Consider the following 1124500-nt stretch of genomic DNA (forward strand, 5'->3'; position numbering starts at 1 on the left):
ACATTGTGAGAGTAGATCGAATCTATCTTATGGCTCACTGGACTCCCTCCAATAGGCCCTAGAATTACACTCTTAAGATACCCTCATAATATTTAGTTTGTAATATTTGGCACCAATAGAGAATGTCTTCCCAATGCAAATAGGAAATTCAGAGGGGCTGTTTCCCCGTCCCCTCCAGCCGATACACATCTAGTTGGGACCTTAGCAGAAGAAAATAGATAATTTGAGTCAAATGGCTAATGTGCATAGCAACAAGCCAGTGGACACAATCACCACATCTCATGGAGAACATAGGAGCCAACTCCTAGGGGCCAAGGCCCCTTGCCCCCTCCCATTAAAATATTTGAGGTGGCTGCCCACCACCAAAGTTACTAGGCGTTGCCATTCAAATGGTGTCTGTGCCTTACTCTCCCCCCCCCACCCTGTATTTCATACAAGTTGGTAGTCCTGATGGATAATGTGTGCATCATCAGTCCAGGGAACTGAACACCTTTCCTAGTCAAAATACAGTGGTTGCACCGGGTACCATGCTGCAAGCAGGGGGTGGCAAAACAATGCTGTAGAACGGAGCACGAGAGGTCGGGCACTGAATTTTAGCATTGCACAGGGTGCTGCTGAAATTTTCAGAAGCCATTGTGCTATGCATCCTCTCCAACAAGCGTTTGAGAATGTGCGTATCTCCATAAGATTTTGCACCGTTGCTGGCATTTTGCATCGTCTCCAATAAATGCACAAAGGCCTGCCTACATATGCACATTCCCCAAGGCACGTTGGAAAACTCGCACTACCCCTAACATAAACAAAATAGTGATATGATAAATCAGCAAAATGATCAACAGCTTATTCCGCTTAACATATTGCTTATACAAACTGGCAAACAGATGTGTGATGACGAGCGAGCCTTTTAAATCTATAATCGACTCCAGTTGAGTTAAAGGGCTGATAAACCACCGTGTCTTCAGTATTTCACAGGCCTTTTGCCTTTTTATATATGCAGTTTAATGAACTTTGAGTATAAAATCTTCTGGGCAGAGCAGTCCTATGGAGGAGGCGGTGAGGAAGACTCTATGGGGTTGACCTGCACTGTTAGGCTTGTTCTGACCAGAGCAGACACTGTGCATTTGTCTGGGAGGAGCAGCTTATTCTCCACCCCGTTCCCCTTTTGTGAGCTTCCTTCCCATTGAGTGTGCCCTCTCAAGGATTGGCAGTTTCGTAGCTGGTTTGGGAGCATGTGCAAGGAACTGGATGGCCTGGGACCCTGCAGACCCAAAGCTTCCCTAAATCTGCAGGGATGTGCTCTTTTTCATCCAGTGCTGCCATTGAAGGCAGAGAGATGGTACCCTACAGACTCCTTGGGCTCAGCCAGCGACATTTCTAAAGCTCTCTCAGAGGTCTGCTACCTTGCTGTATTTAGGTCATTAATGCTTTATATTTCCACCCGTTTCAGTTTTAAAATGATTCTACTTGTTACTTTTAAAAATGTGCCTTTTATCCCCCTGGTACCATCTGCTTTTCGCTGCCCACTTTACTACCAACATCTTTTACGTAAGGGAGTTGGTAGCAATTTGTCCCCTAGCTTTCTCTCTCGGTGCAGTACTCCTACATTAGGTGGATGCGGGAGAATTTAGGTTATTTCAACCAATGCTATTAAAAAGTAAATATAAAGAGACTGTCTTGAATCCATCCCTTCCACAGATTATGTTCATTTTTATAGTAACCCATACAGGCTTCTCAGTCAGAATTGCGATCTGAAAACCAAAAGCGGACTGGAAGCTCATTAGCCATGCAAAGTCTTTGCGGATAGCCCTTAGCCATAAATCAGCAGGTTAGAATAAAAACAAACACAAAATAAAATGTTGGACCTCCCTTTTCAGTCAATTTCATCTAGATGTGTAGCTTGCACTATACAGTGGTATCTCGGGTTACAGACACTTCAGGTTACAGACTCTGCTAACCCAGAAATAGTACCTCGGGTTAAGAACTTTGCTTCAGGATGAGAACAGAAATCGCAGCGCGGCAGCAGCGGGAGGCCCCATTAGCTAAAGTGGTGCTTCAGGTGAAGAACAGTTTCAGGTTAAGAATGGACCTCCGGAACGAATTACGTTCTTAACCTGAGGTACCACTGTATAGCACAAATAATTTGCCTCTCTCATTCAAGTGTTGGAACAGTAAATACATTTAGCGGTAGTATTCCACTAAGTTTTACTCTGGGTAGACCCACTGACATTAATGGGTGACATTCAATGAACTGCTAAGTGAGGTTAACTGTTAACCCAACAAGACTAGCTCCTAACCCTCCAGAGCAGTTTTATGTGGCACAGCAAGGCAGGGAGAAGCTGGGAAAGTCCTTTCACATGAGCAGACCTCAAGCACATAAGAACTTAGCTGAATTCCACCCAATGACCCTAGCCTGGTCATATTCATGAATTTAAATGGGTCTACTCAGAGCAAAACACAGCACATTTTCAAATTCAGCAGTCTTTGAAAACAGGTCAGATTTTGAATGGTTACCCCCTCCGCCTGCCACACCCCATATGGCCTTGGATCCCATCTGCACCCTTCAATTCCAGAACTGCCATAATCAATGAGAGGACATTAGATCTGGAAAAGAGACATGTTAAATCTTCTTCAGGGTTAACTGTGTGATCCTTTGATAGATTGATTAGATTGTTAATAATTTTTGGAGGCAGGAATATATTGCCCCCTGAATAGCTTGAACTATGTGAAATTAGGTTTCCATTTCATAGAACGTTATCATTAGACTCACCTGTGCAAGTCACCAGTTTATTCTGCAAGCACCTTCTTGAGGCCTGCTGTCTGCTTGCTCTACACTTGCAGCCTTGTGAAGATCAGGAATTCCTATATTCTGTCGTAGACCATTATTCTGGTTAACTTGCAGTTCTACCACAACATGGCCACCACATGGGAAGGGTATTATTAAAGGCGATTCAGTTAACAAATTTTCAAGGGAGACAAGATGCACAAACCTTTCATGCTACCTGCTCCTGAGTTGCACTTTCCCCTAGTCGTCCTGCAAAGGTGTACAAAAGTTGAATTCCAATTATTAATATAGCAACTGATTACCTGCAGATGCTGTCCTTTATAGCTTTGTTGGCAATGGCTACCGCAGAGCTTTCCAAATTTTTCGTGTTGGTGACGCACTCTTTAGACATGTGCGATTTCGCGACGTGGTAATTCAGTTTTACTAGCAAACCAAAGGTTAAACAAACCCCTCTCCAACCCCAGGAGGAGCTCGGGGAGCATTTGTGTGACACACCTACACATTGCAGCCAACAGTTGGAAAAGTTCTGGGCTACTGGGTAAACCTCACAATGATACAACCCACTGCAAGAGTCTGACATTTAACAATTGCATCAGGGTTCAACTACAATGGGTTAGAAAGATCCACAGGTACCCTTATGGTTTTAGAAGGGTGTTTTGATCTGACAAGAGACCCCCCAGAAACCTAAGGCAGGCAATTCATTTTCAATATACTCAAATGTCAGAAAATAGTATTTCCCCTTTCCCCTCCCTTCCCTGAAAAATCTGCTTGGGAGGGATGAGGGGCTCCTCAGAATAGTTCAAGAATAGTACAAGTGGCCTGGTGGAAAAATTACCGGCAAAAGTAATCTCACATCCTTCCACTTGTAGAAGCATTCACCAGAGTGAATGCTTTTTTAAATGGACTCCCTAAGTGAATGATAGGACATTTTTGGATCCAACCCAATGTGATTACAAGAAATTGTTGATGGTTGAGTAAAGCTATACAGCTTTAATGTTTATAGCCACTTTCTTTTGTGTGGACAGTCAAGAATGACAATTTGTCATTCTGTCTGGATGCCAGAGTATTGGTTTGCGTGAAGTATATGAACCAAAACGTTGTTAGCCACTCCTTTCAGTAAAAGGCATAGCATTTTAGTATAATATTGAGGTCAAAGCTTTTGTTCTACCTATCACCAAATTCATTCTGGTGTTGCTATCTTTTCTAAGTGCTTCAACTTGATGCAATGCCTGGGGAAATGGCTAAGCTAAAGAACTTTCCATGTTCCAGGCTGCTGTTAAGCTCAGATCCTCATTACTGGAAGACAGCCACCGTTCAAAGGAAAGTCTAAGCAGCTCTTCATAGATCCGAGGTGGTGTCTGTATGGAACATAGGTGTTCTAAATGATATATGAATCACCAGCATCTTCACACTCAACCACCTTTGGTAATTTATGCAGCAATCAAAGCTTATCAGGTGGAAAATCAGGGACACTTGAAATGCAGAATATGGCCTCCAGCAGAATACAATCTGCAAATTTTGCAGCATTAAAAGCAGGCTGTAAGTTTTATGATGATTATCTGACAGCTGTACAAGGCTTTTGCAGCCTATCAGACTTGCTTTTGTAAGACTGACATTTCCCGATAGCTCTGTTAAGGTACAAACAGTGCTTTTTCTAACTACGGCCACATCTTCTATTGCAAGCTGCAAACGACAAAACTCATCTGATTTCCATTTTAATTATGAAGCAACTAATTCATGAGTAAACAAGAGGCCACAAATCTGTTTTTCTTTGTAGCACCACATTTTAACTCTGATTTGTCGATAAATGCATTTTTAAAGTCGCTTAGGTTTGCTGCGACAAACCATTGCCACTAGCTTTGCCACATCAAAAACAGAACATTACAGCTCTCCTAACCCTAGAGAATGGTTACCATAATGCCTGAAGATAAAAAAAGGCACAGAGCACCACAGAACCTTAATCAGCAGCAAGTGGCAGGGAGTTGCAGGCAGGGTACACCTGGCTTTCCAATCTCAATGCCACTGAGAGGGGGAAGGAAAAAGGATGGGTGTGTGAAAGATGGCAAGAGCCAATCCAATGCTTCTGCAGCAGGTTTATAAGCAAAAAGACCAGCAGTTGTCTACTGGCATATGGTATTCCCGTTGGGTTGACCCAGTTGATGGAATGCCGAAGATTTAAGTCAAAGCTGTCTTAACACAGGCAAACTATTGGAACTTGTGCGCTTTTTGTTCCCAAGTAATTCACAATACCAGTTCTGGTGTAAAGAGCTGAAAATTATGTTTTCAGGAGCATCTTTCCCCCAAGAAGCCCAATAGCTCTTTCCTGGTTTGTTAGGCATGCCCTATTGAACAGTGTATCAACATGGAAGCTTGACCAATTAAGGCATGGACTGAAACTTTTTTTGTAATACTTCTTTCAATTGAGTTTTCCTTGTGGGAGACTCTAGGTAGAGTCTTCATACTTCATGTAGTTTCATGGTTTACAAGACTTTCTTTAGCAGGTTTTAGGAGCTAGAGTTATCTCTAAACTGTATTGTGTGTCTTATGTATTATGCATGCAGTACAATGATACCTCGGGTTACCTACGCTTCAGGTTACCTATGCTTCAGGTTACATACTCCACCAACCCAGAAAGAGTACCTCGGGTTAAGAACTTTGCTTCAGGATGAGAACAGAAATCGTGCAGCGGGAGGCCCCATTAGCTAAAGTGGTGCTTCAGGTTAAGAACAGTTTCAGGTTAAGAACAGACCTCCAGAACGAATCAAGTTCTTAACCCAAGGTACCACTGTACTTTCAAGATACTGACACCATTTACCTACAACGTTTATACTAGGTCTGAACTTTGCTGTTGTAATTTACTTCTCCTGTGTTAGATAGCTTACAAACAAGTCTATAAGACTAAGTGTAAACAAGCTAAGATCTCTTTTAAGAAATGCATGTTGCTTTCCTAATGACACCCTCTTGTCTTTAGTGTATCTTAAAGTGGATCTGAGCTATGGTTTATACATATATACATGATATAATAATAATAATATTTTTTTATTTATACCCCGCCCTCCCCAGCCAAGGCCGGGCTCAGAGCGGCTTACAAGCAATAATAAAAACAAGATGAATGATTACAACTTAAAAACAAAAATAAAATACATTAAAATAATGGAACATTAAAATATTAAAATGTAGCCTCATCGCAGGAGGAGAAGGAAAAGAAAAAAGGGAGGGAGGGAATCAAATTGGCTCCAAGCCAAAGGCCAGGCGGAACAACTCTGTCTTACAGGCCCTGCGGAAAGAAATCAGATCCTGCAGGGCCCTGGTCTCGTGAGGCAGAGCGTTCCACCAGGCCGGAGCCAGAGTTGAAAAGGCCCTGGCTCTGGTTGAAGCCAATCTAACTTCCTTAGGGCCTGGGACCACTAGGGTGTTGTTATTTATGGACCTTGAGGCTCTCCGTGGGGCATACCAGGAGAAGCGGTCCCGTAGGTACGAGGATCCTAGGCCATGAAGGGCTTTAAAGGTCAAAAGCAGCACCTTAAATCTGACCCTGTACTCCACCAGGAGCCGGTGCAGCTTGAAAAGCACTGGGTGAATATGCTCCCATGGCAGAGACCCCGTGAGGAGCCTTGCTGCAGCATTCTGTACCCGCTGGAGTTTCTGGGACAGCTTCAAGGGCAGCCCCGCGTAGAGCGAATTACAGTAGTCAAGCCTGGAGATGACCGTCACATGGATCACTGTGGCCAGGTTGGGGCGGGAAAGGTAAGGGACCAACTGCTTGATGCGGTGAAGGTGGAAAAATGTCGCCTTGGCTGTTGCTGTAACTTGCTCCTCCATGGAAAGGGAGGCGTCAAGGATTACACCCAAACTATTAACGGAAGGCAATGGCACTAATTAGGCCCCTGCAAGAGAAGGGAGTTGGTCCCTCATTCCCATGCCATCCCGACCTAGCCATAGGACCTCTGTCTTCGAAGGATTTTGTTTCAATCGGCTCCCACGAAACCATCCAGCCACAGCTTCCAAGCATCTGGTCAGTGTGTTCGGTTAGATGTTGTAGTCGTAATGTAACTTACAGCAGCCTCTGCCATCCTGGTGCCCTCCAGATATCAAAGGCTTCAAATCCCATCTGCCCCAGTCCAAAACATCTGGAAGGCACCAAGTTAGAAAAGACGGCCTTGAAGGGGTGTCAGTACAGTTCACCAATGAGAATTCTGGTATTAATAAGCTTTTACAAGGTAGAACAGATGAGCCGGAATGCAAAGAGGGGAAAAAATGTCCACAGTAGATTTGTAACAATAATTTTATGAGAAACATGTGCCTTATTCATACAAGTTTCAGAACTTCAATCAAATATAAGCCCACATCATCTGGGTGCTGTATCCTTTGCAAATGCCTCAGGCTTCCTTCAATCTTGTTGAGTTCTGAGTAAAAACGTACCTAAAAGAGGAGGGAAACAAATAAGATTTGTTCGTATTTCCTGCCAGCCCTTTATAAACATAGCTTTTATTCCCACAAGTGACACTACTGTTGCCTTCATGCAAAAGGGCAGCGCGTGATATCAAACAAAGGATAACATTTGTGGTTTTCAAAAGGAAGCCTGGTTTGGTATCACCACCTACAACGTTCAACCTGTGCTTCTGGTGCTGCAATTTCAAAAGAAAGAGAAACTTACTTGGGCTCTAACAAACTTGTGCAGCTTAGAAAGTAATTCTCTTGCTTCTGGCAACATCACAATAACTGTAAAGTGAGCATCTAGGAGGAGGCATATCCAGTCCATGATCTGAAAATTAAACCAGTGATAGATAGGCGTAAGCTAGTGATACCTCAACCTTCAGCACATGCATGAGAAAGTCAGCACCATTAGACAGAATTCCACTGCCTTATAATTTTATTGAGTGGCATGTGCCCATCCGTGAGCAGAACCAATTTCCTTTTGTGCAATGGGGCTTCTGATTTTAATCTAGCCCTCCATTCTTTGCCCTCCCACTCAAGTTTTCTAAGCAGATTTGGGGGACCTTTTAAAGCTCTTGCACATTTAGGGAGTACGGAAGTTGGTGGGAGGGAGGAGAAGCAGGGAAATTCTGTTCATGCAGCCTTCAGATGCAACTCTCTGCACTGAAATGGAAAATAACAATATTCCACAGAAGACAGTCATTTCTGTACAATCATGCATATGATGAAGTGGGTTGTAGTCTACGAAAGCTTAGGCCATTATAGATTTCTTGAAATTGGATTCAATGATGGTCCTACCCAAAATTATTTTCAATAGAGCTAATGGGTAGGACTTAGCTGAGCACAACCCAATGTTTTAAAGGTACCACAAGACTTGCTTAGCTTTTATGCAAAAGACTCAGGAAATAATTTCTTTATAATATAAAAGCTTCCCTGCCACACTTTTGGCAAGAAATGTACATGCAGCACATTTAAATTTAAAACAATCTTGGCTGCCTAGTGGGAGGGAGTTGAAACTGTCATATTTCAACAATGATTCTGCAAATATAACAGTGCATAATGCAGGCATAGCTAAGCAACTGCTTATAGGAGCAGAATCTCCAAGGCAATCATGAAAGTCACAGACCAGCAAGTACTTCCCTGTCTCACTGTATGATTCTATCCCATTGTAAGGGATCCTATCAATGCTATCTTGTCAACTTTCAGATCTGTTTCCCAAACCAAGTTAGCCAGGGCAATAACATCATTCAAAATTGGGAAACAGATCAATACCGCATCATGTGTGTTAACAATCCTTCTGTCACTGCACCATAAGCAACTGGAGGAGGGAAGCATATTTTTCTTTAACCATGAAAAAGGGAACCAAGGATCCTATAAAACAATTTCTGCCATAAGAGCCCAAGTCTCACTTTTAGAATAAACATTAATTGAAGACAGTTATGTTTACCATTGGGCTGAAACGGACTCTGAATACACAGAGGAGTGCACATGCAGATCTAGTCCTTTCAATGAAGCAGACATCTAGAGTTGAAACATAGAAGCTGATAACTCACAAGAACAATGATGAATTTAATTCCCACCTGCCCCTTACCTGGTTTATCGACAGACAAAATATTACAGGAAGGTCTACAGCAGCCTCTTCATTGCACTTCATGTACAGATACTGCAGATACCGGAGAAATAACTAGGAAGAAAAAAATATTTAAAAGTAGTATTTCAATTTTAAGTATATACAGTACAGAATTTTTAATATACTTGCAATAGAGTATTCAGTCATTAAAAAAAATTAATGTCTCAATTTTCTTTCTACAACTCAATTCAGGGACCTCACTATATCACCAATCTATGCTGACTTTTTCCATGCAGAAACAAATATAAAATGCAAAGCAAGCCTGCCTTCCTATATTGATTTCAAATTCAGACATAACAAATATACATCAGGCCTGTAACAGCTTGCATAGAAGTAAAACTTCTGAAGGTCCTCAGTCTAATCTGACCAATGTCATGCAGTAATTCCACCCTCCCTTTCTAATTTATATAATATATAATAATCTGTGTAAGTGCAGCAAATTTAATCATGAACACATCCTGAAGCTTACACTAACATTATACCTGAAGTTTACAACTATCACTACCAGAGGCTGAGGAGGTTCTACAGAACCAGTGTGGGATGAAATATCTTTCAGTGGATACTTATCTATTCATCACAGAAATAATCAACATGGATTTAGATATGCGATATTTAGATATGGATTTCATAACTGAAAAAGTTCATTGATAACTTAATTTCTCTAAAAGCCACAAGATGCTCAAAGAACAAATATGTAATCAACAATGATATCTAGAAACAGTCAAGAGAGGAGTCGCTACTTACAATGACTTGCTCAGCTGAGAGATCTTTCAGATGAGGCAAAAGAAATGTCTCACTGTATGCTGAACGAAGAATGGTGTTTCTGCATAAGATTCAGGTAATAGGGTCAAGGACCAATGTTACATTAAGATTTTTATTGTATCCCAGCCTACCCCCCAAATTTTTTAAGAGCAACATCTTTGAAAAAGAAAGCATTTTTTAAAAGGCTAACAAAATAGGTTAGAACTGCAGTCTTCTTTCTGCAAGTTGAAGGGATCCTTCTGCCAAGGAAGGGACCAAGGTTCAACAGAAGCTCTCAGTGAAGGAAGGAGTGGAGGAGGCAGCAAACTGCTGATTCCCCATACAGCCCCCCACCTCACCTTGTTCTCTGGAGCAGTTCTTCAGGGTGCACTGGGGATGGTGCAGCAAAATACCACCTTCACCATTCCTTCACAATTCTTAAATCTCCAAGAAATAAGGTTCCAACATAGCGGAACAATACGCCACAGGTGCCACATAACCGTTCAGCATCTGTTAAGAACAACTATATTTATTGTGCAAAGGATACAGCAACGTTGCCTTCTGTGGTCCAACAGGGCATATTTCTCCTGTGTATGTCATGTAAGATTTCTGAGTTAACGGTGTGTCGCAGATGTCTTCTTCCGGGAGCTCAGAATTGAAGCCGTTCTGTAGAACTTTAGACTGCTTTCCCATTCTGTTGTTGTGCGCAGTATCAACACAACCTGCTACAGAATCTATATTCACATTCATTTCTTCAAGGCGGTCATCACCAATGCTAGGAAGAAAAAGAAAAGTCCCCAGATGCTGATATTAGTTTAAAACGGCATTTTATAAGAAATTTCTGAAATTGACATTTCATAACAACATCAATAACTACTATCTGGGATTAAGATGGACAGAAGAACATGCCTTTCCATGCATGTCTAGAGAAGTCTCTACATTCAATTTGTGTTGGTTGATTAATAATAATAATATTATTATTATTTATAGCCTGCCCATCTGGCTGGGCTTCCCCAGCCACTCTGGGTGGCTTCCAACAAAGTATTAAAATACAGTGGTCTGTTAAACATTAAAAGCTTCCCTAAACAGGGCTGCCTTCAGCCTCCCGTAACACAACATCCCATAACACACAAAATTGCATTTTAGAGATGACTGCACATTTGGAGAATGCCTAAAGTCATCAGGTAGTTAATTTACTCTCCCTGATTTCATATACTAACCTTTTCTGACTGCAGTCAATTAAAAAAGAAGATGATTCAGCATTTTCTAAATGAAAATGTCTCTAAAACAATAGAAATCTCATCTGATAACTGCAATGGAGTTCATTATGAACAGCTCTCATACACAAGGGAATTAAAGAGGGTAAAATACATGTCATTTCTACTTCTTGCCAAAGTGGTAGGCTAGTGTCCATACACCATGGTGTCTCTGAAGTTCCTTTATTACCCACAAAGTAATTTGATGAGAAAAAATAGTACTTCAAAGCAAACAATTGAAAGCATTATCAATAAAAATGTAGGATAAATTGCTTGATACTGACCTTAGGAAAGTCCTCAGGCAAGCACAGGTAATTGCTTCAGGGATGTCAGGAAACTGCTGGAGACATAGTTGTAACAAGTGTACATCTGTTTTCTCCAAGGCAACTGCCATTAGATCTGGGCACATACTTGAACAAAAGGGTAAATAGTTACATCTCCGGATATAATTGCAATTAGTTAAATATTAACTTTTATCCACAAAAATATTTCAGGTTTCTGGGAGCACCACAGGTTCACAATAAATCAGTTTCTGATAAGCCACTATTCTCAAAGTTCCTGAAGGATTCCAGTTCCTTAAATTTCATTATAAAATAAGAGAGATGCGGGTGGAACTGTGGTCCAAACCACCAAGCCTCTTGGGCTTGCCGATCGGAAGGTTGGTGGTTCAAATCCCCATGACGGGGTGAGCCTCCATTGCTCTGTCCCAGCTTCTGCCAACCTAGCAGTTTGAAAGCACGCCAGTGCAAGTAGATAAATAGGTACCACTGTGGCAGAAAGGTAAATGGCGTTTCTGTGCGCTCTAGCTTCCGTCATGGTGTTTCTGTTGCACCAGAAGCAGTTTAGTCATGTTGGCCACATGACCCAGAAAGCTGTCTGTGGACAACCGCCAGCTCCCTTGGCCTGAAGCAAGATGAGTGCGGCACCCCATAGTCGCCTTTGACTGGACTTAACCGTTCAGGGTTCCTTTACCTTTTTACCTTATTATAAAATAAATACTAGCTCACCTGTAAGAGAGGCCTTGTGTCTGGATAATTTGCACCAGGCAATTCTGAGGGTAAAATGAGGACTCTCTTTTACACCTGTTCACAAGAGCAGATAGTACGCATCCAACTGTTGCTTGAAAGTCTGGTATCTGAGTACTGGAGAAAAATGTCTTCAGCTTTTCTTCAATTACATTCTGAGAAGAATCCTGAAAGACGAGTATTTTGTTCAACAGTCCCAGAAAATCAGCTTTAACTAGCCAAAGTAATTAAAAGTAATCTTGGTTGCCCTATGAGTTTTAATCCATTAACTGTGCAATCTTACACATAACTACTCAGAAGTCAATCCCGTTAAGTTCAATGAGTCTTACTCTCATGTGAATGCATAAGATTGCAGCTGAAACCTGCATGAGAATGTTTTGTAAGAAACAAAAACACTGTCTTTAGATGCCTGGATGTGTCACAGCTGCCACCATATTAGAAAAGGCATTTCAGAGAGTTCTTTCTGGTGATGGTGGCAAGGAATGCCGTGGTATATGGGTGGAGGAGGGGATGAGAAAACCTCCCTACATGAGCCTTCCCCTGCCCTTACAGTACTCAGGCTCTAAATCATAAGATTTTTCAGCAATACTGTCTTAACATGAATGAAAACACTACTAGAACATTGGATTCAATAGCAAACATTTGCATCTGCTTTAATTTTTAAATGGAAACTTTTTGATAAGCATTGCCCCCTAGGTAGAAAGGTGATTTAGAACAGTTGCTTATTACTTGCAAAAAAATCTGTCACCCAGCACAACTGTGCTGGTTGGGAGAACTACCAGGAACATAGGAGCCAACTCCTAGGGGCCGTGGGGGCTTCGGTCCCCACAATATTAGTGGGGGCTGGGCCTCAACAAAGTTGATGAGCATTTCCTTTCAAATGGTATGTGTGCTCTGCATCATGTGATCAATTATGCAGGACGGGGCTTACCTGGGCCCCACAATATTTATTCAAGTTGGCACCCCTGACCAGGAACTTCTGGAGGGTACCATGTTGGGTCAAGGTTTCAGTTGTTATTTCAGTTTAGCAGAGAGGAATGAAAAATTGCTGATCTAGTTCAGTCACATATTTACATTGCTAAAAAGCACAGCAAACCAGGTTTAGTTTTGCTAAAGTTGAAAGATGGGAGTATAAACCATGGTTTATTAAATCACTGTCTGGTTATTGAAACCCTGCCCAACAGCTTAACTATAGTTTGTTTACTGCCAACAAACCATGCTCTGAAGGTATGGTTTGCTGCTGGTTTATGAACTGTGGTTTGTTTCAACTGCGGCATGGAGTTATATGATTTGTTTGGCACCCCAACCCTGACGCTCAACAAGCTACAAAAGGCATGAGGGAAGAGGAGCTGGAGAACAAACGATTGTTTGTTTGATCAGCGGTGAGACGATTCATTGGTTTGGTCTGCACGTGTTATACCGACATGTGGCTTCATGTGAATGAGCAGCCATGTGGGTACTTGGAGCAAACAAAAGTAGCTGCCTCCCTCTTCTCCCATTCCTGTCCTACATAAATGAAGTTATAAGCAAGCTAATGGAAGCAGCGGCGGAGCAGGCCAATCAGGCACCTGGGACGGCGTGCATGTCCTGCACCTGCGGAGCAGGACCAGCTGCCCATGGGGCAAGACCAGCCGGGGCAGGACACTCCTTGGGGCCTCCGAGGAGTCTGCCTGCCCCCTGCCACTCAGCCACCCTACAGCTAAGGGGGGAAGCAGTGGGCGGACTGTTTGGGGCAGCCCGGAGTCTGCAGGCGCAGAAGCCACCACGTCACCCCCAGGAGAGATGTGTGGCTCAGGCGTTCTGCAGGCCCAAGGTGAGTGTCGCCCAGCATTTTGTCACCCCCCCTCAGTGTTGACACCTGGGGCACCACCCCCCCGCCCCTGAATGCAAGCTCTGTTAGAATAAATTTTATGTAAAATCTCCCAATTCTACTTTGTAAATACAGCTCTATATTTCAATGGGATTCTAGCTTTGCCATATAATTACTTGGCTGATAAAACCCCACAAAGGTGTCCAATTGCTCTCACAATATCAACCAACAGTTACCGTAACACTTGAAGGACCAATATTTTAAATTTGGTTTAATCACAGTGCTTAATCACAGTGATCTGAGCTGTGTACAAGAGACCCAATTTGGTAAGACTTAAAACAAATTCAAACTGAAAGTCAGAGTTCAATTTAAGAGTCTGATGGGAAAAAAGAAATTTGCCAATTTCTTTTTTAAGAAGTTAGTATACATATTTTTTAATATTGTGCATCTGTATACCATATTTCCTGATACCATTTTTTCTAGTTAAAGCATAAGTGATATCTTGTTCTCTACCCAAACACTCCACCTTTCCTAAGTGTTTTTCTTATGGGTGTGGTATAAATAATAAATTATTATATTTACCTTGATAATTAAAAGCAGCTGTTCCATTGTCAGAGTCTCCAGTTGAGTTTTTGCATCCATGCTCTTTCTTGACCTCAACTGCAAGTATTTAAACATGCATAGTAAGATTCTTTGAGAATTAAAGTTCCATGACAGTTAAAGAAAAAGAACAGCCAAAGGTAACATGTATCCTGGACCAATTACAACTAGTTTTAGAAATTCTGCCAGCAGATTCAATTCACTGGTAGTTATATTCTCTTGTGATCATCAAAACAAAAATGTTTTAAGGACAAAACAGGTTAATAATTTAATAAAGGAAAGAGATATGCAAGCATCAGTTTTGATCTTTTTAGAAGAGGTAGAGAGAGAAATCCAAGATTATGAAAAATATTTCAATATGCAGATTTTAGCACATGATCTTTGTTCCTGCCGAGAGCCACAATTTCTAAAGGACAATTTGTCTAAGGTCACCTTCTAGCAGTGGGTGGTGGCAGTTAAAAAAATGTTCTGGATTAACTAATCCAGAATAAAGAGCACCCTATTTCAGTAGTGAATTAGATTTCCCAATCCTATGCAAGTCTGCCTTGAAGTTCACCCAAACTTAAGAAAGATATATATTTTTTTAGTACAATGGTCCAATACAACTAATTTACTGGAAAGCATTGTAATTCCTTTTTTTCTTTAATATGACATACATGCTTACCAATTTGTTTGCTGGCAGCTAGGGATATCTTTTCTGAAGTCATAAATCCATAGATATATTTTTTTAAAAATATTTTTTATCAAAATAAATAGGGATGGGTATGCAACTTGATGACCCACTGTCAAACCACCATGTTTGTAAAATGGGGGGGGGGGGGAGGAAGCAAATGGAATAGAAATTTTTTACTGATTATTCCTGTGGAGCCCCATGGAGCTGCCTGAAAAGCTGTTCCACAGGGTTGGAGGAGCCTCTGGACTAGTGTAATGAGTTTAGAGGAACGTTGGGCAAAATATTCCTGCACTGAAGGGGGTTGGACTAGATGACCTCCGTGATCTCTTGCAACTCTACATTCTATGATTCTATGGCACCGAAGAAAGGGGGAAATAGGTGATTAGTGCACCCTGCTAGAGCTTGATCCCCCCTAGTACAATTCAGCAAATGCTTTCAGGACTAATACAGTGGTGCCCCGCAAGACGAATGCCTCGCAAGACGAAAAACCCGCAAGACGAAAGGGTTTTTCGGTTTTTGCGTCGCTTCGCTAGACGAATTTCCCTATGGGCTTCCTTCGCAAGAAGAAAGCCCATAGGGAAATCTCCGGGGACCTCTTTTAAATGCTGGCGGTGGGGAGCAAAGCCTTCCCCCCCCCTCCGGCCTTCAGAAGAGGTCCAGGAAGGCCGGCGGGGGCCGAAAGGCTTTGCTCCCCACCGGCAGCATTTTAAAAGCGGTCCGGGATAGCAGGGAAGCGCTTCCCGCTATCCCGGATGGCTTTTGAAGGCAGACGGGGGGGAGCAAAACCTTTAGCCCCCTGCCAGCCTTCAGAAGAGGTCCTGGACTCCCCCCACCTGCCTTCCCGGGGGTTTTAAAATCGCCCCGAGACAGTCCTCCGCTGTCCCGGGGCGATTTTAAAATGCTGGCGGGCGCAGCATTTTAAGATCGCCCGGGACAGCGGAGAAGTCTCCGCTGTTCCGGGAAGGCAGGCAGGGTGGAAGCAAAGACTTTCGCCCCCCGCCGGCCTTCAGAAGAGGTCGGAGGACAGACTGTCCCCGGACCTGGTCTGAAGGCGGTTTCCATAGGAACGCATTGATTGATTTTCAATGCATTCCTATGGGAAACCGTGCTTCGCAAGACGAAAAACTCGCAAGACGAAAAGACTTGCGGAACGAATTAATTTCGTCTTGCGAGGCACCACTGTATTTTGTGCTCCCCGCCCCCCCCGAAACAAGGTAACTATTTAAGATCAATTTGTAATCAAGTGATGTGAAAAGTTATTCATGACTATAAGATCAAACTGCAAAAGCTTAATCTGGATTAAACCCCAAGTATTCAAGTGAAAATCTTCCAAAAACCAAAGAGTGGACTGACATTTCCCAATTTCAACTGTAACCATTATGCAGATCAGAGAGGTTAAACTTCATCGTTAAATGCTGGACTACAATTCCCTTAAATTCAATAGCTGAGTTTCTTTTCATAATGATTGGAACTCCCTGCTTTGCATTGCCTATTAACATTCTGGCTGTATTGCACAGAAACCAAGGATACTTAAGGAATTTTGGTGTCTTGTACGGATTGCTTAAAGTGGTATGCCTTTTTGTTGAAAATCCTATTTTATCCATCTATCTAAAGGGTTTAATAAATAGTGAAATGGATATAGCAAAAGGAAGATTGAATAGTGACTATGAAACCAACATACCAGCCTATTAGATTCACACTTAGCAGGCTGATCTGGCTTTGCACCTATCAGATCATCTTCTTGAAGCATGTTCCAATCTGCAGGTATAATCTTCATTTCTGGAAAAAGTAATATAGATTATCACATTAAAGAGTGAAACCTATTATTGTTATGCACAAATGACCAAAGAAAGATTTCTATAAAAATTATACCGGACAAGAACTTCGCTTTTGTAATGCATGGGTTTGGATGTCAAAATAAGCTATTGTTATGAGTTTACCATATTGAATGTATAACTGAATTTAATCATAATAAATTAAGGTAAAGCAAAAACACTAAATATACTTTTCAACATACCATCTAAAATCCACAGAGAATTGGACAATACAAATGAGAGAATTTGTGAATATTAAAATCCAATTTGTAAACTGAAAAATCTTAGTACAATGCCTTCTAATAGGATAAGCAGCTTAAGATGGGCATTTTTACATGTAGTTTTCTAAAAGCATTTCCAAAAGAGGATTATGTGAATGTAAATATAAGCTTTATAATTAAGCCCTACCTGATGTTTGTGTATCCTTAACTTTCCCAACAGCAGCAGCCAAGGAAGATGTTTCACACTTATACAATATTACTCTTAATTCGTTACCATGTGTTATGAAGAGTTTGTCTCCGTAACACCAACACTAGGAAACATTAAATACAAATAATTAGCAAGTAGAAAGTGAAATAATGCAGTGTACTCACAACACAAACACTCCCTTAAATGCTACAGATCTTTTGAGCTTTCTAATTTCTTCTGAAAGGTAACAGTTTTGTCATCTATATATACCTGCAGCCCTGCAATAACTGAGCAATGGGGCACACTTAGAAAGATTTACTCTTATTGCTAGATCTGTAGAAGATTAATTGCAAACTACTGATCAATTTAGGGACGTGGGTGGCACCGTGGTCTAAACCACAGAGCCTCTTGGGCTTGCCGATCAGAAGGTCGGCAGTTCGAATCCCCATAACCGTTGCTCAGTCTCAGCTCCTGCCAACCTAGCAGTTCAAAAACATGCCCAAAAGTGCTAGTAGATAAATAGGTACCGCTCTGGCGGGAAGGTAAACGGCATCTCCATGCGCTGCCCCGGTTTTGGTGTTCCGTTGTGCCAGAAGCAGCTTAGTCATGCTGGCCACATGACCCAGAAAAAATTGTCTGTGGACAAATGCTGCCTCCCTCGGCCAGTAAAGCGAGATGAGCACCGCAACCCCAGAGTTTTCTGCGACTAGACTTAACTGTCAGTGGTGCTTTACCTTTACTGATCAATTTACACAACCAACACCCTTCAAAGAGATCTGTGATGAGCTTAGAAATATCCAGTGATCTGGATCAGTCAGTCTCTAATTCAAAAAGTGACAATGGCTCTTGAAGGAGTTTTGCACATGCACTGAAGCAGCTGGGCTTGCACTGCATTCACATATATGCTCTTCAAAGATTGCTGCATCCCTTATGCACCCAATGGATCAGTGCACTCTACAGGACATCTAATATGTGCACTGAAAAACAGGGAATGTTTTAAAATCTGACTAATACCCTTTTCCAGCATTCTTTTTTTCATATTTCATACGTTCTGTTCAAGGTTTTCCATTGTAAACTAGCTAGGTAAAGGTAAAGGGACCCCTGACCATTAGGTCCAGTCGTGGCCGACTCTGGGGTTGTGGTGCTCATCTCGCTTTATTGGACGAGGGAGCCGGCGTACAGCTTCCAGGTCATGTGGCCAGCATGACTAAGCCGCTTCTGGCGAACCAGAGCAGCACACGGAAACACTGTTTACCTTCCCGCCAGAGTGGTACCTATTTATCTACTTGCACTTTGACGTGCTTTTGAACTGCTAGGTTGGCAGGAGCAGGGACCGAGCAACGGGAGCTCACCCCGTTGCGGGGATTCAAATTGCTAGCCTTCTGATCGGCAAGTCCTAGGCTCTGTGGTTTAACCCACAGTGCCACCCGCGTCTGTAAACTAGCTACAAGTGTATTAAAATGAAAATGGATTGATCACATTGATCACAACTTACTTGTCCAGTGGTTCCCCGTGGTAATTCCTTTAAAGCCTGTAATGTTTGAAATTTTATATTCCATATGGAAAAGCAATCTACAAATAGGAAAAACAAGAGTACCATTTGCAAAGCTTTCAGTTATGAATGCTGCCTGCAAATTGGGTAAGATAACTTTGGCAACGTGCCCTACAAAGTAATTAACATACCCAAAACCATCCTGTCAAACATTGCCGAATTAAGTCTCGATTCATAATCAGAGTCATTACTAATCTCTTACAAAAACAGTTCAACAAATCTATTTCTGAGAAAGTGAAGCTTCAGTTGTATAATTAATCACTCTACCATGTATGCTTTAACAGATCAATAACAATCAACTGTACAGGCAACTCCCATTTTGCTAGTGTTCCATGAACATTGGCACCATTTTCAGACCCAGAAGAGGGCCTAACCAGGTGGGCTTATGCACATGATGACCCGGAACGCAACCCCCATGCAAACTGGGAGTTGCCTGTGTATCTTTCTCTGCTGTCTTTCCTTGCTCTTATTTCTTACGCGTCTGCATTTTTAAATTAGCTGCCTGCAGACCAGACACTTGTTGCTTTTTATTCTACATTTTATGTTGCATGATAGCCCTCCAGATGTTATTGGATTCCAACTTCTATTAATCCCAGGCAGCACAACCAGTGGGAGTTGCAGTCAACAGGCACCAGGCTGTTGTACAGAATCTTGACTTTAGGTGCTCAATATTTGTTTAATGTTTATTTAAGAGTGCTTCTTGGATGTTTCCTTCCTGTTTACAGTCAACAAATTAAGCAGAATAGATTTAGTCCAGCTGCTGCATTTTGAAGCGATTTACGTTACCTTTAACGCGGCCATCTGGGGAATCCAAACATCCTGTTATGGCAATATGATCTTTATCGAGAATAGCAATTGAAGTGCTTTTTAAAATACTGCCGGATACTAGAAGCCTGATCAGAAGAGACTTTTGTAAAAATTGCTCTTCTTCAGAGCCACTCTGTTGCAGGGGCACCAGAACCTTATACACACATCCGTTGGAATCTGTAAGAATAGAATTCAGTTACGTGATAGTTAAGAATTAATAAATACTAGTTGACATACACAAATCATCACCGTAAAAGACAGGGCATCACTTAAGAGGAGGCATGGTTCGGAATGGTTCCATTTCTGTCAGCTGCTTCCATGGAGGTCCTGTGTAGCCCATGAATACCAGCCGCAATTGCCAAAAATCCCCCAAGGAGTTAATGCATGCACATTGCCTGTCAGATAATTTTAATGCGTTGGGGAAGCCTCCTTCCCTGCGACTTCTGTTCACAGCTACATACTCTGTTATCAATGGACTACTGTCTGTCCAGTTTCTACATACCATCCTCAACTAAAGGCTTTATGATTGCATAGGTACCCCAAACTAAGAAACAGTCTTAGGTTTTTGACCTTTAATACAGCAATACCATTCGGATACAACAGCATGATATGGTTTGACAATTACAAGTGTGCAAAGGCTTAGCAATTCTGGCAAGTGGTTAAAACAGCAAACAATGTTATCATAAATATAGTGGTACCTCAGGTTACATACGCTTCAGGTTACAGACTCCGCTAACCCAGAAATAGTGCTTCAGGTTAAGAACTTTGCTTCAGGATGAGAACAGAAATCATGCTCCGGCGGCGCGGCAGCAGCAGGAGGCCCCATTAGCTAAAGTGGTGCTTCAGGTTAAGAACAGTTTCAGGTTAAGAACGGACCTCTGGAACGAATTAAGTACTTAACCTGAGGTACCACTGTACAGAAAAACTGTAGCCTTATAACCCACTCCCATTTAGTGGGAAGAGGCAGCATTTGGCCCAGAGTTCATGTTTGTACATTATATTTGAATGCAGTCTCAGTGTACTGAATTTGTAAATATGCATAAATGTCTATGCTCCTCACAGAAGTATACAATTATACTGTTAAGAACTATTAACTACTATGCCTGTTTATGCAACATTTAATTGCAAAAGACTGATTGGAAATAACATTATGTTTGCTCTTCGGCGCTTTATCAAGGCAGGGTTCCCCTCCTGTACAATTAGAATATACCTTAATACTTACACAAGCAAAGCAACGTGACAACTTTGTTTTTCAAGTATGCTGCAAAACCCAGCGGTGTGGCTGACTCGCCACCTTGTTCCAGTTTAAACTTCTGAAGGATGCATGGATTACACTGCTGAACATATATGAAGCAATTCCCATCCTGAAGAAAAAGAGTGGCCTTCTTTCATTTCCCAGATAACCAGGTTCATTAAAAAGACATTGCAGCCAGACAGAAGAAATTAACTATATCATATATCTAAGAAACATTTGCCCCCCCCCCAAAAATTGCAATGGTAATTCCCCACAAATCATTGTGTAGCTGTGATTTAAGCGAAAAAGCAAAGACTGTGTAATACCAGCAAGTTACAGTGAACAAATGCTTGTGCAATAGTATGCTTGCACCATTAAGTTTGAGGATTCCTCTTATAAGAAAGTATTCCCCATTCCCTACAAAGCAGGACTTTCTAAAGCACAATGAAATAGGAGTTTCTTGTTGTTCATTCTGGACAACCTATTGTACTGCAATATTGAAATAAATAAGTTTTTTTCTGAGTTTGAGAATGATTCATTGCTCATCCTGTCCAGACCATCCCAAGAACTGCAAATAAAAACTGCACCACAGAAGCATTGCATCTGTATTAATCTTCTACTGCATAGTAACATTTCCATAGTGGATCATGTGAAGAGACTTAATTCTTAGTAGGCCTGAGCAATCCTTCCATCAGTCACTGTATGTTCTTATTATTATTATTTCTGTGGAGTACATATGCACAATGCACATATGTCAGGATTCAGTTATGTGTGACCATTGCTACTACAAGCTCGTTCAACTTAAATAACCTTAAAATGCTTATTATGGAAAATAAATCTAAATATTTATATTTCAGTTTCCAAGGTTGGAAATATCTGTTAGAGCACCTTTGTTGGGGAGACAGAGGTACCCAAATTTAAGCATGTAAATAGCCCCCTGCAGTAGAAGATTCTTACTCAAGTGTTAAGACTGATTCTGCATCAACAAATAAGATAGTAAACAATATGCCACACCTGTGACTTAAACACGGAAATGTACTTTTAAGTTGTTGCATCACTACTTTACAATATTTATCACTTACCTGCTCAGTAATAAATGTAACAACAGGATGTCCAACGTCCAAGAAAGCATCACTCCATCTAAAAATAAGTTATATTATTAATGCAGGGCAATTAAAATTAAAAACATGGCCACAAAGAATATTTAATACAATAGCCTACTTTGCACACTACGGTAAGCCAAACTATTGCTTACTAAAGGTAAGGTAAAGGTACCCCTGCCCGTACGGGCCAGTCTTGCCAGACTCTAGGGTTGTGCGCTCATCTCACTCTATAGGCCAGGTGCCAGCGCTGTCCGCAGACACTTCCAGGTCACGTGGCCAGCGTGACAAGCTGCATCTGGCGAGCCAGCGCAGCACACGGAACGCCGTTTACCTTCCTGCTGGTAAGCGGTCCCTATTTATCTACTTGCACCCGAGGGTGCTTTCGAACTGCTAGGTTGGCAGACGCTGGGACCGAACGACGGGAGCGCACCCTGCCGCGGGGATTCTAACCGCTGACCATGCAATCGGCAAGTCCTAGGCGCTGAGGTTTTACCCACAGTGCCACCCGCGTCCCTTGCTTACTAGGACCATGCAAATATGCTTCTGCTTCTCTAGGTCTCATGTGGCATCTAAGCGAAACCAAGGATAGTGGTTGAGCTCACTTCTCCTTAAATCACCATCTGTAGCCAAGATCAAAAATTGGCTACAGCTTGTTATCAAAGAGAAAGCTTAACCACAATCCTGGGTTCAGACAACACACTAACCCAAGCATAGCTTCTGCACCAGAGAGAGCCTATAAGAACCAGGGAGTAGCAAAGCCTACTTAAGAAACTTTAATTGTTCACCTGCAGGAAGAATGAACTGAATAAGGCATTACAAAGAAACAAGGTGATGGGTAGCTCTGGTACCAGAGTGAGGTTAAGGGATTCAGAGAGACCCAGCACCAAATCTATAGCTTTAATTTTTGAATTGGAAAGCTTGCATTAACTGTGGCACTCACCTAATAACTTCGTCTGAAACAACGCTTTCAATTTCTTGCTGAGGGGCTGTGAGTAAAGCATCTAAACTCTTGACAGCACCACCTTTGAACAGGACCAGGGGTTCGGTATCAGGCAGAGAATGTATCCGATACACATCTGCTGACAACTGCAAAATAAACTCTTAACTTTAGTCTGGAATATAAATGTGCAATATAAATTGTAACAAAAGTGCAGGTATCTTTGTAATACCATACTTTTCCGTCTATAAGACGCCCCCTATTTTTGGGGACTGAAATTACAGAAAATGGGGGGAGATTGCAAAAAGTTGTTGAGCTTTTTTTGCGGAGGATTGCCCAGGGTTGTTTTAGGGGAAATGCCGAAAAAACTATCACCCACACGCATAGAATAATCCGTCTCCCGTCTGTCCCCTCACCAGCTGAAGTTGCCAATCGCCTGCCCAATTGCAGCAGCAGCCACTCAACACCACCCATTTACACAGCAACCAATAACACACACAATAGTTGCTGACAGCCGCGGCAGCAACCAATCAAACGTCCGCCCTATGGGCTACCCATGTATAAGATGACACCCACTTTTTAGCATGATTTTTAAGGGGGGAAAGCTAGTCTTATGCATGGTAAAGTATGGTAAATGTTAATAAATATTGCAATGTTCAGCAAAAAATTATATTCACTCTAGCTGGCCTCAAAAAGTTGATTGCTCCAGGTACTGGTATGAGCAATGGAATGAGTTGCAACTGAATTACAGACCTAAATATTACTAGGTATGCTTGTCTGGGGCTTTTCCTGACAATTCACAGCAGATATGGGAGAAGAATTGGAGCAGGGTAGGTCCACTGTGCTAGCAGAAACTCTTGTGCTAGCTTCCACAAGGGTGCTGAGTTAGTTGAATCTGGGCTCTTGTCGTTTGCTATTTACACCTTTGAAGAAGGGTACGGTACAGTAAAAACAACTGTAACAGCTGGGAAATTCTGCAGCAACTCAGTGACAGCATCTGCATTACTATTCTGACTGACACTGAAATATAACTCTTTCAGTAAAGCAACATTGGTTATGCCCAAAGAGAAAAGAAAACCCCAAAAGGTCATTACTCAGTTGAATATTTTGATGATTCACAAAAATCCAAGTCTAGATATTGAAAGCACAGATACTAACTAAAGTGACTGCATAGCTTCTACTGTGCAATAGTAGTTATTAGCCCTAGGTGGAAGGACTGTTTCAACAATTTGCAAAAGGTCCTCTATCTTACTAAGGCGGGAAGGAGAAAGGACAGGTGAAATATAGTGTTCTAGAAAGACACAATTATTTTATTTTTCAGTGCAATCCAGACTTCAGATGGGCAGAGTTCTGCTCACATGGCATTTCCCTACAATAAGAGGTGACAATATTCACCTGCAGCCCCAACATCATCTGCCATGCCGTTCCAAGTTCTCTCCTGAACCTGCGGAACAGCTTGTCCAGAGGTGCTTATCAGTGAAAATCTCCTTCCTTGCTCCACTTGATACCCCTGCCAGATCACAGATAGGGAAGGACCACTTTGGTTTGCAGAAGAACCTTTCTGGAGCCAACCCATAATTTGCAAGGCTGGTGTTAACATATAGAGAACTCATGCCATCAACTGATTGCACAAGGTAATTACCATGATCTAAAACAATTTTATTACAAGTTATCGGCACTTACCGTTGCTTTAAAGGCTTTATCCAAGTTACTGTCATCTTCCTTCCATATCTGTAAAACCTTTTGAAAAAAACCATCATTTTAAAAAGGCATAATATCTATTTGCAAAGTATTACCTCAAAGCTCGACTAGACAAGCAATTCAGGTTAGGATATTTAAGATACACTAGTTTTTATGGTCTGTGATATACACACAGCCAGGATTTCCAAAATAGATGAGTGTGCACTCAGGTATGTGTGTGAATGCTGCAGAGAGGACAACTACGACAGACCCATGCCAGTCTCTTGATATGTGCAGAATTTGTAAATGTAAACCTACAAAATCCCATTGGCTTCTGCAATGTACATTTAATGCATTTTTGTTTCTATGGAAATAAATCCTACTGATTTTGACTGAAATATTGTTAGGATAGCAGTCTTTGTGAGGCTCAGTTCCCTATCAGAAATCAGTTATTGTACAATCTAAAAATACGAACAAGTTTTCATCCACACTAGCATGCAGTTTCAAAACAGACTGATTAAACATGAATTGTTTTGCCTACTACAACTTCCATAAAGGAAGTTTTTTAAAAGACTACCATGGCTTCAATAAAACTATACCAAATGCAACAATTTCCCACATAACTACAGTCAAATGCTTGCCTTAATAAGAAATCATACCTTATCATCGTGGACAATAATGAACTCCCCTGTTTCAGCATTGCACACAGCAGGGCATGTAATTGTTTGACCTTGTTTGACTGACCAGCAACCCAGTGGTTTTTGATCTGAAACCTAAAAAAAATCCAACTTATCAACTGTTAAGACACTAAATACTTAGCATGTTATTAAGATGCACACAAGAAAATTTCAATTTGCTATTGCTCTGTGTATTTTAAAGAGCTGAAACCCCATAAGCACCTGGCCTATAGTTTTATAAACAATTCTAGAAAAAGATAAATCCTTCTACAGAACTATACAGCAGGGTGCTTTTTCCAACTATGATTTATGGCAGTTCTTCCAAGCTGGTATGCACACTCCTTCATATGCTTGTATGCACTTTCTCAAATTGCAAGAAAATGCATACAAACATAAGGAGAAGTGCACACACCAGCTTGGGTGTAAATCATAGTTGCAAGAAGGATCCTACTGTATAAGGATTGATCTTTTCCTATACTTTAATTGTTTATAAAACTGTAGGGCAGACATAGGCAAACTTGGCCCTCCAGATGTTTTGGGACTACAACTCCCATCACCCCTAAGTAACAGGACCAGTGGTCAGGGATTATGGGAGTTGTAGTCCCCAAAACATCTGGAGGGCCAAGTTTGCCTATGCCTGCTTTAGGGCATGTGCTTGTGGGGATTCAGCTCTTTTAAATACACAGAGCCATAGCAAATTGAGATTTTCTTGAGAGAGAATTCTAGGGATTGCAGAAAGAGACCCAAGTCTTTTCCTATGTCATCTTGTTGTTAATATCCGTCTGTCCTGGGGAACAAGGGAAGAGGGAGCCTTTGGAGGTGAAGGCGAAACTGCAGGAAGGTTGTCCTCGCTTTTGCCATCGTTCCTGCCATCCAATACTGCGGGGGATGCCGGGGACTCGAACCCGGGGGAACCTTCTGCGCGCAAACGAAACGACCGGGTGCGCAGGGGGTCCTCGCCACTAGGCCCCCCTCTTTTGCGACTATTCCTAGGGATCGTGCCTGAGGGACTTGAAACAAGACATGGGGAAAGCGGCAAAGGACTCGCATCCCCTCCCGACCGCCCCCCGTTTCTCCTCTCCTCAAGGAGTCTTTACCTTATACAGCGTCACCGTCCGGCCTCGGTCCGTGAGCAGCACCCGGTCCGCATCCTGCTCCAGGCCCAGCGGCCCCTGAGAGGGGACCCCGGCTCCCGCCAAAGGGCACAGCGCGAACTCCTCACAGAAGGCCGCCATCTTGAGGGCCACGCGAGACGAGAAGGGCGGAAGTGCGCCTGCGCCCACAGGACGGCGGCGGCCTCCACCTCCCGGTTTTAAAAGGAAGGGGCGGGAATGAAATCGACCGGGGCCAACCAACCGGGCTCGGCGCAAAACCAAAGTCGCGCAGTCGCAGTGAGCTTCCGCAGCGGGAACAGTGCAAAGCGCCACCTGTTGGCGAAAGAGAAGACGGCGAGGAACTGGGGCGAGCGCCGGCCAGATGGGGTGTTGCCATACGTCCGGGATTCCCCGGCACTGCGTGGTGCTGCGAAAACCCGGACGCACGACAGCTTTCCCATGAAAAACGCAACAACTTTGCCAAAAAACCCCTCAATAACTTTTCTGTCTGGGATTCTCACTGTTTGAATTATGGTCATTTTAACAGCACCCTAACCAGGCCCTGCCATGAAGCGCTTACCTTCTAAAAATGTGGCTTCTTGGGGGGGGTGTTATTGGGTTGTTGTTTTTATTTTGATTATATATTTTGTGGTTTTTATATTTTTGATTTTGTTCCGTGAACCGCCCTGAGACCTTCGGGTATAGGGTGGTATATAAAGTATAATAATAATAATAATAATAATAATAATAATAATAATAATAATAATAATAATAATAATAGAGAAAAGAGCGAGTTGGCGCCCTCACCAAACTCCCGTTATTTGTAAAAAAATCCAAATGGACTGGCGGCCGTGTTCACGATGCTGAGACCCCAGAGGAGATTTTTTTCTGGGTCATTCTGCAAAAATTAACTTTCACCAAATGACATGCTCTGATGGTATACAGTGGTACCTCGGGTTAAGAACTTAATTCGTTCCGGAGACCCGTTCTTAACCTGAAACTCTTCTTAACCTGAGGTACCACTTTAGCTAATGGGGCCTCTCGCTGCACCACGATTTCTATTCTTATCCTGAAGCAAAGTTCTTAACCCAAGTTACTACTTCTGGGTTAGCGGAGTCTGTAACTGGAAGCGTCTGTAACCTGAAGCATCTGTAACCCTGTACCACTGTATAAGTGAAAGTTTATCCCATGATAAATTTTTAAAAGACTTTTTAAATAAATAAATAAATAAATAAATGTTGCCATATTTTGAAGAGCAAAAAAAGACTCACTCCTGGTTTCTTTTGATCTCCTCCCTTTTGTCGGCACTCTGAGGCTTCCTAGCAGGCAGGGCGCATTGTCTTAACATCCTTTTAATTCACAAACTTAAGGACTTCTGCAAACCTAGGGCATCCCCTGGGTATGTGTAAGCAGCTACCTTTTGGGTTGGCGCCATTTCTCTTGGAACTTGATAGGTACTCAGCCACCTGTGATTCCTGTTCATTGTATCCTCCTTCCTAAGGGTTGCAGCAAACCCTTCCCTGCTCTGATTAGGGGAATCTTATAATGATAATTATACCACTCTTCCAATTTTCTTTTCCCGATGTCTTTTGTATTCTCTGTGGGGAGGGGAGGAATTTTACCCTCCTTTACGTTTTTCTCCTACAAACCTGAGGCCTCCATCAAACATCCCGATACCTGCTGCTGCTCAGTTCTCCTTTCTGCAATATTCCTGTTGGAAGACGTTTGAAGGAGCGGTGACACTTGGGATTTGTATAGCAGAGCTGTGAGCGTTCACAAGTTTCACGTACGTCATCTTGTAATCCTTACGGCAGCTTTGCAAATTAGGTCAGGATTGCTACCATATTGCAGATAGGGGGACTGAGAGACCTGGTGCCATCTAGCGAGTGGGGCAAAGGTAGGATTCAAACTGTGAATCTCTTGATTTGTAGGTAGCTGTTCAGTGACTATGGCTCACCAGGACTTGCATGTCAACAGAAATCCCCAATCTCTTTGGAGGGTTTGGACAGATTACACACAGTGCAAAGTATATTGCTTTGCAACCCAGTCCCTAAAGAGCATTATTGAGGTTTAGTTGAATAGATGGGAGTGGTTGTAACAGAACAGTTTTGAGAACTGCAGCGTTACAACTTCTACTTGGGCAAGTTTGCTTAGGAATTTCACTGTAAAGGATCGCATTCAAGTAAGCGTACATAGAATGTCAGCCTTAATGGAATTGCTTTCAGTGTGCCATGTGTGAAACGACAAATTTATGGACTTCCAGCTTTCCAGGAAGTCACGCCCTATCTCATGTGTGCTCTTCTTAAGCCAAGCTACAGCACTATGGTTATGGTTCCTTAGCAGCAAGATGACACAACACTGGTACATGCCCAAAGGCATGTTTTCCTTTACTGCATCGTATCTTGCGCACTGAACTCTGGCTTTAGCAACAGGTGTAGGGATAAGCCCTGGCTCAGATCAAGCTTTGAATAGGTTTGCGGCTAACCTTTCTAAATTACAAGTTATAACTCTTTTTTTTAAACTGCTATTGTTATTTTTAATAATGTTGTTTTAGAATTATTATTTACAGCAATGAGCACAGATTTTGTTGGTCTGCAGTGCCTTGAGAACCGGTAATAAGCTGCATAGAGAAAACAGAAAACAAATACAACACTGAGCCAGTCTGTAAAAATGTTTTCAAAAGCTTATTAGTCTGAAGTGATGGGGCAAAGATTTGCATTCTATCTACATATAGATTTTGAACTGAAAATACTATTTTCATATACAAAATAATACAAAAAGGGAAAGTAACACCTTTTCACCCTCCAGTTTAGATCAAAACCTGCTACCCTGGGTGGCTGCTTCATTTTTCCACATGGTGGAGCTAGTTCTGCATGCTTCCTAAGGTAGGTATGTTGAGACTTCAAATGTTCTTTCCTGACGGTATCCATTATGTATATCCCTATGTGTATTAATGAGGCCTTCCCCACAGCCCTTCAAGCAGTCATATGGATGGTTGATCATGCCAGCGAGGTTTCATTTAAATGTAGATGAGTTCTACCGCATCTGATAAAAGAAAATGATTCAGAAATGAACAGCCCACAAAAAAGCACGCATTTTTGTTATTTCATAAATGTTTTACACATTGCTTCTTTGCCAGATAAAACTGGCTGTAGGGGGAGTTGCGTTAAAAATGTATTGTCACTTGTTATTTGCAAGAACACAACAGCTTTAGTTACTAATGTTTCGAAGGAGAACACCAAAGATTCAGGCAGACAAGTCCTAAAATGGTGGTACAGATTCTGTGGTGGGCAAGGGTCCTTTCCAACTGCAATTCTGTAACAGCCCATTTGCAGGTCCACCACCCACGAAGCACCACTGATGGTATAGCCATGGTGGCAGGGCCGTCTTTACCTGGGGGTGCAAAAAAGCTCAACAACTTTGTGTTTGCCCCCCCCCCAAGGTCAACAACTTTGAGTTTAGCCCCCTAAAAAAAGGGGTGCTGGGCAGATCTTTGCAACCCACCGGCGCATATGCTAAAGATGGCCCTGCTTTCCGCAACCACATCAGAGACATCTGCCTGCATACCTCACAGTATGGCGCTTAGAATAGCTGCCTTAATAATTCTGTAAAATGTAAAAGTTCTTAGGACTGTACTTTTAAATATGGAATAGGCATTTCCCTTTCAAACTACTGTAGCAGGCACCCACCTTGGAAGAATGGCAGATGAAGGTGATAGACTATATGGGACTGGCAGAAATGACTGGCAGAATCCGAGACCAGGGAAAAGAGTCGGCGGAAGAAGATTGGAGGAAATTTAAAGACTATTTACAGAAATATTGTAAAATTAATGAATGTTAGAATGATGTTGGATAGAAATTAAATGGTTACCAGCTGTAATGTAAAGGTGGAATAATAATTCAAAATAAGCTATACTAAGTCGTAACAAGGATTTGCTGAATTAAGAATTTGAATTGGAATACAAAAGGGGGAGGTGAGAGGAGGTCCGGGACATAAGGTAATGGAAATAAGAAATGGGAATTATATTTGTTTTGTTTTGTTTTAAATGTGTATTTTTGCTCTTTTGTCTGTTGTTTTTCTTTTTGTATTAAATTGGAAAATTTCAATAAATATCTATTAAAAAAAATTAATGTAGCAGTTTGGCTGGCTATTGTTTCATAACTTTTGTTATAATGTAGCTATTGTTTGCTGCAAAATGTTTTAATAGTACCTGTAGTATACAAGTGAGAATTGGAATGGGTACTTAGTGTGCTGAGTACAGCCGAGTGATTTTTTGTTGTCGTAAGATTATACTCCAGTTGGAAAATTAGTGGTGTCCTTGCAGTTATAATTGTTTTATATTTTTTGCGGGGAGGTTGACGCTGAAGTTCGTTCCCTGTTTCTTATGCAATGAAGAACTGTGTGAATGGCTCAAATAGTTTATTTGATCCTACACCACAAAATACGAATCAATACTCCATATCATGCATCTCTATTGCTAGGAAGCTCCGCTTTTCTGCTGCGACTTCTCCTGGAGAAGGTAGATCAAGCCGCTGTCATACGTTTATTCACACTGAAGTTAGACCGTTGCAACATGTTCTACACGGGTTTGTCTTTGCCGAGTGTTTGGAATCTACAACTTGAATGGAATGTTTTTCAGGGACTGGATAGACGCTTAAGGAGTGGGCATCGAGAGAAGTGCGGTTGGAGAATGATTTAGAAGGAATCAGTGACCTGGGGGAAAGATTGGAAAGTGAAGAACAGGAGGGACAGGTCAGGCTAGTGGAGAGAGTCAAGGACTTCCACACCTCCTCCTCCTGTCCCTACCTCTCCTGCTCCACTGTCTCCCAGGACCAGAAGAGGACTGAAATGGGAGGAGCAGAAACAGTTGCACGCAGGTGTAGTCTGGAATTACCTGTTAATGCTGGCTCCCGCTATTTTTCTAGAGTCTGCTGTATTGAATTGAGAGTATGTTGAGTTTAATGATTGTGAGTCCATTTTTTGTGCCTTCTGCCCCCCAAGCAGCATATAAATGTGAGCCCCAGTAGTGGTAGTGAACCTGATGATTTACAATCTGAGCGCCTCCACCCCCATCGTTCTACCTGGACACTGAGGTCCAGCGCCGAGGGCCTTCTGGTGGTTCCCTCACTGCGAGAAGCCAAGTTACAGGGAACCAGGCAGAAGGCCTTCTTGGTAGTGGCGCTCGCCCTGTGGAATGTCCTCCCAACAGATGTCAAAGAGAACAACAACTACCAAACTTTTAGGAGACATCTGAAGGCAGCCCTGTTTAGGGAAGATTTTAATGTTTGATGTATTACTGTATTTTAATATTTGGTTGGAAGCCGCCCAGAGTGGCTGGGGAAGCCCAGCCAGATGGGCGGGTATAAATATTATTATTATTATTATTATTATTATTATTATTATTATTATTATTATTATTAAAATGTGTCTCGATTTACCATCATTTTTCTGTTGCAGGTTGGCACAAAGTACTCCGGTTCTTGATGTAAAAATAATATATTTTGCACACACAAGCAAGCAACCGTAGGGGAGAAGCTCTAAATAAAATGGTTTTCCCAGGAGAAACAATAGTGGTGAGCGATAAAGTTGGTGATTTACATACAGAAAATCCCAGCTTCAGTCCCTAGCATCTCCAGTTTTTATAAAGCCAGCTAGCAGATGACGGGAAAGACCTAGAGAGTCTGGTCAGATTAGATAATGGGCGAGTTAAACCAACTGTATAAGAAAGCTTCACCATACACTCCAGCATTCTAATCTAAGTTGAAAAATTCTTACCCTTTACAAGGGACAAAGACCAAATGGAATATAGTCAACAGAACAACCCCATATGAAGTATTTCATTGTGTAAAAAAAATTGTGACTTATATTTTGATGACAGCAGAACTGAACTCATTTCCACCCCAAAGGACTCCTCATATTCCACTGATGATACATATAAAACATTATAGGAAGGCTTCAGTTGTCCCAGGCCTTGTAGTGAGCAGTAACAAGGCATCTTAGGGATCAGTTTGCAACCAGAGTGTTATAGTAATTGTCACCACTCGCAGCAACATCTTAGCCAGAATTGAGAGACAGCTAAGGGAAAATGTTCATTTATTTTGCAATGTTCAGTAAAGTTTGTGTTGTGCCACATATTTCAAGCTTCTGCAGGCTGGATTTGAAGAGGAAAACGTTAATACAAAGTATATACCATATTTTTCGCTCTATAAGACGCACCAGACCACAAAACGCACCTAGTTTTTGGAGGAGGAAAATGAGGAAAAAAATATTCTGAATCTCAGAAGCCAGAACAGCAAGAGGGATTGCTGCGCAGTGAAAGCAGCAATCCCTCTTGCTGTTCTGGCTTCTGGGATAGCTGCGCAGCCTGCATTCGCTCCATAAGACGCACACACATTTCCCCTTACCTTTTAGGAGGGAAAAAGTGAGTCTTACAGAGCAAAAAATACGGTAAATTAACATTCTTATAAGATCTGGATCTCATTGCACAAATTCACAGAAAGAAAACAGGCAGTCTTGGAAAGAAGATTGCTTGGTAGTTTATTTACAACAGAATGTAAGAAAAACGTGTAAAACGATAATAAATAACTGAAAAGCGACAATTAAGTGGTGTGAATGGAAACTATGATACTCGGATCCTTCTAAGCCTTGTATTGTTTTAACTCGGGCCGCTTGGTCCTCCTTTCATGGAACGAGCTTATCTAAACAATGTACTGTAACACTAAACCTATCAGCAAAAAACAATAATATACACAACATTCAAAGTCACAAGGATTGCCACAGAAGTAAAAACTTATTTCCATAAGTAACATTTAAAAATCAGAGGCTGTAATTAAAAGACCATGCCGGCCACACAAACTAGGAGGGTGTTTTTTTTTGGAGGGGGGACAACAGTTAAGAATAGTTGTAGCTTCAAGCCTTTATTGACACATAAGACATCTAAATTAAGGCTGAATAACAGCAAGTTCCTATTGACAAGTTCATTTATCCTCCCCTATTGCATTTACTAGCTGTAGCTGTTTCAAAGTGCATATGTTTGATTTATTCTATATGACAGCATGTTTTAAAGTTTTGGTGCAGCAAACCATTCAAAGAAGTGTGAGCAGAATTCAAAATTCTCAATGGGGCCTTCCTACCTTCTCCTCTCCAGCCTCCGGCACTGTCTGAAAATACTGCTTCTGAGGCTCAGGGGATCTCCAGAAAGATACTGGATGTGGTGTTTGCATTGGGAGGAGGGAATCAGTGAAAAGCTTTTGCTCTGCTTATGACTGCTCAGATTAAAACCACAGAACACTCTTTGTACATTCTCATATTAACAAACCTCTTGAATATTCTGTTACTCATTGAAATGTCCACTAGACAGAAATCTGGTTAAGAGAAACAGATTGAAGACATCTATTCTGGAGGAGCACCCCTCCAGCAGGGAGTTGTGCAGTGAATTATCTCAGGATTATAGCCTTGGAGATGATTAAGTTGAATATTTCTGCAAATTTACTCCAATAGGCAAGCATAATGGTACAAGAAACAGGAATGACGCCTGCTCATCAAAAGGGCACCGTTGTCTTTTATGGCAGCTCAACCTGTTACTTGGCAAATTCAACATATGCCTGTATTGTTTCTCTCAGCAAATAGGTAGTGTCGACAACATAGCCTTTAAGTTCCTCTGATAAGCGCCCAGTGAAGGTTTCTTGATACAAATATGGGAGGTTTTAAAGATGCATGCATATATTCTCCACATGTTGTTACAGGAATGCTAGATTTTTCTGTACCAAGAGTGGAGCCGCTCTTACTTGAACTTTTATGGTGTAGCTTTTAAAAAAGCATACTTCAGTTAATATTTTGCCTGAGTACAATGTCAAGATTGGAACTTTTAAGTCAACAATTTTGAGAGTCTGTATCACAGGTAGGAGAGGTTGATTTGGAAAAAAGCGGCAACACATACCTCCTTTTTATTTCTTCCCTAACAGTGCTTCAATGTATACAATTTGCCTGTCACAAAAAAGGCAGGGTCAACAACACCACTGCAATGCCATAGTATTTTAGTTTTGCTGTGCTGCACCACACTTTTAAAAGTGCCAACTAAAACCACATTGTTCCACAAAACAAAATAATATAAACACCCGCAGCTCTGTCTGTTCCTCACAATCAAACCTAAAAATATACAAATTTGTACAAAGTAATTCAGACAATTTAGCAGTGAAAACTTCTTTTTGTATAAAAGACATATTAGTGCAACAAAAATATGTTAGAAATTTAATTTAGTTATTATTCTTGTGCTGGAAATATTTTTTAAAGCAGTTGTCATAGCATGGGGGGGGGATGGAAGGAGTTCTGGAAAAGTTGTTTAATATTTGATAGCCTGATCAAGGCAAAAGCAGTGAGGGAAAACAGAAAATGATTGAGGAGACTGCCATGACCCATGAAAATCATAGATGTAAGGATGATGTCAGTTCTCCAGAACAGATTTGCATCTGTTCTCCCCCACCGGTACAAAGACAGAAAGTAGGAGGCAGGAATGGAATGGGCTAGCCCATCATTGAGACATGCAGCGGAATTAAACTTGTGTCTTCTTCATTAAGCACCAAATTTAAATAGCATATCTAAGCTGAACAAACGCTTATAGATACAGTATTGAAGAGTGGGGAGGTAAAGCTGAAGATTCCATTGTTATTTTTCCATTGCATGCAATATTGCCTTTCTCTGTTTCAGATATGCACTATGCGGTCTGTTAAGTAACATCTTCTTGGGAGATGTTAATTCATTTACACAAATGCTTCATTTCCACCCCTCCCCAAAGTCAAAGTAACGCAACAGGAGAGCAGGAAGTGAGACAGTTAAAACAAACACAATAATGCAGTCTGGCCCTATTGATTTGTGCGGAACATTCAAAAAAGGAGATAGAAGGATAGCAACATTTATTTGTAGGCCTACGGAACTTGTCACAATTCAATTGGCAGTAGTGCCACCTGTTAGCTACAGCCGCATGCTGATTCAGGGTAGATTTATATACAAAAGGTTTCTGATAATAAGGGTGGGTGGGAGATATCACAACAGCCAAACAGAACAGCAGGATGTTGAGAAAGAATGAAAAAACAACAGACAATAATTGAAAGAAGGCATAAAGCTAAGTGTTAGGTGTATTCAGAACTAGTAGGTGGTGTTGGCCTTACGTTCATGAAGTTGTCAAACCTACGAGCTGCATTCTGTCCTCCCACCCCACTTTTCTACGACTGAAACTACTCTTCTAAAATCACCTTACTATCTACTATTTAAACAAGCCACTTAGAAGTTGGAGGGGGGATTGAAGTCAGCTACTTTTTCCACACGCAACATCATGCTACCATGCTCAATAGAAATATATCCGCTATTTTATTTTTTCCAATGACTTAAAAGAGAAGCAACACCCTGAGGTCTGGATCTATATTTCTATTTGCTTCTGACAGAACGTGCATAATCTCACTACAAGTTTATGACACATTCACCACTTCACAAGGCCTGGTATAGCTTGGACAGTGAGTTACTAAGAACATTGCTAAAGAAAAGGGTGAAGGATTAATTGCAATTTGGAATTAATTATATCCTTAGCCCTCAGGACAATTATGGGACAATTATGTCAGGAAATAAAAGGACTCCTAATTTAAGTTGTGATATGGGGAAGCAACTTTAATTCCTGAGATTGAGGGTGATGCTACTAACAGGCCAGAAAGAATTCATCTCTTTCCCAGCTGTATGGCAATGTGCAACTGGTACTGTAATTCTCCTTGGTTATTGTAGTAAAAAGGACATACTCTTAAGAGTGGATCAAAAAGTTTGTTGTGCAAGCAGAAAGGCACTTCCATTTGCACAAGGGCCTCCCTGCTGATTTCCCAGTCCTGCAGCAGTCCCGTGTCTCCTCCTACACTGTTCTGCAGGGTCCCTCAACCCTTAGGAGTTGAGTTTTGGGTGAGCACAAGGGGCTGTAGTAGGAAAGAGGTGCCAGGAAGGCCCTGTTGAGTGAACCTGTAAATTCTACTTTTCCCTGAAAGAAATTTAGCATGAAAGAAGCAATTCAGGAACTGACAGACTTTTTTTTTTTTTTGCTTCTCTAAGAAGCATTGTAAGATCTCTACGTTGCATCATCACATTACTTTTGTGTGCTGTTGTGTGCTCCAAAACTGACTGGGTGGAGACATCTCCGTTAGCTTGTTTAGGTTAACCAAATTTTACGAGGTTTCACTTTCCTCTCTGAAGTCAATATGCTGCAGTCATAGGCATTATCTCCAGTTGGTCCACATATTGAAAGCTGAAACTGGGCCTCTTACACCCTTGTGCAGGCCAAAGGCTTATAGGCTGCTCCTAGCTTTCGTTGAAGAGATATAGTTATTTAGAGAATTTGTCCTCCTTTTCAGAATTTCAGTTGCATTGCAATTTATTATTGTCTTGTTGCAGTATTTTGAGCATGGGAGACCCTCTCCAAACTAGACATGATCTACTTGCTTTGCATGCAGTGGTAGACTCAGGGGCAGAGTTCATGCTTTGCGAGATTCCAGTTTAAAAGGATTTTACATTGGGTGTTTTGTCTGGTTTCATAGGAATTCTGAGGGCTTGAAATAAATCACTGAACTATTCAATTGCTTGTCTTCCCATCTTGCTCTCTGCAATGACACTCCCAAATACCAACACAGAACAGCTATACAACAGCACACCATAAAAAGGAGTCACAAATTTTGTGCAAGATACAAATAGTTCCAAGGGTCTAAAAATAAGTATAATGAATTACAACCAGAGCTCACTGGTTCTTTAGTTTTGAAGAGCTTAAAGTGTGCATTAGCTGCGCTCCAAATCCTGAGTTGTATTCAGTAAAACAAGAATCTGAATAATTACTGTTGGTATTCAAGTGTTTCTCAGTGAATAGCAGTTCAAAGGTTTACTTTAAGGTGCACTTGGCCTGAGAGTAAAAAGGATTTTAGAAATTGAGATATAATGGCTTGAAATGAGAAATGTCATTTGAAACTGTCCCTCAATAGTCCCTCATTCTCTCAAGATGTCATTGCCACCTTTATTAAATCCCTATAACATCTCCAGTCATAAATACTGTTATGCTATATATGAGAATATCTTTTGTTTACTACGGTTGCTATGTAGAGACTGACTTTTGCTTCTGCAAGCTTGTTTCGTTTTGTGTTGATAGCAACATCTGTCATATGGCTTAGAGCTGCAGTCTAGGAATCGGAGCATATGAACTATGTTCTCGCATGCACTTAGCTAACTAGTTTAAGGGACAAGCCTGATGGGGAGTGGGGAAAGGTCATACTTCCAGATCAGTAAATTTTGTTTACACAAAACAACTACCATGAGCTTTGCAAATGCTATTCTTTCAGTCATGGCTTGTCATGAAAACATGCTGGGTTTAGAGAGCTTTTTTGTCTGGATCTGGGAGGGTGAGAGTTTCTGGGGCAGATTTTTTCCGTTGCCGGTCTTTGGGAACTGATAGAAATTCAGGCGCCTCTGTGGAGAGAGGTGTAGACGGAGCACTAGAAGGAGCACTGCGGATTGAAGAAGGGAGGGAGACATTAGAGATCGATATTGCAGGAGGGAAGATCCCAATTTTCTTGTTGGTGGCTTCCTGAGTTGCCCGTTCAAATTCCCGAACTTCATCCATAGTCATGTCTTCAATGAGAAGAAAAGGAAGAAAGACAAAATAATGTTAGAACCACTGCAAAATAATGTTAGAACCACTGCACGTTTGTTCCAGGCTTTTTAAAGATGCTAGTCTGCATGACCATTGTTATTCCAGTGCATTAGAACTCGAAAGGGAAGGGAAGCTATTGCCAGGGAATTTCACAACTGGCCACTGAAATTTCAGGAGGCACATTTCAGGCACCATTCGTTTCGTTCTTGGAGCTGCCGACACTGAAAAGTAATTCCTCACATTGATACCAAAATTTAGGCGTAGGTTTCTATGAATTTTGGGCAATTCCACTGTTTATATTCTTGTCTGTCCTTGCTCCAACATGGGCAGAATTCACATATAAATGGAAGACGCAGCAGGCTTCAAATTCTAGCCCAGCTCAAGCAAACCATTGCTTCTTTAATAGCTATTTCCATCTAGTGAACTGATGTTAAAATGCTATTTTTGCAAATAGAGGCTCAAGATAGGCCTTGATGGTTACTTTATAAAAACAACTGATCATGTGAACGTCATAGATACGCTACACTGAATAGCATGCTATCTTCAACTCTGGTGTAGCTGTTTAAAATCAGATGGTCAGACACTCTAATTTTCTATATTATCAGCTAAGGTTTGTCACTGAACCATTTTTATTTGCGTGACACACTGTATCTATTAGATTATTTCCAAAGAACATGTCATTTAAGATACACAGAACACAATATTTTATCAATTCTTTTTTACCTAGTAGGCACAGACTTCATTAAAGTCAGTTGGAAAGCTGGTGGTTTGAAAAGGAGAATATAAACCACTTCATTTATTGCTCCAGTTGTATATGGATTGTATCACTTCAAACTGGAGGTAGAAGCTCACAAGATTAAAAATTCTTTCATATAAAACTGGCCTCCACAAAACGCCATAGATTCCAAGGAGAACAATTTTAGCAGATCATGATAATCTTTACACTGAAGTAATTTATCAGGTGAGTCCCCATCAGCTTGGGCCCATTTTCAGTATCTCAACTATCTCATAAGCACTAGGCTTTGGTAACATCATCATCATCATCATCATCATCATCATCATCATCACCTTCCTTTTCTAAGGGGCATGAAAGTGTCTCTCTATACAATGCCCTGTACACAGCATATTCATACAGAAAATTAATTAGATCACGACCACCAAAAAAGAAGCTGAGATTATTATGAATGAAACAACGAGAATCCTCTTCCATCTCTGTTTAAGTTTGTTCCTTAACAGATTGTTAAAAAGCACTCAAACCAAGGTAATACAGAGTTGAAAGGAAACTTGGAAGTCCATCTGGTCTAGCCAGTTACATGGTAAATAATCTCAGTGACAACAGTTGATTCATTTGAGACCTGCTTTAAGGGTGCTTCCAGAGAGGGGCGATATACTGCCAGTGGATTGTTCAGGTTTGATTTTCCCATGTGTGCAATTGGCAAATGAGCTTTCACCTGCTCCCGTTTTTTCATTAGTGACTATTCCTTGCTATTCTACCGCTTGCAATCCGCACTAATGGACAGATTTTGACGGAACATGTCTGGAGGTTTTTACTGCCCTATCCATCAGTATATCTGACCTTCATATATCCATCAGTATATATGGACATCCAGAAAATTAAAATCCCAGGAACAGAACAAGAGCAAATGTTACCAGGATTAGTTAGCATGTTTCACAATGGACAACATGGAGTGTTGTGTGTGTAGAATCATAGTAGTGTTGGAAGGGACCCCAAGAGCCATCTAGTCCAACCCCCGGCAATGCAGGAATATCAGCTAAAGAATTGATGACAGGTGGCCCTCCAACCTCTGCTTAAAAACCTCCAAGGAAGGAGGTGTATCCATTTCTATTTGGTTATGTTCATTTTTTAACACACAGGCTCATATCATTTGGGATGCTGTAAATAAAATGGCTAGGGACGCGGGTGGCACTGTGGTCTAAACCACTGAGCCTCTTGGGCTTGCCGATCAGAAGGTCGGCGGTTTGAATCCCCGTGACGGGGTGAGTTCCCGTTGCTCGGTCCCTGCTCCTGCCAACCTAGCAGTTCAAAAGCATGCCGAAAAGTCCAAGTAGATAAATAGGTGCCGCTTCGGCGGGAAGGTATATGGCGTTTCCGTGCACTGCTCTGCTTTGTTGTGGGGGAGGAAGGGAAAGGAGATTGTCAGCCGCTTTGAGACTCCTTAGGACAGTGATAAAGCGGGATATCAAATCCAAACTCTTCTTCTTCTTCTTCTTTAGTCATGCTAGCCACATGACCTGGAAAAACTGTCTGCGGACAAACGCCGGCTCTCTCGGCCTGTAAAGCGAGATGAGCGCCGCAACCCCATAGTCATCTGCGACTGGACTTAACTGTCAGGGGTCCTTTACCTTTTTAAACAAAATGGCTAGGCTAGGAAGGAGAAGTGCAGTCTAAATGGTATCCACTGAAACATCAGCACACCTATGACAAACCAATCGCTAGACCAAATGTGCTAATGAGCTTCTACACCAGCAGTATTTGCATACAGTGGTACCTCGGGTTAAGTACATAATTTGTTCTGGAGGTCCATTCTTAACCTGAAACTGTTCTTAACCTGAAGCACCACTTTAGCTAATGGGGCCTCCCAGTGCCACCGCGCTGCCAGAGCACAATTTCTGTTCTCATCCTGAAGCAAAGTTCTTAACCTGAAGCGTATGTAACCTGAGGTACCACTGTATATATATTTTACTTGCTGGATATTCCACACTAAAGTGGAAACCAGATTAAATGTAAAAAAGGAAAAGGAAAAAAGTATGAGCTGGAATTTTGATGACGTCATAAGGACACTGGGGGGGGGGGATGGACACACATGCACATGAGCAGCACCAATTTCACAATAAACCCCTGTCTGGAAACACCCTAAGTTAGAAGAATCTGTGTTTGAGAAAACATTCCAGTCTTGTTTTCATTCCAGTGATGAACCTGTTAAGAATCCAGCTGGTGAGTTCAAACCTGAAGGAATTACACTGCTGGAAAAAATGGCTGATGCAAAGCACGTGCAACCAGGCCATGGAACATGTCCTTCTTTTCACAGTGAAAGGCTTTGGGTTTTCATTCACAAATTAATCAAATATCAGTTAGGCACTGCTGCACAATTCCACCAGAGGGCAGAATTACTTCACCGTAAATAAAGTTTTCCCTCCTAGAAAATTCCAAAGCACAATTCTTTCTGGTTATTTCCCCTCTACCGACACAAAATTCAAGATGGGTTCAGCAAAAGGTCATCTGAGATTTGCATGCCTCAAATCCAGGTTGCTGTTTTGAATACTAGCAAAGGGTTTGTTTATTCAATGCAAAACCCTGCTTGGTTTCAGTTTCAGCTTTTCTTCAAATGAAATGGAGTCACATGAAGGAAACTCAGAGCTTGCCCACATTTGAGCATTGTGTAGCGGTCAATCCACTAAAATTAGACCAGACTAGGCCATATCCACATATATCTGAATTTGAATACGAGGAGCAATTCATTCTTTTTCATTCATACCAGTAGTCACTCCCTTTTGTGTTTGCCCCCACCTTCTAATTTTATTCTATTGATTATATTATGTCAATTAAGTACCAGGGCACAGCATGCACACCTCTCTCTTTTTAATTCCCCCCACCCAGGAAATGTGCATAAGCACAAAGGCAATTGTAAATGCTCAGCACATACCTTTATTTAGTGCAAATCTGAGGGATCAAAAGAAAAAAAACAAAGCTACACCCCTCTGTCCAGGAGCATGCTAGACATGCCAGTTATTAGCATGCTGGAAAAGAAACAAAAGCAATTCTAAATCCTCAGTGCATACTTTTCAGATTGCTGCACAGTTATCTGGTGCAGAATTTTTTAATGTGGTTTGCGCAGTTTTCTGGTTTTGTGCACATCTGATGGATCAATATATATATTATGGCTATGTTCCTCTTGGTAACATGGCCAGAAAATAAATGAAAGCACTGACGAAATAGTGGCCATGGAAAGAGGAGTGGCAGAAAGTAATGACTGATCCACTCTGCCCAAACCACCAAAACAAATTGTCTGCAACCCCAAATGGAGTGGTAGGGAACCTGGTTTCCCCCACCTTACTGGATTAACCCCAGATCTGGTAAAGCTGAAATTACAGGAGAAAAGCATTGAGATTGGTGTTGTTTGAAGGTAATATCATGTGGATTATGGAAATTTAAATGGGACTGCAAGCACACAATAAACTCCAGTGTGGACAAGCCCGAAGAGAAGCTGAAACAGGGTACCACCCCCCCAAATTAATTATACGTACCACTGTTCCCAAGCAAAAGCTCTTTTGAAAAAGACCTGTTATAGTCAAATGCCTCAAGGCCTATCAGCAGGCTAGACAACCTTCTAATGAACTTTAGCTACTCATCACTTCTATGGGAAAGATATTGGTAAAAGACTAGGACAGTGCAGATTGCACGGGTATCAATATTATGAGGCTGCTAGAATCACTTGATATTAATGGCGAAACTGACACCCAAACACATGATCGGCAAAAGGCAGCAGAGTGGGAATTGAAGATGTGGCAGAGTCCCATGGGATTGGAAATCCGTGATCGTAACAGTTGAGAGCGGTGCTGAGCAGCTACACCGTGCTATAATTCGCACTGTCCATTGGGCTGCTGATGGGAGTAGGCATTCGTTTGCCTGTTTCTCAAAGCAAGTATTTTACTCACTTGAGATAATTGCCCCAGCTCTGCTCTCTTCCGTTTGCTGTTTGATTAATGAGCATTCACGTGACTTTGAATCAATCAAACCAAAGCTCAGCACACTGCTCAGGAGATCTCTTGTGCCCAAACTTCCCCAATAATTTCATCCTTGCGCACAAAAACATAGCCAGTCTGTTCTGGAGGATAGTGATGGCTCTGCGTTGCCTGGTTCTGATCTAACAGACCACCAACTTTGGTGGAACGCACAGCTCCAATTATTGGCACAGGGAACTTGGATGTAAATCTGCAACTTGGTGTGCCCAGTTGACTCTAACCTGACAGTTTCATTTTCCACTGGAAGTAGATACTGTACCTACATCTGAAGTTAAAACAGGCATGCCCCAAAACAGGAGTTGCAACACAGATCTCCCCAGACTGTAAGCCTGGCTTCACACTGTGTTCACAATACCAGGGATAGATGTAACAAACAAAGCAAACACTGAGTCAGTTCACGGCCATGTGCGCCTTTTCAAAAGAGTGCAGTATTTGTTCAAGAGAACATTGGTTTGTTGCCTGCATTAAAACACACACATGCAACAGTCCATTTTTTGAAAATATGAGGGGAAAGATGCTTTGAAGAGGGAGCGATAAGTGGTCTTGTGGCAACATAGGGAGTTAAACAACCAAGGCTGTGCATAGCTGTCTCAGAACTCGATTTTTAAGATAAGGTTGTACATTTGGGGGTGGGCAAATGCGCTGAGGATATTTCTACAGCAGGCTCACCACTCAGATTTTATCTGAGCTTTATGTTGACCCTTCTAATTCTCCACTGGGAAAATGGCGCAAAGAAGGAAATCAAGGTGAGCCTTTGCACCGATGAATTCTGCTTCCACAGAAATCATTGTCATGCAAAATCTGACCACTTGTGTTCTTTCTTTTTTGCTCTAGCAGAGGGTGGGCAATATTTTTAAAGAGGCTACATACACTTCCTTTGGCATGGCTCTCTATTTCACCCACAGGAGATGAATGTTGATCGCAAACTTTAATGTTGGTTTTTTCATGCATATTTTTCTCATATTCTCGAACATCCTCCATAGTCATATCTGAAAAAAGTTCAAGATGTTGGGTTGTTTTCTCTATTAATTCAATCCAGGCTTGAATGAAAGGGAAGAGTCTAGGGAGAATTATCTTTCTAGCAAAAGCCAAAAAGCAGAAGCCGGCTAGCTTTATGAGGATTCATAATAAAGATTGTTACGTTAAACCAGCCAAGGAAGGTATAAGAAGGTTGAGTTAAGGGATAATTGCAGAATGGGGGTGCTTGGAAGCTGGGATGTTTTTGTCAAGTGAGGTTGGCAGGAAGGTGTGGGGTGCAGGCTTTGCTAGAGGCAAACATCTTCTAAAATAAATTTAGAAGATTTCCTGGAAAAAAGAGGAAGGATTAAGGAACAGCCCGAGAGTTTACTTACCTTGTCAGAGACATGCCAGGAAAACTCTACATTATGTATAATGACACACGATTTACAAAAAAAGAAAAGTAGCTTCATTGTTTTAACACTACACAGCTCAGCTTTGAGAGATTATGTGTTTTTGGATTTCGACAATTTGTATAGTGCTTAATCATAGCCAACCCTACGCAGTGTAGTGAAGGACTGCAGAAAGTACCTATGAATAGTGGAAGGATTCAAACACTTTGAAAGGTAAATCCAAATAAACATTTGCTTTGTAGAGCTACCCAAGAAAGTCATACGCAACCCAGATCCACTAGGACGTGTGTATACGTCAGGCATTTCAAAGTTTTGCAGGAGCTCCACTGTGAAGTGGCTACCTTCACAGATCTTACATTATACTACAGGGGATCTACTTTGTAATTTTATTAGACCCGCCCCCCAACAAAATATCTGCCAATGACACCCAGCAGCAAAAGACTCACAGTTAGATTTTTTGAAGGGGGTGGTCGTGAGCACATTCTGAGCCCTGGAATTGGATATCAGTACCAGAAATGAACTGAACTCACAGTCCTTTCATACAAATACTCCTGATTAGCTTTGTTCATTTCAGTGGCCTACTTCAGGTGACAAAATTCATTTTGGTGTTTCTATTTTTTTTAAATAAATAAAAAAATGGGTATAAGAAACCATTGCTGATGTAGTGCCAATTAATCAGAGATCTACAGTGTAGAATGTAGTCCTAACAATACATTGTATCACCACTGGCACGAGTCATGGATTACCATATTTTAATATTAGTGTACTTAGAATGAAGGAGCATTAAAGCGTTGATCAAAGAAGCTTATAAGCAATGAAAATGGCACGATCAAAAGCACTTTAGCCAGGCAAAGTACATGCTCTTCATTAGCAGCACTTCAGTTAATAATGAAATACTGTTGTCTTATAGCAATGTTAATTGCATATTAAGATGAAACCCTAAGCTTATTTATCTGGAAGTAAAAACCGTTGAAGTAATGAAAATACTTCCAAATGAACAAGTTTAGGATTGAGGTTTAGAGGGCAGTGCAACAACAAAATCCACATTTTTAGAATAAGCAAAATCCCAATGCATTGGCCCACTGAATGCTTGATACCATCGACTGATATACACCTTATAAATATCTAGCTTTAAACATATAACAAATATTGAGCTATGGTGACCAATTAATCATTACTTGAAAGGAAGCTTTCCTTTATTTTACTTCTGCAGCAAATTTTAAAAAGCCCCAAGCATTTAAAACATGCCAATTATTTAAAATAATTTGCCATTATCCTGCACCAGCAGTTTAGGCACAGGTTTGCTGGAGAAGTTGTTGTTGTTGTTGTTGTTGTTGTTGTTGTTATTCTTATTTTTTATTATTATTATTATTATTATTATTATTATTATTATTATTATTATTATTATTAAAATTTGTATACTGCCCTTCATCTGAAGTTCACACAACATAAAGATACAAAATGAATACAACAGAAAGCTATTCACTCATTGCTGTGCTCCTGGTTCCAAAAGGAAGTGTATATTTTATTTTATTTTGGAGGGGCAACGTTCCCCTTATGCCAGGATGCCACTAGCATCCTATTCTGCTTCAGCAGCATGCTGTACAAAGTCAATGAAGAGAAGAGAAACCTAGTTATTGGGCAGAGGTAGGGACAGAAGAGTCTTTTATGAAAAATAAATGTTTGGGGGCATGCTTCGAGGTTGAATGTGCAATAAAACGGACATAAAGTGGCATGATGTTGCTGCGGGAAGTGGGTGGCTTTGCACTATATATCACAGTGCTTCTGTGGATAAGAACTTATTCGTGAATTAAAGTTATGTTTTCGTCCATGAAAGCTGTTCAAGACCTTCCTGAGCATATTCAATAGATGCAAACAGGCAAACCACATCTATTGCAGTGGCTCTGGGGCTTTTCCTGGGGGTCTGGTTTCATCTGCATGAAGCACTATAAAAACGTAGAAACTGAGTTTATCTACCGTGCGTGATCTAGGGGCACGGGTGGCGCTGTGGGTTAAACCACAGAGCCTAGGACTTGCCAATCAGAAGGTCGGCGGTTTGAATCCCTGAAACAGGGTGAGCTCCCGTTGCTTGGTCCCTGCTCCTGCCAACCTAGCAGTTCGAAAGCACGTCAAAGTGCAAGTAGATAAAGAGGTACCGCTCCGGCGGGAAGGTAAACAGCGTTTCTGTGCGCTGCTCTGGTTCACTAGAAGCGGCTTAGTCATGCTGGCCACATGACCCAGAAGCTGTACGCCGGCTCCCTCAGCCAATAAAGCGAGATGAGCGCCGCAACCCCAGAGTCGGTCACAACTGGACCTAATGGACAGGGGTCCCTTTACCTTTACCATGGGTGATGACTACAACACTGTCCCAAGTGCCTGAAAATCTGTCAGATGTGCACAAAGCTGTGAGAAAGGGTTGACCAAATCCCCTTATAGTGCCAATCTAATATTAGGTGCAGGGCCAAGAGACTGCCTGAATTCAGGTTAACTGCACAATTCCTCAACCCACTTTCCTAAGAATTGATCCTGCATAGCAGTTCCTTCTCGCAGTATTACTCTCACACTGAATGCCTGTGCAGATACTAACTTGTAGAACTGTACCAATGAATGCTTCACCTAAACTTGTAGAACAATTCTGTTTTCCTTTCTGAAAAGATTAACATTATATTCATAATGAAAACATTATTATTGTATTAATAACTGTGACATATGGAAAATGAACCAAGCTGAAATACCAGAAATCCCTTTTGTTGGGAAACAGTTTTACACAGCTCAGATGGAACGGTGGGACAACATGGTTAAAAATAATGGTTTAGAAACAGGGAGCTGCAGAATTAACTTGATTTGTTTTTGTTTTTCTCCATAGAGGAAATCTTTTCAAGGCATAGGATGGACAGTTAGGGTTGGACTAGTTCTAATAACCCTTCACCTTTCTATCTTTGTGTTAATTACCCGACAAAGGCTGACAGCACTAATCCTCCTTCTGACACTTACTTTTCCTTTGATCGAGTCACCTAATCATTCCTGTTCACTTTTCCATCTGTAAAATGCAGATAATAATCCTTATTTCACAGACTGCTAGGGTGATTAATGTGTGAACTGTGCTTTGAAGATTGAACTTGTTAAGCTCTATTGTGGTCCAAGCCCCTTCTAGATTTCCTCCTCCTGCTACTATATTTGCAGTAGTTTGGGGGTTGATTCAGTTGTATAACTCTATTTTGATACTTATCTTTCTGTAGCTTACTTGCCATTTTTTATTTTTAACCAAAACTCTGTAGGCTTACTTGCATATCATTGGGTAAACCTGAAAATGAAGGTCTTAGGACAGCTTTACACAAGACTATCACCCAAAATGAATATACACATAATGCATATACACATTAGCAGGTGATAAATGCATATCATGAGTGACATCCAATATTAGTTGCATTTAGGGTAGATTCCTTAAAATTAATGGACTTAAGTAACTTTTAAGCCTATTCACATAATGCCAGCGTATCTCTATTTCCTTATGTATGAATGCTTTTAAATAATACTGAACACACATTGCTGCAAAATTGTAACCACAACTGTCAATTCTGTATATATTCCAAGTAACAAAGAGTGGGTGGATTAGAACCACACTCTTTAAATTTTAAAGAGCATGCCCTCGTCCCTTAAAAAAAAAAATCCTTCTGCCACATTGGCTATGAAGGATACATTCTGTGTGAGCTCTCTATAAGGCTGCAATCCCATGCACATCTACCTGGGAATAAGCCCCACTGAACTTAGTGAAACTTACATCTCACTAGACGTGTATAAGATTGCACTGAAAGAAATGCAAAATCTGTCCTTTGTGATGGCTGCCTTAACAAGACCACCAGAGCAGGGGGGAAAAGCATTGCATGCAGTTAATAAGGCCTTTTGCCCATGTGAGTTTATTTTTGAAAACATTACTTACCATACCACTCATCCACCCATGTAAAAGCCTGTCGGTGGCCAATCAGCAATATATCTCTGACCACCTGTAAATCAGAACAAGGGTTAAAGACATCTCTGAGAACAAACAAACAAACAAACAAACAGGAATAGCAACATACCAGAGGTATGCACTAGATTGGAGGTGGGGAACATTTGGCTCTCTAGATATTGCTGGCCTGCTACCCACTTCACCCCTGAACATTGACATTGCTGACGGAGCTGATGTGAGTTGGAGTCCAACAACATCTGGAGGGCCACAGATACCCCCCCCCAACATGTTATTGCCTCCCGAGCTAAATTCAAGTTACTGTTCCTGGTGAATACAGTTTGGGACCAGGCTAAGTAAAAGAACCAACCACCCCTTATACACCCATCACTGTGCTCTGCAGGAGAGGAACACCTGCATATATCATCTTGTTAGATCTGTTCTGTACAATATAGGAATTTGGCTTTCAGCACAGCAGCACCTACCTTTTGAAACTTCCTCCCATCACACATCAGATAGTCTCCTTTGCCTTTCTGATGCCTACTGAAGGCCTTCCTTTTTCAACAAGCCTTTTAAAATGAGAATCTTTTATCCCAGTCTTTATCTATCTTGGAATGAAGTTAACAATCAAAACAATTAAAGGAGATTACATATAGGCAATGACCATCTAGTGTGTGTCCAACTGGCGCATGGCCTCTGACACACGGGTCCTTTTGGACCCGGAAGAGGGCAGAATGGCGGCCAGGAGCGGAACCCCCATGTAAAATGGCTGCCACTCATATATGCAAACATTTCCACATATCAAAACAGTATTATGTTAAAAATAATTATTTTACTGTAAAATCACTTCAAGAAATTTTATGGGAAATGATGTTATAAATAGATATCTTAATGCATAAAATAGATTTAAACCATCCAAATGGAGCCTCCATGCCAATCTAAACATAATGACACATTAAAAAATTATGGTTTCCCTGTTTCCCAAATATAAGCAGAAAAGTCACTGCTAATTTTGTAATATCACCTTGCCAACAAAGCTATGGTATTCCCAGTAGTGAAGTATGGAAGTGAGAGCTGGACCATAAAGAAGGCTGATCACCGAAGAATTGATGCTTTTGAATTATGGTGTTGGAGGAGACTCTTGAGAGTCCCATGGACTGCAAGAATATCAAACCTCTCCATTCTGAAGGAAATTAGCCCTGAGTGCTCACTGGAGGGACAGATCCTGAAGCTGAGGCTCCAATACTTTGGCCACCTCATGAGAAGAGAAGACTCCCTAGAAAAGACCCTGATGTTGGGAAAGATTGAGGGCACAAGGAGAAGGGGACAACAGAGGACAAGATGGTTGGACAGTGTTCTTGAAGCTACCAGCATGACTTTGACCAAACTGCGGGAGGCAGTGGAAGACAGGAGTGCCTGGTGTGCTCTGGTCCATGGGGTCACGAAGAGTCGGACACGACTAAACAACAATAATTTTGTAATGCCCATTTGTTGAAAGGTGCACATACAAAGAGTGCAACGAAAACTGTGCCAGGCAGCAGAAACACCAGTCAGACAGATTTGTGATGACACAAGTAGGAAGAGGTGCAACAAATACCCAGATTTTCAGCAGCTGGGCTGATGATATTCACATGGCTTTCACTTTAAAACCAATTATGTCCATTCCATATATGAAAGGCCAGCGCCCTTCAAAAATTATATCCTATCCCAAGTGTTGGGCATTTCCCAGGGGAAAGAAAAGTAGAACAACTTGTACCTTAGGGAAACAGAATTACAGTGTGCACCATAAAGAGATGATTTACTAAACTTTTCTATCTGTAGCAAAATGATCCCACCAAGCAAGTACAAAGGAGAAACAGAACAGAGAGAATACTTATCGGGGAGTTATTTTCCCCTTTTGTCATGCACAGATAGGAGAGACTCTGCAGTTAAACTCCTGATACATTATTTATTTTATTTAAGTTTCACACAAAAAACTGCTTTAAATATTACAACAAATTTACAAAATAAAGGACAGTGAAATGTATAACTTCTTCACCTATTTCAATGTTGTATTCTGCAGTTTTGATCCATGCAGAGAGTAGTGAGGACACTGAAAAACATTCAGAATCAGTTCTGAATTCTGGGCCTGAAGGGCAAAAAGATTACAGACTAGCATCAAGGATATAAAGCTTGGTTAGATTGTGGTGCCTTCCAGACAGTGTCAGATTACATTCCCATCATCACTGAACACTGGTAATGCTGGCTAAGGATTCTGGAAGTTGAAGTCCAATAAAATCTGGATGCCACCATGTTGGCTAAACCTGGGTTAGAAAGGTTTAATTCAGGGGGAATTCAGGGTCAAATTTCTACCCAGCCATAAAGCAAACTGGGTGACCTGGGTGGGCCGGTCAGTATTTCTCTACCTAACCTACAAAATTCATCATGCAAAAGACTGGGCTGGATGAATCCCAAACCCGAATTAAGATTGCCGGAAGAAATATCAACAACCTCAGATATGCAGATGACACAACCTTGATGGCAGAAAGTGAGGAGGAATTAAAGAACCTTTTAATGAAGGTGAAAGAGGAGAGCACAAAATATGGTCTGAAGCTCAACATCAAAAAAACTAGAATCATGGCCACTGGGCCCATCACCTCCTGGCAAATAGAAGGGGAAGAAATGGAGGCAGTGAGAGATTTTTACTTTATTGGGCTCCATGACCACTGCAGATGGTGACAGCAGTCACGAAATTAAAAGCCGCCTGATTCTTGGGAGAAAAGCAGTTACAAACCTAGATAGCATCTTAAAAAGCTGAGACATCACCTTGCCAACAAAGGTCCGTATAGTTAAAGCTATGGTTTTCCCAGTAGTGATGTATGGAAGTGAGAGCTGGACAAAAAGAAGGCTGATCACTGAAGAATTGATGCTTTTGAATTATAGTGCTGGAGGAGATTCTTGAGAGTCCCACGGACTGCAAGAAAATCAAACCGATCCATTCTTAAGGAAATCAGCCCTGAGTGCTCACTGGAAGGACAGGTCCTGAAGCTGAGGCTCCAATACTTTGGCCACCTCATGAGAAGAGAAGACTCCCTGGAAAAGACCCTAATGTTGGGAAAGATGGAGGGCACAAGGAGAAGGGGACGGCAGAGGATGAGATGGTTGGACAGTGTTCTCGAAGCTACCAACATGAGTTTGACCAAACTGCGGGAGGCAGTGGAAGACAGGAGTACCAGGCGTGCTCTGGTCCATGGGGTCACCAAGAGTCGGACACAACTAAACGACTAAACAACAACAACAACAACCTACTTCACAGAGGAGATATTGCTACTTCTACTAAAGTTTGGGAGACAACTCGCCACCTTGATTCTAAGCCCAATAACTGACCCTTTTTCTAAGCATGGCTGGGATTTGGGGCCGTGAATTTGTAAAGGATTGCTAAAGATATGGCTTGCAGCTAGAACTTTCCCCAATGAGCTGTGCCAGCCTACTATGGTAGCTCTTGTGCACTGGTTGATTATAACCTAAGGGAGATATAATGTCATGTGCAATTTGAAAGTGAAGATCAACTTGTGTTGCTAGATTGGGGGTGGGGAGATTATTCCTGACCTTGCATGAAAGTAGATGGAACTGAGGATATGGCACGATGCCATTTCTTGCTACATGACTCATAAACCTACAACATGCACAACTTTCTGTCTTTTTGAATCGCAGGAGCATCCTGAAGTTTGAAATAGTCAGCATCTCCCACCATCCCCCAGTATGCTTGGATCAAATCTCCATGGGAAAGATAAGCTTTTAGCCAAATCAGTTGGCTACATGCAGCAGTGTGCTAAAGTTTCTTATTTTTTCAAACAATATATATTTCTGTTTAAAAATAAAAACTACATACAGGGAATGACCATTGCGTGTGTGTTCAAAGCACACAGGACTGCACGCATGAGCCATTTTTCAACCTGGAAGAGGGAGGAATGGGGTGGACTTCTGCACGCTCTGCCAAGGCGCATGATGACATGGAATGTGCGAATTTCTTTAGCGTTATTTCTGCTTTTATTTATTTATTGTTGTGGGGAAGTGTAAAACTTCTAGCCTAGCCCCAAATCACTGCAGAACACCCTCTTCAAAAAGCAGGTCAGAGACTTTATAAGGAATACAGGATTAGTTCAAAGCTGATGGGAACAAATTCCAAGGTCTTTTAAATGAGGAAGAACTATTCATTACAACTGTGAATTTATTATCTGGACACTTTGAGCATGCACTAGGATGCCAAGCATCCAAAGAGGAAGCATGCATGCAATGAAAATGAGGAACATTCGCTTTCTAATATTACTCTTATAGATTCCACATCCCATGTTATAATCTGCAATGGTTCCTTTCCTACTTTGTTCTTCTTTGCCTGTTTTAGACCTTGAACCAAAGATAAACAAAAATGTGCAGAATTTTGAGTAATAAGTTACAAGCAGCCTCGCATGAGCAAGTGTACATAGTTCAAGGGTTTGTTTGTCTCAGACACAAAAAGAAGAATGTAGGGTAGTTACATTCTTGATGTGTAAGCTTCTTTGACAGGCTGGTTGATAGTTCTTGGGAAAAGCAGACAGGACTGATGCACAGTGGCACCAGAGACATGGAGAAATGTGGTCCTGGAAGCAAATGTAGGTACAAAATAGGAATCTGAAACCCGGGCCCTCCAAGGTAGGTTTCTCTGAAACACTGCCTGTTGCATGTGTTAGGCTGCCTTTGTAAGTTGAGCCATCACAATCTGGTGGAATATAAGGGAGAAAAGTGGTAGCCCATCTATCTGCCTCTTGCCTTTCCCTTGTAAGCTGACTGAAACACTATCAGCTGCATCCCTGCTGAGCATGCAGCTGTCAGTAGCGACTGTTGGGGCTACCACCCCAGATGTTGAATGAGCAGTTCCTAGCTGCATGCCCCCCATCAGAGCATGTTGATGTCACTGGCAACTGGGCTGGACTGGGACTGACTTCCCACTCGCATTGTGCTCACTATGCCCATCTCAGCTGTGGAACTGCAGAGCATACAGCATCTGGCGATGATTAGGCTTGGCAGGGACTTTCTGCCTGTCTGCACTCCCAGCACATGCAGTCTGAATTTTATTACATAGGAATCCAGATGCTAGGAACTAGAGCTCCCGATCGCAGTGGATAAAAAGAAGCCTGAGAATTATTTAGATTCATGCTTCACAATATTAACATTGGGGGGGGGGGATAGCAACTGCATTTGTATCCTGCTTTCCCCGAGGAACTCAGGGTGGGGTTATCCTAGTTCATGTTCACGACAGCATGCAAAGAGATAATGGCTTGCCCAAGGCCACTTAGTAAATTTAACGGATGAATAGGAATTTGCACTTGGATCTCCCTGATCCCAGCCTAACGTTCTGCTCATTTCACCTTGCTGGCTGTGTCCATCACAATGCTGTATGATCACAGCATCATAGTGACGACAACTGATTGTCCAACAAAACACAGGTTAACCACAAGCTGTCATAGAGATGATGGCTTGTTTCTCCAAAGCTCTGCGTGTTTTCTAGTTCCCCTTGTCTCATGCTTTCATAGCCTGGTGAACATGTAGACTATGGGGCCAAACAAACCATGGTTAAGGGAGGATGCTGGGTTCACATATCAAGCCAATGTTAAAACAAACCAAGGTTAACAGGCCAACAAAAAAACATGGCTTCAGATTATGGTTTATTGATAGTAGCAAACACACACACACCAAAACACACCCATAGTTAACATTGACTTCTGGTTGTTGCGTTTTTCTCCTTATTTCCTTTTGACTCCTGGCATTCTTTTTTCTGGACATCATACACAGGTAGATTTATAAATGGATTCTCATGCATAGACCTCATATTATGTCTAGTCATGTAGATCAAGATATAGCCACACATGTCTCACTGAGATAAATGGGATTGGAATATAATTAAGAAGAGTGCAGATTTGCATGGAAATTGTCCTTATTGCAACAGAAGCATTCTATCTTTCTTTAGAATAAATTGACAAATTATTTCATGCCTTGTAATTGTTTGCACTGCTTTTTTTTAAAAAAAGAGTTCTTTGAAGGTGTTTGAGGATCTTGTAGCCACTAAATTGGTTTCAACTGATGACATGCAAACTATTTCAAAATCTGCAATGCTTTACACATTAAATCCCTGGCTAAATATATGGACAGAGTTTGTAATTGGAAACACTGAAACCAGATCTGTACATCAACTTCCTAGCTTATACACACTGCTGTTTCTGTTCATATTGACGTACAGAACAGGATGGAAAGAGAGACTGGGACACTGTCTTTCACTCACCTTGTGAACGAACTGCTCCACTCGAGTCTGAAGTCCCCATACTTCAAATTTCACAGTCACCAGTTTGTAGGAACACATGATGGGCTCTTGAGTGTCTCTCCAGCCTTCTTTTAATAGGCCTCTCCCAGTCTTCTCCGATTTGAAGTGTTTAGGGTCCTGCAAAATGGAAAGGAAAGAACTCTAGGAGATAATGAATCCATGCTGGAAAAGTATCTGAGCTGGGATATTATACAAGATTATTGATAAATGGGATAGAAAAGTAACACACTTCAAAAGGGCTGTGTCCTGCTAGTCACAAGTAACCAGCTTCAGCTGCAGTAATGTAAGTCAAGCCAATGCAGCAGGAAATAAGTTGCATTAGTTTCCTGTGACCTGAGATATACAAGTGCCCTGTACCACCTCTGGTCACACTTTGACCTCCTCTTATAATGTCCAATATACAACTCAGATGCTAACTGGTGCAAGACCACTTAAGGTTTGCACATTTCCTTCCAAAGAAGTAAAATTAAGTTCTTGAAGCTCTTTGCCAAATATGTACCCTTAAGTACAGCGGTCCCTTGTATCTTGAACTTTTTCCATTACGGGAGTCCGTTCGACTCCCGAAACCATTTGAAAGCCAAGGCACGGCTTCCAATTGGCTGCAGAAGCTTCTTGAACTCAAGTGGAAGCGGATGTTCGGCTTTCCGAAAAATGTTTGCAAACCGGAACACTTACTTCCAGGTTTGCGCTGTTCGGGAGCCAATTTGTTTGACAACGAAGCCATTCAAGAACCAAGGTACCACTGTACAGTAGGCACCCCAACCACATTCACAACAGGTTTGGCTCAATAAACAACACATTGGATCTGATTTTGGTTTGAGTAGGTTTTGGCTTTGCTCCCAATTCATACTTGGGCTGTGTACAGTGGTACCTCGAGTTAAGTACTTAATTCATTCCGGAGGTGTGTTCTTAACCTGAAACTGTTATTAACCTGAAGCACCACTTTAGCTAATGGGGCCTCCCACTGCCGAAGCACAATTTCTGTTCTCATCCTGAAGCAAAGTTCTTAACCCAAGGTACTATTTCTGGGTTAGCGGAGTCAGTAACCTGAAGCGTATATAACCTGAAGCGTATGTAACTCAAGGTACCACTGTATAGACACCCAACGAGTCCCATCAGCAGAAGCCATGCACAATGACTTCCACTTACCCAATAGGGCTTCTCCCAGTCTCCTCCCTGCAAAAATTGGCTCTAGGGGAAGTGAGAAGATCCCCAAGAACAGCACATGGAGGGAGAAGAAGGGGGACTCATTCTACCTGGTAAGGTGAAATGTATGCACTGACGGAACAATCAGAAAAGCAGAGTTGAATTCTGGAGGTCTGTGGGAATGACTTCCAACTTTAATCCTACGTTGGGATTAAATCTAGCATTCGGGAGCTGGAAAACTACAAATAATATACCGGATAAAGTGGGAGACCAATTTATGGAGAATTTATTTATTTATTATATTTAATTTATATTTATTAATACCTTTCCTGATTGCAGCACTTCTCCTAGTTCCATACTCTTCTGTAACCTGGTGCACATGGCAACACTTTAATCATTTAAATGTATTTAATAAAGGGCTTGTCCTTGTAGCAGCTTCATCTCACTGAAAACCTGGTTATCCCCCCAGTTTGAATTTGATCTCAGCAGTCCACATCTGTGTGCCTTTGAAGTCGAATCCTTTTTCATTCTACTAGGAATGTCACACTTATTAGCCAATTCCTCTCCCCTGCTACTCCCTTCATTTCACAGAACCATAGAATTGTTGAGTTTGAAGGGACCTCGGAGGTCCTCTAGTCCAACCTCCTGCAATGCAGGAATCTCAACTAAAGCACCCATCTTACATGGCCACCCAACCTCTGCTTAAAAATCTTCAATGAAGGAGAGTCCACCACCTTCCAAAGGAGTCCATTCCACTGTGCAACTGTGCAGGTATTGTAGTACTTATGTGTGAAGCCAATAATAATAATAATAATAATAATAATAATAATAATAATAATAATAATAATAATAATATCCCACCCAGGATGTGTGATTTATTGAGTATGTATTGCTGTTATGCCTCAGATTTCAGTTTATGCAGAAAGCAGAGAGTTTAACAGTAAAAAAACACAAAAAAACACAGCTGCTCCATTGCCAGAAGTACACCCAACTGCCACAAAAGGAACAAGAAAGAAAATAGAAGGAAGGGGCATGGAAAGAGGAAGTTGGCAAGCAGAAACCAGATCCACCCAGAGAGGAAAAAAAATGATGTTAAACGTCCGCTTCCCACACTGTTGTGGTTTCAATGCAACCCCAAAAATGAGATCGAGGTTACGTTGTTCTTTATATATCGAACATATACCCAAATCTACATGTTTCGTGTTTAGTTCCCAGCACATAACGGTTTTTAGTTTTACTCACAATTCTTTGTGTAGGACCAAATTATTATTAATAATTATTATTAAGCTGGATGTGTTGGCATGATTTTAAGAGGACGCTTTAGCCTTGCTGCTCTATCTTATTTTGCAATGTGATGGCTTTATGGTTTTTAGTCATCATATAAAAGTTTTTATTACTTTTTATTTTTTAAAAACTAGCTTGTAAGGAGTTATACTAAGTATAAATACCATATTGGCCTGAATATAAGCCTCACTCCCCCCCCCCGCCCAATTCTGAGCGTGAAAAGTTAAGGTGTGGCTTAAATTTGCGACCTTACAAAAATTGGCTTTTATAATATCGCTGCTAAAACAGACATATGGTAAAACAGAACGGGTATGTGTGCCTGCAGAATTTTAAGGGAGTGGCTTATATTCGGGTACGGCTTATATTTGGGCCAATATGGTAACAACTGCTACTGCTATTAATAGCAAGCTTCATATACTTTTTAAGGCCATTACTGATAATCATTTTCAAATTAATTTGTTCACCTGAGTGACCAACAAATTCAAGTTAGTGCTCAAACTTGTTAAATTTGGCAAGACTCAGAGACTGTGACGTTAGCACCACAGAGCTGTGAAGAACTATATTCATTTTCTAGTAAAGGTAAAGGTACCCCTGCCCGTACGGGCCAGTCTTGTCAGACTCTAGGGTTGTGCGCTCATCTCACTCGAGAGGCCGGGAGCCGGCGCCGTCCGCAGACGCTTTCGGGTCACATGGCCAGTATGACATCGCTGCTCTGGCGAGCCTGCACCAGCGCAGCACACGGATCGCCGTTTACCTTCCCACTATACAGCGGTACCTATTTTTCTACTTGCACTTTAAGGGTGCTTTTGAACTGCTAGGTGGGCAGGAGCTGGGACCGAAAGATGGAAGCTCACCCCGCCGCGGGGATTCGAACCGCCAACCATGTGATCGGCAAGTCCTAGACACTGTGATTTTACCCACAGCGCCACCCGCGTAATCATTTTCTAGATGGCAATAAAAACAAGAGCTCTTCACACAATTCCCCCATTCCCAGCAAAAACCAACTAGAGCTTAATCTAATGAATAGAAATGTTATTAAGACCAACTTGGTTATTAAATTGAAATGAGCTTGTATGGATTCTGAATTGAAGGAATAGATAATCATACAGTGAAGGAGAATTAGTTTAGGAGGAAATTTCTAGCTTTATTTCCTATAATATTGTGACCCCGGTTTAGAAAATAGCATATATTTAAATTCATTTCTATTCACAACCTGAAATATAGGTTAAGCATAAGCACAAGTTGTCCAAAGTATGTATAATGTCTATTTTAAATATGGATAATATGCACTGGATTCAGAGCAAAGTTAGAAATATGGTTTTAATGGGCATCAGCCTTTCATAAAGCAACCTCCTAAAATATAGACTACCAGGACTATTATAGGGAATTGCAGATCTTTGCTTTTGATGTTACAGGTACTTCTGCAGTGATGGTACCAGATAGTTATTTACACTTTTATATTTTCCAAATAAGTGCTCATTGCATTCACAATTATGCCAATCCAAAACATTTTCTTCAGTGTTTTCAGGACATATCATTTTGAAAATATGATTGAAAATTGGCACAATCTCTCCCGCCCCTTAAAAAAAGAAGAAGACAATAATTACATTTGGCTTCCTATTTTTCTTTGGACCCAACAGAAAATCAAGCATGGGCAGCAGTACTTCTGCCTTGTTAACCCTCAATACCGAACGTGCTATTTTTAAAGCATTCTGCACTTGGCGTTACAATGTACTGAAAACATGGAGCAATTTATGCCATTTGCTAGCAAAATTATTCTGTCAAAATGAGGTTGCCTCATAAATTAGAGCTGACAGAAGCACCGAGGGGAGGAGAGGGACATTCTAAAGCAAGTTGATAAAAGAGGTCTTATTATGGTGCAAGTGGAACCATTATTTCCTGAACCAGACAGATGCTGGCTGCATCCCTGTGACAGTTAAGCATGAGTGAGCTCCATTGCTCTGAACAGGCATCTGTGCTGGGGCGGAAAGAGCACAAAACTTATTTTAATTAAAAAAAAGATTCTCTTATTAAAAAGTGAATTTACATTTGCTCTGAAGACTAAAGCAAATAAAACAGCAGGCATCTAAAAAGAACCTGCCTCTGTGAGTTCCAGCAGACTTAAGATTTTATTTTTCTTTAATAGCACAGCACCACATCGGCTGCCTGTGAATAGAAAACTGTTTTTAAACAGAAGAGAGTTTCAATAGTTTGGGCTGCATGAGATTGGGGTGGAGGGCAGGTTAGTCAGCAGTTGCTTTTTGGATCCTGGTCACTGACTTTGGGCTGCATCTTATGTTAGACCCATTAGAATGAATGAACCTGACTACCTTCTGTCCATTAATTTCAATATATCTGCTCTCAGTGGAACTTAGTTGGATACAACCCTTTATTTCCAGATCTGTTCTGATTAACATTTTACTATTTGATTATCTTCAGTCTTGAAAAGATTTTTTTGGAAAAATTTAATGTTTATATTAGATACTCTTATTTTAAGCAGATCCTATCTCTGTGAGATATAATTTTACTGCACGATTTCTTCTAATTAGCAGCAATGAGACAATATCTCTTGTCATGCATGTGCCGAACATGCTTAGCTGATATCTTATAATCTAGACTGAATGAGATACACACTGATTTTGACACATCCTAAAAAGGTATTTCTTTTTTTACAGCCTGATTTATGGCTTATTCCAGAATGGAATATTGGACCATCAGTCTCTTAAGACTTCCCTGGGGCGTGGGGGCAGAATGCCCTTTCTTTTCTCTCTCTCTCTCTCTCTCTCTCTCTCTCTCTCTCTCTCTCTCTCTGTGTGTGTGTGTGTGTGTTTATCTATATCTATCTATCTAATTGCTATTGTTATTTCAGGAACATTGGTATTCTATATATTACTATTTCAAAGGTTCATAGTCCAGAAAGTAAGTGAAGGAGGTCTTTTTCCTCCTGGACCCGTGCCTGCAAATTATGTGTGCCCTTGAACTTAAGGGGCAGGTGGACTGCCATTTGTAGAGTATATAGAAATAAAATTCACTAAGTTTTCCTTCATAATAATATGCTAATTTAATATTAGTGCTGTGGTGCTTAGCTCTACATCAGAGATGAATGCCTACTGCTCTCTGGTCTCTTTGATTTTGGTGCTGTGGTCCCACAATGCAAAAATATTCAAGGAGAGTACATAGTAGGGTAAGGTAGGGGTGTGGCCTGGGGAGAGGATTTGTGGCTGAGGAGCATGTGCCGCAGAGGAGGAGTTCTGAGGGCCAAATAGAGAGGCTTAGAGTACTGATCTGGGCCCTCTGCTTTAAGTGCTAAGATAAGAGGTGTTAGTGCTAAGCACCAAAGTACTAGTGGAGAAAAGCAAATACATTTACTTACTTTGAGCTTCTAGTTATTAATATTTTTATTTATTAAATTTGTATAGTTAATGCATGTTTAAATCACATGAGGGCACTGTTTTGTCTAAGTTAACTCTACCCGTAAAAGCTGAGCCATTTTGTTTCTTCTCTCCCAACATGTTGAGACAAGATGTTTGCTATTCTCTTTCATCCTGCCAATAGAAAGCTTGCATGAATAAAGCCTTTTAACTCCAAAATGATATTTTTTTATTTAACTCACCAAAGCTGCAAGCTCTCCTAATAATAACTAAGATCCAAGATAAGCCTCTGGCTGATCTTTAAAAGGCAACAGGTACGGGGTTGTTTCTGACATTAGTTCTGTAACAGTTCTTTACAGTAAATGGGAGCATTTTTATCCACCCTCAAGATTTCTTGTTTGCAACTCTAGCTTGAGTGCAAGGAAGGATGGCAAAGCAATATTCTTCATTTGCAGTCATGATGTCATGATGTCAGGTGGATGGTCCCACACAGGTCAAAATGGTCCTTCAAGGATAGGTCAGCTCTGTATCCAGCCCTCTAGTTGGTTCCAATTCAATATCTGTGCTTTACAGGGCCAACACAGTACATTTTGCCGCTGTAGGTGACCCGCCCCCCAATGCCCTGTGGATGCACTGTTGCACTCCTTACTCTTAGGCCCAGGGATTTCCAAAGAGACACAGTTGCATGGTGTCTTCTTTCAGACCAAACTCCAACTGGGACTCTCAAATAAGAATGGAGAGAGGTTTTTTCGCCCCTTCCACTGCGGGAGAGGCAACCTCTGGGAAAATGGACAGGCTTCTGATTCTGTTTCAGAGCTTCAATATTCAAAAAGAATGGCAATACTAGCTATCCAACTGTTAACATTTTAGGGACTGTCTCAAAACACTTCATAAAGGTGTATTCTTCAAGACAGAATCAAGGCTAGGGGCTTTGGTCTTCATGTAGCTTGTCATCTACTCCAACTGGGAATGATAATAATTGCCTTCCAGACTTTTTGCCAAAGATGGAGGATGAGGGCAGCCTTTTCAGCTCATCACCCATGTTGTTTCTGGTCTACAGCCCTTAAAACAGGTCACATATATGGTTTTAGCATAATACCATTGTGTTAATGTATAGAAAGTCAACATAAAATGTTTAGATTTATCCTTTTGTCAACTCCATAATGATAATAGCAGTTAGGTATAAGATGTGTTGGTGCAGTGTAATAAATGTTATTGATGTTGTAAATTTTCATGTAGATAATTGAATAGCTTTGCCCATGAGCTATGACAAATAGGGCTTATTTGCTGCCAAGATATATTGGATTTCGTATGCTGCAAAATCGTATCTTGTCACTCAGTTTAATAGTGTTTTATTAGAAATATGAAGGCATATTAATTCTATGCAAATTCCCTGGAGTTGTCATTCCCATGCAACAAGAAAAGTATTGAGTAAAGTCAAAACAATACAGTGGTACCTTGGCTTACATACGCTTCAGGTTACATACGCTTCAGGTTACAGACTCCGCTAACCCAGAAATAGTACCTCAGGTTAAGAACTGTGCTTCAGGATGAGAACAGAAATCATGCGGCGGCGGCGCGGCAGCAGCGGGAAGCCCCATTAGCTAAAGTGGTGCTTCAGATTAAGAACAGTTTCAGGTTAAGAACGGACCTCTGGAATGAATTAAGTACGTAACCAGAGGTACCACTGTATGCAGCTAAGTCATTCCAGCACATGTTTACGTAAAGCATTTTAACTCAGCTCCTTAGCCAAAAAGGCCCTTGGAGCAGCTTAAGCTTAATATTTAAGACAATCCCTGCTTGCAGACTTATATTATAAAAGTCTTGACAAACATAAGGAAAAAGGTGTGAGAATGGAGGAGGAAAAGAAAGTGAAATGTACTTAATCAGCACTTGGTGGGTGGAAAAATTCTTCTTATCACTTGGTAGGATCAGAAGAGATAACCAAGCTGTAGTTGGTGGAGACTATTTATCCCAGAGCAGTATGGATGTCTGAATGGGCTTTCTGCACAATGCAAATCTACACTGCTTAAGAGCATTAAGTCCTTTACCTACCTCTGATTCTTTGTAATAGCGCTCAGGAATTTCGTCACAGGCAATATCAATAAAGCAGACTTCTCTCTCAAGATCTTTGGCTTCATTATCAAATATCTGCAAGATGTAAAACAAACACGCTTCAGTGTTCTGATGGGCATGTAGTCTAAACTTAATCATGAATGTTATGAACCGGCAACAGCTTGTCTTAAGGAACAAAGGCGCTGGTTCCAAAAACAGCAGAGTATGTTCTTGGCAATATCTCATAGTTACAGGCTGGCACCATGTGCAGCGACAAGCAATTTTCTCAAAATATGGAACAAAACTCTGAGACATTTCTTTTCACAACATCAGAAGGCTTTCCAATTCTTCAGTTTTTATTGTAATAATGATAGAAATGAGCAATATGTTACCAAAAAAAATGTTTTCCAGTTCTTCTTGAAATTCATAGTTTGGAAACATCATACGAGCGGTGTGGCCTAACTGCTTGGAGACACAACAGCTATTTCCCTCTGCCCACAGTAGCTCCCCGTGTCTCCTCTGGTACCTTCCTCCTAACATCTCAGTTGTTGCAAAAATACACAGAAATCCCTATTTTTAAAGCAGACCGTTCTTTGCTCAGCACTTTATTAATAAGTTATTAAGAAGTTCTAGGGGCAGTGCTGCTGGGTTTGGCTTCCTTTGGAGGAGGGAAAACTGGAGACTTGACCTGTCGTCATAATATGGCTCATTTGTGAATTTGCTGTACATATAAATTTATGTGTAGAGTCTCGCTTAAAGCATTCCTACAAGGCATCAGACTTAATAATAATAATAATAATAATAATAATAATATTTATAGCCGCCCATCTCGCTGGGTTTCCCCAGCCACTCTGGGCAGCTTCCAGCAGAATATTAGAATACAATGATTCATCAAAGATTAAAAGCTTCCCTAAACAGGGCTGCCTTCAGATGCAATAATAATAATAATAATATCAGATCATCAGAGAGATGTCCTGTATCACCAAGGTGTTTTTAGTCAGCTCACCTCTTGCTTTCTCCATCACACTTGTGATGGTGCACACTGGTCAAAATTTACTCTATCTGTAATGCTCTGTATGAAGTCTGGTTGTGGTTTGTTTCCATAAATGGTAAGTCAAGAACAAACCTTCGTTACCACTTGTGTTTGTTTGGAGGAAACAAACCATGAGCCTGGTTTTGGATGACATGTCCAGCCAGACTCTGGCTTGCAGCAGGAGCAGGGGAGGAGCATCCCAAAAACTTTTGGAGCAGCATGCACCAGCACACTGCTCATTCACATTAAACAATAGCTGGTTTTAAAACAATGATTTTGTGTGATATGTGAACCAGGCCACACACACACCGCCCTTAGCGAAGGGTGGTGACACCACCTCCCTCAAACTATTTGATTCAAAAAGTCACACAGATGTTGCACTACTGGGATGTTCAACAGGTCAATCACGATGTACTGGTCAGTCGTGGGGTGTCCAAAAGCTCAACAACTTTTTGTCAATCCAATGGGTAGATCACTGCCAGTTTTTTTAAAGTGGGAGTAGATCGCAGTCTCTTGTAAGCTGGACATCCCTGTTATACTAGAAGAGTAACATGCACTTTGCACAGGCCTGCTTTCCCCATTGCACACAACAATAGCCAGGCTGCAAAGTACTGAGATATGAACCAAGGTTTTGTTGACTTACAGGTCAATGTTTCAGCCCCTATATTGCCCCTACTCTCCTATCCATTGTTAAATTAAGAGGTTATTTTCCATCTTCCCCAACCTCTTGCAACTGGAACCTAAAATCAGAATGACTCATTATTTGAGTGCCTGAACCTTAATTCATCCATACTGCTTTCTTGCACTGTATCACAGATGGAAGTTTAATCCCTCTAAATTTCTCATTAGTTCAAAAATAAGGAGCCATTAGTGTACAAGATTTATTTCTTTTTAGGGCTAATTCTCCTGGTACTTCCTCTAGCCAAATACCCTAGAATTCTCTTGAAGCCTGCAAGGGAGATAATTTGATTGGTTTTGCAATCAGGCTGTGGATATTTAAGTTGGTGTTTTTTTAAGTGATTAAAGCCGATGGAAAGAAACATAAGGCTCTCAATCTGCGTCTCTATATTGGCAAGGAGCAGGAAGCAAATGGCAAGAACATTTTGTGTTCCTAACAATGCAGGGATTGTAGAAAGGCCTAATAAATATTATGATATCAAGAAGAAATTAGGGAGGTTTCAGGTTTTGGAAGCAATATATTATGACCAAACCAAGGATTGTCATGTCAGACCAAAATTCTCATTGAAAGTTTAAACTATGGTTTAAATTAAGAGTGGGGTTCTCCTGCTTTCACGCTAAACAGAGCACACCTGGCCTCTGCATCTGGCCTGAGAAACCATTTTCCCGAAACCATGCCCATTTGCCCCACCCCAATATCATGTGATGTCAGGTGTGGTTCAGTTAGAGACACAGCTCCACAAAATCCTGTTTTGATAATAACCTATGGGAATTTCGTTTAAAGTGGAATCTTAATTATTTTATCTGCTTAATGGCTTAATTCTACAATGAGCCCAAACTTGTTTATCATAAACCCTAATGCCTGCTTCAGACAGTGCTATTTAAGATGATAGTGTGCCTGAATTTTGCTTCCATAGGTCACTGCTGACAAGGACAACTAGCACCAGTTCTAAATACCCAGCCAATTGCAAATACAGTGGTACCTCAGGTTAAGTACTTAATTCGTTCCGGAGGTCCGTTCTTAACCTGAAACTGTTCTTAACCTGAAGCACCGCTTTAGCTAATGGGACCTCCTGCTGCTGCTGCACCACCACTGCACAATTTCTGTTCTCATCCTGAAGCAAGCTTCTTAACCTAAGCACTATTTCTGGCTTAGTGGAGTGTGTAACTTGAAGCGTATGTAACTCGAGGTACCACTGTACCTCTAGCAAAATTCAGTAAACAGGACAGCAGTGCTTCTAAAAGAAGATAAATTTTTTTTGGGAACAGCTCTGATAACATAATGCAAGATGAGTGCTCTTTTACACTTTGTGCCATATTAGCTTGACAGATGGATTCAAAGTACTTTACTGATCGATAGGTACAGTACTAAAAGCAAACGTATTTTGAAGGCAATAATGGAAGAGCTCTCCCTCAGAGGCAGAATCCTGTCAAGGCTGCTATGCTGCTGCTTGAAATGGAATACCTTAAAAGTACTCTATATTTGTCAACAGGAACTGAAAAAATATTTTCAATGGATGCATGCACATGTCACACCACACCAGCGATGCAAAATCTGTGCTGAATTAAAATTTTCATTCAAACTAACGGTGACCCAGTTTGCATGTAATGCTAAGCCAAATCATGGGCAGCGCAGCTGCACCGGGCATTGCAGCCATGACTTTTGATCTAGGAATCTGCATGTTTACTCGTTTGTGCAAAGGGTTTACATAGTGTTATGTGCGAACCGGATTACACTATACAGTGGTACCACAGGTTACAAACGCTTCAGGTTACAAACTCCGCTAACCCGGAAGTAGTACCTCTGGTTGAGAACTTTGCCCCAGGATGAGAATGGAAATTGCGTGCCAGCAGCACAGCGGCAGCAGGCCCCATTAGCGATAGTATGCGTCAGGTTATATAATATAATATTATAATAATAATTTATTATTTGTACCCCGCCCATCTGGCTGAGTTTCCCTAGCCACTCTGGGTGGCTTCCAACTGAATATTAAAAACAATACAGCATCAAACATTAAAAGCTTCCATAAACAGAGCTGCCTTCAGGTGTCTTCTGAAAGTCTGGTAGTTGTTGTTCTCTTTGACATCTGGTGGGAGGGCGTTCTACAGGGCAGGCGCCACTACCGAGAAGGCCCTCTGCCTGGTTCCCTGTAACCTCACTTCTCACAGCGAGGGAACCGCCAGAAGGCCCTCGGCGCTGGACCTCAGTCTCAGGCTGGATGATGGGGGTGAAGACGCTCCTTCAGGTATACAGGACTGAGGCCGTTTAGGGCTTTAACAGTCAGCACCACTTTGAATTGTGCTCGGAAACGTACTGGGAGCCAATGAAGATCTTTCAGGACTGGTGTTATATGGTCTCGGTGGCCACTCCCAGTCACCAGTCTGGTTAAGAATGGTTTCAGATTAAGAATGGACCTCCGGAACGAATTAAGTTCGTAACCCGAGGTACCACTGTACACAGTTTGTCTGAACTTGGACAACATGCTAGGCTGCAGAACAGAAGCAAAAGCTTCCAAGCCCCTTCTCATGCTACACTGGAAGAGAAAGAAGGAAGAGGGAGGATCACAGTGGCTTGTTCTAGTAATGCCAAATTATAGCTTAGCATTACATCAATTACTGTATTTTTCATGCCATAAGATGCACCTGACCATAAGACGCACCTAGTTTTTAGAGGAGGAAAGGGGGAAAGCTCCGGTTTTTTGAGTATCAGCTCACAGTTGTGCAGCTTCTTTTGCAAAGGAGAAAAGCCCCCTTTTTTTGAGGATCAGCTCAAAGTTGTGCAGCTAACTTTGCAAACGGAAAAACCCTGTTTTTATGGGGTTCAACTTACAGTTCTGCAGCTTCTTTAGGAAAGAAAAGGGAGCTGTTTCTACAGTTTCCAGACAGATAATCTAATCAGCCAGTCACATGTCGCTGGGGAAACCAACGGCCTCCGTCTCCAGAACATTCAACAATGGAGGCCTGGGCAAGGGGCTGCTGGAAAGGGAGCCAGCAATCGACCACACACTCGCCCCATAAGACGCCGCACAGAAATTTCCCCATACTTTTTAGGAGGAAAAAAGTGCATCTTATGGAGAGAAAAACACGGTACATGAATTTTAAACACTATTAGTAGATATACTATCATGCTGGATGCAAAGGAGTGTTGGGAGGCACCAGCTGGGTAACCCCCAAGGGAAGAAGGCTCAGAGCCAGGGGATTGGGGGTCGGACAACAAGAGTGATCAGAGGGAGAAGAGGGAGCAGATTAGGAGGAGGAGGTGTTGAAAGATGAAGGGGTAACAGGGTTTAGTGAGCGGGAAGAAATTGCGACAGAGAGCAATCCAGAACCAGAGGCAGCAGCGGAGGTTGGAGAGGAGGGGGGGGGGGAATCAAGGGACAGAGATGAGGCAGGCTGCTCAAGAAGCCATGGAGTCTCTCCTTCCTGCTGTGACCAGCTCCCCTCCCCTCTGGTCTCCCAGAACCTGCAGAGGTGGGAAGAGGGCGCAGCAAAGACAGATGAGGTAAAGAAATCTCAGGTTGCTTGGGAAGAACCCAGGGAGGAGGAGACTTAGGGAGCTGTGGGAAGGCAGGGAACTCCTTTGGGCAAGACCTGCTGGGAAGAGTTGCTGTGCTCACTAGGCCTGAGCTGTTTTGTTTCTTTGAATAAAGAGTTAACTTCGCTGATACCTAGTGTTATTCCTGTCCTCCCAAATCCCGCCTTGACGTTTACTGATATTTATCCACGCTTTTTCACTTACATCTGTGGGGATCACAATCCAGGCTTGTAGCAATCAAAAGTAGGCAATTGGAAACATGATAAAATAGCAAAGCTCTTAACAATGCATCTTAACCACAGACTTTGTCACAATCCTTGTTGTTCAGCACTGAATTTTCACCATAGTGCGACACCATGGGAAGAAGTGGGGGGGGGAATAAAAACCCAGCAATTAATAGCAATGTGAAAAACTTTTTGCCTTTGACAAAGTGGGATTTACAAGTGATTCAGGCATAAACATGAATAATTTACATAACAAATAAATAATTTACATAACAATTTTTTATTTAAAAAAGTATGTACTAAACTAAACCTTTTAGCTAGCTAACCCAGGCATCTCACTACTAATACAATGCTTAAAGATAAACACTAAAGGCAACTATAAACTGTGCATTGAACTAGAGTCTTTAGAAGTCAAAATATTGTTTGAAATTCTATATGTTCCAAAGAAATATTATTTTAGTTTCTAAGGCGACCCTAAGCACACTTATTTAGGAGCTAGTCTAACTGAACCCAGCGGGACTCATTTCCAAGCAAATGTACACAGGAGAGGTTGTGAGTCTAAGCACTGGTCTCTTCGCAGTTGCTGGCTAACTGGCTGTGATCTTTTCTGAAAACTGCACTATCCAGAATGCAGCCATGGAAATTCACAAGGGCCTTGCTACTGGGCAACCAACCATGCTTAGTAGGAGAACATCAGCAAGGCAGTAATGTTGACATAAGCTTTAAAACTAAAACCTAAGGTTCCCAGAGGTTAGTCTAGTCTTTTTTGAAGCACGTTACTGTATACTCGGTGCATTTGTATACTGTGTGCATTTTAATAAGAGCAATGCATGCGGTGCTAATGCTTTCCCCTCTGCTTTGCAAGAAACAAGAACTAGAGAAATATTATGGCAAGAGGCCAGTAAGCTCCAACTTGTGATTCCAATCTTTGCGAACTGGCATTAACCCTGAACTATTGTTGGCTTGCATTCAGCAATATAGAAGCAGCTGACAATCCCTTGTGTCAGCATTTCCACTGCAAAGCTTCAGCTTTCTGACGTTTCTAACTTGGACAACTAAATGCAAATTTTGCTTTTTTGAAAAACACCACCACCTAATTTCTTAAATGCCTGTTTCTAGAAAAGATTCAAGGCGTACAAAAAGTGAAAACGAAACAATATAAAACAACAACTTAATGTCATAACTACCTCACCCTGGCAGACAAAACAACAGGGATAAATCAGCTTAAAAACAGTTATCCCATCCCTGGGAAAATGCCTGAAAAACATGCTGATTTATGCAAATATAGCAGGTTCAGGAATTTGGGTTATTTTGTGGGAACAAGTTATTTCATATGCGAGAAAGCAATGCCTTCTGATAGGAGTCTAACCAACCATTATAATTTGTGTAATCACACTAAATTAGCCATTAATACTTTATGGATTTAGAACCCCACTGCACCTGTTTTCTGCAGCAATGAATTTACTTAGCTTGCTTATGAATACACCTCATTGCATATCATTACCCTCAAAATCAAATATAGATTTTGCTTCTGTCTAATTACAACATGGTCTATTCATTGAATTTTCTTATATTATATGAAGCTCCACTGGAAATAGTGTTCTGTTATGATGCTATGGGGCTTCATTTAAAGTGGAATCTCAGTTATTCTATCTGCTTAATGGCTGTTTTTACAGTGAGCCCAAACTTGTCTATCATAAGGACTGGTGCATGCTTCAGACCGTGCTGCTTAAAATGATACAATACCTGAATTTCTTAAACTGAGAACAGCCTAAATTCCCTGCATGCCTTGCTGAATTTTTGGCAAAAGCAAGTAAGTGGGGAACTATCATTCTGCAATCTGTGCCAAAACAAAACAGACTCTATCTCTAATACTGTATGTATCAATATAAAAATACTTTCAACATGGGCAGACATAACTAGAGATGTCTTCTACATTTTTGTTCACTTTTCCAATAATAAAGATGCTCAATTTAGTTTGCACAGTACCATCTTATAATATTCTTCAGCAGTTCCCAAACTTCCCCCACATGAACTGCATGAACATGGGGAAACCCAGCCAGATGGGTGGGGTATAAATAATAAAATATTATTATTTTTGACATTGCTGAGGACTTTGGTGGATCAACCATTTTTCTGCCTGTTGTAGCAAGTGTAATAATAATAATAAATTTTATTCATATCCCGCCCTCCCCAGCCAAAGCCGGGCTCAGGGCGGCTAACAAAAATAAAACAGTACAAAAGTACAGTACAAACAACACTCTAAAATCATTCATTATAAAATTGATGTGCTGGGGCTAGACGCTGTATGACTTTTAAATGTATTTCTATTGTTTCTTATATTTCTTTTATTTTATTGTACTGCAACTTGAAAGTCACTGAAGTCAGATTGTAAAGGATCTTCACAGATGTGCTGTAGACCACCTGTATGAAGTGGTCCACAGACCACCATTTGGAAACTCCTGATATACAGCAACTGAGCCTCATTTCATACATGCATATACATTAATGGAAACAACTCGCAACATAGCACAGGGGAGCTGCAGTTCAGGAAAGGCAGTAAAAAAGAAAACTTTCTCTGAAACAGGGCACATGTATGATCAGAAGGTACATTTGCAGCGAAAGAAACATTAACTAAATACCTGATAAGACAAAGAGCAAAAGCAGTACGTCTTTTATTTTCACACTTCAGGTGGCTATGGAATACAGTTTTGTTTAAGAAGGCTTTCCCTGAGGTGTTGGCAAATCCACCTTTCATCACAGTACTAAATTAGGTGGAATTGGGGGAAGGGTTCCCTATGTAAGATGGCTATTAATTATGGTCAGCAATTATGAAGGGAAGTCCAGACCCAAAGTTAGCTCTGTCTGATGGGGATAAGATACTGTATCTTAGGGTACCCAACATAATGACCTCCAGATGTCAATGGACTTTTCTCATCAGCACTAACCAGCATGGCCAGTGGTCAGAGACAATGTGAGTTGTTGCCTTTGATTCCTCCCTGAAAACAGCTTTAAAAATGTACTGTAAATGACTATATGACAGTGTTCCAAACAGTGCTGGCTGAGGTCATGTAGCAAAGCTGGCTAAAAGACTCGTTAAAGAGGTTTTAAAAGGAAAATTAGTTATAGTGTATTTCCTTTGTTAATAAGCACAAGAATTTTATCTTATTAGCAATAATCAGTTCTTTGGAAAGAAACTGTGGGGTGACTCTGGTATGTTTTCCTTGGAACTGTACCTAAACCCTTTCTCCTCATTGCAAAGGATTAGACATTTCTCTGCTGTTATGCTTGACAAATGCTTCCCTAATTTGGCTGCACTTATACTCAGAAACTGTGAGTATAATCTGAAATTAGAAGGATTTTTCCATTTCTGTTTGCTATGGTATCAATAAAAGTTTTGAAGTTTTGAACAACGGCCAGGATGGGTAGCCTTTGGCCCTCCAGATGTTGGGCCAAAGTTCCCATAAATTATGCTGCCTAGGGCTGATGGGAGCTGGAGTCTGGCAACATCTGGAGTGACCACAGCTAACCCATTCCTGACAAAGGGTATGCCTATACAGTAATATCATATTTAGACAATACAAGTTCATAAGTGAAAAAGGATTTCTTTATTTTAGGTGAATTCCCCAATTTAGTGAGGCTTAATATGCAAAGACAAAATCCATCTGCTATAATACAGCTGGCTTTAGTATGCTCTGGCTGTTAATTTGTCAAATGCCATTGTCGTTATTCATCTGTACCAAGAATATGTACACTAGAAAATTGCCTCTCGGTTTCCATTTGATTAATGGTCAGTTCTGAAACACTCATTTTAAAAACCTCTCCTATGATGAGGCCAAAGAGTACATTAACATATATTATTTTCATTATCCATAGAGGTTTTATATGTAGCTCCTAATGGATCAGCATTCTGAGTTATGAATCTAAATTCTGTGTGTAGAAGAAAATAATCTGCAATTTTAAAGATGGAAACGGCTTTCACTAATTGCTTCTAAAAAGAATGGCTTTTAAGAATATTGTTTAGCTTTACTGATGACAAAGCTAAATCTCTCTTAACAAAATGGTTTTCATGGCATCACCTACTCATGTAGTAATCTAGTTCACCAATTATCTGATATTCATAGAAGCAGCGAAGAGTATTGCCGTACTTTATTGGCTATTGTGGCGTGGACTCTGCTGCAAGGATGCTCCTTTCCCAAAGATTGAAAGACAACAAGATACCGTATTTTTCCGTCTATAAGACGCTCCCATGTATAAGATGTCCCCTATTTTTGGGGACTCATATTTAAGAAAATTGGGGGGGGGAGATGTATCCGTGTATAAGACACCCCCTAATTTTTGACATTATTTTTTAGGGGGGAAACCCTAGTTTTATACACGGAAAAAGATGGTACCTACTAGGTCGGACTGGCAGATGAAATTATTGGACTATGCAGAGATGGCAAGATTAACAGGGGAAATCGGAAACCAGGAGGATCAAAACTTCAACAAGGAATGGGATAAATAAATAACGCACTTGAAAGACCACTGTAAACACTTGAACTCTTTGGCAGGCTTTAAATAACTCTTGCAACGATACATAGAGTTTGGATACAATGGAGGATGATAAACTAGACAGATTTATAAGACGCAGTTAAAAAAAGTTAGTTGAAGAATCCACGGAGGGGAGGAGGGAAGTCTCAAGATTCGGAAGAATCTTGGGTAAAGTTTAATATTTGTGATAATACTTTTTGTGTGAATGGATCTGTAAAAATCAATAAAAAATATTTCAGAGAGAGAGAGAGAGAGAGAGAGAGAGAGAGAGAGAGAGAGAGAGAGCGCGCACTTCATCGGATGTCCACAAAAGCCAATGCCACAATAAATATAAGTCTTCAAGATGCCATTAGACTTGTTTTTATCACAATACACCAACACAAGCAATACAACCCCCAAGCTGCTTTGTACTGGTCCATTTAGCTCAGTTGATCCATTTGGAGCTACATATAAAACCTTTGGCTTCCCAGCCCCCAAACCCACCAGACTTAAGAGTCTGAAGTAGAATTTGACACATAACTTGTCTGAAGAGCACAAATAACCACCAGACACTGAAGGTTATGCCTCTGAGAGTTTGAGAGAGGACCCACACCATCTGTAGCTTGTCCTCTGCAGGGTACTCAGCAAAAAGGCACACTGAGACTATTCAACAGAGCCAAACCCAGAAGATTCAAGGCAGAGCAGTGTTCCTCTATGTTGGATTCTTTATATTGAATATAAAATTCAGTACAATCCATTTATCTACACAATATTTCAGTTGAGTGCCGTAGAAAAGCATTTATCATCTTGTTTAACTACGATAGGTCAATTCATCAACAGCGGCTGCTGGTTGCATTCTATTTGATTAACTCTCCTTGCTGTTTTTCCTTAAGAGGATCCCTTCCCTTTTAAGATCCTGTCACTTCCCTGGACACTCAAGGTTTCCACAAGTCCAAAGGCTAGCATTCAAACTACATCTCAGTAACAGGTATGAGTTTCCTTAGAAAATGCACATCAATAGCCCAACAATAGCACTGTGCGCCGTGAACAATGAATGCTCTCTGTTCACATTACCTTCCACCAAACTAAAAAGAAGTAGGGAGTAGAAGGAAAGGAGCTAAGAATCTCTACATACAAAACAGAAAGTCTGCTTTTTTTGGAGTCAAGTTAGATACAGAAAAGCTCTGAAGATTGTAAGGGAGAATCTTACTGAGTGTGCTAATGAAAGCCTTTACAGATAGTACATGTTGGATCTTTAAGAAGAGGTATCACTTACGTTATCATTGCTTCCTTTGTTGTCCTCATATTTTGTCTCTATGTGAATGGAGAATTTAGGTAAAAATGAACACTGCAAAGAAAAGAACATCAGAATCAGAACTGCAGCCATTTATAACTCACCAGTTCATATGTACATTACAACCTAGCAGTTATATTTTGCGAATGCCAGAAATGAATTCACTAGTTTCCATCTTGTGCATCAAGAGCTTTTGGACCAACCTGTTCAGAATCCTTTGAAAAAGATGCTTTAAAAAAAAAGGCAGGAAGAAAGAGAAAATTTGAAACAGTCCATTTTGAAAAATAAAGCTAGCAATTCTTGCTAAAAACAATAACTAACAATGGAAAAAATTGGAACTCTTGTCAGATTAAGCCACATTTTAGGATCATGAATCAGTCTGAAAATACATAAGCTTCTGATCTCAGCTTATTTAAGATCAGAAGGTCTCAAGGAACATCTATTCAGAATGTCACACTCTGAAAAGCCTTTCTAACACCTCACATTTTCCCATTTTAATCACCAATGGTCACCCTCCTTTCTCCACAATCTTTACTGACTGAGCCTCATCAGCTTTCAACAGCACTGGTCTGAATCTAGATTGCACTACAAGTCACAGATTATGTTTTGAGATTCATCGCATGCCCTCAATAATTGACATTGTGCTTCAGCAGAGCCAGGGAACTGTTTATGCATCATGCAGAGAGGTCCAGTCATTACAGACAAAGTACATTTTTTTCCTTTTAAGTGAAAGCATATTAACTTATGAGAGAATTAAAATTAGATGTGAGATGATGATGATGATGATGATGATGATGATAATAATAATAATAATAATAATAATAATAATAATAATAATAAATTTTATTTATACCCCACCCTCCCTGGCCAGAGCCAGGCTCAGGGCAGCTAACACCAGTAAAATTACAATAAAAACATAATGGGGCGGGGGGAGAACCAATTTAATATACAGGTTAAAATACAATTTAAAATGCAGCCTCATTTTAAAAGTAGCCCATAGATCAAAACCATAAGGGAAGGGAAACATAAGGGTCAGACTGAGTCCAAACCAAAGGCCAGGTGGAGCAGCTTTGTCTTGCAGGCCCTGCAGAAAGATGTCAAGTCCCGCAGGGCCCTAGTCTCTTGTGACAGTGTTCCACCAAGTTGGGGCCAGTACTGAAAAGGCCCTGCCCTAGTTGAGACCAATCTAACCACCTTGCGACCTGGGACCTCCAAAATGTTGTCATTTGTGGACCTTAAGGTCCTCTGCAGGGCATACCAGGAGAGGCGGTCCCATAGGTACACAGGTCCTAGGCCACATAGGCCACAGGAAATTATGTTTGCAAGTGTATTGCATTTTAAGATATCATTCTTTCTCTCTTCCCACCCCACTCAAGCATATATTCCTTCCAGCAGAAATCTGGTAATTTATGTTTACACATGGCACAAACAGGAATACACACGGTGAATTTTCTAATTTCCCATTTCAGCATTTCTAGGGGTTGCCAGGTGTTTCTTTAAAAGGAAGAAAATAATCTGAAACCATAAAATTTTAATGGATTGTAAAGGTTTGCAATATTATGTAGGCAACAACTAGCTTTTCAGTTGGTCATAAGGCTCCAGTCTACTAAATCACTGAGAAAACTAGATGCAAAAGCAAGTGAACACTCAATTCCTTTAAGGCAATTTTTGTTTTGAACTTGTTCTCTCTTCTTAGCTTACTATAATTTGAGCCTCTTGTAATTCAGAATCAACAATCTGTTTCATATGTGGGTGTGCAGAGATTCTTGTGCACAGTTGTGCGCAGTATCTGGCTTTTGCACGTGTGGATCTGTGATTTGGAGAACGCAATATGAATAACAGAGAATTAATGGAGGTACAGGAAGCTTACAGCCCATGATAAACAACAGTATGGATGAATCCCTAGCATTCTCTGAAAATGGAAAGAGGACACAAGATCTACCCACCTTGGAAGAATGGCAGATGAAAATGATAGACTATATGGAATTGGCGGAAATGACTGGCAGAATCCGAGACCAGGGAGAAGAGTTGGTGGAAGAAGATTGGAAGAAATTTAAAGACTATTTGCAGAAACACTGTAAAATTAATGAAATTTAAAATGATGTTGGATTGAAATGAAACGGTTTTAGTAACAAGGTCAAAAACAGTATGTAAAATTGGATTGATAATTAGATGAAAATACAAAGTTATAATTCGTTAAGATTTAGAGGTAGGATAAAAACAAAGAGGGAAAGGATTTGCTGAATAACCATTTGAACTGGAATACAGAAAAGGGAGGTGTGAGGAGGTCAGGGAAATAAGTAAATGAAATATAAGGTATGAAAAGATGAATTTGTTTTTAATTGTCCTTTTTATTTTTCATGTATTTTGTATTTTTCTTTGTATTTATGTTTTTTTGTTTTTTATTCTTTATATTTTCTTTTTTCTTATTCTATAATATTTTGTATTTTGTCTTTTATTGTAAAACTTCAATAAATATCATTTTAAAAAAATGAAAATGGAAAGAGGCCTTCTGTTCATGGAAGGCTAGTTAGGATCCGAGCCACTTGATTTTTGTCCTTTTTAAAATTTGCTTCTTGAGTTTAAAAAAATGTATGGCAGTGTATACATGTTCCCTGAAGTTACAGGTCTCATGTTAAATCTCCAAGTGCTGTGAGAGCAAATATACTTCAACTCTAGTGGCACATGAATGCAAAGGTATACAACACCTGGGCAGCAAATGTCAGTGCCCTGCTTCCCTCCCTATCAAGGACTGGGCAGAGGAGGAATGGTGGAGACCGCCTCCCCAGCCTGACCCTACCAGGGAGGAGGAAAAGGAAGACAGTATAGATTTACAACAGGGGTTTGAGGGAGGTCGCAGCTCAGAGGCAGATGGGAAAGTTGGGAAATCATGGGAGAGCCAGAGCAACACCCAGCTGACACGTTGTCATTAGAAAGCATTCTAAACCCTCCATCTCCCAGAACCTGGTGAGTCTTGAAAGTAGGAGAGCAAAGAGCTCAAAGGCAGAGGGCACATAGCAGCACCTGTAGAAGTGACGAATGAGGAAGTGGGATAGAAGGGTGGGTGGAGATTCACTTGGGACAACACCATTATCCAAGAGGTTGAGTTTTATAGCCTCCCTCTGTAAATACTGAATTAAAAAAAAAAGGATGGTAAGAAATCTTGTTTTCATACCTTCCTGGGAAATAGCCAGTAGCAGCATCCTGACATTCCCACCCTGCCCATCCCATAGTTGCCCATCCACACAAAGCTAGTAGAGAAGACCTTTCAGCAATGCATAAGAGAGAACAGGCATTCAGGCAGCAATCTCTGACATGAGGACAGAGGTGTCACAAGAAGACAAGTGTCCATATTTTCATCTGTGCCACAAAGGAGGGTATTACTGCAGAAGAGAACTGGTTTAATTGCCAAAACATAGCAGTATTCCCTGAGTGGAAGGAGAGGAGAAAACAGAATATTGGAAAGGCAGAGCCACAGTTGTGTTTTTCAATTCACCACAGGCACCTTCTTTAAAAAATAAAATAAAGAATAGAGTCTATTTTTAGTGTGATGATTGATTAGTGTTGTCATAGCAATGAGAAGCAACTGCAAGAACACAGTATAATATAAGTAAGCAGAGACAAGTGCCAAAGAATTAAGGGAACAGAATACAAAACACATGGCATTTTTCAGCCAGCCTATGGGTTGCTGCTATAATAGCGATCTTTCCACTGAAATTGCATGTGAAGTGGATGAAGGGATTACAATGTCCTGAAATAAAAATATTGGAGATTAAACAAGATAATGCTGCTTCTCTCCTTTTTTCATCTAACTAGAAGCTGTGGTTCACAACCAAGGAAAACAATCTTCCAATGGGAACCTTTTGCAGAAACTTCAAACAGAAAATTCTCGTTGCTTTGTCATTAGAAACATTAATTCTGAATCACTGGAAACTATTTCAGGCCTGTTCAAAGCTGAATCCAGCTCTTTTCCAGAGCAGGAAAGGCACATGCGTATAAAAATAGAGTGGTCAAGATTGATTTCGTACTAGCTGTTTTCTCCATAATTGACATAATTAATTGACTCCTTTTTTAATGGAAAACCTAGATTGAGTTGCATTCCAGGGTTTTCTATGTAGTTCTGTTGTGTGCTTTTTCTCAGCTGATTTGTGGCAGGGATTTTGGTCTTAAAAATCTGTGGCAGCAAATAACTTGTCCAGTGTGGACTGACAGAGTACTACTGAAGTTTTTCAGGAACATTGGGTGGAATTCAACATACCGAAAAGTTGTGTATGTGTGCATGGAAAAAGGTCTCCTCACACAACTGAATTTTCCCTCCCTCTCCTCCCCATGTTTCCTCTAAACCTTTTCTGGATTTCCCTCCAACCCTCCAGAGCTAGGGCCACAAAGGGAGAAGAGACCAGAGGAAAGTCACATTTGGTGAGCGAATCTCGCTCACACAATTTAGTTCAAAACACACTTTGTCCCTTTAATTAGTAGCTTTCTGGGGGTTTTTAGGGGGCTTCTGGCCCTGCAATTAGTCGCTTCTTGTTCACTTGTGTGACACCAATCCTTTATTCCATGAACTACCATGTCTATGTCTATTAGGAGGAGGAGGCATGGCAGGAAATTCAAGCTAGGTTACAAGCACCACATGGCAAACGATGGTGATGATGATGATGTGATCTAGATGAGCCATTCCTGGTCACTGGTAAACTCTCTCAGTCTGGTGACTCTTTAGAGAAGGAAATCATTAGGCTGCCTGTTTCTGTTCCAGGCTGTTCCTCCCCCCAACCTCCCTGATTGCTTCCCTGCTGTCTTGCGCTTCTCATATCTGTCTTCTTGTTTGCTCTCTGGGCTACCTTACCCTATTGTGCTCTTCAGCTATAGGATTTGGTGGTATTGGCTTTGGTGAGCTGCCTGAATTACCCAAATTTCATCCTGGCCCAAGTGTTTTGCTCATATCAGTTTGTAGAGCCTATATCCCTCAAGGACTGCCTCTCCCCACATGAACTGACCCAGACCCTGCAATCATAATCTGAGGCCCTTCATTGTGTGTCTCCGCCATGAGAGGTCCAGAGGGCGGCAACTTGAGAATGAGCCTTTTGTGTGGTGACTCCCCACTTGTGGAATGCTCTCCCTCGGAAGGCTCGCCTGGCGCCTTCGTTACTTATCTTTAGGCGCCAGGCAAAAACATTCCTCTTCTCCCGGGCCTATGGTTAATTTTAAAATCTATATGGCCTTTTGTTTTTGTTTGTTACTATACTATTTTTGTGCTTTTCTATTGTAGACCGCCCTGTGATCCTCGAATGAAGGGCTGTTTGGAATACATAATAATAATAGCCATTAGAACCTAATCTTGCCAGCAGTGATGGATAATTTGATCTCAAGCATGGTAAAATATTCAAGGATTTATGGCTGACCTTATGAGTTGTGTCATCCCAAATAACTGTCTAACATGATATGCATTTTAATTAAGTTAAATAAAATTTTAAAATCTGTCTAGCGTTCTGCCAACTCACACACTTCTGGAATGCACTTCAAGTACTTTCGTTGACAATGGCACCAAAACACCTTTAGCTCAATGTAAGACAGAGCTGAGTCCTTGAAACCACTGACAGGAGAAGGAGGCTGCAGCTGGTGCCGGTTGCTGTCGCTGCCATTCCTGCATCGTTTGCCGCGACTGCCTGCAAGCATGCTGTCAGGGCCTCATATTTATGGATTTAGAAAATTTCTACCCACATCTTTCGGCCTCCAAAATGGCACCCAAACCAGCCTCCGGACTAAACACAGCAATAATGAAATACGTCTGGGTGCGTGGGAAGCAAATGTATCCATTAAATTGCTAAAACAGCAGCACGAAAAGCAAGTGGGTCAGTTTAAAAATACATCACCATTGAAGGAGGCTAAAGGCGCAGGAGAAAAGAAGAAATCTTTACTGCCTTCCTTAATGAGAAGAAGGGCTGGCTAAGGTTATCTCAGGAGAGAGCTTCTCCTTGGAAGTGCAGCTACTGCACACACACCTCCAAAGGTGGCAGGACGTAAAGTAGAAGCCAGGTGTTGAAAGAGGTGAACAAACAGGTTCACGAGAGAGGAAATGGTTCTATGGACAACTTGGTGCCAAGCCATTTAGGGTTTTATAGGTGTCCTGAAACAAATAGGAGGCTGGTGCAAATGAAAAAGTTCTGATGTGATATGTTCTGAGAACTGAAAATGAGAAGCTAATCTGGCTTGTCTATTTTGCACCAAGTGGAGTTCCAAACCCTCTCTGAAAGCTTATTTATCACCTTTATATCCCAACTTTTTCTCTTAGGGGTACATGATCATGGATGCTTTAGTTGAGATTCCTGCTTTGCAGGGGGGTGGACTAGATGAACCTTGGGTTCCTTCCAACTATTCAGATTCTATGGTTCACCCTACAATGACTCTGTGGGGTAGGTTAAGGGGCTGTGACTGGCCTAAGGTCACCCAGTGAGCTTCGTGACTGAGTGGGGGATTTGAACCCTGATATCCCGGGTCCTAATCGGACACTCTAAACGCTACACCACTTGGAGTACTTCTGCTGTGGGGTAGCTATTTAAATTAAGTAGGTAAATGAATAGGGAGAAAGCAAATTGTCACTTAGAGAAGGATCTGAAATATTTCCCTTGAACCTTGAATTTGTTTTGTTCTCGGTTGTTTTATCTGATGGTTTAATGTGCTGTAAACAGCTGTAAGATTTTTTTCTTTAAAATAAAAAGTGGTATAGAAATAAAACTAACAGCAACAACAACCCTATTTGGAGTGTACAGCAGTAGTCCAGTCTGGATGCAGTCAGGGTGGAAATGACAGTGGCCATATCTGCATGGTCTAGGAAAGGGCACACCTTCTGCACAAGCTCAAGCTGAGAAAAGGCATGCCTGGCCACAACTATCACATTGTCCGCTAGGAGTAAAGTGGTGTCCCAGGAGTGCTTCCAAGCTGCAGACTGGATCCTTCATGGGGAATGCCACCCCATCCAATACTGCCCTCAGCCACTCTCCTACTGATCAAAATCACTCCTGTTTTGTCTAGATGAAGCCTTGCCTCATAAGCCCACACCCATCACATCATTGCATCCAGACAACAGTTCAGGAGCCCCCAGAGCTTCCTTGGCATTAGAAGAAAAGACTGATATCTATGTTCAGGTTGATAATGCCTAACTCCAGACCTCCCCTGACAATCTTATTAAGATGTCAAACCTCCACGTTGCGTCTTTGACCATGGACCGGTCTTGGACCTCGCCTCTCGGGTAATCCACGGGACCAGCACAGCAAGTGAAGAATAGTCTCCAAAGGGTCTTCCTAATTTAAAATTGCAAGTTTCTGGAAATTGAGAGCATCCCAACCCTTGTTGCTGCCATTAATGTTGGCAGAATAGTTACAACAGGTGTAAGTAAATAATTAAAATGCAACCTGGGTAATCCTGAAATGCTCAATGTGGCACAGTAACCTAGTTTATCAGGAAGCGCTTTTTCTGAGGAAGGCAATGAAGTGGCTGGTTTCTTTAACAGCAAAGTAAGAAATGAGTAAGCTTTAGCCCTCAGGAAAGCAAGCTAACGTATACCATTTACTGAGAGACGGCCAGCCAAGAGATGCTGAGTTTGATATTTGTCATTGCATACATCTCAGTCTTTTCAACATTGCACTTTAAACTAAGCTTGGAAGCCTCTGGTTGGTGACTGATGGAGTATGGAATTTATGATACAGCCACTCCAGATGTTTCACAATCAAAGGCAGATGTAATAGACAGGCATTTTTCCATGACGTTCTGAGCCTCTGGATAGAATTCACCAATTAACTACCCACTCAACATTGTGTGCGCCGAATGAAAAATTTCTCACATTTCTGTGGCTCTTACAGCAAAGGATTAATGATGTCACATGGTAGGCCTCTTCCTAGCATTACTGAAGTACCCTAAATAAAAGTTTTGAAGTTACCGACCGTTGCACAGACGACGAAGCCAAAAGAGAGGTCTTTAGCTTGCAAACTAAACAATAGCCGAAACTAGCTAACCCAATTCCTTTTAAACCTTTTTTTTCATCCCTATCATTATTCATGCTGAGTGAAAGCAAGTCACTGTGCAGAAAATATATTCTGATTACTGCCAAAATCCAATCAATTGCAGATGGTTAATATACAAGATAACACAGTGCACTGTCCTCAGTCCTGGGGTGAACCATATGGGCAAGCAGCTGTACTCACCCCCCCCCCCCGATTTAAAAGACAGTAGGAATAGGTTTACCAACCCAACAAGAATCAGAAAGCAGTCTTGGGGAAGGGAGAGTTATTCAGGCCAAGGGAAACTTGTTTCATAGTTTCCATTTGAGTCCCTGGCATTTCCAATTACACTATCTCAGGTAGCAAGATTGGAGAACAATGTTAAGTGTAGCCAAGCTGAGATAGACGGACCAATAGCCTGAGTCACTATAAAGCAGGTAGGTACACTGAAAGTAGTCTAATATTCTTTTGGACATGGAACACATTTGCTGCTCCTTCTGCCCCTGTCCCCTGAACAGTTTCTGATCAATCAGAGGTGTCCCTTGTCTCAAAGCTAACTATATTATGATTTAGAAGGAAAATCACCATAAAATTTTTCGCTCTATAAGACACACCCGACCATAAGACGCACCTAGTTTTAGAGGAGGAAAACAAGAAAAAAAAATATTCTGAATCTACGTAGTGCCTCTCCAGCAAAGCGGGAGGAGAAACGGAAGGGGCTCCATTTCTCCTCCTGCTTCGCTGAAGGGGTGCTGCGCAGCTTTCCCTCTCTTCGCAGCGCCTCTCCAGCAAAGCGAAGTCAGAACACTGCGAAGCGATCCCTCTTGCTGTTCTGGCTTTTGGGACAACTGCGTCAAGCCTCTTCAGGGCAGGGGGAGCGTTCCCCCCGTTGCCCTGAAGAGGCTTCGCACAGCTGTTCTGGCTTCAGCAATAGCTGCGCAGCCTGCATTTGCTCCATAAGACACACACATTTCCCCTTACTTTTTAGGAGGGGAAAAGTGCGTCTTATAGAGCGAAAAATACGGTACCTCTGGGGTTGAAGGCACAATTATTTCTATAGTTGCCAGCATATATATATCAAGACATCCCAAAGGAAAATAAAAATGGGTGAAGCCCCAAGGCGACATTCATTTCTTCCACCGCACAAGTGGGCAATGTTTTGGGGGGCTGTGCCAAAATGGCATACTTCTCAGGTGGGGTGTGGCTTACTATTGTAACAAGGTGGCAGAAGGCCTGCTCTCCCTTCTGTCCCGAGCAAAATTTGGAAACTTTCATAATGACACAACTATGCAGCTCTCAAGGTGCACTCTCAAAGGACTGTGGTTGCTGTCTTTCCACTTGTTCCCGGAAGGTCTGCCACAGCAGATAATTAAGGAAAAAATAAGAGTGAGGACACCTGCAGCTTGTAAGGACACCATGGAGTGAGCTATACAGCTGCAAATAAAACGTTTCAAGTGTGTTATAAAGTGCATTACACAAATGTGACACTAGATGGCGAAGGTGAGCTATGGCAAATTCAATATATTTTTTTCAAAACTTTTTTTTTAAAAAAGCATTTCCACAGCTTTTTAAAATATGTGTCTAGATTCCATCCAGCAGCAGAGAAGGTGGGTGGCTTGTGTCACTGATTTATTTCTACAATTTAGATCCCACCCTTTCGTGTGAAGGAACCCAGGCCAGCTGATACATCAATTATTTAAAGCATTCTAAAACAGTTTAAAACATTATTCAGCCAGAAACAGCATCTTTCAGCATCAAATGCCTGAGTAAACAGGAACGTTTTCAACTTCCTCTGGAAAAGTCAATAATGGGAGACTGGTGCATCTCATCAGGGAGGACATTCCACAAATGGGGAACCACCACCAAAAAAGAGCCAGTGCCGACCAGGAAGTCCCCAGTTGCGGCACCACCACCAAGGCCTCACCTTCACATGACCCCTCACAGAGTCATAGTTACAGGTAAGTAACCTGTTTTTCTTCTTTGTTTTCCCACCATAGTTCCACATATGGGAGCATTGTGAGCTAACTTGAAACAAGAGTGGGAAAGAGAGCAATGCTGCCTGCAGAACAGAAAGTCGTATCCTCCCTTTAGCAGGTGGACAAATTTGTCACATCCCAATTCCACAACAAAATCGTAAATAAAAGGCTAGAATAGGAACGGCACAAATACGTCCCACTGTTCAAGATCTCAAGTTGAGGGAATTTGGTGGGAAGGCACCATCCATCAGAGTAATCCCATTCTTATTAATGCAGCCTCAGTATGAGACACTCAGTCCTGAGACGCTAAGGTTTTCCTTACCATTTGTACCTTCTAATTGGCAGGCAAAACACCATCATGATTTCAATTGGTATGCCTTTTCCAAGCCTTTTGCCCACTGATGCACTTTATGAACACTGCCTACAGAATCAAGTCACTCAGCTACCTGTTATGAGCTGTGGAGTCAAACTCTGTAATAATTCAGAGATGTAGTTTCAAAGCGTAGACGAGCAGGTTCAACACTATCTCCTTTCAACACCTTAGATTTGCTATCAGTTTCTCTCGAAATGAAGCAAGTTGTTAAGATATTTCACGGCTCCATTGTAACACGTTTTCCCTTCTCCAGAAAGGCAATTGGATTTCAGGATATATGGCATTATCTATGGCACCATCTCTCTCTCTGCCCTGCTATCTTCCATTCTAAGAAGCTTCCACTGAATACCATATTTCCAAGAATCGGACTCATTCCCTGTTATAATATATTACATAGCATTAGGTTAAGAGTCAATCTAAAATAACGATTAGGATCTCAAAGCCCTTTATGTAAAAAATAAAAACAGCAATGTATAGTCAGCTAAAAGAGCCCACAAGCGAGTAGGCTGGGGAGTTATACAACTACTAGGACATTTCCAGGATGTGGGTGGTGCTGTGGGTTAAACCACAGAGCCTAGGACTTGCCAATCAGAAGGTCGGCGGTTCGAATCCCCACGACGGAGTGAGCTTCCATTGCTTGGTCCCAGCTCCTGCCAACCTAGCAGTTTGAAAGCACGTCAAAGTGCAAGTAGATAAATAGGTACCGCTCCGGCGGGAAGGTAAACAGCGTTTCCATGCACTGCTCTGGTTCGTCAGAAGCGGCTTAGTCATGCTGGCCACATGACCTGGAAGCTGTACGCTGGCTCCCTCGGCCAACAAAGCGAGATGAGCGCCGCAACCCCAGAGTCGGTCATGGCTGGACCTAATCGTCAGGGGTCCCTTTACCTTTACCTTTAGGACATTTCCAGGCTTGCTTTTTTTTGTGAGAAAGGAAGCTGGATAACTGTAGAATAAGCACCAACACAGCCTCTTTATTCACCCTTGGAATTTGAACCCAGTAGTGCCTGCATGTTATACAGGTGGTACTAATTTTTAAAAGTCTCTTTGATTCTAATAGTTACTCAGAGGCACATTTTTTAAGGTAAATGGAATAATCTGAAGGCTGCTGGGCAAGATTTTGGAGTGTAATCTGAAGGTACAGATCCTTGGAGTTGGCTGGACAATGTGCTCCTCACGCCTTATGACATGAGCTCCAGTGTTCTGCAACAGCCTTCAAACAGTTGCCAAGGTTACCGAAAGTGAGGGTTTATGGAGCACTCCCTGGCAATAAATACTACAAATAAAGAGAATGAGACTACCCAGTGAGGCTGAGACTTCTTCTGGTGTCCTCTGTGCCTGCCAACTTATCATGGAAGGCTTAGACAATGCAGTAGACAGCAAGCTAGACAAGAATTTATTGTCTCTCTTAAACACGGACAGAAACAGTAACAGAAAGCTCCTGACTCTACCCAGAAATAACTAAATACAATCTGCCTAGTGACTGACTCCAGGGACACAGGTGGCGCTGTGGGTTAAAGCCTCAGCGCCTAGGACTTGCCGATGGAAAGGTCGGCGGTTCGAATCCCTGCTGCGGGGTGCGCTCCCGCTGCTCGGTCCCAGCGCCTGCCAACCTAGCAGTTCGAAAGCACCTCTGGGTGCAAGTAGATAAATAGGGACCGCTTACCAGCGGGAAGGTAAACGGCGTTTCCGTGTGCGGCTCTGGCTCGCCAGAGCAGCGATGTCACGCTGGCCACGTGACCCGGAAGTGTCTCCGGACAGCGCTGGCCCCTGGCCTCTTGAGTGAGATGGGCGCACAACCCCAGAGTCTGTCAAGACTGGCTCGTACGGGCAGGGGTACCTTTACCTTTACCTTTAGTGACTGACTCCACCAAGATGCAACTATATATTATGCCACGTGGTAACTAAACTATGTAAAGCTACCTCTCCATCCACCAAATAATCTCAAGGAGTGGGCAGGTTCACAGTGAGGCATAGCCTATGTAGTCCAGAAACAGTTGGGTTCTGCTTCCATTTGATCACTTGATTAATTTAGCAAAGGCCCATCCCAGCCCTTTCTCATTTCATCAAACTATTGCTTGTTCTTATCCTTTGCTTTGCTTATTCTTCAAACAGCTATAGGGTAAGGAAGTGGATTGCAGAATAACACCTCTACAATTTTTGCATTGCGGTCGAAAGAGGAAAGATTAGAAGGTTCTTCTGTTCCAAATTGAATCATAGAATCAGTGCACCTGTAGGTATATTGGTGCCTTTTGTGTCTCTCATTCTTTTATTCAGTTCCTTTTCTCCTTTCTGGGCACTGAGCCCAGATTTGTTTAATTTTGCTTGCAGAATGAAGAGTTTTCCCAGACACTGTATCCAGATAGATGACCATTTTATGAGTTAATAAAAGATAAAATAAAATCTGTCTCTTGACTACCAGCAATAACCGGCACTTTAAAGGCCTTGTCCTTTTCTTATTTTTATAGAGGTTTCATTTCAATTAGAACTACTGGGTAGCAAAATATATCAAGCTTCTGAAATTAACATAAGATTAAGTTAAATAATTGATGAGGCCCTCCTAATATTAGCTGCAATATCCTTCCCTAGTTATATAAAAGAGGATCCATCTTCTATTGAGCAATATTACCACTATGAAAAACCCCATTACTATGCTTTACTAAAACCTTTCCGAGACTTAATTAACATGACAAAAAGTAAGCAAAACTTACCGTGTATTCTGATCCAAATTTGCCCAATAGGAAGAGGAGAAAGGGGGGGGAGAGAATAATGCCATAATTATTTTATTGTTCATGTTGCTTTATTAAAATGTAAAAATACATTAATCATTGTGCTGACATGCATATTGCATTTCCTGTGGATTATATGGGAACAGTGCAGAAAGACTGTATTTCTAATTGTTTCATCGCTGGTGAACGTGGAAGTTTGATTCCTGGAGCAGATATTTTTGCATAATTTTGCTCTCCCTATCATCCCATCCAAGAGCTGTTAAGGCACCCCAAGGAGACAGGTGGTAAACTCATCACCTGCATACATGAATAGAAAATGGATAAGCATTCTACAGCCTGTTTGTAGCGGAAGTCAGGGGAATGCCTTGCTTTTATTTTGTCTTAGATATCCTAGCTCTTTCTCAATACTACCGGGATATTCCAGTTTCTGATTCAGTTTATAAATAGGACTCCAGTGAGGTCAATTTCAGGAAAAAAACCACAAAACAGATTGAAGCTGCCCTGACAGATTAGATGCTGATTTCATAACGTATTCCTATAAGGTCAAATACTGTCCTTACAGAGGAATACAATTTAGGTTAGGCACACTCCTCAGAGGGCTTAAATCACCATTCAGTACCCACATTTAATTACCGGAATTACATTTGTATCTGGCAGATGATTTGGTTTTGTGCAGATAAACCTTTTGAAAATAAATGCATTTCCTGCAAGTCAGCACATTGAGCTCTCACCCTCAATTCACGCCCCCACCTCCTACTCTCAGCAGATACTGCGGAGGTGAAGGAAAGTTTGCCCCCAAGCAATAAGTGTGGGAGGAGAAATTGGCTGGCTTCAGCAAAAATATGCCAAAGCAATTGTTGGGGGAAGGGTGCACTGTCTCTGAATCCTATTTCCCCCACACACTTGGCACTTCCTTTGGCAGCAATAGCAGGGGTCAGACTTTGTATGGGCATGAAGACTCAACAGCTCTTGGGACACAACAGAAACCTCCCGAGAACTATCCTCCCTGATGGCCTTAGGAACCAACAGAGATAGAGAGAAACATAAGGAAGCTGCCTTATACCAGGGTCTGCCTATTTGCTTATCTTGTCAATAATGATGATGATGATGAATACCCCGTGCATCTGGCTGGGTTTCCCCAACCACTCTGAGAGGCTCCCAGCAGAATATTAATAATAAAAAAGGGACAACATCAAACATGAAAAACCTCCCTAAACAGGGCTGCCTTCAGATGTCTTCTAAAAGTCAGATAGTTGTTTATTTCCTTGACATTTGATGGGAGGGTGTTCCACAGGGCAGGGGCCACTACCGAGAAAGCCCTCTGTCTGGTTCCCTGTAACCTCACTTCTCACAGTGAGAGAACTGCCAGAAGGCCCTCAAGAGCTGGACCTCAGTGTATGGGCTGAACGATGGGGGTGGAGACGCTCCTTCAGGTATACTGGGCTAAGGCCGTTTAGGGCTTTAAAGCACCAACACTTCGAATTGTGCTCAGAAGCATACCTGGAGCCAATGTAGGTCTATCCCATGGATAGGCAAACTAAGGCCCGGGGGCTGGATCTGGCCCAATCGCTTTCTAAATCCAGCCCACAGATGATCCAGGAATCAGTGTGTTTGTCCTTTTATTTAATCAGTAGAATGTGTCCTTTTATTTAAAATGCATCTCTGGGTTATTTGTGGGGCCTGCCTGGTGTTTTCACATAAGTAGAATGTGTGCCCTTATTTAAAGTGCATCTCTGGGTTATTTGTGGGGCATAGGAATTCATTCACCCCCCAAAAAAATATAGTCTGCCCCCCCCCAAGGTCTGAGGGACAGTGGACCGGCCCCCTGGCTAAAAAAGTTTGCTGACCTCTGCAATGCACCAAAGGGCAAACATGACCTTCACCTTAAAACAACACTTCCACTCTGTTCTTTAAAACGTACCTGTAATTGTGTATGGGTAGTAATTCCATGCCTTCTCTGTAACATAAAATATTTTGGGGACAACAGCTCTTGCCCAACTTGGGAGTTTGCTGCAAAGAGAAACAAAAATTTAGATCACAAGTACGAAGAACCTTAATACTGACTTAGCATGAGGATATGTTCAGGGAAGAAAACATATTAGTGCAAAGTGCCAAACATGGACCTGGGAATTCACATATTGGTCATATAACAGAAAGAGCAATAACACACACTGCATATTTTATATGACTCTAAGCCACTAAGTGGCATCAGTCTGAGTAATACAGTACTATTCTCTCTCTTCAATTGCACCGTCTAATGCAATAGTCTTCATTTTTTTCAGACTCAGGACTCATCTTTAACCAAAACATGAATTTAGGAGCCCCTCCGTCCTCCTTCTCATATATCTATCTGCATGGTGGCAGTGGGCGGTGCTTCTGTTTGCAACCCACCTTGAATCATGCTGCAACCCAGTTGTGGATCCCAGCCCACCAGCTGAAGTCCTATTCTCTAGGGCAGTCTTTGTCAACCTGCTACCAAGACTGATGGGAGTTGTAGCCTAAAACATCTGGAGGGTACTATGTTGGTGAAGGCTCCTCTTGTGCAAGAGAATGACCTCCCAAACTGAATGCAATATCTTGTTGATTTTTGTCAAAAGACACCCATTTCTGATATAAGAATACTAAGTCAGTTAATACTGTGGGTTAAGAACTTTGCTTCAGGATGAGAACAGAACTTGTGCTCCGGCGGCGCGGCAGCAGCAGGAGGCCCCATTAGCTAAAGTGGTGCTTCAGGTTAAGAACAGTTTCAGGTTAAGAATGGACCTCTGGAACGAATTAAGTACTTAACCTGAGGTAGCACTGTATTTGACTAGTAGTTCCTTCTGTACCTCCCAAATTCTATTTTTATTGACTTTCGTTGGCTTAAAAAAATTAATTTTCAACATAAGGAGTTGCCGGGAGTGGGGAGTTGGGGGTGCCTGCTTTTTAGCCTGTGTTTTATTTGTCTAGAGTGTTTACACTGAGGCCAAGCAGGTTCTCAGGGGTGTGGCCCACCCCAGTGACATCAGATGCCCTGACTGCTATAGTGGAGCCACCTGACTTGACCCCAGCACTGCCTCCTGTCATTGAACTGTTCCCCGCTCCCAGGGAAGCAAACGAGGCTAGACTGGAGTGAGCTGGTTGTGTTGACTCCACTTCTAAGGATGCAGTGATGGCTGTGATAGCATAAGCAACAGACCCAGGAGACTCAACCTACTTTTAGGAGTGCTCACTTGCATGCTCAGTCCCGTGGCTTGGGAAAAGAGTGGAAATGACTGTTCCAAAGGGGAGCTCAGGGGTCATGTCAGGTGTTGGGACTTCTTAGCTTATGCCTAGACATGTATCCTAAAGCTTTGTTGTGACATCTGAACTTGTAACCTGATTTATGCTGGGGTACTGTCGTGAATTCTGGAGTAATCATAACTAAGCCAATCTACAAGTGGCAGCCGGGGCTGGTTCAAGAGCTCACATATCACCAGCAGTTTTTGTTCCATCTGAAACTTTCTACCTTCAGGGAATAGATTCCACACCAGCGTATAGGAAACATACTGGTAGTTTTCAAAGACTGAAAATGAGGTGTTATTTGCTCACTGAGATAAGAAAAAGAAGGGATGCTTTTGAATGGTAGGAAGGTAAATTTAGGTGAAACCAGGGGTAGAAAAAACTAGTAGAGCTGCTCCTGGTAGTCCTGCAACACACAATGCTCCACAAGAAGGAATCTCCTTAGGGTTTTAATATAGTTATTTCTTCTTCTAGCAGCTGGAAAAACAGAAAATCTAAAACCTAATTCCAGGTGTTTGAGTAATCCTCCTGAGGAAATACAGACTCAAATGTTTTCTCCAAGGCTTCAAGCTCACAGGCAAGCTTCTCCCAGTTGGTTTCATATTTTACTCCTGTGCATGTCACTGGAGCGCTAAGTGTTAGCTCCACCTCCCAGCTCACCTCCTTATTCTCCCATATCCTGGCCCATCTGGCCCTTATGTATACACCAGGGATAGACCTATGACAAGTGCAAAGCATGTCCTCGTCCACAGGTGATTTCGGGGTAGGGAGAGAGAAGTAAACAGTGTCTTTTCTTGGAACTGGAGACATGTACATGCTGAACTGCTTTGCGGCAGTTTGCACACAATGGCCTGAGGTGCAACTATGCTTAACTATGGGTTTAATGGAAACAAACAGCATGCTGGTGCACGCTGCTCAAAAGTCCCCATTTGACTTTTTGCTGGCCATATTGCAACAAACCACAAGCATTGGGCTTATGGTGCTGTCTCAACTCAGGTTCATGACTTGTTTCTTTTCAAAGAAGTCATAAGTAGTAGTCCAGGCTTGGCTTACTGCTCTTGGGTTGTTTGGGAAAAACAAACCGCTAGCCTGTGTTCAGGTGATAAGACAAACCAAGGCTTGCTCCCAGGGTAGCATGACCCTGGGAGCAAAGTGAGAACTTTCATTTGTCTATGGTTTACAACCTAAGGAAAATTAGCTACTACTTTTAAAGCTTTGTGTGGTATGAATTAAGTGCATCTGCTGAACAACTGTTTGACAGAGCCTGTGTACTGTCCTCAAGTACTCTGCTTAAATAAATATGAATTATTTTAGAGAATAAAATTGAAAGACATATGTTTTATGCAATGCTTTCCTTTTGCTCTTCAGTTTTATTTGACAAACAGTATTATTTTGACCTTTTGCTATTTTACTCTCATCAAAGGCTGACATCTTATAATTACCTAATAGTAATTCCCTTTAAAATACTGCTCTGGTGGTTGACTGAAAGCACAGACATTAAGAGTACATTATCTACTTACATTATCTACAGTATATTGATTTAATACAGTAATATTAATGGAAATCTCCCTGGTAGAGTTATGATCATCTGCTTCTTCAAGAAATTGTTGCATCTAAGACAGCACTTTCCACATCAACTTGTCAGTAGGGAGGGAGGAGAAATGTGATTCAGTTCACATTTAAAGGAAAACCTACCTAATTTGCACTTTTCAAAACAATATACAAATCAGCCTTCAAAATGCACACATCTCCAATATGCATATACTAGGATAAAAGGTGCATACAACAATGAATTATATTAGGCAACGTTGCTTATTAAATGTGGATATTATGAGGAATTTGCTGGTGAATATTCTTCTTTTCCTTATTTTAAACTCACAAATTGATGTGGAAATGTGGAGGACTGAATTTAAGATTAAGAAAAGTGAGAGAAACTGACATTGACAGATCTGCCCTTCCCTCCTTGTCAGTAGAGAAATGTAATGGTTATATGGGGGTTGCTCATGCGTAAGTTCCCGCCACTCCTGGCTAGGTAGCCTGGTTAAACCTTTCCTGGCTGGACAGCCCTTCACTTTGTGGCTGTTCAGTCGCTTGCAGAATCCGTCAGTGGGCGTTTCTTGAACTTCTTCCAACAAAGAAGTTCTTTGACGCCAAGTCTACGCCTACTTTCCCTGCACGGAAGTCTTCTGCGCAGGGTGGGTGTGGGTAGCGGAGGACCTGTGCTCTCCCCGCTGGTCTCCAGCGAAGAGTCCTGGAGCCCTCTCTCCGATTCCCCCATCCATCCCCCTTTATCCCTGGTGTTACGCTGATTTCCTTCCCCAGCTGATGAGTCCCCTCTCTCCCTGCTTGGCCCTTCTCCGGCATCGCTTGGGAGCCCTGCCTCCACTTCTGGCTCCGATGTCAGTTCCCTGACAAGAAACTATTGCACATTTGGCCCAGAACCCACACACACTGCAGAAGTTAATGGAACAGACTCTAAATCAAACACTTGGTCACTGACCATATCTCTTATGTCATAATTGCTCTGAATGAACTACGGGTACAAAAAGAGGCACATCTCTGTCTGTCTGTCTCTCTGTCTGTTTGCTTTTTCCTATAGACTAATTGCAGTCGTTAACAGTCCTCAACAGGTTTACCATACTCATTGAGTCAATCACCCATCTCCCACTAACCTTCCGAGAAAAACCCCACCCCACCCTCCCACTATATATAAGGGTCTGGTGACTTCTGTTTCAGTGTATCTGAAGAGGTGGGCATGCACACGAAAGCTTATACCCAGAACAAACTTAGTTGGTCTCTAAGGTGCTACTGGACAATTTTTAATTTGTTTTATTTATTTTGTCTGTCTGTCTGTCTCCCCCCCACCCTTAAATTGTACTGAAATAGAAGCAAACAGACATCCAAACAATAATTACAAGAATAGTTTACAAGACTACATCAGGATGCAAGATACATAAGAATACATCTTATGGCTATATACTGCCGGGGGAGATTGTTAGTTGTCCTGGCTTCAGCTCAAACGGGGGAAAGGCTGCTTCTGGAGGTGTCAAAATATTCCCTGAAGACCAAAGTTTACAGCAACTAATACTATTTTTCTTTGCTGTTGACTGATTTTCCCACCTCTTGGCTTCTGGTGCCATTACTTCCCCCTTAACCCTCTCTTCCTGTTCCAGGGAATGTAGCCAATCAGGGATCACACTGCAAATGTGCTGTTGTCACAATGACGTATAACCAGTCAGATTTGGACTCATCCGTGGCAGTAGTGACGGACAGCCATCTTTCAGGAAACTTGGCCCACCATCAGTGATCTTCCTATGAGGAAAACCTTATCTTGTAAGAGTTCCCCAGAACTTAGTTTGAAAATTGCCAATCGAAAAGTTTTGGCTAGACCTAAGAACAAACTGAACTTCAATAAACCTGTTGGAACTAGATTGGCTTGTAGCTTACAAACAATATAGCTTAATAAAGGCCTTGTATCAAGTTTCTCAGAAAGTGGTACAAACTCGAATTCAATTTGGGTTGAAGCGATACAAAAATAATGAAATGTGTGAGGTTTTGGAGTTCACTACAAGGTAGAATGAAACCTTAGGGAAAGATTCCCTATTTCTTGATACAGTGAACAGACCTGCAAGTTTTTAGATGTAAAATTAATAGGTAGGTTCCATCTGCAGAACACAATGGGATGCATTTAGTGCTAACTCACACCCTAAGCAATTTCATTGATTTGAAGGGAACAATGCATTTAACACAAAGCTTTCCAATACCAGCCTGCAACTGAAACTGTGCTGAGCAGTGAAATATAATTAGCACTCCTAAGGCATTTGAAAGGATGGAGCAGAGGGGGAAAAGAAAAAGAAAAAAGGATGGCTCAGAGGGCAGGCAGACAGTGGTTTCTGTAAGAGAGAGCTTAAAACTGCTTGAATTTACTAATAATGGTCCAACGAGTCATCCATCATAGTGAATCATCTGGATGTGTCATTTCTGACCAATATAATTCCTATATTCATTTAAAAAAAAAACTAATTAATTCTTGACGCTGCTGTATGAGCAAGAGCAATCTCACTCACACACAATATTATATACTTGTCATTTCTAGCAAAAGTGTCACTTCTAAATTAATATAGAGTCAAACCAAGAGAGCCTTGAAATAGGCTGCCTGAAAGGAAGTCCTTTAAAATGCATCATATTAGAAACTGCTCATTAAATACTGTACAGGTAGCTTGCATGGTAGAAAATATTAAAATTATGGACAGAGGTTTTTGTCCTAGAATATATGGCAAAAAATGTATATTAAAAAATAGTGGAAACTTTCCGCTTCGAGAACCATAAAAAAGAAGACATAAAGCTGTGTTACTTTGCTAGTGCATTTGCCTTAGGCAAAAATCAGTAGGTAAGGAGCTCACACTTGCCTAAGGGCAATGTGCTACAGAAAGAAGAGAACCATGAGAGCAAAACCGTTTGGTTGCTATGAAGTTGAACATTGCAAGGGAGAAAGATAAAACACAAAAGAGATCACTCCCCTCTTTGCTATATGTGCCCTAGGCGCAAAAGATAAGACGAAAGGTTGGATCAGACACCAACTAGAATGAGACTCTGCATGCACGTACCATGTTTCGATCTGACCATTTCTCCTTTACAGAGTTAAGGAAACGTCCAACATTCTTTCCTTGAACAGGAATAAGATAAAGCATTCCAGTCTGAATTCTTACTCCAGCTGGGACACGTACATTGGGTTTCATAGGTTTTACGTATGTACTCCAAGGTCATTTTGTGCACACCCAGAAGAGTTAATGCATTCCATGAACATGGACTGAACATGTTTACTAAGACCTGCCATTAACTTAAGGTCGAGTACTAAAAATACAGCTTTTTTGTGAAAAATAGTAACCAAGTTAGATATTTCTCCATCACAAAGGGGGACTACTTTTGGTTTTGCACAAATTTCCAGCCCAAAACATTCTGAACAGATATTTGGAATTTTGCTTATTCATGCCTCTTGCCAGTAGAGATTCTCCTTTAAAAAACTGAATGAACACACTGTGGCGATCACACAGGGCCCCCGGACGTTCCACTGTCTATTGATCCCTGTGCCACCACTTTATTTCTCACTGCCACCACCCAGGCCCTACCTGGGACAATACTGAGTCCAGTCAGGGTTAAACTTTTGTTTATTTATTGCAGTTTAACAAGTGTGTGGTTTCATAAACGGTATCGGTCCATTACAATCATGGGGTGCCTATCCAGACCTATAAATTCCGCTACCTGCTCTCACTCACTAAACCACCTTTCCGATATTTACTTGTCTTCCTAGCCCCTAACTGTTCCTGACTCAGCCTATTTCGCTACACTAACTCAACCTACCCACAAACTCTATCCCAATTCATGCCCACTCCAACCAACCACCCAACTCCCAACAAACTCCTCCATGAACGCCTCCAATGAATTCTCCCTTTGCTCCTCCCAGAGCTGGTTTTATAGTCCCACTGACTCCACCCTCCTGGATCCTGACTGGGCAACCTATTCAACTATTTCACCTCCAGCACACTCTCTTATGTTAACGTCACACACACTAACCCAGGGGTCAGCAAGGTTTACCTCACCTGGGTTGGTTCACTCCAGTGGAGATCCTTCTGTGGGCTAGATGTGTGTGTGTGTGAATGTGTGCGCCTGCGATTTCCAGGGTCTGCGCAGACACGATTTCTGGCACTGCAGAAGCGAGTCCCTGCGCCATGCTGCGCCAGTTTAGCACAGCACGCAAGGACTCGATGAGCAGGTGGCTCGGTTCAGGGGTGATTTGTGGGCCGGTTAAATGACCCCCGTGGGCCGCTTGTGGCCCATGGGCCTTAGGTTGCCTACCCCTGCACTAACCTGTCCATGTTTTTATATTCATATGTGTGTAGTTGTGAAGTATTGTCCTAAGAAGCACCACTGTGAAAGCTGGATAACCTGTTCCGGTTCTTATTTGTTAGAAGTTAACCCTAAGTTTGGGTCTGAAGCATGTTGGCATAACGTAATTTGCAAGTGGACTGTGGTTGGTAATCTTGTTGCTAGGCTGTGAAAAGGACAGAGCTGACAGAATTCTGGGGTAGCACTGCAGTGATACAACAGACAGAATATTGCTGTCACAAAGAAGCTCAATAAAATAAATGGACCTAAGGGAACAGAAGTGAATGTGCAAAGCAGCAAAGTTTGGTTAGGCTGCCAGTAGGAAAGCAATTGAAATAGATTAAACAACACATTTTGAAAAAGAGCAATATAAATCTTTCATTTAGAACCAGTCTTCAGTCTGAGCAGAAGCACCAACCCTTCAACATTATCATGTGACCTCGGGATATTAATATATTTTGCTTAAAGAAATTGCAGAGCACAAAGAGGAAAATAAGATATTCCCCAATCATGTCCTTCACTTTACTGTTATAGGTTACTGATGCTCAAGGATATATATATATATATATATATATATATATATGCAGGTTTTGGTGTCCTCGGGTGTCTTCCCGTGTAAAAGTTGGGGTGTCTAGGCGACGTTTCGACGAGGTCTCACTCGTCATCTTCAGGCTGGTGCTTTCGGCTTCTTGTTACTGGAACAGAGCAGGATCTCAGTGTTTGAGTTCCTATAAATACTGTTGAGGGGGTGTGGTGTATAGCCTCCAATGTTCTGGGCAGAGAGGAAGTTCCCAGGCTAGTGTGCCTTTTCTTCTTTTGTTCCTTAATTACTTGAGGGATATCTTGAGTGATTTCTTGAGTGATATCCTGAGTACCACTTAGGTGGGTCATTAGGTGTGGATTGGTTGCTAAAGTCTTTGTGTCTTGACCTCTTGAACTTTGTGAAGAGTTTTTCTGAGAAGATGGCTGTACTGCACTTAGTTGTGCTCTGGCTTGGCTTCGTGTATAGGGGCGAGCTGTGGTTTTGTGGCCTGTGTCAGCCAGATCTGTGTAGGGATTGCAGGGGGGTGCAGCATCCGGAGGTGCCACCATGGTTTGGCTACTGGATGGTGTCTGTAATTTATCTGTGGAGAGGGTTTGGGTTTGGGTCTGGTGTGGTTGATTGGTGATGGCGTTCTGTGTGCCTCTGGATCTGGTGTCAGTTTTTGTGGGGAGGGCTAATTTCCAGATGTCTGGCAAGCGGGATGTGTCGTCACGCTTGTTCATGTTGTGAGGGTGTTTCTCTATCTCGATGGCTTCCATGATTATTCTCTTGTGGTGATGTTCCATGTTAAAGAGCAATTTGGAATCTGCAAAATTAATTTCGTGTCCTGTTTCTTTCATGTGTTGGAAAAGAGAGGAAGTTTTTTCTTCTTTTTTGACGGCATTCTTGTGTTCTGCGATACGTGCATTTATTCGTCTGTTTGTTTGTCCAATGTACGTGGCTGGGCAGACTTTGCAGGGTATTTCATAGACCCCTTGGTTTTCCAACTGGATTTTATCCTTGGGGTTTCTGAGGATATTGGCTATTTTTTGGTTGGTGCAAAAGGCTGTTTTGATATTGTGTTTATGGAGGATTTTGCTAATTTTATCTGTAGTGCCCTTGATATAAGGAAGGAGGGCCATGCCATTGTTTTCTTCTGTGTCTTGGTTTTTGGGGGGTGTTTCTTTTTGGATTAGCTTCGTAACCCTGTTTTGCTGGTATCCATTGGCAATTAACACATTTGAGAGATTCTGTAACTCAGTTGTCAAGTGGTCTTTGTCAGCCAGGCGTTTGGTTCTGGAGATGAGAGTCTTGGCTACGGAGTTTATTTGTGCAGGGTGGTGGTGTGATTGTGCATGTAAGTAGCGGTTGGTGTGTGTTTTTTTCCGGTAGATAGTGTGTCCTAGGGAGCCATCAGGTTTTTTGTAGATTAGGACGTCAAGGAAGGGAAGTTGGTTGTTGGCTTCTATTTCCATAGTGAATTGTATTTTGGGGTGTAGGCTGTTGAGATGTGTGAGGAAGCTATCCAGTTTTTCCTTCCCGTGTGGCCAAATTACAAAGGTGTCGTCAACATATCTGAGCCAAAGTTTGGGTTTGTGTTCTGACTTGTCTAAAGCATTGGTTTCAAAGTGTTCCATGTACAGGTTTGCGATGACCGGCTATACACCACACCCCCTCAACAGTATTTATAGGAACTCAAACACTGAGATCCTGCTCTGTTCCAGTAACAAGAAGCCGAAAGCACCAGCCTGAAGATGACGAGTGAGACCTCGTCGAAACGTCGCCTAGACACCCCAACTTTTACACGGGAAGACACCCGAGGACACCAAAACCTGCATTCCTGTACCCGTGAAAATCTACGAAAGCATATATATATATATATATATATATATATATATATATATATATATATATATATATCTCCATAATGTCACCTTGCTTTGCTGACATAAACCTGTTGCCCCCCCCCATGAGTCATTTCTCTTGTAGAGTGATGTTTGCTTATACTTCCACAAGCAATTCTCTGTGCATTGTGAGCCAGACTGACTTTAGGCACACTGCTGATGTAGACAAGTAGAACCATCGTGTCAGACAGGATTTAATTTTAAAGCACCTTTTTCCAACACTGCAGTTACTGATTTGAGTGTTTCAGGCAAAAATGCTTTTTTGAAAAGAAAAAACTTGGCTTCAACTGGAAAGATGACACCTTCTATCTTCTAATATACTTTACACATTAGAGAATCTGAGAGACCATGACAAACATGAATTAATTAGTCCACTCAATCCTTTTGAGCTTAAAAGCCAAGAATTATTATCATCAGCTTTGGTGGGACATAAACCTCAAGAAGGACTGGACCCTGAAGCTATCCTACAGCATATGCTCATTGGGAGTTCAATGAAAGTGCAATCCTGACTTGAACTTTTGATAGCCAACTTTTCTCCATGCAGGAAATCCTTATCGTCCCAGAGATACATTAATGTGGACAAATCTAGTGTGTAAAATAGACATTTTCACAACATCAGTGAGCTTATAAATGATCCATGAGTGAAATTTTCTTCTATGCACTCCAAACATTTCTAGCTCTCGTGATTCTCTACAGCAGTGTTGGCCAAACTTCGGTCTCCAGCTGTTTTGGGACTACAACTCCCATCATCCTTAGCTAACAGGACCAGTGGTCAGGGATGATGGGAACTGTAGTACAGTAGAACTTCTATTTACAACAGCCTCCACTCGTGGACGTTCCAAGTTGCGACCACGGCAAACCCAGAAGTAAGTGGCAGGTTTGCCGCCGTTCATGCCAGCGCAGAAGTGGCGATATCGCCGCCCGCGCCTGCACACAGCTACCAAAACAGCTGGGGACCCAAGTTTGGCCAACACAGTGTTCAGAAAGTGTTCAGAAAGGTTGGCTTGGGTCAGAAACCAGTCATTATTCTTCTTGGTCATCACCCATCCTTCTCCTCCTCGAAGTCCTCTGGTATGTATAAGACACTTGCGGCAGGGCATTGTCTCACATATTGCACTGAGAAGGCAGAACCAAGGCAAGTCTCTTGCACTGCCTGTTTCAAATCCCAGAGCTGGAGAGATCATCCACCCACCTGACCAACTCTTCCACACTGGAATTTGGGGAGGCCTGATGTCGTACTGAGCTTTGGAACAGCAATTCCTTGAAATTCACTGGGAGCTCCAGGGAGGGGAGAGGATTTGTATGTTGCTGCACATCCTGACTAGGACATAGGCTGTCACCAGAGGCAGTTCCCCTGGTGACTGGATTTATGGGGAATTGCTTGCACAAATCCTTATCTTCAGTGCACTTTAAGCATCATTGTATCTGGAGTCCTGCCTGGTCTTCATTCATGTCACCTTATAGTTTGTTTTCTCTCAGGTATAATTCTTAGACTAATCTGTACAGAAAGGGGAAGCTGTGCTGACTTTTGTCTCACATGTCAGCTGCTAAACAGTGACCAGTGGTCTGCGAGCTTCATTCAGGTGGTCTGTGGGATGTCTGTGATGAACGCTTACAATTTCAATTCAAATTGGAATATATGAAGTAAAAGAAGCAATAAAAACAGAATTAAAAATCATATGCAGAATCTAGCGCATTAGAATTGCTATAGCAGGCAGAAAAATCATTAAGATTGGCCAAGACCTTCAGCAATTTCCAAGTGGGCCCATAGAGGGGGGAAGTTTGGGAAGCACTGAGACAGAGAGTTGTGCAAGTGCAACTGTAACACATATATACCGGGCATAAAACCTAAACAAAATGTCTTAAAAAGAAATGGAGAAGAGGAAAGTACAGTGGTACCTCGAGTTAAGTACTTAACTCGTTCCGGAGGCCTGTTCTTAACCTGAAACTGTTCTTAACATGAAGCACCACTTTAGCTAGTGGGGCCTCCTGCTGCCGCTGTGCTGCCAAAGCACGATTTCTGTTCCCATCCTGAAGCAAAGTTCTTAACCTGAAGCACTATTTCTGGGTTAGCGGAGTCTGTAACCTGAAGCATATGTAACCTGAAGTGTATGTAACCCGAGGTACCACTGTACCGTATTTTTCTGTCTATAAGATGCCCCCATGTATAAGACATCCCTTATATTGGGGGACTCCGATTTAAGAAAATGGGGGGAGATGGCCCCTGTGTATAAGACACCTCCAACTTTTGGACATTATTTTTAGGGGTGGAACCTAGTCTTATACACGGAAAAATATGGTATGTCATTTCCAAAGCTACTACTCTGCCCCCATGCCACACTCCTTTTCAATGGCAAAGGCTGCACATTTGGAAATAACCTTCACCCCCATGGTTCCTCTCATAAATTCTATAAATCAGTGGTTTTCCACCACACACCCTGTGCCTGAAACAGAACAAACTGCACAAGAAGACTTTACCTCCCAAATCTGCACAGACATTCCAGGACAATGCAATGGCAGAAATGTTTACCTGTTCAGATAAACCCGTTTTTCGGTCAGTTGACCATTCCCATAATTCGGATCTTCATAGGGTTCGTTCTGCACCACTTCTACCCCTTCTCCACGATCACTTTGCTCGTGGCTGTGTTTACTGATCATGTACAGCTGTCCAATTCTGTACTGCAAAGCAAAAGGAGAAGCAAAACATTTAGGTCTGCCGCAAAATCATCGGGGAAAGAAGTGAACCTCACCCTAGTAATCAGCATAATGAAAAGTATTTCTTGAAGAAATCTGCTAACTGCCCTGAGAATGGCTGATGGGGATAAATAATTGAGATGCGTCTGTATAACCTTTATACACAAGGCCTTTCCAAAGCGTTTCTAGCTATCAATTTAACATTACAGCATCATAGGGCTGCTTCAGACAGTTGTAAATCGCTCTACATGGAATGGTTCTTAAAGCTGTGAGGAGCATGTAACCGAACTCTCTCACATACATAGGCAGCCCCTGGATCTTAACAGCAATTCACAGCAAGTTCGTTGACAGGAAAACGTGGCCTCACAATCGCAGAAATTGCTCCTAGATGTGTCAGCTTAGATGGGCCAGTTCAAACATTTCTTTCTTCCCATAGCTGCCTCTATTTGGGCCACTCTACATACAGCATCTTAGCCCACCTGAGACTATTAAAAATAGTTTTTGATTATAGGGGAACCTGAATGGATTTGTTCCAGAAGTGGGCAGAGAAGGAATGAAATATCTAAAGTAACATGAATGCATTATTTTTCAAAAGACCTTGAAGATTCCTTTGAACTGATTTGTAAATAGTAGCCTAAATCCCCAAGAGATTCATCCTCAGGCTGGCAGGGACAGTATGATGCGAAGCAAAACTAACTTCTTCCTCTTTTTCTTTTGGCAACAATTTATTATTCAATTACCTGCTTCATTTAATTAACAAAATTTATATGCCAATTGATTGTAGTAAAACCTCTAAAGCGGTTGACAGGAAATGTTAATATTATCAATAAAAACAATTAAAAACATTTAAAAATAACTATAATTAGAAGTAAAATACACTTATTTCAGTTAACAGAATGCATATACTGCAAAATGTATATAATGTGAAACTTAAAGGACATTAGTTGTAAACTGTCCACAAAAATATTAAATAAGTGCAGAAGTGCAAGTGTTTAACAACTTTCAGAATAGACTTTGACTTCAGTTGAACCTAGTTAAATTGAGTAGCAGCTGAGATTTTTAAAATTAAACATAAACCAAGGGGGGAATTCAGGGTAGTTCTAAATGAGGTTATGTGTGTATGGAATGGCTCTGCTCATGTAAAAAGGCTTTCCCTCCTATTCTCCCCCCCCCCAAAAAAGCCACCTGCTCTGGGCTTTTCACCATCACTCTGGAACAGAAATGGGGGAGGCGGGCATGAGGAAGAGCTGAGGGGGAGAAGTCCTATTGTGTGAGCAGACCTGTTTGTGTGCATGCAACAACTTAGATATTTGCAAAAGTCAAGTCTCTATTTAGTGGGTACATTTCGACATTAAAACATTTTAAAGTAAAAAAAAAACACAAAAATTTCAAGTACACATTGTACTTGATCTTTTAAAATGCACATTTCTGAAAGTACTGTGTTGAGTTAAAACTGAGATAATCCAATTACAGATAACAAAGAGTTACAGAATGGCCCTTGTGCCTTGGGTATTAAAAAAGCTGATGCTTATATTGTGGCAGTAACCCTGCAGATGAAGTGTTATATCATTATTACAAACTGTGCCTACCATAGCACAAGTGGGTTTTTGTTATACGTTTAATGTATTCATAATTAGAACTCGGCTACTAACGTCTACTTAAAAGCTTGTGGATCATTTAACCTACGGAGATGTTTTCTGTGGAAAAAATTGCACAATAGCAGATTGATCTTTATACTCAATCTCACCTCTGTGGAAGCCAAGGACGATTTTGCAACTGATCGCCATACAGATTACATAAATATATTGTAGCATATAGAACTAGCATAGAATTCATCTGAACAACAGGAAAGGCAAGAAAGGGGGTGGATTATAAGATTTACTGTCAACAGAGAGTTCCCAGGTAGAAGCTGTCCTAGCCATAAAATTATAAATTAAAATGTGAACAATGGATGCTGCCAAGCAGAGATGGGAAAACGCAGTCATTTGCTGGGACACATACTGGCCCCATGGAGAACAGTAAGGTCCAAAGTGTCCCAGCACAGCATCAGAATATGTTCAAATGTTCCAGGGATATAAGTGGAGCACTTGTGTATCTTTGGTCTGCAATCCCATTCCATCTGCTCAGGGTCTGAATGGGCTCGTATTTCAGGTGTTTGAAATGACAGCAAGAATGGATTATATATGCACATATTTTTAGGGCTGAAAAGAGCGTAAATATGTAGCACAATCCAGCAGCATCTAGGCACTTTTAGATTATATTCAGGGCTTTCCCCCTTCAGCCGGAACTCTCCAGCAGCAGCAAAGCATATGCCCGCACTGCCCAGGACGGGCGCGCTTCCGAGGGGCGCGCGCGGAGGGTGCCCTCCCAGGCACGGGATAGCTGCTTGGGTGCCAGAGTGGCACTTGCAAGCGTACAGTTATACCTCGGGTTACATACGCTTCAGGTTACAGACTCCACTAACCCATAAATATTACCTCGGGTTAAGAACTTTGCTTCAGGATGAGAACAGAAATTGTGCAGCGGCGGCGCGGTGGCAGCAGGAGGCCCTATTAGCTAAAGTGGTGCTTCAGGTTAAGAACAGTTTCAGGTTAAGAATGGACCTCTGGAACGAATTAAGTTCTTAACCCAAGGTACCACTGTACTGGACAGAGCAATCCAAAGCCTGACTGGGGAGAAGCAAAATTGCAGACCCGCCATTGCATCCAAAGCCCCAGCACTCATGCCATCGAGGGCAGAAGGGTGTGCGTGTCCCTTTTCTCGATACGCCAGCTCCTGACTGGCAACTGAGGGGCCCAAGGATTGGGCCCCTTGGGGACTCTGCTGGCGCCTCGCCATTTTTCAGTGCTTTCTGCCACAGGGTGTGCTGCCTCCCCCACCAAAAAACAGTGCTCCTTTCTGCAGCCAATGCTACAGACTCTCCTACTGGTCCCAGACATTGCCACAGGAATGGAAATGGAAGAGGCCGGGCAGCATGCAACATATCTGCATGCCCTGCAACATTTCACAGGTGAGAGCAAAGGCGTTCCTGAGCATGGGTACCTTCCACAGCAAAGAGAGATCTGTGGAAGGGAGAGACACGGAGACACGAGGGAGGAAAAGTCCAAGCTGCATCTGCAGCAAAGGGAGGCATGACATTCAGTTCAGGGGGTTCAATGTACCCTTTGGTTCTCAGAATGATTTACTGAAAAACATCTACAAGGAAGAGTTATAGGTTGTTCACCTGAGCCTGTCTGTAAATGCATTCTTGCTCTTTTCCTTTTTTTAAAGCACTCTATAACTCTTATTTATCTAGCACAGAGGAGGAGGCTCAAGGCTACAGCACGAAGCTGGCGATCAGCATGCCTGGATATGCCTTTAACTGAGCCTGTGTGTATTTAGTGTCAGCACTGAGTGAAGCACCAGCGTTTTCTGCAAGACATCCTTGTGGTTTTGTGACAAAGCCTACAATTAGAATAATTTTTAAACTGGGAACCTTCCCTGCTCCAGAGGCAGCTTCAGAATGGCAGGGAAAGGAACTTCATGTTCCGGAAGGTTCCTCCCACACAAACAAAAACAAAAAACCCTAGAAGATGGGTTTAGGGAGGAGGTAGGAAAAGCAGAGCACTGCCCTGCCCCCCCCCCAGCATCTGGCTTGGAGGGGAGATATATAGTATACCTCCCACTGCTGCCTTTTAAAGCACTGTTTAACACCCCCAAGTGTTCTGCAAAAGGTGGAGGGGGTGCTGTGAGGTATAACAGGACCAGTGGCATAGCGTGGGTTGTCAGCACCTGGGGCAAGGCAAGTAATTTGTGCCCCCTAACCCGTGGATTTGCGCCCCCTAACCCTAACCCCCAGATGTTGTGCCCGGTGCGGCCGCCCCCCCTGCACCCCCCACGCTACGCCACTGAACAGGACTGGGAATATCCTAATTAGGGCAATGTAAAAATCTGTTCCAAGCTATTCCAAGTCAAGTTTTTGTTTTTGTTTTAATCACATCACCCTCAGGAGCCCCAAAGTGAAATATGGGCAGTGAATGAGGCTGTGGAGAGCAACGCAAAGGTTACAAACTTTTTTTAAAAAAAAAAGTTTAAATGAAGAATACAAACATACAACCTTCAGCCACCTTGTAACACTGATGAGGTAAGAACCACGCCAAATTTCCATCACAATAATATACATAAAGCTTGTTGGATCAGGCCCCATCTCGTCCAGCATCCTGTTCTAACAGTGACAGCTTAGATACCTGTGGGGAAACCTGCAAGTAAGACCCGAGCACAAGAGCACTCCCTCTTCCTGTGGCTTCTGGTATCTAGAAGTATTACTCCTCCAACTGTGGAGGCAGAGTGTAGCTATCATGGCTAGTAGTCATTTATAACCTTATTCTTCTCCACTGGATGCGGGTGGCGCTGAGGTCTAAAACCACTGAGCCTCTTGGGCTTGCCGATCGGAAGGTCGGTGGTTCGAATCCCCGCAACGGGGTGAGCTCCCATTACTCTGTCCCAGCTCCTGCCAACCTAGCAGCTCAAAACATGCCTGTGCAAGTAGATAAATAGGTACTGCTGTGGCGGGAAGGTAAACGGCATTTCCATGCGATCTGGTTTATGTTACGGTGTTCTGTTGTGCCAGAAGCGGTTTAGTGATGCAGGCCCCATGACCCAGTAAGCTGGCTGTGGACAAACGCCAGCTCCCTCGGCCTGAAAGCGAGATGAGCGCCGCAACCCTATACAGTGGTACCTCCGGTTATGAACTTAATTCGCTCCGGAGGCCCGTTCTTAACATGAAACCGTTCTTAACCTGAGGCGCGCTTTCGCTAATGAGGCCTGCCCTTCAGTGCACAACTTCCGCTTACATCCTGGAACAAAGTTTGCTTCCAGGAGCACCTACTTCCAGGTTAACGGAGCTCATTACCCAAAGCATTTGTAAGGAGGACGCAAGGAGTAACCAGAGGCATTATTGTAGTCACCTTTGACTGGACTTCACTGTCCAGGGATCCTTTACCTTTTTTTACATTTCTCCTCCATTAATTTGTCAAATCCTTTTAAAAAACCACTGAAGTTGGTGGCCTCCTATGGGAGTGAGTTCCATAGTTTAACTATGTGCTTCATGAAGAAGGGCTTTCCCCTAGACAATTTCTGCAGAATTACTTTTCCAGTTTGGGGAAAACTTATTGTCGCCCCTTTCCCTAGTGAATTGTGGTTTAAAAAACAACAACCAGCTTAGTGCTAGCAAGCAGCAAAAAATGGAAAAGCAATTAATGGGTAGAGCTACAAGGCTCTGGCCTGAAGCTAGCCCACTTCTCTTCCAAATTGGCATGTACTTGCCAATTTCTCATGTACTTGCAACATCTGCTCCCTTCCATCCTTTAAGCCATGGTAGAAATTACATTGAGAAACATGGAGAGCTCCCTTCATCAAGAGAGCAACTATTCACTCCCGAGGATGAAACATCAATAACCGTAAGAGGGATGTGCTAATTACTGGAGATTGTTATTTGTCCCAGACTATATAACTGTACATTAATTGACTTAGATGTCATTGTATCAGCTTCTTTGGAAGGATTATTTAATGGCCTTCCATATGCAAATTGTGTATATCTGTATGGTACTGAGAAATCAGAAACTGTACTATACGCATTATTGTTGTATAATTTTTAGAGAGATGGAAGAATCAGACTTATTTCACTTTTGTTCCCTTTCCAGGAAAGTCTCTGTCTGTCCGTCTCTCTCTGTGTGTACACATGCATTTTAGTATTTTAACTTTTCATATATTTTAAACTATTTTTTCTAGACTTTATTGTTGTATCATTTTGTAAACTGCTTTCATGTTGTTATTGTTTTACAATCAAACAGTGTACAAATTTTATGAAATAAATAAATTATATTTTTAGAGCAAAGGGGGCACAAGCAAATGAGAAGAGCTGAGCCCTCCTACATCCTTCACTTCCTTCTTAGGTCTTCCCTCAAATACTTTTTCACCCAGATGAAACAGATTGGCTGAGGAAAGAAATATATGAAGAGAGAAGACCGAGATAAAGGGGGGAAGAGTTAATCATCCTTATCTACTTTTGCTCTAAAAATGTCCCAGCCCTCTGCTTTATAAGTAATTGAAGCAGACCTGGTTTGAAACAAAAAAGATTGCCAATAACATGCCTAATTTGGACCTTAATTCTTTTTTCTTCTTATCTGAAGCTGAAAAAGATTTCTTAAAAGTTAAGTACTGCAAGAGTGCCTGGTCATGCCGCTGGTGAATAATGGATCTCTAAGTGCATTCCATTTGTAGCCAAAATTCAAGAAATAAAAAAGGAGGAATGACAGGAATCTGCTAAGGAGACATGTATCAGGTGAATTCAAAGTTCATATGAACGCAAGAAATGTTTTACCCCTTTAAACTGCAGAGATATTTCAACTGTTTAAAAATTACAAGCTTATAAAAAACTTAGAAAATTGTAGAATTGTTTTTACAGTTAAAAGAATACTTGGACATTTATATATTTTCCACAAAACTGCACACACAGGGCTTTGTAGAAAAAATAATAATCTACGGGGTAATATCCAACATTAGTCAAAATACGTTAAAGCTAAACACTCACAATAGACTGCAAGAAGATCAAACCTCTCCCTTCTTAAGGAAATCAGCCCTGAGTGCTCACTGGAAAGACAGATCCTGAAGCTGAGGCTCCAATACTTTGGCCACCACATGAAAAGAGAATAATCCCTGGAAAAGACCCTGATGTTGGGAAAGATGGAGGGCACAAGGAGAAGGGGATGACAGAGGACGAGATGGTTGGACAGTGTTCTCAAAGCTACTAACATTAGTTTGACCAAACTGCGGGAGGCAGTGGAAGACAGAAGTGCCTGGTGTGCTCAGGTCCATGGGGTCAAGAAGAGTTGGATGCGACTAAACGAATAAAAAACAACAACAAACACTCACAAATTTGCAAAGTTCATTATTCACTGACTTCCAGAAACAAAACAAAAAACATAACCCCTCAAAGCAAAATATAAAAAGAAAGCCTGAACTCCGGAGTCCTTTGGGGACACAGAGACGACATACACCTGCATAAGAAGACAAGTCAGAAGACAAGACCAATAGTCCAACGGTCAATAAGGCAGCTTCTGCACATGCTGTAGAGCAGGCTTCCTCAACCTCAGCCCTCCAGATGTTTTTGGCCTACAACTCCCATGATCCCTAGCTAGCAGGACCAGTGGTCAGGGCTGATGGGAACTGTAGTCTCAAAACATCCAGAGGGCCGAGGCTGAGGAAGGCTGCTGTAGAGGGAAGTAAGGGGCAGATGGGGCTCCTCAACCCTGGGAAGGCAGCCCATCTAGGAGAAGGAAAACTCTTATCCTATACCTCCACTGCCTTGTGGGACATCTTTAGGAGAAGAAAAGCCTAAGGAGTAAACCCTACACAAATCCGAAGTGGAGTCCCTAAGATGGTTGGATGGCGCCTTGTATGCCCCTCCTCCTGGCATCTCCTGGAGCCAAGCTAATGCCAAATGTATTGTTCTGCTTTCCCTGTGGACCACATAAACAAGGCCAGGGTGTGTGTGTGTGTCTGTATTGTTATCTGGGCAGATCAGGACCTCCATACATACTGTCCAGGCTTGCACCCTGCGGAGCTCACTTTGATGCTGCTAACGCAGTGGTTTCACTTCAGCCCTGGAGGCACACTTCATTGTCTCGAGACAGATGGATGCAAACAGCAGCAATATTCTCCCACCAACCCATGACTGAAAGCCGGTTGCCAGCAGGAAAGAGGCACCCTCTACCTCCCAGTGGTACTGCCAACTTTTAAAACCATATTACTCCTATAGTGAGGGACGCAGGTGGCGCTGTGGGTTAAACCACATAGCCTAGGACTTGCCATTCAGAAGGTCGGCAGTTTGAATCCCCGCGACAGGGTGAGCTCCCGTTGCTCGGTCCCTGCTACCGCCAACCTAGCAGTTCAGAAGCACATCAAAGTGCAAGTAGATAAATAGGTACCGCTCTGGCGGGAAGGTAAACGGTGTTTTTGTGCGTTGCTCTGGTTCGCCAGAAGCGGCTTAGTCATGCTGGCCACATGACCCGGAAGCTGTACGCTGGTTCCCTCGGCCAGTAAAGCGAGATGAGCGCCGCAACACCAGAGTTGGCCACGACTGGACCTAATGGTCAGGGGTCCCTTTACCTTTTACTCCTGTAGTGAAATATACTGAAAGTTTTCTTTGCTGGTTACAATAATTAAATTTATGGTTGCCAGAGGCAACTGTATTTGTGGACCTATACTATGAACTGTGTGTACTGTAATCTTTTTCTTTTCTGTTAAAGAAAGAAGAGCCATCTGCTTTGAAAAAGAACAAAGCTTTTCTTTTTTTTACAGATATAGTCTAAGAGATAAAAGTAATGTTTTACTTTGCTCTAGCTTTCAACAAGGCAATTTTTGCAAAGCCTATTGTTCTAAATCGTGCTCCGGGTAATCAATTTCAATTATATTTAAAAACCCGTTGATTGGAGTTCAGTTACCATCTGAGCAAACAACAAAGTGGTTATTCGTGAGCATGAGAAACACAAAGCAACTCAAAGTCAATTCAAGGTCTCATTTTGAGTGGAATGCTAATTAGACAAAAAAGTAGAATCATATGAATTGATTTCAATGTTTCTGTGAGTGTCGTGAGGTGGCAAGTCTCATCAGCTGCCAAATTCAGCACCAGCTGAAGTTTCCAAACCATCTAAATAGGCAGCCCTATATATAACGCCTTCCAGTAATCCTACCTACAGGTTATGTGACCACAGACAACAGTATCCAAAAAGAGGCGCAACTGGGCCACCAGCCAAAGCCGATATAAAGCATTCCATGTCACCAAGACCACTAGAGCTTCAAGATATAGCAAAGGATCCAGGGGTACCCCAAGCAACATACCTGCTCTTTCAGAGGGAGTATAACTTTTTGTGAACCCTGTTTATAATCTGCACAGCCCTAGCTGCCACCAAGCCTCATTAGACTATCTTAGATACTATGGAACTGGCAGACCACTAAGCTGTACTTGCAACCAGTACTGGGTCCATACACCGTGACCCCTTCTCCAAGCATCTTCTCCCTCACAGCAGTATCCAGGAATGAGAATCAAGGGAAATTAAAGGTGGATGGGGCAGGTTTGTAATCCATAACCTATATCCCTTCAACATGTTAATCCTGCCGCTAGTGCCCCTGCTATCACATCTCTTCTTGCCACAACTTGTCCTAAATCCCCAGACCAGATGCCAGAGAACTTCTGATGTGCCAAGTTGCTGGTTTATGTGTGGTGGGACTCCCCAGTCCTTTCCACAGTTTTCTAACACTTACATGTCCTGACAGATATGCACTAAAGTGTGCTCACTCTCTGGCTTTTCCTCTGCTATTAGCTGTGAACTAGGTCTCTCCTTCCTACACGGGTGATGGTGGCCGAGTAGGGTGGGAGAGGCAGCTGAATTCTGATGCACTTGGATGAATTACCCAGTGATTCTACCTCTCCCTGCTGCTTGTAACTGGGAATAGAATCTTGTTTTATCGTCGTTTTTTATGTTATAAATAAATCCAGATTAAAGAAAAGAACTGGCTGTGCTTTGCTTTGACAATGCTTTATGTGACATTTAACAATTTATGCAGCTGTTCTATCCCTGCTGCTTAAAGGTTACATTTGCTAGCCTTGTGTTTCCCGGTGACACAAAGAGAATGCACAATTAGAAGTCATATCCCCTAAAAGGCTCCAAAGGATGCTAAATCCACTTTCTCCATTGTGTGCCTCTCACAGCTTATTTTACTTAGTGCCAAGAGATAAAAACGCTTTAGAGTGTCCATCCTGAGTCTGGCTTCATTTGACATCAACACAATAGGCCAAAACATATATATTAGAGTGGGAATTATCCATCTTCTGCATTATCGCCTGAGACAAACCAAGGCTCTGTTTACAAGGAGCACTTCTGGTCTTCTAATAGCCTGGCTCCAAAAGAAGAGTGCTGTTATTAAATATTATGTCGTGTATCACTAAAACACGCTCAGCATCAGGCAGTGCATTATTTGTCAGACAGACTGGAGGGCTTCCCTTTTGGGATGAGAATCCCTTGGTTCTTTGTTCCAGGGTGAGATTATGTCGCTCTCAGTGTTTGAAACTCCCATTGTTCTAGGTGCATTTTGTGACAGGGAATTTCATCAGCGCGAGCAGTTTCTGAGCTCTGGGCGCAATACTGCACCTAAGATTTTCAGATTAAAACTGCAGAGTGGAAGGAAAGGAGGGCCTTTTCTGTCTTCCCACTTCCAGCTACTCTCTGAAGACTGGAGATGAGACCCTCTTAAGGATATTAAGCGGATGGGCAGGGGAAGGACTAGACCATGTGGGAAATTGATTGTGTGGGGTTACCTGCCCCCCCATTTTTTATTCAGGTTGGCAGCCCTATGACAATTCAGGAGCTTTCTCATAATCTTAGTCAAACCAAATTTAACCTCCATAAATGGAGAGAAAAAGTTGCATCCAAGGGCTAACATGAACTATTGTTGTATGTCATATTCCCTAACCAAAATATATTTTTACAATAAACTGTTTGAATAGTTCAAATTTAGCTCTGGTTTAACTATTTTTATGCTGAGGGCACATGATTGAAGTTAGCAGAAGTAGGATTGCAACAGAGCTGGGCAAAGTATTACTGCATTAATAACAGTAGTAAGATGTGAGGAATTAAGGCAAAAGGTAGAAGGATCAACAGCTTCCTTCCAGATGACCTGCTTATTAAGCATTCATCTGAATATGTTTGCACAGTTTTCAAAAAAGTTATAAGATGTCCAATATGTCTTGAGCGTTCATTGTGTCTCAAGCAATTGTTAATCCTCACTTTCCTTATGACAAAAAAATCCAGTTTTGGGACTTAAGAGTTTGTTGCGCAAGAGCACCAAATCAACTTTAATTACACAACCTGATTTTGCCATTATGTGATTGAATCCCACCCCAAAACAGTTGACAGTCTGGAAGTGCCCTAACAAGTTTTTGACGGCATAAGCCTCCATGCACAAAATGTGAAAAGCTTATGGCACAATAAATCTGTTAATCTTTAAGGTGCAACAAGACCCTTTGTTGCTTTCAAAGCAGACAGACTGTTCTAAGTAATGATTTGCAGTGCAAATGGAAAACTAAAACAGACAAACAGCTTTACACATTGTGGTGTGGTGAGCCCACAGGCTGCTCTGTACTATTGATTGTCTAAATGTCTGGAAGCTCAAATCATGATCTGAGTTCTAAAGCAAAGATAATATACAAGCCATGGGTTGGTTGGCAATGAGCAGAAACAAGCAATGAAAGAAAGGGACTGTTAACGTTGCTGAGGGCTAATCATCGAGCCTACCTACTGGCAATGAAGGCAGCAAAGAAGGCTGCCTCCATTGCATCCTCACGAGCTTCTCTGGATAGTGTGGAGTCTCTTACAGGCTGGCCTGAAGAGCGTTGCAGAACCAATGGCAGCTCGCTGTGACTAGTTTGCAAAATGTTTTGGGGATAAAATCGCTTGCATCCACAAGGATAGGCAAATTTGGTCCTCCAGATGTTTTGAAACTACAACTCCCATCATCCCTGACCACTGGTTCTGTTAGCTAGGGATCATGGAAGTTGTAGGCCAAAAACATCTGGAGGGCCCAGTCTGCCTATGCCTGATCTTGACTCTGCTGTTACAAGCAAATGAATCTCAAGGGATATCTAGTCCTGTTGTGTTGGATGAGTTTATGGTCAAGGAGTTTGGATCTCACAGGGCAACCACTTGCACTGTGGACCCTTGCCCCTCTTGGCTGATAAAAACTAGCAGGGATGGGAGAGGTGGCTGGGCAAGGGAGGTAATTAATGGGAGGGGGTGGTCCCTACTTGCTTGAAAAAGGCCGTGGTAAATTCACACCTCAAGAAACCCTCCTGGATTCTGAAAATCTAAGAAACTACTGTCCTGTTGCCGATCTTCCCTTCTTGGGCAAGATTTTTAAGTGGGTGGCCATGGACCCGATCCAAGCGCTCTTGGAGAAAACTGGATTTCTAGATCCATTTCAGTCAGCGTGTTGGCCTGGTTTTGGCAGTGAAACTGCTTTGTCTGCTCTGTTGGAAGATGAACAGATGCTTCCCAGTCGTTGAAAACAGGCCCCCAATGCAAACGCACAGCAGCAACTTAAAACATGTCCTATGTGATTACTACTACACACATAGAGAGGCAGTTGTCTAGGGATGCTGGGATGTGATGACTAATTAGCAGGTGGCGCTGCGGCCTAAACCACAGAGACTTGGGCTTGCCGATCAGAAGGTTGGCGGTACAAATCCCCGCGACAGGGTGAGCTCCCATAGCTCGGTCCCTGCTCCTGCCAACCTAGCAGTTCGAAAGCATGTCAAAGTGCAAGTAGATAAATAGGTACTGCTCCGGCGGGAAGGTAAACGGCGTTTCCGTGCGCTGCTCTGGTTCGCCAGAAGCGGCTTAGTCATGCTGGCCACATGACCTGGAAGCTGGACGCCAGCTCCCTCAGCCAATAAAGTGAGATGAGTGCTGCAACCCCAGAGTTGGCCACGACTGGACCTAATGGTCAGGGGTCCCTTTACCTTTACTAGAAGCATGGCATGCTAATGCTGGACTGACTGCATGATGAGAGGAAAAGGCAGCAGATTCTTTTATGTAGCCAGAGCTGCCAAATATTAACTTTACAATTAGCTACTATATGTATACTTTGTATACCTTTTAGACACAATTTTGACCAAAGTGTACTGCAAACTTACAGATCATACAACACAAAATAAGAGATGTAGCAACAAAAGAGAAAGAAGCAGCAGTTAAGACATCAGAGGCAGAATTGGAAGGCTTGCTAAAATATTGTCATCTTCGACACCTGTTGAAAGGCAAGCTGTCAAGGCCCAAACACACACCTCCCTAGGCAAGCTGCTCTACAATCTGGGTGCCACTGCTGAGAAAATGCTGCAGTGACTTTGCAATCACCAACCGTCATTTATTTTGGGCAAAACTGCAGCATTTACGCAGATTGCCTAGTTTAAAAAATCCTGCTTGGGGAAACTAGACACAGGGGAAATGTCAGTGGCCCAAATCTTTCTCCACTTAGCCCAAACCTTTAATGCAAAAGGATTTATCCCAAAGTTGGATGTTATGCTTTATCCAACTGCTGTCTTTCAACATAAGCCCTCTGTGTATCTCTCTTCAGTAAATAATCACACGTTGCTGCGAAGCTTTCAATTGAAAGGCGGCTATTTCTCAAATGAAGAATGTTGTAGTACAACAAGAAGTCTGGTACCCTCTTAAGATTTCTCATCTAGGTGTAGATGAAGCAACATCTTTCTTCATCTTTACCAGTTTTACAAATTCTGGGACAATACTGTCGCTACTGGTATTGACTGGGGATGTTGTTGTTGTTTAGTCGTTTAGTCGTGTCCGACTCTTCGTGACCCCATGGACCAGAGCGCGCCAGGACCACTGCCTCCTGCAATTTGGTCAAACTCATGCTGGTAGTTTCAAGAACACTGTCCAACCATCTCGTCCTCTGTCGTCCCCTTCTCCTTGTGCCCTCCATCTTTCCCAACATCAGGGTCTTTTCCAGGGAGTCTTCTCTTCTCATGAGGTGGCCAAAGTATTGGAGCCTCAGCTTCACGATCTGTCCTTCCAGTGAGCACTCAGGGCTGATTTCCGTCAGAATTGATAGGTTTGATCTTCTTGCAGTCCATAGGCCCCTCAAGAGTCTCCTCCAGAACCATAATTCAAAAGCATCAATTCTTCTGCGATCAGCCTTCTTTATGGTCCAGCTCTCACTTCCATACATCACTACTGGGAAAACCATAGCTTTAACTATACGGACCTTTGTTGGCAAAGTGATGTTTCTGCTTTTTAAGATGCTGTCTAGGTTTGATAATTTTGATTTGTTTGCATTTGAGTTACAGATGGTCAATTCAGAATTGTTTTTTTTTTTTAATCCCTTATTATCATTTTTGAAAGCACTCATTAATTGCATTTGATTCTTTCAGATAAAATACAGTTGTTCTTACAAGAAAGGGCACCAGCCTCAGAAGTGGCATGAAAGCTACACACAGTTCCTTCCTTCAGCTTTTATGTCCAATTAAATCTGGGACAAAAGGAATGTATGGACAGTTGAGCAGTGTCAGAGAAATAAGCTTGCAATAAGATCTGCGTGAGAGATGGGTACGGCAGTGATTGATCCTATGACAAGAATCAAAGATAGATGAGCTTGGTGCATCTGTCTCATTTTATTTCTATTGGTTTAGCCTTTTTTATAACTATTTTTAACCAATCATAAATCTGGTCCTCAACTAGGATGACAGTGTCCTTTTCAGCCTAATTGCCCAGACACAGAAAGATGAAGTGGAAAAATCCTGTTTTGTATAAATAGAAACACTGAACTAAACGTGAACACATGGGATCTCAGCTCTTATGCAAATCAGGCATAATAAGGCAGATATTAGTATTCTAATGAGTTCTGGTGCCTGTACAAGGTGCAATAGGTGACTGTGAATGAAGAAATATAATTGAAAATATTCCTGTTTGGGGAGAATATTTACATATGCACTGACTAATTAATAGATTGATTTTCATAATTAAGCTGGCTTATTTTCTTTATAATTTGCCTACAAGTTAATATACAGTTCTCTTACTTTCTGTATGAAGACTGTTCCAAATAAATAACTCTTGACCCATAGCTCAAATTCCTTTTTCTCAAATTTACTAGCTCTGTCTGAAATACATTATTTTGGGTTGTTAATGTCCTTTGTGGAAAATACTTAAACTAGCAGACAACTCAATGCCAGCTTTACCTAAGAGTTTCAGAAGTCAAAGCTCTCGTTATTTTATTGTCTCAACATCAGCTCTGCTATGTGGCAAATATAAATTAGTGGCAGATTAAAATCCATCTGTCCCTGTATTCTCTGCAGGCTTCAAGTTTATAATAATCCACAGCTCAGTGAGGCTGGGGAGTCAGTTAAAAGGAAAGGATAAAATGGTTTACTGTCCAACTGCATGAATATTTAATCTAGAAACGCACTGTCCTCAACATGAGAATAAATCATATTCACTCATTTACGTATGTTCGAATCCACCACACTGATGTAAATCATTGCAGTCCTTGAAAGAAGTGAATAGTCCAACAATAAACATACGAGGGGCGTTCATTAAAGATTTCCCCTCACGTACTTGCCGTGGACTGAGACAAACGAAACTGGGAACAGTTATTAGTCCTTCTCTACATAGCTACCAGCAAGAGCCAAACACTTCTCCCATCGCTTTATGTAGCTATGGAGACCTCGTCTGTGGAAGTCGGCAGGTTGCGCCAGAAGCCACGACTTGACGTCAGAAATCAGCATTTCATCGTCTGGAAAAAGCTTGTCCGTCAAAAATAACTTCATGATTGGAAAGAGGTGGAAGTCAGATGGTGTGAAGTCGGGAGAATAAGGAGGGTGAGGGAGGATTTCATAGTCACAGGACCATGCTTCCATCTGAGCAACATGCGAGTTGTGAACCAGTGCAGTATTCTGCAGAAGGCGGACACCTTTGGCCAGCATACCATGCCTCTCGATTTTGATGGCCTTCTGCAATTTCTGCAGCAGTGAAGCATAGTATGTCCTGGTAATTGTGGTACCCTTTGCCAGGAAATCCATCATCACTACTCCACACTGGTCCCAAAAGACCGTGCGCATGACCTTGCCCACTGAGTTGGGCATGTGCCTACTTTGGAGATGGTGAGGCAAGAGTGCTTCCATTGTTTGGACTGGGATTTAGTCTCTGAGTCATAATGATGGGCCCATGTTTTGTCCTGAGTAATTAGTCTGGCGAAGAAGTCACCATGGTTTTTGTGACGCATGGCCAAAAGAGCCCGTGAGCATGTGACTCATTCCTGCTTCTGGAAAGGCATCAGCAGCTGGGGAACCCATGGTGTAGACACATTTCCCATGTGCAAATGGTCACGGATGATTTTTTTCTACAGAGCCCACACTGATCTTGACATCTGCAGCTAATTGGCAAATGGTTATGTGGCGATCCTCCAAAATGGCAGCCTACATTTGCCAGATGGTGTCTTCATCAATAGCAGACTGTGGTCGCCCAGGAATGGGAGCTATTCCACCAAAGTCTGACCACACTTGAACTGATGATGCCAGTGCTTGACTACGTCATACTATGGGGCATCCTCCTCATAAGTCCCTTTCATCTCATAGAACGTCTCCCATGCGCCCTTTCAAGCACAGGAACCTGATAACCACTCTGAATTCAACTGGTTCCATTATCAGAGGTTACTCCACATTAGCACCCATAACAGAGAAACCGCTAGGAGTTCAGAGCTACAAATTAACACGTTACCTATGGAGAGATGTATCATTATACATGTGCAATTTTATCCTCCTACGATAACCGGAGGTGGGTCAGGGGAAATCTTTAATGAACAACCCTCATAATTATGCTGTCCTAACATCCACTAAGACTTCATAGAAATTATATTTCCATGTATTATTATTAGTAGTAGTAGCAGCAGCAGTAGCAGCAGTAGTATTTACTGGCACTTCACAATAAGGTCCAAGGGAAGGCTGCAACAATATTAAACTACAATTTTAAACTCAGTTTAAACAATTTACATAGGGTGGGTCCTAAAATATATAAATCTCAGCTGTCAAAAGTCAAGATAAATGGGTGCATCTTCAGCATATGAAGGAAGCTATGCAACGAAGGTGAGAGGCACACCTCCGTGGAGGAGGAATTTCGTGGTTTGGCCTGTTACACAGAATGCCTGCTCCTGGCTGGCACTCTTAACAACCTGTAGGAAAAGAGGTGGCTTTTCAGATATTGTACTATACATCTATTGCAAACTTAAGAAATTTCTTGTTAAGCAACACACCATGACGCACGATACCTATAAATCCCTTTTAGCCAAGCCATGTTCCTTCTTATTCAGAACAGTTCCATATGGAGACTTTTTGGGTATTAGGCATGTTCTTTGTGTATAAACGGGACGCGGGTGGCGCTGTGGGTTAAACCACAGAGCCTAGGACTTGCCAATCAGAAGGCTGGCGGTTCAAATCCCCGCGACAGGGTGAGCTCCCGTTGCTCGGTCCCTGCTCCTGCCAACCTAGCAGTTTGATAGCACATCAAAGTGCAAGTAGATAAATAGGTACCGCTCCGGAGGGAAGGTAAACAGCATTTCCGTGCGCTGCTCTGGTTCACCAGAAGCGGCTTAGTCATGCTGGCCACATGACCCGGAAGCTACACACCAGCTCCCTCGGCCAATAAAGTGATATGAGCGCCGCATCCCCAGAGTCGGTCACGACTGGACCTAATGGTCAGGGGTCCCTTTACCTTTACCTTTTGTGTATAAACACACACACTAAATCCAGAGGCAACACATGCTCACCAGCTGCCTGCCCAGGATTTCTACACAAGATATTCTACCATAAAGTGTATTTTGGAAACAATTGCAAAGAAGGTACAATGTCAACATGTGGGAGAAAGCAAGGTAGATGGGGGTGGGGATCTGATGTGAGACATTTATACCGTTCTTGAGGAATATTACTACTGTGACTCAGGCTATGTGATAAAGCTTACAGCGAAAGCAGGGAAGCTGTCTGCATACAGACTCACTTGTAGAGTGGCTATATCTGGAAATTCAGGTGAATTTCTCCATGATGGCTGAAAATGAACTTTTGCATCTTCCCCTGTGGCAAAATGAGCAAGCTCCCAATGCAGAAGCAGATTTTGCACTCTACTACAGGCAGATAGTGGGAAGTTGTCTTCCTTTTCAGATTTAATTCTTTTTATTATAGATGTAGAAAACTTAATAAGCATTATTAATAACAATAAAATACCATATGGACACCTGCCTGAGACAGAACAATAAAACAAGGTATATACCTAAGCAATGACCCTCATTATTTTAAAAATATATGGAAGAACTAAATACAAAATCTGTAAACTATGGGGTCAGTTATTAAACAAGAGCATGCCAAGTTGTGGCCTAGTCTGGCCTTCTGATCAAGGATGGCTCTTTAAGTCAGCAAAAGATTCTATGAACAGAAGGGAGAGGGAGACGAATTTTGCTTATTCCTTTCCCCTCTACAAATACCCAATCTGCTCCAAAGTGTAGTGGAACCCTCCAAAGCACCATGGGAGGTAGGGTAGAGGCTTCAGGAAAAAGAAATTTCTACAGTTGGCTGCCTCTCATCCATGGAAGTCTTCATTCTATGAATGGATTGGGAACAACTCAGAGAATTCCGTTAAAATGTGTGTTTTTTTAAAATTCAGTTGGGAGATCTATAATGCTCAAAGCATACGTAGGGATCAAAACACTTGCTTCTCTCTGTCCCATGTTATCTTGCCTCTAAAGCAACTTCAATAAGCATTAGCATGCTACAAATCATCAATCTAATCACGAATGTTTCCTTGAAGAAGAGAACTTTCTGATTTAGACTCAGATTATCACATACAGTGGTGCCCCGCAAGACGAACGCCTCGCAAGACGAAAAACCCGCTAGACGAAAGGGTTTTCCGTTTTGGAGGCGCTTCGCAAAACGAATTCCCCTATGGGGTTGCTTCGCAAGACGAAAAAAATCTTGCATCCCCCCGCGGGTTTTTCCCGCTTTTTTCGCCCTTTTCTTAAGCCGCTAAGCCGCTTATCAGCTGTTCCGCTGATAAGCCGCTTAACAGCTGATCGCTGGAAGCCGCTTGACAGCTGTAGCGCTAATCCGCTAAGCTGTCAATGGGCTTGCTTCGCAAGACGAAAAAACCGCTATACGAAGTGCCTCACGGAACGGATTAATTTCGTCTTGCGAGGCACCACTGTATGACTGAAATGTAATATCTTGATCTCAGAAAATCTAAATGGAGAGATTTAACGACAGCCTGACCTTTAAAATCCCTCTTAGGTTCCTGCAGTTAGAATTGCTGTTTACATTGCATGGTATTACAACATAAAACAAAATGAAAAGACTGAATCATTCAGTGAAAAATATATCAACAAGATGTACAACAGCATTGCCACAGCAAACAGTGAGCCACATCATAGGCTCAAAAGCTTGGGGCCTAATAAGATTTCTCAAAAAAGGGCATGTCCTTGTGGAGGAGAACTCTGCAGGCTAAATAACTAATGAGTTTAAAATAAAGGGGCAGACTTTGTTAAAATGAGCTTTTCAAGCTTGTACAATTTTATATAGGGAAACAGCTTGGAAGTTAGAGGTACATCATTCCTTCTACTTCATGAAAATAAATTTAAGAGAATCATACAATCTCAGAGTTGGAAGGGACCCAGCGGTCATCTAGTCCGACCCCCTACAATGCAGGGATCTCAGCTAAAGCATCCATGGTGGATGCCCATCCAACCTCTGCTTAAAAACCTCCAAGGAAGGAGAGTCCATCACCTCTTGTGGAAAACTGTTACACAGCCAAATAGCTCTTACTGTTAGAAAGGTTTTCCTCAAATGTTTAGTGGAACTCTCCTTTCTTGTAACTTGAAGCCATTGCTTTGAGTCCTACCCTCCAAAGCAGGACAAAACAAGCCTGCTCCTTCCTCCGTGTGACAGTCCTTAAGATATTTGAAGATGGCTATCCTGTCTCCTCTCAGTCTCCTCTTTTCCAGCTCCTTCAAGCGTTCCTCATAAGGCTTAGTTTCCAGACCCTTCATCATCTTGGCTGCCCTCCTTGACACACGTTCCAGCTTGTCAACATCCTTCTTAAATTGAGTTGCCCAGAATTGGACACAGTATTCCAAATGTGGTCTGACCAAGGCAGAATAGAGTGGTACTGTTACTTCCCTTGATCTGGACACTATACTTCTGTTGATGCAACCTAGAATAGCATTAGCTTTTTTTTTGCTGCTGCATCACACTGTTGACTCATGTTAAGCTTGTGGTCCACCAAAACCCCTGTATCTTTTCACATGTACTGCTTGTAAGCCAGGTGTCCCCCATCCTATATTTGTACACCTGGTTCTTCCTGCCTAATTGCAGAACCTTACATTTGTCCCTATTGAAATTCATTTTGTTAGCTTGCACCCAGTTCTCCAATCTGTTAAGGTCATTTTGAATTCTGATTCTGTCTTCTGCGGCATTAGCCAACCCTCCCAGTTTGGTGTCATCTGCAAATTTGATGCGCATCCCCTTAATTTCTTCTTCCAGGTCATTTATAAAGATGTTGAACAACAACAGAGCCAGGACAGAACCTTGCAGCACCCCACTTGTCACTTTTTCCCGAGATGACAAGGAACCATTAACGAGCACCAGTAAATTGATCTTATAGATCTGAAACTTTGAACTTTGAGAATACAGTACTCATGACTTTAATGGTGTGAAGCACTTGCTCCCGCAGAACAATAATTTAAAACTTTATTATATAGCTTAAGAACGAAAAAGGTTTGTCTGTTGCCTGCAATGAGATATGCAACATGTGCCATTTTCTTCAGCCTTCCTGGTCTTTCTGAAGTTTTTATGTTAAAATTCCAACATCAGCAGCCCAAAAACAGGGTCAGCCATTACCGTCACCAGTATGTCAGACAATTTCCAAACCACCACTGAGTGGTGCTCTACAGATCAAAGTAGCATCCCCTATTATCACGGTGCCTCTTTTCACATTTTCATAATGATGCATACAAGAAGTGCAGTGAAAAGGACAATCACGCCCAACAAAATATATAAAAATCTATGGATGCAAAAAGTACAAATTTATCACATAAATAATTCAGCATGCATACATCCAAGTTTACACAACTTTCTAGAGCAACTTTAAAGAGTAAAGACAATTACTTGGTATATCCAAACAGCTGTCACTCAAACACACACTTGGCATGTGTCCAAACTGATATGATGCTGCAGTTAGTGTCTTTTATCTTTGAAATCGCAAACATCTTCAAAAATGCAAGGTAGTTGTTACCAGGGAAAGGGGAAATTTCACAGGACTAAGAGCTGGGGGGGGGGGGAATCACTTTAGCACGTGTTTTTTTTAGCTTGCACTGCATGAAAAGAACTGGTGCATTTCAATTAGGATTCTTGTAGCTTTAATAATCTTCAAGAATTTGCTCCTAAATTTGTCCGCTTCAACGTAAAAGAGGAAATGGAGAGACAGGGCGTAGCTATGCTAAGATCTGCTGGAAAATACAGCAATGGAGAACCTGACAGGTGCATTCATGTGACTTGACCTTCCAAAGTTAATGAGATTCCTTCATTAAGTGCTGGTTGTGCAACTTAATGCTACCAAGGGATTTATTTACGCGAAACACAGTGTTTCTTGCTCATAACTGAAATAAAGTATGCTGCCTGTCCTTTTAATAGAGCTCTTCTCCCCACTTTGTATTTTATATAAGCCTTGGATACAATGGTTTCTCAATGATGCCACCCTGACCACCTAAGGTGGACCTCTAATCAGGGCCTCCATCAACCCACCTCCAGCACAACCAACACTCCCAGAACACCTGTCAAATTAGATCCTATGTGGAGAATGCCCTCTAGGCTACAGTTCTAGCCTGAAGAGAGCTGAACTGTTTCTCTACCACTGCCTTTACATCAGGACGCATTGTACCCTATAAATCCCTTTTAACCAAGCCAGCTTCTCTCTCCGAGCCTTCCGTAATGGTAAAGTCTAAAGTTTAGAAAGATTGGCAGCCGATAAGAGTATGAAGCTGTTTCGATGTCCTCATGCGACTCGAGGCTCACCTATCCGAAAGAAGTTCCTTCAAAACTGCATAGGTACTTAAATAATCTAAGCATACATGATGGGCTCAGTGATGTCCACTGCTGTCAGTCCAGTTGTAGAACTGACTTTCACTTGTGTAACAGGACCCTCCAGAGCAGATATGGGGAGGGTTCCGTGGTGAGGAGAAGAAGGGAACGTCCCGTTGCGTCCAACTGGTACGATGTTGGATATCCCTCTTGGCGCCATTTCTGTAGGTAAGAGCTATACAGTTGCACCTCACCCATGTTTGTATCATTTAAAACATTCTCCCAGTCACCTGATTGTCACTTCCAGATAAGTGGTAGGGGAATGGCAACTCAGCTCTACAGAGGTGCCGGAACGCAACAGAGGTGCCAATGACTTCCAGTTGAAAAAAAGGCCTTGGTACTGGTCTTGGTGCACTACTACAATTCCTCTTTGTGATTTCCAATGATTTTTGTTATTACTTTTCTCTGCGCTTTACAACCTTAAAAAGTGATGCTGGATTACGTGATAGCAACTTATTTAGTTAGTGTTTTCTTGTCACGAATGTTATTTCCATAAGAACAATTTATTTGGTTTGATGCGGGAAATTACTATTTTCTTGTCATGAATGCTCTTTGAAAGCAATCTGGAAGAAATAATGCATGAAAATCCAAGTGTTGTTTTTTTTTTATTCTGAAAAATTTTCCCCATGTGTAGAACCATGCATTGTAAAAACTTTCCAGATGTTACCAAAAATAGTAATCAGTGCTTCTTCAAGGTCAAATTCACACTTGGCACAAACAGAGGTTCTCAAGATTTCCATGTAGCAGAACTTAATCTCTAAAACCTTCCTGTATGGAAAATTGTACTCTGCATAATTTTAAGGACCAATAACTTCAGTTTCTCAGAAGTTCAGAAAAACTGACTTTTCTTTTTACACAACTGAACAGCTGTCCTGTTTCCCCAGGTGCAGATGACCCACTGCCCAGCTGTTCTCTAAGTCTGGGACCTGGTAGGGCCTACAAAGATTTTTTTTAGCCATTTCCTTCCACAACTTACAAGTTGAACAATATTTATAAGAACTCATCTGACATTTGTTATGTTATAATTTGGGGTTAAACATTAGATTCGCTATTCATTTTTGCCCTGTGATGCCTTCAGAGAGCATTTATGAAAAATGAAACTGCAGCTCGCAAATGAAAATTAGTTTAGTTTACATACAAGGCTTTTCCACTCATTAACCATAATAAGTCATAATGAACAGAAGCGGAAATATTTTTATAACATATTAAAATTGCAGAATGGGACTGTAAGAATTCCAGTAGTTTTCCGTTCCACTTTCTAAACAATCTTGAACCTTTATGCAAAATTTGTTACTTTAAATTGAAACTTAAGCAAGCTCAGTGGGCAAGGAATGCTGGCTGACCAGCTCAGGGGGGAAGAGGGAATGAAATAAAGTATCCTGAACATGAGAATTCAACATTGCAACATTTGGTTGTTGCACCCAACTGAAAATGCAGGCTATTACTGTTTCCTACATCATCAAGGTCATCAATATTATAATCCCTTCTGCTCTTGTGATTATAAGTAGAGACTCCTCACGCTAGCATTCATCATGTACTAACAGGCAGAGTTATCAAGAAATATACTCCACTTTTGCAGTTTGCACCCAAATACACAACTCACCTAATTACCGGTATTATACCTGTTATCTGTGTAATGGGAAATACTATATAAAGTAGGAAACTGTTTGGGCTCATTTTGTATCTAAGAAAATCAGAAAAGTTAAGACAGCTGACTGACTTTGTTGTAATTAATATTCTTAAAATGGTTTTAGGACAGGGAAAGTGTTGATTATTTAAGACACAATTATTCACAGACTTACGAGGTCTGCTGAAAAAGCAGCAATAGCCTGGCGCAGAAAAAAAAGCTCCCAGTCTCTCCTCATGTGAAACATGCCCCCCTGCAAACCGTAAGTACATGACTGATCATTTGTGTTGTTTTTTTGAACAGTACCTGCTAAGGAGAAAATGGTGATCTGTTAATCACCAGGGGTCCATGAGGTTCACTCAGGTGTTCCCCAGCATCTCTCTGGATTTTTGACTGAGGATGGGAGATGATGGTAATGATGGTGATGGATGGCACATCCATCGCATTGAATATTCAAATTGGTTTTTAATTGTATTTTTATTGCTTCTTTGATTGCATCTTACCATATTAGAATTTGAATTCTATGAAATTACAATTGCTACAGAAGACAGAAAAATCAGCCAAGATGCTCAGCAATTTTCAAGGGGGTCTATGGGGGTGGGTGGGTTAGGAACCACTGAATTATGCCCTTCCCCTAGGTATGAGGTCTATATCTGAGTGGGGAAGACACAGGTGCCAACCAGTTAGTCTGTTTAGGCAGCCTACAATCCAATAGTTTGCTGTGAGACCATGGGGCTTAGTTTTCTGTAGACACCAATTTAGAAGCAGCATATCCAAGTGAATCTAAGCAGAGAAGTCAGTGTTACTTGGGTGTTCCAGAACTCAAGAAGCCAATCTACTTAAATGTCCCCAAACCCAACAATTTTTGGAAAGTCCCCTGGAATTTGCTATTGGAGACCAAGTAAGAGACTAATCTTTCCCCCATATTTTAATCATGGCTAAGGTCCTGTATTAGGGACGCGGGTGGCGCTGTGGGTAAAACCTCAGTGCCTAGGACTTGCTGATTGCAAGGTTGGCGGTTCGAATCCCCGCGGCGGGGTGAGCTCCCGTCGTTCGGTCCCAGCTCCTGCCCACCTAGCAGTTCAAAAGCACCCCTAAGTGCAAGTAGATAAATAGGTATCGCTTTCTAGCGGGAAGGTAAACGGCGTTTCCATGTGCTGCGCTGGTGCTGGCTCGCCAGATGCCGCTTAGTCATGCTGGCCATGTGATCCGGAAGTGTCTCCGGACAGCGCTGGCTCCCGGCCTCTTGAGCGAGATGAGCGCGCAACCCTAGAGTCGGACACGACTGGCCTGTACGGGCAGGGGTACCTTTACCTTTAAGGTCCTGTATTATCCTTTTAATCAAGGTTTGAAAGTGGTTTGAAAAAGTGGTTTGAAATTTGCTTAGTGCTAACCATGGAGACATAAGCTTTAACCATTGTTAAGATCATAAGCTGAATGGGGCTGGTGATGGCAATAGGAAACACACCTCTGTTCACTTAAAATGGCATTGTGATGTCTTACTGCTGTCAAAGCATCTCGAAAATCAACAAGAAATCAACAAGCAAACAAGAGGCACTACTGTTCTCCAAATTTCATACCGGTGGTTGCTCTTGTCAGAATACAAAATGCATGCTACTGTCAACCAGTCAGACTTAGCTTTAAAAGAATAAATGGACTTAATTACATGTGAATGCTAATCATTTATTTAAATGTTTCTAATCCATGTTTTCTTTCATTCACATTGCACCTGAAGCTGATTATAATAAGACAGAAATAAAAAATACAAATCACAATAAAGCTGTAACAACTCTGCATTGTAAACAATCAGATTTTTTAAAGAAAATAGATAGTTTAAAACAACACAGCCCCATAAAAGTCCGCCTGCAAAAAAAAAGCTTTCTGAAAGAATAAGGAAAAACCAGCAGTGAGGGAGCCCAACAGCTCGCCAGTGGGAGAGCTTCCACAGTGCAGATACCGTGACAAGGAGAGTCTGTCCATGTACCCTCAGGAACCTCCACACCTTTATAGAAGGAGAGTACACAGGGGAAGAGAAGCTCCGTAAATGACTTCTCTAGACCATATAGCCCAGGAGGGAAATGAGCTGGAATTTTCTGTATTAGCTGAGGCTTCAAACCCATATTCAGAGGCAGCACAATATGGAGCAAATTGCAGTACTTCACAAAGATGACTGCCGCATTAGTGGCTGAGAGCTGAACTCTATCTCAGAGAAGCAGCTGCAGCTGGCTGACCAGCCTAAGCTGATAAAAAGGCACTTAAAGACAGTCCTGCCACACTGGAATCAAAAGAACAAGTTGTTTGCAACCCTCAGGCTGTAAACATTGTGAGTGTAGCCCCTTTCAATCCACCGAACCACTCTACTGTCCCACCATCTCTAACTTGAACTACCATCAACACTTCCATCTTGTCTGGATTAAACGTCAGTTTAATTCGGTTTTAAAAGTACTGGCAATACTGCATGTGTTCTGACTCATCAGAAAGTTTGTTTTCAGAAAGTGACTTGCTGCACTAAGCCTGCAAATATCTTGCAGCACAACCGGGTTCAGGAGGAGCCTCTGACCTGGAGCTGTGGGTGGTATCATGTAGGGGACCTGGAGCGGTTTTGAAGCTCCATGTGATGACCCCTTCCCCCTTAAAGGAGTAAACACAATTCCTATTTGCCTACAAATTTTCATTCCAACCTGTGTGTGTCGCAGGCAGCCCTGTTTCCATTCTGCTGCACAACACCTTCTGACAAAAACTACAGTACATTGTTCAGTTTGCTGTCTGCCGTGACAGAATTAATTACATTATTATCACACCATTCATTGAAATGCAAGGGAAACAAAATGCAAAAAAAAGAGACATCAATTACTTTTATCATTTGTGGACTGAAAATAACAACTACAGTGAACACTGACTGCATTCGCTGGCTTGATTTCCATTCCATGGGAATGAATCAGTGAGCACCAGCCATTTCAGCACACATTTCAGTTTTTGTTGGAATTCTCAGACACTGTTACCTACCAAAGCCCACCAGAATCTGTGAACCCTTAAAACCTGGGTTAAGGACACTTTTAACAGGTGGAAATCAGCACTCTCAGAGCTGCATCATAAGAAACGGTATGTCCATTTTCAAATCCATCTGTTCCCCAACACTAAATTTTGCAAACATTGTGTACAACATGCCACCTCTCAAGGGCGTAACTGTTCCATATTTTAGACTGCTGTTCAGCAGGAATCTAACAAAAAGTGTGGAACTGCTAGCATAGATTTGAGAGGAAGTCTCTAGGAAAGAGACTGACACCAGAGCAGAGCTCAAAGAAAAGATGGAGGCTACCACATCCAAAATATATGTTTCCAAATGTTTGTTCATATTATGTAAACAACATAGGAGATTGACTAATTCCAAGAAAGAATCGGCAGAAGCACATTTTCTGCCACTCTGATTTAAAACTAATTATAGTTTCTAAAGGAGACATGCTGTGGTTCAATCCCTGCAACATTAATTACATATAAACTTTCTCTTTGCCCCTCTACCCACCACTGTTTTCATTTTATGTTGCTTTTTAATGAATTCTAAGTGATACTTAAGTAATATGAACAATTGTCTTTGAGTTGTGTTCTATCAGAAAAATAGTTCATCTTCAGAAAACACATCAGGTCTCAAGCTCTTTTGTCAAAAGAAGGAACAGTTTCTACCTTTCTGAATGTATACAGAATTTTGTAAATAATTTAAAAGAGAATCATCATTTCAGAGGACCAACAGAATCATCCAAACTCTCCTTAAACCAAGCTATGGTGGGGCTGGATTAGGCAGGTGTCCCTCTGCCCAGCTCTTTCAGCTCAGCTGGTCTCCCACTGGTGGGAGTGAGTAGAAAGTTCTGAAATGGGGTGTTGTGATGGCAAGGAAGAGTTGAACCAGCCTGGGATCCACTGGATTCTGAGCTAGTATCAAAACACAGAACATCAGGGCCAATTGTCTTGCCCACCACCCATATTCTGCTGCTGCCTCCATGCAGCAGAGCTCTGCTGGACAGAGAGGGAAGAAGGTGGTTTGGTGAAAGATTTAGGGCAGTGGTGCCCAATTAGCTAATTACTGGGGACCCCCTATTGTGGAAAAGAACAACTGGGAAACTATGCTAAACCATTTTCTAACTTTGAGACAGCAACGTATTCTTTTCTTGAAAAGTAACATTTGCAGACAGCTCTCCCACATCAGTGCACTTAAAGAGTCTCAACAGCCCCTGGAATCCAGTTCCTAGTAGCTTATATTCCTGCCAGCAACTCTCATTTTAGCGCTGATGATTAAGTTGAACCACCACAAAACTCAGTAATTAACTACCTAAGGGTTTTATTAGCTTCATCTTTTTCGGAGTCCATAAGGCAGTTGTTTACCTTCTTTATGACTAATATAAGTAAGCTTATGTGACCCTACCAAAGCAACAACTAGACATGACTTAAAAACCTACATTTGGAACACTTTTGGATACTTACTGGCTGCAAGCCAACTGAAGCTTGCTTTGGACAAATTCCAATCACAGGAAAATGAGACCCAAGCTATAACCTTGAAAACTAAATAACCTGAGACCTGGCAATCCTTTTCACGTAGGCAAATCACTGCATCCACAGCTTCTGTTTATACAATTTCTGATGTAGCTCCCACTGAGAAGCCCAATTTTGAATATATTTCTAGAACGCAGACACAAATGCTTTTCATTAGCATTTGAAAGGGATGACTTTCCTAAGCCTTATGATTAATGAAAGTTAGGTGGACATCCACAAGCTCTGATTTGCTTCAACCTATTTTTAAATCAGCATGACACATACCATATGGCCTTATATAATCTCTATCAAGGCTGTCACCTTCTTGAATCAGTACTTTTGTTGCAGCTATAAAGCAGATTCCACATAAGAAATTGAGAGCTCAGAATAATAATTTTCAGAAAGTTACACACATTCTGAAAAGATATTCTTGGATTTGAGCCCTCGTCTTTCATTTACCCACATACTGAAAACTCGAGTTAATCCAACCTGACTTTTTTCTTTTCGATTAATCCAAGGGACAAAATAATGAGGATTTCATTTACTGCTCTCAAATTCCACTGGAGGACTAAGATTACAAATAAAGCAATGAAAACAAATATATTTGTATGTTCAGTAAAAATCAGATTATAGCCCGGACACTTAATATGTGCTGCTAACTAATCTAATGAAATGAAACAGACCAAGAGTCTGTTTTTTAAAGAAAAAATATGCTGGCTGATCTCTGGTTCTACCCCTGCAGATCCACAGAACAGATGACAGCAATTTTTGAGCATATATTTACTGGCAATTTCAAGGAACTATTTTACGCTACTATGTGGGGAAATGCTGTAGAATACTTGAACTTATTGAGAAGACTGTAGAAAATGAGGACAATTAAAAATTAATCTCAAATCTAAAAGATAATTCAGCAAACCAATACTCAGTTGGTAGAGTTAGAAGGGACCCCAAAAGTCATCTAGTCTAACCACTTGCAATGCATGATTGCTGGGATAGCTCAGTTGGCTCAGCATGAAACTCTCCTGGTATGCCCCACGGAGGACCTTAAGGTCCATAAATAGCAACACCCTAGTGGTCTTGGGCCCTAAGGAAGTTAGATTAGCCTCAACCAGAACCAGGGCCTTTTCAACACTGGCTCCGGCCTGGTGGAACGCTCTGTCTCATGAGACCAGGGCCCTGCAGGATCTGATTTCTTTCCGCAGGGCCTATAAGACAGAGTTGTTCCCCTGGCCTTTCGCTTAGAATCAGTTTGAGTCCCTCCCCCTCTTTCTTTTTCCTTTCTCCTCCTGTGAAGAGGCTGCATCCTAATGTTTTAATGTATTTTAATCTTGTTTTTAAATTGTATTTTAATCAACTTGTTTTTATTATTGGTTGTTAGCCACCCTGCCTAGGGAGGGCGGGGTATAAATAAAATTTATTATTTTATTATTATTAATCTTAGGGTTGTGTGTTCGAGCCCCATGTTGAGCAAAAGATACCTGAATTGCAGAGGTTTGGACTAGATAAGCCTCAGGATCTCATCCAACTTTACAATTCTATGCTTTTATGAATGCAGGAATCTCAACTAAAGCATCATGAGAAGAGGCTATGGTAAAGAAAGCAAGTGATTCAAACAAATAACCACCAGTCTTGCAAGGACCATAGAGAATTTACTTGATAACATAGGCTGCTGGAAATATATCAGGGCTTTAATAAACCCAAGAACTACAGTGGGTGGAAATCTATTACCTTCAATTGACTTGTGAAAAATGATAACTGCAGCCAGCTAAATTCTTAGGCCACAAAAATCAAATTCATTGCAGAAGGTAATCAAAATATGTGTTTATGTGGGATGGTGTTGGGGGAGGAGAAGGAAAGAAAATAATAATGAATGCTGGATATCTAGCTCTGCTGGACAAAAAAAGAGGAAACATTACAGTATTTCACTTTAAAACATTTAATAATGATACCACAAGTCTCCAGTGCCCTGTGTTATCAAATAAAATATTGCTATCCTTGGAGTTTTTTTGTTCCATATAGAACACTGTATTAACCTTTGACATTTTGTCAGCATCCCAGATGGGACAGTTAATGGGATATTTATAGGTATAAATAATAATTCAGGTGGAACATTCATTCTCCCATACCATCACATATGAAGCAGGTACCGAGAATCTAATTCCTTCTCTGCCTCTCTATAGTTTTGGATGGTTAATCTTTATTATTTCATCTACATCATTTGTGAGCCATATCCTAAATTATTTCATTTTTTTGTTCATTTCTCAAAAGTGTATTTGCTATTTGTACCAGAATCTTTTTAGCCTCACCTGTGACGTGAATGGTAAACTGCTCTGATTTACCACAATTTCTTTTGTAGCCTGATGCTTCACTACAACATCTTTATGACTTCTTTATATTTTTTAGAGAGTGAGATTACCAGTATTATATTATTTGTTAAGTAAAGATCCATATTGCACCCCATGAATATCTGTTCTTTCCCTTAATGCTAAAGCTAGTGGCTTGATGGCAGCAGTGAAAAGTACAACATTTCAATGGAACTGGGCGGAAGCAACATATGGGGTAAGATTTAATTCTAGAACAGATTCTCTGTTCTGATCATGCACGAATACAGTCATACCTCGGGTTGAAGTAGCTTGGATTGAGCATTTTCGGGTTGCGCTCCGTGGCGACCCGTTACTTCTGGGTTTTGCCACTTGCACATGTGCTCAAAATGACGTCACGCGCATACGCAGAAGCGGGAGACACGGGTTGCGTTCAGTTCAGCATGCGAACGGGGCTCCAGAACGGATCCCATTCGCATCCAGAGGTACCACTGTAAAGAGGCTATCTTATAAGAACCAGGAGGCAAAAAGACTGGATCGCTAAGATTAACAATAATTAAAATATATAAACAGATAAAAGGCCAAAAGTTGCGATTTTGTGACCCTATGCAGAATGAAGAATAGCCCTAATGCAGTAGTTCTGAAACATAATTCACAATAAACAAGGACTAAAATTTTACATCTACAATAGGTAGGCATGAAAATCCTGTCGATTTCCTGGGAGATTCTGCAACAGTTCAGTACATAACCTAGAAAGCTAGAAGAGCTAACTAGAAGCAGTGAACACCAGTGTGCTATAGTACTTTGAGTCTTGTACTAGAAGAGGTGAAACCTCAGCTCAAATCTCCACTCAGCCATGAAGCTTTCTGACAGTCCTTTGGCCAGTCGCCATCTCTTAGTCCAACGTATATGACAGTTACAGTGAGGATGAAGGGGGTAGGGGAGAACCATATATACTACCAGAAGCTCCTTGGAGCAATACCAAAATATATATTTCTTTAAAATGCATAAATACCATCCGCCTAATCTATCTAAATAAATCTTCATCAAGAGACAGCTTTCACTGTGCTTTTTCATGGCTATTTTTGCTAGCATTGGGCAGCATGCAGGACTTTTCAGCATGAAACATACACCCGCCTACGAAGTATAAGGATCACTCAAGCCCTGCATGGAAACTGGCTGTGGATAAATATTTCCTGAAGCAGGTTTTGGGCTATTTGAACAGTGTGGAACATTACCAAAAAGCAATTTTCATTGCCGATTCATTATTCCCAGTAGTTGGCTTTTTTTGCCTCTCTGTTCCAATCAGCAGTGTCACAGGGCAATTGTCTCCTTTATCCTAGAACTCCCAAAGGAAAGAAACTGGTACACAGCTAGATGAACTGGCAAAAGAGGTTATGGCCTGCAGAGCAGACGGCACGATCCATATGCTCTGGCAAGCTGACATTGACAGAGAGCAGGGAGGCCCTTCAATCCCCTAAGCTTTGCAGTCTGTACAAACAACACGACATAAGCAGCAACCCCAAGGGTCATTGAAGAGATTCGCCCAAATTTCTGCATCTCAAGGTGCGAGAGCTGGAATGATGGGACGCTGCAAGAGAATCAAAATCGAAAGAAGTGCCATTCCAAGTCCTACCAGCTTCACTCTTTTCCAATCCTTGGTTTTTGGAGTAGGAGTTTCTCTCTCATTTATTTCAGCTGGAGGGAAACAATGGCAACTCAAACTATGATGCAGGTTGCCCACCCCACCCCACCATTCCTGGATGTGCCTCCAGGAAACACTTCCTCTTTGCCCTTGGGAGCTGGCCATGGGCTCTTCTACTATGTTATGGAGGAGGCACCCAACATCTCTCCTCCTGTGAGGATAGACTGTTTTCTTTCTGCCCCCTGAATGGAAGATCAGATGGATCCTGTGGCTCCATGGACTACAGGATTGAAACTAAAAGGGCCTAAAAGATTGCTTGTTGTAAATGCCTGTGAAATGTTCACAGAGTTGTTTGTGTAATGAAATCCAGTCAGAGAGCCCTTCTAAGTAGGCTTTACAATATTAATACTTCTTTTCTTCGAGCAATGACCGGCTGGAGCAAGATCCGTCTGCCTGATCTTGGGCGATTCCCCTCAAGCACTGCAACACCATACAGCTCCCACTGTTCAGGGGAGCCTAGGTAAAGGGACCCTTGACCATTAGGTCCAGTCGTGACCGACTCTGGGTTTGCGGCACTCATCTCGCTTTATTGGCCAAGGGAGCTGGAGTACAGCAAACCAGAGCAGCGCACGGAAACGCTGCTTACCTTCCCGCCGGAGCGGTACCTATTTATCTACTTGCACTTTGATGTGCTTTCGAACTGCTGGGTTGGCAGGAGCTGGGACCGAGCAACGGGAGCTTACCCCATCGCGGGGATTCAAACTGCCGACCTTCTGATCGGCAAGTCCTAGGCTCTGTGGTTTAACCCACAGAGCCGCCCGTGTCCCTTCAGGGTAGGCTACAACACTCTAAATAGGTTTGTTTTGGGGGGGAGGCGGGTTTAAAGGAGATTATAGAAGAATGGTGGAGAAGAGTAAGGTCAGTTGCACAAACTGTGTTTCACTCACACAACCGTTCAATTAAACCAGGAGTGTTTTTTAAAGAGACAAAACGTACTGCTAAGCAAGGGAACAAAGATTAAACTCTGAATAAATCCTACAATAAGGGTGTGGGCTATCCCATCCAAAGGCACAGACTATCCAAAAGGATTAATGAGTGAGAACACGCCAAATGACAATTGAAACAAAGCAACTTGTGCATCGTTAATAAAACGGCTGACAAGCCAAAACACCCTGCTCTGAAATGCACAGTATATAAGAAGGTTCTTATTATATAGCTGTTCATTTTCAACACATCACTGCCACGCCACGCCTTGCCACTGGAAGCAGAACATAACCTTTCAAGTTCCAGGGTTTGTGCCATAACAGAGGAATCGTTTTTCTTTTCTCTCTTGCGCAGCACAGGCAGATCTGTTTCAATTAATTTATGACATGTCCCAAATGCAGAGGAGTGGGTGGAAGCAAGTGCTCTTGCTCATGGCTAATATTCTCTGTGTCTGCCAAGTTAAGATGATTAGGGGAAATAACTGTTTTTCTTGAGATGTATGGTATAGCAAAGAACATCTTGTATTTATTCTAAAATGTCTACCAAGGCCTAAATATAAATTGCCTCTAGCTTTTCTTCCCCCCCTCCGCTCTTTTTCTTTCAAGAGATCAATGCTCTCTCTCTATGCGTAATTTTGCTGCCCTTCTGATTAACTCCCTGAAAGACTGTGTAGCATTCTTAAACTTCTACTTGCATATTAACTCTCTTTGGAGGGAAAAACCAGCCAATAATCAAAGGAAAATATGTTGATTCCTTTCAGGCATTCACTGAAATATGAAGTGTTGTAATCAAGAGGGATATACACAGCACATCACTTAAGTAACTACACAAAAAGGATTGCGTATTTGGAGGTTTTTGAAAAGAAAGGTTTATGAAGGCGACTTTGGCCAGCAGAAATGGAAACAGACCGTTTAAGGAATACAAAATGAAATATGTGACAACCCTCCCACCGCCCTGCTCTGCTACACATTGTTTGAATTTCATATCACTTCCATTGGTGTTTTTTCTGGCAGACTGAAGCACAATTTAAGATGGATGTAGCAATCCACCCACTTGCAGTGACTCAGAAGGCTAGGTCTTGGACCGTCTAAAATAATGGAGACAGTAATACGATCTTTCTTTGTGCATGGAACTCATAACTTTCACACCTCCTCTGAGCTCTTGCTTGAAGCAGGCAATTTTCTCAACTCATTTTCATTATCATTTCAAAATTAACCCTTAGCTCATTTCATTTCGGAGTATGTTGGCTGCATTGGGCAATTTGCCTCCTAAGCAATATTCCTCCAGCCAAGCAAGCTGAAATTTTGTTAGATGCAAAGCGGCTGCTTTCTTTTCTTCTTCCATCCAACAGACTGCTCTTGCAATGCAACATGATACAAAAAGGGTCTTGGACAAGTAAGCTGCAGTTGCACATTCCCTTAAGAACAAGGAGGTGCGGAATAGCTCAGTACTTCTGGATTCTATTTACCATGCTAGGACTGGTTGAATACTTCAAACAGGATTTGGCCATTCACCAAAAATATTTCTTAAGGTTGAAATGGGTGATTCAGCCACTCCTGTCCAATGCAGTTAGGTGTATCTAGCCAGCTATTCTTCTTCTTCTTCTTCTTCTTCTTCTTCTTCTTCTTCTTCTTCTTCTTCATCATCATCAACATCATCATCATCATCATCATCATATCACATATTTTTCTCAGTTGGGGACTCAAGAGGGCTCACACAGATAAAATAGAACAAGCTAAAAAAATTTTTTTAAATCACTAAAGTATAATCAAACACTTATTATTACAGTATTTCTCAATGGGCAAGCCTAACAGCATACTTGGTAATACAAAGATAGACACTTGGTGCACTGCAATCTATCCCACGTTTAGATCCAAATTAGCGGTCATAGCACCAGAATGGTTCCGATATTCAAATTTCAAAAATGTCTACCACCCCATGTTTGTTTATTTATTTACTAGCCATCTCATACATGACATAGTTTGGGAATTCCAAGAAACTAAACAAACAAAACACCAATGCAGTATTGAAATCAGTGCAGTTTTGAAAGGTTAAGTCCACCATCTTGATTCAAAATGGCATCTAATTGTATAAAAACATAGATAAAACACCTCTCTTTGATCTCAGGAACTGTCATGCAAAATCTGGTTACAAAATCTTAAGTGGTATCCAAAATGCATAGACAACAGCCAGGGAAACAACTTTCTAAAACATATAGTAGATTTATATTAAATAATCTGCATCATCCAGAGTTGAGGAGTCGCCACCACAATTAAATGGGTAAAAAGGCACAACTGTTATATTACAAAGCAAAATTAGCAGAATTGGAGGCAGTACAGCTGTCTAAATCTCACCCTTCTGTCCTGAAGTCCAGCACTCTCTACAGGCTCAGTTGCTGGTGGAAAGTAACTTGATTCATGCATGACTTTAAAAGAATTGATGCATTATTAATTTATGACAGTAGTCTGCAGTAACTAGCTTGCATTTGTAAGTATCTACCACAATTGCTAGCACTATTGTGATTTTTAGTATGGTAAAGTGTTAAATATTGAGTTCCTGCTACCCTCTCATGGACTCCTGTTCAATGTGATATGTTGACATCTGGAACTAAGGAAAATGCAGCTGGTGCCAGATCTCAGCTGGAACTCCGTAACACAGCTGGAAATGGAGTTACGTCTATGCAAGAGGTCTAATCCTATAGGATGTTAGATATCTTCCTTGCTTGGCCAGGCTCAATATGCCATGAAATGCAGCTGGTTCCCCTAATTCAGCTCCAAAATTACACTTAACCACATTAGTCTTCTAGAAATGAGCCCAGTGAAATTATATTAGTAAACGTTCTGTGTATTTTAATAGCTGTATTGTCTATATACTTTACAGCAATGTTGCTGCACTAATAGGTCATTCATTACAAGCAAGAGGAAAAAGTTTATGTTAACATCCATTATTTAATTAAGCACCGGCACAGTTGTGTGCATGTAAGTAGCAGCAGCTTTCCCAATTACATTTACAAATTGCTGCAGAAATCACAGTGGCATTCAGCTTTAACCATATGAATAGAAAATAAAACAAAAGTTTAAATGTACTTCTAAAAGAACTCAGACTATGCTTTGTGGAGCAGTCACACCACAAAGCCTGTGACCCATTAAAGAAAAATTATTATAAATAATTTTGGAATTTACAATTGGAGATTTTTGAAAGGGAAAATCAGAAACACGTACACTGTGCTTATAATGATATTCCCCTCCAGCCTAAGTCTGTGGGAAACAAAATGGTGGTATTAAAGATTATTCTAAGATATGAAACATGCGGATAGTTCTGTCCAATGGTGAACAAATAAATGGCTGTGGTCCAAATAACTTTTTGGCATTCCATCATTGGTAAATTCCAGATCTGCATAAGTATGTGCTTTCGAGACCTATATTGTGCACTATTTTCCAAATTTGTAATTGGAGCATTCTCTTCCTTATGTGTGAGAACAACTGTATATTATTCTAAAAACACCTCCACCCAGAGCAGGACCTGTTCTGTAAGTCCTAAAGTTAACACCACTTCCTTCCTAGGGAAATCCTAACAGCTTTTCTGTCCTGTTCTATTTTGACTGCTGTACTGTTGCTTTCAGATTGCATTATATATCTATGTATATATTGCTGCTTTTGTTGTTTTTTCAACTGTTGTAAACATTTAAATTACAGCTAATAGTGTTATAGAAATAAATAAGGACAAATTCAAGGTTATAGTAGAGTAGGCCATAGATCGCCAAAGATGAATAGTGAATTGGTGGTTGACATCAACCAGCCACTTTTACCAGCCACTGTTTATTCCTTGGGAAATTGCCAAGCTGCAGTGGCCTGAAAATGATGAAAGGTGGCTAAACTTTTGACACTCTATGAATGGTAAGTAGCAGCAACACATTGCATATAGTAAAAGTAACCTAGAGCAGGGGCTATATATTTGTGAGGGGGTGGAAGCATAATAATTTTATGCCTGAGTCAGAGAGCCACGTCTGTCATCTTTGACAGGAAGACAGATGGTTGCCACTGAAAACTGATTCCTTCGTGCCCTAGAGCACTACAAATTGCATATTATTAAACTGCATCAGCCAGCAGCAAATCTCATGGCCTGAAGAGTTCTTAATGCTTGTGACATGCGTCTAAGGCTTATGAACTGCAGTGCTGTCAGCAGCCATTACAGAATGAATAGGTTTTGTAATAATAATAAAAAAGTTCAGCATGCTCCATCCCTACAATTATCATCATTAGTATGATCATGCTAAAGCACTAAGTGATTAATGAGAAGACAACCCTGTTTTAAACTTGACTTCACATATTCTAGTGCTTGAATCACGAGTTGTTCCAAGTGCATGTGCACATGGAAGACAAAAGAGAAACTTATACAGTGGTACCTCGGGTTACCTGCGCTTCAGATTACATATGATTCAGGTTACAGACTTCGCTAACCCAGAAATAGTACCTCGGGTTAAGAACTTGCTTCAGGATGAGAATAGAAATCGTGCTCCGGCAGCGAGGCAGGCACCATTAGCTAAAGTAGTCCTTCAGGTTAAGAACAGTTTCAGCTTAAGAACAGACCTCCGGAACGAATTAAGTTCTTAACCCGAGGTACCACTGTAATGGGAAATGGGATGTAGCCTCATCTGACTCTGTAGCCCAGAGAGGAGGGAACCTGTGGTTTTACAGATATTGCTGCATTACAGCTCCCATCATCCCAGACCATGGGCCATGTAGTCTGGGGCTGATGGGAGCTGCGAAGTCCAACAATGTCTGGAGGACCTCAGGTTATCTACCTCTGTTCCTGCTAGAGTCCCATCCAAGAGCATTTTGCTAACACAACACAGGGTATCAAATGAACGAGCCACTCATCCTAGCTCACCTCTGCAACTTGCCAGCAGCCTACACCTGATGACCAGCTGACCTTCTTACAGCTGGAGGTTGTTTCTCTGTGCTCTGGCACTCAATACAGTCCTCTGTGCACCAGTAGCAGTTTAGTCATGCTGGCCACATGACCCTGGAAAGCTGTCTGAGGACAAACGGCGGCTCCCTCGGCCTGAAAAGCAAGATGAGTGCCACACCCCAAAGTCGCCTTTGACTGGACTTAACCATCCAGGGTTCCTTTACCTTTACGTTTGTAATCTATACCACTTCTGGAGAAGTGTTATTTACATTCTCCCTTTTCCATGGTCCACTTATAGGAAAAGTACACCATGTACCAAAGAGGGGAGCAACTTTGTGGTGGGTGTCCTGACTCTGGAATAGTCCTCTGAAGAAGGTATTCTTGGCATCAACACTGTATTATTTTTGGTATTAGATCAAAACTTTTTTATTTAACCAGATGTTCTAAGTAGCTGCATTTGAGCTGCCTGTATAGTTTTTATTTTTGTTTAATTGTTTGTGTTGTTTTTAATTTCTTGTTGTAATTTTTAATGCACACTTCCGATAAATCAATTTGTGGATAAAGGTATGGTATATTAAAAATAAAATAAAAAGACCCTGCCATGTACCTCTCTTTATTTGACATCAGCCTCAGCCTCCCCATATGGTCTGCACACTGCTGCTTCCTAATTGATGCTCTCCACTTCCCCGATTATAGATTTAATCCAGTAATTGCTTGGCCCAGTCTGAATGCTGTCTATATACATAAACTGTCTTTAATAAACTGTATAAATCAATTGCTCTGGTTTATTTTCTCATTACTAATTCCGCTGTGGTGAACTGTGCTAAAAAATGTCATAATACGCATCATTCAGGTATATGTGTGTATTGCTATATGTGTGGTACATGCGGCAACAAAATGCAGAGTGATCCTAGGCATATTTACTCTGCAGTAAGTCCCACTGTGTTCCATATACTTTACTCTGCGGTAAGAATTGACAGGATGTCAACCACTGAACTAACTCAAATTTTTGTAACACGTCTATGCAGATAACATTTGCAGCTGTTTTATTGTTTGTGCTCTGTTTTTGAACCTCTGGAAGGAGCCATTTGTATTATTTGATTTGCGGGAAGAAACAAGTTGATTTTTAAAGTAATCTGTAATATCATGTGCTGTCCCCACAAAAGATGGGCTTAAGACACAAATTAATAGGCATGTAGTCTGGGGGAAGGGTGGGGAGGACGGCCAGTGACAACACCAGATGTTAAATGCATGCTATGTACCAGCTCATCCCTTCTGTATATTTGTTTCAAATAGCTATTTCATGAGAAGAAGCTAAACATTGGCTTTACAGTAGTAAATTTTTTCATATCTTTCTTTTTAAATACAACATCATTTTTTACCATTTTCTTTTCTTGCTATTCATTAAGTACCAGCATAGATGCTTGACACCAGTGGGACTACGCCAGTATAAACGAACATTTTATGATCCAATGTTCTTCAATCAAGTTATGACTATAAACAAAGAGATGAAGCAACAATGAATCTACAAAGCAGAAAGGAATTGTTAAATTCAGTAAGCATGGAAAATTAATTCCCGTAATTCACCTCCCACAATAATGGTCTAGAAGCAGGAATGCGAATCACACATCAGAGACTACACTGCAGGTAGTAAACTGAACGTAGAGTTGTGTAGCTTTCATGAGGAAGAACATTTTGCAAACTGCTCTTAATATCTAATTCTATTACTAATACAGCTGTTGAAAGTGAAAAAGTAACATCCAGTTCCCATAAACATTTTATCTCCCTTCACATACAATCATAAGGGCAGAATTCAGTGCAGCCTGCCTCTGAGTTATGTCTCTATAGATTTGGGGGTAATAGCAACCATCTATATTTTGAAGACAAGGCATTAAAGCTCCATGGAAACTGGGTCCCCAAGAGTTTCCCTATCTTTCTTGGCACTTTCAAATTCCTCATAGATTAAACATGATGGCTGGTCCCCAGTCACACGAGGGAGCAGAGGTCATTTTCTCAGTTGTAATCTGAAAAAATACTGCAAGTTCGCCTGGCCTGGGTATAGCACCATAATATCTCCAGAAGATAATAGTTCTGTGCAGGAGCTGCATGACACAGGAAGGATAAAATTTTCATTTTCATATATTAGTTCTCTGCACCTCTTTGATGTAGTTATACAGAGGAAGGTGGCATATAAGGGAGAAATATGGAAGAGAGGTCCACACATTCATTTTAAGCACAGTAGTTTTATAAATGGTGCTCACCCAGATTTGGAAAAGCAGGTATCTTGTACATGCCTGACTATTTTAAAAGAAGGTTACAGTGCATAGAACACTTCTGTGCAAGGAAAGCTAAAGAAAGACACAAGACATTTAGGGATCATGTGCTTGTGTCTTTCACAATTGAGTCTCAGCCCACTTAGAACTTCAAAATGGACCCTCGCTTTAAGAGAAAAGTTCAAAATTACTAGGTACATTCAAACAGAAACATTTGATAGACACAGTAATGATGCCTCAGGAAAGAACATTTTTCCTCTATAAATTTAGAACAGTCCAATTTAAATAAAGTTGAAATCCATACACAGGATAGAGGGGCCTGTTTAAAATAGCTTATGATTGTTAGGAGACTTTTATTGCAAAGAACATTGATTCACTAATTTATATTCATTATCAACATATCTAAGTTGGGAACAAAGAGAAATCTTTTTATTCATGGTTTAAAAATAAAGAATTCAAATATTTCGCAGAGCATTATGGACAAATTGTTATATTATAAAGTAGAAGTGATTTGTTGTTCCTCAAATCAAATTATCAAAAAAAAAGAAGAAAGCTTTCTCTGCTATAAAACAGAAAAAAATATGTCTCTTACCCTATTCCAACAAATACATTTAAAGTAAACCATTTGGTCTTTTGTTTTGTAGCACATATATTTCAGGGCCATTCCCCAATAATGATGTTCAGGGAAAATGTTTTTAATATCTAGACTATAATAAACCTAACAGATGCTTCTATTATGCATTTGATATCCTATATATTATTTTCCCTATAAACTAAGAGAGAAGGAATAACTCCAAAACACAGGAACACACCTCAAAAAAGCAAAGGCTGTTAACAGCCTCATGTTTCTAATTCTCATCAGTATAAGTCAGCATACCCAATGGTCAAAGTGGATGGGAATTGTAGTCCACCAATAACTGGAAGACCACAGTTCCTCCATCTCTGGTCTACAGTCTATGTATTTTGGACATCTACAGTAACAAAAATACAGTTCAAATACCAATGACATTTGGTAGCTTTGTAGTGAAATCCTGTGCACATACACGAAATGTGATTTAGGACTGGATTCAACTACAGACGGCTCCCAATTTACGCATGGGTCACGTTCCAAGGCACCACATGTTTAAGTGACACGCTGTATATTTGAAATTGAAACACCATTGAAAAAGCCTGAAACACCCCATTCCACCTCTGCCCTCTTTTTGTGACGTTTTTGGGTTACTTTTGGGTTTCGTGCGATGCACATGTGTGCAGTCACGCATATATCGGGCACACCTAAAACAGTCGCTGCCTGTACTACTAGCAGAAACCAGCGTGGTGATCCTGCTAGCTAGGACAACAGGGTTTCCCCCATGTGTCATCCCCAAATCCACTCTAGAGGGTCAGGAGTTCCCCCAGAGCAGCACATGGAGGAGAGGTCATTCTGTTAGGCAAACAGGAATGCATGTGCTGATGGAACAATCTCCTTAGCACTATTTTGAATTCCACCCTAACTGGTCTTAGGTTACAACCCTATATTCATTTACCTGGAAGAAAGACCTATTAAATTCAACAGGACTGACCTCTCAGGAGATATACATATACATAAAGGTAAAGGTAAAGGTACCCCTGCCCGTACGGGCCAGTCTTGCCAGACTCTGGGGTTGTGCGCCCATCTCACTTAAGAGGCCAGGGGCCAGCGCTGTCCGGAGACACTTCCGGGTCACGTGGCCAGCGTGACAAAGCTGCATCTGGCGAGCCAGAGCCGCACACGGAAACGCCGTTTACCTTCCCGCTGGTAAGCGGTCCCTATTTATCTACTTGCACCTGGAGGTGCTTTCGAACTGCTAGGTTGGCAGGCGCTGGGACTGAGCAGCGGGAGCGCACCCCGCTGCAGGGATTCGAACCGCCGACCTTTCGATCGGCAAGTCCTAGGCACTGAGGCTCTAACCCACAGCGCCACCTGCGTCCCCGTATACATATACATAGGATTGTGCTATCAGCCAGGTGTTGGTAAACCAACAAATTTTGTTGTCTTAGTAAAACCATTCTTAACTAGGTTTTATTTTATATCTTTAAAATATCAAGCAGCCTGGTACTGACACATTATTTTTTGCAATCTTTGTGGTGTGTTGCTGTTATTCAGCCACCCTGAAGCCATGGTTTGTTGCGGGCTTTCTGATTATTGCTTGTTGGGAAGCAACAAACACGATAGCTTGTTCTGGTACCTACGGGACCGCCTCTCCTGGTATGTCCCACAGAGAAATTTACGGTCTGCAAATAAAAACATCCTAAAGATCCCAGGCCACAGAGAGGTTAGGCTGGCCTCAACTAGAGCCAGTGCTTTCTTGGCTGCGGCTCCAATCTGGTGGAACGCTCTGTCACAAGAGACTAGGGCCCTGGGGACCTGACATCTTTCCGCAGGGCCTGCAAGACAGAGCTGTTCCACCAGGCCTTTGGTCAGGGCGCAGCCTGACCCCCTCCTCTGGCAATCTGCACAGACTTGCTTGATGGTTGCCATTAATTTGATTTTAATTAATTTTATAATGAATGTTTTTAGAATGTTGGACTATTTTGATTGTTGTTAGCCGCCCTGAGCCCAGCTTCGGCTGGGGAGGGCGGGATATAAATAAATTTTATTATTATTATTATTATTATTATTATTAAACGTTTCCTTGTCTGTTTATTCTACTCAGGCCAAGAAGGGGCAAAGTGGGGAATGACTGGCACCATGCATCAACATGCCTCTCTGTCCTGATAACTCTTGATAAACCAGATAGTCTGATGCTATCATGTACTGTCACCATGGCTATATAATTTCCATGTCATGAAGGAACAATGTTCATCCTAGTCACTACCAGCCCTTGGTTCTGAAAAGTTCTGAGCACTTGTCTTCAGTTAAGACTAAGGAGTCTTGGCAGGTGTTCCTATATGTGAAAAAAACACAAGAAGCAAATTGAAATCCTTCATTTAAAAGTTATTCCCCTGTCATTACCCCTAACTCCTAGTACACCACTATCAGTTTTCAAGTACAGAAACATAACCAAACTTGCTCAGATACAAAATTCAGGATTAAGAATCCTGCTAACGTATTACATTTTTAGCTGGCTAATTAAGTAAATCTATAATAATCACACTTAACACTCATTTTAATATTATATGCCCTCTACTTATACTATGCATTATTTTTCAGCTTCATCAGAGACCAATACTAACCTTGGTAGTTAAGAATTAAAGCAGGTTTTGCAAAGGCAATAGCGATCCTACAAATAACGTTTAGGAACGATCAATACATAATTGTGTTAATCTTCTGCTTTAACAGTACTTGAAAATGCAGCATATTTTGCCTATATCCACAATGTGCAGCTAGATAGGAGTACAACTTTTTCCATAATTAAAGAATACTACAAGTACGAAAGAGCAAGTTTCACATCTAAGTGGAGTTGTGGGAGTTCTAGATGCGTGCCTATTTCACGTACGTCATCAAAGGTAGAACAAGTGTATATTTATCAGCAAAGCGTTTTCCACAACTGTCAGTGAGTTATTAAGGGTTGATTTTCAACACTCTGGGGCCTAGAACGTACCAGTCTCTTCGCTACCCAAAATTACAACTTCATAAATATGACCACCTGTTATGCTGTTATTTTGGTGCCATTGCATCTATTTTTATTTGTCTTTACCACCAAGCATGACATACAATACCATGGTAACATAAACAGAGGTGTCTGTATGAAGAGGTTAAGCTATAAATAGTAAAGTATAGTCTAAAAGTAACCAACCTATAGACACCTGTTCTTATGACATAACACTTCCACTACAAGATGTTTTGCCTTATTCCAAGATCAATGAAATGTGGAACAAGTCTGAGGAAAATAGAGGGGCAGAGAAATATTAAGTAGAGCATGGCACAGATGAGATGGGAGAGGCAATTCATTATTATAGTCAAGTTCTTTTTGTTTTGTTTTGTTCAAAACAACTGCTATGATAGCATAGCAGCAAATGAACCAGAGCAGTTGCTCTTAACATACAAGTCTAGCTTCCCTGTTTAGAGCAGTCATAAAGGGAAGCATTCTTCCTCTTTATGAAGCGAAGAAAATGCTGTTTGCAGAACGCTACGGTAGTTTGCAAACTGAAAAAAGCTTCCAAAATTTTTCATCGTGAGATATAGATCCAAATAATTTGCTACTTCAAGCAAGATGCACTTAATCTTGTATAGCCTTGATACCTTTTGCAAAAAGAACCCAAAGCACTTTGTCAGAAAGCGGCTGGCAGGATCTCATCCCAAACAATGCAAAAACATCCATCAGATTGAAGAATTAGCCTTGGAACACTACAAGCAGCAGGCTGAAATGACTAGGATAACAACAATCTTCTTCTGAATCATGAGAACAGGCACCAAAATTGGGAGGTATAGAAGTCACAAGCTTTGAATTTGACAAAAGTAGAGGAACGAAGGCAGTACAGAGAAACAGAGCCTGGTATTGGAAGAGTGAGCAGGGGAAGAGGTGGTGAAATAAAAAGCAACAGAACAGACTGTGAAAGATCTCCAATGAGTTTGATTGGTTCTACAACCTACCCTGGAAAGGCCATTTTCAAGAGGATAAACAAGGAGGCTTGGCAAAACAGCAACAAAGTTAAGCATACTTTAAATCTATTGTTTAACTGGATTGTGTTCAAATATAAGAGTCAGTTAGGGCTGCCATACGTTCGGAATTTCCCAGACATATCCGGAATTTGTCCGTCAGAAATAGCGTCCAGGCGGATTTGGTAAAACTCAGGCGTATGGCAACTCATGTCAGAAGTGTTGTTTTTTGGCAAAATTCCTTTTAAAAAAAAGTGGTGGTGGGGAGCTCAACTTTTGTGTCTGGATTTTCATTTTTGAAATATGGCAGCCCTAGAGCCAGTACATATATGTATACACTAACCTATAAAGTTACAATACACTGATCAATTAGTTTTAACTTATTAAATTGGCATATATTTGCACATGATTAAACTAAGTTTTGAAAAATCACTTCTTTTTTACCATGATGCCTTGTGCAATATGCACTGTCTATTAATATGTGAAGCGAGGAGGGAATGTTTCATCTAAGAAAATTAACCAAATTATTGTTTTGCAAACACCTGTGTATATCTTACATTTTGTGCATCGAAGTAAGTAGACTGGAATAATACATGTGCTAGTCTTTAAAGGTACTGCAAGCCTCTGTTTTTGCTGCAGTATAGACTGACATAGCTGCCCCTCTGGAAATGAGTTTATTGTGTTTATAATTGCACTTCTACATATATTTTTTTACTGTGACGTTGCCATTGTGTCTCCTGTACCTTCAACATTTAAAAGTTTTGTTTTAATATATTACGCCCGTTTGACTATTTTCAAACATAGGATTGAGAGCCTATATAACAGCAATAAGTAATAGAATGTATTGCCGAAGGGTTAAACTACATGTTCTTTGAAATGTCTTTGGATCCCATGCTTGGGATTCCCCTCTCTCCCCGCTCTCCACTCCCACTCCCTAAAGGCAGAACTGGTAGGCTTGTGTTCTTGAGCTGTTGTATAGTTACTTACCAGCTTGTAAACCTCAAGGTCAGTTTAAAGTCATGCACTCAGGAAGGCCTTGTGATGTAAGCAGATATGAGTGCTCAAGAGAGATCAGATCTCTTTGTTCAAGCAAGTCTTTTTGCATACTTGTGGGCAGGGAAGGTAAAATACACACAAAGCAACAGCAAAAGTAGAAGAGATTTGGATCCGCTTCTTTATCAGTTCTGAAAGTTAGCTGGCTGGAAACTGAACATGAAAGAAAAATGTACACTTTTTTTTTTTTTAAGAGTAAAACTGCGATGAGGGGAAAGGCCATAGCGGTAGAGCATCTGCTGGCATCTTTAAGTAGACCTGGAAAGACCCCTGTCTGAAAGCCTGGAGAGAGGCTGCCAGTCACTGCAGACAGTTCTGCGCTAGATGGGTTAATGGGTTTGGGCTCAAGTGTAAAGCAACTTTCTATGTTCTGTAAGGGTGGCGCTGTGGCTTAAACCACAGAGCCTAGGACTTTCCGATCAGAAGGTCAGTGGTTCAAATCCCTATGACGGGGTGAGCTCCCGTTGCTCGGTCCCTTCTCCTGCCAACCTAGCAGTTCCAAAGCATGTCAAAGTGCAAGTAGATAAATAGGTACCACTCCGGCGGGAAGGTAAACGGCGTGTCCGTGCACTGCTCTGGTTTGCCAGAAGCGGCTTAGTCATGCTGGCTACATGACCCGGAAGCTGTACGCCGGCTCCCTCGGCCAATAAAGTGAGATGAGCGCCGCAACCCCAGAGTCGGTCACGACTGGACCTAATGGTCAGGGGTCCATTACCTTTACCTTTATGTTCTGTAAAATTAACAAATTGAATAAACTAATAGTTTATTTATATCAGCCAATTGCTATTCTTTGAAACAATACTTTTTCAAGAGAAGTCTGAATTAAAATCTAGGCATGTTGAGAGTGAGAATCCAGAGGCTAGTTTTGTTTCCTCCTGGAGTCCCAAAATCATCAAGGTGAAACACAAGTTGACTCCTGATCTTCTTGGGCCAGTCTGTGTTTCAAATGCAGAATACTACATCTGATTGTATGTTTGTATCTATCTAATCATTGGCAGTTCTCAGTGGTGTTACACCAAGACAGCAAATATTTTAATTAAGCAGACATGGAATAATGATCCATTCGAGAGGGCTAAACTGCCTTTATCATTCTTTACAAAATATTCTTCACCTTCTCTTAAGACAAGTGACCAGAGACGATGCTACCTATGGAACACTCAAAAATCCCAATGTGCTCACTGGCCTAAAAAGGTTGCCAGCCCCTAGTAGAGTGGAATAACTATTATTATTAAAAGAACCAATGTTAGGGGAGGGAATACCTGTATTTTCCAAGGGGCAGTTCCAGTGTTAGAAACTGAGATATGAAAGCTAGGAGGTAAATGGCACCTTAAACCTAGCGTTATGTGCACAACTATGTAATGTCTAGGCACATTTTTTTAATAACAAGAATACAAAGCTGAAAATGAATGAACTGCAGCTAAAGTATTGTGTTCAGTTGTCACATGGTTCTTCCCCTGCCCTCACCCCCCCCCCCCAATATCCTTAAGAGGGTCTCTTCTCCAGTCTTTGAAGAATAGCTGGAAATGGGGAGGCAGAAAAAGGTCCTCCTTTCCTTCCACTCTGCAGTTTTAATCTGAAATCTTAGGCGCAGTACTGTGCCCAGAGCACAAAAACAGATTGCACTAATGAAATTCCCTGTTGCAAAATGTGCCTGGAACAATGGGAGTTTCAAACACTGGGCAGTTCACCAAGAAAATAGTAAGGAAGATTTCAAATCCTTTTGAATGCTTCTTAGGAGAGCTACAATGATTAATTCCTTAATGCTTGTGATGTTCAGTTTAAATATTTTATGGATTTATAGAATGGAGGTTTAAGTATGCATTTAGGAGTTACTGAACTGAAATAAATATTGTTATTCATACTATATCTGCTGATTATATTTAGACTATATTTGTTTGTTGGCTTGTATGTGTATTTTTAAACATTTAATTATATACTGCACATATGCATGTGTGCACTATATATATAGTCACAGGAAGCATGACCAGAAAGAGAGGAAGAGGCGAATAACTATGGCAGCAGAGTCCATGTGAACAGAAGAAAGTGCGACAATGAAAGACCAGAGAGAAAACTGCAGTAATCAGTGTTAGAAATAACTAGGCTGGACATGCATTAGAGTTTGCATGAAGGAAAAGGAAGGCTCATACTCTTGTAATCTTGTAAAAGAGAGAAGCGCCATGAGTTTGCATAAGGCTGCATTATGGGGAGGGGGTTTGAGACTGCTCAGCCAAAAAAGAAGCTGGCTCGCATTTTAGTCCAACCTGTTTTACAACTGCTGTGTACCAACCTGAAAACTTCATTGAGTTATCCAGTACAATCCCAATGTCTCGTTTCTGATCAGTCACTGCCAGTTCAGACTTCATTTGTGCCTTTTCTTTGCCTCAATATGCATCACTTTACACTTGCTTATATTGAACTTCATTTGCTATTTTAATGCAAATTAAAATAGAGGTCCTTTTGGAGATCTGCTTATTCCTATTCTCAGCTTCTGTTGCTTAACCAGTTGCTGATCTATAAGAGGACGTCTCCTATTATTCCATGACTACTAAACTTACTCAAGAGTCTTTGGTGACGGATTTTATGCATAACCTCCAAGTGTCCTGTTTTAAGCGGGACATCCTGGAGTGACAGAAGCCACCCCAGCTTCTTATCCCAATTTGGGATGTCCTGTTTTGGCTCCTGTGCTCTGGCACAGGTAGGAGGGGGACAAGCAGACAGGCAAGCAAGGGGGTGGTGGCAGGGAGGAGGCAAGCAGGTGAGCATTGGAGTTGTGGGTGGTGCCCTGATTTGTCCTCCCAAAATGTTGGGGTGTCTGTTTAATCAAAAGCTCTTTGAAAATCTAAGCACATAGTGTTGACTGGATCACAGTTTATATGCTTACTGATATTTTAAAAGAGCTCTCAAAGGTTAGTTAAACTTAGATAAGCCATACTGGTTCTGCTTCCGCAAGACCTGTTTGTCTATATTCTCGGTACTCTATCTTTAATGGTGCTTTCTACCAGTTTTCCTGGAGCAGACTGTAATTTCCCAGAACTCCCCTGGATCCTGTCTATTTCCAGTGCTTACGCATGGAGGCTGATCTTAGGGACAAGTTCATCTGAGCTATTTAAGAACTCTTGGATGGATGCCATCTGTGATTTAAAACAGTGATTTGTCTGTTTTAAATCTGTCAATAAGGCCTATAACTTCATCTCATTGTTTATTTGCCTTCCTAAGAAAGTTAGTTCAAGGGCAGGCAGCTGCTCTACATCTTTCACTGTGGAAAACAATGCAATGAATTCAGCTGCTCTGCAGTCCCTCAGACCTTTTAAGCACACCTTTGACTCCTTTTGCTACCCCACCTCGCTAGCTGGCTTCTCACTTCTAACAAATTTAAATATTTTGCTGGTGGTGGTTTTAATGTGTTTAGCAAAGTGTTCCCCAAATACTTTTCGTCGACTTGCATTTACTTTGCCAAAGTTTATGTTCCTTTTTGTTATTTCCGTTTGGACAAGACTTCAATTGTCTGAAGGAAACCTTGGCCCTGGAGTAGTTTTCCTGATAGTCAACACACTTTCTAACTGAACTTCTATTATTGTGGTTTTGACTAACCCTAAGGCATTCTGAACAGGTTTGATCTTCTTGACTTTCACGTTTCACTTTAGTTAGAAGTGCTGTGAGTCTTTAGCCTTGGAAAATTTTGCCGTATGTGGCAATAAGATCCTGTGGTTGTTGACTTTGAAGGTGGATGCAAGTTTAGGGATTCAGTAAGCTTTTAACTAGCTTGGACTGGTGGAAGTTTCATGAGGATGCAATGATATATGCTTTATTGGTAGCTGTTTATTTCTTTATTTTTATTTCTCTGTGTAATATTCTTTTCCATAATACAATGCCCTGTTACATTTCATTCAGGATTGCTGAGTTTATCTCTTTTTAACATTTCTGTGCTTTGATTTAAATATATATTTCCAATTTATCTTATTTTTGGTTTAACTGGTTCCTTTCTGATTACCACCACCAGGTCACTGAAGCAAGCTAACTGGAGGGAAATTCAAGAACTAATTTGAGATAGCTGTGGACAGTAGCTAACCAGTAGATTCCATGAGTAACAGTTTCAGGACAAGTTGTACATGGTCATCTTGCTGGTGATGCCACTGTTCTCTTTAAAAAGTACAGTATGTAGAACATTATTTCTCAATTAGTATTCTAATGGCACACTTTGAGAAAGGAGTAGCCAGGGAACTCCTTTACCTGAAAAGCCCAGATAGAAGATCCTAAGAGAATGGACTGTCAGCTGATTATAAACTACTTCTTCTTCTTCTTCTTCTTCTTCTTCTTATTATTATTATTATTATTATTATTATTACTACTACTACAGTGGTACCTTGGTTCTCAAACTTAATCCATTCCGGAAGTCTGTTCCAAAACCAAAGCATTCCAAAACCAAGGCATACTTTCCCATATAAAGTAATGCAAAATAGATGAATCCATTCCATACTTTTAAAAACAACCCCTAAAACAGCAATTTAACATGAATTTTACTATCTAACGATCTAACGACACCATTGATCCATAAAATGAAAGCAATAAACAATGTACTGTACTATAAAACAAATAAAGCAGTATTGTAGATGATAAAAATCAAAATTTAAAAAAATTCTTACCTGCACTGATGATAATGACTATTTGGATGGGGGGGGGGCTTTTATCCATTTCCGCAGTCACACAATCAATCAATCAATCAATCAATCACAGTCACAAAAACAAATTAACCGAAAAAACCTCAAAAACCTCAAAAACAAAAAACGCAAAATAGCAAAAACAAAAGCACCAACTATACCGTAAGCTCCACATATCACCTCAGAAAACTGCAATCAGAAACAGAAGGTTTGAATTACAAGGGGGGGGGTGCAAATTAGCTGTGCAACAGTAAAAACGGAAGCTCAGGACTCAAAACAGAGCATGTTCAGCTTCCGGGAAAAAGTTCAAAAACCGGAATACCTACTTCCGGTTTTACAGCGTTCGGGTTCCAAGTTGTTCATGAACTAAAGCTGTTCAAAAACCGAGGTACCACTGTATTATTATTAATTATTATTATTATTATTAGATTGATTGAATTCATATACCGCCCTTTACCTGGAGGTCTCAGGACGGTTCACAGAAAAGACTTGCTGGACTCTCAACTTATATAACTGAATATTTTGCTCACTGTTATGATATTGGCTATCTTCCTGCACTACTGAATTATGTTCCTTAATATTGGATGTTTTATTGTGTTGTTTTACTGAAATCGAACTGTTTGGATTGATGCTGTTAATCCATCTTGAAGGTGTTATCGAACAGAAAATGTGGGATAAAATATTTTTTAAAAAACAACAATGAATACTATTGTACTTCAAGATAATGAACATGCTAAGCAGAATATATTTTCCTACATGTCATGCTCTTGCTTAAGAACCAGGAACGATCAACTCCTTAGGGCAAATATATACTCAGATGTTTCAGCAAGTGCCATAAAATCAATACTAATTTATACCACAGGGAATGTTTATATTGTAAACAATTGTTAGTTCTTTTTACTGGCTAGATAGGAGTCACATTCATTATGGTTGTATTTTTTGAATAAGAAACTGGCCTCAGGCTTACAAACTGGAGTGTCTTCTGCCTTAGGTGGGCAATCTCGTTCAGCTGAAATAGCGATGAATGAACTAATTTAATGAGGTATGTCATCCAACTTGGCAAGATTGCCCCCAAAAAAACATGTTTTGCAAGATCTGCCTTTGTTCTCAGCTAATGCCAAGCCAAGCCAAATCATGGCCTAGTGCAAATGACCAAACGTGGGCTGCTCAAGAGGACAAACCACAGGGCACACCTTGATTATAGCCTGTGATTTGACTGGCAAGCAGCTAAACCATGAGCCAAGCATTAGCTGACACATGAAGTCAAACTGCGGTTTGGTTCAGCACAGCAGCATAATGACCAGTGAAGAGCAAAGTCATACTTTCCAGGGGCTGCATGTTTGCTCATTTGTGTCTTGGTTTGGTTTAATGGGCCTGTGAACAGACCAATGAAGTTTTTTGCTGATGTGTAAGTAGCTAAGATAGGGCTGGGCGATACCTGGTTTTCAACATCACAACATATCACAATGTCTGAAATAAGGATAGAGCTATGTAGAGGCATTGGCTGGCTTCATGGTTTTCCCCCAAATTGTGATTTTTGCATAGCACACACACACACATACACATCATGATTTGCGATATATTGCCAGGTCAAAAATTATGAAACCAATATCATGATATGGACTTCAAACCAGTTTTGGACGATATATTGATATATCGCCTAGCCCTATAGGCAATGGGACCTACAACAAAATGTTGCCGTGTGGAAGCCTCCTGTTCACCATATTCCATTCCACTTCCCTCATTTCTTATTCCACAGTCAGCTAGCATTCCATGGCCCCTGAGCACACTCAGTTTTCATTAGGTTTTGTAACTCCCCCCCAGTTATTTATTTTTTATTGTACTTCCACAGATCTCAGGATTATCCTGAGCCTGGTGATCTCTGTCTCTTGCACACAAATGGCATCATTGTGGTTACATGAGCATAGGCACTCAGAAGACTTGAATCAAGTCTTCTGTCAGTATAATAGATATGATTTATCAGAGTTCTACATGCATTGGGGGAAAAACTGTAATCATAACGGAATTTTTTACCACAAAACTACTGACATTTTACTCAACTCACTCAAGTCACATGAGACTTTGAACAAATATACTGTATTAACTGTTCAATGAAAAAGTCCCCTTTGATGATGAATGTTTAAAGGTCATATGCTCATAGCCTTTTTAAAAAACTAAAGGAAAGTAACAGAATAGCAATGAAGCCAAGGGAAGCAACAGTTAGTTACTAACATCTTAACCACCCAATGTTCTTGTACATTTACCACTGCTTTCTGCACAAAACGACAATAGTTAAAAAGAACATTACCAAGATTACTTAGGCTACAGTCTCAGAAGAGAAACATATTTCAGAGCCCTCAAGAAACACACTCCAAGGCAGGCTAATTTAAATCAATTTTCAAGTCTTCTATCAAATGTTTACTGAACAACAAATGCATAAAAATTGGTTGCTTTTGAAACTAATTAACTTCTATATTATCAGGGCATAATCCAAAATTGCATCTCATGTAACTAACACGTATTTTCTACTACACAATGTAGAGATGAAGCAATTGGCCCGTTCTATATATATACGTAAGGACACTAAGCAAGCTCAGATACGTGAGCTCTATCTTAAGCCTATCTTAAAATGCATCTTGGTTCATCAAACCATGATTTGATTTTATATGCACAAGCCAATGGTGAGGCCCAGGTTTGTGTGCTTCTGTTTGCCCTTCATGCATGGGGCTTCCCTGCCCCCTACCTTGGTTTCAGGCAGACAGCCAGCATGCCAGTTTTATCCAAACTGAAAAATTAGATTGTGTTTGCCCTGCAAAACAGAACTAGAAACCAAATTTCCAAGTCTGTTGTGCGGAGAAAGCACAAACCATAGTTTGCCAAGCAAAACTTCAAACTAAGTTTTATCTCCAACCAGGAAAGGAGGCAGGAAGTGCAAGAACAAGGAACAAAGGGAGGGAGAGGCCGTAATCAAACCCAATAATCCAGCTATGCATAATGTCAAACTGTTTGATGTCACATCTGAATCACCGCAGTGTGTTTGATAGTTTTAAGTGGTTTAGAATGTAGGCTTTGTTTGTATTACATTCAGACATCATTTTAAACTGGGTTATTTTATAGCAGTGTTTCCCAACCAGTGTTCCGCGGCACACTAGTGTGCCGCGAGACGTTGCCTGGTGTGCCGTGGGAGGGAGGCGGGCGAGTCGGGCGGTGGGAGCGCAAGGCTTGCGGGCGGCAGCCGGCAGCACGGAGCACGGAGCGTGCTCCGAGGGGCGCCCGTGCTCCGCGCTGGTGTTGGCCAGCCTTGCGCACCCGGGGGATCTCCCCCCGAGAGCGCAAGGCTTGCGGGCGGCAGCTGGCAGCGCGGAGCACGGGGCGTCCTCCGAAGGGCGCCCCGTGCTCCGCGCTGGTGTTGGCCAGCCTTGCGCACCCGGGGGATCTCCCCCCGAGAGCGCAGGGCTTGCGGGCGGCAGCTGGCAGCGCGGAGCACGGGGCGCCCTTCGGAGGGCGCCCCGTGCTCCGCGCTGGTGTGCAGCTGGCAGCGCGGTGCACGGGGCGCCCTTCGGAGGACGCCCCGTGCTCCGCGCTGGTGTCGGCAAGCCTTGCGCACCCGGGGGATCTCCCCCCGAGAGCGCAAGGCTTGCGGGCGGAAGCCGGCAGCACGGAGCACGGGGCGCCCTTTGGAGGACGCCCAGTGCTCTGCGCTGGTGTTGGCAAGCCTTGCGCACCTGGGGGATCTCCCCCCAGGAGCGCAAGGCTTGCGGGCGGCAGCTGGCAGCACGGAGCACGGGCGCCCTTCGGAGGACGCCCCGTGCTCCGCGCTCGTGTTGGCCAGCCTTGCACACCTGGGGGATCTCCCCCCAGGAGCGCAAGGCTTGCGGGCGGCAGCCGGCAGCACGGAGCACGGAGCGTGCTCCGAAGGGCGCCCCGTGCTCCGCGCTGGTGTTGGCCAGCCTTGCGCACCCGGGGGATCTCCCCCCGAGAGCGCAAGGCTTGCGGGCGGCAGCTGGCAGCGCGGAGCACGGGGCGCCCTTCGGAGGGCGCCCCGTGCTCCGCGCTGGTGTTGGCCAGCCTTGCGCACCCGGGGGATCTCCCCCCGAGAGCGCAAGGCTTGCGGGCGGCAGCTGGCAGCGCGGAGCACGGGGCGCCCTTCGGAGGACGCCCCGTGCTCCGCGCTGGTGTCGGCAAGCCTTGCGCACCCGGGGGATCTCCCCCCGAGAGCGCAAGGCTTGCGGGCGGAAGCCGGCAGCACGGAGCACGGGGCGCCCTTTGGAGGACGCCCCGTGCTCCGCGCTGGTGTTGGCAAGCCTTGCGCACCTGGGGGATCTCCCCCCAGGAGCGCAAGGCTTGCGGGCGGCAGCTGGCAGCGCGGAGCACGGGGCGCCCTTCGGAGGGCGCCCCGTGCTCCGCGCTGGTGTGCAGCTGGCAGCGCGGTGCACGGGGCGCCCTTCGGAGGACGCCCCGTGCTCCGCGCTGGTGTCGGCAAGCCTTGCGCACCCGGGGGATCTCCCCCCGAGAGCGCAAGGCTTGCGGGCGGAAGCCGGCAGCACGGAGCACGGGGCGCCCTTTGGAGGACGCCCAGTGCTCTGCGCTGGTGTTGGCAAGCCTTGCGCACCTGGGGGATCTCCCCCCAGGAGCGCAAGGCTTGCGGGCGGCAGCTGGCAGCACGGAGCACGGGCGCCCTTCGGAGGACGCCCCGTGCTCCGCGCTCGTGTTGGCCAGCCTTGCACACCTGGGGGATCTCCCTCCAGGAGCGCAAGGCTTGCGGGCGGCAGCTGGCAGCGCGGAGCACGGGGCGCACTTCGGAGGACGCCCCGTGCTCCGCGCTCGTGTTGGCAAGCCTTGCGCACCCGGGGGCGCGTGGGGCGCCCTGAAACAGAGGGTTCCCCATGCTGTGGACTGTAGCCTGCCGCCCGACGCGCGGGGCGCCCTGAAGCAGAGCGCCCCTCGCGCCAGGCAGACATGGGCCAGCCCCACAAGCTCGGGGGACAGCGGGGGGGCGCAGCACCGCCATCCCACTGTTCCCCGACCTGGTTTTGGGGGGGGGAATAAAGGGGAAAAATTTCCTTTATTTCCCCCCCCAAAAAAAAGTAGGTGCGTCCTATTTCATAATAAAGTAATTATAAAATACTTTCTTTGTGTTTATTTGATGCCTATTAAAGAGAGTTACTTTATATATAGTCAATATAGGCACACAGTTAATTTTTTAAACATTTTCTAATGGTGGTGTGCCTCGAGATTTTTTTCATGAAACAAGTGTGCCTTTGCCCAAAAAAGGTTGGGAAACACTGTTTTATAGAATCCCTATCACAAACTTCCAAGTAATACAATTAAAATTAACTGTTATTGAAGTTAAGTTTTTCCTCATCCAGGGTGGCACCCTGTTCAGATCTGAAAGTATGTATAATTTCAATGCCTATATGCAAAGTTGTTCATAACTTGTTGCAGATAGCCAACAATTACTAATTCATTGTAATTGTTTGGGACAGGGAGCTCAGCGCAGATACTGTGTAAGAGTGAAATGTATTTAAAGAATTAAAAAAAAAAGTGTAGTAGCACCTTAGAGACCAGCTAAGTTTGTTCTTGGTATGAGCTTTCGTGTGCATGTACAAATAAAGACTAACATACATAAGTAGAAGTAAGGTCCATTAAGTTCGATAGGACTCATTCCCAAGTTAGTGGCCATTGGATTGCAATTTTATTCACAGTATAAAGTAGCAGCAAATTGTACCAGTGCACATCCACAAATCTTGGTTAAAAGATGGTTTTGCATTTGACATACTTTGATGGCACTACAGAAATACTTTACTTAAAAAGTCTACATAAGCTGCCCTTGAAGAAGCATCAAAGGTTTTCAGATATTTACACAACACCTGGGGTTTTAATTCTGATTCATGCAAAACTATTCTCTTCAAACTACTAGGCATGGAAACTTTTGAAAATGGGAATGGGGGGGGGTGAGCAGGGGTCGCTTTAAGGTTGTAAATGTCCACAAATGGCTAACCCAGATACGCAGTGGGTTTTTTTAAAGGACTAATAATTCATTTGGAATTATTTGCAAACCCGTTTTAAACACTAGAATGTTGGCTTTGCTGGGAAGGCTGGAAAGGATAAGAAACTACTGAAGGAAAAACCAACACAACAACCAATTACATGTACCTCCAGCAAACACAGTATGAGCTTGCTAGTTCCCAACAGGTTCACTGTCTGCAGATGTACAAAATACTATGTAGCCAGCAAATACATACAGGTACAAAGTAGATTGCACTGGAAACCTCAAAACTGGATTTCTCTTTACTGTAGTCGTTTTACACAAGGCAGGGAGAAATGTGATACTTTTGATACATTTCACTGCTTCTTCTGCAACAACCGAAATGTTTCATGCCAGATAGTTCAAGCAGGCTTCCGAAACACATGGAGTGCAAGTGCTATGTTTATTTATTTTTTACAGAAAAAAGATACCTGCAACAATCTACTAGTGATATTCATACCACTATTGTATATATTTCTGCATCAAAAGATGGGAACAAAGTTCTATGGAAGAATATGTTCAAAGCTCCCCCTTGTGGACTACAGTACTGTCAGGTATGTTTTTTTTAACAATAATAAAATGAATGTATTTGCGCATTGCCAAAAGATGAAACAGAAAATAAACTTCCAAGATAAGGACTGAATAGCAATTAAAACAACAAACAAGCATAACATTTTAATATGAATCTGAAAACAAAGGGGAACTTAGATGTTCACTGCATGTACAACATCACAACTTTACTCCAATAAATATAAACATTCATCAAAGCTGTAGCTTATGTACTGAAGTCTTGTTGCCTTCTGAGTATAAAACTACCATGATCAACATACTTAAATGCTGTTTTGCCTTTGTCTGCCATTTGCTCTCAATATGTGTGCTTCTATTTAAATACGTGTGTGCTACACTCAGTACCTAAAATACACTGTGCTTTAGTAAAATATATCAACAATGGAATGGCTACATTAAAAGTTTCACTAGAAGAATTGAAGCTCACTTACAAATGCTACTTTACATAGGAGAAACTTTGAAAAATTATCACACATCTAAATTTGAAGTATGCAAGGAGTACGTTTTGAAAACAGGATGACTTAACCAAACATTTTTATTTTTTTGAAATTTCACTGGATTAATTCTTGCCACATGGATTCCATTCCAAATCAGTCCTGCTCAAAGTGTGCGTACCTGCTTATGTTTGCATGTGTGTTCTTAGCAAAGCTTAGTAGCCAATCAGAACTCTGATGACACAGTAAATTGGTATATTTACTTTTTGCTTGCATGCACTTTCCTTCCATCGCAACAGAAATACGACTCCATGAACTAGAGTGGAGGGAAAAATCATTTCATAATAGTAGAAAGAACCCAATAAAACACCACGGTCATTTATTAACTCTTCTCCACTCCAGTCACATTCAGGAACAATTGTTAAAACAAAGCACTAAGCATTATCATCTACTGCACTTACCTCTTCAACTGTCAAAGGCATACAGATCCGATACTCCTTCATGAGCATATTCCTTCACATTAAATGCAAATCAGCAATTTAGGAGAAACGTAATCACAGTGCACCCCAACTGCAGCAACAACAAAAAGGGGGGGAAATCTTTTTTTATATCTTTTTTTAAAAATCAGCAAGGTCTACAGCACACTGTAGTATGCGTGCTTGACAATGTATGTAGAAATTGCCACTGCCACCATCTAGAAAGCTGAGCTAGCAAAAAAAGGGGAAAAAACAGAATTTCTTCTCTCTTCCAGTTTTCCTGCTTCAAACTGAGATCATGTGATTTTTCACTCACACATACACAAAGGAGTCTCAAACATAAAATGCTATCATAGTGAATGGAGAGACATCCACTGGAAATGCATTAAAATCTACAATTTCTTTCCAGTTGCATCAAGACATTCCTAGAGCAGCCGAGGTGGGGGAGGAAGTAAAAATAAATGAAATAGTCCACAGATGTTAATGTCACCAGCAGCGGCAGCGGCAGCAGCACACGGGATCAGCAGCAGCAAAGATGCAAAGCTTATTTCCAAGACAAAGGGTTTATAACGTTTCCTTCCCAGGCTGGTAAACAAGGCTCTCTCTCCCCGCCTCACTGTACTAAAGCTGATGTTATGCCTTTCAGCATTACTGCACCCTGAGGGAGAGACAGGATGTGTCTTGGCTTTTCCTTCCACCTTTGATCGTTCTTGAGGGCTGGGTTTCCCCCACCAGAGCTGTGTGTAGTACTGGTCGGGTCCTATCTGGTCGTGCTGAGAAGTCTCTGCAGCAGCAGCCTTAGAAAGGGTGTGAGTGTGTGTCTGACATCAGCAGCCACAGCAGGAAGGATGGCCCCATCCGGCCAATAGGGAAATGGCATGGGGGGGGAAAAAAATGCAAACGTTTTAAACAAAACAGCATGTCTCTGCTGAAGTGTCAGCCAGCACAAGGAAAGCAAGAGGCAACTGAATTCAAATAAAATCCAAAGGGATAATTGCTTTCTCCCCACTCTCCACGCATATCTCCCCTCCCCTTTTGGTTCTTGCAGATTGATTTCAGGCCAGTTAGAAAAATGCAAGGAGCAGCAGTTGGGTGAAACTGACATATGGTATATGACTAATTTAGAGGCAATTCCAGACAGCGATAGCTACTAAGCTGTTCCTAGAGATCTGGGGGGAAACTTTGCTGGATGTGTTTAGAAATAAAACTAAGCATGAGATACATGCAAGAAGAAAACTCTTCTTCACTGGAGGCAACAACACCTGCAAAATCTTTTATGCATGGCATTTTAAAAACTATTTCTGTTGTAATAAACCAGGAACGGTTATGGTGGTCCCACCTCTACTCACACTTCCACCAGCCATTTTATGGTGCTCTATTGCCTGCTATGGGACGCGGGTCGAGCTGTGGGTTAAATCACAGAGCCTAGGACTTGCCGATCAAAGGTCGGCGGTTCGAATCCCCGCAATGGGGTGAGCTCCCGTTGCTTGGTCCCTGCTCTTGCCAACCTAGCTGTTCAAAAGCACAACAAAGTGCAAGTAGATAAATAGGTACCGCTCCGGTGGGAAGGTAAACGGCATTTCCGTGCGCTGCTCTGGTTCGCCAGAAGCAGGTTAGTCACTCTGGCCACATAACCCGGAAGCTGTATGCCGGCTCCCTCGGCCAATAAAGCGAGATGAGCGCCACAACCCCTAAGTCGGCCACAACTGGACCTAATGGTCAGGGGTCCCTTTACCTTTATTGCCTGCTAGCTGTGGAGCCTTGGGTCATGATGCATTTCACACAACAGCTCCAATTTTGCTGGAGTGTTTAACAGTAGCAAAGGAGTGTCTTGTGGCCTTTGTGATTCCTGACAAACCTCTAGAGACACTCAAACAAAAACAAGTGACTCATGGAAAAAAAAGAATCCCTTAAGAGGATAATCACCCAAAGCACCTGAAGAGTTTTAAAGCATCAATATACACGCCAAAGAAATACCGTCAAAACCCTCCATGATTGCCTGCCCCCCATCTGAAACATCTCTGCTCTTACATCCCAACAGATCTCTTCCTGTTTCACTTGTCCAGCTCCACCAACCTCATAGAAGGTCTCCTGCTCCTTGAAACAATTGCATCCTTTCTTCCTTGACTCCTCTAATTGCTTGGAGCTGCCTCCCAGAATGCCTCAGTGCAACCACTTTCTTTGTTTCCTACAAATCCCACTTCCAAATTAATACTTTCTTAGAAGCCTTTGGAACAATCCCGTAGTCCCAATACCATATTGTAATGAAGCCAAAGTATGTGTAATTGAAATAATCACATATCCCTTCACCAGGGGCAAAGCTAGGCTTTATTTCACCCAGGTCAAAGACCCAGTTTGGCACCCCACCATGGGCATTTGGACGCACACACACACACACACACACACACACACACACAGAGCCCAGCTAGTTCCCCATAGCTACAGCTCTGCCTTCAGCTGTCTGTGCCAGCTTCTATTTTCCATCCCCTTTCTCTGGCAGTTTCCTATGGGTGACATCCAGTTGTGACAGCCTGATTGCACAAAGAGCTTCTTTTCACAACAAACAGGACTTCCACTCCTTCCCTCTGCACAAGACATACACACACACACACTCCAGAGGAATCTTCCAGAGAAATTGGGGACAAGTGAGGTTGTGACTTATGAAAGGCTGAAGGGTTGTTGGATCGTACCCTATATAGCTGTTGTTAGATTGAAAGCCAAACGAGATAGGGAACAGCCAAACTTCTTCTTTGTAAATGACCATATAGATAATGCCATTAATATGTCTTATTTGCATTCTATGCTGATCTGATTTCAGAAACAGCAACTGTACTGGTCTGCAATGGCTTGGAAGCAGCACAGTAACAGCAGCACAGATTCTACAGTAGCTCTTCTGCTTTTAATTGTGCAACTTCTGCAGAAGCAGAACAACATCTCTGCATTTGTTTTCACTGTTATATCTCATGCTAGAATGTTGTAGGAGAAAACAGCACTTGCATGGGTAGAAAATGACTTCTATCCGAACTATTATTTTTTGTAAGTCGTTCTGAAAAAAGCAGAGGAAAGGTGTTCTAGATAAATGAATCTTACTGCAATGCTAAAATAACATCTGAAAGAAACTAAAAGCAAATGATGAAAGATGGATTATGTAAAAACAGGTCATTTTTCTTTTTTACTTCCTCAATCTTTGAGTTAGGAATCCTGAACTCGTAGGCTTTTGTTCTTATCCTTGACACCATGCAACAAACTGAAAATAATGATGATGATGATGCAGCTATTGCAATATTAAGCTTGTATTCTTAAAAAGAAATGTGCAAGTCCTTTATAAATATAAAAGGACAGCACAGGACATACAAAAACAGGATATAACAACCTCACCCATTTCCTTTTTGAGCAGCATTTCATTAACAGCCCTCAACTCTGTAAAGCAGCCATAGCTTCTCATATCAGTTAGAAATGGCTCAATGAAAACACATTGCCATTATTATCTTCTTTTAGCAGGCATAATTCTTTTCCACTTTTGAAGCAAGCAATGTGCAACAGATAAAAAGCTGATACATTTTAATTATGTTTGAATGTCAACATTTAAAGCTCATTCATTAACATGCATAATAACTTATATTCTCAAATTGCTGCTGATAATTATGTCATGTAAATTATATGTGCTTCCCAAAATGTAACCGTGATCTTGAAGAACCAGCAACCCAAACATTTAATATAAAAACACATCAAGTACTAAAAATACCGTATTTTTCGTCCCATAGGATGCTCCGTCCCATAGGACACACCTAGTTTTTTGGGGGGGAAATAAAGGAAATTTCCCCCCCTTTATTTCCCCCCAAAACCAGGTCGAGGAACAGCGGGATGGCGGCGCTGCGCCTCCCCGCTTTCCCCCGAGCTTGTGGGACTGGTCGATGTCTGCCCGGCGCGCTGGGTGCTCTGCTTCAGGGTGCCCCACGCGCCGGGCGGCAGGCTGCTATCCGCTGCGTGGAGAGCCCAGCCGGAGTTCCCACAGGGCTCCCCACGTTGCGGATAGCTTCCTGAAGCCTGGAGAGCGAGAGGGGTCGGTGCGCACCGACCCCTCTCGCTCTCCTAGCTTCAGCGAAAGCCTGTATTCGCCCCATAGGACACACACAGATTTCCCCTTCATTTTTGGAGGGGAAAAAGTGCGTCCTATAGGGCGAAAAATACGGTAAGCATGGAAGAATAGCAGTGCAGTCCTTACATCTACTCAAAAGCAAGTACTATTGAATTCAGTGGTGCTTTCTCCCAGGAAAATGGGTTAGGATTGCCGCCAAAGTTATTTCTATTTCTTTAACACTTTTGCACTGAAACATCACCACAACTGGCATCGTACCTCCTTTTAGTACATTAAGACTTTTGTTAGAATGCCATGTCTTTTCTATCCAAAAAATAGATGAAGGCAGTACTTTCTACCAAAGAATACAGTACCTTAAATCAGTTACCAAAACTTGAATTTACAAGATGCAACTATTAAAGTTAAATTTCCTTACAAATATCAAACAAAATTTGAAATTCAGATTTGCCTATATGCAACCTTAGGATCTGTAAGCCTTAGTCCAGAGACAAACACTGCCATCTAGTGGTAATATAAGCTACTTCAACTCTCGCTTTGCTCTTCTGCACTCCAATGCACACTCAGCTAGAAGGCCCACAAAAAAAATGCCTGTTCTACTGTTACCCAGAGGAAATAGCTATATTTAGAAGTCAGGTTCTTTTATGGCTGCAGTATATTATAATTTTAGATTATGTTGACTTTTAATGCAGCTATAGATTTGGCCATTGAACCACAAAAAATAGAATAAAGGTTTATGGGCTTATAGCCGTAAATAAATATAAGATAAGATAAGAATAAAGGTTACTCTCAAATTACTATGTTTGACCATATTCTCACATTTTTTACTGAATGGGCTTCCTGCTCTACATGCGCCTGTGGTGCAAGCAAAAGCTTGCATTGCAGCTACTATCATAGTGTCTTACATGAAGTAAACAGGGCTTGGTTAACACTCACAAACTTTGCATATTGAAAGCAAGGGGAAACCTGCCCCCTCTGCTCAGTTTCCAGATAAAACTGCATCAGAATGTGGAGCTCTGCAGGCTGTAGGGTGGGATGCAAGAACCAAGAAGACAGAGGCAGATTCGGGGCAGCGCGACTGGCTCTGCCACAGTGGACGCTGAGCCTATGGGGTACAGCAGGGCGTTGCAACTATGACATAGTATATTGAGCATAACGGAAAGCAAGAGGCAGGGTGTATGCCAAATTTGGGTCTTGCACAGGGCACTGCTGAAATTCCAAAGCCCTTCCCTGCTGAAAAATCCTATTGAATTACTTGAATGAGTTCCTTCATTGCTGAAGGACGATAAGGGTAGGTCTGCTCCCAAAATCAAACAATAGCTCCAACACCCACACCATGCTCCATGCAACATAGCATTGGCTCAGTCTCTTAGTACCAGTTTGTGCTTTTGAAATACACATGAAAATAGCTTACTCAGTACAGTGGTGGTATAACATCAGAGGGACAGAAGACCATGACATCACAGCTCTCTTTTGTGATGAGACAGGGTGGCTATGTTCTACCTCCACTACTGGAAGCAGTATGCCCCTGAATGCCCAGCTGCTGGGAATCACAAGTGGGCAGAGTGCTGTTGCGCTCAGGTCCTGCTTTTTGGCTTCCCATAAACATCTGGTTGGCCACTGTGAGAAGAGGAAGCTGGGCTACGTGGGCCAGTGGCCCGACATAGCAAGCTCATCTTACGTCCTTCTAAGAAAAATGATTTTACATAAGGAAGGATTTGCACTTATTACAATGTATTAACACTAATAATAATAATAATTTATTTATACCCCACCCATATGGCTAGGTTTCCCCAGCCACTCTGGGCGGCTTCCAACAAAATATTAAAATACAATAGTCCTTCAGATATTAAAAGCTTCCCTAAACAGGGCTGCCTTTAGATGTCTTCTAAAAGTCTGGTAGTTGTTTTTTCCTTTGACATCTGGTGGGAGGGTATTACACAGGGTGGGCGCCACTACCGAGAAGGCCCTCTTCCTGTAAGATCTGAATCTTATAATTAAATTGTCTAGTTCAATTTTTATTTTCATATAATGCATAAATACACATATATACACAATTTACATTTTTATAATTAGTAGCACAACATGCAGACCTTTCACTTACTCCAGTTATCATTCCAAACTTACTCCAGTTATTTCAAATTTATACCAGCAGTGAAAAAGTTTTAAATAGGTTCAGATTAGGCTTATGCTTCATGTAATTAACAAGAAGGAACCAGGTTCTCTCAAAACTGTTTGTTCCATCTTCCTTTTCTTAATCCAATGGTGCGGATAATAACCGGATCAGTGTGATATATATATATATATAACTGCTTCATAGAGCTTCTATTTCTGTTCTTGGAAAACATTTTAATACTACACTCATAGGCTGCACAGAAGCAGAACTTGATCATTTATATGTTAAGAAGTCTAAGCGCTCCTGCTGTGTTATGACTAATGTATTAAGATGCTGACCCACTGAAATGATGTAAGGTGTCAAGGCTATAGTAGCATCTGTCATATGCTGTGATTACAAGTGCTAAATACTCCTCACCCTCTAAATACAAAAGCAGAAGAGATTATGTTTAGGCAGATGAAAGAGGTGAATGGTAAGAGAGATTGTGGAAGATGAACCCATAGGGAAAGTCTGGGGTGAGCTGATAAAAATCAAAGCTATTCAAAATCATCACTGAAAATGCCAATTTAAACAGGGAGGGTCTATAATTAAGGGGTGAAGCAATTGTCCCAGTCGGCAAATGCTCCAAAGTAGCACCAACCGCAGTGGCAGACTCTCAGCCATTTCTCTTGCATCCCCCCAGCCACTCCCCTTTGTTGGAGATCAAAGCAATGTGTCCCATAGGCCTGCAACACCAACCCTAAAACATTCCCTTATTTATTTATATATGCTGCTTCAAACTGAAATAGCTAAGTATCTTACACAAAGTCATCAAATACACAAACCACAATAAGATCCAGATTCAAATGCAAAATACAGTTACAAATGCATAGCTGAGTAAACACTGTATGGAGGCGAAATACAATCCAACCTCTGTCTGGCAAGGCCTGGGCAAGATAGCTTTCACTAAAAGATGTACAAATTTGGTGCATATTTGATAAAGGGTAGGGATTACCCAGGGGACGCAGGTGGCGCTGTGGGTTAAAGCCTCAGCGCCTAGGACTTGCCGATCGAAAGGTCGGCGGTTCGAATCCCTGCGGCGGGGCGCGCTCCCGCTGCTTGGTCCCAGCGCCTGCCAACCTAGCAGTTCGAAAGCACCTCCGGGTGCAAGTAGATAAACAGGGACCGCTTACCAGCGGGAAGGTAAACGGCGTTTCCGTGTGCGGCTCTGGCTCGCCAGAGCAGCGATGTCACGCTGGCCACGTGACCCGGAAGTGTCTCCGGACAGCGCTGGCCCCTGGCCTCTTAAGTGAGATGGGCGCACAACCCCAGAGTCTGTCAAGACTGGCCCTTACGGGCAGGGGTACCTTTACCTTTAGGGATTACCCAACCCAAGGCTTGGGGGCAAGGAGATGCCAACTACCCCACTTAGCATCTCCACCACCAATTCCCCAGCAGGCTGCGGTGCTCAGGCAGGGGCATATAAAAGGTAAAGGGACCCCTGACCATTAGGTCCAGTCGTGCCCGACTCTGGGGTTGCGGCGCTCATCTCGCTTTATTGGCCGAAGGAGCCGGCGTACAGCTTCCGGGTCATGTGGCCAGCATGACTAAGCCGCTTCTGGCAAACCAGAACAGCACACGGAAACACCGTTTACCTTCTTGCCGGAGCGGTACAGTGATACCTCGGGTTACATATGCTTCAGGTTACATACGCTTCAGGTTACACACTCCGCTAACCCAGAAACAGTGCTTCAGGTTAAGAACTTTGCATCAGGATAAGAACAGAAATCGGGCTCCGGCGGCACTGCAGCAGCGGGAGGCCCCATTAGCTAAAGTCGTGCTTCAGGTTAAGAACAGTTTCAGGTTAAGAACAGACCTCCGGAACAAATTAAGTACTTAACCTGAGGTACCACTGTACCTAATTATCTACTTGCACTTTGACGTCCTTTCGAACTGCTAGGTCAGCAGGAGCAGGGACTGAGCAACGGGAGCTCACCCCGTCACGGGGATTTCAACCGCCGACCTTCTGATCAGCAAGTCCTAGGCTCTGTGGTTTAACCCGCAGCGCCACCCGCGTCCCGGCAGGGGCATATAGGTCTCCCCAATAACCAAGTCCCGTGCCATACAGGGCTTTGTGTGCAAATACCGTAACTTCAGCTTCAACCGATAGCACAGTGGCAGTGCCGATTACTTGAACAAGGCTATCACATGTTGCTGTTAGGCTGCTCCACAAAGCAGCCCAGCAGTCACATTTTGTACCAGTTGCAGCTTTCAGACTAATTCTAAGGGTAGATCCATATTTAGTGATGCGATTATCTTGAGGTTACCGTGGCATAAACCACTACAGCTCGGTTATCCCATTCCAGGGAAGTTCGTAGGTCACGCACCAGCTGAATGTGGATAAGGGCACTCCTACCCACTTAGCTCTCCAGTGATAATAATGGATGGAGGAGCATCCCCAGGCTATGTACCTAAACCTTCAGGGGAAGTACAACTCTCTGCAGAACAGGTAACCGACCAAGATCCCAAACTCAGGAACTACCCATTCATAGGGCTTCCATTTTGTCAGGATTCAGCTTCAGTGTATTGGCCCTCATCCAGGCCATTACTATTTCCTGGTACTGGTTCCACACATGTACAGCCACACTTGATCCAGGCATTTCACAGAAACACGAGCTGTGAGCATCAACATGCTGGAAACACTGTGCAACAAATTTCCTAATGCAGGCATAGCAAACTTGGCCCTACATATTTTTTGGGGGGGACTACAACTCCCATCATCCCTAGCTAACAGGACCAGTGGTCAGGGATGATGGGAGTTGTAGTCCCAAAACATCTGGAAGTCCAAGTTTGCCTATGCCTGTTCTAATGATCATCATCACTGGCTTCATAAAGATGTTAAAGAGCACTGGGGATAGAACAGTGTCTTGTGACACTCGACAGTTCAACAGTCAAGGAGCCAAAATGCAATCTTTGGCCTGCTGCCTGCAGGTGCACCGGAGAATGTTATCTTATTGACAGTGTTGAAGTTAAGATTCAACTGCCAGTCCAGTTGAGGACATCTTGTCCTTTGCCTCAGACAGCAAAGTATCTTGGGCTGGACTTAAATTAAAGTAATTGCTGTGATTGGCGGAATTTGCACTTCTACACTGTACCCTTTCCATATTTGTAAGCACTTGATTATTTAGTGTGATAGCACCTGCCTTTTAGAACTCTCTGCCTATTGAGATTAAGCAGACGCCTTCATTGTACTCTTTTGGGTGCCTACTAAAAACATTCTTGCTTAGAAAAACTCACCCAGATGCTTAGAAAGTTAAGGTAATATTAATCTATTTTAGTATTTTACGGAAACCTCATTTTTAATATATCAACAAATAAGTAACCGATTTTCTCCCTGCTGTTAAAAACAACATAAAATTGTCTCAAGAATTTCTTTCAAAAACCTTTACGAAGGAAATTATAAATGGAACAAAATAATACATAAGGAACAATATCCTTCCTCTGCCTGGCCACAAATACAAAAACAATGATTTACAAGGTATTTCACTAAATATGCTATGAGCATAGCTTGAAATTTCAACAATAAATGCATTCCTCTTTGTGCCAACAGAAAATGTGACAAAATAGGAAGACCACAATCAGATTTAACAGAATAAAATGGCAAAAATGGCAGTTCGGCAATTAATATCTGGTTACCGAAAGGTCTCACTCTTTAACTCTATTTTTTATGCACAACTTTGCAGATATAGGAGTAACAGCCTCAAGGTCATCAGGAAAGAGTCCATAAAGATTAAAATAAAGTTTCAGTTATCTTTTATTTTCTGAACAAGCATGCACACTAAGCGATCGCGCTAACAATTAAAGCTTCTATATTCAGATAGGTAGCCATGTTGGTCTGACGCAGTCGAAATAAATTAAAAAATCAAAAATTGTCCAGTAGTACCTTAGAGACCAACAAAGTTTGCAACTAAAGATTTATTTTAAAATCTTACATTTTGCTATCCATACAAGGTTCTCACAGCAGTTTCGAAACTGAAAAACAAATACGCATCATCTGCCAGTAAATTCATACACTTGAGGTGTATGTGTTTAGGACTCACCTTATTTTTATGGTTGGAAGTGGTTTAAAATTGTTTTATATTGTGTTTTAATGCTGTAACCTCTCCTGGGATCTTATGGTGAAGGGTGAGTAATAAATAAATTATTAATAGTAACAATAAACTCACATAATTAAAAAGAAAAATAACACAAATAGCCAAATTGTCTCAGTATTTAAAATATACTGTATATATCAACTATAAATGCAGCAGTAAATTATTAGCAATTAATTATCCAATTTAAATAAAAATATCTGATGTATTATTATTTCAAGTCATTGATTTATATCTACTCTGGCACAGGCAGTGAAGAATGAAGCAGAGTTACACTCTGAGCCCATACAGAAATTAATAGGCTTACGCTTATCTCTGCATAGATCAGTATCTTAACCTTACAAGGACTTTACTGGTCAGGTTATACAGGTTTATGTTACTATGGGCAACAGAGTAGTAAAGTGAAATAGAACTGTCATCAAACTTAACCTTGAAGTTTGTAAAGAAAATCAGTAGATTACACTAATGTCAAGAAATTGCAAAGCAGAACCACCACATAAATTTAACGTATGTTTTTTGGCAAAGAAATAGAAAGCCAAAGACTTGAACATTTTTTTCAAAGCTGGGGGAAAAAAACAAAAAACAAGGCACAGGAATGTGGTTAGAATCTTGGATATTCTAACAGGCAGTTTTGCCCCCTCCTTTTAAAGGAGTTGCCACTGTAATATGTTTTTAACTACAAGAACACTCCTACTTCCCTGAAGAAAGGAAAGCAACAAAAAAGACAGGGAAATGTTCTCACAAACAAGCACTAAAGTAGCTTACAAATCCACTCAGTTTTATCATTTAACTACTATGATTGGATAAATAAGGCTGAAACACTACCTACACACACACACACACACACACACACTTGGGAGAAAGTCCCTTTCGCAACCTGAAAGGAACACAACCCGGGTCTGCACACACACGGGTCGCGATTTACTGCTTCTGCGCATGTGCGTGATGTCATTTTGCGCGTCTGCAAAAACGCATCATGAAGCAAACCTAACAAGAGGTATGACTGTAAACAGGATTAGGCTAGCAAGGCATTAAGAGAGAGTGTGTGTGTGTGTACAAGATAGTATCAGTATTAAAATAATCATAAACTATAAATAGGAGTAAGATATTCTTAAGCAGTAACTTCCCTTTTTGTCAAATCTAGCAAACTCAGTTTTAACATATTGTTAGGGGTTTGTGGGTACCAGATTCCCCCAAATTTCTGGGTCCAGTAGGGGTTAGAATTTAATCAAGGCAAATGTTAAGCCATGCCTGTTTCTTGATCACGAAATTGCCTGGGGTGATTGACCATTTGGAAGATAAAAGGAAGGTAATGGGCCAGTAGGAAAGCTAAATGAGAAGGGACCATGTGCCAGACAACAAATGGGAGGGGGCTCTCCTTCCTTCAGCTCAGAGTTAGTTAGAAGAACAAAAGGCAGGGTTTAGAGGTTTAAAGTGGGCTGGATGCGGAGGAGAGGGGGGTTGCAGGCTGTTAAAGTCAGCAATCTAGGGAGAGGAATGGCTTAGGGGGTTGGACTAGATGACCCTCAGGGTCCTCCCAACTCTACAGTTCTGTGATTCTGTTTTAATAGTTGCATCTACGGGAAAAGCAAGACCCTCTTAGAGGAGTTAATGCTGTGAACCCCTCCATCATAGGCTCAGGTTGTATATATGTGTAAATAAACCATATATCACAAAGACACCACAGTCTCCTCTATGTCTCATTCTCAAAAGGAAACACAGACCCTGGGTAAACAAGCCTGGAACCCCAGAAATCTCACATGAGAGCTTTTCAAACTGCATTTCTGCCTTTCACACATGCAATCCAGCAGGAGGGGAAGTGCAAATGGATTGTAATTGGTATGTATGAAAACTGTGTGGTGTACCTTACCTACACCACTGTGTGAAACTTCTCGTGCTCCAACGTCTTTTCGTCTCTTCGTTACTGAACCAAGGACTATCATGCGCAGCAGCATAGTACAAGCGGGACAGCATGTTCCTAGCCATTGGACCCTCCTGTACCTGTCTAGGCATGCAAAAAACAACAACACTGGTTATGCCGCTGATTAGGAACCTAGGAAGTAGCCTTACAGAGTCTGTCTACCTCAGTATCGTCAACCATGATTAAGAACAATTCAGACAAGGGCCTTTCCCAGTCCTACCCATGGGAATTGCTTGCACTCGCAATAGGTGATGTGTCGCCGAGACGAGTGTGAGGCTTTTTGGAGTATATGGCAAATGTTGGGATTTTCCTCACAGACCCCCTGAAATCAAAGTGCCTCACCGAGCCGCATCCTCAATTATATATACTGTAAATCTAACGACTCAAATAAAAATAATAATCAATTCGTTTCAGTGGGGCACTCTGGGGGCGGCGAGTGTCCATATCCAGAACAGAACAGGGCATTTCTCAGCACCCTCATTTGTGAAAACGAGCAAGGCCTTCAATAATAACAGAAGCAGGCCTAACCTTTTCCTTCCAAGTAGCCCGTCTGACGAGACTTTAGAATGGCCAACATCCTTCCTGAACCCAGGGCGCTTTCATTGTGGGGTTTTTTACAGCGTGTAGGTTGCACAATGAAGCCTCTCTGGAAGATGGCATGGTAGTGAGCGGTCTCCTCAAATTTCCAACCGCTTGCCATTGACAATTTTCTATTTGTAATAATAATAATAATAATAATAATAATAATAATAATAATAATAACAATAATAATTTATTATTTATACCTCACCCATCTGGCTGGGTTTCACAGTCGCTCTGGGCGGCCCTCAACAGAACATTAAAAACATGAGGAAACCTTTGTCCATCAAAAGTACCTGGGTCTAATAATAATAATAATCCCAATATACCTACTGGTTTTAATAAATTAATTACTATTATTATTATTATTATTACTACTATTATTATTATCATTATTAGCAGCAGCTTGTGTCTCAGCTGATGTCAGTTTACTGGTGTTAAAAATAAAAAAGTGTCCCATGGGGCATTTTCAAACGCCTCAGCTTTCATCTCCGGCTTCTCGGCCTCCGCCTCTCGCCCTGAAGAAGGACCCCATCACTCGAAGCGGGAAGAACCGCCGAGCCCGCTTTAGGCGTCTACCGCAGTCCCTGCTGCTGCTGCTGCTCTTTTCTCAGAGCGGAGCGGGGAAGCGGTCGGGGAAAGGGAGGGGTCCTCCGGGGATAGCTGTCTTTGTAAGCGCCTATGCGTCTAAGGGTTTCCGGTTCCGGTGAGTCAGTGTCTGTGTCTCTCTCTGAGGGAGACCTAGTGAGCGGTTTTTGCCTGTGAAGAAGCTGTGGGAGACTCGGAGCCGGACGCGGGCCCAGCATGGCGGACGGCGACGCGGAGCGGGCTGATGGCCGCATTGTGAAAATGGAGGTGGACTACAGCGCCACCGTGGACCAGCGCTTGCCCGAGTGCGAGCAGATGGCCCGGGTGAGGGACGGGGCCGAGGAGAGGCTGAGTCATGGCGCGGACGGCCTAGGCCGCGTCGCTCAGAGCCGGCGGCTGCTGGGCCCTGTGGGGAAGGTCGCCGCCGTCCGGCCAAGGGAGGACGGCGGCGCGGGAGGGAGGGCGCTCGGGAAAGGGGGTCGCCGGCGTTGGGCGAAGCCGCGGCGCCCCCGAGGATGGCCCGATGGCTACGAAGGTCTGTATCGTCACGGGCCCAGTTTCCTCCCCTGCTCAGGCCACACGGGAGGCTCCTTTTGCGAAAGGGACATACAGTGGTACCTCGGGTTTCATACGCTTCAGGTTACAGACTTCACTAACCCAGAAATATTACCTCAGTTTAAGAACTTTGCTTCAGGATAAGAACAGAAATCGTGCGACAGCGGGAGGCCCAATTAGCTAAACTGGTGCATCAGGTTAAGAACGGACCTCCGGAACGAATTAAGTACTTAACCCGAGGTACCGCTGTACATGTTTAGGTGGCGAAGGGGGCGGCCGCAGAAAGTGGCTTCCTCGCCCCACAATCCGAGAGACGTTTGCAGTTCAAAACCGGGATGAAGCAGCTCCATTTCGCACCCCACCCCCATTCTGTACAAGGGAGACTTCCCAATATTCATTTAAGGGGCTGTGCTGGTCACGATAGCTTTGTGTCAGCGGGACAGCCTCTTGTGCCCAAAATTAAAATGTTGGACCCGAGTACCTTGGAAGAATGGAAATAGGCGAAGAGAGAGCTTGCGACTATAGTTAGGTGATGATCGGAATAAGGATGCAGGTCTCGAGTTGACATGTGCACTGTTGCAAATATTTGCTGCATTTGATAAAGCCGCTAGTGTACTTTGGGTTGCTTTATCTTGCTTTCAGCCATGGTCAAAGCTGCATCTAGCAGTGCATGTTACCAATATTAGGTCTACATCAGGCATGGCCAAACTTGGCCCTCCAGCTGTTTTGGGACTACATTTCCCATCATCCCTGACCACTGGACCTGTTAGCTAGGGATGATGGGAGTTGTAGTCCCAAAACAGCTGGAGAACCAAGTTTGGCCATGCCTGGCCTATGGTTATCCTGAGAGACATAATCAATGCAAAGTCACTCTTTAGTGTCCTTCCTAAGAGTTGTGGCTACTTTTAAACCATATTGCTTTGGCTAGTGGCTGATGCAAATAAAGATGATTCTGAACCATTTGTTGAAGGTACATAACTCCATGGTGTGTGCTGCACTGTTTAGAATGGTCCTTTAGTTTTGTTGCAAATCTGCATTGACTATAGTTACAGGAGATACCAAAGGAGGAATGAATGCACCTTTTATTTCTGTGGGAGAGTTAATTGTATTTTCTAATCATTTTATGACAATAGTACAAGAAGCAATATAGTAGCTTTAATTTCTAAAGTGAAAATAGCTAATTCAGAACTTATTTTTCTGATGATGCTCCTGTCATTTATTCTCCGAAGTATTGCCACTACTTCACTGGGATTCTTTTTATATTTTGCTGGAAGCCACCCAGAGTGGCTGGGGAAACCCAGCCAGATGGGCGGCGTATAAACAATAAAATTATTATTGTTGTTGTTATTCACCACTGCTCTTTTTCTTGGTTGGGATACTGTTAGTCTGCTGTCTTCTCCCAGCAAACAGGGCAAGTAGTAATTGTAGCTGGACTTGTTCTTGGGCTGTGATAAATTTGTTGCTGCTGGTCCTCTGAGGTGGTTAAAGGCCAGGTTACCCTTCTGCCACCCTAGTGGGAATGAAGGAACTGATTGTTGCTTCAGGATTCAACTGAGTAACTGTAGAGCTTCATTTGCTTACCATAATTTTTACTAAACACAGGGAACAGGATAGGCAGTGACACGGCTCTCTTATAACAAGGCTACCAAGTTAGAAAACTAGCTAATTCCAGGCAAATTGGGAGTATGTTCACTGCTTTTCAAAAAGTCAGGGATCCAATTTGCACCTGGCAAAAAGGGTTGCACAGCAACAGTTATGTCCATAAATTTCCTCTTGTGTACAGTGGTACCTCGGGTTAAGAACTTAATTCATTCTGGAGGTCCATTTTTAACCTGAAACTGTTCTTAACCTGAGGTTCCACTTTAGCTAATGGGGCCACCGTGTGATTTCTGTTCTCATCCTGAAGCAAAGTTCTTAACCCAAAGTACTATTTCTGGGTTAGCAGAGTCTGTAACCTGAAGCGTCTGTAACCTGAGGTACCACTGTATATGAATACCGTACATACATCACAAAAGAGCTTTTGATAACACTTACCCAGATAAATGATGGCTGAAGACTTGGCTTCAGTAGCCTTTTATAACTTCTGGAAGTCTCTTAAGAAAGATTGGTCTAGTTATGACTAACTGCAGTCCTATTCTGAAGTCCTGTTGAATTCAGTGGGGCTTACTCCTGGGTAAGTGAGGTTAGAATTGTAGTCTAATTCCAGTTGAAATCAACAAAACAATATTTTGCAATGTATTTAAATCCTCTAGTTTGTAGTGGGAAGTGATCACAATTAACTGATGGCCGTGACTCATTTGGCCATGATTGGGCCCTGTTACCTTCAAAACCTGTACAATAAGGAAGACTTATTTTAACTCAGCTTTGTGGCTGGGGAGAGCTAAAAGTTCCCAATTAAGTTCTTTTAAAACTTAACAATCATAAAAATGTGTGTGTGTAAAATATCAAAGCACAGAACCAGAGCTAGGACAAATTATTTATTTCTTATGTTTTGCAGCTTTTACCAAATTGTGTTTAAGGTAGCTGCAGCAAGAGAATGCAAAGTAAAATATGAAATAGCAATAAAAAAATAACAAAAAAAACCTCAGCTTTGTTAAATGTCATGTTGGATATGTGGTACATTTTTAGTACTTTTTTCTTGTATTTTAGGATGGAAGGCTTCAAGAAGCAATTGAGACTTTGCTTTCCTTGGAAAAACAGACTCGAACTGTAAGTATAGCATACTGAATAACATTGCTTTTTAAAAGGTCATTTTAAAAGCTCCCTATTATGGAATATATCATCTAGCACAGGGGTCAGCAAACTTTTTCAGCAGGAGGCTGGTCCACTTTTCCCTCAGACCTTGTGGGGGGCTGGACTATATTTTTGGGGGGGGGGGATGAACAAATTCCTATTCCCCACAAATAACCCAGAGATGCATTTTAAATAAAAGGACACATTCCACTCATGTAAAAACACATTGATTCCCGGATCCAGCCCCCGGGCCTTAGTTTGCCTACCCATGATCTAGCATGAATTTGTCACCCCTTAATTACTTTTAGCCATCCTATTGTACTTGGCTCTCTCGCAAGGGTTAAAATGGTGAATCTTTTCCCAGACTTTCAATGCATGCATATGAATGGTGGGGATTTTTATTCATTCTAATAACTATGATTGCAGAAACAAGAGGGTGCAAAAAAGTTTTCCTTTGTTACTACAGCCTACAGGACCATGTGTTGTGCCTAGTGTTGCACCAGAGAGGCTGCACTGTCACAACAGAACTTTCATACCCTTTTGTTCGCATGTACCCCCCAGATCTGCTCCACAGCTGATTTGGGGGGCTGGAGCGGACAGGAAAGGAAGTTCCTTTGTATGCAGTGAAGTCACTTGTGCCAGTGAAGCTGCTGCATTAGATATGAGCCCCATGTTCAAATACTGCTAGTCGCTCTTGTGGAAGAATGAATAAGTGGGTGGGAAGAAAAAAAGGGAGATGTTCCTTGTTCTTTTTGCACACTGGTACTATTCCTCTTTGGTAGGTTTACTTGATGTGAGTAGTAGAACAGTGAATTCATCCTTAGCCTTGGCTTTATGTAATCTAGATTGCTCTCTTACTTGTGGGCCTCAACTTGTCTTACGGGGTTGAGGACAAATTTCCATTAATAGCTAGTGACTTTTTTTGTTAGCGCTACTCCATTTGGAAGTGCTAGGAATATTTCTTTGTGTTTACACTGTAGAAACGTCTGTGCTTAATTATATACTTGTGTGTTTTAGGCTTCTGATATGATATCCACATCTCGTATTCTGGTTGCTGTAGTGAAAATGTGTTATGATGCTAAAGACTGGGATGCTCTTAATGAAAATATTATTATTCTGTCGAAGAGGAGAAGTCAGTTAAAGCAGGTAAGATTGTGTTAAGCCTTAAGAGGTGTGGGGTGCTGAAAACCTTGCGTCCGTATATTATCTCTTCAGTTTGGTAATCAATCATTGTTCCTTAAAGCCAACAACAGGAGGCACCTAGTCTTCCTGCATAGTGTCTTTGTACCTACTGCCTCCTAATGAGAGCTACAGGAGAAGAGTAGTGGGCAGAGGGTTTGTGTGCAGCAGTTGCTGCCATCCATGACACTGGTGCTGCATATCACAAAGTTGCAGCCTGTTGTCATTTTGAAAAAGGGAGTTGTGTCTGTGCCGCTGGTGGTTTTTTAATAGTTCACTATTCCAGTGGCAAGTGCACTGGAGGCTTCCTCTGCTGTTCTTGATAATACTAGTTGTCACTAATATCCTGGCAACTGTCAATAGAACATCTTAATTGTGCTGTGGTTTATAGAGTGAAGTTGGCAATGAGCTTTCAAAGTAGCCTAATAATGCATGCATATTCTGAATGTAGACAATAAAAGAGCTTTGGGCTTTTCAGAAATGCTTTATAAGGCATAGGTTTGGAGTGAATATATGTTAGGGCAATATCCAATAATGCCAGCCTGCTTGCTCAGTGGGAGTTTCTCTTCTTCCCCCTGTGGCCAAGGGCCCACCCCCAAAAATATTGTAGTCCTGCAGGCCCTCCAACCCTGGTTGCTTTATGAAGATGTCCTAAATTTGTAACGTACACATTATATGTTACTTGATGGTGTAAACTTGATTACTTTGTTCATACAACAGTTGTGGCAAGAGCATGCTATGCTTCCTTTTGTTTAGTCCCCCTCCTTCATTGGGAAGACTTGCTGCTTATTTTTGATACTTCTTGTATCCAGAAGTAAAACCTCTATTTTCTCAGCTATATAACTTCTTGAAAAATGAAAGGTTTTTTAAAAAAATTAATTTGTTCTAATGAATGATGGCTGTTCATATAGATGTTAGTTTGCTTTGACCATCTATTTGCTGGAACATGGATTAAAATAAATGATAGTGTACAAAAGACATACAATATTTCCTTCCGTGGCTCAAAGTGTTCAATACCATCCAGGCATGCTCACTTGGTTGGTTGGCTGGCAGGTAGAATATTTGAGCTTTTTTCCTTTTCCTATTTAAATTTATTTTATAAACATACAAAACAAATGCAAAAATATCAGAAATGACAAAGGGGGCTATTCTCTTAACTTTTCAACAAAATCAGAAGATATGAGACAACATTTGTTAGTAGAAACATAAAGAGGCACATATTTCTCACACTGGTAGCACCAAAGAGTCCTGGAGGTTAGCTGTATTGGTATAAATTATAAAAGTCCCACCACACATTATAAAAATGTTCTGGCCTGTTCTGTTTCTTTGCTTGCTTCGGTGATCGTCGACAGATTGGAGACATTTCAAGAGGGAGAGCGCAGCAAAGAGAGAGGAGGAAAAGGAATTATTTCACCTTGAGGCACAAATTTTTAATGAAAGATGTTGAAGGTAGTTCTGGATGTAAAGACCAGCATGTAGGACTTTTACCTGCAGCCCTGGGTGGGAATAGCCTGCATGGGTTCAATTTAAAAATTTTAAAATATCCATAAAGTAAAACATCATTGCTCTGTGAACATTTAGACTTTGAAGTAGAGTGCCTAAGGGCAGTAATGAAATTTCCCCCATCAAAGTTTTTGAAGACTAGATTAGATATGTGTTGTACTGTGTACACGGAATACTCTACTTTTAAAAGTATATGTTTAATGTTACGGGTATAACATGTTATGGCAGTTCTACATTACGATTTAGCACTATATGCAAGACAGCAATGAACCATCAGCATGGAAAAGTAGATGGGGTAGTATTGTAAAGCATTGGAAAAAATTTAAAGATTATTTACAGAAATACTGTAAAATTAATGAATGTTAGAAAAATGTTGGAATGAAGTTATATGGCTTTAGCAGAAATGTTATTAGGAATTAAGTACAAATAGATTTTTAATGTATTAAAGGAAAAAAATAAGGTTAGAATAAGTTAAGATAAATTGCAGGACAGAAAACAGAGGAAGATGGAAAGGAATTGCTGAAACAGTTAATTGAAGTGGAAGACAAAAAGGGAGGTGTGAGGAGGTCGTGGAAACAAGAGAATGAAAGTTAAGATATTGAAATTATTGGATGTGTTCTAAATTGTGTTTGTTTTGTTCTGTTAATTTAATGTTTTGTGTTAGTGTTACGTAGTGTCTTTTTTTTGTATGGTGTTGTATTGTTTTGCTGATTTTTTTTCTTTTATAGTTTTTAAACTGTTAATAAATATTATTATTTTTTTAAAAAAGCATTGTAAAGCATTGTTTATCATGAACCATCTTAGAGAAAAGATGCTACATTAATTGGGGGAGATGATGACGAAGGAAGGATAATCATCTGATACATCATGTGCATGTGTGATACAGACAACCAAGTTCCACTCTTCAATCAGGTCCACAGTAGTAACACTAACTCTAGGAAGAAATTGTGCTTTGGGTATTGGAAAAATACAAGAAACCAAAATCCTAATTTGGTGGAAACTTACTATTTTTTCTATTTTTATAAAATAAAAACGTTTTCGAAAAATAATTTGCCCCAATGACATTTGGCACCTTCAACGAAAGTCTGATATAGTGTGACACAAACAAATGGAAATAGTGGTCTATCAGAAGGCCTTTGTTCACAGGAGGGGAAGTTTGCATCTTTTATAATTTACCAAAGCCACATACCATGCTAGTATATAATGTAAAGGCCTATGTTAACTGTATTGTGAGCTCAAGCTTTGGTCACTGAGAAATAAACAAGTAGTTCTTCTAGTGAAAGTCACTATAGGATATAGGCAAGTTCTGTTGTTTTGCATAAAATGTATTTTAGACTAAATATCCGTTTTAGCACCTTTAAAGCAAAGCCGCTAAAGTGAGAAAATGGGAGGAAGCATTTGAGCCGAATCCTGCATGAGAGCTGTCTGCTCATTGTGGTTTATATCTAAGTATAGAAGCAAAGTGTTAGTGGTAACTCCCTTTTCACGGCAAATGTGGCTAACCATTTTTAATTGCAAAGTTTTTCCATTTTGACAGGTATGAAACAGCATAGAAGATAGTGTTCGGATAAATGGGCTATGTTGGCATAGGATTACAAGTTTTCTCATTATTTGTATTAGGCTGTTGCTAAAATGGTCCAGCAGTGCTGTACTTACGTTGAAGAGATCACAGATCTGCCAATCAAACTGCGTTTAATTGATACACTGCGTATGGTTACGGAAGGAAAGGTAAGTATTTCTCCTTTTAAAGAACCGTGCACTTATTTCAAGACTCCCTTGTGTACACTCTTGAATCTTAAGACAGCAGCTCCTGTTGAATCTCCAGAGCCGATTGTTGGTGTGGACTGCAGAGGGAAGAGAAGAAGGAGAAATCCTGTTACACAAGCAAAAGTCCACTTGTGTGATGTTGGATCTCACCCTATGAGTTGTACCTCTCTGGGTCATATTTGGAGTGCCCAAAGAAATCAACGAAAAAGATTATCTAAGGTCTTCCCTGTTAGCCCTGAGCAGGCTTCCTCAACCTCGGCTCTCCAGATGTTTTGAGACTACAATTCCCATCATCCCTGACCACTGGTCCTGCTAGCTAGGGATCATGGGAGTTGTAGGCCAAAAACATCTGGAGGGCCAAGGTTGAGGAAGCCTGGCCTTGGGCATTAATTTTTCCTAATTGTGTTCTGACAAATCCTGGGATGCTGAGCCCTACATGGGGAAGTCAAGAGGGGGCTGGCCTGATTATTGACTGAGAGTGCAGCCCTTGGTTTGGTAGCAGTAGTGCTGTGGCTTGTAAGAGTCCATCACCGGGAGCCCATTGCTGTGGTGGAATGGGAGTTGGGACCCTTCTCTGCTGGCCCATAAAGAAAGGCCCATTCCTATGGCTGCAAGCAGCGCCATCACCAGCTTCCCCCCGCCCCATAGTTTGTGATGATGAGGCAAATCATGCAGTGTTTGTGTGGGCCAAACATACCGCATAAAGTTAAATGCTTTCTGCTTATTTTTTAGATCTATGTTGAAATCGAAAGGGCTCGGCTGACCAATACTCTTGCAACAATAAAAGAGCAGAGTGGTGATGTGAAAGAAGCTGCTTCAATTCTGCAAGAACTTCAGGTGAAGGAGCATATATGCTCAAATACATGACATTGTTTGAAGTACTGCAACTTTAACCCTTTTTAAAATACACTTTAAAAAAAAATCTTGCTTCAATTGTCACTGTAGTAGAAATGGAAAAAGTGAGCAAACCAGGAGCTTTTGGTAACTTTGTATTTTGAATATGTTTTACAGCAGTGCATTTATATGTTAGGCTGGATCCACACAATGGGGCTTTCCTGACATCTTCCATTCCTCACTGCATTCTAGTGGGGTGGGTGGGACTATTTAGAAAGGTTTGGGATGGAGCTTGAGTGTGTGTACACGAACGCTGCGGCAAGACTGAAAAATGGGAAAATTCAGTCAGGACTGTTTTGCACACTTTGTAGAAATCTTTGCAAAGCTTAGGTGCTGTCACTGTGAAGATTGCCAGCTTTCTAATAATATTCTTATAACCTCATTTTCTGGGCTGATGTGCTAAACTGATTTCTGTCAAGAACCAGAACCAATAAAGGTTCTCTATATGAATTATGCAGACTGTATTTAAACAGATAACGAATCGTTAATACAGTGGAACCTCGGTTTTCGAGCATCTCGGAAGCCAATCAATTTGGAAGCCGAACACCGCAAACCCAGAAGCAATTGCTTTTGTTTTCGAACGCACTTAAACAGTTTGAAAAAGCTTTCACCCTTCAGCTATTGACTGCAATGGTGTCAGGTGACTTTATTATCCAGTTGTATTTTAAAAGCTACAGTACAACTTGCGCTGCCCATAAAAAGCAAGACTTGAGTGAGAGACTAGGGTGATGTCTGCTGTTTCCAGGAATTCTTCTCGTTCTGAGAGTTTATTTGAACCCTGGGTGAGAACCCGGAGGGTATGTCAGAAGGAAAATGAATTATATTAATAGCAACTTTGCATTAATGTAACTTTTTTGTAATATTTTCAGTTGTCTTTTGCTTCAGTTTTCTGCACATTGCTTAATTTTTAATATATTAAGCAGTATAAAAATTAAATCACTTGAATACTATGGGGCAGTGGTGTATTTTTCTTGTGAGCTGTTGGTATAATAGGCCTGGTAAAAAATCTTTAGATTCCTAAAGGTTGATGTCAAGTCTTGGAAAAATGTCTGATGAAAACAAATTAATAGAAGTCTGGTTATGGAAATATGTACAGCAAATAGTGTATGCAAAACAAGTTATCTGCAGATCAACAATAAATACAAATCAGGGAGTGGAATTCTGTGTTGTGGTAAGGTGATCACTCTGTCAGTGCAAGCATTTCTCCCTTCTACCCGGCCAGATGGGCTTGGAAGAAGAAGAAGAAGAAGAAGACTTATTAGTATTACACCACCGTACACTGTTCTGTGGGTTCTCCCAGCCCTCCCATGGAGCTTGGTGGGGGAGAAGTTCTGTTGAACTGGCTTCTTCTCTAGCACAACAGTTCAGTTGAATCCAGCCCAAATTTTTAAATTTCAATTTTTTCTAAGAAGAGCAGTACCTGAAGTTAAAAAATTTAAAGTATAGTAACTGAAGCATAAATGCTGGCATGTAAACTGTATTTGTATGTCTACAAAAGCCATCTTTCTGTACACTTATGATTTAGTTGCAAGACAGCTTTGATGGATAATTGTACCTTGCAAGTTTTAGTTTTGCATATCGGTCTATAAAGTATTAATACATTCTGAATTTTAGGTGGAAACCTATGGATCAATGGAGAAGAAGGAACGTGTGGAGTTCATCTTGGAGCAGATGAGACTTTGTTTGGCTGTGAAAGACTATATCCGAACTCAAATTATTAGCAAAAAAATTAACACCAAATTTTTCCAGGAAGAAAACACAGAAGTAAGTCTGGTGGTGGACGACTTATACTAAGCTGGTTTAGGGGATGTTATGGGCATGTTTTAAATGGATTTCTCTGTCACATTGGGGAAATTTTACAACCATTTCTGTGTTTAACCTGACACTGTGTTACATTTCAGAAATTAAAACTGAAATACTACAATTTAATGATTCAACTGGATCAACATGAAGGTTCCTACCTTTCCATTTGTAAGCACTACAGAGCCATTTACGATACTCCTTGCATCCAGGCTGAAGGTGAAAAGTGGCAGCAGGTAAAAAAAGACAGAAAGAGAAAGTAGCAAATACACTGTAACCTGTTCAATTGTCTGCAAAAAATATCACGTAAAGGAACATTCTTTTTTTATCATTTGCTATTGTTTTGGACAGGGCTGCTCTGCACTGTGCTCAAGATTTCACTTTCTTGAATTTCTTCATGTGGCTTAGCTTTCTTTGTGAGAAACCCCCCTCCCCCCAAAACAAATCAATTGGTCACAGCCATAACATTATTTTCTGTTGACTACATTATAGGTAAAGCTGTGCCAGTGGAGTAGATCCCATTCAGACTATATAGAAAACATATGAAGACTTACGTTCCGACAGTTCACAGGCTGATATTGCAACTTCAGAAGAAGCAGGCAATTAGCCAATCCCAGCCTTAACCCATGCATCATGAACCTAACACAATATCTGTTTTCCTTGCCTGCATAATTTAATGAGAGGGCAGGATCTCTCAGCATTCCATTATCCATTGCAGTGTCTACTCAGTAAGCATCTGAAATGGGCCTGATTGTCATACATTTGAGATGTAGTAAGCTGCTAAGGAGGCAAGAACTCCTTGTAGTCTGCTCCCACTTTTGCACTAGTGTCAAGAAACCAGCATCACCTGAATTATCTTCCTTGCTTTGGTAATATTTGGAAAATCTCTGTCATCCAATTCAAGTGTGCAGATCAAGCAAACAGTATAGTCCTATTTCAGATTGTGGGTGGGGGCTGAATTAATGCCTGCTAACTTACATTACAGCTTTCCAAAGGAAGGAATTCGTTTAAATCCCAGGCTGCCTTTTTATTGTTTGCATGTTACTTTTCTTACATGAATCATTACTTCCATTTAAAAAAAAAAATCTAGGATGTCCCTAAAGAGCAAGGGATGTATAATAATTTTAAAATGCTGGTTCCAAATAAGATTCCTGCTTGCAACACGAGATTGGATTTGATGTAACATCTTGCAGCTCCCTGCTTGTGTGATCTCATAAGGTGGAGTCAATTTTAGTACCTTGGGTTGTATCCAGTGGTTGCGAAGGCAGGTGTTAGCTCATGCAGCCAATCATTCTCTTACTTTCTCTTTGCATAGCCATTGGCTATAGCCCTCCATAAATTACAGAAAGTTAGATTCATAGGTTGTCTTCTGATCAAGCTGGTGATTTCAGCTTTGTGTGTTTGCTTGCTTGCTTGCATTGCTGCCTCTTGTTCAACTACAAAACCAAGTTTCTTTCTATCTTCTTTTAAACAGGCACTGAAGAGTGTTGTTCTCTATGTTATCCTGTCACCTTATGACAATGAACAGTCTGACCTGGTACACAGAATAAGCACTGATAAAAAACTAGAAGACATTCCTAAGTACAAGTATGTAGCTTTCCTGTTGGCATGCTAATATACTGAGAAACTATCCCCGTAGAATTCGGTGTGACATTTGAAATGTTGTGAAAGCCAGCTAGTCAAGATGTTTATTTAAGGTAGGGTGGAGAACCTATGACTACTATGGCAACTCCCATCATCCCTGACCATTAGCCATTCTGGCTGATCTGGAGGCCACAGGTTGTTCCCCCCAACTGACAATTTGTAAAATGGCTCAGGTGATTGTACCCTGCTATTACACATACAAGTAGGGATTTACATTCACAAACTTTCACATATTATTTATAACAAACCTAATCAGAACTGGCATCCTTGAAGTACATTCTGCAGTGAACGTGGACATACATTTCTGTATACTGTGTCAGTGCACTTCTCTGAATTAGTTTTCTAATATATTAATAATAATAATAATAATAATAATAAACTGCTGTATTAAATACGTTCTTAATGCTGGCAGAAATCTTAAAGGCAAACCTACTATGTTAAGGTGAAGCAGAACAACTTTGTCAACCAACAATTTACTGAGGCTTTTTCATTCTCCCCCCCCCCCAACAGAGATCTTTTAAAATTATTTACCACTATGGAATTGATGCGTTGGACTACCCTGGTTGAGGAATATGGAAAAGAATTAAGGGAAGGTTCTCTAGAAAGTCCTGCAACAGATGTGTTTGGCTACACAGAGGAAGGTGAAAAGCGATGGAAAGATTTAAAAAACAGAGTTGTGGAGCATGTAAGTTAAATCTGCTTTCTAGCAAAAAGTTAGGACTAGAATACTATTTCTGACAATCATCATCCTATTTATAAAATGATTTATTTTTTAAAAAAAGACTGTCGTGAGGTACTGCTCAAGTCAGGATGTAGTTAACACATTCTAGCAAAGTGTAAGACGTGTGTGTGTGTGTGTGTAGGGTATAACAATATAATATCGAACGTTCTTTTGGAAGCCGAACGTCCAATGGGGATTCCGCAGCTTCCGGTTGGCTGCAGGAGGTTCCTGCAGCCAATTGGAAGCCACGCTTTGGTTTTTTAAAGTTTTGGACGTCGAACCAACTTCCGGAACAGATTCCATTCGACTTCCAAGGTACTACTGTATATGTGTATGAAAGATTTTAGAAAACTTGCATCCACTGGGGATTAAGGTATGTTTATGTTATTTTATAGTCCCTTCTGATTAGCTGTGTGCATGTGTAATCTGAGAGTGTCTTACACACTACCTCAAATACCAAAACTACATAATTGCTTGGCTTGTGCTACATAAGTCCTTGATTTCATTACAACATATTACTTTTTTGTATTTCAACTGCTACTTTCTGATCACCTTCTATTCTTCTTTTCTTTTAGAATATTAGAATAATGGCAAAATATTACACCAGAATCACCATGAAGAGAATGGCACAGCTTCTGGATTTATCAATTGATGTAAGTGATTCTCAGAATTGCTGAGGGCTTTTGTATCACCCCCTTGTTTCCAAAACTGCTGCCTGCAGGTTTCATTCAGGTGGTCCACGATGTGCCTGTGAAGAGCGCTTGGAGCAAATACAGTAAAATAGAATATAAGGAGCATTTTAAAAATACAATTAAAAATCATACAGCATCTAGCACAGCACTTTGCAGTTGCTCCGACAGGCAGAAAACTCTTGAAGTGGTCTGTCAAGACTCTCAGCAATTTTCAAGTGGTCTCGGGGGTGGAGGGGATATTTGGGAACCATTTTTGTTTGATTTTTTTTTGTTGAACCTGCTCTTCAACATTTGTTGCAAAAGACATTACATGATCTCAATTCCACTCTTAAGCAGCTAACCTTTCTGAACACTGTTATCAAATATAACTTTGGCCTGTGTCACACAATATTTCCTTCACATGCAATAGTACTTTTCCTCTTTGCTACCTCCTGGTTTGAGAATACTCTATATAGTTGCATTGCTGGAGACACAATTTTCAAAGAACTGTTTGACATAAGAACAAGATAGCCAAACAAATGAAGTTGAAATATATTCATTTCGGAGGAACAAAATCAAAGTCTGGATATCTTTGTCATGTGTTTGTTTGTTTGTTTGTTTGTTTGTTTGATATTTATATCCTCCCTTTTCTCTTGAAGAATTCCCCTAAGAGACAATAGAACGTCACTCAAAGCAATTTTTAAAAATTTATCACCTAATTCAGTGCTGTTTGTTTGCTTTACAGGAATCTGAAGAATTTTTGTCCAACTTAGTGGTGAATAAGACCATCTTTGCAAAAGTAGATAGGCTGGCAGGAATTATCAACTTTCAGAGACCCAAGGACCCAAATAACTTGCTCAATGACTGGTCTCACAAGCTCAATTCACTGATGGCTCTAGTTAATAAAACTACACATCTCATTGCCAAAGAGGAGATGATACATAACTTGCAGTAAGGTGCTTCAGTCGCCTTAATGCTTTAGGGAGGCATTGAATTGGTTATAGAAAAAGACTTTATCCCACTGTATATTTGGTTTTTTCATCTTTTCCCTCCAGGTGAAATTTAGAACATAATCTCTCTTGAAGAATTGTTGAGAATTAAGTTCCTTTGATTATTCATTTGGTTTATAACACTTTTTTGCTGCAATTGATGGAAAAACACAATAAAATCGTATTGCCTGTGTAATGGAAATGGCCTTTGATTTATCCCAGTTTGCCCTCATTTGTCCAGCAAATATTTTTGCATTGTCTATCTCTGATCTTCTTACCCTTCCAGGTGTATAAGTATGTTGTAATATTTTCTTTTATAAAGAAATGTAACAAGATTATACTTCAGTGTTAACCTTAAGTACCATTGTGTCTAGAAATGTCAGGTATGGAACTGAATTCCCATTTTTATTCCAGTGTTGTGGAATGGTAGTTTTATAGCAGAATGTGACCTAACAAAGGCAGCATGGAGCAAGTTGTACCTTATTTTCAATTTCCTATGGATAAATGTCTTTTGTTTGACTTGTATCTTTGCTACATTAACACTTGAGTAATTTTACCACATAATTGCAGGTGGCTCATCTTGTCTTGATAACTGTCTAGATCAGGGGTCAGCAGGCCTTGTGGGGGACCGGACTATATTTTGAAAAATAATGAACAAATTCCTAGAGATGCATTTTAAATAAAAAGGCACATTCTACCCATGTAAAAACACACTGATTCCTGATCCGTCCGCGGGCCAGATTTAGAAGGCGATTGGGCCGGATCCGCCCCCCGGGCCTTAGTTTGCCTACCCATGATCTAGATTGTTTTAAGACTTTAAAATGAAAGCACAATGTGAATTAGTGAACCCGGTGTTTTAATCTTCTATTCTAGACTTCCACCTGAAGAAAAACCATATAGCTTAGGCTATGGTTCCCTAAAGTAGTGTCTGATACAACATGTTCAACAGATATGTTTGTTATAGGGATATGTCATTTTTAATTAAACTAGATGAGCCACGTTTGGATGTAAAATGAATTCTTTTCCCGTTAAAGTTTTTGAAAGTTCTTAGAACGGTGCTTCAGTATGTAGCTGTAAGTGCCTCAGAAACTCTTGGTCCCATGATGGGTTACAACAGTATAACAACACAGCGTTAAAAATATGAATTTTTGCTTGGCTGTAGTCCATTCCACTTAGTTAATAGAAGGCCCTCCAACTTTCTGAAGCTGATTGCTGTTAGGCATAATATTAGGCATCTTAGGCATAGTATAGGTTGTATCAAATTCAGCCTGTGAGCAGAGCAATGTAGAATGGGGCTACACCTTCCTTTCCTCCCTCCAGTTCTCTACCCTTAATATAAACCACAGAATTTGGAGACCACCCCACAATACTGGGGGGGGGGGGGAATTCTGTAGATGAAGACTGAAAGCCTTTTTTTGTGAGCAGAAGTACACTCGCCCAACTTCAAAACCTGCTCTATGTTTATTCCATTGTCTGAGGAACTGAGCAGTATGTTCATTGTGCAACACACCTTATTAAAGAAAATGGCTAAAGAACTGTGACCAGGAGGGAAATAGCCATTACTAATGAATCACACACACTTTTGCAGAGAGTGAAAATAGGTAGATCATTAGCAATTTTGTGTATAAATGTGTATACAGTGGTACCTTGGGTTAAGTAGTTAATTCGTTCTGGAGGTCCGTTCTTAACCTGAAACTGTTCTTAACCTGAAGCACCACTTTAGCTAATGGGGCTACCGCTGCGCCACCACTGTGCGATTTCTGTTCTCATCCTGAAGCAAAGTTCTTAACCCGAGGTACTATTTCTGGGTTAGCGGAGGCTGTAACCTGAAGCGTATGTAACCCAAGGCACCACTGTATATAGAAGTATTTCTATACCACCACAAGCAGCTCAGTGACCTGATTTCACTCTTCTTGCCTGATAATGTCGTGTGAGTCGTAAAACAGCGTCTGTAAGCGGGAGGTCAACTTCAGATTCAACCTGTGGGTTTTGCAAAATATGTGGTGATTCTTGATAGAAACCGAAGCCTACAAGAGGGTAAATGCAGTTGCCAATGAACATGGGCAAAGCTTCGGTATCTTGCATATGTCCTTTATCCTTCTCATGATAATTGGAAACCAGTATAACCATAAGCCACTTACTACTTACTTACTACAACCTGATGGATCCAAAAAGCAGCACTTTTACGGTTTGGGGAGGTGCTGACTGTACAAGCAGCCTGGGCAAAATAACGGCATTTGGTGGGACTTAAAATTAACAAATTACCTTTGGAAAACTCCGTTCACGCTTACCTCTGTAGTAACCATATGTGACAATATCTGCAAGAGTTGGACGCTTCAGGTTACAGACTCTGCTAACCCAGAAATAGTACCTCGGGTTAACTTTGCTTCAGGATAAGAACAGAAATCGTGCTCCAGCAGCAGCGGGAGGCCCCATTAGCCAAAGTGGTGCTTCAGGTTAAGAACAGTTTCAGGTTAAAAACGGACCTCCGGAACAAATTACATAACCAGTGTTACCACTTTATTCATGTTCTTCAAGGACTGAAGGAACTTGACTCAAGTTAGCGCTTCCAAAGACTAAAGTGGAACTCATTTTGATTTCCGATGCAACCAGTTAAAATTCTGAAGGAAAGGGTGGTGTATTAAATACAATAAGATGGGGAAATGAGACAAAAAAGGTTCGTTTTAAATTTGAGTTAATTTATATACAGCAGAAATTGGATTTTTTCTTTGGTAGCTGATCAAGTGTTCAGCAGCGGTGTTTTGTGCACCACCAAGCCCATCTTTATAAGGGCAAAATTGGGTAAACCTTTGTAGGATTATGGTTGGCAATCCTTAATTCACTTTAGCGCAAAGGCAGATATGTAGGATAATTGTGTTTTATGCTTTCCCCAGATCTAGGGATAAATCACTTTGAATGCATCGTGAACGTTTGTTTGAACAATTAGCAATGGTACATTTTCATAGTGGAATCTACAAGAGATTATTTAAGGGAGGAATTGGAATTGGGGACATGAGCAATATCACACACACACACACACACACACACACACACACACCGCTTAATACGTTTTCAAGGGGCACTTAAATATATTTCCAGTATACTGATTCTATGGGTCATCAAGTGATCCAACTTTTTTACCTCATGTCATCCAATTTTCTTAATATTTTGTACACTTGTTGAATGATCAAAACTAACTTTAAACCTACAATTTAAATTTTTTATCTCATCCTGTTTGAGAGTTATGAGGATTCAAAAATTCAAAAAAAATGACAATTTTGGTCTACACAAAAAAGCTCAGCGCAGAATTGAGATACGTCAAAACTAAAAACACCAACCTCTTCAGACCTTCATGGGTTTTAATATGATATGTCACATAGTGGGCTTACTTTAAATTTTAAATTTAAGTTACAAAATTTAAAAAGTGATTAAAAATCAATGTGGTTTAACAATTCCAAAAAAAGTATTGATTAATATTTTTAAGAGCTACCTGCAAAATTTCATCTTGGGATCTCCATGTGATCACATTTTTTAAAAATGGGTCTTCTTGGAGTAAAATATAAGAAAATAAGGAAGACTTCAAAATTATACTATCAGTTCAGGCATTTCTTTAGAAAGTTACTCAGTTAAAAGGTATCTGAAAAGCTAGTCAGGCTTTGCTTTTTAAAATGTGTTCCGAAGCTGAGTGATAGCTTGCTATTGCATGATAGAATTAACACTTTGAAAGAATTCTTGTTAGTAACTTCATATCATGAATTATGGAATTAAGTGATGATTCTAAACATCTTGATTAATATACTCCTCCTTGCTTCATAATAAAGCATGTAGCAGATTGGGCTGCAAAGTCACTCTTGTTATATCCCTGTTAAAATGAATGCAATACCTTGGCAGATCTGGACATTGACATGAGGTTCAGCGTCTTCTACTGGCCAACCAGATGCCCACGGGAAGCTTGCAAGCAGGACCACAGCTGCATGTGAATAGTAGGACTGGCCTATGGGCAGATGTGATGCCATAGTATTAAAAAATAATAAGTGATCAGTAAGGGACGCGGGTGGCACTGTGGGTTAAACCACAGAGCCTAGGACTTGCCGATCAGACGGTCGGCGGTTCGAATCCCTGCGACGGGGTGATGTCCCGTTGCTCGGTCCCTGCTCCTGCCAACCTAGCAGTTCGAAAACACGTCAAAAGTGCAAGTGGATAAATAGGTACCACTCTAGCAGGAAGGTAAACGGCGTTTCTGTGCACTGCTCTGGTTCGCCAGAAGCGTCTTAGTCATGCTGGCCACATGACTCGGAAGCTGTACACCAGCTCCCTCGGCCAATAAAACGAGATGAGCGCCGCAACGCCAGAGTCAGCCACAACTGGCCCTAATGTTCAGGGGTCCCTTTACCTTTAAGTGATCCAAACAGGTCCAACAGTAAATTGCCATTCTTAATGGCTGTCGGAACCAGGAAAATAAATGTAAAACACAAGCAGGAAAACAAACTTCTTTTTTAAAAATTAAGATGCCTTCAAGAAGTGCAGAAACCAGGAGTTGTGCCTTTGGTATGCACATTTAATACAAAGGACCATTTCTCTTTACTTAATGAGCTAATATTTGAAAAAAAGTACACACTCTGCCCTCTTGATAAAATGATCACATTCTCCTTAAAAGAGACTAAAGCATATGGAAATTAAAAAAAGAACGCTGTGCTGTCAATAAAAAGGCTTTGCGATCCTTTCGTACCTCAAAACCTCCTAAATAATAATTTTAAAACTCTTTTAATTAAGGCGATGTGTGTTCTCACTTTGAGTAAATTGGCAATGGAGCCAAGGCTTTTAAACGGCCGCCAAGATCAGCCTTGCTCTGAACACTCACTTATAATTTTACTGCCCTAAACTGATAAAAGGGAACAAGTTTCAACACTGCAGTTACCCTGAAGCACTCTTTTCTTCATCATCCAGGACTTTAAAGAGTTCAGTTTCATTCCTTTGAAAGATCATGATGCTATCCGTCCTATGTTAACTCCCTCCAGCTTCCCATCTCCCCCCCATGCCAGCGATGATTTATCATGCCGCTCTAAATAGCAAGGTGTTTTGTACTGAATGTCTGTATTTTAAAGTTTGTTGCATCTATTATTTGATGCACAGGACATAATAGTCCACCTGGATCGGTCCAGAATTCTGTTCCTCTACAATGGCCAACCACACACCTTTTCCAGAAAGCCCTGAAGGCAATAACCTTTCCTGCTGTTGCTCTCCACGACTGCTGGTCCTGGAGATTTTGGATATCGCACACATGGCAAGTGGCTGCTGTTGACAGACTCTCATCCCCCATTAAAAGCCATTTAAGTGAGTAGCTCTCACTCCATCTTGCTGTTGCAAATTTCAGACAATTATGTGTTGCCCTTTCTAGTTCTAAAATGCTCCCCACAATCCTGGTTTTTGTTGTTGTTTTTAGATGTGAACCTAGCTTCAAATTCCTAATCAGCCACAAACTTTACTGGTTGACATTGGAACAATCGTTTTTTTCTCAGACTAGCCTAGCTCAGAGGCTTGGTGTGAGAATACATGTTCATTCCTTGATTCATTCCTTATTCCAATTATATCCAGCCTTTTCTCCAGGCGGCTCATTGTGATATACACTGTGCCTTCTGCACCATGTTATCCCTCTCAACAACCCTGTGAGGTAGGCCAGGCTGGGAGTTGTTGAGTGGACCAAGATCACCCAGTGAGCTTCACGGCTGCATGGAAATTTGAACTTTTAACTTCAGTAACATTCCCTGCAATACTTTACCATAAATACACAATTTTCTCCTGTTGAGCAATCTGTTGTTTCATTGCTGCTTTTAATTATGTTTTAATTAATGCTTTTGACCTAGAGGTCCAGGGCTCTAAGGAAGTTAGATTAGCTTCAACCAGAGCCAGGGCCTTTTCAACACTGGCTCCGGCCTGGTGGAACGCTCTGCCTCATGAGACCAGGGCCCTGCGGGATCTGATTTCTTTCTGCAGGGCCGGTAAGACAGAGTTGTTCCACCTGGCCTTTGGCTTGGAGCCAATTTGATTCCCTCCCTCCCTCCCTCTCTTTCTTTTTTCCTTTCCTTCTCCTCCTGCGATGAGGCTACATTTTAATATTTTAATGTTGTATTTTAATTTTGTTTTTAAGTTGTAATCATTCAACTTGTTTTTATTATTGCTTGTAAGCCGCTCTGAGCCCGGCCTTGGCTGGGGAGGGCGGGGTATAAATAAAAATTATTATTATTATTATTATTGGTGATTTTCTTTTCTTTTATGAAAGTGCAGATTATAAATATGCGAATAAAAATAAATAACCAAATACTACCTATAGCTCTTTGGGGGAAAGATTGGGATAAATAGGAAATGATGAATAAGCATTCTTCGCATTGCAGCCATTGGGATAGCCTAGCCCTTCTAAAGCAGTGTTTTTCCCCAAACGTTTTGAACTTTGGCCCCACTCCTGAGTTTGCTTTACTTTGCTGTTCCTGTAATCCCAAAATCTGTTGTGCAGAGATTATCATTTGCAGCTGTATGCAGAGTTCTTTGGACTGGTGTGAGAATATTTATACAACAGTGGTAGCAGCAGAATAAAATAAATGAAAATCTCTGCCCTCCACGCCAAGAATGATTAGTGTTTTATTTTACTTATTTATTTTAAATATTTGTTTATTTTTTATAATTTTTAACAATCATCCACACTAATCAGACTTTCCAATAAAAAATACAGAGTTTGACTTCCGTCCCCCCTTCTGTAGTTTCTTATGTTTTCATTTTCATTACTGCATCTCCCACTTAATTCCAGTTATTAGTTATTCCCTATGTTTTCCTTAATAAATACATTTAACCACTTGCTTTAAATTAATTTTGCTAATGAATTTAGCTGTTTACAAATAAGTAAGTAAAGTAAAATAAAATTTTATTTATACCCCGTTCTCCCCGGCCAAGACCGGGCTCAAGGGGGCTAACATCAAATATCAAATACATTAAAACACAATCAAACAATTGATTAAAATGTAGCTTAAAAATTAGAATCAGGATAAAATTAAATGACTGCCCACGAATTACAACCATAGGGGTCGGGAACCTCAAGTTTTCACCAGGGTAAGCTACAGATCTTCCCCATTCTTTGTTAAAAGTTCTTTCTTCTTGGTTTCTTACTCTTCCACTAAGTTTTGCCATTTCAGCATTGGACCCTTAACCTGCAAACCTTTGTTTCTAGAAGGAAGAAAAAACCCCTGAATACTACACACACACACACACACACACACACCAACCACTAGGTTTTGGTCCAAGTTGTTAACAGTTTCTATTCACTTTTTACCTACCGATGAACTAAAATTTAATTTCCAGCTTTGCAAACATATTCTCTCTGTTTATTTTCTATGACTTCTACAGGACCTGCGTGTTCTGAATAGGCAGATCTGAGTAACTGCGAGATCAGGAACTAACCATTTTTGTTTCTCTGTTACAAGAGCCCACAGGACAACTTGAAAATCTGTTCAGCACTTCGCAGAAGCTAATCTAATCCAAGGCAGCACAACAATTCGTGGAATCCATTTGAAGCCTGTTTCAGTCTGCATATGTTTGGGCTTTAATATTATGCCAGCTCCCACCCGCCCCAACATTTTCTCCTCCGCACTGCCGCCTAATTTTGCTTAATATCTGGCCTGATTCAGAGCTCTTAAAAGCTTGTTCATTATGTTTGTTTGGTTAGTCCTAATAGATAGGTCACATTGCCCTACTGTGTATCTTGACTTTGCAAGGCAGGATTGCGTAACCTTGAATCCTCCTTATTTTGCTGAATTCCTGTCAGTCCTAGCAGGCATGGCCCAACTATCAGGGATGATGTGAGTTTTAGATCAGCAACGTCTGGGGGGCCAAAGGTTTCCCAAAATGTGATATGTAGGGATAACATGTGTACAGTGGTACCTCAGGTTACATACGCTTCAGGTTACAGACTCCACTCACCCAGAAATAGTGCTTCAGGTTAAGAACTTTGCTTCAGGATGAGAACAGAAATCGTGCTCCGGTGGCGCGGCAGCAGCAGGAGACCCCATTAGCTAAAGTGGTGCTTCAGGTTAAGAACAGTTTCAGGTTAAGTACGGACCTCCGGAACGAATTAAGTACTTAACCCGAGGTACCTCTGTATTTTCAGGGTCTTGCATAAAACGAGCAACATTAGTTCCCAAACATTTTACAAAGACTCCTCTTCCACCTCCTTTAACTGTGTGTCCTGTCGCTACCTCAAGCCTCACAATACCTCGGGTTATGTATGCTTCAGGTTACATACGCTTCAGGTTACAGACTCCGCTAACCCAGAAATATTACCTCGGGTTAAGAACTTTGCTTCAGGAAGGGAACAGAAATCGTGCTCTGGCGGTGCAGCGGCAGCGGGAGGCCCCATTAGCTGAAGTGGTGCTTCAGGTTAAGAACACTTTCCGGTTAAAAATGGACCTCCGGAACGAATTAAGTACTAAACCCGAGGTACCACTACATAGTGATACAAATAGGTTGTCAAATATTTTGAGCAGTGCCGGATACATATAAGCTAAACAAGCTATAGCTTAAGGACCCACTCTCTTGGGGGACCCCCCCCCAAAAAAAATAAAAGGCAAAAACCTGATGTACGTTTCCAAAATATAAGATTAAAAAAATAAACATAAAACCTACATACAGCAACAGTGTTTTGTGTTGTGTAGGCTTCTGTGATGAAAGTAGTGGGCCCCGCCTGCTAGCCTGCTCCCTCAAATATCACTGGTTTGCTCATTTCTATATATAGGGTGCCTACATTCTTTAGATACCGATTAGCTCCATAAATTACCATATAGCAGATATTCAACACACACACACACACACACACACACACAAAACAGTGACAGTTTGTTATTGACAAAGGACAGCTGGACACATAAAAGGGGCCCCAGTACCTTCAGTAGCTTAGGGCCTCATCAAACCTAAATCCGGCCCTGATTTTGAGCAGGTTCACTTGTAATGTGGTGTGGTGGTGGTGGTGGTTGTGTTAGAGAGCTAATTAATACCTTTTCTTTCATGTGTTCTGTGATGCATTTTCTCCTGCTGTGAAAATTTCAAGTGACATCTGTAGAATAGTAGTACAGTGGTACCTTGGGTTACAGACGCTTCAGGTTACAGACGCTTCAGGTTACAGACGCTTCAGGTTACAGACTGCGCTAACCCAGAAATAGTACCTCGGGTTAAGAACTTTGCTTCAGGATGAGAACAGGAATTTCGTGGCAGCAGCGGGAGGCCCCATTAGCTAAAATGGTACCTCAGGTTAAGAACGGTTTCAGGTTAAGAACGGACCTCAGGAACAAATTAAGTTCTTAACCCGAGGTAATAATAATAATAATAATAATAATAATAATAATAATAATAATAATAATTTATTACCAATGTAATAGCAAATTGCAGCGTTGTGCTTCTCCATAGCAAATAATTGCAGGGCTCCACTGAAGTTTACTGGCTCTTACACACTTGGGAGAACGCACCTTCCCCCCCCCCCCCGTGGCTTTGTCATGTCTGAGACTTTGCCTTGCTATCGACAGCACAGAGATAAAGAGCAGCAATCTTGGCGCCTAAAACACCCTTCCCCCTAATACTTTGGATGGACAAGGTCTCCTTTAGACACTTTTAAAAATAAAAAATTAAATGACAGTAGCAATGACTGGGGAAGGGAAAGAAGTTGAAGCTCCTGAGCCCTTTACTGTAGACCACTTGGAGTATGAAATGGCACAGGCTTGAGGGAGTGTTTTAATGTACTGTATTTTATACTCAAATTACCAGCTGTTGGAAACCTCAGGAGGAGAGATTAAGTATATTTATAGAAGGAATATTTTATTAAGATATTGTATTTTCCTTTTGATAAACGTACTTATAAAATACTCATTTCTAATAAATTTGTATATAACTAGAATAACAGAAAAAAGGTTAATAAACAGAAAAAATACCTATGGGCTCAAGTATACTCTGCATTAGATTATAGCCCATAGAAATAAGAAACATATTCTGAATGTTAACATTTTAATTGAAAATGCTTATTCGACTCCATTTCTCATTAGACATATTTAACTTAAAATACTATATAGAATGTCTGGTTCTGCATTTCTAAATGCAGTTAACATCAGATCGTCAAACTATATATATCTAAAATAATTCCAGTGACTTCAGCATTTTTAAGACTGCAATTAGGAGACACTGTGCTTTTCCTAACTGGTGTAGGATTTACTATTTTCTTTTTGATATAACAAGGGACTGCTATAAGCACGAGATCTTAAAGTGTACAAATAACAACCTTGAAAAGCTTAAGATGCTGATCATGCAAAAACCAGAGTTCAAATGGGACTGGGCATAAACTGCTGGTCCTGTGACTTCTGGGTGCTTTCGGTCGATGGGAAAGATGCTTACATGAAAATAAAAGATCTGGGTAAGTTTGAAGATACCTGGCAGGGCTTCTTTGACTTCTCTGGGGATTGAGAAGGTGTGTGGAACCAAATGATTATCTGGCACAGCTGCTGAAGAATATTAGAAAATATCACATAAAACCCACCCACCCTCTTTCAGCCAAGTTGTCTCTTGGACATGTCAACAGAACATCTCACTGTAACAGAGTGGTTAAAAAATAATTGCCCAGCTTACCAAACTTAAATATCCTTTTAGTGCAAGTTAACATACACATGGGACGCGGTGGCACTGTGGGTTAAACCACAGAGCCTAGGGTTTGCCGATCAGAAGGTCGGTGGTTCAAATCCCCGCGACGGGGTGAGCTCCTGTTACTCGGTCCCTGCTCCTGCCAACCTAGCAGTTCGAAAGCACATCAAAGTGCAAGTAGATAAATAGGTACCGCTCCGTTTCTGTGCACTGCTCTGGTTCACCAGAAGTGGCTTAATCATGCTGGCCACATGACCCGGAAGCTGTATGCCGGGTCCCTCGGCCAATAAACTGAGATGAGCGCCGCAACCCCAGAGTCGGTCACGACTGGACCTAATGGTCAGGGGTTCCTTTACCTTTTAACATACACTTATTAAATATAAACAAGGAAAAAGGGTGTTTAAAAACCATTGGAACAGGGACCCACACTGGCTTGCGCCATCTTCAAACTTTTGGCAAGGCTATAAAACTGACGCTTTGCGGACTGTTAAAGTGAGAGAGGAAGAATTAATAAATCTTTTGGAAATAATTGCTGTCCAAGAAGTGGCAGTGGATAACATATTTACAACCATCAAAGTCTACAGCATTCTTTATTCATGTGCCCGTTTCATAATTAAATGTCTGTAACCACTGCACTCAAGCCCCGCGCTCCAGATAAATCAATAGGGTTTATTGAAATGGAGCAGTCTGAGGATGGTAGCCAAGGAGTGTGCCTCACCTTACATGCTCGCATCTCGATCCCAAACACATTTAGTTCAAAGAAAATCACATTGATTTAAATTGTACTAGATAAGGGTCCTTTAAGATTCCAGCCTTTGGTTGGTTCATTTACATTTATTTAAACTCAGGCCTTTATTAATGACCACTGTATCTGAATCAGCCATTCTAAATCTGGTGGGGTCATATCTTTAGCTTGGTGATAGAGCAAAGCAAACTGATCTAAGCTTAACCGAGGAAATATAACCTTGCCCCAGTTCTTAAAGCAGGACTGGGGAAGCTGTGGCACTACCAGGGTCTGTTGGACTACAACTCCAATCATATGCAGCCATTGGCCATGCTGGCTGGGGCTGATCGGAGCTGCAGTCTGAGAACTTCAGGACAGTCCCTATTCTTAGTGAGCCACTGACAGTCCAAGGAAGTTGCCTTATATGCCAAGTCAAACAGTTGGTACTCAGTATTGTTGAGACTGCTTTGCAATGGCTCTCCAGAGTTTCAAGCAGCATTCCCAGACCTAACTGGACATGCCCAAGATTGAATCTGGGAGCTTTTTCATGCTGTAGAGGGACCCCTGACCATTAGGTCCAGTCGTGGCTGACTCTGGGGTTGTGGCGCTCATCTCGCTTTATTGGCCAAGGGAGCCGGCATACAGCTTCAGGGTCATGTGGCCAGCATGACTAAGCCGCTTCTGGTGAACCAGAGCAGCGCACGGAAACACCGTTTACCTTCCCACCGGAGTGGTACCTATTTATCTACTTGCACTTTGACATGCTTTTGAACTGCTATGTTGGCAGGAGCAGGGACCGAGCAACGGGAGCTCACCCTGTTGCGGGGATTTGAACCGCTGACCTTCTGATCAGCAAGTCCTAGGCTCTGTGGTTTAACCCACAGCACCACCCGCGTCCCTTTTTCATGCTGTACCCCTCCCCTATTTTTTACTGGTCTAGATAGCTTAGCAGTTGCACTTGGAATACTGCAGCTATGTGTATAAATGAACTGTAGAAGCAACAAGCACAACTGCAGTGTGCCATCACCCCAGTGAGAGTTCCCACTACTGAGGAACTGATAACATCCTCGCTGCCAGAGTGAATCCTGACACCCTAGTTATAGAGGAGAGTGTATATTCCCTAACCACTGTTGGGTGACTCCAAAGGGAATTGTACCTTAGGCAGTGTTTCCCAACCTTGGGCCTCCAGCTGTTTTTGGACTACAACTCCCATCATCCCTAGCTAGCAAGACCAGTGGTCAGGGATGATGGGAATTGTAGTTCAAAAACAGCTGGAGGCCCAAGGTTGGGAAACACTGCCTTAGGGGATGTGGTGGCAACCTATATGATTTATTCTTAGGAGAAAGGAAGACAGAACAGAATGGAGGGCAACTTGTCTCAGGAGGCAAAGGGCCCAGGTGAAAGCTGTGAGTGAGAGCAAGAGCAAGAGAGCTCTGAGTGTTAATCAGCGCTTATGTCCAGAATGATGATTCTTCAACATCAACTTTGTTGAACTGGTCATGTTGTTCGGATGTCTGATTACTGTCTTCCAAAGCAACTACTCTATTCCAAACTTTAAAAAGGGAAGCGTAATGCTGGTGGTCAACAAAAGAGGTTTGAAGACGCTCTCAAGGTAAATCTAAAATAATGTACAGTGGTACCCTGCTTCTTGAACAGCTTAGATATCGAACAAAACGTCTCCCAAATGCCGCAAACCCAGAAGTAGGTGTTCTGGTTTGCGAATGTTTTTCAGAAGATGAATGTCTCACACGGCTTCCGCTTGAAGCTCCTGCAGCAAATCGGAAGCCATGCCTTGGTTTTTGAATGGTTTTGGGACCTCGAGTTAATTCATTCTGGAGGTCCATTCTTAACCTGAAACTGTTCTTAAGCTGAGGTACCACTTTAGCTAATGGGGCCTCCCACTGCTGCTGTGCCGCTGCCACATTATTTCTGTTCTCATCCTGAAGCAAAGTTCTTAACCCGAGGTACTATTTCTGGGTTAGCGGAGTCTGTAACCTGAAGCATCTGTAACCTGAGGTACCACTGTAGTATAAACACCAACAACTGGGAAACACTGGCCTGCGAGTGCTCCAATTAGAGAACAGCCTTTACCAAAAGTGTAATGGGCTTCAAAGATGCTTGAACTCAGGACAAAAGGGAGAAACATGCTAAGAGGAAGGCACGTTTGGCAAACCCTCACTGTGATTGACTCCTGCCTGGAAACCTATGTCCCCACTGTGGAAGGATGTGTGGATCCAGAATTGGCCTCAACAGTCACTTACGGACTCACTGTTAAAACTGTGTTCATGAAAGACAATATTACTCAGCTATGAGTGATTGCCAAAGAAGAAAGAATGTCCATGTTATGTAGTGTAGTTTCACCCTGGGCCAACAGGGGGATACTGTATATAGTTTTCACTCAGGTCTGTAGATAGTTTTCACTCAGGTCCGCGGCCGTTATTTTAGGCGGGAACTCTGGGCTGTTGTTGTTACAATGTTGACAGCCGGCTGCCTATAAAAGCAGGCCGGCTGAGCTGTTTGCAGTTAGTTCTATTCCAGCTTACAAAATAAAGAGCTACTTGAAGAAATCGCTGTGCCGGCTGCTATGTCAACCCACTACTTAATACTGGCGACGAGGATGGGATGGATGGACATCAGAGCACAGCCAGATGCGGCCAGCCTCTGAACTGAGCTGAATCACAGAGCGAAATCACTGAGCGAAATCGCTGGGCAGAACCAATTCAGAGCTGACTGTTCTGGCTAGAGCACTGTGTTCCATCCATCGCCCTTCACGCCGGCATCGGAATCATGGCTTCACTTGTGCCTCTACGGCCGTTTGCGCCAGCCTCTGAATCATGGGACTCCTACCTCGCTCGGTTTGACTGCTACCTCCAAGCCAACGAGCTGACAGCAGTATCAATGGATCGGAAGCGGGGCCTATTCCTCAGCCTCTGTGGGCCTGAGGTGTTTGAGACGGCCCGAGCATTGGTTGCGCCTGAAGCAGTCCAGGCAACACCATGGGACACGATCCAAGATAAGCTCCGCAACCACTACGCACCAAAGCCGTCCAAGATTGCTGCCCGCCATGCGTTCTACCACCGGAACCAGGCAGAGGGGGAGTCAATCAACAACTACACCACCGCCCTGCGCCAGGCTGCAATGCACTGTGAGTTCCGAGACTTAGACGATGCCCTGATGGATCGAATCGTCTGCGGGGTCCGGGACATCCATCTGCAACGGCGTCTCCTAGCCAAGCCAGACCTCACGCTACAGAAAGCCATTGAGGAGGCTGTGGCCTCAGAAGCTGCTGAACGCTCCGCCCAGGAGATCCGCAAGTCCAGCAGCCCGCGTCTTGCTAGGGAGCCAGTTCCGGTGCATCATGAAGAGGCCAGCAGTGATGAGGCATCCTCCAGTGAAGACGATGACGTGCACCAGACAAAGCGGGAGCGCAGGAAGTTCCAACAGAAGTCCAAGGGCCAACCGGAATGTGCCGGCTGCGGAGGCAACCATTCCCATGCCAAGTGTCGATTCAGAGACGCCATCTGTAGGAAGTGTTCCAGAAGGGGCCACATCGCTAAGGTCTGCCGATCGGCTCCGTCTGACACCCCCCCTTCATCGACTCGCAAGTCCAAGTCTTCACTCCAGTCTGCCAAGGAAAGTTGTTTCGCTCTCACCAACTGCCGCTGCCCGTCTGGAACCACGATTGGCCAAACCGACTCGCCTACGCGACGCAAGCTGAACGTCACAGTGCTCATTGAAGGAGCCCCATGTGACATGGAGATCGACACCGGGTCTGCCCTGTCCATCGTGTCATGGAGCACCATCAAAAGACTGGTACCCAGAGTGTCCAAAAGGCAACTTGACTCTCACCGTGTACACCTGAGAGACTACCAGGGAAACGACATTCCCGTGGTAGGCGTTGGCCGGTTCCGGATCGCCTTCAAGGATTTTTCGGGCCTGCTCCGGTTGGTGGTGGTCGAAGGTCAGCGGCCAAGCCTCCTAGGGCTAGACTGGTTTGATGCCCTCGGCCTGGAAGTCACCGGCATCAACTGCATCTCTAACGCAGAGACTGAGGGTCTGGTCAAAGACTTTGCCGAGGTTTTTGACGGCACCTTGGGGCAATATACAGGTACGCCCATCTCCTTTAGCCTTGATCCACAAGTCGCCCCCATCAAGCTAAAGCCACGCCGGGTTCCCTTTGCTCTCAAGGCTAAGGTGGACGAACAACTGGACAAACTGATTGCCCAAGGAGTTTTGGAGCCGGTTGACCACGCCAAGTGGGAAACCCCCATCGTCACGCCTGTCAAGCCAGATGGGTCGGTGAGAATCTGCGCTGACTACAAGTGCACGATCAACAAGGCACTTCAGCAGCACGCTTATCCGGTTCCTGTTGTCCAACACCTACTGCATTCCCTGGGTGAGGGTAAGGTCTTTGCTAAGCTGGACCTTGCCCAAGCATATCAACAACTGCCAGTCGATGATGCCACTGCTGAAGCCCAGACGATCGTCACCCACTGGGGGGCATTCCGTTGCCGCCGGTTGCAGTTCGGGGTGAGTGTGGCTCCTGGCATCTTCCAAAGCCTTATGGAGCGTCTCCTGCAAGGGCTTCCGGGCGTGGTACCATATTTTGATGACGTCTTGGTGTCTGCAGACTCACACCAGCAGCTGTTCGAGCGCCTCCGTGCCGTGCTGACCGGGTTCCAAGAGTCCGGGCTCAAGGTAAAGAGGGAGAAGTGCCAGATCGCCGTTCCACAGGTAGAGTTCCTGGGCTATCTTATCGATGCCTCCGGCCTTCACCCAACCACATCCAAGATCCGCACTATCCAGCAGGCCCCCACCCCAAAGAACAAAACGGAGTTGCAGGCATTCCTGGGGCTGCTGAACTTTTATAACATGTTCCTGCCCCACAAAGCCACAGTGGCTGATCCTCTTCACTGACTCCTTAGCACTAAGACGCCTTGGGCCTGGGGTCATCGGGAGACGGCGGCCTTCAACGCGGTCAAGGCTCTCCTTTCTTCGGACAGTGTGCTGGTACAGTACAGTGAATCCAGGCCGCTGGTCCTTGCCTGCGACGCCTCACCTTTTGGCATCGGTGCTGTCCTTAGTCACCGTTTTCCAGATGGAAGAGAAGCACCGCTCGCCTACTTTTTCCAGGACACTATCTCCGACGGAATGGAATTACAGCCAGCTCGACAAGGAGGCATTGGCACTTGTGGCAGGAGTGAAGAGGTTCCATGAATACCTCTATGGCAGGACTTTTGACCTCATCACTGACCACAAGCCACTCCTGGGCCTCCTCGCCGGTGATCGTCCAACTCCACCGGTCCTCTCGCCACGCATGCTGCGATGGACTGTTTTCCTGGCTGCCTACCACTACCGGCTCATCCATCGCCCGGGGAAATCGATGGGCCATGCCGACGCCCTCAGCCGTTGCCCTCTTCCAGCATTTGTGGAAGACCCGGCTCCAGCTTCATCGCTCCTTCTGATTGAGGATCTTCCGGCAGCGCCTGTATCGGCTGCCACTGTGGCCTCCGCGTCTGCCCAGGATCGCACCATCAGCCGGGTGCTCAACTGGGTGTGGAGGGGGTGGCCACAAGGGCCTTTTGCATCGGAGTTCCAGCCCTTCGCAACCAGACAACATGAACTCTCAGCTCATCGCGGCTGTCTGCTGTGGGGAGACCGCGTCGTGATTCCCCAGGGACTCTGTCAGCGCGTCCTGGAGGCTCTGCACATTGGCCACCCGGGAATTGTCAAAATGAAGGCGTTGGCTCGGGGTTACGTCTGGTGGCCTAATATGGACGATGCCATCACTGCCTGGGTGTCCGCCTGTCAAGCGTGCCAAGAGTCGAGGCCTGCACCACCGGCAGCTAAGGGACACACCTGGGAGACGCCAAAGACACCCTGGTCGAGGGTGCACATCGATCTGGCTGGCCCCTTTCACGGCCGGACCTTTATGGTAGTGGTGGACGCCTATTCCAAATGGCTGGAGGTCGCCCTGATGCCCTCCACCACTACCGAAGCTGTCATCCGGGTGCTGCGAGGCCTGTTTGCAACGCATGGGTGTCCTGATGTCCTTGTCTCTGACAACGGACCGCATTTCACGTCAGGCACGTTTGAGCGGTATCTTTTGGGACTGGGCATCCGCCATGCCCTAACGGCACCCTTTCATCCATCCAGCAACGGGCAAGCGGAAAGAATGGTGCGCTCGGCAAAAGAGGCACTGGCGCGCCTTGACCGGGGAGACTGGCATGAGCGGGTCGCCGAATACTTGTTCGTGCAACACATCACCCCTCATGCGGCCACAGGGAGGAGTCCTGCTGAACTGCTTATGGGCCGCCGCCTCAGGTCACCGCTCGACCAGCTACACCCGGACTTTGCCGTGGCTGAACCCCCAGGCTGTGCCAACGCGCCACGGTCATTTGTCCCAGGAAACCAGGTCTTTGCCCGGAACTATGTGGGGGACATTCCTTGGGTGCCAGCCACAGTAGTGGGAGTCACTGGACCTCGCTCGTACCAGGTGGCACTCGAAGATGGACGCTTGTGGCGACGGCACATAGACCAGCTTAGGCGCAGGGTTGGGGACTTGGACACTACCGAGGTGCCCCCAACTGCGCTTGCGGCTCCAGAAGAGACACGTAGAGATGGCGAGGCCCCACCTACACCTCCCTTGCAAACTGCCAGCTTGGAGCCAAACCAAGCCGCTTCAGAACAGACTCAGACCACTCCACTTGCGGAGGCTCCACCCACAGCAGTGGATCCAGGGGAGTTGGTTCCAACGCCACCTAGGGTCGCACCACAGCCTCAGCGAGAACTGTGTGGCCCTCCGGACTTGGCTACCAGTCCCCGGCGGTCTGGCAGAGTTTCCAAGCGCCCAACTTATTTAAAGGACTATGTTGTTGGACATGTATCACTGTTGGTCTAAGTATGGGAAATGTAACCGATATGCTTTTGTGCCTAATTGAACCATTAGGCGTAGTGCTGTATATAAGGAAACCATTACGATTGTAACTAACGCCTTATCTCGGTGGGGAGGGGTGTTATGTAGTGTAGTTTCACCCTGGGCCAACAGGGGGATACTGTATATAGTTTTCACTCAGGTCTGTAGATAGTTTTCACTCAGGTCCGCGGCCGTTATTTTAGGCGGGAATTCTGGGCTGTTGTTGTTACAATGTTGACAGCCGGCTGCCTATAAAAGCAGGCCGGCTGAGCTGTTTGCAGTTAGTTCTGTTCCAGCTTACAAAATAAAGAGCTACTTGAAGAAATCGCTGTGCTGGCTGCTATGTCAACCCACTACTTAATAGTCCACAATGAGTTATTTAATTCATTGCATTGACAAGTAATCAGACACTGAATTTATGCCTCTGTTTTAAGTTATCCCAGTCACAAAATTTGGATTTTCAGAACCATAGCTGTCAACCTTCAATTTTTTTGCAGGAAATTCCCTTATTCCAGTGCTGTTTCCCGCTGTTTCCCGCTGTTATCCCGGATTGTTAGATATCCCGTAGACTGTCCCCGGGACAGGTGAGGCTGCTGATCCCTTATTTTCGAGGCTGCTGATCCCTTATTTTCAAATCTGAAAGTTGACAGCTATGTTCAGAACTGAAAGTGGGGGTTATGGAAAGAAAAATATATTAGCTTAGTCTTTACCTTCACTATCAGATTTGCATAGCAGGGTGGGAAAAAATGAATGGTATGAGACTGAGTTGAGAATGGGACTGGAGAAGAGCAGAGCAAGATTCCACTATGCTTGTTTTGCATGCATTCAAGCTCTAATTTAATTAGGTGTACTTTTTGCATTTTATTTCCTTCTGACCACGTTGCTTATACCCCCAAAATGCATATATATCTGGATATGTGTATTTGCGTGCAACTGAGGATAAGACCTGAAGAAGTGCCACAATATGTGTGCTAGTCTTTCAGATGCTATGAGGTTCTTTGTTCTTCGTGTTGCATTGCAAACTAACAGTGGTATTTACCCCTCTGGAAGATACATAAGGCAGAAGCGTGAGAAGGGGTGAAAGACTACTGCCTCCATAGACCGTAAGGAAAGGTGGGGATAAGAGGTGTGTGTGGGAGGGAAGGAAAGTAAAAGAAGGATACTGATCAATAAACAGGAACGTAGCAAAAGGTTGGTTATAAAGTAGCAAATGATGGTCAAAGAGGAAATATGGCCACATACAGGAGTGAACAGCATGTAAACTGTATATTTGCAACAATGTGGTTGATTTTATTGTTTTGTTCACCTGCACTCCCGCCTGCATCGCAGAATTGTATATGAACAAAAACAGTTACTTTGAAACTGACTAGGAAATGGACCCCAATGGCATTTTTGCACAGGTCAGTGACAAGCTCACGTGATTTAAACAACTGCCTTTATCTCGGCAGCACATTAAGGCTGCCATCCTATACCCAGTTATCTGGAAGCAAGCCTGACTGAACTCAGTGTAACTTACTTCTGAATGGACAGATAGAGGGTTGTACTGTAATTGTGCATTGATTGCCCAAATGAGCAATGCAGCCATTAGATATGCTGGTAGAGTCAGTTATTCAAAGGTTGGTGTAGCTTTAAAAATGTGCCTGGTGTTTGAATTGTTCAATGTTATGCTGGTTTCAGAGGTAACCCCCCTCCTTTAAAAATAAAATTAAAAAATGCTGTGTTTCACTTCTGAAAGACTGCAGTCTGATCTTATGAAGATTTACTCAGAAGGAAAATAAGCAAATTTAATGGAATGTGTTGGGACAACCCCTCACCCCTTTCCTTGGTTATATAATTATAGCTGAGAAGTAAAGACCAATTGAGTTATGTCCTTTAAAAACGCACTGATAGTTGACACTCTCCACTGCATAATTTTGTACCCGAAGTCAACTTTGGAGGTAATTACAAAATATGAAAATATGCAAGAAATTGTTATTCATCCATGGCAAATTGAAGAATGGCTACAGGTAACTCTTTTTCTGGGGGGACGCAGGGGTACGCCTACCCCTAAATGTTTTGTGAATCTTTGTACTTTTGCCCATTTCCTGTACAGTGGTACCTCGGGTTAAGTACTTACCGGTAATTCATTCCGGAGGTCCGTTCTTAACCTGAAGCACCACTTTAGCTAATGGGGCCTTCTGCTGCCGCTGGAGCACGATTTCTGTTCTCATCCTGAAGCAAAGTTCTTAACTTGAAGCACTATTTCCGGGTTAGCAGAGTCTGTAACCTGAGGTACCACTATATTTATTTCCCCCAATTTGAACTATAAAATGGTGATTTCCTTGAGTCAAAATGAAAGTTCCCCAAAACATCTTTTTAGGGGGAAAAGCACTGATGATGGTGATGATGATGATGATAATAATAATAATAATGACAACAACAACAACAATGATAACAATGATAATGATAATAATACCAACCACCTTGCCTGCCCCCCCATCAAATGCCTCTCTCTCCTTCCTCACCCCCTCCCCTTATGGCTGAGCAAGCAATTCTGCAGATGCACGACCTTCCCCCTTCTTGCTTAACTTTTCTCCGCCGTGAGGCGTGTGTGTGAGACAGAGGGGGGGTGGGAAGGACGGGGCTGAGGGAAGAAGAGAGCTCCCCCCCCTTTTTCCTTTCCTTCCTTCCTTCCCTCCCTCTCCTCTTCCCCCCTCCCTCCCTCCTTCCCCACAATGCCCTGCGAGGACGTTGACAAGTGGATCCAAGATGGCGTAGAAAAGCAATGACAGGTAAGCCGGGACTTCCCCGTTCCCTCTCGGGGAGGGCGAAGGGCGAGGAGGGGGGCGTGGGCCGACCGAGGGGCTCGGCGGGGCCCCGGGGCTCGGGGCGGGGTCCTCCGGGGTCGGGTGGGGGGCTGGAGCGAGGAGGCCGGAGGCCGAGCGGGGCCGGCGGGAGAGAGAGGGCCCTGGGGGCGCGGAGGGGCCTGCGGGAGCCCAGCAGCTCCGGGGCTGTTTCCCCCTCGGGGGTCCCGGTTGCCTCAGGGCGGGGGGGGGGGAGGGGCGAGGCGGGCCGCGGGTTCGAGCCCCGGCCGCTCCGGGGGAAGCGGGACCTTCGAGCTGAGGAAACCAGAGCCACACACCGATGGGTGGGGTGCGTGTTGGCGGGCGGGCGCGTGTTTTGGCGGATATTTTTCTTTTCCAAACAGTTAAAAGCGGGGCATTTCAGGCCGGCGAACGTGGAAGCTTTTATTTAAAGGGCGGGGGGAGTTTTTTAAAAAATCAAAACACAAAAAAACCCCACACGCAACTCTTCAGGTTCGCGGGGACCCAAGGGCTCAACTAGACGGGCCAAGAAAAAGCGGTTTATATGCGCGATATAATAACCTCGCGGCGCCAGGTGGCGCTGCCGAGCGACGTCGTCCTCCGCCCGTTTTCCCTGTTTAAATGGACGGCGCTCCAAAGTGCGGGGTGGGGGGTCTGGATCCAGCCCGGGTCTTTGTGGAGCTGAGCAGGGAGGACAAGGACTCCAGGATTTGAACGGGAGGCTTCCCCTCCTATCGACACCCGCCCCCCAACTCTCCGCCCCTCCATGATCGAAGTTGGAAATAAATACTAGATTAAAAGAAAGAAAGAAAAAAGAAACGCACGAGAGGTTGAAGGGGGTTGCTGTTTCGGAGATGGTTGGGACGGGCAATGGTGAAATCGGAGATTGAGGTGGCAGGGAAATCGGTTCTTTTGTAAGCAGGCAAAAGGTTGGTGCCTGGAAAAGTAAATGGCGTGGCAAGCCAGCGCAGGCCGTGCTTAGATCAATGGCGTGGGGAGTAAGGGAAAGTTGTGACCTTGCACCCTTTCCTAAGTTAAAATGTCGATGGAAGCAAGTGAGATTTTCAAATGGAAAAAAAGTTCTATGTCACAGAGGCTTGCTTTTCTTTGGTGGTTCAAATACTATTACTGTACTTTTTAGCATTTTGATACACCTTAAACTAAGGCAAGGTACTTTTTTTTTTTTAACACCCCTTCCCTTTGCAACTAGACTTGCTTGCACAAAAGTTGATGGCCAGTATTAATTGTCCTGGTTGTACTTGGAATAGGCCCATTGAAATCAAGGGAGTTTTAAGTAAATTAAGTCAGTTATTTTAAAGAGTCTGCTCTGAGTATGATGAACATAGGATGTTGCCCAGGAGAAATAAGCTTTGTGAAATACAATGTTAAAAAACAACAACCTTGATTGTAACTTCCTGGGTTGGGATAGCTTATGGAAAGGAATTTTCTTTCCAGTGGAAGCTATATTTTGGGCTCAAGGCCTGCCAGGATTTACTACATAGTTTAGCCACCAGAAATAACAGAATGCTGTTCAGGCTTGGAACTCAAAACAACTTCACAGTTATGTGTGACTGAAATTAAGGATATGTTGGTGAAATAGATTAAGCAAGGAGGGAATATGCTTGTGAGTGTAGTGCAAACTGGAAAAAAGGCTGTTTGAGTAACTTGGCTGAAGCCACACCTGAGAAACAGCCTAAAAAGTAAGAATTACTATTTCAGTACAGTATTAAAAGTAACTTTGACTGAATATTAGAGTGATAATATTTGCAGGGTCAAATATGCTGTGATCACAAATGCTGTGAATGAGGCTCTTCACTTTATAAAGGGTGCAATTCAGCACACACTTTCAATGAAGTAAGTCCCTTTGAATTCAGTGATCATCTTAGTAGAAAGGTATAAAATTTGAATGTCCATGTAGTTTGTGGAAATAGACCTTTTAATTTGAGGAGAAGCCCAAAACCATAGCAGTTATTTTGTGTATATTTTTTTCTACGATTATTCATTTAGTAAAAGTGCAGCTTATTTATTTCACAAAATTTATTCGCTGCATTACTGTTAAGAAACAAACCTCAAAGCAGTTTACAAATTTTGAGATGTGGTTGTGTAGCAGCTGGCTATTGTAAGATACATACAACAACATTTTCTCACTCCCAGGGTCCAGAATCTTGTATTGTAAATGGTAAACATAATTTCTAGTGGTTAAATGATATTTTTTAAAAAAAGTTAAGCACTTTTAGAGCAAAGACTGAAAATGTTTTTGTAACTTTTTATATTGTATTTGCTTAGATAGGTAATTAGTTCTTTTTAGAAAACCTATGTCAGCAAACAACAGTTTCAACAGTTCCCAGACTTAAAGCTAAGGAGCCTACTAATGGAATTCCTTTGATGTCTTTGGAGTCACGTGATGGTCCCACCCACCCGTAGTTGTTTCTGCTGTTATGCCATAATGCCTTCATGGTTGTTGCTGATACCCTCTGTTGCTGATCTTCCTTGTAATCCTCCCACTTTTGAGAATTATTGTACTACGGCTAACTTAAGTATAATGAAATCTATGGGCTGAAGGACTTTAATCTTAGCAGAGCTGGTTATGTAAGCAACGCCTTATTTGCAGCGAACTTTCATGTGGATCTGGTTTAGGCTTATAGAAAATATTCACAGTGCACCAAATGCATAGTGGTGAACGAGTGAGGAAGTTGATGGCTGCTGTAACAACATTTATATGCTACTTTCCCACCACTCACTGGCCCTCAAAGTGGCTTGCAGTTGATAATTTAGTGTTCTGTTGGAAGCGGCTGCCCAGAGTGGCTGGGGAAACCCAGCCAGATGGGCGGGGTATAAATAATAATTTATGATAATGATGGATAACATACAAAAAATTCTGGTGACAGCCCCCACCATCATCCATGCATTTGCTAGGTCAGCCTTCACCAATCCCATTAGCTCCACCCAGCACTATGCCCATCTGTGTTATGGGTATAGTGGTGCTGATCTCCCTTGTGAATTCATTGAGATAATGTCTGTGAAGAGTGCTTCGTAAATGCTAAATATTATTAATATTTTATTATCTTTTTTCCAGTGTAAGAAAGTACCCCATCTGTGCCATAGATATAGGACCATCAGGCAGATCTCCCTTTGGCTGCTTTGTAGCAACAGAGTAGATGTCTGAATGCAGCTCAAGAAAGAATGAATGAAAAGGAAAAGAACTCAAAAGAAGAGATGCAGGCCTCAAACTGGTGTTTGGTAGGATCCTTTTTTAATTTGGCAGAGTAAAACCTATAAATTTTCTCAAGTATTTCAATTTGTAAACTTCCATGGGGAGAATAACCAGATACATTTTTTCCTGATGGAAGAATCCCTTGAGAGTAAGGTACCTAAGGCTGCAATATACTAAACGGAGTAACGCTATAATACGAAACTTACTTACTTCATTGAAATCAGTGGCACTTGAATCTGAGTAGGTATTCATAGCATTGTGCTGTAAGCCTCATTGAGCACAATTGTACTTCTGAATAAACAGATACAGGGTTGCACTGTAAGGAAATAATCTTTGTAAGAATATAATATCTTATCTCGTTACCCTGAAGAAGATTTCTGATCACCTTTGGGCAGACGGTGGTTTGACTCTGCTGCAATACAATTTTTCTACCAAGCACCAATTTGAGGCTTGTGTCATTTTTTGAATATAGTTCAAGACAACTCTTTTTATTTACACACACATCTATTCTACAACTTAGTGTATAGCATAATGGGTGGAATTAATTTTTGAACTAAGTATTAGTTGGAAGGGACTTCAAAGTTCAACTAGTCCAACCCGCTGCTGATGCAGGAAACCTATCCCTGATAAGGGTTTTTAAACAGAGGCTGGATGTCCATCTAATGATGAAGAAGCCACCATCTTCTGAGGCAGTCTGTTCTGTTGTCAAACAGCTAGCAGCATCAGGAACTTTTAACGCTTAGTACAAATAAATTTTCTTTGTCATTTGAACCCATTGGTTTGGGGCCTACCCCTCGCAGATGTTGTTGTTCACCCTGCAAGACAGGGAAGTGTTATCTTCACTTTTATAAACACAACACAAAATATTGTACAGGTGCTCCCATTTAGAGTTTATGTTTAACCTTCGCTACACATTCACATTGACTATTTGTATACCACAATCATAGGCTAGTTGGTGTGCTGCTCAGTGGCAAAATATACGTGTTGCAGAGGCTTTATTTGGATCTTCTGTTAATAATCTTGTGAATCACACTTGCTCTATTTCATTCATGCAATTTTTAAACCACCTAATGTAATAAAAATATTTAACTGCTTTATATAAGCACAGTAAAAATACAGTGGTACCTTGGATTAAGTACTTAATTCATTCTGGGGGTCTGTTCTTAACCTGAAACTGTTCTTAACTTGAAGCACCACTTCACCTAATGGGGCCTCCTGCTGTCGCCGTGCCACCAGAGCAAGATTTCTGTTCTCATCCTAAAGCAAAGTTCTTAACCCAAGGTACTATTTCTGGGTTAGCGGAGTCTGTAACCTGAAGCGTGTTTAACCTGAAGCTTATGTAACCCGAGGTACCACTGTACAATAGTACAGTGAAATCCTGGTTCTCAAGCATAATCCGTTCGACTCCCACAATGTTAAAAAACCAAGGCGCAGTGGCTTCCAACAAATGTTCGAAAACTGGAACACTTCTGGGTTTTCGGCGTTCAGGAGCCGATTTGTTTGTCAACTAAGCCATTCGAGAACCAAGGTTCCACTGTATTCAATAAACCTACCTACAAGCGGGAAAGAAAAAACCCAAAACTATATACCACGGATAAAACTGAGCAGTACATAGAACAGAGAATTAAAATACAAGTCAGAGTCCATGAAAGCTTGTGTAAACATGGAAATGTTTAAGAGGCATTTGAAGGTTATTATTGCCTCTGCATCATATATTACAGTGATGGAGGGCATTCCAGAGAATGGGTGCTACATAACCAAGAAGGTAGTCTTCCACCTTGTCACTATGTGACGCAGGTGGCGCTGTGATCTAAACCACCGAGCCTCTTGGGCTTGCTGACCAGAAGGTCGGCAGTTTGAATCCGTGCGACGGGGTGAGCTCCCGTTCCTCTGTCCCAGCTTCTGCCAAACTAGCAGTTTGAAAGCATGCCAGTGCAAGTAGATAAATAGGTACCTCTGCGATGGGAAGGTAAACGGCGTTTCCGTGTGCTCTGGTTTCCATCATGGTATTCCGTTATTCCAGAAGCATTTTAATCATGTTTGTCACATGACTTGGAAAGCTGACTGTGGACAAACGCCGACTCCCTTGGCCTGGAGATGAGCACCATACCCATAGTCACTTTTGACTGGACTTAAATGTCCAGGGGTCCTTTACCTTTACCTATTCTATTGGTCAGGGAATAACTAACAGGGACTTCTCAGGAGGTCATAAAGATTGACTAGGGGTGGTATTCTGCTAGGTATTTTGGTCCAAAGTCGTTTAGGGTTAGATGGCTCAGTATCTAGAGCCATCTCTGTATGGATCCTATTCATATTGTCTTGTTTGCAGTGATTTATAAGCCTACACGGAAGCCTTTTTTGGCTGGATGGTGGGATGAAAAAAATCTTATGTGGTGTGATGTAGCAGTCCTCTGCCTATGCTAGGTATAGTGCCTATACTTTACTGCCATGGCTGCATGCTTCATGGTAGTTACACCATCCACCACATGCTAGTGGAAACACAGCCCCCATCTTCCAGAAAAGGTAGGTGTATAGTTGCACCTCCATTGCATTTTCTCTTTCAACGGCTAGGAAAGGAAGGAGAAAATGCACAGCTAGTCAAAATCAGTGTTGTACTCTTAGAAAGCTCTTTGAGCAAAAAAGTAAACTGGTATTCACAATTTACTTAGGATCTACATTTGATTCCTGAGCATGGTTTGGCCTATTTTTTTAAATAAAAAAAAGAGACTTTATTGCTCATCCACATAGGTGCTCCTGCTCATTCACATTGTGCTAAACCATGACTTTGTGTAATGTTTTAATATGGCTGATAGCCCAGATTCCACTAACCTGGTGCACTAGCAGAAGCCAGTGCAAGAACTCCTGTTAGGGCAACAGGATTTCCCATCACTCCTCACCTTGCGTGCCCCTGTGCCTTCCCCAAATTTAGTCTAGAGGGTCAGGAGAACTCCTAGAACAGCATGCTGAGAAAGGAGATAGAGGTTATTCCATTGAGCAAGCAGAAACGCTTGCATTTAGAAAAGGATCACCTTAGTGCGATGTTTAATTCCTCCCAACGTGTGGTGAACTTGACTGGCCAAGTCTTGTCTAGATTTTTTTTTTAAAATGCTTTAAATAGCTTGCAATGTTATCTCAGAAAGGGTAGAAGTATTTTGGGCATTAATCTTTAGTTTTAAATTTTTAAAACAAATGTTACTGGTTCACGCATCTGATCTTTTTTTAAAAAATTGCAGCATATCAAACAGAGTTAAAATAGACCTGCTACTGCTTTACATTGGGTTTCGCATTGAGCTCAGTTATATTTGTATTCCAAACTATTTATACTATTCATATCTATCTAGGAATTAAACAGGTTCAGCATCTCAAAGTGGATGGCGATAAAGTCACATCCTAATATACTCTGACACTTCTTTGCTATTCTGGAAATGTGATAATGAAAGCACCCTGCATTTTCATTGTGGTTCTGGCTTCATTTGAGCCATTGCAGCCACTTCAGGGATTCCATACACAAAACACATGGTGTTCATAGCTTTTCCTCCCTCTGCCCTATTTCCCCCCCTTCATGACACATTGCTCACTCACCTTTCACAGTGTATTTTGCTGGTGATAGACACAAAACAAGGCCTTGTTTCATCCATTGGTAATTCCAATTGTTACTGCTGTCTTAAACCTTTTCACAAAAAAGCAAGTTCCAATGCATGTCAAAGTGCAAGTAGACAAATAGGTACCACTCCAGCAGGAAGGTAAATGGCGTTTCTGTGCGCTGCTCTGGTTCGCCAGAAGCGGCTTAGTCATACGGGCCACATAACCTGGAAGCTGTACGCTGGCTCCCTCGGCCAATAAAGTGAGATGAGCGCCACAACCCCAGAGTCGTCTGTGACTGTACCTAATGGTCAGGGGTCCCTGTATCTTTACCTTTATGTAGCCCATGCCAAGCAGATGTCTGGTAACTACTGGTAGGGACTAGTTCATATATTTTTTTTGGGGGGGGGGAAAGAAGGCACGTTGTGCACACTCTGTACAATTGCTCAAAGTTGACAGATAAATGAAGATGACACATGCTCTCTCTGTTTACGTGTGTGTGAGAAAGTGAGTGCCACAGAAATATGCATATCCTTTCATCATGCCTACACACAGAGACATATCAGCATGTTTCAGATATATTAGCATGTTTCAGTATGTGTGTACTTACAGTATTTGAAGTCAGCAGTGGGGCATTGAAATAAAGAAGCTTGCCCACATTTCTGCTAATTCATTAGAAATTCACTTTGTCTGTTGCCCTCATCGGGAAGTTGGACTTGTAGAAGCTTGCCGAGATGAAGATTCACACAACTGAGTATTATTATTATTACATTTATATAGGCATGGATGCTCAGAACTACAAGTGGAAGGAACTTTGTGGAAGATGCCACTAACCACTTTTGTCCTTTCCCAGCAGCCACTGCACTGCATCCCATGCTATTCAAAGGGGCTACTGACCCTCTGGATAATTTATTCAAGGAGTGCAGGGAGCTGAAAATTTATTTTGCAAGCTCTCTTCTACTCAAGTTTCTTGGAATCCAAAATCATAAACTTTTTTACTTAAAAATAATGAAAGCACTTAAAAAAAAAAGAGAACAGTGTTTAAAAACAAACCATGCAGGAGAAGCTTTAGTGAATCAATGGGTTGTATGCAAAGTTGTCCACAAACAAGCAGAATGGACTTCAGTGCATACAGGTGGATTTCCTCTTCCCTGCAGCTCCTGTGCATGCCATCAGAATCTGCTCCCAGTGGTGGAGCATGTTCCCATGGAGCCTGGGGCAGGGCACGGAGGGTGAAGGAGCCAGCTGCACATGGCCAGCCCTCGCTGTTGGAATACTTGCCACAACAGCTATGTACCCATCTCATGCGCCCTCCCCAAACGGCTTTGCAAGGAGTGTTTCCATGGCGGGGCTCAGAGGGCGAACAAAGCCTGCTGCTCCAGACTGTCGCTTCGGTGGTGAGGGCTTGCCTAGTGCAGCGGGCCCCGTTCACCCTCTGTGCCCCGCCATGGAAGCGCTCCTTGCAAAGCCGCTCGGGGAAGGCGTGTGAGAAGGGCACAACAGTTATGCGCCCTTTGATCCCAGCCTCACCTTTGCAAGGCTGAGGCCCTTCTCATGCTCCCCTCCCTGTGTGCTTTTTCCCAGCCTCACAAAGCCACGCAGGGCTGACTTGGAGGGCGGTGTGAGCAGCATGCACCCAACCCAAAATTCACCTGGGGCAATTGCCCTGGCTGCTTCCCCCCCATGCTACACCCCTGTCTGCTTCAGAGGATTTGGGAACTCATAAGACCAGATTTGGGGCTGTAGTGGGGAGGAGAAGAAAGTAAAGTCTTATTGCATGAGCAAAAGTCTGCTCATGCAACAATTTATTGACTTTCTGCTATGGAATCTTTATTTTTTCCTAGAGAATGTAACATAAGAATATAAGAAGAGTTTGCCGGGTCGGGCCAATGGTCCATTTAGTCCAGGATCCTGTTCTCATAGTCTCCAACTAGATACCTATGAGAAGCATGCAAGCAAGACCCGAACACAAAAGCACTCTTCATTGCAGCAACTAGTCTTGAGAACCACACTGTCTGTAACTGTGGAAGGCAGAACATAGACACCCAGGCTAGAAGGCATTGATATTCTTATCCTCCACGAATTTTTCCAGTCCTTTTTTTAAAGCCGTTCAAGTTGGTGGCCATCCCAGCCTCATGTGGGAGCGAATCCCATAGTTTAGCTTGCTTCTGCCAGTGGGAGATCTATAAGCAGAACTCCATTCATGGGAATCTCTGGATATAAATCAATGTATTTAGAATTGTAAAGTCAGAGTAAGTTTGAGATCAAGGGAGCATTAACGGTTACACGCAGGGGGTAGGTTGTTAATCTGTCAGTCTCGCTACCTGCAAAAGGAATAGACATTGCTGTGTTAAAACTGAAGTCCTTTGCTGAGTCGTAAAATAGGTCTGTCTTTTAAAGTGATCTAAGTTAGCTTTGCAAGTCCTACTGTGATTTTTTTTATGATACAGTCTCCAGAAATACATCTGGTATTCAGAACAGACTGAATTAGCTGAATGTTGTGTAATTCTTTGGGTTTGCAATGCCTGGGGACTATGTCTCGTGATCTTGCCTGTTTATAAAGGGACCATACTTCCAAGAGATTTAGTGGGTAAACAGTGAAAGGATAAGGGAAGCAGGATAGTTGATCTGCATGCTTGTATATGTTCAAATTGCCAGAAGTATTAAGCAAATTTCATATTCTCTAATTTGGAGGAACATACTCCAGATTTCTAGTTACGTATATGGGTGGTATTCAACTAAGTTTTACTTAGAGCACACCTGTTGAAATTAATGGTTCTAACTTGGTCACATTCATTAATTTCATTTAGCCTACTCTGAGCAGGACATGTGTAGCCTGTGTGGGAGCAAAGGATACAAACAAGATAGCTATCCACATATTGTTGACAAACTTTCTTTTTTGGAGATCTGCTTTGGCCTGCTACTGGTGTCCAATTAAACGAGTCTTCTTCAGCTCCCTGTTTGAGTGGTGATTCTGAATCACAGCTAGAATTGTCCTCTGTATTGCTTGCTCTTTCTCTCATTTTGAAAATATGTCTGTCCATATTACTATACTACACAACACTGAAATGTTAAAATCTTTCTTTGATTGTCCTTGAATCTTCCTGCCACACTTGCCATCCTCTTCAGCCACACCAATGTGGTGTGTCACACCCTATATTAAAAGAAAGCTGGTTGCTGCAGAAGATGAGTATATTTGTTTTGTACTTATTAGCTGCTATCTTAACTGAATATAGAAATGTTTGTTCATTGGTTAGTTCAGCAATACAAGGGTTATGAAGATTTCAGAGACAGTGGACAGTTATACAGTCATACCTCGGGTTAAATATGCTTCAGGTTGAGCGTTTTCGGGTTGTGCTCCGCGGAGACCCGGAAGTAACGGAGCACGTTACTTCCAGGTTTCGCCGCTCGTGCATGCGCAGACGCTCAAGCGGCGAATCGCGACCCACGCACACGCAGATGTGGGTTGCGTTTGCTTCAGGATGCAAATGGGGCTCCGGAACGGATCCCGTTCACATCCAAAGGTACCACTGTACTTCTGTTCCTACCCAGCTTCAGAGGAAACATACTGCTGTGCATTTTCAGGTGGCATCTGGGTCCACAACAAAATATTAGAGGGATAAGCTGAATTCCTTTCCAGTTCCTAGTGCACACTGATGTATTGGTGGCTGGGGGAAGTAAACAGGAAGCTTTGGTAAGTAACAGATAGGTGTTGCTAGGTTTGTACTTGTGTTGTGTCACTGATCAATTTGTCAGACAAAGCACTGCTAGTTGGAGTGTGTAATACAGCTTCACTAAATACAGAAGAAGCAGAGTTTCAACTTGGAAACTTTTCAAATTGGCTTCATATAGAATGGGCATAATGTAGAAGTAAATTTGTTAAAGTATACGCAAACTAGACTAGCTGTGAGCAGTATGCCACCGTTTGAGAACGCCTGTTTTGGGAGTAAAAGTCTAGCTCTGTGCTGGATGCTATATTTGCCTCATACTATATTGTAAAAATTCAGACTTGTAATGCTATCATGGAGGTATATCCCTTTGGTGCAAAACTCTATGGTGCAAAACTGTCCAGCTGACCATGTTTAGGTTTAAACACATGTAACTGGAAAAGTGTTCTGATGATTCAGCGGGGTTCGTTTAGATGCAGTGGTGTCCAAACTTTTCCCAAAGAGGGCCAGATCTGATGAAGTGAAGGGCCGTGAGGGCCGACCAAAGAGCCAACCAAAGTTGCTAACCCTTTTTTTTAGGATTGAAGTAGTTGAGGTTTTTTTAGGATTTTACCCCAGGAAATAAACTGCCACAGGGGCTGGATTAAACCGACTGGTGGGCTGCATTAGGCCCCCGAAACGGACTTTGGACATGCCTGGTAGAGGTAGTTGATAAAATGTGACATAATAAATAGGTATTCTCCATCCTACTGATATAAAAAGAAACCTCAGAAGGAACCAGCTTATCTATATAAGTTACAGTTACAGGTAATTTCATAAGTACTACCCAGATGAATCAGTAGTGTTAATATGTTGATAGAGACATGTTTTGTATGCGTTCTGATAGGGCAATGGTTTTCAAAGTGTAGTCTAGGGAGGTCTGAAATCCCTTGGCAGCTTATCAGGGGAAAAGTAATGAAGGTCAATACTTCCAGAGACACAACTTTCTCAGCATTACTATGCAGCTGTAGGGGCATATTCCGTGTTCACGCAGGACAGAAGCAAGGACCAGCAGGCCTGGTGTGTACCATAATGAACACTGCACACTATGATATGCCTCAAAATCCTCAAATAATAGGGATTCCTCGGGAGAAGAGCTAATGTGGAAAGGGTTTTCTGAAGGTAGAATCAAAATCACTGTGCTGGGTGCTCCTTTTAAAAACTGGATTTTGATTCCATTTTGAGTTAGTGGGATTCCCTCCCACAAAACTTTCTAAAGTTTGGGATTTAAATGCAAGAGTAATAATCCATTTTTTTGGGGGGGGCAGTAAATGTCTTCATTATGAAATATGTTTTGTAAGTATGTTTCTAGACTTTGAATCTGGAATGCTTGATGAGGGATTTAAGCTAAACAGCAAAGTGTTGCTTCCCTCCTTTATGCAACATTTACAAACCCAAAGCTGTAGTATTGAATTTTTATAGTATTTCCAAGCAGCTTGACTTAAAACGTTTCTGCAAGTTTGCTTGCAATGAAAATTGAATTATTTTTATAACATTAGAAGTTAATTACGCCTTCAACCCAGAAACTGTAGAAAATAAATAAAAGATGAGAGATGCTTCTAATGTGGGCTCGATTTGTGGGTGTGTTTAATTGTTTGCACTCTACTTTTAGTGGGGGAAGGGATTAGCAGGCTGCTAGCACACTAATAAGAATTAGTCCTTGTGAACAACATACTTCTATAATCCTGCATACACTTCACCACTTAACTGTCTCTGTTTCATGGCCGCTGGCTTTTAGGACGGTATGATCACATCTTATGCGGGGCTTCGGTTCCAAGAGTTCTACGCATGCACAAAAATCTACGTATTGGTTTCTAAAGGATTTTCTTAGAGTGATTTTAATGTGATGCTAGGAATGAGGATTGCAGGATGCCAGTTGATCAGTTTTATGCTCTGACAGTTATGAGTAGTTCATGTTCAGCAAAGTTGACTGTTATAGTTGGGAGTCCTCAGGTGGATGTAATTCATTTAAGTGATGCAGTGCTGACTGAAACATACCGGTACTTACTTGCCTCCATCCCTTTGCACCCCCCCCCCACTCATACACAATTCTGTTGTTGGCTTACTTGGATGAGTTGTCTTAGCCCTTGCTGTGCCCCACAGACACCTGTGTGTGTGTGTGTGATTGCAGCCATAATTCCACTGTAGTTATGGCCCCGATTCTCACTTTAGAGCAAGGATGGGGGAACCTGTTGTCAGATATTGTTGGAATCCACTAGCCCCAACCAGCTTGACGTATGGTCAGGGTTGAGGGGAGTTGTATTTCAACAACAATTGTAGGATCATGAGCTCCCTACTCGTTCAGTGTATTTGGGGGTGTATATCATGTTAGGGAGACTTGGCAAAATGGGCCTTTGCAACTGGGTTCTATAAAAGGAATAGTCCCATACCAGTTGTTCTGATTTATATTTAAATGAGCCAAGCCTCCCGAAACATTCCTCTCATTTTCTATTGCACTATGTGAAGCAGTAATAAAGGGGATAGCTCTTCTGTACGTGCCACTATGTTACACCGAGGACTTTCTCTTTTTGAAGATCAATCTGGGGAAAAGCTGTTCACACTGTGCTGTTCTGTATTGAATCCAATTAAAACCCTTGCCAATCTGCTATTATTGATAAGGAGGCCAATTGAAATCCTGCTTATATCTTCTTCATTGATCAGTGTGTTCAACAGAGGTAAATATAAAGCAAGATATGTTGCTGTGACATTCACCAGTTGGCGAGGATGATGGCAGGAGGGAGCAAGGCTTTCTTCTTGCTGAGCAATTCGGAAGAATATTTTGCCTAATATCTCTCAAACGACATAGCTTACTTTTTTCCAACGAAGTTTCTAGTCTATGAAACCAAATTACTGATCTATTCATTGGGCAATGAGTTGCATTACAAAATAAGTCAGAACTTGAATAAGTAGGCAGGGGTAGCCATTGTGCCACCCAGATGTTGTTGGACTTCAGCTCCCATGAGCCCCAGACAGCATGGCTAATGGTCAGAAATGATGGTAGTCTTAGTCAGTGACATCTGGAGGGCAGCATATTGGCTACATTTGAACTATGACAGCACTAAGCTTGTGGGTGCTTGCTATGTCACCATGCCAGTTTCCAGCAAAAGTATGACAATGCTTGAAAAAAATTCAGCAAGTGCTCTAAGGCTAGAGTAGGGTTGCTAATTGGCCTTACCTATCTCTTTCCAAATTATGTACAAGAAGTAAGCTAAAAGGTAAAGGGCCCCTGGACCATTAAGTCCAGTCAAAGGTGGCTATGGGGTGCGGCACTCATCTCGCTTTTCAGGCCAGTGGAACCAGTGTTTGTCCACAGACAGCTTTCTGGGTCATGTGGCCAGCATGACTAGACTGCTTCTGGTACGGGACACTGTGACAAGTGCCAGAGTGCACGGAAACACCGTTTACCTTCCTGCTGCAGCGGTACCTGTTTTATCTACTTGCACGTGTGCTTTCGAACTGCTAGGTTGGCAGGAGCTGGGACAGAGGAACGGGAGCTCACCACTGTCACGCAGATTTGAACCGCTGACCTTCTGATCAGCTAGCCCAAGAGGCTCAATGGTTTAGACCACAGCACCACCCACTCCCTTGCACAAGAAGTAGATTTACATTGGCTAATTTTGCTTTGCATTTGGAGGAGCAACTCCTTTCAATATTCTCAACTTCCACTTTCATCCTTGCTCAGAGGATGTCATTTGAGATGCAGTTTTAATGTGACCAAGTAAGAAGGAATATTCTTCTTAATGTCTTTGCTAGACTAATAACGGCACAGATCACATGTGACTATAGGACAGGTAAAAGTACGTGATACTGTAGGAGGGAAAAGTTAACTCTTAATACTGTGTTTCCTTAACATTTTGTAGCACTAAATTGAGAACCTTGCCCAGAAGTTCTTACAGGAGTAGTTTCAGCTTAAAGAATCAGCAGCATAGGTTTTATTTGGGACTTTTGTATAATGTATTCAGGCACTATTTTCATTCAAAGTTCTCTGCCCTACCCTTCCTAGCTGCTGTGATTAAATCAAAATATTCTGGGTGGGACGCAAGTCTCAAATGCATGGAGTGTGCAGCTGATAAATTTCCTGGTTTGGACTGTGTATTTGGGGGAAGCTTAGAAAACCACAGGGCTAAAAGCAGATTGTTGAGGATTGTTTAGGATAATATTCAGTAACTGTCCAAGCATTTTCCATATGTCCCTTGTCAAATATTTCTTTCTTGTAAAAATGTAACTTGCTACGGGGCTTGAAGAGAATTGCCTTTGCCTTTTAAATAAATGATAACTACTCTATTGGGACACTAATTGAAATGTCTAAAAGCTGTTATTTTCTTTTTTTATATACTTGGTATAGTAATGTTATTGGTAATACCCATGCAAATGCCCAATTTCCTACTAATTCCAAAGAAAACAGGTTTTTTGTTAGTTTGCTTTACGATTGGCATGTAGTGTACTGCTTTCCTTCACAAGCTGCAATATCAACCATTAGAATGAAAAAAAATCTTTGAGTGCTGTGAAACTGGTCTGTTTTTATTGTTGTTTTGTGTAGCGTGAACCCTGTTGGAATCATTCAGATGTTTTCAGTATATTTTGCAATGTTGGACCCTTTGTATGTGTTTGTATGATTATGGATTAAAGTGCGGTAGGTAAGGAAATGATCACTGATGGCTGTTTTGCAAAAGTAGCATGAACTAATGGCTGGGACGGGGAACTGTAAGTTGTTGGACATCAGTTCACATCATTTCCAGCCAGTATGACCAATGGTTAGGATTCAGGAATGATGGGAGTTGTAGTCTAATAATAGGAGAGCCACATTCTAGTATAAATATTACTAGAAATAGTAGTTCTTGGGATGTTTGAAGAAATTTACAAGACTTAAAACTACCTGTAAGTGCTTCTTAGCCAGTGATAATATGCCTGTAGACTCAGAAAAGCCATACAAAAAATGTTAAAGCTTTCACCACATATTTAACAGTACAGTGGTACTTAATTTGTTCTGGAGATCCGTTCAAGAACCTGAAACTGTTCTTAACCTGAAGCACCACTTTAGCTAATGGGGCCTCCCGCTGCTGCAGCACCACCGGAGCACAATTTCTGTTTTCATCCTGAAGCAAAATTCTTAACCCGAGGTAATATTTCTGGGTTAGCGGAGTTCGTAATCTGAAGCGTATGTAACCTGAAGTGTATGTAACCCGAGGTAACACTGTATTGTGTATTTAAAAGTGCTTCCATTTTTGTTAAGCTCCCCCCCACATCATATGACCCACTAACAGCAGAGCAGTGGGGGTGCAGCTTGCTGAAAGGATTGTTGCCACTGTCACAGTGCAGGTATGAAGCTCAGTAGACTGCATTTACTTTTACAGTTGGCCAGGTTTTGCCATCTTTTGTGGCCAATAACTTAGGAGACTGATGAACTGTTAATAGTTTTCTCAAGCCTGTGGGAGATATGCACATAAGTTAGACATAGTTCTCTATATGCATCTGACCACTTCTTCTGGCTCAGGACACCTCTGATTATTGTCAGAAGTGTGTGAGAACATGCCACTGGCAACTTGCTTTTTGTTGTGTTTTGGTAGTGCGTCTGCCCCCCCCCCCCCGTGACATAATGCATGATGGTGGCAAAAGTCACCTTCATATATACGAAGAAAATCACACTAGTATTGGTCTTGGCATTGACTGACTGGCATGAAATAAAATGTAGGCAAAAATTTTTACCAGTGTAAAATGCAACATAGGCTTTGGCACGGTGCTCCCTTTATGCAGTTTAGCTTCTTATCTCCTTGATTGGATAAAGGGCTTTTAAACACCTCCCCCTGCCGCTGTGTGACTACTGACAGAGTTCATCTCTCATGCATCTTATCTTTGAATCCTCTTTCCTTAAAGCACATGAGCAATGGTTCCTACCAGAACCACAGCTGTTGCTCACACTGGGGATCACACAGTGTGTGTGCTTTATGTGTATTGAAGTATTTTGATTGTTTTTTGGTTCACGGGGAGTGGGGGAAGCTGCTATGGTGTGCAATAAATGGCAGTTCTGGGCCAAAACTTCCCCCCAAAACTTTTTGCTATGTGTGGTGGTGGAGAAATAGATATTACATCAGGAAGGCGAAGGAAACTGCATTCCCTCTTCTGCATTTTTTGGGAGAGCCAACTTTCGGCAAAACAGGAGAAACTGAGTTTTAAGCTGATTTTTATGTTGTATTTTCTGAAGGGGGTTGTAAAAGTTGTGGGCATGTGTGTGACTTTTGCACTCCTCAAAACTCTGGAAGGTGAAAGGGGGGACCCACTGGAAATAAATTGGAAAAGGCCCACTGTGGGAAGGCAGACTCTGCAGAAATTGTGTCCCCTTTCCACAGAATGAAGTCTCCACTGGACCAAAGAGCCTTCCGTCTGTGTGAAGGACACTGTTGGATACATCCCATTGCATTTCTTGCAAATGTTTATTACCTATTGGAGTGCTTGGAAGAGAAGGATGGTAATTTAAGCAGCCAAATAGTTTCTTAGAACTTCTAATTCCCTAACAAGCCATAACTTCTACTATTATTCAGCTATTATTTTCAAGATTTTGGAGTGCGCGCTGTGCTTTTCCAAGGGCTCAACTTTGAAGGCATATTTCTTATTTCAATCAATGGTTTCCTCCCTAACCCTCCATTGTGATACATTTTAAGGGATAGGTTCATGCAGTTCATTCTGAAAACATTGATTGGAAAGACTGATAAGTTTAGGTAGTGATTTATTGCTGTTGTCAGTCAGCCACAGTCATATATACTCTAGTGAAGTTTTTAAATTAAAAATGGGCATGCCCATTATGTTTTCTAAAGTGAATGCAAAAGAACCATAATCACTTGTCTCAAGAAGTATTTAAGATATTTCTGTGGTCCATATGGTGCTCTGACAGTGGAATGCAGCAATTCACTTAAAGAATTAAATCAAGTATTTTGAAAAAGGTCAGAAGGTCAGTAAGGATCAATATATATTTCCTAAGGCTCAGACAGAGCTACTCAATCTTCACCAATATATTTTCAGGATTTCTCTTAGATTGGAAAAAGTGCACAGACAGCACAGAAGTGAGAAGCACTCAGTGTGTTTTTCCTTTCCACAACCAATAACAATCTGTGGGGCCCATAAGAAGCTGCAAGAAGAAAGGGCATCAAGGGTACAGATGCAAAATTAAGCCTTATGAGTGTTTTATACTATATTGGTAAACATGTATTTTTAAAAGACCTGTCAATATATTTCTGCAGTTCATCACACCATTTTCTGTTGAGAAAAGAAAAACCAAATAGGTTTCCTTCCAAACAGCATATTAAACTAATACAAATGGGAAATATAAGATTGTAAAGCTGTTGTATCTCAATTGACACCATACCATAGCAGGAGGACCAGCCAGATTGCAGGGTACATTTATATTTATATTTATCATTTCTGTAGCACTTTAGAGTGCTACACACACTTCAATTTATCATCTAAGTAATTTTTACAACAGCTACATTATTTTTGGTTTTGCTGCTACGATTAGTTTTGTTATTGCCTTTCAAATCCTTGGGAACTACCCCAAGTATATATTGATACAGAAGAGTGGAATATAAATTACAGCATAACTCTGAAGGTTATGCTGCTATTGTAGATCAGGGTCTGAGGCTGAGAGAGAGTGTGTGTGAGAGAATGGGACTTATCTGCAAGTGTGTATAGGACTGCAGCTATGGTCAGGAAACTCATGAGGGCTTCCAGGAAGATGGTTGGGTACAGAAAGTTGCAGATGCAACCATTCCCTCTGGGCTACAGTAGAGGAATCAAATCATGCTGAGAACATGTTAAACTGAAGCAACTCTTCATGTGAATGTATCCCAGCAGCATGTTACCGTACTAAAATGGTTATATATTCTTTGAAAATGGAGTTTTTGAATGCATCAAATCAACCAAATTTGCGGTTTTCCAAATGATAAATGCTCACTTTGGTTCTACTCTGCACATGCTCATTTTTGCATGTTTATTTTTGTCTTATTTCTGAGCCATTTATCCAACCATGAAATTATTTTTTAAAAAACAGATTTTTGTGTGTCCAGAAGAGGGTGATCTTTATACTATCCCAGGAGTTCCCAAACAGTGGTCCATGGACCACTGGTGGTCTGTGAGCTTCATTAAGGTGGTGTGTGGTGTGTCTGTAAAAATACATTTAAAATTGTACAGCATCTAGCACAGTGCATTACAATTTGTACAACAATAGCCCACCAAGTTCTTCAACAAGTTTCCAGTGGTCTGAGATGGGGGAAAGGACTGGGGGGGGGGCACTGTATAGGTGTCTCTTTATCTTCAGCCAACAACTCCTTCCATTCTCAGGACTCTCTGTGACTACTGAGGAATGACACAAACAACTTTATTTTTCCTTGTCTTCCCCTACACACCAGCCAATTTACTTTTTGTTTACACTTTGTGGTACCTATTATTGCTGAAAGACTCTGAAGCCTGCAAGTCCCAGTTCTGAAGATCTCTTCAGCTACTCTAAGCACTAAACCATGGGTAGGCAAACTAAGGCCTTGGGGCCGGATCCAGCCCAATCGCCTTCTAAATCCAGCCCGTGGACGGTCCGGGAATCAGTGTGTTTTTACATGAGTAGAATGTGTCCTTTTATTTAAAATGCATCTCTGGGTTATTTGTGGGGCCTGCCTGGTGTTTTTACATGAGTAGAATGTGTGCTTTTATTTAAAATGCATCTCTGGGTTATTTGTGGGCCATAGGAATTTGTTCTCTCCCGCCCATACAGTCAGGCCCCCCACAAGGTCTGAGGGACAGTGGACCGGCCCCCTGTAGAAAAGGTTTGCTGACCCCTGCTAAACTACCAAGTGGCTTTTACTTGTAACTTCTCTGTGAATAATTCCTCCTTGGGATATTAGAGGGGTTGCTCTTTCTTTCTCTATGGCATTGTCTGTCTTTTAGCAGCAGCAGAGGTTTACCCATCTCCTGAACGGGCAGCCATGCATACTTTGGCTAGGCTGTTTTCAGCCTGGTGGGTTGCAAGTTGTGCAAAGGTACTCTGATATTTTTTATCTACCCTATACCCTATACCCTATGTATTCGAAGATAACGTATGTGCAGTTTTAAATAGTTTTCTATGTTTTAATCTTTTAACTAAGAAAACAACACAAAGAAAACAACACAAAGGTACCAGAATAAAATATCCAATTGAAAATATACGATATAGAATCAGATTAAAATCACTGCCACTAGTACAGTGGTACCTCGGTGTACGAACGGTCCTGTTAACAAATGATTTGGACAACGAACACCGCAAAACCGGAAGTAGGTGTTCCGGTTAGCATACTTTGCCCTGGAAGACAAACGGAAGCCGAACGGTGGAAGGGCACCGGCAGCGGGAGGCCTCAGTAGGGAAACTGCGCCTCAGTTTAAGAACACTTTGGTTTAAGAACGGACTTCTGGAATGAATTAAATTCGTAAACCGAGGTACCACTGCATGCAGTTGCAAAGTGTCTGATTCTCTTCTATATGGTACAGAAATAACGAGAAACCATCTCATGTGCCATAATTCCAGGATAGGGTATTTGGTATTTCTAACATTGCTTAGTGGGTTTTATTTGCATGTGGGCAATCCAGTCTTATGGTTTTGCTTTATCTGTTTCGTAACAACAGAAGTTCTGGCTGATGCAAGGCAAAGGGTGGAGGAAAGAGCCAATAAGTAGTTCTGCCAGCAGCATTAAGTTGATTATGGCATGTTCAGCTGCCCATGGCTCTGTCTTGCTCTTCAGTTCTGGCGTGTGGTTTGAAGTTTGCAAAAGGAAGTTACAAGAACACCGCCACTTGCCTAGTATATCAAATATTCTACAGAGAGGAAGCATTAGTTGCTAGAGGTCAACTAGCATATTATTACCCTTCTCATTGAGCAACTTTTCCTACCTAGAGGGAATTCTAGAATGTTTTTCATAATTGCAGGGAGGAACTTTACAGTCAGGTAGTACTTAATAAATGGGATCCTGAGGCTTGTTCTATGTACATATGTTATACATGTGGATTAAGCCTTAGGACTCTCATACCTTCACTCACTGCATGTAAAATATTTGATGTGAATTGGGGCTTACACAAATAAACACTTGGTCATAGAATTCTTATTCCTTCCACTCTTTTTTTTTCATATTGTGTGAATGTGGCCTATTGGCATAAGCCTTTATACAGTGGTACCTTGGATTACATACACTTCAGGTTACAGATGCTTCAGGTTACAGACTCCGCTAACCCAGAAATAGTACCTCGGGTTAAGAACTTTACTTCAGGATGAGAACAGAAATCGCGCGGCAGCGGGAGGCTGCATTAGCTAAAGTGGTGCTTCAGGTTAAGAACAGTTTCAGGTTGAGAACGGACCACCGGAACGAATTAAGTTCTTAACCCGAGGTACCACTATGCAGTGGTCATTAGTTCATTAGTAGTCACTAGTTCCTTGTCTGTGAATCAGCTCTAGGTAGTTTTAAAGCCAGATCCTAAATGTGTCGTTTCAAAGCCAGAACCAGAAATGTGTTCATAGAGTTAATATTAATGCATTATGCCAAATGTCACAACTGAAATTATGGCCATTTATATTTGCTTTTTTTCTTTTCACACAATGCATTGCTATGGGGAAACCTATTCTTGCTGTGCGTGTTTTAACACTATCTGACAAAACTTCAGCATTGTTCAGCTCTGTAATTTTCCTTTTACTACTCTGTAAGATAAGTAAAAAACCTTGTGTCTTTTCCTTGAGATATGAATTTTGTTTTGTCTTTGGGCAGCTGAAACAAAAAGACTCTAGCTTGTTATGCACAGGGTAACAGAAATAAAATGATTTTATTTTATTTTTTTACGTAGTGCCCATTGAAAATAGGAGAGCCCTTTAAAGTTGCTGAGCTTAATTTCCAAGATATTTTTACTATGACTTGCAACTGAACAGTTAGCATAATGATCCCTGAGAATAAATTTAGTTCTAAACTTATTTGATAGCTATATATGGTTGCTGTTTGTGGACAAAGTCTTCTACAGTCTATCAAAGAGCTGCATCTGCGAAGGAAAATCTTTTGCAGCCTGGCTTGAATTTAAGATGGTGTGCATGTAAGAATCGGACGCATACTTAAGCATGTGCTCCTAATTTTTCATTCTTTTAACCGTGGCTTGAACTTCCCTGCGCCTGACTTCATATATAATGGCGTGCCTGTGGGAGGTAGGTGTGGTTTTCCCAAAATGGCTTGGTGGACTAACCTCTGACACCTGGCAAGCCGAATTACTCTTGTAGGCTAGACGTTCCCCCACCATCGGCCTGTCTCCTTATCCACGTACAACTTAGTGTATGAGACAACTAGACAATAGGCTCTGCAACTGACAGAGTGATGAGAACAAACGTATCAGAGTATAGAGCTTTAGAGATATTGTTGAAAGAAATATTTTATCTTTTGATGGGAGTGGGTGGGTATTTTGCAGTACGTACAAAATGTTGACCAGATGTGAATGCTTTCCGTTTGGTTTACTGGTGGGATGACATAGGGTATTCAAAAGGTAAACCCTTTAAAAGATGAATACTGACCCCATTGTTTCCACTGTGGTTTTTCCGAAGCATTTTCCAATTTAATAAAGAAAAACTGGTGTTGCTTTGAACTTTGTCAGGATTGTTCTAGGCCACAGTTTGAATGATCCAAAGATTCCTATGGAAAATGTGATTTCCCACCAGCAGCCATACTTCTCTCCTAAACTGCAGTTCGATCAAGGAGATAATAATTTGGCAAGCTTTGAATGAATAGTAAAAAATAAAAATTCCCATTAATGCCTTTGAACTGTAGATGTGCATGAGACCCAGACAGGCTGTAAAAAGGTATTGTTAAATGTTTACGTAACGAAAACCAACAATTTCCTCTAACACTTCCCCTAAAAGTTTTTATTTCTCTTCAGCAGGGGGTTCATTTACAAGCATTTTTACAAAGCAAATTCTTTGGTTCTTCATTCAAAGGTGAAATTCAACAGGCGTGCGGGAATTGATTTCAGTTCGTTTTGTTGCAAATAGTTGTGTTTATGCGTTTTCTTTATATTTTTGCCAGAAATATTCTGGCCATTTTAAAATGGTCATTTTAAAATCTGACTGTAAATAAATAGCATTGAAGCATGGCTCAGAAACTGGGTTGTAAGTTAGCTTGATCATTATACTACAGGAAGTGCTTTGTGCTTTCATACAAAATGAGCACTAAACATCAATGTTTGTAAGAAGTGAGAATGGCTGTTACTATAATGATTATTTGAAATTATTAGTCATTTTTCTTATAAGAAGTAACACAAAGAAACTTAGAAATATTCATTAAAAGCTACATAAAACTAAAACAGAGTAAAACACATTCATGTTTATAAAAAGCAGGGCTGAGACTTCCCACCCACTGAAGGAGGCCACATAATTAAAAACCAAAGGGCTGGTTGGAAAAGACACATTTTTGCCTTCTAAACTTTTGCCTTTTGGCTTCTGAACATAGGTACAGTGGTACCTTGGGTTACATACGCTTCAGGTTACATACGCTTCAGGTTACAGACTCCGCTACCCCAGAAATAGTGCTTCAGGTTAAGAACTTTGCTTCAGGATGAGAACAGAAATCGTGCTCTGGCGGTGCGGTGGCAGCAGGAGGCCCCATTAGCTGAAGTGGTGCTTCAGGTTAAGAACAGTTTCAGGTTAAGTACGGACCTCTGGAATGAATTAAGTACTTGACCTGAGGTACCACTGTAATAGGAGATTGCATTACATTGATAGGGAACTAAAATGCATGTCATATTCATGACATTCAGAGAATTGGTATTTGTATAATGGTAGATTTGCAACTGTTCTGAAATGAAACAAATGAAGTATATTTTTCCAACCAAGTATGCCCATTTTTGATTGCAATAAAAAGGCACTTGAGAGCTTGTCACGGTTTGTAAGAAATTGCATGCAATTACTAGAACTGGGCAATATCAGCTTTTCAACATCACAGTTTATCGCCAGCTAAACATTGCAGTGTGGCGATATACCACAATGTTGAAGAAACGAGCTGCATTGGCCTCTGCTCGCGAGACACTAGGTGAAACTGCCCCAGCTCTCACCTCGGGAACCGAGGCAATTTCACCTAGGCTTGCAGGCAAGGACAACACAGCTTGATTATAAATAGAGCCTCTTAAGTGTTTTGCAAAAAAGGGGGGAAAGTGTACAGGGGACTTCAGGGGGAGGAAAATAATGGGAAGGCTCATTATGCCAGAGAAAGATCCTATTCTGTTATCGCTAAAATACTTCTGGTTCCATGGAATGTGAGAGTATAGCACTATAACACCATTGGGCTGGAATGCCATACAATTAACCCCCCCCTTTTCTAGCCACTGTCATTCACCATGTTGCTAAAATAGCCATGAATGGAAAGATTTTTCATTAATACTACTGTATTTTTAAAATTAGCATTATCATACAATAGTACTGTAGCTCCATAATACCAAATAACAACAACATTGTAGCATGGTAGTTTTGGAGTGTGAGATATTTCTCTTCTTCCAGACCTTCGCCTGATTAAACAATCTATGGCCTTTTAAATGTGTTGGGGAGCTTATTGTTGTGTTATATGTTTTGTGCTTTTATACTGTAAACCACCCTGTGATCTTTGGATGAAGGGCAGTACAGTATATGCATTTAAAATAATAATAGTAATACTAATACATCTCATTTAAAACAAAAATCACTGAGCAAGCCATCGTGTCCAGTGCAAATGTTACAACGAATGTCTGAAAGGCTTAAAATGTCCCCACCCACAGCAACTCAGTTTCACACACTGGTGTGGGCAGAAACAGGGAAATGCAGTACTCAGTACTGTGTTGAAAGTTGATGGCAATTTTGCTTATAGTTTACAGCTGAAGATTAGTATCAGGTATTAGTATCAAGTATTAATATTGGCACCAGCGGCAATTTTATAGTTTATACAAACAATGAGGCATATGTCAGAACAATGCATATGGTCTACATCACAGTTTGGCTTGCATGAAGCACTCGCATTTAAATATTTTTATTATTATTTTTTCTCCTTCCTGTATAAACCCTGTAGACTAGCACTGCTGCTGATACAATATAACATTTTAGTTGCGGACAATAGTCCAAGCGATGGAGGTTATTATGTATCATTTTGGGTTTGTGTGACGATTTTAGCATATACCCTTTGACAAAGCTCTGTGGAGTACAGTACAGTATTCGGGGATGATGCTCTGATTGTATGTAGTTGTTTTATCTTTGTTTTAAATAAAATTTGGGGGTGGGATATCAGCACTTGTTAGGAGGCAAGCGTCTGGACATCTTCACAGTAATTATTATGATCATTATTTATTAAATTTGTTATCTTGTTCAAGGCAACCAAAACGACTTACAACCCAATAGTAGCCTGTTATTGACATAAATTTTTGAGACAAAGGTCCACATATGTTTATGTTGAGGAAATCATTTGTAGAGATGTTTGAAAAAATTGTATTACAGTGGTACCTCGGGTTACAAACGCTTTGGGTTACAAACTCCACTAACTCGGAAGTAGTACCTTGGGTTGAGAACTTTGTCCCAGGATGAGAATGGAAATCGTGCGGTGGTGGCAGCGGGAGGCCCATTAGCGAAAGCGTGCCTCAGGTTAAGAATGGTTTCAGGTTAAGAACGGACCTCTGGAATGAATTAAGTTCGCAACCCAAGGTACCAATGTAGTTACATATAAATATTTTCTCATCCGTAAAAGAAATGGTAAAATGGTATCCAGGATTGAAGACTGCAATCATAAGTACACTTATATAGGACTGAGCCCTATTGAACATAGTGAGACTTAGTTCTGAGTAAACATTCATAGTACTGCTTTGTAAGACTGGTTTGGGCAAAGAGACAAGGGGAGAGACAGCATGTGACCTTTCTTGTATCAGGAAATTTTTAATGTCTGATGTTTTACCATTTTTTATGTGCTGTAAGCTGCCCAGAGTGGCTGGACAACCACAGCCAGTTGGGTGGGGTATAAGTAATAAATGATGATGATGATTAGTCCTGTTGGCAAGAGCATTACATTTGTGTAGATCCTTTATTCCACAGAGAGAAGAACATATTTTCAAATGCATCTTGTATTAAGTTGGTTTATCTATTAACCTCAATTTTAATTTAAAGCATATTATTATTATTATTACTATTATTACTACTACTACTATTAAATTCTTCACCATAAAGTCCAAGGGCAGGTAACGGCACTTTAAAATAAAATATTAAAAACCATTTTAGAAACAAATAATTACAGTCACTGAAAGGGTGAGGCCTAAAAATGTGCACCTTGGGTGTCAAAGGCCAGGGTAAATAAGTTTAGAAGATTTGTCTTAGTGGGGTTTTCTACCAAATACAGAAACAAACATAGGGTGCAAAGTTTAATAGGAAGATGAATGAATTTGAAGCTTTGCTTCATTTTAATATGAAGATTTAATATGTTAGCGCCAGAATGCAGGTTACACCAGGGCTGGCTTACGGTTGAAGATTAGTATTGGGTAGCTGATTTTGGATGCCACAAAATGGCTAGTTATTTAATTTATAATTACTGTATTTTGCATGAAGAGGTGATTGTGGGATTTCTTTCCTGGGTGCCAAAATAACCTGGCTGGTCTTGGCTGCTATGCGCTTTGACTCAATGCTGGGACAGAGCCCCATTTGCTGTGCCAACTCAGGCATTGGGATGTTTTGGTGAGGTAAAAAGGCACATATATTGAAGTGTTGGAAAAATCAACATTTTTAGAAAAATAGTACATAATTGATAAACATTGTGAAGACAAACAAATCCCCACTCCCACTTCAGTGTAAAGCCCTGAAAAGATGTGCCTCTGCGATATAAATTCCTTATAAAATACCATTATGGCCGATAACATGAGAAAACAAGGAAAGATTTGTTAGCGGGTAACATTATAACAACACCTAATGCAAATGTGGCGGTGGTGTTTTCCCCCAAACCATTTGTTATAATAGAAGTTGTCTTTAGGTGTAGAGAAATCTGCCCTTGCAAGAGGAACATTAACTCTGAGTGGCACTTCAAACCAATGTAAAGCAAACGAATGCAAAGCTAATGGTTTTTCGTGAGGTACTATTGTTGATGTTTGCAGTAAAAGGGGACATGAGCATCACCTACTCATTCCAGAGTTATGGAGACCGATAACAGTATTTTAAAATGGAAACAGATGCAAAGTGCAAGGAGAAATGCTGTGGGGGAAAACGGCAGGAACTTAGCATGCAGTAGAGGCTCAAGCGGAATATAAGAACCCTGGGATAGCGATGGGGGCCAGTTAGTAGCACTTGGAAAATGTAGGTGTGTTTTGAAAGACCATTTTTTTGTATTAAAGCTAACCTGCATTTGAAACCCCTCCTGATTCATATTAGGATTTCTGCCGCTGAGTCATGGCAGACAGAAGACCAGAGAAGTCATGTGAACAAGCATGTGAATCACTCAGACAGCAGGATTACGAAGTGGCGGTGAAGCACTGCACGGAGGCCCTCTTTTCCCTCAGCCGGTACCCTCCCAGTCACTTCCCAGAAGCGTGTCAGGCTGAAATCGACCGCATCAAAATTGAGAGCCTTCTCTATAGAATCGCTTCTTCTTTGCAACTCGTGAGTGTGATGTTTACAATCGAATCCAGTGAAAATAATTTGATTTTATTGTATGAGTACGTGGAAATCGAAAAGCCTTTATTGACATCACACTATCCTGCTGCTCAGAGCTAGCAGTCAATTATTTACCTGCTTGGCTACATAATTGGAGTGGGAGACATACTTGGTCCCTGCGCTCTTAGCTTTCATGGAAGGTGGGCATACACGGTCTGGTTTTTTTGCCCTCTTTGTTGGGTAAAGTAAAAGATGCACGGACGGGTGTTCTTTATTTTGCCTTATTTAAAACAATATTTGTGTTGTACCGTCGCTGGAGAGAGACACTGTTTCAGGTTAGAAAGGTGGATGAAGTGGGTTTGCATTGCCTGAGTAGGGGTGGGGGGGGGAAGGTTAGGGAACAGGGTGGGTGTGCCGCAGGTATCCGATGAAACGAATAGGTGTTTGTTTGCTTAACATCTGGTTCAAATTTAATTTCAAGACTGCCTGCATAGAGCAGCTTTCGAGATTAAACCTAAGTGCGGTTTAGATCTGATCTATTAATGGGGGCAAATGTTTCAAATAGTAGGACTATTGATTTTTGTACTGTTGCAAACCTTTGGGGTCCTGCAAGTCTGTGGATATCTTCCTTGGTGTGTGTGTATAGGGGGCTGAGGTTGTGTGTGGTGCTAGTTTGGCTGCATTAGGGATCCCCAAGTGGAGAATGAATTTACTGATTGTATTTAAGATTTGAGCTGCAGTCTTGATTACCAACTGTGAACGGGTGCATAGACAGTTTCACTGAAATCAGAGAGGTTTGCATACTCCTGGCTGTGCTTGGATTACAGTCAGAGTGCTGCTGAATTAATCACATGTTTCTGTTTAACTGCTGCCTTAAACAAATTCATAAGCAAATATATACTTATTGCTTATGCTGTGTCTAACAATATATTTATTTTTCTTTTTTCAGAAAAACTATGGAAAGGCAGATGAAGACTGCAGGCACGGTATGAAGACGCAGTTTTTTGTTACAGCTTATAGCAATGTGGTTGGTTCTTTGGAGTTTTAAGCTTTAAGAAATCACTTCAAATCCGGCTCTCTAGAGAAAAGGATTTGTCCAAAATGGAAGTATTGCTGTGAGCTTTATAAAAACAATATTTGCCACTTTGCAAAGAGATATCGTGCAGTGCGTCACAGAGTATGTTCTCTAAGAATCAGCAATCTGCTTGCACTCTCTAAAGTAGAGCTATGAGAACATAATCCTAATTGTTGTTTAAAATGTACCCTATTTTTCGCCCCATAGGACACACTTTTCCCCCTCCAAAAATGAAGGGGAAATGTGTGTGCGTCCTATGGGGCGAATGCAGGCTTTCACTGAAGCCTGGAGAGCGAGAGGCATCGGTGCGCACCGACCCCTCTCGCTCTCCAGGCTTCAGGAAGCTATCCGCAAGCCTTGCAAGCCCGGCGGGAGTTTCCGCGGGCTCACAAGGCTTGCGGGCAGCAACCTGCAGCCCGAGTGAGTGTCCGCAAGCCTTGCGGGCTGGGCGGGAGGTCCCGCTGGGCGCGCGAGGCTTGGGGCGGCAGCCTGCCGCCCGAAGCACGCGGAGCCCTCCGGAGGCCTGCCAGTGCTTCGGGCGAGTGTGCGCAAGGCTTGGGGCGGCAGCCGCAGCTGGGGGGGGGAATAATTTTTTTAATTCAATCCCCCCCCCCAAAAACCGAGGTGCGTCCTATGGGCCGGTGCGCCCTATAGGACGGAAAATACGGTACTCGGTTGTTGAGTCTACCTGCTGTGCTCCAAGTTTCAGTAGTATCGCTGTTAACTCTCAACCTGATACAACAAAATGCTGGAGTCAGTTGAATTAAAGTATGTATTTAGAAACATTGCCCTGTAGGCCAGTGGTGGGGATCCTGTGGCTTTGCAGGTTTTGATTCGTTGGAACTCCTACCATCCCCGATTGTTGGCCTTGCTGGCTGCAGAGTTGAAGTATAGCAGCCTATGGAGGACCATGATTTCCCACCCCCTGCGGTAGATTATGCAGAGTAGTGCAGCTTCTCTATTACTAGCTTTTAGCAATGGGAAGCACTTTGGAAGCTTGACATAGCTGCATATGGATGCTAGGTAACTTTCAATATATAATAATAATAATGACTTAATTTGCATTTCTGGTGATCCTGCTTGCCGTGCTTATTTATTCTACAGTATTCTGACATGGTTGCCTTTAACAATCTTTGTTCAGAGGTTTGGATTTTTGTTTAAATGACTCTCCTCATTAAATAATTATGCTGTGAGCTTTAATTGGCTTGAGAGGTAGGTTCATTAACACCCATGTATTAAACAGCTAAAGCTAAATTGATGGGGAGGAATTTTAATGGGAATCATGTGTTGTTTTGGTTTTTGTGTATTACAGTCGTTTCAAATGGGGGGGGGGGAATCCTTTCCTCCTTGCAAAAGGTGGCAGCTTTCATTATCTTAAAAGGCAGCTCTTTTGAGGTTTAGAAATATGAAAACTTACTTACATTGGGTTGGTTACAAGACATGCTGGATCAGTAAGTGCTATTGACTGAAAGCTCTATGCACTAAAGCATGGAATTGGAAGGAGACATATAGGAACATATATAGGAAGTTACCTTAAGACTATTGGTCCATCTAGTTCAGTATTGTCAACACTGATTGGCAGTGTCTCCCCAAGATTTCAGGCAGGGGTCTTTCCCAGGTGTATCAACAATGCTTGGGATCTACTGGTTGCAAAGCATGTGCTTTAAGATTGAGTTGTGACCCTTCAGTTCTGATCCAGGACTCCAGAGGCTCATTCTCTCTCTCCCCCCCCCCACTGTTCTGAATGTCCCTGTTTGTTCAAGTGTATTGTTGATTCTCCGTATTTTATGGCAAATGGTATTTTCAATTTGTTTTGAACCCTGTATTTCATAAATGTTAGCCATTGTCGGCTCTGATGAGAAACAGGATGATAAATTTAATTAATATATACATGTTGATCTCTGTCTCTGTCTCCCTCTCTCCACAACTCAAAAACATTTCACTACTCTGCTAATGTTTCTTTTACTCTCAATGATGGGAGAGCAAAGGGAGGTATTTGAGGGTGCCAGTTTGGATATCCTAGTCTTAACTTATGTCAGTTCCAAAATGTAACAAGAACTGCCTGTCTCATTTCATAACATATTTTGGACAAAGAGCACCAAAGATTATGGTGCTCTCCATTTTTTAATTAGATTTTGTTCATGTTAGGGAGATGACCCAGCCCTACATTAAATTAGGAAAAAGCGTGTAGAAGAGCAGTGGAATTTTAGAAGTACTCTTCATTAGGACAGAAATTATGGAGGACAAATTCCTAAGCTGAGGATGGGGAACTTGTTGCCTTCCAGATGATGTACGGTTACAACTCCTACCATCCAGGAATGTTGACCAGATATAGCACAATGTTTAAGTTCAAAGCAGAGCTAGAAAGTTTCACATAAAACGTGAGCAAAAGGAAACCACAGAGTGGAAGATGAGGGAGGATATTTTAAGATTATATTTCTGGAAAAAACCCCACTTAATTTTACTTCTGTGATGTAGTTCAAGTTGGGGTGCCTTAAAAAACTGGTGTAAATAATTGGTGGCGAATAATGGAATATGATTTTCACTTTAGTATTGGGAGAAGGACTGGACAAGGAAGATGACACTTTCCGTGCAGTGCTTTGCTGCATGCATCTTAAAGGGAAGCTGCAGATTGTATCGAACGCTCTTTCTAAATCACTGATGGGTGAATCACTGGTAGGTGACAATTGATTATCTCTAGTTTTTTGAACTAATATACTTTATCTAGTAACGAAGGGGCTATGTCAGTAACTTTCAGCACTAAATGATTTGTGCTGAGCCCTAGTGAATATATTAATGCATGCGGATGTTTATAGATGAAGTGAAACATGACTCCCAGTTATATCCACGACTCTGATCCAACAGAGTTTGGCAGCTGTTGCATGTAGCAAATACATTGGGTTGGATCCAGAGCTGCAGGAAGTCCTTTATCCTTGTTTCTAGCATCTAAGGTTATGAGTGTGTAAAGCATGTGAGAGGGCCACCTCAGTTTGCTTCTCCTTGTATTCTGGCTTCTGACTGGAAAGGTAATTGATTTGTAGCACTCAAGCAGCAACTTCACTAGCTGCCTCTGCCTGCTGCTGACAGACTGCTCAAGACTTGCCTCCTGTGGTATTGCTTGCAGTGGCCAAATACTCCTTCTCAGCTTTCACCAAGGAGTCTACAAAAATCTCTCTGCTGCTGCTCAGCCCTCCAGATGTTTTGGGACTACAATTCCCATCATCCCTGACCACTGGTCCTGTTAGCTAGGGATGATGGGAGTTGTAGTCCCAAAACATCTGGAGGGCCGAGTTTGCCTATGCTTGTGCTCGGCCTTTTACTTCTGCCTTCTGACCTTCATCCACTTCTACACTGAGTCTAGACTAGAGGATGGTGTCAGCCTTCAGTTTCTTTTGGTTTAAACTGCACTGGAGATGGTGAAATCCACATAGCCATGGCTCTTTCAGACATACTGACTTCCCTTGGATTTCTTACATAGCAGTATGTTAATAGGGTAATAAGTTAATAGGATCAATATTTTGACGAGTGATCCAAAGTATGTTAACATAAAATTCACTCAGTATAGGAAAGCAATATAGGAAAGCTGTAGTGAAGTTCTGTTTTTTAAAAAATAAACAGCTGAAAGCCTTTCCTTGTTTAATTTTCTTTCAAAAGCCAGGGGTTCGGTTTTCTTTTGCAGGTGCTGGTTCATTAGCAAGAGATAAATCCACAGTCTTAAAACTTTAACTCCCACCTTAAAGAATTTGAATCAAACCGTTTATGTGTTTTATCTTATTTCTTTGGGTCCACTTATATTTGAAAGACTAAGGAGGTTTTCTTTTTTGTTCATAAATTTGACTCATGTGAGCAGATTACATCAGGATTCATTGCTCTTTTGCAGATGTTTCTGAAACACATTCCAGCAGGACACACAGGTTCAGGACACATGCATTGTCAAGTAAAGAAAGTGTGTTTGTTTTTAAAGCTATGGCTGATACAAACAATATTAAGCATACACTTTTTGTTATAACTGCACAAAACCTTGCAAGATTTACTGATACCAGCTTAAAACATAACAGCTGTGCTAAAAAAGAAGTTAGAATCAAAGATAAAATCTGAAGACCAAAAAATTGCATGGATTGTCACGTGTTTGTTATATACCGTATTTTTCGCTCTATAAGACACACGTTTTCCCTCCTAAAAAAGTAAGGGAAAATGTGTGTGCGTCTTATGGAGGGAATGCAGGCTTCGCGGGCTATCCCAGAAGCCAGAACAGTGAGAGGGAGCGCTGCGCAGCGCTCCCTCTCGCTGTTTTGCTTCTGGCTTAGCTGCGCAAAGCCTCAGCAGGGCACGGGGAGCCTTAATCTCTATAAATTGCAATCCAGTAGTCCCTAAGTGGGGGTCTTTGGGCCATAGGTGTAGATCTTCCTATCCATAGGCAGCACCAGAGGTTGCAACCACAGAAACCTCTGTGGCTATCCCTCTTCTTCCATTGGTGCTCTGATGGTAGAGGCGAAGAACAAAGAGGTTTTCCACGGGCATCTTGGGGCAGATCAGGAGAAGCACTTCCATTCCACTTGCACACTCCTGGAATGGGGTAAAAAGGACACCTGCCATGGACCTGACACCTTTCCTTTCCCATTGGAATCAATGTGGGAGGAGATGTTAAAGCTAATGGAAGAGTGATTTTTTATAAAAGGAAAAACATGTCCCTGTTACATGGGCTTTGGATTAGGTGGTTTGTTTGCTTTTGATTCCCCACTCCTCTTTTGAATTGCCCTGTATTGATCGGTTTTATATGGGAAAGTTCTGTTTTGATCTCACTAGCATGGATGGATTAGCTGTTGGTATCTAGCATGCTTCCTTTACTAGGAAAGGATCTGGCAGCTCCTTTGGTCTGAGGTTCGCCTTTGAAGTATGTTGTACTTCAGTGGAAAGAAAAGGGGGGGGGTAGAGTTGCACAGGGAAGTTAAGGCTCTGTTCCTCTCATATCAGGTTCACCAGGTAATACTGGCTAGACCAGCCCCCAGGTCTGTAGTTTTCAGCTGTCCTGGAGTATTAGTGTTATCAGTTGTTTTTAAGAGAGTCACTGCAGACATGTTTACGGTTGGAAAAGAAGGAAGGAATTTATAAGGAATAAAAAGAAACTCCTGCCCAACAGAATGGCTGTAGTAAAAGTGTTAGGACATACGTTCTGACCATATAATTTATCTCTCCATATTTTTAAATTTTTAAATGTTTCCCATGCTTTAAAAAGTTTCCCATGGATTTTAAAATAATAATAGCATTTTTCCGTTTTGGACCCCTTGAAAAAGTCTGCCAGCACTTTCAGTGTATTTTCACTCAGTTTTAAACTGTCCTGTAGTGACCACAAATATGTAAGATATGTTTTGTTATAAACAAGGCCACCAATAATCGTGGTCTGCCTTTTGCTGGGAATCTCAAGTGGGCATCTGTGAGAACAGGCTGCTGGACTAGATAAACTAACTGGCCTGATTCTGTAGGACTTTTATATGATACTGTGTTCTTATGGTCCAGTAGCTCTCAAAACTAGTTTTATTAACCTTGTAAACAATGGTTAAAAAAACAGTTTTTGCAGTTGACAAATGGACAGCATGTGATAATGTTCTTTCTTGGCAGAACGGGATGGTAACTAAAGATCTGACGAGGCTGAAAACACTTCTTGTTGAAACAGAGGTAAGACTATGTATGATACTGGAATAAATAAATATATTTCCTTTACAGAACTTTGGACTTTATGCGCTGAGTTTTATTAGCACAGTTTAACCAGCTTCACCCCCACCCTCTTTTAAAGGCTGTTGATTTTCTTTATCCTTTTATATTTGTTTTCTGCTAAAAAAGACAGACCCGAGAAAGCTGAGAAATTGCTTTTTTTGTGGTTTGTAATGTGATGGAGAACATTTTGTTTCTTCATCTGTAGTAAATGATTCCTTTGTCTAATATTAATCACCCACTGTTAGCCTATCTTTAGCCAGGGTCGGTCCCAAGATTCTGTAGGCCCTTGGACAACAGTGTATCAGCACCAAGCTTTTGGTGTCTTGTTTGGCACTGCCTCTGCTCCGAAAACATCCTTCTTCCCTCTTTAGGCCACCCCTTCGTCTTCTAACCGAGGTTCCTCTCATTCAAGTAAAACTCTTCAGAGCTTTTATATCACCCCACCACACATGATGCTTTCCAACTGGGCCAGTTACCACAATAATCAGGTGCAGGGTCATCAGATGTAGAGAAGTAGTCTGATGGGTTTTGCATTTGTGAAAGAGCCTTGGAGGCCCATTTCCCACATTCACTTTTGTTAAAGCCAGAGGTGATTTTTTTTTAATCATTCCCACTGCTGCATGGTGAATATTTCTAATGAATGTAACCCTTGGTGGTGACAACTGCTACTGTGTCAGGAAACCTGTTCTTCTCACACTTTTAACTTGGCATGGTAAGTCTCCAAGGAGGGGTGCATATTGTAAGAAATGTGTGCCACATGAAACATGACATCAAATGAGCTTGTAATGACTGTACTTCATCAAAATAAACATGGAAATTGGATCTATTTTTACATATGCTACACAGTCTACCTACCCAAGGGAAGCTGTAAAAATGAATATTGAGTGTATAAGGGACTGATTCAGCCAACATTAAGCAAATTTAAACTCAATTGATTCCAATGGGGGGGGGAGTTCTTATGTTTTCCTATGGCAAATGTTTTGCAACATGCCAAACAAAAAAAATAACACAAAGACCTAAGCTTAAAAGATCTTTCTTAGTTGCTGCATGTTGCTTGAGAATAAACAGCCTGATTCCTAAACTTAGCTATTTTAAAATGGACCACTTCTCACTTGCATCCCCAGGGAGATTTTAAAAGGCTTCCAAGGTAAACTCAGAAATTTTCAATTTAGACAACGAAATGTGTCTCACACTCGTCCGCTTTTCCATCTCTGTTGAGACAATTCCCTCTATCTCTTACCACCTCTGTCATTTTCCCAAGGTTTTAGGGGAGTGAGAAACCAAAGAAGCAGATTTCTTTGCCTGTTTGTCCAAGCACTCCTTCCCACCAAAGATTATTTGGGTTAAAAGCAAATGATCATGATATGCTCCAGACTTAAACAGAGACGCTGCTTCTGTCCACACAAACTGGGCAAGGTCAACAGGTGGCGGAAAGCAGCCCTGAGGACGGGCAGTGACTGTTATCACTGTAGCAAAGGATAAAGCATCAAGGTGCAGGATCAGTGGCTGCTCTGATAAAACCAGCCCTCTGAAATGCATCACAGCAGTGAGTGTATGTAAGCACATGTGTGCTGCTACAACTGCTGCCGCTGGTTATGGCTGCCTCCCTATCCAGCCATCTAACAGTGCTAAGTAAAATGAACCGGGTTGATGGTGGAATCAGTGGTGGGTCCTTTTGATCCCCCGGGCACTTGGACCACCCTTACTGATCTCTGACACTAGTCCTGACTTTAGAAAGAATTAGGTCTCAAACTTATGCTAGTAGCACAAATAATTAACAGAATGAGCAGGTTTGGGAGCAATCCTAAAATATAGCTTAGTGTTAACATGACAGTGCTCCCTCACCTCTCAGCCATGAGGGGCTAACCAGAGTTTCCAGTTATGTCTGAATTTAAGGAAGCACTGGTTACTTTAAATTATGGTTAGTGAATGAGCTAGGATTATAAACCTGGCCTGAACAAAACATTGTTTGAATCATAGTCTTGAAGCAGCAGGCTTAACATTTATTACCTTTATAAACCTAAATTTATATTTGTTCCCTCAAACAGTAAAACTGAAGTATATTTAATGTTTACATTTTTATAGTTAGTACTCAGAATGACACAGGCTTGCCGATCAGAAGGTCAGTGGTTCAAATCCCTGTGATGGGGTGAGCTCCCGTTGTTCAGTCCCAGCTCCTGCCCACCTAGCAGTTCAAAAGCACGTCAAAGTGCAAGTAGATAAATAGGTACCACTCTGGCGGGAAGGTAAACGGCGTTTCCGTGCGCTGCTCTGTTTCACCAGAAGCAGCTTAGTCATGCTGGCCACTTGAACCGGAAGCTGTACTCCTTCTTCCTCGGCCAGCAAAGCGAGATGAGCGCCGCAACCCCAGAGTTGTCCGCGACTGGACCTAATGGTCAGGGGTTCCTTTACCTTTACCTTTCTCAGAATGATACTTGAAATTAATTTTGATTTCTTTATTGATTGACTTAATGTGCTCAGCATTTTTCTTCTTTTTATGATTTCAGGCAGCAGTTGGTAAAGCAGTTGGTAAAGTATACCATGTAGAAGAATTGGAGGAAGGTAAATAAAAATAGCTTTTGAAACTACCGAATGAGGGGTTGCAATTGTCTGTCAATTGATGGCTAAACCGTGGCTATCTCACAATTTGGGATCTATTATAAAAGACTAGGAAGTGGCCTCTGATGTGATTTTTTAAACTAAGCATGAGGTTGTAATCAAGAGGCCCTGGATTGTGATAGGTTGGATCCAGAGATCCTCCCAGCAAATGGGAAAGGCAGATGCTGACTTCCCTGCTCAGTTCTCTCCCTGTTTTGTTCTCTCCCTGTAAGGGAGAGCCCCAGAAAATGCTCCAAGGGCACTGCTATGTGGGTGGACTGTGAGATGGGAGGGTGGGGGCTATGGAGAAGAGGGAGGTCACCAAAAATCGAGTAGTGACAACTGATTTTCTATCGTCTCCCCATTAGCCCTGAGACCCCATGTTGTATCCCGCCCCATTCAGCATTGTCCCTGAATCCTCAGCAAAGCATTTTGACAGAGTTTTCAGTGATAGCGGGGGAATGTGGTGGCAGCAAAGTCAGAGATTCTCCTGCAGAAGGGGAGAGATGGAAAGTGATCCAGCACAAGGACTCCTGTTATTAGAAGCTCCCTTTGACCCACCTGCCACTAGATTCCACATTTCATATGTTTCTGCTGTTGAACAAGGGGCCGCTGGCTTTTCCTGCTTGCAAAGGAATGTAATTACAGCGGTACCTCGGGTTAAGTGCTTAATTCGTTCCGGAGGTCTGTTCTTAACCTGAAACTGTTCTTAACCTGAAGCACCACTTTAGCTAATGGGGCCTCCTGCTGCTGCCGCGCCGCCAGAGCACGATTTCTGTTCTCATCCTGAAGCAAAGTTCTTAACCTGAGCTACTATTTCTGGGTTAGTGGAGTCTGTAACCTGAAGCATATGTAACCTGAAGCATATGTAACCCGAGGTACCACTGTATATGAATTGCATTAGGCTGCCTGTCGTTTGGCTCAGCACAAAATCGGTTATGAGACTGATACCATAATAGCCCAAGTGTGTTTCCTGACACAACCAGAAAAATAACGTAGATATTGTATTTATGTGACAGGATCTCAGGATGGCTGGCAATTTCGACCCCCGCCCAGGGGAGTCACAAGTAGTGAGGAGTACACACTATGCAGAAGGTAAAGTGATACTTGTTTCAACATCTTTCAGTATTTATCAGCAAAGATATCAAAACTAGAGAAACATATAACACACGGTTAAAAGGGTGACACCTATTGTAACTTCGTCATTACTATTTCCATTACTATTTTGGCAGTATAGCTAAGATGATTTGACAGGTAATTAATATTTTATATGATTTATAGGAGAGATTGTTTTCATTTTGACATTTTCAAAACAATTGAATAGACGATGCTACTCCCTTTAAATACTTTATTGGTAAATTGTTTAAAAGGGCTTTTAATTGGTCAGCCCAAATGTTTGAATGCAAGGGCTAAGCAATCAGCAGCATTGCAGTGCCACCTAGAGACATAGGGTGTGACCCCAATGGGGCTGCTCCAAAACAAATGGTTTATAAAATGTGCATCCAGATGGTAGGCAATGATAAAGAAATTCCTATGTGGCGCTGTGGGTTAAACCACAGAGCCTAGGACTTGCCAATCAGAAGGTTGGTGGTTCGAATCCCCACAACGGGGTGAGCTCCCGTTGCTTGGTCCCTGCTCCTGCCAACCTAGTAGTTTGAAAGCACATCAAAGTGCAAATAGATAAATAGGTACCGCTCCGGCGGGAAGGTAAATGGCGTTTCCGTGCGCTGCTCTGGTTCACCAGAAGCGGCTTAGTCATGTTGGCCACATGACCTGGAAGCTGTATGCCGGCTCCCTTGGCCAATAAAGCAAGACGAGTGCTGCAACCCCAGAGTCGGCCACGACTGGACCTAATGGTCAGGGGTCCCTTTACCTTTACTTTATGTTGAGAAAAGTAGTCACGTAAAAAATGCAGAGAAACCCATTGGTAGTGAGTGGCAAGGATGTAAATGTTTGATTTGTGCCTTGCCAGATGTTTCTGTTGTACTAACATGAACCTGAAGTAAACAGAAAGGACCACTTGGTGTCACTATCATTCAAGAAAACAGGAGAGATAATGTACTGAGATATACATCCTTTAAAGAAATACCTATTGTGCTACTTGCTTAGCAAATCTACTCAGAATGTTCTTTGAATAGTGATGTTGCATAGTTCTTTGCAATTTGTCGGAGAGCTGATGCAAGAAATGATTTTGTTCAACATGCTTACCTGTTATCTGGCTCCTTTAGAACTCCCCTTAAGTGTCCAGATGCCTTTTTTAAGTATGCCTATTGGTTTGGGCATGCCTTCATTTGCTTTAACCAGCAGGCCCTTATGCCATGCCAGAAATTACTTTTTTGTGTTTTTTATAATATTTTTTATTTGGTTTTACAAATATAAATGTATAACAAATCCAAATTACATATCCATATTTTGAGATTTCTCCAAATCTCTGGATTTCCCACCTTCCCCTCCATGGGTCAGATTGTTGTTGTTGTTGTTTAGTCGTTTAGTCGTGTCCGACTCTTCGTGACCCCATGGACCAGAGCATGCCAGGCACCCCTGTCTTCGGGTCAGATTGTACACCCTCTCAACTGCATATTATTTCATAATCCATATTTTATATCTTTCCATATTGTCCATGATATTCTCTACATTACAAGTGTTATTAAAATCCTGCTGACTCTGGCTCCCTCGGCCTGTAAAGCAAGATGAGCGCTGCAACCCCAGCATCATCCACGACTGGACTTTTGTCAGGGGTCCCTTTACCTTTAATGTTTTCATATGCTTACCGTGGTCTCCTAGATAGATTATACATTTCCCACATTCTTTGTTGAAGTTTTGTTCTTCTTGTTTTCTGAGCCTTCCAGTCAGTTTTGCCATATCGGCATAGTCCAACAGCTTGGTTTGCCATTTCTCTCTGGTAGGGACTTTGTCTTCTTTCCATCTCTGGGCTAGTAGCATCTGTGGGGCTGTTGTTGCATACATGAAAAGTCTTTTCTCTTCATTTGGGATGTTGGCACCTACAATTCCTAGTAAAACAGCTTCTGGTTTGTTTGGTTTTAACATTTTTTTCAATTCATTATATATCATTTCCCAAAATGCTTTTATAACCTTACATGTCCACCACATGTACGTTTACATTTCCAGCATGTATTTGTACTTGTCTTAAACATTCTTGCTAACTTACTAAGAGTCAAATACCACCAGTACATCATTTTCATGTACTTTTTTCAGTGTACAACATGCCAAGAATTTCAAATCAGTTTTCCATAACCTTTCCCAATCTGAAAGCTGAATATTATGCCCCAGATCCCTTGCCCAGTATATCATTACAGATTTAACCTGTTCATCTTTTGTATACCATTCCAAAAGCAGTCTATACATTTTAGACAGTAATTACTTTTGAATGTCCCTCTGTTTCGAAAGCCACGAAACATTGGTGGCAGATGCTGTTCAAGGAACCTTGGCTCAGACCCTTCTTGGGTACATGGAACTAGTTACGAATGGGGAAAACAAACAAAAAACAACCTTTTATTTTAAATTTTAAGGGTTGATTGTCCTTTCTATTTTGTGTAGGTTTTTAGAGCAAGGAATCTGCAGGTATGGTGCACAGTGTACTTCAGCACATTCCCAGGAAGAGCTAACAGAATGGCAGAAGCGATACGCATCCCGCTTGATAAGGTTGAAACAGCAGAAGGAAAACAAGCAATGTTTAGGCAGTTACATGGAATCCCTGATCGAGAAATGGATGAACTCATTATCTCCTGAGAAAGTGGTAAGGGGGCGGGACAAAGGTTATTTTGTAAAGCGTTTATAAAACCCTCAACATAAAAACAATATAATTAACACAAAAATACTACATAAAACCAGTAAAACAGTAGTACAGGTGACAACCGTTTTGCACACGTCCAGTTGATGTGCAACTGCTGAGACGTGCATCATTTTCGGCCATGGAAGGCGATGGGGATAGAATGGACTTACGTGTGACCACTGACGTGCGCTATTACCCAGAATGCAACCCCACACAAACGGGGAGTTGCCTGTGTAAGAGTGTATGAAAAGAGTGACTCAACTCGCCATGGTGGCAGATGATTTTATCCCCAAAGTGATGGGCAAGCTTGTCACTGGCAGCTCTATCTCAATATTCTTTTTTCAAACGAATAGAAGAGCCTGATTTTGGCGCTCTCTACTAGACCTGCTTGGTTAATTAATTCACTCACCCAGTACCAATCAAAAATATGTAACTATTTTTCTGTTAATTAAAAAACAATACCAAGTGATCCTCATTTCTGCAATTAAGACGAGTTTATGGCTGCAATCCTATGCCTACTTCAGGGTAAGCTGGAGGAAGTTCCTGCTGTCTTTGTGGTTTGTTTCAAATTCATGGTGATGAGGACTGAGTTCTTCCTCAGTGTGTATGTGTGTTTAAATATAAACAAAGCAATAGGTATTGCAATTTATGACTTCAACTTTTGGTTAAAATGGTCATTCACAGGTGGGCCATTCCTTTTGTGGAATGGTCCTTAATTAAAGAGTTATTTTTCAACCCTAGTGTTGTTACCCTATGTGATGCCTTTTCCTTTCTTTAGCTTAGTGAGTGCCTAGATGGCGTGAGAGTTGAACATAGCCCTGAACTGTCAGTTACTGTCACCACCAAAAAATCACAACAGATGTGGACGTTTGCTCTGACATGTAAGGTAGGATCTCTTTTTTTTGTACTTTGAAAGTATTGCTTGCCCTTAATAAGTTTGCATTTAAAAATTTCAGCACCTTCTCTTGTTGTAATGCACACACTCACATGGGGGGGGGTATGCCATGTTAATGAAGAATCTGCACATTCTGTGACTGTTGTAGTGCTAAAAGCATGTACGTAAGTATGCAGATTCCTGCCAACCCAGCAGTTAGAAAGCACGTCAGAGTGCAAGTAGATAAATAGGTACCACTCCAGTGGGAAGGTAAACAGCGTTTCGGTGTGCTGCTCTGGTTCGCCAGAAGCGGCTTAGTCATGCTAGCCGCATGACCCGGAAGCTGTCTGCAGACAAATGCAGGCTCCCTCGGCCAATAAAGCGAGATGAGCGCTGCAACCCCAGAGTCGGTCATGACTGGACCTAATGGTCAGGGGTACCTTTACCTTTACTTTAAGTATGCAAATATGCAACTATGTATATACTGGGGATAACATTATCTGTTCTGGTTGCAAAATGTGCTGATCCCACCTTTTCCTCAGCCTTAACATTTATCATTTTGTTGTTTCTGCCACTGAGTCAGATAAGGCTGGGAAAGGAAAGTTAGGTTTTGTGGAGTAGTGGAACTTTGTCGATATTGTAGGAACAAAGCAGAGATGAGGGTTGAGAGCTGGTTCAATGCAGGGACTGAGAGTGTGAGTCTGAGTTCAAGCCTCACATTAGCAATGAACTGAAAAGGTAGTCTTGGACAAACTTGTTTCTTAGCCTCTGTTCCACATTTCTAATGTAGAGATCATTATAGTGGCCCATGGCCATTAGTATTTACAAGGCTTAGGATTAGTGTTACAAGGCTTACTTACATGGTGTCTCCACCTTCATCGTTTTGCCCAGACACTGAGGTCCAGCACCGAGGGCCTTCTGGCAGTTCCCTCGCTGCGAGAAGCCAAGTTACAGGGAACCAGGCAGAGGGCCTTCTCGGTAGTGGCGCCCGCTCTGTGGAACGCCCTCAGAAAAACAACTACCAAACTTTTAGAAGACATCTAAAGGCAGCCCTGTTTAGGGAAGCTTTTAATGTTTAATAGGTTATTGTATTTTAGTGTTTTGTTGGAAGCCGCCCAGAGTGGCTATGGGAACCCAGCCAGATGGGCGGGGTATAAATAATAAATTATTATTATTATTATTATTATTATTATTATTATTATTATTATTGACTATTGTATGTCAAGCACTTAAGAACAGTAGAAAATGCTATACAAATGGGATGTATTATTAAAGGCAGTCGTTCTAAGCATTTATCTCCCACCCCAGTTAATAAATAAAAAGTATCCAAACTTTAGTTCTTTGGGTCTTTAATTCTTGTTTTGTTTTGTTTTTAAAAAAGAAAAGTGTTTTTTTTAAAATTGGCAGAAGTGAGAGCTGGTGTGGCATAATGTTTAGAGCGTTGGATCTGGGAGATCAGGGTTCAAATCCACACTCCGCCATGAAGCTCATTGGGTGCCCTTGGGCTGGTCACAATCTCTTAGCCTAACCTATTTCACAGGGCTGTTGTGAAGATGAAACGGGGTGAAGGAGAGCGACGTACACCACCTTGATAATCCTTGGAAGATAGAGGTGGCATATAAGTTTGATAGATAGATAGATAGTGTCAGAGCTGCCCGAGGTCCCAGCTCACAAAGGACCAACGCCAGTGCGTTACTATTTACAAAAGTCTTTATTGAAGTTCAGTTTCGATTTCAAAGCCGCGGCGCGCAGCTCTACGTCTCAAACTCTAGACCGCTGAAGCTCCGTCTGAATCTCCTCCCCCCAGACACCAGTTTAAGACTCGAGCCTTGCTCCACCTCTTCCTTTGCTCTTTCCTCCTCTGGGTCCGCCTGTCCGCTGGGGTCTTGCCCTTTCTAGACACTTCTGACGCTGAGTCCCCTGAGTCTTCCCCCTGCCTCCGGCGGGCTTTAGGACCTGGTTCCCAATCCGAGTTTTCTGCTGTCCCGCGCGCCTGTACACTTGAACTTGGCGCGCGCGCCCAGCCGGCAACCTTCCTGCTGACCGTTACACTGCTCCTGTCACTGCTTCCCCCTTCGGGGAAGCTAGCTGGACCTGACTTCCCCTCCGTTCCCTCACTCTCCGATAGAGGCGTGGTTAGCCCTGACTCATCTTCTCTCCCTGCTGGAGGAGACGCTGGCCCTGATACATGGGACTCTTCCCCCCCACTACGCTCTGGTGGGGGAGCTGGTCCTGATCTCCCGCTGCTGCTTTGGGAGTCTCCGCTGGCCCCTTGCTTCTGGTGCGTCCCCCCTGGGACCCCCCTTGCCCTGGCCATCGGCGCCCCCCTTTGGGAATCCTCTGATTCGCTGGAGAGGCTCATGGAATCTCTCGGGCCACTGTCATACTCCCCTACGCTGCCCTCAGATTCTTCCCCTTCGCTCTCCATTTCCTCTCTCCCCTGTGCCTCTGCTCCTGAGCCCCTGACAGATAGATAGATAGATAAATATTTAAAAGTGACGCCAAGGGTTTGGGAAGCCACATTCTGACCTTTGTCTTATCAAAGTTCATCCAATATTCATACTTAAAAAAAGCGCGCACACACCAGTTATTTATACGCTTTTGTTGTTCTCCTATAGCCTGCAAGAATGCTGTATCGGGTGGCATTGCTTTATGATGCGCATCGTCCTCATTTCAGTATCACAGCAATATCTGCAGGAGATAGCACTACCCAGGTATCGCAAGCAGTCCCAGAAAACTGCCAGGAATGGATAGGAGGAAAGATGGCCCAGAATGGAATAGATCACTCGGTGTACAAAATCAGCATAGCCTTTAGCACAGAAATCTTTGGGACGTTTCGCCAAACTGTGGTATTTGATTTTGGAACCGAACCAGTTTTGATGCAACGAGTGATGATTGATGCTGCTTCAACAGAAGGTATTGTTTGCATGGTTTTGTTAACAAACTCATTTGTTGTTAATTTTGCTACATATTTTTTGATGTTGTAGATTGCCTGGATGATATATGTGGCTGTAGTATTGTTGCACTCACATTCCTAACTCTGAAAAGTCTCAGAACTTTCCTTCTCTACATATGTAGCTCTCTCTTTTAACCAAAGCTGTGATCTTGCTGTAATCTTCTCTTTCAGATGCCTGTTATATTTTACCATATCATTAGGGCAGAGAAATAAAAACATTTTCCTTTTAGCTGTCTCTAATGTGTAGAGAACTATATAGTGGGATTGAAATAATGATCTTTAGGTTATGTGTTTAAGCCATTAAAAGTGTATGTGTGTCTTGTCAAAATAGCACTAAAAACAGAGTACAAAGCACAGAAAAAAATGAGAACTTATTGAACTAAAACTTAAAAATAATACAAAAGCCATAGCCAGATAAATAGTAAATACTAATAATATATTTTATTTATATCCCGCCTTCCCCAGCCGAAGCTGGGCTCAGGACGGCTAGCAACACTAAAATAGTGCAACATTCTAAAAACTTTATAAAAATTAATTAAAATCAAATTGATGGCAACCATTAGCTAAAGTTCTGTAAAGATTGCCAAAGGAGGGAGTCAGGCTGCGCCCTGACCAAAGGCCTGGTGGAACAGCTCTGTCTTGCAGGCCCTGTGGAAAGATGTCAAGTCCTGCAGGGCCCTAGTCTCTTGTGATAGAGCATTCCACCAAATTGGAGCTGCAGCTGAAAAAGCTCTGGCTCTAGTTGAGGCCAGCCTAACTTCTCTGTGGCCTGGGACCTTCAGGATGTTTTTATTTGAAGACCGTAAGTTCCTCTGTGGGACATACCAGGAGAGGCGGTCCCATAGGTACGAGGGTCCTAGGCTGTATAGGGCTTTGAAGGTTAAAACCAGCACCTTAAACCTGATCCTGTACTCCACTGGGAGCCAGTGCAGCTGGTTATAGCACCGGGTGAATGTGATCTCGCAGTGAGGACCCCGTAAGGAGCAGTAGCTAAAAACACAGAGCACGGTACAGTGAGCTAGAGGGAAATGCCTTTTAAGAATACTAAAGCTTTTATCAGCTTCCTAAATGACAGTAAGGAACTCAGTGGAGCTCCTAAGTTGACAAGCAGAGGTTCACACTGTAAGAAAGAGCCAGGCAATTCTCTTGAGAAAACACTTTCAGGCAGATGTGGCCTTCAGCCATGTCAGAGAAAAAACAACCACAGGTCAAAACCCCACAGGCCAACTTTATTGTAATGTCAGCAATAAATACCCTCAAATTAATTATAAAACAAAACCACATCATATAACCATCAGCAGTCAGTAACATCAGTGTTAGTAACTGGTCAGACCTGAATACCTGGCAGAGTACAACAGTAACAACAAAGTATTTAGCAGTTTTCCTGAACGTCCATAGGGGTTATGCATAGCAGACTTCTTTGGAGATAAGAGTTCCACAAGTGTGCTGTCATCATGGAAAAGGGCCTGGTATGTGGGCCAAAATACGTGTTACAGTGGAGCCTCATGTAATGTTAGCCTAACAGCTGTTAACCCACTGTAAAATGTATTTAGAAAGCATTTTTTTAAAGTAGAGAAGAGGTGTGTTTAAATTTGTATCCATCTGCTGCATTTACCCTGAAAGTCCCCCAACCCTTTGGTTTTTCATACCTGTCTGTGTGATTAACATGGGCCTGAGATGCAGGTAAAAGTGGCAGGAGGGAGGAAAGCTTCAAGGAAAAAACTGATGGGGAGCAGAAAGGCTGTGGCCCCTCACTGTTTCTCCATGTCAAATCACTTTTCCTCAAGTACTACTATGACTTCTTCCTCCTTCATCATTCCACCTCCATCATCATTATCAACTCTTGGCTGTTTAAAATAAAATTTGTAATAGTAAAATGATCACTGGGCTATCATAAAAAATGCCTGCACATTAGTTTGGCCCTCCTTCATCATTAGTGTGGTAGAAGTTAAGGAAGGCACATACAATAAGGCCTTTCTGGATTATCTTAAGGCACAGAGTGAGACAGTTTATACAAGAACCTGCATTTTCTGGTACGTAGATGCAAAGCAATTTGAGCTACTTAAAGGTTTAGTCTTGATCCTTTAAGAAAAAGGTTGGATTGCTGCAGTATCTTTCTTGGACTGCTAAGAAAAAAAAATGTAGCTAATAAAGTACATTCTGAATTTTTTTTGACAGGAATCTATATAACATTGGTGATCTTTCAAAGCATATTTCAATCATAGATGTCCTTTGACTTCAGTGACATTTGACTTATGCCTTGAACACACTTATCTTGCTACATGTTTAGAAAGGGATTAAAAGTATAAGGATGTTTAAAAACCCATAAGTTTATCCATGTAACCCAAAAAGTATTGATTATTTTGGAATGTGTGTTAGCAAGTAGTATCTTTTGCAGGTGAAATGGAGGCAATGGACAAAACAGAAGGCTCAGATCTCAGCTAGTCACTAATTGTGCAAAAAATGCAAAAAATAGAGAAGTCATTATTAGTTTCACATGCCACGTTACGGCTGAACTGCATGTTGCCATGACTATAGCGTTCTTCGTATAATATGGGTCTGTGTGCGCCTCGGTTGCAAATGGCAAAGCAAGGTTTCATATTCTTCCTTAGAAAGGATGTCAACAATTTTTCATGTGTATAGGAAAAAGTAAAAAGTGAGTGGGGACTGAATTTGTTTGATTTATGAGGAAAGATGAAAAGAGGTATCTGTCTGCTACTTAGTAAAAAAAACTACCAGTAAAGGTGGGGGAGTATGTTATTGACAGAGATCTAAAAAAACAAATACCAGGCAAGAGATGCAGGCAGGAAAAAAAATTATCTAGTGTGAACAGTGATATAGATCTAGCAAAAGAAAGACTGACAGGATCAAATGCTAGGATCATTGTGCCAGTGTAGTTCTCTCAGTCAAGGTGCTGTACTGCAGCAACAGTTCCAGATAGTGGTGTGCTGTACAAGGTCTTGCATGAAGCATTTGTGGACAAAGGAATTGCATGGCAAGGGCAGAATGAAGCAATGACAACACTAGTTGCAGTTCTTTTCATGTTAACTGGATTAGGCACATTCTTCTTGCTTTTTTGCGTACATGCACTTAGCATTTACTAACTCAAATCTATGTTAATATCATAGCTTATTGTCTAGAGTCCCAGCCTTTCTCAACCTGTGGGTCCCCAGATGTTGTTGAACTACAACTCCCATCACCCCTAGCTAGCAAGGCCAGAGTTCAGGGATGATGAGAGTTGTAGTCCAACAATATCTGGGGACTCACAGGTTGAGAACTGCTGGTAGACATTGCCCCACAGGACACAGATACATAAGTGGTGGCAGGGTGTCACACGCACATGGATCCCATCCACAAACCTCGCTCTTATCAGTGACTGTAGACTAGGAAAAGAGAGGTAGATGAAGAATGCTATTTTGGACTGATGAAGCTACAACCCTTTGCAGACACCCTAGGATTGGCCTATGCATTTTCAGAAGTAGGATCGCATTGAAGCTGATGACATTTCTTGTTGGAACCGGACCCATTTTTGTTTGTGACATGTGAAAACAACCAAGTGCTTAAAATCAATCCGTTTTAATCATGAATGTTTGGTAGTGTGTTACACTGCAATTCTAACTCAACCAGAGTAAGCCCCAGTGAATTTGGTAGGAGTTCTGAGTAGACATTGTTAGGATTGCACTGCTAGCCTTCTTTGCTTGGGAACATTTTCTTCTCCTTATAAATTTCTTTATAGGTAACCATATTGCCTTTCTTAGAGCTCCAGCAGCTCAATTTTTAGAGGATCATGCTGATCCCAGATATATTTAAATAACAAGTGTTTATGTTACAGAGTGGCTCAGAGATTTCTAACCTTCTTTCTCTGATGCGTATTTCAAAGACGTTAGGATGCTGCAGCAAATGTTTTCCAGATATGGGAGCTGTTTGCTTGGAACTGATATTAAATTGTTATCCTGCCTTTTTTACCTTTACTGTATATGTCTATCTTCCTGTCCATATCACACCATCTTAATTATTTTTCCCATCTCTTTTCTGCTCCAAAATATGGTAGTGTCGCCGCCTAGATAAGACCAAGATATTATGCAGAAAATCCCAGAGCAAAACTCATTTTCTTAAGTTGGAGACAGATAACTGAAGAATATGTTCTTTGCATGTTGTGGATGAATGAGATCATCACTTCCTTACTGTATTTTGAATCCAGGCAACAGGAATATTTAAGTCTCCACCTCCCAAGTAGTTTGCTTAGTTGTAAATTCCAATTTGAGTTATTTGAGTTGAGTTGAAACATGAAGGGGAGGAGAAACGAACCATCAATCCTTGTTTTACAGACCTAGTCTGGTATGTTTTTCAGGATAACTTGTTAATTTTACATTCTTCCAGGGCTTCAGAGCTGGCTAGTTTCATAATGGAAATAGTTTCCTGCAGAATGCTGAAGGAAAATAAAAGCTGCACACAATGTTGATTGTATGCTTGATTTTGTTTCAGTTTTTGAATATTGCTCCCTTTCCTCTCTGTTTAGAGCACAATGTTTTGTTCTTGCTTCCTTCATTTTTGCCATCTTATTCATGGCTTATGTACCATGAATTGTGGCATGTCAAACTACCCTTGACTTGCACTGAGGCATGGCCTTTAAAATCGTTGTGATGAGCAGCACTAATTATTCAGCTAAGTGAAACCTTTGTGTATTCTGAATCTGGGTTGGCTAGAGCTGCAGGTGTTTTCTTGCTCATCCTGTTCTTTATTTATGTACAATAGATTTAAATCTCCAGCATCGCTGGAGCAAAGATGTGAAGCAAATGCCATAGTTCATGAATTGCTCTTTCTAGATTATCTGAATACTTACAGCCCAAAGCAGGAAGACTGAATACGCTGTATAGTTGTTGCAATGCAAATAACTATTCAATGTGAATTAAATTGTTTTCAGAGTGAATCACTGTGGTCTTTTAGGAAATGTTATTTGATCTTCATGTAAAAAGGTGCCTAACCAGAGCCATCATGCCAGTAAACTGTGTATGTTTGCCTTTACTGTCTTTAAACAAACAAACAAAACAAATCCTCAAACACAAAATGTAACCCACAATTTCCCCCCAAGGTTGAATCAATTTATCTTCTAAAAGTTCCCTGTCCATCTTAATTTCAGCTGGCAAGAATTCTCAATACTAGTTAAAACAGATCAAGGAGCAACCACTACAGCACAAAAGCATAGGAATATAAAAAAAATCCACAAAATAGGCATATTGCAGTCTTCCTTGCCTATGACAATGGAGTGGTATTTACTTTTTTCTTAAGGAAGGGGTAAGAGATTAACAAAGCAGAAATGGGTACATACATACAGCTTACAGCCCTAAATTTTCTGCTACTCCTCTGGTGCTTTACTTTTGAAAGCTCATTTTAAAGAATGTATCTTCTATATTAGTAGTATTCTCCTTTAATAAACAAAGAGCACCCACTACCATGTCTAAGATGCAAATGATGTTACTAGTGGGTACAAGCAGTTTTACTAGCTGTGAAATTTTCTTGAAGGGACAAATCATGTCACTTAGGCATCTAGCATAAATCATGTATGTTGTCTCTCTCATCTTACATGTGTATGTTTTTGTGACATATTCATGAGGTGTCACAAACTTCATAATAGTACCCATTTACCCATTTATGTGAGACTAAAGTATCCAGTTATTATCTTTCTCAATTTATCCCTCTGCATCTAGATCTTGAATACCGGATGAATGCACGACAACAATTACTAACTACAGCCAAACGTTGGGATTCCACTTCTAAGACTATTGTAGAATTTGAGCCAAATGATACTACTGAATTGGATAAGAGCCTTCTGATTAGATACCAAATTCCTCTGTCTGCTGACCAGTTATTTACACAGTCTGTCTTGGATAAATCATTGACCAAGAGTAACTATCAGTCACGACTGCATGATCTCCTTTATATTGAAGAAATAGCACAATATAAAGAAGTCAGCAAGTAAGTAATGTTTCTACTAAAACTTGTCAATTGATCAATACTGCTACTTTATTTGACATTACAGATCATTGCTTTCTTACTCCTGCTAACCATTGAGTACTGCAGCTTGGGGAAATTCTCCCATAGTCAAGAGAATTGCATTTTATGATACAGCTATTGGCTGTATGATGGCTTCATATGAAAAAATATGTTTAAGATGTTTTTTGGAGGTAGGTTATCCTCATTGAGTAAACTTTTCCAACCCCCACACCTGCTACATGACTCCAAATATCTGAGCAGTGCATTGAGCTTTCTGGAAGATCAAATGGTGCCATTAAATATATATACATCATTATCTTATGAAATAAAGGTAAATGGTAAAGGACCCCTGGACAGTTAAGTCCAGTCTATGGGGTGCAGTGCTCATCTCGCTTTAGGCCGAAGGAGCCGGCATTTGTCCACAGACAGCTTTCCGGGTCATGGGGCCAGCATGACTAAACAGTTTCTGGCACAATGGAACACCGTGACAGAAACCAGAGCACACGGAAACACCATTTACCTTCCCACTGCAGCCGTACCTATTTATCTACTTGCACTGGTATGCTTTCGAGCTGCTATGTTGGCAGAAGCTGGGGCAGAGCAACAGGAGCTCATCCCGTCATTCAGATTTGAACTGCCTACCTTCCGATCGGCAAGCCCGAAAGGCTCAGTGGTTTAGACCACAGCACCACCTGTGTCCCTATATCTTATCAAATACGACACATTAACATGGCATTTTCTTTTATTTCTTTTACATGGAAAAATGGGATTCCAGTCACACTTCTGTCTCTCTGTGTGTATTCTAATGCATTGGACTTGCTTAGGGAACATTTTGATTAGCCTGTTCAGTCAGAATGACATACTTCCAAAGATCATTTATGAATGGGAATCTTCACATGAAGTCAATCTGGTTAATCAGTCACTTAGTATGGGCTCCAAGACGACGAGTTCTCATTCATTGTGCATTTTAATGGCTACTGGTACTATTTATGTTCCAATGCCTAAATACAATTAAGTTGTGGGGGGAAATTCCAGTATTATTGCACAGAGCATTATGTTAGAACGATAACCTATCCAAATAAATAGAGAAAGTTTTTTTACCGTCTTGCTAGCCGCATGATTAAAAATGTAACCACTGCATTCTCTCAGATGTGCTGTGCTGGAGCTTCTCCCTAATTTGCTTCACTGACTCAGTTACTGACTTGTGCTCACTGTACATTTTTTCTAGCATCTAGAAAAAACATTTTATCACAGTTCACACAAGACGCAAGCCAAATATTTTAAGGAACACAGAGGCCATTTCTTCCTCTCACTATCTGCGGATTATATCTCAGTAAAGAATAAATTATATTGAGCTTAAATTTATAGGATGAAAGGCCTCAGAATTAATTGTTCTGTTTTTTTGTTAATGTGATTTTATGATTTTATGAAAGTATGCCAGTTAGGATTGCATTTCTGAGTAGTTGAACAACAGACCCTTAAGTGTTAGAGTGAAAGCAGCTACTCTAAAATTCAACCAAATGATTCAAAATATGTGAGTAATACAGAATGTAGAGGGTTTCTGATCAAATATTTGGGAGAGAAGCTAAGGTTTGCATCCAGTGAAGTAGTCCCATTTGTTCAAGCATATCTGCTTATGCAACAGAACTTACTCCTTGCACCCTCCCAATCTGTTCTGGGTTTCACCCCAACTCTGGAAAATTTCTTTTCAGGAGGGTCCACAGAAAAAGGAGAGGGAGAGGAAGCTCTGTTGCCCAGAACTTCTGTCACACAGAAGCTCTTGTGTGAATGGTATGACTGTTGGATACAGTCCTCAACTGGCTTAATCTAAGACATATTTATGCAGTATAGTTGGAGCCACTGATGGATACAGTATTGGAATTATTGTAAACTAATTGTGTATTTTGTTTAACAAGGTGGTACCATTTAGTTTCAGCTCCAGTGTGCTCAGTTTCCAATATTCACTCCCTTGTTTCCCTTCCCTAGTTGATCACTGTATTTAAAAATTATCTATGAAGAGGGAGCACCCACTGTTCTGAAATGCAAAATGCCAAAATTATATGTTTATAGCTTATATAGCATGCTTCATTCACTCAGGCAGACAAATCTAAGGGCTCTAAAAACAATGTATCCTCTGCTATTTTCCTGTTCTTATTTATAGCATTCCTGAGTTGTATTGTACAGTGGAACCTCAGTTTTCGAATGTGATCTGTTCCAGAATACCGTTCGACTTCTGAAACGTCTTGAAAACTGAAAACTGAAAGTGGAAGCCTCAATTCAATTACGAAACTCAAAATGAAAGCCGTGTAGCATGTTCAGCTTCCAAAAATCATTCGAAAACCTAAGCAGTTACTTCTGGGATTTCAGCATTTGGGTTCCGAAACGTTCATTAACGGAGACGTTCGAGAACCGAGGTTCCACTGTATTCTAAAGGACAGCTTACAGGTACATATTTGTACCTAGTAAGTTTTCTCCACGGGTTAATAGCAGATTTGGGTAGGGCTTTGTCTGCCGTCCAGTGTCTTGCTGCTTCTGTCCATCCCCAAACACACTTTACTCTGCCTAATATTAAGACTGGCCAGCAGTTGTTAGATTCATCTGCCAGCCTGGTTGGCTTTTGTACCTCGGTTCTCAAACTTAATCTGTTCTGCAAGTCTGTTCCAAAACCAAAGCGTTCCGAAACCAAGGCGCGCTTTCCCATAGAAAGTAATGCAAAATGGATTAATCCGTGCCAGACTTTTAAAAACAACTCCTAAAATAGCAATTTAATGTGAATTTTACTATCTAACGAAACCATTGATCCATAAAATGAAAGCAGTAAACAATGTATCGCAGTCACACTGTCAATCAGTAGCTGAACTGGTTCCACACAGTCACAAAAACAAGAGCCACAAAAATGCAAAATAAATAGCAAAAACAGACCGACCTCAGCGTAACACTCAAAATGGAAGTGTGGCACTCAAATTGGAAGTGTAACATTCAAAACGTAGCATGTTCGGCTTCTGAAAAAAGTTCACAAACCAGAACACTTACTTCTGGGTTTGCAGTGTTTGGGTTTCAAGTTGTTTGAGTACCAAGGCACTTGAGAACCAAGGGACCACTGTACATGGAATGAGGGAGGCATCATTTTGTTGCACACCTCATGCATTGGACCATCGGGGGGGGGGTAGCCCTTCTCGGATATATATATGCATTCAATCAGGAAAATAGCCTGTAGGAAAGAGTTGCGGGGAGCTATTGCCTGTCACTCTTCAGTGTCACAGCCCCTGTCAGCATTCCACACCCATTTAACATCTTTTAAAACTTCTTGGAGATCCTGAACATGGACCTTCCACTTCAGCCCTGGTTTGGCCTTCAGTTTTCCTTTTGTTTTCTCTGCTGGGTACCATTTCACCCCCAGAACTAACTGTACGCTTTCTGGTTTAGGTTCAACATAAAAGTGCAATTGCAGATTGTAGCAAACTTCATGCTCACCGGTGTTTCTGGAGGTGCAAAGTATGCCCAAAATGGACAGCTTTTTGGACGATTTAAACTCACTGAAACACTTTCTGAAGACACTTTGGCAGGACGACTGGTGATGACCAAAGTCAATGCTGTTTATTTATTGCCAGTCACTAAAGAGAAGTCAATACTGACCCAAGGAACCAAAGAAAAGGTGTATGAAGCAGCTATTGAAGAAAAAACAAAGGAGTATATATTTTTGAGAATATCCAGGGAATGCTGTGAAGAACTTAATCTTCGAGCAGATTGTGAAATGCAGGTATGTGTGATGGGAAATTTCTGATGTATTATTTCAGCTCCATTTGCCTTTCAATACTGTAGGTATCTCAGCAACCTCAGCCATAACATACCTGACTCCGATACTAATTTATAAGCGTAACTGAGGAGCAAGTAAGTGCCTCGTCTAATTTTGCACCAGGAGTTTGTGACACAACAAAGGAATTTCATTGTTATGGTCACTCGCCATAGGGCTTATTCTATGCACTGGGGGCAGAAATATGTAGGATCCTACTCTATGATTCTTCTACTGGTACAATTAAGCATTACAGAATGGGATACAGGATCCATTTTCCTTGACTACACGTGGTGCAGTTCAGTGTAAACAGGAAGGGCACCTTTGAAAGCCATGCCTGCAGTTTCCGTGGCCAGGAATAGAGAGCAAGGCAGAACTGCCAACATGAAAGCCACGAGGGCTTGGAACACCTCTCTTCCAACTTCAGCTGAAAACACCTGGTTGTGGGCCCATCTGGAAAGCTGTATTATGCCTAGCCGGGATAAGATTTTGCAACAACACTGCTGGTGCCAGCCATTACGAACAGTGTTTCATCTTCTGCAGTTCATTGGGATAGGACTGGCAGAAATAGGAATTTTGAAATTATCTTATTAAGCTGGGAATAATCTAAAAAATTCATTTAGTATTTATGCCTGATTTTTTAAATTGAACACAGTGCAGTGTTGTTGTTGTTTTAAAAAAAGGTCTAAATTGTGCATTTTATTTAGTTTTAATTCCAAATGAATCTAAATTTCTTACTCTAAAATTGATGTGTTGGGCGCTTCTGTTCCCTCAAGGTTTCAGCATCAGTACTTGCCAACAAAGGCAGAGGATTTTTTGTTTTTTGTTTATTCCCTTTGAATTCATAATGCTCATAGAAGAATGCTTATGGACTGTGGAGCCACCGGCTACGTTGTTTGTAGATATACATCTGTGAAGTAGCATGTATTCTGGGCTCTTTTTAAAGCCAAACTCTTTCTGTTTCCCTCTTTCCTTTTTATTTCCCAAATCACTAAACATGCTGTCTGTTCCTGTGGCTGTGACCTATCCTCACCAACTCTTTTTGACCCCCACAAATCTGGCTTCAGTCATCTCCACTGATTGAAACTGCTCTAACCAATGTGTCTAACAGCCTCTTCTATGCTAAGGGTGAGTTCACTGGAGGGCATTTATCACAACCTAACTAAAGGGAGCATTCACCATTATCCTCCTAATTATTGCATCCTAACTTCCACCCCACCTCAGAAGGTGGACATTATTGTGCAATGATGATGGATGGTGGTGTGACAACTTTGCTCATGACAAAAATAGAGAGCATAGTCCGATAGACTCCAGTCACCTGTTGCCAGTGGTGCGGTTCCTTTGCGAAATAGCTTCCCTTGTCACAGCTGCAGGACGCGTCACTCACACTGAAGAATTGTGGACACACACTTTGCCTGTGGTTATCTCACGCTCACATCTCAAAATAATCACTACTTTTCTATCCTAAATGTTTGCTCTGTATCACACCCGTGTCTTTCAGCTTTGCTTCTGACGGGGCATATAAATGACATAAAATTGAGACTCTGCAAATTGGTTGGAGCCCCTGGTGCTTTATAGCATAGCCCCTGGTTCTAAGCAGTTTTGACTTTCACTGGCCCACAAAACTCCTTTTATGAGATCATAAATTGAGACTTAAAAAAGAAAAGAAAAAGTGAAGATTCATCTTGGGGGGCGTCAGTCTATAGACATATCAGAATGGAGAGATTGAGAGCAGGATAGGTGTGGACCTGGGATTGTAGCCAGTGCCATCACAGCTGATGGTAAGACTTGTATCCGCAGAAAGGGGAAAGAAGCCATTTCCCCTCACTTCTGCTGCTCTCTGGTTCTCTACTTTCTCTGGAGGGTCTTTCAGCCCTCGAGCAGATTTAGGGGGAAGTGAATTGGTGAAAATGGCTTCCCTCCCTGTTCCACTGGCTGCAGCCTTACCCTCATCTGAGTGATACTGACGGATGCAGCCTATACAAATGAATATTTATTAATGGATTCACGTGCTCAAGCTGGATATTGTGTTGGAATTCCTAGGGCTCATTCACATGGAATTTTAATGTGGATTTGAAACTGCTTGTGTGCCAATTTTTTTGGTAGTCCTCCACATAGGTTTATTTTGTAAAATTTATTCACCGCTTTAAATTTGTGAAGCACATTTGCCTTTTATCTTAATCTTTAATACGGAGGATTTGTGCAAGAGCAATATTGTCTGAATCTCCATACTAAATTTAAATCAAATATAAACAGGAATCACCATCTAAAATATGTCAACATGAATTGGTGAGTGAAGGGAGATGGGATGTGGAGGTAACCAGGGGAATGGCTAACCTAAGGAAACATAAGGGAGCACACAGCACTGTCTGAATGGTGTGAAATCTACCAGAAAGTTGATTGCTGTGTATTTCAGTGGGTAGGAGGGTAGGAGGGGAGAATCTTTTTTGCAGCTTCCCCCAAGGTGTGAAATACAAAATGCTTCATTTTGTGAAATAAATGAAATATGCTGGTAACATCTATTAAAAAGTAGTAAAAAAAGTAAAAGGCAAAGGACCCCTGGATGGTTAAGTCCAGTCAAAGGCAACTATAGGGTGCGGCGCTCATCTCACTTTTCAGGCTGAGGAAGCCGGCATTTGTCCACAGACAGCTTTCCCAGTCATGTGACCAGCCCAGCATGACTAAACTGCTTCTAGTGCAATGGGACCCCGTGACAAGTGCCAGAGTGCATGGAAGAGCCATTTACCTTCTTGCCACAGCGGTACCTATTTATCTGCTTGCACTGGTGTGCTTTCGAACTGCTAGGTTGGCAGAAGCTGGGGCAGATCAATGGGAGCTCACCCCGTCGCACGGATTCGAACTGCTGACCTTCCAATTGGCAAGCCCAAACAGCTCAGTGGTTCAGACCACAGTGCCACCTTAAAAATGTAGTAAAGACACATCTACACACATGCCCAGTTTGGGAAAAAAATGGTAAAGGAGGTGGGTGGGTATGTAATAATTGAGGTGGGGGAGAGACATGCATATGCCACATTTTCATCCCATCAAGTAATACCCACTAGTGCAGATGGGAGGGAAGCATTGGTTAGGAATCAGAGACAGAAAAGTCGGTGGATATACTTGCACCATAGCACTCATGGAAAAATTGGATCTGAGCTACTTCATTGTTTGAGTTAACACCGTCATATGAATACAGCTCCAGTGGATGATTGGAACACAGAATTGACACAGAACAGTTTAATCAGTAACTAATACGCCTTCTGCATTGTGCTACATGTATTAATACTACAGTGTTGCAGGGAGCTACAGGTGATGGAAGTATCAGGAGCAAAGGTTTGAGTGATAGCGGCCGAAATTTGAACAAACATTTGAAGTAGCGTGCCTGTGATGGTGGCAAAGAGATCTTGCCTCACCTCATTGGCATATGCATCTTTCTGTCCAACCATATTGCATTCAACCTGACCATAATAATAAAATTTAACGTATGGTAGCTCACTGTGACAAAATTGCTATGCATCTGCTGCATTTTGGACACCACATTAAGTGTTGTTCTGATACAGGAGGTGTCGACAGCCTCGCATCACTGAACCATTCTAGTTGATTTCAACTTAGAGTTGAAGAGTTCTTGCAAGTATCCACGTCTCCACTTATCGCTTTGTAATCAACTTTGCTCAACTAGCTAATTTGGTTGAGGGTGAGAGCATTGCCTCTCTTAAGGAAAGAATTTGAAGAATGCAATAGCCAGACCTTTACTGAAAATAGCTATTTTTAGATCCATTGGATCTGAATAATCAGTACTTTTTTGATCAAGATGATCAAGTGACTAATAGAGACGCAACTGAAGAAGCCGCTGGATTAAACTAATTATCTAGAGTCAAACGAGCCTGGCTTCATGGCTGTTTCTAGAACAAAAATAGCATTGGTTGTCCTGGAGGTTGATCTCTAATGGAAGAAAAACACAGGGAATGTGAACCTCACAGGAACTCATCTTGTCTGTACCTCTATGATCAGTAGAAGATGTCTTGCTCCATCCATTGAATTCATGGAAATGAGAAGCAGATATATTACCTCTCTTTATAACTTCTTCCGTTTATGTTCTTTCCCCCATCCCTTCTCTGTCCTCAACTTTCAGAAATTAGTGAAATCTTAAACTTGGGAAAGTAGGGTAGATGATTTTTTAAACTGTCTGCACTGTGGCTTTCACTGCTTTATCATTCTGACGACTGTTTAAAACTAATTGGTATATCCTATTTATTTATCTGCTTGTTTTCAAACTTTCTGTAAAAGCTCGCCAGGATTCTTTTGTGGGTATGTGCTAGAAAACAAAATTGATTAAATAAATAAGTAGGTGATGTATAAAAAATATCAATAAAGTTGCTTCCTTAGGGACTGCGGTCCGTGATACGTGTTTCAGTATAAACTATTTACCAATGCTTCATATATTAACCAGTTCACTCATTTGGGATAGCATAGTTCTTCTAAAACAAAAACTATTTGTTTAGATGGTAATGATAAACTAGAGAATGCATAGAAGATAGAAATGCAGTCTGTGTAAAACAGGAGTGGTTAAGTGTCCCCCCTTGTTGTTGTTGTTGTTTAGTCATGTCCGTCTCTTCGTGACCACATGGACCAGAGCACGCCAGGCACTCCTGTCTTCCACTGCCTCCTGCAGTTTGGTCAAACTCATGCTGCTAGCTTCGAGAACACTATCCAACCATCTCGTCCTCTGTCGTCCCCTTCTCCTTGTGCCCTCCATCTTTCCCAACATCAGGGTCTTTTCCAGGGAGTCTTCTCTTCTCACGAGGTGGCCAAAGTATTGGAGCCTCAGCTTCAGGACCTGTCCTTCCAGTGAGCACTCAGGGCTGATTTCCTTAAGAATGGATAGGTTTGTTCTTCTTGCAGTCCATGGGACTCTCAAGAGTCCTCCAGCACCATAATTCAAAAGCATCAATTCTTCGGTGATCAGCCTTCTTTATGGTCCTGTCCCCCTCTAGATGGTGCTGAATGACAACTCCCATCATCCTCAGCGAGCATGGCCAGTGGTCAGGGTGGATGTGACTTATGTGGCCCTCCAGATGTTGCTGAATGACACTATTCACCTTTGGTGTAAAATTAGATTTGATAATTTATCTAAAATAACCTATCTTTCATAGAACTGCAGAGTGCTGATACTATATGCAGATAAGCACTGGGAATATGATAAACGTTCAGCTATCTGTACATTTTACTGTCAGTCTGACATTGGTTGAATTCAAAACCTTGTGCCATTTTATGTTTTTCTGGCAAGGATAGTTCCATTTGATGCCTTTAATTTAATACATCCTGTGGTTAACCATTAAAGAATTAGTCTCAGTCAACTGAATTAAATGCTTTCTTCATCATATAGCTTCTGTAGGTGTAAAGTGGCTGATGTTGGCTGTCTAGTTGAAATAATTTCAAATGAAGGCCACAAGTGCAGATGGAAATAAATTCATTCTCACTAATAGATATCACCAATGTCACGTTCCAATCAGTCTGCTGAAAAATTATGCAAGAATCATAATGTTTTCATTTAAGGTGCATAATCAGCCTAAATGCTGATTATACCACTGGGCACTTGGGTTGTGTTTATTTTCTAAAAACAATAATCAAGACCACTAATTGACTATATCAGGAAACGCTACTAGAATACAAAATTAGATGGGCCATTTATCGTGTCAAGTCAGTTTTCTCTTACAAGTTATTGTGATGCTTAACTTCTTCATAGCATTCTTCCATTTTATTAGACACCAACATATTTCAATGAGCATTATGTTTTACAGTAGGGATGGGCAACTGGAGGTGGGCAAATATGGCTTCTTACATATATTTCCTTTGGTCCTCATTGTGTAGACCTTCCTGTACAAGTCTTACTGGTTCTACGTTAAGAAGTTGTGTCAACTTTGTATTTATTTAGAGGCAGGCAGAAAGTGAAAAAAGAATTAAATAAAGCTAAAGGTTTTTTTGTTTCTTTAAATTGCAGCCATACCCTTTTTATGGTGTCAAATTGTACTTGTCTGCAGGTGTCTGTATATGTGTAGTTAACCAAGGAAAGACTTTTCTTCTTTCTTTTTTAATGTTAGGATAATAGTTTTGGGAAAAAAAGGTTTCTCTTCTAACAAAGCCAAGGCTTTTATCTGCATACCCTATTACTCTGACTATATTTCTTGGGAATTGTGGTGCATAGCATGTTCTTTTTATTTTTGCCAAGTACATTGTGTGGTTTGACAACCTCACACATTGCCTTTTCATTATTCCTTTTCACAGTCTGCTTCGGTATTGTGTGGTAGTTTTTAATGTTTGGTTTAGTGCATTTATCAAATATTTGAGCCTTACTAATGGTTGACAACAATTCTTGATTTCTTTTGGTTTAATAAAATAGAGTTTTATCTTTCTTGATCCCTTAACATATTTTATGTTTCAACTTTAAACAATAGATTAACTATAGTCATTCTAATAGTTATGGGGGATACTTCCATGGTTAAACAAGAAGACATTGATGAATGCTGTAATTCAGTAAGTCTGTAATTCAGACTTAGAAGAGATATCCCACAAATAAACAACAAACTATATGTGGGCGTGCATCTTTGGTTTGCAATCTCCTTGAGCACTGATTCTTAAATAGAGGATCAGTGAAGGAAAACTATGCTAACCTGATGCAGATGAGAAATGGTGTGAGAAGGGACAAAAATAAATTTAGCTTTAGCTTAATGGTTATCAAACTCTCCCTGCCCCTATGGACCACCTGAAAAATGCGGGGCAGTTTTCATTCAATGCTGGTGTTGTATAGCCAGTATTGTATTATGAAAATTGCTGCCCAGGGCCCTGTTAGCCTTTTTCATAAAGTTGGTCCTAGTCAAAGAGTTTCTGTCTCTTTTTTTTCTTTTTTTGGGTGGGGGGGGGGAGGCAGAGTAGAGATAATATTGGGAACCACTTGCATGGTACCTTACTAGTTTGAGAACTGCTTCTAAGTCACCCACTGTGCTTATTTTATTTATTTGCGTTAAATTGTCAGACTATACCTCTTGTATTTCATGACCATTTGGCCTCCACTATTTGCATTTCCCCCCTTTATACTTTCTCTCTTATCTCCTCTAATCTGTTTGCCTGCAGAGGAAAATACTGATAAAGTTAACCTTTACCACAATAAATCTGCTAGCCTTTAAGATGTCACAAGTCTCTTGTTTCATGCTGCAACTGTAATGACATCCCTCTGGAAGTCACCTAATACAGTACCTAAAACGTGGGCTAGAGTTTTCACTGTTATTTTTTGACAATTTGAGTATGATTGCTGTATATTGAAGTATTGGGTATAGCAATTAATAAGAAATCAGTAATTACAGAGATTTTAGATTGTAGTGTTCGGATAAGAATCAACCTTTCTTTCAGCACTTAGATTTGGAAGATTTTTTTGTTTTTGGTCATAAGCACAAATGTTAAATTAAAAGTGTGCACATTTCTAGCTTTCATGACTAACTCCCCGCCGAAGGCTTTGAGCTGCATTAATCCATTTTTTCAATGAAAATGTCTGTCATTATGTGCTTAGTTAGTAAGACAATTGTTTGAACTAATTTTATTGTTCATTTTCAGACATAGGTTCTAGTTAAGACACTGTGTTCTGTGCTGAAACATTTCTGAAGTCTAGTAATATTTTTGAGGCCTTTGTTATTTGCTATGAGTGTACAGTAATTGAGAAGAAAATAAATTTTAGTTAGCGCTCAGCCAGAAATCACATCTGTGGTGTTGAACGTGAATGGTTAATTCACTCTGTTCCCAACCTTCCCATAGCATTTCCACAGCTTATTGCTGACTTATCCTCCTTTGAGGGTTAGTTGTGTATATGATGGCTTATGTTGCAGTTTTGCTATCAGTGGACCATGCTGTATTATGTGTCATGTTCTTTGTATTTTTTATTTTTAAAAGGATATTCTGACCCTGTCAGTAGTCAGTACAGTGGTACCTCTGGTTACATACGCTTCAGGTTACAGGCTCCGCTAACCCAGAAATAGTACCTCGGGTTAAGAACTTTGCTTCAGGATGAGAACAGAAATTGTGCGGTGGCGGCGTGGCAGCAGCGGGAGGCCCCATTAGCTAAAGTGGTGTTTCAGGTTAAGAACAGTTTCAGGTTAAGAACGGACCTCCGGAACGAATTAAGTACGTAACCAGAGGTACCACTGTATATGTTTCTGTAGACCCAGGGGTGGACATTGCTCAAAGGTAATCCGTCAGGGATGGGGCCAGAGACAAAGGTCAATCCACCCCTTTTCTTTTTTACTTTCTGCCACTCTTTTCTCTCTCTCTTCCACCCCCATTTCTCCATTTCCCCACTCCTTGCCTTGCCACCTTCCAAAATTTGACTGGGGACCTTTGCTACGGACCTTTGCTATAGTTCTTCTATGAGAACATTGTATTTCACTTACCAGTGCACAGTCCAAGCTATTTTTTTAAAAAACCCACTTGTACAACTATGTATACATGATAGTAGTCAAAACCACAAATTGTGTTACTATAACAAAAATGTTTCTCTTGGGCTTTCCATTTTTTTAAGTTTACATAAAAGCATTTAGGAAAGGTTTTGATTTAATCTGTAGGATTAGGTGTTGTGAATTTGCTGGAATATGTGATTGCAGTAGTTCTGTTTAGCCCAAGTCTAAAACTATTTATTTCAGTTGCCTGTTTTCTGGCATACCTTTTCATTTATTAATTTTGTATGTACCGTAGGTTGAACTTCAGTTTCAGTTAAACCGCTTACCCCTCTGTGAAATGCATTATGCCTTGGACAGAATCAAGGACAACGGTATTCTCTTTCCAGATGTCAGCATGACGCCCACGATACCTTGGAGCCCCAACAGGTACAAAAATGCAAACAGTTTCATACCAGTCTCTGGTATATTTAAATTATATTGCATTATTTGTAGCAGGTGTCTCAGACATGCATCTACACTAGAAATACCTCTTCCGTAGGGTGCAAGAACAGGTCATGAAGCAGGAAAGCAAACTTACCCTAGAAACCTTAGAAACAGGAAACTTTCTTTATTCTCTCTAATATCAAAAGTCAGTTGTGATGCATTGCATTCTTACGGCAGAAGCAGCTTACCTTTGCCATTTAACCTGAATGTTAGCAGAGTGTGTAAATGCTATAATAATGTGGGGTTGATTTACCATATTTTTCGCTCTCTAGGACGCACCCGACCATAGGACACACCTTGTTTCAGAGGGGGAGAACAAGGAAAAAAATTCTCCCCCTCTCTGCGCAGCACCCCTTCAGCTAAGCGGCAGGAGAAATGGAGCCCCTTCCATTTCTCCTCCCACTTAGCTGAAGGGGCACCTTCCCTTCAGCAAAAGGAACCCAAAGCCTCTGAAGTGCAATGGGAGTGCTCCCACTGCGCTTCGGAGGCTTCGTGTTGCTATCGCTGAAGCCAAGGAGCCTGCATTCTCTCTATAAGATGCACACACATTTCCCCTTAATTTTTGGAGGGGAAAATGTGGGTCTTATAGAGCGAAAAATACGGTAATTTTTGTTTCAGCATGTCTTTGAATAGTAATTTCTTTCTAAACCACGATGCTTTGGCGATGCTAAATGTCTGCTTTCTATTGTACAGACAGTGGGATGAGCAGTTGGATCCTAGGCTCAATGCAAAGCAGAAAGAGGCTGTTCTGGCTATCACAACACCACTCTCAATACAATTGCCTCCTGTTCTTATCATCGGTCCCTATGGGACAGGCAAAACCTTCACTTTGGCTCAGGCAGTCAAGCACATACTCCAACAGCAGGATACTAGGTGAGGTGGCCCGATATATAGATATTTAATTGGAATGCAAATGCCAAATTTTAAGAGGAAGTTTAATAGTATAGAATCTCCATCCAGCTTAAAAAAACCCCATCCATCATTGTTTTGTATATATATGTATATATATATTCACGAAAGAACTCAACAGTAAAAAGTGTAGTCTCCCCTTAGAAGAATAAATTAAAATTGGAACAAATGCATTGCCATATATTTAGAAAGGTGTGCACTGTGTAGAATTTAATAGCTATCTTTATTTTAAAGCTACATTAGGATTGTGTACAATGTTTTTTTTATAAGAAAAACCTATGTTGAAAGTTTAAATCTCCCCACAGAAATTAGTTAGAAGCATCATTAAGCCATAAAGTTTGCAGACTAATTTCACTGAAAGAAATGTGTGAGGAAGATGGCCACTATTTTTTTTTGTACTGCTTTTGAATGATTTTCTGTTTCTTCATTGCTTTTTTATTTGCACCATTTATTCCAGCAGGATTCTCATTTGCACCCATTCTAATAGTGCTGCTGATCTCTACATAAAGGATTATTTACATCCATATGTAGAAGCAGGCAATCCCCAGGCGAGACCTCTCAGGTATTTTTTTAAGGCTTTTTACGTATCTGTACAATATCTTAAGAAAAGGTGTCTATTCGAAATAGTTTTGAAAAACCTCAATGCTTTTAAGTTTATTGGCATTTAAAAACAATGTTGCCTAACTTTGATACAGTAACTAAAATGCAAATTGGAGCAAAGTCAACATGTTTTTGTTTTGTCCATTAAAGATAAAGACATCCTTTTTTAAGCTTTACATATGTGGATATATGTGCTTTTCTAACTGAACAAATTTTGATATGGTCTTCTAAAAAGCTACTAAGGTGTAGTTTTAAGGCGTAATGTTAAAGAAAATTAGGTACTAATTGGATTTTGGTTGGGGGTTAATGGTGTTTTTAAAATCAGAGCAACATTTCGAGCAAATGGCTGAGAGAAGAAGCAACATTTTTTTAAACATACAAAATTAGTTCAGTATCAAGCCGTTTGTGTATTAAATGAATTTGCCATAGATATTAGGAGAATGAGCAGAAGAAAAATCACACAAGATAATTTTATTCCTTCCCGTGGAATCAAAAATGACCCCTTGGAAGACTTTGCGTATATTTGTATCTGGAATACCTAGAAATTTGCTTAAGACTAGATTTAATTTAAGCTGAGAGTTCATTTAGGCTGCAAATCTTGCTATTAAAATGTGATTGACCTCTGCATGTAGTCAGGGCAATAGTCTGTCGTGGAAGGAAGCTTTCTGCAAGTAAATGCTTCGTATATAAATTTAGACAAAATTTCATCTGAAATGACAACATTGTTCTAGTCCTGTTGCTACCTTAATAACAGCCCTAGGCTTCTGGCACACATTTTCCTCTCCTGCTTTGACACTACCTTGGAATTACAATGCCTATCTTCCTCTACAACTTCATAGGAAAGTAGAGGGGGCAGACCTGTCTTGAGACTTCAAATCTAAACCCTTCCCAAGAGCAGGAATCCCACTTAGTGATCCTTATCAAACAATTGGATACGTTTAGATAATACAGCTGAAAATTGACATTCTGACTGCTCCATAGGTGGGGAGTACTTTAGAAAAAGAAATCTTGGCATCTTCTCCCTCTGCATCAAGAATGGGGATTGAACAGAGCACATGCGCCTAGAATTGGATTTTTGTAACAAGATGTTGATCTACATACATTCCTAAAGATAACCCTGGGGAAACCTGTTTTGTTCGTACTCAGCTGAACTGGGGGGCTAGATGAGCAGTTTCATGAAGTCCCATTGGCTAGTCACTCTTGAGATTCCTTTTTTATTTCCTCTTTAGCATTTGGTTTGGCTCATTTGTTTGTGCAAATTCATGCTGTTTGATGCACGCCTGCTCTCTGTGAGAGTCCAGAGCTCTGTCGGAGAGCACATGTTTCCGTATGCAGGTGGTCACAGGTTCAGTTTCTGACATTTCTAGTTCAAGTGATCTCCTATAGCAGAACTAGAAATACCTGAGACTTGAAAGAAACAGCACTGGGCAAGATAGGCCAACGGTCCAGTGAAACTTCATGTATGGTGCTTGTGCCACACTGTGCTTTTTCTAATAGAGATACACCTAGAGATCCATTTTGCAATCAGTCTAACCACCTCATGTTACAATCAGTTCCTCCTTTCTCTTCCACCCTGTCAACTCCAAAAGCCTCCTAGCTCAATGTTCTGTTCTCTGTTACTCTCTCTGATCACTTAGGCTTCTAGGCACCCAAGTCGTGTGGCCCTTTGTTGAGAATCATAGACTCCTTTGTTGCACATCATGGCCCGCCATGTCTCCAGAGCATAATTAGCCATATCTCAGGACCAATAAGCTCCCCCTCAATTTGAAACACACAGGAGTTGCTGGATTTGGAATATCCAGCCAATTGTCCCTGTTAATCAGTGATCCACCAAGTCTGTGACAGCTGCTTTTGAATGTTCGTAATCCCATGTTGGAAGGATGATAGATTTGAATCCATGTCACCCCAGTTTTAGTACTTGAACCTACTGGTTCTCTGGATTCTTCTGGGTCCGGTTTAATCAGCTCTCCTATAAGAACATTTGCCTGCTCTTTTGTGGGTGATCATCAGATACCCTGGCTTGTAGTATGTAAGTTATCTTAGTTGAAGGTGGCTGTGGGCATTATTGGACCTAGTTATTCTGTATATAGAGTGCATCCTTCAATGAAAAAATAGGTGGAAGTGAGAAATGCAAGTGGCAAGAGAAGGTGAGGAGGGGGAAAGTGCACATGAGCAGAAGAACAGGTGTAGAAAGGAGTGAACTAACTAAGCAAGGAGCAGAAGGAGGAGGTGGAGGAAGTAAAGTGGGCTTGAGGGATGGAAGAAGGAGAAGTGAATGAAGGAGCAAAAGGTGGAGTAGATGAGGAGAAACTAGACAGGGGATGGCTGACAACACTGCTTCTGACTGAATCAAATAAAAATTGCTGTGCATTTAAGTGTAGAACACTGCAATCATACACATGTCCATTCAGAAATAACACTCATTAGTTCAGTGGATCTTACTGTCAGGTAAGTGGGAATTGGATTGAAGCTAAAGAGTAGCAGGTTACTATTTTAAGGTCACGTAAACAAGCCAATTATTTTCTGTTTACAGTACTTCTAAACATGTTGATATATTACAGCCAAAGGGATTACCCATTTGTATTTGAAAAACAGATTTATTAGAGGATTGTGGTATCGGCATGCTAAAAGAATGGAGTTGAAGCATTTTTTAGTATACAGTCAGTTGTATGACATGATACACCAAAGCACTCAACTGATTTTACACACACACACACACACACACACACACACACACACAGGCACATGTGAAAAAATAAGAAAGTTATGGCTGTTTTACTCTTGAAAAAAATACTTTGTTTCCTTCAAAACAAATTTTTGGGCAAAAATTAAGATATTTTCTTCTATTACAGGGTGTATTTCAGAAATCGCTGGGTAAAGACTGTTCACCCAGTTGTGCATCAATACTGTTTGATTTCAAGCACACATTCCACCTTTCAGATGCCCCAGAAAGAAGATGTTCTTAAACAACGAGTAGTAGTGGTTACTTTGAATACTTCACAATATTTATGTCAGCTGGATCTTAAACCTGGTGAGGAAATGTACATGAAAAAGTATTTTAGTATTCCTTTCTTTGTGATTTAAAAATCATGTATTTGTTTGTGTGACTTTCTGTGCAAACTGGAGGAAGTGGGAAACTAATGCTGGGCCCATTCTGTTCCGTGTCTCTTATCTGTATAAAGCTGGTGTTTTTGTGTGTGGGTACAGGCAATCCTTGTTTTGCACAGGGGTTCTGTTCCGGACCCCCACATACATCGGTGGAGCATGCGTAAGCCCGCTCTGCCCCTTTTTGTGATGTTTCTGTGACATTTTGGGCTACTTCCAGGTTTGGCGCAGTGCGCGTATGTGCAATCGTGCATAATTTGGATGTGCCTAAACTGGGAGTTGCCTGTACTCAATGTTATGGAGAGCAAGGACCTCTTTTTATTACTTCTTATATGCACATGACAAAACAGACAAATATAAAGCCCGTTTAACTATTTGCAAAGCTAGTGTGAGTACTTGCATACAACTGTTCACAAGAGATAAAAATGTATGAGGCTTCAATTAAAAAGAATAGTCCACAGTTTTTTTCTTCTGTCTTAGTTAATGAAAGCTCATTGCGTAATCATATGCAATGATAGAAACTTATACTATTGTACTCATCCCTGTTGTGTGATTTCTCAAAAACTAATAAACAAACAAACGAATATTTTATGCCTGAACCACATTTTTCTATTGGCAGAGCAAAGTTACCAGGTTGGTTGAGTATTGGCACGACATTTTGGTTGAAGGCAGGATGAACATTTTGGGAAGTAGGCATTTTTCATAATCCAGTTAGTTCCTGCCTTCAGCGAGAGTCAATGCCCAACCAACCTGATGACCTTGTGCTGTCAATGGAAAACTACTCTTCAGGTAAGTGCCAACTGTACTTCCTTCACAGGTGAAAGATACTTTCCTTCTACTCTGAAAATGTAATGTACTCTGAAAGTGTGGTGTAGTGGTTAAGAGCGGTAGACTCATAATCTGGTGAACCGGGTTCGCGTCTCTGCTCCTCCACATGCAGCTGCTGGGTGACCTTGGGCCAGTCACACTTCTCTGAAGTCTCTGAGCCCAACTCACCTCACAGAGTGTTTGTTGTGGGGGAGGAAGGGAAAGGAGAATATTAGCCGCTTTGAGACTCCTTCGAGTAGTGATAAGGCGGGATATCAAATCCAAACTCTGGAAAAGTCCTTTGTTGGGCAAGGTGTTTCTGTAAGAAGAGATAACATTATGAGCAGATTTTACCATAGATAAGGATGAATAGTTTATTATAAGAAACATATTCTAACAGGGTCCAGGAAATCCTCATGGATAAAATCTGCCAGAAGATAACTCTTGATTGTTTAAAGCAGTGTTTCCCAAACTTGAGGCTCCAGCTGTTTTTAGACTACAACTCCCATCATCCTTAGCTAGCAAGACCAGAGGCCAGGGATGATGGAAATTGTAGCCCGAAAACAGTTGGAGACCCAAGTTTGGGAAACACTGGTCTAAATTATTCTACCTCTTTATCTTTGATCTCAACTTTGGTGGGATAGATTTGGAGGAGATTTCTGTTTACCGAGAATAACTTGCCGAAATCAGCCATCTTACAAGATACATCAATTGTGTTGATTAGGTTTCAGTCTGTTCACAGTCCTGAATCTAAATGTTTTGATAGTATTAGCACCATTTTTATCACTTGCTACTTAACATTTTGTCTGTTTCTGTTTTATAGGGTTTTTTACACATATTCTGTTAGATGAAGCTGCACAGGCAATGGAGTGCGAGACTATCATGCCTCTAGCATTAGCAAGTAAAAATACAAGAATTGTCTTGGCTGGAGACCATATGCAAGTAAGACACTGTATTCTTGAACTTACCTCATATAAATCTTTTCTTCAGGGAAATCAAAATTACCAACAAAGTATATTTGCAGATTACAAAGCAGCTCTTGCATCAAACACTCCAACAGGTAGTGTGGTGCGATAAAAAAAATAAAGTATTTGTCTTAAAGTCTCAGTTTTAAATCTTACATTGGCCATGAATTTACTGGTTGGCCTTCGGCAAGCCACTTCCTTTCAGCCTTAGCAACTCTCTATGTTGTTGTTGTTGTTTAGTCGTTTAGTTGTGTCCGACTCTTCGTGACCTCATGGACCAGAGCACGCCAGGCACTTCTGTCTTCCACTGCCTCCCGCAGTTTGGTCAAAGCAACTCTCTATACTAAAATGTAATAATACTTGTCAGACTCTAACACTGAGCTCTTGAGATGGGGAGTAGGACTTCTCAATTGTACATACGTGCCTTTACAAACCAACTGTTGACAACGGTTGAAGTTTTTCTGTTGTAAAAAGGCGACAGGATGAGAAAAATTATCAAAGTTGATACAGTGTCAGACTCGAAAAGAAGCAATATTTATCGCTTGCTTTTCACCGATAAGGAAACAAAACCCTTGACAGGGTGAGAGATGCTAGAATAGGAAGAGGAGTGGACCAAATAAGTGAACTGAAAGTAAGTGGAAGGTTTCAGACATCAAGCATGAATCAATCAAAGAGGAGAAAAGAATGAAGCAAGAAAGCATACACCTGTGCTTGTTAGGGAGAAGATCAAAATCATGGCTGCGGGTTAGAAGGACAAATAGATTGAAAATAAATGGTGGAAGAAACAATAGCAACAGCAGAATCAGATGGCTGGAAGGTAAGAATAGAAAACGAAAGAAGGGAAATGGAGGAGAACAAATTTTAAAAAAACAAAAAAAATGGATGAATTAAGGCAGAGTAAGTCGTTTGGAAATAAGCAGTACAGTATAAGCAGGGCTTTTTTCTCCTGGCACGCCCTGTTACTCCATACCAACAACTTTTTTTACAGCAATGTCATGTCAAGGAACAAAGAGAGTTAGAGGGAGAGAAGGGGAAGGAGGAAGTATGCATGTGGGCTGTGAGAGAGAGATGCATTTGGGCAGAAAGAGAGATGTTTGGTTTTGTATATGTGTTGTGTGTTTGAGAGAGGAATGCATCTGTGTCTGTGGTCTGCCTTGTGTATGGTGTGTCTATTGAATGTGCATGTATACAAGCCATTGTATATTATTTCCCTAAAATTGGGAATGTTCCTTGTTGCTAGATAGCAACAGCATCATGTTGTGTGTGTGATCTCCACAATGGGAATCATCAGAACTTAGCTGACTTTCCTCCATTTACTCTGTCAGGATGTGTGAACTAGGAAAAGAAAAACTCTGAGCTGATGAGCTGTGGCATTTTGTGCAGTTAAATACAGCGGTACCTCGGGTTACATACGCTTCAGGTTACATACGCTTCAGGTTACATACTCTGCTAACCCAGAAATAGTACCTCGAGTTAAGAACTTTGCTTCAGGATGAGAACAGAAATCATGCGGTGGCAGCGCAGCAGCAGCAGAAGCCCCATTAGCTAAAGTGGTGCTTCAGGTTAAGAACAGTTTCAGGTTAAGAATGGACCTCTGGAACGAATTAAGTACATAACCAGAGGTACCACTGTATAAATATATTTCTCTCCTCATTTAGGAAGAAAGACAAAGTACGTAGGTATCTCATTCATGGTGATTGAACACTTTGCTTGTGACCTTTTTGCAGTTTCAAAAGAGGACCTTAAATAATTACAAATAACTTATTATAAGTTTGTTACAATTTTAGTAAAGAAGTGGGGAGGAAGTATGGGAAGAGGGGAGTGTGGGAAACAGATTTTACAATTTATCGATATATGAGTACTACCACCACTTTTTTTAACAATAACCGAAAAAAGCATGAAGTGGTAACTCAGAACAAGATTCAGAGTATGATCGCTAGTGATGAATTAAAAGGTAGCCCCACCAGAATGCTAAATAGCTATATTAGAAGTGGAATTAACATAAATGTTAAAATTACTCTGAGAGTAGGAAATGAAGAAAGAAGAGATGTTAAGTGCATGTGAATAATAAAAAGAGAGGAAACGGTGGCAAATAGGCAATCATCAGGCAAAGATGAATAGGAAAGAAAGCATGGAGCACAAATCCCACATGAAAAAAATAATGTGAAGATGCGAAAGCTCACATGTGAAAAGGACAAAAGCATAAAATTCTATGGTGTGGTCTTTGAGGGAGACAAAATTGCTAAGCTACTATAAGAAAAATAAAATAGGCAGGAATCACAGAACTGCAGAAGGTTAGCTTAATTTCAATAAAAGTAATATATTTCAGAGGGAAAGAGCAGTCATATCACACGTAGAATAAAAAATTGCAACAGAATCGGAACTGAAAAAGAGGGCAATTGGAAAGGTGAAAATGATTATTAAAGACAGAGAAGGGTCAGAGTAATAGCCCGATGCCGTCGCATAGGATGAGGCTATGTTGTGAGGTTGGCTTCGGTAGAGAACCTCATCTGTGGCAGGAAGCTAGTGGATGCATGATCCTAGTGGCTGCCTGGCCTTCTACAGACTGGCGTTGGCCCAGTGGGATGAATCAGCTTCGCTGGCTGGCTTTTGTGTGTTGAGCCTTGGGGCATACCTGGTAGAGAGTGTTCCCTCTCTGGTGTGCTGCTAGATTATAAATAGGAGTCCCCAACATGCCCTCATCTATCCAGTACTTCTCTCTTGGCCACAGGAAATGAGGAAATCAGTTGTTGTTTTAAACAAGGAAGAGTGTGTGTGTGCTCAGCTTGTTCCTATTGTAGCTTTAGGACTGGGCTGCCTTGTCTTGTCATGAAATATATATAGTAACCAAATACAAGCACCCGATTCTCAGGTTTTTAGATTTGGACTGAGACAGGTCTTTGCTTTGGGGCTACAAGAGCTGCAGACGTTGATAATCATGTTATTTTGCTGCCTGTGGGTACAGGGAGCAAGCTATGAATAAAGTGTCATCTTAGTTGTTTCTTCACTTTAGTTTAAGACACTTAATGCCATTTCTATGGATTTGCAGTTAGTTTTTCCCTGATCTTTTGCAACACAGCATGAGATCATGTTGTGCACAGAGACGATCATTCAGTTATAAAGCTCATAAATAACATTTTCTTTTCGTTCTTTCTCTGATGCAGCTTAGTCCTTTTGTCTACAGTGAGTTTGCCAGAGAGAGAAATCTTCACGTCTCGCTACTTGACCGTCTCTATGAACACTACCCTGCAGAATTTCCTTGCAGGATCTTGCTGTGTGAGAACTATCGCTCCCATGAAGCTATCATCAAGTAGGTGTGAACTTTTTCACTGTATCACACTTTTTGCGTGGCTGATGCAAGTGTCTAATAGAAAACATTTTTTTTTAAGTCCTTTGCCATTGCAGTCTCAAATTGAAAACACTCTTCTAGAACTTCCATTATAATAAAACACTAGTTTTTATGTTAAAATGAACATAAGAACATTATTTTGTGAAGCTTAGAATGACTTATCAGGGCTTCCTTAATTGTGGTTAGTACTACCAAAGCAGCAGCCAAATTTTGAGAAAGTTGACAAAAACCGGTCTAGCTGATGCAGCTAAAGAAAATGCACTAAGCTTCCAAAAAAGTTCAGACTTGGTTGGCTGATAATCATTTGATGTGTGGAAGAGATTTATTAAAAATAAAATTAATGGCTTGTACAGTATGTGGTTTTGTTTTATATTACTTATGTGTTGATTTTGGACAAATCAGTTTGGAGTGTATCCAACTCACAAGTGAAAGTGAGAGTGTAAGCATCAGTGAGACTATGTTTATAACCCACTATTTGGGCTCTATTTGTTCCATGGATAAAGTGAAGACACAAGAGCATGGGTAGGCAAACTAAGGCCTGGGGGCTGGATCCGGCCCAGTCGCCTTCTCAATCCAGCCTGTGGGCAGTCCGGGAATCAGCGTGTTTTTACATGAGTAGAATGTGCCCTTTTATTTAAAATGCATCTCTGGGTTATTTGTGGGGCATAGGAATTCATTCATCCCCCCCCCTCAAAATATAGTCCGGCCCCCCACAAGGTCTGAGGGACATTGGACTGGCCCCCTGCTGAAAAAGTTTGCTGATGCCTGCACAAGAGGCTGCGGTCCTATGCCCACCGCAAAGTAAACCTTGTTAAGTTCAATGAGTAGTCATGCATAGGGTGACACAGAAAAGAGTTGCAGTTTGTGGGGTGGCACAGGTGGTGTGACAATGCTCACGGGCATTCCAAACACCAACATCACCATTGGTTCTTGGGGGGGAACATGCAGAGTGAAGTTTGGTCTGGATGTGGTGACAGAAGGGTACCATTGGGCTACCCACACCCCACACTCAAAACACGCCTCATCCCCTGTGCTTGGCTCCCCCTCTCCCCCACGCTCAGTGTTCGAAAGGCAGGTGAGCAGCACCTGTGCTGCCCCACTGGCTGCTACTCGCTGTAAAGCAGTTGCTTTCACCATTTATGTGAATTCTAACGGCCTTATTGATAAAGACATTTATTTCTCAGTTAAAAATATGAGCAGAGAAATGCTTCGGCAATTCAACTATAAACGTCTTTAAATGAGTGTGTTGTGTGTGGGGGGAGGTCAAAGCTCTTAGCAAGCATAATGGGCCGTATGATAATTAATTAATTTTGATGTTGCAATGCCATAAAGAATCTGGAAAGCTCCAGAGAATTCTGCACAAGATTCATGGTGTGCTTAAAAGCTAAAAAGATGCGCATGTGTTCCACATCACCCGTCATGTTCGATTTTTCTTATCTTAAACATCATGCCTTATTAATCTGTACATTTTAAATACCCTTTAATACAAATTTAGTTATCAGTGTCTTTTGTCTCTTGCCCTTTGTAATATATCAGACTCTCGTCTTAGGTGCTCTGTGTTCAAAATACGTTTGAATATTGTATCATAGACAGTAGACACATTCTCACTGGATAGGAATAGATTGTTCACCCTAATTTATATGTAGAAGTTAAATTAATCTGTCCAATGATTATTTTAAAAAGTCGGCACTCCGCAGCCCTGATCAGAAACAAGTTTTACAGAAACCCCACCTTCTTGTTTTTGCATTTATCTTCCAGGGTAGGAAAAGGAAGTTTAGGCACATGAGGATGTTCCCTTTCTGTGACACTGTATGCTTTGCTTCTGTTTCTGCAAAATGGCTTGGTTTCTACTTAGGAACAACACCCTGCTTCGTGGGGCAGGAGAATGAAGGAACAGAGTTCTCTTCCCACAGGGACAGGGAAAAAGGAGTGCAAACTGGGAAATAAGCTTTGCCTGCCTCCTCTTCAGCCTCATTCAGTCTTTTTGTGGGAGAGGCATGGAAGTGCACAACGACCTATAGGTCATTTCTCCCTCCTCTTTTGCCATCCCCATAACATTCTTGGGAAGGAGCCGTTTTTCATTGTAAACCTTCTTCTATTTATTTATCCATTTGTTTGGTGTTGAGTTTTTAAAGCAGCACATAGATTCCATATTTTACTTTACGTTTTACTTCATTGCAGTTACACATCTGAACTTTTCTATGAGGGCAAATTGATGGCAAGTGGAAAGCAGCCAGCGCACAAGGATTTCTACCCGCTGACTTTCTTCACGGCACGAGGAGAAGATGTACAAGAAAAAAACAGCACTGCCTTTTACAACAATGCAGAGGTAGCACTTTGGTTTCACCTTTAATTGCTTTCTCGATAATCATAATTTTCACTCCACTTAATCTGTTCCAGAAAGTGGTGGTTTTTTTTTTTTTTGTAAAGAATGACTTGTTCTTTGTCTTAGTCTAAGACCCAAAAAATAGAGAGTGCTTACTGTAGTGTCGTGTTACAAAAACAATCTGTGACAAATGTGTGCAGCTTTGTTACCCGGAACATTTGTGCAATGTTCTTTCAGTGATTTTGAAATAAAGACAGTTGTATTGACCCATAAAGAGGCCACCTGCAGTGTCCTGTGACCCATTAATATGCAGCGTTTGGTGTGTGCTATTTCACATTTCAAAGTACTGTATGAATGAAAACAAATCTGTAGTGAAAAATGAAAAATCCATAAATAGGCATTAGCATTATCTAATTCAACAAGTGACTGTTAGCTTTAAGTAGCTTAGGTTCCTTACGAATTTCATGAGCCCTTCTAATAGCTTATGTAAAGCAATTATGGATACAGTATCCATCATTGCGGTGAGACACCTACAAACTATCGTGTTAAGATCATGGGGGAGGATCATGAAAATATATATGCTTCTGTTAAAAGCTGTTTTGAAGTACAGTATTAGATTTTATCCAAATTATTTATACCAGACCAGAAAAAGCCAGTACTTAGCATGATTTCCCCCTCCCCTTCAAGGTGTTTGAAGTTGTAGAACGTGTCGAAGAACTGAGGAGAAAGTGGCCTGTAGCCTGGGGAAAACTGGATGACGGCAGCATAGGTGTTGTAACACCATATGCTGATCAAGTGTTCAGAATTCGGGCAGAGCTTCGGAAAAAAAGATTGTCTGATGTCAGTGTTGAAAGAGTGCTAAATGTTCAGGGTAAGTAGCACCTGTATATCTAAGGATCTGTGAACTTGGCAGAGAATCTGAAATGACCTCAAAGTTGTCAGCAGCTTACATTACTTTATCTGAGGTTTTATTTAAGTTGGAACCCTAATAGCTGTTGAACATAAAGCAGCTTTTACTTCATGTTTGTACCTGGCGATAATAAAAGAATTTAGGTAATTTAGATCGTAGCTACAGTTAACGCATAGCTAAATATATAGGAAGTACTATTCCAACAAGGTCTGCAAGTTGTAACTGCTGTATAGTGTCAGTGTTAAGTAGGGTTCACAATTTATTGCCAGATAGTTCCCTGTCGCTGAATACCAAATCAGTAACTCATTTTTTTGCGTAACTGCATGGGACATGCTCCCCAGTCCTATCTGTAGAGGGCTTTTCTATTCTCCCCTACAAGGGCACACACAAACACACACACAGATTCCCATTTAATGTGTATATTGTTCCTCTGCTAAAAGAAGAAAATTTGGAATCCTCTACATGTCTGATGCTCCATGCATGCATCATATTCTGCATATATTGTTGTGCATTGACATGGTATTTTATGAGTGGGTGGCTTATAAATATTTTAATAAATAAAAAATATACTAGAACAGGGTGACTGACATGTGGCCACCCAGATATCACCTTCCCTGACTATTGGCCATGGTGGCTGCAAGTGAGGGGGATTATATTTCAGCAACATTTGGGGGCCACAGATTAGCAACCCCTGTTATTGCTTGGGCTCCAGCTTCATAATAGTTTTAGCCTTTTCCTGAAAACGGATTCACAGACATAGCCCTGTATTCCTATATGGAGTCCTATGGTTGAACTCTAAATTAGTATATTCCTTTGCAGTTCCACAGACTAACTAATTATTGTGAAGATTAATTGATGGGCAGTAGAAATTAACAGCCGCAGCCAAATTATCACTGTTAACTGCCCTATTATGGCCCGTATTTTACCAACTTAGAGGGGCTTAATGGCTAAGATTAATAATGGGGATGTTTTTTTAAAAAAAGACCTGTGAACTTAATGTCACACACATTTAATACTGGTGAAACATAAAGGGTATAAAGCCAAAAAAGATCAAGCATAATTACTGCTAGAGTAAAAAATTAAGACTTTGACCTGTAAACGATTCTGGCTATTTCTAATGCATTTTCAGATCGTTTAAACTCTCTTTCTTTTTTTTAGTACAAAGCCTTTTAGTTGAGCACTAATCATCCAATTGCCAGAATTACATGGTTGTATGTCCAGCAAAGAAATTGGCTAAAATTATCTCAGACTTTTCCCTCTTCTTCAGGAAAGCAGTTTCGAGTGTTGTTTCTCAGCACGGTACGAACACGGCACACATGCAAACACAAGCAAACACCAATAAAACGGAAGGAGCATTTATTGGAAGATTCAACTGAAGACTTGGATTATGGTTTTTTGTCCAATTACAAACTTCTCAACACAGCCATAACAAGAGCGCAGTCCCTAGTAGCTGTGGTGGGAGACCCTATTGCTCTGTGTTCCATTGGAAGATGCAGGTACACCAAATGTGGGGTGTGAACAAACAGTGAATAGGACCGATGAAAACTTTACTGTGTATTTGGTAATGGACAGTTGGCCTGTAGTTAATAAATCCATTGCCATGCTTATATGTGTGCTGTTCCCCACTAGGCTGGTTTTTGCTGACTTTCCAAACCTACTCAGATATTTTGAGGCTTAGAGTAAGCAGCATCCTTGACCCTCTATCTCTCCTGGCTTGTAGTTTAGGTCCTATCATTAATACCTAAGGGATTGCCATCTCTTCTACCAGTGTATATGCTCCAACAGCGCAATCTGGGCCTAATACTGTACATAGATTCCTGGCAATGAGATCTAAGTCAGCAGCGTTTTGCTGATAAATTTAGTTAGCAGCAGTAAGTGAAAGGCAGAACTGATCTATACACATTATAGATAATACACATCATGAAGCTCTTCCTGAACTGTACAGCTTCAGACTTCAGGTGGAGGTAAAATAGTTTGAACCTGCCGTGTTCCAAAGCTTAATAACTATAATTTCCCAATCTGGCCTAAAAAAACAAAGGGGCATACCTTTGTAATACTACACCCTAGTTGATAATCTGCAGAGCTAGACTGAGTTAAACCCCATCTTTTTACTTTCTGATTTCCATAAGCCAGAACAGTAGCAAAAGAGCCCAAATGACATCAGAGCAACTGAAATACTTTTGGTTCTGTTCATTCATGGCAACCAGGAAGCTATATGGTGGTGTTTTGTCCCCAAAGGGTGAAGTCCAGTGCCTAGGATGGAGCCTGCAAACGAAGTAATGGCTTGCAGGTTCATCTCTCCTCTCTTAGGGACAGGAGCACGCCGGGAGAAAGTAGCAGGGATTTTACTCTTTAGTAACAGTTTCACAAACTAACAAATCATAGGCAAGGGTATGTGCACAACATTTGAAAAGATTAATCTGTACACTGACTACCTCCGCATTCTCTCCCCTCCCCTCCCAAACTGAATGGCCCAGTTCAGAAGATTGTATCTTGAGATACACATGAGGCATTTGCTCACAAGTGGAGTCTTGCAGCTTCTCCCTTGTATGAGGTGCTGGGCTCCGTGTGTGAGAAAAAGGCTCATGCATACCTCAGCTTACTGTTTCAGAGCTGTGACATTTGAGTAAGAACCAAGAGCAGGACTGGGTTAATCACCAGCTGTTTCTCCTTTGTGAGGGGAAGAACATGAGCGATAGAGTATGGGAGATTTGTATGTGAGAGCAAGGGGAACCATAGATCTTTTTCTTGGTCTCACGGAAGCAAAAATATGCTTGCAGATACTTACAGTTTCTTAATATATATATTTACATTTTTAAATCTTTTATACACTAGCCTAAGGGTTTGTTTGTGGCAGAAATTTAAATTATCATCATTAGAAAACTGTGGCCTCCATTGAAGGGATAAAGTGTGGTCAGTGAGAATTTACTGGGAAAACACAAATGGAAGAGAATTCAGTAATCTCTCTTTCCTCGCATGAGATCTTCATTGTAGGGTAAAAACTGGGAATGTGCTTTCATTTCATACCGAATACATATGCACAGTGGCGTCATGAAATAGAGGCTTTATGTTTACCTACTTTGTCCATCTATCATAAGCAGATTCTATTCAAATTATGTCATTTTTACCAAAATAATGTCATTTAGATGGGTTGCATATTTTAAAAAGCATATATATTTAAGTGAACCTCAGTTTTAGATTATTTCTCCATCACAAAAAAAAAAAAAAATTAAGCATGCCTCTCTTTTCTTTCTGTCAGTTGTGGATAACATCCTGTTGAAAAGTACTGCTGGAGGATTCAGGCATACTTTTCATTAAGTTAAACAGGATTATAAAGGAAAGGACTTTTTAAAAATGCTAAAAACAACTTAGATGGGTCTGTTTGGCACTTGTTTCTTTTAAGATAAGGAGCATGTTTCAGTTGTTACAGTCCTAGTACAAGTGTGCAATTTCTGAAGTCTACTAGCAAAGGCAAAAACCTTATAGGAGTTCCGGCACTAAGTCTTCTGTGACATAAAATGTTTTGAGAAACGCTGTCAGTAAAATAATGTTTATTATTTTAGAAGCATGCAATACTAGGTTGTCTCATAATCAAATAGTACTGGATTCAAAGTGACTAATGGAAGCATAGCAGTGTACTGGGTTCAAGGCTTAATTTGTAAAATTTGTATATAGCAAACAAGCAACTTAGGTATTCTTTTTCTTTTGGCTTCTTTAGGAAATTTTGGGAAAGGTTTATTGCCCTTTGTCATGAAAATGAAAGTCTTCATGGTATCACATTTGATCAGATCAAGGCTCAGCTGGAAGCTTTGGAGTTAAAGAAAACCTATGTATTGAATCCGCTGGCTCCTGAATTTATTCCACGGGCGTTGCGACAGCAGCATTCATCACACGCTAACAAACCACAACAGTCACCACCAAAGGTAAAGTTTTACCTGGAAGAAAGCTATTAAGAGCTTGCAAGGCTCAATAGGGGTACCTCTTGAGAAGTTGTATGGCTGCATGGGCAAAACTGGTAGTTCTGTTTCCCTATGTGAACAAAGAGTAGAAATGATACTGGGCTAAGGAGTTCCTAATATGACCGGGTGTGTTAAAATTGTTGGTATGTACCTGTGTTGAGTGGCAAGGTAGTGCGCCTCGAGGGATGAAGTCAAAACTGCTGTATTAACAGCACTTGACTGACCTCCCCGGGGCAGAAGCCTGAGCATTGTGTATGGAGCTCCTGGGCTGCACGGATGACAAAGCCTTACTGATGTGGTTCCAAGGAAACCAGAGCAATAGGTTTGACACCAGTTTGGCTGCCGGAGTTGCTGGAAAGAGATGTACAAGGGACTCTACTCTCCTTTGTGTAGGGTCCACTCCTTAGCCTTTTATTCTTCCAAAGATATCTCACAAGGCAGTGGAGGTTTAGGATCAGAGTATTCCTTTTCCTAGATGGGCTACTTTCCCTTCTTGACCATTGAAACCACCTTCTTGACCATTGGACCCACTATTGGTCTTAATGGCTCATTCCGCCAGAGCCTGTTTTTACATGCAAGGGTTTGAGACCCATCGGCTACCCTCACTTGGTTTAGCCAGCCAGTCGAAGCCTTTCCCGGGGGTGGCTGCTGTTGCATGCTGACAGCTTCTAGGAGCCTCCCCCACAAGAGGTACTACCCCTCCCCCCTTTTTTTAAAAAAATCATTTTTATTGATTTTCCAATAAAAAAGCCCAATCAACATATCTGCATCATAATCTTATTAAAAACAATAAACTAAAATTTAAAAAACCACAAAATTGAATTCCAAATTGTAATTATTACTTTTTTCGGGCTCCCCACATTCTGGACCTCTGAAGCATATCTCCAAATCTTCGTTCCTGCCTCTTCTCGGTACTGCCTCTCCCTTAACATCACATACACACCCTGTGTGTTAAAATAAAGTTGTTACTACATAATAGTTTTTTGCTCCAGATATAAAGCAGCTATCTAAAATGTATGGGCAATAGGTCAGCCAAAAGCTGTTAGAATTGATGTGAAAAGTATAATTCAGTACTTTGCACTTTGCAGGAGATGATACTAATAACAATGGTTACTTGCAGCCTAGAAAACTGTTACAGTGCAGAATTCACTTACCATTTACTCATTATTGCACTGGTATAGTGTTCTTCAGGAAGCCAAACATATTTATCTAAAAGGCTGTAACAATAAAATGCTCCTATGAGAATTCATAGTGGCAGGAATTGTGAAAACCATACAATTGCCCTTCCGTGTGTTTATGAAGAATAATATTATATTCTATACTGTATTTAGTTGTCAAGGGTATTAATAAGATTTATTACTTGACCATGTTTGCTGGCATAATTAAAACGAGTTGTATTAGATCCTTGGAAAACAATCCCATTTTACAAGAAGGCTTCTCAAAATGTTATGTTTTTGTCACAAGTTAACATCTACATGAAAACTTCAAATTCATACTGTTTTTCATTTACATTTTTTAGATTTTATTTGATAGTGCAGAAAGGAATATCTTTTGTGAACCTTTCAAAAAGAGTTATTATATTTAGAAATACTCATTTATCAAAATTCATTATTTTCTGTAATATAATGAAGCTTTTAAAACCTATTTATAATGCTTTGAAATGTCAGTCTTTTAGGAAACTGCATGTCCAAAATTGCTCTTCATTTTCAAGGTCCATATTAATACAATTTCCATTTCTGCAGAAGTTTCAGTAAGGTGTACAAGTTGGAACTTTGTCATGTTAGTTTTTAATTAGAAGATAGAATCTCATAATATTTCTGACATGCATTGTAACATAATAAAAACTGGTTTTCTGAGACACAAAGAAAATTATTTTAAAGGGTACAGTTAGTCATGAAATTAGCTGCTGAAACCTACAATCTTCCCACAGACCTATTTTCTTTCTTTTCTCGTTGACAGAGAAACAGTACACGAAAAGTACATGCTAAATGATAAACTTTCAAGTTGCTAGTATACCTGAATTTTAACATAGAATCTGAGAGCCAAACTTGGATGTTATCTACACAAAAATATTTTCTGCAATAACAGAGAATGCAGGGCAGGGGTATTAATAGGATTGGCAAGATGCATGGTTTAGTTCTCCTATACCCATGAATGCCCCTTCCCATATCTAGACTTGTGTTACAAGTGGGAAACTTTCAGTAGGTTGATTAAGTCTGTTAACTAGCCTTCTGGGTTTGTGTAAAAGCCATGCTGTTACTGTATACTGTAATATATTTTAGATTTGAAGAAACAAGAAGAAAAGCTTGGAGCCAGAGTAGTGAAAGAATAAGTCTGTGTTTAAATGGAAGGTACCTCAGGTTAAGTACCGTACTTAATTCGTTCTGGAGGTCCGTACTTAACCTGAAACTGTTCTTAACCTGAAGCACCACTTTAGCTAATGGGGCCTCCTGCTGCTGCCGCGCCGGCGGAGCCCAATTTCTGTTCTCATCCTGAAGCAAAGTTCTTAACCTGAAGCACTATTTCTGGGTTAGGGGAGTCTGTAACCTGAAACGTATGTAACCTGAGGTACCACTGTAGTCTAGAAACCATCTTGTGGTGTCCAGTCTTATATATAAATCTCCAATCCTACATTAACCAGATAACCTGCCAGGGTGTTACTACCATAAGAGTCAGAGTAGGGCTTTAGTTTTAATTAGTGTTCTAATTCCTGGAAAGGCAAGCCAATGCTTTAAACCAGGGTTTTCCAAACTTGGTTCTCCAGCTGTTGTTGGACTATAGTTGCTATCATCCCTAACTAGCAGGACCAGTGGTCAGGGATGATGGGAATTGTAGTCCAAAAATAGCTGGAGACCCAAGTTTGCAAAAACCCTACTTTAAATGTTGCTGCACTCAGGTACCAAAGAAGAGTGAAAGACGTGTGCCAGGTAGTAATCTACAATCAAAAGAGACTACCTTAGCCCAGGTAGTAGTGACCTACTTATAAATGTGTAGCAAATCTAAACACAGTGAAATATTTGTAATATGAATTGTAGAATAATTTATCCCAAAACGCCCTTCTTTGTAGCTGCAGTCAGCAAGTCAGAAAGAATCAAGCTGAATGTAGCTAAAAGTCAGAGCATGGTGGGTTAAAAATAAAAACACTTTTACTCACTTTTAAAATAAGTCTATTTGATCCAGAAATCGCTGCGAGACCACAGGCATAGAACTCTGCAAGGCTATTTTGAAGAGCAAAACTGCATTAAAAAAAATCACCAGGTGGTGCAGTGCTAGATGCAGATAAAACAATGAAACAAGACAGGCTTTCAAATCCATTTGTTCACAGACTTGCTGTTTACATTTGGAAATAAAGCTATTTTAAAGTGACTGTGATAAACGTGGCAAAACAAATGTCAAAGTCTCTCTTATGGAAAAAGTTGTTAAGTAAACCATACATGTGTAAAGAAATCACAATACTAGATTAAATAATGTTTTAGTGTCTGGTCTTTGAAAATATCGTTTGCTTTCTTAGTTTCTGAACACTAACAAACCATTATCTTTGTTTAATAGGTAGTGAAACGGTTTATAATTTTTTCTTAATCCGTTTTATTTGTAGTTCACCTGTCTATAGACAGAGTACTGATTAATTTGTTCAGATTGCTGCAAAATTGGATAGAACTTGCCTTTTCCCTGGGAAGTTCATGTTCTTAAGCATCAGTGAGTTTTCACATTTGATGCTTGGCCACATATTGATAAGCAGGCGTCAGTATCTTCTACACTATTATCTATGAACAGCAGATATATTGCTTATTTAGAAGATGGCTATGGATCTGAGGTTAGTTGCATCATGATCTCTGACTTCTATGTTTGAGCAGCCTCTGACATTGGCACCCTAGATTATACTATTTGGCCATTGGTTTGTCTTGCCATCTGCACATATTCAGCTGTAGTGTGTAAATATGCCCAGAAAGTGAATAATAGTAGATATGTCTGCTCATATAATAGGGAGAATATTTTACAACAGTTAGATACGTGTTATTGTTCTTTCATGTATTACCTGAGAGATTGGGCTGGCTGTGCTCTCTGTTGTCTCTGAGATATTAAATTGAGCACATGGAATTTTCTCTTCAGTTTCTAAAATGATTGCATGAGTTTGTATGGATTTACTTATATATTTATGATATTTTTGTATAATCCTCAGGGCACCCCACAGTCCTATGAAATGTTAGGTTAAAATATAGTGTCTGACTGAGATCACCCAACAAGCATTGTGGCATAGCAGGAACTTGAACCAAATTGCAACATATAAGGACAATAAATAAAATTTTGTACAGTTATCTCTAATCTTGACCCCTTAGCATTGGGTAGAGTCTAAATATTTATCAGAACTTTTGAAGTTTTGTCAGAAGTTTTGTCTTTTGAGGTTCTTCCTGAATAATATAATTATCTCATTTAATTAATAAAATCTAATTAATTCACTTTGGAGGAAAGCCCAAGTCAGTATTATTTCTTGTCTAGTGTTATAGTTACCTAGTTCTTACTGAAGCAGAACTAAATGTTTCATGATATACTAGTTTCACCTTCGAGTTCGCTTAATCACTTGTGCATTCAAAAGGCTAAATTTTCTAATTTATCACACTAGTTTCTAGTTTATTTAGAAAATGTCAATTTCTCAGTTGCAAGCTTGTGACCTATTTCATTTTTATTCTTTCATTTTTGTGTAATACGTATAGCTTCTATCACTTATTGAGCCTCTGTGTGCTTTATAGAAATTAATATTGATATCTCAAGTCCACAACTCTCCATAAGCAGGGAGATACAACTGGATACAATCTTTACAACTCATTTTATACTAAGCTATATAGCTAGAATGACTTTATCGCTATTTTTTTTTAAGGTGAAAGGCCACCACCATAATCAGAACGACCATTTTCAAAGTGATGGAATTGGTAAGCACCTGGTGAACTATTGTTGGTGGGGATCATTGCTGATTGGTTTCAGATCTGCTTATTTCCTCAGTGGGTGGTTAGAGGGAGGGATGGTTAGTTGGGTGGTTAGAAGGAGGGATCTCAGAATAAGGATCTATGGACCTGTTTGGAATGTTCCCCATGGATTGTCATAAGGAAGTGTTGTGCTTCCATACTCCCTGCCTCCCTGTGAGGATAAGGAATTAGTGACCAGATGAAATATCCCATAGCATTTGAGGCGTCTTCCCTGATTCTCAGAAAGAAAACTGAAGGAATTTTAATTTCCCAGGATTGGTGGAGATCCAGAACACAGATAATAGAGGAATCCCTCAATTTGTTTCCTCTTGCAATGTGTTTACAGAGGGAGGAGTGGGGAATGAGTGGGATCAAGACCCTTTCTGTCTTTCTCAGAGATCCTTCTAGTGAGGAAGGATAAATCTGAATAGGCTATCGGTGTGTTTTAGTGTTTATGTCAAGCATATTGATTTATGACCTTGTTTAAACCTGGTGGTTACTAGCGTGGCCCAGTTATCTTTATTATTATTACCATCATCATTAATAATAATTTTTATTAGACTTTATAAAAAGAAATACAAAACTTAATCTCAGATATCTTTTTTGTCTGACATTAATTTAAGTTAGATAAAAACATGATGAAAAGGAAAGAGAGAGAGAGAAGAAAAAAGAGATAGAAAAGAGCTTGGTATATTAGCAGGTTTTAAGATTAACCAGCAGAAAATGAAAATACTATCAAAGAATATGACAATAGAAGACCAGAAGGCTTTGATGGAAAAAACAGGGTTTCAAATCTAGCTTGATTATTAAAGTCCACATAATAGTTGAAATAATTCTATAAACTCTGTAGAGAAAATAAAGACCTCGCTGAAATGCTAGCTATATTTTCAACAGGAACCTAATTTTCCTACAAAGTATTGGGCAAATATTGACAAAGTATTGGGGAAAGTATTGACAGTCCTTAACCTTCACATTCATGTTGGATTTTTTTTTTGTTTATTTTCCAGTTCAGCCCAATCCTTCTGTTTTAATTGGAAATCCTATCAGAGCCTATACTCCTCCTCCCCCTCCTCCCCCTCCCTCTGGGCCTCATCCCAACCTTGGGAAATCTCCTAGTCCAGTTCAAAGGATAGATCCTCACACGGGGACAAGCATTCTTTATGTACCTGCTGTTTATGGAGGAAATATGCTCATGCCTGTGCCTTTGCCCGTAAGTATACCCTTTCATGTTGATGACATCCTCTTCAATTTGAAAATGCTTGTTCGGGGTTTTTGGGGGAAATATTACAGTGCACATATATATTCATAGAAAGTGTTAATTAACCACCACATTCTTCAAAGTTAGAACTACTTAGGTAGTGCCCAAGGCACAATGAGGTTACAAGCTGCAAACAGAGCTGTCAGGTTTCCTGCTCAGGGCTGTGCTCATAGCAAAACCCTTCTAAGGCCAATTGTTTAACCAGTAAATTTTACTTTGTTTTGATATATCAGTAACTTTTGATATACAGTGGTACCTCGGGTTAAGTACTTAATTCGTTCCGGAGGTCCATACTTAACCTGAAACTGTTCTTAACCTGAAGGACCACTTTAGCCTATGGGGCCTCCTGCTGCTGCTGCGCCGCCGGAGCACGATTTCTGTTCTCACCCTGAAGCAAAGTTCTTAAACTGAAGCACTATTTCTGGGTTAGCAGAGTCTGTAACCTGAAGCGTATGTAACTCGAGGTACCACTGTATCAATTTTGATATATCTTGTTTTGATATATCAGTAACTTTAACTTTTAGGAGCTCATTCTGTTCAGACCAGGGGTCAGCAAACTTTTCAGCAGGGGGCCAGTCCACTGTCCCTCAGACCTTGTGGGGGGCCAGACTATTTTTTTTTTTTTTGGGGGGGGGGAAATGAATGAATTCCTATGCCCCACCAATAACCCAGAGATGCACTTTAAAGAAAAGCACACATTCCACTCATGTAAAAACACCAGGCAGGCCCCACAAATAACCCAGAGATGCATTTTAAATAAAAGGACACATTCTACTCATGTAAAAACATGCTGATTCCAGGACCGTCCGCGGGCTGGATTGAGAAGGTGATTGGGCCAGATCCGGCCCCCAGGCCTTAGTTTGCCTACCCATGGTTCAGACTAGATGATCCTTTATAATATTTTTTGTTAACGAAAACAGAGCCATGTTAACTTTTTGTTCTGAGACTTTCTCATCAGCCCTCTGGGAGCCAGTGGCAGAGACAGCAGCTTTTAGAGGAAGAGAAAACAGAAGCCCCTGCCATGGTCAACCCCTTCCCTGCACTGTTTCAGGAGTCGAAAAATGGCATCAAATGGGCGCCCAATTTGCCTCCTAGGGATGTGATAGAATATTTGGATATACATAGGTCTGTCCCTGGGGTTTCTTTCTACTTCTTTACTTGAGAAATAGAAACCTATTATCCTTTTCTGAGCTATTGCAGATGCAACGCTGCCATACAGAATATATTTGAAGCAGGCTTTAGGCTCGCATATAAACCCCCCACTCCAGCCTCCTCTTCTACACTCTTGCATTTGAACAAGACTAGGGTATGGTGTAATATGGACTATGCCCACGGTGCTGTCAACTTCAAAACTTTGATGTATGCTTGACAAAATTGGGAGGAATGCATAAGCCAAAGAATAACTGCTTTTCAACCCGCAGTTAAGTCTCGGGGGTCACTTAAAAACAGGAACTGAACAGAACCCTGGAGTGTCACTATTGGCAGGTCAGCCATCTGAATTAGTTCTGTGTGTGTTGATTGAATCAACGGCACTCAGTTTTGCCACCGTTGATCCCTGAACTGGCTGGTGTGATGGACGTTGTTGTATTACAAAACATATGAAGGGCATGCCTTAAACATTTCTGTTCCTGTTCCATCTGTATACTTGGGGCCAAGCACCTATAATATTTTCCTGTTTCTTCCCTTGCTTTGGTGCCCCCATGCCCGCATAGGGAGCGGTCTGACACTCGCGTTTTTCAAAATGCTAAACTCAGCAAGGATAAGTAAATCAAGATTGCTCTGTTTGTATAAAATGCACACTCCATTTGATGGCTGTTGGTGAAATCCTGTTCATGACTTCTATTTTGGGACTTGCTATGAACTTCTATTTGGAGATATTCCTGCTCAGTCCATCTGGTACCATTTTTCTTTAACATAGCAAGACCATTGGCTTCCATTCATTTTAGACACTGTTTTCCCCCCCTAACTAGGTTACCAGAAGGCAGCATTTAATGGTTACAGTTAAATGAAATATGAAGCTTAGCAGCTGCATCTTTGTAATGCAGTCTTGCTTTCTATTAATATCAAACAAAAATAATCAAATATTTGTATTTTATTTAAATGCAATGTTAAAAGGCTGTTAGGTGGATAGGCTTATACATTATTACTACCTGTGTCTTTATACTTGGCGAAATATCACACAAAGAAATATAGTCACAATTATTTGTGGTTCTACTGATTTTAATTTTAAGGAACAGATGATTTAAGGCTAAAGTCCATCTGTGAAGGTTTCAAAAGATTTTCAAACAACCGTTTAATAAGATTGAAAGAATATTTTAAAGCAAATCTTCAATGAAAGTTGTTGTCTATTATCATTAGGGGCCAATGTAGATGTAATGCTGTTGGTTTGTTAACCATGGTTAAAAGACAGTAAGCTACCCTCTGGTATGTAACCCAGCCCACTGGTATAGTTGCTCTTCTCCAACAATATGAACCAAAGTCAAGGCTAACTAAAAGCTGTGCTTTTTTTCCCTTTAAAAAAATGTTTTGGGGTACTCTCATTTTCCTACTCATATTGAAATACTGCCCCTCAATGAGGCCAAACTTAGATTCACAAAACCTTTAGGGGTATGCATCCCCATGCGTCCCCCCAGAAAAAAAGCACTGACTAAAAGTATCCTTAAACCAAGATCTGAAACCCATTTTAGCCTGCGGGAAGAGAGAGCATGAGTTCCAAATCCTGGCTTTCCTATATACTAACCAGATTGTTTACAGCTGTACTACTTCACTGCCATATATATCAGCTCACACATCATCTGGTTCAGAAGTGGACAACTTCACCTTTTTTACTGTAAGCCTGAGAGCAGGGAATGCCTTGCTTTTGTTGATCGGCAACCTGCTCCAAGAGCCTTTGTTTGACTGAAGTGTGGGTTAAAATTATTTCAATCAATTACCGTATTTTTCGCCCTATAGGACACACTTTTCCCCCTCCAAAAATGAAGGGGAAATGTGTGTGCGTCCTATGGGGCAAATGCAGGCTTTTGCTGAAGCCTGGAGAGCGAGAGGGGTCAGTGCGCACCGACCCCTCTCGCTCTCCAGGCTTCAGGAAGCTACCCGCAAGCCGTGGGAGCCCGGCACGAAGTCGCGCAGCTCTCCCATGGCTTGCTGAGAGCTGCGCGACTTCGGGCAGATATCTGCAAGCCTGGGGAGACTGGTGCGACTTCCCGCCGGGCTCCCTAGGCTTGCGGATAGCAGTCTGGCTCCCCCCCCCAGCCCCGCGCCTGGGGGGTGAAATTTTTTTTCTTTATTTCCCCCCCAAAAAACTAGGTTTGCCCTATGGGCCGGTGCGCCCTCTGGGGCAAAAAATACGGTAAATAAAACTGTAATTTGGATTCTGTTAGGGGCTGTGCTACTTGGGTTATGACTGACCTAGCAAGAAGTAAAACAGCAGCGCCAAATGGCACACAGTGGTATAAAAATCTCCCTTAAGGTTGCTCGGATGTGTAGGAAGGGAAGGGCTGCACAGGTTGGTGGCAGAGTGCATGATTTGCACACTGGAAACTCCAACTTCAATCCCTGGCATCTCCAAGTACGGCTGGGAGAGAACTCTTCCAGAAACCCTGGAGAGCCACTGCTGGTCAGTGAAGACTGAGTTAGATGGGCCCAGTGGTCTGACTCAATATTGAGGTACCTTTAGTAGCAAGGGTGGGATGCAGGTGGTGCTGTGGTCTAAACCACAGAGCCTAGGGCTTGTTGATCAGAAGGTCAGCAGTTCAAATCCCTGCGACGGGGTGAGCTCCCTGCTGCTGCCTACCTAGCAGTTCCAAAGCACGTCAAAGTGCAAGTAGATAAATACTGGCGGGAAGATAAACGGTGTTTCCGTGCGCTGCTCTGGTTTGCCAGAAGCGGCTTAGTCCTGCTGGCCACATGACCTGGAAGCTGTACGCCTGCTCCCTCAGCCAGTAAAGCGAGATGAGCACCGCAACCCCAGAGTCGTCCGCAACTGGATCTAACAGTCAGGGGTCCCTTTACCTTTACCTTATTAGCAAGGGCAGTGAGAGCCAGTGAACCAAGGATACATCTCCCAGAGAAACAACCAGACCAGGATCAACAGTTTTGAGAGGCTGGGAAGCTGCCAATGAGGGAGCAGTCCTGCCATATTGGAAGAAGTGGGTGCAGCCTTGTAAACGTGAGTGGCAACCAGGCTGGGGTAAATGCCCTCGGAGGTAACTGAGGTAGGTCAGGGCCTCTAGACTTGCCACTCATTCACTATTGAGGTTTGTTGATTTGAAGAATGCTTGCTTGTGCAGTGGTACATTGGTTCCCGAACTCAATCTGTTCTGAAAGGCTGTTTGACTTCCAAAACATTTGCAAACCAAGGTGCGGCTTCTGATTGGCTGATTGGCCCCGGAAAGAATGCCAACAGCTGAAACAGACGTTCGGCTTCCAAAAAAAGTTTGCAAACTGGAACACTTACTTCCAGGTTTGCGATGTTCAGGAGCTGATTTGTTCAGGAGCCAAGCTGTTCGGGAACCAAGGTGCCACTATATTAGGTTACCAAATGAGTTTGCCATTTCAAAAACATGACTTTTGAAAGTACACCCCCCAATTTGTTTGTGCTAGTTATTTTGGGAGATTAAATGGATCCTCTGTTTTCCCTGGTACTGTATATTTTTCCAAGTTTGCATGCTTACAAAGATGTAAACAATACTGTTCATATTTATTTATCACATAGGTACCATGGACAGGATATCAGAGTAGGTTTGCAGTTGACCCTCGAATCATTACTCATCAAGCAGCCATGGCATATAATGTGAATATGTTACAAGCACATGGACGTGGGTCTCCTATACCCTATGGTCTTGGACACCACTCACCCGTTAGTATAGGGCAACAGCAGCTTCAACATTCAGATAAAGAGCAACTTGAACAAAATCGAAGCAGTAAGTTTTTGTTTTTTTGTTTTTCAAATTCTTAAGCGGGGCAACGTGCTTCCGCCTTGGTACACTTCATTCTTAAATACTTTGCTAATTCTGGGGGACGTGGAATTTTCAGCTTTGCTTAAATATACTCCAATGAAGACTGGCATATAATACGGTGTCATATAGTTTATGGGAGGATGGCTGTCTAATGAATTAGTGTGGAAGGCTTTAAAGGGGGATTAGACAAATTGATGAAGGATAAGGCTATCAGTGGCCATTAACCCCCATGGATATGTTCTACCAGCACAGTCAGAAGCAATATGTTTCTGAATACCAGTTGCTGGAAATCACAGCAGAGAGGAGAATGCTGTTGTGCTCAGATGCTGATTATGAGTTTCCCCTAGGCATCTGATTGGCCACTGTGAGAACAGGATGCCAACTAGTGGCCATTTGGCCTCACCCAGCAGTGTTTCTATGGTCTTTATCACAGAGATGGAAGCAGCATTCACATTCTTTGTACAACGTCAGTGCCCTTTTCTCTGTCAGCTGCTCCCTACTGGAGGGAACCCAGGGAGTCGGCTGAAGTGGACCATCTCTGGTTCCCCACCCGTGTTCAAGTTTAAGCAGTTGCTATCCTTTTGTCCAGAAATAACACTACAGTGGTAGCTTGGTTGTCGAATGGCTTGGCTCCCAAATAAAACGGCTCCCGAACACAGCAAACCTGGAAGTGAGTGTTCTGGTTTGCGAACCTTTTTCAGAAGCAGAATGTCCAATGCGGCTTCTGCGGCTTCCGATTGAGTGCAGGAAGCTCCTGCAGCCAATTGGAAGCTGCGCCTTGGTTTTTGAACAGATTAAGTTCCACAACCAAGGTACCACTGTATTCTTTCATCAGCATCAAGGTGGTGTGAGATGGATCATCTTTTTATTATTATTTTCCAAGCTGCAACATGAAATAAATTTAGTGGCTCTATGTTCCCCTGCAATACAACAGGGAAAGGAAAAATCGGCAAATGGTTGCAGGAAGGTGTCCCATGATATACAGGGTGAGCCCTGAAATCCTGTAGCAGGCCTTCAGCAGAAGTATAGCTGCTGCAATATACTCCTTAATCTTTTCTTACGGACAGGATCCATCAGCACCATTAGAGCAGTAATTAATTTAGCAATGCATATCATTCTCAGAATTGTAACCTAAGTATCTTTTCAGAGGCTTTTTTTTTTTAGGACAATGGTATAAAAATGTCCCCAAATGTCAGATAATGGCCATGAATGATCACTGGGTCTATGATGTGCACATAGACGTCTGCATGCACAGGCGCTGCTGCCCTGTTCTGTGAGCTGGAAAATAAACTACATGAGCAGTGGGATTCTCTGTTGTTGTTGCATAATGTTCCCTGATCCCCGCATGTGTGCATCAGCCATTTGTTGGGGCATCAGAGGTGCCATGTACACACCAGCGCCACTGGATTACAGTAGATACATTATTATGAAAATTGCATAAAGCAACCACTTCTAAATAAAAATGACAAATAGCGCTTGCCGTGCCCGTGTTGGTAGCTCCATTGCCTTCCAAAATGTGGGCTTTGGCTCAGACTGGAAAAACAAATCTGACATATCCATTATGAAACAATAAGCACAAAACTCCATAATATCATTAGCATAAAATCTATTTCAGAGCAAGACAGCTTTTTAATGCTGAAGGACTGAGCGCTGTATCGAAATCGAAATTGCTCTGATTCCATTTGTGCTGTTAGGATGACTTCCCTTAAAGCTATGCAGTTCAAAAATCTGCCTCATTAAATCTCTGAAAAGCAGAGTTATCCATGTGTTGAGAGCTCAGGGTACTGAGGTGCATAACTGAAAAGCTTCCTGTATTCCCCAATATCGTAGACATATGAGCTGTCACAGTGCTATGCCTGGCAAAGATGTTATTCAAAAGTTAATTGGACACTAACTAGTTCATGGATATAGTCAAGAGAAGAAACTTAATTTAGATTCATGAAAGCAAGGATAATTCCAGAAGCAAATATGACGTGCCATCCTTAATTTCTTCCATAGTAATCTCCATAGTGGAAGATGGCAGAATACACTGGAAAAATACATTTGAATGGGGAAGTTAAATTTCCTGAACTTTTGATATTGTAGCTGGGGGAGGATAAAGGAAATATTGTGAAATTCACTGAACACAATCTTCTGTCTCTCTGAAGAAAATGTCTGTCCCTGAACTCTGATTTGTCTTTGTCTGTGAAAGGTGCTAAATACTACCAATTTATTATAATTTAAGAAGCACAAGAGGCCTCTATTTTCACACAAGTCAGATTTAATTCTTTATTTACTCAATATATCACCAAGCACCAAAGAACGAGCAATTAAACATCAAGGCTAGCTTTTCCTGCAGATGAAACTTAGCATTGTGAACTTTTAAAAATAATGTTTGAAGTCCTGAATAAAAGGTAAGCAGCTAGTTTAAAAGAGTTAAAGGTTTCAGAAGTGAAGGCGCTGTTGCACTCAGGTCCTGCTTGCAGCCTTCGAATATGCATCTCCTTGGCCACTGTGAGAACAGGATGCTGCCTAGATGAGTCCTTTGCCTGATTCCAAATTGTACTTATGAACATCTTGCAGCAGATTTTCTTAAAGAGAAAGGAGCTGCAGTTGTGCACTTTCATGAATTCACTAATGCATGGACCTCTCTAGTTGGCATATCCTGGGCTGCAGCTGAAGTTGATAAAACACACTTCTGGCTGCTGTGGCCTCTGCCTCCAGTAATAATCTAGAATCTAGAAGTACCCCCAGATTCAGGACCTTCCTTTTCAGAGGGATTTCAGCTCTGTCTAGGGCAGGCAATTGACCAATTTATCACGGCATACAGGGTATGTTTAGAGTATTGCCTGGCAGGGAGAGGGCAGGAAAGTACAGCTTTGTTTGCTCACTGATAAAAGGATTTCTGAAAATCTTAAAATCAAAAAGATTTTAAAGGGAAAGCATCTACAAAAACTCATCTTGAACAACTCATACTAATAATATTTTTTGCTCCTAAATCTACAAACAACTAGAATTCCAGCCTCCTAATTTCAAACCATGCTAAGAAATTAATCTGTTTTCTTAATATGATCTTACAAAGCATGGAAATCTTCAAGCAGTAAGAGAATGTGAAAACATTTTGTCTTTCCTATCTCTCTGTATTAAAGTTACAAGAGCCAGAGGCTTATGCTAATGAGTAATTGCTATATAATTAGGAGAATGAGATAGTCATCTCTGTTCCAGCTCATGGAGAAATGGGGAAAAACACTGACCTGAACTTTTCTTTAGTTTCTCAAATCCTCAACTATGTAGTGGCTAGGGATATTAACAGGAACCACGTGTATATGGATGAAACCACAGATGGCCTTCGGGGATTCATGTACTGAAATGGGTCAAGCATATGACCCCAAAAGCTTTCTTAGCTTTTCTGAATTGTCACCTATGTGTTGTCTTATAAAACACAAGTGCCCTATTTGTGTAAGGATAATTATGTTCTGGAATATGAAATACTGTATATGATTAATAGCAGCAGGAGAAGAATATAAAACACCGGAGTTCTTTAATGATTATCAGCTTCAGCAACAAGAGAAGATAAAATACCATCATTCCTTAATGCGTCCATGGGTGGGTATCATCCCATCTGAGCTATGAAAATGCTTTAATTTTGTTTTTGGTAAGTAAGTATTTTATATATTTAGGTAAAAACGAACCTAGTGCTGGACCTGAACTCAATAAAATCCGGACACCTGAGAAGAAACCCATGGAAGCCAAACAGGTGTGTGGTCTTTATTTTTCTTTCTTGTCTTCTTATGGGAAATGACTAGTAGCCCATATAACACTTGAAGTGAGAGAAAGGAGGTCACCCCAGATGAATCAATACATAGAAGAGGTGGGACGCTAGGGATAACAAATCAGTAATGTGTTGGCTGTAGACTTCGCTTTTGATGGCCGTAAGGTTCTTTCCATCCATGGAAGGCTTTTGATTCAACAGAGGAATTCTTGCATGGAGAATGGGCAGGTGACTCCTTTTTTCTAAGGAGAACTTCAGTATTTTATATAATACAGCCTACTTAACTGGCTGATCTATGTTTGAAAAAGTGGAATGTTTCAGGATTCTCTCCATTACAAAATTGGCCTTCCGTGCCTTACAGAATTTACATCAGATATATAATGAGTCCAGACTAGAAAGGTTTTGTAGGCCACTCTTTAGAACTTGCTAGCATTAAAAAAAGGTTACCAAGAATTTTGACACTTGCAGTTCTTTAACTTTTCTGTGCTGTTATTTTTTTTATCTCTTTTAGTACCCTATTACTTAGTGTTGATTTTTTTAAATGACAAAACACTAAATCATGTCCGAAATATTTGTGCTTGCCCAACCACGAGACTTACTGATTTTAGAAGTAATTGGCAAATGCTCCTGCAGCTCTGCTCCCAATTTGCTCTGAAAGTTTGAGGAATCCTCTAGAACAGTCCAATGCCCTGAGCACGAGGCGCCTCTGATGGATCCAACTCACTTCCTCAAAGAGAAAGTGCCCATTCATTTGTGGAATAGTTGGTCTCTATCCAACCTAATACATTTCATTATTTTAATTAACCTTTCAACTTATAGAGCAAGTAAATACTCACACTTGTATGAGTAATTCAAATAAGCCTCATCTTCCCCAGCCCCCAGAAGAATATTGTCAGATGGAAATGGTGGGAGAATAGACTTCAAGGAACAAAGTCATTAACTGAGTGGGATGACCTAAAGCAAATTGTTTAAGCTTTGCAGATAAATAATTGCCTTTTGATTATATATTTGGTGCTTTTGTCTGTCTAAAAGCACAGGTAAAAAGCATGGAACCTGACAGTTGTTTGTCTTTAACTAAGTTAAATATGGATGTTAGGGAAGGAATCCAACATAGCGCTATGGCAATTCTTCACTCAGTGCAAACTTTTCAGTGAAGGATTCTGCTAGTGGGACAAGTTAGCTGAATACCGCCCATAGTTTAAAACTAGAAGGACACAACTGCTGCTGGTCTTTGTAACATATAATTACCATAGTAGCTATATATTAAAAAGAAATTAGCATAGAAAAATGTTCAGATTCACAAAATACATGTAGGCAGTTTCAAGTCAAGTAGAATTATCAGTGAAATGTGGTTTTAGTTACACAATAAAGAAGAGAATATATAAGTTTTACGGTGCTCTTTCTTCACTTACGACCTTGTTCTTCCCACCTTCGTTAGATTTCACATGCCTAATTCAGTGTGAAAGTAATTAAAGTGTTAAAAGTAATTTGCTTGGTACAGTCATACAGCTTGCAGGGATTTTGTTGGCTATGTTTTCTTAAATGATTTTTAACTCAAAGTAATTTGTGTAATTTTCTCCAGGTTGACTTAGAAGCAAATTCCCAAAATAGAAGCCCGGAGTTGCGTCCCAGCGCTGCTTATCCTAATTCTAAATTTCACCGCAAAGATAATCTTAACCCCCGGCAGCTGAATCTTCACCTCACCCCTCCACATGCTCAGTACGCTGTTCCTAATCGCCACTTCCAGCACCTGCCCCAGATTCCAAGGCAGCCATACCCTTTACAACAACCGCAGAACCCTTTGAGTCAACAGCAAAATCATTTGTCTGAGCAGCAAAACCAAATGGATCCACAGCAGAACCAGATAGCCCAACAGCATAATCATTTAAATCAGCAGCCACTGCAGACACCCTCACAGCTTTCCCCAGCCTATCAAACGGGCCCCAACCAGTCATTCTTTAAAAACCCAGTCCCACACAGACCTCACTCCCCTGGTGTAGACACTGTGATTTCAGAGCAGCACCCTCCATCTCTGTTACAAGAAGTCAGTAACCCTCTGAGACCCATTACGCAGCACAACCCAATGTTGCCGCCTCACTTGAACCACTTCATTGAAGAGAATCCTCCAGGAATGCCTATAGGAGAGCAATTAGGTAGGTATAACCGCCACTTTTCATTGACCCAAACGGGACACAATTGTTCTAAACTTGAAAACTATGCTTATGTTTGGGTTTGGGGTTCATTTGTTGTTTTCGGTAGCACTGTGAATTTCAGTGTCGTTCAGTACTGAGTTATCTCCCTTTCTGTCCAGAGGGGAAAAGAAAGGAAAATCATCCATACTTGCGGAGCCTTTGCTTGAAGAGTTCTGTGGTGTTTGCATTTGAAACTCCTGATTGTGTTTTTCTGTTGTGCTAGGCACATTGATGCAAAGCCATGGGAAGGCAAGGGGGCCTTATCAGCAGCTGCACTCAGGTCCTGGAACGCATTCCTGAAGGAGAATGACCTTATCCCCTCACTACTGGCCACAAATGGGCCATAAATGGTTGCTCTCATTCTCAAGTGATTTCAGTTGCTGTGGTTACACTATTTTTTATGAGCTTTGTGTGTATGTGGGTGTATTTTTAAATCTTAACTGTTCTACAGTTTTCGAGTACTTTGTTGTAGTTATCATTATTAGCCTACTCTTCTTTAAAATGGTTGAGTTATTGTTTGAACTTGCTGTGCTAGCTCCCTTGAGCTCACTGAGGAAAGGTGGATTATAAATGCTTCAAATCATGGGTAGAGAACTTTAGGCCCTGGGCCTCATGTGCCAAGCTTCTATATATGGACCTCCCCAGGCCACACCTCCTGCTGGTTCCGGTCTCCATCCCCCTTGAGTGTCTTTGCCTGTCTGAAATGTGTCCTTCTACTCTGCTCATGCCTGTTGCTTGCCTAGATGGAGGCTAGAGAGGGGTTTGTGTCTGTGTGTAGAATCTAGCCTACTGTGCAAAGGGGAAATTGACATTTATTGCTCCACCCACTAATTAAACCACATTTCCACATTTCAAATATAGCAAGTGGTTTAAAAATGTACTGCTTTTAAATAATCCATGAATAAAATAGACTGCAGTCAAAGTGCTTAAGCTAACACATACACCAGGGAAGGGTGGGAGAGAGTATGCTCATTTTGAACTGGCCCTGTGAGAGATTACTGTAAAATAAAGAGATGCTGAGACCCCTTTTGTACACCATGTTTGTAATATTATATTTTAGATTACTACTGTATATCAGATGTGTAGGATTTCATTTATGTAAACAGACACTCGGGTTTGGTGATATATTGATATATTGTCCCAAACTGGTTTGAAGTCCACATCGTATTGGTTACGTAATTTTTTATCTGGCAATATATCGCAAATCATGATGTGTGTGTGTGTGTGTGTGTGTGCTATGCAAACATCACAATGTGGGAAAAACCGTGAAGCCGGTCAATGCCTCTACATAGCTCCATTCTTATTTCAGACACTGTGATATATTGGCATATCACAATGCTGGTGATGTATCACAATGCTGAAAACCATATATTGCCTTGCCCTAACAAGACACAGGGCAGGTAAGATATATTTCAGTGTAGTACTATGTCAAAGGTACAACAAGAAGCAAACTTGGTACCAAAGGTGTTTTGATATTGTTTGTACAATTGCCATATGATATTGTGAAATGAAGTTTTCTGACATAAGCATCTTCAGTACAGAAGCTGGGTAATTTTCCCCCAAAAAATGTTTTGCAGATCGTATTCATGGAAATTTAGCTTTGGAAACCTTAAGGCAACAGCAAGCAAGACTACAGCAATGGAATGAGCATAACGCCTATCTCAGTCAGGGCAATATTCCTTATTCTCACCATCACCATCCTCACTTATCCCACCTTTCTCAGCAGCCAATTGGATTGCATCAGCAGCCAGTTAGGGCAAACTGGAAACTTGCCAACAATGTAGAAGATGAAACTGAGGCAACGTATTCAAGGTAATTGTGGAAAGAATTCTCAAAGTGTAGCATTTAGGTGGAAATGGGACATGGGCACTTTTCATTCTGCCCTAGAGGTGAAGGGGTCCACCTGGCCCATCCCATGCTACAAGGAGGTATCCAAGTTGTTCCTGGGATCCAGAAACTCTTAATTTTTAGGGTCCAGTTCTAGGAGGCTCATTTCAGGTGCCTAGCTTGAATGGGATTGACTTCAAAAAAGGGCTGAGAGTGCTGTGGCTCTCTTCACAAACATAGTTTTGACAGTGAGCACTTGAACCATGAGCACTGGGGAGGGGCAAGGATTAAATAAGAATCAGACAGGGAGAAGAGTGATGTCTCAGTACAGTGGTACCTTGGTTTTTGAACATAATCCATTTCGGAACTCCATTCCAATTCCGAAACATTCAAAAACCGAAAGCGGAATTCTCAGAACAGAAGCCTCAATACAGAAAATTCAAAATGGAAGCCGCATTTTCTGTTCGAGTTCCGAGGCACATTCAAAAACAGAGATGTTAGAGCTCCGAAATGTTCTGCTACAGAGGCATTCGAAAACCAAGGTGCCACTGTACACAGCATCAAGCCTGTCATTCTTTATAGTAGCATCCCAAATGTTCACATTAAGAATAATGGTGGTTCTTTTATGGCGTTGGATACTACAGTACAGTAGTAACATGTTAAAAGTCTCCTGGCACTGAAAACAATATATTGCTGAGATATATCAGAATTTCTGCCATTTGCACATTATAAATAGTAGATAAGGTAAGATTGAGATAGCTTTGCAGGCAGATGCCAACTACAACAACTTTAAAGGTAAAAAGGTAAAGGTACCCCTGCCCGTATGGGCCAGTCTTGCCAGACTCTGGGGTTGTGCGCCCATCTCACTCAAGAGGCCAGGGGCCAGCGCTGTCCGGAGACACTTCCGGGTCACATGGCCAGTGTGACATCGCTGCTCTGGCGAGCCAGAGCTGCACACGGAAACGCCGTTTACCTTTCCGCTGGTAAGCGGTCCCTATTTATCTACTTGCACCCGGAGGTGCTTTCGAACTGCTAGGTTGGCAGGCGCTGGGACCGAGCAGCGGGAGCGCACCCTGCAGCAGGGATTCGAACCGCCGACCTTTTGATCAGCAAGTCCTAGGCGCTGAGGCTTTAACCCACAGCGCCACCTAGAAAGCATCAACTTCACTTGCCCTGTGAAAAGGAGCGTTGTTGAAATTTACTAGAATAATTTTTTTATTCGTAGCCTTTATGTCTCAAGAGCTTAGGCCAGGTAATATCAAACAGATGGGTTGACAATCCATAGAGGGTTTGCAAATTGAACCTTTGGAAGCAAAAAAAGGATAAACAAAGAGAAAGGGAATACTTGTTATGCATTTGTATACATATAAAGCAAGCCAGTCTCTTACCATTCATACTCAGCTACAATCTGTATTTGGATTACCACTGCAGAGTCTGTACTTTACTTCCCATAAAGCAACTGCACTATGTCCTCACCCCTTTTTATTTTATTTTATTTTTAAAAATCATGTTATGGTTCTAATTTTGGTTTTGGTAACATCCTTGGGAGTTCTCACACAGAGAGTTGTTTCATGCTTCGTGTGAAAAGCACTACCTCCAATGAAAGGTTGGATTTAGCAGTTGAATATGTTTTGTGGGGGCACTTTCAAACATGTGGTTTCTCATGTGAAAGTGGAGGTTGTGCTACTTCATAGAAGTGTTGTATAACCCCAGCGCAGACAGTTTGTATTGGCCTAAACATATTGCAGTATTCAGTTAAACAAGAAATGTCTTACAACTTATTGTCTAGATTTCTAATGGTTCCCCCCACTGCTTTAAGACTGTTTTTCTGCTTTTGATACTTTTTCTTTTTCATTGTTCAGAATTTCTGAAAAAAAGCTTTAAAAAATGTATTCACGCTCCCAGATCCAGGTCCAGATTTCTTCATTACTACATTTAAATGTAGATTGTATTGTGATTCATGTACAGTAGTACCTCAGTTCTCGAACATAATCTGTTCCAGAAGCCTGTTTGGCTTCCGAAACGTTCGAAAACTGAGGCGTGGCTTCCCATTGGTTGCAAGAGCTTCTTGCAGTCAGTGGAAGCCATGTCGCACATTTGGGTTCCGAAAAACGCTCAAAAACGGAAGCATTTACTTCTGGGTATTTGTCGTTTGAGAACTGAAACGTACGACAACGGAGGCATTCTGGAACCGAGGTACCACTGTAATGCTGCCATTTCTCTTGAATGCGATAACATTTTACACTCCTTTCATTTCTAATCTGAACAATAATTATTTTCTTAACGTAGGCTCCAGGATTTTCTCCGAGAAATATCACACCGTGATCAACATGAAAGCAGGGACCTAGTTGAAATGCCGCCACCTCAGTCGAGACTTTTGCAATATAGACAAGTACAATCCAGAAGCCCACCAGCGCTCCCTTCCCCTTCGTGCAATTCAAACCACAGTGGCCACTTTCCTAACTTCTCAGAGAACAGAGACATTGAAGTATCTAACAACCCAGCATTTCAGCAGCATCTGCCTCAAATGTACAATCCCCCTTTCTCAATGCCATCGGAACACATAAACCCGCCTTCCCTGAAATACCTGCAGCCTGATGGATCATGGACTTACGCTAATCTACACCAGAGTCATCTAATGGGGCAAGGCTTTCATTACGGTATACCTCCATTGCCTCATAGATCGCAGCAGAACCCTTTTATCCAAATACAGAACCATCAGCACACAGTTGGTCAGGAACCATTCAACTCCCTCACTTCACGAGCAGTGTCTGCTTCTTCGCTGCACAGCTTAGAAGAGGTACGTGGGCTGGCCTATTGGTCTTGCTTGCTTCCTGTTTAGAGGTCTGTTTAGAATGAATAGTGAATAGATTTAATAGTAGCAAATGCAAGCTGATTTAAAAAAAGGGAGTCAGCGTAATAGATGGTTTCAGACAAGGTCTTGTATCATTTTCTGGATTCCACTGTTGAGGGTTTTATACCAGCTGTTGTCGCTTTAATTTCATTATTAATAGTTACTATATTTTTATCTTTAATACACATCTCCCAGGATTGCTGGATAGTGATTATTGTTTTCAGGATATGAAAAGCTACCCTCACGTATACAATTTAATTTCTTTTTCCAATTTTGATTTTGGATATGTGTCTGGATGAATGAAACTTGTAGAAATTAGCAAAGTAATATCTTATTTATTAAGAGTATATGCATCGTACATTATTTCAAAGCAATTTACTATTTCAAAAGAATATCCAGATTTAATATAGCTCAAACCATTAAGGTAAAACAAAACAAATCAGAAAAGAATATCATCAGGACATGTTACTTGGGTCAATATTTTATTAGTGAGGATCAGCCCCCAGTTGGAATCATAAAGCACATCCCTTTGATCTGTACATTCAAGCCCTAATTGAGCATGTCCTGGCAGCAATATAAAACACATTTGTTTGGATAATGTATGATTAACAAAAGTGAGGTTAGGTTCAAAGATGTGCTTCTGCATTTGAAAGATCTTTGAGTCATAGAAGGACCATTTCACTGGAGCTCTGTGTAGAAAAGAGAAATTAAATTCAAATATATTCTTCTGGTCACATAAGGCTTGAGGAAGCATGAGAACTGTGGCAGAACTTGCCTATTATAGCAATCTGCTTCTAGTGATAGAAGAATACTGATAGCTGTTTTCTTTTCCTCTTGCCTTCTTTGTATCCAACCCCACAGTGTGGTTGTTTTATTATTGACAGGCTTCCAACCCAAAACACAATGACAGTGACTCTTACTTGAAAGCAAGGAAAAGGTCTTTTATTCAAGCCAACAGCCTTAGAGGCTCAGCAGCCAACAAGGCCTAGAAATCAAGATTCCAAGGGTCATGAGCAAGGCAAGAGATTGATAACTGAATAGAAGCTGGCTATATCTAGGAGCATGCCAATGATGACCAGTTCAACTAGATTCCCCAGTATTATCCTTATTGTTCAGGTTCGGTAAAATTAATGTACCAGTTCTGTGCAGCGATGTTGCTACCACGGGAGGATTATGGGAGCCTCTAGTACAGTGGTACCTTGGTTCTCGAACTTAATCTATTCCGTAAGTCCGTTCGACTCCTGAAACCATTCGCAAACCAAGGTGCGGCTTCTGATTGGCTGCAAGAGCTTCCTGCACTCCAGCGGAAGCCCTGTTGGACATTCGGCTTCCAAAAAAGTTTGAAAACCGTAACACTTACTTCCGGGTTGTTGGTGTTCGGGAGCCAATTTGTTCGTCAACTAAGCCGTTCGAGAACCAAGGTGTGACTGTACTCTATACTCTTCCCATTGCTCTTGCTTAGTTTGAGGGTGATGAATTGCCGCATGTGTGTTTTAGTATCTAGGAACTATGTGCTAATTAAGGTTGCAGAGGTTTTTCATGGACTTGGCATACACCGTGGAATGAGATGCTGTGCCATTATGATGAATTCTAATTGTGCTGATTAGAACCAAAGAAAATTATCAGGACCACAGCTTGTGATCATGAATGCCAGAACATCTCTGTGCTGTTTTGATGCCGAGTTATTATTATAACAACCTAAAATCTCTATTTTGCACCTCATGTGGGGACTCTGCATCAGCCATAAAGGGGAAAAACATTTAAGATACATACTGATCTGGGCGAACTAGGAAAATAACTGCTACAAATCCTATTAATTTCAGGCTCTTTCAGAAACACAGTTGGGGACCAGGAAATTGCTGATTGACAGACATAGGAACAAATCTTCTGCACATAAATATTTATGTTTAGAATCAGGCTCTTCGAAATAAAAAAGACACTACTGTTCTCTTTTGGTTTTTTTTGCCTTCTAATACAGTGGTACCTCGGGATGCGAACAGGATCCGTTCTGGAGCCCCGTTCGCATCCTGGACAGAACGTAAGATGCAACTGCGCATACGCAGGTTGCGTTTTGCCGCTTCCGCGCATGCGCACAATGACATTTTGAGCGCCTGCGCATGCGCGAGCGGTGAAACCCGGAAGTAAAGCGCTCCGCTACTTCCAGGTTGCTGCGGAGCGCAACCCAAAAGTGCTCAACTTGAGGCACATTCAACCCGAGGTATGACTGTACTCAAAAGCTTAGGTATTTTGATTCATAATAAAAGATCACTTTTTACAGAGACTGAAGTCACATTAGAAGGGCATTTTACTGCCAGTGATAGAACAGAAAGTGGCATCGTCCCTCGCCAAGTCAAGGTGCATAAGTCCCTTCTTCCTAATCTACAGATGACCAGCCTATGGGCCACATGCAGCTCCCCCCTCCCTCCAATCCTGTGAGGCCCATTTGTTATACCCCAGGTGCCCATACCCACCAAATGTGCCACCATGTCTATAGTTGTTTCTTCTGGAACATCCCTAATATGTTTTCTTGCCCTTAATTTTCACCTATCAGCTGGTGCTTCATTTCTTGGAGGAAATATACAGAAATTCTCCTATCTGAGAAATGAAGGGTTTGAAAGTTCCTCTACTTTCTCGTTCAGTTCACTTCTTTCCCTAGGGCATTGTCACCTTGTGCCGGGAGGGAAGGCAAAAGACGTTTGGGATTTGAATGGAGATATTGCTAGAGAAGAAAATCCCGTGTCCCTTCCCATTTTGAGATAGTCAAATGAATATACATTTTTAGGGAACTCTTTATTTATGTGAATAAACCCTTGGCAAGATAGGTCTGTAGAAATCTGTGTTAAAAGAATCCTCTGGTCCTGAAATGCTAGCTGCCTTGCACTTATTAAACTTTTTAGCTGAAGGCTTCCAGTCACATTCTAACTTACTTTAACAGATTAATGTGCAGATCTCACATAGTTTGCAATGAAAAGACTCTTTGAAGAAAAGATGCTAATTGTACACTTGCACATTGCAAGTTGTAAGTGCGATGCCCTTGAACGAAGTTTGGGAAACTACTGGCGTCATTGCTAGCTTTTCGGATTTTACAGAACAGGCCCCAGTTAACTAAATTTCCATGAAAAAGATATGCAGCATTTCTATTCCTCTGGCACTTGTTTTTAAAACGCTTATGATATCCTTTTCCTATAAGCGTTTGGTATGGTATGGTATGGTATGGTATGGTATGGTATGGTATAGTATAGTATAGTATAGTATAGTATAGTATAGTATAGTATGGTATAAGAGTATCTTTAAATGCACTGATTCTTGCATCCCTCCCCTCTTCACTTCAGCTGAGCTTAGATCTACTTTTAAAGGATATTGACTAACTGCTATATCCAAAACATGGATCCTGGCACAGATAAAACAATGGTTAGTTTAACAAGCCAGCTGCATAATTTATTATTGGCTTGTAATGAAACTTAGAAGAGTTGTTCTAAGCTTGGATTCCTTGTTTGGATGTAATATTAAGCCAAGATTCTTTAAAACTGAAAATAAACTTTGGTGAAGTCCTGCTGTGCAGCAGCTGGAATGGGCAACGTGCTAGTCTGATGCGTCACTCAGACTTGCTGGGGCTCATCCAAAGAACACTAAACAGCAGTTTAGCATCACATGTAAACATGGCCTGTGTCTGTGTCTAGTTTTTTCTCTTATCTCTCTCGATAAAGAACCCAGTACTGAAGTGTTGATGGAATTTACATTTAAAACAGTTAAATCTGAATTCAGTCTGAATGTGCAGCTGATTTGTAAACCTGGTCTTGAATCCGTAGTTCTCTTTAACCTTATCAAAGCCTATTGGATTCATTTGGCATAAAATCAATCAGTACACTACAGTGACCCAATAAAGGGGGGTCACTTGATAGTTCTAATAACTAATAGGAAAGAACAAGAAGGCGCTCACCTTGGGTTAGAAAGATCCCACCACAACCATGAGGTAGTCTCTGTCTGGAGAGTGTTCCATAACTAGGGTGCCACCATGGAAAAGGCCCTCTTCCTTGTAACTTCTTGCTTCAGCTAACTAGGCGGGGAATCTGGAGAAGGCATCCAGTGAAGATCTTAAGGGCCGAGTAGGTATATATGAGAGCAGATGATCCTTCAGGCATTCTAGCAACAAGGGTTTAAAAGCACTTTGAAGTTGCCAATTGACTGAAAGCCAATGCAGATAACAAAGGCCTAGTGGAATGTGCTGTTATTGGCCAGTTTCCATTAATAATATCACACCCTTATTTTGGGCCAGATGAAATTTTTGGACTGTTATCAAGACAGCCAAATTTCCCTGAATATGTGACGGGACACATTTGAAAACTGGCAATATTGTCTTGGATTCTAAGATAAATTAATGTAAGGAAATCCATGGAAGGAAAGTTTCCCATCATCTTCTCCTCTCTGCAGCTACCTCTCCAAAAGCCATTTTGGAGGGTAGTTACCCTCTTGAACAATATGCTGGGTAACATTTACATTTGGAAACTACCACCAGACCTCATAATTGCCAAATCATCAATCTTCAGGTAAACCTTAAAGAGGAATTACTAAAAAAAAAAGAAAAAAGGATGATTTGTTTCATGTTGCTCTAAGCTGACAAAACCACAAAGGAGATGAAAATGCTATGCAATCAAGTACATCAACCCATGTTACTTGAAAAACAAGGCGTCACAAGTTCATGAAATGTCACTGAAAATTAGCTAAGTATATTTTGAGCAAAAATATTCCCCTGTGCCCTCAGCTGCTATCTTATCCACAAACGACATCAAAGCAAAATCACATTTTATTTCTATGTTCCTTTTGCTTCCTTTACCTTCTCCTGTAGAACAGAGAAATGGTAGGGAAAGAAGCCTCTGTGTGGAAATGAAAAGCGTGTGCAAAACAAAATAATGCGTTTTGTTACATTGTGTGCTTTGTGCTACCTAGAAATTATTTTCATGGGATAAATTAAACCAGTATGGATGAGCCAAAACTGCCAAGAAAGTAGAAGGAAATTGCCACTGGCAGATACTTCCACGCAATTGCACCCTGGAGGGAAGTTGTAAAAGGCAAGCTTGGAAGTAGCAAAAAAGAATGGTTGCAAGATATTAGGAATCAATAAGTCATTGTCGAGGTTGTGGGGTGGAGATGAACACTGCAATGTGATGCCTTGAGATTTAAATAAATGTTTTATTTCTGCCACCATTAATATTTAACCTTGAGAAATTTCAGTGGTATTTGCTTGCATTCTGTCTGTTTTTGTACTATCACAAAACCAAATATTTAAACTATCACCACTCTCAAGGTATTCCCGTAAAAGTGATTTCAGAATGTAAGTACAGAGTGAGAGAGTTTTTGAGTTTTTGGATTTGATATCCCACTTTATCACCACCCGAAGGAGTCTCAAAGCGGCTAACATTCTCCCTTCCCTTCTTCCCCCACAACAAACACTCTGTGAGGTGAGTGGGGCTGAGAGACTTCAGAGAAGTGTGACTAGCCCAAGGTCACCCAGCAGCTGCATGTGGAGGAGCGGAGATGCGAACCCGGTTCACCAGATTACGAGTCTACTGCTCTTAACCACTACACCACACTGGCTCTCTGAGAATCACAGAGGGTATTTGCCACAGGTTCCATGCAAGTGACCTCTCTTCTCCTCTTTGCTTTTCTTCTACGCAGTATGAACCAAGAGGACCAGGCAGGCCGTTGTACCAAAGAAGAATTTCATCTAGTTCAGCCCAGGCTTGTTCTGAAGATATAAATGCTCCTCAAGATAGCCTTGGACAGTGTAAAGAGCTTCAGGACCATAGTAACACATCTTCTTTCAATTATTCATCCCCTGAATTGTGGGTAAACTCCACCTCATCAGCCCCATATCAGAACATTCCATGCAATGGTTCCAATAGAGCAGTCCCACCAAGAGAACTCTTGGGTAAGTCATGCTTTCTCATCATTTTAAAGTATTAGTAATAATATTAATTGCAATAATTTTATTATTTATACCTGCCCATCTGGCTAGGCTTCCCCAGCCACTCTGGGCGGCTCCCAACAGAATATTAAAAACACGATAAAACTTCAAACATTAAAAACTTCCCTAAACAGGGCTGCCTTCAGATGTCTTCTAAAAGTCAGATAGTTGTTTTCCCCTTGACATCTGAAGGGAGGGCATTCCACAGGGCAGGTGCAACTACCGAGAAGGCCCTCTCCTGAAATAATAATAATTTTATTAAGCCAGCTCATTAAGAAGTTGCTGTACTATTTCGGGCTAGCAAAATATATTCTCAGAATAAAATGCATCAACTTCTTCTCTGCATTGAAAACTTACAGATGTTTTATCTTTGGGACCAATTTCATATTCCAAATATGGTATCCTGTCATTCGCTCTTTTGTAAGATAATTTGCTGCTTACTGAAGTGGATTAAATATTGTGCATTCCAGTACAGAAATAAGGCTTGATGCACACAATTCAGGCCTGGGTTAGACCTAATGCCAAAACATAGGTTAGCAATAAAAAGATAAGCAGGCACAAACTTTGGGCTCGTGCGGTCTCCTCTTCAGTTGACTTGTCGGTTCAATCAAACCATGGTTTAATACCCTGGTTTGCAACCTAACTGTTGTTTGGACAAGCAACAGTTTCCCATATTCAGATGTTACTGAAAACTGCTGTTTGTTTAAAACTGAACAGAAGCTTTCAGCGTATTCACCTTGTGCGCAAAGGAGGAGTGGAAGCAGGAGCGCATGTGTGCATAAAGAGAAAGATAGAAAATAAGATTCAGAAACATCCAATCCTTCATCTTTCTGTTTTTGGGGAACAGAAGGCGGGCAGGTGCGGAGGACTCCCTGGTCCTGAATGGGGTAACTGTGCCCTTGAAGGACCAGGTGAGCGGCCTGGGAGTCATTCTGTACTCACAGCTGTCCATGGAGGCGCAGGTCTATTCTGTGTCCAGGGCAGCTGTCTACCAGCTCCATCTGGTATGCAGGCTGAGACCCTACCTGCCTGCGGACTGTCACACCAGAGTGGTGCATGCTCTGGTTATCTCCCGCTTGGACTACTGCAATGCGCTCTATGTGGGGCTACCTTTGAAGGTGACCTGGAAACTACAACTAATCCAGAATGCGGCAGCTAGACTGGTGACTGGGAGCTGCTGCCGAGACCACATAACACCGGTCCTGAGAGATCTGTTTAGGGAAGCTTTTAATGTTTAACAGACTATTGTGTTTTAATATTCTGTTGAAAGCCGCCCAGAGTGGCTGGGAAACCCAGCCAGATGGGCGGGGTATAAATAATAAATTATTATTATTGTATAAAAACACTATTCACTTCGTCTACTCCAATATAACACCCCACATATCTGTTTTCTATAAACAGACATTATCTTCAATTCTCAAATCCAGATGACATTGATTCTTTTTTGCGCAAAAAGTCTATGAGAGGTTAAAGGGGCTACCTTCCTCTTTTCTTTGCTTTCTGTTTCCAGTTCCTTCAAAGACCGCCAAGCCGCCTGAGGAACCGATGAAAGTTGAGAACATCCAGCTGTCCAATTCTTTTAATTACAATATGCTCCAGCATCTTGGCCAGTTCCCTCCCCTCATGCCCAACAAGCAGATCGTGGAATCCAACAGCAACAGCCAGCCCAGCTCTGGCGCGAACAAGCCGGCCATGTCTTACGCAAGTGCTCTGAGGGCACCACCAAAGCCCAAAGCGCCCCCCGAGCAGGCAAAAAAGAATAGCGACCCTTTGTCTTTGTTTCAGGAACTTAGTCTAGGTAGTTCATCAGGTAGCAATGGCTTTTACTCCTATTTTAAATAATCAGAATATTTTTGTAGAGAACATTTTAATTTCTATTTGTGTCAGTAGACTTAAGATAGTTGGGGCTTCCTATGCAGTTGCCACCATTTCTCTTTGTTTATATTAGTAAATATATCTTGGTTTAATTGCTTTGCTGCTAGACTTGAAGCTAACCTTTTTAAATTATATTCCGTTCTCTCCCCCCCCCCCCACTGTGGGTCAGAAGTTTGAAAAATTTTCCCTAGAAAAACACACACTTAAAAAAAATAAAAAATGTAACATTATATATGTGTTGCATTAAAGCTAGCAGCTGAAAAGTTAACTGTGCAACTTAAAAAATATATATATAATTTTTTTTAAAAGAAGTTGTCTAAATTGTATTTAAAAAAGAATTGTAAGTAGCATTTACATTTATTCAATAACATTTAGCATACTATGCTGGGTTTCTGTACCAGAAATGGCCAGTTAATGTACAAATGTATGTTATGTCTGCTTAAATTGTTTTATTATTTTTTTAAAAATAAAGGTGCAGCATCTTATAATTACTTTCAGTTTTATCAACTTTCTGTGAAAGGATGCTGCATTCTAAAACTTTTATAGTTTTAGAACCTGTATGATGTGGTATAGTAATCTCCTTTGACTGTAGGATAAAGTGAAGACCTTCTTTGCAGACCCGCACACCACTGTTTTTAACTTTTCAGAGTAAAGCAGTGGTCGATTAAAAAAAAATAAAAATAAAAAAAAATCCTGCACATTTTATTTTTGGACAGGCTGCTAAATTTAGCTTGTTGGAAAGATTAATTTGATAGATTTTTTAAAAAAAGAATCATGAAATTACAAACCCTTTTTTTTTTTTTTTTGCTATGTTGGGTGCTTCGTAGTTTAATAACTATTAAAAAAAAATTGAGTGAATTTAGTAAAATATTTGGGTCCCCCTCCCAACTATGCATGTGTAAATGCTTGTAATCTGGTTTCTCCTACTCTTGGCTTCTCTAGTGGTATAAAGAATTGTGCCGCTTTTAAGTTTTTATTTCTCCTTCCCCCACCTCAGTAAAACCTTTTGGTACATTATTTGATGTTTACATTAAATGTGACATTATACAACGGATCTTCAGATATTTTGCTAACTGTTTTGTTTGAGGAACATCATTAAAGAAGATTTTTATGTTTGTCAAAGCTGTATCCAAATTAATCCAAAATTTTGGGGAGTCAAGTTGTGAGGGGGGGGGAGGGGGAGGACTTGTGAATCCATATGGTTGTTTTTATCTTTGTATGTTCTGCTGAGGTTTTCCACAATCTTGGTCTTTTACCACTATATATTGAAAGTGAAATCTATAAAGAATTATACAGCAATATGTAACAAAATTTTGGAGAAAAAAAAAACATTTTAGGGTAATGTTTACCTTTCAGGTTGTGGTCTTGTACACTGTTCATACTTTTGAAGTAAGGGATGTATCTTTTATAGCTTCTACAGAGGCCCTTGTCCTCCTTTACACTTGAAAAGATCTCTCTGATCGGGGACGTTAATTTTTATCAATATTTTAATTTATTTTAATTTCCCATCGTGAGACGCGAGAGTAATATTTTCAATAGTATCATTTTTAAAAGTGTGTTTCTCTTTGAGGTGGCACAGCTCCCCACAGCTTTGAAAACATTGGGATTGACCCAGAGCCTTTTTGCTGAGCTACTGTACTTGCTGCTGTATTCAATCTGATATTTGCTCTTGTTACAATCCATTTGTCCCTGTTGGGTTTTTTTTTTTGTAAATCGTTGTGGTGAAATCTCAGCTTGGTTTGAAATCAGTATCACCTTTCTTACTGATTTCAGGTAAGTCGGGATTTCACCGAAGAGATCTGCATACTGATTTAATGCATTGCAATATCTGAATGGTTACCGGGTTTGTGGTTCAGAAATGCAGGATAAAAGCTGCATGGCTATGTAACTTGTATTTCTTAACGTTATAGAAAAAAACAAAAAAGTGAAGGAGAATGTCCCTCCTCAATTTTGCTTCACAGTTTGAGCTCACGGTATCAGGAAGTTCCAGAGGCTAAGTTCTCTGCATCTTAAACAGAGCTTTCATCATTATCATTAGTATTTTTGGTCTGTTGAGTACTGCAGACAATGGCCCTAATGAAATTAGATTCATAATATCTCAGTTGGTATAAACCAGGGTTAGCCCCTCTGAAATAAATGACGCTATATCTGATGTCACCTCCTAAAGTTCTGAGTTCCAATCCTGCCCCTGGTTACTCATGGCAAATTCTATTGAAGGCAATGACATTTACCCACTTATAACCCAAGGCAGGAATGTTGTCTTTTTATCCCACTTAATGTGGACACACTAAAGAGTTGTTGGTGATACGTACAAAACCAGGGATAGGCAACCTGATGCACTCCAGATGTTTTGAACTGAATCCATCATCTTTGGCCGTACTAGGTGGGACTGATGGGAGTTGTATTCCAGAACATGTGGTGGTCCCAAGATGCCTACCCCTGTCGATGATGATAGCAGGTTAGTTAGAGCTCAAATGCACTCACTCAAGTCAGCACTATATCTTCAGGGTTTCAAAATCACACATTTATATAGAGTTTTATTATTCTGTTCACCTTACCTGAAATATTAAACTAATAAATTTTGCTTGTTCGTTTACTTCAATCTGTGAGTTAGCTGAGGAACAATTGTTGACATCTGATGGCCTCATTTTTAAACTGTCATACACTGGTATTTTCATCACAGCAACTTTCTAAAAACACATGCTTTATTTTTCTTTCTTTCTTTTATTTCACCCCCCACCCCAGCCTTATTGTTGTTAAACATTTGTTGGAAGCGTATTCCTGCGTTTGGAAGATTAATATTTTATCTTTTCAGACTCCAGAGATTAAAATGAGTAAGAGGCTACAAAATAAATCCATTTACTCTGCATCAGATTTTTTTTTTTTTTACAGATTGTGGATTTCGGTCAGACTTGGCATATACGGGGACCTTGGTGAGACTGATGTTTCCGAGTTGTTAAATACAGTTTTCTCCAGAGATTCAGAGCTATAGCAATTTCGAAAATAGAACTGGCTTTGCAGAGGTAGGAAAGCTCCAGACCATTCCAGTGCTCTGATATACTCAGATTGCTGGTGTTTAGTTTTACCACTGGACAAATTCTACTTAAAAGCATTCTCACTTATTTTAGTTCTTATGGAATTGCCAGTCTTTTGTCAGGAGTAGGCCATTAGTAAAGCCATACATGTTGTCAATTACTGTGAAATAAAATTTCTAACGATCCTGGTGTTTTTACAGTTTACAGCTCTTGTGTACTTAGATCTGTACCTAAGTACATAAAAGCTTATATAATTTTCATAGTCCCTTCTCCCCCTGCCCCCCCAGAAAGGAATAGTGCTTTCCACCATTATTTCATTTCACATTTTCAGAAACAAAATATACTAGTGTCATGGGAACGAGCATCTTTTATTTTAATAGGAGCATGCCATATATTGCTGCACTTAAAGAGAATTTTAGAATACATTAGTGGAACTACAAATGTAACCCACTTACGCTTGGTAATATTTAAAAGGAAAAGCTGCTGGTCAACATTATATTTGATACATTAGGTAAAGTAAGTATTTTTCTTCTTGCTGGAGAATTCATTTTTCAGGAAGCATCTTGAAGGGTTTCTGATGTTACGGCAATTTAACTTATCAGTCTCATTTAATTGCATTATGGTATTGGATAAATCCTAGATCCTCAGTCTCTATTTTATTTCTTCTTCCATGCCTAGAAGCCATTTTACTATTAGTTATTATAATTTTCCCTTGGTTCATCTGATCGGCCAGCTACCCTGATTCTGCCACCTACTCTATATTAATAGACCTGATCCTGCCCCAATCTTCATATGCTACTGCATCATATTTGTCACTGAGAATCCCAGTGCAGGATCTGCCTGAGTGACTGGTGATCTCTGTATTAAATGTCCACCATAGGTCTCCTGTTCTTCCTGATGGACACCCCAAATTTAGCACAAAGACCCACTTCTCACATCATTATTTTTGCTAAATAAGTGCATTTGTGTGAGAAGAGGTCTTATGAGAGCCAATGATAAAAGAAACAAAAAATTGAGGTTTTGTTTGTTATACTTGTCCAAACCTTCCTCTTGAAGAAATCCAAACTTCCAAAGTTATAGCTGGTTTTCATTCTAATATTTAATGGTTATAACACCCAAATATTCCTGCCTCCTTCACCTTTAGCATTTGTTTACACAATCTGTCCATCTTCCCGAATTCCTCCAGGAAAATTATCAGTGTTCAAACACCCCTACCTATGACTCTTCTGTCTGCCTGTCTTCCAGCTCATGTTATGCTCAACACTACCAGACTGAGTTACTGCACCAGAGCCTCAAATCTTAAACCCCCCCCCCCCATAATGCTATGAGGACAGAGCTGATGTGGCTTGTTCTATTTGATCAAAATCTGATCCTTAGCAAATTGCAACGTTTACTAGACAAATACGAATTAGACAAGTTACATTTGGGAACATCTGTCTTTTTTGTAGACTTGCAGCCCAAGCATTTTGTACTCAAGTTTCCTTGTCACGAAGACCCCAAAAGTAGCTTAAAATGTGGATTTGTGAGGATTTGTGCTAACAGTTCTGACTCTAGTAGTGTATCCCTCACAAGGTGTGTTTGTGTATTTGATTACGTGGTGAAAAATAAGGTTTACTGGCATTGCACTGCAGTTTTAAGTGGAGCTGCTTGTCTTGCTGCTCCAAGATAATGCAAAATGGTTTCTCTTAGGATTCAGCTTTAAATTAAATGTGAAGGATAAAGTATGTGTGGTGAAGATTGTATCCAATGAAGTATTCCTATTAAAATAGGACTTTCCACCTGCACAACAGGACTTCTTTTCTCCCCTCTCACAGAACTGCTCTGGAGGGTTGAGGGAACACCCAGAACAGTTTGGAGGGTGGGGATGGGGGAATAGAGAAAGAATGAGAGAAAAAGAAAAAGCCCTGTTGCACAGGCAATTTCATTGGAGTCAACTCATGGTGAATTCTGAATCTGCTTCCTGTCTCGTCCATATCAGTAGAAATGTTAGGCAGGCCATCTTCTCGGAGTGGGCATTGTATTTCTCTCCCGATGTAAGATTGAATATCCTTCCAATTATATTCTATTAGTCTTTGCTGCAGGTATTTACCCCCTTCTTTCTTGCAGTATGCATACTACCTACTTAGCTATTGACATTGATTTTGACAGCAGCCATTAGTCTGAGATGTGGAGTTGCTCATACGTCCATTTTGTTTTGTTTTTTTGTTTTGTTTTGCTTATGCTCTGATACACTGTGGTGTAACACCACATGACGTCATCATAAATCTCTTTCAACCTATTCTTTATTATATATTTTTCTAGATACCTCCCCCCCCCCCACCGCCATGCAGTATGTCACTGCCAGATGCCCTGCTCAAGTCTAATAAGTAAATTCTTTGTTTTCCTATAGTGCACTCTGGGCTTTAAAACCCAGTATTAAATAATAAACCCTCTTTAATCTACACACTAAAAACAAAAAAGTTCTACCTTCAAGGCCAGCCTTAGCTAAAACTGAGGTAATGTTTAACAGCATATAGAGATGGAGATGGGAGGCTGAGGGGGTGGGGAAAATCCATCTTGCTTTTGGAAGCAAATACATTGCCTCATGGTTAGGCTGGTCACTTTTGCCTTTAGTAAATGCAGTCATCGTATAAAAGCCATTTGAGAATTAAGTAAAGAAGTAACCGGGAGGCTCATTTGCAAGACAACAGCCCAGTTTAAGCAACCGGCAGGCTTTAAGGTGATCACCTGACGGCTGCTGAAGGATTTAGCCAGCATAGCCTATGTACTCAGCCATGATTGTGGCTTCAAAGGAGCATATATTGGTTGGAGCAGGACATGTATATGTTCTATATGGAAGCACCACGTAATGGGTACTGCCATACATTCCTCACCAGGTTTGAGCTCATCACCCATTCCTACAGGTGATTGTAGGGTGAAATGGAACGTCTGGGAGCACATATCTTCATCCTGCTGGAAATGTTGGATGCAGATGTTGGCACAAGCATCTCTCAAAACTCCTGAAGCACCTCTGCGAAGTGCATGTGCCTGCAATTCTGTCATGACATGGAAATGGGAGGGAAGCTACCATGAAAGATACCAGCTAGCTCAGGTTTTTTTGTGTGTGCAACAGTCTCTAGATTGGACTATGCAACACATGCAGACCCTGCTTGTTTTTGTTCTATATCAGCACAGCTAACTAAAAACCCTCAGTCTGGAAGAAGCTACCTTTCGGTTGGGTCTCCTGTGCATTTCTCGAGAGAAATACACCATTGCCCTTGTATTTCTTACCTAGCCCTTGCTAATCTGTATCCCATTCACACGGTAGTGGCCCTGCAATCCAGAGTCTCCGTTTGGGTCCCTGGCTCCATTCTTGCCCTCATAATACTCCCGAGAGGACAACAGCTGATGCTCATTACCTGCTTCATTTGCTGCCACTGGCAAAATGCTGCCACCCACAAACTGTTAAAGTAGCCCTGACATGGGGAACCTGAGTCCCTCCAGATGTGGTTGGGCTCCAACCTCCGTCAGCCCCAGCCAGCATGACCAGTTCTCAGGGATGATGGTAGTTGCCATTCAACAACATCTGGACGCCTATAGGTTCACTACTGCAGTTACGGCCAGGTATTTAGGACAAGCTAATGAGAAGATTTTTGTGTGCGGCCACAATGTACGATTATGCCAATTTAAACCCCGTTGATTTTAATGAGAGAATGGTGTACCTGAGGCTCTGTAACTGGGGTGCCATTGTGGTTCTGTGGATAAATTCCCCTTTAATGTGGGTCTGTTAGTAAAAGGGAGTTAGAAAAACGATCTCTTTTGAATACAGATTATCTCCAATTTAATCCCATTCTCTGAGAGGCAAGATAAATACTACCCTCGGTGAAATAACTGAGGTGGTTGTGTTGCAAATGATACTCAACGTGGCTTACTTTAGCAAAGAAAATGGCCTTATATTAAAAAGTTAGTGCTATCTAGTATTAGCGGAAACCTCAGACGTAGCTCAGAAGAGTTGCAAAGCACCAATAATGTTCTAAACCTTTCAGAACACAAATTGCATTAACTGTCCACCAGTGGTCCAGACTGCTAAATCCAGAAGGTGCTTTTGAAATGGTTTCACCAAGTTTTGTTTTTCTTTTTTTGCGATTCCTTGTAAACTGCGTGGAGGACTGGGTCTTACAGTATCTTCAAGTGTAATGATTGTCTTGGTGCACTCTTTATTTTTAAAGATTAATGGTAACACAAAAATGTATTTTACTGCTACATTTAAAATGTATTTATAATAAAAATGCCTTTTTAATAAATAATATTGAAATTTACCAGTGCATCATGTTTGCTGTACATGCTGATGGATTGTCTCAGAAAAAACTCCCAGCGATAATACATGTTGTTTGAATTGAGACCTAAATATTTGTGGGGAGATGATTTTTTTTTTGCTGTTTGCTTTTAAGTGGAAGAAGAGGCAAAGTGAAGCTATGTTTTCAAGCAGTCGGTCCAGCTGTTCTCTGTTAAGAGAGGTCTGATCAACCTCTGGGGTGTTCACAATAAAATAAACCCATTTCATGCATCTTTCAACATGGCACTGACATGCAGCTTAAGAACCATGCCTTAACATCTGCTCTAGTACTTAATAATGTTACAAGCATTCGCTTCACTGCCAAGAAGCATATCACAGCTGTTAAACAGAACTGTATATAGGCACTCCCAAATAGCATTGACTACAAATTGTGCAGAGGTCCCCGAACCCATTGCTTTTTCTTCCGTGACTTAGAAGGGCATCTGTTTCACTGAGTACTGCTTGTCTAAGTATAGATCAGCCTGATGGGAACAATAATGTTCTGGTTCTGCTGTGCCCTGTGCCATATCCCTGTCTATGGCAGGCCTGGGAACAAAATAATTGCATGTTGAGCAATGGGAGAAGGTGGGGTGGCCAAGTGTAGGAGCCAAGGACAGAGCTAAACCAGTTTTAGTTTGGTTCCCATCCTCCTCCTGGTTGTGCAAGGGCAACAACAGGTTAAGGAGGCACCTGAGAGCCAGTGCTACTCCCCTGGACTGGATATACAGTAAGAAGGCAGGAGAAGCAGATACTGTGTGAGGGCAGACTTAAGATTGCAGTGCCCCGTTTGTTTTAATAGATCAGCCATCACGGCTAAGAAGTGAGTGACTCTTAAAGCCCTAAATGGCCTTGGTCCTATATACCTGACAGAGCGTCTCCACCCCCATCGTTCAGCCCAGACACTGAGGTCCAGCGCCGAGGGCACACTGGCGGCTCCCTCACTGTGAGAAGTGAAGTTACAGGGAACCAGACAGAGGGCTTACTCGGTAGTGGTGCTCACCCTGTGGAATGCCCTCCCATCAGATGTCAGGGCAATAAACAACTGTCTTTTAAAAGACATCTGAAGGCTGCGCTGTTTAGGGAAGTTTTTAATGTTTAATGCTGTATTGTGTTTTAATATTTGGTTGGGAGCTACCCAGAGTGCCCGGGGAAACCCAGTCAGATGGGCGGGGTATAAATGGTATATTATTATTAATAATAACAATAAAGATAATGTTTGGAGCGATGGTGGCAATGAAATTTTGTGGTTCACCTCAAGGATGATCCTTCTGTGTGGGTATGGACAGGAGCAGCCAAGCAGTCATTAGGAATATCCTAAAGGAACGGCTGTTCTTTGTTGTGTATGGGAGATGAGCATGAATTTCTCAATAAGATAATTGCTTTGGGTAGGCCTAATTCTCATTTATTTGGAGGAAATTGCTCCTCCACATAGCCATTTTGAATGATACATGTCCCCTCTCCAAGGAAGCCTTACTGTTTTCCCCCTTAACATTTTGAGCACAGACTTTCCCGGTTCAGCATGGCCACATTTAACCTGGATGATGTGAGATGGGGAAGCTGAACGAAGAACAAGGAAGTATGCCAGATTTTGTGCGCCTTAGTCTTGGGACAGAATAGTGCCTCTTAAAGGGGGTAAGCCTGAAATTCCTTATTGCTAAACCTTTATTCTAGCTGATGTAGAGCAATAATAAAATAATAAAATAGAAAGTAATAAAATAGAATCAACACACACACTACATTGTCATAGGCAGAAGGGCAACAATAACTAGTCTGGGGATGGATAGGTGTAAGTAGAACAATCTGTGGCAAGTGTAGTTTAAGTTGAAGTTACAGGGAACCAGGCATAGGGCCTTCTCGGTAGTGGCGCCCACCCTGTGGAACGCCCTCCCATCAGATGCTAAGGAACTAAACAAATACAGTGGTACCTTGGGTTACATATGCTTCAGATTACATACGCTTCAGGTTACAGACTGTTAACCCAGAAATAGTACCTCGGGTGAAGAACTTTGCTTCAGGATGAGAACAGAAATCATGCTCCGGTGGTGCGGCGGCAGCAGGAGGCCCCATTAGCTAAAGTGGTGCTTCAGATTAAGAACAGTTTCAGGTTAAGAACGGACCTCCAGAACAAATTAAGTACTTAACCCGAGGTACCACTGTATCTGACATTTAGAAGATACCTGAAGGCAACCCTGTATTTGGAAAATTTTAATGTCTAATGTTTCACCATTTTTATGTGCTGTAAGCTGCACAGAGTGGCTGGGGAAACCCAGCCAGATGGGCGGGGTATAAATAATAAAATTATTATTATTATCATCATTATTATAATAATAATAATTATAATGGCCTGTTGAACTGAGAGATGAAAGATGCTGAGAACTACTTCACACAATTCTGTTTTCAAAGGGTATCCTGATCAAATGCTTTATGTGTACATGTACACACATGACAAATGTATTTGCAAACATAGCTTTCCCTGTTTCTCACCTGTGAGTTGGGATTGGGCTTGGCCTCCCTGACAAGTGTGCATTGGTAGCAAAAGCAGATTTGCCGGTATATAAAAATATAAAAGTTTTCCTGATAGATCTCTGTGATGGTTCCGTGTACCTCGCTGGAGGGACAAAGTATCAGAGTCACCAAAAGTAAAACTGGCCAAAGCACATGACTGATCACATGACTGGAGCAGTCATTAAAAAGGACTACATTAGCAACTACGAGAGGGAAAGGCGTGGAATTTTTGCAGCACACAATTCAAGTACGTAATATGCTCTGAGATACCACTACATTGCCATTAGAATTTCTCTCCTCACCTCATTCTTTTGCCTGCAAACAGCTGTACTTAAGAAATTCTCAGTGTTCAAGTGATTTTAAAATTAGACCCGACCGCAACCAAAGGCTGCATAGATATTCAGTCAACATGTTCATTAGTTCTTATTTTTAGTGCCCCAGCATGCCTTGGGCATACAAAGAAGTCTATCTAGTAGTGTTGTCTGTCAGATACTAAGAGTTGCTGTCCTATAAGGTGTATAATTGTGCTAGTTGAGACGATTAATTTCCCGTTCAAGGAAACCAAATCCCATATGGAATTTTAGTAAGCAGTTGTTGGCTGATGGAAATCAATAAGGAGGGCTAGGCAAAAAGGGCAGAGTCCATTGATATACATGGGGTCTTGCTATCCACCATTTTCTCAACCAATACAAAACAATAGATGCTTCCTACATTCTCATAATTTTTGAGCTGCTACAGCTTTTACTCAAACTTGTTGGCAACTTCATCATCATCATCTGTTTATCTGTATGCCACTTTCCCACAAAATCATGCCCAAAATGGCTCACAACATCTCAAGTGAGCAATTAACTATAACAGTAGACTCCCAGCTGCCATTTCCTTGCTTTCTCCCCCAAAATTTTCTTTATGTTTACCCCCCATATCTGCAGCAGTTTTAAGTATTGCGTGTTGGGAATTTTGAAGGCTCGCATCCTCATTCTCTTTCCCCGACTTTCTTTTCTCTATTCAGTAATTTCTCTTAAACTTCAAAATGTGAGCTGTCTCATTCCTTCCTCTGAAGTAGCCAAGGTCTACTACGGAACAGGCGAAGTTACTAGAGCAGTATGTGAGATGATAGGAGTTTATATCTACATCAGGGGTGAGGGATCTCCAGCGTGCGAGCCAAATTTGGCCCACCAGGCCTCTGCATTTGACCAGTGAGACTGTTCCCCCAATTCACACCCATCTTGCCCACGTCCGACAGATAGGGACATAGCTGGATTGAACTCCCTGGGCATCAGCAGATGGGTAGGGAATTCAGTCCTGTTTGGTTTGGATGCTTGAGTGAGTTCCCCACAGGGAACTGGCAGCAGCACTGAACCCTATAGAAAGCTGGATTGAACTTCCTGCAAATCAGCTGATGCACAAGGAGTTCCGCCCTCCTTGGCTATTGCCCCCCCCCCACAGGCCAACTTTTACAAATGTGCAAGACCACCTGCCTGTTAAGTCACCTGGCATCACCATGCAGACCCTCCAAGTACAGTGGTACCTCTGGTTATGAACTTAATTCGTTCTGGAGGTCCGTTCTTAACCTGAAACCGTTCTTAACCCGAGGTACCACTTTAGCTAATGGGGCCTCCCGCTGCTGCCGCACCACCGACACACGATTTCTGTTCTCATCCTGAGGTAAAGTTCTTAACCCGAGGTACTACTTCTGGGTTAGCGGAGTCTGTACCCGAAGTGTTGGTAACCTGAGGTGTTGGTAACCCAAGGTACCACTGTATCCCTATTTTCCAGGGACAATCCCAGATTTACAGAAGCAGTCCTGGTTTCTGATTTGATCTTGGAATGTCCCACGCTTCCTTAAAAGGTAAAGTTAAAGGGACCCCTGACCATTAGGTCCAGTTGTGGCCGACTGGGGTTGCGGCACTCACATCGCTTTATTGGCCGAGGGAGCCGGCGTACAGCTGGTCATGTGGCCAGCATGACTAAGCTGCTTCTGGCGAACTAGAGCAGCGCACGGAAACACCGTTTACTTTCCCACTGGAGTGGTACCTATTTATCTACTTGCACTTTGAGGTGCTGTCGAACTGCTAGGTTGGCAGGAGCAGGGACCGAGCAACGGGAGCTCACCTTGTCGCGGGGATTCAAACCGCCGACCTTCTGATTGGCAAGTCCTAGGCTCTGTGGTTTAACCTACAGCGCCACCTGCGTCCCTTCCGCTTTTCCTTAGGACATCCATATTTCCATCAGAGAATACGGTAGGATGTCCTTACTTTCATCAGAGAAATGTTGGAGGGTTTGAAGTTATGTGACCCATGAGCCAAGGAGGTAAATAACTATACAACCTTTCGAACACTATATGACCTTTAGAAGACAAGGCATCCCTGTATAGGAAAGTTTTTTTTAAAACAAGTTTTATTATATTTTTCTATATGTTGGAAGCTGCCCAGAGTGGCTGGGGTGACCCAGTCAGATGGGAGGGGTATAGATAATAGGGACCTTCCCATGTCATAATAATCTTATTATCATCATTGGAGAAATGTTGGAGGGTATGCATCATGTATACTCTACATTGAATCTCTCTTTAAAGTACTAAATCCAAGCCAAGATAGTTGCTTAGAAAAATATAGGCAGAGAGGAACAAACACACAACCTTCTTTTACCTCAGTTGACATAGCTATACTAATGAAAATGAAGTGTGACACAATTTGAAGTTGGGCAGAGACGCAACATATAAATGACTATATGCATATATTGACTATGTCAGAATCTCTGGTTTTCTGCCAGGACAAGTGATAGGTGGACATTAGGGAACCCACTTTAAATTGGATTTCATATTGCATACAGCCACTGAGCTTCTAGCTAAAGATACCTTTTAGGGAAAGTTTTGTGTCTCTCTCAATCAAGTCAGGATAAATGTTCAGCTTCCATATAATTAGATATAGTAGCAATTAAATTAAATTTCCAACAGTATAAATAGATATGTGCGAAAAATCCCTTTACAAATTGTGACAGGCAGCTTCGTTATGTCGTGAGGTAGCCTTTGGGAAAATGAGGAAAGCAGCTAAGCCTGATAAAGGATTGTTGAATATTGCTGTTTGTAGAAGTTGTGTGGCCCAGTAGAACAATGGTAGGGCTCAGATTTAGAAACCTCTTTACTAACGTCCCAACCTTTACATTTACTTATTAAAACTATTTCCATACCACTATTCATGTAAACATCACAAGGTGGTAGTAGTGATGCAGACCTTCCAAGTGTCCCTATTTTCTAGAGACATCCTTGATTTAGAGAAACCGTCCCAGTTTCTAATTTGATCCTGGAATGTCCCGCTTTTCCTTAGGACGTTCCTATTTTCATTGGAGAAATGCTATGGAGTTTTCTGACCCCCAAGCCGTCTAAAGGCAATCCTGTATATGGAAGTTTTTTTTAAAAAATGTTTTATATTTTTATGTATGTTGGAAGCTGCCCAGAGTGGCTGGGGCAACCCAGTAAAATGTGTGAGGTATATATAGTAAAATTATCATTATGGAATGGGACGTCCCTATGTTCATCGGAGAAATGTTGGAGGATATGGTGATGTACAAAAAAGTCAGTAATATTACCTCAACATTTAGTTACTGAAAAAAACAAAGCAGCCAACATTAGGCCAAAGCAGATATATTATTAGGTTAAACTGGCATTAATATCCATCAAAGGCCTGAGGGAATACATTATTTATTTTTTAGCAGACGCTGAAATGTGATCCAAGTTGGTGCCTGCCTTAACTCAATGGAGTGGCCATTTTGACAAGGGCACCACTACTGAAAAGGCCCTCCACTGCATTACCACCAAACAGTTCTCTCGGGGCAGTAAGACAACCAGGAAGGCCTCACTGGAAAACCTTGGTGATTGGGTAGGTCAATATGGAGGAAAGTTCTCCCTCAGATAGCTTGCACCTAAATTGTTTGGGACTTTGTAAGTCAAAACTAAAACCGGGTTTGTGTTTTATGTCCCTTCAAAATGGGGGCAGGTAGGGCTTGAGATATTTTCAGAGCTTAAATAAAGAATAATGCCCTGAACATTTTGTTCTGATGATGTTCAAGGAACATCAACCTAAAAGTGTGTGTTTCTTTTTCTTTTTGAAAGAGTCATTTCTTCAGTGCCTCCTACATTTATTCTCTGTCTTCTCAGTCACACCTCTTCCTTGGTGGTGATCTTCTGCTTTGTTACACTGCATGATGTGGAGTATATGGGGTCAGTTTATTAGAAAAAGTTAGATTTGGAGGAGATCGCTTGCAGCCCTCCAATCCTAAGAATACAATTTTAAACGTGATTTCACCATTTCCCCCAGTCAATATGTCTCACTGAGCTCAAATAAAATCACAAAAGCTGACATTAAACAGCAAGGTGCTTGTAATGTGGTTAGGAAGACTCTTCCACCCTGACATTATCCAAAATCTTTTTTTTTATTGTTATGTGCTTAATGATGTCGTACATTCCACAGATTAGTTGTAACATTATTTACAGTCATTTGCCAATAAAGTCCTCATCCAGCGATAGAGATGGAGAATATGGTTAACTCACGGAGGAAGGCAAGAATATGCCTTGTATTTTTTTGCTTCCCCCTCATATTTTATGGAAGCTGGGTGGGGTAAAAAAATGGATAAAAGCGCTCTCTTAAATGCACATTTCCATTCAAGTGGATTAATGTTATCCGTTCCTCATCTACATTGGGCATATTACAAACTGATAGTGCCGCAGAGCACAATTATTTGTACACGATTCCGGAGCCAGTAATCTTAACACTTTTATTTTTTGTTTTAAATGAACGATGCTTTGTATTTAACCTCCCCCTTCAATTCCACAAACAAGTGTTCTCCAAAGATTCTTCAGTCATCCTACACTGTCTCCTGGAGGCCTCTTATAATATCTATATATATAGCTGACCTTTCCGTATGCATGCTCAGAGCAGGGGGATAGGATGTTACTTAAGTGGCAATCCGAGCCCGGAGTGGCTTAATGCTCTGGCTCGGCATCCATACAAGTCTCCCAGGGATTCTGGGGCATGCGAGGCAAGGAGATGAGCAGCAGAGCAATCCCACAGATGAAGAGCAGGACAAAGGAGGCGCAGGCACAGGCGAAGGACCACGAGTAGTAGTACTCTATCCAGACCGTATAATCACTGTCAATCATCCTTTTGACAGACTGCCTCATGACTTCCACGGATATGATAATGCACAAGCCTGGAAGGAGGGAAGAAAGGAAAAGCTGTAAACAGCTGACAAACAGGGTTTGCTGTTGTGATCTTAATTGGTTTGGGGCTTAGCTGAATCCAACGTCTTCTTTCTGATTGCCCACCATTGCTGGAATATAGAATAGAATGTCCAGTCCAGCAGCACTTGCTTGTCACAGAGATGCCTATGGGAAGCCCGTAAGCAAGACATAAAGGCAATAGCATCATCTCGCTGTTGTTCCCCAGCATCTGGCATTTTGAGGCATGCTACCTCTGATTGGGACGCGGGTGGCGCTGTGGGTTAAACCACAGAGCCTAGGACTGGCCGATCAGAAGGTTGGCAGTTCAAATCCCCGTGATGGGGTGAGCTCCCGTTGCTCATTCCCTGCTCCTGCCAACCTAGCAGTTCGAAAGCACCTCAAAGTGCAAGTAGATAAATAGGAACCGCTCTGGTGGGAAGGTAAACGGCGTTTCCGTGCGTTGCTCTGGTTCGCCAGAAGTGGTTTAGTCATGCTGGCCACATGACCTGGAAGCTGTACGCCGGTTCCCTCAGCCAATAAAGCGAGATGAGTGCCGCAACCCCAGAGTCGGTCACGACTGGACCTAATAGTCAGGGGTCCCTTTACCTTTACCTCTGATCGGTGGGATACAGCCAATATGATTCGTTGCCTTCAACAGCCTTATCCTCCATGTTCTGTGCGTTTGTGAGTCTGGGTGTGCTCATGCACACAGGCCACATGTGTATGTGTATGCATGCACACAACAAAAGCTGTGAAGGCTGACCTGGCCATAGCCTTTGCCAGGAAAATTTTCTTTCTTTCTTCAGGAAGGCCAGGAAAAAAGTTCCTTAAAGGAATGGAGGATTGTGTGAGAGACCCATCAGAGTCCGAGGAAGGTGTTCCCCGCCCATCAGCTAAGACAGTGATGGCCAAACCTGGCCCTCCAGCTGTTTTGAGACTACAATTCACATCATCCCTGACCACTGGTCCTGTTAGCTAGGGATGATGGGAGTTGTAGTCTCGAAACAGCTGGAGGGCCAAGTTTGGCCATCACTGAGCTAAGAGAAGTGTGTGTGTGTGTGTGTGTGTGTGTGAGAGAGAGAGAGAGAGAGAGAGAGAGCGCGCACCTGTGCAAGAGAGAAAAGGAACACAAGAAGCTGTCATTTAAGACAAGAGGAGAGATGGTGACAGAGAGCTAGCTGGAGGCTGGCAGGTATCTTGGGATGCTGGAGTGGCTCTCTGGGGATCTGATGAAGATTAGTGGATTTGCTGCTTGTCTTAAGCTGCTTGTCTCTACCTGTGCTCCACTTCTATATTTGCAAATAAGTGAAATATTACGACGAGACCAAGAAAGAAGGCAAACTTTGGTAACTTTTAGCGGCTCAGGGAAGTGAGAGGCACATAACTAAGGACTTCAAGAGGCTTGAACGAACAATCACAACATATCCTGAGAAGTTTGGGTACCCTTAGCAGAACCAGCATGCAATGACAAGGCAGCTTTACAAATGGAGCCCAATATGTGGTCTCTGTCTTACACAAAGAGGAAATTAAGAGCAATGAACTAGCTCAGTATGTTTCTTTCCCAGGTGAAAGTAATTGTTTCCTTCTTTGGCATGCCACTCAAATCTGCCCCCCTCCGTTATTTCAATCTTTATCAACATTCTGCCCCCTCCCATCTTCCCCTGAATTTGATTCACACCATGAAATCTGCATCCATTTACCCCCTTGTGTGATGATCTACCTGAAAAGGTGTAAAACATAGCAGCTGGCCTTAGGAGATAATCCATCTTTTTCCTGAAGGATAAGAGGACACAAATAGTTCCGATGATGGAAAAGCCAACGCTGAAGATGGCAATGGCAGCTGCAGAAATGCTGTATTCTGTCAAGACAAAACAGAGGGGGAAAATGATGACTCTCTTCAGACAACTCTTCCAGCCGCATTGGTCCTGCAGAATTCCTTTAAAGCAAATAAAAATCATTAAGAATATGTGGTGGTGGTGGTGAAGGCTTATGACAGTCCAAGGCTTCCCATGTGCAGTTGTTATCTCATTTATTATTTCATTCATTAATTGATAGTTTATGTTTTGACATTTCATGTCTATCTGACAAGAGCAAGCCAGCAGCATATCACACCAAGAAAGTTGGAGTTAACTCTTTATTAGCAAAAACAGGATCTGCACAGGAGTGTCGGGCCTAATGAGCACAGCAACTTACCTCCAGGAGGTCTTGTCCCAGTGAGGCAGTCGCTCAGACTGAATGTCCCTGCCTTCCAACAACTGCCTAAGTCCCCTCTTCTCCAGGTTTCCCCCAAGCAATCTGAGACTGAGTCTGCACGAATCTACGTAACTTCTCCTCTGCCCTTTTCATTCCTCTCCTGGTTCTGGGAGACCAAGGGAGGGAGTTTGTCACAACAGTAGGGGGAGACACCCATGCCGCTTTCCCTGCTGGATTCATCTCTGCCTCTTGGCCTCCCTCCTCTTGAGCCGTTTAAGGTTGTATAAGGTTGAGAGTCCCATGGACTGCAAGAAGATCAAACCTCTCCATTCTGAAGGAAATCAGCCCTGAGTGCTCACTGGAAGGAAAGAGCCTGAAGCTGAGGCTCCAATACTTTGGCCACCTCATGAGAAGAGAAGACTCCCTGGAAAAGACCCTGATGTTGGGAAAGATGGAGGGCACAAGGAGAAGGGGATGACAGAGGACAAGATGGTTGGACAGTGTTGTCGAAGCTACCAGCATGAGCTTGACCAAACTGCGGGAGGCAGTGGAAGACAGGAGTGCCTGGCATGCTCTGGTCCATGGGGTCACGAAGAGTTGGACTAAATGACTAAACGAATAAACAACAACAACAACAAGGTTGTATAGGTCTATTGAGCCAGGAAACTTATTGGCAGTGCAGTCGGACCAGGACTGGAGTTATATACAGTTTGAGAAGCTCATATTGCTCAGGATTGGGACATTTCCTTCCGATCTCACTTACAGCTCTGTTTTCTTTGAGCCAAGGCTTCAGGTCAGCACTCTTGCACTGCATAGCTGAGCTAAGTATGTTGTATGTTATGAAGCCAAACAAACAAGCCAATGTCTGAACAAGGAAAGGATGGGTATGTTAATTTAATAATTCAGAGGTTTGTTTACATATTGCATTAGTTTGCAGATATATTTAATATTTAACACGCACAGCCCTGCATTAATATTACAGTGGCTGATATTTGCCTTCTATGTTGTTTTTAAGTGTTGCAATGCCCCACTCCCCATTTGTTCAATCTAGGAGAAATCTTGAAGGTTATTTTCCTGCTAATTGGCTCCAATATAAGTGCACTGCTTTTTGCAAAAAGGCAAACATGTTTCACTTTAATCTGTTGTTTTCTGATTACATATTTTCCTTCGTGCTTTTCTGTCCCAAATCACATAGGGGAAAAAGGCAGCGTCTGATTTTAACAGCAAAAATGGCACCCCAGTGAAAGGTGCCGAACCCACTGGCCTGCCTGCAGTTTACAGCCCCAGTTTTCTCCTCAAGGGCTTGAGAGGAACTCCGGGACTGGAAGTCACCTAAGTCTGGAGAAAAGCACCAGGGGAGGGGAGCTGCAGGAGTCAAAGAAGCTGAGGGAGGCAGACCTTTGGCAGTGGGAGGTTTCTGCCCTTCCCCTTGGCGACCACTTTTGCAATTGCATCTGGAGTCCTGGGCAGTCCTTCTGTGTATTAAATAAGCACCAAGCAAACTTGTCCATGTCAGTTACTCATTTCCCCCAAAATTCAGTTTGCCCCACATCAGTTACCTAATACCCGTATGCATTTTTATTTTGCACATACAGTGGTACCTCAAGATGCGAACGGGATCCGTTCTGGAGCCCCATTCGCACCCTGAAGCAAACGCAACCCACGACTGTGTGTCTGCGGGTTGCGATTTGCCGCTTCCGTGCATGCGCGTGACGTCATTTAGAGCATCTGCGCATGCGTGAGCGGTGAAACCTGGAAGTCACCGCAACCCGAAAGTGCTCAACCTGAAGCAACTTCAACCCGAGGTATGACTGTATATGTTATCCTGTAAATATGCACAGTTTTGCAAACAAGGTTTCCCCAGTACAACACATTTTGTACAGTGGTACCTCAGGTTAAGTACTTAATTTGTTCCGGAGGTCCGTACTTAACCTGAAACTGTTCTTAACCTGAAGCACCACTTTAGCTAATGGGGCCTCCCGCTGCCGCCGGAGCCCGATTTCTGTTCTCATCCTGAAGCAAAGTTCTTAACCTGAAGCACTCTTTCTGGGTTAGCGGAGTCTGTAACTTGAAGCGTATGTAACCTGAAGCGTATGTAACCTGAGGTACCACTGTACATTGTTTTCACTAGATATATGCATTTTTGTGAATACCGTACTTTCACCTAACATACATTATAAGATGTATTTTTGTCAAGTAGAAGGGGGCGGGTTAGAAGAACTGCATTGCAAAATTTTGAGACATGCATATTACACAGGTGTCAGAGACCAGGCTGAGGGGAGCTACTCCGATGAGGAATGGTGGGGACCTCGCCCTCCCCCTGCTTCTGACCAGGATCCTGAAGCTGCCCTGGGGCAGTATAGATTTGGAGCAGTGGTTTGCAGAGGGGCATAGTTCGGAAGACAACAGCTGAGCAGAACTGAGTGGGAAGCCGTTTCCTCGAGGCCTGACAACAGGACAACTGTGTTTTGTTTTGTGTGTTGGCTTGGGGTGGGCAAATAAGGTAGGTTTGCATTAAAATGTGAACTGAGCACATTTCTCTTCCATAACCCTCTAGTTTAAACTGCTGCCATCATATCTAGTTTGGCCCTGATACAGGTTGATTCCACTTGGGATAGGCTGACACACATTTAAAATGCTTTTGAACATCTTTGAAAAATGAATTTGAGATGGTCTGTGCACTTAAAAAAAAACTTTTTTAGCAGTGCACTCTGAGGATTTCCTCTGAAGTGAATAATGATGGGATAGACATGTTTTTGAGATCAAATGGATGCCTCTAATAGTGTGCAAACAGCAAATAAATGTGTGCAGAAATCCAGACTTTTATGCATATAATGATTATGATTTAAGGCATAAAGGCTGAAGGAAACTCTTCAGATTATTATCAGTATTATTATTATAGTAATTATTAAGATTATTATTACTGTCAACAGCAGCAGCAACAACAACACCACCACCTTTCATGGGGTTTAAAACAATGATTTGTAGAAAAATTGCAAACATCTTTTTGCTTGCCTCATGTAAGGATTGAAGAATTAAGAAATAAGATGTTGGGCTGGTGTGGTGGAAGAAGCACAGATCTGATAAGAGGTAGGAGATCTGGTGAGAGATAAGAAATCTGACAAGATATAATAGATCTGATAAGATAAAGTAAAATATAAAAAGAGAAGAATACCACCCTAAAATTTTGTTATTCTGAAACATAATAAAAGTTACCCATGTATATAGTTGAGGTACTTTTTATCAGACAGCTGTAGTAAAAGTACTTGAATTTAGCAGTAATGATGCCATATTACTACTGAAAAAGATAATGAAGGTCAACAGGTTGATCCACATCAACAAACTGTGGAGGGTCCTTTCCCCATTTTCAAGACTGACTGAGCTATATTGGCTGCTGATAGAAAGAAGAGGAACATTTTTTAATTTATTAAAAATATTTTTATTGCAAGAAAAGACCTTAAAAATCCAAAATAGCAGCAGTAGGATTGCTAAACACTATAAGGTAAAGGTAAAGGTACCCCTGCCCGTAAGGGCCAGTCTTGCCAGACTCTGGGGTTGTGCGCCCATCTCACTTAAGAGGCCAGGGGCCAGCGCTGTCCGGAGACACTTCCGGGTCACGTGGCCAGCGTGACAAAGCTGCATCTGGCGAGCCAGAGCCGCACACGGAAACGCCGTTTCCCTTCCCGCTGGTAAGCGGTCCCTATTTATCTACTTGCACCCGGAGGTGCTTTCGAACTGCTAGGTTGGCAGGCGCTGGGACCGAGCAGCGGGAGCGCACCCTGCCGCAGGGATTCGAACCGCCGACCTTTCGATCGGCAAGTCCTAGGCACTGAGGCTTTAACCCACAGCGCCACCTGCGTCCCTCGCTAAACACTATAGCCACATGTTAAAATATGTAGTGTAGTAAGAACACAGGTATAAAAGGGGAGAAGGCTTTCCATTACTATTAAGAACGAAATTTTACTTGTGACTATGAACCCTGTCCCCAGCTCTAGAAAGTCCAGTTAGCAGCACAATCCTATGCATGTCGACTCAAGAGGAAGCCACATGGATTCGATAGGGCTTGCTCCCACGTAAGCATGCCTAAGATTGCAGCTTAAGCCTTTATGTAGCTACACCATATGAATTTGCAACTAACTCCACAGAACTGTGTTATCCAATCGTATCCCTGGAAAGCCTCCCATTGCAGCCCATTTTGTCTTTCCGTATTTAGGAGGAGTCACATTCCATGCCTCCTGAATTGGACATTTATTGTGTGAGGCATATTGTAGTGAGAACAAGATGGCCGCCTTACCGGTTTTTCCTTACCTCTTTGTGTTGACACTTCAAAAATCTCTGTGCTCTCTCCTGAGACAAAGTGTGTGAAATAGGAACAGTTGCGTTCTGGAGGGAAACAAAAGAAAAGGCAAATGGATAAAGGCACATTTTTTTAAATTCCACTTGAATGCTGAAGCATACCCTCCAACATTTCTTCGATGAAAATAGGACGTCCTGTGGCATCATCACCACCACAATAATTTTATTATTTGTACACCACCTATCTAACTAGGTTGCTACAGCCACTCTGGGTGGCTTCCAACATGTATAAAAACATAATAAAATATTAAACATTAAAAACTTCCCTATAGAGGGCTGCCTTCAGATGTCTTCTAAAGGTTGTATAGTTACTTATCTCCTTGGCTTTGGGGTCGCACACCCGCCAATATTTCTCTAGTGAAAATAGGGACGTCTTGAGGAAAAGTGGGACATTCTGAGATCAAATCAGAAACTGGGATGGCTTCTGTAAATCTGGGACTGTCTCTGGAAAACAGAGACACTTGGAGGGTCTGCTGAAGCAGTCAAGGGATTTAAATAACACAATGTGCAGTCATATGACATTTTCTCATAAGTAACTTACTTCAAGGTAAGTATGTATACAGTGGCAGCTTCCTTTATTTATTTTCTCTTTCTTCTTCTTGGAAAGGGCCTTTTAATGAGGCAAGCTATTTCATTAAGTACTTTCCCACCTACTCCGACTTGTAGCAGCTCTCTATCACAGGTTTTATGTAGCATGATGCCCATCAAGACTTTTTGGACTCCAAGTCCCATCAGCCTCAGCCAGCATGGCTAATGGTGAGGGATGATGGGACTTGGAGTCCAGGAGCCCCTGGAGGGCACCAGTTTGGCTACCCATGCTCTGAGACAGTGTTTCCCAAACTTGGGTCTCCAGCTATTTTTGGACTACAATTTTCATCCTCATCTCTAACTAACCAGGACCACTGCTCTAAGATGTCAGGCAAATATATTTCCTACATGATATCATAGACATCTTGGAGGCTTTATAGGTGCCAAGTATAGCAAACAACTATGTTACCTATTCTGAATTTTTTGCTCCTTTTGCGCAAGATCACAAGACTGCAGCAAGCAACAGTTGGCTGGTGCTAATATAACAGGAAGTATAGTTACGAATGTTGGCCAAACCGTGCCAGCCATATCTTTGTTTGGAAAATTTCAGTTAAAGGTTTGGGATGAATGAGTGGTTGGTATTTCCTCAGCAGAAGCTAAGGGTTGAAAGATCGCCCTGGAATGTGAGAACTGTTTGTGGAAGATTACTCATCCTTCCTCCTGCCTTGGGAGTTTAATATCTCTGTGGAGAAGGAACGGCAGAATCTTGAAAGGGGGAGAGCTTTTAGGGGTCAGCAACCTTTTTCAGCTGTGGGTTGGTCCACCGTCCCTCAGACCATGTGGTGGGCCGGACTATATTTTGAAAAAAATATATGAACGAATTCCTATGCCCCACAAATAACCCAGAGATGCATTCTAAATAAAAGGACACATTCTATTCATGTAAAAACACACTTATTCCCAGACCATCTGTGGGCCGGATTTAGAAGGCGATTGGGCCGCATCCGGCCCCCAGGCCTTAGGTTGTCTACCCCTGTTTTAGAAGAAGCCTGTATCTTCTAAAGCAGGTCTGCTATCAGCTAGAAGTCCTTATGCCACTTGCCTCCAGTTATGCTCTACTGGTATATATGTAAGTAAACAACAACAACAACAACAACTATTATTATTATTTTATTTGTACCCCCACCCATCAGATTGAATTGCCCCAGATACTCTGGACGGCTTCCAACATATACAGAAAGATAACAAAACCTTAAACCTTAAACATTTCACTATATGTTACAAAATGCCATAATCCTCAAGAGAGCTCTCCTTCCAAAGCAATCCACATCTGGGCAGCACCACCTCTAGATCTTAGGAAAGTGACAAATATTCAATAGTACTGTAGAGGTAACCTTATGATCTATTGCTTGAGAGGCCATGGTACAAAGTATAAAGATTTTAATAATATTTTGCAGCCCTGCTGTCCTTCATCTTTGAAACAGTCCTCCAGGGTCCTGTTTTACAGATGACACAGCTAAGTACACACTAACTCGTTTAAGGCCTTTGGGGGAATTCTGTGGGCAAGTACGAACTTGCGAAACTGTGATTACAATTTTAACAGCCATAATAGATTGGATCTAATGAAGTTGTTCAGCCTCTATGTGCCCCCTACACTGCCCTCAACTGGTCCCAGAGGGTTGCAGGAAACCCCTGAGCAAATTTGTGTGTGTGTGTGTGTGTGTGTGGAGAGAAAGTTCTAATGTGTGAGCAGAAGTGACTTACAGTGGTACCTCAGGTTACATACGCTTCAGGTTACAGACTCTGCTAACCCAGAAATCGTGCTTTAGGTTAAGAACTTTGCTTCAGGATGAGAACAGAAATCGTGCTCCAGCAGTGCGGTGGCAGCGGGAGGCCCCATTAGCTAAAGTGGTGTTTCAGGTTAAGAACAGTTTCAGGTTAAGAACGGACCTCCGGAACGAATTAAGTACTTAGCCCGAGGTACCACTGTAATTGGATAGAACCCACAGTCAGTTAAAGGAGTTGGCAAAGCTTTTAGGAAAGGCCAAGAACTAGGCCTTTGAACACAGGTTCTGCTTTTTGTATAATAATAATAATAATAATAATAATAATAATAATAATAATAATAATAATAATTTATTTATACCCTGCCCATCTGGCTGAGTTTCCCCAGCCACTCTTGGCAGCTCCCAATCGAGTGTTAAAAACAATACAGCATTAAATATTAAAAACTTCCCAATACAGGGCTGCCTTCAGATGTCTTTTGAAGATAGGATAGCTGCTTATTTCCTTCACACCTGAAGGGAGGGCATTCCACAGGGCGGGCGCCACTACCGAGAAGGCCCTCTGTCTGGTTCCCTGTAACCTGTAATGAAAGCTTTGGGCTTTTACCGCTGGTAGGTCTTCATTTATTGCTTTCTTTTCTTCCTGCTCTAGAGAAGATGGAAAGGTATAAAGTGGCAGAAAGAGGCTGGGACCCTGTGCTTTTTAGGGCTGCATAGAAGAGAGAAATTCAGTTTCTCATACCTTGGCATGACCAGGGCCGGATTTAGGTTTGATGAGGCCCTAAGCTACTGAAGGTAATGGGGCCCTTTATATGTCCAGCTGTCCATTGTCAACAATAAATTATCGCGGTTTTTTTGTTTACTTACATTTTGATTACTTACATAATAGGAGCCTACACAACACAAAACACTGTTGCTGTATGTAGGTTTTATTTTTTTATCTTATATTTTGGAAATGTACATCCAGTTTCTTTTCCCCAAGAGAGTGGGGCCCTAAGCTATAGTTTCTTTAGCTTATACGTAAATCTGGCACTGGGTATAACAATCTGCTTCTGCAACAAGAAACGGTTCTCACGGTTCTGGAGCTACATTTTGTTTTTAGTCCATCTTTTTAATTTTTTTTTATTTTCAATGCAAAATTACAACAAAAATTACAAACATCAAATCCAAAATAAAACTATACAAACAAGAAAGAAAAAAAAAAGACAAAAAGAAAAAAGAAAACACACACACATCTACAAATGTCATCTGGGCCAGGACGCAGTTGTTCAGGCCAGGATGCAGAGGCCTGGCCAAGAAGCAGAGGCCTAGTCAGGATGCAGGACGTGCAGGCCAGGACACACAGGCCTGTTATACCTTCTGGGTTTGACGAGGCATGTGACCCCCACCTGTCCTGAGCCTGAGGAACCACACACCTCCTCCCCAAGCTAGTGAGCCCCAAAACCAAATCATAAACCTGCAAGAACTAATCCAACTTCTAAGCACTTTCCCCTCTGACAAAGATAGGGCTGAAGAGGAAGGCAGAGTCAACACCGATAAATTATAGCGGAACGTTCTGAAGAAACACATCTCCTTATACAGTATGAGCCTGCCTGGCCTTGGAGATCTTCTGCAGAGGCCTTTCTCTTGATCATGCTACATTCGCAGGCATGTTTGGTGAGGATGTGAGACAGGGCCTTCTTGGTGGCTGCTCCCAAACTGCTTCCACCCTGGGCTGCCCCCACTATCTGCTTTCGTTTCGCCAGCAGGCAAAAACTTTTTTCAGTTAGCAAATAACTGGTTGTTGTAGCATGGTCTTCTGAGTGTGCGTGTTGTGCATTCTTTTCTTTATTTAATTGTTTTTAAATATTTATTGTATGTGTTCTTACTGGTATTTGTCCTAATTCGTGGAATGCATGCCAGAGAATATGTAGTATACCTGCTTAGGGAATTTTGCTGTGGAGTAAGGCAGGGTTACACTGTGGTTACGCAATGAGAAGTGGTTCATTCTGTGCCTAAATTGCAAGAAAAACAGGGATGGGAAGTTTCTGTGTCCCCATGATTTGTGGAGTGTGTGTTCTGTCATGCTGCGCTTCTTAAAACGTAGTAGCAGTTTTATTTGTTCAGTCCCTGGGCCGTAACAAACGAGATAAAACTTCCGCATCTAATTAAATTCAGAAACGAATTATTCCCTTATAATAAAAATCCACTACACGGACAGCTAAACATTTTCAGTGCATGCTTGCTACCACGGAGGCAAAGGAGGAAAGCTTTTCAACAACAGCTCTATCACTTTTTAAATAAGTAATTTTGTTTGTTAATAGGCCAGTGACTTATTTGCACACAGCTGCAACAAATAAGGCAGGTTCTCTGTAATACCTTCATTACATAGAAAATGACTACAGGTGGCATTACAGTGTTTTCTGACTTTTATTTCCACTACAATAATGCGTGAAGCTTGCAGCAAACAGATGTCCTTTGGATTATTGTCCAGGATTTCTTGCTTGCAGGTAAGGATGGAGGTGGGTGGGAAATTCAACTCAGTTTGCATTTAAAGGTAATTATCAAATTTGCTCTTTGTGAAACCATATGAGAACTGAAACACAGCCAGCCTTTGAAACTTAACCAAATTTTGTAGATGCAGTTCTCCAACCAAACAATGTTTACAGAAGTGCGTATATTGGGGGGGGGAGTGTGCATAAAAATTGATATAATAGTGAAAATAACATACAAAACTGTATAATATATGGGGAAATTGCAATAAAAGGTGTACATTAGTCAAAATTGCATACAAAAATGTGTGTATTTGGACAGATGCTTATGAATTTTAATGAGATTCCATTTTAATGCAAATTGCTGCAGAAATGTGGAGAATTCAAGATTAAAAAAATCAGAAACTGAGAGATCTGAAACTGACTGCTCCTTCCATGCCTACTTGTAGGCAGGGCAACTCTAGATTTAGTGGTCCCTAAGTGCACCAAAAGACATGTGTGGATGGATATTTTTCTCCCTGCCTCCCTCGCTTTTCTACCTGATGGCTTAACATACTCTAATCACCCTGCAGAGCCTTTGAGTGTCAGGCTTGCCTGAGCACTATTGGTACATCATTCCTCATGGGATGTGGTTGGCGCTGTGGTCTAAACCACTGAGCCTCTTGGGCTTGCTGATCAGAAGGCCGGTAGTTCGAATCCCTGCGACAGGGTGAGCTCCCATTGCTCTGTCCCAGCTCCTGACAACCTAGCAGTTTGAAAGCACTCCAGTGAAAGTATATAAATAGGTACCACTGCGATGGGAAGGTAAACAGTGTTTCTGTGCACTCTGGTTTCCGTCACGCTGTTCCGTTGCACCAGAAGCGGTTTAGTCATGACCTGGAAAGCTGTCTGTGGACAAACGCCGCTCCCTCAGCCTCAAAGCGAGATGAGCGCCACAACCTTTACTGTTATATCATCCCTCATGAATACACTGGTGCTCCTCCACCATGGGACAGTATTGTGCCAGTTTTGGGGTCTGAGCACCCATGAGTCAGACTAGGGGAACAGTGGTTGTTGTGTGACTATAAGAACAAAGCTATGAGGAGGAGAGCGCAACATCTGTTTCAGGCAACTCCAAGTGATTGGAAAGATCCTCTTGGGTGTCTTACATCAGAAATACTCTTTCAGCTAGCTTATGGAGCAATGGCATTTTAAGTACTGTAATTAATTGCTAATATGGAATAACATGGAAATTATTCAGTGCAAGATGGCACTCTACCATGTGCATTACTGCTCGTGTGGGTACAATAATTATGGTTTAGAGACAATGCAGTTCTTTAGCACAACATTTAATCTTCTGTACTTTGGTTGATTTATGGTAACTGAATAAGCAGTACTGTTTGCAAAACAGACGTGTGATTTTAATTTCTTAATACAAAGCATTCTGCTTCGGTTTAGACAGTTGCCCTTCTCGATCGTCTTTTCCAGTTACAACAAGGGAGACGACACCCATTTTGTGGTGGTAAGAAGCAGACCAGTTCGTCACACACGAAGGTAAAATACAATGAGACTGTGGCTGTAGACAAGTGAAAATATTTGATTGGGGGTGTCTTGTGTGTAAAATGGCCAACTGAGCTAGATGGATTAATGTTCTGGCTTCCTATTCTCCTAGTTCTGTCAAACAATAAGGATGCTATTGTTTTTTCTTAGGCTGCATTTATTTCCCTGTGCATCATCGTCATCATCATCATCATCTTCTATTATTTATACCCCACCCATCTGGCTGGGTTTCCCCGGCCACTCTGGGTGGCTTCCAACTGAATACTAAAAACACAATACAGCATTAAACGTTAAAAATCTTCCCTAAACATGGCTGCCTTCAGTTGTCTTTTAAAAGTAAGATAGTTGCTTATTTCCTTGACATCTGATGGGAGGGCATTCCACAGGGTGGGCGCCACTACGGAGAAGATCCTCTGCCTGGTTCCCTGTAACCTCACTTCTTGCAGTAAGGGAACCGCCAGAAGGCCCTTAGAGCTGGACCTCCGTGTCCGGGCTGAATGATGGGGTGGAGACGCTCCTTCAGGTATACAAGACCGAGGCTGTTTGGGCTTTAAAGGTCAGCACCAACACTTTGAATTGTGCTCGGAAATGTACTGGGAGCCAATGCAGGTCTCTCAGGACCGGTGTTATGTGGTCTCGGCGGTCACTCCCAGTCACCAGTCTAGCTGCCGCATACTGGATTAATTGCAGTTTCCAGGTCACCTACAAAGGTAGCTGCACATAGAGCGCATTGCAGTAGTCAAAGTGGGAGATAACCAGAGCATGCACCACTCTGGCGAGACAGCCTGGGTACCAGATGGTGCTGGTAAACAGCTGCCCTGGACACAGAATTGACCTGTGCCTCCATGGACAGCTGTGAGTCCAAAATGACTCCCAGGCTGTGCGCCTGGTCCTTCAGGGGCACAGTTACCCCATTCAGGACCAGGGAGTCCTCCACACCAGCCCGCCCTCTGTCCTCCAAGAACAGTACTTCTGTCTTGTATAACCTGCTGCTTCTGAAACAGAGTGGAGTTTCAAAAGTAGCTTTTAGTATGGCATGGCAGCGGGTGCGAGTGCTGCTTGTGAAATTCCACTGCATTTGAGCAAAGGACTTTGTGTGAGCTTAAGGCTGTCATCCTCTGTTGCTTGTCTTGGGAGTAAGCTCCATGGGACCCGGTGAGTAGACATGCCTACGATAACACTGAAAACAGCCATTTGGATTTCAGCTTGTGCCTGTAGAAATCATGACTGATTATCATGACATTACTTTTGCAACGCTTTGCTTAGCTTACTAAAATAGCATAGCCATTTTGAAAGCCAATTCATACACAAAGGAAGTAAAATTCAGTTGCCTAATGTACAGTTAAAATCTTCTGTGTTCTTAGGAAGATGGATTGCAAACAAATCAATATACCTAAGTGCAAAAAATAAAATAAAAATCATATTGTAGATTTAATGGCACAAATCAGAAATCCATTTCCTTTGCTTAAGAGGGCTTAGTTGAAAAAGTATTTTATTTCTGGTCTGTTGACCATAATAAATTGATGATGATTATGATGAATAGCGTTTAGTTATCAGACTAAGCAAAGCATCATGACATATTATCTTCACCAGCATTTCAAAACCCCAAAGGCATCCTCTACAGTCTCAGGAACGGAGACTGTCCCAAAATTAGGATCATAATTAGATTTTTATTGGTATGTGTGTTGTTGGAGAAACCAACCTAAGTGCAATCCTACATGTATCTACTCAGTGCAATCCTAAACTACAGAGTCTAGGGCTTGCCGATCAGAAGGTCGGCGGTTCGAATACCTGCGACGGGGTGAGCTCCCATTGTTCGGACCCAGCTCCTGCCCACCTAGCAGTTTGAAAGCATGCCAGTGCACGTAGATAAATAGGTACCACTGCGATGGGAAGGTAAACGGTGTTTCCGTGCGCTGCTCTGGTTCGCCAGGAGTGGCTTAGTCATGCTGGCCACATGATCCAGAAGCTGTACGCCGGCTCCCTCGGCATATAAAGCGAGATGAGCGCTGCAACCCCAGAGTCGTCCGCGACTGGACCTAATGGTCAGGGGTACCTTTACCTTCTACTTACATTACCATGCAGTCTCTTAATCTTGCCAGTCAATAATATTATAATTCACTGGAAGCTGCAATGTATCAGGGCCAGGTTCCCACATTCTGAAGTTAAAGAGTGAAGCCTACAGTTTAAGACTAGGGCAGGCAAACATTGCTCCATTATGAGCATTAACAGGGTTATTATGCATTTGCATTTGTTCTGGCAAAATGAGCAGAACAATTCTGAATGCCTGACTGATTGGTTTAGAAAAATAGTCGTAGAATAAACCTGCTTTTGTTATGAAGACACTTTCAGTGTGACTCACTGCACTTGGGAATACTATCTTCTTGAACAGAATCGCTTATCGCTCATCAGAATGAAGACACTTCAGTTTCTACCAGTGCTAAAAATGCTTGTTGTGTTATGCCCCCGATAGGGATATATATTACTTAATGGATGAAAACTTTCCATACACTGTTGTTCTTTGTTGCCACTAGGAATATTATCCAAGTTTACATGGCTAAACGAATCACAGAGCTGGATCACCACAAGCCTTTACTGATCCTATTTTGTGCAGCGAGTTGTCAGAGGATGAAAGGCAGACAGAGTACGATCTCTGCAGTTATTTGAACCAGTTGTGCAAATCCTTTTATACTGGGCTGGTATCTTGTCACTTGTTTTATTGCCTATTTAGTTAGTGCATGGGACTGTGATTAGTACAGGGCCTTGGTGTATGCATGGAAATTGGCAAGCTGGGTCTCAGAGAAAGATCCACATGAGCAGGACACTTGTAGATCAGTCACCAGTGCTGAGACACTTCTGTCTGTAGATAGGGTGTGTGTTTGTGTTTGTGTGTGTGTGTGTATATATATACACGGGAAGACACCCGAGGACACCAAAACCTGCATTCCTGTACCCGTGAAAATCTACGAAAGCATATATATATATATATATATATATATATATATATGCTGGTCATGATTTGGAAATGGCGCAAGAAAGCTACACAGCTGGTGTCTCTGGAGGTGGTTTTATCCCTGTCCACGGTTTTTCAACTGAGCTCATACCAAAGCCCATTCAAGGCATGGAATTCCTAAGAAACATCAACAACTAATCGTGCATCACCTTGGCATGCATGGATCATAACTCGAAGAACTCCTTAATGCTTAATCTCGCTATAGTGCTCTCAAATGATCAAAGCGATTTGCATGGATTCTCTAGCTGTAATTCTCACAACAACCGTGTAAGGTAAGTGTGCACTGGCCATATTGTAGATGCAGTAACCGAAGCTGAGAAAAAGTGGCCACGTAGTGAGTTCGCAGCAGAGGCTAGACTCAAAGGCTTCCTGACGTGTTGCTTAGTCTGTGACCTTCTGGATAGTTCAGTTGTTTAGAGCGTGGCACTGATAATGCCAAGGCTGCAAGTTCGATCCCTGCTTGGACCAGGTGATCCTCAAGGTCCCTTCCAGTTCTGTGATTCTTAGCTACTATGCTATAGCTCTAGGGGTTTGCACATATTAACCGGGTCTTTCTATGCACTTTGCTTACATTATTTGCCACACCAAAATCTATTTTTCAACTTGTGCTGGACAGAGGGGGCTGCCGTTTGAAAAACAAGAGGCCCAGACGGAATTGTTTGCGTAAAGTTCCCCAGGTTATGGCTGTAGAGCCATGGACTCTTTCAGAATTGACTGCTGATGATTTCTGAGTCATGGCTATGTGCAAACCTCCTTTCTCATTTCCCCGGGAGCAAATTTTATTTATTCATTTATTTTAGAGTATTTTTAGCTTGCCTATTATCCGCAGATCTCAGGACGAGTTGCAAAATCTTTAAAACAAAAACACATCCATGTTAATGAAATAAAAGCTGGTCAGGATACAGAACTAAAACTGCACCTTGGTTTCCTGTTGCTGGGGCTCATCCTATTAAAGCTTCTACACAGCACCTAGGCTGAGGACAGAAAAGCCTGGGTTGTATCTATTGAGCTCTTTATTTGTTGGGATGCAAATTGCTATTGCCACTGGAAAATAGGAGAAAGAAAGAGCGTCATTTGGAAAGAGCATATTTTGATTTGCTGAAAGGAGCTTCCAGACCGGCTGTTCATTGAGTATTCATATTGATATGTATGCACAAAATGTACACTGAGGATATACAACATCACCTGTTTATTGAGCAATCATTTTGATAATGTTCGCATGGAAGTTTGCATTGCCAGCTAGTGGTTATTATTCCACACTTTCCAGGGCAATTTCCCATCACTTTTGCAGTTAGAAAAGTGATGGGATAATTCTGCTGTTCAACAACTCAGTTATTCAGCAACTCAGTATTGTGCCAATAAACAGCCCACCAGAAGCATCCTGAAATTTTACCAGCTCACTTCTAATTGGAAATTGGAGGCTGGATCCCATGTTAAGATCAGTTGGGTTGTATCCAACTCCACTTCACTTGTTTCCTAAGTTTTTGAGGGGAGGGGAAATGAACATACAAAATATTTACTTTTGAGTTGAGATTTGGAAAATTGCTTCCTTGGAAAGGAACAAACGGCCAGTGCTGTAGTCACCCATTCCCCCAGCCCCCGATAACAGAAAAGTTCACAAATAGTCACTAGAACTGAGTATTGATTAATACATTATTGAAGGGGTTGATATCGAAGGAATATTTGCCAAGTGAAAATAGGGAAATGCTATATTACTACCGCTAGTAATACTGTAGTAGCATACCCTCCAATGTTTGTCTGATGAAAATAGGCACAGCCCCATATTTCTCTAATGAAAATAGGGACGTCCTAGCAATTTCAAGATGACAAACTGCATTGTTTCTTAATTAAGGTTCTCTATGAGAAGGAGTGTTGCCTTCTTAAAAGACACTCTTATTTCCTGTTAAGTGGCTTGCTTTGCTATTAAAATGCATATTGATGGGCCTTGGTTAAGTTACTGTTAGATCATGTTTACAATATACAGTGGTACCTCTGGTTACGAACTTAATTCGTTCTGGAAGTACATTCTTAAGCTGAAACTTCTTATCCTGAGGCGTGCTTTTGCTAATGAGGCCTCCCGCTGCACACACACCTCCAGCGCGTGATTTATGGTTGCATCCTGGGGCAATGTTTGCAGCCAGGAACAGCTACTTCTGGGTTAGCGGAGCTCGTAACCTGAAGCGTTCATAACCGGAGGTACCACTGTACTGTTAGTGGTCTGGTTTGCCAACACATTTCAGCATAAAGGTAAAGGTAAAGGAACCCCTGACCATTAGGTCCAGTCGTGACCAACTCTGGGGTTGCGGTGCTCATCTCGCTTTATTGGCTGAGGGAGCCGGCATACAGCTTCCGGGTCATGTGGCCAGCATGACTAAGCCGCTTCTGGTGAACCAGAGCAGTGCACGGAAACGCCGTTTACCTACCTGCCGAAGCGGTACCTATTTATCTACTTGCACTTTGATGTGCTTTCGAACTGCTAGGTTGGCAGGAGCAGGGACCGAGCAACGGGAGCTCACCCCGTTGTGGGGATTCGAACCGCCGACCTTCTGATTGGCAAGTCCTAGGCTCTGTGGTTTAACCCACAGCACCACCCGCTTGCTTAAAGCCTACCTGAAATATAGGTCCTTTCTTTTTCCCTTTCTGCAAAAAGCGAGCTTGGGTAAAGCACACGGACCTACCTCCGCTGCACGTTGCTGGTTAAATTTAAAGCCCATAAATAACCAGCTGTCTTAATAAAACAGATTCATAACCAGTGCAGCCCAAGTGTATTTGCTGCCGGTGATGGATGTCAGCATATGCCAGCATAGATAGAACATAGCTGAGCTATACACACCCCTCTGCTGCCTTTCAAATGTGCACAGCAAACAAATAGACAATTATAGAGATTGTGAGTTAAGTCAGAGCAGTGTGACTAGAATTTATGGTGCCTAACTGAGACTGGGGGGTGGAGGCATGTCTGTAGAGAGATTTGATGGGCATTCTTGGGATTTTACTAAACTGGGTTGTAAATAACCACTCTGGGTCCCCCGTCCCCCCCCCCCCGCTTCCTGCCATCTGAGACTCTCAGAAATTCTCGCATTTCTTCTGAATGGCAGACGCAGTAATTTATTACTCCCAATGATTATCCTTTATTATTTTTATAGTGCTATCAAGGCATCTAGTGCTTTGCAAAATTAAATTAAAGTGCTGAAAGCTTTGCAATCATCTGTTAGCTCTCCAGCCAGCAAATTGCAAGCTTTCAATTTGCCTTCTGACTAGCTTTCTCTCGCTAATCAGAGGCGTACAAACAATGGAAAAGGCAATGTTAAAACATGAATAGGAAACCATGCAATTATCTCAACAGTTGTGGTTTTTTTTTAAAGTTCCTACCAGTCCCTGGTCACATTAGAGAGCCCACATAATTCCAGGCAAAAGGTTGGTTGTTTTAAACAAGGTTGTGTGTTTTGTGCTTGTTGTTGCTAGGTTATTAGATCCTAATGAAACAGTTGTATCTACTTTGATTTATTTCGTAATGCAATGCCAGCTTCAGTAACGTGCTCAGCTTTGACAAAATATGTTTTACTGCAGCTCTCTTTCCCCTTCCGTGGAACTAACAATTGAAATAGCCTGAAAGGAACTGCTGTGCTCTTATATTGGGTGTGGCCCATCCCACTTCACCAGAGGCAGAACAGGAATGTGCTGCCCCTTCCTCCACCCCTCTGCCCCAACCCCTGTGGCACTGCCACCCTGCCGAAGCCTCGCTTACTGGGGTCATGCAGAGCGCTTATGAGCTCTCACCACAAGCCGCTCCTACGGCTTCTCTTTCTCTTTTGGCAGGAGTAGGCGGGGCACCCACAGGCACCGCCCTGTGAGATTCTGCCTCATCTTTGAAGATCTTTGTGTCTGGAATTTGTGTTAATAATAACAATAATAATATATTTTTATTTATACCCCCCTCTCCCCAGCCAGAGCCGGGCTCAGGGCGGCTAACACCAATGAAATTATAATAAAACACAACAGCGGGGGAAACAAACAAAAAAACCCCAAACCAACCCCAACAACCAGTTTATTACAATAAGGGTAAAAATACAATTTAAAATGCAGCCTCATTTTAATAGTAGCCCATAAATCAAACCCACAAGGGGAGGGAAACATAAGGGTCAGACTGAGTCCAAACCAAAGGCCAGGCAGAACAGCTGTGTCTTACAGGCCCTGCGGAAAGATGTCAAGTCCTGCAGAGCCCTAGTCTCTTGTGACAGAGCGTTCCACCAAGTTGAGGCCAGTACTGAAAAGGCCCTGGCCCTAGTTGAGATCAATCTAACCACCTTGCGGCTTGGGACCTCCAAAGTGTTGTTATTTGTGGACCTTAAGGTCCTCCGCGGGGCATACCAGGAGAGGCGGTCCTGTAGGTACGAGGGTCCTAGGCCGTGTTGAATATTTGTAACTGTAAAATAGTAACAATAACTTTTTTTAAAAAAATCATTGCGTTGCTATACAATACCATGCGACTGTAGTGTTCCAGAATAGTATGAAGGCGGGATCTAGTTTATAAAGGAGCACTCTTAGGGTGGGTGATATTTAATCCTCCACTTGGCACATGTTGATGAGTGCTGTGAATTAGCATGGTTGGCAGGCCAGTGGGTAACATGGGCAACTTGCAAGGGGCTGTTTTGTTTGACTGTCCCTTTTTCTTCTGGCAAGTAAGGTGCTGCCGTCTCCTTCAGATTTTAAGCAAATAATGGATTAGTCAATTTCTGTGTAGGAACTTTTGTTCCTGGAGGCCAGCTGTAGTCTTCGTAAGTTCGATAGAAGAAGGAAGAGGTGCTGTGGAATATTCCCTCAAGCCACCATCTCTAGCTCAATCTCAGGCACAAATTTCTAGGTTTCAGAAATCACATTACAGGACTGGAGCCTGAGTCAGATGCTGGGTCGGTAATAGTAATGGTAGTAATAATAAAAACAGCAACACCCAGACCAGTTCTAAACCTGGCAAGAAAGACCATAAAAAGGCATCAGATATAAGCTGGGAAGGAGGGTGTGTCAATTGATGGAGCAGAAAGTTGAGCCGGAAGTTTTGAATCAGCTGACTATGCCTGCACTAGTAGGAAAAGAGAAGTCTGTTTTAAAGGAATTAGCCAGTTGGCAATTACCTTCTGGGTCTGGTTCAATGTAAGTATGATGACTTACTTGGTCCAAAATACTTGAATGAATGGCTCCCCCTGAATCAACCCGCCCAGGCATTAAGATCAGCAGATGACCTCACCCTGCTAGTGAGTAAGGACTAGGGGGCGTGATAGGGCCTTCTCTGTGGTGGCCCCTTGCCTGTAGCATTACCTTGCGTCTCAGGTGAATCATTCAGCAACATTAATGGCATTTTGTTGACTAATTAAAATGCATCTCTTAGCAGGCTTTTGGGAGGGCCGAGGTTTGGTGTTGAAATGGTAGGGTTTGTTTTGCTTGCTTACCTGGAGCCATCTCGACTGCTGTTGAGATATATGGGTTGTGTTTTACATATTTTAGCCTTTAAGGATATTGTTAGCTATTGTTTTAATGTTATATGTACAGGCAACCCTCGATTTGCACAGGGGTTGCATTCTGGGTCATTGCGTGCGTTGGCAGAGCGCACATAAGCCCACTGCGCCCTGCCATGTTCCATGCTTGTTCCACCCTCTTCCATTTCTGAAAACAGCCTGCGCATGCACAGACATGCGTGCTTTGAATGCACGCAAAATGGTTGTTCCTTGGGGCCCTTTCACGAAAGCAGGTTATAAAAGCAATAAATAATAAACCCACCAATAAATTTCATATGATAAATGCCGCAACATTTCAAAGGAGAGTGCGCCTTGGATCTATACATTTTGCCAGAATTATAAACACCTCGCATTGATAGGATGTGCGTTACCTGCCTCCCAAGGCAATGCAAACCGTGGTCAGAATTACTGAATGAAACAAGATGATAGGTACTCTATGTAATGATGGTTACCATGTTTTTCGCTCTATAATATGCACCAGACCACAAGACGCACCTAGTTTTTGGAGGAGGAAAACAAGAAAAAAAATATTCTGAATCCCAGAAGCCAAAACAGCAAGAGCTGCGCAGTGAAAGCAGCAATCCCCTTTGCTGTTCTGGCTTCTGGGATAGCTGCGCAGCCTGCATTCGCCCCATAAGACGCACACACATTTCCCCTTACTTTTTAGGAGGGAAAAAGTGAGTCTATACGGTATTTTACTGAACGGCTAACATATCAATGTCTATGGCTGGGCTCCAAAGAAGGCAGGCAGGCAGGCAGGCAGGCGGGGCAGAGGGAGCAGCGTGGTGATCCCTGCCAGTGTTTTGCTTCTTGTTTTTGTCCCAGCTATCTCCGCAAGGTGCTGTTCAGTTTCAAAAGGAGCATTGGATCACATGTTCCGGCTTTCAAGAGGCCAAGTAAAGGCCTGCATCTACGTTGTCATGGCCCTGAGCAAAACACTTTACAATCCCTGATGCAGAAGGAAGATAGAGCTTTGGCACCTTTTATAGTTGTGTAGGAGAGGGAGTCTTGGCAGGTGTAGCAGCTTGTGATGCAGGGTAAAAGATACACACACCTGCTGAAATAATTCTTCCTACACTTCCATGAAAGGAAAAGGAAGCTTTTCCTTTGCATGCAATCGCCTTACCCAGTGCTTGGAAATCCCACTTCCTGACGCACTCCCAAATCTCTAGGCTTCTCTTTTCACAATATTTCCCCATAGCATAGTATCATTTTCCATCATGCACAGACTGCCACAGGGGCAATGCTTCCTTGGCCCCTGTTTCCAGAAACCATAGCATCTTTATTCATTCTTCTTTGACACCGCTGCTCAGATGCAGCTGAACGTTAGAGAGCCCTTCATTCCTTCCAGACAGCGAATTGAGAAAATGAATTCACAAAGGCGCAAAGGGAGTGGAAGCCTTATTTATCAATGGCGTTTGTATGTTGCCCAGTTCTCTGGGTGACTTACAATGAATAATAATAATAGTAAAAATAAAGTAAAACATAAAACTTTTAGAATGGCAAGGGGGTACATAAATGCAACAAAATGGAATTCACCATAACCCCATCATTTAAAAGCAAAAGCAGAGGTTGCAAGTTCCTAGTCACCCACAATGTGTGGGTGACTAGGAATTTGCTGAAAAGACCACAGAAGTATGGCTAGATGAGCTTCCCTGGCAAGGCTGTTCCAACAATAACCAGGTGCCACTACTGAAATGGCTTTCTCACTGATGGTTGCCCACCTCACTTAATTAAGCGAGGACTTAATTCAGTGAGGACACCCAGAGCAGGGCTTTCAAAGAGGATATTTAAACTTCTACCTACGGGAGAAGGAGGTCTTTCTGGTAACTTGGTATCAAACTATTAATGGCAGGGGTGAGGAACACTTTTGGCCCAGTGGGCTAGATATTTATCTCCGCACCCCACCTCATGGGCCAACTTTGACATGTGGGCAGCACCCTGATGTCATAATGATGTCAGGTGATTGGCCTGTCAACGTTTGCAGCTGATGTCCAATCCTGCTTTCTTTGGGGACTCCATATCTACCTGCCCAACATACGATGTCAGGTGTGGAATAGGTGGACATAGTTTGGAGAAAATGGCCTCAGAAGTAAAATTGGTGGACCAAGTTTGGACTGTGGAGTAGAGGTTCCCTACCCGTGCTTTAGAGCTGGGTTTCCCAAACTTGGATCTCCAACGGTTTTTGGACTACAGTTCCCATCATCCCTGACCACTGGTCCTGCTAGCTAGGGAAGATGGGAGCTGTTGTCCAAAAACCACTGTAGACCCAAGTTTAGGAAACCCTGTTTTAGAGGAAGCACAACTTGAACATTGTTCACCTGGGTGGATAAACCTGGATTGAGTCTTGGTTTGTTGGTCCTCATCCAGTCCATTACCACACTCATGCACAGCCATACCGTGTGAAAAAGAGATAAGAATGGGTGACCTCCACGCACTGGTGACACCTAGGCTAAGTCTCTGGATGACTTCTCCCTCTGGTTGCATATAGATGTTAAACCGAAAGAATAGGACGCAGCAACTGCGAAAGGATTGAGCAGTGATCTCCCAGGATCATCTTCTGGAAATGGCCACCCGAGTAGGAGTGGAATCACTGTCAAGCAGTGCCTCCCACCTCTCTCCAGAAGGGGATACTAGGGCAGATGATGTTAAAAGCAACTGAGAGGTCCAGGAGAACTAATAGGACTGCATGCCCGTGTTTTCTTTCAACAAAAGTCATTCAGTAAAGGGTCCAATGCCAGCCTTGAAACCTGTATGAAACAGCTCCATCCTTGACATAAGCCAAACATAAAAGATTCAGACAGAACCCACACAACAAAGGAATGCAGACACCAGCTTCTACATATGACCACACAACATTTCTGTGCACGTAACCATTGAACATATGTAGAAACTATTCAGAACATGGGCAAATGCATGTGGGAGCAGGGAGAAGAGGCTGCTGCCGCAATTCCCCCTTCCACAGGAATGCATTGACCAAGCTTGTTGTCCGTCTTGAGAAGGCAAGTCAAGAGTAGCAATATATGAACTTTGTGAGTAGCCATTTAGGGGGTGATACTACATACCTCATTGCTATATTTTATTTCTTTAACAAAATTTATATATCGCTTGATGGTTCTAAAACCTCTAAGCAGTATCCAAAAAATTCAAAACATTAAAATCATCACTAAAAGTTGATGGCTATACTACTGTTTATGTTTTGCATCCATTATGCTCTCTACTATCATGCATTCAGAAGCATGTATGAAGGAGTTCACTGCAATTATTTCCAGCGATGCAGTTAAGTTTTGCTTGTTAAATTGAATGGTTATCCTGCAGTGAAATGATCCATGGCTTATGGTCCTGTGTTTTCCTGCTATGTAATCAAATTTATTGATGTTAACTTCTAAGTATAGGTTAACTTTGTACCTTTGACATAGTTATTCGACGCCCATGCTGGGTTTGATATACTGGAATTTTTACGGAGACCAAGCCGTTGTTATAATCTTTTGAATAAGGATTTATGCCAGCTCTGTAAGACTAGATTCACTGAACTCATACTACCAAAGAACCAGGAGAAAATATCTCTCATCTTCTGCCTCCTCTGCAATTTGTTTGTTTGTTTAATAAAATTTATACACCACTAGATTGTAAATAACCACTGTAAAGTGGTTTACAAAAATAAAGGCTAGTTGATGACCATGGGAGAAACGATTTATACAATATATGCCAAAAGAGGTGGTTCTGATTCCATTTTCCCAGAACGCTGTTTAACTTTCTAAAACGTATCTGGCTCGATGTTGTAATATAGTCCACAATGCTTTGTCAAGGTGGTTATTTAGTGAACAGAGACACATACCTCCTGGCAGGCTTATTGGCCCACAACCCTTCTCCTTGTCCGTCTCATTTTCTTTCATGAAGATCCGCTTTGTACAGATCCGCCATAGTCCAAAGTGAGCCGCCTCGCAAGTAGCATTGTACTCCTCCACCTTAGGACTCAGCACAGCCCAGTGATCTGTCACCACGGCTGTAAACATTAAAGCGACGCCTATCAAAATAATAGCAAAAGTCACCCGGACTTTGCAAGTCTTGCCTTCAGCCATGCTTGGAAAACCTATGCCTAGATACCTAGTTAATGCTGTGGCTACTGCTTACTTCTGGATTGTCAGCTGCCAGTGGCAAGGAAGGCTGTGAGTTATATCTGAGGAGTGTTCCAAAGTCTTGGTGTCTGAAAGCATTTTGAAATGTCAGCCCTTGCTCCAAAGTGGAGCAAGTTGGGGGCTGGGAAAGGCAGGCTGCCAGCCATACCTACAGCTGTTGAGATATATCAGGGGGTTAGATGACTAGACTGGCTGGTGTGAGTGAGGCTTCTATTAATGCACAGAATGAGTGAAGTAAGTGGCTCTGCTCAGGTTACGGCCCCATGCCTGCTGGGATTTGTGTTGCAAATTCCACAGGCTGACTTGAAGCTGACTTGTGCAATGAATAGTCACCTCTATAGCTCTGTGCCAGGATGACGCATACACTCTGCGCTAATGTATTACTACTACTACTAAGATTTATATCATATAATGCTTCTCGGTCAATTGAATCCATATTCAGCACCAGGAACCTGCATTCAAATGTTGGACTCTTGCGTGTTGTGTTTATTTTGCTTCTGGTATTCCTAGGGAGCAACAGTGAGTAATGAAAGATATGGAAATCCCCTAACTGCTGCAAGTCTGCATAGCTTTGTTGCCCTTCCCCAAGACGTTGTGCAAAATGTGGGGTTGTGCTCAGGCCTCCCGCCCTACTCAGATCTCCTTCTTTTTAGGGGTTGCCACAAATGTCAGTCATGGGGGGGTGGGGGGGACAGGACCCCACCATTCCCACACCACCAAGACTGCTGTAGAAAGCAACAATGCCTATGACTCAGCTCTTTCATTTCAGTTGGATTATGCTTTCAGTACACATAAGAAAGCATGAAGTGTTGGCTGAGGTGACTGTGATTTTAGATAAAAGGAAGGAAAAGGTACAAAGAAGAAGAAAAAGCTTAATCGCAGCAAGCGTATCTCCCCCCCACATCTTACTCACAGAAAAGATGTCACGTAAATTGTGAGAAATTGCCTTGATGATCTAAGAGCTTTCCACAAGACAGGGAAAACTGTTCCCATTTCATAACTCAAACTCCTGCTATGAGTCACAAGGTGGGCTCTGTGTGGGGTGGAAAATAGATATCCCATGCGAGTTCGTTAATAAAAGAATTGGTTGGATTCCTAGATCCAAGGTGTGGGGCTAAACACATTCTCCAGTAAGAGAGCCCCAACAGAGCTTTAAAATTACAAAATATGTAGTGACAGTGAAGCATGGGAATTATAAGCTTTTAAATAAAAACCTTTTATATTCTGTTTCGTCTGCTTACTTTCCCTTTTTATCTCTCTCGCAGTGAACAGACCACGTCATTAGTAAGGTAAAATGCTTTACTTACAAACTCCAAAGGTCAGATTCATGTGTTATTCCATGCAGCAGCAAAAAGAACACAGGCAGAAATATTGGGCTTACAAAATACAGAAAAATGTTTCTGAACGTGTGGTCTGGGCTTGAAGTGATCAAGCCCAGACATGTTGCCAGGTCAGCTTCACCTGCTGGAAGAGAATGAGCAAAGGAAGCTTCACTTCCTTCTTCCCTGGAGGTGAGAGGGTGTGACCTGAGTCTAGGAATACCATGCTGTGGTCTTAACCCCTTCATGCATTAACTAGCCCTAAGCTTGCTAGTTAAATTTGACTGCAATTTCCCAAACTCTGTCTTGGAAAGGCATTCTGCCCTACTTAGGGTGGTAGCTTTCCCTCTTACAACACCCAGTATGCTCTCAGAAGTCGTTCTTAAATCTAAAAATGTCACACAGGAGGCACTGAGATATGCTAGAATGATTATATCAACAGAAAACTTTAGCTGATGAGCAGAGATTAAGAGAACATCTCTGGGGTACGGTGTGGAGGCCAAGAAGGGATATGTTTGTATTTTCCAATTGTACCAAAGGTAATAATGTGCTCGCTCAAAATATTTGTTTATATTCCCAAACTGTGTAAAATAACGCATTACAAATCGTTCAGTAATACATTTTAACTTATTCCAGAAGGAATCACCTGGAGTTTTGTAACAATCTAAAACAGTAAGGGGTATACACTCTGCAAGTTTCCTAGGTACAGTTTTGGGGGAAAACTGGTTTAAAGACAGAGTTACGTTCATGTGTGAGATTATCCAGGTTTTAATCTGATGCTTTAGTTGTGAGCTGTTGGCATTTGTGATTTTTCCTTCATTACTGAAGCCACAAAGACTTAATTAAAATTCCCGTAGGACAACTCAATGGGTGGATTTTGCTGACTCTAGACTATGACTGATTTGAAAACAAATCATTTTAAGAGCTGGACCATAAAGAAGACTGATCGCCGAAGAATTGATGCTTTTGAATTATGGTGCTGGAGGAGACTCCTGAGAGTCCCATGGACTGCAAGAAGATCAAACCTATCCATTCTTAAGGAAATCAACCCTGAGTGCTCACCAGAAGGACAGTTCATGAAGCTGAGGCTCCAATACTTTGGCCACCTCATGAGAAAAGAAGACTCCCTGGAAAAAACCCTGATGTTAGGAAAGATTGAGGGCACAAGAAGAAGGGGATGACAGAGGACGAGATGGTTGGACAGTGTTCTCGAAGCTACTAACATGTGTTTCACCAAACTGGGGGAGACAGTGGAAGACAGGAGTGCCTGGCGTGCTCTGGTCCATGGGGTCACGAAGAGTCAGACACGACTAAACAACAACAAATCATTTCCACACTGACCAGATTGGCCTGCAACAATTGAGAGATTTCCACGTTCTTTTCATTTACTGACTAGCATCATTTAGGGATATTTGTTTTGCCATGTGCTCCCTGAGACAAATCAGCTAATTGGCACTGTCATCTGTACTATGGGATTCATGTGACTCATGTATGGAATGTGTACATTGGCCCATTCCCAGAAGTGCACATCTCTTTCTTGAAGTGAGCTGTGTATCTCTCACTTGACGTGACGGGTGGCCCCTCCGGACTGGATAAAGCCTGCCAAGTTGCAGGCAGATAGGTCCAGGGGCTTTTGTGTTGGGGATCTTCAAAAGCTGTTTTTGTAAAGGGGAAACATCTATAACTTTTTATTTTATTATTTATTAAATTTTGGGGTAGAACTGGATGAAATTTCCATGCAAGGTCACTCCTTCTGACAGCATGCATCATGCCAAATTGCAGAAGGATAGCTAGAATGATTTTCTCACGAGGGCAGCCTTTACAGTTTTATGGTGTGTAAAAAGCAATTGCTGAATCTGCCCTAGTGTTTCATGGGTAATTGGTCTGGAAATTGGAGGCATGAGAGAGGTGCCTCTGCATAAGAATCCTGCCAAATTGCAGACAAATAAGTCTAGGGATGTTTGTACCAGGCATATTTAAAGTTGATTTTGAGCTGGGGAGAACTAAAATGGATTCACTTGCTGGGTAAAACCATACCTTCAGTTTAGAAGCTTGACCAATAGATCTCTCCATCCAAACTCTACCCTCCCCATCTTGGTATCTTCCTTAACCTTAGAGACATATGTTTTGCTCTTGTAAAACTCCTTTTGTTCCCAAAACACAGGGATTGGAGGGCTTTGTAAATTCGTTCCCTCTTATCACAAGCTAGAGCTGTCGGTTGCTCTGTCTTCCCCTGTACACTGCACTGCTTATGCTTGGAGACACAATTTTGCTTTTAGTAGACACCTGTCTGCAGTATCTCTTTGATGTCTGAATCAACCAGGCACCACAAAGCATTTCAGACTCCTGCTTTCACTTGTGTAGTCTTGTACAGACCCTGTTTCTTTTGGGGCAAGTATCAAATCCCTCCAAGACACGCAATCTTAGTTTAGGAGTCAGGATTTGTCCAAATCCAATGCCCAACACTGTTACACAGAGCAAAAAACCCACCTTCACTTTCTGCATTAGTGAAACTTGGTAAACATGAAGCTTAGCACAAGGTGCCAGAAATATTTAGTTTTGTCTCTCTTTCTCCTTTCCACAGCATATTGTCTAAGGGTTAGCACAAGTTTGCAACTGAAGCAAGCCCACTGTTTTTTAAAGGCACCTAAAAAGACAGCACCTTCACGATCTGTCAGAGCTTCACTTTTCTGACAGTGGTCCCAGCAGCGTTTCCTTTGCCAAGGTTGAGCTGGCACATCTTTCATCAATCCTAATTTTCTAGAGATTAAATAATTTAGATATTTTCCATTCACACTTGGCTGAAATCTGATTTTCAGCTTGCCTGCCATTCCAGACAGCTTTGTTCAATATTTTAAGCCCTCTTGTTAAACTGAATGAGACTGGCTTCGTGGAACAACCAAGATTCTCCCCCGTTCTACAAAAAGAACCCCTGCAAACCCCTGCAAAAATAACACTAAAAACAAAGAGGGTGAATGCACACTTTGCTTTTGAGTCTTCTTAAATGGGGGTTTGAACCACAGCCCTTAACTATTGTTTCTCCTTTGTTTCACACTCAATGTCCTTTCCCCAAACATGTGGTATCTGAAGAAGTGTGCATGCACACGAAAGCTCATACCAAGAACTGACTTAGTTGGTCTTTAAGGTGCTACTGGAAGGAATTTTTTTATGTTTAACTATGTCCAATACAACCTTGTATAATAAAAATATTGTTGCTGTTTAGTCGTTTAGTTGTGTCCGACTCTTCATGACCCCATGGACCAGAGCATGCCAGGCACTCCTGTCTTCCACTGCCTCCCGCAGTTTGGTCAGACTCATGCTCGTAGCTTCGAGAACACTGTCCAACCATCTTGTCCTCTGTTGTCCCCTTCTCCTCAGGGTCTTTTCCAGGGAGTCTTCTCTTTTCTCTTCTCATGAGGTGGCCAAAGTATTGGAGCCTCAGCTTCAGGATCTGTCCTTCTAGTGAGCACTCAGGGCTGATTTCCTTTAGAATGGAGAGGTTTGATCTTCTTGCAGTCATAGAATCATAGAATCATAGAATCATAGAGTTGGAAGAGACCACAAGGGCCATCGAGTCCAACCCCCTGCCAAGCAGGAAACACCATCAGAGCACTCATCAGAGTCCATGAGACTCTCAAGAGTCTCCTCCAGCATACTTGTCCCTTATCATTTGCTATGTTCATTAGCAGGCTATTTCCCCAAATTTTTAGATCTCTTAAGACCAGTTGTTCAGTAGTGTATTTATTTAAGAAAGAAACAAGCTTTCTCTGCAATAACAAAATCATGGAGATACCTTGTAATTTTGTTTTCTGTTGTAATTCCATTAGAGGACTGCCACTATGTAGAAATCTATCAACCTACAGAGACCCTGGCTTCTCCAGCCTTCAAAGCCATGGATTCTGCATGCGTTATAAAAATCAGAAAGATGTTTTAAGGGCATCAGAAGAGATATTGCTGGAGCCAGCTTCTGCTTCCTTATTACCCAGATTTTTAACATTGTTCTAGTGAATCTCTTATCTACTTTATGCAGCCAATTAGATCTGCTTCTGAACAATGGAGATGTAATTTCCTAGGTGAATCCATCGGGCACTTTCTAGCTGAGTTTATTGGACGCCTTCATCCTTCAAGATGAAGTGAGCCAAATGGCATAGCTGGGGTGCCTCAAAATAAATCACTAAGTTCGATATTCCCCAGCCTATATATATTCTATATACATGATGGTCTTCAATGGGTACCAAGTTGTGTTGGAGTTTGCAAAGCCAAGCTGGAGACTAAGCCATTTTGATTGCACCATGGGGTCTTGAAAAGTCCAGTTTCAAATATCAGAAGAACCCTAGCATAGTTTGGCAGTGGATACTCATTCCCATCACAGTCAGTGGGAATGGGAATGCCAGCTCTCAGAGGATTCCAGGAAACACTCTGTTTCAAGTATCTATTTCCTCTCCATAAGTATTTCAAATGAAAGAATGAACGACGGACAGATGCTTCATAAGGAATGCTGTCGCATAGTTTTTATTATGATCTCAGGAAATATGTAATATAGTGGTACCTCTGGTTACATACTTAATTCGTTCCGGAGGTCCGCTCTTAACCTGAAACTGTTCTTAACCTGAAGCATCACTTTAGCTAATGGGGCCTCCCGCTGCTGCTGAACTGCTGAAGCATGATTTCTGTTCTCATCCTGAAACAAAGTTCTTAACCTGAAGCACTATTTCTGGGTTAGTGGAGTCTGTAACCTGAAGCATATGTAACCCGAGGTACCACTGTAGTCCCTTTTCTACCCATCTGATTTCTATGTTGAAGAGTTCAAAACTTCTTAGCACTTCTCCTTTTGAGCAGAGGTTGGGTGAGCAGCCCAGTCCCATCCTGTTTCTTAATATGAGCTCTACCCTGTCCTGTTTTGTGTGGATTTTTATTTTCAAAGAAGCATGAAAAGTCCAGATTACAATTGTGTACACTTGTGAAATTCACATTTCTCCAGTGCTTTTCAATGCATATTTACATAAAAGTTCTAAGTGCAGAATGTTTCTTTTCCATGTGTGTGTGGGGGGGGGGGCAGGGAATGGTCCTGGCCTTTGCGACACAGCTAATGAAAATGATTTTTTCCCTACCTCTCGCTATGCAAGTTCCTAGATTAATTTGACAGTTACATGTATTTTTGTGTGGTCCGCAGGCAAAATGTTTATTTGCTAGATATCTCAATTTGTAAATTGGGATTATAGTTTCTTTTGTTTGTTTTTTAGCCTATTTGTAGGGGCTTTTATTTGCCCAGTTCTTACGACCCTCTGCTGCTGTGTAACTTGCATGTAGCCCCAAAACTCTGATCCCAATTAGCTCATGCTGCAAATGGGCCTTGCCCAGTTCCGCTGTGGTGACGTGCCAGTTCTACCAGGGCTTGGGTGAGCCTATATTATATCTCGCTTAGGCCTTTCTCTAGATGGCCATGAATGCATATACAATCTGTTGCCCCCTAGCTAAAAAACCTGATGTTTCCAGTGGCTGAACAGCCCCTTGCCTTTCGAGGCATAAAAATGGATTCATGTCAGATAAACACGGAGAGAGATTATGGCAGCTTACATTCCTGTTTTTTCTTTTTCTTAACTGCAGCTAAGAGTTTTCATGGAAGCTGAAGCGGAGGGTGGGGGGTGGGGGAACCCTAAAGGGAGCAAAGTCTGAAGCAGAACAAGAACGCATTAAAGATTTAATGATATTTCCTTTTGAACTAGCCTCTTGTTAAATTTTTCTAGACATCACTTGGTTTTATGAGCCACATTCCTGCTCATTCTGCTTTAACGGTCCTTGATGCTGGAAACGCTCAGGTTCCTCGCAAGTCATGGCGCACCAGTGTTAATGTGTGTTGCGATTGCAGGCACAGCGCGCCTGCTCTCAAGCAAGCTTTCAGCATTTGAAAAATAGGCTGCCAGTGAATCTGCTTTTAGTTTAATTACGTCTTACCAGTTACACCGTAAGTTATTCCTTCCAGCTGTGGCTGGTGTCAGCGCCTTCTCCATTACTTGCAAACAATCACGCTAGCAGTTCCTGATCAGCTCTTGCCGTCTCAGTGGGCTTGACTACATTATTTGGTACGGCAGAATGAGGGCCCCAAACAATGCAGGGACCCCGCCCAAGATTTCCTTCTGTATCGGAATAAATTACCTGGGGTATGTGTGAAATTAATTCAATTTCTGATGCACTGAGTTCTTTTAAGTGTTGCTTTCTGGGACTTCAATCCTTTTGGAATTAATGCAATACTGTGCTTTGTACTGCCGCAGTTCTAAGCCACAGAGTTCTAAGTAATTTTCTTCTTCTGCCAGTCTTTAGTGGGCATCACTTGTTATTGAAGTTAATAAATGTTTTCCCTCAAATGATGCATCTGCGAGGTGTATATAGTTAGGCAGCAAACTCCAGAGATTTCACCTCCATGGAAGACACAATTTTTAAATCGTATTTTGATTAAGTTTTCCAAAAATGTAATGCATACATTTCAATACATTTTTTCTTTCTTATTTTTGTTGACTTCCCACCCTCTTTTCCGCGGGGTTTATATTTCTTCTTCTGCTGAACCCTATCTGCTATCTCTTATAACAACACTACTATAATCTTTAAGTTCTCCTGTTGCTCATAGTTCCTGTATTCATCATATAATAATATTTCATGAAAGAGACAATTGGTGTGAAGTGGGAAGGGGATTTATTTAATTTGTGGCCGCCATACTTCCGTGTTCCTTGCTCTGCTGCACAGTAGTCTCCCTTCCTGAGCTGATAAGATATGGCCTGTCACCTAGTCCTAACTATTCCCATTGTAATAAATGAAAATCTGCCCTTATTCCCTTATGGGGGACACAAGAGCCCGTATAGAGAGAGTCCTTTGTAGGTTCTCCATTGGTCGGAGAAGAGAACAGAGGCCAACCAGAGAATATTGAGAAGCAAAGCAGCTAGTAAGACTGATCTTTACTGAACTGTTGCAACAGGGTGCCCCCTTCACTTGCAGGAGAAGAAGGAGGAGGACCCAGAATCCAGGTGTGCCCGCCCTTATATAGACATTTTAAATTGCCCACCCTGAAGTCCCAGACCACCCCCAGAAACATCATACATACACCTCAGAAAAGGGGTGGTCTACAACAGAAATCTGAGTGGGTTGTTTACCAGAAACCAGAGGGCGTTGTTTACCTCCTGTCTGGTGGGTGACCTGTTAATGCTTACTTGATTGGATACCCTGAGGAACCTGGCCAGTCTTTTGTAATGATAAATACTTAGTTCCTGAGCCAGGTCACAGGCTCACCCTATTCATGCACAGACATACCCTTAGGACAGGATCTGTGAAGGAAAAGACAATGGGGAGGCTTTTCCATTTTCCTTTGACGTTGCAGAGAAAACATTTGGTCAGTTTGGGAGCCAAAATGGCTTCATGGCTGTTTTCCTGTGCTGCTTCAGACATGTGGTTTATATATTTATGTACGTGTTTGCGTGGTATATTTATGAACATTTATTATATATATAAGACCTTACTTTTTTTATTTCACCATGATGCTGGTTTGTGGGGGATGTCAGCATTCCTGCTGAGGCCACCTTGTCTGGAGGAGTTCAGGACTTCATGGCTGCCATGACAGCCATGGAGCTGTTCCAAGATGTCATCTGGCCTTCTACAGGTTTTCCACCAACTGAACCATTGTTCCACATGGAGCACCACCATCACATGTAAACTATGCACTACCTGTCCACATTCCTGGTGGAGGCTCTTTGCTGTCGTTTGAAGACTGTTCTTGGGACAGCCATTTGTACAACAGGATGTTCCGTATATGAAAGATGGAAGGCGGAGAGCTTTGCCTTTGTTCTGGCCAGATCCTCAGTTTTTGCTTTTGTAACTCCTCGCACATTGCAGGGGCGGAGAGAGGGAGTGAGGGATGGAGATGGGGATGCTGGAAAGAGAGAGAAATGGAAATGGCTCCATCCACTTTTGACTTTGCTCCCACCCCCCACTGCTAGCTTCTGCCCTACCAAAAAGATTTAATATGGCTCTCAAGGGAAACAAAAGGTTCCCACCCTGTAACAGAAGCAAAAACAAACAAACAAAACAACATTACAGTGGTACCTCGGGTTAATAACGTAATTCGTTCTGGAGGTCCATTCTTAATCAGAAATTGTTCTTAACCTGAAGCAACACTTTAGCTAATGGGGCCTCCCACTGCTGCTGTGCCACCGCGGCACGATTTTTGTTCTCATCCTGAAGCAAAGTTCTTAACCCGAGGTACTATTTCTGGGTTAGCGGAGTCTGTAACCTGAAGCGTATGTAACCTGAAGCATATGTAACCTGAAGCGTATGTAACCCGAGGTACCACTGTACTATTCTGAAGTGTAAACAAGCCAAGAGAAGGAAGACAATGGCAGCTGTTGATCTCTTGGAAAGCTTTCACTAGCAAATGACAGTTTAATGTTCCGGCGGCTGCCTTTTTCTTATTGGCAAGTGCTTGCACTTAAAAATCAATACCTCGTCAAATATAAACATACGGTTAATGAGTACCTGTTGGGAAGCATGGAGGGGGGATATAATTAGTTGAACTTTAACAGCTGTGCGTGTGACATGCAATTATGTTTCTCTCCTGAAGAAAATACTAAATGAGATGTCTTAGGCCAAATCCCAGCCCTTTGCTCCGTCTCGCAGGAAATTAATGACCCGCTGTGAATTCTCTCAGTATTTGCAAATATTCTTCTGGGCAAGTCCAATTCATTAAATGGTTTAAACACATGTCGCAAGGTAAGTGCATGTCCAAGAGAGCAATCAGCAATCCACTTACTCTGGAATCGCTCCACTCCTGCTGACTTTGAGACCGGAGTAAATAATTTAGAGGCTGCATGGCAACAGTCCCTTCCATATTTACCTGGGATTAATACCTACTGAATTTACTGGGGGGGGGGGGATTCATCTAATGAGCTCTGCCAGCAGAAGCCCTATGCAAGGGCTTTCCTTGACTTGGGGAGGGGTGTTGGAAGAACCACCGGAAGGGTGTGTGGGCAGAGAGGGAGGAGCATTCCGTCTGGCGAGCTGCAGTGCTTGCGCAGGTGGAAAATCCATCATAGTGTGATTTTGAATTCCACCTACCGACCCCATTCAGAAAGCGTGCTGGTGCTTAGAATCTAAGCAGACTGACGCACCCTCCTGTGGGAATGTTCAGGGTGGCAGGAGAAGATACATGGCTTATTAATATCCTTCCTAACTTGCACTAGCAGGTTCTTTTTCTTAGCAGAGTGCATTCCCCTTTACACAGCAGAAAACTGGTTGCAAACTCGTGTGAGTTTCTTAAGACAATACGCAATTCAGCCTGGCTTGTCCAGATTGAAATGTTTCTAATACAGTCATACCTCAGGTTACAGACGCTTCAGGTTGTGTGATTTCGGGTTGTGCACTGCGCCGAACCCGGAAGTACCGGAATGGATTACTTCTGGGTATTGACGCTTGCGCGTGCGCTGAATCGCAACCTGTGCATGCGCAGATGCGGCGCTGCGGGTTGCGAATGTGATTCCCGCATGGATCACGTTCGCAACCCGAGCGTCCACTGTATTTTCCTGGTAAGACCCCTTGAATCCCTCCTAAAAGAATAAAGAGACCGCAGTAGTAATTCATAAGCAATAAAAGGAAAGTTTACTCACGATCAAGCAGAGTACAGTGTGATGATCCCTGAAGTCAGGCTTTAGACTTAAAGTTTCAAACATATACAAACAGGTTTACCCCATAAGGGAGATTTACCTAGTGACTAGCAGTCGAGGAGTTCACAGGACGAAAGGAAGATGGAAAAGAGAGAGAGTGGTAGCATGCCTTGTCCTTTTAAATGGTCTGGAAAGGTCATCCCCACCCACTAGTCACACGCAAGGAAGGATGCTCCAGGCCAGGAGGAACAGGAAGCTTTGACTGCCTGAACCAAACATCCCCTTGCATGTCCACTCTAGGAAAACAATGAATGTTGTATTTGACTGCTCCCAGTGGATTACATCTCACACCGCCAACATTTCTCCGATGAAAATAGGGACGGCCTGTTTAATAATAATAATAATAATAATAATAATAATAATAATAATAATACATAGTATTGTTTGTACACCACCCATCTGACTGGGTTGCTCCAGCCACTTTGGGTGGCTTCAAACATATATAAAAGCAGACTAAAACATTAAGCATTGAAAACTTCCCGATACAGGGCTTCCTTCAGATGTCTTCTAAAGGTTGTGTAGTTACTTATCTCTTTGGCTCAGGGGTTGCGTAACTCCATACCCTCTGACATTTCTACGATGAAAATAGGGACGTCTTGAGGAAAAGTGGGACATTCTGGGATCAAATCATAAACTGGGACGGCTTCTGTAAATCCGGGACTGTCCCTGGAAAATAGGGACACTTGGAGGGTCTGGGCTGATCTTAGATCCATGCAACTTATGGCCTGGAAAGAAGAAGTGAGCTGAGACTGGTGATTGGTTCTTCCTGCGTGACTGTGAGGTGCTTCTACTCCATGACCTTTGAATTTTCCACCTCTGTGATTTGTTCTGTGAATTAGTGGTGGCAGGCTGCTCAGGGAAGCAAACAACTGGATTAAAAAGGTTTCATGTGCCTACTGAGTGCCACTGAGGCTAAACCTCCATCCATCCATCCTGTCTCACAGGCACATGCTGAAGCTAAAAATAGTCCAAGCAACAAACTGTGAGGGGAAAATGGGTGGGTGCTGAGATATGGAGATACTTTGTCTTAATTTTCATGACCCGACAAGCTGAAAATCAGATTCGTTCTGGACAGCCATGCTGACTGGAACTGATCGGGTAAGAGCGAAGGTTACTTCGGGATGAAAAATCAACTGCTTTAAAATGTCCCTTCTTAAAGGGACCCTGGAAAAGCGAAATTGGGGGGAGATTCAACACTTTCGTTGCCAGAAATTTGCCACACAGAGTTGCCCAGCTTCAAACAATTTTGCTATTTAAATATTTGATCTTTCACACACACACACACACACACACACACACACACACACAGAGACAAAAATACATTTTAAAATACGTTTATTTAAAAAATAAGCACAGTACACACATTGTGGTTATATTGGGGATGTGGGGGGGGGGGGAGCCCCGAAGCACATTGAAAACAACACACCAGAACTTGGAAAGGAAACTGTAGCCTTTGGGGAAACAACAGATTAGCCCTTGTGGATAACATGACAAGAAGAACAATAGAGGAATCTCCCCAATAATCTGATGCAACAGAAAGATGCGGAACACAATGCAACTTGGTGCTCCTTGGTGCGCTTGCTGCTGGTTTTGACTGCCATGTGGCATAGACTGAAATGTGGAGTATAAATAAGCAAATGCCCTTTCTCCTGGGACATCCATATGCTAGCAGGAGAAAGCTGTGCCCAGCCTGTTTCCATCAATGTTGCAGTTGTCCCCGGCACCTTGGTGCCAGATGTGCTGTACCAGAGCATTGGGTTCACAAAATGGATCATGGTGTACAATTGTCCTTAGGACTGCTTCACACATGACATCAACCCCTGCCCCACCCAGATGCAATTTTCCGCTTAGGGAAATGTACAGTGATACCTCGGGTTACAGACACGTCAGGTTACATACGCTTCAGGTTATAGACTCCGCTAACCCAGAAATAGTACCTCGGGTTAAGAACTTTGCTTCAGGATGAGAACAGAAATCACACACTGGGGGCAGCAGCGGGAGGCCCCATTAGCTAAAGTGGTACCTCAGGTTAAGAACAGTTTCAGGTTAAGAACGGACCTCCAGAACGAATTAAGTTCTTAACCTGAGGTACCACTGTATACGTTATCATACGGTCTCAACAACAGCTTGTTTTCATGGTGGATGATACTCCAGGCATCTTGGCAAATACACATTCCTGCCTAGAAATTACCTTTATATAGTGGTACCTCGGGTTACATACACTTCAGGTTACATACGCTTCAGGTGACAGACTCCGCTAACCCAGAAATAGTACCTCGGGTTAAGAAATTTGCTTCAGGATGAGAACAGAAATCGTGGAGCAGCGGCGTGGCAGCAGCAGTAGGCCCCATTAGCTAAAGTGGTGCTTCAGGTTAAGAACAGATTCAGGTTAAGAACAGACCTCCGGAACGAATTAAGTACTTAACCCAAGGTACCACTGTATAGGTAATGTAATTTCTGTCAGGATTAAGGGTTGTAGTCAACATAGCACTATGCTGAGCGTTCCGTCAGCACAATGGTTTCCACTTCTGCAATAGAACATTCTCCCATTCTCCTCCCTGTGAACCCCCTAAACCTGTTCTGGGCATTTCACCCAACTCTCTGGAGCAGTTTTGGATGGCACAGAGCCTGTGCACAGAGGCGCTGGCACACTAATCCTTGGACTAGTGCAAGAATTTAGTTGAATATTGTCCTGAATTGGTCACAGGTCCCAACAAAGTAAATGGGCCTTAATATAGTAATGACCAGTTGGAACTCAGTTCTGGCACCTCTCAGGTGAACGCCATTGCCATTCTAAGAGAACATGGGAGGTGTTCGTGGTGAGTTCTGGCACCTCTTTTTCTAGAAAAATAGTACTAGTTAGGACTATTACTTATTTGTGTCCCACCTTTCTGCCAAGGAGTAGTGGGAGTACAGAGTCCTCCAGCCACCATTTTATCTTCACTACCGTTATGCTAGGCTGACAGATGGGCCCAGCATCACTCAGTGAATTTCATGGTAGAGTGAGGATTTGAACCAGGACTGCACCAGTCATAGAACCATAGAATTGCAGAGCTGGAAGGACCCCTGAGGGTGTTCTAGTCCAGCCCTAGCATATTCTAACTACTTTGCACTGATTTTAAATGGAAATGAAGTCTGGCTCACTTTGGATTGTAACCTTACATGTGGCACATTTTCATTCCTTCCTTCTCTGCCTACAATGAGAGCCAATGGGTGACCAAACTCTATAGTGTGTTCTTTTTCTCTGTGATTTCGAGTACTTCATAATACAGTGGTACCTCGGGTTACAGACGCTTCAGGTTACAGACACTTCAGGTTACAGACTCCGCTAACCCAGAAATAGTACCTTGGGTTAAGAACTTTGCTTCAGGATGAGAACAGAAATCGTGTGGCAGCAGTGGGAGGCCCCATTAGCTAAAGTGGTGCTTCAGGTTAAGAACAGTTTCAGGTTAAGAACGGACCTCCGGAAGGAATTAAGTTCTTAACCCGAGGTACCACTGTAATAGGAAATGGCAAGGTTGGTTAATGACCACGATTCTTACAATGATTAATAATGACAATTTTTTGAAGTCCACGCAGTGTGACTGGCACACTACCTAAAATTTGACATGACTCCAACCAGCCCCGAGCTTCTAATTTCACCTTACATCTTTAGAAATAAAAAAGGAAAGAAACACTGCCAACCAACTGCAAACATGTAGGAGTCTGGCCCTAAATGTTTGTGCTGGCTGGCATTCCTGTCTGCAATCAAGAGTCACATCCCCAGAGTGTTGATACAACAATATGGTGTGAGATGTTGCTGTGAATAAAAAAACGTGGTTCATCCAATTGTTCATATGCTGGGGTAGGGAATAAATAAGAAGATTTGGCCAGCAGACAACAAATCATCTTGCTTTTAATGAATGTAAATCTAAGGACCGAAATGAAATTATTCAGCGTGTTTAACCAAGACCATGCTTTCTCTTGGCTACCTAACGTGGGCTACAGCCCAAGATACCTTGTCGTCTGAGGCAGACACTATAGCGTGTCTCTCTGCTTCCACATACAGAAGCCAGCTGGATTCTTAGTGGAATTTGAGTTTATCACCAGCGGCAGGACAATGTCTTCTGCTTCATCTGAGGGTCATAGGCTAGTTTAGGGAGCACAGGACATGTTATGCATGACACACAAAGCTCTGTCCTCCTAACACTTCACTACCACTTCTCCACTCCCCAGCTTCTTTTGCTTGAATTGGCCACCTCACTCTGGCTGATGGTAGGGTTGGTCCAGCAAAAGATTTGGATGCTTTTGAGCACCCCAAGGAATGATATGTAGCTCCTGCCCCCAAGCCAGTTACTGAAATAGGATGCATAGGAAATTGTTGCTCGTATCTCTAATGCCGGATCAGTGGCGTAGCGTGGGGGTGCAGGGGGGGCCGGCCGCACCGGGCGCAACATCTGGGGGTTAGGGGGTGCAAATCCACAGGTTAGGGGCGCAAATCCACGCGTTAGGGGGCGCAAATTACTTGCCCCGGGTGCTGACAACCCACGCTACGCCACTGTGCCAGATCAAAGGTTTAGTCAAGGTTTAGGAATACCCTGTTGAATTTTTGACTTATTTCCTTTGAGCAGTGGTTGCCATTACAAAGATTGCTTTGGAAACTGCTTATGGTTTGCTCTGTGGAACCCGGTGATTGGGTGGGGGGGTGTGTGGGGGTGTGCATTCCTGCCTCTGAAAATCACATCCAAAGCTCATCTGAGTACACGGAACTAGTTGTGTGGCTTTTTATCTAACAGCTCTTCTCTGGGTCAAAATCTCTACAGAGATGCTATGTCACAACAGCACTGGTAGCAAGGGGGACCAATACCAAGAACCTTGCTCGAATCACAGGTGCTTTCTCAATAGTAGTACAGTGGTACCTTGGGATGCAAACGGGATCCATTCTGGAGCCCCGTTCGCATCCTAAATAGAACGTAAGACTGTGCGTCTGCACGTGTGCGGGTCATGTTTCGCTGCTTCCGCACATGCGCGTGATGTCATTTTGACCATCTGCACATGCGTGAGCAGTAACGTTCTCCAGAAGTACCAGAAGTAATGCGCTTATCCTGAAGTATATTTATCCCGAAGTATGACTGTAGTAGCAGCAGAGCTGCGACAGTAGCAATGCACACTTTCCAAGGGAACCAATACTATTAAAATCCTGGTCGCAATAAGAAACATGGAGTAAAAATTGTGCCCACTTAAAGTTCTGTTTGTCCTGATATCTGATGCAAATCATATACAGTGGTACCTTACAAACTTAATCTGTTCCGGAAGTCCGTTCTTAAACCAAAGCATTCTTAAACCAAGGCGTGCTTTCCCATAGCAGCAGGGTACTCAATTTACAAATGGAACACACTCAAATGGAAGCGAAACATGTTCTTATTCCAAGGCAAAGTTCACAAACCAAAACACCTACTTCCGGGCTTGCAGCATTCTTAATCCAAGTTGTTCATAAACTAAGCTGTTCTTAAACCAAGGTACCACTGTATATTAAAAGTTGACTACCGGCAATTACAATACCACACAAAAAAAGACAAATACCCTACGAAATGAAAAACAAAATGAATCGTGGTTTTTATGGCACATTTGCTGTATGTGCATGTGCTGGAATTAATGGCTATACTGTTCCATTTGGAGATGAGCGCGGATGGAAGGTAGAGAGGGTGAAGCTTACAGACAGTGTGGAAGCCTGGAACTTGGGGTTTCTAAGGTGTCTGCAATATCAAGCCATGTTGCTAACATGGTGGAAGGATGCTTACATGAGTGTGGACGTGTGAGGTGAGGATCGCTTTAGTTAATATATACGTTGCCCTGGCTCAGCCAAAGTTTATTCTTGTGACCAGTTTCCTTTCAAACCAGCAGAACAAACAGTCATCATGCCTAATGCAGGTTCCCTTGTTCTCAACTTAGTCGCTCGCAGCTAACTTTGGTTGTACTGGAAACGCTGGCTTTTGAGCATAGAACATTTTTGAGGAGTGATGAGCCAGCTCCCCCTGGCTTTCCTGATAATCAATCCTGTGTTCCCAATGTTTCTCATAGAATTGTTTGAGAGGCATGGGTCTTCCCAGGCGAAGCGCTCTTTTGCCAGCAGTAGGAAGTTTTGAAATTTGCATGGCCAGTACTGTGGGCTGGAGGCTCATGTGATTTTGGGGGATTGGGTGTGCTGCTGAAGAACATCTGATCCCCCATATAATAACCGTATACATACGTGCTTTCACAACGTTAATCTGTCTCTGAAAGTCCGACCACTATTTGGCTTGTGTGTACTTAGGGCCCTCGTATTTACGGGACCGCCTCTCCTGGTATGCCCCGCAGAGGACCCTAAGGTCCATGAATAATCATAGTTTAGAGGTCCCAGGCCCTAAAGAAGTCAGATTATCCTCCACCAGGGCCAGGGCCTTCTCAGTGATGGCTCCGTACTGGTGGAATGCTCTGTCCCATGAGACCAGGGCCCTGCAGGATTTAGCTTCCTGCTGCAGAGCTATTCTGCCTGGCTTTCAATTTGAACTTAGCCTGATCTTTTATTCCCCTTCCTTCCCTCCCCCTCCCCTTTTTATGAAGATTACCCATTCTGGCATCCCACAGCTAATTCTCCCCTGGTCATCTCGCTGGCCCAAATAGGACTAATTTAGCCAGCTAGCCCTGGTGATCATCTAATGTTTATTGGATGGATTTCCTCCCTAAATTGATTTTTGAATTCCAAATTAATTGTTATTCGCATTTTATACTGTATTTTATGCTTTTTTTGTTGCATCAATTAAGTGTTTTAAATTTGTTGTTAGCTGCCCTGAGCCCGGTTTTTTGAACCGGGAAGAGCGGGGTATAAATAAATTATTATTATTATTATTATTATTATTATTATTATTATTATTATTATTATTTCTGTTCGGATGCCACTGAGGTCTTGGAAAGGCTAGAGCAGGTCTGAAAATACACTGCCCTTTTCTTTGTTTCGTACCAGCAGCACAAAGAAGGTGCTGCAATGCATTATTGGACTACCCTGTGGGATCAACATCTTCCCTACACCAATCCTCATACAATCACACACCTGGCAGTTAGTTTCTTACTGCTTTTGAAAGGGTTTGTAAAGTCAATGTGAGCCACCATGAAAAGATGATCAATAAAAGAGCCATTTGTAGTTTCTCTCCCATTTGCAAAGGCCTGACAACAAATACAGTGGTACCTCAGATTACACACGCTTCAGGTTACAGACTCCGCTAACCCAGAAATAGTACCTCCGGTATCACCGTTGGGCAATTTTGAGATGGGAGCAAGGCTGATCATTTAAAACCTCCCTGATTGACCAAAGTAGGATTCCCAAATGGCTCTTATTTCAAGTATTGGATTGGAAAGCGCTGTTGCAAATGAAACAGAAAGGTTGCAATTGTACAATTTCTCCCCAAAGGGAAGCATGCACCTGCCAAATCTTTTGTGTTTCCCAGAATTCCAACACCATAGCATTTAGCCAGAAATGTTGGCATAGGTTCAAACTTTGGGGATTTTTGAGAATTTCTCCATTTGCGGGGAAAAAAACACATTTCTCCGATCATTTGAACGACCTCCTAGTAAAAGCAAATCAGGCAATGACTGTTTTGGGTGTGTTGCATCTCATGACATCTTGAGCGATATTTAGGATTGAAATCTTTTGAATTTAAGAAGGTTATGCAATTTGTTGTCAGTAAAGACGTTTCACCCATGTCATTTCAGTCTAGTATGGTAATATTTGCCCTGAACACCATTATAAAGTGTTGGTGATGTTCAGCTAAGTTTTACTCACATATATTAATGGACATGGGATGCAGGTGGCGCTGTGGGTTAAACCACAGAGCCTAGGACTTGCTGATCAGAAGGTTGGCGGTTCGAATCCCCACGACAGGGTGAGGTCCCGTTGCTTGGTCCCTGCTCCTGCCAACCTAGCAGTTTGAAAGCACGTCAAAGTGCAAGTAGATAAATAGGTACCGCTCCAGCGGGAAGGTAAACGGCATTTCCGTGTGCTGCTCTGGTTCGCCAGAAGCGGCTTAGTCATGCTGGCCACATGACCCGGAAGCTGTACGCCGACTCCCTCGGCCAATAAAGCGAGATGAGCGCCGCAACCCCAGAGTCGGCCATGACTGGACCTAATGGTCAGCGGTCCCTTTACCTTTACCTTTACCCTGTGTCTTACTCTATGAGTATTTTAGTTTTGCATCTGTTTTAATCACTGATATTAATTTTGTTGTTTCTCTTGTGCGGCACATCACTCTAGTCTCTGTTTGAGGAAGGGCAGTTCAAAAATACAATAAATAATAACAACAGCATAGACAAATAACTGCTCGTGTTAGACACACAGTGGTCAACAAATGAATTCTGGAGTACCCGGGTAAGATTTTCACTAGACAATAGAGAAAAAGAAAAGGGACAGATATAAATATATGTGTGTGTGTGATTTTGCAGATTCTACAAAAAGGTTAACAGAAACACTCCCACTGGCAGAATATGTTTTGTATATTTCTTTCTTTTCTTTCTTTTTTTAAAAAAATCCATTGAATTTCACACTGTCAGTTTTCATTTCAATGCCGAAAAACTTTAGAAAGACAAGCCTACATCAGTCTCTTGCTTGGAAAGGAAATAATATCTATAAACATGGATATTGTAATTACAGCAAATACAAATGAGGACTAAATTCTACTTGTTAGTTTATTAACACAATGGGGGTGGGGAAGTTCAGGGAACTCGCACTTGAAAATACAATGACTAGAAGAGGTATAAAATAGTAAGCACTTAAGTATGACACACGAGTGACACAAATTGCTTCTGTACGTACTCGTCTACCCTTATCATAAGCCTTATTTAATTTTTTAGAGAAGCCTCCCAAAGAAAGTAATAATTTATCATTTGAAAGCATAGACATGTATACAAACAGATCTCTAGCATTTTTAACAAATCATGAAACCTACTTCTCCCCTCCTGCAAAGAGACTTTTTTTTTTACTTTTTGTTTTAAACATGAAAATAGATAAGGACAGACAAGAGAGAGAACTTCTTGACAGACAGGAAAACTGACACAGGGAATCCTTTTCCAGAAAATGTGGTTTCAGCGACTCGTTTAGATGGCTTTCGTTTTTAAAGGATTAGATAAATTCACGGCAGATCAGTCTTATCAATGACTTTCAGCCATGATATCTAGATGGAATCTCCATGGTCAGAGGCAAGAAACCTCTCTGATTTATTAAGTGCTGAGGACTAGCCACCTGGGATAGCTTCACCGTGCCTTAGTTTTGGCATTGCCAGCCTGTGATAAACAGAACTCTAAAGTCGACAGACCTTGGCCTGATCCGGTGGGGCATTTTTATGCTCTTCAGATGCACCGCCACCCTGACATTCATTTCAGTCATAGTTTGTTTCATTTTTTTATTTTTAAAAAAGGCATCTCTGAGCTGTCAAAGTAGCTCAATATAGAAAAAACAAGCATAGCTCTGTGAATGTTTCTAAAACTGCCTCGTTCCGAGTCAGCTTATATTACTACAAAGTGGAGACAGAACTCAGCACAAAAGGATTCGAGAGTGATCTTGAAAGGCCTTGCATGGGAGCCCAGTAACTGAATGGGGAAGATTCTACTTTCCCTCAGTAACGCTGCAGCAGTACTAGTCTGTGTTAACTGCTTAAGCCACTGATGTAATTTCCGAGAGGGTTTTCTGATTGCGGTCTCTAAGCACTTCACTGATGACTGAAGTGGGGCTACAGCTCAATGATGCTAGATGCCTTGTTACATGATTCAATATGTTAACAGCTGGGAATTTTAGAAGCTGAGCTGGAGGAATCTAGAAGACCCTAGAAAGGACCAGATAGGCTCAATATCTGATTAAGTAAAGGCAGTTTTTTTTCTTCTTCCCTTGACTGTATGGGATTCTAGTTTGATTCTCCTATGCCTGCTTGTTTGTGAAGCTGGGTTTAGGTAGCCATCGGTTTCAACTACGTGCGCATTAACGGATGGGGTGGGCGATGCACAGTATTATTATTACGATTAATAATTTTAAAAAGAGCTTCCTCATCTAAAAAATAATATTTCCTCAAGTGTGAATAGGCCAAAAAGTTGTACAAAATCCAAAAGGGTGTTTTAACAGTCTGGTGGGCAGGGGGAGAAGTAAGGGAAATAAAGTTCACATTACCAGGCAAATCTTACTTCAGCCACTCACTCTCCACAGGGATTTGATATGGAGAGAAACAGCTTAATTAAGAACCTGGACTTATCCCCCCCCCCCGGCTCAATAGCAGAACTGTGATTCAAAATGACTTTTGTGGTATTTGGTTCCCTGTCAAGAGTTCTGCAATGTTTGAATCCGTCCAGAGCAAAAATGATATGCTACAGTTTCACAGCTCATGCTGGTTTCAGGTACCCTGCCTTTTTTTTTCCTAGGAGAGAGAGGGGAAAAAAAAACCTTCCCTCTTTTGTCAGCTTAAAGGAAACAAGAGAACTAGGCAGCGTTTGTGATTGTTCTGGGTTTATACTAAGAGACAGCATTATTGGGGGTGCGGGAGCCCACACTGAAAAATTCAGAACCTTACAATAGCTAAAATGTTTTCCGTTTCACAAGTTACACTACACATACTACAAAAGTGCAGGGAAAGAAGCTGCTGATTTTAATTTTTTTTCTTCCCTTTTGGTGACACTGAGAACTTTAAACAAATTTTGTTTTTTCGAAAGAGCTTATTATAAAAATCAGCTAGAAATGTATAGTTCCGTATCTTCAGGTCATTTCAGAATCTCTTCAACCTCTCCGTATGATTTTTCTCTTGAGGTATGCAAGAGCTTTTGTTTAAAAAATACACGCTTTTCACGTATAAAAAGATCTGGATTTTGCTTCACGTTGTAGTTTTAAAGAAAAGCAAACAGTCCCCTCTTCAAACAGGCGTTGTTCTCCTGTTGACCATGTTGATATGAAGTCCTTCGTTGTATTCCTTTTGAAGGAAATTGTGAACTTGAAGAAAACCCGCATCTTGCTCCATGTTGTAGCTTGCGGCTGTGGTGATCTTCAAGGGCTCCCTGGAGAGCGTGTACATGGAGATTTCGTTCATGGGAATGGAACCTGCCATTTTCAGGCCAACGGGCGAAACATCCCTGGATGGAGAAGGCTCTGTAGATCGAGAGCTAGATCTGGACCGCCTTCTCCTGTACCTATAGCTTGGCATCCTGGCATAAGGGGAAGAAGAAGAAGTGGTCTTAAGGAACTCCCTCTTGGTCTTAAACCTTAGCTCTTTGTTCTTTTCAATATAGATGTTCACAGCTAGGACGCCAACTGTTTCTGCCACAATGAAAGACAAGGCTCCAAAATAAAAAGACCAGCCGTAATTGTATTGGTTCTTTTTGTCCTCATCCCGCTTGTCACTAGGATCACCTGCATTGCTGGATATGTAGACAATGATTCCTATTATGTTACTTAATCCTGGAGAGGGAGAAAGAAAGAAAGAAAGAGGGAAATTAGCCAGCTCGAGAGAATACTTCCATAACAAAATTATCCTCATCACAAGCCCTTGGGTTGGTAAGGATACGATTTAACCAGAGTGAAGCAATATACGACCAGCAATCTGTTGCATGGGTGGCCCATTATTATTATTATTATTATTATTATTATTATTATTATTATTATTATTATTATTTTGTGTATACCGCCTATACCTGGTTAACAGCACAAAGTTACAGCATACAAAGCACAAAATACATATTAAAAACAATCAAAGCACAGAATACATACTAAAATTACCGTATTTTTCGTGTATAAGATGATTTTTTTATTGTTAAAAATGTTAAAAATTTGGGGGTCATCTTATACATGTCTTATACACAGAGGGGAGACAGGTGATTTGTGGCATCTGCGAGCAGGAGATTGTCATCAGCGATTGGGCGGGTGATTGGTGGCTGCGGCAAGGCCTGCTGATGATTGGCTGCTACTGTGGCGATTGGGCGGGCGATTGGGCAGACGATTGGTTGCTTCTGTGAGGTGAGCGATTGCTGGCAATTCCCCTCCCCCAAAGCGCAACAACTCTGGGGGTCGTCTTATACACAGGGGCGTGTTATACACGGAAAAATACGGTAATCAAAACATAAAGGCAGTAAAACACGGCTTTTCACTCAGCGAGCTTACACCTTCTCCCAAGCACATTGCAAGTCATCCTCCAGAGAACTCCACATGTCTTTTCACTGCTGATTCTTGCACTGCCGATATCTACTCCAACCATCCATTGTCCGCTCACTGAAAGGATTTCATCTCGCAAGCAAACCTTCCCACATTCCCCCACTGGGCTGTTTCTCTTAAGTCAGTGACCCAGATGCTTCCAACATCCAGCAAAGGGCCTTTATGTCCCTTCCTCTTCTTCCCCACTCTCTGCTTTTCACCATAGTCCCTCAGAGCAGCGATGATCCCAAAACGTCGGCTGAGAGCTTCTGTCTTTCCTGGATCTTTGGCTGGGTTTGTTTTGGTTCCTGAGGCAAAGGTGTAGGCCAAGGGGAAGAGCTGCAACTCAGCGGTAGAGCACCTGCTTTGCATGTGAAACGTCCCAGTCCCTAAACAGCCCTTAAAGCCCTAAACGGCCTCGGCCCAGTATACCTGAAGGAGCATCTGCACCCCCATCGTTCAGCCCGGACACTGAGGTCCAGCGCCAAGGGCCTTCTGGCGGTTCCCTCATTGCAAGAAGCAAAGCTACAGGGAACCAGGCAGAGGGCCTTCTCGGTAGTGGCACCCGCCCTGTGGAACGCCCTTCCATCAGATATCAAAGAGATAAACAACTACCTGACATTCAGAAGACATCTTAAGGCAGCCCTGTTCAGGGAAGTTTTTAATGTGTGACATCTTGGTGTATTTTTCGTCTTTGTGGAAGCCGCCCAGAGTGGCTGGGGAAACCCAGTCAGATGGCTGGGGCATTAATAATAATAATAATAATAATAATAATAATAATAATAATCTACAGGTAGCACTGGAAAAGACTCCTTGCTTGAAAAAACCCTGGAGAGCTACAGCATGTCAGTGTAGACAACACTGAGTTTTGGTAGACTGGGTTGCCCCCACACCAATTCCACATGCAGAAGACAATCAGGCTGACCGTTCAGCCTCACTGTATCACTGGCAATGGGACAGCACCCTACATTCAGGGGTGCCAACTTGAACAAAATATGGGGGAGCCAGATAAACCTTGCCCTGCCTAATCATTTGCCATCGGCTCCTAAGAGTTGGCTTTATGCCTCAGGCTGAATACGACACATACACACCTGTTGCACAATGGAGGGGAATGGCTAGGCTGGGGAGCTGCCACTTCTGCTCCCCCCACAACTCCCAGGACCTGCTGCCTACTTCGTAAGAAGACCTTGACTGATACCCTGCACTTGATGATGATGATAATTTATTATTTATACCCCACCCATCTGGCTGGGTTTCCCCAGCCACTCTGGGCAGCTTCCAACAAAATATTAAAATACGATAGCCCTTCAGATATTAAAAGCTTCCCTAAACAGGGCTGCCTTCAGATGTCTTCTAAAAGTCTGGTAGTTGTTTTTTCCTTTTACATCTGATGGGAGGGTGTTCCACAGGGCGGGCGCCACTGCCGAGAAGGCCCTCTGCCTGGTTGCCTGTAACTTGGCTTCTCACAGTGAGGGAACCGCCAGAAGGCCCTCGGTGCTGGACCTCAGTGTCTGGGTAGAACGATAGGGGTGGAGACACTCCTTCAGGTATACTGGACCAAGGCCATTTAGGGCTTTAAAGGTCAGCACCAACACTCTGAATTGTGCTCAGAAACGTACTGGGAGCCAATGTAGGTCTTTCAAGACTGGTGTTATGTGGTCTCAGTGGCCGCTCCCAGTCACCAGTCTAGCTGGATTAGTTGTAGTTTCCGAGTCACCTTCAAAGGTAGCCTGACCAAGCTATAAGGCAGTGTTTCTCAAACTTGGGTCCCCAGCTGTTGTTGGACTACAACTCTCATCACTCCTGTGGTTCTGTTAGCTAGGAATGATGGGAGTTGTAGTCCAGCAACTCCAGCCACTGCCCACCTGATTTGACTGGGCAGGAGCCTGCAGGATGTGTAGAAGTTGGTGGAGGATAATGTGCGGCTTGGAATCATAGAATTGTAGAGTTGGAAGCGACCACAAGGGCCATCTAGTCCAGCCCCCTACATTGCAAGAATAAGCAGGTTGCCCTGTATGGGAATCGAACTTGCAATCTTGGTGTTATTAGGCTTGTGGGCTATTGAGCTGCCCAAATGAACCCTGTATCTTGAATCTGCCACAGCAGATGTTTAAAGTGCTTCTTAAGTTCTTCTCAAAAATAAGGTGATGCTTTTGCATAGGAGAAACTCTCGACTGCTTTCTTTCTCTGCATATATTGCAAGTGCTGCATTCTCGTTACTCGCTCCATCTGTCAGAGCATGGCCTGGGGAAGGATGGATAGAAATTTGGCCCCGAGAGGATGTTTCGCTGTAGAAACTTTGCAAAGACACGTGCTGCCTTTCCATAGTAAATATAAATGCAGAAAGCAGCGCCCAACCCCTCCCTGCCCATACTACAGTGTGAAGAAAATCCATGAAACGGGCACAGTCAGATCGTCTGATAAACAGTGACCCATCTGCTGCGTTTGGAAAGTGTGTCACATGGCAAATCACGGAGGAGACAGCCAAGCCCAGATGCACAAGCACCTTGTTGGGGACAGTGAGGAATAACATCCTCTCTTTTATGTGTGTCAGTCACTGCTGTTACGTAATTATCCAGGGAGATTTCTCAAGCCCCCGGCAACTGGAGGCGAAGCTCGTACACCCACGCGGTGTATGTTAAAAGTCCTGTGCTCTGAAAAAATCTAGTGATGTGTTCCTAGAATAATAAGCACCCTGATATTTAGGGTCACTTTTAGCACGAGCGGGAGATGTTCTAATCTCTGAGCTCTCGCCTAATGAGGAGCTGCGGTGGTCTGCTTGTTAAGACAAAAGAGATTGAGACTTGCACTGAATGCTCCATTCTCTTGGGGACTCACATCATAATAATAAGAAATAGGGAAGGGGAAAAAAGGTAAGTAATTGCAAGACACTTGTTATTGGTCTTCTCTGCTGCATTCTCTTCTCTAACACCTTTGATTAAAAGGAAGGCAAAATATGTATTTTAGGTCCTCCTTGGTCCATGTTCTGGTAAGCTTCAGGTTGGGCTACAGCAATGCACTCTGCGTGGGCCAGATTATCACCACCATGCAATGCCACTGCAGAAAGATTTGTAATTGTGCCCCTGAAAGACCAGATGCACAGCCTGGGGGTCATTTTGGACTCACAGCTGTCCATGAAGACACAGGTTAATTCTGTATCCAGGGCGGCTGTCTACCAGCTCCATCTGGTATGCCTCTACCTGTGCACTGTCTTGCCAGAGTTGTACATGCCCTGGCTATCTTCTGCTTGGACTACTGCAAAGCTCTCTACATGGGGGTACCTTTGAAGGTGACTCGGAACCTACAACTAATCCAGAATGTGACTGCCAGTCCGGGATCATATCACACCAGTCCTGAAAGACCTACATTGGCTTCCAGTACATTTCCAAGCACAATTCAAAGGGTTGGTGCTGACCTTTAAAGCCCTAAACAGCTTTGGTCCTGTATACCTGAAGGAGCGTCTCCACTCCGTCATCCAGCCCTGATACTGAGCTCCAGCTCTGAGGGCCTTCTGGCGGTTCCCGCACTGCAAGAAATGAGGTTACAGGGAACCAAGCAGAGGACCTTCTCGGCTGTGGCGCCCTCTCTCTGGAACGCCCTCCCAGCAAATGTCAAGGAGATGAGTAACTAGACAACCCTTAGATGACACCTGAAGGCAGCCCTGTATAGGGAAGCTTTTTAATGTGTAAAGTTTTATTATGTTTTTGTATGTGCTGGAAGCTGCTCAGAGTGGTTGGGACATCCCAGCCAGATGGGTGGGGTATAAATAATAAAACTACTACTACTACTACTACTACTACTACTACTACTTATTATTATTATTATTATTATTATTATTATTATTATTATTATTATTATTATTATTATTGCCAGTTAGCTCCTGGGCTGAATAAAGCCTTATGCAGCTTGAGATCAGGATACACCAAAGATCCCCTCACTTCCTACAAACCCAGCTGATCACTGAGGGATGATCACCCAACTGATGCAGGAAAGGGCTGTCTGAAGATACAATCTCCTCAGGTAGCCTTTGCTACAGGGAGAGGATTTTTAGTGTGGCAGCACCTGCCCTTTGGGACCTCCCCCCCTATTACTTATCAGACAGGCACCATCTTTATTGCCTTTTCTCAAAGTGTATTGAATACCTTCCTCCTCCAACAAGCCTTTTAAGTGGAGATTTCTGTTCCTAGCTTTTAATCTTCATTGGCCTACAGAAATCGTGCTTTCTTCTATTGTTAACTCGCTTTGAGGCGTTTCGTGGGAAGCGATTCATCAATAAAATGAATAAATGATGACCTACCTGCTGCAACAAAAAGAATCCCAGCGCTGAGGATAATGTTGTTCTTGCTGCTATAAATCCTCCCAGCTCCGATGCAGAGCCCTCCCAGCAACAGTAATACTGTGCTTAGAATCGGAAACACGCTAGAGGCCCGGACAATACCTGAGACCCGGGGAGGAGAGAAATGAAAAAGCACAAGAGATGATTTATCAACTTTGTTGTTTCCTTACGGGGAAAAAAGAAGGAAGAAGAATAAGTGCTTTTGTGGCAATTGGAAATGTTAACAGCTATCCCTGTGGACCATTTATTTATAATTAAGATTTATACCCCACCCTTTAAAACGTATTGCCAAGGCAACCAAAGACAATGTATTAAACACACCTTGAAACACAGACTACCTTAAAATGAGCTGAAAATGGCAAATCTGCAAAAGAAGCGTTAGAAATGATGTTGAAAGGATTCACGGAAGACGCATCAACAGAAGTTTAAAAGTCCGATACAGTTTTTGGATAAACACGGTCTTTTGAGGGGAACGACCAGGGTAACAAATGGAGTCTCCACTAGGGCAAATGCGCCTCCCGTTTAGTTTTTCTAATGCGCTCTGCCATTTCTGCCGGAAAATTTGGGGTCATTACCATAATCAGCTTTCCGAAGCCGCCTTGTGTGGAAACATATTCTGGCAAGCTACCAGCTAGAGAGGTTATAAAGAATAACCCACAAATTAATGCAGGGAAGAGGCATGAAAAATGTATGAGCAGGGCTACTGACTGTGAGCTGCCACTTGATACATGTGGATGTAGATAATCAAGCTCGCTGACTATATGACAGCTGTCCTGGAATCTCCCTGCACCCTCTCTATTCATCTCCTCCGCAAAAGTAACAAAGCCAGAACACCTTGGGCTTGAAGATGCAAAAAAGAGCATTTGGTGCATGTGCATCTTTTGTGTGTGCCTCACGCTGCTCCGATTCCTTTCTGAACCGTAACTGGGATCATCTGTTCCTCAGTTGTTGCTAGGTCCATACTTACACAGATTCGTTTTGTTCTCTACTGTTTATCGTATTTTTCGCTCTATAAGACGTACCAGACCACAAGATGCACCTAGTTTTTGGAGGAGGAAAACAAGAAAAAAAAATATTCTGAATCCCAGAAGCCAGAACAGCAAGAGGGATCGCTGCGCAGTGAAAGCAGCAATCCCTCTTGCTGTTCTGGCTTCTGGGATAGCTGTGCAGCCTGCATTCGCTCCATAAGACGCACACACATTCCCCCTTACTTTTTAGGAGGGAAAAAGTGATTCTTATAGAGCAAAAATTACGGTAATTCTATCCAGTCTCTTATTTCGGTGTTTTATTTTAAAGGCCAGATCCTTTCTGCCTCAGTGAACAGAACAAATGCCCTGATTTTCCAGGGGTAGCCTTGGAATTATGAAAACCGTCCTGGCTTCGGGTTTGATCCCGCAATGCCCCTATTTTCCCCGCCAGTGTTGCCTCTGCTGAGCTTGGGAAAAGGGATGACCTGGTGCTGCGAGGGAAGATCCCCATTGCCTCTCCTTGGCCACTGCTGCTGGTGTCCTCCCTTGGCTACTAGAGAGCGGGCGAACAGCAGCAAAGGCCATTGAGGCCCAGCCCCACATGACACGCTGGCTCTGAGGGGCAGGATCGCCCTTGGCAGGAAGAAAGGAGGAGTGGAGCATAAGGAGTCTTGATTTTTTAAAAAATGTTTGTGCATTCGCATTGAATATTTCCCCTTTCTATTTGTCAGGACAGTGGAGGGCATGTGTGCTGTGTCCCATTGGTGAAATGGTAGTGGCACTCACCCTTCTTTTGATAGGAAATTGCTCTGTGGTGGCAGCGGGGGGAATGGGACCACAAAGAATGGGAGGTTGAGGGGGATCGGTTGCAGGGGAGTGAGAAATGTCCCTGTGGCTTATTTATGGGACCGCCTCTCCTGGTATGCCCCGCAGAGGACCTTAAGGTCCATGAATAACCATAGTTTAGAGGTCCCGGGCCCTAAGGAAGTCAGATTATCCTCCACCAGGGCCAGGGCCTTCTCAGTGATGGCTCCAACCTGGTGGAATGCTTTGTCCCATGAGATCAGGGCTCTGCAGGATTTAACTTCCTACTGCAGGGCCTGTAAGACAGAGATATTCCGCCTGGCTTTCAATTTGAACTTAGCCTGATCTTTTATTCCCCTTCCTTCCCTTCCCCTCCCCTTTTTATGAAGATTACCCACTCTGGGATCCAAAAGCTAATTCTTCCTTGGTCTCCTCACTGGCCCAAATAGGAATAATTTAGCCAGCTAGCCCTGGTGATCATCTGATGTTTATTGGATGGATTTCCCCCCAAATTGATTTTTGAATTCTGAATTTATTGTTATTCATGTTTTATACTGTATTTTATGCTATTTTTGTTGCATCAATTAAGTGTTTTAAATTTGTTGTTAGCTGCCTTAAGCCCGGTTTTCTGAACTGGGAAGGGCGGGGTATAAATAAAATTATTATTATTATTTTCATCTGAGGCATGTTGGAGGGCATGGAAGCATGAGGATGGTATGTGTGTGTGTGTCTCTGTGTTTGTGTGTTTGGAGGCATTTTGGTGCACTCTGGCACTTGTCATGGTCTTCTGTGTTGCCAGAAGCAGTTTAGTCATGCTGGCCACATGACCCCAGAAAACTGTCTGCGGAAGCGGACAAATGCCGTCTCCCTCGGCCTGAAAAGCGAGATGTGCGCCACAGCCCATAATCGCTTTTGACTGTTATGGGGTCCTTTACCTGCTCAAAGACTGAAAGCAAAAGGAACTGGTGATGACCAAAGAGGAGACAAAGAAAGGCAAAGAAAGAGGGAGGGAGAATGAGAATGCATTTGTGAGAGAGAGGAAGTGAGAGAAAATGAATTGCAGTGAGGATTCATGATACGGGAAAAGGTGGCAGAGGGCAAGACAGCATCCTTTGAAGGATGAGAGAAAATATATCTCAAGCCTAGGAATGGGACCATAACAAGAGGGATCAATACTCCTGAGGATATTCTGCCGCTTTTTCACAGCGTTCTTTTGGGTGGCTTTTACCATGGGGCAATTGGAGTCTTGGTGTCTATTATTCTAAAGGGCAAGCTGTACTTACCCCGGTAAATGCTCACTGGTTTTCAGGTGAAGTGCATCAGACGCACAGCTACCCGGAGGCTAAGCCACACTCACATCTTAGCTCTGCAAGGGGGGTGGAAATGTATTGGGCACGCAAGGCCCAAGGGTACCATAAAATGGCTGAAAATGGCCTTGGGCTAGTTTGGCTACAGGGCTATTTTATGCCTCGATCATTATGTAGAAAGACGGCAACTGCTGCGTGTGATAATACCAACGATAATTCTGTTGACCCTCTGGTAGCAACACAGCAGGATATGCATGTTAAGGAATATCATAGATATTTAGTTACACCTGTCATGGCGAGGGACACAGAGGCTGAAATCTACAAAGGGCCACCAGAATTCCACAGGTGATATATTTTCTAAATACAGCATGGCTGTATTTAAATATTGTAAATGGTCAAACATCCTAAGAGGAAGCAGCCCGGTGATTGGTTTTGTGTCTGAATTATAATCAGGTTGTCTGTCAACCAGAGAACCCTTAGGGCTCATATTCATGACCCAAAGCAAATACCCTACGTGTCGCTTGCATGAACGGATTAACGGTGGCAGAGATTTCATTTGAAACACGTCTGCCGGGGCTGCGGTTTTCTTATCACCCAGTGGTATTAGACAATTGCATTGGCCGGGGTAAACCTTCCTACGGATAGTGTAAGACATACACCATTACTTTCTGCTACTAATAACTGTTGGGATGCTCAACCATGTTTAATATTCCCGTCATATCAAAATTGTCCTGAAGGATGGAGTTAAGGGCCCCCGAAGTATTATAACGGCTGTCAAAACGTTTGTGCAAGAGATGGAAATCAGAATTGTGAGCCTCCGGGCAATCCTGTTTAACTGTTTTAATCTTTGTGCAGCACCTGGAGGTTTTAGGTACTTAATAAATATAATAATAGTAGTAATTGCTTTCTGGTTGTGACTCTGCGTGCGGCACATACATAATTATGAGAAAAATAAAGTCCAGGATGCAACAGGAGTGTGTCCAAGTACCAGGAGTGAGTGGGGACAAAGGATTTGTGAGCGCTGATGCAAAATTCTGAACCCCGATCTTGATTGAATCTTATAGCAATTCAATCTTTTGAGTCTGTCTGCATCAGCTCACAAGTAACTGAGATGTGTGGCACTGACATGTTTCTCCTTACTGGTAATAAGACGTCAAAACATCAGAATATGTAAAGAGAGCCCTTCATCCTCCATTCCTCCTTCTTGCAAACATTTTAGAATCACTTATTCATTATGCCTCTTGGGAAGAGGGCACAGAAACATGGAGTTGTGTTCCTGTTCCGCAAGCAACCCATAACTCCTGCAGTTTAAATGCTCGAGTTTTCCATGGGGATGATGAAGGCCACGACCACCATCACTGGGGTCCCCCATCCTGGTTTGCGGTTCATGCTTGTGTGTGTTGCATATTACCGGCCAACATCTTCTAAAAACAGCTGCAGGGCAGATATTTTGGTATGTATCGATGGCCAATGACATGGAGTGTGTGTGCAAATCACACGCCAGTAAATGTCCCAATAAAGCTTATGGTGTACATTACACATCTGTGGCAGAATGTGGCAGCTGCACATTCCACTCTGCTTCCAGGCTACAACGAAAAGGCAAGATTAGCGATCAAGGCTTGCTAAGGTAGCTCTTTAAAGCCGGTGATAGGCTGGGCACAATTGAAAGAAGATTGTTTTCAGTTTAGCTGCACCTGCTGTATACCACAAAGAAGCAATTGGCCTCAGTCTCCATGATGTCCAGGATCATCACTTCTACTCAGGCTCCTTCAGATATCACGCTGCAGTCTAATAAGCACAGTGCAACATTGCAATAACGTTGGCCGAATCTTTCTGCAGGCAAGGGAACGGAGAGCCATTTGCTTGGAAACAAACCCATCACCAGATGTATTTTGGGCATGGAAATATCTTCCTTATGCTCCGGTGCACATATGAACCTCAGCTCCACCTGCCACTGGTGGCTTTATTTAGCTAGAAGCATTGATTGATTTTTGCTTAAGATTTTATTGATTTGTTAACCCTAAAAAAGTGCAAAGAAAGAAAGCAAAGAATCAGATATTTAAACCATAAAGGATCAGCACCTGGAAGAACAAAAATACAAAGAAACAGCACAGCTCCAAAGGGATAGTAAAGTATTAACTCATAGAAACAATCATTTTACAAATAATGTGGATTTATAAAAATGAAAGAATGTTCCACCTGTGCATTATTCCAGCATTATTGATGGATTTTGACACAGCATTTAACTGCAGTTGTCCCCAAGAAGTGTCTGAGTTACTCAATGCAATACAGGCTGGATCTACACTCAGGGAAAACCCCACTATAAATAAGTCACGAATTAAACCATTATAACAAAAGGGGGGGGCACCTCTTTGTAAAACTGCGTAGACAAAGTTTTGTGCTCTACGGCACCATCTGGTGTAGCATGCTTATAATGCAGTTATAGTGTTGTAGCATGGCTAATGTAGCTGAGTCCACAGATAAAAATTGGTTAAAACTAGAAAATCAGAATTCAGTTATACTGCCCGCTGCAATAAAATACGGTAAGTGAAGTTCAGCGAGGAGAGGGGCTATTTGACCTCAGCTGGAAGGGAGTTCCATAAACCTGAACAGCTATGACTGAGCCATGGGGGGGGGGAAATCCCCAACAGTGACTCCCCCAAATACCTCAGTGATCCGGCAGGGATGTAATGAGTCAGGTGGTCCTTAAAGTATCCTGGACCCAAATTGTTAAGGACCTTGTAAACTAATACAAGAAATAGTAAATGGAAAACTGCATCAAGGCCTTGACATAGCAATTTTGTGCTCTGGATGCAAGTGCCTAGCACCAGGTATAACATTATAAGGAGACTGAAATCCACTGATCAGTGTCCAGGGCAGGCATAGGCAAACTCGGCCCTCCAGATGTTTTGGGACTACAACTCCCATCATCCCTAGCTAACAGGACCAGTGGTCAGGGATGATGGGAATTGTAGCCTCAAAACACCTGGAGGGCCGAGTTTGCCTATGCCTGTTCTAGGGCCAATAGAAGCTCTTCTCCCATCACAAATAGCCAAGTCCATGGGGCGGGAGCATTCTGATTCTCTGCCCCATAACATGGTCGCCTCCCCTCATTTAGCTATTCAGTGTATAAAAAGTTTACAAAGATTGAACTATACGGCATATGTTTAAGTATGTGAAACAGATGTCACACTCAGTTTGGCCCTCAGAGATAATAGCAGAAAGACTATGCTGTAGAAAATAATAATTTCATAAAACTGTACTTTGATTATTCCATTTTCGTTTTAATATATGGCTTAGCTAAACTAAAAGGACCTGCTCCTGCCTTTTTGCAGTACAGAACTAGCTGCTTTTAGGTACTGTGCATAGTGAATGTCCGTTCCAGTACACCGAAGAGAATAAACTGTTAGAATCTATGGTGGCCATTGTGTGCCCGAAAAGAGAATCAGCTAGGCGTTGCAGTTGTGATTCATCTTGAATTGCTTTGTAGATAGATGAAGGAGGATGTTGGAAGACTTTTAACAAACAGGAAAATTAGTCTCTTAATGCCTCTTATCTTACCACGTTTAAGCTTTCTGAAGAAACGACCATCTTTCTCTAGCATATATCAAAATTTGATAGCTTTTTGCTCCTATTACTAAAATTAAAAATTACTCTCAGCTGACCTGGTATTAGCTTGACTTGAGCCTATGGTTTTTAGGAAAGGAAAGTGTTCTCCCATTGCGCAACATGTGCACTTTATCAATTGGCATGGAAAAGGGAGAATATTAGAGTTAGGGAATCTCTAATTTTCGAAACGTATTTCCCCCCTCTTTTAAAAGAATAATCTTTTTGGTTGTACTTAAGTGGCAGTTCTTACTGCAGTTCTTGAATGGAACACGTAGAACTTAATAGGATATCTGCAGGCAGGAGAGTTTGTTCTTTTTCCGCTTTAAACTTCAGTTTTTGTCCTATCCTTTCATCTTGAATTCGGAAGAGTGATTTGAAAGCATAATGAAAGCACATGGTTCTGTTTTTCAGCATTCATAAGGACTAGTGGCCCAAGGCCAAACTGGTTGCTGATCTGTGGGCTATATGTCTCTTCACCTCAATATCCTCAATTTTATGACACAGCATGTGATTCCCTTCATATCATTGCCCATACACTTATATCCTCAGATCCAAGCAAGACAGAAAATGACCATTATATATTTTTTTGTTAATGAGCATCTTACTCTCATTATTAAACTTGAATTAGAAGGGAACAAATAAACAGGACTGCATTTCACCATTCACACAAGTTTAAGCAGCTAAGGGGATGGAATAGATTATTTGGCAACTGTCCTAACTTGGATACACAATTAGAGTTGTACCAATTTATCTGAACATCTTTCAGTTTCATTGTTTATTCTCCCCCGCCTCCTAAGTGCTTTTGGTTCTCTCTTGGGGCATCGGTATTATAGGAGCTGTAACTATCGTATACAATTAGCTTAAAAAATGACATCTGCTATCAACTGTTAAGTGCCACTTCCTTTCCTCCTACCTTATTTATAAAAAGTCGAGCTTCTAGGGTGTTGTGGAATGTTCACAAACATTCTATCTCCTCCAGCAGAAGCTGTCGGTGACAGAATGCTGAAAAAATATTTAACAAATCTATGTGGGAAGCGAAAAATCTGTTTGGCCCGGGAAATAGCTTGCCATGTGGAAGCAAGGATTTGAGGCAAAGAAGGATGGTGGGAGCAGAAACTTGGGAGGAAATAGTAGGCGCAAAGAATGCTACTATGAACTCAGGGAGATATTTCGGGGAGGGGGAATCTTCATACAAGGGCAGGAGGGAAATCTGGGGACCAGACTAAACAGATAACATTATGTGAGGAGAGACAGAGGTAGTAGTGATGGGTGAATGATGCGTATTGTTCTAAATTTGTTGGCATCCATCTGCCTCGAGAGACAATGGAGTGCACCTCCAGGGGTGAAGCCCTAAGTGACCTCCCTGGGGCGCAAGCCTGGGCAGTGTTTATGGAGCTCTTGGGCCGCCCAGATAACAAGACGTCCCTCTCGGCCTCACTCCAAAGGAAAGCAGAGCAATATGTTTGGCACCAGCTTGGCTGCAGGAGTTGCTGGAAGGAGACATATCAGATACCATCCAACCTTCTTAGGGACTCCACTCTGGATTTGTGTAGGGTTTACTTCTTAGCCTTTTCTTTACATGAAGATGTGCCACAACACAGAGGAGATTTAGGGCCCGTTTTCCTTCTCCTAGATGACCTACCTTCCCAGGTTGACGAGCCTCATTTGCCCCTTGTTTAAAAGTAGCCAGGCAAATATTTGGTCGCATGTTTCCAAGTTATTAAAGGGATGCAGGTGGCGCTGTGGGTTAAACCACAGAGCCTAGGACTTGCCGATCAGAAGGTCGGCGGTTCGAATCCCTGTGACGGGGTGAGCTCCTGTTGCTGTCCCAGCTCCTGCCAACCTAGCAGTTCGAAAGCACGTCAAAGTGCAAGTAGATAAATAGGTACCGCTCTGGCGGGAAGGTAAGCGGCGTTTCCGTGTGCTGCTCTGGTTCGCCAGAAGCGGCTTAGTCATGCTGGCCACATGACCCGGAAGCTGTACACCGGCTCCCTCAGCCAATAAAGCGAGATGAGCGCCGCAACCCCAGAGACGGCCACGACTGGACCTAATGGTCAGGGATCCCTTTACCTTTACTCCAAGTTATTGAAATCCTATTCCCATTCAGTGCTGTGGGCATCTGGGAAAAGTCCAACAACTTAGGTTTGTTCCTTTATGCATTTTCGGTGTATAAAACTGATTTAAGATGGAGTTAGAATGGCAATGATTAAGATGCTGGATATTTCACTTACGGAGAAGGTATTCAGAGCTGTCATGATCATAATCATTGTCTTCAGGGAAGTGGTTAATTCGAAAACAGTGTCCTTTATATATCCCTGGAAAAGAAGAAAAACACAAAAGAAACAGATTGGAGCTTGCTTGGAAGAGTCCTGCCTCATGCCTGCCCTTTCCCTGATAAACAAACCAAGGGGAGTTAAAGCTTGCATAAAATGGTTCCTGTAAGGCTGGGATCTTGGGCTGAATTAGTTCATCATGACACCTACATATTCCACGGGGGAAGGGAGGATGCAATTTCTGAGAGTAGCTCTGTCTTTTTCATCCAGATCTAGTTCTGCTTTCACATTTCCTTTCCTTTCCTTTTTATGCTCCTGCTTTCACATTGTTAACTGCATCACTTGGATTTGCATGACTAGGGAGAGAGGGGAAGTTGAATTCAGTTCACATTTAAATGCAAAGTTACAGGATCTGCATTTTCCAAAGCAATACGGGAACTCAAGGACCACCAGCCTTTGAATTTAGCGTAAAGTGTGCAAAAAATAAATAAATGCATATATTAGTGAAAACAACATACAAAAATATGTTACATAAGGGTGAAAGGCTTTGTTAAACTGTACCTTAGGCAAGATTGCATACCAAAATGCTGCTGAATTTTCAGGAGGCCTTTATAAAACAAAACAAAACTGATGTAGAAATGTGGAGAGGCGAACTTAAGGCTGGAAGAATGAGAGAACCCCAAAGTGACCTGTTCACCATCCCCATTACATGCCAACAGCCATAGGGGTGGGCGATACTTTCCCCCTACACTATGGTACTATGGAAAGTTGTCTCTCCCAAGTTGCGCAGAGACATGTTTTATGTGTCTTTCTGCAAGACTGCAGCCTCCTTTGTGTATTACAGTGGTACCTCAGGTTACATACGCTTCAGGTTACATACACTTCAGGTTACAGACTCCGTTAACCCAGAAATATTACCTCAGGTTAAGAACTTTGCTTCAGGATGAGAACAGAAATTGTGCTCTGGTGGCACGGCAGCAGCAGGAGGCCCCATTAGCTAAAGTGGTGCTTCAGGTTAAGAACTGTTTCAGGTTAAGAACGGACCTCCGGAACGAATTAAGTACTTAACCTGAGGTACCACTGTATATATGAAATCGAGTCCCTTGCCATAGGCCCTGCCCCTGCCTGACACCAAGACACTCCTGCTTGCTAGCCACACTCTCTTGATATCCACATGTCTAGTATTGACATCTGCAAAAGGGATGTGTAGGCCAAGGTCTATGCACATGACAGGTGTACAGGTGTGTCACAAGCCTGGGACCCTGAGGGGCTGGAGCCCAAAGGAGGATGCCACCTCAGGAACGCAGCTAGCAGCACCTGCTTCCTTCCTACTTATGGAGCCCCTTCAGTGCACCTCTTCCCATCTTTTGTCCTCCATCACCCATCAGCAAAATCATGTCAGAAAAAGGAGAGGTGTCATGGGAGAGGACACAAAGCACAGTTCACAGAGCAGAGAGAGAGAGAGAGAGAGAGAGAGAGAGAGAGAGAGAGAGAGAGAGAGAAGAGACAAGGCAACATTTTGCTGCTACCCACTCAGGGTCCCTCCATCAACCATCTACCACCCCCATGAGTATACAATCCCTGGACCTTAAAAAAGGACCAAAGCATAGGACCCCTAAGGGGGGGAGGAAGATACAAAGAGGGGAAACAAAGAGAAGGAGGGGGGAGAGGAAGAGGAAGAGGAAGAAGAAGAAGAAGAAGTTTTTATTTATACCCCACCCTTCCCAGTTCAAAAACCGGGCTCAGGGAGGCTAACAACAAATTTAAAACACTTAATTGTAAAAGCAGCATAAAATGCAGTATAAAAACATGAATAACAATAAAATTCAAAGTTCAGAAATCAATTTAGGGGAAATAAGCATTAGATAATCACCAGGGCTAGCTGGCTGAATTAGTCCTACTTGGGCCAGTGAGGAGGCCAGGGGAGAATTAGCTGTGGGGTCTCAGAGCGGGTAATCTTTATAAAAGGGGAGGGGGAGGGAAGAGAAGGGAAATAAAAGATCAGGCTGAATTAAAGGCCAGAAGAAAGAAACGAGAAGAAGAAAGGAAAGAGAGAGAAAGGGAGGGGGGAAATACAGAGACAAAAGAAAAGAAACCTTTAAAAAAGATAAAGGGACTTCCAATTCTCCATCTGCTGGTTACACCCCCCCAAAAAAAACCTATTTAAGACATTCAGTCCATGATAACATCCATCTTCTCCACTTTCTGCTACAGTCTTCAGAGTCCTTATTCACCTTTCCACCATAATCTTGTGCTACAATTGTGCATTTTCAGCTCGTAACAAAGCAGACCTCCTTTGGGCACCTCTCCTCCTTGCTGATCTCATGCGGAGGAAGACTGCTCCTTTCCCGCTGTTATTTAAGATGGGCTCTAATTTAAGCGTCTAGATTTGAGTGCCAGTTTTGTGAGACTCTGTCAGAAGACATTTAATGCTGTCATTACAACGTAAGCCATGCGCCAGGTGATTCAAGCTGTCCATAGAACGTGCCGTGAACAAATTGGAAGCATCGCATGGCGGCTTTAATAACATAGGTGGTCAGGGTGAAGGCAGCTGCCAGAGGTGGAAAGGAGAAGGGGAGAGAACATCAGGAGGCAAAACACACATTGATTTGGTCCTGAGGCTCTCAAAGCAGGCAGTTGCTTCGTAGGGCAGGAAATTAAGCTTTCTTGAGGAAAAATACACAGAGGATAAGTGGTTGCCATCAGCCAGTTGCTGGCTGGCACCCTGTGAGTTGTGAAACTTACTCAAGTGCCTGTCCACATGCTGCTTATCTGCACATGTTCTGTCTTTGAGGCCTAGCTTTACAAAGTAGCATTTTATCAGAAAGTTTCACCTCACATGGTGAAACAGGAGGCTCCACCCCTTCCTTGGATGCCTATGGAGCAAGTGCGAGGCGACTGGAAGCCATTTTCAATTAACTGCAGTTAGCACTGAGTCCAAACCCTAAACTGTGGTTAATTATAACTATGGTTTATTGAAAGGCATCTTCATAAGCAATGTTTTGCAGCTGGCTTTTTTCGGTAAACCACAGTTCAGAGTGAACACAATTTAGGAAAGCATCTGATGAGCCTGAGGCTTGTTCATGTAACTATAAACTGTAGGTCTTTATCATGTCTAAATGCAGGGCTGTCTTAAGCATATGTGGCGCCAGGGTGCAAATATCCGCCTGGCGCCCCCCCTTGGTTGTCCAGTCCCAGGTGCGCAGGAGGGCGGAGTTGGCTGGCTGCCTCAGCGTCTTGCTGGCTCGGTCGCCCCCGAACTTGCAGCACAGCAGAAGAGCCCATCGCGGTGCTCCGACCAACGGGCGGGCTCTTCCCCGGACTCAACTCTCGGGCCCTGGACTCAGCCTGGCACCCTGAGAGCCTGGCGCCCACTGCCCCGCACCCCTAGCGCCTATGGGTAAGATGGCTCTGTCTAAATGGAACCCCTGGCACTTTCTTGCAATTACAGAGTTGGATTGAAATATTTAAGCACCTTGGATTGATTCCTCTATGGCTTTGCAAGCAGAAGGCACCTCACACAATCAATGTTTTATTGAAATCAATATCTTCCCCATCTGCAGCTCCTAGGAGAGATGCCCTCATAGAGCCTATCCAGAGAATTGGGAGTCCACCTGAACAGTGTGGGCTGTCTTGTTGGGGCTGAATGAGAGGGGGAATATCCCCTGAAATCAGGCAAAGGAATCTTGCAGCTGCAGAGCTCTGCTTGTACAGGATTTTCCTACCCAATTTCAGGCGATTTCCCCTTCTCATTGCAAGCCACATAACAGTACAGTCCACACCATTCAGGAAGACTGTCTCCAACCTACTGGAGAAGCTTCTCAAGGAGTGGGAGAGGGAAGAGGGCAAGAGAAAATTTGGTTGGGCAAGCTGCCTGCTACTCTTGCAGTCATTAGATTTCGATCTGCTAATTTTCTTTCTGTTGTTATGTCAGATACCGTACAAGCTGAAGCTTAAAACTGAGCATGTGCCTTCATTCTGGTGATTCACCAAGAAGGCTAACTTGAAAGAGGTCTCTCTTATGTGGATGCAAAAATGCTGGCATTCCTTTACATCTGATCCTCACGAGACAAGATATACAGCCCTGTGCTGTTACAAGCTTGCTTGCTGCTCCCCCGGTCAGCCTGTCCCTTGGGCTCTGATATTAGTGGGTTGATCAATCGGTGCTGAAGGAAGAGGGCTTGCAGACAGTGTACATGTGCAGCCTTCAGATGCTAGTGACATGATTGTGGAAATCGTCAGGGGGTGAACAGAGCGCAGCAGTGAGAAGAACGACAAGTGTTTGGGAGTTACAGACAATGTCTGTTCTTGATGTGTTTGTCATTCTAATATTTGACTGAGGGCAGGATTTGAGGCTGACGCTTCCCATTTTGATTGGAGAGGTGACCAGAAACATGCAAGGCAACCTTTTGGCTCCTTCCTATGGTGCTGGAATTCTTCCCAATTCCCTGACCGCCGGCAGCAGTGACTGCCATTGTAATGCCCAACAGCCTTTTCTCCTTAGTGCCAAAGAAAGGTACTGGGTGGCAGCTGTTGTTAAAGACACATGGGGCTTGCAGTGGCACAAAACATTGCTTATTATTATTATTATTATTATTATTATTATTATTATTATTATTAATTTATAGCCCCACCCATTTGGCTGGGTTTCCCCAGTCACTCTTGGCGGTTCCCAACAGAATATTAAAAACACAATAAAACATCAAATATTAAAAACTTCCTTAAACTTGTCTGCCTTCAGATGTCTTCTAAAAGTCAGATACAGTAGTTGTTTATTTCCTTGACATCTGATGGGAGGGCGCCACTACCGAGAAGGCCCTCTGCCTGGTTCCCTGTAACCTCACTTCTCACAATTAGGGAACCGCCAGAAGGCCCTCGGCGCTGGATCTCAGTCTGAACGATGGGGGTGGAGATGCCCCTTCAGGTATACTGGGCTGAGGCCATTTAGGGCTTTAAAGGTCAGCACCAACACTTAGAATTTTGATATATTTTATTTATTGCTTATGGGTCTGAATTAGGATGAGACCTTCTGAAAGATATATTATTCATTTTCCTAGTGGGTGGGTTTTGCTTCTTCTCTGAAGCATGAAGCTCCATGTGAAACAAGATATCTGCTACTATGTGTTGTTTTTTTTGCCTAATTAAAATGAAGCAGACTGCCACCAGGTAGCAACAGAAAATATACTGGCAGACACCAGATCAGTGGTGTAGCGTGGGGGGTGCAGGGGGGGCCGGCCGCACCGGCCGCAACATCTGGGGGTTAGGGTTAGGGGGCACAAATCCACGGGTTGGGGGGCGCAAATCCACGGGTTAGGGGGCGCAAATTACTTGCCTTGCCCCGGGTGCTGACAACCCACGCTACGCTACTGCACCAGATTCAACATTATGAGTCTTTGCTGCTTTCAGTGGTTCGTTCCCTCTGGAGTAACAAATCTCTTGCATACACACGGTGGCTTGCATATAATAGCCCCTCCAGGCACAGTTTACACAACGAAAAAGTATATGGCAATTTTGTTTAGCTTAATCGTGTTTTTTTAATGCTTCCTACCTGAGACTTTGTGGTTGTTGTTTTTTTTGTTAGGACTAAAGTTTTATTGTGGCTGTTCCATTCATCAAAAATACCAACATTTAAGCAAGTGCTACAGCAATATGTGGGAATTAGACAAACTGATTTGAATCTGTCAATCACAGTTTATCTGGTTCCCATTTTTTCCATTCTTACATCTGATTCATCACATTTCTGCATCAGTTTGTGATTTTTTAATTTAAGTCCTCCTGAAAATTCATCAGCATTTTAGTGTGAATTCCCCCCTCTAACACATTTTGTATGTAATTCCCCCTAACATAATGCAGTTCATATTTATGAACATATGCATTTTGGTATACAGTCCCCCCCATCTCCCCCCCCCCCAAAATAGTTATGGTTTTCAGTTATATACATTTCAGTAGTTTTACAGTCATTTTAACATTTCAAAACTCGACTTCCTTCCTCCTCTTTATGTGGTTCCTTAAGTTTATTTTATCATTTTCTGCATATTCTAAATTAACTCAACTTATTCATCTACTTTATTCATCTACTTTAATTGTTTACTCTTATGAAACTGGAGGTTACTACAATAATCCTGTCAATGTCCTTATCTGTTTACAATTTATTTGTGCATATTCAGTAAACCATTTCCATTCTTTTATTAAAAAAAAATGTTATCTTGATTTCTTATTTTTCCAGCAAGTCTTGCCATTTCTGCATAGTCCATAATTTTCTGTATCCATTCTTCTGTCGCTGGGACTACTTCTTCCAATTTTTGGGCAAATAACATTCTTGCCGCTGTAGTCGCATACATGAATAAATTTCTATACTGTTTAGGTAGTTTTATCCCTATAATTCCTAGAAAAAAAGCTTCTGGGTTTTTTTGTTTTTTTTGTTTTACAAATGTTATTTTAAACATCTCTTTCAATTCATTATATTTTGGTATAGTTTTTGGTTGGAGAACTGTATCGCAAGAAATCCTGAGAAGTGTGAATTTCAAAGCTGTTTTTCAGTTCACACATTGTTTCAGGAAGCCGTAATTTGGTCGATTCACATTAAAAGGCAAAACAGACTGAATTTCCTCCCCATTCATAATGTTATGTAATGCTTTTTCATAACATTACCAAAGCAACACTTACCTGTCACAAAGCATTGTATTATTTTTTCGACTACACAAAGGTTCTGCTAGGTCAGTTAATGTGTCTAGCAACTCCTAAAACACACCCTCAGTATTTCTACCTCATCATTTCTCTGAAAAAGCATAGCATTCTCCAACCAATTTAGCTTATATTGTCTGTGTACATGTAAACACACACCTGCACAAATACCCCTTTGCGCAGAAAACCCTCCTGCTGTTAGATTGTAGAGGTGGCATAATATTTCCACGCTGTCCTGAGCTCATACGCAGCCGTACATATTAGTTCCGTAAACCGACTGATGAAAGTTGAAAACTGTAAAGTCTTATTATGACTAAAAACAAACTTCTAGCCTTACGGAAATCAAACTCATTCCTGGTGAAAGCAAAAACTGTTTACACACCCTCTCCTAAAAGTGCATCAAACACAACTTCAAATTAATCCTGAATGATGGATTTATTTGACAGGTCAGAGCTGCAATAAAATATTGCAGCACTGAGAGCTCCTGTATATTGCCCTAGTTGGTTGTGGCCTGCTCCAGAATAGACAATTCAATTTCCTCCCCCCTCCCCCTTCTGAGGTCACTTGCTGCTTGCTAGAATGTGGGTTTCCCACTCTTTAAAACAAACCATTCTCCTGCAATTCTTGATGTTTCCCTGAACCTTCCAATACATCCCTCATGTTCGGACAGTGCCATTGGGCTGCATACACACCAACTTCCTCTGAATATTAGAACTAAGAGGGAATTATGCCTTTGTATAAAGGGACACGGGTGGCGCTGTGGGTTAAACCACAGAGCCTAGGACTTGCTGATCATAAGGTCGGCGGTTCGAATCCCCGTGATGGGGTGAGCTCCTGTTGCTCGGTCCCTGCTCCTGCCAACCTAGCAGTTCAAAAGCACGTCAAAGTGCAAGTAGATAAATAGGGACTGCTCCAGTGGGAAGGTAAACAGCATTTCCGGGTGCTGCTCTGGTTTGCCAGAAGCGGCTTAGTCATGCTGGCCACATGACCCGGAAGCTGTATGCCGGCTCCCTCGGCCAATAAAGCGAGATGAGCGCCGCAACCCCAGAGTCGGCCATGACTGGACCTAATGGTCAGGGGTCCCTTTACCTTTACCTTTACCTTTATGACTTCGTCTTCTTGATAGTAAAGAACAACCTAAATGCACATGTGCTTTTGGGGTTTTTGTTGGGAGTTTTGTTATTGTTAATTGATATTAGTTTTCTATATCTTTACTTTTAGATCTTATAATGATTTATGTGGGAATTATTCAATTACGGTTGTGTGCTAATAATAATAATAATAATAATAATAATAATAATGTATACCCTGCCCATCTGGCTGAGTTTCCCCAGCCACTCCGGGCGGCTCCCAATCGTTAAAAAAATAAGACAAGATTAAATAATAAAAACTTCCCTAAACAGGGCTGCCTTCAGATGTCTTTTAAAAACAAGATAGCTGCTTATTTACTTGACATCTGATGGGAGGGCGTTCCACAGGGCAGGTGCCAATACCGAGAAGGCCCTCTGCCTGGTTCCCTGTAACCTTACTTCTTGCAATGAGGGAACTGCCCGAAGACCCTCGGAGCTGGACCTCAGCGTCCGGGTGGACAATGGGGGTGGAGATGCTCCTTCAGGTATACTGGGCTGAGGCCGTTTAGGGCTTTAAAGGTCAGCACCAACACTTTGAATTTTGATATATTTTATTTATTGCTTATGACTACATGGTTTTAATTATGTAACTATTTTCATGTTGTGGGTGTGGTGGAAAGATATGGAAAGGCGGCATACAAATTATGATGATGATGACACAAACCCACAAGTTTCAGAACTTTCAATAATAACTACGGTAAAGGAGTCATTTATATATGGGTTCGAAACATGTTGGGCAGAAGATTCCTGCATTGCAGGGGGTAGAACGAGATGTTTGTCGTGGTCCTTTCCAACTTTACAATTCTATGATTCTATGATGGTTTACCTTAACTGCTGGTTGACTGCAACCCAACAAACACTTACAATATTACAATAGATTGTGGGAAGGGCATTGTGTCTGTTGGTTGTCTTGAGGTGTTAGCTGGTTTTTTGTGTGTCTTCTTTCACTAGTAAAACCAATTACACTTGTCATGTCCTCCTACATATTACTGCTATTTCTTTGCACCTAAAAGGGACAAAGGATCATTTCATCTGCCTAGCATTTGCTTGTCTTAAAAACCTCAAGTTGAGAGTGTGATCTGCTGCATATGAACTAAATCCTTTTTATATGTGACCTACTTCATTTTGCATTCATCATTGTCTTGGGTTGATTCCAGGCAGCATGAACAGCAGGGTCTTTCTGAGACCTTCATTATCTTTGCTGGGCCTTCTGTAAACGGAGCGGCGTTTACTGGGGGTGTTTGCAGTAGATACTTCATTGCCCACCTAGCATGTTGGAACCTTGCTTTCCATTTACTGAAGACACATCAAGAGACAGCCTATGCAGAAACCCGTCATGGCTCATTGCATGTAATGAGATTATTGATTTTTGCCTCAGTCTAAAAGTGAGCACACGCACAATGATTATCCTGCGATAATTCTTCTCAGTAGCTTCCTTGTCACCCCTGACTTTTAAAATTCATCTGCACAACTTTTTTTTAAAATAAAAAAAGCTAGTCCTGGGGTTTGGTAGAAGGATATCACAGAAAGGAAAATTCGTGGAAGGAAAAAGTGTGCCAGCATTGGTGGTGGGTGGAATCCAACCATGTCCCAGAGCAGATTTGGGATATAATAATAATTATATATATATATATATATATATATATATATATATATATATATATATATATATATGATATGTAAGATTTGTGATATAATATAACATCAACAATAAATATTATATAATAATAGTAGTAGTAATAATAATAATAGTAATAATAGTATAATTTATTATTTATACCCCGCCCATCTGGCTGGGCTTCCCCAGCCACTCTGGATGGCTTCCAAAATTTTTTTAAAATACCGTAATACATCAAACATTAAAAGCTTCCCTAAACAGGGCTGCCTTCAGATGTCTTCTAAAAGTCTGGTAGTTGTTCTCTTTGACTTCTGGTGGGAGGGCATTCCACAGGGCGGGTGCCACTACCGAGAAGGCCCTCTGCCTGGTTCCCTGTAACTTGGCTTCTCGCAGTGATGGAACCGCCAGAAGGCCCTCGGAGCTGGACCTCAGTGTCCAGGTAGAACGATGGGGGTGGAGATGCTCCTTCAGATATACTGGACCGAGGCCGTTTAGGGCTTTAAAGGGATGGAAAGTTTTGTGGTGCAAACAAAATTCATTCTGTCAGGGGTGTAGCATGAGGGGTGCCAGGGAGCCATGGCCCTGGGTGCACAATTTTTGAGGGGACACAAACAGGCGTCCCCAATGTGGCTTGGCACAGGGCTGTGTTGGCCGGCTGGGCTCCCCACGCCGTGTGGGTAGGCAAGCGGCTCAGCACAGCCCCACTTTGCTCCAGTGGGGGTGAGGGCTGGGCTAACACCCACCTGGCAGCCCCAGTGTGTGTGCATGCGCATCCCCACCCTGGGCGCCAGCAACCAATGTTGCAATGCTTTATTTTGATCTTATAAAATCCCAGTTATACTACACTACACCAGATTCAGCGAAGCTCAGAATTCAGCTGTATCTCGTCTCTTCTGTTGCCCCATTTATTAGAAAACGCATTCCATGTTGGAATTCTGACCCCAAACTGGCTTGGCCTCCATTGCACATCCATTTCTAATTCTGATACATTCCATTCTGAGGTAATCTTTTTCTCCCAGATCTATCGGGTCTTTGAGAAGGGGTTGAGAAGCTTGCCTCCTCTCATTTCAGCTGAATGTTTCCTTGTGAGCCTTTTCTGCCACAAAGGCTCACTGTCAGAAGCTATTATATCTTTACCCCTGTTATCTTCCCCTTCACATCTTTCTTTTCTTTTTATGTATATAAAAAATGTTTACTTCAAATGCTCTTTAACACCTCACTTTGTCCAGCCTGGCTGCATTGTAGCACAGTGGGATGTAACTTAGAGATATCTCTTGCCCCATTTACTGGATATGATTGCTTTCTCATTTCTGACTCCCAAAGTTGTAAATTGGCTCATGCTCACAAGGAGGGCGAATCTCTTTTACATATGTACATCCAGGGCTTCTTTTCCAGCCGGAACTCGTCGGAACTTAGTTCTGTCACCTCTCAGGTGGGCGCCATTTCCATTCTAAGAGAACAAGGGAGGTGTTCATGGTGAGTTCTGGCACCTCTTTTTCTAGAAAAATAGCACTGTGTATATCTACTTTTTTCATAAATTTTGTTCAGCCCTAGGAGTCATTGAGGGACACGGGTGGCGCTGTGGGTTAAACCACAGAGCCTGGGACTTGCCGATCAGAAGGTCGGGGTTCGAATCCCCGCGACGGGGTGACCTCCCGTTGCTCTGTCCTTGCTCTTGCCAACCTAGCAGTTGGAAAGCACGTCAAAGTGCAAGTAGATAAATAGGTACCACTCCGGCGGGAAGGTAAACGGTGTTTCTGTGCGCTGCTCTGGTTCGCTAGAAGCGGCTTAGTCACATGACCCAGAAGCTGTATGCCGGCTCCCTCTGCCAATAAAGTGAGATGAGCGCAGCAACCCCAGAGTCGGTCACGACTGGACCTAATGGTCAGGCGTCCCTTTACCTTTAGGAGTCATTATCTGTTAGGTTACTTAAAGGCCATACACTTAAAAGCACATGAAACAACCCCTCCCACACAAAAAAACATGTGAACTGTAGTTTACCCCTTACAGAGCTACATTTCCCAGCACCATTAACAAACTGCAGACCCCAGGATTTATTTATTTTGGGGGGAAGTCATATGCTTTAAACCTATGGTGTGTGCACAGCCGAAGCCTACCTGCTCTGCTTGAATGCACTGTTCTCCTCCATTGGTTTTTCTGTTTGTTCAGGACAATTATTTGCATGGTTTGGATCAAATGCTTATTAACTATTTTGCTGCACTTTCTTTGCATGAAGTGTAAAATTCTCCTCACCAGGCTTTACCAGCTAGCACCTGACTAAATGATCCCTTGGAAACTGGTCAACTTACTCACACTTCCATATCCTGGCAAGGCAAATGTCACCTCTTAATGAAATTAAATTAAAATTAAATGTATTAATTATATTTATATCCTGCCTTTCTTCCAAGGAGCTCAAGGTGGCAAACATAGTTCTCCTCCTTCCCATTCTGTCCTCACTGAGAGACAGTGACTGACGCAGGATCACCAAGTGAGCTTCTTAGCTAGTGGGAATTTGAACCCTGGTCTTCTAAGTCCTGGGCTAACCACTACAGTGGTACTTCTGGATGTGAACGGGATCCGTTCTGGAGCCCCGTTTGCATCCTGAAGTAAACGTAACATGTGTCTGTGCGTCTGCGCAGATCGCGTTTCGACGCTTCTGCGCATGCGCATGATGTCACTTCCGGCTGCCATGGAGCGCAGCCCGAAAATATTCATCCCGAAGCTACTTCAACCCGAGGTATGACTGTATATCACACTGGTTTATGTATTTCCAATTAAGAATCTAAGGCTTCTGGCAGAGCTTAAAGTAGTTTTGAGTTTATAGTCCATTTAAAAAAAATTAAAAATCTGAAAAACTCAGTTACTGTTGTTAGTTTGTCTGGACTAAGATTGTAACTCCATATTTCACAAGTGCTGTGCCTGCTATCTCGGATGCACGTCTGCTGCATGTGAGTGGCGCTGTGGTCTAAACCACTGAGCCTCTTGGGCTCGCCAATCAGAAGGTCAGCGGTTTGAATCCCTGCGATGGGGTGTTCTGTCCCAGCTCCTGCCAACCTAGCAGTTCGAAAGCACACCAGTGCAAGTGGATAAATAGGTACCGCTGTGGCGGGAAGGTAAACGGCGTTTCCATGCACTCTGACTTCCATCACGGTCTTCCGTTGCACCAGAATTGGTTTAGTCATGCTGGCCACATGACCTGGAAAGCTGTTTGTGGACAAACACTGGCTCCCTTGGCCTGAAAGCAAGATGAGTGCCGCAACCCCATAGTCGCCTTTGACTGGACTTAACCATCCAGGGGTCCTTTACCTATCTCGGACGCACAACTCTCACAGACATAAAGAGCAACGGGTTACAGCTGAAATCCAACAGACACTTGGGAATAACTTCCACAAAGGTAGCCGCCTTAGTCTGTGTTATCAAAACAATGAAGAGGCTTGTAGCACCTTATAGACAAACATATTTGTTATGGCAGCAGCTTGAAATCTTATGCCATAATAAATCTGTTAGTTTTTAAGCTGCCAGCAGCCTCTGTTGTTTGTTCTTGGGGAAAGTCCAACTGATGTAAATAGGGCTCATTTCTGAGTAAACTTGCTAGGTCGCAGATCCATTGCTTATTTACATTCCTACACTGCCCTTTGTCCAAGCAGATCCCAGGAGAGTGTACAATAATGCCAACAGCAATAACAATAAAACACAATAAAAGTGATACATAATGTGTTCTGCTCATGAGTTCCCTGTTCTCTTTAATGCTCTGTCAGCTTATGTAGTTGAAGCATGGCAACCCCTTTGATTTCTATCCCCCTCAATACAAAAAGAAAACACACTAAATTAAAATTAACACTGTTTGATTCAATTTACCGTAAGTAACAGTCACTTAAATAGTGCAAAAACAATATGGCTACAGCCTTGCCCATACTAACCTGCAATTAAGAGCCACTTCACACTTTGATTTTTTATATTGGAAGGATGCTTGAGTTTAAGTAGGAAAACATAAATTGCACCATCAATTGTAAAAAAAAGAAAGAAGCACATGTATGTCTAAATTTTCAAGTTTCTTGTTAATGAACTCCATGGGAAAGACCCACTCCTTTTTTTGATTGGCACATCCATTTTTTTTTTTAATGTACTGTTTGCAACTGATATTAATACCATTCCATCAATAAAAGCTGGGGGCTTTGGGGACCTGAGTCCTATTGGATTAAGAGAGGCAATCCCCCAAGTAAACATATTTATGGTTGGGCAGTGAAGTCATTCCTTTACTAAACATGGAATAGCTTTGGGCTGATCCGTACTTGCTTCTTTGGCCTAAAAACACAAATCACATTACACTGCTAAAGCATGCTTTATCAAAAGATTATTCTTTCTGCAATTGTGCCATGATTGCAGAAGGATAGTCTCTTGCTTAAAAGGGACTGGCAATGTAATTGATATACGTTCAAAGCAGCTTCACACTTAGAAAGATGTTTGTAATATGTGACAACACCCACAATGTGATGAGAGCATCCTATTGGCTTGCCATGTTATGCGTGGGCCAACCTTCTCTAATGGATACGTTTGGTTTATTCCTTCTATGCTTTCATTCTTCAAAGATTGCCTTCAGGATCTTTTGTTATCATATCACCATTTTAATGGGTCTTTCCTCCCCCTTCTGATTCAACATCTTTTTGTGCTCCCTCCATGTCTATAACTTGATAGGAACTGTTGATACAACAGCTTTTTGTTGATGGAGGAAACACTCTATTCCCCATAATATTCCTGGTGTCAGGCGGCAGAGGAAACAATCCCCTCCACAGGTTGCCAGGAGCAGATAAGACAAGGAAAAGTCCTTACCACCTGCTTTTTAGTCAATATTTACAGAGAGAGGCTTGGAATAATAGCTCTTAGAATAATGGTGTTGTCCTGAGTGACTCCCCACCTACTTTTCCTCCCACTTCCTCATTCATCATCATCTCCCCTATGGGTGGCGCTGAGGGCCCTTTGCTTCTGAGCTTTTTGCTCTACTACTTTCAAGGCTTGCTGGGTTCTGGGAGTGGGGTTGGGCCTGGAATGCTTTCTAAAGCCACTGTGTCCATCAGCTGTTGCCCTCTTGGTGCTTCTTCTGCCTCCTTCTCCTCTCCCATTATTTCCCGGCTTTCCCCCTCATCTTCCTCTGAGCTGTGATCTCCCTCAAACCCCTGTTGTAATTCTGAACTTTGTCCATGGAGTTTTCTTGGCAGGGATACCGGAGTGGCTTGCCGGTTCCTGCTCCAGGAGGATCACGTTTCATCAAAACTCTCCACTATGACCTGTCCATCTTGGGTGGCCCTGCACAGCACAGCTCATAGCTTCTCTGAGTTATTCAAGCCCCTTCGCCATGGCAAGGCAGTGATACATGAATGAAACTATGGTTTTCCCAGTAGTGATGTATGGAAGTGAGAGCTGGACCATAAAGAAGGCTGGTCGCTGAAGAATTGATGCTTCTGAATTATGGTGCTGGAGGAGACTCTTGAGAGTCCCATGGACTGCAAGAAGTTCAAACCGATCCATTCTGAAGGAAATCAGCCCTGAGTGCTCACTGGAAGGACAGATCCTGAAGCTGAGGCTCCAATACTTTGGCCACCTCATGAGAAGAGAAGACTCCCTGGAAAAGACCCTGATGTTGGGAAAGATGGAGGGCACAAGGAGAAGGGGATGACAGAGGATGAGATGGTTGGACAGTGTTCTTGAAGCTACCAGCATGAGTTTGACCAAACTGCGGTAGGCAGTGGAAGGCAGGAGTGCCTGGCGTGCTCTGGTCCATGGGGTCACGAAGAGTCAGACACGACTAAACAACAACAATTCTGAACTGTCTTCTTCTTCTCTGGAAGGGTCAGGCTGGGGAGGCGGTCTCTACCATTCCTCCTCTGCCCAGTCCCTGTCACCTGGAGTCTTCATCACTTGATCTTCCTAGTAAGCATTGGAAGGGACCTGTAACTCTTCACTGCTTGGATGGAAAAGATATATCTATGTTCTTAGACCCAGGAATGGATTGAACTTGATTTCAGCATTGCATTCTGACAGTAAGCAGAGCCTTATGACTGTGTGGCTTCCAGTACTTGAGAAAGCAGACCTGGGATGAACATATCCTTTCATCACAGTTCCAGGTACATGAGAATGGTGCCTCCTGCAAAGGAGGGCACGTGCTCCATGAATTTGGAAAAATGAAGGAGCTTGGTACCATCACCACAAACTTTATTGCACTAGCCAAAGGCCATGGCACCAGCCAAAAACATCGACAGTCACTCGGTATGCAATAGAACCCCTGTCAAATCTGCTAAAATTCTTTGTTACATAGGATAAAAAGTAAAAGGAGCTTGGTGTGGCTTCACCTGTCTACTGAAAAATATTTTCAGAACTAAAAATGCTTTTTCTTAAAAAACAAAACAAAAAACCAAGAACTTTCTAGTTTTAAAAATCCATTAAGTAAAAAGCAGGATGAAATTATGGTTTACAAATACTATTTATGCACACGTAGGCACAGAGAAAAATAGTAACCGGTGCTTTCAAATGACCATGAAATGAAAGATGTGCAGCCTCTCTCAATGCTGGGCAATCCTTTGATGTGTATGGAAAGCAAATTCACAATGGCAGTAAAATGCAATGCAGTACAGTATTCGTAGCCTTGCTGTGCTAATTTAACAGGTGCTGTTAGAGAGCAATAACAAGATGACTGCATACTGCCTCTGGTATCAGAGACTGAATGCTTCTCAATACTAGCGGCTGGGGAGCGCAAGTGGGGAGAATGGTGTGGTGTTGGCCTCTGCTTGAAGGCTTCCTGTAGGCATCTGGTTGGCCACTAAGAGAACAGAAAGCTGGATTAAGTTAAGCCTTTGGCGTGATCCATCAGCACTCTTCTTATATTATGTCCTCAACAGAGAGTCCTGGGAGACTGAAACATGCTCTCACTAGTATCTGAAGGCGGATTTGTTTTATGTCTGATTGCATCCACATTATTATTTTGTGTAGAAGCTGCTCCTTCTGCAAGTCTACCAGATACGTATAAGAAAACCCTGAAATATCAAACTTTGTCTGATGAAGCCACGAGTGGTAGTCTCCTTGCTTGATGAAGCATCCATATCCTTCGAGTGACAATCCGTGTTTATTTCGATGCTGTCAAACTGTGTCCCGAACCCACTGAGACAGCAGTACTGGAGTTCTCCCTCCCTTTGGGATGGGCTGTCATCCATTTAGTTTCATGTCCTCCAGACTCTCATCCCTTCTCTCTCATTAATATGGTGATCACCCATGATCTGATGGGCTTGTCTCTATAGCCCGCATCAAGGCCCATCATTTCTTCAGAAGAAAAGATAAATGAATTGACAGCTGTGTCGTTCCAGAAGTCATCGTTGTTTTCTCTATTCAGGCACCCGTCATGGCTTGCCACCTTCTGAAACGCACAGTGCACACTGTTACTTTCGCATTTCCTTGTTTTCTTTTGTTTTCATACATGTCTTGAAGCCATCTGCCTCCACCTCCTGCTTTGCAGCTCAGAGCCAAGCAAAATGTCTCCTTCCATACATGGGTGCTTGTAGACGATACTCTGTCCACCCTGACTCCCTGCCCAGCAGCACGTTCTGAGTGGGATGATGCAACTGCTGCCTGCCAGTATGTACCGAGCTCAGAGTACACAAGCCACACCTGCGCATTGCCACCATTGGAAGCAACAGCCGTCTGGTGGGTGAACTCAGAATGCAATGGGAGGCAGTAGTCATAGGTCTTCCCTCTGTCTATGCTGCAATGCTACAACTATCATTCTTTCAAGTAGCTAGTACCTCGGGTTACATACACTTCAGGTTACAGACTCCACTAACCCAGAAATAGTACCTCGGGTTAAGAACTTTGCTTCAGGATGAGAACAGAAATCGTGCTCCGGCGGCATGGCAGCAGGAGGAGGCCCCATTAGCTAAAGTGGTGCTTCAGGTTAAGAACAGGTTCAGGTTAAGAACGGACCTCCAGAACGAATTAAGTACTTAACCCGAGGTATGACTGTATACCTTTTCCAGGAACCGCTCCCTAAAATCCTAGAGGTTCAGTCTTCTTATGAAATCCTTTTGCAGACTTTGCTAATGAGGTCATCATGGGTCTCCCAAAAGCAAGTCACAAACAGATCCTATGTAGAGTTAGGCATGCTTAGGCTTACTGAAATAAATGAGTGTAAGCACTTTGCTTCCAGACTTACTGTAGTTTTCCGTGTATAACACGCCCCTGTGTATAAGACGACCCCTATTTTTTGGGACTTGAAAATAAGGAAATGGGGGGGGGCTTGTCCAGAGTTGCTGAGCTTTTTTTGGGGGGGGGGAATTGCAGACAATGGCTCACTCGCCTGACCGCCGCTGCCAATCGCACGCCTTGCCTCAGACACCAATCACTCAATCACCACTGACAATCCCCAGCTGGCAGCTGCCACCAGTCGCCCATTCCACCCCTGCACTATCCATGTAGAAGACGACCCCAAAATTTTATCATTTCACTCCAGTAAAATACATCATATTATACGGAAATATACAATGGTACCTTGGGTTACATACGCTTCAGGTTACATACGCTTCAGGTTACACACTCTGCTAACCCAGAAATAGTACCTCAGGTTAAGAACTTTGCTTCAGGATGAGAAGAGAAATCGTGCTCCGGCAGAACGGCAGCAGCAGGAGGCCCCATTAGCTAAAGTGGTGCTTCAGGTTAAGAACAGTTTCAGGTTAAGAACCAACCTCCGGAACGAATTAAGTACTTAACCCGAGGTATCACTGTACTCAAGAGGCAGTGTGAGGGAGAATGGGTCATTAAAAGGGGCTTATAATTTCCCCCCTAAACAAATACATAGTTTTAGAGCCTTTAGACTTGGTGAAGTATAGTTTGGGGAATTATTGATGCTAGATTTTGGAACCTCTGGTTGTGTTCTCTTTTACTCTGTGTGATGTGCCATCATAAGCTACAGAGCTGAAGGTTTCTCAGTCTAAGATGACATCTCTTGCTTCCATAGATGCTCAGCCCCCTGTTCCCTAGCAGCTTCTTGAATTTCCTTGGCAATACAGGGATAAACAATGCTTCCTAGCTCAAGCTTGGCCTTTGCTTGTCAGTCTTGACTGCAGCTGCTAGACTTGGCTCTTCTGTGGACTTCTCTGCTGCCTTCTCTGCTCACCTACTTGCTGGATTTCCCTCAGTGCCTGGTCCCAGGGCCATTGGGCCTCTTGCTTTTCCTGACTAAGATCCAGCATCACGGCATGTAGTCAGAATAAGGAAACAGCAAATGGTAAAAACATGCAAAGGGGAAAATATGCAAGGGGGAGGGAAAGTTATTTAATATATTCAATAGAACTCTAGAAAATGAGGCTTAAAAATGCATGACCTACTGAAAATTTGGTTATAGTTTCAAGTTACAAGGATTGCATCTTCTGGCAAAAAATGCAAATATATATATATATATATATATATATATGCTTGCAGTTTGTAACAGACTACCGTGGGGATGCTAAATTTAAGAACATGTAGAAGGACATTCATCATTGGATTAGGAAGGGGTTGGATCCTTCTGGATTCCTATAAAACTTCCCTAGCCCTAAGCAATCCATCACCAGATACCAGCCCTTTCTGAAAGGTTTATTTCATTCAAGAAGTTAGAGGAAGCTGTCATACCATAAATCATTTTAATTGAAAGGAACGCTTTCAATATGCAGTCTGGATTCATAATGCAATGACCTTGATTTGGGGCCTCCATTCATTCCGGATCTAAGGCATTGTCTTATGTTCCTGTTGGCAAAATCCCTGGGGATTGATGGCACAATGCGGATGAAGAGAGGTGGGTTAAAGTTGGAGGAAGGGGCGGGAAGAAACTAATGGTTTTCAAGCTTCCAGCTTGATGCTGATAGTCAGAACTAGGGAGCTCAAAGTTTGCAAACCCTTGGAGAGCTGTGCTAAGTGCACAAACCCCCCACACAAATATGATAATCAGGTAGTTCACTAGTGCCTTTTATGTATATTAATATTATTATTCAATTTATACTCCACCTACTTATTGGGGCACACAAGAGGGCTTAAGTAGAAATTGACGTAATACACAACAAAACACATTCTCACCAAAAAGGGGCATAGTCTTAGAAATGACACAAGATATTCTGCGAGGGAAAACAACGTTGTGAAACGGCACCAACCAATCAATGTGGCAGCCTGGGATTTAAATCTCCTTACTGGCCTAGCTCATGGGAATCTATGCCAATTCTGCCCTCTTCTGCAGCAGCAATTGGATTACTCTTGTGCAGCAAAAAAGAAAACAGGGACCAAATAGCTCCTGAAAGTTTAACACACACATAAGTATTAATAAGGGACTGTGGACGAGAGAAAGATGTAAAGTGGTCCTCTGATTTGTCACAGGATTACAGTTGATACATTAACAGTAGCTAATAATCGGAGGCAGTTACTAAAATATAGTCAAAGCGTGTTGATGTTTCTGTGCTCCTGCTTCCATAAACTGGTAGTGCTCAATAAGGATATGAAAATTAAGATAATGATGCGGCATGCGGTGGCAGAATTATTGATCTTTAACATTGATTAGTTCTTGAGCTGAGCAGATGTGTTCCACCTATTTTTGTCCTGTATGTGGCTTGTAAGGACTGGACGCACTGCAAAGAACACCCAGAAAACACCCAGTCCAAATTGACATGTCTCAAGGGACAGTCAGCTTCTGAAGAACACCAGGTAGAATGACATGTTCTCCCTCACTCACATGCCTTTCCCTTCTAACAACTTTCCTTGCCAAGTGCTAACATAAAAGATGAGGTCAAGAATGTTCTTTTCCAGGACTCACTCTATACCACAAGGGTAGCAGCCTTCAGATGTTTCTGGACTGCACCTGCCATCCCAAACTCCTTTGAATTCAGTTGGTCATGCTTCTGAATAGAGATGTCTAGGATCGCAACCTACATCTCCACCAACTCCATCCAGCATTACCAATACTTGGGAGTTATGGTCCAAAATCTGTAGGCAACATGGCAAACCATGTTATGTAATGCCTTGAATTGCGGCTTTTGCCCTAATTCCGATTCTCAAGGATGAAGCGCAACAAAGGCACTAAAGTTAAGTTCTTAGCAGGACTTACTTATTCCAGTATGTTTCTGAGCACAATTCAAAGTGTTGGTGTTGACTTTAAAGCCCTAAACAGCCTCGGCCCAGTATATCTGAAGGAGCGTCTCCACCCACATCGTTCTACCCGGACACTGAGGTCCAGCACCGAGGGCCTTCTGGCAGTTCCCTCACTGCAAGAAGTCAAGTTACAGGGAACCAGGCAGAGGGCCTTCTCGGTAGTGGAACCTGCCCTGTGGAACTCCCTCCCACCAGATGTCAAAGAGAACAACAACTACCAGACTTTTAGAAGACATCTGAAGGCAGCCCTGTTTAGGGAGACTTTTAATGTTTGATGCATAACAGAATTTTAATATTTTGTTGGAAGCTGCCCAGAGTGGCTGGGGAAGCCCAGCCAGATGTTGTTCTCGTCGTTTAGTCGTGTCTGACTCTTCGTGACCCCATGGACCAGAGCACGCCAGGCACTCCTGTCTTCCACTGCCTCCCGCAGTTTGGTCAAACTCATGCTTTGAGAACACTGTCCAACCATCTCGTCCTCTGTCGTCCCCTTCTCCTTGTGCCCTCCATCTTTCCCAACATCAGGGTCTTTTCCAGGGAGTCTTCTCTTCTCATGAGGTAGCCAGAGTATTGGAGCCTCAGCTTCACAATCTGTCCTTCCAGTGAGCATTCAGGGCTTATTTCCTTCAGAATGGTGAGGTTTGATCTTCTTGCAGTCCATGGGACTCTCAAGAGTCTCCTCCAGCACCATAATTCAAAAGCATCAATTCTTTGGCGATCAGCCTTCTTGATGGTCCAGCTCTCACTTCCATACATCACTACTGGGAAAACCATAGCTTTAACTATATGGACCTTTGTTGGCAAGGTGATGTCTCTGCTTTTCAAGATGGGCGGGGTATAAATAATAAATTATTATTATTGTTAAACAAGTTTTTTATAAGCAGATTGTTCTAGACTTCCATCTAGTTAGGAATTCTGCATGCTGGGGATACTATCCAGGGCATTGGGTATAGGTGTGGCTGTGACAGTAGTTGCTCATCATTCATTTACCACGTTATGAAATCCACATCGGCCATATTTCACTGATGTTTGGGGAGAAGGAGGAAGATGTTAATAGCTATAAGAAAGAGGAAAGCTCAAGACAATGTGGCAGATTGGCAGAGCCTGTGGAGAAGGAGCAACCAGATGGCAGCCTTTGATCTCGGGTTTTTCCTTTTATCTGGCCGCCTCTTGTGATCTGAACGTGTGTACAGAAATGTGTGTGAATATGCCATATCCCACTGTTCTGTGATGACCCCCCCCCGTGCTTTTTTTTCATAGCGTCGTGAATCACTAGGTGTTCCTGGCCTATGCTAATTAACAATCTGCAACTGAAGCATTTAATTCCCCAAGCCTGACAGTTAAATTAAACCATGAAAGCTAACAAGTGAAACAACAGTTGACCGCACATGGCCAATAAGTTCTCTCTCTCCCCCTCCTTCTTTTAAGGAACAGCACTTATTGAAGTCCTTGCTGACTTTTATTGCAAGCTCTGGTGCTCCAAATATGAACAAAAGGCAGCAAAAAGGCAGCATGTGCCCTTTTAGTTTTAATTATTCATTGGATGCATTCCCTCCCCCCTTTACAGATTCAGAGCACTCCTTTTAAGCATGCTGTTCCTGGGTCTGCATGTTGTTTGCTAACAAACTAAGAAATGCAACGCTCCACAGTTATTAGATTAATCTGGAGCAGTCCCCCCAATCATCATTAATGCCTCTGAAATGAGAACTGATTGTACTTACCGCCCAGAGAACCTGTATTATGAGATGACAAATAAATATAACTAATCAATGGAATCAGTCTATTTTAGCCGCAAATTAGTAATGCACGGAAAGTGAATTGTAACGTGCTACACTTGCAAGTTCAAAACAAAGTGTTTATAAAGAGTCCCTCCTCTTGCTTTCTTTTGTGCCAGAATCAACTAGAAAATGCTTTCATATTTGATAAAAGTAACAAGGATGATATATTATGGAGAGACTTTGGGGCGTATGGCATGCTAGGGCAGGGGATCTTAACTCTTGTGCTCCTTCTGGGGTAGCTTTACCACCTTTGGTGCCCATCCTGCTCTCAGCTCTCACATGTGGCTCCTAGAAGCTGTCAGCATGTGATAGTGGCCACATCCAATAACACCTTCAATTGGCTGGCTAAACCAGGTGAGAGTACCCAAGGGGTCTCAAACCCTTGTTGAGTGAGATACCTCCCCTGCATGTGAAGACAGGTTCTGTCGGATTGATCCAGAAGTTTCTGGTTACCTTAGTGTAGGATGCTGGGCTTGATGTATGGCCAATAGGAAGTGAGAGCTGGACCATAAAGAAGGCTGATCGCTAAAGAATTGATGCTTTTGAATTAAGAGTGCTGGAGGAGACTCTTGAGAGTCCCATGGACTGCAAGAAGATCAAACCTCACCATTCTGAAGGAAATCAGCCCTGAGTGCTCACTGGAAGGACAGATCCTGAAGCTGAGGCTCCAATACTCTGGCCACCTCATGAGAAGAGAAGACTCCCTGGAAAAGACCCTGATGTTGGGGAAGATGGAGGGCACAAGGAGAAGGGGACGACAGAGGACGAGATGGTTGGACAGTGTTCTTGAAGCCACCAGCATGAGTTTGACCAAACTGCGGGAGGCAGTGGAAGACAGGAGTGCTTGGCATGCTCTGGTCCATGGGGTCACGAAGAGTCGGACACGACTAAACGACTAAACAACAACAACAACAGGTCTAATGGTCAAGAAGGTGGTTTCTGAACATGCTGTAGAGGGAAATGAAGGGCACATGGGGCTCATCAACATAGGATTGCCCTGTGGAGATCTGTGGTGTGCTTTTCCTAAAGCTAGGTTTCACCATTCCGGAATGTTCCATGACTTTTTTGTGAGGCATCAGCACAGCTAAAAAACAATGGTGCTGAACTCAAATAAATGAAGTTGGAAGAGTGGCAAATTATCCTTGTCTTTATTTAATACATTTCTATCCCACCCTTCATAACAAAATTACCACAGGGTACAGTATTTATTCTTCAATTAGAGCTGTCACATTGTCACTTGCAGTGCATTTAGACGCATGTCCACTCAAATGTCTCATGAGTTCAATGGGGCTTACAGGACTGCAGTTGGACTCAATTAATTGATTTTTCTTATGGGCAAAAGTATGCAGATATAATAAATCAGTTGACCTGAAATGATGACTTGACTGAGATTTCTTACAGTATCTGACAGTTCTCATTTCTAGGCATGTGTGATTGTGTTTTTTTAAGAGTGGTAAGATTATGGATGATGGATTTCCTTCCAATCACCATGCAGTGATTGGAGTCCATGATAATGATTGCTTGAACAGTCAGAGGGAGTAGTTATTCCTGATGAATTAATTCAGAGTAGCAGGATTCCATATTGTATATTGGAAGGTAAAGTATACTTACATATAGTTGAAATCAACCTAGTTTGTAATGGTCACTGCCTAGTTTTGTCATGTGAATTTATTGATCTCCTGCAAATATGCAGCACAGTGCCTATGGGATATTGGATAACGGCTTTGGATTCCTGCATAAGAAGTGGGCAATCCCAGCCACAACCCTCTTGCCACCATGTAGTGCTTTTTTCACTTAATGGATATTGTGTGTGCTTGGCTCCTTCGGAAAGAGCAGAATGATCTATCCATTTTGAAAGAAAATCCCATTCATACATCTCTCTCTGCTGGCGTATTGTGGACAGCTTCCTGTTAAGATAGTTTGTGGTCCACCTAAATTTGTGCAGAATTCGTAAAAAAAACCCTTTCTTGTATTTGAAAGAACATATAATTAAGTGTATAACATTTAACCAAATGCTTAACACCTCACAATCTAAAAACAATGTCATTTTAAAATCAACAAATATTCCTCCCCATAGCTTGCTTAGACCATGCGCCCCATTTTATTTTCTCAGACAAATCTTATTTAGCCTGGCTTGTGTTAGTAAGAGATGGTCAGGTAGACTGGGGTGGGGGGAACATACAAATAAAGACACATGCAAGGATGTACGGGTAATAAAAGTTCTTCCTCCAAACTTTTCTCCAAGTTTGCAGCAACCGTAGTTTCAACGTATAACAGATTTCCTTTCTCCATAGAAAGGCTGCACATGAAATGCTCAGGTTTCCACATGCTGAGACTAACAGCAGCACATATACTCTTTCAGGGCACAGCCCCCTCACTCTGTTGCTTCCTAATTGTCTTGACAGACAGACGTACTGGGATCAGTCAGCAGAAGAGCAGACTTCCAAATTCCCAGCCCACTCAGAAAAGGCATGTTTATCAGGGTGCAGAGCTATTGGAATTCAAAGCACACGCACCAGATCAGTTTTTCATTGACACAGAATACTGCGAGTTTGAGCGATCACTTGCATGCATTTGCTAGATTACTAGATGTTGATACAGATAACTAATTCATTTGCAAGAATATAATCAGGCACAGCTTAACAGAAAAGAACTTGCTAGGTGAAGCCAGCTTCTATCTAGCCCAATATTTTGTTACCAACAGTAGTCAACCAGAAGTGGTCTCTGGCGACATTAGTATAGGATGCCGGGCTTGATGTATGACAGTCTTCTCCAATCAGATATGTTGGACATCAACTGCCATCGGCCCCAGCTGGCATGGCCGGTGGTCAGGGATGATGGGAGTTGTAGTCCGAAACACTTGGGAGGTTGCCATATTGGCAATGGCAGCTCTGTGGTCTGATCCAGAAGGCCTCTTGTTATATGTGCTTACAAGGAGGGCACGAAGGCAGTCACACACTCAAGTTTGTCACATTAACAGTTGTGGCTACTGCCCCAGAATAAAGAGCTGGTGCTGTAAATTACCGGTATTTTGATTCTGAAATAAGTATAGCCACTGTTTCACCATGAAAACGGGGGGAGTTGTCATGCAATAGTTGCGGGGCGGGGTGTCAAAGACTTGCTATTTTTTTATGCAGCACGGTCCCTGCCCCCAGCTTCCTAGAAGCGCTCAATCAGCATGAAACGGGAGGTATTTAGCCGCAGTGTGCTCCAATGCTAAGCCGTTAGGAACACTGAAAATGCAAGGTGCCTCGGTTTCAAGAGATTGGCGAGAGAATTGTGTTACATGCAATGGAACTTCGTGAGAGACACAACTTAATTCACTCCAAAAGAAGATACTGGAGCATTCCAAATCATTTCCCAAGTATGTGCACAGAAAAATAGATCCCTTAGTGGGGTAGGAAAGCTGAAAATAATGCCAATATATTTCACATCTGGCAACCAAAGTGCCCCTTTGGTTTCAGATAGTACATGGGTAGACAAGTCTTAAAAGCCTGGGACACAAATTTTCAGGGCCCTCTAGCAGCTATGGTGGCTTAATTAATGCGTTTAGTGTTAACTCTGGAAGGGTATCCTCAATTCTGATCAAACTAAGCCTCCTGGTGTGTAAAGGTAAAGGTAAAGGACTCCTGGACAGTTTGAGTCCAGTCAAAGGCGACTATGGGGTTGCGGCGCTCATCTTGCTTTCAGGCCAAAGGAGCCAGCATTTGTCCACAGACAGCTTTCCAGGTCATGTGGCCAGCATGACTAAACCGCTTCTGGTGCGATGGAACACTGTGGCGGAAGCCAGAGCACATGGAAACGCCGTTTACTTTCCCACCGCAGTGGTACATATTTGTCTCCTTGCACTGGTGTGCTTTCGAACTGCTAGGTTGGCAGGAGCTGGGACACAGCAACAGGAGCTCACCCTGTTGCAGGACTCGAACCACTGACCTTCTGATCGGCAAGCCCAAGAGGCTCAATGGTTTAGACCACTGTGCCACCTGTGTGCATTTTGCTCTAGAAAGCTTTGTTTGGTGTCAATACTAAATACATTACTTCTGGTAAATGAGCCACCATAGCCGCCAGAGGGCCGTGAAAATTTGTCTCCTGGGCTTTTTAGACTCAGCTACCCATGTTCGACCTGAAACCAAAGGGGCGCATTGGTTGCCAGATGTGATTTCCCCGCCCCCCCCAGTTCTCCTACCCCACTATAGCTGAAGGGCAACACATGGAGATCTGCATTAATTGTTGCAATGCCTCCCTAATTATTGTTATTGTATAATTGTAAGATTATCTTAGAAGGTTGTACAATTTTGCATGGCTGTCAGACGGTGTGGCTGTGACTATAATGAAGGGACCTTGCAGTTCTGAATTTCCTACTACACTACTGAGGGAAAGGTGTAATACTCTATCCCTAAGCTCCCGAGAAACATGCTGGTTCTGTCTTCAGTGTTGGCTATTGCTGAGTTGAAGTGCAGACCCATATGAAAATGAGAGATGAGGACAATTGCATAGCAGAGCTATATTAGGACATAACAGCGTGAAAGAAAACAGAAGGGGGAAAAGAAACCTTGCATGGAACCATTATGTTGGGGGTAAAATTCCCATATGGTCTTTCAGAAAAGATCAGTGTGCTGGATTCTGCGGGAATTTAATATGCTGCATACGGATCTCTTTCAAAATCCAGATGAATTTGCCACATTAACCTATTGTTTTCAATGCTTTTTCATCCACTATTATGCTGAAACGACAGAGTAGAGAAGGTATAGGTTGCCAAGCAGCTTAGAAGGCAGTAACAAAAGGCAAAAGGGAACACCCCTCAGAATCAGCCACCGTGGCTGTTCCTCTTTTAACATAGGTAAGGTTGGTCTTTCCTGTGTGGTAGTCAATGCACACAGAGTCCCAATATTTCTGCTCTCGCAATGCGTTTAAATACACTGTGATACCATTCCTTGCTTCCTCCAAAGAATTCTGGGAGGTGTATGTTAAGGGTGCTGAGAGTTGTTATGAAACACTTTGCTCCCACCACAGAGCTATAATTCCCAGAGCAATTTTAACAATTAATCCCTCTTCTCGAGGATCTCTGGAAACTGTAGTTGTCCGAGAGGAATAGGAATCTTATAACAACTCTCAGCGCCCTTAGCAAACTCTGTGACCATTCAAAGCGACATCATAGTGCTTTAAATGCATGGTGTGAATTGAGCCAGTGACTCCTCACAGAACACCCAGAGAACAGTGGGGCATGGTAAGGGAGTCAATGGATGGGACGAGATAGCAGTACAGTGGTACCTCGGGTTATATACGCTTCAGGTTACAGACTCCGCTAACCCAGAAATAGTACCTCAGGTTAAGAACTTTGCTTCAGAATGAGAACAGAAATTGCGCAGCAGCGACGTGTCAGCAGCAGGAGGCCCCATTAGCTAAAGTGGTGCTTCAGGTTAAGAACAGTTTCAGGTTAAGAACGGACCTCCGGAAGGAATTAAGTATGTAACCAGAGGTACCACTGTATTGTTTAAGAAAGGATGCAGTCTTGTAGTAACAGCAGCAAGAATACTATTGGCCCAAAAATGGCAGCAAGAAGAACTACCAACGATTGAAGAATGGAGGATGAAATTAATGGACTATGTGGAACTTGATAAACTAACGGGAAGGTTGCGAAACCAGCGGGACCAGAAGTTTACCGAGGACTGGAGTAAATTTACGGATTATTTGAAAAGTATTTGCGATGACCAGACGGCATTTGTAGGTTTGCAAGAAGCTCTGTGAGGATTAATTTTAGAAATATTGCAAAAATGAAGGAGATTAGTTGTGTTAAAAATATAAAGGCAATATTAAGTTAGGAAATGCGTAAGAAGTGATTAAGATGGAGGATTGTCAGAGGTGCTGATGAAAGCTGATGAAAGTCTGCGCATGCGCAGACGCGCAAAATGACGTCATGTGCAGAAGCGGTGAATCGCGACCCGCGTAGACGTGGGTTGTGTTCTGTTCAGGATGCGAATGGGGCTCTGGAACGGATCCCGTTCACATCCAGAGGTACCACTGTAGTTGCTGCTCTCCCCCAACAGGTTGCACTGTTCCCCATCGGCTGCCCCGCAAAGCGCTCGCTCCCGCTGGAGGAGCTGCTATGCCACTGCCTCGCTGCGCCGGGAGCGGCTGGGCAAACCCCAAGTGTCACTTCCCTTTCATCTCTGCTTGCTCTTTCCATGTCTGTGGGGCAGGGGAGAGGGAGGGAGGGAGAGAGAGAAGGGAGAGGAGGCAGCAGCCTCCGCTGCAAGCACAGCCGTCCTCCATTTTGTGGCTGGGGCAAGCTGTAGAGGCGAGCACAGACGGTGCGGCTGGGAGGAGGGGAAGGGAGGACAAGGGAAGGGCAGGATGCTGGGGGGGGGGGTGAAGACCAAGCAGGGCAAGGTGAGGGGAGAGAGGTTGGAGAAGGGAGAGGGGTACGCAAAGCGGGGCTTGAATTGAGGGGGGACAGGAGAGTGTGTGAGACAGAAAAAAGGGGGGAAGAGGGTATCAGCACCTTTCCCCCCAAGAAAAAAAGCACTGGGTAAAAGGAATCTTGCCCAAAGAACGTATGGTTGAAAACAAAGGAAATAAACAATCAAGAAGGAAATGGAAACAATGGAGAATTGACTGGTCCAAGGCCATGCAAGCTGGGTGCTGGTGGAGAGAAACAAAGAGCACAAGTATCTCTGTGCTTTCAACTACAGTAGAGCTATCTTTTGAAAATACTAGGATTTGTTTTGTTGAGTGTTCTGCTGGTTCGTTACAGAATGGTCTGTTGATGTCAGTTCATGAGAGTTAATGTTTGTGAGAAGGACACATTCAAAAAGGATTATAGTGTAAAATAATAAAGATAGAATGGGTCTAGAGCAGGGGTAGGCAACTTAAAGCCCAGGGGCCAGATGCAGCCCTATCGCCTTCTCAATCCGGTCCGCAGACGGTCTGGGATTCAGCATGTTTTTACATGAGTAGAATGTGTGCTTTTATTTAAAATGCATCTCTGGGTTATCTGTGGGGCATAGGAATTCGTTCATCCCCCCCCCCAATATAGTCCGGCCCCCCACAAGGTCTGAGGGACAGTGGCCGGTCCCCTGCTGAAAAAGTTTGCTGACCCCTGATCTAGAGTAGGTAAGAGGGTCCCCCCCCCCCCGAAGGAGCTGAAGGTAAGGAGTTAAACAAGCATAATGCTATGCCAAGACTTCTTAAGGAGATGCTAGTGGGAGATGTTAGAGGCCCCAGAAGAGGACAATGGTGAGAATGGAAAGTGAAAGAGATAAGGCTGCCACTTGAGAACTGCTGGAAAGAGAAGTCTTGCAGCTCAGAGGCCCAGATAACAGAAAACACTGTTCTAAAGGTTGCCTAACGTTTAGGGTCTGGAGGGGAAACAGAACAACAGGACTGAAAGGTTGAGGAAACACTGGCTGGCATCAATTCCCCACCCAAGCGAAGAAATACCACCACCAAAAGGAGGAAAAGACTAAAAAGCTACAAATGGGGCTGCCCTCCTGCTTGCATTAGCATGAGATAAGAAACATTAGACCGGAAGAGAAAATTTAAAATGTAAAGCTTGCCACACGAATTGAAATAGAAGGTGAGATTCGAAACTGTTTGGGCACTGCTTCTCTTCCCTATTCCAGCGATCTTAGTGAATCGATCGCCCAATGACAGGGTAACTTTAAGAGATAAAACCCTTCAAGGGGTCAAATTTTTAAGAAGAGTGTGTGCAGTTTGTGAGTTCGAACAGGAAAATCACCATAGCAGTTGGAAGGGCTTACACCCTGCTCTCTTCAACTAAGGAGTGGAGGGGGAGCAGCTGTGTGTGTGTGTGTGTGTGTGTGTGTGTGTGTGTTTGTATTTGTGTGTAGAGAAAGACCCATATTCAGAGTTTGGCAAGGTGACATGAAGATAGAAGCAGAGTTAGAAAGGGTTGGCTGAAGGCATTGAATGCCTCTGCCTAGGAATCTACTGCTGGCTACCAGATCTGCTGCCTTGTAGGAATGTCTACTGTTTTTTCTGCTTACGCTGGCACACTGGTAAATAAATAGGACGCACACATGCTGCAGTAAAGTCTCCTATCATCTCCCCACCAAAGAAAACCAAGTCCAGCTTGTGCTCCCCTGGGACGGCTCACTAAAAATGTTGCCAGGTTGTACGAAAGAAGGTGCTCCATCTTGAAATATTGCATTTTGTTTTCCATATGTAAATATTGGAATGTAAAGTGGTTCCGCTTCTGAGTGCATCTGTTCCTTACAGTGGTGCTAGATGGCTTCAGCGTTATTACAGGACCTGGCCATTTGTGAGGGTGTTAATTTGTGGGACAAATGCTTTCAGCCCCACAGCCTAGAGAATGCAGGATCCACCCCCTGCTCCAAGGATACGGTAGTTGCAACCTGTGATTATAAAAATGCCAGAAATTATAAATTCTGGGGTGTTGGTATTAGGGAGAGGTTCCGTAAATGCTTGTGTGAATCAAAATGTCACCCGTGCTGGGAAAATAATACCTTCTATAAACCCACTGATTCTCCTAGTTTCACGTTGAGTTGTGACCCTCAAAGATGCTTTTAATAGGCAGAGAAAGCACTTGGAAGTGCTTCTCTCTCTACTCTCCACCTTCAAATTCTTTCCTATCTGCCACATGTGATATCCAGATATCAAATGGGAACAACAAAAAACCAGGTCCAGAGGTCAGTGAAAATGCAAGTTTTTTTAATAAAAAAAATCCTACACCATAGGGTGGCTTTAAAAACGTTGAGCTATAAAGATATATAAAGTTGTTTAAGCCACAAAGGTCCCTCTGCCACATCACCTGCTGAGTTATAAAGACTTCATCACTTGTCTCTGAAGAACAAGCTTGTGAAAAATCTTTCGTGCTATTGCTAGGATCTCTAATGCTATTCAGGTCAGAATCTCCCAGAAGACGGGTACAGTAATTGAATGTAACTGCGCAGCCGCAGATCTCCTTCTATAGGTGATATAAGTATAAGTTCATCCAGATATAAGATTATAAGTTCATCCAGTGGATGAACCCAGTTTTGGGAATGAAGATTCCTTGAGGGCACAAGCAATGCATTATTGGCAAAGTCTGGGATTATTATAATGCACGCCATGTTGGGCTGCCCTTGAAGACATCTCAGAAACTTCAACTGGTCCCAAATGCAGCAGCCAGATTATTGGATGGGGTTCCATTAGATCTCAACTAACCCCCGTTTTAAAACAGATGCATTAATTCCCAGTTTATTTCGGGCCTGTTTTAAGGTGATTTCATTAGTGCTTAAAGCATGAATGACTCAGGACCCAAATACTTGAAATAACACCTGCTTCCCTACAGACCATCTTGGGTGTTAGCATCATCAAAGGGAGCCCTCTTGATTGTTCCACCATCCTCAGAAGTTGAAGGGTGGTGGCGGCTGAGGAGAGAGCATTACTCTTTACCCCGGCTTTTGACACTGGAGATGTATGTGTTTTTAGGACACACCTTGTTTCGGTGTTTGTGAGTTGTCTTAAACTATTTCCAAACTGTTTCAATATTATGCTTTGATGTTGTAACCTACCCTGGGACCTTGGGGTGAAGGGCGAGGAAAAAACAACAGCGGTAACCAGGTAGGAAAAACACTGCAAGAAGTGGTCCTCACAGCCTTCTGTCATATGGTTCTTGCATTACGTTTTCATATATAATTAGGTACTGTGATGACCAGTATCTACCCTTCTGCTCTTTCGATGGTTTAATGAGAAGTGGGGGCATGGCCCTCAAGTTGATCTGAAATCAGAAACACCCTGGAAGCATCAAAATGCGGTACGTAAAAGGGATTTTTAGGGACGCAGGTGGCACTGTGGTCTAAACCACTGAGCCTCTTGGGCTTGCCGATCAGGTCGGCGGTTCGAATCCCCGTGACGGGGTGAGCTCCCGTTGCTCAGTCCCAGCTCCTGCCAACCTAGCAGTTTGAAAGCACGCCAAAAAGTGCAAGTAGATAAATAGGTACCGCTCCGGTGGGAAGGTAAACGGCTTTTCCGTGCGCTGCTCTGGTTTTGGTGTTCCATTGCGCCAGAAGCGGCTTAGTCATGCTGGCGACATGAACCGGAAAAACTGTCTGAGGACAAACACTGGCTCCCTCGGCCTGTAAAGTGAGATGAGTGCTACAACCCCAGAGTTGTCTGCGACTGGACGTAACTGTCAGGAGTCCTTTACCTTTTTTCAAAGGGGATTTATTCATAACACAAACACCAGCTTCAGAGGAAGTTTCCCCCTTAAAGTTCTCATTCACTCCTGCTGTGATTGTCACCAGCCCTTTAAAACGCTGTTTGCATTTTTTTAAAAAATGTGCACAATGAATGAAAAGAAGTTTATAACATCACATCTAGTTTGGTGCGCTGGAAGCAGCCTTGTTGTTTTTCAGTTCTCCCTGAGGTCCAGTACAATGCCTGGAAGGCCTAGTATGCTGTTTCAGTAAGATCTCCTAAGCCTGGAAAATGGCACAAGTTTTCCCAGGCTTCTCTGATCTGTCTTATTTTCCCAGACTAAAAGTTGCACACGCCAGAGGTGAGCACCTGTGGATTTCTAGCTGTAATTCCCACAACTACCTCTCCATGTAGAAAAATAAAAGTGAGGAGTAGGCCAGACCTTGGCCTTAAATCTTCATAACAATCAAGACTACCCAACTTTTCCAAAGTCATGGTGCCTTTTCTAAAAGTTGCGGTCAGAGATTATGGCGTGTGGCCACTTACTGCAGTGACTCACAGAGGCCGTTACTCTCTCACCACGGGGTCCAGCATCAGTGTAGGGATAATTTGCCTCTTGAACATGGTTGATGTGAGTATGGTCTGTCCCCAGAATAACACAGGTATTTACAGGAAAGGATGCTGGTCAGACTGTGCTGCTGATCATCTTCTCCCCATGAGATGGTTTGCAGTGTGATTGAAAACATAAGATATAAATGAAGTTATTCTGAGAGCAGTACCCTATCAAGTATGCAAATCATATGTATGAAACTGGCCATTACGTAGGCAAAGGAAAGGCAGAATTTCTGCAGGAATTTGTAACTCTCCAGCCACTGCAACAGGCATGTATTCATGAATAAGTAACTATTCTTCGGTAGAAAGTGGGTAACATACTGGGCTGGAATCTTGCATATTCTTCGAAATATAATTCTGTTCTGCACCGACAGTCTTAACCTGCCAGCAAATAATTGAATGTGCCTGATTTGGTTGGGACCAGCTTCTCTGGAATGCCACCTGGAAATATGTGTCTTTATCCAAATTATTATTCCTTCTTCTGAAGAATGGTCCCTTGTTCCTTTGCTATTGTTCTAGTAAGAAACTAGAATTTAGCTCCATTGTGATCACCTGCAACAGGGAGAGATGTGAATCCACAGCTTCAGGTAGCCACCGCTTCCTGATTCCTAACCTGCCTCTGTGTAAAAGACTGTACGATTAGCACCTTCAATTCTCTTTGTAAAAGCAATATTGTATCTTATGCAGAGATCCTGCTGGCTTCCCTTACAGCTTGCTGACCATATTCATATCTGCTTATCTTCAAAATTTAATTCAATACAGGCAAATGTAAGGTTTGCACTTAGGCAAGAAGAATCAGATGCACCTATATAAGATCTGGGACACCTCTCTTGCTAGCTGTACATGTGAAAAAGATCTTGGGGTCTTAGTGGACCACAACCTTAATATGAGTCAACAGTGTGATGAAGCAGCAGCAGCAAAAGAAGAAGTTGATGCTATTCTAGGCTGCACCAACAGAAGTATAGTGTCCAGATCAAGGGAAGTAATAATACCATAAAAGTACCACTCTATTCTTCCTTGGTCAGACCACACCTGGAATGCTGCGTCCAATTCTGGGCACCACAATTTAAGAAAGATATTGACATGTGCAGAGGAGGGCAGCCAAGTTGATCAAGGGTCTGGAAACCAAGCCTTATGAAGAAAGGTTGAAGGAGCTGGGTATGTTTAGCCTGGAAAAGAGGAGATTGAGAGGATATATGAAAGCCACCTTCTAATATCTCAAGGACTGTCGCATGGAAGAGGGAGCAAGCTTGTTTTCTCCTGCTTTAGGGGGTAGGACTCGAACCAATGGCTTCAAATTGCAAGAAAGGAGATTCCAACTAAACATCAGGCAGAGCTTTCTGACAGCGAGAGTTGTTTGACAGTGGCAGAGGTTGGATGGCCAGCTGTCGTGGATCCTTTAGCTGAGATTCCTGCATTGCAGGCGGTTGGACCTTGGTGACCCTTGGGGCACCTTTCAACTCTACAATTTTTTAACTCTACAATTCTATGATTTTTTTTTTAATTTTCAAAGATCTTTATTGAAACTTAACAAATATACATAATAACCAAAATTCCCAACGATTCCCTCTTTTAAAATATAATATCTAAATTACAACAGCTGCATAATTATACACCTAATTATAAAACCCACCACCCACCCTCTACTTCCCTCCACAGCAATTCAACTTCTTTATATTTCTTTCTACCTTTTTCTCCTTGCATTCTATAAGAAATTATTTTTGTTAAATTCTGATTTTTCCTTCTTTCTTTCTTTATTTTGTTATTGCTTACATTTTTTATTCTAAGCCTATTATCATGTCATTTTTAGATCAATATTTTGACATATAATCTTCAAAATACTTCCACCCCATTCTTGATTTGATTGATATCTTATAATTGAAGTTAATTTTGCCAATTCTATATACTCACTTAATTTACTAAATCCACTCCTATTGCTACTAAATGGAAATCTCAGGACATACCAACAAAGGAAGAGTGGATTTTATGATCCTTTGTAGCAGTGTGCTCACATGTAAGTAAACACATCCCTGTTCAATATGCATTCAGTTGTCGGTACTGAAAAATCTTAGCACCACACCTAAGAGTGCAACTTTGTGCTGGGCCTTCTTAGAGTGCGGCTCAGATCTGGGAAGACCTGTGTTTCACACCCACTCCGTATGACAGCTGCATCTCTGCACATGTTACCCTTGTTACAGCAATGCTTTTGAACATCCTGCCATGCTTCTCTTAACTCCAGCAACAGTGTCAACAGAGATGGCAGTGCTTGGCTTGCATTACAAAGCCTGGATAAGTTACCACAGGGTGGGTTAACTCAGGAGTCAGCAACCTTTTTCAGCCATGGGCCGGTCCACCGTCCCTCAGACCTTGTGGGGGGCCAGACTATATTTTGGGAAAAAAAATATGAATGAATTCCTATGCCCCGCAAATAACCCAGAGATGCATTTTAAATAAAAGGACACCTTCTACTCATGTAAAAACACCAGGCAGGCCCCACAAATAACCTAGAGATCCATTTTAAATAAAAGCACACATTCTACTCATGTGAATACACGCTGATTCCCAGACCGTCTGCGGGCCGGATTGAGAAGGCGATTGGGCCGCATCTGGCCTATGGGCCTTAGGTTGCCTACCCCATTTTAACTTGTTCTAATTAAAACGCCTTGCACCCTCTCAGACAAGTCCAATTCCCCTTTGAATCCAATGCAATGAATCAAGCTGACGCCATTATTTCTGAGCCAGTCAACAGACACAGGAAATACCGCATGTGTCAAGACTTTTCTCTAAAGTTCTCTAAAGTTATAGTCTCTGTCCTTGCAGTCTTCAGGCATAAAGGGTCTGTTGTACTTAATATTCAGTTGGTCTTACTTGCCTATTCAACCCTAGGCTCTGCTCAGCCAGTAACTTTCCATATCCCATACTACTTTCTGGATTCCTATCTGGATTAAATTCCTTAGTATATCAACCCAGAAGATGGAGATACAAGAGACTATTTAAGATTGAGGCTTGAACTATAAATATATTTCCTTGGGAGATTTTCCAAAGAAATCCCAACCTGCAAGCTGCAATTTTGTGTGTGTGTGTTACCAGTTCAACAAAGTGTGTTTTAAAAGTTTAAAAGTTGGTCTAAGAAGCATTTTAAAGAAATGTACACTATAAGTCAGTGTGCTAAAAGAAATGCTCTTTCAGCGGTATTGTCCTTCTGCATGCACACAAATTGAGATCTATTCTTAGAAAAGTAAACATAATATAAAGGGGGGTGGGGGTGGAAATCTGCAGTTTAAGCCTTGTGGCACAGAAACAGGAGAGACAGGAACTTCAGAAATGATAAATGGATGAATATATTCTAGGTTGCTGCTCAGCTTTAACATTCATTTTATTCCATTTTTCGTCATGTTTTTTGACAACTCAGAGTAGCTTTCTGTTTACAGCTGCATATGTAAGGAAACAGTTGCATCCTGCCATTAAAGTACACAGGCTGATTTATTGAAACCCCAAGAAACTAGCTTGGATTTGCACCAGCAAAAGGGAGCTTAGCTCACTCTCCTGGAAACAGCTTGACCTCTGAGAAAGTTAAGACAACCAGGAGAATCCCATATCATATGAAGATGTAAATAAATGCATCCCAAACACCTTATGCCGACAACCTTTTGTTTAAAAGATGTAATTAAGTGTGATTAAGACTATCAGTTCTTCAGCGGCAAAGTTATTTCTCTCTCTCTCTCTCTCTCTCTCTCTCTCTCTCTCTCTCTCTCTCTCTCTCTCTCTCTGCTGTGAAAATCTTCCAAAATGTTTCAGTCGTTATCCAACATGGGGTGGGAAGCCATCAGTTTTGAAAACTGCTTGTCTCATGTTGATACCTGCTGATGACCTAGTTCCATCAGGAACTCACTGTGAGGACTGTGCAAAAACATTGCCTCACAGTGATAGAGTGGTTCTCTCACTCTCTGGTTTGTGTTCTCTCTCTCTCTCTCTCTCTCTCTCTCTCTCTCTCTCTCTCTCTCTCTCTCACACACACACACACACACACACACACCCAAACAGAGTGCAAGGGAGCTGGAAGCAAAGCCCCTGTTTCCTTCCCCTTATGGTGGTCCTTCCCTCATTACAATTATTAAAACAAACATTATCCCATTTCTCAAATATGATGCCTGAGGAAACTGCTCCTTGAACAGCAAATAAATATGCCCATGGGTTTAAGTTAATCAGGAAACTAAGCATATTCCCAATTAATTGATCCCATAGAGCTGATCCTGCTGGTGAGGGTTTAGCAAGTATCTATAATTCACAGTCTAATGAGGTGCAGTTCAACTAATGAGTATTAGAAAAGATGCGGAGTAAATAAATGAGATGAGGGAAATGCGGGCAGGATGTCCTGTTTCGTGATTCAATGCTGCATGGAAAATGTCATTGCTGGGCCTTGGACACCTCATGCACATGGCCATCAAACAACATTGACTGACGTGGCCGCCTCTTCTCTGTACCCGTGGCCACAATTAGGGATGGTGGGTGATTACTGATGTTTTGAATCAGCTGTCTGGAGGAATTTGTGCTGAGATGCAAAATCAGGCTTGTCTTGAGCAACGCTCCCAGCATCCTGAAGGATCATCTACTACCTAGCAGTTTTGACAAGGAAAGGGAAGGTCTGAAGGCTTAATACTCACTGGGGTACTAAACCTATGTTTAGGCTGTGCCATTTCAAATTACTGGTGGAGCTTATGTGACTCAATGCTCTTCCATATATGAACACCCACTCACCCATATGTATCCCAGTGGTGGCTGGCACCCATTGGAAGACTGGATTGTCACGCATTTCAATGTAGAATGCTACGTCCTGTATTGATACGGTGTTGTCCTGTATTTCAGGTTCTCTCTCTTTCTCTATTTCTGCCAAGTTAAGGATCCTCTCCAAATGAATGTGTTCAAAAGGATGCTTGAAAGGTCATGTATTTAAGCTCCAGGAAGCCAAGCACAGACAGATTTGCAAATTCACGTGCATGTGTGTGTGGGCACATGCACATGTGTGTGTGACAAATTCCAGAGGGACCATCCTGTTAGGCTGCAATAGATGTTACTGGATTGTTTTGGAGTCACTTCAACACCAAGTGAGGGGGGAAATTGCCCTGCCCTGCCCTATCCTGTATTTTGCCAGAACAATGGTGGCAACCCTAAGGCAGAACCAATGGCAAGCAGAGCCAACTATCTCTGGTATTCTCATCCAGCAGTGACACTAAGCAGTAGGAAGCTGGCAGGCGGTGCCATGCCTTGGATTGGTTGTGAGACGGTAGGCAGGTGGGAAGATGGCTGAAGACAGGCTGACATAGGGTGGGGCACTGTCTCATTTCCCCTACTGAACCAGCCTCCACTTATGTTTAAAAATCCATGTAGATGAACAAGTAGGATGGAATGCTTTCCTCTTAATATTGTCTGTTTCATATGTATATGTCTGTCTTCCTATACAGCACAGCAACCAAAACAAAAACAGCATAAGCAACACAGATGGTGCACTTCTTCTTCTTCTTCTTCTTCTTCATAATAATAATAATAATAATAATAATAATAATAATAATAATAATAATTTATTTATACCCCGCCCATCTGGCTGCGTTTCCTCAGCCACTCTGGGCAGCTCCCAATCGAGTGTTAAAAACAATACAGCATTAAATATTAAAAACTTCCCTAAACAGGGCTGCCTTCAGATGTCTTTTAAAGATAAGATAGCTGCTTACTTCCTTCACATCTGATGGGAGGGCATTCCATAGGGCGGGTGCCACTACCAAGAAGGCCCTCTGTCTGGTTCCCTGTAACCTCACTTCTTGCAATGAGGGAACCTCCAAAAGGGCCTTGGTGCTGGATCTCAGTGTCCGGGCTGAAGGATGGGGGTGGATACGCTCCTTCAGGTATACAGGACTACTTCTTCTTCTTCTTCTTCTTCTTCTTCTTCTTCTTCTTCTGATACTGTTTTTATTTATTTTCATGATACAGTTTTGAGAAAACCATTGTTACGACAGTAAACAACAAGCCACTTGTCCTGATAAGAATCACAGACTTTTACCATGCTGTGTGTTAACATTTAATTTGATGGCTCTAAGAGATCACACCACATTTTCCCATGAGTGCTGGGTGGATTCTCTTTTGTGGTGAGATGGTGCTCATACTTTTATTTGTAACAGATGGTGAGCAGGATCTAGCAGAAACAGAAAGCAGGAGGAGGCTGTGCTGAAAGCATGCTGAAGTCGTCAGTCTAAGATAGTCCAATAGGAAAGTTGTGGATAATGATATGATATGGAAGCCAGAGACTGGTTTGAGGCCACACTAGAGAACAGGCTGAGCAACCAGGGTAGAATGTACGAGGTCAAGGCCACCAAGGAGAAGACCTCACCAAAATAATTACAGTCTGTGAGATTGGGAGGGGTCATGGCTTGATGACAGAACACATACTTTCTACACAGAAAGTCCTGGGTCCAATTCCTGGCATTTCCGGGTATGTTTTGGAAATATTCCTGTCCAAAGTCCTGAACTAGATGGACTAATGGTCTTATTTAATCCAAGGCAGCTTCCCAAGAGATGTTTTTAAACACTTAAAAGTGTAATATACCAGTAGGTCATCGTTAATATATTTTCAGTGCCAGGCATTTGACAGACTGAGATGCATGTACTGCTGTTTATTGCTAACTAGTTTTTCACTGCCGAAGTTTTTCTAGGTGTGTTTATGGATCATTGCAATGGTTTTACTATAATGAGCGTGTTTTTCATGCTGTGCCTTTGTCTTATAGTTTTCTGTAAGCGACTTAGAGGCTCTTATAGAGTGAGATGAGCGCGCAACCCCAGAGTCGTCCACGACTGGACCTAATGGTCAGGGGAACCTTTACCTTTAAATGAATAATAATAATAATTTATTTATACTCCATCCATCTGGCTGGGTTGCCCCAGCCACTCTGGGCAGCTACTTTCTGATACAGATGTCTTCTAAAAGCTGTGTACAGTGGTACCTCGGGTTAAGAACTTAATTCGTTCCAGAGGTCCATTCTTAACCTGAAACTGTTCTTAACCTGAGGTACCACTTTAGCTAATGGGGCCTCCCGCTGCCGCCGCACAGCTGTGCAATTTCTGTTCTCATCCTGAAGCAAAGTTCTTAACCCGAGGTACTATTTCTGGGTTAGCGGAGTCTGTAACCTGAAGCGTCTGTAACCTGAATCGTCTGTAGCCCGAGGTACCACTGTAGTTCTTTATCTTCTTGACATCTGATGGAAGGGCATTCCAGAATACTTGCATAGAGTCCTTGTGATGAGGCATATTCTGAGCTTCTAGCAATTCATGTTGCATTTCACAGCTAAAGCTGTATCCCTTTATAGGAAGGCCCAGTAAGCTGCTCTGACAAGCTATGTTTCTATAGAAGCACATATTATTTTCAGGAGGATCCATTGACATAGAGCACAGGGCAGGTTTCAGCTAAAGAGTCCCACCAGTGGAAGCCCTCTGCAAAGACATCTGTTTACAAAACGGGGCTTTCCTCCTCCCCTCCTCCCAGGCCCCCCGCCACTGGCTCGGGTGTCTGTGTGTCAGGAGAATCTGTGGAACAGAACAGGGGTGGGAGAAGAGGGAAGAACACTCCACCCAGAATGCTGAAACGCTTATCCTGATGCACAACCACCTTGGCATGGTGTTGAATTCCTTCCAAAAGATCTGCGGCAAATTCAGGAATTTGCACATGTAGCACCAGACGCTGATCTGAGCAACAGCAGCATGCAAATGCTTTGAAATGTTTTTGCAATGATGTGGCTGGAGTGGTGCCCAGAGCCTATTATTAGAAGAATATAGTGTTAATATTTAGAAGCGCAACAAGGCAAATGTTTAAGTGGCAGCCTTAATTATGCATTTACAGGCTTTTGTGGGACATAGTACAGTTGGACACTGGTGATTTTGCAATATTCAGGGGAAGAAAGAAAAATTAAAATGTATAAAACATGATTATGCCAGGACGACAATGTTCCCCTGCCCTATTCTCTTGTTTGTTTTGCTTATTAAAAACCATGGGCACTGACCCCTCTAGCAAAATAAGTGGTGATTTATTTATTAACTGGCTGAGGAAAGTGCAATGTGATATCCAAAGTGAAGCCTCTTAAACATTGCAATTTACCAGTTCCTTTGTTTAAAAAGATGATGTTACTTAAAGCTAGGGAAAACACCGAAAACCACTTTTATCTTAATATTCCCCCCTTTTCAGCCCTTTTTGGTGCTCTGCTCCACTCTCAGGCTTCTTCTTTCTGCTTCCTTGATCCATAACAGGAGTGATCTCATCCAATCACAGTTAAAAGGATGATTTCGTGATTCTACAGAGCCAATCAAATTTGGCTAAAAGATGACCTTATTGAGGACAAGTGAAGGCAACTGAAAGCGAGAGCAAGAGAGGGCAGCAGGTAGAAAAAATGGTTTTTTTATGTTCTGGAAAATGTTGATGAAAACCTGTGAGTAGATATGATTCACTCTTAATAAATTTGGACTCAAGGGATGGCAGATTAGTTTACGGATTAATGAAGCTAGTGTATGCAGGCGCGGGTGGCGCTATGGGTTAAACCACGGAAGCCTAGGACTGGCCGATCAGAAGGTCGGCGGTTCGAATCCCCATGACGGCGTGAGCTCCCGTTGCTCAGTCCCTGCTCCTGCCAACCTAGCAGTTCAAAAGCACATCAAAGTGCAAGTAGATAAATAGGTACCGCTCTGGTAGGAAGGTAAACGGTGTTTCCATGCGCTGCTCTGCTTCGCCAGAAGTGTCTTAGTCATGCTGGCCACATGACCCGGAAGCTGTACGCCGGTTCCCTTGGCTAATAAAGCAAGATGAGCGTCGCAACCCCAGAGTCGGCCACAACTGTACCTAATGGTCAGGGGTCCCTTTACCTTTTATACGCAGAGCATTACAACCATTGCAGTTTTATTTCTTAGCAGCCACTGTACCACCTACACAATATATAATTTAGGCCTAAATAATGCAAGTGTGAATCAGCTCTGGCAGTGCATTAATCTGCTGAAGAAGAGAATGGAAATCCTCCTAACCCCAACACACATGATCAGAGCTGATGTGTGCATGGACCTAATTCACAAGGATTTTTACTCTATGTAGCACTGACTAGACTAGCTAGTGCTGAGCATATCAAGCATTGCAACATATATATATACAAATCGAAGTAACTGTGTTTAGACTTGGCAGGTTTCCATTTTCACTAAATAATGAGTCATGATCAGCTAGGTTTTATTCAGAGCAGGCACACTGAAATTAACTTAACTTAGTCATGTTCATTATGTTAACAGGCTTAATCTGAGTAAAATTTTAGTTGACTATCACCCAATGTCTTCTAAAGTAGGCATGCAAGCTGAAGTACCAAACCTGGGTTTAAATCCAAACCTCGCTACTTGGACAACCACCTCAAATTCACTGCTGCATAAAGTGAACAATTAACAGCATGCACCACAAAACTGTTAACGAACAACAAACCATAAATGCTGTGATGTGCTGAACATCTTACATATGCACGATAAATAGCGATAAACCATGCATGCAGCTCTTGGTCTGTGCTTAGACTTCAATGGCTTTAAAAGCCACATATGTTCAGCATCAGAACTTGGGGTAATTTGTCCTAGTCCCATTTGTATCTTACTCTTCCTTTGAGGAGAGCAGGGTGGGAGGTCATATATGGATTTTCCTGTTTACCTCTTACAGTACATCAACCCTGTGAGATTTGTCCAGGGCTGCAGAGTTTTGTGGCTCAATGAGAATCTGAAGTCATGTGTGCACATGCGTTGGGAATGCTAAGAGTCTGCAGAGGGCCATTTAAAATAAAAAGTGCACTTGATGCCATACTAAAAGTTTAAAAAGAAAAGATAAAGGACCCCTGGATGGTTAAGTCCAGTCAAAGGTGACTATGGGGTGGCGCTGCTCATCTCGCTTTCAGGCTGAGAGAACTGGCGTTTGTCCACAGACAGCTTTCCGGGTCATGTGGCCAGCATGACTAAGCTTCTGGCACAATGGAACACCGTGATGGAAGCCAGAGTGCACGGAAACACAGTTTACCTTTCTGCCACAGTGGTACCTATTTATCTACTTGCACTGGCGTGCTTTCGAACTGCTAGGTTGGCAGGAGCTGGGACAGAGCAATGGGAGCTCAATCCATCGCGGGGATTCGAACCACTGACCTTCCGATCGGCAAGCCCAAGAGGCTCAGTGGTTTAGACCACAGCGCCACCCCCATCCCTTGATGCCATATTAGGGCATCACTAGCATGGGAGTAATAAGGCAGCACCCCAAGGATCATCCACATCAGGCTGGACAGAGAGGCTGCCCAATGATACAGATAAAAGTCTTCCGCTGATTGGATGGAAATTTCTCCTTTCCACATCCTTTTCAGTTCTTGACATCTGAGAATGCCTTGCAGATTGCTCTCTGGAGCCCAAGCAGCCAGCAATAACCTCCAGCTACAAGATTCTGAAGCTCCAAAATTCACTTTTTTTTAACAGTGCATGGGAATATGGAAATTATTTCTCACCTATAGTGTTTAAATTGAAAAAAAAACCCCACATATATTCACAAGCCTATACCATAGTCTGGGCTTGTGAATATCAGCCATTAAAAGATTGATTTCAAAACAGTGTAAAAAGCCTTTACAATCTATTAGCCTTCCACTCTGCATTTATACACACACACACACACACACACACACACACAAATACAAATTCACAACAGGCTTTATGCTTCAAGAATTCCTTCATGCCCCGTGCAAAATGGAGCACCCCTCCTCTCTGTTTTCCCTGTGAAACGATGAACTGGACACTTTACATATAAATAATTCAAGAAAGCAACATTTTAAAAACGGTTTTTAAAAGATTAGAAAGGTTACTTTTCCCTTTTCCTCCCTCTCCACTCCTAACACCCTTCTCTCTCTTTCGATTAGGGTCACATTTCAAAAGCATCCCAGATATGAAAAAAGGTTCTGTTTATTTTGCACACACCGGTATTAAAAATAGTAAACAAACAAACAAAAACTCAAATAAACAAACAAAAATGATAGGTTTCCATTTTGATAAGTGAGGGTATTAAAAACCCAAATCTTATTGCAGGAATGCTGTGGGGTCAACGTATCCATCCCAAATCAATGCCCACGTAGGTTCCACCTTAACACTGTTTGCATTAATCTATTTTTAAAATGAATTTTATTAGTATTTTCCACACAACAACAACAACACGAAAGACATCAAAAGGTGTGTGTTGTGTATTGTTTGCATTAATCTAAATAAGCATCCCCTTCGGTGCTCCTTTCCATAATAACTATCCTGAACGAGAATCTCTAGTTTGCAGTTTCTATCCAGTTACCATAAAACACCCCACCCTAGGAAAATATGGACCCCCTGTTAATTAAATTAATAGCACATGTTCTTACTATGCCCTGATGCATTGACAAAGCATGTTCAGAGAAACCAGGGATGCAGTGGAGAGGAGGCAGTGTGCCCTTTAATCCTGTTGGCTAGCAAAGAAGCACAGTGCACCATTGAGCGCATTTCCTCCATGGCAACAAGAGTGGTGTTTCAAGAATTAGATTTCCCCAATGCCCCGAGCATCATTTTGACATCTTCATTGTTCCATGCTACATATATGAGGGAGGGGAGGTAGTTCTCCAGATAGCATAAATACAGAGTACATGATACGAGGCAACACAGGGAGGAAAATTAAAATTCTCCTTTGGAATAATAGAAAGGTAGGGTTCGAAATGTGCTAACACGGTCTCGACACTGCTGCTGTATAAATATTGACTGATCATCTCACAGCACTAGAGAGCTGAAATTCCACATTGCATGGGAGATGGTAATAAAAATGTCTTGCCATTAAAAACACGTGTGATCCCACCCACCCGCCCCACTCCTCCCTATATCTTGTTTCCGAGGCAGATTACTATAGGTCACCTGCTGGCCATCAGCATAAGGAAGGAAGAGTTTCAGGCTGAGTTCTTCCTTGTGTATAATTTTGCCAGTATCAATGGGGTTAAGCCAAGGGTGAATTTGGCCTTTTCAGTAAAGTGTAATTTTCTCCATGGTTAGTTATTAAATGCAATCAAGAGAGATGGCTGCCGCTTGGCATGTGCTGTAGAGGTCATTCTCCTATCCTCTGCAAATCTAACATCGAATGAAACCCAGCATATCCATAACTTTAACCCACTCCATTCATCACTCACTGAACCAAAAATGAGAGCACAAGTCAGGTTTTTTTTTTAAAAAAAAAATCTTAAAGGTCAAAATGATTTCTGCCCCCCTCACATCCCCTGCTTTAAAGAGCAGCCTGCAGCCTTAAAATCAGAGTCATTTGGGGTGAAGATCAAGGGGCAGGCGTGGCAAGTCTCCACCCAGCTCTTTCCAGCAGCAAGTGCCACATTTAGGGGCCATAAGGGTTTATTGCTTAAGAGTTTCTTTTAATTCATGCAGTGTTGCCAAATGAAGAATTACCTGGGTTCCCCGGTATTTTATTCCGGGCCGTCTTTACCCAGGGGTGCAAGGGGTGCGGTGCACCCGGGCGTTGAATTCAGGGGGAGCGCCCGCCACTGAAGCCGCCTAAGCTCTTAACTGAAATCCCTGGCTGATTTCGGTCGATGGGTCATTTCTGTTTTCTTTTGTGGAAGAGTTGCAGAATCAGTGTATCCGGCGCCATCCCCTAGTGGTGTCTTTCATTTCCACATGATCCCAAAAACAGGAAAACGGAGTTATTGCTGCCGCTTTTTTATTTCTTCATGTTAGCGGTTTTCGCTGTTCCTCTCCTTAAAAGCGCAACAACCTTGAGCTGACCCAATAGCTCAACAACTTTGAGCGCCCCCCCCCCAAAAAAATTGGGGGTGCTGGGTGGATCTTTGCTAAAGACGGCCCTGATTTTATTCAAGTTGGCACATTCATGTAAGTTGGGTTTAGAACTGCAGCCTTAGTTGATCCACTAGCTAGAACAGAAATACTGATATTAGGAATTCATTTTAAGTAGGAATAACCGATCCCTGTATTTTCAGTGTTCAGGCTGTGAATGATCGCTGACATAGCCAATAGGGCACCAGATACGCAGAGGTATCAGCAGCCCTGAGGAGGCCCCAAGGTCTGCAGAGGTACCAAAATGTTTAGAAAGAAACCCTAAAGATGGAGATTGCCCAAACAGCTCAATGAAGATTGAGGGTGCTCAATGGGTATGGGTTGACTGGTGGGTGGGCAGTGTGGAGAATGGAAAATCAGTGTTGGGGGAATGGAAGAGACTGGATGGAATCCTGAACCACACTGCAACATTTTGTTGCAGGCTCCCTTTGTCATTCTCTCGTAACGAAATGGTGGCACGAAAGAACTTTGCAGGGAATTTCCTTGCATTTTGGCAGGCGGCTCCTTCATGCTGCAGGTATCTTCTGTCTTTGTTGATTATAACCTAATGCCCAATTTGGTAAGAAACCCCTGGTTATTAGGCTGTAATAAAAACAGTTAATGACCCATTTAGTGTTTGGGTAGTTCATGCACCTGGGCACCGAATGAATATGCCTGTATAGTGAAACAGAAATCATTTTTATGCTGGAGGAGGTGAACATCGCTAAAAATCAGAGAAGCCTTTGTACGGCATGCCAAGCTGCTGAAGCGAAAAAATGTCTTCAGTGAAAGGGCTCAGATGTGAGCATGTTTCAATGCACTGCTCAAGGAAGGGGGGGGACCCACTCTGATAATAAATGTGAGCTTGTTATCATTGCTTTTCAGTGGGAAGTAAAGCCGGAAGCTGGGTCGTGCTGGCTAATTGAAGGTTACAATACATTGAGATTCAAGCGCTACATTTTAATTATAAACTGGTGACATACAACAGTCTCACTTCGTTCTTAGTCCATTTCAAGCAAGAATATTTGTAAAAAAGAGAGAGAAGAAGAAGCTTACTATTGGGAGCCATCACATTCATTATCCTGTATTGCATCTGTCAGGCAGGTGCTTAATGGCATGTTTGATGTCTGTTGAATTTAGTGCCTATTTTAACAGAGGGCTTAAAAAAACACTTCTTGGTTACGTTCTATGCCAAAACAGGTGTGCATCAGTGCTTGAAAAGCAACAGCAGCAGCAGCAGCAGCAGCAACAACGACAACAACAAAAACAACAACAACACACACACACACACACCACTTCCTTGTGTATGCACATTCCACTCAGTTGTAGCTGCGTATATTTCCTATGCATGCCACAATTTGAAATGATTGGCGGTCATAAAATGTGCTGCAAATCTAATAACTTTGTTATGTGCACACATTGTTTGCACCTCCAGGTGCAAAACAGCCCCAGGGCAGTATTGCCAGTCCTCCTACATATATGACATTGTCTTTTCCACTGATGTCATCTGATGCCAAACCTGTCCACGTTCAAATCTTGCACGCTTAACAGTTAAGCATATGCTGAAAACCTTGCCAGAAAAGAAAGCACTGACAAGTTTTTAAAAAACCAGCCACCTCAATTGTAATGGTAAGCCCCCTGCCTCTATGAAAATTGTAAGAATTTAACCTCACCGCCAAGGATTAATGCAATCTTCAGGGGCTCTCCCCCCCCCCCCGCCCAAGGTGTTGGTGTAGAAAGCCATACAGTGGTACCTCGGGTTAAGAACTTAATTCATTCTGGAGGTCCGTTCTTAACCTGAAACTGTTCTTAAGCTGAAGCACCACTTTAGCTAATGGGGCCTCTTGCTGCCGCTGCACCGCCGGAGCACAATTTCTGTTCTCATCCTGAAGCAAAGTTCTTAACCTGAGGTACTATTTCTGGGTTAGCGGAGTGTGTAACCTGAAGCGTATGTAACCCGAGATACCACTGTATACAGTTTAGGACCAGGCTAACTAAAAGATCATCTCATTCCTTATGTACCCAATCCACCATTGTGTTTTGCAGGGGAGGGCATCATGCAGACAACATCCAACGATGAGGTCTACTCTGCACAATGTCAGAACTTTAGTTTGGTGGCATCTACCCTTTGGATCTCCTTCACATAACACACCAGGTAGGTACCTTCTCTGTTATCTTTTCAGCACCTGCTAAAGACATCCCTCTTTCACCAAGCTTCAGTTAGCTCAGTTGGTTAGAGTGTGGCGCTCATAATGCCAAGATCGTGAGTTCAATCCCTACATGGGCCAGCTTCATTTTCCTGTGTGCCAGGGAAGTTTTACTAGATGATCCTCAGGGTTCGTTCCAACTCTACAGTTCTACGGTTCTAAAATATTTATCTTAGTTGGTACCTGTTTTGGATTTGAATAGATTTTATGTATGTGTCGTTTTGATGTATGGAAGTGAAAGCTAGACCATAAAGAAGGCTGGTCGCTGAAGAATTGATGCTTTTGAATTATGGTGCTGGAGGAGACTCTTGAGAGTCCCATGGACTGCAAGAAGATCAAACCTATCCATTCTTAAGGAAATCAGCCCTGAGTGCTCACTGGAAGGACAGATCGTGAAGCTGAGGCTCCAATACTTTGGCCACCTCATGAGAAGAGAAGACTCCCTGGAAAAGTCCCTGATGTTGGGAAAGATGGAGGGCACAAGGAGAAGGGGATGACAGAGGACGAGATGATTGGATAGTGTTCTTGAAGCTACCTGCATGAGATTGACTAACTGCGGGAGGCAGTGGAAGACAGAAGTGCCTGGTGTGCTCTGGTCCATGGGGTCATGAAGAGTCAGACATGACTAAATGACTAAACAACAACATGTGTCATTTTTACCTGTTTTTATAGTTATAATTGCTTTGATATATGCAATTGGTTGAACTGTTTTTTTAAAATAAATTTTGTTGTATATATCTTGTTGCACTGAGAATTGCTTCAGAATGCCTCGTGGAAAGCAGTTCATAAATGAAACAAATAATTTCAATAGGAGTATCGGTTTAAATAGCAGGAATTGATGCAGAAAGAAAAATCGCACACTAAAATAGTCCAGAAATTTGCTGGCGACGGTAATTAGCGTCTTTCATTGAGCCATAAAACTTGCATGTGATATGTTTCATTTTAGATTTGATTTCACTTAAGCATGACACCCCTGAGCAATATTCTGTTTTGTGTTTTAATTGTTACCCGGCACAGTTTTTATCTAATATCTCAATGCAATAATTCACAGACTATGCCTTTGGGAAGCAAAGACAACAGAATTGCTATCTTAACGGTATTGAACGTTACAATTTGGGACAAGAGTAAATGTTCAACCATCCGTATCCTTAGCAAAACGTTTTATTTAAGGCTTGTGAACAGAAAAAGAGCTGATCTGAAATCTTCATTATTGGTCAACTGTGGAGATGTTGATGGGAAGAAGGAACATGATTCCAAAGCTGGCTCCCTCTTTTGAAAATGCTCCTCATCTCAAATCCAATGAGATCAGTTAAACAAGAGCAATTCAAAGGGCATAACGGAGTGGCATGTGCAAATACGGGAACCAAGTTAAGAAAACCGTCAAAATTTAAAAAGCGAATTAGCAGTCTTCAGGAAAAGGGAACGTTCCCTTCCTTCCTTCCTTCCTTCCTTCCTTCCTTCCTTCCTTCCTTCCTTCCTTCCTTCCTTCCTTCCTTCCTTCCTCCCTCCCTCCCTCCCTCCCTCCCTCCCTCCCTCCCTCCCTCCCTCCCTCCCTTCCTATGCCTTTCTCATTCTTGTCCTGTAAGTTGCTTTCATACTACAAGGCACAGATAGATGAAACTCATTTAGCTCTGAGGATGCATGCCCAAAGTCAAGTTCCTACTCCAACAACCCCTATGCAAATGTCCTCAGAAGGTAGTTTGATGTGCATAGGATTTAGCCTTAATTATTTAATCTTGGGAGAAGGGTGGGAGGAAAGTCATACTCATTAATAAGATTAGAATAACATTCCTTCTCTTTCACACCCTGCCTCAAGATCATCCTGATCAGACAAGGCAAGGAGAGGGGGAAAACTTCAACTGATGTTTCAATCACAAGCCCTTGAATCATAAATCCTTGGGAAACGATTCTGGTGGACGTATATGTCCAGTGTGGAGGCATTTAAGCCGGAATAGAAACAAGGCGCAACTAGAATGCCTGTAGGAGAAGCTGCCTCTGCCATCTGAAACATCGGCTTTGGGGAGCAGCTAAGACTTTCGTGCCTGGGCTCTGGTGAGCCGCTGCCTCTAACACCCGTGATCTATGAGACTGGCATGAGGATAGTGCAAACTATCATTGACTCCTCTTTGTGCCTCTCAGTGCCAGTTGGTGGGGAACACAAGTGGAGAAGGTGCTGTTGTTGTCCTGCTTGTGGGTTTCCTCTAGTTGGCCACTCTGAGAACAGACTGCTGGGCTGGATGGGCCTGATCCAGGAGGGCTCTCTTTCTGAGCAGCCTCCTCTTTTTCTGCCTTTATCGATCTGTGGCTGAGAGAACATATTTCCTATCAGGGTGGGGGGCAGATGTCAGGCTTCAGTGAATCGGCTTCCTCCCCTGTGGCCACAAATGAGCAGATCATGCGAAAGGGAATTCTTACCTGTTAGTTTCTTTAATAAACACAGTGAAGGACCAAAGCAAGCATCTAACTAGAATGGCGGTGCCCCCTTATTAAGTTCACTTCCCCCTCCATCTCTCATAATGTACGTCACTCCTACATCTAGTCATCTGAGCTTGGGGCCTCTGTGTTTTCTGTTCTGACACTTTCTGAGCTCTCCTTGTCCTTGGAGAAGGGGGGTGGACTATCTAGAGTCTGTGAATCTGTTAACTCTCTCTCTTCTAGTGTTTCTTCTGCTAGCTGTTCCCCACCCAATATTTCCCAGCTTCTCCCTTCTGAACTATGCCCCTCTGCAAACCACTGTTCCAAATCTATACTGCTCTCCTGCTCCTGGGAAGATTCAGGGTCAGGATCAGGGGGAGGGGGGGGGGGCTCCCACCATTCTTCCTCAGTACAGTCCTTCTCAGCACGGTCCCTGTCAGTAGAGTATGGTCAGTGCTGTTTTTCTAGAAAAAGAGAACTCACCACAAACACCTCCCTCATTCTCTTAGAATGGCAATGGTCCCCACTTGAGAGAGGTTGGAACTGAGTTCTGGCGAGTTCCGGATGAACAAAAATCCTGGGTATGGTGTTTCTGTGTGATTACCTTTATTGATTAATCCAGAGGCTTGGGGGTGGATTTGTCATCTCTGATGTTAAAGCTGAACAGTTTCATGTATTGGCTGCTGGAGTGAGGGTGTAAATGTGCGTTTTAGCTAAGATAGGGGTGGCTGTTTCATTCTCCCCTTGTTGATTGTTTTATGGCTGTGGTATTAACAGAATTGTCAAATAATGCTTAGCGCTGTTTGCATTATGCTATAGGATTTTTTTAAAAATTGGCAGTACATTAACTGCTTTGGGCTTTCTTTGGGAGGAAGGCACAAAAAAGAAGACAGTGGTGATGATTATGCAGTACAGTGGTACCTCAGGTTACAGATGTTTCAGGTTACAGATGCTTCAGGTTACAGACTCAGCTAGCCCAGAAATAGTACCTCAGGTTAAGAACTTTGCTTCATGATGAGAACAGAGATCGCGTGACGATGGCGCAAGAGGCCCCATTAGCTAAAGTGGTACCTCAGGTTAAGAGCAGTTTCAGGTTAAAAATGGACCTCCAGAACGAATTAAGTTCTTAACCTGAGGTACCACTGTACTGGAAAGTTCATTTTATGGGCAAAATTTGAAAAGAATGGGGCCTACATAGGTTAGAAGGTGTCAGCTTGAGGCTGGAGATATAAGTTCATTTTACAAAAACATCTGGAAGGACAGAGCTGTCATTAAGATTAAAGACAATAATGCCATGCCATTAGCAAATGCAGGCTAAATGTCAGATAATGCAGGGGTTCCAAAACTTCCTACCCCCTGGGCTCACTTGAGACGTCTGAAAATTACTGAGGCTCAACAGCCACAAAATGGTGGTGTAGGGACAAAGCCAGTCACAGAATAGATAGCAGGCTGAGGCAGAGTTTGGTATAATCAGCTGGGTAATTACTGACATCACTTTCTCCTGATAGCTATTCCATCTTGGGAGAATGTCGAACACTTTCGTGCTGCAGTTTCTTTGTGGCGAGGAGTTTCACAGCTCTGCCTTCACCCAGCTAACTATGGACATTTGCACTGGAAATACTGCGAGCCAGCCTCCCCGTTTCAGGCAGAATTTACTAATCAAGAGGCTTTAAGGGGGAAAACCTTTTTCTTTTATATCTTTTCCCTTCGCAACCCCATATGCCTCTCCAAGTATTATTACTCATCTCCTGTAATTACTTCCCTCATTCTCCTTTCACACTCAACTTGTGCCTTATCAATTCTCCATCCTATAAGAGCTTTCTTTTTATTATTAATTACTCTTTTATCTCATTTGCTAATTTCCTTCAACATTTCCTCTGAACTCTGTCTCCTGGTGTAACGTTGGAAAGTCTCGATCACTTCTCCTACCTGGGCAGTTACCTTTCCACAAGGGCTGACATCGATGCCAAAATCCAGCATTACCTGCGCTCTGTGAGTGCAGCTTTTTCCTGATTGAAGTGCAGAGTGTTTGAGGACCGGGACATTACAAAGCTATTGTACTACTAACCTTACTGTATGCTTGTGAAACATGGACAACTTATAAACGCCATCTCCAACTCCTCAATGGTGTCTCCAAAAAATTCTACATATCACTTGGTAAGACAGGCGAACTAATGCCAGTCAGTGGCGTAGCATGGGGGGTGCAGGGGGGGCGGCCGCACCAGGCGCAACACCTGGGGGTTAGGGTTAGGGGGCGCAAATCCACAGGTTAGGGGGTGCAAATTACTTGCCTTGCCCCGGGTGCTGACAACCCACGCTATGCCACTGATGCCAGTGTACTGGAAGAAGCAAATATCATCAGTGTCGAAGAGATGATTCCTCAACATCAACTTCGTTAGACTGGTCATGTTGTTCAGATGCTTGACTATTGTCTTCGAAAGCAACTACTTTATTCTGAACTTAAAAATGGAAAGTGTAATTCTGGTAGGCAACAAAAGAGGTTTAAAGACTCTCAAGGCAAAACTAAAAAAAATAGTAGTATAAACACTGACAATTGGGAAACACTGGCCTGAGAGTAATCCAATTGAAGAACAGCCTTTATCATGGACTTTGAAGACGCTTGAACTCAGGACGAAAGGGAGAAATGTGCTAAGAGGAAGGCACGTTTGGCAAACCCTCACCATGATCCCCACTGTGGAAGAATGTGTGGATCCAGAATTGGCCTCCACAGTCACTTACAGACTCACTGTTAAGACCATGTTCATGGAAGACAATCTTACTCGGCTATGAGTGATCGCCAAAAAAGAAGAAGACTCAAAATGGAAGGAACTGCTGCTGCTGGTGCTGGCATCAGCCTATAGCCACTTCTTGTCTGTTCTGTCAGGTTTACATACACTGCAAGCACGGTACCTGTGGTGTCTGTGTGAATAGCAATTGCACATAGGACAAGCAAAAAGTAACACATATTCCTTTCAGGGATGCTGGTACATGCATCCCCTCACTTTGCCATATAAATGCTTATTGCAGAGTGATCTCTCTACACAGAGTCTACATGCACAAATCTCCACAACAACAACACTAGAGCTGGATACAGTGGGTTCCACTAAGTCTGAACAAGGATTTCTGCCAACCACCCTCCAGGTTTTGGGCCACTGTGAAGACAGCTATGTCGATGCAACCCTAAGTCTACACCTTAAAGATACACAAATCTTACTGCTGACACGAGTGGTGGGATGGGGAATAATGTCGACAAGAAGCAACAAGAGAAAATACAAAACTGGCCTGCTCATTCTAGTAACTTGATGTAAGAGAATTAGGGCCAAATTAAGTTACAGAAATCACGTGCCACTTCATTAACATCCGTTAATTTCATCCAGGGGCTGCTACAGCTGGCAAGAAATCAAGCGGTGGTCATATTGGGAAAGAACAAAGCATTTCTATTCATAGACTCCTCAGATCCAGTGCAGACCAGCAATAGTCACTTTGATATAATTCAGAATGCCATTCTGAATGAAAACACAGACTACAACCATCTGTTTGCTTTGTATGCTTTTGTAAAGCAGAAGCAAACAAGCGTATTTTGAGAAAACAGGACCAAATGCTGGGCAACGTACATGGCAGTTCAGGAGACATGGGAAATCAGGATAGCAGACTACAGAAGGAACACCAGGACAAACAAAAATATACATTAAGCATGAGCAGTCTTGTAGAGAGAGCGTGAAGGACTGCGATCTGATTGAAGACAAATGTGCATTAGTCCACATGAGTAAGTGGATTGGCAGTAGCACGACTGCATATGAAAAACTGGGCAAAAGACCGAAGTCCCCACCCTCCGTAGTTGGGACGGGGGGCTCGTTCGCTTCCTATGGGCCCGTGACTGCGCTGAATGAGCATTTCTCTCTCATAGCACCACCACTGCATGTTCTACCAAGGGCTACATAACCATGAGACAGGGGTGGCGCTGTGGTCTAATCCACTGAGCCTCTTGGGCTTGCCGATCAGAAGGTCGGTGGTTCGAATCCCCGTGACAGGGTGAGCTCCCATTGCTTGGTCCCTGCTCCGGTGGGAAGGTAAACGGCGTTTCCGTGCGCTGCTCTGGTTTCGCCAGAAGCGGCTTAGTCATGCTGGCCACATGACCTGGAGAAACTGACTGTGGACAAACGTTGGCTCCCTCGGACTGTAAAGAGAGATGAGCGCCGCAACCCCAGTCGTTTGCGACAGGACTTAACTGTCAGGGGTCCTTTACCTTTTTTACATAACTAGATTTCTGTTTGAAAATTCTCATATTAAAGGCTAACGACAGCAAAAGTTTAGCAATCCTGGCAACATGGTTCTTAAATATAAAGTAACATATAAAACGAGCATCTTTCTAACCATGACATAGGTTGGGAAGGTTGTTTGGACAGAGTTGATGTGCACCTGGACTTTCAAGAAACTCTTGATAAAGTCCCTCATCAAAGACTCCCCAGTAAGCTTAGCTACCTTGGGTCGAGCAAGACAGATCCCTTTAGGAATCAAAAACAGGAAGCAGAGTGTTGGAACAAACCAGTGGCTCCCAAACTTTTTTGGGTCACTGCTCCCTTGGTTCCACAAACTCATCCCCAGTGCCCCTTTGCTCTATATAAAAAAAGTATTGTTCATAAGAGTGGTTTGAATGACTCACTAGGAAGATAAGAACACAAAACAGTAACAATTAAAGGCACATCTATTCAAAATCCAATTAAAACTATTTAGTTTAATCAATTTAAGAAAATTGATGAACTTGATCTGGCGATACCAGCTTTTCAAAGTCTGATAGTCCTTCACGCCTCCAATGGCCCCTTCCATCTGCTTGCCTCTTAGCACCCCTCTGAGGGAGTCCCACTGCCCCCCAAAGGACGGCACTACCCACTTTGGGAACCACTGAAATAAACCGACTGTTGTAATAAAGGAGGATCCCCAAAGAGTTGGGTCCCCTAAGGGACTGGTGCTTTTTAACTCGTTTCTAAATTATCCGGAGCTAGGAGTGAACAGGGAGAAGGCCAGCTTTGCTGATGACTCCAAGTTGTTCAGGGAACAAAAAGGGGATTTGTGAGGGGCTCCCCAAGGATATACTCACACTGGGCATTACATTAATGGACATTGAAATGGCAAATGCAGTTTAATGTAAACAACCGTGAAGAATGCATACTGGGGCAAAAAAAAAAAATTAAAAAAAACAACAACCTTATCCTCACCTATACTTTAATAGGGATGAACTTAGGACCATGGTGGGTAGCTCAATGAAAATGCCAGCCAAGTGGGGAAAACGTGAATTCCATGTGAGGGGTCATTCGGAAAGGGATTTATAATAAAACAGCCACTAACAGAATGCCGCTGTACAAATCTGCAGCGTGGCCACACTTGGAAAACTTTGTACAGTGGTACCTTGGGTTACAGACGTTTCAGGTTACAGATGCTTCAGGTTACAGACTCTGCTAACCAAGAATAGTACCTCAGGTTAAGAACTTTGCTTCAGGATGAGAACAGAAATCGCGTGGTGGCGGCACGGCGGCAGCGGGAGACCCCATTAGCTAAAGTGGTACCTCAGGTTAAGAACGGACCTCCAGAATGAATTAAGTTCATCACCAGATGTACCACTGTACAGAACTTGCCATACAACAGTCATGACAGCTGTACTGGAAGTAGTGAAAACCATTTACTAGGGTGTGCAAGTTTAGAGAATGCCCTTGTGCTCAGGTCCTTCTTGCGCACTACCCATAGGCATGGCCACTGTGAGAACCAGATGCTGGACTAGATGGGCCTTTGGTCTGATCCAGCAAAGCTATTATGTTTTTATGGCGCAGAAGTACAATGGAGGCAGGGAACACCAGCATTGCTTGTCTGGGACTACACCAGGTGTTGAGACACCTTGCATCTAAGCTGGGCTCTAGGAACCCTAATGTCCATGTAGATACATGTTCGAAGGAGATTTTAGTCATGTGTGCCCATAAAACCCCAACTAGTTTGTCCCACTGCTTCAGTATGAGGCAGCTGCATTTTCCCAATAGTTTTCAGCTCAGCTTTGTTTATTGAGAGCAGCAGAACAATTGGAGCATTTTTCTTATCCTACCAATAGAATCTTGCCTAGACTTAAAGAGCTATGGTTCAGATGCAAAGCGCTAATTCTAAGACACAACAGGAATGTTTTGCTTCTTTTGTTTACTCTTATCATTTCCTTGTATCCCTTCTTGGCACCTGTTTCCAAGGCTGGATGGTGGAGTGCAACTGAACAATACAATTAAAAAACCAAGCAAGGCAATAATTTTTTTTTTATGGCAGATGAAAAACTTTTTTTAAATAACAAACAAAATAAAATAAATAAAGCAGCAGAGAGCAAAAAGCTGCTTTCTTTCCTTCCCATATGCCTTACTGGGTTTAGCAGGGGCTTAGTCTTTTTCTTTGCAATATTATAGTCCTCCTTAATCAGCTGTGTATAGTGGCACACAATCATATCCTTCAATTGCCATTTGGCAGTTTGGGGCTTTACATCTTCTGTCATCTAATACCTTTTGTATAGTTCTGCGACAGAGCAGATTTGCATTGTTGGGAGTTTCCAAACAGTATGTTAAAAAATAATCATCATTGCAATATATGCAATTGTAACTAAGCCCACCTGATCACTACACCCTCGGTGTCTTCCAAGGCTTGTGCTTTATTATGAAGACCTAAGAGCACGAAATTAAAAGACGCCTGCTTCTTGGGAGAAAAGCAATGACAAACCAAGACAGCATCCTAAAAAGCAGAGACATCACCTTGCCAACAAAGGTCCGTATAGTTAAAGCTATGGTTTTCCCAGTAGTGATGTATGGAAGTGAGAGCTGGACCATAAAGAAGGCTGATCACCAAAGAATTGATGCTTTTGAATTATGGTGCTGGAGGAGACTCTTGAGAGTCCCGTGGACTGCAAGAAGATCAAACTTCTCCATTCTGAAGGAAATCAGCCCTGAGTGCTCACTGGAAGGACAGATCCTGAAGCTGAGGCTCCGATACTCTGGCCACCTCATGAGAAGTGTAGACTCCCTGGAAAAGACCCTGATGTTGGGAAAGATGGAGGGCACAAGAAGAAGGGGATGACAGAGGACAAGATGGTTGGACAGTGTTCTCGAAGCATGACTTTGACCAAACTGTGGGAGGCAGTGGAAGACAGGAGTGCCTGACGTGCTCTGGTCCATGGGGTCACGAAGAGTCGGACACGACTAAACGATTAAACAACAACAAGAGCAATGCCCAAAGCCCAAGCCTACCTACCACCCCATGTCAACTTATAACACACCCAAAAACATGCCTCAGAATTCTCTGCAGTCTGCAGGTATTGCAGAACAGATGTCCAGGGGTCTACAGCAGAAAGATCAACATGACAAGATTTTATAACCATTGCATTACAATTTGGGTTGCCAATCCAGCATCTGCAAAGGTTTTCATTGGTGTCCCAGGCAGGTATCCTAAACTCTGAGGTTTCTTTTTTTCTTTTAAAGTAAATCTCTAGCCCTCCTAGAAAGACAGTTTAGAAGATACCTTCTAAATGATTTATGTTCAATGAGAGTGAGCGTGGCCACCTTGTATACCAAGGAATGCTCTGTGCTGCTGTTAGACTGCAACAGTACCAATGTTTGTGTGTGTGAAATCAGTATTGTATCATAGCACAATAGCAGAACATAGATTAGGTTGCCAGGGGTGGCTGTCTCTTAATTTTGTGTTATGCAACGCCCTCACACAGCACCTGTTTCTTGATTGGTGCTCTAGCACTCTCAGCATTTGAAATGTGTCCACTGGTCCAAAAAGCCCCTGCACTTCAAATCCATTGCGCCCATACTCGATCCACACATCACCACAGCAGCAGATTTCCCCACGGTCAGTCTGGGTGGCATCTTCACAGCAGGGAGAATCTGCTTGGAAAGGAACCATGTTGTGAACCACACGCATGAGGTTCCCTTACCTAGACACTGAGGTTGTAATCTAACATTAATCCCATTGAAATTAATGGACGTAAGTAACTTGGCTAGGCAGTGGAAGACAGGAGTGCCTGGCGTGCTCTGGTCCATGGGGTCACGAAGAGTCGGACACGACTAAACGACTAAACAACAATAAAGTAACTTGGCTACATTCATTTCAGGGGGTCTGCTCTGAACAGAACTTAAGCTGGATGCAACCCACTGCCATGGAATAACAAGTTATCTCAGCCAAGGCCTCACCTGCATCAGGTGTGTGTTAGCTGCTCCTGTTGTCACATTATCACTCACCCTGTTATGCTGTATGACGATGTTACATGGGCACAACAGTCATTGACCCAATGGCCCAGAGATTTGTTTCTGCAAAGGAACAGACGCCCCCAGAGTTCCAACTCTGTGCTGCTGCCGACAATGCTGTAGACAATTCCTTTGCTTTTAAAAATGTCTACACCATCCCCTTTTGGTATGCCTGCAGCTTTTCCTGCTTAAATGCTTTGAGGAGTATTGGGAAACAACCATTGGCTGCAGAGAGCTTGGAGGGCATTATGATAAAGGCAGCATAAAGCAGGAGGGGTTACGCCCCTCTTCACTTCTTTTTGTATTTTTTATGAAAGATTTATTGGTTTACAAAAGTATGTGCAATGTCTCTTTCTTCAAGTTACATTTCCTACAGATCTGTTAAGACATTAGTGTTACATTAGGAAGAAAACGGGGGAAGAGGTGGAGGGGGGAATGGTGAGTGGGGCTGGGGTCAGGTGGCAATGTTTCTATTTTACTTAATAAAATGGGGTTTTGTGTCAGCATTGCTTGTGCAGGTTCTCTTTGCTATTCGCTTGTGTTCCTTTGGTCGTGAGAGAGGTTGGGGTTGGCCTAGGGTGTGGTTGGTTGGTTGTGATTGGCTGTGTGAGTTGGGTGGGTGCGTGTTTTTGGATCAGGTTAGCCATATCGTATGCTGTTGGTGGATTCTTGTCGTTGTCTTGTTGGGCTGTGTATGTGATAAAGGGGAGCCATACCTGGGTGAAAGCGTCTTCTTCCATTTGTCCCTGTGTCAGTTTCAGTTTATTGGTTAATTTTTCTAGTAGGGCTGTTTCCCATACTATTTGGTACCATTCGTCCATGCTTACTCCTGACAGGTCTCTCCAGTGTCTGGTTATGATGTTTCTGGCTGCTGAGAGTCGGTGGGTTATCAGTTCTTTGTGATGTGAGTGGGCATTATAGTCATGGAAGATGTTTAGTAGGGCCAGTTCTGGGGTGATTACTAATACTTGCTTAGTTACTTTGCATACAGTGGTACCTCGGGTTATAGACGCTTCAGGTTATAGACTCCGCTAACCCAGAAATAGTACCTTGGGTTAAGAACTTTGCTTCAGGGTGAGAACAGAAATTGCGTGGCGGCAGCGCGGGAGGCCCCATTAGCTAAAGTGGTACCTCAGGTAAAGAACAGTTTCAGGTTAAGAACGGACCTCCAGAACGAATAAAGTTCTTAACCCGAGGTACCACTGTATTTCTCTTATGGCTGTATGTATGGCTGAATAATTGGATTTTGGGGCCTGTCTTCACTTCTAAGGTGGGAAGTTCCTTGCCTCTTCAGCTTTATTCTTGAGACTTTCAAATAGCTTGGGGTTCTCAGGACCCCTTAGTAAAGTAAGGCCTAGGGGTAGGGGATTTTTTAAAAATGATTTTTATTTTAGAACAGTAGCTCACACATATGTATGCAAAATGCCTTATTAGTGACTTTTACATGTAATATTTTGTCAGATTAGCATTTTCTTTCTTATGATCTACGGCTTAAACTGGCACAGCTGGCGTGATCAGCAGCATGTGTACAAAGAGCAGAAACTGTGGGACCCCCACTGCCAGTGTACTTTGCATTTGGCTGGATTCCTCGGATCCTGCTTGTGACTTCCATTTTCATGGAATTAGGGCAGAATCTCATATTATTATTATTATGCTGGGCAAAAGGCTGCCCTCGAAAACATATTCTCCAATTCATTATCACTTACCTCTTGTCATGATGTCTGCACATTGTGCATTTCCCTGCCCTGTCTCCGCATCGTTTGCTGCTTCTATGTTTTCTTTTGTTCTTCAGCCTCCCTTCCTGTTGTGTGTTTCCTTCCCTATCCTATGCAATATGCTCTCTGGAGCCTACACATTGAAGAGTGATACAGTGGTACCTTGGTTCTCAAACTTAATCCGTTCCGGAAGTCCGTTCCAAAACCAAAGCGTTCCAAAACCAAGGCACGCTTTCCCATACAAAGTAATGCAAAACGGATTAATCCATTCCATACTTTTAAAAACAACCCCCAAAACAGCAATTTAACATAAATTTTGCTATCTAACGAGATCATTGATCCATAAAATGAAAGCAATAATCAATGTACTGTACTATAAAATAAATAAAAGAGTATTGTAGATGATAAAAATTAAAATTAATTTCTTTTCTTACCTGCACTGATGATAGTCATTGTTTGGATGGGGAGCTTTTATCCATTTCCGCAGTCACACAATCAATCAATCAATCAATCAATCAATAGCTGATTGGATCCACACAGTAACAAAAACAAATTAACTGAAAAACCCTCAAAACAAAAAACACAATAAATAGCAAAAACAAAAGCACCAAATATAAGCTCCAAATATCACCTCAGAACATTGCAATCGGAAATGGAAGGCTTGAATTACAATGGGGGGGGGGTGCAAATTAGTAGCGCAACAGGAAACAAGGGGTATGCAAATTAGCAGCGCAACAGGAAACACGGAAAAGGAAGGCTTGAATTACAATGGGGGGGACACAAATTAGCAGCGCAACAGGAAACACGGGGGGACTCAAAACGGAGCATGTTCGGCTTCCGAAAAAAGTTCGAAAAACGGAACACCTACTTCCAGTTTTGCAGCGTTCGGGTTGCAAGTTGTTCATGAACTAAGCTGTTCAAAAACCGAGGTACCACTGTGATGGCAACCCATCTGCTATCACACTGGTTGCATTTCTGGGCCCAATTTAAAGTCTCAAATGGTTTGGACCAGGTTATCTGCACCTGTAATGAACCTGCCCGGTCCTTCAGATCAGTCACAGAGGCTCGGCTCACAGTCCTGCCATCAGAGTGAATTAATCTGGAGGGCAGAAGAGACAGACTCTTTTCAGTGGTGGTCCTTACTTGCTGATGCTGGTCTGGACTTCTAGGCTAGAAACCTATACAGACTTACCTGGATAAAAGTCCCTTTGAACACAAAGCAGGGCACCACATTGCCTACGCTTGTTCAGGAGCATCCCTTGCCACAACGACACATGGGAATTATATTTTGGGCAACAGGATCATTGGTGAAAGATGGGCTTTCTCACACACCACCCCACTGCTGAGGTACAGCCTCTGTTTAGCCTTATGGAAGCCAAGGGACACAGCACATTTCAAATCTGCACTTAAATACGAGGAAGATATTTGGGTCTTTTTTTTGTGGGGGGGAGCAGAAATCAAGCCCCTACATTGGTCTGAATTAAACTAGATCTTGCCCAAAGTGGACCAAGGTGAACCGACCAGCTATCCAAAGTATCAAAGCAATTCCCCCCTCCCCTCTAATATAAAGTTCAACTAGGTGACCTTGGGCCAATCGTTGTCTCTCAGCCTAACCTACTTTGCAGGGCTGTTGTATAAATACCATGGTGGGAGGGATGAACTCCACCTTGGGCACCTTGGCAGGAAAGGTGGGATATAAATGTAAGAAATAAATACTAGTTAATGGTCAAGTCACATCCCTAATCCAGCCAAAACAGAATTTCATTGGGAGCTGCTCTTTTTTTGGAAATTATATTGTGGGCAGGTATGATTTTATAACTGCTGCCGAGTAAATACTTGAGAAGCTCCCCGGAATTTATTTGGCTGAGCAGATCTACAAGCATGGCTTGACGGGATCACCTTTACTGCTAATTCCATTTCATTAGCTTGTCACAAACATTTGTTCAAGCAATTACTTTTAGTTAACTAGAACATCTGTGGAAGCCGAATGTTGTGCCAAGGCCTATTTGACTGTCTCAAGGCATAATTCCTCATAAGTGCATAAGAACCACATCAAGCCAAACACACCCTTGTGCCAATATAGTGCTTTGAACTGTGACTACTAACTACTTTGCACTTGTGTTGACAATTGTCCAGCACAGATGCAAATTTGCACCAAAGGCAGCATTTTTACAGACATTCTACATACACCAGAATTCTGCTTACGTAAACTAATTTGCACCACTTCTTGGCAACATAAACAAGCGGCAAGGCATTAATTTTGCAAGTGTCAGACATATTTTGCAACTGTTATCAGCAAACAATTTACATAAGCTTTCCTGTTGTCCATTTCTGCTTCACATCGTCTGGTCAGAGATGTTCTGATCAAGGCACGGTAAGGAAGCCAAATGAGTGACAGTTCAAATGGCTAATTGCGACCCAGCAATTATTAAAAGCAAATGATTTTCATGAGAAAGCAACTATAGAGAAACAGGCAAGTCCCTCCCATCCATGCACAGAAAAACAAGCACTTGAAAAGCTTTTGTGGATATCCAAAGTAGGAGAATTTAAGGGTCCAAATGGCAGAGGACACAAGCCACATTCCACATTCTCATGGAAGTTAGATGAAAGATGAAGACCTTGTATATGCTGCTTAATGTATTCCATGAGTGGGCTCCCAGGTAGCAAAAAAGTAAAGGTTTTTGCCTTTCCTCTGGTCAATTTCATATTGAACATTGTTTTTTTCTGCCAGCGCAATATGCAAAGGTCTATGCAGTGATTGATCAAAAATAATATAGAAAATTGTTAATGGCCAATTCCTAGTTTTAAATGTGCTTCATAAGCATCCCATTAAGCATTCCAAACCTGCAGTTTGCACCCTGATTCTAAAGGGATGTACTGAATGATATATTATGGCTGCAATCCTATACATACTTACCTGGGAGTAAGCCACTTGATCTCACTGAGGCTTATTTGCATAGGATGTCACTGTAAAGGCACTATTTGCTAGCACAACCAATACAGTTTAATAGGTGACGTAATTAAGGGTGTTCTGTCTCATCGAAGTTGCATGTCAGCTCTGGGATGCCTCATGGAAAGTGAGTAATGGAATAAATAAATTATGTCAGCATGGATTCATGAGTGCAAGTGTGGTGTAATGGTCAGAAGGGTCAGACTGGCAGAGGCAAACCTAAGGGTTGGTGAAACCAGCCTCTGTCGGGGGGCCCAGGCCCAGGGATATGTGCAAAAATCTCATATCAGCAGTGTTAGAAACTCAGGTGTATAAGCTAAGCACCAAATGGCTCCTTAAACCAGGGTTAGTCGCCAAAATGGAATGTCTAGTTGCCATTTGGGGAACAGGCGGTTCAAAAGTTGTATTTTTTGAAGCGGAAATTTGGTTCCTGAAATTTGACTGTGCAGATAAAATATAACTAACAGAATTCTGCAAGATGTGTTGCTGGTGTGTGAAAGCAGGCCAGATCCAAGGATCCCCAGGCGTTCACCTCCAGATGGTTGAGACGCCACATGTCAACCTGGCACCTGGGCATCTTCACTTGGTCACAAGTGGCCAAGGGTGCAAGGGACCCTAGTTAGGCCTTTGTAGACTGGGGATACCCAAGTTCAAATCACTACTCAACCATGAAATTCACTGTGTGACCTTCAGCCAGCCATCCTATCTCAGCTTAAAGTACCATACAGGGTAGCTGTGAGGATGTTATTCAAAACACAGGGGTCAAAACATAGGTACTGCTTTGAGCTCCTTAGAGGAAAGGCGGGATATATAAGAAACAAATAAACAACAGGTTTGCATGTTGTTTAGGAACCCATTTCCAGATGGTGACAGTCTCGACAGCAGTGCTGCAGTGGGGAACTTGATGTTGCTGGAATACAAGTCCCATCATCATAATTTTATTCATTTCAAGACTGAAAACTCATGTAAAAAATATATATCTGCAGTGTACAAAATCCCAACACAAACAAACAAACAAACAAACAATTAAATGAAAGCAAAAATACAAGAAAGAAAATAAAGTATAGAAGGGCTCACCTGACAAGCAGATTATAAAAGCAGTAAATCATTTTCATAAGAAAGCCTGCCGAAATAGCCAATAGTCTGAAGTTGGCACCTAAAACTCATTGCAGCTTGATTTCACTAGGCAGGGAGTTTCATAACTCTGGTGCCACGCAAACTAAAAGCACAATTTCTTCTTGAGGAAAGTGGCGCTGGCAGGCACAGGCAGACTTATCTCAGTCGCAAAGATCAGGCAGAGGTATAAGAAATGAAGCGACATTTTAAGTACAAAGGCCCCAGACTGTTTAGGACTTTACAGAGCAGTCCAAATATCCTTAGTGTCAAGCTGAGGGTTGGTGGTGGTGGACTGAGCAAGGGAGACCTCTTGCCCATATCTGCCATCTAAGCTGGCCTCAGCTTCACTCAGCTCACCAAAGGAGTGGAAGTGCTGACTGGTGGTAGGGTACCCAGCAGAGGCCAGGGGGAGTCCCTTAAATGGGGCATCCTAAAGGTGGAGAAGGGCTGGACTTTAAAGATAGCTTGGTAGCCTACAGTCACCCAGTGGGCGGATGAGGTTTGAGAAGGAAATTCAGAACTCCAAGCTTTTTCTTAGCACTTTTTTAGACCTTGCCTATGAGGTAGATTGTTTGGTCAAGAGATGTCAGGATCCCTAAATCTGCTTGACCTAAACTCCAAGATGGAACGCCTTGAAAACATCTCTGGAGAGGATGGTAGTCAGTGCCCAGTAGCTACCAGGCCACAGAAGGCCAAATCCAACATCATCCAGAGCAGGCACCCCCAAACTCGGCCCTCCAGCTGTTTTGGGACTACAACTCCCATCATCCCTAGCTAACAGGACCAGTGGTCAGGGATGATGGGAATTGCAGTCCCAAAACAGCTGGAGGGCCGAGTTTCGGGATGCCTGATCCAGAGGACCAAAAGTTCCTCACCCCTTGTTAAGGTTACATGAATGTATACTGTCAACACCTACTTATTTTAGGGTTATTTTAGCTCTGGCTTAAAAAATTTTTTTTCCGGGCTAGGAGCACAGTTTATACATGAGCTGCTTTTCAACTGTAGATGCTTCTTAGGTGGTTTGACATAAAATGTAAAAGGGGGGGGAGTAGGAACAAAATCTCAATAGGAAAATTTAATTTCCCCTCTCCTGTCCACTCTTGATAGGCCTAGCTAATATTAGGGAGGAATCACAACTGCGGGTTTGTTTTGTGAAGATTTTGCAGCGTGACTAGATGCGAGAATTTAAGAACACAAGAAGAGCCTGCTGGATCAGGTCTAATCCTGCATCCCGCTGTCACAGTGGCCAAGCAGATGCATGTGGGAAAACCCACTATCAGGACCTTTGTGCAAGAGCACTCCCTGCTCCTGTTTTTTCCAGCAATTGGTATTCAGTAGCATTAGGCAGTACGCAACCATCATGGCTAAAATGTGGTTCTTAAATGTCAACATCACATTCTTAAATACACTTCTGTTCGAGGAGCCATGCTGATTTAGCTGTGTCAAGTTTGCTAGAAAACCTGGGAAGCAGCCTGAAGCCCAGAACAATCTGCCCCAAGGACTGCACAGGCCCCAAACACCCGTATTTAGTCCCAAACTAGCTGGTAATTAATGCTGTAGGTTAGCATGAAGTCTACTCAGTCAGGGTTCAGATTGGCTGGGGAGGAGACAATGAAGAAAGCATGTTAGATCTCAATATGTTTGGAGATACCATGGACAGCAGCTACTTCTACCTTCTCCTAAAACAGTGTTTCTCAAACTTGAGTCTCCAGCTGTTTTCGGACGACAACACCCATCAACCATAGCTAGCAGGACCAGTGGTCAGGGACGATGGGAGTTGTAGTTCAAAAACAGCTGGAGACCCAAATTTGGGAAACACTTGTCCGGAAATATCCTTCAAGAGGACACTGCGCCTTTGAGACAGCAGAATGCATCTTTGGCTGAGGAGAAAGGATGGACCTGTATTTCACTACATTCATAGTAATACTAATTTGAATGAAACATCTGAACGCATGTTTTCTTTGGTTTGCTGGTCAGATTTTTGGTAGCCTGTTGGACTGACGGAAGTATCTCATCTGGCAGGTTGGATCCTTGGCCCTTAGAGCAAATTTCTTACTGCTCAAGTTTACTCATAAAGTAGATATGTTTAGTGGAATAGACAGCAGTGGCAAGTGCATTTTTCTTAGTTATTAAGAGAAACACCACTGCCAAATTATAAGTAAAAATCATTTATCAGCAGCCCTCTAAGTTTCTTATTTCCATCTTTGGGAACTCAGTACTAGACAGGCTAGGGAACAGGCTACTAATATCCAGGTGTAGCTATAGCTGAGGCTTTGTAGCACTAACTAGAGGAAATCAACCCCAACAGAAAGGAAATCTGATTATTTAAATTTTAACATCTAAGGAAAACCAACCAGGTTGGGCATTTGAAAACAGAGACCATTCTATAATGCTGTTATATCATCTTTTTTACTAAAACATTTGGGAATCCTTTGGTTAATTTTTTTTATGCAACAGTTTTTGAACCGATATTTTATAAATGAGGATAAGAAGCACTTAAACAGAAAATGTCAGTTGGCCTGAAATGAACTTGCATTTCCTGCTGTTATCCAGGTCAATATCAGTTTATCATGCAGTCTGAGAAATGTTCAGCCGTTAAGCAGTATTTTTATCTTTTAGATGGATCTGCAGGTGAAAATAAGTGCATGGCAGAATCCTAAGTATACATACTTAGAAGCAAAGTCCCATCGAAATCAATGAGTCTTGGTTCTGAGAAACATGGCTAGGACCAGGCTGCAAAACTAACAACCCCATACACAGAAATTTAATGGATTTGCAGGAAGTCATTACCAAATCCATAAATCAGGTTACAATCCTTTACTGACATACCCATGAGTATGCCCCAGTTAATGGGACTTACTTCTGAGAAGGCACACACAGAATTGCAGCGTTAAAAATAATAATCTAGTGTTTGCCAAATCTGAATTGCAAATAAGACATTTCTGAAATTGAATGAAGTCTAACTTGCTTAGATGTTTGTGGAGACTGAATTTCTACTGTTGATGTCCTATTTACCCATTACTGGGGGGAAAATATTGTGACCAAAAAACAAAACACCACACACCATATGACCTTAAAAGAGTCAGGCGCCATTTGGTGATTAGATTACAGTATATATATGAGTTTCTAACACAGAGCCTGTCTGATGCTGTTTCACTAGAACCTGTACCCTGACTCTGTACAATCTGTTGGCTGCTATTGAGTGACTGCAGCTGAAGCTTAGAACTGGTTTCGTGTCCTGGCTGTTTCCAACCTGGCAAGACCCAGGACAACGCTGACTCCCATTGGATAACTTCTCATTTTACCATAAAGGCATGAATTCACAGAAACGACGCCACATTTTCCATTTCACTCAAAAATCTGGTTCCTTGAGATTCGATCATATCCGGTCAAAATCTCTCTTCCTCCCTCTCCAGACTGGAATTTCAGGTTATCTTCCAGCTGTGTGATTTCACTGAAATTTGGGACTGGCGGGGGGGGGGGGTTTAAGAAATGGCACCTGCCAACTGTGAAAATAATGAGCCAAACTCAAATTCCCTTGAATCTGGATATCGCAGATAATGACTGGCCCTAGCACCAGCATTCCACATCGCCAGGTGCTCTCCACTTCCATTGCCTGCCCTCTCCCAGAACTTATCCCAGCAATGGTGATGTGGCCTCAGAGAGGGTAGTGGAGGGTTTCTGTAGAAGCAGAGGGTCTCTTCAAGACTTGGGTGCTCCTTAGGAGCATCAATTGCAACTGTGGGAGCTGGGAAATAGAGTCTGGTAGTTGTTTTTTCCTTTGACATCTGATGGGAGGGTGTTCCACAGGGCAAGTGCCACTACCGAGAAAGCCCTCCGTCTGCTTCCCTGTAATTTTGCTTCTCGCAGTGTGGGAACCACCAGAAGGCCCTTGGTGCTGGACCACAGTGTCCAGGCAGAATGATGGGGGTGGAGACGCTCCTTCAGGTATACTGGACACAAGAAACTCCCAGATTCTAGAGTCATGACTGATGCACTGCAAGTGTGCACAGGCAGCGGCGGAGCATATGCCCGCGCTGCCTGGGGCAGGGGCACTCCCAAGGGGGCGGGGCGTGGAGGGTGCCCTCCCAGGCGCAGGATAGCCGCTCGGGTGCACGGAGTGGCATGCACACCCTGCAGCCAAGCGTGGAGCAAGCCACCCACAGGGGCGGAGTGAGCCGCCAATGGTGGACATTTGGCATGCCACCTGTGTGCGACTCCAAAGCCTTTCCCCGCTGTCAAAATGAAGGGGGAAGGGGAAATGCTATCAGCAAAGCAGTGCAGCTCCCCCTTTCCCCCGGTGGCTTAGGGTAGGCTTGGGAGTTGCAGGTGGGTGTCGCGCCAAATGTCACCCCCCCCTCAGCGAAGACACCTGGGGCAGTCCACTCCCACTGCACCCCTTTCCTCCACCCATGTGCTCAGGTCTTATAAATTATCTCTCCACTGCTTAATCACCCCACACCACCCTCCCTCATTGTTGATGGGGTATGACTGGGGAGAGGAGGGTACTAGCAGGGAGAGTTGGGGGGAAATTCCTTTGGGGTAGGTCTTCCTGAGTTTTCACCAAAAGTACAGTGGTACCTCAGGTTACATACGCTTCAGGTTACATACGCTTCAGGTTACATACGCTTCAGGTTACATATGCTTCAGGTTACAGACTCCGCTAACCCAGAAATAGTACCTCAGGTTAAGAACTTTGCTTCAGGATGAGAACAGAAATTGTGCTCCGGCAGCGCGGCAGCAGCAGGAGGCCCCATTAGCTAAAGTGGTGCTTCAGGTTAAGAACAGTTTCAGGTTAAGAACGGACCTCCGGAACGAAATAAGTATGTAACCAGAGGTACCACTGTACAAGGGAAAACCGGGCTACTTAAGAAGGTAAACAAGCAGAAATGCACCCATCTCTACTTTAAATCAAAACTTGTATATATATAGAACGCAGCATTCTTGAATAAATCACAACCTTTCGGTTTTATGCAGCCTGAATAATCATTTCTCCTGTAGACTAAGGCTACTACCCTATTGCATGCTTCCTTGGGTATAAAGTTCAGCTGAAGTAAATGTCGCTTCTGAATAAATAAGCTCAGGAATCAATGATGCCTCTAAATCACTGCAGAAAAACACACAGCATGAATAGCGCTTTAGAAGCCCAGCTTAGCCTTCTCCCGAAAGGAACGAAGGTCTCTGAACTATTCCTAGCTTTGTTTGTGCTACTGTGTTACCCGTCTGTCATCTAGAATAAGCTGGGGAACCTGGCTTGCAAAGTTTGTGTGTGCTAAGTTGCAACGACTGAATTAGGTGCACCGAAGCTGATATGGCAAGTGCGTTCGCGTGGAAAGGAAAGCTGCCCCCCCCCAGCGCACTCCACTCCATGAGCTAAAGTCAAGTGAAAAGTCAACAGCTTTCCCTTCTAAGCTTCTCTCTTATCTGCCATCCCTCTCTTAACAGGGGAGAAATACTAAGGGCTGCTGGGGTGTGGCGTCTCCTCAAGAAGGAACCCTTGCATGCAGTATGGATGGATATGTGTCGTATTTCCAGAGAGCCAGGTGCCTGGCTTGTGCATCTGGCTAGCAGATGCTGCTTCTGTGAGGCTTGCACGGGTTGTCAATGCTGTATTTCCTCGACATGTCATGTGTTTCCTTGTGAGAAGCATCTCCTGACCATCCGGGGCTTATCTCTGTGCAAGCAAACCTGGAGAGCCTCATTGCAAGGTTTTTGAGATTCCAGGCTTCTCCTGGATTTGAGTGTTTGAGATTCCAGGCTTCTCCACTCTGTGTTATAAGTCAATGGTGGTGGCATCTAGGAGTAGTAGGCACCGCTGGGTGGCTGCTGAAGGCTCCAGGTTCTCAAGGGAGCCCAACTTGTGTTGGCCGCTGGACCAGCTGTCCCTGGGAAATATGGGACCCAAAGGGTGGTGGTGGGGAAGCATCTCTGTGCCAACTGCAGCAGCAACACTCACCCTCCTCCCCATTTCCTTCTCCTCCTGCTCAGGATTCAGCTGGCAGGTTTCTGCTGTTCACGTGCTTATCATAGGAGCCAACTCCTAGGGGTCGAGGTCCCATCAGTCCCTCTGATAGACAGTGGTACCTCGGGTTAAGAACTTAATTCATTCTGGAGGTCCGTTCTTAACCTGAAACTGTTCTTAGCCTGATGTACCACTTTAGCTAATGGGGCCTCCTGCTGCCGCTTCATGATTTCTATTCTCATCCTGAGGTAAAGTTCTTAACCCGAGATACTATTTCTGGGTTAGCGGAGTTTGTAACCTGAAGCATCTGTAACCCGAAGTACCAATGTAATATTTGATAAATGTTGTGCATGTGCTACGTTACGTGATTGATTATGCAGGGTGGGGCTTACCTGGGCCGTCCATTATTTTATTCAAGTTGGGACCCCAGTGTCCATAAAAGAGGGAAGGATGGAAGGAAGAGCTACGGTTAGCTTCTTCCTCTGGGAAGTACAATGGTATGATCAAGAGGGGTATGGCCTTTTTCTGCTGCTTGCCCACTTCTGGGCAGCCTAGCAGGGAGCCTGGGAGCCCATAGGGCTGTCCAGAAAGCACACAAAAGCCAAAGAAAAATGTGGCTGCTCTGTCAGTGCCTCTTCCTTGCTCACGCTGCCCTCTCTCTCCATGTTGAAACACAGACAACTGGAACTCCTGGGCACAGCCCCCCACCACACCAGGCTTTGCCTAGAGGCAGATTGTGTGGGCATAAAAGGGAGAGGAGCGGTTCATGCCCCACCCTCTTGCCAGCTGACCTGCACTTTCTTGCTCTCTCAGGTTGGTGAGGGCTGATCCAGCGAACCCAACTCTCCCAACTGTGGCACCCAGGGAGTAAAGGCAGGGGAGTATGCGATGGTGTAGCCATGACTTCCACTCACTCGTTCATTGGCTGTGGGCAGCCATCTTGCTCACTCACTTGCACCCTCCCTCTGGGCAAGAGGAAGTAGGGACTGGGTCCACCCACACCAAGCTGCACTCACCCCCCCCCCCATGTTGCTGGGGGAGAGAGAGGGAATAGGGTGAAAAAGCAGAACCAAACCAGCCACAGCTTCTGCTCCCCTCACACACTATGGGTGGTGCCACAGGACCTATTCTTCCCCTCTGTGCCACCCAAAGAGAGAAAGAGAGAGAGAGGGCGAGGATATGAGCCAGCTGCAAAGGACAGCTTGCCTCCTCCTCCTCTCCCTTTGCCTTCACCCTGTACCTGGGAGAGGCAGAAGTCAGCCCAATCCTTGCTGCTGCCTGCCCAGAGGGGGTGCTCCTCAGGCAAGTGAGAGGAGCAGCTGTGGCGGCAGCCTCCTCTTCTTCACTCACCCCCTCCCCCCTTTCTGAGCAGCACAGTCTGGTGGACTGACTCAGACCTCTCTGCCACCTGCACTTGGCAGGAAGGTGGGGGAATTCATACTGATTGGAAGGTAGCAGGGAAGACAGCGGTCCCCCGAAAGGCATATTGATAAAGAGACCCCCATAACCTAGAACTAGCCCGGCATTAAGTTAAAATGATTGTTTTGTATTTATTTACTCTCATCTTTAAAACATCGACCTGTTAAAGAAAGCGGGCATCTTAAGAAAGCCCCATTGTAAGTCCCAGATATGTACTCTAGAAGGGCGGGAGGAAGCGCTCTCCCTCCGTCTCGTTCACAGGCACGCATGTACAAATAAAGTGACAGTTCTGCTTTCACAACCCCAGAAAATAGTGCTACCGGAATACTTTCCTCCTCCCCGCCCCCGCCACACACACGCAGGCACTTTCCCTTCGAAAACCCCCGATCTCCTCCTCCTGCCTTTCTTTCCCTCCCCGTGTGAGCTGAAGTGCCCCAGGAAAGGGTAACGACTCGGCAGCGCTGGGTTGGAGAGAAGCAGACACCCAGGCTAAGCATCACCTCCCTATGTCCGGTTCCCATAGCAATCAGAGAGACACCGGTTGCCAAGGCAACAACATCCTCCCTCCCAGACAGTATCAGATCAGAGGTACCAACTCGGCTGCGGCCGGTTGCATCTGGAGGGGAGGGTGTGTGGAGGAGAGGAGGGTGTGTACTAGGGCGCGCGGCGTCGTTGGGGGGGGGGCGGAGAAGGGAAGATAGAAAGAGGAGAAGGACGTGGCTGGGGAACTGCCGGCACCAAACCCTCGCCTGGCAAACGGCGAACGCTCCCAGGAACCGTCCGCACAGCCTCCTGTTTCGAGTGAAAGCGTTCCATTGTTTCTCGCCCGCCACTCCAAGCCGCGGAAGTTGGACACTTTCCCCGAATCTTTTGTTTCGCGACGCCTGCTCTTTCCCAGCGACGCGCGCTCGCGCGCTCGCGCACGCACACAGGCAGCCGAGAGCCCTCTCCACCCTTCGTCCACCACGCCCCACACAGCTCAAGCCTTCCCAACCCCGGCTCGCTACCTTCAATACAGCAGATCCTCCAGAGCCCGGAGTGGGTGAGGTCCCCCTTGAGTTTCTTGGGCTGGCTTGGCGACGTCTCGTCCGTGGTGATGTTGGTCCCGTTGCAGATGTTGGCGCTCGAGTAGAGCCAGTAGTCGGTGCCGATGGCGATGGTCATGAGGCTGAAGGCGGCGAAGGCACCCACCGTGGTCAGCAGCAACTGGACCCCACGGTCGCACCACACCATGGTGCTTCATACTCCCCCCGACGGGCTCAGGGGGCAGCGGCAAGAGACAGACGCAGCCGAGCACTGCCTTCCCCCCACCGCGCCCGAGCGGCGGCTTCCCCTCCTTCTTCCCCCTCCTCCGGCTCCCCCTCGCCTCCCTCCTTCCATCGACGCAGATCGCAGCTAGGAAGCCAAGACATGGGCGGAGGGGAGGGGGCGAGGAGACAGGCGAAAGGCGCGCCCAGGGGCCCGAAAGGAAAAAGAGGAAAGAAGAAGAAGAAAAAGAAAAGAAAGAAAGTGCTCCTGCAAAAGCTCTCCGCCTCCGGGCGCGCGAGGAACAGCGGCTGCTCCGCCAAGCCCCCTCGGGCGGCGCGGGGTCGGGGCGCTCCCTCGCCTGGCCGCGGGCGCTCTCTCCAGCGTGCTGCGCGCACGGCGGCACCCGCCACAAATCGCCTCTTCCCGCCGCCTCAACTCCGCCAAGGAGGAGGTGGGGCGTCTCCGAGGGCTCTCGGGAGGCGTCCCCTCCCCGGCTCAGGCTCCGCCTCCCCCCCGCCCCACAGGCGCTGGGCAAAAAGCCCCCCACGCGCGACTGAAGGGGTGAGAAGCGAGCGCGAGTTTGGCTACGCGCGCGGAAACACCTCTCCAAAGAGCAGCCCTCGAAGCGCTCGCCTCTAAAGGTTAGTCGACGGAAGGAAATCTTTCTAGGCGGAGGAGACGTAAAGGGAGAGAGCAAGTAAGAGGAAGGATCCCCCCCCCCCCGCGAAAGGGAGGGAGATTTTCAGGAAACAGGTGGCAGCCTAGTTTCGGCGAGTTCGAGGAAACTGTTTCAGGACTGCGCGGTTGTGACTCCGAAATTTGGAAAGGGTACTCTCCTTCAGCCGCGGGACTTGACGCGCACCTAGACCGTGCCTGGGCACTGCTCATTTTCAACTGAAAGACAATTGCGCTAAAAGTTTGAGAGGAAGCAGGTGTGCTTGACTGCTGGAACTTAGTGGCCAATTTGGTATCCGGTTTTCATTTTCAAAACAGTGCACTGTATACATATACCACCCACTGTGTATTAATAATAATAATAATAATAATAATAATAATAATAATAATAATAATAATAATAATAATTTCATTATTTATACCCCGCCTATCTTGCTGGGTTGCCCCTGCCACTCTGAGCAGCTTCCAACACATATAAAAACATAATAAAACATGACACATTAAAAGGCTTTCCTATCCTGGGCTGCCCTCAGATGTCTTCTAAAACAGTGTATACAGTTGTACCTCGCGTTAAGAACTTAATTCGTTCTGGAGGTCCGTTCTTAACCTGAAACTGTTCTTAACCTGAAGCACCACTTTAGCTAATGGGGCCTCCCGCTGCTGCTGCGCCGCCGCTGCACAATTTCTGTTCTCATCCTGAAGCAAAGTTCTTAACCCTGGGTAATATCTCTGGGTTAGCGGAGTCTGTAACCTGAAGCATATGTAACCTGAAGAGTATGTAACCTGAGGTACCACTGTAGTGTGTGGGCACGTACCATTGTAGTTCTTTATCTCCTTGACATCTGATGGGAGGACGTTCCACAGGGAGGGCACCATTGCTGAGAAGGCCCTGTGCCTGGTTCCCTGTAACTTCACTTCAAGAAGTGGAGGACTGCCAGAAGACCCTTGGAGGAGACCTCAGTGTCTGGGCTGAATAATGGGGGTGGAGATGCTCCAATGCCATTTAGGGCTTTAAAAGTCAACGCCAACACTTTGAATTGTGCTCAGGAACGTACCAGGAGCCAGTGCAGATACTTTAGGACTGGTGTCATGCATGACTTCTTCCAAAGACTTTTTGCGGGTTGTAGTTTGTTAAGGGTGCTGGGAATAATACCTCCAGGAGCAGCGAACAACAGTTCCCAGGATTCTTTGCAGGGCGAGTGCTGTGCTTTAGATGCATGGTGTGTATACAGCAAGAGGCGAGTTGGGTGTCAGCAAGAGAAATTCTTTTACTAAATGCAACACAAGGAAACAAGGAATGGTGCTAGTCTGAAATCAGGACATTGAGAAGCAACATCCCCCATAGCTTACATAGAGAAAGAAACTACAGCGGTACCTTGGTTCTTCTCCAAACTTAGTCCGTTCCGGAAGTCCGTTCCAAAACCAAGCCGTGCTTTCCCATAGAAAGTAATGCAAAACGGATTAATCCGTTCCAGACTTTTAAAAACCCCTAAAACAGCCATTTAACATGAATTTTACTATCTAACGAGACCATTGATCCATAAAATGAAAGCAATAATCAATGTACTGTACTATAAAATAAACAAGACAGTATTGTAGATGATAAAAATTAAAATTTTCTTACCTGCACTGATGATAGTCATTGTTTGGATAAGGGGCTTTTATTCATTTCCACAGTCACACAATCAGTCAATCAGTAGCTGAACTAGTTTCCACACAGTTACAAAAACAAATTAATTGAAAGAGCCTCAAAAACAAAAAACGCAAAATAAATAGCAAAAACAAAAGTGCCAAACTTAATCTGTTCCAGAAATCTGTTTGACTTCCGAAATGTTCGAAAACCAAGGCACAGCTTCTGACTGGTGCAGGTGCCCCAGAAACAATAGCTGATAGCAGCATCAGATGTTCACCTTCCAAAAAATCTTTGAAAACCGGAACACTTAACTTCTGGGTTTTCGGCGTTTGGGAACCGAGGTGTTTGAATACCAAGGCATTTGAGAACCAAGGTACCACTGTAATGTGCTTCACAACTAAGGGCAGCTGCCATACTCCACATTTGAATGAGATGCCCAATGCTGGATGACCTTGCCTTCAGCATAGCACACCCTTTACATGCTTGCTTCTGGAAACTTTGCAAAGGTCTTCCTATGCAAACCTTTGTGGACCGGATGTTTTCCAAGTTGAGGTGAGAGTGCCCTGCATGTGAAGAGACTGGATAGCTTCATTTACATTTGGCAAAGGCCTGTTTTCTAAGGGACAAGTGGTGCCTTACCAAGACAACTGGAGAAGTGGAGCAATTGCAGAAAATGAGTGGAAATGATAATGACGCTTCCCCACACTTAACTGTTCTTGAGAGAGGAATATGAAAATCTAGCTGGAAGATGACCTCCAGCTGCTCAGTCCTGGAAGAAAGGGGATGCAAAAGCGGTAGAGTCTAATTTTTTGAAATCTCTTTGGTAAATGAGCAGAGAGGGAGAGGGAGAGGGAGAGGGAGAGGGTGGGAATCCACTGAACTAGTTCGTAAAGTGTGCCATGTGTCAGGAAGCAGTGAAGCTGTAAAAAATTGCAACAAGGGAAGAAGACGGTGTTGTCTGACCTGTGATGTCTGGAATCCAGTAACTGAGTATGATTTAGCTGTATTTCATTGATGTCTTTGACCTCCCATTTGATGATGGTGATTAAATTTATTAACTATCAGATCCCAAAGTTGCTCACAACAATTTAAAACCAGGTATTAAAAGCAGTTAGATTACAGTCACAGGAATAAAAGATAAAGGGACCCCTGACCATTAGGTCCAGTCGTGGCCGACTCTGGGGTTGCGGCGCTCATCTCGCTTTATTTCATCTCGCCGAGGGAGCCGGCGTACAGTTTCCGGGTCATGTGGCCAGCATGACTAAACTGCTTCTGGTGAACCAGAGCAGCGCACGGAAACACTGTTTACCTTCACGCCTAAGTGGTACCTATTTATCTACTTGCACTTTGACGTACTTTTGAACTGCTAGGTTGGCAGGAGCAGGGACTGAGCAATGGGAGCTCACCCCGTTGTGGGGATTCGAACCGGCGACCTTCCGATCGGCAAGTCCTAGGCTCTGTGGTTTAACCCACAGTGCCACCCACGTCCCCAGTCACAGGAATACGGTGGGCCTATTGAGGTTGAATGGCCATCTGTCATGGATGCTTTAGTTTAGGTTTTTTGCATTGCAGGGAGTTGGACTAGATGACCAATGAGTCCCTTCCAACTCTATGATTCTATGAAAACACACAACTTGCGTCTCAATAGCCAGAGTAATGAGGTGCCTCTTCAGCAATCACTGAAAGGTGAATATTGCAGGTGCAGTTCTCTTCCGTATTTCCATGGGTCTTCTCAGGAGAAACCTCACAGGCTTCAGAGATCACTGAAAGCCAACCACAGGCTCAGTCGTTGGGGTATCTACCATCTGACAGCATCACACAGGCACCTCCACTTGCTACTGCCTGGCAACTTCACCCCTGGCTTCACAGGTTTCCACCCATGAATATCCAGTGGTTCATCCATTCACCCTGGAGGGTCACCTCCCTCACACCCTGAATATGTCATTCCCAGGCACACCACATATGGAGGGATGATCTGTGCCACCCCCTGAATGCACCCAGACACATGAGTCACCTCAAGCACATTTGAAACTCCCCATTCATGCGCACACAGACACATTCCACTCATCAGCCACTCTCGTTCGCTTACATACAAGCCCCAGCTTCAACGCACAAATATCCACACAGCTTCTGTCAACCGGATTCCAAAGGTGAATTTAATCCAGCTTCCACCCACAGATATCAGCCTTGCGGCATCCAGCAGCATTCAAATGCGAACTCCACTGGCTTCCACCCACCAGTATCTGCCAGTTTCCACCATCAGGCACCAGCCAGCTTCAGACTGCGTAGATCAGCCACCTTCAAGCCACAATCCCACAAAGCAAAGGAACTTACCTTCTCATTGTTCCATAGCATCTTGCTGCTATAGGTGGTCACCTCACCTTGTCTGATGTGGAAGGAGACCACCCAGAGCTTAATGCCATAGCTGTTGCTCACTGTCTTCTCTTTGGGAAAGAGAAAGCCTTCTGCCTTGGCTTACCCCTTGGCCACTCAACTGTCCGCTCAACTGCCACGGGCTTTTGTGACATCACAGGCAGCCCACAGCCAATGGCAACAGCTGGGGAGGCATCATCATCAACTGCCTCAGCCCTCACAATGGTGGGTGCAGCTCAGCAGCGATTTGTCCCTTTGCCGGGCTGTTATTACAAAGATTTAGGGGCCACTCTTCATCTGTACTCATACAAGAGAGAAAGGCACACCATAATCCCAGGGAATAGAGAACCATTTTCACCCTGATGGCTGTTCTCCCCTCTGGGCAAGGTTCCAGAGGCTACTTTCAGGGTGGTGGTGGCAGGCAAAGGAAGAAAGGAATTGAGCATCAAATGTGACTCTTGTGTTTGATACAGGGGGCTCCATTTCAGAGGTTCCTACACTAAACCCCACTGTCTCTTGCCAGTTAAGTGGAAAGCAACGTCACGGTTGAAAGAAACATCACAGCCAGGCCAAAGCTGTGTATTGAGGGGGATGGGCGCTGTGTATTGCGGAAAGTCCCAAGGGCCAAACGAGAACCTTACACTTGGGAAGGAAGAATTTGTGAAGGCACTCTTGCCACCAGGTGTTTTGTGATATGGCGGTGGAGGTGGGCTAAGGGGGTCAGGAATCATTCACAGAATTGCTGGAACAATATAGCCTGATGTGCTTAATGTCTAGATGGCCGAGCCCCCATACTGACCTTCAGACTGGCCCCCAGACATCTAGACGGCTAGGCCCCCAGAAGGGCCCCAAAGCTGACTCCAGATGTCTAAACAGAGCATCCCCAGACAGACTCACATATGTCTTGATGGCTGGCCCCCCAGATTTCTAGATGACCAGCTCCCCTGGTGGGCCCCAGACAGGCACCCAGGCATCTAGAGGGCTGGACCCCCAGTTGTCTAGATGGCCGGGCCCCCTGATGATCTCTCAGATGTTTAGACAACTGGGCCCCCAGTCATCTTGCTGGCCAGGCCCCTGACAATCTCCCAGATGTCTAGATACCTGGGCCCCCAGACATCTAGCTCTTTAGCCAGCTCATCCCAGCTCTCTAGCCGTCTTGCCAGCTCATCTCAGTTTATCCCAGTTCATCCCAGCTCTCTAGTTCTCTGGCTTATCCCAGCGATTTAGCTGATCCCAGTTCACCCCAGCTGCACCAGTTTGTAGTCAATCAGACAACACTGGGTTTTGGGGTGTCCCTATGGCCCCCAGTTTGTGTGTCAATTACTCAGTTTGGGGGGCTGTGCAGAAAGTGGGGCTTGCGGCATAAAACGGCGCAAAATCAGCACGCCACTTTTGGAGTCAATCGGACAACGTTGGAACTTCTGGCATTAACTTGTGACTCCTAATTGCTTTGTCAATTATTCAATTTGGGGTGGTGGTAGCCCAAAATGCAGAGTCGCAGCACAAAGCTAGCGCAAAACTTTGGCATCAGTTGGGGGGGGAATCTGGAATTTCGGAGTCACACATTAATGAAGCTGTATATTTTGGGGGGTGAGGTGGGGGAGTGTCAGGAAAAGGTCTGTCATGCGGCAGAGCCCTGTGGAAGAAATTTCCAAGTGTTGTTCATCTTTCTTTTCTGAGGTCTGAGCGCAGTGAAGTCATACGTCAATCAGGGCTTTCCTCTGAGTTACAAATAATATGAATGAAAGGTATTGCAGTTTGGCCAACGCATTTAGATTGAGTGACTATGGCAACGTGCCATATCTGAGTCTGAATCAGAGAGCAGGAGTGTTAGCAGTGGAGCTCCGTTAGAAATTATAATGATACTGTCTCCATAGAGCAGACAGAATCTGTAACAGGCTTTTACAAACACAGATACTCCAGGTTTCAGCTTGATAATAGTCTTTCCTCTTGTTGAAGTGGTTGACCTTTGATTAACATTTATCTCGTTTAATGTGCGGCACTTTTGATTCAAAACATGCCTTTGAATTTGACTTCAGCCTGATTTCTCGACACCATCTCATATGCAGTAACTTGCAGATCACCACAGGGAAATATGCAGAAATAACACAAAGGCTGTGGCCACACATAAGGTTAAACAAAGGTTTAGCACTGCTCGGATAAGCCCCCGTGAGTTCGAGCAAAGCATCAGTGCCAACAGGTTCCCACAAACATTGGAAAAAACACCAGACCAAAAAGAATCTTAGTGCAATCATTGGGTCCAAGGAGATGGTTCCATTGGATTCAAGGAGATGTTTCCATCAGCACAAGCATTCCTGCTTGCCAGAGAGAATGATTTCCTTTCTTCTCCCCTCATGTACTGCTCAACCCTCTGAAGCAGGTTAAAAAAAATTATTTTAAAATATTTTTAGGCCACCTACTCTTGAGAGTCCCATGGACTGCAAGAAGGTCAAACCTATCCATTCTTAAGGAAATCAGCCCTGAGTGCTCACTGGAAGGACAGATCCTGAAGCTGAGGCTCCAATACTTTGGCCACCTCATAAGAAGAGAAGACTCCCTGGAAAAGACCCTGATGTTGGGAAAGATGGAGGGCACAAGGAGAAGGGGATGACAGAGGACAAGATGGTTGGACAGTGTTCTCAAAGCTACCAGCATGAGTTTGACCAAGCTGCGGGAGGCAGTGGAAGACAGGGGTGCCTGGCGTGCTCTGGTCCATGGGGTCATGAAGAGTCGGACATGACTAAACGACTAAACAACAACAACATATATGAATAAAACTAACTAACAACAACAAATTTATTATTTATATGCCGCCCATCTGACTGGGTTCCCCCAGCCACTCTGAGAGGCTTCCAACAAATAAAAACACAATACGACATCAAAAATTTAAAACTTCCCTGAATTGGGCTGCCTTCAGATGTTTTCTAAATGTCAGATAGTTATTTATTTACTGATTGGGAGGGTGTTCCACAGGGTGGGCACTACTACTGAGAAGGCCCTTTGCCGGGTTTCCCGTAACCTCACTTCTCTCAGTGAGGGAATCCGCAGAAGGCCCTCGGAGCTAGACCTCAGTGTCTGGGTTTATGCAGTAAAAAATAAATTAACAATTCCTAACAATTATAAAATAGAATACAAGGCAAAAATTTTCAATAAAACCCAAAACTTCACAGAAAAACAGCAGTAGTAAGTACGCCCCTAACCCCGAAATAAAACACACTTTTCACATGTCCATCATCCCAAAGGAGCACGACAGCCACGTAAGATATCAATCATTAAGACATTGCCAATTTTGTGATTTTAAATCCCTGCTGGCATTCACTCACCAAAGAGTACCCACAAACCTTACCTTGCGATGCCACAAGGCTTAAACCTGGGATATTTTGCACACAGAGCATGTGCTCTACCAATGGGCCCATACCAAACCAGAGTTCTGCACTGATATTCTAAATAATGTAATAGATTAAGACTTGTCGTTTTACAAACAGCTAAAAGTAAAGGGTAAAGGGACCCCTGACCGTTAGGTGCAGTCGTGGCCAACTCTGGGGTTGTGGAGCTTATCTCGCTTTATTGGCCGAGGGAGTTGGTGTACAGTTTCCAGATCATGTGGCCAGCAGGACTAAGCCGCTTCTGGCGAACCAGAGCAGTGCACGGAAATGCTGTTTACCTTACCTATTTATCTACTTGCACTTTGACGTGCTTTCGAACTGCTAGGTTGGCAGGAGCAGGGACTGAGCAACGGGAGCTCACCCCGTCGCAGGGATTTGAACCGCCGACCTTCTGATCGGCATGTCCTAGGCTCTGTGGTTTAACCCACAGCGCCACCCGCATCCCTTTACAAACCGCTAGTTCTTTCCAAATCCAGACCCATCAAAGCATCTCAATATGTTGAAGCAATAATAAGGTTGATAATACTGTACTAATCAATGTATTTTCTTAGGAAGCTTATACTTTATAAGACCATAGATATCTGAAGACCACTGACTTGAGGAATGCTGCTGGCCGTGTTCCTCAAATTTGTTCTGGATTAACCAGTTGCACTGGTTTTATTGCAGGATATACCCACCACCCTCTAATTTATAGATTTAGATTCATCATTTTGGCACATACTCTAGGGCTTTGTGTACTCTGTGCTGGGGGGAAAAGAGTCAGAAATCTGTGCCAGAGCAGCTTAAGCTTGCGCCAATAGAAGTGAAATTTTGTGACCTGTATATAAATTATCCACATTAAGCAAATATGCATGTATTTGCTAATTCTGCCAGTAAGAGGGCTGGGCACAGAGCTTTGCAGGCAATGAGAAGCTCATTCTAATTAACTAGGGTCACTTGCAGATGACTTGTCTACTGAGCATTCGTTCTGATTTGTTTGCACAAAGTTTGCAGGGAAGTTACTTGATGGCGGCTGTTTATTGAAAAGTCATTCTGATTTGTATGTAGGGAAGTTATACAATTTCTGTATTTATAACAATAAGTATACGTCAGTATGTCATTAAAAAATATCAAAGTGGCTTGCAATAATATCTATAATAAAAACACATAAAAAAATTAAAATCTGAGACCATCGACTATGGAAAGAAATTTTCTTAATTGCCTGCATAGAGAGGTTTTCGCCGAGCGTTGATTAGCTCAGTTGGTTAGAGCATGGTGCTGAGAATGCCAAGGTTGCAGGTTTGATCCCCGTACGGGACAGCTGCATAGTCCTTCATTGCAGAGGGTCCTTCATTGCAGAGGCATAGGCAACCTCGACCTGCCAGATTTTTGGGACTACAATTCCCATCATCCCTCACCACTAGTCCTGTTAGCTAGGGATCATGGGAGTTGTAGTCCCAAAACATCTGGAGGGCTGAGGTTGCCTATGCCTGGACTAGTCCCTTCTAATTCTATGATTCTGTGATGAGGAGAAGTCTGCTGAATCGCTATGGGCAGAACATTGTGATAAATCACCAGCTAAACAGCGTGCTATACCAATATATCACGATGTCTGAAATAAGGATGGAGCTATGTAGAGGCACTGACTGGCTTCACGGTTTCCCCCACATTGTGATTTTTGCATAGCGCGCGCGCACACACACACTCACACACCATGATTCGCAATAAATTGCCAGGTCAAAAATTATGAAACCGATATCGCAATATAGAATTTAAACCAATTTTGGACGATATATTGCCCAGTCCTACTTACCATGCACAGGCAAAGTGCACCTGTTTAGCACCTTTGCACTTCTGCTGACCAGAAACAGATCACAACCCCTGGCTTAGTTTGGGACCAGGGATCGTTGTTTGTTTCACTCGAGCAAGCAAATCACGATGGGTGAACCAAGAAGAAACCTTGGGTTGTCCATCGTATTTTTAGCAAAACAAACCTCAATCCCTAGTTCAGACATAACACTAAGACAAGGATTGCCATTTGTTCACTCCCTGGAGGAATTGAAACAGTCATTTGAGCACAGTAAGCCATACTGTATGTATGACTTACCATGACATGCAAAGATGGACATTTTATCTGGATCACGGGACCACTGGTTAGGTTTTTTGAGGGGCTTCCTGGCAGCCTCATCTTCATTGACAGCTATTGTTCACCTGAGTGTTTTCTGTGTGTGAGAAGAGATCAGATGGCTATGGTATTGAAAGGAGAGCAAAAAAATACTTTTAAATATTCAGAATAACTGTCTCCTACTCTCAGCCATTTGTCACACATTAATTGGTGGAATTATCTCCCAACAAGATATGACATACAGTTTTTCTTCTCTCAGAGCTTAAAGGGGATATGTCCAGAAAATTTCCTGAAAGATACTTTTGTGCAAGGCATTGCTAGAATAAAGAATGGACTTCTCTTCCCTCCCCTCTCTCCACCTGAATAGAAACCATTGCTTCCTCAAATAAAGCTTTTGATGTAGATATAGTCTGGCCATCATCAAAGGCTAAGATTGTAATTTCTCACTGCTTTCCCCCAGCCCTTCCTACTGTGCCCTTTCCAAGCTTTTAGCTGTATGTCCCTGCTGTGTGCATGTGTGAATTAAACATCTAAGAATGCCCCGAAGCTGTAAGCACATCAGTGTAATTGATTATTGTCATCTCCTATGGGCTTTGATATCTTTCCTATCTAATTTTATGCCACTTATTAGGAAATAAATCATCCTTAAACACGTTATTCTAATTATACTGAGCATAAAGAGATGAAAAATGTGTTTTATGTCTCACATACTACAGTATTAGACTCGACTACTTTTACTTCCGTAATGACATAAATAAGCTATTCCGAAGCAGTTAGCAAATTAACAATTTCAGCACATTTCCAGTAAGGATATGAATGGAAGAGATGAAAGATTATTCTAGTTATTCGTATGCCGCCTAAAAATTGGTCGGAATTGACTACTGCATGTAACGTTCAGCTACCTGACAATCTCAACTTTTGTCGAAAAAGCAAACCAAGCCTCCAGGTTTCTAGTCCTTTGGTCTGCAATGGGTTTCACATAGTATGGGCAATGCCTAATGCAGCCACAGGTGAGTTCATATGTCACAGTTAGTTTGTTTTTTTCTAGGAGGAGGAGCAACTAATCTTTTCTTGCTCCACTGCTGTTTCTGTGAAGTGCATGTGGTTTATAAACACATAAGACTTAGTTGTGAGTAGGGATGGGGGAAGAAATTAGATTCAGTTCACATTTAAAGGCGAACTTACAATAAGCAAACCGAATGGCAGCTATCCTTTGAAATTCACCCTTATCCAAACTTTGTAGTGCAGTTCTCCAGCCAAGCAATGTGTACCAAAATGAATACATTAGGGTAAAGTGTTCAAATAAATGTGTATATATTTAGGGAAATTGCAATGTAAAAATATGTATATTAGGGGAAATTGCATATCCAGATGTTTATAGTAGGAGAAATGTTCACAAGAATACTAACAAGTTTCCATGAGGACCTTTGTGTTTTTTTTAAAGTATAGATATAGAAATGCAGAAAAGCAGACTAAATTTGCAAATAATGAGACACCGAGAGAAACCAAAATCTGCCCATTCCTAATTCCTACAAAATATATGGAAAAACTGACTGCTTCCTCTCTTCTTCCCCTATGGTTCTCCAAGGATAGAGGAGGTCTTCTTATTCCTCCTTGTCATGGATAGGTAAACTAAGGCCCAGGGCCAGATCTGGCCCAATCGCCTTCTCAATCCGGCCGGTGGATAGTCCGGGAATCAGCGTGTTTTTACATGAGTAGAAGGTGTCCTTTTACTTAAAATGCATCTCTGGGTTACTTGTGCGGCATAGGAATTCATTCATCCCCCCCCAAAAAATATAGTCCGGCCCCCCACAAGGTCTGAGGGACAGTGGACCAGCTCCCTGCTGAAAAGGTTTGCTGACTCCTGTTCCTCGTCATACAGGTAGCCCAAGTAAAGTGAGGCTGGCAACAACATGTTGAAAGGGGTGGATCGCACCTTCTTGAATCTCCCAGTGTACTTGTTTTGGGATGGAGCCAACTCAATTCAGTGGTTCCAGTGGATGGACAGGGCAGCAAGCACCATCTCCCATGCACATCTGTGCAGGGGCCATTTTCCTCCCCTCCCCTCTCATGCGCTTTCCCCATACTTCTGGGCCAATTACACTAAAGGCTTTATTTTATAATGATATCAGATGAACCTTACCAACATCTGGGACAACCAATAGCATTCCTGCAGATGACCTCAGTGATCGAGCTGGATATAAGTGTTTAGCAGTCCCTTTGACACCTTGAACCTAAGCTCAATAGGGCCCATATGTCTAAGAATTCTAGCATCAAACCTGTAACTTCACAGCTCATCCCTAAACCCTTTCAAAAAGATGATCTGTTGCACTGACTACCTGCACTGACAGAAGCTGATTTTAGTGACAAGTTTCGTATATTCATGTGGGGAGACCCAACCATTTCATATTTGAATTTTCAGGCTGGGTGCCCTGGCTGGACCTGTTGGCTTGTTCGTTTTTAATTTGTTGGTTTGCCATCTCTCATCGCTTCTATTTGATGGGTTCTTTGAGTGCCTTCCTGAGGAGAGGCGCAAAGGAATAAGTCGCTGAGGCGGAAGTATCCGTCCGAGATCTTCTGCTGCCAAAGCTGCCACAAAGAATTCATTCAGCTTCTTCGCAATCTCCCTTCAGTAATAGTTTCACTCAAGTGTCATCTGGTGGCACAAGAGTCTCCCTAGCTCAGGCTTCCTCAACCTCAGCCCTCCAGATGTTTTGAGATTACAATTCCCATCATCCCTGACGACTGGTCATGCTAGCTAGGGATCATGGGAGTTGTAGGCGAAAAACATCTGGAGGGCCGAGGTGGAGGAAGCCTGCCGTAGCTGGTTTTCTGTTTCTGATATAGTTAAATAAGTTTCTCTTGTCTGTTTTCATGTTTATTTGCTGTTTGCTCCTTGAAGTCTTGTTTGCATTATTGCCAACATCTGTTTTGCCAGAATTTGTGCTCTTCCATTTATTCCTCATTTGGTGAGCGGATCAGATTATATTATATTTTTTTAAGAAATAAGTCCAATTCTCTGAAGCTTCCATAACTCTCCTTGTTAACCACACCAGCATCCCTTCAGTACTTTTTGCTACATTTCCTAATCTTAGGTATACATTCTAGCTTGACATGGTTTTAAATAACTTCCACCCATTTTGAAGAGCTTTGGCCCTCTTAGCTCTCTTGTTCAACTTTCCTTTTAGCAAATCTGCTCATCTTTAAAAAAGATTCCTCATTTGAAAGTAAACCTGACCCTGTTGTACCTTTTGACAACTTAACCATTCACACGTATATGTTGGAATTGACAGCACTGTTGTCAACTATTCCTGGGAGGTTTAACAAGGCTTAGATCACACACCAGAACCAGGGCACAACTCAGTATTCAGCTGAGAATCACCTCTCCACTAGCTGGCTCCAAGGCAAATTGTTTTTTAGGGTACAGTCATTTCTCATATCTAGAAACTGTTTCCATTTCAGAGGGGTAATTACATGTCTTCGTTGCTAATTTACTTTTCTAATTAACTTGCTTTCCTAATTTCCACAGCATTTGTGGAAGTGAGCTACAGTATTATCTCTTTCATGTGCCTCTTTGTTCCTTGAAAATAATGCTGAGTGCATCCTCCGAAAATAAGATTGGGGAACTTTAGCCCAGGGACCAAGTTCAATCTTCCAGGCCCCATTATCTCCCCCTCAGAACTCTCCCCAGGCCAACTGCTGCTCTCTAGGCCACATGCCTCACTGACCCCCTTTTTTATATATATAAAATATTTTTATTGGTTTTTAAATAAATACAATAACCATTAAACACTCATCCGGCAGTACAGTGGTCCTCAGGATGCGAACAGGATCTGTTCTGGAGCCCTGTTCGCATCCTGAACAGAACGTAAGATGTGACAGCGCGTCTGCGTGTGCACTGGTCGTGTTTTGCTGCTTCGGCGCATGCGCATGACGGCATTTTGACCGTCTGTGCATGCGCGAGCGGCAAAACCCGGAAGTAACACGCTCCGTTACTTCCAGGTCACCGCGGAGCGCAGGCCGAAAATACTTATCCTGAAGCGTATTTATCCCGAGGTATGACTGTACAGGGACGCGGGTGGCGCTGTGGGTAAAAGCCTCAGCGCCTAGGGCTTGCCGATCGAAAGGTCGGCGGTTCGAATCCCCGCGGCGGGGTGCGCTCCCGTTGCTCGGTCCCAGCGCCTGCCAACCTAGCAGTTCGAAAGCACCCCTGGGTGCAAGTAGATAAATAGGGACCGCTTACTAGCGGGAAGGTAAACGGCGTTTCCATGTGCAGCTCTGGCTCGCCAGAGCAGCAATGTCACGCTGGCCACGTAACCCGGAAGTGTCTCCGGACAGCGCTGGCCCCTGGCCTCTTAAGTGAGATGGGCGCACAACCCCAGAGTCTGTCAAGACTGGCCCATACGGGCAGGGGTACCTTTACCTTTATGACTGTACATCTAAGGAAGGTGTGTGCCAGATGGGTGGGGTATAAATAAATTATTATTGTTATTATTATTATTATTACTTGAAAGTATTGAACAGGCCTTGGACTGTAATAAGAATGTTGTATAGTAAGATGGATTTAAGACAATAAGAAAAGAGATGAAGATAGTAAATTGAAGGAACTGATTGTAATAAGAAAGATGACTGGGAGAACTGTTGCAAGGGAAATCGGTTAGGGGGGATTTGAGGAAGTCACGCAACAATGGAATTTAAAATGAATATAAGAAAGAGTATGTGTTTTTATTCTTCTTTGTTTCTTGTAGTATTGTAATGTGTTTTGTTTTGTATGTTTTATATGTTATATGTGTTATAGATGTGGAAAATCAATAAAAATTTTTTGGGAAAAAACACTGGAATGTGGCCCTCATAAAAGAGAAGGAAATGTGGCTCATGGACTGAAAACCGTTTCCCACCTTTTTAAAAAAAATTTCTTTTTTAAAAATGGCCAGAAAAAAATAATGTCTCTATTGCTCTTCAGCATAACACTATGCAAGTATAAAATTTTGTTTTCAAGGGAGGCATTTGCATTCCACACAAATCAGGTGAGAACGAGAGGAGTTTTCTCCAACCTGGTGTCCTCTAGATGTTGTTGGACTCTATCACTCCCTTCACCCCAGGCCATATTTTCTGGGGCTGATGAGAGATGGAGTCCAAAAACATCAGGAGGGCACCTGGTTGGGGAAGGCTGTGTTAAACTGGTTTAGCGTTGGAAGCAGATACAATCCCTCAAGCTCATTCCTCCTCCCCTCCACCTCATGACTGGGAATTGAAAACTTCTGTTCCTGGTTTGGGGGTAAACCATGGTCTGCCTTTTGTCCAAGCTTGGCAAACTATTGTTTGCTGTAAAGCCAGAAACTGACATTTTTTAAGATGAAGGGAGGGGAAGGAAAAGGAGTTTGTGCCTCATGCCTGCAGCAACACTAAACCAATAGCTATTCAAAGGGAAATTGGAAACATTTCTTGGTGAAATTTTATAGTGGCTTTACTTTGGCACGATTGCTTTAAGATTTTAAGGTTGCAAATGGCGTTCGTACGTTTTTTCAGAGGGATATATAAACTGTTCTATAAAAAGGTACAGAATGGTTCTGAATATTGAAGAAGGTGATGTATCCTGTTCACTCTGAGGTAAAATATCCGTCTGTTTACTTGTTTGTCATTGGGAAAAAATGATGGATGAAGTTAATTGGCCTGTCAATTAACATATTATATATGGAACATGTCTTTAAAAACCATTAAACCACATACATTTCACAAGTCAGTGAGTTTAAGATTCTTGGCGTCTTTCCCCCCATTATGCATAATTGCTTTCCCTCCTAACTCTAATGACTGTGCTTAAAAGAAGCTCACTCTTTATTTAAGCCTCCGTTTGATCCAGCTTACTAATGGCTGAAAAAGTATACTGCAAGGAGGAAGATTTTTAAAAAACGATCAGGTTAAAAGAAACACTAAATGCACTGAATGGAGAAATTGTACTTATGTACTTGCACGGGTGAATAAGCAGCTACAGATATCTCTGCCCCAACAGTCTCATTGCCTCAAATACAATTGGCTTCATCCTGTCAAGGGGGCATAGAAGAAGGCATCTGAATGTGATCCCTACCTAATTGAGGAGGTGCGTGAACCCATGCATACTGCAGGCCAGTTGCCATGGCTTTGCAAACATAACCCTGGTCAGAAAATTATAGCATGTCTTAGCTTAGTTTGGGGGAGTGAATGGTATGTTCTCTAGTCCTAGACCCTGCCTCAGGCCCTCCGTACAACAGCCGATCAGTAATATCATAGATAATCAGTATTAGTGTTTTATGGTATTGGTGTGAGTTTCTTTGGGGAGGGGGGGACAGTTAGTCTGTATGCCTGAGTCCCTTCTAATTCCTGGATCCAGCAAGGATTCAAATGTTGGCTTTTTTCTGGCCCACGTAGGACCAGTCTGGATAGTTGGCCTTGGTGAAGATTTGACGTTTCCATCCCCAAAAAGTTTTTGATTTGAGTTTCTACTGAAATAAGGCTGCATTTCAATGTATTTTAATCTTGGATATGAATAAAACCTATTATTATTATTATTATTATTATTATTATTATTATTATTATTATACCGTCTTTCTATCTTACAATACTCAAGGTGGTTTACAAAGCTGCAGAAACAAACAAACAACAACAACAATCTTTATTACGGTCCAGAGACCCAACAAATTGTTACAATTATTATTATTATTATTGCTAGGCCAGCTTCTTGGTTAATAGCCGCTAAGTATGGGGTCCTTAGAATAACAAAGGAAGTGGCCTTGTGCTAGAGGGCAAATGGGTGGGCCCCTTCCCTCACCTGGCTGGTAGACAAAGGCCAGCAGTGTGAGAGAGAACTGGGCTAGAAGCAGGCAAAAGCCTGAGAGTGAGAGGCATGCTTGATTTCTGCTTGAATCCAAGGTTGTGGCTATGGGAGAAGCAATACCTTATTGGGGTGTTCATGCCATGAGCCCCACCATCGGATATGTGTAAATAAACCATGGGTAGGCAAACTAAGGCTTGGGGGCCAGATTCGGGCCAATCGCCTTCTAAATCTGGCTGGCAGTCAGTCGGTCCAGGAATCAGCATATTTTTACATGGGTAGAATGTGTCCTTTTATTTAAAATGCATCTCTGGGCCACATCGTCTGAGGGACAGTGGACCGGCCCCCAGCTGAAAAAGTTTGCTGACCCCTGAAATAAACCATATATCCTAAAGACTCCACAGTCTCCATAGTCCTGCATTCTGAGGAAACCGAACCCCAGCTAAGTGCCTGGAACCCCTGAAATCTCACACCGCTCAAGAAGTCGGGTGGCAGGCAATCGTGTTTATATAAATCACCCTGAGATAATAGATGAAAGGCAACTCAGTAATATTGGAAGGATTTCACTGATTGTGTCAGTGCATACATTTCTGCTTGCCAGACAAATTGGTTCCTCCTCTCCTCCCACTGTGCACTCTTCTGGGGGCTCTTTCAAACCCCCACAGTAGATATGGGAGAGGCGTGTGGGGCTCATGCAGGGAGGAGAGGCAAGAAAGCCCTGTTGTGTTAGCAGGAGCCCTTATGCTGGCTTCTGCAAGGGTGCTACGCTGCTTGAATCCAGCCCAACATTTTTATGATTAAGGTTAGGTCTATTAATTTCAATAGGTCTACTCTGAGAAAGACTATAGTAGTGGCGGTAGCAATCTATTTGTAGCTACAGTCATACCTTGGAAGTTGAATGGAATCTGTTCCTGAAGTCCGTTCGACTTCCATAATGTTCGGAAACCAAAACGTGGCTTCTGATTGGCTGCAGGAAGCCCCATCAGTCGTTCGGCTTCCAAAAATAGTTCGCAAACCGGAACAATCACTTCTGGGTTTGCGGCGTTCAAGAACTAAGCTGTTCAGAAACCAAGGTACGACTGTATAGCTAAAGGAAACTGCCAGGTGCCAGATATCTCCAAATACTAGATACAAGTAACCCCCCCATTTACATGGGAATTATGTTCTGAGGCACCAGAACATAATGAAACCCATTGAAAAATCCTGCAAGCACTTCATTCCACCCCACCCTGCTCCTGTTCCACTCTTTTAGCGACATTTCAGTGATGTCTTTATGATGTTTCGAGGTCACTTCCGGGTTCAGTGCGATGAACAGTTGTGCACTTATTGAACATGTGTAAGCTGCCTGTGAAGAGACACGGGTGGTGCTGTGGGTTAAACCACAGAGCCTAGGACTTGCCGATCAGAAGGTTGGTGGTTCGAATCCCCGTGACGGGGTGAGCTCCCGTTGCTTGGTCCCTGCTCCTGCCAACCTAGCAGTTCGCAAGCACGCCAGTGCAAGTAGATAAATAGGTACCGCTCCAGCGGGAAGGTAAACGGCATTTCCGTGCACTGCTCTGGTTCGCCAGAAGTGGCTTAGTCATGCTGGCCACATGACTGTACGCTGTACACTGTACGCCGGCTCCCTCGGCCAAAAAAGCGAGATGAGTGCCGCAACCCCAGAGTTGGCCATGACTGGACCTAATGGTCCGGGGTTCCTTTACCTTACCTTTAAGCTGCCTGTACTGGGGACAATTAGTACTGGAGGGGTGTTTTGGGGAGTGGGATTTGCTTATTTCCAACACCCTAAGCACCCCACTGAATTTCCTTTTGTAAATTTGAACAAAGCAGAATTAGAGTCTTTAATGTACATTTGTTTTTATTCACATAAAAATCCATTTCTGTTTGGAAGAAATGTTTTTCTTCCTAGACCTAAGGGAACTACTAGAATCCTATAATGTGTAAAACCAACCAGTTTGCTGAACAGCTTCTCACCTTTAAAAAGCAACTAGCGTGCCACTGGCACGGAGAAGACAGAATTCACCAAAATGTGTGCTAAAATGTTTAGATCTGTTGACAGACTGCTGTTCTAAAAGCACTTCAAAATCTGTGCCGGACAAGGGGCTAAAAAGAGACCTATTTAAGATGTGTCTTCAATAATTCAATGATTCAATAATTCAATCATTCATGATATAATTCTAAATCATGTTTTTATCTTTTAATCTTCTTTGACTTAATCCCCCAAGAGTAACAGGGGATGTAACTTGTGCTCTTGCAGAGGGTGTGCTGTGTAAAGCAAGATTTGAACGGATATTCTGCTGCAATTCCAGGGAAGCCAAGGTGCTTTAGATTAGAACTTCCACAAATTTCCTTTTCCAGCAGCGATATGCTCTCTGGAAGGAACTGCCTTGCATATTCTTTCTGAAAAGCTGTATAAACTCTTTGCCCATTACATTAGGAAAGAAGAAAGTAAGTTACCAATGAATTATTAATTCTGCTTGTGCTTACTAAAATGTGGAAAGGTTCAGAGTATGGGGATTGGGGCAGGGGACAAACTCATGGAAGAAGAAGGGTGATTTGCAGACACAGTAACGTCCAGTTCTGACTAGTTTGAAATGTTTAAATTCCCAATAGATTCCATAATCATCTTCAGTGTTTTAAGATGTTGTGAATACAACAGCTCTGAACTGGCTCAGGTTAGTTATATGACTGGCTGTGTAATCTTATGTGTCTACTCAAAGACAAGTCTTAATCAGTTCCGCAGGGTTTACTTTCAGCATAGACTCCCATTCAAGTTCTTGAGTATTCAACAAAAGAAGTCTTATTACATAACAGACAGGCAATGGTTTACCACAGTTAGCTTTGTTGGCCGTTTTTTACAGAGAGCAAAGGGAATTACATTCTTGGGAACTACGGTAATAACATTTCTACTTGTGGCAGCCTGACAACTGGTGGCACAAAACTGGTGAACTTGGAACTTTCCATATGGAGACAAAAGGTATGGACAGTGGCGTCACTGGAGAAACTTACAAAATAGATGAAAGCTCTAAATGAAGCTCAAGACACTCACATCCGTTCCGTTTTACCGTATGTCTGTTTCAGCAGCGATACCGTAAAAGCCAATTTTTGTAAGGTCGCGAATTTAAGCAGCACTTTAAATTTTCACGGTCAGAATATTCTACGCATGGGCAATTGTGGTGCAATGTACTTTGTTAAATATACTTTTGGGGGACTGTATTTTCTGGGGGGGTTACAAATGTCTGTTGATGTATTAGCATAATTGTGATGCTTACTGTTGTAAAACTGAATAGAAACATTATAAAAATAAAGTTCTCAAGAGTAGCCTGTCTAGCACAGCCATCATTTTCAAAGTAATTGTCAGAAGAAACAACAGGGGCCCCATGTTCCCACCCCACCCCACCCCACAAATTGGCTTGTGTGTGTTTTTATGTCCCCCAGAACAGTGCATGGGCAAGGAGAGGTCAGGTTATTATTTATTATAATTATTATTTATTAGATTAGATACCAAATGCTTGTGCTGAAGGAATGATCTGCTAGTGCCACATTGAATTCCTTCCATTTAAATTATTGAACCTAAGTTAGTCATGTCTATTTATTTCAATGGGTATACTCTGAGTAGGACTAGCACTGAATATAATGCTTTGTCAAAATGCTTCTTGGCAGCTGCTTTTCCACCACACATAGACTGTTCCCACCTGACTATGTAAATATGTAGATATTTGATTTGACTGTCAGAATCTCTGGTTATTCATATGCAATCCTACAGAAACAAATAAACACAACTGATGGTTTAATTCCACATCCAAATATGGCTTCTGAATAGTAGAATGATTAACTTGAGGTGCACTGTTGTGAAAGCGTGCCAAGTGGGAACAAACCAGAAATGGCACATTCTGTGTTGCGCAGGAACTTTGCAAAATTACAGAAGCTGAACTGGGTTTGCCTAACCCAGCAGAGTAAAAATGGTTGTGGTTCATGGACTTTAATCTGCTTGCTCATTTCCTGTGCCTTGGGTCATGAAAAGATACATTCCCGAATAATCTTTCTACCACAGTCCTTGGACCCATGAAAATGAATATGCCGAAGGAACCATGCGCTGCAAACAATGTGCTGTAAGTGTGAAGGGTAGCGTAGTCTATACAAATGCATACTTAGAAGCCTTGCACTTTAAAATTATCTGAATGTTCTTTGGGGAACAGAGCCCAAAAGTAAAGAAGAAGCCATACTATTTTCTTATTTTTGTACATGAATGGGCTTTCTGAGGGAAACAATGAAGGAGATACGCATTCAAACACAGTATTCAGCTACATTATACATTGCAAAGAAAAACATGCATCATCAGTAACATTTTCATGAAAGAAGCAGATGCTTTTACTAAAGGCTTTTATATACTATCTGTCTCATCAGAAACCCACAAACCACATGTACCATCCAGGTCAGGAGGGAGTGGTCCTCCTTTGCAAAAAGCAAACTGGGTGCTCAGCAGAGCAAGTAAAATGCACATTGAGGTGCTGAATCATGAAGCATGAATGAAGAAACTGGCTTCTGGTATTATTTTTTAAAAGGACATAGTGCCTCTGAGCACACATACAATGATATTTGTCATATCCCCTCTTTGAAAACAAACACACTTCTGCTTTGGCAGGCTTTTAATTGTGTAGGTTTTCACTGCTTCCTATTCTGATGTTGGCTATATTTAATGCTTTATATCACTGTTGGTTATTTGGCTTTTTTAAAGATGGTATTTTATGATATGTTCCCCCCACATTTGATTGCCTTTGGTCCCTACCCTGCACTCAGCTCGTACCTGTGGCTCCTAGAAGCTTTCAGCATGTGATGGTGGCCACACCCTGGGAGCAGCTTCAACTAGCTGGCTAAACCAGCTGGGGGTAGGGACTTCCCCTGCATGAGAAGACAAGCACTGGCCGATTGAGCAGACAAGACCAATAGTTGGTCCAATGGACAAGAAGCAAGTTTCTACACATGCTGTAGGGGGAGCAGATGGGACTCATCAGCCTGGGAAGGTAGGCCATTAAGGAGAGGGAAGACTCTGGTCCTAAACCTCTGCTGCCTAGAGGGATACCTTTGGACGAAGAGGAAGAAGAGGAAGAAGAAGAGTTGTTTGGATTTGATATCCCGCTTTATCACTACCTGAAGGAGTGTCAAAGCAGCTAACATTCTCCTTTCCCTTCCTCCCTCACAACAAACACTCTGTGAGGTGAGTGAGGCTGAGAGACTTCAAAGAAGTGTGACTAGCCCAAGGTTACCCAGCAGCTGCATGTGGAGGAGCGGAGACACGAACCCGGTTCCCCAGATTACGAGTCTACCGCTTTTAACCACTACACCAAACTGGCTAAGAAGAAAAGGCTAAGGAGCAAACCCTACACAAATCCAAAGTGAAGAGCCTAACATGGTTGGATGCTGCCTTGCACACCTTCTTCTGGCAACTCCTGCAGCCAAGCTGGTGCCAAACGCATTGCTCTGCTTTCCTTTGGACCACATCAGCGAGGCCAAGAGGGTGGAGTCTTCTCATTTGGGCAGCCCTGGAGCTCCGTACACACTGTCCAGGCTTGTGCTTTGGGGAGGTCACTTTGGTGCCGCTAATGCAACGGTTTGACTTCAGCCCTGGAGGTGCACTTCATTGCCTTGTGAGACAGACGGATGCCAACAACATTTTATGAAGCTGGTGTGGGCTTCTGTTTTCATATGTTTGTTTTCTGTCCCTCTGTGTGCGAAAGCAGAAGAATAGGACAGAAGTATTTGGTTGGCTGGGACGCGGGTGGCGCTGTGGGTAAAAGCCTCAGCGTCTAGGGCTTGCCGATCGAAAGGTCGGCGGTTCAAATCCCCGCGGCGGGGTGCGCTCCTGCTGCTCGGTCCCAGCGCCTGCCAACCTAGCAGTTCGAAAGCACCCTTGGGTGCAAGTAGATAAATAGGGACCGCTTTCTAGCGGGAAGGTAAACGGCGTTTCCGTGTGCAGCTCTGGCTCGCCAGAGCAGCGATGTCACGCTGGCCACGTGACCCGGAAGTGTCTCCGGACAGCGCTGGCCCCTGGCCTCTTAAGTGAGATGGGCGCACAACCCCAGAGTCTGGCAAGACTGGCCCGTACGGGCGGGGGTACCTTTACCTTTTATTTGGTTGGCTGATTGATTGAAACTCAAAGGATTGTTGATGGAAACCCAGAGTTTGTAAAGGGTCCTAGCCAGGATGTGTCATACTGAAGACTTTTTGTGCAGGGGTGGCAGAACCTGTGGCTGCCATGGGCCAGAAGTCAGCTTTGCCTGCTGAACAGCAGCCTGAAGGAGGGAGCAGGTGGAGTTACTCCAGCTGCAGCTGATCAGCCTTCCAGGACAGAGCAGAAGGCACTGATGAGAACCAGCTGACTCTGGGCTTCTTAAACAAAGCTCTCAGCAGCAATCAGAAGCTGGAAACAACACCTGTGGTTCCTGCTGTCCTGAGATTGTGTCTGGGACAGTGTTTGCTAGGAAAACCCAGAGATATCTGCTATCCCTTTACACATGATGGGGTCAACTGTACCTACTTCATAAGGTATGTAAGAAACAAGTATTGTTCATCTTGTTCTCAAGTAAACATGTTATAGAAATAATGAAGCAATGATAGCGTCCCTTTAATTCAGGTGAAACATTGTTGGATCTTGAGATTGAGAAGACCAAAGTCTGCCAACATTGGCAAAAGCATAACTATGTTTTTTCATGGGTTACAGCAACTGATAACACTAACTTTATTCTCGCTGTTCACTGGTTGTTTCTTACTATGCTAATGCTCATTCAGGTTCCGCAAGCATTAAGGCATGACTTAAACATGAAAGGTGGTTGTGGTGCACCGAAAACAGTAGAAAATGGATTAAAATCCTTTCCCAGAGGACAAATTCCAAAATTGGTAACACATTTGAGCTTCCCAGTCTCCAGAATCATGGAACACAGCTTAGTTAGGCAAACCAAATAGGGCTGATAGGTAGGAAAGCTTATTTTAATGAGTATTGGCTGACGCTATGAGTCTACCAATTACACAGAGCTGTAAGTTTGCCAAAAAGATTGCCAGAAACTGTTTTTTATTCTGAAAGACACTAATTGTGTGTGTGCTTTGTGTTTAGACAGACTGTGCTGTTTTTATTTACGATGTTTTGTATCTGTGAGACCGTAGAGGCAGAACTGGGCACCTCATCACAGCAAATTGCAAAACTTTGTAGAGTAAGACAGCACTTAGCTTGTAGTAGCTTCTGGCTCCAGCACAGGACTGTTGTTAACCGATGACTAAAAATGCTAAGAGTACATAGCAATGTATAAAAGATACAAAACTAAATGTTGCTCCTAAAACCAGACACTAGTGCAGAACGCAAGAGTTCAAAATGTTGAATTAAAGATGCTGGAGAATGCCTAGAATGTTCTGGAATGTTGTGGCTGGACACAGAGGTATGTAGAACAGGGACCATGAGGATAGCAAAGGAACCATAGGGCTGCCAAAATCAAGTTCTGGCAGTGAAATGAAACTTAAGGTAGACGCGAAGGCTCTCAGGAAGGCGGGGGTTGTGGCTTTGTGCAGAACCCTGTGTCTTTTCCTCCCTGTGTTATCTTCCAGGACACAAATGCCCATCTCCTTTAAAGCCTTAACCAGCTCTGACACACCTGACCTTTTCCCATGAGTAGGATAGTGAAATAGAAAGTAAATAAATTTCCCTGCAGGTCGTGGCATTAGCCAGAAGAAATCCTCTGACTGGTTTCTCCAGTTCCTGACAATTCTGACATGGGAGGAATTAGAATGCAGAATGCTTTTTATGCCTTCTTGGAGAAAAGGAGAGAGAGAGAGAGAGAGAGAGAGAGAGAGAGAGAGAGAGAGAGAGAGAGAGAGAGAGACACGGGGAAGTTACTCAGTAGATTCCACATGAGTTTATCTTTTACTTTGTCAATTAGACTTTAATGCTAATTTATTATGCTTTCGTGAGACGGGGATGAATTGAGATTTTAAGACTATGCAATCTGTACAACCTCATAAAGACACACTGACTGATGAGGTTGACAGTATGATGCATGGCTTTTCATAACTCTTGATTACAATCTTCTCTTTTCACACTGTGAACATTAAAAATGTATCAGTGTCATTAACATATTTACCCATTATTACCCTCACCCTGCAAGTATTTTATGTGTATAGTTTTCTTCACTGGAGGGGGCAGGGACACACAAGTTGTGGGAGTAAGACCCACTATAAATTACCCATGTCTCATGTTTATGTCTATTTATGGCAAGATTCAGCCAAAGCTAAGATCTTTTAAGCCTCAGTGATTTCACTGGGGAAGATGTAAGCAGACAAATTAACACCCCCATTGAAATCAATAAAATGCAAGCTTGTTGGACATGTTTTCTGCACTTCCTCCTCAGAGTAGAACAAAAATGTAGGATTTCAACATTTCATAAAGTGTGAAATGTATTTTCTTGAGTTGATTATATTTCCACCAGCAGATGTAAATGTTTTGCAGCCCTGACTATATCCCAGGCTAGGGCATTTACCCACAAATGATTCCTGTGCTGCTTTTTCATATGAAGACTACAAATATACGAAGACTAGCACAGGAACAGACAACGCCAAGAAAGAGCAAGGAAATGGGGGGTGGGGTGGGCAGGGAGACAAAAATGAAAACAGGAGCTGCCTTGAGGACATAGCTGTAAGGCCAAACCATAGGTGGTGCAGAATATCTCCCAATGTTTTTAGTTTTACTTAAAAGCAGCAGCTGTTTGGGGGTATTGAATTGGATTGGAGCAGCAGTGCTTGGGAAGAAGGTGTTTTTCCTTATCTAAATATACCCTCCCGTCCAAGCTGGCCCTATAGTATTAAAAGCACAGTTCCTTGAATTTGCGCCTTGCAAATAGCAGCCGTGGGTGGGTGAATGAATGTGTTAATTGCCTCATCACACAGCGCCACAGTTCTAGTCTCATTTTTTGGAATCCCTTCATCCCTCCTGTCTTTAAGTAAAAAACAACAACCAAAAACATTGTTAGGAGCCCATGCTGGATTTCCAGAAATGGCATGTAGTTTGGTATTCAGTTTGGCTGCAGGCTACAGCACATCGGATGCTGATTTGCTCTGGAGTTTGCCTTCCATACTTCCACTCTGCATGGCAAATGTAAAAGGAGCGCAGGGAGGGAGGGGCAGGTTGAAGCTGTGGCTTGCCATAGAAACCATTGGCATACGTTCCTTTATGGTATTACGGCATCAGCACTGAAAATGTTTGAATTTTGCGGTGGGGTAGTATGGGCTATGCTGGGGGACCCCCAAATAACCTGACAGGCTGTCAGCCCCCCTTGCTTTTAAGTATTGTTATGTCTACACTATTCCACTGCTCTGCTCAGTGAAAAGTTGCAATAGGATTGAAGGGGGAAGGATCATTAATTCAGTGGTTGATTGATAATGGGGATTGCTTATGAGACGACTGTGTCCCTGATGGGGAGGTTATGAGGCCATTGCAGGGAGGTTTAGAGGCTAATGGACTGATGGGGAATGGAGAACACAAGGATCACTCTCAATGTTTTTGGGGAAGACTATTAAGGGACGCAGGTGGCGCTGTGGGTTAAACCACAGAGCCTAGGACTTGCCGATCGGAAGGTCGGCGGTTCGAATCCCCACAACAGGGTGAACTCTCATTGCTCGGTCCCTTCTCCTGTCAACCTAGCAGTTCGAAAGCACGGCAAAGTGCCAGTAGATAAATAGGTGGGAAGGTAAACGGCGTTTCCGTGCGCTGCTCCAGTTCGCCAGAAGCGGCTTAGTCATGCTGGCCACATGACCTGGAAGCTGTACGCTGGCTCCCTTGGCCAATAAAGCGAGATGAGCGCCACAACCCCAGAGTCGTCCATGACGTCCCTTTATCTTTACCTTTATTATTGAGTTGGGGTGCTGGCAACTCCTCTGTCCCTACTAAATTCTTTAGTGATGATGTTGTTGTTATTTTATTTTATCATCATCATCATCACCCTGCCTATTTCCTACAAGGTGGTTTATACAAATTCAAACAACCCAGACAAAATACAGAAGGCTGGAAACATATAAAAACAGTTAAAAAGTAATTAAACTGTAATAGAATTAAAACAATATAAGCATGAATATAGAAATAAATGCCCTCTTGGCAGTCACATAATTTCTATATATAACTTGGGACAGAGAACTTACTGCTCCCCGATCTACATGTTCTAAAGCCGAAGACACTGAGAATTTTTTATTCCTCCATCCCACCGCCTGCTCCCCTGCACACTTCTTTGGTAAATTTACATGTTTACAAGTTGTGAAAATTCAGCTTGCTGCTCCTTTGCTTCCATCCTGAATGTGTGTTGGCATTTCTATGATATCAAAACGGGGGGAAAGCATACTGAAAAGGCTATTCCACCTTGTGTCTCATTTTATCACACAGCTGGCCATCTCAGCTTAATGTGGTGTATCTGTTAGAACCCACTAATTGGTGCTAGCTGTTGCTATGCAAGTTGCTAAGTAAGTTAGTCAATATTAATTAAAGATCGAGCCCCCCTTTTCAAACACACATGTAGGCCTTGGGAGGTGGAAGAACACAAATAATAGCAGTCATTTGTAAACTGGCTGTGTAACAGAAATGTGTAAACAGAAATGTTTCTGAGCCAGCTGGAACCTGTTTAATTGGTTTGTCTGAGAAATGCAGGCAGAGTGAGGCCACGGCCTCAGGTGGCAGAGAATTTGGGCGAGATCTCACCTGAAATCACAGAAGAACTTGCACACTCTTTTCAGGAAGATCTCCCCCAAAATTGGCACCATCTTGCCTGAAATTGGCACAGGTGGCAGTGGCACTCCACCCATGATGGCTGTGGTAGGGCATGTGGCGATGGCAGCAGCAGAGGAAGGCCGCACTTCCTGTTTCATTTCAAGTGGTGAAACGGGACGCACCGTCCCTGGATGCAGGTGAATTAAAGTTCGGCATGTCAAAGTTAAGGAAGTTTATTCCTAGGAAAGCATCTCCATTCAAAGATTAAGGGCAGGTGCTTCCATCTTCCCCTCTAAGTCACAATATTTTCTCTTCCCTTTCCTGGTTTGTCAAACCATGGTTTGTCATGTTGGCTGAATTGGACAAACTGTGGTTACTGGCAACCAATAAATCCACCATTTGCAAGCTGAATTCAAGCTGTGTTTTAAATCATGGTTTGGAGGCACTTCCTGGGTAGCAGTAGCCGTAGTTCCTAAGTTTGAGCAAAGCCTCTGCAGGTACAGCTATTGAGGTGGAGAGCTCTATCCATGTGATTGCCAACAGCTTTATATGTGGAGACTTTGGATACCACTAAACTATGTTCCAATAGCCCAATTGGGTTTCCCTGGCACAAAGTCTGATCATAACAAACAGTACAAGCAACACGGAGACCATTATACTAGATAGCAGTGTAATTCTTATAGCATAATATACATGATTTAGTAACAAAAACAAGATGTGTGCACTTGTAAATTCTCTAATATATTTGAAATCAATTGAACACATGTCTGTCAATCTTTGAAAGTCCACAGAAGTATAAGTCTATAGTTGAAACAAAGTAATAGATGCTATCCTGTGGGCTAAGCGGTAAAACTTTTTTTTTTAGGCCTTCATGGTGCCGAAGTAGTAGGTGAATAACAACAGACAGTGATCCCAGATAATCTGACTGTTTCGCTGGAATCTTCTTCAGCACAACTACAAAAGAATTCAAATATGAAACAATGACCTGTGTACATGAAAACTATATCAACTTCACACATTACAATCCATTTGCTACAACTACAATAAGGACAACAAAGGTACATACCCCATAGATTAGAAAAATGCACAAGGAGTAGTGGTCATGTGGATATGTAACCACTGCTACCAGTTGCATGATACCTGAAGCATAAGTAACCATTCCCAGGTGGCGCTCATTACAGGGAGAATGAATTGCAGTAATTCAATTTAAAGGTACAAAGCAATACAACAACAATAGAAAAACATCAAATGAAACAATTTAAATCCAGTTCAGAATTGAGTCCTTCAGGGTGAATGGTCTTAATCATACAGTGCTATCTAGTATACTGGTCTACGTGTTGCTTGTACTGTTTGTTGTGTTAAGTTTGCAACACAGGGGTTTGTTGTTCTGTACAAAGTCTGATCATGGCAGATATATGTCTGAGAGACAAATTTCACATTATATGCAAATGTAACTGTAGTAGCAATATTTCTCTAATCTCCCACCCCTTGAAAAACCACTGTGGGGGGGGGTAGAGACTTAGCGTGCGTGCACAGTATACTTTTAAAGCACATTCAAAGCATGTTTTCCCCTCAAAGAATTCTGGGAACTATCATTTAAGGATTGCTTGGAATTGTTACTCGAGGAGTACACTACAGTGCCCAGAATTATTTGAGAGAAAGAATGTGCAGATGTGCTTTAAAATGGGTATGCAGCCCATTTTCTGGGGCTGGGTGGGGAGGAGACTCTGTTCATTGCTTCCATTGCCTCCTCACATAGGCAACTGGAGAAACAATCATTTGAAACCTTGTCTGCTTGGGGAAACAATTTGGAATGGGATAATGGTGGAGTGGACTCCCCTGCTGTTAATTGCATCATCCCAATGGGCCTTTTCAGGCTAAAAAAAGAAGCAGAAAAGGGGAGCTGTTTGGCTATAGTTATAATGAGTGTAGCTTGTCTGTCTGTTTTTTACAGAGTAATTGCTAAGTTGGCTTACAAGAACCCTGGTCCTACTGAGTCTGTAGACTCTGTAGATGTACAAATCTATATAGATCTGTTGTTTTATAGATCTGTAGGTCTGGCATTGCACCTTGGGCAATTGACTTTGGTAGTCAATTGCCACAGATGGGAGCTGAGCTGAGGTCCCATTCAAAAGCAGCTATCCTGCCCACCTGGCACAGAAACAGTTCTGGGAGCCCAGTGGGGAAGGTGGTGCGTGGCAGCCCATGAGAAGAGGGGGGTTGGTATTGTGGTCACTCTCACGCACAGCAACAAGCAAGGCAGGTGTCCTGCATGTTAAAGTTAAAAGTTTAATGCTGTGTTCTGTTTGGAATGCTGTGAAGAGAAGTTTACCTTAACAAGAGGTTCAACTCTAGGTGAAAGCGGAAGGCTGGTGTTTTTCCATTTCAATAAGTTACACTACCTTATGGCTCACGTCTGGAAACCTGAGCTGCAGCTTTCACAGCAGGAGAGCAAACCTGCGGTGTCGGTGATAGTTAGCAGCAGCAGCAGTTGTTGCTGAAAAGCTCCGCAATGATGAACAAGCTTAGGCTCTCTCTGGGACCAGAGAGAGGAAAGTTCACTGAACTGCATAAAGGACTAAACCACATTGCTCGAGTGCAATTGTGGTACTTCGTATTTTGTTCTTGTAACTAGATTCAAGACATTTCTGCAGTAAAGCTTTGAAACTCATTATTTGGGTGGAAAGCTCACTTATTTCTACACAAGGTCCAGATCAGGGATTTTGATGAACAACTCCAACACTATCTTGATTGGGGAGGGGTGGTGGGGGAGCATCTTTGGGAGAAGTGCAGCATTGGGCATGGATCCTGCCCTTGTTGAGTGGGGGAGTCATTAGCTCTTCTATGTCACAGCCCCCCTAAAGTCTGGCACTAGTCCTTTCTGCATATATCTGCATTAAAAACTTTGTCCAGGTCCTGTCCCTTATGCATGGTCAGTAGTCTTCAACAGTAACTGGGAATGAAACCTACAATGAGACCGCAGAAGCAAATCTGAGCAAATCTGTGGGTATTGTGTTCAGATATTTTAATAGACTGGTTAAACTTAGAAGTCTCAAGTACAGTTGCAAACCCTGGTGTTAGGGACTAGCCAACATCTTCCTACTTGTCGTCATTTGCGTTAGACAAGAATGGAGCCAAGATATCAGTTGCCAATATCAAGATTCATGAGACTGGTCAGAGTAGCAGAGAAGGAAAAGTCCACAATTTGTTGGCTGGTCTTGGATACTGGGAATTGCTATAGGGCAGGGATGAGAAACCTGTACCACTCAACTTGTTGGATTACAACTCCCAGCATCCTTGACCATTGGTCAGTCTGGCTGGAGCTGATGGGAATTGGAGTCCAATACCATCTATAGTACCACAGTTTCCCCAGCTTTGCAAAAGGGCGATGGATGGATTGATTGATTGAATGAATGTTGAGCACTTGAAAAATATTCTATGGCACTCTACCTAATACAGATCCTCGTTTCCCAAAATGTCATTTCTATTCTTGGAGGCAGCCACAGTGATTAATGAACCAAATGAGAAATGGTTTATTGTTTTAAATTCACATTTCTAGCACGGTGCATTAGCCTCTATCATAGTATGTCAGTTGATCTAATACAATGTGGCAGAATATACCCAAATCCAAAAAACAAATCTAGCGCTATGGGAGAGTGTCGGCTGTAGAACTGCAAGTTGGATTCTTATTCTTTGTGCTTAATAGTTAACCGGTGGCAGTGAGGAACATTATGAAATTAATATAAAGGCATGCTGGGCTTCTGTTGTATTATTGCGACTCTACATCTTTCATGCGCCCTGTTTGATGACACAGTCTGGCATAGATGAAACTTGCAAATGTTTCTCATGGATTCACTGCCTGAAAGCCCTAGAGTGCAGGACCAAGTTCCTTCTTTTCTTTTTTTTGGTACTAAGAGTCTATGGAGACTAGCCGAAAGAATGCACAATTACGTATATTGGTGTTGAAGGCTCTGATTCATCTCAAGATGCAGAGATGCCTATGCAAGTTGCAGAAGACATGCAAGTCCAACCCTAGGGGAAGGGCTGTGGCTCAGGGTTAGAGCATCTGCTTTGCATGTAAAAGGTCCCCAATTCAGTTCCCAGCATCTCCAAGTAAGGCTGGGAGAGACTACCGGTCAGAAATCCTGGAGAGATGCTGCCAGTGGGTATAGACCAGGCAGGTCCAACTCCCAAGAGACTGCGATCTACTCCCACTATAAAAAATACCAACAGTGATCTACCCATTGGATTGACCAAGGTTGCTGAGCTTTTTTGGGGGAAGAACCAAGTTGTTGAGCTTTCTTTTCCTTTTTTTGGGGGGGGGGTGATCAATCAGGATCACGAGATCAACCAGGATTGACCACAGATGCTCCGCAATTGACCAGTAGATCGCGATTGACCGGTTGGACATACCTGGTATAGACAATGCTGAATTAGCTGGACTAATGCTCTGACTCAGTATAATAATCTGAACAAACACAAATCCCTGTGTTGCGAAATGTGACAATCTACAAAAATGCAAATGCAACACGCTGGCTAATAACTGTTAGTAAATATGTACAGTGGTGCCCCGCAAGACGAATGCCTCGCAAGACGGAAAACCCACTAGACGAAAGGGTTTTCCGTTTTTCGATGCGCTTCGCAAGACGAATTTCCCTATGGGCTTGCTTCGCAAGTAGAAAGCCCATAGGGAAATCTCCGGGGACCTCTTTTAAATGGTGGCGGTGGGGAGCAAAGCCTCCCCCCCCCTCCGGCCTTCAGAAGAGGTCCAGGAAGGCCGGCGGGGGCCGAAAGGCTTTGCTCCCCACCGCCACCATTTTAAAAGCGGTCCGGGATAGCAGGGAAGCGCTTCCCGCTATCCCGGGCGGCTTTTGAAGGCAGGCGGGGGGAGCAAAGACTTTCGCCCCCCGCCGGCCTTCAGAAGAGGTCCTGGACCTCTTCTGAAGGCTGGCGGGGGGCGAAAGTCTTTGCTCCCCCCCGCCTGCCTTCCCGGGGGCTTTAAAATCGCCCCGGGACAGTGGAGTCCTCCATCAGGACAGCGGAAGCCTTCGCTGCCGCCCGCCAGCATTTTAAAAAACCCCGGGACAGCGGAGGACTTCTTGCTGTCTGGGGCGATCTTAAAATGCTGGCGGGCGGCAGCGCTGCCGCCCGCCAGCATTTTAAAAAACCCCGGGACAGCGGAGAAGTCCTCTGCTGTCCCCGGGTTTTTTAAAATGCTGGGGGTGGGAAGAAAAGCCCTTGTCCCCCCCCAGCCTTCAGAAGAGGTCGGGGGACAGACTGTCCCCGGACCTGGTCTGAAGGCGGTTTCCATAGGAACGCATTGATTGATTTTCAATGCATTCCTATGGGAAACCGTGCTTCGCAAAACGAAAAACTCGCAAGACGAAAAAACTTGCGGAACGAATTAATTTCATCTTGCGAGGCACCACTGTAATTGGTATGATGTCATTCAAAATATACTAATAAGTCACTTCAAATATATATATATATATATATATATATGCAGGTTTTGGTGTCCTCGGGTGTCTTCCCGTGTAAAAGTTGGGGTGTCTAGGCGACGTTTCGACTAGACACCCCAACTTTTACACGGGAAGACACCCGAGGACACCAAAACCTGCATTCCTGTACCCGTGAAAATCTACGAAAGCAAATATATATATATATATATATATATATATATATATATATATATATATATATATGCAGGTTTTGGTGTCCTCGGGTGTCTTCCCGTGTAAAAGTTGGGGTGTCTAGGCGACGTTTCGACGAGGTCTCACTCGTCATCTTCAGGCTGGTGCTTTCGGCTTCTTGTTACTGGAACAGAGCAGGATCTCAGTGTTTGAGTTCCTATAAATACTGTTGAGGGGGTGTGGTGTATAGCCTCCAATGTTCTGGGCAGAGAGGAAGTTCCCAGGCTAGTGTGCCTTTTCTTCTTTTGTTCCTTAATTACTTTAGGGATATCTTGAGTGATTTCTTGAGTGATATCCTGAGTACCACTTAGGTGGGTCATTAGGTGTGGATTAGTTGCTAAAGTCTTTGTGTCTTGACCTCTTGAACTTTGTGAAGAGTTTTTCTGAGAAGATGGCTGTATTGCACTTAGTTGTGCTCTGGCTTGGCTTCGTGTATAGGGGCGAGCTGTGGTTTTGTGGCCTGTGTCAGCCAGATCTGTGTAGGCCACAAAACCACAGCTCGCCCCTATACACGAAGCCAAGCCAGAGCACAACTAAGTGCAATACAGCCATCTTCTCAGAAAAACTCTTCACAAAGTTCAAGAGGTCAAGACACAAAGACTTTAGCAACTAATCCACACCTAATGACCCACCTAAGTGGTACTCAGGATATCACTCAAGAAATCACTCAAGATATCCCTCAAGTAATTAAGGAACAAAAGAAGAAAAGGCACACTAGCCTGGGAACTTCCTCTCTGCCCAGAACATTGGAGGCTATACACCACACCCCCTCAACAGTATTTATAGGAACTCAAACACTGAGATCCTGCTCTGTTCCAGTAACAAGAAGCCGAAAGCACCAGCCTGAAGATGACGAGTGAGACCTCGTCGAAACGTCGCCTAGACACCCCAACTTTTACACGGGAAGACACCCGAGGACACCAAAACCTGCATTCCTGTACCCGTGAAAATCTACGAAAGCATATATATATATATATATATATATATATATATATATATATATATATCATATAACACATCTCACAAAATATACAAGTAACTGCAAGTTGTTATATGTATCTCAAACAACCAAAGAATAGCGAGGAACGCCAAACCGTCTCTCAAAAAAAGACGTCTCTCCGAAGTCTCAAAAGGACAGTGTATCCGGAATAGTTTAACTGTTTCAGAATAATAGCTGATGAAGACTTTATTCAGAAACAGTTGAACTATTCCAGATGCACTGTCCTTCTGAGACTTCGGAGAGACGTCTTCCTTTGAGACTTTTGTGAGACGTCTTTCTTTTGAGAGACGGTTTGGCGTTCCTCGCTATTCATTGGTTGTTTGAGATACATATAACAACTTGCAGTTTCTTGTATATTTTGTGAGATGTGTTATACTAAAAAGCCACTTCGAAATAATATATATATCATATATTTTGAATGACATCATACCAATTATATATTTACTAACAGTTATTAGCCAGCGTGTTGCGTTTGCATTTTGGTAGACTGACTCTGTATAAGGCATCTTTTCATCAGTAGTGGCCCGTGAGGCATTGTATTGGGGTACTATTGTTCTCCCAGCTTCCCAACACAGTGGCTCACTGGCACTTACTGAAACGGAGAGGGGAAGGGAGAGGCTTGGGGAGGTTGACCTAGTATGGCGCTTCATGGCAGAGCCAATCCAACATTCCTAGCACCATGTGCTGCATAGGCCCCAAGCTCCCCATGCCTTGACCCTCCTAGGTAAGAAGCTGGGAGAGCAAGAATGCCCCACCCATGCCGCCTCATTGGCTGCTACTGCTTCCTACGTCTCTGTGTTCCTATATGGACTCCAGAAGGCAAATCCCACCTGCTCATTGGAGCTCAGGTGAGCACTGCTGTCCTAGCAACCAGAGGGACATCTGCATTCACTCCAGTTACACATGCACAGTCCTGCTCCCAGGTTTGGCTCTTCCTTGCTTGATCAGAGCAGGCAACTCTTGGCCAAAGTACCGCTATAAAGTGCAGTGTTGCTTCCCATCGTTGGGTAAATGCTTGTGTAATTTTACATAATATTAAAGCCCAAAGATGACACAACCTTGATGGCAGAAAGTGAGGAGGAATTAAAGAAACTTTTAATGAGGGTGAAAGAGGAGAGCACAAAATATGGCCTGAAGCTCAACATCAAAAAAACGAAGATCATGGCCACTGGGCCCATTATCTCCTGGCAAATAGAAGGGGAAGAAATGGAGGCAGTGAGAGATTTTACTTTCTTGGGCTCCATGATCACTGCAGATGGTGACAGCAGTCATGAAATTAAAAGACGCCTGCTTCTTGGGAGAAATGCAATGACAAACCTAGACAGCATCCTAAAAAGTAGAGACATCACCTTGCCAACAAAGGTCCGTATAGTAAAAGCTATGGTTTTTCCAGTAGTGATGTATGGAAGTGAGAGCTGGACCATAAAGAAGGCTGATTGCCAAAGAATTGATGCTTTTGAATTATGGTGCTGGAGGAGACTCTTGAGAGCCCCATGGACTGCAAGAAGATCAAACGTATCAATTCTGAAGGAAATCAGCCCTGAGTGTTCACTGGAAGGACAGATCATGAAGCTGAGGCTCCAATACTTTGGCCACCTCATGAGAGGAGAAGACTCCCTGGAAAAGACCCTGATGTTGGGAAAGACTGAGGGCACAAGAAGAAGGGGACGACAGAGGATGATATGGTTGGACAGTGTTCTCGAAGCTACAAACATGAATCTGACCAAACTGCGGGAGGCAGTGGAAGACAGAAGTGCCTGGCGTGCTCTGGTCCATGGGGTCATAAAGAGTCGGACACGACTAAACGACTAAACAACAACAACAACAAAGCCCAAAGATCAAACTTGCAAACCGAGGGCTTGTTCTTACCTTCTATTTTGTGGTTGGATAGATATTAATCAGTTGTGAAGAGAGTGTGCGAATAGCGAAGTTCTTGTATTTCCATTTAGAATGGAAAAGCAGAAATGTACTGGACTTTTGCATTCCACTGTTAGAAACTGTGTCACCCGCCCACCTTTTCCATACAGTATGTGGTGATTCAACAGCACATCATTGGCAAACAGTATATAACTGCTAAGCTGCTGTGAACCCTGATGGTATGTGAGAAATTCTACTCTGTTCCTTATTAATATTCAGAGGGATTTTATGCAAAGGTTCACATTTTTCATGTTCTGTGACTAGTTCTTAGAAAATGGAGTTTGCTATAGTATTCCAGTGAGTGTATATTGATATGGTTGCTCAGTGAGATAAGCTGTGTGATGAACACTCATCCGGATTTATATTCTATCATCTTCAAAAAGGGGTTTATGACATATAAGCAGGGAACCCACATTTTTCTTGCTTTTTAAAAAGGCAATGTGTGTGGTCTTTTCCACATCAAATCTGCAGCTTTAGTTTAAGCTGTTCTGCACATATATTCTCTCTCTCTCTCTCTCTCTCTCTCTCTCTCTCTCTCTCTCTCTCTCTCTCTCAGAATTATGCATGTGGCTTTTCTGTTGGTCTAATCAGCTATTTAGGTAATGGAATACATTAGAAAATAGATTGCTTTCTGCTGTGTGAGTTCTGTTTGAATGTAGTAACATGAGCTGATTTGTGTCGATTTTTTTTTTTACCTTGAAACGGGACATGGAAATGAGTTAGCATTTCTCTACTATTATAGCTATTACCTTGGCTGCAGATCTATGGTGTGGATTGCAAAGCATACCATTGTGTGCTTCACTCATGGAAATTATGTTACAGTTCTCCCATTTTAGTTAGAAGAAGAAGCCGAAGCTCCTGTTCCTAAAAGATAAATTCCCATTTCATTATCTAAAAAGTCAATAGATCTTGTACTCTCAGTCAATGCACTTTTGCGCTCCAGAAATACCACGTCTTATTATGAAATTGACCTGCACAAAGCAAGTTTATACATATAGAAAACTCAGTTGCTTCGCTTATGTTCAGATAAAACTATTGCATCTGGAGGTTGGCATTTTCTATCCTCAGCTTTTTTTGAGCTTCATATTCAAAAAGAGTTGGGTCTCCTCACGGTCCTTTCAAACTTCGATTCTATTATTCCTCCTCCTCATTTTAATGAGCGGGGAATATAGTATGCTTTTCAGGTAATAGTATGCTGAGGCTACTCTTTGGCTACCTCCGCAGAGTCCACCAGAAGGCTACATAAAGCCTATGTCCAAACTCTGTGTTAAAAATAGTGCAATATAAAAAGATAAAGGGACCCCTGACCATTAGGTCCAGTTGTGGCCGACTCTGGGGTTGCGGTGCACATCTCGCTTTATTGGCCGAGGGAGCCGGCATACAGCTTCCGGGTCATGTGGCCAGCATGACTAAGCCGCTTCTGGTGAACCAGAGCAGTGCACGGAAACACCGTCTACCTTCCCGCCGGAGCGGTACCTATTTAAGCACTTTGACATGCTTTTGAAGTGCTAGGTTGGCAGGAGCAGGGACCAAGCAATGGGAGCTCACCCCGTCACGGGGATTCGAACCACCGACCGTCTGTTCGGCAAACCCTGGGCTCTGTGGTTTAACCGCCACCGTCACCCGCATCCTCACTGCAATATACCAATGCCTATAAAAATACTGAGTTTTCTATTGCCATTATGCTGTTACTCTTACTAATGCATCTTATCTCTTAAAAAAAAAATAGGACGATGAAGGGGACATGTAGTCAGAAGGTGTGACCTAGGAGTAGTGATCTAAGAGGGCATTGCTTTCTATTCCTTACTTTAGCTGTTGAATGCAGCGCTGTTTCCATTCCACTGCAGTCTGCCTTGACACCGTCCACTGTGGCAAAATGACACATGTAGGTTATGTAACTCGTGTACATTTCACAAACAATTGCATAACTTGTGTTACAATTACATTATTCCCTGTCATTCCTTACAATGCAAAGGCAACACAATACAAATGCAGCAGGAGGGGGGAGGGATGTAAATAAATCGTTTGTGGACCAAAAGCAACTACCGTGAATTCTAGTCCTACTCACTGGATTGATTTCCATTCCAGACAAGAGACAAATAAGCAAAAATTGTCAATTTCTGCTCCTGTCTCCATGTCGGAATTCTCTGACGTAGCCTTTCCATAAGGATGAATGTGTAGCTGGAGCATGACCTGCTTCTGCATTATGTAAGACATAAGAGACTGTTGTTGTTTGTTTAGTTGTTTAGTCGTGTCCGACTCTTCGTGACCCCATGGACCAGAGCACACCAGGCACTCCTGTCTTCCACTGCCTCCCGCAGTTTGGTCAAACTCATGCTGGTAGCTTCAAGAACACTGTCCAACCATCTCGTCCTCTTTCACCCCCTTCTCCTTGTGCCCTCCATCTTTCCCAACACCAGGGTCTTTTCCAGGGAGTCTTCTCTTCTCATGAGATGGCCAAAGTATTGGAGCCTCAGCTTCAGGATCTGTCCTTCCAGTGAGCACTCAGGGCTGATTTCCTTCAGAATGGATAGGTTTGACCTTCTTGCAGTCCATGGGACTCTCAAGAGTCTCCTCCAGCACCATAATTCAAAAGCATCAATTCTTTGGCGATCAGCCTTCTTTATTGTCCAGCTCTCACTTCCATACATCACTACTGGGAAAACCATAGCTTTAACTATACGGACCTTTGTTGGCAAGGTGATGTCTCAGCTTTTTAAGATGCTGTCTAGGTTTGTCATTGCCTTTCTCCCAAGGAGCAGGCGTCTTTTAATTTCGTGACTGTTGTCATCATCTGCAGTGATCATGGAGCCCAAGAAAGTAAAATCTCTCACCGCCTCCATTTCTTCCCCTTTGAAGACCAAATCTTATTGAAATTGTCAGTTTGATAAGTGCTGATAAGTGAGGTGCTCCAAGAGAATTATATCCCAAACTTTACAAAATCAGGATTCTTGGGAAGGGGGAGAGGAGGATTTCCTATGTCTCACTGCTGACACCTTAACCACTTTGAAAATCAGGAACAGTAAGGTTGGACTGGCATTACTTTCTACGGGTAGGAAGGCAAAGGCAGGGTTGGGGAGTAATTTCTGACCAATTATGATGGAAATGGTAGTAAAACACACACACACACACACACACACACACACACACACACACTGGGTTAAACTGCATTTCCTCCACATATGGAGGAATGTGCGCTCAACCCCACATTCATACCAGCATTGTGTGGATGAAGAGTGGTTAATCTTGAAGTGACAACACGGAGCTCCATGCCACCCCAACATAGCTTTAAGTGTGGCCTCCTGGATTCTGGCCAAAATAGATTTCAAAGGGTTCTGGAACCAAATGCAATCACACTTGTATTCCTCAAGTTGCATACCCGGGTCCCCTTCCCATACCAAAATCAAACTATGTCAGCTACCCATAGTTGTGGCAATTAATGGCTTGTAGATGGTTGATGCGGCACCCTTGAGTTCCATGTTGGAGTGATTCAAAATCAGCTGAGCTGCAAAGGGATGCACCTGAGAAGACTGGAATTAGTTGGAGGGGATATTCTGCAACTTCTCCCAGAATGTCCCTTCAGAAATAGGCTGTCCTCTCACCAAAATACCCCAAACTCTATAAATTGTCTTTGGATTTCCAGTGCCTAAATTGTCTATATTTATCTAGAGTTTTAGGTGGCCTATTTTGTGAAACTCTGATTTAATAGATGAGTGTACTGGATGCTGGTAATATTTATTTAATTATTTAATTTAAAAATAGTCATGTGATGGACCAAATACTCCCCTACCCCACCCCTCTGCCCCACAAAACAAGAAATCAGAACCCACAACATAGGCAAAGTTAGCTTAGCAGGAGGTCATTAGCTATTTTGCAAGAAAGAATAAATATGGGCTAGTGAAGTACAGATCTGCCCTCTTTCTGCTGACAGGGAAGCAAAGGCTCTGTGAACAGTTTGTGACCTTCCTGATTGCCAGCAGAGGAGGCACAGTTGGCAGAAAGCTTTGCATCTTCCACTCCAGTAATTAGCTCAGTGAAAAATTATTGCATTATCAGCTTAGGGTTTTCATTTTGTTTTACTGGACAGCACTTGTGGGCTTGTACAAAAATAATAAAATCAACATTAGGCATTTTTAATGCAGCTTCACAGGCTTTTCTCAGCAAGGTTCAAAATGAGCCAGCACGTGAATAATTAGCAGCAGCCAGACAAGGGCCAAAAATCTATTATTTAAAAAGGATGCAAAATTTGCTCACACAAGTGAAAGATCCTATTAAAAATCAACGGTGTCTGTAAATGTCAAGGGGTGCATGTTTTCAGTGCTGCATCTAGATGTGGCAAATCTGCCTGAATGTCAGGGAATCAAAACAGATTCAAGTTGGCTCAGTGTAAACTATTCAACTAATGGGGCTCAACTCACCGGCACATCAGAAAATCATTTACAACCCAGTTTGATCCTACATCAGAAAGATTTGCCATCTAAAACCTGGTGCCAATGATTAAAACAAGAGTATTTTCTACTCTGCAGTAATATTTTGATCGGCCAAATATTTATTTATGTGTTTATTATTTCTATGATACATTTCTACCCCACCTTTTCATTAAAATGCTCAAGGTGGCTCACAAAAAGAGAGAGGACACAGTGAGATAAAACGATATATAAATTAGGATCCTTTGCTCACAAGTTTACAGTTGACGTTGGTGCTGCCATATTGAGGCGGAGGTTCTCTATTTTTCTGCAGCCTTTTGCCATTCTTATTCATTTAAGAATTAGAAACAATTTGCTACATACTGGGTGTGAGTGATTCAGCCTTCCCTTCATACTTCTCACACAAACACACCTTGATCTCAGAGTTGCCTCCATCTGTGCAAAACAAATTTACAAGACAGAAGAGGTCTCTGCCTTGATTTATAATTTAGCACAACCCAAAGAGATCAGGCTGCTAGGAGGCTGTCTGCAGCTGTACATCAATCATATGCATTTACCTTCTAGCTCCATCAACGGATAAGGCAGTCACTGTGCATTAGATGTGACCAGTTTCATCATACGTCTTCTCAAGCCAAAAAGAAGTGCAGCGGAACGATATGGCTATGGGACATCAAATGCCTCAAAAGCACAGGGAAATAATTCTGCCCTGATATTGCCTCATTGTGTCCATGTAGATCTCATGGCCAGTTCTGCATTGCCAAAAAGATGATTTGCACCGGGGGGAAACAGAGGCAAGAATTTGAACAGTATTTGTGTATGGTTTTTTATATATGTATAGACAGACGAGATGGTTGGACAGTGTTCTCAAAGCTACCAGCATGAGTTTGACCAAACTGCGGGAGGCAGTGGAAGACAGGAGTGCCTGGCGTGCTCTGGTCCAGGGGGTCACGAAGAGTCGGACACAACTAAACGACTAAACAACAACAAAAGACATAAAATTAGAAATACAGTGGTGCCTCGGGTTAAGTACTTAATTCGTTCCGGAGGTCTGTTCTTAACCTGAAACTGTTCTTAACCTGAAGCACCACTTTAGCTAATGGGGCCTCCTGCTGCCGCTGCGCCGCCGCTGCACAATTTCTGTTCTTATCCTGAAGCAAAGTTCTTAACCTGAAGCACTATTTCTGGGCTAGCAGAGTCTGTAACCTGAAGCGTATGTAACCTGAAGTGTATGTAACCCGAGGTACCACTGTATTATAATTTAGAGAGAGGAATACAATACATTCACCATACTGAGGAAAGCAGCAGATGACTTGTGTGCCTTCTTAGTCTGTTGGCTAGGTGTTGCTAACTGTTGATGGGCAACTTCAAGATTCCTGTTTTCTCTTTTTATGATTCTTTATCTTTTAAAAGACATTTGGACTGAACAGCCCTTCAAAGCAGAGGGCCGTCTGCTGTAAAGTAGGACATACCGCCACTCTACATAGAAGCGACCCTCTGTTTTCTGCTGTTTATCAGTTTACCTTGCCATGAGGGGATCTGCCCTCTGGTCCCAAAGCTTGGGACGTTTACTTGGGACATTTTGGTAGCAGTATCTGTCAAAAGCCTTGGGTGCGGGAGACAACGACGACTGAAGATATAATCTCTGCTGGATCACTCCACCCAAACATTTGTTGCAACTCTCAAAGAACTCAAAAATGTTGGTGAAGCAGAACATCATTTGCCATGAGACCGTTGGACTCAGACTCTCCTCCAAAATACAGTGGTACCTCACGTTAAGTACTTAATTCGTTCCGGAGGTCCGTTCTTAACCTGAAACTGTTCTTAACCTGAGGCACCACTTTAGCTAATGGGGCCTCCAGCTGCTGCCATACCGCCGGAGCTCGATTTCTGTTCCCATCCTGAAGCAAAGTTCTTAACCCGAGGTACTATTTCTGGGTTAGCGGAGTCTGTAACCTGAAACGTATGTAACCCGAGGTACCACTGTACTTTAAGCAGACTAGATTTCAGTAGAGTCAGCAGCAGAAGCAGTAACCAATGGGAAAGTAGAATAAATTTATTATGATATTGGTTAGTGTAATGAAGTTAAACTAATGCGTGTCCCAGAATCAGTTCAGTATGGACCTTTTTTTGTGGCGTATTCCTTAAGTTTGAAAGGAGAAGCAAACATAGTGGCCAGACACTGACAAGTGTTTCCAAAATGGTTGCAGAATATGAACTGCTACTCCAGGGCCAGCTGGCCTGCCCATTAGCCTTCCTAAAGTAGTCACCTCAGGCGACAGGCTGGGGGCAGCTGGGAGGCATTGCAGATCTGGAAAGGAAGATGAGGGGGCATCCTTGTGCACCTTTGATGCTCCTGCTCTAGCTGCAGATAGGAGCTGCCGCCGCCATCCCAGTCTCCCTCTGAGAGGAAACGTCTCCCTGCTGCCTTCAGCACCTTGAAACTGGAGTCAAAAACAGCTCTCAATGTCCCTGAGGAGCACACTGCTTACCTCACCAATTCCTGCTCCTTTCCAGACTACTTTTTTCTCCCCCACCACCTCAGGTCGCCTCAAGCAGCAGTGGTGGAGGAGGCAGGGGACGCCATTTTCTATTTTGCCTCAAGCGGCAAAATGTCTTGGGGTGGCACTGCACCGCTCAATTCTAACAATATATGCTATCCATAACATGAAACCTTCTCCAAAGTCTCCAAAGCTGCTTTTGTACCCTGTGAAAACACATTTGTGTAACTGTTTGAGCTTCAATTCCATAAAGGTAAAGCTAAAGGGATCCCCAGTTGCGAACAACTGTGGGGTTGCGGCGCTCATCTCGCTTTACTGGCCGAGAGAGCTGGCGTACAGCTTCTAGGTCATGTGGCCAGCATGACTATGCTGCTTCTGGTGAACCAGAGCAGCGCATGGAAACGCTGTTTACCTTCCTGTCGGAGTGGTACCTATTTATCTACCTGCACATTGACGTGCTTTCGAACTGCTAGGTTGGCAGGAGCTGGGACCGAGCAACGGGAGCTCACCCCATCGCATGGATTCAAACCTCTGACCTTCTGATCGGCAAGCCCTAGACTCAGTGGTTTTAGACCACAGCACCACTCTCATCCCTATTCCCTACTCACCCCAAAACTCACAAGGACAATGCTATTTCAGCTGATCCAAAATGTGTGTGTGTAATAGTTAAAATTTTTCACAAGCATACAGGTTCACATCAAAATTCCTGGGGAATTCCTGGTTTTAATGTTCTTGATGCTTATCCAAGTATTTCAGGATGAAGAACATAGCTAGAATTTAGAAATAGGGTTGTGGTTGTTTTTTTGTGTGGCTTCACAATCCAGCAAGGCAATTACATTAGGCCCATAACATAGCCTTGCAGAATTAGCAATATTAGTCATCTGTCTGTTCTGAGATAATCATCCCCTCAATCCACCAAGGCCTTTTGCACTCATTTTCTAGCCAGCCTCTTCAGTAAGCAGCCTTCCCTGCTGGGTGTGCTGAGCCCTACAGAACAAGTTATTTATGCTCCCATTTCTAGTCTGGCTTTTAGTTTTTGGGCAGCACTTGGATGCAAATTCTACTTGCTCAGTGCAGCAAACTCTTGAGGGTTGCAATATTAATATTAACACCCCAGTAGCGCTTGAACAGAACTGGGAGTTGCATGATCCCATGGTCACTTGTATAGGCATTTTGTAAACGATGTGGCAAACAGAGGGTCACTACTGTTTGGCTCCAGTTATTTCTGAACATCAAAAGCAGCAGCCCTGCAGTGCAGGGAGCATTTTGAAGCAGAGAAATAATAATGGCCAGCAGGAAAAGGGTGTTAGCCACTTTCAGACTCCTTCGGCTAGTGATAAAGCCAGATATCAAATTCAAACTACTACTACTACTCCTCTTCTTCTTCTTCTTCTTCTTCTTCTTCTTCTTCTTCTTCAGTATTGCTTCCCTTTCCTTCTGTTTTTGCGCTTCCAATGCTTCTGGCAGGTTGCTTAGCCCACAGAGAATGTTGCACAGCACTGAAAAGGACCCTGAGGTCTTTAGATGCACTTGTGTATCTGATGTGGCAGCATTAGAAAATTGGGCTCATGAATTAAAGTTCCCCAGAAATATGGCCAGAAACAACTTGGATGTATCCTCCTTTCCCCCACATGAATAGTGATATCTGTATTCCCAGACTTCCATAATTTCAGGTGCTGTTCTGAAAAGAGACACTTAGAACCAGAATCCTATGGACATTACACACATGAAAGTACTAAATCCCACAAAAACGTTACACATGACAAAAATGGAACTTTTTACTCAACTGATTTTTTATTTTTGACATTGTTTTCCTTTAAAAAAATGAAAATGTGTATAGTTGTTTTTTTTTAAATGATTAGGCAGCATTAGGGAATACGAGTATTTCATTGTCTATTAGCTCTGTCAACTAAATGGAGACTCCATGGGCAGGAGCAGTATATCTGGATACTGGATGCTAGGAACAAACAGCACTGGAGGCTATTGCCTCAATAAGATGGGCCTCTGAGTGACCCAGCAGGACAGGTCTTCTGCCTGTTTATAATATTTGACAAGTACATATGGAAATGCAGAACTATGAAACATTTTCAATTCCTTGTAAAGCAAGCTTTATTATTATTATTATTATTATTATTTTAAATGGCCTACCAAGGGATGTGCAATACAGTTGGTACAGAAAAAAAAGAGAACACGTTAATTCGGAAGCAAATTTTTGCAGGCAGAAGCAAAGGAAATTTGATTCGGTAATAAATATACAGCATACTGCATCTTCCTGAGATCTGACCTGATAGTGTCAAAAGGAGAAAACAAAATAAACCCCTGCCTCCTGTGCTCTACTTACTCATAAAGATAGAAATTATCTGTTCATATTAAGGAAAAGCAATGGCACACAGACACACCAGACAAGTGTATGAAAAGAAAAATATCTCTAATGCTTTCTCTGATAGTGTGCGCAGACAGGTCACGAAGGGGGAGAAAAACCCCTGCAAGCCCAATCTCTCATAATATATATATAAAATTATAGAGCAGAGAGGTCTCTTGAAACGGTAGCATGATTGCCAGTTTGGCTTCTTTTGTTGCATAACATCTTTTAAACGTTGAAAGCACTATAATGAACCATGGCAGGATTTTGCTCCCACTGTGCTCACAGCCCGGAGACTGCAATTTCCTGATATAAATACACATCAATTGGTTGTCAACTAGCAGAATAAAAGTGGGAGAAGGAAACCTTTTCACCTGAATGCGACCGGACTTCAGGGAGTGTCATTTAGCTTGTATGTCTAACTGTGTAGTAAATAGAGAAAATGGTAGATGCTACCGTTCCAATCTCAGCATCTTTCTCTTCTTCTTCTTCCCCTTTTAGGCTTTGACTCTTGCTTTTATTTTATTTTTATTTTATTTTTAAAAGAATGGGATAGAGTGAAGGAGAAATTGGGGAGCATTTGACCCTTTTAAGTCGCGACGGACGATGTGAGGCTGTTTTCTTTGTTTGCATGTTTAAAATATAAATAGGTCGCTTTTCTTTTAAAATGTTGAAAGCTGCACCCAACAAATTCGGCATGAAACGAGTCTGTGTCAGATTCAGACTATTTAAAAAGCCAGCAGCAACTCATATAAAACAGAGAGCAAGGGAAGAAAAGCAGCAGCTCCTAATCACCTATTAAAAGGCATGGAAAATAAAAGTACCTCAAGGGGCTTTAATTAGGTGCCTCCTAGGGGTTGCCTGTTCTTTTTGCTGCTGTCTATATCTAATGTTATTTTGACAATGAGGTGGAGAGGACGAGGGAAATGGGTCTTTGCTCCTCGCTGGAAGAGGAACAGCCCAATTCATCTGACTGTGTCACAGAGATATTCTTTCCCCATGGTGTTGCCAGATCCCAGGTAACATCAGGGTACACGATTTCATCAGGTGGCCTCTGCAGAGACAGAAATAGCCAGGCTCCATTATAGTAATGTAAAGGTAATGGGACCCCTGACCATTAGGTCCAGTCGTGACAGACTCTGGGGTTGCGGCACTCATCTTGCTTTATTGGCCAAGGGAGCTGGCGTACAGCTTCTGGGTCATGTGGCCAGCACGACTAAGCCGCTTTTGGCGAACCAGAGCAGCGCACAAAAACGCCGTTTACCTTCCCGTCGGAGCAGTACCTATTTATCTACTTGCACTTTCACATGCTTTCAAACTGCTAGGTTGGCAGGAGCAGGGACCGAGCAATGGGAGCTCACCCCGTCACGGGGATTCGAACCCCCGACCTTCTGATCGGCAGGTTCTAGGCTCTGTGGTTTAACCCACAGCACCACCTGTGTCCCTTCTGCTGCGGCCTACAGCTCACTAAAAAAACCAACTCCTGCTCCCCTCATACCTCAGCACACGCCCAAGAGCTTGCTGCCCCTCCCACTCACAAAGCAGAGGGGAATGAAAGTATTCCTTCCTGCCCCACTGCCCACTTCTGTCCGACAGCAGTGAAGAATGAAGGGGAGACAGTCTTTTCTTCCTCTTCTGTCCTCTGCAAGTGGCTGCACTATCTTGGGATTTGGTCAATCTGCATGGTGAGGGGGAAGGGAGAGTTTGGGTGCAAACGACGAGGAAGGGGAATTTAGCGTTGCACTGTGTGGGAGAGGTGGTGAATTGCAGGGTGGGGATTGGCAGCTTGTGATAGCAGTTAGACAGGTATGTGGGTTTTTTTTGGGGGGATAGGGGTTTGAAGGAGGTGTGAGGGGATAGCAGGTTGGCAAGAGTTTGGCAAAAAAAAGCAGAGACATCACCTGGCCAACAAAGGTCCATATAGTGAAAACTATGGTTTTCCCAGTAGTGATGTATGGAAGTGAGAGCTGGACCATAAAGAAGGCCGAAGAACTGATGCTTTTGAATTATGGTGCTGGAGGAGACTCTTGAGAGTCCCATGGACTGCAAGAAGATCAAACCTCTCCATTCTTCAGGAAATCAGCCCTGAGTGCTCACTGGAAGGACAGATCCTGAAGCTGAGGCTCCAATACTTTGGCCACCTCATGAGAAGAGAAGACTCCCTGGAAAAGACCCTGATGTTGGGAAAGATGGAGGGCAGAAGAAGAAGGGGACGACAGAGGACGAGATGGCTGGACAGTGTTCTCGAAGCTACCAGCATGAGTTTAACCAAACTGCGGGAGGCAGTGGAAGACAGGAGTGCCTGGCGTGCTCTGGTCCATGGGGTCACGAAGAGTTGGACACAACTAAACACCTAAACAACAACAACAGGGTTTGCAAGTGATGCAAGCAGGGGCAGTTGCACGTAGTATAGGTGTAGATATTTATTTATTATATAAGCATCCATAGTGATGTTATCAACAGAAGGGTTAAAGCCTTTCTCTTAAGGCAAAGTTTTTATTTTATTTTTTATTCATTATTACATTTATATGCCACCTTTCTTCCTTGGCACCCGACAAAGTGTCTATGTCATTCAGACAGGCACTCATCCAAGGAATCAACCAGAACTAGATCTTCTTAGCTTCAGCAAGATGGCGGTCTCATGTCTCTTCAGACCATAGCCTGGAATAACTCAGTGCAATATCACCAACCCAAATATTGTACCTTCAGTAGGTCTACCTGGTAAATAACCCACTGGATTTGCCTGCAATGATAGTCGTGGAAGGTATGGAACTGGTGAGCTGGTCAGATATGGGAATATTTACGAGAAGTAATGCAATGTGTTCTGAAATGGGAATGGTAGGGTGGTTGACGTTTCCTTGCTAGCACTGGCTCCAGCTTGTAGGTAAAGGTACTCCTGCCCGTACGGGCCAGTCTTGACAGACTCTGGGGTTGTGCGCCCATCTCACTTAAGAGGCCAGGGGCCAGCGCTGTCAGGAGACACTTCCGGGTCACGTGGCCAGCGTGACAAAGCTGCATCTGGTGAGCCAGCGCAGCACACGGAAACGCCGTTTACCTTCCCGCCAGTAAGCGGTCCCTATTTATCTACTTGCACCTGGGGGTGCTTTCGAACTGCTAGGTTGGCAGGCGCTGGGACCGAGCAACGGGAGCGCACCCCGCCGCGGGGATTCGAACCACCGACCTTTCGATCGGCAAGCCCTAGGCGCTGAGGCTTTAATCCACAGCGCCACCCGCGTCCCGCTCCAGCTTGTAGGCATGTACAAATAATTCCACTGCTGAGTAGCATTGATCCACAGATACATTCCAATGAATGCCAGTTAAACAGCTTAATCAGTTGCTTCATAGGCTGTGAGGAGAAGTTTGGAATATTTTATAGAGAAGAGCAGTGCGTCAACTGCCTAGATTATCTCTTCACCGTTACTGCTGGAGACGCGAGAACAAAAACTCATAAACCCCAGAGATTAATGCTTTCTGAAGAGAAAGCACCGAACTGTCAGTACAAAGATACTACATGCATTCTCTTTGGAGTGGGGGGAATACGTTTGTAAAACCTTAGAAACTGGCTTGCCTGTAGTTGCGCCTTTCAATTACAACTCTTCTGCCACCTTATGTTCATAAGGAGTTATTACCTTTCAGAAAAAAAAATCCCCCCCCCCAATCTCTTTATCTCTTTCATAAAATATGTGGCTATTTACTACGAAATAGAGCATGAGGATATGGTCCGATTTCCAGCTTCACGTCCTCCCACAAACCAGTGAAGCCCACCACTAGAATAACTTGCTCCGATGTGGAGAACGGTCACATTTCAGTTGCAGTTTGTAAACCCAACTGGACAGATAAGTGATCTACTCTGTGGCATGCGGTTTCAAGTGCAACAAACAAGCTGCGAATGTGCTAAGAATCATTATATTCTTGGTCTGCTGACGAAGAGAGGCGTTTCCTCCAAGGGGAAAAAATGGAGACAGTAATCTACAAGCATACCCATCGCAGCAATAGAAAATGACATATGTATGTCGCTATCTGACTAGGAGACTCTGTTGCTCTTAGCTAAATGGGTGAATCACAATGTTTGTTTCACAGTGGATAGAGTTGTTCATCCAAACACGGGCACACCAGCAAAAGATAAACAAGGTGGCATTTAAAAAGGCATTTTATGTGTCATTTTTACTGGCTGATAAATAAGCAGACCACAGTGGCACAGAGGGCAGACTTTGCAAAGGTTGCAAAGCAAAAAGGACTAAAAGAGGCCTGGTGTGAAGATCTTGCTTATAAGCCCATGTTTTTCAGGACATAGCAAACTCTCACCAGGGATGAGCAAGTCTGAAATTGACAGTTTCTCATTTTTGCAATCTTAAATTCGGTACTTCACAATTCCACATCACTTTGCCATTAAAAATAAATTCCCATGAAAATTCACCAGCCTTTCAGTGTGTACCTCTCCTATTATCACACAGTTCTGTCAGCATGTTTTCCTAATAGAATGCAGTTTGTATGTTATTTTCACTAATATATGTGTCATAATGTACACGTGCACCTGAAATCCACTTTTTTTGCACATTGTTTGGTTGGAGAACCATGTCGCAAAATTCAAGGAACTGTGAATTTCAATGGTTGGCTATATTTTGGATAAGTGTGTGTGTGTGTGTGTGTGTGTGTGTGTGTGTGTTGTTTTGGAAGGTGCAGATTAGATAAGGGTAAAGGTAAAGGTACCCCTGCCCGTACGGGCCAGTCTTGACAGACTCTGGGGTTGTGCGCCCATCTCACTTAAGAGGCCAGGGGCCAGCGCTGTCCGGAGACACTTCCGGGTCACATGGCCAGCGTGACATCGCTGCTCTGGCGAGCCAGAGCCGCACACGGAAACGCCGTTTACCTTCCCGCTGGTAAGCGGTCCCTATTTATCTACTTGCACCCGGAGGTGCTTTCGAACTGCTAGGTTGGCAGGCGCTGGGACCGAGCAGCGGGAGCGCACCCCGCCGCAGGGATTAGAACCGCCGACCTTTCGATCGGCAAGTCCTAGGCACTGAGGCTTTAACCCACAGCGCCACCTGCGTCCCTTTAAAATGTGAACCAAATGGAATTAGTCCCTCATTTCTAGCCCTCTTTTTTTCCTGGCATCTCCATTATTGAAGAACCTGGGAGCGGCTTTGGGAAGGATCCCCTGTATTTCTGAAGTTGAATTTGCAAGACTTGAATGGGCCTTCCATTGGTTGCATGATGGTGGTGACAAGTTGAATTCTGAGGCAAGCGTAAAAGTTCATTGGGCTTGACCACTGCTATTACAGTGGTACCTTGGGTTACAAATGCTTGGGGTTACAAACGCTTCAGGTTACAGACTCCACTAACCTGGAAGTAGTACCTCGGGTTAAGAACTTTACCTCAGGATGAGAACAGAAATCGCGCGGTGGCGACGCGGCAGCAGCAGCAGAAGGCCCCATTAGCTAAAGTGGTACCTCAGGTTAAGAACAGTTTCAGGTTAAGAACGGACCTCAGGAACGAATTAAGTTCTTAATCAGAGGTACCACTGTACCTCTATTTGGACAACCTCCATACTTTTAGCTGGCACCATCAGTGGTAGCTATATAAACACCAGATGTACCACTAGGTGGAGCTAAGCAAGGAGATGGGAAGTAGGGGGAAAGTTAGTGTTCTGTTCCAGCACAACAGTCTCTCTGTTAACTCCACACATAATGCCTATTGGGCATGAAGGTAAACACTTTTGATCTAAAAGCCAACTTCATGAGGTGGCAAACAAATGCTTTTACAGTGGTACCTCGGGTTAAGTACTTAATTCGTTCCGGAGGTCAGTTCTTAACCGGAAACTGTTCTTAACCTGAAGCACCACTTTAGCTAATAGGGCCTCCTGCTACTGCCGCACCTCCGGAGCATGAGTTCTGTTCTCATTCTCTTGCAAAGTTCTTAACCTGAAGCACTATTTCTGGGTTAGCGGAGTCTGTAACCTGAAGCGTATGTAACCTGAAGTGTATGTAACCTGAGGTACCACTGTAATTCTAAATATGCAAACTGGGATTGTAGGAAAAAACCTGCCAAGGAAAATGAAAAATATCTTTATGTATGCGACAACGGCTGCAAGAGTCTTAATAGCACAAGGATGGAAGAACGAGGAAATCCCGACCAAAGAACTGTGGCAAGAGAAACTGATGGACTACGCAGAATTGGCAAAACTGACACATAAACTACCTGACAAGGATAACTGTGACTTTCAAGATGAATGGGAACCCTTTACAAAGTACTTAAAGAAACAACAGAATGCACTGGACTCCTTGGCAGGTTTTGAATAAACATTCAGAAACTTTTTATTGATAACATCTAGATAGATAAATTAAGGATCTGTACAATTTTGTAACATGCAGAGACAAATGCTGACAAACCAGAGAGAGACACTGAGGGAAGTCTGAGGGGTGGGGAGGGGAGGGGGGTTATTTTTTGGGGAGGGGGAGGGGGAGGGGAATATAGGGGGGAATTATGGATGATATGTCTTTTGATAAAATGTTATGTTGAAATTCCTAATAAAAATATTTTAATAATAATAATTCTACATATGCAATCTAACAGGGAAGTCCATTCTTTGTGCAGCCAAAGCAGCACTATCTGTGCACCAGCAGGAGGCATCAACAGCCTTGTGGGCAGTCCATGGTTTTCAGAAGTACAAAAAACACAGGGCAGGAGACCCAAAGCAGCCTGATGCAACTGGGCATTCTCAGTGGCCATATAATGCTAACTTCTGGAGATGGGAAAATACAAAACCAGAGAGTGGGGCAAAGGGAATTAAGAATCTTGGAAGCTGGCAAGGCTGTCTGGCTAGAACCCTACACAGAAGCAAGCCAACCCACAACACTTTTTTGCCGGCCCCAATTGTAAATTCCAGATAAAAACCTTTGCTTCCAGCATGGTATCTCCATGGTTTACTTTCCACATCATCCTGAAATAGGTGGGTTGGGCTTGCCTTATGGAAGGTTTTTGTGTGATCTCACCTCTAACCATAAGCTTTCTGGATATTTGGGAGCAAGCTCAAGGTGTGGTTGAGTCATTTATCCTCATGGTGAACTTGCCTTGGAATCACGTTTCCAGCGAATCTTTTTTGTTTTTGGGTCACGAAAGACCAAGGTCCCAATGTGCCGACACAACAAACCATCTGAAGCTTTTCTGGAATGTAATGAGCTGCAATCTCATAGGTTGCAGCACCTAGGAGATCATTTCACCGTGCCAAAATTGTGTAGAAAAGTCAACTGCTTCACCGCTCCAAGAATTGTTTTGCTTTCAAGGACAGGCTATATGCTCTTGGCCAAAAAAATAGATTTGTGGTGGCAGGGTCACTTTAATCCTCAAATAAATATTATGGCTAAACAGGAGAGAAAATCCTCTCCCCACTAAGAAAGAAAACAACCTGGTTCTTTGTTGACTGAGTGCATTGCTGCATCTGAATGGCATAAAAATAGGATTCTTGTTCTGTGAGCGTCAGGGTCCAATAGAGCCCTAAGTAATCGCATCTGACAGCAAGATTCCAACACCTGCAATCAAAATGTCACCCAGAGTTTCCCATTGCACTGTGTATGCTTGGTTCATGATGAGTGGAGAAAGGGTGCATGCTGAATTATTCACCTTTTAAACACCCCCCAGCAAAATACAAAACAGGAGGCAGCCGGGCAGACCTGCATTCATTTGGGAAGGGTACATTTTACCTGGATCCCTGCTTTTATTTATTGTTCACTCATGTATGGTTTTTACTCAAAAGGGTCCTGACATGTATTTTCCTCCCCATATGTGATGAGTCCACAGGGACATCTTCCTTTATATTTCTGATAATTGTGTGCATTTGCCGTTATCATTGGACCTTTGGAAATGTCTGCCTGAGTGTTATTTATGGATTGTTTTCAAAAAATATATACTGAATTATGACAAGCAGGTTACGGGGGTGGGGAAGCAAATGAAGAAAAAAAATACGTATTTTTCGCTCTATAACACGTACCAGACCATAACACGCACGTAGTTTTTAGAGGAGGAAAACAAGAAAAAAATTATTCTAAATGAAATAGTGGATATATGATTTTTGTGGTTCATGCTGTGGCCACAGACATGTGATCTGACAGTGAGTTTGGAGTACCCCAATGCAAAAATCCTGAGGATCCATGTGGATCCATGCTTTGTAACCACGGAGGAGGGAAGGAAGGGGAACCATGGATCCTCTGCTCACGACTGCAGCAAATCCCCCCCGCCACCCGCAGGCATTCGCTCCATAACACGCACAGACATTTCCCCTTACTTTCTAGGAGGAAAAATGTGAGTGTTATGGTGCAAAAATACGGTAGTTTAAAAGTAAAAAGGGGTCACAAATTCCAATCAAGAAATATAGGGTGCAGCTGTGTGATTTATCAAGTCAATTGACTGTACCCACTCTCTTGTCTTCTGACACATATATTATACCCATTCCTATCCCCACCCCCTGCCGCCGCAAACAATTTGAATTTTTTTTTTACTCTTGTGTTAGTCGGTTGTAGTGCCTAAGGTCTTGGAAGATTGTCTGTTCTCTCATGTTATGAAGGTTTAGGTTGGAAACCTGTGCATAGTTTCCTGGGAGTAAGTCCAACTGAATATGACGTATTGCTTCTATGTTTTTAAAAAATGCTTTTATGGTTGTTTTTTTTTAAAAAGCATTGGCTTACAAAGTAGCAGAGCTGTGGGAAAAGACAAATATTTTTTGGAATGCAGCTTTCAGAATGAATTTTAAAGGCTTGGATGTGCTGTTTCTCTTCAGGCACAGGTGGGGGTGCTATAAAACAAGCACAAGGAAAAACTACTTCCAAGAGACGCATAGAAGAAATAGAAAAGGCAAATGGAAAAGAATGAAAAAAGAATTCTTCAAGAAAAGGATTGTGTCATTTAAGATAATTGCTTTCCCTCAGTGCCCTTCACAGATTGCTGCACAAGTTGCCTTTTACAGCCATTTCTGCCATCCACACAAATCAAAGGAGACTATAAGATGAGTGAAATTAGTGGAGCGTTGCTTTTGTGTGTGTTAAGAAAGCATCTCATCTATTTTTCTTCCTCCAAGCTGCTAGTCCTGTGTCAGTGAGGAGTCAGATGGCTGCTGGGCAGAATGTTCCATTTAAAAACAGAAAGAGTTGTGGATGTTTGAGCTGACATTAGACCTTTTGTAAAAACACTGTCAGGCAATTTGGGAAATCTGGCTTCATGCAACAGAGGGCAGGGCATGGAAGGTTTTCAGGGGATGACACAGTGGACTCTAAATATGATAGTTCATTCATGATCAGACAACACTGTATGAAGCAGGGGCATTTATTAGCGGGTGGGCCAGGGAGCCCAAGTCTTGGGTCTTGTTGGAAGTGTTGGAGTGCAACTTGGCTTGTATTGCTCTGAGAGGAAAGAAGAATAGAGAGGGGAACCTCTAAGCTTCCTAAACTGTTTCACTTCCCTTTGCCTGGGCTGATCTTCCTTCAGATGTTAGATTGAGACTTCTTAGGGTTGCTGACCTCATTTCCTGCTCCTCCCTTCTTCTTCATCCCACCATCAGAGAAGAATCATCTGGCTTTTCTCTGCACCTACAGCTTCGTTAGATGCAGCTAGGATCTCTTTACTATCAAGCATGCATTTCCTATAATAAACTTAGTTTTCGTATTTTTGCAGACTGAAAATCACAGTGTGGTTGCTTCCAAGGTGTTGTTGTTGTTTAGTTGTGTCCGACTCTTCGTGACCCCATGAACCAGAACACGCCAGGCACTCCTGTCTTCCACTGCCTCCCGCAGTTTGGTCAAACTCATGCTGGTAGCTTCGAGAACACTATCCAGCCATCTCGTCCTCTGTCGTCCCCTTCTCCTTGTGCCCTCCATCTTTCCCAACATCAGGTTCTTTTCCAGGGAGTCTTCTCTTCTCATGAGGTGGCCAAAGTATTGGAGTCTCAGCTTCAGGATCTGTCCTTCCAGTGAGCACTCAGGGCTGATTTCCTTAAGAATGGATAGGTTTTATGTTTTTGCAGTCCATGGGCCTCTCAAGAGTCTCCTCCAGCACCATAATTCAAAAGCATCAATTCTTCGGCGATCATCTTTCTTTATGGTCCAGCTCTCACAAAAGTTCAGGCCTCTGCTGATACATATGAACTCCATATGCTATCAGGTATTTTGCAGTGGTCCTCTCAGCTCATAACCACCCCTTGGATTGGATTGATCTTTATTACGGCCATTGGCCCGTCACACGACAGTTTCCCATACCACCATAATGTACTTGAACCACCAAATTTAAAACCGCCAAAACTTAGAAAAAAACAGACAAGAACCAAAGCAAAACAAAAACAAAAGACCAACATCGTACATTACAATAAATTTGTAACATAAACATCGCCCTCTGCTCATAAATTAATAGAAGACATCAATGGTGATATCACCTAATTACATCCTAAAACATAGATCATGGTTTAAAGGGATTATCCGAGCCACACAAGAGTCCGTTTCTCTTCTTTAGGGATAGGACGCTGATAACCACCCCTTTTAAAACTATGTTTACAGTGTGGCAGGGAAGGCTATAAAACCCAGTGCTGGTGAAAAACAGCCACCCGCCATATTAGTTTTGCTCAGAGGTCTAAATTTGCACATGCAAATTTGCGTGCAGGCTTTATACCCCGAGTCCTATAAATTCCCAGCAATGAGTCTGGTATGAAGAAGGCCAGGTGATAGTACACACATCTTTGGACAACCCCATTGTTTCCCAGGGACCATCACCATCACCCTCTGTCACCCAGTTGGCATTGTTCCAAGTCATTATAAATGGTCAGTTAATTGGAGTGTCGTTGTTGTCTACCGTTGCTGCTGTCACCAGATGAGTCCACCAGGGAGGACCTCCATGGTAGGAGGGGGCCGATCAGTCAGCATCTTTTACCAAATACCTCCTGAAACCTAGAGTTAGCCCTAAGATGAGCCATGACTAATTCTATTAGTGGGAGGAATCTGGTGAGGAACCCCCCCCCCAAAAAAAACCCCGTAGAGATCAGTGAAGGGCAACTCATGGTCTGTGGACCAGATCTTTCATATTGTCAATGAATTTGGGTTGAAAGGTATTTAAAAGATTGTCTCGTAAGAAAACAACAGAACCATGCTTTCAAATTGGAATAAATAGAGTTGTTCTATATTGGCCCTGACCCCAGAGTCCATTAGCAATCAAGGCTCAGAGTCAGAGGCTGCAGAGTCTCTAAAAAGCCAGACCAGGTGCATGGCTCCAAGTCTGCTGCTGGACATTAGGAGATCATTGACACTGAGCCTGTGACAGACAGACAGGACTGCCCAGAAGAACCTCACATTGCCTGGGCAGAGACTTTAATAAAGTTCGGTCTGTTCCCAACCATTGCTGGAGCAAGTTGTTTGCTTAGAGCTGTCCATGGTCCTGAACCTTTTGATCTGCCTTGCCCCATGGGTTCTGACATCAGACCTGAACAGGACAATAACTTGTTATTACTCCCTGCTTTTGGATTATGCATGGACTGTGGCACAATCCTATTAAAGGTTTATTCATAAAGAAACTGGAGCAACATTGATTTGAGAAGGAGTTATGTCATGCATGTAGATTTGAAAACACAATGATGGAAGGAACAGAAGAAGATGCCTTGTAGTGAGTCAGATCATTGGCCCATTTAACTCAGTATTGGCTACACTGATTGGCAGTCTTTACCAGTCCTTCCTGGGGATGGCAGGGATTGAGAGCAGGTGCTTACCATTGACCCTATGGTCCTCTAGTACGTGTTCCCAGCTTCCTAAAAGTAGCATCACCAGTTCTAGAGAAAAGAGCCTTCCAGAGAAAGAGCAGGGAGTAAGTGCAAGCAGTATGGGGAAAGAAACTGCTGGCATCTGCCACATATTCTGAAGGTCAAAAAGCCCTTATTGCTATACCCTTCTTGTAGAAAAAGCAGGATTCTCTCCCATAGCGCTCTCTCTCTCTCTCTCTCTCTCTCTCTCTCTCTCTCTCTCTCTCTCTCTCATATGGTGTCAATCATTTGGTTTTTAATTGCTTATCCCCATTTTTTCCAAAGACTACTAAGGAACCCTTGATACATAAATGTCACCTCTTGGCAATATAGCAAAACAATCTTTTGAAGAATGGGTAGGAGTCGGGACTTTGCAATCTATTGAGATCATGAATATTTTATCTAAAACCTTTGCTGCAGACTGACAGCACAGCTGGAGCACAGGAAAGGCGAGTAATCTCCTTACTCAGAAGTCTGCCAAGGTTTCGGAATTTCCATCACGTCATAATTCTGAGAATCCCTAGAAAGTCCAGCTTGTTGGCAAGTCACAGTAGTGGCTCCAGCTAAAGCGGGCTATGATATTGCGGATCAAGAGGGGAGGGAGGAAAAAGGGTCATGTGACTGTAGTGTGTGTAAGTAATGGTGGGGCTGACAAGTCCTATGTGCGTTATAGCTAAATATTTCGAATAAATAAATTTAAGTGTGGTTCTAAATATGCTTTATCTTGAACCTTGTGTATATCCATATTTAAAGCTGCCATTAGTATCACCTTGGCTTAGAAAAATTGGCAAGATCCAACGGTTTTGTAGTAGGATGGAGAGTTTTTTCTGTTTGTGACTGGGGAAGATACAGAGGTCACAGTCCAAAAGGAGTGGCAACTTTCCTTCTGGAAAAAAAAATGTTGGCTAACATAAGTTGCAGAAAACAGTTTTTCAAATGGACAAGCCCAGCATTTTAGATTACTCAATCTGCCTTGACCTAGTTTCTCTGGCCTCATTTTCTCTCTTGATACAAACAAGATTCTGTTGCATTTTTAATTGCAATAAATGTGTTTACATGAAAAGAACACAGCTTGCCAGGGGAGAAGGTGACCTACTTTCTTCTTGCAAAAAAAAGGGTATATCTAAAAAAAATAAATCCATATTGTTGTGAGTTGGCAGTCTTGATCGTGGTGAATGGGTGGGTGTCTGATGTGTGCTAGGACTTTGAAACAGAAGAATTGAAATGTCCTCTTAGACTGGAGATGTTCTGTTGATGGACAGGAATCCAGCCTTCAGATGGCAACACCTCCCAGAGCTAAGAGACGGGTTTGGCACCTGTACAATGCAACTGTGATGGAGAAGCAGGAAGATTGCAATTTGAATTTGGGAAAGATAGTGTGAGTTTTCACTCTGGAGGTTGCAGAAAGTGGGGTGGGGTATGCATTTGTCTCTGTAAACTTAGGAGCCAACTCCTAGGACTGGGGTCTCTTCAACCTCACCCCCCCATAAAATATTTGAGGGCCCCTCCCAAAGTTGATGGATGTTGCCATTCAAATGGTATGCATGTGCTGTGTCTTGTGATTGATTATGCAGGGAGAAGTTTCCCTGGCCCCTCCCCAATATTTTATTCGTGTTGGCACCTTGGTATGTAAATAAAGCAAATGCTACAAAGGAACCCTAAATCTCCAGTTTTCTATCATCCAAAAGAAAGCCAAGCTCTTTAGCATAGCCCTTGGATCTCAGAGAAAATAGGGAGCACTTAATAATGATATTCATTTCCCTCGTTTTCATTCCTCCAGTTGTGTAACTATACTGCGTTGTTTTTTGTTCTTTGGAGTCATACAAGGAACAGTGATATATGTCACAATGACTCATATAGGGTGATCACACTTAATTCTACATTTTGCATTACCATGGCACCCTTAGAAGCCGAGGGTTTGACTTCCCAGTGCAGACAAGAAGCATGTTGGATGGTGTGTAATTTACATAATTTCACAAGGGTTTCACCAAATTAGCTGTGCCCTACTTAGAAATGCCTCTTTCTATTTATCTAGATAATGAATAATAATATGGAATATGCTATTCTGCATAAATATGGCTGATGTTTTTGTGGAAAACTTGTGCAAACCTAACCCAGGGTAATGGAAACACACGTCAGCTAGCTCCTTTCAGTCTGTGTATTGATCACATTTGCAGTAAATCACACTGTTTTAAAGCCCTGCCAAGTACTTCTCATCATTCTTTCATAGGTCTTCTTAATGTAGAGAAACAAATATTTAACTTGCGTTTACTTACATGTTATTGCCTAAATTGGAATCGTAAAAGCTAAATTGAAAGGAGTAAGGCACTTCTCTTTCTAACCATAAATATTAATCAAGGTATCAAGGAACAAACAACCATATTTCTAGACTGTTTCTTGGGGACTCTGATGAGGCACGGATTAGTTTTTAAAACGATCACAGGAAATGTACCTTCATGTAGAAATGTTATGCAGAGACTGTAAAATTTCCCCCGGTGGATTAATGAACAGTGTGCTACTTGGGTCTTATTCATAGATTCATTCTAGAAAAGTGGATGATCAGTCTCACATGAAATTAAGCTCATATAAATGATATGCCATGTTTTTATGATTATGGATGCTGTATTTAATTTGAGTTAACAAATACTTTTGTAGGGAGTGTTTTAGAAATAGAGTTTGCATCTTTCATTGCCCACAAGGACAATGTGGAACAAAATGCATCGGGCGTGTTATATCTCTTAAAGCTTCCAATATATTTTATCACCATATTGGGTCTTTCTTTCTTTTTCTTTTCTTGCCCTTATTCCAGAGTAAACCCCTGGGGTGGAGGCTGTTGCAGCAAAAATGCACACACGCGCACACTTAGCAAAATACTATAGAAGCGGAGCAGCAGTGTTGTCAAGATGTGTTAAAAGCACACTAACTTAGTCTTAGTATGAGGGGATATCTGTTCCACTTGTGCAACACAGTGTTGGATATAACCCAACAGGATTATTCCCTTCACATGGCACAGTTTGCTCCCCTAGGATTATCTTCAGAAAAAAGCAATTCCGCTTTCAAGTAAATTCCATAAAGTTTTAACAAACTAAGGCGGCAACCCTAAACCCCAGTTACCTGGGGGTAATTCACACTGAATTCAATGGGGCTTACTTCTGAGTAGGCATGGTTATGATCACCCTATAACTCTTACAAATACTTGGGTTTGATATTTAGCCAAGATAGTGAGGTTGGGTGTTTTTCTTGTCAGTCTTCCTTGTTTTCTTGCCATTTTTTATCCTAGCCTTTGCTTCAGCACTGATAAAATGCCCTTAAAATATATATACTGCTGTAACCATTTTGTACCACTGGCGAATTGGCACTCTGTTAAATGCCTTTTCCTGTAAATGACTGTGTATGGAGAAACTTGCAACGTGTGCTACATTGGATGATCTATTGCCTACCTCAGTGTTTTGTCCTTTAAGACTGTGGCGTAGAACAAAAGATATGGGAAATCGTATGGGAACAAGAAGTGTGTGCGTATTAAGGAAATATCATACGGAAAAAAATGAACTTGCATTGCAGGAAAGACCAGACTTGCTTGCATGTCTACAAGCAATCAAGACACACACACACACAAATGAATAAAGACTGCCATGCATAATAGGCCTGGAAACAAATGATCAAGAATGAACGAGGGCAAATTTGAGTTGTAGAAAATTAGCATACTTAATGCCTAGAAACACAACAAACTGCAGGACCACATTGTCCAGTTTGGGGCAAAAAAATAATAATCAAATTTGCTGCTCTTTATTGAAAGTTAGGCCTCATTTCCATATGCAGCTCTACCATTTCGGTGGACATTTCATTAGCATAATCATGACCGCTTAGATTACTGGTAGGCAACAGTAAAATCCTGAAATAACCTAAATAAAGCATTGCTGTCACAAGGGTGCTTGGCAGATTGCTCAGGTTTGACAAAAAGGACCATGGGCAAAGATTATTATCAAGGACTCCCCCCCCCCCCGTTTCCACCCGGACAATCTCCATGCACAGGGGTCCAAGAGAGCAGTGATGAGGAGAGAGTGCTTGTTTTGCTTGCATCTTCTTACAGACATCTGCCACTTCAGACAAGATAAGCACAGACAACTGTAAGTAGGAAATGTGGAATAGCCAATGGGATAGGTTGGGAATTCCTGAGAACTTTGAGCTTCTGAGGCCAAGCAGTTTCACAAGGGAACACGGGATTTCAGTTGTAGTAATGTAGCAGAAGATGCCTCACTGAAACCAAATGAGCAAGTTTACTGTGACTTTAAGACCCATTTCAATGGGAATGACAGAGCTGTCTTCATTTCAACCATTCGTTTTGCTTTCCTGCTATTTCATGGGTTGTTTCCCCCCCTCTCCCCAAACAAACTAACAAACTGAGCAATAGAACAATTGGCCTTATTCCCTTGTTTCCACAACAAAAAGGATTTTATCTGGTACCTTTGCAATAATTTACATTGGCCGGGGGGGGGGGATGTTGCATGAGAATAAATAAATCAAAGTGTGTATCTGTACTCTGCCACTCCAGACCCACCTGCCTTCTCCGTTAGATCATTGCATGCTAGAAAAAAAAAACATTGCTTTGAAAACTCTCAAAATAAGATTAGTATTTTTTAAAAAATGACAGTGTGGAAAGCCATGACACGTAGCATTAGCCTGAGAAGAGCATTCATCACGAAACTCCAATTCATCATGAGACTTCTCAGCTTCTTTTCAAACTGTGGGCTTATCTGTCTCCCCCACATGCTATTTCTTCACTCCTTCCTGATCTTCTGAACAGCTTTCTGGTGTCATGAACTCCATATGTCATCCAAATGGTTAGAATTCATTTTTGTCTCTGTGCGTGTGTAAAAGAGAGAGAGAGAGAAAGGTGTTGGTTGCAAGTGACTTTCAGCCTGATGCAATATTTAGTAGCTCCAAAGAACATAGGAAACCTTTACAACGAAAATCCCAAGCCATTGTTTTCCTTGACCCGAGTAGCAAACCAAACTGCTGGGCATGTATGTTTTTGAGAAGCATATTGCTGAGATATTAACATATTTACAGATTCAACAAACTGAGTAGATTGAAAATAATATTTTCTAACACGTGTCTTACATTTCAAAAACAATAATGATATTTGGATATATTTAGCCACCATACTGGCTATTTTGAGCGTAGAAACCAAAGGGATCTCTTGCAGCGTCTTGTTTTCATGTTCTTACTTCCAGTGATGATTTTGGTGGTGTGTGTGTAAGAATTATGGAGTTTCAGAACACCCAGAGACCATCTTACCTGGCAGTTATCAGAAGTGAGAGTATTGATTGTACTAAGACTAGGTAGATCCATGTTGATTCATCCCCACTCATTCATGAAGTCCACCTGGTGACCTTGGAAAAGTCCTTTCTCAAACTAACGTACCTACAGAGGATAAAATAGGGTGCGGGGGACCATTTTCACCACCCTGAGCTCCTTGGAGGAAAGGTGGAATATACATTTGACAAACAAAGAATATTGTGCATCCTACTAAGCCACAGTTGTCTTCTTTTTTTAGTATAATTTTATATGTTGAAGAGCTGAACTCTGTATGGGACTGAATCATGGTGAAATGGATCAAATTAGGGTTGTTGTCTTTTAAATTGCTTCTATTAAAGATTTTTTTGGGTTACAAAAGTACATACAGCATCTCTGCTTTCAGTTCGTAGAGTCCTTTCTACAGTTCCATTATTTTTGATGTGAGACACTAGAGCAGGGCTTTCCAAGGTGGGGAGAGAAGGGGGGTAGTAAACTTTCATTCTTCTACACAGTGTATGATCAAGGCTTTTGTGTCAGTGTCACATGGGTAAGTTCTATTTCTATTCATTTATTAGGGGGGGGTTTTTGGTTGTGAGAGAGATTTGGGGGCCCAGGGCCCGATTGGTTTTTGTCAGTTCACCGCAGTGAGTTTTGTTTGCATGTGTGTGAGGGAGGGGGTTGCTAGGACAAGTTATTTGGTGGGTTCTTGTTGTCTTGTGTATGTCATAAAGGGAAGCCACACCGGGGTGAAGGCATCCTCTTTTGTTTGTCCCCATGCTAGTGGATCAAGCTGTTGTTGTTGTTTAGTCGTTTAGTCGTGTCTGACTCTTCGTGACCCTGTGGACCAGAGCACACCAGGCACTCCTGTCTTCCACTGCCTCCCGCAGTTTGGTCAAACTCATGCTGGTAGCTTCGAGAACACTGTCCAACCATCTCATCCTCTGTTGTCCCCTTCTCCTTGTGCCCTCCATCTTTCCCAACATCAGGGTCTTTTCCAGGTAGTCTTTTCTTCTCATGAGGTGGCCAAAGTATTGGAGCCTCAGCTTCAGGATCTGTAGTGGATCAAGCTAGGTTTGAATTAACTTTTAAACTCTTGAGTGGGGAACCTGTGGCCTTCCAGGTTTCTCAACTCCAGTAGCCTCAGCTAACATTGTCAAGTATAATGGAAGCTGCAATGCAACAACATCTGGAGGGCCACCCCTGTCTTAAATAAAGGCTGGTAAATAAAAGTACTAGTACTGAGGTACAAAAACTCCCTGGTACCTGATTAAAATGTTCCCTGCTTCCATCATAGGTATAAAATGTATTTAAAAGTTTTCTGCTTAATCCTTGAACATTCCTAAAAATACTCAATAAGCATGTGTTTTCTGTGGAAGAAGTAGAATAGCTTCAAGGAGATAATGCCAAAAGCATTTACACACATTAGAAGGCCCAAAATCACGCTCTGAATTTTGAAACAAAGCGAATTACAAAATGATTTCAACCTGTATATCGATGGAGCCCTATATAGCTCCTGTTTCTTCAGTCTGGGCTGGAGTGACTTGACCTTTCAGTTTATATACGAGCGCTTGACTTGAAATGAAGATATCAGCTAGAACTGGCATATTGCATTGCCATACCAGGAAAAGCTAGTGTATGTCCTTCCACATAATTAAGTTGCCAGATGAACGCTGGTGCCCTTTTCTTAACATGAAGAGAGGGAGAGATGTAGGGGAGTATAGCGCCACATACTAGAGAGAAAGAAGTAGCAGAAGTACATTACCTTCCTTCATTCTCATGACTTGAACCCCTTTTTTTAAAAAAACAACTAAGAAGTGTATTTTACACTAGGGTTCCAATCCGTCTAGGACAGGGGTCAGCAAACTTTTCCAGCGGGGGCCGGTTCACTGTCCCTCAGACCTTGACTGGACTATATTTTGAAAAATATTTTTAAAAAATGAACGAATTCCTATGCCCCACAAATAACCCAGAGATGCATTTTAAATAAAAGGACACATTCTACAATTCTAAAAACACGCTGATTCCTGGACCATCCGCAGGCCAGATTTAGGAGGTGATTGGGCCGGATCCAGCCCCCGGGCCTTAGTTTGCCTGCTCATGGTCTAGGAGCACTGTGCATGCTCCTAGCAGGAGGCTTCTGCATTTGAAGAAAGCTTCTGCATTTGTCTTAAGAGCTGGATGGGCAGACATAAACTGTGCACAGTGTTCCACTCGCCAATTCAGTAGCCAGGAATGCATGTACAGAGCTCCTTTCTGAAAGGTAAAATCTGGCTGTTTGGAGGAAGGGTGTGTGTGTGTGGCGATTTAGTCCCCCTGCTCACCCTTCCCCACCAAATATCTGATCAGTGGGATTTTAGCTTTGGGGGAGGGGGGAGGGCTCCATTGCACATGAGTTTAGAGGGACCTAGGTTAAACCACAGAGCCTAGGACTTGCCAGTCAGAAGGTTGGTGGTTCAAATCCCTGTGACGGGGTGAGCTCCTGATGCTCAGTCCCTGCTCCTGCCAACCTAGCAGTTCGAAAGCATGTCAAAGTGCAAGTAGATGAATAGGTACCGCTCCAGCGGGAAGGTAAACAGCATTTCCGTGCGCTGCTCTGGTTCGCCAGAAGCGGCTTAGTCATGCTGGCTACATGACCCGGAAGCTGGACGCCGGCTTCTTTGGCCAATAAAGTGAGATGAGCGCCGCAACCCCAGAGCCGGTCACGACTGGACCTAATGGTCAGGGGCCCCTTTACCTTTAAGGCAGAATAATTAATTTCACATTTCAATTCCACAATCTGAGATGGAAAACTTGGAATCCTGGAAGTAAAATTAGTGAATATTTCATTATTACATACAGAGACAAATTTAACACCAGCATCTGACATATCTAGTAAGGAAGGAAATACTGGACATGTAAGATCAAAAAGTATACCAGCTCCAATATGTGTATTTGTTCACGGTCCTGTGTTATTCAATGAGAACAGTCATCCCGGCTGCAACGGCCTGAGTGTTTTCGGAATCTTTGTCATTATTTTATTTTTTACCATAATTAATTCTTACAAATATGTTGCAAACAGACCGAAAGTCTGGATTCTTTTTGATTACAACTCAGGATAACTTCAGAGTGGAAACAAAAACTGGCATGTACATAGAATTTTGTACACTTACGTTTTTCAGAGCAGCCAATCAGCTTACTGTATTCTGTACATTTGACTGCAGTTCTCTGAACAATCTAGCCATAATATACACATGGTACAACATACAGATATGAACTTTTCTTTTCTGTATACTTTTATTTACAGGCAGAGCTGAATACCAACATGACCCAATCAATCCCCTGAGGCGCCAGTACAAGCACTTCCATTGTAGTGGGTTTCCCAAAGAAAGAAAAATAGCAAAATAAACTAAAGCTGATTGATGGAATGAAGCCTTTGGGCTTGGTTTTTGCAGGGCATAAATTATCGTATCCCCTATTCACTCAGTTCTAAGACCACGTATTATGAGCCAAATTATATTTCGATCTATTATTACTTCAAAGCCTATATTTTCAGTCTGATATCAGAAGAATAGATTGTGTTTACACGTGCAGAGCACCAGGCACCTTATTTCAACGTGTTGAACTGCAATGTCAGAGGGTTTGTCGTGAAGTTATCAAATTGGATTGAGGACTAGCCTCACCGGAATGGAAAGGGATAATTGGTGAGGGCTAATTGTCTGGTTCCTAATGAAAACCCCAACCTCAGTTCATAATGAAATACTGCCAAGAGGAAGTACTTTTAGTTAATTCTAAAATTCTACCTTCCATCTTGAAGACAATGGCACCAATCTGCAGTTTTCTAACCATCATTCACTAGGAATGGACATTTACATCTTATTCTGGTAATGTTTTACAATGAACATATTCTAATCCGCAAACCTTTGTTGCTTATCACAGGTTGCCTTTACGAAAACCCTACAAGTATCCTTCTGGTCTCAAGCTTCCGCTGGGTAAGGTTCCTGTATCTTTTCCACACTCTCTCGTGACTCCAAGAGATCTGGGCATATGGACCAGCTGCAGGATCAAAACCTCCACTGTAGTTTTCTGGATATGCATATGTGCATCGCTGCGGGAACCCGTTTAAACTCTAGGTAAGAATTAATATTATTCACTAATTGTATAAATGGAGAGGGATTGTCCTGTAACAGTGGGCTTTTTATTTATTTATTTAAAAGTACATACTGAGGACACAACAGCCTCCACCAGGTTTTCATTCCTAAAAGGCGAAGGAGTTACTTTCGATTCAACACGGAGAGGATGACATCTGGTCATAATCCGGACATTTCAGTAGAGCAGGGTAACTACTGTTCATCTGGAGAGATGCATCACTGGAGATGTCGGAAGGGCTGCGTCCACGAACCCAGGCATCCGGGTGGAGGAACTGCCCAGAGTAGTCGGAGCAGTTGCTAAGCCGTGGGCGGTAGAAGCCAGGATGAGGCCTGTACAACTCCTCTGCAGTATATCTCTTCATGAACAGGTAGACAGACATGACACCTGCGCTCTGGAAAGGAGAGCAAAAACAAAAGCATTGCTCGAGTTGTCGGAAGGACTGAGGTTGCCGTTCTAATGTTCTGATAGGATGTGACATGCTGATGAGCCAGGCAGGCAAACCAAGCATGAAATATCTCCACTCTGAACCTTGTGGGATGCTGCTGCCTTTGAGGGAGATTTGTAGCTCCGTGGTACAGAAACTGCTTTGCAGGTAAAAAGGTAAAGGTAAAGGGATCCCTGACCTTTAGGTCCAGTTGTGACCGACTCTGGGGTTGCGGTGCTCATCTCGCTTTATTGGCTGAGGGATCCGGTGTACAGCTTCTGGGTCATGTGGCTAGCATGACTAAGCCGCTTCTGGCGAATCAGAGCAGTGCACGGAAACACTGTTTACCTTCCCACCAGAGTGGTACCTATTTATCTACTTGCACTTTGATGTGCTTTCGAACTGCTAGGTTGGCAGGAGCAGGGACCGAGGAACGGGAGCTCACCTCATTGTGGGGATTCGAACTGCCGACCTTCTGATAAGCAAGCCCTTGGCTCTGTGGTTTAACCCACAGTGCCACCCACGTCCCTTTGCTTTGCAGGTAGAAGAGTCTATATTTTTTGCTTTGCTTTGCAAGTAGAAGGGTCTATATTCTATCTCTGGCCACTCCCGGTAAGGCTGGGAATGAGCCCTGTTAGGAACCCTGGAGAGCATAGACAAGACTGGGCTAAATGGTCCAATAGTCCGACTCAATGCATTTTATTATTATTAAGATAGCTCAGTTGGTTAAGGTATGGTGCTGATAGCACCAAGGTCGCAAGTTCAATCCCCCTGTGGGACACCTGCACATTCTTGCATTGCAGGGGTTTGGACTGGAGTGATCCCAACTCCACAAGTCTATGGTTCTTATGATTCCCCTCCTTTTTCCCTGATGGGACTCAAGGCAGCAGTGATATAAGGTAGCTTCCTTATATCACATGATGTGCCTCTGAGGGTAGGAGTGTGTTTTGGTTGTGAGGCTGCTGGGGGATTTGGCAGCAGAATTTTTGCATGCATTAATACTTCAGAAATATTGCTCCCAGCTGGAGTTGTTATAACTGAACATCTTGTCCCAACATATTATTTCAGTCTGTAGTGCAGGCAGATTTTCATTGGCTGGTAAGTCAAATGGTCTTCATCTTCTCTCTGGGAATGGGCAATCCTCCCCCTTGACTATACATTATGGCCAATACAGTGGTACCTCGGGTTACATCCGCTTCAGGTTACAGACTCCGCTAACCCAGAAATAGTACCTCGGGTTAAGAACTTTGCTTCAGGATGAGAACAGAAATCGTGCTCCGGTGGTGCAGCGGGAGGCCCCATTAGCCAAAGTGGTGCTTTAGGCTAAGAACAGTTTCAGGTTAAGAACGGACCTCCAAAATGAATTAAGCTCTTAACCCGAGGTACCACTGTACTCATTTGCCAACAGTGAAAGGACACCATAGCACGCTCTGTGGGGAACATAATCTGAGTGGCTCTTTCCTCCACTACCAGAGCACTCAAGCCACTCTTATCAAGCAAAACTGCTCCAAAGAGGAGCTGGAAGAAACCACTGGGACAACAGTGCCAGTGGAAGCTGCTGCACTGGGATCAGGAGTCTTTGAGTTGGTGAAAGGAAAGCGCACGTTTCGCTTCCTGTTATCCTGGTGTTACTTAAGCCATTGTGCAGAATTATATGCAACACAGGACTTCACAGGAACAGGATTTCTGCTGCTGTGTTCTTTGCATAATGCTAATGATTCTTAGCATTAATAAGGAGGCCTAGCTCACACGATTTCTCTGTGGTTCTGCTTCTGACTTGAAGATGGCAAGTCAACAGTCCAGAAATGTACTGTGAGACCACATCATCCACCTGTCAGTTGAACCAGGCAGCTAAAAGGAAAACAAAATGGGATGCTCTAAAGAGACATGGGGATGCGGGTGGCGCTGTGGGTTAAACCTCAGAGCCTAGGGCTTGCTGATCAGAAGGTCAGCGGTTCAAATCCCCGCGACGGGGTGAGCTCCCGTTGCTCAGTCCCTGCTCCTGCCAACCTAGCAGTTCAAAAGCAAGTCAAGTGCAAGGAGATAAATTGGTACCACTCCGGCGGGAAGGTAAATGGCGTTTCTGTGCACTGCCGCTGTTCTGGTTTGCCAGAAGCGGCTTAGTCATGCTGGATACATGACCCAGAAGCTGTACACCGGCTCCCTCGGCCAATAAAGCGAGATGAGCGCCACAACCCCAGAGTCGTCCGCAACTGGACCTAATGGTCAGGGGTCCCTTTACCTTTACATTTATTAAGAGACATGGTTAATTGATTATGGGGATGCTGATGCCTGCCTGAGCAAATGAACCCTCCTTTGAGGAGGACATGCTCGTTTCTATACATTGAGTTTCCCTTCCCACACCCTGCTGTGCTGTTCCACTTTTTCCCAGTGAAAGGGACAGACCTATTCCAGCGTTTTGCCACCAACTACTTTGTGATTTAAATGTAATTTAAAGAAGCAATGAATTTATAACTGGAAGAAAAGTAATCTATGAAAAACCAAGCCTGTTCGTATTTCGACCTGACAAACCCATTCTTTCATGTGTCCCCTAACAGATAGGTACTTCCGATTTCTAAATGCACAAAGGGCTGCTTTGCAGCAGGGATGCTTGCAGTTCCACAGCCCACTCAAGTTTACAGGTAAGGCATTCTTGGTTTTGGGGGGTGGGTTAGAATCCAAGCAAGTGGCAGTGTAGGCAAGAGGGGAACATCACCTTTAAGCAGAGGGAACAACTGATCTGTTATTTCCTACATGTGCAAACACAGGGTAGGCTGGTGCATTTGGGCACGACCCCATCGAGCTTGGCATTCCCTCGGCCTGCCCTCACCTGTGTACTTCCTTACAACAAGTCTAGGAGGTGGCGCTGGCTGTCAGCTTCCTTCTCTGTGTTGCTTTTGTAAAACTTGGCAGGGAGAGGATGGGAGGAATCCAGAATTTATTGGTTATGACTGGTGCTGGCTCCTAAAGAAAAGCCCAACTAGTATAGCATTCTGTTTTCACAGAGGCCAACCAGATGTCCCTGGAAAGCCCACAAGCAGGACATAAGTGCAGCAGCATGACCAGACACCCCTACGACAGCATATGAAGGAGCTGTACCAGGTTTGACCCAGGAGTGGAGAGTGTGAGGTGAGTTGGTGGCAGCTTCTCCACCCCTATCCACACCCAGACTGTGGCGTGCACCCTGTGTCCTGTCCCATGTGCCCACCCCAAGCAGGGTGGGCCGGGCCAGAGTTTTGGAAGGGCATAAGGTACCACCACAACAAGCCCCCTCACTTGCCAAGCCACACTGAGCCTTCAGGGCTGCGGCTGTGGTGGTGCCTCCTTTGGCTCTTGGTTGGTGAAGGGATGTCCGCCTCTGGGTCAGCTGAGAGGATGAGCGAGGAGAGTGCTGCCACTGCCCACTCAGGAGAGAGGCATGAGGCTTTGGCAGGTGCCCCTCCTTTGTGAACAGGGCGGCTTTGAGCCTCTTTCTCCCTCCCCTCGTCACAGGCTCAGACCACCATGGCCTGATTGGCATCCAGACTCCTTTCTGAGAGCCAGTGTGGTGTAGTGGTTAAGAGCGGTGGACTCGTAATCTGGTGAACCAGGTTTGATTCGCCACTCCTCCACATGCAGCTGCTGGGTCTGCAAGGGCCTGGCAGCATCAGAGAGCCACGGCTGCCTTGGCAGGGAAGGAGTCTAATGAGGCCCACACCCTGCCACCAGCAGGAGGTGAGGTGGGGGCTCCTTTAAACTTCTCCCTTGAGGGGGCACGCAGCCACCTACCCCCTCCCCCGCCAGGGTCCCCAGCTGAGCAGCTCGGGTGCAAGCAGGAGCTGGACTCTCTCAGCTGGGGAGCCCCTGACAGCTCCCTAAAACTTTTGGCACACTCCTCAGCTAAGCAAAGGGAGGAACATGCTCTATTGTGCCTCACTATGCAGCTTGTTTCTTCCTCTGCCGCTACGAGGGGCAGACAGTGATATGGCTTCACTCAGCGGTATGTTGCTGATGAAACCGCCACCGCTCCTGAGTCCTCTGCCTCCAGTGCCCGGCTGCAGCTGGTTTGTCCCTCAGTGCACTTCAGGCAGAGGCAGTTTCATCAGTGATATACTGCTGTGTGAAGCCGTCATTGTGGTCTGCCCCTCATAACAGTCCTGGGTGATATACTGATATACAGTGGATGCTCGGGTTGCGAATGTGATCCGTGTGGGAGGCACGTTCATAACCTGCAGTGCCACATCTGCGCATGTGTGGATTGTGATTCGGCGCTGAAACCCGGAAGTAACCAATTCCGAGTTTCAGTGCGTCCATAACCCGAAAACGCGCAACCTGAAGCATCTCTAACCCAAGGTATGAATGTATAGCCAAAGCCTACCGCCCATAGATGTCTGGGGGGTGGAACCAGAAACATGGCCGCACTTCACCTCCGGAGGGGCTGATGAATGAGGGTTATACATTATTTACTAAATTCTACTGCAAGTCAGATCAGCGGCAAAGCCTGTCTCCATGCTGGAGGCTCTTGCTCCTTCCTCACACTACCTTCCCTGGTTCCAAGCCATGCACCCCTTGATCCCAGCCTCCAGGGACAGCAGAGCAAGAACCACATGCTGCCCAGCCAGCTGATGTGGCACTTGGAGGTGTTCCCATGCCAGCATGGCCTGGCCTAGAGCTTCTCTCTGTGGGCATTGCTTCCTCAGACACCAGGAGAGGAGTGCTGGGCCAGACCATGCTGGGGGAGCCTGTTTCACACCAGGGCCCCTCTGACTACACCCCTGTGCTAGAGAATGATAAATATCCCTGGATATCAAATACTGATGTTGAGCATCAACTATTGACACATCAAGATAAAATTATGAGATTATTCTCTATCAAAATACACAGAGAATCTTTAGCACAGGGCACCCTAATGATCTCGCAGCCAAGCTTTACCTCTGTCAGGAGAAAAGAGATGGCAGAAAACGCAAACGACCACCCATATCTATAAGTGAAGTAAGTCTCGGAGTCCTTGGTTCTGTTGAGCATCTCATCGTTGATGCTGGAAATGTACAGAACGAGCCCCACAACCAGAGATAAACCTGTGGTGGAGAAAAGTTTGAGATTAGAACAAATACACACACACACAGGGTAAGACTCCAAAGCACCCATTGTTTCCTCAATGGCAAGGATGGGGATCGGGGAACCTGCAGCCCATTGGCAATGCTGCCTGGGGCAGTTCAATATACTAGGAGGGCCACAACAGGATATTTACAAATGCAGTCAAACCAACAATGCATGTTTGCTAGATAGGAGCTCAAAGTTTTTCCTGTAGAAAGAACTCTGAGATACTCCCACTGTGCCTGTCAGGGGAGGCCGTAGCCATACATATAGTCTCACCTGAACAGAGCACTTCCTCCTTGCTCGATGTCTCCTCATCATTCCAGGAACGTGAGAACATATGCTAAGTCTGAGCCATCCATTTTAAACTGGACTAAAAACATGTATTTGTTACCCGATTACCATTTTAAGCCTGCCTGAACAAAACTGCTGTATCTGTCGCTCTTCAACAAGTATTCTGAGTAAATGTTATTTTTTACCTTTCACAAGATTGTCTGTGTGGTTATTGTTTTAAGGGTGAAATACCAGGAGGATCCAGTATGTATGCCTTAAAGCACCCTGGATTAGTTAAATTAAAAGGCTAAAACTAGCCTTTTTAGAATGCACTCTGCTATACTCGAAAAGTGAGGAAGGAAGATTATTATCTAATAAACATATCCCCTCTCAGCTCATCGCTGGTCTAAGATGAAACATGCAACCTGAGGTAACAATCTTGGCCATTACCCTGAGGCTACAACCGCAGTCACTCACTGAGAAATGAGCGCCCTATGCTGAATTAAACAACATATTTATGTTCTCAGACATGGTTCTTCTGAACTACAAGCTCTTGATACGAGAGAAAGCTTTTAAGATCTGCCTTCACAGCTGCTGGTTTAACACTCGCTTAATGCTATGAATAAACCATCAGCTTCTCCTCTCAAATGGAAACACGATGGCTGGTTATTTCTAAATTCCAGCTCTCCCCTGTTAACTCCAGCCACCATAAGATGAAAGAATTGTGCCAGATTTTTTTAAAAAACCGTGTCTGGAGCTTCAGCAGAATGTTCAAACACCACAGAAGATTTTGCATGCGTGCGTATGTACATGCAAACACCTCATTTTATCAGGTTCAGTTAGCAAGGGCTAGACTCCAATTGTCCTTCGAAATCTAAGCCTGAGCACTTTTCGGAAACATGGTAAAACCAGCCTGATTGAGCTGGGTTTGCAGGTTCTTTGAAGGGATGGTGAAATCGCATTGATTCCCAGGGCATGTTGCTATATGTTTACTCAGAAGTAAGCCCCATTGTGATCAATGTGATGCAGCCTTGATTGCCCATTTTGTCTTTATAAGCATCTTCTGCAGTATGTCCATTCCAGCAATCGTACTACTATCTGGAATATCTGACACGACTGCCACAGGGCCATGGGGAAAAGTGGATCTCCATGGAATGGCTGCAAACCTTTGGGAAAAGAGCTCACACAGAGACACGCTTCAATAAAGAGCTTTTCCTCAGGGAGCGTCGCAGCAAGGGCAACGCTAATGCATTGACACCCACCCTTTGACATTTTTTGTGACAGTCATCTACTTAGCCAAAGTGCTGCATCTCATCAGTTTTAGCCAATTTACTTAGTTGGGGTGAAGGGAGCTGATTTATTTACTGCGTTTTATGTCCTCCCTTTCATCCAGGGAGCTCAAGGCAGTTCTCCTCACTCTCATTTAATCCTTTTAACAACACTGTGAGGCAGGTTTGGCTGAGAAATAGTGACTGACTCAACGCCACCCAGTAACTTTCTTGGTTGTGTGGGGATTTGAACCGGGATTTCCTCAGGCCTAGTCTGACACACTAGCCATGAAACTTTCCTGAGATGTTTTTACTTTTATTATGCATTTTGTGCTTTTATATTGTGCTTTTGTGTTGTAACTGCCCCGAGACCTGCAGATATAGGGTGGTATACACATTATTATTATTATTATTATTATTATTATTATTATTATTATTATCTGTTTGATTGTTCAATACTTGGAATGAGCCCTACTGAGGCAAATGCAGAACTGTGATATGATATTATGCCGGGGCTGAGCAGGCTGACAGAATACAACATCAAAATCTGTCACACACTGACTTTCTTAATTGGTCCCCCCCCCCCCCCCGATTCCATCGTCCTTCTTAGATGTGAACACAAAAGACTGGATTTCAGATGCAGACCAAAGAGCTGTCAAATAAGAATGTCAGATTCTTAAAACTCACCGGACAGAATGAAGAAGATCCCAGATACGAAGGCCAGGATGGTTCTGTGAGGTCGAATATGCCCTATGTTGCTGAGAATGAACCCGATAAACATGAAGAATAGGCTGACCAAGGGAAATGGGGTGGCAGAACGAATCATCTCTGTAAAATATAATGGGCAGAAATAACATGAGAAAGGTTAATATGGCCAATCCGTCCCTACTAAAAATTAGTAAAATAACACCATGTGTATAAGAACGCTTTCTGCACGTGACTCATAATTTGCTTTGTTTTTGTTTTTATTTTAAATCTGCATGCTCCTCACATATGAATAGAAATAAGTGCCGTATCTGCAACACCACATATTTAAATTGTATCACTTTGACAGCCATGGCTCTCCCCCCCCCCCAAGAATGCTGGGGATTGTAGTTTAAGGGTGCTGAGAGTTGCCAAGAGAAAATAATTCCCAGAATCCCCTGGGAAGAAGGGCTGATTTTTATACCACACAGAGAACTGAAGCTCTGTGAAATATGGCCACACATACCTGTCAATTTGAAAACCCCTACTTTCTGTGGACTTTACACCCTTTCTTTTCTTAGCTGTTGTTAGTCTGAAAGCATCTTATTGTCTGATATCCTAGTGTCCCACTAAATAACTAACAACACAGGGCCAGGCGTGTCCACTCAGAAGCAAGTCCCATCAAGTTCTATAGCCGCTTACCTGGGAGAAAGGCACTTTGAATGTACTTCTGGGTAGACTTACATAGGATTGCACTGTTATACTGTATTTTTATGACATTGCTGGATGAATGTTCACTCACTTGTAGCAAAATATCACCCCCTGTGGCTTTAGCTCATGCCAAATTGTCAAAAACAAATGAATGCATTTTGACAGCAGTTGCACTCTGGGGTGTAGTGGATGCTACTCAGAGTAGGCACACCAAAATTTAAAGACATGACTAACTTAGGACTATTCATTTCACTGGCTCTACTTTGAGTAAAACTTAGTTGGATACCACCTTTTGATCTTTATAACATCTCTCTTCAAAGAGCTGTAAAATAGATGGTGGTAGAATGTAATATTAATTGCTGCAAATTATTTACTTCTCTCTTGTGAGCACAAAATACAAAACCATCTGTTCCAGAAACAGAGATATGGATTGCTATAGCAACAGAAGATGCTTAAAAAAAAGATGAAGGGTAGATGGCCTATGTGAATTCCTCCTAAAAAAATAATTTCAAATACTTTGGCCAAAGCAAAGATCTCAGAAGAATCATTGGCTGCTGTTGCTTGTTTACTTTGTGGAATGGGATAAACCTAAGATCATTTTAAAATATCATTTCTCATCTGTCAACACTGAAACATTTACAATGCAGATGTTATCCCCACCCCACAAGTAAACAAAATATCCTTTTCAGTTTTGAGATTTGCAGAGCTCTATTCTTCCACCTCGTCCAACAAAGTCCTGGACAACTTACAGTGCAGGATATTTTCTCCTCTTAGCTAATAGGATTCCTTTTTTGCAGGGGGTAGACTTGGATCACTACCATGGTATGGGAGCAAATGGTTAGACTCCAATTCACCCCACACCCGGTGGGATATTTCCAAACATGGAATGCCCATGTTACAAACAGTCTGACCTTAGAAACTTGTGTGGTGTAGTGGATAAGGAGTCAGACTAGGACCTGGGAGACTAAAATCTAAATCCCCATTTGCCCATGAAGGGTGATCTTGGGCCAGTCACTGCCTCTCAGCCTAACCTACCACAGAGAGTTGTTGTGAGGTCCAGCTCCAAGGGGCTTCTGGCAGTTCCCTCACTGTGAGAAGCGAGTTTACAGGAACCAGGCAAAGGGCCTTCTCGGTAGTGGTGCCCTCCCACCAGATGTCAAGGAAATAAACAACAATCTGACTTTTAGAAGACACCTGAAGGCAGCCCTGTTTAGGGAAGTTTTTAATGTTTGATGTTCTATCGTGTTTTTAATATTCTGTTGGGAGCCACCTAGAGTGGCTGGAACCTTTGGCTTGCGAGACATTGGTGAACTACTCCTCCCATCATCTCTGACCATTGGCCATGCTGGCTGGGGCTGATGGAAGTTGAGGCACTGTCCAAGTGCTCTCAAGACAATCTTGTGATACTAAAGGTAGTAGATTAGCTCCCAAGCACAATGAAGCATTTGGAACACAGGAAAAAAATTGCCTTAGAAACTTAAGACTGAACAGCTTCTGTGGCTCCAAGGTGAACATCGCTACATACAGTCCTCAACTTTACAAAATGTTTGCTTCCCTCCCAGTAACCCTGATACAACTCTATTATTTGCAGTGTCTGTGGGACCCTATGGGAGCATAATCCCACCCACCTCCTCTGTTAGCCTACAGCCCTTCACATATTCCTGAGTTATGTACCACTTATTAAACCTTCTCCTGGGGTGCCTGCAAGTTCTCCGTGCACAGAAATCTATTTCTGCCCTGTGCCAGTTCTGCATGTGTTTATTCATAAGCCCCTCCCACCCATTCAGACTCATTTCCCCATAAATCTACGCTGTTTACTCTTGTTTTTAAAAGCCATATGAAAATTCCTATTTCAATTTGTACTCAAACACATCTGTGATCCTAAAGTACACAAATATTGTGCTTTATCTCAACATGCAACACATTTCTAAACACATTCTATGTTTAAACACACATTTAAAGGATGCAGTTTGGTTTGTTTATGCAGCCAAATCTGTCAGCTAATTACATTCTGATCCATATAATAATTGGAAAGATGCAAAAATATATCCGTTTGCTTAAAAGTGACGTTCTCATCTACCCCATCTCTATGGATACTTATTTCCAGTTAAGTTACAGAGTTAGCTGAACGTTGTGATAGAAAGGTCGTGCCTTGCTTCCATGGAAAAAGGGGGTTGTTCCAGATTATCTCTGTGCTACAAGGAGATTGAAACACCTGTCTGCTATCCTCTTTGCTGCTTAAAGTGGAAAGGATTGATCTACAACTACGTCACACTGTGATGCTGATGTAAACAGCTGCCCAGCCTAGCAGGACTATTGGAATGGCTTCCTGTCTCCCTTCCACATGTGCTCATGAACTCTTGATTTTCCTTTGACAAAGAAACCCAGGAAGCAACGCAAACAGCAAAGGCTTCTCCCATACACAATGTTTTGATGCAGTCCTTTTCTGAAGATAAAACACATGACCTCTTTTCTCGTCTCTGAAAAGCCAGTGTTAGAATGAACACGCATAAACACATAAGAAAAGATAACCACCTACTTAAAACATTGACTGTTGATTCAGATGTCAGCTGGACATTCATTGGCATGACGTATTCTATCGTGAAGCACCTCCCACGTTCTTCACCTGGAATGGGAAAAGCCCATTTTACACTTTTTGGGGGAGCAAAGGCATCAAGCCCCATACTTCCCACCAGGATCCCCTGCGATGGTTATTTGCTTCTTTTAAACCATTCATACAATTGCAAATTATGTAATTGGTGTATTTACTTGTCTAGCGTGGCTAAGGGCCCTTTAAAATATCACAAGTAAAAGAACAGAAACCAAGCAGCCCGATTTTAAATATTGCTTAGAAATATGTAAACTCCACTGATATAGCAATAGCACAGGTTTCATCTTCATGACAAGAGTATAATGCAGGGGTCAGCAAACTTACCACGCCTCGGGCCGGTGTCTCCAGCGCCGATCGTGCGGCGGGCCGGAGAGCGGGGGAGCGTGTGCCCATACGCATGCCTACATGCTTTTTCTGGCACACTTCCGGGTCGGAGGAGCACCAGAAATAGCTTGCACGCATGTGCACAGGCCTCCTCCGACCCGGATGTGCACCGGAAATAAGGCTTGTGCATGCACAAATAATGCTTCCACAAGCGCACAAGCTATTTCCGGGGCTTCTCCGACCCAGAAGTGGGCAGCCACGCAGCGCAGCACCGGTAAGAGCAGGCAGTGGGCAGCAGGGGGCGTCGTGGGTTGGATAAACAAGTCCCTCAGGCCTTATCTGCCCTGCAGGCCTTAGTTTGGGGACCCCTGGTATAATGAATGGATTGTGCTCAGAGGTCAATGTATGCACCTCATTCCTCTTCCAAAGCCTGCCATGGTTTGATTGTTGGTGGATTTACAGTGCAATCCTAAAAATATCTACTCCGAAGTAAGTCCTATTGGATTCAATGCAGGCAAGGGTTGTCCTGTTTGCTAAAGGACTTTCACTTGCATCCCTTTCTTGGTACATCCTTGTCCCCAAACTGCTCCAGAGCATTGGGAGAACCCCAAAATCAGATCTGGGGGCATACAGGCAGAAGAGAGGGAGGGAAAATTTCACTACACAAAGATATGTCCCTGCAGGAGAACTCCATTAGCCAATGGCAGTGGATAATGTGGTCACTGAGACCACATAACATTAGTCCTGAGAGACCTACAATGGCTCCCAGTATGTTTCCGAGCACAGTTCAAAGTGTTGGTGCAGACCTTTAAAGCCCTAAATGGCCTCAGCCCAGTATACCTGAAGGAGCGTCTCCACCCCCATCATTCTACCCGGACACTGAGATCCAGCACCGAGGGCCTTCTGGTAGTTCCCTCATTGCAAGAAGCGAGGTTACAGGGAACCAGGCAGAGGGCCTTCTTGGTAGTGGCACCTGCCCTGCGGAACACCCTCCCATCAGATGTCAAGGAAATAATTAACTATTTGACTTTTAAAAGACATCTGAAGGCAGCCCTGTTTAGGGAAGTTTACAATGTTTAATGCTGTATTGTCTTTTTAATATTCGGTTGGGAGCAGCCCAGAGTAGCCGGGGAAACCCAGCCAGATGTGTATATATATATATTTGAGCCTACGCAAATCCACATAGTGAATTGCACATGTGAACCAATCCAGTGACTCACTGGAATATTCCAACAACTTCAAAATGGGCCACCTGTCCATTCTCCCCACCCCCACCCCAAGGTGGTGGAAATTAAAACTGTGCACATATCCATGCATGATATAACTGGAATATTTCACAGACCTTAATTCTAAATTTAATCAAAATGCACAACTCACAGGACTCAGAAACCTTGACTAGCCACAGGGACAGCGAGCAAAAACAGATTCACTTTTCAATAAAGCACAGTACCTGCCAAAAAGCAGACCCTCCAGAGCCCAGAGTGCAGAGACATCTTGATTTCAGCACTCTGGTTTTGGGGCAGGATAATCCCTTCCTCCAGGTACAGCCAGTAGTCGGTGCTCACAGCAATCCCCAGGAGTCCCAATCCGCACACGGCAAACACGCTGCTAAGCAGAGTCAGGGCCTTTCTGCCACAGGTGCTCATTCCCAAAAGCATCAGGGTCCGACGGGACAAAAGAGAACTCCTGCACGGGCAGAGAAGAATACAAGAACTGTTAGCAGTGAATTGGGGACATTACATGCACTGAATGAAACAGAAATTTCCCTCCTTCTGTGCACGCTTTGATATCAGAGTTATCGGTGGGGAAACAGCACAAAAGCCCCATATAAGTTGAAAATGAATGTGGCACACCATTGTCATGTCCCTTCGTGTCCAGGCATAGGCAAACTCGGCCCTCCAGATGTTTTGGGACTACAGTTCCCATCATCCCTGACCACTGGTCCTGTTAGCTAGGGATGATGGGAGTTGTAGTCCCAAAACATATGGAGGGCTGAGCTTGCCTATGCCTGCTCAATGCAATGCGCTCTAGGTGGGGCTACCTTTGAAGGTGACCCAGAAACTACAACTAACCCAGAATGCGGCAATGAGACTGGTGACTGGGAGTGGCCGCTGAGACCATATAACACCGGTCCTGAAAAACCTACATTGGCTCCCAGTACATTTCCAAGCACAATTCAAAGTGTTGATGCTGACCTTTAAACGGCCTCGGTCCTGTATACCTGAAGGAGCATCTCCACCCCCATCGTTCAGCCTGGACATCTGGGTCCATATGGAGTCATAGTATTACATATAGTAACATAGTATAGTCATAGTATTACAATAGTATCCCAGTGTGGCATGGTGGAAAGAGGATAAGACTAGAGCTTACGCTCTAGCCACTAGGCAATACTCTCAGCCCAGTCATCTCTCGGCCTATTCCCCACCCCCCATTCATTCATTCATTTATTCAGCCTTTATTGGCATAATTTAGACAATAAAACCATAGGAGGAAAACCATCCATGAAAATAATGGTAATCCAGACATATTAAAGACATAAAACATACAAAAGACTCAATAGCCACCATTAAATAAAATTAAGTAATTTTAGATTTGACTTTAAAAATCTTGGCTAAATATCCTGATACAATCTCAGTAGTTTCGGGAATATCATCCCCCAACAAATACTGGATTACAGATTCTTTGCAATTTAATTTACAGGGCTGGGGTGAGGATTTTTTTTTAAAAAGTGGGGGCAGGGAACCACATACACTGCCTTGAGCTGCCTGGAATAAAGGCAGGATATAAATATAAGAGGGGTGGGACTTTACATCAGGAGGAATTTGACAGAGTAATCAGCCGATTGCTCCATCAGTTCTCTGCTTGTCTGTTGGAACAATCTACCCACTCTTCCCCTTCTATTTTGTTCTGGGGTTTTTTCTCACACTCTCCCCACCCCCAGCCAATTTAGACAATGCACTCAGGGGGCTTAGAGAGGGAAGAAGCCTCATAGTGGGAGTGAAATTCCTTGTAAGGGGCTTCCACTAGCACAGGGGTCCCCAAACTAAGGCCCGTGGGTCAGATAAGGCCCAAGGGATTCATTTATCCGGCCCGCAGCAACCCCACCGCCCACTCTTACCGGCGCTGTGCTGCATGGCTGCCCACTTCCGGGTCAGAGGAGCACTGGAAATAGCTTGTGTGCATGCGCAAGCGTTATTTCTGGTGCACATCCAGGTCAGAGGAGGCCCGTGCACATGCGCACAAGCTATTTCGGTGCTCCTCTGACCCGGAAGTGTGCCGGAAATACAGTGGTACCCCGGGTTAAGTACTTAATTTGTTCCATAGGTCCGTACTTAACCTGAAACTGTTCTTAACCTGAAGCACCACTTTAGCTAATGGGGCCTCCTGCTGCCGCCGCACCGCCAGAACACAATTTCTGTTCTCATCCTGAGGTAAAGTTCTTAACCTGAAGTACTATTTCTGGGTTAGCGGAGTCTGTAACCTGAAGCGTATGTAACCTGAAGCGTATGTAACCTGAGGTACCACTGTAGTGTGTGGGCACGTGTATGGGCACGCGCTCCCCCGCCCTCCAGCCCGCCATGCAATCAGTGCTGGAGACACCTGCCTGAGGTGCGGTAAGTTTGCTAACCACTGCACTAGCAGTACTGAGAGGCTTGCCTAAGGCTGCAATTCTACAGGCACTTACTAGGGAGCAAGCTCTGTTGAATGTAGTGTGACTTACTGCACAGAATTGTGCTGCCTGGGTGCCTAGCGAATTTGTGGATTTGAGGCGAGACTGAACACTCATCCATTACATCAGCGAGAGAGAGAGAGAGAAGCCGTTTGCCAGGCCACACTGCAAGCTTTCAAGATGCTCAGAGTCCTTTTATCATCACTGGACTGGTGATACGTGCACAGTGAGACAGCCACCTCTCACACAGGATTCGAAATCCCGCTGCCTTCGACTCTGACAAATCTCTCCCTTGGCGGATTCTTGATGTGGATATTATGAAGATGTGGGGCTCAGCAATGCAGTGTAGCATGACAAATTACTGTGGTAGTGTCCCCCCCTTCAATATATATTTTCCTAGCACTGCCATTTGGCTTCCCGTTAATTAGCCCTTTTTGGCACTGGTTCAGAGAAAAGCACACAAAGTCTCGATACTCTGGCATGTGTAACGTGCAGTTTGTGAGCTGCACCTCTGTCCTTTCTCTGCCGGAACAAACACATAACTCTCCTAAATAATAGGAAGCAGCCACACAAGTCCTTTAGAGAAGCAATCATCACAATGTCACGTAAGTTACTTACGAAGCTGTACTTAAACACACAAGAAGGCAGCCCTCACCCTGCAGGGCGTATGGTCCAATGTAGACCCCAAGTTACCAGAGGCCTTCTCTGACCAGGAAGCTTTGAAAGTCAGAAAATGGATGCTGATGTAATGCAGGGCTCACATCATATTGGACATCACCTGCTTGAAATTCCTACAGAGATCTCAAGGTTTCCATAGTCAGTACATTCATCGGGACTAAGTGTCTCTGGCTATATGGAGATGAAGAGGGATTGTCTGCTAAAGGACAGAGCTGTGTGAAACAGCGAAGGGGCTCATTAGGGGCACTTGCTATCAATATGAAAAACAGGACACCTGATCGATGTGACAGTCACCTCCAGGCTTGACTATTGTAATATGCTCTATGCGGGGCTGCCCTTGAAGGTGTCCCAGAAACTCCAGTGGCTGCAGAATGCTGCAGCGAGGCGTCTCACAGGGTCCCTGCCATGGGAGCATATTCACCCAGTGCTTTTCCAGCTGCACTGGCTCCCAGTGGAGTACAGGGTCAGATTTAAGGTGCTGGTTTTGACCTTTAAAGCCCTTCATGGCCTAGAACCCTCATACCTATGGGACCGCCTCTCCTGGTATGCCCCGCAGATACCAGGGCATACCTATGTCCCGGGCCCTAAGGAAGTCAGATTAGCCTCAACCAGAGCCAGGGCCTTTTCAACACTGGCTCCGGCCTGGTGGAACACTCTGTCTCATGAGACCAGGGCCCTGCGGGATCTGATTTCTTTCCGCAGGGCTTGTAAGACAGAGGTGTTCCGTCTGGCCTTTGGCTTGGAATCAACTTGATCCCCTTCCCCTCTATCCTTTTTCCTTTCTCCTTCTGTGATGGAACTCTTATTTGGGGACTTCCTTGGCTTTTTTTCTGGCCCATGTAGGATCAGTCTGGATAGTTGGCCTGGTGAAGATTTGACATTTTCATCTCCAAAAAGTTTTTGATTTGAGTTTCTACTGAAATGAGGCTGCATTTTAATGTGGTATTTTAATCTTGTTTTTAAGCTGTATTTTAATCAATTGTTTTATACCTGGTGTTAGCCACCCTGAGCCTGGTCTTGCTGGGGAGGGTGGGGTATAAATAAAAATTATTATTATTATTATTATTATTATTATTATTATTATTATTATTATTATTATTTTCAGCACTGGCTGATCCAAGTTGTTTCTGGGTCCGATGTTGACAACCCACTTGCAATTCAGTTGCATGCAGCTGACCCGATAACAACCCAGCCACAATAGAGAACAAACAGGTGGCACTCTGAGGACGGCCTGCCCTTGCACACACCCCTCTTGCACGCCCACATCAACAGCAACCTAGCTGAATGAGACATGACGAGGTTGAGTCATGGACATCTGAAAAGCACCTTCAGTTGGTGGCAATACACCACTGTATCCCTTAGGAACTGTAGATTCCCTGGGAGCATATTGGGATGGAGGAGCTCAACCGAAAGATCAGTAATGGCAGACAAGTTTCTTTCCTAAAAGAAGTGCCTGTCCAGCACGACTGACTTTACTCTACAACATTCAGTCTCAGAAGAGGATTGGGTACCTTTTAGCCTGTTGGGTGTCCCCTGTCGTGAGAATGCACCTTGTAATATGTTCCAGGCTACAAAGGTAGAGTGAAGGCTTTTTAGCAGAGAAAAACAAGGAACTTTCCAAATGCCAGAAGCTCTTCTACAGGTCAAAATTCAAGCCATATGTACTGTACCGGGAGCAGTAAGTAGGTCAAGGCATGTCATTAACTCCTTTTCACAACCTCAGTTATACGTAGAGCTGGGGGATTGGAAACAGGAATGGTCTCAAATAGGGCTGTTACAAACGTAATATCTATCCATCATAATAGTCAGTCAACCCCAACATGGATCTACATGCTGTACTGTTGTGCTTCTTCAGTGAGCTTGATCCAAAAGCCACAACATTTGGTCTAATGGACCAGCCTTTCCCAAACCTTTGCCCCTCAGATATTTTGTACTACAACTTCCATCAAACCTGAGCTTTGGCCATGCTGGCTGGGGCTGATAGGAGCTGTAGTCCAAACCATTGGGAGGGTACCATATTTGACAGTGGGTGCGACCATTACACAACTGGGAAGATGACCATGGTTCAGGAATGACTCTAGACCTAACTTTTAGGCACTTTCCCATCATCTAGGGCAAAGAAGATATTACTCTGGGATACCATTACATAAGATATCATTGAATCACAGCTGAGCACAAAAACAAAACAGAGGAGGGACTGACAGTCGAAAAAACCTGGAGCTGGTTCCTAAACAGAGGAGGGAAGTGACTAATTTTGAAAGTACAGAGCAGGAAGAGTCGGAACATATGCTGGCAAACACCTTGTTTATGAAATTCATCATTTATGGCGGTAACGAACAGTTCTAATCTCTCAAGGACCAGAGTTCAATCCCATATGCTGATTGGCCACAGTGAGAAGAGGGTGCAGGATTAGATGAACCATTGGCCTGATCCAGTCAGTTCTTCTTATGATCTTATGTTCTTAGTTTCAATGGATCTCACCAACCACTGGGCGACCCACACAAACTATGGCAGTGAGCATATTTTTCTATATTATTTCCCAAGGTTTCAGCACTCAGCAGTAAGCTCTTTATAAACTACTTTCCTTTTACGACCCAACCCTTCTATTTTCCTCATTTCTAGCATTTAATTTATTTCAAGAATTTCTATGCTGCTTTTTAGCAGAGAGACCTGTTCTTCAGTTCTGGCATGTGCAAGCTGGAATCAAGCTAAGAGGGAAGTTTCAAGTTCACAGTTGGCAAATCTGCTAATTGCGACAGTCAATGCACACTGGATGACTTTTTTTTGAAATTAATCACTTGCAAATGTATGCTCATAATTGATAGCTTTGGAGCACCCCACCCCCAAAGCCCCATCTGTGTTCACTCAAAAATAAACCCGACAAAGTTCTTAAGCACGTTCCTTTCTCCCAAGAGGCAATTTCCATGGACACCAGTGAGACTTATTTCAAAAGAGTTGTGTTGAATAGTGAGGTGCCAGTTCCTTCTGCTTAGCACAGCTGGCCCAATTTCAGGGATGTAATTTTCAAGCAAGTACCTATGAATGTTGGAGGGTGGCAAGGCCATTCAACACACCCCCACATGTCAATCAATAAAAAACTTTTCTTCAAAACAAATATGGCTGTTACCAGTTTGTGCAACCTCCATAGGTTCCTATAAGCCCTGGAGCATGGTAGAAGAACAGCAGAATATAATTAACACATAGGACTTGCCCTTATGGTGCTTAAGTGCAAGAAAACTGGCATAAGCACTTTATGGCTTTCACTGTAAGTAACTTTCATTACATAGTTTTTAGGCTAGAGAGATTTATGTCAGATCCAAGAGGGTGATATACACATATAGTACAGTGAAGCCCAGATACAAGATTATTCAAGCTAAGCTCTTTAAAAGAACCCACTCTGATTAAGACAAGGGCAAAAAATTAGCTTCAATATGAGCACCACTTAGACCAGTCAGGGAAGACACCAATTTTTAGACTTTGAGGGAGAGTGGAACCGGCTGCATGTGAAATGCTCAAACTTGGAGTAAGGCAAGCCAGCAATCATTCTACTACATAATCTGAGATCAAACAACACAATAACCACTTATTTGCAAAATGGCCTAAAATGCCATCAAAATAGTAGCTGGAGGATTTTCTCCTTGGGGAGTTCCTTCAGCACATCCCACTTGATTTGCTCTGGCCTATCACTTTTTAAACTCTCCTAAGCAAAATATTTGGCCAAAAAAGGAATTTTCTTGGTAGTTTGCTCAAGTCAGGTACAGGCAAATCTAAATTGCCTGTGAGCTAGAGAGCACAACATGTACAGTATTAATGTATACAAATAGTACTGATGTCACTGAAGTTTGCTCTACCTAGTTCTGAATGTGTTTTTCCAGCACCATGCTGCTCATCATGAATCGTGTGGCATCACCCCCCCCCAAAAAAAATATTTATGGCTCAGAATGTGAAATGAGTTTCTGTGAGAATCTGTGCATTGAGTGGTCAGTGATCGGAATGCCATGTGTTCAGAGCCATCTGCTTTGTAGACCCACGTATTCAAGAATCTAGAACCTTAAACCTCCATAGAAACACTCCGACTGCTGTGACCAATGCAATCAGACCCTGTCTAAGCTGTCTTATTTGATGTGCATGCCATCTATTTGAGTCAGTTCTCTCCATCGTCTCTTACAATGGTTGCTGTTCCCCATCCAGATCTAAAACCCTCTCTTGGGAGGGGGGAAAGGGATAGTTGAATCTCCAGAATGGTTCTTCATAGAGGCCACTTCTGGGAACCAGAAATTCCTGAGATCAGAGCAGAACCTGGGACTCAGAGGAGAATACACCAGCGAGATGTGAAATGTCACTGACACAAACTACAAAGGAGCTAAACCCAGTCTCAGACCCTGACACCAAGCCTAAGCTCTCAACTTCTCAACAGGAACCCTTTGAGCTAGAGACCCCCAACCTGGAACCCTAAGATAGATTCAGCCAGATTCTCATAAGAGATCATGCACCAAGGGGCCTTGGGCTTCCCAGTGCCTGCTCACCAGCACAATCCATGCACAAGGTAGGAGCTGAGTGAGAGACGATGAAGTGCTAGACCAGAGGGCTTCTTCAGAAAGTGGACAGAATCTGGGAAGGGTAGTCTGGCCCAAGAGGAATAAAAGGTCTCCCTTGAGCTCCAGACCCTCAACAGAGGAAACTGTATGATTGGAGCTATCCAGGGTCCTGAAAATGCAGCATTTTATCAGCTACTTACATAAACTGCCCTCAGGTGCCTGCAATGCTATGCCCCATAGGTTCCCAGATCATGGGTAGGAAAACTAAGGCCCGGTGGCCGGATCCGGCCCAAACGCCTTCTAAATCCGGCCCATGGACGGTCCGGGAATCAGCATGTTTTTACATGAGTAGAATGTGCCCTTTCATTTAAAATGCATCTCTGGGGTATTTGTGGGGCCTGCCTGGTGTTTTTACACAACAAGAATGTGTGCTTTTATTTAAATTGCATCTCTGGGTTATTTGTGGGGCATAGGAATTCATTCATTCCCCCCCCATATAGCCCCCCCCACAAGGTCTGAGGGACAGTAGACTGGCCCCCTGATGAAAAAGTTTGCTGACTCCTGCTCCAGATTATGGGAACAAGGGCAATACAATAGGGCGCATGCACATGACAAGAGACCAGAGTAGATCAATTGAGGCTTTATAAGATCACATTGGTGTGATTAAGATTACAGGCTAAAAAGTGGAAGTGTGTGAAGAAGAAGAACACTTTCTTGTTTTCTATAGTCTGTATTTTAAAAATCTTAAAATAACCCTTTAAGTAAGAAGCAAATGACATAAAAGTTTGCTCTTCCAGTGGAATCATACCTACATGTTCTATTTCCCAATCCCCTTGCAACAAAAAAATATGTTACTGGTTGTGACTTTTCTCTTTGTAGATTCCTTAAATGCTACGTGCATCTGCAAGGCTGCACACATACAATATTTATGTATTCTGCTTATCAGTTACTGATGATAAAATAATGCAGCGAAGGCAAAAAAAGGGACAGCCATAACGGCACACAAAAGTGTCAGGAAAAAGGGTTTGCAAATCAGAAGGAATATGTAACTATTGAAGGGGTTGTCAACCTGGTCCCTACCGCCCACTAGTGGGCATTTCAGGATTCTAGGTGGGCGGCGGGGGGGGGGGGTCTACAGCACAAGCTGAAACCTGCTTCCATTGAGCACTGGTGGGCAGTAAGGAAATTTTACCATCAAGAAAGATGCATTAGTGGGCGGTAGGTATAAAAAGATTGACTACCCCTGAACTGGGACGCGGGTGGTGCTGTGGGTTAAACCACAGAGCCTAGGGCTTGCCAATCAGAAGGTTGGCGGTTCGAATCCCCGCAACGGGGTAAGCTCCCATTGCTCAGTCCCTGCTCCTGCCCACCTAGCAGTTCAAAAGCATGAAGTGCAAGTAGATAAATAGGTACCACTCCAGTGGGAAGGTAAACGGCATTTCCGTGCACTGCTCTGGTTCACCAGAAGTGGCTTAGTCATGCTGGCCACATGACCGGAAGCTGTACGCCGGCTCCCTCGGCCAGTAAAGCGGGATAAGCGCCGCAACCCCAGAGTTGTCCACAACTGGACCTAATGGTCAGGGGTCCCTGAACTATTGCATGAAATGTCTTTGTCAACAGATGCATTTGTGCATGCACTAGTGGGTTTTTTGTGGTGTTGGGGGACATGTTACTCCACACTCATTTTTAACACCTTCCCATTAACTTGCCATTGAGGTGCTCCTCACTTAGGAGAGAGTTAAGTTCCATGTTGCCCCATGCAAATCTACTCTAAACGTGAAGAAAAGGTGGGTCCTAAGAGAGAAATATCATGTTAGCGTGCCCAGTGCTCCAGTTACCAATTAGGGAACATATCCACTGACTTCTATCCCACTGTCAGGATGGCATTTTCATTTACATTCTAAATGCTTACAGAGATCCAGCAATGCTACTTTGCCTTCAGTGCTTTGTGCTAACTCAAGCCTGGAAGTGCTAGCTTTAAGCAAAGGCTTTAAGAGAAGCATTGATGCAGGAAGGAAAGCTGAAAGCCCTAAACTAGCATGAAAAAAACCCCAAGAGTCAAGTGGGAGAGAGATGGGGAGCAGACTGGCTGACAGCTAATCATCTGAAAGCCGTCTTCATCCCAAGATCACATAGTCGGAGGGTGAAAGAATTACCATCTGCAATGGCCCAGATACTTTCCAATAATGTTTCTGCAGTGTGTGTTTTTTTTGTCCTCGCTAAGTGATACATCATTTCACTCCCACATTCCAGGATCACCGTTTGCTCCCTGCATCTGAACTGCCTCTCCTAATTTATTCCATTTATTTCCACAGCTCAGTCTGCTTCCAAAGACTCTATTAGCCACCAAGACCACCACATTTTATTTACTTAGATTCATTGTCCTTTCTTATCCTAAAAAAGGAGGCTCTTTCAGAAAATACCAGTTAATTTATTTCTTTCAAATTGCGTTTATATTCTATTTATAGATGTAAATAAAGAACTAACATTGTTATTAGATGCTATCTTTTATGAAGTCATGTTTTCCTACGTTTCTGGTTGTGTCATCAGAGGTCATGCTACAGTCTTATTCCTTTGTATTTTGTCTTAAAGTACAAAAAAGTATTATTATTTTTTAATGTATAGAATTAGATAAAAATATAACTATAAAAATGGCTCTGAAACAGTCCCAAGTGATTGGTAGTCAGAGCACTGAAGATACAAACTTTTATTTTTCTCCCAGGGTTTCTGTCTCTCCTGCACAGGATAGCTCAGTTGGTTAGAGCATGGTGCTTATAATGCCAATGTGGCAGGTTCGATTCCCGTATGGGGCAACTGCATATTCCTGCATTGCAGGGGGTTGGACTAGATGATCCTTAGGGTCCCTTTCCTACTATCCAAGTCTATGATTCTAATAAATTAGTATCTAGAACTAGGAGCTTGTATCTCTCTATGAAGTGGTAATCACCTCACCTATAGATTTTTGTTTAAAGCAAATGAAATAAAATAGAGCCAGTCACTCCATTATAAGCATAATGATTTGTTCTGGGTGCTAGACACACAAGGTGCTAGAAACTAGTCAACTATGATGAGGCACAGAGTGGGAAGCAGCAGAGTCATTCAACAATCCAATGATTCTGGAACTGAAATTCTAATATCCTCTCGTGCTCCTTAGTAGATAGATGCACGCCAATGGAAGCCAGAATGTTCTTGCTTAAGAAGAAGAAGAAGAGTTTGGATTTGATATTCTGCCTTTCACTCCCTTTAAGGAGTCTCAAAGCGGCTAACATTCTCCTTTCCCTTCCTCCCCCACAACAAACACTCTGTGAGGTGAGTGGGGCTGAGAGACTTCAGAGAAGTGTGACTAGCCCAAGGTCACCCAGCAGCTGCATGTGGAGGAGCGGAGACGCGAACCCGGTTCACCAGATTACGAGTCCACCGCTCTTAACCACTACACCACACTGGCTCTCAACAAAGACTACCCAACAAATACAGGAAGGACTGAAAAAAGGAATCTGGTTTTGAAAGCATTCTCATGTGAACATGCAAATGCTATGTGCAATTCACTGGGCAACCCCTAGGTGTTTATTCACACATGTTTACAAATTGCAACATGAAAGTGTCTTATCTAATTTTGAATTTCACAATAAGCAAAGGCCCAAGTAAGCTTCTGTGGAGTGCAAATTACATCTGTTACCTTGTTGGATTCCCTCCTCCCCAAAACTTTAAATTGTTCAAAGGTAAAAAGGGAAAGGCTGCTTTTTTCATGTTCTTCAAGTTAATCAGCAGAATGCAATATGGCAGATGAAAACCCTCTGGATATAATTTCTGCTCTTAGGCTCATAATATATTTAACAAGTTATAGAAATGAACAACTCCTGGCTTCCATTAAGCCAACTCCACCTCAGATGAGCCTTGACTTAAATTATTCTCTGTGCTATACCACCTTATCTAGGTCAAAGAGCTAGAAAGCAAAGAGTAAGGCTAACTCAATACAACAGACTTATTCGTTGCTATTATTAAAAGACTTGGTAGAAGGAAGCTAGCTTTGGTTCAGCAACATCTCTGCTCACATTGTCCAAAAGGCAGAACATAGAAGGTGCCGGTCAAATCCATGCACACTGCTTATTCTCACATCAAAGACAACTTTTAAAGATCTCCCTCCCTTGGCTCATGAAGATATCTTTCTTCTTCTGAAAAAGCTGCCTATCTCAGAACAGACTATATCTGTGTTAAGCAAATAGGATTGATGTGTACCGTATATGGAAACAAGTTTTTCTAGAGATAAATAAAATTTGTGTAGCATAAATGTCTGCTTTATTTTAAATATACTATCCCACTTGCATGTTCTAGTTCCACGCAAAAGCACACTAGCTTTCCCAATCTTTATTTCATTTTACACCGACATGATTTTTCTGTTACATTTTTATCCCTGTAGCTTCAGCACCCAATTCCCCTTAGGACTGCCAACCTTAAAAAGAAAAACACAGTACATTCAGCCTTAAAATCATTAAAGCACCAAGAACAAACATCACATAAAACCTAATAAGGAGATAAGAGATGATAAAATTATCACAGTAACCAAATGGTTACAACAAACATGGAAGAATACAGATATCTTTCCTTGGTGCTATGACAACATATTACGTCCCAGGAGAGATTTCCTAGGGACAGCATTCCAGAAAGGGGGCGCCACACCTGACCAGGTACTCATTTGCCTTACCTTACATGGCGGAGGCACATGGAAGAGATTCTGAAATCTCCGTGATTGGATGAACAATATGGGCATGACAGCCTAACAAGTTCTTGGGCAATAAAGCACATGGGACTTTGGGGGTGGTGTTTAACGAAGAGTAGACCAATTTCAATTACTGAACATGACAAGGTTAGGTCCCTTAATTTTAACAGGTTCATTCTGAGTAAAACTCAGCTGAATTGAGTTGAGCTTGGAAATGGACCAGGAGACAGTGAAGATGCTTCCGTACAGGTGACCCCAGCATCTGGTCCCAGTTAACAGCCTGGTATTTTGACCTAGCTGCAGTTTCTTGAATTGTGGCCAAAGGCTTCCCCACATTCAACATGTTGTGGTAACCCAAAATGGAGCTTACTAGAGCATAAGCAGGGGCACCGAGTAGTGGGGGCTGAGGGGTCTTCAGCCCCCCCAGAAATTTTCAAGGAGGGGGCTACCCCCCAAAACCCTGTGCCCCATTCTGCCTGCTCCTCCCCACCTGATATTGCTCAGGCATAAGGAGGCTCAGCTCCACACTCATTCCCCAACAGTGCACTAGGCAGGATCAGGATGCAACACGTCACGTGAGGCACCCCCCCATATGGGGGTTAAGTTGGCACCCCTGAGCATAAGTAACTTTGGCTTAGCTATATCTCTGTCCCAGGAGGAGACACAGCTAGTACACTAATATAAACTGATGAAAGGTAGGGTGGGTCACTGGATCTACAAACACTTTCAGGGTCACACTGTCTCTCAAGGTGAGCAGTCCCTCATTTGGAGGGTTGCTGAATACACAGAGAATGAGTATGGTATAGCAAATAGCAGGGTAGACTCAAATACGGAAAACAAGACTCAACCAATCTATGCACTAAAGAATAACATTTATTAGGTGGTCTTGGGCAATATGGCCAGCTGGCCTACTTTTATCCAATGAGACTGTTTTAAAGACAATCAAGGTAATATCAGGGTAAGCTCTGGAAAGCACTTTGTGCGTTGACAAGTGCCATAGAAATTAGCAAGGACTTGGGGGGGAGCTCCCACTTTAATATTTATATAAAAGGTTAAAGTAAAGGGACCCCTGACCATTAGGTCCAGTTGTGGCCAACTCTGGGGTTGCGGCGCTCATCTTGCTTTATTGGCCGAAGGAGCCAGTGTACGGCTTCCGGGTCATGTGGCCAGCATGACTAAGCCACTTCTGGCGAACCAGAGCAGCGCACGGAAATGCCATTTACCTTCCCGCCGGAGTGGTACCTATTTATCTCCTTGCACTTTGACGTGCTTTTGAACTGCTAGGTTGGAAGGAGCTGCGACCAAGCAACGGGAGCTCACCCCATTGCAGGGATTCGAACCGCCAACCTTCTGATTGGCAAGCCCTAGGCTCTGTGGTTTAACCCACAGCACCACCCGCGTCCCTTATATAAAAGGTTACACCTTGACAAAGAACCAGTGCTCTGAGAACACGGGGGAAAAACCCCTGAGTTGAGTGTAAATGATCTAGAGGCAAGGCTTTCTTACAGTTTGTTACACTTCCCAAGTACACTTTGGAGCTGGCATTGCAAATCTCATCTACACATCTGTCATCCTTGTGAGCAAGAGCCTATGGCACCAGCTGGGAAGCAGACATTTGGCAAGCTTGATCTTCCTTGCTGCTTTTCTCGACAAGAAGAATGGTCGGATTGCTTTGCAGGCAAAAATATTGCTTGAGTTCATGGTGTACTGGTTGCCTCCGCGGTGGCAAGACTCAGCTAAGAAGGAACAGAGATATTGCTTTCTCCCATAGATTCCCTTCTTTCTTGTTTCTTTACTGAGTGCTGAATAGCAACATTTGCACATCACATCCGTGAGCCTCATGGTCAGCAAATAATGTTAGATCCACTGTAGTCTAGTGGTTAGAGTGTTGGACCAGGACCTGGGAGACCAGAGTTCAAATTCCCACTCTGCCAAAAAGCTCACTGGGTGACTTTGGGCCAGTCACCATGTAGGCCACTTTGAGCTCTTTGGAGGAAAGGTAGGATAAATTTAACAATAATTTTACTGATTGTTACTGACAAAAGGTCAGCGTTCTCCACTGCACCTGAAGACAGAGGCGAAGCCACAGGGAAAACATAAAGCCCTTCCTACTGCTGCTGCTCCTTGCATTGACTGCCTGACTCTACCATATGATGGGGACAGTCCTGGCTAAGAACTCTTTCATATAATTGAGAACAGATAGAAGAGATTCTGCACAAGATCAAAGTTCCACCCTCTGTAATGACTGCATTCTCTGTAATCTGGGCACTCCACAAAAAAAGTACAGTTGTACCTTGGTTTTCGAACAGCTTAGTTCTCAAACGTTTTGGCCCCCCCCCCCGAACACCACAAACCTGGAAGTGAGTGTTCCAGTTTGCGAACTATTTTTGGAAGCCGAACATCTGATGGGGCTTCTGTGGCTTCCAGTTGGCTGAAGGGAGCTACCTGCAGTCAATCAGAAGGCGCACTTTGGTTTTCTAACTTTTTGAAGTCGAACGGACTTCTGGAATGGATTCTGTTCAACTTCCAAGGTACAGTGGTACCTTGGGATAAGAACTTAATTTGTTCTGGAGGTTTGTTCTTAACCTGAAACTGTTCTTAACCTGAAGCACTACTTTAGCTAATGGGGCCTCCTCCTGCTGCTGTGCCGCCGCTGCACGATTTCTGTTCTCATCCTGAAACAAATTTCTTAACCTGAGGTAATATTTCTGTGTTAGCGGAGTCTGTAACCTGAAGTGTCTGTAACCTGAAGCGTCTGTAACCTGAAGCGTCTGTAACCCGAGGTACCAGTGTACAACTGTATTGTGGAACTAGATAGGGCCCACAAAGGGGAAGCAGAAACAGAGTTTTCCTTTCTCAACAGACCTGAAATTTGCTCCTCTGAGGACAGGAGTTTCCCCATGCCGGGTATAGAGAGATCCACTGAATGGGAAAATGACTAAATCAATGTGCTTCGATGGATACCATCTGCTACACAAAGTTCAGCTTTGACATCGGCAGTACATTTTTGTAACCATAAGTTTACGAGCCCATAACCATAAGCAAGAGCCATGCTGATCTGCAAATGCAGATTCCTTAAATTTGAGTAATATTTACCAACCATGGAAGGGGTGGCAGGGGGTGGAGAGACCTGCTAAGCTTCTTCTGAAAATAGTACAGGAGCTAGTGAGCCATGTGAAATTTAACACGCAGAGATCTCCTTCCGCATCATTCCTGCAACATCAGCTTCATGCTGACTCTTGTGTTCTGGCATCTCGGGAGCCTTTGGTCCTCCATATGTTATTAGACCACAACTCCCATCATTTCTTGCCATTTGCCGTGTTGTCTGGGGCTGCTGGGAGACGGAATACCTGGAGGGTCACAGGTCCCCCATTCCTGGTCTGCCTCTTTTGTTGTCGATCTTTTACTTCTTTTTAAAAAGATTCTGCATCGCAAAGCTATCCCCGCCTTATGCCAAACTTAGCATGTCGATCGATTAAATACCTTTTTGTGCCAAAAGCAAAGCTGGAGTTGCTACTTTTTGCAGCAAGGACATTGTGCCAGATGGAGATTAGTTCAACTCAGTGAATATATCAAACGGCTACATGGGAGCTTGCAAGGAACTGGGACAGAGCAGAAATAGCCCTGATGCTGGCCTTCACATTTAACAGAGGCACTTCCAAGAGCTGGCAGATGGAGGAAGCCCTTGCAAGAAATGCCTCTACTTATACCGAAATGGCTTATTTAAAGGCCAAGACTTAAAATTAATCTCACTGAAGCCAACTAGGCATGTGGAAAAGGAGGGCAGAATTTAACCCAGAAACAACAGCATTTCACCGCAGCAGTTCTGCATGCTTGCAGAGGGAATTCCTAATGCCAGGGAGCCAAGAAACAGCAACAACCCAAAGAGGTGTTTTCCTGGGAATTTTGGCTGTGTCCAGAAGCCACCTCTCTTGTGACACTGACCAGTGACCTACTGATCTCCCTGGCAGGATCGACCTGGAAAAGTAGGGATTTGTCACAAGTGCCCTAAGCCAAGCAACCATCTGCTGTCTAACCTCACTGGAACATTTGCCACATGTGTCCTCCTAGCACACTGTTAGAAAGTCATTGCCCCATGCCATCCCTGCCTCACTCCCCCTGCTGATAGCTCAAGAGGAGGTGTCCACCAGGAGGGAATATAGCTTTGATCAGTGGCTGTACTATGGAAGAAGGGTGTATTTGTTAGAAAGCACTATGTGTTATACATGACTTGGACCTATAATAATTACACCATGTTCTCCCTCTGAAGCTATCACTACATCACACAACAGCAAAGTCAGATTTGCCATTCAGTGGTGAACTCTACAACCCTCGAGATTCCAAGAGTCTTGCCATCACATTCCAAGCCATTGTAGCTTCTACTGCAGCAGCTACTCCTTCTCCTTATCTGACAAGCATCAAGATGTCTGGTGCTGGTGGGGCCCAAGAGGAGCAGAAGGGGGTTGTGGCTGGGTTGTGGCTCCACAGATGGAAACAAAGACACCACCCCAGGAGTCTCTGAGCACTCTCCTGTCTTGAAAGGAGCTGGAGAGATGAATCACAACTTCTTGCACTCCTTTTGGCCCCCTCCTTCAAAAACGTTCCAGATGTCAAGCAGGCACCCCTCTATTTGGGGAATGGGATACCGTCAAGTATCTCCAGTTGGTTGGTGGTGGGCCATGGGCAACTCTTGACAAGCATCCACCTACATTGACTGTCAAGGTCAGCCACGGAACTGCAGCCAATCCCAGCTCCTGGACAAGTGTACCTCTAAAGCCCACATGTATTCTTGCTGATAGATGAAGAGGTCCTTGTAGCAGCTGAAATGGGTCTGCCAAAAGGCCTCTCATCAAGGCACGGATCTGCTTAGCTTGTGCAATGGAACTGAAGCATGCGGCTTCAACATGCTCTGGGGAAATGGAACCCCATATATTTTGAGAACTGTCACTCTACAGCAGGGAATAATTGCTCATAAGAGATGCTTGTGAAGAAGTTACATTGAGTGAGCTGTCTCGGGATACAGTTTGCCTTTCAGAAGGAGTGGTTATATTCAAGTATGTTGGGTCCGCAATACACACACTTCTTTCTGTGAAGAACGCGTTCTACAGCCCCTACAGCTTCTACTTGCTTCTACTTTTGAGGATGCTGTCCTCCTTTGTAAAGATCCTACTTTGAAGAAACAGACAAACAAAGGAAGAACAATACCTAAACTACTCTGGGCTTCAAGAGTCTCTTGCACAGACGCCACACCTTGCCTGCAACGGAAGCTCTTGAGCGATAAATTATTCCCTCACCCTCCTAACCTAGTCTTGTAGGCAGCAACTCTCGGTTAAGTCCTGTGCTTTAATTTAAACCTTGCTGCAACAGTGCAAAGCATTCCCACCTACAAAAGAGTCACATTTGCCACTAAAATTAGCCGGAACATGTGTCATTTTGCGAATTCAAAAGGAAAAGAAAACACGGAAACAAAAGAGGCTTGGGCGGAACAAGCACCTTGTGTGTTAATGTCCCTGCGGTAGGATGAAATCATTAGCTCCGTTTTTTGTTACCTTTACAATGTCTAAAGCGCTGCCTTTTCAAAAGGCACCCTGCCAAGAAGGCAGCTCCTTCCTTTCTGTCAATGCAGCTCCTCACTGGGCCCTGTAATCACAGCAAACTCTACTTAAAGGAATCAATTCCCAGCAAGGACTTGGTTCTGGGGGTTGCCCAAACAGCTAGGGAAGGGACCAGCTTTGTCAAGCTGACAAGAGCTTTCTCTAAGGCAAGCCATTTTCCACCTGTTCACCGAAGAATGGCTTGGATGTGATGGTAAGGAGAGGCAAGGAAGAGCAGAAGAGGAGGAGGAGGAGGAAGAGCTTAATTCATTTTGGAGGTCCGTTCTTAACCTGAAACTGTTCTTAACCTGAGGTACTACTTTAGCTAATGGGGTCTCCCACTGCCGCCACGTGATTTCTGCTCTCATCCTGAAGCAAAGTTCTTAACCTGAGGTGCTATTTCTGGGTTAGCGGAGTCTGTAACCTGAAGCGTCTGTAATCCAAGGTACCACTCTATAGTTATTGTGGCATGAATCTGTGCTTGCAATTGTGACAGAAATTCTCACAACCAAGTGTCTTAGGTAAGAAAAGGGCAGAATTTTTCTCCAATCAGAGAAGCAATTGTGGCAGCCAAAACCCTCTCTCAACCAAAGCAAAATACTTCACAAAACGCTTAGTTGGATGCTAGGTATATTGTACAACTGCAATGCTTACATATCTACATCTTCGCAAGGGAAGAGGATGGAGAGAAAACCAGAACAATTCCCCACACCTCTGTGACCTCACAGTCACACCCTTGTGACCTCACAGTCACACCCCTGTGACCTCACAGTCACACCCCTGTGACCTCACAGTCACACCCCCTTGACTTCCTAGCAGCCCTGCCAGTTCTGGTGGGCACCAAACTCTAAGCCATTTTTAGCCTTTGTCAAAAATCAACATTTGCAATGCTCCTTGCTGCAGTTTGCCGATTCCAGCCTAAAAACACATGGCCTGGCATGGAATTATTTTACTAATACTTCATTTAACATCCAGGCCACAGATTTGTTGGTAACAAATCCAGGCCACAGATTTGTTGGTAAGGCTGACTGAACGGAATACCCCTTGTTTATTTTATTTTGTTTATCTAGAAATAACTATCCCTGCCCTTCTAATGTCAATGTACTACTCAGGGCTCTTTAGCAACATTTTAAAACCACAGTACACTAAAAATATATATCAGAGATGGAAAGAATCCAACAGCAAACACACATCAAACATCCATTTAGAAGCCGCAATGAGCAAGACCGTAAGACCTTAGCAGGCAAACGCCTGCCAGAATGCCAATTCAAAGGCTAGCCTATAGATTTCTCATCCCCACCCACTTTATTTTCCTCTATTTGTGGTTTAAAATGTGGGTACATACGGCAAGGAGTAGAGTGACTAGTTACATGTTGTGCATGCTAATTCATATGGCTATACACCAATGCAGAAATAATTGCTGTGATTTAAACAGAAGCATAATAAATCTTACCAAGAATGGGGAAGATGACTGTGACCTGGGACTCTGCTACACAGCTGCAAATTATACGTTTTAAATGTGATGTGCGATATACAAATGTGACAATAGATGGCGACAATGAGCTATGCAAAATTCAATACATTTTTCAAAATGATTTTTTTTGAAAAGCATTTTCACAGCGTTTTTTAAAAATGTTTTAAATGTGTGACATTTTAATGTATTTTTAAGCTTTGTTGGAAGCCGTCCAGAGTGGCTGGGGAAACCCAGCCAGATGGGCAGGATACAAATAAATAACAACAACAACAACAATAATAATTTGTGTGTGTGTAGATTCCAGATTACCCATGTGTCCACTTCAAGGCTTTTCTTGCTCTCCCTTGCATTGGTTCTTTATCTTTAATAGATGCTTCAACTGGACACTCCTTCAAAGAGAGGCCTGTCCTCTTTGAAGTAGGGCAAATGTTCCCCTAGCTCAAGTTGGTGGTGGTTGAAACAATGAATAATCTGACGCAGTAATCGTGTCAGAGGGAGTGCACACCTGTGCACATGTGTGACAGAGCAACTTTCCCTCCAACATTTCTCCAAGGAAAATAGGGACATCCTGGGGGGCACTAGGGGCGCATTGGAAGATGGTCGACAATACCATCTCTCCGACCCACACGGGGTAATTAAGAGGCTGTTATGGGAGTAGGCAGCCTCCCTTGTTGCCCCAAGGAAATGGGGAACACTGCCCTTGCCTGCTGTGCCCATAAATCACCCCCTAATTTGAAAGAAGGGGGTGAGGGCCCTAGGCAGAATGCCCCCGTGTGGACCTCGGCTCTCCTGGACGCTGTCTCTGATCGCGCACTAGCTGCAGCAATTTGGAATAATTAATTACAAAAGAAGCAAATGCACATATTTCAAGTGAAGAAGGGGAGTGAAGTCTGCTAATTTAAGTGACCTCTGCGAAAGAAGACGACGGGTTGGAGAAACAGGAATATTTTACGATGAAGATACACCAAAGGCTGGGTATGTTGACAACAGGACTGAATGGGGGAAACCTTTTTTACTTTCCTTCTATGTGATTTACAAGAACCCCTCCTCATTAGAATCGTCGGTTGAACTGACCCAAGCAGGATGATTAAGGTCTGTGTGGAGATAAACTTTAACCAAAAGTATGCTTTATGGAGACCGAGAAGCAATAAGAGCTTTTGGAATGGCACAGCAATTAATTCGGAGTTGCCATCTTGCCAAAGGATTTATAGCCGGGAGGAGGAACGGACTCATTTTCAGACTGCATTCCTGGTGAATCTCCTTAGAGGTTTTGAGAAAGGAGGCAGATTGGTGAAGATTAATGACGTTAAGACTGTATTGATGTATGGAAGTGATGTTACATAGAAAACGTCTGGATATGGCTACTGGATAATATATATATATATATGCAGGTTTTGGTGTCCTCGGGTGTCTTCCCGTGTAAAAGTTGGGGTGTCTAGGCGACGTTTCGACGAGGTCTCACTCGTCATCTTCAGGCTGGTGCTTTCGGCTTCTTGTTACTGGAACAGAGCAGGATCTCAGTGTTTGAGTTCCTATAAATACTGTTGAGGGGGTGTGGTGTATAGCCTCCAATGTTCTGGGCAGAGAGGAAGTTCCCAGGCTAGTGTGCCTTTTCTTCTTTTGTTCCTTAATTACTTGAGGGATATCTTGAGTGATTTCTTGAGTGATATCCTGAGTACCACTTAGGTGGGTCATTAGGTGTGGATTAGTTGCTAAAGTCTTTGTGTCTTGACCTCTTGAACTTTGTGAAGAGTTTTTCTGAGAAGATGGCTGTACTGCACTTAGTTGTGCTCTGGCTTGGCTTCGTGTATAGGGGCGAGCTGTGGTTTTGTGGCCTGTGTCAGCCAGATCTGTGTAGGGATTGCAGGGGGGTGCAGCATCCGGAGGTGCCACCATGGTTTGGCTACTGGATGGTGTCTGTAATTTATCTGTGGAGAGGGTCTGGGTTTGGGTCTGGTGTGGTTGATTGGTGATAGCGTTCTGTGTGCCTCTGGATCTGGTGTCAGTTTTTGTGGGGAGGGCTAATTTCCAGATGTCTGGCAAGCGGGATGTGTCGTCACGCTTGTTCATGTTGTGAGGGTGTTTCTCTATCTCGATGGCTTCCATGATTATTCTCTTGTGGTGATGTTCCATGTTAAAGAGCAATTTGGAATCTGCAAAATTAATTTCGTGTCCTGTTTCTTTCATGTGTTGGAAAAGAGAGGAAGTTTTTTCTTTCTACGAAAGCAAATATATATATATATATATCCACGCAGGATTACAAACTGTCTAACCAGCTTGTGGAGACTATCAGAGGTCACAAAAAGAAAGGAAAAATATATGAAAATAACAACAAGAGATGTGGAAAAACAATGTGGATAGTACTGTGAACATCATAAGGTTAGATTTGTGGACATTAAAACAGCAGTAAGAAGCAAGAAGTTGATTGGATCTCCTTCGGAACTTGAAATATGGGTACCCCCAACAAAAATTTAAAATTCGGCTGTGTAATTTGGAATTTATGTAATTTGGTTTGATTTGATGTGATTGGTCGGTTAATAAAAAATTATTCTTAAAAAAAAAGAAAATAGGGACATCCTAGTCCATAATGATAATTATAATAATAATTTATTTATACCCCACCCATGTAACTGGGTTGTCCCAGCCTCTCTGGGTGGCCAAAAAATATATATATAGAACATTTAATATTTAAAAAAACTCCCCTCAAAACACTTCCCTATACAGTGGTACCTCGGGTTAAGTACTTAATTCATTCCAGAGGTCTAATGGGGCCTCCTGCTGCCACATCGCCAGAGCACAATTTCTGTTCTCATCCTGAAGCAAAGTTCTTAACCCAAGGTACTATTTCTGGGTTAGTGGAGTCTGTAACCTGAAGCGTGTGTAACCTGAAGCGTATGTAACCCGAGGTACCACTGTACAGGGCTGCCTTTATATGTCTTCTAAAGGTTGTATAGTTTATCTCCTTGACTTGGGGTTCACATGACTCCATTTCTCCAGTGAAAATGGGGAAATCCTAAGGAAAATGGGATACTCAGGAATCAAATCAGAAACTGGGATGGCTTTTGTAAAACCGGGACTGTCCCTGGAAAATAGGAGCACTTGGAGGGTCTCTGCACATAGATATGCAAGTATATATCGTGGGAGGCAGACAGAGGTGAAAACCACTGCTCTCCCAATGAGCATCTGTTCTGTACAAGATTTATCATTTTATTGTTATTACATTTCTCAAGGACTCTTCCCTCCCAAAGGAGCCCAGGGCACTTAACAGAATGAACAGAAATAAAAGAAAAACAATTCCAACCTTACTGCAAGAAATCTCATTTAACACATTTCTTTTAGATACCATTTGTTAGAAGCAGTGGAATTAAGGACTAAGGCACGTCTAAAAGGAACCATTTCATGGAGGTAAAGGTAAAGGGACCCCTGACCATTAGGTCCAATCGTGGCGGACTCTGAGTTTATGGTGCTCATCTCGCTTTATTGGCCAAGGGAGCCGGCGTACAGCTTCTGGGTCATGTGGCCAGCATGACTAAGCCGCTTCTGGCGAACCAGAGCTGCGCACGGAAACGCCGTTTACCTTCCCACTGGAGCGGTACCTTCTTATCTACTTGCACTTTAACGTGCTTTCGAACTGCTAGGTTGGCAGGAGCAGGGACCGAGCAATGGGAGCTCACTCCCTCGCGGGGATTCGAACCACCGACCTTCTGATCGGCAAGTCCTAGGCTCTTGTGGTTTAACCCACAGCGCCACCCGCGTCCCATTTCATGGAGGAGAGGGCCACAAAAGGCTACTCGCCAACAATGGCGATGCTTCTGCAGACCAGCTGGCAGAAACCACAGGAGGGGAGAGTGCTCTGGTGCTTGGGTCCTGTTTGTAAGTTTGCCCATAGGTATCTGGTTGGCCACTGTGAAACCAAGAAGCTGGACTACATGGTTCAGTGGCCTGATCCACCAGGGGTCTTCTTATGTTCTTGTATCGCCTGGCTGTGAGTCGTGAAGGCCACTCCCTGCAAGGCCCTTTCCACCTGGTCTAGGGGGCGAGGCCCAGACTTGCCAGCTCTACTAAAGGGGCTCTTGGTGAGACCAGGGGAACATCGCTATGCCTGACAACTATGGGATTCTTTTTGTGCCTGCCAAACAGCCGTGTCACCTTATGACAATGTTTTATTCTTTTGTTAATTATGCTGTTTTAAATGTGTATTTTATATTTGACTTCATTTAGTAATTTTTTTTTCTTTCTGAAATGTTTAAGATTTTTTTTTTGTTAGCTTTGTTTTAAATATGTATTCTGCAGTTGACCTCCTTTGTAATGTTTCATTTTGAAATCTAAGATAATATTTCAGTTTTCTGTTAATTACAGTGGTACCCGTTCGCAACATGAAAAGAGAACAACCCGCAGCGGCGCACCTGCGCGGGTTGCGATTCGCTGCTTCTGTGCATGCGCGTGATGTCATTTTGCGCTTCTGCGCATGCGCGAGCGGCGAAACCCAGAAGGAACCCTTACCGGTACTTCTGGGTCGCCACAGGACGTAACCTGAAAGGACGTAACATAAGGTATGACTATATGTTGCTTTGACTGTATACTCTATATTTGACTTTCTTCAGAAATGTTTGATTCTGGCTTGTTTTATTGATGTTTTAATAAGTCATCAACCGCTTTGAGATTTTTCTTAAAAATATAAAGCGGTATAGAAATGAAATAAATGAATAAATAAATCATAGAGCTGTTTTTGAACTCCAGCTCTTTTTGGACTACAACTCCTAGCATCTCTAGCTAGCAGGACCATTGGTCAGGGATGATGGGAATTGTAGTCCAAAACAGCAGGAGACCCAAGTTTTGGAAACCCTATTATAGAGGAAGGGCATAGGTCTGCAATGGACAAAACCTCCAACAACCTGCACATCTAACATATTTGAAATGACGCATGTGCTAGGTTTTGCTTTGTGAATGCTGATATTATAAAATCTGTAATAATAATAATAATAATAAAATTTTAAAAGCAGTGGAACCGATGTGTGAGAAGTCAGCCTGCTAACCTTGCGAATGCAGCTGAAAAGCTTTTCTCTCTGGGAGGGGTGGGGAATGGCAAATACATAAGCGGACACCTTGCGCCTTGCACGTTCAAACCGGCGTTGCGATAGAGCGCCAAGGAGTGCCAAGTATGATGAATGGGGTTTTGTTTTGTTTTGTTCTGGGAAAGAAAGCAAACTCATCCATTTTGCAGGCTGATATCATCGGAGAAGTTGCCCAGGCAGTTTGAAGAGCCTTATCCAGGAGGAAGGTTTCGTAGAGGTTCTGAATCTGAAGCAATGGTGGGTTGGGAAGGCTGGGATACTAGTCTATGCATGCAGGGAAAGCAATGGACAAGAGGCCCTTGACAGATGTCCCAGTGCTGCCTGCGGGGCCGTGGCACCCAGCATGGTGGCAGGTGCGTGGTGCGTGTCTGGGGGGGGGGTGGCCGCGATAGTACCCCCTTCTTGATAGTGCTGGGGGCGGGGCGCTCCCCCCCCGCGCCCAGCTGCTCGTGCCTCAGTACAGCTTTTCCTATTATTCTGTATAAAGATGAGCAGATATTTACAACTGCACATGTACACACACCTGTGTAAGCAAGGAACGTAGAAGCAATCACAGCAAACCTTGCCGGTGGCAGAAACAGCGCTAAGTGACTACAGTGGTACCTCAGGTTACATACGCTTCAGGTTATAGACTCTGCTAACCCAGAAATATTACCTCGGGTTAAGAACTTTGCTTCAGAATGAGAACAGAAATTGTGCGGCAGCAGCAGGAGACCCCATTAACTAAAGTGGTGCTTCAGGTTAAGAACAGTTTCAGGTTAAGAACGGACCTCCGGAACGAATTAAGTTCTTAACCCGAGGTACCACTGTACTGGCAGCAATGACTAGCAACCAGCCTTTCGACTACAGTATTGTCAGAGGCGTAGCATGCATGGCTTGTGCCTGGCGTGTGCCCAGATGTGGGGCTGTGCTGTGCCCCTACCTGCCTGTGACCCTTGGCGGGCACAAACAGGCATACACACCTGAAGGGCGCACTCACACAGCACTGCCAGCCCCTAAATGCTTTGCAATGCTGCAGGGCTGTGTGAGGACTATGCAACAGGCATGTGCCATGAACAGGAAGGGTGTGTCCCTGTTGCATCCTCACACATGCTCCTTGGACTCATGTGTGTTGCACCCACCAAGGGCTGCGGGTGGGTAGGGGTGCAGCAGCATGGGGCTGGCAGGGTGGGGAGAAGCAAAATGCACCCCCATGCATCTGGGGGCACCATCCCTCTGGCCCTCCCTACACGAGGCCACTGCTTACTGGTTAGTATTCGTCTACACCTGTCTAAGGCTAAGGCCACTCATAGCATACATTAAAGCCAGGCATGGCCACACTTGGCCCTCCAGCTGTTTTGGGACTACAATGCCCATCATCCCTGACCACTGGTCCTGTTAGCTAGGGATGATGGGTGTTGTAGTCCCAAAAGGGCTAGAGGGCCAAGTTTGGCCACCACTTCATTAAAGCACTATGGTACACTTTTGACATCCATGGCTTCCCCCAAAGAATTCTGGGAGATGGAGCTTGTTAATGGTGCTGAGAGTTGTTATTCCCAATACAGCTTGGGTCCCACGAAGGAAGAGAGGTGAGATCTAAAGGTACAGAAATATTTTAAATTTCCTCATCCAAAAACAGCATAATCCTATGTATGTTCACACGGAAGTGAGTAATTCAATAGTTAACGGGGATTATGCCGAGAAAAGTGAGCCTACTCAGATGTAAGGTCTATTTAATTCAATGAGAGTTCCTTCCAGGTAAGCGTGTAGAGAGCTGCAGCCTTAAAGGTAAAGGTAAAGGGACCCCTGACCATTAGGTCCAATCGTGGCGGACTCTGAGTTTATGGCGCTCATCTCGCTTTATTGGCCAAGGGAGCTGGCGTACAGCTTCTGGGTCATGTGGCCAACATGATTAAGCCGCTTCTGGCGAACCAGAGCCGCGCACGGAAACGCCGTTTACCTTCCCGCTGGAGCGGTACCTATTTATCTACTTGCATTGGCGTGCTTTTGAACTGCTAGGTTGGCAGGAGCAGGGACCGAGCAATGGGAGCTCACCCCATCGCGGGGATTCGAACCGCCGACCTTCTGATTTGCAAGCCCTGGGCTCTGTGGTTTAACCCACAGCACCACCCATGTCCCAGCTGCAGTCTTAATGAACCTCAAATGAAGGTTGTAAGTAGGAGAAATTTAAGCTCAATTTCCCCATCAAACTCAATGGGAGTTTAAAGCTGAAATCCTATGCAGGCTTACCGAGGAGTAAGCCCCATTGAGCACACCCTCCACTTTGAAGTACTTAACTGGATGGATTGTGCATCTGTTTGGGTCAGAATATTAGGTCACAAAACTTTTCATTCCAACATTACATTGATTTAAGGACCATTATTCAAAAAACAATCAGCTAATTGCCAATGTTCCTAAACTTGTACTATGCTAATTTTATCCTTTCTGGGGATAAAAAAAAATGCTTCATTCCTCTAAACTAGTCACGTACCAGTGGTAGTTTATTTTTATGGCTCTTAGCAGATTTATAGTCCAAAATATCATTCTCCTACATGTGAAAGTACATTTTCTCATGTTTGGTGTAACAAAAATGTGTCAGGAGTAGTTCACTGCCACCCACCCCAGCAACCCATATGCTAATACTTAAAACCAAATCTAAGGAAACCTTTGATATTCAAGGAATTTTTTTTTTTTGGTATATAAATAAGCAAACAATGTGGAAACTAGAGACAGGCAGTTCCCAATTTACATGGGGGTTACGTTCCAAAGCCCCACGTGTTTAAGTGAAATCACAAACAGTGGTACCTGGGGTTAAGAACTTAATTCGTTCTGGAGGTCTGATCTTAACCTGAAACTGTTCTTAGCCTGAGGTACCACTTCAGCTAATGGGGCCTCCCACTGCTGCTGCCGCCGCCGCCACACGATTTCTGTTCTCACCCTGAAGCAAAGTTCTTAACCCGAGGTACTATTTCTGGGTTAGCGGAGTCTGTAACCTGAAGCATCTGTAACCTGAAGTGTATGTAACCCGAGGTACCACTGTATATCTGAAACACCATTGGAAAAGCCTGCAAACACTCTCCAAACCTCTGGAACCCATGGAAAAACTCTTTAAGGAACCAGCAGCACTTATGAGATGCCAAACTCCACCACAATCACTACACTCCAAACTTCCAAACTCAAAATTCCAACTCTCCACAGGCTTCAATGGTCAGTGCAAGGGCTCCTGGGATTGAACTTGCAAAGGCTTGTGGGTTTGCTAGGCACTGTTTCTATGTATTTTTGTTTTGTTTTTTGCCCGTTCTGGACTCTTTTAGGGCTGTTTTGCCATTTTTTCCAAGTCACATCTGGTTTGGGCACAATGCACATGTGCCGGGTATGCATCCATTGAACCTGCGTAAATGGTGAGTTGCCCACATTCACATAAACATAAGAAGTTTGAAGCAGCTCTCAAAAGCAAAACTCCTAAAAATGGGGAGCAGGAATGCTATTTGAGGCAGGGCAAGGAGAAGAGTCCTGTTGAGCTCAGGACTGTTCTACTCTACCAGTTGGCCCCATACAAGGCACAGTCTGGGCCGGTGGAGATCCTCTCTGCTTTCCTTTGGAAGCACCTTCACAACAACGGTTTGGAAACTTGCAGAATATGGCAGTTAGCACACTTTTAGGAAACAGGTGTTTGGATCACATGCTATTATACACCCGTTAGATTGGCTGCCTGTTTATTTATGGACCCAGCAAAACGTGCTGATTTAAAGCCTGACTTGGCTATCTGAGGAAGCTACAGTGGTACCTCTAGTTGCAGACATGATCCGTTCCGGGGTGCCGTTCGCACCCTGAAAAGTCCGCAACTAGAGTGGCGCTTCTGTTTACGAGCAGAGCATGATAGAGTGCTTCTGCCCATGTGCGAAGCGTGCAGAACACTTCTGCGTGTGCGGTGAAACCTGGAAGTATACACTTCCAGGTTTGTTGCGTTCGCAAGCTGAAAAGATGCAACATGAACCTAATGCAACATGAGGTATGACTGTATCTGCACCCTGCCCTACTTGTAAGATTGGCATCTGAGGCCCCTGCTTTGTGTTCCACTGGTGAGAGTTGTTTAACTGGTGAGCACCAGGGACAGAGTCTTTCTTGTGGTAGCCCCGCATTTCTTGAACACCATATCCAGGGAGATACCTTGTTTTGGAACACAGGAAGCTGTATTACATTGGTGCATCTCATTCAGTATTGTCTACACCAGGGTTTCTCAAAGTTGGGTCTCCAGCTGTTTTCGGACTACAGTTCCCATCATCCCCGAACACTGGTCCTACTGGCTAGGGATGATACGAGTTGTAGTCCAAAAACAGCAGGAGACCCAAGTTTGGGAAACCCTGGTCTACATGGTCTCCAGAGTCTCAAGCAGGCGTCTCTCTCAGTCCTACCCAGGGGATGTTCTACATGACCGTTTGGAAAACCATAAAGACTTTTTCTTCTGGTGGTCTGCATTCAGGTGGTGTTATGGAGCTGAGCTGTTGTAGACGCTGATCTGCCGCTGCTACACTTAATGCAATGTTATTATTTCAATAACTGGAATCTTAGTATACGGCTTAGGTAGCAAGCTGCCTAAAAGGTGGGACATAAATCTAGTAAACTATCAAACAACCAAACAAAACTACTCTTGGGAAGTCTCTCTCTCAGGCATGGCTCCTGTGAAAGTGGAATAACTCTGCAATCATTCCCAGGACGGCTGATGCTAAATGCAAGTGCTGCTTTTGCCATCTCACCTGAAACAAACTTATGTATAGAAGCTTCTCCTGTTGTCGTTTATTAGCAGTCCGTCATCCCTGCCACGTGGCGAGAGCTTTCCAAGGGACCATGGGCATAGCCAGGATTTGGGGGGGGGTAGGACTTTTGTCGGGGGAGGGGGTGCAGAACCGACCTGATTAGTCAGTTAAGTATTTATATTACTTGATTCTGGGGGAGGGGCAGCTGCTCCTCCCTGCACCCCTGGCTACACCCATGCAAGGGACCCAGCTAAGGTCAAGGTTCAAAGGCCACCACTTGTGAAAAACTGCAGGGATTCCAGACTCCATCCCTATTCAGAGACCGGTAGTGTCCTGCTGGTGAATGGAGCGCAGCTTTTCTTATTGGAGTGCCACAGACGGAGTGGGAGAAGAAACAGCGTTGCCTCTGCCTTCCGGGGACCACCATTCCACAGGCCCCACTACTACCCACAGCTAAGTTGCGGTCACCCAAGAACTGCAACAGCAGGCGGTGGCTTGCGCACCTGAACCAGCCTCCCAGGTTCACAAGCGCAGGCAGAACTTTCACAAGTGCAGGTCAGTGGAGACCGCTCACACGTTCAGCTAAACCCCAGAGTCGCCAAGCGTTACAGGGTGAGGTGCGTGTGTGGACCAGAGAGGAGAGAGAGAGAGGTGCTCGGCTACCCTGTCCTTCCGCAGATGCTCCAATAAAAGCGGCAACCGCCTGCATCGAGTCGTCGGGGTCCCCGTGACACACCGCGCCGCTCCACTCTCGCCAGGTCTCACCCCAGGACCGCCTACAGCCTCCAAGGGGAACTGTGGTTGTCTGGAATATCCCCACATCCCAGGGAACACCGAGGGCACCCAAAGCGGGAGTCAAAGTTGCGCAGGAGCCCAGGAGTCCAGAATCGCTCTCTTTCTCACACACAAAACGTAAGAGTCCTCTTTGCTGATCGGCACATGGCCAAGGCGCAATGAACACCTCCCCACAAACGTCTTGCGACCCCCACCTCCAAAGCAGCAGAGCCCCGAGCTTTCTTCGCCCTGCACCCCGCGCTCTCGCTAGGACGCATCGGCTGCCACCCTCCTCCCTTCCTCGCCACTTCAAAGAGGGAGTAGCTCTTACCTTTGGGCGCCAGGTGAGTCCGGAGCTCCTCTTTGCAAAGGACCCGAGCTCCCCACAGTTTAGACGCGCCCCTTTCCCCCTAGGATGCGGGGTGGCAACGCTCCGATCCGAGGCAGTGGAACTGGGGCGCGCGGCTGCGAGGGTCTCTAACTGGAGCGCTGGAAGGGCGCGCAGAGTTCCGCGCTGCTCCAGCGCCGCGCTTTTTATCCCTCGCTCGCCCGCCTCCCCTCGGGGCGTTGCTTCGAGGGGCGGCCAGCGCGGGAGGGAGGGGGGCCCCCTAGAGGAGAAGAGGCGCGAAGGCGGCGTGCCGGCAGGAGGAGCTGGTGGCAGCGGGGAGTGTTGCTGCAGAGACCCCCCCTCCCCAAATCACAAAGGCTTCCCTCGGCTGGGCAGCCTCTTTGGCAGCTGCACCCAGGACGCGGAGGGGAGGGGAGTCCTGGGCATCGCTGCTGAGTTACAGCAGCCAGAAAGCTCGAGGGCTCGCTTCCACGCAGAGAGAACGGAGGGGAGGAGAAGACGGAGGCTGGAACAGGCTCAAGGATGCCGGACGGGGCGGGGAGACCCCCCCCCGGTCTCCTCCTCTTGCCACCCCCTGGAATAACCGGCGACATCTAAAAGACACCTGCCTCCCACCCCATCAGATCCAGGAAGTGCCTCACTGAAGGTCAACAAGGTCGGAACCAGCAGGGTCCTTAATGGGAGATCCTAACCTAACCAACCACCGCTGGAGCTCTCTCTTTGTTGTTAAGAAATGAGTACATTTCCATTTTTAAATCCCGCCCCCGCCCCCATCTGTGAAAACTCTTTAAGAAAAAACGACAGGGAACCACTCTAGCAAAGTGGGGCAGTATACCAAACAAACAAATAAAATTTAAACTATAGACGTATTTAAAAAATAAATAACAGAATCGAAGGTATGATTCATGCCAGTTAGAAATCCCTTTCATTTCAATGGGATACTCAAAGCACATGTTTAACTCTCTTCTAGAAGCTCAGGGAATGAGAACTAGCTCTCTAACCTTGGATGAAACATGCCCTGTGTGTATGTGTGGTTATGATAATCAAAAATATTATAAAATTACGGTCGTGCTCCACAGTTGAAGGCTTAGACAAATGGTTGAAAATTTGTTACATGCCATAGTCGGTTTCCAAAATCTATCCAGGTCCTTTGCAACTTTGGGACTTTACTAAAGCTTGGGGTGGTAGTAATTAAGCAGGGATTACAACCTTTCTGGGACACGGGTGGCGCTGTGGGTTAAACCACAGAGCCTAGGACTTGCCGATCAGAAGTTTGGTGGTTTGAATCCCCGTGACTGGGTGAGCTCCCGTTGCTCGGTCCCTGCTCCTGCCAACGTAGCAGTTCAAAAGCACGTCAAAGTGCAAATAGATAAATAGGTACGGCGGGAAGGTAAATGGCGTTTCTGTGCGCTGCTCTGGTTCGCCAGAAGTGGCTTAGTCATGCTGGCAACATGACCCGGAAGCTGTACGCCGGCTCCCTCGGCCAATAAAGCGAGATGAGCTACCCCAGAGTCGGCCACGACTGGACCTAATGGTCAGGGGTCCCTTTACCTTTTACAACCTTTCTGCTTGCATGTCCATCATTTGAGACTGCGCTGTCAAGTGATGACTTGCACATGTGAGTGAACAGACAGAGTCAAAACATTGCGTGCCACACCTCATACACAACACTTTTCAATGGCAGCAATTGACACGTTGATTGCACTGCCTGTCAATTAACTACCAGGGTAGCTTAAAGGTGTTGGTATTGCTGTACAAAGTCCTATATAGCTTGGGACTTGGATCGCCTCAGCCATTACATAGCCAACCAGTCCCTGCATTCTGCAGGAGTGAGCATGCTGCAGATACCATCTTGTCAATACAGTGGTACCTCTGGTTACGAACGCTTCTGGTTACGAACGCTTCAGGTTACGAGCTCTGCTAACCTGGAAGTAGCTGCTCCTGGTTGTGAACTTTGCCCCAGGATGCGAACAGAAATCGAGCGATGGAGGCGTGTGTACAGCGGGAGGCCCCATTAGCGAAAGTGCGCCTCAGGATAAGAATGTTTTCAGCTTAAGAACGGACCTCTGGAACGAATTAAATTCGTAACCATAGGTACCACTGTAGGTCAATTCTTCATGATGCTAGAATCAGGCCTTTAATGTGGTGATACTTGCTCATTGGAACCCCCTATATACTGAGCAGGCACAGCCTTTTTGTTTGATTTTTGGTGCCTACTGAGGACGTTCCTGGAAGTGAGAGCTGGATCATAAAGAAGGCTGATCACCAAAGAATTGATGCTTTTGAATTATGGTACTGGAGGAGACTCTTGAGAGTCCCATGGACTGCAAGAAGATCAAACCTATCCATTCTGAATGAAATCAGCCCTGAGTGCTCACTGGAAGGACAGATCCTGAAGCTGAGGCTCCAATACTTTGGCCACCTCATGAGAAGAGAAGACTCCCTGGAAAAGACCCTGATGTTGGGAAAGATGGAGGGCACAAGGAGAAGGGGACGACAGAGGACGAGATGGTTGGACAGTGTTCTTGAAGCTACCAGCATGAGTTTGACCGAACTGCGGGAGGCAGTGGAAGACAGGAGTGCCTGACGTGCTCTTTTCCATGGGGTCACGAAGAGACGGACACAACTAAACGATTAAACAACGACGTTCCTCTTTCAACAAGTCTTCTAAATGGAAATCTTTATCTTAATTGGTATCCGTATTGATTTTCTGTGTGTGCCATTGTTGTTTTTATGGCTTTTAAAAAGAAAGTTTTTTATAGATGCAAGTGTTTTAATTGCCCCAACCTAATTTTAATATTTTTAAAATTGATTTTGTTAAGAGGTACAAACTTGGCAAAAAGAAAGCAAGGAAAAAAGAATCGAAAGTGTAAAACATATAATATCACAGCCTGGAAAGACAAAAATACAGCACAGCTGTAAAAGAACTACAAAGTACTGACTCTGTGTTTTAAATGATTTTCTATATGCAACTATTCTATATATGTTTTATGACTTTGTCTATTTGCTCCAGGATGCCTCATGGGAGGTGATGCATCAATGAAACAAACAAACAAACAAACAAACAAACATGCAAACAATAGTGAATCATGGAGTGTTGAGTAATGCAGTGATGAAGAGAAACAAATGCCATTCAAGCATACATCAACCAGTCCAGGGAACTTCACTCTCAGCCTACAATATTAGCTACATCCAAGATCAGGAGTTGTGTCCAGGGAGAGCTCTAGATATTTCAGCTCTCTATCTGGGGCAAGAGTCTTCCAGTGAGTTTGAGGCTGCACCCCAAAGAAATGATGTGAGCAACGCACTCTTTCACACCATAGAGTTTTGTGCCCAGGGGGTCCCTTTTCTAGGGAGATTAAAGATAAAGATAAAACTTTATTCGCATTAGCCAATGGCCATAGCAACAGCAAAACATTACAGTATACGCAGAAAAGGAAATTTGATATAAGAGCACAATTTAAAGTCCTGAATCAGCCATCAATTAGTGGCCCTTATTCTGATTGCTCCTGCTGTGAACCTAGAAACCTTTGCTGTTATCTGCATATTTTGATCTGACAGAAGAAAGGACATTGTGGCAGTGGTTGAGCGCCCTGGGATGGTTAGTACGAGTGGGGTGAAGAGCTCGTTCCTCAGGTCTTTGTAGAGAGTGCAAGACAGGAGGACGTGTGCTGCTGTTTCGGTGCTACCGTCTCCACAGGGGGCAAAGACGTTTCTCAGGCGGGATTTTTTGGAATCGATCCTCAAATACTGCAGATGGCAAAACATCCAGTCTTGCAAGTGTAAAAGCACATCTGTATTTTGTGATAATAAGTTTGTGCAGATATGGGGCCAGAGAATCAAAATGGAGAGGTGGAAAATGAACCTACCAAGGGCAGAATTTCCTTATACAGTAGTGGCCAGGTTGTTCTGATGCTCGATATCTTTTAGACGTTGACCAATTAGACTGTTTGCTTTAGTAGGGCCCATAGTGAGTAGGTGTTGTGGGGATAGGCCACAAGAGTGAAGTTTTTGATAGACGGTTTTAAGCCAGGCACTTTTATGGGAGTCTTGAAGTACTAGGGTTTTTAGGGAGATTATGCCACTCACTTAACTCCTGCGGTCCTTACTTCAAGCTCCTCCTGACCACCCAGCAGTGCTATTTTTCTAGAAAAAAGAGGTTCCAGGACTCATCATGAACTTGTTCTCCTACAATGGGAATGGCACCCACCTGAGGAGGAGGAGGAGGAGGAGGAGGAGGAGGAGGAGGAGGAGGAGAAGAGGAGGAGGAGGAGGAGGAGGAGGAGGAGGAGTTTGGATTTGATATCCCGCTTTATCACTACCCGAGGGAGTCTCAAAGCGGTTAACATTCTCCTTTCCCTTCCTCCCCCACAACAAACACTCTGTGAGGTGAGTGGGTCTGAGAGACTTCAGAGAAGTGTGATTAGCCCAAGGTCACCCAGCAGCTGCATGTGGAGGAGCGGAGACGCAAACCCGGTTCCCCAGATTACGAGACTACTGTTCTTAGCCACTACACCACACTGGCTGAGAGGTGATGGAACTGAGTTCCAGCGACTTCCGGCTGAAAAAAACCAAAACCCTGCCTCCCAGGCATCAGGGAAGCTCAGAGTGGATGGTCCTGGAAGCAAAATTTAGGTTGCCAGGTAGGGTGCTAAAAGCTAGAACCTCCAAGGTAGCTTCCTCTGAAAGAGGAATTCCTCCTCACCGGCCCAAATAGGACTAATTTAGCCAGCTAGCCCTGGTGATCATCTAATGTTTATTGGATGGATTCCCCCCACCCCAAATTGATTTCTGAATTTATTGTTATGCACGTTTTATACTGTATTTTAAGCTGTTTTTTGTTGCATCAATTAAGTGCTTTCAATTTGTTGTTAGCCGCCCTGAGCCCAGTTTTCTGAACCGGGAAGGGCGGAGTATAAATATATTATTATTATTATTATTATTATTATTATTATTATTATTATTATTGCCAGCTGGATGGGTGCTATTGCGTAGTCTCAATGTTTGGAGAGCCAATAATGTTGGGAGGCAGAGTTTGGAGCAGATAGGCACTGGGGAGCAATTTAGGATAGGCTGGGTCTGTACAAAAGGGATGTGCTCTGCTTGAACTGGGATTGAACCAGATTGCTGGCACTTAAAATAAAAACCTAAAATGATGATGGGTGGGGGGAGCCAACAGGAGCTGAAGTGGTTCTGGTTTGGAATGAAGCTTCCTCCTCACATCAAGAAACAGTTCAGCTTGAATACAACTTGATAATAAGTGAATGTTTAAGTTTTGATAATAAATTTGAAACACCCTGCACACCCAGAAGAATGATTGCACATGAAAGGCACAAGTTCTTCACTAGAACTCCGAGTGAGGGAGAAAGCACACTAACCCATCTGTGACCAACTAAGTTTAAAGCTGTTCCCACGAACTTCTGAATTTGTGGAGCTTTTGAATATCAAGATTAGCATGCAACATGAAGCCAGGCAGACTGAGATCCAGATCACTGTGACTGATTTAACCCCTGGGCGGGAAGCAGATTTGTAAGAACAAGTTGCTGAAAGCAATGGAGAGGATGAAGGCAGAGAAAAGCAAAATGGCGGTCTACGTTGCAAAAATGCACTTGGCTGGCAAAACACTTGGTTTCTTCTTTGCTCTGACATATTAGGAATGTCAAAGCAGTTATGAAAAATGGGATTACAATTGTTTGGGGCGGGAATGTTAATTGCTTGTTTAATAATTTCAGTTAGACCATTAATTCTAGAATCTAAAATTCCCTAGTGGCACCACTGAATGGAGATTTCCGCTCTGTAATCTACCATTTTTGAAATATACACCTAAGAAGAAATTCTATGATTCTTGGGAGGGCATGCTTCCTGAGTTAGAAAAGTAACCATATTGTCCTCTACTTCATAGGTCTTTGGGGTTATGACTCCATATCTGTTAACTGTTCTCTGATCCAAGTTAGCTTACATTTATTTTGTCATAAGGACATAGGAAAGCCCTTCTGGATCATGCCAAAGGCCCACCTGATACAGCATTCATGACTAGCCTTATCCTCCATGAGTTTGTCTAATCCCCTGCTAAAGCTGTCCGAGTTGGAGGACATCACAGTATTTCATGGTAATCTTTGTCACAGCTTATTTATTTATTTTATTGAACTTATATACCACCCTATACCCAGAGTGCAAGTAGATAAATAGGTACCACTCTGGCGGGAAGGTAAACGGCGTTTCCATGTGCTGCTCTGGTTTGCCAGAAGCGGCTTAGTCATGCTGGCCACATGTCCCGGAAAAACTGCAGACAAACGGCTCCCTCGGCCAGTAAAGCAAGATGAGCACCGCAACTCCAGAGTCATTCGCGACTGGACTTAACTGTCAGGGGTCCTTTACCTTTTTTTTATCCAGAGGTCTCAGGGTGGTTTACAGAATAAAACCACAAAATGCGCAATCAAAGCAACAACAAAAACAACCACCCAATAATCCCCCCCAAAAATCACCCACATATTTAAAGGGCAATTTGTGTACTGAAGTAGATATATTTGCATTTCAGTATTGTGGTGGTGGTTAAAAAAAGATTCCCTGCTCTCTCTCACTTTAGCTTACAGGCATAGTAGCCTGCCATCTGGACTGGCATGTTTTGAAGCTCCCAACTTTTCAGAGCGATTCAGGTTTCCAATTATCTGAATGCAGAAGCGAGAGGTAAAATCCGAGAGCTTCCGTAAAAAGGAATTATCCCAGGATGAATACATTGGATATAAAACTTGCATATTGATGAATTCCTTTCCCCCCATTTTTTCATTTCAAAATAAATTTAACCACGAGTTTCAGCTCCGCCTTCTCCCTTTGCTTCTTCCCTTCAACACTGCCCCCCTTTTCTCCTTCAGAAGTGGATTTTGTGCCAAGGGTACACTTGACCCTCGTCCTGGAGTCAAACTGGCATGAGGAGTGTTATTTGAGTCACGTGGTAGGATGGCTGAGTGTGCAGTTGGATTAAAAAATATATGCAGCTGGAGGGAAATTGTGCACTTGGAAAACAGAGAATGTGCAGTGGGAAAAATGAGGGAAACGTGTCCCGTTTATGTGCTTATTGAGCGCTTAAATGGCAGGCAGTGCTTTTTTTCCAGCTGGAACTTGCCGGAACTCAGTTCCAGAACTTCTTAGAATTGTCCATTATAAGAGAATGAGGAAGGAGTTCATGGCGAGTTCCGGAACCTCTATAGCACTGATGACAGGAAACATCAGGGATAGCATATACACAAATTATATCAGGCTAGAATGTGCTTAACTTCCATACCTACAACAAACTGCCTAAACCATATTGAAAAACCATATACCTTTTGACTGAAACTTCCTGAGAGTTAATTGGGTCCTGCTCTTACTTTTCAGTGCAATATTTTCACTTGCAAGCCTATCAACATCAGCACTAGGGGGTTTGGCTTGGGCATGGAGCAATTGAAATATTTCTGGCTACCCACCGGAAGTGACATGTAGGTCAATCCAGGCAGGGGTCGCTAAGATTTACATCAAATAGGGTGACCCCCGCAGGGACCATCGACTAGGAGGATGTTAGAATTCCTGCTCCATGATTGCAGTCATGGGATTTTTGTCTATCACATGACGGTGTATGTTTTAACTCCACAAAGTGGGAAGTGACGGAGACAGGATGTTTGTGTTACTGTGTTCCATGAAGTGGTGCTATTGTCCCTTGTTCTTTCTCTTTGCTGTCTGATGCTAGAGAGAGAGGGAGCCATGTTGCAGTGCTCTGTGTGTGTTTATATGTAAATAAAGTAGATTAGCCAAAATGCTGAGTTGCTGAGGTTTGTTATGCAAGCTGCGGTGACTCTGCGGATCCCTAAGTGTGCCGGTGTCTGTTGGCATCGGTCGCTGTGATGTTCGGGCAGAAGAAAGCTTTTGAAGCTCCCAAACAAACGACCAGGAGGGAGAGAACATGCCAGTCGGGCATGTGTCTCTGCCAGGGTCCTACTCAAGTGTAGGACGAGCTCCTGACAGAGAGTGCCTTTGGCCCTGGCCCCGCCTGGGCATGCGGACATGGCCACTCCCCCCGGATCCCTTTGATGAGATACCCCAGTGTTTGGAGGGGCACGTGGAGACTACAACCTCCCCTCCATCCAAGACAAAGGATTGCCCTAATGCCCAACCCAGTTGTGACGATTGCTGTGAGGTAGGCAAAAAACCACCAGGTCAGAGCCAATTTGCCCGGTGGACAAATTCCTACCTGGCCCCATAAAAACAGCGACCACCCTAGCCACAGCAAGGTCCTTGACTATCAGGTTAAACCGAGGGCGAGTGGGTGGAGAAATCCGACGAAGGAACAAACACGTAGTGCCCCAGGTGTGGGCTGCTTAAATGGTCAGGGGGCGGACCCAATGGAAGCCTTCCCACTCTGTCAGCTCTGCCCCCTGGCACAGCCCAAGTCCCAGCCTGCATGCCCATTTGCCAAAGCAGGATGCAGGCCAGGATCCGGCTTCTGATAAGCTGTGGCGGCTTATGTATTCAATTTTGAGGGACTGAGTCTCTGGTTATTCTGGAATTAAGAGTCTTGTTCATTTGAAAGCACTCCCATTTCCAGAGTCTGAATAGCTCAGGCTACAGAGGCGGATAGTTCAGCAGCCTTGGCAACTGCATGAGGGATGTAGGCAAGAGCCTTTATTTATTAAACAGCAATGGAGAGGCTGCACAGAAGATAAATATATAGTTTTGTAGCTTTCAATACCAGTCAGCAGAGCAGAGATTTCCCAGGACAAAAATAAAAAAGGGGAAACTCATCCAAAGATGTGCGGTAATGAGCAGTTTCCTCGGATCTGACAAATTAGTCGCTCCAAGTCTTTTTAATAAAACAATGGCTCAAAATGCATTGGCTTCATTATTCATGATCTGCCCTTGCCGTGGCTGACAAGCTACCCAGCGACCTGCCTAGAGAAGTGAAATGCTTCACCGCTGCCTGGAGAAGCAAAATGCTGCGTCTTAACGTCACTGATGCAATTTGACACGATGGATTTGAACCCCGTAGGTAACAAAGCCACAGCTGGTGTGTGTACACACACAAAAAGTTTTGGAAATACAAGCCACAGGTTCCCCACCGATGAGTTTTAATTTGCAGGCACTCTCAACCTTATTCCAGAAAAGGTAATAAAATTATATATTTAAAAGCCTTACCATCAACAATGCAATTACAACCCTTCATGGTGACCTCTGTATTATTGGGGTGGAGATGTGAGCTGTTGTCAAAAAACTGTGGCTTACAACAGCTCTGCAAAGTTGTTGTTGTTGTTGTTTAGTCATTTAGTCATGTCCGACTCTTTGTGACCCCATGGATCAGAGCACACCAGGCACTCCTGTCTTCCACTGCCTCCCGCAGTTTGGTCAAACTCATGCTGGTAGCTTTGAGAACATTGTCCAACCATCTCGTCCTCTGTTGTCCACTTCTCCTTGTGTCTTCAAACTTTCCCAACATTAGGGTCTTTTCCAGGAAGTCTTCTCTTCCCACGAGGTGGCCAAAGTATTGGAGCCTCAGCTTCAGGATCTGTCCTTCCACTGAGCACTCAGGGCTGATTTCCTTAAGAATGGATAGGTTTGATCTTCAAAGTAAGTAAAGGTAAAGGGACCCATGACCATTAGGTCCATTCATGGCCGACTCTGGGGTTGCAGCGCTCATCTCGCTTTACTGGCTGAGGGAGCCGGTGTACAGCTTCCGGGTCATGTGGCCAGCATGACTAAGCCGCTTCTGGCGAACCAGAGCAGCGCACGGAAATGCCGTTTACCTTCCCGGCGGAGGGGTACCTATTTATCTACTTGCACTTTGACGTGTTTTTGAACTGCTAGGTTGGCAGGAGCAGGGACCAAGCAATGGGAGCTCACCCCGTCATGGGGATTCGAACTGCCGACATTCTGATCGGCAAGTACTATGCTCTATGGTTTAACCCACAGTGCCACCTGTGTAGCCCACTGTTAATAGTGCAGAGATGGCACTTGAGCAGAGACGGTGTTTTTCAACCACCCTGCAAAGTAGCTCAGTTTTGTTAAATCCTCCAAAGGCTGGTGGGGAGATTAAGTTCATGATGCAAGACACAACAGGGCATGCCACACGGAAGCCATGTCTTATAGGTAATTTGCTGTATGCCTGTCTATGCTTGCAGGGGCTGCTTAGATATTGTACCCTGTGGGGCTGAGGTATTTTTTGTGAGCAGGTTTGGCCCTCAATACAACTGCGTTCCTAAGGGCAGTACTCAGGGGTGGCTCATCCCATTTCGCCGCCTGAGGCAACATGGGAAACCTGAGCCCACACATACGCACTGAAGCCTTGCTTACTGAGGTCACGCTGAGGTGTAGCTTCCATGTTCTGTCAATATCTCGTGAGAGCCCTGCAAGATCTTGTGAGTTTTTACAGGGCTCTTGCCAGATCTCATCAAAACCCCAAAGCTGCTGCCACAGCCACAGCAGGTGGGCAGGACATCCACAGTAGCACTGGAGAAGCAAGAAGCAGCTGCTGCTTCCACAAGTTCTTGATGGAACCCACAACTGCCGCTTCTCTTGACTTATCCAGCAGTGGTGGGACAGCAGCCTTTTGCAGTGCCGCCCCTTGGATTCTACCGCCTGAGGTAGCTGTCTCAGTCTGCCTCATGGGCTGGCCGGCCCTGGCAGTGCTTTATATGAGGGAAGGGAAGGGATACACCTGCAGATACCACAGGGTGGGGCTAAACCTGCTCTCTTGCTACTAAGCAGCAAGCCTACTCCTCTTTGCATAGCCCCATTCAGGATTTTGATTCTTCGTCACAATAGCTTGACTGGCGTTGAGAGCTGTAGAGAACACTGGGAACTGGGCTGGCTTACAGAAATATTCCGTTTCCCCCTGCCCTTAGGATCTAGATGGGCAAAAATACATAATGAGCTCACTAGTACAGTGGTACCTTGGGTTAAGAACTTAATTTGTTCCGGAGGTCTGTTCTTAACCTGAAACTGTTCTTAACCTGAAGCACCACTTTAGTTAATGGGGCCTCCTGCTGCTGCTGTGCCACTGCCACATGATTTCTGTTCTCATCCTGAAGCAAAGTTCTTAACCCGAGGTACTATTTCAAGGGCTAGCGGAGTCTGTAACCTGAAGCATATGTAACCTGAAGCGTCTGTAACCTGAGGTACACTAATGTACACTACTACATTACAGTTGTTCTGCCTTTAGGCACCAGGCAAAAACATTCCTTTTTAACCAGGCCTTTGGTTGATCTTATTGACATTTTAGAATGTGGCTTTTTTGGGGGGGGGTATTGCGTTACTGCTTTTGGTTTGAATTTATATGTTGTGGTCTTGTTGGGAACTGCCCTGAGACCTCCGGGTATAGGGCGGCGTATAAGTTGAATAAATAAATAAATAAATAAATAAATAAATAAATAAATAAATAATAATATGTGCTCTATAAATGTCAGGAGGACAGCTACCAGGGGTGATCACCAACCACACAATTCAGCACAGACTGCAATTCAGTGCTTCGGAAAAGAGCCTGATTCAGCTCAGACTGTTGCAGAGATTTGGCTTGGGTCTGAATCGGAATCCCAATTCCGGAGCACCGAATTTCATGTCTCACCACCACCACCACCTGATTATAATGGGGAAATCAACAAATGGTGACATCTGTTTTGTTTTTGACAGAAGTGGATTCCATTTGCAGGCGTACCAAACCCAGTCTGAGTTGCAGAAAGCAACAGCTGCGAGGCTGATTTGACAGGAGTGGTTGTGTCGGAATTAACAAGGAGCACAGAGCACACAAGAAGAAGGTGACAACATCACTTTAACATCCCTCCATATCAGCAGTGTGATTAGAGAGCCCTCAGATAATCATTCCCTCTGATTGAAAGCTAGGCTCAAAACTACAGACCCTTCTTTTCAAGCCTGGGGAAAGAGACACATTTTAGGTTTTGCAGATACAGTGCCTGCAGGTTTTTGTTTTGATCTCCAAATCACTCCCAGGACTTTGAGAGGCCCCTGATTTTGATCAGCCACATGATTACAGAGGGAGCACAGTTTGACCCCAACAAGTCCGGAATATCTCCAAAACTGGCCAGAAACCACTTAAGGATTTGCCTTTCCTCCAAATCTGATGCACACTCCTGACAGCAAGGCATTCCGCTGTGGATATCATAGAGCACTTACCTTGTGGACATGTATCTACCTCAAACGAATGGTTGTTTGTGTGTATGTTGGGTGAGGAATCTAATAGAAGCAGGCCTTTTCATTGTCTAAGAACTGGGTTTGTTCTGAAAAGAGAAAGGGCATTTGCTGGAATCAGCTCTCCACAATGAAACATGGAGAAAAGCATGTCAAGTGGAAGAGGAGACTTCAAAGCACAGGAGACATGGTTACACAAAGCATCAAAAAAGGGGAAAATGCTGCAGTCGCTGCTTGGGGCCGAGTTGAAATCCAAACACGAAAGAGTACCTAGGGACCTGGGCTGGAAAAGGGCCATTTGAACACCTTGGAGACAAGATGAACTGTCCCACTTTGAGCTTTGATGCAACCATGTTTTCTCTCCCCCTTGCATTGCAAAAAGCTTTAATGCTAATTCATCTTTCCCAGGGGGGCTCATGCAGGCTAACATAAATATTGATTTATGGTATTTAGCAACACTAACTAATAAAGATCTCATCTGACTTCAGTGGGAGGTGGGAGGGCTGGGCTATTGTCACTCTCAAAGCACGCCGGCACATTTCTGCCTGCACACCCACAAAGTTGTGTTACGCAACTCTGAAGCTGCAACTTAAGTCAGCAGAAATGATTTTCTGATTCACCATGGAGCAGGACCCAAACTTGGAGTTTCTCCCCCCACCCCACCCACGCACAAAAAAGGACAATGAATAATTAACTTTTAAAAAAAGCAATACAAAAAAACAACCTCTCAACAGCCTGCCTGCCTGCTGTATGGGGGTGGGGGGTTATTTAAGAGAATCAGAAGTTAAGAAAACAATACAGTGGTACCTCGGGCTAAGTACTTAATTTGTTCCGGAGGTCTGTACGTAACCTGAAACTGTTCTTAACCTGAAGCACCACTTTAGCTAATGGGGCCTCCTGCTGCTGCTGCTGCTGCTGCACTGCCGGAGCACGACTTCTGTTGTCAACCTGAAGCACTATTTCTGGGTTAGCGGAGTATGTAACCTGAAGCGTATGTAACCTGAAGTGTATGTACCAATGTAACCTATAAAACAACTTCAATATTAGCAGTTTGTGACCTGCTGGCATGTCAAATCCGCAGCAAGTCAGTGGTCTGCCTGGCTGCTGAACCAGAAAACTACAGAAGGCAGCAGCAGCACAAAATGCTATGCAGAATTCCTATTGCATGGTCAGTACATAAGCTGTTATGTGGTGATCCCAGGGTATTGTACAGGCATGGGGGGTGTCACCAGGTTCAAAGAGGTTCACGTTCCTCCATGCAGCAGGGCTTTCGTGCATCCACTGGCGAGAACCTCTCCTGTCCTTGCCCTCTCTGAAGACATTCCCTGGGAACTCTCCCTCTCCTCCCAATAACTGTCTGGAACAAGCTTTCCCTCTCTGCGCAATCCCTGCCAATACATATTCAACTCTCTGTCCCCCCCCCCCACATTTGCCTGAGGTGGCTTATGTTAAAGCGGCGCTCAGTTCCAAGGTGCGTGCATGCGTGGGGCTTTCTGAAGTCAGCGTGCCACGAGGCGCACGTCTGGGAATGTACCCATCCGAGCTAAGCTGGAGGTTCTCCACGCAGCTCAGGTCAGATAGGTTTGCAGCATAAGCATTTCAGAGCAGCTGTCAGCAGATGCCAGCTTTCCTAAGGGATGCTGCATTATTGCCAGCAAAAAGAACATTGCCATCCGAAGTCTTTCAGTTCTGTCCCTTGCTGCATTGCGTTCAAAAAAAGGGGGTGAGAGGAAAGCCAGGGAGGACATCAGTGGCATTGTGTCTTTGCACATTTATGCAGTAATAGCTCCACTTCAGACTCCTCTCCTGGGGGAGGCTGGTTGGGGGGGGGGGGTTACCACTTGCGCGCAAAAAATAAATTGCATTAATCCCACCCGACTGTATATAAAGAAAGGATACTTAAACAGTCTCAGAATCATTAATTGCAGAGATTTCTGCAGGCCCTGTGGTGGAAAACAGCTGGATTTTTCTCTGTTGAGAGCCCATTTAGCAGAGGATGTTTGGGAAAAGAAGGAACTGCATTGGCTATATTCTTCTCCTTCCCATACATAAAATCTGCCCAGCAGACAAAATTCAATAACCCACAAAGAGTCTGTTAACTTGGAGTGCATGTGGAGAGGGGAGTCAGAACATGAGTGCAAATTGGAAACTGAAGTCAGGTCACTCAGGGCCCCTTCACATATTGGGTTTTAGAGTGTACATCTAGAAATGTTCTGAAGTGTGAATGCAATGAAGACAAATTTGCAAACCCTTGTATCATGCCAGGTACACTTATCAGGGAGCCGGTATTGGTGCCAAACCTAGCTTTGCCCTGTGGAAGGTGTAAAATGGATCTAAGATATATGCAGTATATATATATATATACTTGAGGGTAGGAAAGGCTAACGGTGACTCAGATCCACTCTGTGTACTTTATACCCAAATACTCGAGTTGAAAACAAAAATGGTTGGGGGGGGGGGAAGCGTAAGAAATGCTTTCATTTGAGTTGAAGACTCTGATCTTGTACTTCCCTGAGACCATGGCAACAATACATTGTGTTAATGTAAACCTACCCAATTCACACTTTCTTGAAACAACCCGAGAACCAACTTGCAGCTATCCTTGGAAATTCACACTTCTTTAAATTTTGTGACACAGCTGTCTTACCAGATAACACGCACACACTCTCAGAGAAAGGGTTCATAAAATCAAAGTAAAGAGCAAATTATTACATTTCTTTACATTATCTTTGAAATGGTGACTTCCTTCAGTCTTACCACAAATCGTCCTTGTTCATAATAAACATTATTTCTGCATTCCTTTGTTTGTAATGCCATTTACTTTGATTTTGTAAACAATAAAGATTATGCATGAGAAAGGGTTCATAAAATGCAAATATTAGTAAAATCAACACATTTCATGCAGTATCATATTGCATATAAACATGGGTGGATTGGGGGGGGGGGAAATGCCTTAAAATAATAATGAATTTTCATGAGGACAATATATATTGGAAACTGGTGTACAAAAATGTGGAAAACTGAACCTCTGGCAAAATAAGGAACTGAGAGATTTGTCCAAAACTGATTGATTTGTCCATCGCTGTCTGCATAGAAACAAGTTTGTTTAAAGCAGGAAAGGTCTATGAAAATGAATCTCAGCCTCAAGCAGCTCACAGAGGATGTGGTTTTTCGTCATGGTAGCCTTAAAACACACCTAAGTTAGTACCAGCCACCACATTCTGACCTAAAGGCTCTTTAGATTCTGGCACTAAAATGCAACAGCAGCTCTTCAAATGGTTGCAGCTGAGTGCCATTTGTATGACTGGATAACAGCTTGAGTGGGGAGAAAAATCAAAATGGCTGGTAAGAATTGGACAAAAAGATGGCTAAACTACATGGGCCTAAACTGCACGTTTGAAGGAGTCCCAAGTCAACCATATGATTCTGAGTGGAATTAATGAGAGCCAATAACTGGCTGGGCCTGCTGCCAGTTCCCAAAAATACCAAGGGCACTGGGAAGCAGGCGGCAGCAGACAGAGCAAGGTCTAAGCAAAGTTGCCTGGACCAGCTGACAAACACAAATAACTACACTGGACTCAGGGAAAAGGGATGTGAGAAGGCAACAGAGTGAGACTGAGGAGCAAAGATGGAAGCCAACAGGAGAGAAAAGTACCTGTTGCCGAAGAGATCTCTTTCTGTGGTGACATATCAACAACATTGAGTTGTTGAGCCGAAAGCAGCACCGTTTACATTTAGCACCAAATTCGAACAAGGCCAGATGGAAGCTGCACTTCCAAACCAACGGTCAGGAATGCATTTGTTCCTCCACAGCAGGTGCGGGGAATTGCTGGCTCTCCAGGTGTTGTTGATTTCCCATCATCCCTGGCCAATGGCCGTGATTGCAAGGGCTGATGGGAGTTGTAGTTCAGCCACATCTAGAGGGCCAAAGTCATGGCTTTACCAGTCTCACAGCTGAGCATAGGAGTGAGCACAGGCGAGTGAGAGGTAGGTGTGGCTGGGGAAATTGCTTCACAGGGCAAATTAGGGAATCTGGTGGGCCTTATTTTGTTCACAGGCTGCATATACCTCATCCATTCTTATTTAGGGGAAATGTTTAATCAAATAACTGCCTTGCCTCAGAAATATCAGGCGGGTTCCATTAGCTCAAGGATTTCCATGCAATGGAACATCCTCTTGTCCATAGCTGTCAACTTTTCCCTTTTCTTGTGAGGAATCCTATTCAGAATAAGGGAATTTCCCTTTAAAAAAAGGGGGAAGTTGACAGCTATGCTCTTATCTTTTCTCTTTGTGGCTCTGCACCCTCCCCAAATCTGCTCCAGGAGGTTGTGGGAACCCTCAGGTCAAAGGAGAAGGAGGGGGAGTTCTGTTGTTCAGACAGCAGTCCTTCTGCTAATGGAATTTCTTTGTATTTTTTGGACACCACCCATTGTTGTTACTCAGATGCAAATTTAATGGGCAGGTTAATGGGTTAACCAACCAGAACTTATATAGTTAATAAATGAGCATTTATTTAATTGGCCAAGGAAAAAGCAAGGCTCATTCACATCAGATGAAAAGGTCCTGTTTCAAGGACAAAAGGGACTTGGGTCTCAGAGGTTCTGAACCTTCTCTTTGCCCACACGGTAAAGGTAAAGGGACCCCTGACCATTAGGTCCAGTCGTGATCAACTCTGGGGTTGCGGCGCTCATCTTGCTTTACTGGCTGAGGGAGCCAGCATACAGCTTCCGGGTCACGTGGCCAGCATGACTAAGCCACTTCTGGCGAACCAGAGCAGCGCACGGAAACGCTGTTTACCTTCCCACCAGTGCAGTACCTCTTTATCTACTTGCACTTTGTGCTTTCGAACTGCTAGGTTGGCAGGAGCAGGGACCAAGCAACGGGAGCTCACCGCGTCGCGGGGATTCGAACCGCCAACCTTCTGATCGGCAAGTCCTAGGCTCTGTGGTTTAACCCACAGCCCACACGGTACCTTCTCACAAAGGTGTCCTGGTTGTGAGGGAAGTGCTTGGATGGAGAGACTACAGGGAGGTGAATTGTGGGGTGGCCTTCATAACCATGCACAGCCTTTTACACATATAAATTGAGCTCATGCCCTTTGCTTTATACGTAATGGGGACGAACCTGCATTTACAGAGATGGGCCTGCAGCCATCACATCTGGTTTGGGCCTGAGTCACAAAGATAACAAAGGCCAACGTGTGACAGGAAGTCATACTATGCCCTGTTAAAATAGAACACTTTTCACTCTCCTGTGCTTCACTCTCATAACAAAGACACCAGAATGCTAAATTAAGGGTTGGTGCCTCAGCATTTCCGGAAATTGCCTAATTTTAGACAGCTGTGTGAGGAGGTGGCATCTATAAGTACCTGGCAGCTAGCATCTATTTGGAACCAAGTTGCAATTTTGCTTTGATGGAGGTGAAATATTGGAACTTACCAAGGCCACTCAGAGTTTCCTAGCACTACATATGTATCCTGTGCTGGTGCAAATCTGAAGCATCCATAATACCTTGACCCTCATCGTCTTGAGGGGTCCTTTCCATAATACCTCAAGCGTTATCTTCTATTGAGAAGGAAGCCACAAGATAGAGGGGGGGGGGGGGAAAGCTTTTCCTTCTTCTAAGTTGGTGTGGTGAAGCTTGCTGGCAGCCCAGGAGCTTTGCTAGACCCTAAAACACTCAGGGCACAGGACCGTGACATAAATGTGCATATGCTAATACAGTGGTACCTCGGGTTAAGTGCTTAATACGTACCGGAGGTCTGTTCTTAACCTGAAGCACCACTTTAGCTAATGGGGCTGCCGCACCACCGCTACATGATTTCTGTTCTCATCCTAAAGCAAAGTTCTTAACTTGAAGCACTATTTCTGGGTTAGCAGAGTCTGTAACCTGAAGTGTATGTAACCTGAAGCGTATGTAACCAGAGGTACCACTGTATATGGGCGTAGATGCAAATTTAGGCCAACTTTGAAAGGGAAAGCCGCCCTATAAGCAAAGGAAAACAAGTTGTTCAAAAAAAGGAGGTCCAGGTGGTTTTTCAAGGCCTCTTGGGCTATGCTCTCCGAAGTCTCCTGCTACAGGTTGAGAAATATCCTGCCCACCATATCTGTTAATGGCATCCCTATAGAATTGGCACTTCCTTACTGGTCCTATTTCTGTGACTGACAGAAGCCTGCTTGACTCAGAGACATGTTGATAGCAAGTGCCCCTATCTGGACATGGATAGCCTATCTTTTGTCACCTATGCTTTGATAACTTCTAAGTTAGATTACTGCAATGTGTTATATGTGGGGCTGCCTCTGATGGTTTAGAAACTTCAGGTTGCTCACCAGGAAAAGATGGTTTGAACATCCTGGCCCAACTGCATTGGCTGCCAGTTAGTTTCCAGGTCCAGTTCAAAGTGCTGGTTTGACCTATAAAGCCTGAAACAGCTCAGGACCTCAACACCTCAAAGTCTGCCTCTCCCCATATAAACTGAGCCAGCCCTTGCCATCATCACCTGAGGCCCTTCCTCAAGTGCTGTCTCTGCAAGAGGTCCGGCGAGTGGCAACATGAGAACAGGCCTTTTCTATGGCGGCTTCCCACTTATGGAAAGCTCTCCTCAGGAAAGCTAGCCTGGTGCCTTTGTTACATCTTTTTAAGCCCAAGACAAAAATATTCCTCTTCTCCCAGGCCTTTGGCTAATTAAACATTCAGTATCCTTTTAAACTGGGGTAATTGGGGTTCTTTTTGTTTCTATGGTATGCATTTTTGTGTTTTTTATATTCTAAACCAGGGGTCAGCAAACCTTTTCAACAGGGGGCCGGTCCACTGTCCCTCAGACCTTGTGGGGGGCCGGACTATATTGGGGGGGGAATGAATGAATTCCTATGCCCCACAAATAAAGCAGAGATGCATTTTAAATAAAAGGGCACATTCTACTCATGTAAAAACACCAGGCAGGCCCCACAAATAACCCAGAGATGCATTTTAAATAAAAGGGCACATTCTACTCATGTAAAAACACGCTGAATTCAGGACCGTCCGCGGGCCGGATTGAGAAGGCGATTGGGCCGGATCCGGCCCCTGGGCCTTAGTTTGCCTACCCATGTTCTAAATAGCCCTGTGATCCTCGGATGAAGGCTGGTATAGAAATTAAACAAAGTCACTTCTGCATGTCAAAAAGTGCGTGTGCATGCAGGCTTCCCCTTTGTGCCATTTCTCCATTCCAAATCTTCCAGCTGAAATTCCCCACAGCACGTGCTTATTTGAAATCCCAAGGGGTGTGGGCAAGAGAGTACATTGTGGAGCAGCATAAGACCTGAGTGTTGTCTCCTCTGCTTCCAACTGCCCCCATCAGAGGTGACTTCCCTTGCTCTGCAAGGAAACTATCACCCATGGTTGCATGCCACGTTTTATTTGAGCTTCAGGCTGATGTTTAAAGAAGCAGGGACAACAAGAAAGCACACACACACACACACAAAACATGGATCCCTAGATATTTACAGTATTATTCCCACAGCAGTTAAGGTGGCACTGTTCAGTTGATGAACCACTATGAAGCTCATCGTCCTTTGAACTTGGCAGCGAGACAGCCTTCCTGAGATGCAGGCTGTTCCCAATTTAGACCTGAGCTACATCCCACGGTAAACGGAGAGTTCAATACACTTCATGCCTCTTTTTCTTTAGGGGGAGATAAATAGCTGTGCTCCTGGCAAAGGCAACAGCTGAAACGAAGGGTTGCCATAGCAATCGGTGGCTGAAAAGCTCTCCGGGCTGGTGGCACCTGCACCAATTTAGTTAGGCAAACAAGGTGGGGTTTTGAAGTACCGTACTTTGCAGCCAATTATGGCAAGAAACTGGAGGACCGTTTTTTAAAAATAGTAATGATAGTTCACCCCCTCCCTCACAAGGAAAAAGCAGGGTTGCTACATCAGTGATTAGTGGAAGAATGCTTCCAGACATGGCTCTATCAAAAAGGGAGAGAGAGGGAAAGAGGGAGATATTGGACATGGCCATTGTAGGACACACATTCACACACACACACACCAATTACAGATTGAAATTATTCCAATATCAAGATCCAAAAGATAAATGGAACATTATTCATAGCTGCTGGCAGAAACAGGAAAGGCCAGATTTCACAGATGCAGATGATGAAGGGTACAAACATTGCTCATTGTAGAATGTACCTAACAAAATTAGAAGTGTGATCAGAAGTACAAGAGATCTGGGTGAAATGGACAGGATAGTAGTCCTGTTGGTAATAATAATAATAATAATAATAATAATAATAATAATAATAATTTGTACCCTGCCTATCTGACCGGGTTGCCCCAGCCACTCTGGGTGGCTTCCAGCACATATAAAAACATAATGAAACATTATAAAGATTAAAAACTTCCCTATGCAGGGATGCCTTCAGATGTCTTCTAAAGGTTGTATAGTTACCCTGCTTATTTAAATTATATGCAGAATTCATCATGCGAAAGGCTGGGCTGGATGAATCCCAAGCCGGAATTAAGATCGCCGGAAGAAAAATCAACAACCTCAGATATGCAGATGACACAACCTTGATGGCAGAAAGTGAGGAGGAATTAAAGAACCTTTTAATGAGGGTGAAAGAGGAGAGCACAAAATATGGTCTGAAGCTCAACATCAAAAAAACGAAGACCATGGCCACTGGGCCCATCACCTCCTGGCAAATAGAAGGGGAAGAGATGGAGGCAGTGAGAGATTTTACTTTCTTGGGCTCCATGATCACTGCAGATGGTGACAGCAGTCACGAAATTAAAAGACGCCTGCTCCTAGGGAGAAAGGCGATGGCAAACTTAGACAGCATCTTAAAAAGCAGAGACATCACCCTGCCAACAAAGGTCCGTATAGTTAAAGCCATGGTTTTCCCAGTAGTGATGTATGGAAGTGAGAGCTGGACCATAAAGAAGGCTGATCGCCGAAGAATTGATGCTTTTGAATTATGGTGCTGGAGGAGACTCTTGAGAGTCCCATGGACTGCAAGAAGATCAAACGCATCCATTCTTAAGGAAATTAGCCCTGAGTGCTCACTGGAAGGACAGATTGTGAAGCTGAGGCTCCAGTACTTTGGCCACCTCATGAGAAGACTCCCTGGAAAAGACCCTGATGTTGGGAAAGATTTGAGGGCACAAGGAGAAGGGGGCAACAGAGGACGAGATGGTTGGACATGTTCTCGAAGCTACAAACATGAGTCTGACCAGTGGAAGACAGGAGTGCCTGGCGTGCTCTGGTCCATAGGGTCACAAAGAGTCGGACATGACTAAACGACTAAACAACAACAAAGTTACTAATCTCCTTGACATCTGAGGGGTGGGTGTCCCTCAGGGTGGGTGCCACTACTGAGAAGGCCCTCTACCTGGTTCCGTGTAACTTCATTTCTCTTAGCGAAGATTGGAAGGATACCCAACCCACCCACTCCCAATTAAAAGATCTGAAATTGCAAAAACATTCCAGGATATTGGGGTACAAGTGTTAGGAAAAATAGAACTTACCTGTTTATGCTGAGGCTTTTGCTGGCTGTTGATTGCCAGCCATTTGTCATAAGGTTTTTGCTAAACCAAGCAGCATTGTCAGTAAACATTTTATTTTATTGCTGTTGTATTTTAAGAGATTTTATGTTTTTGCTTCATTTAAACCACCTTTATATTGTATTATGGGCAGTATATAAATAGTTTTAACAAATAAATATTATCAGACTCTGTGAAATGTTGCCCACAGGCTGGAATCAAAACATATTGGGGTTGGTTGGCTCGCTTCACGACATTCCCTCACAGTAGCAAGAAGTTCTTCTTCATTTTTGCTGGCTGTGAGAAGCAAGAGAAGTGGGCTGAAAACACCTCTAAGCCGCCAGAGTTTTGCTTCCTGAAATCAGGTTGGTGTCACAGGTGTGTGGAAGCACAAAATCCTCTGGCACACACGGCTTTTCCTAGAATATTGCCGGCAATATGGTATTATTTCTAAGATTGCAAAAATGTGAGGAATGGTGAACAGCAGAGGAGCGTGTCTCAGGAAAGCTGCCCAATCCTAAAAATAAATTGCTCATAAATTAACTTCAGATTAAGAGTCATAGACTGTAAAGCCTGAACTCAGTTAGGTTGCTTACATTGCACTGACTTCAGTGGGATTTAAACAACCTAACTGTACTTTTTTTTTCTTTTTTATATTTATATTTTATATAAAAAAGTATAAAGATAGAAGTAATCTACATTAGACACAACAACTTAGTAAAAGTAAAAAATTTGAGGTCTTAGAACAAAGGAAGGAAGTCAATATGTGTATATGTATGTACAGTGGTACCTCGGGTTAAGTACTTAATTCGTTCTGGAGGTCCGTTCTTAACCTGAAACTGTTCTTAACCTGAAGTACCACTTTAGCTAATGGGGCCTCCTGCTGCTGGCGTGCAGCCGGAGCACAATTTCTGTTCTCATCGTGAAGCAAAGTTCTTAACCTGAAGCACTGTTTCTGGGTTAACGAAGTCTGTAACCTGAAATGTGTGTAACCCAAGGTACCACTGTAATGACTAGATTAGAATGATGAAATATGATAAAATATGGTTTTATTTGTAGATGTGTGCTTTTTCTTTTGATTTTTGTTTTCTTTTTTGTGTTCTGTTTTTCTTTCTTTTTTGTACAGTATTATTTTGGATTCAATGTTTGTAATTTTTGTTATAATTTTGCATTGGAAATAAAATATAAAAATATAAAATATAAGCAACCTAAATGTACACTGTTGAGGTCCTATAAAAGTATTTGCTGAAGTTAATTTATTTTAGCTGGTCGAATAGAGGGATCATGTCTAATATAGTTATCAACACAGTAATGAAGAACTTTCTCTCAGTGACTGGGATGCTGGTTCGACACTGGGAATGCAATGGTGGCAGAGAAATAATATCCCTTCTTTACCACTGCCACATGGTAAATATCATTAGGTGCCTTTAGTTGCGTTTATTTATATTCCTTGTGAGATTTGTGTCACAAGTGTGTGGTCCTGCCATGGACATGGAATTGCTCCCAGGCTACTGTTCTGGGGGTTCTGAAGGATATATTTTGTATTGGCCATTTACAATTATTTTTTATAAATGCAGCTGACATTTGCTTGATGAGAGTGCCAGGTCAACATGACTATTAAGAGTTTTCATATATCTGTTTATGGATCTGACAGGTTGTCTTCTACATAAGCCAAGGTCCAAAATAACAATCCCTCTGCATGCATCTCAGTCTAAAAGCACTAACTGTTCCCTCGAGGAGGATTTAATCCACCAGGGTATTTCAGCAACCGATTTCTAATGAGCTCCATCTGACCTGAAATTCCAGCAGCGCTGTGACTCTCCCCTTCTGCTAGAGCAGGTGCCTGCTTTGCGAGTATGAGATATTTATGTTCTATCAGCTTATTTCCTTTTCTGCATTCTGCTGACATGGTTACAGAGAGGAACTGAGCAACATTTGAAAAGAATTGTCATGGTTAGAGGAACTCATAGTGTGGATTAGAGCAAAGTGATTTTGCCCGGGTGCCTTGCAGAAATTTTAGTTCTCCTGTGAACTTCTGTTGTTCTTTAGTCGTGTCTGACTCTTCGTGACCCCATGGACCAGAGCACGCCAGGCACTCCTGTCTTCCACTGCCTCCCGCAATTTGGTTAAACTCATGCTGGTACCTTCAAGAACACTGTCCAACCATCTCATCCTCTGTCGTCCCCTTCTCCTTGTGCCCTCCATCTTTCCCAACATCAGGGTCTTTCCCAGGGAGTCTTCTCTTCTCATGAGTTGGCCAAAGTATTGGAGCCTCAGCTTCAGGATCTGTCCTTCCAGTGAGCACTCAGGGCTGATTTCCTGAAGAATGGAGAGGTTTGATCTTCTTGCAGTCCATGGGACTCTCAAGAGTCTCTTCCAGCACCATAATTCAAAAGCATCAATTCTTCGGTGACCAGCCTTCTTTATGGTCCAGCTCTGTTACAAATAACTAGTCAGAGGTGCAGAGGGCTTGATGTATTATTACACCTTTGGATGCTGAATCACAGCTAAAGCACAGGAGGGGATAAATTGCGTCCATAGTCATTTCCAATGTGAAACCAAAGCAAATTTTCAACCCAAGCAGGTGCCATGGAGGAAGTTGAGTGATAATGTACCCTAGGTTTTCTCAGTGAGAACAGAAAATTTTTTTAGGCGGCAGTGGTTTGGAATGGAGTAGATGTGAAAATTGAATGTCAAAGTTATATGATACTTTTCACAAAGGTGCAAAGGGGGAGAGGGCATTTAGACAAGGAAAGTAGATTTAAAAACAAACAACCATCCATGTTAAGATGAAGCAGTGCTTGTACATTCTCTTTGTTCTTATAGAATCTCCTATGTGACAGCCAGCACAGGACACCTGATTCAAATTGTCAGCTGTGAAGTTTACTGGATAGCTTTGACCCAATTCGCAGCACAATCCTGCAGCATAGAGTGAAAACAAGGCAACATATATGCACTGGCCACCTTGAGTTTTGCAAGAAACACAAACGTGATGTACTTTGGTTGCCTATTAAAGGGGAGGTGGGAACAGACAGCTGCTTCTTAGAATAGTTTATGTTATTGTTTATTGTGTGTATGTGTGTGTATGCATGTGTATGTGTGTAGATAAATAGAAATGTGCGTGCAAGTTGTGTGCAAGAGAAGAAAAACTCTGGCCTTCGATAAAAGAGCACAGGAGGCGACTGTTGAATTAGAGACCTGGCAGGGTTCTTGTGTATGCAGTGGTTCCTGCGTATTCAGGAGGAAACCTACAGCCACTCCCACCAGGGTAAGGAGGTAGTTTTTCCAAGCATGGCTTCTTCTACATCTCCCTTTTATGTAACTGTCACAAGAGGTGCCCAGACCTGTACTAGAAGCTGTACATAAAAATGGACCACATTAGCAATGCAGGGTGTGTGTGTGTGTGTGTGTGTGTGTCTATCTATCTATATATCTCTAGAAATACTGCATATAGTGGGAAACATCTTTCATGTGTTGCGAGATTACAGCTTTGCCAGTCCAACGGTTCACAGAGTTCATTCCTGCCAAGCCTTGCCCACATTTAAAGCACAAAATCAATCTGCTCTCTGAAGCGCACACAACTCTTTGCGGGTTTTGTCAGGCAGAACAATTTAAATATGCAGAGATGGTGCTAAAAATGGCTTTCTTTTCTTTCTTAAAACTCAGTCATGTGCTTCTCAGGTTTTAGCAATAACTTAAGAGAAGCCCCCTTTTCGCTTTGGTGGCAATTTTGCAAATGACTGTTAACAATCACAGGTAAAGAATTCGTCTGCAATGGAAGTAATTAGGCAGCTGAAGAACTGGAGGGGGGGGAGGAGCGGCGGACAAGAATGAAATGAAAACAAAAGAAAAACAGCAGACATAAATTGCTCTCTGGTTTGTTTCAACAATGAGCTGGGCCTTAGAAGTATTTCAGAATGTCATTTCAATGCCTCCAGAACCCGGAAATGCTAAGTAATGTGTGAAGTGAAAAAACGCTAGTTGTTAGCCCTTACACACAGCCCAAATGCTGCTTTAGATAAGGGGTGGGGGACTGTTTTCAGCCCGAGGGTGGACTGCATACCAGTGGAAGGCAGGGCCAGAGGCATTAAGTGGGCCCTCCAGCAAGCATTTATCCAGTAGATACCATTCCAGCCATGCAAAAGCCAGAAATCTCTACATTCCCACCCACACCCCAGTCCATCACCCACTCAGGCAAGCAAGAGTAGTTCTCAAACTTCAAGGATGCATTATTGTGGGGGAACCTGTGGCCTTTGAGATGGTGTTGGACTACAACTCCCACCAACCTCAGCTGACATGGCTATTAGTCTGGGATGATGTGAGCTGGACTCCAGCAACATCTGGAGAGCTACAGGTTCTTCACCCCTGGATCTTAAGGTAATGTCCTTCAAAGGCACAATCAAATACTACTACTACTACTACTACTACTACTAATAAACCGGGCACAATCAAGAACTTGCTGAGCTAATAATTGGAACTGGAATACAAGAAGGGGAGGTGTGGGGAAGTCAGGGAAAGATGTTATTGAAAATAAGGAATGTAAATGCTATGTGTTTTTTTATTTTTTATTTTGTTTTTCTTTTTTTTCTTGTTTTTTTGAAAACTTCAATAAATATCTTAAAAAAAAATAAACCAGGCACAATCAAATGATGATTGCTCTTTTGAAGTAATGGCAGCAAAAATGCAGCTACCATATTTTTCGCTCCATAGGGCGCACCGGACCATAGTTTTTTTTTGGGGGGGGGAATAAAGGGAAAAAAATATTAAAGAAAGGAAGGGCAGTTCACACCGCGAACTGTAAGAACTGTACTTCAACTGGAGTACCATCAGGGATAAAAAGCAATACATTCAAACTCTTAACAAGTCAAAAACTTGCAGTGTAAGGAAGACACTCCTCCACAAAATAATTATCAGTATCTTTATTCATATTCACTTGCTTTCAAACTACCATTAATATTTAACAAAAGAAAATGTCATGCAAACAAAGATTAAATATTAATATTAAGGGGTGTGGGGAAGAAATGCAACAATTTGTACATTAATCTTGCCTGCTTTTTTTTTAGATTTCCCCCTGCAAACGAATGGCTTCTCCCATTATCCCTACAGTACCTTATCGTCATTAAATAATTAGAAAAGGTTCCCTTCTGTCCATAATATAAATCTTGAGCCTTAAAAGTGGTATCATACATACAAGGTAGCTTTTATTGATTCTATCCTTTGTCAAAAGAAAAGATAAGGGTTAGCATAGCAAATACCATGATGTTATAATGTCCTGTGTTGACACATTCCAGGGTTGCAACCTGACCATAGGGTGTGGCCTGCATATTTGTAGGCTTTACATTAAGCAAATAAAATAAAATAACAATGAAATCACATTTTATGTTAAGACTGGCTTGCATTCATATAAATAACAAAAAGAAAGGAACAGCTCCTAAGTTATTTCCGTGAAACAGTTTAGGCAGTGATCTTCCAGCTAAGTAATAGAGCAGACCCTCTGAAATAAATAGACTTTCCCACTGATTTAAAGGGGTTCACTTTGGGTATTACTTACTTGGAGATCAGCTATAGTATCATACCAAAGAAAAGAACCATTTAAACCCTAGGCCTGAAACCCTGCATAGCACGCAGATAAGCACACACAATCAATGACTCTGACGAAATTAATTATGGGTTGGCACAGAGATAGGCTCCTCTCCTTCAAGGGCCTCCCAATTCACTTTAATAGGACAGAGAGCTATGGGGCTGCCTGGCAATGAATGGGAAAGCTCAGGGGCAAGATGTGCATTGCACTGAAAATCTAGGGAGCACTCAAGGACATTGGAGAGGTGAATTTTTAACCTTTGCTGGAAAATGGGTGGGGGTGATAGACTCAAGTGCTTTGCCCAATCTTGCCCAATGTGCTTGTGTGAAAATCCCACACATAGGTTTCAATGGGGTTTGCATAGGAGAAATTCCCAGTGGAATTTGTGAGCTTTGAATGTCCGATGTGGTACAAAAGATGTATCCGATGGAATCAGACTGTGGCCTGCTACATGATCTGAAACCTTTTTTATTTCTTTCTGGCATCCATTTCTTCATGGCACCCACCAATAAAGATCAAATCTCTCTTCTACAAATAGTTGTAGCAGTCAAGACCAGCAAGCCTCAGTCAAACCGAATTAACAACGGAAATAGATTTTTTGCTGATGGGATTGCTTGCCTTCATAAGGATAACTTCTTTTATTTTCTGGTGCTTTGGGGTACACTGAAAATATGGTGTCAAATTTCCTTAACATTTCATTCTACAGTAATCAGTGATGCTTTATTTATACAGGATTTGAATCTCTTCAATAGGAAAACTGTCTACATGGTTTTTTTGTTTTTTGCAAAAGCAGCACTTGATAGTACTATATAGGACTTTGCCTGGCAAGAGCGAAGTTGTATTCCATACCCCCGTAAGACATTGATTAGGATATGTTCAGTAATCCCCCCCCCCCGTACTATTACAGTTGTATAAAAAGTATAAATAGCATTGTTTTTCTCAGCAAACCATGTAAATTGAACAAATGGATTCCTTATTAAAAAGTATAATACTTTTAATATATATATTTCATATTAGAAGTGTACCAGGAACAACAACTAAACAGCTCTCACAGCAGCCTGCGAGGGACGTAAGTAGTATTATTGTCCCCATTTTACAGATGGGGAAACTGAGGCAGAGAGGTTTAGTACCATGCCAAAGGCCACCAAGGGAGTCATCGGTAGAGCTGAGAAAGAAGCCCACTTTCCTAGATCGCAGACCTGTGGTACAACTATGACAACATTATAGCAATACCCCCCCCCCCCAGATTTTCTTATAAACAGGGAGGACTTTGCTGCATGCTTACAGATTCACTATAAGGCTGTATAGATGCCAGCTCTCACTGGCACAGTTATCAGCTGATGATATGAAGTGATATGTAATTATCAGTGCTAAATCATTCCCAATTTACTTTAAATATTTCAGATACATTTTGTTGGCAAAGATGTGAGGTTTAACCATTTTGTTGTCTTGCAAGTAAACATTTTTTTTCCTTTGAACCAAACCTTGCTACAACCAAATTCTTAATATTTGACACATTTTTACAGATGCAAACAGATTAAAAAATGAAATAAAAGCGACAACCATTACATTCTAATGGCCTAGACAACAAAGATAACAAATCACATGATTATTTTTTTAAAAAAAACCCTACCAAATTCCTTAATGGGCATAAACATTATAAACTGAACACTATAAATACATTTCCCACACTATGTTGAATTTGGCCACGAGGGAATCGCTTGTATTTTGATAACCATGAACCAATATGCACTGAGGGCCCAATTCAGTTGGTCCTGTGAGCACAGCTTTCAACTTACAGGATGCTGCTAATGTCATGGGAAGGATGCAAAAAAGGTGGGGTTGTGTCCTGAATATACAAAAATAAAAATAAAATAATGCAACCTTCAGCTTCATATTCCTAGAAGATACTTTTTGTCCCCCATTTGTCTCCTATTGCAAAAAATAATTCTAAACGTCGGGAAAGAACTTTGCTCTGTGGATACTAGACTTGCTAAAATTTTCATATGCAACCTTAACCCCCCCCCCCCGGGCCAATAAGAATTGCTTTTAATTCCACAGATGATTAAATAAGCTATGTCTCTGGTGTTCATTAAGTCTGCGTAAAATGAAATGTTGACTTTCAGAGGACCGTGGCGTCTTGAGCATGCATTTATTTCCACTATTAGAAATAGAAGTCCAGCTATCATGGATGAACTGTTGTAGGAGCTGGTGTGTAGAGGCTTGTGCCATTTTAATATACTGTATCAGATGCACAAGTGTCTACAGTTGGTCCTGGTTAAGAATACCTGCTCTCGGAGATTCTAGGGGAAACTAGCTTGCTTTGTGCTAAAAAAAACACCAGTCGCCAAATACTTCGCTGTTAAACCCTTGCGGCACCCTCTTAACGCCTGCCATTTTGCTATACACAAAAAAAGGGTGGGGGGAGTCTCTGTGTTTCTGTAACTGGTGATTTTCCCAATTATGTAAAAGGTAACTAATGGCTTAAAAGCATTGAGCATATACCGCATTAGACCAATGCTGGGATTTCAAAAGAGCAAGAACAGAGACTACTGTCTGCTATTGAACAGGCAAATTCCAAAGCAATTGAAACAGTTTATGAAAGTGCTGGTATGTTTGTCTGCTGGGAAAGGAAGGAAAAGCAAATTATTGTACTTTGTAGTGCAATGCTCCACCTGCGTTTTAAGCAGCTGGATGCACACTGAACAGCTGAGACACAGGGCCCGGAAACAAAACCTAGTCAGGGCCAGTTACTGCTCAGTATCACACTTTTCCATATATGTGCTATAAATACAAGTTCCTGTCGTTACCATCTATTTGCCATTATTTCACTGGCTTTCGTTGGGTGATAATTTTAGAAGCATTCCTTTGCTCAGTTCAACTCCACATTATCTAGCACTCAGAGCCAAAGGAACATAGGGTAGTGTCATATACCTGGTTAGACTATTGGTCTATTTACCCCAGTGCTATCACCTATGAATGGCAGCAGTTCTTCATAGTCTAAGGGCAGGAAGAGGCCTTTTACAACACCCCTCCCTTATCTTTTTAAACGGGAGATGTCAGGAATTGAACTTTGCACAAGAAAAACATGGGCTCTACCGTGGAGCTAGACATCCTTTCCCAATGGGGGCAAAGCAGTCTTGCATCTTGCTTTTTAGACTGTAAGCTCCTCAGGGCAGATACAAGTCTTCTTGTTTGTTGCTCTACCACCTCCACGTTATTGCAATCCATGCACACTCAACATATATATTGCAATCCCCTGTCTGTGTCCGTGGCTGCAGAAAGTGGGGATTTCATGGGAAAAGAACATGTCCTAAAATAACGTTCCCTTCTCAGCATGCTGATGGGCGGATTTTGAGCCTCAATATAGTCCTCAAAGTGTCATCACCGAATATATTGTGTCCCCTCGCCCCAGTGGCAAAAACATATCAAGTAAGTGGAACGCTAGCGTTTGTTTCTTTATCAAATGAAAGTTTAATTTTGCTAGCTAGGCTGTGCCAATTATAGATAAACCACTAAGCGTTAAGTCTGGGAATTAAAAATTATCTGCCCAATTATGATAAAATATGCTTAATTTTCTCTCAAACTGTGACAACTGTTTAGAAAAAGAGGCAAATGTGAAGGAGATATGGTGCCAGAATTCAGCTCAGAACACCTTTACTGTAAAGTAAAGGTACCAATGTCTGATAGCTTTGATACTTTTATGCGTAAAGGCAGTCCACCCACACTGACCACATTTTTCATTGTTATACTATTTTTATAGTATAAAGTTCATATGCCTCTTATTCACAGTATCGATAATTTGCTGCAGATTTCAAGTGGCATGCTTATGTGATGTTCCACATGCACACACGTGACCCTGGGGCCACTAGTGTGCTTCGTGAGTTGGCGTAGGTGCCTCTACACCAGTGAGCACACATGAAGGTAAAACACTCTGTGTTAAGGTACCTTCAGAGAATAGTGGGGCCGTTCAGCAAGAAGAGGAGAAATGAAATATTTTGGCACTGTTTGGAGCTATAGTGTACTATGTAACAGTTTCATAAAAGTGGAGACCTCTCTTTCCTTCACAGTAATCTTGTGGAACTCATCCCATTTCTAGGAAGCACATTCGTGCGGCCAAAACAGCAGGAGCATTGCCCTCCATGAAGGAAAAGGCATGACAAGATTCTGGCACTGGAGTGCATATTCAGCATCTAGGATTGCAAATATTAAAAGGGGGAATGTTAACAAATGGAGAGGAGTGTACCATACCGCATGCCGAAAGTGAAAACCAAATACAAACTGATTTTTAAAATCAACATATTCTAATAATAATAAAAAAATAAGGTGGGGAGAGCTTATGCAAATTAAAACATGGGGACTAGAACTCTAGAGGAAGCATCTATCAATTATAGCAAAGGCCTATGATTATTTTCCTGTTTTGAAAATCTAATTGATGTGTAATAGCCACTCAACTTCAACCATGTCTCAAAGAGGATATGAACATGTTCTGAGCATGCAGTCAGTTCTTTTCAATTTTTTCTGTTCCAGTCCTCTTTTCCCATACACATGAAAGCTGCTCTTAAAACTGCCAGCGATAAAAATGTCTTTTAGGGATTTGGTGCAAAGGGAAACCTTGGGTGAGGTGGGTAGAGAAATTATCTACATGCACCAACAGAATTTTTCTTCAGTAGCCTGGGGGCTCAGAGGGCAGTGGTTAAAAGTTTTTTGATGGCGGTCAGAGCCTTGCAGAAAAGCTGCAGGTGGCTGTTATAATTTAGCATTAGGCCTACGTAAGAACAAGGCATAGATTTCCCTAAACTATCCACGTTATGCAGAACTTAAAAAAAAAAACACCTCCAAAACTAGTAATAATAAAACATTAAGCTAAATCTAAATAAAGAGTCATTCAGAACAATAACCTTCACAAAGATAGCACAGCTGTGTCTTATAAAAAAAGTATATATCTTCTTCATACTTGATAACAATCATCCGTAATATAGATTCACTTAATGCTTATTATTAAACATGCAAAATTCATTGCATGATGCATATGCAAAAATGTATTCAACGTCTTCAGCCAGGACAACTGCAGCCAAAGACAACATCTTCAGCTGCTTTTCAATTCTCGTTTTGTTTTTCTGTGGCTCCAGGGCTCTTAAACCATGTAAAATACTGAGGGAAGGGATTCATCTAATGAGCCCCATCTGCAGAAGTCCTTCTCCTTCTGCCTAGAGATCCCCCCAGAACAGCCCGTGGGGAGAAGAGAGGGTGATCATTCTGTCTGGCAAGCTGAAATGCTTTTACGGATGGAACTTTAATCCAAACACAATGTTGAATTCCACCCTAAGCTTTTAATTTTTAAAAAACCTTACTTTTATTGGGAAAAGCAGGGACTGACTCTGAATTCTACATTTCTGTTAATTCACTGTACAAACACCTTCCTACCATGCAGTTTGCTAAATAAATAAGTATAAACTGGGGACTTTGGGCTCTGCAGGTTTGTCTCAGAGCCGAGCTAAGAAACAATTTTTAGAACACAGTATTAGAACTTGGCTTAATGATAAACGTTGAGTAGTGGCGAAAATTAAGCAGTACAAATGGCACCCTGGATCACAGTGTAATCTCATGGAGATTAAAGTTAATACACATTATCAGCATGATGCAGTTTTACCTTTGAGATAGTTCATCATAGGTTCAGTTAATAGTAATCTTACGTATCTTATCTTTTCCATTTCATATTCTCATATGTTTGCCGCTACTATGATCAACTGATTTTACAAAGATCTCATGGATCTGATTTGTTCATTTGTTTGCTGTAATAGGTATACATGCTCAATTTTTAACATTGAAGCATTTCCCCCCACTCTGCTCTTGTTTTCTCTCTGTTTCAATTATTTTACATTTCCGGGCCTATTACCCAGCCATTCATCCTGTCATGTGACACCAAGCAGACCAAAGAAAGACCTGGTCCCACAGGGTTCTACATGCAATAATTCAGATTTGCTTATTATGATTATCCCCCCCCCCAAGTCTACATGATACTCTTAATAAACCCCCTGAAAGGAAAGAATCCCAGAGGTGCAGGGTACAATGGGAAACAACAGAAGTTATAAAAAAAAAAAATGACAAAGGCTAGCTTCGTAAGAGTAACCTAAAAGCAGCAGTGATTCCTAGATGAATACAATGGGTAGTATGTGGTGATCTCCTGAGACCACACGATCTTTGCTGTAAACCTTGGCATCTTCCCCCGCTTCTTACCCCTACAATTTTCAGACCCAAATGGAATCAACAAGGCAAAGGTCTAAAAACTCCAGGGCTAAGGACAATTTCCCACTGTGTGGCTTCTTTGCGTCTATCGTTTTCATACTGAGCTCTGCAACAGGGGATGTACAAACTGTGGGTTGACATAGGAGAACCCTTCGAAATCTGCTTGGTCTATGTTAGAAATGACCAGCTGATCAGGCGGTGTTAACACTGGCTGTCCTCTGGTAAAGAACTTGTCGAAGTTTTCGGCACCCTTGCCGCACTGTAAGGTGGGAAGAAGAAGAAAAATCAGTCAGAAAAAGAGAATCTTGCTGTAAGTTCTGAAGTAATTTAAAACATTGCACCAGGTATGGAGAAGCTGTGGCCCTCCAGATGTTGCTAGACTCCAAGTCCCGCCATGCCTAGGGCCACACTGGCTGGGGCTGATGAGAGTTGAAGTTCGGCAATATCTGAAGGGCCAAAGGTTCCCCACAAAGGCACTACAGTGTTCTGAAAGTGTGCTAATTGCACTGGACCTCGCGAATTTGTACCATTTTTTTTCGACACAAGCGATGAATGAAGCGCAGTACGCATATTGTTTTGTTCCATACAAACAGTTCCAACTATCTTAGTGCATTCAAGTGAAGTAAGTAATAATAAAGCTATTCAACAGTATTAATTAAGTGGTACTTAGTCTGTTTTTGACTAACAGTTTGTTAATGTTGTTAATACTGCCTTGTGGGTTATGAGTGCCATAGTGCTTTGTAATTGGTGTGAACAAAAAGTAGCCTAGAAATATAATACATGAAATGAAACAAAGCAAGGATTCCAGTTGTTGTGGTGGCACTTTGCATGAGCTCATTAGTGCTCATTCCAGTTGAATAATCTGTAATAATTCGGATCTTACATGAGCATTTGTTCATGAGAATCTAGGAGTGGTCAGGGCAGCTTATGAATTTTTTGTTTTTTTGTACTGATTCCCCCTGAAAGCTAGTTTACAACCCAGTCTATTGTTGTTATAACTGAAAAGGAGAGCTGCACGAGTTTTAATGTTAAGTATTCTTTTCTTTCTTTCTTGAAGGATGTATGTACTCAGACTCTAGACAGCTGTAAAATAAAGATGAAAAACCAGGGGAAATTGGGGGGGGGGGGTTTCCAAATGCCACAAGCAGCTTTTGAAAGGGACGTGGCAGGCAATTTTGTCGCTGGCATATTCCATCAGACAACAGCCATAGGAAAACACTTCCAACAGTTGCACTAAAAAAAAAGATTGAGTTGCTGGATCAGGAGTAGCCAACAGGGTCTCTTCAGATGTTTGGACTACAACTCCTATCAGCCCAGCTAGCATGGCTACTTGTCAAGAATGATCGGAGCTGTAGTCCATAACATTAGAAGAGAACTGAATGGGCAAACTCCACTATGGTATTCTCGTTATTTAATATTGAATTAAATGTATTGTACTTCGGAAACATTTGATTTGGAATTTTCCTTTTAAAAATCATGAAATGCTATTGCAATTACTACAAATGTCCAATATATGTACTTCACACGAGCTCCTAACTGACTGCTCTCGAGTGAAAGGCAGAAGTTTTAATACATGCTACAATTTAATTAGGAACGCGGGTGGCGCTGTGGGTTAAACCACAGAGCCTAGGACTTGCCGATCAGAAGGTCAGCGGTTCGAATCCCCATGACGGGGTGAGCTCCCATTGCTCGGTCCCAGCTCCTGCCAACCTAGCAGTTCAAAAGCATGTCAAAGTGCAAGTAGATAAATAGGTACTGCTCCGGCGGGAAGGTAAATGACATTTCTGTGAGCTGCTCTGGTTCGCCAGAAGCAGCTTAGTCATGCTGGCCACATGATCCGGAAGCTGTATGCCGGCTCCCTCGGCCAATAAAGCGAGATGAGCGCCGCAACCCCAGAGTCGGTCACGACTGGACCTAATGGTCAGGGGTTCCCTTTACCTTTACAATTTAATTAAGGACTAATATATTAGCTACCCAGATTCTTCCTTATTTCAGATTATCTGAGCTACATATAAAATAGTCCTACAACAGAATATCATGTATGATCATTTCTGCAATGAACTAACTAAGAAGGCTGAGGAACATGCCTCAAATATATGGTACAGATGGCCAGAAAAAAATCTCACACATACAGACATAGATATCTGATGGTCGTGAAGTGTTAATTTTTTTTTATCACAATCATAACTCTTGAGCCAGAGAAACATAGTCTGGAATTGTGCACATGTAACTCCTTGGTCAGATAATTGACAATAGCATTTATCAAGGACTCAGGTAGAGGAATAAATTCATCTCCCCACACCACCTCATAACCAACTGTTGACTGGTGTACTATGGCTCTAGTCCTGTGAGCTAGAAGTATACATAGAAATATACATGGAATCATAGAATTGGAAGTGACTCTGAGAATAATCTAGTCCAACCCCCTTTCAATGCAGAAATATGCAGCTGTCCCACACAGGGATCAAACCTGCAACCTTGGTCTTATCAAAACCCTGCTGTAACCAACTGAGCTATTCTCTTTCTTGCTTGACCTTCTGAACTGGAGAGCATGAGATGACTCCTCCTCCAGTAAGGGCCTTTTGCTCACGTGATCCTGCCTAACCAGTGAGTGGGAAGATTTGGGGAGGAAATGTGTAGATAATATCTACAAGGCTCATAATTCAGTTAGCAGTATGTGTGCAGGAGCCTGTTTCTGTAGATGTATGCCTAACAGGACTGGGAGCAATAATTAGTCAAAGAACTCCCATTTCATCTGCAGCAGCTAAACTGTAGAATAGCACGAGTAATAATGTCCCGCTAGCTGCTCAGCCCCCTCCCATGTATTTAACCTCGGTTTTTGCTGCAGCATCCTGAAGCTCAAATGCTCACACTGCTATTAGAGAGGCACAAGTTCTATATTACATTCTTTAAAATCTCAACATTATGTGGCCATGGCTATGACTCATAATTGCCCTACAGTGGGATTTGTCATTAGTCTGTCACTATTCTGCCAACATGCACCACCTTAATGTCTGGTTTGCTATAAATGGGAAAGTGTTTCAAATGATACACTCTTACCCTTTTGCTGTGGGTTTTTTTTGTTTTTAAACCAAGCAACGCTGTGACAATCACAAAGGCCTTTAGCTTGGTGGGTCTTTTGGTGGCATTCCAGCCCACAAACCAAAAATAGACGTTTTAGAGAAAACTCTTTCCAGGTCCCCAGTTTATTCTGTACTAAGCAGCATGTGACTGCAATTAATTGTTCCATCAAATGTAATGTTCATAAACTATGAAGCATTTCAAAGCCTTCAGCTGCCCACACCAAAGCTGAAAAACAGCTTTCCATTATCTAAGTATGCATAGCAAGCATTACCAAACACATTAAAAAGTATTACTGTTATTTCAACTGGCATTGAGAGCCAAAGTTTTGGGTGGTGGTTGGTTTGGGGTTTTTTTTGTGAAAAAGGAAATGAAATACAAAATTCAAGAAATATTAATGAAAGTCTGATGAATTCCCATGAGGTGAAAAACCAGCACTACCCTACTCTGTGATATGCTGCTGCTTATTATGATTATTAATATCAAACTTCCAGGCACACATGGAATTAAAAAAACCACAGGTATTCCAGATTGGGATTCTCACTCAGAGAAGTGAAGAAGCGATAAGCCTGAAGGGCAAAAGTATAAGTGCAAGGGAAAGGAACAATGAGAAAAACGCAGACTGTATAAGACTGTCACTCCACTGAACTACCAATGAAACTGACATGCTTCACACACTTCACAGTGACTGGATCCAATTGTATCTATCAACTTCAGCTGCTACTTTAGTTTTAAGTGCTAAAAACAGGTGGCTGATATAAAAACAGATTACAGGGTACCTGCCTACTCCATTGAATGATGTGAGTATATTCTCACTCCATGCTCAAAAGTGTAAGGGCTAATGTGCTTGATGTTTAATCTTAGAATGATGTAGTGCCATTTCTGGCTTCTGTTTTATTGAATGCTGCAAAGGCTACTTGAGTTATTCTATTGTTCTCTTTGCTGTTTCAAACTTGAGCATATTTCAGCATACGTATAAAACTTGTTACGATAATTGGGATTGAAAATGTGTTTTTCGGGAAGCTCAATGGTGTTTTTTTGTAGTTTGTGTACTTAAATTGTGGAAAACAAAACAAGTTTTAAATGTTTTTTTTTAAAAAAACCCAACAACTCCAGAAACAGTTCATTGGGGAAAGGAAGTGCTTGTTTGTGTCACTTACCACTTTAGGTTTGAAGGGGGGCTGGATCTCTCGGTTTTCCAGTCTCTCCCAGTCAATTCTCCTGAAGAAGGCATGCTCTCGGATGTCTCTCTCCCCCTCAGGCCCACAGCCAAGACGCTTTCCAGGATGTTTAGTCATTAGCTGGAAATCAAGCACAAAACCGATGAAGAGAGGTTTCCAGAATGGGAGCAACAAAGTAGAGCTGTGCCTGGGAATAGGATATTTGAAAATGTCCTTTAATTGTTGCAAACCTGGTCATGTTTTTATCTCTGGAAACAGCCTTTACTTTGTTGTCCTTTTTTAAACAAGCCAATTAAACTTGATAAATTCCATTATGCTGAAACTGTAAGAAATGTAATTTACCCTTTATCTTTTGGGCACACTCTAGCCATCCCATTGGCCTGGCTCACGCATCATGTTAAGCCAAATACTGGCTCGTTGGGAGCAGATTGTGGCCTCTTTGCTCCTCCTTGGACATTTTGCTGCGGCACCAAACCAAGCTAGGTCACGCCGTGGCTTAGCATGTCACCTGAACCTCAGCTCCTGGACAACCTAAGAGATGTAAAACCAAGAGCAAGTCTTGGTTATACTGTACCTTGTTGTTAGAGCCATGGTTTGACAACATGCTAAGCCAAACCATTGGCTTGGCAGGAAAATGACCAGGTGACACAAAGCAGCCACAATCTCTTTCCTGGGAGTCCACAAGCTCGCATTAAGCCAGAGTTTGGCTTAGCATGACATGCAAACCAGGCCACTAAGCGATTTAACCCAGTGGCAACAAGTATGCCTCTTTTTCGTTTGTATATTTACTACTTATCTGATCAATACCATCTGCGTGGAGGAAGCATGATCTTGGAAAAGGAGAAAGCCTTTATATTTGTAACTTGAATGGCTCTCATAAAAAGGAGGGCAAATGGATAGTTGCAGGGAGTATGGTTTCAATGAATTCTGTGGTCTGTCTACCGGCTTCAACACCTCAGCGATTTCTTTAATGTTCATCTCTAGTTATGTGTTCAACATGAATAAATGCGGAGTTAGAATAAGCAGAAATCAAAACAATTCAAACTTTGAAACAGACAGCAAAAAAACCCCCACATGAAGTCACTTTCAAGGCTGCACCGTTTTTAACAGGATAGCAACTTATATACAGTATAGGAATGTGTGAATTAGGTCTAATTTTGTGCGGTTTTTAAAATGTTTCCTTTGTATTCTTTGCTTATCTGTATGCCACCCTGGGTACTTAAGAGAGGAAGAGGGCAGGGTAGATTAATGTATCCATTCACTTCTGCAGCACCTCCTTATTAAGACCCCTAAAATCAATAAAGCAGACCTGTTTTTCTGTAACACTTAAAGTGTCTTATAGGGGAATCCTAAGCCCACTGGGACGTGGGTGGCGCTGTGGTCTAAACCACAGAGCCTAGGGCTTGCTGATCAGAAGGTCGGCGGTTTGAATCCCCACGACAGGGTGAGCTTCCGTTGCTTGGTCCCTGCTCCTGCCAACCTAGCAGTTTGAAAGCACGTCGAAGTGCAAGTAGATCAATAGGTACCGCTCCGGCGGGAAGGTAAATGCCGTTTCCATGCGCTGCTCTGGTTTCGCCAGAAGCGGCTTAGTCATGATGGTCACATGACCCGGAAAAACTGTCTGCGGACAAACGCTGGCTCCCTTGGGCAGTAAAGCGAGATGAGCGCCGCAACCCCAGAGTCATTCGCGATTAGACCTAACAGTCAGGGGTACCTTTACCTTTAAGCCCACTTACCAAAGCTATATAGGACTTCTTAATATGCATGCTTAGGACTGCTCTGTTAATTGCAGAATTTCTGAATCTTTGGACAGAAGCCAAATGCAGATTATCACTTTGTCACCATTACAAAATGGAAAGAAGGACTGTGCGGGTTGAGCACCAGAGATCTAAAGAAATGGCAGGCTTGTTTCTGGATATAAAATAACCAGAGCACATCTAAAGCATTTGTTTGAGGAGCAGCTGGCTCCAGAAATGGTTTCTTATCATAAGTACGGTATGTGTTCCCCCTAATCTACAGTGAAATAAACTCCTCTGTTAGGAACAGGTGCATAACTGCTCTCCTGCTGATGGATCAGGTTGAATTGCTAGGAAGAAGAAGGAAAATCCATCTGTGTTTCAGAAAAGATTTCTGCATCGGGGAGTAAATAAGCTGTTTCTCTCCCCCCCTTAATTTATGGACAGTATGCCCTCCTAAAAGCATGAGTTGAAGCAGATATTGCCGTGGGAGGTGTCTGCTCAATTTGCAAGACACGATGCATATGCCACCTAGCGGTGCAGGTGAGCAATAAATGAAGCTCCTTTGTTAGATTTCTTACGCACCCTTTACCATAAGGTCCTAGGGCAGTGACCTTTTGTGGCTGCACAACTGGAAATTATTTTCAAGGGTGGACAGAAGATAAACTTAAATACAAAGAAAGATGTGACCATTTTCTCCTATGGAGGAAGGCAGCCTTCTATGAGCGAAGAAGCCTTCAGAATACTCAGGAATGCAAGTAAACAATTCAAACACAAAATTCTTTCTGTATTAATAGAACAAGGAAGTTTTGGTTCAGAAGTGTCCAGTGAACAACCAAAGGACCCAATGATTTTTTGTTTTGTTTTTTATTAACAGAGCTTAATAAAATGTTTAGTAATAATATCAGTGGTATCATCATCATCCTGAAAACAGAGAGAAAGCAACCTTCCCCAACCTGGTGCCCCACAAAGGACTTCCACATGTGTAGGTCAGAACATTTAGAGGGCAACCAGGTTGGGGCAGGGTGCCCTAAAGTATAGCAGCCATTTGTACTCTGAAGGCATGAAACAAAAACCAAACTAAACAAAGAACAGGAGCACAAAATCAAATTTTAGAATCCTCCCTGAGATATTGAGCATCTCCTTTACATTCAAGCACCTTAAGGATAGAAAAATTACTTTATATTGCCACCAGCTTCTATCTTTAGAACCAGTGCAAGATCTGGGAGCTCCCTCTTCAGTTTCTAATACCTATGAAAGTGAATTTGTGCCTCCTAGGTTCTACGAAACTGTGTGGCTATGAAAGGGACCTCCAGGAATAACCAGGTTGTAGTTGAAACCGATGAGACAGGAAACATTAAAGCAGAAACTTATGGGGAAGGCAGAAGTTCCAAGATATTCATCAGTATGAACAGGCAAAACCACCTGAACCATGGAGTAGCTCCAACTACAAAACCGTTACACGTGGCTGATGATGCATCTCAAACCACTATATTTAAATAAAGCATAGAAAATAGTAAAATCAATAATCTCAACAGTAAAATACAGTAATTAACCTGAACAGCAAAACAGATAATTGCAGCAAACTTTCTTACCCCCTTGCAAATGGACACAGCTTCTTTGGACATTGCTTTGGGGTACGAAACATTATGTTCCATTATTGATTGAAAGAGCTCATCTTCATCTTCGCCATCAAATGGAGGCTGTTAAAATGTGGGGTAATTGTTAAATTAAATGTTAAATGGGTAATTCAGAGTTAATGTCAACACAGAATATTTACTCAAACGCAGATTAATCTATTGAGCATAGGTCAGCCTCCCCCAACTTGTTGCTCTCCATATGTTTTGGACTCCAGTTGCCATCTTCCCCAGCCAGCACTGCCAGTGGTCAGGGATGATGGGAGATGGAGTCTAAAACATCTGGGAGGCACCAGATTGAGGAAGGCAGTTTTAATTACCTTCAGATGAATATCTATGCTGTTAGGTGGCTTGATCATTTTATGGAAAGGTGAGATACATTTAATAACAAAAACGTGGCCAAGGTCAACCCTGAAGTATGAGATAATGCGCTATTCTGTGCACACTGCTGTGTGACAGCTATACATTGCTAAGGCTTTGCTTCTACTCCACCAAATGAAGGAGCAGCCAGCGCTGTTATCCTAGAGAGGCAAACAGGGCAGCAGACCAGCCTCAGTGCCATAGTTCAGCACATATGCCTTCCGATTCCTCTCCCTGAGTGTCACAAAACCCTGCCATTTATGCTGCTCCTGGCATCCATTTCATAGCATTATATTTGCATACACTTTCCAATTTAAAGTGTCAGGGATGGAACAAGAGCATGTAAAAGCTTGAGTTTCTTCCCCACCCCCAGCAGTTTTTTGGAAGAGAGGCAGAAGCAGCAAGACTTGTTCTCATCCCCAAATCAGATTTAAAGACACCTAACTGCCTGTGCCTAATCTACCTGAATTTGGAAGGCTTTGTCCCCTCAGATGTCTCTGCTATGCCTACAAATGTAATCCAATTCTGACAAACAAAACGTTACAGTGGTTTGTTGATTTCCCCATTATAATTAATGGAGAGACATTATAATCAAGGGAGAGAAACAAAGTAACAGTGTTTACAGAGCAAAGGTGTTGTCTGAAGCACTCCAAGGTCCATAGGCTTTCTATATGAAGCACCCAATCAGGATCTGAAGATTTTTGTTTGTGTGCACACCTCAAGTTTAGATGTTCAAATCTTGGCTTAATAAATCAAGATAGGAGTGAGCTTACTGCACACACACTTATTTTGCTCCTTCCTCTGCACAAGCTGGGAAACAAATCAGGAGGACACAGTTAGATACAGCTTTCTTTTATATCCAGACTGAAAACCACAGTTAATGGCTTCCACACAAACCAGATTAGGAAGACAAGTTCCATGGGTTTATGTTGTGGATGGTATTAACCATAGTTTCCTGGTTTGGACATAACATGAAGGCATGGTTAGCCATAGCTTCCTGGCTTGTTTCCATGCTCACATGAAGGGAGGAGCAAAAGGACTCTGTCCAGGTACATAAAACTCATTCACACTTCAGCTTACTAAACCAAGATTTGATCATCCGAATGAGGCTTTAGTTTGTGCTGCATTACATAAGGGAAGGGACGCGGGTGGCGCTGTGGGTTAAACCACAGAGCCTAGGACTTGCCGATCAGAAGGTCGGAGGTTCGAATCCCCACAACGGGGTGAGCTCCCGTTGCTCAGTCCCTGCACCTGCCCACCCAGCAGTTCGAAAGCACGTCAAAGTGCAAGTAGATAAATAGGTACTGCTCCAGCGGGAAGGTAAATGGCGTTTCCGTGTGCTGCTCTGGTCATGCTGGCCACATGATCCGGAAGCTGTACGCCGGCTCCCTCGGCCAATAAAGCGAGATGAGCGCCGCAACCCCAGAGTCGGCCACAACTGGACCTAATGGTCATTGGTCCCTTTTACCTTTACCTTTACATAAGGGAAGGTGACAAACTATTTTCAATCTGAAAGTGGCCGATGATTCCCGAGAAATCCCTAAGTATTGGAGACAAAAGTAGCAGAACTATATAACTATAAACCGCACTTTATGTGCAGTTTTGCTCCTTCACTCCCAGCGATGGAAAACAGCACAGCTTTCAATGGGAAGGCTAGCTCTTAATGGCTTACTGGATCACCTCTTCCATGAGCCAGCAGAACAAAATTAAACCTAACTGATATGTTGCCTTCAACTGAACTCAGCCACTCTGTGTTTGCATTTCTCATTGCATACTTAAACGCTATCAGTTTGTGTGCACACAGGAACAGGTTGGTTATTAAGGCTGATGAGCTGTTAGCTATGCAGACAATGTGCATATTATAATCTCGTGACTTGATTTAACTTTCATAGAGCGTTGGGGGGGGGGGGAAATATGGATTGAACCAACTGAATCTTAACAACCCTGCTGTTAATTTCTCTACTAATAAGGCATCTTTCACATTTAATCATTCACCTGGCATCAATGCTCACTCATTGAAGTATTAAATGCAGAAGCACAAACATCCTTACCTGCCCAGCTAACATCTCGTATAACAGTACGCCATAGGCCCACCAGTCGACTGACCTTCCATATGGCTGATAGGCAATAATCTGTGAATTGTAATGAAGAAACCTATGTTTTAAGGTTGATTTTATTATTTTTTAATCAAACGTCTAACTGAAATATTCTGTAGAAATAATTTTATAAACAAAATCAAGATAATGGAAAAATACTGAAGTCATGCTATGGAGGGACACAGTTGGAACAATTGGTTGATTCAGCTTCATGTAATTAACATTTGTATCTCCATGCATTTCACAGGAACAGCTACAGGCAGGCCTATGCAGAACAGGGAGTAGCCACAGGCCTCAGAGGGCTGAGCCAGCGGGGTGGGGGGGGGGGTGGAGACCCGCCAGATTTATGTTGGCATGCCAATAGCAAGACCTCAGACAAGCTCTGCATGGGCCTGGCTACAGACATTGTAACTGTGGCAAACTGAAAAGGGCAAAAAATGGCCACAGTGTGCAATCAGGGGTTTACAACCATGGTTTGCATGAAGTTTTAAAGCTGCAACAAGCAAACCATGGTTAAGACAATATTCTCAACTCTCCAGTTTCTATGTTTGTTAAGGGGAGGAACTGATGTTGGCAGTATCTTCCTATGAATCAACTCCAGAGGGAAGGCAAGGTAAAACATTCTGATTTTAGCAGGGGCTAAAGAAACAAATCATAGTGAATGCTAACCAGAATTAAGGGTATGTTTGCACTTAATGCTAAACCATGGTTTAGCAGCACATGGATGATTCTCAGTAAGCCAACTTCGAATCAGGAATTATGAAGCTAGGTTGTTTAGCCATTGCCTGTTTCAAACCAAGATTACATTTTTGTACACAAGCTAAGCAGAAGTCAGTATTCTGGCCACAGGGGAGAAAGAGGGAGTGTGCAAGTCTGACACTTGTACACATAACACCTGTTTAAGCATTATGTGTAAACCTACCCTAAGTGCTGTATCTGCACAAGGACTACTGAACATCAGTTATTTGTTTGGTGAAGTAGTTGAGTATGTTAAACAAGGTGTTTCAGTGGAAATTCACATTGCAGACCAGATCTATTACATGCTACTTCAAAAATAAATGTTAGTAAACACTGGTTTTAATGGAAGAGACCGAGATCCTTTTGCTCTGCTGTAGTAACAGAACTTCATAGGAAGTCAACACTAACATTGAACCAATTATTGCTTTATTCTGGGGCTTTAAAGGCATTTTTTTAAATCTGCAAACCCTGGTTAAAGACATACTAGTTGAATCATCAATTGAATTCTATTCCATTTCAATTTCTGCAGTATAAATAAAATGCAGGAAGGCAGCCTTACTGTGCTAATGCACGCCACATAAAATGAGAGTGGAAACTGCGTTCACACTTAACAAACAGGTGCTGTCTGAGGCACTAATTGGGAGAATGTGTACTTCAAAGACATAAGTAATTGGGAAGCTGAATTATTCCCTTTCATGATATAAAAGGAAAGTGAGCAGAAAGGTGAGAGCCAAATAAAAAAAAAACCATTCGGCTCACTTGCTTCACTGACAGAGATGATGTCTAGATACACAAAATATGAATATATATTAATTCAAGTAAGGATTTATTTGCCTGTAAATAACAAGCCAGTCCTAACTGACACTAATTCAAGATATAACTGTGTGGTAAATTCAGACTTTACTCTTATGGCTGTATAACCTATAAAACTCAAAGAAACTGGCGGTGTCAATGATTTCCTTTTGGATAAACGCAGTTGGGTAGCACTGGGCCTAAGAGACAAATTACCATATTTTTCGCCCTATAGGGTGCACCGGCCCATAGGGCGCACCTAGGTTTTTTTCGGGGGGGGGAGGAATAAAGGGGGGAAATTATTTCCCTCCCAGGCACGGGGCTGGGGCGGGGGAAACCCGAGCTTCCCCCGACCCCAGCCCCCAGAACAGGCTGCTATCCGCAAGCCTTGGGAGCCCGGCGGGAACTCCTGCGGGCTCCCAAGGCTTGTGGATAGCTTCCTGAAGCCTGGAGACCCTCTCCAGGCTTCAGCGAAAGCCTGCACACGCCCCATAGGACACACACACATTTCCCCTTCATTTTTGGAGGGGGAAAAGTGCATCCTATAGGGCGAAAAATATGGTAACTGCTTGGCAAAGTTTTCCTTCACTGTACTTAATTTGTAACTGCCCATCCAAATTGGGCTTGCAGTGCTTCAGGAAGGCCCAGGAGGAGGGTGTGGTTTTCCCCAGTTTGTCACTATGCACCATTTTTATCATCATGTGATTATCAGTGAAAGGAATCTGGTACTGGACTGGATGCTTAAACATGCATTTCACAGTAGCCTTGGGGAAATGGTTGTATGATGTTTCACGTCTCAGATAGTAAGTACCTCAGGTGCAATGTAATCAGGAGTCCCACAGAAGGTCCTCGTTGACACTCCATCAGCCATATTCTCCTTGCACATCCCAAAATCTGCAATCTTAATGTGCCCTTCATGATCCAACATTACGTTATCTAATTTCAGATCCCTATGAGAAATCACACAGAAATTAAAAGTCTGAATCCAAACAAGAGGCGACAATGCTCCTCTCCATGGGCTCCAGTGGAGATTTCAATTCCAGTGACACAGGTTCATAGTCTGGGAGTGCTCATGGGTTAGGTGTGAGAATCTCAGGTGGTCAGATACTGTGAAACTCCAAGAACTAACTACTGTAACATGTATTGTACTCTGCCTAAAGTATTCTGCCCTCAAAGGGAGTTCAGAAGTTTCCACTTATGCAGTATGTATACTCTCATTTTGGAAATTGGAATACATTTGTTTCTTTAGTCTGAATTGTGGCAACTGCTGTGGTTATTGTTCAGTTTCCAGATACTCAGTTTTATGCTCTAAGGTGGCCGGAATAGACCACATAATCAAGCAATTCAGGGTTCAAATTCCCACTTAGCCATGAAACTCACTAGTTGGGCCTTGGGCCAGTTACCATTTATCAGCCTAACCTATTCCTTCCTGAGAATGCATGCAGCCAACTTCTTCCTGCCCTCATAACTATTTTTCCGCCGGTGGTGACAAACTTTGTTTTTCTGCAGAGCAAACAAAAGTGTTTCTGGGTGTGACTTGAATACTCACCGATAAATGATTCCTTTTTTATGCAGGAAGAACAGCCCCACTGAGATCTCTGAAGCATAGAACCTGCAAGAAAAGGACACCACATTAGATACAGGAATATGTTTTGGAGCTTCCATTGTGGCACTTGCCAAGGAACCGCTGCCTCTCCCTATTTTAAAAATTGTTCTGGCTTTTTTGGGTTTTTTTGGCTGTTTGTGTGCATGTATGGGAGGCTGCTTGTTTTTGTTGCTGTTGTTGTTGGGCTTTATTACAACCAGCAAAATAACTCAAGGAATGTGTCAAGAAAGGAATGTGGCCTGGAGAGTGTTCTATGGGCCAGATAGAGAGGTCTGCATTTGGGCCTGAGCTTAAGGTTCCAGACCTCTGTTTTATGTCCTTCCTTGCTCTTTTCGATCCCTCAGGCCTCTCTGGCTGGTTACCAGGGGCCTCAACCTGGAGGGGCCTATGTCCCTTTCTCTCCTGAAGGAGAGTTATCGGTATCAGCCCAGAATGTTACACAAAGCTTAAAAGAAATATAATAAAACCTGACAAAAGCTGTGTGAACAGGAGATAGCATATGTCCTATTAGACGATATCTAATTTTTGTGACTGCCACTGTGGCTTAGCTTGTTTAAGAGTCGCACAGGATACAGAGATCCAAGAAAAACATTTCCTTGCCAAATGCTCAGTGACTTAATTACATGAAGATAACGGAAATGACTGGCGCCTAGAATGTAATTGTTCTGAGCAGTTCACAAATCTGAGTAATACTGACGAGCTTTTGGAAGCCAGAGTTACTGCGTAGGGTTGCCAACGACACACCCTAGTAAAGGGGGCAGGGTGGGGATGGGAAGGAGAGAGGACAAATATAGCCCTAGAACAAAATATTAAATGACAACTCTGATTTGAAAATGAACAGAGAAAGAGACACTCACACGGCTTGAGGCTCCTTGAATTTTCCTACTTGCTGGATATGATACATGAGGTCACCGCCATTCACGTACTCCATGACAAAATATAGGCGATCCTAGCATACAACGTGAAAGCAAAAATATATATCAGGCAGCAGAGACCTGTCACTATGAAATTTTTAAGAGAAATCTTAAGCAGATCTACACTGAACACAAATCTGTATTATTATAACACAGCCATGTAACAATAATGTATAGCTATAATAACGTCTTCTGTTTGGTAGACAAACTCATATTGGCTTTTCATAATGATATTTGATTATTGAGCCTGTCACTGAGGGGGTGGGGTGGGAGCCTTCCCCTCCCAATCATTATTTCTGAGACAAAATAAGGAACAAATAAATTGATATTGCAGTGTTGACTTTAATTTCCTTAAATTTCTGTTTTTTACAGAAAAATAAATGGAACCAGTGCCAGATATAGGGCAGGGAGAGCGGTTCACCCACACAAGGTGCCCAGCTGGGGGAGGGAGAGAGATCCAATTTAGTGCCACATAGAAATGGTTAAATTTACTTCCCAATTACAGAGCTACCCTTATGACTTCTTTTCCTTATGTCTATTAATTGCTTCATCAACAGTCAAACAGTTTGAAGTATATTTAGAACACACTGTACCAGAAACTCATTAATTTAGCATTCCTATTGTAGGATTTATACATTCATTTTTATTCCTTTGCCACAGCATCATTAATTTACTGTCCAGTAGCTTATTATTTTTCTTTTTTCTTTTTTTAGAAAAAGAAATTTCTTTTCATTGGTTTGAAGTGGATGCCCCCAGCAAATTTCATTATTTTAATTAATGTGGGCAAATCACAGCTTTCAAGATTTATTTTGGGGTTGTGTGATAGAGATATATCTCTTACAAAACTCGCTATTAAATTAAAATTTTAAATAAGCATTACACTGCTTTACTGCATATGCTTACTCAATGACACGTTCAAATCTTTTGTGCAGAAATAGGGTTCCCCTCCCATTCTTAATTCTATAATGCTTATTTCCTTTATTACAGATCCAATTCCATCCAGGAGAATATGGAATGAAATACAGAATGAAACCGTAATTCATTCAAGGTTGTAGCTCAGAACGGCATCTGAGAAATTGCTCAGAGAATAAAGTGACAGAGTTCACTGAAGTCTGGTGCATGGTCACTTGTAAGCTCAGCCTGTGAACTGTCTTCACTGAAAAGCATTATAAAAACTCTGCCTGTGCTATTAGTTCTGGAACAGCCATTTCACACATGCTGATCACCCATTGACACCCATCATGTAATGAGTGTGTGCATGGATGAACTGACTAGTTTTCTTGCGCATCATCAGTTCAAGTTAAACTGAACATGCATGAGAAAGCCAATGATGAGTTTTTTAAGTTTGAAATATCTACTGCAAAGGTTCTAGAGGCAGTCATTTCTAAGCAAAGTTGCTAGTTGTTGCTTAAGGCTGATGTCAGGAAAACACTTGACATATGGCAAGCCTAGTTCAATGACAAAATGAAGAGGATGGGATTCAACCAAATTGTTCCATGCATGGACCAGAGTCTTCTCACACAATGAGGCTTCCGCCTCTCTAATCCCCTGGGCACCCCACACCCCTAATCTGCTCTGGCTGGTTGGGGAACCCCAGAACAGGTCTAGGGTGTGTGCAGGGGGGTGGAGGGGGGCAGGAAAGTCTTGTTGTGTGAGTAGCCCCTGTTTCAAGCATGCATACAGCACCATGTGGTACGCAGAATTCCACCTAGAGCCTGTATATTCAAAACTCTGTCCTTATTTTAACAATTTGTTAACTAAATTATCATTACCATCTAAATCTCAAAGAGCTCAGAAGTTTGTTGTGAATGTTACTGAAAGACAGTGCCAAGAGTGGTGACCTTGGCAGACAACTCAATAGCCGCAGGAGTCAGAAGAAATCAGGGTCACCCGTGAACATGTGACGTACCACAGTCTGGAAGCAAGAATGAAGCTGGGTTAGGAAGGGAGGCTTGTCCTGCAAGGCTAGAACTCTCTTTTCAACCATGGTACACTCTACATCATCATCCTGAATCACCACATCTTTTTTCAATATTTTGACTGCATACAGTTCTTCTGTCCCTTTTCGTTCTGCCAGCATCACCTGCACAAAGGAGAGGGTGAAAAATTTGATGGCCACAAGAGACAGGTTATTTCTTATAAAAATCTATAGACAAGCAGCCCTGGTGATTTGTCTCCTGCTCTAAGGAAGTGCAGTCAAATTCTTATTAAAATCTTACTGTTCTACAATGAAGCTATGCTACACAATCAGTTTTGTAAAAATATAAATATAAGGAACTGCATCAGATCTCAATAGCCAATTACACCTCCCAGGAATATGTACATATTTTTTGATGTAGAGATTACATCTTCTTTTATTAAACACCATTAAAGTAACAGAACAATAGCAGGTTGCTTAGTGGCTAATAGCTGAACTAGAAGACAGTCCTACTCTTGTAAATTCAAATTTTAATCATAAAGTCGCATGGCCATCTCTTAGAATGCCTCTTATGACTTAAGGAATGGTCTGCAGCATTGTCAGCCATTAAGCAATTAAAGATGCATCTCATTCAGAAATGAAAAAAAAGGGGGTTGAGCTATTATCCTCCTTTCTCAAATGTTAGCAGTGTGGACTCCCATATGCATGATGTTGAGCTGTTCACTAATGTTACTTTTCTTAGGTGAGGTCTTGAATACAGATGTTATTTGGAATCAGGCACCAGGCAAGGAATTATGACATGTGAGGGCACTCGGTGCAGTTAAGAGCAGTTATTGAATTCTTCACCATCCAATACAATAATGGATTGAGAACTTGCATTCCCTATTTTATACTCACTCTGAGCACAACAGCACACCTACGAGGATATTAAGTCTGCTTTTCTGGAGACACATGCCCAGTAGTTACTAATTCTGTTTAGCACAGTTCTTCCCTTTATCAAGGATTGGGAACACTGACTCTCTTCCTTCATACATTCAGTATTCCTCCTTTTCCTTTAATAGTTGTTGCTCCCCACCCCCCGCCCCTGTGTATTATTCATTTGAGTAAAACACAAAACCCCATTAAAATAAGGCACATGAGAAGAAATCATCAAGGCTTCCTACCTTCCCAAAACTCCCCTTTCCAAGCACCATGAGAAAGTTGAAATCTGTCAGCTTAACCTGATCAAGGTTATTGGATGGTAAACTACAGCTCCGGTCTTCAATTGGAGATATGACTTTGTTAGCTGAAGGTCCAAGTCTGGCTTTCTAAATAAATAAAGAATATAGCTGTAAGGTTTGCACTTTGCTTTCAAAGCTATGATTCTGACCCTTGTGCAATGAGAGAGGGAGTAGAAATGAGAGTACTAGCTGCATCCTCATCACACTCCATGAGTTGGAGGGCTAACTTCTGAAGTGGGAGCCTTTTCTACTCATAGGTAAAGGACCCCTGGATGGTTAAGTCCAGTCAAAGGTGACTATGGGGTTGCAGCACTCATCTCGCTTTCGGGTTGAGGGAGTTGAGGTTTGTTCACAGATAGCTTTCCAGGTCATGTGTCCAGCATGACTAAACTGCTTCTGGCACAATGGAACACTGTGATGGAAACCAGAGTGCACAGAAATGTTGTTTACCTTTCCGCTGCAATGGTACCTATTTATCTACTTGCACTGGCGTGCTTTTGAACTGCTAGGTTGGCAGGAGCTGGAACAGAGCAACTGGGACAGAGCCTGAACCAGGCAAATGCCTGCATGGGATTAATCTGAAGGTTTGTTCTCAGAGAAGGAACTGCGCAAAATATTGCATAAGCACAAATTCAAAAGACCCATTCCAACAATATTGTGGGTATTGTTATAGGTGGCAATAATCTGTGCGACTAGATAGAAGCAACTTCTCTCACCTGGTTAAGAACACCCAAGAGAACATCAAAATAAATTATTACCTTCATGCCAAAATCCCTCAAATCAATTGATTTGAGAGCTTCCCTTTCAAAACATGAAGAGTGTCCTTAATAAAATTCAGGCATTTAATATGTTGCAGGGTATACAAAACATTTTGAAATGTTTCAGTTGAAATATGCTCTTCATAGTGATGTTTTTCACAACATGTGACATGCTTTTTTGGAAAGAAAGTCTTTACTCTCAATGGACAGCATATTATAGCAACCCACATTACGAGACTTACTTTCTGACCAATTACCACCAACAAACTTGATTTTCAATCAAAACATTGTTCTCAGTGGGAAAAATATTGTTGCACTCAAAGCATTTGTCATGAGATGTTTATGATTTGCAAATGCATCCTTTAGGGTAAATAAAATTTAAAAGCAGCAATGAACAGTTCTTTGTATAAGCTGCTTTCCAAACCACAGAATGTTAAGACAAGGAGAATTCAAAGACTTATCTCTTAAGGAAAATCTCTCCCTAAAATATAACTAGCTTGGGCTACAGCCAATGAATTCATTTTGTTAGCACCAAAATTTGCACCTGCACAATGGAACAGGCTCTTCTCTCAGTCGGTGCCCCCTGTACCCCACAAACCTGCTCCAAAGGGTTAGAGAAACCTCTACAAAACCCCTAGGAAATTTCCCCAGATCTTCCTTGTCATTTTTGTGCCTAAAATTAACATCCAATCATTTTAATAAAGAAGCATGAATACTGGGGTTTTCTAGCTACTTCAAAAAGTCCCGCCCCGCCCCACTCTCCGCAAAAAAAATTACAGCCAAAGGTGATGTGTAGAGTCAGAAATGCTTCAACAAATTTTCACTGTATCATTTCAGTAATAACTTCACTGGCAACATCAATTGGTTAAATGTAGTATACTCCTCATAAGTGGCATACAGAAAATCAACTGAGACAAGACTTTTACCAGAACAGAAAATTCTTAGAACTGTAAACTCAGATTTGAGTGTTTTATGCCCAAGTCAAATTAAGATGATAGATAGATTTATACAGGGGCTTAAAATAATAATAAAAACAACAACAACAGTAAGTAAAGAGTAGCCCCTATTACTTGAATAAAAGGTTGTGTTTAAAGCCACAACCACTACACTAAAAGTCAGTGAATCCTCACACCATGTCATAATGGCAATTATGGTGTTATCCATATACCATCATCCAAATCTCTGGATGACCTCTTACAGAGGCTTTGTACAGATGTTAAAAGGCATAAGGGACAATACTGAACCCTGCAAACCCCCACAGCATAATCATCACAAGGTTGAGCAGCTGTGTCCCAGTGCTATGCTCTGGCAATGATCCTGCAGGTAGGAGTGTAACAGAGCCGTTCCAGGAGAATATCATAGTATCAAAAGCCATTCAGAGGTCAAGACGAATAAACAGTTATCATTCCCCTGATATAAGGAATCAACCAGGGTGATCAAGTCTGTTTCAGCGCTAAACCCTGGCCTGAAACCAGATCAAAATGGGTCCAAGATATCGGTAAGAACACAACGATAATAAAAAGTGTAATCCTGTCCCACTTATTTTTGCTACAGAGTTCAGTGGAACCAGGACTGGATACAAAATCTGGGGGAATTTGTAAAGGTAACTGACAAGACAACAGGTAATACTGGGGGACATGTCTTACATTACTAGAAGATCTACAAAAGTAGGTAGGAAGCTTTAATTTCCATCTAGACAACCCCACTCCCAATTATTGGGGATGACCAATCATCATTCTCCAAACACTAGGTTCTTGCCTGAAGCAAGTGATAGCAATTTTTTTTACACATTGGAGCCAAATTGCAGAATATGAAATATCACAATACCTAAAATTAATTACATGCCTCCATTTTTAGGACACACGAGTATGATAATTACTGCATTATAGCATATGCCTCATATTACTCCAGGCAGAAAATATTATTTATAGTGTGTATCCAAAGGCTGGCTCCTGAGCTTTGAACTGAGGTTGAAAGGAAGCAAGCATCCTATCAGTCTATCAAACCTGACACAGTACATGCATCAGATGGGGAATAATCCCAAGGGGTTTTAATTGAGTTCAACATAATTTATTAGGATAAGAGCCTTCACTTGAATATTTTTCATAGCCGTCCTCCTTTTTTAATAAGAAATCAATATATGAAACAGATTTTTAGCCCAGCACAAAAATCTATAAAGGTCAAAATATTTTAATGTATATCTTAATGATAAAATGAAGGGCCTTTTTCAGATTTATTTTATATATAACACAAACTTTTTGTGGTATTGGTTGTGAAGAACTCAGAGAGCTTTTAAGCCTCTGAATCACATTATTCTGTCACGCTGTATCACAAGCCAAATCTCACCATGCAATATGCAATGCATGCTGAATAGACTTCAGGCAGAATACCATGCAATGGACTTACTCTGCCCTAGCCAGAGAAGGTGCTATAGGTAGACATTTAAACAAGGAGAAAAAAGTTGTGTTCAGTATAAAACTCAGAACACTGCTTTTGCCCTTTGGATTTTCATGTTAATGTTTCAGAAACCAGTGCTTTCTGAAGAAGCAAAATACCACTGGAAAATATACACTTTACAGTCTGATACCATTTCTGCTAATGGTGGGGTACATTCATAGTCCTCCCCTGGTTCAGCAGCACTTATTAGGATCGCTGATTTCCTCATTCCTCTGCATAACACAACCGGGCTTTCAAATTTTAAGCCAAGAGCACAGAAGGAGCAAAGACCGTTCTGGTCTCCTTTCAGGCATGCAAGACCTGTGCAAATTGGCTGGGGAGCTTTTCATTGCACATAGGATCCTACTTTAAGTGCAAGCCAAAGCAGGTTAAAGCTGCCCAGGAGATAACTATCGGAATCTCTTTTTTGATGATTTGTCATTATTAGAAACTCATCTTGCATATTGACACTACACATGTTAATATCTCTTAGTAAAACTAAACGAAAAACCCACAGACAAACTTCAAATGCAGATTTCAAATGGAAATTAGTTGCACCACAAAGCGGGTAGAAAAATCCCAAGACATGCACGTAGTCTTACTTTCTTTGGTTTGGACGCACCTTATCTTGGACCTTTCTTTTACCCTGTAACCACAGGCAAGTTATTACTTTTGGGCATTGAACGAAACCACTATAATTCTATAAGCAAAAAACAAACAAACCCCAGTCCCACCTGGTACAATTATAGGGGGTTCCATTCACTATCTACTCCACAACTCTCTTTGGGTTTTACCTGCAAGTACTTTATGGAGAGCATTCCTTCACAGAGAACTAGCAAGAACATACCCTCCCAACTCAACAGGAGGAGAAAAGTGATCATAGCCCAGTCCTGATGCTTTCTCTGCCAGCAATTTAATCCTTAAAAGGGCATGTACCAATAGCACTGCCACAAAACATGTTAGCTTGCCTTCATGAAAAAAAACAGGAATGGGTATCTTCAGAAGTATATCTTCAGAAACTGATTTATTTTCCCCTAATTTGTGGATTTCACAATTTCAAGAATTGTGTCTGCAGATTCACTACAGACTAGAGGGAGGCTGAGCAGGGTGCTTTTCTGAATTCAAAAGCCAATCTGTTATACACAAGCAGAGAAGTAACCATGGTTGCATCCATACCATACATTTAAAGCACTCTTTAATGTTATGGCTTCACCCAAAGAATTCTGGGAACTGTAGTTTGTTAAAGGGGTTGGGAATAATAGTTTGGAGATACACTGCAGAACCCAGGATTTTTGGGGGTGGGGAGAGCCATGACTGTTAACAGTTGCAAATAGTTCAAAATTGAACTATTAACTTCAGTGGCAATCACCACGTTATCCATTGTTCCAAAACATCTCACACACACCCCCTCGTTTATTTCTATACAAAATCTTCTGGGTTCAGTTTAAAGTAACTATAGTCTGGTATTGCGTCTTGTCTCCAAACCATGATTTGAACCTGAAGTTTGATGTGGGTTTGCAAACCATGGTTTAGAGGTTGGCTCGAACCACAAATTTGCCTCAGCAAATTTTACCTCAGCAAACAATGCTTAGCAAAAAGCAAAAAACAAACAAATAATAATAATAAACCCAGGAAGTGGAAGAAGCAACCCATGGACAAGAATGGGAAAGCACTTTGCTTTTGTGCTACGTTTTAATTAAACCTATGAGTCACACTACAACTAACTGCAAATAGTAGCAGGACTACTATCTGGTCCATTTGAGAAGGCACAGTATGCCTGTTGTCATAGCAACACGTTTAAGACAATCTCGAAGGAGCTCTCTTGCCTGCCTTCTCTTCAGTACACATGAAAAATGGTTTATGTGTGTGTTTTCATCTAATACACTGGAATATGAACCTATGTTTTCTGTAGTTTCTTTTTGGCGAACAATCACTTCAACGTCATCCTGCAGTTGATCCCTGCATTGCAGGGGGTTGGACTAGATGAACCTCGGGGTCCCTTCCAACTCTACAGTACAATGATTCTAGACTTATGTGACATACATCTCTGCGGCTCACTACAAATTACTACTCTGAGCTCAGGAAGGCTTAGGAGATATGAACAGTATGTGACCAATGCAGCAGAGCCCATGCAGATTCCCCAAAATGTTATTGAGCTTTGAGGAAGAGAAATCAGAGTTTGTTTATGTCCCTGCTGTTGATTTAAAAACAGAGCGAGGGATGATAATAATAATAATAATAATAATAATAATAATAATAATAATAATAATAATAATATATTTCTACCCCGCCCATCTGGCTGAGTTTCCCCAGCCACTCTGGGCGGCTTCCAATCAAATGTTAAAAAAAATACAGCATTAAATATTAAAAACTTCCTTAAACAGGGCTGCCTTCAGATGTCTTTTAAAGATAAGATAGCTACTTATTTCCTTCACATCTGAAGGGAGGGCATTCCACAGGGTGGGCGCCACTACCGAGAAGGCCCTCTGTCTGGTTCCCTGTAACCTCACTTCTCGTAGCGAGGGAACCGCCAGAAGGCCCTTGGCGCCGGACCTCAGTGTCCGGGCTGGACGATGGGGGTGGAGACGCTCCTTCAGGTATACAGGACCGAGGCCGTTTATGGCTTTAAAGGTCAACACCAACACTTTGAATAGTGCTCGGAAACGTACTGGGAGCCAATGCAGATCTCTCAGAACCGGTGTTATGCGGTCCCGGCGGCCACTCCCAGTCACCAGTCTAGCTGCCGCATTCTGGATTAATTGTAGTTTCCGGGTCACCTTCAAAGGTAGCCCCGGGATGGGTGCCTTAGCTATTCTCTTACTAATTAGAGGGGAGGTAACCAGCCTCTCTCTCTCTCTCTCTCTCTCTCTCTCTCTCTCTCTCTCTCTCTCTCTGTGTGTGTGTGTGTGTGCGCACATGTGTTCAGCCTAGGAGCCAAGACAACAAAAAGAAGGCAATGGCTGCTACTTGGTAAAGATGAGCTGAAGGGAGAAAGACTGGGCTAGATGGAGTAACAGGAGGAATGCCATAGGAAATGAGTAAAATAACAAGTTTCTGGTTGAAACCACCAAGTGAGGAAGGAGATCATGAGGTGTAGCACTCCCAGAATTCCACCTGTTCCCCACAGCAGTCTAGGAATACAACTGAGCTCTATCTTCGGCACCGGGAGGGGATAAAAGGATGAAAAACAGGGGTGGCCAACATGGTGCCCTCCAGATGTTGCTGGACTACAACTCCCATGACCTCTGACCACCGAGCTGTGCTGGCTGGGGCTGAGGAGAGTTGGGAATTTCAATGCCCGCGATCCACGTTTGCTATCCCTGGTCTAGGATGATGAATGGCAGGGATAGGCATTATCATGTTGAGGACTTCAGTCCCTGTTGAAAGTCATTGGTTCAGGGGCTGCTCACCAGTAGGGAGCAGAGCAGGGCTGGAACCACAGGTGTGTCCCTGTCTTTCTTTTTGCCACCCCTTTTTTCCTCTTCCTGCTGTCCTTTTTTGCCACTCCCATAAAATTAGGCCAAATATACTGAGGGAGTGAGCAGGTTGCCCAACCCTGCTCTACTGGGAGAGAGTGGAGTTGTTCACATGACAAGGAGGAGTCCATAGGGATTGAGCACTGCAACTAGGAACTGCCATCCTAGGTAATCATTGGAAATTAGGCAAGGTTTTTTTTTTGTTTTTTTTTGTTTTAAGTTCACAGATCTTTCCTACCCAGAAGCCTCTTTTCAAGCCCGTGTATCTCCCTGGACACCCAGGATAATACCAGTTTAAGTATTAAAGCAGCAGTCTGTTATTTTCCTACTATGCTTTAATGTATATGGAGGGAGAGATAGAATGTGTGTTAAACATTTCCCCATTGACATTAAAAGTGGAACTTTAAAAAAAAATCAATTCCTTTTGCCTGGATTGCATACTGTGCCTTTAAGCATTAGGAAGAGGAACGTTCCTGAATCAGATTAATGAGTCTCTCGGAATGCTTCACTCACTGTATTGCTGCTTCTACCACAGAGTAAGAAGACAAATTATAGCTTAAAGCAGAACAGAGACTACCTGCAGCATTATATGCTACATATAAAAATAATGGCATGAAATCACAATTATGTGGTCTGCAGTAATAAACAAACAAACACATAAATAAATGTATGCAGTTCTAATTTCTTACATTAGGATCCCAACAACCTGATTTAATTCTTAAGAGATGTTTAAAGGGACTTGCTGCGTATTTGCTTTATTATAGTAATGCACTACTGCCCTCCTGTGGCTTGCAAATTTAAAGGAAATTTACCAGTATTATACTCGGTTTAAAATTACAGACATGTGCACACACACAAACAAACACACTTTTGTGTATTGTATATCTGAAGTATCGTAGCGGTAGAATTCATCATGCCAAGGAAACCTGTAGACAAAGTTGTTTCATATTACTTCCTGCAACAGTATTTGCAAAAGTCAGTTTTCAGAAGCAATTCACTGACTACTTAGGTAAAAAAAGATAAAGGTAAAGGACCCCTGGACGGTTAGGTCCAGTCAAAGGCAACTATGAGGTGCGGCACTCATCTCACTTTTCAGGCCAAGGGAGCTTTCCGGGTCATGTGGACAGCATGACTAAACTGCTACTGGCGCAACGGGACACTGTGATGAGTGCCAGAGTGCATGGAAATGTCGTTTACCTTCCTGCCACAGCGGTACCTATTTATCTACTTGCACTGGTGCGCTTTTGAACTGCTAGGTTGGCAGAAGCTGGGACAGAGCAACAGGCGCTCACCCTATCGCATGGATTCGAACCTCCAACCTTCCGGTCGGCAAGCTCAAGAGGCTCAGTGTTTTAGACCACAGCGCCACCTGCGTCTACTTACCTGACTACTTACAATATAATGGGTCACCCACATTCATGGATGATTGAAGGTTGATTGGAGGTGGAGGAGAACAAATAAAGAAGCAGCAATCTGTGAAAGGCATTTAAACAGACCACAACCTCTTCTGAAAGGAGCATGTCCTACCATGTATCTCATAAAACTAGCATGGATAGGATAGTTCAAACGTCTTTTGACCCCTTATTCAGGGAGATTGCCATGGAAAAGTCATCTACTGATTGCCCAGCAATTGTATAAGGTAATTGGTCTCCCTTGTGGGCAAAGGTGCCAACTCTTGGGGCCCTGGTCCCTTTGGCCCTCCCTCAATAAAATATGTAGGGATGTTGCCCCCCCCCAATATTTTCTGCAAGTTGACACCCCCTCCCCTCCTGCCTCCTGCCCTCCCTTGGGCAGCCACCTCACCGCTAACTGGGCACCGCCCTCTTTTCCCAAGCCCATGATTTAGCTTAACATGTGGACGCGGGTGGCGCTGTGGGTTAAACCACAGAGCCTAGGACTTGCTGATCAGAAGGTCAGCAGTTCAAATCCCCACAACGGGGTGAGCTCCCGTTGCTCGGTCCCTGCTCCTGCCAACCTAGCAGTTCAAAAGCACATCAAAGTGCAAGTGGATAAATAGGTACCGCTCGGGTGGGAAGGTAAACGGCATTTTCATGCCCTGCTCTGGTTCGCCAGAAGCAGCTTAGTCATGCTGGCCACATGACCCGGAAGCTGTATGCCGGCTCCCTTGGCCAATAAAGTGAGATGAGCGCCACAACCCCAGAGTCAGCCATAACTGGACCTAATGGTCAGGGGTTCCTTTACCTTCACCATGTGGACTAGGTCTATGTTTTTACCAAACTAAAAGATTTAGTGCCACCTGCAAACCTGGCCACCTCACTGTTCAAAACCCTAACTCCAAATCATTTATGAACTAGTTAAAAAGCATTGATCTCAATACAGTTCTTTGTGGGACCCCACTGTTTACACCTCACTTTTGCAAGGAATGTATAACATTCCCATTCTCCCCCTAACGCTTAGATTTACCAGATCTTCATTGGTCCTTCTGCCTAACTTTCAGCAAGAGAGAAAAATTCAGCCAATGTACATTCTCCATGAAAACACAACCTATGAAAAATAAAACCTCAAGGGAGATTAAACATGAAAAGGCAGAACAAAAGTCTTATCAAAACAATTGTGAACTATTTCTTTCTAACTCCCATAAGGAGCATCTCCACCCCCATCATTCACAGCCCAGACACTGAGGTCCAGCTCTGAGGGCTTTCTGGCGGTTCCCTCACTGTGACAAGTGAGGTTACAGGGAACCAGGCAGAGGGTCTTCTCGGTAGTGGTGCCCACCCTGTGGAACGCCCTCCCATAAAACGTCAAACAGATAAACAATTATATGACTTTTAGAAGACATCTGAAGGCAGCCCTGTACAGGGAAGTTTTTAATGTTTGAAGTTTTATTGTGTTTTAATATTTTGCTGGAAGCTGCCCATAGTACCTGGGGCAACTCAGCCAGATGGAGCGGCATATAAAGAATAAAATTATCATCATCATCATCCACCCCCAAAAAGTAGGGTGTCTAGTCTACCTTCCTTGACTAACAGGGCTTTTGATAAGTTCTATTTCCATCTCTTGCCTGAACTATTTCAAGACTCAGGGCCAAAGCCTGAGTCCCACAAGTGATATAGATTCAAAGCTGCACTGTTTTTCTGTATTTATTTTTTACTCAGATCTGCATTATTTTGGGATTGATCTAAGCAAGATTCATATATATAATCTTTGTGTTTCATCAATTTATTCTGATAAGCAGGAATGTTGGTCAGCAGGATTGCATCAAAAGACCTTAGGATTTTTAATTAAACTGTGAAGGCAGAAGCCTTGAATGCAGAGTAAAGGGTTTTAATTTCCTCAAGTTAATTATCAGAAATCCCTCTGATGTATTTCAACCTTTTTCATAAACTTGTAACCAATTGAAGCTTCTTGTATTTAGTCTTTATTTGCTCTTGTAAAAGTGGAGGTTACTGAAAGCAAAAATGTAACGGAAGAAAATGTCATGGGAAGACGAATGCCAGGGACTTTTTTGTGTTTTTTAAAAGCTTTTTACCACAGCTATCAGTTTTAAAAGCAACACAAAATCCTTCCGATTAAGAATACTGTTAATTTGAACAATACAGAATGTTTGGCATGGTTTAGACACAGAAATTCTTTGTTATATTATGCAAAGAACAAAACGAGTATGAAATTACAAGCTAATATTCAGGATCTAAGGAAAGCAGCTAACATATTTTAAATTTAGCTGCCTGTTTGTAGGACTACAGTTTTAAAGCACAGGCAAACCTTCTTTCAGAAATGCAGTTCTGCAGGGAACAGATTTTTCCAGTATATTTTAAAGCATGCACACAGACAGAAGTACTCACAATAGCTGTAATCTCACTGGAAATGACTTCCTATCTTCCAGCACCAGATTAAGCCCCTTTTATTTCCCCTGTTCTTTTAGTGTTTATATTTAGACTTATTTTAGCCTGGATATTCATTTTATTCTGAGGCTAAGTTGCTTCAGGTTGTGCCCATTGATTTCCCTCCGCTGACATCAGCGTAAAGTGAAGGAAGGTGAATTTTGCAAACTTCTTCTCGCTGTGACCCTCAGCACCGTTTTAAGTAAAATGAATAAATTATATTCCACATCAAGTACAACATAGGCAAGAAATATCTATAAATGCAAGGGGAAAATAAATAAATATGTTGTAACAGTCAGCTTGTTAGCGATTTCAAGTCACTTATGTTTGATGCTTCATCATATATTTATAGATAGGCTTTGGGGTTTTAACATTGTAACGGGGGTGGTGGAGGAAATGATCCTATTATATATATAAAAAATGAAGTCCTCTTCTGAAGATACTTTTCTATAGCAAAGACCTGCTTTTTAATACACAAACACACAGGGCCGGATTTAGTTTTGATGAGGCCCTAAGCTACTGAAGGTAATGGGGCCCTTTATATGTCCAGCTGTCCTTTGTCGCTGTTTTTTGTGTTGAATATATGCTATATGGTAATTTATGGACCTAATAGGTATCTAAAGCCATTTGTTTTGTTTTTTTATCTTATATTTTGGAAATGTACATTCAGGGGTTTTTTCCTTTAAATTTTTTTGGGGGCCCCCAAGAGAGTGGGGCCCTAAACTATAGCTTGTTTAGCTTATAGCTTGTTTAGCTTACACGTAAATCCAGCACTGCACACACAGACTCCTTAAAAAGAAAAATTGATTCCAATGTTGTGTGAGTGAAGTTCTACTCAGACAAAAACCTGCAACATGATCTCAGGGACCACTGTGCAAAATTTGGTTATGATATCTTAAGAGGTGTTGAAATGCATAGTGAACAAGCAACTTTCTAAAGCTTTTAAGTCAGGTACATGAAAACTCTGGTCCTCCAGATGTTTGGGACTACGATTCCCATCATCCCTAGCTAACAAGACCAGTGGTCAGGGATGGTGGGAATTGTAGTCCCAAACACCTGGAGGGCTGGAGTTTGCCTATGCCTGATTTAAGTGGATGAGCAGCGATAACTAATATTAGAAGATTCAATGCATCCTAAAGAGGTGACACATATGAACTGGGATCTGAATTTTGGGAAGCAAAAAATAACCCTGGAAAGAAATGTTGTGGATGCAAATGAAACCATTCAAAAGGAGAAAACCACCTTGAAGAAGGCAATATGTACTTGGAGTACTGAAAACGACAGAAAAGGATGGAGGGAGCCTGCCTTGTTAAAAATGGGAGAGTGAACCAAAACAATAATAATGAGTTGCAACAGATTTATGGCAGCAGCAATGTAGGAAACACCACTTATTTTTGAAGGGATAGCTGAGAGGCCAGTAAAAATCAGTAACTTCACCTCCAATAGCAGACACAATGCACGGCATTGCCCTTAAGCAAAAAGGGGAAAAGTACATCATTAATGAAGGAAGCAAAACATACCCCTATCTGCATAAATTGTCATTTACCTCAATACACAGCACCATTTGACAGATGGAATCATTGACCAAGACAGCGTTCCCAGCCTACCATTTGCCTGTTAAAGGTATCCATTTGAGAACAGCAATAAGTTTAATGAGGCTTGCATGCAAGGATAACTTGCTGATCTCTGGGGGAGGGAGAAAATATGAATAAAATAATGATATAGTGCAATTCTATATACTGTAATTTTATGGAGGTGTGGCAATGAGAGAAACCTTAAGAGGGAGCACCATGTTTCTCATGCAGTGAGGTAGAATTGTGTAAATCTCCACCTGCAAACATATATATTCATCCCTATTAACGTAGGGTGCTTCCAGTTTGAATCGTGATGGGTTCTCCCCTCAAAAAGTATCTCCCACTCATTCATGCCCTCTGGCACTTTTGCCTGAATGCCCTTCTCACACTGCCATGCAGCATTACATTTTTTTGAAATCTGTAAATTTTTTTTTACCTAATTTAGAAACAGCAGTTGTTTGTGAATGACAAAGCACAGCAGGGCAAAGAGTAGATGGGCAAGGTCCCTTCTGAAACTTGAACTTTGTAAGTTTTGAGCAGGACAATGCCAGAACTGACTCAGCAACAGCCATGCCAATTTCATAAAAGGCCATGTTATACATTGACTTTTTGTGCCTTTTTAAATATTTGTGCTTCTTGTTCACGGACTCATTCCTGCTAGTTAGCACACACTATGTGATCCATCATCTTATATGTGGCACAGCCGTGTACTACACTGCTTGCTTGCTAAAGGGCGAGGGAATCATCATAAAGAGTTATTTATGGCAGCTCTGAGTCACCTACCTCTTGCGAGGTGAAAACTGAGGAGTCTTACTTATTTATAGCCAAGACTTGTACTGATACATTCTGCTGGCCTTTAACATGAAACTGTGGTAAAGATAGTTTAAAAATAGACAACACAGAAGCACATCACCCGTGATGAACAAGACCGTAACGGTTAACCCTTCCCCCACAAACCACCACCTTTTCCGGTGCTTCGGCCTGAAGCCAATCTTGTTCTGTTCCAAGGTTCCTGAATAACCCCAGGGAAGCATTGGCAAGGGCAAGAGCAGCACCAGATTCTGAAAGAACTTCAGTGCAGAACCTCGGCGACAGGGAGAGAGTGATGTATGCAAATGCTCCTCCACGGTCTTTGCTTTCCTTGCGGGCTGCAGTAAAATTACTTATATATCACTACTACCAATTGTATGAACATATCACCATAGTTCTTTATTTAGAGGTTTTAATGCATTGCTTCAGTGCAACAAATGCAAACCGTTTTTTATTTTGCCCACTATGAGCTGCTCCATCCATTTCATGATTCAGGAGGGCCATAATAATGTATGCAGCTAGATTCACATTACTGTGTGTACACTCACGCCCCGGTTTTTCCACATTCATGATTGTGTATCTGTCTCATTATGATGTTCATCACATCATGATGAGATGTGAGAACACTGTACTAAGCACTGGCTATTCACTAAATGGGCAAGATCCAATGTTGCGCCAGTAGACACGATGGGACTCCCATCTTTCCTCTCCTAGGCCTGCTCTTGAGGGTCCCCCAACCTTCTCAAATTATTTTTGAGGGTATGCTGGGGTCTCTGGGGGAGAGGACAAGGAGTCTCATTTGCACAAGTGGCAGGTTATTGTGCAAGCAAAATGACACAATTGTGTATTATGCAATAAAAGCCAATTGTTTCTGAAGAGATGCACCACTGGAAGAGGTAAACCACCTGCATCTCAAGGAGATCATCATGTCATGACGAATGAAACATCCTCTTTGTAGCCCATGAGCTAAGAGACCATCATTGTTGAGATATTTGACTTCTTGTATTTTCAGTTTAGTCCATTAGCACACAGATTTTTCTAAAGAAGCACAAAGTAAGAATAAATGGACAGTTCTTCTTCTTCTTACCATTTATTAAATTTGTATATTGTCCTTCATCTGAAGATCACAGGGTGGTTTACAACATAAAAATTCAAAATGAGAACACAAAATACAAACAAACACAAACAAATAGCCCCCCTCCCCCCAAAAAAACATTTAAAAGGCCATAGAATGTTTAATCAGCTGAAAGCATGGTTATAAACAAACATTTTTGTCTGATGGAGGGAGGTAAAAAAATGGACTCCCCAAGGATTGGTCTTGGGACCTGTGCTTTTTAACTTGTTCATAAATGACTTAAAGAGTTGGGAATCTATGGTGCAACGAGACTCAGAATACGGTGTACAGTTCTGGTTGCCTTGGTTCAAAAAAGATATTGTAGAGTTGGAAAGGTCTATCCAATTGGATGCTTGCTATACGAACACAAACAATGGATTAATTGTTTCCTAGAAGTAATCAGGACCATCCCTCAAGTAGGATTTGAAGTAAAATATTTTCTAATGGAGCATTTAAGAAGCATCTTCTGCATTCTTTGCTTGGTATGTTTAAGGTAAGCAGAAAACAAGTAATCAAGGTGAAGGCACTTGAAAAAACAATTCTTTACTTGCACTTACTGCCTAGGACAGATCATTACTATCATAAGAGAAAGAAATTCCCTGGATGCAATTTTGCCTCCTCCTGTCTAGCCATCTGAGCACCCCTAAGACAACAGCTTGAAGCCTGGAAAAGACTTTTCTATCAGTTCTGCTTAAGATTTGAGCAGTGATTTGGGTTCGTTATTCTTTTCACTGCACAAGCCAGTTGGCATCTTCTGTGGTGGTTAGGCATTCTAGTGTGACTGTGTTCAGATACATGATTTGAACGATAAATTGAGAAGGCATTTAATCAGGGCTGTGCGTATGCTGTGATTGCACCAGGCAGGTTCTGAAATTAATGTCATTTTCTGGAGAACTCCAGTTTTCATTAGGGGGGAAAGCCAGCCTCCAGCTCTTAAATCTGGAGGGGAATATAGGCTTGGCATTGTAATTACAAGCTCACAGAACCCACAAGAAAAGGATGAATGGTATCTGCAGCACTCAGAGTTGGTGGCACAGTTCCCCATGTTCTAGATAGCTCTTTGCCTCTTCTTATGACTATATTTGGATATATACAAATTTACGCAGACCCTATAATTTTTACAGGTCAGAGAGATCGGGGGGAGGGGTGTTTTGTGGCAAACTGTAGGTTTGCAATAAAGTCAGAGAAACAAAGTCGTTCAGAATTGTCACGGCTAAAAATTGACCGCTGTTTCTTTAATGCTAAAAGAACTAAATCAGCATGAGTCAGCGGCCTACAATGACTCCTGCAACCTTTCACCAAATGGTACTTGCATATATAGTGTGGTCAATGTTAGTGTTGGGTGCGGGTTGGATGGTAGAAAGCTGGTTGCATTTGGTGTGTGTAAAAGCTGTCAGTCGTGGTTGGAGAAGAAGACTTTTTAAGACTAAAAGCAGCAATACTCTGCAAGAATACTCTTTCTCAAAGACTCTTTTGTGCCAACTAAGGACTAGGCAAAGGAGTAAAATGGAGGTCAGAACCTTTTCTTTTTCAAACACTGAATTTCACAGACACTACGAAAAATGCTTAATTCTCAGCAATGGCGTAGCGTGGAGGTGCAGGGGGGGCCGGGCGCACCGGGCACAACATCTGGGGGTTAGGGTTAGGGGGTGCAAATCCACGGGTTAGGGGGCGCAAATTACTTGCCTTGCCCCGGGTGCTGACAATCCATGCTACGCCACTGATTCTCAGAAGCAGCCTGGATAGCTCAGGCAGCTAGAGCATGGTGCTAAGAATGCAAAGGCTGCAGGTATGAGACAGCTGAATATTCCTGCATTGCAGGGGGTTGGACTAGATGGTCCTCAGGGTCCCTTCCAACTCTACAATTCTATGATGCTATGAAATTCACTCTTTGCAGCAACATAGTTTCTGTGAAAGCTCTTAAGCTGCAAAACACCATACGAAGTGGGTGGGTTTATTTGCTTGTGTTTATCCGTCAAGAAATTACATAAAAGAAAAATAAGAGGATAATATTGTCAAGAACTGACTATTATTAAGTCACAGCTTTATTGGATTATCTGAAAATAGGTAAGGATAAACTCAGTTAATGCAAATGTGTGATTATTATTTTTTGCTGTGCAAGGTGCTAATCTTCTATTAATTTGTGTACATTAAAAAACGTGTGACAGGCTGCAGAGCTCAGTTAGCATCTGTAGCAGGGTGGGGGAGAGAGTCTGCATGAATGCATGTGTGTATTATACATACTTAGATTCTCACACACACTCCTAAAAGCTAAATTCAAAAAAGATGCAGTGGAAGGGACTTAACACAAGACGAGCCCTGCTCGATGTGACCAAAGGTCCAATTTAATCCAGCGTTCCGATTCCTACAGGGACATCAGATATTCAAGGGTACTTTGCTTCTGAACATGGCACATTCAACTTATCTATCCTCTACAAACTTGTCTAATCCCTGTTAAAAGCTATCTAAGCCAATGGTCCTTGACACCAGACCATCAGCGACTTAGAATCTTCTGATAGCAGTTCAATGCCTGAGTCAGAATTCCAGCATCTCTCTTCAGCTCCCTGCCATCCCCCTCCAATCTGCTCCAGAAGGTTGAGACATGGGGTGGTATTCAAAGAGGTTTTACTCCCAAGTAGAATTACTGGAGGTTTTACTCCCAAGTAGAATGACTGGAATTAAAAAACATGACCAAGGGCGTATCTACATTCATGGTTTTTAATCTTAAGGAAGGGTTAAGGAATGGTTTGATAATGTGGATGGACAAGAGGACGTCCTACTTTTTACGCTCATAATGAGTTATTATCTTGTCCCTTTTATCGCTTAATTTTAAAAATTATTTTATGCTGCTATATTGGTAGAACACTGCTCATATGTCCCTAATGCAGTGTTTTATCTTTTTGACTCCCCTCCAGTGGTATTCGAGTGGCAGATAACAAAGGACACAGAAGATGGGAGGAAGAATTAAAATGTGACACCACAGAGACAGAGCAGAGCAACCAGCGACCAGCAGCAGGAGGAAAAAACAGTGTTTTGGAAAATGGTGTGGCTGGATATTACTTACATTTGTCGAAGAGAAAGGTAAAAAAAAAGTTTAAATTAACAAGCATGCCCTGTGACATTTTAGAATGACGTATCTAATATCGTTCTAATGAGGGAAATAATGTTAAACAGGTCAGTGTAGATCTAGTCTAAGTTAGTTAAATTCATTTGGTCTACTCTGAGTAAAACCTGCTTGAATACCACTCATCATGGAAGATTGCAGGATAAAGAGGGTTGTTTGCTAAGATCACCCTTCCTACTTTTCTTTCACCAAAGCCTTGGCTGGTGTAAAGAGCCTTCAATAAGTGGAGCAAGACAGTTACATACTGCCCAGAACATGCTTGCAATCCTGCAAATAAAATTTGATTTAAAAAAACAACAACAACTAAGTGTGGAATCAGGGAGCTAGGTAGTCATTCCATATTTTTTTTTACCTGCCCAGGTTTCCCTGCCCCAGTACCAACAAACACTGAACAATCAATGCTATGGGAAAAGTAAATAATAATAAAAAAGTTATCCTCCACACTACTGAAGTTCCCTTTCATGATGTCAGTTTCTTGGGAAATGGAAGCATCAATGCAAAAAAGTTGACGAATTGTATCCCATTCAGTGTATTGGAATCACTGAGCTGAGGCCACTTCCATCCACGCTGCCTGACCATTACTATTATTATAATTCATCCATTCATTAAATTTGTATACTGCCTGTTATGTACTGAAGTTCTCACCCTGGGCCAGCAGGGGGATACTGTAGACAGTTTTCACTCAGGTCCACATATGCAAATAAGGGATTGAAAGTGATGTTCAGTGATTGGATAGTTACAGAAAATGGTTACTGTTGCATTCTAGTGGAGCTCTATATAAGCAAGCTGGCTGAACCCTTCAGTTCAGTTCTCTTCTGGCCTGTGAGTAAACAAGAGCTGTTTGAAGAATTGCTGTGTCGTCTGATATGTTCACCCACAACGTAACACTGCCCTTCATCCATAGAACTCTGGGCAGTTCACAACACAAAATTACAATATAAAAGCCACAAGATACATTGTAAAAATAAGAAGATTAGCGAGTCAATAAGCCCACCCTCACAACATAATTAAAAGGGTATCAGATGTCATCAGCCAAAGGCCTGGTTTGAGAGGAACGTTTCTGCCTGGCGCCTAATGGTATATAATGAAGGCGCCAGGCAAATCACCCTGGGGAGAGCATTCCACAAACAGGGAGCCACTGCAGAAAAGGCCTGTTCTCGTGTTGCCACCCTCCGGACCTCTCGTGGGGGAGGCACACGAAGAAGGGCCTCAGAGGATGGTCTCAGGGTCCAGGTAACCTGCTCTTCTGAGCTGTTTCTTGGTCCTGCAGGAGAGCAACGAAGCTTTCAGACTTATTTTTAAATCTCTCATGGATCCTAAATTACTAATAGTTATGCACAGAACCTGCCAAAATAAACTAAATTGCGTGTGCATTGGAAATAGGCTAGGGGCCATAAAGGAATAATGATTTCAACATGTTCAATACCAGCTGCAGCGTACTCTTCTAATCAGCTGTGACTTCTCTGCTGGGTTCTGTTCTCTCACCTGGAACATTTGTGCCTGCACCAGGTAATTTTGAAAAGGCCGTTTAGGCCAGGCCTCGAAGCCTGCTGCCAGTATGCAGAAATATATATTACTGGCTGATTTCCACCCACCCCAATATCCCCTAGAGGCCCATGTTTTAACTCTGGGGGTGCAATGGGTTTTTTATGTTGTATTTTTATGTCTTATTTTATGTTCAAATTGTTTTTTCATTTATTGTAAGCCTCACAGAGAACATGGCAGCCCCCACACATTGCACAACAAACAAGGGGGTTGTTGTGGGGAGCAAGATTCCATATACAGGCTAGTGCATGGGTAGGCAAACTAAGGCCTGGGGGCCGGATCCAGCCCAATCGCCTTCTAAATCCAGCCAGCGGATGGTCCAGGAATCAGCGTGTTTTTACATGAGTAGCATTTGTCCTTTTATTTAAAATGCATCTCTGGATTATTTGTGGGGCATAGGAATTTGTTCTTTTTTTTTCCTTTTCAAAATATAGTCCAGCACCCCACAAGGTCTGAGGGACAGTGGACCGGCTCCCTGCTGAAAAAGTTTGCTGACCCCTGGGCTAGTGCATGTGAGATCTAGCAACACGGTAAAAGGGTGTGCCCTTGCTGTTGCCTTTGTGGAGCCCTGCCTGAAACAGATCTGACAGTGCTGATTGCTAGCGATAAGGAATGAGCTTATTCAGGAAATTATGTCCAGGAAAATGGCTCCTCAGATCAGAAGCACTGAAAGGCTCTCAGGCATAAAATGGGAACACAAACAGCAGAACAGTGCTCTTCAGGAGGACTACTAGCCGTAGTGTGGTTTTTATTACTCTGTGTAATTAACTGAAAAAATATGACTAAGACTAATGTGAACCAATAAAAAAATTGCATGATATGTACTCTGAGATGTCTGAAAACTAAAAAAAAGAAGAAAAAGGAACATGGTTTACAGGGGTGAGCAAACTTTTTCGGCAGGGGGGCGGTCTATTGTTCTTCAGACCTTGTGGGGGGCCAGACTATATTTTTTGGGAGGGGGGGAGAATGAATTCCTATGCCCCACAAATAACCCAGAGATGCATTTTAAATAAAAGCACACATTCTACTCATGTAAAAACACGCTGATTCCAGGACCAGATTTAGAAGGCGATTTGGCCGGATCCGGCCCCCGAGCCTTAGTTTGTCTACCCATGGTTTAAGCTACTTAAATTTTCCGCTGTGCACTCCATTAACTGTAGGAAGAGTTGAAATATTCAGCTCATTTGGTCTACAGATCATAAACAAGGAACAATATGTCAATGTCCAAAAACGCATCTATTATTTCAATAGATAAAATGGCTTTATATACAGTTGCAAAGTATTGCATCTGCAGAAAATGTAAAAAATATGCCTTAATATTACATTGGTAAAGGTAAAGGGACCCCTGACCATTAGGTCCAGTCGCGGATGACTCTGGGGTTGCAGCGCTTATCTCGCTCTATAGGCAGAGGGAGCAGGCGCTTGTCTGCAGACAGCTTCCAGGTCATGTGGCCAGCATGACTAAGCTGCTTCTGGCGAATCAGATCAGCACATGGAAATGCCGTTTACCTTCCCGCCAGAGCGGTCCCTATTTATCTACTTGCACTTTGACGTGCTTTCGAACTGCTAGGTTGGCAGGAGCAGGGACCGAGCAACGGGAGCTCACCCCGTTGTGGGAATTTGAACTGCTGACCTTCTGATCAGCAAGCCCAAGGGTCAGTGGTTTAGACCACAGTGCCACCCGCGTCCCTATTACATTGGTACTATTGGCATTTTTAAAAGTGTCCAGAACTTCAAAAGTATATTGACACTTCCACTGCTGGAATTGTATATTGTTAACATTACTGAAGCGCAGTTCACTTTTTGTGCCTGCCAGAGGCAGTTCAGAATGTAACATGAAAATAAAGCGTTGTCTTCAATGATGTCATTCTGCTAGCAGAATTCCCCTACACTCCTAACTATCACGGACAATCAAAATTTGTTCCAGAGATATGATCAATATGATCTATATGAACACAGCATTGGATACAACCTAAAATCTTTTCAGCAAGTGCCATATTCACACCAAAGCAAAATAATTAAGGATTCTACAACATTTGTGTAATTAGTTGCATTACTTTATATACCCTGTACCCAAAAACCTAACAGATTAAGATGATCAAATGAGATATTTTATTTTACATCATGTTACTAAACTGTCCAAAAGACCCCCAAACATTTGCTGAAGCAGGAAAAGAAGCTTAGAGGCCAATTATGCTGTGAGAATAATTATAAAAGGAAAGATGTGCTAGAAATGTATTAGAGCCAAGTCTGGAAACTCTTGATTTTCTATGGAAGCAGAGTTATAACACAACTCCCTACAGTGGAACGAATTATTTTCACAATACTGTCAGCTTCATGGTGTTGTCAGCATGAATATTCTCTAGAATATTAATATTCTAGAGAATAATATTCTATAATAATATGTTAATATTCTCTAGAAGCATTTCCTAAATTCCACCACTTTCATCCTTCTCTGTACCTAACTTCCTTCTGTCCCCAGTCACTTTCCCCTGCCATTTTCACCATTCACTTTTAGTCCTTAATCTCCCCAAACCACTTTTCTCAGGCCTCCTGATTCCATTTTCTTACTCCACCCTCCTCCTCAAAATTCGCCTTTCTTCCTCTCTCTCATCACTCTGTCAAATACTTCTCTCAGTTCCTCTCTTTCAAGCAGAAATAGACAAAGAAACACTGTGCCACCTTTGGAGTCAGCACACGTAAAATCTAAATGAAGTAGATGAGGCTACTAGTCAAATGATGAAACTTAATCATACAGATAGAGCTACATTGGAGCAGAGGCAAAGGGAGACCCCAGCTGCCAATGGGACAATCAACAACTTGCCTGTGGAAAGTGGCAAGAAGATAGTAACTAGGTCCTCCTTCATTTTCGTTACTTAATGGTAATGCAGTCTACTGGAAAACTTTCATGTGAGGAAAGGATGGAGCCCTCAAAGTCACAGAAACTCACAGTCCGCTTGCTATGTTGGTTCGATAGCAACGAATTACAGTCCCAAATTCCATTGTGAAAGTAGATTCGTACCATTAACACTGGCCAAAAATTATGCAAACCGCGTTCAGAGTTAGTGATTATTGACGATCCGTGGACTGGCAAGAGAAAGAATTGTACAGTAAGCAAGAGACAGGAAGTCGCTCCTGTCTGTTATAGTAAGCACTGCAGCAGAAGCAGCACAGAATCAGGCTCAACATGGGATTTGCCATACAATGTATGCTAATATTCTCACCTCAAACTTCTGTCTCAGTTCTACATTCCCATCGTCATCTGCTTCTGGTATCGGAACATTGTAATACTCGCCTTCTTCCTGGTTAAGTAGTTTGTACCTGCAGTCAGTGTATTAAAAGGAGAGACTGATTTTGCATCTTTTTCTTATTTCAGCTGGCCTTAAAAAAGGTATTGGCCAAGTACAGATATCAGCTTTTTTTTCTTATGGGCCAACATAACTACTGTCAGGTTAAAGAGACTCTCTCCTTAGCAAGTGTGCTTAAGTTTGCAGCAATAGCCTGAGATAAGAAACTTAACACAACATGCAGTGAGTGTCTGACTGTTTTTGCCCTTCCAGGGAAACAGTGAGAGATGTTACATGATTGCTTTGATATTTTTATATCAAACAAACAAAAAAGAATAGTTAGTTTCTGTGTGATTTTTGTCCTCAATATCTATTGACTGAGGTTTTCAACACTGCATTCTGTGAAGACACAGGTGATATGTTTAGGAAATATTTAAATATGACAATAGGATTTATTACCCATAATTTTAGTGATGCATTAGTAACATATTCATATCAAAGAGCTTTTTACCATCCACATGCAGGTGATTTCATGAGTTCCGACACTCCAAAAGAAAGAGAGCCCATGAAATCATTCCGAGTTGTCCGATCCCAATCCCAGACTTCCACGGATAATCTTCTGTCTTTGTCTGTAGGCTTTAACTTACTACGAAAAGAACGAAGAGGAGAAAAAAATAGGTGCCGTTCTGTTAATTTATTAAAACACACGATGACGTATGCAATCGGAAATATCACTAGGAAAAGTATCAAATTTCAACTTACAATGTGAATGTCTCACCCCATTGTGGATTAAGTGTGGAACGGATGGTTTTTGTTTTTTGTTTACTTTCATTCTTAGGATCTGGAATAAGTTTCAGCTTCACGTAAGGGTCTGAAAGTCCATTTGGATCCATAGGAATCAGATTTCTTGCATCTCGTACTGAAAATATATAGACGAACAATAAGGATTAGACAAAGATTCAAAGGGAAAGAAAAGGTTTTCCTGCAACCCAAAAAACCCTTATGTGATATTGCCAGCACTGATAAGCTTTCTATAGGTTTGTGAGGGGTAATGGAAACCCCTGCAGAAGCCTATGAAAACTGATGCTAATCTGATGAATGTAAAAAAACAACACACCTCTTTGCCACCTCTATGGAATAGCCCAGTTCTTTTTACCCCCAGTACGAACCCCCAAGAAGTGGACCGCCCACTCCTATCCTTGGTGACAGCAGTTAAAGTTATCTGTAACAAGATCTAAAGTAGTATCCTATATGACTCAAGTTGGACAGCACTGGATAGTTCCATCCGATGTGTTGATAAATACAGATGAGGAGGATCCCTGATACAGTTCTTTGATGTCTCCCCAGTTTAGGAGCAAGGAGATTAGGGATCCCTTTGTAGCAGAGGTAGGAAAAGAGCACCCATGACTTTTCCCGCAGCAGGAGGAAACAGGATTGGATTTCTAGCAATTATCAATGTGTTGGATAATGAAGTGTCAATACAGATACCCTTTTAAAAGATAAGGTCAAATCAGACATAGTTTTCAGTCCCACTGGGCCAAGAACAATTTAAATGCATGCCATTTGGAGCTAGATCTGGAGAAAAACAATAGTAGAAGGGCAAGCAAAAGAACCAACTGCTTGGAATGCTAAATTCTGCATTAGGTATGCGGTTGTGGGTTGACTGGGGGAGATGATTTGATTATTAGTAAGGACAACAACAGTACTGTTGTGTCCTCAAACCCTCATGCATATTTTTTTAGGAAGTCAATAACACCTGCACTCAGTTTCTCATTCATCACATCCAACGCAATACTCCTAGCCCACAAATATTAGTGGGATGTGCTTATTAAAAGAAATCAATCCCCCACAGCAAAAAGAAAAGAAACTTAAGCTGATTTGATAAAGCAGGATCGTCGCCAGTGTCTTATTGTGTAAATTGTCTAATGCACTTGTATTTTTCTCAACCACACAGAAACAGAGTTAGGGGAATGCCTGTTGCTCATCAATAGACCATCTGTTCTGAATGTAGAAGGCACTGGTTCAATCCCAGAATATCCAGGCAGCACTGAGAAAGTCTGAATCCCTAGAGAGCTGCTACCAGTCAGTGCAGACAATACTGAATGGATCAATGGCCTGACTCAGTATAAGGGAGTATGCTCCCTATGGATTAAAATTCCTTTTGAACAATGGTAATCACACAAACCCGCAGAGCCCATGTCAAAAAAACAATGTTATTGTAAGTTGGTTTTTAAAAATTATATAACAATTAACTGGCATGCCTGCTCACATTTTAGTTTATCTGTCTATACTCTATTGTGAGATGTGCAAAACCATTTTAAAAACCATTCCTAGGCAATGTTGAGAGACTTTTCTGCATTGCAAGTTTTTAGCACAAGTTACCATAATTTTCGCTCCATAACACGCAGTTTTTTCCTCCTAGAAAGTAAGGGGAAATGTCTGTGCGTGTTATGGAGCGAATGCCTACGGATGGCGGGGGAATCTGCTGCAGTTGTAAGCAGTCCGTGGCTCGCTTTGAAACAGCAAAGCGGGTGTAAGCGGCTCCTGTCAGCGAGCCGAGCCGGGGAGGAGGGAGAGAAGCAGAGTGGGGTTGGCTGCTTTAAAACAACCCTGTGCTCTCTGTCCCTGCCTGCAGTTTTTTGCTGTCTGATTTTGGATTAGCCACTGTAGGGGCTGTGTGTGTGTGTGTGCTTGAGCTATCGTTCTCCTCCTCCTGCTTCCCATTCACTCTTCCAGCGCCCCTGCACTCTCCTGCGACTTTAGGATTGATACTCTATGTGTCTGTGTGTGTGTTTGATAGAGAGAGAGAGGCATCATTCTCCTTCTCTTGCTTCCCGTTCACTCCTCCAGCGCCCCTGCGACTTCCAGCGCCCCTGCGACTTTAGGGCGACTTTAGCATGGATCCACATGGATCCTCAGGATTTTTGCATTGAGCTACCCCAAACTCACCATCAGACCACATGTCTGTGGCCACAGCATGAACCACAAAAATCATATCCACTGTTTCGTTTAGAATATATTTTTCTTGTTTTCCTCCTCTAAAAACTACATGCGTGTTATGGTCTGGTGCATGTTATAGAACCAAAAATACGGTATATTGCCCATATGATACAATAGCCCCACTGCGCTGTCTGCATTCTTGTGTGTTTTTTTATTCAGCCCTGAAATTCCCATTCAGTTATGAAGAGGAAGCCTCACACTACTCTATCCAACAATGAATTTTCTCTTAACTGACTTTGTGTTCCCTTGCAGAACAACAACAACAACTGAACCTGGTGCTGATCTAATAGAGCATGGGTGAGCAATCTGCAGCCTCACTATAGATGGAACAGTCTCTCTCAGGAAGTTGTGGACTCTCTATCCTTGGGATGTTTTTAAGCAGAGGTTGGATGGCCATCTGTTATGGATGCTTTAGCTGAGATTCCTGCATCTCACGGGGCTGGACCTTCCAACTCTACAATTCTATGATTCTAACTACAACTCCCATCAGCCCCAGCTAGTGTGGCCACTGGCCAGGTATTATGCGAGTTGCAGTTCAGCAACATCTGGAGGGCCAAAGGTTGTCCACACCTCTTCCAGAATGACCACCTCACTTCACTCCTTTTCACTGGAATGGAGGACCATGATGCAAGTACTAGATTCAGGATAGTGCAAATAACACCTGTGGCATTTAGCAACTTATTGCTAATGACATAATAAAAACCATGCCAGTATGTCTCATGCTAGGAATCACAGGTAAAATTAACGAAGTTAGACGGCACTTAGTTTGCTGCCACCCCCTCTGTGATTTTACTGCCCAAAGACAAGAGACAGAGATGTCAATAGATATATTTAGTGGCAATATGCAATGATTTCTCCCATGCTGAACTGAAGACTGTAAGATGCCCATGTGGTCATTTGTGCGATGGGCAATAAAGGAAATATGTCACGGAAAGTTCTGCTTTGGAAATATTAACTATCAACGTCTGGGTTTTGTATTGCTGACCTTAAACCCACCTGCTTTCAGCTTAGAACATTTGGTTCACATTCATTTGCAATAAACAAAGAAACAGCAAATTTCACCAAAATTTCCAATGAAGTCAAACATTTGGTGATGTTTTAGAAGCAGCCAGAGGCATCATTATGTATTAAGAATGACTGCATCTAATAATTCTGGGCTCAAAACATTACCTACCTTTCAGAACTGCTGGGGTGGCTTTAAGATGAAATTGTATCCACAAGTTGCCCAAAAGAATTACCGGTAAGTTATGGTTTAAGTACATGTCTCCATACATATGGAAAGTAATATTACCACAATAAAACAACAACTTGAAGACATTTGAGGCAGGTGATTTGGGTCACTGCTGTGGCTTTCACTTGATTTCTGAAGGTAGAAAGTATCTGAATAATTAACTTAGGTGTTGGATAAACCAGAGTCTAATATTCTGTAAACTTTAATTGTGTGCAGAAACAGCTCCATGGAAAAATCACAACTTGGAACATCTCTCCCCAACCAGCTTTTGAGAAAATGACCCATTTTCCTTTCTGAAAATAAAAGCATGACTGTGGTGGGAGTTACAGCGGCACACTAGAGCTTTTGTCTAACAGAAACAATAAACAATGAAAAGCAAAGGGCCGAGAATCTCTAGCCATGTCACAAAAGCACACAGCAAAGGGTATATTTGTTCAATAAAAGGCCAGAAGAAACATTTCTTAAATTATTGTTCTACACTATGAAACCCAGCATTAAAAATATAATGCCAAGTAAGGAAAGCAACATGTACAGGTTGCATCATTTTACTTGAAATGTTTTGTAAGCTTCAAAACGAAATCAAATGAACTGCTTGCTGCACCATTACATACTATATGCATTGCAGGGAGAGGAAAACAGCTCAGTGTAGTAGTATTGTTGTTGTTGTTGTTTAGTCGTTTAGTCATGTCCGACTCTTCGTGACCCCATGGACCAGAGCACGCCAGGCACTCCTGTCTTCCACTGCCTCCCGCAGTTTGGTCAATCTCATGCTAGTAGCTTCGAGAACACTGTCCAACCATCTCATCCTCTGTTGTCCCCTTCTCCTTGTGCCCTCCATCTTTCCCAACATCAGGGTCTTTTCCAGGGAGTCTTCTCTTCTCATGAGGTGGCCAAAGTATTGGAGCCTCAGCTTCAGGATCTGTCCTACCAGTGAGCACTCAGGGCTGATTTCCTTCAGAATGGATACGTTTGATCTTCTTGCAGTCCATGAGACTCTCAAGAGTCTCCTCCAGCACCATAATTCAAAAGCATCAATTCTTCGGCGATCAGCCTTCTTTATGGTCCAGCTCTCACTTCCATACATCACTACTGGGAAAACCATGGCTTTAACTATACGGACCTTTGTTGGCAAGGTGATGTCTCTGCTTTTTAAGATGCTGTCTAGGTTTGTCATTGCTTTTCTCCCAAGAAGCAGGCGTCTTTTAATTTCGTGGCTGCTGTCACCATCTGCAGTGATCATGGAGCCCAAGGAAGTAAAATCTCTCACTGCCTCCATTTCTTCCCCTTCTATTTGCTAGGAGGTGATGGGCCCAGTGGCCACGATCTTGGGTTGTTGTTGGTTTTTTTGATGTTGAGCTTCAGACCATATTTTGTGCTTTCCTCTTTCACCCTCATTAAAAGTGTAGTATTAGATATGGGTAAATCTATACTTTCCAGAATACAAATGGTCATTTAAATTTGCAGAAAAGCAGCACTTAGCTTAAACTGAATAAAAATCCTGGGAAACAAATCCCTAATTAGAAAGCCAGGATGGCACAATGACCTGATGTAGTGTGCTACCATGGTTTACTCTAATTGGTCTTTTCCAGGGAGTCTTCTCTTCTCATGAGGTGGCCAAAGGTCCCTCATTAGAAAGCTAGGGTGGCACAATGACCTGATGTAGTGTGCTACCATGGTTTACTCTAATTGGCTTGGATGTAGTGCAAACCATGGCTTAGTCTAAACAGGTGCAGGTCTCCAGAGTGATCACAGCTGTTGAGCTTCTGCCATGGTCCTGCCACTACATACTACCCAGGGGCTAAGCTACATAAGCCTCATGGGAGAGCATAACCCTCTCTAAACAACCCACAACGTAAAGCCAAGGTTTGTTACTGGCTTCCCAATAATGGTTTCTTTGGGAGAAACACAGTACAAGCACTGGTTCAGGTGTAATGCTAAGCCTGGCACTCCGGGGTTTGTTTCACTGCCAATTACAGAAGGTGTGAGGGTGAAACACACGTATATTACGACTAAAGCAGGCCATGTACCTTGGCATCGTATTATGTGCAAATATTGCATTAGCACATTGTGCGAATGAGTCTACTGAATGGCACAAAACAAAGGGAGAATGCTCAAAGAAGAATTGTTAGTAAAGTTCACATTAAACACAGGTTGCTAAAGAAAAAGGTCATTATTTTGCTCGCTTTTTTGTTTTCTGGCCTATTTGTATTTTTGTCTGCATAATTAGCACTCTGATTTTGCCTCCCCCCTCCGTTGAACGAGTGCTTCTTTTTCAAAAGAGCAGGATGATGATGGTATTTGGAGAGAAATACTGTCTCTGTAGTCCACCTCTTTGATGGCAGCCTATTTTTAATGAGACAGGGTCAGGCATAGCTGAAAGGAGCAGCTCTTTACTCCTCAAATGAGAGGTTTGATGTTAACACAGACACACTAAATAAAAAAAAATAGCCTTGGAAAGTAAATTAGAAGCCCTCCCTTTCTCCAGAAAGCTCCCCCTCCCCCATGCTTAGCTCCCCCATGTAGAACTGTTTCTATGCCTTTTATGAGGCTTTTATAATATTGAAGAATATAAAGGCTTTTAAAACCTTGAAGAAAAAGAGTCACAAGAGTTCAATTTGCAAGGAATTGCTAAGTTCCTAAATAAAAACCCTACTTAGAGATGCCAATAGCTTCTAGGGAGAATAAGGCAACCAAAAGTTACAGTTTCTTGTGAGAGCCCCACGGGGAGAAAACATCATGTGGGTACCGGTATATTCTAACTGCTTCTATATATGACTCAGTCTGCTGAAGACCTCTATTACTCTAATTTGCATAGGAAAATATTTCCAACAAAACCCACTCCGCATACCCTCCAATATTTATCTGATGAAAATAGGCACATCTTTTTCAATTATTATTACAGTGGTACCTCAGGTTACGTACGCTTCAGTTTACATACGCTTCAGGTTACATACTCCGCTAACCCAGAAATAGTGCTTCAGGTTAAGAACTTTGCTTCAGGTTGAGAAGAGAAATTGTGTTCCGGCGGCACAGCAGCAGCCGGAGGCCCCATTAGCTAAAGTGGTGCTTCAGGTTAAGAACAGTTTCAGGTTAAGTACGGACCTCCGGAACGAATTAAGTACTTAACCCAAGGTACCACTGTATTGTTATTGTTATTAATATGACACCCATCTAACTGGCTTCCAACATATTTAAAAACACAATAAAACATTAAACTTTTTTAAAAAAACTTCCCTATAGAGGGCTGCATTCAGCTGTCTTCTGAAGCTTGCTAATCTCATTGGCTTGGGGGGTCGCAGAACTCCATATCTTCCAATATTTCTCCAGTGAAAATAGGGATGACCAATAAAGCGAGATGAGCGCCGCAACCCCAGAGTCGGTCATGACTGGACCTAATGGTCAGGGGTCCCTTTACCTTTACCTTTAAGAAAAAGCGAGGCATTCTGGGATCTAATCAGAACTGAGACAGCTTCTGTAAATCTGGGACTGTTCCTGGAAAATGGGGACATTTGGAGGGTCTGACATCACTGAGGATAACAGAAAGAACCCAGCAGCTGTTTCAGGAGAATACTTTCCCCCTAAAAATCCAGTGTCTTTTGACACAAATCCCTTCCCCTTTCATATTACTTTAAATCCGGGAGGTGGGGATTGCCTTTTAAAATCTTTTAAATGTTGTCAGTTTTATTCTATACTAACCTGCTTGTTAATTTAATGCTACATACCCCAGTCTCTGGAATAAGGTGGGCAAGAGATTAAACCTCAGACAAAATACAAATAATAAATACACTGAACCTGAAGAGTCACTAATTCTCAATTATGACCAAGAGCTTCAAGCATTCTGTACTTTTGAAACGTTACACTGAAATAATGTGGTGGTTTTTTTTAGGATTTGTGTTTTGTTTTAAGCAACAGTAGAGGCAGGGACTTGCTGACAGTAAAATCTACAACAGGGTATGTTTAATGATTTATTGCATATTTTCGGCACTGCAAATGCTTAGACCTCTCCCTTTCTCCTATGCTGTTGAGAACTTCATTCCCCTACGTGCCAAATGGAAATTAGTCTGTGCCTCAATCACATCTGCTTGATAGGTTGAGACTGAATCTAATCTCCAATGCAATAAATATTAGAGAGTGAATCTAATCTCCAATGCAATCAATATTACAGATACCAGAAGCCAACCTTTCCCAAATTATATTACTTTTGATGGCAATAATATGCTCTTAGAGAGTACGAAACACATTGCCCATTGCTCTTAGAGAGTATGAAACACATTGCCCACATGAAACACACACACACATCAAATATTATTCTACTGAGTTGTCAAATGACACAATAAATGAAACATTAGACTTTTGCATTTTTATTTTTGCAGTGGAGCTGTTGGTCTAGACTCTAAGCACCAAAATAAATTATGAGGACTGTGTTTTCCTTATGGCATCAAATTTCATTCCAGTTATCATCTTCATTATGGCCCTCTGCATTATGAGGCTCTGTAACACACTACTATTCTCAGTTCAGCAATACTATTTTAATATGCCTCATGAGGGCAATGACTCTTCATTACATTCACAGGTCTGACTTCTGAAAGGTAAGTCTATAATAATCACAGAGCATTAAAAAGTCTCTATTTGAGTGTGGGGACTGGGGAGAAAATAATGTTAATACATAACATAAAAAATATTGTGATGCTTTATTATATCTGACGTTATCTGTCACCTGTCTTTGTAGGTGTTAGTGATTTAATAGTATAAGGTTATTTTACAAAGTTTTATTTGATTATTAATACTTTATACTGCATTTGGTTTTTATACTGTATACCATTTTGAGACTTAATTATTTTTTGTCTTCAAGTTCTGTTTGGTATATTGCTTGATTTCTTTGAATTGTATTTGACCTACGCGTTGTGTCAGGGAACTGCCATCTAAAGCGCCGGGGGCGCAAAGGCTCACTGAGGTTGAGAGAGGAGTAGCAGCGGAAGAGGGAACCAGTAGAGGGCGAGCAAGAACTCCAAGGGAAAGTGAGTCGGAGGGATGGCTCAGAGACACTTCCAGCGAAAACACTGGGGAGGTCTCAGGACCTCCTATAGGGACACCCACACCTCGCCGGAAACTGTCACGCCGAGAGGCCAGACGACGTGTTTCCGTTAAAGAGCTTTTATGTTGGAAAAGATTCCGAAAGCAGCCACTTTCGGATTCTACTAGTGATTGACGCAGCCATGCTGGAGGGGCTCCGTCACAGGCAGAGGTTTGAAAACCTGATCAAACTCTGAGGGACTTGCATTTTACGCACAAGCAGCTCATCGTCCCATCACAGCAATCCGAAAGTCACCGAAAGCCAGCTTGTGCAGGGAGAAGCATCATGAGCAACCCAGCCGGAACCGGAGGAGCAGGAGCAGCTGGAGGGGGTCCAAGCCTGGAAGAAAGGTACAGGGCGTTGGAGATCCAGTTGGCGCTGCAAACGGCGAGGCTTGAGGAGAGGAGGGCTCAGGATGCAGAAAAGGGAAAGGAGAAAACCACCCCGCTCGCCAAAAGGTACCAGGATTGGTGCAGAAATTCGGGGGGGATCCCAGGAACTATCATGCCTTTAGAACAGAGATGCAATACGCTCTAAACTTGCAGTTTGATGACTTCCCCGACGAGGAATCGCGAGTGGCTTTTGTGATTGGCCATCTCGAATCCGGGGCGAAAGATTGGGTTAGACCCCTGATGGCAGCGAATAATGAGATCCTAAAGGACACGAGGAAGTTTTTTCGTGCCATGGACCTGATGTTTTCCAGCGATATTGAGCAGGGGGTGGTGCGAAGGCAGTTAATGGCTTGCCAGCAAGGAAGCAGATCTGTCCGTGAGTACTGGACTGAATTTACTATGCTGATTCATAAATTGGGGTGGGACCTATCGGCGGAGCCCATCCAAATGCTTTTCGAAGAGGGGCTTTCTTCAACCGTCAAAGATGAGCTTTCCCGGGGGCCCAGGGCGGAGTCTATGGATCAGTTAACCAAATCTGCGCTGTCCATAGGAGCGCGCCAGGAGGCGAGGGCTTTGGAAAAGCGGGAAGGGAAAGGAGACCGTTGGAGGGAGTTCCGCATTCCAGACATTCCAGAGCCACCTTTCCCGCCGGCAGAGCCGATGGAAGTTGGAACAGCGCGGGCGCGCGCAGTTTCAAATCCCAGTGAAGGGCGGAAGAAGGAGGGAAAGAGCGCCAAGAGATGTTATCTCTGCCAACAGCCAGGGCACTTTGCCAGAGTCTGCCCACAAAGAAAGGAATGGCAAGGGATGGCAGGAGCTGTTGGGGGAAAGGAAGAGGAAGGCAAGGAGCAAGTAAAAGCCAACGCCTGGCTGCCACCGTCGGGGCACAGCAGCCAGGCCAAAGAGCAGTGAAAGTGCCCACGCCGGAACCTCCCAGACCCGCTTTAGTGATAGAGGTGTTACTAGAACTGCCAAACGGACACCCACTAAAGATCAAGGCGCTTTTGGATTCAGGCAGCTCCTGTAATTTCATGAGTAAGGAGTTTGCAGCTGAGCATCAGATACAGACCATCCCTTTAAGTAACCCCTTGCAGGTGACTACGATTGACGGCAGAGAGCTGTTGGGGGGAGAAGTTAGCCAACAGACTGTCCCGATGATAATGAGGGTGGCAAGGCACACCGAACAGATAGCGTTTAATGTGGCCATCCTGGGAGGAGCGCCCATCATTTTGGGGATGAGCTGGCTGGCGCTACACGATCCGCTAGTGGGCTGGCATCAGAGGGTGGTCTCCTTTGGGTCAGCGTATTGCCTAGAACACTGCAAGGAGGGGAAGGTTTCGGGAGGAGACAGAGTCACCCTAGCCGGGATGGAAGTAATGGACAAAGGGAAGGTGCCCCCGCAATACGCAGATCTGAGCAACGTATTCAGCGAAAGGGAAGCAGACAAACTGCCACCGCATAGACCCTTTGACTGTCAAATCAACCTACTCCCTGGGGCCCAACTCCCAGTAGGCAAGCTGTACGCCATGTCAGACAGGGAGATGCAGGAGCTGAGGGAGTTCATTGACAAAAACCTGAAGCGAGGTTTCATCAGAGAGTCCCGAGCGGTGGGGGGCAGCCCAGTGTTTTTTGTGGACAAAAAGAACACAGACAAACCGAGACTGGTGTGTGACTTTAGGGCCCTCAATGCAGTGTCGGAACCCCTGGCTTTCCCTATGCCCCGAATTGATGACATTTTGACCAGAGTAAGGAAGGGAAAGATTTTTACAAAGCTGGACCTGCGGGGGGCGTACAATCTGATACGCATAAGGAAGGGAGATGAATGGAAGACCACCATGTTTACCCCTTTGGGAGCCTTTGAATACCTCGTTATGCCCTTCGGTCTACAAGGGGGCTCCGCGTGTTTTCAAGCTTTTATAAACCACGTTCTGGGACCTTTGCTCTACAAGAATTGTGTGGCCTTTTTAGACGACGTGTTGGTGTATTCGGAAGATGAGGAACAGCATGTGAGGGACGTTCGAGAAGTGTTGGGCAGGCTGCAAGCCAACCAGCTGTGGGTGAAACTGGAGAAGTGCCAGTTTCATACCAAGGAGGTGGAATTCCTGGGGTACCGCTTGTCAGACAAGGGATTGGCCATGGATCCAGGCAAGGTCCAAGCGGTACTGGAATGGAAGACACCGAAGACCAAGAAGGACGTGCAAAGATTCTTGGGGTTTGGGAACTTTTATCGGAAGTTCATCAAGAACTTTGCCCACTTGACGGCGCCCATCACCGACTGCCTCAGCAGCAAGAAGAAATTTGTTTGGACGGTAGAGGCGGATCGAGCCTTTGAAGAACTGAAAAGGGCTTTCGCCTCGGAAGAACAACTTCTGCATGTGGATTTACGAAAACCCATGAGAGTGGAAACCGATGCATCCGACCGGGCGGTAGGGGCGGTCCTTCTTCAACCGGGGAGGAGTGCGTCGGAGTGGAGACCGTGTGCCTTCTTCTCGCGGAAGCTGAATAAATCCGAGAGGAATTACACGGTGTATGACAGGGAACTACTTGCCATTCACGAAGCATTCCGGAGGTGGAGACATTTATTAATTGGGGCACAACACAAGGTGCAAGTGTGCACCGACCACAAGAATTTAGAGTATTGGAGAACAGCTCGAGTGCTCAACCAACGACAAGTGAGATGGGCACAGGAATTCTCCAAATTCAACTTTGAAATTTGTTATGTGCCAGGCCCAGAAAACGTCAGGGCGGACGCGCTCTCACGCAAACCAGAGTATTGGGAAGGGGAGGGGGTGATCGAAGAGAGACATGTCATCCCTGAGGACCGCTGGGTGTGTGGGGCGGCGCTTGTGGGGCAACGAGAACTGGTAGAGGAAACGGAAAATGATGAATATGCCCAGGATAAGCTCAGAGGTCTCAGGGGGGAGGGCGAGAGTCCCGGAGGTTTTGAGGAAAGAAATGGGGCATTGTATTACAAAGGGGCACTGTATATACCCGAAGGTGAATTGAGGGGGAGAGTACTCAAGCAGTTGCATGATAGCCCCACGGCGGGACATTTTGGACAACACAAGACCATGTGGTTGGTTACCAGGGAATTTTGGTGGCCTAAGGTGAGGGAAGATGTAAGGGAGTATGTAAGAGGGTGTGACCAATGTCAGCGAGCCAAAGGGGAAAGAAGGGCGCCGGCAGGGTTATTAGAACCATTACCCACACCAGAACGGCCTTGGGAAGCGATATCAATAGATTTTATGACGGATCTGCCAAAGTCCAAGGGGAAAACAGCCATCATGGTAGTAGTAGACCTGTTAACTAAGATGTGCCACTTTGTAGCATGCTCACATGCAGTCACAGCGGAAGAAACAGCGAAGTTGTTTGTAGAACACATCTTTAGGTTGCACGGGGCTCCCTTGAGGGTGATCTCAGATCGCGGCAAACAATTTACTTCCAGGTTCTGGAGGAAGCTCATGAGCTTGCTGCACGTGGAAGTCAATTTTTCAACTGCCCGGCACCCTGAAACCAACGGGCAGGCGGAAAGAGCAAATGGCATTCTTCAACAATATCTGAGGTGTTATGTCAATGACAGAGAGAACGATTGGGTCGAAAAGTTGGCGTTGGCAGAATTTGCCTACAATAATGCGGAGAATGTGTCCACAGGGATGAGTCCCTTTTTGGCTAATTACGGGTCTCACCCCAGGGCATTTCCAGGGGAAGGAGGGGAGAGATGGAGCGTCCCAGCGGCTGAACATTTTGTAGAAGAGATGGAAGCGATCCATCATCAGCTCCAGCTCAACTTAGAAAGGGCTAAGGCACAATATAAGAAGCAGGCAGACAAGAACAGAAGGGAAGGTGAAACCATAAGGGTGGGGGATCAAGTGTGGTTGTCAACCCAAGGGTTGCCGTTCAAAGGGGGTTGTAAGAAATTGAGGCCCAGAAGATTGGGACCCTTTGAGGTCATTCAGCAGGTCAACCCGGTAGCTTTCAAACTCCGATTACCCAACCACATGAAATTGCACCCAGTGTTCCACAGGTCGTTACTGTCACCATACAGGGGGGGACGTGAAGGGGAGTACGTCAGGGGACCAGCCTTGGAAGAGAGGGAACGCCACAACCATGTAGCGGAAATCCTCGATTCCAGGTGGAAGGGAAATCAGGTGGAGTATTTGGTGGCGTGGGAAGGGGAACCGGAGTCAGAAAACACCTGGGTAAGTGCAGAGGAAGTCAATGACGAGGTTTTAACAGAAACGTTCCACCAAAGGTTCCCGAGGAAACCTCAGCCAATAGCAAGGTTTAGGAGGGAGTATTTCGGCACCACCGATGAGGAAGAGGAAATGGAAGGGTTCGCGGAGTCGGAGTTGGAAGAGGGAGTGGACTCCGATGACGAAGATTACCGAGAGAGTAGGAACAGCAACAAGTGGAGGGAAGTGTTCGCGACGTCGGAAGATGAGGGAGGTTCTTTCAGGGGTTTTACCTCCTCACCGCCAGTAGGGGAGGAGACGGGAGGGGGTGAAGGGGGCCCTGGAGGGGAGGTGGATGTCAGGGAACTGCCATCTAAAGCGCCGGGGGCGCAAAGGCTCACTGAGGTTGAGAGAGGAGTAGCAGCGGAAGAGGGAACCAGTAGAGGGCGAGCAAGAACTCCAAGGGAAAGTGAGTCGGAGGGATGGCTCAGAGACACTTCCAGCGAAAACAGTGGGGAGGTCTCAGGACCTCCTATAGGGACACCCACACCTCGCCGGAAACTGTCACGCCGAGAGGCCAGACGACGTGTTTCCGTTAAAGAGCTTTTATGTTGGAAAAGATTCCGAAAGCAGCCACTTTCGGATTCTACTAGTGATTGACGCAGCCTTGCTGGAGGGGCTCCGTCACAGGCAGAGGTTTGAAAACCTGATCAAACTCTGAGGGACTTGCATTTTACGCACAAGCAGCTCATCGTCCCATCACACGTTGTATCATTGTTTTGAGATTTCTTCACAGTGTACTTGATTGTTACATTGTTGTAAGATCTGAGTTTTTGATTGACCTCTATTTTATTTTATCTCTATTTTATACATAGTTCTGTTATTCTTTTGTACATCATCAGATCTCTACTTTATTTAACGCTCTGAAACTCGGTTAAATTGTATTTGATTTCTATCTCCTGTTCAATGATTTGACAAGTCTTCTGAACGTAAAGTGACTTAGAAATCTTCTAAATTAGGTAATAAATACGTGTTAACAGTAGGGAGGGGAAATTGGTTCAGTGAAGCTTTGGAAACACAATAACAAACTCGGGGTGGGTAGGTTGCTTCAGTCCAATCCTATCTAAAACTCTGGTGTTCAGAAGTCACGGCTGAAGTCATTCCGCAGCATGTTCAATCAGCAAAATATGAGTGCCTTTTTAAATATGAAAATTACCTTCTTTCACAAGCTGCCTAAATAAAGAATGTGATGACCAGCCATTACTCTTGCTGCTGAGTTCAAATCCCATAAATTCTCAGTTTTACAGAGTGCCATTCTCATTGGAAGCCAAAAGGTCTTTCGCAGAACTCTCCTTAAACTAAGGAAGAAAACACCTCCATATATATTCCATAGTGGAGGAAAGTGTGTACATGAAAATAGAACAGTGGCTTATACAATATGCCTTTGAAATGTTAGCACAGTGTAAACAGCTCAAATCTAGTCTTTAAGAATCTCCTACACTCTAGTCATGGTGATCTCCAAGCACCCTCTAACACTGGAGTATAAATAATAAAACTATGGCGACGAGTATAAGGATGCATGGATATACCTTCTTAGTCATTGCCCCACAACTGTGGAACTCTCATACCCTGAAAACTTAAATAAGCCTCTTCACCAAGTATTATGACATAAAACACATACAATGTAAATGAAGCTTGCATCCTGCAAACAAGTTCTTGGCTCCTACTGGAAATATTATCTTCCCAAATCCAAGTCTGATTCCTGTATGTGAAGAGGCAACAGAACTCCCACAGTCCAACATTCTACCTCATATGCAGATCGACTTGATTTATTATATGGGGGAAATACCCGCAAGTGTTGAGGGCTAACAGCAAAAATTCCCCTTTTCAGACTGGTTTAGTAATCAGTATACCTTGTTCTCTATGAGTGATAAATTTCAGCTTTTTGGTTGACTTGGAAGTAACATGACCCCACTTTTGTTTTGCCTCCCCCCCCCTTCCTAACAATAGGGCCATAGTTTCTAGGTCATCAGGAAATACTGTACATTTTTACTTGCTGTAAATAAGTAGCTCCTATTTACCTTGGCTTTATCTGTATCTGTAAACAAGCTCCAAGGAGAAACTGTGGCACATTGTGAAGCCTTATCTCCCCAGGCCTATCATTCCTACTTAGATGAGAGTCCTCCATGAGTCTGAAGGTCTTAATAAAGAATTTGACTTTTTCACAGCCACAATATGCTAGGTTGACATTTTCATTGAAGTTCTCTATAATAAATCCAACATAACTCTTTTCCCCGGTCTGACACCTGCAGCTGACCATCAACCCCGAACAAGGTGGAGTATAGCTGCCACTAAGAGGACCCTATTCTGTTTGCCTGCCGACCAAATTATCTTTACAGTTGGGCATCTGAGCAGGTTGATACAGATGTAGGTGGCCCCGTATGTGACCCAGTCCAAAACCATTCATGACTTTCAAGGTAATCACCTGTGCTTTCAACTGGCTTCAGAAACCTACTGGTAACCAGTACAATATTTGCAATATACTCAAGCGCTTGGGACGTGGGTGGCACTGTGGGTTAAAGGGACGCGGATGGCACTGTGGGTTAAACCACAGAGCCTAGGACTTGCCGATCAGAAGGTCGGCAGTTTGAATCCCCGCAATGGGGTGAGCTCCCGTTGGTCGGTTCCAGCTCCTGCCCACCTAGCAGTTTGAAAGTTCGTCAAAGTGCAAGTAGATAAATAGGTAAACGGGGTAAACGGCGTTTCCGTGCGCTGCTCTGGATTGCCAGAAGCGGCTTAGTCATGCTGGCCACATGACCCGGAAGCTGTATGCCGGCTCCCTCGGCCAACAAAGTGAGATGAGCGCCGCAACCCCAGAGTTGGCCACAACTAGACCTAATGCTCAGGGGTCCCTTTACCTTTTTTTACAAGCGCTTGACTATATGGTCTTAGCAGTTGAGTGGCTGCATTTTGTACGAGTTGAAGCTCCTGAGCTGCTTTTCAAAGTAGTCCATTTGGGTCCAGGCCTATATTTACTATGGTAGCTGTATATCCTACACTCCCTTTCTTTCAGCCTGAAATAACTATGGTTTTTTAAAACACACACACAGAGAGAGAGAGAGAGAGAGAGAGAGAGAGAGAGAGAGAAGACAAAGTGTACCTCCAAGGGGGAGATGAAGTATGAGCAGCTGAGGCAAGCATAGCAGCCACCTCCTCAGTAACGAGAGATGGTGCAACAGTGTCAATTTTGTATTCAACTCATTTTAACCTAAAACATTAAGATTCTGAAATAACTAGCTCTTCTTGCTTCAGGGCATCAGGCAAGGTAAGACCTTTTGCGTGGAGCATTTTAAGAGCAAATGGAACTCTGATTCAGCCTCCTGCAGAATTTTTGCACTGCATAACACTAAATTAAAATCCAAGATCAGCAAAAATGAAAATGAAAGGGGTGTGTGTGTGTGTGTGTGTGTGTGTGGAGAAAACAGCATTACTTTCACATTCATCAACTGAAGCTCTTGGCCTCAAGTGGAAGTCAATACAAATTTGGAAGTAATGGAAGTGGTGTTCTAAAGTTTAAAGACCTAGCCTAAGATTAAACTGAATTTAAGATGCAAACCAGTAGAAATAAAGGCAACTATTGGAGGAACTTGCTAAGGAGCAGTCAACCACCAGATCTTGCTTCATCTGTGCCATAAGGGGGAACATGTTTTAATAGAATTCACAGAGGTCAAAGCAGATGTATTATTAATGTCCAATTCTTTTTCGGAATAGGAAAAAAACTTCCCAATAGCCATGCTAGATGCGAATTAAGTCACAAAAAGGATGTGGCACCCATTTATTTAAGGCAGGATCCTTCACCCAATGATTTAAACTTGCCATTCTGTCCACACATTTGCATTGAAATATATGAACAAGGTTTGCCATATGCATATAAAAGTGAAATTCACTCTTCTGTCCCCATTTTGTATTACAAAAAGTGCTTTGCTTTGGATTGAGTTTCATTGCATTGTATAAAGTGCCTTGAGTCACAACTAGAGGTTTTGATGTAGTTGTAAGCATATATATATATTAAGGCAAGTGCATCACTTTACAAATCCTAATGACTACAGCGGTACCTCGGGTTACAGATGCTTCGAGTTACAAACGCTTTGGGTTACAAACTCCGCTAACCAGGAAGTGGTTGCTCCAGGTTAAGAACTTTGCCCCAGGAAAAGAACGAAAATCGCGCGCAAGCGGTGCAGTGGCAGCAGAATATGTGTGGTGGCCAAAGAACACTAGAACCAGTTTCAATAGTTCATGAATGCAAAAAGTTTAACGAAGAAAATGAAAAAGATGCTTAATCCATTTTATGTAGCTTCCACACTAGAGTCCCCTAGCACTGTTACCCATAAGCTGCAAACAGAATTAAAATGGAGGTTCCAAACAGCACAATGTAATGCAATATTTACCAGTGATACCCTGCCTCATGGTCATCATCCTTCTGTAATGTTTACTCAGAAGCAAGCCCCATTTCACAGAAGTGAATGGTCTACCTCTCACTTCATTATCCCCAACTACTTCCCGTTTCTCTGAGATAAACTCATTTCAAGAGGTTTCATTAATAAAGGCTCCTTCAAATTTTAATTAAAACGTTTCTGCTTGCAGGTTCTGGATTCTTTATTGCTTCTTCTTAAGCAGAGAAGTGAAAATGTTGCAAAGTCTACTAATTGACTCTCAAAAACCCTCTCTTAATTTCCTCTTAGTGCATACACTGTGGTGTAGGTTAAGAGAACTTTCATTATTATCATATGTCATAGGAATTCTCTCATATATATATATATATATATATATATATATATATATATATATGCATGCACGACCAGGTTTCAGCAGTCCGTAACCTGAAAAAATGCAAGCTGAAGAGTCTGTAACCCGAGGTATGACTGTATACTTCCTTATCTAGAGCACAGGACAAATTAAATTTAGGGATCCAGTGCAATTTTCCAGTATGGGTGCAACTCCTTCTCAAAATAACTGCTGAAACATCATAATTATAATTGAACAAAAGCACGCCACAGATAGCCCTGCCAGACTCAAGGGGTGTGCATGTGTATATATACAAACACACAATAAATCAGAAATAAATGCTTTATTTTATATACATACACACATCACACAAATTGTGTATATATATGACACATTTTTATTATTTTACTATTGCCTTGGAAATAATAACCTTGGAACTGAAAGCAATAGATGGACCATAGAAAACAGCCTGCTAGCTCAGCGCAAATTCAACTTCTGACTGGTGCATTAACAGAAACAGACCCTAATAATGCTTTGCACTCACTAAGCTGATAAATGATGCTATTTCACAGAGAATGCAGAAAACATGCTTTGCATTTTCATGGGCTATTGCTTCAGATATGCCAATACAGCCGAAGAGAAAGCATTTTTATTAGCCTGAGTACCACCCAGCAGTAATATTTAACAGCATGCATTTTTAGCACAAAATGGGCAAAAAAAATTGTATCTGCTCACTTTTTAAAAACATTTCCTGGTATTAAGAATAATTACAAAAGCAAAGAAACAGCTTCAAGAAAACAAACGAACGTAAAGGGGCAAAAAAGGGTGAGAAAAAGGAATTTACATATCTGGCCAGAGCTGGTCTTTAATTCTAGAGGTGTATATGTGAGGTGGAAATGAGAGAATCCAATACCCTAATTAAAGAGAGAGGCAAGTCAAAATAATAAGCTTTCCTATAGTGGGGTCCAAGGCTGTAGCTTTCTACAAAGCTGAGAGCTGGTGTGATGTATTAGATTTAATACCAGACTTAGATCAGAGAGTAGAATTATGTATTTTGTGGTAAAGATTTGGAAGGAAAGAACTTGCACACGTTAAATGTGGTCACACATCTACTTAGGCCCTCTGATGGTCATTCCACAAACGGATGGATTGCTTCCAGTCATGGAAGATCCAGTAGATCCCTTCAGCCATAGCTGTCAATGTTTCCCTTTTTTAAAGGGAAATTCCCTTATTCCAAATAGGATTCCTCGCAAGAAAAGGGGAAACTTGACAGCTGTGCCTTCAGCTGAAGGCAAGTGTGAGGCAAGGGAATTTCTCCTTACCCCTGCAGCCCCTAACAGAACATCCCACATAATTCTAGATGGTCTCCAATAGTCCCAAGCAGATTTGCAGGGAACTATAAGGAGCACAGATAAACTGGAGAAACCACCTTTCCCCACTTCCTCCAGTGAGAGCATTCCATAAGTAGAGTGGAACTCTGCACCCAAGTCACCAGCTCTGGCAGCTCCTTAGGTCTCCACAGAAAAAGCATCTAAACTCATTTGCTGCAAACTACCCTCTGTTGCATGGGACATGGGTGGCGCTGTAGGTTAAACCACAAGGGCCTAGGACTTGTTGATCAGAAGGTCGGCGGTTCAAATCCCCGTGACAGGGTGAGCTCCCGTTGCTCGGTCCCTGCTCCTGCCAACCTAGCAATTCGAAAGCACGTCAAAGTGCAAGTAGATAAATAGGTACCACTGCAGCGGGAAGGTAAACGGCATTTCTGTGCACTGCTCTGATTCGCCAGAAGCGGCTTAGTCATGCTGGCCACATGACCCAGAAGCTGTATGCCGGCTCCCTTGGCCAATAAAGCAAGATGAGCGCCGCAACCCCAGAGTCGGCCACGACTGGACCTAATGTCAGGGGTCCCTTTACCTTTACCCTCTGTTGCTATTTTTTTACTAGCATTTATTGTCTAAGAGCAGTATTCAACTAAGTTGTTGTGTGTGCAGAATGAGGTCCAGTTGCACAACAAAACCTGTCACTCTCTCCTCCCCGTCTCTGTGCCCCCTAAATCTTCTCTGGAGGATTGGGGCCACACCTGGAATGGGTTTAGGGGGTAGAAAGGGTGGAAAAGTCTCATGGCACAAGTGGACCTCAACCCGCAGGTTTATATCAACTTATGGCTACACTGAGTGCCACCCTGTGCTTTCGAAAATCAGACTGCTGGCACATCCATAACAAAAACATGCCACAAAAGTAGACAAAGTTATATACGCTGTATAAGCACAACAAACAGCCATTGCAGAGTACAGAGAGCAATTAATTTCAAGCTGGAAATTCTTCTCTGTAAACACATTAAATAACTGGGTGTACCAACTGCTGTCACAAGAATTGTGTTTATTTTATTTTTTTAAACTCTATTTGAAATACAGTCCAGTAAAGGTCAGTGTGGGTGAGATGACAAGTTGCCAAATTTGTAAGTATTAAGAATATTTTATAACCCAGCACGTTTGTTTTGGAGAAGAGTGCCAAAATAAAAAGTTACTAAACTATAAATATTTTAAGTGGTTTTTTTTAATTGTGAGCCTTTGTTTTAGATCCAAGCCTTAATAACAAATAGCTAGCCTCAGTTCTTCTTGATGGTGAAGCTACAGTACAGGCAAGAGAAGAAATATAAGCCCCAGCGAAAGCAAGCGGTTGCGCAAGTAGAAGTTAAAAATATATATATTATCTTAAGTTTAACGTTTGTGTAAGAATTCAATGATAGATGTAGCAAAACATTCAGAAAGGCAAGACATAATTCCAGGATTTCCAAAAATAATTATTTGGGGTGGAATTTATTGCTGCGCTATGCCGAATTCCTATAAGTTTGTCAGATGGAACCTTCATCCCTTTTCTCCTCCCACTTTGGAGTTCTCTCACACACCCCTCACCAATTTTGAGGGGTGCAGGAGGCCAACGGAGGAGGGGAGGGGGAAAGCCACATTGCGCAAGTGGAAGCCGTCAAGTAGAGCTTCCACCGAGAAGGCTTGCCTGGTGACTCCCACCATTATTGATTATTGATTTATTGATTATTTGTGATTTTGAGATCTTTGGGAAACATGGGGAGTTTTCAAAACTATGTACAGTCATACCTCATGTTACGTTCGCTTCATGTTACATTCTTTCAGGTTACGTTCTGCGGTGACCCGGAAGTACCAGAAAGTGTTACTTCCAGGTTTTGCCGCTCACGCATGCGCAGACACGCAAAAAACATCATGCGCATGTGCAGAAGCGGCGAATCACAAACCGCGTGCACGCACGCACACATTAAGTACTTCATTTGTTCCGGAGGTCCATTCTTAACCTGAAACTGTTCTTAACCTGAAGCACCACTTTAGCTAATGGGGCCTCCTGCTGCTGCCACTGCGCCGCCAGAGCACGATTTCTGTTCTCATCCTGAAGCAAAGTTCTTAATCTGAAGCACTATTTCTGGTTAGCAGAATCTGTAACGTGAAGTGTATGTAACCTGAAGCGTATGTAACCTGAAGCGTATGTAACCCGAGGTACCACTGTACTATACCAATTGTACTTTATATGCTGCCTCGGTGAAATGTCTCAAGCCAAATCACCAGCAAATGGCACAGCGGCAAGAGGAAACGGCTGTCTTCAGGGGTGGTGGATGGTGCAGAATTCCAGTGGTTTCTTAATGTGTGTTCAGCATCTGAAGTCATTTATCTATGTGATGAAAAACCTACTAGGCTGTAATGTGGATTGCGTGAATAGCCAGTTTTAACTGTGTGCAGCCAACTGTGTGTAGCCATGCACAAGCTATTGGGCTTATTGACCAGACTAAAGCAATGCTAGAAAATGTTATTATTGTGCTGAAGTAAGCTATTAAAGGCAAATGAGCAGACATACTACCAAACCAATAGGAGTCCCATAATGAGGCTTGCAGCTTCCTTACCTGTGACTTCAAGCTTTTCACCATTCACTTCAGCCTTCAGATAGAGCCTGCCTCTTTTTTCTGTGTGATCCATTCCGCAAAGACTGGGTACATTTATTACGCATTGCTTGTGAACATTCATATCACAGGCTGTAGATCAGAAAGGAGACAGTTCGACATCTTACATTACGTAGCATTGGCGATGGGTAGAATCCTAAGGATTGCGACTGTACTGCATTACAAAAACCAATCTCAGCAAACAGCAGATCTATCCAAACTACTTCTTTAGGTGAGTACTGGAAATCTGTGAGTTCATAGCCCCTATGGCAGGACCCATATGTTCCATATGAATTACGGCAAAAATTTGGTCAATGACCAGTAAAGAGGATAAGAAGAAAAGAAAGCACATAAAACACAATAAAATACATTAAGTATACTATTAAATGTAGAGTTAAAAACAATGTAAAATATGTGGAAACAATGAAAAATATAGAATAATTATACTAAAACGGTAAAAAAACAAGGTAAGGTGTTAATGATTTTAAAATTAAGGCAAGATCCTGTGACTGTATCCTTTCCGTATAGGCAAAATAAGCAGTTTGTGGAAAGGCAGTTTTAAGTGGAGGAACATCCAGAAGTGAAAGGATAGAACCATTGCTCCCTCCCACTTCGCACATCCGTTGAAACATGTAGCCTTAGAGATGTGTTTCTGTGTGTGTCTGTGTGTTGGAACTACAAGACAGTATGTAAGATGCAGATGGACTCAGAACCAAAGACAACATTCCAATTCACCAAGCTGATTGGAAAAGACTTTAGTGTCAGAGGTGGCATCAAAAACTGGTATGGATTTGAACTGAAGACAACAAACTCTGCCTAAGATGTGGCAAAACTTAAGTTGATCAAACATCTGCCAGGAGATCTTAAAAAGGACAGAGAAGATTAGAAAGGGCAGAATAGCAAGAGAAATGCAATTGAGAATGTCAAGAACAAGGAAAGGGATGAAGAAAGTGTCTGGCAGAAGAACTGTGACTACATGATACATGGAAATATCATTAAGATAATTTATAAGAGTAACTTGCATGTATGGGGGGGGGGGAAGCCCTGTATCAGATAGGAACTAGGATGGATAGGAAAGAAAACCATGGCTTCCTAGCAAAGAACAACAGTAAGATTTCATTCTTATCCAACATGGCTCGTCTCTCTGACTTGGTGCTGGGGCAGGAAGAAGTTTCTGGTAGAATCCACGGAGGGAAAAACACTCCCTTTTCCTATTACTGTGGGGGGGGGGGAGTAGGGAGCAGCCAAATATTCACAGAAACCATTTCCATGCGATATCTTTTTCTTGATTTTTCTTGAGTTGCACTCCTCTTCAGTAGCTTTTAAAATAGTAAGCTCTCACATATAATGTATTATAGCTTACAAGCTATTTGGGGATTCCTTAGAAGTTGGTGTGGGACGCGGGTGGCACTGTGGGTTAAACCACAGAGCCTAGGACCTGCCAATCAGAAGGTTGGCAGTTCAAATCCCCGCGACGGGGTGAGCTCCCGTTGCTCGGTCCCTGCTCCTGCCAACCTAGCAGCTCAAAAGCACATCAAAGTGCAAGTAGATAAATAGGTATCGCTCCGGCGGGAAGGTAAACGGCATTTCCATGCACTGCTCTGGTTCGCCAGAAGTGGCTTAGTCATGCTGGCCACATGACCCGGAAGCTGTACACCGGCTCCCTCAGCAATAAAGCAAGATGAGCGCCGCAACCCCAGAGTTGGTCACGACTAGAACTAATGGTCAGGGGTCCCTTTACCTTTACCTTTAGAAGTCAGTATTTACTGAGAACAGTGATAAGACCAGTGTCTGAAGAGGAGTAAGAGGCTCTCATCTAATATATTCCTGTCTGTGAAGACCCTCTCCCCTTTTCTTCTGATATTTGACATTACTATTCATCCATTTTCCACCTTAGAGGTATACACATCACAAAGATCCCTGCACCTCCAGAGATTCATCTGCACCGCTGACAACTCTTCAGACACCATTGCCATGCATGGTGTGGAAATAAGCCCAGGCATATCTGAAACAGGAAGTTCTAATGCAGTGGTACAGAATCTGTGGCCCTCCGAATGTTGCTGGATTCCAATACTCTTCAGTCCCTGCTCTGGTTTACTTCCATATGAAGAAGAGGGAGATGGACCTAAATAGCTTCCCTCAAAGCTGGCTAGTAAGTAAATAAGAAGAAGAAGAAAGAAAGAAAGAAAGAAAGAAAGAAAGAAAGAAAGAAAGAAAGAAAGAAAGAAAGATCTTGAGGACTTTAAATTACAGTTGATGTCCTGGTTTGCCATGATGTACACCAGACTACGATGGAGAAGAATACCTGGAGGTGCAGGGATCTTTGTGATGTGTATACATCTAAGGCAGAAAATGGAATGAATAGTAATGTCAAATATCAGAAGAAAAGGGGAGGCTCCCAGACAGGAATATATTGGATGAGAGCCTCTGACTCCTCTTCAGACGCTAATCTTATCACTGGTCTCAGTAAATACTGACTTCGAAGGAATCCCCAAATAGCTTGTAAGCCCTCATTAGTCATATGTGAGAGCTTACTATTTTTAAAGCTACTGAAGAGGAGTGCAACTCAAAAACAAATGTTTGTGCATTTCCTGGCAACAGCTGCTTTTAGTTTAAAAAACTATTATAACTAGTCTTGCATCTCCAAAAGGAACAGCAAATTAGCTTGTGCTACAACCTGACATGCTACAATAATATTTGAGATCCCCAACTATTAGCCATGCTGACTGGGACTAATGTTAGTTGTAGTCCAACAACATCTGGAGGGCACTGAGTTGGGGAAAAACTATTTTAGATAATGTACAAAGCATTCTAAGAGGTAGAACTAGACTACCATGGCTAATGCCATTCAGACATAAGGTGAAATTCCTCTTGAGACCCCCCCCCAAAGACCAATTTGAGGTACAGTAGTGAAATTCCTATTCCTGTAGTATTAGCCTGATTCTGAACTGTGGAGATGACTCTAGGAGAACTGGATCCCTACTAGATTGCTACAGGTAAAAGAAACATGGGCCTTTAGACAAAATGATCAATACCTTGAGCCCTATTTCTGGGTATTAAAATCCTATGAGTAAATGGTGTGCCCATGAGTGTTATATGCAGTGTTGGGGCTGTAGAGAGCAGGTCAACATTGCCCTCCACTTCAAGCTACCACAGTGGTGGAGACAACAAAGGCACATTGGAACTGCAGAATTTCTCTTAGTGGTTTCCCAATCACTGGTGCTTCGGAAGGTGATTCCTCTTACATTTATGCCTTTCTCTATGTCTTCATAATGACAGGTACATGCCTGCATCTGCTTCTTCTTCAGAGTAACTCTTCTTCTGCAGTAGTCGTGTTGGGACACTGACTGAAAGCTTCTTTCAAAGGAATGACTTCCCAAGCGCTTGACAAGCCAGGTTCTTTGAAATGCTTGGGCACGACTCCAGTTTTCTTTTGAACCATGGTTGGTACTACCTCTGACCCTAGGATCATATACTCATCTTCTGCATCCAGCCAAAGCCTGGTGCTAGGAACCATTGAGTGAAATAGACTCAAGAATGGTGACTCCTCTGGCAAGAGTTTGCTCTCCCCAGAAGAAACTGAGGTTGAGGCCCAAGTGTTGGGAATGGGTACTGCTCCTCCATTAGAGGGCGTCGCAAACCGGTTCCCACCACCCATCTAAGAAGGGACATGCCACATGAAACACTGTCCTAGTCTCCACGATCGTGGTTTAAGGAAGACTGAAGTTAGAAGTAATGAAGACAGCAGAATGGTTGAGCAGACAGTACAGAAAAGAACTATGAAGCCACAAATTGCATTTAATTTTTTTTTAATGCTTGGGTTTTTGACCACAGTGTTCCAACTCAACCGCTGATTGAAAGTAGTAGCTCTTTCTTCCAGTAAGTTTCCATTAAAATATTGCAATAGCAAAATCCACATTGGAGAAAGCTCCTTTCATATACGGTATTTTGCTAGATGTGCTCAAATATTAATTTGAAATGGACAGTCATGCTTGCAATTAACAGTAACTGAAGCAATATTTTCCTGCCAAGAAGTTGGTCAGTGCCTAATGGTTTCATTCATTTTTTTTAAAAAATCTTTCTTAATAGCATGAGGTGAATGGTGTTTTTGCTTACTGTCGCATTTCATCCCTTGGTGTAGAAGTCCATAAAGCAATGACCCGCAATGGTCGCAAAATGTTGGGCTTCCATACGTGTGGATTTTGAATTTGTGCTTGCTTCTGGGGTCCTAAGGAAGAAGGCAGAAATCAGATGTCAAATCATATTTCAGAAATAAAAGCATATAACTCTTCACATAGTGCTGAAAAGTTCGTTTAAATCTCATCATACAACACAGCAATAACCGAAATCTGGCACCTAGGTGGTCACCTGAAATGGAACATTATGACACTGTGGCACTGTGGCATGTGACTCCTGCAACGTGGACCTTGGAACCCTCCTTTAACAACTTTCGGTATCATGGTGGAAATAGCCAGGACCACATGGGGAGCGAATCCCCACTTGTGAGCGTAACTATGCAGAACGGCTCCCGTATAGTTCTGCTTCATTCAATCAGCCACCTGTATGTTTGCCTACATGTGTGAACTGTGCTTTACGTTTTTTTCAAGATAAAAGCTAAGATCCTGCTTTAGATTTTGTGTGTGCTCAAGAGGGAGAAAGAGAGGTATATAGTTATTGGCTCCTTTCTTTTGCTCAGCATTTGAACCAGTCACAGGAAGAGAAACACATTCCAGAACAAGCAGCACAGCTTGGTTCCATCCGCTCTCAACTGTCCTATAGTTGGCAGCAGGAGAGGGAAAGTAATAGTGTGGTCCCTCATGGGACAAGACACCCCCCCCCCCAAACAGTCTAGGAATCTGACATATAGCTGACGGACACAGAATAAGAGACATCATGTTCCCTTCCATTAGCTGACCTACAGGGGTGCATTTATACACAGCAGAATCTGTAGCTCAGTGGTAACTTTGTGCATAGAAGGATCCAGCTTCAAGTCTCTGGCATCTCCTGTAGTGTCACCTAGCAGATGATGAAAAAGACTTTGCCCAAGTTCCTGGAGAGAGTCGCAGACAAAGAGGACAACCCTGGATGAAATAGACAAATATTCTGACCTGGTATAAGGCAGCTTCTTAAAGATACTATAGTAGCAGTTTCATCTGCCTTATTTTCTTATTTTATTGTTATTATTGTTGTTTTGTTGTTGTTGTTGTTGTTAGCAATATATAAGGATAGAAAAGAGCAGAGAGGGAAAGGAAGAGAACTCTAGCAGCTCTCTCTCAGCCAAGGCTGGAAAGAAAAGTTTGAAATCTGGAATGTAGCTCCTTAGCAACAAGATGCATCTCAGTTGGACCATGAATTCATTTGCAAATATTTATATTGAGTTATATTTTAAGTACTATTACAGGATCATAAAGTGGCAGGTTTTGTGCAGCTCTATTTACAAAAGCAGAAGGTTGTTTTGCAGGAACAAACAATAAAATGCCCCACAATGTTATAACGCAGGTCCAAATTAAGTATAACAATATAATATGGAGGCAAAAAGGAGGAGGCAAATACAACCTCACATGCACTGGTAAGCGAGTCTTATGCATCAGATCTGGAGCATTATTAGGGACAGAGACCTCATTTCTCTACCGTGGGACAGAAACATTTCTGCTGCAGACCAGTGAAGTTCCAGAAGAGCTCCCAAATTTCTTTGCAGCAGCAAAAAAACAGAGAGGTCTCTAGAGGCTTGGACATTAATTTACTGTGCCGAAAGCTCTGGTGTGCAATAATCTACTTAATTTCTTCCATTGCTTGGAGGCACTCCTGGGTCCAACATTGTCACGGGATCAATTTGTAAACCACTTTGAGGGTTTACAATCGAGCAGTGCTTAAATTTCATGAAATAAATACATACATAAATAAGTGGCCTTGATGGCAAGGAGTGCCTATTTTCAGGTACAGCTGGTCTGCCATCTACAGCCCCTTTTGGATAGAGATAACCTCGTCAATGTACTCCAGGCTTTTGTAAATTCCGGACCAGGTTATTGCAATGCACTCTCTACGAGGTTGCCCCTGAAGACAACTTGAAACTGATTATTATTTAGAACTCACATAACTCTTGTTTTACAACAGCTGCCTTCGTTGCCTGCCCAATTCAAGGTGCTCACATCACTGCTTATTGCCCTAAATAACTACCTGAAATACCAAAAAGACCATCTCCTTCCCTACAGAATCTCTCAGGTGGCTCCACATCAGAGACTTGGGAGGTGGCAGCCCAGGAGAACGGATTCTCTGTGGCATTCCCTCCCTGCAAGAAGAGAGGCTTATGACACCGCCATCATACAGCTTTCATCATATGCTGAAGGCTGTATCTCTTTAACACTAGGATTTAACACCTGAGATGAATGCTTTTAGAATCCACCCTAAAACTGATTTTAATATTGTGTTTTTGCATTGTTGTAACAACATCAAAATAGATGCAAGATAAATTAGATGTGATATTTAAACCCTTGTCAATGAGCTCCTTGAAGCCGAATTCAATTGCCCAATAACAAATTGGGCAATTGACAACCATACTTCAGATTTCTGTGGACAAAAGACCACTTATTCCTTTAAGTCCCATACCACATACAGGCCACACCCCAAAGCTGCCCTATACACATGCAACAATAGTCCCTAGAGAGGGGATATGTTGTATATGTTTTTTCATGCCACTAAAGGTACAGATCTTTCAGTGAATGATTTCTTTTAATATTCAAAACATTGAAGAATATCTAAACTGAGAAGTGTCTAAAATACCTACATGCCCCTCTAGAGGGAGGCAGAACAACATATAGGGAAGTCTAATCAAAACAATTATTTTTTGCATTGGTGTCTGTCCAACTTGTTCTCAACAGGTAGCATCTTCTATCATTTTTCAACATGTGACTTTCATGTAGTTCACCTTTACCCCCAAGGGATTCACAAGTTGACTCACAACAATAAAACATGAGGTATGCATGTGGAACCTTTGGTCCACATGGACTCTAATTCCTATCAGTCCTAATCAAAATTGCCAATGATCAGGGATAATGGGAGCTGTGGTCAACCACCATCTGGAGGGCAGCAGGTTCTCCGTCCCTAACCTAAACAAGTGAATAATAAGTGGGTACAAATGATATTTCTTTGAACAAAAATTTCCAAACAGATGTCTGAGGCATATGGCAACCAGCACACCAGTGCTGAGATCTCTGCACTTTCAATGAGGGCAAGCTACACTTCACTATTTTTTCTGGTCCAGAACTTTCTGTAACTGTAATAATGTAAATTTTCATAAGCAACCCTCCAAAAAACTCCCAGAGGGAACAAAGATAGCACTGTAAGGAAGCCACTGTAGCTCATCCAGCAGTGGTCTCCTTGCTAGGGTTCCCCCCTTCACTCTCCTCTGAACATCTGGCATCAGGGAAGGACAAGAACTTCACATCTGGAAAAGAGCCAACCAAGGTAGGCTCCTAAATTTCTAATGCAGAATCCTTTCATTAGACCTTCCTTAATAATCCCCGTTCAACCACTGAATATGGTCAATTGCTTAAAAGGTACAAGAAGGCGTCTCCAAAAAGCTATACAAAATGTCTTGTATTTCTACTCGCTTCTTAATAATTGGCAATGTTCTCCAGCAATGCCCTTGTGGATGTTAACAATTCCACAGGGCCTAAAGCAATTCCCATGCCCTATCAGGTGAATGGTGAAGTCACCAAGGCCTCATACAATGGGTTTGTTTGCTTTTTGTTTATGTGTCAAAGCTACTTATCCATTCCTGAAACAGGAATTGGGTTTAGCCGCCTATGGCTCCTCCTTGATGCACTGGAAATCACCACCATGCAGGGGTGTGAGAAACTGTTGATATGCAAGTGAGAACAATCTTAGAACGGGTATCAACATGTCTTCAAGGGCTGCCTAGGGCCTAGGCACTTATCAGACTTTCCTCTTGAAGCACAGATATTATGTACATGACCGCAGATTTGATGGTACACTCAAAGGATGCTTGGCTATCATTTCAATTTGCACTCGTTTTAGAAATCCGGTATGATACAGTGGTAGACATTTAAGAGATTTACATTAAATATTATTTTTCATTCTAAAGATGGAAAGCTTATAAAAAAGGGAGCGTGCCCTGCAATGGTAAAGGAAGTGATTGGCCCATATTCTCAATTTCAAAGAAGTCACAGTGCATACTTCCTTAATTAGGAGAAACTATTTAGCAATAATGATGTTGAAACTTCATGGAAACACACAAAAGGGTATGTGGTAACACATTTCTACCGGTTGTTTTATTTTTTAATTAATTTGTTTTTTTAAAGAAGAGTGTCATTACCATATGAAGAGGTGAAAAAGACTGGGGCAGCAGAACATTAACACAGCAAGTCTCTTCTGCAACACTACTATTACTGAAAGGATTGCTTGCAGCATTTTGGTGCCAGGGTCAAAGCTTATAATAACTTCCTCTCCAGTTATTATTTCCTAAAGCACAGCTTACAAAAATAAAATAAAAAACCTGTTCCATATTAACTCTACATAGCTGCTATTTAAAAGGTTAGTTTGAACTAAGACCTTAGGTGTATCCTCTCTCTTTTTCTATTGACTTAATCCCTCAGTGTTGATACTTTTCTGGCCAAGGAAAGAGCAGCAGATAAAATGCCAGGGCAGCCACCTATCAGGAAGCAGAGACACAGCAGATCTCCAGACATTTCCAGAATTGCCTGAAAGTTCTCTGGACGGTGCCAAGATGGCAGATGCTGCCACTGAAAAAAAGTAACTTCTAAAGCTTGACATATGGCTTCTATGACAGTTGCTCAAAAGCATAGATGGAAGAAAGGTAATGTAGACCAGTGTTTTTCAACCTTTTTTGGGCAAAGGCACACTTGTTTCATGAAAAAAATCACAAGGCACACCACCATTAGAAAATGTTAAAAAATTTAATTCTGTGCCTATATTGACTATATATAAAGTAATTCTCTTGAATAGGAATCAAATAAACACAAAGAAAGTATTTTATAATTACTTTATTATGAAATACTAAGTAAACAGAAATATGAAAAATTATAAAATACTTTATTTTTAAATCTTTTGAATTTTTCAATTTTTCTCACGGCACACCAGGCAACATCTCGCGGCACACTATTGTGCTGTGGAACAGTGGTTGAAAAACACTGATGTAGACAATCATAGCTTTACCCTTATTAAGGATATAAAAACAGCACACAACTATTTACTGGAAAACTATAGGAAGAAAAATTAATATCTATACAGTGGTACCTCAGGTTAAGTACTTAATTCGTTCTGGAGGTCTCTTCTTAACCTGAAACTGTTCTTAACCTGAAGCACCACTTTAGCTAATGGGGCCTCCTGCTGTCACTGCGCCGCCGCTGCACGATTTCTGTTCTCATTCTGTTCTTAACCCGAGGTAATTTTTCTGGGTTAGCGGAGTCTGTAACCTGAAGCGTATGTAACCTGAAGTGTATGTAACCCAAGATACCACTGTATATAGATATATGTTTGTATTAAATGTAACGGTTTGTTGAAAGCAACATTTTACACTTTAATGAACATGTTGAAGAAAAAACAAAAACAGGAAGCATTTTAGGAACCCTAAAAAATGGGCTCCTTGAGGGCAAGATCATTTAAATGAAAAAGTAAAAAACAACAACATTTTTTTCCCAGTGAGAGAGAAAACAATGACCATATGAAATAAACTTAAAATACCAAGACTAAGCAGTTTTTTGTTTGTTTACCATTTAGTGAGAGGCAAGGGTTGCATTACTGAAAATTATACAGAGGACTAAGTGTATTAGCTTACCCACCTTTGAAACTTGCAAAATTGTATTTACTCTATTCCAGGGCAGCCCAACTTTTCATACCAAGTGTGCTGCAAGAGTACTTCAACACGGAACCCATGGGCCACACACTGCCTTGTCACACAGGGTGTATGTGTGTGTCAAAATTCGACACCCCCCCCAGCCCTTGCACTACCTTCCCAAAGCCAGGTGAGCAAGACGCTTGGATTTGGAAGGCGGCGCAAAGGCCCTCCCACCTCCTCCGCAAAGCTTGGAGAACACTAACTAGGCTTTGGGAAGAAAGTGGGAGGAATATAGGACCCTGTCAGAGTCTTGCACCTCCTTGCCAAAGACCAGCTTTGAGGTAGCAGTGCAAGGGCTGGGAGGCATCAAATGTTGCTGTGGGACACAGATAAAGGCACTGAGGGCCACATGTGGCCCTTGGGCAACACACTGGACAACCTTCTCTATTCCCACAGATTCTTCACACCAACAGCAGGGTTTGCCCAAGACATTTTGGCACCTGAGGTGAACCACAAAATGGTGGCTGTCCCACCACCACTAGGGAAGGAAGGGGTGAGTGAAGATCTACACCCGGGACAAGGGTGTGAGAAAACCAGCAGTGAAATGGAAGTACAACCAGCAGAGAGAAGACAACCCAAGGAGGATAATGTTTTACACCCCTCGTAAAAGCTGTGCATACACTTCTCTTCCGCTCTGTTGGTAATCAAGTGCTAAGCAAGGGCCGGCTTCTGTGTGAAAAGACAATGAGCTCAGTTTCCATTTTGCTACCGGAAACCAAATTCTGGCAGTTTAATAAAACAACACAAAACCTAATTCTTACAACCCTGAAGTCTATCCATCTTTGATTTATACAGAGCTTGCCAGCAGTTGGTACAACAGAAACATGCCACTTTCTAATTATCATTAAACAACAACAACAACAACAACAACAACAACAACAACCAACATAATGGCAATTTAATGCACAAATCCAAAATTAAGCAACTCAAAAGCTGGAGCTCTACAATGCAGCTACAACTAATATGAACACCTAACATACAATCTATTTCTGAGAAAAATAATACATTCAGTGTTTTCAAGGCTTTTAAAAGCATTGTTTAGGGCACAGCAATTGTTACATACAAACATCAGCATCAGCATAATTTTATTCATATGCCACCTTTCTACAAAAACAATCAAGCTCAAAGCAGCTTTCAATTGAGAGAAAAGGAATACAAAATCAAAATCAGCCATGGCAGAAACAATTTCACAATTATGCAACAACAACATAATACCAAATTTAACATACAAAAATCAGCATTTTAGTACTAGAAATTTAATGGGATCATACTAAGAACATTATAATTCCTGACAATAGCAACAACAACAACAACAATAATAATAATAACAACAGTAACAAAAATAACTCTTGTCCTAGAAACATCTTCCCCATGATGTTGTTCCTGAAAATATAGCTTTGATTCCAAGGATACTTTCAAAAACTAAAATGACAGCACTGAAGTTTTGATCTTAGAAGATGATTTAAATACAGCTGATTAATTATCGTGTTTTATTTAACAATGGGTTTTTTGTTTAGTCTGAGATCTAAAATTGTAGTCTCAATTTATCGTGTTCAGTATTTAGAACACTGTCAGAGATACAGCCTGTCACTTGAGTAATGCTCAGGTTTCAGCCTTCTAACTCTACTGCTGCACAGTTCTATGGCACATGATGCTAAACCAGAGATTAGCACTATAAGGGCAGCCCCGAGAGAAGCATATGAACTGGAGAAGGATTTTGGCTATCTTTTGAAGAACCTGGTCATAGATTCTAATAAAGCAATAGATCCTAGTTTAAAAGGAACTATGATTAGTTTAATATTCCAGAGCTTGTTATGAAACTAACCAAAGTTTGCTCTAAACTGAGGACCCTGTTCAAAGATAACACTAAAACCAGTATTTAGTTAAAATGAAACAAACTCTTATGAAGCCTTCCTCTCTGCCACACAGGTGTAGGAGAGGGGAGGCAGAATGTGCAAGTCCAACACTCAGGCTTGTTCCGGCTCATCCACATATCTCTAAGCCATGATTATCTATGGGCACGGCCTATAGGCTGTAAAAAGAACTTGCCTTACAATCTGTCTGGATGAGTAGTCATGAGGTCCTCAAAACAGCCCATAACTTAAACAAATGATTCCAAAAAGCTAAAAACACAGTCTCATGTCTACAAGATTGGGCAGTTGCCTGTTCTGCATGGGGTTCTATTCCCTATGAAAGAACAGGACTCTTGGGTCCATCTTTGGTATTAGAAGCTCAGGTGGCCTTAGCAGTTTAGGAGTGCTTTTTACCACCTACAGCTCACATGTGAACTATGGCTGTACTTGAACAGAGATAGCTTAGCCATATTGATTCATGGACTAGTACCCTCAACTCTTGCTTACTGCAATGCACTCAATGTGGGATTACCACCTGGTCTGGACACTCCAGCAAAATGTCCCAAGTCAATCACTGAGATCACATGGGAAGGGCATTGGCCCCACAATTCGTATCAATGAGGAATCATGCCTTCCATGTAGTGGGCTCAACCCTATGGAATTCCTTCCCAGTAGAAATCAGTGCTTGCTAAATTTCAGACAACTGGTTCAAATGGTTTCATTCCAGGAGGTTTTCATGCTGCAGCTAGAATGCTGGTGATGACTAACTTATGGTTACCAGATGTCCCTGTTTCCCAGGGACAGTCCCCAGATTTACAAATCTGTCCCCGGACAAAATCCGTCCTTGGAATGTCCCTGGATTTCATTTAATGTCCCCAGATTTATATTTTAAGTGTTGTAGATTTACTAGTAGGGAATGAATGTTGCATGAATGGTTCAACAACACAAGACACATCATATGGGGACTTCTGGCAAGGCAAAATGGTGGGCGCCACGGCAGCGAGCAGCTCCTGAAGCCAGCCAGAGCCAACAGCGCTACCAGGCTGGCTCTGGGCTGCTGAGGCTGCTGCTGCTGCCGCCATTGCCGAGGGGGAACCGGGGACGCCCGGTGCGTCAATTGGGGGAACCGCTGACACACACACCCCACAATCCAAATTGAGCCGGGAGCGAGAGCACCTGGCCGACTGCCAAGCGACGCTCTGGGGTCAGGAAAACCCTGGAGCCGATGCAGGGAGGAGGAGGAGAGGAGAAAGAAAAGGAAGAGAGAGAAAGAGAAGGAGAAAAAAGAGGGGAGTCCCAACCTTGCAACGCCGCTGCCGCTGAGGAGGAGAGGTAGGAGAGCACAGGGAGTGCGAGAGGGCAAGGACATGTGGCTGAGCTTTTTTAAATAATTTTTTTTCTTTGAAAAAAGGGGAGGATTTCCTGAATTCTTTGAAAAAAATCTGGTAACCTTAGACTAACTACCACAAGGACTTAAAAGCTTGCACTGGCTGCCCATATACTATCAAGCCAAGTTAAAGTTTCTTTTATATTAATTGACAAGGGCCTTAGTGGGTCTCAGCATACATTGAGGGCTGCCTGAAACCTTATATCTCTGTTCAATCACTGAGATCTTTGGAAAGATGTTTCTAGTTCCCCATGGCCAGTGCTTTTTTTCCTGTAAAAACGTTTAGGGGTACTCTCATTTTCCTACTCATATTGAAATACTGCCCCTCAATGAGGCCAAACTTAGATTCACAAAATATTTAGGGGTATGCATCCCCCCGTGTACCCCCAGAAAAAAAGCACTGCCCACAGCTCAGACAAATGACTCATGTGCCTCAGAAGCAGTGGTGATCAGTATTACAGGTCCAAGTCTGTAGAACTCCTTTTCAGGCAAGATCACACAGATCAGGAGAACTGCCCGTGCTTGGGGAAGGCTTTGATTTCAGCAGCAATTTTAGGTAACTTTTTCTAACTTTATTGTTAATTTTAATTGATTTTAGGTATCCCTCTTGCATCCTTATAGTACACCACAGAAACTACAGTATTAAGTGATATACAGTGGTGCCTCGCAAGACGAAATTAATCCGTTCCGTGAGGCTCTTCGTATAGCGGTTTTTTCGTCTTGCGAAGCAAGCCCATTGACAGCTTAGCGGATTAGCGCTACAGCTGTCAAGCGGCTTCCAGCGATCAGCTGTTAAGCGGCTTATCAGCGGAACAGCTGATAAGCAGCTTAGCAGCTTAAGAAAAGGGCAAAAAAAGCGAAAAAACCCCGCGGGGGGATGCAAGATTTTTTTCGTCTTGCGAAGCAACCCCATAGGGGAATTCGTTTTACGAAGCGCCTCCAAAATGGAAAACCCTTTCGTCTAGCGGGTTTTTCGTCTTGCGAGGCGTTCGTCTTGCGGGGCACCACTGTATAAATTATTGAGAGCGTTTTTAATTAATTGCTACTCTGCCTAACTCTGAACATACTCATGACCTAAAATAAGGTCAGTTTTCATGTTATGAAATAAGTTGCTAGTTTTATCCCTTTGTATAAATACTATTAGCAAAAAAATAGAAACAACTTTAACCTATAAAGTACAGCTACAGTATAACCATTATGCTATGCAATTTCCTATACAGTATTAATAAACAGTTCTGTTGGTGCTAATTCCTGCTGTACGAAGCCCTTTAGAGGTTGTGACCAGTCTGAAAAGTCATATGGTATCCACAAGACACCCCCATTTGAAGAACGTCATTACTGATTTTGTTATGTAAACTATCCAATTAAAAATTATACATGCAATTTAAAGTAATTGTTTTATACATGTTTTATTATATTGTGAAATCACTCCGAGATGCTTAACAGATTAATAAATGAAATAAATTAACAGTATTATCGAAGAAAAGCAGCTCACCTAGCATTTGGTAAATCATTTTTCACTGACAAAACACATTTTGAGATGCACATACTAGTCAGGAGAGAACATCTGTTTCATGCTGTAATTTTAAGTTCATATTTTACATTAATGAATGCTATTGCTTGTAACATAAAAAGCAAGATAATCTCTGAGCCTCCTGGGTTTGATTGCTGCCTGCTATTAATGTTCTTGTTGTTTATAATAGTACTGATTTAGCTGGCAAGCACAGAAAGAGCTATGTGCCGGCACCCACAGGGGTTTCTCATTTCCTAATTACAATATGGGCTGTTAAATTTGGAATGCACTCAGTATTTACTAAACTAACTATATTTTGTACACTGTTTTTATTGAAGGAACTGCAACTTAATTAGAGGCAACACATAAACAAGGAATCTTGTGAGGAGTCAATTTACTGTTCTGGGTAAATCCAGGCCAAGAAGGGAACATAAATGTTTTAAGATCAAATATCATAAGAAGATTGAAATGTGGCAAGCATATTAATCCAGGTCTTCTCCCTTTCATAACTTTGTTTTACAAATAAAAATGCGATACAATGGTGCTTTTAAAATGATTTCTAAAGACTCTTAAACCTATGAAGCTTTCCAGCTGTTAAGCCATCCAAACTCGGAGTCTGGATTCATTAGTCATCTTGAGAGAAAGAAAGAAAATCCTTATGGTCAAAAACACAAGCTTTATCTTGGCTTGAGAAACAGCGATAGGTCCTATGAGTCAGCAGTTTCTTAGCACTTACTCATTTAAAACTGAAAATGCAGAGGCAACAGTGATGAATTCAGTAACAGCTACACGCATTTTTCTTTCCTTGCAGGTGTAATTATTAACATTCATTTAATAACATTATATACCATATAGTAAATTGCTTTCATATCAATTCTCCTCACTGCCTGCCCCTTTTCTCATCTATTATATAAGATTTTGAAGTATTCAAGAAGAATATTTACAAGACCCAACTGAATGTCCACATACCATATTTAACTCATTATTTTCTTCTTCTGCCTATTCTAACTTTTTCTTCTCCTCACCCCACCCACCTTCTCTCATGTACCGTCTTCTCTTTAAAATGTTTTTGCTTGCTTTGTCTCCTGGGGAAGATCAAATCTCAACCTCAAATAAAGGTAAAGGTAAAGGGGCCCCTGACCATTAGGTCCTGTCGTGACCGACTCTGGGGTTGCGACGCTCATCTCACTTTATTGTCCGAGGGAGCCAGCGTACAGCTTCCGGGTCATGTGGCCAGCATGACTAAGCCACTTCTGGCAAACCAGAACAGCGCACGGAAATGCTGTTTACCTTCCCACCAGAGCGGTATCTATTTATCTACTTGCACTTTGATGTGCTTTTGAACTGCTAGGTTGGCAGGAGCAGGGACCGAGAAAAAGGGAGCGCAGCCCATCGCAAGGATTCGAACCGCCAACCTTCTGTGGTTTACACCACAGCACCACCCGCATCCCTTCAACCTCAAATAGCACTCCCCTAAACCCATTTTCTTTCCCTACAGACCATTTTGCTTCCCTGCACCTCTTAAATCCCTGAATCACAGGCCACATTTGCCCCTCATAATAAATATTTGCAGACTATCTTTACATTCTGGTCTGCCACGCATGATCATCAACTTTTTAATTCAAGTTATTCCTTGTCATTCCCTTTGTTGTTTGGTTTGCTGCCTTATTTCCTATGTCCAAGTCCAGAGTTTCCCAAACTTAGGTCTCCAGCTGTTTTTGGACTACAACTCCCATCTCCCTAGCTATCAGGAGCAGCGGTCAGAGATGATCTGGGAATTGTAGCCCAGAAACAGCAGGAGACGCAATTTTGGGAAACCCTGTCCAGCTCCTTTCTAATAGCTTGACATTTCTTCATTACTTTTCTAATGACCCCTCCTCACTTAATTTTTCCACTTCTGTTTCACATCAGTTTGTCAACTACCGACTTCTTTGTTTCCTTGACATACTACTATTTGGACTGTTTACAACTGCCTTTAATGTATAGATAGGGCAGAACAGCATTTAATAAGAAACCAGAATGTAAAAACAATCCTGCCCTCTCCACAAAGCATATTATCATCAAGGCTTCTGGGTAAGATTTACGTTGCATGCTCTAACAAGAAGAGCCTATCCTTAGTTGTATATGCAATGTAATCCTGATTTCTCTGGAATCTGAATACTGGGATCAGTTTTGTTAGTATACATAGTTGTGGATTAGGGCTGCTCACATCACTTTACAAGCAAACACTTTGCATTTATACATACACACACACACACAAATCATGTGCCAATATATTATGGCCTTATACAATTGCTCATTTTGTATAACTTGTTCTGTTTCCAAGTGGGTTATTTTGGCCATGGTGGGATTGCTGTGGCTGAACACACCACAACTTTCTCCAGTTTGAAAAACTGGACTATGGGGAGTTGGTCTGCCATAGTCAAAACAAAAAAAAAATCCTTCCTGTAGCACCTTAAAGACCAACTAAGTTAGTTCTTGGTATGAGCTTTCGTGTGCATGCACACTTCTTCAGATACACTGAAACAGAAGTTTCCAGACCCTTCTATATAGTGAGAAGGTGGGGAGGGGTATTACTCAGAAGGGTGGTGGGAATGGGTGATTGGCAGATAGCTGTGATGATCCTGTTGACGACTCTTAGTTTTCTTGCATATTCAGTGGGATACGTGGATTGTAGAGGGTTCTTAATTCTAAGACCCTTGGGTATAATGTCCAGGTTCTTGCATTTAGTAAGAAAGAAGATATCAGTCTGTACCTGTGCAAGTTTCTTGGTGAGGTTGATGGACTTCCATTTCATGCGGCTCAATGTGGTGCCTTCCATAGTTCCAGTTACGGATAGGTAGCCGTGTTGGTCTGCCATAGTCAAAACAAAAAAAAATCCTTCCTGTAGCACCTTAAAGACCAACTAAGTTAGTTCTTGGTATGAGCTTTCGTGTGCATGCACACTTCTTCAGATACACTGAAACAGAAGTTTCCAGACCCTTCTATATAGTGAGAAGGTGGGGAGGGGTATTACTCAGAAGGGTGGTGGGAATGGGTCATTGGCAGATAGCTGTGATCATCCTGTTGACGACTCTTAGTTTTCTTGCATATTCAGTGGGATACGTGGATTGTAGAGGGTTCTTAATTCTAAGACCCTTGGGTATAATGTCCAGGTTCTTGCATTTAGTAAGAAAGAAGATATCAGTCTGTACCTGTGCAAGTTTCTTGGTGAGGTTGATGGACTTCCATTTCATGCGGCTCAATGTGGTGCCTTCCATAGTTCCAGTTACGGATAGGTAGCCGTGTTGGTCTGCCATAGTCAAAACAAAACAAAAATCCTTCCTGTAGCACCTTAAAGACCAACTAAGTTAGTTCTTGGTATGAGCTTTCGTGTGCATGCACACATCTTCATTCATTCATTCACTTTCTATTTATACTCTCTTATTTCACCAGTGTGTGTGCAGTGGTTCCTGCTTTGATCTCACTCCCTGTACATATATTCAAAACCGTCTAACCACTCCCACCATGTATTTACAATTAAACAGGCCTTTATCTATAACATGTTCGCTGTGCTAGTTTAGATGTGCTAGTTTAGCAAAAGCAGCCAAGCACACTTTTATAATTAAAAGTGCCGTTCCTAACCCTGTTTAACTTATACGCCAATACTCTTAATCTCTATTTTTCAGTCAATCCTGCCACTAGGTCCTGTGAATTTTAGTTGGTGAACTTTGAGCTAGGTTTGCAGGCAGTTCTCACTCTGGTCAGCTCCAGAAGCTCCTTGCGGAATTCTCCTCACTATGCAAATCACTTATATGACCTCACGGTCAATCTTTGGCTTAAGCCAGTGATTCAGCTATTTTGAGGCAGACTGATTCTAGTTTTCTGTAGCCTGGATAGTCCCTTGCCTGTCATCCACCTGCTTCTGCTTCAGCTCAATACTTCAGACTTCTCCCTCAGCCAGTCTCACTGTCTTTTTTGTTGTTGCCTCTTCTTTTTCAGCTCTGAGCATCTCTTTCCTCTGAACAGCAGTAGAATAGGCCTGTTTATGTTTCAGCCAGCCTATCCTTCAGCCAATCAGCTTTTAGGGGCACAAAACCCTCCCCCTCATCAGACCACTTTTCTCATCCAATAAGTGATCAAGAATTTTTACCCAAATAAGCCATTCGGAGGTGCAATTTTACAAACCAAACCCAGTTCTACTAAACACATTTAAAAAACTCCTTTCTCCACATGGACATATAAAAGTACTACCCAATTTTACATCTGCCAAGTTTCAATGTGAAAACTTGTGACCTTAAGGCACAGAGAGAATCAGTGCAACTTCTGCTCTAACAGGCAATTTAAAGCTGTAACTAAGTTATCATGTACTCAAGGCAGAACTCATGAACTTAGAAAGAGAAGAAGAAAGACAACAAACAGCATTTTTATGTAGCAATTCGCATTCTCTGGAACTAGCTGTTTCTCAGTCGTTTTGATCTCCACTGAGATAGATCACAGTGAATGGGGATTGTGAAAAAAGTTTTCAATTAGGATCCAAAGACTACACATTCTTACTGTAGACAATTTAGTCTTGTGGAGCTTTTCATTCCAATGCATGTGACACCCTCTGGAATAGTTCCCATTTATATTACCCACAGAGCATCATGGCAGCTGTTTCCTCATAGTGAAACCATATTCTTTTTTCCCTCACATGGAAACCACCCTCTAGAATACTTTTGGTTTATAATGGGCTGGTATTTTAATGGGCAACTGCAAAATTCATTATTGCTCTGAATACAAAACATTAGATTTTCATTTCCAGAAGCATCCCCAAATGCCCTGCTGGAGGTACAAAATCCAAAATCGTAATATGCAGGTCAAAAGATTACTTTGTCGTCTGGTGAACCTTACGTAAGGCTCCATGAAAAGGAACAAATGCAACTAATCCATAAGCGTAAGTGGAATTTGCAGTACTTGACCAACTGTAAGAGTCTGTGGTATTTTAAAAATGCAGAATGACCTTTACTAAGAAACAAAATAATTCTTTGGCAAGCCAACATGGGGCAGCATTCAAGTTTTCAATATACTAAACACTCTTTAAGGGGAGGTGGAAGGGGGAGAGTGCTTGTAAGGAAACCATTCATTTTCTGAACTGAAAACAACAAACATTCTTTTATGATTTAATAGGTTATACCATCATGGTATCTTTTGTAAGTCTGTGACATAGTTGCATCTAAAGAACATATATTCTGACCATAAGTTCTGTTTCAGGATGTAAAGAAAATAACGGACAAAAACCTTTCATCCAGGCCATACAACTGAGAGACACAGATCTTAAAACACAGAGTAAATATTTATGAAATTAGCAGCCAAAAACGACATAGTTTCCAGTGCTCTCAGGAGAAATTAGCTTCCTCCTGGTTATTCTTTCTCACCACTAGAAGCAAATAAGAAAACAGTGAAGTTCCTTCACTTAACTGAACACTTAGATAGTATCATAAAAATATTGCTCAGAGTACATGAAAAAAATCACAATGTAGCTTAAACCGAATAAGCCATTTACTGAGCCAGAACATCAGCTTTTCTGGTAACATTTATTTCACATTACAATAAACAATATGTTTCTTGTATTGCTGCTTTCTATGTGAGTCAATCATTTTGCAGCTCAGTCACTGCACTCCAAAGTTCATCCAAAAGGCTGTTCCTACATTGGGGTTTGATCCTAAACAAAGCAGGAATGTGTTGTCACACTCTTTAAGAGCAAATCATCCCTTCTGCCACTTTATGGTAATGGATGGAAGTATTAATTTACCACACCGTTGTTGTTTTTTAAACCAAACAGGGCAGGTCACAGCAAAGTTCACAACATAAAAATGCAAAATGAGAACACAAAACACACAATAAGATAAAACCAAACCAATAATCCCCCTCCTACAAACACATTTAAAAGGTGATAGAATGTTAATCAGCCAAAGGCCTGCTTATAGAGAAACATCTTCACCTGATGCCTAAAGATATGTAATGAGGGCGTCATGTGAGTCTCTCTGGGTGGTTTTGGTTTTTTAAACATTAACTTATTATTGAACCCAACTGCTGTACATTCTTGATCTTTCCCCTAGTTGACTCCACCTGTCTGGTCAAAACCCAGTCAAAATTTGAATTTGTTCCAAACGCTTTCTGCAAACTCAGTTGCTGCAAGTCTGCCCATATATATATATATTGTTATTCATTTTTTGCTGCTCTAAAGATTTTGATTGCTTGGAAGCACCCAAAATGAATATCAGGTGAATTCAGAAGTGTGTGGAAGCAGGTGGAGAAATATATTTACTGAGCTAAAAACAAAACACCTCAGCATGCAATGTTACCTGATGGCAGAGGTGGCATGTCCCATTTCTCTGCTTGAAACAAAATGGGAAGTGCTGCCTTACCTTGCCATGCCAGCTATGCCCCTATCACAATGCTGTTGCCGCTGGCACTGCTTCTCCAACCGCCCTGCCACTTCCGCAATTTTGGGTGATTTCAGCAGCACTTCTGTGCAGGCAGCAGGACAGGCAGGGCTGCTGCTTAGGGCTTCAGCCACCTCAGTTTGCTTAATGGCAGAGCCGGTTCATCCCAATGACCAATGGAAGCGACCTGATCACCGAGATGCAATTATATAGGCCCATAATTTGCAGCATAATTTGACAGCATGAATCTAGAACTTTGCATTTTGAAAAATCCAGGGGACACCCTCAGTTAAGAGCTCTTGTCACTTACTGAGCCAACACTTGTGTGTTAGAAACCCCATACCCTTAATTCTTGAAATCGTTCTATTATTTATCCCAAAGAAATAAAAAGCATGAAACAGTAAGACATATCTACAGAGCATTCCCTTATATCATTGGACACTTTTTTAGCTTCTGAAAAATAAGAAAACACTTCAGTCTTATCATTAAAAACATCTCCTATTTTTGCAACTCTGCTGACACATCACAACAGCATTTCTGATTTGGTAGCTCATGCTGATACAAAGCTTCTCTTTTGAATTTCTAGTGCCAGCAAAAGGACACACTGGGAACCCTGAAGCTAAAAAGACAGCCAATGAAAGCCACCTACTAAGATAGCCCTATGTAGCTCATGTCTTGTGACAGCATATGGTTAAGGATAGAAATGTTCACTGAATGTTAAGTGAAAGAATACACTTTTTCCTGTAAACATAGTGTTGTTGTGTATTGATATGAGATAAGAGTTAATACAGAGTATTAACAAGTTTTGCTCTAAAACCCTCTGGGTCCACAAGGCAACTTATCAGCTTCAGTAAAAGTAAACAAACAAAGGAGCACAAACTGGACACTCCAGTCCAGTCACTGCTCAAGACCGAAACTGTGTAGCCTTTGGACAACATGACACAATTTACCGACGGTATATGTCTTGGAACTTTGAAGTGTCAGGCATAGCTCTAATGGCTTTAGCCCAAACGTAGCAGAGTTTTCCTGCACAGCGAAGAAGCTAGTTGAGGTGGAAATGACTAGTCAGCTAGACTCAGAATAACTATTTACAGGATTTATTAAAAGGAAAAATAAAACCAGCAGAGTTTCTGCATACAAAGCAAAGCAAAATAAATCCTTCCTTTCTCTCTCTCTCTCTCTTAACCATACACAGCACTTCTAACTCCTAACACACCTTCTCTAACACAAACTGTGCTAGCATTCCTAGATAACAGAGTTGAGTGCTGGTCGTTAACCAATCAGAGTAAGTAGTTTCTAGGTCAAGCAGACCTTGGCTTTCTGCCAAGAGCAAATTGACACGGCCTTGAGTTAATTGTGTGAAGCCAGAATCTGTAAGTTTCCATGAGAATCAATTAACAGAAACTGAACACCCCCTCACAGATTCTGCTGGACAATTAACATCAAACAACACCTATGTAGGAGATTTTTTTCCCAGCAAACCTAAACCTTTGCACATTTGCTTGTTCTTTATCTTTGCCAATGGTTTAGTTAATACATCAGGATGTTCAAATTCAGGACTCTCATCTGTATGAAGTGTTTTTATGAAACCTGGATCCATAGGGACCACTGCCCCTTTGCAATCCTGCATCCTGTATGTAGTCAGTAGTTGTTTAACTTTGTTCTGCTGACTAATTAGGCAGCTGCCATCTTGGGCCCAGCACACTTCCAACCCTAGATATGTCCTAACCGGGCCTAAGTCTTTCACTTTGAACTTACTGGACAATTGCTTGGCAAACCTTTTAGTTTGTTTATCTGTTTTGCAAGCATACAATACATCATCTACATAAATCAGACAAAACTCTTGATCACTGCCTGTACCACGTACATAAACACAATTGTCAGCTGTACTCTGCTTGAAACCAAATGACACTAAGGCCTCATGGAAACATTTGTTCCAAGATCTTGCAGCCTGTTTGAGACCATATAGAGCTTTGTTTAATTTCAACACTCTATTGGAACCTGTCTCATAACCAGGCGGTTCAGCTAGATACAGGTCTTCTGATATTGATGCATGTAAATATGCAGTCTGGATATCAAAATGGTTTAACAGGAGTTTTCTCTTTGCTCCAAGCGTTAGAATCAGCCTTACACCGTCCCCCTTAGCAGTAGGGGAAAAAGTCTCATCATAATCTTTTCCAGGCCTCTGAGAGTATCCTTGAGCCACTAAACGAGCTTTGTATTTGTACTCTCCTGTCACCAGAGGTTTAAGTTTGTACACCCACCTGCAGCCTACAATCTTTGCCCCCTCAGGCGCTGCTACTGGTGTAAAAACCTTGTGCTCATTCAGAGAGGACATCTCTTCCTCCATTGCCTGTTTCCAGCGCTCTGCCTCCTCTTTTGGTAACTTTAACACCTCCTGAAAACTCTTGGGTTCTGCAATCACACTAAAAACATTTGCAGTATCAGGAGAAAAACGCACTGGAGGCACTCCTTTGTTTTGTCTTTTAGATCTTCTGGGAGAAAATTTTTCTTCTGACCCACTTTCCTCTTCAGAACTACGACCTCTCTTTTGTTGCTTAGCAACTGGTCTCTGGCTAACTCCACTTTCTTGAGAGCTCTTATCTGAACTTTCCTCCCCCTCAGACTCTGACTCCCTGTGTCTACCTTCAGAGTCATGAAGCTCCTGGGAAGGTTCAAACCAAACCTCAGTATTGGCATGTAGTCTCTCCCAGCCACTATGTTCACAAAAACTGGCATTCCTGGATAACACAATGCCATTTGTCCCTTCAGCAAAGCGGAAACCTTTTCCCAGCTCCTGGTAGCCCACAAACACTAACTGTTTGGTCTTAGGATCTCCCTTCTTTCTCATTTGTTTTGGAATTAATACCCAGGCTTTTGATCCAAACACATGCAAATGGTCAACTTTGGGTTTTTTCTGAAACAATTTAAAGTACGGAGTTGTACCTATTGTTTGATGAAAGAGCCTATTTTGGAGATAACACGCGGTGAGCATGCTCTCCCCCCAATAAGACATGGGCAAATCAGCATCATCAAGCATGGCAAACATCATATTTTGTAAAGATCTGTTTTTTCGCTCTGCAACGCCATTCTCCTCTGGGGAAAAAGCGTTCGTTTTTCTATGCCCAATGCCACGCTTTTGTAACCAATCTCTAAAAGCATTTGACATAAATTCACCACCTCTGTCCGTCTGAATCCTTCTGAGTTTAGTGGACAGAAATCTTTCCACAGATGCCACCCAGCCTTTAAACTTAGTGAACACGTCACCCTTGTTCTTCATGGGAAAAACCCAAGAGTAACGCGTGGCGTCATCCACAATTGTTAATGAAAAACGCGATCCACCCCTGCTTACAGCAAATGGACCAATTACGTCCATGTGAACCAGCTGTAGCGGTGACTCACTAACTCTGTCACTTCTGGGGTAAGAGACTCTGTGGGTTTTAACCTTTTTACAAACATTACAATCAAGGTACTTGTTACAACTCTTTAAATTACCCCCATCAGCCAATTCAGACATTTTTAGTACACTTTTCCAGCAAGCATGCCCCATTTTCCTATGCAATTAGTGCACACAGTTGTCATGTATAGCTTTGTTATTCACTGCAGGCTGAGATTTACTGACTACTGCTGCAACTTGAGATCCTGCTTTAAGCCAAAACAAGCCTCCCTCTGACTTAGCAGTGCCTAAAATCTCACCAGCCTTCTTAATAATGCAACTGTCTCCTTCAAAATACACTTTAAACCCAGCTTTTAGCAAACAATCTACAGACATCAGATTGTTCCTTAATGAAGGCACACAAAGTACATTTTGCAGACATTCACGAAGACAAGGAACAAAAACTGCACCCCCCGAAATCACTTCGGAAGTACTTCCGTCTGCTAGAGCCACCTGGCTGCGCTGTGCTGAGTTCTTGGAAACAAACAATTCATCTGAATTTACGATGTGCTGAGAAGCTCCCGAATCGACCACCCAGACAGCTTGTTTCTCATCAGCAATCTTGACCTCGGCGGTCACCAGCTGAGCCGACTGTCTTCGTTTGAAGAATTTCTTTTTCCGCTGCTGCTGCTGCTGATCTCGTCTCTGCTCCTGCACCGGCCACTGAGACTTGACCAACTCCGGACATTGTCGTTTTAGATGCGCTGAAGACCCACATCGGAAACAACGCCTAACAGCAAACGCTGACTCCTCACCGGTACGCTGCTTTTGCTTCACCTCTGGCACGGCATGAGAACTCCCTCCAAACCGCCCGCCTGTAGAAGCCTCTGCAGCAAACGACCTTTCTTGCCTCTTCTGCCATTCTTCAATCAAACGCCCAGTAACATAACTGACTGATAAATCACGCTCCTGTATGCCTTCTAGAGACAAAACTAAATTATCCCAGCTTTCCGGGAGAGAACTCAAAATAATAGCCACCTTCTCCTGCTGGTCTAACGCACAGTCTCTTTCCTGTAGCGCAGCAAACTTTAACTGTAAACTGTGTAGGTGTTCCTGCATTGTAACCCCAGGCTGTAACATTGCCTTGTACAATGCCTTGCGAATGAACAGCTTAGAGACCGCTGTCTCACGCACATGGAGTTCTTTAAGTGCTTGCCACACACCTCTAGCTGTCTTGATTCCCCTCACATACGGCAACTGGGAATCTTCCAGCCCCAAGACAATTGTGGCCCTTGCTCTTTGGTCTTTATCGAGGTCTTCATCTTCAGGCTTCGCAGGAAACTTACTCACCACTTGCCAGAGACGATCCCTCTGCAGCACTGCCTGCATGCGTTCCGACCACAGCAAGTAATTGGAGTCATTCAGACGCTCAAAAGCCATCTGAACTGGTTGTGAGGCCATCTTGAGAGCGATGTCCCTGGAACCCGGAACCAGCCAGTCACGACCACCGAGAGAGAAAACAGGAACCACAGCACCCAGCACTCACACGCTGCAACTGTTGTCCTTGTGTCCACTGCGTCACCAGCTCACAACAGTCAGGAACCAGCCAGTGTCCATCTGCTGCACCAACAGGAACAACGACTTCTGGAACTACTGGAACCAACACCGTTGATGCTGGCACCACCACAACTCAGGCTGGCAGCACAATACCCATAACCTCTTGGAACTTTGAAGTGTCAGGCATAGCTCTAATGGCTTTAGCCCAAACGTAGCAGAGTTTTCCTGCACAGCGAAGAAGCTAGTTGAGGTGGAAATGACTAGTCAGCTAGACTCAGAATAACTATTTACAGGATTTATTAAAAGGAAAAATAAAACCAGCAGAGTTTCTGCATACAAAGCAAAGCAAAATAAATCCTTCCTTTCTCTCTCTCTCTCTCTTAACCATACACAGCACTTCTAACTCCTAACACACCTTCTCTAACACAAACTGTGCTAGCATTCCTAGATAACAGAGTTGAGTGCTGGTCGTTAACCAATCAGAGTAAGTAGTTTCTAGGTCAAGCAGACCTTGGCTTTCTGCCAAGAGCAAATTGACACGGCCTTGAGTTAATTGTGTGAAGCCAGAATCTGTAAGTTTCCATGAGAATCAATTAACAGAAACTGAACAATATGTACTTAAGCTGCTGAAACTAAAGTACAGTCTTTCGTCTGGGAAGTTGATGTAGTTGGCTTTCTATTCTTCCCAATGAAAGGTTATTCCTTTGCTTAATATTAGTTTTGACTAAGGAAGCTTCAGAAGTGAATTTCAAGGGATATATATTGCAGGAATGGAGAAGCTGTGGTCCTACTCATGGTCCAGCTCCCATCATCCCTGACTATTGATCATACTGGCTGGGGATGATGAGATTTGGACTCCAGCAACATCTGGAGGGCCACAGGCTCCTCATCCCTCTTCTGTGGGTTCTATGGGGCAAGACTATGCGAGACAGATATTGAGTCATTCCCCGTGCCCATTTGAGCAGCATACTCCATAGGACACCAGTGCTTTCCCAATGCAATACTGGAGGAAAACACCAACAGTTGTATGTAATTAAAAACAGGCCACCAAGTAGGATTTTTAAATAACTTTTTATTTTTGAAATTTCAAGAAAAGGTTCCTCTTAAAAACAACCTGGTTTAAAACGAAACCAAAATCTAATACAACTCATTTCAAGTCTACACATCATCACTTAAAATGAGTCGTGACCATCAAACATATTGAGTTAATGGTTGCTTTTTGGTGTAAAATAAGAACTGTGGCACAGAGTACAGAGGTTTCAGATTTCTGACAGGATATGCCATTCAGTATTTCACCAGGATTTTCAACAGAGCATATATGGATGGTTTTGTTCTCCTCTTTGCTCGCTGTGGTATGAACTCTGCAATATAAGTCGTTCTAAAGCTTGAATATTTATTATAACCCAGCTAGCTTTCTACCTTATGACAAAACACTATCCCAATCTTTCTGCATTCACGTGCATACATTTATTTACTCCCACATTATTAATTTCTGCTGACTTCAAAATAAGATTGCTTAGGATAGCAAACTTGGGTTCCAAGTGTGTGAACTGATCTTGTTTAATATTCTTTCATGTACACAGAACCTCCCTCCCCTTATTTGCCTCTTGTCGCAAAGGAGATAAAATTCTTCCATGCATATTGGCCACATGAGCAAAGGATTTGAATTAAGTTACTAGGTTGTATTTAGTTGCAAACCAGGATGTTTTGTTATAGCAACCAGGTAGTAGGCATGATTGTTCAGGAACATATTTGCATTTAAAAATGAACTATGTTTGATGGTTTCAACTGATGACTGGATTTAAATCAAGCTTCCTCTTCTGAAATTCCTATAGCTCTCAAACAAGCATTATATGGCAATTAAAACATATTTCTGAACAGAGAAAAGAAAAGAACATTGATGAAAACTTCTCTTTCCATAAAAGCAGATTGACTGTATGACTAAATTGTCAAGAGCTGTTTGGCTGACTAATCTACAGTGGTGCCTCGCAAGATGAAATTAATTCGTTCCGCGAGTTGTGTCGTCTTGCGATTTTTTCGCCTTGCGGAGCGCGGATTCGCTGGGTATTAACGGCTTTAAGAAAAAGGAAGCAAACTCGCAAGACGTTTTCGTCTTGCGAAGCAAGCCCATAGGGAAAATCGTCTTGCGAAACAAAAAAACGAAAAACCCTTTCGTCTTGCCGTCTTTCGTCTTGCGAGGTACCACTGTATCTCCAGACAGTTTACTGTAGCCAGTGGTTAGATATATAACAATGAAACTTGGTTCCCAGACCCATGAGAAAACATTGCCTATTAAAATGATTAATTTAAATACAAGTGGCAAGAGTAAATTTATGAATAGCTAAGAAGGATTCTGTACAAGGAAAAAAATCCAAATAAACTCTACCATTGATTTCCTTAAGCATCTATAAATCATTTTTCTTCTAGTAATGATTAGTCTGAAACGAACCGAAAGGTGAATCAATTCCAAAGCCTTCCACCCACAGACTGCAAAATGTGATTAATTTTCATGGTGCTCTACATTTATATAGGTGTTTAAAAAAAAAGTTTAAAGTCTCTCAAAACAACATTCTTCAACAATCTACATGGTAGAACTTTGGAAATAAAAGAAGTGAAGTACCACTTAGGAAGATACAGGAGGTTCAGTAGACATACTGAAAGAGAGAAGAAACAATTGTTCCAAAGGTGGGGGATATAAAAGGTTTAGTAAACAAAGATATATAAACACATGTTAAAGATGTCTAGCACAAAAACTGCTGGGCCTATTTGCTTAAACTTTTTTCTAAATCCATTCCAGGAGGGGCTACTATGCCTGCAAATTTTATCCACTTATGTCAAGGGGGGATGTTATATTGATTTTTAAATTTTTCCTGTTGAAAATTGGAAGGAAATGACACCTCTGCAGACACTGCCTCAGAGCAAACTGGGCAGCCCCAGAACTAAAAGCTGTGATCCATGCATACTCCTAGCATTTATTATCTCAAAGAATATTACATACTAGCAAATGAAATGCAAACTAGGACATAAAAAGTCAGACCACAAAACTTGCTACTGCACAGATTTTGCATTTCTTGTGCAGCTGGGTAAGTCAAAGCTTCAATAAAATGCAGAAAACAAGATAGCAGCTGCATAACAAGTGCCTGAACACACTCTTTACATGCATTTTACTTCTTCGTATCCAAGTTTTCTCTACCTGTTTCACATGACTGCCTTCAAATCACTAAACTTGTCTGCTGAAAATGGAACTGTCAGTTACAAATGTGTAACAAGCCTTCTTCACCACTGCAGGAAAACAGACCTTTGAGGCCACTGTTTGGAGAAAATTCATCTCAGAGCCAGGATGAGAATTAATTCACGAATTCTTGCCATATATAATGCTAAACTTGATTTCTAGAAAAATCTATGTCTCAAGAGTTGGAAAATAGGTGGCACAGCTGCAGTAAACATATGGTTCTGTACATGTAATTTAAATGTGAACCACCCCCTTCCCCCTATGCATTATGTTTCGTCAAGATTTATTTAATGTGAAACACTTGTTAATAAATATTTTAGAAAGATGTGGAGATGAATTTTTGACAAAAGGTAACCAGATGTGCACATTTGGCTCTGCAAAGAAAATAAAAGAGAACTTGTTAAAATATATGTGTTTGATCCTTATTTAGTTTGTGCAATTACAAATTGTTTGTAGCTATCGTTTCCTAAAGGCCAAACATTAATTAAGACATCAATGAAATGTTCAATGTATATGTTGATATACATGTTTATTTATTCATCTTCGTCATCTACTTTGTCCTGAGCGCATCTGGTCTTACATGTTCCTTTTCAAATTAGCTGTTAACAATAACCATCCAGAGGGTGGCAACATGAGAAAGAGCCTTTTCTGTGGCGGCTCCCCATTTGTGGAATGTTCTCCCAAGGGAGGCTTGCTTGCCACCTTCATTACATATCATTAGGCACCAGGCGAAAACATTTCTCTTCTCCCAGGCCTTTGGTTATTTAAACAATCTATAGCCTTTTATACTAGGGGAAGGGGTATCATTTTCTTTGTTGTTATGTATTTTTGTGTTTTTGTGCAAACAGCCCTGTGATCCTTGGATGAAGGGAAGTATATAAATTTAATAAACTAAACTAAACTATTTATCCTTAGTTAGATGGTCAACATTCTCTGAAACCAATGCCTGACTTTCAGCATGTAGGTGTTTGCACATATCAATGCATTTAAAGCAGACATTTCATTGGCATTGTGTACTTCTTGGTGAAACTGTAGACAAGTAGACCAAGCATGGTCTCAAGTGCTGGCAGACACTACATCCAGGATATGAATGTAGGATTTGGTTTAGCACAAAGTTCCTTGTGGGATGCCCGTCCAGTTCTTTATTCATTTCCAGATTTAGGTTTGCACCCAACCCTAAGCAATGGGTTGTTTAAAGGTCTACTATGTTTATGTTTAACGAACATGGAACGCGGGTGGCGCTGTAGGTTAAACCACAGAGCCTAGTACTTGCCGATCAAAAGGTTGGTGGTTTGAATCCCCGCAACGGGGTGAGCTCCCTTTGTTCAGTCCCAGCTCCTGCCAACCTAGCAGTTCGAAAGCACGTCAAAGTGCAAGTAGATAAATAGGTACCACTCCAGCGAGAAGGTAAACGGCGTTTCCATGTGCTGCTCTGGTTCACCAGAAGCGGCTTTGTCATGCTGGCCACATGACCTGGAAGCTGTATGCCGGCTCCCTCGGCCAATAAATCGACTGGACCTAATGCTCAGGGGTCCCTTTACCTTTTTATGTTTAACAAAACACAAGTTGTCTCACAGACAAATCTACCAACCATGGCTTCCTTTTTTCAAAGCTTGGTTTTGTTTTCCACCTGCTCTTGCACGATGCCTTTGCAGCTTGATAAGCATCTGGGGTAGGATGGCCAAACAAATCATTGCTAAGGAAGGGTAGCTGGTTCACACATAACCAAGTCATAGTTAAAAACAAATCAAAATTTGTAAGTCAATAAAACACAGCTTCAGATCATGCTTTGTTGGCAGTAAACAAACCATAGATAAGCTGCAGGGAAGGGTTTGGATGATCAAACAAACAATGGTTTTGTGTTATATGTGAAGCAGGCTATTGAGAATTACTGGCATGGGGGCACCATGTCTGACAAGGAAGCACTGTACTGGAGATATGGGTGATCACGTAAACATTCAGGGACTTGCATAAACATCCTCCCTGATGCTGCCTTAAGCAGGTGGCTTTACCTTGCAACATGGAGGCATTTCTCCTGGGTTAAAAATTTTGCACACAGTCACAATTTACATAATTCGTGCAGGTCTGCCACTATCTTCCATCTCTTGTATTGTGAACTGCTTTGACCTTATTTTTAGATAAAATATGGTGTATGAATGAATTACATAATTAAGAAAATGAAGACTCTGAATGCAACATGGAAAGTGGTAACCTGAAGTACACTTCAGTAATCATATACCTTTAAAAATCAGGTTTGCGAGTGCTATATTTCTCCACATGTTTCAGACAGGAGCTAATAGAATGCAACTGATTACTAGACAGATTCTCATTCTTAGCAACCTTAATTTACAGACAGCATTATAGTATGAGTGGTGTCACGACCTGAAAAATATTTAAACCATCCGTCTATCAAATGCATCCCAGTGTAACTAGGCACAGATCTTAGTAAGAATACAAGACATTTTACTGTAAAGAATGTCTGTGAAGGTGAAAACTAGTGAGCAACACGTTTTAGAAAGTCAACAGCTTTTGTTTCAGGTCACAAAATCACTTATGAAATATGCCTTAATATCACCAATGAAAACACTCTTGTAGAATAATGTCATCTCCTGCTCTCAATGGTCCAAAAGATTGCTCAAACTCAGGGTTCCATGTGAGCAATACTGTATGTCACTCTTATAAGGGGACTTATGGCCAATGATTAAAACTGCAAAATTTATAATAAAGCACACACACATCCCTTTGGATTCTTCAATCTCCTCAGATCGAAATCAAAATGAAGAGGAATAAGTACAACAAACTGCAAATTACTTAACCTTTGTTTAGAGTTGTTCTATGTGGATTAAGAAGCTGCTGTTGTGAAAGATGTGATTGCGCTATTATCTCCAGTAATAATTATTTTCAAATGAGCGCCAACCCTAAAGGGAATTTTATCATGTGGCATTGTTTTAACCGTGGAAAGGCGGCAAACAAATAAAATGATAGTGATGATGAAGAAAGAAAACGGGGTATACATGCAAGAAAAGGAGGATTGGAGCCTTGTGTTTCATGGGAAATGAGTATGATAAATGAGTATCACAAATACTGGTATCTTTTCTCCCTTCCATTTTCATATCCTATCAACTAGAGAAAAGTTAAATCTGGACACGCACAGCTGCTGCTCCAGGGAATCAGAAAGCAAAGGAAGGCAAAGCCTTGTGTGCCTACGGTTCTTCCATTCTCCTCATCCACCAGGTTTCATTCTTCTATTTCCGGCTCACTTCACTATTTGAATAAACAGCGTAAGTTTTACTATTTATTTATTAAATTTCTACACCGCCCTTCAACCGAGGATCACAGAGCAGCTTACAGTATAAAAACACAAAAGGCAATTTCCAACCAAAATTAGTTTGGCCAAGTACAGGAAGTGGCTTTTAATATGGAAAAAAAAAAAATCAAGCAAATAGATGCTATCTTGACTCGTCTTTAATCTTAGAGATTATTGTTGGCAGTGGTTCAAGCTTCATTCTTAAGGAAATCCCTAAGTGACCTAGAACTGTTTTTACAGCTGCTTCCCCTTTCTTGCTCAACAGTCAAGGCAACTGTAAGAGTTCAGTTTATTGCAGATGCTTGATATGTAGTGATATGATAAAAGTTTCCTTATCCTTACTAAAGGACCTCTCACATAAAGTTGAGGAGCATAACTAATCAAATTGTTCCTTTTATCTCCATTTCTTTCTCAATATATTCATGACCCAGACAGAAGAGTGTATAAACAGATCAACAAACTTTTCCTGGCACATGTTTTATGATGCCAACTCCTTCTTTGAACAAGAAGGTTGAAGTGGTTTTACAAGGAGCAAAGTCCAGGCAACAATAAATAGTGTGCCAACAAGCCCTTTCCCCCTCTAACATCTTGAGCTGAAGTTGTATACCTGCTTATTATTGGCAGCTTTAATCTTATTTTTTCCCTAACTTGTTTTGAATATTCTGTTGTCTTTAATTGTTTTTGGATGTTTTTAACAGTTTTATTATTTTTTTTCATTTTCATTTATTTATTTATTTCTAATTGCTTTATTTTTAATCACAGAAGCTTTTGCCACCCTGGCCCCTTTGGGTAGAAGGTCAGATACAAAGTAAGTTTTAAAAATAAATTAATTTTCATTGACATTGATATTTCCCTCCTATACACACAAACCTTGGTTTCCAAATGTCTCAGCTGCCGAACGTTTCGTAAACTTTAACGCAGAAAACCTGGAAATGAATGCTTCCATTTTTGAACGCGCCTCGGAAGTCAAACGGCTTCCAAGGCATGTTTCTCCATTTCCACCATTGAACTTGCTGATAGCCCTTTGATCCTTGGAATGGATTATGTTCGAAAACCAAGGTTCCACTGTATCTGTTACAATATGGCTAATTCTTGCTTTTCTTTCTTTCCTTGGTATCGTTTTAACAAGTCAGGGTGGCAACAGAGTCAAATATTGATTATGTTCAGTTATTTAGTATCCACACATTAAAAGAGACACTCCACATGGTATTTTTAGCCAATTCGTTATTGTAGAATCGTATCTGTACAGGGAAGGGAATGTATTGCAGTGGTAGAGAACACGCAGAAGAATACAAGGGCATCAAAGGATAATATGGAATGAATACAGTATAAATATGAATGAATCCAAATGACAAGGAATCACAAACTGAGTTCTAAGAATCACTTTCTCAAGAAGAGAAAACAACAAAAAATGCAGATGACTGGATAAATACAAGATATTACAGGATCTTAGAATGTCAGGACAATTCAGCAGCCTCCTAAGAGAAAAAGGCACACCATAGCTGAAAATAAAGTGGGCTAAAAGTTCACATAGAAGAATTCATCAAGCCAGAGAAATCTAATTTTTTCTTTTTTTAATGGAGTTACAAGTTTGGTGGATCAGGGGAATGCTGTGGACATAGTTTATCTTGATTTCATTAAGGCTTTTGACAAAGTCTCCCATGATATTCTCACGACGAAGCTGGTACAATGTGGGTTGAAAGAGGTAACTGTTAGGTGGATTTGAGTACCAAAAGAGTTGTCCAAATTCAAAATCCTTTATTAGGCATAGCACACCACACCTTAACAAACAAACATCATATACAGACTGTATAAAATACTGGCTCAGCGAACACAATTTATCCCAGTCCTATTCTTAGCTCCAAGAAATAAATCAATGTACATAGATAATATAATACAACACAGCAACATCACCTACCATTAAAAACTACTAAGTCTCTTTGTCATGGCCCATTCTTTCTTCATGGACAGCGCTTAAAAATTCAGCCGCTATTAAAGTAATTTGATCATCGCTGTCCGCCAGCAGGTCCTGAACAGTTGGTTGTGTAAAAATCTGTCTATTAAATTTTAGGGCCTCAAAGAATTGTCTTCTGGCATAACTGCCAAAATCACAGGAAAAGAATATATGCTCTAGAGTATCGGGTTCCTGTTTTCTGCATTTACAGAGACGCTCTGATTCTGGGATAGCTAAATATCTTCCTCTCACTACCACCGAGGGAAACATGTTAAATCTGACCAACATAAACAGCCTACACAATTCATGTTTCTTCAGATTTGTCATGTATCCCTTTTGGAAATCTCTACACAAAGGGAGATTTAAGTGGATAGGAGAGCAGGTGCTGTGCTTTGCAACCTCAAGCATGGCGAGAACACTTTTTTCTGTGAGAGTTTTCCTGATTATTTCCCATGTATCTTTGGGATCAGAGATTTCAAAGTCAATTAAAGTGAGCCCTATCGAGTCCAGTTTTCTCCTACAAATCAATGATAGATTGTAGATTGCACTATCACTTAAGAGTAGTCATTTATGGTTCCTTGTCATCCTGGGGAAAAGTGACAAGTGAGGTGTTGCAGGGTTCTGTCCTGGGTCCGTTGTTGTTCAACGTCTTTATAAATGACTTGAATGAAGGAATTGAGGGGATGCTCATTAAATTAGCAGATGACACAGAATCGGTATTCAGAGTAACTTTAACAGATTGGACAATTGGCCCAAGCTAACAAAATGAATTTCAACAGGAACTAGAGATGGGAAGACCTGGAAAAAAACTGGAAAAATTGGGGGGAAACCCAGGGGGTTTTCCATTTCCCCCAAAGCTGTTTTTTTCTGGGAAAATTGGAAGAAGAAAAAAGTGTGTGGAATATTCAAACTATACCAAACTTGTTTTTTTTCTAATTCCATACTACTCAGTCGGTAGTAGGAGAATGTAAGTCATACTTATTAATGCTGTAGATACTAAATGCGTCAGTGGACTATTACAACCTTATATGCCGACAAGGGTGCTAGATTGCCCTAACAAGAACCATTAGGCAAAGGTTTTAGAGGGCTTATCGGGGGGGGGGGTTCTCTATAGGAAGCTCTGCTAGCAGTATTAAGATCTGAAAGATTTCTCCATCTCAGGAAGTCTGTTATACTGCATAATAAAGCTTGTCACAGATCAGTTTCCTTGGCAACAACAGCATGACATAGGCAGAGATTCAGGAGAGATAAAACACTGTACAGTTAGCAGAAAGGAGTGTGCATGCTTTCCTATCTTGAACATTAAAGGGCTCTTTTTCACCTTAATTTTGATGTGCAATGATAATTTTAAATGTATTTAAATGCACATTTTTCTTAAATTATTGTAAGGGTTCAACATTTATTAAGACAACAGTGTTGAAGAGGTATTCCATTTAAGTTATAATGCTGGTTGTTGTTTTTTGTTTTTTTTAAGTATACATAGTAAGACGGTCTGAAGGTCAACAGGTAGCTTATAGAGCGGAAATGACAAACTACAAACTATTAGCCCATACTTCAAGATGGAGAGCAAAACATTGGCTGCAAATATATTTTTCTGCATGCTCTACAAGCATTTACAGAACATGCTACCATGATCTACCCCCACCTGCCCTGGCTTGGCATCTCTGAAGCTGAACACACCCCCTTAAACACACCCCCTTAAACATGGCCACATTTCACTGGTTCCCAGGGTCAAATATTCTCCCTTCCATTCTAAACAGAGAAGAGCTGCAAATAACTACTCTCTCTGTGAGTGAGTGGTAGGTAAGTAGATCCTTTCCCCCCTTCCCAAATAGAACGCTAGCACCATTTTGTGATCCTGTCTCTTTTTTTGTTTTTTGAGAAGTGTTAAGCCACAGCTCCAAAGCAGCCATTGAGTGTTCTGCAGCCATTTAGCAGTTGACTCTCACAACACTTTTTCTACTTTCTCTTACGGCTATAAAGCGAGATACACCATATTTTTCAGTGTATAAGCTGCTATTTTTTCCTTAGAAAAATTGTGGGTCATCTTATACACGGACAGCGGGGAGAGGGGGGAGACAGGCGATTGGTGGCAGCATCCAGTAGGAAATCGGCAGTGGCGATTCGGCATATGATTGGTTGCTGTGGCAAGGACAACTGACGATTGGCTGCGGCAATTGGGCAGTCAATTGACAGCAGTGATGAGGCATACGTGCAATCTAGTGTGGTTGTGTCGAGTGCTTTTGTGGCGAGCGTTCTTGTGGCGAGCTTTTTGTGGTGAGTGTGCAGACAATTGGTGGCCGCGGCGATGTGTGTTATTTGCAGTGGTGGGCAGGCTGTAGAGTGATTGGCTCAATAGGGGTTGACTTATTCATGGGTACATGTTATACACAGAAAAACACAATATTTTAAAAAAACAGTAACCACAAATAAATTTCAAAATGTGCCCACTAACCTAAAAAGATTGGTGACTCCTGGATTAGGTAAACATAGATCTGAACCAGCAGGACAGTTACTAGGGTCTTAAAATTAATTCAAACTGCAAAAACCAACTTTTCAACTATACTAGTAACTGTGTATACACTCAGTTGCTAGTATAAAGGTAAAGGGACCTCTGACCATTAGGTCCCGTCGTGACTGACTCTGGGGTTGTGGCGCTCATCTCACTTTATTGGCCGAGGGAGCTGGCATACAGCTTTCGGGTCATGTGGCCAGCATGACTAAGCAGCTTCTGGCAAACCAGAGCAGTGCACGGAAACGCCGTTTACCTTCCCGCCGGAGCGGTACCTATTTATCTACTTGCACTTTGACGTGCTTTCGAACTGCAGGAGCAGGGACTGAGCAACGGGAGCTCACCCCGTCGTGGGGATTCGAACCGCCAACCTTCTGATCGGCAAGTCCTAGGCTCTGTAGTTTAACCCACAGCGCCACCCGCGTCCCAGTTACTGGTATAGATGATATTTTATTTCTGTTTTTGTTATAAAGTCTGTTAACTTAAACTTCACACCAGACAGAAGACCGGCAGCACACCCTGCCAAAAAAGAGCTTACTTTTTAAAAATACCATCCTTAATTTACCAAAAGGGGCATTTCCCTTCCCACACAAACACAGATTTAAACTACTGAATACAGCTGCAGCATCTGTAGCATCTCAGAGCAACTGAAGGTCCCATACAATTGTATAGTCACATCTGGAGTTAATTATAGTTCTGGCACTTTTAGGGATCTTTCTTGAAAGGTGATGTTCACGTTCAGCCAAAATCTATTTTTGCATAGCTGCTGATGCCTTTGTTCCCTCTATTTTCTTAGAAAACACATCTTTGTTACAAGAATTCCAATCCAAATACTGTACAGGACACTATTTTCCCTAGTTCACTGAGATTAATAACCCCGGGTTTCCGTTGCCATACTCTGAATTTCTAAGGCAAAGAAGTAACTGAATATCCGATCATGACGTTTAGCTTATTATAATGAGCTATATTTCAGTGAGAAATGGCCTTGAAGCTAAATCAGAATTCTAAGGAAGAGTCTGAACTTATAAGCATAAACAAAGCACATCCTTTTGAAAATCATGCTGGACAGAATTTAGGATAGCCTGTATGTTAGACTGATAGATTTTTCTCCTTGGAGTTTTGCATTCTCTCTTTCAGAAACGTCTAGTTCAACCCTGCAGCTAGTTGCGTGATTAGAATCATAGAATCATAGAGACCACAAGGGCCATCGAGTCCAACCCCCTGCCAAGCAGGAAACACCATCAGAGCACTCCTGACATATGGTTGTCAAGCCTCTGCTTAAAGACCTCCAAAGAAGGAGACTCCACCACACTCCTTGGCAGCAAATTCCACTGTCGAACAGCTCTTACTGTCAGGAAGTTCTTCCTAATGTTTAGGTGGAATCTTCTTTCTTGTAGTTTGGAACCATTGCTCCGTGTCCGCTTCTCTGGAGCAGCAGAAAACAACCTTTCTCCCTCCTCTATGTGACATCCTTTTATATATTTGAACATGGCTATCATATCACCCCTTAACCTCCTCTTCTCCAGGCTAAACATGCCCAGCTCCCTTAGCCGTTCCTCATAAGGCATCGTTTCCAGGCCTTTGACCATTTTGGTTGCCCTCCTCTGGACACGTTCCAGTTTGTCAGTGTCCTTCTTGAACTGTGGTGCCCAGAACTGGACACAGTACTCCAGGTGAGGTCTGACCAGAGCAGAATACAGTGGCACTATTACTTCCCTTGATTCCTCCATGCATTTAATGCATGGAGGGGGCTTATATCACATCAACTGGATCCTTGGAGCCCTGAGTTCTTGTGTGACTTTCCCATTAGCACTGAAGCACAACCACCTTCATTCAAGATCCCTGATATACCCCATGAGCATAACAGTCTTGCTGGGGCACGCTGACTCTTTCAACTTCAATCTTCATTCCCTGCATTCCTTCATCCAGATATCCTTACACAGTAGCGCCTTGCCTTGGCCCAGGAATGCTGGCTCCTCCTGCCTTGTTTTTAAATTATTCAACCCTAAGGGCCTTTGCTCCCTCTGTCTTTGGTGTATTTTCAGACAGATCATAGAGGAACTTATCCTTTCCCTATTTACCACTTGCCAGCATTCACTATCTCCCCAGTGCTAATGCATTACTGTGCACCTGCCTTGTGTTCACTGCCAACTCACTACTCAATTCCTCTGCCTCCTCTTTCTATATGAGATAATCTTCAAGAGTTAACCTATAAATTGCCCAGTTTTCTATCTCAACAAAACCCATTTTCTTGAAGAGTACTCACTTCCATCTGTTTCTCCCTCCTGAATACCTTACAAGGGCAATCTGCTACCTAGATTAAAGCTTCTTAAATTATGCACACCGTGCTTCTTTGTATCTTGGTAAATCTGCTGGTGGGACAGCTTCAGTGTGCTGACAGCATTGTGTCCTCCAGCAGAACAGAGCCAGGGAACAGAGAGGGAAAAGGCTGCCCTAACTCCATAGTTAATTCCCTCTTAGTCATTTGCATTTGGAGAGGGCTTACTCCCTAAATATTGCATGCCAGACATTTTAGATAGGTGTCCTGAACAAACACAGTAGCATAGCTCTCTGCGGTGTATTAAAATTCATGACATATGAACGGGTTCATTAGGGCTTTGGACAAGATGGTGGGTGAGATTGTTTAGTTTTAGGGTATTTATAGCAAAGTAGAAATAAATTAAAAATAACTAATTCAAATTAATGCTTCAATAAGGATTAATGGGGGGGATATGAACTGCTCATTGTACCCACACATAAAGCTTAGCATGGATCAGCATGTTATTCTGCTTTTATAATTCCTAGTTTAGTACAAAGATTATTCTCTAATCTGAATATCTAAATAAGTAAATGAATGACAAATATTTCCTCTGACTCACTCCCTTCAGAAATGTGTAATACAATTATTGACTTTAGAAGATGTAAATCATGAGAAATTCAAGAGATCCTTGTGGAAGATTTAATTCTTGCATTGAAGCCTGAACTCTTATTACCTCTGTGGGTTTCTGGAGGATGCACTGATTTCATTCGCTGGCTGCCACTGCATCATGAAGGGTTTCCACAACCTCTGGAGCAGGACCTGAGGAGCCTTTTTTCAACCCCAAAATTATACGCCGTAATAGGCAGCCTTCCAGGAACTGCATGCTAGTGGTGATGGTGGCCAGAGGCAAATGAAGGCAGAAGGGTAGCTGCAACTCTCAGCTTTGTACAGTAGAAGACTTCATTTCAGCCATGTGCATGTCATGTTTATACATATACCTACATAGCTCCCCATCCAGACAGACAATTGCAGGGAGTTGGGGGGTCCCTTCCTACTCTATAATTCTATGATTCTAAGAAGCATAATCACAGCTGAAAAACTCAATTCAGGCAGGCAAAAGTGTTTGAGGAAGGAGCGAAGCCAGGAAAGTAAAGGGCACAGGCTAGGGAGAGTGACAAGGATTAGACAGAAACCCATGAGACATCTGTGGTGCTGACCTTCTTAGTGGCTGTGCCCAATCTATGGAACTCCCTCACCCCAAGAGGCCCACTTAGCCCTCTCTCTCTGACATATTTGTCATTTTGGAAAAACACTGGGCATCACCAAACTGAATTCAATCCTATGCATAACCTTGTTTAGAAATAGGTGACCCACGGGCCAGCTGACAGATACAGCTTATGCCCTCTTCTTATGATCCAGTCAAATGCACAATGAGCATGTCAAAGAGAGCAGGTCTGCTGAGCCTGAATTGACCTCCAACCTGCATGTGTTCATTGGTGCTACATTCATCATCCATGAAGTCAGTGTAAAGTGAGAAAGGGTGGTAGGCATGCAAGACTTGAATGCACATTCAGGAACATTTGGATTTGTGAACACATGTACAACTATAGGGATACAGAGCCCATTGCTCTCCTCACACTGAGAATAAAAACTGGGAATGGGGAAGCATCAGGCCAAGCCAGCTTCATCCCATTACCCTTCCGTAGGTTCAATTATCCTATGGCTAAAATCATTAGTATATGGGACACGGATGGTGCTGTGGGTTAAACCACAGAGCCTAGGACTTGCCGATCAGAAGGTCAGCAGTTTGAATCCCCGCAATGGGGTGAGCTCCCGTTGCTCGGCCCCTGCTCCTGCCAACCTAGCAGTTTGAAAACACATAAAAGTGCAAGTAGATAAATAGGTACCGCTCCGGCGGGAAGGTAAATGGCGTTTCTGTGTGCTGCTCTGGTTCGCCAGAAGCGACTTAGTCATGCTGGCCACATGATCCGGAAGCTGTACGCCGGCTCCCTCAGCCAATAAAGTGAGGTGAGCGCTGCAACCCCAGTGTCGGCCACGACTGGACCTAATGGTCAGGGGTCCCTTTACCTTTCCCTTAAATCATGAGAATACGTTTCCTGCCGAAAAGATGTTTCCTATCTTCATCACAGCCATTGTTCACATGACTGCCAGTTATTACTAACTGAACCAAAATTTTATTCCAATATTTTTTGCATACAAATAAATCTATAGGGCATGGTGTGTTTGGGGCAGGGGGCAAGAGGTGTGTAGAAAATACATTCAGAAGTGCAAATACAAATCATGAATTTTAAAGACCAATAGAAAACGCCCACACTCCAATTTAACAGATCATACATTTCAATCACATTTAAATCTGGGATTATCCTAAATTACTATTGCTTCCTGGGAAAATAAAGAGAGGGTTGAAATTAAATTATAGATATTTGAGCCATGCAATCGTGGCACGCAACAGGAAGAAGGCATAACTGTTGTTTTATAAATAGGTTTATGGAATCCTCCAATATTTAAAGCTTTTTCTTTCTCCCCTTTTTTCGTAGCCCATTTCAGTTGGTACAGGAATCAATGAGCCAAAATTGAATTGGTACGCAGAATACAGTTTTAAAATTTGGACCCCTGCAAAAATATTTAGAACATATTTCATTCACTTCAACATATCATCACCGCCAAATCTTGATTTAGTGGGCTTGTTTTAATCTGGAAGATTTGTTCATGTGTCACAAGACGCCCACTACATTAAAATCTGACACGTTTAACGGCATCAGTATAAGAACAGGATTCATGTGAAAGGAATTTTATGTGTCTCTTTCCCTCTTCTATGATATATGTTTATTTCAGGTTTGTTTACATAAACTTAGCCTGGTTCTCAGTGGTTTGGGGAAGCCATATAATTTCACATAAACCCACAGACTGCAGACACCGGGGCTGTACTACATAGCAGAAAAATGATAAAAGGGGAAAATTTATTTATTTATTGAATATTTATCGAAAAACTGTTTTTGTATTTCCACAAATGCCCAATGTATTTTGAACTCTTTGTGGGAAAGTATAAAATGGTTACACAATATCAAGTCATAGGGGGGGAAACTTGTCCTCTCCAAGTTCTGCTGGGAAGAAACTCAATAGTCTTCTTATATTTTCAACAATGAAAATAAGCTATAACTCAAACACTATAAAGTTCCAACTTGGCTGGACACTGAAAACATGGAAGGGCTTGATTCAATACAGTATAGGCATCTGCAGATGAAAGGAGATGTATGCATTTTATACTTGATTTCTGCAGTTTTCAATTTCTTATTGCTGGTTTTTAATGAGCTGTGTTTTGTGCCTTAACATATTCTTGTTCTACTACATACCCAAATATTTAGACACCCAACTGAAGTAGAAGAAGTGCTGTTAAAACTCTCTTCACATTTCCTCAGCTTTGAGGAAGCCCTCTGCCATTCCACCAAGGACCTCATGAGATTATCATGCTTTCCCCCTCTCTGCCACTTTCATCCCCTCAACAGTCCTGTAACAGACCAAAGGACTTAGCTGAACATCATCTGTAGCAGTGTTTCCCAAACTTGGGTCTCCAGCTGTTTTTGGACTACAACTCCCATCATCCCTAGCTAGCAAGATCAGTGTTCAGGGATGATGGGAACTGTAGTCCAAAAACAGTTGGAGACCCAAGTTTGGGAAACCCTGATCTACAGTAACCTTAAAGGCTGACGAGTTGTGAGCCCCAATTGCCCCACCTTTAAACCAGTACCCTAATCACTATGTTGTTGTTGTTTAGTCGTTTAGTCGTGTCCAACTCTTCGTGACACCATGGACCAGAGCACGCCAGGCGCTTCTGTCTTCCACTGCCTCCCGCAGTTTGGTCAAACTCATGCTGGTAGCTTCGAGAACACTATCCAACCATCTCGTCCTCTGTCGTCCCCTTCTCCTTGTGCCCTCCATCTTTCCCAACATCAGGGTCTTTTCCAGGGAGTTTTCTCCTCTCATGAGGTAGCCAAAGTATTGGAGCCTCAGCTTCAGGATCTGTCCTTCCAGTGAGCACTCAGGGCTGATTTCTTTCGGTTTGATCTTCTTGCAGTCCATGGGACTTTCAAGAGTCTCCTCCAGCACCATAATTCAAAAGCATCAATTCTTTGGCGGCCAGCCTTCTTTATGGTCCAGCTTTCACTTCCATACATCACTACTGGGAAAACCATAGCTTTTACTATATGGACCTTTGTTGGCAAGACTAACCACTATATCACCCTGCAAATCAAGATGTATTCCCAACACTGTAGGTTTTTTTACACATTGAAAACTATAAATGACAAATAATGTTAGCAGTTATAGTGAAGTGGCCAGAACTCTCCTGAAGAGTTCTTTAAAGTATTTTGCACTGCTAATATATAAAAAACCTAGCTATATTTCCTCAGGGAGGATTACACTTACTCAGTTACACTATTAAGGGCTCCATACTCTGCATTGCCCTTACCTCCAACTGATTATAGGGCCAATCCACCTCATAATTAGGTGTACCGAAATCTTTCAGAAATTAGTGGGATTTAAGAATACTTAATTGTATGCTAGACTGCGTTCCAATGTCAGGATGAGTTTTCTTTTTCACAGCAGTGTACTATGAACAAATATCCCTCCTGACACTGGGATGTATTTGTAGCATACAATTAAGCATTCTTCATTTCAGTGAAGCTTAAGCATGCCTTTGCTAAGTCCTTTCTCTCAATACCTTTACTAAGACAACCATGTGTGTAACTTGATAGATGTTCTTGCTTCTGTGCTGCACTGAAAATATCTGCACTCAATGAAAGCAGGTCACATTTACCGTATTTTTCGTCCTATAGGGCACACCGGCCCATAGGACGCACCTCGTTTTTTTTTGGGGGGGGGAATGAATAAAAAAAATATATTTCTCCTCCCCCAGCCGCGGCTGCCGCCCCAAGCCTTGCACATGCCTGCCCAAAGCACGGGGCACCCTCCGGAGGGCTCCGCGTGCTTCAGGCTGCAGGCTGCCGCCCCAAGCCTCCCACCGGGCGCGTAAGGCTTGCAGACACTCACCCGAAGCACAGGGAGGCCTCCGGAGGGCTCCCTGTGCTTGGGGCGGCAGGCTGCCGCCCCAAGCCTTGTGCGCCCGGCAGGACCTCCCGCCGGGCGCGCAAGGCTTGCGGACACTTGCCGGGGCTGCAGGCTGCTGCCCGCAAGCCTTGTGAGCCCGTGGGAACTCCCGCCGGGCTTGCAAGGCTTGCGGATAGCTTCCTGAAGCCTGGAGAGCGAGAGGGGTCGGTGCGCACCGATGCCTCTCGCTCTCCAGGCTTCAGCGAAAGCCTGCATTCGTCCCATAGGATGCACACACATTTCCCCTTCATTTTTGGAGGGGGAAAAGTGTGTCCTATGGGGCGAAAAATACGGTAGATAGGGGTAACTATCACAAAGCCCATCACATGTTGAATTACAGCTCCCATTATCCTGAACCACGGGCCCATCTGGTTGAAGATGATGAGAGCTGCAGTCCAATAGAAACAGGAGGGCACCATGCTGACCACCCCTGATTTAGATTTTTGGATACAATAACAGGCAATAATGTTCATACAGGTCAAAATGCAAATGTATGGTATAGTATTGATTTGTTGTTTTGCCAAACGGTTCTCTGTAAGGGCTCAGAACAAAAAGCTGAACTGGCAACTTCCTGTGACAAAGATAAGAGGCTGGAAACAATACTGGAAACAAATAATGGTGCATATTCTTACATGGATTTATCATTCCCATGGAATTAAGAGACAAGACCCACAGAATTGTGGAGCTAGTTATGTGCTAAAGGACTTTTAGATTTGTTCCTTTCCAAAAGGAGACCCCAATGCCATAGAATTTCAGCATGTTTCTGAAGACAGGTAGGCAGGATTACTGCATGGATACTAGACTGTTCCATTAATATTAAGGACAGTTTAGCAAAGGTTTCTGACTTTAATATGGCATATTTTTCTGGTGCCTAGGATGAAACTAATATTTCTTTTGTAAAAATGCCCAGGCAAATGCAAGATGTGCATGAATTCTTATTGCCTGTTGATCCTTGTAACCTTTTACAGTTCAATTCCCACAGGCTTACTGTTACAGCTGAATTTCAACAAAGTTTGGAAAGCTTCCCACTAAAAATGACTTATTGGAGACAGCTTTCTTAATGGGCAGATCTCACTTGTCCAGCATTATTTTAAGTGAGTTTCCATTCACCAGAAACCAGTATGTGCATTCTCTCACAGAAAAAAAATGAAGGACGAGCATCTTACAAAATGCCCCTCATTCCTCTCCTTTTCTGGAAACTTCTCTCTCTCTCTCTCTCTCTCTCTCTCTCTCTCTCTCTGTGTGTGTGTGTGTGTGTGTGTAGATATATATTTTATTGGTTCGGAGTGTATAGAATCCAGAAATCCATAGACAGTACTGAAATAACCAAGTAGACCCTCCCACACAGTTTAGGCTACTCCTTTCCCACTTCAAAGTATTTCATTGTTTTCACTTACTTATACAAGGAGCAACAAACATTCAACGATCCCCCCCACCACCACAACAGAAGCACCAAATGTCTGTTTAATTACATTAAGCATTCGGTTTTTAAACAAATGCACCTTTCCACACATTGCCATGTGTCCTCAGAGTCCTAAAACCATGTTATATCAATGTTGCAAACAATATGTGTGTATGTGTGTGTGTGTGTGTGTGTGTGTGTATTAACCCCAAGTGTTGCTGGTAGCTAACAGTAATTTTGAATTTCACATTTGAGCCCATGTTCTTAAAATCTATACTCTCCAACCCCCAAAGGGATCCATTAGAAAGTATGAGATAGTGCTGAGGCTAGTGCAGGGAAATACACACAGACATTCTATTCTCTTTAATGTTGATGGTACCCAGAAACAAATTCATGCATAAATTAGCATACATAAATAAGTGCATTTTCCATTTCCCACAAAGTCACAAATTTTGCTGAAGTAAAAACAGTCGTTCCCAGCTCTTTCCCCTTCATTTATTCTTATTGTACGGTAGAGAAATAAAGGGACATTAAAATATTTGGCGGAATAAATCATATAACTTGCGTTTGTACAAGTGCCTTGAAGGGGAAACTAACAGTTTCTGAACTTGTCAGGCTGCTTTTGGAAGCATTGCATTGTTTATCATGACAGAAAAAAGCCTAAGCAAGTCTAGGATTAATTTGTACACACACACACCCCCAAAAAGAGTGTGAAACAGCATTTGATTAATCACATTTGCTCTATTTGATGAACCAAGTAAACTCTGACTTATCTTAACAATGCTTTCTTTGGAAAAAGCCAACTTCAAACCATGGGTTAAGAAACAGGCTTGTTTCAACAAACTTTAACACTAATTGCATATGCAATACTAAATTGTGGTTAACTGAAACCAAAAGTGGAAGCTTCCAGTCTCTTCCTCATGTCCGTGCCTGAGAAGGACAGGGAAAGGGGTATGCAACCCCTGGGCTCATTCCACAGTTGCAAAATTTCCATTTGATCTTCAGCAGGATTCAAGAAAGCCAAAAACTGATATTCTAGGAATTCCATATAAATTGTATCTAGTCATAGGTAAAGGTAAAGGTACCCCTGCCCGTACGGGCCAGTCTTGACAGACTCTGGGGTTGTGCGCCCATCTCACTTAAGAGGCCAGGGGCCAGCGCTGTCCGGAGACACTTCTGGGTCACGTGGCCAGCGTGACATCGCTGCTCTGGTGAGCCAGAGCTGCACACGGAAACGCCGTTTAGCTTCCCGCTGGTAAGCGGTCCCTATTTATCTACTTGCACCTGGGGGTGCTTTCGAACTGCTAGGTTGGCAGGCGCTGGGACCGAGCAACGGGAGCGCACCCCGCCGCGGGGATTCGAACCGCCGACCTTCTGATTGGCAAGTCCTAGGCTCTTTGGTTTAACCCACAGCGCCACCGGCGTCCCTTAGTTCTTATGCATACAGTGCTAAATATATGCACAAATACTCATATGACATTAGTATACAAGATAATCTGTTGATATGTGTCAGGGTACTGCCATTGAAAGGGGGGAGGGAGGCAGAAGCGTACAGGGAGCCTCCGACCTTGCTGAGCAGTAACACCACATCAGGGACTGGTGAGAGCGAAGACTCTGGCGAAACAGAAGGGAAAAGGAGGGGCAAAGGGAGGCAAAGGCTCACAGAGGATACTGCGAGCCCAAGCACTGATAGGGAAACAGACGTGCAGCTTCCGTCGCCTAGTTTTTGCCAAGGAGTCAAACATAAGGAAAGGAGGAGGAGACTGGGGGTGTCGAAGTTCTTATGCTGGGGGGGGGGGGGACAGGAAGAACCCACTCACGGAATCTGTGAGTGACTGACAGTCATGAACTTTGGAACTCTGAAGTGTACATAGTTGCACTAAATAAACCCTGGAAAAGACAGGTTGGAGTCCTGGCTGTTTACTTGCAAGCAACCCCCCTACAGACCTGACAATATGTTTTATACAGGAAATAAAAAATTCTCTACTATCTAGGACTACAGCTGATTGTAGTGTGGCTCACATGAAGGTACATTCAGGATCCCCCCCCCTTTAAACAGCTATAAAGTTAATCAACTGCACGATGCCTTTTATAACTTTATGAAACAACAACTAATTCTTTAAATGCTACTTAAAAAGAAACTGAGGCAAATTTTAGAGACACTTTGCAAACTCCCAACTTTAAAACTAAAAAGCGTTTGCATACAGAACTACTAATTTAAAATGTCAAAGGGGAAAGATGTGGCTATGATTTCAAAAGAATGCTTATGAGACATGAACTGGTCCATGACAGAATTCCCATCAGGGCCAATTCTTGATGGAAAATATGAATATGGAAATATGCACTTGAAATGGAAGTATGTGGAGGCAAGTCACTTGTGAAAGCTTTCCTTGTGGCTGTAGTCATCTTCAACATGCCATCACAACCTTCTAAGAAACAAGATTTGTGACATAAGTGAATCTCTTGCAACTGTGATAGAAGCTACCTCAAGGTGTGTGACATCACTGAATCTGCTGCAGCCGTGAGGGAAGCTAAAGACTTGCCACACCACTTGTAACATATGTTTTCTGGGAGGGAATTTCGAGAAACATTTTTGCTGCCCTGTATGGAGATCTGGTTTTATATTATATTTAAAGAATGAAACTTTTTTTAAAAATATACAGTGCGAATTTTACAAAATTTCAAAAGTGTTTGAAGTGAAGTACTTGATCAAGGAAGCTAAATCTAAGAAAGCACACTTGGTGTAGTTTACTTGAGGATAAAATTATTATTGTTACATGTAAATAGGCATGACAAGCTAGTAGCACACAGTTCCCATGCATTCCTTAAATTCTGAGAACCAAAATGAGAGCAGTGAAAACTGTAAACATATGTATATGTGATGTATATTTGATATGCCATGCATATAAAATATACACTTCCTTAGGATGGAAAAATGTTGGAATGAATGTACTGGTGTTGCATCCATTCCAACGTTGCTTTTCACATGCCAACCATTTAGCTACTGGCATGAAAGAACTGTCCCTGCTAGTTTTCAGCTGAAAAACTCGTAACAAAAGGTAAGGGTGTTCAATAACTGGAGAGAAAACCTGGCAAGCCAACATTATCTCCAAGAGTATGAAGAGTTCTAGTTATACATAGCTATTCTCCTCTGAAATGACTCTGAAATGAAGAGTCATTTTCATATTTTTTTTAAAGTTGAGAAATAGCTAGTCTCTCTAATTTCCAAAGGGCAAATGGTTCTTTCTAGTCTTTGTTCATCAGAAGTCTGTTGAAGGGGATTGAAATGATCAGTTTTAAATGTGTCTTTCAGTTATAAATACCATTTCTTAGGCCAGAATTATATAGAACATAGCATCCCTTACAATGGGAGGTAATCAGTTGATCCAATTCACAACTTGAAGACTACAGTAATGAATTGCTGAGGAGATTGGAGTCATTCTACTAACTGCAGCTGAGCTAAAATTATATATGTCTTATACATCCATCCACTCTCCTTTTCCATGGCATTTTAATTTCAACAAATGTATCTAAGATTATCTTTGCAACTTCTACAAAGAGTGTCCTGTAATGAAACTACTTGCCAAAAGGCACTTTTGAACAGAAAATATAGAATAATGTGCTTAAATTTAGGTCTATTTGTTACCATTTGAACTCATTCACACAAGGGAGATTTATAAAGTCATCCCAGAAAAATATATCAGAATACCAAAATCTCTTTAGCCATGATTCAGAGGGCCTCTTGAGATATGAGTGTCGATATGGCAGTCCTCACATTATTTTAAACTGCTTTTGAAACTCTAATGTTTCTAAAGCGTAATGCCGAGTGAGGAGATGCAGTTTGAAAACAACTTTAGAAGCCACACATCTATTCAATTATTAGAGGTTATTTTCAGCAAGCCTTTCCAGTAAATTCTCAAGACACCTTAGAATGAAAGCAGAAAATAAAATAAAAGTCAGAAAGTAATGAAACTTAACACTACTAGGGGATTTTAAAAAGAAGATCTCAGCATTAGATAATCTTCAATGGATATCATTATGAACAGCAAATTGTTGCCCCTTCCTTAGCCTGTCTTCATTTTGAAATCAAATATATGTCTGCACTTTGTTTACATAAAATAAAAACAAAAAGTAATTACAAAACACACAGAGGAACCTCAGTTCTTTAGGAGCATGTGATTATCAAGGACACTCCTACCATGCAATCCAATCCAGAGAGGCAAAACAAAATGGTCCCTACCACAAAGGTTCCATAGTAAGGAAACACACTGCCAGTTTATATGTGCAAAGGAATCAAGCCATGAATTATTATTTTTTGAGACACTGGCACTTCTACCAGCAATTGGACAGGTGAGATTGTATATATGAATGTTATTGCACAAAAATGCGCCATACAAACGGGAAAAGAATATATAGCTCCCATCTCTGACATGCTAATTGGTTGTTCTCCAGAAGCTCCTGCTAGGTGGTGGTGGGGGGGGATATTTACATAGGCAACCCTCCATTCTGCAGCATGAATCAGGCAAAGTTGATTCTGGTCCTAAGGAGGTGTCAACCCATGCTACAAGCTAGGGATGAAAAATTCAGTCCACTTTTTAAAGCAAACTGACCGAAGTTCCAAGACTTCGACAAAAAGATAAGATAGATAAGATACAGACATAGGCACAAAATAGAACACAGTTCACAATCAGATTGCACACGTTCCTAAATTTTGCAATGAGGGTTTTGTTCAAAAATGTGTCCAAAAATGTATGTTACACACACAAAAAAAATGTGCAAAAATAGGGCAATGCATAGGAAGGCATAAGAATGCAGATCGGGGGAAATGCATACAAAATGCAAGTTTTTGATTAAGTATGTACAGAAGTGTGTATAATACTTGTGTATTTTTTTAAATAATAATAATAATAATTGTGTATTGTTTAATTTTTTTGTAGAAAACAGTTATGGAACAGATTTAGGATTGAGCGCATGCAGAACTGAAATCTGGATTGAAAAGCCCAAAAGCCTGAGGTCAAAGACATTTACTCTAACAGACAGGCTATCAAAATTGTTGTGTAAGCTCCAGAGTCAGATGTACAGAGGTTAATCAACCTTCTATTCCCCACTGAAAAACAAAATTGTGAAATCAATGAATGCTACAGTGTCTACCTGAAGTCAGTGACTGGCTAAATAATAATAATAAAAATAGTGGCTCAGAATGAATGAAGAATATAGTGTTACACATTATTGGAAATATGCAACAGTGCAGTAGTTGGAAGTCTGACATGGCTAAAAGCTGACTATAACTTGCTCTCAATATTAATAAAAGTGACTTTATAATATATGTTGTCTTTCATATAGTCTCTCCTTCCCTTTTATTTTTATTTTTTGCTTCAAAACTCTGCTTTTCTCTTACTTGTCTCTCATTGGCTTCATCGTTGCAATTGCTTGTGATCATGGAGAAGACAGACTGTGACAGAATAAACTTAATAAGCACAACCTATTAAAGAACATATTAACTGACCTCTAAGCTGCCAATATCTACCATCCGTGCATCAACAAAACGCATCAACAGAGCAATGAATCAACACAGATCAGAGAGCAAAGTACAATGTACTTACATCCGTGTCCGGCCCCTTGTCTGCCCCGGGACAAGAAAAGGTAACGAATTCATGGCACCTCTTGTGAACCACAAAGCAGCAAACTAGGAAAAGAAGAAAAAAACATTCAAGCAATCGCAGATTTGTTAACAAGTTTACTGCCAATCTACTGAAGTGAATTGAAATAAGCTGCCTTGTGAATAGTGTTGATAGGCATTCAAATCATGGAAAAATTAATTCTCAAGTCTTCAAGAAACACAGCCTTCTTTCAGCACAGGCAATTGCTTCTAACACATGATGTCCACATATTGTAAAATGACAGTATATCTAATTTTGCTCGTTGTTTTTTTAACACAAGCTGTGGTCAAAACAAACAATCAAAGGACTCCAAAAAATTTAACTCTTTGTCCATTAAGATACAAGACAGAGTAATTCCCCATTGTTATTTTGCCTGAGATTTTACAGTTACCACTTTTCATGCAGGCAACAGTATCCCACATTCTTCAACAGAGGATGAAAAAGAAACATTTATTTGATAGGGGTTTTTTTTGGAGAATTTTTATTTCTGATACAATTTTGCTATATCTATAAAAGTATACGCTTGGTTACTTTAGTTACTTTAGCCGTGCTTTATTGTTTTAGCAGGACTTTATACATTGCTCTGTGCAAGTTGGAAACCATCTTGTGTACCTTGGTAGAAAGGCAGGATAGACATAAATCAATTACTGGCAATTCTCCAATGCTCTTGGGCAATGATGTGTGATTGATAAAATTACATTTGCAAAATACAGACATCAGGATGCGTTCCGCAAAACCTTAAGTTAGGGTGGGCTCTTTCCTTAAGAGTAATGGAATAATATGTTAACATACTATCGGTGCATATCTAACTACTGAGAAACATTGCTGTTATGATGATAGAAAGGCAACATGGCCAAATGTTAACCCTGGGTATTAGTTGCTTAGCATGTAGAAAACCATCATCAAAAGGCCATCAATGGCTCCTAATCCTGATGGCTACATTCTCTATCACACTGTCAGGGGTAAAGGTAAAGGGACCCTGACCATTAGGTCCAGTCGTGGCCGACTCTGGGGTTGTGGCACTCATCTTGCTCTGTAGGCCGAGGGAGCCGGCGTACAGCTTCCGGGTCATGTGGCCAGCATGACTAAGCCGCTTCTGGTGAACCAGAGCAGCGCACGGAAATGCCGTTTATCTTCCCGCCGGAGCAGTACCTATTTATCTACTTGTACTTTGACGTGCTTCCGAAATGCTAGGTTGGCAGGAGCAGGGACCGAGCAGCGGGAGCTCACCCCATCACGGGGATTCGAACCGCCAACCTTCTGATCAGCAAGTCCTATGCTCTGTGGTTTAACCCACAGTGCCACCCGCGTCCCTTCTGTCAGGGGTAGTAAGTTTCTAAATATCAGTTATCTGAAACCACAGGAGGGGAGAGTGTGCTGTTGCACTCTAGTCCTGCTTACAGGCTTCCTATAGACACCTGTCAGAACAAGATGGTGGATTGTAAAACAACTGTACGTATTCAGTTCATAAGTTTATTGCTCTAGCTAAAGGCTTAAGATCAGCCTTGACCTATGGAGCCCTATGGCAACGACTGTTATATCTACATTAATTCTAAACCTGAACTGTGACATAAAATAAATGGCTAGTGGATCACAACAAACAATTAAATAAGGTTCTTGGGAGACCAAAGGAAACATCTACATAGGAAAAGTTTTCTTCTGAGATTATGCTGATAGACTCTTTGCTCTGGTCTTATACTTCCTTTTCAATTGGATTCGATTGGAGGTGTGCTGCATCAGATTTTGGTTGCACAATCACTCCCAATTCAAAAATGCAGCAAAATTACAGTTTCTAGGGCCACATGTTGCATTCTACATGAGTCATTTCTATGAGCTTTCGAATCAGGACTCAAGTCAGGCATGCAGAAAGAAAGATACACATCCCTTGTCTCAGCTTAACTGCACAGGATTGCAACTTAAGATTCCATACAAAGTTAACACCTTCCTGGAAATGCAAAGAATACTTTTCTATTTAAGAACTGGCCTAATGTCATTTTAACATTCAAGGTCACCTTAAAGCTGAAATATATGGTGACTTATTGTACCAAGGGGGGGAGAATGTACTACAAGGAACACCCTGCACAATGTGGATGGAGGTCAGAGCAAAAACAGCTCCCGGGTCACTGCTTATGAATCTCTCTCCTCTCATTTCTCTCCATATTTTTCTTTTTTTAAAAAATGCTTTTGATGATAATGACTTCCTGAAAGATAAAGTGAGAATCTATGCAGCGGACCTTTTGCCAGCCAGATGTTGCTGTCTTCAAACTCCTATCAAATCTGACAGCTGATTATACCAGATGAGGTTGATGGGAGTTAGAGTCCTTCAACATATGGAGGGCGACAGGTAAGCCAGCTCTGGTCTATGAGGAAGGGTGTCCTTATTTGAGAGGAGGAAAACGAAGAGTCTGGGCATTGTTTTGTGAATTCTGATGTGGAAAGGATTTAGACCAGGCTTCCTCAACCTCAGCCCTCCAGATGTTTTGATACTACAACTCCCATCATCCCTGACCACTGGTCCTGCTAGCTAGGGATCATGGGAGTTGTAGGCCAAAAACATCTGGAGGGCCGAGGCTGAGGAAGCCTGATTTAGACTTTGCTAGAAATAGGGACAACCATCTTTAATCAGAAAACTGCAACACAATCACACGCATTCCAGGTTGCTGAAATACACTCTTTTATAAACCTCTTTCTCAGTCAACACTCCAAACACATCTGTATAAAACGAGTGGAAGAACACATGAGACAACTAAGGTAAGATGCCAGCACTGAAAGACGGTTTCCTAAGGAAGTCAAAAGAAAAAATGCAAATGCACAGTCTCAAAAACCTTTGATTATCTCAATGTTTCATGTGGGAAAGTGTTGTGAATGGTGATGGGGGGGAGGAGGCTTTTAAAGCAGGCTGAAATCACTACTGATCACTACTGTACTTCTTTTCCCTGCCTTCCGAATCAGTATTGGAACCTATATAAATGTCAAATCAATGAATTAACGGCTTTGTTTCTTAAACTCACTTTTCAAAGGCATAATTCAAAATGCCACTTCCTTTACGAAGTGAGATAGCTAATGAAAACGATGGCTCTCCTATGACCCTCTTATGATCAATTGAGTGCAGGGTTTGAGATTAAGTCAACGGAGAGAGACCAATTAACTAGGGTGCATGGTCAATTTGGCAGCGCAGATATAACCTTACTGATGAAATCAGCTTTACTGATGTGAATATGCACATCCGTCTGTCTATATTATCTCATTTACATCCCACCACTCCTCCAAAAAACCAAGGGCTATGTACATGTACAGTGGTACCTCAGGTTACATACACTTCAGGTTACATACGCTTCAGGTTACATATTCTGCTAACCCAGAAATAGTACCTCAGGTTAAGAACTTTGCTTCAGGATGAGAACAGAAATTGTACGGCAGTGGCGTGGCAGCAGCGGGAGGCCCCATTAGCTAAAGTGGTGCTTCAAGTTAAGAACAGTTTCAGTTTAACAGTTTCCGGAACGAATTAAGTACGTAACCAGAGGTACCACTGTAGTTATACCATTTTCTGTTCACAATAAGCTTGTGAGGTAGGCATTGCTGAAACTGACTAATTAGTGCAAGCCTGCACAATTAAAAGCGTTATAGCTGAGTGAGGATTTGAATTTAGTGTCCTGCTTGGTTGACAGTTTTCAGCCAGCCTTTCAATATCCAGTGAACTCTAAAATATAATAGACCTGTATCTTTGAAAGAAGCTAGAAGAATTCCAAAGCCACTCTTAAATTCTTGCTCTACCAAAAAACAAAACAAAAAAACCCTATTCAACAAGATGAAATTCATGTATCAGCAATTCATGTTTTGTTTCCATGGATCTCCAGCGGATTGTGTCACTCTTCAGAAGGCATCCGTCCTTGTCAAAAGCATATGTAAAGCCACCCCGAGGGAGGTCGAAATATTGTATTCTACAGAGAAAACAGCAGGGATGAAAAACACAAGCACAAGGCAAACACTGGTAGGGATATGGATAGGGATAACAAATGCTCTCACAGCAACAAGAACGCCTGACCACACTGTGTGACTCCACAGTTATCCATACACCCCATGCAGTATCCAACCAGTAACCTGTAAAACGACATTCATCTTCTCCCAGGCCTTTAGTTAATTAAATAATCTATAGCTTTTTAAACTGTAGGGGGGTTCTGTTTTCATTGGTTACCATGGTGTGTATTTTTGTGTTTCTTATGTTGTAAACAACCCTGAGATCCTCTGATGATGGGCTGTATAGAAATTTAATAAATAATAAGTAATAATAAAGGATACTGGAAGGAAAGTCTAGAAACTCATAGAATTGTGGAGTTGGAAGGGACCACGAGAGTCATCTAGTCCAACCCCCTGCAAGGCAGACATCATTTGCCCGACGTGGGACTCAAACCCACAACCCTGAAATTAAGAGTCCCATGCTCTACCATCTGAGCTATCCTAGATCGTGTGAACTCAAAAAAGGTTTTATGAATTGGCCCGAAGCCAAACAGGGAGTCTGCTTACAGCATTAGTACATTATTTCGCCAATTAAAATGGCACATTGTCAAAGAGCGTCAAGTATCTTGAAAGCTTCTACTACCTAATATATTCAGTTTCATTTATCTTGCTTTAAAGGGATCCATGCATTATAACTAAGGGTTGTATCCAAAGCTGCATGGGTGATGATCTGCTTGCACAATGGGTCTTATACTTCCTCTATTTTTCCTGCTCCCATAAAATCTGCTATAGAGGTTCTATCAAACCTCTGCTGCAGATTTTTGAGGGTGCACAAGGGGCTGCAGGAGAGACCAGTAGCAGTAGTAATAGTAATTACTATTATTAATCTTAATTGTAATTAATAGTATTATTACTATTTAAAAGTTCTATATATTAAACATCACATCTACCTCTTATGTAAGGTTAGGTTAGGTTTTGCACCAAGGAAGCCAGCATTTTTCTGGGATGAATAAATATTTGTGAAAGCACATTACACAAATTTTAATTTAATACCAAGGAATATCCAGCTGCAGATTCACCCGAAATAGATCAAACATACGATTTGTTCTCAAATCTTTGCCATCTCAAATGTTTGATGTGTTGATGTACAAAAAGCATTAACACCAGAAACCCGCAGATTAATTTAGCAGCCAATAGATTTCACCTTGCACAGAACAGTGGGAAGTTAAGAGGTTTCAGCCTGACATGAAAGCAAAAGTTCACCTAGGGTGGAAGAGGCAAGTTTGAATCTGACCTTTCTGATACCTTCAGTCCCTTTTCTGGCCACAGTTCTATCCTCTGCTAGAAAGAGGGTGACCGGCATATGGTCACGCATTCCTCTCCTTATGCTGGCACAACAGATCTAGCCACTACATTACAACTGTACCGCTACAAGCCATTTATACCAGGAGTCTATACATGATTTCAGGAACCAAAAAGTCATATTGAAAAATACCACTTTTGAGACATTGGACCCAAAAAATGGCAACTAGGCATTCCTTTTTGGCAACTGTAACCTTGGTTTAAGGATCCAATTGGTGCTTCTCTTATCTATCTGGGTTTCTAATACTGAACAAGACTTAGAAAAATTGTCAAGTTAGCATGTTAGGGTTGGAGCAGCTAGACAATCTCAGTATCTCTTCCACACACATACATACACAAACACACCCCTACGCCTGTCTAGACTGAAGGGAACACAAGTCACCATTAAAATGCTCAATGTGTGTGCCCCGCTCCACTTGACCACAGAAGGAAAAGGAAAGCTAGTGATTGGGGAACAATGGCAAAGAGTTACAGAGAAGAACATATTGCAGAAAGCTACAGACACCCGGAGTCCTTTGATGAGGAAATAGCAGCTATAAACCACCAGTTATCCTTCTCCTCTTCCAATTAACACTTCCAGGGATGTTTTTAATGTATGACATATTAGTGTATTTTTGGTATTTGTGGAAGCCGCCCAGAGTGGCTGGGGAAACCCAGCCAGTTGGGCGGGGTACAAATAATAAATTATTATTACTATTATTCCAGAATACAACTGGGGATAGGGGCCACGCAAACACAATGGCAGTTATGAGCAGTGCTATTTTTCTAGAAAAAGAGGTGCTGGAACACACCCTGAACTTATAATGTCAATGACATCAACCTGAGAGATGCTGGAACTGAGTTCTGGTGAGTTCCAGCTGGGGGGTGAGCCCTGGTTATGAGAAGAAGACGAGGAGGAGGAGGAGGAGGAGGAGGAGGAGTTTGGATTTGATATCCCGCTTTATCACTACCCGAAGGCGTCTCAAAGCAGTTAACATTCTCCTTTCCTTTCCTCCCCCACAACAAACACTCTGTGAGGTGAGTGGGGCTGAGAAACTTCAAAGAAGTGTGACTAGCCCAAGGTCACCCAGCAGCTGAATGCGGAGGAGCGGAGACGCGAACCCAGTTCGCCATATTACGAGTCCACCGCTCTTAACCACTACACCACACTGGCTCTCCCAGCAGGTAAGTGTTAGCATAAAAATAGACAACACATGTGAATATGCGCTAAGAGCAACATCAAAGTTCAAGCCCAGGTAACCTGTCATATTCCAGAACATTTGAGGCCAAGGCCTAAGAATCTGCATTCACAAGTGTGGCTCCTATACAAAAGGGAATCAGCACCAACCACGGCATTGGCACACATGCCAGGGGCGAGGGGTTCTCTTGTAGGAGAAGTTATGCTTGCCAGGGGAAGACTGCATGGAGCATCGCAAGTCACTGCTCAAACTGTTGCTGCTAAAATAGTTTGATTGCATCAGGCTAACCATCTTTTGAAAATGATAGTTCAGCAGTTGAGTCATGGAAAGGAGAATTGCCAGAAAGGAAAAGCACAAGGGAATTTCAAATGCCAAAAACATCTTCATTTTAACCCAAGATGAGAAAAGTTAACATTTTGCTAGGAGAAAATGAAAACAATTTAAGATTGTGATTGTATGCAGATTTAGCTGAGAGTTAAGTCCCACTGGACAAAGTGAAACACACTTTTGAGGAAACATAATGAGGACCAGGCTTCAGAAGTGCATAAAAAGAGCATTAAAAAAGGGACAAAATGACAAGAGATCGTACAATTTATAATACAAAGCAAGGCATTTATCTTTCAGGCTCATCCTTTTCTTACCAGGAGTTATCAAACAGAAATTTTCATAGATGTCCTGGTTACCTTCGGCTACCCACGTAGTTAAAGCAATATACAAGTATCGGCTAGGCAGAGGATCCCAAACTGTGGTTTGAAAGCTTCATTCAGGCAGTCTGCAGAACATCTGTGGATTTGTGGTTGAAGATGAAAGATACCACATCCACTGCATGAAATATTCATATTGAATTTTAACTTTATGTTTATTGCTTCTTTTATTTATTATTTCTACAGTATTCAAATCAGAATGTGTAGAATACAATATACAAGAAAGCTAAAATTCGGAATGAGCTCAGGCTTGCAAGAGAGGTTGAAAATAATAAAAGGATGTTTGAATCAAGAGGAAGAACAAGGAAGTAATAAGTCCTCTGTGTGGAGAAGGTGAATAAATGCTATTGGGTGACAGAAAGAAAGAAGAACTGCTCAACACCTAGGTTGTCTCTGTCTTCTCCCGAAAGGAAAACAGCGCCCAACCTGGTGATACTGGAATAAATGGAGCAGAGAGGAAGGTGCAACCCAAAATAGGAGAAGAGTTGGCAAGGGAACATCTAGCTACTTTAAATGAATTCAAATCTCCATGCCTGATGAACTGTTTCCAATGGTACTAAAGGAACTTGCAGATGTAACATCAGAGCCTCTGTCTATAATCTTTAATAATTCTTGGAAAACAGATGAAGTCCCTGCAGACTGGAGGTGGGCAAATGTTGTCCCCATCTTCAAAAGGGGGAGGGCAGATCCAGACAACTACCAACCTGTCAGTTTGGCATCAATACCTGGAAACGTCCTACAGCAGATGATTAAAAAGTTGGTTTTTAAGCAAAGGTTGGGTGGATTTTTTAGCTATGTTTCCAGCCTTCCTAGGGGTTGGACTAGACGGGCACTGGAGATCCCTTCCTAACCCTACAATTCTGTGAATTAAAAATCATATAAGATTTAGGACGGCACATTACAATTGTGGCAAGTAGAAAACTCATTAAGAGGTGTGCCAAGTCTCTCAGCAATTTTGGGAACCACTGAATGAGGAAACATAAGCGTAGCTAAATTCTGATTAGAAATGTTATAGTCCCTCTCAATCATTTCTAGACCTAAAGTTTGAACGAAGTATTTCTCTGAAGAAAGAAACCTCTTTTTTTCTGGAAAAACCATAGTAACAAAACAAAAAGCGAAAAAGGAAGCCGAAGTTACATGATGAGGGATAATCAAGAGAGAGGTATTTTGCAATTACACAGTAATGATTTGCACTGCACTATTTATTTGTCATTCAGAACACGTATGTTTTAAGATCAGATCTCCCCAACAGAGATGTTCAAAACACAATCTGTTTGATATCAAAGCAATCTATTTAATCAACAGATTAAGTAAAACACAAAAGCATTTGCTGGACAAATTTCCAGATCTTGGTTGTGTTTATTCTCATTAAAATGAGCAATCCACCAACATCTGCCCAGTTCAGTCGCTATTCCTGTATGAGGACATCATGATATAGGACCTATTTCACGGAGTCCCCATTAATATATATACAAATTCATGCTGCTATGCCTAACTGAGAGAAAAAAAAAGGGGGGAGAGAATCCCTCTAGCAGTGGATCTCCAAAAATCAGAGAGAAGAATCCTACTTTTGGCAGATGTGCTACCTCAAGCACTGCTGATGCTTGTTTCCTTGGTTATGTTTGAGGCACACTCAAACAAACTGAGAAGCATTTAACTTCCGCTCAGCAGCTTCTGCACTGAGGTTATATTTTGCTGCTCAGGCTGCAGGTGCCTTTTCCTTGCTGGGAACAGCCACCAGCAGCCAATGCACAACCAAACACCGCCATCCCAACTGTTGGCTGATGTCACAAACGACATCAAGTAATGGGACAAGTGGTTTGGAGGAAACAGCCTGGTTGGCCAAGGGCAGAGGTTTCCTACCCCAAGATAAGCCCCTTATCAGATGAAGGTATCAAACTTGTTACCTGGTCAATTCACAAAATCAATAATACATATGGTTATGATGCCAAAACCTTTATCAGCCACTTATACTGCAATCCTACAGTCAGTCTGGTAAGCCAGGAGTAGCCATCGGGGTGCCCTCCAGATGTTGCCAGACTACAACTCCCATCATCCCTGTCCATTGGCTGGTGGGAGTTTTAGTTTAACCACATTGGGTGCCTATGAGATAAGCCAAATGGTGTTACTATGTCAGCCAAATGGTGTTACTATGTCTTCAGGAAAGCTGGCTAGGTGTTGGGAGTCAAAAGGATGAGGAGAGGAGGACGTGGGGGAAAAAACAAGAAGCAGCGTGGGACCAAAAGTTTTAAAAAAGAGAAGGCAGAGGGACTGCCTTCTGGCTCCCTGCCTCTCCCCTTTTACATCTCTATTCTTTCAAAGATATAAAATGTTATACTCATAAGAAGATGACATAGGGTTTAACTTGCTCATTCAGAGCGTTAATAAAATGGAAAGGCTTCTTGACACCTGAAATGCATTTAACTTATTACCTCAATAAACTGCAACACTTTTGTGAAGGAAACCCCATCAAATAAAATAGAATGCACTGTGCAGAATTTCACTTCGCATTTCCAGAGTCCAATTATTATTACCTTATTAATCTTTATGAAATGTATACTGACCAAGATGCATATGTTATTCTCAAGTAGTAGGGGGAAAGCATCATTTCCTATAGTTGCCGCTTCAGTCAGTCCCACTTCCTTCACGACAGAGTGAGACAGAGTGAGCCAAGCCCTGTGCTAGCTTCACAAACAATGTGAAGCACAAAAATCAGCTGACAAATAAGGCCATTTTCAGATGTGAGACTTAAAACTGGTCATTCAATTTCCTCAATCTGCAAAGAGAATGAGATTGCTAAGCAACTTACAATCAGCATCTGATTTGTTAACAGCTATCTTCCATGTTCTGCATGACATTAACCAGATTGAAGAAGAGGTCTTTAGATACTTTACAGTAGGCTAATCTACTACTATCTTGGAATCACCACTTTTTAATTATATTGGAAAGGCATCACTCGTTTTCTGAAAGCACACAGGCCTATAGTTGAAGAGTTAGCCCTTGATGAGCCCCGCAATTAAAGCCAATCATTAACACGAGCCAAAATATTGGAATAAAATAACAACGAAAAGAAGTCTAGCCATGTAGATAGAGAGAGATGTGCTTGCACACACACACACACACACACACACACACACACACCGCAACATCTTCTCAAGTACTACATAGCAAAACACACACCCAGAATACCCAGGTTCTACACTTCAAGGACCAAAAATAATGTTGCCCTTCCAGAAAGTGGTGTCATGGGCAGGACCAGCCTAAGACACTTCAGCACCTGAGGCAATCCTCAAAATGCCCCTCTCTCCAGGGAAGGAGTGAGTGTAGACCTACATCAGGAACAAGGCAGGAAATCAAATCAACATTACCCAATGGTTGAAGTGAAAATCAAAGGCTGTCATGGGGGGCGGGGAGAGAGATAGGGGCCCACTCTGAATCATGCATGAGACCCCAGAGAGCAGCCCCACCATTCCCTCTCTAGGGAGATGGGAAGAGACCAGCAATGCCTCCCATTCACCGAGATGCTACAATAGTGGTGGCACTGGGGAGGCTGCCGAGGAAGAGGGAGATCCACCCTCCAAGGGGTATGCATGCCACAGCCATTACTGTAACAAGCAATATATTTCTTGCAGGCTGGATTTGCTGCCCCTGGGGATGCTGCTGCCTGAGGAGGTCGCCTCACTTTGCCTCATGTATGGGCCAGCCCTATTCAAGGGACAAAGTAGAATTTATTCTTACCTCCAGTTGTGTGAAGCTAGCATGCAGTCCCAAATTTGCCCCTACTTGTAGAGATAACAAAAGGATCCAGCAAATTAACAGCTCAGCATGCTTCCGGTAACCTAAACGCAGGGGGAAGTGTTTTTTTTCTTTTTGCTATTAATGACGTAATAAACCACTGAGCCTCTTGGGCTTGCTGATCAGAAGGTCGGCGGTTCAAATCCCCGCAGCGGGGTGAGTTCCCATTGTTCAGTCCCAGCTCCTGCCCACCCAGCAGTTCAAAAGCACGTCAAGTGCAAGTAGATAAATAGGTACCGCTCCGGCGAGAAGGTCACCGGCATTTCCATGTGCTGCTCTGGTTCACCAGAAGTGGTTTAGTCATGCTGGCCACATGACCCGGAAGCTGTCTGCAGACAAACGCCGGCTCCCTCGGCCTATAGAGTGAGATGAGCGCACAACCCCAGAGTCATCCGCGACTGGACCTAATAGTTGGGGTACCTTTACCTAGTGCTAAGCGCATTCAGTGCTGTTTATACACAATCTAGTACCTTAGAAATAACATTCAGGAATAGATATATTCCAGAGAGGGTGAAGAGTTTCTTTCTCTTTCATAATGGGCATATGTGCATATCAGCAAAAACTTTCGAGAGAAGGAAGAAGGGTTACTAGAATTCATGACAGCTATGTAGAAATGTAATGTCAGAGGAACAGGAAGGTAAGAAACAGAAGTTGGGTCACGAACCAGAAAATACAAAGACACAGGATTAATGGATCACCAACCATGTACAACCACACTTCGAAACCAGGTGAGTCATTTCATGTCCGAAAAAACTGCACTACCACTACTATAGAATCTCCAAATAAGCTGTTGCTTTTTAAGCAAATCCCACAGCACTATACATTCTGGTGTAATGCAATGGTTTGGGGGCAATGTCCTCAGGAATAATAGGAACAACGCAAAAAGCAAAAAGCTAATGCAGAAGAACTGCAGGGTCTTTATGATTTGCGACAGGCAAGGCACTCCTTTTGAAATCTATGTGGCTTACAAGGACTGCATGCATGAGTTCAGTCCCTGGAATCTCCAGGTAGGGAATAGAACAGCATCCTGTCTCAAATTCAGAAGAGCGGCTGCCAATCAATGTGGACAATACTTAGCTAGGTAGACCAATGGCCTGAGTTGGTTATAACACAGCTTTCTATTTTCCTATGTTTTGTATCAGTTCGCTTTGAATTCCAGTTGGCATTCTTGGTAAAGTCATCGTCCTTTTGCCTTACAGAATACTTAAGATGAGAAAAGAAAACCAGATAAATATAGTTTGTAACCCAGTGTAAACTTTTTGAGATGGACTTTAATTTTCACCCTGAGTTAAATACTTGCGTCCTCACATAGCAGATGAGATTCACACACAGCAAGGGGAACGTTTTGCCATTGCCACCCGGTGTAGGGGTGATGAAAGAAGGGTTTCCTGTGTTAGGCAGCCTTTGGACACAGCTGAATCATTGTTCCAGTCGGTTTGGAAGCTGCACTTTCAAAATATTTTCCACATGAAAATGACAGACTTATTGGTAGGAAGAAGGAAGTATGGGAATAGGGAATACAATGCAGCATTTTTCTTCAGGACAGGCCAAGCACGATGTAATTGCCTTCTTGGCCAGCCTAACTGTTATTAGTAGAGGTTTCACACTTTCAGAAACGCTGGAGCCATACGCAACCTCAACAGTTTGAACTAGATGTTAAACTCATAACAACCCTGAATGAAAATTTATAAATCTCCACCATCACCTTTGGCCCCTGGCTTTGCCAATGGGCCACTATAATAGGGGATAAGGTGCAAGAAGTCCATTGGCCTTTCCCCGTAATTACTCTCTTTGCTCCCCAGGTCTCCCTCTCCCTTCCATGCCTTATACAGTCATACCTCATGTTACGGACGCTTCAGGTTACATGTTTTTGGATTGCGGACCGCGGGAAACCTGGAAGTACCGGAACGGGTTACTTCCGGGTTTTGCCACTCGCGCATGCGCAGAAGTGCTAAATCGATTCTTTGCGCATGTGCAGAAGCACCAGCTCCTCAGGATGCAAACTCTGCGGGTTGCGGACGTGCCTCCATCATGGATTACGTCCGCAACCCGAGGTTCCACTGTATCTTCTTCCCAAAATGGTTTTGAAAGATCTGAGCCCTGCAAACTCTTCGCTTCCTGATTCCTACTTCAAAGAGGGGAAGAGGAGCAGCTACTGTTGGACAGGGGAACCACAGGGTCAGATTTGACAGAAGGTCACACCAAGGCTACTCATTCTTTCATTTATCACTATTTCGTTTTTGTTGACCTCCTTTTTAATTTTCTGTGTCGTTGCAATGTAGGTGTTTTATTGCACTGAATGATCCTGCAGGCTTCGTGTTTTGAACTTTCTTCTGAGCTAAAAACAGTGGGCATTTCTTAGCACCCGTCAGATACAACTTTTCAGACTTCAGGCTACTCCCAGTATTTTTGTAGCAGTGAATTGCTACTCTGCCCTTTCATGAGCAGTTCTACAGCCTTTCAGTAATAAAACATTTTGAGCATGAGAATTGTTTACGCTTCTGACCTTTCTTGACTGCAACTCGGCTATTCAGATCTGCCAGCTGCTGCTGCGGCTGGTTAATCAAATCAGCAAGGAGAGAAGGCTTTGCTCCCAAAAAGAGATAATTAGCTTGCTGGATAACATATGCCATGGTTAAATCTTTGAGTGTTTGTCAAGCATTAATTTAGGGTTGTACAAGCCATACAAGAAGGTAAAGTTCCCCACCTCCCACAAACGCATAAAGGTAATGAGGGTCAAGATGTCTAGAGCATTCCTAACCAAAACAGTACATTCCAAAAGCTTATTGCTTAACCCCTTCCAACACTCCGTAAGCCTTCAAGTTTCAGCAGTAGCAGAAGCTTGAAAACAGTATGCATGAATCACGGGAACTACACAGTTCTCAGAAGGAAAAACTTCAACAGTGTATGAACTATCTGCCACACAGAAATTGCCAGAAATGAAATTGCCATGCGTCTACACCAAACAACAGCTGCAGAGGAAGAATGTGATGGTTGTGTTTGATTTCCTTCACAAGTAACTTCACAATTGTAAAACAGCATACACACACACACACAAGTTTGCACATATGTAGTAACAGCTGCCCAACTCAGATGTACAAATGCATACCCATGGGGGAACAGCAAAGTTGAAACACTGCAAAGGAACATTTATTTAAAAAAACAAAAAACACCACAAAGTAATTCACCAGGGTATACAGTAGTACCTCAGGTTACATACGCTTCAGGTTACATACGCTTCAGGTTACAGACTCTGCTAACCAAGAAATAGTACCTGGGGTTAAGAACTTTGCTTCAGGATGAGAAGAGAAATCGTGTGGTGGCAGCAGGAGGCCCCATTAGCTAAAGTGGTGCTTCAGGTTAAGAACTGTTTCAGGTTAAGAACGGACCTCCAGAACGAATTAAGTACTTAACCCAAGGTACCACTGTATTTCCCAGACCTGTGTGTGATAGTGGATTGTATCCTGAGAAGTCAATATTGACCAGCTAGGATTGGTCCTCATGCCTTATCTCTACAACTGAGAAACCGTAACTACGGGGATCTAAAGTTTCCTTATTCTTCTTTTCCAAACACTCTAATCACAATGTTTGCTCTATTTGTTTGTTCACAGAATAAGGAATATGGAGAGCCTTGAAAGAAAAGGGCTTTCCGCCAACCTCACTAGGAATGATGTGAATTAAAAGTTCATTCAAATGTATAGTTTCTTTTATGTATATTTCAAAAAGTCTGGACACAAAAGTTGTTGAGCAAAGTTGTTGAGCTTTTTTTGTCAAAAGTTGTTGAGCTTCTTTTGCAATATCTCAAAAAAATAAGATAAAAACTGAACTTTTTGGGGGGGGGGCATACACCTGGGTTTTCCACCCGGACGCTATTTTCAAGCAGATGAATCCCAGATATGTTTGGGAACGTATGGCAGCCCTAAACAAAGGGATAGTTCCTGTGACCAGAGGTACACACAGCTTCCTGAAAAGAGAGCAGTCTCTCACCCAATTACAACCCCCAGCATAAACTGCCCTCTTTACTTCACATTCAGCTTCACAGGAGATGTCTTATCAAACTCCAAAGAAGCTTCTGCACATGTCACGGGGCTTCTCCAAATTCCATTTTTTCCAATACATCTCCTTGAACTGCAGCCAAAAGTTTCAAGGGCAGTTTACGGAGCAGTAAGGAGGACTGCAACTACAGTGGGGCTTTGGGGAAAGAGCTTCTCAAGGTGATTCATTTCATCCCAGATGCAGGGTGTTCTAACTCCCCACTCTATTAGTTCCAGATCGTCATTAGATCTTGGGGGAAGGGGTTCCCTTCTTACTGTCCCTTCCCCCTGGAAACACACCAAGCACTGGAACCTTTGACATCTGTTTATTTGCCCAGGTATTTTTATTGGGTGGGATGGGTGATGAGGGGGTTAAAAACAATCTGAAATAAAGAAATTGCTGTGTGAGGAAGAAGGTTTTGCTTCAAACCCTTGCCTGAATGCCATACTTTCCCCCTTTTTGTTTTGTGTAACAGCAAAGAGTGCTAGCAGACAGACTCCATCTCCATCACACTGGGAAAGTCTGAGAATGACATTTCAGAAATTGCTCCCCTGCCTGAAACCAGAAGGGCAAGAAGTAACAACTACCATGGTTAAATGAATAAATATCTTAAAGACTTCCTTATCAAATTTATAACTTTCTCCCCCAAAATGAAAGTTTTGTAACTCTTAGTAAGCAGTTCACTGTGAAAAGGACATAAACGGAGCAACAATCGACTCCCCATCACGATTACAAACACAGCAGTTTAAATGAAAGGGTTTGGGCTTGAATTATTTCAATCTCAAATTCTGGGTTTTTCCTCTCTCCAGGCATACCACCTCCAGATTTCTAATTGGGAACACTTTTACTCCTACAGCAGCAAGCATGGAGACATTTCAGTACGAAAATCTATTCTAAACTACACAAATTAAATCACTAAGGCTATAACAGTAAAGCTAAAACTGGCAAGGGACAGCCACATTTAACGGTAACATGTGTCAGCCATAATCAGCGTCGTTTTAAGTCATTTCTTTATTAAGTCAGCAGATTGGGGGGGGGGGAGGGAGATAAGAAAGGCCTGATTCTTCATTATCATTAATTGTATAAAATAGCTGTCACTGTTTTAAAGAGCTCTATGCCAAGATTAGCATTTCCAAAGCTTTAACTGTAACTGATATTACTGGTGGGTGTGGTAGCTTCCAAAAGTTTCTAACTAATTAGTAAGGATTCAAGGGCCCAAGGAAACAGCCATTCCTGGTCATCTTGACAACCATTAATGTTCTACACCAGAATCCTGAGCACAAGAAGTGCTGGTAATTGCAATTTTTCAGGACTACAGACCCAGAAACATTAGAAAACACTAAGTCTAGCAGTCCTGGATCCTGAATTACTGTTCCTGCTGCCTTCTAGGGCTTAAATCATTGCTGCTACAACAACATGTTGATACTTCCATGGCCATGTAGTGGATGGCAGAAGAAGAGGGAGATCCTCAAAGTTCCCAGCAGGGAGGAGGAAGGTTGTGGCAGGATTTAACAGACCCACACAGGACTGGACTGAAAACAAACAAATCAAGGTCCTACATAAATGTGTTTAATTTAAAAGGGGGGACATAGCAAATTGAATGAGATAGTCGTCATCATCATCATTTTTAATTTGTATACCGTCTTTCTATCTTACAATACTCAAGGCGGTTTACAAGATAAAATAATACAATACAAATTGAGAAGCAGAGATCACTAATGATGGCATTTGTAATAATACTTTTCACCAATGCCTAGTTGCAAAAAGATGCCCACAGAGAAAGTTTTAAGGCCAAAGCTGTCAACCATCCCTTATTTGGCGGGAAACTCCCTTATCCCAGCGCCGTGTCCCACTGCTGTCCCTTATTGATGATGTTCCTTAAATTTCCCAGGTTTCAAAGGAAGCAGCTCCTCTCTCTCCCTGCCTGCTGGCCAGGGAGGAGGGAGGCTCCAACTGTGTTGCTTGTGGACCCCCAGGAGCCCCTCCCTGCCAGGACTGAGGAGCCTTGAGAGGAGAGTGAGGGCAACCATAGAGAAAGCAGTTCAGAGAGAGGAGGAGGAGGAGGCAGAGGCGCGGACAGGTGTTCCAAGGGCTAACCATAGAGGGGGAAAGCGAAGGAAGGACTGCAAGCGCTTCTCCCATAGATTTGTAGTGGTAGATTAGCATAGATGGTCTGATCTGCGGGTTTACTTCAGACGCTATTTCCCCCTCCCCTCTCTTCCTCCTGCCCGCCTGATGGAACTGAGAGCTGCAGATGGAGCACGAGAGAAAAGATACAGAACTGCAGCAGCATCTTCGTAGCTTGGACTTCGTTTTGCATGAAAAGTGGTTGCTGCTTGTAGTTGTTTAATTGCAGTGTTTCATCAGCTGATGTCTTGAGCAGCAACCTCCGGAAACGAAGGGCTAAAAACCGGCGCTGCTCTCCAAATTATCTGGTTCCTTTTAACTTGGTATTTCAGCTGGTTGACTAAAATCCCTTATTTGGGCTGCTGATCCCTTATTTTCAAGGCTGCTGGTCCCTTATTTTCAAATCTGGAAGTGACAGCTATGTTTAAGGCTGATCTATCAAATATTTTTGTATCAAAAGTTGTATTGTGCTTCTCGAAAAGTTGAATAAATTGTGACATCTAAAATTATTACAGACCCTGCTTACCTCCAGCCTAGCCACCAGTTCCTGCATCACCCTAGGACGGTGATGCTCTATCTTTCTCCACCTTTCAATACATATAAGTTGGCCTCCCCTTACTTCTCATCAACTCCAGTCTGGGGTGACTGTAAGGGAGTTCTACCTCAGCTTTTTCCTCCAGCAATCTTGGTAGGGTGACCTACGTATCAGGAAACACCCGAGTCCTGAATGGCTATAAGTCTGTAGGACAGAACCATCACACCAAACCATCACTACGATTTGGCATGTCTGAATTGATGATTCCAAGTTAGCAATCAGGAAGCAAATCAGATTTTTTAATCTAATGGTTTAAGAGGTTTTTACCTTTTTTAAAAAACACACACAAAAACTATGTCTGGTGTGATATCTGAAGTACCTTAGTTGTGGCCATTGCACCACCTCAGCCATAGAGACAGGACTACTAAGCAGATAGAAAATGAAAGCATATACTCATGGTTTGCTTGTAACAGAGGTAGTCAATGCAATGTCCTCTAGAAGTTGTTGGACACCAACACTCATCATTATCCTTCTCGATGCATTTGGTTAATATTTTACATAACAGTATTGACTGTCAATAGAGATACAGAGGCTGGGAACAAAATGTTGAAATTGGAAGGCATGGAATGTTGTGCAAATGTTTTGTCCAGGGTAAATTATTAATTATGAGCGAATAAGCACAGTGGGAGTTCTAAACCTTTGGTTCACTCATTCGCATTATTACACAAAATGGGATTAAGTCCATTCTTAAACCAAATTATCTGCTTTGAGCTTTCTTTTTTCGGATTCAGAAGCTGAATATGAGAAAACGGAGAAGGCATGTACTTCTCCTGATTTCAAAGTTGTTCCCCTGTTGTTTGGGGAAAGTGTTTGATGCTGAAACTATGGGAGGCTTTCCAAAGAAATGCTAGAGAATCCTTAGAGTGTATAAAAGTGGAAGGTTTTAATACAGATTTCCATAAAAAATTCCAATTTAATCAAGAAATGAGACCATAAAAATTGCTTTATAGTATACTCTTTATATTAAAAAGTAGTATATTAGGTTTTTTTAAAGCCGGACTTGCATATTTCTCACATATTTACAAGCACTCCCCCAGCAAAAATTATTGGAAATATTAAAATTCAAAACAAATGGCTCTGAACTTGGAAAAGTAGGATTTCTGGTGTGATTTAATTAATCTAAAAGGGATAATTTTAGTGCTAACTCCATTTGCCAAAAAGGAGAGGGGGGGAATAGAGAGTGCTGATTAGCCATGTGCAATCAATTTCATTATTTGTGATTTGCAGTAGCACAGAAAAGATTACAAAGTGATGTCAGTAAAGAAAAATGCCATCTTTTCTGACTCTGCCAGCAAAACCATTCAAGGACTGAATCAATGGCTTCTGTGTTTAATTAAGTACTGAAATTATGCTGTCCCTTGCAAGTCAACTGCACTGAGGACCAATGCAGATATAGCACTGTTCAGTTTTCCTAATTACAATAGAAAGGCTGTTCCTGCGGGCTGGCTGGTTTTCTGCCATTAGCCGTCCACTGAAAATCTTTCTACCTGGTCACCTGGAGCCAATTCTAAATTTCCCTATGCCGCCTATTTAAAAAGCCTGTTGCACAGCATCCTATTTGCAGCAAAAAAGCAACTTTAGTGTTCATTAAAAATGAAAGCACTGCATTAAGGACCAAGTTTCTAGGAGAAATAAAATGCATCTCTATATGGGGAGACTTTTGGCAAATAAACCTTTATTTATTTGTATGTCCCATTATGATAGATGAAATGGATCTTACCTCATCTTATGAAAACATTTAATCATTTAAGCTGACATACACACACACACTTTCACAGATCACATCCTGCTATATTAGTGCATCCTCTCGCTCTCTCGTTCTTTTCTCACACACACTGGACACACTAGTAGCATAAAATGTAGGAGGTATATTCTCTACCATATTCATACTGCAGATTTCCATACACCTCCACGCGTGACTACAGCTCCAAAGCCAATACTCATGAATCATTACATTAATTAAAACACATGTATACCACCCATACGGTTTTTAAAAAGAGCTACAAGAAGACAGCTAACAGTATTCATAAAGGCACAATAAAAAAGTAAATAGGAATCAAAACCAGGATCCATAACACACAATAAAGGTGAACAGCAAACAGGATGCAACTGATTAAATTCAAGGTCTCAGAGGGACCTGCAAACATCCCCAAAGAGGGAGATCCACATACCCTTCAACATTTCTCCGATGAAAATAGTCCCATTCCATATTGATATTTTACTATTTATACCCCCCACATCTTACTGGGTCACCCCAGCCACTCTGGGCAGCTTCCAGCATATATAAAAACATGACAAAACATTAAACGTTTTTTTTAAAAACCTTCCCTATACAAGATTGCCTTCAGATGGCTCGGGGGTCGGATAATTCCATACCCTCCAAAATTTATCCAATGAAAATAAGAACATCCCAAGGAAAAGCAGGACATTTCGGGATGAAATCAGAAACCAGGACAGCTTCTCTAAATCACGGACGTCCCTGGAAAATAGGGACACTTGGAGCAGCTCTTGTACCAGCACTGAAGTGCTGGCTTTGGTGCTGATGTCCTGAAAGAGCTTGCAAGATCTCACCCAAATCTCAGGAGAGCTTTTGCTCTCCTTGATACCTTGCAAGACTTTGATGAGATCTCGCAAGATCTTGCAGGAAATCAGCACCTATACTGGCACTGCTTCTCTAGCAAATGTGGGGGTATGAAAGGAGGCACCCATGAGGGTGCTGCTGTAAGAAAAACACTGGGGCCTAATTTGAATAGTAGAGTGCTTGGTATCTGGTGGGCGGGGCTTGTGTGCTTTGCTCCGGAATCAGCCCCTCCCTTCAGTGTGTGTTCACTTCTGTTCAGTTAAGAATGTCAGTTAAGGAGGACCAACTGCCTCTTGTTTCTTGCCTCATGTTGCTGTATTTAGTTTCTCTCATTGTGTTATTTTGTTACAGTTTTCTTTATTATAAAAGCTTAGTTTACATTTACGTGAGCCACTTATTTTTCTCAAAGGATGGGCTGGCCTTGCCTGCGGTCATTATGGGTATGCACGCTGGCATCTGTTACCTGTAAGCACACGCCTTTAATTATTTTTTTTAAAAAAATAAAAATACAAGTTTCTCAATCTACCAGCTTTGCACAAAACAGCAGCCATGTGTATGGGTGGGTGGGTGGTTGCTCCAAGCCATGAAACCAGAGATCCATGGGTATTTGTCCACATGTGCACATACACCTTTTGTGATCCACCATGTTTGCACAAAACAGCAGTCCAAAAATAAAAATTAGCGACGCCTCACTCCAAACTATGTAAGGATTTGAAGTTGTTCACATGAAAAGGCTGCCTGTTGCTTAATTTATTCCCCATCTCTTCTACCCATACCAAGTGGGGGAGGGCAGGGAGGTCCATAAATCTTGTGGGAAAAGGCAGCCTTTCCTTTGGGCTGATGGAAACAAAATGGAAGTAGGGAGCATGGAGTGAAACAGCACCCAGCCAAACATCACTACGGGGATTTTTTTCAACAAGGGAGGTGTTTGTCTTCCCCCTCGCAAAACCCCCAAATTTCACAGCATAGGAGTAGTGTGAGTGGGGGCTGGGTGCACCACATTAGAGACACCGGGCACAGTAGGTGGGGCAATCTCATCCTTTATTTCCACACTGTAGTTCCAACCAAATGTTCTGTCAGGAGAACTTTGGACTGGCCAGGATGACTTTCCTGTTATAGCATCTGGGATTGACAAGGCATCTGAACCTCACCTGAGCCTACTCCAGCTTAGGAATCACATACCTGATCCCCAAGCTGGCGAGTCCCACCTGTGCTGTGGGTCCTTGCCTGTCTTCCCTCAGAACTGACAGCCATAAATTCTGGAATCCTGAGGTCAAGGATGCTTTTAATGAAAGGGCTAGTTTCGTACTGTTTTTATTGCAATTACAGTGGTACCTCGGGTTACAGACACTTCAGGTTACAGACGCTTCAGGTTACAGACTCCACTAACCCAGAAATAGTACCTCAGGTTAAGAACTTTGTTTCAGTGAGGAAATTATAACTTCAGCATTTGTAAATTATTGATATGGAAAATAAGGTACAAGAAGCCAGAGGTGGAGTAGTGAAACAACTTTATTGTGTTGAAATTAAGACCTTTAGGACTTGGGTTACAACGTTTATGAGACTAGATAACACGATAAAATGAAAGATACACTATTGTTTTGAAACAAGTTAACAAATTGCCGATGTTTTGAATATACAGAGAATGCAGGGTCTGGAAGATGGGGGGAAGTTCACTAGATTGATTGAAATTTGTATTTGGATGTTTGATTTTGTATTTTATAAAACTAATAAAAATTATGTTTAAAAAAAAAAGAACTTTGTTTCAGTGGCGTAGCGTGGGTTGTCAGCACCCGGGGCAAGGCAAGTAATTTGCGCCCCCTAACCCGTGGACTTGCGCCCCCTAACCCTAACCCCCAGATGTTGCGCCCGGTGCGGCCGGCCCCCCCTGCACCCCCCACGCTACGCCACTGCTTTGTTTCAGGATGAAAACAGAAATCGTGTGGCGGCAGTGGGAGGCCCCATTAGCTAAAGTGGTACCTCAGGTTAAGAACAGTTTCAGGTCAAGAACGGACCTCCAGAACAAATTCAGTTCTTAACCCGAGGTACACTGTATGTGTATGTTTTAAACAGATTTTATATCTGTTTTAATATCGTTTAATATAGTTTACATAGTTTTAATTCTATTAATGTTTAGTTGTTTCTTAATGACTGAATTTTTCTATGATTTTTTTTAGCGATTCTTGTTTTTATCCGTAAGCCACATTTGAGTCTCATCAGGGGGAAAACCTGGAGAAAGTTTGGGGATTATAGTAATTTATTGCCCTAATATAAACTAGTTGTAGGGTATTAGACATTCAGTTACTCCTAGAAGGAATGCATTTTAAAATAGTTTCCCTGAAAGCAAAATTAATTATGGCTGTCACCCCCCAGGGCACATGCCAGAGACCTTATAAGATGAGATGAAATTTCCGAGCTAACAAGAGCAGTAGTGGCTGAAATAGAATAGAATTGGCTTGTGCATTGCTAGAATCAAATAAACTTTACAGATATTGGATAGCTCTAAACATTTAATGCAAAGCTACCCAAAGGATTAATGATGATTTAACTATGAAGCTTCAAACCAGCTGTCTTGCTTGTCTTGAATAGCTGAAAACTATGCAAGAAATGGAAATGATTAAGTATATTCATCAGTTGTAAATTATATTTATTATTTATTCTGGAGTTTATATCTCACCAGCTCTGCTTCAAAAGTACTCCAGGTGTCCTATTACGTATTTTCAAGTATAGTTAATAAAGGCCAATCATGTCAAGTATTTACTCTTCTTTGGAAACAACAAACCTGGAGATAGAATAACATACTTTTTTCAATTTCATTTATAATTTCCCATTAAATATAGCCATACATTCAAAAACTGACTTCCCTCCCCCCTTCTATGGTTCCATTTATTTATCCATTAAGACTGAATATTCTAATTTCCCCCTTACCCCTATATCTCCAATACTTTAAACTGCTGAACTTGCATTAACCCTGCTAACATTTTAACCTGTGAACATAGTTTTCAGATATTCCGCAAACACTCTTCATTCCTCCTTAAATACTCTGTCTTCCTGATCTCTTATTCTACTAGTTAAATTTGCTAGTTCTACATATTCCATTAATTTCATCTGCTAATCCTCCTTTGTTGACATAGTTCTCTATTTCCATTTCTCAGCATATACCATTTGGGCTGCCGTAGCTGCGTAGAGAAATAAATTCTTTTGGTCTGTGGGGTCCTCCATTCCTAATGTTCCTAACAAGAAGGTTTCTGGTATTTTTATTAAAAGTCTTTTAAAACTTTTTTCCCCATTCATTTTTTTCCCATTCGCAAATTTACATGTCCGCCACCTCCATTTCTTGACACTCCCGGAATAGCAGTCATATTTCCATAGTGGAAAACGATAAAGGGTTGCATCCAGGGCAGAACAAGCTGAGTTCTGTTCCGTTTCTGACATACTCAAAATCAAGGTAAAATATAGGTTCCCCACCCCCAAAAGTTTTAAGCAACATCACAGACTTTCAAAAAATTGCATTCCACACTCATGCACACACTGCAAAAAAGTGGATTATTTCCACAAGTGGATTATTTCCAGTGCCTAACACCGTCACTATATAAATATGACTAGTCGTAGTAGTTCCATGTGTGTGTGTGTGTGTATCTTCACATGATAAACTGGCTTAGGCTAGGGAAATGAAATTCATGCTGTGCTTCAGTGTTTATGAAAGGTAAACAAGAGACATTTATGATTGCTGTGTTTTAATTAGGCCATTAAGCTCAAAGGCACCAAGAGCCATTTGAGCCGAAGAGAGCAGGCAGTGAAAACCAAGCAAAATATTGGAATAATTTAATTTTATAATTTAAATGCAGAGTCTGACACATGCAGGAACACACTAAAGCACAGCAGCTGGGATCCACAGAGCCAGCTGTGCAAGCAGAAGCGTTGCTCCCTTCTTGCCCATTCCCAACCACTAGACCTAGCTTGCGGGCCTGGAAGATCCCCTGATCATCACGAACAGCCTTTCAATAGAACAGAAAGGCATGAGGAGGGGCCAGAAATGGTTGTGGAGTTCTGTAATCCCCGTCACACTGTCATGAGACTTCAACTGGGCGCCACAAGGTGTTGTGTAAGGTGACAGTTCACTGGATCGAGCATATAGATCCCAGCATATAGTGCAAGGGGAGGAAATTCGTCTGTCTCGAGTCAACACAACCACCATCTGCCTCGGAGTCCCAGGCACAGATACAAAAGCAGGCATCAGAATTGCAATGTGTGGCACAGATGATTTAATTACAATATTTCTATCCTGTCTCTCCATTTAAAAATAACAACACAAGGCATTTGCAGCATACAAGATCTTCCTCCAGCCCTACTTAGTTGAGGGGACACATGCAGGAATGGGGCCAGCAACATGCCTTAAATGCCATCCTGTGATGGCATTTGCTAATATTCATGGTGTAATGGGCAGCGGAACCCTGCCCTGCTATACAGTGATCAGAAGACTGTGTCCATCCGTCCCCCGGTGGAAGCTTTTTAGTGTTTTCTCAATGAGATATGTAGTGGTAGAAAAATGTCCCTGATAAATACCATCTCAAAAAAAACACACAAAAAAACACGGCTACAGAGGAGTGTTTGTCGTTCGTAGCAGCCATGGCAATGAGGAAATGGTAAAAGTCTGAAAACTGCTAGGCCAAGCCAAGACACACAAACCAAGATTAAGTGCTTACCCAGTTAGGTTATCACGAGACTTTAAAACAAGTCAGAATATCTATGCTTTACCTGCAAATGGCCAGATTCAACTAAGTAGATGTGCTAGCAGGAACCAGCACAAGTCCGGCTAGCAAAATAGGTTGTTCCCCCAAATCAGCTCTGAGGGGTCTGGAGAACCCTAGAAAAGCACACAGGGATGTGATTCTATCAGACAAAATGAAATGCTTGATATTGATCATGCTTGGAAGACCACAGAGCTGGATGCCTCCCATTACAGTGTTAGAAACTCAGATATATAAGCTAGGTGCCTAATAGTTCCTTAAACCGGGTTATAGTCAACAAAACGCAATGCCAAATTGATATTTTGGGGGCAGTCAGCTCGAAAGTCGCATTTTTCAATACGACATTTTGGTTCCTTTAATTCATTCTGATTGAGCAGATAAAATATAACAGGTCGAATTCTACAGGATGTGTTGCTAGTTTGTGAAAACAGTCAAGATCCAAAGATCCCCAAGCATCCACCTTCAGGTGGTGGAGACATCAGGCGCCATCCTGACACCCTCACCTGGTTGCAAGTGGCCGATGGTCAGATGCAAAATGTGCCTGGAGAATTTTGAATGCCCTATTGTATTTTGCCTTTATTCCTTGCAGCAACAACTACAGTACAGTACCGTCAAGCTGTTGCATGACTTTCAGTCGTTATGCACAGGACTGCAGCCTAAAGACTGCAACTCTTTGAAAACGGGGCACTCCGCAAATGAGATTTTTTCCCCTTTCTGGATAGTTCAGAAAGAAACACAGACCATTTTGAAGAAGGGGGAGAAAGGTAAACAGAAGAATGAGTGATAAGAGTGATCAGAAGACTCGGGGGGTGTAGTTTTGAAAATTAATTATTTGCTGTATTTATTTTATGTCCACTTCCTTGCAAATTCCGCCACTTAACAGGTCCATTTGTCATATAACTATCATCACAGGAATCACTGCAGTTAAATTCAAAACAAAGTGAATCACTTTGGCAGCATCCTTTGTAGCAGGGCCGATTTATTTTACTATGTGTTATACAGAAACCATCTCAAAACACTTTTGTTTATCAAATATTCCCAGCTCATTTTCCCACCGGAGTTAGTGACAATGCTGAATGAAAACAAATGAATAAGGAAGAATGTCTGTAAGATGAGCACTATATTAAAGCTTTGTGAATGGCAATAAGTTTTTAATACCAATATTCGGAGGAAACGCTCATCTAGCCTCTTTAGAAGAATGATGTTTATATTCTAAAACAGTGGCTGGAACATTTCAACAGTACTTTTAAAACACACAACTAGGCCTATGTTTCAAGGTATGTTCCCCCCCTTCCTGTACTCTTATGAGACTATGATCTATTACAGTAAAAAGAAAGAAATTATTTTAAACCTTATTTACACAGCCAGATATTAGTCAGTAGGCCGAATACATAAAGTGAGCATGTATGGAACAAAATACTGTGCAAAAATCACACAGATTCAACCATATAGCATTTAATATTAGCTTGCAATTATGCACATGACACAAAGCTAAAGGGTGTGAAGAGCCACTTTGGAGAGTAAGGTTGCAATCCTTAATTACTCTTATACTGGGAGTCTGAATGAAACCAAAAGCCAAATGGAAAGGATTGTGCTGCGCTACTGCTAAGTTACACTTTAATAGCAAATGAAGTTGATACATGAAAAAACAGGGTTTAGGAAACAGATTGCTTATCAACATGATAGGAAGGCGACATTAGTGTTGTGTTATGACTGGCCTGAAACATGAAAACACCATTGGTATTGCAGTGTTGACACAATATAACAGTAGCACGCTATGTTACCTTTATCCTAAGCTACAGATGGCACCTGTCCATCTTGGGATCAATGCTAGTGAGGCACTGGCATCAGGATGGAATAAACCTTTTGACCAAGAAATCATTTGCCTCTGAATGAAATTGTGCCTTTAGAAAAGCACAGCAAAGCGGTAGTTCTATTATTAATTCAAGACAATGAGATTTAAAACTACAGAAGGCCCTGATTACAAAACATGCAACGCATAGCCCACATTTGCACATGACAGTGAGCTAGAGTTGCAGAATTATTGTGCATGCTGCCTAATCACTCCTGCTTAATTTCTCGCCTGGCATGAGAAGGTGAAACAAACCAGGAAGCCAGAACTGAACTTGGCTTCCCATTACAACCCAACCCAAGGGCGAGGCTTGTTTCTTAAGAAGACAGGACTCATATGCCAACACAGGTAGGAAAAAGTTAGGCAGAAAAAAGTGACAACCGTGGGTCCAGACATAACAGGAACCCAAGCCTAACTGTGGCTTCCTGGTTTGTTTCTCTGACTCACAGCAAGGGAGGAGCGCACATCAAACCAACAACCCTGGCTTATCATGACATATGAATGTGGCCTAAGAGGTTCTTAGGGAGTTCTGATCCCACACGTTTAGAGCAGTAGCCACTATGGATTTACGTCTGAAACAGATAAAATTATTATGACTCACTAGTTCCTTATGCCTCCAAAAAATAACAAACAAAGCTGGGTTGTGATGTAGCTCCACACATTGGCTACAAGCTGATGAGAACACAAAAGAAAACAAAAGCAGCCTCACAGTTCTGTACACATTTAGTCATACAACACACAATCAACTTGTGGAAATCACTGCTGCAAGGTGTGGTGATGGAAGATTAAAGTTTGTCAACAGCCACTGGTTATAAAATCTAAGGGAGCCTCCATATTTTAGAGGTTATGAACCTTCAGATACCAGATGCTAGGAATAAAACATAAAACAGATGTTAAATTCATGTTCATTCTACTAATTCTGTTTTGCACTTAAGACTAGATGCACTTGTTTGCACCACACACATAGCTGGCAGTGTTTAGACAGAGTTTATGAGTCAGAATCTCAAGGGTTTTCCCCTACCTCTTTTTTGGCTGAAACTGGCAGAAGTGCCTCTGACTAACAAAACATGAAAGAAAGGAGATCTATGGTCAGAACCAGCTAAGTCAGCAGTAGTGCAAGATAAGTTTGATGGTTTTATTAGTTTTGTTGCAAATTTACAGCTTATTTGTTTTATTCCTTCTTCCCTTGTCCCTCCCCATCGTGTAGACCAGGGGTAGGCAACCTAAAGCCCAGGGGCCGGATGCAGCAATCGCCTTCTCTATTTGGCCCACTGACGGTCCAGGAATCAGCATGTTTTTACATGAGTAGAATGTGTCCTTTTATTTAAAATACATCTCTGGGTTACTTGTGGGGCCTGCCTGGTGTTTTTACATGAATAGAATGTGTGCTTTTATTTAAAATGCATCTCACCTTGCCAACAAAGGTCCGTATAGTTAAAGCTATGGTTTTCCCAGTAGTAATGTATGGAAGTGAGAGCTGGACCATAAAGAGGGCTGATCGCTGAAGAATTGATGATTTTGAATTATGGTCCTGGAGAAGACTCTTGAGAGTCCCATGGACTGCAAGAAGATCAAACCTATCTATTCTTAAGGAAATCAGCCCTGAGTGCTCACTGGAAGGACAGATCCTGAAGCTGAGACTCCAATATTCATGAGAAGAGAAGACTCCCTGGAAAAGACCCTGATGTTGGGAAAGATGGAGGGCACAAGGTGAAGGAGACGACAGAGGACGAGATGGTTCGATAGTGTTCTCGAAGCTACCAGCATGAGTTTGACAAAACTGCGGGAGGCAGTGGAAGACAGGAGTGCCTGGCGTGCTCTGGTCCATGGGGTCACAAAGAGTCGGACACAACTAAACAACAACAACAGGTTATTTGTGGGAAATAGAAATTCGTTCATTTCCCCCCAAAAAATATAGTCCGGCCCACCACATGGTCTGAGGGATGGTGGACCGGCCCACGGCTGAAAAAGGTTGTTGACCCCTGATGTAGACCAAGACTACCTACCTGATTAAAGCCAGCTATGACCTCATATACAAGGGACACTGTTTGTAGTCAAGAAATGGGATGGAATACCAACAAATATCCCTTTTCTGATATGAAGCAGCCACAGTTGTAGGGGCTAATTTGAGCATGCAGCATACGCACAACTGAAATAATGCTACAGTTCAGGTGATCTTTCAATCTCTCCCTTTCCTGACAAAGTAGGATCACAGGAATCTGAACTGACAGCACCATGCAGTCAACCAACACATGTAGCCTGTGCGCTGAAGGAACCACGCATAGCCCCAACATTAGTTTGTGCTAATGATACTTCTATATGGTAAACATGTGAACTAACTCTGTGTTATCCTGGCTCCTCTCAAGAGATAGATGCTGATCCAGCAGGCTGTTCCATAATGTCGCCTGATTCTATAGACTAGGGAACATGAGGCCCTTCAGGCATTGTTGGACTCCCATCAGCCCCAGCCAAGAAGAAGAAGAAGAAGAGGAGGAGGAGGAGTCTGGATTTGATATCCCGCTTTATCACTACCTGAAGGAGTCTCAAAGCGGCTAACATTCTCCTTTCCCTTCCTCCCCCACAACAAACACTCTGTGAGGTGAGTGGGGCTGAGAGACTTCAAAGAAGTGTGACTAGCCCAAGGTCACCCAGCAGCTGCATGTGGAGGAGCGGAGATGCGAACCCGGTTCACCAGATTACGAGTCCACCGGTTTTAACCACTACACCACACTGGCTCTCACCAGTGCTAATGGTCATGAACGATGGGGACTGCAGTCCAACTACGTATAAAAGACAATAGGTTAACCACCCCTGCTGTAGGGTACTCCCTGCTCTATGACTTTTCAACTCACACTTTCTACAACAGCCATTTAGGGTTCAGGCATTATGGCAGCAGAGCCTATGTGTGCAATAATGCAAGTTATGTCCTGCTGCTGTAGTTTCATGTATAATTTTAAACATAATCTGTTATTGTTTTAGTTACGACATTTTTGCAACTCACCCTGGGACCATCTGGTGCAGAGCCAATTATAAGTACAAGCAACAAATAAAACTGGTGGGTGTGAAGGAGAGAAATGGCATAAAATTCGACATCAGCAGATGGGAGGGAGGTTTCCAGACCCCCTCCCCACCCCCCACTCTCCATGCATTTCCATTATCCAGTTCCACTCCACTCCTTCCACAGTGGGGCTTTGAGACCAGAGGTGATCCTTGCTCAGAGAAAAAAGAAGAAGGGGAGAAATAATTATGTGCACTAAACAGAGCTCTCGGGGGTAACAGCAGCAGTTAAACCAATACAGTACTATTTTCCCAGTCTATTTGCTCTCAAATAAACTCATTTTAAATAAATAAATAATGTGACCACTCTGTGTGTTGGCACTCAATGCTCCTTAGAAGCATTCAGCCACAGCAACATGGCCTCTAACTCTTCACAGTGAAAAGTGTTATGTACTGAAGTTCTCACCCTGGGCCAGCAGGGGGATACTGTAGATAGTTTTCACTCAGGTCCACATATGCAAATAAGGGATTGAAAGTGACATTCAGTGATTGGATAGTTACAGGAAGTTGTTACAGTTGCGTTGTACTGGAGCTCTATATAAGCAGGCTGGCTGAACCCTTCAGTTCAGTTCTGTTTTGGCCTGTGAATAAACAAGAGTTGTTTGAAGAATCGCTCTGTCGTCTGATATGTTCACGCACAACTTAACAAAAAGGGAGTCACTCTGTGTTCTCATATGTGAATATGTTGCAATTCCTGAAATAAGTAGCAGTATGTGCTCAGAAGAACAGAAGCAGCCAAACCACCACCAACTACATCTCTTTTTGAATCTGAAGTAAAAGGTGGTGGGGACCCAATTGGAACTGGATAATAAAGAAACAATATAGTCAGGAAGTCGTTTTTTTAAAAAAATAATCAATCTCACGTTAAATACCATGACTATTTCAATTGAACTCCCACTCATTTTCATAGCTTCTCTGCTTAAAAACAGAATTTAGGACGGCAAGAGTGAACCAACAAAAATAGAATCCACATTAAAATATGCTCTTAATATATTCATAAATTGAAGACATGCAGACAACTCAAGAAATAAAACTACTGAATGTTCAAGTGATTAATTTTTTAAAAAAAATCATTAGCCAGAAAGTCATCAGTGAAATGCATCCAAATTTAAATCTGCTAAATCTACTAAGACGTTTTGGCTTTTAATGTCCACCGATGAAGTAGTGTACATTTGATGCAGTGTCCAAAAGCTGCTTAGTCTCTTAATCCTAAAACCCATGAAAGGATGCATCTAACCAATCTCCGTGCTTTAGAAAGCAAAACAGTTTTCCAGCAGCATGTTAAATGTGAGCACCTTGGGTTCAGCTAAAATCTTGACAGCCTTACTAATAAGGCCAGGGTCTAATTTGGGCTTGCCTTCTATTTTCAGTTTTTTTCCGCCTGTACTTTTGGTTGTTCTGACCACATGCAAGGATTCTTTGCCTTGCAAAAATGTCAAAAACTCTGGCTCGCATCCACAGAGTTAACGGGGCATGCTTAGCTTACCCCTGGCCTTCACAGAAAGGTTTTCACTGGTGACCAAACGGAGCACTATCTAGTATCCAGCCTGTTCCTTGCAAGTTGTGCCAATGTAACTGAAGCAGTAAGTGTGCATTGCTGCACTGCCTCCCACATTCCTTCAACGGCACTTGACTCGCTATGATGTCAGCTAAAGTCCGCACTTCTTAAGCACATTTGCAAATATAGAGCTTGCCAAGCCCATTCTCCTTCCTGAGTCCTAACAAATAATGTCACCAGTTCTAACACAAAGCAAGAATCAAAAGGGTTTGGGGAGGTCTTCTGAGTTACTTGACAAGAAGTGATCCTGAACTAACTAACCAACCAAATAAATAAATAAATAAATAGGCAAAGAGGTTCAGGAACACACTGTTAAAAACTTGCACAATGCCAAACCAGACAGTTTCCACAAACCAGCAGGTGTTAGGCAAGTGGTCCAAATTCTTTGTAAAAAATAAATAAATCCAATATTATAGCTACCAAACCAACAAGTATTTATTATTGCCCTTTTGTTCGTTTTTTTGCTCTGACACAAAATTAACACAGCATGGGTTGGCAGAGTGCACTGACTGTAGGACTTCCATCTGGTACAGGGTGGATTGTGTCCTGCACACCCAGCTTCTTTCCTGAAATATAAGGCCTAAAAATATGTAGACAAACCTTTTAATGACCTTTCTAATATGTGAATCAGAGAGAGAGAGAAAGAGAGGTGATTAACTGTGCATTTCTAAGAGGCTGGTGAAATTATCCATTATGCGGCTGCAGAATCAGCAAAACAGGCCTCCTAGTACCAGCACAAAAGAGCACATATCACTCCTTTGATACATGTTTTGGCAGCATACCCTATTTCTATCCATGGAAAACCCACAGCAACAAGAGTTTGTGGCCAGCAGTGATGCTGTGCAAGAGGACTTTATGCAAGGGAACTTTAAGGTTAACACAATCCAGAGCCCCAAATCCAACTCTCTCAAGTGTCCCCTGAGAATAGCAAAAGAACGAAGAGTCGGAGACTGGATTAACACAGCAGTGTGATCACAACTTGAACTTGAACAGCAACTAACTACAGCGCCATGGGCAGGTTCAGGATGCCCAGAAAATACTACAATGATTTGGCTTACAACAAATTTTCAGTGGGTTCAAAGAAGGAAGCGGCTGTTGAAAAACCAGCAGTAACAGCTTGATATTTAAAACCAGTGTTAGAAACCCAAATGTACGTATGTGTTAGAAACCCAAAAAATAAAAATAAAACCAGTGTTAGAAACCCAAATGTACATATGCATAAGCTAGGAGCCAAATGGCTCCTTAAACCCAGGTCGTAATGGCCCAAATGGAATGTCTAGTTGCCATTTTGGGGTAAGTATAATTTTTCAAATGATGGACTGACTGCGATTGCTTCTCAGTTCAATATTTGGCTAGTTCAGATAACAACCTTGAACTACGTTAAGAGCTTTGAGAACTTAAAGAAGAAAAGTCCCTTGAACCAGGGACAGTCTACATACAAATTGGCCTATTCCTACCTCTTTTACTTAATGGTGACTGCTCCTGCTCAGGCTGCACAGAAAAGCATTTTGGTTCCAGAAATTCATTCTGACTGTGCAGATAAAATGGAACTGACATAATTCCGCAGGTGGGTTATTAGTGTGTGCAAACAGTTCAGATCCCCCAGTGGTGTTGTCAGGTGACATCCTGGCACCCAGACATCGTCACTTGGTTGCAAGTGGTCGAAAGCCAGGTACAAAATGTGCCTGGCTAATTTCAAATACTGTTTAAAACTGTGGTCAAACAAATATCACACATATTCATGACAGTGGCCAAAACACACCTCAAATGAAGTTCAAGTAACCCCTTGCACCCCCGGGTAAAGACGGCCCTGCTTCCTTAAATACCATGACCCAGATCTTTTTATAATCACCCCACTCCAATCAAGCATATGGCATGCTAGTAGTGTACAGGAATTTCTGGGCAATCACAAACCCTTTTTTGCAGTTAGAGGAATTTAAAGAGAAGTTTAAAGAGCAGTTCAAAAGATTCCATGCAAACCTATGGTCTGTAGTTAGAAACTCCTGCACAGTACTAATTTTGATGTTTCATGTTTCCTATTATAGCCGTGTTAGATACAAGAGTTTAATTGCTTCATGCATAGACATCTCTTTGCAGCACAGAAGAACTAAGCTACAGCAATGAAGAATCCAGACAGCTTAATAGCTATTGAAGAATCTTCACTCGTTTCCCTGACTTATTTGTACAAAACATTTTCATCAAGGTAGAGATATTCAGATGATATTGCCAACGGAAAATGAGAGAGAGAGACCAGAACGATAAAGTCAATATTGTCTTAATCCTGATGATATTCTTGGGGTACAGATGCTTCATCAACAGAGCAGTTTGTGTAAAAATTAGCAAGTCAGCATTTCACTGACTACTACATTCAGTGGAAATATCACATGCACTTGAAGCAACCAATGCAGAAATGGGGCACACGACTTTGCACTGCAATGGTGGCAATCCACATGGTAAGTAGCTCTAGACTTTACAGCTGCCCAGAGCCTGCAAGTCAACCTTTCTGAATCCTGCACAAGAATTCAGGATTGCCAGTTCATGCCACTCCAGCCAGCTCCTGCCTTTCCCCCATGGCAAATATTTGAGATTACGCTATATTTTGGTAGTGCCGGGCTGGCACACAGGCTACATACAGCCCCCTAATAAAAGCTAGATCTTGCTCAGTCACTTTGCACTGAAAGAAAATAAATAAATTAGTCCACCTGTCATGTTCTGTCATCTACACAGTATACACACACTTTCTGAATTCTACATTAAGGCCAGGATTTTGCATACATAAGATTAAAAGCATTAGCTTTGAGTTCATTACCTCAAAATAATTATTTTTAAAACATACACCTTAACTGTCAGGTTATCTGATCACATCCAGCTACAGAGGCCAAATGTAAATTCTGTGAGGCTGGTATAAAAGGTATAAAACCTTTTTTTGGTATGGAAACATTTAAGTCTCCTAGAAAGCCTCTCTATCTCACCTTTCCTTTAGTGGATGTTGAACTTGCCATGGCTGAGCCATTCTGAGAAGAATACAGCTGGGTTCCAATGCCAGGAGGAAGAAGAAGGAGGAGGAGGAGGAGGAGGAGGAGGAGGAATACAAGACTGAATTTTAAAATACAGTGTGATTTTGAAGAACTAATCAACTTAATGATTTCTGAAATCACAAATGCACCGTCTATAGATTCTTAATACTGCCTAGCATTATACTATTAGGAATAACCGAAAGGGGAAATCATAACTAGATACTGTACATATTCCACCCACACAAAGCTTCTGAAATATTAACTGGCTCTTATAAGCTGTGTCAGTCTGTATGGCCTAGAAGCAACAGGAAAGCAGCTGTAATAGAAATCAATACACTGCTTAAAAGTAATGCAATTTTGATATATATTTTTTAAAGAAAATATACCAGGACAGCACAAGATCCTCAAAATAGAACTATAAAACAAATTACATGACCTTAATTGAAATTAATATGCTACAACTATATTGCATCTTTATTTAGAGCTAAAATGTATGACCAGCAAAATAATCTTCTACGTTAAATAATCAGCCATTTGTTTCTTGAAATTTTGTTATCTAAAATCAATCCATTTATATGCACATTTTGGCGGCAGCAGGAAAGACTTGTCAATAAGGCAAAAGCAAGAAATGTATTAAATAATAAATCCTTCCTGTCTTTCACGTAATTAAATTCTGCTGAATGAATAACTGGGTGAACAAAATGCCCATAGAGTAAAATAGATAACGATTGCTATCGCTTTCAGTGACCTAGCACGAGTGGTCAGGAGTTGCAAGAGCCGATGACACTCAGTAGTAAAGCACCATGACAACTCCTTAGCACTTCAAATTTCAAGCCAATACAGTTTGAATACAAACATACAACCTTTATTTATGTATTTATGTTGAATTTGTTAGTCGCTTCATCTTGCCCAGGGCAACTCAAAGCAACTTGCAGCCAAACAAACAGACAGACCGAAACAAAAAAACCCACATAGATACATTAAAACCAAGAGGAAAAAGAAATACATTTAAAAACATCACACAGATAGTGGGATAGTGCAGATAGTTAAAGGCCAAAGGTCTGGTTACAGAGGAAAGTTTTTGCCTGGTACCTCCTTAGAAATCCCATTAATTTGTCCATCAGGAAGAGTTTCTGAATAAGCTTGACTGAAATAAATGACTGTCGAAGTTAAAAGCAAATGCAACCTGGTAAGAACAATGCGAGGTTGTCTGGATTCAAAGCATTATGACCAAACTGAAGGTCTAACCAGGAACCCTTGTTAATAATCATCATCATCATCATCATCATCATTGGTTAACAACTTGAAGGGCAGGAGAATGCTAAAGCATGCATGTGACCTCATGTGGTTCGGTAAGCCTCTACCGTTCAGCCAAAATTCTTCAGGCATCAGGGCTTGAATCATCATCCAAACACTTTAGCCCACATCCCCCGAACCCACCACAAACGTCAGTATTGTAGCCTAACGCTCGTTTCTGCTTATTCTTGCTTCTTAAGTACAAAGCAGGGGCCTGAACAAAGTGGATTTAAGCAGAGTGCTTGCAGCTGAAAGAGTTGGAATTAGTTACAAGAACAGTGTATATTTCTGTCAATATGCTGCTGTGTCTCCCCACCCCCACCCCAAGTTGAGCATAAACTTTGCAATTATAATGAAATGAGTGGACTGAAATTCAGTGAAGCAGATATGCCAATGGAAATATTTAAGTACTATACTTAATTGGTGATGCAGTTACAGGCCTGCTTGGAAGAAGCAGATGACCTGAATCCAGCTGCAAACCCGGATATGGCACTGAAACAGCCTTGGTAACCCTAGTTCAGTGGTGGCCAAACTTGGCCCTCCAGCTGTTTTGGGGCTACACTTCCCATCACCCCTTGCCACTGGTCCTGTTGGCTAGGGATGATGGGAGTTGTAGTCCAAAAACAGCTGGAGGGTCAAGTTTGGCCACCACTGCGCCTAGTTGATGACCTTTATCAGAAGAGGAATAGGGAAAGAGCCACCTTGATGGTTCGCCTTCTCCTCTTAGCAGCTTTCAACACCACTAACCACAGTATCTTCTTGAATCAGCATCAGCAGTTTTGAGTAATTGACCCTTGGACCATTTACTGAAAAGTGAACTTGAAGGACAAACAATAAATAAAATATACGTAAGAGAGGAGTTTCTTAACTTTAGAATCCAGTTTAGTTTACATGGCAAGTGGGTTATTTGCTTCCATGCCAAATCTCACTTAAGACTCACTCTTTTTCAGTTAACAGTATCTTAATCAGAAAGGCATTAGGAGGTCATCAAAGCCAAGGCAGTGGTTAATACCATTAAGCAGGAAATCCAATTATGCTATTTCCAAGTAGCCCTTGCCATTAAAGAGATCTAAGTAATGAGCTGGTGTCCAAATCTGAAAGCAAACAACACGAATGCTTCAGAAATCTTTGCAAGTCCTAGGTCTTTAAATACATTCAGGTTTCAAAAAACCAAAGCTGGAAAGCCTCATTTCCTGACTCCAAGCACATCTTTAAAATATTTTGTTTCTCCAGAACATACACAGAGCACAGAATTAAGCATGGAAATTTTACCTATTAGATTCACTCTAAATAGTCTTGTCCAAATTTTGCTTCTATAGGAAGTCAAATTCTCCCAAGTAGTTAATGCAATTCCCCCCAAGTTGTTTTGTTTTACAAAAAAACAACCAGACACTAAATTCTAATTAAGACTTCAGTAATAGAGTGGTACCTCGGGTTAAGTACTTAATTCGTTCCGGAGGTCCATTCTTAACCTGAAACTGTTTTTAACCTGAAGCACCACTTTAGCTAATGGGGCCTCCCGCTGCTGCTGCGCTGCCGGAGCATGATTTCTGTTCTCATCCTGAAGCAAAGTTCTTAACCCGAGGTACTATTTCTGGGTTAACGGAGTCTGTAACCTGAAGCGTATGTAACCCGAGGTACCACTCTATTGCCTCCACAGAGGACTGCAAAACCAGCAACTTCTTACAATTTATCCTGGTTTTCCACTGCTACAGAAAACCCTCTGTAACACTTGCCACATTCCAGAAAAAAGCAGGACTGTTGATTACACTGCTAGCTTCTTAACTACACAGTCCTTTGCATATTTAGTCAATTCAATACAGGAGAGCCTTTTAAAAGGTTTTAAATAGGAAACCTTACTCCTTATTTCCTTTTAAATACAAAGGTAGGCTCCAATTTTATTTGGGTGAACTGCGGTTAATCCAATCAAGTACATTAATGCTGGGGTTTTTCCCTAGGCGTTCTTTTAGGAATTCTCTATATGAGTCTGCTTACCAAGTCACAGCACTCTGCGCAAGCAGCAGCTGGACTGCTTCAGTTTCAGTACCATTTGTGCAGAACTACATCATTCCCTGCCAAATCTTATTAAGTCCAATTAAGTTCTCCTTGAATTCAAACATGCTGTAAAGTAACACCAAGTTTTTAGGGAGCAGAGAGGAAGACAGGTTCCACATTTAATTTGGGCACCATGCTGTATTTGGAAAACTATTACTTGAAGTAAGACTGGTTTTGTTGTTGTTGTTACGTAGACAACATCAAATTTTGCCCACAAACATCCACAGCAAGACATCACAGGGTGTAAGCTCAAAACACAGACCAATCAAAATGTTGTCATAATAATGGTTTGCAGAACAACGCAAACAGAAATGAGCACCAACGCTTTATCAACCAGGTGACGAGTGGCACATTCCATCTTCCAGGTTTCCGCTTGGGCTTCTACACTTGCAAGTGTGAAATGCCCATGTCACACTCTCCTGTAATTTAACATCACCAGTGCTTGTGCTCCCCTCCAGAAAATAGCAGTACCATTAACTAGAGCTTGGCAATGGTCATAGATAATATTTAACTATAGTGCAGGTGGGACCTATAGGGACGCGGGTGGTGCTGTGGGTTAAACCACAGAGCCTAGGACTTGCCAATCAGAAGGTTGGCGGTTCGAACCTCCACAACAGGGTGAGCTCCCGTTGCTCGGTCCCTGCTACTGCCAACCTAGCAGTTCGAAAGCACGTCAAAGTGCAAGTAGATAAATAGGTAGCGCTCTGGCAGGAAGGTAAATGGCATTTCCCTGCGCTGCTCTGGTTCACCAGAAGCGGCTTAGTCATGCTGGCCACATGACCCGGAAGCTGTATGCCGGCTCCCTCGGCCAATAAAGCGAGATGAGCGCCGCAACCCCGGTGTTGGCCACGACTGGACCTAATGATCAGGGGTCCCTTTACCTTTACCTTTATGGTGCAGGTGAGAGTTTACACATAATCATATGGCCCACTCCAGTCCTTAAACTATTATCTGGCAGCCCCTAATACTCATCACAGAAGCACTTGTGGTTATAGAAAGTGTGACGGTTTATCAGTTGGTTCCTGATATGCTACAAAAGCACTGAAGAAGATGGTTGCCACTTGCTAGCCCTGAAAGGCAACAAATGCCTTACCTCTGAAAATGCAGACACATTCTTTGCCTTCAGTGTTAGGAATAGAACACTGGAATAGGAATAACTAAACTGCAGCAGGACAGTATTTTTCTGAAATAAAGGGCAGTGGTACCTCGGGTTAAGTACTTAATTCATTCCGGAGGTCCGTTCTTAACCTGAAACTGTTCTTAACCTGAAGCACCACTTTAGCTAATGGGGTCTCCCACTGCTGCCACGCTGCTGGAGCACAATGTCTGTTCTCATCCTGAAGCAAAGTTCTTAATCCGAGGTACTATTTCTGGGTTAGTGGAGTCTGTAACCTGAAGCTTATTTAACCCGAGGTACCACTGTATAGTTCAGCCTGAATGAGCATAGAAAGAGAAAACATTTGTTTGTTCCAGCCCCACCAACACTGCAGTCCTCCATAGGAAGACACGTGTCACACTGCCCTAACTATTGCTTTAAACCAAATGGATGAAAGGAAGACAGAGGAAATGATATCAGCTTTAAAGGTTCCTTTACAGTCCAAACACCTCTGACATGAGCCAGATCAGCTAAATGTGTTTATACAAGGAAGAGATGACACTTCAACAGCTCTCAGTAAGCAGACACATTACACCCATATTCTCTGACATTAAACCACACACGACCTTGCCAATACAGTGGTACCTTGGTTCTTTAACTCAATCCGTTCTGGAAGTCCATTCAACTTCCAAAATATTCAAAAACCAAGGCGTGGCTTCTGACTGGCTGATTGGCCCTGGAAACAAATCCCAACAGCCAAAACAGACGTTCGGCTTCCGAAAAACGTCCACAAACCGGAACACTTACTTCCGGGTTTGTGGCGTTCAGGAACTAATTTCTTCGTCAACTAAGCCATTCGGAAACCAAGGTACCACTGAATACAGATGGGCTGGTTGAGTTAACTAAAAGAGAACCCCCCAAATTTCCCATTGAGCTAGTCAGTCTTTTCTAGGTGGAAATTAAACCTGAGACTTTTGTAGGCAAAAGATGTGAAAGTTTTGGTCCTATCCCTGTATTTATTAATGAATGAGGTTGGAGTGTCATACAGTGTTGGTTCCAGGTCTTGGTGGAAGTTTGGGTAATATGTACTGCTCACATTGAGTCCACCTCTTCCATTAAAAGTCATGTGAAGAGCCAATGGATCAAGTGAGCTTTGAACCTAGATGCAAGCTCAGCTCTCATCTTAAAAGCACTCCTATCCCATGAGGAAACAAAGAGCACTTACCTCTTCAGATTTTGGTCCCCACCCAGGGCACATACCCTTCCCTATTTTCATTCTTTTTAAAATGAGGTTTCTTGGGTTTGGGGGTGGGGCCGCTTTTTTGTTTTGACTATGTTTTGACTGGTTTTGTTTGGAGGTGTTTGGATTATGACCATTACCAGTTTTTCTTTTGTGAAATGGGTATTTTGTGATGCCCGTGATACTGTTTTAATTTCAAAATGTGCCCCTGGGCCTGAAAAACTCAGGAGTCCCTTTTTCGTATTGTCATGGTGAGTGGCAGTTCAAACCAAGGTTAGAAAGATGGAGTTTAAAACAAAAGGACCATAGTACTAGATGAGCTTATGAGCTTTAGGTCCTTTCCAACCAGAACCCTGGAACAAGTGTAGGAAGCAAACATGTAGAAGGAAAAAATACTCAATCTTTCATTTCAAATTACACTTTAAAAGCAAACACAGGAAGTAGAAGCTTACATCCTCCAATGTGAGAGAAAAATCAGCAGTATCATATTTGGACATCAGAAACATAGATAATCCTTAGAAGCGATTTGGAATACCAGAATCAACTTTATGCAGCTTTTCCAGGCAGCTACAGTATGGCAAACTATATTACGTTAAAATACCATTTCTCAGAGGGGTGTTATAGTTAATAGCTCTTGAGGTTAAATACAGTATTACAAGAGAAAAGGACTGTGACAAGTCTCAAAGGCAAATCATCTCTCCTGCAACCTTTGCTAAGTTCAAAGATAGAAGGCACCTTTGCAGTTTATGAGACCTGCTATTTATAACACAATGATAACCACATACAAGAAAGCTTTGGAAATACTGCTGTTTGTCTCATACTCCACGGCTCTGTACGTGGGCTTCACGGGACTCTGGAGCGCCTTCCCACAATACTTCTGTGGTGCAACATTTGCATAAAGAAGTAATGATGGAATTGTAGAATGAATTGTAAAATGAGAACCTTCTGCTTGCTTTAAAACAAAAAGGCAGGTTGAGAGGAGTTCCCTACCAGGACAGTCTTTGCTCATGTGCTCAAGACTTTGATTCCATAAAACATATTTTGTTGCACTGTGCAAAATATGAGCAAGCCAGGGCTGAACTGATATTACCCTTGCTGGTACCTTTCCCGGGAAAATCAGAGGCTCACTATGTCAGGTTCCTATTGGAAGACCGGACAGATGCTAAATTGGCCAAATTTTTATTGGTGGTTGCAAGAACTAATGATCCCTATATTCTGAACGAAATGCTTGTTTAACCTGGAGGTAGGCTGTATGAATTGTGTATTGCTTTGTAACAATTTGTTGGGTCTCTGGACCGTAATAAAGGTTGATGATGATGATGAAAATAAAAATACATCTCTAGCCCACATAATTCTAGAAAATACCTGTGTTACTTCTCAAAGCAATATATACTTCCGAATCTAGCCAGTGGATCTTGTATGCATGACCAAAAAAAATCCAGATTATTAAAGCTTATTTCTGTCCTTTATTTAAATGCATTTATAATAATGGGAACTGGAATGGCATCAAAAATATGCCATCAGCTCAGGGGAAGAGAATAAAAAGCAAGCTGTATGGCAATGGGTGGAGTAACTGAAGTGGGATGGATTGCAGCCAGCAAGATAGCTAGAAGATGGATGAGAAAACAGCCTACATTTTCATAGGCCTAAAAGGTCTTGTTGTGTTGCTTATAATTATCTCACAGATTATACATTCCTCATAGCAAGGGCTGTTTTACTCATTCTGCAGCATGGGTGGGTGTCAAGAAGTCTACCTTGATTACAATTATTCACAGTGACAATGATGCCAATAAAACGTGAACTTAAGGCGGCTCAATTAGAATGCCAAACATATATGCGAAGACACACCACCAAGTCATTCAAACTATGCTGACAGGAGACCTATTATTTTGTCGAATCAGGGGGCAGACTGAAGAGAATCCTTGGTTATGATATTTAACCAATTTCCTGCCTTCCTACTTCTTGTTGAGTGTATGTGTCTCTATGTGTGCATACACATATTATATGAGAGGTTTTTTGGGAAGGGGTTAGACTGAATGTCTGGGGCTCCCTTCTAATTCTTGGATCCAGCATGGATTCAATTGCTGGAATAGCCAGGCCAGCCTGGATGATCAGTAATTAAGAAGAACACAGTGATGGGCCATTAAGAGAGCAAAGGAGAGGGGGCTTTGTGCCAGAGGGTAAAGGGGTGGGGCTCCTCCTCTAAGATAAGTTACTAGGACAAAGCTGGCGTTTGAGAGCAGAGTTTGCTGTGGAAGAATCTGCAGACCGGAAAGGCAGAGGAAAAAGCCATGGCTGATTTCTGACTGAACCCAAGGCTGCAGCTATTGGAGAAATAAGTCCCTCCTGGGGTATTAATGGTGTGAACTCCTCCATCGTAGGCTCAGGCTGTGTATATATGTGTAAATAAGCAACATATCATAAAGACAACACAGTTTACACTGTGCCTCATTTTCAAAAGGAACCACGAACCCTGGGCAAGCCCCTGGAACCCCGGAATCTCACGCCACTCAGAGATTAATGGCATTCAACAATACACACACACACACTCACACTCACACACACACACACAGGGTTGCTGATCAGTAACAACTTAGGATCAGTAACAACTGCAGGAATGTGGAAATGACGGGATGTCAGTGGTCCTCAGTCAGCCTTGCACACTTTCTTCTTCTTATTATTATTATTATTTATACCCCGCCCATCTGGCTGGGCTTCCCCAGTCACTCTGGGTGGCTTCCAACAAAATATTAAAATACAGTAATGCATCAAACATTAAAAGCATCCCTAAACAGGGATTATGATTGTGTGTGTGTGTGATTGAAACAGTGTGTGTTTGAAGAATTCTCCCCTTTCAGCTAATGCTAACATAATAATGTTTAGTTTGAGAGGGTAGAATGGGGCCGCTACTCCTGGAAACAAAAGTATTATTACATCATCAATCAATCCTTTAACTCTCTGCAGTCAGTTTCTACTGCAGATAATCCCAAAATTTCGAGTCAACTCAAATGAATACTTTGTGTGCCGTGTTAACTCATGAGATTGGTCTATTCCTGTCAGCCACGCAAGATATGCGAACCAGAAGCATAATGATGTCATTTGTACAAACTTCAGCAACCTGTTTGGGCCTTTCCAGTTCATCAGTGTTTAGCTTTTTTTTTTTTTTTAAGAAAAAAAAGCTGACTTGCCACCCATGTGTAACAGAAAACTCAGTATACCCTTAAGGGTATGTTTCTGCTCTAGGCTTCCTCATTTTCAAATACTCAGGAAATAAAATTGCACATTCATTATGTTGCAACTGCTATGCGGATTGCAGTTTCATGAGGGTCTCAGGCACCTTAACTGTGTGGTGGCATGAATTGTTCAAAGAGAAACGTGTGTGCACCCAACATCTATGCCGTTCTGTGACATTTTCAGCATTCTTAAGTATTTTCTTTAAAAACGAAAAGCTTCAGAAGAAGTAGTCCCTCACCCTTCCAAACAAAATGCCAACCAGTGTAAGACATTTTTCTCTGCAACAATCCTCTGTGATTTTAACAATCTTATATTTTTATTTAGTTCTTTAAAGGATGTGTACTACTTTCCTTTCTCCTGCTGCAGTGCAAATTGCAGCTGGATTTAAATGGGGGGGGGAGAGCGCCATACATCTCTTCCTTTCCCACTTCAGTCATTAACGCAGACTGCAGCGCTGCCTCTGAATTAGAAGCCTGTGCAACTATTACATAAAGTTAAAACAAAGGGAGGGCACAGGAGGCATCTAACTGTAGGAATAGCTTCCAATTCCAATAGCTACTAACCAGTAGCTCAAAGTAATTGCTAGGGAAAGCTGTGATTTACAATCTTCTGTAAGGGTTGCAAAGTATCCCTAGGAACACTTTTCAGATAAGCACCAAAAAGCTCTGGCCTAGCACTGGTTTATGGGACGCTGTGGGTTAAACCACAGAGCCTAGGGCTTGCTGATCAGAAGGTCAGCGGTTCGAATCCCCGCAACGGGGTGAGCTCCCATTGCTCAGTCCCTGCTCCTGCCCACCTAGTAGTTCGAAAGCATGTCAAAGTGCAAGTAGATAAATAGGTACCGCTCCAGTGGGAGGTAAACGGCGTTTCCGTGTGCTGCTCTGGTTCGCCAGAACCAGGGTCTGCTGGCCACATGACCCGGAAGCTGTACACCGGCTCCCTCAGCCAATAAAGCGAGATGAGCGCCGCAACCCCAGAGTCGGTCACAACTGGACCTAAAAGCACTCTCGTTAACTGTGCTTGTTTCACTGCTCATGGAAGTTACACTGGTTGAAACATTCCTCTGCTCATTAAGAACCTCACCCTCGGAGCAGAGGGTGCAGCAACGACTGAGCATGTAAAGAAGGAAAACATGGTTAGGGAAAAACATAATTCCAAGCAAAACCTAACAATTCTGTGAGCACACTGGCATTACTTACTGAAGAAACGTGGCAGGATTTTCAGGTTCTTCACCTGAAAAGTCAGCAGAGGTTGACACATAGGAAGCTACTTCAGCTGTTGTCTTACTGTGTAACTAAACATGAACCACACCTTTTATCCCAACAATAACGAACTATCTAGCAATACATTTCTGCTTTCCCGCTTAACAGGTCGGCCTCGAGTCACCCTCTCACAGTCACACCTGAAGTCTGTTGAAATCACAATGTGATTTCAAAAGCATTGCGTAACTTCAAAAACAACAACACATTGCTTTGGAAATATAACTCTTTCAACACAAGCCAGATTACTAGGATTAATTAAAACATTTAAACTATTTTTCTTTTTTAAAAAAATGCCCCACTTCATACTATGGTCTGATGCACTGTGTCAAAGAATAATGTTAGCATTTATAAACCACTTAGAGGGTTTTCAAAGTGGTTCACATAGATCTCGGTTCATTCTTACAACCCACTTGCAATGTAGGCCAGTATAATTGCAAAAGGATACTTAGGCCTGAAGCAGACACAATACTAGGAACCAACCAAGCGTGATAACAGATCAAGAGCATGCTGAGAGAATAGACATTCGCCCTTCCCTTTTACCTGTATTCTTTGTTCTATTTCACTCTTTGTCACCATTAACCCAGAGCCATAGCGGAGGGAGGGGGCGCTAGCTGGATGAAGCCTCCAGAGGGTGCCATTGAGGCTCCCAGCCTCGTGTGTGTGTGTGTGTGTGTGTGTGTGTGAGAGAGAGAGAGAGAGAGAGAGAGAGAGAGAGAGAGAGAGCACACAAATGAGCATGGGGGGATGCCAAAGTGTGGGCTCAGCTAGATGGGTAAAGGAAAAGCGATTTATATGTGTTGCATATGCAATATAACATTGTGCCACCAGAAGGCGCTGTGGAGTCTCGTTTTTCTCTACCTGTTTTCAGTGTTTAATTTTACAACACGTTTAACCACACAGTAGCACGATGCCAACACTAGAGTTATACTATACTATACTAGCTTTCACCAGGGTTTGCAAACAAACTCCTAATTCTGGATTCAAATTCTAAGTTAAAAGACAACCATGATAAGCATTAATGCAGAGAAAACACTATAACTGTTGGTGCTGATATGGAAAGAAGGGTGCAATTATAATGGTGACAGGAATCCCATATTCAGGCAGCTGCCAAATGGGTATTTGCACTTCCTACTCTTCTCCAACCGGAAGTATACAAGAGTACAAAAGTTAGTTGTTGTTTGTTTTTTTAAAAAATAGGAACTAGTATGTGTAAGACAGAACTATCTTACTCATAAAAAATAGTTTTCCAAGTTATTTAAATTGGAAAGGGGACCTGAAATTTAATCCCCAAAATTGCACAGACCATATTTGTCTTTATGCATTATAATGTTTGTGGATGGCTGCACTAATACAAATTAAACACACAATTCAGTGAACATCTTCTGTAATGCTATTGCTAGACAGAACCACCGAACTCAAAAGAGCAATTGGAAGGTAGCAGAGTTATAATATATAAATAATAAATGTTTAACAGTAAAGTTTCGACTGTCATTATAAGGGAGGAAATATTTGTTTTGAAGAGGTCATGAACAGAGGAGGCAGGCGCATCTCTGTTTTATTCCACATTAAATTCTTCCTACCCTGGATATGGGGGAGATATATTATCAAGATATGGTAGCGAGATATTAAGGTCAGAGTTTAAACATCAGCAATAGTGTGTTCCCCCTCCCCTTTTGTAATGGGTCCAAAGTCTGACATGGAGGAATGGTCAGTGGTTCTTTGGCTTGTTTCACTAATAATTACCAACTACAGTGGTACCTCTGCATTGGCTCCCAGTACGTTTCCGAGCACAATTCAAAGTGCTGGTGCTGACCTTTAAAGCCCTAAACGGCCTCGGCCCAGTATACCTGAAGGAGCGTCTCCACCCCCATTGTTCTGCCTGGACACTGAGGTCCAGCACCGAGGGCCCTCATTGCGAGAAGTGAGGTTACAGGGAACCAGACAGAGGACCTTCTCGGTAGTGGCCCCCGCCCTGTGGAACGCCCTCCCAACAGATGTCAAGGAAATAAGCAGCTATCCTATTTTTAAAAGACATCTGAAGGCAGCCCTGTTTAGGGAAGTTTTTAATATTTAATGCTGTATTGTTTTTAACTCGATGGGAGCCACCCAGAGTGGCTGGGGAAACTCAGCCAGATGGGTAGGGTGTAAATAATAAATTATTATTATTATTATACCTCTGGTTACGAACTTAATTTGTTCTGGAGGTCCATTCTTAACCTGAAACCGTTCTTAACCTGAGGTACCACTTTAGCTAATGGGGCCTCCTGCTGCCTCCATGATATCTGTTCTCATCCTGAGGTAAAGTTCTTAACCTGAGGTACTTCCAGGTCAGCAGAGTCTGTAACCCGAAGTTTTTGTAACCCGAGGTGTTTGTAACCCGAGGTACCACTGTACAGTAAAAGGGTCAACACACCCTCTCTGGTTAGGCTATGGCTGCTGTGGGAGAACATACCACCTCAACACTGGAAGCACAGTCTAAAGAAAGGCTTTCTAAAGGGGGGCGGGAATCGAACAAAAAGCAATTACATAAATGAGAAAGCGTTGTCAGAACACAAAGCTGTAAAATGATTAAAATCTTTCCAAATGTGCAGACCCAGTGGAATTGTTGATAATGGCAAGGTTTTAGAAATGATAATCTGGGACATGCCCCTCTGTCAGAGGAGGGTTGATTAGGTTAATGCAATGATAGCTACACAGCTGCTGTAGTATATCCTTTGAAAGCATGTTACAAAATAAGTCTGACTTTACGGCCACAATAGCATGCCTTCGGTGATGCATGATATTCTCTTTCAAACTAAGCAGTTTATCGTAAGATTACAAGAGATTATTGAAATGCATCATGCAAACACAAAAATTCCCGAACAGATTTCAATACAGTAGCTGTGTTAGAGAAGAAAAACTTGCAAAAATCAAATGAAGGAAACCTGTACTGTCCACCTGACCATCAAGTGCATTCAACTATCATTTAAGAGAATGGCAGCCTCATCTTTTATCATACTTATTCTAAAAAGTGTGCTTAGCTTTCAATGTCAGAAAACATTTCGCAAAGCAATCCTTACCCATCATTGTAATTACGGTATAGCCATTACAAAGAATGCAGCATTTTCCTGTCCCAGTGTTAACACTCGTGTGTGTGTGTGTGTGTGTGTGTGTGTTTGTGTTACACTGTGACCTATGGACCAGTGTGCTTTCAGGATGGCTACAAGATGTATGGAAGTGAGAGCTGGACCATAAAGAAGGCTGATCGCCGAAGAATTGATGCTTTTGAATTATGGCGCTGGAGGAGACTCTTGAGCGTCCCATGGACTGCAAGAAGATCAAACCTATCCATTCTTAAGGAAATCAGCCCTGAGTGCTCACTGGAAGGACAGATCCTGAAGCTGAGGCTCCAATACTTTGGCCACCTCGTGAGAAGAGAAGACTCCCTAGAAAAGACCCTGATGTTGGGAAAGATGGAGGGCACAAGGAGAAGGGGACAACAGAGGACGAGATGGTTGGAGAGTGTTCTCGAAGCTACCAGCATGAGTTTGACCAAACTGCGGGAGGCAGTGGAAGACAGGAGTGCCTGGCGTGCTCTGGTCCATGGGGTCACGAAGAGTCGGACACGACTAAACAACAAGACGACGACAATAAAGAAAATCAAGAGAAATGCTGTAGGCCTTTCCCCACCCCCACCCCAGGAAGGGAGGAAAGACTTTTGACTTGTTCTGTGAACTGCATGCAGGTCAGCACAAGCAACGCAACACGACTGCTTAGGAAGTTCTTCCGGCTGCTAAGTGCCTTTGGAGAGCAGAACAAGACTAAAACTTCCCGACACCATTCGTCTGTCTTGCAGATTAGTAGTTTGTACAACTGCGTGTGTGTTTTTTAACGAATCGCTGCAAAGGCACTAGGGAAAAGAAGGATTAGTACTGCTTCATTATAATTAGCTAACTTTTTTATGCTAAGAAGATTGTGACAATGTAGGTCAGAGAAAGTGAGGAAATGACACTGAGTGCAAACACCCTGAATTATCTGCCCTACAACCGGGTTAGGATGACCTGATGCAGTTAAGAGAAGGCTGTAGATCTTTTGGCAGCTGAACTTAACTAGGGTTGGGTGCTGGGTGTGCTAAAGTGGTCGGGTTACCTGGGAGTCATACTGGATATCTCAAAGGATGCAAGCTAGAAGCGAAGTTTTCATTGCTTCCTTATTAAAGCACAAGTACAAATATAGTTCCTTAATTTTGTTCAGTCATGGACACGGGTGGCGCTGTGGGTTAAACCACAGAGCCTAGGACTTGCCAATCAGAAGGTCAGCAGTTCGAATAAGCTCCTGTTGCTCGGTCCCAGTTCCTGCCAACCTAGCAGTTCGAAAGCACGTTAAAGTGCAAGTAGAAGGTAAACGGCGTTTCCGTGTGCTGCTCTGGTTCACCAGAAGCGGCTTAGTCATGCTAGCCACATGACCCAGAAGCTGTATGCCAGCTCCCTCGGCCAATAAAGCGAGATGAGCGCCGCAACCCCAGAGTCAGCCACGACTGGACCTAATGGTCAGGGGTCCCTTTACCTTTACCTTTTTACAAATATAGTTCCTTAATTTTGTTCAGTCAAGGTTCCTCATAAGTGAGGGAATTCTGCACCCAATTATGAATATGGGAACACTGCCTTGACGTCTCTCAGTGATGTTTGATCTGACCTCCCTGTGCTATTTCCCCACATTTTGCCACCAGCAGCTGCCAATGACCAGGAGCAGAGAAGGGACACAGGTCAAATCTAATGGGATGCCATAGGGAGTGGGTGGGGAACTCAATAAGTGACTACCTCCTGTCTGGGCACCATACCTCCCTGAGGTAGAAGGAACCTTAAAATGAATTTAGGAGCCTGCAACACTGTGTTTTCTAGTGAAATTAAATGTCTAAGCTGCTAATTACACAAGCAGAACTTAAACCTATTATTGAGACTGAGAGAATAGTTTGCCAAAGTAAATTCACAAGCCCTCCTCCATGGTGCTCCACAACTATAAATATTGCACATATCATCTTGCACTTAAAATAGACATAGACTAACAAGGTTCCCCTTAAACATGTGTGGCTTGTTCAACACAGAAAAGTTGAATGAAGAGCTACTTCACTATCTCCCCCTCAACAACCAAAAAGAACAAAAGTGAACAAGGGTCCTACTATCCTCTTATCGAACCACACAATGGTGAAAAGCCAGCAAACATTTCCAGAACAGATCTTTGCCCTCAAAGTATTGCAAATGGGCAGAACAGAGGAAAAATCAACATTAACTTCAGCCAATTGGATAGATGCAGTACATTTTAAAAGGTCACTATAAAGCCAAGATGTCTCCAGAAACACTCCCATGACCTTGTAGCAAATGTCCCTGTGCTTCATCCTAGCAACATCTGTTAGGAATAGGAGAGTGTTCTAAGAAAACTGCAACATGTGAAAAATACCTTTCAGAAACTTTAGGGGAATATTTAGCAGAACAGATTAAGAACTAGGAACTTATTAGACATGTATGGAGTGCTTGTAGCTTCTACTACTAACAGGTTACTAGGAATATAAGGAACAACAGTATTAGGCAGTCATAAGATTACAGCATACATGCAGAAATATGTAATTTTCAATTTTTAAAAAAATTAACAGGAGGAACAAAAAAGAAGTATTACCAAATTTAGATTAAGACAAATCAGCTCTTTAATCAAGCCAAGGCATGTGTACATTGTTGCACAGGTAATAAGCTACACTTCTAAATGAAGACGCAATTGCTATGTGCCAGGATGAAACTGGTAGTATCAACAGTCTCCGGGAGTTAATTGCTTGTGAATGGCAGTAATAATATGCATTTTCACAATCCCCTGCCACATATTTTATAGAATATAAAAATGCCTATTTTTCTAAGACATTTCCATTATTTCTTAAGGAGGCTTATAAATGATGTGATTTCTCCTTTGGTTCATCTTTTATAGAATTTTTTATATTTTTATAGAATATAAAATATGAACCAAAGGAGAAATCACATCATTTATAAGCCTCCTTAAGAAATAATGGAAATGTCTTAGAAAAATAGGCAATTTGCATACCATCCAAAAAAAGAACACAGAATAATGGAGCTACTCCTCTGTGTATGATACATTTTAAGCAAATAATTTGTTGCTAACACAACTGAACAGAAACAACCTACAATCCTAAGAACCTCTTATCTGCTTGAGGTGAATTCGCTTTGACAGTGTATACACTATGCCATTTAAACTACATTCAACCAAGGCATGCAAACTTGGAGGAGACCTAATCTTAGCATCATAGGGTGATCCATCTGGAGAAGCACCGTTATTAGTTGTGATCACTATTATTAGTCGTGGGTGGAAGCCTTACAAATATACACAGGCCACTGACCTCCACAATAACGTGGCTAGTATACCATGGAAGTGGAAAGCCCTCCCGTCAGATGTCAAAGAAATAAACAACTATCTGGCATTTAGAAGACATCTGAAGGCAGCCCTGTTTAGGGAAGTTTTTAATGACTGATGTGTTCATGTATTTTTAATCTTTTTTGGAAGCCGCCCAGAGTGGCTGGGGAAACCCAGCCAGATGGGTGGGGTATAAATAATAAATTATTAAATTATATTATTATTCGATATGCCACAGGGACACAGTGCAAACTGCTCAGGCCCAGATGCTGACAAAGCGGGAGGCAGATAAGCCTTTGCCCCTTTGTGCTTTGGAACAAGAACGGGGAACCTCGGGCTTTGGAGTCAAATCCAGTCCTCTGGGCCTCTATGTCTGGCCTTGGAATTCTCTGCAGGCCCAGAATGAACACATGAACACACACACACACACAGGCCTTGCTCCAGAACTACCATGAATGTTTTTCTCTGACTGGAATATGTCCTTGAATTCGGATAATGACTCTTCCTTACCTGAATAGAAGATAAGTAAGGTGTGTGAGTGCAGAAATGAGCCTACTGTACAAATATGAAATTTACCACTGCTTCATCCACCATTTTCTCTGGTCTCACCCACCACTGGCATGACCTAATTACCCCAGACTGGTCATGGAGCCAAAGTAGACATCAAGGTTAATAAAGTCACAGTGAAAATATCATACAACTAGTTGTTGTCTCTCCCCTTGGGTCATCAAGATAATAGATGCAAAGCCTGTACACCATTTGGTTAGCCTGCATTTACCTAGCTGTATGCTCTCCTTGTCAAGCTAGGTTGTAAGAATTATGAGTTTCACATATGCTGGCACATTCTCTACCATATCTGAAAGTAGCAACTCTTTAAAGTTCTGCGAGTGAAGGAGAAAACGCCAAAATCCCTTTCAGATGACTAGTCAATTCCTGACTTCTGTGGTTTTGAGTCAGATGTGATATACTGTCACTGGTTCTACCTTAAAGGGTTCCTGTTACATTAAACAGATAAATGTCAATGCATATTGAAACAGCAGTGTGATTCACACTGTATGAAATATTTCCATTGTAAAAGTGACATGATTCCACCCACTTTATAACGTGAGGAAAGGGAAAATAGGCACAATGGACCAGAGGAAGAAGAGGAGGAGAAAGAAAACTAAGGTCCTGTTCCACAGCAAAGGATAGCTCTAGACAAACATGCAGCTTATCCTTCCATGTGTCACACCAGCGAAACAGCTATGAAAAATTTATGAGTGTTGCCTGTTGCATCTAAAATACATGAGATTACATTTCTTGCTCAATGGGAACCCCACAAACTTAATTACTGAAACAAATACTTGATTGAAAGCAGTACACATACTTAAGCATTGGCTGGAATCCTGCATTAACCAGACAATTAGCTTTCATTCATAATAAATGAGATATACTGTATCAGGATAAGAATGTGAGAGATGTTCTGGTTATATATGGGAAACAGATGGCCCAGTGAATAACCCTGAGACTTGGAACATACCGATTTCTCTCCCACTATATCACTGACAGCATCTGACGCTGGGGCAAGAGACATCACTTGCTGTAATAGCAAAACAACGGGCTGTATGTAGCTGCGTCACTCCACTGACGGAAGGTTTCTGGATCCAGCGGAGGTTTCCATCTGTTTAGCTGGTCCTCAGTTCCATCAGGCATGTTTACTACAGTAGTAGAGTCAAGAATTGGGCACGGTGCAATGGATCATCACAAGACATAGAAAAGACTTCACTTAGCTTGGAATAAGTTAAGCAAGTAATCTCAAACTATTTTTTATTATTATCTATCATCTATCTATCTATCTATCATCTATATCTATATCTATCTATCTATCTATCTATCTATCTATCATCTATCTATCTATCTATCTATCTATCTATCTATCTATCTATATCTATCTATCTATATTCAGGCACAGATATCATACTAATATTGCACATTTTGGGATGCCCCCATGACTATGCTGAGTCAGTGTGCATTGAAGGAGCACTGATTGAGTGATCAAGCTGGTTGCCTAGGAGGGCAACCAAGATAATAATTAATAATAATAATAATAATTTATTACTTATACCCCGCCAATCTGGCTGGGTTTCCCCAGCCACTCTGGGCAGCTTCCAACAGGAGATTAAAAACACATTAAAACATCAGTCATTAAAAACTTCCCTAAACAGGGCTGCCTTCAGATGTTTTCTAAACGTCAAATAGTTGTTTATTTCTTTGACATCTGACTGGATGGCATTCCACAGGGTGGTCACCACTACCGAGAAGGCCCTCTGCCTGGTTCCCTGTAACTTCGCTTCTCGCAGTGAACGAACTGCCAGAAGGCCCTTGGAGCTGGACCTCAGTGTCCGGGCAGAACGATGGGGGTGGGAACACTCCTTCAGGAATACTGGGCCAAGGCCATTTAGGGCTTTAAAGGTCAGCACCAACACTTTGAATTGTGCTTGGAAATGTACTGGTAATGGAAACCAAGCCTTACGAGGAAAAGTTGAAGGAGCTGGGTGTGTTTAGTCTGGAAAAGAAGAGACTGATGATAGCTATCTTCAAATAACTCAAGGGTTGTCACACGGAAGAGGGAACAAACTTGTTTTCTCCTGCTCTAGAGGGTAGGACTCGAATCAGTGGCTTCAAGTTACAAGAAAGGAGATTCCGACTAAACATCAGGAAAAAACCTTCTGGACAGAAAGAGCTTTTCTGACAGTGGAAGGGTCTCCCTGGGGAGGTTGTGGACTCTCCTTCCTTGGAGGTTTTTAAGCAGAGGTTGGATAGCCACATGCCAAGGATACTTTAGCTGAGATTCCTGCATTGCAGGGAGTTGGACTAGATGACCCTTGTGGGTCCCTTCCAACTCTACAATTCTATGATTCTATGAGATGCTCTGTGCAAGGAGGTAGTCCCTAATTTTCTTCTATGTGGTGGAATGCCTTCCACACTATGCACATTCCTCCTACACTGAAGAGTGTGTGAAATCTCCAGCCCACATGTAGATCCATGTGGCTATTTGCATTGCCATAGAGTTGTTGGTATTAGCCATTGTATTAACTTTGAAATAATTAAGCTGGAGTTAATAAACTAGACCTTCCCCACCCCGCAAATGATAACAGATCCAACAAGCAAAATCAAATAGATTGCATACAGGTTTAAATTTTTTTAAAAAAATGAATTATGGAAACACCTTCAGGGTAGAATTCTCCATAACTTTTAGTGGTCATGTACACATGAAACATTATTCCTTGAAGGCCAAAGAATGTGCCATATGTTTCCATTTACAGTAGTACTATAAATCATGCAGAAAAACATATCATAAACATCTACTGCATCACAAATTGAACGGCAACAACATCAGATGTGATTTTTCCATGATGTAAATACAAAAAATGTCTCCAAAAGGAATAACTTTCTTGAAACTTTCAGAAAAGTGCTATCTACTCTGTTTTTAAAGTCCTGGTGATTTTAAAATCCAGGTAAAATGTAGAAGTGAAACAACATAATAGATGCCCTATTCCCTTTTTGCAGTACAGTGGAACCTTGGGTTGTGAACGTGATCTGTGCGGGAGGCACATTCGCAACCCGCAGCGCTCACAACTCACACGTGCAGGTCGCGATTCGGTGCTTCTGCGAATGCGTGAGCGCCGAAACCCGGAAGTAACCCATTCCGGCACTTCTGGGTTTGGCGAGGTGCACAGCCCGAAATAGCGTAACCTGAAGCATCTGTAACCTGAGGTACCACTGTACTTAACTTAGTTCATGCTGAAAGCCAATATACACTTAATCAGAAGTAATATCCACTGAATTCAGCTGCACTTACTACCAAGCAAATATGTATAGCAATGTGCTGGAAATCTCAAAGATTACTTGCAATTCTTTCAAATTCTTCTGCTGTCTGCACAAATTATTTACCAGAACAGTTTTTCATAGTTGTCTTGAAAAGAAGAACAATCCAATCAAATTTGGGGGGGGGGGGAGAGAGAGACACCAGACAGTTTCCATATTGCCTCTTTGACCTAAAAATGCTGTCTTAAAAATACAGCTGTAGTGGTCATTTTAACATTCCAACCAAGTACTTACACGATTTTGTAACTGAGTTAAGCTATCCTATTTTCAGTATGCTTGCATGCTTGCATAAAGACAATTCCATTTCTGGTATCTGGAAGAACGAACTATGAATCCACAGATGTTCACTGCCTTAGCCTTTGCTCATAACCTTTCAGCTAAAAATAACTACTTAACACAAAGTTAGTGGATGCTATTTTTCTGCAAGTACAATATTTGAGTGAATCACAAATAAAATGTTTAGCAAGAATTCATATCCAAAATCTTTCTAGTTCAGAAATGAGATGCAAAGTTCTTTGTTCAACTGAGTACAAACTGGCTGTACTGCATTGGTGACAATGTAGTACCTATGACTTTAAAAACAACACCTATTCACAGAAAGTTTATATCAAAGGAGTCTGGTGACTCCAAGCTTGAGCATATAATGTCCTGGGCAGAAGGCCCTAGTCATATGCAATTTAATTTCAAAACATCGTGGCAAAAGGGCTTCTAGTACCCCAAATTGCCATCACTTTCTGAAACGCCCTCATTGATCTTGCCTGAAACTGAGGTACTGAGAGAGCTGAAGAACTTAGGCAGTCAATCTGTGTTGCTTGCATGCCCATGGTGTAATCTAGGTACCCCAAAGTGTCACAAAAGCTTTTCATACATTGTACAGAGAGGTGAAAGACTTCTGGATTCAACTTTTCTACATTCTGTTGCCCTGTGGATGTAAACCTCTGAAGTTCCCAAATGAATGAATGAATAAACAAACAAACAAACAAACAAACAATGCAATTCTTCCCCAAGTGATGATGTACTGAGGACCTGTCACTAGTAGGCGAGTTCTAGATTTCTACTGTCTATGTTTGAAAGCAGAACACACAGAAGTGTGTGTGCGTGTACATACACTCAGAGTTAAAAGAACCAAAAAAGGTGCATAGTAAAATTAGAAGTAAATTAATTTTGCCCTTCAGAATATCGTTCCCATTAGCTAGAAAACTGTAAACAGCTTCTTCAAACACACAGGAGCTTAGCCAGGACTAGGAGTTTTCTGCACCAGCTTCTGAAATAATGTTGACTAATTTTGATGGCCTTTTCAACACAGCTGAAATAGAAAAAAATGCACCTGGATGCATATATTCAGAAATTAATTGAGAGTTTTCCAGTTTGGCAAATGAATAAACTACTGTACTCTGTAGACTAAGAGCACCAAACCCAGCCCTCTAATGCATTTTTAAAGTAGCATGGTTATTAATCTTCAAATATCTTCCAGAAGATTGTAAGTGGCTACCAGAATCAGAATCAGGAAGTTACAAGATAGTCTCCGACTAAATAACTGTGAATGCAGAATAGTTCCCACAACAGTAATGAAAACTGCACTCTCTCTATCCCTGCACAACCCTAAAATCTGCTTCAGGAGATTGGAGGCAGTTCCACTGAGTCCGCAGAAGTCATTCCATGCACACAATGATTTAGCTGCATACAACCCAGAATGTTTATTGAGCCACCGATAAAGTTGCAAAGGATATGTAAAAGGCAACTTTGTTAAATGCCCTCCCAGCAGATGTCAAGGCAATAAACAACTATTTTACTTTTAAAAGACAACTGAAGGCGGCCCTGTTTGGAAGTTTTTAATATCTGGTGCTGTATTGTTTTTAATATTCGGTTGGAAGCTGCCCAGAGTGGCTGGGGAAACCAAAGTATAAATTATTATTATTATTATTATTATTATTATTATTATTAACATCTTGGATAACTTACAACATAGTTAATGCAGAGATTTGAAGCATGGGCTGCAACCTGTTACTTATAAAGACGATCCAAAATGTTTTACAAAGTTGCCTGTAACATGCACAGTTGATTTAGAACTTGAGGGGAGGGGGGGGAAGAGATTGTTCAAAGCCCTGTTAAAAATGAAAGCTTTGTCCCAATTAAAACGTTAGGTAAATCACATTCTTCCCCAAAAACTTTGGGGGGGGGGGAATGTGGCATTTTACCAAGGTGTCTCAATATGGTGTTTGCTTTCTAAATGCAGCTATTTCCTTGTCTTAAATTCACCCACATGCTAGTACAAATAGCACAGTGTCGTTTAATTTTGGTTTCTGAATCAACACCCATAGTAATTGCCTTAACTTCTATACGTACAAAAGGGCTCCGGTTTCTGCAGCTTCTGAAAATAGTGACTATTACTATGTGTCTATGTTAAACACATCTAAGTGAACTTCATTCTGATGGGTGAGCTGCACCTGAAGATTAGGGATATAGCACCTCCCTTGCTGGTAGTGCTAAACCTCTCAACAACTTGTACCAAAATAATACCACTGATTATTGTCAAGTTCTCCCTAGCTCTCTGACAGCTTTAATGTAGGTGGGAAGCTCTGCCTTATGGTGATTCCAGGTTTTCTTTTCAGAATACTTGTAGGGGTATCCACCACCCTCTGAATGTTAGAAAAACAAACATGAATAAATCCAACTTCCTGGCTGACATAATCCAGCAAGTTTTCCCAAACAGAACTAGGGTTTGAAACTTCCCTCTACATAATCCAGCTTCCCTAATTAAATAGAAGGAAAAAGGGAGAGGCTAATATTTATGGGTTATGCAGTTGGCAGCATCTGGAACTTCCTGTGAAAAGCTGTGTATTAGAAACACATTAGACTGACTTTGGTGCCTTGCTGAATTTCTTCAAGATGAGGCTACCTAATTTGTTCTATTTCTACATATGCCCCTTTATTTTAAAACCAGACATTTAAAATGGGAGTTACTAATGTTAAATAAGAAGAGTGACTATGAATGAGGTGTCTATTATAAAAAGGGGGGGGGGAATCCAGGTTAGTGCTCCAAGTTAGGTCTAGCAATCTTGTTAAAGTCCCACAAAAATATACTGGATGTAACATCATGGAAGAGCATTGTGGGAAATTAAAATATCAAGTTATATAGCCCTAAGTGGTTCTATACACCACTTCCAAGTTATTATTGTTATTATTATTTGGTTTATATATTGCCCTTTATGAAAAGAAATCAGGGTGGTGAGCTACATTAGAAACACATTAGAAAACGTAAGTTGAGAAACTTATACCATTTGGTAAAAGTGAGAGGTTGAAATGAATTTAAGCAGAGGTGGTGGAAGAAAAGCCCTGCACACAGATCAGTTTGCACAGCAATCCACAGAACGAAGTATTGTTAATAGCAAATGATTTTCGCTCTGCTTGACACAAAGATGTATTTATGATAAAGTGTTTTTCATAATTGAGCAATGTGCCCGTCATTCTCAAGCGAACCTTAAGGAAGCGAGCGGATTTAGGCCTTTTATTGGCAATGCAATTCCTGCTTGGCTGAGGAGGGCAAAGGAAAGGCAGATACAATCAAGGAATAAAACATTCAAAATTAATAAGTAACATCATTTCTCATTAAGCCTGAAGCAGAGAAGGGAACATTAAGTTATGGCTGCAGCAATATCTTTTGTGTACCCATTAAGTGAGTTAGGCAAGAATTCCCTAAACTATTAAAGTGCATAATATGCACTGTTATCTGACAAAAAAGGCAACAAAATATTCTTAACAATTGTGTTCCTTCGTTGGACACAAAGAAACAAAGAGATCCCAAATCTCTCTAAATGGAGTTATCCTTTGGTAGACTGTAGCCTTGCTGACTAATCTGAAATAGGAAAAGCTCAGAAAACCAATCCCTGGTTAGGTCTTTTTGGATATGCTGTTCCCTGAGCTACAAACTGCTTCTGTTAGTTCTAGTTCCTAAATCAAAGTTGCCACATGAAAGCCACTTCAAAACTGTTCTTTGCAGAAACTTTCTGCATGGCAATCAAATTGTGTGAAGACAAATTCAGCGACTTTCTCTACACAAATTCAACTAAGTGAAATAAAAATAAAATGTTTGTGGCACAGTAGAAACTATCTTAGTCCACTGAGGAGCTGCTGCACACAGTGATGGAGGAAGAGGAATGCAGGGGGAGCACACCGCAGTGCGATCCCAGTGGGGTGCCATCGCAGCTGCCCCACCCACCCGCACTTGGCGCCGCACCCCCCAGGCGGCTCACCACGCCCCCAGGATGTGCAGCAGCCCCGTCCTGCCTGCTCTCTCTCCCCCCCCCCCCCCGGTGCTGGAGCATGAAGTTCGGCCTCTGGTTGCACCTGACTGAAATGCTACATGGAGCAATTTGAAATGGTCTCTATAACGTTCTCAAAAGATCTCACGTTCCAAATATAGTAAAACAAAAATATATAGTGCTTGCTACTAGAACTGCAACAGGACTAGACAGAGAGACACTCAACTTTCAGGATGGGTGCCAACCGTGGAGAGCTCCTTGTCTGTATTGAACCCACAGCTACAGAAGTCCCTCCCACTGAGCCCATGACAAATCTTTATGCTGCAGACTTTTTGAAAGGCTCTGAAGACTTATTTTTCGATCGGACTTCCAGCTATGAAGCTTGTTAGCTAGGAGATGGTCTTGCTCAATTACATTCTCTCTGGTTGTGTATTCTGTGTCTTGTACCTTAAATGCTGCTGTGCAGTATGCTCATGTTTTGCATTCTGTACTGTTTTTCATCTTTTGTTTTCCTTGTTTAGGCAGGCAGTTGCCCATAAAAGTCACCTTAAAATAATTTAAATGACTTTTTAAAACAAAACAAAACAGATTGATTTTTTAAAAAAAAAAATGCTTCAAGGGATGTGTAGTTTTCACATTCTGCTTACTGCTGTTCCCAGTCGCTGCCACAGACATGTGCTAGTGTTGTGCACATCTAGCTTCTCAACATTTGATGAAGAGTCATTGATGAACGTTTTGAGTGCGTGCAGATCTTCCAGTCTAGGACAAAAATGACTACTTCGCTTTGAGATTGGTGTCTACTCAAATTCTGGCTTTTTTGGCCATGGCAGTGAAGCAAAGATCAAGGCCTCCCCCAAAGCATGCGTACACAACCATGCACACAGACTTAGTGTACACAGCAAGACAACAGGGCTGCTCCCATCATACAACTCTTCCCCCAGAAAGCTGGCAAATGGAAGATGAAGAACCAAAACCACATTTAAACAAACGTTAAGTAATGTATTTGGAGACCCTACTTGGTTATCACCAATTCTAAGCACTGAAATGTTGAGGAAAGTTTGAACACACCATAAAGCACTGATTATATAATAATTAATGTGGGTGAAAAATGCTTTCTCTAATGGAACCAAGGCTCCTAACAGTTATTCCATTAACACCACTATTTAGGTTACAAGCAGAGAAGCGCGTGCTATGAATGCCTCCTGGCCTCTCAATTCTCCAACGAGCTCCACTCTCCTTCCCTGAAGTAATTATAAGCTGCTCCTCAAGAAAATAATTTCTTCAAAAGAAAGAGCCAAGAGAAAGAAGGGCCAATGCTTCATACAGAAATAGTTTGTACAGTTAATGAAAAGGAGCAAAGCACGGTGCTTATCTTCCCTTAATTTCCTTAACACAGGGAGCATTCATATTTGAGAATAATATATAGACAGACAGATTTGTCTAATTTCCAGTAATTTCCTTGTCATGCCTTCACATAATTTGTATTAGAATAAATGCCATTAATTTCATAGTCAGTGTGTTCTCCTGCTTGCTCTGCAAAATAAACTGCCAGAATGTGTGTTAATTTTAAACTTATGCTTTCAGTGCAAAAAAAACAGGGTTGGAGTCATTCTTTCTTTTTCCGTAACAAATGAGAAACTTCAGCTTTCCAAAGGAAAAAAAAGTTTCCCCTAATAACAAATAGTCTGGGTATACATAAATGATACTAGTTTACAACAGCTGAAAGACCACCAATACAGTTACATTAAACAGGGAAATACCTGCCACAAGCATTTATGTCCACAGCACAATAGCCCAGATCCCATGCATGAGCAACAAGAACTTCATTACACATGAGAATGGGGGCTAAGTTATCCCCCAGTTTCATCCTGCTGCATCTCAGTACATACCATTTCAGAGGGCTTCACAGTACATACCATTTCAGAGGGCATCTCAGTACATACCATTTCAGAGGGCCTCAGAAATGCCTTCCTAGGCTTGCACAAAATCCACAGCCTTTGGATACCAGCCGATGAAAATATACCCTATCCAGCAAGGAAACTGTAATATAACAGTTCCTAACACTTGCATAAAGAAAGTGAGGATTTCAAAGGACTCTTAAATACAACCTGCTCTTAAACTGAGCATTTACTGCATGGTAGAAGCAAATGTCACAAATGGAGACTATGACCAAATGAGGCCGGCAGTTTCGAATGCCCAAAAGTGACAAATAAACCACAGAAAGAAAAAGAAAAAGAAGACACAAACTGCCTGATGAAAACTTGACATGCATTTATAGGTCACTCTCAAGTACCTAAGTTATTGCAAGTTAAGAGCATTTTAGATCTTGAAAGTATGACCTTATAACCGAATTATAATATCCTGTTCACAGTTTCTTTTTTTAAAGAGCAGTATGAATGTGAGGTGCTCCTAGAGTCTGTGCAGTTTTAGCTGTAGCGGTTCAAGGATATTCATATTGTAGAAACTCCTTAATTAATTGGCAGATTGGGTGGTAATAATGCAGGCATAGGCAAACTCGGCCCTCCAGATGTTTTGGGACTACAATTCCCATCATCCCTGACCACTGGGATCATAGGAGTTGCAGGCCAAAAACATCCGGAGGGCTGAGTTTGCCTATGCCTATAATAATGCAACAGAAAGTGTGCAGAGAAGGGGAAGGAGGATATTTCTGGCCAGCTACAAAGGCTCAGAGCACGCAGCCTCAGGGCACAACCTCAGTCCCTCAGGTATTGAAACATTCACCTAAGCAAGGTTAATTATTTTTAAGAAGATTGTTACTTTTCAAGGCAGACAAAATGTAGCTTCCCTCCCCTGCCCACCCCCCACCACCGCTTGCCTAATCAAAGAAGTCTGTTAGAAGCTTGCTTAACAATTTATGGCTTGCTCTAACATTATTCCACAAGAAACTGCACTTGTTGGAAGACAAACCTAAAGAATGTTGTAAAGCCTATAATCCGCGAACCTAGAGAAGTGTTATGGGTTGACAATTGAAATCTGCCTAAAGGAAATTATGCTGTTAACAGACAGTACCCTGATGATCGTACTCTGTGGGGTGCCATGTCTAACATGACCTGCCAGCCAGAAATAATCATAGCTATGTCCAAAGTAGAAGTGATTTGCTGGCAGCTCCTGAATGCCATCTTTGGCCCAACAAGGGTCTACAGCTCTGGAGGGGTAGTAAAACGGGGCTGCCAGTGTGAGGAAAAGCAGCAACAGCAAAAGCTCACTGACCAGTTTTTCTCCCTGGTCCAATCCACCCTGCCTAGGACAGCAGTAGACTTGTTTAGAAGTTCCTGATGGACACAATATTAAGTTTTGCATAGCATGCCCACTATTTTGGCGGGTGTACAGATCCCCCCTTATTTTTTTATTGTTAGGATTCAGTATGAATTATTAGCCGATTGTTTAATCTTAGTGTAACAGTGACTATTAATATGAGATGTTTGGGGCTTATTGGAAATGTTGTTTTTATGGCTATTTAAATTTGCTGGGCTCTCTTGTGAATTCTTAGTGAATTATCTTGAAATTGAAGTCTATCGTTACGAAGTGCTTTGCAGAGGGGAGCCTACCATAGAAAAGCAGCAGACAAGTAAACCATTGAAGAAAGCCAAGTTCGTTGGAAGGAAAGGAGCAAAACAATTAATTTGTTCAGTCCAACCTGTACTGATTGTTGGCAGCATGTCGTGTACGGCTCATGTAGTTTTAGTGGGCAAGTGTGAGCTGCAAAGTTCCCTGTTCAAACAGCCATGAACTGCAGATGGCTTTAAGCATGGTTCCCTCAATTTCTCTTTCTCTCCCAGCTCCTCCATCCCCCTCCCCCTCCGCAATACGATGATAACAACGCTGACCTCTTTTACCAGATTACCGCAAGGATTACAGAGATAATGTACCCAAAAAATGCCTTCTAGAATCCATAGTATGACAATACTTTCGTTAGAAAAACCAAACTGTCACAAAACAGGGAGCAAGTGTCTCTGAGTTCTCCAGAAATCTTCATCAGGCCTGTTTGTTACGCAAAACAGGAAGTGGGAGGGGCAGGGGGCAGAGTGCTGAAGCCATAAAATGTACTAGTATCTCTCTTAAGATAGGGAGTGGGAAGAGGGATCAGGCATAATAGATTAGGTTTCGAGTTACACCTAGGGGCACTGGGATGCAGAAGTGCCTGATTCCCCTTTTTAAAAATATAAAGCAGAGATCAATCTTAGGTAGTGTACCAGGTTGGGGGAAAATATCAATGGAAACTGAATACGGCAGCTTTACCTAGTGGCTGGAGAGAATGTGCACTCCAAGAAAACGTGTGGCATTCAACTATGTATTAATCAGAATAGATCCACTGAAATTAATGACCATGACCAAGTTAGGCCCATGTTAATTTTAAGCGTCTCCTCAGAGTAAAACTTAGCTGAACACCACCCAAAGCTGTGAACTGTCTCAAGTTGTATTATGCATGACTTTGCAAGTCGGTTCTTATCTGCTACTAACACTATTTCGAATGTATCACCTCACAGTGACCTTACCAGAGCTGCAATCCAAAGTATATTTAACCAGGAAGCATTTTTAGAACTGGACAGTTAAGACACCCAAGGGGGGGGGAATCACTGTTGAAAGGCGCTTGGATTTAGGATAGTATTGAAGTAGCTGTACAGCCACCTTTTCCTCTCTCCTTTTTTAAGAGTTTGAATAAGACGTTCATTAGTTATCTTCCACCTACTGTGTTTTAAGCGTTCTTTCTCACTCACTCACCACCACCAAGCTACATCTCTTTTTGTTTTTCTTTTACAGACTAATTAAGCATCAAAGCAGTATCTTCCTCTTTATCAATTCACCTTCTGTATTGTGCTCAATGACTTGGACCTTCACCGGTGGGCCTCTGGTCCAGTAGAAGCTCCCTCTGGCAGAAGAAGGCAGACAATTCTTGCCAGTTCCCCCTTCCCTTGCAGCCTTCCTCCACTGCCACTATTCTAGAGGGTCTCCCAACACAACTTGTCAGGGAGAATGAGGGGGCTGCAGGGCAAAAAAAAAACGCTTCCCCCTTCAGCTAGCAGCATCCTATCAGCAGAATTCCACTCACTGAAATTTAACAAAATTTCTTATTAAAAAAAATCTTTTATTGTTCTGAATATAAGCCAAGTACAATATTCTGATAAACAAAAACCTATTAAAATATTGTAACATGCCACTCCTATGTCTGAGCAGTGTGAGTTGCCAGGGGTCCCAGGCACTCGCCCAGGGTCTGTGTTTCCTTTTGGAAATGAGGCACAGTGGAAAGTGTGGTGTCTTTATGATATATGGTTTATTTACACAGATATACAACCTGAGCCTACGATGGAGGGGCTCACAACAAGAGGGTCTTGCTGCTCCCATAGCTGCAGCCATGGATTCAAACAGAAATCAACCCTTGTACTCTGGCCTTCTCCCCAGCCACTTTTACCAGACTGAAACCTTTCCCCTCCATCCCAGTCAGCCCGAAACACTCTACCTCAAACTCTGCCTTTGCGTTCTAACTAACTCAGATCTGGAGGAGGGGCCCCACCCACTTGCAGTCTGGCACAGAGCCTTTGCTTTCTTAATGACTTTCTTAATGACTCATCACCTTCCATTTGTTCTCCTAACAGCCTACACCCCAGGCAATTTCCTGGTCAGGAAACTGGCCTGGCTTATATTTTAACATTTACTGGATCCCAGAATTTAGGGGAGTCTAGTACCCACAACGCGGGTGGCGCTGTGGGTTAAACCACTGGGCCTAGGGCTTGCTGATCAGAAGGTTGGTGGTTCGAATCCCCGAAACGGGGTGAGCTCCCGTTGCTCGGGCCCTGCTCCTGCCAACCTAGCAGTTCGAAAGCACATCAAAGTGCAAGTAGATAAATAGGTACCGCTCCGGCGGGAAGGTAAACGGCATTTCCATGCGCTGCTCTGGTTCGCCAGAAGCGGCTTAGTCATGCTGGCCACATGACCCGGAAGCTGTACGCCGGCTCCCTCGGCCAATAAAGCAAGATGAGTGTCGCAACCCCAGAGTCAGTCAGGACTGGACCTAATGGTCAGGGGTCCCTTTACCTTTACTAGTACCCACAAACTCATAACACTATTATACTATTTAGTCAGTAACACGAAGACACAGCCATCCATATCCCCTCAGTTCAAAATTCTATCCAGTCACTTGGACAACAAATACAGGTGACCCACACCTAGACAGCTTATAACTGAATATTCTAGCTGCCTAAAATAGCTACTTCATTGACCAGCGGCCGTCATCAAGTCTTCATGAATATTCCACACTACTATCAATCATGGACAATGACAGAAATCGAGGCACGTGCATTGTAAACTACTGCATCTTTAAATGGTCATTTGCACACTCCTAAATATGTCAATGTTAACAGCAAAGTTAACACATACAAAAGCAACCTATCTTTCTGAAATTAAACACCTGAAGAATGAACATAGATGTCAACGTTTCCCTTTTTTTAAGGGAAATTCCCTTATTCCGAATAGGATTCCTTGCAAGAAAAGGGAAAAGTTGACAGCTATGAGAAGGAACTTAATGGCTAGCAGTTTTATATTTCAGTTTTATGGTACAACAACAACTCAGGAGATTGTCAGCACAAGCCAACCCTGTAATTAACGCAAGAGTTTTCCTCCATTACAGACTCAAATTCAAAATTTTAATTGAGGATGTTCAAGAAAAATAGATGGGTGTGTTGTTGTTTTTAAGACCAATACAGTAGTACCTCGGGTTACATACGCTTCAGGTTACACACTCCATTAACCCAGAAATAGTGCTTCAGGTTAAGAACTTTGCTTCAGGATAAGAACAGAAATCGGGTTCCAGCGGCACGACGGCAGCAGGAAGCCCCATTAGCTAAAGTGGTGCTTCAGGTTAAGAACAGTTTCAGGTTAAGAACGGACCTCCAGAACGAATTAAGTACTTAACCCAAGGTACCACTGTACAAAGGTGGAATCCTTGGTCATTTCTGGGCAGGGCAGAACACCACAACTCAACCATAAAGCCATATAAAGGCTGGCCTTCTGTAACTCATTAATCTCCAGGTATTGTTGGGCTCCAGCCAGCATGGCCAATGGTCAGGGGTGACAAGGAGTTGTAGCCTGAAATACCTTCATATGTCGTGAAGGCTGAAATTTCAATTCAGTGGAGCCAAAACACAATCCATCCTGTAGATTTAAGTATCTGTCCACAGTCGCCTACTTGTTATCAGGGGCCCAGAATCCACATTTCTTTGTAAGAAAATATGAGATAAGGTAAAACCGTTTTTGCAGGCGAAAAATAAATAAATCAATGGGGGGGGGGGTGACAAGAAATTTTCCACACTGGGTACCACCTGACCTTCCTACGCCTCTGCATGTATTCAAATTTTAGTATCCCTGGAAAAACTAAAGAACACCAGGTGAGAAGTGGCTTTCAGTATGTTCTCATTACAGGACATTGTGAGGGGTAGAAGCTTAATATTTGCAAATTTTGGGCTAGTACAGTAGTACCTGGGGTTAAGAACTTAATTCATTCTGGAGGTCTGTTCTTAACCTGAAACTGTTCTTAACCTGAAGCACCACTTTACCTAATGGGGCCTCCCTCTGCCGCCACGCCGCCGGAACACGATTTCTGTTCTCATCCTGAAGCAAAGTTCTTAACCCGAGGTAATATTTCTGGGTTAGCGGAGTCTGTAACCTGAAGCGTATGTAACCTGAAGTGTATGTAACCCGAGGTACCACTGTATATAGAAAATACTACACAACACTGATACAGTTGTTCAAGGAATTCCAAGTACTTCACATATATTATCTCTAAAGTATTTTTCGTCCCTCTCCTGGAAACAGGTACAGGGGAGGTGAGAGTGAAAAATAGTTTGCTGGGTTAGGTCACCCAGTGGATACATGGCTGAGGTACAATGTGGACTAGAGTTGTCCCAGCACATACTCTCAGCCACCACACCATGCCTGCTTTTGAAACTTTAACATAGGGAGAAGTGCGCTTTTTGCCTTTTGTAGCCAATGTGCTAATTCCCCCTTTAGCATCTTCCCCAAATAAAAATTCCGGGCTCACTGTACAAAAATCTTAGTCACCACAACACACTTAACTCATGTGTATCTCCTATCTCCCAGCCGTGCTAGCAAAACATGCCTATACAGCAAGGCAAACTAAGGCCCGGGGGCCGGATCCAGCCCAATCGCCTTCTAAATCCGGCCTGCGGATGGTTCAGGAATCAGCATGTTTTTACATGGGTAGAATGTGTCCTTTTATTTAAAATGTATCTCTGGGTTATTTGTGGGGCATAGGAATTCATTCATATATATTTTTTCAAAATATAGTCTGCCGCCCCCCCCCAAGGTCTGAGGGACAGTGGACCAGCCCCCTGCTGAAAAAGTTTGCTGACCCCTGCTATACGGTGTATAAGCAGATCAAAAGACAACAGGTTTTTTTGGGGGGGTTAACCTGCAAGTTTCACATCAACTCCAAAATTCACCAGCTGCCACTGTCAGCTGCCCTAAAATCTATGAAATCATCAGACCAAATGCTATTCTCACTTAATCAAACCTGTCTCCATGGTAGGAAAACGTAACATATACAATTAGCAAACAAGAACGCTGATGAGTTATGACGAGGGAGGTTGCTGAAGTGAGAAATATATTGATAACCTGAAATGGTGATCAACCTACAGACCTTAGAAAATCAGGCTATGGACCTAAGAATATGAGGAAAGGGCAAATTTCAGTTATAGGTTTTTCCATGCAGACGTTCCCAGTTTAATCCTGGGCATAGCCAATCAAAAGAATATCTGGGAGCTGTGCATCTCTTTTGAGTAATTGGAGAGCTGTTGTCTCAACATAGACTATGCTGGGCTAGGGAGACCAATAGTTTAATTTCACATAAGGCAGCTTTGAGGGTTTCGTGTTCTGTACATATCCTACAGTTTAGTGAAAATAAGCACTGAACAAAAATACAGCCATAATATAGCCAATAAGGCAATTCATGTAAATAAAGTTACTTCCTGTCCCAAGATTTTAACACTGAACAATTGACATTGAATTGAAGTTCATTCACAATAAAAATGTTTACTGTATTTTACTCCATTCAGTTGAATAAACAGATTAAAATAAAGACCATAGGTCTACCTAAATGTATTCATGAAACCCATGTAAATTACTAAGGGAGAGAAAAGATGGATTAGAGCATTAAAGGGAGCCCAATGGAGAGCGAATCCACTATTCAGAACACCCACACAGAGACAGCAGCTCCCGACAAGAAAAATGTTCTCTACAAAAATAAACCACAAAGATTCTTTTCATGAAAAATTAAAGAGTGCTCTATATGCAGATTACATGACATTTAATTTTAGGAAACTCTGCTGAAATGAAACTCTTCTGTGCATGATTCACAGTTCACGAGATAATAAATGATTAAATAATACACATCCTTTTAGATAATTTAATACTTTTCTTTCTTTCTAGCATAATTAATTCCTTCTTGAGGTATATTTCACCTAGATTTCATGATTAAAGCAGAAATGGAAGCCATTATTACTTACTTACCTTGACACTGAAATCCTTGTTTGCCAAACCCCCTAGGCAAGGAAAAAGAGAGAGAAAGACAAAGTTACCTTTTTTTGTTATCGTAATATGCAACAGCAATATTATTTCCTGTCAAAGGAATAAGTTTTCTTAACTTCTGCTTATGGAGTAAGTCCCACTGAGTTTAATAGTGCTTACTTATGAGTAGACCTGTACAGGGTTCTGCTCTCAGCCTCTTTACACTCAACCCAAAAAAAATTCTGAACAATTAACTTGCAAAGATTACCTACTGATACAATTTATGCATTATATTCACAATGTAAGGGTTCATATCATTAATACTATTATGGCTCTTGATGGATGCAGCCCATAACTTTGTATGCAGCAACACTAATAAAGGAATAAATTGTCTTGGCTTGTTTTACTGTCCAAAATATACTTGCGATGCAGGAGTGTGTGTGATAAACTGGCAAGTGAGATACATTTGTTAGTAAGTGGGCCAAAACACCTAATCTCCCAGGATCTGTTGGATTAAGTGAAAATACTAGAGCTGCAAGATTCTAGTTATTCACCTTCTCAAAACTGTCTGGATGGCCTTGATAGTCCCCCTACCCCCTTTGTTGTGGTTACTGCCTTTTCTTCTTTTAAGAGAATCTAAGTGAAAAAACTAATACATACACACTCAGAAAAAGATAGCTTGGCCTTATATATAAGGATGCAAGACAGACGGAATTTCTACCAGTTGACAAAACACAAACATGAACCTCTGTTATTTATTTTGCTAACATGCATTTCGGGGGGAGCTCATTTACAAATACTTTCCTCATAGGTGTTTATACACAGATACTTAGTTTATACTACTCAAATCTACTTGCTAGAAGCAGCCTGCAACACTGTAGGATGGGCACACACACAAGTTTTTTCCACAGTGAAGTGGAGACTTCAAACACACACACACACATTTACTTTGTTTATATGCAGAAATCTGTGGGAATAAAATTAAACACACAGAGGAATTCAAACAAAGCTTAAGAATGTTGTTTGTGAAAACCGTCCTGATATTGACGGGTGTTTATTTTAACCACCATTTTTTTATATATACATGCCACCTTTAAAAAACACTGCTGCAACTGTCTCAAGATAGCCGGATTGTTGAGGTCAAATGCAATATAAGCAATAATGCTAAATTAACAACTAAATTGATGCCACTGAAAGTTACTAATATGTAATCAGAGCATCCCTTTTTCGTGTTTTTAAAAGTTTCTATACTTGACAGAACTAACTTCTAAATAAAATGAGTAATAAAATGATGCCACATAACAGATTACTTTATCTCTGATTTATTGATTTTTAACACAGTTAAATATAAGTGCAGTACACTTGCAACCTACACACATTTAGCTGGTGCTAATTCAGTTTTACAAACTTGGCAAATAAATAAAATGGAATGGAAAGCAGGCAGGTGTACAGAAAAAAAATACTTTGGCAATCCCACCCTCTATTGCACCCAATGTGTTTTGACTATACACAATTTTGGCTTTAGGTGCTCTTCCTGGAATGTAACCCCTGTGTAACTTGCGGGCTTACTGTATTGAAAACATAGAAGCAAAGCAGGAAATGGTAAAGGCTGCAATTTCTCCCTCCCTCTCTCTCTACATATATTAGTAATAAATTGAAGTTGAGTGGTACAGACTTTTTTCTGATCCTTCATTGAAGGGGACCAAAAAGTGGTGGTTCCTCTACTAGTCTCTCTCTGTCTCACACACTCCAAACACTCTACAATTAAGCATTTTTTAAAAGCTTAGATCTGCTTACAAGCGTTTGGAAAAAAATGCAACATTAAAAAAAAGAAGAACTGATTGGGTGACGATGGTGTTAACAGTGCTGCCCCTTTACAGAACAGCTACCCAAATTTTGTATTTACAATTCACAGGTTTTCTGAAGTTTCCCAGACTCTCATTAAAAAGGCGCCTATATTTTATCTCTGAAGCAGAAAAAGGTTACTGCATGCTGTCTCTGAAGAATATTAAAAATCCTTCCTAGCTGGAAAAGGCAGTAGAACACAACTTTTCTTGTCACCTGCCAGCCACAGGATATGTTTCCCCATTCAAATGCACCCTGTGATTAAGTGCCTTTTATCAATGCAGTTTTAAAATGTATTCGCTATCATTATAAACATGATTAAATGGGCCCTACAGCAATTTTATATCTATATAACTCTACTGTTCTTTTTGTTTCATTCCCCCCCAAATTATTTTCCTCTTCTAATTACATTAAGTAAATTGAGCATTATTTTTAAAATGTAAACAGCTATATCATTTTTATCACCTCCTAATTTCTCTCTCCAAAGTTTTGCATGCCCATATGATGAATTTCTCAACAAGTTCAGAGAAGTGGAATGATATGCAGTAGACCCATAGGACAATCCTATCCATTTTAATTGGGTTTGTCTTCCAAAATAGTATTGGGATGCTTTTAAATCACTGGAATTGAATGCGTCTTAACCTGACTGCTTCAACTGATATTTTAAGTGTGTGTTGCATTAATTATGTAATCACATCATTTAACTTATTTATTGTATATTATTGTTTTATTTCAATTATATTGTAAACCACCTTGGGATAAATATCATGAAGGGCTGTAAATGCAAACATATATGTTTGCTTGGAAATAAGCCCCACTGTATTAAGCAGAACTTAACACAAGTAAGTGGGCATAGGTTTAGAAACAGGCTTTCCTCTGTGATAGGATGTCAAGGCCAAGAAAACTTTTGTTTTGGCACTTCTTAGACAACACTTAGTACTCAAAGTCTGATACTACAGCACAAAACAAACACAAAATATCTAAAGTATTAAGGGTTCATGCATTCACAATCCATACATTTTCCTTTAATGCACATGCAACAGAAAGTTCTCAGCTTTTGCTTGTGTGTATTTTAAAGGGAGACACCGGAAGCTACCCTTGTGCTCTTCCTAACCAAGGCAATACAAAAATATTTAGTAACAAACACTGGATTCAAAGTATCATCTGACAAGCAGAATGCTTTCTTCAGCAGGGCTTCCTCCAAAGTGCAGGCAACCCCCCATTTATGCGGGGGTTACGTTCCAAGTCACCTTGCGTATAATTGAAGCATCCTGCAAACAACCTCTGAACTTCTGGGAACCCTAGAAAAAACCCTTTTACAAACCAGCAGCCCTACCAGACAGGGTAAGAATGGTGGCAATGGAGGCACTCAGTCTTCCTCATTGCTGAAGGACAATTTGCAAACAATGACAAGCAGGGTGGACTGGTGCCCCCAAACTGCTTGGCTGTGGGTGAAACTCACTTGGTGGAGCTGATGGTGTCTTGCGGAGGAACATGATGATGGGCAGCTGGCACTTCTGTCTCTTCAGTTGGTCAAGACATTTTTGGGCAGCCTCAAGGTCCATGGATGCAGTTTCAACACAGGTGGCAATGTTCTTCAAATCGAAGCATTGTTTGAAGTGGGTCAGCCAGCCAGAACGGGCTCAGAACTCCTTCTCAGGCTGCCTGAAGTGCACATACAGTATGAGAGTCTTCTTGCGCAAGGTGCTGCCATCAATGGGGATATGCTGGCGGTTCATGGCCTTTAGCCACAGATTCAGTGCTTCATGTGCCTTCAACAGGGCCTCATCCTGCACATGGCGGGGGACCTTGGCAGTTGTAGTTGTACATGCACTCGCCACCTCTGATGCCCGGATTTTCTTCTCCCGTACCTTAACGGCACTTAGGCTGGATTCTTTCCTGCCAAACTTACATGCCACATAACACCTGCTCATGCTGCCTGCTAAACAGTCCACAATTTCCAATTCCTCCTCCAGCATGGGCACCACTCGCTGCCTCTTGGGTTTGTTTGTCATCCCCTGAGGAAGATGACGATGCGGTGCATTTAGGTGCCATCTCAAAGAACACCTCAAAGGGAAAAAAAACACACCTGCAAAAACTCCAACACAACCCCTCTCTCCCAACCTCTTTCCTCAAATTCAAACTCTCCGCAGGCCTCAATCCTTGGTGCAAGGGCTCTTGGAACGGCAATTGTGAAGTCCCATGAGATTGGTAGGTGCTGTTCCTGCACCTTTTCTGGGGCCATTTTAGCCATTTTTAAATTCACTTATGGCCCGGCGTGATGAGCATACACACAGTCACACACATGTTGAATGTGCGTAAAAGGGAGGGTTGCCTGTGAGGATAGACCTGACACGTGGAAGTCCTAAGGTTCTCTCATAGCTGATACTATGGGAATGGCTGAGTACCCAGTCCATACCAAGGGCTCTCGGACAAATAAGTTGCAGCATGCGAATAAAATGGATGTATTTGGATGCAAGCAATTCACAATAAGACAACATGAACACTCGTTTTTCTTCATTCACAATGAGCCCAAGGTGCACAACCATTCACAGTCTAAACCACAGCCAGATATGTGCATGCAAACGACGTACAACACCACTTCAGCTAGCTGGCATTGTAACAGCCTGGCATTGTCTCGAGGAAAGAAAGCACTGCTTTATCCCCTTGTGGCTCCTGAGTGGTTTTTATTAGTTTCCTCCATATCGGCTATGCGCATAAATCTTATTTATGAGTATGAACATCTAAGAGGTGCAATCTGCAAAAGTATTTTCAAATCCCCTTGCCCACCAGAGGCAGCAACAGGAAACACAAAAAAGGGAAATACCAAACTCAGTGCAAGAGATCCAAGCAATCTCGTCCTAAGCAACTGCAGAATCATAAGAGTTTGTAAAGTGACAGGGCTGTGTAAGAAAAAGGACAGCATGCACACAAATGCTTATATGCATGAAGTGGTTACAGAATCAAGGTTAAGTGGAACAGCTGCATGCAAGCACTGTGTACATGACATAACCCAACTGCTAAAGGGGAATATATATAGGAGAAAGAAAAACTAAATGAATTCAATGGGTAGGACAACTTATGCTGCGGTTAAAGAGAATGCACTCTGTTATGAGTTCACTGGCATCTTATGGCAGCTCCTGAACAAGTGTATGGGTGCAGGAAGAGGCTAAGATGACAGCCAAAAACTGTACAGTGGTACCTTGGGTTACATACGCTTCATGTTACATACACTTCAGGTTACAGACTCCGCTAACCCAGAAATAGTACCTCAGGTTAAGAACTTTGCTTCAGGATGAGAACAGTAATCGCGTGGCAGCAGTGGGAGGCCCCATTAGCTAAAGTGGTGCTTCAGGTTAAGAACAGTTTGAGGTTAAGAACGGACCTCCGGAACAAATTAAGTACATAACCAGAGGAACCACTGTAATTCAGTCCTGGCATTGGGGGGTCCTGTGGAGAGATGGGTAGCTCTTGGTTCCAGAAACAGGTAATAGCACAGTTTAGGTGTAGTCTTTGATTCATAGTTATCCACAGAAGCTCAGGTGGCAGTGGTAGCTATAAGTGAATGCCACCTTTGGCAGGTACACCTACAATGTCTGTTTCTGAATCGGGATAGCCTGGCCGCTGTGAACATTCCTCTAGACTGGATAGTGTGAATCTGCTCCATCATCTGGGACTTTGCTTGAGGTTGGTCCCAAAGCCAGGGCTGCTGCAGAATGCTGCAACCGTGTAACAAGGTTACTCAGTGGAGTATCCTACCACACACATATTACACCACTACTAAAGGAGCTGCATGGGCTGCCCATAAACTACAGGGCTAAGTTCAAGGTTTTGATGTATGCCAACCAGGATACCTGCAGGAGCCGCTCTCTCTCCCTACTGCCATCTGAATATTCTGCTCAGCTGCAGAGTTCGTCTGGGTTGGGCAACTAGCATGAAGGGCCTTCTCAGTCGTAGCCCCCTTCTTACAGAATCACCTCCCCTCAGAGCTCTGACAACTGCAAATATATTTTAGCACTTCTTAAAAGCCTACTTGTGCATTCCAGCCTTTTCTGGAGTTTAATGTTAGGAAAACCAGTAACCAATTTGGAGGGTGCACATAAGTAGAGAGGGGAAGTTCTGTGGCACAGCCCAAAGTCCTTCTGCTAGGAGAAGTACTTTGCTGGATACCACCTCTAATGTTGCAATGTTACTGTGCTGTTGCTTTTTAAAATCATTTTAACTTGTACATTGACTCAGGTTGGATTGCAACAGGTAGTAGAGAAATGAATGTAACATAACATACAATAAGTAAAACTTCTAGAGAGTAGGGTTGTAGCAGAAAATAACTCCCTGGGTGAAATTTATGTACAACAATTTCCTTGTCAGCTAGGTAAGCAAAAGCCAAACTACATATGATAATAGGAGCTCCAAGAGTAGATCTGCAGATATTTTAAATTTTTACTTTGGAGGACTGTGAATTTGATTGGACCAATGGCATGGCAGGGGGAAATCATATTTCCACACACTATTTTCCTGATCTATAGTCAACACATACAGAAAGCTGCTGTTTTACCCTTCAGGGAAATAATACAGGTATTGTTCTTTTCCCTTAATTTTACTTCAGGATGGGATAGCATGGGGAAAGAGCTGAAATCCTCCAGCACTACTGCTCTGACCTAATTCAAAATCTCTCCCCACCCTACTCACTTCAGCCGCTTTTAAGTAAATAAAAATAAAAATGTTGAGAGATCCATCTGAACATCTTGAGTGCAGACTGGCCAAAAGGGCAGGCAAGAGATCAGCTACAGAAAATAATTAGATTGCAAGGGTTGGATCCTCCATGGAGCATGCCTTTGGAGTCAATAAATGGATTGCACACGATAGACAAGAGATAAGCACGTACAGTAAACTTTAGGGTGCAGTGGGGTGGTAGCAAATTGTACTTCAACAGACGACAGGGGGGCAGAAACTTGGTTAGTTAAGCCTCTACCTAAGTAAGTTGGTAAAGCAGCAAATAGAACAATACACAAGGCAACTGATAGCCCACAGCATCACTACAGGGAATTTCCATCAGTGAGTTTAAGAAATTTGAAGAAGGGTTCTCTTTATCTCAAGTGAAATGCAGTTGGAAGTCTCACTAGATAAAGCTGGTGCAGTACAGAGTACAATAATGTATAAGATTTTTTTCAATCCCCAGGTAGGATTGGGAGAGAAATCTGTCTGAAGTCCTGGAGAGCTGCTAGATGGACCATTGGTCTAACTCAGTACAAGGCAGCATCCTACAACATCCTATAGTAAGATACAAAATATTGTATCTATGGTCTGTGCAACAAAGAAACTTTGTGTATGGAAAGAGGAAACTCCAAAAAGCCGTTTTGCAAAGATGAGACATAGAAAAAGGACCGTTGAGGGTGATGGAGGAAGAGGGTGTCTTGCATCTGTTTTGTAATGTTGTTGTTGTTGTTGCATTTACCATATTTTTCCTTCTATAAGACACCCTCAGGTATAAAATGCCCTCTATTTTGGGGGACTCAGATTTAAGAAAGGGGGAGAGAGATATCCGTGCATAAGACATCACCCTAATTGGGGGGGGGGGGACCTAGTCTTATACACAGAAAAATATGGTATATCCCATCTTTTTGTCCAAGCAGCTCAATGCAGAGCACACAATTCTCCCTCTCCTCAACTAATCACCACTGAGAGGCAGCGACTGACCCAAAATCACCCAGTTTACTTAATGGCCAAGTGGGGATTTGAACCCTGAACTCCCAGGTCTTAGTCTGACACTCTAACCACTACACCATGCAGCTGCTTGCAAAAGTTGCCCCCTGTGGCTGAATGGTATTTAAAACGATCCCTTAAGCAGATGTTGTTGGTGTTGCTTACATATAACATTTTCAGCATGGGGATGACAAATCTCACTCCAGATGTTTCTGCTGTGATGTTGGGAGAGTTATACAGTGTGCAATCCAATCTATGATGGTGTAGCTCCCCAGTTAACACCAGTTCCTTGACTTCCTGATCTGGGGGGGGAGGTGAAGAGTACTTATCGTGGTGCAACAGTGGGAAAGAATCTCACACGAAATAATGAAATAGCGAAAGAGCAGCCTTACGCAGTTAGACTCGCGATCCATCTAGCGCAATACTGCCCGCACTAACTGGCAGCAGTCCTCTAAGAGCTCAAGCAGGCAACATTCCAAGTGCTACCTGGAGGTGCCAGGAACATAAACCGGGATCTCATATGGAAACAACAATGAGATGCGGAGGACAAGGTTTCTGTGTCTCTAAAGAAGAGGGAACTTTGAGAGATGCAGAGTGAGAAAATTGGCAGCTTGTCATGCTAGAGTTGAGAAAATCTGCACTTCCCAAACAACTTGGAAAAGATGGGTCACTCCAAACAGCATGGCCAATGGCCAGAGATTATGGGAGTTGCTCTCTAACAAAAGCTGACAGCCAACCATTTCCCTCACAGCTGGTGTAGAGCCTGGTCTGCATCTGCATCAGTGCAAATGGATTTTAAGTGTCCAGAGGGGGACAGGGTGAGACTGTTTCAGAAGGAAGCCGACTCAAGGACCAAGAAGAGGATTGTAGATGGAAGAGAGGGAGAGTGTGTGTGCTGGTCTGCACAGGAAGCAGTGGCGTAGCGTGGGGGGTGCAGGGGGGGCCGGCCGCACTGGGCGCAACATCTGGGGGTTAGGGTTAGGGGGCGCCAATTCACGGGTTAGGGGGCGCAAATCCACGGGTTAGGGGGTGCAAATTACTTGCCTTGCCCCGGGTACTGACAACCCACGCTACGCCACTGACAGGAAGACTTGTATTGGAGTTGCTTTCATATCAGTGGGAGTGATGAACGGAGTTCTGGATACAACCAGCTTCCTCTGGAAGATACAGCTGGTGTGGCTCTCTCTTCAGCGCAAGCGTGTGGCGGCTGAGAAGAAGGGGGCTACAGAGCCTTCCCTTTAAAAAAGAGTGTCGTTCCAGGATCCCAGCAAAACGGGTTGCGTCGTAGGAGAAGTTTTTGGTTCTGAGAGCACGGTACCGCGTGGGGGTGGAAGTCTTTTACTGTATGAAATCAAATGGGCTTTTATGGGGTGTGCATGCATGTGTGGTACAGAAGGTCTATCTAAAGGCACTAATCCCCCCCAGATGTGGTGAAATGGACAGAAGGACTGGTGTTGGGGGTTTTTTTCCAGATGTGCATAAATGGGTTGACGTATTTGTCGGGTGGGAGGGAGTAAGCTCTCTTTCCTTGTGAAAAAGGTGCCGCACTACATCTCCCAAGAGCCTTAAAGTAGAAAGATTCTTTCTGGCAAGTTGGAGTGCAGGAAAACTAAGTCCATTGGGTCAGCCTGGCCCAGGAGTGTTTGCGTGCCCCGATGAAAAATGCAGCGCCACATGAACCACCCCACACAGGAGTGGTGCCTCCCTCCTTCCCTCTCCTCTCCGTAGGAGGAAAGTAAGGAGGAGAGACGCCTCCCATACATGCGACTGCATGGGGCGGGGAAACGAGCTCCTGTCAGCGGGGAAGGAGTGCGCTGGGGTCTCATCGAACCGACGGAGCCCCCGGAGAGACGGCGAACCTCGAGCGCTTCCTCCTGCCGGTGGAGAGAGAGAGTGTGTCTCTCTTTCTGCCCCAAGTCCTTCACCTGTGAAGTCTGCCGAGCGGCTGAAGGGAAGGAGATGACTAACAGCGCTGAGGCGGCGCGGGGAGAGAGCCAGCCTGCCTGCCTGCCTGCCTACCCGCCCGCCCGCCTCTCCTGCCTCTCCGCGAGTGGAAGACTGCGAGGCTCCCGGCTAAAGGCAAGGCGGCGAGGGAGTGCCGCTGGAGTTCCCCCTCTGCAGCCACCGCAGCGCAGCGCCCGGTTCTCGGGCGGGGGGTTGGGTGGGTGGGGGGTTGAGGCCGCGCTGCTCCTTACCAGATGAAGTCGGTGCAGTGGCTGCAGAAGGTGGGCTGCTTGAAGAAGCGCGCGATGAATTTGTGGTCGCGGACCTCGTGCACGTTCTTCTGCCGGAGGGCCCCTTTGCGGGCGAAGCCCCGCGCCGCGTCGGGACCCGCGCCGGGCTCCGGGTTGGGGAAGACGTCGGCCATGGCGCGCGCCCCCGCCCCCCGCTCGCTCCTTGCTTGCCGCGCCGCGTCGACTTTTGACTTCGCCTCAGCCAGGAAGCGCCTCCTTCCCTCCCACTTCTCTCCCTCTGCCCCGTCCGGCAGCCGCCGACACTCTGGCAGCGGCGGGGATGGGCGCTGCCTCCTGCCCGCTCGGGCTCCTCCTGACGTCTGAGCCACGCGCAGCAGGCAGGCGGGGGGGAGGATCCCTTTCCCCGGGCCAGCCCCCGACGGCTCCGCCCGCCCGCGCGCTCACTGGACCCCCTGCGGCGGGGGGAGGGGCCACCAGAAGGGGGAGGGCCAGCGAGCGCCGGAGAGACAGAGCGAGAGCCGGGGAAGCCCGTCTCTAGGGCAACAAGGCGGCGTGTAGGCGACTCCCCCAACTCCGGGGGGGGGGGAGGAGGAGGGGTGGAGAGAGAGGGGGAGGGAGGAGGATGGCGCGCGCCGAAAAGGGCCCTCTTCATTGCTTCGCGCGGCGCCTCCCCTCAGCAGCGCCCTGCGAGCGAGCGCCCTGCTCAGCACCTGTTGCATTCGGCGCTCAAGCAGCCGCACCTCGGATCGCTTCAGTTTTTCAAAATAACGCGCTTGCGTGTGTGAGCGCGTCGTCGACGTGGCGCTTGAGAGACTTTTTTGCCACACGTGGAGAAGAAAAAAAAGTCACGCGCTGGACCCTTATTCCCTCCCGTTGAAAGGCACTCAAAAGAAATGGGCCCATTTATCGACTCCCCTCCCGGCTCCTCAGCGCGCTGATCGGGCCCCAAAGGTGCCACCACGGCTTCCCGGAGGAACGCATCGCTTCCAGCCGGTTTCGTTTGGGATTGTTTGCCAGCCAGGCTGGGGAGGGGAGAGAAATCCGCGGGGTGGACTCTCCGAACTGTCCTTGGCCAACTCGTGTTCACGTGCCACACGAGGGATTGAGCTTTCACGTTGCGCGGACCACACCTCTGTGTATACCTATTGCCACACCGAGTCGGGCAAGGAAGCGTCGCCTCGCGTGAGCGAGGCACAAGCCTTGTTGGCGCGCGAGCTCCGCTCCTCGCTTCCGAGGCTGCGGGGAGACCCCTCTGCGCCTCGCAATGCCCGGATATAATGCCAGCCGGGGCACAAGGAGCCGTTCCTCGGAGGTGGCACAGCCAAAGCTGCCTTCAGCTTTGCCGCTGAGCGCGGCGTCGAGAAGAGCACTCGGCCCCCGCCCGGCGCGCGGGAACCTGTTGCTTCATTCACCCTTCCTTCCTCTCAGACCAGGGCACTGACAGACCGGTTCCTGACACGACCAGGCGGCGGCCCCTCCTCATGTGGGTGGGAGCGACTGGGCTGCGGGGATTTGAGGGGGGACTCCCGCCTTCAGGGCTGAGGCGAACGAAAGGGGTCGGAGAAAAGGCAGCAGCCGGAGTACTGCGCCCTCTTCTCCCTCACACACACACACACACGCGGCGGGCCACAGTTTCTCTTTCCGAGTTTGAACGCGAAGAAGGCTAAAAACACTCCGCTGCTCCCGCGTCCCTCAAGTCTCTAGAAAGGTCCCTGGGCGGGAGGAGGAGCCGCGGCGGGACTGACAAGTCGCTCCTCAGCAAAAAGGCTGGGACTGCAAACAATCCGCTGGGTCGACAAAGGCAGCCGCGAGTCTCACTCAGGAGACTCCGCGCATGGAATCCCCGTTCTTACATAGGGGAAAACAGCGCCCAGAGCGCGCAGCTTGCTTAATTCTAAAGGGCCTTTTTTCCCCTTCTAAAATCCAGCAGGAGCCCAGAGATCCCAGCAAAGGAGCCAATTCCTACGCGCCGAGGTCCCTTCCTCGTCCCCCAGAAAATATTTGAGGGGGCTGGAACTCACCACCACCACCACAGTTGATGGGCAATACCATGAATTCATCATGCGAAAGTCTGGGCTGCATGAATCCCAAACCAGAATTAAGATTGCCGGAAGAAATATCAACAACTTCAGGTATGCAGATGACACAACCTTGATGGCAGAAAGTGAGGAGGAATTAAAGAACCTTTTAATGAGGGTGAAAGAGGAGAGCGTAAAATATTGTCTGAAGCTCAACATCAAAAAACTGAAGATCATGACCACTGGTCCCATCACCTCCTGGCAAATAGAAGGGGGAGAAATGGAGGCAGTGAGAGATTTTACTTTCTTGGGCTACATGATCACTGCAGATGGTGACAGCAGCCACGAAATTAAAAGACGCCTGCTTCCTGGGAGAAAAGCGATGGCAAACCTAGGCAGCATCTTAAAAAGCAGAGACATCACTTTGCCAACAAAGGTCCGTATAGTTGAAGAAGAAGAAGAAGAAGAGTTTGGATTTGATAAAGATACCTTAGGGTAGCTTTATCACTACCTTAAAGGTACCCCTGCCCGTACGGGCCAGTCTTGACAGACTCTGGGGTTGTGCGCCCATCTCACTTAAGAGGCCAGGGGCCAGCGCTGTCCGGAGACACTTCCGGGTCACGTGGCCAGCGTGACATCGCTGCTCTGGTGAGCCAGAGCCGCACATGGAAACGCCGTTTACCTTCCCACTGGTAAGCGGTCCCTATTTATCTACTTGCACCCGGAGGTGCTTTCGAACTGCTAGGTTGGCAGGCGCTGGGACCGGGCAGCAGGAGCGCACCCCGCCGCAGGGATTCGAACCTCCGATCTTTCGATCGGCAAGTCCTAGGCGCTGAGGCTTTAACCCACAGCGCCACCCTAAGGAGTCTCAAAGCGGCTAACATTCTCCTTTCCCTTCCTCCCCCACAACAAACACTCTGTGAGGTGAGTGGGGCTGAGAGACTTCAAAGAAGTGTGACTAGCCCAAGGTCACCCAGCAGCTGCATGTGGAGGAGCGGGGAATCAAACCCAGTTCACCAGATTACGAGTCCACTGCTCTTAACCACTACACCACACTGGCTCTCATAGTTAAAGCTATGGTTTTCCCAGTAGTGATGTATGGAAGTGAGAGCTGGACCATAAAGAAGGCTGATCGCCAAAGAATTGATGCTTTTGAATTATGGTGTTGGAGGAGACTCTTGAGAGTCCCATGGACTGCAAGAAGATCAAACCTTTTCATTCTTAAGGAAATCAGCCCTGGGTGCTCACTGGAAGGACAGATCCTGAAGCTGAGGCTCCAATACTTTGGCCACCTCATGAGAAGAGAAGACTCCCTGGAAAAGACCCTGATGTTGGGAAAGATGGAGGGCACAAGGAGAAGGGGACGGCAGAGAACAAGATGGTTAGACAGTGTTCAACGAACATGAGTTTGACCAAGCTACGAACATGAGTTTGACCAAACTGTGGGAAGCAGTGGAAGACAGGAGTGCCTGGCGTGCTCTGGTCCATGGGGTCACGAAGAGCAGGACATGACTAAACAACAACAACTATTCAAATAGTGTGGGTGTGCCCTGCCCTGTGATCAATTATGCGGGCGGGGCTAACCTGCCCTCCCCCAATATTTTATTCAAATTGGAACCCCTGTGGCTCCTCCACCGCTTGGAGCGTGGCTTGTGTTGGCTCAAATAAATTCACGCTCCTCCTTGGGCGGGCCTGTCGCAGGCGTGCCAACTTTTGAATGAGATATTGGGGTGGCCCAGGCAGGCCCCACCCTGCACAATTCATCACAAGATATGGTGCACACACACCATTTGAATGGCAATGCTCGTCAACTTTGGTGGAGGTGGGGGTCTGCCCCTAAAATATTTTAAGGGGGGCAAAAATACCTTGGCCCCCAGGAGTTGGCTCCTATGGTCTCTCAGGTTTGTTCTGTTCTATTTTGTTGCATTCTACCCAGAGTGGCTGGGGCAACCGAGTTAGATGAGCTGTGTGTACAAGAAATAAATTATCATTATTTTATTGATGGCTGCAGAACATACTGCTTGTGTTAGACAGCAGAAGCCCACCCTCCCCAACATTCACGAAGTTGGGCTGATGCGAGTTGCAGTCTAACAACATCCAGATAGATTGGGATGCAGCAGCAGTTTGGGGAGTGAGTGCCTTTGCAACCGTCATAGCAGTGATCCATAAGGAATTGTTTATTTTTTAAGTGGATGCCTTTTTCCTATTCCAATGACTCGCTATTCCCCACTGTTGTAAAGTATTTTCCTTTTATTTAACACAGATCATCAAGCTTTGCTGGCCAGTGGGCATACATTTCCAAACCAGCTAAACTGTTGTGAGCACCGTACACAACCCCCTTCGGCCACACACACATTGCAGCCAATTCAAAAGGCTACAAAGGAATGATTATTTCAAGACTGTGGGTAGCAAGGAAGCCTCTGCGGGGACATACGTAGTAACCATGTAACCCTACTCTGGCAAACGTCATTTGTTACACTGCAAAGAAACTGTTACACTTAGTAGTCAAAGTGCGGGTTGGGGGAGTTGTTTTATTTGTGGCCTAATACAAAACATCTCTAGATGACTCATAGACAAATTTTAAAAGCAACCATCAAGTTTAACAATAAAACAGCACACCCCATACACACAAACAGCAATAAACATGATTATTATAATCCCTTCAAAGCCAGGGAGAAGAGGTGCAACTTAACCTGACATCCAGAGTGTACCACATAGGCCTTGCTGAGGATGCAATCGAAAAGGCCCTCTCCTTGGTCACCCCCTCTCCAAATGTATTTCACAAGAGGTACTTGGAGAAGGGTGTCTGATGATGAACTCAGGGTCCAGGCATGTTCAAGCAAGGGCATAATGGATGAGGTTGACCTAAGAAATCCCATCAGCGGTAGCCCTGTGCAAGGGTGAATGGCGGCTAACAGACTGAGGTTGAATCCTGACAAGACAGAAGTACTGTTTTGGGGGGACAGGAGGCAGGCAGGTGTGGAGGACTCCCTGGTCCTGAATGGGGTAACTGTGCCCCTGAAGGACCAGGTGCGCAGCCTAGGAGTCATTCTGGATTCACAGCTGCCCATGGAGGCACAGGTCAATTCTGTGTCTAGGGCAACTGTTTACCAGCTCCATCTGGTACGCAGGCTGAGACCCTACCTGCCCACAGACTGTCTCACCAGAGTGGTGCATGCTCTGGTTATCTCTCGCTTGGACTACTGCAATGCGCTCTATGTGGGGCTACCTTTGAAGGTGACCCGGAAACTACAACTAATCCAGAATGCAGCAGCTAGACTGGTGACTGGGAGCGGCCACCGAGACCATATAACACTGGTCTTGAAAGACCTACACTGGCTCACAGTACGTTTCTGAGCACAATTCAAAGTGTTGGTGCTGACCTTTAAAGCCTTAAACGACCTCGGTCCAGTATACCTGAAGAAGCGTCTCCACCTCCATCATTCTGCCCGGACGCTGAGGTCCAGTGCCGAGGGCCTTCTGGTGGTTCCCTCACTACGAGAATCCAAGTTACAGGGAACCAGGCAGAGGGCCTTCTCGGTAGTGGCACCCGCCCTGTGGAACGCCCTCCCACCAGATGTCAAAGAGAAAAATAACTATCAAACTTTTAGAAGACATCTGAAGGCAGCCCTGTTTAGGGAAGCTTTTAGTGTTTAATAGGTTATTTTAGTTTAGTGTTTTTTTGGAAGCCACCTAGAGTGGGCAGGGTATAAATAAATTATTATTATTATTATTATTATTATTATTATTATTATTATTATTATTATTACTGCTGTTTGAGCAATGGGGCTCCCCCCTAACTCCCAGCACTCCTCAAAATTAGCTTAGTGGGGTCAGGAGAAGTCCCAGAACAGTGTGTCAGAGGAGGGGGAGTCTAGCAAGTTTATATGCTTGCACTGATGGAACTATTAAAGTGACATTGGATTATTCCCAATAATATTAAGTCCCATACAATTACCGTGATATGAAAAGGATGAGTGCGCAGTGCATGTCTGGAACCTCTCAGTGGGTCTACCCAAAGTGGGTGCCATGCTGCGCAGAAAACGGTTGAGTCAGAAAACTGTTTAGTAAAAGAAAAGAGGACAGGATGCTGTTGTACCTATTGCCTCACACAGCAGCCACAAAGGATTCCGGAGTCAAATGCAATTTCCCACCCAGGGCCAGCAGAAGCCATTTTGCTGCCTGCAGGAAATAACAAGTTGGTCCTCCCCATTTCCACTCACAGTTCCAGTTCCAGCTGGACTGCCAGTCAAATCTTATTTCAACATTTGTGTTAGGACAGCATCCTTCACCTGAGGCCGCATGGTGCACACACATGCAGCCCTGCCAATAATAATAATAATAATAATAATAATAATAATAATAATAATAATAATTCTTTATTATTTATACCCCACACATCTGGCTGGGCTTCCCCAGCCACTCTGGGCGGCTTCCAACAAAAGATTAGGTAAAGGTAAAGGGACCCCTGACCATTAGGTCCAGTTGTGACCGACTCTGGGGTTGCTCCGCTCATCTCGCTTTACTGGCCGAGGGAGCCAGCGTACAGCTTCCGGGTCATGTGGCCAGCATGACTAAGCCACTTCTAGCGAACCAGAGCAGCCATTTACTGCCACTTGCACATTGACATGCTTTTGAACTGCTATGTTGGCAGGAGCAGGGACCGAGCAACGGGAGCTCACCCCATTGCGGGGATTTGAACCACCGACCTTTTGATTGGCAAGTCCTAGGCTCTGTGGTTTAACCCACAGCGCCACCCGTGTCCCACCAAAAGACTAAAAATGCATTAAAACATCAGTCATTAAAAACTTCCCTAAACAGGGCTGCCTTCAGATGTCTTCTAAACGTCAGATAGTTGTTTATTTCTTTGACATCTGATGGGAGGATGTTCCACAGGGCGGGTGCCACTACTGAGAAGGCCCTCTGCCTGGTTGCCTGTAGCTTTGCTTCTCACAGTGAGGGAACTGCCAAAAGGCCCTTGGAACTGGACCTCAGTGCCCGGGTTGAACGATGGGGGTGGAGATGCTCCTTTACCTCCCTGCTACCTCTGCCCCTCCACCACTCGCTGCCTGAGGCCACCACCTCACCCTGTCAGACACCTGCCCCTTTTCCCACTTGGACTTATAGCCAGATTTTGCCCTTATTCTATTGTTTTCAAATGTTTTCAGATGTTTCCAATTGCTTTTTATTCCTTTTAATTTGTATTGCATGGCTGTTTTGTTGTTTAGTGCGCTGGACTCCTTAAAAAAGAAAAAAAGAGCCTACAGGTAAAATCAGCTGAGGGTTGCTGATAACTATGATGTTCACAGCAGGCATGGAGGGGTGAACTGAACTCTTTTCTTTCCTGCTGTGGTCCTGAGTAAATTAACTCTTTGGACTAAGTATATAATTCACATAGCAGTTATATTTCTTCACATGTTCACACATTCTTCACTCTCTATAATTTGGCTAAATCATACCTATTCATTATCACTTCAGGGCATATTAGAAAAACAATTAAAATTCAGATTAAAGGGGGAAATCAGCACTTTATGAAAATATGAACCACTAACAGGGGGCAGGAATTGTAATTTTACCCTCTTAAAGTAACCCAGTCAGTGGTTGTATTATGCAAAGTTAAGCCTTATCTCAGTTTGTGCTGTGCTTATATTATGTGGGTGTTCTATTATAGTCCCTGTGCAATTATAACGATGTAGCAAATTATATGTAACAAATTGTTTTTAAAAAATAATCTTTAAGCATTTGCTTAAAGGATTTGACTCATGGCTTCTATAAATATATTCCACTGTTTTTGTTAAAATCTATGGACAAAGCATGGCAATAAATAATTTATTGCATACATATGGAATCATTAAAATATATATTTTCCCTACTAAGTAAGAAAATTACAACTAGGTATTTAATGCACACACATAACCTAAAGTGGACACCAAATAAAATCTTGTTTAAAAAAAGGAAAAAGGGCTGTGGATTGCAAATAAGAATGGATCTGGTATAGAACATTGCTGATAATTTGAAAATTATCAGATATATCTACCATTCATTCCTCAGCTAGAAACCAGCTGAGGGGCTTCATGAAACTGTGTAAGTGCTGTTCCACTCATAAATATCTGGAGTCTTTAAATGTTCAATATATTATTTACCAGGAAAGTTAGTAGTTGTCTCATGACTGTGTACATCAGCCACTGTAAGGTGACACAAAACAGGACCTTCTCTGTGGTGGCACCTCATGTATACAGCCTTTGCTCAGAGGTACAACTGGTACCTTCAATACTTGGTTTTTGGAGCAGTTAAAAATGTAGCTTTGCACACAGGGCTTGGGAGGAGGTTGTACAAGATGATGTCCACTTGCTGCAATTGATTTTAAATTGCTTATTGAACCTGCTGGATCATGCCAATGGCCTATCTAGGCCAATATATTGTTCTCTAGGGACCCCTGACAGTCCAGTCACGAACGACTCTGGGCTCATCTCACTTTACAGGTCGAGGGAGCCTGTGTTTGTCTGCTTCCGCAGACAGTTTTTCCGGGTCATATGGCCAGCATGACTAAGCCGCTTCTGGCGAACCAGAGCAGCACACAGAAACTCTGTTTTCCTTCCCGCTGGAGTGGTACCTATTAATCTACTTGCACTTTTAGTGTGCTTTTGAACTGCTAGGTTGGCAGGAGCAGGGACCAAGCAACGGGAGTTCACCCCGTCGCAGGGATTTGAACCTCTGACCTTTTGATCATCAAGGTCAAGGCTCAGTGGTTTAGACCACAGTACCACCCGCATCCCTTGTCCTCTACCCACCTGCAATTCTCCGCAAGCTATTTTTATTGTGTCGGTTTGAATGGTAAATCACCCTGGGATCATAAGCAACCAATGGTAATTAGGAATTGAGCTAATCAATAAATAAATCAGTGTGTACAAGGTCATGCCCAGCACTGAACCATGGGCATGATAATCTGGGAACAACATCAGACCTGATCGGTAATCTGGGTGAGAGACCCATGGGAAGCTCCATGCAACAGCAGGAGATGCAGTTGATTAATAAATATTTGTTAACATTAGTTATAGTCCAGCTAAAGCTATGGACCACTAAGTATCAATGATTTCACATTCAAATCAATGGAAATTACCAATGTTTAACTTTAGTTGGCTCACATCCAGTAACGCTTAATCATTGCTTCCCTCGCTGCCATTGACTATTAAATCCCAATCTGTCCAAAAGGGCAACATAACACTTTCGTGCCATTTACAATCAGTGCCAAAGGGATTAATTAGATTTGTGGAGGCCATTTGCAGAATTAATGTCTCAGCAAGACTATTACAATCTTCCACACAGAGATGGGATAGATGAAACCCAGTCCTATTCATCTTTGTTCAGGAGCAAGTCTCACTGAACTAAAGCATGTACAGGACTACAGCCTATGGGAAAGAACCAGAAAAAACAAACAAATCAGAAATCCCACCATTAAGTTAGAACGTTTTCCAGAAGAGTAGCTGTGTTAGTCTCTTGTAGCAAAAATAATGAGTTTCGTAGCTCCTTACAAACTAGTATTCTTTCAACAGCGTGACTCCCCTGTGTGCCTCTTCAGAGGATACGCTATGAAAGGGGCATGTTGCCAAATCACATTGCTTAGACTGCAAAAAATGTAACAGTCATGCATCACTAGCTTTTAAACTCTTATAAATGTAGTCTGCCATATATACAGTGCATATTGATTCTAGACAGAGGGACTTTTTCCTGGTCACACTGTAGGTATGTATGCCAGCCAAGGCGAAGACAGTAGATTTTTTTGGGTAGTGTGTATGCAGACCCTCTAAGTGTCCTTATTTTCCAGGGACATCCCTGACTTAGAGAAGCTGTCCCTATTTTCATTGGAGAAATGTTGGCATTATCTGACCCCTGAACCATCTGAAGGCAATCCTATATAGGGAAGTTTTTTATGTTTAATGTTTTATTATGTTTTTATATATGTTCGGAAAAGGGTGGCGCTGTGGGTTAAACCACTGAGCCTCTTGGGCTTGCCCATCAGAAGGTGGGCGGTTTGAATCCCAGCGACGGGGTGAGCTCACGTCGCTAGGTCTCTGTTCCTGCCAACCTAGCAGTTCGAAAGCACGTCAAAGTGCAAGTAGATAAATAGGTACCGCTCCGGCGGGAAGGTAAACGGCGTTTCCGTGTGCTGCTCTGGTTCGCCAGAAGTGGCTTAGTCGTGCTGGCCACATGACCTGGAAGCTGTACGCCGACTCCCTTGGCCAATAAAGTGAGATAAGCGCTGCAACCCCAGAGTCGGACACGACTGGACCTAATGGTCAGGGGTCCCTTTACCTTTATATATGTTGGAAGCTGCCCAGAGTGGCAACCCAGTAAGATGTGTAGCAAAATTATCATGATAGAATGGGATGTCCCTATTTTCATCGGAGAAATGTTGGAGGGTATGGTGGAGGGGAACATGTTGTAAAGTGTTCTTCCATTGCAACACCATAAGCTGCCATCAGGCCAACAAGGCCATGGTGCTCACACTTGCTCCTAAGTGGTAGGTGAAGATGCCTCTGGCACTAAACTGGCCACCCAGTTGTCACCTCAGCTCTTGTTCCTTTGCTTCTCTGTGGCTAGTGTTGGGAAGTTGTGGGCTAAGCTTATGCTGTGTACACACTATAACCAGTGCTCAACTCCTGGAAACCTAGGTCCCCACTGTGGAAGGAAGGACGCGTGGATCCAAAATTGGCTTCCACAGTCAATTACGGACTCACTGTTAAAACCGTGTTTATGGAAGTCAATCTTACTCGGCTACGACTGATCACCAAAGAAGATACCCAGTGCTATTTTTCTAGAAAAAGAAGTGTCCAAACACCTCCCTTGTTCTCTTATAATGGCAATGACATTATTAAGTTATTCTTTATATTCCATCTAATACATTCTTACAACAGTTAGTACCTTATTTCTCATATCTTTCACTATATAAGGGTCAAGCAAATGCTGCCATAGACGTTATACCACTGTTATAATTTCATAAATATTTATTATATTTATTCCATTTTTGTATGAATACTTGTCTTGTGTTGCCTCTCAAGCTATTAGTCAGTTGCACAATTTCTACATATTCCTGTAATTTATTTTGCCAGTCTGTTATGGTTGGAACATTTTCCCCTTTCTAGTTCAGTGCTATCAATGTTCGAGCTGCAGCTGTGGCATATAGAAAATTTTCTCTCAATTTTTTCAGAATATTGTTGCCAAGAATGCTTAGCAGAAAGGCCTCAGACTTTTTAAGAAAGGCATGTTAGGTATATTCATGACTAGAAGAAGGCTATACACCGGGAAATGATAGGAAGTCCAACTACACCTTTTTCTTTTTTCTGGTTTTTTTCTTTCTTTAATTCATAATAAATAGATAAGGCAACAAAAGATAGTAAAAATACGAATTAGTTCAGTTTATGAAAGTAAACAGAATACTACTTGTATATGGTTTTTGCTTACACGGATTATATATACGGTTACTCAAGAAGATGTACAATACATACAAAATATGCTATATGTTATACGAAACAATACGTACAATATGTTATACGAAATATGCTATATGAAATGTGTCATATGATATAAGAGATTGTTAATAAAGCAATTTTTTTTTAAAGGCAAAGGCACCTACTAGAGGGGTGCCAGAACTGAGTTCCACTGAGTTCTGGCTGGGGGAAAAGGCCCTGACTATAAATTTAAAGCACATTTAAAACACATTCTTTCCCTCAAAAATCCCGGGCACTGTAGTTTACCCCTCACAGACTTGCCATTCCTACCAACCCTTAGCAAACTACAGTGTCCCAAATTCTTTGAAGGACAGAATGTGCTTTGAATGTGTATAGTGTAAAAACACAGCATGGCAAAGTCTACAGAGGGGGAAAGGATGGAGCTGGTCCTGAAAACACTTGTTTTCTAAATGTATTGGGTGTTTTGTGCCTTCCTGCACCTTGCAAACCACAGGGGATGTGCTTGCTCAGCTCACTCAATCATACTGCTTTTCCATCCTGCCAAGTTGCCACAGACCTGGGAACCACTTACCACAAACAGACACACTGATGTGCATTTTTTCCTCTGACTCATGTGCGCCATGCTGCCTGTAGACCTTAATCGCCGGCCTGAGGTAATCGCCGGCTCATTCCTCTCTTAGTAAAGGTGGCTATCCACACTTTTGCCCTTTGGCTGATTAGAGGTTTGTCATCTATAAGAAATGCACAAGAAAAGTGGAATAAATTTAATGATTATTTAGTTAAATTTGTTAAGTTAAACTAACTGAAAACAGCTTGCAGATAATTAATGGGCTAAGGATTTTATTTATATTAAGTGATGAATTAATATGTTTAATTCCATAAGGTGAAGATCTAAGGATGTTAATGTTTAAGTTAAATTTCATAAAAATTGGGATTTGGAAAACCGTTAAAAGGACATGCAATGAAATTCAACCAAGGGGAAGCGAGGAAGTCACTTAACGAAGTTAATAACTGTAATTTTCAATAAGGCTATGATATATGTTTTGTGTGTTTGTTTGTTTATAATATTGTGAAAACTAATAACAGAATTTGGGGGGGGAAATATAAGAGATGCACAATTGTTCATGCTTCGCATATGTGTCTGCTTCTTTCAGTTTGAGAAGAAGCAGGTTAAAATGTTGCATACGTGTGCAAACATGCCAAAAGGCCAAGGGGAAGAGTTGACCATTGTCTGCTTTCTCTGGCATTTGAAGGAGTTCAAGGAGGGCCTTCTTACATGGCTTGGTTTGCAATTTGCTTGAAAATTGCACAATCCACCTACATACACAATCCACCTACATATCAAGATGTTAGCTAGTAATTTTCTTCTGCAGCTTGACTCCTCCCCTTTTGCGGAATTTCTCGGTGGGTACATTGATGCCATGTTTCATGCCAAGAGCTGCAACCTAGGGTGCAAGCTTTCTATATTTAGCGTTGCCATGTGTCCCCTTTTTCCAGGACACGTCCTCTTTTTTCATGGGTAGAGTCGTCATAGCCATCCATAGTTTAGAAGTTGGCAGATGTGTCCTTCTTTCTGCTCTTCAGAATACGGCAACCCTATCCTTGCAATGAGATATAAGGACAGGCTGCCACCTTCAATAAATATTGCAGTGATTCAGGGCTCCCCCCCCCACTTTTTTAATTGCTTTTCAACATTTATCACAAAAAACATAACAAAATACACAACAAAGAAAGAAAAAAAGGGGAAAAACCCACCACACTACAATAAACTAAACACACAAGAAAAAAAGAGATTATCTCTTTAAATATCCAACTTTCATCACATTGATGACTGACTTCCTCCAATCCCCTCTAACTGAATTTCATTATATCACCTTTATAAAAGTTCTCCTAGTTCACATTTCTAATAATATTAACTCCTTTCATTTACTAACCTCTTCTTCTTTATAAATATTCTAATCCTTAATATTTACTACCAGTGATTCAGGGCTTTTGTGGAATACTCTAGATCTTTGTGTGAAAGAAAAGTCTTTGGGCACACTAAGAGAGCATGATTTCATAAAGCCCACCTGGTCTGTGGGACATATTGGGTGATATTTGTTTACTATATGGATTAGGAATATTCTAAAATGAGGCACGCTTCCTAAGAATCATGGAACAATAAGGAAATGTTGAAACAAGTGGAGCTTATTGCATGTGGATTTGGTGGAATGGGGGAATGTGGGCCTCAAATATTTCACAGACTTTTGAAAAAAAGTGTTCTGTATTTGTTGATAAAGTCAGTTGCTTGTGTGTAGATGGCAGTGCTTTTTTCCCCGGCGGTACTCCATGGTACAAAATTCTACCACCTCTTTAAAAAAAGAAAAATAGAACTCTAATGGCTGGTTCTTGGCAGTCTTGCTCGCTGCCTCTGTTCCCCATGTATAAGAGTCATAAGCTGAAAGCATAACAAGATGGTTGTCTAATCCTGTACATTGAGTTCTTTGGGGCTTACACCTCAGAAACCACATACAGGATTGCAGCCTAAATGATTGATATGATGGGCAGAAATAAATAATGGTTCTTGGGGAATTTCCAGTTTTGAGGCTTAATGTGGTTTTCCCACCCCACCCCCTCCAATTGGCTTAGAATGAAAATGTAAAACTTGCAGTGGTCAGAGTGCTCGTGGCATTACAAATGCCTCTCTTTGGCTGTCTCTTCTGCACGCACAATGATCATACATTGACATAAATAGCACAAGAGAAGCTTAAATGCCTATTTTAGCCTCATGTATGCAAAAGCTTAGTCATTCATCCCAGTCTGTGACAACAATTGCCTCGCAGAAAGATTATTGGCTGCATGATGAGGCTATAGCTTTGATAACTTCATATATTAAAATGCCCCGTTCCCAATACTCTACCCTGCTAATAGCGTACTCTTAAAATGAGTTATAATTGAAATTCTTCCCTCAGCCTTATTTTAAATGTCCCAGAGAACAGACATGAAACATCCATTAGTAATGGAGAAACTATTATATGAAGAAATGTTTAGCATTACAGGTCAAACAATGGAAAATACCAAGTAGAGGTTCTGTGAGCCATAACAAATGAAATGTCTCTTCTTGACTCCATTACAGAATTCCCCTTACTGCCATTTAGTCTTTGAGTAAATGGTAATCCTAGCAAACAATAGCTATGATTTACGGGAACATAAATTAGATTGTACTAAGCTACAGAACATCTTCCCACATAAAATACGTTTTAATCTTAGTTTTTAAGAAATGAGTATTATTTAAAGGGTGTACATTTTTCCTCCGCTGCAAGAAGAAAAAGAACCAAATGGAGGACATTTTATACTCACAGAATGTTCTCAATATTCTTCCAATAGTCTTTGAAACCTGCCACAAATACTGCCACAACCTGCTTAACCCAGGGTAGCTTAAACAGACATAATTTATAGGTTACAGTACAATCGTACATGTGATCTACTCAGAAGTAAGTTAAACCGATTTCACAGGGGTTACTCCCATGGAATTAAGCTTGCTTGCTTGCTTGCTTGCTTATTTATTTATTTATTATATTTGTAGCACACTCTTCACTAAATATTTCCAATCCCAGAGTGGGGAATGCAGTGATAAAAACGAACAAAGAAAAACTATATACAAAATATAGACTTTCTATCATTGCATAAACTAGCAAACTACAGTCATACCTTGGAAGTCGAACGGAATCCATTCCAGAGGTCCGTTCGACTTCTAAAACATTGAGAAACCAAATCACGGCTTCTGATTGGCTGCAGGAAGCTCCTGCAGCCAATCAGAAGCCCCCGTTGGACGTTTGGGTTCCAAAAGAATGTTTGCAAACCAGAACAATCACTTCTGGGTTTGCAGCATTCAGGAGCCAAAACGTCCAAGTTCGACTGTACGAATTCAAAAATGGAAAAAACATGTATACTCAAATCACACCCTTGGAACCATCTGTGATATTAACATATGAGAGTGCTGGAGATGAAATAGTTAAACAGGTTACCCAATCAGAACCCAGGGGGTGTGGAGTCAGAGGGACTATAAAACCAGCTCTGGGAGGGGCGAAGGGAGGAGTTTGTTGGGAGTTGGGTGGTTGCCTGGAGTGGGCATGAATTGGGATAGAGTCTGTGGGTAGGTTGAGTTAGTGTAGAGAAATAAGCTGAGTCAGGAACAGTTAGGGGCTAGGAAGACAAGTAAATATCAGAGAGGTGGTTTAGTGAGTGAGAGCAGGTAGTGGAAGTTATAGGTCTGGATAGGCACCCCATGATTGTAATTGACCGATACCGTTTATGAAACCACACGCTTGTTGAACTGCAATAAATAAACAGAAGTTTATGTTCCAATTTAACCCTGACTGGACTCAGTATTGTCCCAGGTAGGGCCTGGGTGGTGGCAGCGAGAAATAAAGTGGTGGCACAGGGATCAATAGACAGTGAAACTTCCAGGGACCCTGTGTGATCGCCACACCATCCTTGCATGAGCATCCTTAAACGTCTAGAGCCAGTGTGCTGTGAGGGCTTTGCCCCCCAAGCAAGGCTTTTAAGCTTTTGAAAACATGAAAGCCAACAGTTCTTTTTATTTGTCTCTAGAACTGATAGAATTAACTAGAAGCCAAAAGAGCTAGAAGGAATCATCATGCAGACAAATTCATTCATTAGGTGACTACTTTGCTGGCATCCCAAAAAAAGAACCGTCTTTGATGGTGATGAAGGCACTCACTAAACTGTAGAAAACGAAACCCTAGTTTATAAATATTGCACACCTACAAGCATATGGAAATGCAAGAAGCAAAATACAAGTCTGCTCTTTTCATCTACCTCTAACGTTTGGAACTTGTCAGCCTGGAAAGCTACATTTGCAAGAGCAGTGTAGATTCATATGTTCTTGTCAAGCGCTGGAATGATAGAAAGGATTTATTGCTCTGTAATATGTAAACAAGTGGTTAACCACGGACCACTCAAGGATTGCTGAGGGTCTTGGGGGAGCACTTAAAGGTTTTTCTACCGGTTGCAGCAATTGTATTGTGCTGTGCTAAATGCTGTAGGCTTTTTAATTGCAGTCTTATTTCTTAAAACTTTATTTACTATATATTGTATTTTATTGTATTACACAGAATTCTAATGGTTGCAACACCACAGAATTCAAATAATAATCCAATGAAATGCAATATATAATAAATAAAAACAGCAGTAGCATACAATTAAATCCCAATATGAATATTTAATACAATGGATGTGCCGTCTCACATATTTAACCACAAATCCACCTGAATTAAGCTTGCAGGCCACAGTTTAGGAACCCCTAGTGTGAACCATATTGTGTAAACAGGCTAAGTTTGGGAAATGACTTTGATTGCTTTTAATGTTTTAATTTTAATTAGAGAAAGTTTGAGGCTGGATGGGAACAGTAGAATGGCATCTTATACAAAACAGAACTAGCCAGGTCTAAAATTGGAGTCTCCTGCAATCTGTCTTTTAATAAATTAAGATTTGATTCATATGTAAACTTTTGACATGGTACACATTCCTCACAAGAGACAGTAGCACTTCTGTTTCATGTTGGGAATTATCCGTGAAGAAAGTGCCCAGCTACATGTTTATTTACATGGACAGAATAATATTGTGTGTGAACCGTCCTTCAGGCTACCAGCTATCAGGAAGGGAACTGATAGCTCATCCAACTGCTCATCCCGGTTCCCATGCCTGAGATGATTTGGGTGGGAGCTGTTGCCTTGTGTGACACCAGGGAAGAACTAGGAAGAGGGTGGGGGAAAATGCTGCCTGAATTATCCTGGTTCCATATGGACACTGTGCCATTTTTGTTTCTGTGTGAGGTTTGAGTGTGATTTTATTTTGAGCATCTTTTGCAAGCCAGTCAGGCCTGCAGAGTGGAATGCCAGTGTTATAAATTACAAGGTGGGGGCGGTCAGGCTGTAGGATGTCCTGAGTTCCTTCCAGTTCTTGGGATCCTGTAACTGGGGGTGGGGGGTTGGATGTGTATGAGCAAGCTTGCCAAACCAGCAAAAGCTGTCTGATTTCAACTGGACATGAAGGGGGGAGAGAGAGAGAGCAGGAAGAGTTTTTCAATATGCTGGGGCTTTTCTTGAATTTGGGATCTTTTTGCTGTGGACAAAATTGCCTTGAAGACAAGAAACATATGAGGAAAGACTCAACCCGATCACCTCTTTGGTTTCTACTCCTATATTTATAATAAACTGCTCAGATAAGAAGCAATTACAGTATCTTCCATGTCTATTTACTGACAGCTCTGACTAAAACAAAATGTGACTAAGATCTTGAAGTGCTCTATGAATCTTGGTTTTGCCAGGGAAGTGGATTTCTTGCTCTCTGGTTGGTTTTGTTCCGTATCTATTGTAATACTGTGCTTTCTGAAAATATGAAAGGGTGTGTGTGTGTGTGTGTGTGTGTGTGTGTGCACATGCACGCACACCCCCCACCCGGATAAATATGGAGTTGTCAAAGCATAGGAATAAAGTTACTCTGGCTAGAGAAAAGGACTGTCATCAAAGACAATTAGAAGACATTATTCTCCCTTGGTGCATCTTAGCTTAGAGAGGTATCAGATCTTAAAATGGTGCTTTGGAAGCTTAGTGAATAGTTGAGTGAATAGAGAGGTCAGATTTTCATGTCAATCACTTTGGAGCTTTGCCTAGAAGGAATCTGAGAGCTAATACCCAGAGGCTAATAGTGATCACAGATGCTAAGACCATGTAGATGGAAGCATTTGATCTCTCAGCTGATAACATTAGATGACACTTTTGACTGTGCCAAACAGTTATAATGGTTTTTAAGCAGGGGTTCTGATATTTATTCAATAGCTGACACAGGAATTTCTGCCTGGTTTTCTTTATAAATAAATTCAATGAGACTTAATATATATATATATATTAAAATACATCAAAACAGTAAATTCAGCCCACGACATCGTTGAGGGTAGCCTAGTAGGTGCCAGACATGATTTCCAGCCTCTTCCCTATTTTATGGGAAGTTTCTTTTTTAAAAAAGAAGAGCCTTTGCAAGCCATGGATTAGGGTACTTCTTTTCTGAACTGGAGGTCAGGTGGTGTCAGGGTCCGTGCTGAGGAGGGCTGCACTGAAGAATAATAGTGGGAGCCGCCCCCTCCCCCTGATCCTGAATCTTCCGAGGAGCAGGAAGACAGTATAGATTTGGAACAGTGGTTTGCAGAGGGGCACAGTTCAGAAGGCAGAAGCTGGGAAATATTGGATGGGGAACAGCTAGCAGAAGAAACACTAGAAAAGAGAGACAGTTAACAGATTTGCAGTCTTTGGATAGTTCTACTCCCCTTCTCCAAGGACAAGGGGAGCTCAGAAAGTGTCAGAACAGAAAACACAGAGGCTCCAAACTCAGATGACAAGACGTAAGAGTGAAGTAGATTAATAGGGATGGAGGGGGTGGAGAAAGACTTAATTGGGAGCACCGCCATTTCTAGGGAGACATGTTCTTTCTCTCTCTCACTGTGATTATTAAAGAATCTAACTGGTAAGACGTTCCTTTCGTTTGATCTTCTTATTTACTGCCACGGGGGAGAAAGCCAATTCCCCAAAGCCTGACAAGTGGCCACTTAGTCCCAGAGAGTACAGAGACCTTGCTGGGTCTGTCAACCACTAGACACACAAAACTGACTATCTGAGGAATGAGGATCCTGCAGGGGTAAAAGGATAAGCACGACTAAACCACTCCTCAAAGGAAAATTGCTGGGGTCCTGGTAGCCTGCAGAGTTAGATGGCGTTCTGAAAGCTCAAGCTTCAAAGCCTTCCATTTTAGCCTCAGACTGCTGGAATAATGTCTGTGTATCAACTCTCAGATGCATGTAAACCCCAAACTACCTAGTCTTTCACAAAACCCTGCCTCTGTGTTTGGACTCTGCACTGTCTAGTGCCTGTAATAGGCCATCGTCCAATTCTCAGTGAAGAGCATCAACTAAGCAGTTTCCACTCCAAAGCCAGGCCAGATGGGAAAAAATCCAACAAAGCCTGGAGCTGAGTCACCACCACTTTCTCAACTATCTTGCTTCAAAATGGCAAATTGGAGACCGTCTGATAATTAACTAGGAGGTCAGGCTTTGTAAAAAGTTTACTACATTTCTGCGTCACCTCTTGGCAAATAGCTCAAGGTGTTTTATGGTTTAAAATAATGCTACAAAAGTGTGTGTGTGTGTGTGTGTGTGTGTGTGTGTGTGTGTGTGTAGGGAAGGAAAAATAGATTCAGGTAACAAATGTTTCAGATGGCTATATAATCAGGTGGAACGGTCACTAGACAGAAGTGTTCTGGGATGTCAGTGGTCTCAGCAAAGCTAATGCATGGGCCCTTTTCCCCACTTATATTGATTTGTTACTAAAATTCCACGTACTTAAAAAAGTTAGCTTTCAGGAGCTGGAGTCAGGAGTAGGTCAGCAATAAAAAACACAGGTGTCAGTGAAGTTAACTCTTTGTCCAAAGAAACTAAAACAGTGCTGTGATCACAGCAAGTCTTGCCCCAATGAGGTATGAATGAATCTTTATTGCTAAAAGCTATGAGCCATCAGAATTGGTCACAAATACAGTGGTACCTCAGGTTACATACGCTTCAGGTTACTGACTCCGGTAACCCAGAAATATTACCTCGGGTTAAGAACTTTGCTTCAGGATGAGAACAGAAATCGTGCTCCGGCGGTGCAGCGGCAGCAGGAAGTGCTTCAGGTTAAGAACAGTTTCAGGTTAAGAACGGACCTCTGTAATGAATTAAGTACTTAACCCAAGGTACCACTGTAATTGATTTAAAACTGAACAGCAGCAGCAGCAAAGCGAACATACAAAAATGCAAAAATCACTCTTGCATAAGTTAAGCCAGGCATGACCAAACTTGGCCCTCCAGTTGTTTTAGGCCTACTCCTATCATCCCTAGCTAACAGGACCAGTGGTCAGGGATGATGGGAATTGTAGTCCCCAAACAGCTGGAGGGCCAAGTTTGGCCATGCCTGAGTTAAGCGCTCCCCGTCTCGCACTCCCCCTTCTGATACTTGTCTTGGTGCCTAGCTCTCAACTTACTTGCAGCCAAGGCACATTTTGCGACCCGTGCAGTAATAAATACATTATTGCCATCCAGCACAATAGAGATTTGCTCAAGGGGGGCTTGGTTGGAAAGAGAGCAAAGAATGTCATTGAGGAACCCCAATGAGGTAGTTGTGACGGCTGAAGGTCCCTGCCTTCCCACTGCTCCCATGGATGGTTCTTTCCCTAGCAGCCTAAGGCTTCGTTTTCTTGCCTCTCATTGTACTGCCCTCTTCATTTCTCTTCGTGTTCTGGGAGACCAGGAGGAAGGGTAGCTGGCTGCCACAGGAGGGAAAGACTCCCTAGATTCTTCAGCAGCCTGCCTCCACTGTGCCTCCTCTGCTTCTGGACTGTCTTCTGCCACAGCCTCTTCCTTCTCACTAATTCCTGTTGCCCCTTCATCTTCCGACACCGCCTCCTCCTCCCAGTCTGCTCCCTCTTCTCCCTCTGACCGCTCATCATCATCCCACCACCAATGCCCTGGCTCTGGGCCTTCTCCCTTGGAGGTTCACCCAGCTGGTGCCTCCCACCACTCCTCTGCATAGACTGGATAAGGGAGATTAGGAGTGGCTATTGGTAAGCATGAAGTGGAATCTGTGAAATGTGGATGGACTTGGGAGAATGTGAGTGGGCAGAAGAGGCCTGAGACATGAATGTCAATCCAGAGTGGATCAATTTCCAGCGCAATCCTAACCACTTCTACTCAAAAGAAAGCATTATTGAATTCAGTGGGGGTTACTCCCAGGTAAGTGGAGTTTGGATTTCAGCCTTGGTCTCTGTCTTAGGACACCTCTGCCTCAGGGCCCTGTGAAAGCTTTTCTTTCCCTAAACCTGGATCATATAACCTTGTAGCTGTCTCCTTTGCAACATCAGCATATGCTGCAGTTGCTAGTCCTTACAGTAGGGAAATCCTTTTCTTTTTAATGCTCCCATTGCTCAGCTCGAACAGTGAGGTCCTCCTCCGAGGGTCTTCTGTTGGTTCCCTCACTGTGAGAAGCAAAGTTACAGGGAACCAGGCACAGGGCCTTCTCAGCAGTGGCGCCATCCCTGTGGAACACCCTTCCTTCAGATATCAAGGAAATAAGCAACTATCTGGCTTTTAGAAGACATCTGAAAGCAGCCCTATTTAGGGAAGTTTTTAAGGACTGGTGTTTTTATTATGTTTTTAGATATGTTGTAAGCTGCCCATAGTGGCTGGGGGAACCCAGTCAGATGGGTGGGGTAATAATAATAATAATAATAATAATAATAATAATAATAATAATAATAAAACTAGTATGTCTTCTATTTTTGAGGTTTTTTATGGACTTCATAACTTTAGTTCACAGCACATTCAGTCCCTACAAACAACACAAAGACTTATGAACATGGTCTATACTAGGATGTCTCACTCAACATCCTAAAAGTATTCAAAGATAATTGCAGGGGTCGTGGAAGTCTCACACCCAGCACTGGGGAAGAGCTCTGTGGCAGTGTCAGAAGTTAAATCCCAGTGTGTTAAATGGGACTTAATTGTGCACAGGATTGCAGGCTGAGTGTGCAATGCCTCAACACCATGGTATATTTACTGGACTCAGTGTTGTTTTCTGCTCTTCAAGTTTTGCCCTGGAGTGCTTGGAACAACTCAGAGGCTTTGAAATACATTGCTTTCATTTGGGAAATTAAGAACCGATATTGACGCGTCTGTGGGAAGATCTTGCTCAGCCAAGGTGGACAGCCACTCAAACTGGAATTGTCTCATGCCAGACTATGGTCCCCCTGAGTTTCTCTAGTGCCATTATGCTGTGGGTAGAAGCTGGTTGCCCAGGTGATACTGAGTCATCCTCTTAAAAAAAGTGAGCCAGAGAGACTGTGCTGGGGCCGCAAAGTGGTAAAACATAGATGGCATTTTGAATCGGTAAAGTGCATTTCTGTACCGCCACACATCCTGGGAGAACTCGTGCCCAAGTACTGATCAGGCTAATTCGGGCTTTTGGAGCTTTTAACAACATCACATTGGCAGAACCAGACAAACCATTAGATGGAGTTAATGGGCTGGCTTGGAACAGCACGGGAGGGACCAGAAGTGAATAAACTCCTGCAACCCAGGGGCCAAGAGAGAAGGAAGGGGAAACAAACTGACCACCATGGAATGAAGGGAGAAGTTATCCCACTGGCACTTGGCAGGGAGAGTGACACAGAACAAGTGTGCATGAGAGAGAATGTGCAACATATTGCCTCATTAAGTCCCCAAGTTTCCTTTGCTGCATTTGAATGCCAATTCCTTCTACAGAACCCTGCATTCAGTATGCCATTGAGTAGCAAAACCAATCTAATTGACTGGCACTGCCATGCCCTTCCCTCTTGTGGTCCCAACAGCTAGATTCATAAAGAGTAATAAAGCTATGGTTTTCCCAGTAGTGATGTATGGAAGTGAGAGCTGGACCATAAAGAAGGCTGATCGCCAAAGAATTGATGCTTTTGAATTATGGTGCTAAAGGAGACTCTTGAGAGTCCCATGGACTGCAAGAAGATCAAACCTCTCCATTCTTAAGGAAATCAGCCCTGAGTGCTCACTAGAAGGACAGATCCTGAAGCTGAGATGCCAATACTTTGGCCACCTCATGAGAAGAGAAGACTCCCTGGAAAAGACCCTGATGTTGGGAAAGATGGAGGGCACAAGGAGAAGGGGATGACAGAGGATGAGATGGTTGGATAGTGTTCTCGAAGCTACCAGCATGAGTTTGACTAAACTGCAGGAGGCAGTGGAAGACAGAAGTGCCTGGCATGCTCTGGTCCATGGGGTCACAAAGAGTCGGACACGACTAAACAACAACAACAACAATTCGGCTCCCCTTGTGCAAGCCGCTGGGTTGAGGGAAGGAACCAACACAACCCACCCAATGCTAACCTGCTGCGTTAAACTTCCAGGGGTTATTTGTTTTCAAAGCAAGCCTGCCTTTTAATGGCCGTGCTGCCTTGTTCCTTGAAGCTGGAGTTTTCCCAGCACAAGCACTGGTCTATGCAGCAGGTTGTAAACTCTGTAGCAAGCTTGAAATTGATAGGGAGGGTCATCTGCTGTTCCGTTCCGGTGGCAGCTGTGTCCTGACGCCCTGCAGTTTTAATTTCTGTGGAATCGCTGGAACAGCTGCGGCACATCACACTTTGAAGGGAAAGGTGAGCGACTTCTCTGGCTCGGTGTCGGTGTGATTTTTGCTCTGGGATAATCGGCCACAGTCGCCAGCTAGGCATCCACACTCCTCTCTCTCTTACATCCCTTCATGCACTTGGCCAAATGACCACGGTTGGAACCGTTCTGTCTCCTTGGTTCCCTGCAGCCCTTTCCACCAACAACAGGCAGCCCCTTCTCTCCTCGGGGCCCTTTGCACTGGCAATATTGACTGGCGTTTCAGGACCCCCTGGCAACTCAGTTAATGCCATGATGATGAGAGATGCCTGATCTCTTGTATCTGGTGCTTGGGGAGCTTATCAGTACTTCCTCCTGTGTCTACCTCCATTTTTTAACGCTTGTTTTAAATTCCTGCAGCTGCTTGGATGCCTCCTTCGTATTTTCAGCTTCTGCAATATGTGCCATAATGGGTTACCCAGAGGGTGGCTTTAAAAATTGCTTTCGGTTTATAGATAAGCTGTGAGCGAGGGCCTCAGATTCCTGACCCGTTGAACTTATTCTTTTAGCAAGGCCATTTTTTCGTCTGGAACTTGCTGAAACTCACTTCTCAGATGGGCCATTATAAGAGAAAAAGGGAGGTGTTCGTGGTGAGTTCTGGCACCTCTTTTTCTAGAAAAAATGCTGCTGTCTTTTAGGATGATTCATGGCTTGCAACATTCACAAAAGCACACATAAGGATGGTCCAGCCTTAAGAACTGGGGTTAGTCTTCAACTCTTGCACCCTGGTGACATAGCCTAGGCATCAGAGTCACCCTGTTCTAAATGCTAGGCAGGTTAGTGGCATTTGACATTTTCATGTACCTCACAACATAATCACTATTTCTCTGCAAGCAGCTTGTATATCTGTGTGCTTTTCCTTCTCTCAAAATCTCAGACGCTACACTGGGGGCTTTCCAAAGATTTAAACTGTAGCAGGAATCTCTGTTTCGTTGCTGTCATGCTCTGCAAAGTGCATAGCATAGCAATTAGTCTGAAGCTGAATGCCAGCAATAACGACTCTCTGCATTCAGAGTTGCACTCCTTCCCTGCAGTGGTGCCCTGTTGACTGAGGCTGTGCTGTGCTGGGAGGCAGAAAAATATTCCTTTCCTCGCTGTTGACTGGCCTGTTACCTCACAGCTGGCCGGTCTCACTGCAAAGCAAGCCAGATGTGTAGGAAACTGGAGGGTGGGTACCATGGCGATGTTCCTTCCTTGCCGTCAAACATCTTGGCCTATTACTCGGCTTACTATCATGGAAGCAACAAAGAGAAATGGAGGCCTGCTGTTACCATGTTAGACTGTCTGTCTTTTGGACACGTTGGGCTTTGTGCTGCACGAATGTCCCTTAGAAGATAGGAGGATACACCACAACACACCAGAAGCTTAGTGTTTGGTGACAAAAGAGAAAGATAATTATTGAAAGGTAATACAAAATCAGAAGTGGCAGTAAAAGCAGTCAGACAAGGACTCAGGGAGAGTGAAGCTCACTTGGTGATTGTGAGTCAGCCGCCCTCTCTGCATCTTACCTAAACCACACTGGGAGGGTACAATGGGGGAGGCGAGAGTTTCACGTCCACTGCCCTGAATTCCTTGAAGAAAGGGTGGGATATAAATTAAGTCAACACAGTGGCAGAATACCTCTTTTGCAAATAGAAGGTTCTAGCAGTAATGCTCTCAGGCAGGCAAGCAAGCCCTGATAATGACTCTCCAGCAGTTTTATGTTATGTTTATTTTCAAAAACACATCCAGAGCACTGCTTCTCGCTTGCTCGCATTGATAAGAGTTGGTCATTCTGAGTCTCTGCCCCTTTCACAGCAGGAAGGATGCCAAATTCCCTTCCTTTTCCTCTTGCTCTTCCATTGTCCTCTGACTTTATCCAGTCTCCTAGAACAAGGACTAAGAGGTTGGCCTTCCCCCTCCCCACTTCCACTCAACACATTCTCAGTCCTCTGCTTATCTGCTGATTGCCTAGCAACACTCTGGCTGCCTCCTAACTCTCCCGCTTCTTGAGAGCTAAGAGTGTCTTCTTTGGGAAGGGGGTGTGTCAGACAACCCCTTCTCAGTTCTGTTAGCCAGCTCTTATCTGCAGAGTCGGTCTCTCTCTTCACTTAGCTCAATTTCTGAGTCTGACTCTTGCCCTGCGCTCGGGTGAGCCATGTTCCTGACACTAGCATATCTCCAACATTTATCCAATGAAAATAGGGATGTCCTATTCCATACTTTCCAACATTTCTGTGATGAAAATAGGGATGTCCCCTCCAACATTTCTGTGATGAAAATAGGGATGTCCTATTCCATATCCTCCAACATTTCTCTGAAGAAAATAGCAACGTCCCCTCCAACATTTCTCTGATGAAAACAGGGACATCCTACGTGTAGTCATTGTATTTCTGGGAGTGTCCCTTGCCTGAAACTCTGGGGAACTGCTGTCAGTCAAGACAGGCAACACTAAGCTACATGGGCCAAGGATCTGCCTTAGTATAGGGCAGATTCCTATGCTCTTAAGCTGGGGGTGGAGGGCAGAGCAGAAGCAAACACTGGCCAGGAAGGACAAAAGGGCTTCTGGATATAGGATTTCCTTCCAACCAGAGGTGGAACACCTTTGCTAAAAGCAAGATGGTTTTGCCTCAGTTCTGCTAATTAAATGCACCCAGGCACACACATACTTTTTGTGTCACTTCATTAAGTGCAAGGGATGCGTGTGGCGCTGTGGGTTAAACCACAGAGCCTAGGACTTGCAGATCAGAAGGTCGGTGGTTCGAATACCCATGATGGGGTGAGCTCCCATTGCTCTGTCCCTGCTCCTGCCAAACTAGCAGTTCAAAAGCACGTCAAAGTGCAAGTAGATAAATAGGTACCACTCTGGCGGGAAGTGTGCGCTGCTCTGGTTCGCCAGAAGCGGCTTAGTCATGCTGGCCACATGACCTGGAAGCTGTATGCCGGCTCCCTCGGCCTTTAAAGCGAGATGAGCGCCGCAATCCTAGAGTCGGCCACGACTGAACCTAATGGTCAGGGGTCCCTTTACCTTTACCTTATCATTAAGTGCAATGGAGAGAGAGTAAGCAGACTCTGTGCTCTCTTCCCCTTTTCCCTGCTGAGAAGGAGTTAAGTCCTGAATATGCAAGAGGTGGGGGGGAGAGAAGAGAAGGCGGAGAGGGCAGTCCTTGTTAGCATCTTGCTCAACAGTGCACCAAAGAGTCAAATCTTTCTCCTGCAGGAAGACCAGGTGGCATGGTGATCTGAAAGCTGTCTACCACCACAAATGTGCAAACTTCCATCCTCTGATGGAATTATGCTTCTCTAAGCGAAATGTTTTTCTAAGAGATTTTACAACCTTATTAAAATTCCTGGTAAGTAAGCTATGGGAACCAGGAAAGCAGCCAGGGAATACAGAGCATGCAGTGTTATTTGTACAAAGCAGGAACTTTGGTGTGGTTCAACGTCTAGGCTTGATATTTTGCTCTGGCTGAGCAATGAAAATTTATGCTGTTTGCCTATGATTGCTATACTTAAGTGTTCCTTTCTTGCAAGCTGACGAGAAATTATTTCACTCTCTCTGAAGGCTGGGATCTGTAACTTGAAAGCCATTTTGTTTGTGGTCCACTTTAGCCGGATTCTTAATGGAACACTAAATCTGCAGTAATAACATAATACTAATAAATTATGTTGTCTTTATGTGAAGTTGTGATATGAACCAGTTCCATTGGTCTGGCATTAGGCAGTGGTTCAGTGGCTTGAGGAGCAGAGCACTAGACATTGTGCAGAGCACAGAACTGACATGGTGACTTATGGCCATTTTGGCCAAGCATTACACATAGTGGGAGGGAGTTTTGCCACTGGGTGAACAGCTCAGCAGGGAGCTACAGTGAACCATGGTTCTCTGATAAATGTAGCAATATGGCACATGTATTTAATCACTGCCTCTACACTTTATGTTTTCAGGAATGCATGCTTAAGACATCTTATGTGTGAAGTGAGGTCTAAATAAAATAACAGGAGGAAATGGTTTGATAAAGTAGAGTGGAATAACTCACAAGCTGCTTACACTATTTGTTGGGAATTAGAAGTTCCGCTGTCTGCTGGCTCCCTGTTCCCTTTTCTGATCAGATGATCTCAGAGGATCAGGCAGTAAGATCACTCCTTGGATCCCTGAGGGTTGCTTTGATGAGTTCAACCCAGGCCAGGTTCCACCTAACATCTCTATGAAGCTGCTGGAAGAAATCGTCTGAAGATTTAGAACAAGGTATCATCAACAAACAAACAAACAGAGGGGAAAGGGTGGCACTGCGGGTTAAACCACAGAGCCTAGGACTTGCCGATCAGAAGGTTGGCGGTTTGAAACCCAGCAACAGGGTGAGCTCCCGTTGCTTGGTCCCTGCTCCTGCCAACCTAGCAGTTCAAAAGCACGTCAAAGTGCAAGTAGATGAATAGGTACTGCTCCGATGGGAAGGTAAACAGCGTTTCAGTGTGCTGCTCTGGTTCACCATAAGCGGCTCAGTCATGCTGGCCACATGACCCGGAAAGCTGTATGCCGGTTCCCTCGGCCAATAAAGCGAGATGAGCGCCGCAACCCCAGAGTTCGCCACGACTAGACCTGATGGTCAGGGGTCCCTTTACCTTTACCTATCACCAACAAATTGATGAGACCAGGTCTGTTTTTAACAACTGTACCAACTAAGATCTTGTCTGACGTGATCCAGGAGCAGCCATCTCTGTCCTTTTAACCTGCAGTGGACAGCTGTAGGAGGAGGGCTAATAGACAAGACAGGAGAGATGCTAGTTATACATCTTGATTTGTCTAATTATTGATGACACATCATAGAATCATAGACTCAAAGAATTGTAGAGTTGGAAGGGACCCTGAGGGTCAACCCCTGCAATGCATGAATCTCAACTAAGGCATCCATGACAGATGGCCATTTGATTGTCATTTGTTAGTCAAGGCCACCCCTAGACTTACTAATAGAGGCTGGCTTGATCCTAGAGACACAGTAGACAGTGGTATCCTATGGGATATTTTGCTATCTCCACCTCATTCTCTGGCAGTTAAAGTAATGAGTGTTTGCAACTATTATCCATTGTTTGGTAAGCATTAGACTTGACTACTGTAACTCATTTTGCATGGGACTGCCCTTTATGACTTTTCATAAATTTAAACAAAAGCAGCTGCAGAATACAATGTCCAGCCTTATTATGGGAACAGATAGATATCAGTTTGCTTCCAGGTTCAGTTCAGGTTGTTGGTTATAGAGCCCCAGGCCTCCTGAGTTTGGCCTGCTGTTAGTAGCATCTCTCTCCATAGAAGGCCTCAGCTTTAAGAGACCCCCAACTTCAAAGAGCTTACCCTTCTGCTCTCCTCTTTCAAAAGTACCAATACTGAGAGCAAACTACGAGGCTATATTGGTTTTAGCCCTTTGGAATTATGGTCCCATGGAGATTCATAGATCCTTTTCTTTATCAACTCTTAGGAAGCTGGCCAAAACCTTCTGGTTGATTCCTGCCCCCCAGTGTCCCACCCATGTAGTTTTTAGAATTAGGGAAATTGCTATTTTAATGGGACATTAGCTGGTGTAATGTGTTTTAATGGGTTGTTGTTCCCCTACATCAGCATGGAAATGGATCATAATGGAATACACTCTTTTTGCCCACTCTGTTTTAATATTTTAGCATTGCAAATGTTTTTGAATCTTTAGCTTTTGCCAAAGTAAAGTGGTATAACATTATTCAAATAAATAAATGCTCCAAACTTGGTTGTTTAAAGTATGCTGACACTTCTGCAAGAATCTTATATAAATTTGAACGGGGAAGTCTTGCTCCTCTTCTAGGTAGCAGCTTTTTACCAGTGCATATCATTCTCAGATGTTGCTGCGCATCACACAATATCATACTAGGTTTTGCTAGTGCAGGGATATTCAACAAGGAGTTGTGGCAGATCTCTGAAAAGCAGGAGAGACAGCCAATTGGAGATCAAGTGAGGAGGCAGCTGGCTGAGGAAGTCAACCATCAGAAGGGTTTGATTTATCCGGGCTACTGCTCATCAGCTGCGCTGACCACCAGTGATGAAATGAGTCCTCCTCCTTGGTTAATCTACCATATTATCAGCCACAGGGCTGGAGCTGTTCCTGCTGAGGTGCAAAATGAGAATGTCTACATCAGCCTTTCTCAACCTTGGGTTGCTAGATGTTCTTGGACTACAACTCCCATCATTCCTATCCAGCATGCTCAGTGGTCAGGGTGATGGGAGTTCAAGAACATCTGGAGATCTAAGGTTGAGAAAGGCTGTTCTAGATCAAGGATAGCCAACATGGTGCTCTCCAGGTGTTGATGGACTACAACTCCCATCTTCCCTAGTCTTTGACCATGGTGGTTGGGGCTGATGGGAATTGTAATTCAGCAACATTACCTGCCATTACCAGGACCTCCTTTCCTGTGGAGACTTGTGACATGTATGTCTAAGGCACAGTGTGTAAAGAAGTCCTGGTTCCTATATATTTTCAGTGCATATGTCCCAAATCAGCTTTGGGTTACCTATATTGTCATACTGAGTACCCTGGCCCCGTCTAGCAGAACACCTAAGCTCATAATTAGCTCTGAACAACGAGATAACCCACACTACTTAATAAGATTAACTGCATGACAAATTCCCTGCTGATGCCACAACCTCAGATTAAAACTACCATCTCAAACACATTACATGGGGCAGGACAGCCATTGACTCCATCCAGATTTCATTCCATATGTAGTCTATTTATGGCCAGAGCGGATTTCAATCAAAACAATGTGCAGGAGACACACACAGGGATGTTAATCTTGAACAATGTATACTAAACAGGAAGCCAGAACTGCACTGTCTAATCCCTATTGACTTGTTGCTAGCCAAGTATGAAGTATTTTAGTTATTGTGGACATTAAACATTATCTCCAACTTATGTACTATTTATGCAATTGGTATTACAACTCTTACCCAGAGGTTCCGGCTATTGGTATGGATCCAGCAAGCTCTGTTACGTGCCAAAAGCCATTTGCATACATGTGCAGTAGGACTTTTACGAAAGAAGGTTCCCCAGTATTGAATTTGAAGATCCTTCTGACACCTTGCTGAGTTTCAAGAACCGTGTCTGTTTCTGCTGTTTAAAAACAAAGTTTGAAATGCCTAGATAATTTTTGTGAGACACAGTTTACTCCTCATAAACCTACAGCGTTTCAAAAATGTTCATAGATTTTTAAAGTCTTTTAAAAAAAAATCCATTACAGTCTGTGTGCAATTGACCTCAAGAAGTGCTTCTCCGGTAATTATTATTTTTTAAGTGACAAGTTACAGCAAACATATCCCAGCAGCAATAGCCTAGCATTTGGGGAAGCTGCAGATTTGCAGTCTTTTGTGGAAGGAAGTAGATCTAACCAGGTATGTATGTGTGTTTCAAGGACTAAACAACAGTGCAGTGATTCCCCTGCAGGAGGTACATTATGTGTTCACAAAATAGTGTGCTGTCCAAAAGGGGCCTGTGACAATATTTGAAGAAGGGCTGAAATGCTGCTGATGCATTCTTTTAAAAATGGCCATGGGTCCTAAGAGCAAGGTTAGTCTGGGAACTGTCCTGCTATTTCTCTGGGCATCTCTTTACTAATAGCCCTTAATATTTATATAGCCATGTAACAAGGTAAAAGTTATAGGTAAAGGACCTCTGGATGGTAAAGTCCAGTCAAAGGCGACTCTGGGGTTGTGGCACTCATTTTGCTTTCAGGTCAAGGGAGCCAGCATTTATCCACAGACAGCTTTCCAGGGCATGTGGCCAGCATGACTAAACCGCTACGGGTGCAATGGGACACCGTGATGAATGCCAGAGTGCACGGAAACACTGTTTACCTTCCCACCGCAGTGGTACCTATTTATCTACTTGCTAGGTTGGCAGGAGCTGGGGCAGAGCAACGGGAGATCACCCCGTCACGGGGATTCAAACCACCGGCCTTCTGACCAGTAAGCCCAAGAGGCCCAGTGGTTTAGACCAGTAACAAACATCCAAGCTGCCCATATTGCAAATGAAAGGCTGGAGGAGCTGTTGAGGCAGAGAGAGAACAGTAGCTTGCCTAAGTTCATTGTGGAGATGAAATTTGACTCTGATATTTCCCAGCTCGTAATCTTTTCCACATTTACTCAGAAGTAAGCCCCAATGTGCCATTTACCCCTAGGCCAATGAGGCTGGGGTTACAGCCTTGGCCACCATGCTGCACAAATCACTTCCAGGAAGAAATAATAAGGTGAAGTGAAGCATGTGAGCACTGTTTTCAGATTGGGGATGAGCAACCTTTTTTTTCTGGTAAGGGTCAGATTCCCTTGGGGGGGCAGAGTGATGGAACAACCCTCCCAATGCTGCATCTTACCTGGGTGATGCTGAGGCGAGGCATCAGCAGGGAAACCCTTGCATGGACACAGCAGTACTCCTGCTGGTGCATCACACAGCTCAGTGTTTCCTTGCCTTCCCCCAGACTCAGCCAGTAAGCTTCAGTGTTCAAAGCAGGGCTCTGTGGGTAATCTTTTGGTGGCACCAGAGCCAGAACTGGTCAAGGCCACCCCTTCTCTTTCTTTCTCTGACACCCCCTTTCCTTGCTCTCTTCTTTCCCTCCCCACCTAGCAGGTTGCTGGGACAGAAACAGATTATTATTATTAATACCCCGCCCATCTTACTGGGTTTCCCCAGCCACACTGGGCAGCTCCCAACAGAAATAATAATAATAATAAAAACAACAACAACAAAACATTAAAAACTTCCCTAAACTGATGTTTTTTTAAAAGTAAGATAGTTGTTTAATGCCTTGACATCTGTTGGGAGGGCGTTCCACAGGGCAGGCGCCACTACCAAGAAGGCCCTCTTGCCTGGTTCCCTGCAACCTCACTTCTCACAGTGAGGGAACCGCCAGAAGGCCCTCAGAGCTGGACTGAACGATGGGGGTGGAGACGCTCCTTCAAGTACACTGGGCCGAGGCCGTTTAGGGCTTTAAAGGTCAGCACCAACACTTTGAATTGTGCTTGGAAACGTACTGGGAGCCAATGTAGGTCTTTCAGGACTGGTGTTATATGGTCTTGCCGATGGTTTGATTTGTTTGCAGAGGATTTTTGATTCTGAAAATAGCCTGAGAGCTGAATAAAAGAGTCCAAGGCCTGCAGGTGCCACCCATCCCCACCAACCCCTGTTCTGAAGGATACGCTCTAGCAGAGAAAACCATCATCACTTGGCGTAATTAGTTTTGTGCCTCAATTTTTCGTTTTCGCTTTTGCCTCAGAGCAGTTAGCTGTCAGCTAAATTTAGACTCTCTAGTTGTTATCAGGCTACAGGTATAGCATAAATGACCCGCTAGGCTGTGTTTACAAAATGGGAGCAGTCCCAGCAAGTACACAGACCTGGGCAAATTTGTTCTGTAACAATATCATCCATTTTGAAAAGGGCACTTGCACCCCCGCTGGAGTTACACACCCAAGCGCAAAGTGAAGAGGAAGGACCCCTCTGAGCATTTATCCACCTTCACACTTGGAAGTTGTTGCTTGTGTATAAAGGACATTGCAGCTGGCACAAATGAGCAGCTGGGGATTCGAAGCTCTCGTGAATCATCCATCTTTATAGCACCAGGCTCTCCCCTTCCATGCTGAGTAATATGTATCTTCCTGGAGAGTGAAAGGAAGATGCTGAAGAAAGTTGGCTGGGTTGTCATCACCTCACTTCCTCGTGCCAAAGACTGAGCCAATTCACATTACCTCAGACTCATGTAACCATAAGCATTGTGCTTATGGCAAAGTTGTCAGAGGCTGCTCAGTACTGTGACACAGCCAGATATTTGGCGTGAGTCCATACTAATCTTTGCGCAACTGGAATCAACCCTCTGTGAGAGTGGAAAAAATAATCCAAGGACAATAGATTTGGGTTGGCCATTTTGGGCAGTGGGAAGCTCAGGTTGACAAAGTGCTGCTCCAAAACCAGGTCCCCCAATTCTCTTTTCTGGTTTATTTTGTTTCGTTTATTTAAAGAATTGCACATCACCTTTACCATTGTTGACATCCTGGTTGTTTCTTATGGCTATAGGAGCCTTGTACCAAAACACCTAAGACTTCTTCGTGGTTTTCTGTAGAGTAGAAATAGAGTCCTCCAGATGTTATTGGGCTACAACTCCATACCCTCTGACATTTCGCCAATGAAATAGGGACGTCCTAAGGAGAAGCAGGACATTCTGGGATCAAATCAGAAACCGGGATGGCTTCTGTAAATTTCGGGACTGTCCCTGGAAAATAGGGACACTTGGAGGGTCTGCAAATCCCGTAATCTCTGATCATTGGCCATGCCAGCTGAGCTGGGTGGGAGTCAGAGCCCAAAAAAATCCAGCGCAGCAGTCAGCCGGTCCCCCACTCCTGCTTTAGAAGAACAAAGGGAGAAAACACTATTCCATAAAACAGGAAACTCCCTCTTTGACAGTGAAGCAGGGGCAAAAAGCATGCTGGGACTCAGATACATTGGCAAAGAAAAAGCTCTTTATATGTGTTGCATATGCATTATAACACTGTGACACCAGAGGGCGCTGTGGAGTCCCGTTTTTGCCAACCCAATTTCTCTTACATTTTTTACAACGCATTTAACTGAAATGCTTCATTGATGCGTCTAAATCCAGGCGTTGACTCGCACGCTGTGGAATGTAATCATGACACTTGCCACATCGTCTCAACTTCTGGTACTCTGAGAGGTTGTTTTGTATGTGTTTCTGAGTCCCTGGGTGACTAGTTTGGGAGAGTAAAGTGGTGGCAAAGGTCAATAGTAGGAAAGCAAATATATAATCCATGGTATGTAAACATTTCCAGCTAGCTGAAAGGGAAACACTGTTATTTTTTTAAAGTCTATTCTTGGTCATTCTTGGACTATTTTCAGGATAAATGTGAAAGGCAATTCACCCAATAATTAATTAATTCAAGAGGATGTCAATATACCATGAATGAAAGTTTGAAGAGGGTATGGCTTAGTAGAAATGGTTCGGGGGGGGCACACAACTCCTTCAGGCCACAACTGTCACTGTTATGTTGCCCTCCTCTGCATTTGCTTAACGCAATGCGATCCTGGTGAAAGCCATTGTAATAGCTGCAAGGATGTTTACTTAGATAAGTAGACTGCCCTATCCTCGGGGCAGGTGGCATAAATAGTTGGGGTTCATTCACTTCTAAAGAGGCCCCAAAAGCCATTTGGAATGCTCCACTGGGATCTTTGTTAAACACTCTCTGGAAAGTTTGCTTGAAAAGAGAGGTGTTGAAGGAGTCACCCATCGCCATATGACCCCCAGTAAGATTTGCACAACATTTCATCTCCAGAAGTCCAGTCTGATCAAGAGCACAGGCATAAATATCAATGCAGTGTCCATTGGTAGCTGCGCGATTAGCCAATGTCTCATAGTGCTTCATAGCTTTTTTCATAAAACGGGCATTGTCTTTCTCTATATCATGCCAGGAACGGATGGGAGTTTTCAGCTCATCTCCCACCACCATGCCTGGCCCTTGAGTTGGTGGACCTCCTGTAAACAACATTATTCTGGCCCCAGTATTTGGAAATGTTCCCTCCAGTAATCCAACAGCAATCGACAAAGCTACTCCAGTGGATCGCAGGGGTCGCTTTCCCTGAGTTACTGGCCATGGGTCCCTTTGCAGTTGCCCTAGGAGATCTGTCAGGTTCATGTCAATTTTGTGAACGGGCTGCAAAAATCTGCTTGAAATAAGAGGTTGTTCCTGAGGCTGATGAGGTCTTCCTTGCTGAACAGGTGCTGCAGGCCTTGTAAGACCCAACATATCCTGTATTTGTTTTGAAGTTAGATCCTTAGTGCCTCTGAAAACATAACTTTTGGAAATGCCTTCACAGCTCAGTTCATGAACCTGTACCATTCTGCCGAAAGTTATCAACCCCACAAGAGCATCAGGAGGCAGCAAACTCAGAGACATCTGTAGGGACTCCTTCAAAGCTTGCAAGTCTTCCTCTTCCAAACACGTGTCCACCACATAAAGAAAGATCAGGGGTGTCTGAGGACCACGCTGAACTATATATTCAATTGTGGAAAACTGTGGCATAAGCTCTGCTGGTTGATTCACTTCCGATATCCCTGCATATGCTGGAGGAAACTGGTTTCGCTGAAAGCAGAAGTTACAAGCCCAAAGCTTGGCTCGGTAATCAACTTGACAAAGTGGATTAAGGACAGTTTTGCAAGTTGGTCTGCTGCATAATACTGGCTCATACTGGACAGGCGGCAGGTCTAATCTTTCTTTCAAAGGAGTCAGTAGACAGGCCAGTGGGACAACCATTCTTGTGGCCTCCAGTCGGCTGGAGGGCCATATGTTCCAGCTGAAACGCACCCCATCACGCTCTTCATTTTGCTGAATAAACTCCAGGTAAGTCGCCATAGAATAGCAATGTTTCTGACAGCGCCAGCCTCGCTTCTCTCCCTTCCGCCGCTTTCAGCCCGTTTGGCGGAACCGCTGAAAGGACAGTTGGGGTTTCATACTCACTTAGCTATAAAAGCAAATACAACTCAGAGATAGGGAGGGAAGAGGGAGATCAGTATTCCAGCATGTGGAGTATGGTGGGACAGCCGCAGAAAAAAAGCACCTCTCCTTGATGTAAAAGAAAAGCCAAGATCCCATTGCATTTTGCCTGCATAGTGATGGCCTTTGGGTTAGGTCCAAGGCTGCTGCATCCCAACACCATGACTTGGATGCTGACTATTGCAAGTAGAAAGAAGCAAAGGGAAAGTGACTTTTCTATCACCTCTTCCCCCCATGCAACTTCCATGTGAACCTCCAAAAGGCTCTGAAGGTTTGGCGGAATCCTTTTGTACAGACAGTGTGAGTTGAGACATAGGCTGCTGTGATGAGGGTGAATTATCCAAAATTCATCCACTCCTTCATTTTATTGGTATGCCTCTTTCCCACACACACCCCAAAAAATTCATGCTCAAAGCGGCCTACAGCTTCCTACTTGGGAGGAAAGAGAACCAGCTATAAACTATGACCCAGTGCAGGACCAGGAAGAGGAGGAGCTGGCAGTGAGGGTATCTCAGTGTCTTCGAGAGCCTTGCTGGTTTAAAAGCTTCACACTGGAGATAGTGTAAACACTTGGTGCTCATCATAGACAACAAGGGAGAAGCCAAAAGCCATTGGCAGCAAAGTCAATGCAATGGTTTTGCCCTTATCCAACTGTTGGGATGGCTGATGCCAGGTGACAGCTGATGGAAAGAGGAGCCTGATCTACCTGGCTTCTCAGCAGAGCTGTTGGTGGCCTCTCTTCTTCTCTCCCTCTGCCATTGGAACACATTAAACCCAGAGGGATTGACTGCTTATACAGTGCATTTTATGGATTGTCAGGGACGCCCAAGTTCCCTCAACCTCACTTGTATTTAGTATCTGTGCTTCTTTAATTTTCTGATGCCACCAAATTACTCAGAATGCTTTCTTGGAATCTGAATTCTGAGTTGGAAAGGACTCCAAGGGTCATGTAGTCCAACTCACTGCAATGCAGGAATCTCAGCTAAAGCATCCATGATAGATGGCCATCCAACCTCTCCAGGGCTGGATTTAGGTTTGATGAGGCCCTAAGCTACTGAAGGTAATGGGGCCCTTTATATGTCCAGCTGTCCTTTGTAAACAACTAACTGTCGCTGTTTTTTGTGTTGAATATATGCTATATGGTAATTTATGGACCTAGAGCCATTTGCACATAACAAAATATGTATTTTATCCAAGTAATTGTTGAACTGAAATACAGTTAAGAAGAAGTATATTTATAGTGAAATACAATTAAGAAGAAGTACATTTTGGGGGGCCCCCAAGAGTAGGGCCCTAAGCTATAGCTTCTTTAGCTTATACGTAAATCTGGCACTGGACCTCTCCAAGGAAGGAGAGTCCACCACCTCTTGCGTGAGTCTGTTCCACTGTTGAATAGCTCTTACTGTCAGAAAGTTCTTCCTGATGTTTGGTTGGACTCTCCTTTCTTGTATCTTGAGGCCATTTATTCGAGTCTCACCTTCCAGAACAAGAGAAAACAAGTTTGCTCTCTCTTCCATGGGACAGCCCTTGATATATTTGAAGATGGCTATCCTATCTCTTCTCATTCTCCTCTTTTCCAGGCTAAACGTACCCAGCTCCTTCAACCGTTCCTCATAAGGCTTGGTTTCCAGACCCTTGATCATCTTGCTTGCTCTCCCCTGCAAACATTCCAGCGTGTCAACATCCTTCTTAAATTGTGGTGCCCAATTTGACACCTCCTAGTAGCATGCGTGGTAGGCTTAGGCATAAGATGGACACCAACACTAGAGACAGCGTGTATTTCAAACTAAATCAAAGGTTTACTAAAGGGATACTATTTACATAAGGAAATATCGATACAGCTTGGAGTCTCAAAGGTTCTGATGACTCAAGGGACTCTGTTGTTGACAGTAGCCTCTAAATGACTTTTACCTCAGGCCAAATTCCTCAAGCCTCCACCCCAGCCAATTATTCCTACAAATCTGTCCAGCTACGGAGAACCATCTGCCTCTGTATCCCAAGGATCCCCTGGTTGAACTTCTGGCTGCTTGGACAGTTTAGCTCACTTGTGTAACCTCACTCTGGTAATATCTTTATATAGGGCAGCATCTCAGACTAACTCAGCCACTGGCAACCTTCCCTGAACTTCCCCAGACAAGTATAAATAACACACCGGGTGTTAATATGCAGGCCTCAATTCCCCCCTCAGCTATTATCTAGTCTTATTCTTCACACTTTCCTCCTCAGCACCTTTATTCCCACCAAATCCTCAACTGTCAAAATCGCAACTGTCTTTGACTTTCAGCAAACTCCAGACTCCTCAGACTGATTTTATCTGAACCAGGCCCTGCCTAAGAAAGTTTTGCCAAGAACTGCTGTTTGTTGCATGGGCTTGTGACATCTTAACAGTACAATGTTACCTCAGGTTACATACACTTCAGGTTACATACACTTCAGGTTACAGACTCCGCTAACCCAGAAATAGTACCTCAGGTTAAGAACTTTGCTTCAGGATGAGAACAGAAATCATGCTCCAACGGCGCGGCAGCAGCAGGAGGCCCCATTAGCTAAAGTGGTGCTTCAGGTTAAGAACAGTTTCAGGTTAAGAAAGGACCTCAGAAACGAATTAAGTACTTAACCCAAGGTACCACTGTACAAGGCCTCAAACTCTTGTCACAGAGGACACAGGAGTCATTTCTCCCCTTCTTTCCAAACACAAACACATATCTGGCATTTCTCCACAGGTGCTGTCTCTCCTCAAACAGCAAAACAATGCTATTGCTCATCCAAATGGTCACCGAAATGTAATGAGTTGTGGACCCTGACTTGCAATCCTCAGGAAAAACAAAAACATGTTGTCAATTTGCTTTTGGGTTGACCTTCCACAACCATCCACATCCAGTGTTTCTCAAGAGGGTTCCCCAACCCTCTGGAGAGGCATTTTGGGGGGGGGGGGGTGAAGTGGGGAAAGTTGGCTTCTGCTTTCAGTATTCAGGAAGAGCCCTCCAAGCCAGTATCTGGGCACTGGTTTCATTTTTATTTGAAGGCCTAGAGCAGGCTTCCTCAACATCGGCCCTCCAGATGTTTTGAGACTACAATTCCCATCATCCCCGACCACTGGTCCTGCTAGCTAGGGATCATGGGAGTTGTAGGCCAAAAAAATCTGGAGGGCCGAGGCGAAGGAAGCCTGGCCTAGAGTTTCCATCTGCAAATAACTGGTACCTTCAGGGCTTTTGTTGTTAAGAAACAACAATAACAACACTGGGCTGTTTCATAAAACCACAGAATTCGTACCTGAATGTAATCACCTGCTATAAAGAGTAAAAGCAATGCTATCCTTGGGGCGAGAGAGTAGCTTCTCTTTTTACTGTTGAGGCAGGAGTGCTCAGGATAGTTCAAAACATGCCTTACATGGATTAAATTAAATGGGCTAAATTTATCTTTGTACTTTAGATCAGAGACTTAGATGTCATGTATAATTACACGATACCCTCCAAATAATACCTTGCGGAGAGAAAAAGAAATACATTTTATCTTTAGCTCAGTTGGTTTGCTGATGCTTTGCCAGGGGTAACCATATACTATGAAGCACATAATCTCTTCTTAATTATTCATTTGCATTTACTGGAAAGAGTTTTTATTATCATTATGGATAATATACATTTGAACATTCCTTTGCAATTAATACTGCTAATGAGTTATCAGCATGTTCCTAAGAGCAATCCTAGACTCAAGTTATACCAGTTGAGGAGCAATGGAATTTAGCAGAAACCCTGCTACGTTGCAGGTAGAATTCCAAAAATGACAGGGAATCTAGGGGGTTGCTCCCAAAACAGGCTGTTGTGGGTAGAATAGCAGACCCTCCAAGTGTCCCTGTTTTCCAGGGACAGTCCTAGATTTACAGAAGCCATTCTGGTTTTTTATTTGATCCTGGAATGCCCTGCTTTCCTATACAGTGGTACCTCTGGTTGCAGACACGATCTGTTCTAGGGTGCCGTTCACACCCCGAAAAGTCCGCAACCAGAACGGCGCTTCTGCACATGTGCGAAGAACGACAGAGCGCTTCTGTGCATGCGCAAACTGTGCAGAACGCTTCTGCGCATGTGTGAACCTTGCAGAATGCTTTTGTGCATGCGTGTGCAGCGAAACCCGGAAGTAAATACTTCTGGGTTTGCCGCGTTCTTAACCTGAAAAAACGCAACACGAAGCGTTTGCAAGAAGAGGTATGACTGTATTTTCATCAGAGAAATGTTGGAGCGTGTGGAGTAATGTGACCCCCGAGCAAAGGAGATAAATAACTAAACAACCTTTAGAAGACACCTGAAGGTTCGTTCCCATGTGGCTGGACTTGACCTGTTACCATTTTAATTCCCCTTTAAGAGTGCATTGCATTGTAATCAAAATGGCAGCAGGGGTGAATCTGTGTGGGGCCTGCTTGCCTGCAGGTTCTGCCCCTAAGGGTTGTTGGACACAATAATAATAATAATAATAATAAATTTTGCTTATACCCCACCCTCCCCAGCCAGAGCCGGGCTCAGGCGGCCGACACCAGTAAAATTACAATAAAAACATAATAGGGAAAAAACCCAATTTAAAATACAGCTTAAAATGCAATTTAAAATGCAGCCTCATTTTAAAAGTAGCCCATAAATCAAAACTGTAAGGGGAGGGAAACAAGGGTCAGACTGAGTCCAAACCAAAGGCCAGACTGAACAGAGCGTTCCACCAAGTTGGGGCCAGTACTGAAAAGGCCCTGGCCCTAGTTGAGACCAATCTAACCACCTTTCGACCTGGGACCTCCAAAGTGTTGTCATTTGCGGACAGCTATTGCAGGAAAGTATTACATATTGAAGGGCAAGCTGCAGTTCTACTCATTTCAGGGAAATTGCGCCACTGAATGGGGAATAATTTCAAGAAGCGTAGCTATGCTACCCTGCTACAGAAAACACAAAACCAGAGCCTTGCTCCTTAGAAGACCTAGAGATTATTTGATACCTCTTCTCGGTAGAATTTGACCAATTATAATTTAATTTTTCTTCCCAGTATAAAGCGGAAGGGAAGAAAATGGAGCATTGAGCATTTAGGGGCCAGCTAATGGTCCATTGACTCTGAAAGGTTTTTCTGTAGGAAACCTTTAAAAAGAAAGTACAGTAAATTAAGGCTGCTTTTAGTTTTCTAGCGTATGTTGCGCCCTCTGGTGATCATGTTCAGAAGCGCTCATATGGTGACTAAGTAAAGTGAGAAAGCTGCTGGAATTCCTTGCGTCTGATTTAAATATACACTAGAAAGACATATAAAATATAAAATAAAAATCCAGAGTGCCTTGATCCTAAGGTCTTGAGATAAAAGGTGAGGCACAGGCTGGAGGTGATGCTGGGCTGACTTTTGAACATGAAAATGCAAGATTATTTTTCAATGTTCAAAAGCCTCCTCTTTGGTGTCTGTAGGATGAGTTAAGAGACCTAAGGCTGCTGCCCTTCTTTTCCTTGGGGCCATAGCTCAAAATAGTGCAGCAGGTGCATTGCATCCAAAAAGTCCATGGTCTAATACCTGACATCTCCAATAAGCAGGATGTTTTGTTGTCACGGTCCGGGTTACAGGCTTGGTATGTCGGGACCAGGGTAGAGGTCAGGAAGGGGGAATCAGCAGTCCAGGGGTCAGGAAGCCAAGAGTCCAAGGGTCAGGATACCAGGAGTCAGGAAGCCAAAGCACAGCTAGGTGGGTAGCACATTGCTGTGGCAAAGAGCCAGAGGGAAAGTCTGTTCTTATATACCCCTCCCAGCCCTTGCCACCAGGTGCTACAAGCATAGCTGTCAACTTTTCCCTTTTCTTGCAAGGAATCCTATTCAGAATGAGGGAATTTCCCTTTAAAAAAGGGAAATGTTGACTGCTGTGGCTACACGTCTTCTGTCAAGCCGCGCCTTGCCCTTCCAGGCCAAACTCAGGAAGGCCCCAGTCCTGCGAGGCCCTACCAGTCACAGGGCCTAGCTCCTGCAGGCACTCCTGACATTTGTAGCAGGACCGAGATACAGTGGTACCTCGGGTTAAATACTTAATTTGTTCTGGAGGGCCATTCTTAACCTGAAACTGTTCTTAACCTGAAGCACCACTTTAGCTAATGGGGCCTCCTGCTGCTGCCGCGCCGGCGGAGCACAATTTCTCTTCTCATCCTGAAGCAAAGTTCTTAACCTGAGGTACTATTTCTGGGTTAGCAGAGTCTGTAACCTGAAGTGTATGTAACCTGAGGTACCACTGTAATTGGTAGACAATGCCCTGCTAGATGAGCCAATGGTTTGAGTTAGTAAAATGCAGCATGCTACTTGGAAGTCAATCCCATTGAATCCAGCCGGGGTTTACTTCTGAGTATACAGGCATTGCATCAGAGCGGATTAAAGGTAACTCAGGAAATCCTGAACAATTGATAGGTAGCTGTGTGCTCCCACCCATGTGATGCATTTATTAATACTGACTGTATTCAGCATGATTAGCCTCGGTTTTTTGATTTTCATTTCTTTGAAATCCTGCTCTTTAAGGATCTTAAACAACATGCCACAGAACCTGGCTTTGTCTTTTATCAATATTCCTAGAGCCTCTAATGCAAGTAAGTTTGTATGAGCCAAGCCATCTTGGTTTCCCTTAATTACCCTTGGCAGAACCTCAGACTTTTTAGAAACACACTTTGGGAAAACCAGTCTGAAAGCAGCAGAGTAATGTTCCTGCAGTTTCTCTTGGGCAACGATAAGAAATTACATAAGACGTGTCCAGTGGCAAAAATCGTGCAGTATAATCTTAATTTTTTTACATATAAAAAAGTAGGAACATTTAAAAATGTTAAAATCAGAATGATATACAATATGGATGGTTTGCTTAAACAGAGAAAAATCTGTATCATTGAATTGAGGGAGCATCTCTACCGTCATTGTTCAGCCTGGACACTGAGGTCCAGCTCTGAGGGCCTTCTGTGAGAAGTGAGGTCACAGGGAACCAGGCAGAGGGCCTTCTCGGTAGTGGGGTCCGCCCTGTGGAACACCCTCACTTCAGACGTCAAGGAAATAAACAACTACCGTGGAACCCCAGTTGTCAAACGTAATCCGTTCCAGAAAACCGTTCAACTTCCGAAACGTTCAACAACCGAGGTGCAATTGCCAGTTGGCAAAATCCATTGAAAAAATTGAGAAATGCGCCTCAGGAGCTGTTTGACTTCCAAGGCGCGTTCAAGAATGAAAGCATTCACTTCCGGGTTGTTGTCTTTTGAAATCCGAAATGTTTGACTTTCAAAGCATTCGGCAGCCGAGGTTCCACTGTATCTGACGTTTAGAAGACATGTGAAGGCAGCTCTGTTTAGGGAAGTTTTTATGTTTTATTGTGTTTCTAATATTCTGTTGGGAGCCGCCCGGAGTGGCTGGGGAAACTCAGCCAGATAGGTGGGGTATTATTATTGTTGTTGTTGTTACACACTTTAGCAAAAGATCACGTTTTATGGAGCACCATAATAAAAACATAATAGCAGACAGCATAATAATAAAATAATCATAACAACAGTCCCCCACCCACAGCTCTAACTGGCCACAGATTATTTAATGGCCAAAGGCCTGGGTAAAGAGGAATGTTTTTGTCTGGTGTCTAATGACATTGTACTGATGGTGCCAGGCGAGTCTCTCTGGGGAGAGCATTCCACAGACAGGGAGCCATCCCCCAAAGGACCCGTTCTTGTGCTGCCACCCTTCCAACCTCTCAAGGAGGGGGTACATAGAGACGGGCCTTGGATGACAAGTTCAGGGTCTGGGTTGGTTCATATGGGGTGATACGGAAGGGGGGGCATGTCTTCTTCACCTTCTTCTTCGCTACAATATATCCATTTATTTCCAATTGTCAATGTCAAAAGGGACTAAAATCTATAAAATTCATAGAAAATCAACGTGCCAATTTGCTCAATTTCTCTAGGACTCCATGACACCTCCCCTGTCCTCCATAATTCCTCAAGCAAGGTGTCAAGACCCGAATCCTGTCAAATCACTCTGCCAAGCCTTTCCTCCAGGCAATGCCAGTACATGGACCATTGTCTTCTCATCACCGGTACTCAGGATGTGCTTATCTGTGCATATCTCCATCTCTGCATATTCCCCCCTCCCTCCTCCATATGTTAATCCTGTGTAACCCAACCTCTTCTTAATGTATTCATGATGTAATCTGTGTAACCCAACCTCTTCTTAATGTATTCATGATGTAACTGGGATATGTTTTGCACTGTATTCTGGGGCATGGAGGGAAGTTTCAAAAGTTCATGTCACCCCTTTCTCGCGGTTCAATCTCGCCTTGAACCTGTTGCGCAATAAACTTGGATCTTCTGCAGCTTGCTCCTGTCTCCGGCTGAGCTCATTTTCCTCTGCAGGGACCCGTGGACTTAGTCCGACGAGCTGGGTGGCAGAGCAGCCTCGCACCCAGATTTTACCGTAACAGGGGAGAGGTGGTCCTTAAGGTGTTGGTGTCCTGATCCATGTAAGACTTTATAGGTCAGAACCAACACTTTGAAGTGGGCCCCGAAACGAATGGGCAGTCAGCCAAGTTGGGACCAGGCTTGACTTTTTGCTCGCCTGGAAAGAGGACAGAGAGGAACATGTGAGTGTGAATGAACTAACCTGCTGTACAAAGGGAAAATTCACACTTGTTGCATTGCCCACTTTTTTTGCCTCTCGCCCTGCCCACCACTGGATTGGTCCAGAGGGGAAAGTGGTCCTTAGGGAACCTTTTCATCCCATCTCTGCCATAGCAGTTACAGTACTTGTTCTGCTAGCACAGTAGCTGTGTATCTCTGCACTCCCACCATTGTGTAATTGGTATTTAGGATTTTTCTGTCCGTTGTTAAATAACAGCAAACAGGTATGTGTTACAATAACTACGGAATAATAAAAGCAATGTCTTTTCTTAAGGCCATAAGAACCGCGTGTTGTTTTTTAATATTAAAAGTACTACTTTCTTGTTGTGGTCTGGATATCGCTGGCAAATTTTCTGTATCCCAGAGCCTTGGAAGCAATTTTTCTAATTATTCATCTGATCTTGTCAGCCAGATAATGTTTTGATCTGGCTAGTGATTCCACTCCCACCCCCAGTTAGGGCACTTTCCAAAACTTGGTTGTACCACTGTGAAACTGGCAGGTGCTCTTTAAGCTTCCAGCAACTGGCAATTAACATTCTAGCTTCTAGAATGACATGTCTAGTTGATATGTCACCAGGTGTTTATCAAAATAGTTTTCCTCTGAATGGAAGAAACTCTTTCAGTTTTAAAGTGAGTTGATAACCAGTAATTAGTCTCATTTCAGAGATTATCATTGCCCAAAATTGTTTCAGTTTAGGACACTCTAACCATATATGTTGGAGCCATTGGTGAAGAGCCATAACTCATTGATGGAGCATGTGCTTTGCATTCAAAAGGTCCCAGATTCAGTCCAGAGGAAGTCACATTTTTTGTTGCCTCAGAAAACACATATTGTTGACTATACCTGAAGGAGTGTTTCCACCCCTATTGTTCACTGTGATCTAGCTCCAAGGGCCTTCCAGTGGTTCTCTCACCGAGAGGTGAAGTAACAGAGAACAAAGCAGAGGGCCTTCTTGGTAGTGGCGCCCGCCCTGTGGAACGCCCTCCCATCAGATGCCAAGGATATAAATAAATATACAGCTGAAGGCAGCCCTGTACAGGGAGTTTTTTTAATGTTTGATATTTTATTATGGAAGCTGCTCAGAGTGGCTGGGGCAACACAGCCAGATGGGTGAGTTATATAAAGAAGAAGAGGAGGAGCTTTTTTCAGATAAGGTAACAGAGGCCTGCTAAGAAAGAAATATCAGTCCTAGATTTCAGGTCTCCAGCACACAATTCTGTCTCTCACCATTATGGCAGTTTATTGGACCCTTTGAGAGCTGTAAAAGCCCTCCACAAAAAGATCTGTAAAACTGTCTCCTTCTTTCTTCTTTCTCCTCCTCCTCCATTTTATTCATAATTCATACTTGCTCCCTACCAACCCTTTTCTTACCTTGGGCTGCAGCTCCCTTCCGGCATCATTTATTCTTTTCAACAGGTTGGACACTGTAAGTGCTGAGCAGTTCTTCCTTCTGTCACCTGAATAGCGTTTCTCCATCTTCTCCACACAGAAGACCTATTATTTCTTGTCCTTCATCTTGCTTCAAACATAGAAAAAGCATGCCTGTCAACTGTCCCAGAAAATATGGGACACCTGTCCCAAGAAGAATGGCAACTTAAGTTGACAGAATATACACAACTCACAGACTTAACATATAGAATAAGAGAACAAGAAGCATATATGTTTAAAGATAGGAAAACGTTGATTGAATATATGGAGAATAACTGTGTACAGCTGAAAATGCTGGCAGCATTAAGATAAATGCAACAGTATAAACAAGTTTTGATGGATGCAATAATGGAATACTGAATGGTATAGTTTTTGTAAAATATGCAGGGATTTATGATATGTAAAATGAACCATGGAAATAGAAGAAGGGAAGTCACTGATATCTTAAGGATGTAGAATAGTATTTTAAATTGTAAAACAGAAAATTTTATTTTATTCTCGTGTGTGTGTGTGTGTGTGTGTGTGTGAATAAAATATGGGACATCCTGTTTTTTCTCTTGAGAGGACAGTGGTCAAAATGGCCACTGCCACCTCATGCAATTTGGGGCTGCACTTTTTGGGGGGGCTGCTGCCCCAAGGCACACATTTTCCTAGGAAGGGAACTATACCTGGGGTGCCACCACAAAAAAGGCCTTGCTCTGTGCTTCTATCAACCTAACCTCCTTTGGTGGCTAGTCCCTCTGAAGCAGATCTTACAAGTAAGAGCAAGTTCCAAGTCAGTGAAACGTTCATCTGCACATGCGCCATCATGTGTGTGAGCATGAAAGCTGCCTGATGGATTGTGGGTAATGTCATGTGAACCCAGCTCCCACGTAAAGTTACCCACATCCCGTATCCCAGATCCTGTAGTTTTTAGAGAAATACTGTAAAATGGAAACCACGATTCAGAGGGGGGGGGGGTTGTGCACACGCAGATGATAGCATATGGGCAGATGAAATTTCAAATTTTCCAAAAAGCAACTAAAATGTCCGGGAAGACCTGGGTGTAGCAGTCTAAGTCGGAAATGTTGTTTTTTCTTTGCTCCCTCCCCCCCAGAAACAATAAATGAAAAACTCTTCACAGACTTGGAGTTTAGCATGGTTGAAGAAATCATTGGGTGATGGCATCTTCACTCCCACTCTTGTGTGAACAGCCGTGGAAGAAAGCAACTTTGAAAACAACACTGAAACATTTTAAGCTACTAATATGAGCATAGCCTGAGTCTAGACTCCCAACGAAGGGATCATCATGTGCCAAGCCAGACATGACCTCTACCCACCCTCTCCCAGCTTACAACACTAGCAAATATTGCTCTGGTCAATGACATTATCACTCTTGCTCTTGAAAAGAAAAGAGAAAATTGCTCCACAATTCGGCAAGTCTTAAGACTTGGGTAAGAAGAAACAACCTAAAGTATCGCCTTTCAACCATCCCACCTCCACACCTGATAAAGATTGGGTAATGAAACATTCTGTCCAGAAAGGTATTGTGTACAAAAGATTCCCAAACAAGAGTGAACTGGAGCTTTAAGAGGCTTTTTTTTCTTTTAAGTATTGCAAAATGTTCTGCGCACCGTTGCTTGTTCAGTCTGTTTACCTTGCAGGTTTCGGGAATCCCCCTTTTCCCTCCTTTTGTTTATGAGAATCAAAAGAAACATGGGAAGTTAATATTTAGCCTTCCATTCTGTTTATTTTTAGGAGGCAAAGGACTGAATTTGGACACATTTGGGCAGTCTGTAATGAAGCAACAATGTCTCCTGTCCCACTCATCTTCTGGACGGTTGCTCTAGCCCACACTGTCTTCGCAGGACGTGGTAAGCATCTCTAATATTTTAACAGGACAAAAAGCAAACAAACCAGTCTGTGATAGCTTAGAGACTGAAATGTAATGTAGTATGAGATTTTGCAAGTAATAACCTGTGTTTTCCTGGTGTTCATAGGAACCAACTCCTAGGGGCTGCAGGGGCTTCGCACCCCCCCATAAAATATTTGAGGGGACTGGACCTCCACAAAGTTGATGGGCATTCCCATTCAAATGGTGTGTGTGCACTGCATCATGTGATTGATTATGCAGGGCAGGGCTAACCTGGGCAAGATGATTCCTATGCTCTAAAGAGTAGTTGACCTTAATTTGTGTTGGAGCATGCTGGAAGGGACGCGGTGGCGCTGTGGGTTAAACCACAGAGCCTAGGACTTGCTGATCAGAAGGCCGGCGGTTTGAATCCCCACAACGGGGTGAGCTCCCGTTGCTCTGTCCCTGCTCCTGCCAACCTAGCAGTTCGAAAGCCCGTCAAAGTGCAAGTAGATAAATAGGTACCACTCCGGCGGGAAGGTAAACAGCTTTTCCGTGCACTGTTCTGGTTCTCCAGAAGCGGCTTAGTCATGCTGGCCACATGACCCAGAAGCTGTATGCCGGCTCCCTCAGCCAATAAAGCGAGATGAGTGCCGCAACCCGAGAGTCAGCCATGACTGGACCTAATGGTCAGGTCTTTTTTATGCTGGAATGTCACAATATTATCTAAGTCTAACAAGTCACTGAATTTGACCTGCTTTGCTTAGTATGCATCTGCTTCCATCATTTAATTCAGTTCAGGTGTGTTAACCTGGTATATCATGTGAGGCATGTGTTGTAAAAATAAAGACGCCAGCATTTGAGAGAAGCTAACTTGACTTTACCTCTCTTAGCAAAAATTTAGCTGGCACTTGTCAGAGAGCCGTAGCCTCATGAACTATGGATTAACTAAATCCCCTTTGCAAATCTGATTGCAAAGGTTATAAATGTGTGGCAAAATCTGGGAAACTGAATTAGTTCGGTATTAATTTCTAGCCTACATTTCTGAAAGCTTTCCTGTTTCTGCTTCTGCATCATCATAAATGGATTGTTAGAATATTAATTTTTAAAAGCCAGAGTTCAGAGAGCAAGCCATGATGTAGCCTTAAGCAGAAAAAAGTCACATAAAAAGTCAGTGGTAAATATTGTAACATGGTTGTGATTTATTTATTTAGTGGATAGCACCGGGCATGACTTCAGGGACATCAAATGTTTGAAAAGAGGGTGGGGAGATATTCACAAGGGCAGATATAATTCTGTGAGTGGTGCCTCAAAGAATCCAGTAAAAGAAAGGTGATTTTGGTCGGTGCGTTCTTATTGATAAAGCTTTCAGCCAAATAACTGGTGAATTATTTTCCCATCAGCACGTGTAGCAAATGGGTCAAGTGTAGATCTTCTCCCTGCCAATTTTTCAGTTTTTTTGGCAGGAGGAACAATATCCTTTCCCCCTCTTTCCTTTGAACTACTCCAAGAAGCAGTGCTAGCTGGTGGCTTTAGTCAAGGGCCCGAGGGTCAACTTCATATACTGATGGAGGCTGATGCGGGATTAAAATTGATCACAGTCCTGCTGCCAGTTATGCCTTCAGTACACCATCTTTATGGGACGCTGGTGGCCCTGTGGGTTAAACCACAGAGCCTAGGACTTGCCGATCAGAAGGTCGGCGGTTCGAATCCCTACGACGGGGTGAGCTCCCGTTGCTCGGTCCCTGCTCCTGCCAACCTAGCAGTTTGAAAGCACATCAAAGTGCAAGTAGATAAATATGTACCGCTCTGGCAGGAAGGTAAACGGCGTTTCTGTGCGCTGCTCTGGTTCGCCAGAAGCGGCTTAGTCATGCTGGCCACATGACCTGGAAGCTGTACGCCGACTCCCTTGGCCAATAAAGCGAGATGAGCGCCGCAACCCCAGAGTCGGCCACGACTGGACCTAATGGTCAGGGGTCCCTTTACCTTTACACCATCTTTATGTGATGAACCAAAGGCACAATGTGCTCATATTATTATTCCCTGTTTATTTGGTTGCTTCAAAACATGGGGATGCTATAGCTGTCAATGAATACAAAGCCTGATAAATAAAGTACTTTGTGTCTTCTAGTCTGTCCCAGACCACCTGAAATACCATTGGCTACTGCTGACATACAGAAGGAAGAATTCAATGTGGGAGAGGAAATTACATACCACTGTAACCCTGGTTATGTGCCTTACTCAGGCTCAAGGAGCTATACATGCCCTTGGTCTGGTAGATGGCCTATTGTTACATTTAGATGTATACGTAAGTACATTCTTTGTATAATGTGTCTTGCTGGGCTTCTTTGTTTACCATAACCTATTCGAGTAAGAACTATTCATTTTACAAAATACAAAGCAAACCTTGTACAGTGGTACCTCGGATTACATATGCTTCAGGTTACAAACGATTCAGGTTACAGACTCCGCTAACCCAGAAATATTACCTCGGGTTAAGAACTTTGCTTCAGGATGAGAACAGAAACCGTGCTCCGGTGGCGCGGCAGCAGCGGGAGGCCCCATTAGCTAAAGTGGTGCTTCACGTTAAGAACAGTTTCGGGTTAAGACCTCCAGAACGAATTAAGTTCTTAACCCGAGGTACCACTGTATTTAGTTTGTATACAGAATCTGTCTGTCTTCAGAAACCCTTCTCTCTAATGCTTGATATCTTGTCCCTACTACCTCAGCAAAAGTATGAGAATTATATTTTATTAACTTCACTCTGGAAGAGGCAATACATTATACTCACAGGGTGTGTTTTAGAGCTCAGCTGCGGTAACACTTTGCCACAACAGCTATTTCAAGCACTTGTAATAAGCTTCTGATTTCTGCATTGAAATCACCTGGATATCAGTGTAGATACATCATCACCATCACCATCATAATTTCTATTGTTTATACTCTGCCATTCTGGCTAGGTTGCCCCAGGCACTCTGGGCGGCTTCCAACACATAAAAACATAATAAAACGTCAAACATTAAAAAGTTACTGATACAAGGCTGCCTTAAGATTTCTTCTAAAGGTTGTGTAGTCCTTTATCTCCTTGAGGGCACCACTGCCGAGAAAGCCCTCTGCCTGGTTCCCTGTAACTTCACTTCTCACAGTTAGGGAACTGCCAGAAAGTCCTCGGAGCTGGACCTCAGTGTCCAGGCTGAACAATAGGGGTGGAGATGCTCCTTCAGGTATATAGGGCCAAGGCTGTTTAGGGCTTTAAAGGGTCAGAAACACCACTCGGAAACATACTGGGAGCCAGTGAAGATCCTTTAGGATCAGTGTTATATGGTCCTGGCAGCTGCTCCCAGTCACAAGTCTAACTGTTACATTCTGGATTAGTTTTAGTTTCTGAGTCAACTTCAAAGGTAGCTCCATGTAGAGAACATTGCAGTAGTCCAAGATAACCAGAGCATGTACCACTTTGGCAAGACAGAGATGGTGATGTGGTTAAATATAATAGTTTCAAGAAAGTAACGCTTAAATGTTTTAACTCAACCTACTTCAAGATGATGTTTGGATAGAAATCTCAACAAGCAGACATTTCCTGCCATAGGCAATTTCTCAAGGTGACCAAAAGCTATCTGTATTCTGTAATTGAGCCTAAAGCTGGATTGAATAAATCAAGGAAAATAACCCACATAGGAAAATCAGGAAGAAAGGTGCAACTATCTTACCCAAGAAAGGAAACTAGCTGGAAGTTTTCTGGTTCGGTGAGATTTAAAGAAAAAACAAAAAAGAGACAAGAATACATGTGGTTGGCCATAGAATCATAGTACAGTCGTACCTTGGAAGCTGAAGAAAATCCGTTCGGGAGGTCCATTCAACTTCCAAAACGTTTGACAACCAAGGCCTGGCTTCTGATTGGCTGCAGGAGCTTCCTGCATGCAATCAGAAGCCGCGGAGCCACATCGGACATTCGGCTTCCAAAGAACATTCACAGATTGGAACACTCACTTCTGGGTTTGCAGTGTTTGGGAGCCAAAACATTGAACTCGCAAGTCGTTTGGCTTCCAAGGTACGACTGTATTGTAGAGTGGAAAGTACCCCAAGGGTCATTTAGTCTAATGCAGGAAATGTCTGACTCCTGTCCACATCCTCTAGCTATGCAACCTTTTAAAATATCCATACAACAAGCTGTCCTCAGTGGTACATCCCCTCAATTTGTAATAGCTGTGGAATCCAAGGTGGAACAAACCCAAGTAGCGTTGTGCTGTGTTTCACAGCATAGTCATCATATGTTGATCATCCCTTCTAAATAGTTCCTGAGAATTGCTTTTAACAGCTATGCAACGGGCAGAAACAATAGTTAAAGCTTTCCTTGCAAAGATGGGGAAAGCTGTCACTATTGCTTTCTGCCTGCCATGTGGTTGTTAAAAGCATTTCTAAGGGAGGGTCCCTAGTAACATGAGCCTTATACAAAACTGAAGTAAGGCAAACAGTTCTGAATGTGACTTTATGATGTGTGACAGGAACATAGCTGCCAAGTGTCCCTTATTTGAAGGGACAGTCCCTTATTCCAGCGCCATGTCCCGCTGCTGTCCCTTATTGATGGATGTCCCTTAAATGTCCCTTAAATGATGTCCCTTAAATTTCAAAGGAAGCAGCTCCTCTCCCTCCCTCCCTGCCGGCCAGGGAGGAGGGAAGCTCCAACTGTGTTGCTTGGCTGTGTTGCTCACCCAATAAGAAGTCTAAGAACGACTGGGGGGTGAAGCTTGCATGCTTTGTGTGTAGCTAGTTAATGCAAGCTGAGGGGTTTTTTGAATGCTGGACGCCATTTTGTTGCATGTGCTGCTGCAAACTTTGCAGTGCAAAGCCAGGCCGGGGAGCCATCTTAAGTTGAGGCTGCATAGGCCTTGTGGTGCATGTGATTCAGATTCTATTCAGTTGAACCTCTGGTTACAAAGTTGGTTGGACAGTGTTCTCGAAGCTACCCAGCATGAGTTTGACCAGCCTGCAGGAGGACAGGAAGACTGGAGTGCCTAGAACAGGTGAGGCTGCAGGTCCCTTATTTTGGCTGCTGGTCCCTTATTTTCAAGGCTGCTGGTCCCTTATTGTCAAATCTGTAAATTGACAGCTATGGACAGGAACAGCTTTTGCACTGCAAGCTGCATCAGAGGAACAACTTAGGAACATTTGAACGCATCATTTCTGTTTTGCCAGTATTGTACACTGGTCTCAGGAGAGTGGCAAGTCCTACATATCAACTGCTTCCTGATATATTTAACTGCAGGCACCAAAAATTAAACACAGTAGGGTCTCAGACATGCAAAAACAGGTACCTGACCACCACTGAGCTACCACTTTTACTCTGTAGGAGTCCATACTATTTAGGGATTTGATGTACTCTTCACGTGGTCACATGCTTAAGTTCATTGGGTGCTAATCTATCCCCAAGAGATTGTTGTGATTAAAATACGCAGTGGCTCTTTTGGAATGACTTGAATGCCTGTGTTCTGGAAATGAACAAAAATAATGAAACATTGTCTTATACTAAAACAGCAAAAAGATGTTACTACCCTGGACCTTTGGAAAATGGAGAGACCGAACATTCAGAACTCACCTACCAGAATTCTATAAGCTTTTCGTGTCGTCCAGGGTAAGTTGTGCGGCGGTGTTCTATTTAAAGGAGCGATTCCAATCCCATGGATTTTCGCTGTCTCTGCCAGGGACAGGTAGCATATAGGCAAGAACAGTGGCGTAGCGTGGGGGGTGCAGGGGGGGGCCGGCTGCACTGGGCGCAACATCTGGGGGTTAGGGTTAGGGGGCGCAAATCCACAGGTTAGGGGGCGCAAATCCATGGGTTAGGGGGCGCAAATCCATGGGTTAGGGGGCGCAAATTACTTGCTTTGCCCCGGGTGCTGACAACCCACGCTACGCCACTGGGCAAGAAGATTAAAACCTCCACAGTCCTGTATATGGATCTGGAGAATGTTATGTTATTTTGTCTGAAAAGAAATAAGAACAAATAAAGTGTAGTTACAACAAATATCCATGCCCAAATGTCAAAAAGCTTGGCAAGGGCTGCTGAATCTCATTCCAGTGGATGAGATTGCTCTTATTTGGCCATCTGTTGGTGTAGGAGTATGTAAGCTTCTGATTTAACACAGAATTGTTCAGTGAGTTATATGTAGTTTAGGCTATATTGCACATTTTGGTGTTAATTGGCAAAAGTGAGAATAGCCTCAAAGGCGACTCTTGGCAATTTTCTAAGTACAGTATATATAAAGTGTGAAGTAAAAGAAACAGCACCAAAATCAAGGCCATTACTGGGCCATATTAGAAACTCCATGTGGGATGCCCAACCCAGCTGGTTTTGTTTTTTTGTCAATCACAAGTGCAAAATATTTTTTAAAAACTGCTGTTATAGATGTGTTTTATTTCTCAGGTATATTCTTCAAGGGAAGAAAACCGCCCAATGCCTGGCAGATGGACAGTGGAGTGAAAAAATACCCAAATGCCAACGTATGTGAGAAATGGGTTCGTTTTGTGTATGAAGATGTGACGGGCTGACTGACCCAATCACGGGGGTATCAAATGTAGCAACATTTGTACATGTGTAATGTTAAGACATCCTGGATATCGTGATGTCTTGGAACCAGGTTATTTGAAGGACTGCCTGAACTCCTGTCAGATTAGCTAATCGTTGAGGCCTTGCTTGTGGGCCCGCTGGTTAAGGTCCAAGGTCCATCAGGTTGGTGCTTGCAGGAGATAAGACCTTCTTAGTGACGGAATTCCCTTCGCACAGGAAGTGCGCTTAGCTCAATTGTTTTTAAATGATACACAGAAAAACCCATCTTTTTACATTCACTTTTAACTGATTAATTTGAGGTTCGTCTAGGGTATTAAGCATGATTTAACAGCTGGTGCTGTTTTTCTGTTCTATTTTCTATAATACAGCTACTTTTTAGAGAGAATTGTGAAATTTTCTTTTCATGTGCGTTTATGATATGAACAACCTGTGTGGTCTTGAAAGGTTATGTACAATTGCTTAAATAGATACTGTATGGGTACCTTTTCCATTCAAAACAGTAGAGTCATACTCTCAAAATAGATAATTGTACAGTACTTCTACATCCCCCCCCATCTGTTCTGGATTATCTCTCAATTCACTGCAGATGATTTGTGTGTGTTTGTGTGTGCAGGAGGAAAATTCTTTTCCCTGAGTGGAAGTCATTCTGTGTCTGCAATTATTTCATTGGATTCAACCCATTGGTCTCACACAGCACTTTTGATATCCACACATTGCGAAGTACCCAATCTCTTCTCCACCCCTATTTCCATATTTTTCATATGCTTCTATGTTCCTGATACATCTCCCAATGATAAAAGAGATAAAATCTGAGGAAGCAGCTTGCATTTTAAACTCAACTAAATCATGGCACCATCATGACGACAGGAATATTTTTTTTATTGCTGATTCTATTTCATTGCAGAAAAAGTTCGTGTATTTTAAAAATGTAAATAATAAAATGAGTTTCTGCAATCGTGCTGATATCTAGCCAGCCAAACTCTTAACAGGGCTTGTTTCTACAGCTTTACAGGTAGTCATTGTGGGCAGGGAGAATCCAGCAAGGCCCTTGATTTTGGCCCTGAGGTTCAGCTCTAGCTGCAACACTGCTTTCAAGCAAGCCTGTGCAGAGCTTGTCTAAGGCCCGGGGTGAGAGTCTTGTTATAATAAAGTTATAAACATCCCTGGCATGACAGTGTAAACCTCCTTAGCCCTCCAAGGCCAAGGCAATGTGTACCCGGCTGCCCCACACTCTGCATGGGCCTGCTTTCAAGTATAGTCATACCTTGGAAGTCAAACGGAATCCGTTCTGGAAGTCCATTCGACTTCCAAAATGTTCGGAAACCAAAGTGCGGCTTCTGATTGGCTGCAGGAAGCTCCTGCAGCCAATCGGAAGCAGCGGAAGCCACGTCGGATGTTCGGCTTCCAAAAATAGTTTGCAAACCAGAACACTCGCTTCCAGGTTTGTGGCATTCGGGAGCCAAAACGTTCAAGAACTAAGCTGTTCAAAAACCAAGGTACAACTGTAGTAGAACTCTCAGTTCTTAGAAAGAGAAAGCTTTAAAAAAAAATGATGGGGAAGACACTTGTTTAATTTTCTCTTTGTAAGAAATGAATCAGCATCATCCCTGCTGGTGAGTTATGTGAAGTACCAATTATATCCCGTGTATATTTGAAGTCGCCTCCCCTTTAATCCCCAAATGGCTACATTTCCCACTGATCTTTTACAATCATCCGTGAAACTAATTTTGGCTAAACATATCCAAAATGAGCTTCAATATAGGAACAAAAATTTATTGGGGGCTCAGTGTGTTTTGGGGAAAAGCCTGCAGACTTGGTGTACAGTTGCCATGTTTTGGTCTTTCACATTTACAATTCTCTTTAAGAGAAGTGCACTAGATGCCCACTCAAACTTTCCAGCCACCTTAGCTTATGTTAACTAATCGAGAGATTTTTTTTACAGGTGAAGCAAATACTCTGACGTATCAGATTGAATTCCGTAAGAACAGGAGTGTTTTATAAGATATTTAGCCAAATAGGCACAAGAGTAAAGTTTTTACACTGCGTCAAATAAATTAGCTTTTTCCTTATTCCTCCAGCTATCGTTTGTCCTCCACCTCCAGTTTCTGAATTTGGAGCCCTTTCTTACCATAAACTTGTGCCTGGAAATGTATCAGTCTTCCAAGACGTAATCAAGTTTGAGTGCTTATCGCCTCTTGCTTTGTTTGGAAACGAAACAGCCAAATGTCTGGCCAGTGGAAACTGGAGTGAACTACCTGAATGCAGGTGTAAGTCCTCTAAATATAATTTTGCTATTTGAAAGACTGCAAATTCTCTCTTTTTGCCTTCCCCCCATGGCCTCTAAACTATAACAATCTTTTTCTTCCCCCTAACACAGCCGTAGAATGTCCATATCCAGAGGAAATAGAAAATGGGTTTATAAACTTTGCTCTTCGTCGTACTTACAAATACAAAGAATCTGTGCAATATGGCTGTAATCCTCCATATGTACTGGATGGGGCTTCAGAATCCAGTTGTGAAAAAACAGGAACCTGGTCAATGAAACCAACTTGCAGAGGTAAAACTTAGCATCTGATGTATCTAACCATACGGCAGCTTTTCATTTTTGAAAAAGTGACCCAGGGAGGAATTCAGCATAACACTAGAGCAATTGTTTTCTCAGCGCAAGCTTTTCAGTTTGCCAAATGGAATGATCCCTTCCCTTCTCCCTTTGTGCGCCTTTCTAGTAATTCTGCAGAACCGCACGCTCCTATCAGTTTCAGGGAGCGAAGGGGTGTATTTGAGGGGGGGGAGTCTTGTTGTGGACATTCTCGTATGGCCTTCCACAAGCGAAATTAGTTAGTGGAATCCTGTTCCCAGCTTTTCGGATATCTTTATGTCATAAAGCTTATGTATTTTTCATGCAATCATAAAAGTCAGCCGGTTGTGAGATAATGAACCTAGACTGTAAATACAAATCAGTGTTGCCTGTTGTGTTGTATATGAATTCAGCATCTGTAAGCTCATAACTCTTGAGCTACCCTCTGTATAGATGCCCATTAGGACTCCCCTTCCAAGTTGTTATGTGTGCCTACCTTAACAAGAACAATTTCACAGTACAACGTGAACACATCCGGGTTGCAGTCTAGGCAAAGCTTCTTGTTGTTGTTTAGTTGTTTAGTCGTGTCCGACTCTTCGTGACCCCATGGACCAGAGCACGCCAGGCACTCCTGTCTTCCACTGCCTCCTGCAGTTTGGTCAAACTCATGCTGGTAGCTTCAAGAACACTGCCCAACCATCTCGTCCTCTGTCGTCCCCTTCTCCTTGTACCCTCCATCTTTCCTTTCCCAACATCAGGGTCTTTTCCAGGGAGTCTTCTCTTCTCATGAGGTGGCCAAAGTATTGGAGCCTCAGCTTCAGGATCTGTCCTTCCAGTGAGCACTCAGGGCTGATTTCCTTCAGAATGGATAGGTTTGATCTTCTTGCAGCCCATGGGACTCTCAAGAGTCTCCTCCAGCACCATAATTCAAAAGAATCAATTATTTGGCAATCAGCCTTCTTTATGGTCCAGCTCTCACTTCCATACATCACCACTGGGGAAAACAAAGCTAGATGTTATTAATGTGGTCCATTGTTTTGAGTGGGGCTTAGAAACATTTATCAGACTCTTAAATATATTACATGTATATTTATAATGATACGTAATAGTTATCTACAATAGGTGTAATCTTACGGTTGTCAGTAGTAGATATCGCTTCTTGCACGTGATCTGCTGCTTAAGAACATGTAAGCAATGCTTAGAGGGACAGAACCCTTTTGTCAATGCAGATAGAAGAGGTTGCTAAGAAAATAACAATGATTACTTGAGGAGGCTCCATCAGGCCAATTTTGCTTGATTTATTCATAAAGTCATTTGTCTGAATAATGATGTCATTCACCCCATAAGTGCATTTGTATTATTGCTGAAGCATCTGACTGATCCAAGATATGTGCTTGTTCAACCATACTGTTCGTATCTCTTTCCCACCCCCTTGTAGCACCATGTGCCATACCAGTAAAAAGGGCTACAGTATTATACAATGAGCAGAAACTAAAGGTGCAAGACCATCTCAGGGATGGAATAAAACATGGTGAGACCATCTGGTTTTTCTGCAAAAATAAAGAACAGCAGTGTAGTTACACTGTACCTACTCAGTGCATAGATGGCACACTTTCGGTCCCTGCCTGTTTCAAAGGTAAGATCAAGCTGGGTTTTCCACCCCCTTTTTGTAAAATAAATTTTTAAAAATCATTTCTTGTGGTCTATGTTAACCTGAAGCAAATTACTCAGCTGACAATTTAGTATGCTAAAGCAAAGTGGAAGAGGCGCTCTATTTTTGTGTTTATGCACTTCCTGTGATATATTGGGATGTGGTGATGTCTCAGAAGCTTGGGTTGATGAAAAGACTCCAAATATCCAGAGCACTGATCTTGAAACACAAGAAAACAACCACAGTCAGCCCCCGTCCAATGCTTTTGAGTGGGACTGAAGAACCAACATCTCATAAGTGGGGAAGAGGGATTATGTGCAGTCCATACAAGCAAGCCTAGCTCCTCCGTCCTAGGTAGAATCTACACACATTAAAAATGTTGTGAAAATGCTTTTATTTAAAAAAAAAAAATCGTTTTGAAAAATGCATTGAATTTGCTTTAGCTCACAGTCACCATCTAGTGTCACAATTGAATATTGCACTTTACAACACATTCAAAACGTTTTACAGTGGTACCTCGGGTTAAGTACTTAATTCGTTCTGGAGGTCCGTTCTTAACCTGAAACTGTTCTTAACCTGAAGCACCACTTTAGCTAATGGGGCCTCCCACTGCTGCCGGCACATGATTTCCGTTCTCATCCTGAAGCAAAGTTCTTAACCCGAGGTACTATTTTTGGGTTAGCAGAGTCTGTAACCTGAAGTGTCTGTAACCTGAAGCGTATGTAACCCGAGGTACCACTGTACTTGCAGCTGTATAGCTGAATCCCTAATCTCTCCTAAACAGCAATGGAAGTAGAGCAGGGGTCAGCAAACTTTTTCAGCCCCTCAGACCTTGTGGGGGGCCGGACTATATATTTTTTTGGGGGGGGGGAATGAACGAATTCCTATGCCCCACAAATAACCCAGAGATGCATTTTAAATAAAAGGACACATTCTACTCATGTTAAGACATGCTGATTCCCAGACAGTCCGCGGGCCAGATTTAGAAGGTGATTGGGCCAGATCCGGCCCCCGGGCCTTAGTTTGCCTACCCATGGAGCAAAGCACTAAAAGTACTGATATTAGTTTCAGTCTACAGAACTGACCTGATGGACCCGTGTTGTAGATAATTTTTTTTGCACTTAACAGAGCCAGTGTAAAGGGTTAGCCCATGTAGTTGAGCATCTGGCAAGGGCCCACATCCCTGCAGGGTTAGCCCACTGATGAGAGCACAATGAAATGATCTATCTGGGGGTCCTACAAACTCAGAGCTGGTCATTTTTTTAAAAAGCCAAGTCTACGGTGGTACCTCAGGTTAAGTACTTAATTTGTTCCGGTGGTCCATTCTTAACCTGAAACTGTTCTTAACATGAAGCACCACTTTAGCTAATGGGGCCTCCTGCTGCTGCCGCACGATTTCTGTTCTCATCCTGAAGCAAAGTTCTTAACCCAAGGTACTATTTCTGGGTTAGCGGAGTCTGTAACCTGAAGCGTCTGTAACCCAAGGTACCACTGTATTGCATCCCGATTTTCCCAGACAAAAAGGAAATGGCTTTGTCTGCGAAATAGTTATTTGCATTAGATTCTGGCCCAAACATCCAATGCTGCATTTAGCATATATGTAAATAAGAATCTAATTAAGACAAAACAATCAAGGTGGTTATTTTCTTTAGTGTTCATATCCTGAGAGCAGTGCTTTTTTCTGGGGGGACACACACCCCTAAACATTTTGTGAATCTTTGTACTTTTGTCCATTTACTGTATTAATTTCCCCTGATTTGAACTATAAAATGGTGATTTTCTTGAGTCAAAATGAGAGTACCCCTAAACATTTTTAAAAGAAAAAAAAGCACTGCCTAAGAGACAGCTCCCATCCTTGCCTAGCACAGAGCTTGGATAAGTGGCATAAGAAAAGAATTTAGGTTATCCACCTGCCTAATTTATTTCCTTCCTAAATTGACTTCAGAAACACTGGCTGATATACAAATAAATATGGCTAACCTGATCCAAAACACCCACCCCACTCACGCACGAAAACAAAGATCACCACAGCCAATCACAAACAAACAATCACACCCTAGGCCAACCCCAACCTCTCTCACCACCGAAGGAACACAAGTGAACAACACAAGCAACGCTGACACCAAACCCTACATACATTAAGCATAATAGAAACATCGCCACCCGACCCCACCCCCACCCATCTACCCTCCCTCCACCCCCCTTTCCCCCTTTTTTTCTTCTCCCCCAATGTCTCAACAAATGAAACGGATTTGTAAAAATGTTACATGGAAAAAAATACGAGGCATTACAATTACTTCTGTAAAACAAGAAAATCCTTAATATTATTTTTTTTAAAGAAACACTGGCTGACTCTTTTCACTTCAGGGCTGGTATTAGAGAAGCATAGTTCTTGAGCCCAAATATATATGTAGAGGAAAGCCCGAAATTATGTATAAACATATAAACAAATTCAGGTGGCAAGCACATACAAGGGGCTGTATCAAACATGGGTTCCATGAACTGACATCTGCTCATGAATTATTTTCCTCCACCTAAAGGCTCTCCAAAGGGTTGGGAGAACCTACCAAACATTGCAGGCTGTCTTATGGGGCTACAGTGGGGAAGGGAATCGACTGAAATCAGGAACTTTGTGTGAGCATTGCACAATTCCTATGCCAGATTTCCAGCAATTCCTTTATTTTTGTGGGGCATAGGAATCTGTAGCTGGGAGGACAAGAAAGGATAATTTGTCTGGGGGAGCTGCTTTTTGATCTCAGTATTCCCCCCCCCCAATGAATAAACCTTAATAATTTTATTTGGTATAGCTTTATTTGGAAAAAGAAAAATGCTATACTTTTGCCTGTTAATACACTAAGTTGCTTCATCTTTTGCATGGACTGATGATCACTGTTCTGCCCATCTGTACACAAAGCATATGAATGTATGTGTATCATATTTTGAGTTACAAGTATCTTAACTAAATGTTCATTTTTTCTTTAATAGAACGTGGGTGGTTTTCAACCTTGGTGAAAACAGATGTAGCAGACATGACACCATGCGAGAACATAAATTGAAGAGGGTATCTCCAAGTGTTGTTTGAAAAAAGATGCACATGAATGGTACAATAGAGTTCCTTCTAGATAACACCTACATGCAATGGAAGCACAACCCTACCAGCGGATTCTAAACTGCCCCTTTACAGCAACTTTCCATCAAAATTGCCTTTAAGCTACATCATCTTGTGCTAATTTTGTCCTCATTCTTTTTAAGAAACATGCTTTTAGCCTGTCTACAGGAAATAAACATGTAGCAGTTAACATACAGTTGAAAAGCTGCATGAACCAGCAGTAGTGGATTGCTCTGTTAATGTAACCAGGGTCTCTCTTTGTGGCAAATCAGTTTCAAGTTTGATGTAATTACATAATATTGCATTATTAGGTTTTAAATAATTTTCTTGATGAAAATGTTGTTAATTTGTGAGCTGGGCTAGAAAGGGCTAGCAACGAAGGGAGCTGACTACTGTTTTCTCCAGACTTCACCCAGCACAAGCACATCAGGGTATCTGCTACCTGAATGATCCGCTGTAGCCTTGTGGAATGGAACTTCCCCCAGGAGACACAGCCTGTGTAGACAATCGTTGCCCCTTGTAGCTGGGCTAGGGGAAAAACATCTGGGTTTTGAAACAAGATCTCTCTCATCCCTGTGTATCTTGACATACCTGTGGCAGGTTCACAGTGTTCGTCTGTGTGTCTATCCATGCTCCCAGGTGCAGCATGAGCTGTGCAGGTGTCAACTGGCTATTTTTTAGATTAATGTGGAAACAGTCCGCAGTCCCCTCCAGATTCTGCTGTCCCTGGGAGCCTGGTCTGATCAGGATGTTGGCTAAATAAGCAAATGCATGGACCACCTATTTCCTCAGACAGGCCACAACTGCTACAAATACCTACATGAATACACTCGGTGCTGCACACAAGCCAAATCAGGAGAATTGTATTCATAGTGAAGTCCCTGGTATGCAAATCTCACATACTGGTGATGAAGCTGATGAAGTAGTATGTGAAGACAGGCCTCTGAGAGATCCAATGTGGCTTGGGGCTTTTCAGTACAGTGGTACCTCGGGTTAAGAACTTAATTCATTCCGGAGGTCCGCACTTAACCTGAAATTGTTCTTAACCTGAGGTACCACTTTAGCTAATGGGGCCTCTTGCTGCCTCTGTGCTGCTGGTGCACGATTTCTGTTCTCATCCTGAGGTAAAGTTCTTAGCCCGAGGTACTGGGTTAGCAGAGTCTGCAACCTGAAGCACCTGTAACCTGAGGTACCACTGTATTGTCTTTGCCACTTTAGATTCAGAATTGCCCTCCAGTCCCCAATTTCCTGGGAATGGTGACTAGAATGGAATAGCAGGCATGGCCCCGGCAAAACAGGCTCTATCATTTATATGCTTCTCACATTCTTGATGGCATCAGCTATTATTTCTGAAGCCTTTTGGACCTGAGGGAGAAGGAATAAGGTAGGAGAATTGTGCAAATTGAAACTGGTGTCCTTCTCTGACAATGGCCAAGATCCATTGATCCCTGTTGGTGCCGAGACACAATGAAGCAAAGTGATGGAGTTCTGATCAGGCCTGTAGCTGGTGCTGTGGGTCTGATGCCACCCCACCCTTATGTCAATAAATTGTTACAAATTGCTACTGTATCCAGAAGCCAACACAATAGGATTAAGAAACGAAACATGAAAAAGGACAATAATAAAGTGTGTGCAGATCAAGCTACTTAACAATATACCAGTCAGAACATCTGGGGAGGGGGGAGAGACAAGGAACAATTATCTAGATATTTCCAAACTGACAAACAAGCACATACCTCCCTGGTGAAATCTACTTCTTTTTAAAACTATATCTTTTTTATTATTAAAGATTTGCTTGGGTTACAAAGCAAAATCTACACCTAATACTGTGTAAATAATACTTAAGCATTTAGTAAGAATGGTTTCAAGCATATGCTTTTTCACTGTTTAAAATATTTTTCTGTTTCACAACTAATGCATTGCAAAACAGAATACGTCAAGAAACATGCATGTGGAATGGCTCAAAATATCACAAAATGCTATTTGGCTGTTATATCACAGCAGGATTCAGGTTTTGTCATATTGATTTTCCAAACAAGAAACTTGAGGTTTTCTTGAATTCTACTTACCCCACCAATGGTGGCTCATTCATTCTACTTACCAATTTCCAAGATGGATGCATTAAAGTGCTTAAAACACTATTCTTCCACAGTAAAATGATGGTATTTTTGTAATTATATCCCTTGGCAAGTAGAATAAAAATTATTACCCCAAAGCCTCTGAAGCTGTGAAATGAATTTTGTGACTCACATTTCAAACATGAAAGGTTTGCGCAGAAACCCTGAAATATTGTACTGTGACTAGAAGTGTTTTCAAGAGTTTATTATGATGAAGCCTGCCTTTTTCTTTGTAGACAACTGAAAAAGTGCCTCAAGCTGTGCTTATGCTTCTTGTGGCAACCTGCTGTGGTACTTGCAAAGATAAGAGAGCATGGGGGGGGGGGTTTAAAAAAGCAGCAAGCTACAGTCTATCTAAATGAATACTTTTTTTACAATTCAAATTGTGAGTTGTATCACATTGGGGATTTGTACATATTCAACCATTGTATTTTCAGAATCAATACCTCTGGAGGGACAGTATGCAACATATGTTTAGTACAACGACTTTCTTTTGTAGTTGGATTATGGTGAGCATAGTGATATCTGCCTTTTCACTCTTGGATAGAAATTAGGCAGGTTATCAAGTCACATAAATCTGTACAGGAATTCCTTCCCTTTTACAAGCTGTTCTCTTCTTTAGTGCTTGAAAACCAAGCTATCAAAATACAGTAACACGATCCCTTCGGAAATTAGGCCCAGGTGTGACTAGTAGTTCCCTGGCCCTTCGTGTCTACTAGAGGTGTTGGGAAACTTTGGCCCTCCAGATGCGGTTGAACTACAGCCCCCATAATCTCTGATCACTGGTCATGTTAGCTGGGACTGATGGGAGTTGTAGTTCAGCAAAACCTGAAGCGCCACAGGGTATCTATCCCTATCTGAAGTATGTTTACCATGTACGTTCATGGAACAATATAAATAATAATAGCTGTTGTCACTTGATATTTAGCAACTTTTACTGGTCAATGACTGCTGAAACTGTATGGAGCAGAATTGGTTGGCATCCACCTGTCTCAGGATACAATAGAGTGTGCCTTTGGGACTGAAGTCAAACCGTCGGGAGAGTTACAGCACCTGCTGTGGTTGCAGAGACCAATAGCCAAGAGACAGCGATCCAGGCTGAGTTAAGCATCCTCATCCAATTTGCATTTGCTATGAGTGGCTCTAAGGACAAATTATTGGCCAAAAAGCAGGATACAAATATAATGTATAATAATAAGTAAATGAACTGAGTGGGATGGACGTCTAAGTAAATACGTTTCTGACTTGCAGTGAACGGTGGGAGAGTGGAGAGAATGGAAGAACACAAACACAAAAGTTTTCCCTTTCAGTACCTCAAAGAGCCAGGAAGTGTTCAGGCTGTCACTGAACATGCTGACACGAGGTTCCTTTCTAGCCCTTGGTAATATTCAGCAGAACAACCATGTTTTTCTGGCACTTCTTTACCCAAGACACCATCACCATCACAGGATACAGGCTACTGTAGAGTAAGTGACTGCAAGCAGACATAAAAGAATTTTAATAATGGGGAAGGGGGTGGGGGAAGGCCAGGCAGTAGCTCCTGGGAAGAGAAGCATGGACATTACTCTGTCACAGGGCTGGATTTAGGCCCTAGGCTACTGAAGGTAATGGGGCCCCTTTTATGTGTCCAGCTGTCCTTTGTCGCTTTTTTGTGTTGAATATATGCTATATGGTAATTTATGCACCTGGGTAAAGGTAAAGGTACCCCTGACCATTAGGTCCAGTCGTGGCCAACTCTGGGGTTGCGGTGCTCATCTTGCTTTATTGGCCGAGGGAGCCGGCGTACAGCTTCCAGGTCATGTGGCCAGCATGACTAAACTGCTTCTCGCGAACCAGAGCAGCGCACAGAAACGCTGTTTACCTTCCTGCCGGAGCGGTACCTGTTTATCTACTTGCACTTGACATGCTTTCGAAATGCTAGTTCGGCCGGAGCTGGGACTGAGAAACGGAGCTCACCCCGTCGTGGGATCGTGGAGATTCAAACCGCCGACCTTCCGACCGGCAAGCCCTAGGCTCTGTGGTTTAGACCACAGTGCCACCCGCGTCCCAATTTATGCAGCTAATAGGTATCTAAAGCCATTTGCACATAACAAAATATGTATTTTATCAAAGTAATTGTTGAACTGAAATACAATTAAGAAGAAGTACAGTATATTAATAGTATATCCATGGTTTTTTTCCCTTTAATTTTTTTGCCCCCCCCCCAAGAGATTGGGGCCCTAGGCTATAGCTTGTTTAGGTAAAGGTAAAGGAACCCCTGACTGTTAGGTCCACTCGTGGCCAACTCAGAGGTTGCAGTGCTCATCTCGCTTTACTGGCCGAGGGAGCCGGCGTACAGCTTCCCGGTCATGTGGCCAGCATGACTAAGCCACTTCTGGCAAACCAGAGCAGCGTACGTAAACGCCGTTTACCTTCCCGCCGGAGCAGTACCTATTTATCTAATTTGATGTGCTTTTGAACTGCTAGGTTGGCAGGAGCAGGGACCAAGGAACGGGCACTGCTCTGTAACCTCTGTTAAGGAATCACTGATGTTTGCCATCCCCCTAGTAGCAATTTACTCCCCTCCCCCCAGGTCAGCAGCGTAGCCCGCCACTCGGGCACCTGGGGCTATGCGTGCCCTGAGCCTATGGGCAGCATATAAACAAGAACAACAACTATTATTATTATTATTATTATTATTATTATTATTATTATTATTATTATTATTATTATTCTCTCCCGCCTGTAATAATTGTCCAGCACCCACCACCGCCTCCTGCAGCTCCCTAGCAGTCTGTCAATTCTCCTTTGCCACCTGAGCATACTGCCTCCGAAACCCCATTGAGAAGGCAGGGACACGCAATTTCACCCCCCCCCCCCCTTCTTAAAACTCGGCCGTTGTTGCTGCCACGCTACCCTGCCCAGCCCGCAAGCGGCGCCACTCCCGGCGAGGCCTAGCCGCTTTCCCCAAGCACAGGCCACGTCGCCTAGCAACCCCGCCGACGCGGCGAAGCTCGCTGCGCCGGAAGCGGAAGTAGTTCGGGCCCGTCGGGCCTGCCCCTCGCTGAGGGAGCCCGGCGGGAAAGGGCGGGGTTGGTTTGAACCGTTGGCTGCCTTTCGGCTGGTCTCCTGGCAGCCGCGCCGGTTCCCCGACTCTCCTCGGAGCCCCGTTTCTCGGGGTCGCGTCGTTCAGCCCCACTGAAATAAGGGGGAGAGAGGGAGGCGCAGGTTTGCGAGGCCTGGGGGGGGGGTGTTAGGACATTCCCTCAGTTCACTGCACCCACCGCAGCCCCACTTCTGTGGCATCTCCTTGAAGCCTCGCCCTTGTGTGGGGAGGGGAAGTGGGGTTGTGCCAACCCCCCTCTCTTTCTCTGCCAGGGGGCGAACCTTTGCCCAAAGCCTCGACGTCGTGGACTGCGCGAGGTAAACGGAGCTATGTTGTCATTTCTGGGCTTAAGGAGCTTGTTGCAGCCCTCCTCTGTACAGTTGCTTGGGAATAAATCCCATTTAATTGGAAGGGGCTAATTTTCCGAGTAGGTATGCATAAGCCTGGGCATGGGCCAGTGCCGGATTAAGCCCCTAGGCAGTCGAAATCTTGCCCCCCCCCCGTAAATTATCTCCTAATACTATATTTCATTTTTAAAGGTAAAGGTACCCCTGACCATTAGGTCCAGTTGTGGCCGACTCTGAGGTTGCAGTGCTCATCTCGCTTTACTGGCCGAGGGAGCTGGCATACAGCTTCCCGGTCATGTGGCCAGCATGACTAAGCCGCTTCTGGCGAACCAGAGCAGCGCACAGAAATGCCGTTTACCTTCCCCGCTGGAGCGGTCCCTATTTATCTACTTGCACTTTGACGTGCTTTCAAACTGCTAGGTTGGCAGGAGCATGGACCGAGCAACGGGAGCTCACCCCGTCACGGGGATTTGAACCGCCAACCTTCTGATCGGCAAGTCCTAGGCTCTGTGGATTAACCCACAGTGCCACCTGCATCCCTTATTTCATTTTGACCAACCAACAATTTCAACAAACTGATTTCATTGCACAAAAACAAACCGTAGCCATTTGGATCCGTTGTGGCCCCTGAAAGGCATGAGGAGGCCCTAGGCTGGTGCCTACGCTGCCTATTTGGTAATCCGGCTCTGGCTTTTGCACATTTACATTGGGGTGTGTTGTTTTTTTTTGCCCCACTGAACTTGGGGGTGGGGTCGGGATGGGGGGACCTTGGAGTGAACACGTTTATGGTTGGGTTAAAAAGGCAGCCGTCCTATGTACACTGATCAAGGTCCCATTGAACTGTCAGGCATATTTCTGCACAGGTGTGCCAAGGATTGCGCTTGCAGGGTCCTCGCCTTTCCACTGAAAATCCCATATCAACAATTCTCTGTGTGTGTCCCACTATGTTTGGTAAACGTTACTAGGGCATAAGGGTGCACAGGATTACTGCCTGAGAGATTTGCTGCGGCCATGTCATATACACATCCTTGTAGGGTGGAGATAAACTACTCTGGCCGGCCTGATGATTTGTTAGTGGGAGAGAAACGGCAAAATAATGCAATTAGAATGATGTTTTTAAACAGAACACTCAATTGGGTCAAAGAGCTGTAGCCAGATTATTTACCTGGGTTGGTTATAGGAAGCATACAACTCCAGTGGCGACTGGTCTGCTTGTGGGCACAATTTAAAGTGCTGGTTCATAAAATCTTATTCGGCTTAGGTCAAGGATATCTGAAATACTGTAGTCCCTCATATAAACCTGCCAGGGCTGTGAGATCTTCAGGGGAGGCCCTTCCCATGCTCCCACCACCCTCACAGGCATACTTGTGGGAGAAGGCCTTCTCAGTGTCTGCTCCCAGACTTTGGAACTCCCTTCCTAGAGAAGTTAGACTAACAGCCTTTTGGGAACTGAATGCTTTTAAGGAAAGGCAGGTGTTGTGTTTTTATTTGTGATGATCTGTATGTGATCTCGTATATACAGTGGTTTTTTTCTGGGGGGACACAGGGGTATGCATACCACTAAATATTTTGTGAATCTTTGTACCTTTGTCCATTTACTGTATTTATTTTCCCTGATTTGAACTATAAAATTGTGATTTTTCTTGAGTCAAAATGAGAGTACCCCTAAACATCTTAGAAAAAAGCAGTGTGTGTGTGTGTTCTACTAGTGTTTAATTGTTTTTAAATTATTGCTTTAAAAAATATGTTTTTAGCTGTTTCTGTTTTAGCTGTAAGCCGCCTTAGGTCTCTGTCAGGGAAAAAGGTGGAATATAAAAAGATATAATAATGATAGTAGTACTGAAGTTTTTTTGAGGATAAATATCTGTGTTGACCTGTGTTGAAAAGCAATTTAGCTAAGCAAGTAAACTCAAAAGAGTAACAATGTACATGATGTCAAGGAAGTGTTTATTTTATGTCTCTTGCCTATGACACATATTAATTGAATGTCAATTCCATTTTAACCAGTGGAGGCATGCTTTCAAGTACATGACTGCAGCTTCTAACTTTGCAAAGCAGTGCATATCTTATACTTAACCAATGCTGCACAAACTCCACGTATAATTCTGATAGTTTTTTCGGTAGTATTACTGTCTGTCTGCTCCAAATTCTATTTAAACCCAAGAAGTCTGGCAACTGTAGCCAGTGTTCTGGGTACATTTTGCAACAGGGAATTTCATTAGCGTGAGCAGTTTCTGAGGTCTGGGCATAGTACTGCGCCTAAAATTTCAGATTAAAACTACAGCGTGGAAGGAAAGGAGGACCGTTTTCTGCCTCCCTACTTCCAGCTACTCCCTGAAGACTGGAGAAAAGACCCACTTAAGAATATTAAGGGGTTGGGCAGGAAAGGGATTGGTCATGTGAAGAAAGAACATAATATTTTAGATTCAGGTAGGTAGCCGTGTTGGGTATCTGAAGAAGTGTGCATGCACACAAAAGCTCATACTAAGTACAAACTTAGTTGGTCTCTTATTGTAGCTGCAGTTCATTCATTTTCAGGTTTGTATTGTTATATTAAAAAAGGCCATAACCTAGGTTTAAGGTGCCATTTACCTCCTAGCTTTCATATCTCAGTTTATCTGACTGTAGCTTCTCTCTCACGTAGCTACAATTTCCAGCACCCTTATTAAACTACATTTCTCAGGGTTCTTGGGGTGTGTGTGTGTGGGGGGGGGAAATGTGCTTTAAATATGTTTTGTGTATGCTGCCACTGTTACTGGTTTTCAATCCAGATCCCTGCTAGCTAGGGATGATGGGAGTTGTAGTCCAACAACAGCTGGAGACTCAAGTTTGGGAAACTCTGATCCAGATGATGGACATGATATATATCCCTGTCAGCAGGTTCTTCTTTTGGGAGGGCTATTTTGAGAAGAGTATGAGGCAGGTAGTATCTCACTTCCAACTGTTTTAGATGTCAAGTTCTGTTGACACACTACTACTTCCTACATTGCTCTTTAACATCTGTGTTGGCAATTTACATTGGACAATATTTGGCCCAGGCTGGGAAACCTGTTTGTTGAACTTTGCTGTGTATAAATAAAATATTATTTAAAATAAAAGATTGCATTGTGTTTTTTGCATTGTGTTTCCAGTTATCCTTTTAAACGCATCTATATTCCGATTGTTGAATGAGCAGAATGAGTGGTGAAGAAGAAACTTGGGAGAAACTGGATTCAGAATTTGATCACTATGTTGTGGATATGAAGCCTTATGTTTTGAAACTGCCTCACAAATCAGGTAAACATTGGAATGAAACGCTATCCGTAATATTTTATTTTTCCATTTTACAGTAGCACACTTAAACCAAATAAACATATATGCTCTTTAATCTTGGCTTTGCTATATGACCAAGAACCATGTAATTGACCAGTTAAATAAACTGAGTCCTAATTTATCTTATGGACTCATGGTATGTTGTGAATATTATGGTGGGGAGGGAGGAATTTTTGTCTGAGTAATTTATCATATCAAAGCATTGCTTACAGTTGGATTGCTGTGTGTAGCATGCTTTATGTCTAGGCAGCTAAGACTATTCTAACAACTTTGTGTGTCTTGAGCAAAAGTAACAAAAATCATATATGCTGCTGATATTGAACTACCTCCCTTATACACAAAATACCTAGATCTCGGAGACATGGGCATGGTGATGGGGATGTTCAATTCATTGAGGAAGCTTCATGCAATGGAAGAGTCTGGGAATCCAGTCCTGTCACTTGCTTTTGAAGGGCTTTCAAGTGCAGGGTCACAGTGCTGATGGTTGCCCAATTCCACTAACCCTGGAGCATAAGATTGTATCCAACTCTTCTGCTCCACTTGCACAGCAGGCTTTCTGATTGATTGATTGATTGATTGATTGATTGAATTGATATCCTACCCTATACCTGGAGGTCTTGGGGCGGTTCACACAATAAAATCAAAATATGAAACCACAAAATACATAATCAAAATTAAAAAGCACAACCCAATAGCCGCCCACAACTTACATTTTAAAAGGGCATAGGCTTCCTGAGCAGAACTTTACCCCTTTTCTCCCCTGCAGCCCACCCCACCTTCAAAATGGGGCAAATTTGGGGGCTGTATGGGCAGATGAGCAGAAGGGAGAGTTCTGTTGCGCAAGTAGAACTGTTTGCACAGTGTTGAATGCAACCCATAGGAAAGAAGCCTAGTGGAATATTCTTTGCTGGGTATAAAATTGGATTGAGGGATTAGTAAAATATATAAAATATGGTAAGTTAGGATTTGATGATGTGAACAGTTATTGTTGTTCCAAGAAAAGGGATACAGTCTCCCTGGCACTTGCGCTGTGTATAGAGGGCAGGTGATGGTGTCTAGTGTCAGTTTCGTAAAGGAAGAGAAATGATGGAATAAATGCTTTACCAAATTAAGTACTGAAAAGTGCTACAAATGTGCATAATCATAACATTTGTTTTCATTGTTTATCTTTTAAGCATTTCTGTTAATACTGATTATTCAGGCTCATCCTTCTTAATGATGTAAATATCCTTTTATATAAAGAATTCTGGTTATTTTATGATTAATCACATAGGGATAATGATTTTTTTAAAAAAAGGATTTGTTGAGGATTATATCATTTTATAAAATTACAAATGATTTTTAGAAGCTTCTCTTCCTGATCTTACTTAAAAACAAATAAACACTATAGCAGGTTAACTAATATTATTGCTATTAATAAATGAAAACAGCATTTTTATAAATTTAGAGATTACAGACAGAAAATAGACTTACTATGTGGATGTAATCTACAAAGTGTAAGTGCTTGATAAATATTTTTTGATCAGTTTTTTAATCCTACTAGTGGTACATCTTGTTACAGAAGAACAACCAATGTAATGCCATGAGAGGTTGCTAAATTTACTCTTCTAGTTAAAATATTTTCACAAGTAGGCTCAGTACATTAGTAACAGGATGTGGTTTTTCATAAAGAGGATAGAAAATTGTTTCACTTCCTGAAGAACACACATGACATTTTGGCCTTAATTCTGTAGAGGGAATATGTCTGTATTTTATCACTTAATTTAATACATTATCCTTAAAATGCTTTCATTTATTGTCTCCCAACACAGCCATAAAATGTATACAACATCACAAGAATTTGAAGGGGTATGCTTAGGAAAAAATGTTGCTAAGGCTGTGGTGTAATTATACCACACTCTGATCCAAAGATTTAGATCCGTTTCATATACAGTATGAGAAAATCTATACATAAAATATGTATGATTTAGTGTATAGAAATTATAAAGGTGTATATTCAAACTTGTAATACACAAAATATACAGATGATTCACACATTACACTGAACACATTAGAAGTTTTTTCTCTCAAATATATAAAAAAAGTCCCATGTGGCAAACTTTAAATCCATAGAGGTGTATTCTGTGGTATTGATCAGCTGACAGTAATACTGCCAGCAATATTTTTTTGCATTCATTCACTAAATCTGCTTTCATGTATCCCCTAACACCTTGGAACAGATTTATAATGTGTCTTTGTGCTGCAGGGAAAGGGTATTCCTAAAAATTACTTCTTGTTGCACTTATGCAAGCCTTACCATCAGCTGAATGATGCTTGAATAAAGCTCATAGCCTGTACTTCCTTCAAATTTATAAGTAGCTTTTACACGCAAATACATGCGTTAAGGGTCAAACTACCAGTATCCGAGTGCTTCCTTGTGTTAATTAGTCTGTGTAAGTCAGTGTTTGTGCACTATTACTAACTTTGGAAACACAATATTTCTTTTGAAGTTTATATTTTGCAATAAAACATTTTCAGCTTGGCATAAATTTATTTATTGATAGAAAAGGTAAATGTTTAGACCACTGTAATATCAGCTTCTTACACTTGATACATTCCACCCCACCCTTCTCAGAACGTCAGAGATGTGCCCTTTGGATCAAAAAGCTTTGTGAGCCTTCAGGTGCGGGCGCAGGTACTGTTGGTAGGAAGAACCGGAACTTGTATGGAAAGCTGCTTCTGCATATGCTGAAGAGAGGAGTGCTGGAGGGTCCCTTTACACAGAAACCAGAAACAGGAACACTGAAAACTCTTCCTTCATACATGGTAAATATGAAGTGCATTACTATGGAAGGATAGTTGTTGTCACTGTATGGGCCTGAGGGCTTTTGATCCAGCAGGAGGCATCACTCTCACAAGAGGCGGCAGGCATGCTGTTTTTGGCAGATTCCGCCCTGTCCTAGGGGATCCTCTCTAGGGCAATATTTTGGGGTTCCAGGGGATGGAGAATCAGCAAAAATGGCTTCTTCCCATGGATGCCTCCCTCCAGTGCAGCTGCGCTAAGGACACTAATTGGATTTCACCCATAGTCAGCAAGTTAGCGTACCTATTTTGTATTTATGGCAATGCACACAGAAATCTTTTTGGGGTTGCAAACAGGACAAAATGGGATATGATTTTTTTTAAATGCCTTTTATTTTTGCTATTGTTGCTTTTACTGCGCTAAACTGCCATTCTCATAGAAGCCTAGGGTAGTTTGTTGTTGTTGTTTAGTCGTTTAGTCGTGCCCGACTCTTCGTGACCCCATGGACCAGAGCACGCCAGGCACTCCTGTTTTCCACTGCCTCCTGCAGTTTGGTCAAACTCATGTTTGTAGCTTCAAGAACACTGTCCAACCATCTCGTCCTCTGTCGTCCCCTTCTCCTTGTGCCCTCCATCTTTCCCAACATCAGGGTCTTTTACAGGGAGTCTTCTCTTCTCATGAGGTGGCCAAAGTATTGGAGCCTCAGCTTCACAATCTGTCCTTCCAGTGAGCACCCAGGGCTAATTTCCTTAAGAATGGATGTGTTTGATCTTCTTGCAGTCCATGGGACTCTCAAGAGTCTCCTCCAGCCCCACAATTCAAAAGCATCAATTCTTCGGCGATCAGCCTTCTTTATGGTCCAGCTTTCACTTCCATACATCACTACTGGGAAAACCATGGCTTTCACTATACGGACCTTTGTTGGCAAGGTGATGTCTCTGCTTTTTAAGATGCTGTCTAGGTTTGCCATCGCCTTTCTCCCAAGGAGCAGGCGTCTTTTAATTTCGTGGCTGCTGTCACCATCTGCAGTGATCATGGAGCCCAAGAAAGTAAAATCTCTCACTGCCTCCATTTCTTCCCCTTCTATTTGCCAGGAGGTGATGGGACCAGTGGCCATGATCTTCGGTTTTTTGATGTTGAGCTTCAGACCATATTTTGCGCTCTCCTCTTTCACCCTCATTAAAAGGTTCTTTAATTCCTCCTCACTTTCTGCCATCAAGGTTGTGTCATCTGCAGATCTGAGGTTGTTGATATTTCTTCCGGCGATCTTAATTCCAGCTTGGGATTCATCCAGCCCAGCCTTTTGCATGATGAATTCTGCATATAAGTTAAATAAGCAGGGAGACAATATACAGCCTTGCCGTACTCCTTTCCCAATTTTGAACCAATCAGTTGTTCCATATCCAGGGTAGTTTACAGCATAATAAAATACAATTAAGAGGTTTTTTAGAAACTACATATGGATACTGTTGTTCAGACGGCCTTACGTTATCACACTGCAGGCCATATCTGTTTTTGGAAACGCAAGTAGGGATGTACCTCCTGATCTCAAAGAATTAGATACTTGGGCCTCATGCCATCCAGGGCTTTGTACACTGGTTCCAACACTTTAAATGGGGTTCAGTTTCAATTTGTTTGTCTACCTGAACTATGGAACTCCTCAAAGTACTTTACAACTTGAACAATTTGAGAATCTATTCTGACATAAGCTAAGGCACAAGTACTCGGGTGTGTCACTGGGACACAGATGTATGGTGTAGTTGGTCTAAGTTGCTGGACAGTGTTGATGTTTGATGATAGCAAAATGCGTGACCATTTATGAAGGTTTTATATTTCTGGCTCTTCAATATGTATATAGGAGATAATGCAGCATGGTAAGAGTCTGTGAAACCAAGTGAGAAGTTTAATACAGAGTTGACCTTCAAACTAAATATGAAAAGGTTACTCCAGCTGAGTCTGACATAAATTTTTGATTTTTAAAAATGATACTAAGCAAATGGCAAAGATAGCCAAGAAGCTGATAAATTGTGTTAAACACACTCAAGGATAAGTTAGAACTGAAAGTCAGGTTTCTGAAAGGTTATCACTTGCCTGAATATGTGTAGAAGTATTTTGGTGATAATACATCACTTCTGTTGCCTAGGTCCTGGAAACTCATAGTTTATGAAGAGAAGCTAGGAGATGTTCCTGGAAACTTAAAAGCGTTTTTATTTTAATTTTTTAAAAATGTAGTCTATCTACTTTGATGAACCAAATTCAGCAAGAGTGTGGAACAGCAGCCCAGAAGGTTTACCTGATTGGGTCATGGGAGAGCTGGGACAAAGTGATTCTAAAATGGATGAATCCTGGAAGGTATCTTTTAGAGAGGAGTCTGCTCTAGTAACCTCACCCCTTGGACACAGGTAAGAAGTGCTTTGCTAATCTACATAAATATATCCAAAGTGAGTAACACTGAAAAGAGACGCCTTTGAAGCATGTTAAAACATCACCTTGGCACTCACGCTAAGAAATTGTGCTTACAGTGTAAATTGCAGAGAAGGGCCATAAAAGGCCTGGCTTGCACATCACATTAAATTGAAATAAACTGGTTTAATGTGAATGTGCATGCTGCTGATACCACTCCTTCCTCACACCTGCTGATAAACTAAACCATGGTCTGTCTTTGTGTTATATCTGAACCTGGACTTGTGGTTTTTTCCTTGGCTTACTGATTTGTTTTTGGATTGCTGCTCGTGGCTTGTTTGGAGAGAAAGAAATCATGAGGCAGGGCCTGCACGTAACATTAAGCCAGACCATGGCTTTGTTCCCCAGTGGCGTGGCAGTGGTGGTGAGGGACAAGCGAAGTGCTTATGATTTCAGCAGCATGCATGATAAGAATGAGGTCCCTGTCTGCTTCATTGGGGCTTTTAACTGGGACATTGGGACTGGTGCTCACAGTGTCCCCTCCTCCCACTGAAATTAGGCTTCAGAGAAATAATAATTCGCTGTATGCACAGTGGCAGTGTGTGTCATACCCATGGCAGTTTTCTGGTTTGCAAATGTGCCAATAGGCCCCAGAAACAAAGACGACCCACCATGCATTAATGAGTGGAATGGTTCCACCAGTTACGGTGCTTATTTTGTAGATTAGTTTTGAGTCTTAATTTAAGCCTTAGACATGTTTGCATGTTTAGCTTTTGGATTTATAGCTGGAGCAGAGTTTAGTAATCGAACTCCTATTGCCTGCTGCATTGTATTCTATTGTTGCTATGTTGTTGTTTTTTAAGGCTGGGTGTATTTTTCTATTTTTTGTTAGCTTCTGTGGGCTCTACAGGAGGAAGTGTGGGGTATACAGTGGGGTATACAGTAATTACAGATAATTGTTCCTTGTTGTAAATGAATTTGAGATCCTGTGAAAGGATCAATAAAAGTAAATGTCATTATACTGTGATTCTCTTTTGATGTTGGAATTTGCTGTGCAACAGAATGATAGTTTTTGCTTTTAACTTAGCTGGTGGCTGTAAACTCGGCTGTGCAACTTGCTTTAGAAATTCACTTCTGTTATGCTTTCTGTCTATGCACCTTATTTGAATTGTAGACCATAGTTCAGGTATAATGCTAAATAATGGTTTAGTACTACTGTGTGGTCCAAACCACTGAGCCTCTTGGGCTTGCTGATCAGAAGGTCGGTGGTTCGAATCCCTGTAATGGGGTGAGCTCCCGTTGCTCGGTCCCAGCTCCTGCCAAACTAGCAGTTCGAAAGCACACCAGTGCAAGTAGATAAATAGGTACTGCTGCAGTGAGAAAGTAAATGGCGTTTCTGTGTGCTCTGCACTCATCACGGTCCTCTGTGCACCAGTAGCAGTTTAGTTATGCTGGCCACATGACCCCAGAAAGCTGTCTGTGGAAAACGCTGGCTCCCTCAGCCTGTGCAAGATGAGCGCTGTAGCCCATAGTCACCTTTGACTGGACTTAACCATCCAGGGGTCCTTTACCTTTACCGAGTACAGTGGTACCTCGGGTTACGTACGCTTCAGGTTACATACGCTTCAGGTTACACACTCCGTTAACCCAGAAATAGTGCTTCAGGTTAAGAACTTTGCTTCAGGATGAGAACAGAACTCGTGCTCCGGTGGCACGGCAGCAGCGGGAGGCCCCATTAGCTAAAGTGGTGCTTCAGGTTAAGAATAGTTTCAGGTTAAAAACGGACCTCCGGAACGAATTAAGTACTTAACCCGAGGTACCACTGTACTACTGTGTGACAAAAGATTTCTGTTCCCACATATGTTTCCCTTTGATTAAGCATAGTTTGTTATTGTATCTGAACTGACAAATTGATGCATGCTTAAAATCAGAAGCTGAAGCTGGTTTGTAACCCTGTTTTGAAAGGCAAGTGCAAATAATTATTTGCCAATTTGGATATAATAGCAAATTCTGAAGTAGCTAGTTGGGAATATGATGTGAACATAAACTCGTTGCTGTAGCTCTGAACCATGGTTTGCTGTTAGATATAACCCAGCCCAGAGTTTTCTTTGCAGCTGAATTTTCAGAGAACTGAAAGAAATCTGTGTTGGACTGTATTTTTAAATGAGGGATGTAGCACCTTTCCTCAGTAAGACCCTACAGTCCTGGAAACATATGTTGGTTACGCTTAATATTAAGAGTAAGGTAACTAAGAAGCATTGTGTGAACAAACTATTTGGCTGACTGCTACAGGAAATGCAAATAATTTGCTGACTGTTACAGGAAAAGCCAAATAATTTTAAACCGCATTTCTCTATTTCTAGATGCGTATCTATAACTTGGACGCAGTCCTTGGATAACAGCTTGACTTTCTTTGCAAAAAAGAATTGTAGATTTTTGCAGTGAACTTTCTAGCGTGGCAAATGCAGTACTTGTTTGAATATAATTCCAGTTTGTTTTGTTGGAACAAAATGTTTTGATTACTTTGTTTAGAAGGGCATTTTTCTTACCATGATTTTATTCCTGTGATCTAATTTAGCCTCCTGTGGAGATTATAGGTAGAAAATTGTTTTTTTTAAGTGTAACTTTGACTTAGGCAGTTTGGGTAGGTAGCTAAAGTCCGTGTTTACTGGTCATGACCTGATTCATCATTAATAACAACAAAAGACGAGTGTTTTTTATTTGTAATATTTCACACATGTGTTTTTTATGGTGAGTAATTTATTGAAACTTGGAGCTGAAGTCTAATGCTGCCTCAAATTTTATAGCTCCTTGTACTTTGAAAAATCACTTTAATCTTAAAAGCTGTCCCCCCCTTCAATATGCGTTTGATCATTGTTACTAAAAAATCTTTGATTAAAACCTTATTTGTGAAGCATTTCTAACAACATTTTACATTATGCTGTTTGTGTTCAAGGCTGCTTTTTATTATTAACGATGTAGAATCCGTAGCACCCTTTTCTTAAGGATGTATTAGAGAAATCATGAATGCTTCATAAATACATCAAACTGTCCAACAGAACAGCCCATCTAGTCTCTTGAACTTTTAAAAATATCCAACATAACCTTTTTAGGAAGGTACACATAGTGAGCAGAGGGAGGAATGAGAGGTGGTAGAGGACTTCTCTAGGGTCCTTAACATCCTCTGTCTTGATTTTTATTTTATTAATTTTTTAGTCAGAGCTTTCCCTGGATATGCTGTTTCCTTCATTCACTAAGAGAGATTCCCATTTCAGAGTCAGAATGCCTTCCTTTGGTTTGTATTGGGCTGCCAAAAGGCAGTGCTATTGATAATGAATAATATTTATAGTTTCATGCTTTCAACTACCCTGATCAGTAGCAAGTTTCAGTGGCAATCTTTACAGGAACAGCAGCCTTGAACAAAGTGAATATTGAGAGCTTAGGTATATGTTTGTAAAGAAAATATTTGGAGGGGGGTGGGGTCAGCATGGGAATGGACAGGCACTCAGAAAAATAATGCCTTTCTTTAAGTGGAATTGATTCTCCCAATACTCACGCAAAACTTTTTCTAGCTAGCAGTTTGGCATGACTGCATTCTAGCTGCTAATCATCTACCCCCACCCAGTCAGGTGGGTTGGGAAGCCCTAAAATCCACCAATACATACATTATACCAGTGTCCTAGTTGGCATATTTGGCAGGACGAAACATATTTAGCTATTACAAAAATCATCTCACATTGCAAGACTGTCAAACTGTTTACGAGACTGGGTGAACCATTATTTTGGTTACTGATCTATACAATTCAGCAAGATGATACAAGACTTCTGAAATATGCAAGAAGGAAGGAACAGCTACATACACAGGCAGCATTAATTTTTTTTAGCACAATGACTTGAATTGTTTTCTCATTATGCTCTAGAAATTGACCCACAACTGAAGCGGTAAAAAGTACGAATTATTTTTGGGATGGCTATTGCTGGTTTCTTGGTATCTGAAGAAGTGTGCATGCACACGAAAGCTCATACCAAGAACTAACTTAGTTGGTCTTTAAGGTGCTACTGGAAGGAATTTTTTTTGTTTTGACTATGGCAGACCAACACGGCTACCTATCTGTAACTGGTTTCTTGGTGTAAATGTCTGAAATTGTCAGCAGGTGGCAATCTTGTTCTGTAGAATAGACTAAAAGAGGTTCCTTATTTTTTTGCTAGCCAAGTTTTTTGGTAGGGTGGTCTCTGCAAGTATGTTATGTTGGTAGCTACTCTGTTTCCAATTGAATTAGTTTATTTCCTGAAAAGCTTTTCTTACAAGTTAAGGACTCAGAAGCATTAAACATTATTGATCAGAGGAGAATCAATCATTTTAATTCAGAAATGGTTGGATGGGTAGAGTTTAGTAGAAAAACTTCTCCCTTTTTTTAGGTCTTTATTGCATTTATTTACATAGGTCTGTACCAGGAATGGGAAATGGATTGCCTTCTAGATTAATAGGACTTCAGCTCCCATCAGCCCTGACTATTGACCATGCTGGCAGAGGCTGGTGGGAGTTAGAGGCACACTGGAGTGTCATAGGTTCCCCATCCCTGGGGAATGTGAACATAGAAATACAGAAAGCCTACCTTGTAAACAAGTCAGATCATTGGCCCATCTAGCTTTTTATTGCCTACACATACTGACAGTGACATTCTAGGACAGGATTTCCCAAGCTTTGGTCTCCAGCTGTTTTTGGACTACGAGCCTCATTGTTCCTGACTACCGGTCTTGCTAGCTAGGATTGATGGGATTTTTAAAAAGAAATGGGGAGGTAGGGTGATTTAAGCAGTAAAGGCAGGTATGGCCTTTTTTGTTTTGTTTTTACAACTTTTCTTTCTTTAAGATTTTTATTACACTTTAAGTGATGTACTGTCATACCTCGGGTTGAAGTAGCTTCAGGTTGAGCATTTTCGGGTTGGAACACGTTACTTCCGGGTTTCGCCGCATGTGCAGACGCTCAAAATGACATGCGCATGCACGGAAGCGGCGAATTGTGGCACGCACAGATGTGGGTTGTGTTTGCTTCAGGATGCAAATGGGGCTCCGGAATGGATCCCGTTCACATCCAGAGATACCACTGTAGCTAGCCAGCCAACCATAGTCCCCCACAGTGCCTTGGATTGAATGACACGATGTCACAGGCAATGGAACATTGCTTAATGGCCTATGTTATAAACCAGCCACTCCCACTTTCTGGCTAGCAGGTGTGAGCCACCAGGGATTAGGTAGGGTTCTTCCACCACAAAATACCCCCACGACCACTTTAGGATCACTTCCAACATGAATTGGAGCAAACTCCTAGCTAATATGCACCCATCTCAGCGGAGTAAAATCTGAACAGGAAGTCTAATTGATTAGCATTAAGAAATGGTTCTTATAGCTAGCACTTTTTTTTTGTAGCAGTACAGTTTATGGATGAAATATAACAAGATGTTATGTACATTTCTAGCATGTTTTAATAATTTGTTTAACAATTAGGAGAAAATAGAATGTTTAAAAATTTAAACATTAATGAAATATTAAACAGGATTTTTGTTTTTGTATTCATCCATTATTCAACCAAATAGGAAGTTTGCTTCCTAGGCTTTCTTCTGAAATGCAAAGTCTGCTATATAGTGTATCAGATATGGCAGTTCTAAACTCTGTTCATCATTTATGATCACAGCAAGCTTGGGAAGGGAAGAGAACCCCTCTTTCTGTTTAGCTCCAAGATTCAGCGTGCCTGAGAGCTCCCTGCATGGTTCATAAGGTGGTCAGGCATTTTGGGAGCTGCACACACACACAAAAAGGCCAAATCCTGTCCTTACCTGTCCTTACCTGTCTGACATGAAGTGCAGAGTGGGTGACAGCCTCATGGGTCAAATAGAGAAGTCTGATGTGCCAAGAGAGGTTCTCTACCCTGATCTAGAGATACAAAAAAATCACCTGAGATGCTGAAGGTATCTTGCCTTGCCTCAGGGAACAGTATAACCCTGTAAGATGTTCAAAGCAGTCTTGAACACAAAGTTCAAACCCCCATCACAGGCAAGAATGTCACTGTGAGAAATAGCCTGGCAGAAAGTGCAAAAGTAGTAACAGCTACTAAAGCACTGGTGTCAATTGGCAATGTGGTTATTCTTGAATTGGCGGCTGGGATATTGAAAGGAAAATTCAGGAGCCAGCTGGTGAAATTTGATGTTCATTATATGAAATCCTATTTTTAAACAGGGGAACCTCTGCGGCATTTCTCTTCCATGCAAATGATAAATGTTGATTCAAAAAGAAGCAAAGCATTAGGGTGTCGCCCCAGCTAAGTATAATTTTCCATGGGCATTACAACTTGCCACGTGGACATGATGCTGGCCTGCAACTTGTGAATGCATAGTAAAATGTCACAGGCACAAGGTCAAGGTCTTGCTTTGGAGGCATTTATTTATGAAATCATTCATCAATGAATTTTCACACGTCACAAATTGGTCACAGGTCATTTGCCAGAAAACCTTTTTTCCACTGTTCCCAATAAGTATTACCATAAGTTTGACAACTGCCCATGAAACATTAGCTGTTTATGTATATTGGTTTATGTATATTGCCACAGATGGGGAGAAAAGTGATACACACATTTAAAGAAAGCACTTATCTAAGGTAAAGGTAAAGGGACCACCTTACAGTTAAGCCCAGTCGCGAACGACTCTGGGGTTGCAGTGCTCATCTCGCTTTACAGGCTGAGGGAGCCGACATTTGTCCGCAGACAGTTTTTCCGGGTCATGTGGCCAGCATGACTAAGCCGCTTCTGGTGCAATGGAACACTGAAACCAGAGCAGCGCATGGAAACGCCGTTTACCTTCCCGCCGGAGCGGTACCTATTAATCTACTTGCACTTTTGGTGTGCTTTCAAACTGCTAGGTTGGCAGGAGCTGGGACTGAGCAATGGGAGCTCTCCCCATCACGGGGATTCGAACCGCCAACCTTTTGATCAGCAAGCTCAAGGCTCAGTGGTTTAGACCACAGCACCACCCGCATCCTTAACTTACACATAAGTTATACATAAATTATTGAGGTTGCTAAACTATTACATTATTATTAGGATAATTATTATTAATACCATCCTATACCTGGAGGTCTCAGGGCGGTTCACAGAATAAAATATAAAATCACAAAGTTCATCATCAAAATAAAAACAACAACCCAATAACCCCCACTCCCCCCAAAAACCCACATTTTAAAAGGGTGCAGGATCCTCCTCACAACATTTAAAGTAAGACAATTAACAAACCTGGACAAGAGCCACTCGTTGGACAGACCATGATCTCAGAAATGTCTGCAGCAATATTTATTGGCAACCAAATTGACCGGGTGCCTTTCTGATACAAAGACAAAAATAGCTTTGAAAAAAGGGGGGGATAGCTTTGGTTGTTGAGTAGATGTAACATATTCCTCTTCTGCAAGGGGAAGGCTGTATCTAATGATGCAAATGAGTCCTCTTTGCTGAGTTTCATTTTCTTTCTTCTTGGCGCTGTTTCCACCGCTGACGAGCTTCCATCAGGAGGTTGTTTGTCCATGCCAGAAAGCCACCATGGTCAGAGCCTGTATATCTGTCAAGGTCTGGAAGGATGCTTGGGTCACAGCTTTCAGAAACGAAATAACAAGAAAACACTTAAACCTATATGCACATGTGGTGGGAATGCACAGCCATTAAGGAATTTTGGAATAACATCTATAATGAATTTAAAAAGTGATTTAAGTTCTCATTTAAGAAAAAACCTGAAACCTTCCTCCTAGGCACAATGTCATCAGAAATCAAAAAAGATGTTAGACCACTTTTTATGTACACGACAGTAGCAGCCAGGATTTTAATTGCAAGAAACTGGAAAAGTGATAAAACACCTACGATAAATGAGTGGCAGGTTCAAATGATAGATATCTGCAGTTGGCCATGATGACAGGGAGAGTCAGAGAATATCCAAAACAGAAAGTACAGAAAGAATGGAAAATCTTTAAAGAATACCTGGAAAACTATTTTAATAATAAACATCTCCTGGCAGAACTAGAATGATTCTTGTAAAATAAGAAACATAATGCTTTTGGTATCTGATAAAAATAAAGAAAGTAATACAGTAATTTGGAACTGTGTATGAAAGAAGAATAGAAATAATAATACAATGAGTCTAATCGGAAGTTTATTCTTTTTTTCAATTCTTTTCTTTATTAATTTCCTTCCTTTTCTTTTCTTTTCTTTTTTTCTTTTCTCTCTCTCTCTCCCCACCCCCTTCTCTCCCTGTCCTCCTCTGGTTCTTTTTCACTTTTCACTTTCTTCTTTTGGTCTCCTTCTTTCTGATCTGCTAAGAAAGAGATAAGTTAAACATGAAAAGTTGACTAACACAAAGTGATGTTTTGTAGTTTATTAACTATTGTTAAAGATGGTCAACTGTAATGAATTGATGTTTTAGTTATTGTTGATTTATTGTTATTGTTGAATCTTAAATAAAATTTATATTAAAAAAAGCACTTAAACTACCAGTGGCATGCTTCTTGATTACTTTTGTAGGGAGGATCAAATAGTTTAAGGTTAATTGGAATGAAATAGTATTAGCTAAGACATAAAATATTATGTAAAGAAGCTTGCAAATGTTTCATTGGTCACTATGGAATTAGCTAGTATAACGTAATCTAGGAATATAATATCCCTGGATGTTCAAATGGCTGCAGCTGCTCCCCCCTTTGTTTAATGGCTATAATGCAACATATATTATGTTTTGTTTTAATTTCATATGGCCTGTTAATACCCTTGTGATGGAAAGGCATGATAGAAATATAAATAAACAAATGGTTTTTTGTAAATTGCTTTGGGATGCCTCATGGGAAGTGATATACAAATAAAATAAATAAACAAACAATAGTTTTCAGTAAGCTCTAATTGGTTTTGTATCCCTACAATAGGGAACAATATACATATAATGGGAAGCGAGCACTAAAGTCCCGTTCTATGAGTCCACTTCATCTGCCAGAAGAGAACAACTTTACCTCAAAGACACCAGTAAGAATATTTTCTATTTGCAGTAAAATTTCTTGAATGGTCAGTTTGTATGGTGAGACTCATGAACCATACAGGCAAGAAATTTGTGATAAATAGGAGAACCTGACATTTCATACAGAAATGTTACATGCCTGCTCTGGCACAAGGATCCTGGCTTGCATTAAGCCAAAATTCCTCATTATGTCCTAACCAGTGGACTGTTTTAATGTCAGTTAACAAATCAGGAAAATAAGCCAGGATCTTCATGTTGAAATACATGGCAAGGTGCAATGGAGATTGGCTTGTATTTCAACATGAAGATCCTGGCTTATTTTACTGGTTTGTTAACTGACATTTCAACAGTGCTGGACTTGTGATAGGGAAAGGAAAAGGGGTGCTTATTCCTGGTTCCATAAACCATGGTTTATGAAGCCAGGAATGGTGGTCTTACCTGGGCCATTGCATTTTGACAGCGTGGGTTTTAAGGGAGTGTTTTCATCAGATATGGTAAATCATACAAACTTTGTTACCGAAATGGCCCACTTGTGAGAGAAGGCAATCACCAAGGGCCGTCCTAATAATTTTCAAGGCTAGACTTGTGTATATTTGTAGTAGTTGCCTTCTACAGATTGCTGAGGAGTTGGGAAGATTCCTTTTGAGATTTTGTAAGCAAGTCACCAAAGAATAACTGATTGTTTATGGGGCTTTAGATGATTGACCATGTTATTGATTAACATATTGGGTACTCACTGTAGCTGCATGATATAGAAATACCAGCAGTCAAATACAGTTTCATGGGGAGTAGTGGCATTAAACAATCACCGCTTGCTTTAAATTTATGGGACCTGGAGTAGACTGTTCAGAATAAAATGCAGTTCTCATTCCCGCCCCGCCAATATATTTATTTAGCCTGTAATCCAAAGCACATACTAGGGACTAAGTTTCAGTGAACATTGGGGGACTTTCTTGTATGTACATATACAGTACGTAGGATTGCACTGTTAGCAGCTAATGTGCTGGGACTTCTGCTTGGATTAATAAATTGCCTGAGCAACTTCAATATGTGATCCACCTTGAACTGGAGCTAGAAAATGAATTTCCAACACTGGCCAACATTTCCTTGTTAGAAATGATAAACTTTTTGCTTTGCTGTTTCTCCATGTTTGCTCCAGCTATAACATTTCATCTGAACATTTAATATTCCAGGAGGATCGTCACACACACAAAATGTCTTTGGATGACAGTGACCTTGAAGCTCGTCTCAACAGTTGGAATCTTGGGGTAAAATAAACATGCATTTCTTTGATTTGCTGGCTTTAGAAGAAAATGCATTTGTAATTTAGTCTCAACACTCAGTATGGCCACTAAATGTCTTTTTAGGCCTGGTTCACATGTCACATTAAACTATGGTTTAAAATAGTGGGACTGTGAAGTCCCTATTGTTCTCTTTGCCCATTCTATTCTTTGGTTTGTTTGCTCCCCAGCCTGCCAAAGACTGGCTTTGCATTATATGTTTCCCTTAAACAAACCATGAATTGCCAGCCCAGAATGAATCTTGGTTTCTGCTTGTGGTGTATTTTGGGGGTAATGAACCATGAGCCATGGTTTGTACATAATGCAAAGCAAGCCTCTGGTTAGTTTCCTCTCTGGTGTGCCAATGAAAGGAGCAGGAGAGGAACACAATGGGGGCTTTCAAGCAGTGTGCACGAGGCATTAAGCCACAGCTTATCTTAAACATTTGGTTTAATGTTATGCATCAGCCATAATGTTAGCATGGAAAGAAATTGGAATACAGTGGTGCCTCGCAAGACGAAATTAATTCGTTCCGCAAGTCTTTTCGTCTTGCGAGTTTTTCGTCTTGCGAAGCACGGTTTCCCATAGGAATGCATTAAAAATCAATTAATGCGTTCCTATGGAAACTGCCTTCAGACCAGGTCCGGGGACAGTCTGTCCCCCAACCTCTTCTGAAGGTGGGCGGGGGGCAAAAGTCTTTGCCCCCCCTGCCTCTCCCGGGAAGGCAGGCAGGGGGGGAGCAAAGACTTTCGCCCCCCGCCAGCCTTCAGAAGAGGTCCAGGACCTCTTCTGAAGGGAGGCGGGGGGCAAAAGTCTTTGTCCCCCCTGCCTCTCCCGGGAAGGCAGGCAGGGGGGAGCAAAGACTTTCGCCCCCCGCCCGCCTTCAGAAGAGGTCCTGCTCCCCCCGCCTGCCTTCAAAAGCCGTCCGGGATAGCGGGAAGCGCTTCCCTCTATCCCGGACCTGCCTGCCTTTGTCTTGCGAGGCATTCGTCTTGCGGGGCACCACTGTAAATCTTAAGAGGCTATGAAGATTCAGGTAGGTAGGCTATGAAGGTTATTGTTTTTGACACATCAAGGTAGGCTGAAATGATGAAATGTTCATCATTTGCTGAACAAATGATGCCATGGATTCATAACACTACAAGGGACGTTAAGCTGAGTGAGAAAAAAGAAAATTCCTCTACCTTTAGAATATTTTCATAAGTAAATAAAGAGCGCCCAGCTGGATCAGGCAAAAGTCCATCTCGTTCAATATCCGGCTTCCCAAGGCGTCTTAACAGATACCTCCTGGAAAATCCAGAAGCAAGGCATAAAGCCAAAGCGCTCTCACCTGCTATTGCTCCTCAAATTTGTTATTTGATCAGAATTTTAATGTCCCTGCATCTATCCTTCATAAATTTCTCCAGCCTGCTTTTAAAACAATGTAAGTGTGATGGGACGATGAGCTGCTTGTGCGTAAAATGCAAGTCCCTCAGAGTTTGATCAGGCTTTCAAACCTCTGCCTGTGACGGAGCCACTCCAGCATGGCTGCGTCAATCACTAGTAGAATCCGAAAGTGGCTGCTTTCGGAAACGTTTCCAACATAAAAGCTCCTTAACGGAAACACGTCGTCTGGCCTCTCGGCGTGACAGTTTCCGTCGAGGTGTGGGTGTCCCTATAGGAGGTCCTGAGACCTCCCCACTGGTTTCGCTTGAAGCGTCTCTGAGCCATCCCTCCGACTCACTTTCCCTTGGAGTTCTTGCTCGCCCTCTACTGGTTCCCTCTTCCGCTGCTACTGCTCTCTCACCCTCAGTGAGCCTTTGCGCCTCCGGCGCTTTAGATGTCAGTTCCCTGACATCCACCTCCCCTCCAGGGCCCCCTTCACCCCCTCCCGTCTCCTCTCCTACTGGCGGTGAGGAGGTAAAACCCTTGAAAGAACCTCCCTCATCTTCCGACGTCGCGAACACTTCCTTCCACTTGTTGCTGTTCCTACTCTCTAGGTACTCTTCGTCATCAGAGTCCACTCCCTCTTCCAACTCCGACTCCGCGAACCCTTCCATTTCCTCTTCCTCATCGGTGGTGCCGAAATACTCCCTCCTAAACCTTGCTATCGGCTGAGGTTTCCTCGGGAACCTTTGATGGAACGTTTCTGTTAAAACCTCGTCATTGACTTCCTGCGCACTTACCCAGGTGTTTTCTGACTCCGGTTCCCCTTCCCACGCCACTAAATACTCCACCTGATTTCCCTTCCACCTGGAATCGAGGATTTCCGCTACATGGTTGCGGCGTTCCCTCTCTTCCAAGGCTGGTCCCCTGACGTGCTCCCCTTCACCTCCTCCCCTGTATGGTGACAGCAACGACCTGTGGAACACTGGGTGCAATTTCATGTGATTGGGTAATCGGAGTTTGAAAGCTACCGGGTTGACCTGCTGAATCACCTCAAAGGGTCCCAATCTTCTGGGCCTCAGTTTCTTACAACCCCCTTTGAACGGCAACCCTTGGGTTGACAACCACACTTGATCCCCCCCCCTTATGGTTTCACCTTCCCTTCTGTTCTTGTCTGCCTGCTTCTTATATTGTGCCTTAGCCCTTTCTAAGTTGAGCTGGAGCTGCTGATGGATGGCTTCCATCTCTTCTACAAAATGTTCAGCCGCTGGGACGCTCCATCTCTCCCCTCCTTCCCCTGGAAATGCCCTGGGGTGACACCCGTAATTAGCCAAAAAGGGACTCATCCCTGTGGACACATTCTCCGCATTATTGTAGGCAAATTCTGCCAACGCCAACTTTTCGACCCAATCGTTCTCTCTGTCATTGACATAACACCTAAGATATTGTTGAAGAATGCCATTTGCCCTTTCCGCCTGCCCGTTGGTTTCAGGGTGCCGGGCAGTTGAAAAATTGACTTCCACGTGTAACAAGCTCATGAGCTTCCTCCAGAACCTGGAAGTAAATTGTTTGCCTCGATCTGAGATCACCCTCGAGGGAGCCCCGTGCAACCTAAAGATATGTTCCACAAACAACTTCGCCGTTTCTTCCGCTGTGACTGCATGTGAGCATGCTACAAAGTGGCACATCTTAGTTAACAGGTCTACTACTACCATGATGGCTGTTTTCCCCTTGGACCTTGGCAGATCCGTCATAAAATCTATTGATATCGCTTCCCAAGGCCGTTCTGGTGTGGGTAAAGGTTCTAATAACCCTGCCGGCGCCCTTCTTTCCCCTTTGGCTCGCTGACATTGGTCACACCCTCTTACATACTCCCTTACATCTTCCCTCACCTTAGGCCACCAAAATTCCCTGGTAACCAACCACATGGTCTTGTGTTGCCCAAAATGTCCCGCCGTGGGGCTATCATGCAACTGCTTGAGTACTCTCCCCCTCAATTCACCTTCGGGTATATACAGTGCCCCTTTGTAATACAATGCCCCATTTCTTTCCTCAAAACCTCCGGGGCTCTCGCCCTCCCCCCTGAGACCTCTGAGCTTATCCTGGGCATATTCATCATTTTCCGTTTCCTCCACCAGTTCTCGTTGCCCCACCATCGCCGCCCCACACACCCAGCGGTCCTCCGGGATGACATGTCTCTCTTCGATCACCCCCTCCCCTTCCCAATATTCTGGTTTGCGTGAGAGCGCGTCCGCCCTGACGTTTTCTGGGCCTGGCACATAACAAATCTCAAAGTTAAATTTGGAGAATTCCTGTGCCCATCTCACTTGTCGTTGGTTGAGCACTCGAGCTGTTCTCCAATACTCTAAATTTTTGTGGTCGGTGCACACTTGCACCTTGTGTTGTGCCCCAATTAATAAATGTCTCCACCTCCGGAATGCTTCGTGAATGGCAAGTAGTTCCCTGTCATACACCGTGTAATTCCTCTCGGACTTATTCAGCTTCCGCGAGAAGAAGGCACACGGTCTCCACTCCGACGCACTCCTCCCCGGTTGAAGAAGGACCGCCCCTACCGCCCGGTCGGATGCATCGGTTTCCACTCTCATGGGTTTTCGTAAATCCACATGCAGAAGTTGTTCTTCCGAGGCGAAAGCCCTTTTCAGTTCTTCAAAGGCTCGATCCGCCTCTGCCGTCCAAACAAATTTCTTCTTGCTGCTGAGACAGTCGGTGATGGGCGCCGTCAAGTGGGCAAAGTTCTTGATGAACTTCCGATAAAAGTTCCCAAATCCCAAGAATCTTTGCACGTCCTTCTTGGTCTTCGGTGTCTTCCATTCCAGTACCGCTTGGACCTTGCCTGGATCCATGGCCAATCCCTTGTCTGACAAGCGGTACCCCAGGAATTCCACCTCCTTGGTATGAAACTGGCACTTCTCCAGTTTCACCCACAGCTGGTTGGCTTGCAGCCTGCCCAACACTTCTCGAACGTCCCTCACATGCTGTTCCTCATTTTCCGAATACACCAACACGTCGTCTAAAAAGGCCACACAATTCTTGTAGAGCAAAGGTCCCAGAACGTGGTTTATAAAAGCTTGAAAACACGCGGAGCCCCCTTGTAGACCGAAGGGCATAACGAGGTATTCAAAGGCTCCCAACGGGGTAAACATGGTGGTCTTCCATTCATCTCCCTTCCTTATGCGTATCAGATTGTACGCCCCCCGCAGGTCCAGTTTTGTAAAAATCTTTCCCTTCCTTACTCTGGTCAAAATGTCATCAATTCGTGGCATAGGGAAAGCCAGGGGCTCCGACACTGCATTGAGGGCCCTGAAGTCACACACCAGTCTCGGTTTGTCTGTGTTCTTTTTGTCCACAAAGAACACTGGGCTGCCCCCCACCGCTCGGGACTCTCTGATGAAACCTCGCTTCAAGTTTTTGTCAATGAACTCCCTCAGCTCCTGCATCTCCCTGTCTGACATGGCGTACAGCTTGCCTACTGGGAGTTGGGCCCCTGGGAGTAGGTTGATTTGACAGTCAAAGGGTCTATGCGGTGGCAGTTTGTCTGCTTCCCTTTCGCTGAATACGTTGCTCAGATCTGCGTATTGCGGGGGCACCTTCCCTTTGTCCATCACTTCCATCCCCGCTAGGGTGACTCTGTCTCCTCCCGAAACCTTCCCCTCCTTGCAGTGTTCTAGGCAATGCGCTGACCCAAAGGAGACCACCCTCTGATGCCAGCCCACTAGCGGATCGTGTAGCGCCAGCCAGCTCATCCCCAAAATGATGGGCGCTCCTCCCAGGATGGCCACATTAAACGCTATCTGTTCGGTGTGCCTTGCCACTCTCATTATCATCGGGACAGTCTGTTGGCTAACTTCTCCCCCCAACAGCTCTCTGCCGTCAATCGTAGTCACCTGCAAGGGGTTACTTAAAGGGATAGTCTGTATCTGGTGCTCAGCTGCAAACTCCTTACTCATGAAATTACAGGAGCTGCCTGAATCCAAAAGCGCCTTGACCTTTAGTGGGTGTCCGTTTGGCAGTTCTAGTAACACCTCTATCACTAAAGCGGGTCTGGGGGGTTCTGGCATGGGCACTTTCATTGCTCTTTGGCCTGGCTGCTGTGCCCCAACGGTGGCAGCCAGGCGTTGGCTTTTACTTGCTCCTTGCCTTCCTCTTCCTTTCCCCCAACAGCTCCTGCCATCCCTTGCCATTCCTTTCTTTGTGGGCAAACTCTGGCAAAGTGCCCTGGCTGTTGGCAGAGATAACATCTCTTGGCGCTTTTTCCCTCCTTTTTCCGCCCTTCACTGGGATTTGAAACTGCGCGCGCCCGCGCTGTTCCAACTTCCATCGGCTCTGCCGGCGGGAAAGGTGGCTTTGGAATGTCTGGAATGCGGAACTCCCTCCAACGGTCTCCTTTCCCTTCCCGCTTTTCCATAGCCCTCGCCTCCTGGCGCGCTCCTATGGCCAGCGCAGATTTGGTTAACTGGTCCATAGACTCCGCCCTGGGGCCCCGGGAAAGCTCATCTTTGACGGTTGAAGAAAGCCCCTCTTCGAAAAGCATTTGGATGGGCTCCGCCGATAGGTCCCACCCCAATTTGTGAATCAACATGGTAAATTCAGTCCAGTACTCACGGACAGATCTGCTTCCTTGCTGGCAAGCCATTAACTGCCTTCGCACCACCCCCTGCTCAATATCGCTGGAAAACATCAGGTCCATGGCACGAAAAAACTTCCTCGTGTCCTTTAAGATCTCATTATTCGCTGCCATCAGGGGTCTAACCCAATCTTTCGCCCCGGATTCGAGATGGCCAATCACATACGCCACTCGCGATTCCTCATCGGGGAAGTCATCAAACTGCAAGTTTAGAGCGTATTGCATCTCTGTTCTAAAGGCATGATAGTTCCTGGGATCCCCCCCGAATTTCTGCACCAATCCTGGCACCTTTCTGGCGAGCGGGGTGGTTTTCTCCTTTCCCTTTTCTGCATCCTGAGCCCTCCTCTCCTCAAGCCTCGCCGTTTGCAGCGCCAACTGGATCTCCAACGCCCTGTACCTTTCTTCCAGGCTTGGACCTCCTCCAGCTGCTCCTGCTTCCCCGGTTCCGGCTGGATTGCTCATGATGCTTCTCCCTGCACAAGCTGGCTTTCGGAGACTTTCGGATTGCTGTGATGGGACGATGAGCTGCTTGTGCGTAAAATGCAAGTCCCTCAGAGTTTGATCAGGCTTTCAAACCTCTGCCTGTGACGGAGCCACTCCAGCATGGCTGCGTCAATCACTAGTAGAATCCGAAAGTGGCTGCTTTCGGAAACGTTTCCAACATAAAAGCTCCTTAACGGAAACACGTCGTCTGGCCTCTCGGCGTGACAGTTTCCGTCGAGGTGTGGGTGTCCCTATAGGAGGTCCTGAGACCTCCCCACTGGTTTCGCTTGAAGCGTCTCTGAGCCATCCCTCCGACTCACTTTCCCTTGGAGTTCTTGCTCGCCCTCTACTGGTTCCCTCTTCCGCTGCTACTGCTCTCTCACCCTCAGTGAGCCTTTGCGCCTCCGGCGCTTTAGATGTCAGTTCCCTGACAGTAAGCTAGCTGCCATTTTCAAATCTTAGGGCAGCAAATTTCATACATTAATGTTGTGATGCATGAAAAAGACAAACACGGCCTGAATTTACTGGCTATCAGTTTCCTAGCAGGGAGGCTGTCTCTAGCCATTCCCCCACACCATACACTATTTTACAAACTTTGGTTTCCTCCCCCTACCCAACACTTTTTCCAATCCATAAGTTCCGAACATCATAGCCTTTTACTATAGGGAAGGGGTTTCATCCTGATGATATTTTCAGGAGGAGTGGATGTGCTGAATCTGGTCAGGGTGGAAGGTATCCTGTTCCTGTTTCGCTTTTTCTGTATAAAATGTTTTCCATTCGGTGGAAGGGGAGAAGTGCTGGTGTAGTTTTGGCCTTTGTGGGGGCATGCCAGAGAAACAAAGGGACTATGGATCCTCCAGATCCAAGGCCTCTCCCAATCTGCCTCTGACACACCCTTTTTTATCCTCTACTGCTATGGAAATACAGTTCGTCTCTGCTGGCAGTTCTTTCTGCTGCAAAAATGGGTGCTTCTCTGGGGGCACAAGTGCTTTTCTGGTGGTGAGCCTTCCTCTCTGCTGGAGGAGCAGTACGTACTTTACTTCAGTCACCCTTCAGCTGACTAAAGCCTGTTTTAGGAGTGCTCCTTAAGATCTATATTTCAGTATTTTGATTTAAAGTGTATGCCCCCCCTTTAACAGGTTCTCATCTTATGATCAAAGAGTGTAATCAACCACTGTTTACAAAGGGGGGATTTCCCATTGACTTCATTAGGAAATGGACTGTTTCCCAGTATTCTTCAATAATATTTTTTATGTGTGTGTATGTTTACAATAACAGTAGAGTGTTTTTGTTAGGATCTAATGATGCATATGTGCATGCTTAAGCTTGTTTGTTGTAGTTTCTGAGATGTCTTGTTCTGAACATCATGCAGAGAGTCAAAATTTCCAGAATGTTTGATGCTGAGGGCAATTCTGTCCTGCCACCCTAAAAACCTGGTTCTTTTGGTGGTGGTAGTGGGGGGGGGAGAGAAATATATGCAATGGTTACTCAAAGCTGAAATGCTTTAACAACATAATGTATCGTTTTATAACCTGGTTAGGACATAAAATTGTACCATTTGGCATTTAGGAAAATTAAATGAAAATGCCTTGTTTGGTATAAGCAAAATTGCTAATACCCAGTTGTAGTTTACATTCTTTGTGAGTCTTGCTAAGAGCTTTGTTCTCACCCAACTTTTCATATTTTTCCTCCTTGGCTTTGGCACACACAACAGGTCTCTTACAGTTTCTGCTCCACCTTCTTCTGAATCTTTTTCTCCAGGAAGGCAGGACATTCAGCTGCTTGTTATACCATCAGTGGTAGGGTGTCCCCATCATAGACATATGAGAGAGGTGTAAAAGTTGACTGCAAAGCCCAGTGCAAGTATAAAAAGACAATAGAAACAGGATGCTTGTGTCCCATATCTCCAAACTAGAATAAAGGATAGTCCTCTTCATGAAGATGGTAGCAACTCCTAAGTGCAGAAATATTGGATTTTAGCATTATATATGTCAGTATTATCATGCTCTAATGGTGTAAGATTGCCCTACATAAAACTTCAAAAGCATCATTTTCATTCTAAAAAAAATACTTCATAGGAATTTTTCTACTGTTTTCTAAACCTTCTTAAAAAAATAAATCCAAATAGTTTTTCCCAGGTTGTCATTTGCAAAGATCAGACTTAAAAAGACAGCAAGATTTCTAAACTTTGATGAAAATTTCTTAGGGGGTATAAAAAGGGGGAGAACCCCCAATATTTCCATTTCCCTTTGGCCTTCACATCTTCACTCACTTGGCCACAGGTTTTTGAGGAAGGAAGAAAACTCAGTTGACAAGTGCATAAACACTCCATACTGGGTCTCTCAGTGAGTCTTTCCTGATTTTAGGTCACCAGATGTTGTTGAACTGCAACTCTTGTCATTCTCAGCTGGAATGTCCAGTAGTCAAATACGGTTGTGGCTCAACATTATTTGGAGACCCAAGATTGAGGAGGGCTGCTTTTGGCCTTGGCCTTGCATAAGTTACAGTGGAACCTCGGTTCCCAAATGAAATCCATTCTGGAAGCCCGTTTCGCTTCAGAAATGTTTGAAAATGGAAGCGTTTACCGGTACTTCCAGGTTTTCGGTGTTTGGGAACCGAAATGTACGAGAATGGAGGCGTTCGGGAACCGAGGTTCCACTGTAATGACATTTTGGGAAAATCCCATGCTGAAAGCATTAGCACTGGCTTGTTTGTTTTGAAGCACAGACAGCCTCAAAAATGTATGGCTCACATGTTTGCTTTTGTGTGTTACTGAGATGCAGATCAAGGAGACAATCAATGTATTTATTACAGTAAGATGAAAGGGATTGGCTGATAAAATGCACTAAATACTATATTAAACAGTGTGGGATATTCTCACACATTTGTATTTGCATACAAATTTAGTGTTTTTCTATTGATCTTTTTAACAATTGATTCAAGTTCTCAAGACTGAAGCAAGTAGATGTGCCTCTTTGATTAGATAGGTAACCTAATTGGATTTTCTGCCTCTCCTTCTGGCTGGCTCTGCCTTTGACCTCATGGTTTCTGGCTCTTGGTCTGTTAATTGGCTGTATTTTTCCATAGAACAGTGTTTCACGTGGTTTTGTATAATTGCTGCTGTCCCTGGATAGCAATATGTTTCTTGTAGCACCAAAATGAGAATGATGCTCTTGAAAGAGTATGACAATATTTTTCGAGACGCAAGAACTTGGGAATCCAGTCCTGTTCTCATGTATTAGTTGTACAGGTTGTAGCAGGATTAAGTGCTAGAAAGAAGAGGTTTAATTCAGGACCCAAACACTTTTTACACTTGCATAAGTAATAGTGATGACATTGCAAAAGATTAAGGCTTGGATGCAGCTGAACAGTCCTAGCACTTCCTGTGAAGCCTAGATTTATGAGAAATTAATCTGATTACTTCGGATTAGTTACAGTTCAGGCTTAGGGGGCACCAGCATGTACTCTGGTTCTACTGGTGGAGATTGATGTAGTGTCTATGTTAGGACAAGTCACAGATCAGTTGTCACAGAGGCACTTTTTGGGCAGCTTCCTCTTCAATATAACCTGCTGCCTGCACACACCCAATAAAAGCAAATGTGTTTATGACATAGCTGTCTCTTGAGATAGAGGATAGTGATATGTTTTTAAGAGGCAAGTGCTTCCTGGAATTTTTTAGAAACAAAAAAAATGTGTTTTTTAAATGGATAGTATAATGTCCGAGTTTGGACCCATTATACTGAAAATCAGGTGTAGTCATGCCAAAGTCACATTTGGTCTACCATCTTGATTCAGAATGGCATCTGGCATCCAATTGTCAGTGGAAACCCCCCAGCTTGGGAACCCTCATGCTGAATTTGGTGATGTTATTGAGACAGCCAAAACTATGTCATAAAACATGCAAAGTTAAACCAAATTGATATTTAGATTTGCCATCTTGATTGAAAATGGGATCCAGTTTCCAAATGTGGATGAAGACCACTTTTCCCACCTTGGGAATCCTTTTCCTGAGTTTGGTGATATCTCAAGAGACCCAGTGTGGTGTAGTGGTTAAGAGCGATAGAGTCGTAATCTGGTGAACCGGGTTCGCGTCTCCGTTCCTCCACGTGCAGCTGCTGGGTGACCTTGGGCCAGTCACACTTCTCTGAAGTCTCTCAGCCCCACTCAGCTCACAGAGCGTTTGTTGTGGGGGAGGAAGGGAAAGGAGAATGTTAGCCGCTTTGAGACTCCTTCGGGTAGTGATAAAGCGGGATATCAAATCCAAACTCCTCCTCCTCCTCCTCCTCCTCCTCCTCCTCCTCCTCCTCCTCCTCCTCTTCTTCTTCTTAACTCAGAGAACAAAGGGAAAAATGGGCAGACAAACTATTCTATACAATGTATAGTAGTTCTACTAAATATTGGCATCTATTTGCAAAATGTTTCATCATTGATTAATCTAGTGAAAACATGTGTATTTTAGTGTTTCCAAACCTTTAATAAGTATATTACCATTATATTGTCGTCATGATTATGCTTGGTTCTCTTGGATTCAAGTTTCTTTAAACTACGCTCTTTTGAGATTTCTCAAATATGAATGCACTGAATGGGGTATGCCCATGGAGAATGAGGTCCACTTGCACAACAAGACTCCCTCCCCAGAGCAGATTTAGGGGGTTAAATCTCAGGGTTCCTCAGGGTAGGAAAGGGGGGGAAAGTCCCATTTAATTCAATAAGTTATAATTAACCATAAAATCAGAAAAAATGACTTGTTGAAATAAAAAGGTCTGTGTTGCTTTATAGGTTTTTTTTTAAAAAAATTTATTTAATTTCTGTGCTGCTTAATATTTTAAACACATCTCTAAGAGGTATGCAGAAAATTGAAGCAACAACAGAAAACTTAAATAAAATATTACAAAAAAGGTTACGATAATACAATGTTACTAATATATAAAAATCAGTATCAGTTCATTTTCCTTCTGACAGACCCTCCCTCTCAGCCTCTGGGTTCTCACATAGGGTCCATCAAACTCCCAGGTCACCCACAAAAGACTCACAACAAGAAGAGGTCCTGGAAACAGCTGGCATCACCCTAGTCTCTCATACTAGACTTAATTTTTATGAGCAGGCCCAAGGTGGATGATACTTCCTTAAGCTGCCCACAACTGCGTTCCATTCAACTGCACTCTCCACACTCACCCAGTTCCAGGTACAGCAAGTTTGTTGAGTTTCTCATTGGCTCCAAAGGATGGGGAAAAGGCCCCCTTCCACTCACAGCTCTTTTTTTACCCTATTAGATGCTGATTGCTGCTATGAGACATGCATGCATCACAGCCAAGAGGTTTTCTTTACTCAGCCTGATTAGGAATGAAAAACATGTTCCAGCTTAGCTGTTAAGGGACCTTGCTAGTATGCCCTGCCTTACACATTTTGATATTCAGTGTTATACCGATGGACTTCACCTGCTGGTTCTTTTCTTCAGAGTGTAAATATGTTTCTCTCCTGTTCTCAAGTGTGTTGGTATTGTCCTATGATTTTATTCACAAATTATGGTTATATATTCTAATCATGTTTTGATACATTTTGAAAAGCAGTGGACATACGATCTTGACTAATTTTGCCTTTCGTAATTGAAACTCTAATAGAAGATTATTAGTGCCTCTTCCTAAGCTTTTATTAACATATCTCATTGATACAGGACCACTGCAGATTAGACTTCGTGGTCTAGAATTTAAATTTGTAATGTGTAATAGAAAGGACTGTTCTACTGTTCTACTGTTCTTTGGAGTTAAAATAGTGCTCTGTTGGCAAGCCTATACATACTTGGCCTGCAACTAGTTTTGTTATTTTGTGCGTTTATTTTAGTATCCCAGATCTTACTATTCTGACTTGCAAATAATATTATGCTAAGTAGTGTTGAAATCTCTCTGATAATCCTTTCTAGTGGGAGTGAAACTATGGATAGTTCCCAGCATCTGTTCTACCTTATGCTTAATAGCTACTTTTGCATGATGCTTTCACTAACGCAAGGCAAAGGGCAACACACCAAGATTCTGAATTTTGAACTTGGGCTAACTTGCCAGTTCAATTTGTATGTAAAAGAATCTGTCTGTGCTGTATGTGTACAACAAGTACAACATCTTCTTGACACCAGTCAACAGGGAAAGAATTAATCCCCACTCAAATACTGAACCAGTATGTAGATCCAGACTTATTGGAACAGACTTGTAGAAATCCATGTGGCTTAAGATAGTTGTGATGAATTTCCTGTTCATTTCAATGGGTTTTCTCTAAGCATGCCTAAGTCTGGATTCAACTCAAAATTACTCATTATAAGGAATGGCAGAGGTTTAAATAAAGCAGGGATGGAGAGACACACAGGAAAAAGTGTCAATTTTAAACAGTGGCAGGGATTTGAATTGAGCAAGTAGGAAGTGACACAGGTTCTAGGTGGTAGTTTAAAACAAGGTTTGAGTACATCAAGAAGAGTTTGAAAAGGCCCTGTTGTGTTAGATTTTTTGTGTTATCACTTCTATTTCTTCCTTTTTAAAATTGTTTGCTTATTTTCTTGATAAACAACCTCTCAGTGTTTTTCTATCCCTATTTTACTAGAACTTCTGTTGTTGTTTGTAACAGCCACTTTTTCCCTTTCAGTGTACAGTGTCTCACTGTACTCAAACGTCTCCCTCTTCTATTCCTCAGCTGCTGCATGTTAGAGGGATAAAGGATACGAAGCCCTCAAATATACCATAGTGCCTTCACACAATGTGTTTCACTCCTGGTGCTGTGTATTGTCTTCAACATGAAGTTCCAGATTCAGTGTAGTAATTTAGAACATAATTTGTTAACAAGCATCTACAGTGGTACCTCGGGTTACATACGCTTCAGGTTACATACGCTTCAGGTTACAGACTCCGCTAAACCAGAAATAGTACCTCGGATTAAGATCTTTGCTTCAGGATGAGAACAGAAATCGTGCTCCAGCAGCGCAGCGGCAGCAGGAGGCCCCTTTAGCTAAACTGGTGCTTCAGGTTAAGAACAGTTTCAGGTTAAGTACAGACCTCCAGAACGAATTAAGTACTTAACATCCACCAGCTGAGCCTACCTTTCTCTAACTGAACCAACAAACTGGCTGACTTGCCCTTAGAAGTCTATTCATCTTAAAGATACAGCAATAAACAACATCATGGGCTGTGTGCTAAGGGGGCTGCAGAATAGGAGAGGACAAAGGCATATAAATGGGGGTGGTCTGTGTGCAAGAGAGTGTTGGAAAAATGTGGGAGAAGGTGAAAATCAGGGTGCAAAAAAGGAGTAGGAGGGGATGGTGGCTTCATATTTGAGAGGAAAGTGAATTGGGTGCTTAGTAGTTGCAATGTGTGAGGAGAGGAAGATGCAAGAGGTTACCATGGGGACAAATTGTTTGCCAGAGGAGCTGCATAAAAGGAATGAAAGTGGGAGGCAGGCGTGGTCATGGGGTGAAGATAAAAATGGGTACGAAGCAGGGTTGCACAGCAGAAGTGGCTTCAGAAAATGGGGTTGGAAAGGTGAATAATGAGCTTAGTAGTTGCATGGGGTGGGAAGGGGAAGTGCTAGGGGGTTAATGGGAGAATGACAGCGGGGTTGGCAGAGTGAGCTGGGGTGCAGCCCCCCAAGCAAAATACAGTGATACCTCGGGTTAAGTACTTAATTCGTTCCGGAGGTCCATTCTTAACCTGAAACTGTACTTAACCTGAAGCACCACTTTAGCTAATGGGGCCTCCTGCTGCCACCATGCCGCCGGAGCACAATTTCTGTTCTCATCTTGAAGCAAAGTTCTTAACCTGAGGTACTATTTTTGGGTTAGTGGAGTCTGTAACCTGAAGCGTATGTAACCCGAGGTACCACTGTACATAAAAAACCATTTTTATGTGCATATGTGTGCATGAATATATATATTACATGTATAACATTATTGCGAATATTCAGTTGTAATATGTTGCTTGTAGAATAAGTAATGGGAAGATTAATGAATCCTAAACCTTTTACATTAAATCTTTACAAGCAAGTCTTTGCATCTCATTATACTTCAGTACGGTGCAAAAACAGCCATTTCCCCCAATTTGGAAAATATGCTTCTGTTTGTATTTTTTTTGGAACTTAACATATTTTATGTTTGCTTGTGTGCCGCTTTCTTTTTTTTTAATTGGGTGATACTGATTGTGACAGCCTTTTTGCTATGGTATTACTGGGGAAATGAGAAATTGTGAGGATGAGTAGCTGGAAAGGAATGAGCATTCAGACACAGCGTGGTTTGCAGATCAGTTTGAGTGAATGTAATCCATAAGCTTATGGACTGGAGGAGCATTTAATTTCAAAGTGCTGCTCCCTCTCTCTCTAAACTGGAAAATGCAAGACTTTGTGTAAAGGAACCACTCAACCACATTCTGTTCATTTGTAAACAAGTGATGTTTACCTTTCCCACTTATAGCCTTACTTTATTTTAGAACTAGTTTATTGCATTTCATGCCAAATAAAATATGCAAAGCAGCTGTCAGTTTTCATTTCCATTAATAGCTGCATGTTTATTTGCATACTTCATTTTAAAAAATGAAAACTTTTTAAGAAATTAAGTGCCTTTTATATGAGGGATGGGGATATGAAAAAATATATGTCCTGAATACTTAATCCTGTGTTAATCAATTTCTATAGAATTCTCATTGGAGTTGATTGTGTCTTCATAAAGGAAAAGCAGGCAGGAAGATGTTTAAGACTATATAATATATTCAAAGTTTTATAAAGTATTTTCAAGCTGAAGTGCTATACAATATAATAAAACCAAAGATGGGTCCTAGCTACAACATTACAATATTGTCAGATAAAGACCTGTTTTCATGCTAAGCTTTAAAATGGCCTTCAGGTGATCCTTGTTTCATGGAACTAAATTTTACTGTACTATTCATCTACATTGGCTAAATGGGAGGCACTGTAATTTGTTGGACAGGAGAGCTGAGTGGAGGTAGGAACAAGTCATTGTAGTTTTATCTAAGCAGTTGAAGTTTTATCTAAAAACAGAACTATATTGTTGCCTTGAGTAAACTCTCCTCCCGCCCAAAATGCAAGATACAGAATTTGAAAATAAATAAGCACATATGAAAGGAGCACCAAGAAGAATGGAAGAAATTCAAAGATTATTTAGTTAAATATGCTAAGATAATATAAGTAGAACTATTTGTAAGTACCAAATTGGCCTAGGAGTTAAATATGTTAAATTGTATAATATTATGGATAGAGAATAATATGAAAAGAAAGAAAGATGTTAATTGATTAAGTTTATTTCATTTGAAAGAAGTATTGGAAAACTACAATGATTTATATGGAAACTCAGCTAGGGGGATTTGAGGAAGTCACCCAACAATGATAACAAAATTGGGATTTTAACAGCTAGGATAAATGTTTGTTTGTTTGTAATTTTTTTAATGTCTGTTATAAATTTGGAAAACTAATAAAAAAAAATTGAAGGAAAAAAGAAAATATGTTTCTCCCTCACAACATCCCTTAAAAAATGTGCGTATTCCATTGCCTCCATTGCTGGCCTGAATCGAAAGGAAGGCTATCTTCAGTCCAAAATCACTAGTATTTCAAAACCAAAAGGTTACAGCAGTAAGGAGGAAAGAAGCAGGGTTTTATTTGGATATCAGAGGATCTTGGTTATTGTGGGGATAAAAAGGGGGCCATCAAAGTAACCTTGAGGTCCTTGGAAGAAAGAAGGAATATAAATGATTGTCAGGGAGACATTGTGAGGATTACTTTTCCTCACATCAAACCTTTTAAAACTTTTCTTGCTTTTGGATCTCACCCCTTGAGGGCCTCAGGCAGGGAGTTAATGTTACAACTATCCTGTGAGGTAGTTTATCTGAGGGATTGTGACTTGTCTAAACTCAACCAGTAAGTTTAATGTCTACGAGGGTTTGAATCCATTTTGTGATCTTTAGGATACGACTTTCTTATGAAATGAGGACATTTCTATTAAACCAGGCATCTTGGAACCGTTTTTCTGAATGCTGTATTTAAATATTAACAGCATAATCAGAAAGATCTATGTATTTAACCTCTTGCAATTCCTCTCTTTCAGCTTGAAAATCCCAGATATTTACGTGAGAAACCTATACCATTTTCACTGGTAGGTTGCGTTTTTCTATTTTGCTTTGTAAGAATTTCTAGTCTACAATTGCTCCAAAGGCCATGCAAAGTTGACTTTTTTATTTTTTCAATAGATGTCACCCAGGATAGGTATGAGGAAGCACAATACTTCTCAAGAGGAACAGGCATTTTCCCGCATGTTTGAAAAGGAGGTAATATATATGTATATACCGTATATTACTTGTGGGGCTAACAGTCTCATTTATTTGTTTTATTGATTGTGTGAATGCCTGTCTTTTAAAGCAGTAAAAATATGAAAAACAAAGGGTTGGATTCAGAGTTCCTATGACTAAAGTTCAAGAAGCTTCTTTGGATGACAGAAGTGATGACTAGATGTGATGACTAGAAGTGAAATAGAACAAGCCTTTTAATGTGATAAATGATGCTTCGGAACCGCCATCTTGAATCTCAGGCTCCTGTTTACTATGGGTTGGTGATGCTCATGGAAAGGGAGGGGAGGCCATTTTTACAGATTCCCTCTATAGCCTTCTGCCCCACTTCCCATGAGCTACTAGAGTGTCCTTACAGCATTCAAGAAAATACTTTTTGAGAGGATGCTAGATCTTCTTCCAGTAATTACTGGAACCATTTAAACCAAATGACCCCAGTCCATCCTGGTGAGGTGCTTTAGTAGGATTTCATCTCCCAGGCCAGAATATCCACTAAGGCACCAAGGCAATTACATCACCAACGTGAGGCTGTGGAACCTGATAGAAATGGATCCAGGTAATCGCTTTCCTCCAGGAAAACCAATTTGTGGTTTAGTAATCTGGTTTTCAAAGAAAAGGCACAAAAAAATCTTTGGATCCTGGCCACTATTTGAACAGAGCCTGATTGCATTAAAGAAATAGTGCCTTGGTTATCTGTAGAACTAATGAACAGAAAGTCATACTGGAATATTAAAAAACAGAAACTTGGCAAATAACTCATTTTATACCGAAGTTAACATAACTTGCTCTTGGACTTCTGTGGTTTTCTTTAAAACTGCAACATGACACATGGTTATATATTCATAAGTTCCACAGAAGTCGATAGGACTTAATTATGTGTAACTCTGCAGGATTGCAGCCAGTGTTTTCACAGATTAATTCAGGGAATGCAACCTATTTTTTTTTAAAGTATAATAGCAAGTTGTTCTGTTTGGGGTTTTTTTTATAGTTTTGAGTCTATGTTGTTCTTGTTGGTGGCTGCTATTCTGGTACTTGCTCCCTTTTGGAATATATTATATGGAATAATTAAAAGTGACTGCTCCCTTTTGATGTCTTTGCCATACATGTAATGGAATCTTTATTTTCTGAGATGACATCTTGGTATTGAAATAAACATCCAGATTGTACCACATGTGTACATTTAAAGGAAGGAACCTCTCCTGAACCTGTTCATATACTGTATCTTAAGATTATTCTTAAATTTGTTGTGGTTTTGTGTCTCTTCCACACCCTGAGTTATTTTTTGTTGTCTGACGATAGCTCACATGTATTTTAGTGTGTGGTTTCTATAAGAAGCTTGCAAATACAACATGCTTTGGTATGTAGTTTAAGATGTGACTAAATGGCAAACTAGCTAAAAATGAACAGACATACGTAGTAAGCAGTCCCATGGTGAATGTATTGTGGTTTACCTTCTGCCTGTCCCACCCCAAAGTGTCAATACTTACTATGCAGAGTTGAGCTCAACTTTTCTGCTGAAAAGATGGCAGTGTTTTTCTGTACATACATTTGGAATTGTGAATGGATTCATAATGAACATAAAGTAATGGCTTGGGAAGGAACATTCGTGACTAAAATAGGTTCATCTTGTATACAAGAAGTTCACCTATAAATGTGCTCTCTCTTCAGATAACTTTGTGATGTCCTGCATTCCTTGAAGCTAGGATCAATAATTTCTTGTAACAACTGCATCTCATTTGTCACAGTGCAGAATCTCAGAATAAATATTTTCTGCTTGAAGCACATTAATATTTATTTTGGTGCTGTAACCATGGCATGGCTCAGAACAAATTCTCTATTGTCCAGACCAGGGCCTCTCTATTGCTGTATATTGAACTATTGTTGCACATTGACATCACATGCAACAAGATGAGTATGAGGCAGGTAGAGATGTGATTACCGAACACAAGACTGAACTCTCCCATGAAACAAGCTGATGTGTAGGAAGCTCAGTCCTACTAGGAAATGCCTGGACCCTGTTGAGGGAGGAATTGAGTCTTGCTCAGTTTACATGTACTGAGAAATGGCTGGCACGCCCAAGCTTTGTGCAGTATCCCCCCCCCCCCGCCCATGTTGGCAGGCCATCATTGAGAGGTGGACGGAACAACCCACATGCCCACTTGACATCAAGATGGCATCAGGTGATTGGCACGTGAGTGGTCCCACCCACCTCTCAGTGTTGGCACACTGGGGTGAGGGATATAAAGATCAGACTCACTGAGCCAAAAAGATTTCCCACCTCTGCTGTACAGTGACTAACTGTGAAATGACTTGCTGTGAAGTCAGTAAGCAGCGAGAGGGATCTGGAATGAAAGACTTTAAAAAATAAATAAATCCCTACACAGCCATAGTTTTTGCTGGGTTACGTTAGGAAAATCAAAACGACCCAGCCATTGTGACTGGTATATGGGGATATTAGTAACCTATTTCACAGTATAAAAAAATTCCTTCCAGGAGCACCTTAGAGACCAACTAAGTTGTTATTGGTATGAGCTGGAATGAATTTTTTTATTTTGTTTCGACTACGGTAGACCAACACGGCTACCTACCTGTAACTAGAACTATTTCACAGTGTTGTTAAGAATACAGAGGAAATATAGTGGAAAAGTGGAAGTTTCCATTCTTTTAATTATATTATCTAGCTCCTTACATTTATTTTTGTTCTTTTTAACTTTTCTTTGTATCTACAAACAGTTAGCAAGTTTTAAGGAAATACAGTTGTGGTATTGCTTTGTTGTATAAACTCAGTAATAACAAAGACCTTTTGGTTTGTAGTACAAAATGTACTCAAAGATGAAACTTTATTCAAATGGAATGGTTCTAAATATAGGCCTTTTTCAGAATAGAAACTGATTGGCATCAAAATGGACTGGGTTAAATAGGATAACTGGCTCTTTGCTTTTAACCTTTCCCCATCGTTCATAAACCATTCCTGCACCTGTTTTTACTCCCTAACAGCAAACACATGGCCTTCTTAGAATCATAGAGTTGGAAGAGACCACAAGGGCCATCGAGTCCAACCCCCTGCCAAGCAGGAAACACCATCAGAGCTCTCCTGACATATGGTTGTCAAGCCTCTGTTTAAAGACCTCCAAAGAAGGAGACTTCACCACACTCCTTGGCGGCAAATTCCACTGTCGAACAGCTCTTACTGTCAGGAAGTTCTTCCTAATGCTTAGGTGGAATCTTCTTTCTTGTAGTTTGGATCCATTGCTCCGTGTCCGCTTCTCTGGAGCAGCAGAAAACAACCTTTTTCCCTCCTCTATGTGACATCCTTTTATATATTTGAACATGGCTATCATATCACCCCTTGACCTCCTCTTCTCCAGGCTAAACATGCCCAGCTCCCTTAGCCGTTCCTCATAAGGCACCGTTTCCAGGCCTTTGACCATTTTGGTTGCCCTCCTCTGGACACGTTCCAGTTTGTCAGTGTCCTTCCTGAACTGTGGTGCCCAGAACTGGACACAGTACTCCAGGTGAGGTCTGACCAGAGCAGAATACAGTGGCACTATTACTTCCCTTGATCTAGATGCTATACTCCTATTGATGCAGCCCAGAATTGCATTGGCTTTTTTAGCTGCCGCGTCACACTGTTGGCTTATGTCAAGTTTGTGGTCAACCAAGACTCCTAGATCCTTTTCACATGTACTGCTCTCAAGCCAGGTGTCACCCATCTTGTATTTGTGCCTCTCATTTTTTTGCCCAAGTGCAATACTTTACATTTCTCCCTGTTAAAATTCATCTTGTTTGTTTTGGCCCAGTTCTCTAATCTGTCAAGGTCGTTTTGAAGTGTGATCCTGTCCTCTGGGGTGTTAGCCACCCCTCCCAGTTTGGTGTCATCTGCAAATTTGATCAGGATGCCCTTGAGTCCATCATCCAAGTCGTTGATAAAGATGTTGAATAAGACCGGGCCCAAGACAGAACCCTGTGGCACCCCACTAGTCACTCTTCTCCAGGATGAAGAGGAACCATTGATGAGCACCCTTTGGGTTCGGTCAGTCAGCCAGTTACAAATCCACTGAGTGGTAGCATAGTCAAGACCGCATTTTACCAGCTTCTTTACAAGAATATCATGGGGCACCTTGTCAAATGCCTTGCTGAAATCAAGGTAGGCTACATGCACTGCGTTCCCTTCATCTACCAGGCTTGTAATTCTGTCAAAAAACGAGATCAGGTTAGTCTGGCATGACTTATTTTTCAGAAATCCATGCTGACTATTGGTGATCACAGCATTCCTTTCTAGGTGCTCACAGACTGTTTGCTTAATGATCTGCTCCAGAATCTTCCCTGGTATTGATGTCAGACTGACTGGGCGGTAATTATTTAGGTCCTCTCTTTTCCCCTTTTTGAAAATAGGGACAACATTTGCCCTCCTCCAGTCTGCCGGGACTTCGCCTGTTCTCCAGGAATTCTCAAAGATGACTGCCAGTGGTTCTGAGATCACATCTGCCAGTTCTTTTAATACTCTTGGATGATAGATCTTTGAAAATATGAAAGTTACCAACCAGCAGATTCTAGTAGCTCTTTTCTGTGTACTTTTGCCATCAATTCAACTGTTGGATGACTGTCATCAATTAAAAACCATGGGTTCAAATAAGGAAAGAAGAAACCAGCAAGAGCATGCTGGTTTTCAACAGCTCTAGAGCAACTGAGAACAGATGGCAGAAGTGGTTCATTTTGAGAAATAGGAAAGTTCGCTTTGAACTCCACCCATCCTGAATGCCACCCACCCATAAAGAGAAGGGAGTAAAGTTCTTATTTACATTCTGAACAATATGAAACCAAACATGTTTCTGGAAATTAGTTTTTTAACTTGTGTAGAATAGAAAACAAGTCTAGCTGTATAATGCCAGTATGATTTTAGTAGTTATAAACAGCTTTCAAACAATTGATTTAGTTGGTGTAAACTGTGGAGTTTTAGAGCCTTTTAGTGTTCCTGTTTAATTTTAAAGCTTCCATTCCGTGTTGTCATATTTTGGATTGCATCTTTAAAATTCTCTAATTTCCCCCCCTGGAAGTAAGGAATAAAGAAATGTATAATTTTAAAATGAAACTTTTGCTAAGTGGAGATAAAGGTTTTCTGTTTTTTCTTAGTCTCACTAAGGAAAAAAATAAATATTTTTGAAAGACAAGTTCCTGGCTGTTCTAGCACTGGGGTACAAATATAAGAATGAACCAATTTCATGTTCTGGATACTTCATAGTTATTTTTACACAGTGTAATGCCATCTTGTGGTTAAATAATTGCATGTTAGGTGAAAGTACTGACTAAGTATTACTTTCATTACATCAAGGGTGCTTTATGACCATAGGGCAAATCAGGCTTTGACTGTGCTTTGATCCTCTGAATATTTCTTGCTGAGTGATGGGCTTTGCTGTTACCTTTGTGGAAACTTAAGCAGTGTATGCTTCTGGGGTGAAATCTTTAGCTATCTTTCCAATTTAGAACTAGAATCCTAGTGCACAAAGTAGCATTTGCAGCTGAAATATCTCACCTCTTTCTACCTTCAAATTTGAATCTTGGTAGCTCACATGATCGGACAGATATTGCAAGTCTCTTACTGTTAATTTTCCCCCAGACTCCAGAAGAAAGTCACAAAACACCTGTTATCAGTTGATATAAGACCACAACTTTTATTTAACACTATAACTGTAGGGTTACCCTTCCCATATCAAGACCTCCCCTCTCCCTGCTTAGAGCAGAGACCAAATCAAGGGTATGCCCTAAACCGTGCATTGGGGCTGATGACTATCTGAGCTATCCAATGGAGAAGGGAAGGAGGAGTCCTCTACATCCATATTGAAGACCATAGTCTTTGCTGTCTACAACACAAGCCCACAGAATACCTCAGCAAGGCCATTGGACAGCAGGGTGGGTGGTACATTCAGCTGTGATCTGTGGGAGAGTTTCTCCTGCAAGTTCCAAAGGCCTCAGAAGCCTGCTTTCACAGTAACTTGGTAGAGGGATTTTAATTTGGCTGTTCCTGTTCTGTGGAGATGCAACAGGTGCCCACTATCTGGAAGCAACTGAATATATTTTTGTTCCGACAGGCTTCCCCAGCTGTGTCTTCACCATAAGTGTCTGCTTTGTATGGCTTTAGTTTCGTTTTAAATGTATTGGCTGGTTTTGTTCTTTTGAACTGTTCTAAATTATCTTCAATGTACAGTACCTTGAGCTTGAGAAAGCTGTTTAGAAGCCAGTTAATAAATAAGTGGTGGTACTAATAAAAATACACCCAACAGTATTCCCAGCCTGTCTCCATGACTCCATGTCAGACACAAACCCTCCTGTCCAGATTGTAAGAGGAGAGGAATGAGATCCACTCTCATATTGGGACTTTTCCTGCCTATCCTCTCCTATGTGCCCCTAAATCTGCTCTGGAAGGTTGAGGGAGCCCCCAGAACAAGTTTAGGGGGAAGGGGGGATCCTGTTGCATAAGTGGACCTCAGTCTACACAAACACAACCCACTTTACTCTGTTGAATTCCACCCAGTGTTTTCAACATTGGTAGAAAGTATTGTGCTGCCGTTTCCAAGGGACAGTTTGGTCATCATTGTTGCCATCCTTTAATGTGATAGTTAAAAGGTAAAAGGTTTGGCTATCAGAAGGCAAGTGGTATGGGGAGAGAGAAACAACAGAGGAGTGGTAATCAATGTGGTGCACTTCAGATTACGTTGGACTTCAACTCACATCATTGTGGGCAATTGGCTATTCAGGCCAAGGTGGATGGGTTGGGAACTGCACTCCCCAAATCTATGGAAGTCACCATGTTGGCTTACTAGAGGGTTGGGCATTATTTGGACAGATGGGAACAGGTATGGATTCTTCATGTTTATTAATTTCCAGGGCATGGAAGGGAAACCTATTAAAATGACAGTGAATTATAGTTTATATCTGTTGATGGGGAGACATTCAGACAAATCAAAAAACAAAAACTGCACAGCTGGACAATTCCTGAGTAAAGTACATTACATGGGATTTAGCATCTTCATCTGGGGTAATCTGTTTGAAAAGTGTTTTTGCAAAGTGACTTTATGGAAGTAAGGATTGTGGATGGGGGAGTGAAGACTTCTTGGGAATATAAACCTTTAGTTTAAAATATTTTTTCCCCAGGGTTGACATACATAAAACATTAGAAGCATAAAATCTTAGGTGGCATTTTCTTTTTGAAAACTCTCCAAACAGACATTTATATTAATAATGAATAGGTAATAGTTCTAAATTTTTAATTTTGAAGTACAAAAAGATGTAAATTTTTAAGTTTTCAAAACCAACACTCATAGGAATTTTAAGTGTTGCTTCTCTGTGGAAATTAAATGGCAAATGTAAAGGAAGGCTGTTTTTTCCCCATTCAGGCTGCTTCCTCTTAAACTGCAGTAAATTTTGAATAAAAGGAATTGCGTTGTTTACTTCTTCAGCAAAACATCAATAAATTACCACCCAATCCTTAATAAACAAGCTTCCTAAAGGTGCCTTTGTTGGGTAATTCCATTGTGACCAATCTAACATTTGTAAGCTGCTTTACATAATGTTTTGTGTTTTAGCTACTTTTATTTCATTCCGATTAACGTTAAACTCGTGTTAATTGCCTTGATCCTCCCTACAAAATTAATCAAGATGACATGCCACTGGTAGTTTAAATGCTTTCTTGTTTTCTTGTTTTTGAAAGCTGTGACCCATGTCAGACCCATGTCATTGAGGTTTTGCAACCTCAAGAACTTATCTGTAAAGTGTTTTCTCTAAAAGTGGCAAATGACCCCTGGCCAATGTTATATGTGAGAATTTCTTGATAGAAACCCCCAAATAAGTTCCTCTAAAGCAAGATCTTCTGCATGTGACTATTTGCTATGAATTCAAAAGCTGCAGACCAGCATCAAGTCCATGTGAGAAGTTGTAACACCTTCAGGAATTTATACTTAGCTATGGCAACACCCTAATGATATGGTTCCGTTCAAATCAATATTTATCTTTTCATTCATCATGTCACAGGAGTCCCCCCTTTTAAAAAGAAGATTTCATACTACTGAATATCATATTGCATCGCCTGACTAACAATTTTTTTTTCATTGTGCCTGTCTCCAACTCAACAATAACAAAGTTGGCCACTGACATCAGCACTTCAGTGACTGTTTCTGCTTCTGTGCTTTATTTCAGAATAATTGCATATACTATAGGGACATCATTCCCTGTGTTTGTGGTGTCTATTTTAAATTGTGTTTAAAAATCATTTACTCTTTGTGTTCAAGACTGCCTTAAACCTTTCACATGGTGATAGGGCTTTTTTTCAGCAGGAACTCACTGTAACTCAGTCCTGGCACCTGTCAGGTGGACGCTATTGCCATTAAAAGAGAACAAGGGAGGTGCTCACTGTGAGTTCTGGCACCTATTTTTCTAGAAAAATAGTACTGGTTGTATTATTCCTTGAAGCATGAGAGCTTGGCCTGCCAAACCTCCCCACTAGGCCACTTAGGGCAAGCCATGGCTGCCCACCTACAGCTGATGCCATATTGGTAAGGGCAGGGCTTGACTGAAAGGCTGGAGTCTGGAGGACTGTAGGCCCAAAACTGCTTTATCCAGCTCCCAAAGCACCCATCAACCAGCTGGTTGTCAGGAGCCTTTGAAGCGCTGCACAAAGCAGGAACCCAGTGCTAAGCAGTCTATCTCCCCCTTCACATCAGATGATACAAAGGGAGAGAGATCTTGCTGAGTTCAGGTGCACTAAACAGGATCTCCATGCCCCCATTAGGAGAGGGGGGATTCTTCTTGGTACTGGGCTCAGGAAATCAATTGGGCACTCCAGAAAGCTCATTCCATCCCAAACTCAGTGCAAAAAGGGAAGACGGGGATATTCCCTTCCCTTTTAAGTCAGATCTTCTTGTGATCTCAAAGAGCTCCAAAGGCTTATGCCCACTTTCCTGTTAATAGGCCTGATATTGCTGCAGTCTTAAAGTGGAGGGGTGTGTGCAAATTCTCACAAAAGCTTTGTGGCCCCCCCTTTAAAATTGCAGTGAGATTTGGCTTAAAAGAGACTCCCAAATGCTTCTCCCCACTTGCCCTTTTAAGACCAATCTTGTTCCAATGGGAGTGAAAGGGATTTTGACATCAACTTTGGCCCATGAGACAGATCTTGATAAGAATCCCATGGAGCCAGAAAAGTAGCCCTGGTGATAAGGTCTGGTCTTTGTGTGGTAAGAGTCGTCAGGTCCAGATATTTGGGCAACAGCTGGCCTGGAAAGGAATTGGTAAAACTTGGTCCAGTGTGGAAGTCCATTCCCACCATGCCTTGAATGGAGGATTGAACTAAATAACTTTAGTTTCAGTTCTGCTCATGGTCTCAGGACTAGTTTGGTAGTCCCATGAGCAGAAAAAGTGTCTGGTAACCACAGAAACCAAATGGAACTATTTTGAAATAAGTGGTTTAATGTTCAGTCCAAAGCTTAAGCAAGCAGGATACAGTATTATGAAAAACATAAAACAAGTTGTTGATTTTTTTTAAAAAAATGTTGTTTTATTTAAAAAGAAGCAAAGTGTGTGTGAGAGAGCACATAAAATCCATTTCATTGGTATCACTCTCAATAGCTTTAATTATAGGGAAAGAACAGATGTTTGACATCAGTAGTGTTTACATGCCCGTAAGGCTTAATTTCTTCATAGTTCTTTGTAAAGAGCATAAACAATGACAGAAACACAAAGGAATGAGCTGTGGCAATGATAAAAATTTTGCACTTGCAAACATTTCAGTATGGGAAGAATACACATAATAATCTAAAACATTATTACCGTTTTCTTTTTTTATCGACAGTTTTGCCAGGAACAGTTGCTGCTTTTATGATTAATCACCTTCATTGTTTTTCATTCTGAAAAAAGACATAGGAGTATCATAATATTCTTTTGAACCTATTTTGGAGATGTATTTGCCTGTGTTTGGCACTAGGCCATTAAGCAAGAGGAGCTGATAAAACCTACTAATGTGTTGTCAGCTGTATACTGTAGTAAGAAACTAAAATGAGTGGTTGATCATAAACTGGATTTATTTGTTAGCCTAATAATCACAATATAGTTAACCAGCCTAACTTCACTGCATTCTTAAATTCAAAAGGAGTCTCACTTTTAGGGACACATTCCTTAAATTGGATTATCGATCACTTGCACCTGCAAATGCAACCACCTTACATTTTGTGATATCAGTTCTACATTCTTCTGTGTTTCTACAGTGATTTATGGTGGAAAAGTTAAGACCAGTCTGTACTGAATTTCGAACCTGAAATCAAGACTTAGCTTTATTTGGAGAAAGCTTAAATGAGCTCCAGGATTCTTTGTTTTTTTTGGTTTTGGCCTGTGCTTTTAATTCCGCCCCCCCCAAACAATAGTAGTTAGTTAGTTAATTAATTTCTTTCTCCTGTACATTCACACAGGGAACATGGAATGTTTGAGACCTTTCATACGGTTACTTTCCTTGAGCCAAAGCTTTATTCTGAGTCATGCTGCCTTATAATATATGGAGAAGGTGACCATTGTCATCTCAGAAAAGATAAACTGAAGTTGTTAGGTGCTGCATATTCCCTTCTTGTAGGACATACAGTGAGGTGGGAAAGTATTTCCTGTTGTTATTCTGTTTCTCACAGCTACAATAAATCTACCATTAAAATTATGGACTGGTCATTTCTTCATCAGAGGGCAAATGGGCAAATTTAGCAGGGGATCAAGTACGTTTCCCCCTCACTGTATATGCCTCTTGTAGCTCAAGGGACAATTATAGATCTTGGCTTAATTCCATGAGGACTTTAGGGAGGAGGGACAGAGAAAGGGAGGAGGATAGAGAGAGAGAGGAAAAAAGAAGAAGCTGACTTATTCACTATTTGTTCTGGCTCTGCCCACTGCTGACATGTGGCCTGCAGCAGGGAATGCAGTCACTGATTAAGAAATGTTTCCCATCCCCGGGCTAAAGCAATTGTTACAAACCTACATTAAAAATTGCTGTGCAAAAATTCACTTCAGGAGCAGCTTTAAAGATGTATGTTCTTGATAGATGAGGCTGTTTGTTGGGAAGACCTGGGGTTAATTGGAAGAGTCTCTTGAAACCACACAGTATGTCCCTGGAATTTCACAACATCATTCAGAGTAGGTGTTTGGGAAGGGGCAATGGAGTGACAGCTGCCAGAGGGGTCTCTAGTCCCTGAATGCTAGTAGAATGTCACAACATCAGGAGATGATGATGATGATATATAAATTATTATTTATACTCCACCCTTCAGGCTGAGTTTCCGAACCCACTCTTGGCAGCTGCCAATAGAATATTAAAAACACGATAAAACATCAACCTTTCTGGGCTTCTGTACCTGCTCCCACAAACAGAGAGCACTAGCTCATTAAAGGCAAGCAGATCTGCACTGGCAGCCCCATTGTGATCCCAGTACTCACAAACTGGGTGGAAGATTGATTTCTTGAATTTCTACTGGCAGTGGAGCTGGGTTGAGTATAGCTTCTTTGGAGCCTCAGAACTTGGGGCCATGGAGATCCCCAACAGTGGTGGTAGATGCAAGCTGTGACGCTCCTACAGCCTCTGGGACCTGAGCAGTTAACGGTTTCCTCTTCCTTCCATTGACAGGCATTGTATGGGGTTATCTGGAGTGTAGCACCTGAGATGGTGCACTGGGTCATGATGCATCATCAGATCACACTGCTGGCATGTAGTGGCTGTCTCCATTTGGGGCATCTCCCTGGGTATTGCTGAGCAGCAGCTGTCTATGGAATGCCATGTTTGCTACACCCAGACCTATCATGATGAAAACACCTTGTGACATAATGGGCCTGTCTCCAGGATGCCTTGCCTTTCTAGCAGCCTTGGCCGGACCACCTCCCATTGCTGCCCATACCTGTAGGCACTTATGCCTTATTAGCATGCTGCAAGCTCCCCAGGCTGCTTGTTCACCTTGGTCCAGCAACCTGATGTCTAAGATTATTCCTTCTGCCTTCTGGGTGTTTCATGGTATCCATCTGTTTCCCTGTTGAATTTCAAAACACACTTCAAGAAGATATGTGGCATTTCTCACTTATGGCTATGGTAAACTGATTGCAACTGAGAAAATGTAGAAGACCGGTTTGAGAATCCCTTTAATATAAACTATTAAATTCTTGGGCAATATAAAATAAAAGAGATCCAATCTTGCCAAAGCACATACTGTACATTATTGTTGGCTTACACTGGTTGAACACCGCCCCCCCCCCCTTTTAAGGAGTTCTCTGTGTATTATAGTACTCTTTTTGCCTTCATTTGATTGCTTGGTGCATTTTGTTTTCAGCAATTATTTTTCAGTGTTAACTTCGGTGCCCAACATACCTTTATAATTATATACTGGTATTTGGATTTACAAGCATCTTGCATTTATTTAGATTATGTTTGTAGACAATATGGACAGAATTAGTGAAAGACAAGGCAGGATTATTTGAAGGCGCTGGATATTTTTCATATCCAGAATCTTTTTACTAAGTATTCAAACAGAATATACTTGTCTTTGTGGGTTTCAGTTTAAATTATCCATTGATCAGTTTTCCTATCATTGTTTTGCGCCTTTTTTTGTTTGTTTGCATTATTATTTTCATTTTGCAAGAACTGTAGGAAGGCAGGGAACAGTTGGGATGCTATTGCAGGTGCAGTAAGAGAAAATGGGAATTGACCTCTTATGCAAATTGAGACCAATATATGGGTACTTGCAAGTAGAAAACAGTTTGTTGTTGAAAAAGGCTTTTCCTACTTGTCTAACTTCAGCTGAAACCATTTTCAGCAGATTGATATTTATTTATATAAATAAGTAAAATGAGTGACTTTAACTTTTAAAATATTGAGCTTATTTTGGAGGTTGGTAAAAAATAATAATATTATTTTGTTTCTTTTGAAGCTGATCAATATATTTAAATTTTTCATTTGCAGCTGGAGATGAAATCCAAACTAATGGAAGCTAGAATTCAAGAAGAAAAGCTTAAATTACAGCAGAAGCACGATGGAGATGTTCAGAAGGTATAGTATATTATGAAAAAGGTTTGAATGATGATTGTATATGACATTGTAGTGTGCAAGGAAATAATAAAAGTAAAGCTTTTCCTTAGGCAGTTTATCCAGTATTTGGCTTTAAAATAGGATTCCATTGGCTATGTGAAACGCTCGAAAACTGATATGAATGGGATTTTGTATATTGGAATAATCAGATTTTTTGGATGCAGCATTGTGCTGTCTTTTGTAGCTTGCACTGATCATGTTAGTAGGATTACAAACTACTTGGACTTGGTAGGCAGTTCCACCTATATGGGAAAATGCACATATGTGCTCGCTTGCGCACAAGCACGAAAATTTGAACACTCCTAAAACCCTGTATTTTGCTACTGTAACCTTGTGGTAGTGCATGTGAGAGAGATTCTGCAAATGGCTTGAAGCCTGCTCTCTAAAGGGCTGTGGTAAAAGCTTTGGCAACCACTGAGTTGGATTTCAGTAGATAGAGCTTGTGGCTATTTCTTTGTATTTGCCAGAACAGAAGTTGGTCCCACTGGTGGTACAAGAGAGCACGTTATCTCCCAACTAGTTAATCCCATGCCTGATCCTACATTGGTAATAGCATTTGATTGTTGGAAACATTTCTCATTTTGTTAATAGGCATTCCATTGGCTCTGTAAAACCTTCCAATTACCAAGAAGTCTTGTGTTTACTACTAGATTTACATCAGAAGGTCTGAGGGAGTTAATTTTTTTATTTATTTAGAAGAGTTTGCAAAGAGCACATAATGCCAAACACAGTTTAGTTTAATGTGGCTTAACATCCAATTAACCTCTGACTAGTATAAGCTACAATTCAGAGTATTTCCACTCTGAATGCATTTGATCTTACAACACTCCATGAGCAGAAGGCCGTTGCCACATAAAGAAGGGTTTTCAGCGAACTGAAATCCAGAAGTCCACTTCCATTTGTGCAAGGCATTGCACAGTCCCTTGCGTGAGGTTTTGCTCAGCATCTCAAGATGCATACTGGCACAAGGGCTTGCATGGTGCTGCAGGCTGTCTTCTACTCACTAGTCCCTGCATAACAGTTAATGGGGCAGTACCACTGCCAGAATTACTAATGCCCATGTACCTCTGGATCTAACTTCATGTTTTCTATGGGTTATGGAGTGATTTTCTTATAGGACCCTCTGAAGCAGAAGGGACATACTTTGGGGTACCATATTTGTCGTCTGAGGTATAGGAGTCCTTGGTGGTTAGCAGTGTCTTGTATCAGCTTTGGCTGGTATGCCTGCTACAGCAGCTCCTGTATAGGAACAGCTTGGCCACTGTAGTCCATGCACTGGTAGTCTCAAGCCTGGATTATGTGTTTTATCTGCAACTGCCCTTGGGCAGTCCGAAGCTTGAGCTAGTGTGGAATACTGCACCTAGACTGGTGGTGGGAACAGACAACCGCCAGCTCATTCCACAAGTGTTAAAAGATCTGTACTGACTTCCCATCTGCTAGCAGATCAGGTTTAAGGTTCTCATACTAGTAGTGAACAAAGCTCTGAACAATTTAGACCCAGGACACCTTAAGAATTGTCTTACGCTGTATGTCCCAGATTGATCGCTGAGATCACGTAGGGCAGTACTGTTATTGGGCCAGAAGCATGACTCATGTCAACGAGGAGTTATTCCTTCCTTCAGTGTAGTGCACCCAACTCTGTGGAGCTTCATCCCATTGAAAATTAGGCAGGTGCTGTCCCTTACTAACTTTCACATGCAAGATAAAAGTGGTTTTATTTCAGGAGGCCTTTGCGGTGTGAATGCTGTTTTGATGTTTTCTTCTCCAGTGTTTTAATTTATCTTTACATTTTGTGCATTGTATATTTTAATTTTGTAAGCTGTTTTGAGACCCAGATGTGGTGAAAAGGGGGGTATAAACTTTCTGAATAAATGAAATACATAAAATGCATATTGTAGCACTGAGTATCTTGCAGGGTACTAGCAGGGTAATAATAGTAGTTAATTTGTTGTAATGACTCAGGGCATAGCAGTACTGAAAATCTGTCAGAAGACTTGGTAATGTTGGTTTTTCATGCTTGTTTGCTTTGTTTTAAGGCTATGCTGTTTGGGGATTTTTCTTATACTGTGTTGATTTTGTGTAAACTGTGTTGTGAACCTTTGTAGAAAGGCAGGGTATAAATTCATATGTAATAATGATAACATTGTTTGACCCCAAAGTATAAAACATCGAAGATTCTTCAAAAGGATTGTAATATTTGGCAATGTACATATTTTGTTAATTGGCTCTTGCCACTGTGTCTAGGTGCTGAATATGAGAGGATGTAAGAGTTTTGAAAGAATAACATGGAATGGGAGGTTGGTCAACCCAAGGCACCAACAGCTCCCAAAGGTGTCCAGTGTGAAACCACATCCTCTTAAACAGTAATGTTAGGATTGGTGTCAGAGGCAATATGATTTCTCAGTTAAAGTTCACTTGTACCAGAACTCTGAACTGAGCCTGGGGTGAGTAAATGTCCTGGGTGGTTGAAGATGAAGTGAATCTGCTGATGGAGACCTCAACAAGGAGTACAGTCATGAATCCTGGCCAGGTCTCTCGTATGTCAGCCAAACTGAGAAAGAAGATAACAGCATAAGAAAACTGAAAGATATGTTGGCAAGATCGGTGGCAATAGGTGATGGGATTTGGAGATGGTTGGGAAGCAGTTTCCCCTCAACTCCCCTCAATAAAGTGGTCCTAATTGCTTTGAGCATAATAAGAGATTAAAAGAAGAGCCAGTGGACATTTTGCCTCCAGTCTGTAACATTACTATATATTTGTATTCCAGATTCACAGTGTGGGTGAAAGTAATGCCTTGCTTCCTTTAAGTTTATGCATTGCTGAGAGTGAATAGGAAATGTCCGTGTGTCATGAACTGAAAGACAGTGAGGCAGAACATTATTTTATAAATTTGTGGGATATCCTGTGGTATTTCATGACCACATGTGGTACAGTGGAGAGCTGGCAGTTTTGCAAATAACCAAGTTTTATTGTTACGATCAGTGGAAGTAGACCATTGTCTAGGCCTGTAGGAGCCATAGTAGTTTGGGTTTGTATATTCAGTCCAGTACGAAAGGCATAGGGCTAGAAAACTTACATTTCTATACTATTCAGAATTGCGAGTACCACTAAATATTGGGTGAGTGTAAAGGGAATAGAATATATTTTTCACAAAGGTGAGATTGTGGCCAGAGAATATGGCGGTGGGAATTATCCCAGGATTTGGGGAATCCACTGAAAAGTTTAAGCTGGTTAATAATCATAAATATGTACAGCCCAGTATTCTGGGGAGGTTTAGAACAAAAATATTGCCCTTGCTTTTCCTTTGAAACTAGTAGTTTTGTTTTGACTGACACAGCAGGGTCTCCAGATGAGATGTCCTATGGTATTCTAAAGTAAAGAATAATCCTTTTATTATTATTTTTTGTTTGCAGACTGAATACCGAGTTCTTTTGTAAAGAAAACATTTCATCTTGAATGTTTTCTTCACTGTGTTCATGAACATTCTTTTCTTTTCTTGCTGGGATCCCAAAGGATTAAACAGAGCATTTAGCAATAATACTTACACTTGCATTTTAGAGTTCTCTTTCAGAACTTGTTAGACTTCAAAATTCTTTATATGATTGCAAAGGGATGTTGATGCCTTGGGGAAAATAAATCTTCTCAAAATCAGTCTTTTGTGTAACGTTTCCCTCTCTTTTCAGTTCCTTTCACAAAGGACATTTACACTAAAACTGTACGAGTCTTTTAAAAAGTTTTGTGCTGTTTTGACCAGCTGAATGCATCCTTTGTTTATGTTACATTTAGTTGCTCTAAATACTTTCTAAATTCATAAATCCTTATTAAGTGTGTGAGAAATACACACTTTATGGAGTTTCTTTTAATATACCAAATTTATCTTGGTTCCTGCTGATACTATACTGTATTCTGATTGTAGTCTTTCCTGTATATACTTAGCTTCATAGATTTACTAAGCACTGGTGATTTATCCTATAGATTTTGGACAGAAAGAATAATGAAACTGAGGTACTGAAGACCTTGTACAAAACTAAGCAGAGTGAAGCTGAAGAGACCATTCGAAAGCTTGAAAAAAAAGGTGATGAAGCATAAACGAAGTACTCTGGACTCAAAAGTATTAATTTTCACCTTATCTAACTAGAGGCAAATATTCAGGACTTTGTCAGAAATTGCTCCTCAAACTGGCTTTGCCATGGATTGCTACAGAACAAAAAAAAGAGCATCCCTGTTCTCTTTGGTTAGATCTTCTCAGCAGCCTTTGTAAAAGGAAGCAGGATGAGTCTGCTGGCGTGCTGGTCAACAGCTACTGTTGGAAGTTATTGTCTCATTTGGAGGGTATACCTTTGAACCTGCATAGAATTAATCTGAATACATTTGAAGAGTCTTAATTGTTTTGCTGTTAGAAGCATTTGAGCACCATGAGCTTTGCTTGGTTTTCTAAAGTGAAATTATTTGGCCCAGGACTGTTCTGCCAAACCAATGGACACCCCCTCTCCACCACCCCAATACCAGCCCCCGTGTCCTATGACAAACTACTTTTGCAACTTGGGATTAAAAAAACAACAATATGGCAGCGTAGTCCATTAATCAGATGAGAAACAAACAAAATCTTGGTAGACCTATCTACTGAATTCTGTACAATTAGAGTACAGAAGGTGACCATTTTGTGCGGGGGTTTTGATCCGCAGAGCATGCATAAATGCCCCCACCCCATTATGCCCTGCCCCCATTAAACCCTGCCCTTATCCGGTCCCCATTCTGCCGTCTTCTGGGTCCTAAAGGATCCACATGTCAGCAATCACACGTCAATTGGACGTGTCTAAAATGGTCACCACCTGTAGTTCTTTGGAACCTGACCACCGTTTGTATTCAAAACATTGATACGTTTTATAATCACACTTATCCAGAAATAAATTGGAAGCAAACTAATTTATCGTTCAAGGTTTTTAAAGAAATGTAATCAAAGGCAGGTTTCACACATTAAAATGAAATGCCGCTTTTAAACAAAGTGAGGTCAGCTGGAACACTCATCTGATTATATCCGTTGCCAGATGTAATATCAGAAAGGCCCATTTTCTCATGTATTGCATTTTCTTCTTTTATATTTCTCTTTTCTGACAGTTCAGACGCTTGTCCGTGAGTCACAAGTTGTTAGAGAAGCAAAGGAAAAGCAAATTGCAGAACTAAAGAAGTTGTGTGAGCAAAGTACAGATTCCTTGAACAATGAATGGGAGAAAAGGGTAATCTGTATTTTTTTTTCTGGATTCACTATAAATGTAGGAAGATATTGATATGGAAAAAATATTTCTATTTTTAAAAAATAATACATTGCCTTTTTATAATACCACAGCCATTTTAGGGTAGGAGCTGCTGAATGCTATCCTAATTTGTGTGTGTGTTTGTGTATAGCTCCATAATGCTGTGGCTGAAATGGAAAAGGAGAAGTTTGACCTTCAGAAAAAACACACAGAAAACATCCAGGAATTGCTGGAGGATACAAATGCACGACTAAGTAAAATGGAAGCAGAATATTTGGCACAAAACAAATCAACTGTAAGTATTCCAGAATGTGGAAATTTGTATAGTTCAAGTGACATAAATGAGTGTATTGCAGTGCTGATATAAAAAATTAGGTAAAAAAATTATTTGTGTCACAGAAATATGCGAAAAAATTGTCAGGCTGAGAATTATTGTAACTCTTGTGCAGCACAAGACTGTAAACAGTGACATTGCTTTACTAAACGGATAGTTGAAGTGGGAACACTGTGTCTCTTCCTCTCCCCCATCCTACTTCACACAAGGTTTCACTTCGCCTCCATGTTTGTTTTGAATATAATAGCTGATACATTTTACAGTTTATTGTAAGATTTTTATTATGAAATGGCAGTAGTGATTCAGAGCTCCAGCTAAAGCTTTTCTCCTACTTAGTTCTATAGAGAATCAAACCTGTAGAGGTGCAAAACCTGCATTGAAGTGTGGGCCTTGCCTTTTATGGTATTATGGCTAATCAACAACTGGTTCCGCTTTAGGTCACATTTTTTTCTGTATCATTGTAATAGTGGGTTTCCTTGAGCTAAAGTGTGGATTACTTTCCTGCAATGAGGAGTTGTTGTTGTTGTTGTTGTTGTTGTTGTTGTTGTTGTTGCTGCTGCTGCTGCTGCTGCGGCTGCTCTTCTTCTTCTTCTTCTTCTTCCTCCTCTTCTTCTTCTTCTTCTTCTTCTTCTTCTTCTTCTTCTTCTTCTTCTTCTTCTTCTTCCATGCTATACATGCAGGTCTCAGGGTGGTTCACAGAATAAAATTAGAATATGAAACCACAAAGTACATAATAAAATAAAAACAACAACAACCAAATAATTCCTCACCCAACACATTTTCAAAGGGCATAGGATGTCAGTCAAATCCTGATTAAAAGGGAACGTTTTTGCCTGGTGCCTAAAGGTGTATAATGAAGGCGCCAGGCGAACCTCCCTGAGGAGAGCATTCCACAGACGGGGAGCCACTGCAGAGAAGGCCCATCCTCGTGTCACCACATTCCGAATGTCTCAGAGGGCCTCAGAAGGTGATATCAGGGTCTGGATAGGTTCATAGGGAAAGTGGTGGTCCTTGAGGTATTGCGGTCCTGACGTGTTTAAGGCTCTAATAGTTCAAAATCAGCACTTTGAATTGGACCCAGAACTGGTAGCCAGTGTAGTCAGACCAGGATTGGTGTAATGTGCTCAAACTGGCTTGCTCCGGTGAGCAACCTGGCCGCTGAATTCTGCACTACCTTAAGTTCCCAAACTGTCTTCAGAGGCACCCTACATATAATGTAGGTCCATGCCTTTTCCTTATGTTTGCACTTTATTTTCCAGTTTTAATGTTCTTAGCATGGGATATTTAAACCTATAAGTTTTATGCTATGATAAATCTGCTCTGCTGGTGTCTCCTGATTGTTCCATTGCCCCATCTTAATGTTTCTTCATGGATATTTGCCACATAGGATGCCAAGAGACCTTATCAAAAGAATTGCTCAGTTAGTTAGAAAATCTCCACTTTTTTATCTTCTTCGCCCTGAAGTGACCTACTTTCAGATCTGCAAGTTCAATCAGTTTAGTGTAGAGTGTGAAGAACACAGAGAATTGGAAGGTAGGGTTGGCTAAATCACTCTGTCTCTGGTTTGTATCTATGTCAAGTGTGTTTATTCTGAAGTCTGTTCCATCCCATTTCTGCAGTTAACTTGCAGATTTTTTAAAAAAGCTAAATCTCTATGAAAATTCATAGTTGCTTAAATATGTGGTTAATCACGGAATGCATCTTCAAATACCTATTTTATCTCAATGTACACATTTCTAAATGTGTCTTTTCATAAAATAAGTACTTTAGAATGCATTTTGGTTCTTTTTTTTATTAAAGCTAAGAACTGTATCACAAAATTCCGAGTGCCAAATCTGCAGGATATTTATGTTCTGGCCCTTATGGTAGTCCAGGAGGTTCAGATGAGGTCATTTTGCTTAAAAAATTCCTCCCCATCTCTGGTCTGGAAGGCAGAGATGTTGCAGGAAAACTGACACCTTTCTTGGGTACTGGCAAGTCTGGCAAGTCCGGTCATACATCGGGTTTAAGTAGCTTTGGGTTAAGCATTTTCGGGTTGCGCTCTGCAGCGACCCGGAAGTAACAGAGTGTGTTACTTCCGGGTATCGCTGCTCGCGCATGCGCAGACGCTCAAAATGATGTCACACGCATGTGCGGAAGCGGCAAATCGCAACCCACAGATGCAGGTTGCGTTCGCTTCAGGATGTGAACGGGGCTCTGGAACGGATCCCACTGTAGTCAGTCTTTGATTCTGGAAAATGATTCCTCTTCCGTGTTCTGAAAGGCTGAGCCAAACTAAGTACACAGCCAAGGAGGATGACTCTCAGATTGGTTGTGATAATCAGAGTGGTCAGTAAGACTTCACAGGGCACCAGATTCTGTTTTAAAACTGTTTTCTTTTTTCTTCTTTCTCTTCCTTCATTATGATTGGACACACTAATCTTTCTCTTACCTCTTTTTGCTCTTTTCCAGTCTTAAGTAGTGGAAGGGCAGAGGGGAGCTGAAGTATGGCAAGAAGAAAGAAGTTGCTAGTGTTGTTTCTTCCCATCTCTCCCTGGCCATTAACTCATTAGGTGGCCTTAGACGAACCATTATCTCTCGGTGATAATTTTGGCCCTTTCTTCCAGGGCAGTTATATCAATGTGTATGCAGCACTTGGAAGATTTGAGATGCTCTCTCTGACCATGTTTGCATATTACAGCAAGCCATGAGCTGTTGCTCAGTGTGAATGAGCAGTGTTCTATTGCAGACTGTCGAATTCCTCCCATTTCACTCTGTCCTTACTCAAGCAAGGGGAAGCAAACCACAAGCTGTGATGTGTAAAACAGCACTCGTGGTTCCTTTCCCCCTGCCCAAGGAAAGGTGAAATGAAACAGGAACAAGTCAGAAGTTCATGCTGAGTCATGGATTGTGGCTTTCAATGACATGTGAACAGGACCTATAAATGCAAAGTATTTTGATTTATGGAAAGGGAGAATGTTCATCATCTTAAATAAATTCTTTTCAAGTTATTGTTAGTGCTGGTAGTAGCTTGCATGTGTTACGATTGAACTCTTTGCACTCTTCATGATATGGCATGGTTGTCTGTACCCGCTCCCAGCATTGACAAGGCCTGTTGAAAGACAACAAAGACCATGAATGCTTTCTTTGAGTTGTCATAGCATCAGCATAGTTATGGTATCAGAGGTTGTATTGCAACAGTGGGCACAAGTAATGACTTATAGATTTGCAGGATGGAATGGTGTCACACTTGAGCAACGTTAAAAGATTTGAAAGTACTTGTTAGCAGATAGGGAACTGGACACATATTGGGAAGCTGTAACCCCTAGGGGGGAATCTCATTAAAAGGGTCATCCATCATCCCAGATTTGTTCCTCATGTAGATGGGAAGCCACTTTTCATCTTGCAATTCCCGCATGGTCCTTCATCATTTCTTTATTCTAGTTTGACAGTAGAGACAGAATACAAACTCATTGCAAAAGTGTCTCTCTGTTCTATGCTCAGGTGTTGATGTTTCACAAGGTTTTGTGTCTTGGTGTCCTTCCCTTCTGAGTCGCTTGTGAGATGAATTTTGTACTTGGAGTTTGCAAGGCAGGTATTTGTGCCTTAAAACTCAACAAGTCCCTTTTGACATTTTTCATCAGTGTGGCACATTTAAAGTAGTGATCATTTGTTTGATGTTGCTTTTAAAGCTCACTCAAATTTTAGATTCTGTTGTTAATGAAAGCTGAATTGAAAAAAATTAGCATTCAAACCTTGGCATAGGTAATGATAAATATGGCAAGAAATGGACACAGTCTGTCAGCAGGATTGAATTTTAGAACCATCAAAAGCAGACAGATCTTGCACAGCAGCTCCTGATTTAATAATTAAACATAGTAGGGTTCAAGGTATGGCTTAAGATGAAAGACTAGACTGTCACTGAAAATTAGTTTCTCTTTTCTTATTATTTCAGACTCCCCCACCCCCTTTTTCATAGAGTTTTCTACTGTCAAGAGTGCCATTTGTTGTGCACAAGTGAATTTTGCTGAGTGACGAGACTTGCAAATTATATTCTTGACACATGCATTATTCTATTATACATAGTTCTATTTCTGAGGAGAAATATTGCTATCTTAAACATACAACAATAGTTATTGCTAGATTTTGGACCAAAAAAATTATTAGAATTTGACAAGTAAGCTGGAACAATGGTTTCACCCAAAAGTCAACATTAGATTTGGCATTTGACTCCTAATCCTTTTTAAGCTTATAATAAACATATAAATGGAATTTTAAAAAATATATTGGAACAAATTTGGGGGGACACACACATGGTGGTGAATGATTCATTTTGGAATATTTGAAAATTGGCAGCCTTTTAAAACAGAAATGGGATTTAGAGACGGATGGATTTCTGGTCATGTTGGATATTACTCTCTGAACATAGCATGCATTGGAGTGACTCTCTGACTCGCATGATTCCTGTGTTTTGCTTGGCTGCTGTCCCTGAGCTGTAGGTGTAGCATCTTACCCAGCAAATCATCATATTCTCCTGTGAAAGACATCAAATTCAGGGATATCCCAGTAAGAATGAATGAAGTATTTGGCCAGGTTGGATATTGCTTTCTACTGGGCGAGAGTGTGGGCTTTTTATAACTGTAAGTGGGCAAATAAATATATATCTGGAGGTCTTTTTAAAGCCTTCAAACAAGTAGCTTATTAGCATTCTCAAATAGCACGAAATAGTTTTGTATAAGAAGTCTACAGCAATAACAATTATGTTTAATTTATCTTCTGCAATTCATCACTTGATAAATAAACATTTATTTTGTTTCTTAAAACCACCTGTTCATATTTTATCATCTTGTGCCTTTAGCCAGGGTTATGTGAACAATGAGGTTTAGTTATCAGCAGGGCTGATAACTTGTTAAAAAAATTCTGTTAAAGAAAATTCTGCTTCAATAGGAGCTTGAATCTGAATCTGTATACACTGGTACCTCGGGTTAAATACTTAATTCGTTCTGGAGGTCCGTTCTTAACCTGAAACTGTTCTTAACCTGAAGACCACTTTAGCTAATGGGGCCTCCCACTGCTGCCGCGCCACCGGAGCACGATTTCTGCTCTCATCCTGAAGCAAAGTTCTTAACCTGAGGTAATATTTCTGGGTTAATAGAGTCTGTAACCTGAAGCGTATGTATTCTGAAGCGTCTGTAACCCGAGGTACCACTGTACTGGGGTCTCTAAATTGTGGCTGGGCTTGGTAGCCAACTTTTAGTTTCTGCTTGCCAGCTATGCAGTCTAATCATAATAATAATGCATAATAATACAACAGTACATCAATTTACCAACGCAGGTGTTGCCTATGTTGTCTGTCATGTACCACATGGGGTGTTGTTATTTTTTAATTCACCTGAAATCCACAGTGCTTGTTTTTGACAACGCCTTCCCCCCCTTTCAAAATGTTGAAGACCATCCCTCTGCACCGCACTGCACCCCACCCAAAATATACATATGCTTTATATAAATTCAAATATTAAACATTGTTGTTTTCAGATACAACCACAACATGTGAGGGAGGCATGGTTTGGTATGATGTTTAATTTTCTGGCTGATGAAATGAAATGAAGGGGAAATAAAGGCTTAGAAGCTACGTAACTAGGTTTCTACTGGTGGGAGCATTCCCTACGCCCAGTTCCACAAACAAGATGGAAGTGGGAAAGTGGGGAGGAAGCGGGGGAGACAACTTTCACTGACTCCTCCTTCCTCCTGCAGTCGTCTTGTATCTCTTATATCTTCTCCTGAGCAGTTACCCTGGTAACATTATGAACCACATATTTTCACACATTCAGGCACCCAGACCTTTCAGTAGTCATATGGAGTTTTTATTGATAATTTACTTTGTGTATATTGCTTTGTACACTAAATTTCATTTTGTTTCAATCACACTTATGTGTAAAAGCTGAAAGATTTCAGCATTAGCATGTGTCTAAACAACCAGGTTGTTAGGCAATCATCTTTATTTCCTCTCGCATTGTTTTTCTTTGCTTTGAGGCAAAGAGTCTCAAGAAATCTGAAAGTGATTCACTGCCTAATAGCCACATTGTTTTCTCTTCCAATTACATGTGTTTACATTTCATCATAACAGGAATCAAATATCTTCCTATCCCCTGTATACAATAGGAGTTAAATATCTTCTTATTTCCTGTGACTTGCTAGATAGCAGATAAGATCTAAAACAATTGATATGATTCTGCTTGATCAGACTCAGCTTTAAATAAGTATTAGATATTTCGTTCAATCGCAAATTCCTCTTGTGTAACCTGGTATAGTATGGAATTATGAACTTTCTTTTTTATGGTTTATGATTTTATTCACCCATCACCACTGAATACCTCTTCACTTTTTTGGTACAGTATTTTAAAAATGCTTAATTCTAATGTTGCTTCCACATAATCTCTACTGTTTTGTCTAGTTTTTATTTTGTATCGCCCCTTGCTGTCTCTTACTTCCCCTTATTTCAGGTAACAGTCTGCCTGTATGCATAAACATCAGTAAAGAATTACTAGGAATTATAGCAGCGTACATTTGGATGGCTGATTCTTCATTGCGAGGAAGCTTTCCAGTCTATTATTTTAGATGTCAAATTTACAGGGACAATATTTTCTCCTGGAGTAGGACACCTAGCATAGGGAAATGATGTTTTTTGGGGGGCAGGAAGGGCCATCTCCTAAACTTACTTTTGGAAGAGGATCATACTCTTCCCACCTTTGTCATGGGCAGATAGACTCTGGCATTGTTCCTTACTTGTGGCAGTTTAGTATTTTGAAAGAAGGAGCTAAGTTAAAAACTCTAGCCTAAAGAGCAGAGTAGAGAGACTTCCCCTTTGGTCACACTATCCTGGCATACACTTCACTTGGAGATGGGAAAGAGAGAGAGAGAGAGTTTCCCTTAGGTCTGTTTTTCCGCGTATAGTCATGTTCTAGCAGTCATTCTTCATGATAGGCTTCCACTTCACAAGCACTGGTGGACACATGAACTTGTGGAGTGACAAGTCTTGCATGTCCAACCTGGTGCTCTCCAGATGTTTTCAACTACAACACCCATGAGCCCCAGGCTGCATAAATTGGCCATGCTAGCTGGAACTGATGGGAGAGGATCTAGGGAGCACCAGTAGGGAGAAAAGTGGAATACAGACTTCTTCAATAGACTTTCCAAATGGCAGATTCCACAGATTTTGTCATTAGAATCATGTTTGCCTAAACAACCATGTGGTTTGATTCACCACAGAGGACACAGCCAGTACCAAATGTATGACACAGGAAGGTAGGGCACACAGTCATTTTCTCTCTGGGGATTGTCAGTGTACATGGAGAGTTTCAGTGCTCCTCAGTGTCTCACTCCCATAATAGTCAGAAGAGTCTTCACAACCTTTTCTCTTCCATGGTTGGTGTATTGCTCTACACAGTTGCATTAACTTTCAAGTCCCTGAGGGTTTTGTGGCATGCTTGGTTGGGGAGCTGCCACCTCAGCAGCTTTGTGAGAAAGGACTTATTTATGTGAGATGTTCAGGCAGCCACGGTGTTCAGGACATACCTTTACCAAAACACTATAAGATGAACATTTTAACCTCTTCCGAGAGTGTCTTCAGGAGCCTGCCTTACAAGGGTAGATCTGATGTGGACACTTTATTAAGTTGGCCACACCATTGCTAATGACCTATATGCAGAGTTTATGTAATGAAGTTTCATCTTTTTCCATTAAGATTACAATTCATTTTATCTCTGTCATCTAGGTTAAAATATCTTTCCGTTTGAATTTCTAACAGGCATATATTTCCTTCCTTATGAATGTCTCCATTCTTTGTGATTGGTTGTAGAGCTCTTAGTCCAGGTTTTCCCTCTACGTCTTTGTGAAATTTTTGTGGAGCCTGGGGCAGGGTGTTCTCTGTAGTAGCACCAGAACTTTGGAATCTGCTTTCTTGGAAAGCATCCCAGCCTGCCTCAGTATCAGAGTTCAGACAGGGAGTAAATATTTTAATTTTCTTGTCCTATTAAAATAGCTTACACTCTGTTGCCTTTGGTTTTTATTGTTTTTATATATGAGCTATTTTTTCATTTACAGTACATTGCCTTGAGTCCTTTTCTGGTAGAACATTTTTTTTAAAAGTAATTTTACTTGAAATCATCTAGGAGATGTGTTTTAATTTCTAGCCAGTGGGTTTATTGTTTTCATTATCAGTGCTTTTAAAATGATTATTTGGGCCCTTTCAGTTTTCTCTCATGTGCCATTATGAACTGCTAACGGTTTCTTAAACAAGAAAAGTTTATTCTCTTTCGAGTGTTTCAAATTATTCCCCCCCCCTTGCCAAATACTGTCCAATTGGCAAAGTGGGATATCCTCTTGATCTTATCATATGGCCAAATCTACTGGATACAGGATGTCTGAAAGCTGCTGTTTATCAAAAGCAGGATAGTAATCTCCACTGGCTGCACAGCAAATCCTATAATTGAAAAGAAAAATGTGCTTGACTTTTTGTCCAAACAAATACAGTCCTTAAAGATGTGTTAAGAACAATTTGAAAGAATATATTTTAAGAATGCACTGCATATGTGATGTTCGTGTTTCAGAAGATATAATGCAAGTGCTTTACCCAAGTACGAGCCATAAAAATCTCCAGTTTACAGAATTGTGTCAACAATAATTTCAGCTACATACTATAAAAAAACACTGAGTTGATGGATGCTAAGTTTCACTTTAACAGTGGCTGGAAATATTCATTCTTTCCACGTTCTTCTGCCGCACAAGTCTTTGTTAACATAATATGATTTGTGTGTCCTGTTTAAATTCCTGTATCCTGACCCAGCTTTGATTTTAACCACTTGCCTGGTTGTCATGGGAGGCATCTGACCTTTACCAGTTGAGACTGGTATGCCAGTTACAAATTTATCTAGAGAGATCAAACCCTGCCCCAGCAATCCATTGGCTGGTCGCATTCAGGAAAGACTACTGTAATGTACTCTACATTGGGCTGCCTTTGAAGACTGCCCAGAAACTTTCAGCTGGTGCAGAATGATAGTTGATAGTGAGTGTGTGGTGCAAATCTATACCAAATCTATACCAGTGGCATTGGTTGCCTGTATATTTCTGAGCAAGCTCAGAGGTTTTGCTTGTATATCTGCCTATCAGGTCAGTTCGGCTGCTGGGCATGAGAGATGGGACCTTCTCTGTAGTGCCCTCCAGATTGAGGAACTCCACAAGGATGTGTATGGCCTCTGTACTGCCGGTGTTTATGTGTGTCTTAAAAACCTACCTCTATCAAACCTCTTAAAGGCTATACTTTTAGAACTGGTTATTTTACTACAGATGGTTCTGCTTCTTAGGTGCTAATTTGTACTGATGCTTGTAAACTGCTCAGACTTTTAAAGGATTGCGAACACCAGTGCTGTTGTTATGTTCTATTTTATTTATGTATTGTTTTATGATGTTGTGAATAGTTCTGGGTGCACAGTGCCCCCGAAGAGCAACATCCAGATGATTAATAAATAAATAAATTGCAGTGGGATGGCAGCAGTGCATCTTTTGGACAGGAGGCAAGTTCAGCTCATTTTGCAATGGCCACTTGCTGTTCTAAGTTGCTCAAATTGTAATGCCTGGACCCATAGATCTATGAAACAGATGGTGTAGAGATTGCTTTTGGAATAAGAAGTGGTAGAAATGAGAAGAGAGCCTGTGTCATGTAGTAGTTCGAGTGTCAGAGTAGGACCGGTGTGGGGGGGGGGCGGGGGGACGACCGCGTTTCAAATCCCCACTCAGCCGTGAAGCTCACTGGATGACCCTGGGCCAGTCACTGCCTCTCAGCCTAACCTACCATTAATTAATTAATGGCTTGTGTACATTCACTATGTAAATGAATCATGTGTATTTGCATTTTGGATAAATTCAGATAGCAAACAGCCTTTTCACCTAGGGGGCCAAGATTAAAAAATGGTACTACCATACACCTGCTGCTAAAATGCTGCCCGAAGGTCCAGGAGGGAGGACCATGAGTGATGTTGCTGCCAGAAGTTTTTTAAAAAATAATAATAATGCAACAGCGTTGAAGGGTTCAGGTTGTCTGTGTTGGGGACCCATCAGCAGCACTATGCAAAAGGCCCCCTGACGTCTAGTCTCTGAACAGTAGTTCTATCTAAAAGGAAGAAATAGCATGTATTTGCCTCATGGCATGATATATAGAATACTGCAGTGGCAAAACAAAAGTGCAGGGGCATAACAAACCTACTTTCAGATAAGGGACAAAGGAAAACTCTGATCTGAAACTTCTGCTGCCTTGTGGGATATCCTCAGGAGAAAAAAAGGTTAAGGAATAAATCCTGCACAAATCTGGAGTGGAGTTCCTTGGATGGTGCTTTGTATGCCTCCTTCCAGCAGCTACTGCAGCCAAGCTAGTGCCAAACGTACTGCTCTGCTTTCCTTTGGAGCACATCAGTGAAGCCGAGAGTGGTGTCTTGTCATCTGTCCACACTGTCCAGGCTTGTGCTCCAGGGAGGTCACTTCAGTGTTGCTAATGCAGCGGTTTGACTTCACCTCCAGAGGTGCACTCCATTGTCTCTTGAGAGAAACAAATGCCAACCATATGATGCCAGTATTATTCAGTTCTCTGTACAGTGGTACCTCGGGTTAAGTACTTAATTCGTACCGGAGGTCCGTTCTTAACCTGAAACTGTTCTTAACCTGAAGCACCACTTTAGCTAATGGGGCCTCCTGTTGCCGCCGCGCCGCCGGAGCACGATTTCTATTCTTATCCTGAAGCAAAGTTCTTAACCCAAGGTAATGTTTCTGGGTTAGCGGAGTCTGTAACCTGAAGTGTATGTATGTACCACTGCATTAGTAAATCTACCAATTCTTTACAGTCTCAATTTTTATAGCTTTATGATAAGATTAGGTATAAAGGTAAAGGAAAAGGAACCTTGGACAGTTAAGTCCAGTCCAAGATTAAGTATAGAGTGGTATATTATTCTGGAGCAACTCTCTATAATGACTCTCCCATCTGGAAATGAAAATTTGAAATTGTTTTTGAAATTTGAAATTTTGAATGAAAGGCTGTTCATTCTGTTTGAAATTGTTTGAAATTGATACACATTTAATTTGTTTTGTTGTATGTGATTTGATGGGCTTGCTTTTCCAACCTTTGTATTTTCCATAGAGAATCTGCACATCAACTCAATTCCTAACAGAGTTTTAACCACTTTATTTAGAACCAGATGGTCAAAGAGCTGGAGGCCCGTGTCCACCAGTTGACTGTGGAAGCAGAATCCAGTAATTTGCAGCATCAGAAGTTATCTCAAGAAAAGACCAGTCTTGAGCAAGCCTACCAGGCTGTGTGCACAGAACTCGAAGAAGTCAAGGCAAGGTACTTAATGAACGTTACCACTTTGGATAATAGGTGTAAAGTTATTCAGTGCCTCCTGTAATAAAACATTAGTATTTAGTAATAACTGACTGGTAAATGAAAATGAAAAGTTGCATTTTGAGTTTCTTAAATATCTGGGTATGTTTTACTTGCCTATTTACTTGGATCACATACTGTGGAATAATTTCCTCACCTTCTGATGTGTTTCCATGGCGGTTAATGGGATAAATCAATGGTGATAATAATCAATAGCAAAGGTACAACTTCTAAGGGGGTAGTGATGTTGATATGTTGTAGCAAAGAAAACAAACAATCTTGTGGCACCAAGGCACATCAGTGGTTGAGGAATTCACAGTTCTATGGAGAAATAAAATGAACCTATAAAGAACCCAGGCCAGGAAAGTCAGCAAAATAGTGTAGCGTAAGCATTCTTGAACTTCTTGTTCTCCTTGATCTGGATAGTAACTTTATGAGAAAAGTGAACCTTCATCTGCCATTACCTCAGATAATGTACTTGATCTTTATCTGTTATTGGTTGCTTCTCACAGGATTTCCCAATGGTGGGTGTGGAGTCCCTGGTTGAAAATGGAGCTCTATATAAAGCTATAGGGATTGGTATATGAAACCGCTTGTTTTCTCGTTGGTTGTATTTTTGTAAAAGCAGTTCATTGTTTGAAGTGATTGCATTTTCATGCTTCATAAGAAAATGAAGATTAATATTGTTCTGTTCATGCTGTAAGATGTGTAAGAGAAGAGAATGTTGTGTTATTTCAGATACCTCTGCTTAGATTTCCTTGCAATATTTCTAGATGCAACTCACTTCAGAAAGAAAAGGGGCGTATTGTACAAGACTTTGAGCAGAACATTCAGACTCTACAAAGCAAATATGATGATGACATAGATTTGTTGAAACAGGAACATGCTCTTTCTGCAGTGAAAGTAAGTTCACACTCAAGAATAGGATAGGCTTATATGCAGATAGGCTTACCGTATTTTTCGCACCATAGGGCGCACCGGGCCATAGGGCGCACCCAGTTTTTTGGGGGGGAAATAAAGGGGGGGAAATTATTTCCCCCCCCCCAGGCGCGGGGCTGGGGCGGGGGAAGCTCGAGCTTCCCCCGACCCCAGCCCCCAAACAGGCAGCTCTCTGCAAGCCGTGGGAGCGCTCCCGCAGCTTGCGGAGAGGTCCGCGAAGCCTGGGCGCGCTGAGCTCAGCGCGCGCAGGCTTCGGCATGCAGGCAAGTCTCCGCAAGCAGCGGGAGTGCTCCCGCTGCTTGCAGAGAGGTCCGCGAAGCCTGGGCACGCTGAGCTCAGCGCGCGCAGGCTTCGGCATGCAGGCAAGTCTCCGCAAGCAGCGGGAGCGCTCCCGCTGCTTGCGGAGAGGTTCGCGAAGCCTGGGCGCGCTGAGCTCAGCGCGCGCAGGCTTCGGCATGCAGGCAACTCTCCGCAAGCAGCGGGAGCGCTCCCGCTGCTTGCGGAGAGGTCCGCGAAGCCTGGGCGCGCTGAGCTCAGTGCGCGCAGGCTTCGGCATGCAGGCAAGTCTCCGCAAGCAGCGGGAGCCCAGCGCTGGGCTCCCGCTGCTTGCGGAGAGGTGTGCGAAGCCTGGAGAGCGTGAGGGGTCAGTGCGCACCGACCCCTCTCACTCTCCAGGCTTCAGCAAAAGCCTGCATTCGCACCATAGGACGCACACACATTTCCCCTTCATTTTTGGAGGGGAAAAAGTGCGTCCTATGGTGCGAAAAATACGGTATATATAAACAATATATTAAAGCAAGTTTTCAGTGTTAATTTTTGAGGTTTTATGCTTGCATACACATGTATAGGTATGACTGGGTTTAATTTAATCAGCTGATTCTTCTCAGTTCCCTTAATATACTTAATATGCATGCATGTAGACATTGAAGTCTAATGTTTCAGTGTTAGTTTGTTTCTCTGAAGTGTGTGCACAATTTTTAATCAGGTGCCAATGACTATTCTAACAACACTGTTTAATCTATCAGTAACTATAGTAGTATTTGCATTTTAAGGACAAATGAAATATGGAGAGACTGAGTTTAAAAGTTTTCTGTATCTTTTCCAAGTAGATCATCTTCTCCTCCCCCTGTCTTTTAAGTTGAACTTTGAAAAAAGTTAACTTCTGCCGGAGCTAATACAAGACCAACATTCCCTTGTCTATTAAATCCCTACAGGCATCTGATGTGATTGAAGAATTAGAACAGTGTGTGTCGCAATTAAAACAACAGTTACTGGAATCAGAACATCAAAGGCAGCAACAGCTGAGGGTGAGCCCTGCATTTTTCACTCAGGAAAAATGATGAGCCTTCCCCCCCCCCCCTTCGTTTTACTACTTTCTGTGATTTGTATGAATAGAATGCTCAAGTGAGAGAGTTTCTGGAGTTCTTGGAAATGTGAGCCAATCACTCAACATCCGTAATAATGGAATATGTTCTTATTTCTGGCTAAACCCTTTAAAGAAACTTGGGGGCTATTTGTCTTATTTCCTTGCTTATTGAACTGATATGAAAAGCGTATATATCAGTGGATTAAAGAAATGCATACAGTGAAGTTGAAAGTAATCCCTGTGTCTGTCTTACATAGTGATAGCTACATTTGTATAAATTAGTACATTAGCATAAACATGTCGCATGGCTCCTACATTTCAAATATTTGATGCCTTTTCCTTGCTGTCCAAATTATAAGCCCGGCTCTTATTCTTTCTCATTCCTAACCAGTAAATTCACTGCATCTCCTTTTCAGCTTTCCACTGCCCAACATCCTTTCCTTCTTTATCCATTAGCTGCCTTTACTACAGGTTGTGTAACCCTTTAGGGAGAGGAGGCCACATTATGCAGTTAACTGTTTGTGGTATTTTGCTCATGTATGCAAACCTCTCTACCCACTTTGGGGTGGGGGGCATATGGAAACTGGTTCTGCATGTTTGCACACCTCTAATGGGAGGCGGGTGGCGCTGTCGGTTAAACCACAGAGCCTAAGACTCGCTGATCAGAAGGTCGGCGGTTCGAATCCCTGCGACGGGGTGAGCTCCTGTTGCTCGGTCCCTGTTCCTGCCAACCTAGCAGTTCGAAAACAAATCAAAGTGCAAGTAGATAAATAGGTACCACTCCGGCGGGAAGGAAAACGGTGTTTCCGTGCGCTGCTCTGGTTCACCAGAAGCGGCTTAGTCATGCTGGCCACATGACCTGGAAGCTGTACGCCGGCTCCCTCGGCCAATAAAGCAAGATGAGCACTGCAACCCCAGAGTTGGTCATAACTGGAACTAATGGTCAGGGGTCCCTTTACCTTTACCTTAATGGGAGACTGGAACTGGTGGCATCTTGAGCTCAGATACCCACACCTTTTCTATAGACCATTTTTTCACCTGTTTTAAAATTGATTAGCTAAGTCAACTCCCCGCCGTCTGATCAAACTTGTTGTTACATGTGCATTGAATATGGTTATCAGATAGTTCCAAAAGTTTTAGTTATCATGTAATCGTCAGTTCCTTGACCTCTGTTTTTCAGGATCAAGAACAGACATATATGCAGGAGAAACTTCATTTAGAGAGAGATCTTGAAAAGAAGGTAATGAATTGAAGTATCAGTTTTATTATATGGAATATCCACTGTAACCATTAAAAGATTTATTTATAAACTGTAAAATGCAAATGTTGGCCAGAAAAGGAACACAGAACTGGTGAAATGTAAAAGCTTATCTGCCAAGGAGCTTTTTTCAATGATAGACCTGTTGATGTTTGTCAGAGAGCTATACTGCCTTGGTTAAGTTATAGTCACTAGCATATTTTAGTCCATAAAGTGGGGAAAACCCTCTTAGGTTAAAGATTTGAATAGTGCCCTGTCTGAAAATGCTTAAGATCTTTCAGTAATTATTTTTAGTTATAATGACATCCAGATTTAAAAGGTTGAATTGGAAGATCTACTAACTAAAAAACAAATCACAGATTATATTGCCTGTTCTCCAAATTAATCAGTGAGGCAGAGACTGGAGGACACAGGCTCATTCCACCCCAATACAGCAGCTCCTTGTGCCAGATTGAGAAAAGTAATATTAAACTGTTTTCTTTCACTTTCAGTCTTCACAACCACCTCTTTGCTGACAAGCCTGTCCTTGAAATTTTCATGGCAGTCCATCAACCCCAATCATCCAGAATTCTTAGCAAAATACAGAAATATTTCACTTGAGCTGTATTTTTTTTCTATCAGAGTCTGCACTTTTGTAGGAAACAATGGAGAACACAATCATATATAAAGAATCCTGCAAATATCTCTCTTGATACCCAACACTTGTTGGAACTCTTAACAGGTTCCTGAGAGTACAAAAGAGTTATGTTTGATCATTGCTGTGTGTATGTTCCCTTGCAGCGGTGTAGGAAAACGTAAATCAAGGCTGGCCAACTTTGCTTTTCCGGAATGCGCATGATTGTGTGATTGTTTCAGATATATGTTGTTGGGTGCCTGTTGGCCATCACTCAGTTGATGTCTTGATTTAGAAGAGATGCCCATTAATGCAGCTGCCCACTGCATATACTACAGTGGTACCTCGGGTTAAGTATTTAATTCGTTCCGGAGGTCTGTACTTAACCTGAAACTGTTCTTAACCTGAAGCACCACTTTAGCTAATGGGGCCTCCTGCTGCCGCCGCGCCGCCGGAGCACGATTTCTGTTCTTATCCTGAAGCAAAGTTCTTAACCTGAAGCACTATTTCTGGGTTAGCAGAGTCTGTAACCTGAAGTGTATGTAACCTGAAGCGTATGTAACTTGAGGTACCGCTGTATAGTGTAGAGACCTGGTGTTTGAGCTGTTGATAGTTCTACATAGGTTGTCTGTGATATGCTAAAAGCACATGTGTGTCAGTAGCCCACATACCACCTCTTACCACATACCACATATATTATTGAAGCCAAGGCAAGAAGCAGCTCCCATAGAACTGATGATCATCAGATCTGGCAGTTAAAAATGTATTGGAAAAGGGAAAGTGTGGTTGTATTGATATATGCTGTAATTAATATATAAAAACGTAACAAAACATCAAACGTTAAAAAACAAAATATCCTATCCAACAACATACAAACCAATAAAGCAATAGAAATCAATAATAACAGCAGCAACAATAACAATAATAACAGTTTACAGTTATACCCAGATTAAAATAACCGCCAACCCCAACTAAACATTTAACCAACACCCGCCCGACAAAAACAAAACAGAGGAACCAAAATTAGAACCATTTAAAACATTTTACATGGGTGGCGCAGTGGGTTAAACCACAGAGCTTAGGACTTGCTGATCAGAAGGTCGGCAGTTCGAATCCCCGCGACGGGGTGAGCTCCCGTTGCTCGGTCCCTGCTCCTGCCAACCTAGCAGTTCGAAAGCACGTCAAAGTGCAAGTAGATAAATAGGTACTACTACGGCGGGAAGATAAACAGCATTTCCGTGTGCTGCTCTGGTTCGCCAGAAGTGGCTTAGTCATGCTGGCCACATGACCCGGAAGCTGTACACCGGCTCCCTCGGGCAATAAAGCGAGATGAGCGCCGCAACCCCAGAGTCGGCCACGACTGGACCTAATGGTCAGGGGTCCCTTTACCTTTACTTAAAACATTTTAAAATGTTTTAGCCAGTTGCCCCAAACCAAGAGGTTACTTGTTCTACATCAGGGGTAGCTATCTCATGGCCCCATGTGGCATCCCCAAGTGATTTTTGTGGCCCCTGAAAACCCCTGAGAATCCAATCACATTGAGGCTGTCTTGTCACATGGTAGAGCATAGGTTTGTGCTCTGGGTGGGTGGGTGGGGGAAGTTGCATTCAGTGATTAAAAAATTGCACTGAGATTGCCTTTTGAGCCCGTAGGTTTGACACCACCATCTTCAGCATTTTGTGTTCATTTTCTGGTGTGGGTGGGTGGGATGGCTTCTGTTTTTGCCACGTGCATTTTTTTTGTCCACTGGCAGACGTCCTTTGAAGGGTTCTCCGGAGGATAATATATGACCCCAGGGCTGAAATTATAAGCCATCTGTGGTTTACCTACAAGGCATAAAAACAGCCATTAAATGCAACTACATTAGTAGGGGCTAATTCAACAGATGTATTCTAGTGTTATTATTTTATTTATTGCAGCATATTAAGCTTGAAAACTCCACTAGACAAATGAGGAGAACTATCTCTGCAGCAGACATGAGGTTGACAGTTCCACATAGGTATCAGAACCATATCAAAGGAAGAAACAACTTTAACACCTATTCTGCCTTGGGCAAAAGCACTGGGAACATATGTCTAGCAAGTTTAAGGTTTTGACTGTTGGACCAATAAAGAAAAGCAGACCTCAAAGTAAAAGACCCACTACAGAGCAGAATTGCTAGCAACCAAACATTACAATCATAGGTATATTAGCTGGTCTTCATGACTTTCCATAACTTTTGACTTATTTAATTGAGGACGACATAGTGAGAAATATTTAGAGTATGTAAAATCTGTGATCACATTGGTCAAGAATGGTGAGATGGCAGCTTTCCATCTGCTTTGCAGTACAAGGTGGCAAAAGGGACAAAGCTCTCCCTGGCAAGTTCCACTAACAAGAAGTAAAATTTTAAAGAAACATTTAAAACTCTCAGTTATGCTGTTTTATTTCTTAACACTACTGTATTTTACATGACTATCTGGCTCATGCTCACTTAGCTTTGTCCCAAGGTCACTTGCATCACTGGTTGGGGTTACTTGCAACTCTAGTGGACAAAGGCAGGAGTAGGATTTTACAGAAAACAGACTGGCCCTTTCCAGCCCTGGGAGGAATGCAGGGAGTGTTCATGCAACACACACATTGCAGCTGACATGCTAATAATAATAATAATAAATTTTATTTATACCCCGGCCAGAGCTGGGCTCAGGCAGCTAACGCCAGTAAAATTACAATAAAAACATAATGGGGGGGGGGACAATTTAAAATACAGGTTAAAATACAATTTAAAATGCAACCTCATTTTAGAAGTAGCCCATAGATCAAACCGTAAGGCCAGGCGGAACAGCTCTGTCTTGCAGGCCCTGCAGAAAGAGGTCAAGACCCGCAGGGCCCTAGTCTCTTGTGACAGAGGGTTCCACCAAGTCGGGGTCAGTATTGAAAAGGCTCTGGCCCTAGTTGAGACCAATCTAACCACCTTGCGACTTGGGACCTCCAAAGTGTTGTCATTTGTAGACCTTAAGGTCCTCCACAGGGCATGCCAGATATGTTGTAACACACAGTTTGGAAAGCTCTGCCTTAAATAAGCCCTTAATACTGGACTGGAAAACAAACTGGGACAATTGCAGATACAGTGGTACATCGGACGTCGAACGGAATCCATTCCAGAAGTCCGTTTGACTTCCAAAATGTTCGGAAACCAAGGTGCGGCTTCCAATTGGCTGCAGTAAGCTCCTGCAGCCAATTGGAAGCCAAGGAAGCTGTGTCAGATGTTCGGGTTCCAAAGCATGTTTGCAAACTGGAATACTCACTTCTGGGTTTGTGGCATTCGGGAGCCAAAACATTTGGCTCGCAAGGCGTTTGGGAACTTAGGTACGACTGTATTTCAAAACAGGTGATACAGTGGTACCTCGGGTTACAGATGCTTCAGGTTACAGACTCCACTAACCCAGAAATAGTACCTTGGGTTAAGAACTTTGCTTCAGGATGAGAACAGAAGTCGTGCAGCGGCAGTGGGAGGCCACATTAGCTAAAGTGGTGCTTCAGGTTAAGAACAGTTTCAGGTTAAGAACGGACCTCCGGAACTAAGTAAGTTCTTAACCCGAGGTACCACTGTATGTGAGAATAGTGGTCTGTGCTGGTTAATGGGCAGGCTGCTGTATTCTGCATTAGCTGAAGTTTCAGAACCATCTTCAAATGCAGCCTCACATAGAGTCTGTTGTGGAAGACCTCAGAGAATGAATGGCAGTGACCATATGTCACGGTTATCAGGGTGTGTGATAGCTGGAACGTAACTCTTTTTCTTTTTTAAATGTTAGATGCATGGGTTGCAGAATGACTTTGAGAAGGAGAGAAAGGATTCTCATAGGAGAATACGAAAAATGGAAGACATGCTGAGGTGAGTAAAATGGCTCCAGAATGTTCCTGAGGAAGATTATGTTTTGTTTTTTAAATATTAATATTTTTATTGAAAGAATCTTAGCTATAAAGAAATAAGTTGATACAAAGGAAAAAAGGGGAGACGTGAGGGGGTGGGGAGAACAAAGATGTGTATAAGAAAGAGAGAGAAATACACACACACACACACACACACACAATGCAATGTAATATACTCCCATACATCCCTATACATTATATAAATTCATATAGTGTTATTATCCTAATACATATATAGGTTTTGTTGATACTGGAGTCATGCTTGTATCTAAATATACATGATGGAGAGAGGTGGCTCTTAGCCATCAAATAGAATCAGAAGTGGTGAAGTTCCACTTAACTCTGCTATTTGGATACTTTCACTATATCCTCATTTCTCAGTGTAAAAAGAAAAGGGCTGTCTTCATTGTAGGCAAGGAGCTCTTCTCAAGAAAAGGCATCAAACTCTTAAGAAGAGTGCTGTTCTTTCTTTCTACTGTCTAACCAAAAAGCGTCACCCAGTATGTGATTAAAAACAGTTAGGTCTGGAGATTAAAATTGCTGCCTGTGTTAATTGTGCACATCCAGTTGTGGGTTTTTTATGGCATTTGAAAAGTTCCTGTTCATGCAGAGTTTAATGTCGCCTTTTGCTTATAGCTTTTATAAGCAGTAATATAACAAAGCAAAGACAATATGGTGATACAAATAAATATTGTATTTTGTTTTTTCAGTGTGAAATATAGATCTGTACAGAGCAGTACTCTTTCAAAAGTATAAAAACTATCTGAGCTTGTAGCAATATTTTTACCCTCTCTGTTGCTGCTTCAAGACTGTCACCCAAGTACTCCCCCACTTTCCCCCTGAAAGTCAGGGTTTGCATGGACGTAATGATGGTTCACCTTATCCTATATAAAAAAATCCCTCCAGTAGCACCTTAGAGACCAACTAAGTTTCTAATGTGCTACTGGAAGGAATTTTTTTATTTTGTTTCGACTACAGCAGACCAACACGGCTACCTACCTGTAACCTATCCTATATAACAGCATTACAAAACCATTTAAGATCTAAGTTAATGCTCCATGTCCTGACTCTGAATAAGTGAGTGCATTTTCCCATTTCCAACCCCCAACTGCTAAAGCTGTGTGCTTTTTTCAGCAGATGAAAGCTTTGGCAAAAACCACAAACTCTTCTTTTTAGTTCAACCCTAATAAATATTCCAGCACACTGAGATGAGAGAACGTTTACACTGAGAGCGTTTAGTGTTGATGGCTGCAGTATTAATTTAAATCCCAAAGATGATGCTCATACTCACATTAAAATATTATCTTATGGTGTTCTCATGGTTCTTTTTAGGTAATAGCAGCATATAAATGAATAAAGGTTGTATTGTGTGTTTTCAGGGAATAGATGTATGGCCTGATTCTGCACACCTGATGATCATGCAGAACCCAGAAGCATAGATTCTGTATGGGAAGGAAAGGGGGTAAAGCAGCTATATGTTGAAAGGGGTGGTGTGTGTGTGTGTGTGTGTGTGTGTAGTGTTTTTCTGTTTATTTCATGTGTGTGCTTATACTATGCCTTTATAAGTTCTCAACTTGGCAGATGTTTAGACTATGTACAGAAATTTTTTCAGAGATTTGAGGCAATATTATAGGGGTCTTACTGCTTCTGGGCAATGTGCTTCTGCGTGTGAGCAGCTGTTTTGTTTCACCATCATCTCATGTGAGACTGACTTGTAGTGTTTCAAGCTCTGTGACAGAAAAACAGAAACATAGCCAGCACACTTGAGATAGAAATGTGTCCCTTTTAGCATGATTCTGAGTGGCTGCAGTATGGTGCCTGCGACTGATAATATACTGCTTCCACTCCATACACAAAGCAGTTTTGAAACTGTTTTTTGACAGTTTTTGAAACTGTTATTTTTAATTGCAATTCCTGGTTTTCCTAAGTGAAAGGATGCTTAAATATCTTAAATGATTTATGCAGCCCCTTAAAAGGAAAAAAAAGTGTGAAATTTATTTCAGGAGTGAAATTTACTAGATCAGAAGCTGACTGATCTGGTCTATTCAGTTCCACATTTCTTTTGAATTCTGGGACTAGAAAAAGAGCAGCTGCAAGATTCTTTTCTTCCCTCTATTACGTTCCTTCTGTTACTATCTTACAAATGCTTGCTGGATTAGGGCTACCGTAGCAGTGAAGATGTAGTCACTCCCATTAATCCAGAGAAATGGATATGGGTTATACCAAAAGCTGCACAGCAACTATTAAACAGCTTATCATCCCTCTGTGTTGCTTGAAAATCTAGACAATTGCCAACCTAGCAGTTCGAAAGCATGTCAAAGTGCAAGTAGATAAATACCTTCCGGCGGGAAGATAAACGGCATTTACGTGCGCTGCTCTGGTTCGCCAGAAGCGGCTTCGTCATGCTGGCCACATGACCCGGAACCTGTACGCCAGCTCCCTCGGCCAATAAAGTGAGATGAGCGCTGCAACCCTGGAGTCGGTCACAACTGGCCCTAATGTTCAGAGGCCCCTTTACCTTTACCTAACACTGATCTTAACCATGTGGTTAGAAACTATAGATGACTGGTGGGGAACATACCTGGGCCAAGTGTAGTTGGACAGGCCTCCCAATTTGGTTTTCTAGGCCATTTTGGCCACGCCCAACCACCTTCCCTACATCTCGCAGAGTTCAGTGCCTGCGAAATCCCTTGTGCAGTGTTTCCCAAGTGCCCAACCAATTGATTGCAAGCTTTGCAAGCCCTGCACTTTGTGAACTTTGCAATTCCATAGAATTCAGATTGTAATACAATAAAACATGATACATGAGAAATAAAAGAAGTAATAAGATCACAATTAAAAATCAATATGATTAAACAACCATACATAGGTGTATTCTTTTCACATCCAAACTAGAGTCAAAGAAGTCATGCAGCTTTGAGTTTTACTAGTTGCTGGCTTAAGAGAGGTGAACAATATTTTAGGGCAGTTTAACAAGTATCCTGTCCTTTTCTTCATGGGAAACTCATTCAGATTTTTCTAGAGGGACACAAATATGTTATTTCTTAGATAACAAACATAACACACAGTAGGACTAGGCGATATTAGCTTTTCAACATCACGGTTTATCGCCAACCAAACATTGCAGTTTGAAAAAACAACCTGCATTGGTCTCTGCCCATGAGGCACCTGGTGAAACTGCTCCAGCTCTCACCTTGGGCACTTGTGGGCTAGAACACAACTTGTTTGTCCAGCACAGCTGGGTGAAGGGAAGGTTCCCATTCCCCAGCTGAAACAGTCCCGCTGTGAGCAGGCAGAGCACTAGTGCTCCTTTAACTGCTTGCTGTGAGGAGCACCAACTGCGTTCCCCTCAGCTGAGCAGTTTCATGGAGCCCCCCCTCCCACCAGCACGCAGGAGCCAGCGTTGGGCTGGGGACTCCTTTGGTAGAGGTAAGAGCAGCTGTACACTTGTCCTCAGTCGAGCAGTTTAAAGATGCAGAGGGAGGAACAAGCTATATCGGCGCCTCGCAATACAGCTTGTTTCGTCCTTTGCATCGTATGAGGGCAGAGTGCAATGTTGGTTTCACTCAGCGGTATATCGCTGGTGAAACCACTACTGTTCCTGAGTCCCTCTGCTAACAGTGCTGCTGCAGAAAGGAATGTACACAATTCTGCATAATCTACATATTTTTGCAAAGCAATTTTGACCAGCAAATGCATTTTTATGCCCATTTTGCCCTAGTATACACGTTTATGTACAGATTACGGTACTTGGTTGGGGAGCAGCACTGCAAGTTTCGTAGAAATGTGAATTTTGAAGGATGGCTTCAGTTTATGTATTTTTTCTGAATGTGGAAATTAGGCAGGTTCATTTTTAAAGGTAAATCCAATTGAATTTTGTCCCCATCCCGACTTGGGAGTAAACCCCACTGAATTCACTTGGACTTACTTTTGAGTAGGGTTGTGCTGTTTATTGGTATATATGTTGCAGAGAATACCTTACTTTAAACTGTAAACACAGTACAATGTTAATGGCTTGTTTTCTCCAAAGCAAAACCATAAGGGCAGCAATTACCTAATGAGTCCCATCAGCGCAAGCTCTGTGCAAAGGCATTAACTTGCACAGTGGGACTTGCACAATGGGGCATTCTCCCTCTCACCCCCTCACAATCTAAAAGGCAATACAAACTGAAAAGGGATGGAGGCAGGGAAGAGAACTTAGGCATAGAGTTCTTGTAATGATCATTTGGAATGCAAAGATCTCTAGGAGAGGAAGAGCTAAAAGTTACTATCTTTCAGCAACACTGATGTAGAGCCCCTGCAGATCCCGCTTTCTCTCCCCCTGTTCTCTGATTAAATGGCGGTTGCTAGACGACAATTCAGGGAGGAGCCTGATGGAACTGGGCTTTGAGTAGAGCAAAGGAGATGGAGCAATTTTGCAGTCTCGTTTCTCTCTTATAACCAGGCCTTTGGATGATTAACATTCTATCGTCTTTAAAATGGGTTTTTTTTTGGGGGGGGTATTGGTTTTCATTTTGTAATATTTGTGCTATCATATTGTATTATGTTGTCAGCTGCCCTGTAATCTTTGGCCGAAGGCATACAAATCAAATGAATGAATGACCAGAGTTTGATTGGTTGAGTGTTGTTCAAGCAAACAAATGCAGGTTTGAACAGGAGAAGTTATTAAGTTAAATAGAGCAAAGGTTTGTTCATTTGTTTTAATCCCCTAAACCAAGAAATATAATGTGAGCCTGTAAAAGAATTGTGTTATGCTTATGTCCATGGTAAAAATATTTCCATGCTATAATGACTGTTTTTTTCAGTCTGCCCATCAGATAAAGAAGCAGTCTTTAGGTATGTAGATTGTTTGTTGCAATAAGTTACTTTTTTATTCTGTATCCACCTTTATGACAATTAAAGTTGTAGTTACATTGTATCCCAAAGTCTAGTCTTGCTCTTGCTTTAAAGTATCATGTAACTAAATGTTTCCAACTAGGAAATAATAGGGTGGCCGCTGCTACTTTAAATTTAGGATGTTCTGTTCGTGGCATTTTGTAATTTATTAAATACGTTATATCTGACTCTGCCATATTTCATGCTTCTGGAAATGCCTGGCACCTCTGCCACCCTTTCCACAAGCAATGGGGAATGTTTTCCATATCTCATGGTGAGTGCTTAGCATGGTCCAGGGAGACTGTGAAACCCTCATTGCCATGCACTCCCTGCATGGAAATGGTCATTTACTTGAGCTATGTTCCTTTCCCCACCCCACCTTCCTGGAGTACCATCAAGGCATGTTTCAAGGGAGGCACTGGCTCCTGCAACAAGCACTCCATCTGAAGCCACAGAGCCTTCATGGTCCTCAGCCGACTTCTGCTAGTCAGGGTATTTCCACAGATAAAGACTCCCTTCTGCCAGGGGACATAGGCCATCTCCTAACTTGCTCCAGCCCAGCAGATTTGCGGGTTTGAATTCTTATTAATGTGCCTATGCTTCCAGTGGAAGCTTGTTTAAAAAATACTCTTTACTGCTTTGCAGTTCTCGTAATTGCTGCACATTTCCTGTCAATGCTGATTTATATTTAATGTTGGCAAACTAGTCACTGCCATGTTCTCCTTAGTGGAAAATACTTTAATATAAGTTAGTGTTTCTTTAGAAAGTAATTTAAAATGTCTACACACCATGACTGAACACATAATGCCTATATAATTACTTAGGGCAAGGGAGGTTCTTTCTGATTACTGTATGTTAGTTGAATCATAATGGCATGTTATGAGGGACAGATCACTTATTAGGCTAAACCTTTCTCGATATAATCTCATTTTCAATGAATACAGAAAATGGGGGGCTGGGATTACATTGCTAAGTATATACAGAGTAGACACCAGATGCTGAAAAGTGGGGGTTTTAAGTGTGTGTTGAAAAAGCCGGGTTGGGTAGGTTAAGAAATGTAAAAAAATGGTAAGCGTAGTAAAAAATGGATGAAAGAAGATGTATTCATAAACAAAATGACCTGGCCAATTAAAAATGTGTACAGGCATGCATGCAATGAAACTAAGATCCAGAGCATGTTATTTAAGTACATCAGGGCCTATTAAGTACTTAGATGGATATTGTTAGGAGCACCATGTACACTATGCTTTAAGTGGGGTATGTATTACATTAGCAAATAATTTAGTTCCATATAGCCTGCTTTGCTGTCAGCTCTGAAATGTTAGGTGTAATATTGGTGATTCTAAGATCTGATAGTTGTCTAAGCTATTTGCACAGGGATATTGTTTTCCGATATGTGACTTGCAAGTGCTGTCATTAATTTACTTTTCCAGCTGTTCTCATTCTTTCACTGGTGATCTTTGCACAGGGACCCGATATATTTTCTGGCACATTGATTGATCTATATGAATGGCAGATCAACTACTAGTGGGCTGGCACAGTTCCATAAGTAAACTACTTATGTGTATGCCGTAAATATCAGAGCAGGAATACACTTCATTCTTGTATCCTGTTCAGCTTACTTACACAATACTTACTTACACAATAAACTGATATTCCACAGTAAGGTGTTGGTGTGATCCGTAAATTGGGGGGGGGACGAACCAGGGACCACAGAGTTACTTCACTTAACACAACTCTTGTGTGAGATCAGATATTATTTTTCAAAGTGGTCTCTACCAGAGAAAGGGGACCTGTGGAGTTCCACATGTTGTGGACTACAGCTATCACTGGCCATTGTCCATGTTGGCTGGAGCTGACAAGAACTGGACAACATCTGAAGGGCAACAGGTTCCCCATCCTTGCTCTACATAGTTTCCTGCGAGAAATCCTTAATTGAGATCAGTGGGACTTAGTTATGAGTAGACATGCATAGAATTGCACTGTTACTATATTTGCTTTGATTGTAGTTAGATGTTTTCTGCAAATATGTTATCCATAGGCCATAATTTTCCACTGACACTTACATAGCTTGGTGAGTGAAATGGGTGAAGAATAGTGCTGAAGCTTTTTCAAACACACATTAAATTGTCAAAAGCATATGTGGATGTAATCTGTGGACAAGTGTTTGGTGATGGAGATTATGATGATGAACCTTTATGTTACTTTCCTTACCTGTCTTGGGAGCCAAGCCTAAAGCTGTTGCAAGTGCTGATGTTATAGAGCGAATGCTCACCCACCAACTGCTTTAAATTCATTCTATTTTTTATGTAAGAAGGTAGTGCCACTTCTCTTTCTTCAGTGTATACATCTGATCAGATCTTGTTTAAAATTAAAGGATTTGCACAATGTCAGTGTTTGGAAGGTCAAGCTTTACAAAATCTCAGTGACAGTATCATATACTATACAGACTTCTTTTCCACAATATGCAGAAGTTGGTATGAAATTATGATCATTTGGATAAGATAGCCCGTTAAGAATACTTTTTAAAATTTATTGTCTTGTTCTTTGGGAATACATGAATAGAAAAACAATTTTGTCTCTTTGTAACAATATGTGTTGGGAGTAATGTGATTCTTCGGTGACTTCTGAGGATTTGAATGCTTAGTGTGCTTACTGAGGTGTTGTTATTTTTTAGTAGATTGTGACATTGTGAGAAAAGTTGATAACACCGTTGTTGGTAATGACAGGAAGACTTACATAACTTCTAGAGTAATTGCTTGCCTGGCGTGTCTTGCTTCATATGATCAAGATGTTTGTCATATTACAGCATTAGACTCCTGAAATGTCTTCATCACCCATCAAACAGCTTGTTCCTCTCAATTAAAGTTGTATTGACATCTATTTAGGAATTATCACCCTTTGTATAGGCCAAAATATTGGGAAATACTAGAAAGGGATGGAGACAATTGGAAACTGCAGAGTTTAGAGAAAATGAAAGATAAAGTGCGAGACTGGTTACACTATGCTCAGCTTAAGGAAGTGTTTAAGATTGATAAAAAGTTAGGATTCCAGGTGGAGAAATCGAAACTGGAGACAGAACTGCTAGAACCTAAGACCAAGGTACTTTCAAAAATGTATAACTTGCTGCTGAAATGGAACACACAAGACGAATTGGTTAAATCGGCTATGATAAAGTGGGCCCAGGATATTGGGCACAACATTATGTTTGAGGACTGGGAAAGGTTATGGACCACCGGGCTGAACTTCACAGCATGTAATGCTCTGAAGGAAAATGTAATGAAAATGATATATAGATGGTACATGACCCCAGTGAAATTGGCTAAAATATACCATTCGTCTGATAACAAATGTTGGAAATGTAAGGAAAATGAAGGAACATTCTTTCACCTCTGGTGGACCTGCCCTAAAGTGAAGGCCTTTTGGGAAATGATATACAATGAGTTAAAAAAGGTATTTAAGTATACCTTCACCAAGAAACCAGAGGCCTTCCTTCTGGGCATGGTCGGCCAGAACGTGTTAAAGAAGGACAGAACATTTTTTATGTATGCTACAACGGCGGCAAGGATACTTATTGCTAAGAGCTGGAAAACCCAAGATCTACCCACACTGGAAGAATGGCAGATGCAGCTGATGGACTATATGCAACTAGCTGAGATGACTGGCAGAATCCGCGACCTGGGAGAGGAGAGGGTTGAAGAAGACTGGAAGAAATTTAAGATTTATTTACAAAAGTACTGTAATTTGGTTGAATCCTAACAAGGAAGCCAGAGCAGAAATAACTGTCTACCATTAAATTATAATTTTTTATTTGAGTTTAACCTAAATACTGCACTTAAGAGCATAAACAAGACGATAATTTGCTTGGAAAAATTCGTTTTTAATGATGAAAGTGGAAGCGGGAGACGTGAGGGAGTCCGCAATAGAATGAAAGGATGTTATGAAACCTATTCTGTTTGTTAAATATGTATCTGTAAAAAATCTTAATAAAAATTTTTATAAAAAAAAAAAAAAATATCACCCTTTGTATGATCTATACATCTAAATCATTGTGATATCTTTGTGGTACATCAATATGTCGAGTACCTGAACACAGCATGTTGAGCTTAATAGAAGAATTCAGTCACGTACATAATCAAATTGTATGATAACCAGCAACCTCATTGCTTCTAGAACTCAGGATTCCCCAACTTCTAATATGAGAAAAGCCTGTTGGATCAGGCCAATGAACCTATCTGGTCCATCATTCTGTTTTCATAGTGGCCAAACAGATGACTGTGGGAAACCTCCAAGCAAGATTCAAACACAAGAGCACTCTTCCCTCCCCCCCCCAAAAAAAATGGTTTCCAGCAACTGGTATTAAGAAGCATCACTGCCTCCAACTGTGGAGGAAGTCCATAGTTATCATGACTAGTAGCCATCGATAGCCCTCTCCTCCATGAATTTCTCTAATCCTCTTTTAAAGACTTTGAGATTGGTGGCCATCACTGCCTCTTGTGGGAGCAAGTTCCATAGTTCAACTATGCGCTACATGAAGAAGTGCTTTATTTTATCTGTCCTGAATCCTCCAACATTCAGCTTTATGAGTTGTCCAGGAGTTTCCCTTGTGGAAACCCTGCTGCTCCTGCTTCAGTAAGACTTATTCTTCTACAGTGGTACCTCGGGTTAAGCACTTAATTTGTTCCGGAGGTTCGTACTTAACCTGAAACTGTTCTTAACCTGAAGCACTACTTTAGCTAATGGGGCCTTCTGCTGCTGCCACGCCGCCGGAGCATGATTTCTGTTCTCAACCTGAAGCAAAGTTCTTAACCTGAAGCACTATTTCTGGGTTAGCGTAGTATGTAACCTGAAGCATATGTAACCCGAGGTACCACTGTATATGTTTGGTTTTTGTTTGTTTTTTTTTTGGTTTTTTTTAAATTGCCCTCTCGACCAAGTTTCCCTGGGAATGATGTTAAGCTGATCAGTCTGTATTTTCTAGGACACCCGCTCCCCTGTCCCTTTTTTAAAAATCGATGTTACATTGACTACTTTCCAGTCCTCAGGTATGGAGGCTGTTCTGATGGACAAGTTACATGTTCTTGTCAGAAGATCAGCATTTGAGTTCTTTGAGAATTCTTGAGTGAATTCCATTTGAACCCAGCAATTTGGCAGTTTTTATGTTGTCCGTTTTTCCCAGTAGTGATGTATGGAAGTGAGAGCTGGACCATAAAGAAGGCTGATCGCCGAAGAATTGATGCTTTTGAATTATGGTGCTGGAGGAGACTCTTGAGAGTCCCATGGACTGCAAGAAGATCAAACCTCTCCATACTGAAGGAAATCAACCCTGAGTGCTCACTGGAAGGACAGATTGTGAAGCTGAGGCTCCAGTACTTTGGCCACCTCATGAGAAGAGAAGACTCCCTGGAGAAGACCCTGATGTTGGGAAAGATGGAGGGCACAAGGAGAAGGGGGCGACAGAGGACGAGATGGTTGGATAGTGTTTTCGAGGCTACCAGCATGAGTTTGACCAAACTGCGGGAGGCAGTAGAGGACAGAGGTGCCTGGCGTTCTCTGGTCCATGGGGTCACGAAGAGTCGGACACGACTAAACGACTAAACAACAACAACAACATGTTGTCCGTTAGGCCCCCACCTCTTTATTGTTATAGTTTCACAAATTGTCCTTTGGCATGTTGGCCTGCATACCCATGTGCCTTATCTTGTGTTACTAGGATTGGTGTTTTTGATCTAATGTGCCCTGGACATCAACTATAAATAGCTCATAGTTAAAATTTATAATATTCTTCTTTCAGAATTAGCTAAGATTTTACTGGTGCAAAATTCACAGAGAGCCATTTGTTGGGTAAGCAGATTCAGAGGCAACCCGTAAGGTTTGGTGATTTTGTTTCCAAGCCAGACAAGACACAGAGCTGGAAATGAGCTAAACTGAGTGTGTTTGAGGATGGTGGGCGAAGATATCGGATAAGACTTGCCTTCCATATTGCTAGTTACAGACCCGCCATTTTTTGCATAAGTGAATATTGGAGATAACCTGTGGAAGATTTGCACAGAGCCATTTTTTAAAGAAGTGGTGTCTACTTTAATGTTATTTAATTGTGGTTTAGGGAATGTGTCATTCATGAAGTCGCTTCTGAAAATTTATATGGCAAGATTCCTGCTTCCACTGGGTAGCACATCACATATCTGTAGGAAGAAGTTTCCAAATCCTTTGAGCTTGTGGTTTAGACCTGAAAGCCAGAGGTTGAACATGGAGCAGCCTGAATTAATATCCCGCTAGATACTATGCAAGGGGTATGCCCACTCTTTAATTACTCACTGTTATATATGTCAGGAACCAGAGTTTCACACCCCACGCCCAGCCTGAAGATACGGTACTGACATCCTTTAACTCAGAGGACTCTACTGCAGAAGACCAGGAAGACCTGAGACCTTGCTTTGTCTTACTGCAGACCAGGACGGTTTCATGTGAATCCCTGAGATTCTGGAACCTCCATAGCTAAATTGGAGAATGTCGAGGTTGTTTATTGAGTGTGGGTGTCACAATTGTTTTGGTGTCCTTATCCTGTAGATCTAGGAACGCCGAGGTTTCTGAACACAGGGACCAAGTTTCTGAACATTTTAACATGGAATGGCAAAGCTGATATGTTATAGGGGCTCAATACTGTGTTTGTGGCATTATATAGATGCTAAGTACTCTGCTCATTAAAAGAGTTGTATCATGATGAGAGTAGTGATCTTTGTGATTTAAAAACAATGATATATGCAGGGCTGAAGAGTTTGATTATTCCCCCCCAACTTTAATATTCTTCCTCTACTCCTAAATCATTGGGGAAAAGCATCTGTTCTCCACTTGGTACTCTGAGCATCTGAAACCATTTAGTCCCAAAGCAGTCAAAGTTTCCATCATATTGTAAACATTCCTTTAGTTCTAGTGAACATGCTGACATAACCCTCACTCTAGGGGGCACAACGTAAAGTATGAACAGAAAATAGAAAATATGTGGAAACCTTTGTTTTATAGTTGCCATTTAAAAGAATAAGTATCCCGTTAACTGTTTCAAAACTGATCCCACGCCTTATTTCTCCACAGGGCCTGTTAATGCTAGTGAGATGCTTATAACTAAAACATAAATAAATTAAAAAACCTTTCTGCACTTGATTTCTCTTTAGGCCTATTTCGAATGTACTAGTGGATGTATCTTCAACAGGATAGGTACAGTAGGTGATGGATTCACCGCCATGATAAATAACTTGATGGTTACAAAGTAATATTACATGCTGTGAAATGAACGAGCATTTTAGAAGAATTTCTTTAGGATGTTTTGTTATTGTAACTGAACATATTGCACACTCAGATTGTATGTCAGTGCCTATCAACTATTCTTATGCATCTAAAACCTTAAAATCATATTGGAGGCTATTCATCCAAACTGAATTCCCTCCCCACCACCCATCCCCATCAGAAATCCCACCCAGTGCCTCTTCCACTATAAAGTTGGGATGATTGTTATCAGGTAGGCCAAGCCTGCAGACCCAGACAATCACTCTGTAGGGCAAATTACTCCCTGCCCCTGAAAACAGTGACCACTAAATTACCGAAAGGAAAGTCAATGCAGGGTTGTTGCCTTCTGAAAGGACAGCCCATAAATGAGTGCAATAAAGGGAGGGTAGGAGGGAAAGCAGTAAAATCACCCCGTCTGTCACGCTGAGGCTGGGAAACAGCAACATATTTCCCCATCACCCTGCCAAGGCCGTAAATGCCACTTCCAGTAGGGCTGAGGGTGAGGAAACAAGTCTTCTTTGCCATCCTAGACCAATACATATAAACCACACACTATGCTTATATTCTAAGCCTGCTGATATGTTAAAATGGGGTTGAAGTAAGTAACATGATGCTTTCATAAGCAATCCAGAAATTATAACTATATCAGACTCTTAGGATTCTAGGAGATAGCAATGGGAGATGGCAGTTCAATGCTTTTACCTTTTGGCCTAGGGTTCAGTGCTGTCTCCTTTGTATTTAACAACTGGGTACCATATTAAAAACATACATCAAAACACCTAACAATTCTTCCATATTCTATATCCATAATAATAATAATAATAATAATAATAATAATAATAATAATTTATTTATACCCCGCCCATCTTTCATGGGGTTCCCCAGCCACTCTGGGTGGCTTCCAACACAATATTAAAATAGAGTAGTCCTTCAGATATTAAAAGCTTCCCTAAACAGGGCTGCCTTCAGATGTCTTCTAAAAGTCAGATAGTTGTTTTTTCCTTTGAGATCTGGTTTACAAACAGACCTACAAACAGCACTGTGAAAATAGATTTTAAGCAGCCAAAGCCAAAAACTAGGAGGAGAAACGTTCAGCAATTTCTAATCAACATTATAGAATAGCGTGTTGGTCAGTTAAACTAACGGAGCCCAGTTGTTTCCCGTAGTGAATAAACTTTTCTCTCCATTTTAAAGGTATTTGCTTTTAAATGGCTATGCTGTATCTTTGCAAAAGCTGACATATTGATGGCAGCCAACTCGGAAGCCCCAGATGCTTTATCCCAGATCATCCAGGAACTGGAGTAGGCTGCCCCTAACATTCAGCTCTAGATCTCCTTGGGGAGGCTGTGTTGGTCCTGGTGGACTGTTGAATGTGGACAAATATAATTGCTCCTCGTTAAGAAACAAATTGTTCCAGTGTTAAGGTGTTAGCCTGTTCTGAATAGGGCTTGAAAGATCAAGTTTGCAATTTGGAAGTACTATTTTCCATCTTTTCCTATGGATGCCTTTGGGATTTTGGAGTTCACTGTCATCAGTGTGTAGACTCCTACAGGAATGGTTAAATTAACAAACTTGTTGATAATACAGAAATGGTCACTCAAAAACAAGAGACCTTTATCTTAGCTATTAGAAGAGACTGGGCATCAGAATAACTGAAGCATTTGCTATTTTATTATGTTTATTATCAATTGCTGAATGTTTCCCTTATGGATTTTGTTTTTGCTTTAAAACTGTTTCCACAATGCTGCAGGTAGATTTGTAATTTGTACTGATGGCAACTCACAATTATGTACTTATGATGGACCAGTCAGATCTGTAATATTAAGTTGTAGTGTGGAGTCCCCATATTCATTGTTCCAGCCAGTTGGCTGCTCTCCTCTAATTCTCCATTCTATTCCCACTCCCGTCAGATTTTCATTTGCCAGTCCCCCAACCCAACCAACAATCAGTCAGCATTTCTTGCCCACTAAGCATGCTCAGTCCTCCTTGGGGTGCCCTTCAGGGTTTTGCCTGCTTAAAGATTTTTTGTTCTTCTGTTGAGTACCTCTAAGCTCGCTGGAACCTTTCTCTTGTGCATGGATGGTGCTGTTTTGGTGGCAAAAGTATCCATGCTCAGATAATTAATTCATTATTAGTATATAGGATATGGGGATTATGTACTTTTAATTTTGTATTTTTGATATGCTAATATTAATAATAATACCCAAAGGAGTTTTCAGTTGTGGTTTAGTTTAGTACTAAAAATGCTGCATACAGTTTATTTGATGTTAACATCACCAAATACACAAAACTGAATACAATTCTTCAATTAAATGCTTGCTTTCTTCCACCCTAAACAAGAAATTCCATATTAGATTCAGAACCACTGAATAATGAACAAGCCTGTTGTCTCCTTAAATTTTTGGTTCATTTGTCTGCAGTGATGAATGCAACTTAGAATGCTTTCTAGCAACTTCACAATATTAAAGTGCCCAGGGACAGGACAGGGATGATGTTTTGAAGGCAATAAATATTTCAGCTTCACATTTCAGCCTTTCTTCTTTATTCCTTTGATCTGGGTTTGGTTTAGTTATCATTCTGCTTGAATGACTTCACACTGTCTCTTCCCCTCCTCCCCCTTCTCTGAACAAAAATAGTAATTCTGCACATATTCCATATGGTTGGGAATTTTTTTGCTGTAAAAGATGGCCATTCTTTGATTCTGATAACTGCTGCTTAAATAATGTATTTAATTACATCTTAACTCCAGTGGATAGTTATAAAAAGGCTTATCTTTAATTATGCAGTTTATTGTCTGTTTTTTATTTCACAATTAAAGGACAGAAAAATAGCACAAATATGAAGGATCCAGTCCTTCATCATGTGGATGTTGTGCTTCTGCATGGAAGGATGCTCATATGGCTCAATGGTGTCCTGTTTCTACCTTCCTTCCTCAATACATGATCCTGAGAAGTACTGAGTCAGTGTAGCAGGCCAAGAGGGTGCCTTGGGGAGCTAAGGGGTGCCCATAATCTCATCCTCTGTCTGGTCAGGTTTCTGTGAGCTCCAAGACTTAAATAATGTGGCTCAGTGGGGAGGAAAAGCTGGATAAAGACGGTGCAAATAGAACTTCCCTTCTTTGGGATGCCCTAGTATGTTGTCTATGCACAGGTCTGTAAACTGGTTTACATATCACTTTAAATAATAATAATAATTAATAATAATAATAATAATAATAATAATAATAATAATAATAATAATAATAATTTATTTGTGCCCAGCCCATCTGGCTGGGTTTCCCCAGCCACTCTGGGTGGCTTCCAACAAAGATGAAAGATACACTAAAATACACTAAAAGATGAAAGATACACTAAAATACACTAAAGATACACTAAAATACATGAAAGATACACTAAAATACACTAAAAGATGAAAGATACACTAAAACGTCCCTGAACGTTGAAAGATGAAAGATGAAAGATACACTAAAACGCCTTCAGATGTCTTCTGAATGTCAGGTAGATGTTTATCTCTTTGACATCTGATGGGAGGGCGTTCCACAGGGCGGGCGCCACTACCAAGAAGGCCCTCTGCCTGGTTCCCTGTAACTTGGCCTCTCGCAGTGAGGGAACCACCAGAAGGCCCCCGGAGCTGGACCTCAGTGTCCAGGCAGAACGATGGGGGAGGAGACGCTCCTTCAGATATACTGGACCGAGGCCGTTAAACAACAGTTAAGCATTGTTGTGGTATAAAGGTGAAACATAGCATGCTGGTAAGGTAAAGGTAAAGAGACCCCTGACCTTTAGGTCCAGTCGTGACTGACTCTGGGGTTGCGGCGCTCATCTTGCTTTATTGGCCGAGGGAGCCAGCGTTTGTCTGCAGACAGCTTCCAGGTCATGCAGCCAGCATGACTAAGCTGCTTCTGGAGAACCAGAGCAGCGCATGGAAACACCGTTTACCTTCCCCCCAGAGTGGTACCTATTTATCTACTTGCACTTTGGGGTGCTTTCGAACTGCTAGGTTGGCAGGAGCAGGGACCGAGCAACGACAAGTCCTAGGCTCTGTGGTTTAACCCACAGTGCCACCCGCGTCCCATAGCATGCTGGTATATAAGGCTAAATTTGTGGCTGCTTTTCTCCTCCCGTGCTACTGGGAGCTAAGCCATGGTTTGGCCTACGCCTGAATGAGGGCTTGTGCTTTCTTTCCCCCAAAGAAAGCACGAGAAGCAAGCCAAGAAGCAACCATCATGTTTTGTTTGCAGAGAGACAAACTCATCAACCAGAGTTTGGATGTAACACAAAGCCAAACCATGGCTTCCCTCCAGACAGCGAAGTAGAAGCTCAAGTAGGAAAGGAGCAAAATGGCTACTGTTTTGCTCACATGCACCAGCATTCTGCACATTCATTTTAAGTCATAGTTAAGCATAACTGTGCTTTAAAGCAATGTGGAAACAGTCCTGTACAGTACACTGTGAGTAGAGAAGCAGGACTCTTCTGAATCCTGCAGGAATTTCTTGTCATGCAAGCATAAATAATGTTGAAAATGTGTCTTAAGTCACCAGTCGATGGCTGTTACATTTTGTTCACATTTGTGTGTTCTGCAATATGAGAACAGAAATGTTGGCATGTTTGAGGATACATGTGTTCCAGTGCACATCCCTAGAAGTGGGAACAAGAGTCTGTTTCCAAATAAGAGTTTAAGCCCCCACCCCAAGGGCACATCTGTTTATACCCTACAAAATAAACATATTTTACCCTGTATTTAAAAATCTTTTCACCAGCCAGAAGTTCAAATGTCCGCAGTTATTTCCATGGTTAAAAGCCCTCTAATAATGTTGGGTGATTCATATTGGCCTGTTTTAGAGAAGAAGACATACATCCCTCTACCTTAGAATAGTAGAATATATAATATCAGAACTGATTGTGACGGTTCTTTTGAAGATGCAAAGAAGTCAGGAAGATGAGAGACTAGGGTGCAGAATATTTTCATATGTAATATTTTATCAAGGTGCCTGACAGATCTTTCAGATTTATTTCCATAACCTCGTATAGGGAGTGTCATTTATAAGCTTATTTGTATGATTTCTTTCAATGTATTTCCTAACAACAACAACCCACAATATTTTGTATGTATAATACAATAAACTGCAGGGAAAAAATAACTGGCTACTTCCCAGAAGATTTACAGCTGTTTGTAAACACTTTTAAATGTCTAGATGGAAGCTGCTGTATTTTACTCTCCTAATTTACAGTCTATTCAGCCACATAGCAGTTGTAGCATCTCAGGAGTATGCTGAGATACTAAAGATGTGCCCAAGTCTTAAGTACAGGAGCTAGATCATCATTTCCCTATCACTAAGTAAAGTCAGAGAAAGATGAGGCTCTTCTGGAAGTATACTTTGGAACTGTGATACCAAAACAGAAATGGACTATCCCAAACCCTTATTCTACAATTGTCCTTAAGAAAGGAAACATAGAATTGTTCCTTCCCATGGAAAGCTTCTTGGGAGAAAGTAAGGCTGGATGGGATGGTCCTTGACCAAGACAGAAGAGTGGAAATAGTTTGCAGAAAAATGGGCTTTTCCTTTGTCTCCTAAATCCGAGAAATGTGAACATACACCCTCTTCCTTTTGCAGTGGCTCTTTATTTCTAGACTTCCATTACAGCCACAGGTCTCTTCTGTCTGTAACGTACCTGGAATTTCCAGTGGTAGCCTTGGCTTAGTAACTGTTGCTTAGCAACATGACGGCCACTATTCCTCTTTATTTTTGTCAGAATATGTGTATCATCCAGGTTTAGGTTGATGTTTCAGTGGCTTGTGTTAAGCAGCTTGGTGGGTCGTTGTAGGTCTCTGGGATGGATTGAGAAATAAATGACAAATGCTGCAAGCTCCTGATACTTTCAAGTACCTACGTACCTTAAGACAAAAGATAAAAATGATTCTTATTTGATTTATTAAAACCTGCAGAGGCTGCTCCCTTTCTTTTGGGCAGGAATAGTAATTAGAATGCCCAGGAGGTTTTGGAGTGTGTGTGTTTTTTGTCTGAGAGGTATAAATAAATTGAAAAAGTCTAAGAGAAGAAATCAAGTTCCTGAACAAAGTTTCTCAGGATTTTCCTTGTAATGCATACTCTTGCTAGCGAGTTTTATTGGTATTTCATAAAGTTTGTCCCTGGAGTGGAGTGCAAAAACATCTTCTGCCTGATAAAGTTTTTAACTTTTATCCTGTGTTGGGAAAGTTATACACCAGTCAAGCATAAATCCATTCAGATTACGAGGTGTTTTAGGGCAAAGTGGGGGAAGAGATAAGGCTGGCTTGATCTACTGGGTTTTTAACAGAAACCTGTGGACCTGTTAAACCAACTGAGTCAGTCGCAAGGTCTTCTTATCTCCCTAGTGTTTCTTTTGGCTTTTTAATATCTGAAATAAGTGATATCAAATGGCAAGTAGTTCCAGAGGACTTTTCAAATGCTGAAATAGTTGTTCTGTTAATTGATTTGCCCTTTACCTTATGCACAAAGTTACTGTTGAGTTGCGGTAGTTATTACAAGTAATTGTTTGTGTTTTGACATGTAGTAAGCCACAAATATATTCTGAGATTATTAGTATACTAACCATTGGATCACCCCTAGTTTTAGTTGATCTCATTGTGAATATTTTGGTATTATCTCTTCTGTACATAGTTGTTTTTATATTTTGGAAGAGAGATGGAAGTGAAATAATTGCTTAAACACTTAAGACAAGTATTTAGAATACATATTCTCACTTTATTTGTACATTTCTTCCTTAAATTGTTATTTAGACTTCATAGTCATGTTTAAATGGAGATTATTTACGCAATTCTGCTAATTCTGTAACCATATCCTTTATACATTGAGATGAAAGAATTTTTTTTCTTACAAATAAATTGAGGCCAAAGATTAAATTCGTGCTTTTAATATTCATGCCAGCTCAGTTTTTAAGGGATTTGAGTGATGTAACTGTATTGTATTGGGCACTGCAACAAGTAATACTGGGGGTGGGAGGGAGACCTTCAAAGTGAATATTTTAATGCTTCATAGAAACAACACTTCTCAATATCCTGGAGGGGAAAAGTTGCGAACTACAAATTATTGCTGTAGATGTAGAACTGGCTTCTGCACCCTGGAAAATCAATGGATGGTGATTCCTGGCTGGCAACTTCTCAAGAGGTTGATAGTTGAAATACATCAGAAATGAAATCAGATTCCTGAAGCACAACAGATTTCAATGCAGTTATCACAGAGAGTAAGATGGAGTGCGTTGGTTGGTTTAGATAATGTAAGTATCAGCCAACAGTCTGAGAAGATAAGCTTATTTGCATATTCAAAGGCAATAACATTGAATGTCATGTTTTCGGTTCATCGGCAGCTTGTGTTCGCCTCTCTGTGTTCCTTCAACGCAAAGGGTTTCACAGGAGGCAAGGCTGCAGGTTCGATCCCCGTATGAGTCAGCTGCATATTCCATCATTGTAGGGGACTGGACAAGATGGTCCTTAGAGTCCCTTTATTATACAGTTCTATTATTCTGTTTTTATTTGTTTTCTTTTGAGCTGGCTGAATGTTGATGACTCTGCATAAGTACATGTTTTCCTAAACAGCTATTTGCAGCAAGCTGCTTTTTCATCTTTGGTAAGGGTGCAATCAAAACCCTGGCTTTGCAAGTTGGCAGTGCTTAACAGAACGGTGGAACCAACACTGTATAAGCAGCCCTGCTGCTCACACCATCCAGGAGGAAAGTGGGGGCAAATAACAGTGCCAGCTTGGAGCTAGAGCAGAATTCAACCTGAATTGGGTGTGATGCACTCATGAAAAAGGGCCTTTTCAGGACTTTCTACAGGTTTCTATTAGTGGGGAACCCACCAGCAGCCCTTCTGCCTACCTGCCCATTTGGTGGGTGGGACAAAAAACTGCACACAATCCAGCCCCACACAAAGTGTGTGTATGTGTGTGGGGGGGGGGTGTTGAATGGCAGCGTTAGACTGCAGTTCTACACACATCGGAATTCAGTGGAACTTCCTTCTAGGTAGTGCAGCCAAAGCTAAAATTAACCACTATCTTTAAAAGACATAGGTAAAGGTAAAGGGACCCCTGACCATTAGGTCCAGTCGTGGCCGACTCTGAGGTTGCGGCACTCATCTCACTTTATTGGCTGAGGGAGCCAGCATACAGCTTCTGGGTCATGTGGCCAGCATGACTAAGCAGCTTCTGGTGAACCAGAGCAGCACACGGAAACGCCGTTTTCCTTCCCGCCGGAGTGGTACCTATTTATCTACTTGCACTTTGATGTGTTTTCGAACTGCTAGGATGGCAGGAACAGGGACCGAGCAATGGGAGCTCACCCCGTTGCGGGGTTTCGAACCGCTAACCTTCCGATTGGCAAGTCCTAGGCTCTGTGGTTTAACCCACAGCACCACCCGCGTCCCTCTAGAAGACATAGATCACTATTTTTTAAAAAACACACACACTCCAAACCTTTCAAAACTTCTATCTAAGCCTAGTGGAAATTATTCTAGAGTTTACATGCCTATGAGCCTTTTTTGTGGAAATGTATAACCTGTGACTTTAATCAATCTTTTACACACACACCCCAATGACAGATAGCCTTTCAGTTATATCAAATTCAGTTTGATATGTTTATAGTAGATCATTGTGACTTCATAACAGTGTAGAAATATGTCAGTATGCAGATCTGTAGAAATGGAAATGTATTTAAAAAGTAATAATTTTGCTATATATAAAGGCAAAGCTAACAGAGAAATTTATTTAAAAATATACAAATCTGGAAAAACAAAAGCAGGCATCTGTTTTATGTATAATTGTTTTTGTCAGCCATTTTGAGTTTATAAAGAAAAAGGGTTAACAGCTTTCTGAATAAAATAAACATAAAATAAATATATTACACACATGTATTGTTATATTAAAACCATAAAGAAAGCAAGTTAGGTATGAGTCCTAGATTGGGGGGGGGGATGTAAAAATCAGATTCGTTTTATTCTCACAAAATAGCAGTCTTTTTTGAAAGAAAAACCACCACCACCTAAGAATACTCACATTTAAGAGAGAAGTTGAGAGGAAATGTAGTATAAACAATAACTTATACCATAAATACAAGGAGAATTGAAAATAGGCATGCTTGTATTCATGAACAAATGTGGAGTGCTTCTGTTTGGTGCTCCAGCCAACTATTCATATTCTCTTCTAGGAAGTTGCTCCAGTCTCAGCACCTAGTTTTCCATTCCCCCTGACCAGCAAGCAGCATACAGTGTCCCCTGAGCACATTCAGCCATCATTGGGCTACTTTGGACTGTTTCCTTCCATTCTTTTTTGTACGTCTGCAAACACTGGAGTTTCTCCAAACCTGCCCTTTTGTGCATGGATGGTGCGATTTCGGATATGTAAGAATCTACACCTACCTCTGAATTTTGGAAATAGAGGGAATGATATATTGCTTTAAAACATGTCAGCTGCATGCATCATACCAAGATCAAAGGTTGTTACGAGAATAAGAACCTGTGCATAATTCTGAAAAAGACCATATTATGGTCAGTTGTGATACTTTAGTTTCTAATGCTCCTGAAAGCTGCATCTTTAGTCTTTAAAAATTAGTGTTCACTGTTTGACATTAAGATAAAGTGACTTGGGATAATCATACTCTTTTGAAGCATAAGTTGTGTCACCCATGCAAATGCTGAATTGATATCATAACTGCGCATTAAGAGTTTTCACTAAATTGACTTGAGAAGATCCCAATGTGTGTCATGTTCTCCATACTTAATAATCTGACGTATACCAGGCAGCAAGTAATCCTCTTTCTTTCTTAGAGGAGATGGTGGAGGGGATATACTTCTGTTGATGTGTTAATGTAGGCATATACTGTAACAATGCAGGCATATATATTCCAAATGTTTTCTTGATTAAATATCTTTGGATGATGTGTTAACGTTACTTAATGGAAGATTAAAGAAAAGGGTTCTATGGGGTACAATAAAGCTGCACTACTTAAGCTTCCTTGGTACAGCTGAAAAATTTGAAGGTGAAATAACCCGCAAAATAGCCTAGTCCTATGTTTGGGCTCTTTTTAGCTCCCAGTGCGTTTCCGAGCACAATTCAGTGTTGGTGTTGATCTTTAAAGCCCTAAACAGCCTTGGTCCAGTATATCTGAAGGTGCGTCTCCACCCCCATCGTTCTACCCGGACACTGAGGTCCAGCGCTGAGGGCCTTCTGGCAGTTTCCTCACTGCGAGAAGCAAAGCTACAGGGAACCAGGCAGAGGGCCTTTTCGGTAGTGGCACCCGCCCTGTGGAACGCCCTCCCATCAGATGTCAAAGAGATAAACAAGTACCTGACATTTAGAAGACATCTGAAGGCAGCCCTGTTCAGGGAAGTTTTTAATGTGTGACATTTTAATGTATTTTTTTATCTTTGTTGGAAGCCACCCAGAGTGGCTGGGGAAGCCCAGCCAGATGGGCGGGGTACAAATAATAAATTATTATTATTATTATTATTATTATTATTATTATTATTATTATTATTATTACTACTACTACTACTACTCAGTGAGCAAGTGAAAATAATCTCTGATTTATACAAGTTGATTTATCATCCAACTTGTTGTTCTCTCCTTCAAAGTATTGCTAAGGGAAGTTTGGCATAACCATGGACAGGAAATTAAAGCCTGAGTACTACTTTAAATGGATAGGGTTAAAGGCCTTTCTTCTACACAAGCGCACATGTTCTTTTATTTGAAACTTGAACTATGGAAAATTTCTCTGACTTTCTAGGGAGAAGGAGGAGCAGCTGACTCGGGCGATGGAGGTACAGAGGCTGCATGCCCAGCAGGCTGATGCTGCCCTGGAGGAGTTTAAGCGGCAGGTGGAGCTGAACTCAGAAAAAGTCTATGCTGAAATGAAAGAGCAGGTGAGGAGGTCACAATGCCAGCCTTTCTGCAACTATCTGTCTCAGTGGGGAAGCATATTCTCATCTTATATTTCCAGAAACATACTTCACTTGATAGTGCTACATCAAACTCTTTCACAATGCAACGGCTTTTCCAGCAAGTCAGAAAAAAGGATGTTAGCCGTTGATTTATCTTTATAACAAAGCCAGGATTGACATTGCTATAAAACTATCCGTAGCAGTATTACTGATGAGGGCTTTTTCCAGAAGTTCCAAGAATAAAATACTAGTTTATGCATTGTTCTGGGTTGCATCTTATCTCCCTTTTTTCACATCTCTTATTTCTTCTTTTTAATGGAAAATTCACTTTAGATGTATCTAGCCAATCTCACTGTTGCGATAATGTGAAAGCCTGGCATGGTAGGAAACCTTTCTCCTCACTTCATTACTGAAGCCACTTGCATTTAATTTCAGTCTTGCAGTGCAGGTAAGGCACAATATTTCCTGTGAAAGGGTCATAGGTATTCTCTCGGATGCAGCGGCACAATGACTGTTTAAGGCAAATGAAAAGAAATGGAGAAAGGTCCGTGTAAGCATGGCAAATGGCAAGTGATATATTTTTAAAACAAAAGGAAGGGGGGGGAACCATTGTCATGTGAGGCTCTGTCTGTTGAGTGAGTTTGAGGGATCCCTGTACCACATGGGTAGAGAGGAGGAAGGATTTCCCAGCCAATTTCTTATAGGCCAGTGGAAACACAGGGATGCGGCAATATATCAGTGATGGGTGGGAGAGAAATGTGAAACAGGAGTCCAGAAATTCTAAAGTATTTGTCTCAATATACGTATAGTGCAATATAGCCTTGTTTAGTGGTTCACTGGTTGTGTGTGTGTATATTGGTACACTTGTGAAACCAGTAAATAGCTTAATTTTTAGTTAGAAAAATATGGGAGGCAAAATGATAGCTGCAGGAGATGGTGTCTCCAGATATTAGGTGTTGGGCAGAAAGAATTCAAGTTGGATGGAAGAGCAGTGAGGCACCCCCTCTCCGCCCACAAAGGAACCCCTGGTAGGAAGGAACATCACATTTGCCAGCTCCTTGGGGATAATCTGTACACTGGGGAGTACACATAGTCTACACTCTGGAGCTGCTGAAGAAGCCACAAACTTTTTAAAAAAACCACCCAGTAAAATAAATAGACTCAGGGCTTTTTTTCTTCTTTAAAAATGTTTAGGGGTTCTCTCATTTTCCTACTCATAATGAAATACTGCTCCTCAATGAGGCCAAACTTAAATTCACAAAATGTTTAGGGGTATGTGTACCCCCAGAAAAAAAGAACTGAATAGACCTGCTGACAAAAACATCTGTACTGCATAGGGAACTGAGTCATATACTGAGTTCTAAGGCTGATTCCTTCAGCTCCCACACCCATGTTCATCACAGTTACAGTTGTTGAATTAAGGAGTCCTAAAAAGCAGAGACATCACCTTGCCAACAAAGGTCCGTATAGTTAAAGCTATGGTTTCCCCAGGAGTGATGTATGGAAGCGAGAGCTGGACCATAAAGAAGGCTGATCGCCGAAGAATTGATGCTTTTGAATTATGGTGCTGGAGGAGACTCTTGAGAGTTTCATGGACTGCAAGAAGATCAAACCTATCCATTCTGAAGGAAATCAGCCCTGAGTTCTCACTGGAAGGACAGATCCTGAAGCTGAGGCTCATGAGACTACCTCATGAGAAGAGAAGACTCCCTGGAAAAGACCCTGATGTTGGGAACGATGGAGGGCACAAGGAGAAGGGGACGACAGAGGATGAGATGGTTGGACAGTGTTCTCGAAGCTACTAGCATGAGTTTGACTAGACTGCGGGAGGCAATGAAAGACAGGAGTGCCTGGCGTGCTCTGGTCCATGGGGTCACGAAGAGTCAGACACAACTAAACGACTAAACAACAACAACAACAATTTGGCTGAGGGGTAGTGGGGAGCATGCTCTGGTTCATGGGGTCAGGGAGAGTTGAACACGACTAAGATGACTAAACAACAACAGGAACAACATTTGGCTTGTTTGAAGTAAATATAATCCTCTGTTAAAAAGTCAAAAATTCATGATTCTGCATAAGAGGCTCCTTGAGGAAATGTTGGTGAAAGCCAACCTACACATATTTCCTACACCTGAGTTTTAGAACATATTTGGTCAAATTGTTGCTTGCTGTTACATCAGAACCAGCAAATTATGAACAGGCTGAGAAATTAAAGGTAAACCCCTGACCGTTAAGTCCACTTGCGGACGACTCTGGGGTTGTGGTGCTTATCTCACTTTACTGACCGAGGGAGCCGGCGTTTATCCGCAGACAGCTTCCCACTTCTGGCGAACCAGAGCAGTGCATGGAAACGCCATTTACCTTCCTGCCAGAGCTGTACCTAATTATCTACTTGCACTTTGACGTGTTTTCGAACTGCTAGGTTGGCAGGAGCAGGGACTGAGCAACGGGAGCTCACCCCGTCGCGGGGATTCGAACCGCCGACCTTCTGATTGGCAAGCACTAGGCTCTGTGGTTTAATCCAGCAGAACATGAGGGGTAATGGGGAGCATTTGAGCACATGGCTTAATCATTTAATGCCTGATCGTGGTTTGGTGTTATTTTTGAATCGATTAAATCCACCTGTCACAGGGATTCAGTGTGCTAAATAGCCTGGGTCCAGGTGCTAAGGTAGACTTCACATTTATTCTAATTAACATTGGAGCTCAGTTAAACCTTAAAGTTCTGCTGTAGTGCATGCAAAAAGGATCAACATGGTAAAATGTTGCAGTTCTAAGCCCATAGGTTTTATATTCTTAAATTTCTGTTCATAGTACAATGTTGTATCAGAAAGAATTATCTTCTTTTTAATGTAGCTATTGATGGCATAAAGTTAAAGTTTTAGCAACAGAATATCTTTTATATATCCTCATTTTTTCATTTTAATCTTTTATTGAGAAAGTAAGTGTGGACAGTATTGTGGATTTTTCAGTTACTATAACCAATATTTTATTTATTAGACTATATAATTTATGGCTTTCTGATATTGTTACCATCTGCTTTTTATTTTGCCAAGGCTCATGGCTGTCGCAATAATCAGATGTCTGTTAATGGGGCTGTTGATAGAATGCTAACTATGGAGGTGTGTGTGTTTTCTCTCGGTTTGTGCCCAGTTCATCGCCGAATATTTCCGCGCTTTGATAATTTCTCCACATCATTTCTACCCTTAAGCCTTGATTCTGCTGCTATGAACCATGCCAGAGTTAAATGAATATAGTCATTCCCAAAGTTTGAACGTACCACGAAACATGATGCATGTACAGTGGTACCTCGGGTTACATACACTTCAGGTCACATATGCTTCAGGTTACAGACTCTGCTAACCCAGAAATAGTGCTTCAGGTTAAGAACTTTGCTTCAGGATAAGAACAGAAATCGTGCTCCCGCAGCGCGGCGGCAGCAGGAGGCCCCATTAGCTAAAGTGGTGCTTCAGGTTAAGAACAGTTTCAGGTTAAGTACGGACCTCTGGAACGAATTAAGTACTTAACCCGAGGTACCACTGTATTGTTCACCATTGGAGCTGCGTGGGGAAATCCTTTGAAGAAGGCCCTGGATGCATCTGTGTTCTTCTACGCACACAAACAGACACTTATGACACAATTGATTGTTGTAGTGTTCTTCATTTGTGAATGGTGATTTTGATAAGTGGTTTCAAATCAACTTTTTCTTTGGTTTCCTTATGTGGTCAGTTAGCAATTCATGGCTGGTGTGCTGCCTGTGGACTGTGGACTTCATGATGGCTTAACCTAATCTGAAACAAATAAAAAATGGAAGTGAAATAATTGGCTATTGTACCAGAAGAAATGATCATATAAATAATGCCCACTTTTTTAGCTCTAGTGCTTGTCAGTCTTGGCAAATGAGACGACCAGGCCACACTTTTCATTTTTATTTTAGAGAGGGATTTGGTATTAGTATTTTTATTTATGCAGTGCCATCCACATACGCATTTCCCCCCAGGGTAATATTAGTTTTAAAAAGAGGCTGTTATCTAAAATTCAATAGTTGAAGGAAGTATGGAAATAACAGAAAAAGACAGGAAGAATGTGGGGAAATGCAATCATATGTTCTTAAGCTTCATTTTATGTGGGTCTGAGGTGTGTACTATTACATAATTTGTTCTAATGTGAAATACATTCTTTATCACATTTGTATCCCATTCTACTCTATCTTGTGGAGCCAAGGGTTGCACACCATGTGGTATTCCCCATTTCATCAGTGGGTCCAAGTCCACCTTTTTGGGGTGAAAGATGAGAAGTGGTGTTGAGACTGTTGTTGCTCTTTTTGCTTACTGTTTGAAATGGCCTAACTGATGGTTTAAGTATTGTATGGCTTACTTGTTTTAATTTAAACCAGTGATGGCCAAACTTGGCCCTACAGCTGTTTTGGGACTACAATTCCCATCATCCCTGACCACTGGTCCTGTTAACTAGGGATGATGGGAGTTGTAGTCAAAAAACAGCTGGAGGGCCAAGTTTGGCCACCACTGATTTCAACTGTATGAGTTGTATTCAAGAAGTCATGTCATTAGCTCAAGGACTTTCAACTGTGCAATAGGACTTCCACTCCCTATCCTCTCCCTATGCCCCTTCATCTGTTCTGGGGAGTTCCCCAACCCTCCAGAGCAGATTGTGGGGTAGGAGGAGTCCCGCTGCACAGGTGGAAATCATTGTGCTAACAGGGTGATTTGGTTGGATACAACCCTTTGTGTAACCCACTTTGAGACTGCACAGGGAAGAGTGGTCAATAAATGCACATAAGCAAATCAAAGACAAAATAATAATTATAAACAGGTGTGGTATTTAAATTGGATAAGGATTATCACTAAATAGCAAATAACTGTAACAAGTGGTTCTAACTGGGGACAGAAATTCTGCACAAGTTGAAATGTGATGTTATTAGAACTCCAGGTCCCCCCCCCCCGCCTTATCTTCTCAATACTGGCAGAAGATGTAGTACTGGCAATATCTTCTCAATACTGGCAGAAGACTGTACTTCCAAGCAACCACCGCCAGAGGGATTATGGGTATCTTCCAGCTAAATACCTCTGATAATACTTCTGATAATCTTGGCCTTCCTTTATCTCTTGAGACTATGAACTCTTCAATCACAGTATTCATGCCCCTGCTATTCCCTCCCAAGTGTTACTATGGGATGTTACTCCTGCGAACCCTAGTTTCATCACCCCACCCTTTTTAAAAAACATAGTGTTTCATCAACCTTCATAGTCCAGTTAGCAGAAACCAAAAACAACACAGGATGTGGTCCCTCCATTTTCTTTTAAAAGAATACCTTTCTAAAAATATTGAGCACAAAGTGGTAGTAAAAATCAAAGAGTCTCAAATGTTTAATTACACAGCTAAGCAAAGACAAAATTAAAGGTGCTATACAATGCATCCTCTCTCTTCAACATCTGACTTGCTCCCTATGATTCTAAACAGAGCAGACATTTACCTTGAATTATAGTCTTTTTTCATCTTGAGGTCATGCTCATGAATTGGAACTTGGGGCACATGATGTTCTCCTCCTTCCAGATGAGACTTCCAAAAAGCTAACCTCTCTGGATGTCCATTTGTATATGCCTTTCTAGATAGCTTCTAGCAAGCGATCTTTTTCATTTATTTACCTAAATATTATTACCTAGCCCCTTCTATGTAGCCCACAAGTTTTATTTGCTTTCAGTAGATTCTGTTCTAGGGGCTTCTGATGTCATTAGTTTTAGTACCCATCCACTACCTGGAACCCCCCCCCATATTTATTTTTTTCTACTATTTTTTTGGGGGGGGAAGCCTGCTGACACCTCCCTCTTTGTGCATCGATGCTTCTCTTTTGGCTACGTAAACAAAGGCACTCATAGTTTGAACATCAGAAGTAGAAAGAGTGATGATTCTGCTTAATTTAGGTCTCTGGAAGCGTGCATGACACAAATCTGACCACTCTACTGATAATACAAATAACTAAATTAGGAAATGAGTTAGGAGCATCACTTGCCTTTTTTCAGAGTCGAGCCATTGGTCTGTCTTGCACAGTGATGCCGACATTGACTGGCAGTGGCTTTCCAGATTTCCAGATAGGGATCTTTTCCCTACCTGGAAATACTGTAGATTATAAGTGCATGCAATTTTCCATGCACAAATTATTGATGATATTTGCTTGTTGGATTTTCTATGCCACTTCTATGTATCATACAATAATGTCAACTGTATTGTTCAACTGTATTATCGCATTCAGAATGCAAGGGCAAACAGGCAAATATTTGGTTAAACAATCCAGGTATATTTAGCAAGCAAGTCATGTCATGTAGTCTATAAGATAAAAAAAATGTAAGAAGCCAGGAAAGCTTGAGCAAAAGTCTTTCCTGAGTGCAAATATAATAACCCCAGTGATGACTGTTTTCAGAATCAGTATACAGTATTGCATTTAATTACTACAGACAAACACATTTATAATGAAATTCAAACACAGTTGCATGAGAGAGGAAAATAAAGATGGAATATTCTCCAGCCAAAGTCCAGCATTTTAAACTGCCATTGTTTTAAATTAAATGCTGCAACAAAGTATTTTAGACAAAATCTATTCCTCAGTTTTTCATGAGCTAGAGTCCGCTTCATCAGATGCAAAACTGGAGAGAGCTCAGCACTGGTTTCAGTCTCCCAGTGAAAATTACTAAATTTTAACTGGATTGTGCTGGTGGTCTTGTCACTACAGATATTGTATCCTTGAATCACCCTCAGCAACACACAACAATGCTGCAGGACCATTTTAAGCTGTTTGATGGCAGAACTGTTATCAGCAGTGTCTTGTCTTGAAATAACTAATTTATATATGTTAAATATTGTCTCTTACTTTCTAGATGGAAAGAGTGGAAGCAGATCTAAGCAGATCAAAATCTCTCCGTGAAAAGCAGTCAAAAGAATTCTCCTGGCAGCTTGAAGAGCTCAAGCAAAGATATGAGCAACAGGTTAGCTAGCTAGCTTTAAAATAAATACATATTATAAACAACAACTCCTCTCGCATTTACCTTTTGATACAGCTGGGCCCAACTTGCATTTTCTTCTTAAAAAATAATAATATTGGATGTTGTTGACTTAAGTTTCACAGGCAGTTCATTAACACAAGGTTTGCATTCTTTTCTATTGTTTACACTTGTAGCAAGGCTTCCTATTTATTTCCAGAGGTTTCAAATTGTGTTTGGTGTATATTGCTATATCTCAACATATTCCAGACCCTGGTTTGCTGAACTCGAAACTCATCTCCTTTGTTTAAATCCCATATTATCACTTCATTGTTAAAGCAAGCCATATTTGTAAGCCAATAGCTATGGTTTCACACTATGGTTTGTTGGCAGAAAACAAACCATGAGTTGCCCCTCTGCCAGAATATCTATATAAATTTCACATGAAATCTCCTTTATGAGCTAATGCTAAATTCTTTTTTCTCATCCCTGCTTGGATGTCTGTTCTTTAAAACTTTAAACTAATAGTTCATTCTGTTCCTTTTATGCTGCCTTTTTTGGCAACAACTACAAGATAACCTCAGCGCGAGTCATTTCTGAATATTTCTGAACTTTATCATGGTCTCCGCAGGTTCTAAATATCCCTTTTAATGGTACCAACTTTTCATTCATGCGTTACGTAGAGTCAGGTTCTGCAGCACTGTTGTGGATTTGTGTCTTGAAGGTTGTCATGCCTTTTTGGTAAAAGAGTGCATTCCAAAATGTTGATTAAAGTGAGTTATAATTGAGCCCTAAGACAAACAGGTAGTGTATTCCTCAGCATTACATATAAGATGCCTCAGGTGATACAATGATGTTGCCAAGGCAAAGCCTGTGCTTTGAAATATTCAGCCTGGAATGTTCAAATGATATCATGGAACATCATGGGCGACCTCTGTGCTTTCTCTCCATCTGAAGTGCAATGTCCCCAGCCCCACTAGCCTTATCCAAGATTCAATATAATGCCAGCTGCAGTAAGTTGCTGCTTAAATGAAACAGATAGGAAGAGGGCCCATGAGTACTCCATCCTTACCCTTCATGTATTTGCTGTGGAGATGCTGGTGGACCAGCTTTTACTGGGAGGTGGGGGAAATGTGGCCTTCTAAGGATTTATAAGCTAAGCAGAAAATTAGCTTAATAGCCTGGGGTTTGTTTGTGAGCAGTGGAGGGGCCTGTCATAGGTTGCCAGAAGGGTGGGTAGTTTGTTTGTTTTTTTCCCAGGAAGAGATGTCTGGGAGCTAAAACTTCAGTCATGTAGCATGGACCAAAAACATGATGCGAACATCTTAGATGCCTTTATTGATGAAGACTTGATGAAAGATTTCAGCACTCTAAATGGGACAGTTGTGAATGATGTGTGGATTCCAGAATGGACATTGCCCTAAAATTTGATCATCAATTGAGATTTGAATCTGATATCCTGATTGCAAAAATGTTGGTGTTATGTTTGGTTAAAAAACAGCAGTCCTTGGTCATGTTCATGAATTTACGTATTAGCTTATCTATTCTTTCTTCCCTTCTTTTGTAATTTACTCTGGGTGCTTGCTGGTAGAAGAGCATGATATAAATACCAAAATATTAAATAACCTCAACCCTTAGATTTGTATCCAGCAAAAATAATAATTTATTAATTCGACCATCAGTCAGCTGGATGCCGGTGGTTCACAGGGAGTGAGGTTAAGGGTGAACCTGCCTTTGTTTCTATTATTTGGTATTCAGACAGCTATTTTGTTTCTGTGGATGTCAATAATAAATAGCTATTGACAGACATATCTGTGGATATGTTTAATCCTTTTAAAAAGTAATCTAAGATGGTTACTGGTGCCATATAGTGGTAGAATATTCTGGTTAGACTAGTCAACCTTGCTTGATTTATTTATGTCAGAGATTTAAAACTCCATCCTGTGTCCAGCTCAGATCACGGGGCACCTTACAACACAGCAAAGAATATAAAAAGTACTATAAAATTAAAATTAAATCCTTGTGCACCATTAAAAATTGAGCTTCTCACATAAGGTTTGACAGTGGCTAAAGTCAACATTGGGAATTGGCATTCGAAAGGGAGTTTATAGTAGGACACAATCTGAGTCTGAGAGTCAGTTTAAAAGAGCTCTACATATTTCTTCATCAAAATGTCCTTCTTTCAACAAAATATGATGGCAAGGCCCTTGTTGGTACCATCTAGACATCTCACTCACATTCAGCTTCAGATTTGTCACTTTCCTTTGAAGTATCTACTAAGGTCATTTTTAAAAAGAGAAACTTTCTGTTTTTCGCTTTTACTTAGTTTAGTTGGTCTTTCAAATATACCAGCTGTAAGGAGAACAAAGTGAGTGTGTGTGTGTGTGTGTGTGTGAGAGAGAGAGAGAGAGAGAGAGAGAGAGAGAGAGAGTACACAAGAGTTCCTATCTGCCAGGAGCAGCTGCCTTAGATACTTCAAAGGTATTGGACACCACAGAGAAGGCAGCAGCTTTTCCTGCCTTTGAAACGGCTTCAGTGCCTGGGTCAGGCTTAAAAGACCCTCAGCACACAAAACTGTTATGGTGTGTATGTGTATATATTATATACTTCTCTTGCTGTTTGTGCATGTGTTTGGAATGCTTTTAATTTACACAAAACACCTTCTGGATGGTACTGACTGAAAGCACTTTCATTAAAAGCCATAGGTTCTTGAATGTATAAATATGCAGTATTTAGAATTTCGGAAATCCTGGGTGCTGTTCCAAACTTCTCAAACAAAGCTATGCTAGGTGTATAATTTGATTCTCAACACTGTAACTATAATCCAAGGGGTATATGTTACCCCAAATGTACCTTTCCCCATCCCCTGTGGGGAGAGAAAGTGCCTGCAAAGGCATTTCTCAATAGATACAAAAGCTTTATTTAAAAGCGAATTTAACCACCATACAAGCAGATATCTGGATCAATGCCTATAGATGCCTTCAAGAAAAGGTGAAATGCTAAATGGCCTTCTTGGTAGTGGCCCCCACCCTGTGGAACGCCCTCCCATCAGATGTCAAAGAGATAAACAACTACCTGACATTTAGAAGACATCTGAAGGCAGCCCTGTTCAGGGAAGTTTTTAATGTGTGACATTTTAATGTATTTTTAATCTTTGTTGGAAGCCGCCCAGAGTGGCTGGGGAAACCTAGCCAGATGGGTGGGGTACAAATAAATAATTATTATTATTATTATTATTATTATTATTATTATTATTATGCTTAAGTCCCATTTCTTTCCCTGTGACTTATGTGTTTGACATTCCACTCCTATGCATCTGAGAACAAGGGCCAAGGTTCAGGAGTTCAGGATTAGCGAGAGCTGCAAAGTAGTTCCAACAAGTTTCCCCTCCTACTTGCCAAGGTTTTAATCAGTGGCAAAGAAATCCCAGGTATTTGTTAGAATCCATCTCCTTACACACCACATCTTTTGAATTTTCCTGCACTGTCCCAGCTAAATTGCTGCTGCATTCTGAGAAAAAGAGCAGAAACAATGAGGTCAGTACAATGCAAACACACCGGCAAGAGCACTGAATTGTCTCCACCAATGTTATTGAACTTTACTGCTGCCTTACAACTCCCCCACTCTGTCTGGTATAAAGTAGTGACATAGCCAGAGGGGAGGTCAGGTGAGCACCACAGCTCCACCATGCTGTCCTCCATTGATGTTAGGGGCAATTTCCTCTAATACATCTATATTTGTTGTTTGTTGTTGTTATTTAGTCATTTAGTTGTATCCGACTCTTCGTGCCCCCACAGACCAGAGCATGGCAGGCACTCCTGTCTTCCACTGCCTCCCACAGTTTGGTCAAACTCATGCTGGTAGCTTCGAGAACACTGTCCAACCATCTTGTCCTCTGTCGTCCCCTTCTCCTTGTGCCCTCCATCTTTCCCAACATCAGGGTCTTTTCCAGGGAGTTTTCTCTTCTCATTAGGTGGCCAAAGTATTAGAGCCTCAGCTTCAGGACCTGTCCTTCCAGTGAGCACTCAGAGCTGTTTTCCTTCAGAATGGATAGGTTTGATCTTCTTGCAGTCCATGGGACTCTCAAGAGTCTCCTCCAGCACCATAATTCAAAAGCATCAATTCTTCGGCAGTCAGCCTTCTTTATGGTCCAGCTCTTTAAATGTATCACCCCTCAATTCCAGGTTTGCCATCCCACTGTAGTGTATCCAAGAAATGAAACCCTAGATGGTTACTATACCAGGCTGCAATTGGAAGACTTGTACAAGTGTGTCTCTGCTTCATCTATGAAGGATTTGGATCACCAGGGGTAATGGCTAGGTTCAATCTCCACACTAGTAGTGTCACCAAATTCAAAACATTACACTTTACCATACAAGTCATCCACTCCTAAAGGAGAGATCTTCAGAGGACTGACTCTGTCTCTTCTCAAAGCATACAGGGTTTCTTCTCTCTAAGCACCAACCTGGGTTTCTGTAAATATTTGGACTTCCTCTTTGTTGTACACTCCCTTTTACAGTATCATAATGATGGATATTCTGCTAGTTATAGTGAAAACAAGCATATAGGAAAGAGAGGTTACAGAAACTTATATTTGTGCTTTTCTGACTATTCTCTTTTTGATTTAAGAGTTCACAGGTAGGGATACTTCATACAGTTCTTTGATGAGCTGAAAAGGTTCAAGGTAATGCCGCCCAAGCCATTTTGCGGCCTGAGGCAAATGGCAAGATGGCGCCTCTCCCCAGTCCTTGTACTACAGACTGGTCATTCACAGTGGTGACAGCACAGTGTCCTCTACTGCAACAGATGGCACAAGCTGGCTTAGAGGAAGTAGGTCAGAACACATGGCACCCACAGCTCTGTCCCCTACTTAGCATTTTGCCACCTGGAACCTCACTCTGTCTCATGGTAGTGCTGTCCCTGGTTTAAGGGGACTTGAAAGGGCAGCATGGGTGGACCACCAGAAAATCAGTTGGCAAAGGGAAAACCGTGGTGTCCATGAAAGTCTTTCTAGTGTTGTCATTTAGTCGTGTCCGACTCCTTGTGACCCCATGGACCAGAGCACTCCAGGCACTCCTGTCTTCCACTGCCTCCTGCAGTTTGGTCAAACTCATGCTGGTAGCTTCGACAACACTGTCCAACCATCTCGTCCTCTGTCGTCCCCTTCTCCTTGTGCCCTCCATCTTTCCCAACATCAGGGTCTTTTCCAGGGAGTCTTCTCTTCTCACGAGGTGGCCAAAGTATTGGAGCCTCAGCTTCAGGATCTGTCCTTCCAGTGAGCACTCAGGGCTGATTTCCTTCAGAATGGATAGGAGCTTCAGTTTTATTTTAGTTTGACAAATATTTATGAGCCATTTTAGAAGTTTGGAACAGTGTATCTTGATTCCGGCGCTCATTTTGCATGGAAGCGCATCCTATTCTGCTCAAAGCAGCTTCCTTCCATATAAGTGGATTCAGGCCTTGATGTGTTAGATAAAAATGTGTGAGTACGCAACGGCAGGCGAAATTAGCCGGTTTTAACTAATGCGTAATTCCAGGTAACTCACTGCTGAATGTATCTTTCTTTTTCAGGAAAAGAATTACGATGCTTTGTTTTTATTAAACTGTACAAAAAGATGTAAAGCACAGTGTGTAACACAACATGATTTCCTTCTGAGGTTGGAAATAAAATATTTTAAAAAACACACATTTCCCCTTAGTCCCTGAATAGGGAGGGGGCGGGAATCTTTTAATTGCAGTGTTACAAATGCACATAACAGCCATTTCCAAGGACACATTTGCAGCTGTCGGTGGCAGAAAATGCGGACTTAAAAAATGAATGCTATCGCTTTAAGATAAGGTGCCTGCGCACTTTTACCCACACAAACAAGATCGATTTTGAGCAGACTCCTACTGTTTGCTTTCTTTTCTGAAGAAGAAGAGGAAGAAGTGGGATTCTCACGCTGACTATAACCAACATATTCTCGATAACGTGCTTTTTTTTCTTCTCCTGAAATCCACCAAAACTGAAGAAAAATCCAAGTGACTGTTCTTAGCAGCTGTGTGGCCTGGAGTTCACTAGGAAAGCTGGCTTCCTGCAGTCCCCTATTCATCACCTGCTTCAAAGGCAGCCTAGCTGGCTATAGTTTGCAGGCCAGGTAGGGTGCCATTGTGCACAGCCTGGGAGGATTAGTATCAAAGCTGCGGCAACCAGGCCCTTGGTCTCGGGCTGCCATTCAGTCTAGCGGGGAGAGGCTAAGACTGGCCAAGGTCATCGTATCCAGTGTGGTGTGGACTGGGAAAGGATCCTTCCTGAGAATAGAATGCTTCTTATGAAATCATGGCGCAAGCTTGCAGCACAGCAGGTTCCCTCCTGAAACACATACATCTGTTTATGTTGGTGTACCGTAGCTGACAGCGGAATAATAGAGCTCTTGTTTAATGTGTCTGTGTGTTTGTGTGCGTATATATATTTCTCTTTAACGAAAATAATATATGTACAGTCGCCTAGATGGGCTGGGCTTTTATTTTGGAGAAATCATAGCAAAATATTTTAACAGATTTACCGATGCTTTTGTGTGCAAGCATGAAGAGCAGAAGAGGCTGATTTAACCATTTTTAATCTGCGTCGCTGCTGGATGTCAACAGCAGGATACTTGGGGAAACGTATACAGAATGCGACAATGGCGTGGGATTTTTTTGGTGGTTTTTAAAAAAAAAAATTAAAAACCACACACACACATTCTGACATCCATACAAGTACATTGCGTTTCAAGATGTGCCGTATTTGTTTAGCTGTCACGCTTAACAAAATTGCTCCGATTGTGTTTTTTATTTTTATTTTTTTTAATTACAAAGGTAATTTGAGGTAAGGATGACGTAATAATAATAATAATAATAATAATAATAAAGTGAACTTGAAATTGTGGAGGGTGGGAAATTAAGCTGTAAGATGAGTTGTCATGACGACAGGGATGTTCTATTGATGAACTGTACTCTCCATTGTCCAATCAGATAGTAGAGCTGAAGCTGGAGCATGAACAGGAGAAGACGCACCTATTCCAGCAGAATAACACAGAAAAGGATTGCCTGGTCCGAGAACATGAACGGCAAATTGAGAAACTGGAAAAACAGCTTCGGGCTGCCATGACAGAGTACGACAATAAAACCCAAGAATGCAGGAAGCGAGATGTACAGGTAATAATCAATAGCATTTCGAAAGTCATAGGCTTTTAAATAATACTAACAACAACAACAGCAATAATAATAATAATAATTTTATGTTTTTCCAGTTTGGTGGTTAATGCACGCTTTTGATCACTTGCAAAACTGGCATATAAACACAAAATTTTCTCCCTTTTTCCTTCTACCGCTCCCTCCCCCTGCAGAAAAAAGGCTTTAACTGCAAAAACCACAGGTAGCCAGATTAAGAATCCCATGGTGTGCAATAACTTGGCCTCTTATTTATAATCTTGTCTCATTTTCTTTCATGATGGACTTAAGGGGGGGAGGTATTTCCTCCCTCCCACTTTATCTACAATAACCCCCTCCCCCCCTTCGGATAAATCTATTTTCAACATATCTCAGTTATTCGTATGGACTTTTTTGTTTTAGTTTTTCTCCGCAGGCAGCCTGCAAATAGCTTGTGCTTAAGTTTCCATTTGATTTCTTAGTGTTTTGGGTTTGGGGTATTTTTTAAAATAATTTTTTGAATATGTTTGACTTGAGTTCACCTGATGAACAGTTGAAACGCTTTGAATTTGGAGTTTTCATTAGGTATGTCTCCACACACCCCATGTATATAACCCTATGTGTGAATGTCTAAAAAACTGATATATATTATATGTAATCACACAAATGAGCACACACACACGCATACACATACATGAATGCATTCATATATTCACACTTCCCAGTTCTATGGTCACTGTTGGAAGCCATTTGGCAGAATAACCTCCAGCTGTGGTAGCATTTGACTCTTCAAACTTATGGATGAAATGTGGACTGTCAGCATGGAAAATTATCTTTATTAATTGTTCCGTTTGAAACAAATCATTTTAGTTCATTGTGTGGTGTTTGCATTTATCATGCAAGTATATAGGCGTAGTTTATTATCAAGAATATATGTGCTCTGAAAGCCTGAAGTAAAGACAATAACTTGAAAGCATGTATAGTGATGTGATATGTGTATCTATCTATATTTATCTATCTGCATTAGAATAGCTTGGATAATTTTATACAGAAATGGGCTTCTTTGTTTCTGTGGGTTAACTGCCATATAGTTTTTGCGTTTTGTATTTCTTCCCCCATTCTGGGTAGAACATGATGGCCGTGTTGGCGCCGTTCATTGTAAAATCTTAACTATTGCATTGGTCCATATCTAAGCAAAATTAACAGCTTACTTTATTATTTTGCCTCATGAAAGTAATATCTTTTACAAATTGTGAGTATGGGGTGCATCTAGATCATTATACATTTTAATAAATACGTTAATATATTAGAATTATTGGAACCAGTGCTTTTCCTGCTAGTTGGATACTTGCAGTGGATGCAATGCACAAAAAGTTTGACCGTAATCAGTAGGTCTTAAGCATTTAGTCCAAGTTCAGTTGTAATCATTGGGACTTATTTAATTGTGCACTTCAGTTCCATTGACAGAAAAGTATCTATGCCGAATGTTGCTGGATTCTACCAGGCAGGGATATGACTTTGGAGTTGTCACTGTTGAAGCTGTTTCATCTTTACTAATCAGCTTGTATGTACTGCCTAATGAGTTCAATTCATGGTAGCGGTTGGCAATGGTATTTTAAAAAATATTTATTTCATATATACAGTATTATTTTAGTGGCGCTGTAAATTATCCCTTGAGCTTGTATGCTTCCTGATGGTTCTGGTATATATTAGAGATTAAGCAATCCCTAATAAGCTTTCAAAATTGGTTATTTTTTTATTGAAATGATTAAATTCCATGTTTATTATTTTTACTATTATTTCAGCATAACTATCATGGCAGCTCAATAAGAGGAATGTACTTGTTCACGACTAGGCCACTTGTTTCAAAATGCTATCTGATGACTATTACTTTTATTAGGATTTTTTTTGGGGGGGTGAAGGACCACTCCTGTAGGATCAAACTGATAAACGGTAGTGATGTTACTGATAAAATATTCTATTTACACTTGGCTTTTCATACAATTGGTATTTAGTGATGTGTTTTACCGCCATCTGCTAAAGCGATTTAGATAGTGACATTAACAAAGCAATAGCAATGTGTGTCTAGGAAATCAGTATATATGAAAAAGTGTGACCCTCGTTATAAGGTGTAAGTTTTACGTGAACCATGTTTGTACAGTGTGACTTCACACCCCCATTCCCTCAACAACATAGTGGAAGCCATTTTGTTGAGCTAGCTTCTTCATATTCTTGTAATCATTATTCGTCAGATAAACATATTTTACTTTTTCTGAAAAACCTGAATGATCCATAGTTTGGTTGTTTGCCGTTACGGCTATGGAGGCATTTTCCATGACTCTTCCGCTGTAACCATAAGTGGATGCGTTTTTTTTAACCCTCCATATTGACAGGAAAGTTTCACAAAGTTCTGAAGAGAGGAGCATTTTGAAGAGTCGCTAGAAAGGTTTACACTCTTGCAACGTACTGCTGAAGTCTTAAATTAACTACTGAATTCAACAAGATATTATAGACATTATTAATATAAGATACATTCAAATTGGTTTGCAACTCAAGAATGTGAAACTTGTATGAATATTTGTTAATACTAGTTAATGTCCCCACAATTATATCAAAATGTTGCATATGTCCAGTTTTAAACGAATAACTCAAACTGAATTTTCTTGATTAGAACGAATATCATTTTTATGTGGCCGATCAACAATTGTTTGTTTTCATTTTCATATACCATTTGAATTTCATTTTCTCATCACTATAAACATATGTCTAACCCTTTATCTCTTGTTGGGTGATAACATTTGGCAACAATAGCTAATCTCATAAGGGGATGGTCACCTCGACATCCCAAGAGCATATCTTTAGGGTTTTTGCATTCTTTGCAGGTCAGTAATTCCATTGAGGTTAAATAGCCTCCTTACTTTGACATTTGGGAGTAAACGTTTTTATTAAACTCGGTTTTAATTCACTATGCTAACACTTGCTTATGTGCATAAATACTATGAACTTTATTTACACACACACACACACACACACACTGTGTAATTTCTATCTTGCCCTTCCTCCCAAAGGGGCCCAGGGCAGCAAACATTCAAATTATAAAACAATTAATTTAAAAAAAAAATGCAGTACAGATAGAGACTGAGAATAAATGTGTGCATTATATTTCCATCTTTGGAGTTATTTTAATAACCAATGAAAAGTACTCAAATTGTGACTTCTAAAAACCATAACCTTGTTATTACAAATAGACATCTTTCTAAAAGAAAAGATTGGTGCTCTTTTTTCTAAAAAAAAACCTTCATTGCCTTATAACCAATTTTTACCTAGCCGCCAGCAAATGTATCAGTTTCACCATCACACTCTTTCTTGATCCAGTTATCACCTTTTCCCAAGCACATGACACATATTCTTGCCACTTCAAGGAGTGAACTGTTCACATCTGCTTCATAGTTGTATCTTCTTAATCCTTATTCCTTGGCTGTTTGACCTTTGGACAAAGAAGAAAGGAATGAACTTCAGAGAAATCACATTACTTTGTTCTGTTGTAAAATGGGCACCAAAAATGAAACCTTTTCTCCCATTTTCTGTTACAATGTGCTGCCCTGCCATTTTCTTCCACTCATAAATGTTTCAGCAATAAATAGAGCACCAGTAATGTCACAGAGGATTAGTAGTTAAAAAGTTGATATACTGTCCACTTGTCCCAGAACAGTTTCCATCCCATAAGGTGAAAGGATAAATTCCATTTCTCTCTCTCTCTCTCTCTCTATATATATATATATATTCAAGTTTCAAGATGAATGAAAATAATAGCTTTATTAGTTCAGAATACTTTCAAAACTCTCATAAAATGAGAGAACTGAGCTTGATGAAATAGTGTTTATAGCCTTCCTTGCATTCTGTTCTTGTTAGTTTACTCTATTTGCCTGTCTTCTTTTCTGTCGCCCTTTTCCGTTGTATATTTTCCTACTTGGTTTCTCTTAAGCTTCACTGTGCTTTGCTACATTTTTCTTCCATTTCTTACTCTATCTTTAAAATTCACTTCTGCCACCTGTTTGCTGCTTAATGGGTTCTTAAGCAATCAGGGTGGTAGTCCATTTGGGGTGTAGCTCTTGCCCTCTTTTTATCACTATTTATTTGAAAAGCTAGTTTTAATCTTGATCCATGGTAATTTCAGTTTTTATTGAGAAACAACCCCTTGGAATCTTGCTACATGTTTCCTGCTTAGAAGGCTTGTGGGTGAGGGATATGCCTTTTCCTGAAGTCAAAGACAACAGAGAGACCAATAGAGACATGCATATGAGGCTCCCCTTGGCTTGCAAGCATGCCCCTTGCCCTCCTGTACAGTTGTCATGAGGAGATGCAAAGCTTTCACTTCTGTTTTTTTTTTTACTCCTTTCTGTTTTTTATTAATCACAGGTTGTCTTGTCATGTGAACCATTCAAACTTGAAAATCATAGCTATGGTTTGTGGAAGCAACTTGGCTTTCAACCATAGTTTATACATCTGACTCGTTTTCAGTAGCCATAGTTAAGATTAACCAGAATGCAAAACTCAGGTGACATGCTAAACTGCAATTAAAGCACATCCTTCCAATTTCTTCCTTGTGACTAGGCCAGAGGAGGAGAAATGGTGCAGCAGAGGCTAGACTCATTTTTTGTAATGCCAAACAATGGTTTAGCATTACGTCTGAATGTTGACAAAGAGCTGATAGTGACTTTGGTTACCACACTGCACATTCTGCTTTAGTCAGTAGACAAGAATTTCAGATATTTATCCATTCGCTGAAGATGCTGTCAGTTTGCATTTGCTGTGATCCTCCTTGTTAGGACAGCTATGATATCTGTTCACTTTTATGCATATGAAATAAAAGCTACAATTATGTCTGGGACACACACACAGCAGTTTGTTTTTCAGTCTTGGCCACACTGATGAATTAGGATGCAGATTTTATTAGTAAAGCTTTCACTGGCCCTTGCAGCCACCTTCAGTTTTTCGCACCCATTTTCTAACCATAGCCTGCAACATGGGACCTTGTTTAATTGTTTTAAAAATGTATATATTCCTGTTTTCTCTTCGCTCTGTTTCACTCAGGGCATATCTACTCTGCAGAGATCTAGGTCTAAGTCATTTGTTCTCCCTAGAGAATCTGAGACTTGTAGTCAGGGGTGGGTAGAGATCTCCTAGTATTTTTAGCATTCTCATCAAATCACAGCTCCAGTAATTGGGGAGGGAGCTGTGATTGTTTAAGTGTTATGGGACCAGTATAAATTTGTAATATAGACACATTCCCACTCTCTTCTTTCTTCCATTGCTGTTTTTCTCTTCATATTCCATGCAACACACACAAGGCTGGTTTGCATGTGATGCTAAATCATAGTTTAGTGTTTCACAGACTAACCTCAATGAGCTTGAGCAAAACACTCGGCTTCTGCATGTCCTACACCTCCATGTGGCCTGGAGAAGGACTTCTGTCAAGTCTATTTTCACTTTTAAAGAATTCCAGCTTCGCATTAAGTAGAAACCAGGAATCCTAGATTAAAAAGAACTCTGGCTAGTTCAATAAACCGCTTTCATAACTCCTGGCTTAAAACTGGCTTGTGAAATTAAATAGAGTTTGTCTCATATGTAATGCTAAGCTGAGCTTCTTGAAAGGTGAAACTAAACTCACTGAATCTCCTCCTCTGGGTCAAGTGGGAGGAACAGCCACAGCAAACTATTACTAGGTAACTTAAGATTCAAATATTAAGTGTGGGCATTATGGTAATCCAAAATCTCTGCCTCAGGTCTGGAGAATTATTCGCTTTATAGATCCATTAATTCTTAAGTTGCTTAAAAGATGTTGAAAATTCAAAAAAATAATTTGTGAATATGATTCTGAGTGGTTGGTTTTCTCAAGTGCTAAAATGTTTTCCTATTTCTCGCTGCACAGTTGATCCCAAAGGACAGGCAACAAAGAGTAGGTGAAACAAAATCTCATTAGACCAATTTTTGTATCTGTTGTAATATGCAAGCTTTCAAGTTTCATAGTATTCTTAATCAGCCATAATACTTTATTTTATTCCATGTGTTGGAGCTTATTTACCAGTCAGCTGTGGGTGTTTTCTCTAGGTTGATCCAAAAGAAGGCCAACATTCTGTTGAATTCTAAAATTCCAAACTTGGGAAAGCCCATTCCTATTGAAGCCCAGTTGTCCAGCTAGCCAAGGGAGCAGACTCTGCTTAGCTTTCCCCTTAACCTTTTCTTTGGATACTGATATTCTGTATTAGCCTTGTTATACAAGTATCTGAGAAGACAGTTCATTTTTACTTTAGTACTTGTTCCCTAGATAGGTGCTTCTAGAGTTTTCCTATAGTACCCTTTGCACTTTTCCAAGTCTACAGGAAGCCTCTCTGTCCTTGCACCCTCCTGCTTAGCCCCTTCTGGCTCTTGGCAGAAATACAATAGAGTGAAATGGTAACTTCCAATCACAAATCAGGGATAATCTGTGGTGCTACTGTTGAGATCATGGAACAATATAGGTACTTGAACTTGCCCACTGGGCAAAATTATTATGGGGACTCTGAATCAGAACCTATTGAACTCCTGGACTCTGTGCTTCAGAAAGCAAGTTTGTGGCCTTAATGATCAGTAGGTTTACATGAGATATAAGATGCCCTCTGACTTCATAATAATAATAATAATAATAATAATAATAATAATAATAATAATAATTTATTATTTGTACCCCGCCCATCTGGCTGGGTTTCCCCAGCCACTCTGGGCGGCTTCCAACAAAGATGAAAAATACACTAAAATGTCACATATTAAAAACTTCCCTGAACAGGGCTGCCTTCAGATGTCTTCTGAATGTCAGGTAGTTGTTTATCGCTTTGACATCTGATGGGAGGGCGTTCCACAGGGTGGGCGTCACTACCGAGAAGGCCCTCTGCCTGGTTCCCTGTAACTTGGCCTCTCGCAGTGAGGGAACCGCCAGAAGGCCCTCGGAGCTGGACCTCAGAACGATGGGGGAGGAGACGCTCCTTCAGATATACTGGACCGAGGCCGTTTAGGGCTTTAAAGGTCAGCACCAACACTTTGAATTGTGCTCGGAAACGTACTGGGAGCCAATGTAGGTCTTTCAAGACTGGTGTTATATGGTCTCAGCAGCCGCTCCCAGTCACCAGTCTAGCTGCTGCATTCTGGATTAGTTGTAGTTTCCGGGTCACCTTCAAAGGTAGCCCCACGTAGAGCGCATTGCAGTAGTCCAAGCGGGAGATAACCAGAGCATGCACCACTCTGGCGAGACATCTGCAGGCAGATAGGGTCTCAGCCTATGTACCAGATGGAGCTGGTAAACAGCTGCCCTGGATACAGATTTGACCTGTGCCTCCATGGACAGCTGTAAGTCCAAAATGACTCCCAGGCTGCGCACCTGGTCCTTCACGGGCACAGTTACCCCATTCAGGACCAGGGAATCCTCCACACCTGCCCACCTCCTGTCCCCCAAAAACAGTACTTCTGTCTTGTCAGGATTCAACCTCAATCTGTTAAAAAAACCTTACTGTTCTCTGTTTCCCAGTTACATTCTTACAGGAAGGCAAGCTTTCAGAACCAGGGATCATTAAAAAGGTGGATGTTGGAACCCCCCGAGGAATCCTGGGAACTGTAGTTTGTTAAGGGTGCTGTGATGTAGCTATGTGAAGGGTAAACTACAGTTCACATGATTTAGGGGGGATAGTCATGTCCCTTAAATGTATGGTGTGCATGCCGCCTTAGGAACACTGGCAAAAAATTAAGAACCAGATGAGGACAGTCCATCACTAGGGTTCGACAGGTCTGAGACATAGAATGTGGGCATGTCCAATGATACATTTGCTTTGGTCTGGCATTGTTGTCTGTGTCAACTTTGTGCTAGTGAAATCCTTGATATTTGCTGATGTTTATGTGCTTTTAAATCAGATTCCTGTAGTGTGGGGATTAGCAAACAACAAAAGTGTGTTTTATGAGTCCTTGTGGTTGCTAAGAGACGTATACTTTGAGCCTGGAAGGATAAGCACCATCTATTAAGCCATGGTCTGAAGACCTCACTGTCCTTTTTGCATTCGAACATACTCCTCACAAATATGGATACCTCTCTGGACATTTGGAAGACTAATATCTATATGTTTAAATTAAGAGGGACTTACTGTATTCTCAGTGTGTGTTTATGGGTTTTTTTTTCTTTAACTCCTCCCTCCCATTTTTTCCTTGTTAATTTTTTTATGGGGTTGGGCAGATCCTTTACAGTTGGTCTGTCCCAGGTCTCCGAGAGGATGTGGCCCAGGCTGTCCCATTCTGTTTCCAGGTGGGTTTTTAATGGGAAATGCTTAAAAATCTGCATGGAAACACCTTTAAAAAAAGTATTTAGAAGGTCGTCTGAGGATTGTATGTTGCCTCGATTCTCTCCCTGCTGCCTGCCACCTCATGCTTTGAATACACATACAACAAGTTCCCCTAGGAGCAACAGGGTGTAAACAGAGGGCAGCCATATTTTGACTCCCGTAAAGTTCCCCAAGAGCCATAGATTGCCCTCAAGTCTCATCATTCCCAGGGGGACTTGCTGCATGTACATTCAAAGGCGCCCAAGCACTAGCTGCTCAGACTATGGGTGATGCTCTGTTTTAGAAAATTTAAAAGGAGAAATGGGGGTGGGGGGTAGGGGAAGGAGGCAGCACACAATCCTTGAAGGAATAAAGAAATTACAGATTATGAAGTGGAGCATTGATATGATCCAGGTCATGTTCCACCAGGATCAGATCAGGTGAATCTACTGTGGAATCCAAGACAAGCAGATTCCTCTCCCATCTCTATCTGACATAGCTCTTTAAAAGAGTTAAGCATGAAAAACAGGAAAGGATGAAGTACATTAAGAAGGTGATAGAGGCCCTGGCATTTACCCAATCAGGAATTCACTGCTGGTTTCTGCAAAGTATTTTCCAGCATAGTGCAGCGGACATATTAAGAAACAATCCTGGAAGTGGGTAGGAGAGGGTTTAGGTAAAGGAAAAGGAAATAGCTCTTAGACTTCTTTAAATGTTAAAACCATAGCCACAGTGTCTATAGTCTGTCTCCACAGTTGGAGGAAACCATGCTTCTGAATGCTGGTTGCTGGAAACCAGGGGAGGGGAGAGTGCTCTTGTGTTTGAATCTTGATTGCTGGTTTCCTAAAGGCAACTGTTCAGCCACTGTGAGAACAAGATGCTGGACTAGATTGGCCATTGGCCTGATTGCTTAGGCTTTCCTAAGTTCTCACATTCATGCTTCTGCAGAAAAAAAATAATTATACAGTTCCATTGATACTTAACACAGTTTGTGGGGCATGCATCTTTCTGAATTGTTCTGGCCTCCTGCCTATGCAAACTCCTAGGGCAACCAGTGTGCTGTGGCACCCTGGGGTGCCTTGAATGATGATCAGGGTGCCGCGGGAAACATTGGCCTCTGTCCTTCTTTCCTTCCCTGCCTCTTCTGATGCCCTCTCATGTCTTTGCCTCCCAGAGCTACCACGGCTTCCATGGCTGTTTGTTGCAGCAACCCTGGCTACAAGCTCCCCAGGCAAAAGGTGCCTCTGGGGCTGGCCAGGGGGTGCTTTCCAGGGCCCTGTGGGGTGGTGTGAGGAGGCACCTCTTTTGGGCACAGGGTGTGCAGCTCTGAGACCGGGGTGGCAGCAGTGGCTGCCTGGAGGACTCCCAAGGAGAGGGGAGAGGAGAGGAGAAGAGAGGAGGCTGAGGGAACACTCCACAAGGGGGGGGGTATTCTAAAAGGAGTGAGGGGCTGCTGGCTCTGTAGGCAAGTGGTGACATAACCGGGCTCCTGGGCCCCACAGGGGTGCCGCAGAAAGAATGTGTTTGGTCAAGGATGCTGTGGACCCAAAAAGGTTGAAAACCTCCGTTGTAAGGGAAAGAACTTAGGTTTCCTTTTACAGCAGCCTCTCCATGTCATTTTCTAATACTTGTTGAACAGCAGATTGTTTCAAATAGATTCACTGAAAGTAATATGTTATTTAAAGCTTACTACTCTATTCTGTATAGGTCAATTTATTTAGAACACATGACTGTCATTTCTTTGTTTTCAAAATCAAAGTAATTCACTCTTTCAGAAACAGGGAGCGACTGAAAAGCTGTCAGTGTTTTAACATTTTTTGTAGATTTTTTTAAGAAGATAAAATAGCCGTTGGTTTCATAGCATGTCTTTAAAGCAGCATGCCTTTCAGATTCCTGAAATTCAGGTAGCAAGTTAGCTTGGGGGGTAAGGGCAATACAAGAACACTATAGCTCTTCCTTTGAAGTACTGAGTCATTTTTTGGATCTTTCAACTCGGTTTGGCCCAAATTACAGACATTGTTCATGCCTCAATTACTTTAGATTGGAGAAGACTTTTCTTGATACTTAAAAGAAGTCAATATGCAAAGGGTGATGGGGAAACTGAACTTATCAGAGACATTGTAAACTTAAATTTATTTGGTTGTTATATTTTCATCTGTTCTACACTACCTAATGGCAATGTATGACCAGGAGTTCTTTGTGCTTGCCACAGGGGCAGAGGTTTCTCATACCACACTAAGCTTTGGACTAGATAGCAGCAGCATGAGTTTCTTATGTTGCTTTTGTCTGTTGTGTTGATCTTTGGAGTAGGTAGCCTCCAGAGAGAACCACTCTCTCCTCTTTCGTACAGGAGAAGAGAGGTATTGGAGCACACTGAGCTTTAGATCAGACAGATCTACTGTTGCAAAGCTCAACATAAGTTAGCATGCTTGCCCTTCATTTTCTGCAACTTGTGGGAAGCTCAGGGGAGAACTCTCTTCAGTGTTTGTCATCCTACCTCACCTGAGATCTAGGACCATTGTCTCTAGGAAATGGATTTTTGGAGGTCTGATGGTTAATGTCCAATTGTTTCGTTCTGACGAAAATGGAGGTTAAGCAGGTCAGACGTTTTTGTTTATTTAGTAGAGTGTAGTGTGCTGTGTGATCATTTGGAGGAAGGGTGAATGCTTCCTATCTCATCTCTTTTTAAGCTTGAGGCATTTAGGATGAGAAAAAGAAGGTTATGTATCCTCATGACATGGACTAATCAATATATCATAAGCAGAGTTTGTGAGAAGCCAAAAAGATGCTTGTGAATGTTTCTCATTCCCCATGCTACTATAGAGAAAAGCAGGAAGAAGATCATATTATCCACTCTGGGTCATCCTAGTCAGGAATTGCCTCATTAACCAGAGCAGGGTAACTAATGTGTAGTAACAGAGTGGTTAACATTTCAAATAGGGAGTTCCAGGAAGCTTGACTTGTAGTTGGACTAGAAAGTGCACTCCTTATTTGTAACAGACGGGGAGATACAAAATAGAAATGACTTCTTGGCTGGAAGCCCAAGTGTTAAGCATCCCAATATATGCTTATCATAATTGTGTCTTGAGATCAGATTTTGGTTTGCTAAGATGAATTCCAGTTTCAGCTAAGACATTGTGTCTTATTGTGTGTAGATTGTGAATCACTGGTTTTCTCACTCCATTGTTTTGAATAAAGGTTGTTCTCGGAAGCTTCAGGCAGAAATATATAAAGTGACATCTTCTCACAAGTATTTTGATGCCACCCATTTCTGTGTATTTGGTAGGAAATGAATAACAGGCAGAAGTTAAGTGTAAACAGAGTAACAATGGAAATACAGTGGTACCCCGGGTTACATATGCTTCAGGTTACAGACTTCGCTAACCCAGAAATAGTGCTTCAGGTTAAGAACTTTGCTTCAGGATGAGAACAGAAATCGTGCTCCAGCAGCGCAGCGGCAGCAGGAGGCCCCATTAGCTGAAGTGGTCTTCAGGTTAAGAACAGTTTCAGGTTAACAACGGACCTCCGGAGCGAATTAAGTACTTAACCCGAGGTACCACTGTACAGTATGATTGATAATGGTACAATATAAATTTGTGGGCTTTGCATATCACATATAACTGAAAATGTGCTATATTTATAGTGTTCACCTGGTGTTTATTATTTTCCTTTCTTTTTTTCCTTTTTCTTTTGCTTCCGGAAAATTTGCAATTGTTGAAAGACTACTTTGTCCTTTTTACAGTTACAGGTTTTGACCATTAATCTATTTTAATCAGATATATATGATTCATCTTGTGGAAAGGTCCACTCAGCATCAGCCAACCAAACACAAACTGTCAGTTGGCTGATCCAGATTATGATCTCTTACATTGACATGTTGCTTATTCATCCTTCTTGAGGCTACTCCTCTGTTCAATATTTCTCCCTTCTCTTTGCACTTGGCAGATGCAGCTTGTGATAAGTTATGAGCTTGGAACAACGTGCAGTGACTGGTGCAAATGTAGGATCCGCATATAGGTGGGCTGAGTGTAACCTTCTTGTCATGATCTGACCACTTCCAGGGAAGTTTGGACTATTGCCTGCCACCTTGCCCTGCAGTGGTGGGGGACCAATTCAGATGGTTTGCCCTTGACACCTGTTAGGTCACACAGTTCTGCCTACCAGGTGGTGAATGGCCCTCATAGCATGTTGAGAGCAGTTTGCATGGGGCTTCAAGAATAATGTTGCTCAACCCTATAGTGCCTTAGACACAGCAGTTTTTGCAAGTCCAGTTGAGTTGTCCAATGCAGCACCTTCCCATATTTTGTGGAATTAATTTTGGTTTATGTGTCTTATGGTGTAGACAGGGTAATGATGTGACCAACTTCTTGCTTTCTTGACCCCTGTCCATCCTGGCTGGTCAAAGCTAGTTTGTGTGGTAGGACTGACTGACTGGGTGGGTGGGTGGGTCCAGGGTATGGTGAACATGGTTCTATTCAGTGGAATGGAGCCTGCAGCCCTTAAGCGGTACTGAAGAAGCCCGTTATGAACTCTGTGGTTTACAGTAAATACTTCCAAGCCGCATTCTTGGGCACAGTGGTGCAGAGAGTGATGGTGGAGCAGTTGCAGGAGTTTCTTGATCTGGATTCTATCTGGATTCATTTCAATCCGGGTTCAGGCATGGTTTAGGGACCGAATCAGCTTCGGTCACCCTGATGTGTTGAGAGCAGGACAGAGAGGGAATGCATCTCTACTCTGGCTTCCTGACCTGTTGGCAGCTTTTGATACACCTGACCATGGTATCTTGGACCAGCTCTGTGGGATGGGAACTGGGGGCAGAGTTTTGCACTGGTTCTTATTCCTTCCTACCTGGCCGTGTCTAGAGAACAGCATTGGGGGATTGTGTCTTAGACCCACGGTCCTTGTGCTATGGTGTGCCACAGAGCACAGTCCTGTTAAACAACTATATGAAACCACTGGGGGGGGTAGTTATTAGGAGTTTTGGAGCAAAAACAATGAGATACTCTGCTGATAGTCAGCTGTTTCTCCATAGCATCTGAGTCAGAAAAGGCTGAGCATGGTCTCAAACCTTGTCTGGATAGAATTATGGAGTGATGGTTTGAGCAATGGGAAGACAGAGGCATGGTGGGTGGGTGGCTCCATTGTCCAGAAGATAGGTCATTGCTTGTTTTGGCTGGGGTTACTCTTCCTCTGAAATAATAGTTTAGGTGTGTTTCTGGATTTATCTTTGTCACGCGACACTAGGAGTCAAGTGGCTAGGAGTGCCTTTTAACTGTTACAGGTAGTGAGCTGACTACGGCCAGTCTTAGGCAGGGGTAGCCTGGATGCAGTGATTCATGTATTGGTAAACTTAACATTTGATTATTCTAATGCACTTTCTGTGAGGCTACAGAAGCTCCAGTGCTTAAAACCTTGCACTGGTTGCCTATATGTTACTGGGTCAGATTCAAGGTTCTTGTAATAATTCACAAGGCACTTAACAACATGGATCCAGGATATCTTAAAGACTGCCCAATCTCTATCCCCGCCTGAGGGAGAGGAATCTGTGGAGGAATCTCTGTTGGTGGTACCCCAGGGCTCAGATTCCTGGTGCTTAAATATTACAAGCTGCCCAAGCCTCCCAGGTGAGATTATATAGGCACCCTCCTTGCTGAATTTCAGGCATGTGGCTGATGCTTTCTTGCTGCAGAAGACATTTTAAGGTAGTGTTTGGTTTTATGCTAAATTACTTTTGTTTTATTGTCCAATTTTCTGTGCATTGTTTTGATGTACACCGCTTAGAAATGAAAACAAGCAGTATATAAATGTATTAATAAAATAAACAAACAGGATGATCTGTGGCATGTAAAACTTACTTTAATAACAAGGTCTACATAGATAAATAGTTGGTGTCCCCTGTAACTTACTATAAATAAGGATGTTTGTTTATGATGCCTGTAGCAGTTTTAATGTCAAGTGCTTTTTGTAATCACTGTTTCTTTTGTCATAACAACCTATGAGGTTGGTCATTACAATTTCCATTTTCTACATAGATAAGAGGCTGAAACTTTCTGGTTTAGCTCAGTGGTGTTTTTTTGCCAGTTGTGATTACAGGTTCAAGTTCATTGATCCACCTTGTTTGTATAGTTTAGTTTAGTAAATGTAAGTCTTCCCACAAAACATTATGGTCATTGCACCAACTACATAAAAGGCATTTTATTTGCTTCTCCACTACAGAACCAGGAAGATAGAGTTCTTCTTTCTTCTTTGGTGATCACTCATAGCCGAGTAAGATTGTCTTCCATAAACACAGTTTTAACAATGAGTCTGTAAGTGACTGTGGAGGCCATACATCCTTTCACAGTGTGGACATTGGTTTCTGGGCGAGAGTTGATCACGGTGTGGATTTGCCAAGTGTGCCTTCCTCTTAGCATGTTTCTCCCTTGCGTCCTGAGTTTGAGTGTCTTCAAAGCCCATGACACCTTTGGTAAAGGCTGTTCTCCAACTGGAGCGCTCGCAGGCCAGTGTTTCCCAGTTTTCAGTGTTTATACCACATTTTTAAAGATTTGCCTTGAGTCAGTCTTTAAACCTCTTTTGTTGACCACCAGCATTACGCTTTCCATTTTTAAGTTTGGAATAGAGTAGTTGCTTTTGGAGACGATCATCAGGCATCCACAGAACATGACCAGTCCAACGAAGTTGATGTTGAAGAATCCTTGCTTCAACGCTGGTGATCTTTGCTTCTTCTAGTACACCGATATTAGTTTGCCTGTCTTCCCAAGTGATGTGTAAAGGTTTTCTGAGACACTGTTGATGGAATCTTTCAAGGAGTTAGAGATGGCGTTTATAAGTGGTCCATGTTTCACAAGCATACAGTAAGGTTAGTAGTACCATAGCTTTGTAAACAAGTATTTTGGTTTCCCTGTGAATGTCCCAGTCCTCAAACACTCTACACTTCAGTCGGGAAGGTAGAGTACATAAGTGGCAGCCTATTGTCATAGCTGGACAGCTGAGCCCCAATCTTCAGTCCAAGAAGTTATACAAACTCCTACTTTCTTGGCTAGTAGAAAGGGGGTATGGAAAGCATGAAGAGAAGAGACTCATTTTCCCTCTTGCAGCTTGAAGTATGGGGATGGAATGTTCAGAATTTCCTTCTCCCACTCTCAGACCCCCTTGACACATACTAGCATTCCAGGAACCGCTTCCTCACAAGGCAATCCCACACCTCTAGAAGCAGAGAATTGTAGAGAGTTGGAAGGGACCTGTAGGGTCATCTGGTTTGGCCCCCTGCAATGAATGTGTGTGTATGTATATGAATTAATCCCATGGGTCTCCTTGCAGGGTACTTGTTGGGAAGGGAAGGTTTGCATGTTGAGTATTGTGAGGTCACACTGGCAGAAATCAGCTCCCTCTGCTGTACAAGGAGTGTACGCAGCAGACCTTGTTTTCTCATGATGGGTTTGAGAGACAAAGAAATGGACAGAGTGGGGTATATAAACAAGCAAGAGAAGTGCCCTTAGTGTGTCCTGTCTTTTATGGCAAGTTAGGACATATTTGGGGGGGGTGTTGGGAGGAGTATCTCTTTCTCTTTTGTTTTGTTTTAAGAAGTGCAGAATACTACTCCTTACGTTTCCCATACATAGGTTCTGCTTCGTGGGATAGTAGACTAGTCTTTGGGATAATTCGATTTATTTTTTGTAATGTAGCACAGAGTATGCACGCAGATAGCTTTTTAAGCCTACTTTTTATGATGGGGAAGAAAGCTTCCTAATAATAATGAGGATGAGAGAAATTTTCACTGTGTCCAAATGATGTGAAGGAAATTGGAGGGGTCAGAGGGGTTTACTAATTTCCACCTGAAGAAACCTGAGAACAGAAATCTAATACAGAATCTGAAATGAAGTGCAGATTGTGCCAGCTATTTGCAGAATGTTCAAGGATATATCATGTAAAAATAATGTTAAAGCTGGCACAGCATCCTTAGAAGCCTGTACCTCTTTTGTATTTTGATGTGCAGAGCTGCTTTTGTGGCAGTGACTAAGATTTTATGAATTGATTGTGTAATTTGTGCATATTTGTAGGTTGTGGATAACGTTACTGCTTCCTCTCTATTGATATGGAGCACATTGTGGCTTAATCTTAAACCAACGTGCAAGTCTGCTTTTTCTTAGAAAATTGTGTTCTAAAGGTTCTGTTGTTTTCATATATTTGGGTTACGACACGGATCCCCACCCTGCCCTCAATAAAGCATTACTTTGTTTTGACATCTTTGCCCATCCGCTAATTATAAAGGGACTCATTGTCGATGATGGCGTAAGCCAGTCATCACCCCCAAGAAGGGCATAAGTCAGTCTGATCATCAGTGGATGCATGCAAATTGGGAGAGCTCTAGTTCTCGCACCATTTAAAGAACAAAGCATGCAACGCACAATAACTCTTGTCTTTGGCCAGTCCCATCAAATTTACCATAAATATGTGAAGGAATCTAAATAGTGTGGGCTCTCTGTGGGCAAAGTTCTTATCTAGCTTTGTGAGAATGCGAAATAAAGTATTCATTTAACCTACTATAAAAATATGTATGCTATGCAGTTATAATCATATGTCATTATTCAGAAAATACAGCAGAAACTCTGACAAATTAAAAACAGAAGGATGTGTCTGCAAGGGCTTTTTCAGTCATTAAAAAGCTGCTTCACCTCTCAGGCAAACTATTTAATGGCAACTTCTTGCTCACTGTACTGACATCTTCAAAGGCTTTGACATCTGTCAGCCTTTGAACTACCATTAAAAAATATTATCCCATTTCCATTCTTTTATGCCCATTTTTTTAATTATAGCCCTTCTTTCAAGTTGGGAACACGGTTGGTTTAAATGATGCTGTCCTTTCGTTTTCAGCCACCCAGCTGCGGTTTGAATAAATTGATGTCGAATCAAAGGCGGGACTTTAAAGGGAAAAGGTTTGATGGACTTGGACTCCGAACCAGATGAGGCTTTATGATGAAAAGGGTTTAATCCCAGCACAGGCATTGCTTCTATCAGTCGAGCAGTACAAAGCAATTCATATATATAGGTTCACGAGAAATGATCTATTTTTTAAAAAACAGCACAGATCTTTTCAGGACTTGCAAATGTGGCATTAGCTAATATTCAGAGCAGTGATTTCCTTTCATCCACTAGAAGCTTATGATTATAGTACAGTTCTCGAATTGGAAATGAGAGCTGCAACACAGATTTAAAGCTATGCTGTCTGATTTGTATTCAATATACATGTCACTGCGGGACAAGCTAGTCTAGGCCAAGCTGGTTCAATAAAAGGAACAAGCGGTTTCATCATTTGAGATTCAGAGAAGATGACAGGGAGAAAAAGCTGCCAATTAATTAGTACCAGCATCACCTGATGCTTCTGCAACTGCTCTTGACGGATATAGCATCTTTTCCAAAACTGTCCCAGAATCAGATTTTAACACTCACTTTATTTGAATAAGAATTATTCCCTTGGCATCCTCCTACAGTAAAATAATACATAGTATTAACCATTGTGTAATTTATATTTGCAGCATCACTTGTCTTGTTGAATTTTTGGTTTGAACATCTTTCAGTCGTGAAAATTATTGCTCTTCCCTCATAACAGCTGCCTTCATTAAAGCTGTAATTATATATGATTATGAGGAGATCAGAAGACTTTTTTTAAAAAAAAATATATGGTTCGTTGCTTTATAATAGCTTTTTTTTTTAACTTACTCTGGAATTTCTTATCTGAAAAAGATACTCATCAGTGTTTCTGATCTCTATAGATGAAGGAATATGTTTAGTGAATAAACATTTGCAAAAATTAGATGGGTAAGGGCTGTACACAGAATTCATGGTACCAAACCTAAAGTGACATGGTACCAAATCTGAAGGTCTGTACGTGAATGTGTCAGAGCTCATCATTATCAGAGATTAAAGATGTTCTTGGCATAATCTCAACTCCAGAGATTTTGCTTTGCTTTTCTCTGATCTCCGGCCATTATAAGATAATTGATTCAGATTTCAGTTAAAAACTCTCAGGTGATTGCTATGAAGCCCTTGTGACTCATACTACTTAATTGTCAATTCTAAGGATGATGTTTTAGGACTAATTGAAGAACTGATAGGTAACAAGCACAAGGTCAAGATAGTATTCACCAAGGAGTGCATTCAGAATTGGAATAGAGGTTATGGATAGGCAAGATCTTAAAGCAAATGGTCTATCTTGTAATAGTTTGTGGGCCAGAAAGTGTGGTTATTACTGTCTTGGGTGAATAGAATCATAGAATGGTAGAGTTGGAAGGGACCCTGAGGATCATCTAGTCCGTCCCTCTACAATGCAGGAATATGCAGCTGTCCCATATGGGGATCAAACCTGTGACCCTGGGGTTATCAGCACCATTCTCTAACCAACTGAGTTATCTTTATTTGATAGGCTACGAATCTAGCAAAATCACCACGTCTGTTGGTATTTAGTAGCTTTCATAACAAAAGCGATAAATAGAATAACCAAAATGTGTAATACAGTGGTACCTCGGGTTAAGTACTTAATTCGTTCCGGAGGTCCGTACTTAACCTGAAACTGTTCTTAATTTGAAGCACCACTTTAGCTAATGGGGCCTCCTCCTGCTGCCACGCTGCGGGAGCATGATTTCTGTTCTCATCCTGAAGCAAAGTTCTTAACCTGAGGTACTATTTCTGGGTTAGCGGAGTCTGTAACCTGAAGCGTATGTAACCTGAAGCGTATGTAACCCGAGGTACCACTGTATCCAGTTTGGGGCTATAAATTTCACACCTTTTGTCCAGTTTGGCTCCGAAATGCTCACGTCGTCCCAAAAAGGACCCATAACATATTGAAATAATTTTGGAAGCATCATGGCAAAGATGAAGAACAGACTGTTCAAGGTCTGTAAATAATGCAATGATTTTTTTAAAAAAAGATGTCACTTACAGTTAACATAGTTACTAGAGTCCAATATGTGATCTGCCCTCTGCAAAGTATGCACCAAAATGTTCCTTGCAGTACTTAGCCTGTTATCCGACACTGATCAGTGATTGATCATATCCCTATTGAGGTAACTTTCTCGGTGTAAAACAATACTCCTCCCTCTCTTCATCTGTCAGCATGATTCCTTCCAATTATGTGAGCCTTAAAGCGGGGTAGTTGGTACCATCTTGAGGGATTACATTTCTTTCATAGCCTATAACCTTAGTAAAATTATTAGCCATGATGGCTGTCAGTAATGAGTAGCTTTTACTTGGGTGGGTGGGGACCTCTTCTACGTGAAATAAAAGTCAGAGAGAGGAAAATGAAAGAAAACATGTACTTTTATTAAGTCAATATGTAGCTACCATACCTTCATTCACAAATCATGAAAACTGCAAAGCTGAAGTACATTTTCTCCAGTATTTTAATCATAAAGGTCATTGTGAATATCATCTCTTTCAATGACACATTCAATGTCATATTTGTTTTCATCAGTTTGCTTATTACAATGCTGTACAAGGCATATTGCTGTTCATTTCATTCTTCATACAGGTACCTGTGAGTGCTGCACAATATAGCTTACACCTTCAGGACAGTAGTTCCAGAACTGACACTGGAGTTGGCTTTCCAGTCAACCATTGTGTATTCTGTCTCTGTAGTAGAATTTCATAGGATTTTATAGGGAAACCATCACTGATACCAGGTTCAGCTTGAATGACAGTTAAAAACCACCTAGGCCTTCTAGGTTTTACTCAGACTAAATGCATTGAAATTCATGAGCATAAATTAGGTCCCCCAATCTCAGTAGCTCTGTTCCGAGCAAAACTTATTTAATATCACCCATAGTTTGGGATGGGTGGAGGGAAATAGTATTCATCACATGCAATTTGACATTGCTGAAAGCCACTGTGATTATTAATGGTATTTATAGCCTGGTTCTCATCTCATCTACGGCCAGGACACCATAGTAGAAGAGAACTGTTTTCAGCTAGTGCTGAAAGAGGGACAAAGGAGGCACCAGCTGAACTTTGGGGGAGCTGTATTCCACAACTGAGGTACCCTTGCTGAGGAAGGCCTCCCCAGCCAAACTTAAAAGCTTGGGCAGAACAATCAGTAGGTGTTATTTCAGAAAACCCAAGTCCTGAGCTGTTCAGGGCTTTGCAAATCAATTAACACTTTGAAGTGGGCCCAGTGACAAAAGGCAGCCAGTGTGAATTATTATGGACCAGTGTTACATACCGTATTTTTCCACCTATAAGATGCCCCATGTATAAGATGCCCCCTATTTTGGTGGCCTCTGATTTAAGAAAATGGGGAGAGATTTATCCGTGTATAAGATGCCCCCAAATTTTGGACATTATTTTTAGGGGGGGGGGACCTAGTCTTATATACGGAAAAATACGGTATTTTGTGCAGAGATGCCTGTTAATACTTCAGCTGCTGTATTTTGTGATAGCTGCTACAATACCTAGACTCCTAGGGCATGGGTAGGCAAACTAAGGCCTGGGGGCCGGATCCAGCCCAATCACTTTCTAAATCCTGCCTGAGGATGGTCTGGGAATCAGCGTGTTTTTACCTGAGTAGAATGTGCCCTTTTATTTAAAATGCATCTCTGGGTTGTTTGTGGGGCATAGGAATTCGTTCATCCCCCCCCAAAATAGTCTGCCCCCCCACAAGGTCTGGGGGACAGTGGACCGGCCCCCTGCTGAAAAAGTTTGCTGACCCCTGTCCTAGAGTGTATTCAAGGGTAGCTTTGCATGGACAAATTGCAGTACTCTGAATGGGAGGTTACTAGAGTGTGGAGGCACTGTGTTCAAGCTATCGCTGTCCAGAAATGGCTGTAGCTGTCAAACCAGACATTGCTAGAAAAAGGCACCCCATGCCACCAGGACTATCTGAGTCTCCAGTGACAAGGTCAAATCAAGGTGTATCCCTAGACTACATACCTGATCTAGGAATAGTTGAATGTTGTCAAGAATAGGCTGGTGTTTCCCAGGTCTGACAACCAGCAATCCACAGCTCCTCCATCTTGGTGGAATTCAGTTTCAGTTTATTAGCTATCTTCTAACACAGGGACGTCCAACTCCCAAGAGACTACTCACAGAATAAAAAACTGGCAGTGATCTACCCCTTTTTTTGGGGGGGGGTCAGCAGTTGTTGAGCTTTTTTAGGGAGGAATGTCCCGTTATGGAGAGGAAAATGTCGAAATTGAGATTAACCAACAGCTCGCTGTTGGACATCCCTGGTCCAACACATTACAGCTACCACACTGATCCAGCACCTGCAGAGCTTCACGTGTTAAGGGAAGAGCAGTAGCTCAGTCACAGAACACCTACTTTATATATAGAAGTTCCCAAGTTCACCCCTAGCTTCCACATAAACCCATAAAACTCCGAGAGCCACTGCCAGCTTCTGCTTTTGATCAGCCACAACTTGCTGTGTTATCTGAACCAAGAACTCCGATTAACTGTGGTTAGTTTCAGCAACACAGTTTCAGAAACTGTGTTGGTTTGAAGTTGTGCATTTTAAAGCTAAACATAGTTAAAGTTAACCACAATGTCAGTTCAGACAAACTTTGTTGATAAAATGATGGTGGTGAACATCAGTGGCAGGGCAACTCGTCTCATGGTCTCATCAGCATATATTTAAAGCAGAAAGAGTTAGCACTGTTTCCGCCAGTGCTTACAGTTAGATTTGTCCCTTGATTAAGGTAATCTTAGTTGAGTACTGAACTAAATTTGCATTTGAATAAAAAGAACAGTTCTGAATCAATAATATTTGAAGAGGCATTCTCTCCTATTTGAGAGAGGGAATGGGAATGCCTCCATATATAGTGTTTCCCTATGCAAAATTTATAAACGCCTGTGTATCTGCACCCTGATTAATCATGAGTACTATTTTGGTCAATTAAACTGATTAATCCAAGGTTGCAGCCCTACCAACAATCAATGCTATGTGTAGTTGCCTTTTGTTTCATATCTAGTAGGGGCACATTGTTGTTGTTTACTGAATTAATATTCTGCCCTATACCCAGAGGTCTCGGGGCAGTTCATTGAATAAAATCAAAATATAAAACCACAAAAACAACAACCCAATAGCTTCCCCCCAAATCCCCACATTTTAAAAGGGCAAAGGATGTTGTTAATTTTTTTGCCCACTCTTCGCCATCATATCTCAGGGCAGGTTGCCGCAGTTTAAAATTCAATATAAAAACTTTTATAACAAATCACAGGAATAGGGTAGTTCCCAAAAAAACACACTGGGGTAAATAGGTGCCTCTGCAGCATTTGTCAAAAGCTGTATAGTGAAGGTGCCAGACATGCCTCTGAGGGGAGAAAATTCAACAGTTTAGTTTATACTGGTTTGGTGAGAGGAGACTGGATCCTGCATTTCAATTTAAGTCATGCTGAGAGGAAAAGAAAGGACACTTGGCAGCTGGCCATTACATGTTTCTTGAGAACTGATACATTATACATAATTATTTTTGATATACAGCCTGTGGGAAAATATGAACAAAACTATCCTGTGATGGTAGAGGGCTGCTGTTTTTTTTGTTTTGTTTTTTTCTGCTGCAAACTAATGTGTAATCACTTTGTGCACACACACAAAATAGGGAGTACTAATCAACCATGTTAACTTTAATTATTAGCAGTGCTCAGAATTCTTGGCTTTAGTCAGAACACAAAAATTTGCTGTTAAAAATAGATATCAAACATTTCTGTGGTCAGTGACTTACAGCAACTGTTTGTTGTGCTGGCAAAATTGCAAGCTGAAATCAAAAATGGGGAACCCACAGCCCTCAATATGTGGGTGATCCCAACTCCTTTCATTCCTAGGCACTAGCATTGACAGTGGTCAGGGATGGTGGGAGTTGAAGCACAATGGCATCTGGAGAGCCAATACAGTGGTACCTCTGGTTGCAAATGGGATCCGTTCTGGAGCCCCGTTCGCATACTGAACAGAACGCAACCCGCGTCTGTGGTTGTGATTTGCTGCTTCTGTGCATGCGCGTGACGTCATTTTGAGCGTCTGCACATGCGCGAGCAGCGAAACCCGGAAGTAATGTGTTCTGTTACTTCCGGGTCTCCACGGAGCGTAACCTGAAAACGCTCAACCTGAAGCGACTTTAACCCGAGGTATGACTGTAATCAAAGCCACAACAAAGCATAAAATTCACTTCACAAAGATACATGGTTCAGCTCGTTTGTCTGAAACCACCTACATAAGCACAATAATGTGTTGAGCATGCACCAGAAACCTATTGTCTGTGCTACCTAAACTCAACAAGGAGGGAATTCCAAAGGGCATGTGCTACAACACTGATAGGCACTGCTCTGAATGAGCTTGGAGGGGAGTGACAACACAAGGAAAACCATGGCCAGATAACACATTGGCAGTCCATGCAGTTATACAGTGGTACCTCAGGTTACATACACTTCAGGTTACAGACTCAGCTAACCCAGAAATAGTGCTTCAGGTTAAGGGGGCCGCTAGGGGCGCATTGGAAGATGGCCGACAATACCATCTCTCTGACTCACACGAGGTAATTAAGAGGCTGATATGGGAGTATGCAGCCTCCCTTGTTACCCCAAGGGAATGGGGAACACTGCCTCGCCTGCGGTTGCCATAGATCACCCCCAAGTTCGAAAGAAGGGGGTGAAGGCATTAGGCGCACAGCACCCGTGTGGATCGGCTCTCCCTGAGGCTGTCTCTGATCACGCGGCCTGGTTGCAGGAGCAATTAGAGAGAAGCAAATGCACATATTTTGAGCGAAGAACGGGAGTTAAGACTGCTAACTGAAGTGACCTCTGTGAATTGAAGCAATCGGTTGGATTTAACAGGAAAACATAACAAGAAGAAGATACATCAAAGGGTCGGTATGTCCAAATGGGACGGAATGGAGGGGGAACTTTTCTTTTATCTTATGTGATTACCCAACAACCCTCCCCCCAAGAAGAACCGTTGCAATTACTGATTATAAGAGGGATGATTAAGAACTGTGTGGAAATGAATTACTAATCAAAGACATGGTTTGTGAAACATCAGGGAAGGAATGAAGAGCCTTTGGAATGACGCAGTCATAAAAAGAGACTTGTTTGATAAGCAGGCCTGGCTACTGGATTTACAATCGAGGGGGTGGTGACCATGGTATTGGAATGTGAGTTTGACCTGGCAGAACCCCCTAAGATTGAGGAGAGACTGTCAGACCTGTGAGGATTTAATGGGCAGACTTTAAGAATGTTTTGTTCGGAAGTGTGGAAATGGCATCTGTCTGTTTGTATATGGCTCTTGGAGGAACGGAAAACCCACACAGGATAAACAACATCTGTTTTCAACCCGCTTGTGGAGACTATCAGAGGTCACAAAGAAAGAAAGGAATATATGACAACAACAAGAAAATGAGGAAAACAATAAAGAGAAGATTGGATAGAACTGTGAATACTATTTGGACAGAACTGTAACATCAAAGCAGCAGCAAGAGAGATGTTTGGATCCCTTTCTGAGCTCGAAGCATGGGTACCCCCAACAAAAATTTAAAAATTTGGTTTTGTAATTTGGAACTAATGTGATTTGATTGGTTTGTTAATAAAAGTTATATTTTAAAAAATAGTGCTTCAGGTTAAGAACTTTGCTTCAGGATGAGAACAGAAATTGTGCTCTGGCGGTGCGGCGGCAGCAGGAGGCCCCATTAGCTAAAGTAATGCTTCAGGTTAAGAACAGTTTCAGGTTAAGAATGGACCTCTGGAACGAATGTGGGTTAAACCACAGAGCCTAGGACTTGCCGATCAGAAGGTCGGCGGTTCGAATCCCCGCGACAGGGTGAGCTCCCGTTGCTCGGTCCCTGCTCCTGCCAACCTAGCAGTTCGAAAGCACGTCATAGTTCAAGTAGATAAATAGGTACCGCACCAGTGGGAAGGTAAACGGCGTTTCTGTGCGCTGCTCTGGTTCGCCAGAAGCAGTTTAGTCATGCTGGCCACATGACCCGGAAGCTGTACGCCGGCTCCCTCGGCCAATAAAGCAAGATGAGCGCTGCAACCCCAGAGTCGGCCACGACTGGACCTAATGGTCAGGGGTCCCTTTACCTTTACCTTTTACCACTGTATCAGCAAAGGTGTTACAAGCTGTCGGTAGCTGCTGCATCCTGTATCAGCTGCAGCTTACAGACCTGTCTTGAAGGAGGTCCCACATAGAATGCACTGCAGTAATCCAGCCTTTGGGTTATCACTGTGGCCACGCCGTTCATGTCCAACAATGGCCAAATTTAGTAAAAGGAGTTACTAGCTATTAAGGCCATCTGCCTCACCCATGACAAAGGTAGGTTCAGGAGTACCCCCGCATTCACACTTTAAGATGGCAACTGGCCTATCTCCCAGACATTGAAACAGAAATCTTCATGCAAATATGTTAGTTATTTCAATTGTTTGTTTCGACAGCAAACCACCCTTTCTCAGTAATAATATATAGCTCCCGCCCGTGTCAAATGCTAAATTCTCTGCTTCCTCTGACCTCTATTACTCAGCTTTCTGCCTCTGCCACATCAGACAACAGTTTTTACTATACCATTTCCTTCTTCACTTTAATGAAATCAGAAGAGTGCTGCTCAGTCAGACCAGAGGTGCATCTTGTCTGGTATTCTGTTCCCACAGTGTCCAACCAGATGCCTATGGCAAGCCAACAAGCAAGACATTTGGGATTCCCACCAACTGGTATTCAGAAGCATACTCCCTCTGTTTCTGGGGGCCGTAGATAACCATCATATCTAGGTACCATTGATGGATTTATTCGCCACAAATTTGTCAAATCTCCTTGTGGCAATCACACAGGGTCCCCGGACGTTTGGCGGTCTATTAATCCCTGTGCTACCACTATGATCACTTCCCCGCTGCCACCAACCCGTTTCTCTCAGGTACACACTGAGTCCAGACAGTTGTTAACATTAAAACAAATAATCAAGTTTATTTTATAAGCATGAACAAGTTTATGGTTTCAGAAAATTTTTCTTGTCAGTTTTTTATCCTTAGTTTCTATATCAGCCTATATCTTCCTAATAACGTCTAACTGATTATCCCAACTGCCTACCTGACTCCTCCTAACAGTTTCTCTCACTCTCTCACATCAAAACTAGACCAACCCACAGGCTTATCCTCCCTCTTCCTTCTCCAACTTCCAACTGACTTCCCGACAACTCCAACTCAAACTCCTCCTCTTGGGTTCCCACTGGCCAATCACTTCACACTCATTTAACCCTTATACTCTGGTTTCTCTTCAGATCGTATAAATCATTTAACCCTTTCCTTATGACCCATCTAGGAGGGCAAACACCACACTCCTTTCAAAGCCTTCAAAGGTTGTGATAGTTGTAAAATGCAGTCAATTGGATTGTAATTTGCCTGTTTTAGAAGCTATAGGAGAATATTTTGTTATTATGTGGACATGAATAAACTTATGTACTGGCTTAATTATTTCATGGAAATCAATGGGCCTTGAAAAGTCCTCAGTTTTCACTGCATCATTTGCAGGAGTTTATTTATCTTAGTATACGAATTGCATTTATTTAAAATATTTTATATTCTACCTTTCATCAAACAATATTTGCAGGGTGATTTGTGATAATACAGCAATTAAATATATACCTCTAAATCCATAAAACTTGAAATGAAAGCAGCTGTTTTACAAGTTGAGGATGTGCCTCCAATAGATTCACAACAGATAGCAAAACAGATTTCAGCGTATGCAAAATTTCAAAGCTGTCACTTGTAATGTATCTTACAGCAGAGCTTTGACATTTGTAAGCAGATTACTGCTGTTAAAATTAATGGAGGACATATGCAAGTTAGCAACATAACACCTTACTCCTAGTAGACAATTTTTTAAAGGATCTGTCAGAGATGCTTGCAAAGGTGAAAGAAACTAGAAATACTGGGACAGCGTAAATGTCTAAGTATTTAACCTTCTATCAGTTGGATTTGTAAGCTACATTTTAAAGGGAAAATATGCAACTACATTTACCATCTAATCTTTCAACTTTTGACAACCTCAGTCAGAGTTATGATGGAGCTGATTTAGACTTTATAACATTAGACACAACTTCAAGAAGCACCAAGCAAATGTTAAAGTCAAATCCACAATTTCACTTGCCTGTGTGCTATATTTCATCTTCCTTTAATCTAAAAACCTTAAGCATTCTTGAGAGATCATAGTGCTGTTGACACATTAAATAATCCTCTGCCTAACATATTTTTTTTAATTATTTAAATGAAAATAAACTAGGGCATGATCTAGTCAAAGTATTCCTAGCAGGGATTCCATATGAACAGAGATATGAATCTCCAAACTCACAGTAGATGTGTGTCAGACACTTCCTTAGCATAAGAACCCACTTTTTGTGGGTATAAGTCTCCCCTTCACTTTTCATAGACTGAGAAAATCAGCAACTATTGTGTGTTACATTTGGCCTTCTTTTGCGTTGCAAGTCTGTATATAGACTTCTTAATGCATTGTATTTGACAAATAGCTTTTTATCTTCTTGCCAGTGGTGTTTGTGATAGAAGAAAGTGGAACCCAAATGTTTGTGTAACGAGATGCACTTGATTTCATCTTGCTCGGTGCCCACAGGAACCATACTATTCTAAGATACACTAGGCTGAGATCATTTAGGACTTTGAGAGGCAAACAGTTCAGCTCTTTGAATTGGGTTTGGAACCTAATTGGCAACCACTGCAGCTTATAGGGGAAGGACCCCAAAAGAGGAACACGAAGCCTGAACATTATTCTCAGAGGATGGCCATGTATGATGCTGCCTGACACATTTTGTAATACGTTTTCATTGCCTATGCCTCTTTAACATTTCCCAGGAATGTTTCAGCTCCAAAAGAGAGCACATTTATAATATTCATTTTGAGATTTCTACAGTCTGAGATGTGGATCCTGATGGCATCATGTTTGAAAAAAGCCCTAGAAAGATTGCTGGGCATTCCTATGGGAGAGGAACCAGGTTCTAACTTTACCAGTATCTCCTTAACATGAGGAGGTAGCCCTGCACTCCTTCTCTGACACTGAGGATGTAAGAAGGGAATTTTCACTCACCCCCTCCCTTGGGTGGGCGGGGTTGGTGACACCGCACGACCTCCTGGTACAGGTGAGCCGCCCACCTTTGTTCCAGGGAGCCATTGCCCTGCCCCCATCTCAGCAGGCCTATGGGCAGCCAGCTGGGGGTGGGGCAAGGGCCAGCATAAGGGGCCAATGCTCCTCAGCCCAGGCTCACTTGTTTTCCTTCCAGGTCCCTTCCACCCTTCAGACAGGGATAGCAAGAGCCCCACCAGAACCTATGCCTGAGCAATAGGGTGTGGTCCCTTTAACTCAGTATATATACTCTCAGATGAGGCAGCGCAAGGGACAACCCCTTAGCTACACAGCTATAACAGCTCACATTTTAGACATTTGCTGGCTAGAGCAATATTCATAGCTTGCTGCCCTGAGTTCTCCTGTAACCAGTCACCAATACTCCATAAGGAGCTGACCATGGTCCTGTTCTCCTGCAAGTAGCCTGTTTTGTTGCCAAATCGTGCCAATATTCTGCTAGGTGGTGCCTTACCCCAGGAATACGAAATAGTTTGTCCTGGCCTGCAAAAGAGAATACATTTGAGGCAGATTAGGAAAGTCCTCTTTGCCACAGCTCAGACTTGTCCATTGAGAAGTACTGATCAAAAACTATGTGCAGTCTGTCATCCTGATCTTTCAAGGGGTGTGACCCCTATCTAGACCAGATAATCTCACTAACATACTTCTATTTCATCTATATTCACTTTTAACTTATCTTCCAATATATTTTTAGTTTCACTACCAGCCCTGCAGAACAACTGAAGCTGACCTAGAAATTTAGTCTCATTCAGAAATATATGGACCACCAACTCAATTACCCTGTTTAATTTTGCATTGGAGAATGGCTCTAAATTACCATCATGATGATTTAATGATCGTTTTGCCAGAAAGAAACAGAAAATTGCCTTCCTTGGGGGTTGTGCCGAGCCCTCCCAAAGGTGTTTGCAATGCTCTAAACTCATGGTGCCAATTTATCCCAGCAAAATGTTCTAAGCCAGGATGGACAAAGAGCAAATTGACACTACTGTCAAGCATATTATATGTATACAGCAATGAAACTAATACAAGGAACCATAATCTGACTTTGAAGGCTCTTTTGGCTTGGCTTCAATTTGTTCTAGTCAGTTGGATGCAAATCACTTTAACTGCAAACCACTTCACAGAAATGTCAAAGTGGACAATGAGGATCAAACAACATGTTGTGTAAATAGGGTTTTTTTAAAATTTAGAACTGGCCATACATTTCATGTGTGTGTGTACAAAATCAAGTATAGGGGGATAAATCCACACAGATGTATGTATGTATGTATTTAGTATACTGTTCTTCATCCCTAAATGTCATAAAATACAAGATAAAATTACATAAAAATACAAGATAAAAAGCTTAAATTCCATAATAAAAGCAAGAACAAAAACCAAGAACCCCTCACCCCTCCCACAACACATTTAAAAGGGTATAGGATGATAATCATCCAAAGGCCTGGTTGAGGAGGAACCTTTTTGCCTGGTGCCTAAAGGTGTATAATGAAGGTACCAGCCAAACCTCCCTGGGGACAGCATCCCACAAAACAGGGGCCACTGCAGAAAAGACCCATTCTCATGTTACCACCCTCCAAACCTCTTGTGGAAGGGGCACACAAATAAAGGCCTTAACAAGTGTCATGTCTTTCTTTAGAAAAAGCAGCAGCTGGATAGTTGTGTGGATCCAAATTGGAACTGTTGCATGAGGGAATATTCTCCCAAGCTGCTATTTGCCCCTGAAGGAGTTCCTGTGTGACAGGGTGAGCTCCCGTTGCTCTGGCCCAGCTCCTGCCAACCTAGCAGTTTGAAAGCTTACCAGTGTGAGTAGATAAATAGGTACCACTGCGGCAGGAAGGTTAAACGGCATTTCTGTGTGCGCTGGCACTTGTCACGGTGTTCCATTGTGCCAGAAGAGGTTTTGTCATGCTGGCCACATGACCCAGAAAAGTTTTCTGCGGACGAACACCGGCACCCTCGGCCTGAAAGCGGAGATGATCACCACACCGCCTTTGACTGTACTTAACTGTTCAGGGGTCCTTTACGTTTACCTTTTATCTTTAAGGTACGTTAGATGGGGTCATAGAAACAGCCTATTGATTTAACCACAGAGTAACGTTGAGGGTCAACAAAGCGCCTTTTAATTAAGAACTTGAGGTATTACTGCGCACAAAACATATGGACACAACGAACATGAACCTTTTCGTGCAAACCATGGAGATAAACGTGATTTCAAGTTCATGTTGGTTTTATAATTACATGGGTGAATTTAGGCTGCAGTGGTTTTGAGAAGTCTGCCTTGCAAAAATGGAGATGTTTGGGGTTCTGCAAGGCACTTTAGAATCCAGGTGTGGATGTGGGAGAGGTCTCGGTGGCTGCTCCCAGGCTTTTGAAGTCCCTTCCTAGAGAAGCTAGACTGGCTTCCTCCTTGTTGTCCTTCCATTTCCAGGGCAGGTGATTTTTTGATTTTATTCTGTCAGGCTTTTAGAAATTTGACTGCTCTTAAGGACTCTTAATAGTGTTCCGTACTGTTTTTAATTACTATTATTCCTCTTATCTATATTTTGCATTGTTTTAATTCCATGCACAGTAATTTAAAAAAACAGCCTTCCATATGATTTTAGAATAAGGTTACCAGACGTCCCCATTTCCTGGGGACGGTCCCCGGATTTACAAATCTTTCCCCTGACAAAATCAATCTATTTAGTAGGAAGTTGAAAAGTATCTCCGGAGTCATTGGAAAAAAAAACTGGTAACCTTGTTTTAGATATGTGTGTTTTATCTGTATTAGTTTTAATTTTTGTGAGCTGCCTTAAGTCTCTGTTTGGGGGGAAAGGTGGGATATAAATAAGATTAAATAAATAAATAATGTTGATTAAGTGGGTGTGCATATGGCCATTTCTCAAATCTTGAAATGTTCCCATGGACCCCAAAAAGTTGGTGACCCTCAATCTGTGTTATCTGATGTGTAAGGCTCTCTGTCTTAGTGGTTCAAAAAAAAATTATTGCCATTTTTAATTTCCAGAGAGCATAGCTTTATGAAAATCAGATCACAGGCACATTCTTGTCAGTGTAAGCCTTTCTCACTCTACGCCTGGACTTTAAAGTGATAATCTTCTCACAATAATAGCCATTTATCTTCTCCCATTTTACATTTCCTCATTCAACTAAGAGTCATTTGCCGAGTTAATGTTCAGTTTTTGCTTTAGGCTGTAATGATTTTACAAAATACATTTTTATATTACTCATATTTCTGCTTTCATAGCACCAAAGAGCCAAGTCTAGAGGTCTTCTATCAACATGATGGCATGACTAGTTGCAGCAGGTTATTAGCCTGACGTGACTTTGGAAGTAGCATAGCTGCCCTATTGGTTAAAAACCCACCTTGCCTCACTGCAGTGCCCCAGTAGGCATTATCATACCATTCACCTCTACTGAAACAGAAATTATCTAGGCATCTGATGATATTTTGCTGTGACAGTGCAAGCCACTATTTGTGCTGTTACAACTGAAGAATTTATTATTATTAGGTTGACATTACTACCGTGTACTAATTCATTCCTTTCCCCCATCCCATAAACCTTCAAAGTGCAATTCCAACTTGCACTCCTCTAGAATGTCTAGGGCTTATGTACTGTTGACAAGTCTGAAGACCACAACCATAGTTGTCAAATACTGTGGAAGAAAACAAAACCTAATTTATTCAGATGCTACGGAATATAAATTTGGCTTGGCAGACATTTGGGAAAGAAGTACTTAGAGAAGAGCAGCGCAGAGATCATAAAGCGACAGCTGACACTGTAGGCTACTGAGAATGTGTTTTTAAAAGCAATCTTGTTATAGGGTTCCCTTCCAAATACTAGCTGTAGAATCTGAATACTAATAGGTAATTTCACTTTAATGGTACATAGTAAGCCTATTTCTCCTTTTGGCAATGCAAAATCTTGGTAGTATTTAAGACTTAAGAATCAATTCGAAACTGATTCCCTATATCCCTTTGGATAGCAGTGGCATTTATGTGGATGAAACTCTCTTATTACAAAACTGGGATTTACAGTTCAAAAACGTACATATTTTCTAGGTTGAAAACATATTTTGTATGCAGGCCCCTGTGAATTTCAGTGTTTGCTTTGCCATTAAGCACATTCTCATACATAAGCTGTTCGGTAAAAAATATTCTTGTTTAAAGCGGTGTATGCATAAAAATGAGGCAACTTATTATAAAGAAGAACATTTTTGCTTTACTGTTACAAAATGCAAATATTTGAGTGGAAAAAATCTGGGGGGAAACTACCAGAAATTATTCAATCACTAAAAGAACAATGGAGTAGCAATTCTTGTATGTATCACATTATCTTCATTCACTTTGTTCTCTCTTCCTTCTCAGACAAGCTGTTATCTTCTAAAGGAGCTCAACACATAATAGACGAAAGTTAGAAATAATTAGACAATATGCTATGCAAAGCTTAGTGGAATTTATAGATTTTGGGGAGGGGGGGCACATTTAGCAATTTAAGAAAAAAAGAAAGGAAGAAGGTTATCCAAACCCAGAAAACGCCATTATATGCTGAGGGAGAAGTTACAACCTGAATGGGAAAAACTAGATGAGACTACAGCAGTTCTATACACTTAAAACTGGATCTTCCCCAAGTGCAGAGAAAAACAGCAGGTTTTCAATCTAATTTTGAAGATAAAGGGGGGGGTGCAGCAAGGGGCATGGTATGTTCCCACCTAAGGTGATTTTCTTCTAGCTGATCTCCCTTTGGGTATTGAAACCCAGTTGGAGGGCAGACTTTGGGGAGATGCTGTTTTAAAGGATGTTTTAGTATTCCTCACTGTTTTGCTTTTTTAATAACACCACTGGCACCTGTTTTGTTTATAAGATTTCATACCCGTCCTTCACCCAGAGTGGCTGGGGAAACCCAAGCGGATGGCTGGGTTAATAATAATAATAATAATAATAATAATAATAATTAGAACAAAACCAGATATGAACCTGCTGCCATTACCATTACTTTTAACCCCTACAGTCCCTTAAGATCTGCCCCCAAAATATAATGTGTTGTTGAGTAGTTCTGTAATATTTGTGTAAAACCGACTATTCTTACAAATCGTTGACATTCCATTGAAATTTAGTTTTGCCATATTGAACGCAACACATTTAAAAATAGCACCTGCTATTTTGTCCTTGATTGTTGGTTGTTCTTGTCCTTGATTCTTGTCAACTACTACTCAATTGTTTGTTTGTTTGTTTGTTTGTTTGTTTGTTTGTTTGTTTGTTTTAATGGCAACTCAAGTGATAAGTGTTTTGACAAGTAAGCCACAGAAGGTTTAGAAACTTACATACCTGAAATGATTTAATAAAGTGAAACAACTTTTTTTCAGATTATTTGTGCTGTGCACTATGAAATACGTTAATTTCAATGGATAGCTATTTGCTGCTGCTGTTTACCTCTCATTTATGCGTCCTTGTGGTCCCCACTCCCCAACTGCCAAGTAACCACGTGGCTATAATGTTTGCTCCTTCTAGTCCACATTGCCAAGCTCTGTAAGCGAGGGAAGGTAAAAAGCTGCAATTATGTATGTGAATTGCATACTAAACCATTTCTTTTATCAATTGAATCTTGAGATATATTTGTTGTTATTGCTTAGTCATTTCCGACTCTTCGTGACCCCATGGACAAGAGCACGCCTGGCACTCCTGTCTTTCTTGAGATATATAGAGACCTCTTAATAGTAGCATAGTGTAGGGGGTCACGGGGACAGTTGTCCCGAGTGCAAAATTGTTAGGGGGCACAAAATTTCAGCACCCAATGATGCCTCAATACAGCTGTAAGCTTCCATTGCTGGGCTTGGTTGAAAACAGCTTCTCCATGCGAAGTGACCTCTCCAGGCAATTGAATGACTCTTCTTCTCTCTGTGGCTGCAATTTCCTGGGTGACGCAAACACCGTTAGGCAGTTGAATGCACATATTCCATCAGTTTCTATCCCTCACTCCCACCCTCTGCCCGGCCCTGGGCACTGGCAACCCACGCTACACCACTGCCTCTTAATGTATATTGAACCAAATGTGTTTTACGAACTACTTCTGATTGAGTGTTGATGGATATGATGATTCACACGAGTGAGTGCATGATTATAACTCTCCATCTGGAAGTTCTTCAGACTTGAATACAGTACCCTCAGTCAGCAGTTCACATTCTCATCCCAAAGCAGCCTTCCTTGCCCTAAATTCTACTGGGTAGGCTTGTTTTTGAGTCCAGATGTCACTGGTTAGTATGTGGGAGAGGGCCTTCTCTGTGGTTGTGTGTAGCTTTTGTAGCTCCCTACTCTGGGAGGTTAAAGTGCTCCCCACCCTACAGTTGCAGGCACTGTACTTGCTGGATTAAATAGACCTTTGCAACTGCCCCTGAATTTTTTAAAATTATTTTTATCTGTTGCACCTTTATCTTTTTTTTACTGTTTGGTTTTTATTGTTTTTTAACTGCAAATGCCATCAAATGGCAAGAAATACCGTATTTTTCCATCTATAAGACACCCCCATGTATAAGACGACCCCTATTTTTGGACATTATTTTTTAGGGGGAAAACCTAGTCTTATACATGGAAAAATACAGTAAATAAACAAATGCAACTGATATTTTTTTTAAAAAAAACTCTCTCCATTTCTCAGTACATGTGTGTTAATTTATTTTTAATTTGCAACAGGTGTGACTAGATACTATTTATAAACAAGTTCATGAGTTTATGATATGCAGTATTTGTGCAATCCAAAGGCACAGATCCTTTTGTTGTTGTTTTTGGAGGCCTCAAAGTTGCTAACATTTGCTATAAGTCGTTATGAGGTATAAAAATAAGAATTATTTTCTAGTAAGTGATTTTCAACTTTGCATTTTCCAGTTTTCCCTCGACTGTCTCAAGAGTAGGCCCACAGTCTACAATCTTGAGCATGCTTTTTCCTTGGAAATAAGTCCCACTGAAATAAATGCAACTTTTTCCCTAGTGAAATGCATGGATCAGGATGCGAGAGAATCTTGTTTCCTGATTTCGTGAAATATTACGGAATATTATGCTTGTAGCAAACCTCCTTTTAATTCACGGCTTTATGGATTACAGTCTTGAATAGGGAGCTTTAATGTGAGCACAAAACATGTCTGCATTGTGTGCCAGACTTTATATGTTGGATGCATTTTAACAGCACGTATACATACCTTCATACACTCTCACTTCCCCATAATTTAGGGAAATGCTTTCACACCTATGATGTGGTAGTTCTCTACTCAAAATGGTCATCTCATGTGTTTGTTTTTAGTAGAAAAACTAAACATAAAAAGTAACTTCTACTATCATTACTATTTTAAAGATCATCTCTGATATGGAAGCCCAGATCCACACACTGCGAGAAGAGCTCATTCAAGTGAATACACAGAGAAAACAGCAGCTAGTTGAACTTAGCCTTCTTAGAGAAGAAGAAAAACAAAAAACTCTTCGGGATCATGAGACTGCCATGAACAAGCTGAAAGTTGAGTCAGAAAAGATGATTCTAGATCTGCAAAAGTCTAATGCCACAGAAATGGAGATGGCACTTGAAAAGGTAAGCACAAAACCAGTACCTGACTTTCCCATTTCTAGGAAAATGACTGTGAAACTTGCTTCCTCCCTCCCTCTCTTGCTGTGGTCAAGGGAAGTAGACAAGGGAATAGGTCAGAGGTTTTCAACCTTTCTCAGTCCATGGCTGCCTGGAACTACATTTTTTCTGCCGCTCCCCGTGGCCAAACGTGCTCTGAGCCTCAGAAAACCCATTATGTCACCCCTTGCCTCCAGAGCCATCCCTTTTCAAATACCCTCCCTTGTGGAGTTTTCCCTCAGGCTCCTCTCCTCCCCCCTCTTCTTGGCAGTTGCCCCAGGTCTCTAAGCCACCCACCCCACCCCAAAGAGAGGTGTCTCTTCATGCAACCCCACCAGGGGTCTGGGAAGAGGATGCCCCCAGCCCTAGCAGCCTGATGGGGACAGAGACACAAGAGGGCATCAGAGGAGGGAGAGAAGGAAAGAGGGATAGAAGCCAGTGTTGACTGTGGCACCCCTGGCCATCATTTAAGGCACCCTAGGGTGCCACGGCACACTGGTTGAAAAACCCCGCACTATGGTGAACAGCAATAGAGAGACATCTCCTTCAATAGGTGGTGACTTCAGCAAAGTGAATGTATTTGTAATAAGGGGGATCCTGCTGAGGGAGTCTGTCCGATGGCAAGGGTGGCTGCTCACGAGTAACCAGGCAGGACTCTGACCTGTCTTTTACAGGTTTTATTTAGGTGCAAACTATTTACAGTGCAAAACCCCAAAGTTCATGTCTGCCTCAATCACTAGCAGAATCCGGGAGTGCCTGTTTCCTGGACCTCCTCCAGCATAAAGGCCTTGTTACACCCAGCCTCTTCCTTCCCTCTTTGTGCTTTAGACTTCTGTGCAGGGTGGGCGATGGAAGGGGCATGTTTCCCTCCTGGCCGGCTTTGCCAGAAGTGGTGCTGAGGCTCCCACCAGCATCCTCTGGTCCTTTCACCTCTTCCCCACTGGAGGTGGGGTTTTCCTCTTCACCGGAAGAGGAACTGCTTCGCATGATTTTTGGAGGCTCCCTGTAACACAACTACCCCTCTGTTTCCCATCCCTATTCTGATGGCAGTTCCTGACAGAGTCATACCCAGGGGTTCCCTAAAACTAAGTGCCAGCGTTGTGGACAGATGTATATGTGTATGCCTGCAGTATACACATTATATACATTATTATAATGCCCAACATCTTACCATATGAATAGGGTCATTTTGAGCACTTTAAATTGCACAGAATTCTTAATGTAAATTAGGAAAGCCTATTGAACTTGACATTTTGATCTCATTTGTTTTGATTTTACTTTATTCTTTTGGGAGTGAGGGCATTGGCCACTGCTGTGGCAGATTCTCTGGTGCTGCTTTGACTTTATCTTGAATCCCTGATATTTATGGCCCTAATAAAAATGATACATTTTTTGTGGCTCAGTGTTAAAACTGCGTTGGAACTTCTCAAAATGCTTATCTCCATTGGTCAACATTCAGGTGTTTAAATGTTTTAGCGTGTATTAAAACACAATCTGCAATTTATTACAAGATGAAATGTAGCAACCAAATGGGGCAATTTGCATATAGAGTTGGAACAGCCTTTGTGAAACTGACATTTCATTTACCTGCATCAGGTTCTTGGTCTATAATTTTAAACAGCATTCTAAGGATTACGTTGGAAATCTGCCAGCCTGAAACCATTAAAGGCTGTGATCAACAATTCAGAATCTTTTTTGAATTTAAAGAAAGCTGCACTTGGCATAATTATTTAAAGCCAAGGTCAGAGAAAGTATTTAAACCTTTGAAATTCATAATTAAAGGATTAATATTAACTCATGAAGACATTGTCATTTTTGCTTAAAAGTTGAATTTGAATCTCAGTTCTTTTCTTTTCTTTGATCTTTATATATTTAAAGCATAGCAAAAGGAAAAGTTAACTTCTCTCCAAATTAAAGTTGCATTGCTTCCTTGCTGTGATATATTGTCAACTTCTTTAAAAATGGCTGACTTTAATAATAATAAATACAACCAAAATAATTTCTGGCGTCAGCTGAAAAAGATAAGTATTTGCTAGTATTTGCAGGATAGGGATCAAAGTTAAATCCTTCTAAGCCCATACAACAAGTAGACACTTTAAAGGTGCTGACCTTTAAAGCCCTAAATGACCTTGGCTCTGTATACCTGAAGGAGCGTCTCTACCCTCATTGTGCAGCTGGGACACTGAGGTCCAGCTCTGAGGGCCTTCTGGCATTTCACTCACTGTGAGAAGTGAAGTTACAGAGAACCAGGCAGAGGGCCTTCTCAATAGTGGCGCCCGCCCTGTGGAATGCTAAGGAGATAAAGAACTACACAACTTTTAGATGACATCTGAAGGCAGCCCTGTATCAGGATGTTTTTAATGTTTGATGTTTTGCTATCTTTTTATATTCTGTTGGAAGCTGTCCAGAGTGGCTGGGGCAATCCAGTTAGATAGGTGGCATATAAGTAAATAATAATAACAACAACTACTACTACTACCAGAATGGATTACTTCTGGGTTTTGGGGGTCTCACATGTGCAAAAGTGCTAAATCGCGCTTTGCACATGCGCAGAAGTGCCGAATCTCAATCCGCGCGTGCACAGACGCTGGTTGCGAGCGTGCATCCTGCACAGATCACATTCGCAACCTGAGCGTCCACTGTACTAGTTTAGGATTGAAATTTCTTAATGTTTCATAAAAGTGCAGAATATCCAAATATCCACCAGATATGAACTTCTGCTGTGAAATAAATAGTGGATAAGAACAAACATAAAAACAAGGATCACAGATAACCCTACATAAGGTTGAATAATATCTTAAGACGGGTATGGGAATTAGATTGGAAGCGATTAACCAAACTGGATCCTGATTAGCTTAGCAAATGTGCTAGCAATTTTATTGCTGCACCACAGCAAATGAACATTTCTGCACAAACCAACCTCAGCAAGATTGAAGGAAATGTATTTGAAACTAGTACAAAAATGGCACCTAGCACCGATTTAAATAGGGGGGAAAAGTACAAAAATTGCTTAGCTAGATTAGACGCGGGGGGGGGGGTTGTTTATCCATGTGTGGTTGGAACTGTGAGAGGGCACCCAAGTTCTGGAAGAAGCCCTTTCAAGAGACAGCTGGATTAATTGGGAAATATTGCAGAAAAGTCCAGAACTGGCTTTATTGGATCTGTCCCAAGGGGAAAACCCAATCTTACTGTGTCATAATTTGATTGGATATTTTTTAGTAATGGCAACACTGTTGATAGCCAGATGCTAGAAATAAGCCAACAACTTAATATACAAAAATAGTGCTATGTGATGTGGAAAGTAGCACTTAACGGAAAAACTAAGGCAAAGACTACAATTTGAAGGGGTCAGAGGAAAAAAAGAGACATTTGTGGTGGACTGGTGCCTGGTGCAATATATGAATGCAACCTCAAAAGAGAGATAAATACCAGCCTTATTCTGTAATTTGTGGTCACAATAACATCAATGGACATCTTTGCATTGTGTGCAGTTTCATGTCATCCCAAAGGACTCAACAAAGGATATAATTCCATATCCATAATCTCACTTGTTGCATTGGTCACTGGTTTGGGTGAGGGGGTTACTTTGAATTTGAATTATCATCTTTCTTTCAGCTTTTTATTTCATGTAATGTTAGAAAAGCAAATATGTATATATATCAACCATCCTACACTTTAAAAAAATATACAGACTGGGTATTGTATTTTGTCTGACTTCTTCAGAACACAAAAAATATTTTATGAGCTTGGTTATTAGATTTATGTCATGCAATAACTTAACATATTTAATACAATTAGATTAAGATAGAATTAATTTGTTTCTTCTCTTCAAATATATATATTGGCATCTGATAGGCAGTCATTCTAGTTCTACTAAATTATGATATATATTGTTTTGACAAATCAATATGCTGGAGGTAGGTCCTACTGAAGCTCAGATTGCACTAACAATTATTGTTGAAGTGGGGTGGGAGCAAGGACTTTGCATTACGTTGCTGCTGATATCTCCTTGGATATTTTGCAGCTGTGGGGCGGCGGTTCAGATGGAAAGCAAGTGACAATGGAAAGGTCACTTCCTTTCCTCTTGCACCTTCTCTGGAACAAATCTCTCTTCCCCACAGTGGAGAAGGTGCAGTTGAGCTTTGTTACACACACAGCTGCCGTGTAATGTGTAGTTTGCCTTTCTGTCTGACAGATGTTACGGGTTGTGTCAACAGAACCTTTGGGGTAAACATTAGTTAGCCAGGTGTAATACAATGAAAAAAGCTCATGTGGATTTGTGAGTTTGCTGGACATTAGTAAAAGAAAGAGATCAGCTGTAGTTTTAAGTGGGTGCAGATGTGATTTTTGGCGAAATATATCTGTTAGTAACATTTGTCTTTGGAATTTACTTGGCAAAGAAAATAATCATTCAGAACGAATGACCCTAAAATATCAGTTGACATGCTAACAATACTCTAAGGAAGCAACCTTGGAACACTTCAGACATCTCATAAAACAGCTGTATTTTGAGCCATGTGCATTTTGAACCATATGTATAATTTGTGTGTGTGTGTGCATGCGCGCGCACAGACGCTTGTGCATTTTCTGTCCCCAAACACACAGTGCATGCACCTTCAAAAGGATACCACACTCAGTTCACCCTCTGGAGATGCTCACTGTCTCTTACAACACTAGAAGCTGTCAAATCTGCCTGTACTGATGTTCTATTCAGTGAGAACAACTCTTGGTCACAGTAGCATGTTTGCAGCATGCTACTGCACCAAAACTATGTGGTTTAAGGCCATGGTATTGCAGTTGAAGTCATATATATCTTGTTGCTGAACAATTTGCAAGAAGATGTTTTTCATTCCATTGGTTTCTGAATTTTAAATCACCTTTTAAAACCTTGCATTGTTTTTCCTTACTCTATATGGCATCTGCTTCTGTCCCATTGCTAATACTTCTATAGACAAGAATGGTATACTTGCTTGCAAGTGCATCTCCATTTAGCGCATGCGGAAGGTAGCCAGGCTCGATTAAATGGCATGGATATCATGCTGACTCATGTTCTTGCACTCTGGACATCATCAGGCTGTGAAGAATGAGAGTAGCAGCTTCCCTGATCAGATTGCCAGAGTTCTGCCTTCCTTCCCCTGAAATCCCATATATAGATAGTTTACAATCTCTGCTCATCATTGTTGCCATGCTATTCTGCTAGGTCTGGAAGAATGATCCGTGCAAGCCTTTATTGTGTTGCCACATTGTTCTGTAAGAGAATTTTCAAAGTGGCCATTGCAAAAGAGGGAGGTCTACAGCGGTCAGCAAACTTTTTCAGCAGGGGGCCGGTCCACTGTCCCTCAGACCTTGTGGGGGGCCAGACTATATTTTGAAAAAAATAATAAAGAACAAATTCCTATGCTCCACAAATAATACAGAGATGCATTTTAAATAAAAGGACACATTCTACTAATATAAAAACATGCTGATTCCCAGACCATCCGTGGGCCAGATTTAGAAGGCAATTGGGCGGATCTTGCCCCCGGGCCTTAGTTTGCCTACCTACGGTCTACACACTGAAAACAGATCAGGTTTACATGCTAATCATAGCATTCTAGCACAAAAACCCTGCAACCCCCAATTTTAAGTCTGAAGTTGGCAGTGTAGAAACCGTACTCAGTTTTGCTCTTATCTGAAGTTTGCCTGGATTTCAACATTTCATTTCATTTTCATTATTTACTTTAATTATCTATTTTGTTTGTTTGTACCTTTTTAATGCAAATGTCCTAAGGAAAAGCAGGACATTCCAGTATCAAATCAGAAACCGGGATGGCTTTTGTATATAGGGACACTTGGAGGGTCTAAGCTATAGCTGGGAGCTAAAGCAGCTCTTTAGTACGGGACAACCCTTTTAATGTTGGAACTCCCCCCTCTCTCTCTCACCCCACAGTCCACCTCCATGTTGCCACAACTTTTTCTTTCTTTCCTAGAAATAACTGTAAATACCTGTCTTGGTAAGATTCTCCTGAGATAAAGCAGCAAGCTGTCGGCTTTTCCAAAATATCCTTATCCATTGTTTGTGTTTTGTTTTTTCTTTGCATAGCATAGCCCCAAGCATCTATTATTTAACATGCCGTCCTTGCTTCATTGAAAAGCACACTACATCAGCATACAAATGCTAACTTACCTGGGTTCATTACATGCTGCAGCTTAGCATATTTGTGTTTGTTTGCAAAATCCAGTATTTGAAAGCCACGTAGTCGTATATGCATTAGGAACCATAGATCTCGCATTTGACATCTACAAAATCTCTGGCCATTATAAACCAGTTAGGTTACCGCAACGCTCTTCAAGTCAGCTCGGCTTGCATGTTTCGTCCAAAATGCCGCTCGCTTTGAGGAATGTTCTTTGTTTTGACTTGTACTCGTTCTGCCTTCTTTGGCTGGATATGTTATGGTTACCAGATTTTTTTTAATGAATCTGGGGCACTTTTTTTTTTTTTAACTGAGTAGCAACAGGGAGTCGGTAGTAGGGATGGTGAAGCAAAAGACCCTGGGCCCAAGCACACATGCATATTGTATAAAGGTGCAAAGCCCTTCTTTCACACCCTGTGAAACATAGATGTGCAGAGTTTTTAAGAAACTGAGCAACGGCGCGCCGCCCGCCGTGACTCCTGGGCCTTCCCCAAACTCCTGTCCCCTTCTCCCTTTGTTTTGACAGATCGGGGGGGGGGGGCTTGGGAGTTGCAGGCGGGTATCCGTTGCTGAGGAGGGGTGCAAGGCACACGGTTTCTCTGCCAGGCAAGGTGCAAAACCCTTATTCACACCCTATGAAACATAAATGCATTTTTTTAAAAAAAAAACACTGGGCAGTGACTGGCCGCCCATGACTCCCGAGCCTCCCCCAATCGGTCAAAACAAAGGGGGCAGGGGGAAGGAGATCTGTACCGCCGGACGTCCCTGGTTTCCTGTTGGCAGTGGCGGTGGCAGTCAGCAGCCCGGAGCCAGCCTGGTAGCGCAGTTCGTTCTGGCTGGCTTCAGGAAATCCTTGCTGCCGTGGCGCCCACCATTTTTCCTCTCCGGAAGTCCCCATATGACGTGTTGCACACAAGGCACATGAGGCTGCCGCTGTCACGTTTCTTGGGGACAGATTTGCAAATCCGGGGACGTCTGGTAACCCTAGGATATGTAGGATTGTTTCTCTCTATAATTCTCTTTCTCGGCAATTGAATAGTTCTAACCAGAATGTTGGATTTGTCCTGCGATGATGTTTACTTCAAAGCTATGCAACAGGGCATTGAAGTGAAAAGAAAGTGTCGGGCTTCCGGCCAACTTCCATTTCCCTGGGATTCTTGCTAGATTAGGCAGACCTTGTCTGATCCACCCAGTAAGACACTTGTTAATGCAAGACCGCATATGCGGAATCAGTTAACACAGGTTGGCAATGGCTTGAACTATGAAGAGGTTCTGAGTGTGCATTTTTCCTTTGTAAACTTAAATTGGTGGACCGCAGGGATTCTAAAGGCCAGGGAAGACTGATGTCAGGCCAGTCCTGATTTAGAGTACATGTTTCAGAAAATCGTTTTCTTCTTCCTTTGTCTCACCCTGACTTGAGAAATGTAAAAGATTTTAAGGATGGTGGGAATGGCTGCAAAACCAGGAGTTGCGTAATTTGATGCTTTTAGGCCTACACAGTCTTTTAATGTGGGAAAAAAACCCCAAAGTGTTCCAAAATGACTTGCAGCTGCAGAACATGTCAGGGAATAAAAACCACCTTCATTAAATGGGTGAGAAAGAATTATAATTGTTTTGAAGTCTTTATGATCAGCCTGCATATGTTTCATTGTAATACGATACTAAAGTGCCTCAATTACGATTTGTATATTTTGGTGCCAGAAGGTTTTTTTCTCTTATGCTAAATTACTAAGTTCTGTCAGCTGTTGGGCTGTCATACAGAGATACAGTAAATCACATTATATTTTGTCATGGATTACACAGAGAAATATATTTGGAAATAGAGATCAAAGTACTTTTACAATCACATTTGAGTATAGGAAGGATGTTTAACTTGTATAAAATCTGATTTAGGTGAAACTGTTGCCATTCTGGTGTGAATTTGAAATAAATTGGAGAGAGTGTGTGTGTGTGTGTGTGTGTGTGTGTGTGTGGTTGAATTGGAGTGTCTTTGTGTGTGTAATATATATGAATGGAAGACAAATCCTGAAAACTGTTTTCTTTTTGATATTTAGTCTAGAGAAGTTAATTCTGACCTACAGCTGCAAACTGAGTGCAGATAAACAATGAAATACTGAAAAACTAGAGTCTCCAAAAACTCTTATTTATGTTTTTAATTGTATTCATGATTGAGCAATACATTCCATTCTACTTTTAATTGGGATTTTGCTGGACTTGCATATGATTAGTCATTGGTTTGGTAATGCTTTCTGGCTTTGTGAAGTTGCACTATTTTTCTTTTTTGAAGCTTTTGTTCTATTTAAAACTATTTAAAGTAATCCAGTGTAATCTTACTAAGGAACATTGATTACTTCATATCATGGATTTTGGCTGTACTTCAGAAAACAGCGGGAGATTTTGCATGACTTATCAAAGGCATTTATTAAATTATTAGAGCACACACACACCCTTTTGTTAACATTTATATTTCATAAAGTCTTTCCCACAAAACTCAGCACTATTTTTTTGCAGTAATCACACTGATTTCTTCTTAACCATTAGCATCTTTGCAGTTTGGTTTGCAATTAATTCACAGTTTCAACTTCAAAAGAAGCTCTTCCGTAGGCTTCTACAAAACGGTTTGCCTTTATTCATTTTCTTGTTATTTCTCCCCTGTCTCAGAATAAACCTATGCCTGGGTGCATGCAGAACATCAGCAGTTTGGAGACTGAGCAGATTGGCTCAAATAGGGGTAGGGTATACACCATTGGTCCAGTATGCCAAAACCTTCTCTCCATACACATACCTGTGGGCCAAGTTTGACAGATGGGTGAGGCTGCCCTATCATCACCTTCCATCACAATGCCATCACATGATCCACTAGCGAAAAGGGTGAGCAGTGCTTCCCGAGCACTGACCATCAGCTGATTGTCATCACAGGAGAAGACCTGTCCTGCCCATATCCAGGATAGCATTAAAATTTGGGAGTTTTGCTGTTGACTTCGATAGCAGCAGGACTTACTTATTTGCAAAAGTATTTCTAAACTGCTTATTCATAAAATGCCAGGGTGGGGTGAAATGCCATTAAAAAATAAAAATAAGGTGACCGGCTAATCAAAAATAAAGAGCCTGCTGGCATGAAAAGGTCTTCAAGAGACAGTTGAAAGTCAAAGCAAGGATGCCTGCCAAATCTCTGCTAGAAGAGTATTCCGCAGAATGGGGCTGGCGGTACTAAATGCCTGAGGCCAGCCAGGCCTCTGTAACACGTGGGACAATTAAAACCTCACCTCTGAATGATCTCAGTGATGTAAGGGCTCGGGCAGTCCTTAAGGGCTCAAGTTTTTCAGGACTTTGTACAAGAAGAACCTTGAACCTGCCCTGGCAGTGTATGAGCGGCCAGGGCAGATGTTTTAGTAGAGTAGTTACATGCTATCTTTTGAGACCATGTCTTATCTCTGATCCTTTTTAGGATATATGGTAGAATTAGCCATTCTTGGAGTAATTTTCTTGACATGAGTCAAAACTATTCAGTGCTCCCCCCCTTTTTGTATAGGAGACTTCGGTAAGGAAGTTTTTTAATTATTATTTTTAGAATATGGACCCATTTACATTAGCCCTTTAATGTGCAGTTCTTTGCTATACATCAGAGAACTGTTGCTTCTTCCCTAGAGCAAGTCTCCCTTCTGTAGTTCCCTCCCTGTCTTTTAAAAGTATGCTTATATTTTTACTCAGCTAATTAGAGAATATTAACTCATATAGAACGATTGCCTTACCATTGTGCTTTTTAAAATATTGTTAAATTTTATTTCATTGTTTAACCGGCTGAAGCCTGTTCTTTGAAAAATGCATTGTGGAAAACATACTCAGAATGTGCTTACTGGAATTGAAGGAAGCCATTCACATATAAACTCCATAAGGAAAGAGGCCAGAGGTATTTTGGGGTGGGGTGGGGGATTAGATCATTTCTGAAAATGTGACCGAGTTATTAATTATTATTTTACTGAGTGCTACATTTGCTTGTGAAAAATCATCCCATTTAGAAACTTGATAACTAAACTACAGATCCTGCCTTTTGTATTAGTCTTCAGTCCATTTTTGTGGAGCAATTGAGTCATCACATCCATGAGAACTTACTGAGGTTCTAGAAAATCAACCTGTTCATCATTAAAAAGTTATGACTTCATGTTTACTTATCGTTAAAATAAGGGTTAAAATGTGAGACATGTAATACTAAGTTAAAGTCCCTTACAGGTGTACTAGCAATGCTAGTGGAATGGCTTGCATAAAGAAGATGTAGGAAGCCAGCTTGGTTCTTCTGGCTAGCTGCACAATATATTATTGCAGGCCTAATACACAACCAGTTGCACAAGCTTCCATTATTCTTGCCCTCTCACTGGCACAGCAGCCCATGCACTGGCGGTCAGATAGTGTTAAATGCAGACCAAGTAATAGGGACAACTCAAGAACATGGATTTTGGCAACTAGTGGGCAGTACAGTGGTGCCCCGCAAGACGAACGCCTCGCAAGACGAAAAACCCACTAGACGAAAGGGTTTTCCGTTTTGGAGGCGCTTCGCAAAACGAATTTCCCTATGGGCTTCCTCCGGGGACCTCTTTTAAATGCTAGCGGTGGGGAGCAAAGCCTTTCCCCCCCCCCTCCGGCCTTCAGAAGAGGTCCAGGAAGGCCGGCGGGGGCCGAAAGGCTTTGCTCCCCACCGCCAGCATTTTAAAAGCAGTCCGGGATAGCAGGGAAGCGCTTCCCGCTATCCCGGATGGCTTTTGAAGGCAGGCGGGGGGGGGAGCAAAGACTTTCCCCCCCCCCGCCCGCCTTCAGAAGAGGTCGGGGGACAGACTGTCCCCGGACCTGGTCTGAAGGCGGTTTCCATAGGAACGCATTGATTGATTTTCAGTGCATTCCTATGGGAAACCGTGCTTCGCAAGACGAAAAACTTGCAAGACGAAAAGACTTGCGGAACGAATTAATTTCGTCTTGCGAGGCACCACTGTATGGGGTTGCCATATTTCAAAAAGTAAAATTCCTGACACCTGCAGAATTATTGAACTTTTAAAGAAACCCACCAGTTGTTTAGCTTTTGGGGGAGCAGACCCAAATTTGGGGAAACCTACCCCCAAAATAGTGTTTTTGAACTGTTTCCACTGTTTTTCCCCATCAGGTTGCCATACATCCGGGTTTTCCCTGACATTGTGCCGAGTCGGCAAAATTCCTCCCAGACACCATTTTTACAGCTAGTACCATACATGTATAAAATACTTGGTACAATTTACAATGTATAGTATACCACTGAAGCCCAAAAGAGAGGCCTCCACCTCCAGGAGCTTACGGTCTAGATGTGGGCAATGAAGAAGACAATAAAGGAAGAATGGATAGAGAGGGACAAGGATAACAAGGAAAGGAGGGGGGACACAGACAGACAGACAGACAGACATTTAGGTTTTAGGTCAGTTGGTGTCAGGGACTGGGCAGAGGAATAATAATAATAATAATAATAATAATAATAATAATAATAATTTTTATTTATACCCCGCCCTCCCCAGCCAAGGCCGGGCTCAGGGTGGCTAACAAGCAATAATAAAAACAAATTAAATGAATACAACTTAAAAACAAGATTAAAATACAACATTAAAATATTGAAACATTAAAATATTAAAATGCAGCCTCATCACAGGAGGAGAAAGGAAAAATAAAAAAGAAAGAGAGGGAGGGAATCAAATTGGCTCCAAGCCAAAGGCCAGGTGGAACAACTCTATCTTACAGGCCCTGTGGAAAGAAATCAGATCCTGCAGGGCCCTGGTCTCATGAGGCAGAGCGTTCCACCAGGCCGGAGCCAGTGTTGAAGCTCTGGTTGAAGCTAATCTAACTTCCTTAGATTATGAACCTTCCTTATGAACCTTCCAGGGAGGAGAAAGAGAAACACAGTATAGATTTACAACAGGGGTTTGAGGAAGGTAGCAGCTCAGAGGCAGATGAAGGGAAAGGTTGGGAAACCATAGGAGAGTCAGAGCAACACCTGGCTGACATGTCATTAGAAAGCATTCCAGGGGACACACACACGCGCGCGCGCAGAGAGAGAGAGAGAGAGAGAGAGAGAGAGAGAGAGAACCTGGTGAGCCTTGAAAGTAGAAGAGCAAAGAGCTCAAAGACAGAGGGCATGTAGCACCACCCTTAGAAGTGACGAATGAGGAAGTGGGAGAGACAGGGGGTGGAGATTCACTAGGGCAAGGCCATTATCCAAGAAGCTGTGTTCTATAGCCTCTGTCTATAATTACTGAATAATAATTTAAATAGGATGGTAAGAATCCTTCCCTTGTCTTTATACTTTCCTGGGCCACCATCCAGGAGCCGCTGACAGCCTCCTAACATGTGGACACTAGATATATACATCTCTATCAAATCAAGTATGAGAGAGGGCTTCATCGGTAGAGACCTTGATCTAGTGCTGCCCCCCTGATTCATGGGTATTTTGTCGTCATGTTGACTGCCCTTATTTGAATGTTGGTGAGTGCAGACAAGAGTGGTTTATGGACCAGGTTGAGAGCTGTTATTCACAAGTGCCTCTGGAGAAGATTTGTTCTGAAACGTGCTGGGCCAAACAAACCTTTTCCTGTACACCTTAAGGCCTCCATTTTTTCTTTCAGTGCCTTCTCGGTTGTTTTCCCCCTTGTGTATGGACCAGAAATCATTGACTAAAGTGCATTCTGGTGAGTTAAACAAACCTACCTTATGGTTTGAAGTGGGCTTGTTTGCTCACTTGAGAGCCTTTTAAACCAAAATCTCTGGTTCATATTTGCCAGGGTTCATCAAAAAATGAAATGAAATGTTTCAGAAGTTCTTCTGCCAGCCATGGGGAAGGAGGAGAGGTGTGCAAGCATTTCAGCATTATGTGTCGGTCAGCCCAATATTTTCCTTCCCTTGATTTCTCTGCCTGAGGTTGAATAGTACCAGGACAGGAAGGGAGAACAGTGGTACCTTTTCATTACTGTGTGAGATGCCTGCTGATATTCTTGTGGCATCTTCTAGATTAATGTCAGTGCATTGCCTCTGGTTGGACTTGTACCTGAGGCTACCTTTCTAGATGCTTTGCCAAACTGCTTTCCAAAGTTTCAATGGATTGCAAAGGTGATTCATTTATCAGTGAGTCGCAACTAGAAATATTTATTAAAGATTTGTTTTATCAATGGCTTTTATGTTAAATGAGAATTGGGAAACTCAGTTGCTCATGTTTCCTGTTGCTTCAGACATTGTGCTTGTTTTAAATAACTTATGGCTTCCGTCAATCAATACTTATTGGCTATTGATAACACTTAGGTAAGGAACAGTGTTTGCCTCTCCTTCAAAACGCATGAGATAATAGCATGCCATATGCCCCACAGTAACTGGGCAATACAGGGTGAGCTAAGGACATAATCATAAACACAGAGATTTGATGCCTATGTGGACTTCAGAGCTATAATACTTTAGAGAGACAGCTGCTCTTGCAAACTATGAGCCATTATGTTTTTGCCAAAACCAAACCCATTTGTCATTTCCGTTCTCCTCGTGGCTGCTCATCAAGGTATTTAGGAATGAAAACTTTCACTTAGGCAGCAGCCAGCTGCAGAGCTCATTCATTCAGGGAAACCACAACCCAGTGTTTATGATGTCAGAACTGATCACTGTATAAGCAATTGTTTGTAGTGTCACAAACACTGGCCCACAGCTCTGCTGAGTGAGTCAGACAAGAGGAAAGGAATGCTTCAAAAGTTCTCTTTACAAGACAAATATCTGTTAATCATCACTTTTGATCCGCTTAAGGAAGTTTAACATGGTTTTACCAGCAAGTAGTGTGTTTTCTGAAGAGTAGAGCTGGTGTTAAATTGTAGTGTATCTGTTAAGATATTACTGAGAAGAAAGCAGATAATACAGCCTTCATTAGCACAGTATGAAGGCCTTAAAAGATAGCACTGTACATCCTTTTGATCTAATTCCAGCTAACTGTTATCATTCAGGCTTTGGCTGAACATGGTGCAGCTTACAATATGGATATAATTAGTACAGAATGCTGACATATAAACGAACTGCATACCTGTAGCAGCTTTTCATCACTGGTAGAATGACAAGTGCATCAGTTACACATCTCCCCACAACACTGGCACCCCTGCTTAAACACTTGCCCCTGTATTTAACTCATGAAACTTGATTTTAAAATGTTCAGACCTTATTGATGTCAATAGAATGTTCTTCCAAGGAAGCATGGGTATTACCAGAGCCTAATTGGATAAAAATAGGGACGCAGGTGGCGCTGTGGGTTAAACCACAGAGCCTAGGACTTGCCGATCAGGAAGTCAGTGGTTCGAATCCCTGTGACGGGGTGAGCTCCCGTTGCTCGGTCCCTGCTCCTGCCAACCTAGCAGTTCGAAAGCAAGTCAAAGTGCAAGTAGATAAATAGGTACGGCTCCTGCGGGAAGGTAAACGGCGTTTCTGTGTGCTGCTCTGGTTCGCCAGAAGCGGCTTAGTCATGTTGGCCACATGACCCGGAAGCTGTACGCCGGCTCCCTCAGCCAATAAAGCAAGATGAGCACCGCAACCCTAGAGTCGGCCACGACTGGACCTAATGGTCAGGGGTCCCTTTACCTTTAGCTTTAATTGGATAAAAGGGAAATCTTTCAGAAACAAAATTTAAAATATAAGGGGAATTTGACTATTTAAAAACAAAAAGTAGGATCGGATAGGATCTAGTTTCACCATGACTTACACAATTTTTTTCCCTCAATTAACAAGTTCAGCCAGATGTAAAATTGCAGTTTCATAAGGCACCACGAAACTGGTCGTAGAGACTATTGGGCTCTGTGGGTCCCTCTAATAAGAAATGAGTTGGAACACAATGAACACTCCTTGGCTTTCCAGCGGACTTTTCTTTCCTTCTCATTCTTGGGTCTGAAATAGCATATAAAGGTAAAGGTACCCCTGCCCGTACGGGCCAATCGTGTCCGACTCTAGGGTTGCGTGCTCATCTCGCTCTAGAGGCCGTGAGCCGGTGCCGTCCAAAGACACTTCTGGGTTACGTGGCCAGCGTGACGAAGATAATGCAAATTTGTTTGCTAGCAGAGTTTGCAGAATTCAATAACTTTGGCAAATTTTTTCGTTCAGAATGTACACAATGTTAGTCAGAGTAAGTTGCATACAAACAAAATACTAAAACAGGAGTTTTGTCTTCCATGGCAGGAGGTACACATTCAGCTGAGTATCACTTCTTTTTGTGAGTTTTACAAAGTTCTAAAACTGCTCTGGGGATTGGGGATTGTTACAGATACTAGCCAATTAGTGCTATACACAGTAGGCTTCTACTGCACAGTCACAGGACTGGTTTTCTGTTAGCTGGACGCTGCATTGAATTGCTTGTCTGATCAGAATGCCATGTGTGTAATTCCAGAGTGGCCTCATCAGACAAATATTTTTTTCATTTGATGACACCATAGCTTTCCCCTATATAAGAAGGCCCTCAAAATGTATTCCTGTTTACACAGTTCTGCCTTTGAGCGCCCAGGCTTGAGCCTGGGGTATTTATTTACATGCAGCAATATATATCATGCCCTCATGGGGCCTGCAAGACAGTTTGTAACACCAATTACAACAATATACGATTCATGTTACAATACAGACTAAGAAAAAAAACCAAGCAAAACAAGCAACAACCAGAAGCCAGATATAAAAATCATAGAGATGAGGAGAGAAACCAAACAAAAATAGTTTTAGCAGCACTCAAGAGCTCCCTACCCTTTATCTTTCTAGGCAGCGTAAGAACAGGTGCTAGTTTCCACAAATTTGGTGGCAGTGTTGTGTTGAATGATCATTACTGCCTTTGCATTGTAATGGCATCTGTACTGCCATTCTCTCTGGTCAAACTGGTTTGGGGTGGAGTTTATGTGTGTTTCCCCCCAGTGTTTTCTCAGTGAATGCTTACTGTCATGGGTAGCAAACTTTACATGAGCATGGATGCTGTGGGTGTCTAGAAGGGTTTGGTGCTGCACCATTCTTGAAGCTAAACTGCTTGTGGATGGGGTTGGTGATCATTGGGAACACTTAAGAGGGTGATATAAGTGCAGTGGTACCTCGGTTTTCGGAAGCCGAACGTTCTGGTTTTCAAACGCTGAAAACCCAGAAGTAAATGCTTCCGTTTTCGAAGGCACCTTGGAAGTCAAATGGCTTCCACTGCCATTTCTTCCAGTTTTCTCCATTGACTTTGCAGACCGCCCTTTGCGCCTCAGTTGTCGAACGTTTTGGAAGTCAAATGGTCTTCTGGGGTATCACTGTATAACAAAAATGACTCCATCCATTTCACCCCCTACACTGCTTGCAGTCTAATTTGGTCAGTTTTGCTTTTTTTTTTTTAATACTAGAAGGACTGGGGGGAGTATTATTGTGTTTTTATATTTGTTGGAGTGGCTGGGGCAACCCAGCCAGGTGGGCGGGGTATTCTTATTCTGTCAAAGCCACTAGGCTTCAGTCCTCAAAGCAACACTCCTCCTCCACTGTTAGATTTCTATAATTTCTGTATAGAGCTAGTCCCACAGCAACTGCAAGCTGTACATCTTTTTCACTGCTCCACACACACAAAAATAATTGAAAAAATGCATAGAGTCTTTGTATATACATGACCCAGTTTTACTCTGCCCAATGCTGAAGAGACTCTTTGGGCCCTAGCTCTGCCCTTGATCACCTGTGGGTGGTCTGCAGTACCTGCACAGTGTTCTTTTGGCATCAGAGGAGTTCATTGCTGGCACGGGCTAAGTTATTTTCTTTTTTTATATTTAGTTCAGAGAGAAGTTAATTCTGACCCACAGCTGCAGAATTGAGCTCTAAAGTTGAGCTCATAGCTTTAGCCACAGAGTCAGTTCTTTTCACTGCTTGCTTTTTCTAATGCTTTTCTCGAAACTCAGTGGGCGTTGTCCAGAGCTTCTTGTCCCCTTTCATAAAAACATTCCACATCAGCACAATGATTGTCTGTGGTGTGCTGTGCCTAGTGCCTGCCTGCTCCGTAATGGAACAGAGGAGCCCATGCATCAGAGCTGTTGGAGCACAGCCACCATGCTGTGTCACCTACAAACATTTACTTAGAACATATGGCTTTGCCATTCTGCATCCAGAAACATGAGAACACTGAGCAAATTACTTGGGTGTAATTAGTTCTGAGAGATGTCTTTTTGGAACCGGTTATTAAAAGAAATCTTTATTTCAAAATTGTGGCCCAAGTAGGCTGGGGGAAATGGGAGGTAGAGAAAATTTACGTGGTGTTTTTTGCGTGTGTGTGGTGAATTTCAGGAACTGAATTCAGGAATTGCATGTGATATCAAAAGCAGCAACGAACCCCCTCTTTCCAGATTGCTTTTTGGCTTATGAATATGATATGAAAGATAGGGGGGGTCAAAGGGAAGCCAAGTGGTTCCATAGCGTATTGGATTTTTTACTTCAACGGCCGCCAGCTTTCAGTAAAAAAAGGTGTAAGAATATGACAAAAGGAACTTGCAGGCATCAGCTGGCATACAAAATCATAGAGTATGCATCACATTGTACCCTCACAGCCTCCAGTGGAGCTTATGGGTTTTTTCCTTCCCTTTTTTCTTCTCACAGAGATGAAGTCATCCTGATAAACTCTGTTTCTCCCCCTGTCTTTTTTTAATCCACAGAGTCCTTTATGTTTCTCTAATAATTGGCAGCAGAGGTACTATTCTCCCCCCCCCCCCCGCCTTTCAAGTGATGAATAGTTGGCTGTAGATCAAAGACAAGCCCTAGCGGTTTTTTGGCTGCCACAAAAGGGCGTTGGAATTGGCAGAGATCCCAGCTGCTTAGTGATAGGCATGTAGACGAGGTGCCAGGCAATAGGGGTCAGTGGCAAAATGTCTGTACACGTTCTTCATCTGAGATAATCTGGTTTCCTTTTTTTGTGTGTGTATGTGTGTGTATTTCAGGCCAACAGCAGGTTGAAGCAGATTGAAAAGGAATACAGTCAGAAGTTTGCCAAATCTTCACAGGTAGGAAACATCAAAATACAACAAAAAAAAACCCCTACTTTTACAAAACTTGGGTTTTTGTTATTGGGTTGTTGTTTTTCCCTTTTCTTTCAGTTTTAAAAATGAAAATAGAAATAAGGAAGACTTGCTTCTGTTCTTGCAGTGTTAGTATGTAAACCCAGCTCCAGTAGTTCCCATGTTGTTTTGTACTTTGTTGATGAATACTTTTTGCCCTTTTTGGGGCAAAATCACTCTGCTCTATATCACTCAGGAAAGGCTCATACAGCTTCCTTGCTGGGTGATACAGGAAATGGTTGAACAAGGAACTATTGTGACCTGGTTTGCTTTATGCATGAACTGATTGGAAATTCAGAGGTGGTTGCTTGAAATATAATCTTACATATGATGCAAAGTGGCCTAGATGCTACTGAATCATAAAACATATTATCCTATCCAGTGGTTTTTTGTTTGTTTTTTAGAAAAAATGTTTAGGGTTACTCTCATTTTCCACTCATATTGAAGTACTCCCCCTTAGTGAGGCCAAACTTAGATTCACAAAATGTTTAGGGGTATGCGTCCCCCTGCACCCCCCCCCGAAAAAAAAGCACTGATCCTACCTACCCACTTCTCTAATAGGAGCTATAGCAAGAAAAGAGACCCTTGGGAGGAATTCTGCCTAAAGACTGCTAATACTCCTAACTCCAAAACTTGGCGTGAAAATGGCGCAGCAATAAGAACCTAACTTGGCTGAACTGGCAGCCTGTAGGACTGACTTAATGATCCACAAGCAGGAACTTCTCTAGCTTTCTGCTGAAACAGCTGGCTGGAGTCCTTCCTGGGCAGCAGATTTTCATCAACCCTCTTTTTTTTGGAGCAAATCCACTGACTGGGAAGAATATCAGTCTGTCATTGTAAGCAGTGGGTCTTGTTCTGGGGAACTGGGCAGTGTTCTTGGTGATATCTGTTCAGAAATATTTCAGCAAAGCAAGTTCCTCCAAGACGTGGAAATGGAGCACCTATTGAGAGCCAAAACGCAAGGTCCAAATAATTTTATAAATAAATTAATCAGTGACTGCACCAAGGATGGGATTCAAACTGTACAAGCAGTTTCTATACATACCCTGGAGAACGAGTGGACATATTCTTAGCCTGTGTGTTTCTATTTTCTTTTAATCTGAGGAGGCTGTTGTAAGGGTTTGTACACGTATCACAGCCTTTTAGGTCACATTATTGGCACAGAGACCAAATTAAAATATTGGACTTCATCTTTAATTCTGAATGTCTTCACTTCTTGTGGGATTTGCATCAGTCTCACACTGTCATTTGAACAAAGTTTTCGTAATGTAATGTTAATAATAGGTCACTTGTAACTTTCATGTGGTCGGGCTGCTGACAACATCAGCCTAATCTAACACTCTCTGGCCTCTTGGAACATTTGCTTTTTAACACCCACACACGAAAAATAGATTCCAAGAAATTCTCTCTGAAGTTTGGGCAAAATAAACAATTACATTTTTCTCCCCTGAGATTTACTGCCCAAAGCATTTCCTTGTCTATCCGCTGCTTTCAAAAATTTCTTAATACATTATTAAAACATCACAGCTTTTTAACCCAGAAGAACCTTAGAGTCCCATCCAGGTATTCTCACCCTGTGTTCTCTCTGCAATTTTATCTTAATTAAGCGAATAATTTAAAATTACTTGAGCTGGATTCTTTAACGTATGTTTCCATGGACTCTTTTGGTGGGATTGGGTGTGCTTTTTTAGAGCGTCCCAACTTCACAAGCTGAATGACTAGTCTAATGTTGTATGCATCTGCACTGTTGAATTAGTGATTTAGTCCCAGAACATTGGGTAAGTAGGTAGATGCACATACACAATTTTTTTCTGCTCAAATGCCATTTATTTAGGACAGAAAGGCAACCATGAGATGATTGTACCTTGTACAAGATTGTATAAGATTGTACAAGATTGTACCTTTATTCAGCTACAGATGAGCTCCTTTCAAGAAAGCATTTCCCAGTTGTGTTCCCTTATTTAATATATTTTCATATCAGTTCTTTACTAGGGACAACTGTTTCCTTTGAATTATCCTTGTTGTTGAAAAGCTGACAAACTGTGCTAAACAGTCTATATATCATTTATTATTACTATTATTATTATTATTAGTTACTCAGATGCATCTAGGCAATTTGATATTTTTAAAAATCCATTATGAACAGATGCAACTGGAGAATAAGTATGACAATATAAACAGCAGATTGTATCATTTGATGTAACAAGCCAGAAATGGAGGTTGAGGGAAGTCAACGGGGTGGGGAGGATTGGAAAATGAATGTTTAGTAATGATGATGGATATTTGTTGCAAGAAAGAAAATCAATAAAAATTATTTATTAAAAAAGAGAGAGAATAAGTATGACAAAAACAGCTGCAATAAAACAAAACAACAAACTAACAACAATAAAATCCCCTGCTCAAGCACGTACACAGTCTACCTCATCACAATATTGCCTTGTTTTTGTTCCCAACTTGGGTCCAGAGTTCTCTGATGCAAACAAGGATTTTTATATATCGGTGACTGACTGTCATTACTGCCTGAACCCTGGGATGTTTTCTCAGAACTTGGCCCAGTGGAGTCTAGTAAGGCTTTCTCTTAAGTGAGTGTGCTGAAAGCAGTGGCCTTAGATAGAAGACAAGTGATATGACAAGCATGCATGCAGACTTTTGTGAGACTCTCATTCAAAACTTGCCAAATCATAGTAGGAACTAACTGCTATGTTAGATTAATTTCATAAACTAAATGTGATATGTCATGGACCAGAGTCTAGAGGTCCCCCACCCCAACAAAATCCCACCCCTGACACAATTCTCTGCACATGTGTAGGGAATTTCCAGAGTCCAATTCAGACCACAGCTTTTGCAGCCCCTAAAAAACTGCTTCCCTTCCCTGAGCATACGCTGCAATTGACTGCAGCTTCTTCAAGCTGGCAAAAGCAACTTCAAGAAAGTTGGCAAATGCCAACTAAACCAAAGTATCCAATGTTTATCGTTTATATTGCAATTATCATTCTCTGGGGGTTAGCTCAGAATGTCATGAATCATTGCTACATATCCTAATGTGCAAGAATATTTCAGACGATTGATTTTACAAAATCATTGCAGCGAAGTGGAAAATTGGAAACCCTTATTTCCCATGTTTTCTCATAACAAATGTGCTTTGTTCTGGTGAGTAAATTATTGGGGAATTTTATAGTGGAAAATTTTTTCATATATTTTTACGTTCGGCAATTTTATGCCATTCTGGGTCTTGCTGTATTTCTTTTCTCTGTGTAGAATGTTATGCTTGCTAGTGTTGTAATATGTTAATTTCAACTATTTAGTTTTCACAGTTGAGTTTGCTAACTCAGATTTTTGTGTCAAGTGTAAATACATGCAAAACATAAACTTCTTACTATTGTAGGAGTTTTAGCATGCTGTTTTCTTTTTAGATCATAGCTGAACTTAAGACAACCATTTCCTCTCTGACAGAGGAAAGCAGCCAGCAGCAGCTTGCTGCAGAAAGGCGTCTGCAGGATGTTTTACAAAAGTTTGAAGATGAGAAGAAGCAGCTGATTAGAGATAATGACAGAGCAATCAAGGTAATCTTGGGCTTTGAGTCAATGATGCTACCAGCTGTTTGAGCATAATTAAAAGTTTTGAAAGCATTGACTGTGGCTGCATGAATGCATGTAGCATTCATGTTCTTATAGCGCTCAACAATTTCATTCACTGGACTTGAACTGTGATACATTCATTGACCGGTTTTTCTATGGGAAATAATTGGAGAGAAATTTACTGTAGTAATTTTTTTTTGAATAACAACAGTCAACCTTTAGGTATGGGATAGCATTTTTTGAAAATATTCTGGAACCTTAGGGTGGGATTCAAAGTAGCGTTATAGAGACTGCTTCGTAAGCATAAATATTTGTGCTTGCCTGATGGAACTGTCTCCACTCTCATGCTGTTCTTGGAATACTCCTGACTCCCCCAGAGGTGATTGGGGGATGCAGAGAAAGGAGATGGGGAAAGCCCCACTGCAATAAATTCTGCTATTGCAAAGACAGCCCTTAGTGTAAAATATTTCCGTGTTGGGACATATACTGGAAAGCATTCAACCAGACCTGGTAAACGGACCCTTCTGATAAAGTTAGTGCCATGTTGCTTTGTGGTTCCTTTCCAAGTCAACAGCTATAATAATAGGCACTATCTGGGGCCATTGTCCATCCATTTGAAGCCTCTTAAGAATGATAGAGGTGGACCGTCTTAGCCATGGGTAGGCAAACTAAGGCCCGGGGGCCGGATCCAGCCCAATCGCCTTCTAGATCTGGCTCGTGGGCGGTCTGGGAATCAGCGTGTTTTTACATGAGTAGAATGTGTCCTTTTATTTAAAATGCATCTCTGGGTTATTTGTGGGGCATAGGAATTCGTTCAGTCCCCCCCCCCCAAAAAAAGGGTCCGGCCCCCTACAAGGTCTGAGGGACAGTGGATCAGCCCCCTGCTGAAAAAGTTTGCTGACCCCTGTCTTAGCAACAGACAACACAAGCATGAATCATAGAATCATAGAGTTGGAAGAGACCACAAGGGCCATCGAGTCCAACCCCCTACCAAGTGTCATCCTCAGTAACTGCCCCATAACTGCAGTACTCTTCCTTTGGCGCCTCGCCTGCCTTAAGGAACATCTTTTCAGAGCAGTATAATGCCATTTGTTTTGGCTTGGTTTTAGGAGCTCAGTCAGTTTGGAGCTTCGGTTTTGGATTTAAATCTGTTCAGCAGATTTTAATTTGCCACTTTACATGTTTATAAATTTGTTTTAACTTACTAACACATGACCAGTCTCTGGGACTGAGTGGGCTAGAAATACGAACGAATAATGTCAGGATTTTCTAATTCTTTAAAAGAGCACTCATATTCTTGGTGTCACAGTGATATGTATGCATATAAGTAGATGGACTCGCCTTTGTGACTGTTTTTAGGCTTGGGGCCAGTTGGCCTTTTTGTTTTGCATCGACTTTCTCCATGCTGTCTCTGTCCATTAGATGTTGTTTCAAAAAAGTTTGTGTGCACCCGGATTGGTTTATTTTCCAGCTATTTTGCATTATTTCTTCTCCTATGAGCTATTTCAGTATAATGGGGGTGCTTCAACTGGTATTTCTCCTAATTGGTATGTAGCAAAGATTCAGTCCCAATCCCCCATATAACTCAGGGTGTACAGATACCGGGGGGTGGGGGGTGCAGTGCCTCTGAACAAGGGGGGAATCATGCAACAAAAAGATGTATTCTAAGCAATGCAAGTTAAAACTACCAGAATGAGCCAGGGTCATCTTAATTGTAAAGATGCCATAAGTGCTTGAGGACCATATTACGTTCTTCAAATTGACATCCCTGCACATGCTTTCTTGAATAGAAATGTACTGCGGTTACATTTAACTGCAAAACAAGGACTGCATTAAGTTACCGGTACGTTTTGGCCAGGTTTGCACATAATGGTAAATTCAAACAAAGTATGGCTTACCAGCAATGAGGAAACTGTTCAAATGGTGACTGCCTGAGAACCAGTTCTCGTATCAAGAACATTTGTGGCTTGTTCTTGTGGTTTGGAGAAAAATAAACCATTTGTGCTGGTTTCCACGTAACCCTATGGCAGTGCTCTGCCTTGTTTCCTTCTGGTGTGGCAAAAGGAAGAGGGTGGGCACAGTATGAGCAGGCATGTATGTGAATGCTTGCACATTCTTGATAAGCCATACTTTGTTTAACTATGGCTTCCTGTTATATGCAGACTCAGCCTTTGTGGCAAGAAATCTTCCACTATGCTACTTTCATTATTTTTTCCTACTTTTTATATGGCATTCCATTTCTAACAGTATTTCAACATGTGTAGGATGAGGATGACCTTGATTTTCTCTGGTTTCTAAGGATCATGCTTAGAGAAGCAGCAACACATTTTCTTGTTCCTGATATTTCAGTCAGTGTGAAATCATTTCTTAAAGTGTTTCCCTCCAGGCAAATATGATGAATGAAAGGTTAATCTCTGAGGGGCTACCCTTGCAAACCATTCACAATCTGAGTTACAAAGGAGGAGAAGCATCAGCCTTCATTACTAGACAAGATTGTGATTTGTATCATTTCGTAATTTTAGGGAATAGAATGATCCTCTGAAAAGCATCCTTCACCCAAAAGAAAACAATTATTCTCCAAAACCTATTACAATGTGGAGAGATTCATATCCTCTTCATATACAAGGTGCTATAATGTTTATATCCATCTGTTCAGTAAAAGGGAAGCTTTTTTTTTTAGTGTCTGTGTTTGCATTTATTTTATGAATTAGATTTAGGGATTGCATCTTATTTAGGGACGGGCTGCTCACATTTAAAAACGTAAAACAGGACTTGATGGAAAAATCAACAACATGGCACCTGGAAGTGACTGTAATGCAGCTGGAAACTGTTTACCTTTGAGGGTGGCATCTTGGCCCTCTGGGGCCTAGGTGGAATCTGCCAGCTTATTGTCACTCCCATTGTGGCAGGTAAGTTCACTGGGCCCCAAATGGTCTTGCTGCTCTTCCTCACAGGACAGGTGGGATTGATGTGCTCAGGAAGGTGGGTGGGGAGAGAATAGGATCCCAAATTAGCTGGTAAGAGCAACGGCAAGTGGGAAATGTGTCTGCTTTCTAGCACTTAGCAGTGATTTTTAGCCTGACTGAACCATGTCATTTCCTAGATTCTCACCTTACTGCTTCAGTCCTATATTCAGCTGCTTGCACTGAAAATTTCTTGATCATGAGTGGCGGCAGCTGTGAACCAGGTAGATTTGTGAATTGGCAAAAAGGTTGGCTGCAACATAATGCTATCTGTTAGAGGATGAAGGATGCACTCTAACTGGGTGAGGGTTTACACGAAGAGCTAATCTATTGAGGTAATATTTCTACTATGAGGATTGGGGGAAAGGTGATTTAAAAATACCTTCACCTTGGCTATGACCTTGCTGGCTTCCTGTTAGAGAATGAAAGCTCTCATGCTTCTCAATGATCAGACATGTTGCCATGCATGAGAATTACTAATCCCTTGAAAAGATCCTGGAATATTAACCTGGCCATCTCAGTACCAGTTATTTTCCCCCCTGATAATAACCCACTCCCAAAGACAGGTTCTGTAACAAAACGGAAAAATGGTGACACCTGGCATGAGGTGGGCTTTTAGTGCCTTTCTTAGGCACTTCTCTCTGTACAAAACTGGATTTGGATGGGAAAAGACAGCATTGTCTCAAACACGCTCCATGAACTTTCTCTGCAGACTTGTTTGTTCTGCTACCTCAAGCTGGAAAGCAGACAGATGCTACAAAGCAGCCATGTGGAATCTAGACAAACCATTTTTGTTCAGCAAAGCCTCATGCCTAGTGCTTGATCTAGCACTATTAAGACCCGCCTGAAACCACAGTCTCCTGATCCTTGATGCTGTAATCAATATCATTTTGCAATGTGTCCAGGATGCTGGACATGTTTTTACATGATCTTTTTTGTATACTGCTTAAAGGTAAAGGGGCCCCTGACCATTAGGTCCAGTTGTGGATGACTCTGGGGTTGCGGCGCTCATCTCACTTTACTGGCCGAGGGAGCTGGCGTACAGCTTCCGGGTCATGTGGCCAGCATGACTAAGCTGCTTCTGGCAAACCAGAGCAGCGCACGGAAACGGCGTTTACCTTCCCACCGGAGCGGTACCTATTTATCTACTTGCACTTTGAGGTTCTTTCGAACTGCTAGGTTGGCAGGAGCAGGGATTGAGCAATGGGAGCTCACCCCGTCGCGGGGATTCAAACCGCCGACCTTCTGATCAGCAAGTCCTAAGCTCTGTGGTTTAACCCACAGCGCCACCCGCGTCCCTCTGTATACTGCTTAGAGATGCTTAAATATTAAGTGTTTTAGAAATGCTTTTAAATAAACAAAATAAAACAATACGTACCCCGTAGATCTTGTAGAACTTGAACTCATATTACATTTTCCACCAAAAACTTTAATGCTCAGATCAGTTGTGGTACATAGGGTTCAAAGGCACAGCATTAGTTCATGGCTAAATAAGCTAAGACACTGATGCAATGAACAATACGCCCCGTTGGCTCTTGTTACAGGGGAATAACGTTGTAAGGGTATAACTTCAGCACAGCAAGTAGGATGTTCCTTTGGACTGGGCTAGCAAATGGGAATTCCTTCCAGAGAGATGGTCCCAAGCTTTCTGCTTGTGCTGGGTCTGGCATCTCCATGGCCTAGGCAACTGAGGAACTGTTAGCAGCAGCTCCAAGCCACACAGAGTGGACTTCTCCTGAAAGGATTGGCTAGAGGCAGGCTCTGGTGGCACCAGACATGGTGCTGGGACAGGAGGCAAGGAGGGCACAGGACCTGGGGCCAACTGGGCACACAGCATCTGGCTGATATGAGAGGGGACAGGCTGGATCTGCCATGGGAACCCTCTCTGGGATCCAAGTTCTCATTAGTAATGTCCCTCAGGGTGACTCTGCTGTGTTTTGAGGTAGGGATATTACCCATGCTCTGCTTCCCAGGTTCGTCAGTAGGCAACTCCTCCCACCCTTCGTCCTGCTCTGACCAGCCTCTCCACAACATTTCAGGGGTCATGGCAGACTCCCATCAGTTGCAATCAAGGCATCTGTAAAGGTGAACGCCATTTACTGAAAGGCATCTTGTTTCTTCATTTCTGATTTTTCCTTCCCCGGTAATGTGCACGCAGAAGACAGTGCATGTTATGGGTGGCGCTGTGGGTTAAACCACAGAGCCTAGGACTTGCCAATCAGAAGGTCAGCAGATCAAATCCCCGCAATGGGGTGAGCTCTCGTTGCTCGGTCCCAGCTCCTGCCAACCTAGCAGTTCGAAAGCACATCAAAGTGCAAGTAGATAAATAGGTACCGTTCCAGCGGGAAGGTAAACGGTGTTTCCATGTGCTGTTCTGGTTCGCCAGAAGTGGCTTAGTCATGCTGGCCACATGACCTGGAAGCTGTACGCTGGCTCTCTCGGCCAATAAAGTGAGATGAGCGCCGCAACCCCAGAGTCAACCACGACTGGACCTAATGGTCAGGGGTCCCTTTACCTTTATGTCACACTTGCCATTCAAGCAACACAGTCCAGGGGAAAATGCAAGACTAGGAATGAACTGTACCTACCTTCAAATGTGACCGGGAATATTGTGTACCTGTTGTGGAAAGGTTTCCCTGAAAATAGAAATGTTGCAAATTACTGATGTAAACAGACTGGTCTATAGGTTGAAGTTTATTGCGAAAGAATTTTAAATTGAAGTTAATTTTTAAATAACGTCAGGTGCCATTTTTCATTCAACAGTACTTTTGGGAAATGTCGCATTTTGTCCAACATGGTACATTCCCAAAATAATGCAACAGTTCACCCAATTGTTGTTTACTGTTCTAGTTTTCTTTTTAGACAAGTAAGATGAAATTATGAAAGATGAACAGAAATGGGTTCCCAGGGACAGAAAGTAATACATGAAACAACTTTAAATGTGTTATGGAGAAGGCAGCTTTTAGAATGAATTTAATAGTGGGCTCCTAAGAATTAAGCATCATTCAGAATGATCCTAGCCTCAAAAATCTGGGGCATCACAAAAAAGGCAGTTTAAAAAGCCAGGATTCCACCTCTTCCAACCAAGTATCAACGAAATAGCCTGTACAAAAGCCTGTGTAGGCTTTCCAATTGTCAGGCTTTGTTCTGCTTCCAGAGACTTTCTGGAATTCTGCCTTTTTCCTTTTCTCTTCTGGAACAGCATTGACTTGGAGGCTCTTCCAGCAGTGTAGGTGGAAATACAATATGAACCAACTTTTATATTCACCACCAAAAGGCTGTGGGAGCATTTGGGATTTTCAAAGCAAATGTCTGTAAGCCTACAAATTTTATTGCTGTGCAGTAAAGCTATTTGCACCTAGTTTTCAAGAGTTTGACATATTAATAGAAAGTTATAGGCATTTGCATTTTCAAATGAAATATTAAACTACACCTGATATTTTCAAGAAAGGCGGACAAGCCAAAACCTGTGAGAAAAAACATGGAGGGTGTTTGGTTGGAAGGTGTGACAGAAGATGTCAATGTTCAAGTTATTAGAACTGACCCATCCACTTCAGATAGCTTAGGAAGCAGGCTTCTATATCAGTCTGTAAAGGTGCTTTGCTTAATGCCCCTGCCAAGTAGCTTCTTAGATTCCTAAGGGAGCCCTACTCCTTAGACATATTCACATAGGATAGATCAATCAGTCAGTCAAAGGATATTAGCCATGTTGGCTTAATAGAAGCCAAGTTCGGAGTCAAGATCCAACTAAATGCCAATTTTGGGAAGAAAGAAACAGCACCTGAGGACTATTGCCTCAATTTCCCTGTTTGTGGGTTTCCAAAGGCATCTAGCTGTCCTCTCTGGGATGCTGGACAACAAGGACCTTGATCTGATCTCGGAAGGCCCAGTGATGTTCTTACGCTTTTGTGGGGAAATTCTCTATTTCAGGCTGAGGGTGAGGGTGAAATTTAAAGAGCAAAAGAACATGCATGTGCTTCCGTTGTTAGTAAACTGAACCTAGCCTGTTGAGACATTCATAGTCTCCTGATTTCATAACGAAGCAATATGGCATTTTATATATTGCACTAAATCTCCCCAACTGCATTTTCTCAGCTCGCCTTTAGCCAATTAACTATGAAATCCATTATTGTGGTTGTGGAAGCATGTAGGTTTTCATAGTGTGCCCAACCAGGAAGAGAAAGAAGTGTTCTGTTTTACCATGCGGATAGCTCAGAAAAACCTTGGGGTGCTATGCTTGCCTAAGTATTATCTACTCTGCCTTTTGTACTCTTAGCATAACTCCATTTTAAAGCCAGTTCTGCAGGATAGTACCCATCCCCCTTGCTAATGCACTGTCTGAAGAAAACTAAGGAGATGGATTAAAATCATTTTTACAGATTCCTTGATAGTTACCAGCCTTGCCATAACATCTGTATTCCCTATCTTTGGAGACTAAAAAACCACTAAGGGACAGGACGTGGTGCAGCAGTCAACAACACATGCCTGGTTCCTCAAGCACAGAAATTCCTTGCTTTTCCCACGCAACTGTCATAGGCTTCATCTGATACACTTCCCAACCCAGCCTCATTGGGTCCCTACTGCTGACTCTGCCCACCTGAGTCCTCAAAAAGATATTACTTCTCTCACATCTGTGTTTCCGGAAAGCTGTGCATGCCACATCGCTTGAGGCATAATCTGACACAGGAGTTGGCCTCCTATATCTAAAAGATATATAGTGGGGCTAGGGGAAGGGAGATGAAAAAGCAAGTTTGCTCGGTGCTTTAAAAAAGCAACAACAGAAAAAAGAGAGAAACAGATTGGACCTGTATCAATAAAAATTTGCATTGCCAAATCCTTCATACCTGATGCTCTTTCTACAGACTGGGAGTCCTTCCATCTTCAGGAGACTGTTTTTGGAGATGCTGGAGAACATGCTCATTTTCTCTAGCTTTAGTAAAAATGTAGGTCTCTCCTTATAGGGCTATATTTAGGTTCCTTATGTTTTCCTTTCTAAAGTTAATGTAATTCATGTCCTTGCAATTCCCCTGAGTAAAAACAGCAATTACTGGTGCCTATGCAATAATTTGAACCGTATCAGCAGGTTCTAATTGTCTGCATACCTGGTAACACCCTTCACCACTGCTCGCTACCAAGCCACCATGCTTGGCTCACAGCTGATATTATGTGTTTCCTCAGCTCCTCTAAAATACCACACGGTAATTGACCAAATTTGGTGAAAAGTCTGGAAACTAGGAAGGGGGTAGAGGGAAACGAAAGGTGATTGATGTTTTGAGATTATAGTGCGGTTTGAGTTGTCAAGGTTAATGCACTATACTTTGTGGAAGTGCTGCCTTCCTTTTTAAAAAAAAAATACTCCGTTTTTTATGCCCTTCTGACTGTTTTCTGCTCAGTCCCCATGAGTGGTTTACAACAGTCCTCGTTTGCAGCTGGCGTTTGGCGTGCACATGAGCTTGGTGCTGCCAGCTCAGTTTTACTAGAGACCTAAAACTTCATTGCTTTCTGCAGCTACAGTTTTGCCTTCTGCTTCTTAAATTAGTGCCTTTTGCATCCAACTCGGCTGAATGAGAAGTTCCCCGTGTTTTCTTTTTTCAGTCAAGCATTCAAAATACAAATAGTACTAAGCCTTGTTACGCCGTGGTATCCTTGGTTTCGCTGCTGTTGGTATCTCAGCTGTGTAAGAAGGCAGCATTTTATTAGATGTGCGAGGTGGTTTTGAAAGGGCTGAAACTCCCTACTTTTCTGCGCGCTTCTAATGAGAGAAGGCTGAGATGTAGCTGCACAAATGGGAAACCGGTGGTGCTCTGGAACTTGTTCTGTTTTCTGTTATTTTTTTAATGCTTTTGCATTTTAAAAATGTCATCCATACCTCAAAAATATTTGAAATTATATATTAAAAAGTAAGAGAAAACTAAAGGGGCCCATCTTACCAGAAATGTGCCAAGCAAGCTTGGCATGAACTCATTTTGAATTGATGAAGTACTATTCAAACACTCTGGCCTTCAGAATACTTTCTACCTGTATAGGAACATTGTAGTCATGAAGGGATGGAACTGAACACCACTAGTTTCAGTATGTTTTCTTTCTCTGCCAAAGTGGCCAAGAAACTCGTAAAATCTCTGTTCCCTAAGAATACAGTTATTAGACATAAAATGGCTATTGCAGAAGAATTGCTTATGTCCTCTGCATGGCTTGTCAGTATGTGATCATTTTAACTTTCTTTTTACAGCTCCTCTTCGTTCTACTATCACCTCCCATATTCAGACTGCAGTTTTAAGTATCTCAGTAGAGTTGAACAAATTAAGGATCTCAGTATAGTTCAAATGGTTGTAGTCGAATGTTGAGGACAGTAACCATAAGGATTTGTGGTGCATATGCTCGTAGATGTATTTGATTAAACAGCTTTGACAGGAAATAAATAGAGAAATGGGAGTAGTAACAGTACATTAAAAAAAAAACAACTGGCAAAATTGCTGGGTTCCACTTTGAAAATGTTTGGAGCCTAGAGAAGTGAGTTCTGATCTGCCAAAAACAGATTGAATTCTCCTTTTCTCTGGCTGGAATAATAAATCTGAATGAATTTCTTCATTATTATTATTATTATTTATTAAAATATTCATATACTGCCTATTATGAAAATATCTCAAGATGGTTTACTATTAATGATACAATAACAATAAAATAGATCAAGCAGCATCGTCAGTCATTTCAAAAACTACGGAAAAGTTATGACAAGTGAATATCCTTACTGGCAATTAAACAAAGGGTGGACACCACGTGATTGCAGTTAGTGTCACGTGTAGTTAGATTCTAAATCTCTGAAACTTCAACCTCGCATCTGCAATGATTTAATGAACTATGATTCCGGAAATCCATGAGAAATGCCACATTATCAGAACTGATGGCACCTATGCCAGGTTTCATTGAAAGTTTTATGACTTCTATACTAGGGTTGCCATATTCCCAAGAGTGAAAAAGGTTTGTTTTCTGTGACGTTGTTGAGCTTGTATTAGATTAAATGAGGTGTTTCCAATGAACTGGAAGTCGAAAACCACAACTTTTTTTCAGCTGGAACTCCCCAGGCCTCAGTTCTGGCACCTCCCCAATGGGTACCATGTCATTACAATGGTACCTCGGGTTTCATATGCTTCAGGTTACATATGCTTCAGGTTACAGACTCTGCTAACCCGGAAATAGTGCTTCAGGTCAAGAACTTTGCCTCAGGATAAGAACAGAAATCGTGCTGCGGCGGCGCGGCGGCAGCAGGAGGCCCCATTAGCTAAAGTGGTGCTTCAGGTTAAGAACAGCTTCAGGTTAAGAATGGACCTCCAGAACGAATTAAGTACTTAACCCGAGGTACCACTGTATAAGAGAAGAAGAGAGGACTTCATGATGAGTCTTGGCACCTCTTTTTCTAGAAAAACAGCACGGGTCCAAACAATTTCTGTTAGGTCAGCAAAGTACTTATTATTACTTGTCCTCGGGGTTTTTGTTTCAGATATAATCCCTGCTCAATTATTTTGTTTTAGATATAATCCCTACTTTCATCCATCCTTACATAGCTGTTTGGCTTTATGTGGAATTCACCTGTGCTAATTTTCAGTTTAAATGTTCACAAAAATCAAAGACCTACTGTTATTTGTAAGGCAAATTCCTCCTCTATCAGCCCCCAAAGTCTATAGATAGAGGAAGCGGTGATGCAAATCAACGAAGTGGAATTAAAATCTGGTAAAATGAGCATGCTTATTTTTTTTAAATCAAGTCTTCTTACCAGTTTGTGAAAGGCTTTCAAAAACCTGACAATAAATATGAGTATAAAAGAAAGCTGCAGTAAATTTTCCATTTACATAAAAAATACTTTAAAATCCAGAAGAGCATGTGAAATGTAGATATGCTTTTCCATATAATTTATGCTGACAAGCATCTTTGCCATATCTTTCTGTAACTCACTAGATCAGGGACTTTGAGGAACAAGCTTTCTTGGAAATCAGTAGAAGTTAGTATGACTTAAAAAGACACACACTCGCATGCTACTAATGGAACTGTATAGCAAATATTTGAAAAGGCAGTCATCTTTTCCCTCAGGCTAATAAGATTAAGTTCTAATAATCTTTTTGACCAGCTGCTGAAGACATTATTTTCATATGTTTTTCTTACGTAAATTAGCTAAATCGCAGTCAAATATTGAAACAAAATAAAAGAAAACTTAAAAACTCTTAGTTCACCCTCTTTATTGACTCTTAATTGCCTTTGCAATTGGACTACCTTATCTTAAAGGCTTGATGAAGAGTTTTGTGTGACTTGACTGTCCTCCCTTGCCAAGCACTGTTGGCTCAAAGACATAATATTTAAAAGATTTTGGGTGCTTTTCACATCACAGATTGAATTGTCAGGCCATATTGATTCAAGCCAGCTTTTGCTCAGTTCAAATAGCAAGTAGATAAATAGGTACCGCTCCGGCGGTGTTTCTGTGCACTGCTCTGGTTCGCCAGAAGTTGCTTAGTCATGCTGGCCACATTACCCGGAACCTGACTGCGGACAAACGCTGGCTCCCTCGGCCTATAGAGCGAGATGAGCACCGCAACCCCGGAGTCGTCCACGACTGGACCTAACGGTCAGGGGTACCTTTACCTTTACCTAGGATATAAAAGCACTAACAAATATAGGGCGTGGTATTCAATTAAATAATTGCGTAAGCGGAATGATTTCTGCTTGGGCAATGGGAATTCCCCCTTCTCTTCTCCTCCCCTCCCTCCCCCCACCATCCTCAGTTCTGCGCTGGCAGGTTGGGGGAAATCTAGAACAGATTTAGCAGCATCTGGCGGGGGGGAGGGGGAGGAAGGAGGGCAAGTTTTCTTGTGCAAGCGGAAGTAGTTTTGCTTGCGGAAGACTTTACTTAACGCTACTTTGAATACAACCCAATGTCATGTTTGTTTTATGATATTGGGGTTATTTATATAAATGAACTATATTGCGCGTTACAATCTGTTAATAAAAGTAAATTTAAAAACAAACAAGTAGTAGTTCTATGAAGCCTAATGGGTCAATCTCTCATTCTCTTTTCTGCGATCAGCATAATGGTCTGTTTGATACACCACAATTCCATGGACCCAATCACAATCTCATCCCTGCTAAGCATGGTTGTTGTGCCCTCTTTGTGACAAAAAAGGTCAATCCACTTTCCTTGCTGTTAGATTATCTGAGGTTTGTTTTCACTGTGGAAGCAGGATGGAATGGTCCAGTGGTACATTTTATAGCAGTCAGATGAGGACCCTGCCTCCATCTTTTCCCTAATACCCCGAGAAAGCTGGGATTCAGCAGGGGTCAGGAGTGAGTTCAAGACTTTGCCAACTGAATGATTCTTAAGTCTTGTTGTATGTGATCTGGACCGAGGATTAAGCCATTAAATTCTTACCTGGCACTCCCTCTGATTAATTTGTTTTTGTGTGTGTGTCTGTGTGCTTCATAGTTCTGAAATCAAACCCAAAGGGCTGGTTGTATTTAAAGGGGAGAAAAACAACCTTAACATGTATGCTTTGAGACTGATAACAAACTCTGCAGTTCAAGCTTTAATAACTAGAGGGAAGCTAAGAAACTTCAAAAAGTGGTGTGATAATGTTTTTGACAATGCGTCAGCTAAATGTTAGACAGAATCTTTTAAATCCTCTCAATATAAGTAGTTTTAAATTGGAAGTTTTGAACTTTTTCCTCCACAAGTGTATGCTAAAGCTGTTCTGGTATCTTTGAGTTTAGAAGATCTATTTTCTGAAAAACATGAGTTTTTATCTAAGTTGTTTCCTCTTGCCCAACTGAAGCAAAAATGCATTAGATATCCTACCCAACTGTACTAGCAATACACCAATATTAATATTCTAGCCTTTTAAATATTTATCTATTCTAGAGGGTACTGTTTTATGCAGTGATCTCTGACCTTTGAGTGATCTCCCACAAGCACTCTTGACAGTAATCCAAAAGGCTGCTGATGTCAGTGGGAAGGCTTCTCAGTGAATGATATAATAGATCAGTGTTGGGGTGGGTGCTCAGTTTCGGTAGATACTGTATTTTTCACTCCATAAGACGCATGGAGGGGAAATGTGTGTGCATCTTATGGAGCGAATGCAGGGGGGGAGGCAGGCAGAAAAAGCCCCCAAGAGCCGCACACAAGCTCCGCACAGCTCTTGTGGGCTTTTCCCCAGGAGGCAGACGGAACTGACACGGCCAGTCAGTCCCTTCTCCCTCCACGTAGAAAAGCCCGCAGGAGCCACGCTCTCCTTAAAGGGTGTGCGGCTCCTGTGGGCTTTTGTGGGAGGTAGGGGTATTGCCATAGCCATGCGCAGCCCCTCCGGCCGGGAGAGGCTGCGCGCGGCTATGGCTTCTTTAGCCGCATGCAGCCTCTCCCGGCTGGAGTGGTTGTGCACGGCTAAAGAGGAAGCCAAGACAGTGAGCAGGATCCATCCCGCTCACTGTCTTGGCTCCTTTGCTCTTTGGGACTGGGGGGGAAATAAGATTTTTTTTTTCTTCATTTCCCCCTCTAAAAACTAGGTGCGCCTTATGGTCCAGTGCGCCTTATGGAGCGAAAAATACAGTAAATGTGGCCCTGCAGGCCTCTCCATCAGGTCCTCAGGACTCCCGCCAGAAACAAACAGTTGATTCAGAGGCTTATTTTGCACAGTCTCTACATAAAAATAGCCTTTGGACGAAAAATATTTCCCCAATAGTTGCTCTACTGCAAAACAAAATGTTCCCCTTAGGAGTAGATAACTTTTTTCCATTTTTTTTTAACATGAGCTCATAGTGGAATTGATTGAGTTCAAATGCTGACAGGAGTATCAATTCACACTCAACCATATGGGAAGAAAACCCCTGACCCAACTGCCGCAATGTCAGAAAGGGTAGGGAAACCTGCTATCCTATTTGTTAATGGGTAACCCAATTTTGCACTTTGTGTGACTGGGGATGAACTTTGGTAATATTTCGTAATATGGTGCCCTGTGCAAGGCCAAAGTTTGGCGCCCTCAAATGGATATTCTCAGTTATGGGTCGCCTCAATTTTGCGTGCACCCCCCCCCCCATTTTGACACCCTATGTGAAGGAACTGCTCACACCACCCTAAATTTGGCGCTGCTAGTAAATGCAAGCCCATCTGATCAGCTGAAGCTGTAGGCACCCCTGGCAATGCCAACACGACTGGCACAAAACAAAAAGGGAAAGGAAATCTTCAGGCCCCAGCTCCTTAAAAAGGGGACAACTGCTGCCCTCCTAAGCAGATCTTCAGAAATGGTTAGACTCCTGTAGTTTTGGCAGGGGGCTTTGGAGGGGCACATAAGAAACCCCTGTGTTTGGCATGCTTTACAGACTGTGATGTTAACACGTTACCGGGACCTATTAATACTGTAAGCACTGTTTTCATTTCTGATTTTGTAATTCCAAGAATCATTCTACCTGATTTCATTGTTTAGATTTTAATTTGCTCCAGAGTAAGGTGAAGAATTCAAAGGTATCACACTTCAAAGAATAAAACCGTTCTTGTTTCATTTTAATGGGGCTGTTCATAGGCATATGTTTTAAGTATTTTTCTTAATCATTGTGTTCCAGTAGTCAGAAAAACTTTTTGAACAGTGCTGAAAAATATGAGTTGGAGAAAAGGATGAAACATAAGAAAATGTTAAGAGTCTTTAAAGAACTTCTTGAGCTTATAGCTGCCTGGGTTCCTAGATGAAAAACAGTATTTGAGTAAATTTTTAAGAACAGGGAATCAAACTAAACAATAACAGTTTGTGTTATCAATTGTATTTTTTTCTACTTTCCCCATAATTTACACAGCAATACTGTCTCTACCGCACTGTACAACTAGTTTACATGAATGTAATGGGCAAATTAATAGTGGTCCAGTTTGCATGCAGTGTTAATGCATCATTTAAAATAAACTTTGCTTTAACATACACAGGTACTTTGCTCCTCCCTGGCTCCTGATAGAGCCATGCAGCAGAGGGAACATGCCTAAAACAAGCCAGAGTCTGGCCTATTGTAAGGTGTGAACCCAAGACCATGGTTTGTTCTCTCCAAACAAACCACAACTGGTAAGCCACAAACAAACCTTGGCTTCTAGGTCAAGACCAGGGGAGGAAACAAAGTGCATGTTTAATTAGAACAATCGTTTACTTTGATCAGTGGTTTCTTGTTATGTGTGAACCAGACCAGTATAAGGTGTGTCAAACCAGACACATGTTTGTTGCTTGATAGTTCTTGCTCGGGAATGGATTCTTTTCACCACTTTCCCACATTGTAAGGTTCTTAACATGTCAGTATCCTGCCAGGGATTGATCTCACAACTTATTCAACACCGTGGGCTAAATCTACAGTGAGTTTGAGAAATGCTGTTGCATTAAGAAGCAGAGGTTGTTCCTTTATGTGGTGGTGTAAATCCTTACTAGGATTTTTCAGTGTCCTGGAGAGATTGTGTATATGCAATACAAAAACTCTCCAATATATTTCAGTACTGGGTGTAGTACAAAATACAACTTTCCACCCTTGCAGACATTAGGGTCAATTTCAGTTTATCTCCAGCCCCTATTTTTTTGTTTTCAGAATAAAGAAATAGAGACTTCAATACTGGAGTTTGTATTGGACAAGTAGCCCAATGAGTAGTGGAGCAATAATTCAACATCAAAGAGAGAGCTTCTTAGATATATTGGTATTTTGCAACAACTGCAAAAGTTCCCACCAGAAAAGAATTTTTCCATATGTGCACAGCAAACATGTGCCTTAAGTTAACTGCATACACTTTTGTTTTGTTTTCCTTGTACAAAAAGAAAAAGGGCATTGTGTTATTAACATTTCTTTAAAAAAAACACATACAATTCTGCAGTTTAAGAGGGATAAGGAGAGGACCTCTCATGGATCCCATGATCCCATTTTCAGCTGAAATCACCTGAAGTATCTGCTTTACAATAACAGATAATATTTTACCAAATGATTAAGAAGTTATAACTTGGTGGTATGTACAGAATACACCAGCGGTTATCAAAGTTTGCTGTCAACTTTTCCTTGTCTTGTTTTAGTACTATCATCAACAGGTCCACATTTAATTGGGGGATATTGAGCAATCACAGAGAGTATTATTTTACAGGAAGGCATAGGGCAGAAGAATGCTGGGTATAGATTTGCCCCATCACCAGTCAAAATAAATATGGAGACTACACAACATAAAATAACACCGTTTTTGCATAAACCTTCCAAGACAGTTCTTTCACTGCAGCTCAGGAAGGCTTAGGGGTTTGACCATTACTATTTTTCCACAGCACTTGGAATCAACATAGACCTTCCAAGGCAGCAATATTTGTTTCTGTGCTATTCCCAGCTCACCTAAACAGGGGAAGAGTCCCACTTTTCACACAAAAACTGCACTTGGGTGAGGGGAGCTGAAATTCCCCTTCAAGCCCTTTTCTCCTAAACTACCTCCCTTTAAACCCCAATTCTTTTAAGCCCTGGTGCAGGATGTGGTTGGGCATTGGCAGCCCAGGCTTTCTCCTGTCATCCTGGCAATGGGCTGCGTTGGCTCTCTCTCTCAACATCGCATCAGAAGAAAGCCTTGGATATTTCCACAGGCAGAAAATATCCACACACAACATGGCACTTAGGATTTCCACCGCCTCTTTAATAATAATAATAATAATAATAATTTTTTATTTATACCCCGCCCTCCCCAGCCAAGGCCGGGCTCAGAGCGGCTTACAAGCAATAATAAAAACAAGATGAATAATTACAACTTAAAAACAAAAATAGAATACATTAAAATAATGGAACATTAAAATATTAAAATGTAGCCTCATCGCAGGAGGAGAAGGAAAAGAAAGGGGGGGAAAGAGAGGGAGGGAATCAAATTGGCTCCAAGCCAAAGGCCAGGCGGAACAACTCTGTCTTACAGGCCCTGCGGAAAGAAATCAGATCCTGCAGGGCCCTGGTCTCATGAGGCAGAGCGTTCCACCAGGTCGGAGCCAGAGTTGAAAAGGCCCTGGCTCTGGTGGAAGCCAATCTAACTTCCTTAGGGCCTGGGACCACTAGGGTGTTGTTATTTATGGACCTTGAGGCTCTCCGTGGGGCATACCAGGAGAGGCGGTCCCGTAGGTACGAGGGTCCTAGGCCGTGAAGGGCTTTAAAGGTCAAAATCAGCACCTTAAATCTGACCCTGTACTCCACCGGGAGCCAGTGCAGCTTGAAAAGCACTGGGTGAATATGCTCCCATGGCAGAGACCCCGTGAGGAGCCTCGCTGCAGCATTCTGTACCCGCTGGAGTTTCTGGGACAGCTTCAAGGGCAGCCCCGCATAGAGCGAATTACAGTAGTCAAGCCTGGAGATGACCGTCGCATGGATCACTGTGGCCAGGTCGGGGCGGGAAAGGTAAGGGACCAACTGCTTGATGCGGCGAAGGTGGGAAAATGTCGCCTTGGCTGCAAACAGGAAAGAACCTGACCTAGACATTCAGTTGTTATCAGGTATAAACCACTCTGTTCTTCAAAAACGTTGAAATCGAAATCGAAAGAACCCTTGATAAGTGAATTTAAATTTCCTCCCTTTTATGCTAACTGCTCTGGTACACTGAGCTATATAATTTATATCCCTATAAATTCCTTCTGACCTTTCCTAGCTCTGGCATTTTAATTATTTGCCATTGACTTTCGCTCAGGATTTCAGCAAGCTACATATGCTCAATCTCTTGCAGAAAGAAACAGGGGGGAAAGAATAGATTGTGGGAGGATGCTATCAATTTTATGAAGATAATGTTAAATTGCAGCTGCTTCAGCTGATGTTCTCGCTTGCAAAACTTGTTGCCAAACATTTCTGACTGCAGCAACTTGAATTTAACCTAGATTGAATATCCACGCATTTGGTCTGTTAAGTACATTATGAATCAGAGGGAATTTTGAGTGAATTAAACTCCCAAACATTTACAAGTGCTATCATGTCAAGCTTATTCATGTGGTAATGAAAAGTTTCCCTCCTCTTTCAAATACCAAGCCTAATACCCGATCATAGCCAACATTCCTTTAGGGCTTTTCCAGTGATGTCGGCCCACACCATAATTGTGCCAACCCCAATATAATGGTGGTAGCATTATAATCCTGCCACCCAAATACAGTCAGGGAGGAGCCTTGCTAGGTGGAGTTATAACGCTGCTCGTGTACTGTGATTTATTTATTTGTACCAGTCAGGGGAAATGTGTGCTGCAGACATGGCTGTGAAGCTAAGTAATACCACTAAATAGTATAATTAACTTTCTTTTAGCCCCGTTTGCCTTGCAGTTCTATTGAAAAAGGAAAATGCTGTTCTGAGCTTCTTGATAGAGGGTTAGGAAGCAAACATAAACAACTATATTTCTCATTGTTTTTGCAGGCCTCACAGTAGGTCTAAGTAGTTAAACCTCTCCCTTCCAAGTTATCTTAAAGTGCTGTGGAGAGCCGTTTGGGTGGGTATATCTGTGATATTTCTCAATATAGATCTATATGCAAAGAAGTATTGCTTGCGTTCAATCAATTTCTCCAAGTTAAGCACTCACAATGTTAGATCTTAGAATTCAATCAAACCGTTTCACTTTCACATTTTGTACAAAATTTATGAAATTGTTACCAAGTAGATGTTTTAATGACTCCATATCAAAACTACTCTGGTGTCCTATCTGCCTGAATAGCGTTTTAAATCTGTTTTTAAAATCTGCTGACCCAACTAATCACCTGTTTTTTGTTTGTTTTTAAGCATAGTTAATTGCCATGTTGGTGAATGAAAAATCTGAAAAGTCAGTCAGAATAATGCTTTCTCTACAACATTGTAAGAGAGTTTTGGAAGGCATTCTGAAGGAAAACAAGACCTTTAGGTGCATATCAGTCAAGATGCTGATGGGAAACTCCCTTGCCCACAAGTGTCAGAACTCCTCTTAATAATCTTCCAGTAATAGTATCTGGAAAACCAGCATAGGGACAGTGAGACCACAGGAAGCATATAGCAAAATCATTATTTGTACCTGCTTTTAAAACTTGCTTTTGATTCAAATGTTGTAGCCACACATGGAAGCTTTTAAAAATTCGCTTCTACCTGATAACTGCTCCACAGGAAAACCATAGCATTTTTAAGTGGGTCAGTTTAATTAAGTAGAGAATCTCATGCCAGTGCCAGCTGCCAGAAATGCACAGCTCCAAGTAAACCTAGTTGATCTCCATGGTTAGCAGTTTACAAATGTAACTTCATGTTGAGTGATTAACCATATGTGGTGGTAAAAATTAAATAAATTCTGAGAGCTACTTTTGGCGTCATTGTTTGCCAACAAAACGTGCTTAATGAACAGAACCAATGGCTCCATTCATGTGAAAATGCAGTCGAACCTAGGTTCTCTAACGGCTTAGTTGTCAAACAAATTGGCTTCCGGACACCGAAAACCTGGAAGCAAGTGTTCCAGTTTTTGAACGTTTTTTGGAAGCCAAACATCTGACGCGGCTTCCGCTTGAGTGCAGGAAGCTCTTGCAGCCAATCGGAAGCTGCGCCTCTGTTTTCGAACAGTTTGGGGAGTCGAACAGACTTCTGGAACAGATTAAGTTTGAGAACCATGGTCCCACTGTATTGTTCTCAGCCTTGCTCTGCATCACAGTTTATCTCTTTTAGTGGAGACTGGATTCCTTGATAGTGGTAGGTCATAGGATCATCAATGAGAAAGTTGCATGGATGCTCAGTTCCAACAAAACCATTTTCCTCTGTATACTCACAAGGAAAAAAACCACCAAAGAGCCACCCCACCATGGCTGCCAGTTTTGACCTTGATGATAGTATTATAACTGCAAGGCATTGTTCTATGCTGTATTTAATAATAAAGTATTAGGTGCAAGAGAAAATGTAATAAATCAAAGGTTTATCATTTATCTGGTTTCCCCCCACTTATATCAATATATCAAAGTGATTATGCCTTTTCCATAACTCTATAGTGCACTCACATTGTTACAGGAGTAGAGCTTATCTCATTTACATTTTTAAGTGCCTTTCAAAGTATGGAATATCTGTGCTAGAAAGCAAAACATTGCACTTCCTTGTTCTCTGGCCAATACAAAGCACATCCAAGGTCAGGTATGGTGTAAACCTTCAACAGCAAACATATTTGCTTGTCATTTGAAAGCCAACTTGGCTGAAATAAAAAGCTATCTTTATAGCAGTGATGCAAGTCATCTCTGCAGCTGAGAGAATCTGATTAATACTTGTTCCTTGCACAGTGTAACTTTTAGTCATTATTTATCCCTTGAGGATAACCCATCAGTCACTTTCATAATTCCATAGTGCTGGTATCATTCCATCAGACTTTATTTTTAAGCGACACTGTATGGTCCATCCCAACTAGTCATTTAACAGGAATCTGTAGGCTTTGGGTTTTAAAGGTTTGAACCTGAATGGTGTGTTTTTTTCCTGAAAAAAATGCCTAGTGTATTATTGAGCAGTTGAAACTAGTGCAGTAAGCTTTTTTTTTGCTGAATCATGACTTCTGAACCTTAATTCTACATTTAATTTTCAAAAGATGCTATACTGTGTTTCCAGAAAAAGCTGCCAAGTGCTGCTTATTACATTTTTAAATGTATCCTGCTTTATGAAAGGAAGGCTAGCATATTAACTGCAGCAGAGGGCATGCAGGTTTCTGGATTAATATCCACAGCCCGAATCTCTCACTTGTATTTCCCCAGCCCATTAACTCAAATTGCTTGCAAAATGTAGCATGTCAGTGATGCATCCAATAGTTCTTATTAAGAATCTGATTTATAAAGTATATCTGGTCTTTAGTGATGGGATTAGGTCTTTAGCGATGGAAACTGTAAATGACATACTTTCCCAAACTGGAGAAAAACTGACCAGATTGTAGGTTGTGCATCTTTATCCTGGAGCAGAATTGATGTCCCAGATTAATTTACATCTTGCAGGTGTCTTCTAGTGTCTGTCAAGTTGCTCTTCTTTAATAAAATGCACTCCTTTCTTTCATGTATGGGGAAAATTTCCTAGCTAACAGTGACCTTAAAGAGACCAGATAGGAAGGGCAACTGCCTTCCTTTTTCAAATGCAAAGCTATTGCATGTGAAGTAGCACCCTATTTTCTGAAGACCAATGTACCATCTATATATTTGGGGAAATGGTTTGCCCATTTGCTTGTATTCTGTGAGTTTGGACGCCTCTCAAGATATTGTCACCAAACTTTGCATGGGATTCCCAAGGTGGGGCCAGCAGTCTTTGTGGATGTTTGAACACTGGCTGCCATTTTGAACTGAATCTGAATTTGCCAATAAATTGACATGTCAACAGACTGCGTAAAAATTCTTCTGTCAGTTGTTAAACCATATGTGTCCTCATTTGTGAATTGTGATATTATTTTGAAGATGTATTTTAATATGGATATTATTAACAAAACGACTACATAAAGCTTCTTGTCAAATCCAAACTATTCTCTGGGCAAATTAAAATAAGAATGCACACAAACTTCTTTCTGTATAGTTAAAGTACACTTTTCCCGCTGATACGTGCCACAGCTTTTAATTCCCAGTTCTACTTTTGGCACATCTCTTAGCAGTCTTAATTCCCATAATCCAGATCATAGCGCACCACTGGAAGAGCAACAACGATGCCAAAAGTTACACCATGCCACCATTTAGAAATCCCGGGAAGTTGGAATGTAAAGTTCATTCCTTTCCCATTTACGCATATTATCTTTTTAGAATGATAATGATCCCAGGGGATAGTCTGAAGGCATACGATGGGGCAACTTTGCTGGAGTTCAGCATAGTCAGCCTGCTCTCATTAGTTGCATCAGACCTGTAATATGCATAACTTGTGGCAATTTATTTCAAACAAGTTTGAAGCCCATTCTTTACTCCATTATTTAGCTTTTTGGAAGCACTTGGTAGAGGGTGGAGGAACCAAAAGCACACAGATAATTAAAAAGTTCAGATGCTGTAATTTGTATGCTGTTAATTACTGATACAGTGTCATACTGCTGTTGAAAAGTAGGAGCATGTATGAATTTGGCGGACCCAGAACTTCAGAAGAGCATGGTACAACAACTGAGCCTTTTCACCTCATTGCCCAATGTAATGAAAGGGATGTGGGGACAAAAGACGGCGTTACAGACCTTTCTTTTAACTGCCCTAACCTTGGTTCCTTTGGCAGCAAATGTTGCAACATGTGTTTTATGGTGGACTTCCATTATGGCACGCTGTGTATGTATGTAATGTATAACAATATGGAATTGTTAACATCTGAAGCTCTCTCGGTGTCGATTAAGGTTTTTGGCATCATAATATGTTAAAGCTTTACAGCATTAATGCTTTCAAGTTAATTCTTGGAATCACTTCAGAACAATTATGCAAGGACTATCAGAAGTATTTCTCTTATCTTATCTGGATAGCCATTTTATCCTGTAAAAGATTTAAGCCTACTCTGCTCTGTTAATTGTCTAAGAGTTAGAAAGGGGATGATGTTAGATCTTTGTACTGCAAGTTATTTTAGTTGCTTCCAGTAGGATTAAAGGTTTTGCTCATTGAGAAGGAAGTGCTAAGTGTGCCACAAGCACTCAAATGAATCACGTCCTATGTTTTCTAGTTTATCCAGTCTACATTTTTTAGTGGGCAATGAGATAGAATTCAGAGATAGTGATGAGATAGTAATGTTCAGAGGTTTAAGTCCAATTCAAAGAAGAAGAAGAAGAGAAGAAGAGTTTGGATTTGATATCCCGCTTTATCACTACCCGAAGGAGTCTCAAAGCGGCTCACAATCTCCTTTTCCCATCTTCCCCCACAATAAACACTCTGTGAGGTGAGTGAGGCTGAGAGACCTCAAGAAGTGTGACTGGCCCAAGGTCACCCAGCAGCTGCAGGTGGAGGAGCGGAGACTTGAACCCGGTTCCCCAGATTACGAGTCTGCCGCTCTTAACCACTACACCATACTGGCTCTCATGCAGTCCATTGCAAACTGCACATTCATTGCAAATTCCACATTCTATTATTAATCTCAGGGAGCAGCATTCAAAGTTGCACATCCATAGAAGGATTTCTCTTTGTGCAACAGAATTTTCCTCCATCCCTTCCCCTGGTGTGCCCCCCAAATCTGCTGGTGGGGAGGGGTGTACTCCAACCCTCCGGAACAAATCTGGGGAAGAGAGGAAAGGAAAGTCTCATTGTGTATTGCACACAACTATCTAACTGACACAGGTGGCACTGTGGGTTAAACCACAGAGCCTAGGACTTGCCAATAAGAAGGTCAGCAGTTCGAATCCCCGCGACATGGTGAGCTCCCGTTGCTCGGTCCCTGCTCCTGCCCACCTAGCAGTTCGAAAGCACATCAAAGTGCAAGTAGATAAATAGGTACCGCTCCGGCGGGAAGGTAAACGGTGTTTCCATGTGCTGCTCTGGTTCACCAGAAGTCATGCTGGCCACATGACCCGGAAGCTGTATGTTGGCTCCCTTGGCCAATAAAGCGAGATGAGTGCCGCAAGCCCAGAGTCGGCCACGACTGGATCTAATGGTCAGGGGTCCCTTTACCTTTATCTAACTGAATGCTTCCCACAGTCTGTTATCAAGGACACATTTCGCTCTTACATCTGAAAAAGATTGTTTACTTTGAAAACCTAGAATCCACTTTCTATCTAGTTGGACCATTTCTCCAACTAGCTCAGTATTTTCCATACAGGCTGGTAGGAGTTCTCAGGGGTTTCTGATAGAAATATTCTCCCAGCCTTAGAGACTGAACCCTGGAAAGTGCTGCATGCAAGGCATGTGCCTAAGTGTTGAACTTCTGATTCTCGTTACACTGGATTGTTGGAGAGAGCCTACCTTTTGTGTGTGAGAGAGTTGATGTTCTCGGTGTTGCCCTCTGACTGGAGGGAGGCAAACCCAGAGCAAGACCCATGCAGAGACCCAACTCTGTGCATACGAAATGAATGCTTAAACTAGAAGCAATGGAAGGAACTTGCAATACAGCTGATGAGGACATGGAAAAGAATTTACCATTCCACTCCCCACAGGGAAATGAGACCAGGTCAGAGCCATGGATCATATAAATGAGCAGGCTCCTTTGCAGGCTCCTGGAAGCCTGTTGTTGTTGTTCCCATGACTTGCCAGCAGTCCTAAAGGACACCAGTGTGCCTTGTTTTAACAAATACAACTGCTATCAGTGCTGCTGTAGAAAGGAATTAATGAAAAGAAAGCTAATGGAGGCCACCACTCTGTTTGTCATTGCGGAATGCAGAAGACCCATGAGTTAAGCTTTCAGATGTTGCATTCATTCCATTTTGTTTCTTTCTGATCTTAAGAATGTTCATATCTGCTTTGTTTTGATATTTTTTCAGGGCTTGCAGGATGAAATTGAAACCTACTGCAATCAGGTTCGCTCTGTTCAAAAGAAGTTACAGCACAGAGATCTGGAGACACAGGAACAGGTAAAATGTTGTTGCTTGATAGATTTCTGCCCTTGGGCAGGGAGACTGTACGTATACTGGAAAACAATTTCTTGCTTGAAAACGCAACCACATTTTTGGCTGAATTTTCAGTGTGCTTTATATTTGTTTTTGTTCATAGAAAAAGAATTAAACTGTCTGTACCCTGGGGACAGGTTTTTATGTAGTTTTGTCTTTTTCAACCCAGTATTTCAGCTACTTTATGCTGTCAAATGATACATATTTATTTGTAAATGGCAATACTATTTGTAATATATGTTTTTAGGTATTTATTCAGGTGGGCAATTTAACAATTTTCAGAAATCCTATACAGGTGGCAAACATTTCACACAGGGCTTCTGTTTTTGACCTCCATGCATATTGGCAGAGCATGTATAAGTGCAGCCAACCCCCTTACGCCCCCTATTACTCCCCCATTCTGCCTACTTCGAGGTCCAAAAGGATCCACGCATTGGTGATCGAGCATCAGTTGGATGTGCCTGAAAAGGTTGATGCCTTTACACACCAAATAAAACTTTTAAGTAGAGATAAAATCATATTAACTATATGACATTCTCTTGCCCTCTTCTCTTGTATATTAAGTGCTTCTTCAAATGAGACATGTTATATTCAGATGTAGTGTTAAACCATGATTTAGCGTCACAAGGATCAACAGGTGAGAGGCCTTCCCTTCCTTGATGCATGGGGGAAAGATGTTTAAAGCTTCTGACCATCAGTTTTGAACAAAAACTCACAGAAGTTTTAAACTTTTCTCCCTTGAAGGGTGGGGAAGTGGAAAGGGAACATTCAAGTCTAAAGACCAGGGTTGTTCATGGTCATAATGCTAAAACATGCTGAATAAATAGGAGTGAGTATGACTTGGGAATGCAAAAGGTAAGTACTGGAACACTGCTTTCCCCCCACGCATCCTACTCCTGATGAAGTGACTTGTGGGTTTCAAGTGCTATATAGATGAAAAACAAAACTTTTATTTAAAGGGGCATATGAAATATCATCCTGAGCTTTTAAGGCTGCAGTTGTACTGTGCACACTTACCGGGGGAGAGACATTGAACATTGAACTTAGACATCTGATTAGACATGTAGAATTGGGCAACACAAGAAATACTGCGGTGTAAAAGAGAATAAAGAAATACTTATTCTTAGAGCCATGATATTTAGCCATGGACCCTTTGCTTGTTATGAGGATTAAAAAGTTTCTTTCTTTACAACCCCACATGTAAAGTTTTCGGTTTTTGGTCCAATGCCAAAATATTTGCTGTTCATTCTTAACTCTGTATACTTTGCATAGTTATATTGCAAGAACAGTTATCAGATAATCTGAAAGATTCTTTTTCCATGAGTAATGCTGTGGCTGTTTGCATATTTAAAAGAGAGAAAATGTTTTCTGAGGGAGCGGTTCATTGTTTAAGGAAATTAACCAACTCTCTGATTCCTGATTTTTATACTTTCATGTTTATCATTCATTACCTTCTACTTCATATAGTCTATTATCCCTGCATTTTGTACAGCAAGGGGGCTAGAATTATGTGGGGTTTAAAGTATCACACTAGGACTTGAGAGAACTTGGTTCAAATACCCATTCGGCTGTGTAGTTATCACTATTTCTCAACGTAACCTATCTCAGTAAGTTAACATGATAATATGATGGGATGGTATAAAGTTGTATGCCACCCTGAGATCCTTGGAGAAAGAACAGGCTGAAAGGTAGTACATAATAAATCCTAGGTGTCCTTTAACAGTTGCCAAAAATTCTGCCAAGACTAATTTTTATGCAGGCTTCCCATTTCCCCATTCCGTTCATCTTTCTGATCTTTATCTGCTACCTATAACTCATAATTCCTTCTACCATTCTTAGTTATACATAAATGTCCACACGTTTTATAACAAATGGGAGTTAAGTAGCGGTGCTGATAATAAGGTTATATGCATGTACAACAAATGAGAAGTTGCTGTGATGTGTTCCGATGGATTAAGCCCAGCTGCTTTTATCAGTCAGTGGCTTTGTGGGGTTTGCTATGGTTGACTGGGGAGGGTGTAGGTTGGCTGCCATTGACGATCTGATCAACCATTTCTTGGAGGAGTTACGCAACATTCTGGAAATGGGTTGAACTGCATGTGAACAGTCATGTGATACCCACAAACCCATTGTGTTCTACTCCAACTCATGGTAGACTCTGAGTATGATTTGACACTGGATACAACCCATTTTCTCCATGCTCTGTCCTGGAGGGGAATAGGTACACTAGTCAACAGCTCACTGGGTGTACTTCCAGCACACTGTTGTTTCCTATGTACATCTACATGCCACCTAGGTAAAGGTAAAGGGACCCCTGACCATTAGGTCCAGTCATGACCAACTCTGGGGTTGCAGCACTCATCTCTTTTATTGGCCGAGGGAGCCGGCATACAGCTTCCGGGTCATGTGGCCAGCATGACTAAGCCGCTTCTGGCAAACCAGAGCAGCACACGGAAACGCCGTTTACCTTCCCGCCAAAGTGGTACCTATTTATCTACTTGTACTTTGACGTGCTTTCGAACTGCTAAGTTGGCAGGAGCAGGGACCGAGCAACGGGAGCTCACCCCATTGTGGGGATTCAAACTACTGACCTTCTGATTGGCAAGTCCTAGGCTCTGTGGTTTAACCCACAATGCCACCGCATCCTATGCCACCTAATCGGTCAGTAAATCAGCACATGTAAAAAGTGTTCCTTAATACCATGACAAATACTTTGTATGTTCAGCAGAGGAGAATAAAAACAAAAATGGGGATTTGAAACAAATTTTGGGGGAGATGCTCTTCTATTAGCTGCCTTCTCCCTCCCTACTATAGTTTCTAACTCCTGATTCACTGGAGAGTTCATCTGATGTCTATCACTCAGTGATACACGGCTAAGAATATACATACAGCAGGATGATATGGGAATAAGTTGAAGAATCCTGAAATGGTAGAATGGACTGTGTGTCTCATACACACACACACACACAGAGAGAGAGAGAGAGAGAGAGAGAGAGAGAGAGAGAGAGAGAATAGTAGCCCATTCCAGTTCAGCTAATTAACAGCCATGATAATTAAAGCACATCCTTAGTACTTTCCCCCCTAAGTGTACCAAATATTATTGTCTTGATAACACATTTTCTAAAGGTTCACAATTTGCCTTGGCACAATTACAAAAGGCAATTTCCTGGGCCTTTGCAAGTCTGTTTTGAGTGAGAGAAATGCAGGTTTAAATGGCTGCTGTTTTTCATTAAAAGGAAAACTCTTGTGTTTTGATTCTATAACAAACAAATGAATGAGACATGAAAAAAAATTGTTGTGTTTTTAATTAAAAACACAAGGCTGTTTCTCATTATTTCCTGTTGGGTGGTATCTTGGTTCTTCATGTTTGCCTTGTTTTTAGATGAGGCAACTCTCTAACTTTGTGCTCATGTCTCACAAGTTCACTAGAGGGCAAACTACACATTACTCTTCAGCCATGTGTAATGATGGCCCTGTGGCCTCCTTCAGTGCTGCAAAGTAAGTTCAGAACACAGGTGGGGTTACAAGCATTGGTGAGGGAGGGGAAAGTTTAGGGCTGTAAACAGTTAAGCACTTGCTTCACTCCGGTCGCTTCTCTGATGCCTGTCACCCCTGCTAGGAAGAATACACCATTAGTGCTTCATTACACAGACATGGCTATATTGTATTGTGTCATTTCTTCTTCAGATGAATGCACTTTTGCTTGGCCTTCATCTTAGCAGCATGCAAGGCATTAGCTTTCCCCACTGTGCATGTGAGAAATATTTTTAAACTTCTGTTAAATTTAATAGAATGGATCTCTAAAAAAGGCAGTATTGCTAAGCAAAATTGCCGGACCTAAATGTGGCTTCTGAAACTAGAAACCGAAGGAAAGTTTGACAGCTAAAACTTTTGACAGACACTAGTCAAAAAGGGATCTCTGCCTGAATGTACACAATCGCTAAGATCTCCCTTCTGTAGTTCCACCTTTATATCTCTGAAGACATTTAATCTAGGACAAGTCCCCAAAGCATCTTAAATAGAAGATAATTGGTCCCAAACTGAAAATCAAATATAAATAATTTGTGAATATTATTAAAAGAATAAGGATAAGTTCCACTATCATTTCCACATTCTTTAATATTTATTTTGAAATAAATTCAAACACAAGAAAATGGAGGCTTGAATATGTTGTTGTCTAGAAATAGAGTGAAGTCTGTTTAGAAAATACTGATTCCATTTCATTCCAAAGTGCAAAATGAAAACAGAAGTGATAATTGCAAGAGAAATATGATTCAATGGCACATTGAGTTTGCCAGTTGAATGTTTATTATTCTAACTTAAGTTATTTTTTTGACCACTGGGTGTTTACAGTCTTCAGCCTAACTTGTCTGTGTCTATTCCAATTAAATAAATGTGTTCTCACACAACAGTGATGCATCGTTTGAAAAATTTGATTGCTAATCATAGAGAACATTTGCCACATCTTCTTATTAAAGGAAATGTGATTGGTCGCAGGTTATGGATATAATAAGTTAAATCATCATGCTTATATTATAATGGATCCTCTTGCTGCCTGTTTTAGTGGTTTAGACAGTAGGTATCAAATTTCTCTGAGACATTCTATTCTTTTACTTGTCGGTTGATCTCAAGATTGGTCTTGTCAGGTGCTAGAGGGCTCAGACTATGTTAAAACTTTAGAGACACTGGAAACAGCCCAATTGATTGAAATTATATGAAGGGAAAATGGGGAAGGGGACTGTTCACATCAATATCACTAATGGATAAGTAAAAACCATGTATTGTCCATTAGATGAATACTGTGATTCTGTATTACTGGGTAGAACTTGTTTCTGTAACAACTCTATATAAGTGAAAGATAAAGGAAAGTAGAACCTTAAGTTGACTATCCAATTTTTCCTATCCACCACCATCCCATTTCCAGACCAAGTCAAGGACAGATGACAACTTGAGACAGCCCCATGGTTGTCATAGAGGCCATGAAGTCCTGAGCCAGAACATGGATGTTGAAATCAACCAGAGCTATCATTCTTAATTCCTCCAGCACACTCCTGAGATTACTTCCACCAGCTCAGTCAGAGAAGCTACTGGGCATCAGGGTAGATGGTACACTAGTAACAGCCCTCCCTAGCAGCGCTGTAGCTATTGGAGGGCTAGCTGGGTTTTTTTGCTCTGGGTGAAGCCTCCAGAGGGGCACCATTGAGGCTCCCAACCTCTGTGTGTGTGTGCACGCGCAAATGCACATGGTGGTCTTTGGCCAATCACCAGGTGCAGGCCCTCACAGCCAGCTTCAAGATAGGGGTTTCCTGGTGATGGAGATGGAAGTTGATGGATCTCAGCTACACTCCACTCCCATACTGGCCCTTGCAAGCTCTCTTGGTGTTGCCCAAAAGTATCTGAGTAAGCGCAGTGCACTCACCCAAGTCTCAGAAAAACACACCCAGATCAGCACCCAGGATGAGTGAGGTCTTGTTGTGTATTGCTCTGGTGTTAAGCAACAGCACACAAGAGACTAGTGGCTGGCTAAGTGTCTTTGTAGCAACAGGGACAATTTGATTTCACAATCTGCAACGAATGTATATAGTAGAATCACCAAACACGGGAAATGAGGGCTAGGATCATTTTCTAAGCCCTTTTTTCCAGTCCTTTTATCTAAGTGGAAAGATACCAAAGTGGGTAGAGAGTTCTTGTACAAGCAGAACATTGCCAAAGAGGCCAACAGAGGTAAATGGTAGCTACAAAGAAGTGAACCTTGATAATCAGGCACAGTCTCAGAAAAGTACAAAGGTGAGCGTGCAGCTGCTGTGGCAAAGAACAGATAGTTAACGTGATTTGAGCAGCTGGAAATAGGAAGTGGAAAGAGGGGATAAGGGAGATAGAAAAGGCATGTAAACAAAGTTGAAAGGCACTGAGTAAACTTGCTTAAAAGGAAGAGAGTGAAATTTTGATAAGAATATTAAGTGACTGTGCCAGTGTTCCAGCATTGATGAGATGTTCTGCAATTTCAGTTATTTATTTTCCTTATTAGAAAAGGACACGTTGGAAGATACAGCTTTTCTTTTTACACAATGAATCATTTTGCAGAACCATAGAGACAATTGAAGGATTTGTCTCCTTTCATGGGGCAGAATTATTTGCAATAGTTTAGAATGGGGCTGCCTGAGCTGGGCTATTCAGTAAAGAAAAAATGTGGTAATGGAAACACAAATGCAAAAATGGGCATCAGTAGACAAGAAGTGTGGTAGGTTCCTGATAGCTCTTCATCAGGAACAATATTTTAGCTGTCTAATGAAGTAGTGCTGAATTTCTCAACCAATGGGGTAATTCTTACAGAAAGCCTCATACATATGCTAACACAGGAGACAAAAATTCTATTGTTAACCAGCAATATATTTGCAGCGCTGATTTCCTGCAGGGTACATTAGCAAAAAACCTGAAGTGTTGGAAGCAGGGTTGTCGTCGTTTTTACAATCAAGCAATATATAAACTGTCTGGAGTAAATATCGAGAAAAAACAAGGATCTTTACCCCTACATTAGTAGCATAAACGCTGCAATGGAGACTGTAAATTCCAAGCTGGTATTTCGGCTAATAATGACTATTTGGTGGTGGCGTGTTTTAAAGTTAATGTCTGCAGCCCTACTCAAAGCTTGCACAACACAACTTCAGCCATAGCAGAAGTGGACAATCAGTAATGTCTTAGGCAGGAACAAAAAATTAAGTCCAAAGTAAATGCAGAAAAGTAACTAAGCTATTAACTGAAATTAATATGTATCTAAATCACCAAATCTGCTACATACAAAGTATGGGATCTATGTAGGGCTTTTCTCTCTTTTTTGCAGTGGGATGGGAAGGAGGCCAGGATTCTATGATACTTGCAGCTGGTTGGGACATAATTTATTCTCCAACAGGCCACTTCTTAAAATTATACTTTGATCCTAAAACATTTCACTGGGCTTTATTTCAATCCTGTTTTAATTGAGCCAATAAACAGTGTATGACTTTTATTGGTTATAATTCTGAGCCACCATTTCACTCTCAAGTTGACTTGCTTGTCGGTTCTTCTCTGATGAAGCCTCAGTTCCTCCTACAGTGACCAGCCAAGGATTTTCTATGGCGTCTCTGCTTATTTTGACCTTGAGGAAGTAATGCATCTTGACTTTAGGTTCCCGTGTATATAGATGGAAATAATATTGGTTGAGAAGGGATTGTAGCACATGATTAAGAACATGATTAAGAATATTTTTCAGGTTTTTATTTTAGTGAATGTCTATTTTAAATTCCCTGCAACTGCGGAATTTTAGCTGAAATTGTTAGACACCCCCTCCCCAGCTGTACCCTGTGAGAAGCATTGGAGAACAGTATGATATGTCTGTCTGAAATTGAGAGTTAAATTGATACCCTGTCCTTTTCCAAGAAGGGGACTTATAACATGAGAGCATAAGTAATTTATTTAACTCTCGCCTTCAGAACAGTTTCTTAACCTGAAACTGTTCTTAACCTGAAGCACCACTTTAGCTAATGGGGCCTCCTGCTGCTGCTGCGCCCCAGAGCACGATTTCTGTTCTCATCCTGAAGCAAAGTTCTTAACCCGAGGTACTATTTCTGGGTTAGTAGAATCTGTAACCTGAAATGTCTGTAACCCGAGGTACCACTGTACTGAGAAAGAATTGGGCCATGTTCTGTTCACGGGTCAGGAACTGTGACCCCTCCATATGCTGTTGGATTTCCAACTGCCATCAGCTCCATCTAGCATGGCTAATGAACAAGGGTGATTGGAGCTGTAGTGCAAGAACATCGGGGGGACGACACAGGTTTCCAATACCTGATCTGCTCCCTCCTGCACAACAGCTCTTTGTTAGATGGGAATCCATATTTGGAGTCACTGTACCCCGACCAAGCACCCAAGCACTGCCTTCCATGCTTTGCAAAGAAGTACAAGCTACCTCCACCAAGAGCATTCTGCAAGTTGTGAGGGTGGATCATGCCCTTGCCTACTATGATCTTATATACATGGGCATTTAATTTTGAACTTGTTTAGGAACTGTCCATGTAAGGAACTGTTTGATTGATTCATTCATTCATTCCTGTCTCTTACTGTCCTAGGAGAGGTGTGGGGAATCTTTTGCCCTCCAGATATTGCTGAATGACAACCTCCATCATCCAATGCTTGCTGTGGCTGATGGGAATTGTAATTCACCTCTGACCTATGCTCTTGTCAGATCAGTTACCCCAGAGTGGCTAAGAAAGACAGAGAGACAGAACTCATTACCTCTAAGAGAAGTGAAATGGCTCTCTCTCCTGCCAACCACCCTGCTATTCTCGGTGCTTATCTTCGCTGATAACATAGTTTGAGAGCTAGTGAATAGTTAATAATGAATATATACTGGTACAGATTGGCTGCTTGGAAATAATCTGAGCCTTTTGGGGGAGGCCAGATGAAAAACTTAAATAACACAATCCCCAACTCAACACCAGTAGCAAATGTAGAACCCTAGGTTCTTATGGTAAAACTCTGCAACTGTTCTTTGGCTGCCTAGGTCATATTGTTTGGGGGAGTATTCCAAGGGTATTATGGAGGCTCCCTCCTTCATTTCTTGAGGAGGGATGCATATTGCGAAACATATTGTGCAACACATCTATCATCTCATGATAGAAGACCTTCAGCCACCAATATATTTTCTTTCAGGAGAAGGAGCTCATTGGCAGTAAGATCCCTGCAGAGGCAATGAAGGATTCTTTACACTGGCAGAATAGTCAAGTAGCAAGTGTTTTCTGACCACAGCTATGCCATGGTGTTGAGTGATGACTTTTATTCCTCTCCAACTCACGTAATCGCAAGAATGCTGCTGTTATGTAGCATATTGCTTCCTAAGGTTTGCTTGGCTGCTTCTCTTTGGCAGTTATGAATTATATAAACTGTAAGTGCTTAACTACAAACAGAGGATTTTCCAGGTGGGTGATCTGGTTTTAGAAAGAAAAGACCAGCAGTCACTAAAATAATACGTTTTCTTGGAGACAGGCTACATGTTCAGACAAATCACATGGTGCAGCCCTTGGGTCATACCCCTTCAGAAAGCAGGTGGGGGAATTGCATGACTGAATAAAAAAATCTCCAAATTTATGCTCTAATCCTGGGCAATCTAGTTTCTATAGGCAAGGAGTCGTGTGTGTGTGTGTGTGTGTGTGTGTGTTATGTTTGGGTTCCCCCCTGTCATGGAGGAACATTCAAACATCACGCATTATGAAGTGGTGCAGTCCCAGACAAACCGCATTACCTGATTACAGTGGTAGCTCAGGTTACATACGCTTCAGGTTACATACGCTTCAGGTTACAGACTCTGCTAACCCAGAAATAGTGCTCCAGGTTAAGAACTTTGCTTCTGGATAAGAACAGAAATCGTGCTCCAGCGGCACGGCAGCAGCAGGAGGCCCCATTAGCTAAAGTGGTGCTTCAGGTTAAGAACAGCTTCAGGTTAAGTACGGACCTCCGGAACGAATTAAGTTCTTAACCCAAGGTACCACTGTATTTCGAATATGTACTCCTTCTCTTGGATAAGGATAGGGGGCGGGATTCAGTGTCTTTTATATATTTCCTGAGTTTTATTTCATATACAATACCTTTATATATAGCTAATACAATTTAAAAAATTATTTTTGAGACTTTTAAAAGAGCTGGATATTCAATAGGCAGCAGAGAAGCCACTTGTGCCAATATGAATACTTGCTAATACTTTGGAAATGTAGTAACTTCTGGAATCATATCTTTCCCCCTTCAGTAGAGCAATGTGATACTGTGAAAGTTGCAGCCTAACCAAGGTGATGTCCCAACCCAAACTAAGACCTTTGGCTGATATTCCCTGGGGCCTTTCATCACCACCCCACTGTTACATAACCAACTGTTTGACTTCTTACACAGAGGTGTAAGTTTTGCTATTACTTTAGCCTTCCTAGGTAGGTGATACCTTTCAGTCCATAAGATCCACAAAATTACCAGATTCATAAAACACAGCACTTATTTTCTGAATGCCTGAAAATGAAAACACTGAGCTGTTCTGGTGTTTTGTTTCTTCTCAAGAAAATGTGTACCATATGTTAAGCAAACTCAAACACATTTTATTTAATGTTTTATTAGATTAAAAAAAAAAAGCAAAAAGCCCCACCCTGAGTGAATGGATGATTTATTCTGAAAAAGCTCAAATACCACACGGTTTTTAAAATGCACACATGAAGGCAGGGTGGGAAATCACACATTTAGAACAGTTCTTTACCACGCTTAAATGGGATCACATATGAACATGAGCAATGCCACCCCCACAGCCAAAGTTTTATACAAATACCATACAAGTACTGCTGAGGGCATGTGAGGCAATGATAAAGGAGAGTGCCTCTGAGCATATGCAGAGTATGTCCTTGACCACTCCTTCAGCATATATGTCTTAAGATACCACTAAGATCAAGAAGACAAGACAGGAGACTTGTATTCAAGGTCAAATGAAATGGTTCCATACATTGCGAACCGCCCTGTGATCTTCAGATGAAGGGTGGTATCCAAATCTAATCAATCAATCAATCAATTTCAAATTGTGCATAATGATTAAAAGTATACCTTCCTAGCCGTGAGGTCTGTGGTTCCAGAGACCAAGGTATAGATGAGGAGATCCCCAGTTAGAACCTAACCAATGTGATGAACTCACTAGGTGGCCTTGGGTCAGTCATGGGGAGCTTGTAGCCTTCCAGGTATTGCTGGACCATGGTTTCCAGCATCCTCGATGGTTGGCCATTCTGGTGATTGGCCACTCTCTTACTTTTGAAGTGCTTTGATCATCTGGAGCCACCCTGTTGAACGATGGTGATGATATTGGCTTAATTTTACCGTGCTGTGACAAAAGATCATTTAGATAATGTATAAGATGTGTTTTGAGCTGTTAGAAATAGGGTTCCTATTGAGGGTATTTGGCGAGCCAACATGGCCATGATGTGGGATTGAGATGATCATTCTGTGATATTATGGCAGTAGACAAAGCTGTATTGTAACTTTTGGAAGAAAAAGAAGAAGAGGAGGAGGAGGAGGAAGAGGAGGAGGAGGAGGAAGAAATAATAATGATTGTTGTTCTTAGTAGGCTCAAGACCTAGCTCCTCACCTTGTTAAAATTCCAGCCGAATCCTATGCATGTTTACTCAGATGTAATATTATCAAAATATTCAGTGCGGCTTCATCTCAGGTGTAGGAGTGCATCTTTAATCACAAAATGTTGCTCCAACAGTAATGGGATGTACATAAGTCAAGTCACAGTTCTCTGACCATTGACCTCTGATAGAAGTCATAATATAAATAAATAAAACCCCTGGGTCAAACCTAAAGCAGCCTTCCTCAACTTGGTGGCCTCCATGTGTCTAGGACTACAGCTGCCATCCATCCCAGCTTGTTTGGTCCATCATCAGAGAGGATAGGAGCTGTCTCCCTAAACATCTGAAGGGCACCAGGTTGGGAAAGACTGGCCTAAGGAAGGGGAGATCTGTTTCACATGGTGCTTTCTCCTACTTCTTTACATGTGAAGCCTGCCTGCTATGACTTCATTGCCTATCCTTTTTGTTTAACATGCATTCAAAAGATTTACATCTCTCATTATTGCTTGAATTGAAACTGCGTGTCATATTCCCTTTTGCATTTATATTTTTTATCGCATCATACTATGTTTGGCAAGATTTCCCCCCGCTTGAATATATTTGCTGGTACTTCAAGTAGGTCTTAACTTCTGTCACAGTCTTGACAATTAAACATAAATTGTATAGGTTTTGCAGATAAATGTACATCATAACTCATTTTGTTTTCAAGTAAGTTTACTTGAAGTTCTTAAGCATGTTGATTTTTAGTCCAAAGGGCAAAAGCGTTCCAGCAACTGTAACAAGTTTGTAGCTTAAAGATATGCCTCCTGCCAACCTAGCAGTTCGAAAGCATGTCAGAGTGCAAGTAGATAAATAGGTACCGCTCCGGCAGGAAGGTAAATGGCGTTTCTGTGTGCTGCTCTGGTTCGCCAGAGGCGGCTTGGTCATGCTGGCCACATGACCCGGAAGCTGTATGCCGGCTCCCTCGGCCAATAAAGCAAGATGAGCACCGCAACCCCAGAGTCGGCCACAACTGGACCTAATGGTCAGGTGTCCCTTTACCTTTACCTTATTAGCATGAAGCATCATGACACATGAACACTGTTGTAAGAACATGCGAGTTTGTAGGCTGTAACAACAATTTGTATCCAGCTCCCTTCTAATCTCCTTTTACACATCCGAGGCACAGTCCACGAATGTCACTCTTGCACATCTTTGCTAATTTGCGATTCTTCTGTTTGTTTTGAGGAATTTTATTTATTAAAAAGAAGAAGAATTGTGCAATAGAGGTTTGTGCTCCAGAGATGTCTTCTGCTTTCGGCCTCTTGTTTTCCTGCTCAGAGCAGGCTTATGAGCAAGTGTCACTTTAAAACCAATTTTAGCCCACTTTAAACCTGGAATATTTTTCTGTTGTACACTTCCACTGCCCTTTGTCGGCTTCTTTGATCTTTCCTGCCATCTTCACCAATCTAGAGCCAGTTAAAAGCCTTCAGAAAACAAGTGTAATAGTCTCATGGAGATTGCACCACTTTACAATGCCGAGAGAGAGTTTCATATATGACTCTTGTCCAACAGCAAAGAAGCCAGTACATTAGAGGGAAGATTAGACTAGAATCTTTCCAATAAGCCAGCGGCCTACATGTGGGAAGCTTCTTGCATGACAATCCATTCCGTGCAATACAGCTTAAAATGGTACAGTCCTACCACACATTTCTTTTGAAGGTTTGCTTTGGGTCTAAGTACATACAGTGTCAGCCATCCAGGGAAGGACCCCATCACTTCTGGACCGTGTCTGGCATGCTGTTGAGAACTAATTAAATGTAAAAAGTAAGCTCCAAAGTCCGTTAATGAGTTTACTGAAAGTATTCACAAATTTGATAATAGTTCTTCAGGAATAGGATACATTCACTTTTCATGAAAGGAACTAAAAGCAGAAAGAAGCTTCAGCTTAAAACTGTTTGTTTTGCCTTGACTACCTCAAACAAACTGCTAAACACAACTTCCAAAGTTTCATTTTCTCTTTGAAGTAAACTGCCAAATTACTGTTCAATCCAGTGTTCAGTGTTTCTTCATCTCACTGGCAAGAGAGTTGTGCAGCTGCTGCAACTGAACTCATTCAGCGAGTACTGTGACTCAAGTCATCCTATTTATTTAATATGAGCAGAGGTGGAAGGAAGGCGATTATGATGTGGCTATTTCAAAGCCTGTCACGAACACGCCGAAAAGAACCACTATATAAACCCAAAGTTTGCATTTAAAAAAAAACAAAAAACAGAGCAACATTTTGATTATTGGTCCTGCTTGTCAGGTAATTCAATGTTGTTTCAAAAATTCAATATACATCTTTAGTTCAGCTCAGTGATACTTTATATGCTAATGTATGTTGTTGGTTTTCTGTCAGTCTTGTGGAAGCCAGTATCTTTTATGAGTGATTGTGTCAGCTGGTGAAAGGCATGCTCAGAGCTATACATCTCAGCACCTTCCTTACACAATGGGATGGCACCCCAGTAGTTATTGAGCAAGATAATTCATTGTGTTTGAGAAACAATTATTTCTACATTCAACATGCTAATTTGGTACAAACTTCTATGCTGCTACGTGTTAGAATGTTCGGATTAATTAGTACATGAGATGATTTGCCCCATTTGAGTTTGTGAAATGTTTTAGCACTCGGCTTCAGAATGCATTGGTACTCAACTATATTTCGTTTAGTTGGTCAGTTTTATCCATTCCAACCTCCGTTCAAATAATAATGTGTCCTAAACCTACTGGAGTCTCTTCTCCTAATCAGTGAAATGGGAATGAGCATTGCAGTTTGCATAGCTAGATTGCCTCCATTGCTTTAGAGCCTTGATAGCTCAGCTGGTTAGAGCCTGGTGCTAATAATGCCAAGGTTGCAGGTTCGATCCCTGTTTGGGGCAGCTGCATATTTCTGCATTTCAAAGGATTGGACTAGATGATGCTCAGGATCCCTTCCAACGCTACAGTTCTATGGTTCTATTACACATGAAAAGGAAACGCCCCCTTTTCCAGATCAAAGGGGTGAGGAACCTTTATCTCATCCATCCCTTGTGGGCCAAGTTTTGAATGGCATGTTCTTAATCAGCCTTACTTGTCCAAAGAGGAAGGGGGAGAGTTGCATAGGCCTTCCTTTTGTTCTGAAAAGCAACAACTCTGTCAGACCGTAGTCGGTTTGAATGCATTTTATTTCAAAGTTTTGCTCTGAATGTCTGAGGCTGATGAAGAACTGACCACAGCAAAGCTGACTTCCAGCATTCCTGTCAGATCCTAAATGTAAGGCCTGAGGATTGTAGTCTACAAGCCAAACCTTTTCTTTTTCTCTTCTCTGGGAATGACCATGTAGGCACGAAAGGATGAAGCGTTCACAGGCAGGATGCAGCCCTGTTGCTTTCCCCAAAAACAGTTAAGCCAGTAAGAGTCATATTTCAATGGCTTTGTATTTCCATGGCATTATTCACTCTTACCTGTAGAGAAAGACGCCACAAACTCTTCAAGATGCCCAAAAAGTTTTCTCAAATTAGCTTGAATTCTCATGGAATATTGAATCTTAGCATAAGTTTTGAGGTCACCGAAGGAACCCTCTATTCATACGATCTTTAAAAACGATTTGATGTTTTAAAAGGGAAGGGAAACCTTCCTTAAGAGAGGGCTTTTGCTTTTATTCATTTATACTTTAAAAGCATTGTGGGGACAGTAGGACAATTATTATTATTATTTTGCTCAGCTGCCATATTAATATGATTGGGAATTGAAGGAGCATCAAGGAGTGTCTTGTAGGGTTTATTTTTTTTTCCTGCTAGGGAGATGTCTTTAAAATACTGTGTTGGCTATCATTAGGTCATTCGCTATTTTAGCTTTATTTAGCTTTATTACTCTACTGAAGGATACTTAATAGCACTGGAAAGCAGTCCCAAAATATCCAGGATGCAAAGGGGGGGGGGGGGAACAACACACACAATAAAACCGTTCTTGTAACTTTTCTATATATTTAAAAGGGGATACGTTGTAATAGAAAAAATATGCACTCCACCTTTGCTATGAGAAGGATGGAAGAAAAAACAGCATGTGGGCCAGGCCTTGAAAAAAGAACAGATTCAGTGCTGAGTGAGTAGGAGCAGGAAGTGACTGCACTTGGGTTTTGGGAGACTGTACCTGCAGTAATTTATTCAGTTTTTATGTCTTAGTTTTTGGTGGGAGAGACACAAGATGTGTAAAAAGCTCATCTTGGCATCTTTGACACGGTTCTGCAGCCGTTATTTAAGACTCTGAAAACAAGTTGAAGTTGACCATTTCAGTTCTAAACAACTTGAGATAATCACTTACCGTATATTTTGCTCTATAAGACTCACTTTTTCCCTCCTAAAAAGTAAGAGGAAATGTGTGTGCATCTTATGGAGCGAATGCAGGCTGCGCGGCTATCCCAGAAGCCAGAACAGCAAGAGGGATCGCTGCTTTCACTGCACAGCAATCCCTTTTGCTGTTCTGGCTTCTGAGATTCAGGATATTTTTTTTCTTGCTTTGCTCCTCCAAAAACTAGGTGCGTCTTGTGGTCTGGTGCATCTTATAGAGTGAAAAATACAGTAATTGAATGTAGAGAAGGAGACAACCTTGATTTGTCATGTGAGAGTACTCAGAGATCCTTCAGTTTAATGGAACACAACACAATTGTTTTTTTGTATATCTATACACCCTGCATATAGATTTGATGAATGTGGAGTTCAGAGTGGGAAAAGTAGGCTGTGACAGCTCCCAACTGTGTGACCTCCTATTAGCTATGTAAATGCTCATATCTTTGGTTTCAGATGACTTCTATACGGCAGGAATATGAAACCAAACTCAAAGGTCTGATGCCAGCATCTGTGAGACAAGAACTTGAAGACACAATTATTTCGCTAAAATCTCAGGTAAAATCTGAAACGTCCCTCTCTTTGTAAGACTGGAACTGTGCACATCCTGACATTTGACGGTTCCAAGAATTGTCAATATATTTAATGGCACACAGCATCCCAGTTTGGCCAGCAGTTGTACATAGTCCTAGTTTTGGTTTCTTTTCCAGCGTGTTTTTCACCAGAATGGCTGATACTGTGGCTGAATCATTACTGCTGTATATGCAGTAGAATCATATGGGAAGAAGTCAAATTATCCTTTTGGGGTTCATTAAAAATTCCCTAAAAGATAGAGCATGTTCCTTAAGGTAAAGGGACCCTGACCATTAGGTCCAGTCGTGACCAACTCTGGGGTTGCAGCGTTCATCTCGCTTTATTGGCCGAGGGATCCGGTGTACAGCTTCCGGGTCATGTAGCCAGCATGACTAAGCCGCTTCTGGCAAACCAGAGCAGCACACAGAAACACGGTTTACCTTCCCACCGGAGCGGTGCCTATTTATCTACTTGCACTTTGACGTGCTTTCGAACTGCTAGGTTGGCAGGAGCAGGGACCAAGCAACGGGAGCTCACCCCGTCGCGGGGATTGAACCGCCGACCTTCTGATCGGCAAGCCCTAGGCTCTGTGGTTTAACCCACAGCGCAACAGGTAGGTTAATTTTTACAATGCTGCTATGCTTTCCACCATGAGGACCCAATTGAGGAAGACAGTGGCACACTTCTGCAGTAAGACATTACTGACACACAAAAATGGGGCTTGTGCTCTCTGGTTCATTTTACCTATTTATCACTATGTTTATATTGCACCTTTCCTACGAGCAGTTCAGGGTGCGATGTGATGCTCTCCTACACCCCATTTGACCCTCACAACAACCCTGCGAAGTAGGTTAGACTGAGACGCTGAGAGTGGCCCAAGATCAATCAGGGAGCTTCATGGCTGAGTAGGGATTTTAACCCTGGTCCGACCCTCTAACCCAGGGTTTCTCAAACTTGGGTCTCCAGCTGTTGTTGGACTACAACTCCCATCATCCCTAACTAGTAGGACCAGTGTTCAGGGATGATGGGGACTGTCATCCAAAAAACAGCTGGAGACCCAAGTTTGGGAAACTTTGCTCTAACCCAATGACAGGGAACCTGCAAACCTCCATATGTTGTTGGACTCTCGACTCCCATCATCCCTGAGCATTGGTCATGTAGGGGTAGCCATCCCTACTCCAACCATGGCACGACAGGGATTGCCTCTGTGTATCTATAGGAGCGTCTCCACCCCCATTTTTCAGCCCTGACTCTGAGGTCCAGCACCCAGGGCCTTCTGGCAGTTCCCTCACTGCGAGAAGTGAGGTTACAGGGAACCAGGCAGAGGGCCTTCTTGGTAGTGGCGCCCGCCCTGTGGAACGCCCTCCCACCAGATGTCAAAGAGAACAACAACTACCAGACTTTTAGAAGACATCTGAAGGCAGCCCTGTTTAGGGAAGTTTTTAAGGATCAATGTTTTATTGTGGTTTTAATATTCTGTTGGGAGCTGCCCAGAGTGGCTGGGGAAACCCAGCCAGATGGGCAGGGTATAAATTTATTATTGTTGTTGTTGTTGTTGTTGTATGTGAGTGCAGGCAGGGTGTAGGGATCAGGAGAATAAGAAGGGTGTAGAATAAGGAGGCACAGAGTGGCTGAATACAGTTCAGCTTGGCTGCAATGTTCAGTCCACTGCTGAGTGTACAACAAGCATTCCGATACTATGATATACTCATTCATTTTGGAGCAGGATCCTTTAGGAGCCATTTGCGCTCTACTTGGAGAAACTTGAAATACTTTGCTGCTCTCACATTCCTTTAATTCCAGAGCTTTTCAGGGGATGATCAAAAGGTTAAAATGGATATTTGTTATATGAGTTCCCACTGAATGAGGAGAGGAAACCTTTAATTTAAAAAATGTTAAAAAATCATTTTTCCACATATTTATTTGGTAAAATATTAGTTTGAAATGAGTTATTTTCTCGCTATAATTTCTGGCACATAAGACATTGGATGAAACACCACCAACTTTGAAGACAGGAGGAGCTCCATTAGAAAGAAACTTGCTGTTAATTTTGCTTTTAGCCTCTGTTTATAAATACATAAGAGAAATAAAAATGGAACATTATATGGGATATCTGTGACCGAAAAGTTCTGGGTCCCCACTTGCCAATCATAACAGGAGTTTTATAATTTCTAGAGGGAATGTCTTAGTAGCAAAAATATGGCATCTTAAAGACCAACAAAGTTATCATGGCATAAGCTGCTATTGGGCTACAGTCCATGGAAACTTACACTGTAATAAATTTGTCTCAGTACAATTCTAACCATGTATTAGAAGTGGAGTTAGGATTGCAGCCTTGGTCCCCAGGGCTCCAGAAGACTCTTAGAAGCTTTTGCTTGTGAGAACAAATTTCTATTGGAATTCACTGCAAAATAAATAAATATTTACTTACTTAACTTAATAAATTTCTATACTTCCCTACATCCGAGGATCACAGTAACAAAACAAAAAAAAATGACATATATATATATCGTATTTTTCGCTCTATAAGACGCACAAGACCACAAGACGCACCTAGTTTTTGGAGGAGGAAAAAATATATTCTGAATCTCAGAAGCCAGAACAGCAAGAGGGGTTGCTGCGCAGTGAAAGCAGTGATCCCTCTTGCTGTTCTGGCTTCTGGGATAGCTGCGCAGCCTGCATTCGTTCCATAAGACGCACACACATTTCCCCTTACTTTTTAGGAGGGAAAAAGTGAGTCTTATAGAGCAAAAAATACGGTATATAGGAGTTAAGAATTTAAGTAGGAAACCTATTTTAAGTTAATAAGTGTGCTTATCTAATAATTTTGCCAGTACAAAACATTGAAGAGGTGACAACTGGAAAAATCTGCAGCTTCCCCTGTAGTGAAGTTTGGAGTTGTTTGGTTTCTTTTTTCTTTTTCTTTTTTTAATGAAATCTGATTTCCACCTGCAGGGCTTTTGTGAGTATACACAGCATTTCAAAGGAGCAAAAGTCACTCCAGACTCCTAATAGTGGGTGTTAATGCAGAAAAAGCCTAGCTGGCAGCTGCCAGTGAAATACAGTAGCCAGCTACAGACTGTTCAGTAAGCAGGGCTCCCTTCTGAAGCACAGGTGTCCTCTCCTTTGAAATTGCTGAAATTCCTGCTTCAAAAACATCAGACGGAAAGAGCAGTGGAATCCTTGCACCTGTCAGGGTTATTAATTGTTCCAGAGGAATGAGAGGGCTTGGCTGGGTAAAAGTACCAACCAGGCGGCTTTAACAATGAACAAATAGGAAACATTCACTTCTCAAACAAAGCTTTGCTTATGTTTAAAATATGTTGGCCTCCTCCTCCCTTCTGAGACTTTCAGTGTATTCTTTGTGTCCTGTCCTAGCATGGCACCAGTGCCCTGTTAGAGTACGCTTAGGATTTTACCTCTCTGGTGAGGACAGTCTGATCCTTTTTCTTTCTTTTTCCGAAAGGAGAATCAAAGGCAAAGGATTTTAATATTGCCTGCGATGTGTCATTGTTAACACTGAAATGGCAGAACATGGGAGTCTTGTACCCAGGCTTAGTTCCTAAACCCCTGAGTTCTTGTAAGCATCTATTAAGGCTGAAGTTTTTAAAAGTACACCACTCCCGACCGACATGTTCTTTCAAGGTGTTGCGCAGTTCTAGACTATATGTATGAATGTGGGTCACGGAAGGTGTTTCCATATCATGTAATTTGCTGGATTGCATTCCGGCTGCCTCCCTTGCTAGCGCAATGCACAGTAGCCACCAGCAAATAGATAATAAATGCAGATAAACCAAATTTAAATAATGAAGGTAAATGAATGGACACCTCTGGGAAACCACAACCATTGTTTGTCGGTCTTCTGTCAGCTGGGAGCCCCTTTGTCATGACAGCTGTGTTTTCCAGGTGAATTTTCTGCAGAAAAGAGCATCCATCCTGCAAGAGGAACTGAGCACATACCGTACCAGGAGGTAAGCCGATACTTCCTCTTCAGGCTGTAACACTTCACACCTGGCATTGCAGAGCTGCAAAGTGTAGTGAGAAGGACTCCAGTGCCTTGGCAAGTTTGAAAGCAGCTTACTGTTCGGTAAACAAAACGGCTTTGGGAAGCTACGCCCCTCCCGTAACCCCCGTGCTTAGCGTTCGAGCAAGATGAGAACTTGCAGGTGCCTTGCAAGCCTGGGCCTCGCCTTGGCATTCATCGTGAGATGGTGGCTCAACACACCGCTGCCGCCTTCGAAGGTGATGCAGTTTGTAATATTGCAGATTGTATCTTCAAAGCACCGGATCTTCACCCACTTAGCTTTACTTAGACATTCACACCATTGTGAATAAATAGCCACAGATGTTGCAACAGCAACTGCACCTTTGGGAAGGGTGATTCACATGGGTGATTAAGTGAAAGGGACCTTCCAGGTGATGTCACTGAAAGTTTTCACACTGATAGTCTCACTGATCACCCCTTATTTCGTCAGGGCAGGATATGCAAATAGGGTTTTAATTGAAACTGTGTGCATGGAAGATGTAAGACTGTAACATGAAAGCAGGGATATCTTAGATTTCTCAACAAGCTTCTCCATAGACCTTGGCCTCATTTAATTTCAACAGATAGCAACAAGGAGAGCTAAACTTATGTGTGAGATTCTGGCTCAGTTTGAGCCTTGTGCTGGAACATTTTGTCCTTGTTCTGCCCCTTCCCACCTCCCTTCTTTGTGTATCACGATTGAAGACTTCCTCGGTTAATTAGCCATAGTTTTCCCCAGTATGTCTGAACGGAGTAACTATGGTTGCCAAAACCAGAATAGGCCATGATCAGAAACCAGCTTCATGTCTTCAAATCCTGCCATGTTCTGGTCCTCATAACCATTGAGAGCAAGCAGTCGCCTACACTGTTTCCATTTTGGCACCTGTTAAAAACATTCCTGTTTAGACAAGCCTTACCCAGATGCTAAGAAAGTTGAGGCAGTTTTAATGTGTTTTAGTATTTTTAGTTTTGTATGTTTTAAAGCAGAGCTGTACTTTTTCTTGATTTTTTTGTTTTATCTTTTGGTAAACCGCTTTGAGCTCTTTTACAATCCAGCAGTGTACAAATTTTATGAAACAAACAAATATTTCCCAGTTCCTGCATACTAATTTGAATCTATGGCTACTTGACCCAGAAGTCCTGAATGCTGGGCCACTGCTTTGCCTTTTGGAAAAGCAGAATTAGAGAGCGAAGGAAGAAATAATATGTAAGTTACTTTGTAAAGCACTGTAGAGGTGGGGACATCACTCAATGGAGTGGTTTGCCTGCACACAATATATATTCTGCGTGGAGAATCCATGTCTTATGAGCTTAGGTAACAAAAAAATTATCTCGCCATCCACCATCCAGCATGTTGTACCTGCAAGTCTGTTCCCACATGCACAGAAAATAGTAAGGGGCTCAGTGATGATGCATTGCAGATAGCACGTCTGAGAGGACTGACTATTCATACCAAAGATGAAAGTACGGCAAGCATTTCTCATTGTACAAGTTGGTTGAGGTCCCAAGAGCATTGTCTAAAGCAGTGTTTCCCAAAGTGGGCAATACCATGCCCTGTGTGCAGTTGGGGGGCACTAAATAAAAATAAGGGGGCGGTAGAAGCATAAAGAAAGAAGAGAGGAGGAGAAAACAATTGAAAAACAGTTCATACATGTTCCATCTGTTGTGTAATGATGCTTACTGCCAGGTTGGGCTCTGTTGCAGGGGGACGACAACGCCACCCCTGGATCCAACTGGAGGCGAGAGGTTTTTCTGGGCTTTGGTGATCCCAGGCCCAGGAAGCTTGTCTGGCTATTTGACCAATGGCAGACAGGCTGCAAATCCAGCCCTGCCCCCTCATTTAAAGAAGGTTGATTTCCAGGGGGTGCTAAGTATATATCTCCCCCCCCCTGAAAAGTGGGCAATAGGCCAAATAAGTTTGGGAACCTTTGGTTAAAGCATCACCACCTATAAGGGCTTGAACCCATTTTCATTTCTATCTGCATTGCATCTCTTTACAATGGGTTGTATCTGGTTAGTGGCTACATTTTGATCCAGCAAGTAGTATCCCCTAATAGAGAAGTGGTTTTACTGGTGCCCCTGGTCCCCCAAACAGACTTCGGGGCGGGGGGGGGAGTGGCAAAAGTTGTCTCACTCCTTGTTCCTTTAGTGGACAGCTTCTGTTGGAGCAACAGCACTGGATAAATTAGATTCTGTCCATTGTCTTAAATGCCAGTCCTGCTGGTCTCCCAACACTCAGGACCAGCTTTTCAGGGCATTAGGGTCCATAGAGAAGAAGGTCCTTTGTGCACATGGCTTTTTAAGATCCCAGTTGTTACCTTTTTGCATGCAGGTATCTCAGGTGACCATGTTCCAAATTGACTATTAAAGTCCTTCTAAGCACTACCTCTTCTAAGCACTACCAGGGATGCGGGTGGTGCTGTGGGTTAAACCACAGAGCCTAGGACTTGCCAATCAGAAGGTTGGTGGTTCGAATCCCCGCGACGGGGTGAGCTCCCGTTGCTCGGTCCCTGCTTCCACATGACCTGGAAGCTGTCTGTGGACAAACGCCGGCTCCCTCGGCCTATAGAGCGAGATGAGCGCGCAACCCCAGAGTCAGTCACGACTGGACCTAATGGTCAGGGGTCCCTTTACCTTTACCTTTAAGCACTACCTCTTAGTGAGGGCTCTGACCCCAGCAAGTAGAAAAGTGTTTGGTGTTTTCAGCATTGTCAGTAGTAGAGGGAACATTTGTGACTGATGAGAACATTTTATTTCTTAGGTAACTGTTGGAGCTGACTGGTTTCTTCAGAGGACTTCTTTTCAGCAGGTTTGAAGATTTGGATCTTGTGAAACCAATCTGAGAGATCAGTGGTTGTTTTGTTAAATCAGACAATGTAATTAAGTTTCTGAAAGCACATCCTTCATTCATAACAGTATTTTAAGTTACCACTTATTTGAATTATTTTATCATTATATTACAAATTTTAAAGCTTTTGATATATTGGATATCTATATATGTCAATATACTTACTGAAAAACTTAATTTTGTTTGCTCATTTTGCTTTTGTTACCGGCTTCCTGCTGCAGTTTGTTCACTTTTACACATGCTAAAAATCACGTCCTTATTAGAATCATCATTATTATTATAGTGTCCAAAATATGTTAAAACATATATGGCATTATTTTCATGTTCACATGTTATGCAATATTAAAGTATTTTTTGTAGATTTTGTTTCCACATTATTTCCATTATCAGTGACATATCATTTGCTGCAAGAATAGCTGCAATGATTCCTTTAATGTTTCTTATCAATAACTTCTTGTAAGATTTTGTATTTAGTAGAGTACACTTTTGTGGCTATATGGAAAGACTATATAATTGTTTCTGTTCCTTAGCTTGGCTAATTGATTGAACAATAAGTGCTTTCACTAGGGATAATAAGAATCTCTCTTAGTCTGGAGTGCATAACTTCTAAATAATTTGCTATAGCAAAACACTGTAAGTGTATTGTAGACTCTTGACAAGGAAACTTTTACAGTTTTACAGGCCTTGGAAAAGTATTTCCCTACAATTCAGGTGTAAATGTTACTTGAGCAGTTCCTTTAACATTTAGCGTGGATTTCCTGATGGGTTTGGTAGGAAATCGAAGCTAGCAATATGAAACACTGATAGGGAAATTACAATGAATTGTCTACATCAGGAGTAGCCAATCTGTTGCCTTGCTGGACTGCAAAACATGCCCATGTCATCTTCCCTTGTCACTGGCTATGTTGGCTAGGACTAATGGGAGTTGGAATCCAACAACATCTAGAGGGACCACATTGACACTCCCTGCTTTAGGCAGCATATTAGTAGTAGTAGTAGTAGTAGTAGTATTTAAGGAAGCACATGCCTGGAGTGTGTTCCAACCTCCAAGTAAGGATAGGCAGCATTTGCTGAAAAGTAAGCCATTTTCAACCAAAAGTTTCAAAGCTAAATTCTTCTGTATGTAACAATTTTTTTATACAAAACGTTATGTAAAAAGCCACCCTTGTTTTCTTTTTAACTTTTTTCTTTTTTGAAATAATGATAATAATAATAATAATTAAAAGCATCATCAACTGAGAGGAGCACACACATGTATTTGCCATTTATCCCTTTGAAATATACAGAAGTAGTGATTAGGCAAGGATTGGGGCCCTTGTTTCATGTCTCTCAAAGCAAATACCACATGCTTGTGCACCTTGCAATTCGAGCAACGTGGTGCTTAAGTCCAAAATGTTGCACAATGAACTATTTTGAAACATTAGATGATAGGTTAGAAATAATAATAGTTTTGTATAGGACTTCCAAGGTTCAAAGTGCTTCACAGGGACTCTGTAATTCACTATTAAAATTCCCCATTATGCAGATTGGGGTGGGGAAACTGAGGCTGAGAGTGGCTTGCCTAAGGCCGTCTAAGACCATGACAAAGGTGAGATTCAAGCCTACGATTTCTGATTGGTATGCTGTTTTGCTGCTTTCGGGGTATATATTATTCACTTTACTTTATGAAGAGTATAGTCATTCACCCAATTTCATGACCACCAGTGCTCATGGGATGCCTGGGCCAGTCTGTCCCAAGCTAGGGTCTCCAGCTGTTGTTGGACTACAATTCCCATTATCCCTGACCACTGGTTTTGCTAGCCAGGGATGATGGGAGTTGTAGTCCAGAAACAGCTGGAGACCCATGTTTGGGAAACCCTGGCCTAGATCATGAGATCTGCTGCATCGAATGAAGCCTTCTCTCAGTTAACTCAGCCAGTACAGTGGTGCCCCGCAAGACGAATGCCTCGCAAGATGAAAAACCCGCTAGACGAAAGGGTTTTCCATTTTTCGATGTGCTTCGCAGGACGAATTTCCCTATGGGATTGCTTCGCAAGACCAAAACGTCTTGCAAGTCTTGCGATTTTTTTCGCTCCCCCCCCCCTTTTTCTAAGCCGCTAATAGCCTTTTAGCCACTAAGCCTTTAATAGCCGCTAAACTGCTAATAGCGCTAATCCGATAATAGGGTTGCTTCACAAGACGAAAAAACCGCTAGACGAAGAGACTCGCGGAATGGATTATTTTCGTCTTGCGAGGCACCACTGTAGTAGATTCCCAACAGGTACGTTGATTCAGGTATCACCAGATACCAACTTTGTGATGACACCACATACTTATCCTGTATAAGGGGACTGCTCTGGGGGAAATAATCACATTGCTCAAAGCTTTGAATTGAGGCTGACCCCTACTAATGTGTGGGCCTAGGCTTGCATTTGAAAGAGAACAGCACTTGTAGCAGCAAGTAAAAGGGACATGACTTTCTTGGGAATGTGATGAAGCAATATAAAACCGACTCTTTGCTCAGACTGAGCAAACATCTGGGCCCTGCAAAGAGGAGCTACTGTGGACACATCACTGTGTAAGTTGAACAAAGCCATAAAGCTTTGGAAAAAATACTTGGGTGCTGGGATTTGGTGAGGCATGGGGTTTCCTGGGAGCACGTGCATACAGAGACTAGTGAGCTTGTGAAGCATAGCAAAACTCTCACTGGCAGACACAGGCAGGGGTAAAAGGATTCAGTAGAGACCCTGAAACTGGATGTTACAGACTTGCCCTGTCTACAGAGGAATAAACTTGTGGCATGAAGACTTTTTAAAACACAGGGTGCTTCCAGGTTATTATCAGGCAGTTAGTAGCAGATGATAGGCTAATGGATATTTTCCAATACAAGACTATTTCCTTAAGACCTCTCTCTCTCTCTCTCTCGTTTTTTCTTCCTTACTTTCTCTCTCGTACACATATGCACACACATACATTCCATATCACTCATTCACAATACAGTACTCCCTGGTCACTACACAGTCTGTTGGCACATTAAAATGCAATATAAATAGATTGTTGAGTTCTGTACAAAATGTTTTTTTCTTTTCTTTCCTTAAAAATGTAATGGTCCTAACTATTTAATCAATATAGATGGCTTTCTGTATTTTATTGAGGTGAAGTATTTTTTCCCAGATAGTCACTTTTCTTTTTGTTACCCAAGTAACACATATGTTTGTTTTCTTAGTTATAATACCCTTGCCCCTTTTTTGGCTGTGCATGATATAACGGTGCTTTAATTGTAACATGGTAGGTTCATTTATTTATTTTCCACTGCAGCAGAGCTGTTGCGCTCTTGTTAGTTGTTCAGCTCTCTTATAAAAACAACTTCAGTGGTTCATGCTGTGTTCAGCCTTTGCTCCTAGCAGAGAGGACTCCAACTCCGATAGGAAGAAAATATTTGTGATTGCTTTAATAACTGCTAAAGGTTACGCTGAAAAACACCAGGCACCCTCAGTGCTAAGCAGTTCCAATAGATAATGCAGTGAGATTATGATTTCTCTGCCCTCTCAAGTCTCCATTTGCCAAAGGCACCAGCTCTGTTTCTGGGGTGAGGGTGCTGGCAGGGGAGAGGAACTGAGAACATCAAGCAATGTGTGAAAAAGTTTCGGAACACAAGGTCATTTTAATTCATAGTTTCCTTTTTTTAAAAAAAAACCTCATCTTTGCTCTGCTTTGATATTTTTTGTTCAGAAAAGTCATTCCTCTTAAAGCCTTGTCATTAAAGAAAGTTGGCTCTTTTACAGCACATTATCAAAGAGAGTAGAAATTGTAAGTTACTGAAATGAAATTGCGTGATCAGTTCTAAGTCTGGTAACCCAAAAAAAGGAAAAAACAAAGTTTGGCTTTTGTGCTAGTGCTCCCCCCCCCTCCAGTATTAGTGTTACAGCGAGGGTTTCCTACATTTCTTTTTTGTGCAACATTGTACAAACGTAGCCCATTCACACTGCATTTTGTGTTTGGTAACCTAACACACACACTTAAAATTAGTTGGGCTTTTATAATGCTTGGGGTGGTTTTTTTTTGTTATTGTGGTTTACAAAGCTCCCATAGGCTATACAAACATAACCAGCACCCCTTTGGGCTCCCCTGCCCTGAAGGTTATGAGTTACTCCTGGGCTAGAGGGTGTGTGTGAAATGAACCAAGGGATGCAATTGAAAAACATACGGCAGAAGGGCATGGCTTTTTAAATGTAAAGCCAGAAGAAGCCAAACCATTGGTTAATTTGAGTGTGTGTGTGTGTGAGAGAGAGAGAGAGAGAGAGACTCATTTTCTTTACAATCTGCATTACGTTTCAGTGGTAAAGTGATGGTTTGAAATGTTCACGTTGTAACACTTGTACATTCAGGCCATGTATAGGTCTTTACAAGGAAACTAAGTGAAACGTTTACTCTAACCTTAACATATGGATCCTGGTCAAAATCTGCCCAACTCAGATTCACCCCAATGTGTTATAGTCGTAATTACTGCATTCCACTCTTGAGAGAGAGAACAGAATGTATCCAAATAAATTTTACTCGGAGCAGACCCACTGGGTTGCACTCGGTGCTATTTTTCTAGAAAAAGAGGTGCCACAACTCACCATGAACACCTCCCTCGTTCTCTTAGGATGGCATTGGAGAGGTGCCAGAACCCACCTGAGAGGTTCCAGCAAGTTCCGGCTGGAGAAAAAGCCCTGGTTGAACTCAGCATAGCACTAAGTAAATTGTTGTGGAAGTAGAGCTATTTGTGCTTGTGCAAAGGGACTCTTCTCCCCCAATCTCCTCTCCCTGTGCGTACTCTGAATTTGTTCCCCAACCATCAGGATCATATTTGGGCAAGCAGGGGGAGTCCCATCGTGCAAGCAGAAGTTGTTCCTCTTGTGCAAGGATTTAGTTGACTGCCGCCCGTTGAAGTTAACGGAACTAAGATTGTCATTCCCATTAATTTTAATGGGTCGACTCTTGAGTATTGCATTAGGTACAACCCATTGTCTTTCCAGAGCTATCGCACAAGGGTGACAGACTCCTTAAAAGTATCTCAAACGGTACTTTGATAACAAGCTGGGATATAATGGGGAACCATTCACCTTTCCTTCATTTTGGGGAGTCATATATATATGTGTATATATATATATATATATATATATATATATATATATATATATGCAGGTTTTGGTGTCCTCGGGTGTCTTCCCGTGTAAAAGTTGGGGTGTCTAGGCGACGTTTCGACGAGGTCTCACTCGTCATCTTCAGGCTGGTGCTTTCGGCTTCTTGTCTGTTCCAGTAACAAGAAGCCGAAAGCACCAGCCTGAAGATGACGAGTGAGACCTCGTCGAAACGTCGCCTAGACACCCCAACTTTTACACGGGAAGACACCCGAGGACACCAAAACCTGCATTCCTGTACCCGTGAAAATCTACGAAAGCAAATATATATATATATATATATATATATATATATATATATATATATATATATATAAAATTACACACACACACATACACACACAGGGAAATCGTTGTAACTTTACGCTGAAATGCAGTGGCTTTGTAGGACTAAGGTGGAAATTTGCAGACAGTGATGCACCATACATTTTCTTCTTAGAATTGTAAGCATCACAGATGTTACTCCTTTTTTCCAATAAATGAGCCTGAGTCAGGGGTAGCAAATATGGTGCCCTTCATATGTTGTGAGGCTCTAACTCCCATCATCCCTGAACATTTGCCATACCAACTTGCGCTGGTGGGAATTGTAGTCCCCACAGCATCTGAACGGCACCATATTGGCTTTTCCAGATGCAAACTATGTTAGTCCTGATCCAATATTCCCTCTGCTCATGGGAACTGCAGGTCATGTGTGAAGCTTTCATGTGACTCGTTTTCACATTAAGCTGCCTTTGGTATGGAAGCGAAAGGGGAGCCCTTGCTCACTAGAGAACTTGATTTGCACTCCTGCAATGTTAAAACCTGAATCTCTGTGACTGTAGTCCTATATATACACTTAAGTAAGTAAGAAAACGATGGAGCTTACTTCTGAGTTACACACGTATAGAATTCGCCTGTATAACTTTTGTTGAACTGCTTTTGAACACACCAAGGTGTATTTCCCTGATAAAGGTGTTCAACACCAAGTATAATACATTTGTTTGCAGCCACACACAAACTTTGTTTTCATTTAGTCATGGCCCTACTACCTGTGGAAGATATTGATTCATATAACATTATTTTTAAAGCACTAGAATGCTTTTGTAGACCATTTGGTCATTCCAGAGGGCTCCACAAGTGACATCACAGCTCCTGAAGTGTCGATTTTCCCACTTACCCATTTGGCTCACAGAATGTTTCCCTGGTGCCTGCCTTTGCTCAGAATGTTTCCCACCATTCTGATGATGCATCAAAAGTGTCTGAGGGATTCCTTTCCATTGTGCTTTAAGATTTGGTAAGGGAAGGGTTGGCATCATGAATGGGATGGCACAGCATGCAACACACAAAGCATCACCATCTAGAAATAACACGGTTAATTTCCACCACACCTAGAAATAGCTAGATCACCATCTTCATATGCTATCTTGGCCCAGTCAGTAGGCACAAATTTCTAAAGTGGAACTGAAATTGCATGATTGAATAGTATTACATTGACAAGCATGATGTTCAAACACAGATGGAGGAGGTTCGGAAGCACTTGTGGGCCATTCCAGTACTAATGGAGGGTGAGAAGAGATTTCAGGGGTGCCAGTGGTACCCTTTAAAAGTTCAAAGGATTGGATATTCTAAGCTTGACTATGAAATTCAAAGTGTTGGATACATCTAAGTTTAGATTCCAAAAACCAGTGTATATTAAGAGCATTGTTGTGGTTCATTTTCTTGTCTCACTGCTCAGGGACAGGTGCACCTCAAGAAGAACTTTTTTGTCATCTGAAACATGGGGGAGGGCGGTTAACCCCCCCCATACCACACCTGTGAAAAAAGTAATGCCTCTGTAAATGCCACCATTAACTTAGCTTGCATTTTCCAGGAGACACATGCTTGCTTGTGTTCCCAAGCTTTCTCTGTGTTAAACATCCACATTCCAGCAGATTGCAGATCAAGAGGGAACCCCCCCCAAAAAAAACTTCAGACAGGGTACTAGGAAGTAGCACTGGCACTCCTACATTGGCTCCCAGTCCGTTTCTGAGCACAATTCAAAGTGCTGGTGCTGACCTTTAAAGCCCTAAGCGGCCTTGGCCCAGTATGCCTGAAGGAGCATCTCCACCCCCACCGTTCAGCCCAGACACTGAGGTCCAGCTCCGAGGGCCTTCTGGCTGTTCCCTCCCTGTAGGAAGTGAGGTTACAGGGAACCAGGCAGAGGGCCTTCTCGGTAGTGGCGCCTGCCCTGTGGAACGCTCTCCCATCAGATGTCAATGAAACAAACAACTATCTGACTTTCAGAAGACATCTGAAGGCAGCCCTGTATTGGGAAGATTTTAATGTTTGAAGTTTTATTGTGTTTTTAATATTCTGTTGGGAGCTGCCCAGAGTGGCTGGGGAAACTGGAATGCAGATGCGGCTTCTGCAAGTTTTGTTTGCCCGCCCCCCTCAGCTCCCATCAGCAAGGAAGCGGCTTGGAGATGCCACAGAACAATTGCTCCAGGGGAAGCTGTTTCTGATTATATTGCATTATGAGAAAACATACCAGTAGTGCTTTTTTTCAGGAGGTACTCAGTGGTACACAGTACCAGCACCTCTTTTTGTTGTTGTTGTTGTTGTTGTTAAAAAGTGTGGCGCTTACTGTAACAACTTTATGGTGAGTACTGGCACCTAGGGGGGAACACTGCATACCAGCAAAGGTAATATGGATCATTTCTATAGAGGCAAAGGATAGGAAGTACCAAGTTGGCAGGCTTACTGTACAATCCTATTACACATTTACTCAGAAATGTGGTTTATTGTATGTCAATGGAGCCATCAGGTAAGTGGGTTTTGGATTGCAGTCTAGAGCTTCTTTCCTGTTGCCCTTTTGGGGCTTTTGATTTGCCCTTAAAATCTTTCCTGCAAGACATTCTCCAAACTAATAACTCTAGGCTCCTATCAACCCTTAGTGGCTGAGATGTAATGCATGAAACTTAACATTAATTACCCTGGGCATATCAACTTAAGTTGGTTTGTGACTGTGATAAATCTGTAGCTCTAAAATGTACAGTAGAATGCCTTTCTATAAGAAAAGCCCGGTTGGGTCAGACCAAAATGCCTATCTAGTCCAGGCTTCTGTGCTTGCCATGCACAGCACGTGGGAAGCCACAAGCAGGATATTCAGGAAGCATCACTCTTTCCACTTATTATCACATTATTAACTGTTATTTATACAGAGCCATCACTGTATGTGGCTCTGTTGCACAATTTAAGAGAAGGAAGTCTACCCTGAAGGACAGAGCTTTCCAAATTGCGTATCGTGGCATGCTAGTGTGTCAGCTACAGTGTGTAGGTGTGTTGCACAAATGCTCTTATAAGGGGTTAGTTTAATGTCCGGTTTGCTAGTAAAATTGAATTACTGTGTTGCGAAATGCTGCATGACTAAAAAAAGTGTCACCAGCATGAGAAGTTTGGAAAGCTCTGGTCTAAAACAACGAATAAAGACGATCAAGTAAAAATCCTTAAGTTTAAATGCATCATTCACAAGACCAAAGAGCCTCGGTAAAAGAACCTTTCTTAACAAACTGGTGTCTAAGCCTGCTGGGCACTATCACTACTGAGAATTCACTCTTCCACCACATCCTACATCCCCTTTGGGTAAAAAAACCCAACAACCCTCAAGTGAAGAACAGGCTGTTGTTGTGTAGTCTTGCCACTGATAAGCTGTCAACAGCTTCCTAGACTCCTCAGAGCAGTTTTCAAACCATAACCAGGAGTGAGGAACCTGCAGCCCTCCAGATTTGCTGAACATAATCTCCCATCATCCTTGACATTTGGCCACAATGGCTGGGGCTGATGGGAGTTGGAGTTCAGCAGCATCTGGAGGGCTGTAGGTGCTCCATCTCTGACCCTAATCAAATGGAACGTGTCTACTACCCTCATTCTTCAATTCTAGAAGATTAAATTCAAACCAAAAGGCACCTATTTTTAGTGTAGATCATCTAAAATGTCTGTACCCAGCCACTGGTATTCAGATACTGATATTTGTTGTTTAGTCGTTTAGTCGTGTCCGACTCTTCATGACCTCATGGACCAGAGCACACCAGGCACTCCTGTCTTCCACTGCCTCCCGCAGCTTGGTCAAACTCACGTTCGTAGCTTATAGGATTATATTAAATGCTGCTGTTCTGCGGCTCCAAGACAGCAGACCTCTGCTTGCACAATATCATTTCCCCTCTTCTCCCCAGTGCACCCTGCTCCAGAGGGTTGGAGGACCATTTGGAGAAGATTTTCAGGGCACAGGAGAGGAGAGGAAAGGGAAGTCTTTGTGCACAAGTAGAACTCTCCTCTTGCAGCCTTGGATGCAACACGTAGATCTTCAACCATTCTTGCATCAAGAAATCTGAGTGTAGAAGTCGTGCATGAAAGCAGAATACCTACAGAACAGTCCCATACTTCTCCTACGTATGGTTTGATAGCTCTGTGCAAAAGATACTTGCCGGATACAACTGTCCAGATTCAGTTTAGAACAGAACTACTATACATTTCAGGTTTGTTTGTTTTTAAATGGGGCATTACTTTCACATCTTGTCTGTTTCGATCTTAAAATTGTTGCTTCTCATGTTTCCTACTCATGATTGGTATGGTGGAAGCCGGGTTGGCCAACAGCAGATAGAGCCGGAGCCAGTGATACATATGGCCAGCAAATTCTATTTTTCACCCCATCCTCTCCCTGCTGAGTGCTACAAGGGCAACACTGAGACAAAGGAGAAGGAAGCTATCAACCTCCAACCCAGACTGCTTTGTAACTAAGGGAATAGGCTGGGGGTAGGGACAGCTGGCACATGGGTGGCGCTGTGGGTTAAACCACAGAGCCTAAGACTTGCCGATCAGAAGGTCAGCGGTTCAAATCTCTGCGACGGGGTGAGCTCGGTCCCTGCTCCTGCCCACCTAGCAGTTCGAAAGCACGTAGATAAATAGGTACCGCTCCTGCGGGAAGGTAAACGGCGTTTCTGTGCACTTCTCTCCTTCGCCAGAAGCGGCTTAGTCATGCTGGCCACATGACCCGGAAGCTGTACACCAGCTCCCTCGGCCACTAAAACGAGATGAGCGCCTCAACCCCAGAGTCGGCCACGACTGGACCTAACGGTCAGGGGTCACTTTACCTTTAGGGACAGCTGGCAGCTGACAGCTTAGTAGGGCAAGCCCCCATTTGCCCTAAAGGACCAGCCTCAATTCCCATTATCTATGTTTGCCCCCATAACTGAACCCAGGATCTAAACCTGAATTTTAGACCAGAAATCTAAATTAAAATATTCTTTACCTTGTCACAAAAACAACCATTCCATCATCTGGGGTCCAATCTAACAACAGCACCTTAAGTACAAAAGTGGGTGTGATAAGAGGTGTAACGTCTTTAATTCACTGGACTACTGCGCATTAAGTAAGAAATTTCTCAAAAGATCAGATTTGGGGGGATGTTCCTTGATTTAGCTTTGCTCAAGTTGCCGCAGTGGCTACAAGGGCCTTTGCTCAGGTTAGGTCCTTGTGAAGCACTGTAAACCATTAGACCACGCTAGGGCTCTTGCTGGACTACTGTCAAGCTCTCTTTGCGAGGCTGCCCTTGAAAACTATTCAGAAATTTCCCTTGTTGCACTATGTTGCCATTAAGGATCATGTTGCTTCCTTGTTATGTCTACTGCTTAGCTGTAGGCCGATTTCCTTCTGCAATTTAAGGTGAGGGAGGTTATTACCTTTAAAGCCCCAAACAGCTTGGGGCCAAGTTATCCAAAGGGCAAAATCCCCCTACATTAATCAGTCTGAACTTTGAGATCATCTGGCAAGCCTGTCTTGTGCAAGATTTTTCCAATTGGTTGTTTGTTTACTGATCTTTTTATCTGCCACTTTGATTTTTTTCCCCTGTTTTATTTGGATTATTTTGTTGTTGATTAGCTATTTTGCTTTTTATTGATGTTAGGCGGTATAGGAAGGGGAAAGAAGGGTACAAAATGCAACGTAATCAAATAACCTGGAACTCGATGCACCTTCGGACTTAAGAGAACAAAAGGCTGTGACCTCAAAGACCCAAACTAGTAGCTCGCTGTTTTGCTTTATAAGCGTTCCAAAGTAAAATTAAGATTACCAGATCTAGTTTAGTCACCGTAACACATTCTCAGTAGCTTTCATTTTTGAGATGTTTTAATTGAACAAGTAACCAATAGGTTGCACCAATCCTTGCTGGTCGTTTCCAGCAGTTTAAATACTTCACAATATCCTTGGGAGTGAGAGAAGACTGCATTAGGCAAACAGCCCAGAAGTGAATTAGCGTCATGGACAAATAAACCTTTGAGGTTTGTATGACCTACACATTCTCCATCTCCATTTCCCCCACTCACAGCAGCTAATGAGAAAACTCCACCATTTGCATTTCTGAGATTCATAACGCAATTTGCATCCTTGCAAAACACTGAAGCTGCAAATTGTCCTTCCGACTCTGACCTGCCTCTGATCGTGAGGCATATGTACAGGGAAGAGGAGTCTTCAGTTCTAAGGGTCATAAACCAGGTGTCAGGGTTATGACCTTCAGGGAACAGGGGATGGAATGCTGAGGATGATGGTTTATGGAACAGCCTGCAGAATCTGGTCCACAGTACATTAACATAATAATAGCTCTTGGTGTTATAGCACCTTCCAAAGACTTCAAAGCAAATTCAACAGGGCCTCAAATTGCCTGCCTCTCTTGAACCTGCTGGCTCTGCACTTTGTTCTCCATGGAAAATTGTTCCAGGTTGTGCCTGGGATGCTTCGAAAACATCTCTCAATTCTACATCTCAAACTAAGAACAGTACACACGAACACTATGAGGATTTTAATTCTTGGAGTGAGGAGGTTTAGTTGCTTTCTGTGTGAAACACCTTGATTAGAGTTCAAGGCAGAGAGGTAGACTACAGATTAAATAACAAATTTCAATGTCTGTGGGTTACACTTTCATTTTCTCATTTTTTTTTAACCGTTTCAGACAGATCTTTAAAACTTCAAATAGCAACTAAATAAAAGGAAACTGGTGGTTTTCTAGCGTGCTTTTGTGAAATTTCAAATACTGCAAGTCTAATATAATACATTAAATAAATAATGGAGGCCCCCTGTGAATCCAATGTACACATCCACAAAGAGAACAAGACAAAACCACAAAGCTCCATTGTACCTTTTCACTGTTTTCAGGAGATGCCAGTGAGGTTGAACTCTGCTCAAGGCGGCTGCTGCCAGGTATAGAGACAGTCCGGTTCCTCATATGGACGTGACTTGAATGTAGAGGCCGTCCATAATACTCTTGCACTGTAAAAAAGGGGGGTACAGGAGAAAATGAACATCTCTATCAAACAAAACCTTACAACTGAGTCTCTTATAATCAGACTTTGGATTTGATGGCTCCACTCCTTGAAAACATCTCCAACCAGGTCTGTAGCACCTGACCTGGTTTTTTGTTAGCATCCAGGTCCAGGTCAGTGTGCTGGGCTGGACTTTTTTGGAGCCCTCCAGGTGAGGGACCAGCCTACCTCCAAGATCACCTCCCACTGTAGGAACCTCCATGCTGGTTGAAATCCTCTAATCAGGCTCTGCTCACTAAGTATGGTGAGATCACCAGACCCAGCACTTAGCACTAGGCAGTGTGAGGTGTCTGCTGTAGTCAGCCAATTTTGGGTGTCACGAAAGGGCAACAAATGGTGATTTATTTGCTACTATCATAATTTCACCGCCAGGGAAGAAACGGGCAAAGGTCTTGTTGGATTTTTGGCCTCAAGTGCCAGAATAACTATGCAACTTGACTTGGGAAGACAGGGCGCTATTTGCCTTCCTGCCTCAGGCTACAACATATTTTGTGCCAACCCTGGAAATCAATAGCAGCTAAAAGTAGGGCTTTTTATGACAGGTGCCCCTGGTCTCTGGAATGACGGTCTCCATGGTCATCAGGACTCTGTCTGAAATTAACAAGATTCTCCTCGTCTGGGAGTCGTTTGGAGGCTGATTTGATTGGAGCTGTTTTGTTTTGGGGCTGCTGGATTGTGCAGTGTGAGTTTGTATTTTGCTTGTTGTGTAATCATGACTTAGATGGGGGAAATAGGTCTAATGCATGCTCCAGCCGTAACAGCTGCTGGTTGTACATTTGGTGGCAGTGTGCATAGGACTTGCATATGAGGGAGACACTGATGAAGAAATCAGTTTGAAACGCACCAAGTTCAAGAAAAATGTTGCTTGTGTGTGTGTGCTTTCCTCCCTTCCCTTCCTGGCAGGAGGTATGGCCAGTGGTCACAACCTGCTCCCTCCAAACGTTTATGGACATGTGGGGTTGGTCATGTAATGTAGGCGCACACACAGTTAGAATTCTTAGAAAAAAATGAACTTGAGCCTGGGGAAAATGGTAGAGACATCGATATTCTAAGATAAATTGCTGGTTAAGAACACCTACCAGTGATCTTTTACCCAAGGCCCCCCAAAACCTTGAACCTAGCCCAAATCCCTTGACTTCTAATGAGTCACTTGGGAATGTATGGCTCACTACACTGCTAGAAGCTGTACAAACTTACCTCTCAATACAGCTCGGGGAGACCACATGTAAACCTCAGTTATAGTCTGGAAGTTAGCATGGTAGGGTCAGTATTGCCTCAGTTCAGTTCGCATGAATTCAAACTTGAGAGGGTCCTCTTGGTAATTACAGATTTTTTTAGTGCTTATTTATTTTAGAATCTCTCTTACATTTTATATATTTGTTCCATCCTACTCTTTCCTCCAAGGACTTTGCACAATTACAGTGGTACCTCGAGTTACATACACTTCAGGTTACATACGCTTCAGGTTACAGACTCCGCTAACCCAGAAATAGTACCTCGGGTTAAGAATTTTGCTTCAGAACGAGAACAGAAATTGTGCTCCGGCGGCGCGGCAGCAGCAGGAGGCCCCATTAGCTAAAGTGGTGCTTCAGGTTAAGAACAGTTTCAGGTTAAGAACGGATCTCCGGAACGAATTGAGTACGTAACCCGAGGTACCACTGTATGTCAGTTTACCTCATAACGCCAAGAGGTAGTTCAGACTAAAACATCCTGTTGCCCAAGGGCCAGGTTAAAGCATGAGGGGGAAATCTAGCAGTTTAGTCCCCTCTGGAATATTACCGTCTGAATTATCATTTTCCTTGGCTTTTAAAAGTAAATCTCTACTCCTGGAGGTATCAAAAGCAAGCAGACAGTTGTCTGCCCAATGGCTCACTAAGAAGTAAATGTACAATTGGGTATTCCAGTGTTCTGATAACTGAGTACAAAGGACAGAATTCAACTAAGTAGTCCCACCAGCAGATGTTTGCACAAGGTTGCTTGCTAGCACAACAGGGCTTTCCCTTCTCCCCTATGACCCCCAAAGTTGGGTTGGAAGGGGTAGAACAACCCCCAGAACAGCACACAGGGGAAGGGGTGCATCTGAAAGACTTGTGCTGATAGCCCTACGCTGAATTCCTCACTGGGATAACTGACACAAATTTGGCCGTTAATTTTAGTTTATAAAAATGATATTTTACAAAATCACTTTTATTAAAATAGAATAAATTTTAAAACATATTAACATTTCAGAACATATTAAGCTACCTGATTGATTGTTTTGCAGTCACTTTTTGCCTTCTCAGTACGCAAGTTCTGGCTGCAAATTTTCCCAGGCCAAGCATGACAGAACAAGAATTTGAACCTCAAGTACCAAAATCCAAATCCAGTACTCCAGATACCACCACTGTTTCAGGTTTTGCTCTAAGGGTCATAAGCACTGTGCTTTTGGTGATGTAGGTTACCTGGGAAATTTTGAATTGGAAAAATCGAAATGGAAATTTGAAATTTCAAGTACTTACGCATGTAGCAATTTGCAGAAGAAAAAAGTAAGTTTCCAGTGCAACATTTTCTTATGCCCTAGAGAGTGATCTTATTTGGCATGTTTATTGCACTTGTATTTAGTAAACAAAGAAAAACAACAACCTTGACACTGCCAAGCTTGCCCAATATTGCATTTGGCAATTGGCATCCATTCATTGTTGCAAATGAGCTTGTGAAACGGAAAATCTTTCACAGAAAAATAAATCACTAGAATAAATCACTATTTTACCCCAGCCTTTTTCCCTGAGAGGGACTCAAGGCAGCTTACAGATAAAATAAGAACAGCTAAAAACATAGGAAGAGGAATGAAATAAAAATACAGGTAAACATTATTCCTATATGCCGATCATCTCTATGTAGAAGAAAATGTGTGACGTCATTCATGAGTTGCTGGCCAAGGGTTTAGATTACCCGAAGGTCATGGACCAAGCAGCCCCTGCCCTATGGGGTTGTGGTGAAAAACTCTTCTGCTGTACTTCAAATGTGATAAAGAGTAGACTTCCCTCCCTAGACCCCTGGAGACATTTCCTCCATGCGAGAGTCTCCTCCAATTCGCCCAGGCTGTGCTAACATGCTGTGTGTGACTTTGAAAGCATCCCCCTGCTTCCCACCCCCACAATCTTTGTTACCTGGCCTATTGTGGGCCTGGCAGGGCCAGTGGAAGAGTGGTCTGATTCCAAGTGCAAGTGCCAACCAAGTTTAAACTCTCCAGCTCCCCACCAGGAGGCAATTATTGCCTCGGTCGCTTCCTTTGTTCTCGGTCTGCCATGAACTGCGATCAAATTAAACGGGCCCTTGCCAATGGCTCCTGCTCATTTGCAATAGAAACCTCCTCACATAAATGGCACCGGGGACGGGTCCTCTTCTCCCTGAATGGGCAAAGTGGCTTAATTCAACAGCTCCTCTGTGTCCGGTCCTCTTTTCCTTCTCGCCCACCATGTTTCCCATGCCACGGAATTTCTCCATGTTTTCCCTCATGATTGTCTAGGGAGGAGCAATTTGAGAAATGTTGCTTGTCCAAGAATTGTGCTTCGGCTGGTCATTTATTTGTTATCATTTGCTAAAACTCCCACTGGAGCTACATGGCAGAGACAATTGAATCATCCTGGTGAATTAAAGCAGACAGAATTTTAATCATCTTTTTAAAAAAAATGTATAAAGGAAATTGATTTTATTCCTAGGAGGGGATTCTGTGTGGTCTCGTACTACTTGCTTCTCTGGCTGAAACCCCAGACCTAGGATGAACTAATTAATTGAGTTTACTCCACACAATGCCTGGCAAAGGCCCTCTGTAGAAGCTTTTAGGGAAATGAGTAGAAATGCTGCCGAAACAGTTGTTTACAATGTCGTGAGGTAGCTTGGAATGATGGAGAGGCTGTGCATGCTGTTGCTTTCAAGCGGCACAATCTATAAATCACTGGCAGGCACAATACGCCAAAGGCCAGGTTGACTGCCTTGAAGTCAGCTGTGGCGATCTGGTCCTGTGGATTGGCTGCAGCGGCCAAGGAGCTCACAGTTTCGTTTGCCGTAGTTTCTGCTCTTCCACAATGGATAGCTCTCCCCCTTTATTTGAGACAGGGGTGGGGAACCTTTTCCCACCCAACAGTTGCATTCCTCCACGGGTCACACGCCAATGGAAGGTAGGGCAAGAAGCAAAACTGGATGAATAGCCATGAATGCGATTTCTACACACAGCTATTTCTGTTGTTGTTGTTTAGTCGTTTAGTCGTGTCCGACTCTTTGTGACCCCAAGGACCAGAGCACGCTAGGCACTCCTGTCTTCCACTGCCTCCCACAGTTTGGTCAAACTCATGCTGGTAGCTTCAAGAACACTGTCCAACCATCTCATCCTCTGTCGTCCCCTTCTCCTTGTGCCCTCAATCTTTCCCAACATCAGGGTCTTTTCCAGGGAGTCTTCTCTTCTCATGAGGTGGCCAAAGTATTGGAGCCTCGACTTCAGGATCTGTCCTTCCAGTGAGCACTCAGGGCTGATTTCCTTCAGGATGGATAGGTTTGATCTTGCAGTCCATGGGACTCTCAAGAGTCTCCTCCAGCACCATAATTCAAAAGCATCAATTCTTCGGCGATCAGCCTTCTTTATGGTCCAGCTCACACTTCCATACATGACTACTGGGAAAACCATAGCTTTAACTATACAGACCTTTGTCGGCAAGGTGATATCTCTGCTTTTTAAGACACACATGCAAACACACAGGGTTATTAGCATCCATCTGTCTCAAGAGACAATGGATGCGCCTCTGGAGGTGAGGTCAAACTGCTGCATTAGCAGCACCAAAGTGAGCACTCCGGGGCACAAATCAGGGCAGTGCATATGGAGGTCCTGGGCTGCCCAGACAACAGGACCCCCCCCCCAATCCTTCTCAGCCTCACTGACGTGGTCCAAAGGAAAGCAGAAAAATATGTTTGGCACCAACATGGCTGCAGGAGTTGCCGGAAAGAGGTGTACAAGGCACCATCCAACTGCCTAGGGACTCCACTCTGGATTTCTGTAAGGGTTTACTCTTTAGCCTTTTATTCTCCAGAAGATATCCCACAAGCCAGCGGAGATTTAGGGTCAGAGTTTTCCTAGATGGGCTGCCTTCCCAGGTTGATGAACACCATCTGCCCCTCACTACAGCATGTGCAGAAACCGCCTTCTTGATCTTTCGGCCCACTTGAGTCCCAATTGAATCTTGTCCACTCAATCCACAGAAGGGAGCAGGTTAGAGCTGAGTACAGTGGGGACCAAAGGTGGACAAAGTACCCAAGAAGGTGTCCCCCACCAGAGGTACTAGCCCTCCACTAACATTACACACACCCATCCAGGGAAGCACATTCCAGCTGGTGCTTTAACGTAGAATTGGTTCACATTTGCAAGATGTGTTCGACTCATACTGTCGAGCCGTAAAAGCTGCTTGACAGTGGAATGGTCTCCCACGAGAGATGGTGGACTTCTTCTTCCTTGGAGGTTTTTAAACAGAGTTTGAGTGGCCATCCGCCAGGGATGCTTTAGCTGAGATTCCTGCATTTCAGGGGGTTGGATTTACGATTACCCTTGGGGTCCCTTCCAACTCTACAATTCTAGGATTCTAAGTGTTCAGTAATTGGGTGACGAGGGGGTGAAATTGCAACAGCTAGTGCTTCATAGTGGCTAAGTGAGTAAGCGATGAATTGGGGATACTCTGGTAACCTCTGCCACAAACTCTTAGGCAAGCCATACTCCACCATGTTTTAGGGTTGCCATATTTCAAGAGGTAAAAATCCACACACAAAAAGTGGTTGTGCTTAACTAGAAAATGGCATGCACCCTGCCATACAAGCAGGTGGAATCTAAGCAGCCTGCTGGGGCGTGGGTGGCACAAATCAGTAGGGGGCGAGTCCTAGAGCAAAATTGGGTGGGGCAGCAAATATGACTTTTCCCTTTGTACAGAAGATGAGTTTTCTACACACACTCTCACGCACTCCAATCAGGCAAACAGGAAGCAATATCAAAGTTCAAGGACACATTTCATCCAGGGGGGGGGGAAATACTTAAGGAGGGTACAAAGCAGAGCTGGTGCGGTGTGTGGCCTAGGGAGAGGGTGTGTAGCTTGGGAAGAGTCCCAAGGGCCAGAAGGAAAGGCCTTGAGGGCCACATTCTGCCCCCAAGCCTGAGGTTCTCCACCCCAATGGTATGTCTTAGGTGGTTCTGGGTTTGCCTAGTCTGAAGAATGGGGAACTGCAGAACGAACGAAGGCATTTTGCACATTGTATTAAAACATAGTTAAAATATACTACGATTTAACGTAAACATGCATGCTGCTGAAATAGGTAAAATAGGTTATGTCCAGTCAAATTTGACTATGGGGTGTGGTGCTCATCTATGAGGGAGCCAGCGTTTGTGCGCAGATAGCTTTCCCGGGTTATGTGGCCAGCATGACTAAACTGCTTCCGGCTGAAATAGCATGCACTTAGCTCCTCCTCTGCTGCTGCTGCTGCCACCTGAAAACAAACCATGATCTGGCTTAGTATTGTGCTCAAACCCTAGCTTGTGGTTTGTTGGTCTCCAGGCAAACACAGCCAAGTTTGTTCTCGGCTTACTGCTCATAGTTGGGTTTTTTTTTTGGGGGGGGGGGGGAGGAACAAAGCATGAACCTGGATTTGGATGTAACGCTAAGCGGACCATGGTGAGGAGCAGGGGAGAAGTCACGCAGACTGTGTGCTTATCTTAAAACATAGTTTATATTAATGACTGCTGAATGTGATGTGTGAACCAGACCTCTCTCTCTCTCTCTCTCTCTGTGTGTGTGTGTGTGTGTGCGCACGCAGTTGTCAAACGAAAGAGCAATAAAGATGTGGAGAGCCCCATCTATAGCCTTATTTTTGTAGAGACTTATTTTCTGTTTGGAACAAAACTGCCATGCCAGGAGTAAAATGTTTACGGGGTGGGGGTGCACAGATGAACCCACACCTGTGGTAAAATGCTCCTTAGTCTCCTTATTGGGAGAAATTAGCTAGTAGATTTTATTTTTATTTTGTTTATTAGATTTAAATACTGCCCTTCATCCTAAGATATCAGGGCTGCTCACAGAATAAAATACAGGACAAAAACAACAACAAAACAGCATAACTACAACTCCCCCCCCCCTTCCCACAGACACATTTAAAATAAGGTTACCAGATTTTTTTCAATGAATCCGAGGACACTTTTCAACTTCAATGATTTTGTATGGGGACTGATTTGTAAATCCGGGGACTGTCCCCAGGAAACGGGGACTTCTGGTAACCTTAATTTAAAAGGCTGTAGAATATTAATCAGCCCAAAGCCTGGTTGAAGAGGAAATACAGATGATGTGAAAGACCTCAGCCTGGAGAGCTGCTGCCAGTCTGAGTCAACAGTATTGGGCTAGATGGACTGGATATATATAAGGCAGTTTTCCCATGGACTCTACACAATTGTGCATTGCCTTTAAGGAATTAGCTTCATGATACTTCTACTGTTGCTTTTTAAATTATTATTATTATTGTAAGCCTCTTTTGAGAGCCCCTGTGGCCACAAAGCAACCATTACATTTAAATATAAATAAACAAACTTGCCCAAGCTTAAGTGTGACCTCAAACATGCAAGCCCTCTCCTCTTTGCGCTGCCTGGAGCGTATCCAAGGGGCCCTTTCATTCCTCCCTCTAATTTAGTTTACTAGCAAAACGCAGCAGTGAGATTACTTTTTTAAAAAAAAGAAAATATCCCTTCCATGCCTGCAGAGCTTAGAAGGAGCTGCCCCAGTGACCCGGTTCTTCCAAATCTCACCATTTGTCTTCCCTCAAAAGGGGGACCTGGAATTCCTGGCTACCTTGGAGCCTGTGGTCATGAGGACACTGCAGACAGGATTACAGAGGGGGCTTTTCTTTCTCTAGGCCGGGGCTGGGGGTTTGTCTGCATTTCTCTTCTGACATCTCATCTCCAAGGAAGCTCTCTCTCTCTCTCCCCCCACCCCAATCCCACCGCCGCCCACACCCCCCCACCAGCGAGCCCAGTCTTCACTTTCTAAGAAGGATGCTACCCACTGAGCTATTCAAAGCAGTTAAATGAGAAAAGGGGGTTAATAAAGCACATGTTGCGGGTGGGGTAGGGGGGGCATAGAGAAAAGAAAAGATTAGAAGGGCTGATGTTTTGGCTATGGGGCCTTCTTTTGACCGTGAAGTGGGGGGGGGGGAGAGAACAAGATTATTGTTCGCACGCACACACACACACACTCCTTTCCCACTACCCAAAGGACTTCATAGCCAGAATCCCACCACCAATCCAATTGTCCCTCACTAACAAGTTTTATCAACATAGTTCTGCAATTCTATGATCCTTCTCCTCCACCACCCCCTGCCAGCCATCTCTGCATTTTGACACCTCTTCTTTCCTTATTATTATTTATTATCTTCTCCTCTCTCCAGAGTACATTTTCAGTTTCAGATAACAAGGTACCTATTCGTTACAGCTCCCCTCGCAACCTTTGCTTCACGGAGAGTTGTGATCCTAAACCACCCTTACATGTGCAAAGACACATAACATGGAGAATCTCTTCTCTCGAGAAAGACCTGAGGTGGTGGAAGGTAGACCTTTGAGGATCAACAACACCCCGGAATTGGGGGTGGGTGGGTGTCCTAATCCCACCCCCTTTCTTTCCAGACAAAGACATTCCATTCACTTTCCAGCATTAAACGGCTCAGACTTTCCGCATCCACAAGGCTTCCACGAAAACAGGGAGACAGGCGATTCGAAGTAATGGAGAAGTCTAGCGAAACATCAGTTGACACCATCTCACGTTCTATTTCTAATCTTCAGGGATGAGGGCCCACAGTTAACAGAGCCAAATCAGCAATGCCCACCCACAAGGAAGGAGGTCTTGGCAAACCTGGGGTAGTTTGCAGAAGTAGATGGGAGTTAGAGGGGGAAGGACCCGAAAACATCCCCATGAAGACTAAGCATGCTCAGTGTCTGTTAATGCCAACTTGACTGTTGGAGAGGGAGGTTAAAAACTGGGGTGGAGGAGATGGAATGGAGTGTCTAGAAAATTAGAAGCAATATAAATATAAATGGGGTAGACATATCCCTCTCATCGTCAGGATAGGGCGCTTCCTAGTTCACAGTAAGAAGCTGTTTTTAAATATCCCCAGGAAAAGATGTCAATAACTGCCCATAGAAATCGGGGGGGGGGGCCTTAATATTGCTGGGCTTGGACACCAGTGCATCCACACACACCCCCAACAGAGAGTTCCTGCTCTTCTAAGTTCTTATTTAGTGTGGTTATTACAAAACAACCCTGCCAATGGAATTCCAAAGTGAATTATCCCCAAGTACAGCAAGACCTACTACAGCCCTGTAGTGTAGGCAAGGCTTTATGTGATTTCTGTGCTGTTCAGAGTTATTAGGACTCTGTTTCAGGTTGGATGTTAGGCAGAAATACAGAGGGTGTTATCCATTGCTTCTACCCCCACACTGCAAGTTGAACTGAGGCAGCAGGATACAACATCCCTGCAGTGCGGTTCACTGTAATATACCCTACTGCAAGCGGGAGGGCTGTGTTGAGTAACTTACAATATCCCCATTAGCATTGCAGACTTATTTAAATTGCGCCCCCCCCCAAGATCTCCTCTCAGCTAAATCAAGTACTTAATTGACTTGCATACACAGCTCTCTTTTTTTTAAGCTATCTTTAAGAATTGCACATGAAGTAAAAAAACAGAACCACATTAGAGCAGGGAAAAGTCACATCCAGTTTAGGCTTCATCTGCAGCTAACTTTTTTTTTAGATTGTATCAGGGCCGGATTTAGGTTTGATGAGGCCCTAAGCTACTGAAGGTAATGGGGCCCTTTATATGTCCAGCTGTCCTTTGTCAACAACAAATTGTCACTGCTTTTTGTGTTGAATATATGCCAATGATATTTTAGGGAGCAGGCTAGCCCATTACTTACATCATAGGAGCCTACACAACACAACACAAACCACTGTTGCTGTATGTAGGATTTTATTTTATTTTATTTTATCTTATATTTTGGAAATGCACATCCAGGTTTTCTTTCCTTTAATTTTTTTTTGGGCCCCCAAGAGAGTGGAGCCCTAAACTATAGCTTGTTTAGCTTATACGTAAATCCGGCACTGGATTGTATCCATCAGTTTAAGGGGAACTGATAAAATACAAAACGTTGCTTCCAAGGATGGCCAAACTTGACCCTCCAGCTGTTTTGGGACTACAACTCCCATCATCCCTAGCTAACAGGACCAGTGGTCAGGAATGATGGTAATTGTAGTCCCAAAACAACTGGAGGGCCAAGTTTGGCCATGCCTGTCTGATAAAGGTTAAAAACTAAGTAAAAAAATGCTACATGCCGTGATGATTGTGTGATGCTGGAATCCCTCCCAAAGCTAAGAGTCTTGTGCCACCTAAAAAACTAACAATTTCTTATGGCATCAGTTTACATGGATCACAGTTCGCTTCATCAGATGCCAATGAGTTGGGTAGGTATGTATGTAAGGGAGGGACACCAGGGGGAATGAAATGCAAAAAAAGGATAGGCAGTGACAATTAGAAAGACAATTATGTAACCAATTAACAAGGCAGCGCTGGTGAAAACTGCAAACGCCCTACAACTTCTACCCGGAACACACCAGAAAATTAATTGTACATACAGCCCAAGCACAAACGAAGATGCAACCACATCTGTTCAGACTAATTGGGCAAGAGGCCAGCAACTTAAGGATTCACAGCAAACATTGGTAATCGACGCATTTAGTATGATGAAAATCAGCTCATCTCGATTCAAGCAACAGATAACAGAACCAAATTGCCTAATAAATTGCAATTTAGGGTTTCACAATGGAGTTTCTCTTTGATGTCCCTTTGTTTGAAAGAAGTGCAACTCAAGGTCAGTTGCAGAGCGTTCTGGTAGACTGAAATAAGTTTCTGGACTTTGCCATAGTTGATATCAGCTTTGTGTCGATTTATTCATCTTGCATCGATTGATCTGCTGGCCATGTGTTAAATGCTGGCAGCCGATGACACACAGCACTTTGGAAGACGAGCAATGAATTAACTGTGATAGTATGTCTGGCATTGCTAGGTTCTGCAGTAGTGTTGCTACTGCTTGGATATGGGGACAAAGCTGGCCTCTTGACTTGTGTCTGTGCCTTTTGCTGCTGATTTAAGTCGGAGGAATGGTCTGTAAGCAAGTACCGGCCTGCCACCCCAAGGCCTGCAAAAGGGCACTGTCATTATCCAGGACTGGCTGTAGATAAATGACGCCTCTTTCGCCCTTGCAGCTTGGAGCAGCCCAAATGGGCCCACCTCTCTGACTTTCTCAATTCCCTCTTTAAAACGAAAAATGCCCTTATTGGGAATGATGGTTCTCAGAGTCTCCTGAAGGACAGCATTGGATGTCAGGGTAGCATCTCCTCCTGGAAAAATGTGGGCATTTGCTTCTCCTGGAGTGTCCTGCCAGGGCCAGCTCAACCAAGAGGCAAGCTGAGGCAAACGCCTCAGGCAGCAGGATTCACGGGGGAGAAGATCCCTAATGTTGATCTTTCTTTTCTGCCTTGTTACTGATATAGATCTTACCTCAGCCCTTCTTCTTTGGTGAGGAGGGGGATGCCATTTTGGGGTCCTCCTCAGGTGCCAAAAAGGGCCCTATTGTGAAATGGTGGCCTGGGGAGAGAGGTGTGTTGTGAGGAGAATTTTGAGGGCCAGGTAGAGGGGTTTTAAGAGCCCATTTGGCCCCCGGGCCTGAGGTTCCTCGCCCCTGTGTTATAAGCCTAACGTAGGATATTTTTCCTCACTCACTCTCTTGGCACTTTCTTTTAAATACAAAAAAGAACAGAGGAGGGAAAATGTCAGGCCTCACACCGAAAAGGTGTGTCGTGAGGGACTGCTGCTAAGGCCGAAGAAAAGTAGGCCGCTAGTGTGTAATGGGGAAAACCTTGCCTCAGAGAAAACACATTAATCTCCATTTACCTGTAATTCCCAGCAGCTGTCCTTCTCAGCCAGCCACTGGCTTTTGAAATGGGAGCAATTTGGCGCTGACCTTCAGGGAAGTGTTAGCCGTGCACCATGTTGAAAGACGAGGAAGGGAAGTAGAATTAGAAAACTGGGCTGTTTGGGAGGCCTCAGCCCTCAAATGGTTTTTTTATCCCCCATGTTCTTCCAGTAAAGGACCAACAGAGATTCTGCCGCTTTGTTTACCTTGGGACATGCCAGGTAATCTCCTCAAAGTCACTCATAATCTTGAGCAATATTCAGCTGCTAGAGGGCTAGACCTTGAGATAGAAACCCTTTCTAAAGAAAGGAAGGTGTTAGAATAATGGTTGGGAAGCTGAAAGCTGTGTTTGTTCACGGGGTAGGCAAGTGAGGGGGGAAGTTGTAAATGAAATTCACCCCTGAAAATGTGTGTGTGTGTGTGTGTGTGTGTGTGAGAGAGAGAGAGAGAGAGAGAGAGAGAGAGAGAGAGAGAGATCTCAAAGTTTTGCTGCTGATCTCATAAGGCTCAGCTTCCTGGGAAAAAGGGGATTGCTAATACTATGGCAGCTTTGTGACATGGGAAGTTTTGCTCTTGTGGTTGGAAATATTGTCAGGGTATAGAAGGGGAGGACACACCAGATGTTGTCCCACCAAGACAAAGAGAATAACAGAGAATCAAAAGTGAGAGCAGGGGCTGAAAGGAGGGATTGGGGGCTGTTTGTCTGCACACATGCGTGAGCACATGAACAGGGTATATTGGCTGAGACCTAGTGAGAGACAGCCTGCGATTGCTACCACTGAATGCAGCAGTTCCTGTCAGTGAAATTGAAACAAGCAAAACCCAGAAATGTCTTCACATCTAGGTTGGTAATGCTTGTGGAAAACACAGTTTAGAAGCTTCCTGGGTATTGAGCATTTTGTTTCTGCATTTGGCTCTTCAGAAATGTAGGGCCATGTTTACGGCAAGGGAATGTGTGCACAGAGATTTTCCTGCCTTCCCCTGCCCATCCTATTGGGTGTACTCAATCCACTCATCATCTTGCTACAAGCCTTATGATCCTCTTCTGAACTAATGGGATCATAGGAAGGCAGAGCATCTTATACAGGGAAAACCCACAACCTCCCAGGCTTTCCTCCCAAGTACACACTAGGACCTCAAGACATTCCTGTGTAGGCATGCCCTTTGATTAATTTCCTATATAGCAAATAATCTTGCTTTATAGTGAATTCTCCTAGGACATGACATGTGATGTGGTTTGTGTGTGGGTATAGTGATGGGTAGCCTGGAAGACATGGGGGTTGATTTTGTTTGCATAGGCTACTAAACTCAGAACAGATTACTCCTAGTGCTTTATCATGCTGACCTTGCAATTGATCATTAACACATTAGGGCACTTCCATTTGTGAGCAACCCTCAAGGCCATTTATGTTAATGTCCAAATGTCTGATTGCTGTTGCTGTGAAAGATAAAGAAACAGAGGCATTTGTAATGCAAATGAACATTCTGACCAAAACAGATACTACATTCAGATTACAGTGGTACCTCGGGTTAAGTACTTAATTCGTTCCGGAGGTCCGTACTTAACCTGAAACTGTTCTTAACCTGAAGCACCACTTTAGCTAATGGGCCCTCCTGCTGCTGCCGTGCTGCCGGAGCACAATTTCTGTTCTCATCCTGAAGCAAAGTTCTTAACCTGAAGCACTATTTCTGGGTTAGCGGAGTCTGTAACCTGAAGCGTATGTAACCTGAAGTGTATGTAACCCGAGGTACCACTGTACAAACCTGGCTGAAGCAAGGAGCCTTAAACCAAATTTAAAAGAAATTTACGAAATGAGAAATAGAAAAATGCTCTTCCTCTACCTACTCCATTGAGCATAGTGATAACCTTCCTAATTATAGAATCCTAGACCTGGAAGAGGGTCTTCTGGACCTCCCAGTTCAGCCCTTGCTTGATGCAGGAAATCCAGAACGAGAGTTTCAAGACAAGTTTGAAACCACCCCACCCAGGCAGCACTCGCCACTCCCAGCAATTTATCACCTTACAGACCCAGGGATTTTGCTGGCATCATTGCTCATCCTGCTATATTCTCTTCTCTACATCCTGATTTAAGCAAACATTCCTAAAAGACAGTCCCATGGAAGGATTCCTTTTAGGCTGTGCAGATATCTGGCCATGGTGCATTTAAAAAAAAAAAAAATTTCTGTTTGTTCTTTTGCTCTGGATTATGCAGGTCACTTTGTACCGGGCAGATACATAGAAAATCCTACCACGGGCTAAGGAAGGGGACACGGTGACCTCCTAAAAATCCATTGCAGACATGCCGTTTTCTGATAAGCAAGCACAGGGGGGCAGCTCTCCGCACATAGCAGAAAGAGTCAAGAGACTGGGCTCCTGGAACACTTCAGACCGCAAGCAGGGCAACAGCATTTTTGAATGCTCCCCACTCCCCCAGAGGTTTAAAGACAAAACAAACTCCTTTCGAGGCAAAAACAAGAATAGCAGGGAGAAATTCTAGACAACCCTGTCTCTGTAGTCCTTGGGAAAGCAAAAAGCAAAACACATTCAGGGGTGGTTTAATGCTCCATTCTATTTTATTTATTTATTGGCTTACTGCTGGACAATAAACAAAGTATCCAGGCAGCGAACACATCCACGAAGCGGCATAGAAACACCTAGTCAACATCTGGACAGTGATAACACAGTTACCGATGGCTGAGCGATACACCAGAAAAGACTTGTGCAAACAGGAGCGTTATGAAGCAGGCAACCAAAGCAAAGCATGGATGGTGGTTGCTTAATAATAATAATAGGCAAAGATTGCCACAGTCCAGGTGCAAGAGCACTAAATGCTTTGTAGAAGCAAGGCAGGCGCCAGGTAGCATCCTTAATAGTCCCTCTGGCTGTACATAAAAATTGGACAGGTAGATATGGGGCAAGATGGTCCTTCCTGTCAACTGTTCTCAAGGCTTTAATATACTGATAGTAAGACTGTGAATTTGGACCATATAAGCAGCCAGTACAGGTCTTTCAGCAGAAGTTTTTTATGCTGTTGGTGGGAAGCCCGCACTGGCAACTGGGCTGCTGTGTAAGGGAAGCTCCACGATGCACTGATTTTGAGGTTCCCAATGTTCAGCACCTAAGCGATCCTAATTCTTTCAAAAGTTTATAGGAAGAGTTCCCAGCTTCCAAGACCACAGGAGCCTCTAGTGTTAGAGTGTGCGCGTGTGTGTGACTCCATCCAGAACTGCCTGTCTCACAGATCCGCTCGCCTCCCACAGCACCTTTATCTTGTTGTGATTCAGAGGGCAGTTTATTGGTCCCTGTCCAGCCCAACACTTACATCCAGGCACCGGTTCCAGGTCTTGCACAACCTCCCCTGATTCAGATGAAATAGAGGAGGAGAACTCGGTGTCATTAGCATCCCGCCCCAAAATGTATAACAGTCATTCCCATTGGCTTCATTTCATATGGATTTTTTTAAAAAGCATTGGTGAAAAAATTGTTTTGTGTGTGGTACACCATAGCATAAAGCCCAGGAAGCTTCAGGTTGGAAAAATTGTATTTGAGGCCAGGTTGTTGATAAGTAAACAATTATTTAATTGAAATAATAAGAACGAGCTGTTACTAAAAACAGGCCTCAGCACAGAACCTATGTCTCTGCTTCTAGCCATGTGACTTGGTTACATACCCTCCAATATTTCTCCAATTAAAATAGGGATGTCCTATTTAATAATAATAAAAAAAAAAAATGGATGATGATGATGATTATTTGTATCTGAGCCATCTGACTGGGTTGCCAAGGCCACTCTGGGTGGTTTCCAACATATATAAAAAGGTAATATGACATCAAACATTAAAAACTTCCCAATACAGGGCTGCCTTAAGATGTCTTCTAAAGGTTGTAGAGTTATTTATCTCTTTGGCTCGGGGGTCACATAACTCCATACCCTCCAATACTTTTCCAATGAAAATAGGGACGTCCTAAGGAAAAGTGGGACATTCTGGGATTTCTGTAAATCTGGGGCTGTCCCAGGAAAACAGGGACACTTGGAGGCTCTCTAGTTTCCTCCTGCTCAAGGAAACTGTTTATTATAGAGCAGGTTTATATATATATATATATATTAAGAAGGAGAGCACTAGGAACAGGTATGTCCCCACTGTGGAAGGACGTGTGGATCCAGAATTGGCCTCCACAGTCACTTATGGACTCACTGTTAAGACCATGTTCGTGGAAGACAATCTTACTTGGCTACCAGTGATCACCAAAGAAACAAAGAAAAGACTTTCACTTTGTTCTGTTGAATCCGGCCAGAGCAAGAAAGGCAAAACAACCTCTCTCGCTTTACTTCCTGCAGGGCTAGGAGTGGCATGCCAGGTGTTTTGTTCAACACAGAACTGAGGGAAGGTAAATTAATGGGCGCCTCTTTATTTTTGTGCTGCCAGGGATGGATACAGCTGAGCCGAGTCCTGCGTGCTGTCAGAACTGGCCCTTTGCTGCTTCGAGGATCTTCGGTGCAAGGCTTTTTAACAGGTACACCCCAGGGGCTGTATTGGATTGTGTGGCTGTATGGGGAGGGAACTACAGCCGTTTTCCCTAAGTCATCTCAATCTCAGGAATAGGTTGCTCATTCCAACATCAGGTATGCGTGCTCAAGATTACTTGTTTATTGCGATTAGAAGCTTCTACCATGGAAAATGCTGTCAAGAAGTCTATGTGGTGAGTGGGTTTCTCACCCTTTCAGTGCTTGGCTATGGATGAAATGGAAATTCTGTGCTGTGCTACTGACTTTTTTAAACAATATATTGCTTATTGCATGTTCCTGCCCTTGTTCTGCCCCTTCTCCAGATTTTTCAGAGCAGTGTACGTATACAGTTCCCTCTGGATCTCCCCTCCCCTTTATCCTCACAACCAGGGGTGCCAACTTGAATAAAATATTGCGAGGGGGCAGGTAAGCTCAGCCCCACATAACTGATCACATGATGCCACACACAATTTGAATGGCAATGCCCATGAACTTTGGGGAGGGGCCTCAAATATTTTATTGAGGGCGTGAAGGGACCTTGGCTCCTAGGAGTTGACTCCTGTGCTCACAGAGATTGAGCAGGGCCACCCTAAGACATCTGAATTAGTGCAAGAGCACCAAGGTTGCCCTAAGGGACGCAGGTGACACTGTGCGTTAAACCACAGAGCCTAGGACTTGCTGATCAGAAGGTCAGCGGTTTGAATCCCCGCGACGGGGTGAGCTCCCATTGCTCGGTCCCTGCTCCTGCCAACCTAGCAGTTCGAAAGCATGTCAAAGTGCAAGTAGATAAATAGGTACCACTCCGGTGGGAAGGTAAACGGTGCTTCCGTTCACCAGAAGTGGCTTAGTCATGCTGGCCACATGACCCGGAAGCTGTATGCCGGCTCCCTCAGCCAGTAAAGCGAGATGAGTGTCGCAACCCCAGAGTCGGCCACGACTGGACCTAACGGTCAGAGGTCCCTTTGCCTTTTACCAAGGTTGCCAGCACAGCTTGTGCTTTAAGCCTACCTTTCTGTTGCAAAGCCATCTGTTTCCCAGTACAGCTGAAAGGACTGGGGTTTGTTGCTGAGCTGCCCCCCCTTTTTTTTTGCTCGATGCAAGCGGAGAATCCATCTTGCTTTCCACCCGCCTTTTTTTTTTTTTTAAACAGCGTTATGGACCATGTCAGACATCAAAGCCCTGATTAAGCCAATGCTTTAATTGTATCTTTGTGCTTCATTACTTCATCCCCCCCCCCACCTTTGATGAAGGACTCTCCTCTTTGCTGGTCCTCCCCCAAATTATCACCCCTCTGCTTTAGTTTTTAGTGCTGAGTGCTTTCTCCAGTGTGCAACCCCCCCCCCATTTTTGAAGAGATCATATCTGCCCAGAACAATGTACCCACTTCTCCCCTTCTTCCCCTCACCCCCAGCTCCAAAAGAAGCTCAGCCAGTGTGGCTAAAGGCACATTCACACCTATTTTCGTGTTGCCTTGGCTCTCCTATTCTTATGAAGCTCACATTGATTATTGCCTTTAAATTCCTCAGTCCGGTCATAGATAAAAGGATAACCACTTCAAAGGGAAGTGTTAAGAGTTTAACCCCCGAGCTAAAAAGAGTGGACAACAAGGTAATTGAGGGTAATAACTGATCACAGACCAGCTTTTCAAAGGCACATGTGAATCCCTACTTTCAGATGGCTTTAATTTTATTAACATTTGTAGCAGCTCCTTGGCTTCTTGATGCTTGCTCTCAGAGACATTACAAACTTCAAAGCTGGAGAAGGTAACACTCTTAAATGGGGAACCTGACACCAGGATGGAGATAGATAGATAGATATCAAATCCCAGTCCATAACCTGTATCCTAAAATAATCCCAGAAGATGTTTTTTCTTTCTTTCTTGTCATTTGTATAGATTTCTGGCCACTTCCTCCCAGCACTGCTGTATTTCTGCCTGTGGTGCAGCTGTAAAACTCAGAAGAGCCTTAGAAGGGAAAGCTAGCAACTCTGTGACCAGAAGAGGTTAGAAGCAAAACCCTGCTTGGGCAGAGTTTTATTTTATTTATCAAGTTTAATACATGGCTATATGGTCCTTCAATTTAAAATTCTGATGGACTTTGCAATAACTAATTAAAGCACGATAAGGCAGTGCTGCAAACAATAAAAAGTTCTGTTGTTTTTTAAGGGGGCGATATAAGAGGTTTTAAAGCCTGTTCGAAAACTTTGAACAAATCATTTGCCAAAACCTTAAGGCACTAAAAAACATGAGCCTAGGTGCCAGGGGGAAGAGTTCCACAAACGAAGTGCCCTCTCTCCCATAACCTGACTGCAGGTGGGACCCTTAAAACACACAGGAATTGACCCACATATGTGGCGCTGCATTAAGATATCCTGAGGTTTTTATGTCTGAAGCCTTTTTCAGATGACACCCCCCGGAAAGAAAGAAAAAACCCATCTCCGCCCAATGCTTCTATGCCCATTCTCCATGTCCTCCCAGCAAACACGCATTCAGAAATAGCGTGAAACACACATATCTGTATCTGTGCAAACCCATTTTCATTCTACCGTCAAATTTGCAGCCACCAACTGAGTGAGGTCAGCAGATGTATGAGCAATGGGGGCATGACTGCTGTCCCACCATCCTGTATTCAGGCAACGCTTTTGAGTCATGAGGTTTATCAAACCACAGTGAGCCCTGCCAGACATACACAAAGCCGTTGGAATGGGTTTGGTGAGACCCAAGTTGCACAGGCTCAAGACATCAGCTGATGGCAGCCAAAACAAAACACTACTCATTGGCCATGTATATTTGCATCCTCATTTTGTGATATAAGCTTTGCTCGTTGTTATTGGCAGCTGCTTTTGTTGGTTTGGGGGAGTTTTTTTGCAGATTGTTTCAATCATTGCTACAGCTTTTGAAATTGTTGTAAACCCACACTCGAATCAAAAAAGTGATGAAGATGGGATATAAATCTAAGTGAGAAATAATTGAGAATCTCTAAGTGGTTACACCATGCAAAAATCATATAGAATTGTTTCCTTCTAACTTTGCAATTTCATCTTTACATTTTTTTTAAATGGTAAAGATTTTTTATTTCATTTTTTAATGCGTATAAAACAGAAGGAACTGTTATAATGACAGCTGGAAAGCAAATGGTGGAAAGCGAAACTGTAAAAAGGCTTTGCAGAATGAGTGTGTTTGCACAGGATTTCAAACCACAGAGCCCCCAAGTAAAGGAAATCAGGGTTGTCTGACTGCCCAGTCTAGTTCCAGATTTGCCAGGTTGTCTTGAAAACGATGGTTCCCCTGTTTACGTACTAAAGGAGTGTCAAATCTTAAAAAGAGAATAGAAAGAACCATAGAATTGTAGAGTTGGAAGGGATTCTGCGGGTCATTTAGTCCAAACCCCCTGCAATTTAGGAATCTCAACCAAAGCATCTATGACAGATGTCCATCCAACTTCTGCTTAAAAACCTCCAAGGAAGAAAAGGCTACAACCTCCCAGGACAGGCTGTCAACTGTCAAACAGCAGCCAAGCAGTTCGTACTGTCAGAACAAGCCTTCTGGATTTATTTAGCTACCTTGGATTCCAAAAGCAGAAGGGTTGGAGATGCCAAGTATCTGAGAAGTCACACCACATAACAAATGGGCTGTGTTTCATTTAGTGAGTTACAGGTTGTGCAGTCCTGAGCAAAAAGTTATCAGAGTTGGTGGGAATCCAAGGATAAGAGAAGTCTCGGTTCAATTTCCCCACTTCTGGATTTTTTTCCCGAGCGCCTGGCATCCATCTTGCCTTTATTATTACATACCAAAATATTTTTGCTCCTCACTTGCATGTTTCTTTCCTGAAAAACCTCCCTCGATAACTATTTCAAAGGGGAGATTTAATAATTTATGCTGGCACTTTTGTTTCAACTTTTCCCCTGTTCAGCAAATGCATGGAAATTTCAAGAAACTGTGGATCAATGTATTCCCTAGGCACGGGCAAACCAAAAAGAAAAAGAAAAGAAGGGAATATGTTAATGTTAAGAGCTGTTGTTATTATTTTTGTGCTGCACTGACTTCCATTTCTAGGCCCAAACCATGGTGCTTGTTCTAACCTTTACATATCTGAGTGTCTTGGGACTCTGACACCTTAAGCGTCACTTTTTCCTGCACAAACCTGGCTGGCTACTGAGATGCTTTTTGGAAGTCCTCAGGTTGCCTGCCTTTTAAAGCGCAGGAAAGGGGAATGCCCAGATATTGTTACACCACAACTCCCATCATGCTTGACCATTGGCCTTGCTGGCAGGAGCTGAGGGCAGCTGACCTCCCTATATCAAGTACAGTGGTACCTCGGGTTACGTACGCTTCAGGTTACATACGCTTCAGGTTGCAGACTCCGTTAACCCAGAAATAGTACCTCGGGTTAAGAACTTTGCTTCAGGATGAGAACAGAAATCGTGCTTCGGCGGTGCAGCAGCAGCAGGAGGCCCTATTGGCTAAAGTGGTGCTTCATATTAAGAACAGTTTCAGGTTAAGAACAGACCTCCAGAACAAATTAAGTACTTAACCCGAGGTACCACTGTAAATAAATTAAAAAACTTAACTTAACGGACCAATCGAGTCACAGATAGCTCAGTTCTGCCCCCCCCCAAGTCCTACCCCTTTCCATAAATCTTGGCTATGCCCATAGCTGAGGGATATTGGAATGTAACAAAATTTGGTGGATCACAGATCCCCCGTCCCTGTTTTAGAGCTGAGGCTGGAGTGAGTGACCCAAACACACACACACCCTTCATACCCTCCAACATTTCTCCGATGAAAACTGGGATGTCAGATACAACAACAACAACTTTATTATTTATAAACACACACACACACACACATTTGCGTGGTTGCCCCAGCCACTATGGGTGGCTTCCAGTATATATAACATATTAAAACATTGAGCATTTTAAAAACTTCCCTTTTACAGGGCTGCTTTCAGATGTCTTGTAAAGGTTGTGTAGTTCCTTATCACCTTGGCTCAGGGGGTCACATAATTCCATATCCTCCAACATTTCTCTGATGAAAATAGGGACGTCCCAAGGAAAAGCAGGACATTCTGGGATCAAATCAGAAACCGGGATGGGTTCTGTAAATTTGGGGCTGTCCCTGGAAAATAGGGACACTTGGATGGGCTGCACACTGGCCTACCAAATTTGAAATACCTTTAACTGGGCTCGGAAGAAGGTAACATAGAACAAAGGAAGGATTTCAATAGGCAAAGCCCTTTTCACTTTTGCATGACAAGCTGCGCTGGTCCAAACTCCTTCCGTACAACTCTTAAAGGGAAAGCAGGTGCACAATCCGTTTGTGCCTTGAAGGGAGGGTTGTGTGGGCACACTGCCTTTCAACTGCTCTTTGAGTATTATTACAGACATTTTCCAAGAAGAGGCCAGAAAGAAAACAAAGGTTTTCCATTCCTTTACTCCCAGGTCACGTTTGTAGGGTCTCCATGTTAATTTACCCCTGTGAGATTGATACATGCTCTATCCCTACTCTGGGAAAATGCACATCTCTTCTTTCACACCTGTCCTGGAACTGCATGGGAAGGTGGGTGAGCTACTCAAATACACTCTGAATAATATTCAAAGTGGTCTCTCTTATGTTTATGAATCAGTGACTAATTTCTCATGAATAAGGGACTCTGCAGTCTCACATCTTTTTGACTGAATCCAAGGTCCACAGGAGGTTCATAAACCTGTAATGCCGAAATTCAGGATCTCCCCCCCCCAAAAAAAAACCCTGATGCCAAAGTTTAGTTTTGTGATAATTTTTTGCTGCAAACGCCACATTTTGTGCCGCCACCACACCAAACTGAGTAATTGACAAAACAAATTGGGGTCACAAGTTAATCCCAAAAATCCAAACTTGTCTGATTGACTCCAAACCAGTTCCAACGTTTTCTGCTAGTTTTGTGGCATTTTGCACCATGGACTAAGGCTGAGCACTCTTATTCACAATAGGGAAAGAGCCCCAACCCACAAAACCCACCTCCCATCTCTGAGGAGGACATAAAAAAAAAAATCCACGCTCAAGCATGTGGCTTGTTTGTTACTTGCAGAAAGTAACAGGGTCTGTCCAATCAGAATCTGAATAACAATGGCAACAACAATGGGTGGATGAGAGTAATTGAGTGTTTGAGGCCATACAAAGCTGGGAAAAATGAGATTCAAAAGGGTGTACTACTAATGTGTTTATGCGTGTGTCCTCTGGCTTTACCAGGCAAGTTCCAGTAATATTAATGAGAGCTAGGCACGCAACTCCCTTGAATAGTGGAGGAAAAAAGAATACTCTATTGTCTTAATCCTGCATGAAAGCTTTCTCCTGCATATGTCATGAGAGAAGTGTTGGTGTCCTACAGTGGAGGAGACCAAAGGTCCCATTCTCATGTCACCGCTGCGCATACCACTGCTATTGTAGAAATTAGATGAGCTGACTGTGACATTATATGGTTTTCTCATTCAAACGCTTTTGTGTGAAAAATGGGGGCTCCGGGAGAGGGGCAGGCAGGAAACGGCAGAGCAAGTAGCTACACCTGGATCCATGGTACATAGAAAGCCAGTTTTGAAATAGCAGTGCAACATAATGAACACAATACCGCCCACCCCAAAATAAAGCCACCTCCTTTGGTCACAGGTACTGAAGACTTCGAAAAAGAAAAAAATAGTTACATTTGGTTCAAACCCCAGCTTGCAAGTTGAGGTCATCGCACAGCCAACCAGCCCTTTTGTATAGCTGACAATAGGCTCATTAAAAGCACACCCAAAATGTGAACGTAATTGCTTATTACTCCAGACATGGCTAAAGACATTAGCACAAATTCCGCAGATTTATAATGTCCCATTGTCTTTTCATTACCCATGCATGCAGATGACATGAGAGTCCAACAGACCACAGGCACATTCCAGGCTATAAAGAACACAGTATTGTTACAGACTGAAGAATAGGTTATTCAAAAAATAAATATTTGGGAATACACACACACACACACACACACACACACACGCCCGTGCAACTTTGTGTCTGCCTTGTGCTGTGGAAGATTTATGCTGCAATATACATATTTCTGATCTTGGGAAATGCAGGAAATCAACGTGGCAAAATGGCAAAATGAAGAGTTTCTGATACAAATGCAGCTTTTGGTGCAAGCTCAGAAATCAGGATGCATTCAATTCAGCCAATGCAACTTTTGCAGGCAGACCACACAAACAACCTTTCGGACATCCTTCCCAGGGCCCTGTGGCGATGGTGGGCAGGGCTAAGACAAAACTGGACGGAGCAATGTATGCAACTCTTGCTTTGTACAGTAGGGTAGTTTCTATGCATGCCCCCTCTCTGTGTCTCTTCAGCTATACAGTGGTACCTCGGGTTAAGTACTTAATTCGTTCCGGAGGTCAGTACTTAACCTGAAACTGTTCTTAACCTGAAGCACCACTTTAGCTAATGGGACCTCCTGCTGCCGCCATGCCGCTGGAGCATGATTTCTGTTCTCATCCTGAAGCAAAGTTCTTAACCTGAAGCACTATTTCTGGGTTAGCGGAGTCTGTAACCTGAAGCGTATGTAACCCGAGGTACCACTGTATACGTTTATTCAGAAGCAAATCTCACTCATTCCTAAATTAGTTTCCATAGGACTGATTCCAGTTCCAGTCTATAAATATAACTGTTATTTCTATGGGACCTGTGCGAGAGACCTAATATGACATTTGGATAACGATAGAGGATTTTAGTTACAAGTAGGTAGCCGTGTTGGTCTGCCGTAGTCGAAACAAAATATAAAAAAAATCCTTCCAGTAGCACCTTAGAGACCAACTAAGTTTGTTATTGGTATGAGCTTTTGTGTGCATGCACACTTCTTCAGATAGAGGATTTTGTCACTCAAATGGGGATATCCTCAACAGCAGAGGATCTATATGCATATCTGTTTTTTAAAACTATAGTTACACACACACACATGCATACATAATTTGAAGCTGCCTCATACAGTTAAGCTGCTGGCCTGTCTAGCACAGAATTCCAACTGGAAGAGTATCTCAGGCAGAGGTTATACTGTACTCAGAGGGGAGCAAATGGCACTATCGTCTAAACCACTTTCACGCTTGCCGATCAGAAGGTTGGCAGTTCAAATCCACGCAACAGGATGAGCTCCCGTTGCTCTGTCCCAGCTCCTGCCAACCTAGCAGTTCGAAAGCATACTAGTGTGAGTAGATAAATAGGTACCACTGTGGTGGGAAGGTAAATGGTGTTTCCGTGTGCTTTGGCACTTGTCACAGTGTCCCATTGCTCCCAGTAGCAGTTTAGTTATGCTGACCACATGACCCGGAAAGTTGTCTGCGGACAAACACCAGCTCCCTTGGCCTGAAAAGCAAGATGAGCCCCGCACCCCATAGTTAAGTTTGAGTAGATTTAACAGTCCAGGCGTCCTTTGCCTATGCCCAGCCCCATGATCCTCTTAACTGAGGAATGGGGAACCTGTGGCCCTCCTGATATTGTTGGTCTCTGACAACTACACCTTTGAGCCCTACACTCCAGTGATGCCTGGCATCACATCTCCTGAACTGGAGCTGTTTCCTCTGGATTCATTCCAGCCCTCTAAATACACCAGCAGTGGCAGCAGCTGTAAAAGAACAAGAACCACAGTGAAGTGAACCACAGTTTTCACACCACCATAGTTTTGTATTGAATTGTATAATCTCATATACAGCATCTTGCAGATATTTTCGATCCGGGGGGTGGGGTGGGTGGGTTTAGAAACCAATACTTCAAATTAAATTGTTCCATCTGCATAAGTGGAATTACGTTCATCCAAACATAAAGGCCAAAAGCTGGAATACCTGATTGATGTAGGGATCAATTTATTAATTATGGGTTTAAAAGGATGGCTATATTAACTGGATTTTGACAAGCCATTCCCTGTGAAAGTACTGTTCACTACAGTTGGAATGGTTGGTGTAGAAAAATCAAACACACCTCTCC

At 42.5% G+C, this 1124500-nt stretch overlaps 10 protein-coding genes, 5 long non-coding RNA genes and 1 pseudogene across 35 annotated transcripts; 7 read left to right on the top strand and 9 right to left on the bottom strand.

The window, feature by feature from the left end:
* Nucleotides 1-7053: 7053 nt before the first annotated feature.
* On the bottom strand, nt 7054-26471 carry NOL11 (nucleolar protein 11). Its single transcript, XM_081899662.1, has 18 exons — nt 26264-26471; nt 25149-25262; nt 24493-24549; nt 22813-22958; nt 21852-21909; nt 20758-20899; nt 19515-19712; nt 18672-18748; nt 17177-17300; nt 16636-16733; nt 14264-14341; nt 11854-12038; nt 11131-11256; nt 10138-10365; nt 9594-9672; nt 8811-8903; nt 7440-7547; nt 7054-7204 (listed from the first exon to the last, which is right to left on the bottom strand). Exons 1-18 carry the CDS (start codon nt 26399-26401, stop codon nt 7091-7093), a joined length of 2163 nt encoding a protein of 720 aa, XP_081755788.1. The 5' UTR covers nt 26402-26471; the 3' UTR covers nt 7054-7090.
* Nucleotides 26472-36786: 10315 nt separating this feature from the next.
* On the bottom strand, nt 36787-164077 carry PITPNC1 (phosphatidylinositol transfer protein cytoplasmic 1). Of its 2 annotated transcripts, none has more exons than XM_081899884.1 (10): nt 163949-164077; nt 158583-158691; nt 100654-100802; nt 88471-88559; nt 86532-86539; nt 73460-73531; nt 62202-62297; nt 54307-54462; nt 48003-48066; nt 36787-37906 (listed from the first exon to the last, which is right to left on the bottom strand). In XM_081899884.1, exons 2-10 carry the CDS (start codon nt 158628-158630, stop codon nt 37647-37649), a joined length of 942 nt encoding a protein of 313 aa, XP_081756010.1. In that variant the 5' UTR covers nt 158631-158691; nt 163949-164077; the 3' UTR covers nt 36787-37646. The 2 variants fall into 2 exon arrangements, with proteins under 2 accessions (XP_081756010.1, XP_081756011.1); XM_081899885.1 differs by lacking the exon at nt 163949-164077 and adding an exon at nt 43563-43681 and having other exon boundaries at nt 37766-37906; nt 158583-159456.
* An 8053-nt stretch (nt 164078-172130) lies between these two features.
* On the top strand, nt 172131-186685 carry PSMD12 (proteasome 26S subunit, non-ATPase 12). Its single transcript, XM_081899790.1, has 11 exons — nt 172131-172351; nt 175232-175291; nt 176333-176461; nt 179618-179725; nt 180497-180601; nt 182273-182422; nt 182560-182694; nt 183933-184045; nt 184613-184787; nt 185399-185476; nt 186240-186685. The coding sequence occupies exons 1-11, from the start codon at nt 172244-172246 to the stop codon at nt 186447-186449; spliced, it is 1371 nt and encodes a 456-aa protein (XP_081755916.1). The 5' UTR covers nt 172131-172243; the 3' UTR covers nt 186450-186685.
* Nucleotides 186686-207465: 20780 nt separating this feature from the next.
* Nucleotides 207466-324345, top strand: HELZ (helicase with zinc finger). Of its 4 annotated transcripts, XM_081899513.1 has the most exons (32): nt 207486-207559; nt 210669-210832; nt 234495-234722; nt 235666-235702; nt 238343-238467; nt 241411-241467; nt 244014-244068; nt 245124-245199; nt 247663-247861; nt 248676-248783; nt 251390-251687; nt 257436-257703; nt 261148-261481; nt 270254-270384; nt 271135-271314; nt 271808-271912; nt 274803-274981; nt 276686-276804; nt 279992-280137; nt 282358-282505; nt 283190-283373; nt 284680-284908; nt 287131-287335; nt 292248-292299; nt 293340-293542; nt 298305-298512; nt 302208-302284; nt 303882-304452; nt 306069-306303; nt 308608-309118; nt 314849-315101; nt 316648-324345. In XM_081899513.1, exons 3-32 carry the CDS (start codon nt 234513-234515, stop codon nt 316977-316979), a joined length of 5835 nt encoding a protein of 1944 aa, XP_081755639.1. In that variant the 5' UTR covers nt 207486-207559; nt 210669-210832; nt 234495-234512; the 3' UTR covers nt 316980-324345. The 4 variants fall into 4 exon arrangements, with proteins under 4 accessions (XP_081755638.1, XP_081755640.1, XP_081755639.1 ...); XM_081899512.1 differs by lacking the exon at nt 210669-210832 and having other exon boundaries at nt 207466-207559; XM_081899514.1 differs by lacking the exon at nt 210669-210832 and having other exon boundaries at nt 207466-207559; nt 271811-271912.
* Nucleotides 324346-331276: 6931 nt separating this feature from the next.
* On the bottom strand, nt 331277-357687 carry CACNG1 (calcium voltage-gated channel auxiliary subunit gamma 1). The gene is made up of 4 exons (XM_081899917.1): nt 357315-357687; nt 338584-338658; nt 333803-333940; nt 331277-332072 (listed from the first exon to the last, which is right to left on the bottom strand). Exons 1-4 carry the CDS (start codon nt 357556-357558, stop codon nt 331846-331848), a joined length of 684 nt encoding a protein of 227 aa, XP_081756043.1. The 5' UTR covers nt 357559-357687; the 3' UTR covers nt 331277-331845.
* Nucleotides 340221-534115, top strand: LOC309363574. Of its 2 annotated transcripts, XR_014165415.1 has the most exons (4): nt 340221-340288; nt 344852-344947; nt 442161-442269; nt 534005-534115. It is a non-coding gene; the product is annotated as an uncharacterized lncRNA (long non-coding RNA). The 2 variants fall into 2 exon arrangements; XR_014165416.1 differs by lacking the exon at nt 340221-340288 and having other exon boundaries at nt 344445-344947.
* On the bottom strand, nt 344873-351372 carry LOC309363604. The gene is made up of 3 exons (XR_014165464.1): nt 351336-351372; nt 348886-349010; nt 344873-344969 (listed from the first exon to the last, which is right to left on the bottom strand). It is a non-coding gene; the product is annotated as an uncharacterized lncRNA (long non-coding RNA).
* CACNG4 (calcium voltage-gated channel auxiliary subunit gamma 4) lies at nt 377318-468362 on the bottom strand. The gene is made up of 4 exons (XM_081899879.1): nt 467173-468362; nt 394066-394149; nt 385108-385248; nt 377318-380081 (listed from the first exon to the last, which is right to left on the bottom strand). The coding sequence occupies exons 1-4, from the start codon at nt 467396-467398 to the stop codon at nt 379540-379542; spliced, it is 993 nt and encodes a 330-aa protein (XP_081756005.1). The 5' UTR covers nt 467399-468362; the 3' UTR covers nt 377318-379539.
* CACNG5 (calcium voltage-gated channel auxiliary subunit gamma 5) lies at nt 533075-589441 on the bottom strand. 3 transcript variants are annotated; one of them, XM_081899890.1, is made up of 6 exons: nt 589347-589441; nt 547039-547274; nt 545193-545279; nt 541946-542086; nt 539553-539698; nt 533075-534608 (listed from the first exon to the last, which is right to left on the bottom strand). In XM_081899890.1, the coding sequence occupies exons 1-6, from the start codon at nt 589355-589357 to the stop codon at nt 534351-534353; spliced, it is 879 nt and encodes a 292-aa protein (XP_081756016.1). In that variant the 5' UTR covers nt 589358-589441; the 3' UTR covers nt 533075-534350. The 3 variants fall into 3 exon arrangements, with proteins under 3 accessions (XP_081756016.1, XP_081756017.1, XP_081756018.1); XM_081899891.1 differs by lacking the exon at nt 589347-589441 and adding an exon at nt 577176-577744; XM_081899892.1 differs by lacking the exons at nt 547039-547274; nt 589347-589441 and adding an exon at nt 545589-545793.
* Nucleotides 589442-604888: 15447 nt separating this feature from the next.
* Nucleotides 604889-802926, bottom strand: PRKCA (protein kinase C alpha). Of its 3 annotated transcripts, XM_081899676.1 has the most exons (18): nt 802558-802926; nt 792818-792849; nt 723944-724026; nt 676693-676804; nt 672541-672669; nt 650721-650877; nt 650470-650604; nt 649896-649992; nt 631809-631832; nt 627936-628079; nt 626764-626937; nt 624798-624889; nt 623884-623946; nt 623146-623284; nt 620760-620840; nt 618307-618414; nt 614955-615095; nt 604889-610972 (listed from the first exon to the last, which is right to left on the bottom strand). In XM_081899676.1, the coding sequence occupies exons 1-18, from the start codon at nt 802728-802730 to the stop codon at nt 610808-610810; spliced, it is 2049 nt and encodes a 682-aa protein (XP_081755802.1). In that variant the 5' UTR covers nt 802731-802926; the 3' UTR covers nt 604889-610807. The 3 variants fall into 3 exon arrangements, with proteins under 3 accessions (XP_081755802.1, XP_081755803.1, XP_081755804.1); XM_081899677.1 differs by lacking the exon at nt 631809-631832 and having other exon boundaries at nt 802558-802925; XM_081899678.1 differs by lacking the exons at nt 604889-610972; nt 614955-615095 and adding an exon at nt 615105-615955.
* On the top strand, nt 629693-646344 carry LOC309363601. Its single transcript, XR_014165460.1, has 3 exons — nt 629693-630073; nt 630305-630421; nt 644918-646344. It is a non-coding gene; the product is annotated as an uncharacterized lncRNA (long non-coding RNA).
* On the top strand, nt 719622-818397 carry LOC309363614. The gene is made up of 2 exons (XR_014165475.1): nt 719622-719771; nt 818185-818397. It is a non-coding gene; the product is annotated as an uncharacterized lncRNA (long non-coding RNA).
* Nucleotides 818398-837228: 18831 nt separating this feature from the next.
* On the bottom strand, nt 837229-838769 carry LOC309361555 (protein transport protein Sec23A pseudogene; annotated as a pseudogene). Its single transcript has one exon. The product of its transcript is annotated as a protein transport protein Sec23A pseudogene (transcript).
* An 11862-nt stretch (nt 838770-850631) lies between these two features.
* APOH (apolipoprotein H) lies at nt 850632-864965 on the top strand. Its single transcript, XM_081899861.1, has 8 exons — nt 850632-850747; nt 852857-853033; nt 856261-856357; nt 857147-857223; nt 859369-859557; nt 859668-859847; nt 861307-861504; nt 864505-864965. Exons 1-8 carry the CDS (start codon nt 850684-850686, stop codon nt 864573-864575), a joined length of 1053 nt encoding a protein of 350 aa, XP_081755987.1. The 5' UTR covers nt 850632-850683; the 3' UTR covers nt 864576-864965.
* Nucleotides 864966-869765: 4800 nt separating this feature from the next.
* CEP112 (centrosomal protein 112) lies at nt 869766-1086854 on the top strand. Of its 5 annotated transcripts, XM_081899606.1 has the most exons (27): nt 869766-870147; nt 873309-873453; nt 876104-876294; nt 878504-878673; nt 887624-887720; nt 888906-888980; nt 905573-905620; nt 905715-905792; nt 918781-918867; nt 922882-922981; nt 924025-924143; nt 924313-924456; nt 935712-935866; nt 936676-936805; nt 938056-938148; nt 939388-939447; nt 943873-943952; nt 966928-967063; nt 973974-974081; nt 981069-981251; nt 1017047-1017277; nt 1035429-1035491; nt 1038959-1039108; nt 1063448-1063537; nt 1079505-1079606; nt 1083528-1083592; nt 1086407-1086854. In XM_081899606.1, the coding sequence occupies exons 2-27, from the start codon at nt 873345-873347 to the stop codon at nt 1086408-1086410; spliced, it is 2868 nt and encodes a 955-aa protein (XP_081755732.1). In that variant the 5' UTR covers nt 869766-870147; nt 873309-873344; the 3' UTR covers nt 1086411-1086854. The 5 variants fall into 5 exon arrangements, 4 of the variants coding, with proteins under 4 accessions (XP_081755732.1, XP_081755735.1, XP_081755733.1 ...); XM_081899609.1 differs by lacking the exon at nt 873309-873453; XM_081899607.1 differs by lacking the exon at nt 1086407-1086854 and having other exon boundaries at nt 1083528-1083846.
* Nucleotides 1035517-1111844, bottom strand: LOC309363555. 7 transcript variants are annotated; one of them, XR_014165390.1, is made up of 5 exons: nt 1111218-1111844; nt 1098806-1098936; nt 1044675-1044722; nt 1041959-1042137; nt 1035517-1036486 (listed from the first exon to the last, which is right to left on the bottom strand). It is a non-coding gene; the product is annotated as an uncharacterized lncRNA (long non-coding RNA). The 7 variants fall into 7 exon arrangements; XR_014165391.1 differs by lacking the exon at nt 1041959-1042137 and having other exon boundaries at nt 1111218-1111843; XR_014165396.1 differs by lacking the exons at nt 1035517-1036486; nt 1041959-1042137; nt 1044675-1044722; nt 1111218-1111844 and adding exons at nt 1083849-1086031; nt 1086299-1086484; nt 1110990-1111099.
* Nucleotides 1111845-1124500: the final 12656 nt, after the last annotated feature.

This window comes from Podarcis melisellensis, assembly GCF_964234715.1.
Source record: "Podarcis melisellensis genome assembly, chromosome: 2".
NCBI lineage: Eukaryota > Metazoa > Chordata > Lepidosauria > Squamata > Lacertidae > Podarcis > Podarcis melisellensis.

Coding starts and splice junctions, on each gene's coding strand:
- PSMD12 (XM_081899790.1), top strand. CDS start 172,244: ATGGCGGACGGCGACGCGGAGCGGGCTGATGGCCGCATTGTGAAAATG. Junction 176,462..179,617: donor GGAGAAGTCAGTTAAAGCAG/GTAAGATTGTGT, acceptor TATTTGTATTAG/GCTGTTGCTAAAATGGTCCA. Junction 179,726..180,496: donor GTATGGTTACGGAAGGAAAG/GTAAGTATTTCT, acceptor CTTATTTTTTAG/ATCTATGTTGAAATCGAAAG.
- CEP112 (XM_081899606.1), top strand. CDS start 873,345: ATGAGCAGAATGAGTGGTGAAGAAGAAACTTGGGAGAAACTGGATTCA. Junction 924,144..924,312: donor ACAATGAATGGGAGAAAAGG/GTAATCTGTATT, acceptor GTTTGTGTATAG/CTCCATAATGCTGTGGCTGA. Junction 1,035,492..1,038,958: donor AGTTTGCCAAATCTTCACAG/GTAGGAAACATC, acceptor TTTTCTTTTTAG/ATCATAGCTGAACTTAAGAC.
- NOL11 (XM_081899662.1), bottom strand. CDS start 26,401: ATGGCGGCCTTCTGTGAGGAGTTCGCGCTGTGCCCTTTGGCGGGAGCC. Junction 17,301..18,671: donor CACGGGGAACCACTGGACAA/GTAAGTTGTGAT, acceptor AATGTTTCCTAG/TGTTGGTGTTACGGAGACAA. Junction 12,039..14,263: donor AGCTGCTTTTAATTATCAAG/GTAAATATAATA, acceptor CTCGTCTTTCAG/GATTCTTCTCAGAATGTAAT.
- CACNG1 (XM_081899917.1), bottom strand. CDS start 357,558: ATGGCTGAAGGCAAGACTTGCAAAGTCCGGGTGACTTTTGCTATTATT. Junction 338,659..357,314: donor GCCAATAAGCCTGCCAGGAG/GTATGTGTCTCT, acceptor GTTTCCCTCCAG/AACGCAACTGTTCCTATTTC. Junction 332,073..333,802: donor TATGTTTTACACCTTTTCAG/GTAGATCATCAC, acceptor CCCTCCTTCCAG/GCTTGTGCATTATCATATCC.
- CACNG4 (XM_081899879.1), bottom strand. CDS start 467,398: ATGGTGTGGTGCGACCGTGGGGTCCAGTTGCTGCTGACCACGGTGGGT. Junction 394,150..467,172: donor GAGGATCTGCTGTATTGAAG/GTAGCGAGCCGG, acceptor CTTCTTTTCCAG/GGATATATAAAGGACACTGT. Junction 380,082..385,107: donor GATTCTTTTTGTTGCAGCAG/GTAGGTCATCAT, acceptor CTCCCTCTCCAG/GATTAAGTAACATAATAGGA.
- APOH (XM_081899861.1), top strand. CDS start 850,684: ATGTCTCCTGTCCCACTCATCTTCTGGACGGTTGCTCTAGCCCACACT. Junction 853,034..856,260: donor TGTTACATTTAGATGTATAC/GTAAGTACATTC, acceptor ATACTAAAACAG/CAAAAAGATGTTACTACCCT. Junction 856,358..857,146: donor AGCTTTTCGTGTCGTCCAGG/GTAAGTTGTGCG, acceptor TTTATTTCTCAG/GTATATTCTTCAAGGGAAGA.
- HELZ (XM_081899512.1), top strand. CDS start 234,513: ATGGCAGACAGAAGACCAGAGAAGTCATGTGAACAAGCATGTGAATCA. Junction 271,315..271,807: donor CTCCAACAGCAGGATACTAG/GTGAGGTGGCCC, acceptor CATTTATTCCAG/CAGGATTCTCATTTGCACCC. Junction 274,982..276,685: donor TCAGCTGGATCTTAAACCTG/GTGAGGAAATGT, acceptor TCTGTTTTATAG/GGTTTTTTACACATATTCTG.
- PRKCA (XM_081899676.1), bottom strand. CDS start 802,730: ATGGCCGACGTCTTCCCCAACCCGGAGCCCGGCGCGGGTCCCGACGCG. Junction 649,993..650,469: donor AAATCACCTGCATGTGGATG/GTAAAAAGCTCT, acceptor CACTGACTGCAG/GTACAAACTACTTAACCAGG. Junction 623,947..624,797: donor TTCAAGGAGCCTCAAGCCGT/GTGAGTGTCTCT, acceptor CTTTTCTTGCAG/GTTCTATGCTTCAGAGATCT.
- PITPNC1 (XM_081899884.1), bottom strand. CDS start 158,630: ATGCTCATGAAGGAGTATCGGATCTGTATGCCTTTGACAGTTGAAGAG. Junction 88,560..100,653: donor AAACGGGTTTATCTGAACAG/GTAAACATTTCT, acceptor TTCTCTTTGCAG/CAAACTCCCAAGTTGGGCAA. Junction 37,907..48,002: donor ATGGGTGGATGAGTGGTATG/GTAAGTAATGTT, acceptor TTCTCATTGAAG/ACATGACTATGGATGAAGTT.
- CACNG5 (XM_081899890.1), bottom strand. Junction 539,699..541,945: donor GATCTTCTTCATTCTGTCCG/GTGAGTTTTAAG, acceptor TCTCCACCACAG/GTTTATCTCTGGTTGTGGGG. Junction 534,609..539,552: donor TCTCTTTTCTCCTGACAGAG/GTAAAGCTTGGC, acceptor TCTCCTTTCCAG/AGCGCAGGTGTCATGTCTGT.